The sequence below is a fragment of the Rhinatrema bivittatum genome, chromosome 7 (genome assembly GCF_901001135.1).
Source record: "Rhinatrema bivittatum chromosome 7, aRhiBiv1.1, whole genome shotgun sequence".
In the NCBI taxonomy this organism is placed as follows: Eukaryota; Metazoa; Chordata; class Amphibia; order Gymnophiona; family Rhinatrematidae; genus Rhinatrema; species Rhinatrema bivittatum.
Window position 1 is genome coordinate 202917023 of NC_042621.1, and position 1138498 is coordinate 204055520.

At 43.5% G+C, this 1138498-nt stretch overlaps 1 protein-coding gene across 1 annotated transcript; it reads right to left on the reverse strand.

Moving 5' to 3' along the window:
• Positions 1-223031: 223031 nt before the first annotated feature.
• Positions 223032-900617, reverse strand: BICC1 (BicC family RNA binding protein 1). Its single transcript, XM_029609769.1, has 21 exons — positions 900009-900617; positions 737791-737837; positions 636915-636984; positions 462864-462943; positions 450535-450693; positions 392114-392167; positions 391633-391827; positions 372496-372747; positions 369103-369234; positions 361232-361415; positions 358885-359043; positions 338697-338893; positions 327633-327774; positions 319419-319575; positions 290553-290718; positions 288480-288519; positions 279735-279889; positions 265435-265594; positions 239202-239362; positions 236669-236768; positions 223032-225468 (listed from the first exon to the last, which is right to left on the reverse strand). Exons 1-21 carry the CDS (start codon positions 900199-900201, stop codon positions 225338-225340), a joined length of 2934 nt encoding a protein of 977 aa, XP_029465629.1. The 5' UTR covers positions 900202-900617; the 3' UTR covers positions 223032-225337.
• Between the last annotated feature and the right edge of the window lie 237881 nt (positions 900618-1138498).

Below are 1138498 nucleotides of genomic sequence, written 5' to 3' on the forward strand. Positions count from 1 at the left end.
GCAAATGTTAGCTTACCCTCTGGCTCCCTTACAGTGGGGTGGGGGTGCATGCCTGGAAGCCAGTGGTATTATTCCTTGAATTGCAGTGATACCAAGAGGACCTGGCTACAATTGCTAGGTTTAAATGGATATTTCTGCAGAAGGAAAATTTTGAGTTGAGTGGACCTATGGCAGTTGTTGGAATCAGAACTTGGGGTGTAATCCCAGACCAGAGCCAATGAGGAGCAGGGGATCGATTGTTAATGAACCCTTTTTAATTAGGTATAAAAGAGATGTTGTCTTTTGTATACAGTTAGACAGGCAGAGTAAGGAAAAGACAAAAGGACATAGCAATGAGGTGAGGTTCCTACCCCAGCTACAAGGCTGCTACCACAAAGGAAAGAGCAGTTGCAGATAGAAGGGAGGGTTCCTCATAGCCATAGTCTGAAGAATAGTAACTACATGGCAGTGCCAAGAAAGAAGTGGTTCTTTCTTATTTTGTAGTGAAGGCAAAGAGTGTGTTTCAAGTATTTCCTGACCATTTGTTTCATTTAGAGCTAGAACAGTATTTAGAATAGTATCTGCATACATTCAGTATCAGGCTGATTTAGTTGCAGGGAAATTCAGAAGATTCGTCATTTATTTATTTATTTATTTATTTAAACATTTTTGTATACCGGCATTAGTTGTGGATATCATGTCGGTTTACAGTAAACAGGTTAAGTTTGGAAAATTACATTTTAACAGGAAGTCAAAACTGGGAGAGGGGGTAACGAAAGGCAGCTGAGAAAAGACAGGAAAACAAAACGAGGTTCCTCGAAGTGAGGAGAGGGGTCATGATTTTATATAGAAAGGGAGTTTGTTTTTGTGTGAGAACTGGGGCTTCCAGTCTCCTGCAGGTATGTGTGAGAGAGAAGATAAAGTTTGTGCACCCCCCTAACCCTCAATCTCAGGGTGACTGGAAATCAAGATTTACCAGGTATGGACAGCAGTAGTTTTTATTTTATCCTTGTTAGTTTTAATTATTGGATGTTATTTGATACGTGCTGTTCTGAAATATATTATGGTGCTTGGAAAATGTTTTTAAAAAGTATGATTTTTAATAGAAGTTATTCTATTTATTAGTTTTAAATACTCTTATTAGTATGGCTTTACTATTATAATTACTGCTTTATTTCTTGATTTTATTTATTTTATGAGGAATGGTGATTCTGTTTTTCCATTGTTACACAGTCTGGCTTCTTGAGGTTTTCATTTCAGTTTTTATCTGCATATTGCTAGTTCTAATTTGTGATCCTTTATTTTGTATTTGGTGCGGGGCTGTCTGCTCTGTGACCAAGGGATTCCATTGTTACACAGTCTGGCTTCTTGAGGTTTTCATTTCAGTTTTTATCTGCATATTGCTAGTTCTAATTTGTGATCCTTTATTTTGTATTTGGTGCGGGGCTGTCTGCTCTGTGACCAAGGGGAGACATTCTGCTATTGTGTGTGTGTAGATATCTATAGCAGTTGGGTTTTTGTTTCCTCAGTAGTTGGTGTATTGATATTCTGGGACCAATGTAATATTTACCTGTGCTTTTTCACAGGTACGGTTCTTGATGTTTGAGTCCTTGGTGTTACTACTTTTGTGTTATGATAGATTTGCTGAATAGATTTTGAGTATCTTTTTTGCGGGGTTTTGTGTTCACATGTCTGATAGTGGAGGGTGTTTGTGCTGCTATTACTGTGAGATGACACCAGAATTTGAAATTTTTTTTATATATATATATATATATATATATATATATATATATATATATATATATTTTTTTTTTTTTATGATAAGCTGCAAGGGAAACATCCAGGCTCCATTGGTGGGGGAATTTCTGTGGATTCACAGAACTGGAGGTATAGGATTTATATTAACATTCTTTCCCTTCCTGTATACATTCCAAACTACACTCTCATAGCTTCATTCAAATAATTTTAATAGTAGTGAAACTAGCCAGCTTTTTAAAATCCACAGAAGACCCTTTGGACTTGAGACTTTTTTTTATAGCAAATTTTAAAGCAGAGGGGCCATGCTATGGAGGTGGGTGTGATATGAGGAAATGTTATTTTGGCCCCCCCCCCCAATTCTTGTGTCTAGAGATGCCACTGATTTTCTGTGACCTTAAGCATTAGTACAAGAAGGATGCGGGGGTGGGGGTCACTGGAGAGGCACACATGCATTGGTCCCCAGGTGCCGGAGACCCTTGGTATGTCACCGCACCTACCCTTCCTAGATACAGATGCACCTTTCTGTTCCTGTTATTGGCTGACCCACCAAGCCTGTTCACTGGGGTGCCTCCCCACCATCATGGGTTCCCCTCCCTCGGTGCCAGGAACATCTCCACACAGTGCCTTTTTTGCCTCCCTACAAAACTTCAGAGCTCTGCTGACTCTAATACAGAACAATCCTTACCTGTCACTAACTGATCGATACTGTAAGACCGCGGGAGAGCGGACGAACGCCCGCTCTCCCGGCGCACGCACCGGCCCTTCGCCGGTGCGAGCGATCCAGTATTCAAATGAGGCGACGCGGTGCAAACGAGGAAAAGGAGGCGCTAGGGACACTAGCGCGTCTCTAGCGCCTCCTTTTGGCTCGGAGCGGCGGCTGTCAGCGGGTTTGACAGCCGACGCTCAATTTTGCCGGCGTCGGTTCTCGAGCCCGCTGACAGCCACGGGCTCGGAAACCGGACGCCGGCAAAATTGAGCGTCCGGTTTTCGGCCCGACAGCCGCGGGCCGAATTCAAATTTTTTTTTTTTACTTTTTTTTTACTTTTGGGGACCTCCGACTTAATATCGCTATGATATTAAGTCGGAGGGTGCACAGAAAAGCAGTTTTTACTGCTTTTCTGTGCACTTTCCCGGCGCCGGAAGAAATTAGCGCCGACCTTTGGGTCGGCGCTAATTTCTTAGAGTAAAATGTGCGGCTTGGCTGCACATTTTACTTACTGGATCCCGCGCGCATACCTAATAGGGCCATCAACATGCATTTGCATGTTGAGGGCCCTATTAGGTGCCGCGGGTGGGCCGCGTGTTTTCCTCCCCTTACTGAATAAGGGGTAAGGGAAAACACGCGTCCAGAGCAGGCTGACAGTGCGCTCCGACGGAGCACACTTTACTGTATCGACCTGTAAGTAAGCAAATTAGCATCTTGCAGTTAGCAGGAAGTATACTCACACTTCACGTCTGTTTATCTTAGTTTCTCAGATTCCTTGTGAGTTCTCTCTGTGGCGTCCTTTTCTCATGCAGTGCCTTCGCCCTCTCTCATTGATTGTGACTGTCTGCATGCCTGCAAATAGAGCATAGGTAGGGCCCATCGTTTTTAGTTTAAACTGATTTTTTACCCATAAATTTGTGAATTTTTCCTAAAGTCACAATCTGTTTAAACAAATTTTCACCCTAATTTTAGGATAATTAAAGAGCAGCTGGAGATGCATTGTCTCAAGGAATCCAGCAACTGCTGAAAGCCAGTGCAGGCCAAAGCCCTTGAGGCTTTTTCAAGTCCTGCCTCCACCAGCAAAAGTGCTCACCCTCCAGTACCACTATGTGGCATTTCAAGTCCACTCCTCATCCTCCCACCAGGCAGCTAAATTGCCTGCTGCTTGGTGCTGCTTTTGCAGCATTTGAAATGGACCATGCCCATCAGAAGCACTTTCTAGCAGGCTCCCTGGCTCTGCAGAAAAGCAGAAGTACAGAGCATGGGAACCTCAGTAAATATGCTGCCAAAGGAGAGAGAAGCAGCCTGGAGTCACTTTTAAGGATGAATGCTGTTACAGTGAGGGGAGAAGAAGAGAAAGGTACATGCAAAATAAGGGATAGGGGCAGAGATAGGGATGTGGGTAAGTGGGAGAATCTGTAATATTTTGTTGACCTGTCCACCAAAATAAACTCCAATATTTACCCAGAAAAATAAGTCACATTTTTCCAACAATTTCCTTCTAGTTTTATTCTTGTCATAAGAAACCCTGATGATTCCCAGGAAAAAAAAAATTAAAAGCCAAAAACAAAGGTCCCTAAGCATGGGCTACAGGATCCAGCAGCCCAACCCTTTACATGTGGTGTTAGCAGTAGGGGGAGGAGCAGCATAGAAGCAGCAGCAGTGTCTGATAGATATCAGGGGCACACTCATTCTTGCCCAGTTCACAGAACTTGAAGAGAACAACCTAGCCAGTGCTACAATCTGATTAGCCAGTCAATAAACTTGCAATAACAAGGAATAAATACAATTAGTAATTCTATTCTTTCCCTCCGTATGTCCTAGCTACTTATTCTTTTAGACAATTTTGTTTATTATTATTTTTTTTATATATCACATCAGTTTACATTCAGGTACTGTAGGTATTTCTCTATCCCCAGAGGGCTTACAATTTGAGGGGCAGATTTTAAAAAGTACGCCTGATTTTATAAGATACGCGCGTAGCCGCACGTATCTTATAAAATCTGGGGTCGGCGCGCGCAAGGCTGCGCAAAATCGGCAGCCTGCACACGCCGAGCCGCACAGCCTGCCTCCGTTCCCTCCAAGGCCGCTCCGATTTTGGAGCGGCCTCGGAGGGAACTTTCCTTCGCCCTCCCCGCACCTTCCCCTCCCTTCCCCTACCTAACCCCCCCCCCCTTACCTTTGTCGGCAAAGTTACGCCTGCTGGAAGCAGGCGTAACTTTGCGCGCATCGGCCGGCAGCCCCGCTCCGTCCTCCAGTCCCGGGGGCCTGTCCGGAGGCCTCGACCATGCCCCCGGGCCGGTGCCACGCCCCCGACACGCCCCCTTACAAAAGCCTATTTTGCATAGGCCTATGCAAAATAGGCGCGCCAGCCCTGCGCGAGTAAATCCGGAAGGATTTATGCACGCGGGCCTTTGAAAACCTGCCCCTAAGTTTTCAACCTGAGGCAGTGGAGGGTAAAGTGACTTGCCCAAGGTCGCAAGGAGTGACAGCGGGACTCAAACACTGGTCTCCTGGTTCATAGCCCACTGCTCTAACCACTAGGCTATTCCTTCTAGTGGGTAGTACCCCAACTTCCTCCTGTGGGTAGTACCCCAAATTTGTATCAGCTGCCTAGGTTGTAATTTTTGGAAGGAGGGTTTCTAAAGCATTCCTGAGCTGCAAGATTTTCATCCAGTTTTACTTAGGGATTTGATGAAAATGTAAACACTTGGAAAAAGCGGTTCCTAGTTTCTGTGAAAGAAGGACTTGTCTTAGACAACCAAAGTAATGACAATGAGTTGGTATGAAACTAGCAGTAAGGAGATAATGGATGGAAGAGTCTTTGTTGGGAGGTTTTTGTATTTTTCTTTTGTCTGCCAGTTCCTTCTTGTGCTTTTGAGTTACTAGCTTTATTAGAGCCAGGCCTTACCGGGGGTTATGGTATTATGAACTAATTCACAATTGCCCATGGATATTCTCATATTTTAAACTCTCCTCCTGTCTTTATTGAACCATTGTAGCAACTATCCTTGGGCCAGGGGACAGTTCTCTCCAGAAAATGGTATGCATGCACTTGAGTCTGACCAATAGATGTCACTGTTTTAATGGCCGGATATTCTTCCCAAAAAGGCTGTGAACACTTTCTCCTCAGCAACCGCAACCCTGGCTTGTACAAGCAACAGCAGCCAGTCTCAGGAGCTATAGAGCCAAATCCCCCTCCCTCTCAGCTAATTTTGAATTGTTACAGCTCTACACATTATCACTAGCAGTTTGAAAATAGGATTTAATACCCTTGATAGTATTGTTTTGAAAGGCTACAGAGGTGGAGGCCAGTATTATAACAAGACATCCTTGGGATAGATATAGAACTCAGGGGTATGAATTGGGTTAAGAGGCTGGGTAAAAGACATGTTGTGGTAGGAACCGATGTTGGCTTAAGTCTGAAAATTTATATGGGTAAACTAGATTGGTCCTTATCTGCTATCATCATCTTTATCCACTATTATTAAACAATGTCATACATTTTTATAAACTGGGGTTTTTTTTTAATGTGTAACCCTACAACCACAGGGCACATAATGAGCCCTGTCCATGTATGAGGGAGGATAGACTCAGATTTATTTAATGGGTTCAGAAAGGTGGGTTATACAGATGGTGAAGTGAACCCAGATAGAATGAGTGGGGTAGTTTGCTTTCTTTTGACTGGTAAGGGAGTCCATCAATTCTTCTCCCCTCCTTGAAACTGGCCCCAATACCTCTCTCCACCAGTGCTGGACTAAATGAATTGAATCTCACCACTCTCTAGTAAAAAAAAACAAAAAACCCTCTTAACTTTATTTCTGCTTCTTACTGCCACCCACTGAGTTCATTTTAGCACAGGGCAAACATTGATTACTCAGTTCATAGGATGCGCAATCAAGATAAAACAACCAACATAATAAACTATCTGGTGCCCCAGGATTTAAAGTACCAGTCTCCCAGTCTTCATATGAACAAAAATAAAAAGTTTTCACTTCTCTTATTCACCGTGTTTCTTATTACCCCTTATGGGACATAATGTACATCCCGAGTACCCCTCTGGTCACTCGCACATGACTCCAACGAATTACTCACAAACTCAGATACCTCTGTCCTTGCATCCTGCGCCTCTCACTTGAGCCACGTGCATGATTACCCAGTCTCCATATTTCAGTTATTCTTAGAATTCCCTTCAGTTTAGGACTCCTCTTCATCTCCTCCTTCTGGCACTCTTTTCCTTGGCCTTACTCAAATATTCTCTTCCTCTGTGGGGAGACAGTCTCCTCCTACTCCAGCTAGTTCCTCAGAGGGAAGTATTGTCACATTTCTTCCTCTCCATAACCTCAGGCCTTTTCCCTTGAGGGGAAAATCCCCTGCAGCACTTTTTCTGCACTGGCGGGGTCCCTGGGCCCCACCAGCTCACAGGTTGACTACTCCAGGACCATTATATCCTGGAAGTTCCTCTTACAATCTCTAAGCTAGAAAGGGCAACTCCTGCCAAATTGACCCAGGCTTTATACCTCCCTGGGACACCTCCCAACTAATCAAAACCTCTTAACTTAAGGGGACACCACACCACCACACACCCAACACACTATCACTCTGATACCTTTCCCGCTTCCATGTACTATAACTCAGCATCACACCAGGTGCCATCCAGTGGTTATTCCACAGATATGCAGCTTCAAACATCCAAACATTTTTCACAACACTGCAGACAATAAAACTCCCTGGTCTCCCTCATAATCGGGCCGATACAGTAAGGACGCGTAAGAAAGAGTGCGGCAGTGCTGGGCGCACCCTTGTTTGCCGCTCGCATATTTTGGTTCACATACCGCTCGATTCAGTATTCAAATTAGATGCAAATCCAAGTGGCGTCCAAAGCGCGTCAATGAAGCGGTAGGCGTGCGCAATCCATCTTACTGTATACAGCGGTATACAGCGCCTATACAGTATCCAGGGTGCGCTGGTACCTGTCATTTCAAATGTTATTTGCAATGTCATTCCACTAGGTAAGTGATTGGTTCTTTCCTACAGACCTCGCTGCCTTGAGCACCCGGCTGGACGTCCAAGCCGGACATCTGAGGTCACGGCTTGGATGTCCAGCTGGGCGCTCAAGACAGCGGGAAGGTCCATGAACGTCTGGGTGCGTCCACTCTCCCTGCACGGAGTCACCTGGTAGGGGAGCTGGAACTTATGCAGCGTGGCCGATCCTCGGTCGGGATGGGGGGCGGCGGGCGGCAGCGGCTGCTCCGGCCAGGGCGGCGACTTGTGCCGGCACCCGTCCCCGAAGTCCGGCGGGATGGGCTCCTCCGGCAACCCGGAGCCCAGCAGGGAGGCGCGGGGCAAGGACAGCGACGGCTCCGGGTACGCGCTCAGGGAGCTCCTGGAGCTGCGGGAGCTGTGGCTGGAGATGCTGGAGCGCGGGCTCAGCACGCAGGGGTTGCCAGACGTCTGAGGTCGCGGCTTGGACGTACAGCTGGGCGCTCAAGGCAGCGGGAAGCTGACTGAACACCACACTAATGCCAGGGTCAGGGTAGGCGGTAAATATGCATGTTAAAGACGTGGCAAATAAGCTGGTTAAAAGCGATAATCTAGGCGCACGTTACTGTATTGGAGGGAATAGCTAAATCGATCATTAACATATCATATACATGCGGCGGGCGGAGACGGATACGCGTCCATTTCAGCAAGCGGTAAGGATGCGTAAAACCAGATACTGAATCGCGGGTTCGCCTTACGCGTCCAAATTGTGCGTGCAAAGTGGGTTAGAAATAGGGTAACCGCGGCCGTGCTTTACAGTAACGGCCTGTATATCTGGTACTTCTAGAATTTAAAAGAATACAAATTTTTTTTTGGGGGGGGGGGTCCGCCACATATTTCATTTACTTGGAAAGTTCTGAGAGGATACTTTATTTAGGTCAGTTACATGAGAGCACCTGTCATAAGCATTTCTATTAGCATGATACTATATGGATTTCTCAGGCAACTGAAAAACATTTTCTCTGCTTAAGCAGATGCTGTTCTCATACATGGTGACATCATCCGATGGAGCCTGGCACAAAAAAACTATGTCAAGGCTTCTAGAACTCTGAACCTCACTGCACATGCTCACAGCATCCTACTATATCGTGGGTCCATACAGGGTCCCTTCAGTTTCTTTTTCCACAGAACCTGTACATCGAGGTTGAGCCACCTTTTTCTCACTAAAGTTGTTCAGTTTTTGGGTGTCTGTTGCAGTGTCCCATGTTCTTAACCCTGGTAGTTCCTTAGGTAAGTCTTTTTTTTTTTTTCTGGATTTTTTTTCTGTTTCTATTTGCTGTCATTCTCTGGGCAGTGAGGCTCTTGGTGCCCACTGACTGACTTTTCACTGCAGTCTAGTTTGAATTTTCATCCCTTTTCAGGTCGATATGTCTAGAGCATTGAGGGAAACCGAAGAAGCATTGGCATCGGTCCCCATCAATGCTGTACACTGTGAGTGATTCTCACATGGAATGACAGTATATAAAACACTCAAATAAAATAAATGCACAATGCCAGGGTGGAGACAGACCTTCTCGAGCCGCTGCTCAACTCCCTTCAGATGCTCACTGGTTTTGCATCAATACAGTGCCTGTCCTGTCACCAGTGCTTGGAGGGGCACTGGAGTCTGTGTCTGCCAGCCCTTTGTTGATTTGTGGCTTCTCAGGGGAGGAAGCTTCCTCAAGATGTTCTTTGGAATCCAGGCCCACTGATCCATGACTCACTGGTTGAGGACAGAGCCAGAGGGCCCTCCCGTGCTGACTGCAGTGAGTTGTGCTCTCAGTATTCGTGGAGATATGGCTATGACTCTACACACATTTCTGAAGAAGAAAAACACATGATCCTTCAGCTTCTGGGATCCTCTCCTTTGAAGACTTTATAAGGGAATTGGATGAGACCATTCCATTTATGTTACAGATGGAGGAAGAGTCCAGGAACAAGATGCTGGACATCCTCCAGTACGTGAAGCCCCCTAAGGGCATTGTGGCAGTCCTGGTTCATGAGATTATTCTTGAGGTACTGTAGATGATGAGGGAGAACCCCCTCACAGTGGCTCCAGTCAGCAAGAAGGCAGGCATGGTCTAACTCTCCAAAGGCTCCCCGATTTGACAAGTCAGCTGCTGCACACTAGTCTGTGGTAGTCAAATCTTCTCTCAAAAAGGCCAAGCCCTCTAAGACCAACTTCTTGCCCCGGGGAGGTATTCTAGAACCATTGATACTTTTGGGAGAGGTATTTAAGGGCACTGCAAATTTCCCATGTAGCAACATACCAGTTGAATTGGATGCAGGTTGTAGCTGAGCAGCTTCCTCAAAGGCAGCAAGTCATTGTCCAGTCACTGGAGAGTAAAGAGCTGGAATACAGAAAACATGGGATCCATTCAATCAATGATATTTTCGAAGCAGCATCAAGAATCTATCATAGGAATCAGGGTGCACAGACTCTTCTTGCTACAGGCCTCAGATCTTTGCCTGGAGGTGCAGGAAAGATTTGCTGATGGGCTGTGGCACAGATCCATGATCATTGTGAAACACCATAGTAGCTCTCCATGTTTACACTAGACCCATTGTCCTCTTCCAGCAGGTACCCAAGGTCTGGGCAGAGGAAGCACTTCTTCCTGAGCAGGCATTACCCTCTGCCCCCTTGATCTCAGTCTCAGCAAGCCCCTCGCACTTGTCCAAGGTGGCAGAGGTGCCTAAGCCCCAGTAGGCATCCCAATCAACTTATGGGATGAAGTTTTGACTAGACCACAGAGAGCATAGCTGGAACTTATTTCCATGCCAGAGGACCACCTGGATGGGGGCAGGCTATGTTTTTATGTAAACCGGTGACCCAACTTAACTTTGGACATTTGGGTCCTCAGCATCATAAAAGCAGGATACAAATTGAACCTGTCTCCCTCCACTTTGCGGTCAGTCGCTGCATTTTGCATGAAGCTCTCCTTCCTCCTGATGGCCACAGTGGTCAAGCCTGTTCCACCAAGGCAAAGAAAGTGGGAATTTTACTCCCAAGTATTTCCTAATTCCAAAAAAAAACAGGGGGAATCTGTCCCATCCTAGACCTAAGGGTCTTGAACAAGTTCATAAAAAAAAAAAAAGGAAAAGGTCAAGATTGCTTCCCTGGACACCTTAATGCTTGTTGCGTCCGTCGGTGCTAGATGGCTTCGGCCCGTGTGCCTCACCTTGTTCACGGCTCCTCCCACATCCCTAGGGAAAATGGCTGCCACCGCCGCGTCTACAAGCAGACCTCTCCAGCGTCCCCGGAACGGCTATAGTGCTGCCTCCCGCCATGCTCCTCCCAAGAGGCTACTAGGGTGCAAGCACGCACGTCACCCACATCTTTATTCCAGCATTGGCGCGAACCTCGGGGGCTTTCCCCTCTACAGACATCATGCCATCCGGGTATATAGCCTGTACTTTGTTGCTAGCTTGTTGAGTTAGCAAAGGATTGGTTTCAGCCGGTTCTAAGCTACTCTGCCGCTTCCGTGCTGCCGCTGGAAGCTCTCTCTGCCCTTTGGGGTATTGCTAACCTGGGTACCCGCTCCTCGGGGGCCCTCTGCTTTATTTCAGGTGCCTTACAGGGATCAGGTACTCGCTCCTCGAGGGCCTGCTCTCCCTGCCTCGGTGCCGCTACCTAAATTCTTCAACCTGGTGGAATCGCATACCAACAGCAACCATCTAGTGAGTAATCTAGCCTCAGTCTATCTCATCCACAGTGCTACTTTGCTGGGAAAACTGCACCGGAATTCCCCTATACTAACGGGGTGAGAAGGGTCCCCTCTGGCGTGGGTCCTAACTCTGCTACTTCCAGACTACCTCACTACTGGTACCTCTGGTGGTACACTACAAGCTATTTAATAAAAGAACTAAACTCTGTGTTTGTGCATCTGCATTTAGCCTAGTACTGTGGTGCCTCACAGGGCTCCTCCCCATGGGCATGGCCATCTGCCACAGTACCCAAGAATCCACCCAAACACCGCTTAACCATAACAATGCTCTTTCTTCAAAAATGGTACTGGTTGTGCTTTCTTGATGTGAAGGATGCTTACATGCTTGTAGGTATTTCCAGTTCACAGGAAATATCTGTAATTCGTAGCAGGAAACAGACAACTCCAGTATCGTGTTCTGCCGTTTCGGCTAGCGTCTGCCTCACCTGTCTTCACAAAGTGGAGTAGCAGCTGCCTAGTGGTTAGAGCATTGAGCTGCGAACCAGAGGAGCCAAATCCCATTGCTGTTCCTTGTGACCTTGGGCAAGTTGCTTCACACTCCATTGCCTCAGGTTCAAATTTAGGGTTTGATTCATGAAAATATTTTCCCATAGACACAGAATGGGAGAAAAGCCTTAGTGAATCAAGCATTTAGATTGTGAGTCCTCTGAGGATATGGCAATACCTACAGTATCTGAAAGGTGGACTATAAGTCAAATTAAAAAAAAAAAGCCTAGTTATGGTGGTAGTGCACTTACATAAACTGGGGGTGCACAGTTTTCCTTATCTAGAAGATTGGCTGGACAAGAGCACTTCTTGGGCTGGAACTGAAGAATCAATACATATAACCATCTGGGTTTTGGAGTTACTAGGGTTCATCAACTACTCCTAGTCTTACTTCAGCCCATCACCTCAATTGGAGTTCATCGGAGCTCTGCTAAACACAACTTAGGATAAGGCTTTCCTTCTGCAGGAAAGGGTTGCCACTCTAATGGTCACAGCTGAGAGGATTCAAATGAATCAGCAGACAGCCTGGCACATATTGAGGCTGGGCCTCAGTGTCAACAGTGCATGTAGCTCCCATGGCATGTCTACACATGCAGAATGCCCATTGGTTCTTGAGGTATAATTGTCTTTAGGCCATGCACGATCTCCAGGACAGTATCTGGATTACCCAACTGCTCAGGGACTCTCTCCTGATAGCGGGACAATTCTAATCTGGTGAAGAGAATTCCTTTCCAAATTTCTCTGATCCAAATTGTCTTCACAATGGATGCATCCAGCCTGAGTTGGGGAGCTCATGTAGATGGACTCTGCACATAGGGTTCTCTTGGTTTGCCCAAGAAAAGCTAAATCAGACAAATTTCCTAGAACTCTGGACAATTCTGTATGCTCTATAGGCTTTCAGAGATTGGCTCTCCAACAGTTATTCTTGTCCAGATGGAGAACAAGTATTGATGTATTACATCAAGAATCAGAGAGATACAAGCTTGTACCTTCGGTTTCAGTGTTGGGTTTGAGGCATAGTGTGGACTCTTAGTCGCAGTGGTGAAGACCCCTACCATGGGGAGGGACCCTGTGGGGAACCACAGCGATAGGCTAGACTCAGAGAGCAGACACTGGAGATGGAAAGCTTTATTGTACTGCTGTAGATAGATGGTAATTGTGTAGGAAGAGATGGCACTGAAGTCCAGCAAGGTGCCAGCAAGAAGTCTTACCCAAATGTACAAGGTTGGTAGTGTTCCGCAGAGCGGGATAAGCCAAACCTGGTGGGTGGAAATGGAGAGCTGGCTCATAGAGGTACTCACTGAAGAGTAATGCAGGAATCCTTCTGGTAGATGGTGAAGGTGGGACCCGAGGTGCAGAATACTCTGAGCTGGATAGGCCTCGAGGAACGAGTACCTGGAAGTGCAGATGATCCTGAAAAGAGAAGAGACTCCCGAGGAGCGGTTGTCTAATTAGTAGTAGAAACCCCGAAGGGTAGTTGGAAGCGAGAGGCCCCCGAAGAGCGGGTGCCTAGAGCTTCTTCAGGAGCGAGATACCCCGGAGGGTAGCGAGGAGTCTAAGCATGCAGCTTAGAAGCAGTCAGAGTAGCTAAACTGAAATCCTTGCTAAGTCGTTCGTTAGGAGCAGAGCAGAGGCTTAAATACCCGGAGGTATTGACATCATGCTGTGGGGACGCCCCCCGAGGTTCCCACCATGACGTGTAGATAAGCATAGGCAGCATGCGCGCGCTCTAGGAGGCCTGGGGAAGGAGCATGGCGATCGGGGACGCCCATGCTGAGTTGGAGACGCCGAGGGTTTCGGCCCTCAGCACTGGAGGCAGCCATCTTACCCATGGAGGAGGAGGTGAGGCAGAGCGGTCGCAGCCATCTGCGACCGATGGATGCAACATTCAGGAAGTTGTCCAGCTCCGAGTCCTGGGCCATCTCTTAGGGGATGTTTTTCAGAGCCACTTACCTGGTTGTAATGGAGAATGTTTTAGCAGACAGACTGTCAGTTCTTGCAACCACATGCATAATCATAGAACCAAAGGGTAATGAACCAGATCTTCTGCCACTGGGGAACTCCAGTGGTGGTTCTGTTTGTTGTCTTGGAACAGGAAGGTCCCACTCTTTTGCTACAGGCTGAGGGTGTGTGGCAAGCTAACCTCAAAATGCTTTTGCCCTGCATTGGGGCAGGGGTCTCCTTGAATGCTTATCTCTTGATTCCTTTATTGGCAAAGGTTTAGTTGAAGCTCAAAGACAAGGGTGGACAACTGGTTTCTTTTGGCTGAGCCAGATCTAGTTCCCACTCCTGTAGGAGATGTCCTTAAGGGAACCAGTTGGGCTGGGGTTTTCTCAGGATCCAGACAGATTACTCCATCTCATCTTGAAGTCCCTGACATGCACAGATGTTGAGAGGTTGATCTCTCAGAAGATGTCTCTTGTTCTCTTAGCTTCCACTAGAAAGTCCTTCGGGTTTGCGCCCCTTCTCCCATGATTTTATCCTTTTGCTTCATCAAGCCTATCTGGCTCAGCAGGAAGGTCTGGGGTGCCCACAGTTGCCTCTGTCAGCTCGGGATCCATGCCTTCAGCCTCTGGGTGCTGTGTCTGGGTCTAATCGGTTGCGAGACTTGGGGGTCCCGCATTTCCCCGGGCGGGTCGGCTGAGGACTTAAGGGTCCCGGTCCCTCCAGGGGGGCAGCAGCAGTGTCTGCATCGCTCGGAAATTTGCCTTGTAGTGTGAGACAGGCCCAAAATTTTCTCCTGCTCCATACAAAAACTGCTCGATTGCCTTCTACATTTATCTGATGCTGGTCTGAAGACCAACTCAGTAAGGACTCACATTAGTGCGAACGGCGTATACCATCACCATGTAGGAAGTGAGCCCATCTTGGTACAACCTTTAGTTGTATGGTTCAAAAGGGGAATGCTTCATATGAAACCTCCCATCAGACCTCTTGCTGTGTTATGGGATGTCAGTGTGATTTTATCCCAGCTGATTAATGCTCCTTTTGAGCCATTGCACGTTTATGATGTGAAGTACCTAACCTGGAAGTTTATTTTTGGTAGCAGTCACTTTGGCATGCGGAGTCAGAGCTTCAGGCTTGGGTAACTTATCTACCATATACCAAGATCTTCCTTGATAGGGTGGCCTTGCACACCCATCCTGCCTAAGGTGGTACTGGAATTCCATTTTAACCAGTCAGATTTTCCAGTATTTTTTCCCAGGCTGCATGCTTACCAAGATGAACAAGCATTGCGCAGTTTTGACTTCAAGAGAACTTTGACCTTCTATCAGTAGTGAACTGAAGCCCATAGAAAGTCCACCCAACATTTTGTTTTTTTTGAAGCACACAAGCTAGGATCACTTTTGCCAATTGGATTTTCTAATTGGCTAGCAGATTGCATCCTCTTCTGTTATGCCCCAGGTGGCTTGAATCTGTTGGGCCATGTCAAAGCTTATTCTGTCCGAGCCATGGCAATGTTGGTGAGTCACCTGCAATCAGTCCCCATGGAGGAGATCTGAAAGACTGTGATGTGGAGTCCTCTCCACTCATTTGCTTCTCATTAATATCTGGATCGGGATGGCCAACACAACAGTAGGTTTGTCCAATCTGTCCTTCAGAATTTGTTTAAGGTGCATAACCCAATGCTTTCCTGTCTAGGGCCTGTTTTTGTTCAAGGCTGCCCCCTTATAGAGCTAAGAATAAAATGCAAAAAGGCTTGTTGCAAAGAAATCACTGTCTTCTTGTGCCTGTTGACATAGTTTGTTTTTGCCTCTTTTTTCCGTTGGGGGTAGCTAATAGCAAGAGATTGCCCATTTTTGTGGACTGCCATCCTGCTTGTCCTTGGAGCAGAGTTGCTTACTTATAACTGCTATTCTCCAAAATAGCAGAATATCAGTCCTCATGAAACCCACTCACCTCCCTGTGGTGTTGGTTTCTCCATTTTTTTTCATTCCAGTTTGCTAAATACAAGACTAAAGGGACCTTGTGTGAACACATTGTATAGTAGTATGCTGTGGGCATATCTAATAAGGTTCAGTCAAAGTTCTAGAAACTTTGACATAGTTTTTCTGTGCCAGGCTCCATTGGATAATGTCACCCATGTGCAAGGACTGACTGACATCTTGCTGTCCTCTGAATACCTGTTATAGGTAAGCAACTCTGCTTTCCACATGGGAAGATAGTTTGTCAGTAAATATGGAAACCATAAAGAAATTTGCTTTCATGGATGACTTTAACTTTCATAAAGTGGCCAAATTAATTTTGTGAAATTTTTCATATACAAATTTCAAACCATGATGCATTTTTTTATGTATACCTAACAAAACCATATAACCTTTGTTCAGCTAAGCTAAGGATTTCCATTGATATAAAATATGGACATCTGGTAGTCCATTATGTTAGAATCCAACTGCCTTCTCAGAATCCATGGCTTCGGATGCTCAAGGTGTGGCAGGGAACTGCCAGTGGGTGCCTTGACATGTACGCAACCCGGTTGGAGGAACGCACAGGCTATGCAACTCTACTGTACTTGGACCAGTGCTTTTTAATTTCCCTGTACGTACCAGGATCAGTCCAGAGAAGTGGGTTGTGTATCCCTACCAGCAGATGGAGTCAGAGAGCAAAACTTTGGGCACTGCCATATATCAAAAAAGTTATAATGTAAACCGATGTGATACCCATGGGTGAACGTCGGTATATAAAAACAAATAAAATAAATAAATAAATAAATATACTATAGTGCCCCCTGCAGTCCCCTCAGTATTTCTCTGACTTCAGCAGATGGTTAGAGATACACCTGCAGTGTTAGTGTTTTTAGTTTGAGTTTTTTCAGGTTAGATAGTTTGATTTTTTTCCTTTTTCCTGAGATTGCTTCCTGAGGTGTTAGGCACCTTCATGGGCCATCCCTCAGTCAAAGCCGGGCATCCGGGGGGTTAAATACCCCTGTCTGGGTTTCGTCCGTGCCAGCTTGGGGGGTGAAGGCCAGGGACTCCGGGCTACTCACCTCCGTAGCTGTTTCAGCTGCTCCCTTGGCCCCTGCAGGAGGGAAGATTTCTCCATAAACTTAATTAAAAAACAAACCCCAAAAACAGTTTTGCCGGCTTTCTTCAGCTGAGGTGAGGTGTCTGTGCAGGGGGGTGGCCTGCGTTCGGCAGCCGTTCAGGGAGCTTAGCTGTGCATTTCCTCGGCTCCCAGGGCGCGTCTGGAGGAAGGAGGTAAGTGTGTTTAACTGCGACTCCGTTGTCAGCGCGTCTCGCTGTGATTAGCAACTCAGCGATTTCGGCGGGGTCTGGAGCGCCATTTTTTGTTTCTTTTCCCATGTCAGAGCAGCGCGCGATTTCTCCAACTAGGCCTCCCTCCTCAGCGCAGGCCGCGTGATGGCGCAGTTTTGCCTTTAGGCCCGCAATCTCGGCCAGCAGCCTCCTGGGTGTGTGGACACACGAGCACCTCCTTATTCTGGCCTTCCTGTATTAGGCAGCTGCCTGGCAGATGGAAGGCTTGTCGGAATCGGCTGCTTCCTCCTGCGGGGAGGGGACAGAGGCTCCCCGCAGCGGATCGGGGGAAGAGGTTTCCCCCCCATTTTAGCCCCAGTGGGGGACGATCTCACTCTTGGGGCTGGCGATCCCACACCACTCGATTTCTCAAAGGGGGAGGGGGACCCGGAAGGGTTTTCCCCTGAATTTATTTTGCTGACGCATCAAGCCTTTTTGGCAAGGAAGAATGCAGCATTTAAGAGGCAGGGGCAGCCGGAGGACCAGTCGCAGCCACCTACAAAGCTGGGTCAGAGCTTAGAGCTGCAGCTATGGCCGGGAGAGTGCCCTCATTTGGTGGAGGATGCCAGAGGGCCACAGGATCCGGCTTCTGGGGCGGGGGCTGCGTTAGCCTCGGCCGTGGGTCCAGCGGATCTGGATCCAATCCTGGATTTGGGAGATGTGGATACAGATGATCCGGATGGTGACGATGACATCCAGCCTACTGAAGGGGACAATCCCAGTGTGGTGCATCTGTTTAAGAGGGATGAGCTGCGTCCACTGATTCCCCAGGTGTTGGATATCCTGGGCCTGAAGGTTTCCCAAGAAGATTCTGACAACGAAGGGGTTAATCCGGTCCTTGATGGAATCCAGGGCCCCACAACGTCTTTTCCATTACCTAAGAAGGTTCGCAAGCTGGTTACCTGCGAGAGGGATGCTCCTGATGCGGGCTTGAAGGTGGGCAGAGCTATGGCAAAACTATATCCTCTGTCGACATGTTTTGGACCTCCTAAAGATCCCGAAGGTGGACGCGGCAGTGTCTGCAGTTACAAAGAAGACCACTATCCCAGTCGCAGGGGCGGCCGCTTTGAAGGACATACAGGACCGCAAGCTGGGGATCCAGTTGAAGCAGGTCTTTGAAGTGGCCGCATTGAGCCTGTGGGTGGCGGTTTGCTCTAGCCTTATGCAGAGGGCATGCCTCTGCTGGGTACAAGATTCTGCTGCCAGCTCCGGGGCCGCTGGTGGTAATACCCTGCGTGCCGCAAGATTAGAAGCGGGCATTGCGTATGTGGCAGATGTGCTGTATGATCTGGTGTGGACCTCTGCACGGAGTATGGTGTCTGTGGTGTTGGCACATGGACTACTCTGGCTTCGAAATTGGACGGCGGACTTGACCTCCAAGTCTCAGCTTTGTAATCTCCCCTTTAAGGGCAAGCTACTTTTCGGAGAGGAACTTGATAAGCTGGTTAAACTGCTCGGGGAGTCTAAGGGCAATAAGTTGCCGGAAGATAGGAGGTCTTCTAAGAAGGTTTTTCCCTCTGTCTCGCTTTCGGGAGTACCGCCGTTTTTGTACCGGCAGATATTCCACGCCTTCGGCTTCCAAACAGGCTCCGGGACGTCAGCAGTCCTTTCGCGGGGATCGTCACGCCGGTAAAGACTCTGGACACCTCGGCGCAGGAACCAGTAAACCCGCCCAATGAAGCCACGAGCACCCATTCCTTCGTCGAAGCTGTCTGAGGCAGATTATCCAACTTTTACATGGAATGGGAAAGGATTACCTCAAACCACTGGGTTCTAGAGGTGATCAGAGACTGCTACGCTCTAGAGTTCTCACGACCAGTGCGGGAGGTTTTTGTGGAGTCCGACGTGGCCTCTCGCACCAAACGCGATGCTGTTCAGGTAACTCTGCAACGGCTTCTCGAGCTGCGAGCTATTGGTCCAGTTCCGGATACGCAGCAGGGACGGGAAGAAACTCAGTTTACTTTGTGGTTCCCAAGAAGGAGGGCACGTTTCCGTCCCATCCTCTATCTTCAGACGGTGAATCGCTGTCTTCGGATCCCTAGTTTTCAAATGGAAATCCTGAGGACGGTAATGGCTGCTGTACGGAAAGGGGAGTTTCTAGCTTCCCTGGACCTCACAGAGGTGTACCTTCATATCTCCATCCAGCTGGACCATCAGCGGTTTCTGCGTTTCAAGGTCTTGGGACAGCATTTCCAGTTTCGGGCCCTTCCGTTTGGTCTCGCAACAGCCCCTCGGACGTTCACCAAGGTGATGGTGGTTGTAGCGGCCTTCCTTCGCAAGGAGGGGATTTTGGTCCATCCTTACCTGGATGACTGGCTGATTCACGTAAAGTCACGGGAGGACTGCGACAGATCAATGCGCATGGTGATGGTGACCTTACAATCGCTTGGGTGGGTCATCAATGTGCAGAAGAGTCACTTGGAACCCACTCAGGAGTTGATTTACTTGGGAGCGCAGTTCAACACCTTGCGCGGAAAGGTGTTTCTGGTGCTGGACCGGGTGACAAAGTTACAGGACCAGATCCATTCTCTCCTTTGGAGGAAGACCCCCACAGTGTGGCATCATCTACAAGTTCTGGGGTCCATGGCTTCCACCTTGGATATAGTGCCATGGGCGTTCACTCACTTATGACCGTTGCAGCATGCACTGTTATCTCGATGGAGTCCGGTGTCCGAACAATTCCACCTACCAATGCACTTGCTTCCAGATTCAGCCTGTCGTGGTTGCTATCGCATGCCAATCTGGAGCGGGGGGTGGATTTGGAAACCCCGAATTGGCTGATAATCTCCACCTATGCCAGTCTATCCGGTTGGGGAGCGGTATGCGCAGACAAATCCGCCCAAGGTCTCTGGCCACAGATGGAGGGCGCATGGTCCATCAATCGACTCGAGACAAGAGTGGTTTGGCTTGCCCTACAAGCATTCCTACCCTGGATCCGAGGCAGAATGGTGAGTGTTCTCCGACAATGCGACAACAGTGGCTTACATCAACCGACAAGATGGGACAAGAAGTCCTACGGTAGCACTCGAGGTGCGACTCCTATTCACCTGGGCGGAACGTCATCTAGAGGGGATTGCCGCGTCTCATGTTGCAGGAGTGGAGAACGTGCAGGCGGATTTTCTTAGCAGACAACAGCTTGATCCGGGAGAGTGGGAGCTGTCTCCTGATGCCTGGAACCTCATTTGCGCCAGGTGGGGCGTACCGCAGTTGGATCTGATGGCAACACAGGCGAACGCGAAGACGGAATGCTTCTTCAGCCGTCGACAGGAGCAGGGCTCGGTGGGTCTCGACACTCTGGTGTGCCCCTGGCCCATGGGAATACTACTTTATGCCTTCCCTCCCTGGCCCCTCATCGGTCGGCATCTTCGTCGCATAGAGTTTCTTCCAGGCAGGGTGGTGCTCGTAGCCCCAGAGTTGCAGCGTCGTCCGTGGTTCGTGGATCTGGTTTTCTTGGCTCTCTAGGGCCCTTTGCAACTCGCGTATCTACCGCAGCTACTTCGGCAGGGTCCAGTATTTTCAAATCAGGAGGATCACTTCTCCCTCGCAGCTTGGCTTTTGAGAGGTGACGTTTACGCTTGAAGGGCTATTCCGAACAGGTCATTTTTACAGTCCTACAGGCGAGACGCCCAGCCACCTCTATGGCCTGTGTGAGAGTGTGGAAGCTGTTTGAGGCATGGTGCCACCAGCGTTCCTGCGATCCGTTAGCAGTGAATGTCCCGCAGGTCCTGGGGTTTCTGCAACAGGGACTCGCTAAGGGGTTAGCGTTTAACTCCCTTTGTGTTCAAGTGGCAGCACTTGGTGCATTGATTGGCAAGTTTGACGGCTGCTCGCTGGCAGTACACCCGGATATTGCTAGGTTTCTCAAGGGGGTTAAACACTTGTGACCTCCCATCCGTTCTGTGTGTCCTGATTGGAATTTGAATCTAGTGCTTCGAGTGCTCTGTGGTCCCCCCTTTGAGCCTCTCCGCAGAGCTTCGTTGAAGGATCTAACTTTAAAAACAGTCTTTCTGTTGGCCATTTGCTCAGCGCTTCGGATTTCAAAGTTACAGGCGTTGTGTCGGGATCCCTTTCTTCGCATTTACGACGATAGGGTGTCCTTGCACAGGGTTCCGTCCTTCGTTCCGAAAGTTGTTTCGTATTTTCACATCAATTAGACAGTGGAGCTTCCGGGCTTTCCTCAGAGGTCTTGTGAGTTCTCTGAAGGCAGGGATCTGCATATGCTGGACGTGTGGTGCATCTTGTTGCGTTACCTGGAAGTTACTAATGACTTTCGACGGTCCCATCATTTGTTCATTCTTTTTGGTTGCCAAAAAAAGGGGGACAAGGCGTCTGAGGCTACCATCTCTCGTTGGATTAAAGAGGCCATTTCTATGTCATACATAGCCCGTGGGCGCCAAGTTCCATTGGGTCTCCACGCTCATTCCACTAGGACCCAGGCTACTTCCTGGGCAGAATGTCAGTTACTGTCGCCTCAGGAAATCTGCAGGGCGGCAGTGTGGTCTTCGTTGCACTTTTTCACTAAGCATTATCGTCTGGACGTGCATGCTGCTGAGGGATCTTCCTTCGGTGAGCGTGTTCTACTTGCGGGTCTTTTGGGTTCCGCCCAGTGTAGGGTGGCTTGGGTACATCCCACTTCTCTGGACTGAGCCTGGTATGTACAGGGAAATGAAAATTGGTTCTTACCTGATAATTTTCGTTCCTGTAGTACCAAGGATCAGTCCAGAGGCCCGCCCCTTTCTTCAGCTACCGAAAGACAGCCTTACTGAGTTTTTTCTTTTTGTGCTGATGGTTGCACGGAGCTCCGTTTTTACAGACATGGTTGATGGAGCAGTTTTCTAGTAGTTGGTTCGGTTAGGTATTTTGTGAGGGTGAAGGGCTGTTCCGTTTGGTTGAGTTCCCTTAGCCCGTTCTTTGTTAGTTCGGTACATGTGAGCTTCAGTACAAGTCAATACTGAGGGACTGCAGGTGGCACTATAGTATATATGGCAGTGCCCAAAGGTTTGCTCTCTGACTCCATCTGCTGGTAGGGATACACAACCCACTTCTCTGGACTGATCCTTGGTACTACAGGAACGAAAATTAGCAGGTAAGAACCAATTTTCATATATTTATAAATGATCTGGAAAGGGGTACAACGAATGAGGTGATCAAATTTGTGGATGGAACAAAATTATGCAGAGTAACTAAATCTCAAGCAGATTGTGATAAACTGCAGGAGGAAGACTGGGTGTCAAATAACAGATGAAATTTTAATGTGGACAAGAACACTGTGATGCATATAGGAAAAATAACTCTTGCTATAGTTACACTGTTAGGTTCCATATTAGGAGTTACCACCCAGGAGAGATGCAGATGCAGGCTGCAACTTGGTCCACACCTCAGCCATAGGGGTGGCTTCAGTAATAGCGGCCAGGCATCAGTTATGGCTGAGAAATTGGTCTGCTGATGTTACGCTTCCTCCTGTAGCTGTGCCACAGGAGGGCTCTCACCTTTTCTCTGGAGGCCGCACCAAAGCTGGGGCCTTGCCTGGACAGTCTATCCAGTTTTGCTCCATGGCCTGGGAGGCCTTCGTTGCCATCTGGGCCTGCCTGAGGCCTGCTCTGCTTCCTCCTGGACTCTCTGGTTTGGGCCTCGCCCCTTCTTCCTAAGGGGTGGCCCGCAGCTCTTCTCTTTAGTTATAGGGCCAGCTGGGTGTGGCCCATCTAAACTCCTCTCAGGGAGTTGCCTGCTTCCTGCTCTATAAAAGGACTTCCCTCAGTTCTGCTTTGCCTTGGAGTTACATGCTCCTGGATGTCTCGCTTTCCAGCGCTCCATCAGGCCTTCGTTCTTCGGTGGAGCTCCATGTCTCATCTTGATGTCCGTTGCCTGTTCCTGATGTCTGTGATCCAGTCCTGATTTTCCTCGCCTGTTCTTGATGTCCTGTACCCCAGGTTCCTCGTCGCCTCCTTTCCTGGCGTGCCATGTTGTGGTCCTTGACCAGCCCATGGGTAATGGCTGTGTAGGGCGCTCATGGTACAAGACCATCTTCACCTGCGTAAGTTCAAGTCTCCGGAAGACTTCTGCTTCAGTCCTGAGTTGTCTTTGAATCCTTGCTTGCTTCTGTCCCGGTCTTCAGAGTTCCTTGCATGGTGTCCGTCCATGCCAAAGACTCTGACTGAACCTGTACCATTCCAGCGTGGTCCGCGACCATCCTAGGATGGGCTGTGTAGGGCGCGCCTTGGTACAGACTTCTACCGAATCTTCGCCATGTTCCAGTTTTCATCTATTCCACACCTCGTCTAGAGCCTGCTTCGCATTCATGCGTGGTCCGCGACTAGCCCATGGGTAGTGGCTGTGTAGGGCGCGCTGCGTCGCAGTCTCAACCCAGTACTTGATCTTGCTCCTGAATACATTTGCCTGCAGTACCTTGCTTCTGAACCTTCGTCCAAAGTCCTTGCATGAGTCTTTGCGCACTCAAGTGAGTCTTCGTCTGTACCTCCAAGTTCCTTGTCTACGTCTAGAGTCTCAATGTTCCAGAGCCTTCATCTGCCCTCGTCCGTAGTCCGGCCTGCTGCTGCTTGTCATTCCTTGTGGCAGGTCCGAAAGGGCTGGAAACGGTTGGAGGACTGTTCAATAACCAACACCATTGTGTTGGCTCTAGAAGCATGCAGGTCCGGCAGAGGGTCAGACCGTCCATCTCCACCCATGCTGGGATACGCCTCGCCTACCCTTGGTGCTGCCTTGGAGTTCTCTGGGGTCGTGCTGAGGCCCAAGGACACACAATCTCAAAGGTGTCAGCTGTCATCTGCAGGTGAAGCATTTTCACATGGAGACCTTGCGCTCTGTGACAATGGCCGTGCAGTCGGGGGAATTTTTGACTTCTTTAGACTTGTCTGAAGCATAGCTTCACATTCCCATTCAACTACAGCATCAATGCTTTCTGTGGTTTGTAGTTCTGGGACGCCATTATTAGTTTCAGGAATTGCCTTTTGGTCTGGCCACAGCTCCCATGACCTTTTCCAAGATAATGGTAATTGCAGCAGAATTGAGAGAGGATGGTATCCTAGTACACCCATATTTGGATGACTGGCTGATTCAAGCCAAGTCTCTGGAAGAGCCATCTGGTGACCCGCAAGGTGATCTCCCTATTACAGGAGCTTGGCTGGGTGGTGAACCTGGCCAAGAGCAGTCTTCAGCCTGCTCAGTAATTGGAATACCTTGGGGTTCAATTCGACATGAAGCAGGGCAAGGTTTTCCTGCTGGAAGCTTGTATTCAGAAGTTGATAGCACGGCAACGTCTATTGATGAGCACTCTGCACCCATCCATATGGTCCTACCTGCAAGTACTTGGTTTACGGCAGCAACCCTGTAAGTGGTACCACAGGCGAGAGCGCATTTGCGTCCTTTTCAGCGCTCCCTGTTGACTCTGTGGAACCCGCAGTCTCTGGACTATTCAATTCGGCTCCATCTGCCGATGGAGGTCTCCTCCTGACTACAGCTGTGGCTTCAGCCAGAACATATAAAGAAGGGAATTTCCCTAGCACCAACAGACTGGCTAGTACTGACAGATGAGCGCCTCCATGGTTGGAGAGCTCACTTTTAGGAGCTGACAGTGCAAGGGTGCTGGGATGCAGAAATCTCTCTGGAACATCAATCGTTTGTAAGCCAGGGCAGTCTGGTTGGCATGCTTGCAGTTCAGCAACAGGCTGCAACGTCAAGCAGTCTGGATAATGTCAAACACAACACAACACTGTGGCCTACATAAATCGGCAGGGAGGAACCAAGAGCCAACAAATATTAAAGGAAATATATCAATTTATGGAATGGGCCGGACTACATCTCTAGATCTCAGCCTTGCACATAGCAGGGAAAGACAAGATAAGAGCAGACTTTCTCAGCAGGAAAAGTCTGGACGCAGGAGACTGGGTACTATCAAACAAGGTGTTTCAGCTGATTCTGGATCACAGGGGTTTCCCGTTTCAGGACCTGCTGGCTACATTTCACAATGCAAAAGTTCAGCGATTCTTCAGTCGCAGAAGAGATCCGAAATTGTTGGGGATAGATGCCTTGGTGCAGGGTAGCCAGAAGACAAGTTGCTGTATGCCTTTCCTCCATGGCCCCTGTTGGACAGATTAGTCTGAAGGATTGAGCACCACAGAGAGATAGTACTCTTGGTTGCTCCAGATTTGGCTCAGGAGACAGTGGTATGCAGATCGGTGGCAGCTCCTGGTGGAATCACCCTTTTCGGCTTTTGGCGCATAGGTATCTGTAGTAGCAGGGTCCTATTCTTCATGAAGATCCGACTCGCTTTTGTCTTAAGGTATGGCCCTTGAAAGGATTTACTTGCTGAAACGTTGTTACTCTGCAGCATTGATTCCCACCTTGCTAACAGGTAGAAAGTTCTTCCTTGGCTTGCAGGTTTGGCGAGTTTGAGGCCTGATGTTAGGAGTGAAGTACTCTTCCTTGTTCGGTCAAGATCCCGCTTATTTTGGAATTTTTGCAGGATGGCTTGGTACTTAATTCCTTAAATGTACAAGTAGAGGCTCTTGCCTGTTTCAGAGGTCAGGTGAATGGTGGATCCTTGGCTCATCCTGATGTGACCCATTTCCTGAAAGGAGTGCAACGTCTTCATCGTCCTTTGCAGTTTCCGGTATTCTTATGGATTCTTAATTTGATATTGGATTTTTTTTAGCGGGCCCTACATTTAGACTGATGTGTAACCTGAACTTGGGTTACTGACCTTAAATGGTATTTCTTGTGGCAAGTTCTGTGCGTAGGGTTTCTGAACTGCAGGCCTTGGCTTGTCTTGCTGGAAGTCATTCCTCCGGATGACTCCAGAGGCGGTATAGCTGCATACTAATCCTTCTTTTCTACCGAAGGTGGTCACTGACTTTCACTTGAATCAGTCCAGCTCCCTGCCTTCTCTGGACAAAGAGGTAGAGGAGTATGGTCTGTTGTGACCTTTGAATGTCAAGAGACATATATTGTCTGGTATCTGGAGGTTACTAAGTCTTTACAGAAGACGGATCGCCTGTTTGTCCTTCATGGCAGTACTAGGCAGGGAGAGCTGGCCTCACAGGTTACCATAGCTTACTGGATTAAGGAGGTAATCATGGCTGCATATGTTGATGCTGGGAAGCAGTTACCTACTCAGGTCAGGGCTCATTCCACTAGAGCTCAAACAGTGTCATGGACAGAAGTGAAATTGCTGTCTCTCATCAACATATGCCGAGTTGCAACATGGTCTTCATTGCACACTTTTTCCAGGTATTATTGTCTGAATGTGAAAGTCCGAGAGGAGGCAGCCTTTGCACATGTGGACCACGGGCAGCCTCCCACCCTATTCAGGAGTTGCTTGGGTACATCCTACTTGTTCTAGATTCATCTGACTGGATGCTAAGAAATGAGAAATTACTACTTACCTGAATTTCTTTTTCTTTAGGACAGTCTGATGAATCCAGCTTGCCTCCCTTGGCTGCCACAAATGCATTATTTATTTATTTATTCAAAACTTTTATATACCGACATTCATGAAAAAAGATCATATCGTATCGGTTTACAGGGAACAAAGTATTATGACATAACTTTAACTAGTAGAAGCTTAAAAGTTACAATAAAAAGGGTATGGAGCTGGGGAGGAGGAGCATAGAGGGGACAGATAACTCATAAACTAATTACAACAAAGAGGAAGTAAGTGCTAGAGGGTCATGATCTGATCTAGATGTGGCCATTGCTATGTGGCTGTTGTTAGCCCTTGTTAGGGAGGGCTTGTTTGAACAGCCACGTCTTAAGATTTTTTTTTAAAGTCTGTAGGCAGGGTTCCTGTCTAAGATCTGGAGATATAGCATTCCAGATGGTAGGACCAGCTAACGAGAAGGCCCAGTCACTGGTAGTTGACAAATGGGCGGCTTTGAAAGAGGGGGCTTGTAGAGATCCCTTATAGGCCTCTGGAAGAGCGGTGCAGTTTAAGTGGGATTTGTAGGTCAAGTGGGACCTGGTGATGAATGGTTTTATGGATGATAGTGAGAGATTTGTGAAGAATTCTGTAGCTTATAGGGAGCCAATGCAAATCTCTGAGGATAGGCGTAATATGATCTCTCCTATTGGAATTTGTCAGGATTCTCGTAGCTGCATTTTGGAGCATCTGGAGAGGTTTGGTGGTGGAAATTGGGAGACCTAGAAGAATAGCGTTGCAGTAGTCAACCTTAGAGAACAGAACGGTCTGGAGGACAGTTCTGAAGTCCTTCTCCATGACTACATATGACACTGGTAAGTGTTTGTCCAGTTCCTAGACAAGTGTTAATACATTCTTGTCTGAGCTCAGTGTTACCTGTTGGCTGAGTATTGAAATGGTTATCTGTTTAATCAAGTTTCGTGAATACTAGCAGGCTGAGGTCACTGCAGAGATGTATATACTGTGACATCAGTTTGCTCCATCTCCATCTGCTGGTAGAAGTGTATAACCCACTTGTTCTGGATTCATCTGACAGTCCTAAAGAAAAGGAAATTATCAGGTAAGTAGTAATTTCTCAGTATCAAACAATAGCAGAGCAGTTTTCAAACTGCTTGACATTGTAATGTCCTCTGATCTCCATGATATTTCAACTGAACTGGTCTGTTTCTTTATAGGAAATAAAAAGAAGGAATTTCAAGTGTCATGGGCATCAATAGCAGATTATAATTTGAGCTAGGTATCATGAAGTACTGTATTTATCTGTGGTGAAAATTTTGATTAAATTAGATAAGCAATTCAAATGTTATTGGGGGAAGGGGAACATGCAAGGAGAGAGAGGCCAGTTTTTTTGTAGGTAATTTAGCTAAAACAAGAGAGATTTATAAAAGAGTATTGTTTTCAAATCACTGGCTCCTGTAGTGAGTTGTTAGTGTTCATTTACAGTAATTCTGTTAAATCTGCAGAATTCCTCATTTCAGATATTAATGAGCATGTCAAGTGCTCAGATGGACAATTAGTATGCATTTACACAGAACTGAACAATCAACATTTCAAGCTTTGTTTCATCCTACTTTTATAATAGATTGTATAAGAATTCAGCATTGTTCACTGAAGAACTGAACTATTATTATAGCAACCTTTTTTCTGAACATTTTCATCAGTGTACTACAGCAATACATTACACAGATGGGAGTGAGTAAGGTGTTAATTTGATGCAGAGCTATTAGAACTGTGATTTTCTAAGAATTTGGTTGAAAAAAAACAGTAATAGTAAAAACGAGAGCAAAATACTGTTCTTTCTCTTGAATTTTAAACAGAAGTATGCAGACAATACAAGTCTAATTTAACTTTCCAACAAAAGACTTTGATATTCATTCCACTTGAACTTCAAAGACAATTACTTAGAGAGCATCTCTCCTGCTCCTTTTATTAACCAGGACCACCGCAGAAGAGGTAAGTGGAAGCAAGGGTGGTTCCCAGCCCTGGACATTTCTTTTTTTTTTTTTTTTTGGAAAGGAGGGGCCTGGGGAGGCCTCATTTTTGTTTTTGCAGGTTTTCTGGTACACCACCTTTTCCAGGCACTCTACATCCTTGTAACTAACAGTAATGTGATAGTAGCTAGAAATCTTAAGAGTATCCCATTCAGCAGCAGCTTGGCCTACAAACCAAACCAAAAATAAGAATCAGAGAGGAGTCAGGATTGGATCAGATCTCATTGAGATGCATCAACTCTTCAGTCTTACTGGGAGAAAGGCAACTGCAGCTTGACTCTTTGAACACAGACTACTGCCCTTGTTTTGAAACAGTTGAAATTCAGTTTCAACTGGCTCATATAGTACTAATATACTTGGTCTGAAGGTTAGAATTATGACAGCAAATTTTTACTTAACCCCATTTTGTAGATTTTCCTTACATTATACATTTTTGTAAGTGTTAAAATACAGGAACTCCATGATTTAAAATATATTTTACCTAAGATATACGTCTTGCAGAAATGAGGATAGATGTGATATGAATACAAATATAAACAGCTGCTTATGTGTGTATATATGTATAATTCATATCTATAGACAGATATAGTTCGACAAATCTATATAAAAATATATCAATTTATCAACATTAGTTATTCTGTCTTTTTCATGAGTGGCCTCAAGGTGGACTATAAATCAAATTTTAACTATTTATGATACATTAGTCAAAGGTCACTTACAATCATAGAATTTCTAGAAGCTTTTGGCATTCTTGATTGAGCATGTGCAGCATGACTTTTGCCACACGGAGCTCTGTCTTCATGTTTCCCTGGATCCCCATGTTCATGGTTTTCTCTCTTGGGTCATTCATCAAATCTTGTTAGGGCCCTAAAGCCCATGATAACGCATGGAAGAAATAACGTATCGTGAGATATGTAAATTTTAAAAAATTTAGTCAAAATGGAGGAATTTGGGCAGAGTTTATGAAAATGAGGGGTGTATAACATTGCATGCAATAGCATAAAGCACGCTATCACACGATTTAATGCTGGAAATAACTACACCTCTTTTCTTGGCGTTATGCTGTGCATTACACCCAAAATGGGATTTGCGATAAATGTCGCAAATCCAGTTTCGGGCAGGGGGGGGTGAAAGAGCTAGGTTGGGAGTACAATGTACAAATCTCATCTTTGTGTACCTTTCATCATTCCAAATCACTGAATTTTCATTGTCTATTGTGCTGTTTGTATCTTCTAATTTGCATGTAAAACTGCCCCCCAAAACCTAGTCCACCACCAAAACCTCACCCCTAGTTACTAGTTGCCCCTCTTACAGTGGTATAAATAGTTTCCTTATATGAGAGCCTTATAAAGAGTCTCTCTCTCTTCTCCTTGTGAAGTTTATAACAAAATGATGAATCTGGGCCTTGGAGAGAAAGTTCCTCAGAATTAATTTTTTCCCACCTAGGACCCCTTGGCTCTTGATTCCACCCTCTTAGCTTCTGTGTCGATTTAGTGAATGTTTTCAAGTTTTCTTTGTCATTGTCCAACATTGGTGCCCAAGCAGCATCAGTTGAAATTTGGTTGATTAAGGCATTTGATTAAACCTTTTTTTTTTTTTTGGCTGATGTCCTAGAAGACCAATCCTCAAAAGGGAAGGTCCCAAAAAGCATGAAGGAAGGCGGTCTAAGAAAGCCGTCAGGAAGAAAACCAGGGTTATATGCCAAAGTCTTTTCCAAAACTTTATTGAAGCGAGACGTATATATTCTTTATTATTGAAGTGGAGACGTATATATTCTTAAAGAATATATACGTCTCCGCTTCAATAAAGTTTTGGAAAAGACTTTGGCGTCTAACCCTGGTTTTCTTCCTAGAAGACCAATGTCTTCAGTAAGCACATGATAGATGTGTGCTTTGTCTGGGGGATGACCATGATGTCGCAGAGTGTTTGCATGTGGAAATAATACCCCTTAAGGACCCTGTTCCCATCAAGAACTGATGAAAAAGCTCTTTGAAAGCTGAGTTCACCCCATTGGCATCAGCATTAGGAGTTGCACCAATGTCAATGCACCACCAGCTATCAGGAGGGCATCAATCCCCTCCTCACCATAAGGGCCTGGGAGATAAGCCATTATCCAGCTCCTCCATCCCAAAGAAAGCAAAGGGTTCTGCTTCTATGGTTCTGGCATTGAGCAGTCCCAATGACATGCATTGAGCAAAGGCCAAGACGCACTGGCATAATGCCAGGAGTAAAATTCTGACACCTTGAATCCCACAAAACATTCCCATAGACACATTATCCTTAAATCATTCATGGGAATTGCATCGGATTCTAAGGATCCAGATGCTAGCTAGTCATCTTTAACTTACATGGGGAAGACATGGTCTCTTCTCCTTCCTAGGTAGTCTTGGTATCTGTTTTTGAGAAACTGGACAGAAGGATCCAGAAATCATACTGAAAGATGATGGGCATCAGTGCATCAATATTGACAACATTGGTAACCTTATAGGCTAAAGTCTAACTTCTGCGGGAGATTTTCAGAGCTCATGGCGGAGGAACCCCAAAGCTGGTTCCTGGAGGGTCATCAACATCAGGTGCTAACACATCATTGTTAATTTCCAGGGTATTGGGTGTAGAAGCTTCTCTGAAGCATAGAAGTTCATTAGGGTCTAGACCTCAACAGACGAAATTGTCCTCATTGAGACCCTGTCTGCTAGCTAGACATAAGTTCATTCTAACCTGTATATATGTAGGTATACATACTTTAATCAGCTTCTAAATCAGGTAGGAAAAAAAACTTGGTTTTTAAAGGCCTGGTTTTAAAAAGCATTTACAAGCTTAAAACTGAGTTTTACACACAAAGTGCTCTTCACCCATGTAAGTGGGCTTTTGAAAATTGCTACAATGTATGCCATTGAATTGTCCATGGGATATTCACGTGTAAGTGCACTTTAGTGGCATAATGCCTTTTTAAAATTGCTAAGATGGTATGTTACATTTATACATGTATCTTCTTTTAAAATTACCTCCTAATAGTTTTAATTATCTAACAGGCAGAGTCTGAAAACCAGTGTGTTACATTTCAAGGAGAGAATGGCCCCCAAAAGTTTCAATTTTTTCAGTTGAATTGGATGAAATTATATGTTGGGGGTGTTCATGGATGGTTATTCAGACACTGAAATCAGATTTTTAATTTTTTTAAATTGAGTATTTAAATGTTGGGGCCACTAGTAAACACTGAATAACAGCCAGTAAGAGAAAAATCTTTAATTTATAATATATCTTATAGGAGCAGCGCTTTCCAAACAATGCAGAGTAAACTCAGTTTAGCTCTTCTGAGCTGTTAGTTAAATGCATCTCCGCTTCTAACTTACACATCAGTGAGTTTGTTTGCATAACATTTTTCCAATTGGTTGGCATTATTTTATCTCGTAGTAAGACTGGTTCTTGTAAGCCATATGGTTTCTTAAAAACTGAACTGAAAAGGCAGAATTGAAACTTAATGCTGACCTGTAACATACTTTAGTATTTCAAAAGCCTTGACTATCAATGTAATCTTATTGTGCTGTAGTTATCTTCCTATTTCTTTACCATTACAAAACTAGTTTGGCTTCATAGAAAACCCTTTTAAAGCACCCTTACATTCCCTCCTTTATCATATTTAGTATGACCCTTTAAAGCACCCTTACATAAAACATGGGGCTGTGTCAAGATAGCTTTAAATTTTAACCTGGTTACAGGTAAGGGCACTGTTTTTTCTTGAACTTCCCTCACACCCTCTAAATACACCAAATAGGAAAATCAGTCATAAGAAGGGGGAAAAAAAAGATGTTGTGCATGGATATTTCTGACATTGCTTGCTAGGAGTGTGAAAATTGACTTCAGTATCCCTTTTGTACGCAAAGTAAACAATTTCAAACTTCCATCTGAAGGAAGAAAGCAAGAGACCTAGTAGATAAAATGAGCCACTAGATGAGAGATCAGTGTTATCCATATAACAACCTGCAAACTCATCCAACAATAACTGTTGAATGACAGGAAATGAGGTTTCAGAAGCACATACGAATATAACTTCTAGCAAAACATTTGAGAGAAGCTGTTTGTTTACCAAGGACTGTCAATTATTTTGACATAGCTATTTAAATACACCTTTTGTAGTTTCTTTAAAACATACTGTAGTTAAGTGCCAGACAAACTGCATTATTATAAACACATTCTTAATTATGTCTCATTAGGAATGCTGAAGTCCATATTCAGCTGCTGTGTGGCCCAGCTACTTAGCCGGCTAACTTATCCTACATATTCAGCAGTGCCGGCTGTCTTAAATTTAGCAGATAAGTTTCAGACTAACTTTAGGACAGGTGTACAGGACAATCAGACTTAGCTGACTCTTTTATCTGACTATCTCTGAAAGCTAGCCAGATAACTATCCAGCTAAATCAGCTCCTCTGTTATGCCCCTGGAACACCCCTGACTTATCCAGCCATATTTTAGCCCAATAAAGTTATTGAGTTAGAATTTCTGAGTTATCCAGCTAAATGCTTTTGAACATGGCACTCATTAAATATTAAATGGTATGTAAAGTCTTCCTGTTTAGTCTGTGGTGAAATATAAATCAAAAAGTTAAAGTAAATTAAATTTAACCATTGAATAAAATCTGGCCTTATTTTCTGCAGGGGTAGGTGAGAGCAGGTTGGGCCAGGTCTGACTTCATTGCTTCCTATTTGCACATTTCAAGCTTTGGTTCAGATCCATCTTCCTCTATGGGCCTCCTGCTGGCAAAATAGTGCAGCTGCCCCTCACCTGTCCTTATTTAAACAGGTTAACCATTTAAATTTTAGTTGTTTAAATGGATCTTTTACATGCATGTCTTATGGTGAACTATACTAAAAATATTTCAATCACAGACTTTAAAAAATGCATCTATGCACATTAGGTAAGAAGTCCTAGGCAGCATAAACAAATAAGTAGATTAAAAAAAAAAGATATCTATTCTGCAATTTTGATAGAAGTGGATTACCAAAATCTAGCATGAAGTTTTGTTTTATACACATCTCAAAGTTTTGTGAGATAGGATTAGAGCTGGGCTGATTTGGTGTGAGGTACAATTCCAGAACTGTAGCCACACTTTCTTATTCAAAGTCAGATATGCAATTGTCTGCATTCTGTAAGAGAATTCAACGAAGTAGTCTGGGATTTTTTTAAAATGAGCTGAAAACTCAAACTGACCAGGCAAACTAAATGCTATTAAACCAGCAGCAATAGTAGTCATATCTCATCAGAATACTTAGATCTCTAGCAATGTTTCTTAAACTATTTCCATTTGGGATCTAGAGTACAAAACAATGAAAAAAAAAACAGAAGTTTAGCACAAAAAAATCACTCAATTTGAAAGTGAACAAAACTGGTAATGCCTGAATTAGTCCACCTAATAAAGCATAGAAAGACAGAATGTTAGTAAAAGGATCCCCTAATGTGTTAAGCCTGAATGGATTTTTGGAGGCATTAAATTGCTTGCTCAGCAGTGCTCTAACCAGGTTGCCCATTCTCTTGACTCAGCTGTTAGCTTAGTACAGTCAGCAAAGATATTGGCTTATCCTCTTAGGCTGTTTTTTTTTTTTTTTTTCATTTAACCTTTATTAAATTTAAATTTTATACAATAAAGATCAATGAAGGAAAATTAAATTTTACACTGTAAACAGAGTAGAAAAAGGAATAATGGGTAACAAATAGAACATTTACATTCTGTAGCCCACATTAATAAAGGGCACTTAAATTTTAATAAGAAAAGAAGTGGAGAAGATATATAGGGGTAGATTTTAAAACATGCATGCGGGCATACATGTGCATGTGCTACGTGGCGCGTACACATGTATGCCCGATTTTATAATATACGCGCGCGCCGACACAATTGTGCACCCTGTGCGCGCAGACAACTGTTGGCTTCACCCGTGCCCTTCCCCCTAATCTGACCTTCCCACCCCTTCCTCTAACCTATCCCCCCCCCCCCCCCCCAAAAAAATTATTTTACCTTTTACGCCTGCCTGCAGCCTGCCGGCATGTGATCCTCCAACACAGCAGCAAATGGCTGCTGTGCCGGAAGCCTCTGGCCCTGCCCCACCCCCAGACCGCCCCTTTTGTAAAGCCCCGGGACTTAGAGGCATCCCAGGGCTTTACACACGTCGCACCGGGCTTTATAAAATAAGCCGGTGCGCGTAACCACCCCATACGCGCGGAAATCCTCTGGATTTACGCGCTTAGGGGCGGATTTTAAAACAATATGCGCGCCGGTACTTTTGTTCGCACCATTGGCGCGAACAAAAGTACACCAGATTTTATAAGATACGCACGTAGCCGCGCGTATCTTATAAAATCCGGGGTCGGCGCGCGCAAGGGGGTGCACATTTGTGCAACCTGCGCGCGCCGAGCCCAGCGCGGCCTGCCTGTTCCCTCAGAGGCCGCTCCAATTTCGGAGCGGCCTCGGAGGGAACTTTTCTTCACCCTCCCCCCACCTACCCCTCCCTTCCCCGGCCCTATCTAAACCCCCCCTTAACTTTGCACGCGTCGCCGGCAGCCCCACTCCGTCTTCCGGTCCCGGGGCGTGGTCCAGAGGCCTCGACCATGCCCTCGGGCTGGCGCCACGACCCCAGGCCCGCCCCCTGAAACGCCGCGTCGTTTTGGGAACGCCCCCAGACATGCCCCCTCCCTCCCCATTTCGAAAGCCCCGGGACTTACGTGCGTCCCGGGGCTTTACGCACGCCGGCGGCCTATGCAAAATAGGCGCGCCGGCGCACAGGGGTTTTAAAATCTGCCCCTTTGGGCTTTTAAAATCATCCCCATAGTGTTTAGTGATTCTTGAGGTATTAAGGAATTTAAAATAAAGCAAGAATCATTGTTAAATTAGCCTGTAGTGTTTATTATTCAAAAAAGTTTCAAGATGTAGTAGGTCAGAGAAAACAATTATTTTCTGAAAAGCAATCGAGCATTTACAAGGAAACTTAAGAAAAAATGTACCAATCAATAGAACTCTCTGCTTAAACACAAGAAATTAATTTCTTAACTGAATATTAACAGCAGTTTAAAAAAGTTTTGGATAAGCTCCTAGAGGAAAAATCAGTTCTCCAAGGACAAGAAGGTGTTACAGTTTTGGCTGCAGTGCAACCGCCTCACCACCAGGGGTCCCTCTAGTGCTGGCTCTCCTGACAGGCCCAGTCCATCTCCTCTGTCCACTCTATGTTCTGGGTTTGCCCTTATAACCCTGCCTGACAGTTCCCTCGGGGCTTCGGCATCAAGCTCTCCTGGGCTCCCTGCTCTAGCCTTCCTTGCCTTGCGCGGCCTTCGGGCCTTTCCTTGCCTTGCCCTGCGCGGCCTTCGGGCCTTTCCTTGTCTTGCCTTGCTCAGCCTTCGGGCCTTCTTCCTTGCTTTTCATACCTGGCCTACGGGCCTTCTGTGTGTGTGTGGCCTACGGGCCTTCTGACCTGCCTTGCCCCGCTTACGGTGTGTGGCCTACGGGCCTTCTGTGTGTGTGTGGCCTACGGGCCTTCTGACCTGCCTTTCCCTGCTTACGGTGTGTGGCCTACGGGCCTTCTGTGTGTGTGTGGCCTATGGGCCTTCTGACCTGCCTTGCCCCGCTTACGGTGTGTGGCCTACGGGCCTTCTGACCTGCCTTGCTCTGCTTACGGTGTGTGGCCTACGGGCCTTCTGTGTATGTGTGGCCTACGGGCCTTCTGACCTGCCTTGTCCTGCTTACTGTGCCCTGACCCAGCCTGAACCTAGACACTGCTATCTGCCGCCTGCCCTGACCCAGCCTGGACCCAGACCCTGCTACTTGCCTGCCCTGACCCAGCCTGGACCTAGACACTGCTACTTGCTGCCTGCCCTGACCCAGCCTGGACCCAGACACTGCTATCTGCCGCCTGCCCTGACCCAGCCTGGACCCAGACACTGCTACTTGCCGCCTGCCCTGACCCAACCTGGACCCAGACTCTGTTCTAGCCATTCTTGTCTCTCTCAACCTGGAGCCACCCTTCTGGGTGGTGTTCACGACTCCTGACCGGAGCCCAGTCGTAACAGAAGGATGGTAGTCCTCGTGCATGGGTGACCTTTGGTGGTCTATCACAGACTGAGTCTCCTCCCGGTACCCAACAACCATCGTCCGCGCATTTTTTCTTATGGCATCTACCGGCTTCCGTCTATGCCCTCGGACCATGTCCATCACAGACCCCCATGAGGTCTGTGTTTTCTGTCTGAGGGCTTCTCACTTTGTCAGAGTCTGCGACTTTTTTTGCCCAGGTGACCCCCTAAGGGTCGTCAGGCCCGTCTCAACAAAATGGAGAAACTCTTCAGGTCCAAGCAATCGGAGCTGCCCCTACCGTCCCGAACTTGGTGCAGGGGACTGTCTGCTTCCTTGTCGTCCCATTCCCAGTCGGGCTCATCGGCATCTGGGAAGGTCCGTGGTGACCATCGGGGAAAAGCCCAAGAAGCACCGGCATTGATCATCTTCCAAACCAAACCATATGAGGACATCAACCTCTGTGCCTCTCACGAAGCGGTTGAGGGCGGAGCAGGCCATTCCTTCCAACCCCAGTGAGACCTCTAGGCAGCCTCCACTGGCACCAGCGGAGGGCTCTGTTCCCCTTTAGCCAGCAGATGCACAGATTCTGCCTGCTCCTCCTCAGCCCGTTTTCTCCTCACAGGCTTTTGAGGAGCTGGAGAGGTGTTGCTGGAGGTCGGCTGGGCCCTCCATGGCCTTGAGCCTCTGGTTCCCCGGGTACCTGCTCCACCGGTGCTTGCACCTTTGCTGGAGTAGCTCGACATGCTGCTTGGTAAACTACCCATGCAGCTGGTGCCTGTACCCCAAGCCCCCTCAATGGCCTCTGGATGCACCGCTGCCATTGTCACCAGCCACCATACTGGTGAGCAACTCCTCTGAGGAGGAAGGACCATCGGGCATGATGGCGGACTGAAGACATGCAGTGCCACCTCACCGTCTAGCTCTCCCAGGGCCCTTGGGGTTGATTCCCTTAGTACCCCTGATTCCAACACCTCCATCAGATTCCTCGCCTCCCTCGAGGATGTGGAGCCCTTCAGTACCTTCGAGGACCAGGTCGGGCCCCTGCATCACCAGAGAATCGCAGCAGGGGTGAGGCCCCCCTACAACCCCTGGGAGGGTAAGGTGTCTGTATCCTCTTTGGAAGAATCGGAGGATCTGCCTTCTGAGCCTTCTCCCTCGGAGGAATGACTGTGATCTCCCCCCACCCCGAGGACCTTTCCTTTGCAGGGTTCATCAATGCCATGGCCGAATCTGTGCCCTTCCAATTATTGATGGAGCAGGACTCCAGGCATAAAATGCTTGAGATCCTGCAGTTCATGGATACCCCAAAGGAGATGGTGGTGGTACCAGTCCATGACATTTTCAAGGAATTGGTGAGAGCATCCCATCTCGGTACCACCGGTTAATAGGAAAACAGATGCTGTCTACCTGGTCCAGCCATCGACCGGTTTCGACCACCATCAACTCCCCCACCAGTTGTTGGTGGTAGTGGGCCCTGAAAAAGGCCAAGAGGGTTCGTACCCATGCCTCGGCTCTGCCAGGGCGAGAACATAAACCCTAGATGCGGTGGGCTGCAAGTGTTCCAGGGTGCAATACTCATTACCCGTATAGCTTGTTACCATCTTTATATGGGGCAATATTCCCAAAATCTGAGGAAACAGGCCCTGGAGTTCAGTGAGCATGTACCTCAATTCCAGGGGGATTTTCAGGCCATCATCCAACAGGGCTCATAGCAAGCTCAGATGGCTTTGCTATGAGCCTCAAACCTACACCCTGAGGAACAGGACAGTCTTGCTGACTTCCCTTGTACAGATGAGAACCTGTTTGGGGACAGGATAAAGGAGGCTATAGCTTAGCTGAAGGATTACCAAGAAACCCTTCACCAATTGTCAGCTAGCACTTCCGACATACAGCCTACCAGGAAGCCCTCACGGCAATACCTGAGGCGATGGACTGAATCAAATCACGGTGAACCTAGAAGATGTGGTAGGCCTGATTGACAAACTGAAGAGTAGTAAATCACCTGGACCGGATGGTATACACCTCAGAGATCTGAAGGAACTAAAAAATGAAATTTCAGACCTATTAGTAAAAATTTGTAACTTATCATTAAAATCATCCATTGTACCTGAAGACTGGAGGATAGCAAATGTAACCCCAATATTTAAAAAGGGCTCCAGGGGCGATCCGGGAAACTACAGACCGGTTAGCCTGACTTCAGTGCCAGGAAAAATAGTGGAAAGTGTTCTAAACATCAAAATCACAGAACATATAGAAAGACATGGTTTAATGGAACAAAGTCAGCATGGCTTTACCCAGGGCAAGTCTTGCCTCACAAATCTGCTTCACTTTTTTGAAGGAGTTAATAAACATGTGGATAAAGGTGAACCGGTAGATATAGTATACTTGGATTTTCAGAAGGCGTTTGACAAAGTTCCTCATGAGAGGCTTCTAGGAAAAGTAAAAAGTCATGGGATAGGTGGCGATGTCCTTTCGTGGATTGCAAACTGGCTAAAAGACAGGAAACAGAGAGTAGGATTAAATGGGCAATTTTCTCAGTGGAAGGGAGTGGACAGTGGAGTGCCTCAGGGATCTGTATTGGGACCCTTACTGTTCAATATATTTATAAATGATCTGGAAAGAAATACAACGAGTGAGATAATCAAATTTGCAGATGACACAAAATTGTTCAGAGTAGTTAAATCACAAGCAGATTGTGATAAATTGCAGGAAGACCTTGTGAGACTGGAAAATTGGGCATCCAAATGGCAGATGAAATTTAATGTGGATAAGTGCAAGGTGATGCATATAGGGAAAAATAACCCATGCTATAATTACACAATGTTGGGTTCCATATTAGGTGCTACAACCCAAGAAAGAGATCTAGTGTCATAGTGGATAACACATTGAAATCGTCGGTGCAGTGTGCTGCGGCAGTCAAAAAAGCAAACAGAATGTTGGGAATTATTAGAAAAGGAATGATGAATAAAACGGAAAATGTCATAATGCCTCTGTATCGCTCCATGGTGAGACCGCACCTTGAATACTGTGTACAATTCTGGTCGCCGCATCTCAAAAAAGATATAATTGCGATGGAGAAGGTACAGAGAAGGGCTACCAAAATGATAAGGGGAATGGAACAACTCCCCTATGAGGAAAGACTAAAGAGGTTAGGACTTTTCAGGTTGGAGAAGAGACGACTGAGGGGGGATATGATAGAGGTGTTTAAAATCATGAGAGGTCTAGAACAGGTAGATGTGAATCGGTTATTTACTCTTTCGGATAGTAGAAAGACTAGGGGGCACTCCATGAAGTTAGCATGGGGCACATTTAAAACTAATCGGAGAAAGTTCTTTTTTACTCAACGCACAATTAAACTCTGGAATTTGTTGCCAGAGAATGTGGTTCGTTCAGTTAGTATAGCTGTGTTTAAAAAAGGATTGGATAAGTTCTTGGAGGAGAAGTCCATTACCTGCTATTAAGTTCACTTAGAGAATAGCCACTGCCATTAGCAATGGTTACATGGAATAGACTTAGTTTTTGGGTACTTGCCAGGTTCTTATGGCCTGGATTGGCCACTGTTGGAAACAGGATGCTGGGCTTGATGGACCCTTGGTCTGACCCAGTATGGCATTTTCTTATGTTCTTATGACCTGTTGGCCTTGCAAGTATTATCCACCTGCACAGAGGTCCAGGGCTCGGAGGCCTATCCCCAAAGCTCGACAGAGGCAGTCTAGGCCACCTAGGGCGCCCACGGCTCCGCCACAGAACCCCACAACAAAGTTTTGACTGGTGGCAAGGGAGTATAAGCCACCCTTCCACATGGGACCCTGGTTGGGGGGGGGGGTCATCTCTGACTTTTTGCAGATCGATGGACCTCAATCACATCAGACCTCTGGGTCCTATCCATAGTTCGCCAGGGTTACCAGCTTCATTTCCAGCGACCTCCGCTCCAGGGGACATCCAGATACTTGGGTAGAGCACTCGGCCCTTGTTTCCGCTCAAGCAGTCTAATCTGTTCCGACTGATCAACGGGGCAGAGGGTTCTACTCCAGATACTTCCTAATATCCAAGAAAGTGGGTGGCTTCAGGCCCATACTGGACCTGAAGGCTTTAAACCGCTTCTTGATAAAGGAAACGCTCAAGATGGTCTCACTGGGTACTCTGATCCCCCTGCTTAAGGCGGGAGAATGGCTCTGCTCCCTCAATCTACAAACCACGTACACCCATATCCCCATTTTTCCAGCAGATTAGCAGTACCTAAGATATTTGGTTGACAGACACCACCATTAGTATCACCTTCTGCCGTTTGGCCTGATGTCTGCGCCCGAGTTTTCACAATGTCTAGCAGTTGTCTGTGCCCATCTTTGAAGGCAGGGAACTCGTGTTTCCCTACCTCGACAACTGGCTCATCAAAGGCAACTCCTGTCAAGGGGCCCAGAGTGCCATGTATCTCATAATCGAAACTCTGGAGACCCTGGGATTTTTGATCAATTATCCAAGTCCCACCTTCAGCCAGCCATGCAGCTGGACTTCATTGGGGCGCTCCTGGACACTGACCAGGAGAGGGCCTACCTAACTCAGGACAGGGCAGAGACTTTAGCATCCTTTGCACGACATGTCTCCAGCTGCCCACGTCTCTGCCTGCCAGTACCTTCAGCTGCTGGGCCATACGGCGATAGTGCATGTCACCCCATTTGCTTGGCTACACATGCGCCGAGCGCCATGGACACTGCGTTTTCAGTGGTGTCAGGCGTTGCAAGATATGCATGCCTGCATCATAGTCACTGAAACTTGCGGAAATCCCTCCTGTGGTGGATACTCCCCGCAAACCTGGAACAGGGCTGCCCATTTTGGAATGCTCAGCTCCAGGCCACGCTCACCACCAATGCTTCTCAGACAGGATGGAGCGCGCATGTCCTGGGTTACTGCACCCAAGGGTTGTGGTCTGTTCAGAAGGCTCAGCCCCAGAACAACTTCTTAGAGCTACTAGGGGTTAGCTGTGCCCTGTGGGTGTTTTGAGAGCTTCTCGTGAACAAGGTAATGCTGGTTCAAACAATCAGGTGGCCATGTGGTACCTGAACAAGCAGGGAGGAACTGGGTCATTCCCACTCTGCCAGGAGGCAGTCCAGGTCTGGACATGGGCCATTGAACGGTATCACTTTCCGGGTGGTGTACCTTCCAGGAATGGACATCTTGGCTGATACCTTGAGTCGGACATTCAGGCCCCACAAATGGTCCCTCAATCAGGAGGTAGTGGACAGCATCTTCCACTGCCTGGGGACCCTGGACATAGACCTATTCGCCTCCGTGGAAAACAGGAAAGTGTACCTGTTTTGCTCCCTCTGCAGGAGGGGCAGAGGATCAATAGCTGACCCCTTCTCAATCCACTGGGGGATGGGCTTGCTATACACCTACCCACCCCTTCCACTCATATCCAAGACACTCCAGAAGTTGCAGCAGAATCGAGGCTCCATGTTTCTGATCGCTTCCTGTTGGTCATGGCATATATGGTTCCCGACCCTTCAGGACCTAACCAAACAATCCCCAATTCATTTGGGAACAGCACCGGACCTCATCACCCAGGACCAGGGTAGGCTCAGTCACCCCAACGTATGGACCCTGGCCCTCACAGCTTGGATGTTGATTGGATGACTATGGAGGCCCTCGGCCTAGCCGAGGGAGTATCCTATGTTCTTCTGGAGTTCAGGAAATCTTCCACCAGGAAGTCCTATAATCTGAAGAGGAAACTGTCGCGTTTTGGATGCCTTCTCTTGCTCCCCCTCCTGCACTCCTGGACTACTTATTGTCCCTCGCAACTCATGAAGCCTCCGTTTGAGACGTTGCACTTTTGTGATCTCAATTACCTTTCATGGAATGCCATCTTCTTGGTTGTGGTCACATCAGCTTGCAGAGTAGGTAAGCTGCAAGTGGTGTTGTATCTGCCTTAAACGAAGCTTTGTCACGAGAGGGTAGTACTACAGACTCACCCCCAAGTTCCTACCCAAGGTGGTTTCAGAGTTACATCTCAACCAGTCCATCATGCTGCTGTCAGTTTTCCCTCAGCATCACTCTCACCACAGTGAACGGGCTCTGCACAATTGGATTGCAAGAGGGTGCTTGCGTTCTACTTGGGACGGACAGCGCCCCACCGCCCCTCTACTCGGCTGTTTGTTTCTTTTGACAAGAACAGATTAGGAGTACTTGCCAGGTTCTTATGGCCTGGATTGGCCACTGTTGGAAACAGGATGCTGGGCTTGATGGACCCTTGGTCTGACCCAGTATGGCATTTTCTTATGTTCTTATGTTCTTAAGAGTCATGGTCTGCAAGCAGACACTATCTCACTGGCTGGCGGATTGCATCACCTTCTGCTACGCACAGGCGGGTTTACAGCTCGATGGTCACATCAAAGCTCACTCTATCTGGGCCATGTTATTGGTGGCTTACTTGCATGCAGTTCCCATCCATGAGATCTGCAGGGCGGCGACTTGGAGTTCCCTCCACACTTTCGCCTCACATTACTGCCTGAATGAAGACTGCTGGCAGGACAATTGTTTAGGACAGTCTGTCCTCCACAACCTCTTCCAGCCATGAAAACCCAACTCTCTCCTACATGGGGCCCGATCCTTGGGTGCAGGCCTGCAAACATTTCATATGGGGACAGCATGTCATGGGGAAACTTAAAAAAAACCAGATGTTTTCACTGCTGGATATTCTCAATACTCACCTTAATTATAAATAATCTTATGGAATGTCTTATAATTAAAGCTTGTTCAACAACTAATCTAGTTTTTACTTCAAAAACATTTTTCAACTGACCCTAAATGTGCATAATATTCACAAAGCATTTGTTTAGAATTTTCAGAAATCTTTTTCATTTGAATACTTAAAGGCACATTTTAAAAGCCCTGTCTGCGCCAAAACCGGGAGATACGTGCACAAGTTGGATCGGTGCTTGCAGAACAGATTTTAAGTCTCCCATGGACACACACATCTTCTGCTGCACACACAGGCGACACGTTTCTAAAAGAGTGGAGCATGAGCATGTTGGGGCCTGGCCAAGAAATGTGCGTGTAAATACTTGCACGTCCTTGCGCACGCCAGGGTCCCCTGCCGCATAAATTTACTTCTGCTATGGATGGCATGTAAGTATTAAAACAAAAAAACCTAGGCTAGTCGGCAGGGTTTTAAGGCCTAGGGCTAATGGGGGGGAAGGAAGGCTATTAAACTAGGGGGTTTGGAAGTCCTATCCCTTATCTAGGTGAACTGGGAAAAAAAAGCTATGGTGCATGTCCCTTGTAAAACTCCCCCACTTACACGGTAGATTTGGCATTTGCACCACATGCGCACACATGTATTTAAAATTGCGTGCATGTGTACTTGCTTCCAGCCTATTTTATAACATGCACACATATATGTGCATACGCTATAAAATGGATGCGTATGTGGACTTGGGTCGACGAATGCATGTACTTGTGCCTGCTAAGTTACTGTCCCTATTGAGGCACCACTTTTCTGGCCTCGAAACAACTTTCCGTATATCTACTAAAAATACATCATTAGATATCAAGGGATCCACAAATACATCTGAGGGATTAGGGGAAAGTGGCAATGAAACAGTTTCCATCAATGATGGGCTTAACAAATTGGATATATTACCAAGATCTTTACTCACAACCAAGCCTTTCCCCATTAAAGGCTCCACAGGCTGATATCTTTTATGGCTAGTTGTTTGGGGGTCTGTGTTTTTTACTTTCGTATTTCTGAAAAGTATAAAAAAATATATATATATCCTGAATCTTGTCCTCTCAGAGGTTTGACAGAACTGATCTAACTGCCAGCTTCCAGTTACTTTTTTTGTTTAGAAAGTACAAATTTTATTCTGCTTGCTGGAATGGGTATGGGCTGTATTAGCGTGAAATATAGCTCTGCAAACGCATCTATACAGATTTTCCCAGTACTAGTCTTGTCAAAACAGATATTTGCCCAAGAGACATTATGAGGTCCATATTCAGTCACTGTCTGGATAGCAAAGCTAGCTGGATAAACTTATCCAGCTAACTTTCGGGCCGATACAGAAAACTTTGATTAATGTAAATGAGGGCCCGCGGTAAAAGGAGGTGCTAGGGACACTAGCGCCTCCTTTTTGACAGAAGCGGTGGCTGTCAGCGGGTTTGACAGCCAACGCTCAATTTTACCTTCGTCGGTTCTCGAACCCGCTGACAGCTACGGGTTCGGAAAAAGGACGCCGGTTAAATTGAACATCCATCTTCCAGCCCGCGGGCAGATTTTTACATTTTTCTTTTTTTAATTTTGGGGCCTCCGACTTAATATCACTATGATATTAAGTCGGAGGGTGTACAGAAAATCCGTTTTTTCTGCTTTTCTGTATACTTTCCCGTGCCGGCCGAAATTAACACTTGCCTTTGGCAGGTGTTAATTTCTGAAAGTAAAATGTGCGGCTTGGCTGCACATTTTACTTTCTGTATCGCGCGGGAATAACTAATAGGCCCATCAACATGCATGTTGCGGGCACTATTAGTTTCGAGGGGGGGGGGCTGGCAGCGCGTTTTCGACACGCTATTACCCCTTACTGTATAAGGGGTAAAAATAGCACGTCGAAAAAGCGTGGCCAAACGCGGGCTAACAGTGCGCTCCGTCGGAGCACACTTTACTGTATTGGCCTGTTTAGAAGTGTATTCAATAGTTCAGCTGAACTATTGAATATATTTGGCTATCTTAAGTTAGCCATCTACATTCTAGCTGGCTAACTTTAGGACATGCTTATGGGCTAATCAGCCTTAGCTAGTTAGGTTATCCAGCTAACTCTGAATATCACAGTTAGCAACATAACTTATCCAGCCAACTCCTCCCAGGTCCACCCCTAGCTAACTTAGCTAGCTGAATTCTAGCCAGCTATCTTATTAGCTATCTTATTAGCTGGCTAGAACTTAGCCGGACAAGTGCCCAAGTCTTCATTTGGCCAGCTGAGTTAGTTGTCTAAATACTTTTGAATATGGATCTCACTGTCTAAATTTTGGAGAAATGGAATACATAATTCTAAAGATAATCATATACTGAGCTTTGTGTGCTGTTGAGTTTAAAAAAAAAAAAGATGACAGCTTATTTTTTACCTAGTCAAGCTTTGTTGTAAACCCAGTGTTTATACAGTTTTCTTGCAAACTTAGATCTAGGTGCATTAAGCTGCAATGTTTTTTTTTCGTGGGAGGGTGTTGCTGTGATAGTGGAGCCTCTCCCCCGAAAAACATCTTATTTATTTATTTTTAACTTTTATATACCGATGTTCCTGTATAGGATACATATCGCACCGGTTTACATGAAACTGAACTGTCGCCGAGGGGCGGATACAGCGAAACAAATGGTACAATGAACATGCTGAAACAATAAACATGTGGAACATTAGCAATACCTTATGAAATAATAAAATAACAATATAATAAAAAGATAGTAAATAAAATAGTTGAAATGGGTTACAATAATAATAATATAACAAAGTTAATAAAAAATAAAATAGAAACAAAGGGCTAAGCCTGATGAAAACTGAAATCTTGGCTCTATGATGCATTCTGTTCTTCTGTTTCACAGCCAAACACTGCAGGACAAAACAACATGGTGAGTGGACCTTTAATACGATGGATGCCCTGACCTCAAGGGACTGCCATCGCCTTAGGACCGCTACCAAGAAAAACAAAATTCCTGTGGTTCCAGGAAAGGTTGAGCCAGATGATCAGGGCTGACTCCCAGCTCAATCCAGGGATGCCATTCTAGGTGGCCCAAACTCCCCAAAAGTAAAAAAAAATAAATTATAAGAATGCACGGCAACAGCTCCCCCCTCAAAAAAAAATAAACTCATTGGGTTCAGGGGTCTCCAACCCCTCACCTCTTCCCCTTCCCCCAAAAGTTGTGTCATAAAAGTCTAGTCCCTGGACTTTGCCCATCATATGACTGGGGCAAGATCAGGTTGCTGCTATTTTGAAAAATGGTGCCAACTGGGCCATATGTGAGGGGGTGCCCCGCCCCCAATGAGGGACCAGAAGCGACACAAGGTTCAGGGAGGGTAGAGTAGAGGTTCCTGGGGATGTGAGGGGTGGCGGGGAGATGCCTGGGTCCAGACCAGACATTTTTTATGACATGCTTTGGTGGGGGAGGGGAAGAAGGAGGGGTGGGGGTTGGAGACTCCTGAATCACAATTTTTTTTTCCTTGGGGGAAGAAGGCCATTGTTGCTTTGGCATATTCTTGTAATTTTTTACTTTTAGGAAGTCAGGGCTGTCTTGAGTGGCAGCCCTGGTTTGTACCGGGGATTATCCCTGACCCCCCCAGCTCAAACTTTTCTTGAGCTGCAGGACATTTTGTTTTTTGCCCGCACTTTAAATGTGAGTAATACATTTGCATTATTTATGCTTGCAAAGCTCATTGAAATAGGGGAGGGTACAGGGCAGGGACATGCACAATATACGCTGTTTAATGCACATTAAGAGCACTACCTTGGCTTGCTTCATCTTAGTCAGTGTTTGTATAGTTTCTGTAGGAAAGATTTCCCCTAATTAGAGAGAAGAGTTCTGTATGTTGGACAATAGCATTGAAAGTAACTTTTATTGTCTGTTCACAAAACAATTGAGTTAGAAAGGCAAATAATAAAAGGAGAAATTTAAATTTAGTGTCACCTCTATTGATTTTTATTGCTGTATTATGCTGATGTCATATTAAACTGGACCCATGAGATAAGAAATATTACAACCACTGACTGTATTTGGTAGAAACAAGATAAGGATATACTCAAAAGTCCTGTACTCTAACATCTTGAGTGCACTGCCAGTACAAACAGAATTTCCTGTGAGAAATTGATAAGAATAAAATGAATGCTTATTAAGCATCTGATACAGTAGGCTTGTTGAGAGAGATGGTAAGGAAAGACCCCTAAACTTATTCCTGGTTGTGCCAAGGATTCTAACTCTAAGGAGACCAGGTCCACTGGCCTGTTTCTCAAAACTTTCTCATTCACTCCTCTCTTCTAGTTGTGCTTTATGAAGTCCATTTTCAAACACCATTTAGACAGATAACATAATAGTTATCCATCTAAATGGCTTAACCGGGTATATTGAACGCTTATCTAGCTAAATTCTAGCTGGATAGCTAGTTAGCCGAGCAAGCCATTTATACAGATAACTATTATGTTATCCGTCTAAATGGCGTTTGAATATAGACCTTGTAAGGCACAACTGTTTAGAGCCCTAGAAACTATGCTGCATAAGTGGAGAATGAATAAACTAGTTATCTGGCTAGAATTTAGCCCGATAAGTCGGGGATGTTCCAGGGATGGGCAAAAGCATTCTGGGGAGATGTAGAGTTAGCAACATAAGTTAACCAGCTAACTCCGATAACTTTCATGTTATCTAACAGAGCAGCCATGGTGTCTAGCCAGATATAAGCAACAGTCTCCCAAGATCCTAGTTTAAAAAGAGGAATATGCCAATAACTTAATTTGTTAAATAGCAGTTCAGATATTGGTGTATAAATGGGTTGAATTTTCAGTAAGGTGCCTAACCTGAAAGCCTGCATAGAACAAGCGATTTTCAAACACTTTGTACCTGCTAACATTGAGTCTAAATCCTGTTTTATGTAGGTAAATGCATTTACTGTATATTTAGGTAAAGTAAAGTGGAGTTGTAAAGTTGAGTGTTAGCGGCATTCTCAATGATGAATTTTGATTTGTCCCTCCTAGTCACAGTTGGTCCCAGAACCATGTGCCATCACTATCTACTTTCCCCATCCCTCAAGAAACTTGAAACTCCTGCTGACCCCCTGATTCCCCCAACTTGTGGACCTACAATCCAATTCCCAACCCTCTCCAGCCTGAACCTCCAATCTTTTCTGCTACCCCCTCCCCAAGACCTCAGCACTCCAGCTCCACTGTTATGAGAAGGCAGTGAGTGTGGTGACTGAGTGAATCCTAGGCCCTGTGCACACAAGTACAGTTTCCTGCACAGAAGCCTACAGGGGTCGGAGACACTGTGGTACCTGTGAGCACAGGGCTGCACACAGTCTCAGTTCCTTCACTCACTGCCTTCTGATCACAGCAGAGCCTGATGCGTGAGGTTTGGAGGGGAGGGGGGGGACAGTTTCCTAAGGGGAAAAAATCTGAAACCTGGGCTGGAGGAAGGGATGGGAATTGAATTGGTTGGAGATCTTGGGGGGGAGGGCAAAATTAATGGAAAGTCTTTGTAACTTCACCACCTTGTGCACAGCAGCAGGAACAGTGATGTAGCTCAGTCACTTCCTACAGTAGAGAGGGGAGCAAGCTGATTTCAGACACTGTTCCATACATCTGCCTACTCACCTGGACTGCATAATTTGTTACTATTAAAGAACAATTGGTATTAGAGTGAAAATGAATTTATCTGAGGATAAATAGGATGTGAGTCCTCACAGGTAGGTGGTATCAGAAGAAGAGCCAACTTCAGTTTTTAGAGCAGGGCTAGTGAGTGCATGCATATTCATTGTGGATATCCTAAAAACCAGACCTGTTTGTGGTTCTTGAAGATGAGCTGGTCGCCCCTGTTCTAGAGCTTTGAGATCTACTGGGCAGGTTCAGATATGTCTCACATTATGGTTGTCATGCAGGGATCCTCTCAGTTCTGTATTTTTCTGCAGAACTAGTTTGTTCACTCGCTGAAGTAAAATATTTCCATTTATCTCTAAAACCTTTGAGTTTTTGTGTGAGACCCTCTGTTTCAGATGTTCTCCTCCCTAGACAGATTTTCTAGGCTGCACCAGTATTGGTTCATCAGTCAGCTTCAGTTGGTTAATTTTTTTCTTTTAAAACGTTGTTTGGATGAAAAATAGCTGATGCAAAATCAATGTCCACCAAACCAGAAGGCCAGCATCTTCTCCATGTGCCCCACATGCAGCTCCATGTCAGCTATAGTCATGCATGACAGGTGTGTACAGGGTCTGGCACGATCATGACATTTCAGGATGCATTATATATGTGAGGATGACTCCTAGAGGCTCTCAAACCCAGTGAAAGCTCAAGGAAAAGCCATGTCATGGCCAGGCAGGTCTGGTAAAGATATTTCCCCAGCAGGGGCAGCTCAGGGCTCCAGGGCAGGGTTTTCTGCCTAATTGGCTATCACCTCAGTGGATGAGGTTCTGGTAGCTGATAGGACTTAGCTGGTGGAGTACCTGGGGCAGGGGTTCAGGCAGAAGATGAAGCTGGCAATGGTCAGGGCTGGCAGAATACAGGCAACATCAAAGATCAGGCTGGGTCAAGTACCAGAAGTCAAACCAAATGTAGAGAAAGCATGGTGGTCAGAAGAGAAGGTTGAGGCATGGAACACACAGTCAGAAACAAGGTAAACAAGGGCTAAACTGGAACAGGGGTAAAAGGCAGGGTCAAACAGGCTAAATAGGCTCCTGGAAGGCCTGGGCAAGACAGGCAGCAGACAAGGAGGGTCACTGGGAGGCCCAGACAGGACAGAAACAAGATAGGCAAAAGACAAGGAGGGCCATACAGGGCAGGAAGACGACACAGTATACTCATAAGTATATAAGAAATTGCCATGCTGGGTCAGACCAAGCATCCATCAAGCCCAGCATCCTGTTTCCAACAGAGGCCAAACCGGGCCACAAGAACCTGGCAAGTACCCAAACACTCCATGCTACTGATGCCAGTAATAGCAGAGGCCATTCCCTAAGTCTACTTGATTAATAGCAGTTAATGGACTTCTCCTCCAAGAACTTATCCAAACCTTTTTTAAACTCAGCTACACTAACTACACTAACCACATCCTCTGGCAACAAATTCCAGAGCTTAATTGTGATGTTGAGTGAAAAAGAATTTTCTCCATTTAGTCTTAAATGTGCTACTTGCTAACTTAATGGAGTGTCCCCTAGTCCTATTATCCGAAAGTGTAAATAACAGATTCACATCTACTCATTCAAGACCTCTCATTATTTTAAAGACCTCCATCATATCCACCCTCAGCTATCTCTTTTCCAAGCTGAACAGCCCTAACCTTTTCAGCCTTTCCTTCAGAACCCTAGGATGCAAACCATCTGGTCCAGGTGATTTGCTACTCTTTAGTTTGTCAATCTGGCCTACTACATCTTCCAGGTTCACAGTGCTTTGGTTCAGTTCACCTGACACATCACCCTTGAAAACCATCTCTGGAACTGGTATCTCCCCATCCTCATTAGTAAACATAGAAGCAAAGAATTCATTTAGTCTTTCTGCAATGGCCTTATCTTCCCTAAGAGCCCCTTTAATCCCTCGGTCATCTAATGGTCCAACCGCCTCCCTCACAGGTTTCTTGCTTTGGATATATTTTTAAAAGTTTTTATGATTTTTGCCTCTACGTCCAACTTCATTTCAAATTCTCTCTTTGCCTGTCTTATCAATGTTTTACAGTTAACTTGACAATGCTTATGTTTTTTCCTATTTTCTTCAGATGGATCCTTCTTCCAATTTTTGAAGGATGCTTTTTGGCTAAAATAGCTTCTTTCACCTCACCTTTTAACCATGCCGGTAATCATTTTGCCTTCCTTCCACCTTTCTTAATGCGTGGAATACATCTGGACTGCGCGTCTATGATTGTATTTTTAAACAGTGTTCATGCTTGTTGAACACTTTTAACCTTTGCATCTGAACCTTTCAGTTTTTTCTATTTTCCTCATTTTATCAAAGTTTCCCTTTTGAAAATTTAGTTTTAGAGCTGTACATTTTACTTATTTTCCTCCTTCCAGTTATTAGTTTAAATGTGATCATGTTATGATCATTATTGCCAAGTGGCCCCACCACCGTTACCTCTTTCACCAAATCCTACATTCCACTAAGAACTAAATCTAAAATAGCTCCCTCTCTCGTTGGTTCCTGAACCAATTGCTCCATGAAGCAGTCATTTATCACATCCAGGAACTTTGTCTCTAGCATATCCTGATGTTATATTTAGTCAATATTGAGGTAATTGAAATCTCCCATTATTATTGCACTGCCAAATTGGTTAGCTTCCCTGATTTCTCTTAGCATTTTGTCCAGGTGGATGGTCATATACTCCTATCACTATACTCTTACCCAACACACATGGGATTTCTACCCATATAGATTCTACTGAGCATTTAGTCTCTTGTATGATCTTTATCCTGTTGTACTCTATACCCTACCGGACATAAAGTGCCACACCCCCACCAAGTTGATCCTCCTTATTGAAATATAATTTGTACCCTGATATAGCACTGTCGCATTGGTTATCCTCCTTCCACCAGGTCTCTGTGATGCCAATTATGTGAATCTCATCATTTACTGCTATACACCAAGTCTCCCATCTTACTTCTTCTTAGACTTCTGGCACTGACATACAGACATTTCAAAGTGTGTTTTGTTTGTATTAAAAACCTGCTTTTCAGTTGATAGAGATAGTTTGGAAATCTTTAGCTCACGTGATTTCTTACATATAGGCACATGGACTACGTTTGCTTTTATTGGAACCTCTCTGTTGGGATGTCCTAACTCTCCTGTTTCATTAGTATCCTTCAAGGATACATTCCTCCAAACCATGCCCTGCTGAGTGACTGTCTGCTTTCCCCCTTGTTCTAGTTTAAAAGCTGCTTAAGCAAAAAGGGCCACTGGGAGACTGAATTAGGGAAACTATACTCTTAAGAGGGACAAGAGAGGTCCAGACAAGGCCTAAACAGGTCACACTGGGAACAAGGCAAGTCAAGAGGTTGGCCAAAGCAAGGAACTAAGGTGACTCAATGAGGCACCAAGCAAACCATGAGGGAGAGTTTTATAGGACTGGTCTTGCTGTGTCATGCAACCGTTAAGACAGACTAGAGCAGGATTGAGTGCAGCCCAGGGAGGGCTCCTGCTGGCAAGGGGCCACCTAGAAGCCAGTTTCATGACAAGCTGTATGGGTGATTAAGTCCAAACTATCTACATTAATATTGGAGGCATTGATTGAGGGGACCAAGGAGCTGTTCAAGACCCTGGTGATGAATAGGTTTCAAGGAAGATTAGTCTTTCACAGGTGTTGAGTACTAATAGAGGCTGAAAGGACAGAACATCCTCCAGTTCCTCCCAACCAATGAAAGCAAAGGGTTTCACTTCTTTGGTATTTATTTATTTATAAACCTTTATATACCGACATTCGTAGGAACATCACGCCGGTTTACAACCAACTATAAAGAAAGGAAAATTACAATGAACAGGGAGGGGGGCAGGGGAGCAGGCAAGAAGAGAGGGCCGCAGTGGCAGTGAGAAAAAAAGAAATAGAGAGAGAAATAGATAGGAACCGTGCTGTCTCAAAAACATCATAGGATATGGACAATGAAGTCGGGTGATAATAACCCTAGTAAAACATTTACAATCTTACAAAGATACAATGCTGTACAATTCTGATGGGAGAATAGGGGGGGCAGAGGGACTGTACAGGGGTACGGGAACAGAGAAGATTAGGGACTTAAAGAACAGCAAAAGGAGCAAAAATTGGAGAACTCGCTAGGTTTGGTTTGTGTCAGCACCAAGGATACCAATGTGGAGCACTGAGTAAAGATGAAGCTTCACCAACATTGAACTCTGTCAATGCTTGATGATAAAAGCTGGGAGATATGTCCTCCCAAGCATCCCCATGGGGAAGGCTGCTCACCTCCTAAAGAGTCTGAGGGAATGCAATAGTCTCCAAGGGCCATGTCACAGCCTCCGATACACATCAAGTGGCCTAGGAAATTGTGACGTCTACTCCTGCCTCCCATCCTGTATTGGTGTCAGCAATTTTCAACAAGGAGATGAACAGGAGAATCCAGGAGGCCCTGGAATGTCTCTGCACTGCCATCAATGCAAACAAATATCCAGCCCATTCTGGAATCTATTGGTGCACCAGGGCAATAGCATTAGTATTAACAGCCAGAGAAGAATTTCTATTGATGCTGCCTGCACCTTTGTCCATCTTCAATGTATTGGGAGAGGAAATTTCCCTGGTACATTAGGTTACAAAGGGGTCAAGGCCTCCATGTCTTCACACATGCCCATGGGAAAGACAAGTGCACACACAGATCTCATCACTGATCAAGCCAGCAGTCTGAGAATTCCTGGGGTTACAATTATGAATCTGAGGATTTCAAGTCCACAGGTCTCCCCTCTGACTCTTTTCCATAGGAAAGGAAAAATTCCCCACCTGAGGACCTCTCCTCAGATTTTGAGAGGGAAATGTCTAAGGGCATGCCATTTAATTTGGTGGAGGTGGCAGATTACCAGAGCTCAAATATTGGATATGGTCCAATTTGTCAATCCTCCATGAGGAAATTTTGGTATTGTCCATCCAGAATAAGAATATTGGAGACCACTCTGTCCATGCACATCCAGTTAACAAGAATGATGACGTGATGTATTGCATCCAGAAAGCTCTTAGATTTGACAAACAACTTCTGCATCAGTTTGTAGTAGTCAGAAAGCCAAGAGGTCTTCAGAAAACCAAGAGGTGTAAAACATACTCCTTGGTATCCTGTGGGAGAGAGTTAGAGTGCTATGCCCACATCCTGCATGACATCCTATCAACTTTGAGTCAACATTTGTAAAATATTCTAAAGAAGGTCAAGGATTTTTCAGATAGTCTTCCTCAAAACCATCTGATCCAAGAGCACTAGTGGTCAGGAGTGTGGAAAACACTTGGTTCATTTCGACATTTTGAGATTGCATCAAGTGCTACTGCCATAGGAATTGGTGCTTGTAGACTCTCACAACTGCAAGTTTTGGATCTCAGAACAAATGAGTAAGACAGATTTCTGACATTCCCTATAAGGAAGACCAAATCTTTGGAGACAGTCAAGGAAGTGGTGGATCAATAGAAACCTTGGTCTTCAGTTTTTCTATTCTGGCTGGGAATTTCAGTGTTAGACCAAAGTCATTTTTCCACTGACCTTTCTTTTTGTTCTAACACTGACATTTCAAGGCAAAATAAAATAACTGAAAACTAAGTTCCCTATGGATTAAATAAACCATATCTCCTTGCTTTGGACACATTCTGGAGTCCACTGACCCTCCTTCCACAACATCTAGGAGTTATATGATTAGGGTGCCCAGAGAACATTTCTGTTCCGTAAAGAGGCATTGTTTTCTGCCTCCTCACTCCCATTAACAAGACTCCTCGCTTTCAACCCAAACAGCAAAAGACAAACTACAGCCAAAACCTGGGACAGGATTTTGATTGGATCCAGGAAAATATAGCTAGTATCCTGTCCATTCTGAAGAATATCCCTGTTTGAAGGCTAAGGTTTTACATATACTGTTGACCCAGTATAATCTGAGATAGCTGGGTTTTCTCCATCATTTGGAATATGTACAGACTTCATCTTTTGAAAATTCCACCAGATTGCCCATCCAGAGGCTATCACTTTGCCTCTCAACATCAAGAACTACTGCTAAAGCTCTCCTACCTCTTGGAGACAAAAGCAGTCAAGCCCATCTCACCACAGGAAAGAAGGTGGGGATTTTACTCAAGTATTCCTGATTCGATCCCATCCCATCCTAGACCTAAAGACCTTGAACAAATACTTAAAGGTTCAAGATGATTTCCCTCGGCACCCTAATTCTCTTCTTTAAGAAGGGGACTGGCTGTGCTCCCCTTAATTTAAAGGATGCATATGCCCACATGTAGATGCTTCCAAATCACATGAAGTATCTCAGATTCATAATAGGGAAGCACTACCTCCAGTAAGCTCTTGGCCTAGTATCTGCACCACAAGTATTCACAAAATATCTAGCAGTGGTGGAAGCGCATCCATGTTTCCCAAACTTGGATGAGTGGGTAGTCAAGAGCAAGTCTCAGGAGGTGCAAATGAATCCATGAGCAAAACAATTTGGGTGCTGGAATTGCTAGGGTTCATCATAAATTATCCTAAATCCCATCTAAGCCCATCACCTTAACTGGAATTCATAGAAGCTTTGCTAAACATGACTCCGGTAAAGGCCTTTCCGGCACAAAGGGCCATTACTGTGCTGTGCAAGAAATATAAAAAAAAGTCAGCAGATGGCATACGACATGTTGCTGGGCCTAATATAATCAACAATACATGTAAGGGGGGGGGGGGGGAGGATGTCACATGATGGACTGCTAGCAGGTGGTTACTAGTGAGCAGAGCTTCCTCAATATGATTCAAAATCCTGATATAAATAGCAGATAAATCATTTGGTTCAGTTGCCAAAATGAATCAGAAAACATATCCCACCATGATGTGGGCCAAAAAGAGCTCCAAATCTAAAAAATCCAGCTCTATTTTGGAGATGGGGAATCAGGTCAGTGAGTGGGCTATTCCTGCAACACCTCTTGATTAAGAGAAGGATCCTATAGACTGAGAAATGTGCTGAGAAGGTTACCCCTGATATTCCAGCCATGCTGGGAGTTGTGGTGGAGAAGGTGGCTCAGCAGGTGGCATCTGTGCGAGAGAATGAAAACTGAGATGGCTGACCATGTGGAGGACCTCAAACTCTTACTGAGGCCCAGAAAAAGGTGGATGTACTGGAGAGAAAAGTAGTGGCAATGGAGAGGAAAATAGATGATATGGAAAACAGGGGCCATAGAAAAAAACATTGAGAAGATACCAGAGTCCTCAAAGTACCGATGCTGTCTCCTCCTCAGCATGGATTCTTGAGGCCTTGGGCCTAGATGTGAAGGGAGGCCATTTCAAGCTGGAGCATGCCTCCCATCCCCCTTCCGACAGGCAGATCTTGAGCAATTATTCCATTCCCAATTACAGGGATAAGGCCCGAGTGATGGAAAAGGCATGAACCATGCTGGAAATCAGATATAAGCAGCAAAGAATCTTCTCTTTTCAAGACTGTACAGAAACAGAGCTAGCTTCGGAGAGGTGAAATGGATCCTGCCTCAAAAAAACATGCAGAATGCAATGATATATTCAGAAAGGCTCAGTCTCCGCACACAAATTTTTTTTCTAATCTGCAGCAGTTGTTCAAGCTTTCCTGGCAGGTGAGAACGGAGCCTGAATGAGCAACTAGTAAGATATGTATTCATTTGGAAAGGTGCGGTTGCAGCATTTTTACTTTGTTTCCCTGGGCTGTCTTGCTAGCACCCACAGTCTGACAGTTTGGAAATTAGGTTGAGGGGTTTCGTTAACACTGAAGCCACCACAAATGGACAAGGCACTTGGGTATATGTGTTGGTTGAGGGTTTTTTTGTTTTCTACCATTTCTGGCCTCTTTTGACCCACGTTTCACTGTAGTCTGGTGCCTACTTCGTGCAGGGGAATTAATGTTTTATTTTGCCTGGAATTAAATTGGATTAATGTTCACTCACCTTTGTTTTTTGTGTCCTTACAGGCAAGTAAGGGTGGATGTCTTAATACCACACCAGGGCAAATAAGAGTGGGTGTGTAGCCAGAACAAAAACTGATGGAGACTGGAGCACAGTATGTTCTCTAAGATTCACCATGGATTGCCAGATATGCTACCTTGATGGCAGGGGGCTTCATTTTCATCATTTTCTCCTCTGGCAGGCCATACATCCGTCAGGGTTGGGAGGACCAGCGTGGTGAGTAGCTCTGGTGGAGTTCAATCATCGGCCCAGATATTCATGATATCGGGAGAAAAACTTGGAGCGGCTATTTCAATGTATAGATTTTTCTTAATGAGAGTTTCTCTTGTATTTGTTTCTTCGCATGTTCTAAATAAGTCAAATTTGTTATATTAGTTTTCATGGAGTGGTGGAAAGAAGGGAAGGGAGTATAGAAACATAGAAACATAGAAATGACGACAGAAGAAGACCAAACGGCCCATCCAGTCTGCCCAGCAAGCTTCACACATTTTTTTCTCATACTTATCTGTTTCTCTTAGCTCTTTGGTTCTATTTCCCTTCCACCCCCGCCATTAATGTAGAGAGCAGTGATGGAGCTGCATCAGAGTGAAATATCAAGCTTGATTAGTTAGGGGTAGTAGGGGTAGTAACCGCCGCAATAAGCAAGCTACACCCATGCTTATTTGTTTCACCCAGACTATGTTTTTCAGCCCTTATTGGTTGTTTTTCTTCTCCCCTGCCGTTGAAGCAGAGAGCTATGCTGGATATGCGTGAAGTATTAGTTTTTCTTCTCCCCTGCCGTTGAAGCAGAGAGCTATGCTGGATATGCATTGAAAGTGAAGTATCAGGCTTATTTGGTTTGGGGTAGTAACCCTGTAACAAGCCAGCTACTCCCCGCTTTGTGAGTGCAAATCCTTTTTTCCACATTTCCTCTTGCTGTTGAAGCTTAGAGCGATGTTGGAGTCACAGTAACCATGTGTATGTTTATTGAATAAGGGTATTATCTCCAGGCAGTAGCCGTCATTCTGGCGAGCCACCCACTCTTCATTGACGGCCTCTTGACTTTATGGATCCAGAGTGTTTATCCCACGCCCCTTTGAAGTCCTTCACAGTTCTGGTCTTCACTACTTCCTCCGGAAGGGCATTCCAGGTATCCACCACCCTCTCCGTGAAGAAATACTTCCTGACATTGGTTCTGAATCTTCCTCCCTGGAGCTTCAAATCGTGACCCCTGGTTCTGCTGATTTTTTTCCTACGGAAAAGGTTTGTCGTTGTCTTTGGATCATTAAAACCTTTCAAGTATCTGAACATCTGTATCATATCACCTCTGCTCCTCCTTTCCTCCAGGGTGTACATATTTAGATTCTTCAGTCTCTCCTCATAAGTCATTTGATGAAGACCTTCCACCTTTTTGGTCACCCTTCTCTGGACCGCCTCCATCTTGTCTCTGTCTCTTCGGAGATACGGTCTCCAGAACTGAACACAATACTCCAGGTGAGGTCTCACCAAGGACCTGTACAAGGGGATAATCACTTCCCTTTTCGTACTCGATATTCCTCTCTCTATGCAGCCCAGCATTCTTTTGGCTTTAGCTATTGCTTTGTCACATTGTTTCACCGACTTCAGATCATTAGACACCATCACCCCAAGGTCTCTCTCCTGCTCTGTGCACATCAGCCTTTCTCCCCCCATTGAATACAGTTCATTCGGATTTCCACTCCCCATATGTATGACTCTGCACTTCTTGGCATTGAATCTCAGCTGCCATATCTTCGACCACTCTTCCAACTTCCTTAAATCCCGTCTCATTCTCTCCACTCCTTCCGGCGTGTCCACTCTGTTGCAGATCTTAGTGTCATCCACAAAAAGACATACCTTACCTTCTATCCCTTCCGCAATGTCGCTCACAAAGATATTGAAAAGGACTGGTCCCAACACCGATCCCTGCGGTACACCGCTTAAAACCGCTCTCTCTTCAGAGAGAGTTCCATTTACCATCACACATTGTCTTCTGTCAGTCAACCAGTTTGCAATCCAGGCCACCACCTCGGCACTCACTCCTAAGCTTCTCATTTTATTCACCAGGTCTCCTGTGCGGGACAGTGTCAAAAGCTTTGCTGAAATCCAAGTAGATGACATCGAGTGTTCTTCCTCGATCCAATTCCTTGGTTACCCAGTCAAAAAAGTCAATCAGATTTGTCTGACAGGATCTTCCAATGGTGAATCCATGCTGCCTCTGGTCCAGCAATTCTCCCGACTGTAGATAGTTCACTATTCTCTCTTTCAACAGTGACTCCATTACTTTTCCCACCACCGAAGTGAGGCTAACCGGTCTGTAGTTACCAGCCTCTTCTCTGTTACCACTCTTGTGAAGCGGGACCACCACCGCTCTCCTCCAATCAATTGGCACCACTCCCGTTTCTAGGGATCTATTGAACAGGTCACACAGCGGACCCGCCAGCACATCTCTGAGCTCCCTCAGTATTCTGGGATGAACTTCATCAGGCCCCATGGCTTTGTCCACTTTCAGTTTCACCAGCTCTTCCCATACATTTTCTACTGTAAATGGAGTTACATCTACTCCATTCCCCTCCAGTTTCTTGTTAACTAGTGACGGTCCTTCTCCAGGGTCCTCTTTAGTGAACACAGAACTGAAGTATTCATTTAATTTCTGCCATTTCTTCGTCTCTCTCCACACATTGATCCTTTCCACCTTTCAATTTCAATATACCACTTTGAACTTTTCTCTTTTCACTGATGTATCTGAAAAATGTTTTGTTACCATTCTTTACCTCCTTGGCAATCCTCTCTTCCGCTTGACTTTTTGCCATCTTGATTAATTTCTTTGTCTCCCTCAGTTCTACCAGATATTCTTCTTTGTGCTCCTCCTTTTGGGATCTTTTATATTTCTTGAACGCTGTTCTTTTAGCCTTTATTTTGTCAGCCACCTCCTTTGAGAACCAGATAGGTTTCATTTTTCTTTTGCTTTTCTTTACTTTTCTAACATATAGATTAGTTGCCTTGGTAATTGCTCCTTTTAGATTGGTCCACTGTTGATCCACATCTCTCTCTTTCTCCCAGCCTTTTAGTTCTTCCTCCAGGTACTTCCCCATTTCATCAAAGTCTGTGTTTTTGAACATCAAAACTTGGGTTTTTGTGCTTCTTTTCCGTGTCCTTTTTGTGATATTAAACCATACCGTTTGATGATCACTGGTGCTGAGGTGGGCACCCACCTGGACGTCTGAGACATTATCTCCATTAGTGAGCACTAAGTCGAGTATAGTTCCTTCTCTCGTGGATTCCATTACCATTTGTTTGAACAAAGCTACTTGCAGGGCATCTACTATTTCTCTACTATTATTAGATTCTGCAGATGGGATTCTCTAGTCTACATCTGGCATATTAAAGTCTCCAACGATCACCACTTCTCCTTTCTTTCCTATCCTGTGGATGTCTTCAACCAGATCTCTGTCCAGCTCTTCCTTTTGGTTTGGAGGCCTGTAAACCACTCCAATAAAAATGGATGCCCCATCTTTTTTTAAGTCGGCCCATAGTGCTTCTTCATTGTCCCATTTTCCTTGCAGCTCAGATGCTTGGATATTGTTTCTTCACAAAAATATAAGACCCAATATCATATAACATGTAATTAAATGCATTTAACAAAGACCTGTTATGTTTGGATGAAAATTGAGTGTACCTTCATACGATGCGACCGACTGGTTCTGCTATCGTGTCTGTGAGCCTTTCTTAGGCTTCTAAATCATTAGGTACCTCAATATTTAGTTGTTAAATTATGTTAATGTCCACTGAATAGAGCTCTTCAAAATGAATTTGTGGCACTGAATGTTGTAGCACTGAATGTTGTGGCACTGAATGTTGTAACGCTGGCCTTAGCTAAGGCCAGCGTTACAACATTCAGTGCCACAAATTCATTTTGAAGAGCACTATTCAGTGGACATTAACATAATTTAACAACTAAATATTGAGGTACCTAATGATTTAGAAGCCTAAGAAAGGCTCACAGACACGATAGCAGAACCAGTCGGTCGCATCGTATGAAGGTACACTCAATTTTCATCCAAACATAACAGGTCTTTGTTAAATGGATATTGTTTCTGACATAAAGAGCCACTCCTCCCCTTTCCTATCCTCTCTGTCCTTCCTTAACAAGTTATAGCCTTGTATTGCCGTATCCCAGTCATGAGATTCCGTAAACCACGTTTCTGTGACAGCAACAATGTCCAAGTCCGCCTCTACCATTAGGGCTTGCAGATCTGGGATTTTATTACCCAAACTACGAGCATTTGTGCTCATAGCTTTCCAGCTTTCTTCGTTCAGGTTACTGCTGTTCCTGGACTCCTTTTGTGACCTATTTAGTTGCGTTTTGTTATCCACTTTTCTCTTTGCATTTGTGCAAGGGAAGAGATTAATGCCTCTGATGACAGTCATCCATCACCGTGAGCTTTTTTCTTTGGTTTCTGATCTGGAATTTCTGTATGCATTGGGTTTTTTCTCTCTTTTCCGATAACACTTCAATCTTTTTCTCAAGGACTTCTTCAGAATTTAATACAGAGAAAGCATTTTGTACTTGTTGCACTTGTTACAGTGTGTGTCTCCGGAACACAGGTCTAATTCTACCAGAGCCCACTTTAATACTTTTTAAGTTCCTTAATGGCCTGTGTGAGTGGGGGGATAGAGTTGTGGGCTTCACAACTTTCAATAATGGGTGTCTGTGGGTTACAGGTCTTATCCTACCTGAACCCACAGTAAATCTCTTTTTTCTTGAGTTTTGGTTATTCAGTGGTAAGGGGAAATTATTTCCTGAATAATGTAGTGTGGCTGAGACTCTTTATTGAAGCTAATTCAGTTTTAAAGTCATCCAGCTCCTTTTCCAAGGTAGAGAGTTTTGAACAAAAGGGGCAAGCCTTAAGTTTCCATATGATTACCCTCAATATAAAGGCTCCACAGCAGTTGCATTGAATAGTACTCATTTAGTTAAGTTATTTGATTGGTACACCTAAAGAATAATCAATTTACTAATTTATCTTGTTGCCAATTATGAAGTTAGGATGACTACATTAGAAATACAAACCTAGGGGTGGGTGGGCAGAGGGGTAGGGTGGGAGGGAGTGAAACAGTTTACACCTAGGTCAAGCTGGGTAGGGCAAGACACTTTCTGAAAGTTTACTTGTCCTTTAGCTAGTAAATGATCCCACAGCACTTATATCCCAATATGAAACAGATTATAATGACAGCTATACAATAAGAGAGATACTGGGAATTTTTTTTTTTGTGTGGGTTTTTTGAATCTTACAGCAATCTAATATCAAGAAACCAAACAGATTAGTATACAATATAATCAAGAAACCAAACAGATTAATATACAATACTGGAATAGAAAGGGATTTGAAATCACAGAGCAGGTAGAATGGATAGCATGATATTTAGTGGTTTGGTAGGGAGAAGAAAATTTAGAGGGCAGAGTTAGGTAAGGGGCAGCTAGTTATGTATAAGACTTCCAGAATTAGATATAAAGCTGGGGGTCTCTGGGTCATAAGAACATAAGGCTTATGGGTCAGCCCAAAGGTCCAAGCCCAGTATCCCGTTTCCAACAGCGGCCAAGCCAGGTCATAAGTAGCTGGCAGAGTTCCAAGGGGGTAGAAAGATTCCAAGCTTCTTATCCCAAGAATAACCAGTGAATTTCTGCAACTCTCCCTTAATTGTTAATGGACTTTTCCTCCAGGAGCTTGTCCAAACCTTTTTTAAATGCAGCTATACTAATACCTTTCACCACATCCTCTAGCAACAAATTCCAGAGCTTAATTATGCGTTGAGTGAAAAAATATTTTATCTTATTAGTTTTAAATATATTACTCAAACTTCATTGTGTGTCCCCTGGTCTTTTAGGCAGAGTTTAAAAAAACAGCCTTAATTACAGATTTAACATGGTCAGGCATTGTCAAGTTCGAATCTAATATGATGCCTACGTTCTTCACTCATAAGACAATGGGTATGTCACAGTTTGACCTGAAGGAGGATGGAGTGACTTATCCAACTTAATACAAAGATTTTTAATAGAGTACACATCCAAAGTTCCTCCCAAAAGTTTTATTGGACTTCTACCGTAACCAGTCAATCATCCTTCTAGTATTTATTCTGAAGCCACATGTCTACAAAGATGAGCATGTCTTGTGCAGCTTGAACTGGAAGACAGCCTTAGCCTTCTATAAGGTATAAGGAGCAGACTGAAGCACTTACACAAAGCTGGGTGAGCTTTCTATCTTTTGACCAAATAGACGTGGAATTGCTGTAGTCAAATGCATACTCTGTCTAATTGGATAGCAGATTGCATCTTTTTCTGCTACACAAGCAGGCTTGGCTTTAGAGTACATGGGGTTTATAGCATTATAGCCATGGCAGCATCTGTGGCCCATCTAAGCTCAGACTCCATGGAATAGACCTGCAAAGCTATGACATGGAATTCAATCTTCATATTCACACTTTTATTTTTTGGATAAGGACTCCTGAGACAACAATATATTTGGTCAATCTGTCTTTAAAGGGTTATTTGAGATTTACAATCCAACTCCATCCTCCTAGAGCCCATTCTTTTTATTTCCAGGTTGACTTAAACACAATTTTTTTTAAAAGGGCATGTTACCAACTAAAATTTTTACCCATTGGTACTGTTCATGTTGTATTTTCCCCTATTTATTTGAAAGCAAACTATAGCTAGGGATTCCCCACCTGTGAGGACTCTCTCAGCCTTCTTATCCTCAGAGAAAATGAAGGTTACTTACATGTATCAGATGTTCTCCAAGGACAGCAGGTTATAGTCCTCACAGAACCCACTTGCCTGCCCTAGGAGTTGGCATCTTATTTAACTTAAGGAACAGAGAAAGGTCCCAACTTGATGCCCAGAACACAGGTCAAGCCTGTACATGCTAAATAGAGCTCTGAAAGCTCCAGAAGTTGTGACATGAGTGCTTCCACCCGGGCTATGTCTGATTACCTCCTCCACCTCAGAGAGCTTACATCCTGTTGTCCTCTGAGAACAGCAGTTGCAAATAGCTTTAATTTTATTGCTTCACTAGAATGCAAAGGTGAAACCAAATTTGTTATACTGTTTTTCATTCTTTAATATTGAGCAGGATACTGAATAGAGGTAGAACTTCTGAACTATATAAATACAGCAGTGGCATAAATGAAAATTGAGATTCATTGGCGGTTGTGATGCATTTCATTGTATTAGTATAAATTCACTTAAATACTATTGTGCACTAAATTATACAGCCACAATTAGAGCTGCATAATCAAGTCTATTTGCTGACAAATAAGGGTGTAGTTGAACATTATACAGAAAACAAGGCTTACAATTAATATACAATGGAACGTAGTCTTATTACTGACATTAGTATGCTAATCAAATTCTTATTTGCTCTTGGCAGCTGAAACATTCTGGCTTGAAATAGTTTTGTTCAAACAGTACTATTAGGTCAGCTGAATAGTATGTTTATAGGCTTCTATTCATCCAGATCAAATAATGAGTATATTTATTACAGCTACTGTTTACGTCCCTATTCAGAGAAGAATGGATAAAAATCCTAATTTAATGAATTATAGGTTTCTTGAGCCAGTATTGTCAAAAATTTATCATGATCTGAAAAATGTGAAGAAACGAGAAGATTTAGGGGTGAATTTTAAAAGTGTAACTCATTCTAAAAGGCCCATATATGCAAGTATATTGGCCATGCGTGAGCAACACACGTTTTAAAAGCTGCAAATTGGATACATATATGCATAGGCATGTGTAAAAAAAAGGGTGTGTCGGTTTTAAGGGGCAGGTCCAACAGGCTCATGCGTAAATCCGTATTTTAAATCCGATTGTCGTGGCGTGTGGATGGCTGTTTGCCGTGCATGTTTACTTCTGCTCTTGATGAAGTGCAAGTCAGCATAAATCTGTTTAGGCCTAAAATGACTGGGTAAGGGGTGTGGGTCAACTGGGGGAGGTGCAGGCTGAAGAACCAGAGGGGCCTGGATGACTAAGACAGACCGCACAGACTGGTGGACTAATTGGTAAACCTGTGCATGTCCTTCACGTGATCATGTTTTAAAGTCCACTTACCTGCACAAGTCAAGGCCACCAAAGTCCTAAAGAAGAATTGCAAAGTACATTTTCCTGAGTAACCTCTTAAAATTAGGGGCACACATGTGCGCAGTAGGCGTATTTGAAATCATACATGCTCAACTGCATGCATGATTTAAAATGTCAGCGTATGTCTGCTCGTGCGCCCATATATGTGGGTTTGGGTGCCCGTGTGTTTGTTTTAAAGTTCCCTGTCTAAAGATAATCTACCTCTGTAGACAAAATATTAAGAGGAAAAACAGAATGACAGCTCAGTAGGTGAACAATTCTCAAAAGAAGATCATTCCCTTGATGACTTCATAATTGGGGTATTTAAAGGGAACTTTAGGAGTACACAGCAATTGAAAGCATTTAAAAATACGATGATCGAACACTATGAAAACAAACACTAAAAGGATTTAAGGACATTTGCTTTCTCACCCATAATCAGATATAAGCCTTTTCAACTGCAGTGTTTGACTGTCTCATCTCTGGTATTTTCCCCCATCCCCCTCCATCAACTTCCTTCCTTTTTACGGAACTAAAGTAATATGGGTGCTGTGTTAATCCATTTGAATGCCTGGAAGTAAAGATTAACAAACAAAACAAAAAATATATAAGCTGTAATGGCATATGCAGGCAGCCTAAGGCCCTAGCTGCCTCTTAAACCCAGTGTAACAACTATTTCCTCACTGACCTGAGGAAGAGAAGTTAACTCTTAAAAGCTAGTCACAGACTAATTCAATTCTGCCAATAAAAGGGTATCAATAGCTTGTTTTTTCACCTTTAATTCATAACTATTGCTTATATTGGCACTTTAGAAAAGCAATGAAATACCCTTTCAAGAAATATGGTCCTTCAGTTTTATCACACATGCTTGTTATATGTATGCAAAACTTTTGAAAATACGGCACAGTCTTATTTTCAAAATGTCTTTTATGCCTTCCTTTGTATACTAGCTGTACTCCTTAGAGTAGATATCCTCGTCTAGTTTGCAAATACTGCTGTCAGGTTTTCTCATGAGCAGTAGGCTGACTGTGCACATTTCTATATTTACTCTGACACCACTTTCAAGCTCAACCTTTCGCATCTCTACAAAGATTGCATGGAGTATTAACACAAACTCTGAAGATGAAGGGCATCTAGGCACTGAGCTGAGCTGCATTTTCAATTTTTAGCTTGTCCTATTTCATAAGATATTGTGTTACTTGAAAGCAGTTTGGCAGTTAAAGTATACATGGATGGGTGAGTTTACTGATCATTAGCAGATTTATTCTTTTGACTAATTTTCCTCCAGCAACAGTGCCTACTGAATCTAGCTAATGCTGTCATTTCTACCTAAGTATAGTTTTAATGGTTGCTTTTCCTTGCTCCCTCTACTAGTTTCAATTAAACTAGTAGTGCTAGCAAAATATCAACTCAGGGAAAGATTTATCAAGCAAGCAATAGTACCGGTGCGCACAGCTCTGATTTGCAGCGAGTGTTTGTAGTAATGCAAAATCATAAGGGAAAGATTTCATTGTTTGCAGAGCACTGCTGCAAACATGATTTTGTGATGCCCTAGAGATGTCCTCACATGTAAATTCTGCTGTACTGGACTTTTATTAACAAATTGCTTTGGTATTTGCTATCTCAATTAAGTGATTCTATACTATCAGTGTGAATATGGGCTAAAGCATATCGTAAGGAAGACAGTTTTTTCAAAGGAATTTTTCTAACTAAGCAGTTACCCAGCTCGATCTCTGCAGGTGAAATTTGCCTCCCCACAGTGAGTAAGAGAACACATGCATCTTTACAGGATGTATATTTTCAGATGCTTGTTAGGCTTGGGGGCGGAATTTAGGGCAGGGAAGGATAGTGCATGCAGGCATATCATTTTCAAATACCCATGTGGATTTTTCACCTACTGGCTTCAATTTTTAAAGAGAAACTCCACAGTAGATTTTCCTTTGAAAATTGTGTGCAGGTCCAGCTACTCAGGCTGTTTTTAAAATTGCCCCCAGAATTGGTTATGTTGAACAGATTTATGAGGCTGTGCTGGGACTGCAGACCAAAACCTTTACTCATGACCGAATACTAAATCCTATCAGAGCATGGAAGCAAAGCATCAATAGTGACATATCTTCCACATGCACCGTTTGATAATTTGATCCCTTATTTGTCAGTAAAATAAACTATGCAATCTGTTTATGAAAATGTATTGTTAATGTAAATTGTTTGTCAGTAGGCTGCATTAAGATCAATGGCGCCTATTTACTAATACACGTTAACATGAATTTTTTTTTTTTTTTTAAATATATGCTTACACATCAGTAGTATAATTTATTTATTTATTTATTTTTTATTTAAGGTTTTTTATATACCAACATTCAGGACAGAAGTCCCATCATGCTGGTTCACAAAGAACAGGGGTGTAAATATAATAAACATTACAATTTGAACTGTAGTGCAGAGAAGCAGTTACATATAACAGGGAAACAATAACTTGGATTAAGAAGGAAAAAGAAGATCAGATAATTATATATGTAAATAATAACATAATGGGTACACCTGTTGTCAAACATGTTGACAGGTCGTATCAGCCAATCAGTATTTGGTTTAGCCATATCCACATCCATCCATAACTCCAACCAAATCATGCCCATCATCAGAAATAGACCCTGTTGTTTTTTATGTCATCAAAAAGTGGCCATTTATTGTGATTACATCACCGAAAATGGATGTTCCTGATCCCAGAAGTCCAAGTTTCCACTACCTGGTGATGTAAAAGAGACTGCTGTCTCTCAATCTGTACTTGTTACAAAACTGACAAGCGGAAATCCCCTCCTGTTCAGGAGGTTTCTGTGAAAATGCACATATACAACTAGCCTGGTTGTCAGGTGTCAAAGTGAATTTTGAGCATAGCCAGAAATAGTAAAGAAAACAATGAGCACTAGAAAACTATAAAAAGGGATTAGGAATATCCAAGAAATTTCGATATACTGCAGTTTCAGAAAACAGAGCAGGCAACATTTTTATTTCAAAAGTTTGATTAAACAAGTAAAATGAAAACATTTTGTTTTAAATATGAACTGCTGTATGTAGCAACCATGCATGAGGAGGTGTTAATATTTATTATGAGCTGAGCCAGTAGGGCGTTTTGGAGGTATAAACTCTCTTCTTCAGGCTACTAACAATTGTAAAGAAACAGCAGAAAGCATGTTGTGACTTACAGGCCAAGATGCTCATACTTGACACAGACCTGCTAGGATACATTTTAAAAGAAACAAAATGGTTTTGTCAGATGTGGATGCACAGTGGCAGCTGATTTAGGGCCTCATTTTCCAATATCGCATTGGATACCAAAAAGGAGTGTACCTTTTGCTAATAAGCATGTGTATTGTGATATCAACTATGTGAAAGGCTGTTATTGCAAGTTGCACTATTAGCCCAATTTGGGCTACATGATGTTTCTGGACAGGCCTGTTTCAGAGGAGAGAGAGAGACAGAGAGAGACAGAGAGAGCCTTGCTATAATGTCTCCTCCCTAGACAGGTATTTGTATCCCTATGGTAGTCCCACCTAGTAACTCGAGGTGGGGTTTAGTTATGAGTGTAGGGAGTTAGGGACCACTTTCACATTCAACATGAGACGTACGAACAGAACAGTGATCTCTTGTGAACATTTGATGACCTACAGAGAGAGTCCATCAAGCTAGGTGGAGAGAACATTGCACAAATCTCATCTTGGAGTGAGTTTCCTCACTCTGTAGGTCATCAAATCTTCACAAGAGACCACTGTTCTGTTCGTACGTCTCATGTTGAATGTGAAAGTGGCCCCCTAACCCCCTACACTCATACCTAAACCCCACCTCGAGTTACTAGGTGGGCCTACCATAGGGATACAAATACCTGTCTAGGGAGGAGACATTATAGCAAGGCACTCTCTCTCTCTCGCTCTCTCTTTCTCTCTCCTGAAACAGGCCTGTCCAGAAACATCATGAACCGTGATAAACCTTTACCAGCTATAGCACACAACATAACGCAAATGAAAGAGGTGTAGTTATTGGCCGCGTTAGGAGCCACGCTAACAGTGCAGTTGTTTCACAGCACACGATTAAATCCTCCCTGCTTTACATTTGCTCCGCCCCCAACTCCACCCCCTGCATACAAAATTAAAAATTCACAAATCGCGTTAACTGCTGTTAGCGCGATTTGCGGATTTATCACACGCGGTAACTCCTTGGAAAATGAGGCCCTTAGTTAATACATGCACCTTGTCTAGGTATCATGATGGGTATGAACACATCTTAATAGTGGTAAATCTTATCAAAATCTGTCATGTGTTCACTATTAAATGATCTTTATACCCTGTGCATTTATGCCCTGTTTTTTTTTTCTGCTGGACATGCCAAGGCTGCCCCCTCTTGAGGTATGGCCCCATGGCTTATAATTACTGTAACCAAAAAGCATTCACATTTTAAATTTTATATTGCTTCATATATCATACTGCAAATCACTTAATGCAGAATAAAGCCAGAGTAGTTAAATGTTTATAGCGATTATTTATACCACCCATGCACCTTTGAGAAATGTGTTCACTTTGTTAATGCTAACGGGTCATGTGTAATCATAAATCTCACTGAAGCAACTTTTTTTTTTTTGAGATTTTAGTAATTGCAATTAAAATTTTTCAAAATTCATGAGAAGGGAAAACAATTTACTTCCCGCTATAGTTTTTGTGCTACTTCATTGCAGCAGATTCAATGTAATGTTTCCATGTAGCATATTTGCTGGAAACAAGGAAGAACCCATAAAGCAATATTTCACCAATTGCTGCTTCAGGGGTGATGCTCTGCTTACCAGCTACTCAGTGCGCATGTCCATGGAAAATGCAGTCATGCTTAAATGAGGCAGCTTAAACTAAATTTATGGTTACACGTGACCTGTTAACATTAAAGTGAACACATTTCTCAAAGATGCATGGATGGTATAAATGATCTCTTTATAAACATTTAACTACTCTGGCTTTATCCTGCATTAAGTGATTTGCAGCTTGATATATGAAACTTAAAATGTGAATGCTTTTTGGGTATTGTTCATGTAGGTGCATCTCACACATTTTGACTCATTTGGGTAATTCTTATAATTACAGTAGCAAAAGAAAGCTAACAGCTTTATTTTTTCCCAAGAATTTAAAACCTTTTTTGTGAAACTTTACCAAAACAAGGAGCTTCTAGTATTAAAACATTAAAGTATTACACTTTTCATATTATTAAATATAACTATTCTTTTACTACTGTGCCCATGCAGCATATTCAGTTTGATAGATGTAGGTGGGATGGGTGAATGAAAACTGGTTTTTCTGGTTTTTATTACCAGGCTATGAGGGGTGATCGAGGAGAGAATGTGTTATTGGCACATGCTCAGACTTCCTCTTAATACCTGACAAGGCATGTTTGTGTGTATATGCATTTTCACAGAAACTTCCTCAACAGGTAGGAGGAAACGGGGGCTTTCTTGCTGTCACTATTTGTGACAATTACAGACTGAGGGAAAGTAATCCTTGCTCCACCACACATGGCCCAAGTAGTGGTAACTTGGACTTTGGGTCTGGAACCCCTGTTTCATACGATGTCATTAAAAAGTTAAGTACAACTTGTTGCATTCTCTTATTGGTATTTTTAAATTCTTAAAAATATATTTTTAGAACATTGAAGGTTTTGATATTCACTTTTTTCACTAAATATTTTTACTAAAAAATGTACACATACATAAAAGAAAAATTGGGACTCTTTGGGCAAGTGATGAAGGTTAGGACATAGTACAGAGTTAAAATTGTATCTAGACTTTTCTGTTTGATGCCCTACCTTTTAAGAAGAGAGAACTTTCGCTGCGTATGCTACATTCAAATATAAATGATAAATATTGTACTTATAAATGTTAAAAGAAGTGTTACACTTCTATTTTGTTGTGTAGTTTTCCCCTCTTGTGGCTTTTATGGTTCATTAAAAAGTGGCCAGGGTCCATGTAATTGATGTCATCAAAATCAACAGGATCCATTTCTGATGATGTGGAGGGTGGGTTGGAGTGTAGGTGGGGCTTGAGCAGTGCTACACCCATTCAAGTCCAAGGGGAGGCAGGGCATGGTTGGCATGGATATTGCTAAACCTAGAAGTGAATGCTGATTGGCTGATAGGACTTATCAAAAAGTTTCATAAGAAGTGTACTCACAGTCAAGCAAAAAGTAGGGAGCAGCAGTTACAGATTGGCCATTTTAGTCTTTATCTGTTGCCATTTACAATGTTGCTATGTTAAGATTCCTTTTGCAATTTCAGTTACTGTGCTGTGCCTCATCAGAACTTCATGCATGAATATAACATAACAACTTGAGTTTATGCGGGGAAGCATACGTATTTTTGGGTGGTTACTCAGTCCTTCATTCTGTCTTTGCTAGATTACTGTAATTCCCTTCTAGGCTTACTTCAATCTACATTGAAGGCCCTACATTTATTACAGAACTCTGTTATCCACTTGATCACAGGTTATCCTCGGAGATCCCGTGTTACTCCAGCACACTTCAATTGGCTTCCATTTACCTGACAGGTCTGGTTCAAGACTGTCTTGGGCCCCCCCGTTGCTTCTCTGCTAAAATTCTTGCCCCTTGCCTTCCTTGTTAAAGAACATTCTGGAGGTCCCCTCATATAAAAATTCATGGGAAATAGGTGAAATGAACTAATGGGGCCTCCGTTTTTCCAGTTCTCAGATAACTTCTGTGCTAAATTAACCGCGTTCTAACGAGCCGATTAGTCATCCCTACATAGATCATCTGGCAGGGACAAAAATAAAATCGCACATACTGTGAATGTTGTTTGACACAAAACATCTCGGGGCAAAATAATTTCCTGACCTGATGACATAGAAGATTGGAATGATTTAAGAGAAAAAACTATTCAGTCTTGACCTTCTTGGAATTTATCCACCGAAACACGGGATTTGTTGAGATTGGCATGCACTATATGATCTTTAATATTATATTTTCTAGAAAATGCTAACTGTAGAGGTTCTTTAAATAAAGGATAATTTTTTGAATTGTCCAATGTTTCCGTATAGCACGACTGATAAGGGGTGATGCCAAAGTATGTCTGAGACCCAAAGTCTGCTGGTTCGAATCTCCCTCTGATTTAAAAAAAAAATAAGTACTCTCTGTTGGAATATAATGCCCAACGGTATGCTGCTTTAACACATGACATTGGGTAACCCCTTTGTAAAAAAAAAACGCTCAGCCATATGATTAGCAAGAAAAACAAACTTAATAATCTCTTGTGCTTTGACAGCTTCTATCCTGTCAACTTTTAAGACTAATTTGCCTGTAGGTCAGTTTTTAAGACTGCGACAGTTATGCACTAATCAAACTGATTTCAAAGTTCAAGCTAAGCATATGGCTGAGAATCACTGACATCTGTGAGCTTTAGGTAGGAGATTCCCCATTAGGCAGTTGTTTCATGAATTCTTTTGCCGCCTCAGCATTCTCAAAAACCTGCACTGAACCTTGGAGCCAGATTCGGAGCTGGGCCAGGTACTGCAATGTAAATTGCATTTAGCACTTATCAGCTCCATACAAACTGAGGTGAGGTGAATTTTTTACATGACTGATACGTTGTTAAAAATCTTGAAAAATCAAAATCTTTTTGGTGTCATAGTAGATATCACACTTTTTCCTGTATGCTTGTAAGATCAGCTCCTTATTCAATAATTTGGCGATGACCACATGTGCCTTTTGATTAGTATTAGATTTTGGGCCTATGCGATGGGCATGCTTCTGAGAGGCCCCACCTACATAGAAAGATTTAGCTCTTTTCACCAGCCATTGCTCCAGGGTGTTTACTATCTCACGATCTGGAATATACTCTGAAAATCCCACAAATCGTAAGTTCCTTCTAGAGTGATTTTGAAACTCATCAGTTTTTTTTCTCCCTTTCGCCACCTTTTCCAAGTCCACAATTCTTCTTTCTAACCGGGTGATATCTTCAGTTACTGCGGTGTGCCCCTCTGCTGCTTCCATACGGCCACCAAAATCAGAAACCGAGTTTTGAAGCTCGTTTATTTGCTCCAAAATACTGTTAAGTCTTCCATCAAGTGCAGCAACCACCGCAGCTGTAACTCATTTCCAGTATATCTTCTACTACATCAGCGGGTGGATCAGTTTTCGCAGCCTCGTTGTGAGGCAGCTTGATCTTGTCTGTCTTCTTTCTGGTTGTTTTACTAGTCATTTCTTCTCCAATTATAAAAACAAATTTGTCGATATCAATACAGGTAGTCAGCCTCCCACATAAAACTCCAAATTTGCTGACTAATACGGAGAATATAGGCTTAATAGAGGGATGGCACCCAGAAATCAGTTGAAACACATCACATCACATGACCCCCCCCCCCCCATATGCTGCTTTTTAATATCTACATGTCCCCAGTTTGTAGATTACTGGCCAAGCTTTGTATCAGTTATCAATTTTATGCCTGTGATATATGGTTTTATATTGATATGGCTTCTTCATGGGACAAAACTTCCCAGCTGGTCTCTTGGTGCATATCTACTCTTTGGCATTGACTAATTTGCAACAACTGCCCTTGAATATTTCAAAAACTGAAATTTTGGCCTTGCAACGTAGCATCTCTGACTGTCTGAACCAGAATATTCAAATTGAAAATATTGTGTTGCCACTATCTTCTTGCATAAAGAGCCTTGGCTTTCAGATCGATACTAGATTGACTTTTAAGAACCAAACTAAGTCAGTTGTTCACTTCAGTTACTATAAATTACCGGATTTGCCGGCGTATAAGACGCACCCCCTTTTTTTATACATATTTTTAAGGAAAAAAAATAAATTTCTATATAATTTTAGCATATGTTAAACTGACCTAAAATCAGAACTTTGGAGCACTAAATCAAGTGTCCGGTGGGGGGTGGAGTGACACAGTGGCGTCGGAGAGCGAGGGTGTGCCGGCTGATTGGCTGGTGCTGGGCAAAAGGGGCTTGCCGAAGCGCTGTTTCCCCAATCAAAATCAACAGCGTCAGCCCCTTTTGCCCAGCACCGGCCAATAGGGGAGCGATTCTGCAGGTCCTATGCACCAGTAATCAAAATTATGGTAACAGTATCGGGGGGGGGGGGGGGGGGGGGAGTGTCGCGGTGGTGTCGGAGTGAGGGTGCGCCACCCGATTCGGGGAGCGATTCTGCAGGTCCTATGCACTGGTAATCAAAATTACTAGGTACTACTAACAGCGTCCGGTGGGGGGGGAGTGTTGCAGTGGCATCAGGGAACGAGGGCGTGCCACCCGATTGGCCGGTGCTGGGCAAATGGCTTGCCGAAGCGCGGCTTCCCCAATCAAAATCAACAGCTGACGCTGACACTATTGATTTTGATTGGGGAAGCCGTGCTTCGGCAAGCCCCATTTGCCCAGCACTGGCCAATCGGGCGACGCGCCCTCGCTCCCCAACACCACCGCGTCACTCCCTCCCCCCCACCCACTGGACGCGGTTAATAATTTCGATTACCGGCGCATAGGACTCACTCCTTATTTTTTCCCTATTTTGAGGGGGAAAAAGTGCATCCGGTACGTATTTTGTGCCAGGGGCATAGGGTGACCGCTGAAGTTGGTGATGCACCAGAAAATTTGCTGCTGCCATGTGCCCTTAAACATAGTACACCTTTATACATTACTCTGTGAGTATGACTTTCTATGATGCAAAAAGCCTATCAATTTTATGTGCACAGCAATCCAGTCCTTGGAGGGAACATTAGCTAATTCCTTAAAATAATTGCCTAACCAGGTCAGGTACAAAGGTCTAAGGCGCCCTAGGTGGCGATCACATGATCTGTGTGTATGTATGTATGTAATATATATAATTGTGCCAAAGCTCCCAAGCGTCAGCATCAGTTGCTTCCTGCCACTCTTACCTAAACCGATGCCCTACCTTCTGGCATGGCCTCCCCCCCCCCCCCCCTAGCATCCGGTGCCCTAGGCAATCGCCTAGCCTCTGTCTAGTGCTTACACTATGTTTTTCATCTAACTTGTATTCTATGTGCAGGGAGCATTTTGGCCCTCTATCACAAAGTCCCATTGATGCACAATGCAAAACAAGCGTGATTGCCCATTCAAAGCCAATCACTTTGAGGAAATTGACACATGAAGTGACAAAAACATCCTAGTTGTATAATCGAGTTGCATTTTTACACAGCTGTATGCAAGCCACTCTAGGCCAGCTGCTGAAGGGGGATCATCTTGCCACTCCACCTCCTTCCTTCTAGTTCAACTATACTGGGCCTCTGCTTAAAGACTACTGCTCTAGTATGCTTCATGCTGTTGCGTTCCTCCAAAAATAAAACAAGAAACCTTCTATTGATCTGCAGGAACCTATACTTGTCTCTGAACAGGATGTTCCACTGCCTACACCAGGTCAGAGGACATGTCAGTCCCTCGAACAGATTGCAGGTCTAGTGAGAAACTTTTTTACCTCTTTTTCTAAATAGATGGAAAATATAATCCAGCCAATCCTCTCCAGCATTACCTATCAGGGTGAATACTTCATTAGAGTCCTCTATAAAGGTTCTTCTACTACTTTTCCTTTTTCTTCTCATTCAGTGGCAGCAGAATCAAGTTGCTCAGAGAAATTGACCAGGTTTTTCTCCTCTGAGACAACCAGAAGAGCCTCCCAATTCACCATCATCATTGGGCTTCTGGGTTAGTAAACCCTTGCAACCAGACAGATATACCTTCTAATCCATTTTCCAGATATGCCTGACCATACATCACCACAGAATACCTGGCCTATTCAAAGTTTAGTCAAATGTCGGGGAAAACGCTTAGGGGTAGATTTTCAAAGGGGTACGCGCGTACCCCCCGAAAACCTACCCCAAACCCCCCCTGCGCGTGCCGAGCCTATTTTGCATAGGCTCGGCGGCGCGCAAGCCCCGGGACGCGCCTAAGTCCCGGGGCTTGCATGGAGGGGCGTGTCGGGAGTGACGCGGCGTTTCGGGGGCGTGTCGGGAGTGATGCAGCATTTCAGGGTCATGTCCGGGGGCATGGTTCCGGCCCGGGGGCGTGACAGCAGCCCCTGGACCAGCCCCCGGACCAGAACATGGAGCACGGCAGCCGGCCCGGCGCGCGTAAAGTTACGTCTGCTTCCAGCAGACGTAACGTTCGGGATAGAGGTAGGGGGGAGGTTTAGATAGGGCCGGGGGGTGGGTTAGGGAGGGGAAGGTGAGGGGAGGGCGAAGGAACGGAGGCAGGCTGCTCGGCTTGGCGCGCGCAGGCTGCCGATTTTGGGCAGCCTTGCACGCGCCGACCCCGGATTTTAATGGCTACGCGCGTATCTATTGAAATCCCGTGTACTCTTGTTCGCGCCTGGTGCGCGAACAAACGTACGCGTGTGCGCAGATTTATAAAATCTGCCCCTTAATGTCAAAGATACCCTGCTTAGAAGTCTTCAGGTCCCTCCAGATATTGGATGCCCGGTCAGATCCAGCAGCTGTCACAGTCCTCAGCCCTTTAACCTGGTTGCAGATGAGAATGTGGGAAACATCTATCTCTGCCCTTCCTACAGCTAAGAAGCTGGATCACTCCATATCGACGCCTTACCTCGCTCCTCGAATTGTGAAGCCCTCCTCACTGCCCTCAGTGCAATGGGATTCACTCAGATCATCAACAACCCTACACACAAAGCTGGACACACTCTGGATCTAATCTTCATCAACTCTAAATTCTCTTGCACAATGGAACCCTCATGTACCCCAATCCCCTGGTCAGACCACTTCCTGATAGAATCCTCCTTCTCCACAGACACACACCTCACATCACCTTTCTACTATTCAATTCAGGAAATCATGCCCATCCGATATACTTAGTGATCAGCTTTCTAAGGAACTCATAAACCTAGACCTATCCAATCCTGACTCAGCCCTATCCTCCTGGCATAAGATTACGGAAGCAGTTGCAAACAAATTGTGCCCAATAGTCTCCAAAACAATTAATCCAACAAAAAAAGGAAATCAACCCTGGTTCACCCCTGAACTAAAACGGATGAAACAAGATCTACGTCACAAGGAAAATAGATGGCGCAAAACCCCCAACTCATCTACCCTTTCAACATACAAAGGATCTCTACATCATTACAGGACCTCTATTCTAATAACAAAAAGGGAATACTATGCCAACAAAATACACCATCTCCAGTATGATGCCCAGGCTCTTTTCTCTTATGTAGCACAAATCACTAAATCAGTCCCTCCGTCTATACCAGACGAACAAGCACTATCTAAGGCTAATGAGCTCGCATCATTTTTCCAACAGAAGATCTCGAATACGCTCGCCCTCCTACCTTCTTATTACTACACCTCTCACTTCAGGCGAGAATCGTCACTCCCTCACGAGAGCCAAGCTTGACAACTTCAAATCAATCTCCACCAGGGAGATTGAATCCCTCCTAAAAAGACAGAAACCATCTAGCCACCCAGCAGATAATATCCCGTCGAAACTCTTGCTTCTTATCCTAAACATGATTTCTGGACCTCTGACAAGTATTATAAACTGCCTTCTAACTCAAGGGATTTACCCAGAGAGACTAAAAACCGCTTCCCTCAAACCCCTCCTTAAGAAACACAATTTAGACCCCAACGAATTAGCCAATTTCAGACCCATCTCTAATCTCCCCTTCTTAGCCAAACTAACAGAGAAATTGGTAAACTCCCAGCTTTCAGAGTATCTAGAAGATCACAATATCTTATACCCTTCGCAATATGGTTTCCGCAAATCACACAACACGGAAACCCTCGTCATTTCACTTACAGACCATATTATTATGGGATTAGACAAAGGCCACTCCTTTATACTAGTCCTGCTAGACATCTCGGCGGCATTTGACACCGTCAACCATTCCATCCTCCTGGATCGCCTAACAGATATTGGTATCTCCGGATCAGCCCACAGTTGGTTCAAGTCCTTCCTCTGCAATAGAACCTTCAAAGTCAAAATCAATAATAAAGAATCACCCTTGACAAAGTCCACACTTGGTGTACCACAAGGATCCTCCTTTTCCCTGTACGTACCTGGATCAGTCCAGACAGTGGGTTATGTCCCCAATCCAGCAGATGGAGTCAGCACAAGCTTTGAGGGGGCGTATCCATATATACTACTACCCCCTCTGCAGGAGTTCAGTATCTTCTGACTCCAGCAGATGCGAGTAGGGGAATCAGGCTTCTCCTCCTTTTCCTTCTTTCTCACTTTTTGGCTTGATTGTCTGGCTTGTTGCTGTCTTTTTCTCGTGGATCAAGTTTGTATCAAGTTTGTCTTAAGTTTAAAAAAAAAAAAGTAAGGCAGGGTCCTTTCACCTTTTGGGGAGTGACTTATCTTCCTTGTCTCTTCTCTGCGGCCGTGCTGTTTATTTCTCTTTGCAGCCAGGGGTAAGTTGGTTTTATTCCTTTGTAGTTTTTCCTTCACAGCACAGCCCCCGGTGCCCGCGAAAGCCGGTGGAGCCGGCCTCTTCGTTTTACACTCCCTCACCCACGGCCATTTTGCAGCTCCTCGTGGGCTGCTGCGGCGCTTAGGGAAAGACGTCTGGGGCGGGTTGTGTGGCCGGGAAGGCCCCCCCACGGCACCCTCCTCTATTTTTGGACAGCGGGCAGTGCGGGCCGCCCGGGCCCCCCTGCAGCGGCGCTTTGTGCCCGTGGCCCCCCCCCCCCCCCCGAGGCTTTTTCTCATTTTTGGCGCCGTTTTTCCTCTCTCCGGCGATCCCGATGCCGTGGCCGTCACGCTGTGCGGCCTGCGGCGACCCGGGGCCCCGGATTTCCCGGGAGGGCATCTGTGCACGATGCCTTCCCGGGGGGGAAGGTACCTCACAGTCCCTTACTGATTTCTCTTTTTTGCTCGGGCGGCGCGGGCTGGCCACTCCGCCATTTTTGGCGGGAACGGCGGCCATTTTACATTCTGAGCGCCCTGAGGCGCAGGCCACGAGGGAGAACGGCTCTCTGGAGGATTCTACAAGCGGGGGTGCTCCCCCGATTTTGGTGCAGGAACCAAGCACCCAGAGCCAGGGAGCAGGAACCACGCCGCCCCTCGAAGCTCACCCGAGCAGGCCGGGGTTCTCTCCGGAGTTTATCCTGCTCATGCATACCGCTTATCTACAGGGGCTGGACACACCTGTGGGACCCCCCCCCCCAAGATCCCACGGATGTCGCCCTCGGCGCCGGCCCCCCCCCCGACCCTCCGGGAGCGGGGGCCTCCCGCCCTCCTACCCGGGTCCGATCTGCGCCCGCGGCAGTGGGGGCGGTGCCAGACCCAGCGGGACAGGGACCTGACCTCCCGGACGGGGGTCAAGGGGATGGCACGCAAGAAGGGGATGATCCGCGTACCCTACGCCTCTTCCAGAGGGAAGAGCTGGACGACCTCATCCCGCAGATCATTCAGGAATTAGATCTGGACCCGCCACCGGACCCGCCTGCCCCAGTAGCTCCCGCTGTCGTCACTTCTTCAAAGAAGGGAGATCCAGTCCTGGCGGCACTCCGGCCGAGGGCTCGGGCTTTTCCAATTCATGACTCGTTTTTACAACTTCTCACCAGGGAATGGGACACCCCGGAGGCCTCCCTGAAGGGCAGCCGGGCCATGGAAAAGCTGTACCCGCTCCCTGAAGATTTTCTGGACCTCATCAAGGTCCCAAAGGTGGACTCCGCAGTGTCGGCGGTCACGAAGAGGATGACTATCCCAGTAACGGGAGGTGCGGCATTGCGAGACACACAGGATCGTAAGTTGGAGGTTTTCCTTAAGCGGGTCTTCGAGGTCTCCGCGCTAGGCATGCGGGCGGTGATGTGCAGTTCGCTTGCCCAGCGGGCTAGTCTCCTTTGGGTACAACAACTCCTCACGTCTCAGAATCTGCCGGCCGATGAGGCTGCCCAGGCGGATCGGCTGGAGGCCGCAGTGGCGTATGGGGCGGACGCCTCGTACGATCTTTTTCGGGTCCTCGCAAGATCCATGGTATCAGTAGTGGCGGCACGCCGACTACTATGGCTACGCAACTGGGCGGCTGATACGTCCTCTAAGTCGAGTCTGGGCTCTCTTCCCTTCAGGGGCAAGTTCCTCTTCGGGGAGGATTTGGATCAGATCATCAAGTCCCTGGGGGAGAACGCTGTTCATCGGCTGCCGGAGGATAGGTTTTGACCATCCAGGGCGTTTTCTTCTTCTCGGACCAGAGCCAGAGCACAGCGGCGCTACAGGGGATACAGACAGGTGGGCTCCCGGCCATCCGCCCCCAGGTCTCAGCCCTGGTCACGCTCCTTTCGCGGGCGTCTGCCCGCACGCACTACTCCCGGACCCGGGAACTCTTCTACCAAGTCTTCACAATGATGCCAGTCTCGCCCACTCCCCGGTCCCCTAGGATTGGGGGCCGGCTAACGTATTTCTACGCGGAGTGGGCGCGGATCACCTCGGACCAGTGGGTCCTGGATACCATAAAACACGGCTACGCATTGGAATTTGTCCACCCCCCCCGCAGGGAAGGTTCATCTTTTCTCCCTGTGGCTCGGACCTCAAGAGAAGAGCGGTGCAGCTGACTCTGGACAGACTCCGGGAGATAGGCGCTATTGCGCCCGTGCCCTTCGGAGAGGTGGGCTCGGGTCACTATTCCCTCTATTTCGTCGTGCCAAAGAAGGACGGTGCCTTCCGGCCTATCCTAGACCTCAAGGAAGTCAACAAATCCCTTCGAGTCGTTCGGTTCCGTATGGAAACGCTCCGGTCAGTGATTGCGGCGGTGCATCGGGGGGAGTTCCTCGCCTCCCTGGACTTAACGGAGGCCTACCTGCACATCCCCATCCGCCCGGACCACCACCGTTTCCTTCGTTTCAAAATTCTGGATCAGCATTTTCAGTTCACGGCTCTCCCGTTCGGATTGGCGACTGCGCCGCGCACCTTCACCAAGATTATGGTAGTCGTGGCTGCAGCTCTCCGGAAGGAGGGCATCCTGGTTCATCCTTATCTGGACGACTGGCTCATCCGGGCGAAGTCATTCGATCAGGGACGCTCAGCTGTGACTCGAGTAGTATGGTTTCTACATTCCCTGGGATGGGTAGTGAGCTTCTCCAAGAGCTCCCTCAGGCCATCGCAACGCTTGGATTTTTTGGGGGCGACCTTCGACACCCGGCTGGGCAAAGTTTTTCTGCGCCAGGACAAGGCTCAATCCTTGCGAGATCACACACGACGGTTCTCTGCGTTACCAGAGCCCACCTCCTGGGACTACCTGCAACTCCTGGGAGTGATGGGATCCACCATCGACCTTGTACCTTGGGCTTTCGTGCACCTCAGGACCTTACAGTGGGCGCTCCTCTCCCGCTGGAAACCAGTATCGCAGGACTACCAGATGATTCTCCCGCTCCTGCGGAATGCCAGGGACAGTCTGGGCTGGTGGTTGGATCCGTCGAACCTGGCCCGTGGCGTGTCCCTCGATCTGCCAAATTGGGTGGTGGTGACCACCGACGCCAGTCTAGCAGGCTGGGGTGCAGTCTGCGATCGAAGCGCCACGCAGGGGACGTGGTCCACGGTGGAGGCGAAGTGGTCAATCAACCGTCTGGAAACCAGAGCGGTCCGGCTAGCTCTGCGACATTTCCTCCTGCTTCTTCGGAACCGGGAGGTCAGAATCCTATCGGACAACGCTACCACCGTGGCCTACATCAACCGACAAGGAGGCACGCGCAGCCCGCAGGTCGCACTCGAGGCGGCGCTGCTGATGCAATGGGCGGAGCGCCATCTCGTCCGGCTAGCGGCCTCGCACATCGCCGGGGTGGACAACGTCCAGGCGGACTTCCTCAGTCGTCAACTGCTGGACCCAGGAGAGTGGTCTCTCTCCAACAAAGCGATGCAACTTCTCGTCCATCGGTGGGGGGCCCCCCACTTAGATCTGATGGCGTCCGCTCTCAACGCCAAGGCTCCACGCTTCTTCAGTCGCTGGAGAGAGCGCGGCGCGGAGGGAGTGGATGCCCTGGTCCTCCCGTGGCCGCCACATCTTCTGCTCTACGCCTTTCCTCCGTGGCCCCTGGTGGGCAGGATGCTCCGCAGAATAGAAAGCCATCAGGGGACCGTGGTTTTCGTCGCCCCGGAATGGCCCAGACGACCCTGGTTTGCGGACCTGCTACAGCTGGTGATCGACGGGCCAATCAGGCTGGGGCACCTCCCCCAGCTCCTACATCAGGGCCCGGTATTTTTCGAGCAGGCAGAACTCTTCTGTCTTGCGGCCTGGCTTTTGAGAGGCGCCGCCTCCGGCGTCGGGGCTACCCGGAGGCGGTAGTATCCACACAATTGCGGGCACGAAAGACATCGACGTCGGCGGCCTATGTTCGAGTCTGGAAGGTGTTCGAGCTGTGGTGTACCAGCCAGGCCACGAGACCCGCTAAGGCTTCTGTACCTCAGATCCTTCAGTTTCTACAGGCGGGGGTGGAAAAAGGGCTCGCCTATAATTCACTACGGGTTCAGGTGGCCGCACTTGGTTCGCTATTGAGCGATGGGGGCTCTCTTCTACAGCATTCTGACATTGCTCGTTTTCTCAAGGGTGTCAAGCATATGCGTCCTCCGTTACGGGACCCTTGTCCCTCCTGGAGTCTTAACCTTGTGCTTCGCTCCCTGTCGGGACCACCGTTCGAGCCGCTGTGCAGCGCAACGATAAAGGATCTCACTCTCAAGACTGTGTTTCTTGTGGCCATCTGCTCCGCTCGACGCATCTCGGAGCTGCAGGCTCTGTCGTGTAGAGAGCCCTATCTCCGTTTCTCCGACTCTGGAGTTTCGCTTCGCACCGTTCCTTCCTTTCTTCCGAAGGTGGTTTCGGTATTCCATGTGAACCAGATGGTGGAGTTGCCGTCCTTCTCTTCCTCAGAGCCGAAGTCTCTCCGTCTCCTGGATGTAAAGTGCACTTTGCGTCTCTATCTGGAGGCTACAAACGAGTTCCGGACCTCTGACCGTCTCTTCGTACTCTGGTCCGGCCCTAAGAAGGGGTCTCAGGCTTCGAAGACTACCATTGCCAGATGGCTGAAGGCCGGCATTGCTGCTTCCTACATTGGGGCGGGTCGGACTCCCCCACCCGGAATCGTAGCGCATTCTACACGTTCTCAGGCGGCGTCCTGGGCGGAGTCTCGCTCGGTATCCTCGCAAGAAATTTGTAGAGCAGCCACCTGGAAGTCGTTACACACGTTCTCGAAGCACTATCGTCTGCACCTCGCCTCTTCGATCTCTGGACACTTTGGCGAGCAGGTTCTCCGAGCAGGCCTCGCAGGACCCCACCCGATTTAGGGAAGCTTGGGTACATCCCACTGTCTGGACTGATCCAGGTACGTACAGGGAAAAGAAAATTATTACTTACCTGCTAATTTTCGTTCCTGTAGTACCATGGATCAGTCCAGACGCCCACCGCGTTTGGGTTCTTGATCCTGCTCTGCTCTGCGTTACTTCTTGCTCGCAGTGTTCTGTGTCTTCACAGTCGTTTCTTTTCACTGTTTTTCACAGCTCCCTACAAGTTGATAGGATGTTTGCGGTTTACTTGTTGCGGTTACAATTGTTTTCATTATCTGTTTCCACAAACTTGATCCTTCGGGGGTTTCTACTCGGGCTTTGATATACTCGATACTGAACTCCTGCAGAGGGGGTAGTAGTATATATGGATACGCCCCCTCAAAGCTTGTGCTGACTCCATCTGCTGGATTGGGGACATAACCCACTGTCTGGACTGATCCATGGTACTACAGGAACGAAAATTAGCAGGTAAGTAATAATTTTCTTATCTCCCACCCTCTTTAACATCTACCTCCTCCCCCTCTGCCAATTGCTAACCGATCTTAATCTAATTCACTACCTGTACGCAGACGATGTGCAGATTCTGATCCCTATAACAGAATCTATCTCAAAAGCTCTCACCCACTGGAATAACTGCCTTCTATCTATCACCAGCCTTCTCAACAGCTTAAACTTGGACCTCAATGCCTCGAAGACAGAGCTCCTCCTCATCTCTTCAAACCAAGATAATATCCTTCCACCATCCCCTCACAACACCCATAAGCATGTAAGAGACCTCGGGGTAATTCTTGACAACCGCCTAAACCTAAAGAAAATGGTCAACACCACAACCAAAGACTGCTTCTACAGACTCCAGGTTCTAAAATGACTCAAACCACTCCTATTTTTCTATGACTTCAGGACAGTTCTCCAAGCTTTGCTGTTTGCCAAAATTGACTACTGCAGCGCCCTCCTCCTAGGCCTCCCCAAATCTACCACCAAGCCACTGCAGATGATACAGAACGCCGCAGCGAGATTGCTGACTAACACCAACCGTGGAGAACACATCTCACCCATCCTCAGAAACCTACATTGGTTACCAGTGAATTTCAGAATCCTCACAAATCAATCACCCTAATACACAAATCCATCCATTATCAACTTCAACTCGACCTTGAAATCCCCTTCAAACTACATTCCTCCAACAGACCAACTAGAGAAATTCACAAAGGAACTCTGCAATTTCCCCCAACTAAAGCCACATGCCTCACCTCGACCAAAGACCGAGCGTTCTCGATAGCAGGCCCATCTATCTGGAATAACATCCCCTCAGACCTCAGATTGGAACCCTGCCTTTTAACATTCAGGAAAAAACTCAAGACGTGGCTCTTCCACCAAGCCTTCTCTGACCCCCCAGACACACACTAGTTTGCCCTTATTCTATACGTGAACAATGGTCTTTTTCTTCTCCTGAACGATGGACTCTGGCACTTCTAAGCACATTATGCTTTAACCTGTCTTCTCTGTTGTATTATATTTATAATTACTTCCTGCTTTAACCTCTCTTTCCAGCTGATTAAGCTTCCAAGTTCTTACTCCTTGTTGAATGTAACTTTGCCTCTTCCACTTCAATTGTTTATTTACTTTAGTTGTCGCTTCAGTTTTTTACCCTTGTTCGATGTAAACCGATCCGATATGGTTATTACTGTGAAGGTTGGTATAGAAAAGTGTTAAATAAATAAATCACTAATTCAGAGTCCAAAAATTGTATGGGATTCAGTCATTCAGCTGCTGCATCAGTCATTGAGTCTGTCTTGAAAAAGGCTACTTCACTATCTTGGCAGGAACATCTTTCAAAGCTCCATGCTTATTGCCCATATCTCTACTCATCAGTTCTATTTGGTGCAATATCCTCACCACTGTATTCAAAATGTAAAGACTTTTCTATGACCTGCAGAAAGAGGGTCTTATTACTCACAACCGCTTTTAAAGATTACAGGATAATCTGAAGAGATTTAAAAACGTGGTGTTTTCAACAAGCATATGGGACCAATCTCCAAGAGGACAGCTGAGAATCAGGATAATTGCCAAAGAGCGGCTCAATCTTACCTCCATTCTTTTTAGTTGCACTCGCACTTTCACTCTGTTTTTTAATATTAATACGTAGAAATATTTAAAGTTTTATGGTTTTTATATTTGTTTTATATTGGATTTTATTGTTTTTTTTTATTTTGACATGTATACCGTTGTTTTCTGTGCAATGGTATATAAAAACTGCATAAATCAAATAAAGAGGGAAGAGTACATTTGTCACCCTCTCTGCTCGGCTATGAATTTATTATTTTTTTTTTTTTTAACTCCATTTCGTGTACTACCTCAGCTTCAACTGGAGCTCAGCATATGATGTGGCTCAGGGTGAGTAACATTCAAATTGATGTCCACGAGATGTTACTGGATCTACCTGGTCTTGGTGACTTATTAAGAAACAGAATATAGTGGTCCAACTCTTATCAAGGATCCCTAAGCACCTTCTGCATTTAACAAAGAGGCATGCTTTCACAGGTGTCAATTCCAGACTTGTCAGTAGAACTGCCTACCACCTCTTCTGGTCTTATGACAGCAGCCACTTCCAGTCACCAGCAGCATGAGAGCCATCAGCCCAAGACTGCACAACAGACTTAGCATACACAGGGCCCGGTTTTTGATCCCTAAAAATTCTGTTTCAGTAAGGGATAGGCTCTAAACCTTCTTGGTGCTTTGGCGCTAGATAACAAAGGACCTCTAGGTCTTCCAAATTGTGGATTCTAGATAGTTTGTGTTTTTTCTTCGGGCTACCATCCCCTCCATACTGTTCAAATCTTGATTCACCTCGTTCTCATGTGATGCAGCTTGGCTGACAAGTGCAATCACTTCTTCACCATGCAGTTCCTGTATCTCAGCAAGGATGGTGTTCTATGTCCTATATTTTTCTTATCCCCAAGAAATCAGGAGGATTGAGGCTAATTCTGGACTTGAACAAGCATCTGCTTCAGAAGGAATGCAAAATGAATTCCCTCAGCACAATTCTCTTACATACAAAAGCAGGAATGGATATGTACACTTGTTCTGAAGGATGCATGGGCTCATATATCCATCCATCCTTCCCTTTGGCTCTGCCTTTGCTTCAAGGTGCATTCTTCCCACAAGCAGTACGAGATACTCCCATTTACCTTATTGGAGACTCATCTACCAAATGCCTTACAGAGGAAGCTACAAGCTTATGTTGCTAGGGGATTCAAGTTTTTTCTTATATCTGGATGACTAGCTAATCAAAGTGAGTTCTCAAGAATAAGCATCCTTTTTCCCTACACAAGATGCCATCTTCTGTCACATTTGGGCTTTCTTAGCATTCAGATAGGTGGATCCACGACAGTGGGTTATGCACCTCTAACAGCAGATGGAGACGGAGCAAAGCTGACGTCACCGTATATAGACCCCAGCACTGACATCAACCCGCCACTATTTTCCATCTCCAGCAGATGGTGGACGCACTCCTGGAGATTGCGTTTAAAGTTTTGTTGTAGAAGGAGAAAAAAAGTTTATTGCCCCATTCTCTCCTGTGATGATACCTTATGGTCCCTCCCTCAGTCGAGTTTCCTGAGGTGATATCTTTGGATCTCTCCTTCAGATGAGTGTCTTGATCCAGTAGCTGGTTTCTGCCAGCGTGAACTTAGCTATAAAAAAAAAACTGAAAGGCAAGTGGGTACAGGAAGCAGACTGCTGTGGTATAAATATATTCTCTGCCTCTAACAGGCTCCTTCTTTAAGTTTAAATAACTTTCAGTAAAAGCAGTTTCTTTTTGCCGCTCTGCACCTGATAGGCAAACCGTCGAGAATTGGCCAATCTAAAACTTTTTTTCCGTTTTCGGTTGAACTGCTCTCCTGCCGTGCTGGTCGGCCCTCAACATTCTTGCTGCTTTAAACCCTCTTTAGTCTTCAGCTGAGATACTGTTGTAAGTCTCTCCCGATGCAGCCCCACCAGTGAAACACAGCTGTGTCAGGGGATTGTAATGAATCGAACTCTCATCACAATTAAATCACTCAGACCTAGATGATGCATCATCTTACTATATATTTTGCAAGAATAGTGCCCATGATAAAGGGACGTAGTTAGGGTAATTTTCCAGATACCACATCGCATAGCTATTTTAGCACAATGGGCGTTTAATTTATCGCACCTGCAATATTTTCACATTGTGAGCTGAGAAGTGTGCAGACAGGCTTTTATCACATTTTGGGCTGCTGCTGCTGCTGGTGAGAGATGTGGGGTGAGGTTTTGGTGATGGCCTAGGATTTGGGGGCCAGTTTTACATGCATAGAGGTATGAACAGCACAATAGATATCAGTTAAGATTTTATGTGATTTGGAGTGATAAAAGGTACGCAAAGATGAGATTTGTACATTGTACTCTCGACCTAGCTTGATAGCATCTAGGTAGAGAGTGCATCAAGCTAGGTTGAGAATACATTGTACAAATCTCATCTTTGCGTACCTTTTATCACTCCAAATCACATAAAATCTTCACTGATGTCTACTGTGCTGTTCGTACCTCTAACTATGCATGGAAAACTGCCACCCAAAACCTAGGCCACAACCAAAACCTCACCCAGAGTTCAGAATGGCCCCTCTTACAGTGGTATAAAAAGTTGACTAATATGTGTGCCTCCCCAAAGGTGCCCTCTCTCTCTCTCCCTTCCTTCCCCCACCATCTCCCTGCATGAAACGAGATTTGCGATATTTATCAAAAATCCTATTTTGAGCATAATGTACAGCATAAAGCCAGGAAAAAAGTTGTAGTTATTTCCGGCAATAAATCATACAATAGCGTGCATCATGCCATCGCATGCGACGTTAAGCACCCTTCATTTTCATAAACTTTGCCCAAACTCCTCCCTTTTGACTAAATTTTAAAAATTGCATCTTGCAATGCATTATCGCATGCATTATGGCATTATTGCGGGTGGTAGGGCCCTAACGCAATTTGATGAATGACCCTGTCAGTTTGTACTTTGAAAGTTTGTAATTCTCCTCATTGAATTTTTAAGGAGTGAACAGGCTGCACTTTATTTCACACATTCATTCCTATGTCTTGTTGCTTTGTGTGATCTTTTTACGCCACCAATATTTATTTGTTGTGCTTCCCGGCTGCATCCGCTCCGCGGCCGGTCCTGCTCACCTCTCCCGTTCGTCTACCAGCTCTGGGCTCAACACCTCGGCCGCTGCAGCGAGTTTGCGGCAGCCCCAGCTCCCCTGCTCACCGTCCTCAATGCCGGCCTCACAGCGGAGCTCCCGGAGGGGCTCCGTGTTTTCCTGCTCCTCTGCCCCACCCCTAGTCACGCTACTTAAAGGGCCACGTGTGGGGAAACCCGGACCCAACGCCCCTTGATGACATCACACTCCCTGGGTATATAAGGCAAGGCCCATTCCCTTGAATGTTGCCTTGGAAATTGGGTCATACACTCCGGTGTCTCTAGTTTGCCTTCCTGTGTGCCAGTGTCTTTGTTCCAGCGTCTCCTGTTCCAGTTCCTTTGTTCCAGCGTCTCCTGTTCCAGCATTTCCTGTCTCCTGTTCCTTCGTCTCTCCATTCCTGGTAGTACCCTTCGGACTGATCTCGCGGGACTGACCTTTGCCTGTATTCTGACAACTCTTTGATTGCTGCCTGACCTGATCTGACCTCTGCCTGTGACCTGACTACTCTTGATTGCTGCCTGGAAATTGACCTCTGCCTGACCTGACTACGCCCAGATTGACTTCTGTAACCGATCCTGCTTTGGCTGATCATCCTGGATTGATACTCTGGACACACTCTTCTGGCCTCCTGTGACCTCTGGACTTCCCTGTTTGCACACAGACTGCACACCCTTGTTTGTGGTGGGCACGCCCTTGAACTTTCTCTCTAGGAGACCCTGTGAGGCCCACCTAAGACCAGGCGGCCCAGGTAACCAAGGACTCAACCTGAGGGAACCTCGGGTTGCTATTGGTGAAGCTCCAGCTATCCCCCGTCTCCTCCTGTGCTCCATCTCCTGGTGGCAGGCGCTCTTCCGGGTCCAATCGGAAGGCTGTACCAATCCTGCACCAGGCCAAGGGTCCACTTCTAGTGCAACATTATTGCTATCAGCTGACCAAACCATTATCAACCACAATCAAGGCTTCTGCGGTAAGACTTATACTAGTGGTAAAACCCTAGTGCTTCAGGATAGAGCACCACTTCACGCTGTCCTTCATCAAAGCTTGCTGGTGATGAACACCTCCTTGAAAGGAGTAGGCACTTTTATGAGATCATTCCAAGACCAGGGCACCTGATTTTGTGAGCTATCAGATCAATTTGCTGGAATTAAAGGTGGTCAGGTATGCTCAGTCAATGTTTACACATCTTCAGGGGAAGAGCATCTTAATTAAAACAGCCTACAGGTTACTAATGTTTTATGTCAGCAAAAGGGAGACCCTTAAAATAAAAAATACATTTTTTAAAGAAAACTTGCTGGGCTGACTTGATGGACCATGTTGGTCTTTATTTGCCATCGTTCATTATGACCCTAACAGACATGGCATCAGTTGCTGCAAGAAAATGCTAAAAATTTGGCAGTGCGCAACCTGACATTGGCCCATCCTACAAGCCACTGTCTTCCAGGAATCCCTAACATGCTGCTGATCACCTCAGCAGAGTTTTCCTAATGTACAAGTGGTATTTGAGATAGTCACATCAGTCAATGGATCATCTGACTTAGTAGCTGGCTGTCGACTGACCTGTTTACATCAGAGCAGAGCAGAAAACTAGATCAATGTCTTCCTTAATTCTACCCAGCGATCTCAGACTAACTCAGTACGCTTTCCTCCTTGATCAAGACATAAGCCGCAGACACTTTTCCACCAATACCGCTGATTGTCTGGGCAGTGCAAAAGCTGCTGCAAGACTCTGCTCACTTGATTCTTATAGCTCCAGCATGGCCCAGATAGACATTGTTTATATATCATATACAACTTTAAGCAGTGCCCCCCCCCCCTCCCCCCTGTATCTGGGAATTGTACCCAAGTTGACACAGTACAAAAGCACGCTTTATGGCCACATCTTCCATACAGCTTGGATGTTGAGCACTCGATTGCTTATATCTCTTTACATAGAGTGATTGAAAACATTTTGATTCAAGCTAGAAGGCCATCCACCAGAAAGAAATATCCTTTCAAATAGCTCAGATATTCCAAATGGTACTAATAGAAAACCTTGGACCCATTTTCTTGTGAGCCCAAGCACTTGCTAACATACTTGGCTCCTCCTTTGTGACTCAGTCCTCGCTGTATAGTCCGTGAAATTACATCTCAGCACCTTAGCAGCTCACCACATTCAGGTAATCGCTAAACCCTTCTTTACTCATCCATTAATATTGAGGTTTATGAAAGGCTGCCACTTCATGTGACCTTGGGCAAGTCGTGTTACTCTCCATTTCCTCAGGTACATACAGAGTGTGGGCCCTCTGGGACAGGGAAATACTTAGAGTACTTGAATTTAATCAGCTTTGAAGTGCCTGAAAAAGTAGTATATAAATCAAATACATTAAATAAAATATAAGGCTTAGGCTGCATTAAACTTCTGACGTAAAAATTCCCACATCTGTGGGATTTGAATGTTGTCCTTACTTAACTCATGAAGCTGCTCTTCGGGCCACTACAGATGAATTGATTCTCTTAAGCTCCTGCCATGGAAGTAGTGTTCCTCACTGTAGTTAGCTCAGCTACAAAAGTCAGCAAGCTCCAGGCTTGTATCCACTATATGCAATATATGCAGTTTTTCATTTATCAGGTAGTCCTTCCCACTTACCCAAAATTTCTACCAATGTTTTGGCTTTTCAGGTCAATCAATCCATTTTACTATATACCTTTTTTACGAGACCGCATGTTCATGAAGAAGAAAGAGCCCTACATTATGATAGAGCCTTCACATAGTATAATAAAAGAACTCACCCGCATGGCCAAGCTTTGCAATTATTCGTCAGATACGACCCTAACAGACATGGCATCATAGTCACCAAACATACATTATCTACTTGGATAGCAGTTCTGCTACACTTTTAGCAGGATTGCAGATCACATACTTGGTCAAAGCTCATCAAGTCAGAGTTGTGGCTTCTTTTGTTGCTCATCTTAGAGAAGTACATATTTAGGACAGTTTTCTGGACAATCTCTTAAGGGCTGACAGTAACTTCAGGCAGTAGTCTACTCTCCACTGTGAGGTCTGGATTGCTTATTGAGTAATCACTCTACTGCAACCAAGCTTTGGACTCCCCAAACGTAATGGCTAACTCAGCCTTTTTACTAATGGAAAAAGCAAGTTTGCTTACTGTAAACAATATTTTCTGTAGATAGCAAGATGAATTAGCCACAGAATAGCTAATCGCCTCCCCGGAGAGTCTACTACTTAGCTACATTATTCTATGATTTAGAGTAAGAAGGTTTGCAAGCCAGTACCTGCATGGGAACCTCCGCACATGCTCAGTAAAGCTTAAATCTCTACTGGCTAAGAGACAAGTCTGATGGTGTTGCTGGATGACATCACCTATATGCAATAGCTAATTCATCCTGCTATATATAGAAAACACTGTTTACAATAAGCAAACTTGCTTTCATTCTGTGCAGTCATATTACAGTATCTAAACCCTACATCCTCCCATTATCAAACAAATACATAGTAATACATTAAGACATTAACTTTCAAAGTGGCATGCGAGCACACATTTGCGCGTGTGTATCAGCCTGTGCCCAGGGAAGCAAGTATTTTATAACTTACACATGTTATAAAGTAGCCTGGCCATGCGCACCTAATTTTAAGTGGGCGCATGAATGGGCATGCAATTCCCATGTCTACCACATAAATTGGGGGATTTTAAAAGGGGCAATCACCCATGCCATTTCCAGTTTATCCAGTTAACAGCTAGGTTCTCCAACACACCCCCAATTCCCGGTTTGTTAGCCTACTCTCCCCCCTAGTTACCCTAGACCCTTTAAACCCCTCAGAAATGCCTCCATCCTTTTATTTTGTAACTTAACGTCATGCACAGAAGAAATAGTTACACGGCAGGGGACCTCTGCCTGCGCCGGGGTGCATAAGTATTTGCACATACATTTCTTGGCCAGGCCCCAAAACACCCCCACCCAGACCACACCCATGCCCCACTTTTGAAATTTTTCAGATGTGCTCACTGCAGCATTTACACACATAGCTGGGCACTTTTTAAATTATGGTCACATACTTGGTTTTTAATATTCAACTTTAACAGTTAGAACCCAAATGAAGTTTTATTTAGCCTCTTTTCCAGAGATTAAGCGGGGAAGCTAGGTTTGAAAAACAATGACCGGGTGGCTCAGTGGCAAGTGCTGCATACTTCTATGCAGTGAATCTGAGTTTGATTTCTGGGTAAGGTTTCTGCTCCCTGGGCTAGCCATGGTAGGGATTCACAGCCTCTAGAGAAGAGGAACCTCAACTATCACTATTAACCATCACATAATAGTGATACCTTAAAGGTCAGGACTTATGCTTCATGATAGCTGAATTCCAGAAGGAGCTGTGGCCTGTGGCTCCTGGCCAATGACTTGCTGTAATGGCAGGACTGACCTAGGGAAAACTCCAAGTACTTGCAAATAAAGGTTCATGCTGCCATAGCCCAACAGACTGATTTCAATTGTATTGGAAACCCAAAGAAGTCAGAAGAAACTGCCAGGCCGAAAAAACCCTGGCATGTGGCCATAATAAAAGATGATCTTTTATTCCAATATCATATAAGAAATTAAATAAATTAGAACAAAAATGTAAAACTAGATGTAAAACTGAAAGGGGAAGCAAAAAAAAAAAAATCAATGATGAGCAAGATATTTTTAGCAGTGTAGATGATTCTGCTCTAATTTTGCTGAGGGCAGATGCTACTGCCAGGTATGCTAGAGTAGTCTTACACAGTAGCTGCATTCTGTGTTTTCCATAAACTTCATCTTTATTTTGCTAATTCTTGACACTTTTTATTGGTTTTGTTTTTCTTTTTTCCTTTGACCAGCTTATATAATCCCCTCCCTCCTTTCACAGTGGGACACATTTCGGTGCTGCAGGCTTGGGAAAAAATTGGCTTTAGATGTAGATTACGATTCATCCATTGGGGGAATAGCTGATGCTGTAAGGCTCAAGGGGAAACTTTGCAGGTCAAATTTACAATCCACACCCAGAAAATTATGTTCCAAACTCAGAAGAAATAATTTATTTTAAAGTCCAAAGATCAGCAAAAAGCAGAGAAAAATTAGCAAAACAGTCCACAGGTTAGTAAAAAAAACAAAAATGCCATAGTTTTATTAGACGGTCCATCAGTTCAGAATAATTACTCACTTTTTCATGCCACTACTGTACAGACACACTGAAAATTTTTCATCCTCAGGTCCCCCACTAAGGCCTTTTTCCTTCCTTTAGGTCCAGCTGAATAATGGGAAACTTCTCCTTTACACATATACCACTGGCTTCAGACTTCCCCGAACTGGATAGTGTTCTCCTGCATTAGGGGTTCCACTCCTCCCATTTGATCTTTATCTCCTGCAGAGCGAGTCACTTCTACTCTCCCCAAAAGATCAAATATCTTCAACATACTAGCCCCAGACTCCCCAGGACCAGCTTCAGGTTCTAATACTTCAGAAAATCTCTCAATAATGGCAGAATTCCTCCTAACAACTCTTCCCTGTGCCTTGTGACAGCACCCTAGATATCATGTCCTCATCATCCCATTTAAGGAAGAGCCCTCCTTTCACTCACTCTCTAACTCATACTTCCCTTTGACCTCCCATTGCTGGAAAGTTCTCAATGTTAAAACATAGGTTTCAACCAAAGTAACAATGGTGTAGCGCTAAAGAGTTTTTACGGATCTTATTCACGCTTCATTTCTTGAGTAAATCTATACAAGGATCCGTGTGTGTATATATATATATATATATAATTTTTTTTTTGGCCAGCCTTATCAGTGTTTTTCATCTAACTTGCCAGTACTTATACTTTTCCTTATCTTCATTTGAATCTACATTCTGATTTTTAAAACATTATTTTGGCTAGAATAGGCTTTCACCCTATCTTTTAACCATGCCAGAAGTTGTTTGACCTTCAGTCTGCCTTTTTTAATCCATGAAATACATCTGGTCTGAGCTTCCAAGATGGTATTTTTAAACAATCTCTGTGTCTGGGGGACTTTAAATGACTGTTGTTGAAGATATATGGAGTTACCATTAACAATACTGAGAAAATTGAGAAAATTCAAATAAACTATTATAATTTGAAGGTGGACTTGATTTACCAATTCCTTGCACGTTGTATATGTGGATATTTACTGATGTGCAAGGCACTTTGCTTCATGTCTTTGCTTGGATAATTGAACTCTCCCATTATAATTTTGTGTTGCCAAAATTGTTAACTTCCCTAGTTTCTGTTAGCACTTCATCATGTCTATTCATCCCAGCCAGGTGGATGGTAGTATACCCCCATGGCTATACTCTTTCCTATCACACATGGAATTTCTATCCATAAAGATTCCACAATGCATTTAGCTCCTGCAGGATCTTTATGACTCACTGCCATCTTTAACATATGGCAGCACCCCCTACTCAATTTGATCCATCCTATCATTGCAATTTAATTTTTACCCTGGTATTGTACTGTTCCATTGGTTATTCTCCTTCCACTAGATCTGTTAGATGCCAATTATGTCTACCTCTTCATTCAGTGCTGAACATTCTAAATCTCCCATCTTACTTTTTAGACTTTCTTGCATTTGCAAACAGATATTTCAAAGTATGTTATTGTTTGTATGTACAACCTTCCTAGTACTTGATAACAATAATTTGGAATCTTTTAACTCAGTCTGTTCTTTACTTAAAGGCACAGGAGATATATTTGCCTTTATTGGTACCTTTCTATCCAGATGCTCCAACTTCCCTGTTTTATTAGTATCATTTAAAGATACCTCCCTCTGAACCTTTGCTCCTAATAACTTTCCCCCCTTTTCTAGTTTAAAAGTTGCTCTGTCTCCTTTTTAAATGTTAATGCCAGTAGTTTTTGAAATAGGATTCTCCTTTTACAAAATGTTGCCCAGTTTCTAACAAATCTAGAGCCCTCTTCTTTGCAGCATTGTCTCATCATGCATTGGGACGCTGGAGCTTTGCCTACCTCTGGGGTCCTGCTCATGGAGAATTTGCAAGAATGCTACCTAACTACTTCTGGATTTCAACTTCCTACCTAAAATCCTAAATTTGGCTTCCAGAACTTCCCTCCCATACCTTCCTATGTTATTCATACCCAAATGTACCTTAACACTGGAGCTTCTCCAGCACTGTCTAAAATCCTAACAAGTTGATATGTAAGGTCTGCCACCTTCGCACCAGGCAGACAATTTACCAAGCAGTTCTCACATCTACCAGCCACCTAGCTATCAACGTTCCTGACTGAAATGCCAACTACGAAAGCCGTCCTAACCTTCCCTCTGGAACAAGTCCTTGGAGACCCATCTTTGATGCAAAGAAAACAGTAGAGAAGGAAGGGGAAAAGAAGAGTGAGGAAGGCAAATATCTAGGAACCATTTAGTGCAAGATAACATCTGAGATGGCATATTCTAAAAAGGAGAGATGGGAATGGTAAACAGGAGAGAGGGTACTTATGGGTGAAGCAGGGCAGGAGATGAAGATAAGGCAGCAAGAAGAAGACCACCAGACCAAAAAGAAGCCATAAAAGCAGCAAATCCCCTGTGGGGAGGGGGTGATTAATGCAGGAAGATCTAGAAGAAGAGAGACAACTCTTAAGAGGTTAAGGGTTAAGAGGGTAGATAAATTCTTCCTACACACATTTCAGATAAAAGGAAGGGAAGATGAAGGAAGAGAAGGTGAAGAGTTTGAACAAGAGAGCTAAAAGAAAAATTAAATCATGCAAAAATATATTTACCAAAAAAAAACAAACATCTATAGATACTTATCCTATTTGGGATCCAAATAATTTTAATGAGTAACAGGCAATAGATCTGCTTTATGGGATCTGTCAGGAACTTGCAACCTGGACTGGCCACTGCCAGAGACAGAATACTGAGCTTCGTGGACCTTAGTCTGACCCAGAATGGCATTTCTTATGTTCTTAGCAAATTTAATCATGTATACAAATCTTCTTTCCTTTTCTAAAGCACATCTCTCTCCATTCCTAGTTTAATCACTACCTTCCTAATGCTTGGTGAATAAATAGCTTTTGCTTTCCTATTCTGTACTTAAACCCTATTTTCAATTGAGTTTTTTCATATACAGAAAATGGGAGAAAAAATTTGAAAATCCTCATTTTCCTGTTTTTATGCAAAAGTGAGTTTCTTTTTATGCTTTCTGTAAAAGCTACTATGTAAAGCCAACTTTAGTTCTCATGGAACACCTTCTGTTATGTCATGTTGGTCAAAAAGAGGTTACTGGCAATCTCTGGTGTGTAGAGAAAGGAGTTCTTATTGTTCCTCTGTATTGCTGAAGTAGGTACAAACTGCAGCTAATGTGTCCAGGGACTGAATGAATCTATTCTGGAGCCTTGATTGAGTGACCTTTTCAACCACAGCACATATACCCCTGTGGCATGATGGTTTAAAATGTTGGAGTATAAACAGATACTTCATTCAGTAACACTGCTCTGTCATGGTAGTAGTTCTATATAGCTAACAAGTTCGATTCTTTTAATATATGAGATCCACAAATAAAATGTATTATTCAGGAAGGTTTAAGTGAGCAAGAATCTTAACATGGCATGGGAATATGTTGGAGGAAAAAATATATCTTTTTGTGCATTTCATTTTAGAAACTATATCTACAGAGAAGAGTGCATTCATCACAATCTATAATACAAAGTCACTGCAAGCATCTCCTTATGTACATGTTCGGGTTGCTCTGCCTGCTACATAGGCACTGAAAGAGTACCAGAATGCTGGTTGCCATGGAGAAAAATTGTGCTCATCCTGACACGCATTCTCAAATGAAGCTCTTGGAGCTTGTTTGGTTTGGTTACTGATAAGGCACTAAAGACATTCTTAAAAGGTTAACAAGTGGAAAAACCATGCAGAGGCATGACTTCTGGGATGCTTTCCAACATAGGGCCTGATTCACTAAGTATTTTTCCCATAGACTCAGAATGTGAGAAAAGCCTTAGTGAATCAGGCTCAGAGATTGGTAGAAGGGGATGATTGTGGTTTTTATATTACTCAGAGTACATGTTATGGCAGGTTGGGAATAATACGTGCAGTTGTGTGATGTGTGTGTAAGGGGTTTGTTTGAGAAGTGTGAGGGAAGATCTGTGTGAGGCTTTAGGTAAGACTGGAATTATTGGAAGCAGATAGATGCAGGTTAATATAGTATATATTATTTATTTATACGTTTATGTATCGCTTATCAACGTTTCTAAGTGATGTTTGGATTTTCAGAACATATTTGACAAAGTGCCTCATGGACTCCTCAGGAAATTAGGTCATGCAATCAAAAGCAGTGTCCTATAGTGGATTGGTAACAGCATAAAAGACAGGAAACAGAGGGTAGGACTAAATGGTCAGTTTTCCCAATGGAGAAAGGTTGTTATGGAGTGCCCCGTAGGTTTGTATTGCAACCTGTGCTATTTAGCATACTCATAAATGATCTGGAGACAGGAATGATGGGTGAGGTGACCAAATTTGCAGATGAGAAAATTGTTTCAAGTCATTAAAACAGCAACGAATTGTGAAAAACTGCAGAAGGACCTTGTGAGACTAGGAGACTGGGCTTCTGAATGGCAGATGCAATTTAATATGTACAAGTGCAAAATAATGCATGTAGGAAAATAATCCCAACTACAAGTCACAATGCTGGGTTCCACGTTAGGAGTCACCATTCAGGAAAAGGACCCTAGAGTTCTTGTGGACAATATCTTGAAATCTTCGGCTTGGTGCGCAGTGGAGGTAAAAAAACCAAATAGAATGTTAAGCATTATTTGAAAAGGAATAGAGCGCAAAACTGAGAATATCATATTGACCTTGTATACATACATGGTGAGCCCAGACTGAGTATTGTGAGCAGTTCTGGTTATCCCCATCTCAATAAAGACAGCGAACATAGAAAAGGTACAGAGAAGGGTGATGGAAATAATAAAGGGAATGGAAAAGGTCCTAGAGAGAGGGATCTTTAGCTTGAAAAAGACGAGGGATCTTTAGCTTGAAAAAGACGACTCATTGACATTTATAAAATCATGAGTGGGGGAAAGGGGTAAATAGGGAATGGTTGTTTACACTTTCAAACACTAGGATTAGCAGACATTCCATGAAACTAGCAATCTGCAGTTTTAAAACAAATCATAGGAAGTATGTTTTCACTCACACAATCAAGCTATGGAATCTATTACCAGAGGATGTAGTCAAAACAGCTAACATACTGGGGTTCAATAGAAGATTGGACCAGTTCTTGAAGGAAAAGTCCATAAACAGTTATTAACGAAATAGACTTGGGAAAACCATCGCTTATCCCTGGGAGGTAGATATAAGACACAGATCAACTATTGGGGATCTGATGGGTACTTATGACCTGGACTGGCCACTATCAGACAGGATCCTGGCCTGACCCAGCATGGCATTTCTTATGCTTTTAACAGAATGTTGGCAGGTGCTGTATTCCAAAAGTATCTCCCTCCCCAGTCTGCAGCTTGGCTCAGAGAAAGATAGGCATATAGAGACAAAAGGAAAGCAGTATCCCAATTTGCTTAGTTACTGCAAACCATTTTGGTACAAAATCAAACTATTTTATTTATTTGTTGAGTTTTATATACCGTCATTCGGTGAAGCTATCACAACGGGCTTACAAGATTCAAATTGTAATTCTCTTAACAATTATGAAAAAAGGGTATAACAGGATGCATATTAAACAAAAAGATTAATCATTTATAGTCCAGAAGAGAATCATTTTTGAATGAGGAGGGTTTATTTGGTGCTGGTTGGAGACAAGTTATTTTGTGGATTTGGTTGGAAGTTCCTTTGGGTGTTAGGATGATGAGAAGTTTGAATGTCAATGTAGACTTTGTGAAACAGCCATGTTTTTAGGTCTTTTTTGAAAGTTTTGAAGTTAGGTTGGGTTCTCAGATCTTTTGGGAGGGAGGGAGTTCCAAATTTTAGGGCAGGCAATGGAAAAAGCTCTCTCTGGTTGTTGTCAAGTGAGCATCTCTGATGGGTGGGGGGGGGGGGGACATTTAAGCGTCCTGAGTTGTTTGAGCGTAAGTTTCTTTGCGGATTCTGGGGGTTATGTTTAAGCCAGTTAGTCCTTGATGTTCATTGTTTAGTATTTTATGTATGATGGTCATGGATTTGTGTTCAATTCATGCTTTAATTGGAAGCCAGTGTAGTGAAATCAATATGGGCGTTATGTGGTCATTTCTCTTTGTTCCTGTCAGAATTCTGACTGCTGAATTCTGCAAAATCTGGAGAGGTTTGAGGTTGGAAGATGGTATTCCAATCAGTAGGGAGTTGCAGTAGTCGATGGTAGAGAATATGAGTAACTGTAATACAGTTCTGAAGTCATAAGGGTTAAGAAACGGTTTTAAACATTTTAGGGTTAGTAGTTTGTAATATCCCTCTTTGATTTTGTTTGATATATGGTTCTTGAATGAAAGTTCTTTGTCAATAATAATTCCTAGGTTTCTGGTGTGGGTGACAGGGAGTATAGAGTTCATTTGATTGTCAAGTAAAGGTAGGGGTGGTGGAGTTGGATTGGGTTTTTTGTCCATGGGGATTATTTCAGTTTTGTCGATGTTGATTATGAGTTTCAGTGAAGTTAGGAGATGTTTAATTGAAACAAGTAGAGCGGATGTTTCTTTGACATGTCTTCGATTGAATTTTGGATGGGAATTGGAAGTTGAATGTCGTCAGCGTAGAGGAAGTGGGCGATTCCATTATCTTTCAGGAGTTGGCAAATGGGAAGAAAGTATATGTTAAATAGAGTGGCCAATAACACTGATCTTTGGAGAACTCCAGTGTTGAGATTAATCTTTTTGGATGGGTTGTTGTTAATTGATACTTGGTAGGTTCTATCAAATAGATAGGATGAGAACCATTGTAAGGTGGTGTCAGTTAAACTGATTTCAGTCAGTCATTCTAATAGTATATTGTGGTTTACTCTGACGAACACAGCTGAGAGGTCAAGGAGAATGAGTAGGTATTTTTTGCCTTTGTCAAATCCTCTTAGTATTGAGTCATTTAAAGAGAGTAGGAGAATTTCTGTGCTTAGGTTCTTTCTGAATCCATATTGGGTTGGTGATAGGAAGTTGTTTGTTTCAAGATAATTGTCAAGTTGGGAGTGTACGACTTTTTCAATGATCTTGGCTATGAAAGATAGGGCGGTAGTTTAAGGATTTCAGGATCCAAGTTGCTCTTTTTTTAGTATTGGTTTGATTACTGCAGATTTTAGGCATTTGGGGTAATTACCTTCAGTCAGGGATAAATTGACTATCTATTGATGGCTTTAGATATGGTGGGCTCAATTGTTTTGAGGGTTGTTATAGGGATGTTGTCTAGTGGGTGGTTGGCGTGGTTCACTTTTTTTTTTTTTTTTTATAATAGATTGAATTTCGAGAGTGGAGGTGGTGTCAAAGTTTGACCATGTTGAAGTTATCTTAGTGTTCAGTCTGATGTTTTGGTTGTTGTTGGTTTGTATTAGTTTTGATATTTTCTTGTTGAAGAATTCAGCAAAGTCATCACTTCCATGTTTGGTGCATGTAGATTCTTGGGTGGTTTTAGTAAGGTTTTGAACTATTGAGAATAACATTCTGGGGTTGTGATCAAATTTGGAGATTTTGTTGGAGAAGAATTCTTTTTTTGTATTGTTGATGATGTTTTTATATTGTGCTAGGTTGCTCCGATATATATTTAGTGTGGTTGCATTTTTGTTCCTTCTCCATTCTCTTTCTTTTTTCCAGAGTATACGTTTGGCTGCTCTGATGTTATCATTATACCACTGGTTGATATGTTTTGATTGTTTTTTTGTCTTTGTAACATTGGGGTTGATGCTGTCTGCTACTTTTTCTGTGATGTTTAGCCATGTTGTTGTTTGCCAAAATTGACTACTGCAGCGCCCTCCTCCTAGGCCTCCCCAAATCTACCACCAAGCCACTGCAGATGATACAGAACGCCGCAGTGAGATTACTGACCAACACTAACCGTGAAGAACACATCTCACCTATCCTCAGAAACCTACATTGGTTACCAGTTAAGTTCAGAATCCTGCACAAATCAATCACCTTAATATACAAATCCATCCACAACCTACTTCAACTCGACCTCGAAATCCCCTTCAAACTCCATTCCACCAACAGACCAACTAGAGAAATTCACAAAGGTACTCTGCAATTTCTTCCAACTAAAGCCACGCGCCTCACCTCGACCAAAGACAGAGCTTTCTCGACAGCAGGCCCATCTATCTGGAATAACATCCCCTCAGACCTCAGATTGGAACCCTGCCTCTTAACATTTAGGAAAAAACTCAAGACATGGCTTTTCCGCCAAGCCTTCTCAGATCCCCCAGATACACACTAGCCTGTCCTTATCCTCTGCATGAACGATGGACTCCGGTCCTCCTAGGCACACGATGATTTAACCTGTTTTCTCTCTATTGTATTATGGGTTTTTTTCTCTATTGTATTATATTTATAATTACCGCCGGCTTTCAACCTCTCTTTCCAGATGATTAAGCTTCCAAGTTCTTACCCCTTGTTTGAATGTAACTTTGCCTCTTCCACTTCATTTGCTTATTTTATTCTAGTTGTCACTTCAGTTTTTACCCTGTTCGATGTAAACCGATCTGATATGGTTTTACTATGAAGATCGGTATAGAAAAGTGTTAAATAAATAATAAATAAATCTTTGGAGTCTGATAGATTTATGTTGATTAGTTCAGCTTGAAGAGTTTTCTGTAGAAGTTCAACGTTGAATGGAGGATGGTAAGATATTTTGTGTGGAGTGTTTTGAGGTGAATTGAGGCTGAAATTGATAGATAAGTTGGCTTGTATTAGGTAGTGATCAGACCAAGGTATCTGTGGTGTGGATTGTATTTGATTGCCAAACTTCAGTGTTGATGAATATGAGGTCGATGGTGTGACCTGCTTTATGAGTTGGAGTTTCAATTACTTGCTTTAATTGTAGTGTTGATAGGGCATCAATGACAGTTTGGCAGGTTTTTGAGTGAGTTGAAGTGTATGTTGAAGTCACCTAGGATGATGATGGGTTTGTTGAGTGATATGTTATTCATGATATATTCAATTAGTGGGAAGCAATCAATTAATGGAAAGCAATCAAGGAAAAATGGGCTTCCTAGTACTTAAAAAAAAATAGATTTTTCTATTTTTTTTTTATTTATAGTTTATTAGAATTTTTACAAATCATAAAATATGCAAAAAATCAAGGAACAATTTGCGTATAAACAGAAAAATAATACCATCAACAATCATAAGCATTTTCCACCAATACTACAAATTATAGTCCCCTAGATGGGAGGATCTAGATCAAGCAATACTTAACAAGCAAATGTTTATCTAAACAGTAACATTTTGCTGGATTATCATTTTAAATGCAGTTACTTTATAACTCAGCCTGTCTCCTTATCTGCCAGAAAAACTTCCAGATGTGTTGGATCATGAAAGATAAATGTATTCTTTTGGTAAACTACCAAACATTTACAGGGGAATTTAAGAAAATATGTTGCCCCTAGGGACAAAACTCTAGATTTCAAGGAAAGAAATTGCTTCCTCCTGTATTGTGTAGATCGTGACACATCTGGAAATACTTGGACTTTATGTCCACAAAATAGAAGTTCCCTATTTCTAAAATATTTCTGCAAAATATTAACCTTGTCACTCTCTCTACAGAAGGTTACTAAAAGGGTAGCTCTTTGTGGAATGTCATCTATGGATGACTCTAGGAAGGAGGTTAAGTTGGGGGACTCTTGTTGTATACTGTCCATCCCGTCTTCTTCCTGTCTCTTAACCTTTGAAGTCAATACATAATAAATTTTGGATACAGATTTATCATCTACATCTAATATAGCCAAATTCTCTTTAAGATATTTTTTCAATAACTCTATAGCAGAGAGAAGTCTTGTCATAGGAAAATTCAGGAACCTTAGGTTCTTAGCCCTATTCTCATTTTCCAGACTCTCTATCTGTCTATGGCTGCTTAGACTATCCTTTATAAAGGAATTATTTGCTATCTGCAAATTTGTTATCTGTTCTGTAGTGATCTTTCCTGTTTCCTCCAATTGTTTTAAACGACTATCACACTTTTGTAAAACATTTTTCATTTCAACATTCCCTTTATTAGTCTGTAACATGAATCCCGTCATAGCCTTCTGTAGGTCATTGATAGCTTTCCACACATCAGTCAGAGTTATATTCTGCGGATCTATGGGTGCAGAACTAGATATTTGTAGTCCTGCCTCTCCAATAGAGACCGCCTCAGTTAAGTTCTCTTCCCCCATAGGGGGAGGATCTGTCACATTTATTTCTGCCACCTCTGAACCTGAATCTATAGGTAACTTCACCTCTACAAGGGGTTGAGATTGTGACTGCTGGCTAGGGCTGTCAGAAGCTCCAGAAGAAAATGAAATATCTGGAATAGTATTGCGGGTTGCTTGACTTACCCGCCTTACTACATGTTGGTCCATCGGTCCCCTACTTTCCATAGAAGCTGGTGAAGATGTCCAAACTTCAGATTTTCTTTTTCTACCCATAAAAAATAGGAAGAACACAGAGAAAAATTTTCCCCAGGGGCGCGCCCCTTTGGCGTGCGGCTTTGGCTACGCGCCGCAGCTGGCCCAAATTTATTACAGCGTCCCGTCCCCTCCTAGTGATGTCACTCCGGGGGCGTGGTTTCGGGGCGAATCGATGGAACAGCTCAAGATGACAGAACGGAGCCTCTGACCTGCCCTCCTCTGCCAACCTCTCGGATGAGAGGTTTCCCAGCTGTAAGTCCTCCGGGGTTTCGCCGCAGCTGGCCCAAATTTATTACAGCGTCCCGTCCCCTCCTGGTGACGTCACTCCGAGGGCGTGGTTTCGGGGCGAATCGATGGAACAGCTCAAGATGACAAAACGGAGCCTCTGACCTGCCCTCCTCTGCCAACCTCTCGGATGAGAGGTTTCCCAGCTGTAAGTCCTCCTTCTTTCTATTTTATGAGTAAAAGAAAAAGGTGTTTCATTTAGAAAAGTAGAGACACACGGAATGTAAACGGTGATACATCATGTGTATGAGAGGTGATATATGTGGAGGGTATTTGGGAAGGTCCATTCTCTAAAGTTGACCCAAAATTTCTGGTTTTGGAGCTTGTCTGAGATATTCCCATTTTCTTCCAGCCAGCTTACTTGGTGACTGTCTCTTCTTTTGCCAGTTATTTTGCCTCCAGGTTGGGAGATAAAAACAAGAAATTCCATACTGCATCAGACCAAAAGTCCAACGAGCCCAGTACCCTGTAACTGACAGTGGCCAACTCAGGTTGCAAGCATCCATAAGGATCCCAAAGGATAGGTCCAGTCTTTCTTGCTTATAACCAGGATTAAGCAGTGGCTTTCCCAAATCTACATGGATACTAGTAGTTTAGGTAATGTTCCTCCAGAAAAATGTCTAGAACCATTTAAAAAACTTTTTAACTGCAGTTACCACATCATTTGGCAACAAATCTACAGCTGTAATTTTCTGAGTGAAAACATATTTCAGATTTGCCTTAAAAGAGCTACCTATTAGCTTCATGGAGTGTCCCCTAGTTCTAGTACTTTTGGAAAAAGTAAATAACTCTTTCCTAATTATCTGTTCCACCCCATTCATGACTTTATAGCTCTACATTCCATAAATCAGAAAGCATAAAAAGATCTTATATCTGGATCAGGAACTGAGCCTGGAAGCTAGGTACTGGATGTAACAAGCAGGAATGATTGGAAAGTATATAGCCATAGTGGAAGCAATTTTAAAAGGTATTTATCCAGATAAATTGACCTGTCTGAAAATGGCCTTCCTCTGAGTTGCTAAAAGGTATACACAGGGTCCACAACTCATGGACTTTTAGCTGCAGTTAAAAGGAGCATTCTTTTGGGCATGTTTAGATTGGTGAAGTAAAACAGCATGCCTCCTGGGTATTTTCTAAAGTACATGGGATATTTTATCTCTAACCTCTATATAAAATATTAAAGCAACAGAAGTGTAGGATTTATGAAGTGAGAAAGCAGCACTATAGGTTAATCTGGAAAGAGGGAATGGAAAATCCATTTATATTGTGATATACAGATCTGTGCAGGTAGAAGAAATGAATAGATTTAATTGAAGACATTAACAAAATTGTTATGAAAGGGGAGGTACTATTGTTAGATTATTTCAATCTACTGGATGTTGCTTGGGGCATACATTGCATCTTGTAGAAGCAGGGAGTTCCTGCATCGTCTACAGGAAGAACTGTTCTGGTTATAGAAACTTCTGGATCACCAACGATTGAAGTTTATTATTCTCAGTCCTGATCATTTGTTTGGAATTTATTAAATATTTTATATGGATTTTGTAAATGCATATTGAAAGTTATATCAAAAATTTTAAAGACATGAGTTGCAAATGATGTAGCAGTCTGGGTGGTCCTGTTGGTTTAAAGGACACGCTGACAGGCTTGCTGATGCATTATCTGTGACTAGCAACCTATTAGTTTTGCGGATTTTCATTGTTTGTGTCTATTATAAGTGGAAATATCCTCTGCTCTTGATTTGGATTACTGGTTATAGAAACTACATTTGAGCATAGGTGTTGCTATAGGGTAGCATGGTTCATTCCAATCAAGTGACTTGCTGCCCCTTTGCCATTCAAATTTTATACATCAGATTGGACAGGAATAAACCAAGCCCCTTCCTGATCTGATCAGTGGCAATCCACCTCCTTCCCCTCCCCCACCAGCAGAAACTGTTTAAGTGAACATAATATCCTGCTGCCACGGGGCCAGTCTCACAGTTCTTACTGCAAAACTAACCCTATGCCAGTAGGAGATGACTTTTGCTTATAGGCAACTCCTGCTGCTGCCCATATCATGACCTGGCAGGCCACCATGGAGCCTATCCCGCTGTGGCTAAAGTGGAAGAGGACTTGGTGGGTGCCGATGGACCGCATTCTGTTAGCAATTGAAAAAGTGGCCCAGGCCATGAGACCATATATATGTGCGTATGAAATAGCCTGTACATATACGTATGTGAAAGTGCTTGCTCATGTGTGCATTTGAGAGAGGATATGCAAATGAGAAAGGGAGTGTGAGAGAGCCTATATGCAAAAGAGATTCAGGGGTGAGTTTGAAAGAGCTTGTATATGCATGTTTGTGAGAGAGCATGTGTGTGTGAGAGAAAGATGTATTTGAGAGAGCCTGTATTTGAGATGTCTGTGTATGAGAGAGAATGTGTGTGAGCCTGTATATGCATGAGAGGATGCATGTGAGAACCTGTGTGTGAGAGAGGGGGTGTGTGTGTAAGACAGATAGGGGTATATGTCACAGCCTATATGTGTGGTGTCTAAAAGAGAAAAATATTGTGTGAGAGAGCATGCATGTGTGTGAGAGAGAGGATATGTGGTGATAAACCTGTGTGTGTGTGTGAAGAGAGGGTGTATGTGAGCTGTGCATATGAAAGAGAAAGTATGTGATAATGTGTGTGTGCAAGAGGGTGTATTTGTAATAGTGTGCGAGTGTATGAGAGCTTGTATGTATGTGTGAGAGAAAGGTGTGTGTGTGTGTGTGTGTGTGTGAGAGAGAGACCATTCAGGAGAGAGAGGGGTTTGTGTGAAAGCATGTGTACATGTGTGTGAGAGAGCCTATATATATATATATATAAATATATATATATATATATATATATATATATTGTGTGTGTGAAAGGGAAGGGTGTGTGGGTGAGTGTGAGACAGCCTGTATATATTTGTGTGTGTGTGAGAGCCTGTATGTTTGTGCATGTATGTTTGCATGTGAAACATGTCAGTCTGTATGTATATGTATGTGAGACAGTGTTTGTGTCAGAGTGCCTGTATGTTTGTGCATGTGTGTGTGAGGGCGCCTGAATGTGTGTGTGGGAGTGTGTGTGTGTTTGTGTGAGGGAGCCTGTATGGGTGTGTATGTATAAGGGAGCCTGTATTTGTGTGCGTGTGTGTGAGAGAGAAAGAGAGGGGGTGTGTGTGTTTGTGAGCCTGAATATATGTGAGAGAGAGGGTGTGAGAGGGTGTGTGTGTGTGTGTGTGTGTGTGTGTGAAACTGTGTGTGAGAGGGAGAGAAGCCTGTATATTTGTGAAAGACAGGATGCGAATGAGAGCCTGTGTGCACACCTGTGTGGGAAATAGAAAAATGGTGTGTTTGAGTGAGGATGGGCGTAATAGAGCCTGTATGTGTGAGGAAGCTTTGTGTGTGTGTGAGAGAGTGCCTTATGTTTGTGTGAGAAGAGAGACAGAGGGTTTGTGCAAGTGAGCCTGTATGTGTATATGAGAGGGGATGTGCATGGGAGAGCCTGTTAGAGAGCCTGTAAGTTTGTACATGAATGTGTGTATGTGAAACAACGTGAGAGCCTGTATGTGTGTGAGAAAGATGTGGGTGTGTGTGTCAGAGCCTGTATGTGTGAGACAGTGTTTTCGTCAGAGTGCACTTGTGTGTGAGAGCCTTTGTGTGTGAGAGGAGAGAGGGTGTGTGTGTGTGTGTGTGAGAGAGTGAGATAGAGGGGGTGTGTGTGTGAGAGAGAGAGAGAGGGTGTGTGTGTGAGGGAGCCTGTATATGTGAGAGAGAGAGGGGGGTGTGAGAGTCTAAGTGTTTGTGTCAGAAAGGTGTTTGTGTGTGTAAGAGAGTGGAGGTGTATTTGAGAGAGCCTGTGTGTGTGTGAATTATTGAGAGTGAGGGTGTATGTGTGAGAGTTTGAGTAAAAGTCTGTATGTGTGTGTGTGATAGTGCCTGCATGTGAGTATGAGAGAGAAAGAGGGTGTGTGTGAGATAGAGCCGGTATGTGTGAAAAAGAGTGAGAGGGTAAGTAAGAGCCTTTGTGTATGTGCAAGTGAGAGAGGGGTTTGTATATATGTGTTTGTATGTATAAGAGAGAGAGAGAAAGAGGTGTGTGTAGAAAAACCTGTATGAGTGTGTTTAAGAAAGAGTGTGTGAGAGAGATAGGGTGTGTCAGAGCCTGTTTGTATGTGAGAGAGTTTGTCATAGTGTTAGAACATGCCCCCGCCATGGACTTACCTGCTCCCAGCACTCTTGGCACTCTAAACGCCTCTGCTGATAGCAGCAGCAGTGTTCTTCCAGCCTGCGTGGCAAGTGCATGCATACCACCAACCCCTGGGCCTTATGCACTGCCACCGGCAGCAACTCTTTAAACTCTCTGGCTACTCTTTGCCTCAGCAAAAGGCTTCTGTGAATCTGCTCTTTTCCATTGCTCCAGTTGTTAGTGCTATCTACCTATGCTCCCTTGTCCTCTGTTGCTCCCTGTCCGTGTCTTGTGGTTTCTCCTGTGCAGAGTGTCCCTGTTCTCGTTTCCAATTGGTTCTGACCCTTCACCTGGCTTCCTGGACTTGCTGTTTGCCTTCTTCCTTGACCCTTTGTCTGGTTCTTGGACTTGCTGTTTGCCACCTGCTGACCAGTTACCTGCTTACCGGATCCGCCCCTATTCCGGGACTTCTGAATCCCTGCCGGCTGTCAGCACCCAAGGTAAGATAGATGGATTCTAGTGAATTATCTGACTGTCCCTAGGTGAGGGTTTCACCTCTGGTAGTGGGATACTATAACCTAAGGGTCCACAGAAACCTAACAGCCTGTATGTGTGTCTGAGAGAGGGTGTGTGTGAGAGAGAGAGAGAAAGGGGTGTGCGAACCCTATATGTATGAATAACAGAGTGGATGTGTGTGAGTCTGTATATGTGTTTGTGTCAGAGAGAGAGAGAAAGAGGTTGCTTGTGTGTGTGTGTGTGTGTAAAGAGGATGTGTGAGACCCTGTGTGTGTGTGTGAGAAACAGAACGGGTATATGTGAGAGCCTGTGTGTGTTTGAGAGAGAAAAGATATGTCTGATAGTCTGTAGGTGCGTGTGGGAGAGAGTATATTTCAGAGAGCCTTTGTGTATATGTTTGTGTGTGTTATTGAGAGAGAGAAGGGGTTTGTGTAAGAGAGCCTATTTGTGTGGTGTGGGTATGAGAGAGAGTTTGTGTAACAGTCCGTAAATGTGTCTGAGAGAGCCCTATGTGTGAGGAAAAAGAGAGGGTATGTGAGAGCCTTTTGTTTGTGTGTGTGTGTGAGAGAGAGAGGGGTTTGTATATGTGTGTTTATATATGAGAGGGAGAGGGTATGTATAGGAGAGCCTGTATGAGTATGTGTTTGTGAGAAACAATGAATGCTGTGTGTGTGTGTGCCTTTTATGTGCATTTGTGTTTGAGAGAAAGAGAGCCTGTATGTGTGTGAGTATATCTCTGAATGTGTTTGTCTATGAAAAAGAGAGTTGTATGTACATCAGAGAAAAAGGGTCTGTGGATGTGAGGAGAGAAAGTGTGTGTGAGTGAGAGAGAGAGAGAGAGGTTCTAGATGGGTGTGCACAATTTCCACCCCCACCATCTCCACGACAATCTCAGAGCATCTGGAAATCAAAACTTCCCAGGTTTGGAAAGAAGGCATTTTAAAATCCTTATCTGTTTTAAATATGGCATGGTGTTTGGGTAATTTTGTATATTAGTTTTGAAGTATTTATTCTTTTTATGAGTGTGATTTTACTATTATAATTTGTTTTATATTTCTTGATTTTTGTTTTGAGAAATTATATTTGTTTTTCCATTGTTGTACTGCATACAGAGTGATTTGTTGCAGTTTCAGTTCAGTTTTTCTGCATATTTGTTTATAATTTATGGTTACTTTATTCTGTATTTAATGAGGTTCTTTATGTGTTCTGCATGTGTGACTGAGATGAGATGATATGCTATTGTACAGCTTCTGTAAGAATCTTTTACAGTACAGCTTGTTGTTTTCCCTATAGGAGATATATTGTTCCAAAACTAGTATCATATTGCAGTGCTGTCTTTTCCTAGGTAGAATTGTTGCCATTTTAATTCTGGGAGTTAATGCTGCTATAGTATGGCAGGGTTGCTACACAGGTTCTAAGGGTTTTGTGTTACTTCACAAAATATCTTGTAGTAGAAGGTGTTTGTGGTGGTGTTACTGAGGTGACACCAGAATTTGAAAATATTTTGTATAGTGAGTTGTAAGGGGAAACATTCAAGTTCCATTATAGGGAAAATTTCTATGGATGTGAAATATTACAGAATTGGAGGTGCAAGGTACTTGAGATTCTATTTCTTCATGCATAGACTCCAAACTTCACTCATATCCATATTGAACTGGTTGAATGAGGCTATCAATTTCAGTAATTTTTTTTTTAATTCTTTATTTTCAATTTTCAAAATTCAAATCCAAGTATATAACCTTGTACAGAAAAAAAAGGATATTGTTATTTCAATATAATTCATATATAACAGCAAAAATGCCTCAAAGCAAATAATCAAAATTCCCAGTACACAATATCCAAAATTATAAGTAATAGGTGAGGGGTGAAATCTGAGCATATCAATAGGAAATCCAATTATAACAAAAAGAAAACTAGACCTATACATCGAGTAGTGCAACAGTTTTTAACTTTACTGAGCCGGGCTAATAACTGGTGGTGTTAGGGAGCGTGCCTCTAAAAAGGCCCTCAGCTGGACTGGCTCATAGAATACATACTGATTATTTAGATACCTTATAGAAGATTTACACGGGTACTTTAATATATAGCTTGCCCCCAACTGAAGAACCTCAGAGCCCATTTGTAAAAACCTTTTCCGACATGCTTGAGTTGCCTTTATTACATCTGGATAAATCCATATGGGTCTTGCAAAAAACAATAATTGCCTACTCCTCAGAAACAAACGCAATATTTGATTACGCTCTGAGAGGAATGCGAAGGAAATCAAAAGGGATTTTCTTTGGGTAACCTCAGTTCCCAAAGAAGTCTCCAGGAAATTTGTTAAATCTAAAGTAGTACCATTTCCTTCTTGTTCCCTTTCTTCAGTTTGGGCTTGCTGTTGTTTGTGGCAAATAATAAGCTTTAACAATTACAGGAGTAGCAGATTCAGGTATTTTAAGAACCTGGTGCATATATGTTTTAAAAAGCTCTAAAGGAGAAATTAAGCTTATGACAGGGAAATTTATAATCCTCAAATTGTGGGCTCTTAATGCATTTTCTACTCTTCTAGCCTTTTATTCAAAAGTCCTTCAGATGAAATTAACTTTATCTGAGTGTTCTCAGTAGCTGTAATTCTTTTTTCCAAATCTTCTGCTTTTTTACTGTATGAAATTAAGTTATTTATTACCGTCTGGTCCCTTGTGTCCATGGTCACTAGTGATAAGGTCTTGATAGATTTCTCTATCGACCTTAGTGCTGTCCATATCCCTGCTAACGTTTCATTTTTATCCATATCTGTAAGTGAACCGGCCAGCAGGGCCCTCAAGTGGTTCTCTCCCTCCTCCAAGTTACCGCTCCTCTCGGACAGCATACCTTGTCGTGTCGTTGTCAACAATCCCTGAAGTTCTTTTCGGGCTATATCTGAAGGCAATTCCTCCATTGCTCGCCCTGGAATTAACTCCGTACGTGCCGCTATTGGGATTCGCTCCTGGATCACTGGTTCCTCACCACTTCGAACTATCGTCGAAGGGAACCCTCCTATTTCCAGGGCACACAAGATAGCGTCGTTAGTTGGAGGAGCTGGTCTCACCGTCTCTCCGGGGCTCAAGGTGGTATCTGGAGTCAGGGAGGAGAACACCTGCTCTCGTGATACTCCTCCAGCGACAGAGCATTCCGGAGTAGACGCCGTTGCACCCAAGAAGAAGCCCTCGATTCGAGGTTGAGAGGCATTGATCGAGGGGGAATCCACCATCCCCCTTAATTTTCCTTTATCTTGGTATGTGGCACAGGAGAACAAAGAAATTCCAATATCAGGTAATACCTCTCTTCGAGTAACGTCTTGACAGACCTATTCAGTGGCGGCCATCTTGCCCCTCAGGACAGTTCCCAATTTCAGTAATTTTAATTACTGTGAAGATGAATCTTGCTGGATTTTTTTTTTTTTTAATTGTGTGAAAGGCCTTTGGGACTTTTTTAAATTGTCTTTAATAGCCAATTTAAAGGCAGGGAACTGTGCAGTGGGCTTTGCATGATATGTGTAATTGTCACTTTGGCTTGCCCCCTCTGCCCCAAATAATTCTGTCTAGAGAGAACTAGTGCATGTGAGAGGGCAATACTGGACCTGGGTGCTTACAAATGGCTGTATCTGATGTCATAGTGGGAGATCACTGGATGGTGTGATTTAGTATTCAAGAGAATATAATCAGTTAATTGGCAAAGTGCAGCTCCCCTCTTCCCTCCTACCTAGCAGTTCTGTTTCCTTCAAAGGGAGGTCCTGGACTTCAAGAAAATTAACTTTTAGCTGGAGGAGTCCTCAAGGAGGAATTAATTGGATGGGATAAGCTCAGAGCCCCAGTTTCCTGCAACAGATTTTTCAAGATTTGCAGCAAAGGTTAGCAAATTCTGTGGCAGGTTTTTCAAATTTCTGCGGCGATTATGTGGCAAATCTGCATAACTTTGCAAAAACATAGCTCTGACTAGGCAAAAAAAAATTTCACATTTTATACAATATTTAAACTATATACAAATATAAAACTAATCTTTTACAAAAACAATAAGAACATAAGATATGCCATACTGGGCCAGATCAAGGGTCGGTCAAGCCCAGTATCCTGTTTCCAACAGTGGCCAATCCAAGTCACAAATACCTGGCAAGTACCCAAACATTAGATAAATCACAAGCTACTATTGTTTATTAATTACTGTAGTAGTAGTTTATGGATTTTTCCTCTAAGAACTTATCCAAACCTTTTTTAAACCCAGTTAACACTAACTGCTGTAACCACATCCTCTGGCAATGATTTCCAGAGTTTACGAGCTGAGTGAAAGAATTTTTTTGATTTGTTTTAAATGAGCTACTTACTAACTTCAATTATTCATCAAGTAAACATAACTTCCAAACATAATTGTGCACTATCACTTTTGTTTTGAATTGAAATATAGTACAAACATTCTTTGTATACTTACCTGAGAAAGTCATCATCTTTCTGAATATTTAAGCTTGTATATGCTGAACCTTTGCTTAGCTTCAGCAGAGTTTGTTACGCTACTGTTATTGTTTGTAAGGTTTTGGGTGGACCCTTGGACACTGTGGCAGCTGATCACGCCCACGGGGGGAAGTCCCGTGAGGGGCCACAGGTCAGGCTCAGCTTTGGGACACACAACACAGAGTTGTATCTTTTATTAGACAGAGTTGAGAAGCCACCAGAGGTGGCAGTAGTGAGTAGAGATGAAGCCCGGCTGGGCTAGGGTTCCCCAGGATACTGGAACAGCGATTCCCTCTATGGCTGTGCTGTAGTGGAGAAAATTGAGATAGTGAGTACAGTGGAGCATACACAGAGTTCTGATAGAGAGCCTCATTGGTAAATTTACTCACACAGCAGTTTTTCCCGGAAGGTGACATAGAAGCTGGAATAGAGGCAGGCCCTCGAGGAGCGAGTACCTGGTTCTAGGGAACAGCTCTGAGGAAATAAAGTTGGTAACTCACTGATGATGTAGGCAGTGGTTTCTTCCAAGCAGAAGAGATAAGTTCAGGCAGCGAGTCAGGGAACATGGGCCCTGGAGGAGCGAGTACCGGTTCCAGATAGCGACCTTAAAGAAATGAGAGAGGCCCCCGAGGAGCGGGTACCCCGTTAGGATAAAGTCCAAATGTTGGAGAGGCAGAGTAGCTAGTTACGGAGAACGAATCCCATCTGTAAGGAGATCCCTTGCTAACTCGATTAGCTAGCAAAAGTATAGGCTTTTTGTATTCGGGATGCGTGACGTCATCACAGGGGGACGCCCCTGAGGTTCGCGCCAAAGAGAGAAGAAGCAGCAGGGCCGCGCGGCGCGTGCACCCTATGATACCTGGACAACATGGCGGGATGCAGCGCCCAAGCTGGACTGGGGACGGCGGAGAGGACGGCAGGCAGATGCCGCGGCAGCCAGACGTCCATCAACTGCGGGAGGAGACGCAAAAAAGTAAGGTGGGCGGAGTGGAGACGTCGGGCAGCGACAGTCGTAACAGCTACATACTTTTGTATTTATAACTGTTTATATTGAATATTGTACACTATTTGAATTATACTTAAATTGGTATATAAAAATAAAATTTACTTTGCTATTGTGGTGATATAGTGATATTAGTATTTGTCTCTGTGCGAAAAGGCAGCCTTTAAATATAAGGTAGGAATAGTTTGAAGCAAGAGGGTTAAGAGGACTACTGTAGCAGGACTACAAATCCCAGGTTTCCAGTCACCTAGTTTGAGAAAGGTGGTGCAAAGAAAGGGCTGAGTCAGAGGGAGGCTCCCTCAGCTCACCAATAGGCTATTTCCTATAAAAGGAACCAGAGGGCTACAGGAAGCAGAGGACGAAGGACGTGGAGAGAGACAGAGAAGGGCACCTGGCTAACAATGGCATCCAGTGCTGATGAGGAGATAGAACCAAATGAACATTCCCATTTCTAAGCCTTTTAAACCCAAGACAAAAACCTGGAACTGGACTCCCTTCTCTTTGTGGCAACTCTTATAATGTTCTACATCTGTTCACCAAAAGCCCTGCTCCATTCCTGGCCTTGATAATGATTCTGAAAAAAGCCACAGTTCAATTTCCTAAATTCTTTTTTATTCATTAACAGCTAATATTCCACCAAAACAGTAACTGTTTGGAATGGGTATTTAACAAGGCTTAATACAGCTCAGCCTCTGAGTTTCCATCCAGTCTCACACTTAAGAAGAAAATTACAACTCCTAGTCCTACTAATCCTGGACTGGTTTGCACAATTCCATGCCAGAGTTTCTAAGTGATTGGCTAGAGTAACCCTTACAGTCTGGAATTCTACTTACTGACAGGCCTATACAGTACATTGCGCTCCGATGGAGCGCACTGTTAGCCTGCTCTTGGACGCGCGTTTTCCCTTACCCCTTATTCAGTAAGGGGAGGAAAACGCGCGTCCAACCCGCGGCACCTAATAGCGCCCTCAACATGCAAATGCATGTTGATGGCCCTATTAGGTATGCGCGCGGGACACAGAAAGTAAAATGTGCAGCCAAGCGGCACATTTTATTTTCAGAAATTAGCGCCGACCCAAAGGTCGGTGCTAATTTCTTCCGGCACCGGGAAAGTTTTTTCTGAGCACCCTCCGACTTAATATCATGGCAATATTAAGTCAGAGGTCCCAAAGAGTAAAAAAAAGTTAAAAAAAAAAATTTGAATTCGGCCCGCGGCTGTCGGGCCGAAAACCGGACGCTCAATTTTGCCGGCGTCCGGTTTCCGAGCCCGTGGCTGTCAGCGGGCTCGAGAACAGACACCGGCAAAATTGAGCGTCTGCTGTCAAACCCGCTGACAGCCGCCGCTCCTGTCAAAAAGGAGGCGCTAGGGACGTGCTAGTGTCCCTAGCGCCTCCTTTTGCCCGCTTTTACCGCCGGGCCTAATTTAAATATTGAATCGCGCGCACCGGTGAGTGGCTGGTTCGCCCGCTCTCCCGCGGACTTTACAGTGTCTGCCTGATAGCTTGCAACACAAGCTGCAGACAACGACAAAATATATTTCAAATTCTAATATTCAGGGTTTTCTAAGTACCACAGTTTTCCTAAAAGCATACAAGGACAGACCTGATCAAGCATGGCACCAAAGTACTGACCTTTTACTACATGGATTTCAGCATTCAAATGTTAGGGGTTTCCAACCACAAATTAACACACATGCAAACTACCCTAGCACCAATTAAAGTAGCTTCAGCTTAAAATGTCTGGGTGTATATTGTGCAGCCTTCCTGTCGCCCCTAATATTGAGCTTGTGTCTCCCAAACTATGTTCTAGCCAATAACTTTAAACTTAAAGCAGAGCAAATATTCTTCACCTTGTTTCAGCTTTTTTTTTGTTTTTAAATTTATACTTTATTGAATTTTTTCAAATTACAAGTAAGACATTCTTACTAAAAGAAAAATAGGAACATTCATATCTTATTTCCATCCAATATGTACAGGAAAACAACAGTAGAAATAAACACTGATATAAGTTTCTCCGTAAAGCAATATAGTTTGCATGTGTTTTACAAGCTCTTATTTTTAGCAAATTAGACTACTGCAACACACTTTTACTGGGCTTACCTACCAATGTTATACGTCCATTGCAGCTCCTGCAGAATTCTGCCAGACTGCTGACTAATACAAAGAAATTTGACCATATCACTCCCATACTGAAAGAGCTTCATTGGCTCCCTATTGGTTACAGATCACAGTCTAAAGCACTTGCCCTAATTCACAAATCCCTGTACAACGAGAAGGTTGAATGGCTCAATGCAGCACTGCATTTTCATATACCAACACGATTAACAAGATCAGCTAATACTAGGTTACTACCAATCCCGACTGTAAAATCTGCACACATGAATACTGTTAGAGAAAGAGCGCTATCCATTGCCGGACCCAACCTATGGAACTCTCTACCATCACAATTGAGAATGGAAACCAACATCAAAAGTCTTTAAGGAGTCAAAACTTGGCTTTTTAACAAAGCATTTAATAATGGTTGACTTTGATACTGTTTGCTACTTTTATTTATATTTTACTTTTTATGATTTTCTCTCTTAATGTATAGTTATTTTTTATTTTTTTTATTTAGATATTTTAAGCAAAATGGATAATATCTAACTAGTTTTAAATGTTTAATTTTAAATGCAATTTCAATTACCGATGCTTAATCTGAGATGTAAACCGGCGTGATATGTTTTTACATGAATGCCAGTATATAAAAAATAAATAAAAATATAAAAAGGGAGTGAATATATAGGAGATTTCTAAGTAAATCAAACTATTTTGTTATATACGAAAGGAAATTGGCTTTGCGTGAATTGACAACTACTAAACACTTTATGACCTCAACTTAGTACTACCTAGGAGATAACAGTAATCATCCTAGAATTTATAAATGATTTAAGCTGTTCAGGATAATAGAAAATAACACACTCTTTCTGTAGCTTCACAGTGCATTTGCAGGGGGTATCTTAAAACAAATGAATAACCCATAGATATTACTTGTGCCCTGTAAGACAGAAATTCCCTTCTCTGCTGTGTTACTCGGGCAAAGTCCGGAAAACTTCTTACTAATGCCCCATAAAATGGGTTTGTCATATTCTTGAAGAAATTTTTCATTACTATGCCCATATCTTGTTCTGAGGCAAATGTTGCAAGAAGAGTAGCTCTTTCACAAAGTTCCAATGTGGAATTTTCCAGGTATTGGATAAGTTCTCCAGCATCTCGACCTGGTTCTTTGCCTGTTGTCTATCCTTAAGTGAGACCGGTAGGAAAAATAGCTTGATGATACAGGGCAACCTATTCTCATCATGCTTCCATTGCATCAATCCTGGGTTCCACATTATTCACTTTAACTTCCAGATTCTACACTTTTGTTTTAAGAATCTCCGCTTTTGCATTGGAGTCTTGAAATGACTTGCCTAAACCGGCTACTAAGTCCCAAAGTGTGTCTAAAGTCACAATGGCTGGTTTAGGTAACAATTGAAAGTGGCCAGACTCACAGACTTTCCTTTCCAGCCTTTCCTCCACAGGTGCTATCAGCTTTCCCTCCTCCTTTCTTCCTCCCTCTGGGGTAGATGTTCTCAGTGCTTCCACCAATTCTCCTTCCCCCATATCGGAGACTCCTTCGAGAGATAGGGGTAGACTGCAGAAACCTCCTCTCTGTTCCTCTCCTGCCAATACCTCAGCCATTGCTTCACCATGCTGCTTCTCGGCAACAGCGAGGGGACCGGTGGAAAACATCATCAACGGGTGCCGGGGATCCGGAGGGCTAAGGATCACTTCCCCCTGCGATGCTGAGGCTCCCTCCTCTAACGCCGAAGCGTTAGAGGAGGGCATTCACCTCCTTTCCTGTTCCTGTTGCCAATGAGTAAGCTATTATTAGTCACTGTCCCGATATCGGGGGAGGGTCGGAGGGGTGTACCAGAGTTTTCCCTTTTATTTTGCAGGCATTTTAGCAAATCTTCAAGAAAATCCTGGGACAGCGTTCCCTCACCAGTTTCACGCCGCCATCTTGCCCCATCTTGTTTCATCTTTTTCCCTTTTTAGAGCTGTCACTCTCTGGCTTTCTCGGAGTTGTGCTATATCAGAGCTGTAGTGCCACAGTGACTTCTATTACATTGATTCAAAGTATAACCACCATCTTCCTAAACGTATCTCCAAAATCCCCGAGAAAATAGCCAGAGTTTTCCTGCTGTTTTCTGGGCAAGAGACTTGTTCCTGCTTCTTTGTCAGTCCTATCTTGTTTTGGCCCCAGCTTTGTCTCCTTGTTGCCTTGGCCTCACCTTGCTCTCATCCTACCTCGATCTTGGACCAGAACTCTACCTATGTTTTAAGTCCTGCCAGCCACCGGAACCCAAGGGCTCAACCCAAAGAGGAGATGATTGGCAAAGTGGAAGATGTTGGTCATGGTGTATCTGCTGCTGCCTGCCAAGGCCTATTCTGTGCCTGCACAAAATAGGTTGCGCCGACTTGATAGAGGCCCAAGGGCTTGCCACCTGTTCTGCATTGCAAATGGTAATGGTAAACAGTTCACTTAGAGGTAAGGGGAGTTACCAGTGGGGATTGGTCCTCAGTCTTGTTCTGTTTAACATTTTAAGTGATATTGCGGAAGGGCTATCAAAAAAGTTTCTTTTTGCAGATACCAATATCTGCAGCAGGATAGATAGGCAGGAAGGTGTGGAAAACATGAGGGATCTAGTGAAGCTTAAGGACTAGCAACTAAGAATTAATGATAAATTCATTAATTATTTGGGTTACAAAAACTCAAAGGGAGTGGTCCAGTATAGGGAATGAAGTTCTGTTCACAAAACAAGAGCAGGATCTGGGGATGATCATTACTGATGATCTTAAGGTGGCCAAACAGATATATAAGGCAACAGCTAGAACCAGAAGAATGCTTGGGTGCATAGGGAGAGGAATAGCCAGGAAAAAAAAAGAGGTGATATTGCCTTTGTATGGGCTCTGGTGAGACTTCATTTGGAGTAGATTCAAAAGGATATAAACTAGTTGGTCCATATAGCAGTTACTAAAATGGTCAGTGATCTTCATCATAAAGCATATGGGGACAAACTTAAAGATCTAAACGTTATTACTACTTGACATACGCAGCACTGTACAAAAACATATGACAGTCCCTTCTGAGTAGAGCTTACAATCTAATCAAGACGAACATACAGAGCAAAAGATTTTTGGGAATTTCATTTAAGAAAAGTTAAATATTAATGAGCTGTAAGTGGGACAACCTGGGGTTATGATTTAAAAGCAACTTAAATAAAAAGGGGTTTTAGACAGGATTCAAATAAGGCAAGAGAGGGAGCAAGACATACCAGCTCAAAATCTATTCCAAGCAGATGGTGCAGGTGGAAAGCACAGAATAGGGAATTGATGGTAGAGGAGAAGGGCATAGACAGGAGTGACTTGCCTAATGAGCAGAGTATACAAGGAGATATGTAGAGAGAGATAAGAGAGGAGAGGAAGTGAGGCTCTTGTAGGTGTGTAAGAGGAACTCGAATTGTTTGTGGGAATGAATAGAGAACCAATGTAGTGACTTGAGATAAAGGGTTATATGGGTGTGATGACTTTAGCAAAAGATAAGTCGCACAGCTGAATTTTGGATCTATTGTGGTAGAGAGATGGTTCATTTGGAGACTTGTGAGGAGCAGGTTAGAGTAGTTTAAGCAGGAGGTGATGAGAGAATGGATAAGGCGGAACACATAAAAGATGTTAGTAGGTTGGGACCTGTTACCTACATTAGAGGACCTCATCGCCCTGGCAATACACGTGGACCTCCATTTCTAAGAGTGAACCCGAGAAAGGGAAGCATCTGCTGGCACTTCAGACTGCTGCCCAAGTTCCAGTGGCCTCTAGTTACTACAACAGTCGCCTCGCCTGCTTGTCCTCAGTAAGAGCCCATGCAACTAAGCAGATCCCGCCTCACCAAGGAAGAGAAACTGACATAGGCAGCTCAACCTCTGCCTCTATTGCGCAGCCAAAGGATACTTCACCAGCTGTTGTGCTGAAAAGGCAGGAAACTTCTAAGCCTAGAGTTGATCAGAGAGGCAACCCTAGGCCTCCCTTCAACTTCTTCTCCCCTATTTGTGCCAGTACGTCTCTTCTCTGGGGATACCAAGGTGCAAACCAAGACCTTCATGGATTCAGGAGCCAGAAGGGGCCTTGGTCCAGGAGTACAATTTCCCTACAAAGATCCTGGAAAAGGCAGTTATATCCTTGGTCTACATTGAACCCCTGCCAGGTTGCATGTCTGTGGCCACCCTACCTCTCTCTTGCTTCTGATGGGGCTTTTCCACCTGGAGAGAATCTCCTTATACATTTTATACAAGACTGTCAATTCCATCATTCTTGGATTGTCCTGACTCATGCTTCATAATCCATCCATAGATTGGGAGGCTGTGCAGATTATCCGTTGGGGATTCTCCATTCAGCAACGTTGTCTCTTCTGGATCCTCCCTCTAGTAACTGTAGCCTGGATGTAGATCCTAGACCTTCAGGTCTTCTTCTTCCATATGCAGAGTTTGCTAATATTTTTAGTAAATAGCAAGCAGAGACTCTACTGCCTCAAAGGGCCAATTGACCTGCTCCTGGGTAAAATACCCCCAAAGGAAGGGTTGATGTTATGGGAGCGATCCCGCTTTTGGGGAGAGTGTGCGCCCTTGGACCACGATGCAACTGCAGAGACATGTATCCCAGCATAGGCAGACAGAAGACCAGGGACTCTCACCTCCTCCGAACCTGACACAGCAGCAGAGACCCAACAACACAATGCTGGTCTCTGGGGTAGCACTCCGGCCACTCGATAGCCCTATCGGACCTGCCATACAGGAACGGCAAATGCGCCAGGACGGATAGAGGTCGAGGGCAGACAATGGAACTGGAACAAGACGAGACTTGAAGTCTAGGATCAGACGAGGACTTGAAAGGATGAGGCAAGGCTGAAGAGAAGAACATCAGGGACACTGATGAAGACACTTGCTGAGTGAAAAGACGACAGAAGAGTTAAAACTCAGTATGAAGGTATCCGACCATGACGCGTAGCAGCATCCATCCTGGACAGAGCTTCGGGGACCAGGCATGATCGGCGCATGGAAGACACATTCGAAGGTCATCCCGAAGTTGAACTGAGGTCGGCCCAGTAGGAGGTAAGATCCAGAACCAGGATATCCGAGAAGGCGGCTACCTTGACAAGGGAGCCAAAGAGTCAGAAGGCTTCCTTGACAAAGGAGCCAAAAGGTCTGAATGCTTGACAGCGAAAAGGACTGAAGACTGAGACATCAAAAGGATTCTGAAGACGAAGACAACTTGACACAAAGATGTCTGGCATGTCAGGACATCTTGACTTTAACCCCCAGGGCACTCAGTCAAGAGCATCGTGGAGGTGTCAAGTGAACTGGAGAACAAGACATCTGGACTTCGGGCCCCCAGGTCACCCAACGAAGAGTATCAAGGAGGCTCCGAGAGGCAGAACAACAGGATAACGGATTTCAGGAAAGACAGGACATCAGAAGGCGAGGACTTCAGGAAGATCTGAAGGAGAAGATAACAGGAGGGTCGGACGCGAAGACATCTGAAGACAAGGACTTAGGATCCGGCGAGAAACCAAACATGGAACGAAAATGAGCCGAAGGATCAGGAATCACAAAGGAAGACACAGGAATTCCTACAAAGAAGTGGAGTGCCTTGAAGAAGTGGAGGAGGACATTGGCAAACTCCTGGACAGAAGAGCAGGAACAGAGGATCCAGGAGCAGTCCAACTCCAGAACTGACTCCTTGCGAAGAGGAACTGAAGGCTGAGCCCTTTTGTAGGGCTGAAGAGGAACACCCAGGATGACATCATAAGGAGGAGCCAGGGACTACTTCCACCACTGGCCCTTTAACTCAGGAGAAGAGGCATGGCCTCGTGCCTAAGAAGGTAGGAGGCAGGACCCTGGTGAGCAGCATCCCTGCCGCAGATTAGAGTAGAAGCGGCACTAGGCCGAGAAACCAGGCGCAGCATTGAAGGCGGCTTCCTGCTGCAGGAAGGCAGACTGAGGGCGGCTCCAGCCATGAGGAGACTGCGTCGGCGGCCCCTTGGCCGTGAAGGAGAAGACAGTGGCTCTGGCCGATTGAGACATCGGCAGCCTCCTGGTCATAAGGAAGAGAAGCGGCGGCTCCTGCTGCATGAAGACAGCATTGGCGGCCTCCAGGCAGTGGGGAAACACCGGCGGTGGCCTCCAGGCCAAAGAACAGTGGTTCAGAGTGCTATGGAGCACTGAAGACAGCATCAGGGACAAGCAGCAAGGAGGTGAGAGGCTGCTCACGGGCTAACCGTGAGCAGAATCGTAACAGTTGATCCACTCTCATCCCCTGAAACCCGCAGCCATGTGTACTTACATTGAGGAAAATCTGGAGTGGGGCTGCATCCACCTTTCCTAGTTTCCTGCAGGGGCAGGATTCTTCTTTGTGATTAAGAAAGATGGTGCTCTCAGGCCGTGCATTGATTATAGGGCCCTCAATGCCATAACCCATGTTATGTGCTGAGTTGGAGAGCAGTTGTTTGGGATCCATCCCAAACAACCACTCTCCAACCCAGCACATAACCCACTAGAAAATTTATAACTCCCAAACCAGGTCCTCATTGACTCAATAACACTAGCAGTCACAATGTTAATTAAGTTGCATTTCTCATTCAATTTTCAATGTTATCCAGGTACAACAGAACACAATATTAAGATTAAAGCAATACATAGAAGCAGTTTTTCAAGTTACAATAATGTTGGCAGTCATAATTGTTAATCAAGTCGTGTTTGTCATCTAAAGTTATAAAGTTATACTGTTAAAATTATATAGATATGTTAAAGTAGTACATTGAGGCAGTTTTCTTACAAGTTACAATGTAAAGATATTATGACCTGTTGTCACACTATCACACAAGTAATCATGTAAACCCATGTTCGAATGTCTGTATTTAAAAACAAATAAAAAAATAACCCACAACGATAGATATCCCCTGCCTCTATTATGGAACTATTTGCCTGCAGGGGCGCAAATCTTCAAGAAGTTGAATCTCGGCGGAACCGGTGATTAATAGAAGACAACATTCAACACCCAGGATGGCCATTATGAATATCTGGTCATTCCTTTTGACATGTGCAGTGCCCCTGCCATCTTCCAACAGATGACAATGAGATCTTCAGGGACCTCCTGTACTTGCATGTTGTGGTCTGTCTGGATGACATTATCATCTTTTCATACCTCCTGGCACAGCATCGTGAACATGTAAAACAAATTTTACAGAGACTCCAAGAGTATCATTTATATGCTAAACTTGAAAAGTATGCTGCCGTTCTTGGGCTACATTATCTCCCAGCCTGGTCTGTGCATGGATCCAGAGAAGCTGAAGGCCATTCAGAACTGGTCCCAAACCGTTGGGCTCAAGGTTTTCCAGCAATTTCTTGGCTTCTCCAAATACCATCAGTTTGTTCATTGGGCACTCCTCGCTGGATGCTCCTCTCATCGCTCTTACAAAGGAAGGGTGCCAACACCAGACACCCTGAAGAGATGGTCCAAGCCTTCTATCATCTCAGCAAGCATTCCTCAGAGACCCCTTTCCGGATTCATCTAAACCGTTTTTCATGGAGATAGATGCCTCTGCTACTGGGGGTAGGGGCTATCCTCACTCAGTATAATGATAAGGAAACTTTCATGCCCTGCTTCTTTTTCTCCAAGAAATTCACCCCCCATGGAAAAGAATTATACCACTGGGGACAGAGACCTCCTAGTCGTAAAGCTGGTTCTGGAGGAGTGGCACTACCTATTGGAGGGGGCCCAACACCCAATCATGATCTTTATGGATCATAAGAATTTACAGTACCTCCAACAGACCCAGTGCTTAAACCCACATCAGACTTTTGATTTCTCAGGTACTATCCAGCAGAGAATAACCACTGGGCTCATATTCTTTCACAGTTCTTTGAGACAGAGGATGCCATGGAACCCCCTTGCCATATCATTGACCAGGCAAAGATTGTGATCACCATGGCAGTGCTTGTACCACCTGGTAAGACTGCATATTCTAAACACCTGTTGGAGAAAATACTTAAAGGGCCAATGATTCCTGCCTTGGCAGGTCATCCTAGGGTCACCAAGACCATGAAACTGATTCTTCATGTTATAGTTAATGAGGTTTGGGTGGACTCTTGGACACTGTGGCAGCTGACCACGCCCACGGGGGGAAGTCCCGTGAGGCCACAGGTCAGGCTCAGCTCTGGACACACAAACACAGATAGTTCTTTATTTAGACAGTTTGAAAAACCACCAGAGGTGGCAGTAGTGAGTAGATGTTGTAGCCTGGCTGGGCTAGTATTCCCCAGGATGCTGGAACAGCGGTTTCTCCGGTAGCAGTGCGGTAGTGGAGAGAACTGGGAAAGTGAGTACAATAGAACATTCACAGAGTCCCAATTATGGAGAAGCCCTGAGATAGGGAGAACTGGCCCTCGAGGAGTGAGTACCAGATCCCTGGAGGTAGAGAGACTTGTTGGCAAAATTCTCACACAGCGGTTCCACGTAGGAGTTGGCACTGGCGCTGGAACGGGGGCAGGCCCTCAAGGAGCAAGTACCTGGTTCCAGGGAGACAGCTCTGAGGAGTAGATGATAATAGTACTCACTAATGGTGTCTATAGCGAATTCTTCCAAGTAGAAGAGGAGATAGATGCAGGCAGCGAGTTAGGGAACATGGGCCTTCGAGGAGTGAGTACAGGTTACCTGATAGCGACCTGAAAGAAACAATGAGGCCCCCGAGGAGCGGATACCCTGTTAGCAGAAAGAGTCCAATAGGAGTTGGAAGGCAGAGTAGCTGGGTATGGAGAGCGAATACCATCCGTAAGATCACCCCTTGCTAAACTCAACGGCTAGCAATAAACAGTAGGCTTAAATATCCGGGCAGCTTGACGTCATCACAGGGGGACGCCCCTGAGGAACGCGCCAATGAGGAAATAAGACTGAGGGCTGCGTGGCGCGCGCCCTAAGGCACCTGGAGAACATGGCGGGAGGCAGCGCCCAAGCCAGTCCAGGGATGCCGGAGAGGACGGCAGACAGACACCGCGGCAGTCAGGTGTCCATCAACAGCAGGAGGAGCCGCAAGAAAGGAAAGGTAGGCGGAGTGAAGCCGTCGGGCAGCGACTGTCACAACACTTCATCACTACCGGTGGCCTCAAATAAGGTGCGACGCGCGACTTTACATACAGTCCCATCCCAATTGTGCTGCTAATAAGAGCTCCCATGCTTTTCCTTGGGGGCTGTTACAGGCATTGCCAGCATTCTAGAAACCCTGATCCTTTTTGGCCATAGATTTCATCACCAACTTACCTCTCTCTAATGGCTGTACTTCCATTTGGATTGTGGTGGACTAGTTCTCCAAGATAGCTCATTTCTCTCCACTCCTTGGGCTTCCATCCGCACCCAAATTGCCTCTTCTTTTTTTTACCACGTAACCACTACATATCTTCTGTCTCCATGGGTTACCTGAGAATATGGTCTTTGACTGGGGAGTGCAATTCACAGCTCGCTTTGAGAGAAACCTATGCAAATAATTTGGAGTTTCTTTGAATCTTTCATCGGTGTATCACTCACAAAGCAAAGGACAGAGAGAACCAACCAGATTCTTAAGGGATTCTTGAGGGCATATGTCAATGAACTGCAGGATGATTAGGAATCTCTCCCTCCCCTGGGTAAAGCTCTGCTACAGCAATATTTTAGAAAATTCTTTTTCACTCAAGGCACAATAAAGCTCTGGAATTTGTTGCCAGAGGATGTGGTTAGTGCAGATAGTGTAGCTGGGTTCAAAAAAGGTTTGGATAAGTTCTTGGAGAAGAAGTCCATTAACGGCTATTAATCAAGTTTACTTAGGGAATAGCCACTGCTATTAATTACATCAGTAGCATGGGATCTTCTTAGTGTTTGGATAATTGCCAGGTTCTTGTGGCCTGGTTTGGCCTCTGTTGGAAACAGGATGCTGGGCTTGATGGACCCTTGGTCTGACCCAGCATGGCAATTTCTTATGTTCTTAGACTCCCCGGGAACATCCCCCTTCTAGTCCATGTTTGGCAGACATCCTCTGCCATTTCCCAGTCCAGTAACGATCCCTTGCCCTGCAGCCAACATTGTGAGCTGAGTCCTCAGGGATCTATAGCAAAGGACCCACCAACTCCTTACAGTGGGTGTGGAAAAATACAAAATACAGGGCAGATAGGATGCCGGTAGACACCCCACCTTAAACCTGGGGACTTGGTATGGTTGAATACGCACAACCTCTTATCTCAAAAATCCCTCTACTAAGTTCTCACCATGTTTCATCAGGCCATTCCCCATAATTTGCGAGACTGAACCATTGGTTTATTAGCTGAAAATGCCACCTACCCTTAAGGTGCACAATGTGTTCCATGTCTCCTTTCTTAAAACTTTACTTATGACATGGCCATCATGACCCCTCCTAAATCACTGAATAGGAGGTCCAGAAATTTTCAACTCTAGGAGAATTCGGAACAGATTTCAGTACTTTATCTCTTGGAAAGGTTTTGGTCCTGAAGAGAGTATGTGGGGGCCTGTCCAAGCCCCTCGACTCATTAAGCGTTCCATTGACACTTTCCCCAGAAAACTAAGCCAAGAAGCCTGAAGAGGGGGCATGGGGGGGGGGGGGGGGGGTTACTGTAATGTACCTCCAATGCAGCAGCCATGCTGTGGTCAGTGTCCTCTTGCCTCCTTGGTGCCATGCTGCCTCCACTGCCGCTGATTCCCTAGCCTCTCATAAGTGCGTGAGCCAACTGCATGCTGATGTAGGCCCCACCACGGGAAACCTTGCCTCGTCGCTGTTGGATTACATCATTGCTGCTGTTTAAACCTCAGCACCACAGCAAGCAGATGCCTCAGCAACAGATCCTCTTGCCTTACAGTGCATGTTGCTACTTTCTTGTGCCTTGCCTCATTGCCTTGTTCCTGCCTTGTCTTGGCCTGATTCCTGGTTCTGACCTCTGCTATAGATACTGACTACTCTGTGGATTGCTGCATGCCCTGACCTTGGCCTGGAACCAGATATTGTCTACTCGCTGCTAGCCTGTATCTGGATACTTCCTACACACTGCCTGCCCTGACCTTTTCCTGGACCCGGATACTGTCTACTCACTACATGCCCTGATTATTACCCGAATCTTGATTTTGTCTGACCGCTCCTTATGGGACTTTTGCCTAAGATTGCCTGCCCTGGAACCCAAGGACTCAACCTGCAGGAAACGAGACTGGCATAGATGAAGTTCCAGCTCCAGTCCCAGTATGACCAAGTCCAGCTGTTGACGTGGGCCCAGCAGGTTCGCTTGCTAGACTTGCATCAACCACTCCACAACTCAGAGGCTCAAATCTATGACAGTTTGGAAGCAAAAGGGAGGAAAGAGATGAGAATATTTGACAGGGCAGGTAGAGTCCAGTTAGGGTTTTTTGAAGAATAGTGTGATCACAGCATGATTGAAGGCAGCAGGAATAGTCGCAGTGGAAAGTGATAGATTGAGGATGTGACAGATGGAGGGGAGACTGCAGTGGAAACAAAGCTGAAGAACTGGATAGGAATAGGGTCAGAGGATGAAATAGTGAATTTAGAAGAGAGAAGATGGACAGTTTCCGCCATCCTGACTTCAGAAAAAGAGGAAAGAGTGGTGGAGGCCAGGGGAAGGGTAGAGGAATGAAATGGGGGAGAGGGGTGTAGTGGTGATTTGGTAGAGAACTCAGGACTAATTTTGTGAAAATCATGGAAGTAGTCAGCAATAGTCTTGGAAGAGAATGAAGGGGGAGAGGGAGGCAAAGGAAGTTTGAGGGAATTGAGTGACAATGATAAGGCGAGGGTTGGATACAAGACAGTTTGTCAGATGGATATACTGATCTTGATTGGCAAGTGCAATAGCAGACTGGAAGGAGGTCAACATGAATTTGAAATGTATGACGTTTGCATGAGCATGAGATTTTAGCCAGAAACATTCTTGCAGACACAAGAATGTAGGAAACGAATTCTAGGGGTGAGCCAAGGCTGGGGTTTGGTGTGCCTTACAGGATGGGTAAGGGGAGGAGCAAGAATGTCTATAGTATTGTCAGAAGAAACTGCTTCATCAACTGAGTCAATATAGTGGAGGAAAGGAAAGATAAAACAGTAGTGGAGAGGATACAAGGGTTAACAATAGAAATTTCTAAAGATGTAGGAGGTAACTGGACAAGGCTGTGGGGGAGAGTGGGTTTGTGTGAATGTTATCAGATGATGGGTCTCAGAAGAAGAATTGAGATGAAGTCAGAGATAGTTGTTGGAAGAAAGGACTAGGTTAAGGCCTGGGGATCTGTACCAGGACCTGTGCTTTTCAATATATTTATAAATGATCTGGAAAGGAATACGAGTGAGGTTATCAAATTTGCAGATGATACAAAATTATTCAGAATAGTAAAATCACAAACAGATTGTGATAAATTGCAGGAGGATCTTGCGAGACTGAAGATTAGGCATCCAAATGGAAGATGAAATTTAATGTGGATAAGCGCAAGGTGGATGCATATAGGGAAACATAACCCATGCTGTAGTTACACGATCTTAAGTTCCATATTAGGAGCTACCACCCAGGAAAAAGATCTAGACGTCATAGTGGATAATACATTGAAATCGTTGGCTCAGTGTGCTACGGCAGTCAAAAAAGCAAACAGAATGTTGGGAATTTTTAGGAAGGGAATGGTGAATAAAATGGAAAATGTATTAATGCCTCTGTACTGCTCCATGGTGAAACCACATTTTGAGTACTGTGTACAATTCAGGTCAAAGTATCTAAAAAAAGATATAGTTGAACTTGAGAAGGTACAGAGAAGGATGACCAAAATGATAAATGGTCCCTATAAGGTCCCCTATAAGGAAAGACTAAAGAGGTTAGGGCTGTTCAGCTTAGAGAAGAGACGGCTGAGGGGAGATATGATAAGAGATCTATAAAATCATGAGAGGTCTAGAATGGGTAAATGTGAATCAGTTATTTACTCTTTGAGATAATAGAAGGACTAAGGGGCACTCCATGAAGTTAACAAGTAGAACATTAAAAACAAATCGGAGAAAATTCTTTCACTCAACGAAGAATTAAGCTCTGGAATTTGTTGCCAAAGGATGTTAGGGTAGTTAGTGTAGCTGGGTTTAAAAAAAGGTTTGGTTAAGTTCTTGGAGAAGTCCATTAACTGCTATTAATCAAATTGACTTAGGTAATAACCACTGCTATTACTGGCATTAGTAGCATTGGATGTACTTAATGTTTGGGTACTTACCAGGACTTGTAGCCTGGATTAGCCACTGTTGGAAACATGATGCTGGGCTTGATGGAACCTTGGTCTGACCCAGTATGGCAACTTCTTATGTTCTTAAAGCTGTGGCCACACTTGTGAATAGGGGCTATAGAGCAGAGTTCAAGATCAAATGAGGTTAGGGAAAAGATTTTTGAGACTTAAGAGTCAGAGGTGTCATCAACTTGAAGGTTAAAGTCACAAAGATTAAGAGAAAAGGAAGATGGGTCAAGGAAGAAGGAAAGCATAGAATTCGTCTGAGAAATTAGGAGGGCGATTTCAGGTGGCTGATAAATAACAGCTACCCAGAGAGATAGTGGAGTGAATAGGCAGGTAGAGTGGGCCTGAAAGGAAGAAAAGTTGGGATTGAGATGGAAGAAAAGATTGAAAGCTATAGGAGGAGGAGAGCAGCAGTCCACCACCATCACCACTATGGTCTACTATGCAAGATGTATGGGGGAAAAAAACCTCCATGACAAGAGAGCAGCAACAGAAACAGATTCTTCAAGGGAAAGCCATGTCTCAGTCAAGGAGGTGAAGAATATGAGAGATAAAGAGATCATGAATATAGGCAAGCTTGTTGGAAATAGTGAGCATTCCACAGGGAGCACGAAAAAGGAAGAGAAGAGGGAAGAAGGGGGAATAGTGATAAGATTGGAGTGGTAATGGTTTGATGTGCACACAAGGGGTGAAAATTGCCTTGGAAGTCCAGGTTTGGGATTGATATCTGGCTGAAAAGAGGAGGAGCAGGAGAATACGTAGAAGAGTGATGGAGGTGTGATGATAGTAATGAGGATGAGATGTTAGGGAGGATGCAGGTAGCTGGATGAGAGGAAATCTTTGAAGCTCAAGAGAAGTGGACAGTGCAGATTAAAGACTAACAGGTGAGGTAAAGAATGTAGTAAATGGGGGAAGATGGACCTGGTGTTAGTAATGACTTGCAGCAAGGAATAAGAGCGTGTGGAGGGAGGATTAACATCAAGTACCACCTGGCCAGCTGCTCAAGGAATGCAGGGTGGGAACAGCTCAAGGCCGAGGTGGGTTGTGGTGACTTCAGGAGTCAAACACTGAGGCAGCTGAGAGAAATATGCAGATGGACTGCAACCTCTACAATACCCGATTGTCTGCTTAAGGAGCACAGAGTGGGAGCAGCTCAGGCCCAAGGTGGGTTGTGGTAACTTCTGGAGTAGACCCTTGAGGAAGCTGAGAGAATTGTGTAGATGGGCTACAATCTCCCCAGTACCATATAAACATGTAAGCTTGGTGGAAGAGAAAGAAAGGGAAATATGATAGACATTTAAATACCTCCAAGGACTAAATGCACAAGAGGTGGGCCTCTTTCAACAGAAGGAAGGGAGGCTATGGAACAAGGGGTCATGGGATGAGAGTGAAAGAAGATAGACTTTGCAGAAAGGGTGATGGACGCATGGTAAAAATGCTCATGTACACAATCTATGCAATATTGCCTACAGTATATCCTGTTCAATCTCTTTCTTGATGCATTTTTCTATTACTGAAGAGCATGGCAGCTCTGTACCCCCAAAATTATTTTGTTTGCAACTGAAATATTCCTGTGCATCCTCTAAGTATAACTGTATACTGGCTTTCCATGTGGAGATTTTGTATTGTATTTTCATTTGGAGCTCTGTTCATCTTTGAATCATGGATGAGTAGCCAATACCATGAGTGCAGTAGCAAATGACTCTCCCACTTCATTCCTGTATTATCATGCTTTTTCTATTACTCAGTTTATTTTAATCTTCTTCCTTCTTCATCTGATCTGCTCTGTTTTCCATTTAATAGTGTTATAAATTACCCTTGTTTACTGTCCAATGTTTTTACTTTTTACAGCACAGAAAATAAAAGAATGCTGTCATAAGATGCCGCCCAGGGCCAAATGCATGAAGGATTGCCCAAAACCACAGCCTGGCCAAGTACTTGCCAGAAATCATCCTTATTTTCATTTTAACATCTGATCCTGTATAGACACAGAACAGTTCTGCACAGACTGGCATAAATCCTTAAGCAGAAACCATAACAGCCCTTTTTTCTGTCCCTTTTCATAATAACCCCACAGCAGCAATTTTTCTAGTCCTCTTAGCGAGACGTCTTCCTAGATGGAGTGATAACACTCAGCCTGCTGCAGTCTCTTCTGATTGGCCTCTGCTCCATCAGGAATCTCCTGCCCCCAGCTGTCCTGCCAACACAAGACAGTCTATTTCTCTTAAGTAAATCCTTAACTAGCCTTACCTGCATTCCGCAGTTATCTCCACATTCCTCTGGGGTCAGTACCTTCCTCCTGATTGGCTTTAAGGTTAAGATTCTCTGAGACTGCAATCCCCAGCAAGCTCCTACTCTCGGTTCCTCTTGGGATACAACTCCCAGCATCCTTCTGTATTCCTTTTTTCTTAAAGTGATGGTACCTCTGCATTTCACATTACAGCATCTGCTAGATCTCTGACTGGCTATTTTCTCTCCATCTCTAGACTGTTCTTGGCTGTGTTAATTACCCATGTCATTACAAGTAACCAATTTCAAGTTCAGACTTCCCTAATACTTCTAAACTCCATGACTGTTTAAAATGACCATTGACAAATAAAATTTCTAAAAGATACACTATACACTATACTATAATACAAAGTTTAAAATTCATGCCAGAGAAAATGTAAAATTTTCACAAATATCAAATTCAAGTTGAGACTTCCCAAAAATGCTCACAATCGCAAAAACATCCATTTGACTCAATTCACATGGAGTCCCCTATTTAAAACATTTTTGTGGGTACCCAAATCTGGCCCTTTTATAAATATTCCCCTTTTTCTAGGTAACTTGGTTCACATAAGAATTACTTGGACAAAAAGGGGGTGGGACCGGAAGCATGACAATGTCAGGCTAACATATTTAGCCAGATAGCACCATATTGAATGCTGTCCAGCTAAATTTGTGCAGATAAGTCGATCTACACAAATAGATGGCTTAAAATTATCCAGATAACTTTATCTGGATATTCAGCGGAACACTTACTTGGGTAAGTTCCACTGAATTTCTGGATATCTTATCTGCTCAGTGAGTTTTTTAAAATGGGGCATGTACTGATATGCTTCTATATAAGTTTTATTTTTATATCTTGCTAAATCTAGGGCATGCAATAGACTGTATATAATGTAATTCATGCCTAAAATATACACTGTGTATTGGCTACTTTCTTGGATGACATGAGTCATTCTGCTGAATTTGGAAATATCAATATTCTACTGTATTTGGTTTTGATAAAAAAATTTAATATTTAGCACTAATTTTTAAATTGTTATATTCTTGTGTTAATGTTTATTAGAAACTGTATTTCTCTATTAGAAAATATTAATGTCATTTGTCAATCAGTTGGCCAGAAAAACCTTTAAAAACTTTAGTGGAGTTCAGGAGTTCATAACTTTCTTAGCACTAGATACAGTGGTTTTGCTTTTTAAATTATAAGATTTTGAAGGCTTATCAGTTGAAAACATTTATTAAGCAAAGAGTCTGAAAGACTCCTGACAAAACTATGGATATCCAAAACTCCTCAATAGTAAGAAGGGAATTACAGTTAAACGTTGATGACTCTAAGGATATGGACAAAATTGAGGAAGCGGCAATAAGGAAAGCAATAGTGTTTTATTCTTGCTTAATTTTGGGCAAATTGGAGTGAGCCATATACTGCAGAATGCCAGGGGAACCTGTGATTGGCTGCATGGACTTCAGTGGAGCAGCCCCCATGTTGCATCACATTTACACTGTTGGTGCAATACACAAATCTTTCCATTGATGAGATAAACCAGCTAAGTTCTCTTACTCCAATGTTTCTCAGATTTAGTGGAAAAATACTTTCAAGAATTATAGATGAGGATCTAAATTAAATATGGATCTAGTAAACATCTCATATTTTTCAAATTTGGAGTCATACCTCTCATTCTGTACAATGAAATTTGAATTCTCCTTGGCTAAATAGCAACAGTGAGGAGTAAGTACCTTTTGAAACACACTCTCCTGACATTTTTATCACAAAGTTTTCAGTGCATGCACACTGTTGATGCTACATTTTTATGGGCGTGTCATCTTAGCAGGAACATAAAATTATTTTTAGCACAAGATTTACTGCATAGGACCCAAGGACGTAGACTAAATTTAATTGATCTGCAACAATGCTGCTGTATTAGAAAATTATAAATCAGACCAAGAAAAATCAAACTGAGAAGATTCAGTGTTTTGTAGAAATGAAGCAGATAAAGATTTAGGATATTCAGTATTTGGTTTTAGCAGATTAGTTTTGCACTAATATTTTCTGTTTAGATATGTTACCTCTTGTTCAAGATGACTCTCTTATTATTTGTCTGATTTATATGCCATCTTCCAGGGACTCCAAAGCAGATTACATTAAGGTACTGTAGATACATAACTTATAAACATCCTTCATTTCATTCACTTGTAACTGCTATTCAGAGGCATACTAAGGGGGGGGTCCGCCTCGGGTGGCAACAGGGGGAGGGGTACCATTGCTACCAGCAGGAAGGTCTTACAGTAGGGCAGAACAGTAACATGGCAGGGGAAATGCCGCCAGCAAAAGCAAGGACCTGCAATGGCAGAGACCAGTGGTGCCGCCAGCATTTCCTGGAGCCGGTGTGGTGGCAAACAGGCCCCATGTTGCCGCCGGCACACCGGGAGCTGGCGGCAGAAGGGCAAAACTGCATTGCCGCTGGTGCTCCCAGAGCCAGCAGCTAAAGAAGAGGCCCTGCGGCGCCACTGGCAGCCGAAGAAGGGAGAGATTGGCCCTGTGAGTGTGTGTGTGTGAGTATGGGGGGGGTGTGAGTATGGGGGGGGGTGTGAGTATGGGGGTGTGTGTGTGAGAAAGTGAGTGTATAGAAGATTGAGTGTGTGGGTGCCTGTGTGCGCGGGTGGGGGTGAGAGAGAGGAAGCATGTGTACGTGGGTGAGACAGGACTTGTGTGTGAGAGATACAGAGGAAGCGTTTATGCGTGAGAGAGACTAAGGAAGCGTGTATGTGTGTCTTTCTCACACACACACTCGAGTTCCCTAGCTTCCTCTGTCTCTCACCAAGTGTGTATGTGTGTGAGAGACAGGAGGAGCATATTTTGTGCGTGTGTATACCCCCACTTCACGACAGTCTCAGGGTGACAGGTATTGAGAGTGGGAATCCTTACTGGGTGTTATTTGATGTCCGCTGTTTTGAAATATTTTATCGGTTTAGGAAATTTTAAGTAATTTGTACAGGAACTTCTAATATTGAATATTATTCTATTCATCAGCTATTTTGAAATGTATATTTTTATATGGCTTTACTATTCTGATTGATTTATATTTCTTGATTGTATTGTTTTGAGGAATAGTGATTTTCTGCTTTTCCATTGTTGCACTGATACAGAATCTGGTTTGTGGTTTCAAGTTCAGTTTTTGACTGCATATGTGCTTGTGAGAGAGAGGAAGTGTGTGTGTGTGTGTGTGTGTGTGTTAGCGTGTGAGACAGATGGAAGAAGCATGTCTGTGTGAGAGAGGTACAGAGAAAGTGTGTGTGTGTCTCAAATGACATATCTTCACAGAGGTGTACTGTGCTGTTCGTACCTCTCACTCAGCATGTAAAACTGGCCCCAAAAACCACCACCAAAACCTCACTTCAGCTTATTAACTGGCCCTCCTATAGAGATATAAATAGTTGAATACTGTGAAGGCCTCCCCAGAGGCTTACTGTACTCCAGGCCACTCCACTCTACACCATTCCACTTGTGCAGAAATGGCTGAAATGCACAGCTTAACGCCAGGAAAAAAAAGTGTAGTTATTTCTGGTGTTAAAACCATGTGATAGCATGTATTATGCTATCAAACAGTGTGATATTGCCCCTCATTTTAATTAACCCCTCCCCAATCCCATCCCTTCAAAAAACTTGCATTTACACCGTGTGGTAACAATTATTGCATGTGTTATTGCATTAACGCAGGGGGTTTAACTCGTTATCGTGTGCATTAACGCCATAACACATTTTAATGAATGACCCTGTTAGTTTTTTATTAAGATTTCCTCTCTTGAGGTGGGATTTACCACAGAAAACTAACTTAATTAACAACAAATTAATATTAGGTAATTCAATTTAGATTTTCCAGGCTTAAAATAAGAGAGCCAGCCTGGTGGCTCATTGGCAAGTGCTGAAGATCTGGATTTGATTCATATGCCAGATTTCTGTCTACTGGGCTGGCTGGGCTAGGGAGACTGCAGATGCAGTATTCACATCTGGGATTGGGGAGGCTTGGCCAATTCTTGGGGGAAAAAAAAAGGCACCTAATGGCAAGTCTCAGGGCTCACATTAGCCAGGTTCCAGAGGGAGCCACAGCTTATGGCCCCTGGCCACATACTTTCTGCATTGGCTGGGCTGAATTGGAAAGGAGAAATAAAAGTTTCTGGAAATGAATATTTATGGTACTGTAGCCCAATAGAGACTGGTTTCAATTAAGGTGGAAGACCAAAGTAGCAGGATGAAACTACCCGGCCAAAAAAAAAAAGTCTGAGCACTCCTTTTTGTGAAGTTTTTGCTTTATTACTATTTTTTATTTATTCACATTTCATAATATATGTCAAACAGAACACTTTAACGGGCTATAATAAATGTCTCAGTACAAGATAAATATTAAAGCAGGAGAAACAGAGGAAAAATAAACACACCATGCATGATAATGCTAGCCTCCAGAAAGGAAATGCATAGGAATAATAAAGAAAGCAAATACAAATGAGAGAGAGAAAAAGAAAAGTTAGAAAAACATTGGGGAGACACTAATTGCCAGGAAAAGAATTTGGTTGGATATTTATATTACATAAAAAAAATTGCCACTCTTAAGGATGTATCCCACCAACTGAATGGACTGTGCAATCTTCCAAAAACCTCTCAAAGTTGAACTGGGTCCAAAAAAGCAAAATGCACTCCCTGATACCTCACAATATATTTTACAAGAAATTTAAGAAAAACATCTGCCCTCAGTTGGATAACTCTAGGCTAGAGCATGATACCAGGAATAGTTCTAAAGAGAACAGGAACATGATACCAGGAATAGTTCTAAAGAGAACAGGAAAAACACTGACCTTCTGTTTAAGGAATAATGCATCTCTACTCAAAATAAACCTTGAGTGTCCAATTCCTTTTAAGATCTAATGCAAATATCACTGGTAAAGTAGCCTGGGCTACCAGCTCTTCCTATGTGTGTTCCAAAATTGTCATCAGATTGAATTCATTACCCTATAAGGGATCTTGCTGGCTCTCATCACTTATATCACCAGCCCCAATTTGCCTGGTAGCAGGCAAGAATTGAACTCACTGTGGGAGGCAGTGCTTCAGGCAAAAATTTAATATTTCAGTCAAATATTTATTCAACATATGCAGCTTAGGAGTTAATGTTTTTGGAAAATGAATAAAGTGAATATTATAGCATTATTTTATGTCAAAAACTGAAAGTCATCTTTGACCAGGGAATACTAATGTTTGCATGAATGTATTATACTTGCATCCATATACTCAGTGTTTCCTTCCACTCATTTCTCTTGTTTTTGCAATTTTGTCACTGGTTCTTCAGAAAAGGTGCAAAAATGCTTCACTGATCGTTGCGGAACAGCTCCATGGAATCCACTCATAGCCGGTCGTGCCTCATGTGCATGCCACCATTCGATGAAATTGCCAATCTGCTTATTTAATTTCTGCATCCAACGTTCCCACAGTGGCGAGTTCAGGAACTGGCAACGAGGGATGATCTCCAACCAAATGACCGTAGTGTGGGGCATTAAGAACAGGATGAGTGCAATTTCATTCCCCGTATTGTCCAGGAGCTGCCGCCCGAAGTGTTTCCTAAATAATTGCCTCTGAGGTGTATAATTAATACTTCAGGAGGGGAAGATCTTATTAAATCTTTAAAATTAATATGTTCTAAAAAAAGACAAAAATTCTAAGCATAAAAGCAGCGGGAACACGATCCAGCAAGCTAGACTTAATAGTTAGCTTGTTGAGTACTTCCCACCGGACAACCCCCATGCAATAAGGTGCTCAGGATCCTCATATTTGAGATTTGTTTGATTTAGTGAGAGTTTGTCTTTGTTCTGTGTGTAACTGAGGTGAAGAATTCTGCTAGTGTGTAGTTTTTGTGTGGGGATTTATAATAACTTGGCTTGTTCTGTTTTCCTAATGGGAGGTATATTGGCATTTATGACCTAGTGTGATATTTGCAGTGTTGCTTTTTAATAGGTAGGTAGGCTTGTTATTGTTTGAGTGCTAGCACATATGGTATGGAAGGTTTACTATATTGTAGTTCAGTTTATTCCTGGCTTTCTGTGAGTCAAATCCACACCCAGTGCGCTTTACAATGGGCCTAATACCATATAAGATCCAATAATCTGTTTTGCAATGCATAAGAATATAATGTATATGTTGTGGTAAGTCATATTTTTACCTCAGAAGATAGCACCTTTGAAGGTAGTAACTTTCAAAGTGGAGGTGTAGTCTAGTGGTTAGAGCAATGGGCTGCAAATCAGAGAAGCCAGAATTCAAATTCTGCTGCTGCTCCTTGTGAACTTGGGCAAATCACTTTACCCTCTGTTTCCTTAGGTACGGACAGATTAAGAGCCCTCTGGGGACAGAGAAATACCTCTAAAATGTAATTTGCTTTGAATGCCCTGAAAAAGTGAAATACAAATAAAATCCTATATGGGGGAGACTGGCATGGCATGGCAGCTACATTTTTAAATAATTGCAGAGCTTGAAGTGAGTATTATGAGAGACCCAAGTATGGAGACTTACAATAGTCAATCAAAGAAATTGCCAATATTGAACAGTTTAAAATAATTATTGCTGAGAAGGGTTTGTTGTGTAAAAGATGCAATTTGAAAAAATTGTCCTCTACTACATTTCTGACATGCAGCTGAAAAGAAAGAGCTGAGTTTACTAGAATGCCCAAATTACGAACCTGGCTAGAGATTGGAGTTTGCAGGCTACTCACAGTAAGGCATATTTTCAACAGGGTACCATGAAAGAATTTTTTTCTGTCTTAAGATTCAAAGAAAGAAAATTCTTAGCAAGTCATGATTTAATCACCAGTAGACAATCAGATATCTTATGTAGAGAGAAAGGGAAGTAAAATTGATCATCCACATAGATGTTGTAGCAAACTTCCAATTTATGAGGGACTCTGTCAAACACCTTCTGAAAATCCAGGCACACTGTCAATAGACCCACCCTTGTCCACATGTACAAATCTAACAGATTTGTAAGACAAGACTTCCTTTTGCTAGATCCATGTTGGCTCTGCCCCATTAGACTGTCTATCTAGATGGTAATAATTTTATCAGAATAGCTTCTACCATTTTGCCCAGTACCATTAGCCTGTAGTATCCCAAATCACTCCTGGAGCTCTTTTTAAAAATGGGTGTTATATTGGCTACCATCCAGTCCACAGGTACCATAAGAACTATATCTTTTCGATTTATATTCCGCCTTTCAGACACTTCATCTAGGTATTTTGCTAGCCCCAGAGCACTTACTAGTAATCTCTAACTTCTCATTGTAAGATTGTAAGTCTGCAATTTCATTTTTTAGTTCTTTCAGAACTCTGGGGTATATACCATCCAGTCCCTGTGATTTGTTACTCTGTTTTCTAATTTTGCTCTTATATCTTCCTGATTTATCATAATTTGATTCAATTCCTCTGAAATATCACCCTCAAAGAATGTTCTCCTGGTAAAAAGTAAAGCAAAGAATTCATTTTGTTTATCTGCTGTGCCGTGGGCCCCTTTTACCCCCTTGGTCATCTAATGGTCCAATTGGCTCTCTCACTGGCTTCTTGCTTTGAATATACTTGAAATTTTTATTGTTCGTGTTTGCCTCTTTAGCAAGTTTATTTTCAAATTCTTTTTTGACCTGCCTTATTAATGCTTTATATTTAGTCAGTGATTATGTTCTTTCATATTTTTCTTTATTTGGATCTACTTTCCAGTTTTTGAGGGTTCTTTTTTTATTTTAGTTATTTATTTATGTAAAAACTTTTCTATACCGTTGCTAAGTTAAATACCATTGCAACGGTTTACATGTAGGCACATATTTAATGTCGATAAAAGTGTAGTATAGTACATTCTAACAGGTGCCATTAAAGGTTCGGTTACAATATATCAATATACATAGTCATTTAGTGAAGTAGATCATGACCAGATGTACCAAGGTACTTACTCGGGTAGTTTTATTACACATAGTATTATATTTATGCTTATTATGGTATAGAGTTCATAGACTAATCTACTGTAAAGTCCTAAGTACTGTGTGTCGGTACCTTTCTGTCTTTTCCTGACTAGTTTCGCTCTTTTCACCCGTCTCTTTGTAAAATGCTTGTTTAAAAAGCCATGTTTTTACACTTTTCTTGAATGCCTTGAGATCACTTTGTAGTCTGATCTCTGGAGGCATTGTGTTCCAGATTATGGGTCCTGCTAGTGATAGGGCTCTTTCTCTCACTTGGGTCAGTCTTGCTGTTTTAACTGATGGAATGGTTAGGAGTGCTTTATTTGCTGATCGGAGGTTCCTGTGTGGAGTGTGTACTCGTAATGCTGTGTTTAACCAATCTGATTTCTCATCATAAATTAGTTTGTGAATGATACAAAGGGTTTTGTATTTAATTCTTTGTTCAATTGGTAGCCAATGTAACTCTGCTAGGGTTTCAGTTATATGGTCCCTTCTTCGTTTTCCTGTTAATATTCTGGCTGCTGTGTTCTGAAGTATTTGCAGTGGTCTTAATGTTGTATTAGGTAGTCCTAGCATAAGGGCTTAATAGCCTCTTTCACCTCACTGTTTAACCATGCTGGTAGTCATTTGGTATTTTTTTCTACCTTTTTTAATGCATGGAAAACATCTAGTGGGCTTTCAAGATAATGTTTTTAAAGCAGCATCCACACCACATGCAAACTTTTAACCATTGCAATCTCTCTTTAGTTGTTTTTTGTTTTTATTAGCTAATTTCCTCAATTAATCATGTTTCCCTTTTTAAAGTTAAATGCTATTGCTGTAGTTTTTCTTAATATCCTCTCCAGTGATTATGTTAATTTTGATTGCTTTATGATCATTATTGCCAAGCAGCCCTACCACCATTACCTACCACCATTACCTCTCGCACCAGATCCTGCATCACAATGAAGGTTAACTCTAGAGTAGTTCCTCCTCTTGATTCCAGGATCAGCTGCTCCATGAAGCAGTCATTTATGGCATCTAGAAACTTAACCTCCCTAGCCATGTCCCAATGAAACATTGACCCACTCAGTATTGAAGTAATTGAAATCTCCCATTATTATTGTGTAGCCTAATTTGTTAGCATTTTACTGTCTGTCTTGTCTCTTCATGATGGACTGGCAGACAGTAGTAAATCTCCACCACTACAACTCTTCCCCATTACACATGGAATTTCTATCCATAGGGAGATTCCACAGTGTATTTGGTCTCATACAGGACTTGTATCTTTTTTGAATGTATAACATCTTTAACATCAGTTTGACCTGCCTTATATTTCAACATAATTTTTACCTGGTCTCAGTGTCCCATTGGTTATCCTCTTACCACCCGGTCTCTGAGATGCCTATTATGTCTACATCTTTGTTCAGTGCTCTACATCTCAACTCTCCTGTCTTATTTTTTCAGACTTCTGCTGTTTGCATGCAGACAATACAAAGGATGTTTGCTTTTTTAAATTGTATTAACCTACCTAACAGTGAAATTGGCAGTTTGGAATGATTTATCTTTGTACATTTTTTTTTAGATATACTTGGGCTACTTCTGCCTCTATCACAGCTCTCCATTGGGATATTCTAACTTACCCATGATGCCAGTGTCTTTTAAAGATAGCTTTCTATGAACTGTGTGCTGCTGAGCAATTACTGATGTTTCCCCCTTGATCTAGTTTATAAACTGCTCTATCTCCTTTTTAAATATTAGTTCCACTTTAGTTGAGGTAAAGCCCATCCTTTTGGAATAGGCTCCCCATTCCCCAAAATGTTGCCCATTTCCTAATAAATCTAATATCCTCATCTCTGCACCAGCCTCATCCATGCATTGAGACCCAAGAGTTCTGCCTGCTACCCTGCAGGTTCTGAATTTCAACTTTCTACCTAAAAGCCTAAATTTGGCTTCCAGAATCTCCCTTCCACACCTTCTTATATCATGGATACTCACATGCACCATGACAGCTAGCTCCTCTCTAGTATTCTAAAATCTTATTCCAGGTGGCCCACGAAGTCCGCCACCTTTGAACCAGGCAAACAAGTTACAAAGTGATCCTCACACCCATCAGCCACCCAGCTGTCTACATTGCTAATGACCGAATCACCAAGTAGAACCACCATCCTGACTCTTCCCCTCCTGGGCACATGCCTCTGGAGCTGTATTCTTGGCACAAGAGGATACTGCATCATCACCTGGAGGGTAGGACCTAGCTACATATTGTTTTCCTGTCATATCAGGGTGAGGCTCGCCCTCCAGGCAACCTTGCTCCTCTTAGGCAGCACAGGGACTGTCAGACTAGAAGCAGAACCGCTCTACTATACCCTGAACATCTCCTCTATCTCTCTGTTCCTCCAGGTCTGACACTTTAGCCTCTAGAGTTCATATGCTTTCTTTGACCGCCACCATAAAGCCTGCTGTGAATTGAATCTTTGCTTTCATAAAACAATCTTGAAAACATGAATCACATTTTTTACATTATGTATAATATTTATTTAATTGAATTCATTACTCAATGATGGAAGATACTCCAATTTCCAACAGGCTTCTATTGTCAAATAATGCCTCTGAAATGCGAAGTGAATTTGGCAGACTGAAAGAGTCCATTTTCTATCATCACACTGCAACTAGGGAGCAATTATTTGAATACTGGAGTACGAAAGGTATCAGATTCATCTTTTCACACTTACCCATAAAAGGTACCCAGAATCCGAAGACCTGCATTATAATGGTATTGTGGCACACCATGAGTCATGGATAACTGCATTATTCAGCACAAACCTCCAGAAAAAACATCAAACCAACTGAAATGGATACATCAGATACATTTTTTTAAGATGACATTCTACTCCTTTTCGCCAACATTTTTTAATTATTTCTATTTGCTAGTTGTTATTTGAAGCCAAGTAAAGTAGCATGTAGAAGGGAAAATCATGTGCACTTATAGAAGGTAGGAATAATTTGTGAAAGTAAAATGTCAGATAGTGAGATCAAGAAATAAAAATTTCTCTAGAGAGGCTTAGAACTAATGAATGTGGGGAGGACTTTTACCAGGAGAGACCTCTCTAACGAGAGGAAAGTGAACGGGACCGCTGAGAGCTGCTCCTTTTTTCAGCTGGGAGCTTGATTCATCTGCCTCGGTGCTGTTGGCCACGCCCCCCCCTGTGACGTCATTGAGCGGAGACAGGACTGGTGAATAAATTCGGGGCAGGGCGGCGCACTCACCCGGAGGACTTTTACCAGGAGAGACCTCTCTAACGAGAGGAAAGGTGAACGGGACCGCTGAGAGCTGCTCCTTTTTTCAGCTGGGAGCTTGATTCATCTGCCTCGGCGCTGTTGGCCACGCCCCCCCTGTGACGTCATTGAGCGGAGACAGGACTGGTGAATAAATTCGGGGCAAGGCGGCGCACTCACCCGGAGGACTTTTACCAGGAGAGACCTCTCTAACGAGAGGAAAGGTGAACGGGACCGCTGAGAGCTGCTCCTTTTTTCAGCTGGGAGCTTGATTCATCTGCCACGGTGCTGTTGGCCACGCCCCCCCTGTGACGTCATTGAGCGGAGACAGGACTGGTGAATAAATTCGGGGCAGGGCGGCGCGCAGCCGCCGGCGCGCAGCCGAAGCCACGCGCCAAAGGGGCGCGCCCCTTCTAAAAAAAATTTCTGCTAGTTCATAACTTGTTCCTGTATGGGGAGAAAACGAAAATCTAAGATGTGGACATCTTCCCCAGCACCGCTTGAAGCCAGAGGACCAATGGACTCCCATATTATCAGAAGGGTAAGTCAATCTGCCCGTGGCTCGATTCCTGATATTTCCTTTTCATCAGGAACCTCTCAGAGCCCTAGCCAATTGCAGCCACCTCAGCAAAATTTTGAAGAGCCAGACCTCTCCCATCAAAATTTACCTCAAATGGAAGGAATACCAAATATGGACTCTCCTGTTCCCCCTATTATTGGGGGTACAGAGGAGGTGGGGACAATAGGAGATCCAGGATCACAGGTAGTGATCACGGAACACGTTGATCCCCAAAATGTTACTTTGGGAGATGTTTGGCGAGCTATCAATGAGTTGCAGAAAACCATGACTATGTCAATTGCTCAAAATAATAAAACCTGTAATGAGATTAAAGATTCTGTAGGAAAACATAATGATCGATTAGATAAATTGGAGGAAGTTAGTAAGAATATGACAACACAATTAAACTCTTTACAAGGGGTTAATAATTTATTTATTAAGGACAGTTTGTTAACCCAGAGGCAGATAGAAAATCTGGAAAATACAATTAGGATGAAAAATTTACGTTTTTTAAATTTTCCAGTAACCAGACTTATATCAGCCCAAGAATTATTAAAAAAATATTTTGTAGAGATTTTGGCAATCAATAATATTGATGAAAAAAATCTCTCAAAATTATACTATATTTCTAATACGAGTTTGAGGTTACAGGAGGGTGAGGAGGGTATGGACCAAGTCCAACAGGTCTCCCCTAATTTAACAGCGTTCTTAGAATCATCAATTGATGATATACCCAAAAGAGCAACTTTATTTGTCACTTTTTGTAGGGAAAGTGATAAAAATTTAATCTTACAGAAATACTTTAAAAATAAGGATTATGTGTTTTGTGGCCAGAAAATTCAGGTCTTTCCAGACGTTTCACGTAGTACACAATTAAGAAGGAAGCAATTCCTAATGTTAAAACAGAGGGTTTTGGCATTGGGGGCAACCTTTTTCCTAAAATTTCCGTGCAAATGTTTAATTGTACTACAAAGAAACAAATTTATTTTCCAGGATCCAACTCATTTAGAAACTTTCCTACAAGATAAAGGTTGAGGTAGATAAAGCTGCAAATAAATGATGTTTATCTCTAATGTTGCAAAATTGATTTGCATATTTTCCTAAAATGTATCGAATTGATCCTCCCATAATGTGGACTAGGATTTTTGATGTATTTGTTTTCCTAAATATGATTGCTTTATGTTTTATTCATACATGAAAAATGTTTTCTCTTTGATTTTTTACAATTGTAATTTGTTTAAAATCTCAATAAAGTATAAATAAAAAAAAAAAAAACTAATGAATGTGGTATTTACTATGGGACATAAGGCATAATTGCTATTTTTTAAACATATTTTGATCTCCATATGTGCAGTAAAATAAAAGCTGGGTTTTAATATTTTATCTGAGAATGGCATTCTGAACAGTTTTTGAAGTAGTTTTAAAATGCTGATAGAGGAAAATGGATATAAATTTTAAAGCAATGTGAAGCATAGTATTTGTACAGTCTGCCTCCTGTCAATATACCAGTTTTCATCATTTAAGAAAATAAAATCCTTCTCTAAAATTAGATTACTCTCCATAGATTCACAAGAATTCTAGACCTAGCAGTTTGCAATTAGACCACCAGACACAGTATTTGACATTTTTTCTCCAATATTCTACTGTACAGAACTACTATACAACATCAGATCAAAAGCCTATTCAAAATGGACTTTTCTCCATTCTGTGTATATGAAAAAAAGTCTTTATTGAATAAAGCCCCAAATTCTTTATCCTCTGCACGAAGCTGGCTCACTCTGCTCACTTATCTCTAAATTGTGCAAGTAGATGTTTTATTTATTTATTTTTAAATTTCCCAGGACCTCCCTTACTGTCTTGTTCCTTTTATTCTGCCCTCCCTGACTTTACTGAGCTCAGCTGCCAGCTGAACTGAATGTTTTCTTCTTGTTCAAAAGGAATCCTAAAGGCAGCCACACTGCATTCAGTGAACTCTTAAGTGCCAAAAACCCTGTCTCCTAGGAGATGCTTACTGAGGTCATGCTCATGCTTCCATGACACATAGCTGTTCTAGCAAAGCAGAAAAACTGGCATACACGCTTTAAGTTGGCAAGCAAACATTTGTTTTGACCTTTTCTAAGTGCTTTTTACTGTTTCAGTTTGTTCAAAGTTGAAAAACAGCAATTATTTACCATTTGCTTGGAGGAAAATGTATCTTTACATCAATGATTCTCCAAACTTAAGAGAAAATCTAGTCAAAGCACGGCAAGTTGGACACATTTCTTCATTTAGAATTACAGAGACAAACTAGGTTCCTTAAAATAGTAGATAAGAGGTCATTATTCAAAGGCATTTTAGCTGGTAGCTTGTAAAGGATCTGGCTGAATGCCGACTTCTGAATTTCCCCAGCTCTTGTTCGTATAAATTTTAGCTAGATAAATAAGGGGAATTTTGAGGTGGAGCTGTATAACTTATTTGGCTAACTCCAGTATTTGAAGCTGAATAACTTATTTGGCTAACTCCAGTATTTGAAGTTAACCAAAATAAGTTATTCAGCTTTGTAAAGATGTGGACCAAGGAGGTGAAAAGTTAGCTAGGAATGTGTTCCTGGTCACTTTAACTTAACTGGCAATATGGAAAGAATATCACTGGTTAAGAAGTGATTAGAATTTTTTAAAAATTCCTCTTAAGCAGGCCTTATGGCCCAATCCTCCACCCTCACTCCAGTGGAAACACTGCCTGTTCATCCCCAAGCCTCCCAAAATCAGTCTTAATACTTTGCAGGTCTTTAGGCCCAAGTAGTCTTCCTTCCCTCCCCCACCCCCCCAAAAGTCCAAAAATGAGGTCATGTACATCCTTGTAGCTTAATGCCACCCTCTCTCTCTCCCACGCTGTCCAAGACCACCCTAACCCCATCCATAACCCTCCCCCCTCTCTTCCAATATCCAAAGCCAAACTGGGGCTTGGAAATTGTCTGGCTCCCCATGTGCCCAGCAACAATACAAGTTCTTTGGAAGAGAAAAAGTAACTGCAGAAAAAGCAGGTGAAAATCTCTATCCATACTTTTTCTCTAGGAAGTTTTCAAAGAGAAAATATGTGCATACTTTCCCTTTACGAACTGATGCAAAGTGACAGCTTAACGTACCCACGAACTTTGCATGTACCTGTGTAGTCTTGAAATTTTTCCGCTATATGTTGTACATTCTATAATCTGTCATGCTTAAGTTAAGTAATTTGCTTTTTCTTTTTGTAATTACAATTTATATTGTATGAATTATATTGTATGAATAATTTGCCATTTTGTAACTGAAATGTTAGTAAGACAGTGACATTGATTGCTATTGTACTATTTTATTTCCTATTTTCATTCATTCTTTATAGTATGTATTCTTCATCTGTCTCATTTTTTGACCATGGATGCACAATGAGTTACATGGCTAACTTTCAACTTTTGCATCTAGAGGCTAATTTTAAAACGTGTATGATTTAAAATATGCCTGCTATGCATGCGCCCTAATTTTAAGCGGTTTTTCGAGCAAACAAAGCGCGTATCTTCCTTGAGGATTTGTCAGCTTTAACATGCGTAGGGAAGCAGATTTTAAAACATGCTCGTGTGAAGTCCATGCCCAGTCCTTCTCAGTGTCATTCGGACCCTTCTGGTGCTTCATCCTGCACTCCCCCCAGTTGATCCAGACTCCTCACCCAATTGATCTAGGCCTTCAGAGATTTCTGAAGGCTTTCACCTTATCAGAGCAGAAGTAAATATACGCGGCTAGCAGGCCACTGCACGCTATAGTGGCCAGTTTTAAAATACAGCTTTATGCGCATAACGGTTGGGCCCTCCCCAGAATGCTTATGCCTCACCCCTTTTCTTTAGTTAGCACATGCGCATATATGCATGTAATTAGTGGCTTTTAAATTGTTGCTCATGTGTGGCCCACATACTCACACATATGGGCCTTTTAGTGCAACCAATGCTTTTAAAATTTGTTCCCTAGGTTTTAGACCTTTTACTAAGCTGTGCTAACCTGAGCGAGGATGCAGACTCCCTATGCGCCCAATGTGAGGAGGCCCTGGGAGTTCCAGGCCAGGACCGGTCCCAGCCCAGCGTACTTGCCAGTTCCTCAGGGAACACCCCGGACTTAGCAGGCCGCGGTGAACAGCCAGGGAACCCGAGAGACCTGGTGCCCCTAAGGCCCAATCCGGCTTCGCTTTCCTGGGTGGAATTATTCAAGGGGATTCACGCCTTTGTCCAGATGCAGTCTGCTCCTCGACTGGGTCCTTTCGTACCGGATGATCCGGCCCCTGGACCCTCAAGACCTAGGCACGGTCACTCGCCACCCGGAAGCCCCACTTATGGGGATTCAGATTGCTCCGAGGAAGACGAGGAGCCCCCCCGAGGAGGGAGAACTCCCCTCGGAGATAGAACCATATCGGACCGGAGGCTTCATTCAAGGGGGGTCGGGCCTTGTTGGGCTAGCATTTAAGGATCTATAGCAGCTTGGTTTGTTCTGTTTTCCTAATAGGAGGTGTATTGGTGTTTTAGGGCCTAGTATAATATTTGCAGTGCTGCCTTCTCATTGATACGGTTCTTACTTTTTAAGTGCTGGCAGTTAGTGCTGTTTTGGTAAGGGAAACTTATTATACTTTAATTGTAGTTTACTCATAGCTTTCTGAGGGTCAAGCCCGCACCCAACACATGTTACAGTAGTCTTAATGCCATGGGGGTTCTAAGTGTCTTTTTTTGTAGTGTTTTCTGGTTGGCACCATAGCAGTGCATATAAATAGAATATACATGTGATTTTTTTTTATCTCAGAAGACTGTACTTTTTAATATTTTTAATGTAAAATCTAATATGAATGCATATTTTTAACTGTATTTGGGAAGGGTGAGGGTGGGATGCAAGGGTATAAAATTCGCCTAGGGTACCTAATACTCTTGCACTGGCCATGGGTTCCGAGGGAGGGGGTGAAGACCTGGAGGTGGGGGGAGGGGGGGTGATAGTTTTGAAAGTTTAGGCTGCTGAGAGGAGCTGGGCTTTTTTTTTTTTTTTTCTGAGCCCAAGACAGACTAAATGAAAATGGGGGGGGGGGGGGGGGGCAGCACAATAATTGTTCGCACAGGGCAGCAAAAAAGCTAGCACCGGCCCTAAGTTGTAGCTGATGCAAAATTGGTGTAACATGGTCAGTTGATTTGGCCCCTACCAAAAGTCTAACTGCCGTGCTCTGTATAAGTTGAAGGCATTTGAGACTAAAAGATCACGATGAGGAAATTTAAGTTATATCCGATCAATATGCTGAATTGCAGAAAAATCAAGTTTCCCTGATTAGGGATAAAGCACAGTCCCTGTTGTCAATTTGAAAATCTGGACAACTACACTAGAAGATTTAATTTAAGTTTTTAAAATTTTCCAAAAATTGATATGTTATCTCCTTTGGAAATGCTCAGGGCCAGTGCATCCCATTACGCAAACTAGGCAGTAGCCTAGGGCACCAACCATTAGGGGGCTCCAAGGAGCAGCCATGTGGGGCCCCGAGCGGACCCTATCTCGCTTGCGGCAAAGAAGAATAGAGATTCGGTGGGCCGAAAGTGGCACCCATCCTGCTCTCGGCCCAGAGAAGCGCACACTCAGCAAGCGCGAATGAGGTAGGAATTGGGGCCGAGACTGTGGGGCGGGGGAGAAGGCAGAAGGTTTGCCTGGGGCGCCTAATACCCTTGCTTCGGCTCTGGAAATGCTGAAAAGATTTTATTCAGATAACTTTAAAATACTTCCAGAATCCTTTCCACCTGTGTCAAGGGTTTTCTATCTCCCTGATAAAATTATTGACAAGGATGGTGGTGATGGTGATAATATACCTTCAGATAATACAGATGATAGAATAGATCTAACTGACTTGTCACAAATTCTCAGCTCAAAGTTAAAGCTTGTGCAACTCTCAGTTATTTTTGTACTTGAAACTGACAAATAGTGGATTTTGAAAATGCATTTTCACTCTAAATCCTGTTTCTTTTTAGGACATCAGATTTCTACTTTTCCTGATGTTGCCAGATCCACTCAACTTAGATGTAAAAATGTAGAGATTACTTACCTGATAATCTCCTTTTCCTTAGTGTATGCAGATGGACTCAGAACAAGTGGGTATAGTGCGCTCGTGCTAGCAGTTGGAGACGGATCTGACGTCAGCACGGGTACATATACCCCCACAGGAAGTGAAGCAACTTAGTAATCTTCCTTGCAAAAGCTGTTATGGATATATGTGTACTGACCGATCAATTAATTAATAAAACAGGATTCCCCTGGCCGATTGATAGTAGCTGGAGACCGCCAGCGTTCCCAACCGGGAGGCATCGACACCTGGTAGAGTGGATGCTCTCGTGTAAGAAATGACATGCCTTACCTTGAATTGGTGAAACCCATGTATACTGGCAGCCAGGCGGGATGCTGAGTCCATCTGCATACACTAAGGAAAAGGAGATTACCAGGTAAGTAATCTCTACATTTCCTAGCATGTAGCAGATGGACTCAGAACAAGTGGGATGTACAAAAGCTACTTCCGAACCGGGTGGGAGGCTGCCTGAGGACCGCGTAGGACTGCCCTCGCAAATGCTGTGTCCTCCCTGGCCTGGACGTCCAGACGGTAAAATCTGGAGAAGGTATGGAGGGAGGACCACGTCGCCGCCTTACATATCTCCGCGGGCGACAGCATCCTAGATTCTGCCCAAGAGGCCGCCTGCGCTCTGGTGGAATGAGCCTTGACCTGCAGAGGCGGTGACTTCCCGGACTCTACGTAGGCCGCTCTGATAACTTCTTTGATCCAGCGGGCGATTGTGGGCCGAGAGGCCGCCTCCCCTTGCTTCTTCCCGCTGTGAAGGACGAACAGATGGTCCGTCTTACGTATTGTTTCTGTCATTTCCAGGTATCTGGACAGCAATCTGCCGATGTCGAGATGGCGGAGCAAGCGCCCTTCTTCCGACTTCTGCAAACCTTCCGTGGTAGGCAAGGATATAGTTTGGTTGAGGTGAAACTGTGAGACTACTTTGGGTAAGAAGGAGGGAACCGTGCGAAAATGGATCGCCTCAGGAGTGATTCTGAGAAAGGGATCACGGCAGGACAGCGCTTGTAGCTCCGAGATGTGGCGTGCTGAACACACAGCCAGCAAGAACACCATCTTCAAAGTTAGAGAACGGAGAGACAGGCCCCGGAGGGGTCTGAAGGTGGATCCCGCGAGGAAATCCAAAACTATGTTGAGGTTCCACAGGGGCACTGGCCACTTCAGTGGTGGACGAATGTGCTTGACTCCTTTCAGGAAGCGGGAAACATCTGGGTGCTTGGCAATGGTCTTGCCATCCCTCCTGGGACCGTAGCAAGACAGCGCCGCCACCTGAACCTTGATGGAGCTTAGGGAGAGACCCTTCTGAAGCCCATCCTGCAGGAAATCCAGAACAATAGGGATTGTGGTCGCATGTGGATTGGTGCCATGAGTGTCGCACCAGGCTTCAAATACTCTCCAGATCCTTATGTAGGTGAGGGATGGGGAAAACTTGCGGGCTCAGAGGAGTGTATGTATCACCGGCTCCGAGTAACCTCTTTTCTTCAGTCTAGCCCTCTCAATGGCCAGACCGTAAGAGAGAATCGAGCCGGATCCTCGTGGAGGATGGGACCTTGACGTAGCAGGTCCCTGAGAGGAGGCAGGGGAAGGGGCTCCCCTGTAAGTAGTCGTCTCATGTCCGCATACCAGGGTCTTCTTGGCCAGTCTGGTGCCACTAGAAGAACTAGGCCCCTGTGCCTCTGAATCTTGTGTATAAGGGCGCCCAGCAGGGGCCACGGAGGAAAGGCGTATAGCAGGGTCCCTGGAGGCCATGGCTGAACCAGGGCGTCGATCCCGTGCGAAAACGGATCTCGCTTGCGGCTGAAGTATCTGGGTACTTGAGCATTGGACCTGTCCGCTAGTAGGTCCATGTCTGGAGTCCCCCACTGATCCACAATCATCTGGAAGGCTGTGGGGGACAGCTGCCATTCTCCCGGATTTAGGCTTTCCCTGCTGAGGAAGTCTGCCGTGGTGTTGTCCCTTCCGGCAATGTGGATGGCGGAGATGTCCTGGAGATTCGCCTCTGCCCAAGCCATCAGCGGGGCTATCTCTAGGGATACCTGTTGGCTTCTGGTTCCGCCCTGTCGGTTGATGTATGCCACCGTGGTGGCGTTGTCGGACATCACTCTGACTGCTCTGTTCCGCAGTCTGTGAGCAAATCGCAGGCAGGCTAACCGGACTGCCCGTGCCTCTAGGCGGCTGATGTTCCACCCCGACTCTTCTCTGTTCCACCGCCCTTCGGCGGTGAGCTCTTTGCAGTGTGCTCCCCATCCGCTCAGGCTGGCATCTGTGGTGAGCAAGGTCCACGTGGGGGAGGACATCTTCGATCCCCTGCTCGTGTGGTCGGACTGCAACCACCACCGTAGCTGGGTCCGCACTCTGGCGGGTAGAGGTAGATGCACGGAGTAATTCCGGAAGCGTGGGCTCCATCGAGAGAGGAGGGAGCATTGCAGTGGTCTCATATGGGCCTGCGCCCATGGTACCACTTCCAGGGTGGATGCCATGAGACCGAGAACCTGCAGGTAATCCCAAGCTATGGGCCGGCTGGCTCCCATCAAGGACCGTAGACGAGTCTGGAGCTTTAACCTTCTCTTGGTGGTTAGGCTGACTGTCTGCCTGGGTGTCGAACCGGACTCCCAGGTATTCCAGTGATTGGGAAGGCTGTAGGCAACTCTTGTTTGGGTTGACTACCCATCCCAGGCTTTCCAGAAGGGAGATCACTCTGTTGGTTGCCCGATGGCTCTCCTCTCGTGATTTCGCCCTGATCAGCCAATCGTCTAGGTAGGGATGGACAAGGATTCCTTCCCGTCTGAGCGCCGCTGCTACCACTACGATCACCTTGGTGAAGGTCCGCGGCGCCGTGGCTAACCCGAAGGGCAAAGCCCGGAATTGGAAGTGCCGTCCCAGAACCTTGAAGCGTAGGTAGCGCTGATGATCCCGATGGATCGGGATATGCAGGTAGGCTTCCGACAAGTCTAAGGCCATGAGGAATTCCCCTGGCTGTACTGCGGTCTTGACTGAGCGCAGAGTTTCCATGCGAAACCTCGGGACCTTTAAGTATCGGTTGACTGACTTGAGGTCCAAGACAGGTCGGAAAGTGCTCTCTTTCTTGGGTACCATGAAATAAATGGAATAGTGCCCAGAATCCATTTCCCATGCAGGTACTGGGATTATGGCTTTCAAGGACATGAGCCTCGCCAGGGTAGCTTCCAATGCCGCCTTCTTGTGGATTGGACACGGAGATTCCACAAACCTGTCCGGAGGGATGTGATGGAAGTCCAGATAATACCCCTCTCGGATGATGGCGAGGACCCACTGGTCCGACGTAATCTCGACCCATCTGGGGTAGAAGAGGGTTAACCTGCCCCCTATGGCTTCGTCCCCTGGATGGATCGGCTGATTCTCATTGTGAGGTGCTGCCGGGACCTGAACCCGAGCCGGCTCCCCTCTTGTGCTGCTTGGTCCGAAAGGACTGGTTCCTGGCCTGAGGACTAGGTGCCTGGTAGCAACTCCTATAGGGAGTGAAGCGTTGGGAGCTTCTACCTCTGGAGGGCCTCAGAAAGGTGCGCTGGCTCCTCTTTGACCTGTCTTCCGGCAGTCGGGGTACTGGAGAGGCGCCCCATGTGCTGGCCAGTTTGTCTAGGTCGCTGCCGAACAGAAGAGAACCCTTGAACGGCATTCTGGTGAGGCGAGTCTTAGAAGGAGCATCGGCTGACCAATTCCGTATCCAGAGCTGCCTCCTGGCTGCTACTGAGGATGATATCCTCTTGGCTGTCGTACGGACTAGGTCGGAGGCGGCATCCGTGAGGAACGAGAGAGCTGACTCCATGTCCGCTGCCGGGGCATTGTTCCTGGCCTGTGACAAACAGGAATGCGTCACCACTGTGCAGCAAGCTGCGATCCGCAGAGACATAGCTGCCACCTCAAAGGTTTGTTTCAGGATGGCATCCAGGCGTCGGTCATGAGCCTCCTTGAGGGCCAGCCCCCCTCCACTGGAATGGTAGTGCGCTTGACCACAGCGCTAACTATGGCGTCCACCTTAGGGCACGCCAGCATATCCTTGATTGCCGGGTCCAGTGGGTACATGCCAGACAGGGCCCGACCCCCTTTGAATGAGGCCTCCGGCGCATTCCACTCCAAATCGATCAGCTGTTGTGCCGCTTGCAGGAAGGGGAAATGGCGGGCCGTCTGATGAAGACCCTCCAGCAGGGGGTTCTGAGTGGATGCCCCAATGGTGCTGGGGCCAGGAATAGCCAACTCCGTCAGGCACTGAGAAACCAGGTCAGAGAGATCTTCCTTGGGAAAGAACCGCCTCATAGTTCGATATGGCTCTATCCCAGAGGGAAGTTCCCCCTCCTCGGGGAGTCTGGACTCGTCCTCCGAGACATCAGGATCCCCATGAGCCGGACTGCCCGGAGGCGGGTGTCCGTGGTAAGGATGAGAGGGTCCAGGGGCAGGGTCAGCCGGGGCAGCAGGGCCTGGACGGGAAGCCGACTGCATCTGTACAAAGGCGTGGATCCCCTTAAATAAGTCCACCCAGGAAATGGAAATGGTCTCTAGCCATCGGGGTACCAGGTCCCCTGGGATTCCTGGCTATTCGAGACGGCCCGCTAGATCCGGGGTGGCCCCTGAGGAACTTGTCGGTAAACCTCGGTTGAGACTGGTCCTGGCCTGAGGCTCCCACGGCATCCTCACATTGGGCACAAAGGGCGTCTGCCTCCTCGCTCTGTGTGGCTCTAAGATGGCATGCTGAGCACAGGCCAAGAGCTTTTACGCCGGAATCAGGAGGTGCCGCCTCTGGAGACGCCGGGGCGTTTAAGTGTTCCATCGCGTCTTGCGATTGCAGTGCGCCGGCGCTTATGCAATATGCTGCCAATAATATGCGCTCAATATGCGCTCAGCAATATGTGCTCAATAACATGCGCCCAATAAGAGGTGCTCAATAATGTACGCTGCGCTTAACAATAGACGCCGCTAAAGCTCAATAATGTACGCTTAGTAATCTATATGCTGCGTTGTGTGCCTATCAACAGGCGCCCGCTCAATACCTGAACAAGACAGACAAAATGGCGACCTCCACGGCGTGCCGCATGCAGGCAACGCCGCCGATCCTCGTACCTCGGAGACCAAAAGTAAGAGATGTACGCCTTACCTGATCTTCGGCGCTTCCCAGCTGTAACCCGGGCGGTCTCCGGCTGCGGTGGGAGAGGGGAAATACCTTCACCGCCGCGCTTGAGGAAGTGCACCCGCTGCCTCTAAGCCGCCGAACTCGTCTCGCTCGGGGCTAAGTCCTCGCCGGGACCGAGGCGCCTCTCAGCCATGCCCGAGCCCTTCTCGCTCGGGGGCTAGATCCCTGCCATGGTTTGGCCACCGCCGAGGCGTAGACCTCCGAGGGATCGCGGAAATCACCTCGGGAAACTCAACTGGGGGAGGGACCCGAGGGTATCACCGCAGGAGTGCGGGGCCCGTCGTCTGGTATCTTCTTAGAAATTTAGAAAGTAGAAAGTAGTATTGGAAAACACGCTCAGCGAGCGTGCAGGCGCTCCAAACTGCTTTGGAGACGGAAATTACTAAGTTACTTCACTTCCTGTGGGGCTATATGTACCCGTGCTGACGTCAGATCCATCTCCAACTGCTAGCACGAGCGCACTATACCCACTTGTTCTGAGTCCATCTGCTACACGCTAGGAAAGTTTCTTATTCTTCAAGAAAATTACACAAGTCTTGCAAGCACATATACAAACAATTGTGCAGACACAGGGTACCCAGCAGCAAGCACTACAGGAATAATTGAACAAACAGGCTTCTTTTCTATAGTTGGTGGAAATCCTACAGTTATAATCTGGCCTACCCAGGTGAACCCCATGATACCTAAACCAGGCTCCAGGGAAGACACAGACTGCTTCCTAGTGAACTTTAAGAATCAGACTGGCAGATAGGTGATTCAATCAGACTTGAGCCAATCTGGAAAATTTACCGACCGAAAGCAGTCAGGCTGCCTTTCAAGCTGCAAACCTGGATAGAAAGGCTAGCTACGCAGAGGTTAAAGTTGCCATATTAAAAAGAGCAGGGTGTACCCCAAAAGCATACCAGCAACTGTTCTGGCAGGGAAACCTTCATCCAGGAGACTGTCTATGGAACCTCTTCTATCATTTAAAGTAATAGAATGGAAGTGACTTCAGCTGGAAAGAAAGACTGGCACAGAAGTAGCCAACTTTATTCTGGAGCAGTTTGTAGAGGGGTTGCAACCAGGCATGCGGCAGTAGGTGCTTCAGCATTCAAAACTTATCCTTGCGTCTGCCTTAGAAATCGCTGTCTTCCATCAAGCATAATCAGGGCTAAAGCCATTGAGACTGCAAGGACAACTGTTAGAATTGGGGTCTTAAAGTCTGCAATAGTGAAGAAAAACATCCAGAGAAGAGACTATCACTGGGTCTAAATACACAGGCATGCTTCTATTGTGAAAAGATACCATATATACTCGTGTCTAAGTCAAAAAATTTTAGTCTAAAAATTGATCCTTAAAATCGTGGTTGCCTTATCCATGGGTCAATCCACATTAATACCGGTAATTCAAGATGTATGATTGAACCATTCACATGTTCCCCATCCCGATCCCTTAACTCATCCACTGCAAACAGGATGACACTGGCACTTGCCGTTGGTAAGGCATATCCGCACTCCTTCCCTGTGGCGTTCCAGTGTGATATTCCATCAGCTTCTCCCCCATACACCTTACCAATCCCTTAACTCACCCGCTCGCTATTAGAACAACGGGACTTGAGGTTGCTCAGGTGCGTCCTTGCTCCCAAGCCAGGGTCTGATTGATGCACTTAGAGCCATGTGGTTCAAAGCGCACTATTGGGACCCCACGGAGGAGGAAGGAGGTTGTGCCTGAGTGACTGCAAGCTCATCATCATCCTCATAATAACAGCGAGAGGTTGAGTTAAGGGATACAGTGGAGTTGTGGGGGAGAAGCTGTCCTACCTCCACATTGGTACACCATGGGGGAGGAGGGAGGACATGCTTTAACAACTGCAAGTGCTGTCATCGTCCTGATAGCAGTGGGTGAGTTAAGGGATCGGGAGAGGAAGCGAGAAAATGATTCAAATGGCAGGGACAGCCATGGGGGAGGGAGGGAGGGAAGGATTCAAACAGCAGAGAAAGCCATTGGGGAGGGAGGGAAGGATTCAAACAGCAAGTATAGTCATTAGAATAATGAGTTCTTACTGTCAGAAAAATGAGCTCTGAGAAGAAAAAGAGCATCTTATACTGCATTGCTGAAACTGAAGGTTATTGAACGTGCAAAGGAGGCCAATAATTGTGTAGCTGCAAGAGAATTTGACGTTAGTGAAAAACTCGTCAGACTGGTGAAAAAATGAGGAAAAGCTGCTAGAAATGCCAAAGTCAAAGAAAGCCTTACTTTTCAAAATTGCACCTTTTGATGGAATGGAAAAGGTTTTGAATGACTGGGTAATGGAATGCAGATAGAATGGCTACATTGTGACTTGCTCAAGCATTAGGATTCATGCCCTTCAAATAGCAAAAGAAGAAAAATATTCAGTGACTGAAGGTCTGAAAGAATTCACAGGATCATCTGGTTGGTGTTCGCGGTTCATGAATTGCTGTGGATTGTGCCTTAAGAACATAAGAACATAAGAAAATGCCATACTGGGTCAGTCCAAGGGTCCATCAAGCCCAGCATCCTGTTTCCAACAGTGGCCAATCCAGGCCATAAGAACCTGGCAAGTACCCAAAAACTAAGTCTATTCCATGTAACCATTGCTAATGGCAGTGGCTATTCTCTAAGTGAACTTAATAGCAGGTAATGGACTTCTCCTCCAAGAACTTATCCAATCCTTTTTTAAACACAGCTATACTAACTGCACGAACCACATTCTCTGGCAACAAATTCCAGAGTTTAATTGTGCGTTGAGTAAAAAAGAACTTTCTCCGATTAGTTTTAAATGTGCCCCATGCTAACTTCATGGAGTGTCCCCTAGTCTTTCTACTATCCGAAAGAGTAAATAACCGATTCACATCTACCCGTTCTAGACCTCTCATGATTTTAAACACCTCTATCATATCCCCCCTCAGTCGTCTCTTCTCCAAGCTGAAAAGTCCTAACCTCTTTAGTCTTTCCTCATAGGGGAGTTGTTCCATTCCCCTTATCATTTTGGTAGCCCTTCTCTGTACCTTCTCTATCGCAATTATATCTTTTTTGAGATGCGGCGACCAGAATTGTACACAGTATTCAAGGTGCGGTCTCACCATGGAGCGATACAGAGGCATTATGACATTTTCCGTTTTATTCATCATTCCTTTTCTAATAATTCCCAACATTCTGTTTGCTTTTGTGACTGCCGCAGCACACTGAACCGACGATTTCAATGTGTTATCCACTATGACACCTAGATCTCTTTCTTGGGTTGTAGCACCTAATATGGAACCCAACATCGTGTAATTATAGCATGGGTTATTTTTCCCTATATGCATCACCTTGCACTTATCCACATTAAATTTCATCTGCCATTTGGATGCCCAATTTTCCAGTCTCACAAGGTCTTCCTGCAATTTATCACAATCTGCTTGTGATTTAACTACTCTGAACAATTTTGTGTCATCTGCAAATTTGATTATCTCACTCGTCGTATTTCTTTCCAGATCATTTATAAATATATTGAACAGTAAGGGTCCCAATACAGATCCCTGAGGCACTCCACTGTCCACTCCCTTCCACTGAGAAAATTGCCCATTTAATCCTACTCTCTGTTTCCTGTCTTTTAGCCAGTTTGCAATCCACGAAAGGACATCGCCACCTATCCCATGACTTTTTACTTTTCCTAGAAGCCTCTCATGAGGAACTTTGTCAAACGCCTTCTGAAAATCCAAGTATACTATATCTACCGGTTCACCTTTATCCACATGTTTATTAACTCCTTCAAAAAAGTGAAGCAGATTTGTGAGGCAAGACTTGCCCTGGGTAAAGCCATGCTGACTTTGTTCCATTAAACCATGTCTTTCTATATGTTCTGTGATTTTGATGTTTAGAACACTTTCCACTATTTTTCCTGGCACTGAAGTCAGGCTAACCGGTCTGTAGTTTCCCGGATCGCCCCTGGAGCCCTTTTTAAATATTGGGGTTACATTTGCTATCCTCCAGTCTTCAGGTACAATGGATGATTTTAATGATAAGTTACAAATTTTTACTAATAGGTCTGAAATTTCATTTTTTAGTTCCTTCAGAACTCTGGGGTGTATACCATCCGGTCCAGGTGATTTACTACTCTTCAGTTTGTCAATCAGGCCTACCACATCTTCTAGGTTCACCGTGATTTGATTCAGTCCATCTGAATCATTACCCTTGAAAACCTTCTCCATTACGGGTACCTCCCCAACATCCTCTTCAGTAAACACCGAAGCAAAGAAATCATTTAATCTTTCCGCGATGGCCTTATCTTCTCTAAGTGCCCCTTTAACCCCTCGATCATCTAACGGTCCAACTGACTCCCTCACAGGCTTTCTGCTTCGGATATATTTAAAAAAGTTTTTACTGTGAGTTTTTGCCTCTACAGCCAACTTCTTTTCAAATTCTCTCTTAGCCTGTCTTATCAATGTCTTACATTTAACTTGCCAATGTTTATGCTTTATCCTATTTTCTTCTGTTGGATCCTTCTTCCAATTTTTGAATGAAGATCTTTTGGCTAAAATAGCTTCTTTCACCTCCCCTTTTAACCATGCCGGTAATTGTTTTGCCTTCTTTCCACCTTTCTTAATGTGTGGAATACATCTGGACTGTGCTTCTAGAATGGTATTTTTTAACAATGACCACGCCTCTTGGACATTTTTTACTTTTGTAGCTGCTCCTTTCAGTTTTTTTCTAACAATTTTTCTCATTTTATCAAAGTTTCCCTTTTGAAAGTTTAGCACGAGAGCCTTGGATTTGCACACTGTTCCTTTTCCAGTCATTAAATCAAATTTGATCATATTATGATCACTATTGCCTTCATCAGCACACAAAGATTTCATGAGAACTGCCTGAAGAGCTTGATGAAAATCTGTTCGTTCCACAAATTCATTATTCAGCAGAGAATAAAGAATCATTTCGATATGAATAACATTAGTAATAAGGACGAAACGCCGTTGACATTTAATATGCCTGGCAATCACACTGTAGCTGGTGTTGGTGAAAAAACAGTACTTGTAAAAACAACTGCTCATGAAAACACCCATTTCATGGTGGACCTGTCTTGCCTGGCAGATGGCACAAAACTGCACCCAGTGGTAATATTCAAGAGGAAAACCATGCCCAAGAACCTAAACATTCTGGCAGGTGTAACTGTTCGGGTTCATTCTAAAGGCTGGATGGATGAGGAAGGAATGAAATGGTAGCTATGCAATGTGTTGGGTAGGCAACCTGGTCAGGGCTAAGAAAACAGAGAATATGAAGGACGATGTAAAAAAAAGAAAAATGGCGATCACATTAGCAGTAAATCCAGGAGGTCTGCCATCAGTGCTCCAGCCGTTAAATGCCTCTCTCAACAAGCCTTTCAAGGACCAATTGCAGCTTATGTGGCAACAATGGATGTGTTCTGGGCAAGCAAAGTTAACAAAAGGAGGGAACCTGACAAAACCAGACATTGTTTTGGTAACGAAATGGGTAAAAGATGACTGGGAGTCAATTCCACCAGAAATGGTCAAGTAGTCATTCCTGAAATGCAGCATTAGCAATACTACGGATGAATCAGATGATATGCCATCTATAAAGACAAAGACTAATCAGCATCTGACGATCCAACAGATGGAGATAGCGAAGACAATGTTTACGCTGCTGATGACATCACCAAAGAACAATTCCACGATTTATTTGGTTATTCTGACAATGAAGAATTGGACTTGGAAGTATTTGAATGAGGCACTTTATTCTTCATTTAATAGCTAAATAAAAGATTTTCTTGTTAAATGATAATGTTTCTTTTGAGACACTTTAATCTTCTTTTAAGAAATAAATACAAATGATTTTCTTAAATTATGTTTCTTAGTATGATTTCACCTTCATTTCATAATCCCCCTAGGTTTTACCCTCTACTTATCCACAGATCACAGAAATTTCTTACTTTTTGGGCCCAAAATTACCCTTGACTTATACATGAGTATATATGGTAGGTCACATGCCCAAGGAATGTCCCTGGATTGAAGAAATTTTGATGGCAATCTAAAGACGCCTCACAGCTGAAACTTTATTGATTCTCCTTGCTTGGGAGTGTACCAACCCATGCGTTGGTACACTCAGGTTGTGGAAAGACTCTTATTCAGAAGAAGATAGCCCAGAGAGTATATATTGGCTATAAGAAGGCGGCGAAACTCGCCTGTATATATTGAGATAAGCAACAGTACCCAACCAGTCAGGTTGTGCTTATGACTCCAGCGGGGCAAGCCAGTTTAGAGGTGGGAATGCATTCCAAGCTCCCATACCCTGTTGTTCTGGGATGCATTGAGACTTTGTGGGGCCATCTTATGACTTGACTGGCTGGCTCAGATTGGGTGGCTGCTTGAAATTTTCTTTAAAAGTAAAGTGAGACGCAGTAACGTTTATAGCGATTTCTTGCAAAGTTGGGAGTTTTGACCAAGCCGAATTGTAAACACTATAAATCAAGTGGGATACCGCTTAAGAAGTTTCGGACGTTGCCTTGAGGTATGGTAAAGGTTTGAAGTAGGGCGATTGGTGTTGGTATTGTTGAGTATGTTAGAGTGTAGTGTGGTTTTGTACGGAATTTTGTTTAATCTGTGTGTTTTGCGTGTATATCACTTTAGGCTTTGAAAAATTACGGTGAAGATATAATCCTTAGAGTCCAGATGACATGTCTGTTTTGGGAAAGTTAAGAGGTATTCGGTGGTAATTCGATATATGTGGACAGCCTGGGAATAAAATGAATCAGACACTTTTTGGTATAAACATTTTTTTTCTTATATTGTTTGAAGGTAAATGTGTCATATTATGAGGTGACTAAATTTGAGTTTTTCTTCTCAGTGGTTATCATCCCCCTGAGGAAGCAGATGGTTGTGAAACAAGGGCCGCTTATTGGGGTTATACCACAGTGATAATATGTAATCAGCAATCAACACTACGAAAGTGGGTTGTCTAAAAGTGAAGAGATCGATACAGGGAAGGTTGCCAGATGAAGAAATACTCAAGTGGTTTATGATACTATACAGTTATGTTTTAGTTTGAAAAAATGGGCGAAAGCTGGGTATAGAGTTGTAAGTGGTTATAAAACCACAGGGAGTTTAGGTACATGACATTGTACTTTGTCAATGAAAGATATTGATGTATAGGCCTCTTGATGGTGTGGCTTACCATTCCCTTGAATTTGATGTGGTGTTTTTAAGAGCATGCAGTGTGAGTGTATGTATTTTAGGACACATTTCCAAAAATTGTTTAAAAAGCTATGATAATAAAATTGTGTACTTTTCTCTTATATAGTTGTGTGATCAGATTACAATGAGACATCTCTTCTGGTTGGCTCACCACTAGAAGATGAGAACTTACACATCACAGAGCTGAAGAGATTCAGACCATGAAGGTAACAGTGGAAAAGAAAACCTAATAGGGCTCAGTATTTAGAGACTGCTACAGACTGAGTTCTCCTAAATACACAAGAAAAAATGTCATGCCTGACTGGGAGAAAGGCAAGCTAGAGGCTTCAAGGTCTCTACTTTGCAGGATGACATGGATCAGAAGGAACATGGATCCACATGGTTTGTCAACTTCCAGGCTCTCTCTGTTCAACTGATTCTTAATACAGTATCTATCAGACTGCTAATGTTTAACTTGTACTCACTTTCTTATTCCGACCTAATGTACAGATGACATATTTACTAAAAATCTAACTATTTGCTATATCTGTATGTATGTATTCATTATTTAAGTATTTGGTGCTTTGCTATTTTATGTAATCCGCCTTGGGCCTTCCTTTAGAAAAAAGCAGAATATGAGATGCTTATAAATAAATAAGCAAAGTGATAGATAAAACAAGTTAAATACAACTTGAAATATGTCCAAATAAAACTTTCAAATTGGGTAGGAGATACAAGAGTAATTGATAATATTGACAATAAAGTCATTTAGTTTTGGAATTGCAACAAATAAAGAACAAAGAAAAAGAGAATAAAAGTAAAACATTTTTTGAGAGGGAGACGGTAAATGATTATAATTATAGTGCCGGTGGGGCTGATACTGCCTGGGGCTCATTGCGGGCGAGAGACAGTGGATTACAAATAAGGCACATTGCCCTGATACAGTCCTTTCTCTAAAAATGTTTTTCTTTTTTTAAAAATATTTTTTTGCTTTAGTTTTAGGGAGATCCACTGTTCCCTCTCTGTTTTCATTACTGATAAATTTGGAGAGGAGTTGCTCTTTTTGGTGACTTTTTATTCCACGTATTTTTTTTAACCACATATCCTACAGACACGCACTTATCAGATTCTTGTTGCATTTTATACATTTTGGAAAGAATTAATATTTGAGCAAAGATAGAACAAGTCATGGCAGTAATTTTCTAAGCTACTGTATTGTATTAATTACACTTTGTGATACATATAAAATAGCAATACAAGAGTACATTGTGACTGCTATCATTGTGCGGTTTATATCATCAAGTGCCAGGCTCCGTGCTACTTGGAATCTAAGCCATGTCTTGTCATGTGACAGCAGGAAAGTAGTGAGACTTTTTTTTGTGTGGAAAGACTGTTCCACACAAATTTATCTTCTTTACCATTCCCATCATAACAAGTTTACATGCCTTTCTATGTAACATTTTGTGGGCAAATGTGTACTAAATTAAATTGCTGAAGGCACAGACTACCCCATGTAGCCCACCATTGTCTGGCTTTCCTACTTTAGCAGCCTCTGAAATTTATTTTTTTTTTCAAACTAATGGTTAGTCTGTGCATTGCAGCAGGCTTTCACTCACAACTGGTTCTTTCCGGTCCTTGCAGCTGTTTTGCCAGTGGACATGTTGCATTCCCTGAAATGAGGTAACAGATGCTGGCAAATATCTGTTGTAATAAGAGGGGCATTCTACTATTAGTACTACTTAACATTTCTGTTGCACTACTAAGTATTTGCAGTCCTATAAAGATATGATTCCCAGCACAACTCTGTATTACTTTGCTCTTTCCCTATACTAGATAAAATGTTTCTTGCACACTAAGACATACCTCTCACTGTGCCTCTTACAGAGGCTGATGAATTGCCCAAGAATGAACAGAGCTTGATTCACTAAGGCTGTTTCTCATGTGCATCTGTATAATGCAATGTATGTCTAGTAACATTTTAGAAATAATAAATAGTAGTAATTTTCTCCAATTCTGTCTCTATGGAAAAAATCAGGTCCTTGGTGTAATGAGCTGTGTGTACTCCTCACCTATATTTGCCAGAGCTTCAGAATTCTAGTTTGCAAAACTAGTCTCTTATTCCCTGAACAAGGCCTCCCATTTCTGATGAGCTATGCTGTACTGTATGCCAGTTAATTTTTGGGTGTGAACACATTTACTTCAGGGCTTTATGTATAAATACCAAACTTGCATTTATTACTACTTCCGATTTCATTCACTACATTCTGAAAAATGTCAAAATCTTCAGAATGTAAAATAAAATCATGCCTGTATTCCCTTTCCTCATTTTATTCATCTAATCTAGTTAAACTCATATTTGTGTTACTATATAGAAATATTGTAATTAACAGAGTTTGCATTCTTGCATCCAAATCAGTCATTATACAACTGTGACATCTAGTGGCCTAACTCAGAGCCTAATTCACTAAGGCTTTTCTCCCATTCTGTGACTATGGGAAAAACGTTAGTGAATAAGGCCCTTAGAGCCCACAGCTGCAGAGTTCAAGATGGAGCCCTGATGATTGGCCCCCGTTTAGGATTGTCACTACAATGAGGGAGGAGGAATAGCCTAGTCTAGTGGTTAGAGCAGTGGGCTATGAACCAGGAGACCAGGGTTCAAGTCCTGCTGTTGCTCCTTGTGACCTTGGGCAAGTCACTTTACCCTCCATTGCCTCAGGTACAAAAACTTAGAGAAATACCTACAGTACCTGAATGTAAACCAGTGTGATATCTCAATTGAGATCGAATGTCGGTATATAAAAAAAATAATAATAAATAACTGAGTTAATTAAGTTAGGATGGGATATATATAAAAAAAAAAAAAGGGGGGGGGAGGAAACCTGAGTAGTTGCAAATGAAGGCCTGTTTGAGTTTTCCTAGAAGCACAAAGGAGAAAGCATAAACTGGCAAACTAAAAAAAATAAATAGGAGATAATTTTCAAAAGGCTATAAGTACATGAGACTTGCCATTCTGGACCAAATGGTCCATCAAGCCCAGTATCCTGTTTCCAAAAGTGACCAAGCCAGGTCACAAGTACCTGGCAAGATCCCAAGGGGTAGATAAATTCCAAGCTGCTTATCCCAAGAATAAGCAGTGGATTTCTGCTACGCTAACTTAATAATGGTTAATGTACTTTTCCTCCAGGAACTTGTCCAAACCTTTTTTAAACACAGCTACACTAAAAGCTTTCACCACTTCCTTTGGCAACAAATTCCAGAGCTTAACTGTGCATTGAGCAAAAAAATATTTTCACTTATTAGTTTTAAATGGATAGTAACTTCATTGTGTGTCCCCTGGTCTTTGTACTTTTTGAAAGAGTAAACAACTGATTAATGTTTACGTGTTCCATTCCACTCATTTTATAGACCTCTATCATATCTCCCCCCTCAGCCGTTTCTTTTCCGATAAGAGTCCTAACCTCTTTAGCCTTTCTTTATAGGGGAATTGTTCCCAACCAACAAGGACTGAAATACACAGTCTGGGAAAACAAATAAGCATAGGTGTAGCTTGCTTGTTACGACGGTTAATACCCTAAATCAATTAAGCCTGAGACTTCACTTTCAATACATATCCAGAGTAGCTCTCTGCTTCAACGGCAGGGAGGAATGAAGAAAAGTGGATTTATATTCAGATAACAACCAACAAGGACCGAATTGCACAGACTGGGTAAACAAATATGCGTGGGGAGTAACTTGCTTATTGCGGTGGTTACTACCCTAACCAATTAAGCTAGATACTTCACTTAGAAGCAGTTCCAGCCCTGCTCTCTACATTAATGGCGGGGGTGGAATGGAAATAGAACCAAAAGTAACAGATAAGTATGAGAGATGATTTAAAAAAAAAGAAAAGTGTGAGCTTGCTGAGCAGACTGGATGGGCCATTTGGTCTTCTTCTGCCGTCATTTCTATGTTTCTGTGTTCCATCCCCTTTCTTTTGGTTGCCCTTCTCTGTACCTTTACTAATTCTGCTATATCTTTTTTGAGATGTGGTGACCATAACTACACACAGTACTCAAGATGATGTTGCACCATAGAAAACACCATTACTCAGAGTTTGATTACCTGAGAGAGAGGAGTGAAGAACAAACGCGGACTCCCCTGATGAAGAAAAGGTGGACTTTTCGAAACATGGCCGTGTTGGGAGAACACGAGAGAGAAGTGTTTGCGACACACAAAATTTGTTTGGCGTTAGCAATTGAAAAGGAGAGTTATACCCCCGTTATGTTAATGTGCTATAGAATCCGCATACATTTCAAACAGCTTTAGGCGGCAGCAAAAGCTTATTTGAAAATGATATACCAATAATGTCTTCAGAATAAATGAAGATTTATGTAGTTCAAACAAATTGATGTGGACATAAAGTTTTTAGAACAAACAATGACTCACTCAGAATAATTTGATAACGGATAAAGAAAAAATCTATCCGATTGGAGAAAGAACATTAAACAGAGTTGGAGGAAGATCGGAAGACATCATAGTTTGAACTTTACAAATAAATAAAGTCAAAAAAGAAGTAAAAAAGAAGTAAGGAACAACAACGGAAATTATGACAACTATAAATTTTGATGGAGACATTTAATAGGTGATTTCAGGACATGGTTAAGAGGGTTTATTGAACGATATATAAATATCTTTTTACTTAAAATACCAAAAAAAAGTTTGCAAAAAATTGTTGAATAAAATAGAGAGTGGGAGGGTGGTAAGTTGATGATTATAACATAAAAATTGAAGCAAGGCCGTGGAGGCATGCATCAAGATATATGAAACTTACCCCATTCTGCAAAAAAAAAAATATTTAATAAATTGTTTTTTTCAAATCTCAATTAAAAGTTGATAAAACACATTATAGGGTGAGATTTCTTTAGGATCCAAGAGCACCATAGAGTGATACAGAGGCATTATATTCTGCTTTATTCTCTATACCTTTCCTAATAGTCCACAGCATTCTATTTGCTTTCTTGGTTGCTACTGCACACTGAGCAGATTTCAACATGTTTTCAACAATGATACCTAGATCAATTTCCTGAATGGTGACTTCTAATGTAGAACCTTGCATTATGTAGCTACAAATTGGGTTACTCTTCCCTAAGTGCAATACTTTGCACTTATCCACATTAAATTTCATTTGCCAAATGCCTGCCAGTCTCCCAGTTTTGCAATGTCCTCTTGCAATTTAACAACTTTGAATAATTTTATGTCATTGACAAATTGTATCACCTCACTTGTTGCGCCCATTCCCAGGTTGTTTATAAATATATTAAAAAGCAGTGGTCCCAAACAGATCCCTGGGACACTTCACTATTCACTTTTTTTCCATTGGAAAATTTTACCATTTAGCCGTACTCTGTTTTCTTTTAACCAATTGGGAATCCACAAAAGAACACTGCCCCCTATTAAATGAATAGATCCCAAGCTTCTAATCCTTATTGATTAATAGCATTACAAACAGTGACCCCTCGCGGCCTCAATAATTCACATGAAGTGGATTCACTTCATGTGAATTCACTTCATGTGAATCCACTCGCCTGCCAAATCAAACACACAGGTGCAGTATGGTGAACTGCATATAATCATCTTAGATCTCGCGGCAGTTCAGCAGAACGCAGACAAGAGGATCGGGCGGCAGAATGTGGTAGGTTGGAGCGTTGAACCTCCAGCTTTTAAACCCATTTAGGGATGTGCATACATATACAAAGTAATGTAATTGTGCGAAATCAGACAAAGTATTTATGTATCTGTGGTAAACATGATCATATCTTTCTTTTTAGTTGTTCTCTTAAAAGGTAGTCAGTACCATGTGAATGCGACGGCATTTAAACTTCTCATTTTCAAAGTTCAGGAAAAATAGATTTTCATATGCTACAACAGTCCCTGAAGCAGCTTGTTGCAAAACATACGTCGGACTGGACTGCATAAGTATCGCCTGGATCTGAAGCGGATTGGACTGCATAAATATCGTCTGGATCTGAAGCGGACTGGACTGCATAAGTGTCTTCTGGATCTGAAGCATGGTAACGCCATCTTCACGGATAAAAATATCCTCCTGAACAGTTTGATCTCTAAAGTGCAGTAGCGCCACCGGCAAACAAGGGAAGTACCGTCTCACATTTATCTTATAAAAAATTTATGAAAAAATAAGAAAAAAACTCGTTGATTAATAATAAAAATAGGACTTGAATGGACCGATGATTAAATGTGACCCGTTGCGGTTTAGACTCAGGCTTACTGCCGACAAACTGTGGGTGTTATGATGGTCCCACAGCTATAAATAAATAAATGCACAAGAACGGAAAAATTGTAGTCTGCAACGTATTGGTTTTGAGGTAATTGAAGTCTCCCTATTACCGCACTACCAATTTGGTTCGCTTCCCTAATTTCTCTTAGCATTTCACTGTCCGTCTCACCATCTTGACCAGGTGGACGGTAGTATACCCCTATCACTTTAGTCTTCCCTGACACACAAGGGATTTCTACCCATAAAGATTCAATTTTGTATTTAGTCTCATGCAGGATGTTTATCCTGTTGGACTCTATGCCATCCCGGACATAAAGCGCCACACTTCCTCCCAAGTGCTCCTCTCTGTCATTGCGATATAATTTGTACCCCGGTATAGCACTGTCCATTGGTTATCCTCTTTCCACCATGTCTCTGAGATGCCAATTAAGTCCATGTCATCATTCACTGCTATACATTCTAATTCTCCCATCTTACTTCTTAGACTTCTGGCATTAGCATACAAACATTTCAAAGTTTATTTTTTGTTTGTATTTTCATTCTGCTTTTGAATTGATAGGAATAAGTTAGAATTTTTTAGCTCAGGTGAGTTTTTAGTTACAGGCACTTGGACTATTTTTCTAATTATTGGAACCTCACTGTCGGGATGCCCTAATTCTAATGCATCATTAGTATCCTTTGAAGATACCTCTCTCCGAACCATGCGCTGCTGAGCAACTGTCTGCTTTCCCCTTTGTTCTAGCAGTTTATGGACTTCTGCTCTAGGAATTTATCCAAACCTTTTATAAACCCAGTTACACTAACTGCCATAACCACATCCACTGGCAATGAATTCCAGAGCTTAATTATGCGTTGAGTGAAAAAGAATTTTATCCAATTTGTTTTAAATGAGCTACTTACTAACTTCATGGAGTGCCCCCTAGTCCTTGTATTATCCAAAAGAATAAATAACTGATTCACATTTACCCGTTCAAGTCCTTTCATGATTTTAAAGACCTCTATCATATCCTCCCTCAGCCATCTCTTCTCCAAGCTGAACAGCCCTAACCCTGTTTAGCCTTTCCTCATAGGAGAGCTGTTCCATCCCCTTTATCATTTTGGTTGCCCTTCTCTGTACTTTCTCCAGTGCAACTATATCTTTTATGAGATGTGGCGACCAGAACTGCACACAGTATTCAAGGTATGGCCTCACCATGGAGCGATACAGAGACATTATGGCATCCACCATTTTATTTGCCATTCCCTTCCTAATAATTCCTAACATTGTTTGTTTTTTTGACCACCACAGCTTGCACAGCATGGCCACAAAATAATGAGCCTTTGCCTTTAAAATACTGTTGGAGATACATCTCTATATCGCTATCTGAAACAAAAGAGACTACAAAAGTAGACTCGGTAAAGATATCATCACTAGAGGTCTAGAGAAAAAGGGAAACATCAGAACTATTAAATAAAGCAAAAACATCCATGGCATCACCTGATCTTCCTGCAGTTCTCCTTTTTTCTGGCATGTAGTAAGAATTAGATAAAGGAAATATTTATCTGAAGAAAACTAGACAATATCAGATACATATTTCTTAATTAATTCAATACCAGATAGTCTGTAATTAGGGGTTGGGAGTTTTTTTTGTATCTGTATTCCTTTTGTCTATTTGAAGTTTAGAAGAGTTTTAAAGAGGATTATTCTATAATATCTTTGGAAAATAAAGATTTATAGCAAACTATATGTCACTATATGGTATATTTTAATTCTATACTTGGGCAATCCTGCAGTTTCGAGTTGGCTTTTATCATATGCTGATCCATAGGACTCTTTAAGGGAGTAGAGATTTGTGTTGTAGAAATTTCCCTTTCTTTTCCTTCCCATTTCCAAACAGGGAAGAAAGTGAGCATAAGGGTGTGCCCTTTTGGCACATGACTTGGGCAGGCCGGCAGTGGTGCACTGCTGCTCGTCACGATTTGAAGGCCCCAGACAGGTGACTCAGACTTCGGGTGCAGATGTGGTGCCTGCGGCAATACTCTCGAGCAGGACCAGGAACAGGAAGTTGCTCCTCTGTTACGTTCGGCGGTCCACAGGCTGCCCCCCCCCCCAGACCTCTGCAGTCATCTCTGGGCCTGGTCTGGCTGAGGCAATGATGGAATACAGCAGAATGCCATCCACACATCTCGCAGCATGATGCAGCAACACACGTGGCAGGATGCCACCAGTTGCCTCCTTGACACAACCACTAATAGCTCCTTTAGGGGTGCGTGCACTGACGCTGTGAGTTTTATAGGGCCTGCAGCAGGAAACATCTGCAGTGCCCTTAGATGACTTCAGCAATCCTGCTCTATAAAAGGTTAGCCCTGACATTTGCCCAGCGCCTCAGTAATAGTTCCATCTACATCATTGTAGTGCATGTTGCTTCATTCCAGCCTTGTCCAGCTTGTCTTTAGTTCTTCATCCAACATGTCTTTAGCCCTTGTACAGTCATCTCCAGTTTTTCTGCCTTCGTCTCCATTCACGTGGCCTGCTTGTTCTCCTTGCCTGTCTCCTCTGCCCATCCGCCCCCTACTCCAGCCTGACCTCAGATACAACTGACTGCTGCCAGCCTTTGACCATTACCTGCACCCCAGGCACACCTGACTGGCACCTGCCTACAACCCTAGCTGATATCAGACCTACTCTTCTGCCATCTGCAGAGATTTCACCTAAGTCCTATCAGCCCTGGGACCTAAAAGCTCGACCCTTGGAGATCGTGGGCTGGTATTGAAGGCGGCCCAGATTGATCTCTGCTTCTTCTGGGCCTGCCTGCCAACAGTGGAAACCTGCAGGTCTCCTCCCTACAGGTAGAGACAATCCTGCTCGGCCAAAGGGTTCATGAACAAAGCAGATTGCTGAAGCCATTGACTCGATGGACTTGATTGCGCTACAGGCTAGTCTAGGCATAACTTGCAAGCTACAGAACAGGCTGCCTTGGAGCTCCTGGCTGCAACTTTAGACTGTCATGCCACATGACTGGATGCTCTGACCGCACCTGTCATCCCTTCTCCGCCTGTAGCAGAGCCATTACCTCTGTCAGCATACAGTCTGCCTATCCCTCAGCTACCCACACTGCCTTGGTATGCAGGGGATCCCAAGAAATGTCAGGGTTTTCATAACCAGAGCAAAATGCACTTTAAGTTGTAGGCTCAGTTGTTCCCCGATGACCAAAGACAACTTACATTCTCTTGCTGCTAGAAGGAGCCTCACTGGCCTGGGCTTCTCTCCTCTGGGAACAAGAGGACCTTTATCCTGTCTGATCTCCAGCAGTTCCAGACTCTGGCAACCGCACTCAACTGGAGGGAGGATTGCCTCCACACTATTTTCCTGGAGGGCGTGTCCCCCAGAATCAAAGACTAGTGGCGGCTCGAGATCTTCCAGAGTCTCTGGAAGGGCTCAACAACTAAACGGGTAAGATAGACCGTTGCCCTCAGCAATGAGCTAGGGGAGCTCAACCTCTGCGCAAGACCATCATGCTAGTTCCTTGCTTCCAGTGACCATGTTCTCTACTGACGCTGGCCTCCTCTTCTACTGGATCCTCGGATGAACCTATGCAGCTCTGCCACAGCCACCTTGCTCCTTAAGAGATACTTCACTGCTGGCAACAAGACCTGTGCCTATACTGTGTGGACAAGGGCCACCTACTCGCCAAATGCCCGGTGAAACCAGAAAACTACTGAGGCCTAGGATCTGGTGGGGAGATCCTAGGTTTCACGATACTTGCTCCCCAACTGATACTCCCAGTAACCATCTCCATGGATCACTTGACCTTCTCCACCCTAGCGCTGGTGGACTCCGGATCCAGGGAGAATTTCAAAATGAAGAATCTGGCAGATCACAGCATCCAGAGAAAGTCTCCGCTGATTATTTCATCCATCTATGAGGATCCCTTGCCTGGCCAGATCACCATTGTGATGGTACCCCTGGACCCTATGCATGGGGCTACTCCACCATGAACATAACATTCCACATCCTCACCAGAACCATTCACTCCATATTACTGGGACTAACTTAGCTCCAAAAACATTCTCCGCAGATTGACTGGGCCACTCTGCAACTCACCCGCTGGGGTTGGCAATGCCGTGATTCATGCTTGGAACATGTGGAAACCCCCCGCTCTCCTTATCAGTGACCACCAAACTTCCAGGCCATCTTCCGCAATACCATGACTTTGAGGATGTGTTCTCCAAGGTGAATGCCAAGACTATCACCCCATTGATCATATGATTGCGGAATTGATTTACTCCCAGATACCCATCCCCCACAGTACAGAGTCTACCCTTTGCCTCTCCCTGAGATCAGAGCTACGTGATTAGATTCTCCTGGATGTAGAGAAGGGCTTCACCCAACCATCCTAATTCCCAAAGGGCGGATTTTTTTTGTGGCCAAGAAATACAGTTTGCTCAGGCCCTGTATTGAATACCGCAGATTAACTGCTATCAACAAAAAGGGTCGGTACCCTCTGCCATTAATCTCTGAACTTTCTGACCAGCTCCAAGGGGCTAGAATCTTTACCAAATTAGATCTTCAAGGAGCCTACAATTTGATTTGGATCAAAACTGCTGACAAATGGAAGATGGCATTCAAGACATGTATTTAGTGATGGCCTTCAGGCTGTGCAACGCTCTGGCTGTCTTCCAGAAAAAGATAAATGAAATTTTCTGGGATCTACTCTATGTCTGCTTAGTCATATACCTTGATGACATCCTAATATTCTCTCAGGATCTCAGCACCCATCATCAGGACTTACATATAGTTCTACAATGGTTACAGAAAACAATTTATTTGCAAAGATTGAGAAGTGCCTGTCAATAGAGAGTTTTTGCCCTTTTTGGAGTACATCGCATCCAGAGAAGGCTTCCACATGGACCCCGAGAAAGTAAAAAGTATCCAGGACTGGCCTCATCCAGTAGGACTTCAAGCCCTGCAGAGGTTTTTCGGTTTGCCAACTATTATCACTAATTCATTCCCAATTACTCTATTGTGGTGCCACTCACCGCCCTCACTTGTAAGGGAGCTAATGCAAAGAATTGGCTCCTGAAGCTATAGCAGCCTTCCAAGAACTGAAGGACGTCTTCTTGAGGAAACCCTGCCTTCACTATCCATACCTTACATGCCCATTCTTCCTGGAGGTTGATGCCTCTGCCTTGGATGTAGGGGACCATACTAAGCTAGCGTTCGACTAAGGGAGTTCTTCATCCCTGTTCGTTCTTCTCAAAGAAGTTTTCATCCACAGAGCATAATTACACATTGGTGACAGAGAACTCCTAGCTGTCAAACTAGCTGTAGAGGAGTTGCGCCATTTGCTTGAAGGTGCTCAACACCGTATTACTATATATACGGATCACAAAAATCTTGAACACTTTCACCTTGCTGGTCTCTGTTCTTTCCTCGTTTTGATTTTGAACTAAGGTACCAACTGGCTCTCAAAAATCTCTGGGCAGATGCCCTCGTGCCTCCAAGACACATCATCGACCCAGCCAGGATGCTACTAGCTGCCTCCATGACTGTTCCTCCAGGGAAGACTATCATCCTAGCCTGAATCAAAGAAAGGGTTTTGAAATGGTCCCATGACTCCCGAGTCACAGGTCACCAAAAACGGGTACAAACTCTTACACTACTTCAACAAGTCTACTGATGGCCTCAAATAAAGCAAGATGTCAAGGCCTATGTGGATTCTTGCCCCACCTGCGCACATCAGAAAACTGGCTACCCCTGGGGGCTGCTACAGCCATTGCCAGCCTGAAGAGAACCCTGGACCCACTTATCCACCGATTTTATCGTGGACCTCCCTCTCTCAGATGGTGCCACCATAATTTGGGTGGTTATTGGTCGTTTCTCAAAAATGGTTCACTTCCGCCCCAGAGAGAGCATGGCTTTTTACTCTCCATGTGGTCCACATACACGGCCTACCCAAACATATATCTTATCTGACCGGAGAGTGCAGTTCACAGCGAAATACTGGCATTCACTGTGTAGAAGGTTCGACATTACCCTGGCTTTCACAACGGCATACCACCCACAAGGGAATTAACAGTCTGAACGCCCAAACTGCACGCTCAAAACATTCCTCCGGACTTACGTCAATGAACATCAAGATAATTGGGCTTCCCTGTTACCTTGGGAGGAGCTCTCACATAATTCCCATGTTTGTGTTGCTACAGGGTCTTCATCATTTCAAGTGGTTTATAGGAAGCAACCCTTACCACCTCTGCCTCTCCCCATGACAGTACCCTCACCGGCAGCCCAGTTATCTGCCCAGGAACTCCAGAACCTATGGATCCACACCAACACCCTTCTTCAAAAGTCAGCTGAGAAGACCAAGAAAACCATGGATGCGCACAGAAGACCTGCTCCTCAATTCAAGGCAGGTGAGGTGTGGCTGAGCACTCATCACATACATTTGAGGATGCCCTCTATGCACCTCGCCCCACGATACATTGGACCCTTTACTATCATTCACCAAATAGGCCCCGTGACCTACCAGCTAAAGCTGCCACCCAAGTTGAGCATGCACAAATTTTTTCATGTGTGCTTACTAAAACTTCTAATACTCTCCTGGCCCTGTAGGTCACCACTTAGATGTGACCATGGAGGACAACATGATCTATGAAGTGGAAGATCTTTTGGATGCTCAGCACAGTGGCAAGAAATAGGAATACCTCCTCTCCTGGAGGGGGTATGGACCCAAAGAAAACTCTTGGGAACCCACTTCCAACTTCTTGGACCCCAACTTGAGAATACCATGCGTAACACCCCAAGAAACCCAAACCTTCAGTGAGGGGGCTTAAGAGGGTGGGTTCTGTTGTGTTTGGCAGTCCACGGGAAGGGCTCGTGGACTGCTGCACTTACCTCCAGCCTTGAGTCCGGTGGAAGAAGCCCCTATGCCAGGGAAAGCTCCCAAATGGACACCTGGCAAACTGCTGCGTTCTGCTGCTCCCATGACGCTGCTGCTTCCCTAAGGCAGAGCTTTCCAAAGTGTGTGTCGCGACACTTTAGTTTGTCGCCTGCAGTGTGCCGCACAAGCCTGGTGCACGTGACCGGGTGGAGCAAGTGGTATACTGAGGAGAGGTCAGAGGGAGCCAATGCGGCCACCGGTGGACCTCATCCCACTGGCGGCTGAGTAGTTAAGCATCACTGTGCTGTGCCGGAGACACACAGCAGGAAGATCGGCAGGGCCATGGTGGAGCTCATGTCACCACGGCCCGAAGAAAAAGGTCACGTCTAAACGTGCAGGTGCTCCTCCTCCTTCCTGCCCACGCGGCCCTGGAAGAAAATTGTTGCCGGAGCTGCACCGGCAGGAAGGAGGAGGAGCATCAGCCGCGTGCAGAAGAGGAGCAGCGTTGTTATAGCTGGCTGAGAAGAGGAGGCGGCCCGGTAGTAGGGCCCCCACCGCGGATTGGCCCGAGAAGATCAGGGCCGCTGTGGCCACGGATTGGCCCGAGAAGATCAGGGCCGCTACAGAGCCCATCCTGCAGCGACCCATGAAGAGGAGGCACAGAGGTAAGAGAGAGGCTGAGGTGTGTGGGATGAGGTGTGTGGGATGAGTTGAGAGATTGTGTGCGTGTGTATATGAGATGAGTTGAGAGATTGTGTGTGTGTGTGAGAATGAGTTGAGAGACTGTGTGTGGGAGTGAGGACCTGAATGTTTGCAGAGACAGCATGTGAGAGAGACAGCATGTGCCAGTGAGAGCCTGTGTGTATGAATGATTGTATGCGAGAGAGAGAGCATGTGACAGTGAGAGCCTGTGCTTGAGCAAGACAGCATGTGGGAGTGAGAGAGCCTGGGTGTGTGAGTCAGACAGCATGTGCAAGAGAGAGACTGTGTATGAATGATTGTATGAGAGAGAGCATGTGAGAGTGAGAGCCTGTGTGTGTGTGAGAGAGAGAGAAAGCATGTGAGAATGAGAACCTGACTGTGTGTTTGAGGGAAGAAGATAGATGGAGAGAAAAGAAATAGAAAAAAGACAATATGAAGGGAATTGGCAAAAAAATAAGAAAGGGAAGGTGGAACAAAAAAGCCTGTGACCAACCGATTAGAAAACTAAGATCAGACAGCAAAGGTAAAAAAAAAATAAAAAATTACTTTTTACTGATTGGCACATGTAATCTTTGGTAATGTGCAAGAGTAGCACTTTCTCTATGTGGATCTCACAATGTACGAGATCAACATGGAGGAAGTGGAAACCCACGGGGCCTGCACAGAGGAGGCAGCAGAATGGGCTTCAGTGCCAGTAGCAGCAATCAGCTCCTCCCCAATAGCCATGCGGCATCAGTGACAGTGGCAGCAGAGGAATGAGAGAGGCTCCGAGGTTGCTGGCAAAAGAAAGAGAGGGGGTCTGCCTTTAGTGTGTGCATGTGTATGAATGGGAGTCTGCTTGGGGTGTATGTGTATGAATGCATGGGTGCCTGCCTGTATGTGTGTGTGAGAATGAATGTGTGCATGCCTGGGGGATGGTGAGGGAGTGGTGACAAAATGAATGGGAGCCTGCCTGGGGGTCAGTTTCAGTGCGTGAGAATGGCTGAGAGCTTGCCTGGGTGTATGTGTTTGTGTGAGAATGATTGGGAACTTACCTGGGTGGGTGTGTTTGTGTGTATGTGAGGGAACCAGAGAGAATGAGAGCATGAGTGTGTATGAGAAAATCTAGGGGAGTAAGAGTTTGTGTATGTGAGGGGGGGGTATGTGGAGGGGGAGAGAGTGTCTTAGAGCCTGAGTGTGTGTCAGTGTCTGTGAGAGCGAGAGGTTATGGTGGGTATAAGAGCATGAATGTGTATGTATGTAACAGTGTATGTGTGAGAGAGAATGGACATGTGAGTATGTGTGAGAAAGTATAACCTCCTAATCCTTGACAATATCAGGGTGACTGGAAATCAAGAGCTCCCACGTATGGACAGCAGGGGCTTTTTAAAATCCTTATTAGTTTTAATTATTGGGTGTTATTTGATATATCTGGTGTTTGGGAAATTGTAAAAAAATGTATATGATTTTAATTAATAGAAATTCTATTTATCATTAGTTTTAAAATATTCTTTTATTAGTATGGTTTTACTATTATAACTGATGCTTTATGTTTCTTGATTTTATTTGTTTTATGAGGAATGGTGGTTCTGTTTTTCCATTGTTAATACAGAGTCTGGCTTCTTGGAGTTTCCATTTCAGTTTTTGTCTAATTTGTGCTCCTTTATTTTGTATTCTGTATTTGGTGAGGGTCTGTCTCTGCTCTGTGTGTGTGACCATGATGAGAGATTCTGCTAGCATAGGGATCTATAGCAATCTGGTTTGTTTTGTTTTCTCAGTAGGTGGTGTATTGGTATTCTAGGACCCAGTGTAATATTTACCCTTGCTTTTTCACAGGTAGGGTTATTGTTGTTTGAGTCCTTGGTGTTATTACTAGAGATGTGAATCGGAACTGAAATCCGAACCGATTCTGGTTCCGATTCACATCTATAGAGATGTGAATCGGAACTGAAATCCGAACCGATTCTGGTTCCGATTCACATCTCTAGTTTTTACTGTTATGTTACAATGGGATTGCAGTATAGAGTTTAAGTGTCTTTTTTGCAGGGTTTTGTGTTAGTTCACAATGTGCCTGGCAGTGGAAGGTGTTTGTGCTGCTGTTACTGTGAGGTGACACCAGAATTTGAAAATATCTTTTAGTATGATGAGCTGTAAGGGAAACATCCAAGCTCCATTGTTTGGGGGAATTTCAGTGGATGCACAGAGTTACAGAACTGGAGGTACAGGATTTATATTGATATTCTGTCTCCTCCTATAAATTCCAGACTTCACTCTCATAGCCATATAGAATTAGTTGAATGAGGCTATCAAATAATTTTATAGTGTGAAACTGGCCAGGCTTTTTAAAATTACGCAGAAGACCCTTTGGACTTTTTTATTAACACCAAATATTCAAAAGCTGTGTTCATCCCATCAAGCTCATATATCTCATTAAAGAGGTAAATTGAATAACACAATAACTTTGTTTTATTATTGTTACTCATAAATTATAACATTAACATTAATCTTGGAATATTATATATTTTTAATATAAATGAAAGGTTTCCACAAGATAGGTTGTGTCGTGAAACATTTTATTATGTATATATTTAAGGAAACATACATAAATTGTCGAAATACATTTCGTTCGTTTAACCTTTTACCTCTGGTTTGCTAGTAGACTGAATTACTGTGTCACGAAATTATGTTTGTCTAAAAAGTGTGTCACCAACTTGAAAAGTTTGGAAAGCTCTGCCCTAAGGCCTCCTAAGTTGCATGCGCCCAACATTGCTACTCTTAAAAGGTCTGCAGTGAGGAAAAGGCCAGCGGCACTCAATGACCTCACAGATGTAGACCTTTAAAAAGGCCACTACTGCACCTCCATGCCTTGGCAATAGGTCCACTACTGAGAAGTAGAGCGAGTTGCCTCAGTGTTCCTGGTCTCCTTAGTTGCTTGTTGCCATAGTCTTCATTTGTGGTCAGTCTTCAGTTCTTCAGTGTCCGTGCTAGCCCACCTGCGTTTTATGCCTTCTTGCCTGTCCATCCCGCCTGCCCTTGAACGGATCTCTGGTTCTGACCTCTGCCTGACTCCTGACTATGCTTGAATTCCACCTACCACTGACTGACTTCTAAGTTTGAACTTCGCCTGCCACTGATCACTGCCTGACTCTTGTCCACATCTGAACTCTGCCTGCCTCGACCATCGCCTGCTCTCTGACTATGCCTGTACCACCAGCCCCAGACCCTGGCCTGTGACTAACCTTTCTCCACAGATTTCCAGCTCAGCAGAGGCCCCCGCCTAAAACCTGCCAGCCCTGGCACCTAAGAGCTCAATCTAAGGGGAATGAGGGTTGGTACAGGTGAAGCTCCAGTAGGGCCTCTGCCTCAACCAGCTTCACCAACTGACAGTGGGAATATGCAGTGAGGTAAGCCAACAGCATACCACAGCCTATCTTTAAATTTTTCATAAAACTCTGGTTTCTCCATTTCAAACTACAGGAGTAGTTAAATTGTAAATTCCAAGACAATTCAGTATTTTTTGCCTCTTGAAAGACACTGGATTTCAGTATATAGCAACAGTTTTGTATTCTGCACCCATTTCTTCACAGTTTTTCAAATCTGCATTTCATAGGACAAGTTTTTATATAGTTGACCAGATTGGTGACAGTTTTAAGAACCTCTCCCAATTTGCCTCCATCTATGCTTTTCACCATAAGTCTTCCTGTTGTAAAAATACAATGTGTTGTAATCAAAGTGGGATTTTCTCTCTTTGCAAGGAAAATATTTATTTTTTTGTATATGTTGCTTTTTGCAGTTCAGTTCCCCTGAAGCAGCCTCGTTTTCGAGGTGAAACTTGGGTCCTAGTAAGGACTTTCTGTCAGATGGTATTTTCCATCAGATTGAGACTGATTGAAAACAATATTGTCAGACTGCATGAGCAAGTTTAAGTTGAAACAGAATCTCTTCTACAAAAAGTGCCTACAAATCGTGAATCCAATTGGAAAACTATGCTTCTTTGAGCTTTGGTTTGGTTATCTGTGGTTTTATAGGTGATTGTGTGTATGAATGCGTGAGTACTCTAGTATGTAAGTATGAATATGAATGCTTTTTTATTTTTTTCTTATTTTGACTGAAAAGGTATTGTAATATTTTTTGATAGATTAGTGTTAGAGTTTGTTCACATTATTTAAGTGGATATGAAAGATATATGGAAGCTAATCTGTATTAAAATTGATATAGATATTCAAATAAAATATTTTAAAGTTATTTGTAAACAATTTTGTGAAATTGATTGTATGCTCACCCTTCCAATTTTGGTACATATTAATTTTGGGGAAGCATTTTTTGTTCCTTAGCCAGTGTATGTTCTTTTTCTATGAAGTGGCTATTGTGCCATATGCAAACAGAAGTTTTAAAAACAGAATAGACAGCTAGCAAACAAGACCACTGATCAGATATCTGATCTTATATGTGCATGATTTAAAAATCATGTTTTATGTTGGTTACTAATTTCCCGGGCTAGTTTTTTTTTTTATTAAAGGTGGTTTTGTAGGATGTTTTCCAACATTTATAATAGTGTAGCATGTAAAAGGTCATAACGAAAAAATAATGGACAAAAAATGAAAAACCTAGGAAAAAGTTGAGGGCAGGGATCCCCACCCCCACCAGCACCCAATTAACCATGACAGTGGTTATATACAGGTGAGGCTTCTATCTAGGCCTCAGCCTACGCAAGGCAGTCATCTTGCACTATGTCTAAACCTGAGCCCATAAATAGGAATTCCCTGTACGTACCAGGATCAGTCCAGACCGCTGGGTTATGCCTCCCTTTCAGCAGATGGAGTCAGAGAAAAGCTGAAAAGCACCCCCAGATAACCCGGTGTGCCACCTGTGATCCTTCAGTATTTCTCTGACTCCAGCAGATGAAGGATGGCATAACCTGCAGTCCTGATCCTTTGCAAAATTCTTTATTTGATTGATTAATAAGTGAAGGGGGTATCCTAACCATAGTACCTTTGACTAGATCAACTTATAATAAGTAGTAAAAAAAAAAAAAAAAAAAAAAAGACTGAGATCACTTTGTAATAGCAGGCAAGACAGGGCTTCTGTCCTTGGCCTTAATACCCGAAGAATATTGACAGAGCCCGGTGAGTTGGGGGGGGGGGGGGGATTTACCGGTGGGCTGGTCCCTCCCCCCCCATACAGTGCCAGAGACATCTTAATTCCTCTGGTGGGAGCTACAAATTGCATATTAAACCCAGGGACATACATTCCCCTGGTTGAGTAGCTCTGAAAAAGAAAAAATAAATACAAAAAAGACAAAGGATAAGTCTTTTAAACAGAGCGAGCCTACTGAAATTTCCCGGGGCTGCGGAGGTGAATTGCTTCACTCAGCTGATTTTCTACTTATGGCTTAGATTGCCATGCTGCGAGGATCGCGATGTGCAGCATGTGGAGAGCCGGCAACTTGGCTCTCTCGCGAAGGCCTCTGCTCCCGCTGTATCCCCGGGCGAGGGGGCCTTCACAGCTGCCGATTGCAGGGAAAAGATCAGCGTTGCCGCGATCACACGGCTTAGGCCGCAGTCAGACAGTTCACAAGGAGAGACCAGCCTCGTCTACAAGCGCGGGAACGGCGGCCATTTTGCCCGATTCAGGCTCAGATGCACAGGGGGAGGGGATTTCCCATCGATTTTTCCACCTACGTTAAGTCCCCAAAGGCCTCGCGATTTGGGGCATGATTCTTATCCTCCTCCTGCCGTGCCTCCGGGGTGGGGGGCCTTAAGAGACAGCACCGATTTTCTTCTCTGTTTATTTTACTGCTTCACAAAGCTTATATGGAGGCTGAGGCAGACTTGAATGGGCAATATTCTACTCCTGCTAAGATCCCTAGGCCTGCTGAGGATCAAGGGGCTCCTAGGACCTGGCCTTCCTGTCCCGCTCCTGACACTGAGCTACTGGCGCCTTCCATTCCTCGGAGTCCGTGCTTCCAGACCCCTCCCTGGTGGATATGAGTGATGTTGACAATGCCGCTCTGGTGGAGGGGGGATGATCTGCGGGTGCTCCGGTTATTTCATAAGGAGGAGCTAGACCCTTTGATTCCTACTGTGCTACAGGAACTAGATATTCAGGCTCCGCGGCCGGTGACTGATCCTTCAGGGGATCCTGTTTTGTCGAGCCTGTAGGGACTGTAGGGACTGTGAATACAAATAACACTGCATACGTCAGTTATTAATAAACAATACATTTCAATTCAAGATAACATGTTGGAATATCAACTGTCCACTAATTGATGTCAATGTAACTTTCCTATAATAAGTAACGGAAGAAGAAAGAAGCAGGCCACATGGCTAACATTAAGAGATTCCAATGCATGCAGTTAATGGAAGGAGCAGGACTTGGGCGACAACATACAGGCCTGTAATGGATGGCCACATCCTGGACATTCAGGAAAGGAATAGAATGTGTGGGTCCATTACAGGCCTGTACTGTCGCCCAAGCCATGAACATCTAGAAAAGGAGCAGAGCGGCTGAGTACAAATCCTGGACATCCTGCTCCTTTCCTGGACATCCATGATTTGGGCGCCTGAGCTGTTCATATTGGAAAAATAAAAAGAAATACCTCTTACCTGTTCAAAATGAAGCAATGCCGATCATGATCTTACTATTCCTGCAATATCGATAACGAATGTCAGGCACCAGTTCACACCAGTCTGAATAGAATACAGATTCATTTGAACTGAATACAAAAGGACAGTAGGACTCCCAGCAGCAATTTATATACCTCCCAGGCAGAATTATGACACACAGCATGGCATCATATTGGGGGAGCAATGATAAATGTGAAAATGAATAAATTGCAAACTTACATTTCCCATATTCCGTCTGACAGATGTATGCCTTTGACAGAACTCCGGCGCGTCCACATGCTGTACACGTGATGCTATATGGATGTATGATGCAATAAAATGGGTAGCGCTATGGACACTCTTTTTTGGTGCCATTGTCATTTGTGTTTCATTTGAATACTCGATCATGCGCCCAGGAGAGATGGCTATGCGCGCAGTGAAACAGCAGGCATCCAGAACAAATGCACATTTTTAGCATGTTCTTATTACATCGACCCGTTTATGCTCTCAGGGGAATCCCCTGATTAAGAACTTCTTTGCTGGATTCTCTTCAAGTGATAGATGACAAAGTTTTTCCACAAACAGTTAAAGGCGATGCTGTATCAAGCAGCTTTTCTGTAATTTATTTTTTTGTTTTAATATGAAATTTACCATTTTATGTACACTGATTATTGTAATCTGCTTAGCAGTGGAGTCCATTATAAGCAGAATCTAAATGTAATAAAATAAATAATAGAACCAATCTCTCTAAAAGTGAGGCTTTGATGATTTTATCCGAGTTGAAGGACATGGATCTAAACACATCTTGATAAACTTATCTTCAAGATATCCACTAATTGTTGGAAGTTAACCAAAGTAAAGTCTTTCCACTTTACATTGCCTACCTCTTTGAGGCTAAAGTAGACTCATCTGTGATGTGAAACCCTTTTTTCATTAATAGCTCCTCACAAGCTACTTCATACGTATTCATTGTGGTAGTCCTGAAAACCTGACTGGCTAAGTGTACCTGCAAGACAGGGTTGAGAAAAGCTGACATAACTAATAGTCTTGGGTTTTTTTCACCTTTTATTAAAATAAAAGTTTGCAACATTTCCAACATAGTTCCTCAGATTGGAGACAATTACCATTTCCAGTGATCCTTTTATACAGTGACAATCCCATGTAAGAGGAGTGGACACTTGTGCTGTGGCGTGGCTAGAGCAGCCTAGTAGGCAAACCCAGTAGGCCCACGTCAACATGCCCTGGGCTAGGATGGAGCTGATCTTCACCTGTACCAGCTCCGTTCCCACAGGTTGAGCCCTTGGGGGCCGGCAGGGCTTAATGATGGTCCCACAGGGCAAACAGAAAGAGTAGGTGTCAGAGGCCAAACTGAAGTCAGGGTAGGCAGCAGTCAGGCAATCATGGTTCAGGCAGGGCAGTGGGCAAGTCATAGTCCAGGTCTGAAGCAATGGTCAGTGGCAGACTGTAGGACAAGAGAGTAGTCCAGGTCGAAAGCAAGAGTCAAAACCAAATAAGCAAGTCAAAGTAGACTGGAGTAGGCAGTTCTTTCCAACTGGATGTGGTCTGGTTAAGATGTCTCAGGTGGGGTGCCTGACCTTGGCTTTCCCCTAAGCAGAGGAAGGTGACTCAGTAAGTAATACTGAGATGCCTCTCGGTCTGGATGCTTCTGCCTTTTTTCAATGCTGCAGTACGTCCTTCAGCAGGTCCTTTGGAGGAGGAGGAGGAGGAGGAGGAGGAGGAGGAACACCCCCCCCCCCCCCCCGGATTAGAGATGTATAGAACAATGTGATGGTTCTGTCATAGAGATGAACTACCAGCTCTGTTTTCCCAGATATTGTTGATGCTTGGAGATCCTGGGGCAGATTTTGTTTCTGAGCCAAGGAAATATCCTAATTTGATTTATGCTCTCCTGCCAGCAGGGTTTTTCCCTGTGATAGAAGCCATTCAAGAAGTGATTGAGCTTGATTGTAGTGCCCCAGAGGATATTTCCAGAGGGGTCAGATTTTGGAAGGCCTGTACCCTCTGGATTCAGTGGAGAGAGAGCACTTCTGTTTTCAAAAGGTAGATGCACTTGTGTGTATAGTCTCCAAACAGACCACTGTTCCCCTGGAAGGAGGAAAGGCCTTGACTGATGCTCATGTTAGCAGAGCAGGCATTTGAAGCTGTGGCAGTGACCTTGCATCACTTCATAAGAACATAACATAAGAATTGCCATACAGTGTCAGACCAAGGGTTCATCAAGCCCAGTATCCTGTTTTCAACAGTGGACAATCCAAGTCACAAGTACCTGGCAAGTACCCAAACATTAAATAAATCTCAAGCTATTTTGCTTATTAATTAATAGTTTATGGATTTTTCCTCTAGGAACTTATCCAAACCTTTTTTAAACCCAGTTATACTAACTGCTGTAACCACATCCTCTGGCAATGAATTCCAGAGCTGAGTGGAAAATATTTTTTTTTCGATTTGTTTTAAATGAGCTACTTGCTAAATTCATGGAGTGTCCCTTAGTACTATTATCTGAGAGAGTAAATAACCAATTTACATTAACTTATTCAAGTCATTTCATGATTTTGTAGACCTCTATCATATCCCACCTCAGTTGTCTCTTCTCTAAACTGAACAGCCCTAACTTCCTTAGCCTTACCTCATAGGACAGCCGTTCCATGCCACTTATTTTGGTCACCCTTCTCTGCACTTTCTCCAGTGCAAGTATAGCTTTTTTGAGATGTGGCGACCAGAATTGCACATAGTATTTAAGATGTGATCTCACCATGGAGCGATACATTATGACATCCATCGTTTATTTGCCATTCCCTTCTTAATTCCTAATATTGTTTGCTTTTTTTTTTTATCGCCACAGCACACTGAGCTGACGATTTCAATGCATTATCCACTATGACGCCTAGATCTCTTTCCTGGGTGGTAACTCCTAAGATAGAACTTAACATTGTAAGGGTTATTTTTCCCTATATGCATCACATGTTGTTCCTTGGTGGCTCACTCTTGTTTGCTTCTCTCCAGGAGGTTGCTGACTTTGGCATAAATCCTAGCACTGTTATAGTACCAGCTGCTGCCTTTTTGGCTGATGCGGGCTGTGCCTTGGTCCGCAACTTGCCTGGAGGGATGACTGATTTTGGTGGCCAGGCATCAGTTATGGCTGAGAAATTGGTCGGCCGATTCGGCCTCCAAGGCTAATCTCACCAAATTGCCTTTTAACGGCGCACTCTTGTTTGAGTTGGAGAACCTGGTCAGTAAGTGAAGTGAATTTCCAGTTCCTTGTTGGCCAAAGGATAAGAGACAGGCGCAGCACCTCCTTTTCATGAGAGGTTGTACTGCAGGATCCAGGCGCCTGCGACAGACAAGGCGCAGGCTCAGGTTGTGGATCCTCCCGTGCCTCCCAATGAAGGTTTGCTGACCCACCTTCAGGAACAAGAGATAGGGGACATCTCTCTCTTATCAGAAGTGGGTCAATCACTTTGGACCAGTGGGTCCTGGAGGTGACATGGAGGATATGTGCTGAAATTTTGCTGTATTCCTCAGAACGTGTTCTTGGTGTCCTATTGCCACTCCCCGCAGAAGAAGCAGGCAGTGGAGTTCACACTTCAAAGGCTCCTCAGTCTGAGGGCTGTGGTTTTGGTGCCCATATTTCAAGAAAGTATGGAGTGATATTCCATTTATTTTGTTGTGCCCAAGAAAGAGGGTTCCTTTCTTCTCATCCTGGATCACAAGAGAGTCAACCATCAGTTGAAGGTGACTCATTTTTGCATGGAAAGTTTATGCTCTGTGATAACGGCGGTGCAGTCGGGGGAATTTCTGACTTCCTTGGATCTGTCAGAGGCTTACCTTCATATTCCCATCCGATTGGAGCACTGGCACTTTCTATGCTTTGCAGTGTTGAGACGCCATTATCAGTTTCGGGCACTGCCCTTTGGTCTAGACACTGCTCCAGAACATTTTCCAAGGTTTGCTTGTCGTAGTGGTGACCTTGTGAAAAGAAAGGTTCCTGGTGCGCCTGTATTTGGACGACTGGCTGATTCGAGCCAAGTCTCAGGAAGAGAGCCACCTAGTGACACAAGGTGATCTCCTTATTGCAGGAGCTCAGTTGGGTGGTGATCCTGACCAAGAGCAATCTTCAGATATCCTAGTCATTGGAATATCTGGGGGTCCAGTTCATCAGGACAGGACAGAGATTTACTACTGGCAGTTCAGATTCAGAAATTGATGTCTCAAGTGCATTAGTTGGTGAATACCATGCGCCCAACGGTGTGGTCCTAACCTACAAGTACTCGGCTTGATGGCAGCAATCCTGGAAGTGGTGCCATGGGCAAAGGCACATATGCGTCCTCTTCAGTGCTCTGTCTTGTTGGAACCCGCAGTATCAGTAATATGCGGTTTGGCTCCACTTGCCGATGGAAATCTGCTCCTACCTCTAAGGGTGGTTGCAGGAGGTTCATCTGAGGAAGGGAATCCCTTGTCCTCTCCAACCTGGTTGGTACTCACGATAGTTTTGAGTCACCACTGTTGGTGGAGTCACTGTATGGAGTTAACAGCCCAAGGGCATTGGAATGCCAAAGAGTCTTTCTGGCACACCAATAGTCTGGAAGCTCGAGCGGTATGACTGGCATGCTTACAGATTAGCCACAGGCTGCGGGATCAAGCGGTTTGCATGTCGTCTGACAATGTGACAACAGTGGCCTATATCAATTGCCAGAGAGGAACCAAGAGCCAGCAAATGTCACAGGAAATAGACCAGCTTATGGAATTGGCAGAAGGTCATCTGCAGATGATACTGGCTTCTCACATTGCAGAAGAAGAACGTAAGAGCGGACTTTCTCAGCAGGGAGAGTAGGTGTTGTCCACCGAGGCGTTTTAGCTGATTGTGAATCGCTGGGGCCTTCCGTCCCTAGACCTGCAGGCGACTTCTCACAGTGCAGAGGTTCCTTGATTCTACAGTAAAACCCATGGTCCCTTGATTCTACAGGAAAAATCCATGGTCCCTTGATTCTACAGGAAAAATCCATGGTCCCTGGGAATAGACTCTTTCGAACAGGTCTGGCCAGAAGACAGATTGCTTTATGCCTTTCCTCCATAGCCCTTGCTGGGCAAGATAATTTGCAAGATCGAAGGTCACAGGGGGATAAGTACTACTGGTGGCACCACACTGGCCCAGGCGTCCATGGTATGTGGATTTGTGAAGACTCCTGGTGGAGGCCCCCCTTCGCCTTCTGCCGCACATGGATCTGTTACAGGAGGGACTGGTTCTTCATGAGGATCCGACTCGGTTCTGTCTTTCAGTTTGGCCTTGAGAGGGCTTGCCCGTTAAAGCATGGTTATTCCTCTGTGGTGATTGCCACCTTACTCCGCACTCGCAAGTTCTCCACTTTCTTGCCTTGGGTGTGGGTTTGGAGAGTTTTTGAGGCCTGGTGTGAGGAGCAGGATGTTCTTCCTTGTTCAGTTAAGACCCCTCTTATTCTGGCTTTTCTCCAGGCTGGGTTGAATAAAGGATTGGCCCTTAATTCCTTGAAGGTGCAAGTTGTGCTCTTGCCTGTTTCAGAGTCCTTGTGAATGGTGTTTCCTTGTTGTCTCATCCTGATGTGGCCTGTTTTTTTGAAGGGAGTGAAGCATCTTAGGCCTCCCTTGCAGTTACCAATTCCATTATGGAGTCAACTTGGTGCTGGAAGTTTTGGCGGGCCCTATATTCTGACCACTGCATAGCCTTTCCTTGCGATTGTTGACCTTGAAGACTTTGTTCCTGGTGGCTATATGTTCTGGTGACTTTGGGGGTGTTACAACTGTGTACTGTTCCATCCTTCTTGCCCAAGGTAGTCTTGGTCGTTCGTCTGAATCAGTCCATCTCTTTGCCGTCCCTGGATAAGGTCAGGTGTGGAGGAATATCGCCTTTTGTGCTCCTTGGATATCAAGAGACTTGTCGTGCAGTATCTGGATGTTTCTGAACCTTTTTGAAAGATGGATCGCCTGTTTGCTGTCCACGGCGGGAGAAAGCAGGGCAATGTGGCTTCGTGAGCTACCGTAGCTCGCTGGATTAAGGAGGTAGTTGCGGCTGCATATATGGATGCTGAAAAGTCACTGCCTACTCAGGTTAGGACTCATTCCATGTCTTGGGTGGAAGTTAGTTTGTCGTCTCCCATTGATATCTGCCGAGCTGCAACGTGGCCCTCCTTACACACTTATTCCAGGTTTTATTGTCTGGATGTGAAGGCCTGGGAGGATGCAGCTTTTGCATGTGCGGTGTTGACTGGACCACAGGCAGCCTCCCACTGTGTTGGGGAGTAGCTTTGGTACATCCCATTGGTCCTGAGTCCATCTGTCTACATGCTAGGGAATGGAGAAATTACTTACCTGATAATTTTGTTTTCCTTAGTGTAGACAGAAGAACTCAGTTTCCCACCCTCGGCTGCCACATGAGTGTGTCAGTAGTCCTCCTGTGGGAATACAGATCCTAAGGGCTTACTGGTAAGTGTTCACCCAGTCCCCTAGCTTGGGGTATCTAGAAACTTATGTGAGTTCTGTGTTTCTTGTTGGTTGAGTACAGTTATGGTTGCCTGTTTTTAATCCTGTTTTAATCAAGTTTTTTGCTAGTCTGTTCACAGTTGCTTTTGAAGAGAATACTAGCAGGCTGAGGTCACTGCAGGACTATATATACTGTGACATCAACTTGCTCCATCTCCCAATTGCTGGCAGGGGAGCATAAAACCGACTGGTCCTGAGTCCATCTGTCTACACTAAGAAAAACAAAATTATCAGGTAAGTAATTTCTCCATTTTTTGTAAATTACCTAAGCCTCGAGCATCAGGCAGTATATAAATTCCTAATAAGCAAACATGTTTAATCATTTTATTAATTTATTTTTAGTAGCAAAGAAGAAAGCATGATTTCTAGATTTTTACTGCACTTTTTCAAACTCTTGAGTCATCTGAGGTTCTTAAATGTATTTGGCTTCCAATTGAAAGTCATTATTCCTGTCAGAATCATGCTGTTTCCTAGTTATTTTAGGGCATTTCTCCAAATTATTATGAAACTCATCTGATTCATGACTTATGTTTCTTGGAAAGCTTTGGGCAAGAATTTTAATCTTAAAACGTGATGATAGACTTAAATGCAACTTGCAGTCTATCATTATCAACTCTGACGTCTTAAGCAGATATGAGAGCAATGTGATAGATATACAAAAATGTCAGTTCCAGATAACACGTCAAAGCAGTTTCATCTAGCTTTTAACATAATACTTCCAATAAATCCAAAGCATCAAGGAATGTTTTATCTCCCTCAGTACCGAGGAGGAAACCTTTGATAAACCAAGTCCTAAAAGGTTTAACTTTTTTCATCTAACAATATGCAGTTCAACCAGCATTTTCATTATGACATTTTTTTCTTTTTTTTTTTTTTTTATTTCATTTACAAGGCAAAGTAAAGGCCTGTTCATACTATTGCATCAAATACACATTTCCTGTTTTGAAAGAATTGTTGCTCTCTTCAACACTAACCAGATCTGATTGGACAGTTTGTTATCTCCAGTATTTAATCAAGTCATTCTATAATTGATGATATCGAGAGCCTCTGTCTCACTCATTAGCAGGCTCAAAAAACCCACCAGCAAGACCATTAGCAATATTATTTCAGATTTATATGGCACCCTATTCAGAAAATCTTATAAAAGTATAACGACAAAATAATGCCAGCAATGAGTTATAAAAAAAAAAAAAAAGACAAGATAGACACAATGGTTGAAAAGACTGAGGGATTAGGCATATGGAAAAGCAAACTGGGATAAGGGAGTTTTTAGCAAAGTCTGAAGTAGAGGCAAGGTAGGAAAAAACTACACTTCATGTGGAAGCTTGTTTCAGAGATAGGGTACGAGAAGGAGAAAGACACATACAGGAGTTTCCCTGCCTTGTCTGAAGGATACTGAGGAGTGTGTAGGACTGAAAACAAGAGTGGGATAGCAGTATTGCAATGAGTGACATCAGAGAAATTAAAGGGTGTTAGACCATGAATGCTTATAAAAGTGAAGAAGATTAGCTTGCATAATGATTGGTACTAGACAGGGAGCTAGTGCAGAGAAAATAGGAGGGAAGTGCTGTGAAGTAGCAAGGCTGTAGATACAGTCTAGCAGTAGAATGCTGAAGAAGTTAAAGGAGGTAAAGAAGAATTAAATCAGGAAATATACTATTACAATAGTTGAGGAGGAAAAGGAAAATAGTGAAGAGAAGGAAATTAAAGGCATCAGAAAGCAGCAAGGTTGGCTAGCCCAGTGACAGTGTTGTGCAGTACCATGCAGAAGGTCCCCGGTTCAATCCCAGACCTGTCCTGCTCCCAGGTTGGCTGGGGTGGGGATGCCTTAGAAGACCTATGAAAATGAGATAATTATACAGGAGGAAACTAAAAGGAGCAGTTGCAAGGGTTAAAAATCTGCAGAGGCAGGGAGATCATTTAAAAATATCATTAAAGCCCAGATAATGTGTATTCCATGCATTAAAAAATGCCAAAGGAAGTCCAAACGACTACCAATATGATTAAAAAGGGTATTAAAGCTAAAAAACCAATTAAAAAATAAGTGAAAATGAGAATAGGAAAAAGCATAGACACTGACAAGGTAAATATAAATCATTAATAAGGAAGGTCAATAAAGAATTAGAGAAGAAGCTAGCCACAGAGACCAAAACTAATTCATTTTTTTCAGGTACATCTAAAGCAAGAAGCCTGCGAGGGAGTCAGTTGGACCATTAGATGACTAGGGTTTTTAAAAGGGAAGACAAAACCATTGCAGAATAGCTAAATTAATTCTTTGCTTCAAGTCTCTACTGAAGAGGATGTTGGGGAGATAACCACACTGGAAATACTTTGAAGGTGATGAGTCAGAGGAACTGAAGCAAGTCACTGTTAAGCTGGAGGACATATTTAGACCAAACTGACAGCTAAATAGTAACAAATCACTAGAACAGATACTCAAATACAAAATTGCAGATTTGCTACTGTACCAGAAGATTGGAGGGTAGCCAGTATAATGCCAATTTATAAAAGGGCTCCAGAGATGATTTAGGAAACTACAGACCAGTAAGCCAAACATTGATGCCAGGCAAAATAGTAGAAAATATAATTAAGAATTACTAGACATATAGATAGGCATCTCTTAATGGGAAAAAACCAACATGGTTTTAGCAAAGGGAAGTCATGCTTCACCAATTAGAATTCTTTGATGGTGCAAATAAACAAAGAAGGGCAAGCTGGTCAATAGAATGTTCCTGGATTTTCAGAAGGCATTTGATAAACTTCCACATGAGAGACTCCAGAGTAAATTACAAAGACAAGGAAAGAAGACAATTTTTTATTATGGATTGATAACTGGTTAAAAAATCAGAAACAGAGATTAAGATTAGATGGTCAGTTTTCTCGGTGGCGAAAGGTGAATAATGGAGTGCCCCAGGGATCTATATGGCCCAGAGAATTGGAATTCAGTGCCACTGGATATTAGATTAGAGTAATTATCTATCATTCAGAAAGAAAGTGAAGGCATAGCATTATTCAACTCCATAACAGGCATGATGATCAGTTCTTTGTATTGGTAAGAGATACTGTTTTAAAATGAATGTGTGATATGTTTTATTGAATGTATTTTAATTTGATTGTTAACTGCCTAGATCAGCTTGCTGTGTGGTATAGAAACATTGGGAAATAATAAATGATCTAGGAAAAAAGAACATTGAGCAAGGTAATCAAATATGTAGATGACAAAATTATTCAAAGTAGTTACGATATGGGCCAATTACGAGGAATTGCAAGATGACATAGGAAGACTGGAGAACTGGGCATCTAAATGTTAGATGAAGTTTAATGTGGACAAGTGCAAGGTAATGCATATAGGGAAAAATAATCCTATCTATATATACAAAATGTCAGGTTCCATAGGAGTAGTTATCACCCACGAAATGGACCTTGGGATTGCTGTGGAAAGCACATTAAAATCTTCAGCAAATAGAATGTTAGGAATTATTTGGGAAAACAGAAAATAAAACTGAGAATATAATGCCTCTGTATCAATCAATGGAGCAGCCATACCTTGATTATTGTGTGTAGTTCTGATTGCCGCACCTCAGAAAAGATATAGCAGAACTGGAATTCTACCTCCCGAGGGACGGCTAGCGTGATTGGAATCAGACTCAAAAGACTGAGTCTAAGAAGGAGGATGAGGTATCCTTGGAGGCCGATTGAGAGGGGTACACAATTGGGGGTCTCCCTCTGGACCCAGGGGATGCTAAAATGGAACAGGACCTCGGACAGTCCCGAGGCTGAAGGCAATGATCCACAGGTGATCCGTCCTTTCAAGAGAGAGAAGCTTCGCCTGCTAATACCTCTGGTGTTAGAGGAGTTGGGGATTAAGCTCACCTTGGAGGATTCAGATGCTGAAGGGGTTAATCCGGTTCTGGATGGCCTACGGAGACCCCCAGTGCATTCCCTGTTCCAAAGAAAATCCAGAAATTGATCAACTGGGAGTGGGATTCCTCTGACTCGGGCCTGCGAGTGGGCAGGGCGATATCCAAGCTTTATCCACTTCTGCAGGACCATTTGGATGTTCTCAAGGTCCCGAAGGTGGATGCGGTAGTGTCGGCAGTCACTAAGACCACTATCTCGGTTGTTGGAGTTTCCGCCCTGAAGGATGTTCAGGATTGGAAGTTGGAAGTGCATCTCAAGTGAGCGTTTGAGGTCCTGGGGCTCGGCCTGCAAGCGGTGGTTTGTGCAAGTCTGATGCAGCAGGCCTGTTGTGTTGGATCCAGAAGCCGCAGGAGCAGTCGGCCTCCGGGATTCTTTTCCCAGTCCAGGCTGCCCGCCTGGAGGCAGGGGTTGCCTATGATGCGGATGCCTTGTACGACCTGGTGAGAACCAAGGCCCGCGCTATGGTGTCTGTGATGGCGACCAGACGATACTTGTGGCTACGTAACTGGTCAGCAGACCTGTCTTCAAAATCGCAGCTCTGTAATCTGCCCTTTCAGGGGAAACTACTGTTTGGTGAAGATCTTGATCGTCTGATGAAGTTGCTGGGAGAGACGAAGGGCAATAGGCTGCCAGAGGATCGAAAGTCTGGCCGGAAACCTCTCTCCTCTCAGCTTCACTTTCAGGAGTCGAGGTGTTTTAGTCAGCAGAGGTCCTCGGGGGCCTCAGCCCCGCGACAGTCCTCGCACAGGCAACAGTCCTTTCAGGGGTCTGGAAGGTCATCTAGAGGCAGATCCACCCAGGAGTGGGTGGCAATAAGTCCTCACAATGAGATCCAGCAGGTCAACTCCTCATCTCTGGTAATTGGGGGCAGGCTGGCCCAGTTCTACGGGGAGTTTACCAAGATAACCACAGACCGGTGGGTCTTGAGCATGGTGAGAGACGGCTATGCCTTAGAATTTTCTCACCCTCTGTGATCAGTGTTTCTGGAGTTGCGTTGTCTTTCCCGAAGCAAGCGGACAGCAGTCCAGGAATGCTTCAGCGTCTGTTAAGTCTGGAGGCGATTTTGCCGATACCAATGTCCAAACAGAGGCAAGGTAGATATTCCTTCTACTTCGTGGTGCCCACGAAGGAAGGCATGTTCTGCCCTATCTTAGAGTTTGAAGGTACCACGTTTTCGGATGGAGACGTTGCGCACCGTAATTGCAGCGGTACGGGGAGGGCGGAACCAAGAGTCCTGTGGTAATGCAGGAGGCTCAGCTGCTGTTCGAGTGGGCAGAGCTTCATCTCGAGGGAATTGCAGTGTCACACGTCGCAGGAGTCGACAATGTCCAAGCAGATTACCTCAGCAGACAACAGTTGGATCCGGGAGAGTGGGAACTCTCTCGGAGGGCCTGGGAGCTCCTCTGTGAGCGGTGGGGAATCCCGCAGTTCGATCTCATGGCAACGAGGCTCAATGCCAAGATGCAAAGGTTCTTCAGTCGCCGGAGAGTGTCTGGGGCGATGGGGCTCGATGCCCTGGTATGTCCGTGGCCAACCGGGGTCCTCTTGTATGTCTTTCCTTCGTGACTGCTGATAGCAAAGGTCCTCAAGCGAGTAGAGGGCCACGCAGGGTCAGTGATAATGGTGGCTCCAGAGTGGCCTCGCCACCCGTGATTCACGGATCTGATGTGTCTGGCAGTGGACAGTCTGCTACGCCTGACCCACCTACCGGATCTCCATCAGGGTCCTATATTTTCCGATCTGGAGGATCACTTCTGTCTCACGGCCTGGCTTTTAAGAGGAGGCGATTGTGTGTGAGAGGGTATTCGGAACCTGTAATTGCCACACTTCTCCAAGCGTGACACCCTTCTACCTCATTAGCCTATTCCAGGGTATGGAAGGTGTTTGAGGCCTGATGTGGACAACAGGGATTGGACCTTCTTCAGGTTTCGGTATCCCATATTTTGTCTTTTTTGCAGGAAGCTTTATCCAAAGGATTAGCTCATAGTTCCCTTTGAGTCCAGGTTTCCAGTTTGGGCTGTCTCAGGGGGAGAATACAGGGGAAGGCCTTGGCTTCCCAACCGGATGTGGTGCATTTTCAATGGGGAGTTAAGCATCTCCGTCCACCTCTGCGTCACATTTGTCCGGAATGTAACCTCAATCTCATGTTGCAGGGCCTTTGCGAGGAGCCTTTCAAGCCTCTGAGCCTGACATCTTTGAAGATCCTTACTCTGAAGACTATCTTTTTGGTAACTATCTGTTCGGCTAGAAGGATTTTGGAATTGCAGGCGCTTTCGTGCCGTGATCCGTTCCTCCGGATATCGTCGGATAAGGTGTCCTTGCGAATGGTGCCTTTGTTTCTTCCTAAGGTGGTGTCTGTTTTTCATGTGAACCAATCAGTGGAGTTGCCTGGGTTTCCGGATTGGGATAGGGATCCCTCGATCAGTCAGGAGCTTCATCTTTTGGATGTGAGACTAGTGGTATTGTGTTACTTGAAAGTCACTAACGTTTTCCGTCGTTGGGATCATTTGTTCGTCTGTTTGGGTGAGCGAAGAAGGGCGAAATGGGGTCTAAGGCATCTGTCTTGTTGGTTGAAAGAGATGATCTCTGCAGCTTATGTATCCAAAGGAAGAGCAGTTCCAGTGGGGCTTAGAGCACATTCAATTCAAGCTCAGGCGACATCTTGGGCTGAGTGTCAGCTGGTGTCTCCACAGGAGATTTGTAGAGCTGTGGTGTGGTCCTCATTGCACACTTTTACCAAGCATTATCGTTTGGATGTGTGGGCCCCGGAGACGGTCCCTTTTGGGGAGAGTGTTCTTCGAGCAGGTCTTTCGGGTTCCCGCCAGTATAAGAGGGCTTTGGTACATTCCGCTTGTCTGGACTGATCTGGATATGTTCAGGAAAGGGAAATTGGTTCTTACCTGCTAATTTTCGTTCCTGTTATACTACAGATCAGTCCAGTAGACTGCTTGGTCTACTGCTGTAGTTATTTGCAAAGCAGATTTGCCATTTTTTGGCTTTGAGTTCTCTACAATTCCTCACTAGGCGTCCCTCAAGGTTCCTCCCTGCCCCCAACTCTCTTCATATACCTTCTTCCGCTATGCCAACTGTTAACTAACCTTCAACTAATACATTTCCTATACGCCGACGACGTGCAAATTCTGATCCCCATCAAAGAATCTATCACCAAAACACTCAAACACTGGGAAAACTGCCTCCAAGAGATAAACAGACTCCTCGCAAACCTAAACCTGATACTAAACTCAGCCAAAATGGAACTCCTCATCACTCCAGAAAACAGCAATTCCCCACAAAGTGCTCCAGCTAACACCATTGTTTCCCAAGCAAGAGACCTAGGAGTAGTAATAGACAACTACCTTAATCTAAAAACATTTATTAACAATACAACCAAGAACTGCTTCTACAAGCTGCAGGTACTAAAAAGAATGAAACCACTCCTTCACTTTCAAGACTTCAGAACAGTCCTACAAGCCGTATTATTCTCCAAGATAGATTATTGCAACTCTATCTTGCTAGGTCTCCCATCCTCATCCAAACCACTGCAGATGCTCCAAAATGTGGCAGCTAGAATCCTGACAAATTCCAGGAGAGACCACATCACCCCCATTCTAAAAAATTTACACTGGCTACCTATACACTTCAAAATTCTACACAAGTCTATCACCATCATCCATAAAACCATCCATTCCCAAGCCCCGCTCAACTTCCAAATTCCCCTCATACTACACACTTCATCCAGACCCATCAGAGAAGCCTACAGAGGTTCCCTGCTTGTCCCACCAACTAAATCTACACACCATCTAGCACTCAGAGACCAGGCCTTTTCTACAGCGGGCCCCTCTATCTGGAATACCTTACCACCCGATCTCAGACTGGAACCTTGCTTATTAACATTCAGAAAAAGGCTTAAGACTTGGTTATTTAAACAAGCCTTTCCCGAGTCTAACTGAGTCACTAATATCCATTAAGAGACCTTACTGCATAATGTAAATTATTTACTTCTGTAAAGATATTTTTATTCTTGTCTCCTCCTCCCCTAGTTCCAGAAACCCTGTTATAATGTAACTTTTGTTTTTGTTTCCTCTGCACTTGTTAAATGTACAAAGTTATTGCACTCCCCTGCTATCTGTAAACCGGCATGATATTGTATCATGAATGCAGATATAGAAAAGCTCTAAATAAATAATAAATATTTTCTGCATTGTTATCTAGTTGGTCAGGGGTATCCATGTTGGGAGCCTCGTTCGCTCATTATTTTACTTATCTTGGCTTGGGTATTGATTAATACTGAGAGACTGCAGAGGGCACTCTCGTATATGTGGCAGTGCCCAAAGTTTTGTTCTCTACCTCCATCTGCTGGTAGGGATGAATTAAACCCGATTGTCTTGACTGATCTTTGGTATTAAAGGAATGAAAATTAGCAGGTAAGAACCAACTTTCCTTTTCACTCAGTGCATAGTTAAACTCTGGAATTCATTGCCAGAGGATGTGGTTTCAGCAGTTAGTGTTACTGGGTTTAAAAAAAGGTTTGGATAAATTCTAGAGATTAAATCCATAAACTGCTATTACAGTAATTAATAAGCAATAGTGGCTTGTGATCTATCTAATGTTTGGGTATTTGCCAGGTACATGTGACTTGGATTGGCCCCTGTTGGAAACAGGATACTGGGCTTGATGGACCCTTGGTCTGACCCAGTATGGCATTTATGTTCTGAGAGCTATTGTGGCTTTCTCACAGGACAAGCAGGATGGTAGTCCTCACATATGGGTGACATCACAGGATGGAGCCCAATCACGGAACACTTTTGTTAAAGTTTCTAGAACTTTGACTGGCACCTACTGGGCATGCCCAGCAATGCACTGACCCTGCATCCAGCAGGGGTCCCCCTTCAGTCTTTTTTTCCACGCAGCAGTAGCCACGTGGTATAAGGAGCTCTCTAGAGATTCCTGACAGGAATTTTCCTCATAGAACCTCTTAATTTTTCAAAATTTTCTACCCCATAGGGGTCCCCCTATCGATATCTGTGCTCCGTGGTAGGAAGGTAAGAATTTACCCCCTTGCTGTCGATTCCAGTTGAGTTTTCCCGTTGGGGCCTACTGGCCATCAACTGCACCGCAGCTAAATTTTTGTCGAAGCCATGGCATCGGGTTTTAGTCGGTGCCCCGATTGTACTAGGACAGTGTCCATCACAGACCCGCAAAGAGTTTGTGTATTGTGCTTGGGGTCCGTCCATGATACCCTAACTTGCACCAAATGTGCCCAAATGACACCAAAGGGCCGAAAAGCCCATTTAGAAAAAATGGAGTTTCTTTTTCATTCAAAACCCTCGACTCCATTGACCGCTTTGACTTCGTCTGAGCCGGTGCCATCGACTTCTCGCCAGCAGTGGGACACCAGTGTTGCCCGACTGGCATAGACTACTCCGAAGGTGTCGACATCTTCCTCATCTCCTCAGGAGAAGTACAGAGGAGAACATTGTGAAAAGCATCGACACCAGCATCAGCAGGCTCAATCCGCTGATCCAGGCAAGTCTTCGGCATCAGCGTTGACAGAGCCACTGACAAAGAAATCCCGTCCAGAGAAGGCCCCATCCTCCTCTGTTACTGGGTCACAGAGGCGTTCCCCATCTTCATCAGTGCAGGGAGCTGCAACTCCACTTTTACCGGTGGACCCTCTGGCTATGCCTCTATTGCCTCCTACTCTGGAGCCGGGGTTACTCGCCCCAGGTCTCCGTGAGGAATTGGATTGGATTATCCAAGAGGCCATCGGAAAAGCACTGCAGGGATTCCAGACTCCATCAAAGCTGCTACCGGTGCCCGAACCAGTCACCGATCCGATTTCCGGGGTGCTCGTACCGCTACTGGGTAAACTGTATGCGTTGAACGGTGCCCTTCCTCCACTGGAACCAAGGGCACCGGTATGTCCTCTTCCTTCGACGCCAATACCTTTGTCGTCGGATGGTGAAGAAACAGATACCCATACCACAGTCTGGAATCCTGCCACCGTCTCATCCATCGATGTCACCTGTTCCCTCGGTGCTACCATCGATGCCGTTGGCGCCTCCATCGATGCCTCCATCAATACCTCTCCTGATGCCGTCGATGCCCAGGCATGGACCTTCAGGAATAATGCCATTTCTTCCCTCAGAAGATCCTCAGGGAGCTGGTGATCAACCATATGATCCTTGGACTGATGATTCGTCCCAGGATACAGATCTGCCTTCACAGCCCTCTCCCCCTGAAGAGAGAAGGCATTCTCCTCCAAAGGATCTCTCTTTTATTAACGTCATTAAAGAAATGTCTGAGACAATTCCTTTTCAGCTACAGACTGAAGAGGATTCAAGGCACAAGATGCTGGAAGTTCTCCAGTTCCTTGATGCCCCTAAGGAAATCATGTCTATTCCTATTCATGAAATCCTAATTGATCTTCTAAAGAGAAACTGGGAACATCCAGGTTCGGAGGAATGAGGTTTGGAATGCCGTGCCTTTTTCTGGGCTGATTCCACAACCACTGAGTGATGATCCAGTTGTGACCTCTGAAATCCAGGAGCTCGCAACTGGATTACCACTCAGTGGTTGTGGAATCAGTCCAGAAAAAGGTACGGCATTCCAAACCTCATTCCTCCATACCTCCAGAGAAGGAGCAAAAGTTCCTGGATGCTTTTGGCAGACGAGTCTACCATGGCTCAATGCTAATATCTCGCATTGCTTCTTACCAGTTATACATGACTCAGTATAACAGAAACCTTTTTAAGAAGATCCAGGATTTCTCTGAGTCTTTACCTGATCAGTTCCAGGATGACCTGAATGCTCTGGCTCAGAAAGGCCTGGACGCGGGCAAGCATGAGATCTGTGCTGTGTACGACATATTTGACACTGCATCTAGGGTGTCTGCAGCGGGGATTAGTGCATGAAGGTGGGCCTGGTTGAAATCTTCAGACCTACGACCAGAGGTACAGGACAGGTTGGCTGACCTACCCTGTACTGGTGATAATCTCTTTGGAGACAAGATCCAGGAGACTGTGGCGCAGCTAAAAGACCACCATGAAATGCTGCATCAACTTTCTTCAGTGCCTGCTGATTTCTCATCCACCTCTAAGAGGATATTCAGGTGAGATTCTAAGAGGCTGGCTTATAAGCCAAGAAGGTATTATCCTCCGGCTTCCCGAGGTCGTCCTTACAAGCCTTATCAAAAAGGTCAGTCCAGGCAATCCCGACCTCAGAAGACCCAACCTGCTTCTCAGCCAGGACCAGTGTCAGGGTTTTGACTCTTTCCTGGAGAGCACAGGCCAACTCCTCTACCATCTGTACCAGTCGGAGGCTGATTGTGCCACTTCAACATTTGGCACGCGATCACCACGCATCAGTGGATACTTACAGTGATCACCCATGGTTAGCATCTCAATTTCCTGACTGTACCGGCAGACTTCCCCACCTCGACTGACGTGGGGATCGTCCGACCACTGTCTTCTTCTGGACCAGGAGATTTCAACCCTCCTCCACTCACGGGCAATAGAACCAGTGCCCCTCTCCCAACAGGGGCAGGAGTTCTATTCCCAGTACTTTCTAATTCCAAAAAGGTCAGGTGGCTTTCGCCCAATTCTGGACCTTCACGCACTAAACAAGTATCTACAAAGAGAGAAGTTTAAGATGGTAAGCTTGGATTCGCTACTTCCTCTTCTGCAAAAAGGAGATTGGCTATGCTCTCTAGATCTCCAGGATGCATACACACATCTCAATTATTCCATCTCATCGCAAATTCCTGTGATTCTTGGTTGGCCCTTGTCACTTTCAGTATCGTGTCCTACCATTCGGCCTAGCGTCTGCTCCACGAGTTTTCACGAAGTGCCTCGTAGTAGTAGTTGCCGCCTTTCTCAGGAGTCAGGGTGTCCATGTCTACCCTTATCTCGATGATTGGTTGATAAGGGCTCCAACTCGACCAGCCGCTTTGGCATCCTTGCTTCTCACTCTCCATACCCTGATCTCCCTAGGGTTTCTAATCAACTATCCCAAATCCAAGATAGTTTCATCTCAAACCCTATCCTTTATAGGGGCCAACCTAAACACAATACAGGCGAAAGCCTTCCTCCCTCCCCTCAGGATCGGGCTTTCACCCTGGCCTCTCTGGCGCATCATTTACAGACTCTAGTATCCTCAACTACTCGTCACTTCCTCATACTATTGGGCCACATGGCGTCTGTGGTGCATGTCACCCAGTGGGTTCAGGCTTGTCAACCAATGTCCAACATTGTTCACGTTACCACACAGCTCCGACTATCGCTGGCCTGGTGGATGCAACATTCCAATTTACTTCAAGGCCTTCCATTTCAGGCTATGGAACCTCAAATTACCTTGACGATGGATGCCTCCAACCTAGGGTGGGGTGCTCATGTCGGCGACCTGCAGACTCAGGGACTCTGACTCCAGAGGAAGCCAAACACCAGATAAATTTCCTGGAGCTTCGGGAAATCAGATATGCCCTCAGTACTTTTCAGGATTGCCTTTCAAACAAGGCCATCCTGATTCAAACAATCAGGTGGCGATGTGGTACATCAACAAGCAAGGGGGAACAGGTTCCTACCTCCTGTGTCGGGAAACTGCACAGATATGGGCGTGTGGGCCCTTTTCCCCTCAATGTGCCTCACAGCCACCTATTTGCCGGGCGTGGACAATGTATTGGTGGACAAGTTGAGCCGCACGTTTCTTCCACACGAGTGGTCTCTCAACCCCACAGTAGCGGACACAATATTCCAACATTGGGGCTACCCTCACATAGACCTCTTTGCGTCAGTCCACAATTGCAAAGTAGAAAATTTCTGCTCTATAACTCGCAGCCACCACTCGCAACCGAGAGACACTTTCGCCCTCTCATGGGCCAGCGGTCTCCTCTATTCATACCCTCCACTTCCACTCATATTGAAGACTCTCGTGAAGTTACGGAAGGAGAAGGGCGTCATGATTCTGATAGCCCCTCACTGGCCACGCCAGGTGTGGTTTCCAATCCTCCAGGACTTATCAGTACGCCGCCACATTCCTCTGGGGCAGGATCCGCTTCTGATAACTCAGAACAACGGATGCCTCCGCCACCCCAACCTCCAGGCCCTAATTCTGACTGCCTGGATGTTGAAAGGTTAATACTTCGACCTCTTAACCTTTCAGAGTCGGTGTCTCGAGTCCTGGTAGCTTCACAAAAGCCTTCCACGAGAAGGTCTTACCACTCCAAATGGAAGAGGTTTACAGTATGGTGCACCTCTATGTCCTTGGACCCCTTCACTTGTTCCACAGTGAAGTTTCTGGACTATCTCTGGCACCTATCGGAGGCAGGCCTGAAACCTTCCTCCATCAGGGTATATATCAGCGCAGTAGCCACGTTTCATAAAGGCGTAGGGGATGTTCCTATTTCCACACAACCTTTAGTAACGCGCTTTATGAGAGACTTGCTCCACACTTAAAACCTCCACTGCGCCCTCCGGCCCCTGCTTGGGACCTTAACGTAGTTTTAGGACTGCTCATGAAACCTCAGTTTGAGCCTCTCCACTCCTGTGATCTCAGTTATCTCATGTGGAAAGCAGTTTTCCTTCTCACTATCACATCCGCTCGTAGAGTTAGTGAATTGCAGGCATTAGTTACGTACCTGCCTTACACTAAAATTCTGCATGACAGGGTAGTGCTCCGCACTCACCCAAACTTTCTACCGAAGGTCGTGTCGGAATTTCATATTAACCAATCTATTATCCTACCTACCTTTTTTCCCAGGCCCCATGCAAACCCAGGAGAACAGGCTCTGCATTCTTTGGACTGCAAACGGGCTCTGGCCTTCAATCTAGACCGCGCGTTGACTCACAGGAAATCCATTCAATTGTTTGTGTCTTTCGATTCCATCAAACTGGGAAATCCTGTGGGAAAGCAAACCCTCTCCTCCTGGTTAGTGGACTGCATTTCCTTTTGCTAGCAGCGAGCAGGCATGCCGCTACAAGACCGTGTAAAAGCATACTCTGTCAGGGCCATGGAGACATCAGTAGTGCACTTAAGTTTGGTGCCGCTTGCTGATATTTGTAAGGCTGCTGCCTGGAGTTATCTCCATACATTCGCAGCACATTATTGCTTAGATAAGGCTGGCAGGCAAGATGCCATCTTTGGCCAGTCTGTTCTACGCAATTTATTTTCAATATAACTTCCCAACATCCTTCCACCGACCCGTTCAGGATGCCCTCCTAACCAAATTGTTACCCCTGTTGTGCCCATTGCACGTCTTTGGGTGCATTTGGTGCTTTGCTCGGGCATCCTCAGCTTGGTACTTACCCATGTGTGAGGGCTACCATCCTGCTTGTCCTGTGAGAAAGCAGAGTTGCTTACCTGAAACAGGTGTTCTCACAGGACAGCAGGATGTTAGTCCTCACGAAACCCCACCCGCCACCCTGCGGTGTTGGGTTCGCCTATGTTTTATTTTATTTTTCACATGTTCTTGTTACTATAAGATGAGACTGAAGGGGAACCCCTGCTGGATGCAGGATCAGTGCATTGTTGGGTATGCCCAGTAGGTGCCAGTCAAAGTTCTAGAAACTTTGACAAAAGTGTTCTGTGATTGGGTTCCATCCTGTGATGTCACCCATGTGAGGACTAACATCCTGCTGTCCTGTGAGAACACCAGCAACTCTGCTTTCTCCTGCTGGTCTGGGTACAGCTTGGATACATCCATTTCATATGGACTGCTTTGTCAGAGTGATAAGGAAGGTGGAATTTAAACTTACCTGTTAATTTACTTTCCTTTAGTCCTGGCAGACCAGTCCAGAACCTCCTCAGCGAAGCAATGATCAAGGCTCTCCATCTGACAAGTTTAGAAAACAAACCACGAGAATGTTATTCTTTCTGAAGCTAGTTGACATATTCATGACTATGATTTTAGGGATTATTTATTCCTGAGTTAATAATCATAGAGTAAAGTTATTTAGCTGCATTAGATGTGGTGTGGTAATGATTTGTAAACCTAAATAATTGCCTTCAGTTGTCTTAACTCTGACATAGGACAGTGAACCACTGAAGGCAGTACCAGACTTTTTTAAGGGAAGTGAAGTCAACTTTAAACTTTTCTGTCTTCATCTGCTAGCAGGAGGAGCTAACCCACATCTGGACTGGTCTATCAGGACTAAAGGAAAAAAAATTGACAAGTAAGTTTAAATTTCATCTTATTGCTGGAAAGCATCCTTTTAGTAATAAGGAGTTTATGCAATTTTGAAAAAAGTAAGTTAAAGAAATAAAATTTGGAAAATGACTCAGTTAATATTTTGCTACTTCTATATAAATAATTAAAAAAAAAAAAGAGTACACATTTCCAACAACTTTTTGTTACACTATTCCTTCTTTACTACTAAAATACTTATTGTACCTGAATGTAACTCACCTTGAACTACCTTTAAAAAGGCATGAACTAAGTACACAATTCTTATAATAAATGTATGGAATAAAATGATTACTCTTTGTAGGTTGTGAGTTTTAATATTGAAACCTCATACATCATCATTTTGAACCATTCTTGCACTAATCCTACAAAAGGTATTATAACCTACAAAGAATCTGATTTTCTCCAGGAGCAGTATGGCTACAGTAGAAGACTACAACCTAAACCGCTATCACAAATCAAGACAATTCCAGGACAATTGTAAAGCTTGCCCAAAAGTATTTTTGCCATCAGAGCAGAGAGAAACTACCTCAGGCAGCCTTCTCTACTGATCTTTTCTTCTGTATTTAACTAAGATGGGGTACTGGTCCCTAGCAAAGCTCATTTGGGAGGGACAGTAAGAGACTACTAGAACTTAGCTCACAGTCCCTGCAGCTGTATCTCTTCCTCTTTAGATGCGCTTCTGCCTTAAACAGGAAACAAATAACTGAGGATCTGTGAGCAGAGCTTTAGTCCACAGGATCTCAAATTTGGTGGGTAAGCCTGGGGCATCCCTCCTCAGCCCACAAAGGATATGCTGAGTGACTAGTGGCACTCATCTGTAGCCCTTCAAGGCTGATGCTTTGTGTAGAGCCACATAAAGGCTCAGAAAAATGTAGGCTCAGGTATCTAATGGCCTGGTGCATGGTCCTACCCATGAGGGTCCTCAAGGATTTAAAGGAGAATTCTGGGAACTCAATGTTTTGAACAATTTGATGGCAGAGTTCAGAGTTGAGTGGACCCAATCAAGACTTGTGAGTTCTTAAGCCTGTTTTCCAGATATTAAATATGTATCTGAAGTCTTATTTATCATTGTGCATCTAAAACAGTGTTACCCAAGCCTATCTTAGAGGCACATCTAACCAGTCAGGTTTTTTGGGATATCCACAATATGTATGAGAGATCTGCATACTTCAGAGATCCAAAGTATGCAAATCTCTCTTCATATTCATTGAGACTAGCCAGAAAACCTAACTGGTTAGGTGTGTCTTCAGGACAGGGTTGTAAAGCACTGATCTAAGTATTGTCCAAGTGTGTGATATTCCTTTGTAAAAAAGAAGATTAACAAACCAGAGACCAAGATGGCGGCGAGAGCAGACGCTCAGTAAGACGCTCCTAAAAGTTTTGTTACCTGGAACGAGATGCCAGCGAAAAGAAAGGGCAAAATGCGGGTTTTCCCCACCGACCCACCTTTGCCCGATGTTCAGAAACGGATTACCGAGTATACGTCTGCATTGATGGTGAAAACGGGAGATGAAGTCCCCGCTGTGGCGCTTGAAGAGGGAGCTTCAGCACCACTTGGGGAGGTCAGTCTCAGTCCCCCGGATTACCGACCTCCACCGGCACCTGGGCAGCAGGCGGTTCTCCGGCAGCAGACGCTCTCTGATGACATCATCCACTCGGAGGGGGGACGCCGAGATGGAGGAGAGACGTCAATCCCTAGACTTTCCTCGAGTTTGCTGGCAACAGCAGTCATACCGGGTCTGGAAGATCGGGAGCCGTTAGTGTCTCCAGTTTACCCGAGCGAGGAGACGAAGAGACTGTCGGAGATTACAACGGGGAGAATACCTGTGCTGCCGAGGGAACAGGGAAGGGGTGAGTTTGTTATCCCCCCTAAACCAGCCACGGTAACACTGGACTTACTGTGGGAATTAATGGCCAGTATTGGGCAATTTGTTAAAGAAGCTGACGATAGATATAAGAAAATGGACACAGAAATGCAAAACCTGAAACTTAAGACGGAGGATCAAATGAAAGATTTTGGAAGTAGGCTGAAAGAGGTGGAGAAAAAAAAACTATACAAGCTCAAATAGTAGATGTTAAAATGATAAAAGATCTTGGCTACCAGTCCAAAAGATTGGAAGCACTGGAAAATTTTAACAGACATTTGAACTTACGATTCTTAAATTTTCCTTGTGCTTTAGGAGAAGATGCCCAAAGCACTTTAAAAAAGTTTTTCCTAGAAATTTTGAAATTTGATGAATCAAAATTGCCCATCATAAATAAGGCCTACTTCCTGACGAAGATTGAAAGGAAAATCGAAGGAAATCAATTGGCTATTTTTGAGAATCTTACTCAGTTTATTGAAAGCTCTGCTGTTGAGATATTGGGCAGGGGTACTTTATTAGTATCTTTTGTCATTGAAAGAGATGTTAGTAATGTGATTAAAGCATTTTTTCAAAATTCCTCTGAAAATTTCTATGGACAATTGGTCAAGATTTTCCCTGATTTTGCCAGACCTACCCAATTAAGACGACAGGAATTTATAAAATTAAGACCTCAGGTAGTAGCCCTTGGCTACACTTTCTTATTAAGATATCCATGCAGATGTCTTATAAAGGGTAAAGGTGAAAATTTTGCATTTACTGCTATTGAACAACTTAAGTCATTTCTAAATGCAAGAATGGTGACCACAGCCCCACAATAAGTAATTGTTTGGTAATCAGTAAAGAAAGGAAATCATCAAAAATCGTTAAGCCAGTTTTACTTTAAATTGTTTTCTTGATTTCTCCCCTATTGGATTTCAGGTCTCACCCACCTATGTTACTTAAGATTTTCATGTTTGAGATGTTTTTCTTTTGTTTTGTATTTCTCTATGTTACTCTGTATTATTTTTTCTTGAAAGTATGATTTATGTATACTTTATGAAAAATTTAATAAATTGCAAATGAAAAAAAAAAAGAAAGAAGATTAACTGTGCAAACCAGTGTTTCCTAACCCTCTCCTGGAGGCATAAATAGCCAGTCTGGTTTTCAGGATTGTCACAACAAATATGCATGAGATAGATTTGCATGCATATATAGGTCTCCAATGAATACAAATCTAACTCGTGCATTTTCATTACAGATGTCCTGAAAACCAGACTGGTTAAGCGTGCCTCAAAGGAGAAGGTTGGAAAACACTGGTGTATCCAAACCTGGACTGGATGTGTGGCATGGATTAAGCCTTGCCCCAAACAGTAAGTTTTGTAACTACAAACTGATTTGCATATTCTACATGCCTGCAATATGCACGTCAGGCTCTGCTTATGTTCAGACCTATCTGAAAATAATTATTGAGATGCTATTGCTGTAGGGGTAGGCAACTCCAGTGTATGTATATATATATATATATATATATATATATATATATATATATATATATATATATATATATATATATATATATATATATTCACCAATGGGGCACTTCAATTCCCCGAAGGTTGAATTCAAGAATTGAATGAGAGGCATTTTATTAAAATACTCCCATGTGGCGGGTTGTACTCTGATGAACATTGGAGGACTTTTTAGGATTGGCGGAAAAAAGGGGTGTGTGTGCAGTATACGGGTCCAATGGGTAGGAAACAAGTTCAAGAATGTGATAGGGATTGGTCAGAATACAATCAGATGGTCAGCTTTTAAAGAACGGGTGATGGCGTATGCTCACCGCGTCTGGAAAATTGCATGAGAAGCTCCGTATCAATTTCTGGAAGTAAGTATATGAGGTTTTGGGTTTGGAATCTTAGGCTATTCTGAAGGTTGGATGAGGTTTGAGAGTTATGCTTTCTTGATTCTTTTGATTGAAGTAGGAGGAAGTTTTTTGACAACTAAAACATCTGAAATCACAGTCGGGGAACGGATAAGTAGCGCTGGAATGAACCCATGTCTTTAAAATGCTTAGGGAAGTTGAAGTGAATGTTTGCAAATCTTTTTAAGGAGGTGAGTAGGTAGTGGGTGTTTAGGTACGTTGGTATATAGATTGGGGGGCTGAGTATAAGGTGTTTAGTGAAGGATTAAGGTTGATTTTATTGTTCTGAGATTATGGTTGTAAATCAAGTTTATAATCGAAAAAAAGAACATGAAGGATATCGTAGGGAAGTGACGTATTGTTGCGCCGGTGCAGAATTGAAGTAAACAGGAGAGTCAAAGTATGAGTGACTGTTTTCTGAGGGCAAGTTGGTTGGCAAAAGACGACAGTGGGGATAGTACCTGACTGTGGAGTCCGGTGGGGATGAGGGACAAACAGGGTCTCCTCAGAAAATGAAATTTAATATATGCAAAGTGAGGTTAATGTATTCTTTGATTTATGTATATTTAGCTCAGGACAAGGAATATGAGACAATTAGAGTGACAAGCATCGGGAGCAGATTTGACAGCGGTATATAGAAGCAGTTACAGGTAATATCTTGTGGAGGTACATAAATCACAGTTAAATATATTTTGAATACATTTAAAATAATAGTTTAAATAAAAATACTTTATCATGCAATACAAATTATAAGTGAGGTTTTTAATATAAATTGTTTTTTTTAACAGATGATTAAGATGCAGAAACTGGTTAAGCACAATACATAGTTGGAGATTTAATGAAGATCATCGGTGCCTTTTCTCAAAAACGGCAAAGAATTTATGATTGTCGTGTGAAACAGATCACTTGCGGTTTAATGGTTTAAGATTCCCCTGAAGAAGCCGGAAGGCGAAACTAGGGCCCGGTTGGGATGAATTAAAACTATATATTGAATTGCTGGTACCATGTTATTTGTGCTGAGATTGTGAGTATAAGAACAATGTACATTAAGTGGTAAAATTTGTATAAATGTGAAAAAACGGAAGGTTGGGTAGTCAACTTTATATAAATTTTGCTTGGAGGGTTCAAAAGCTATTTTTGCACAGAGTGTGAGGATGTATAAGAATGGTATAGATGAGTATGAATGAATGTTGATTTTAATGATGTATTGATGTGATATGTGGATTTTACAAGAGTCTCAAATGTATGTCACTTGTATGTAATTTTTCACAAAGACTGAATAAAAGAGGTATTTGAAAAATAATAATTGTGCTGTTACCCCACTCCAAAGAGTGTTTGTCGATTTTATATATATATATATATATATATATATATATATATATATATATATATATATATATATATATATATACATACACCTACATAGAGAGAGAGAGAGAGATAGATAGATACACAATATTAAGTTCCTTGTTAGGAGTTACCATCCCAGAAAAGATCTGGACATCAGTTGATGATGCATTGAAATCTCAATAAAGCAAACATTATTAGGAATTATAAGGAAGAGAATGGCAAATAGAACAGAGAATGTCAGAATGCCTTTGTACTGCTCCATGGTGAGACTGCACCTTGAATACTGTGTACAGTTCTGGTCACCACATCTCAAAAAAACATATTTGCACTGGAGAAAGTACAGAGAAGGGTGACTAAAATGATAAAGGGCATGGAACATCTCCTTTATAAGGAAAGTCTAAAGAAGTTATGGCTGTTCAGCTTGAAAATGATACAGTTGAGGGGAAATATGATAGAGGTCTACAGAATCATGAAAGGACTTGAAAGGATAAATGTGAATTGGTTATTTACTCTTTTGGATAATACAAGGGCTAGGGGACACTGAAGTTAGCAAGAAGCACATTTAAAACAAATCAGATAACATTCTGTTGCTCAATGCACAATTAAGTTCTGGAACTCATTGCCAGAGGATGTGGTTAAGGCAGTTAGGGTAGCTAGGTTTAAAAAAGGTTTGGATAAGTTCCTGGAGAAGTCCATAAACTACTATGAACCAATAGGGAATAGCCATTGCTTGTTGCCGGCATTAGTAGCATGGGATCTATTTAATGTTTGGATAGTTCCCAGGTACTTGTGACTTGGATTGGACACTGTTGGAAACAGGATACTGGACTTGATGAACCCTTGGCCTAACCCAGTATGGCATATCTTATGTTATGCAGAAGAAAGTACGATGGATGGATGGATATAGGCAGGAGACTTGAAAGGGGGGAGCAGAGACACTGGAGTGTCCAAAAGGACATGTACACTCATGATTTGTTACCACTTCAACTCAGGGAAAGGAGACTGAGGGGCTCATAAGTAAAGAAAGAGTAGAGGGAGGGGAAGCTAAGATAGGGAAGAAGTACATAAGGCATGAACATTGGTGAGATGTAGGTGTGAAAGGATGGGTAAAGGGAAGATGTACAAGTGGTGATATAGATGAAAGATTCAATGAATGCTAGAAAGGAAGGAAAAAAGGTAAGAGGTAGCAATGGAGGAGAGATAGCACTGGAGAAAATATGGAGAAGTGAGCAGATAAGATATTGAAGAAACATGGAAAGAAATGAGATGAAGGGGAAAGGAAGCAGAAAAAAGGTAACATGGAAAGGAGGATAAGAAAAAGAAATCAGGAAAAAATACAATAAAGAAAAAACCTCAGATAAAGAAAAAATGTACTTTCTACTTATTTTGTGTTCTGCAACTCTGAAGTACTAAATTACATATTGTATGTACAAAACATGTTTATGGAATGTTGTATGGAATGTTGTAATCTGTTCTTTTTCTATGCAGTGAAAAGTACACAATGGAAGAAAAATCATCACTGTCAAATTGCATTAGGATTTTTTTTATCATATATGGCATGTTTTTCCAATTGGAGAGCTCAAAGTGTGTTACATTAGAATGACTGATTACAGTACAGGAAATACATACAACAGTTGATACCATATGCATTAGCTAGATAATTGTTTGAACAAATAGAATATCAGTGGGTATAAATAGTGCAAAAAACATAAGGAGCTATGTGTAGGGCTCACATTACTGGTTAGAAATGAATGTTGCTTCAAAGGGCCAGGTTTTCACCAGTTTTCTGAAAGATGGGAGATCTGGAGTGAGTCTGATTTAAAGTGGTAAAGGGTTCCACAGGGTTGGCAGCAGATCTTGCAAATGTTTTCTTTCTAGAATTGAGGCAGCACAGTTTTTGGGGATGGTATCACTAGGCAAGACTGAAACAGGAGTGTAATAAGGAGTGGGTAGATAAGAGATGAGAGATTTATTGAGATATGTTGAAGCCAAGCCTATGAAGATTTTTTTAAGCCAGGACCAAGATTTTGAATTTGGTGCTGTAGAGTGTTGGAAACCAGTGTAAGGTTTTCAGAGCTAAAGTTACTCAAATTTGTTTACATTTATAATCATGCAGACTACTTTTTTTTTTTTTATGAGTGGCAGACAGTGGTTTAGGGTATTGGGAATTCTAACACAGAGTTACAGTGCTCCAGGCAGGAAATTATAAAGGCACTGTCTTCCAGGAAAAGATGGAAATAGAGAGTTGTCAAAGGTGGAAAAAAGTCATTTGGGTTACTGCTTGGACTAGGCTTTGGTGGTTAAGTTCTTGGAGAAGTCCATTAACTGCTATTAATCAAGTTTACTTAGGGAATAGCCACTGCTATTAATTGCATCAGTAGCATAGGATCTTCTTGGTGTTTGGGTACTTGTCAGGTTCTTGTGGCCTGGTTTGGCCTCTGTTGGAAACAGGATGCTGGGCTTGATGGATCCTTAGTCTGACCCAGCATGGCAATTTCTTATGTGGTAAGTTGGGAATCTAGTTTAAAGCCTAGGCTCCGGACTTGGAAGCTAAGAGTTAAAATTTTGGATATGGCCACAGGTTCTTTTTATTGATTAGTCTAGTAGTTAGAGCAGTGGGCTACAACCAGGGAAACCAGGATTCAAATCTCACTGCCATTGTGACCTTGGGCAAGTCACTTGACCTTCCATTACCTCAAGTAAAAATTAGATTGTAAGTTCTCTGGGGATAAAATACCTACAGTACTTTGAAGTGCCAAAAAGTGGAATATAAATAAATAAAATTAAGGGTTCAGGGTTAATTTTTTTTCACCTAACTAGCTAGCAAGTTTTCCTAAGCAGGTATTGAGGCTGGCAATGGTTTCATCTTGATTTATGTTGCAAGGAATTAATAGTTGATGTCTTTGGCACAGGAGTAGTATGCGATTTGGCTGACCTTGATGGGTTTTGTCTAGTTTAGTCATGTAAATATTGAATCAGGTGGGTGAGAGGATGGGACCTTCTGGTACTCTACAGGAGTACATGTGGAATTTTTAGTGAGCGAGTGCCAAGGAGAGCGATTGAGTGCAGTCACGGAGAAAGGATATAAACCAAGATAGTGCTGGACTTGCCACTCCTAGGTTGATTATTCAGATAAGAGATTGTGGTCTATTGTGTGAAATGCAGCCAAGAGATCTCGGAGTATTAAATAAAGCTGCTTGTCCACAGTCAAGACTGAGTTGACGTTCATCGATTAGGCTTATTAGTGTAGTTTCAGTGCTGTCAGACGCTAATTTGGGAAGGATCCAGAGCGTTGGTGGTAAGAAGATATTTGGATAGTTTTAATAGCATCATCTTTACAATAATCTTGCTTAGGAAATTGCAATAAAACCCATTTCTCAATGAGTTTACTCAATCAATAATGGTAATTAAAGATGTGACAGTCAGTTATATCTTATGCAGGACCCATAACATTTTTTGGACTTGGAAAATCACAGCTTACTTCACAATCTGTAGCACATATCCTTCCCTAAGGGAGGGATTATTCCTTTTTTTTTTTTTTTTTTTTTACTACCAAATCATGTGTCACAGATTTCATGCTATACCCAAAATGGGCATGGGTCGACTTTGCAATGAGTGGAATTTAACTTGGGCATCAACTTTTTTACATTAATTTGTATGATGAGACTAAACTGCTTTCAAATGGTAGAACATTTTGCTCAACTCCATTACAGGCCTCAAACTACAGGCAATCTGACCTGCAAAAGCTTCTATCTTTTCCTGAAAAAAATAAAAATGACAGGCTAAGGCTTTACAATCTAAAATAGCCTCATGTGATATTGTAGGCTTCTTTGTCAGAATTTTAACAACTTAAACCTTGAGGAGCCTTTTATTCAACCAGAGCAAGATATTTTCTTGGCACTCTAAATACTTATTCTGTAAGCTCTCAGCCACATCAGATATTGCTTATCACATGAATGTCTTTGCCTATGCCATCATCTCTCAGCCTTATGAAAATCTTGCTTGGCTGTGACTAAATCTTGCAAAAACCAGGGAATTTGATCTTTAAAGGTATCAATTCATCATACATAGCCAAATATTGCTTACAATATTGTATTCAAAAAAGCCTCAATTGACAATCATAAGTTTTATCTGTATATAAAGCCATACTCCATGTTTCTACACTTTTCTTCTGAACAAAATCTTATCACTGATATCTAAACTCATTCTCATCAACCCAAAACAGTCTGATCAGGGTGATGTGTTTCCTATCCTAATCTAGTCTAGCAGCCAAAATCTTAGTTAAAAATCTTACAACTTATATTGAATACCCTGTTTCCCCAAAAATAAGACAGTGTCTCATATTAATTTTTGCTACCAAAGATACACTAGGCCTTATTTTCAGGGGATGTCTTATTTTTCCATGAAGAAGAATTCACATATTGTTGAACAAAAAAATGAACTTGCTCCTCGAGGGCCTGCTCTCCCTGCCTCGGTGCCTGTATTCAACTACTTCTGCCTGCTGGGATCATTTTTAACTTGCTTCCTTTTCTCCATTGGGAAAAACTGAAAGGTGGAGGCTGTTGCTGACTCAAACCTAGAAAATGACCACTGATGTTACTGCGTTCCCGGTTAGCCACTCCTCGGAGGGTCTTCCTGCCTGACTGCTAGTGTTACTGAATCCTGAGAGAACGGGGCGTTGAGCACATTGTCCATTTCCATCCATTCTTCTCCATTCATTTGTTGATCTTTGAGAGAATGCAGAAGAAACTTATCATTAAAATCATCAATTGTACCTGAAGACTGGAGGATAGCAAATGTAACCCCAATATTTAAAAAGGGCTCAAGGGGCGATCCGGGAAACTACAGACCGGTTAGCCTGACTTCAGTGCCGGGAAAAATAATGGAAAGTGTTGTAAACATCAAAATCACAGAACATATAGAAAGACATGGTTTAATGGAACAAAGTCAGCATGGCTTTACCCAGGGCAAGTCTTGCCTCAGAAATCTGCTTCACTTTTTTGAAGGAGTTAATAAACATGTGGATAAGGGTGAACCGGTAGATATAGTATACTTGGATTTTCAGACGGCGTTTGACAAAGTTCCTCATGAGAGGCTTCTAGGAAAAGTAAAAAGTCATGGGATAGGTGGCGATGTCCTTTCGTGGATTGCAAGCTGGCTAAAAGACAGGAAACAGAGAGTAGGATTAAATGGGCAATTTTCTCAGTGGAAGGGAGTGGACAGTGGAGAGCCTCAAGGATCTGTATTGGGACCCTTACTGTTCAATATATTTATAAATGATTTGGAGAGAGATACGACGAGTGAGATAATCAAATTTGCAGATGACACAAAATTGTTCAGAGTAGTTAAGTCACGGGCAGATTGTGATAAATTTATTTATTATTATTTTTTATATACCGACATTCATCTCAATTGAGATATCACACCGGTTTACATTCAGGTACTGTAGGTATTTCTCTATCCCCAGAGGGCTTACAATCTAAGTTTTTGTACCTGAGGCAATGTAGGGTAAAGGGACTTGCCCAAGGTCACAAGGAGTGACAGCGGGACTTGAACCTTGGTCTCCTAGTTCATAGTCCACTGCTCTAACCAAATTGCAGGAAGACCTTGTGAGACTGGAAAATTGGGCATCCAAATGGCAGATGAAATTTAATGTGGATAAGTGCAAGGTGATGCATATAGGGAAAAATAACCCGTGCTATAATTACACAATGTTGGGTTCCATATTAGGTGCTACAACCCAAGAAAGAGATCTAGGTGTCATAGTGGATAACACACTGAAATCGTCGGTGCAGTGTGCTGCGGCAGTCAAAAAAGCAAACAGAATGTTGGGAATTATTAGAAAAGGAATGGTGAATAAAACGGAAAATGTCATAATGCCTCTGTATCGCTCCATGGTGAGTCCGCACCTTGAATACTGTGTACAATTCTGGTCGCCGCATCTCAAAAAAGATATAATTGCGATGGAGAAGGTACAGAGAAGGGCTACCAAAATGATAAGGGGAATGGAACAACTCCCCTATGAAGAAAGACTAAAAAGGTTAGGACTTTTCAGCTTGGAGAAGAGACGACTGAGGGGGGATATGATAGAGGTGTTTAAAATCATGAGAGGTCTAGAACGGGTAGATGTGAATCGGTTATTTACTCTTTCGGATAGTAGAAAGACTAGGGGGCACTCCATGAAGTTAGCATGGGGCACATTTAAAACTAATCAGAGAAAGTTCTTTTTTACTCAACGCACAATTAAACTCTGGAATTTGTTGCCAGCGAATGTGTTTAGTGCAGTTAGTATAGCTGTGTTTAAAAAAGGATTGGATAAGTTCTTGGAGGAGAAGTCCATTACCTGCTATTAAGTTCACTTAGAGAATAGCCACTGCCATTAGCAATGGTTACATGGAATGGACTTAGTTTTTGGGTACTTGCCAGGTTCTTATGGCCTGGATTGGCCACTGTTGGAAACAGGATGCTGGGCTTGATGGACCCTTGCTCTGACCCAGTATGGCATTTTCTTATGTTCTTAACTCAGACTAATTTGATTAATTTGATTCCTTCCTTCTTATAGCAATTTGTATGAGATTTTATTAATCTAGATGTCCAATTATATCACCAATATATAGGGCAGTTGCTGAACAAAACAATACAAAGCTTGCATTCTCTTCCCTTTTGGGCTTGCGTGTTCACAGAATCACAGATTGACTGAAAAAGAAGAGTGACGCTCTTTATACAGTAATTTTAAAAAATGCAAGCTGCGTCTACGGTAAGAAACGTCCGTGAAGCGTTAGGCCCGCGCAACCCATTTTACTGTATAGAGTGCTATACAGTATCCTGGGTGCGCTGGCCTAACGCTTCACAGACATGCTGGTACCGGTATCTGTCATTTCAAATGTAATTTCAAATGACATTTGAAATGACAGGTACCAGGAAGTGGACGGTTCTCCTACGCTTGGGATTGCCAGTCCTCTCTCCTCTCCTCCCGAAGCAACAAAAGCGGGGAAAAAAAAAAGCGAAAAAGTGAAAAAAATAAAAGTTGCAAGAGAGAGAGGGGAGAGAGGACAGGCAATCCTATGGTATGCTCGGGATTGCCAGTCCTCTCTCCTCCTCCCGAAGCAAGGCGCGAAAAGCAGCCTTGCTCGGGGAGGAGGGGAGAGGACTGGCAGTGTACGGTAAAGCAACAAAGTGACTTACTTTTTTCACAGCCCTCCTCCGGAGACGGATCGCGGCTCCCCTGCCTCCCGGAGGCGAAGATGGATGCCTGCACGGGCGAAAGCGGCCCCTGTGCGTGCGATTGGGCCGCTCAATGCGTGACGTCACACATTGAGTGGCCCAATCGCACGTACAGGGGCCGCTTTCGCCCATGCAGGCATCCATCTTCGCCTCCAGGAGGCAGGGGAGCCACGATCCGTGTCCGTCTCCGGAGGAGGGCTGTGAAAAAACTAAGTCACTTCGTTGCTTTACACTGCCAGTCCTCTCCCCTCCTCCCGGAGCAAGGCTGCTTTTCGCGCCTTGCTTCGGGAGCAGGGGAGAGGACTGGCAATCCTGAGCGTAGGATTGCCCGTCCTCTCTCCCTTGCAACTTTTTTTTTTTCGCTTTTTCGATTTTTTTCTGCTTTCGTTGCTTCGGGAGGAGGGGAGAGGACTGGGGCTGCCCCGGAGACCAGCACCCATGGACGCTGCCAGGGCAGGTGAGCGGGGGCTGGGGGAAAGTTTGCCGCCTACCCTTACCCCTGCCTCTAACGCAGGGGTAAGGGTAGGCGGTAAGTTAGCAGGTTAAATGCACGGCAAAACGGCAGGGGTGCACGTTACTGTATGGGAGGGAATACCGTAGCTAATTCGATCGTTTACATGTAATATGTGCTAGGTCTTACTTTCGGGGGAGGTCTTATATTTAGCAATTTGGCAAAACCTCTACTAGGTCTTATTTTCGGGGGATGTCTTATTTTCGGGGAAACACGGTAGTGATATCGGAGGAAAAGATAAATCACTTAGGTCCTTCCCCCTCTTTCAGTATCACAGTAATGAAGACAGTTCTACAAATTAAATATTAAATCTTTTGAGAACACATGGTTGGTAAGTTGCAGTACTAGGGCCAAAATTTGCTTTTCTTTTTATAATATTCTCTTGCATACCTATCAAGTCATGGGGATTTATTATTTAACTCCTTTACTATCACCACTGTTTTCTATAAGATAAATGGTTCAAATCTGTCTGTATGCCTGCATCATCAAAGTCCCCAAATTTGGATTCCTCAAAAATGCCCTAGTCCTAACCTCCCACTCCCAATCTTCTGTGTCTTTCAGGAATGGTAATATATTAATACATCTAATATTTTATGGATCTCCATATATTTTAAAACCTAGATGGTCAGACCATCCCAGTGGATTAATGACAGTACACAGAGGGGACCTGGGTTCAATTCCCACTCAATTCTGCTCCATGGTTTGGCCCAGGATACTATGGGGAGAACTTTCACAACAAATGGGTGGGGGAGTGTGACACTATGCAATGGTGATTCCTAGTCTCTAGGATCCAGGTTTGTAGAGTTCTGAAACAAGCCCTAGTGCCTGGCCCCTGACGGAGGACTATCACTGAAAAGACTGAAGTTGGAAGTTAAAATAAAGGAAAAATTCCCGGCAGATAGGTTCATGGCACCATACCTTAGTCCTGGTTCCAACTGAGCTGCAGAAGGGAACTGCCAGTGAAAAACAAACCTCTCGTACTAAAATGAAAAACCCTGGATGGTATATTTTAGTCATTCTTCTTATTAACATTTACTTTGGGAGGTGATATGCTAATAATTTACTTGCTTGGTTCACTGCTGTAATGACCCTATGGCTAATATGGTCTGAGTTATTTTATTTATTTAAAATCTTTTCTATACCGTCGTTTGGTCCTGTACCATCATAACAGTTTACAGATAGGCACATATATTTAATATTCAGTTTGATTAATACTTTCTTACAAAGTGCCGAAAAAGTTTCGGTTACATGTTTTAAAAATACAAGCTATATGAAAGGTGACCTGGATCTTGTCCATTTATATGAATAGGGTAACCATACAAGTATATTTCTTTATAATGTCTCTATCTAGCATTGGTAATTTAGTATGAGAGAAAAAAATAATAAAATATACAAATACGCATCTAGATGACTTTGTGCTGTGTGTTGATGTTCAGATGCCTGCAATTTCATATATATATATATATATATAGGACCTAATTCCACAACTGCAAAAGAAAATAAAGGGGAAAAACCCAAAATAAGAATTACTTACACTACGGGGAGCAACCTTATTACTTTCGGGATTTCATACCAGATTATGGATGTTCTGACAGTATTGGAGATGAGTTGTTTAAGGGTATTTCCTTATTTGACAAAAAGTTAGAAAGTTGATTTGGGGTAAAAAAGATGTGTATATTACTTTGGTATCTTACAATACACTTACATATAAATGCCATAGACAGAATGGTGCCATGACACTGCTGCTTCTATATCCCAGACCAGGATAAACAGGGAGTGGCTGGATTAGTGAGCAGAGTAGCCCTTTGGTCTGTTCTGGTCAATCTTACTTCAAATTGCATAATGAATCACACTCAACAGAGAACAGCTTTCTGCTTCCTGCTCCAGCCCCTTCCCAACAGGAGAGGGGAGGGGCTAGGTGACACAGAGGCTGGAGCAGACAGAACAAAGTGCCTCTCTCTCTCTTTTGAGGCAATAGAAAAGGAGGGGAGAATTTGGAGGCATGGACCTGCAGTAAGATTGTTGCTGTGCAAGTGCTAGATGTCAGTAGTGTTTTGGTATGGCAGGATTACTATAAAGTTCTGATTGTTTTTGGCAGGATTTTGTGTTGCAATATAAGGTGCCTGGTAGTGAAGAGTTTGCTTTTAATGAGATCTAGAACAATTTCATATCATCAAAAGTCATATAATTCAATGAAAGCAAAAAAGCACGATCATCATGGCTTAAAGGAACACATCCCTTTTCAACTCTGCTTTAAAAGGTAAATATTACTTATCAGTTGTGGTAGAGATTAAAAACTGCATCCATAAGGGTCACATTTTTGGAACCAGGGTCACATGTCTACTCGTAAGTTATAAATATTTATTATTTTTATATTCTACTTTTTTAGCAGTTCAAAGTACATTACATTCAGGTACTGTACCAATTGCATTATGTTTCAAACACAAAACATTTTAACAGTCTCCAACTCATGGTATCATGTGTTGTGTACAGGATCAGGGTGCACATTTTCACTTAGCCTTAAGTACAAAATTGCCTGACTATAGCTCGGGCCCAGATTCCAGACTCAAAATGTATAGCTATTTTTAACTGCCATTTAATTTCAGCACTCACATTGTCAGTTCATATCCTGCAGTTTATTTATTTAAAAGTTTTTATATACTGCTAATACGATTAAATTAATCCATCTAAGCAGTTTACAATAAAACATACATAAAATCTTTATATGAGTGTAAAAACATCATTTAAGCAGTAAAGGGGGGGGGGGGGAGGGCTGTAAATAAAAACATCAAAGACTAGCGGACTCATATAGGACACAGCTGGATAATAGACTAGAATTACTTGGCTAAAGATATGTTACGCCTGTCGGTCGCAGACGGCTGCGACCTTTCGTGCTCACCTCTTTTTTCCCCGCTCCATCAAGTCTGGGAAGAATGGCAGACTCTACCAGTCCATGCCGACCTCTCCGGTGTTCCCGGGACAGCGTGGGCACTGCCGACTTGGACCCGGGGTTACCTAGACGCATGGGCGCAAGGGCCTCAATTGAACACGTCATGGCTGGAACCTCGGGGGCATCCCTGCCTGATGATGTCAACCCGCCAGTGTATTTAATCTGACCTGCCCTTGCTTTCCTCGAGTTAGCAAGGAGTTCCATCTTGCTGTAATCTCCACTTCAAAGACTTCCTGTTCCTGACTCAGTCTTGGCATATGGACACTCGTGAGTACCCGCTCCTTGGGGGCTCCCCTGCGTTCCCGGTTAGCCACTCCTCGGAGGGTCTTCCTGCCTGACTGCTAGTGGACCCTCTCTCTGGTCTCTATCTCGCTCCAGGAACCACCTCCTGTGAAGTACCTCTACTGACTTCTACTATACAGACTGCATTGAGGATTCCACGCGGCGTACCCCGATCCTCGGGCCACAACCGCCTACTTTCTGTGGGAGTCATTCACCTACAGAATACCTGCATACCATCTACAGGAGCCACTTCCAGGTTCCGGCATTGCTAGCAGTTCTTCAACATCGATGGTTCAGACATCCTTGGCATACCCCGCTCCACGCGCCACTACTGGATCTGTATTCCTGAAGCTGCCTAGGCTCAGAGGGGATCTCTGGTGTACCCCGCTCCATGGGCCACTACCAGATCTTCTCAGCGGTGTCTCACTGGGTAATTCCCATTGCTCAGGACTGTACGAACATTTTCCATTTCTGTGGAGACTAATCCTTCCTTTCTATTTAATAAATCTTCATTCCTAGCTGTGTCCTATGTGTCTGAGACTGTGCCTGCTGACGGTGAGGTTCACAGGGCTCCTCCTTGTGGGCGGAGACATCACTCATCTCAGCCTAGGGGTTCACATCCTTCCTTAAACATGATAATAGGAGGTGAACATAGGAAGATAGTTATGTGATGATGTAGGCAATGGTACAAAAATAATTTTTTAAAGTCTTTTTGAAATCTTTAGTATTGGGTATTAGGCAAATGTCTTCAGGTAAGGAGTTCCAAAGAATCGGGCCGGCAACTGAGAACACACGTCTGCAAGTCCGGTCAAGTCTTGCTATTTTTATTGTTGGTATTTCAAGAATACATTTGTCCATTGAGCGAAGTTGTCATGTCAGTTTGTAGAGCCTTAACATTGTGCAGAGCCAGATTGATGAGGGATTATAGAGTAGATTGTGGTAAGAATTTTGTATTTGATATGATTTTTATGTTTCAGGCCAATCCTGTTTAAGCTCCCTCTCTAATCTGTATATGTGTCTTTAAGTTTTAGTTATTTCTCTCAGGACAAGCAGGATGGCAATCCATCAGATGAAGCCTGGCACAGAACTTTGATCTCAAAGATTCTAGAACTCTCAAACATGCTCTACTGAGCATGTGCAGCTCTTTCACCCTGACACTTAAGCAGAGTCCCTCAGTCTTTTTTCTTCCATGGAGCCGTGTGGTCATGGTATTCAGCTTTGCTCTCTCTTCAGTTTTTGTTGTGATTTTGTTTCTGGAGCAGCAGCTGTTTTTCTATTTACCTTACAGTAGTTTTCTTTTTCTTGGTCTCTTCCTTTCAGCTCTGCCAGGCGTATGGCAGACCTTAATGCTATGCAGCCTGGCAGACTATAATTCTATTCCTTAGTTGAGTTTGTGTGTCCTTGCTTTGTTTTTGTGCCTTTGTCTGGTGCTGGCAGGACTGACAGAATGCAGTCCATGTGTAATCTATGTAGGCCACTGAGTTCCATGTCGTTTCACTGATCGATCAGCATCGATGGAGGCTTGGATAGTGAAGGGATCGAGGGCCTGCACTATTCCTGTGGTAAGATGTACATAATTAATCTATGCTATTGTCATTTGGGAACCTGGCTTTCTACTTTATGCATTTAATGATCACCTGTCTCATTCCTGTTATGCAATCCCCAAATTTTATTTTATTTTTTTTTAATGTTTAATGACTTCTAACATGTATTGTCCATGTGTATCTTATAACACACCTTGATCTCTCTGGCTGGAAAGGCATGAAACAAAAACAATGATGATGATTTCTTCTCATGGCCCCACAAACACCTCTAGAATCCATACATAAAATTAGGTGTGTTGTTGAACAATGCACATACTTTTACCTGCAGGCAGACTGGATTATCTTCAAAGCTACTACTTCCACAGGTAAAATGCTTTTTTACTTACAGGAAGGCACTTTGAATATTGCTAAGTCTTGTGATAAGCTGACAAAAGGATATCAGATCCAAGCACTGATCTAGGTGATCAGGCCTGCCCTAAAGAATGAAAGAATACATTGTGAACTATACCAGCAGGCTCCAACTTCAGAAAAAAGGAAAACCTATACATGGATATTCAACTGGACAGAAGTTTAAATAAAGTGAATCAAAGTACCTAAATTCTCAATTACACAAGCATAGCATATATATACTCAACCAACCAATGTTTCAGTTCTTATCCTGATGCTATCTGTGGTATGGGCCACAACATTGGTCAATTGGGTATGTAAATAGATACCTTGTATTATGTAGCTGAATGCTAAGGTTATTTTGTTTTATTTTGTATTCAGCCCAAAATATTCTCATTCTGAATGCATTTATATAATTTGTGTTTATGAATTTTCTTATAATTTACAGGGTTTTGTTTTTTTAATTTGCTTTGAAATAGTTACAAGATTTTGATTTAACAAACCAAAATATGTTCATGGTTTATATCTCTCTTCATAGTACTGTATTAGAAGAACAAGTTTCAATAAACAAAGGATTTATGCAGCCATAATTTTATATATGTATTTGAGGATTTAGAAGGAAGGATAAATGCCTTAGAAATTGCTGCAGAGAACAAAATGAACATCTCCTGCATTCTTTGTCTGGAGCATTTTTCCATTGCTTTTTAAGGTTATTGATCAGTAACCACTTTGTTAAACTGACAAGAACACAACAAAAGGTTATATAAATTTATTTTTGTACGTAACGATTAGTTTTGAAAAAGAAATTCCATTTTAATGTTCTTCATTCCACATTTCATTTAAAATAATTTCATAAGGTCACAACCCGCAACAAAAATATCTGTATCTGCTCTATATTTACAGATAACTGGTCACTATTGAGGCACAGATTCAAAATTAAGTTGCAGTCAAATGATCCAAATAATCTATGCATAAAGTAACACTTTATGACAACACTGTATACTATGTCATTCCCTTCATGAAATCAATATGAGAAAATTAATTTCCAGTGTGTTTGTTGTGTGCAACCCTATCACATTTATACTATTTCACTTTGGTGTATGTGTCATAAATAAATGGTCACCAGACTGTCAACTCATTACCATATTTATCTCTGAAGTCTAACACCACGTGAAGCTACATTATGTTTAAGGGAAAAAAATCCTAAATTATTTATGATATACACTGTAGCTATTCCCTCTGTGTGTATATGTTTTGTTTAAGATATGTATTTGATGAAGTCTACCAAATTATGTTAAACTTGATAGTAAAGAAGCTCCAGTAGCCTCTAAAATTAAAATGCTTAACCTGATTTTTGGCATGGGAAATTGTTTAAATATAAATTAAGTGGGGACAGGCCAATATCAACAGTAAGCAGTATTGCACTGTCTTATTGCTAATGAAAACAGTACCAACATTTAAAACCCCCAACCCAAGTAACCAGCTTTTAAGTATAAAAAAGTTCCCTTTGTGTTTGCAAATTTCTCTGCAATTATTAGATTTTTAAAAACTTCAAAAGTGACAACTGTCCACTGAAAGTGGTACAAAAATAGGTACTTCCTATCTCATATTTGCATAATGACCTTATGGTCAGCTAAATCCTTCAGTGAAAAAAAATATAAAAGTGGTTTATGTCTATTTTAAAAATGCTCAAACATGGAACATATGACATACAGTACAGGCAGTTCACAATAATTCCGGTGTCATACACTGCAACAAATGTATTTGCTTGGAAACTCAATATTGCATTGTAATTTAAAAAATAGGAAGGCATTTGATATTCCTGGTCTGTGAATCCTTCATAAATCCATGTCAAGATATCTGGGAAAAACTCCTAGAACTAATAATTTCAGATTTCTTGGACTTTCACAGTATAAGATAGCAATAATAAGCTCTAGCTATATAAGTATTTTCCTTCGGGACAAAAACTGCTACTTTGATAGTTTAAGGTTTCCAACTGTTGACAATCCTGGACCCAAATCAATCCACGTTACCAAAGTTATTCCATGTATTCAATGCATGCAGCCATATAAGTAACTTGCGTCTTATTTTAACGGCAACAGGTCTGTTCTGTCAAATTGCATTAGTTTTCGTTTTAATCAACATGGTTTTTTCTAGAGCTTTAGTTTTATGAATGCCTTTCGTATATCTTGTTTAAATCTACAATTATGCAGGTTAATAGAACTGAAAAATAAAATGTTTGATATAAATAAATGTCATTTATATGGCAGTATACTAAAATAGCCCTTTGCTTTCTGACTAGTAAACAGTCTTAAACTACAGGCAACAGCAAAGTTGATGACAACAAAGGGTTCATATTACAGGGTCCCATCCTGGTCTTTCAATACATCTGTTACAGTGAACTAGTTTCATTGCAAGTGTTTCTAGATATTAAATGAAGGAAAATTTGAGCTGATCTGCTATTAGTGGATGCCCTTTGAAATATTTTCCTAGTAGTTTGCAAAACCAAATCTACACAGTAATAATTAAAAACAAAACATTTGAGTGATGAAATCTGATCTACTGTAGAAACACTAAATTCCATTAATGCCAATATATTTTACCTGGAAGAGAGAAAAATTATTCCACAGGGCAAGAAATCAGAAAATGTAAAGTGCAGAAAGACCTCAAAAATTATTTAAGCAGTACCAGAAAATTCCATCTCAATAAAGCTCAAAGCTAGTGTCTCTGGTATGCCATCTGTTCATTATTCTATCATTCAAAAAGATAAAAAAAAAATTCAGTGCATACATAATTATAGATAATAAAATACTGGTCAAAAATTATTGCTGCAAACCTGTCCAGTCTACATATAAGTAAAAGAAATCCACATTTGGTATTCTAAAAAAAATGACAGGTGAACATTTTTCCTTTCTTTTGGCACAATTACTTGTGTGGACAAAATGCTTTGGTCCTTAATATCTTAGATCTCCAAAGTGCTGAGTGTAGTGTGCATTGAAGGTTATCCACTGGTTTTCCATTCCTTCTTTACAGTTCTCTTCATTTTCTGTAACTTACTGCTACCAGCGACCACTGACACTAGCAATGTCTGAATGATACTGGCGGGGAAGTCTTCCACTGGCTCCTCCTTCTAGAAATGAGGAGCGTATGTTTGGTGGATCAAAAAGCTTTCTTCGGTTTTTGTTCAACTCTAAAACACATCAGTGGGAAAAAAATTATACATTTGTAAGAAACGCACTCACAAAAAGTGACAAATTTACTAGATCGGTTATTGCAAGCATGGGCTCCGAACTCACACTCAAGATTCCACTTTTCAAGACCTGAACTTTCATTGCCTTAATTTGTCCTACTGTTATTTAATTATAATATTGTACATCATTATGTCCCCAATCTTTGAACTCCTATAAATTTTTCATTACAGAACAGAGTTGGCTTAGGACACATGTTTGAGTCTGATATCTCTTGGTACTGTACTGCAGGTATTTCCCTATTCCCAGAGGACTTACAATCTAAGGCCTCGATTTATCAAAATGCAGTAAATATCGCATGCGATAGGAAAAGGGGTGTGTTTTATGGTAATAGCCTGTTTATCACAAAGTGCGCTATCTTAGCGCTTCACATAGGTATTACCGCAGAGTGCGATAACTTCTTCGCACTTTGCGATAAGTACCACAATTGTTGCAATTCCTATCTTCAACCACTGGGGGAGGGGGGGGGGGGGAGAGAGAGAGGGGAGACTAGCTATAAGGCCCTTATAGTACATAGGTATTTATACCTCTATATGAGGCCCACCTAGTACCTTGAGGTGAGGTTTAGGAAGTAGTGTAGGGGGGGTTAGGGGCCACTGACATTCAGAGTGAGATGTACGAATAGAACAGTACACTCTTGTGAAGATTTGATGTCCTTCGGAGTGAGGAAACTCACCTAAAGATGAGATTTGTATAATGTTCTTTCAACCTAGTTTGCTGGACTCTCTAACTGGGTAATATCAAGCCATAAAGCACTTTGATAAATGACCCCCTAAGTTTGCCCAAGGTCACAAGGAGCAACAAAGGGACTTTAACCCTGGTGGTCTGGTTCGTAGCTCGCTGCTCTAATCACTAGGCTACTCCTCCACACTGTCGTAGCTCCATCTAGGGTCGGATGCACTGAGGCAGCAATGCACCAGGATCCCACAAAGGGAAGGACAATAATACAAACTGGAGCTAAAGGGTAATCTTGAAACAATTGACCCTCTAGGTTTTGAGTCTAGAAAAGGTACCCAATGCTGTCCAGAGCAGGAAAGCAAAATTGCTTACCTGTAATAGGTGTTATCCCAGGACAGCAGGATGTAGTCCTCACATATGGGTGACGTCACTGGACGGAGCCCTATTACGGAAAACTTTCTGTCAAAGTTTCTAGAAACTTTTGACTGGCACACTGAACCCACTGAGCATGCCCAGCATGCCATTATCTATCGAGCCACAGTCGTCTCCCTTCAGTCTCGTTTGTAGCAATAAATGCGAGTGAAATATTAAAATAATACGTTTCGGACCCTACTCCATGGGGTGGCGGGTGGGTTTCGTGAGGACTACATCCTGCTGTCCTGGGATAACACCTATTACAGGTAAGCAATTTTGCTTTATCCCAGAACAAGCAAGATGATAGTCCTCACATATGGGTGATTAGCAAGCTACAGGCTGAGTCATTTTTTATTTTTGGACCAACAGCGTACAACTTGTGCAACAGGCACAACTGGTGTACTGTTGGAAAAAATGAGGCAGCCTGCAATCACAGCAGGTTAGATGTGGAAGGAGTTGGGATTATACTGGAAATAAGTTCTTTAAGACAGATTGGCCAAAGGTTGAATCTTGTTATCCTTCCTTGTCCAAGTAGTAATGAGCTGCAAATGTGTGAAGAAAGCTCCATGTTGCAGCTTTGCAGATGTCAGCAATCTGTACTGAACGATAGTGTGCTACTGAGGTTACCATTGCTCTAACTGATTGCGCTTTTACTCGTCCCTGGAGAGAAAGGCCTGCTTTTTCATAGCAGAAGTCTATACACTCTGCTAGCCAGTTGGAGAGAGTTTGTTTGCCCACTGCCATACCGGGTTTGTTTTTGTCAAAAGTAAAAAAGAGCTGGGTGAATTTTATATGGACTCTAGTACGGTCTAGATAATACGCTAGCGCGCGTTTACAGTCAGAGGTGTGTAAAAGTCTTTCACCTTGGTGAGAGTGAGGTCTTGGAAAGAATGTGGGCAAATTTATAGACTGATTCAAGTGGAATTCTGTAACCACCTTGGGAAGGAATTTAGCGTGAGTACAGAGGACCACTTGGTTATGTAGGAACCTGGTATAGGGTGAGTATGTTACAATTGCTTGTAACTCACTAACTCGTCTAACAGATGTAATAGCTACTAGGAAGAGAACTTTCCATGTAAGAAGTTTAACATCGCAGGAATCTATAGGCTCAAAGGGAGAACGCATGAGTCTTGCTAGTACTACATTAAGGTCCCATTCTGTGACTGGTGGGCGCAGAGGGGGTTTAAGTTGAATTAAACCTCTCATAAACCTACTGACAAGGGGGTTGCATTGCAAATAAACTAAACCCCATAAAAACAAAACACTTAAAGACTGTACATAAAGATAATCCATAGTTCAACATGGAAATAAGAAAAGCAAAACAAGCATTAAGGAGAAAAGAACGATGCTGGAGAAAAATAAGAATAATATAAACTTAAATTACCGTATACACCTGAATTTCTATAAAAATCTTATAAATCAAACTAAAAAAAGTGTATTATAGAAAAAAGATTAATAATTGTGGACAAAATCCAAAGGCACTTTTTTTTTTAAACATATAGTTTTATTAGTTTTTATCACCCAGAACAGCAACAATAGAAAATACAAAACTGTAAACAGTACAAGAATCCCAAAGGCACTTTTTAATTTAGTGAAGAATCTGACCCCAGAAAATACACAATCAAATAATGACGGTAAATCGAACCTTTGTCAGGAATTAGCTTAATTTTTAAAAAGAAAATTGACACTCTAAATATAAAAGTAGATAATGTAATAACACAAGATATAACAATGATTAAAAAGGAAATACCAAGTTGGGAGAATTTCAAAGAAGTCACACTACCAGAAGTAATTACATTAATTCAAAATTTAAATCCTGCAAAACATACAATAGATGTAATTCCAGTCCAAACCCTAAAACAAGTAAACCAGACAATAGCACCAACATTGATATTAATCATTAATCCCTAGAAGGCGGCATATTAACAGAACAGTTAAAACATGCGATTATTAAGCCAATCTTAAAAAAGAAAAATCTTGATACCAAAATATTAATTATAGGCATATATCAATTCTCCCTAGTATTGCAAAATTGATTGAAAAAGTGGGACTCAAACAATTGAATGAACATCTGGAACAAAATGATCTAATATATGCCACATAGTACGGATTTAGAAAGAATCACAGTACAAAAATGCTATCATCAATACAGGATACGGTTTTGAGAGGGTTCGATTCAGGACAGTAATGTTAGATCTATCAGCTGCGTTTGATACGGTCAACTATAAGATCATGTGCACAAGATTATTAGAAATAAGAATAAAGGGGAAAACATTAGAATGGTTCAGATCTTTTTTGAATAATAGAACATATCAAGTTTTTATAAACAACTCCTTATCAGATAGTGTGAAGCTGGAAACAGAGGTACCACAAGGGTCCGCACTATCAGCAACTATGTTCAATATATATATGACACCACTGTGTCATCTTTTGTCAGGCCTTGGATTGTCGTATTATCTTTACAAGGATGACATACAGTTTCTAATACCAGTCAAAGATACATTAGAGAAAGCTTTTCAAATAACAGAAATGTATATGAACATCATAAAGGAGTTACTTACACAGATGAAATTAAGTCTCAACATTGAAAAAACTGAAATAATGCTACTAGAAAGGAAACGAGGAATGAGCAAGAAGAACTTCCAATTTAGATAGGAAAATAAATCAGATTACCCTGGCCAAAAAAATTAAAGACCTTGGAGTTAATCTTAGACCCGGAATTGAACTGTAAAAATTATATAGAAACATTAACGAAAAATGGGTTCTTTAAATTATTTCTGTTAAGGAGATTAAAACCTCTGCTGAATAAAAAAAGAATTTAGAAAAAAGTGCTGCAAGCCCTAATGTTTAGTGGCATTGATTACTGTAATGCCCTGCTGCTTGGACTACCCTGAGACCTCTGCAAATCATCCAGAATGCAGCTGCAAGGACATTAACTGGAATCCGTAAACACGACCATATAACCGCAATACTTATTGACTTACATTGGCTTCCAATTGAACAAAGGATACAATACAAAGTTTTAACAATCCTATACAAAGCAATACATACAGAAAATTCAGAATGGTTAACTGCATCTATACGACTACACACTCCACAGTGCAATTTGAGATCATCAAATAAAGGTTTGTTGGCAATTCCATCACTGTCATCCGCTAGATTAATAGCAGTACGAGACAGAGCACTATCCCTAGCAGCCCCCAAGATTTGGAATACGCTACCAGTGAAATTAAGGCTGGAATCCAAACAAACACAATTAAAAAAACTTAAAAACATGATTATTCAAACAAGCCTATGGTGAGAACAACAACTGAGCAGTCACGATAAAGTGTTGAAGTAAATTATGATTGACGGGAATGTGTTTTTTGGTAGATGCAAGATTTGTCGTATGAAATTCTGTAGTTTACTAGTTATTGTCATTTATTACTGTTTATGTATAATATGGTTTTTATGTTTTTTTAAAAGATTGTAAACTGATGTGAAGGTTAGGTCCCCAGTATAGAAAAAATTGTTAAATAAGTAAATAAATAAATATCGGAGCATCCCCTATTCCCTTGTGGTAAACTGAGTTAGCAGTCAGGTGTACCCTTACCAACGAAGTCTGGAGACCAGAATCTGAAAGGTGCCAGAGATAGTCTAATAAAGATGACATTGGGCAAGAAAAGGGATCTATGCTTTTCTGGGTGCACCATGAGGTGAATCTTTTCCACTTATACCGATAGGATTTTCATGTGGGAGGCTTTTGTGAAGCTACAAGTACTTGAGTGGTTGCAGGATCAAGCTTTCAACATCCAGGCTGTGAGGGATAGGGTATGAAGGTTGGGATGGAGCAACCTGCCCTTGTCCTGAGTTATGAGAGTGGGTGCTAAGCACAGGCGAATTGGTTCTTTGATCAAGAGGTCGAGAAGTATGGGAAACTACACTTGTCGAGGCCAATAAGGGGCTATGAGTATCATTGACCCCTTGTCCTGCTGTAGCTTCATTAGAGTTTTTGCTATGAACCATATCGGAAGATACGCGTATAGGAGCCTGAGTTCCAGGGGCGAGCAAAGGCGTCCATGGCTAACTGGTTTTTCTGCTTGTGTAGGGAGAAGAGTCTGTCCACTTTGTGATTCAGTTCAGATGCAAAGAGGTCTATTTGTTGGTTGACCCCAACGTTGGAAGATTCTGGTCATTACCTCTGGATCCAGGGACCACTCGTGGGGATGTAATTGATGACTGAGGCGATCTGCAACTACGTTGTGTGTGCTGCTAGATAAGTGGCCCGGAGAAACATGGAATGCTGTGCAGATTTGGGACTGTGCCCCAAATCTGCTGTGCAGATTTGGGCACAGTCCCAAATCTGCAGAGCTTCCTGGCAAAGGAGATAAGAGCCTGTACCTCCCTGTTTGTTCAGGTACCACATGGCAACTGTGTTGTCTGTTTGTATGAGAACAGTCTTGTGTGAAAGGCAGTACTTGAACGCATATAGAGCACAATGTATAGCTCGAAGCTCCAGGAAGTTGATTTGAAATGTTGCATCGAGTTTTGTCCAAGTACCTTGAGTCAGAAGATTTTCTACATGCGCTTCCCAACCTAAGCTGGATGCATCTGTAGTTAAGGTCACTTTGGGACTGGTTGCTGAAACAGTAGGCCTGTTAGCAAGTTGTTTGTGTTTGTCCACCAGAGGAGAGATGAACGTAACTGGTGGGTTATTTGAATTGGAGATGAGAGTGGTTGAGTGGCTTGGAGCCACTATGATCTCAAAGTCCATTGCATTACTCTCATGGCTAATCTGGCCATAGGGGTGACGTGGACTGTGGAAGCCATGTGGCCCAGTAGAGTTAGAAACTGATGGGCTATAGCTGTTGTCTTTGCGCACAGAAATTTCCCAAATTTGGAGAGTGTGTCTGCACGGTCTTTTGGTAGGAAGGCTTTTGACACGGTGGTGTTCAATTCTGCTCTGATGAAATGTAGAAGGTGAGATGGGATTTTTGGTAATTGATAAGAAATCCCAACGAGTGAAGCAGATTGTGAGTTTGAGAGAGTCAAGAGCTCCTTGTTTTGATTGGCTCTTGATGAGCCAGTCATCCAGATAAGGAAAAACGTATATGCTTTCCTTGCATAAATGGGCTGCCGCCACTGCTAGGCACTTTGTGAATACTTGTGGTGCCGATGCAAGTCCGAATGGTAGAACCCGGTATTGAAAGTGTTGATAACCCACCAGGAAACACAGGAACTTGCGATGAGGAGGGAATATTGGAATGTGAGCATAAGCGTCTTGAAGATCCAGAGAACAGAGCCAATCTCCTGATTGAAGAAGGGGAAGCATGGTGCCTAAGGATACCATCCTGAATTTTTCTTTCCGTAGAAATTTGTTGAGATTTCAGAGGTCTAAGATGGGACCATGTCCTCCTGTTTTCTTTGGAATGAGAAAATATCGGGAGTAGAATCCTTTGCCCTGCTGAGGTCAGGGAACTGGTTCCATGGCCCTGGCTCTCAGTAGGGTGGATAATTCTGTTTCTGAAAGAGTGGTATGATCTTTATGTACCCAGAAGGAGTTTGGTGGGCAATCTCTGGGTACTGTGAGAAAATCCAGATGGTAACCTTGTGTTATAATGGATAGTACCCATTGATCTGTTGTGATGCTTATCCAATTGGGTAGAAAGAATGAAACTCGGCCTCCAACTGGTAACTTTTGAATTGGGTTTCTGGAGTGGCTGCTGTTCTCTCAGAAGTTTCAAAACCCAGATGCTTGGCCTGTCTGAGGGGGAGGTTGAGGTCTGGATGCTTTTGGCTGTCTGGGATGGGTCCTTTGTGATGGCCCTGTTGTTCTACCACCAGGAGCTGGTGGATAATACCTGCGTGGTCGATAGAAAGGCTTTCTTATATCTTTCCTGGATGGCTGTCTTGCAGAAGATGGAGTCTCTGCAGTAATTATAGAGAGTTGGCGCAGAGTTTCTTTATGATCTTTCAGCTGCGCAACTGCATCTTGCACTTTTTCACCAAACAGGTTCTCACCTGGGCAAGGAAGATCAGCCAATTTTTCTTGTACTTCAGGCCTGAGGTTGGATGCTTTCAACCATGCCCATCTTCGGGCACTAATGCTAGTCACTGCCATTCTGGAGGACGTCTCACATGAGTCTAAGGCGGCACATACCTCCTATTTGCCAGCTTCTAGACCTTTGTGTATGATAGAACTGAAAGTGTCTCGATGCTGTTGTGGAAGGATTTCAGATAATTCTTGTATTTGTTTCCACAAATTTCTTTGGTATTGCGTCATATATAACTGGTATGATGAAATTCTGGATAAGAGCATGGAACCATGGAACATTTTCCATCCTAAATTGTCTAAGAATTTTTGCTCTTTTCCAGGGGGTGTGGAAGTGTGTGGTTGGATCCTCTGATCTTTTTTGCGCAGACTCTACCACAATAGGTTGATGTGGGAGCTGAGGTTTTTGAAACCCAGGTATGTGCTGCACTAAATATGTGGCATCTGTCCTCCGGTGGCACAGTGCAGGGATGTTCCCAAAGGCAATGTTGAAGGTTAACTAGCACTTCATGTACTGGTATGGTGACAATTTCTTTAGGAGCATCCACAAATTGAAGGACTTCCAAAGTTCTGTGTCTTGTATCCTCTTCTGTCAGTAATTGAAAGGGGATTGTCTCAGATATTTCTCGAACAAAGTTTGAGAAGGAGAGGTCCTCGGGAAGTGATTTTCTCCTTTCCTCTGGTGGTGAAGGCTCAGACAAGATGTCTTCAGTAGAAGAATCGGTGTCTACATCCTCCCAGGTGACTGATAAGGTGTGTGGATGTGGACTGGAAGGAGAAAGTGAGAATAGCATCGATGGAGGCATAGCTGATGAAGACAGAGCAGCTATAGGGAGTGGCAGAGTAGGCAAAACTGGCTCCTCCACAGGTCCCTGTGGGGACAGAGTACCCAGCACTGATATCAGTGGGGATTGCCTTGGATCTTGTGACATCGAGGGCAACAAATTTTCTACCCTGGACTCCTTGGGGGGGGGGGGGGGGAGCGCGGTTTGATAGCCATTGAGCCCGCTCCCGGATCCGGCACCAGATGTTCCTCGATGCCGGTGTCGATGCTTTTCTCTGTTCTCGGTTCTTTTTTCCAGCACCGAAGCAGATTTAGTCGACACCTTAGACAGAGTTCAGGACAGTGGGTCACCACTACCCTCTCATATGCCTCACAGTAAATTACCTCAAATCAATCAAAATTTTTCTGAACCAACTAAAGCTATGTCTAAATATGAACAAAACCGAATGGATCCTAATAAAAAGAAACTTCTCAGTTCAATCTTCTCAAATACCCAACATTCAAATTAACAACTCCAACATTCAAATGAAGAATCCAATAAAGGATCTAGGTATCTGGCTAGATAATGATCTGAGCCTTAAAAACTGTATAGCTATAAAAACGAGAGAAGGCTTTCATAAACTCCAGATTCTCAAACATCTCAAACCTCTACTGTACCCAAACGACTTTAGAACGATTCTACAAACCCTCATTTTCTCAAGCCTAGATTATTGCAACGCAATTTTCTTAGGACTACCTCAATCTACTCTAAAACCGCTACAATTACTGCAGAATGCCGCTCACTGGCAAAAGGAAGTTTGATCGCATCACTCCAACCCTAAAAAACCTTCATTGGCTACCATTTTCACAAAGAATTAAATACAAGACCTTAACTATTCTACATAACGAAATTTACAAAGACAAGAATTCCTCTCTGGATAATATGATCGCAATTCACAAATCACCCCGTTCTTCAAGGTCTGCTGACAAATTACAACTAATCATTCCCCCCCTGTCATCTACGAAACTATCCGCTACTAGAAATAGAGCCTTCTCGATAGCAGGACCTATAGAATGGAACTCTATTCCATGCTACCTAAGTTCTATCAGAGATTCCAAATCTTTCAAAAAAGAACTAAAAACATGGTTGTTTAGACAATCATTCACAGACTGATCTGAATAATCTTAATCTTCATCTTGAACTCTAATTCTTCTGTAATAAATATCTTCTAAATTAAGTTGTAAATTGTCTCCTGCTAACATGTTATACTCTGCCGAGATGTTATACTCATATTATTCTGTACTTGCGTTATAACTTATAACTTGTTTCTTGTATGAAGTTGTTACAATGTAAACCGGGGTGAAGGCACTCAGCTATACTTCGGTATAAAAAAGAATATAAATAAATAAAATAAATAAAATGTACTCGGCAGGTTTTTATGATTACCTTTTTGAAAACTCCTGCCGGTGAAGACTGTGTTGATGTCGATGGAAGCAGATGAATTTTAAAGAGATGCTCCATCTTTTCTAGACGGGCCCATCTACCTTTTGAAGTCATCTCGGCGTATTGAGGACATGAAGAAACATTATGTCCTGCACCCAGGCATAGAACACACTCAATGTGAGGATCGGTAATTGACATTGTGTGAGGGCAATTTGGGCATTTTTTGAACCCGGTTGCCATAATGACAAATTCGGACAGCCGATGGCCTGCGGTCACCGAGTAGACAGGACCGGTATCAACTGCAAATAACCTGAAAATGGGAGACCCCTATGAGGGGATAGTTTTCTGAAGAAAATTATTACTTTTTTCCTGAAATATTATGTGAGAAATCACACAGGGCTCCTAACCACGAGGCTAACTGCAGTGCGGAAAAAAAGAGACTGAAGGGAGACCCCTGTGGCTCGAGGGATAATGGCATGCTGGGCATGCTCAGTGGGCTCAATGTGCCAATCAAAAGTTTCTAGAAACTTTGACAGAAAGTTTTCCATGATAGGGCTTCACCCAGTGACATCACCCATATGCGAGGGCTATCATCCTGCTTGTCCTGGGATAAAGGTTATTAACAAAATCGACAACACACACACCTTACCTAAGAAAATATCTGTACTGTAATGCACATGTATAGTTCTAATTTCATGAGACAGGAAAAGCACATGTTAATTTATTGCTTCTTGAGTCATTGTATAACACTCAAAACCAAACAGCATACTATTGTGATATTCTATTTTAAGCAAGACATTGTCCATGCTTGCAGTAACTAATAAGTTTATGTCACTTTTTGAGAGGTAGTCTAATCAGTATTAGAGGCAACTGCACAGCTTTTGACATTATGACATTTTCAACAGCATGCATCATAGTGGAAGCACTATTATATTTCAGTATTGTACATAAGAAATTCTCTCAGTTTTACCCTAGCAGTTTCCTCCTACTCCTTTGAGCTTCCACCTCAGTCAGAACCAGCCTCTACTGGAGCTACATCATGAGCCTTCATTCACAGCTACTCATTCCCCCCCCACAATTTTAGCCGTTTTCCTTCTTTCCATCTAGCTTAGACATTACAGTGACCCATCCCCAGCCAGGGACTACAGACTGCAGCTTCCTCTGGAACTTGGTACACATGCACCCTGAGGTGTTGCCATTGTACAATGGCAGAGATTCCCTGTCCCCCTCAGAGCTACAGAATGTCTCCATAGCACCCTGAATCCTGGCTGGGATAGAGAGCAGAAGCCTCTCCCAGGAACCAAATCCAGATCTCCTATATGGTTTTGCACACCACTGCCATTGCGCTAATGGGCCTGCCTTACTCACTGTATTGTAAACATGTAAACCCAATTAAAATTTCTCTTTGGAGTTTGAAAATGTAAAAGCTATTCTGCCAACAGATCACAAAAATGGCTTTATTGGTTTATTTTTTATTAGAATGTAAAAGAAAGATGTTAAGGAATTTAGCCATGGCATATGAAGATAAGGGTAAACAACTAAGTGTATTCTCTTAACTGTTTGAAATCTGATAAAAAGGTATTTAGCTTAACTGTCTACTTTCAGCAAATTCAGGCACAAGTTCTATAAAATTCCTCTGAAAGTGAAATTTGAAATTGCCACTGCAAAAAATTGCTTAATTCTCCGTAGAAGCTTTTCAAAATGAATAGATTCTAAATATAAATTTAAAAACTTGAATCAAAATTCCTGATAAGAGAACTTTATAATTTTAATACTTCAGAATACACCTGCTGGTTTCATTTTTTTTTTTACCTGAGATTGCAAGAAACATTTTCCTTCTTGCACCAAATGTGGTAACCCCTAGTTCTTTCAGATCTTGATCAGTGAGGGTGAGGAACGTCTGTAGGTCAATCTAGTACAGCAAGATACATAAACCTGGTAAATAAAGTAGCCATACTATATACAGATTTACCAGCTGATTTTTTCTCTTAGATAGAAGTACACAAAGCAGATACGACTCAAGTTCTGAATGTTAAGAAAGGAAAAAACATGCCATTTTTAATCACTAGACTTCCTTTATGGCTACAGACCTAATTTTACCAAAATCCTTGGTATCTATCAACACTACTGTCCATCTCATTTAACTCCATATACATTCAAGGTGTATAATAAAGACATAGGGCTGAGGACAACATGTACTCCATCAAGACAGAAGAGAAAATGAAATGCAGACATTAGACATGGACTGAAAAACTGATTACAGATTGTGATCTATATTACCCAAGCCCAATACCAGAATTTTCCCCATAGGCATAGTTTATTGGATTCTAATCCATCACAGTAATTTCATCTACTAAAAGGAGGGTAAAATATCACTTTCCTACCACATTGGGGGCGTTATTTTATGTGCAGTTTTTGCAGAATGAATGATGATCAAGAATAGCAATCCAATAAACCTTATCCACAGAAAATCCCTGGAGTCTGAACTGGAGTCCAAGACTGATTATTTTGCCAATCCCCATTATTGTATAACGTAAAATGGCAAAGTTTAAGTATCACTGTTAAACAATTTTGAATTGATATGAATTATAAAGATTCTCATTTACTATATCCAAATAGAAAATGGGACATTTAGATATTGTGTGTGTGTGTATATCAAAACTCTTAAAATTTAGTTATCCATCTATACATTCTTCAGGACAGTGTGCCCCACCCTAAAAAAAAAAAGTGAGTGGTGTGGTGGTTACATTTTGAACCAAAATATGAGAGCACTATATTAAATTACATTAAAGCATTAGTTACATGTTGTTCTGTATGTTTAAAATCTGAAGTGTGGAAGTGTTACATAACACTCTTGAATCTAATGAGTATCACAAAAAGACCACACAACAGCTTGCACTTATCCTACTCTGTTAATGAGCCATAAAGAGGCTCTCTCTTATTCCTAACTTTACTGAACTCAGTTTTAGTTTCTCTTCTATAAAGCTAGCCTTTAAGCCCGTAGTAACGGGCTACATTAAAAAAAATTTTTTGGTCCATTTCCTTCCCACTCATTCTCCCTCTTTCCTCCCCCTCTATTCGCCCTCCCCTCCCTCCCCTCACTCTCTCCTCCCTCATCCCCTCACTCTCACCTCCCTCCCCTCACTCTCTCTCCTCCCTACCCCCTCCCCTCAGTCACTTCTCCCTACCCCCTCCCTCCCCTCAGTCACTCCCCTCCCCCCTCCCCTCACTCTTTCCTCCCCCCTCCCCCTCCACTCTCTCCTCCCCTCACTCTCTCCTCCCTCCTCCCCTCACTCTCTCCTCCCCCCTCCCCTCACTCTCTCCTCCCCCCTCCCCTCAGTCACTCCCCTCCCCTCACTCTATCCTCCCTCCTCCCCCTCCCCTCACTCTCTCCTCCCCTCACTCACTCCCCTCCCCCCCCTCACTCTCTCCTCCCTACCCCCTCCCCTCAGTCACTTCTCTCCCCCTCCCTTCACTCTCTCCACCCTCCCCTCAGTCACTCCCCTCCCCCTCCCCTCAGTCACTTCTCTCCCCCTCCCTTCACTCTCTCCACCCTCCCCTCAGTCACTCCCCTCCCCCTCCCCTCAGTCACTCCCCTCCCCCTCCCCTCCCTCACTCCCTCTCCTCCCTCCCCCCAGTCACTCCCCCTCTCTCAACCCCTTCCCTCGGATGGCGCAGGCAGAAGATCTCCAGGGGGGGGGTCCCCTCCCTCACGCGCGTCGCCACTGCTACTCCTCCTCCTCGCTGCTTCTGCTCCTCCCAGATGGAAGATCTCCGGGGGGAGTCCCCTCCCTCGCGCGCCTCCACCGCTGCCGCTCCTCACCACCGCCGCTCCTCCCAGCGCCATTTTTTTTTCGGATACGCTCTGCTGACCGACGTGCTCGCCCGCACATGCGCAGTAGAGCTGCTCTCTACTGCGCATTTGCGGCACGTCGGTCAAGCTTCATTTATTAGGTTGATACCTCACTAGAATGTTTAAAATATATAACTCTAAAAGCTTATTTCTTGGTGAAGAATACTTGGCAGATTTATAGTTGATTGTATTGGTAAATTCCTGATAACATGCATTTTGAATTTACAGATTAGACATCTCACCTCAACCTCTTCCTCTATATTACTAAATACTATATTTATTAAAAGTCAAGATTGGCTGAAGAACTATGCATATTTTGTATTAAAAATTAGGCACAAAACTAAATGTATTCAGTAATATCTTTAAACTGTAATGAGAACATGGACAAAGAATCTCAGTTTTGTATGACTACCATACAAATGTATACATCCAGTATATACAGAATAAATACATACATACATACATACAAGTTCATCTTCAAAAGCAACTGACCTCTTGCTGTTGGAATACATCTGTATATTTGCCTAAACCAAGTTTGCTAAAGAGTTCAGGAAGATCAGACCCTTTAAATGAACTGTTCAGGTTGCAGCCATTACTTCCAGTTAGTGAGGAAATGCAGTCCATGTAATTACTGCTGCTGAGATAGTGTTCAGCTGAAAGGAAGCATGTGTCTAATTAGCAGTTTTGTCAACACCAAAAATGCAGAAATGTAGTATGTACTTCATTTTCAAATATGAACACCATTCATTGATTCAGAGTACAGTGCATCCTGAAGTTTGAAAGGCTACAGTTTGAGCTTGTTTGACCATTCCAAAAGTTGTATTAATTTTTATACTGGTGTTTTAATGTTTTAGAGCATAGAAAAAAATATTTTTGTTGCAAAGTACTGAAATGGAATATCTATTACAGATAAAAAAAGAAAACTTTTCTCAGGTCATTCTCACACTGTCTACTCTTCGCAAAGTGCAAAAAAAATTTAAAAGAAGCATAAAAATTTAAGTGCCATGTTGTGTCAGACTAGTACTCTAATGAGCCCAACATCCTGTCTCTTATAGTGGCCAATCAGAATCACTTGGAAATTCCTGGCATATCCTAATAGGAAGAACCCATCCCCTGTTGCTCATTCTCAGAAATAAGAGATGGTAATCCTCAAGTCTGCCTAATTATTAATGGCCCTGTTCTCCAGAAACCTCTAAATCCAGCTATACTATTAGGTGCGCATGGTATAAAATCCAGGGTCAGTGCGCGCAAGGGGGTGCACAATTGCGCAACTTGTGCGCGCTGAGCCGTCTTCCCCGTTCCCTTCCCATCCCCCACCCCAACCCCCGTCCTTTGTCTTACCTTTTGTGCCTGCCTCTGGGGCAGGCAGAAGATGCGCTCGCCGGCAGGCTGCCAGCACGCAATTCTCCGACACCGGCAATGGCCGCTCTGTCGGAGGCCTCTGGCCCCGCCCCACCCTGCCCCACCCCTTTTGTAAAGCCCCGGGACTTACATGTGCGTCACAGGGTCTTTTTAAAATAGGCCCGGTGCGCGTAACCTTTTTAAAATCTGGCCCTTAATCTTTGACCACATCCTCCAGTAAAAAATTCCATAACTTAATTGTGCATTGAGTGAAAAAAATACTTTCTCCAATTTGTTTTAAATCTGTCACCTGTTTCATGGTGTGTCTAGTCCTAGTACTTTTTGACAGGGTAAAACCATTTCCTAGTTACCTGTTCCACCCCCACTCGTGATTTTATAAACCTCTATCATATCCCTCTCTCACTCTTCTCTCTAAGCTGAAGAGCCCTAACCTGTTTAGCATCTACTATTGTTGCTTCAAGATATAGGAAGGTGTGTTTTACTCAGTTACTACAGAATTTGACAGCACTGTGAGGTATGATGTAAATGGTCAAAAGCACACAAAGTGGGCGGAGTAAACGGCACACACATGTAGAGAACATATAGCGAGAATTAATGTGTGGCAAACAATCTACTGGTCAATATCTCTTAATATAGAAAATTTAATTGTACATAAAATCACCAATGTGGTACATATTTTTAAGTACACAGTTACAAAATTATAATACACACAAGGATGATGTATGATGTAAATGGTGCCATATACCAGACAAAATGCATTTAATAATATTGTAAAACAATCCTTAGAATATCTATAAAAGTATATTTTCTTGAAAATTGCTTGGAAACACACACACTTGCATTTAGGAAGAAAATGAAAACCTGGTTGTACAAAGATGCATTTGGCTAATATTAAGCCAAATGTATTTGGCTAATATTAAACCGTCTCTCAGACATCGGACTATCAGGAACCGTACACAGATGGTTCAATTCCTTCCTAAGCAACAGAAGTTTCAAAGTCAAAAATCAACAATAAAGAATCACCCAGTTTCAAATCATCGTTAGGAGTTCCACAAGGATCCGCCTTATCTCCCACCCTCTTCAACATCTACCTCCTTCCCCTCTGTCAGTTACTAACAAACCTAAAATTAACACATTATCTATACGCTATGTACAGATTTTTATCCCCATAAAAGAATCCCTTTCAAAAACACTCATATGCTGGGAAAATTGCCTCCAATCCATCAACCACCTCCTTAATAGTCTGAACCTGGTCCTTAACGCTGCCAAGACTGAACTCCTTATCTCCTCGGACCACACCTCTACTTCACTTCAGTCCCCACTCTCTACCCAAATCACACAAGTAAGAGATCTCGGAGTTATCCTCGACAACAGTCTGAATTTAAAGAAATCCATTAACAACATAACTAAGGACTGCTTCTACAAACTTCAAGTCCTAAAAAGGCTCAAACCCCTCCTCTACTTCCAGGATTTCAGGACAGTCCTCCAAACCACGCTCTTTGCTAAGATTGACTTCTGTAACGCACTTCTCCTGGGGCTCCCTCTCTCCCTCTCTCCACCACAAAACCACTACAGATGCTCCAGAACGCGGCAGCAAGAGTCTTGACTAACACCAATCGCGGAGACCACATCACTCCGGAACCTGCATTGGCTTCCAATAAACTATAGAATCTTATACAAGTCCCTCACCATAATCCACAAAACCATCCATAAACAACTCCAGCTCGACCTGCAGAACCCACTGACTCCACACCTCCTCCAGACCCATCAGAGAAATATACAAAGGATCTCTACATGCCACACAGCCACTAAAGAACGGGCATTCTCGATAGCAGGACCTACCATTTGGAATTCTATTCCACCGGACCTCAGACTGGAACCCTGCCTACAAACATTTCGAAAAAAAACTCAAAACGTGGCTCTTCTGCCAAGCTTTCCCATAATCGGTCCGAATCATGAACCTTTCAATTTAAACTCGCCTCGCTATATATGCAGTTAAGCTCCACTTATACACAACGATTATTCTCTCCCTTCCTCTTTCCTTGATTCCTTCTTCTAATCCCAAGTTGCTACTCCTTTGTTAAATGTAACTTTACCTCCTGTTAATGACCTTGTTAATCTGTTAATGAATGTTAACCCCCAGGTTTATTGTAAACCGATTTGATATGATACATGTCATGAAGGTCAGTATATAAAAGAATTAAATAAATAAATAAAATACATTAATTAATTAAGCAGTCTCACACCTACATTCCCCAGAAACTCAGTTTGTTAAGAACATATGAACTGCCATACTGGACAGACTGAGGACCCATCAATTCCAGCATCTTGTTTCCAACAGTGGCCAATCCAGGTAATAAGTACCTGGTAGGATCCCAAACAGTAGATAGAACCCATGCTGCTACTGCCCAAGGATAAAGTAGTGGCTTTTCCCAAGTCTAACTAGATAACAGTTTAGAGATGTCTCCAAGAACTTGTTCAAATCCTTTTAAAACCTATCTACACTAGCTGCCTTTACCATATGCTCCTGCAATAAGAACATAAGAAAATGCCATACTGGGTCAGACCAAGGGTCCATCAAGCCCAGCATCCTGTTTCCAACAGTGGCCAATCCAGGCCATAATAACCTGGCAATTACCCAAAAACTAAGTCTATTCCATGTTACCATTGCTAATGGCAGTGGCTATTCTCTAAGTGAACTTAATAGCAGGTAATGGACTTCTCCTCCAAGAACTTATCCAATCCTTTTTTAAACACAGCTATACTAACTGCACTAACCACATCCTCTGGCAACAAATTCCAGAGTTTAATTGTGCGTTGAGTAAAAAAGAACTTTCTCCGATTAGTTTTAAATGTGCCCCATGCTAACTTCATGGAGTGCCCCCTAGTCTTTCTACTATCCGAAAGAGTAAATAACCGATTCACATCTACCCGTTCTAGACCTCTCATGATTTTAAACACCTCTATCATACCCCCCTCAGTCGAGCTTAATTGTGCATTGAGTGATAATTTTTTTCAGATTTATAAAGATGCTACTTACCAACTTCATGGAGTGTCCCCTAGTTTTTGTATTTTTTTTTTTTTAAAGAGTAAATAACTTATTCACACTTAACTGTTCTATTCCACTCATGATTTTATAGACCTTTATCATATCCCCCCTTCAGCCATCTTCTCCAAGCTGAACAGCCGTAACCTCTTTACCGTTTCCTTCATAGGGCACCCGTTCTATCCCTTTTATCGTTTTGGCCACCCCTCTCTGTACCTTTTCCAGTTCCACTATATTTTTTTTGTTTTTTAGATAACGTGACCAGAATTGCACAGAGTACTCTAGGTGCAGTCTCACCATGGAGCGATAGAGGTATTATGAAATTCTCCATTTTATTCTCCATTCCTTTCCTAATAATTTTTAACATTCTGTTTGCTTTTTTGACTATCACTCAGCTGAGGATTTCAAAGTATTGTCCATGATAATGCCAAGATCATTTTCCTGGGTTATAACTCCTAATATGGAACCTAACATTGTAACTACAGTGTGGGTTATTTTTCCTTATATGCATCACTTTATCTTATCCACATGGTGATCACATGATGTGAAGGTAGCTGGACATGTTTTAGCTTGGCTCCTCGGGCCTCCCCTTCATCAACTCCTGACAAAGCACATCCTGCTCTGGTGAGCACTGAATCTAACACCTAGGCATCGAGGGAAGTAATCAAAAGGGGGACTTCCAGCAGCAAAACAGGTCATGTCCAACAGATTACCTAACAAAGAAAAAACACAACACCTGCAGACCCAAAAATGGCTGATAGAAAAACCAGAGGTGTTTGATACAGTGAATACCTCCTGCACACTGATCGAAGCAGTCATACATTTGGTAGAAAGTCATCAGTGTAAAGCTGGATGGTAAATTTGAGGTGATATTCATCAAATTTGATGCGATCAGGAACACTGGACACAGCTACAAAGACTTGATGGAATAAAGGGTCTCAGACCTAGAAGACAGAGCCCATAATACTGGCAGCACAATGGGTAAAGTGGGAGAAAGGCTTGAGGTGCTAGAAGTGAAAGTGGAGAATCTGCTGAAGGAAAGGGTAGTGAACTACCTACAATCAGGAGGATTGCTAGACCCAAGGCAGCATGGATTAACCAGGGGAAGGTCCTGTCAGACAAATCTGATTGATTTTTTTTGATTGCTTGACCAAAGAATTGGATCGAGGAAAAACACTCGATGTGATTTACTTGGATTTCAGCAAAGCTTTTGATACAGGCCCGCATTGGAGGCTTGTGAATAAAATGAGAAGCTTGGGAGTGAGCACCAAAGTAGAGGCATGGATTACAAAGTAGTTGATGGATAGAAGACAGCGTGTGATGGAAAATAGAACCTATTCTGAAGAGAGAACTGTGTTAAGCAGAGTGCTGCAAGGTTTCGTGTTGGGACCGGTCCTGTTCAACATCTTTGTGAGTGACATTGTGGAAGGGATAGAAGGTAATGTTTGTCATTTTGCGGATGATATTAAGATCTGCAACAGAGCGGACACACCAGAAGGAGTAGAGAGAATGAGACATGATTTAAGGAAGCTTGATCAGTGGTCAATGCCAAGAAGTACAGAGTCATGCATTTGGGGTGTGGTAATCCAAAAGAGCTGTAAGCGATCAGGAGTGACGGGCTGTTGTGCATGGAGCAAGAGAGGAACCTTGGGGTGATAGGTCTAGCAATCTGAAGACTGCGAAGCAATGTGACAAGGCAGTAGCTAAAGCCAGAAGAATGCTGGATTGCATAGAGAGGAATAACCAGTAAGAAAAAGGTGGTGATAATCCCCTTGGTAAAGTCCTTGGTGAGGCCTCACACCTGGAGTATTGTGTTCAGTTCTGGAGACCATATCTCAAAAGGGACAGAGGAGAGGAGGTGCAGGGGAGATGTGATACATACCTTCAGTTACCTTAAAGGTTTTAATGATGCACATTCGACAAACCTTCTCCATTGGAAAGAAACCAGTAGAACTAGGGGTCACAAAATGAAACTCCATGGAGAACTACTCAGAACAGTCAGGAAATATTTCTTCAAGGAGAGGGTGGTAGATGCCTAGAATGCCCTTCCGGAGTAGGTGGTCAAGACAAAAACAGTGAAAGATTTCAAAGGGGCATGGGATAAACATTGTGGATCCCTAAAGGCTAGAGGATGGACATGAGGAAAAGAGCACATGGGGTAACTTGCTGGTGTGGCAGTTACTACCCTTAACCAACAAATCTTCATACTGTTGATACAACTCACTATTGCTCGCTGCTTTAACAGCAGGGGGAAAAGAGGAAAAGTTGAATTAGTTTCGGACAGCAACCAACAAGGTCATGAATTCTACGGTCTGGGAAAATAAATAAGCAAGAGGATAACTTGATTTGGCTGTTGCTACCCTTAACCACTAAGCCTTATACTTGTGATGTGAAAGGGTGGGGGGGGATGCTGCGGGTTTCTCATGTATTTTCTAATTTGTGACCTCACCTGGTGGTTTGCTGAAATACCTTCCATCAGATTGCTTCTGGTTAATATTACCAATTGATGTTAGGATCTACTAAGAGGAGCCTTGAAATTATATTGTTTACAAACTGTTGTATCATGCCTGGATTGCAATGTTGATAAACACCAGGCAACAATTTCATGTAAGTGTTTTATTGCTGTCTCAATAAACAGATTTAAACATACTTGTGATGTAACTCCAACACTGATCTCTGCTTCAACAGCAAGAGAACGGGGAATTGGACTCAGACAACAACAATCAAAAAGGGCCCTGACTTTAACGGTTTGGGAAACTAAGTATGGGGGTAACTTGTGGCACGGCAGTTACCACCCACTCCTGATGATACCTTTATGGGAGAGACTTGTATGGCATGGCTGGTGCTACCATAAGCTTGCTGGGCAGACTGGATAGACCATTTGGTCCTTTTCTGCCGTCATTTCTATGTTTGTATATATATGTTTATCTAGAGAATTGTTTGCGCCATAACAACTTACGCTTTGTGGGCCTCATTGAAACCTTGCTAGATTTTGAGCTTTGAGAATTAATGAAGAATTGGTTACCAATGATGCTGCAGCTCCCTGTGTTGATGGGCCCACTTCATATTGACAGCGCACATTGGGTTGGTCCTAGGCAAGAAAACAAGGACAGGCCTCAGGTGGTAATTGCCTGCTTTCTAAATTTCCAGCACAAGTCAGCTGTCTTGCAAGCGATTTGCAAAGGCTATTAGTCAACAATTGTAGAAAGGAAAATTCTTATTTTTCAGAATTACTCCATCAAGCTCGCAGGGCTCCATAGGGCCTTCTATCTATAATGTTTTATTTACAAAGGGAGTACACTTTTCTCTACAGTATCCAGCTAAGCTAAAGATCTCTCATGCTGGAAATACCTACATCTACAACACCGCTGGAAGAAGCCTAGTACTTTCTACAGTCACTAGAAGAGGAGTGACTCCTCACTATAGTGCCAAAGAGATCATTTTGGCCTCAGGATTTTGCAGGCGACCTTATCTGCGGCTTGAGTCTGCAACAGAAAAGACTTACTGTTTTTATTTTCCTAATTTATATATGTGCCTCATTTGATATCAAGTATGTGCCTATGCCCAGAGTCAAGAATCCGCAAGGACCAGAAAGACATTTGAGGTACCTCATGTGTCTCAAGTGAGCCAACTGATGGGCCTGGGACAGTCCTGTGTTTCGGGAGAACGAGTTGCATTGTGAAGTCTTGTAAACTTTTTTAACCTTCAAGGCACTTCCCTGGTCCTATGTCATAGGTCTCGGATATTTGCTGGGAAGAGTCGCAGGGCTTCGTTGTCTTTAGTGCATTATTTTCCTTTCACAGCAACTGGACCCAGGAGATGAGTCTTCACCTTCTCCGCTCTGCCAACAAGATCTGGTGTCGCCAAACTTCTGTTCTGTGAGCATTAACACCATGAAGCAAGTAAAATGGTTTTTGTCCATTCTTCTTTAGGCCTATGTGGCGGATTCAATAACTGAAGCAGAGCTTTAACGCTCATTTTGTTTTTCTCTTCACAGCAGGAGTCAGTTGTTGCTTTAAAATATATATTGTTGATGTATTCTATACATTTTAAATCTCCTAAGTGCATTTGAGGGTCCAACCTGGCTACATAAACAGCCTTTGTTTGTTGGGGGGAGGGGGGCTTTATAGTAACATGTGTGGGTCAGGCAGGACAGGGATGGGAAGGAAGGGGCAAAATTGTGGGGGAATTGGGAAGGGAGGGATAGACAGAGAATAATCTATTGCCAGTGGAATTCATTATGGCACCAACATTGCTAGTATTCACTATCTAATTGGGGAAAAGATGGTCATCAGCCATGTGGGGGCTGCAGTGGGCTGGGGGCAGCCTCTACCTATTGATGTGGAGGTTATGAAGATTACTCCATCACAGAGGAAACTTTCATGAGCAAGTGTGGCATCAAAATCATCTCTTGGAATGTCTCTGATAAAGGATCACCAATTAAGGGGCAAAAGATCCTAAAGGTAGTAAAGAGATAAAGTGCAGACATTGCCATACTTCAAGAGACATATTTACGTGACTTGGAGCATAGCAAGTTAGACAAATTGTGGGTTGGTGAAGTTTTTTGGGCTTCCCTTGGAACACAAAGCAGGTGTTGCTATACTAGTAAACAAGAACTTACCCTTTCAAGTAGCAGCATCCATTAAAGATCCAGGAGGCAGGTTTCTTGTTCAAGGACTCTTTACTAGGCAAACTTATAACTCTTTGTAATATCTATGCCCCAAACAGCTATGACCATGGATTCTTCTCCTTTACCCTCATGCTGCTTGAGTTCAAATCTGGTCATGACCCAGAACTAGATAAGTCCCATCATGGGTCCGCAGAAAAACTCTCACACCAAAAGGGGATACCTTTATCTCAGCAACTAGACCTCTTGGATACTTGGCTCACTCTGCACCTTACGGAGCACAATTATACCCACGTCTCATGAGCACAGGCAACTCAATCCCAGATAATCTCCTAGTATCCACCTCCTTGTTGTCTAAATTGCTCAAAGCTGTGACTGGGCCCTTGGAAAGGTCCGGAGCTTGATTGGACAGGCACATGGTAGAGAAGCAGTCAATGGCGAATTCCTGCATATTTAAAGATTTGGGTTTTCAGGCTTGAACAAAATTAGCTTAACTACCAGCAACATAAGTCATGCATGAGAACCAGCTCTGTTTTAGGAGATGGCCAAGGTTGTACTCCTGGGGGGAGATAACTGCTTTCCTGATACATAAACGTAGGGCTACAGACTCAAATTCTGCAGCTCAAAAACAGGTACACAAGGATAGATTACAGTTTGCATCACAGAAAATGACAGGTCATGGTCAGACTACATCTCATCTTTGGCTGCTCTCAATTTGATGATTCAGAGAATGCAAAACATCAATTGTTTATTATAAATTTAAATTATTTCAGTACAGCAACAAAGCAGGCAAACTGTTGGCCTTGCTGGTTAAACATTAGCTAAGTGCCAAAATATACTGCCACAGTGCAAGACAAGGGGACTTGCATAGTCAACTTAGCAGAGGGACTTCAAAACATTTTTCTGGACCATTTCCAGCATCTCTATACTCGGCAGCCAGAAGGTGTAGAAGCCAGGGATAGGCTTTTCCAGAGGTTAGGAAAAAGCATAAGCATTGTCAAGTTAAGTATAAAACTTTGATAAGACAGGCGAGAGAATTTGAAATGAAGTTGGCCGTAGAGGCAAAAACTCAAAAACTTTAAAAAATATATCTGAAGCAAGAAACCTGTGAAGGAGTCTGTTGGAACGTTAGATGATCAAGGAGTTAAAGGGGCTCTTAGGGAAGATAAAGGCATTGCAGAAAGACTAAATGAATTCTTCTGTGTTTACTGAGGATGTTGGGGAGAGACCAGTTCTGAAGATGGTTTTCAAGGGTGATGAGTCAGATGAACTGAACCAAATCACTGTGAACCTGGAAGATGTAGTAGGCCAGACTGACAAACTAAAGAGTAGCAAATCACCTGGACCAGATGGTACGTATCCCAGGGTTCTGAGGAACAAAAAAATGAAATTTCAGATCTATTAGTTACAATTTGTAACCTATCAATAAAATCATCCATTGTATCTGAAGACTGGAGGGTGGCCAATGTAACCCCAATATTTAAAAAGGGCTCCAGGGGTGATCCGGGAAACTATAGACCAGTGAGCCTTACTTCAGTGCCGGGAAAAATAGTGGAAACTATTCTAAAGATCAAAGTCACAAAGCATATAGAAAGACATGGTTTAATGGAACACAGTCAACATGGATTTACCCAAGGAAAGTCTTGCCTCACAAATCTGCTTCATTTTTTTTTTTGAAGGGTTTAATAAACATGTGAATAAAGGTGAAATGGTAGATGTAGTGTATTTGGATTTTCAGAAGGCGTTTGACAAAGTCCCTCATGAGAGGCTTCTAAAAAAAAAAGTAGAAAGACATGGGATAGGAGGCGATGTCCTTTCGTGGATTACAAACTGGTTAAAAGACAGGAAACAGAGTAGAATTAAATGGTCAATTTTCTCAGTTGAAAAGGCTAAACAGTGGAATGCCTCAGGGATCTGCACTTGGACTGGTGCTTTTCAATATATTTATAAATGATCTGGAAAGGAATACGAAGAGTGAGGTTATCAAATTTGAGGATGAGACAAAATTATTCAGAGTAGTTAAATCACAAGCGGATTGTGATACATTACAGGAGGACCTTGTGAGACTGGAAGATTGGGCATCCAAATGGCAGATGAAATTTAATGTGGACAAGTGCAAGGTGTTGCATATAGGGAAAAATAACCCATGCAGTAGTTACATGATGTTAGCTTCCAATATTAGGAGCTACTACCCAGGAAAAAGATCTAGGCATCATAGTGGATAATAAATTGAAATCATCAGCTCAGTGCACTGCAGCAGTTAAAAAAGCAAACAAACAATGTTAGGAATTATTAGGAAGGGAATGGTGAATAAAACTGAAAATGTCATAATGCCTCTATCGTTCCATGGTGAGACTACACCTTGACTACTGTGTACAGTTCTGGTCACCGCATCTCAAAAAAAATATGGTTGCACTGGAGAAGGTACAGAGAAGGGCGACCAAATTGATAAAGGGGATCGAACAGCACCCCTATGAGGAAAGGCTAAAGAGGTTAGGGCTGTTCTGATTGGAGAAAAGACGGCTGAGGGTGGATATGATAGAGGTCTTTAAAATCATGAGAGGTCTAAAATGGGTAGATGTGAATTGGTTATTTACACTTTCAGATAATAGAAGGACTAGGGGGCACTGCATGAAGTTAGCAAGTAGCACATTTAAAACTAATCGGAGAAAGTTCTTTTTCACTCAACATACAATTATGCTTTGGAATTTGTTGCCAGATGATGTGGTTCATGCAGTTAGTGTTTAAAAAAGGGTTTAAAAAAGGCTTGGATAAGTTCTTGGAGGGGGAAGTCCATTAACTGCTATTAATCAAGCTGACTTAGGGAATGGACTCTGCTATTACTGGCATCAGTAGCATGGGATCCTTCTTAGTGTTTGGGTACTTGCCAGGTTCTGTAGTCTGGTCTGACCCAGAATGGCAATTTCTTATGTTCTTATGCCCTCCCCACCAGCTTATGGTTTTGCAGTTAGAGAAGATATATGCTCAGATTTGTATTTGGGAAATTCAATATGAATTCAAAGAGCCCCATATTATAAAGCCTGGGACCAGATGGCTATGGGTGGGAGTTCTACAAACATTTAGTAGACAAGATTTCTTTGCCCCTACATACACTATTTGAACATCTTATTTCAATTCAGCGATTTCCCTACAACACCAATAAAGCCCTGACCACGTTGCTACCCAAAAATGGGAAAGATCCACTTCAGCCGGAATCATACAGGCCTATATCCTTACTAAATTTCGATCTTAAGCTGCTGGCTAAGATCTTCACAAATAGACTGGCCATGTTTATACCTGCCCTTGTAGCAGATCATCAAATGGTGTTTAAGGTAGGCATTCCGTTTTGAATATATAGAACGTGCTGACCTCCACGTCATGGAGTCAAAGCCAAAAGTTTCCACCTTTATTGATTAGTTTCAATGCCAAGAATGCCTTTGATCGGGTGGGGTGGGAATAGTTTCATGTTCTAGAGAAATTTGGGCTGGATGGTATGTGGCTGAATGTGGTGCGTTTATTGTATTCTAATACGACAGCACAGATCTTAGTTAATGACTCTCCATCCCGATTTTATTTGCAGAGGGGCACATGCCAAGGTTGCCCTCTCTCCTCTCAGCTTTTTATCTTATCTCTTGAACCTCTTGTGAGAGTTGGTCAAAATAGCAGGCATCTCGATAGGCAAAAGTATGTTCAAGCTGGCAGCTTTCACAGACAATTTGATTGTCTATATTAGCATTCCCCGTGAGTCCCTATCAGAGTTGTTAGAAGAATTTTCCTCTTTTGGATCCTTCACTGGCCTCAAGCTGAACTTGCACAAGTCCGAAGCCACGGCTTCAAATGAAGAGGTTAAAGCTCTTTGGGGTCCACAGTTTCCCCTGAGGTGGGTGGGGGACTGACTAAGTATCTCGGGGTAAAGCTCCCTAAGAATCTCAATAGGCTGTACGATCTGAATAGTCTACCATTAAGGAACACGTAAACCAAGTTCTTAGCTTGGAAGAACTCCCCCTCCCAGCGACTAGCAAAATAAATATTTAAAATGATTCTCTGGACCCAGTATTTATGTTTTGCAGACGGTTCCCTTATTACTACAGAAATGAGACATTGAGCTAGCATATGCCATGCTGTCCCGCTTCATCTGGCGGGGGAAGGGGAAAGCTAGAATCTCAACAGGCAAGTTACTGGGCGGCTGGCGTAAGGATGGGTTCGGTATTCCTGACATGGAGAAATATAATATGACACACCTGCTCAGGCACGTCTTATTTTATTACTTTAGATCTGGAAATAAATTTGGTGGCTCCAGCCCATGTCCACTTCATTTTACATGCAAAACCAGAACGCTTGTCTTGGGATATACATCGCAATATCCTGATTATGTCAATATGGAAGGCATACATACATCTATATTTATCTATTTATTTTTAACTTTTATATACAGATATTCTTGTATAGAATACATATCAAAATGGTTTACAGTGAACAAAAAACCTCGCATGTGAGCGTTGCATAGAACACTAAACAATGAATAAACTTTGAATAAATAACATTGAACAGATGCGAGACAATGATTGAAACCAAGGATGAACACGTTAATGAGATACTAAGAACTTAGAGCTAGACAACTTGAGCTATGTGACATTGCTCAAGAAGGTTAATAAATATATGGGAAGTTGGGACACAATCCGGGGGAATAAATCTACCTTCCTATATATGATAATCTAGACTTTATACCACTCAAAGGCCTTTTCACATCAGGCAGCTAAGAGAATTTATATTCTACTAGCGGACCCCTGCCATGCGTTGCAGTGGCTGAGTCAGATTCTTTGCCCTCCCTGCCCCTTCCCCTTGCTCATTTAGCTGAGTCACTCTTCTTCCCCCTTGCTCACTCCCCCCCCTTCCCTCCCCTGTCCCCACTCCAACTCTGTCCCCTCACACTCACCTCTCCCCTCATTCTTCCTCCCCTGACAGTTACCTCCCTCCTCATTCTCCCTCCCCTCACTGTCACCTCAGTGACTCCCCACCTGGTGAGGGCTGTTTTTAACCTTTCGGAGATGGTGCACATTTTGTGTATGTGTTTGTGTGTGCCCTCCCCCTTTGCACCCCAAAGTAATCTCCACAGAAACGTGTTTATATAAGCCTCCCCCACCCTCCCTTCCCCCCCCCAGGCCGGCGAAATAGACTAACCCACAAGAGTTGCAGAATCTCGGAACTGCCCCCTGGCCCCCCCCCCCCGAACATGGACGCAAGAACATCCCCACGCCCCCCACCCTGCAGGCCCAACAATACCTTTCAAAACTGGTAGTCGGTGGAGTGGGCGTTCGTTCCGGCATGGAAGTTTTGGCGCCGGGCCCTCGAGGTGGAGCAATGGGAGTGGTCATCTTGCTGAGATAGTAAGGACGAAGGTGCGCCGGTTATCAGTTCAGAAAATGGCGTCGACAGGCCCTCGCCCTTACTATGTCACATGGGCTACTGCCGCTATTGGCGTTCCCGAGTGTCCTAGTAAGGGAAAGAGCCGTCGGCGCCATTTTGATTGCTGGCAGACGACAGCCATAGTGTATGCGATATGTCCCGGAGCGGTGTTGCCTCCCCGCTGGAGCAGCCCGAACTATTCTGCAGTTTTCCGTGCATTCGGAGGTTGAGGGCAGTAAGTAGAAAAGTCATGTGCGTGAGGGGTGTGAGGATGGTGTTTGTGTGTGAGTTCGTAGGGTGTGGGAATTGCAAACATGTGGCATGTGAGTGGCCTCCCGGTGTAGCATGCTGTTATTTAGTGGGTTTTTGTATGTTTTTTGAGGGTGTGTGAAATAAGTACAATTAGCATGTGTGCGGGGGGGGGGGTGTGTGTGTGAGGAGGGTGGATTTGTGTCTGCTCAGAGGGTGTGTGAATCGCAAACATTGGTCACGTATGTGTGGGGTGTGAGCGTTTGTGCAAGGTGTAAGAGCTTCCGTTTACGTCCACCAGATGTTGCTGTTTTGTGGAACCAAATTTTAAAACATTTTTACCAGCCCCCGGTGTGACATATGTAATGTAAGTGTAGAAGATCCTTGCCATATGTGAGGTGAAACTTGTGTCCAAATTTGAACGCAATCGGTTAAGTGGTTGCTGAGATTAGCAATTTGGTACAAACTATTTAACATTTTTATTTATATACATATCACAGGTTGTACACCCCGAAGGTAAATTGTAACCGAACCCAGACATCCAAAATGCTTTACTTTACTCCCTAAGTATTTCTATACCTACCTGCAGTTACAACATTACCTTCCTTCATTGCAGGGAACTAATTTGTGGGAAAGTTTTCAGGATAAAGTAAGAGAGTTCTTTCAAATAGATATTCACAATAGACTTGGCATAGCTCGTATCAGTAAATTGCTATCTGGTCTCATACCCATCTTTAGCTATGATGTGCTACTAGCCAAATGGCAAAGCAAACTCCTGTGTGCCTTGGAGAGTATGCAATTAATTATCTCAATCTTTTGCTTGAATTCCACAGCTGTCAGAGGTGAAGAATCTTTGTGACATGTAATACAAGATTCTACAGAAAGCTTACTTAATGCCAACCTGGCTGTAGTGAGTGAGGTTTTTTAGACAGATTTATGCATCAGATATCAGCAGGATAGGGGTACACTGGGCTATTTTTGGACATGCCCAGTTGTAAAAAGTTTTTGAGACAAAGTTTGCAAATATATAATTCATTTGCTGGGACAGTCTGTAAAATTTACACCTGAAGGGGTTCTTTTTGATGTATCTGCCTCATTTGAGATACTGGGGAAGGGTAACCTTTTGATCAGGAAGGCCTATTTGATAGGAAAAAAAAAATCAATCCTTGCAGTGTGATGTGATCAGGCTTCACATGCTTGGATATTGTTTCTGACATAAAGAGCCACTCCTCCCCCTTTCCTATCCTCTCTATCCTTCCTTAACAAGTTATAGCCTGGTATTGCTGTATCCCAGTCATGAGATTCTGTAAACCACGTTTCCGTGACAGCAACAACGTCCAAGTTCGCCTCCACCATTAGGGCTTGCAGATCTGGGATTTTATTGCCCAAACTACGAGCATTTGTGCTCATAGCTTTCCAGCTTTCTTTGTACAGGTTACTGCTGTTCCTGGACTCCTTTTGTGACCTCTTTAGTTGAGTTTTGTTATCCACTTTTCCTTTTGTATTAGTGCCTTTGATTGCAGAGTCATCCATCACAGTGTGCTTTTTTCTTTGGTTTCTGATCTGGAAATTCTGTATACATTGGGTTTCTTCTCTCTTTTCAGATAACACTTCAATCTTTTTCTCAAGAACTTCTTCAGTATTTAATACAGAGAAGGCATTTTGTACTTGTTGCACCCTGTTTTTGGATGTGGAGAAAAAAATTGCACTGGCTAATGCTGATGGAAAATCAAACTACAGCCTGATCTTTTAAAAATATACAAATCATATGGAAATCATATGGAAACTTAAGGCTTGCCCCATTTGTTCAGAACTCTCTACCTTGGAAAAGGATCTGCCTGAAGTTAAATCTGAATTAGCTTCAATAAAGGAAGACAGATTTAAATAAAATGCCAAAACCATTTTTGGCAAAAAGTAACAGGCTGAAAGGTCACCGAATCAGAATAGCCAAAAATGGATCCCTGCAAAAATAAAGTCTGAATCTTTGAAACATGATTAACTGAACAAATGGCCAGAAGCACAGCCTTCAAAGAGAGATCCTTTAAAGAAGCCTGTTTCAAATGCTCAAAAGGAGAAGAGAAAAAAAACCCTGTGAAATCAAATTAACATTTCACTGAGGAACCAAAGACCTAAAAGGAGACTGCTATCAACTCCCAGCAAAAAGTGGGCCACATCCAAATGAGCTGCTACTGAAACACCCTAAACTTTGCCCCATAACAAGAAATAGTTGTAACCTGAATCTTTAGAGAATTCAGGGCAAATCTTTCTCCAAACCTGCCTGAAGGATGGACAAAATGCAAGGAATATCAGCACACCTGGGGGGAAATGGACTGATTCCTACAAAACACCTAAAAACACCTAAAAAGTGCACTAAATTCGGACTTACAAGCCTTCAACAAGGTGGAATTTAGTGAAAGCGAATAACCCTTCTTCCAAGAACCAAACTGTAAGAGAATGGAGTTGGATCTCCCAGGACGATCAGCCCCTGTGCTAGGAGTCCCTGTGCATTTGGCAGATGCAGGGGAAGGACTATGTGATCCATGAACCACCGTCTCTGTGGCAAATCTGGAGCTATGAGAATCACTTGACTGCTTCCTGCCTTAATGCTATGAAGAACATGGCCGATCAGAGATTAAGGAAGATAGAGAAGACTGTCCTTCAGCCAAGGTTGAACCAGCAACTATGTTCTCGACACAGACCATCCTGCAATGACTTAAGAACCAAGGAACCTTGGCATTCTTGCATGTAGCCATGAGATCCATGAGAGGCAAGCCCCACCTGAGGCTCACTTGATAAAAGGAATCCAGATTCGGCTCCTATTCGCCTAGATTCAAAAGATTCCTGCTCAGAAAATCCACTTGAAGATTCTCCTGGCCCACAATATGAGTCACTGATGGGCAGAAGAGAATCTGAAGGTCCTAGGGCAAAAGAAGATCTTTTTCCTCCAAGATTCTCTGATTTCTGGTTCTCCCTTCTCTGTTTACATTTTGTCACTGCTGTCACATTGTCAGAAGATAAACTGACCACTTTTCCCTTTTGAAAAGGAAGAAAATGAGAGAGGGCCAATCATATTGCCCTGGTCACCAGCTTGTTGATGAACCAGGATGCTTCCTGTTGAGATCAGAGACCTTGAAACCACTTAATCCAGGCAATGAGCCCCCCAAATGAAAAGACTCATGTTTCTGTGACATAATACATGGGGGAAGTTGACAAATTGACCCCTTGCAACAGGTTCCAAAGGACCAGAAACCACTGGAGACTGACCCTTACCAATTCTGGCAATGAGAGTTACAAATCATAATCTTGGGAGTGGGGAGACCAATGTGACAGGACAGCAGCCTGTAGAGGTCTCTCATATGAGCCTTGGACCAAGGAACTAAGTCTAGAGATAATCCCAGACCCTCAGGTCTACCAACACCCTGAACCACTGTACCTGCTGAATCAACTTGTCCACCCTTTCTGACAGCAGGAAGGCACGGCCCAAATCTATGTCAAAGTGTGTGCCCAAGAAGAAAGATTGTTCTTTGCAAAACTGACAACCCAGCCCAAGTCTTTCAAAATCTAAACTACTTGCTGGATGCCTGAATGCCTTGCTGGTATGACTTTGCTCTGATCAGCTGTTCAGATAAGAGTGCACCAACACTCCTTTATGCCATAAAAAGACCGCTACCACCATCATCACTTTGGTGAAGGTCCATGGAGCGGTCTCTACAGGCTGAAGGGGTCTAAAGCAGGGGTCGGGAACCCATGGCTCGCGAGCCAGATATGGCTCTTTTGAGGGCTACATCTGGCTCGCAGACAGTCGCCACACTTTCCCGCTGACCCAGCTGCTCCCCGGTCCTCCTCCGCCCGGGCTTAAAATGCTGTCAGCCCGGGCGGAACGCGGCAGGACAGCTGGAGTCAGCGGCACCGGCGTGCTCTCTTCGCCCCCCCTCGCGGCCCGGAAGAGGAAGTGAAGAGTATCGGGTGCCTGCGCGGCAAGAAGAGGCCACGCTACTGCGCTCGGCATCGGCCCGAAGAAAAGAAGACTGCAGCGCGGCTCGGAGGAAAATGAAGAGGTTCAGCCGCGGCCGATGGGACTCCACCTCCGCGAGGGCTGAAAATGAAGAGGTTAGCGTTGGGAGGAGGCTGCTGCTGCCGCGAGTTCCCGGGGTGGGGGAGAGAGAGAGTGAATGAACTCATTCACTCGGGAACTCGCGGCAGCAGCAGCCTCCTCCCAACGCTAACCTCTTCATTTTCAGCCCTCGCGGAGGCGGAGTCCCATCGGCCGCGGCTGAACCTCTTCATTTTCCTCCGAGCCGCGCTGCAGTCTTCTTTTCTTCGGGCCGATGCCGAGCGCACTAGCGTGGCCTCTTCTTGCCGCGCAGGCACCCGATACTCTTCACTTCCTCTTCCGGGCAGCGAGGGGTGTGTGTGTGTGTGTGTGTGTGTGTGTGAGAGAGAGAGCCTGTACATGTGAAAGAGAGAGAGAGAGAGAGCATGAATGTAAGTTTACCATTGGGAACCTGTATGTGTGTGATTGAAAACCTGTTTGTGTGAAAGAGTATGTGTGTATGATTGAGATCCTTTGTGTGTGAGAGAAATCATGTGTATGTATGATTAAGAGCCTGTGTGTATAAGTAAGAGAGAGATCATGTGTGTCTGTGTGTGATTGAGAGCTGGTTTAGGTGATGGAGCATGTGAGTATGTGATTGAGAGCCTGTGTTTAAATGAGAGAGAGAGACCATGTGTGTCTGTGTGTGATTGAGAGCTGATTTAGGTGAGGGAGCATGTGAGTATGTGATTGAGAGCCTGTGTGTAAATGAGAGAAAGAGAGGACATGTTTGTAAGCATGTGAATGAGTCTGTGTGTGAGAGAAAAAGACAGCATGTATTTATGTGATTGAAAGCCTGTGTGTGTGTGTAAGCGTGAAAAGATAGACAGCATGTGTGTAAATGTGTAATTAAGAGCCTATATAAGTGAGTGAGAAAAAAACGTGTATATGTGAGTACTGAGAGCATGTGTGTATAGGTGTGTCATTGAGAGCCAGTGTGAGAGAGAGCGCTGGTATGTGACAGAGAGGAGAAAGTTCCAAGCAAACCACCCCACCTCCTGCTAATTCAGAACAATCTCAGGACACCTGGATATCAAACGTTCCCAGGTATGCAGAGCAAAAAAATGTTTGTATCCTTATTATTTTTCATTACTGGGTCTTTGTGTCTGCTATTTTGAAATATTTTGTTGGTATCTGGAAATGTTTTATATGTGTTTTTAATTATTGGATATTCCACTCATTAGCTGTTTCGAAATATGTTCTTTTTGTTAGTACAGTTTTACTGCTGATGATTTTATATTTCTTGATTTGTTTTATAAGGATGGGTGATGTTTCTTTTTTCCTTTGTTACACTGCATACAGAGACTCTGGCTTGTTGCAGTTTCCAATTCATTTTTTTCTGTATGCTTCTTGTTATGCGTTTTGGTCTCTTTATTCTATGTTAGGTGAGGGACAGCACGTGATTCAGGTGAGGTTTTCTGCTGGCGTGTAGTTTCTGTGTAGGACTCTATAGCAGCCTGACTTGGTCCTTTTTCCTAATAGGAGATGTATTGGTGTCTTAAGGCCTGGTGTAATATTTTCAGAGACTTATTGTACTTTAAAAGTGTGATCTTACATAAAATGCACACATTTACTTATATTTAGTTTTAAACATATTGTATGGCTCTCATGGAATTACATTTTAAAATATGTGGCGTTTATGGCTCTCAGCCAAAAAGGTTCCTGACCCCTGGTCTAAAGCAATATCTTTCTTGGGGATCATGAAATAAATGGAATACCTGCAGAGACTCCTCTCACCTGGAGGAAACAGAACAAGCATTCATAGCAGTTGAAAACAGAGTTGTCTTGCGAACCGCCCTTTGACAGCCGAGAAACAGAGCAATACCATGAAAGTGTTGGGAACAGGAGCATGCAATTCCAGAGCATAACCTAGGTGGATGACATCTAACTCACTGACTAGAAGTTATATAGGTTCACTCCTACTAAAGCGACCTCCTACTGGTAAGTCCAGGGAGTGGACCCACCAAGATTCATTTAAAAGACCAACCAGCTCCTGCGGCAAAGGCAGAGTCTGACTTGAGCTTTCTGAAACCATGAAAGGACTGATTCTCTTTTGTCTGTGAACCCAAAACATAATAGGAGACTGACTACCTACTCTGCCTGTATCACCTACTGTCTCAAAACTGACCTCATTCGATCTGAAGGAAACCAGGAGCATATACTCAAGCAGCCTCTGAGGCTTTAGCTTTCCTAAGTTCTTAACAAGCTGTTTCAAATCCTCTCCAAAAGGAGTTTTTCTTTAAAAGAGAACTTCCCAAGATGAGACTTCGACCAGGAATCCACAGACCAGTTGTAAAGCCAAAGCAGCTGCATGGCCACAACAGCAGACAAAGCTTTAGAGGAAACATGGAGGAAAACATACAGGGCATCAGCCAAAAAGGCTACAGCCACATTCGAGCTCTGAGGGAGCTGTTGAATCCAGCATATGAGAGCTAACCACAAAACCGCCTCAAACAGAAGTCTGAACCACCAGAGATGTGGAAGTAAACAGATGCTTTAAAAGGAGCTCTATCCTCTGATCTTGGGGTACTTGAAAGAAGTGCTACCCTCAACAGGAATTTTAGTCCTTCTGGTGACTGCTATGACCAGGGCATCTACCCACAGCATCTGAAACAGATGCCGAACATGTCTTGAGAGAGGGTACAACTTAAGATTGTTCACTCCCCTAAAACTGCTCCCAGGATGTTCCTCACTCAGCCAGCACCATCTCTTCTACCTCCAAATGGAGAGGAAAAGCCTTGGAGGACCTGCAGACCTCCTTAATAATAGGATCCAAAACCAGCAGCTCCTCAAACTTAGAATCCATAATTCTAAGACATGACATGACCTGGTTATTTAAAGATGCAATTTCTTCTCTGCAAAACAAACAGACTGCAGAGTCATCCTCTGACAGAAAGGATTTCTCTCTCCCTCTTCCACAGAAAACCAACTGAAGGAGTCTACTAGATCCTCAGGAATCTCCCAGAAGCTCTAGTGAACCAGGGAATGGCAGATCCATCATATCCCTGGATCCCTTCAGGGGCCTTTAACCCACAACAGGAAGAGCAGAAGACAGAGGAAGCCTTGTGTTTCCCATCAGGCCTCTGAAGGACACAGAAAACTTGATGTAGAAACAAAAAAAATGCAGGGGAAAGCTTTTCTCAGGAGATTGACTCAAGGAAGCCTGTTTTGATGTCATAAGAACATAAGAACATGCCATACTGGGTCAGACCAAGGGTCCATCAAGCCCAGCATCCTGTTTCCAACAGTGGCCAATCCAGGCCATAAGAACCTGGCAAGTACCCAAAAACTAAGTCTATTCCATGTTACTGTTGCTAGTAATAGCGGTGGTTATTATCTAAGCCAACTTAATTAATAGCAGGTAATGGACTTCTCCTCCAAAAACTTATCCAATCCTTTTTTAAACACAGCTATACTAACTGTACTAACCACATCTTCTGGCAAAAAATTCCAGAGTTTAATTGTGCGTTGAGTGAAAAAGAACTCTCTCAGATTAGTTTTAAATGTGCCACATGCTAACTTCATGGAGCGCCCCTTAGTCTTTCTATTATCCGAAAGAGTAAAAAACTGATTCACATCTACCCATTCTAAACCTCTCATGATTTTAAACACCTCTATCATATCCCCCCTTAGCAGTCTCTTCTCCAAGCTGAAAAGTCCTAACCTCTTTAGTCTTTCCTCATAGGGGAGCTGTTCCATTCCCTTTCTCATTTTGGTCGCCCTTCTCTGTACCTTCTCCATCGCAATTATATCTTTTTTGAGATGCGACGACCAGAATTGTACACAGCATTCAAGGTGCGGTCTCACCATGGAGTGATACAGAGGCATTATAACATTTTCCGTTTTATTCACCATTCCCTTTCTAATAATTCCCAATATTCTGTTTGCTTTTTTGACTGCCGCAGCACACTGAACCGATTACAATGTTATCCACTATGATGCCTAGATCTCTTTTTTGGGTAGTAGCACCTAAAATGGAACCTAACTGTGTAACTATAGCATGGGTTATTTTTCCCTATATGTATCACCTTGCACTTGTCCACATTAAATTTCATCTGCCATTTTGATGCCTAATTTTCCAGCCTCACAAGGTCTTCCTTCAATTTATCACAATCTGCTTGTGATTTAACTATTCTGAACAATTTTGTATCATCTGCAAATATGATTACCTCACTCGTATTTCTTTCCAGATCTTTTATAAATATATTGAAAAGTAAGGGTCCCAATACAGATCCCTGAGGCACTCCACTGCCCACTCCCTTCCACTGAGAAAATTGTCCATTTAATCCTACTCTGTTTCCTGTCTTTTAGCCAGTTTGTAATCCTCGAAAGGACATCGCCACCTATCCCATGACTTTTTATTTTCCTAGAAGCCTCTCATGAGGAACTTTGTCAAATGCCTTCTGAAAATCCAAGTACACTACATCTACCAATTCACCTTTATCCACATGTTTATTAACTCCTTCAAAAAAGTGAAGCAGATTTGTGAGGCAAGACTTGCCCCGGGTAAAGCCATGCTGACTTTGTTCCATTAAACCATGTCTTTCTATATGTTCTGTGATTTTGATGTTTAGAATACTTTCCACTATTTTTCCTGGCACTGAAGTCAGGCTAACCAGTCTAGTTTCCCAGATCGCCCCTGGAGCCCTTTTTAAATATGGGGGTTACATTAGCTATCCTCCAGTCTTCAGGTACAATGGATGATTTTAATGACAGGTTACAAATGTTTACTAATAGGTCTGAAATTTCATTTTTTTATAGTTCCTTCAGAACACTGGTGTGTATATCATCTGGTCCAGGTGATTTACTACTCTTCAGTTTATCAATCAGGTCTACCACATCTTCTAGGTTCACCGTGATTTGGTTCAGTCCATCTGAATCATTACCCATGAAAACCTTCTCCAGTATGGGTACCTCCCCAACATCCTCTTCAGTAAACACCGAAGAAAAGAAGTCGTTTAATCTTTCCACGATGGCCTTATCGTCTCTAAGTGCCCCTTTAACCCCTCGATGATCTAACGGTCCAACTGACTCCCTCACAGGCTTTCTGCTTCGGATATATTTAAAAAAAATTTTACTGTGAATTTTTGCCTCTACGGCCAATGACTTTCCACAAAGGCCAGTACTGGGGGATCCAAAGCCAAAAGAGGCTGCTGAGTACAAAAATCAGTGAGAAGCTGAGAAAATATGGCAGATGCTCCCACCAAACCAAAAGAGTTGAAGGATTCTCCCATCTCCTGCCCCAAACACGAATAATCTCAGGCTGCCTTCCCTGATGACTGGAGAGAAAAACTGGAAGCCCTGGTAGCAGGAGAACACTTCCCCGGTACTTCTCCAGCAAGCACAAAGGCCTGATGCTGAACACTCCCACACGTGCCACAACAGCAACTGCAATTCCCCTTTTCTAAATTGCCGGAGTCTTTTCCCTCATGCGGCATTCTGAAGGCCTCCCATAGACCAAAAACTCACCCAGCAGGGAGAAAGCAGCAGCCGGGTCAACACTCACCAGAGGTCCCCAGTAAAGGCTCTGGTTGCTCTACAGAGTGCCTCTCTGCCACTGCTCTCTGCTTAGGATGCGAGGGGTTTTTTGTTTTTATTTAAAAAAACAGAGCCTTAAAGAGGCAGTCATAAGAATAGAGAGGCAGGCAGGGGTGGAAGGTGTGTGTGTGTGTGGGTTGGGGGGGGGGCGGAAGCAGACCCACGGAACCTCTCCCACAGCAACCAGCATTTGAACAAAATTTCCTGACCAGATCCATGATATCTCCTTTTCAGGGGAAGGGGGGAGGTTTGTGTTCATGCCCAGGGATTGTCTCCATCCCCCTCCCTCTGTCCTCAAAAAGGAATACTGTACCTTCACAATTAAGAGAAGCGGATACTTCTGATCAATGCCACTGAATATGCATGAAATAGATTTGCATACATTGCCTCCATTGCATATAAATCTGACTATTGTATATTCAATATGGATATACTGAAAACCAGATCTTTTTGTAGCTCTTGAGGACCAGAGTTAACTATACAAGCCAGGAGAGGAATAGACAACAGGATATTCACAATGAATATGCATGAGATGCAATGGAGGAAATGTGTTCAAATTGATCTCATGCATATTCATTGTGAATAACCTGAAAATCAGACAGGCTAAGGGGTACTCCAGGACGGCTTGAAAAACACTTATCCAGAGGTATTTCCTTTCCTCTTCACTTGTGAAGGTACAGTACTCCTCTTTCCGTGGACAGTGGAGGAGGAAGACAATCCCTGGATATGCCACAACCCCTACACTAACAAGAAAATAATACTCCTATTTAACTGAGTGGCACAAGAATTTTCTCAGGCCTGTGTATCTTCCTTTTTCCTGGCAGAAGGGATTCACTTAGAGAGTACCTTTATGGATTACTATGGAGTGATCCGCAAGTCCAAACAAACCACTAGCCAAGACTTTCACAGATCATGAGCATAGATTTTGGATCAGTCGCATCAGACTCTAATTCTGTCTTCAATAATAGGAAGGGACCTTTGTTTTTGGGTTTTTTTCTGGGAATCTCAATGTTATCACTGGAAAAAGACGTATTTATTTATTTGATCATTTTTATATACAGACCTCCCTCAAAAGAAATCAAGTCTGTAAAACTTGTTGCTAATTTTTTGTTTATTGTAAACTGAGGTGATGTTATTAATGTGCCGCGGTATATAAAAAAATCACTAAATAAATAAATAAATAAGTCGGTTAACAGTACGACAAATACATCTCAGTACAGCAAATACATCTCAGTTAAATCACAATAAAATAGACCTAAAAATATACACACATTAAAATAATATAAAACAAAGCATAAAATTAATTCCTAGCACAATTCTATGCGCTTCTGCGCATTATTTCTTCACCTAATTCTATCATTAATACATCAGAATTTCAGCAAAATTCCTTGGCTATAAGGAATCTACCCTAACCTTCCTGACCACCATATTATAAAATTTATCCTCTTACTAATGAAACAGTAGACTCAAACTTAATAAAACTTAATGTCTTAATAGGCTATGGAGTAATCAACTACTAGCTCCATTTACTTCATTAAACGCCTGCTCAAATAGCCAGGTCTTTATTAGTTTTTTAAACTTCTGAATGCTTGCTTCTGTTCTAATGTCAAGTGGTAGTGCACTCAATTTTTGGGCTAGCCAGGGAGAGGGTCCTCTCTCTCTGACTGAGCTCAAATGCGCTATTTTTGGTGAAGGAATCGTAAGCAATGCTTTCCCTGAAGATCTTAAATTATGGGCTGAAGTATGGATACGAAGAGACTCTTCCAACGATTTTTCTCCTTTTTGTTATAACACTCATTTTCTACTACCTTTGTTATAACATTGAAATTCACAGAAAAAATAAATAAAAACTGAAAATTAAGGTCCTTAATAAAAGGCTAGAAAATATTTCTATGAATACTTTTCAATTATGAGGAAACAGTAAATGGGACCTTGCAAAAAGATCACCAATTGACTGTACTAAACAAAAAACATTTTGACAAACCTCACTTGTTCCTGGACTTAAAAAAAAAAATTGCAAATGGGAATGCAAAAGGATGGGGGACCTTATTAAAATTAATAATAAAAGTACTTCCTGCTTTCCTTTTCCCTTGCTTTAATGGGAAAGGGAGAAGGCTTGAAGCAGGAAGACATGTACTTTAAGAAAATATGAAATCAAGTGTTTGTATAATTGAACTATGAATTCCAGATTACATCTGTTTATATATTTATATGCTCAAGATTTAGTTCATGTGTGACATATAACACATAAGAATTTGGCAGTTATTTAATAACAAATTTGTGCTTTGTGATGTTTTATACAAAGACCAGGAAAAGATAACAGTATTCTTCCTAAAAGGTTTTCAAATGCATTCACCAATCACAGTGGAATTGAAAAAAATTTAAAAATATCCATTTTACTTACTTGATTTGTTTTGTTTTCGTTTAGGGCTTCCCATGGATGATGGGTATTCGCTGTGCGCTGTGGAGCCTATACCATTACGGTGGTCTCTCCAATTATCAGCCTCACAATTATTTCCTAAATGCTCTCGACTGCTGGACCGTGAGAGAGATAATGAGGAGCCCTGCAAGAGGACAACAGGAAAACTATTAAAAAAAAAAAGAGGCATTAAGGAGAAATTCTTACCTGCTAATTTCCTTTGCATTAATTCTGCTACACTAGTCCAGCGATGACAAGTGGGTTATTTCCCCCTACCAGCAGATGGAAGCAGACAACACTCTTCCTCTGTGACATCACAGCCAACACTTAAGAGGTAGTGCTAGCAGCAGGAATCCAGGATCCTTCTCACAAAGCTTTGGGTCAGACCCCTTACACAAACAAATAGTGAAAACCAACCTGAAACGAAAAATCCCTGTCCCATGCAGGAGAAGGAAGGGTAAAATAAAGGTAACACTGGAAAAGGATATCCAAACCTGAACTTCAGTAGAATCTAAACTAGAACAGTCAAAGTTATGCAGCCATGTTTCCCAGTTGGGTCCTGGACTGGTGTAGCAAGACTAAAGGAAAGGAAATTAGCAGGTAAGAAAATGTCTTATTCCATCTTGTCCTGCTATACCTGTCCAGCCATGACAAGTAGGAAGTACTTCAATTACTGGGGTGGGAGGAAGAAAGGGCTGCCTGCAAAACCCCCGACCCATAAGCTGACTCCTTCCATGCAAGCACATCCAGCTAATAATGCTTCATAAGGGAATTCAGGAACAACCATGTAGCAGCCTTGCAAATATTACTGGCGCAAGAGCATGCACCTCCACCCAGGATACCAGTTGTGCCCTAGTACAGTGGGCATGCACCAATTCTTGAGGCTTCTTGCCTTTGAGCAAATAAGCCAAATCAATGGTGTCCTTTATCCAGCGAGCCAAGGCAGCCTTAGAGGACTCCTCTCCTTAATGTGGACCAAACAGGACAAAATTTGTCAGTCTTGCAGAAAGCATTAGAGTCCTCCAAATAGAACAGGATTCTTTTTCACATGTCTAGTTACAGGAGACCCCGGTACTTTGGCACACACACCTCCCGAAAAAATGCTGGAAGGGAAATTGCTTGATTGATATGAAAACAGAATTCACTTTAGGAAGAAAGGATGGCACCAGCTGAAAAGTGACCTCTGGATGTGATCACCAAAATAGGGTCCCGACCAGATAAGGTTTATAGTTCTGAGATGCGCCACACAGAACAAATAGCCAATAGAAATGCTGGCTTCAGCGATAGGTTCTTCAGCAAAGTCTGTTTGAGAGACTCAAAAGGGGCCCTCATTAAGGTCTTCAACATCAAATTCAGATCCCACGGGAAATGATGGGACGAAAACAAGGGTGCAATCTTCTCACGCTCCTCAAAATGCAGTACATATCCAGATGAGCTGCTAGCGAATCACCCCCCAGTGCCCCCCGGTAGCACGAAGCCTGCACCTTCAAGGAATTCAAGGCAAGTCCCTTGTCTAGATCACTCTGAAGGCAGGCTTAATATCTGCCCTCCAAGGAGATTCCGACCTGGACCCACAAAACTGCTCAGTCACCAAACGCGAATATAAGCCAAGGACATGGACCATTTGCAAGAATTCAATAGCGCAGAAATCACCATTGAAGAATACCCTTTCCTGTGGCGTAGTCTCCGCTCAAGAGCCAGGCCGTAAGAGCTGGATTCTCCATAACCACAAGCCCTTGATCCAGAAGGCCCCATATGCCTTTAGCAGGTGAAAGGACTGGTCCACTTGCAACCACAAGTCACCCACACCGCCTCATGTGACAGTGCGCAGATTAACCAATCTGGAGCCAACAGAACAACCTGGTTGCTTTTTCTTTGTAGCAGCCTACCTATGCATGCCCACAGAGGGAAATCATATAGAAGGGCTCCCTCCGGCTAGGGCTGGACTAGGGTGTCGATACCCAATGATCCCTGTTCCTGGCACTGGCTGAAAAACCAGTTTACCTTTGTATTTTGTCGGGTTGCCATCAGATTCACCTGTGGACAACTCCATTTGCAAAAGATCCAGCGAAAGACATCCGGGCTTAACTCCCATTCTCCGGGATCCAAACTGTTGTGACTGAGAAAGTCGACTTGAACATTCTCCTGATCAGCAATATGAACTGCCGAGAGCAACTGTAGATATTTCTCTCCTCAGAGGAACAGGAGAAATATTTTCACTGAAACTCCCTGACTCCGGGTCCCCCCCTGCTGATTTACATGTGCCACTGCTGTAACTGAAAGGGCCCTACCCCAAATCAGTAGGAGGAAGTGAAGAAGAGCCAGGTGAATGGCTCTAGTCTCCTGCCGGCTGATGGACCAGGAGGCCTCTGCTGGACACAAACTCCCATGAGTCACCTGCTCCTGACAATGAGCCTCCCAACCGGAGAGGCTCACTTCCATTGCCATCAAGATCCACAATGGGGTAGTTACGCTGACTCCCTTCAGCAGATGCGAAGGATCCATCCACCATACACCAGTGACTCTCGTACCCGCTGACTCAGAGGAAGCTGCACTCTGGAGACCATTTTGACAGGAGTGACGCTTGGAGTGGTTGCATATGCGCCCTATCCCAAAGTACCAACTCTGGAGTTGCTCCCATCAAGCTGAGCACCTGCAAATAGTCCCAGGCCGAGGGAACCAGCAGTCCCAGAAAACTCCAAACTTGTTGGTGACCAGTTTTATCCAGATCCCCCTGGTAGTGGCGTACCTAAAATATTTGGAAACCGGGATGGATACTTCCTTTGGCATGCCCCCCCTCCCCTGAAGGGTCACTCCTCCATCCTCTCCCCCATAATCTTCGGTTCCCTTCTCCCTCACACAGCCCTTCTCACAGGCTCCCTTCTCTCTCTTGCATACACTCACACCCCCCTGCATACAGGCTCCCTCCATTTCTCTCTCTCTGACACATACATGCCTCCTCTCTCATAGAAACAGAAATGACGGCAGAAAAGGACCAAACAGTCCATCCAGTTTGCCCAACAAGCTTATGGTAATATCTGCCACGCAGTCATCCTCATCAGTTTCCCAGACTGTAAAAGTCAGGGCCCTTGTTTATTGATGTCTGAATCCAATTCCCAGTTACATCTTGCCGTTGAAACAGAGAGCAATGTTGCAGTTGCATCGAAAGTATCAGATTTATTGGTTAAGGGTAGTAACAACTGCTTCAGCAAGTTACCCCCATGCTTGTTTCCCCAGACCATAAAAGTCAGTATCCCTGTTAGTTGCTGTCTGAATCCAATTCCCCTTTTCCTCTTTTCCCCTGCGATTCAAGCAGAAAGCAATGATGGAGTTGCATCAACAGTATGAAGCCTTATTTGTTAAGGGTGGTAACCGCCGCACCAGCAAGTTACCCCATGCACTCTTTTCTTCATTTCCTTCCTTTAGCCTTTAGGGCTCCGCAGTGTTTATCCCATGCCCCTTTGAATTCTTTCACTATTTTTGTCTTCACCACTTCCTGCAGAAGGGCATTCCAAGCCCTGGAGTTTCATGTCATGACTCCTAATTCTAGTGATTTCTTTCCAATGGAAAAGATTTGCTGATCGTACATATCATTAAGACCTTTCAGGTATCTGAAGGTCTAACATACTCCCCCCCCCCCCCATACTGCCTCTCCTCCAGGGTATACATATTTAGGCCCTTCAACCTTCCCTCATAAGTTTTTTATGGCAACCCTTCATCATTTTGGTCACCCTTCTCTTGACCACCTCTATCCTATCTCTGCCCTTTTGAGATATGGTCTCCAGAACTGAACACAATACTCCAGGTGAGGCTTCACCAAGGACCAGTACAAGGAGACTATCACCTTTTTTGTACTGGTTATTCCTCTCTATGCAGCCCAGCATTCTTCTGGCTTTAGCTACTGCCTTGTCACACTGCTTTGCCATCTTCAAATTGCTAGACACTATTACCCAAAGGTCCCTCTCTTGGTCCGTGCACAGCAGTCTTTCACCTCCCATCACATACAGCTCTTTTGGATTACTGCACCCCAAATGCAAGACTGTATTTCTTGGCATTGAACCTTAGCTGCCATATTTTCTACCATTATTCAAGCTTCCTTAAATCACATCTAATTTTCTCTACTCCTTCTGGCAAGTCCACTCTGTTGCAGATCTTAGTATCTTCTTTAGTGAACACTGAACCGAAGAATTTGTTTAATATTTCCACCATTTCTTCATCTCTCTCCACACAGTGCTCCTTGTCACCTTTCAGTTTCATTAATCCACATCAGGCCTCCCCTTCTTTCTCTGATATATCTGACAAATGTTTTGTCTCCTCTCTTTACACCTCTTTGGCAATTCTTTCTTCCGCTTAACTTTTTGCTTTCCTGATTTCTTTGTCTCCCTCATTTTTAACAGATATTCTTCCTTGTGTTCCTTTTTTGGGGATCCTTTATACTTTTTAAATGCTGTTCTTTTTGCCTTGATTTTTTTCAGCCACCTCCTTAGAGAACCAGATCAGTTTCCTTTTCCTCTTATCCTTTATTTTCCTAACAAATAGATTTGTTGCCTTTGTAATAGTTCCTTTTAATTTGGCCCATTGTTCCACTTCACCCATTTTCTCCCAGTCTTCCCATTTCTTTCCCCAGGTACATCCGCATTTTGACAAAGTCCATATTTATGAAATTCAAACTCAGGTCTTTATGACTTCTCTGTATCCTTTTTGTGATATCGAATCATACTATCTGATGATCACTATTGCTAAGGTGAGTCTCTACCCAAACAGAGACATTATCCCCGTTACACACAAGCACACACCTTCACTTCTAGTGTCTTACTTATACACACATACACCTGCACTTTGATACACACATGCAGGCTCCCAATCTCTTACTCATATACATACACCCACATACAATCTCATACATATGAACATACCCTCCTTCCTCTCAATCACACAGGCTCACGTGTGGTCATTCTGGGCCTGTCCCTCCTTCAGCTGCTATCCAGCCCCTCTTCCCTGTCTTCTGACATGAACAGGATGGGTTCATGCACGTTCATGCACAGGATTGCTGCACGTTGGGCCACCGCCTTAGTCTTCTGCCGCAAGTAGGATGGGGCTGCATCCTTAGTCTTCTGCCACAAATGGGTTGGTTTCCACTCAGGGTGTACTGGATGCCTCCCTAGTCTTCTGCCGCGAGTCGGATGGGCTCCGCTTGCAGCACACTAAGCCTTGGTTTTCTGCTGCAAGCGGGATGGGCTCTGCTCGCAGTGTGCAGGGCCGCTTCCTTAGTCTTCTGCTGTGAGTGGGATGGGCTCCACTTGTGGCTGCCGGATGTCACTGCTGACAGTGGCCTCGGGTCAGAGTCTCTCAATGGCACTACCCTACAGATTGTCACCCGGGACAAGCTGCCGCCTCGCCCCCCCCCCCCTCCCCCAGGTATGCCAGATCCTCCCAACATAGACTAGTACCTTTATGGCTGGCCATACCCTCTTGGCAGGAATATGGGGGGGGGGGGGGGGGGGGGGACAGAGGAGCAATTGCCGGATGCCTTAGCCATGGTCCTAGCATGGAAGAAATCCCGGTTTAGAAAAAGCACAAAAGGCCTATCTAAGAAAATGAAAGAACTCCAGGGAAAATTCCCCCACCCCGGCTCTCAGAATCAAAGCAGGCACCGTCTCCTACTGAGCTCCCTGTGCCACTATGGTTGGCAGCTGCACAGGAGGAGAATATTTATTTATTTTTATTTATTTATTTAACATTTTTATATACCGAGGTTCTGGTAACAATGTTACTAATCACTTCGGTTTACATATAACATTAGGATGACTAAACATATGAGTCTTACATAGAACAGGCGAGTGAACTTGGACAAAATTGAATTAAAAATAAGGCATAATAAGACAACAAATAAATAACAACAATCTTATGGACAGGCTGATGTCAGAAGACTTGAATATAGAAACATACTATAACCTCAACTGTACCAGGAAAGCACTGGGATGATGACGCTGGGAGAACTACAGAATATGAAGTTGTGATTACCTGGGTCATTCCTGTTCCAACCAAGAAAAAGCTTGATGCAAGAAATCCTGACTCAGATAGAGCTCAGTAGTAGGCTCTCTCACCCCAGCGACCTCCTGGCCTGAACATGCAGTCACATTCAAAATGGCCACTGCCTCTGGAGGCCATACTGAAAGCTGCATGTCAGGGCCATCCAGGATTGGTGCACCAAAGAAACTATCAGGTGGCAGAGGGGAGCTAAGCTTGCCATCAAGCATGCACCGGGTTCCTTCCCCAATCTCTTAGCACACTAAAGAGATAGGTTCCTTCTCAGCGGCTGCCCAAAGGACACCATAAGCATCATAGTAATGCATCAGGTCAGCCATTTTGCTCACTACAGTTGCCGAAATGCTGCAGGGTGTCAGAGAGGGAGAACCGGTCACACTGCACCAATACTTTCCCCACGCAGTTAGTATCATCAACCGCAGACCCCCCCCCCCCCCCCGGAAGACCATTCCCCAGCACTAACTGCAGTCACTTGGCAAAACCACTGTTGGTTAGCTAGGGGAAAACATGGCAAGATACACCACTGGCACAGGAGCAAAAAAAAAAAAAAATCCTCTCAGTAGGAGAAAACAGTGGACTAATCTCTCTGTTCTCCTATTTTTTTTTCTTTGTGGCTTTTTTTTTTTTATTATGCTTTCCAGCCGGGTTTGGGAGCAGATCAGGGCTCACACTTCTGATCATGACCATTGGCCTGACCCAATGATCTGACCTCAAATCCATCAATAAGCTACTGCACCAGTTCAATCCTACCATCTCTGCTGGAGGCAGAAAATACTGGATTCCTACTAGCTCCATCTCCTAAGTAATGGCTGTGATGTCACAGAGGAAAACAGTGTCATCTAACTATTGCTGATAGGAGGAAATCACCCACTTATGACTGGACTAGTGTAACAGGACGCGATGGAATATTTATTTCTCAGTGCACAAAGGGGACTTGGTCATATTTCTTCAGATATAGAAACACAAACACAGAAATGACGGCAGAAAAAGACCAATCGGCCCATCTAGTCTGCCCAGCAAGCTCCCACACTTATTTCCCATACTTATCTGTTTCATCAACCAAGTTCAGGGCCCTTGTTTGTGGGATGCCATAAAAAAGAAGGCATGCAAGAGAAATGTCACTCAAAGTACTATACTTTATTCCTTTTAAAATGTTTCACACTCTTAAAAGCTATTCTTAGGAAAACACTCAACATTAAAAAAAAAATACACTGAGACTAAAATAATAGTCTTGACCCCATGAAAGGAGACCTGGGGTGAACTTTTCAACAGGTGTCTATACCTCAAACCAGCTGAGGCTGTTTATACAATGCAGAGATATCACTCACTTCCTCAGGGAAGAAAAAACTTGAAGGAGAAAGAGGAGCAAGGAGCCACATGTTTCTCTAGTATTGTTAGTATATATGGTTGGTCTAATATATTGATCAGTGCAAGTAACAGGTGAGGAATATAAAATTGGTCTCTTTTACTGAGCCAAACAATAATCTGGCAAGTCTGGAATGCAAGTCTATCAGCAGAGAATCTACTGAACACAAAAAAAGACAAAAGAAATGTATATGGACTGGCTTCATTTAAAAAAAAAAAATCTGTTCTTTACACTAGGCAGTGTGAGGAAGGAAGTTCTTTTGAACTTGTGAAAAAAAATCTGCTGTGTAAAATTGATCTCTTAAATAATGATAAATGCAACAATCTAAGATGAAAATTACATCACCATATTTAAAACATCACCTGAACTTTAGACCCAAATTTACAGTTAAATACTGCATGATAGGGATACTGCTACCATCATTTAAATTTGTAACAGTTAGCCTTTATATCACCACCCCCTTATTTTTTTTCTATCTTTGCTTTTCTTAGACCATTTTTCTTGGTGTCAGCTTTGCTCAGCATTGTTCAGCTTCGTTGATCTATTCCCAAAAGTGAAGTCTTTTATAAATCTTCAACAGCCTAGAAAGAAACCAATCAGCCCCAGAGACTGTAGTCACTGGAACCAATCATACAAGCTTCATAGTTTAAAATAAAGAAAACCATTCTATTTGTTTAGACCTCATGGAAAATATACATATACACACACAGTTGTGCTCATAAGTTTACATACCCCTGGCAGAATTTGTAAGATATGTAACATTTTATGAAAACATGAGTGATCACACAAAAAAAATGTTATTTTTAATGTTTCAAATTAAACCAATTTGCATCACAGAGTAAACATTAAACAAACCGTAGCAAAAATGGAAATAAAATGGTCCTGTTCAAAAGTTTGCATACCCTTAGTACTTAATATCATGTATTGCCCCCTTTTGCATCAATGACAGCTTGCAGTCTTGAGATAGTTGTTAATGAGGCTTTTTATTTTCTCATGTAGTAAAGCTGCCCATTTCTCTTGGTAAAATGCCTCCAGATCCTGTAAATTCTTTGGTTGTCTAGCATGAACTGCATGTTTGAGTTCTCCCCAAAATGGCTCAATGATGTTGAGATCAGGAGGACTGTGATGGCCACGCCAGAACCTTCACTTTCTTCTGCTGCAGCCACTGAAGGGTAGACCTGGCTTTATGTTTCAGATCATTGTCATGTTGGAAAGTCCAAGGGCACCCATGCCAGCTTCATAGTTGATGAATGCACATTCTCCTCCAATATTTTCTGATAAGATGGTGCATTCATCCTTCTATCAATTTTGACTAAATTTCCCTGTGCTACCTTAGCTCACACATCCCCAAAACAGCAGAGAACTACTTCCATGCTTCACAGTAGGGATGGTGTGCTTCTACTCATAGGCCTTGTTGACCCCTCTACAAACAGATTTATGGTTGTGACAAAGTTCAGTTTTGGTCTCATCACTACAAATTTTGTTCCAGAAGTTTTGAGACTTCTCTAGGTACTATCTGACATATTGTAAGTGGGCTGTTTTGTGGCTTTGGTAACTGTACCATGCAGCCCATTTTTGTTCAAGTATCTTCTTATTGTGCAGGCTGAAACACCCACACCACTTTGTTTCAGAGAATCCTGTATTTCAGTAAAAGTTGCTTGTGGGTTTTTCTTTGTTCCCAACAAATTTTCCTGGCAGTTGTGTCAGAAATCTTTCTTGGTCTCCCTGACCGTGGCTTGGTGTTAACAGAACCCATAATTTTCCACTTCTTGATCAGTTTGAACAGTACTGATTGGCATTTTCAAATCTTTGCATATCTTTTTATATCCTCTTTCTGATTTATAAAGTTAAACTACTTTTGTTCACAGATCCTTGACAGTTCTTTTGCTATCCTCATGCTTCATAACCAGTGAAGTCTGTGCAGCCCTGGATGAAATGCAAGGGTCTCTTCTCAAGAGCTACGAAAACTATTTATATCCAGACACTAATTACACTCAAAAAAGGTTCAGGTGTGGATCCCTACCATTCACTGCCATCTCAACCTGTGTGTGTCAACTTGAGTGTATATTATCAGCCCAAACATTCAAGGGTATGCAAACTTTTGAACAGGACCATTTTATTATTTCCTTTATTGCTATGGCTTGTTTAATGATTGTTTTGTCTGATCACTCCTATTTTTCTTAAAATGCTACACATCTTACAAATTCTGCCAGCAGTATGTAAACTTATGATCACTGTATATCCAGAATTATTCCCTGTAATTCAATTTAGACTCCCTATCTTTGCAGAAGTGGCACTCAGCCTCAGGAAAGAAAAACATGAGGGAGAAAGAGCAAGGAGTCACATGTTTCTCTAGTATTGTTAGTATACAAGATGGGTGGTCTAATAGGTATAGATTAGTCAGTGCAGGTAATAGGTGAGGGTTACAAGGGTTGATGATATAATGGCTAACTGTTAAAAATATAAACAAAAGTAGACTATGTCTGAGTGGTATTCTTTTCACACAATATTTAACTAACATTGTGAGGGCCAAATTAAGGTGATATCTTAAATAATATTGATAATCACAAACCAACAATGACTTGCAAGATGGAAAAGCTGCAAAGGAAACAATATTTTTCAAAGATTTTCTCAGGAGGCTGTTTGTAAGTGAAAGAATATAATTGCAAGTCAGCAAGATTATGTCTCGATCATTATATAAATGACTTCTCAACAGTATATAAGAGGATAACTTCCCGCTACTGGCCATTTGTCTCAATTATCATCAAGAATAAAAAATATATTCGTTCAGATACTTGCCATTTTCATGTTTGATGACTGAACAGCAAATGATATCCCAAATATGGTCATGTAATTCCTGTGAATATCTGTCAGTGACAGCATCAGAACTTTCATATTCAAGAATTCTTACAATCAGAACTCTCTCAGAAGCATACTCAAGCACACTTTCTGATAAAGAACAAATAGAAGGCATCTGACTCTTGAATTTTGGCCAAGTGATAAGGAGTTAGGAATTCTCTCACCCAGTCAGTCTTTTTTATTTATTGGATAACTAACAATTTACATATTATCTGGAGCAGATTACTCCAGAATACTTAGTACAGTTCAGTATTGCATAATAATAAAATTGTGTTATTCCCAAAATGTTTTTCTCTGTCCTCCTATCACTCCACAGTAAGCTTCCTGTCTCAACAGAATTGCCACTTGTTCAACTAAGAGGATGATTTATATGGTGAGAGATATACTGTTCTGTGGATCATGGAAGACTACTACAGTATAACATAGGGCAATGGGAGAGGAAAAGACTGAAGAGAACAGAAATATAATAGACTAAGCATAATTCTGTCATGATGGGACATAACCCAGACATATTCACTTCCAGTCCTTAAGGACCATAAACTGAGTTGGGTTTCAGTAAATTTGCACAAATATTAATTAGATATGCTTTCATATATTTTATATAAGCAACAGGTTGATTTGCATATTTTAATCTGAAAACCAGGCCTGATTACAGACTTCAGAAGACCATGCCAACTAAGCTATTTATTAAATAATTAACACAACTGAACAGCTCATACTTGGGGGTGGCAGAGAATGAAAGTGGGGCACCACCAATTTGCTGGGCACTACTGAGAAAGAGACTTCCAGTTTTTATTTTAAATTTGTTTTTACAATTTTTCATTTTACTAAACTAATGCATTACAACTTTGGTGTGCCAACTGACATCTCTCAAAGATAGATGCAGTAATATCCAGCCAACTATTCAGTTAATTCTAACAATTACCTATCTGTATACCATCTTCTTTATTTATTTAACAGTTTTCTATACCGACATTAAAATACACATCATATCGGTTTACATTATAACAGCAGGTAGAAATTACATCGAACGGGGAGAAGGGGATGGAGAACAGACAGGAACAAGAGTTAGAGGGGCTCTAACAGGGAGCCCGAGGCAATAGTTAAAATAGAAAAGGGGAGGGGGGAGGAGGAGGGAGCTATTTACAAAGGGAGAGTTGGGGGGGAGAAAAAGTAGGGGCTAAAATTCAAGGAAGGGGTGGAAGGAGGGGGGGCAGATATTTACATGGGCGGTAGGAGGGGGTGGATTGTAGCAAAGCTAGTCCGGAAAGGCTTGGTGGAAAAGCCAGGTTTTTAGCATTTTGCGGAATTTATTTGGGCATGACTCCAGGCGGAGGTTTGATGGCAGAGCATTCCATTGGGTTGGGCCTGCAATTGAGAGGGCACGGTCTCTTGTTGAAGTTAGTCTGGCACTCTTAAGGGGTGGGACTTGAAGGGTAAGTTTGTGGTTTGCTCTGGTAGGGCGGGTGGAATGTGTGAGACGGAACGGTTCATTGAGCCAGGTGGAGTTATCTTTGTATATAGCTTTATGTATGATGGTGAGTGATTTGAAGAGTATGCGTGATGGGATGGGAAGCCAATGCAGGTCTTTTAGGATAGGGGTTATGTGGTCTGTTTTTCTAGCGTTGCTAATTATCCTTGCAGTAGCATTTTGGAGGATCTGTAAGGGTTTAATGGTGGAGTAGGGGAGACCAAGGTATAGCGAGTTGCAGTAGTCTAACTTGGATGACATAGTGGCTTGGATGACGGTTTTGACGTCATGCGTGTGGAGCAGTGGCTTGAGCTTTTTTATGATGTTGAGTTTATAAAAGCCACCTTTCAGTACAGAGCTAATGTGTTTTTTTAGGTTCAGTAATGGGTCGATTAGGACGCCAAGGTTCCGAACTGCGGGTTGTGATGTGAGAGAGAGGGCCATTCGGTCATTGGTGGGAATGGATTTGAGGGTCTGGTGGTTATGGATAAGTATGAGCTCAGTTTTGGAAGAATTGAGGGCAAGTTGTAGAGATGTGAGGAGGGAGTTAATGGAGGTGAGGCAGTCCTCCCAGTAGCTTATCGTGGCAGCCAGGGATTCACGTAGTGGGATGATGATCTGAACATCATGTAAAATTTGAGGCCGAGTTCAGTAAGGTGATGACAGAGGGGGAGGAGGTAGATGTTGAAGAGGGTAGAGGAGAGGGAGGAACCTTGGGGGACACCCTGGGAGAGGGTGAAGTGTGAGGATTCGTGATTTCTGATTTTAACAGAGAAACGTCTGTTTGTCAGGTATGATTTGAACCAGAGGAGGGCTATGCCGGAGATACCTATATCTGCTAGGCGGGAGATGAGTAGATTGTGGCTTATAGTGTCAAAGGCTGCAGATATATCAAGAAAGGCAATGAGATAGTTGTGTCCGTGGTCAAGACCGGTGAGGAGGGAGTCAGTGAGTGATAGTAGGAGGGTTTCGGTGTTCAGGTTTTTTTCGAAAGCCAAATTGGGAGGAGTGAAGGATGTTATCATCTTCGAGATAGTCCATCAGTTGTGTGTTTACTACTCTCTCCAAGACTTTTGCAATGAATGGGAGATTTGAGATGGGACAGTAGTTTGATGGGTCTTTGGGGTCAAGTGTAGGTTTCTTGATAAGGGGTTTGACAATAGCATGTTTTAGGGAATCAGGAACGGAGCCGGATGCTAGTGAGCAGTTGATGATATCTGCTAAGGGTTTTGCTATAGTGTTGGGAATGGAGAGTAGGGATTTGGTAGGTATGGTATCGGATGGGTGGGATGCTGGTTTGATTTTTTTGAGGATGGACTCTATTTCCTTGGAGGAGGTGAGATCAATGGAGTGGAGCGAACTTTTATGGGATTGCGGGGTTTGATTGTGAGAGGGAGTGTTTGAAAGGTGGGTGGTGGTTTGGGGGAATCTGAGGAGGAGGTTGGCTATTTTGTTGTGGAAGTAAAGGGCTAGTTCTTGACATTTGGAGCTGGCTTCCTCATCGGTGATAGTGGGGATGATGGGTTTGGTGAGGGCTGCAACATAGGAGAATAGGACCTTGGGATTAAATGTGTATTGGTGAATCTTGGTGGCGTAATAGTCACGTTTATTTTTTTGAATGGTAAGGCGATATGTGTGTAGGTATGTTTTGTAGGATGCGGAGTGCTGCGAGGTAGGGTCTTTGCGCCAGGCTCTCTCTTTTTGTCTGAGGGTGAGTTTCATTTGGTGTAGTTCTGTGTTGTACCAGGGCTTGCTGTTGGAAGAAGGTGTGTGTTTGTGGGTAATGAGAGGGCATAAGGTGTTAGCCATGTCCTGGGAGAGTTTACTCCATGAGTTGAGTGCCGTATCAGGGGATGTGCAGTCAAGTTTATTTAAGGAGTCAGTGAGGGCAGCGGTGAGCTCTTCGGATGAGCAGGGTTTGCGGAAAGAGAATGAGTTGTTTTGGGGCTGATTGCAGGTGGAAGTGGTATTTATGGTGAGATGGGATTCAATAAGGGAGTGGTCAGACCATGGTACAGGGGTACATGTGGGTGGTGAGGGGGCCTGAATGTTAGAGTTGATAAATACGAGGTCTAGGGTGTGCCCTGCTTTGTGTGTGGGAGTGGTTATAATTTGGGAGAAGCCTAAGGCCTGTAGGGCAGATAGTATGGTTTCACAGGATGGTGAGAGGGGAGAGGAGTCAACGTGGAGATTGAAATCTCCCAGTATAATGGCTGGTTTTTCGTTGTTGATATTGTTAGATACGATTTCGATGAGGGGGGAGGGATTGTGTTCTAGTAGGCCTGGGGGGGCGTAAACAATGCATATTTGAAGGTCAGTGGATCTGAATAGGCCAACTTCAAGCTTGGGGTGGGGGCAGGTCTTGATGGGCCTGAGGTTGAGGGTTTTTTTGGCTATTAGGAGTAGTCCTCCACCTCTTTTTTTCGGTCTGGGTTGGGAGAAAATGTCATAGGTGTGTAATGGGAGTTGGTTTAGGATCACAGTATCTGTGTCCAACACAAAGCTGTTCACACAACATGAAAATACAGTTCATAGCAATACCTCATATGTTGTCGACATAGTTGGCTTATAAGGCACATGATTTGCTCTTCTTAGCTCCTTGATAGTTTCTGCAGGCATCGATTTGGAGAATCCAAGACCACTCCAAGTATTTGTTGGCGTTCTTACTTCTGTCACTACTGGCTTTTTTAACATAGCTTTACAAAATAAAAGGAAGATATACATTTTTCTGTAATCTGTGTGTTCACATAAAATACTAATAATGCTTGCAGGCAGATACCTCTCACTGAACCCATTAAATGGATAGACATTATCAAGGTTTTAAGTAACAGTACTAGATACATATTTAGCCTACTTTTTGAAACAAAAGATGACTTATGTGGTCACACTGTGTGTGTCTGTCTGTCCCCCATTAATAACTGTCTCACTTGGTGTCCTAGTGACATTACCAATGGTTGTCAGGGGCGCTAAGAGGAGCCTGAATTTGGTATTTTCCATGAATGCAGATATGCAATTATGTCATCCAATAAACTTTTCTGCAATAACACCATCTAATAACTTTTTATTTTTTCATCCAATCCACACCAAATATTCAGGACATGTCATGGGGTCTACAAGGATCATGAAAGGGGATTTTTTGGGGGGGAAGCCATGTAGTCCACAAATATGCATGTACAGTTATTTCACCTAATAACTTTGATTCTGCATTTGACCCACTCTAAATTTTCAGGAGATGTTAGAGCAGCCAAGAAGAATCTGACATAAGTATTTTTTTTTTCTAGATGCACATAGACATTCTGGAAAGCAGGCTCTATTAATTCTGTGTGGAACTTCTAGTTAAAATAATTCAATTTTTGTTTCATATTATCATCCACTTCTGTTTAATTCTGTTAAAACAAAATATACTTTTGTTCCTGGTATGGTTTAAATAAATTGGGATGTAGCTATTCCATGTGTCAATACAAAAACACCACAGAGATGCATCCAAAGTACGTATACAGTCACAACACTAGGAAATAGTGGGGTACCTATAATTTTAAAAGATGTTAATACATCTTGAAGTCACCATGGGCAAAAATCAAATGGTAATAAGGCCAACAAAGTATAAAGTAAAAAGGTAACTACAAAGCTGAAGCTTTAAATGCATGAGTAATTAATAAATCATACATAGCTTCCTCCCCCCCCCCCCCCCCCCAAAGAAATGAAACACTAGGGCTTTTAAATAAAGGGCCTTTGTACTTAAAATGATAGCATTGCTCTTCAAGATGAACAAACAGGATATGCTGCTTCAGTTCATTATTCTTTATTGTATAGTAAATATTTGATTTATATTCCACTTTTTCAGGCATTTCAAAGTGAATTAAACTCAGGTACTGCGAGTATTTCTCCATTACCAGAATGCTCAGAATCTAAATTGGTACTTAAAGGAATGAAGCGTGAAGGGACTTGTTCAAGATACAAGGAGCAGCAGCGAGATTTGAATTCTGACTTCCCTTGTTTACAGTCCACTGTTATAACCACTAGGCTACTCTACCAAAGGTAGAGTCGGAGAGCTCGACCCGCCCCCGAATCAGCAGTCACAGGGACCAACCAATCAGGGGCAGCCCTTGCCGGCATTTAAATCCCAGACCTGCTAGGCGTTGCGCTCCGAAGGTGCGCGACAAAGGGGCCCGCCCCTTTGTGCGCCCCTTCGTGCAGCACCGGAGTGCCACCTCAATCTTCTCCTGCTGACACAGTCAATCCCCCACTCTATTTACACCAGATCACACTATTCCTGCCCCTCCAGCTCTGAGACACCGGTAGCACTACTCAATCTACAAATACCTTAACTTTCTGGTTCCAACACTCAACCATAACAGCCAATCCAATAACAGCCTTCAATTAAACCCACCTCATCCTCGACAGCTACAACAAGCCTATTCCACTTCATTCTTAACTGCTTCAATAAGCCTGCTCAAACAATCACCCTCAATAGCATCTAAACCTACTAAATCTATTAAAATCTCTCAGAGGTCATCTTAATGTACTGTATCTCATCCAGACCTCAGCAAGGCACCTTCCAGCACTCATCCAGACCTCAGCAAGCATCCTCCTGCACTCTTCCATATCGTCCCTACCCCCCACCGGGGCTACTCAATCAAAAATATCACCAGGATACAAGCGTTTCCCATCCTTATTATCTCACACCCATTCTTTAATAGAGATAAACTACCCACTCTCAATCATCAATGCTCAAAGAGTTCATTGATCCCCATCATGACCTCTCCTCTAACTCAATTCCTGGGCCTCTCTCTATTCACCCTAACGCTTCTCAACTCTCAATCCCTTAAAAAAAAAAAAAAAAATCACACATCCTCAATGACTACCTCCTGGACATCCAACCTGATATCTGCGCAATCACCAAAACTTGGTTGCAAAACACAGATACTGCTTTAATTAATCAACTCCCATTACAACTGTACGACATCTTCTCTACACCCAGACTTAAAAAAAAGAGGGGGCGGAATACCGTTAGCCGCAAAAAAAGAACTGAGACTATCACATCAAACCTTGAAATCGATGAATAAACTAGAAATTGGATTATTCAAATCCATTCAGCTACAAATTTGTCTAATATACGCCTCCCCCCCCCCCCCCGGGCTTCTAGAGTCAGACTCTTCTCCGCTCATTGAAATTATAGCCAAACACATCAATACAGACTCCCCAGCCATCATTTTAGGAGACTAACATCCACGCTGACTCCCCATCTCCTACTCCCAACTGTGAAGCCCTCCTATCTTCTTTCCAGGCCATAGGCTTCGAACAAATTATAAACAAACCCACCTATAAAGCAGGCCACACTCTGGACCTCATTTTCTTAAAAGAATCCATCTCACCCAATGCCCTCCCCCCCCCCCCCCCCCCCCCCCCCCCCCCCCACATGTGCCCCCATCCCCTGGTCAGATCATTCGTTGATATCTACTGAACTATCAATAAAGAAGAAACTGACTCCCTTCATCTCCAAATCAACAATCCATTTCAGAAAACAATGTTCCATGGACGACCTCAGTGCCAACCTGGCCAAGGACCTACCCAACCTGACCCTCTCCACCGCCGACACTGCCATGACTTCATGGCATAACATCACGCTCTCAGTAGCAAATAAAATTTGCCCTATGATTTCCAAAGAAATCAATTCAGCACATCCTAACAAAAAACCTTGGTTCTCGATAGTACTAAAAAACCTCAAACAAGACCTACGACACAAAGAGCAACGTTGGCGTAAGGATCCCTCCTCTGCCTATCAGACCATCTATAAAACCACTATGAACCACTACAGGACCGCCATATTACGCACAAAGAGATTTCTATGCCAAAAAAATACATAACTTTCTGTATGACCCAAAAACACTATTTTCATATGTCTCAGCCCTTACTACACCTGTTCCACCAGTCATCCCAGAAGAAGCCGCCCAATACAAATCCACCGAATTGGCATTATTCTTCGATAAGAAAATCAACAACTTACTCGCACCTCTGACTACCTCAAACACCCAGCCTCCTCCCATCTACAAACCATCACCATCTACTCACAAACCACTACTAGAATCATTTGAACTCACATCTTACTTGGAAATTGAATCCTTAATCAAGAAAATGAAGCCATCGTCACATCCAACTGACCAGATACCTACTAAATTCTTACTTACCATTCCAAACACTATAGCCAAACCACTGGCAGACATCATAAATTGTTCCCTCGCTCAAGGATCTGTCCCAGACTCTTTGAAATCTGCTTCTCTAAAACCCCTACTAAAGAAACCCAACCTGGATCCAGCCAACCCCGCAAACTTTTGCCCCATCGCAAACTTACCATTCATTGCCAAACTTATGGAAAAATTAGTCAACAACCAACTCACAGACTTCTTAGAGACTCAACATTCTCTACCCTTCCCAGTTTGGATTCTGGAAACGCTTAAACATGGAATCACTTTTACTCTCGTTAACAGACAACATCCTGATGGGCCTAGACAAAGGCCAATCCTACCTTATGGCCCTTCTCGACACAGTAAACCATGCAATCCTCATCAACCATCTGCGGAAATCGGCATCACAGGCTCAGCACTCAATTGGTTCAAATCTTTCCTCAACAATAGGAACTACAAGGTGAGAATAAACGACAAAGAATCCCAGCCCATCCCTTCCAATCATGGTGTACCCCAGGGTTCCTTGCTATCCCCCACACTGTTTAATATCTATCTGCTTCCCTTATGCCAGCCACTAGAAAGTCTTAACCTAATTCACTTTATATACGCTGACGATGTGCAGCTCTTAATCCCTATCACCAATCCCACCTCCAACACCCTGAACTTCTGGAACAACTGCCTTCTTTCCATCAATCACCTACTTGCAAGTCTCAATCTCGTTCTTAGCACTTCCAAAACAGAACTTGTATTCATCTCTCCGAATGACAATAACCCCCTTATCAGCAACCCACTCTCACCATTAGTAAACCAGGTGAGAGACCTCAGAGCTATTCTTGACACCAGAATGAACCTCAAAAAGTTCATTAACACCACCACTAAGGAATGCTTCCACAAACTAAATGTTCTAAAACAGCTAAGACCCCTCCTTCACTTTCACGATTACCGCTCAGTCCTACAAGCCATACTGTTTTCAAAGATCGATTACTGCAACGCGCTTCTCCTAGGCCTCCCATCCTCCTCAACCAAACCGCTACAGATGCTTCAAAATGCCGCAGCCAGGATCCTTACAAACTCTCGCCGTAAGGACCATATCACACCAATCCTTAAAAACTTACACTGGTTACCCATCAATTATAGAATACTGTTCAAGACCCTGTCCATCATCCACAAGACCATCTACCATCAATCCACACTCCAACTCAAAATACCACTCGAACTTCACGCTTCCACAAGACCGATCAGATCGGCATACAAAGGATCTCTCCAAGCTCCCCCCAATAAATCCACTAGTCACACCTCTATTCAGAAACAAGCCCTGTCCACTGCTGGACCATGTCAATGGAATCTACTTCCCCCAGAACTTCGCCAGGATCAATGCCCTTTTCTCCTTCAGAAAGAAACTGAAAACTTGGCTGTTCTCGCAAGCCTTCCCTTGATGGATCACTCCACATCTATCGAAGACACTCTTCCCTTAATTTTTCACAGTCCCCCCCCCCCCCCTCCCCTGGATCATTCCTTACACAGTTCAATTTTGCCTATTAGGCAATCGCCTTAAGCCAGTATCATATGTTGATTGTTACTTACTTTACACTTTAGAGTTATGTTAAACTAATTCCTTTGCTTTTAATTCTTCTGTTCTGTAAACCCTTGTTCATAGTTAATCCTTGTTCATTGTAACTTTCTTCTATTTAATTGGTTACCCCTGATTACGCTGTAAACCGGTACGATAAGACCTTCGTCTTGAGCATCGGTATATTAAAAGAATTTAAATAAATAAAATAAATGATGATCAGCATCTGCTTACTACACACATATTGGATAGACTGGAATTGGATTAGCTGATTGAATACAATAGACTGAATACATACATTTATATTCCAGCACATTATACTAGCAGGCACCTTAATATATTTGAAATCAACATGTGCTCTCAACTAAACTAAAGGATATACTTCAAAAAGTATGGCAATTTTATGTATATATCACACACATTATAATCTCAAAATAATAAAGTGGTATAAAGCCTGTCTACAATTTTTACTTTTATTTATACAAAATACAGAAAATTATATAAAAAATGTTTATTCTTAATTAATAAGATACACATAGAAAAAGTTCAAGAACAATTTACAATTAACAATTCATCTAATAGCAATAAGATCACACACCCATACAACCATTCACACAAAATTAAAACCAAATCCAACCAAGTTTTCTAAATATCTCCCAACATGTTTTGCTAAACAAAGGTTCTTCGGGGGAGTTCAGTTTAATTGCATAATCACAATCAAATTGATGTTTCTGTGCACTTTTGAAAATGGCATGTTCTTATACTTCTTTATCTCAAACGCCGATCCATTTCTTCAAATGATAAATCATATACGTGTATCCTTCCAAATCTATTTATAAAAATATATAATAAATTTATCCAAAAAAACAATTAAAATACAAAAATAGAAAGAAAATCTTTTAAAAAAAAAACCCCCAAACCTCAAATCCCGATCATATATATCAACAAAAGACAACCTTCCTTCAATTTTTCACACAGTTCCTATCTGTAAAAATCAAATATATATTGAAGGAAACTTTATATATAATTATGAGCATAGAATTATAAAAATGGGAAAAGTTGAAATTTTTCAAGATCCAAACAGAGCCAAAACACACCTCGGTGCAAAGTTTACCGACCACATTGGTGCCGCAATGTCATTTTTGAGACAGATGACTAACACCGTCCAATCAGATTATATAGTATGGGAGGGCCAATCATGAATCATTAATTTAGAAACATGCCACCCAATCAATCTTGTCATTTAAACCATTTGGAACAAGAGTTTTCAAGAAAATGATCTAATGCTGTTCAACTCGTAACATGGTCTTATTAATCTCTCCACCCGTTCTGCTAATTATTTGATGAAGCACAAAAAACTGAAGATCATCCATAGAATGTCGATATTGTTGCCAACGCTCAACAAGAGGAGCACTTGCAACCAAATTACGAATCCTACTACAATGTTCTGCAATACGTGTTTTTAACTTTCTAGTGGTTTTACCAACATAGAAAAGATTACAAGGACAACGGACAATATATATGAACGACACTGATTGACACGTTGTCCTAGATCTAAAAAAAATCTCTTTTCCAAATACAGGGTGAATAAAAGATTTCACTGATAAAGATAATCTACATACCCAACAATTCATACAAGGACTATGTCCCACTAATGATCTATCCAATGCATCTAATGCTATCATGTCCGAATGTACCAAAATATCTCTTAAATTCCTTGATTTATGGAAAAAAACGGTAAATCTTTCAAACCTGGAAAACCTTGTACTAAATGCCTTTTTTTTTTGTTTTTTTTAATGATCTGAATTAAATCCCCAACTTGATTGGAAAACGGCAAAACACAAACTAGAGATGGAGGATCAGGAGACTTCAATGGGGTCAAAAGAAGATCTCTGTTAATAAATCATGCCCTCTTGTAAGCCTGATGAGCTACATGATTCAGGTACCCTCTGGCTAAAAATCTCTTACAAAGGTCTCCAGCATGCTTTTTAAAATCCTTGAACAAAATCCTTGAACAAACTTTTCTCACTCGAAAAAATTGACTGATCGGGATGTTCTCCCTAATGTATTTAGGGTGAAAACTACTAAAATGTAAAAAGACATTTTTATCAGTTGCTTTTCTATGCAACTCAGTAGAGAGAACACCCCCATCAATATGTATCATCATATCTAAAAAAGATATGATGTGTATGTATGCTATATGTAAATTTCAAATTGGTATACTGATTTAACTGTTCAAAAAATTCATCAAAATTAGTATGTGATCCTGACCAGATAATGAAAATGTTGTCAATATAACGGCACCACACCTTAAACTTAAACAAAGACGACGTATAAACATATCACTTTTCAAAAGAAGTGACACAAACACGTCAAATTGGGGGCCATAGTGGCCCCTATTGCAATCCCATGAACTCATCTTTGAACAAAAAGTAATTTTTGGCTAAAGCAATTGATGCCAATTGTACCAGAAAGTGAGTGGGGACTTCTAAGTCTGGGTCTCCAATATCTGATCTATCAACTGAATGGTGGCCACCTGCGGAATACTAGAATATAGTGATTCAATAACCATAGACATCAAAAAACACTGATTCTGTCCATCCTGGGAAGGGCATCCAACACCTTAATAAAGTGAGAGGAGTCTCTAATGTAGGAGCTTGCTAAAGATACAAACTGTTGCAAAAAATGATCCACAAAAATTGACAAAGGCTCCAGAAACAATAGGTCTTCCAGGAGGGGAAACCAAGGATTTATGTACTTTAGGAAGTACATAAACTGGAATTCTAGAATTATGTTGTACCAAAAAAAAAGCTGCCTCCTTTATTGTCACCCAGCCAACACTATCTGTATCTGTGTTTCAACTTTTCCCATTTTTGTAATTCTATGCTCAATTATATATAGATAAAGTTTCCTTCAATATATATTTGATTTTTACAGATACAAACTGTGTGAAAAATTGAAGGAAGGTTGCCTTTTGTTGATGTATATGAGCATAGATCAGGATTTGAGGTTTTTTTCTATTTTTGTATTGTAATTGTTTTTTTGATAAATTTATTATATATTTTTATAAATAGACTTGGAAGGATACATGTATATGATTTATCATTTGAAGAAATGGATCAGTGTTTGAGATAAAGAAGTATAAGAACGTGCCATTTTCAAAAATGAACAGGAACATCAATTCAGTTGTCATATGTGATTAAAGTTAACTCCCCTGAAAAAGCTTTGTATAGCAAAACATGTTGGGAGATATTTAGAAAACTTGGCTAGATTTGGTTTTAATTTTGTGTGAATGGTTGTATGGGTGTGTGATCTTATTACTTTTAGATGAATTAATTGTAAATTGTTCCTGAACTTTTTGTGTATCTTATTAAGAATAAAAATGTTTTCATATAATTTTCTGTATTTTGTATAAAAGTAAAAATTATAGACAGGTTATTATATCACTCAACTAAACTAAAGCAGCAACTTCCCCCTTTCTGATGAGCTGACAAATAGTACTACAATAAAGGTCACACTTGAACCACATACCTTTGGTTGCTAAGAGCTTCTTCTGTTCATAGTCAAATGCCTAAAAATGAAAGAGAGAAGATGACGATTGTCACAGTAACTAAATGCCAGTTCAGTATTGAGCTCCTTTCAAAAACAAAACAAAGGTTTTGAATGTGGTCCATGATTTTACCTAGGCTGAATGCTAAGTCCTACACAATAATGGAATGGTAAATTAATGAAGCACAATATATTAAAACCTTCATTTAAATTAGCATGTTAGGATAATTAATGCATTACAATTGTAAGCATTTTATTTGAATGAAGTAATGCTAGTCTCAGTAGTAAATGTAACTAATATGACTATCACTCATTATATGATAATTCCTTTTTCTAAGCACACAGCATATAAACTGTGAGCTTTTTTCCTCAATAGTACACTAGCCTATTCCAATTGGGTAGGTACCCTCCATGCTAGTTGCTAATCTATAAAATGCAAGTAATCATTAACCTGATAACTATTTTCTTAATCTAATCTTCTTTGGGCCTGATTCATCAATTGCTTTTCCCATAGATACAAACAGAGTGAATGTCTTTAATGATTCAAACCCTTTGTAATGGGTCAGAGAAAACCATGCTGTTCTCCCAAGAGAGAAGACTAGTGAGAGACTTATAACACCAAATTCTTCAATCATTACTCCCAAGTTGCTAAGGTTATCTTGAAACACTCCTTCCATTTCCTGAATTTAAGCTATTTCAGTGAGTTACTATAAATTTTTATCTGCTAGTGAAACTACCTAGTAATAAACTTGAATAGCAGCTGAGGGATTAGAAAAGCAGGATGAAAGCCATGGTTCAAATCCTGCAGACACTCCTTGTGAACTGGGCAAGTCACTTCACCCTCCACTGTCTCAGATAAAAAGAGGTGAATATTGAAATCCCAATGCGCACATTAATTAGAGGATATGTGAAAAAGTCGGGCTCGCATGCACCAAGCAGATTTTAAAATCCACGGAGATATGCACGAATCTCCCATAAAGAGCACATCTCGAAAGTTTTCAAAAGTAGCGGGGCATGGTTGTTTCAGGGCTTGAACCTAAAATGTGCATGTAAATACTGATGTTACCCAGTGTGCGCTGAGGCCCCCTGGCACATAACTTTACTTCTGCTATGGATCCCATGTAAGTTAAAATTTAAAGAAAACTAGGTAGATCGGGGTTTTAATGATGGGGGCTAACTGGGCGGGCATGAAGGACTTATTTCTAAACAGAGCAAACTGGTAAAACTGGGATTGGTGCTGCCATGCACCCCTTTAAAAATCCCCCAATTTACATGGTAGAATCGGGATGTGTGTGCACATGCGCACACCCACTTCAAATTTGATGTGCACGTGCATGGCCAGACTATTTTATAACATGAGCACATATGTGCATGTATGTTATAAAATGACTGTACCTGGGTGCAGGCCAACGTACGTGCACAAATGCACGCACGTGCGCCAATTTGAAAGTTACCGGCCCCAATTGTAAACCCTCTGGGGATAGGAAAATATCTGCAGTACCTGAATGTGATCTGCTTTTAAGTGTCACAAAAGGTAAATATAAAATAACTAAATTGTTATTTATGAATGTCTCCCTAAAAGTTTTCCTGTCCACCTATGTTAATGTATTCCGCCCCTGAGGCGACTGTTCAGTTCCTTGTAAACCGGTGCGATATGTATGCTATACAGGAACATCGGTATATAAAAATTATAAATAAATAAATAAATAGTCCTTGTCCAAGCCATCTTGCAATTGCCTCTTAAAACATTTCCCCCAATCTGAGTTGCACATAATTTCTTATGTAAACTTTATTGAAAGTCACCAAAGATTTGTTTCTATAAAATGGAATTGATTCAAATGCTTTCTATGGAAAGTATATGCAACAATCAATTTTTCTTCTCTGTCCATATGGTAGATTTAACAAAAAAAGGAAAATTTACTGACCAAACCGCCTCCTTGCAGATGACTTCTAATGCAATACAAACAAAATCCTATAACTATTCCTCATCTTTTATCTTCCAAGACTATGTTTCCATTTACATGCTGATGCAGTGAGATTGCATGAAAGCCAGACCTGCATGTTGACATATGATGGCTGAGGGGCGAGACGTACTCTCTCTGAATTTTGCTGGGCAGCAGCTGCCCTTTCTGCTGCTCGTTCACTCCCAGGAGCCTTTTTATCTGCTACAGGACCCTCAGCAGCACTCAATTCAGAATCTGACCGCAATCTATCAGTGGTGCTGCAAAATACAAATACAAGATTGTTTGTGTTTTGCCAAATTTTATTTTTCTTAGCATTCAGTCAGGTGAATCCAGAACAAGTGGGTTATGTACCTCTACCAGAGATGAAGACGGAGCAAACTGATGTCACAGTATATATACCTCTGCAGGGACATCAGCCTGCCAGTATTCTCTGTCTCCAGCAGATGGTGAACGTGCATCTCCTTACTGGGGATTGCTTCAATTTGAAAAAGGGAGAAATAAGGAAAGTAAATTTGCCCCGTTCTCCTGAAGTGATACCAACTGGTCCCTCCCCTAGTTGAGAATTCTTGAGGTGATTTCTATGGCCCTCAGATGAGTGCCTTGGTCAGTTAGCTGATTTTCAGCTGGCGTGGACTTAGCTGCTTAAGCAACTGAAAGGCAATGGGTGCAAGAAGCAGAGCACAGCAGTGAGGCAGATGCCCTCTCCCTCCACAGCCAGAGACCATGTCTGTACTCAGCCAGGTAAGGCGCCTTTTTTTTTCCATTCTCCTCACCGATAATAGTGATATAACAAGACCGGGAAACTCACTGAACTTGTTGGGGACGTTTTGGACTCTGAATTGCTCCTGAATTGCAATGAATGACAGCAAAACCGCAACGCCTAGGCCCGGACAAGTACCGCCAAACAGAACTCAAAATGGTGCCGGCGGCTGGTTCCCCCTCGTCCCCCGAATGCCGCGATGGGAAAGTCATGGAGATTGTGGAGGCCGTAGTCTCGGCGCTGGACGAGAAGTTCGATAAATTGTATCAGAAATTTGAAGATATGAGCCAGCTTTTTACAGAATCTACTACGCGCCTCCATGAAGCGGAAATTCAGATCTCAACAGCTGAAGACCGGATAACTCATCTTGAGGAACAGGTCATCGAGTTGAAGGCTGAAAATGAAAAGCAGGCAAAAAAGATAGATGACCTAGAGCAGTGGTTCTCAACTGGTGTGTCGTGGCCGCTGAAAGTTTTTGCCTCCTGCTGCACGGCACCATGGTGAGCTCCTCCCCTTCTACACACTGCGTCGGAAAATGTGTTTATTTCAACGCATGCGCAAAAATTAACAGCTGTTTGGGATCCAGAATCTTCACCAAGGAGACCGGGAAGGGTAGCAGCCCGAGTGTTCCTCACAGTCAGTAAAGCAAGCTGTCTCGAGGCTGCCCTGTCCCCATTGCCGCCATCCTGGTCCCCGCAGTAGGTAGCTAGATTGAAACAGGCTGCGCGGCTGCGGCTCACTACTTTTCAGCAGCATTTCTGGAGAGGGTGGGGGAGAAGGGACCCTGCAACAGGGTGGGTTGGGGATAAAAAGGGGGACACCGGAGAGAATAACGTTTGAAAAAATAGATGGGCCCTGGAAGCATGGGGTAGGAGGAGAGGGAGAGACTGGCCCCGACCCCCAGCCTGAATATTTTTTTTTCTCACATTCCGTTGTCAGCAGGCAGCACTCAGGAAGCAGCGGGGACAGGCACAAAGTCTCAAATAGGTTGCATGGCCGGCGGCTTGCTACTACACGTGGGGGAGAAAGAGGCCCTGTGGCGTTGCAGCCTATGTGTGTCTTATCAGCTGCGGGGACCAGTACGGGGCAATGGTTAAGAAGTTTCTGCCCAGCGAACAGTCTCTTTCTCCCCCACCCTCTCAGGAACGTTGGGTTAGTAGTAGCAAGCCGCGGCCGTGCAGCCTATTTGAGACTTTGTGCCTGGTCTCCGCGCTGCCTTGCGAGTGCTGCCTGCTGACAACGGAATGTGAGAAAAAAAATATTCAGGCTGGGGGTCGGGGCCAGTCTCTCCCTCTCCTCCTACCCCATGCTTCCAGGTCCCATTTGCCGAGTTGGTGTAGGTTTAGGAACTATGCTCCTTACCCGAGAATTGCCGGGGCTCATGGGAGGAGCTGTCCCCATGATGAGGGGAGACAGCCACCAGGTTCAAGCAGCATACAAAACTGGAGCTGGGGAAAGGGGAGGTAGGGGGTCCTAAGAAACAGGGGAGAAAAAGCAGCATTTTAGTGCTTGTACTAGGTCAAGGATGGGGAGTGCTGCAGGGACAAAAGCTCATGCTTCTGACCCTGGCTCCTCCCCAATGCAGCCTGGCTAAGAGGCACTCTGAGGCAGGGGAAGACTGGAAAGCAGGGGAACTGTGAATCAATTTTCCAATCTGAAATGAACATTGGTGAAGGTTGGGGATGGAGTGGGGGAGGAGGTGATGACAGGTGTGTGTGTGAGCGAGCGAAACTGGTCAGGGAGGTGACGTGTATGTGTGTGAGAGAGACAATGGTTGGAGGCGACTAGTGTGTAAAAGATTGGTTGGGGGAGGTGATTAGTGTGTGAAAGAGACTGATTAGGATGACTGGTGGGAGAGAAAGAGGTGGTTGGGGGGGGGGGGGGGGGTGACTGGTATGTGTGTGAAAAAGACACTGGTCATATATTTTATTGGCTTTTAGTTTCCAGAGGGGGGGGGGGGTTGCCTACCCCTCCAAGGTTGAGGAAAGTGGCCTGATTTAGGCCCTAAGGCTAAGGATCCTGAGGATCAAGCTTCAGCAGCTACTGCTGCTTCTGGTGTGTTCTACTCATCTACTGGCCTGCAAGGGAGAGGAGTAGGAGACTTGCTGGAGAGGGTAAGTAAAGGTGGCTTTCTTAAAGTTATTTTTCTTGATTGACTGCTGTTTTAATTATCGGGTATTATGTGATGTGTCTGCTGTTTTGAAATAATTTATTGGTATTTGAAGAATTTTTAACTTTTTATATGAGTGGCTTTCTTAAAGGTTGTTTTTCTTGATTGACTGCTGTTTTAATTATTGGGTATTATGTGATGTGTCTGCTGTTTTGAAATTTATTTGTATTTGGAAAATTTTTAAATGAGTTTTTAATTACTGGATATTCTATTCATCAGCTTTTTTGAAACATGTATTGTTTATTTGTATAGTTTTACATTTGTTTTACACTTCTTCATTTTGTTTGTATGAGCAATGAATAATCAGAAGTGTGCAGATAAAAACTGAACTGGAAACAGCAAGAAGCTAGACTGTATGCAGTGCAACAAAAACTAACTTTACAGTTACTTTAATTTGTATCTGGTGAGGCTCTATCTGTGTTCTGCCTGAGGAAGAGGCTGAACACGGCATGGAACTTAACTCAGATCAATGTTTCTGTAGTAGTAGATGTTTGTGAATTGCATGCTTTGCTTCTGAGTGAATATTTCATTTCCTCCTTCATTTCTGTTACTATTATTAGTTTTTTACATTCTTATAGATTTTACAACAGCCATGGATAAATTTGTAATAAAAAAAAAAAAAAGCCAGACTCGAACAACCAAGCTCAAGTAGTGCAGTTTCACTGGATGAGAGCAGCAGTGCAGACGTGAATGTCTGTTAGTGATGTCACAGATATCAAATCAAAAACTGGAAAAGCACATTGTCGTAAATACAGTGAGGGGTATTTAAAATTTGGCTTTACATGGACCGGAAAAGAAGACAATCCCAAACCACAGTGTCTTGTGTGTGGCATGAATCTGTCAAACCAATCAATGGTACCCAACAAACTTAAGAGGCATTTAGAGCAGAACCATAAACATGTTGCCCATGAGTCAGTAGCTTACTTTCGTCGCCTCCTTTTCTCATTTAAAAAAACCTCCAATATGATGAAAAAACTTTTGACGATATCTGAGAAAGCTCTCTTGGCTTCGTTCAAAGTTGCAAAATTAATAGCTGAAAAAAAGAAAGCACATAATATTAGGTAGGAACTGATTTTACCAGCATGCAAAAAATTGTTCAAATAATGCTTGGTTCTGCAGCAGCGGAAGAAGTTTCAAAGGTGCCCTTGTCAAATGACAATTCATTGACATGTCTAAGGATATTGAAAGTAATGTTAATCTAAAATTGCAGGCAAGTAAAAAGTTTGCCTTGCAATTAGATGAAAGCACAGATATCAGTGGCAAAGCTCAGTTAATCTCCTTTGTAAGATTTGTGGAAGGATCAGAAATTATGGAACAATTTCTGTTTTGTCGAGAGCTAAAGGCAAGAACAATTGGTGCTGATATTTTTAATGCAGTAAATACTTTCGAGAAAACAATCTGCTTTGGCATTACTGTGTTTCTATTTGCTCTGATGGTGCAGCAGCTATGGCAGGGCAAATCAAAGGATTCCTCAGCCTTGAAGCAGTATGCAAAGACTTTTTTTTTTTTTAATTGTTTTTAATAACTAATTTCAATAACAGTGTGTTCAGACAAGGTTCACTTATTTTGTTGGGACATTCCCATTCCAATTAAGAAGAAGCTGTATGCAAGAATGCTTGACACTGCTAAAGGAGAAAGAAACAATGGCATTACTAATTGGAGCATCAATACCTGTGTTACTTATAGAGAGAGCTCATTAATTACCAAGAGGTACAGTCAAAGACCCAAAAAAAGGTTGTAGAAAACTACAGAAGTAGTCTATTTATACTGGTCACTACTATCCTGATTTAAAAAGAGCATTTCATAAAAGCTTTATGCAAGCAAACTGGACATTGTAGTAAAGGAGAAAAAGACAAGCATGGCATTGCTGACAGGAGCATCAGTACCAAGTAAGTAATGTGCTACATATGGAAAGAGCTCATCAGTTACCAAGAGGTACAGTCAGAGACTCAAAAAAAGGTGTACAAAGCTAAAGAAATAGTCTACTTATACTGGACTCTACCATCCATCCTGATTTAAAAAGAACATCCAAGTGTACCTGATAGAATTGTAGAGACTGAAGAAGTTGTGATCACATGGGACATTCACATTCCAACTGAAAAAACTTGATGCAAGCAAAATGGATTTTGTAGTAAAGGAGAAAAATGCAAGAATGGTACTTAAACTCCTGTTAGCAATGCCAAGCACCTACTGTGTTACGTATGGAAAGAGATCATCAAGAACCAAAACATGAATCGGAGACAAAAAAAGGTTGCAGAAAGATATAGCATTAATTACAATTAAAGATCACCACCAACTTGATTATAAAGAATCTCTAAGAACACTTGGATATGTTGCCTGTACTTATACCCTATGAAGTCCAGGAGGCAGGTCACTTGGCACAATGCAAGTGTTAAGAAAAGAACAAGCAGTAAATCTGAGAGATTGAAAGCATATCCAGCATACCTGAGATGTATGAGTGAAGTTCATTCCTGCAATAAACAGGTATGGATAAGTTTCTTTTAAAAGTGACGCTGCTGATGCTCTCCTCACCATGTGGGCATACAGGAAAGGAGGTTGGGGATGCTGGGCAGGGAGAGGTGGGAGACAGAGAGAGAGTATGGGGGCTGCTGAGCAGGGTGGGAAAAAGGGGTTGGGTGTATCTGGGCAGGGAGAGTTGAGAAGGGCAGAGTGAGCACAGGAGAGGATGTGGGGAGGTGAGGGAATGTTGGGCAAGTATGTGAATGTGAGGGAGTAATTATTGAAAGGGAATAATTAATTTGGATAAGTGAAGGATGATGGGGGCATGCTGGAGTGATGGAGTGCAAAATGTATAATATGTCAGTTTTGGGAATGTGCATTTCTATCTTTGTACTTTGCTTAGTGCAGGAAGAAATATATTTCTGTTTCCATTTTTCCAGTTTTGCACTGCATGTAGAGTGGCTTTTTGGGGTTTCCATTCCAGCTTTTGCCTCCACATTGGTGAAGGTCGGTTATGTGTTTATGTGACAAAGGTGAGTTATTTTACTAGCTCGTAGAGGTATCACTCTTATTTGCGGTGTTTTTTCGAGAGGACATGCATTAGTGGTGAACTGCTGCCTTTTCATAAGTACAGCTATTTGCCTGGTAGTAGAGGGAGTTTGTGTTGCTGTTACTGAGATGATACAAGAACCAGAATATCTTTTGTTTGTATGATGAGCTGTACAGGAAATGTCTTAGTTCTGCTCTGCACCCATTGTTGGAGGGGTTCCTGTGGATGCAGAATGTATGTTTACATTTCGCTCGGTGATGGTCATGTGTTCAGTGTGTCATGCCTGTGAGCATCATCTGTCAGATGTGTCCCGACAGAAAAAAGGTTGAGAAGCACTGACCTAGAGAATAGGTCCCGATGGGGTAATCTGAGATTTATCGCCTTCCTGGAAACAATCAAGGACAGTAATCTGCTGGAAGTATTGGAAACCTGGCTTCCGCAAGTTTTGGACCATACACAGAAACATGGCGCCCTACAACTAGAGCGAGCGCACAGACTGGGACAAAGATAATCTAACTCCTTTCGGCTGCACCAGGTCATTGCGAAGTTTCTAAACTCTGCACATAAAATGGAAGTTCTGCTTGCTTATAGGACAAAACGCACATTGGAATATGAAGGGAGTACTGGTGGTAGCTCAACGGAAGGCATTTGCTTCCCTATGTACAAAGCTGATACAAAACAAGGTGCCCTTCATGCTGCAATTCCCTGCTCGGCTGCGAGTCACCTGGCAAAATGAGTCTCGGATGTTTGACTCAGCGGATACAGCACAGCAATTTGTGAACACCCTCAACTTACACGAGGGGGACTGAGCCGAAAGTGCAGCTGCGATCTTTCAAGCAAGTACAAGGGGAGGCAAGAGCCTTGGTTTTTACCCTTGACTATTACAGTAGCTGGTCCTTAATTTTTTCCAATGGACTTGGTGAGAGTTAACACTTATGGTACTTTCTTATGGGAAAAAAAAAACATTTGCAATTTTCTGACGACGCTACTGGACATGTTCTCCGCATTGCGTTTGTTCATGCTGTTATAACAGATTGATGCACCAGGAAGTCTGGCAGAAACAGTCCTGAGTAACCTGAGTAACCTTGGACAGTGTCAGTGGATATCCTACATGGATGTGGTGCGACTATCAGCTTTGCCGCAATCTTTACAAGAAACCTATCGATATGAACGCGCTCAGATTCCAGCGGCAAGCATTGCGGACTGCAGTGACCTATCTGGACAGCGGTTGCTATGGGATTCTATCTGAGGCCATTTAATCAGGGACTCATTACTGGCAGGATTTTGTCTGGGTGACGCTGTCTTACTATTAGGTTTTTTTTTTTTTTTGTTTTGTTTTACCTGGAAGGAGAGAGCGCTCCATGAGGAAGAAGTACAGTTATCTATGGTTAGAGAATGGGATAATACAGTAGGGGTTTGGGGATCAGGACATCGGATCTTTCATTTTTGAAGTAGAAATGATAGATTTTTGGTAATGGCACTCTATAGTTGAAGGACTTCGGGTATAGGCTGGGAGGCCTGAGTTCGTTCATTATGCATTTACTGCAATATTGTTCTTTTCTTGCTTGTAATATCATGACACAGCCTGTCATACATATGGGGTCATGGAATGTCTCAGGCATTGGCTCAGTTAAGAGATATAAGATTTTACAATCTCTGCAGCAGCATCATGTTCACATAGTTATGTTACAAGACACAAAGCTTGATGCGGTTGAACACTAGAAACTGTCGTATGTGGGTGAATCAGGTCTACTCGGCTCAAAGTTCTTCTAGGGTGGCTGGGGTAGCAGTTCTGATAGGTAAACTCCTCTTTAAACTGGAACGTATATTGTCTGATGATGATGGTCAATATCTTATTTTAATTGGCCAACTACATGGGCGGGATTTTACCACCTGTAATCTGTATGCACCCAATGCCTACAAACATAGGTTTTTTACCAACCTGATCACTCTGCTGGCTACTCACACTAAGGGACACCTCTTGACAGGGGGAGACTTTAATTGTGTATTAGATCGTGAGCGAGATAGGTCCACTAAAAGAGCTGGCCCAGGAGATACCTCCACTAAAGGCATCTCCATGATCGTCAGGCTCTTGACATGTTGGACGCTTAGAGGACACTCCATCCTCTCGATCTGGAATACACACATCTCCCGTGCCCATGGAATGGGATCCCGAATAGATTATATCTTAACACAGAGCACAGATTTTGCATGGGTGCTTCAAACTGAGGTGGGCCCATTGGCAATCTCAGATCATACCCCGGTCCTCTGACTTTTTAGTGGGGGCACCTATTAAATCCTAACGACTCTGGCGTTTTCCCCGATGACTGTATGGTGACGCTGCTTTTCGGGCTTTCCTCACCAAACAATGGGAAGATTACACTGTTAAGAATGAACAGCATAAATCTCGACCCTTGTTGTTCTGGGAAGCAGCAAAAGCAGTTCTTAGGGGTGATTTAATAGCTTACATAGCCAGGACCAACAAGGCCCAACTGCAGCAGATTCGTACCCTAGAAAGTCAACTGTTGACTGCCAAGGGTTCTTACGAGAGGTCTCCTATGGCTGCCGCTAAGTCCACCATTAGTAAGTCTTATGTATGAATTAAATTCTTTTTAACATATACGTGCACGGAAATCTGCTTATTTCAAGGCTAAATATTATCACTATGGCAGTAAATTGAGTAAGCTCTTAGCGAACATGACCAAATCCTGGGGAACTAAGACACACATCATGACAATGAGATCCCCTATGGGCCATCTTGTTAACTCGGACCAAGCAATGGGAGACATTTTTTGCCAATATTACCGGACGTTATACCAGGCTGATCCCATAGATCTGGTGGCCCTCACAGATTATTTAGCTCTCTCCAGGTTACCCCATCTTTCTGAGGACCATCTGACCCTACTTAATCTTCCTATCCAACCTCAAGAAATCCAGACTGCTATTAAGATGGCCAAACCTTTGAAGGCTCCAGGTCCTGATGGATACCCGGCTGAATTTTACAAAATTCTTCTTCCCCATATAGTGCTGCCCTTGATGGAGATGCTCAATGATCTTATTGCTCATCCAGCTTCTCCGTTTTAACGCAACGTAGCCCATATCACAGTTATATCTAAGGATAATAAAGACCCGACTCTACCGGAGTCCTACAGGTCAATTTCCCTTCTAAACTTTGATATTAAGCTTTTGGCAAAGGTTATGGCCAATCGATTATCTCGCCTCCTTCCTGCTATAATCCACGAAGACCAGGTTGGTTTTGTGAAAGAGCGAAATTCTTCCTCCAATGTTAGGAAAATTCTGTCCTCTCTTGAGACCTGTCACTGGCAAGATATTCCATCTATACTGATAAGCTTTGATGCTGAAAAAGCTTTCAATAGGGTGGGCTGGCCATTTATGTATGCCATATTGAATTCCTTGGGTATTAGTGGATATTTTCGATTGGCCGTTCAGGCCCTATATCATAACCCGATGGCCTCGATCCTGGTAAATGGAACCTTAACGCTACCCTTTCCCATTAAAAGGGGCACCTGTGAAGGTTGCCCGCTTTCACCCCTCTTTTTTGTGCTAACATTGGAGCCTCTTCTAAATCGCATTCGTGGCAACTGCTCTATAAAAGGGGTCCCTCCTAGACATGGTAAGCCTGCTCCTTATAAGCTGGTAGCTTTTGCGGATGACCTCCTGGTACATCTCAGCTCTCCGCAATCTTCTTGGGAGGTGTTAATGCAAGAAATGGCCATTTATGGCCCCTTAGCAGGATTTAAATTAAACTTGGGGAAATCTGTTATACTGTTGACAATCACAACAAAAAAAATTTGTGGCATAAAGTATACTGGATTGCAGAATAGGAGCACTACTGCACGCACAAAATCACAACAGTCAACAGGGAAATGTGCAGAAAGATTCAATGTCCACACTTCTTTGATGCAGTCATAATTTTTATATTCAGACGGCAACTCCACAGTACATTAATACAGAATTTATAGTACAAAAGGGTCCCCTGACACGGACCCGTGTTTCGCCACCAGGCTTCTCTACATGAAGTATTTAAAGTTCCGATTCGCTTTAGCTACCACAGAAGTAGAAACTTACGTGATTTTCTGATTCAATCTGAATTACGCCCCCTGGATTCTTTTCCCTCGATTTACAGTGGTCACCATCCCTGTGACACATGCTCAGTATGTCCCTCTCTCATTGTCCACTAATTCCTTTACAGACCCCCAATCAAATAAAACTTATGCCCTGAAATTTAATTCGAACTGTTCCACATCTGGTGTAGTTTACATTATTATTTGTCCATGTCAACTTATTTACGCTGGGAAAACCATTAGACCCATTAAAACAAGGATTATTGAGCACAAATCAAGCATTGCAAATTCTCAGGACAATGCTCCTTTAGTTGCCCACTGGACTGAAAAATCTCATATCATCTCTGATCTCCGCTTCTGTATTATTGATGTAATACCCCCCCCCCCCCCCACGTCGGGGTGGTAACCAGCCTGAGATTCTTACGCGAACAAAGATGGATTTTCAATTTGCATAGCCTTATACCATTTGGATTGAACAAAGAAATTGAATGGCGTTATTTCATTTAATACACTTCATGTATTCCTTCCATTGTGTCCTTTGTCTATACGACCTTTGCCTTTGCCTGAACTGTGAAAAACTGTTTCTATGGTATTTATGTCTCCGGACATACTGCTTTGTTACTTTTCTTAGGTAGTTTCCTTTCACGGCCACTTTTACATTACATTCACTGTGTTCAGTTCTCCATTACGTCTGATGGTGGACATCTCTCTTCTGATTGGCTACTGAACTCTTCGTGCCAATTTTTCTAAGTTAAATGGCCGCCGTTGTATTGCTCGCATTGCTCTCCCAGTGACACCAATGCTTGAAACTGAATTCAGGTATGTCATCTGTTTTCCAACAAGGTTAATTTAAGTTCGTACCTATTGTTATGTATGATTGTTACTAGCTTTGACCCTTAATCAACCCGCTGTGACGGCTGCCATTACCTCTACCCTAATGTACTGCCTTTCTCGTGACAAATTTCCTTGCTAAAATTTGTGTTAGACCATCTCAAAAAACTGTGTTGGCTCTGTGTTCCTAACCAAGTCTATCTTATACTGCGTGTTTTACACTGTATATATTACAGCCTATTACATTGTCAATGCTATACATAAATCTTTGGCGACTACCGATACAACCTGTGTTGGTTACTCTACGCTTTGTTTACACCTTTCTCCATTTTCTTACTCTATCAGACATGTTTCCTCTATAATTGTTGATTTTTACAATATATTATAATTACTGTTACTCACCATTGCCGTGCTCCTTTGTGTTTATTGTCCACTGCCTTAAAATCTTTTTCTCTATCTGTTGTATTTTATCTTTTAGAACAAAGATTTTGCTTGCCCGTCCCTCCCGATGCAGCCTGGTGGCGAAACACGGGTCCGTGTCGGGGGACCCTTTTGTACTATGAATTCTGTATTAATGTACTGTGGAGTTGTCGTCTGAATATAAAGATTGTGACTGCATCAAAGAAGTGTGGACATTGAATCTTTCTGCACATTTCCCTGTTGACTGTTGTGATAAAGTATACTGGACAATAACAGTGTAACATCAAAGAGATTATTTATTTTACATATGCATACTAAACAATATGCACAAAATTAAATACACAGTAAACAATTGTGTGAATGTGAAGGACCCCGACATGACCGTGTTTCGCATCAAGCTGCGTCAGGGGGACCAGAAAATTCTCAAATCTATAAAATGAAAAAGCAAAATTGCTTACCTTGTAATAGGTATTATCCCAGGACAGCAGGATGTAGTCCTCACATATGGGTGATGTCTCTGACGGAGCCCTATCATGGAAAACTGTCAAAGTTTCTAGAAACGTTTGACTGGCAGACTGAGCCCACTGAGCATGCCCAGCATGCCATGATATCTCGAGCCACAGGAGTCTCCCTTCAGTCTCGTGTATAGCAATAAGCGTTAGCAAAAATAAAATAATAAAATGTATCAGACCCAACTCCGCGGGGTGGTGGTTAAGTTTTGTGAGGACTACATCCTGCTGTCTTGGGATAACACCTATTACAAGGTAAGCAATTTTGCTTTATCCCAGGACAAGCAGGATACTAGTCCTCACATATGGGTGATTAGCAAGCTATAGGCAGAGTCATTTTGTAGTGGACCAACACTGAAGTACTGTTGGAAAAAATTGAGGAGGCCTAAATCACAGAAGGTTGGATGTAGAAGGAGTAGGACTATGGTGGAAACAAGTTCTTTAAGACAGATTGTCCATAGGCTGAATCTTGTCGTCCTTCTTTGTCCAAACAGTAATGAGCTGCAAAGGTGTGAAGAGAATTCCATGTTTCAGCTTTACATATGTCAGCTATTGGCACTGAACGATGGTGTGGAACTGAGGTTGACATGGCTCTTACTGAGTCCTCCCCTTACTCGTCCCTGGTGAGGAAGGCCTGCTTTTTCATAGCAGAACTCTATACGATCTGCAAGCCAGTTACAGAGAGTTTGCTTGCCCACTGCTTTACCTAGATTGTTTCGTCAAAAGAAACAAAGAGTTGAGTGGATTTCCTATGGATTGTAGGGCGGTCTAGGTAACAGGCAAGTGCATGTTTACAGTCTAAGGTGTGCAAAGCTCTCTCACCTTGGTGAGAGTGCAGTCTTGGGAAGAATGTGGGCAAGCCTATGGACTGATTTAAGTGGAATTCCGTAACTACCTTGGGAAGGAATTTTGGGTGTGTACGGAGTACCACTCAGTTATGTAGGAATTTTGTATAGGGTGAGAATGTGACAAGTGCTTGTAACTCACTAACCCTTCTAAGCAGACGTAATGGCTACTAGGAAGAGAGACTTCCATGTAAGGAATTTAATATCGCAGGAATCCATGGGTTCAAAAGGAGAACGCATGAGTCTTGTTAGTACTACATTAAGGTCCCATTCTGTGACTGGTGGCCGTAATGGGGGTTTCAGGTAGATTAAACCTCTCATAAATCTACTGACAAGGGGTTGCACTGATATTGGTGCATCCCCTATTGTATGATGGTAAGCTGAGATAGCACTTAGATGTATCCGTACGGACGAGGTCTGGAGACCAGAGTTTGAAAGGTGACAGATAGACTAACAAAGATGTTATGGGGCAAGAAAAGGGGTCAATACTTTTCTGAACACACCACATGGTAAATCTTTTCTCCACTTCAAACTATAGTTTTTTCATGTGGAAGGCTTATGTGAAGCTACAAGCACTTGAGAGACATTAGTTGAAAGATTGAGTGGTTGTAAGATTAAGCTTTCAACATCCAAGCTGTTAGAGATAGGGATTGGAGGTTGGGGTGATGCAACCTGCCCTGATCTTGAGTTATGAGAGTTGGAGTTGTACCCAGGCGAATCTGGTTCCTGATCGAGAGATCTAGAAGCATGGGGAACCACATTTGGCGAGGCCAATACGGGGCTATGAGTATCAAGGACCCCTTGTCCTGTTGTAGCTTCAATAGAGTTTTGGTTATTAGCGGTATCGGGGAATACGCGTATAGAAGACCTGGATTCCAGGGGCGAGCAAAGGCATCCCTTGCTAATTGATGGTTCTGTCTGAACAGAGCGCAAAAGTTGCCCACTGTGATTCAGTTCAGATGCAAAGAGGTCTATCACTGGTTGACCCCAACGTTGGAATATCCTGGTCGCTACTAAAGGATCCAGGGACCACTCGTGAGGCTGGAATTGACGACTGAGGCGGTCTGCAACTACGATGTGAATGCCTGCGAGAGAAGTGGCCCGGAGAAACATGGAATGTGTCAGGGCCCAACCCCAAATCTGTGCAGCTTCTTGACAAAGGAGATACGAGCCCGTACCTCCCTGTTTGTTCAGGTACCACATGGCAACTGTGTTGTCTGTTTGTATCAGAATAGTCTTGTGTGAAAGGCAGTCCTTGAACGCATGTAGAGCATAACGTATAGCTCGAAGCTCTAGGAAATTGATTTGAAAGGTTGCTTCGAGTTTTGTCCAAGTACCTTGAGTTTGGAGATTGTCTATGTGAGCTCCCCAGCCCAAGGCTGATGCATCTGTAGTTAAAGTTACTTGTGGAACTGGTTGTTGAAAAGGTAGGCCTTTGCGCAAGTTCTTGCTCACCCACCAGAGGAGAGAAGAATGTAGTTGGTGGGTTATTTGAACTGGTGACAACAGTGGTTGAATTGCTTGTATCCACTGTGATCTTAATGTCCATTGGATTATTCTTATGGCTAATCTGGCCATAGGAGTGACATGAACTGTGGAGGCCATGTGGCCGAGCAGAGTTAGAAACTGATGTGTGTCACCTTTTTCTATAAGCGGAGAGAGTTTGCTAATGAGGAGAGTGTCTCTGCCCGGTCCTCCGGGAGGAAGGCTCTTGGTATTACCATGCTCAGCTCTGCTCCGATGAACTGTAGTAGACGAGATGGGATTTTTGGTAAATGATTAAAAATCCCAGTGAGTGGAGCAGATTGATTGTGCGTTTGAGAGAAGCGAGAGCTCCTTGCTGTGATTGGCTTCTGATGTGTCAGTCGTCTAGGTAAGGAAAAACGTATACACTTTCCAGTGAGCGAGTGCAAGTGAGCTGCTGCCACTGCTAGGCACTTTGTGAATACTCAGGGTGCTGAGGCCAGTCGAATGGCAGAACCCTGTATTAGTAATGTTGATGACCCACCGTGAACACAAACGTGCGATGAGGCGGGAGTATTGGAATGTGAGCATAAGCTTCTTGCAGATCCAGAGAACAGAGCCAGTCTCCTGCTTGAAGAAGTGGAAGCATGGTGCCTAAGGAAACCATTCTGAACTTCTCTTTCCGTAGAAATTTGTTGAGATTTTAGAGGTCTAGAATGGGACGTAGACCACCTGTTTTCTTTGGAATGAGAAAATATCGGGAGTAGAATCCTCTGCCCTGCTGAGGTCGGGGAACTGGTTACACGACCCTGGCTCTCAGAAGGGTGGATAATTTTGCTTGTAGAAGAGTAATATGATCCTTGTGTATCCAAAGAGACTGTGATGGGGAGTCTTTTGGTACTGTGAGAAAATTTAATTGGTAACTGTGTTATAATTGAGAGTACCCATTGATCTGTTGTGATTTTTGACCAATGGTTGTGAAAGAGAGAGACAACCTCCCACTGGTATGGCTGGCTTGGGGTTGGTGGAGTGGCTGCTGTTCTTTGGCTGTTCTTCAAAAGCCTGATGCCGGGCCTGTAAGCCCTCAGCTGTCTAGGCTGGGATCTTTGCAGTGGTCTTGATGATCTACCACGGGGGAGCTGGCGGATAGTACCTACATGGTCTATAGTAGGGTTTCCTGGAATACTTTCGTGCCATGCGGCATGAGGTAGATGAAGTATCCTGTGGGATTGTAGATAATTGACAAAGTCTCAGAGTGCTCTAAGTTGGGCTACTGTGTCTTGAACTCGTGTTCCAAAAAGGTTATCGCCCACACAGGGTAAATCTACCAGTTTTTCTTGCACTTCAGGCCTAAGGCCTGAAGCCTTGAGCCAGGCCCAACGACGTGCACTGATGCCAGTTGCTGCTACTCATGAAGAGGTTTCAAAACTGTTGTAAGCAGCACGGACCTCATGTTTGCCTGATTCCAAACCCTTATGGATAATGTCATTAGCCAAGTCCTGATATTGTTGAGGCAGAATCTCAGCTGATTGTTGCATCTGTTTCCATAGGTTACGCTGATATTGTGTCATATAAAGTTGATATGATGCTATTCTGGAAGTAAGCATCGATCCTTGAAAGACTTTTCTGCCCAGAGTGTCCAAGAACTTTTGTTCCTTTCCTGGTGGAGTGGATGAATGAGGCTGTATGCTCTTTGATTTTTTTCTGAGCAGATTCCACCACTACAGATTGATATGGAAGCTGGGCCCTTTGGTAGCCAGGGATGTGTTGCACCAGATAGGTTGCATCCATCCTTTTATTTACCGGAACTGAGCATGGATGTTCCCATAATCTGTGCTGTAGTTCTACCAGGACCTCATGTATTGGTATCGCCAATACCTCTTTAGGAGGGTCTACAAATTGAAGAACCTCTAAGGTTGTTTGCTATCTTCTTCACACTAATTTAAAGTGAATAGTGTCAGCCATTTCTTTCACAAAAGTGGTAAAAGGCAGGTCCTCTGGGGGTGACTTTTTCCTGCCTTCAGGAGGGGAAGGTTCAGACATGAAGTCCTCTGAAGATGTGTCGGTGTCTCTATCTTCCCAAGAGTCCGATGGAGTATGCTTTGGAGGAGAAACACAAGGAGGCCTCAATGGCATCAATGGTTTTTGTGGTGAAAAGAATGGTATTGATGGAGAGGTCGGAATTCTCGGTCGGGAGAGACTGGAGGGTCCCGGCTGACGTTCGGACAGTAGAGAAGTACCAGAAGCATCATTGTCACCGACTGGAACTGGAGTGACGGGCTGCACTGGAAGAGCTCCGATGAGGGCATCGAGCTTTGACCTCAGTGGCTGGAATATTGACAAATCCGGCATCAGATCTGGCATCGGTATCGGAGCCGGTATCGGCATCGGCAATGGCACCGGCATCGGCTCAAGAGGTGTCAATGGGCGAAGGTCTCAGAGCATCTCTCACTGCCTGGCGGATAAATCCGTCCAGTTCCTCCCTTATAGCTGGTAAAGTCAGAGCAGCTATAGGTGGTGGCAGAGAAGGCGTCATCGGCTCTTCCACAGGGCCCTGTGGTGGCTTGATGTCCGGCACTTTCAGAGGTGGGGAACGCCTTGGAGTACTAGGCCTCGACACTCCCTGTAGACGAGACCGTTTTGGTGATGGTTCACTCTATGGTTCTCTCGACAATAGTAAGGCCTCTGGTGTCGAAGTATGCCGGTGTCGATGATGATTTTTTGTCTATGTTCGGTGGCTTTTTCAAGTCCGGATGTCGATTTCACCGATGCCGCAGATGGAGTCTGGGATAGCCGGTATCTGGAGCCATCTGTGCAACGTTTACAACTTACTAACCGTTTTGATGCTCCAGCCGGAGACGATTGGGCCGACGTCGAAGGCATAAGTTGTATGCAGAAAAGATGTTCCATTTTTTCCTGTCTGGCCTTTCTGCCCTTGGCGGTCATCTCTGCACATCGTGGGCAGGAAAAAACATCATGCGATTGCCTGAGGCACAAAACACACTCAATGTGCGGGTCGGTAATCGACATTGTACGATTACAGTTAGGGCATTTTTTGAAGCCAGAGGCCATAGTGAAAGCTGGACAGCTGTCGATGGCCTTCTGACAAAAAATTAAGGTGCTTGAATCCAGCAGGAGAAAAATTTTTAACTCACCGGCCGATGGTCGGAGGGAGACCCCTATGTAGGGGATGAAATTGAGAAAGATTAACTTTTTTTTTTTTTTTTTTATCACAAGTTGAGTGAAGAGATTCACACAGGGCTCCTTCACCGTGATGCTAACTGCAGCGCAGAAAAACGAAGACTGAAGGGAGACCCCTGTGGCTCAAGGGATCATGGTATGCTGGGCATGCTCAGTGGGCTCAGTCTGCCAGTCAAATGTTTCCAGAAACTTTGACAGAAAGTTTTCCGTGATAGGGCTCAGTCAGTGACATCATGCATCCTGCTTGTCCTGGGATAATGAAAATTATGCAGTTACTGTGCAGGTAGGCGACCACAAAGTTACAATGAAAAATTAAATTTAAACATCATATGAAGGAGGGAGAACCAAGGCACGGAGTATACTGTGAGGTGAAATTACAAAGCAGGTAATTCATGAATTTAGTGACTGTGGGACAAATTACATGAGGGGAGGGGGGAGAGGGGGGAAGGAGAGGGAGAGAGGTTTCTTCTTTGCAACACCGGATACACTGGTCTCCTGTTATGTCATTACGAACCTCCTCTCCTGTTTACTTGCTTCAGCCGATTTTTTGAAGTCACTTGACATTCTTTTGTTATCTCTTTATAGGTGCCTTGAAGCACTTCTCTCCGCGATGTTTCCCAGACTCACATTGAGCTTCACGCCATGAGCTAAATTCTAAAAACTTTTTCACATCTCAACTATTAAGGTACCTTTTCTCTCTTTGACTCTTTGGTATCTGTAACAGTGTTGTTCACACATATTTGTCCTTTTTGTCCTCCTATGCATTTGTACACTCCCAGCACACTAATCGGCTTTGTTCTTTTCTTGCTCAATACTAACCTGCTTTATCTGTGACTCAGCTTTGTTTATTCATCTATTCCAGCTGTTTTACCAGCGGATGCCTCAGCTGCTAAAAAATATATTACAAGTGAGTTATATGCATGACATATCCCTGAAGATTTTGAGCTTTTCCCAGTTTTTAGATTCTTGGTTCATGTTTTCTGTTTCAGTTTTTGTGTATTGATGGTAACCCACCTCCTTTAACCTATCTACATCCCCTTCCTTTCCTTTCCCTCTCCCCCTTCCCCCCATGTAATTTGTCACACAGTCACCAAATTCATGAATTAATCTATATCTCTTACCTGCTTTGTCTTTTCACCTCACAGTATACACCGTGCCTTGGTTCTCCCTCCTTCATATGATGTTTAAATTTAAGAATTTTTCATTGTAACTTTGTGGTCGCCTACCTGCACAGTAACTGCATAATTTTAATTTTATAGATTTGAGAATTTTCCGGTCCCCCCTGACTCAGCTTGATGGTAAACACAGCCGTGTCGGGGTCCTTCGCATTCACACAATTGTTTACTGTGTATTTAATTTTGTATACATTGTTTAGTGTGCATATGTAAAATAAATAATCTCTTTGATGTTACACTGTTTTTGTGCAGTATACTTTATGCCACACATTTTTTTGTTATAATTTCTGTGTGTGTGTGTGTGTTTTTCACTCCGCCCTCTTGTGCTTTTCTGTTGACAATGCCAGGTTCTCAAACTTTGATACCTGCCAACTTTCCTGTCCCGCAGGCGACTCATATTAAATACTTAGGCATTCTTATTCCCAGGGTTCCAGCCTTGACACAATCCCTTAATTTTAAAACTATCCTACACAAAACTAATAATTTGCTTCGTCAGTGGCTTAACCTGCCTCTGACATTGGCAGGCAGAATCGCGCTCTACCAGATGATGATATTTCCTCAGTGGCTATACGCGATGCAACTACTTCCTATCTCCTGGACCAAACGGGAATTGCGTGAATTAGATGCTCAACTGCGTAAATTTCTCTGGCAGAGTAAGAAACCCAGGATAGTTCTAAACACACTTCGCCTTCCCAAGAAGCAAGGGGGTTGGGGTCTCCCTGATTTTAAAGTTTATAACGTAGCTTGCCAGCTTCGCCATGTGGCGGATTGGCTTATGACCACTTCTTATTACACCCCGTTGGAGATAGAACATCTACAGATTAAGCCTTTAAGGCTCGCTTTTATCCTACATAAACAGCTTCACATGCTCCCTTTCCATCTTAGACACAGTGTGTTGATAAAACCAACCCACGTGGCTTGGCGATGGACTTGCCGGCGTTTTCAGTTCCCACGCGGTACTACTCATTTTTTCCCTTCCTGGGTAACACAGATTTTATCCCAGGCATGCACAATCGACTTTCTGGAGACTAGTATGCGAGAGGGATTAAATCAGTGATACACGTGATGGATGACAAATACGGTTTATTCCTTTTCCATGTTACAGGACAAGTATGGTGTTCCGCCCCAACACTTTTACATGTATTTACAAGCAGGCCACTATGTATGCTTGCTAGGGCTGCCGGATCCATACCACCCCACTTGGGAATTTCTTTCGGATTTTTTAGATATGGATGATCCGACCCACCATAGACTCTTTTTGGTATAAGCTCTTGGGCAAGCATCAACCTCCCTCCAGCTGGGACACTGCGGTGGCTGGATGGAACAGGAAGTTGGGACTCTTTAACCACACCCTATTATAGACAATGCTTTGACAGAGCACAATCCCTGTCCATGCCCACTCCCTTACAGGAACTTCAATTTACATTTTTGCACAGGTTTTATATAGCATCAGCGCAGGCGAGCAAATTGGGAAGGGGTGGAACCGGTTGTTGTCCTAAGTGTGGGGCCTCTTGAAGCACGCTTGGTCATTAATTTTGGTCTTTCCCACCTATTAGTTTGTTCTGGCGAAAGGTGCATTGCTACCTGCAGACATGTGATGTTAAATTTGCATACCACATCAATGTGTTCCTGTGGGATGATAGACGGGGTATCCCCTTTCGAAAACAGTCTACTAGATGGTGGTTCCGATTGGTGATTTTGCTGCATTTTACAGAAATGGATATCTGCTGATTCCCCAACTTGATTCATCAGACATGCTTGTTAGACAAATATATAACCAAAATTGAATGGTTCCACCCACGCCGGCTATTTTATTCATGATGGGAGATCTATCTATTCTCTTTAACGCCCCGAGCCCGGAGTCTCATACTTAATGACATGCCTATTGGGCGGGGACTATCCCTTTAATTTCAACCTGAGAAGCTGTTATAAGATTATCCTTGTTTGTTCACACTATTTCTGTTGGTTCCTACTGATTTGAGTAGATATTGTTTTACTGTCAGTATTCGATGTCCTGGGGAGGGGGAGGTGAGGGGGGTACTACTACTGTGTGCTCATTGAATTTTATATGTGTTCATGCTGTATAGGGTCCCACCAGCTGGCAGAAACACTGCTGGTGGGATGCTTTCACGAGGGAACAATGTTTACTTTCCTGTATCATAACTTTTGAGTCCGCCACTAATTCAGTGGGCATGTGTGGTAATATGGGGAAAAATGGAAAAATGTGACTGTTTGGTTTGTTTGTTCGGATGTTTTTCTTAGTCAATAAAAATAAAGATTAAAAAAAATGTATATACAGAGATTTACAAGGTGGTTTTGTCTTGTGTAGGGCTACCTCCTTCCCCGGTCTCCGTGCTCGGCACACCAGTCCGACATTCGTCCTGCTCTGTGGGAGGTCGAGGGATATGGGAAGCCTGGCGGGTTGAGCAGCCTCCTTCAGTTAAGCCATACTCAGTGGCGTGTCACTGTGTACCATGTGGTAGGCCACAATGGTTTTTTGTGTGATTCCTAAGGCTGCCCTTAGGTGTGCGTCTAGCTGTATGTCCATGTTGTGCGCTCAGTTTCGAATGCACTGGCGGGCCTTGTAATCTGTGCGCCCACGTTAAGCGCCATTTGCCTCTGCGCACAAGTAGTGCTGTGCATTTAAATTCTTGTGGCTGCCTAAGTTTTGGATGCATAATTTTTGAGCACCTAGTTGAGCACATATTTTAGATTTATTTATTTAGATTTATATTCCACTTTTCACACTTTTTTTCCAGCACTTCAAAATGGATTACATTCAGGTACTATCATTATTTCCCTATCCCCAGAGGGCTTACAATCTAACAGGTCGATACAGTTATGCCGCGTTAGAAAGAGTGCGGCAGTGCCAGGCGCACCCTCGTTCCCCGCACGCACAGTTCTCTTCACCTACCGCTCGATACTCTCTTCAAATTGCATGCAAATGCATGCCGCGTCTGCGAAGCGTTAGGCGAAGGTTAGGCCCGCGCAACCCATTTTACTGTATAGAGCGCCTATACAGTATCCTGGGTGCGCGGGCCTAACGCTTCACGGACACGCTGGTATCTGTCATTTCAAATGTCATTTCAAATGACATTTGAAATGACAGGTACCAGGAAGTGGACAGTTATGTTCTCCGATGCTCGGCAAACTTTCCCCCAGCCCCCGCTCACCTGCCCTGGCTGCGTCCGGTCTCCGGTGCAGCCCCAGTCTTGTCCCCTCCTCCCGAAGCAAAAAAAACAAAACCGAAAAAGTAGCAAGAGAGCGAGGGGAGAGACGGGCAATCCTAGGCTCGGGCCTGCTAGTCCCTTCTCCTCTCCTCCCGAAGCAGGGCGCGAAAAGCAGCCTTGCTCCGGGAGGAGGCGGGGGCAGTTTAAAGCGACGAAGCAACTTACTTTTGCAGCCCCCCCCCGGACATTGGCGACGACTGCGGCTCCAGCCTCCAGCTGTCAGACAGACGCATCGCACGTGGGAAAGCGGCCCCTATGCGTGCAATTGGCTGCTCAAGACGTGATGTCACGACATTTGGCGTCACGGCATGTGACGTCACGTCTTGAGCAGCCAATTGCACGCATAGGGGCCGCTTTCCCACGTGCGATGCGTCTGTCTGACAGCTGGAGGCTGGAGCCGCGGTCGTTGCCGATGTCCGGGGGGGGGGGGGGGGGGGGGGGGGGCTGCGGCGCAAGGAGAGGAGGAGAGAAGACGCAACTTACTCCAGCCAGTCCCCACTTCGGCAGCCCCCCTACGGCGGAGACGGCAGTGTAAAGCGAGATGGACCTTCGGCGGAGACGGCACTGTAAAGCGAGACAGACCGCGGCGCAAGGAGAGGAGGAGAGAGAAGACGCAACTTACTCCAGCCAGCCCTCCTCCGGACAGCGGCTCCTCTGCCTCCCAGCTGCCGGCGAAGATAGATGCCCAAACGGATAGGCCCCTCGTGCAATTTGACCTCAAGGCGTGACGTCGCATGCCGTGACGCCAAACGTCGTGACGTCACGCCTTGAGGTCAAATTGCACGAGGGGCCTACCCGTTCGGGCGTCTATCTTCGCCGGCAGCTGGGAGGCAGAGGAGCCGCTGTCCGGAGTAAGTTGCGACTTCTCTCTCCTCCTCTCCTTGCGCCGCGGTTTGTCTCGCTTTACAGTGCCATCTCCGCCGAAGGTCCGCCGTGGTCCGTCTCGCTTTACACTGCCGTCTCCGCTGAAGGGGGGCTGCCGAAGTGGGGCCGCATTGGATTTTTTTTTTCGCTTCATGAGGAGGGAGAGGACTGAGGCTACCCCGGAGACCGGCACCCATGGACGCAGCCAGGGCATGTGAGCGGGGGCTGGGGGAAAGTTTGCTGCTTACCCTTACTCCTGTCTCTATCGCAGGGGTAGGGGGTAGGCAGTAAACTAACAGGTTAAACACGCGGCAAATCGGCAGGGAAAAAAAGCGATAGTCGGAGCGCGCGTCACAGTATCGGAGGGAATAGCTAATTCGTTCATTAAATAGCTAATTCGTTCATTTACATATCATTTACATGCTGCGTGCGGGAAAGGTTACGGGTCGGTTTCAAGAAGCGCTAAGGACGCGTGAAACTGGAGACTGTATCGCAGGATCGCCTTACGCGTCCCAATTGTGCGCCCACAGCGAGTTAATCTCCAACCGCACCTTACAGTATCGAGCTGTAAGTTTGTACCTCAGCCATTAGAAGGTAAAGTGACTTGCCCAAGGTCACAAGCAAGGGTGGGGCTCAAACCCTAGTCTCCTGGTTTGTAGCCCACTGTGCTAACCACTAGGCTACTCCTCCACACCTAGTTGAGTGCACATATAAAAAAACCAAAGTAAAATAGATAGACATATGCATCTGGCCACCGTTCAGTGCACTGTCAGCCATTATGGCACCTGTACCTAAGAAGCCTAATTTAGAACATTGTCTTTCTGCTTATCATATTCGAGCGTCTCAACCTGGAGTGCCCACAGATTTGTGCCAGTGCTGTTTGGAGGCTCAGAGAGAATTGTCTTCTTCTGATTTCAGCTAGATATGAGTCTCTGTAAAGACGACTCAGGTGGGGCACCTGATTTTGTAACTCCCCTAACTGGTTCCTCAGCACTGGAAGGTAGCTCAGGGAGTACTCCTCGGATAGCTCCTAGTTTGGATACTTCTACCTTTTCCTCTGTAAATTTTTCTAGGGGTTGCAATCCTTTATTCAAGCGCAGTCCTCAGCCCTGTCCAGTGCTCCCAAAGCAGAGGCATAAGTAGGAATCTTGCCTGGACCTTCTATCAAGCGCAAGAATACTCCTAGAGGGCACCGGGACCTCCCCATGTAGAGTTCCAGATGGCACGGATGACATCGATCCTGACTTTCTTGAGGATGGTGAAATTCCCCCAGGATTAGAACTGTATTGCACTATGTTACAGTTCTTTCATAGAGATGAACTGCCAGCTTTGATTTTCCAGACCTTGAAAATGCTTGGAGTTCCTGGGGCAGATTCGGTGTCTGAGCCAAAGACAAATCCCATTTTGGTTTCCTTGCGTAAAGCCTCTTGTTTTTTTCCCGTGATGGAAGCCATTCAAGAATTGATTGATTTTGAGTGCAGTGCCCCAGAGGCTAATTTTAAAGGTCGATTTTGGAAGGTTCTGGATCCAGTGGTAAGAGAGCACTTACGTTTTCTGAAGGAAAATGCACTTGTGAGTGCAGTCTTCAAGTGGGCCACTATTCCTGTATAAGAAGGAGCGGCCTTAAAGGATGCTCATGATAAAAAGATTGAGTCTATTCTTAAGTAAGCTTCTGAAGCTCTAACAATGTCCTTGCAGATCGCATCTTCTTGTTTCTTGGTGGCTCACTCTTGTTTGCTTCTCTCCCAGGAGGTCGTTGACTCTGGAGTGAACTCCAGGGCAGTTATGGAACCAGCTGCTCCCTTTTTGGCAGATATGGGCTGTGATTTGGTCTGCACTTCGGCCAGAGATGTGGCTTCAATAATAGCAGCCAGGCGTAAGTTATGTTTGAGAAATTGGTCAGCAGATGAGACCTCCAAGGCTAACCTCACCTAATTGCCCTTTAAGGGCTCGCTTTTGTTTGCCAGCGAGTTGGAGAAGCTGGTTTGTAAGTGGGGTAAATCTCCGGTTCCTAGTTTGCTGAAGGATAGAAAGCAGGCACAGCTCACCCTCAGTATGAGAGGTCATGCTAGAGGATCCATGCATTTTTGACCCTATACGATGAGCAACCTTTCAGAGGACTCAACACTTTGGTAGGTCTCAGTCCTTTCATCCCAGACAACTCAGAAGAGGGACAGGCTTGGGTAGTGGAACCTCCTGAGCCTCCCATTGAAGTTTTGCCGACCCACCCCCTGGGAACAGGAGATAGAACACAAGAACATAAGAACATGCCATATTGGGTCAGACCAAGGGTCCATCAAACCCAGCATCCTGTTTCCAACAGTGGCCAATCCAGGCCACAAGGACCTGGCAAGTACCCAAAAACTAAGTCTATTCCATTTTACTGTTGCTAGTAATAGCAGTGGCTGTCAACTTAATAGCAGGTAATGGACTTCTCCTCCAAGAACTTATCCAATCCTTTTTTAAACACAGCTATACTAACTGCACTAACCGCATCCTCTGGCGGCAAATTCCAGAGTTTAATTTTGCGTTGAGTGAAAAAGAACTTTCTCTGATTAGTTTTAAATGTGCAGCATACTAACTTCATGGAGTGCCCCCTAGTCTTTCTATTATCTGAAAGAGTAAATAACAGATTCACATCTACCCGTTCTAGACCTCTCATGATTTTAAACACCTCTATCATATCCCCCCTCAGCCGTCTCTTCTCCAATCTAACCTCTTTAGTCTTTCCTCATAGGAGAGCTGTTCCATTCTCCTTATTTTGGTCGCCCTTCTCTGTACCTTCTCCATCGCAGTTATCTTTTTTGAGATGCGGCGACCAGAATTGTACACAGTAATCAAGGTGCGGTCTCACCATGGAGCAATACAGAGGCATTATGACATTTTCCGTTTTATTCACCATTCCCTTTCTAATAATTCCCAACATTGTTTGCTTTTTTGACTGCCGCAGCACACTGAACCGACGATTTCAATATTTTGTCCACACTATGACGCCTAGATCTCTTTCTTGGGTGGTAGCACCTAATATGGAACCTAACATTGTGTAATTATAGCATGGGTTATTTTTCCCTATATGCATCACCTTGCACTTATCCACATTAAATTTCATCTGCCATTTCGATGCCCAATTTTCCAGTCTCACAAGGTCTTCCTGCTTGAGATTTAACTACTCTGAACAATTTTGTATCATCTGCAAATGTGATTACCTCACTCGTCGTATTTCTTTCCAGATCATTTATAAATATATTGAAAAGTAAGGGTCCTCATACAGATCCCTGAGGAACTCCACTGCCCACTCCCTTCCACTGAGAAAATTGTCCATTTAATCCTACTCTATTTCCTGTCTTTTAGCCAGTTTGTAATCCACGAAAGGACATCGCCACCTATCCCATGACTTTTTACTTTTCCTAGAAGCATCTCATGAGGAACTTTGTCAAACGCCTTCTGAAAATCCAAGTACACTACATCTACTGGAGATGTCTCTCTTTTATCAGAGGTGGGTTGAAATCACATCGGATCAGTAGGGCCTGGAGGTGATCCGAGAAGGATATGCAATGGAGTTTCATAGTGTTCCTCGGGACATGTTCATGGAGTCTCCCTGCCGAAGCAGCAGGCAGTGGAGGGTACATTGGCAAGGCTTCTCACAGCTCAAGAAAATACGGGGTGATATTCCATTTATTTCGTTGTGCCAAAGAAGGAGGGCTCCTATCTTCCCATCCTGGACCTCAAAGGTGTTAACCGTCATCTGCGAGTGAAGCATTTTCGCATGGAAACATTGTGCTTGGTGATAATGGCCGTGCAGTCGGGGGAGGGGGGAGATTTTCTGATCTCTCTGAATCTATCCAAGGAATATCTCCACATTCCCATCTGACTAGAACATCGTTTTCTGCAGTTCACAGTTCTGGGACACCACTTTTAGTTTTGTGCGCTGCTCTTAGGTTGAGCCACCAGTCACAGAACATTTTCCAAGGTAATGGTTGCAGCTGTGACAGAATTGAGAAGGGATGGAATCCTAGTACAACTGTATTTGGACGACTAACTGATTTGCGCCAAGTCGCTGGAAGAGAGCTGCCTGGTGACTCACAGGTTGATTTCCCTGTTGCAGGAATTCAGCTGGGTGGTGAACCTAGCCAAGAGCAGCCTTCAGCCTACCTTAGTCACTGGAATACCTAGTAGTTTGGTTCGACATGAAGCAGGGCAAGATGTTTCTGCTGGAAGCTCAAATTCAGAAGATTCTGGCTCAGCTCTGTTTAACACTCTGCACCCGACCATATGGTCTTACCGGTAGGTTCTTGACTTAAATGGCGGTGACCCTAGAAGTGGTACCATGGGCGAGGGTGCATATGTGCCCTCTTCAGCACTCCCTGCTGTCTTGGAGTCTGCAGTCTCAGGACTATTCTATTCGGCTCCACCTGCCAATGGAGATTTCCTCCCAGCTACATTGGTGGCTGCAGGTGGATCATCTATGGAAGGGAGTCTCCCTGTTCCCACTGGACTGGCTAGTACAGACAACAGATGTGAGTCTCCTTGATTAGGGAGTTCACTGCCAGGAGTTGACAGCGCAAGGGCACTGGAGTGCAGAAGAGTGTCTATGGAATGTCAATCAGTTGGAAACCCAGGGCGGTCTGGCTGGCATGTTTACAGTTCAGCGACTGGCTGCAGGGTCAATCGGTCCAAATAATGTCAGACAATGCAATGACTGTGGCTTACATCAATTGGCAGGGAGGTACCAAGAGCCAAGTGTCGCAGGAGATAGATCAACTTACATAATGGACAGAGGTGCATCTCCAGATGAACTCAGCCTCGCATGTTGCAGGCAAAGACAACATAAGAGCAGACTTTCCCAGCAGGGAGAGTCTGGATCCAGGAGAGTGGGCATTGTGAGATGAGGTGTTTCCGCTGATTCTGGATCGTAGGGGTTTCCCGTTCCTAGATCTGCTGGCAATTTCTCGCAATGCTAAAGTTTCACGTTTCTTCAGTCATAGGAGAGAACCGAAGTCATTGGGGATTGATGCCCTAGTGCAGGAGTGGCCGGAAGACAAGTTGCTGTATGCCTTTCCTCCATGGCCCATATTGGGCAGATTGATTCAAAGGATCGAACGCCACAGAGGGATTCGCTTCTTCTACTCCCAGCGCACAGGAACCTATTACAGCAAGGACCTGTCCTTCATGAAAATCCATCTCAATTTTGTCTTAAGGCATGGCTCTTGAGAGGGCTCAGTTGCTGAAACATGGATACTCTGTGGCAGTGATTTCCACTTTGCTTAGAACTAGAAAGATCTCCACTTCCTTGGCCTATATGTGAGAGTCTGACGAATGTTTGAAGCCTGATGTGAAGATTGAGGTACTTTTCCTCATGAAACATCTTTGTCCTCCCTTGAGGTTTCCAGTACACTTATGAGTCTGAGTTTGGTCTTGGATTTCTTACAAGGTCCTATGTTTAGGCTGTGTAGCCTGTTCTTGTGGTTACTGACCTTGAAAATGGTGTTTTATGGCAATTTCTTCTGTGCAGAGAGTTTCCAAGCTGCAGACCTTATCTTGCCAGATGTCCTTCCACCGGGTGACTCTGGGGGGGGGGCGGGGGGCGATACAGCTGCATACTATTCCTTCCTTTTTACTGAAGGTGGTCACTGAGTTTCACTTGTGGTCACTGAGTTTCACTTGAATCAGTCCATCTCTCTGCCGTCCCTGGACAGAGAGGAAGTCGCAGAGGAGTATCGTCTCTTGCAACCCCTGGATGTCAAGGGACATATCTGGAATCTGGTGGTTACTGAGCCGTTACGGAAAACAGATCGCCTATTTGTTCTTCATGGTGGTACTAGACAAGGAAAACTGGTCTCACGGCTACAATAACCTGCTGGATTAAGGAGGTAGTGACGGTAATATATGTTGATGCTAGGGATGTGCAGACAAAAAGTTTATGTTCATAAGTCCATAAGTTGAAAGGGGGGGGTCAATTTCGGTCAATATGGACATATGTAGAATTCCATAAGTTGAGTCTATGTCCATACGTGCACAGATTCCCTAAATAAAAATTTAAACCCCTCACCCTCCTTAATCCCCCCCCCCAAGACTTACCAAAACTCCCTGGTGGTCCAGCGGAGAGTCAGGACGCCATTCCTGTATTCCTTTGCGAGGAGCACGTGACGTCGGCGTCACGTCGGAGTGACGCGGACGTCACGTGATTCCCCGCGCGTTCGCTCCGGGACCCTCGTTGGAACTTTTGGCCAGCTTGGGGGGTCAGGAGGCCCCCCCAAGCTGGCCAAAAGTTCCGGTTGGGTCCCGGTTGTTGACATATAGTATTCTTAAACATAACTAAACATTTAAGTGCATTACTGGAAAAATACAGAAAAAAATCAGTACTGTAAATCTAGTACTTGATGGTATACATACTGTAAGTGAGAGTTTTTGGTGCCTTGCAATAATTGCACAGTTTGTCTCTTAGAGCAGGACACTTTTGTGGAACCTAGCATCTGTTTCAGTTCACTGCTATTTGCTGAATGTGAGGGACTTCGTGGCATGCCCACTTCCACAAAGGCATCGTTACAACCTATAACGCCAATAATTTGTAATTATTTAACGCAGAAAAGTAAATTACAAAGAAAACACTTGACCAGATCAACATTTGTTTACTATATTATATATATATATTTGTCCTAGCCATATTGGTTTGGCTTAATCTTAATTTACAAATATTAACAGGCGATAATCCAACCATCAAAGAAAAATAGCCAATAAGAGGAAGAAGGACGTCAAATATTCTACAATGTCCATAAAGTTTTAAAATGGTTTTTATTGTATATAAGCAAGCAGAAAAACAATAAAAACCATTTTTAGAACTTTATGGACGTTGTAGAATATTTGTCGTCCTTCCTCCTTAATCGCTATTAATCTTAATTTACACATTTTTCTGTTATTTGTATTTATTTATATACTGTTACTTTACATCTCAATTTTTTTGTAAAGCAGCCTGGATTAGTGTGTGTGTGTGTGTGTGTGTGTGTGTGTGTATATATAGTTCACTGACACATGCATATTTTCATTGTGATGTCATATGAAAACAAATCTTCAAAATTCGGTTGATACTTTACAGTGTTTTATACAAACCAATGCTTCTATCAATATTTAACATGTTCATTTTTTTCTAGGTGCTGCTGAATCCGTTTTATTTTCAACTATACAAATGATTTTTAATTACAAGTGAGATGAATAGTTTTAAATTGTATTTGGATGAAAATGCAAAAATATTTTAAAATTAAACTTTACCCTCTATTATTTATAAAGGTACATGTCATAGCCCAACTTTAAAAGTATCAATTCAAAATTGTACTGTTTAGTCATGTCTGAAATGTTCTCTTATAATTTCCCTGAATCTTTGGTAGCAGGCATCATACACACTGCATGTACCAATTTAATAATTCAATCTATCCATGGGAGGTAATGTGTGATACTGCTCTGGCTACTCTCAGAAGTTAAGGAGAATTGTTGAAGCAAACTAACTAAAGAACTTTAAAAAAAAATCTCTCTTTTTTTCCTTTGATTGCCTCCTTTTTATTCCAAAACCCCTAAAAGAAAATTATTCCTTACCTGCTAATTTTCATTCCTGTAGTACCATGGATCAGTCCAGACGGTGGGTTATGTCCCCCGTCCAGCAGATGGAGTCAGAACAGAGCTCGAGGGCACCGCCTCCTATACCAGCGCACCCTCTGCTGGAGCTCAGTATCATGAATAACAAAGCCCAAAAAGAGCAAAACAAAACAATTTGGATCAAAAAACCTGACGTAAGTCAACATCAAGAACAATAAATAGGCACGCACCCAAAACGAGGGCGCCCCAGCTAACTTGTGAGGAGCTGTACAACTCTGATAGAGAACCAGAGAAGAAGAGAGACAGAAGACGCATAAGATTCCGAGCAGGAGCGCACAAACCCAGAGTGGTGGGCGTCTGGACTGATCCATGGTACTACAGGAATGAAAATTAGCAGGTAAGGAATAATTTTCTTTTCCCTGTACGTACCAAGATCAGTCCAGACGGTGGGATGTACCCAAGCTTCCCTAAACCGGGTGGGCCCTAGAGAGCCCTGCTCGGATAACCTGATCGCCAAAAAGCGCAGGATCCGAAGGCGGCAGGTGTAGCCGATAATGCCGAGCAAAGGTATGCAAAGACTTCCATGTCGCTGCCCGGCAGATTTCCTGCGGCGAAACGGACCGAGACTCCGCCCAAGAAGCAGCCTGCGAGCGCGTAGAATGAGCCCTGACGCCCGCAGGAGGAGTACGCCCCGCTCCGATATAAGATGCCGAGATGGCATCCTTGATCCAGCGGGCAATCGTTGTCTTCGATGCGGAAGAGCCCCTCTTAGGTCCCGACCAGAGCACAAAGAGATGATCGGAGATTCGGAAATCATTGGTAGCCTCCAGATAATGGAGCAGAACACGCTTGACGTCCAAAAGACGAAGAGACCTCTCTTCCCCTGGAGGAAACGCCGGCAGTTCCACCGTCTGGTTCAAATGGAAGGGGGAGACCACCTTCGGCAGGAAAGAGGGTACGGTACGTAGAGAAACTCCCGCCTCCGAGAGGCGGAGGTACGGTTCCCTGCAGGAGAGAGCCTGCAGTTCCGAGACGCGACGGGCAGAAGAGATCGCGACCAGAAACACCGTCTTCATAGTGAGGTCCTTGAGGGAAGCATCCTGTAGTGGCTCGAAAGGGGCACTCACCAGGGCCCGGAGAACCAAATTAAGGTTCCACGACGGACAGGGATCCCGAACCGGAGGCCGGAGATGCTTAGCACCCTTCAGGAACCGAGCGATATCCGCTTGGAGAAGCAGAGAAACCGGTGTCTGTACCAGAACGTTCAGGGCCGCCACTTGTACTCGAAGAGAATTGTATGCTAGGCCCTTATCCAATCCGTCCTGCAAAAATTGAAGGATCAGAGGAACCGTTGCTTCCGTCGGCCGGATCCCCTGACCGACACACCAGGACTCGAAAACCTTCCACACTCGCACGTGGGCCACAGAGGTCGAGGACTTACGAGCCCTAAGCATCGTAGAGATCACCGCTTCCGGATAGCCTCGGCGTCGGAGGCGGCGCCGTTCAAAAGCCAGGCCGCTAGACAAAAGAGTGCCGCCTGCTCGAAAAATACCGGACCCTGGTGTAGGAGCCGTGGAAGATGACCCAGACGGAGGGGACCGTCCACCGCCATGTGAACCAGATCCGCAAACCAAGGCCGCCGCGGCCATTCCGGAGCCACGAGAATCACAGGACCGTGGTGGTTTTCGATGCGTCGAAGAATCTTGCCCACCAAGGGCCAGGGAGGAAACACATATAGGAGCTGGCCTGCCGGCCACGGTAACGCTAGGGCATCCACCCCCTCTGCGCCGCGCTCCCGTCTGCGACTGAAGAAGCGTGGGGCCTTGGCGTTGAGGGCTGTGGCTATCAAGTCCAACCGTGGCGGTCCCCAGCGTCGAACCAGGATGTCCATCGCCTCGGCGGAGAGAGACCATTCGCCGGGGTCCAAGCGCTGACGACTTAGGTAATCTGCCTGAATGTTGTCCACCCCGGCGATGTGGGAGGCCGCGAGACGAACAAGGTGGAGTTCCGCCCATTCCATCAGGAGCGTGGTTTCCGCGGAGACCTGCTCGCTTCGCGTTCCGCCCTGCCGATTGATGTAAGCCACTGTGGTTGCGTTGTCCGAGAGAATTCGTACTTCCCTGTCCCGAACCAGTGGTAGGAACCGTTGAAGTGCTAAGCGCACCGCCCTGGTCTCCAGACGATTGATCGGCCACTTCGCCTCCTCCGGGGACCACATCCCCTGTGTGGCGCTTCGGCCGCAGACTGCGCCCCATCCCATGAGGCTGGCGTCGGTTGTCACCACCACCCAAGTGGGAACGGCGAGCGAGACGCCGCGGTCCAAGTGAGCCGGAACCAACCACCACTTCAGACTGTCCCGAGCCGACTGAGGAAGAGGCAGAATCACCTGATACTCCTGCGACACCGGTTTCCAGCGAGACAGGAGGGACGCCTGCAGAGGTCGCAGGTGAGCAAAAGCCCAGGGCACCATGTCGATGGTGGACGCCATCACTCCCAGAAGCTGCAGATAATTCCACGCTGTGGGTTCCGACAGGACCGCGAAGCGGTGGATGTGCTCCCTCAAAGAGATATCCTTGTCCGGACGCAGGAAGACCATGCCTAGCTGTGTGTCGAAGGTTGCTCCCAGAAAGTCTAGGCATTGCGATGGAACGAGAGAACTCTTGGGGAGGTTCACGACCCAACCCAGGGAGCGAAGCACTTCCAAGACTCTGGCCACCGAGTCCTGTCCATGAGAGAACGACTTTGCCCGTACCAGCCAGTCGTCCAGGTAAGGGTGCACTAGTATACCTTCCTTCCGGAGGGCCGCCGCCACTACCACCATGATCTTGGTGAACGTCCGCGGGGCCGTTGCGAGCCCAAAGGGTAGTGCCCGAAACTGGAAGTGTTGACCAAGAATTTTGAAGCGTAGGTAACGCCTGTGGTCCGGATGTATAGGGATGTGCAGGTACGCCTCCGTCAGATCCAGGGACGCCAGAAACTCGCCTTGATGGACTGCGGCAATCACTGACCGCAGAGTCTCCATGCGGAACCGGCTGACCCGCAACGAGCGGTTCACCTCCTTCAAATCCAGTATGGGCCGGAACGACCCATCCTTCTTGGGCACTACGAAGTAGATGGAATAATGGCCCGAGCCCACCTCTGCGAAGGGTACGGGGACGATAGCCTCTATGGCTTGTAGCCGGTCTAGTGTTTGTTGAACCGCCATCCGCTTGAGGTCGGAGCCGCAAGGAGAGAAGAGAAACCTGTCCCGAGGGAGGCGGACAAACTCCAAGGCGTAACCGTCTTGGATGGTGTCCAGGACCCACTGGTCTGAAGTAATCTTTACCCACTCCTCGACAAATTGTGTGAGTCGACCCCCGATGGTTGGACAGGAGGAGTGGGCTGGTCTGGCATCATTGAGCAGATTTGGCGGGGGGGTTCCCCTGCCCTGAGCCCTCCCTCGAGGGCCTCCGGCCTCGAAAGGAGCGCGACCACGGTTGCGGTCTACTGGAGGTTGTCCGAGAGCTTGGTTGCCGGTAAGATCTGTAGCGCCGTTGCGCCCGAGCCCTGGTTCTGGTGGAGGCAAAACCCCGATAAGGCCTTTGCCGATCCTCGGGCAGGCGATTCACTGAGTTTTCTCCCAGAGACTTGATGATCTGATCCAGGTCATTTCCGAAGAGGAATTTCCCCCGGAAAGGAAGGGAACCCAGGCTCGACTTAGAGGAGGTGTCCGCAGCCCAATTCCGGAGCCACAGGAGTCTACGAGCCGCCACCACCGACACCATGGACCGAGCCAGGACGCGAAAAAGGTCATACAGGGCATCTGCCCCATAAGCGATAGCAGACTCCAGGCTGTCAGCTTGAGCGGCTTCGTCCGGCGGCAACTGCTGCGACGTTAGGAGCTGTTGGACCCAGAGAAGACTGGCCCTCTGGGTCAAAGAACTGCACATGACAGCCCGCATCCCTAAGGCCGACACCTCAAAAACCTTCTTGAGGAACATCTCCAACTTGCGGTCTTGCGTGTCCCGTAGGGCTGTGCCACCAGTAACTGGGATCGTAGTTCGCTTAGTCACTGCCGAGACCGCCGAGTCCACCTTTGGAAACCGGACGAGATCCAGGAAATCTTCCGGCAACGGATATAATTTCTCCATGGCCCGGGAAACCCTCAAGGACGCCTCCGGGAAGTCCCATTCCCCGGTGAGGAGCTGTAGAAACGACTCATGGACCGGGAACGCCTTGGCCCTAGGCCTAAGAGCAGCCAGTACCGGATCCCCTTTCTTGGAGCATGTCGCGACCGCTGGGGCCACAGGGGCCGGGGGGTCCGGCGGTGGATCCAGATCTAGCTCCTGCAGAGTCCGTTGCAAAAGGTCTTCCAGCTCTTCCTTGTGAAAGATGCGCAGAGCTCGCGGGTCGTCGCCCTCGGCTTGTCCCTCTGTATGTGCAGGATCCGGAGGGTCCGAGGGGTCAGGACCCAGAGGGAAAGCCGCTCCCAACGTAAGTGGTTGGGATGGCAAAGTTGAGGGCCCTGCGGCCGCGCCAGGAGGAACCAGGGGCCCGGGGACAGAAACCGCGAGCTTAGAGATCTTGGGTGCCGGAGGTCCTGTGGTAGCAACCCCCGGGTCCGCCAGTCCCTGTAGATAGGCTGTGTGTAACTTCAAAATGAAGTCTGGCGAGAAAAACGGCAGACCGGGTGCAGCCGAAGTAGTAGAATCCCCTTGTGGTGCCCGGGCTGAGGGGCCCTCTTCAGGGCCCTGGTGCAGGCGGGGGGCGCCCCGAACTGCATCCACCGCATCCGGAGAGAGTACCTCAGCAAAATCTCTCTCTAAAATGGCCGCCGTTCCCGCCACTGCCGAGAACGTGGCCGGCCCGCGCTTCCCTGGCTGCGGCGAGAGAGGCTCTGGGCGCGAAACCGCGCCGTGCGCGGCAGTGTCCCCATCGGCGAGACAGCGCGAACAGACTCCCTCGGCCGAGATATGAGACCCTGCCTCGCCGCAGGTACAACGAGACAGGCGCGGCATAATAAAAAGACGCCGCTACGGGGAAGCCTCGGGGGGGGCCGACGCTGAAAAAACACCGCGGGGGGGCCTGAAGGCCAACACCACCCGTCCGACTGGTCCTTGGGCGCCGGCGGGAAAAACCGCTGCCGGCGCGCCCAGGCCCGAGGTAGATTTCGCCGGGCCGCGGGACCGTCTGAGGCCGTGTGCAGGAGCCGGCTGACCCGGCAAACACAGCGCGAAAGCAGCTGAAATCAAAAGAAAACACACACTTACCCGAACAAAAGCAAGCAAGCTGCAGGAGGAGACAGAAACAGACGAGCACGCCTCCTCAAAATTACTGACAGGCAAAATACCCTATTTTACCTTTTTTTGTTTTTTTTGTTTTTTTATAATAGCTTGATCCAAATTGTTAAAGACAAAAGAAAATGACAGGAGAGACTCAAAGCAATGAAAATAAACTCAAACCCTGTCACACTGGGGAAGCACTGTTTCCCCAACCCACATCTGCTGGAGTCAGAAAGATACTGGGCTCCAGCAGAGGGTGCGCTGGTATAGGAGGCGGTGCCCTCGAGCTCTGTTCTGACTCCATCTGCTGGACGGGGGACATAACCCACCGTCTGGACTGATCCTGGTACGTACAGGGAAACCAGGTTACAACAAAACCACAACCATACCAATAAACCCACCATTCCCTCCCTATCTCCACAGCAATATCACAGAACACATCAACCTTCATTCACCCCCAACTTATCACATTTTAAATAAAACTCCCATCACCCATATTTCCTAAACCCCTAGTACAATATACTGTATCAACCCTACCCACAACACATTCCCAGTCCTAGCCAGAGGCAATGCTGAATCACTGTCCTCTGCTCTTTTTTCCTCAACATTCATACAAAAATGTACTCATTCCATTAACTGCCCAAAGACTTGCTCAAATAGCCAAATCTTGATCATTTTTATCACCTTTAATTAAGCTCTTAACAGTGATTGAACAAACATTTTTACATGACACAAGGGGTTGTATTACTATCACTACTTCTTGTGTGTTCTATTTAGGTTTTTTGGAGGATGGGGGCGAGGAGGAGATCCAGCAATTTCCTCCTGCACGTTTGAGCTTCCAGTTCATTTGGAACCAGTTGCAGCTACTTAGGAGCTTTTCCCCTATTTTACATATCCTTCCCAAATTAGCTCAATTATTACAGTAAGTCCTTGGCTAAGGCTCCTTTCAGAACCCTGCAATCATTAAACATAAATCCAGTCAGGTGACGACAACTGTGTGATAACAGATTCCCCACCCAGGAGCAGTGAACATTGCCACTGCAGCATTACCAGCTCTAGCTGGACCAAGGAGCAGAAGACCTGACCCAGGAACTGAACCAAGGTATTCTGTACCAGCAAATGTTCTCTCTTTAATAGGGGTGAAGGGCTTCCAGATTGCCCCTTTATTTCTGTGAAATTTGTGCAAACATTAAAACACAAATACTTTGTCTATTTCATTTGTCTATTTCATTTTGTCTATTTCATTTCCTTGGTCTCAATTCCAAATCATTAAATATTTGAGCATGCTACACCAATACCTCTTAATCCAGATGTAACCTCAGTTTTTGAAGTCTTCACTCCTATAGAAATAACCGCCTGTTCTTATTTACTTAACCCTATTCTGTAGACGTAAACTTTTCATGAAGACTGTAATCTGTAAGCACCTGTATTTATTATAAGAATTTGTATTTACTATTTATATTTATTATTTAGCTATTAACATTGTTCTGTTACCACTTGGTACTATTTCTCTCCTTTACCTCAAACTCTAAGTTCCTACTAAGTTAGCCATGTTATTTATACCCAATCGTTGGATGTAATTGTATATTTGTTTAATTGTTCAATCTGTTTGATGTAATTTTCTGTTCCTTGTTCTGTGTAAACCGAAGTGGTATGCACTAGTGCATGAACTCCGGTATATAAAAGCCTTTAAATAAATAAATAAATAAATTTTGACAAAGCTTTGGCTGACTGCTAGCAAATCATATAGAAATGTTACCTTCTGTAGTACTAGACTTAGAGGTCACTTGCTCTGAAGAATTGTGGCTACTTGTCTGCCTTGATGGATCTGTGTGGTTTGTGTTCAACACATTCTCCCCTAGAGATGAAGCTGAGATTGCACCATATTTGATATTTGCAGGCTGTCAAGGTTAAAAATAAATACATAATTATTAAATAAAAACATGCAATGTTTAAAAAATGTATTAAAAATTCAAATATAAATATAAACCTCCTAGCTGTTTAAGACACTGTAACACTAGTTGATACAAAATGAACACAAACTTTGTGGACAACACCTTCATATTCAAAGGCAATGTACATTGTGCAAACTTTATACAATCACCGTTGCCTCCTTTAAATGTATAATCATCAGTCTGCCCTAACATTATCATAAAATCTGTATATTCCTTTTTCTCTATTATGCACTTAAAACTGAATACCTATTGTAGGTGCTCTTGGCAAAAGAAGTTCATTCCATTTAAGAAAATAGATGTTATACCCCAGCACATTCAAGCATCCAAATTGAGAAGATGACTGCTCAATTTGTGCAGGCGTCCTAGTGTGGAAAATAACCACTCATCCTAGAGTAGATACTGACCGCTCATTCAACACGGTCCACGTTTCAGAAGCCTGAGATTCCTACTTCAGGGAAAAGTTAGGTATTTATTTATTTAAAGATTTTTATATACCGCTTATACAGACAATTTGTGAATATAGTGGTTTACAATGTTGGCAGGTAAAAATAGAAATACATAGTTCAATTTAAAATAAAAATAAAAGAAACAGGATACATTTAAAAACAATATAAATATGAGGATTGAGGAAGGGGGAGGTAGGAGAGTGGGGTATTCCAATTGAGTATGATCGAAGGGATTAAGAGGGTTTAGGATTATTGAAAGTGGTGGAACATAAATATGTTTTAAGAGCTTTTAAAAATTCTTTTGTAGTGGGAATGAGCCGAATGTGTGCAGATAGCACATTCCACAGTGTCGGGCCGGCTACTGAGAAGGCTCGTCTATGGGTTAGGTCAAGTCTTGCTGTTTTGATAGTGGATATTTCTAATAGGCATTTGTCTAATGATCGTAATTGCCACGACGGTTTGAACAGTCTTAAAGCAGAACAGAGCCATACAGTGGATGGGTTGTAAATTAAAGTGAATAATCATGGACAAACCTTTATATTGAATATGATAGTAGACCGGTAACCAATGTAAGTGTTTAAGAATATGGGTAATATGTTCACGACGAGGGGTGTTTAGTATACGAGCTGCGGAATTTTTAATTAGTTGGAGTGGGTGAATGGTGTTTTTAGGAAGGCCGAGGTAAAGGGAACTGCAGTAGTCAACACTGGTTAGTATGAGGGCTTGTAGGACTGTTCGGAAATCTGACGGGTAGAGTACAAGAAATCCTCCAAGGGCATCACAAATTCCTTAAAAGGCATCCATTATTTTAGTAAAGTCAGAGTCCCACCAAAGTTTCTGGATACCTGCAAGTGTTTGCCCACAAACAGGCTGATGCAATACCATCACATAAAAATTGTGCATACAAACTGGGCGCACGCTATTTTTAATGTGCGCACATCCATCTCTCCTCGGCACTCGATGTAATAGGCAAATGAGCTGCTGCATTAAAAGGGACATTCAATGGGTAATGTTTGCATCCCTAGTGCTCTGCATAGAGCTATTGTATGTGTATAGAGGGTAGGCTGTATGGATTCAGAGTTCTCACCCAAACACAGACTAGTTTGAAGGTCATAGGCCAACCTCTGAGTGAACTCCTATTTACTGTTTTGCACTGTGAAATGTTACGAACAGGCAAGAGTGTTTTAGTTATTCCACTAGGTCTATGATGAGAAAGCAAGCAAGTAACTTATACTAAAGCATGAGAGAAAGTGAAGGTCACAAAGCTGCACCTGAATTTTGATAAGAATTCAGAGGGAGGGATCACCACTGCTTTCACAAGCATTTTTAGTGTATAAAGAGAAATAACAGAGAGGGGGGAGAGAGAGAGTGTGCTGGATGTGATAGCACAGGCTGATCCTTTGGAAACATGTAAGCTTTTTAAAGCATTACTACTTCTGTATAATCTGATTTTATTTGTTCTATCATCCTATTGCTCAAATAAACTTACTATCCTAAATATCTGGAACCATGATGTACTGAAACAAAGTTTGAGTGTGGCTATTTGTGCAGGGGATACACTCCTGGGTTCAAGCCCTCAGGTATAATATTCCAGTAATTGTGTATGGCTATTTGTGCAGGAGATACGCTCCTGGGTTCAAGCCCCCAGGTATAATCCCAGTAATTGTGTGTTTATAATGGGTAAGCCCCTCAGGTAGCCCCCAGTGTAGACCTCAGTGAGATTAGCCCCTGAGGTCAGAGCCCCAGAGCAGAATGCCAGTGTGCATGGTCTGAACCCAGAACACGGGCGCCCATGAGATGTGGCTGTGCGCACACAACAGCCTGGCCAAAGCTCCCTCCCCACCCCTGGCAGGGCTGTTCCTGATTGGTCTTTTTCCCTGACACTTGTCAGTGAATGGACCAATCGGCAGAACGTGAAGGTATGAATAAAATATTAAGTGCCTGACACTTAATATTAATTTATTCACGCCTTCACTTACTGCCACAGCAGGGGTTCCAATTAGGCCAGACCTTGGGGACACCACTTTCTGTGGTTCCCCCTATGAGGAACCACAGAAAGCAGGATGCCTTTTTTTGTTGAGCTCTTGAACACAGTATGATTCTGCTTTCTATGGTTCCTCTTACTTAGTATCATGACGATACTAATAGGAGGAATCACAGAAAGCAGGATTTTTTGTTTTTTTTCAATGAGCCTTTGAGCACAGCATGCTTTAATGCCAACTCATGAGCAGGCGTTAAATTTTCTGCCTTAAAATGGGTGCCTTGGCGGCACGGCAATTTTTGGCATGGCAGGTAATAGCTTAAAGCCTCATCTACATGGAATTTGCATGTAATGAGCGCTATTATCTATGCGCTAGATTGGACGCGCATTTTGGACACACTAATCCCTGTATTGCAGCAGGGGTTATTTTAACATGTCCAAAACTCGCGTCCAATAGAGTGTTACCTGGTGCGCTTGCCTGAGTGCAATGTATTGCATCGGCCTACTAAAGAGGACAGTGTCTCCTGTTACTACTGCGTAAACCGATGCAACTTATGCTTAAAAAAGAACCTGCAACCAATCAAAAATGCATGCGCAAGAGTCTCACTCTGAAGTATATAAAATAGCTTAGATCAAAAGTGTGCAAATGTGTGTGTGTGGGGGGGGGGGGGGGGGAGCGCTGCGAACGAGCTTTCAGGGGGCTGCAAAGGTCATACCGCAGGGAAAGGTGCATGCAGCCACTAGTGGACCTCATCCCACTGGCGGCTGAGCCAAGGACACCCTGTCTGTGCCGGCCCGTAGTATTAGAACTTGTGAGAGTAGCACTTTCTCTATGCTGATCTCGCGATGCACAAGATCACCATGGAGGAAGTGCTAGTCCCACCAATTTTTAATATTGCTGGGCCTGCACAGAGGAGGAGAAATCAGAACAGGCTTCAGTGCCAGAAGCAGCTCCTCCCCAACAGCTACTCAGCAGAGATGACAGCATTAGCAGGAATGAGAGAGGCTCTAAGGCTGCCAGCAGAACAAAGAAAGGGGGCCCACCTTCAGTGTGTGTATGCATGCATGTGTGAGAATGGGATCCTGCCTGGGGGGTCTGTCTGTGTGTGTGAGAGAATGAGGGCCTGCCAAGGGGTGTATGTGAGAGAGAGAAAGAGAGAGAGAGAGAAAGAGAGAGAGAGAGAATGAGTACCTGCCTGGGGGTATGTGTGAGTATGAGGGAATCTGGGGGTGTACGTTTTGTGTGCATGGTGGGGGTAGAGGGACTTAGAGCCTGTGTAAGTATGTGGGTATGTATGAGAGCATGTATGTATGCGTATGTGTGAGAGAATGAACATATGAGTGTGCATGTGTGATCAAATCCTCAACATTTTCAGGGTGACTGGAAATCAAGTTCTCAGGTATGGACACAGCAAGGTTATGTTTTTATCCTCAGTTTTAATTATTGGGTGTTATTTGATATGTATGCTGTTTTGATATATTTTATCGGTGCTTGGGAAATTAAAAAAACTGATTATTACGTTAATAGATGTTCTGTTTGTCAGCAGTTTTCAAACTTTTGTTCTTTTATTAGTATGATTCTACTATTATAATTAATGCTTTGTGTTTCAGGATTTTGTTTTATGAGGCATGGTGGTTCTGTCATTGCTATACCGTAGACAGTCTGGCTTCTTAGAGTTTCCATTTCAGTTTTTGTCTGCATGTTGCTGGGTTCTAATTTATGATCTTTTATTCTGTACTTGGTGAGGACATGTCTCTGCTCTGTGTGTGTGACCAAGGAGAAAGATTTTGCTAGCTTGCGGGGTTTGTGTAGGGATCTACAGCAATCGAGTAGGTGCTGTATTGGTATTCTGGGACAAAACGTGAAAAAGTGACATCACTACAAAGAAATGAAAAAGTCTATCCTTGTATCAAAAAAAAAAATGTCTAATATCGTATAAAATCATAATATAAAATGAAAACTAGGATCCAATGCTTTATGAAGATGAACATTGCAAGAATTATATCAATGAATACCAGTCTATTTTCTGGTTAAGATCAGATGGATGTACTTTCTTGAGTATGTAGCCAAAATTGTTCACATACATTCACAATAAAGCTTCCCTGTCTTACCCCTCACTGGACTGAAACAGGCACATGATCAATGATTATCCAAAGTGATTGAAGCTAGGAGTATATTCAATACAGTGCTGTACAATGGGTGCTGTAGTCTCTCAAGACAGTACATCCATCTGGATTTAACTAGAAAATAGACTGGTATTCATTGATATAATTCTTGCAATATTCATCTTCATAAAGCATTGATCCTATTTTTCATTTTATATTATGATTTTATACGATACATCAAAAAATATGTATTTTTAAATTTGTCATAGTGATTTCAATTTTTCATCTTTATGCTATTTTTTCTTCTAAGCTATTTTATTTATTTATTTAGAGTTTTTATATACCGGCAATCATGAAAACATATCTTGCTGGTTTACATCGAACAGGAGTGCATTATAAACAAAAACTAGAACTGTGGTGTCCGAAAGTACAGTTACATTTAACAAGGGTAGCCGAACTTGGAGAAGGAAGAAGAGAGGAGAGAAAAGAGATGGTTAAACAATATACAATTTAAATATAGTATACAGAATAAATGTTATATACAAGAGGAGTGGTGTTTTAGGAGTCATTGGAATGTGTCATTGGGTTGTGTCCGGAAATGCTTGTTTGAATAACCAAGTCTTAAGTTTTTTCCTAAAAGTTGGGAGGCAGGGCTCCTGTCTGAGGTCTGTAGGAATGGAATTCCACAAGAGAGGGCCAGCTGTGGAGGTGGCGCGATCTCTTATGGTGATGTGTCTGGTCGTTTTCGCTGGGGGAACTTGGAGGGAGCCTCTATAAGCATCTCTAGTAGGTCTGGTAGAATTATGTGTTTGGAGAGGGAATTGAAGATCGAGAGTGGTAAGTTGATGTATAGTTTTGTAGGTGATGGTTATGGCTTTGTACATGATGCGGAAGTAGACTGGTAACCAGTGAAGCTCTTTCAGGACGGGGGATATGTGGTCTCTTTTCCTTGCGCCTGTCAAGATTCGGGCTGCTGAATTTTGAACCATCTGTAGGGGTTTGGAGTATGATGATGGTAGACCTAGCAATAGGGAATTGCAATAGTCTAGTTTCGAAAAAATGACTGCTTGGATGATCGTTCTGAAGTCTTGAGCGTGGAAAAGAGGTCTTATCCTTTTCAGGACCTGAAGTTTATAGAAGCAGTCTTTGGTTGTTTTGTTGATGTGTGCCTTGAAGTTTAGCCGGTTGTCTATTATTACTCCTAGGTCTCTAGCTTGTGTGGTAGGCAGATTGGTAGGAAGAGAACTGTTGGAGGTGTTGTTCTCAGGAGAGATGAGTAGGATTTCAGTCTTAGAGGAATTTAAGATGAGGTGTAGGCTGTTGAGTAGTAGTTTGATTTTTTTGTGGCATGATTCCCAGTAGTCAAGAGTATTAGAGTATGTGTCTTTGATAGGGATGATGATTTGAATATCATCTGCGTATAGGAAAAACTTTAGATTGAGGTCGGTGAGAAGTTGGCAGAGAGGAAGAAGGTAAATATTGAATAGAGTCGGAGATAAAGACGAACCTTGTGGGACTCCTATGGCAGAGTTGAATCTTGAGGATTCCTTGTTTTGGAGTTTAACTTTGTAACCTCTATTGTTGAGAAAGGTTTTAAACCAGGAAAGGACGGTGCCGCTGATTCCTATGGATGACAACTGGTTAAGGAGGATAGCGTGGTTGACCGTGTCGAACGCTGCGGACAGGTCCAGCAAGATCAATAGGTATGAATTTCCTTTGTCAAGGCCCAGTAGGATATGGTCTGTCAAAGAGATAAGGAGGGATTCTGTGCCTCGATTTTTTCGGAATCCGTGTTGTGGGGCGAAGAGAAGATTGTTGTCTTCGATGTAGTTTGAAAGTTGAGAGTTGACTAGTCTTTCCATGATCTTGGCGATGAATGGAAGGTTAGCTATGGGGCGGAAGTTGTTAGGGTCCTTCGGATCAAGGTTGGGTTTCTTTAGGAGTGGTGAGATTGAAGCCATTTTGAGATCATCTGGGAAGGATCCTTGGGCTAGAGAGCAGTTAATGATGTTTGTCAATGATGTGGCTATTGTGTCTGGAATAGATAGAAGTAGTTTGGTAGGGATGTGGTCTGCGGGGTGAGACGAAGGTTTCATTCTTCTCAAGATGGCATGTATCTCAGTGGAAGAGACGGGCTCAAAAGTGTTTAGGCTGGAGTTTTTGAAGGTTGGGTGTTGATATAATGGAAAGGCGTCAGCGGTATTGGAAGGCAGTTGAGTTAAAAGATTGTTGATTTTATTTTGGAAAAACTGAGCGAGTTCATCAGCTTTAGACTGTGCCATGTCGCAGGGGATTTCTCGCGGTATGGTTTGAGTGAGGCTGGAGACATAAGCGAAGAGAGCTTTAGCATCAAAGACCAGGTTGTGAATCTTAGATGCAAAATAATCTTTTTTTGATTTTGAGGTGAGGGCTTTGTACTGATATAGTGTGGATTTGTATGAAGAAATGGTGCTGTCACAAGGGGTTTTACGCCAAGTCGCTTCTTTCTTTCTTAAGCTTTGTTTTAGTTTTCTAAGTTCATTGGTGAACCAAGGCTGTCTGTTGGAGGCGTTGGTGTGAGATTTTTTTATAGTTGAAGGGCAGAGCTTGTTAGCTATGTTTTCTGTTATGTTGTTCCAGGAACGAATGGCAGTGTTCGGGTCGGTGAAATCTAATAGAGGGAGCTGTGAATCCAGCTGGTTGTGAAGGTCTTCTGGGGGGCATCGCCTCCTGTATTGGAATGAAGGTGAGCGGATATTAGGAGAGTTGGTTTCTTTCAGAGCGAAAGAGGTAGAGATGAGAGTGTGATCCGACCATGGGACCTTTATGTTCTTCAAATTGGATGTAGTAGTAATGCCTTTGTTGATGAAAATCAAGTCCAGAGTGTGACCCGCTTTGTGTGTGGGTTCGTTGACTAATTGTTGGAATCCCATTGCTGACAGGGCTGTGAGGAGGGTTACGCAGCTGTTAGAAGGTGAAGGATTGTCTATGTGCAGATTGAAATCTCCTAAGATGATTGCTGGAGAATCCAGGTTGATGAGCGTAGTGGTGATTTCAAGGATGGGGGAGACATCGGATTCTAGGAGCCCTGGGGGGGCGTAGACAAGAAGGATTTGAAGATGTTGTGATGTGAAGAGACCGACTTCCAGTTTTGTGTTAGAACTGAATGGGTGTTGGGAGAAATTAAGGCTTTTTTTGGTAGCCAGAAGGATTCCCCCTCCTCTTTTTTTCAGTCTTGGGAGTGAGAAGAAGTCATAGGTCAGCGTAGGGAGTTGGTTTATTAAAGCTGTATCTGAGGGCTTGAGCCATGTTTCGGTTACAGCGCAAATATCTGGCTTGGCGTCGGTGAGGTAATCATTGAAAATTAGAGATTTTTTTGTTAGGGATTGTGCATTGAAGAGTGAAAGTGAAAAGAGGGTGAGGCCTAAAAGCTGGGTGATTGGTGCAATCAGAATAGGGGTGAGTGTTTTCACGTTGTAGTGAAGGGCTTGTCTGGCAGATGGTCTTTTAGGTAGGAGGTGGTGTTGCAAAATTGGTATTGGAAGAGCTGGATACATTTTGGATGGTTAGCTGGGTGGTTGCTAGCAGGATGAGCGCTGGATGGTTGTTGCAGGATGAGCGCTGGATGGTTGCTGCAGGATGAGCGCTGGGTGGTTGCTGCAGGATGAGCGCTGGGTGGTTGCTGCAGGATGAGCGCTGGGTGGTTGCTGCAGGATGAGCGCTGGGTGGTTGCTGCAGGATGAGCGCTGGATGGTTGCTGCAGGATGAGCGCTGGGTGGTTGCTGCAGGATGAGCGCTGGGTGGTTGCTGCAGGATGAGCGCTGGGTGGTTGCTGCAGGATGAGCGCTGGGTGGTTGCTGCAGGATGAGCGCTGGGTGGTTGCTGCAGGATGAGCGCTGGATGGTTGCTGCAGGATGAGCGCTGGGTTAGCACTGGTACGGTGCTTGTGGGGTACTGCTCGGGGAGAGCGAGGGGCGACATGAAGGGGCGAAACAAAGGGGCAGGCCCCTTTGTCGCGCTCCTTCGGAGTTATACTTCAGGCATAAAAGGCATATACTTCAGGCATAAAAGCTCCGAAGGAGCTATACTTCAGAGTGAGAGGCTTTTATGCATGCATTTTTGATTGGTTGCAGATTCTTTTTCAAGCATAAGCTGCAACAGTTTACACAGTAGTAATGCGAGATGCCATCCTCATTAAGTTAACTTGCAGGTATCCAGAAAATTTTGTGGGATGCTGACTTTATTAAAATACTGATGCTCGTTAAGGAATTTGTGATGCCCTTGGAGGATTTGGTTCTTGTACTGAATGTTTTCCTGAAGTAGGGCATTTAGACTTCTGAAATGTGGACTGCATTGGATGAGAGGTCAGTTTCTACTCTTGGATGAGTGGTTATTTTCCATGTTAAGACACCTGCACAAGATGAGCAGCCATTTTCTCAATTTGGATGCTTGAATGAGCAGAGGCACAATGTTTTCTTCTTAAAATGGGCTGAATTTTTTTTTTTGCCAAGAGCGCTCAAGATATTCAGTTTTATGTGCATAATCAATATATATATTTGAGCTCTGACTGACGTGCTGCGAATGCGCAGAAGAGAGCAGCTCTGACCGACGTGCCGCTCATGCGCGGAAAAGAGAGCTCTGACCGACGTGCTGCGAATGCGCAGAAGACGTAGTATATAAAAGTGTACTGTAGACACCAACTCTTATTTTCTTCTTTGGCTCTTCCATTACACTTTTCCAAACAAACATCTCGCCGGTTTTAACGGGCTCAATGGCTTATATAAAAGAAAAAAAAAAGGAATATACAGATTTTATAATAATGTTGGGACACACCGGCAATTATGGTTGCGGTTAAGTTTGCAGCAATGCACATTGCCTTTTAATACGACGGTCTCGCTGACAAAATTTAAAAGTGTTCATGTTGTGTCAACTAGTGTCAAACTAGAATGTATCTTACTCAGGAAGACTAGAATTTGTATTGGGAGTGCCAACACAATCAATCTCCAGAATTAATACTGACTGTGTTCCCAGTAAATAACAAACATTCATTCGACGCAATACTTAAAGGTGATGCTTGACCGTCATAATAGGCATCATCGTATGGTACTTTTGACTTTAGTACTCTACCTTATCTGTAATCATAGGTCAATCCCAAGTTATTTTTTTAAACTTTTTATGTTGCTCAAGTGAAAAGTCCGTCACCATTGAAATATCAGTATTTTGGCTTAATCATTCCATATGTGCATATTTTTAACTTATCTGTGGGTTTGTAGAAATCACTTTCTTACTCATATTTTTCCTGGTCACATTACTAATGCCCGACATGGGGCCGTGTTTCAGACAGCGAAGTCCTTTGTCAAGGGCTCAACTTATTAGGCTAACATCGTGGCGTTTCTTAGCTTTCTTCAGCGTTTCACTTGAGTAACATAAAAAGTTTAAAAAACACTTGGGATTGACCTATATTTACAGATAAGGCAGAGTACTAAAGTCAAAAGTACTATACGATGATGTCTATTATGACGGTCAAACATCACCTTTAAGTATTGCGTCAAATGAATGTTTGTTATTTACTGGGAACATAGTGGGTATCAACTAGTGCTACATAGTATTAAGCATCAAGGAGAAATATCTATATTTATATGTTTTCCTTTGTGGATTTTGTATGGAGCATTATTAAAAATTCAGCCATAGGCACAGAGGAAAAATGTGACTGTCCCAGTCTTTTAAAGATGTGAAGTCATTGCACATTGGAAATGTAATCTGAAAAGCAAGGTTTGTTTTCTGTATCAGATGCAAAGAAGATAGAACAGTATTTTTATTTTTACAATTTTTGAAATCAGCAATAGACAAGAAAACCTGAGTGTACATTCTGTATTCACTGTGCAGTCAAGTAAGCATTTATACTACAATTCTTTAAAGCTAGAAATGCTACCACTTGGTCATAGCAACAAGTCTGCTCATTAACCATTAATGTGAGATATTAACCATTTAGTAGATTGATTTCTAGATTTAGTGGCAAGTACTGTAATAAATTACATTTCCCAAAACCTTTTTTCTTGACTAGATAAACTCCATGGAAAAGGGACAGTCTCATATCTGTACAGAGCTCAACACATCTAGTAGTGCTACCGACAGACAGTAAGATTGTAATTATTTATTTTTTTAATTTATATTTAACAAAAATCAAAAACAAGGTAAATACACTTGTGCAGAAAAAGGATAACTTTTTTAATAGATTTTTTTTATTTTTTTTTATTCTTTTACTTAACACACTTCTCTGTAATTAAATCTAGTTTGGATTAATTAAAAAGGCCCAGGCCATAGATCTTATTGGCAGAAGATAATGTGGTATTTACCTGTACATGGCCATTTAGTGAGGATGAACCTTTTTTGCTTTCTGATTGAATACTATTGATACCAACTTCAACAGGAGTCAGACCGGGAGGAGGAGATGGAGTGGACTGACTATAGTTAGGTACTCCTGAAAGCAGGATACTGCTGAAAGTAGCTTGGGCAGCAGATGGTATCATCAGGTGAGGTATAGTAGAAAAACCTTCAATGAAAGAATGCATGAGAAAGTTATAAATTAAACAAAATATTTTCCCAATCTGTTTTCATTAACACTTTAAGCTTGTGCACTTATGACACTAATTTAATGGAATAGGAGAATGCTTATGCTACAATATTTTAATTAGATTTAGCTCACACCTTTTCATTGGTAGCTCAAGGCAAGTTACATTCATGTATAGTAGGTATTTCCCTATCTCCAGAAGACTTACAACGTAAGGGCCCTGTTTACTAAAGAGTTTTTCCTTTTTCAGTCTACGGGAAAAAAAATACTTAGATGTTAAATTTTAACTCAGTGCGTGGGTGGTTCGTGGGCCTGCACCTAGGGATGCAGCCATTTTATAACATATGTGTGTATATGTGCATGTTATAAATAGCCTGACTGAATGCACTTGTGTGCTCAATTTTAAGTGGATGTGCGTATTTGCTCACAAATGCCACTTCTACTGCATAAGAGGGGATTTTAAAAGTGCGCGCCAACACCATTACCAGTTTTCCTGGGTAAGGAATAAGAATTCCAAACCCCACTAGTTTAATAGCCTCCCTTCTCTCCTGTTAGCCCCAATGTTTAAAACCCGGCTGATCTGCCTAGAATTTGTTTTACAACTTACACGTCATCCACAGCAGAAGAAAAGTTATGTAGCAGAGGAATGCACTGCACACCTGTGCACTTCAGTATTTATGCGCAAATTTCAAGCTTAAATCCAGGAATGCCCATGCCCCGCCCACAGCACATCCACACCCCACCCCTTTTTTGAACTTTTCATTATGAACGCAGTGGCAAGTACGTGTGTTCTGCTGGCTTTTATATTTTTCCATTTAAAGTTTATTTTAGTGGATGAGTTATATCAAACATCTCAATGGCATACATCCAATCACCAACAAGATACCACCAAACAATTTACCACAACTTATACAAAACTTATATAAAACATATATACAGCCCACCTCCCCTCTTCAGGGAATCTAAAGATTGTGAAAATAAAACTCACAGAAACTGCTCTCATACCCTCAGCCTTGTGTTATAGAGCATCAGTTATATGAAAAAATGATTAAGTTGAATGAACAACAAATAATGATGATTAGAAATTTAGGAAATGAAGATTATATAGATAACAGCCAAATTGGTTGTCTTCACAAAACAGTAAGCTAGCCAGAACCATCCAAAACTGAGGCTACAGAGTCCCTCTCTTTCTCCCTCCCCCCTCCCATCCCTCCTTCCCACCCCTATTTACCTAGCTTATAAGGAGAGAGAGAAATGAAAAAAGAAAGAGGGAAATGGGCCCAAGTATTCACTATCTCCCATGGTCTAGCTGCAATTATGGCTTTTCATAACCCAACCAATATAAGAATCCCACTTCTTCTCAAATTTTTCCAACGTCTTGTGTCGTATCATGGCTAACCTATTCAAGTAATAAACTCTACCCAATCTTTGTACTACTCTCTGGGCAGAAGGTAAGTCAAACACTTTCCAAGCATAAGCAAGTTCACATCTAGCTGCTATAATGATTTGCTGCACCAGGAAAACTGTACATGGATCTGAATCCTTATAAGGGATATTCAGAAGGAAAAATTATGGGTCTCTTGGAATAATATCATCTCCCACTGTCTCTTCAGTTGCTAACCGAGTCCCAAAAAGTAATCACCTTTGGACATTCCCACCACATATGGAAAAGATTTCTCTGAGCCACAACCTCACCAGCATAGCGCCCCCATATTAGTACTTTCAGAAGCAATGCAGGTACCAAATTGCAACTCAAATTGAACAGGTATAAAAACCCTTTATCATACCCTCTCTTAAACCCATAGTCCAAATCTAGTTCAATATCAAGATCCAAAATCAAGACCATGGCCCTTCTCCCAAGTCTGAAAATCTATCCATGTATGCACAAATACCAGAATAGTAATTCTCCATATTGCAGTAAGCTTTTCCATTTGGTATATGCCCCAAAGTCTCTTATAAGATGATATACTGGGAGATTCAGGTCTCTTCCAAAGGGCTGCTACCTCACACTGTGCAGTCAGAAGGATTTGTGTGAGAAGTTTATTAGTAGCTGACAGAGCCTCCACAAGAAAGATGGTAGGAACCCAGGCAACTTGAATCCAGGTAATACTCAAGATAAGAGTCCTTAACTTTTCCCAGAAAGGAACAATTTTAGAACAAAACGACCAGATATGGGGACATAGGCACGATGGAACATAAGTCCTCCATTTATCTGATGCATTTTTATACATTTGTTTTAAATGATATGGTGTATACCACCACCTAAAGTAAATCTTGTAAGAATTTTCTGCTAGGTGAACAGATGACGTTCTAGCCACCCACTCCACAATACCTTCCCATTCCTCCACCTCTAGAGTGCAGGCTAAATCTTTCAGTTCCTTTCATATTTTAATTTACCATGAAATCTAGAACTCAGATCCTTATATACTTTAGAGATGAAGCCTTTAAGCAACAAAGAAGCACTACAAAATTTCTAAAATACAGAGATACCTTTATGAAATATGGCTACACCAATTTTACTGACCATGTAATGTTTAACTTGTAAAAAAGCATATAATAATCATTTTCAAACACACCATATTTTCACTTAGTGATTCAAAAGTACTTCAATCTTGTGCATGTATAAAGTGACCCAGCCTTATTAATCCAAGTTACTCCCATCTCTTGAAACAATGTCCTTCCTGTCTTGCAAGGACATCACAATTATATCAAATAGGCATGAGAGGGGAATACTTCCTCCAGGAAGTCAATTTATCCTTTATCAAATCCACACCTTAACCGTATGTTTTGTGAAGGAGTTAAAAGTTTGTTTTGGAGTTCTCCATTCTTTCAAGACCCAGGGGAATAAAGTGATGGGCATTCCCCCCAAGAAATATTGCTTATTCACAATCCACGTTCGTCCCTTAAAGTCCCTTTGCCATTTCAATAATGCTCTAATTTGTGCAATTTTATAATCTCTCTCTACATTGGGGACCCCTAATCTTCCATAACCCTTTGGAAGGAACATAATTGATGTAGCTGATCTAGGAGGCCTCTATATCCAAATCTCACTTGCACTTGATCCAGCCACATGAGAGGCACTTCCAAAGGGGGCATCTGGAAGAGAACACAGGTGAGGTAAAGCGCTCATTTTAATAACTATTCATCCTGCTGATGTTGAACTGCAGGTCAAAGGGGAACAACCACTTAAATTTAATGTTCTCCCACCATAGCTTCATTTCTTTCCACCATTGCATTGTCACTGGTGCTAGTTCACTGTATTTCTCTATTATGTGACCCTCCCATATGAAGGGCCCATGGGCTCTTGCTTTGAAGATTTTTTCTTTAATCTCAAAGTCATAAAGCAGGCCACCATATCTGAGTAGACTGCCCCTTTGTGGACCTAGATCCCTATGTTCCCACTCAATCGTGAATGAGATAGGTTCCCCAGTGTTCTGTTCTCCACTTTCCAGTAAGGCTTTACAGATCTTTTGAACAGACATCATGGAGTCTACATAAGAGCCAAGTCTCTGGCAGGCCTCTATCAATTATTCTCTGAAGACAAGGGAAACATGTCACACTGATGGCAGATATCTGATGGTATAATAGAAAAAAAGAGCTGGGTGATCCCACAAAAAATTAGAACAAATAAAAAGGGAAGACCAGATAATTATTTAAAGAAAATGCTCACCATATATATTTTTTATCTGTTTTTTTATATATTTTTTAAATATTTTAATACTTTTAAATGTGATATTAATAAAAATTATTGAGAAAGGAAGTGAACCACATCAGCAAGCCAGCCAGCATCTCTCCCCCACCGTGGAGATCGCCCGGTCCTCTCAATCATTTGCAGTCACTCGTATGTATAGTCCAATTTTTCAAAATATAACAAAGCTTATTGTTCAAATTTATATTTTCTTCTTAAATCACCAAAACACTGGCTGACATTATATCACAGTGCAGTATGGACGAACTTGAGCTGAGAAATGAGTATTTATCTCCAACATAGGCTGATAACAAAAGCCAATATAATATAGAAGGTTTGAGCTGGACACGCTCAACTTAGGCTGGAAAATAAATGTTTTAAATCTCCAACACAGGCTGATGGCAAACAATGCAGTATAGACAGCTTGAACTGAAAAGGCTCACTTAAGCTGGGAAGTAAATATTTTGAATCTCCAACACAGGCTGATAACAACGCTATGCAGTATAAGCAGCTTGGAAAAAGAAGGCTCAACTACGGCCGAAGTTTTGCTCGAAAGCTTCCTCAGGAGCCAAGAAGTTAGTAAAATTCACAGTGTCTACCAAAACAAACAGTGTTGCAGAATGCCTCCATATAAAGCCTGTAGGTAATGACTTCTCCGAGCTTATATATCACTGTGTACTACTTTAATTTCTGTCAGTTCTTAAGTTGGGACCCAGAGGTCTCCCGCTTGATTTCAAACATGGACAGATATCTGATGGTGCCAACATGGAAGGTTTCCATAGCTTTCCAGAAAAATCCAAAAAACTTTTGAGTTTGCATGGCAGTTCCCACAGCTCTGCAGTCATGTAATGTGCCTCAGAGCTTTATGTCATGTCAATAAGCCTCACTCTAGAAGGAGGAGGAGGAAATGTGTAACTGATGATTCTTTTATCTTCAGAGTACACTGATTACAGGTAAACAACTTTGCTTTCTCTGAAGCTGAGGAATCACCTAATCGCAACTGAGGGGACTCCCTAGTTAAAGTCGGTCTTCAACAAAAGGGAAAAAACAACAATAAAGCAAATGTTGCTTACCTGTAACAGGTGTTCTCACAGGACAGCAGGATGTTAGTCCTCACATATGGGTGACATCACAGCCCAATCACGGAACACTTTTGTCAAAGTTTCTAGAACTTTGACTAGCCCCTACTGGGCATGCCCAGCATGGCACCAACCCTGCAGCCAGCAGGGGTCCCCCTTCAGTCTTGTTTAAAAAGCTACAGGAAGTGCCGAAAAATAAAGCAAAATTGCTTACCTTGTAATAGGTGTTATCCCAGGACAGCAGGATGTAGTCCTCACATATGGGTGACATCATCAGATGGAGCCCTGATACGAAAAACTTCTGTCACAAGTTTCTAGAAACTTTTGGCTGGCACACTAAGCCTACTGAGCATGCCATGATATTCTCAGCCACAGGGGTCTCCCTTCAGTCTCGTTTGTAGCAGTATGCATGAGCTAAAAAAATAAAATAATAAAATGTATCGGACCCAACTCTGCGGGGTGGCAGGTGGGTTCTGTGAGGACTACATCCTACTGTCCGGGGATAACACCTATTACAAGGTAAGCAATTTTGCTTTATCCCAGGACAAGCAGGATGATAGTCCTCACATATGGGTGATTAGCAAGCTACAGGCCGAGTCATTCTTGCATTATACCAACAGCATACAACTTGTGCAACAAGCGCAACAACTGGTGTACTGCTGGAAAAAATGAGGCAGCCTGAAATCACAGCAGGATGGATGTAGAAGGAGTTGGTGTTATACTGGAAATAAGTTCTTTAAGACAGATTGTCCAAAGGCTGAATCTTGTCATCCTCCTTTGTCCAAACAATAATGAGCTGTAAAGGTGTGAAGGGAACTCCATGTTGCAGCTTTACATATGGGCACTGAACGATAGTGTGCTACTGATGTAGACATAGCCCTTACTGAGTGTGCTTTTACTCGCCCCTGGAGAGGAATTTTTGCTTTTTCATAACAGAATTCGATACAGTCTGCTAGCCAATTGGAGAGAGTGTTTTCCTACCGCAACTCCTGGTTTATTTTTGTCAAAAGAAACAAAGAGTTGGGTGGATTTCCTATGGACCGCCATGCGGTTCAGGTAAAAAGCTAGCACACGTTTACAGTCTAAGGTGTGTAAGACTCTCTCTCCCTGGTGAGAGTGAGGTCTTGGAAAGAAAGTAGGCAAGACTATTGACTGATTGATGTGAAAATCCGTTACTACTTTTGGTAGGAATTTTGGGTGAGTGCGAAGGACTACTCTGTCATGCGGGAACCTTGTGTATGGTGAGTATGTGATGAGAGCTTGCAACTCACTGACCCTCCTAACCGATGTAATGGCTACTAAGAAAAATACTTTCCATTTAAGAAATTTTTCAACACAGGAATGTAGAGACTCGAACGGTGACCGCATGAGTCTCATCAGTACTAAATTTAGGTCCCCATTTAGTGACCGGTGGTCGAATGGGAGGCTTAAGGTGAAGTAATCCCCTCATAAACCGACTTACTAGGGGTTGTGCTGTTAGTGGCGCATCCCCTATGCCCTTGTGGTATGCTGCTATGGCACTCAGGTGTACCCTTACAGAGGATGTCTGGAGACCAGAATCTGAAAGGTGGCACAAGTGTGGAGGAGTGGGGCAAGAGAAAGGGTCAAACCCTTTTTGTATGCACCTCTTAGTAAATCTAGTCCACTTAAAGTGGTAAGATGTACAAGTAGAAGGCTTTCGTGAAGCTACGAGAACTTTAGAGACTTGTGTTGAAAGATTAAGTGGTTGCAGAATTAAGCTTTCAACATCCAAGCTGTCAGGGCAAGAGTTGTCAGGTTGGGATGAGACAACTTGCCCTGATTTTGAGATATGGGCGCTGTGCCCAGGTGAATTGGCTCTCTGATCGAGAGGTCGAGGAGTATGGGAAACCATACTTGTCGAGGCCAGTACGGGGCTATGAGGATCATTGTTCCTCTGACCTGTTGTAGCTTCACGACAGTTTTGGCTATGAGCAGAATTGGAGGATATGTGTTCCAGGGGCGAGCAAAGGCGTCCCTGGGGAATGCTTGTTGTCGGCCGTGGAGGGAGCAGAACCTTTCCACTTTGTGGTTCAGTTTGGACGCAAAGAGGTCTATGGTTGGGCGACCCCAGCGTTGAAAGATTTTGCTCGCTACATGTAGATCCAGAGACCATTCGTGGGGATGGAAATGTCGACAGATCGTCCGCTTGCCAGATATGTTGCTCGGAGATGCATGGAGTGCTCTAGAGCCCAAGCCCAAATCTGCACCGCTTCCTGGCAGAGCAGATAAGAGCCTGTGCCTCCCTGTTTATGTACCACATTGCTACCGTGTTGTCCGTCTGTATCAGCACAGTCTTGTTTGAGAGGCAGTCTTTGAAGGCATAAAGGGCATATCGCATTGCTCGAAGTTCTAAGAAGTATTTGACACTTCATTTCGAGTGCAGTCCACATTCCTTGTGTCTGAAGGTTGTTGACGTGAGCTCCCCATCCCAAGTTGGAGGCATCTGTGGTCAAGATGACTTGCGGAGTTGACTGTTGGAATGGGAGACCAGCTTTCAAGGTTGTTTGATTTGTCCACCAGTGGAGCGATAGGCATAATTGGTGGGTGATTTGAACTGTGTACAACAGTGGTTGGAAAGCTTGTAGCCATTGAGATTTCAAAGTTCATTGAGTTCTTCTCATGGCTAACTTCGCCATAGGGGTAACATGTACTGTTGAGGCCATGTGTCCTAGTAGCACTAGAAGTTGATGGGCAGATGCGAACTGGTATTGGGTTATAGAGTTCGCCAAACGTGCTATATTGTTGGCACGGTCGTTTGGAAGAAAAGCTTTCGCCACTGTAGTGTCGAGGTCTGTTCCGATGAATGTGAGGAGTTGAGATGGCTCGATGTGGGATTTTGATAGTTGATGAGAAATCCCAGGAAGTGTAATAGTATTATTGTGCTTTTTAAGGCAGACAGAACTCCCTGCCTGGATGGACTTCTGATTAGCCAATCGTCTAGGTATGGAAAAACATGAATGCTGTTTTTTCTTATTTATTTATTTTTAGTTTTTATATACCGATGTTCCTGTATAATATACATATCACACCGGTTTACAAGGAAATACAACTGACGCCACAGAGGGCAGTTTACATCGAAACATGATAACAGATAACAAAGGGGCAGGGGAACTTGTAGGAGGGTTACAGTGATTAAAATATATCTGGTTACATAGCGCTTAGATGTGCAGCAACCACTGCTAGACATTTTGTGAATTCTCGAGGAGCAGAGGCTAGTCCGAATGGTAGGACTCGATACTGGTAATAATTTCTTCCCACAACGAATCGTAGATACTTGCGATGTTGTGTGGAAATTGGTATGTGTGCATAAGCATCTTGAAGATCTAGAGAACAGAACCAATCTCCCCGTTGAAGCAATGGAAGGATGGTTCCCAGAGATACCATCCGAAATTTTTCTTTTTGAAGAAATTTGTTGAGATTGCAGAGGTCTAAGATAGGGCGAAGTGCGCCTGTTTTCTTTGGAATTAGGAAATAGCAAGAATAGAACCCTTTGCCTTGTTGAGACCAGGGAACTGGTTCGAAAGCCCTGGCAGTCAGCAAAGTAGAGAGTTCTACTTGGAGTTGAGGTGTGATGACCATGCTTGTCCAAAGTGGAATGGGTGGAGAATGCGGGGGTATTGTTGTGAACTTTAGACGGTATCCCCGATTTAGTATGGCTAACACCCACTGGTCCTTTCTGATAAGACTCCACTGGTGTTTGAAATGGAGTCGCCCTCCTACTGGTAAGTGGGGCATAGGTTTGATGGAAAGGCATCTGTTCACTTGATTGACTTCAAAAACCCGCTGCTGGACCAGTTTGTGGTGGTGGTTGGGTTTTTTGCTGTTTTGGTTGGCATGCACGCCCCCTTTGTGGTGGACGGTATGAACACGCTGAAGAAGCAGGTGGATAGTATCTTCTAGGCCTATAGAAGGGTCACCTGGTTTCCCTTCTAGTCGATTTTCTTATTGAGGTTGGCTGATCTGATGGTAGTCTGGAGAGTTGGCGGAGTGTCTCGTGGTGATCTTTCAACTGAGAGACGGTAGCCTGAATTTTTTCTCCGAAGAGATTCTCTCCAGTACAAGGGAGATCTGCCAATCTCTCGGACTTCTTGTCTGAGGTCCCAGGCCTTAAACCAAGCCCACCTCCTTGCATTAATTCCCGATGCTGATAGGCGGGCAGATGTTTCAAAAGAGTCATAAGCTGCCCGTACCTCGTGTTTGCCAGATTCAAGCCCCTTTGCAATTAGTGTATTTAGAGCCAGTTGTTGCTGGGGGAGATCATCGGCAATACCTTGAATTGCTTTCACAAGTTTCTTTGGTACTGTGTCATATAAAGCTGGTACGCCGCAATACGAGATACCAGCATGGACCCCTGAAAAACCTCTCTCCCTAAGGTATCTAAGAACTTCTGTTCTTTTCTGATGGGGTAGAAGTGTGTGGCTTCTGTTTCCTGGCTTTTTTCTGAGCCAATTCGATGACCACAGAGTGATGAGGCAACTGGGGTATGTTGCACCAGGTATGTGGCATCTGTTCTGCTATTTACAGCTTGTACCGAGCAAGGATGCTCCCACAACCTATGCTGGAGTTCCAACAGGACTTTGTGGATTGGTATTGCCATTACCACCTTTGGTGCATCAACGAATTGAAGGACTTCTAGAGCCTTGTGTCCTCCTCCGTCAGTAGTTCATTAAGGAAATGGCGGACACAATTCCTTTCGAAGTTTGTGAATGACAAGTCTTCAGGAGGTGATTTCCTCCTCTCTTCTGGTGGAGAAGGTTCAGACTGTAGTTCTTCTGAATCAGCATCAGTATCCATGTCCTTCCAAGGAGTATACTGAGGATGGTAAGGTGATTCAGGATCATCTGGTTGTTGTTGTAGATGATGTTTTGTTTTAGAAGCCGATTTTGATGGAATCTGCTTTGCCAGCATAGGAGGTAATGAAGGAATTGATGGGGAATCGATGGGTCTCGATGGCATCGATGGGAACCGATGCCAGGTATCACACGATGGGCCAGAACACATTGGCATCGAGGGATCCTTTACTGGCATCGATGGTCTTTGCCTATATTCGATGATGATGAAGGCCCGATGACCCCGGGACGGGATCAGAGTCCCTTTCATCATCCTCCGATGAACCCGGAATCGGAATGGAAGGAATCACCGGTGGATGTGTAGGCATCGATGGATTCTATGGTTGCACCAGAGGCGCCGGTGTCGTCTGTGCCGGTGGAGGAAATATACCAATCAAGGCATCGATTTTGTTCAGCAAAGGCTGAAAAAAATGACGAATCTGATGTCGGTACCGATGGTGGTATGGAAAGAGGCTGAAATTTTCGAAAAGCCTCGATGATGGCCTGCTGGACCATGGAAGTCACCTCTTCCCTGGAAACTGGGACTGGGTCCACTGTCACAGGAGAAGGTAAGACTGGCGCTACTGGCACTTCCACGACTGAGCGTGGTGGCACAGTCTCTAACACCGATCCCGGTGGAGAGTGCTTCGGTTCCTTGGGTACGGAAGGGCGTATTGGTTCCAGTACCCGGACTCGTTTGGGCATCGGCTCTATGTCCTTCGATGCCGATGGCTGTGTCGATCCATCCGATGGATCAGTGGAACGGTGTCGATGGCGTCTTTTTTCTCGATGTTCCTTAGATGTCGAGGAAGACACTACGGAGGTCACCGATGGGGTCGGTGACGGACGGTCACTGGTCCTCTTTTCTCCTCGATGTTTTGCAACCGAGGGAGATATTCTTCTTGGAGACTATGTCGACGGGGTGATTTTCTTAAATAACTCCTCCATCTTGTCCAATCAAGCACGCCTGCCCTTTGGTGTCATCTGGGCACAAGTTGAACAAGCTCGGACATTGTGGCCTGACCCAGGCACAAAACACAAACACTGTGCGGGTCAGTAATCGACATAAGTGCAGTTACAATCTGGACATTTTTTGAATCCGGAGGCCATGTTAGAAAGTTAGGCTGAGTGATGGTCGATGACCAGCGGATACCATTAGAGAGGGTGACCGGAATCGAAATGTACTCACCGATACTATGTCGAAGAGAGACCCGATGACAATTTTTTGTGACTGGAAATATTTTCTTTCCCTTGAGGAAAAAGTGAGGGAAAATTCCCAGAGCTCCTAATACGCTATGCTTACAGCAAGGCGGAAAAAAAGAGACTGAAGGGAGACCCCTGAGGCTGAGAATATCACAGCATGCTCAGTGTGCCAGCCAAAAGTTTCTAGAAACTGTTGACAGAAGTTTTCCGTATCAGGGCTCCATCTGATGATGTCACCCATAGGTGAGGACTATCATCCTGCTTGTCCTGGGATAAAATAAGAAACGTAATGAACCCAACACCGCGGGGCGGTGGGCGGGTTTCGTGAGGATTAACATCCTGCTGTCCTGTGAGAACACCTGTTACAGGTAAGCAACATTTGCTTTCTCTCAGGACAAGCAGGATGGTAGTCCTCACATATGGGTGAGTACCGAGCTGAGGATGTTCGAGTATGCACCAAATGTACCCAGGTGTGAAAGGCACTAGGAATGGGGTAAAATTTGCCCGAGGGCATCCTGAACCCTACCAGGCAGGCAGAAGGGTGTTGGTTCATCAAGTTGTGAATAGGTTACGCAGGACAGATTGGCAGAAGATGGAATCTTGTCTTCCGGCCTTGTCCAAGCAATAGTGGGCTGTGAAGGTATGGAGAGAACTCCAGGTGGCAGCCCCTCAAATATCAGGAAGCAGAACAGAGCGTAGGTGTGCCACTGAAGTAGCCATGGCTCTCACAGAGTATGCTTTAACACGGTCTTGAAGTGGAATGCCTGCTTGCTGATAGCAAAAGGATATGCAGTCTGCTAACCAGGAGGAGAGAGTCTGCTTACCCACAGGCTGCCCCAATTTGATGGAATGGAAAGAGACAAACAATTGAGTACTTTTCTTATGGGCAGCTGTACGGTCTAGGTAGAACGCTAGAGCCCGTTTACAGTCAAGGGTATGCAGAGCCTGCTCTCCTGGATTGGAATGGGGCCTGGGAAAAAAGGTAGGTAGTATAATGGATTGATTGAGATTAAACTCTGATAGTACCTTAGGCAAGCACTTAGGGTGAGTGCGGAGCACTGCCCGGTCCTGCAGAAGTTTAGTGTAAGGCGGATAGGTAACTAGGGCCTGTAACTCACTAACTCTGCGAGCCGAAGTGATTGCCAAAAGGAAAATCACTTTCCATGTGAGATAGCGAAGTTCACAAGATTGGAGAGGCTCGAATGGTGGTTTCCTGAGCCGACCCAAAACCAAGTTGAGGTTCCAAGAAGGGGCCGGAGGACGCAGTGGAGGCTTGAGATGAATCAAGCCCTTCAGAAAACGTGTTACGAGGGGTTGTACTGATATGGGAACATCCCCGACACCTTTATGGAAGGTGGCCACCGCACTAACATGCATTCTGATGGAGGAAGTTTTTAGACCTGACTGACAAGTGCCAGAGATCGTCCAGAAACTTTGTGACTGGACAGGTAAAGGGGTCAAGGGATTGAGAAGAGCACCATGACTGAAACCTGTTCCATTTGTAAAGGTAGGATTTTCTCGTGGAAGGCTTCCGTGAAGCAATCAGGACACGGGAAACTGATTCAGAAAGGTTAAGTGGCTGAATTTTCAACATCCATGCTGTCAGGGACAAGGCTTGAAGATTGGGGTGGCGCAGGCACCCGTCGTTTGCGTAATCAGAAGCGGGTCCTTTCCCAAGGGAATGTGCCTGCGAATGGAGAGATCCTGAAGTACTGGAAACCACACTTGGCATGGCCAGTGAGGTGCTATCGGGATCATGGTTCCCTTGTCCTGACGTAACTTCACGAGAGTCTTTGAGAGAAGTGGAAGTGGAGGGAATGCATATATATAGGAGACCGGTTGCCCATGAGAGGGAGAATGCATCTTTTCAAATTACAAGTTCTGAAAAAGCTAAAACCCTTACTACACGCTCACGACTTCCGCCTCGTCCTACAATCAATTATTCTCACCAAAATGGACTACTGCAACGCGTTGCTACTCTGTCTACCAGCCTCCAACATCAAGCTCCTCCAGATGGTACAAAATTCTGCAGCTAGGGTCTTGACTAATTCTAATAAGAGAGACCACATCACGCCCATCCTCTACAATCTCCACTGGCTTCCAATTAAATATAGAGTCTTCTACAAAGTCATGACCCTCATTCACAAATCCATAAACAATATAGCTCCAATCGATCTCACCCATCAACTACGCACCATCAAATCAACAAGACCAATCAGAAAAGCCTACCAAGACACCCTGGTTATCCCTCAAGCCAAAACTCCGCTAAGGAATAGGGCTTTTTCCACCGCAAGTCCTTCTCTTTGGAATTCACTTCCACCAGAACTAAGACAAGACTCTTGCCACCAGTCATTCAAGAAAAAACTGAAAACTTGGCTATTCAGCCAAGCATTTCCCTGACTACTAACAAGCAGCTTTCAACCTGCTATTTTTGCATCTGCCTCGCTCTAAAATGCATAACTCCAGCTCCACCCTCATCCCCACCCCTTAATTTTTCATTCCCACAATAGGTCATTCGATTCACTCAAGCGGAAGTTAGTTATCCAAGGACTTCTGTTTCCAGCCTCTTGCAAGGCATCTGTACAATTAAGAATAGGAATAATTCCTAATACCATGTTTATTTAGACATTGTCTTTTGGCTATTTATTGTTTTCTTCATTATAAATGCTATTTAAAAGCTCTATTTAAAACATTAAGACATTTAGACATTTAAAACATTGTTTTTTGTCAAATATATTTCTCTATTTAACTGTTTAAAAAGTTCTATATAACTGTTTGTTTAAAAAGTTCTTTGTTATATGTAATTGCCCATAAGCAAGTTTTTCAACTGTTCTCTGTAAACCGATTTGATTTGCATATAATGTAAGAAGACCGGTATATAAAAAACAAATAAATAAATAAATCTCTTGGCTGATAGTGTTGGCTGCGAGTGAGAGAGCAGAAGTTCTCTACTTTGCAGTTTTGAGGTGACGCAAACAGGTCTATTTGAGGGTAACCCCATTGTTGGAAGATCGAGTCCGCTATTGAGGGGTTGAGAGACCACTTGTGCGGTTGAAAGGTGTGACTTAGCTTGTCTGCCAACACATTGTCCACTCCCGGCAAGTAGGTGGCCCTGAGGTACATTGAGTGGGAGAGGGCCTCCTCCCATATCTGCGCAGCTTCCTGACACAGGAGGTAGGAGCCCATGCCTCCCTATTTGTTGATGTACCACATGGCCACCTGGTTGTCCATCTGAATCAGGATAACTTGGTTGGAGAGGCTATCCTGAAATACTCTGAGAGCATATCTGATTGCTCGAAGCTCCAGGAAATTGATTTGGTGTTTGGCTTCCTTTGGAGACCAAGTTCCTTGTGTCTGCAGATTGGCCACATGGACTCCCCAGCCGAGGTTGGAAGCATCGGTGGTGAGAGTTATTTGAGGGTCTGGAGCCGGGAAGGGCAAGCCTTGGAGGAGATTGATCTGATTTTTCCACCAGGCGAGAGAGTGACTGAGTGAGTCGGTGATGGGGACAATGGTCGACAGGGGCTGAATGTATTGAGTCTATTGTGACCTTAGAGTACACTGCATGACTCTCATGGCTAGGCGGGCAATTGGGGTGACTTGAACTGAGAATGCCATGTGTCCCAGTAGGATGAGAAAGCAGCATGCAGTCTTGTAGCGCTGAGACTGCAGCTGGTGTGTGAGAGAGAGACTAGAGTGAGAGCTCGTTGTCGAGGTAGAAAAGCTTTTGCCTGCAAGGTGTTCAAAGTCTGCCCCTATGAATGATAAATTTTGAGATGGGACTAAGTAGGATTTGTCATAGTTTACGAGAAATCCTAGCGAAATCAGAGTGTGTAAGGTAAGATGTAGGGATGACAGAGCAGTTTGCTGAGTGGGAGCCCTGATCAACCAATCATCTAGATAGGGGAAGATGTGAACACCTTGAGTCCTGAGGAAGGCTGCAACTACTACGAGACATTTTGTGAAGACTTGTGGTGCAGATGCAAGGCTGAATGGAAGCACTCGGTACCGATAGTGCTTGGGGCATACAAGAAATCTCAGGTATTTGCGATGAGATGGAATCATTGCAATATGAGTGTATGCGTCCTGAAAGTCTAGAGAGCAGAGCCAGCCTCCTCTTTGTAGAAGAGGAAGAAGAGAACCCAAGGTTACTATTTTGAACTTTTCTTGATGGAGGTACTTGTTGAGGGCATGTAGATCCAGAATTGGACGAACGCCTCCCGATTTGTTGGGGATTAGGAAGTACCGGGAATAGAACCCTAAGCTGTGCTGAGAGTAGGGCACTGGTTCTATTGCCCTGGACTGGAGTAAGAGGAAAACCTCCTGTTCCAGAAGGATGGAGTGATCGGATGTTCTCCACGTCGGTAGAGGTGGGGAGTCCGGTGGAATGGCGAGAAATTTGAGATAACCTTGAGCGATTATCGCTAGGACCCACTGGTCTGAGGTGATTGAGTGCCACCTATTGTTAAAATGGCACAATCGACCTCCAACTGGTATGTGAGGCAATGGAAGCCGGCTGCTGCTCTCTATGCAGGAGTCAAAAACCAGAAGCAGGGCCCGGCTGAGGCGCTGCTTGCGGCTTTTGTTTTCTTATCTGACTAGACTGGGTTTTTTGAAATGGTCTCGTAGAGCGAGTTCTAGCCGGTGGCGGGTAGGATTACTTCGGAAGGAAGAAGGACTTCTTAGTGTCTTTTCAGAAAGGCTGTTTTGAGGAGGCATCAGAGAGAGTTGTCTCAGGGTCTCATGATGGTCCTTGAGTTCAGTCACCGTTCGTTGAATCTGTTCATCGAACAGATTGTCTCCCACACAGGGCAGGTCGGATAATATGTCTTGCACTTCAGGGCGAAGGTCCAAAGACTTGAGCCAGGCCCATCTTCTTGTCGAGATAGCAGCTGCAGATACCCTGGTAGCAGTGTCAAAGATATCGTAAGATGATCTTATCTCATGCTTGCCCGCCTCAAAACCCTTGTTTAGTAGGGTTTGTAGCTGATCATGAAATTGCTGAGACAGGGAGTCTGTCAAGTCTTGTATCTGCTTAAATAAGACCCTGTTGTATTGGGTCATATAGAGCTGATAAGAGGCGATTCGGGAGATGAGCATTGAGCCCTGGAAGACCTGGCGACCAATGGCATCTAGAAATTTTTGCTCCTTGCCTGGAGGAAAGGAAGTGTGGGGTTTTGATCTCTTTGCCCTCTTTTGGGCAGATTCTACAACCACAGATTAATGATCCAATTGAGGTTTTTGGAAACCTGGGGCTGACTGTACCAAATAAGTGGTGTCAGCCTTCCTGTTGACTGGAGCAACAGAGCCAGGGTGTTCCCAGTTCTTTTTGAGGAGATCCAGAAGAACTTGGTGAATAGGGATGGAGGTTATTTCCTTGGGAGCATCCAGGAATTGCAACAGCACCATCATTTGATTCCTGTCATCTTGTTCAGTCTGTAATTGGAAGGGAACCAATTCAGACATCTCCTTCACAAAATTTATGAAGGAAAGGTTTATTTATGAAAAAATGTATGAAGGAAAGCTTTCTGCTTTCAGTAGGAGAAGGTGGTGAAGGCAGGTCATCCGTGTCTGATGAAGAATCATCAGTCCAGGTATCGTAGGGATCAGCACCTGCCCCTCTAGGAGCCCAAGGGGGACGAGATGGTGGAATCCCTTAAGGTCCTGGTCTAGGCTCCGATGGAATCGAAGGAATAATTGGAGGCACCGATAAAGGCATCGAAGGCACCGGTGCAGGCATTGAGGGCATCGATGAATGGATCGGTGGCACCGGACGTATTGGCGTCGCTGGTTGAGGCATCGGTAGTTCTCCTGATGGGTGGTTTGCGGAACGGTATTTCTCCTTCCGATGACAAGGTAAACGGAGAGGGCACCAGAGCCATCGGTGACCCGGGATCCATCGGTGGAAAAGCTGCAATGAGCGCTTCCATCCTGGAGAGCAGCTATGCCAAAGCTGCCGGAATCGGGTCAGTGGTCGGTTCCACGATCAGTACCGGTGTCGGAGGAAATTGGAGTTGATGCATCGCCTTGTCGATGGCCTCCTGAACCAGCCGGTCCAGTTCTTCTTGGAGACCTGGAGCAAGCAGCCCCGGCTCCGGAACAGAAGGAGGCAGGGGCATAGCCGGAGGTACCACCGTTAAAGGCGGAGTCGCGGTTCCCAATCCCCTTTTGGGTGAGGGTTGCCTCGGTGGCACGGTCAACGAAAAGGTCGGTGCCATTTCTGGACAGGGTTTCTTCGACGGCGGCTCGGACGTTGGCAAGGTCGATTATTTCGCTCTCAATGGTCCAAGACTTCCGATGTCGGTGGCGATGTTTCTCTCTATGATCCCCTCAGTCCTGAGGGGGAGCAGAGGTGGTTGAAGGCAGAGAAGTCTGTGATAGATACTGGCGCGAAGTTGACGGTGCCAGTTCTGACAACAGCGATGCAATCGACGGCGTCGGGGTTTAAGCACGGAAGAGAAGTTCCATCTTCTCCATTCTGGCCTTGCGACCTTTTGGTGTCATTAGGGCACATTTGGTGCAGGTCAGGACATCGTGCTCACATCCAAGACACATTACACAGACCTTATGAGGGTCTGTTATGGACATGGTGCAATTGCAGTCCGGGCACAGACGGAACCCCGACGCCATGGCCATGAAAAATTTGAGCCGCAGTACAGTCGACGGCCAGTAGGCCGCGAGGGCCAAACTCAACAGGAATCGACCGAAAATGGGTAGAAAAATTACCAGAGTACCGTGGCTTCAAAAATTTGAAGGAGGGACCCCTGTGGGGTAAGAAGAGTTGTAGTAATTCCGTGAGGAAAATTCCTGTCAGGAATCTCTGTGGAGCTCCTTAACCGTGTGGCTACTGCTGCGCGGAAAAAAGAAGACAGAAGGGGGACCCCTGCTGGCTGCAGGTTTGGTGCCATGCTGGACATGCCCAGTAGGAGCCAGTCAAAGTTCTAGAAACTTTGACAGAAGTGTTCCATGATTGGGCTGCATCCTGTGATGTCACCCATATGTGAGGACTACCATCCTGCTTGTCCTGTGAGAATATATCAAATCCCAACAAGGTGGAATAAGGTTTTGGTGGGTTAAAACAATTTATTATTTTTTTTTCTATCAGAAAGACTCCTAAGTAAAATAGGTCTTAGGGTAGATAGAGTTGTACTCTAACCCTCAAAGAGACCCAGGAGAATAGACTGCCTGAACCTGTTGTTGTGCAAAGAATTTGTATTGGAAACACTGGAACCAGTGAGAATTAAGAAGAGTGCAAGGGAGGTGGCATTCATAGTATATGCATATCTTCTAAAGAAAGAACTAAGACATGCTTCTGCAGGACAAGGATGAGATCAAGAAAAGGCAGAGCACAAATAAGGAGCAATATATAAGACCAGCCTGTCTTCAAGAACAATTTCTTTGCCTGCCAGGTAAGCAGCTCTCAGGGTCATCTCACAAGAGACTGCCCAGTTTCACAAGCTCACTACTTCCTAATATAAAAAGATAGACCCCACATCTCCCTGCGTGTTCACATTGAACAAGGCTACCTGTCAGTGTGGGCTAGGACAATTTAATTGATCACCTGATTTCAGAAAACTCTTAAGGTTTAGTGTATTGCCCTTAGCGCTAGAAGATTGATGTAAAGCATCATCTCCTGAAAGAACCAGGGATCCTGGGTATGGAGACCATTTAGATGCATTTCGCAGCCCAGGATGGTCATATCAATATTTAGTATAATCAAATGTGGCTGATGTGGCCAGAGTGTAAAGTTAGAGCAACCAAGACAGTCTGAGCTTCTCTAGTAGACTGAGTCAGTGGCTTGATTTCACTGGGATTTTTAATGTCCACTGGGCATGTATCATATGGAGAGGTGCCATGGAGATTACATGGACTGTTGAAGCCATAAGGTCCATTACCTTCAATATGGTCCTGGCTAATGTCTTGACGCCACCTCTCTTCCCTCGACTGCAGACAATGCGTGATTGCAATTGCAGGAAGAAAAGAAACAAATGAAACTACCTCCACTGCTCTCAACAGAAAATGATGAACTGAGGTATGATGTGCATCTGCAGAAACAGAGACTGCTATGCATGCCCAGGACATTCGCATTATTCCTGGAAAATTCTGGATATACATTCCATGACATCACCTATCAACGTGACTAGGTGATTCATCTGGTCTTCAAAGAAAATAAAGATGAACATGAATTCTCAGAGAGACTTACTGAGAATTGGGCTTCCAGTATTCCTGGTTGAACTGGTGAAACTAATAAAATGATACTTTCTTCTACAAAATATATTACCCCAAGATGCTCCACTCCATAAAGAAGTTTCCTCCCTTAACTCTGGATTTATAACTATGATCTTAAGCATTATCTCAAATGAGATTTTTATTTATAAACAAACTGCCAGATCTTACAGTCAAAAAAAGATGTAATTGTATATTTGTTTAATTGTTCAATCTGTTTGATGTAATTTTCTGATCCTTGTTCTGTGTAAACCGAAGTGGTATGCACTAGTGCATGAACTCCGGTATATAAAAGCCTTTAAATAAATAAATAAATAAATAAATAAATAAAACTCAAACTAATAAATCTATTTACTTGCAAGTGGAACTAAAACTGGGCCTTGAGCAATGTTTCCACTAACCTGTATATGAACCTCCAACTGCCTAACTGCTTGGATTTCTCCAGCCATCTTACAGATTGAACCACATGTGCCCCATAGTCTTATGATCCCACATGGCTCAAAATGTAAGCTTGCTGGTGAGGCGCCAAGTAGTTAGGGGCCCCCATGCAGGTTAACGGGAAAATTTGGTTGTGAGCTTTTTGAAAGAGATGCCCTGCTTGAGCATTTACACAAAGATAGTACAGTCATATTTTAAATAGATTTGCATTTCTTCAATATTGCCTGTTATTAAATGCCCTAAGAAAATTTGCAATGTTTGGTTATCCTGATAATTTAACAAAAATCTCCTTTTGACTATAAGTTACCTTAAGTCAGACCAATAATTTATTCAATACTTCAGTTTGAATATTTCAGTTCTAATTAAAACTATTGAAAGCCCCTATTTCTCATCACGCTATGTTTATAATCAGCAGCTCTGTCTTTAGCTTTCATTTTAGCAATATAAACTTTAAGTTTACATATTTAAATTTATATAACATCTACTAACCTGTAGTACTTGATGTATTGGCCAGTGCTGTTGCCCATAATGTAGGGCTGGGTGTGCCTGAACTGGGGCTGTGCAGAGGACTAACTGAGTTGAGAGCATTCAGTAGGGAATTTGGAGATGTAGATGTATTTACAGGTAGAGCAGTGGGACCTAAAAGACCTTTAGAAATAAATACATCAGAAATGTAAAGTAAGTAATTAACAAGCATTTTTTACAACACTAAAATATGTTAATAGCAATTTGCACTCTGTACTTTACAACCCTAAACATTTTTTTTAAAATTAAATACAGACATAATATGCAATCCTTATAAATAAAATTTCAAATCTCTTCCTTTGCTGGCTACTTGATCAACATATGGACACTATGGGCCAGGAAAAAACAAACAAACATACAGGCCGATACAGCACTGTTAACCCACAGTTGGGCGCACATTTTCGACACACTAAAAGCGCATCGAAAACACGCGTCTAACCCCCCGAAACTAATAGCGCCCGCAACATGCAAATACATATTGATGGCCCTATTAGTTATTCCCGTGCGATTCAGAAAGTAAAATGTGCAGCCAAACTGCACATTTTACTTTCAGAAATTAGCGCCTACCCAAAGGTAGGCGTTAATTTCTCTCAGCACCAGGAAAGTGTACAGAAAAGCAGTAAAAACTGCTTTTCTGTACACCCTCCGACTTAATATCATGGCGATATTAAGTCAGAGGTCCCAAAAGTAAAAAATAATTAAAAATTAAAAAATTAAAAATCAGCCCACGGCTCGCAGGTTGAAAACCAGACACTCAATTTTGCTGGCGTCCGGTTTCCGAACCCGTGGCTGTCAGCGGGTCCGAGAACCAATGCTGGCAAAATTGAGCGTCGGCTGTCAAACCCGCTAACAGCCACTGCGCTCCTGTCAAAAAGGAGGCGCTAGGGATGCGCTAGTGTCCCTAGCGCCTTTTACCGTGGGCCCTAATTAGCATAATTTTATTTACTGTATCGCATGCACAGGCCAGTGTCCTGTGCGCGCGCCGGGAGAGCGGACGCTCGCCCGCATTTATTTCTGAATCGGCCTGATAGTGGGGCCAATTATCAGCAGAATCTAACTGGTTACCTTGGTTAGCTGGCTAGAACTGCAGGCTGAAAATTTCACCGTCAGGCAGTTCTGGATGTGTTCCCAGGGTCATGGGAGGACTTTTTGGGCTAGCGCTGCTTCTCTTTCAATCTTTTCTCTACTACAGTTTGTACTACTTTTTGATCCTATATTCCATTCCTTTATTTCTCCCATTTCTTCTGGCTTCCTACTCTTCACACTTGTCTTTTTCCCTCCTAAAGTGCATTTTCTCTTACCTGTCTTCATATTTTTATTCTTTTCTCTTTTTCACTCTATCCTGTTTGATCCCTCCTGTAGTTTTACGACCCTCTGGTCTCTTATCCTTCCATCTCCCAGTTCCACTCCTCACCTCTCATCTGACCTCACCATCCATCTTTTCATCCCTCCTGCCTGCTGGAGGACCATTAGCAGAAAGTCATCCTCCAGACAAGATAGTAAGGGGTTAACATTTCCTGGCTGTGTTGGATCCTAGATGGGAAGGGGGTAAGACTAAGGGTTAGGTAGATAGGATGTGACCTCTATTAGTGAGTTGTCTGCAGCTTCCTTCCTGTCTGCCTATTGTGCTTGTCATACCAGCACAATCACCCGTAAGGAAACACGCAACTGTATAGACAGTATGTTTATTGATTTTCTACCCCAGTTTCCCATTTAAAAGAATACTTGCATGCTGCTTCAGAAGAGTTCTGAGTTATTTCTGCTTTATACTAAGCATTTCTTCTGGAAGTATGGTGGTATCTGCTGTACACACCCAGTTTTGACACTGAATAAACAGCTGGGAACAGACTGATAGAGGAGGAGAAAAATCTCACACTGCCTCCTTCTCACTCTTATCCCTCCCACCCTCTCTCTCATATGCAATGGAAACAAGTATGTCCTGCAACCTGGCTTCTTCCTTCTTGGTTGAATGATTTCCCACAATTCCATACGAACCGCCAAACTCTGTGGAAACAGCTAGATTTTACAGTCCTTACTGCATCATCATGGAAAACAAGAGGCTGTGGGTATCAACTATTATATTCACTAGATATATATTTTAATACCATACAAAGTTATTGTATAAAAATAAAATGTATAAAAATAAGATAATTGCATTATTGTACCATACATTTCCAAAAATACAAGCATCTATATTATTCCTATTTGGGGGTTGAAGCCAGGACCAAATAGTGTTCAACTGTTGAAAAAAGAAGAGACATGATTCCTATATTCTAATACTAATACTATGAAAAAACACCAAAATGTATACCAAGTCCAGTGAGTCCCAATCCAGCTGATAAGATATCTAGTCCATGGCATGACAAGCCAATAGGGCAAGATAATGTAGATGGATTTGTTGCTATAGTAACACCGCTGCTTTCAAGTCCTAGGAGACATTTTCTTGCTTCATACATGTTTAAGGCATTTCTTTCTACACTTTTCACAATCACAGACTGTTAAAAAAAAACAAAAAAACCTCAGTTTGATTTACATTCTCCTTTTCAGGCACTTCAAAGCAGATTACATTCAGGTACTGAAAGTTATATCCTTATCCCCAGAGGGCTTACAATCAAAAGATTTAAGGTAGATTTACTAAGCTGGGATAAGGGTATAATGGGCATAAAATGGTATGTCATGGAAATATCATGCAATATTCATGATACTGCACTCCTCCCCTCAAAACAAATTTGCTTCTCATTGAAAATAGCTGTTTTGCATGCATAAAATTAATTTATTTATTTAACACTTAATATACTGACATTCGTGGATCACATCAGGCCGGTTTACAAAAAACTTGGAAAGGCAGAAAATACAAAGAACACGGTAGGGGGAAAGGGGGAGCAGGCGAGAGCAGGGAAGAGAGTGGGGGGGCGAGAGCAGCTGGAAAGGATAGTGCAGCAGTGCGAAGTATGGGATGCTCCCGATGTCACAGAGACACTTCTTAAAGTTCCGCAATGTGTTACACTCCCCCTCCCCTGGCAGTTTATGAGACTCCTACCTATCTCCCCTGTACACCTATAAAAATGTTTAAAAAAAAAAAAAATTATTTGCATGATGCCCTGCCTCCTTCCCAAACCTCTCCCCCTTTGTTAAAAATTACCCCATCCCCATATCAAAAACCAACCCAACCCCAGTAGCAAGCACCCTCCGGCCCCCATCATACACCATAATCCTTGGTGTCTAGTGGAGCCCCCATTCTCTCCCATCCCTCACATGCAAAAAGAGACTCTGGTGGTCTAAGAGGGCCCCCAGACCCCCTTTCTGCTGCTCAGACACCCCTCCCATACTTAGAAGAGAGTCCTTGGTGGTCCAGCAGTGGCACCTCCTAGCTCCAGGCCAATCAACCCCATTTTCCTAAATGGCGTCATCTGGCCTATGCCACATCATGTGATAGGGACAACGGTTGGCCGACGCCATTTTGGAAAATGACATCAACTGGCCCAAAGTCAGTGGGGTACTCTGGGGTGCCACTAGACTACCAGGTAGATTTTTGTGTTTAGGTAAAAGGGTGGAGTCCAGGGGTCTTTTTTTTTTTTTCCATGTAATGGTGTGAGGCCTACTAGACACAAGAGATTAGAGTGTATTGCTAGGTTGTGGAGGCCAGGACAGGTGCTTTTAAGACTAAGTGGGGTGATTTTTAATCAAAGGGGAAGGGGGCAGGGTGTTGCCGCACAATTTTATATATATATTTTTTTTATATTTTAGGGCGTTCTGGCCCTTTAAAATGATGGCAATCTGGTGCAAAGTAGGCTGCCATTGTGTGTTTTTCTCAGGCTCTGCTGCATTATTTTTTTTACTGCGGAATTTTTCCATGCTAAAAAACGTAGCAATACCACTATTTTCCCAGGGAGGTATAAAATACTGTGGGATCATCCCCACACAATATTTCACCCCTCCTGCACTAAAATATCATTGTATAGCAAATCATCTCCTAAATTTGTACCTGAGCCAATTGAGGAATGGAGTGACTTGCTCAAGGTCACAAGGAGTAGAAATGGGATTTGAACAATTAACTGATATTTTTAGACAGTTATTTAGTTTAAGGCTAAGATCAAGTGTAAAGGTACAAAATAACAAAAAGGCCTTAAAAAATTGATTGTTACCTAGTGATAAAGCAGAGGTGTTTACAGATGGATATGTAGTCCTCACATCTGGGTAACATCACCAATATCAGAGATGTCTTGCAAGAACTTCAATGCTCTCTGAATGTGCTCTACTGGGCATGGGCAGGAGTTCATGCATTGTAACATGCTCACAGAGGCCCCACCCAATTCAGTATGAGACTTAAAATTGGAGAAGTCAACTTTCTGTGGAGATGGATATATTTTGTAACCCTTCTGAATTATAAGGAGAACCTAGCTGTCTGAAATTATAGCGGGCCAATGGATTACATAAGAAACAGACTTCCCCCAACAGGTAGGTTCTCCAGAATGGATACTGGAATACTAGATATTTTTTCCTAGATACCATTAAAACCCCATCCTGAGTTTTGATTGGAGAGCTAGCTCTGACTTAGTAGTCCTCTGCTGTCTGGGACAAGTGCAAGGCCTGCTGATCGGTTTGAGGAGGCAGAAGATACCTCCTTTGAAGGATAGAAATGCTCTCTCATGCCCCACTTAACCTCCTAGATGTAAAGGGCTGGTCAATAGTGGCTCCATAGAGGGTGTGAAGCCTAATACAATGACCTATATTTTATCTCCAAAGAGATTCTCTCCCTTTCAGGACATGTCCACAAGTCTTTCCTGAACATCTAAATGGAGATCTGAAGTTTGCAGACATAAGAGTTTGCAATCTCAGTAGTGGAGGCTCTTGATACTGTCTCAAAATCATTATAGGTGATCCTGATCAAATATCTTCCACACTTCTGACCCTTGTCCACTAGTGAATCCTGCTCATCCTGTTTCTCTCAAGGGAGAGAACTTGACAGGACCTTTACCTTGAACAGAATGCCTCACATTTACTGGCCTATAAAGAGCAGATAAGATGCTACGAGGAAACTGAGAATAGCATTCTGAAAAACCTCTCTCAACTAAGTCAAGGGTATAAGAATCAAAATCCGGGGTACTGAGGGATGTGCATTCAATATTTTTCAGCCATTTGTTTCAGCATGGGTGCACTATCTCACGATCGGAATGTATGCGCGCAAAACTGCTGGCATGCACGCATGTGGGCGCCTACCTGCATGTGCACGTACCATCTGATCACGAGATATGCGCACATGGCCGAAATGAATGAAATGAATGGCCCAACGAAAGCATTTGGAGTTTTCGAGAACAGATTTTGACCTACTGATGAGAGAGATGCTATTCATCGAATTTGAGAGCCATATGAACTCTATACAAAGAGTCCACTTTTTTATTAACAGGTTTACAAGTGTGTGTGTGTGTGTGTGTGGTGTCTCACATTCTCATCTGTATATCCTTCAGATCATCATGAATGAACATTGCTATACACTGTCCCTTAGGGACACTGAGAAGTTGTAGGATATCCAATAATTGTCCAGCCCAACTGAATTGGAATGGCTGTAGTCATTATCTTGACAAACTTAGAAGAATAATTGGTTTTCCAGTGGAAATCTATTCTGTTCCTGGGGAAGAGAGGGGTCAAAGGGATGATCTCTTGGCTCCCCTGATCACAGCAGTCCTCAGATCCATAATCATACTTCTAGGAATGCTCAGACTGTCTCAGAAGGATGAGAAGGCATTTTCTGTCTCCCAACTAGCAGTCAAGACCTCTGTGAGGGTTCCTCTTAAATGTTGGGATCTAGTCTGATGATCTCCAGTGTCTCTGTTAAACTTCCTCCCCTTGTGCACTGGAGACAGCCATCAGAGCAACAGAAGCCAATATAGATACTCAGAGTCTCTGTATCTATTTGATATTGCCAAGATATCAAAGACTCAGGAGTGACAAATTCAGGATGTATCAGCACTGATGCTGATGCAGGTGCACCAGTGCCAACAAGCCATCAGTTCATTGCTACCTGGACTCTTTCTAATGTCTCCTTAAAAGTCATCAATGCTAAAACTGCACTGGGTGCAAAAGGAGTGGTGACTTCCTGAGTCACCTGAGGTGTATCAGTGACTGCACCTGTGGCCCTTGGAGATTGTTACGATCCCTTAAGGTGCCTTGAAAATGAGTGGCCTTCTCTCCTGGAATGCTTGGTAGGATGTGAAGTACCAAACTCTCACCCTACTCCATGAATCAACGGGGACAGATGTCTATGGTTTCTCTCCCTTGCAAGATTCATCTATGCTGAATTCCCTATTGCAGGTAACCAACAAAGCAGAATCCTTCCCTTTCATCAGGTGGGAGTTGTTAGAGGATGCTATGTATCCCAGGTGCTTGATTTTGAAGATTGATATCCCCTCAAGTTGATGCACTACCAAAATTCAGTACATCTCCTAGGAATTCCAATGCTAATGCATCAGACTTACTGGACTTGAAAAGCTTTTCCATGAGCATCAAGTAAATTTGATGGCCTCGAAGTCATCTGAAACTAGAGATGTGATAACTAGTTCTCAGGCACACCACAGACATTTTAGGGTCAATCACCAACATGGTGCATCTGCACTGGGGGCATTTGCTGAAGCTGATAGTCCTCTTCACTTTCTAGGATACCGAGCAAAAAAACAGAGGTGAAACCAAATGACAATCTTGGAAAACAAAAGGACACCCGAAGTGCTTGATGCACTAGATTGTGCTAAGAGCTGAAGTGCCAACATGGAGGAAACTTAGAAATAATGAAAAAACCTAAATGATACTACATGGAAAATCCCAAACAGAGAGCACAATTGCAAAACATAAATTGAAAAAACCCCAAAAAACATGTTTTAGAAAATAGGAAAGAATACAAGCATTGGCAAGTTAGTTGTAACATTGACAAGGCAGGCAAAATGAATTTGAACAGAAGCTGGCTATAGAGGCAAAATTTCATAATAAAAACTTTTAAAAATATATTTGAATCAGGAAATCAGTGAGAGAGTTGGTTGGACAGATAGATGATTGAGGATTTGAAAGGGCACTTAGGGAAGACAAAGCCAAAGTGGAAAGATTAAATTAATTTTTGCTTCAGTGTTTGCTGAAAATGATTTTGGGGATATACCTGTGACGGAAATGGTATTTAATGGTGAGGAATAGGAAGAACTGAAACAATTCAGTGAATCTGGATTATATAATAGGGCAGGATTGACAAACTAAGGAGAAGGAAATTGCCTGGACCAGATGATTTACACCCTAGAGTTCTGAAAGAACTCAAACATGAAACTGCAGATCTATTACTAAGAATTTGTAACCTATCATTAAAAATCATCTATTGTACTTGAAGACTGGAGGGTAGCTAATGTGATGCTGATATTTAAAAAGGGCTCCAGAGGTGATCCTGGAAACCATAGACTAGTGAGCCCGAATTCAGTGCTGGGAAAAATCATAAAAACAATTCTAAAGAATAAAATCACAGAACATATAGAAAGACATTTTAATGGTACATGACCAGCATGGATTTACACAACAGAAGCCTTGCCTCACTAATTTGTTATATTTTTTGAAGGGATTAATAAGCACGTGGATAATGAATATAGTGTATTTGGATTTTCAGAAGGCTTTTGACAAAGTCCACCATGACACTCCTGAGAAAAATAAAAAGTCATGGGACAGGGGGCAATGTCTTATTGTGGCCTGCAAACTGGTTAAAAGAAAGGAAACAGAATAGGACTAAATGGTCCGTTTTCTCATGGAAAAAGGTAAACAGTGGACTGCTTCAAGGATTGGAACCGGTGCTTTTTAATATATAAATGATCTGGAAATGAGGATGAAAGGTGATCAAATTTGCAGATGACAATTATTCCACATACTGAAATCAGAAGTGGATTGGAGAAGCTGCAGGAAGACCTTGCAAGACTGGGAGACTGAGCATCCAAATGGCAGATGAAATTTAATGTGTTCAAGTGCAAAGAGATGTACATAGGGAAAAGTAACCCATACTTTAGTTACACAAGATTAGGTTCCACATTAGGAGTTGCCAGCCAGGAAAAGAATCTGGGCATCATCATGAATAATACTTTGAAATCCTCAGCTCAGTGATTGGTGGCAGTCAGAAAAGCAAGTGTTAAGAATTATTAGGAAAGGAAGAGAGAAAAAAAAATGTCATATTAGTTTTGTATTGTTCCATGGTGAGACTGCACCTAGACTACCGTGTGAAGTTCTGGTCATTGCATATTTAAAAAAAAAAAAAAAAAAAAAAAAAAAGACATAGCTGAATTGGAAAAGGTATAGAGAAAGGCAAACAAAATGATAAAGGGGATGGAACATATCCCCTATGAGGAAAGGCTAAAGAGGTTAGGACTCTTCAGCTTGAAAAAGAGACAGCTGAGGGGATATGATAGAGGTCTATAAAATCATGAGTGGAATACAACAGGTAAATGTGAATCTTATTTATCTTTCAAAAAAATACAAAAACTAGGGGAACACTCCATGAAGTTAGTAACATTTAAAACAAAGTAGTATTCTTTTTCATTCAATGCACAATTAAGCTCTGGGATTCACCGCTGAAGGATTTGGTAAAGGCAGCTAATGTGAATGGATTTAAATAAGATTTGGACAAGTTCTTGGAGGAAAAGTCCATAAACTGTTATTAACCAGAGAAACGGGAAAGTGACTACTTATCCCGGGGTGTTATCAGATTGAGATCTTTTTATTTGGGATCCTGCCAGTTACTTGTGACCTGGGGATTGGCCACTGTTGGAAACAGGATACAGGGCTTGATGAACTTATCTGACCCAGTATGACAATTATGTTCTTATATACCTCAGATGGGGAAAGGGTAAGTAGAGAAACACGACTACTGAGCTCTGTGGAAAAATAGAACTCTGTGAGGCCCCATGAGCACACTGCAACACAGGAACTCCTGTATATACTCAGAGAGCACCAAAGAGCTTGTAACACAGCTCCAATACCGAGCTCCATCTGCAACATTACCCAGATGTGAGGACATAATATCCCTTCCTTTTCCTCTGATAAGTTATATAGCACTTTGGACTGAATTACTGTAAGAGACAAATTAAAAAAAATGAGAATAGATTTAGGTTATTTTGCTTACTTGTACAGAACAGCTCCACAGGTATGATTGAGCACTATGTGCTATATCTCAGTCACAATGCTGAGATTAACATTCTTAATCTTGAGAGAAGCATCATGGTAACTTTAATCCTTAATAACCAGCCCGGACCTAAGTTTAACTCTTTGTCTGAAAGACAGCGCTGGTATAATTACCAGGCTACACTAGTGTATTATTGCGTTTGTCACAAAAGCCATCAGTAATATTTTTTTTAATAGTGGTCTCACACACAGCCCAACCTTCCTAAGCTTCTGAATCAAAGTTCAGAATTTGATGGTATGAGGGTTAATGAAACCCTCATACCACTGTGCACTGTGCCCATTGGGCCTGAGTCCATTTGCTACATTCTAGGAAACTGCTATTAATTAAGTTAACTTAGAAAATAGCCACTGCTATTACTAGCAACGGTAACATGGAATAGACTTAGTTTTTGGGTACTTGCCAGGTTCTTATAGCCTGGATTGGCCACTGTTGGAAACAGGATGCTGGGCTTGATGGACCATTGGTCTGACCCAGTATGGCATGTTCTTAAGTTCTTAAATTATGTATATGTGTCTCACATGCACACAAAAGGAAATGAATTGTAGCATACTGTTTCTGATTATAGCAATGGCAAGTCAAATCTTCCCAAACAATATTTTGCTTCTACTTCCACAAGATACGGATACTATATGCTAAACACCCATAATTCAAACCATCAAAAACATTTATATAATGAATCAGTTGTTCTCCCGACCTTTGAATTTATTTAAACTGTTTGTTTGGAATACCTAAAAGAATCATGTACAACTGTTATTGGAGGCATACACATAGAACACTAAGCTAAATAAAATAGGTCATAGGTAAATTAAATGGGCAATCTAACTATATTCTAGAAATCCAAAGTTACTGTACAGCTGTCTGCATAAAAACAAGAAAAATGTTTCCATTTGATAATTTGAAAGGCAAAATTGATATTTAAAATTTATTATAGTAATTTTTATCTGAAACATTTCTCTTTCTGTGCTAAAAAAATGCTTTGCCCTTACTTTGCTTGGCTGTTTTGGTTTTGGCTTGATGCTAATGAAGACATCTAACTGTTCCATCAGTTGAGTTATATACTGTGGCTCTACTTCAATTTCTTCTTTCATATCAAACATCAGCACAAGAGGAAGACAACCCTAGAAAATTAACCACAAATGTAATATACAAATATACCCAACATTTTGACTCCTCAGATTGATGTTTATTTTAGTTGATAATAAAATAATAAAATAGGTTTAAAATGACAAATATCCTTTGTAACAATCCAATGGTACATTTCAGCAGTGTCTTACATTCACCATAGTTTCTTCTCTGAGATTCCCTTTGCTAGTTTAAACACTATAAACAATCTCTATCTTTTTAGTTTCAGTTGAATAAAAAGATTAATTTGAGATAGCCTATAACTTATCTGTACTTAAGAAATGAAATATCAATCATATTATACCAAGTATCAAGTTAGAAATCAAAATAATTTAAAAGTCTTATGAAAGAAATGCTGATCTATTAGCGCTTGTCAGGATAGTTTTTTGGATAGCAGTAAGAGCCATATCCTACTACTGCTTATATCACAGACTCATAAATCCTTGTCTCTGCTTATGCTGGGCTCACATCCCAACCACGTAGGGAGGTGTTCATAAAAAAAAAAAAAAAAAAGTAGTATATATGAAAATAACCTTAACCAAGAAAAATCTTAATTGAAGCCTAATAAATTCAACCAAAGGACTACCCAATGCTATTGAATTTGCTCCTGGCAAGATAGAAAGTGTAATAAAAATAATTTAGCACAAGCTTAAAGCTTAGGTCAGAATGAAACATGAACCACTGTTAGTGATAAATGTGATCATATTGCTGGATTAGGGTCCTATTCTATGTGCCCTCACTATGAATATACCTTGCCTAGTTTCAAGATCTCTATTAAAAGATAAAGGAATCTAAGTGTAGCTCTTGTTGAATACAAGTAAGACCGCTATTCTTCTTATTCATCGACCACATTCGATACCATCTTACGATACAGTGTCTATAGTTAAAATTTAATTCTCTCTGGTTAAACCTATAAGGAGCCTTGGTGTGTTGCTTGATTCTACCTTTTCATTCAAACCTCAGATTAGGTCTCATTAAAATTGGTTTCTTTAAACTCCGGTTGTTAGCAAGTTTACGACACTTGCTTTATGACAGTGATTTCTTGACAGTGGTACGGACGATCATATTTCCGCATATTGACTATTGTAATTGTCTTTATATTGGTTTACCTAAAGGTTTGATTTATTCAATTCAGCTTTTATTGAATTCAGCCGCTAGGTTAGTTTCTCATTCTAAGCGTTTTCGAGCGGATTTCTCCTACTTTATGTAGGCTTAATTGGCTGCCAGTTACCGAGCGTATTGTGTTTAAAATTGGCATGATAGTCTATAAGTTTCTTGCTTCAGATTCTTCATATTGGCTTAATGCATTATTACAGATTTATAAACCTGTAAGATGTTTGAGATCTTCTCAATTGAATCTTTTAGAGATCCCTTCAGTTCGACATGGTAAGTTGTTTAGTACGAGGGAGACCTCTTTAAGAGTTTTTACTCCGCCGTGCTTATAATATGTAACAGCCTGAAGTATGTGTAATTCAGTTTTCAGTGAAAAGAATGTGAGAATATGGTTATTTAGAAAAATTAGAATAATGTGAGTAGAGTAATTGCTATGAGCTTTTGTTAATGTCAACTGACGAATAGTAAATAACTTGATCTAGGGACATAGATACCATTATTTGGTAGTATATTTCCCCTAGTTTCTGTGAAACAAAAAATTTTTGTCTGAAGTGTGTGTTTATTATTGTTTTTATTATGTATGTATTTTTTGTTCATCACCTAGGCCTATTCTGTGTTAGGCGATCAATAAATTTTAATAAATGAAATGAAATGTAATTTTTGTAAGTATTAGATCCTGAAGCCTTTGTCTAGACCAAGTTATTACGAAGTAAGTTGTACACAATAAGTGTGATTAATGCTTGCATTGAAAATTCTAATCAGTCAGTCAATGTAAAACTAATATTGTCTTAATTTTTAGATACTTTTTTACATATTGCAAACACTTATCTATGGAAAGAATTTTTGTTGGTCTGGTTTGAAATTGTATATACAGTATGTCATTCTTGAGGAATCGAGGTTTTGAGAACATCCAACACTGGCCATGTTTCAACGATATTATGTGTGCGTCAGGAGTGACTATCTTCTTAAAGATTGCAACATGTCAGTGGACTAAGAAGTTTCTACAAGATTAGTTTAAACTTATATTTGAGCAAAAATGGATTGATTTATAATGCATTCACCGTTTTATGGTTTTGAAAGAACAATTAAATCATAGTTGTGACTAGAGGTCTTGGTTTAAGTTTGAGAGATGCTGGGAGAGCTTTATTAAGCACTGAGGAGATCACACTCCTCCCCCCTTCATTTCTTCTTTAGGTATTGATATCCACCATGTTAGAAATACAGTGTTCCCATTTTAATTGAAATAACAGATGTTTTTAAGCAATGGCATAGGTAGATTTTGTTTTTTATTATATTTTTTTGGGAGGGTTAATTTAATTTTTATCATGAATTTTTATTTTCATTTTTTAATCGTTTGTTCAGGTACTATTGGGCTATTGTACTTTATTTTTGGCTGCTGTCCTTTTGGCAATACATGTATACACATGATTTCCAATTGTTAATTTGCCACTTTTTATGTTACTTTTCATGTTTTATTAATATGATTGAGTATTTCATATTTTATCATGTCTCATGCACCTGTTATTTGATTATTCTTTTTATTGTATTTTTTAGATTAAGCATAGCCCCTAATGCAGGCATTAGACAAAACATGGCCATGGGCATTTTTTTTAAAGTATAATTTGTTTCTTATATTGTTTTTGGTTTTAACAATAAGTAATAAAGGCCTGTGAGATACAGCTGGTTTATATTCACAGTGAATCTATTTTGTGAGATATTTGCTTATTTGTACCACTATGCTTGTTCATCATGATATTACTGTGCTACTGTTGCCTCTTTTTCAGTTTTATTTGTTATTTTCTTTCACCATCACAGTACTATAAAGTTTGCTCTAGAGTGATTCATTTCTTGATAGCTGCAACCAACAACAGAGAAAAAGACCACACAATTCTCTTCAAAAAAGTATACTGCACAAGGTTTTCCTTGATAGAAGTATTGTGAGGATATCTACACTTGATTTGGAGCTAGAAAATCCTTTGTGAGATTTTGGATTTAAATACTAACCAATTTTTGGGAAATCCAGGGCATTAAATGACTTTACAGAACAAGGTCCAATCCATTCTATATTGCAAAAGAACAAAAAGTAAAGTGATATAATGAATAATGTACTCCAAAAGGTCATACCAATTCCTTTGAATACATACCATGAGATATTGCCGTGCCAGGCAGACAGAGTCAATAGTGCCCTGGAGGTAGACAGTGGATTTCTTCTGTGGATTAGTAGGATCAGGGAAGTGGATCTGAGCACCAGTTCTTTGCATGATATGTTTTATGTTACTACCATTTCGACCCATCATGAAGAGGTGATGCTGAGCAGCAATATCAAGCTGTGTACTCACAGGGATAGCACTAGCCAAGCCACCACCAAGATGTTCCAACAACAAGGCAGTTCCCTCCTTTGAAGGAATAAACAAATTATGAAAGTGTTATTGCAGTATAATGGAAATGTCTAGTATATCTGACACAGGGTCATTCACCAAAATGCATTATGAAGTTAACACAGTCACCGCACAGCATGAATGCAAATTTTTAGAAGGGGTGGGTTTAATTAAAATGAGGGGCAATATCGTACCGTGCAATAGCATAACACATGCTATTGCATGGTTTTAATTTTGACCTTTTCTGGGCTTGGGAAGGGAGAAAAAGAGAAAGACTCTGGGGACCTTCACAATATTCAACTATTTATATCTCTATAGGAGGGCCAGCTAATGGCTCAATTTGACGTGTTGGTGGTTTAGGGATCAGTTTTAGCTGCGGAGTGAGACGTACAAACAGCACAGTACACAGAGGTGAAGATTTGATGTCATTTGGAATGAGGAAAGTCTCACAAAGATGAGATTTCTATGTTATCTTGCCCTAGCTTGATGGTACCTGGTCTGCTCAGGAACGTTCTTGTCAAATCAACTTCCTGGAGCTCTGGGCACTATGGGCTTCAGAGATTGGCTGTCCAACAAAGTTGTCCTGATCCAGACCGACAACCAAGTAGCCATGTGGTACGTCAACAAGCAGGGAGGCACAGGATCATACCTCCTGTGTCAGGAAGTGGTCCAGATCTGGTTGTGGGCCTTGTCTCATGGGACAGTGCTCAGGGCCATGTACCTGGCTGGGTCGGAGAACATTTTGGCGGAAAGGCTGAATTGAGCCTTCAGACACCATGAGTGGTTCTTGGACCTGGATATTCCGCCTCTGGGAGAGCCCAGACGTAGATCTATTCTCATCCCCCTACAACAGGAAGGGGCCTCGATGCTGCTTCCTGTCCAAGCAGATGGCAAACCAGCCTCAGATGCCCTGGTCATCATTAGGGCAAGAGTCTTCTCTATGCACATCCTCTGATTCCCTTGGTAAGAAAGACTCTCTTGAAACTTTGCAAGGATCCTCATAGTCCCTCTGTCTGAGACAGGTCTGGTTTCTACTCATGCAGGAGCTGTCCATCTAGAAACAGATCAGTCTGGGGACTTTCCCAGATCTCATCACGCAAGATCAGGGCAGGCTGTGGCATCCCAACCTCTAGGCCCTGTCGCTTATGATCTGGATTTCTAGTATGTTAACTCACCCTAGCTTGATTGTACCATAGTAGAAATCATAGCAGAAATCTAGATTTCTACTATGTTATCTTGCCCTAGATTGATGGTACCATCAATCTAGGGCAAGATAACATAGTAGAAATCTCATCTTTGTGAGACTTTCCTCACTCCAAATGACATCAAATCTTCACCTCGGTGTACTGTGTTGTTTGCACATCTTACTCCACATTTAAAACTGGCCCCTAAACCACCACCAACACCTCAAGCTATTAGCCGGCCCTCCTATAAGAGATATAAATAGTTGACTACTATGAAGGCCTTATAAATAGGCGCTCTCTCCCCCCTCCCCCGGGCAATTTGCAAGCTGTGCAATATAAGTGTCGCGACGTGCAAAGTTTACCGCACTACGTGATACTACCTATGTAAAGTGCTATGTTAGCGCACAATGCGGTAATTCTAAAATTACCCTAAACATGCCACTTTTTCTTACCACAGGCATTATGCATGCACTATTATAGCATTTTGATGAATCTAGGTGTAAATTTGGTGAATTGTCACATAAAGCAGAGTTGCTTACCTGTGACAGGTGTTATCTGAGGACAGCAGGATATTAGTCCTTCCATATGGGTGACATCATCAGATGAAGCCTGATGCAGAAAACGTATGTCAAAGTTTCTAGAAACTAATTAGGCATGCTGAAAATTCCCAGCATGCCCTATACCACAAATGGGCCCTCTTCAGTCTCCACACATGGGTGAATCCTTAGCTACAGGCTGCTCCCAAAATAAAAGGAGACCAACAGACACCTAACCAGGTGCCAACAGGCACACCACCACTGGTGTTGTTGGTAACAGAAGAGGAGACAGTTTGAACCCAAACAATGGGCCCTAGATTGGGAGAATTGGGTTCTACAGTTTCTAAAGGACAAACTGGCCAAACCTACTGTCGCATCGGCCAGCCCTATCCAGACAAACGTGATGTGAATGTATGGAAAGAACTCCATGTTGCAGCCTTGCAGATCTCCTCCCTGGGAACTGCTCACAAGTGGGCCACTAACATTGCCATGGCTCTGAAAGAATAAGTCTTGACATGATCCCCGAAGATGCAGTCCTGCCTGGGTATAACAGAAGGAGATGCAATCTGCTAGCCAATTGGAGTGTCTGTTTTGCAACTGCAATGCCCAACCTATTCTTATCAAAAGAAACAAAAAGTTGGGTGGATGGTCTATTGGCTTCTGTCTGCTCCAGACAGAAGGCTAAGGCTCACTTCCAGTCCAAACTGTGCTGTGCTCATTTGCCTTGGTGTGAATGGGGCCTGGGAAAGAAAACTGGCAGGATGATTGACTGGTTAAGAGAGAAATCCATTACCACCTTAAGCATGATAAAACAGAGTAAGGTGGATAAGTCACTAAGGCCTGCAGCTTGCTGACCCTGTGCACTGAAGTGACTGCCACCAAAAATATGACCTTCCAGATCAGGTACCTCAGGTCACAGGTGCACAGTGGCTCAAAAGGAGCTTTCATCAGCTGAGCTAACACCACATTGATGTCCCAAGACACAGCAAGAGGCCTTAGAGAAGGCTTCAATTGAAGCAGATCTCGCATGAATCGTACAACTATAGGCTGTACAGAGATGGGTGTACCATCTACACTGTGGTGGTATGCACCAATTGCACTAAAATGAACTCTGACAGAGTTGGTTTTTAAGCCAGCCTCTGAAAGGTGTAGAATGTAATCAAGCAGTTTTTGTGTGGGACAGGAGAACGGATCTATGGCCTTCTGTTCACACCACACAGAAAAACTCCTCCTCTTCAGTCCATAGGATTTTCTAGTGGAAAGCTTTCTAGAAGCCACCAGGACCTGAATCACATTCTCAGAAAGATTAAGCGGCTGCAGGATTAACCTCTCAACATCCAGACCATAAGCGACAGGGCCTAGAGGTTGGGATGCCGTGGGCTGCTCTGATCTTGTGTGATGAGATTTATTTATTTATTTATTTATTTATTTAATGTCTCTTATATACCGATGTCCGTTTGCACATCGCATCGGTTCACAGTAAAACATGAACTTTATAGGCGAAGCCCTTACAGAGAACAGATAAAATAGATAAATACAATTAACTTTAGGGCATGGCCCTTAACAAAACCAGGGAACAATACACTGGGGGGGGTATTGATTTACCTACTATAACCTATATATATGTATATATAAATATATATATACATATATATAAATAACTATACACATAAAAGTATAACAGTTCAAAGTACCAAAATCAGAGTCCCCAGACTGATCTGTTTCCAGATGGACAGCTCCTGCATGAGTAGAAATAGACCTGTCTCAGACAATGAGGGCCTATGAGGATCAGTCCCTCTATCCTCCCAAAGTTTCAAGAGAGTCTTTGTCACCAAGGGAATCAGAGGATGTGCGTACAGAAGGCCCTTGCCCCAATGATGGGCCAGGGCATTTGAGGCTGGTTTGCCATCTGACTTGGACAGGCAGCAGCAATGAACCACCTTCCTGTTGCAGGGGGATGAGAACAGATCTACATCTGGGTTCCCCCAGAGGCAGAATATCCAGGGTCCAGGAACCACTCATGGTGGCTGAATTGAGCCTTCAGACTTTCTGCCATCACGTCCTCCAACCCAGCCAGATACGTGGCCCTGAGCACTATCCCATGAGACAAGGCCTACCACCAGATCTGGACCACTTCCTGACACAGGAGGTGCGATCCCGTGCCTCCCTGCTTGTTGACATACCACATGGCTACTTGGTTGTCGGTCTGGATCAGGACAACTTTGTTAGACAGCCAATCTCTGAAGCCCATAGCGCCAGGAAGTTGATTTGACAAGAACGTTCCTGAGCAGACCACATGGTGGTCTGGGTGCCGAGCCCATATTCATAAGCTCACCACCCCAGGGTAGATGCATCCATGGTAAGCACAATTTGAGTACGAAGACTCTGAAAGGAAATACCTTGTTCCAGATTGGAAAGTACCCACCACCAGGACTCGGAAGCAATCCTGGAGTCTCTGCATCACTTGGCGCCACTGTGACCTCAAGGTCCACTGGGCTCTGCGCTTGTGCAAGCATGCCAAGGGAGTGACATGGACAGACACCGCCATGTGGCCCAACAGCTTCAACATGTGCCAGGCTGATACCTGCTGGCTTTGTTGAACTTCTGCCGCAATGGACACCAAAGCGATGGCCCTCTGGCGCGGTAGAAAGGCCTTGGCCTGAGCAGTGTCTAGCAGGGTTCCAATGAAGTCCAATCAAGGTGATGGACAGACGGGACTTTGGGTAATTGAGAATGAACCATAGTGACTCCAACACCTGGATGATCAAGCGATTGAACCAGATAGGCCCCTTACTGATTTGTGCTTTTGACCAGCCAATCATCCAGATATGGGAAACATGCACTCTCAACATGCAGAGGTGCACTGTCACCATGGCCAGGCATTTTGTGAAGACCCATCAGTTGGACGTGAGCCCAAACGGGATCATCCAATACTGGAAGTGCTGTTTTCTTAGAACAGCACTTCCAGTATTGACATTCCAGTATAGAACATTTTTCTTAGAAACTTGTTCAAGGCCCTCAAATCTAGGATGGGACATTCTCTTTGGAATCAGGAAGTACCTGGAGTAGAATCCCTGCCCTTTTTGCCCTGGTGGTGTGGGTTCAACCGCTCTTGCCATTAAGATGGAGAACTCCACTTGTAGTACCTCCTGATGCACTACTGGCCCCCAAAATGGTACCCCTGGTGGATGGACAAAACCCACTGGTCCAAGGTTACACTGGGCCACAAAGAACCGCAGCCTGCCCCCAACCAGAAGATCCATTGTCTCGGATACGGTCAACTGGCTTATGCTCCCTAAGACCCAGTCAAAACCCTGTCTCTGGAGTTGACTAAAAAGCTGCCTGGGATAGCCACAGGAGCTATGAGGGTGTTGACTGAATCGAGGAGGCAGAGGATAGTACTTCCTTTAGCAAAAAAATTAGACTTCCTTGGCCCCGGCCTCAAGGGCCTCCTAGAGGAGAATGGGTCTGGAGTACTGGAGGAGAGTTGGCTGGAGGGTTTCATCATGTCCCGGAATAGGGCCATAGCATCCCTTAACCTATCTCTCCAGTACATGCTATATCAGTGAGTCACTTTGCACCTCTGTCAGAGATCTGAAGCTTGCAGCCATGCTATTCTGCAGGCACTGATTCCTGCTGCAGAGACCCTCGACGCAGTCTCAAACATCGTAGGTTGCACAGATCTCATGTTTCCCTCACTCCAAACCCTTGTGCACCAGCGACATGAGGGTGTCTTGCTACTGTTGAGGCAGCTGCTCAGCCACCTCCTGTCATCTGCTTCCAGATGACCAAGTATTGGCTTATGTAGAGCTGGTAGGCAGCGATGCGGGCAATAAGCATGGTGCCTTGGAACACCTTCCTCCTAAGAGTGTCCATCGCTCTGTGGTCCTTCCCCGGGGTGCTGAAGAATGGATCCAAGAGCACTTGGCCCTAGAGGGCGGATCTGACCACCGACAGGTGAGAGAGCTGACACTTATTGAATCTGGCAGCTTTCTGGACAAAGTAAATCCCGTCTGCCTTAATGGGAGCCACTATGAGGGAGTGTTCCCAAATTCACAGCAGCAACTCCTTAAGGATCTCATATACTGGTACTGACATGATCTCCTTAGGAGGCTCCACAAACTGGAGAATATCAAGCAGTTTGTGCCTGGCATTCTCCTCCTTCAAAAGCTGGAATGGGATAGCCTCCAACATCCTCACAAAACCTGCAAAGGTAAAGTCCTCAGACAGAGACTTCCTTCGCTTATCCAGAGGAGAAGGGTATGATGGGAGACCATATTAATTTTCGTCGGAAGACTCTGATCATCCCTCAGGGGGTCATAGGGACCCTCTTCCTCACTGTATACCACAGGGAATGGGGCCATAGGTGCTTGGCCTACATCCAGAGGTGCAGGCACCAATAGAACTGGCCAGGTTACTACAGGCCTTGGCGGACCTTCCTCCAAGGTAGGGATGACCACTGTATCAGTAGGGGGAGGTCTTGGAGCCCCGCCGGGCACTGTGCCAGCCCAGGAACAGATGCCAGCTGGGTTGGTAACGCACTGCTAAGCATGTTGAACTTCTCCAGAAGCAAAATGAGGATGGGTGGTACCGGTTCCGGTACCATCGGTGACAGGAACCTGCAGCGCCCGCTCCACTGCCAGCTGGACACGATGCTCCAGCTCCTCCTCAAACGTTGTTGATGCCAACACTGATTAGGAGGAAGGAGGGATGGCCAGTTCTTCCTAGGACCCCCCGAGGGGGGGGGGGGAATCAGTGACTGGCACCAGGACCAGTGGAGACCGATAGACCCAGGGCATTGATGGAGGGTGGGCGCTCCTTGCCAGAAGTCGCTTTTGGGAAATCACTGAAAAAGCTGGAGCATCCCTGTGCCTGCCACCGTGCATAGACAGGGACCGGTGCCGATGCTTTTTAGGCTTTCCTCAATGCTTGGCCTGGTCCTTCCCTGGTGCCGAGGTCGATGAACCCAGCATTGGCCCGAAGGAAATAGACTACTGTCGGTGTCCGGCACCCCATCCACTGGCGACCTTGACAGGGACCACAGTCCCAACAATGTCGATGGTGAGGTCTCAATCAGTGAGCTCCGATGTCCTTTGATGCTAATGCTGCCGATGCCAATTACTCGTACTTCTTCAAATTCACAGCAGAACTGAAGAACTGATCCATCTTGTAGAGTCGAAGCAGACATCCCTTTGGGGTCAGCTGGGTGCACAAGCGGCAACCCTGGACATCAAGTGATGCCCTCAGGGAGAGGATGCAAACTTCATAAGGATCATTGAACATGGTCCTTGGGCACTGGGGGCATTGGCGAAGGCTGGATGTGTCCATGACAGGGTGAAACAAAGGGGATACCGAAAACCCTGACTAGGGACACTATGGGGAGGTACCGAGGGGGGCCCGGTGACAGATCAAAGAAAAGGATCGCATAAGAAAACCCAGAACTTTTCCAGAAGGCAAAAAGCCAAATTTTTAGAGCTCAATTAACCATGAGGCTCACAGCTCCCCGGAAAAAAAGACTGAAGAGGGACCCTGCATGGACACGTGGTAGAGGACATACAGGACATGCTCAGTGTACTTAGTCACAGTTTCTAGAAACTTTGACATACGTTTTACACATCAGACTCCATCTGATAATGTCACCCTTGTGTGAGGACTACCATCCTGCTTGTCTTCGGAGAATTATAAAGATCACAATATATGATGTTACAACCCTGACCACCTATGTTTCCAAAATGACATTGTGGTAACCTGCATGGTGTGGCAGTTACAACCTATATCTGGATTCCAAGGAGACATTCAGGTAAAACTGAATGGAAAGACCATGATTAAAATCCAAACTTGAATGAGAATGGGAAGGCTGGATGTTTTACAGGACTACTACAAGTTTTGTTATCTGTGTGGATTATTTGAAAACTTGATGCTTTTAATGCAACTACAACATTGCTCCCTGCTTAGACATAAGGAAAAAAGCACAGGACTGCTTCTACAGCCAAGTCCTAAAGGAAACAAAGAACATTCATGGGGGTAACTTGCTGGTGCAGAGGTTACTACCCTTAACCAATAAGCCTTGATATTTTTGATTCAACTGCAACATCACTCTTTGCTTTGAAGGAGGGTGTGGGGGCTGAAAGGAAAGAGAAATTTGGATTCTGAGACAATCAACAAGAGCCATGACTGTGGTTTGTTTGTTTTGTTTGTTTTTTTAGTCTGGGGTACTGATGCGTAGACATTAATGAAAAAAATGCAAGACTGCTTCTACGACTAAGTCCATTAGCAAAGCACATCGTACAAAACCAATATATGTAGGTAACCTGCATGGTGCGGCAGATACTACCATAGGAAGCTTGCTGGACAGGCTGGATGGATCATTGGTCCTTTTCTGCCATCATTTCTGTTTCTATGAAGGGGACGTGGGTATTTGATTTAGCACTATCTTGTAAGAATCATAGAAGATGACAAGGTCTGAAATGGCCTACCAGTGGAAGCAGTAGCAGCAGTGGCAAATACTTTAACATAACCTAGGCATGTTTGAGACTAATCTTTTTTTTTATTTATATTTTACTTTTTGTGACATTTCAAAGTGGATTACATTCATGAATTATAGGTATTTCCCTATCCCCAGAGGGCTGACAATCTAAAGGCTTGATTTACTAAGGCTTTTCTGCCATTTCGTGCCTATAGGAAAAATGCTTGCTTGTACCTGAGGCACTGGAAGGTGAATTGACTTGTCCAAGATCATAAGGAGTGTCAGAGGGATTTGAACACTGAATTCCCTGGTTTGTAGACTGCTGCTCTAGCCACTAGTTTACTCCATGCCATGCAGCGGTGGGCAGTAGTAGGAAACAGATTGAAAATTCAATGGGGGGGGGGGGGGGGGTTGCTGGAGATGGCTTGAGTATGGAATTTATCACTCATCTACTCAAAGGGGAAGAATCCCAACTAGGCAGACTGGATGAGCCAATCTGGTCTTTTTCTGCCAACATGCTCTATGCTACTGTGTTACTATGAAAGAGTAAAAGCTTTAAAAGCTTCTAGCTACATAATGAAACTGAATGGAAAAGCAGTTATATGAATATCTCATTCAAAATTAACATAAGGTGGTCACACCCTACAAGTAACACTTTTGGTATAGTCCTTATTAATGTGGTAACCTGAATCTAGAACAGAATACAATCTTTTTTCCCCTTAAAAAGGGGGCTTGTGAATAAAATGAGAAGCTTGGGATTGAGTGCCAAGGTGGTGGCATGGATTACAAAGCAGATGGTGGCCAGAAGACAGCATATGATGATAAACGGAACTTACTCTGAAGAGAGAGCCACAAGGATCGGTCTTGGGACTAGTCCTGTTCAATATCTTTGTGAGCGACATTGCAGAAGGGATAGAAGGTAAAGTTTGTCTATTTGCGGATGATACTAAGATCTGCAACAGAGAGGACACACCGGAAAGAATAGAGAATGAGACATGATTTAAAGAAGTTTGAAGGGTGGTCGAAGATATAGCAGCTGGAATTCAATGCCAAGAAGTGCAGAGTCATGCATATGGGGTGTGGTAATCCAAAGAGCTGTATGGGATGGAGTGTGAAAGGCTGTGGTGCATGGAACAGGAGAGGGACCTTGGAATGATAGTGTCTAGCGATCTGAAGGTGGCAAAGCAATGTGACAAGGCGATAGCTAAAGCCAGAAGAATGCTGAGCTAAATAGAGAGGAATAACCAGTAAAAAAAAAAAAAAAAAAAGGCGGTGATAATTCCGTTATATAGTTCATTGGCGAGGTCTCACCTGGAGTACTGTGTTCAGTTCTGGAGACCGTATCTCAAAAAGGACAGAGACCAGATGGAGATGGTCGAGAGAAGGGAGACAAAAATGGTGGGGGGGGGGGGGGGGGGGTGTTCCTCTATCAAATGACTTATGAGGAGAGACTGAAGGACTTAAATATGTATACCCTGGAGGAGAGGAGGTGCAGGGGGGGAATACGATACAGACTGTCAGACACCTGAAAGGTTTTAATGATGCACAATTGACAAACCTTTTCCATTGGAAATAAATCAGTAGAAACTGGGGTCAGATAATGAAACTCCAGGGAGGACGACTCAGAACCATCAGGAAATATTTCTTCACAGAGAGGGTGGTGGATGCCTGGAATGCCCTTCTAGAGGTGGTGGTGAAGACAAACAATGAAAGATTTCAAAGGGACATGGGATAAACACTGTGGATCCCTAAATGTTAGAGGATGGAAATGAAGAAAAAAAGAGTGCATGGGGGTAACTTGCTGGTGTGGTGGTTACTACCCTTAACCAATAAGCCTTCATACTGTTAATGCAACTCCATTATTACTCTCTGCTTTAACCGCAGGTAGAAAAGAGGAAACAGGGAATTAGATTCAGACAGCAACCAACAAGGACACTGAATTTTACAATCTGGGAAAACAAATAAGCATGGGCGTAACTTGCTGATACAGCTGTTACTACCTTTAACCAATAAGCCTGATACTTCTGATGCCACTCCAGTATTGCTCTCTGCTTCAACAGCAAGAGGTAATGGGGAATTGGACTCAAGACAGCAACAAACAAGGGTCCTGACTTTGACAGTATGGGAAACTAGGTATGGGGGTGACCTATGGCAAGGCAGATGCTACCATAAGCTTGCTGGGCAGACTGGATACACTGTTAGGTCCTTTTCTGCCATCATTTTCTATGTTTCTATGTAAATGAAGTCATTTTTTATGAACTAGGCAAAAACTGCATCTGTGAAGAACCATGAACTAGATTAAGTAGAAGATTCATAAACTGGACCTCGTATTTGGCAGTAACCTGAGACATCAGGCTAATCATTACTAACATATTTTAAGGATCAAGTCAAGTTTCTCACATGATATTTGGAAAAGAACTGCATCTATATTGCAGACTTCTTCAGTTTGCGTAAACATTTTTCTACTTTATATATAGACTATTAAAAGTCCCCATTTATATATTTCTAGTAATTTGTATTCATGTACCCTTCCCAATTAGGCTAATGTTCTGCACACAACAAAAATAGCCACACAGCACATGAGTTAAGAAAAATTGATTATATTCTTTATTAAAACTTGCAGCAGCAGTATTCTCCACATTACAAAATATTTTATTTCCTTGAGGTTTTACCATGTGCAAAACCCTTTTTCAAAATCCCTTTTCATGTCCATTTTTCAGCTGTGTGTACTAGGTATGTACATTTGTTGCTCCATTAGTTTCATGCATTGCAGCAGTATTCGCATATCTCATGCATTTATAGGACACATATGTTTAACGAGTTACGTGCGCACCATAAATCCACGAGGTAAACGTGTACTGCTGCCATGAATAGAGCACATCCCTAGGGTGCACTATATTTGTATTATGCTCTGTGTGACACCTGCTAGAGATAACAAAATAATTCACTTAGATTTAAAATACTGGGCATAGACATGTATCAGCAGCTCTCAAAAACATTCTAAACATATATTTTTCCTTAATTAAAAATCTGAATGAAAACCTGGATCTTAATTGCTTTACCTGTCAGTTGAATTATTCTCAACAATTCTGCCAGTACTGCTGTTTTAACTGTATTTCCACCTATTGGGGTAGAGCTATAACAAGGTTATATATAGCTATAGAGATATTGTTAACCTGGGCAGTCCAACTACCCCGTTGCAGGACTGGGGGAGAGGGCAGCACACCCACTTATAAACACAGCACCCAGTACACCACAACGAATCAGATAATAATGGGTAATAATGGAAATACAGTAATAATGCCTAAGTACCTGAGTCACAAGAAATACCTTACCTGAACAAAAACTATACAAACTACATATATTACATCGCCTCTGGATCATAGGCTCACCGATGGTAAGCAAAGTCCTGTCCTTCCAAGAGGCTCCTCACTTGGGCATTATTGGTCAGCCTGCTGCGCACAAGCAAGGCGACTGTCCAAACAGACAGGGACATCTGGCTTGACGCCATACTGAGGCCACCCAACCCTGATGGTAGACAGTCCCAACAGTATAAATGAGATAATGACTGTTATTAAATTCATTGCCCCTGAACGAAAAATCAGCTCAGGTACTCCTGCCCTGGATTGCTGCGACATAACAAAACTATATAACACACAAATGACATCAACTTAACTAGTTAATGATTTCTGGGGTATTCACAAACAGTACAGTTGTGAAGTTTGTGTAACCAGACAGTGATTAAAACTGCCCATCTACAGATGCCTCAGAACAGTTGGGAGGGTGGGTGCGATTCAGGAGCAGCTAAGGCATGGGGAGCAGGAAGCAAAAGTGGTTACTCTTGGGCTGCCTACTCCTGATGTGTTCCCGATGCTACCTGGTTCAGCCCCTTTCCTATCCCTAAAATCAAAATTGCCAAATGGGCAAGCTTGGCACTTCCTTCAGACATAGCCAGAGCTCCCACCAGGGACCTCCCTTGAGGATCTTCCTATTGGTCCTACTCCTCCCTTGGATAGCCTCAGATTCTCCTCAGCCGACCCCAGATTCTCCTCTGTTCCTACCAGCAATGGTATGGCCCTCCCCATCTGAGCAATCATCCTTCTGATGATATCACTGGGGGCAGTGTTGCCCCTGTGACATCAGGCTGTGCAAGGCCAGCTGCAGCCCTGTCAAATGGCTGCTCCAGTAGGGATGTGCAGAAGAAAAAATTTCCATTTCATTTTTTCATTTCATTGGGACCCCAATTCGTTTCTTTAGTTTCATAGCAAAAAAAAAAAAAAATTGTTTACTAGTTTCATTCGTTTTTCATTTGCCATTAAAGTCAATGGGGGAAGTATTTGCAGCCTATTTTTGGCTGCAGAATTGAGGTTCTCTCATCAATTTGGATGAAACTTCTGGGCAGCAATCATCAGAACGCGCAAAGAGCTCCAAGGTACTTAAGACTGTGGCAAAGTGGGACCAAAGTGGCATGAATAGCCTAAGGCACCATAAAAAGGCAAAGGGATACCAGGAGTGGCAAGAGTACTTTAACAGAGATGCAAAGCAGCAGCGAGAGTGTCAAAAACACCCCACAGCTTCAAAAGAGAGCACTGATAACAATTGCATGAACCCTCAAAGGCAGCACGAGAGGCAAAGTGGCAAGACAAGTGGCATCAACATCCTACAGCACAATGAAGGGGGAACATAGCAAGCAGAAAGGGTGTCAGAAAAAACCACAAGGCGCCGATAAAGGGACAAAGCAGCAGAAAGACTAGCATCAACACACTGAGGAACCATGATAGTGGCAAGAACACCACAAGAAGTAGAGTCGTCTAGTGTATGGCAGCAAGGCAGAGTGGCAGAAAGTTGACAGGGGCAAGACGGGCTGGCAGAGTGGAGGTAGTCTAATCCCTATGGTGTTGATAGGGGCAAGACAGGCTGGCAGAGCAGAGGTAGTCAGGTTGCTGTGCTGTTGATAGGGGCAAGACAGGATGGCAGAGCGGAGGTAGTCAGGTTGCTGTGCTGTTGATAGGGGCAAGACAGGCTGGCGGGGTAGGGGGAAGAAGACAGGGCCTCCTGCTTCCGGCGTGACTGTCAACTGAGTCGCGTACTTGTCCACCCGACCCATCTTGAAACACGGCCCAAGAAGTCTAACACGCGTGCTAGGACCTGAAAGATGATGAACTAAGCCTGGGTGTAGCCGCAGTGGGTGCAGATCTTGGTGGTAGTAGGAAATATTCAAACAAGAACCCCGGGGAGAGTTCCCTTTCCTTTGTGCAGGAAAGGGCTCCCTGGAATGGGTTTGCCCCAAAAGTATGGTGGTTCCGTTGGCGTCTAGTGAGCTCTCGCTGGGCTTTGATTATCTGCTACATCCCCCAGATTTTCAAACGAGAACTTTGAAGGCCGAAGCGGAGGAAAAGGGTTCCATGTGAACAGCAGTTCAACATGGGTCAGCGGGTATTAAGAGATAGGCAAGACCAGGGGAGAGTTCCCTTTCTTTTGTGCAGGAAAGGGCTCCCTGGAATGGGTTCACCCAGAGAGTGGGGCCCGAGCCTTGGAAAGTGTTGTGAAGTGGAGGAGGTTTCCATGTGAACGGCAGTTCAACATGGGTCAGTGGGTACGAAGAGAAAGGCGAGCCCTGGACAGAACGCGGAAAGGGAGCCGGTGCCACCTCCTTTTCCTCTCCGACTACGACCTCGGATCAGATGTAGAGACCCGCTGAATTAATGGAAGGGCACCACGAGGAAGATGAACTTGTTCCAGCTCTTTGTCATTCAGTTGATTACTACTGCCATACTGCACAAGGTGAGGCGAGAAATGGATAGACCTGCGACTCATAGCGGTGGATCACTCGGCTCATGCATTGATGAAGAACGCAGTTTTCGAGGCCTCGACGCCCTCCCCGTACAGAACGCGAAAAGGGAGCCAGCGCCGCCTCCTTTTCCTCTCCCAGTACGACCTCAGATCAGAATTGGTGAACTGCTGAATTTTATCATATTACTAAGCAGAGGAAAAGAAACTAACCAGGTAACGGCAAGTGAAGAGGGAAGAGCCCAGCGCCGAATCCCCGCCCATCTGGTGGGCACAGGAAACGTGGCGTACAGAAGACTGCCTCCCCGGTGCTGCTCAGGGGCCCAAGTCCTTCTGATTGAGGTCAGGCCCTTGTAGTGATGTAAGGGCTGGACAGACAGGCACAGCGTTTGGGGTCAGGCCCGTGTAGTGACGTAAGGGCTGGACAGACAGGCACAGCGGTTGAAGTCAGGTACATGTGCTGATATTATCTGGAGCATATGAGGCAGTAGGAGCTGCTGCAAGGCTTTAAATTGCTTTTATTCATCTTGCCATTCACAGGGACAATCTGGAAACCCAAGCCAAGGCATATTTATTTTCAAAAACACTAGCATTTTCATCAATTCTGGTGCCAGCCTTCAGCAATGAGGGCTCATGATATCCCCTGTCATTGAAAATACACATTCACTGGGCACACTGGTTGGTGGACATGACATATCGCTGAGCCACTTTGGCTAGGTGTGGCCAGACAGTGTACTTGGGTGCCTAATATGCCAGCGGATCTGTCTCCATGTCCTCAGTGGGCTCTGTGAGATACTGTGTCACTGACATTTTTGTGCTGGTGTCTCCTTTGCTTGGGTGGGCTGAGAGTCCTTCTTGCCAACTGCTTTTGCTCTAGCCTGTGCCAGAAGAGATGATTTTTTAGGGGCAACATGGCTTTGGCATACTGAAGTGGAGGAGAAAGTACTAGCTGTCGCTGACAGAGTGCTGCTCCTGCTTGGGCTTGCACTACTCTCTGAAGTGCCCACTGTTTCCTCCTCTGCTTCATGCCTAATCTGTCTCTGCCTATGGTGCTCCTCTTCACAGACCTTTCCTAACAGAACCTGATGAACAGGAATAGAGGTTACTACCTTGGGGGCATCCAGGAATTGGAGCAACTCCATCATCTGGTGCCTATCATCCTGTTCTGTCTGCAATTGAAAAGGAACCAATTCAGCCATTTCCTTCACAACATTTATAAATGAGAGGTCCTCTGGAGGAGAACGCTTTCTACTCTCAGTGGGTGAAGGTGAGAGGCATCGGTACATGCATCGAGGGAATCGATGGATGGCTCGGTGGTGCCGATGGACGTATCGGCATGCCTCCGATAATTCCTCCGATTCCTTCGGAGCCCTGACCTGGACCTTCAGGTATCCAACCACTCTGTCCCCCTCTATTTCCTAGAGGAAAGGGTGTTGACCCTTATGATACCTGGGGTGATGATACCTCATCAGACACCGATGACATACCTTCACCCACTGAGAGTAGAAAGCGTTCTCCTCCAGAGGACCTCTCATTTATAAAATTTGTGAAAGAAATGGCTGAATTGGCTCCCTTTCAATTGCAGACAGAATAGGATGATAGGCACCAGATGATTGAGTTGCTCCAATTCTGGATGCCCCCAAAGTAATCTCTATTCCTGTTCATCAGGTTCTTCTTGATCTTCTCAAGAACTGGGAAAATCCAGGAACAATTGCACTAGTACACAGAAAAGCTGACACTACTTATTTAGTACAGTCAGCCCCAGGTTTTCAAAAGTCACAGCTTGATCACCACTCTGTCGTGGTAGAGTCTGCACAAAAGCGAGCAAAGAGGTCAAAACCACACTCATCTACCCCTCCTGGTAAAGAACAAAAATTCCTGGACAACATTGGATGCCGAGTATTCCAAGGGGCCATGCTCATCTCACGAATTGCTGCCTATCAGCTTTATATGACCCAATATAACAGGGCCATATTTAAGCAGATACAGGACTTCTCAGACTCCCTGCCTCAGCGATTACAAGACCAACTACAAACCCTTGTAAGCAAATGTTTTGAGGCAGGCAAGCATGAGATCAGAACATCTTATGACATTTTCGACACCTCTACCAGAGTGTCTGCAGCTGCTATTTCAGCGAGACGGTGGGCCTGGCTCAAGTCTTCTGACCTTTGCCCAGAAGTGCAAGACCGATTGTCCAACCTGCCCTGTGTAGGAGATAATCTGTTCGGCGAACAGATCCAACGGACGGTGGCTGAACTAAAAGACCATCATGAGACATCATGCTGTCAATGGGGAGGGCATTGGCGCCATCGGAGACCTGGGATCCATCGATGGAAAAGCAGCCATGAGGGCTACCCATCCTGGATAGCAGCAGTGCCAGCGCTGCCGGAAGCGGGTCAATGATCGGTTCCACAGTCTGTGCCGGTGTCGGAGGAACCTGAAGACGTTGCATCGCCTTGTCGATGGCTTCCTGGACCATCTGGTCCAGTTCTTCTCGAAAACTGCAAGCAAGCAGCCCTGGCTCCGGAACAGAAGGAGGCAGAGGCATAGCCGGAGGGACCACCGTTACAGGTGGAGTCGCGGCTCCGAGGCAACCCTCCCAATCTGGTGAGGGTTGCCTCGGAGACCTGGTCACAGGAATGGTCGATGCCTTTCCTGGACGGGGTTTTTCCGACAGCAGCTCGGACAATGGCAAGGTCTATGATTTCGCTCCTTCGATGGTCCGAGTCTTACGGTGTCGATGGCGATGTTTCTCCCTGCGATCCCCTCAATCCTGAGGGGGAGTAGAGGGTGTTGATGGCCGAGAAGTCGTTGATGCCGATCGGTCACCGGTCGGTGGTTAATGCTGGCGCGAAGTCGACGGTGCCGGTTCAGACGACATCGATGCGATGGACGGAGTTGGGGTTTGAGCACGGAAGAAGTTCCATCTTCTCCGTTCTGGCCTTGCGACCCTTCGGTGTCATTAGGGCACATTTGGTGCAGGTCAAGATATCGTGCTCACGTTCTAAACACATTACACAGACTTTATGGTTGTCTGTGATAGACATGGTGTGGGTACAGTCCGGCACCGATACCATGGAAAAAAATTTAGCTGTGGTACGGTCGAAGGCCAGTAGGCCACGAAGGCCAAACTCAACGGTAATAGACAGGAAACAGGTCAAAACTTATCGGAGTACCGCGGAGTTATAAAAGGTAGAAGAGGGTCCCCTGTGGGCAACTTAACTTTTAGTAATTCCGTGAGGAAAATTCCTGTCAGGAATCTCTTCAGAGCTCCTTTACCGCGAGGCTACTGCTGCGTGGAAAAAAGAAGACTGAAGGGAGACCCCTGCTGGCTGCAGGGTTAGTGCCATGCTAGGCATGCCCAGTAGGGGGGCCAGTCAAAGTTCTGGAAACTTTGACAGAAGTTTTCCGTGATTGGGCTCCATCCTGTGATGTCACCCATATGTGAGGACTACCATCCTGCTTGTCCTGTGAGAACTACACAGACACAGTGCAATGCCTTGCTGTACACTGCAACTGAGACTGCTCTGTGTGCAAAAAAACAAACTCTGGATAAAATACTGGAAGCCTGCTGTGAGTCTGCAAGCCCAATTCTTACAGTACTCACCGAGATGCTGCTTGTAGTTTGAAAATACCAACTGCCAGACAGCCACTGCAACTCTCACATTATCTCCCACCCACACCACCCAAACCCTGCCTGCAACCTACCCCAGGGGGGTAAGATCAGCAGCAAAATTCCACTGCTGGCAGCTTGTCTCAGTGGGTAAGAGAGAGACAGTGAGTTCAATTAAAAAACAGTGCAGTAAAAAATGCCTGGCAGGCAGAGCAGCAAAAAAGAACAAATATCTTTTTCAGCAATAGCAATTCAATAGAAATTGAAAGATATGAGACACTTAGAGAGCTCAAACAGCAAACAACCTTCTCTAATAGAACCCAAGAAGAAAGTGCTTTGTGCTATACTAGCTCGAGGTAAAAAATACAGCAGGAACAGCATCACAGAGCAGTGATTGGCTGAATTAGTAAAAATGCTTTGCTCTGATACGTTGGCATTCTCCTTGCCAACCTGTCTGACCCACTCTATGACAGGGCTGTGAGGTCACTTATGAGTCACAGGAAAGGGCTAGTGTTGCTATGGATACTCCCACATGACCTATTTCAAAAGGCTGTTAAGAAAGCACTGTGAACCAATGACTGAAACTAATATATGTTATGTTTCATTCGTGGGGGATCGCCATTCATTTCGTGGTCCTACGAATCCAAAGAATAGGGACATATTCGTTGCGGATGCCACATTCGTTGAAAACGAATGCACATCCCTATGCTCTAGCCCCCCACCACTAGGAGCCTGGATGAGTTGAGCTGTCCCTCCTCCCCACACCAGGTACATTGTGCCAAGTTATCCGCAGCATCTGCGCACCCAGCCTGGTGCCATGCATAAACCAGTTTGTGATAAATTAGCTATGTTAAGTTTAATAAAATACATAGAATAAAGAGATGCACTACTGTACCAGGGACAGAAGCAGTTACTGGTGCAGCACGGAAGCAGTAGTGGGGACAGAAGATGACACAATACTAAACTATAGCTACCTGACAGCATGCCTCCAAGTATGACATATCCTGCAACTCTTCCTTCAAAAGTGGCGACAACCAACTCAATAACATGCTTAACCACAACTAATCTAACATGAGAAATTTGGTATTCTCAAGATGCATAAGGTGAGCAACCTTCTAAGATGCTTTTGACTAGAATACTATATTATGGTATTTTGTCTTTATGAAACAATCTAACATTCATCAGCATCCAATTATTTAGTAGGTATAGTATTTATTTTTATTTTATTTATATTTCACCTTTTATGACACTTCAAAATGGATTATATTCATGTACTAAAACCTATTTTTGCACATGATCATTCATGTGATTTACCTTTACCGCACTAGTGTTGTTCTGTGATCCTCTGACAATGACAGTAGTGCCATACATTCGTGACCGTTGCTTAAAAGAAACTGAAATGTTGTATGTCTGTGATATATGCTGAATAGTAGGAGTGCTGGGATCTGGGATAGGTTGAAGGATTCCAGCTATAGGTAATTCAAACATCAGTACCAAAGGAAGCAGCTCCTGGAATTAAATTAAGCAGAGCCATAATGATTCAGGCTAATACACACATAAAATCAAATAAAATGTTCTTGATTTATAGTTTCCTATATCAGAGATACATTCAAAAGATACATGATACTTTTGTTTCCAGCAAAAACGTAAGAAAAAGCACATGTAATTGGTTATGTGACAGCATACAATCTTGAGTTTATAAGACTCTGTTCCTAATGCCTCAAAAGAACTGTTCTGAGCCATGGCCAAATCCTTACAAAATACAGTTATCACAAATGCTTTCTCCATTACTTACTCGGATTCTAACTCTGGCAGATTCCACGCCTGCTGGCTGCCCTGCGATAGACACCTGCCGAAAGGTCAAACACAAAACTTTAAACTCTGTACCACATTTCTTTTAGTCAAATCTTAAAATAAATAAATAAATTTTATATACACACACACATATATATACATATATATATTTATATATATACATACACACATACAGCAGTCTCTACATTTTAATAAATTATGTTTAATGGAAAAATAGATTTTAATTTAAATGTTATTACATGCATGCTCCTGTACAAAGTGAGCACTGGCAGGTTAATAAATGATTTATCCATAACCATTTTTGCATAACACAAACATGCTAGAAATGATGAAATACTGGAATCACTGACAAACTGATATTGCTCTAACAAACAATTCTGGTCCTTGAGGGCCATCAACCAGTGTTCCCTCATTTTTCAAAGCCTGCGGTATGCAAAGATTCTTTGTGCAAATTTTTATAATCCAAATTCAAATTTTTGGTACGAAGGTGGCAGACCACGCACATCACCTAAATAAGATTATAGACAGTGCTGGGGAAGAGACGGTTGTCGTGGTGCATGTGGGTACCAACAACACAGGAAAATATAGGAGGGAGGTTCTGGAAGCCAAATTTAGAATTTTAGGTAGAAAGCTGAAATCCAGAACTCCCAGGGTGGCATTCTCTGAAATGCTCCCTGTTCCATGTGCAGGTCACCAAAGGCAGGCAGAGCTCCGGAGTCTCAATGTGTGGATGAGACAGTGCAGGGAAGAGGGATTCAGTTTAAGAAACAGGACAACCTTTTGGGGAAGTGGGAGACTTTTCCAAAAGAACAGGTTCCACTTTAACCAAAATGGAACCAAGCTGCTGGTGCTAACTTTCAAAACGGAAATAGAGCAGGTTTTAAACTAGAACAAGGGGGAAAGCAGACAGTCACTCAGCAGTGCATGGTTTGGAGGAATGTATCTTTGAAGGATACTAATGAAATAGAGTTAGGGCATCCCAACAGAGAGGTTCCAATAAATGCAAAAGTAGCCCATGTGCCTATAAGAAAAGAACCACCTGAGCTAAAGAATTCCAAATAATCCATATCAATTGAAAAGAAGGTTAATACAAAAAAAAACCCTCACTTTGAAATGTCTGTATGCCAATGCCAGAAGTCTAAGTAGTAAGATGGGAGAGTTAGAATGCAAGGCAGTGAATGATGAGATAGACATAACTGGCATCTCAGAGACCTGGTGGAAGGAGGATAACCAATGGGACAGTGCTATATCAGGGTACAAATTGTATCGCAATGATAGGGAGGATCAACTTGGTGGGGGTGTAGCACTTTATGTCCGGGAAGGTATAGAGTCCAACAGGATAAAGATCATACAAGAGACTAAATGCTCAGTAAAATCTATATGGGTAGAAATCCCATGTGTGTTGGGTAAGAATATAGTGATAGGAACATACTATCATCCACCTGGCCAAAATGATCAGACAGATGATGAAATGCTAAGAGATCAAGGAAACTAACCAATTTGGCAGTGCAGTAATAATGGGAGATTTCAATTACCCCAATAGTGACTGGGTAAATGTAACATCAGGACATGCTAGACACATAAAATTCCTGGATGGAACAAATAACTGCTTCATGGAGCAATTTGTTCAGGAACCAATGAGAGAGAGGGAGCTATTTTAGATTTAATTTTTAATTGAATGCAGAATTTGGAGAGAGAGGTAATGGCGGTGGGGCCACTAGGCAATAGTGATCATAACATGATCAAATTTGAATTAATGACTGGAAGGGGGACAATATTCCACACTCATGACTTTAGAACGATTCTACAATCAATTATCTTCGCAAAGCTGGACTATTGTAACACCATCTTGCTTGGTCTCCCCTCATCACACACCAAACCACTGCAAATGGTTCAAAATGCCTCTGCCCGTATACTCACTAACACCAGGAGAAGAGACCACATAACCCCTATCCTAATGGGCCTCCACTGGCTACCCATCCACTTCAGAATAATCTACAAGGCCATTCTCACCATATACAAAAACATCCATCAACTAGCCCCTATCGACCTTCATTTCCCCCTCCGATTACACACCTCAACAAGACCGACAAGAGATGCTTACAAAGGATCACTTCAAGTACCCCCAGCCAAAACTACCAGACACATTACGCTAAGAGATCGGGCCTTCTCTACAGCCGGCCCTACCTTATGGAACTCCATCCCCCCAGATCTTAGAATGGAACCCAGCCTCTCAACCTTCAAGAAAAGACTCAAGACCTGGCTGTTCATGCAGGCTTTTCCATAACTCCAATTTTATTTAACTCATAACAATCAACACACATCACCATCAATATCACTATTAGCTACCTCTTACAATGTAATTATATGTAATTATCTGGTTTTCCTTTTCCTTTTTTCCTTCTTACTCCAAGTTCAATTTCCCCTGTTACATGTAACTGCTTTTTCCGCACAATTGTTCAAGTTTAAGCTTATTTTGCACTCCTGTTTAATGTGAACCAGCATGATGGGACTATTGTCTTGAATGTTGGTATATAAAAAACTTAAATAAATAAATAAATATGTAAATCCACAGCTCTAACACTAAATGTTCAAAAGGGAAACGATAACATGAGAAAGAAAAAACTGAAAGGTGCAGATGAAGAAGGTTAAAAGTGTACAACAGCTGTGGACATTGTTTAAAAATGCAATCTTAGAAGTGCAATCCAGGTGTATTCTAAGCATTAAGAAACGTGGGAGGAAGGCAAAACAATTACCGGCATGGTTAAAAGGTGAGGTGAAAGAGGCTATTTTAGCCAAAAAACATCTTTCAAAAATATGAAGAAGGATCCATCTGAAGAAAATAGGAAAAAACATAAGCACTGTCAAGTTAAGTGTAAAACATTGATAAGGCAGGCTAAGAAAGAATTTGAAATGAAGTTGGCCGTAGAGGCAAAATCTCAAACACTTGTTAATATATATCCAAAGCAAGAAACCTGTGAGGGAGTCTGTTGGACCATTAGATGACCAAGGGGTTAAAGGGGCTCTTAGGGAAGATAGGGCCAATGCAGAAAGACTAAATGAATTCTTTGCTTCTATATTTAACTAATGAGGATGTTGGGGAGATACCCATTCCGGAGATGGTTTTCAAGGATGATGAGTCAGATAAACTGAACCAAATCACTGTGAACCTGGAAGATGTAGTAGGCCAGATTGATAAATTAAAGAGTAGCAAATCATCTGAACTGGATGTTATGCACCCAAGGGTTCTGAAGGAACTAAAAAATGAAATTTCAGATCTATTAGTTAAAATTTGTAACCTATCATTAAAATCATCCACTGTACCTGAGGACTGGAGGGTGGCCAATGTAACCCCAATATTTAAAAAGGGCTTCAGGGGCGATTCAGAAAACTATAGACCAGTGAGCCCGAGTTCACAGTGCCAGGAAAAATAGTGGAAACTATTCTAAAGATCAAAATCACAAAGCATATAGAAAGATATGGTTTAATGGAACAGAGTCAGCATGGATTTACCCAAGGCAAGTCTTGACTCTCAAATCTACTTCATTATTTTGAAGGGATTAATAAACATGTGGATAAAGGTGAGCCAGTAGGTATTTCGATTTTCAGAAGGCGTTTGACGAAGTCCCTCATGAGAGGCTTCTAAGGAAACTAAAAAGTAATGGGATAGGATATGGTGTCCTTTCTTGGATTACAAACTGGTTAAAAGATAGGAAACAGTAGGATTTAATGGTGAATTTTCTCAGTGGAAAAAGGTAAACAGTGGAGTGCCTCAGGGATCTGTACTTGGACTGGTGCTTTTCAATATATTTATAAATGATCTGGAAAGGAATACGATGAGTGAGATAATCAAATTTGTAGATACAAAACTCGACTTTCGTGTTTAAAACTCAGTAAAAAGTTGAGAAAAACCGCAGAAAATGCATGAGGGTAGACTGAGCAATACCGGTATGAGGCGACTTTAAACTTCCAAATCAGCAAGGAGAGTAAAAAGAGGTTTCGGTGATTAATCTCTTGAGGTGAAAAAGTAAAGCAAAATTGCTTACCTTGTAATAGGTGTTATCCCAGGACAGCAGGATGTAGTCCTCACATACCGGTGACGTCACCAACGGATCCGTAGTGCGGGAAAGCTTTCTGTCAAAGTTTCTAGAATCTTTTGACTGGCACTGTGGTGCCACTGAGCATGCCCAGCATGCTATGATATTCGCTGCCACAGGGACCTCCCCATCAGTCTCGTATGTAGCAATAAGTATTAGCTAAAAATAGACTAAGAAAAGGAATGTGTCCCAACTCTGCGGGGTGGTGGGTGGGTTTCGTGAGGACTACATCCTGCTGTCCTGGGATAACACCTATTACAAGGTAAGCAATTTTGCTTTATCCCAGAACAAGCAGGATGCTAGTCCTCACATATGGGTGATTAGCAAGCTAGAGGCTGAGTCATTTAGTATTTAGGCAACAGTGAAGTGTTGTTGTTAAAATGAGTCAGCCGAAGATTACAGCAGATTGGTTGAAGGAGGAGTTGGATTTAAACTGGAAACAAGTTTAAGACAGATTGTCTGTAGGCTGAGAATCTTGTTGTCCCTGTTTGTCCAGACAGTAATGAGCTGCAAAGGTGTGAAGAGAACTCCATGTTGCTGCTTTACATATGTCAAGGATTGGCACTGAATGATATTGTGCTACTGAGGTTGACATTGCTCTTACTGAATGTGCCTTTACTCGCCCTTGGAGAGGAAGGCATGCTTTTTCATATCAAAACTGTATGCAATCTGCTAGCCAATTGGATAGAGTATGTTTACCCACTGCTTTCCCTGGTTTGTTTGGATCATAAGAAACAAAAAGTTGATTGGATTTCCTGTGGACTGCCGTGCAGTTTAAATAGAAGTATAGGGCACGTTTACAGTCCAAGGTATGTAAAAAGCCTGTTCTCCTTGGTGAGAATGGGGCCTTGGGAAGAAAGTGGGTAAAACTATGGATTGGTTCAAGTGGAATTCCGTAACTATTTTGGGAAGGAATTTTGGATGTGTACGGAGAACCACCCTATCATGTAAGAATTTCGTGTAGGGGGCGTATGTTACAAGTGCTTGCAACTCACTAACCCTTCTAGCTGAAGTAATAGCTATGAGGAAGATAGTCTTCCATGTGAGAAATTTGAGATCACAGGAATCTATGGGTTCGAAAGGAGAACGCATAAGTCTGGTTAAAACCAGATTCAGGTCCCATTCTGTGACTGGTGGCCGAATTGGTGGTTTAAGTTGAGTCAAACCTCTCATAAAACTACTGACAAGAGGTTGAGTGGAGATTGGTGCATCTCTTATCCTGTCATGGTAAGCTCAGATTGCACTGACATGTACTCTTACTGACGAAGTCTGGAGGCCAGAGTCTGAAAGATTTATTTATTTAAGGATTTATATACCGGAGGTTCCTGGGGTTCCGGGGTGATACATATCACCCCGGTTTACAATGAACAGTAACTATCGCTTCAAGTTAGCAGTTTACAATGAACATAGTTAATCCAAGAAACAGAAAAAAAAACTATATATATAACAATGCTAACAATTAATAAATAACAATTAATAAATGAAAATAAATGCAATAACAATTAATAAATAATTAATAAACAAACAACAATAAATATCAATGAAAAATGGCCTAGTAGAGAAGTGATGGGGCAAGTAAAAGGATCAATATTGTTTTGTCTGCACCACAAAGTAAATCTCTTCCATTTTGAAGAATAGTTATTTCTTGTGGAAGGTTTACGTGAAGCTATAAGCACTTGAGAGACATTGGTTGAAAGATTGAGTGGTTGCAAAGTCAAGCTTTCAACATCCATGCTGTCAGGGATAGGGATTGAAGGTTTGGATGGCGCAACCGACCCTGATCCTGAGTTATGAGAGTGGAAGCTATTCCCAGACAAATTGGATTCCTGATCAAGAGGTCTAGAAGTGTGGGAAATCATACTTGGCGAGGCCAATATGGGGCTATGAGTATCATGGACCCCTTGTCCTGTTGTAGCTTCACTAGAGTTTTGGTTATGAGCGGTATCGGAGGATACGCGTATAGTAGGCCTGAGTTCCAAGGGCAAGCAAAGGCGTCCTTGGCTGGCTGGTTCTTCTGTTTGTGTAGAGAACAGAAGTTGTCCACTTTGTGATTCAGATGTGACGCAAAGAGGTCTATTGTTGGTTGACCCCAACTTTGAAATATCCTGGCCGTTACTGAGGGATCCAGTGACCATTCGTGTGGTTGGAACTGACGACTGAGTCGATCCGCCACTACATTGTGAATGCCTGCCAGATAAGTGGCCTGGAGAAGTATTGAGTGGTTTAGGGCCCAACCCCAAATCTGTGCAGCTTCTTGACAAAGGAGATACGAGCCTGTACCTCCCTGTTTGTTGATGTACCACATGGCTACTGTGTTGTTCGTTTGGATGAGAACAGTCTTTTGTGAAAGGCAGTCCTTGAACGCATGCAGTGCACAACGTATAGCTCGAAGCTCCAGGAAATTGATTTGGAAAGTTGCTTCAAGTTTTGTCCAAGTACCCTGGGTTTGGAGATTGTCTATGTGAGCACCCCAACCCAAGGTGGATGCATCTGTAGTTAAAGTTATCTGTGGCACTGGTTGTTGGAAGGGTAAGCCCTTGCGCAAATTGTCCTTGTTTACCCACCAGAGAAGGGAGGAACGTAGTTGGTGGGTTACTTGAATTGAAGAATGTAGTGGTTGAATGGCTTGGATCCATTGTGATCTTAGAGTCCATTGGGTTACCCTCATGGCGAGCCTTGCTACAGGCGTGACATGAACTGTAGAGGCCATGTGGCCTAGTAAAGTTAGAAACTGATGAGCTGTTGCTTGTGTCTTTGAGTGAATCGAGTTTGCCAACAAGGACAATGTTTCTGCTCGATCCTCGGGTAGAAAGGCCTTTGCAAGGACGGTGTTCAGTTCTGCTCCTATGAATTGGAGCAGGTGAAACTGTATGAGACGGGACTTTTGATAATTGATGAGAAAGCCCATGGAGTGAAGTAGAGCAATTGTTTGGTTGAGAGAAGTTATTGCTCCTTGGTGAGATTGACTTCTGATGAGCCAGTCGTCTAGATATGGGAAAACATGGACACCTTGTTTGTGCAAGTGTGCTGCTATTACTGCCAGACATTTGGTGAAAACTCTGGGAGCAGAGGCGAGTCCGAATGGCAGTACTCTGTATTGGAAATGTTGATGAATCTCTGCATAGCAGCGCAGATACTTGTGATGAGGAGGGAATATTGGGATGTGAGTGTAAGCGTCTTGAAGGTCCACAGAACAAAGCCAATCTCCTTTTTGAAGAAGTGGGAGCATGGTGCCTAGAGAAACCATCCTGAACTTCTCTTTCTTTAGAAATTTGTTGAGATTTCTGAAGTCGAGGATGGGACGTAGGCCTCCTGTTTTCTTTGGAATGAGGAAGTAATGGGAGTAAAATCCTCTGCCCTGCTGAGTCCGAGGTACTAACTGGATAGCCTTGGCTCTCAGAAGGGCGGATAGCTCTGCTTGTAGATGAGAGTTAGCTGAGATTTTTGCTGTGGGCAGAAACTCAGTAGAGAATCTGGTGGAATGGAGAGGAAATTTAGTTTGTAACCATGGGCGATTATAGAGAGTACCCATTGGTCTGTTATTGTTTGCCAGTGTGTGTAAAAGTGGGATACTCTTCCCCCCACTGGAAGTTGTGTTTGAAGATTTAAAGGTATGGCTTGTTCTCTGGCCTGAATCTCAAAACCCCGCCGCTGGGCCTGACTGAGGCGGAGGTTGCGTGCAAGGAGCTCTAGGTTGTCTTGTTTGGGAGCGTTGTTGTTGAGGCCTAGTAGATCTACTCCTGGAAGTTTGGGAGTAGTATCTTCGTGGCCTGTAGTAAGAACACCTAGGTTCCCTCCGGGGTAGACGTCGTTGAGGTTGTGTGGAAGTATCCTGAGGCATTTGGGACAGCTGACGTAATGTTTCTGTATAGTCCTTTAGCTGTTGGACTGCGTCTTGGACCTTATCACCAAATAAGTTGTCTCCCAAACACGGTAGATCTACAAGTTTTTCCTGTACCTCAGGCCTGAGATCCGAGGCCTTGAGCCATGCGTACCTGCGAGCAGTAATCCCAGCAGCTGCAGTCCTGGAGGCAGTATCAAAGCTATCACAAGCCGCTCTCACTTCATGTTTCCCTGCTTCTAGGCCTTTGTTAACTATGGCCTGTTCTGGTTCTTGAAACTGTGCAGGTAAGGAATTTGTAAATTCTTCCATCTGTTTCCATAAGTCTCTCTGATACTGTGTCATGTATAACTGGTATGCAGAGATTCTGGAATTTAGGATTGCAGCCTGATACACTTTTCTTCCCAAGGAATCAAGGAAGCAGTGATCCTTACCTGGGGGAGTTGAGGAGTGAAGGCGGATAGGCTTTGATTTTTTCTGGGCAGATTCAACTACCACTGATTGATGTGGTAGTTGTGCCTTTTGGAAACTAGGTGCTGTCTGTACCAGATAAGTTGAATCCACCCGTTTATTTACTGCTGAAATTGTAGATGGATGCTCCCAGATCCGGTGTTGGAGATCTAAGAGCACCTCATGAATTGGGATGGCCAAAACTTGTTTGGGTGGATCTACAAATTGAAGGACCTCTAGAGTGTGCAGTCTAGTGTCTTGTTCTGCTGCCATATCCTAGATAAAGGTGGAAAATGACAGGTCTTCTGGTGGGGACTTTTTCCTCGGTTCCGGTGGTGAAGGTTCTGACATGAAGTCCTCAGAAGACGTGTCTGTATCGTGGTTATCCCAAGAATCGTCATCATCTCTATAAGGAGATTTTGTGGTGGATTTGGGTGGTAGATGTATTCCTGATGGACCTGGTAATGGGTCATCAATGGGCAGTAATGGAAATGTCTGTTCCACTGGTTTTTTTTGGCAAAGTGTTGATGACACTGATATCTTTGTAGTAGACGCTGGAAGAAAGCTAGATCTTGAACTTCTGGCTCTTCCAGTGGTGATTGCGTCGATGGAATAGCAGTAGGAATCGACGTCGATGTCGAAGGTGGTCGCCTTGGTGTTGAAACTGCCGTCGGCGGTAACATTGGAATCTACGTCGAAGAGGTCGATGGCAGGTGTGCATATATCGATGTCGACGCAGTTATTCTTGGTGTCGACAGAGTCACCTTTTGTCCTCAGTGTGAACGTCGACACCGGCATCGGTGGTCCCACCGGGATCGGCAAAGTTGCCGGCATCGATGCTGGGAGCATTGGCATCAACGAGCCCTTCAGAATCAATTGTTGTTCCATGAAAGCCTGTGATACCGCTTGTCTGATGATATCAGACAATTTCGGCATTACAACTGATGGTACCAGAGCAGTTGTAAGCGGTGGCGGAGGCTGAGGTGTAAGATCCGGTGCAGAGCCCTGCAGAGGATCAGGTATCGAAGACGGAGGATGAGGCCCAGGCGCCGACATTTCCTCGGTCCGTGGCCGCTTCACCGATGGTTCCTGGGAAGCGGGTTCAGACATCGATGGTCGTCAATGTCGATGCTTGTGTTTTGATTTTTGAGGTTCGATGGATTTTGTCGAAAACGATGAAGGCGACAAATGATCCCCCGACAGTCCCGGGCAGGGTTTTTTTTTAAGTAACAGGCGCTTGGTCGCTCCGGCCAGAGACGACTTCGATGATGTCGAAGGAGATGGGATGAGCTGAAGACAGAACAGATGTTCCATTTTCTCCAGTCGAGCTTTGCGGCCTTTCGGCGTCATCTCAGCGCATTGTGGGCAATTATTTACCTCATGTTTTTCTCCGAAGCACAGCACACATTCGATGTGCGGGTCGGTAATAGACATTTTTCGAGCGCATACAGGACATTTTTTAAATCCTGTAGCCATATTTCCAGTCGACAGCCGTCAAAAAGAAATGAGAATTCGTGAGAGGAAAACTTTTCCTTCAAAAAAAAGGAAAATGAGAGAGAGGTACTCACCAGCCGGTGAAGAAAATACCTCAAGAGATTTGTGAGAGAGAATATCAAGAAAACTTTGACTTTGCAGTCAAAAAATGTGTTGAGACAATCTCAACGGCTCCTATCCTGCGATGCCTACAGCAGCGCGGAAAGACGAAGACTGAAGGGAGACCCCTGTGGCAGAGAATATCAAAGCATGCTGGGCATGCTCAGTGGCACCACAGTGCCAGTCAAAAGTTTCTAGAAACTTTGACAGAAAGCTTTCCCGCACTAGGGCTCCATTGGTGACGTCACCCATATGTGAGGACTAGCATCCTGCTTGTCCTGGGATAAAAATTATTATGGGAATATAGGGATTAAAAATTTGGAAATGGTTGCCGTAAAATGTGGTCCTGTTTTTAGATCTGAGGCTGCGGATACAGCGGCAGTTAGAAGCAATTGTTTTCAGCAAAGATGAAATTTTACGAGAGCGGGTAGGTTGATCATATATATTTGGGGTAATAGTGATGGAAGAAGTAGAAGGGATAGAGGTTAGGATTGGTTGAGTGAGGGGATTTCTTAGAGTGAATAGAATTATTTTTTAAGAGCAAAGGCTGCATTGGAATGGAGTCCGGTAATGGTGAGGGTAATAAATTATTAATTATTTTAAGATGAGTAATATAATTCATGAGACATTAGATGATTAATTGGAGAAGTTAGAATAGTTATCTATGATAATGTACATGGGAGATATCTTGTAGAAGGAGGAACTTGAAATTTGTATTTAACAATAATTATTTGATATAAGTTTTGAAAAACTTTAAAGACATTTTTCTCTTGGAGATAATTTGTTTTTTTTATATCAATGGTGCAGATACAGAACTTGGTCATATACAACAAGCAACTGGAACCTTAAAGAAGATTATTGGCGTTTCCATTACAGAGGCTACGCTTCGTATAGTAGATTTAATTACGATAAAATCCATGGTTTGACTACTATATATTTCCCTGATGAAGCCGCCAAGGCGAAACAAGGGCCCGGTTGGGATCAATGAGGATTAAAAAGGGATTGGGATTAATAAGGATTAAAAAGGGATTGCATTATAAGGTTCATTGAGTAAGATCATATGCAGGTTCTATGGTAAAAGAAAAACATTTCAGTGATGTAAAATGAATGTATTGTGAAGCTAACAATTTAAAAAAAGTTAGCAAGCAAGTGAATCATGTTTTGAGATTGTTTTTAAATGTGTATGCATGTTTTTGCACAGATTATTTATGGCTGGTAATGAAAATTGAGGATGTGAATGGGTATGTTTGAGTGAATGAAGGTTGATTTAAGCATTATATAAAAGCTAATGATGTATTTTGGTGAGATACAAATATAAATGCTTATTGTACATTTTATGTAAACTGTTAAGAGAATTGTTCACTTTTTGATATTTTTCTATTAATTCAAATAAAAGATTAATCTGAATATGATAATAGTGCTTTTATTTCACTCCAAAGGGAGTGCTTTTGGTATTAAAGCAACAGAACTGCTGGGTTTACAAGTTAAGAAGGTAGTTCTATGGTTAATTTGGAAAGAGGGAATGGATCATCCATCTATACTGGTGTAATATACAGTCCACTGAACCAGAAGAAACGGAAAGCATTCAAAATTGTTAATGAAAGGGGAGGTATTATAGCTAGGTGATTTCAATCTGCCAGATGGTGATTGGGACATTCCAGCTGTGGTGTCTTCTAGAATCAGAGGGATCCTGGATTCTCTGCAGGGAGAACTATTCTGTCAAATGGTAACAGAATCCTCATTGGAGGGAACAATACTAGATATGGTGCTTACCAATGGGTACAGTACTTCTGATCTCAAGTGGATGATCATCTGGGATCTAATATTAGAGTGCAGGTAGTGACTGTTCATTCTAAGGTGAGGGTCCTAGAATTTAGGAAAACTAATTTAAAATGGGGGGGCGGATATCTCGAGGAGTAATTAGCTAATTGTGAAAATCTGTTACAGTTTTGGCTGCAGTGCAACCGCCTCACCACCAGGGGTCCCTCTAGTGCTGGCTCTCCTGACAGGCCCAGGCCATCTCCCCTGTCCACTCTATGTTCTGGGTTGGCCCTTATAACCCTGCCTGACAGTTCCCTCGGTGCTTCGGCATCGAGCTCACCTGGGCTCCCTGCTCTAGCCCTGCGCGGCCTTCGGGCCTTTCCTTGCCCTGCGTGGCCTTCGGGCCTTCTTCCTCGCTTTTCTTACCTGGCCTACGGGCCTTCTGACCTGCCTGCTCTGCTTACGGTGTGTGGCCTACGGGCCTTCTGTGTATGTGTGGCCTACGGGCCTTCTGACCTGCTTGCCCTGACTACGGTGTGTGGCCTACGGGCCTTCTGTGTATGTGTGGCCTACGGGCCTTCTGACCTGCCTGCTCTGCTTACTGTGTGTGGCCTACGGGCCTTCTGTCTGTGTGTGTGTGGCCTACGGGCCTTCTGACCTGCCTTGCCCCGCTTATGGTGTGTGGCCTACGGGCCTTCTGTGTGTATGTGTGTGGCCTACGGGCCTTCTGACCTGCCTTGCCCCGCTTATGGTGTGTGGCCTACGGGCCTTCTGTGTGTGTGTGTGTGGCCTACGGGCCTTCTGACCTGCCTTGCCCCGCTTATGGTGTGTGGCCTACGGGCCTTCTGTGTGTATGTGTGTGGCCTACGGGCCTTCTGACCTGCCTTGCCCCGCTTATGGTGTGTGGCCTACGGGCCTTCTGTGTGTGTGTGGCCTATGGGCCTTCTGACCTGCCTTGCCCCGCTATTGGTGTGTGGCCTACGGGCCTTCTGTGTGTGTGTGTGTGTGGCCTACGGGCCTTCTGACCTGCCTTGCCCTGCTTACTGTGCCCTGACCCAGCCTGGACCCAGACACTGCTGACTGCTGCCTGCCCTGACCCAGCCTGTACTTAGACACTGCTACTTGCCGCCTACCCTAACCCAGCCTGAACCCAGACTCTGATACTTGCTGCCTGCCCTGACCCAGCCTGGAACCTGACACTGTTTCTAGCTTCCTGTCTCTCTCCACCTGGAGCCACCCTGCTGGGTGGTGTTCACGACTCCTGACCGGAGCCCAAGCGTAACAAAATCTAGGGGAAGTAAAAACAATGGGCAAAACAAAGCAGATATAAAGGCAACAAACCTTTTTGTTGGATTAGGGGCCACACCTCTGCCCACCAACCCTGCCAGTGTAGGGGAGTTGTAAGTTGTATAGGGGTAGGGGTCACCATTTCCCCCTTGCAATTTCCACTTTGCCCTTCTCCATCCAACTTATCTCATTTGTATTAAAGTGTGGTGGTGGTTTAAGTGAGGTAGGAGAATATAGGACGGGTGTGTGCACACTCCACCTTACCCAATCCATGATCCCCCTTCCTCCCACCATGTATGTTTATGGGGTGTTGATATAGGTAGGAGGCTAGTGTAGGGCAGTGGCAAAGTGACGTGGGAGCAGGGGAGCCAAACCTCCTGGGTGCCATGCTGTAGGGAGTACCCAGGGGCAGGGTATCCCATCCAGGAAGAACAGGAGGCCCAGGGGAGCCCATCCTGTCTAGCAGCAGAAGAAGGGGAGGCCACCAAGGGAGTCCATCTTGCCCAGCTGCAGAAGAGAATGAGGTTTGCAGTCGCCTAGAGCGTGGGGGGGCACCACCTGCAGCAGTGAGCTGGAACGTTTCGCTACCACAAGGGAAGGTGCATGCAGCTAAACAGCCATTTCATCATCCCTCAATACAGCCCTTACCTTTAAGAACACTGCTGGGGAAGAGAAGAATTGCTGTACCTGTTTGAGGTGTGAGGCTGCTAGCAAATGATAGGGGGCCTCCCTTCACTATGTATATCTGTATGAATGGGAGATTGTGTCTGTGAGAGAGAATGGGTGCCTGCTGTGTGAGAGAGAGACAGACAAATGGGTGCCTGCCTGGGGGGTCTGTCTGCAAGAATGAGAAAGAATGCGTACCTGCCTGAAGAGCGGTCTCTGTGTGTGAAAGAGACTGGATGCCTGCCTTGGGGACTAAGTTTGTGAGTATGAGAGAGAAAGATGCCTACTGGGGAGTGTGTGTGTGTGTGTGTGTGTGTGTGTGTGTGTGTGTGTATGTATGTAAAAGAGATGAATGGGTGCCTGCCTGGGTGGGTGAGAGAGATGAATGGGTGTCTGCCTGAGCATATGTGAGAGAGAGAGAAAGAGAGAGAGAGAGATGAACACCTGGGGGACTAAGTATGTGAGTGTAAGAGAAAGATGCCTGCCTCTGTGTGTGTGTGTATGAGAGAGAGAGCGAGCTGAATGGGTGCCACCCAGGCAGGCACCCATTCATCTCTCTCTCTTTTACACACACACACACACACCCCTGCCTGGGGGGGGGGTGTGTGCGAGTGAGAGAGATGAATGGATGCCCATCTGGGCGCGTGTGTGTGAGAGTTCATTGGGTGTGTGTGTGTGAGAGAGAGAGAGATGAATGGCTGCCCACCAGTGTATGTGTGTGTGTGTGTGAGAGAGAGATGGATGAGTGCCTGTGTGTGTGTGTGTGTGTGTGTGTGTGTGTGTGTGTGTGTGTGTGTGTGTGAGAGAGAGATGGATGAGTGCTTGCCTGTATATATGAGAGAGAATGGGTGCCTGTCTGGGGGAGGCTGTGTGAGTGAGAGAATGAATGTCTGCCCTGGGGGTTTGTGTATGAGAATGAATGGGTTTGTCTACGTGGGTAAGAGCCTGTGTGTGTGAGGGAATCTGGGGGATTAAGAGCTTGTGGGGGGTGGGGAGGGGGGGTTAGTTGTGGAGATGGTCTTAGATCCTGTGTGTTGGAGTGTGGGTGTGTGAATGAGAGCATGTATGAATATGGATTTGATAGTATGTGTGAGAAAGAATGAACATCTGTCTGTGAGATGGAGAGGATGAAGTCTATGTATCCCCCTAGCATCCTAATCCTTGACAATATCAGTGTAACTGGAAATCAAGAGTTCCCAGGTATGGACAGCAGTGGGTTTTTAAAAAATCCTTATTAGTTTTAATTACATAGAAACATAGAAATTACAGCAGAAGACCAAACAGTCCATCCAGTCTGCCAAGCAAGCTTTCACTTTTTTTTTTTAATATTTTTTTCCCCCATACTTGTCTTTTTCTCTTATCCCTTGTAAGTGATTTTTTGTTCTATTTCCCTTCCACCCCACCATCGATGTAGTTAGCAGTGCTGGAGCTGCATCTAAGTGAAGTATCTAGCTAATTGTTTAGGGGTAGTAACCACCATCATAGCAAGCTACTCCCATGCATGTTTATCCAGCCTGTGCAACACAGTCCTTGTTGGTTGTTGTCCGAATATAAATCATCTTTTCATCATTCCCCCTGACATTGAAGCAGAGATCTTTTCATCAATCCCCCTGCCGTTGAAGCAGAGAACTATGCTGGATATCATTGAAAGTGAAGTATCAGGCTAATTTGGTTTGGGGTAGTAACCGCCGTATCAAGCAAGCCACTGCCCTGCTTTTTTGTGGATGCAAATCCTTTTCTTTCCATTTCCTCTTGCCATTGAAGCATAGAGCAATGTTGGAGTCGCATTAATCGTATGTATGTTTATTTAAATTAGGATATTAATCTCCAGATAGTAGCCGTCATTCCCGTGAGCCGCCCCCATGCCTCTTCACTTCATTCACATCCTCTATACTTTATGGATCCACAGTGTTTATCCCATGCCTCTTTGAAATCCTTCACAGTTTTGGTCTTCACCACTTCCTCCGGAAGGGCGTTCCAGGCATCCACCACACTCTCCGTGAAGAAATACTTCCTGACATTGGTTCTGAGTCTTCCTCCCTGGAGTTTTAAATCTTGACCCCTGGTTCTGCTGATTTTTTTTGCAACGGAAAAGTTTTGTCGTTGTCTTTGGATCATTAAAACCTTTCAAGTATCTGAAAGTCTGTATCATATCATCTCTGCTCCTCCTTTCCTCCAGGGTGTACATATTTAGATTCTTCAATCTCCCCTCATAAGTCATTTGATGAAGACCCTCCACCTTTTTAGTCGCCCTTCTCTGTACTGCCTCCATCCTGTCTCTATCCCTTCGGAGATACGGTCTCCAGAACTGAACACAGTACTCCAGGTGAGACCTCACCAAGGACCTGTACAAGGGGATAATCACATGCCTTTTCTTACTCTATATTCCTCTCTCTATGCAGCCCAGCATTCTTCTGGCTTTAGCTATCACCTTGTCACATAGTTTTGCGGACTTCAGATCATTAGACACTACCACCCCCAGGTGTCTCTCCTGTTCTGTGCACATCAGCCCTTCTCCCCCCATCGAATACAGTTCTTTTGGATTTCCACACCCCATATGCATGACTCTGCACTTCTTGGCATTGAATTTCAGCTGCCATATCTTTGACCACTCTTCCAATTTCCTTAGATCCCGTCTCATTCTCTCCACTCCTTCCGGTGTGTCCACTCTGTTGCAGATCTTAGTGTCTTCCACAAAAAGACAAGCCTTACCTTCTATCCCATCCGCAATGTCCCTCACAAAGATATTTAACAGGACCGGTCCCAACACCAATCCCTGCGGCACTCCGCTCAACACAGCTCTCTCTTCAGAGTAAGTTCCATTCACCACTACACATTGTCTTCTGTCCGTCAACCAGTTTGTAATCCAGGCCACCACCTTGGCACTCACTCCTAAGTTTCTCATTTTATTCACCAGTCTCCTGTGCGGGACCGTGTCAAAAGCTTTGCTGAAGTCCAAGTAGATGACATCGAGCGCTCTTCCTCGATCCAATTCCTTGGTTACCTAGTCGAAAAAGTCAGATTTGTCTGACAGGATTTTCCCCTGGTGAATCCATGCTGCCTCTGGTCCAGGAAGGTCTCCCTTCATCTTACACCAAACCACTTCAGATGGTCCAAAATGCGGCAGCCAGAATATTGACACACGAGGAGAAGAGACCGCATTTCCCCCATCCTCAAAAACTTACACTGGCTGCCAGTTCATTTCAGAATCATTTATAAGTCCATCACCATTATCTACAAAGCCATTCATCACCATGCTCCACTTAACCTACAAATTCCCATTAGAATTAATGGGAATTTGTAGGTTCCAGCGAACCTACAAATTCCCAGTTCACTATTCTTTCTTTCAACAGCGACTCCATTACTGTGCGTGCTATTTTGAAACATTTTATTAATGCTTGGGAAATTTTAAATGTATATGGCTTTAATTAATAGAAGTTATTCTATTTGTCAGTAGTTTTAAAATTTTATTAGTATGATTTTACTATTTAGAGTTTTTATATACCGGCATTCATGATACAATCACATCATGCTGGTTTACAATTAACAGGGGGTGTAACAAGAACTTGAAACTGTTATCAAGTGAAGAGAAACAGTGAAGTTACAGTAAAACAAAGGTTGGTCAAAACTGGGGAAAGAAGGAAAGGCTAGAGGAGTTTAACAAAGATGAGCAAATATTTACAATGTTCTAAAGTGTCTGACTGTGGTTGTTGAGGTGAGATTTAGTTAGGGTCTGGAAAGGCTTGTTTAAACAACCAAGTCTTAAGCCTTTTTCTGAATGTTGGAAGGCAGGGCTCCTGTCGAAGATCAGGTGGGATGGAATTCCATATCGAAGGTCCTGCTGTTGAGAAGGCACGATCTCTAAATGTTAGATGCTGAGTGGTTTTGTTATGTGGTACCTGAAGTGATCCCCTGTATGCTTCTCTAATGGGTCTGGAAGAGGAATGATGTCTGAATGGAATTTGTAGGTTAAGTGGAGCATGGTGATGAATGGCTTTGTAGATAATGGTGATGGACTTATAAATGATTCTGAAATGAACTGGCAGCCAGTGTAAGTTTTTGAGGATGGGGGAAATGCGGTCTCTTCTCCTCGTGTGTGTCAATATTCTGGCTGCCGCATTTTGGACCATCTGAAGTGGTTTGGTGTAAGATGAAGGGAGACCTAGTAAGATAGAGTTACAGTAGTCTATCTTGGAGAAGATTATTGCTTGAAGGACCATTCTGAAATCTTGGAAGTGTAGGAGTGGTTTTATTCTTTTTAGTACTTGAAGTTTATGGAAACAGTCCTTAGTTGTTTGGTTGATAAATGACTTTAAATTCAGACGATTGTCGATAATTACTCCTAAGTCTCTTGTTTGGATGCTGTGTAGGCTGGCTGGTGGATTTGTAGTGGTATTACTATTTTCCGGAGAGATGAGAAGGAGTTCGCTCTTTGATGAATTTAGTATCAGGTTTAAGCTGGTGAGGAGGGAGTTGATTTCCTGAAGGCATTTTTCCCAGTATTCAAGTGTTTTAGTAATTGATTCTTTGAGGGGGATCATGATTTGGATATCGTCAGCATATAGAAAGTGTTTTAGATTCAGTTTGGTTAGCAGCTGGCATAGTGGAAGAAGGTAAATGTTGAAGAGTGTGGGGGATAAGGAAGAGCCCTGGGGAACTCCTATGGAGGAGATATAACGGAGTGATTCTTTTTTGTGAATTCTAACCTTGTAGCCTCTGTTGGTGAGGAAAGTTTTGAACCATGCAAATGCTGTTCCAGTTATTCAGATGTTTGATAGCTGGTTTAGGAGGATGGAATGGTTAACGGTGTCAAATGCTGCAGAGAGGTCCAGGAGAATCAGTAGCAAAGATTGACCTTTATAATGATGAGTTGGTCAGTGAGGGAAATGAGTAGGGAATCTGTACTTAGTGCCTTTCGGAATCCGAATTGGGAGGGGAACAGACTTTTGTAGTCTTCAATGTAATCAGATAGTTGAGTATTAACTAATTTTTCCATGATCTTTGCTATAAAAGGAAGGTTGGCAATCGGGCGGAAGTTATTGGGATCTTTAGAATCCAGATTTGGTTTCTTTAGGAATGGTTTGAGGGAAGCCGGTTTGAGGTCATCTGGGAAGATTCCCTGAGATAGTGAACAGTTTATAATGTCAGCCAGTGTTTTTGAAATGGTGTCGGGAATTATCAGGAGCAGTTTAGTGGGGATTTGGTCGAAGGGATGGGAGGAAGGTTTCGTTTTCTTTAACACTGCTTGGATCTCTGAAGTGGTGATGGGTTCAAATGAATCAAGAGATATGTCTTTATTAGGGAGATGATATGCACTAGAAAGCGAAGTGGTGCTAGAGGGCAGCTGTGTTAGGAGGTTGGTGATTTTGTTTCAGGAAAAAAGAGCCAACTCTTTAGCTTTGGATTGTGCTTGGGTGCTAGGGATATCTGGTGCGTTGATTAGTGTAAGTTTGGATACATAGGCAAAAAGGACTTTCGCATCGTAGACAAGGTCATGGATCTTATGCGCGTAGAAATCCCTTTTTGATCTTAAGGTGGAGTTCCTGTATTGGTGAAGAACGAGTTTATAGGCGGAGAGTGTGCTGGAGCAAGGGATTTTGTGCCATTTACTCTGTCTTAAGCTCTGTTTTAGTTTTCGAAGTTCATTGGTGAACCACGGTTGTCTTTTGGAGGAGTTGGGGTTGAATTTTTTTGTTGTAAGTGGGCATAGTTTATTTGCTACAGCTTCTGTAATGTTGCTCCAGGACAGTAGGGCAGAGTTAGGATTGGAGAGGTCTATGAGAGTGAGTTCTGAAGCCAGGTGTTTGCTGAGGACCATCAGTCGAGCAGGATCTTCTGTAGAGAAATGAGGGTTGAGGTGGATGTGAGTTACCGGTTTCTGTCAATGTGAAGGTGGTGGAGATTAATACGTGATCTGACCAAGGAACTTGCTTGCATATAGGGTGGGATGAGTGTGTGATACCAGAATTTACGAAGATAATGTCTAACATAGAAACATAGAAACATAGAAATGACGGCAGAAGAAGACCGAATGGCCCATCCAGTCTGCCCAGCAAGCCTCACACATTTTTTCTCTCATTCTTATCTGTTACTCTTAGCTCCTTGTTCTATTCCCCTTCCACCCCCACCATTAATGTAGAGAGCAGTGATGGAGCTGCATGCAAGTGAAATATCTAGCTTGATTAGTTAGGGGTAGTAGGGGCAGTAACCGCCGCGATAAGCAAGCTACACCCATGCTTATTTGTTTTACCTAGACTATGTTGTACAGCTCTTGTTGGTTTTTTTTTTCTTCTCCCCTGCTGTAGAAGCAGAGAGCCATGCTGGATATGCCTTGAAAGTGAAGTATCAGGCACATTTGGTTGGGGTAGTAACCGCCGTAACAAGCCAGCTACTCCTCGCTTTGTGATTGCGAATCCTTTTTTTTTTCTTCACCCCTGTCGTTGAAGCTATGCAGGATATGCGTGAAGCATCAGTTTTTTGTTTTTGTTTTTTTTTTCCCCCTGCCGTTGAAGCAGAGAGCTATGCTGGAAATGCGTGATGTATCAGTCTTTCTCCCATGCCGATGCAGCAGAGAACCATGCTGGATATGCATGGAAAGTGAAGTATCAGGCACATTTGGTTTGGGGTAGTAACCGCCGTAACAAGCCAGCTACTCCCCTCTTTATGAGTGCAAATCCTTTTTTCCATTACCTCTTGCTGTTGAAGCTTAGAGCGATGTAGGAGTCACAGTAAGCATGTGTATGTTTATTTAATAAGGGTATTGTGTCAATAGCCATCATTCTGGCGAGTCACCCACTCTTCATTGGCGGTCTCTTGACTTTATGGATCCGCAGTGTTTATCCCATGCCCCTTTGAAGTCTTTCACAGTTCTGGTCTTCACCACTTCCTCCGGAAGGGCATTCCAGGCATCCACCACCCTCTCCGTGAAGAAATACTTCCTGACATTGGTTCTGAATCTTCCTCCCTGGAGCCTCAAATCGTGACCCCTGGTTCTGCTGATTATTTTCCTACGGAAGAGGTTTGTCGTTGTAACCGGCTTTGTGGGTAGGTTTGTTGACAATCTGCTTGAATCCATGGCTGAGAGGGCAGTGAGAAAAGCCTTGCAACTGGTTGAAAGTTTAGGGTTGTCTACATGCAAGTTGAAATCTCCTAGGATTATAGCTGGGAAGTCTAGATTGATGTGTGTTGTAGTTATTTCTACAATGGGGGAGGCATCTGCTTCCAGGAGGCACGGTGGGGCGTACACGAGGAGGATTTGTAGTTGGTCTGATTTAAAAAGGCCTATATCTATTTTTGAATCTGATTTAGCTGGGTATTGAGAGAATCTCAACTCTTTTTTTGGTTGCTAGAAGAATGCCCCCACCTCTTTTTTTCTGTCTGGGAAGGGAAAAGTCGTAGAACTGTGTTGGTAGTTGATTTATTATTGCTAGATCCGTGGGTTTAAGCCAGGTTTCTGTTATAGCACAAATGTCCGGTTTTGCATCTAGGAGGTGGTCGTTGAGGATCAGCAATTTCTTGGTGAGGGATTGAGCATTAAACAGTGTCAGGGAGAAGAGAGCGAGGCCTAGGAATTGGGTAATCTGTGAGATCATAATGGGGATGAGAGATTTGTAGGTACGACGTCGGGGTTGTAAAGATGCTTTTCCGGTGGAGAGTAGACTGTTGAAGAATTGGGATTGGGAAACCTGGGTGCATTATTGATTGTGTCAGAGAGGCTGGGGTTGGCTGATTGAGTGATCAGGATGAGAGCTAGTCTGAGGATCAATGAGTGCTGAAATGGATGATTGCTGGGGTAAGGTGGATGGAGGCTGGTGTGGATAGAAGCTGGAACAGGTTTAATAGGTGAAGTTATGGATAAGTGCTGGAACAGGCTTGGTATAACTTATGGATGAAAATTGAAGCCAGTGCCTACAAGCAGGAATGAGAAAATGCTGAAGTGAGATGGATGGCTGCTGGCATGGATGAATGTAGGAGGCCGTCTGGATGCTTGCTGGAGGATGGAGTTGGAGCCTGGAGGGAGGCTCTTAGTCGGAGGAGATCTGGTGAAGTAGTGATGAGGAGAGATTGAGAGCTGTAGCAAGAAGTGGCGAGACTACACGTCGGTGCTGCACGAAGGGGCGCACAAAGGGGCAGGTCCCTTTGTCGTGTGGCACCTAGCTGAACTTGTAAATTTAAAGCCCAGCAAGGGCCGCGGATGATTGGCTGCCCGGGAGGGACTGCTCAGATTGGCTGGTCCCGAGGGGGCTGGATCTGAGGTGGGCCGAGCGTTCAGACGCTGTCGGGCGGACGGTGCGTGCTGCCTCGCGGTCGGCACAGGAGAGGCTCTGGGTAAGTGTGTTTTTTTTTAAAGGCCTTACCCCGGCAGGTCTTCGGCGCCAACTGTGCAGGCCTTCCCTATTATATATATACTATTATAATATATAATAGTATATAATAATATATAATATTATAGTATATAATAATATATAATAGTATACTATTGTATACTATTATAATTGATGCTTTATGTTTCTTTAATTTTAGGTGTTTTATGAGGAATGCTGGTTCTGTTTCCCATTGTTACACAGTCTGGCTTCTTTGTGTTTCCAATTCAGTTTTTGTCTGCATATTGCTGGTTCTAATTTGTGATCCTTTATCCTGTATTTGCATGTGTAATTGAGGTTAAATATTCTACTACTGTGTCATTTCTATGTAAGGATCTATAGTAGCTTGGTTAGCAAAATTGCTTACCTTGTAATAGGTGTTATCCCAGGACAGCAGGATGTAGTCCTCACATATGGGTGAGGTCACTGACGGAGCCCCAGTGCGGGAAATCTGTCAAAGTTTCTAGAAACTTTTGACTGGCCCTGTGAGGCCACTGATCATGCTCTTTTTTCCTAATAGGAGGTCAATTGGTGTTTTAGGGCTTAGTGTAATGTTCGCAGGGTCACTTTTTCATAAGATTATAACTGTTAGAATGCCGACGGTTAGTGCTGTTTTGGAATGGGAGGTTTATTATATTGCAATTTAGTTTGTTCATGGCTTTCTGAAGTCCACACCCACACCCAACATGCATTACAATAGTCCTAATACCATATGTGTTACAAGGGTCTTTTTGGCTTTTATGCCGGTTTTCTGATTGGATGGAGGAAGGCAGTGTGGGAGGGGATTGGTGGGAGTGGTGTAGGTGAGGGTGGTAGGGTATGTGTGCGGAGCAGGTGGGTGTTGAAAGGATTAGTTTGAGGGGCATAGTGAGGGTTTGTGTGAATGGAGGGGAAGTGAAGGGGAGCTGGAAGGCCTCGTGCACACAATTTCACCATCACTCTCCACTTCTCCCCCTCCATATTCTCTCTCCTCCCCATACCAACTCCCTCCCTTCTCACTCCTGTAACTTATCCCCTTCTCCTATCTTCTCCTAACTCATGCTCAACTTCCTCCTACTCTCCCCACTTTCCACCTCCTGTCTAATCTTCCTGATGTTGGTAAGACCTGAGAAACTCCACCAGTCTTTCAACATCTGTCACTCCTCTTTTCTCTTCCTCTGGTGGGGTTTGGGAAACCCCAGAAAAAAGCTTTTCTGTTGCTGCCCACTGCTGCTATAGTGCTGACTGTGCCTGCATTGGTCCTATATTGCCTGATATCTCCTTCATCAATTTCAGCATTATTGCCAGCCTGTGTATCTACCACAGATGAGCATTATGTGTGTGAATGCATAGATTCATTACAATGCTCACCATTGTTTGAGGTTGTGGGAGTGGAATGTAGTGGCACAGATGATTTCTGGGCAGGGTTTGTGTGGGGAGTGTATGTATTTGGTGGCAAGGGTGCATGTGTGCGTGGTTGAGGGTGAAGGTGTAATGTTTGTGGGTGGTGATGGTGGTTTCAGCAATGTGAGGGTCAAGTGGGTGGTGTGATTATTGCATGGTGGGTGAGTAGGTGTGCAGGACTGTGCTTGCGATTGTGTGTGGTGTGGGTAGTAGGGTGAGGATGGAGGTGAAGGGTGTGTGTGTATGGGGTAATATGTGGGTTTTGCTGGAAGGTGGTGTGAGAAGGATGAGCGTTATATGGTTTGAAATGCTATGAGGGTTGTGAGAAGGTATATTTTTATGGTGAATGGTGCTGTAAGGGGGTGACTAGCTAGGTGAGCTGAACGTTGAAACTGAAGTTGCAGGAATGTGCAGGAGGCATGTATGAGGGATAAGCAGTGGAGGTCTGAGTAGTCAGGTGTTGAGTAGGTGGCTTGACACTGTGAATAAGTGTGTGTGAAGGTGTTGTGACAGGGTTTCAGTGGTATTGTGTAGTGTAGATGGACTGTTTAGGGGGCGTGGGTTGGGACATGTGAGAACATATATTTTTGTGGTGTGAGGGGGCTGAGTAACCAGGGTGGGTGGGGAAGTATATCTGCAGAGGAAGGGCAGTATGTTGCAATTCAATTTGCAGAGATGTGCATAGTTCTGTGGAGGTGTGAGGTGCATTGGGGATGGTGGTGTGATGGTGCTGTAAGAGGGTGAGTGGCTAGAGACGAGTAGGTGTGCAGGGGGTTGAGTGTTGTAGCTGGGTTTACACAAAATGTGCAGGTAGAGGTGTGGGGTGATGTGTGTTGTGAGTGATCTGAGGATAGGTGTATGGTGAGGGGAGAGCAGTGTGCATGGTGTATGTGAATGGTTGGGGATGTGTGCAATGGTATGTTTTTGCAATGTGAGGGGTGAGTTGCCAAAGTGGGGAAGTAGGTTGGCAAGGCAGGGGCAGATTAATGCAACAGGGCAGTAGTATGGGTGGAGATATGGATTGCATTGTGGGTGGCATGCAGTGGGGTGAATGTTACTAATGGGTTTCTAGTTGTGTGAATGGCTGTGGGGGGTTTGCAAGGTGGGGGTTTGGGGAGAGGTATCTCAGGATATGTTTTTGCAGCAAATGGTGTCAGTGGTGTGAGGTAATGAGTGGGTGTTTGAAGGGGCGAGTGATGTTGGGTGGAGACAGACATGTTTGTGGGTTGCATGCACTGGGTGCATGGGGAAGACTGTTAAGTGTGGAGGGGAGTGCATAGAAGTATGGACATTTTTATCATTGCACATTCCACTTTGTCATCCTTCTTACTTTATTTCCTGACCTTTTCTTCCTCCCGCTGGCACACCCTCTCTACTCTTGTCTGCTGTCCCCACCAGCCCCTTTACTCTTAAGAAAACAGTTGCTTCTGGCTCAAATTCCACAGGTTTTGATTGCTGACTGGTTCTCTACCTACTGCCCACCCCCTCCATACTGGCAATGTCTTGGGGAATGTTGTAAAGCCCTGGTAGGCATCTGAATGTTTTGTTTGCCTGCTTGTCTGTCGCTGGAGCCTGCCATTTATGGAAGGCACCCCCCCCGCACTATGTGCATGTGCCGTGAGTAACCGAGCGCCTGCTGCATCCTGAGGGTATCGCCTCCATCGCACCAGTCTGGCCTACTTACGGGCGAGGGAGGGGGGTTCCATTCTTCTCCCCCTCCCTTCTCCTCATTCTCTGGTGGTAGCTGGCAATGGCACCGGCTACGTGCTTCGGCACGCCTGCAGTGCCAGCCTTTGGGGGCTCCGGGGAGGAGAGGGGAAACAGTGCTGATGTCACACCCCCAGGTTGGCCCGGCATTGGGTGCGCTGATGTCATGAGAATGTGCCCTGATGCCGGGCCACTTGATTGGCCAGGGGAGTAATGCGGTGACCTTGGCCGTGGGGAGGGACAGACGGGAGAGATTTAAAACCTGCCGGCTCTCTCTCATCTGACTTCTTCTTCCTTGGCTCGGCATGGCACGATTTCCCTACCAACCCACCCCTCTATGTTAGTTAGTTCTAAATGTTAGTTAGCAATCATGATGGTTTGTTAACTTGTTAGTCGCCATCGCTGTGACAGGTTAAGTCCTGGAAGATTAGAGTAATGATGAATGCTATATATTGAGGCAGGGAGATGCCGATAAAGATGAAAGGGGCCTAGGGGCCACTTCGTGGCGAATGGCCGTTGAGGTCGCATGTTGGGCATGGGGAGTGGGCCATGATGATTTCGATAACCTGGCACATCTGCGAGGGGGCCCCAGTGGGGTCGGCTGTATGGTGGCCTGACGGGGTCCCTCCAGCAGCTGCGCTCCACTGCTAGACCAGAGGCTCGCAGAGAGAGTGAGCCCCCTCTCGCCCTCCTTCAGATTCCGCTAGGGCAGTAGGGGTGAGTGGAGTCATCAGCACCGCCCCTGCGGATACTAAAAGGACTCTGTTTCAAGTTTAGATTCCCGTCAGGGTCATCTAAAACGGCTGCGGCCAATTTGCATCCCAGCCATGACTGTGGCTTTCATTGTGTCTGTGTCTAATTTCAGGGTGAACGACCTGCCTGGGCGGGATAGAACCCATGGTATCGGGACTGCCTGGTTACTGCTGGCCTCTCATTGATTCTCTTGGGTGCGTGAAACTGCTCCAGCAGTTTCTCTGGTCTCTCCTGCTGGCCCACCCTTTATTTATTTTATTTATTTAAGGGTTTTTTATATACCGAGGCACGTTTGCAAAACATCACCTCGGTTCACAATGTAACATAACCTAGCAACAAGCTTTACACATTATTTGCCAATCCCTGCATGCCTTGCAGCATGCACAGTTCTGCTGCAATGATTACCTGGAGCCCTTCATTCTTATACTCCAGACAGAAAAGTAAAAGGTAAGAGGAAAAAGAAGCTGCAATGGTTTTCTTAATTAGCAGCTGTAAAGGTAAGAAATAAAAGCTTAGTGTTCATAAACTGCACAAGATCGCAAAAAAAAAAAGAACACAGGAAAAAGTAAAAAAAAGCTAGGAAAGTAGTCAGGAGAGCAAACATGCAAATGGAAGAACAGTATTACATATAGTAAAAAAGAGGTACAATTTTTTTTTAAAGATATGTTAATGATATGAGAAGTACAAATGTGACATTGTAAAACTCAGAGGAGAAGGGGAGGAATATGTAGAGACTGACAAGGAAACAGTGGAATTATCAAATTTTTCTGTTCAGTCTTCACTGATAAAGGACACAGAAAACAGATACAAGTAAGATTGGAAATTACCGTAAGTAAATCTCCAGCTTTCAGAAAAGTACGTTTCTGAAGAGCTAGATAAACTAAAAGTAGATAAAGTGATGGGGTGAGGCAGGACAGGATAGAATAGGCTATAGGCCAGTGTATTAAGGAAATTTAAGAAGTTTGGCAGCTCTGCTGGCTAACCTTTTCAATGCTTCTTTAGAGACAGGAGTAATTCCAAAGGACTGGAAATTGGCAGATACTGTTCTCTCTCACAATAGTGGAAGGAGGATGCTGAACTACAGGACAGTTAGTCTGACCTCTGTGGTGAGTAAATTAAAAGAATTGCTGTTTAAAAAAAAAAAAAAAAAGATAGTTCAGTTTCTGGAAATCAATGAACTACAAAATGTGAGGCAGCATGATTCTACCAGATGTAGGTCTGGTCAATTTCTTTGACTGAGTGCCTAGAGATGAATCAGGGAGAAATGAGTGTACTTGGATTTCAAGTAAGCTTTCAACATGGTTCTGCATAGATGACTTATAAATCAATTGAGCACCTTTGGTATGGACACTAAAGTTATTGACTGGGTTAGAAATTGAGTGAAGTTGACAAAGGGTAGTGGTAAATGATGCTCTCAGCAGAAAGGGGGTTTTACTATTTATTTTACTTTAAAATGTTTCCCACCCTTCCAACGTTGAGTGTGGTATATCAGAACATACATAATATATAAAAACAAAACATAAAAGCATGAAAAATAATAGTACATAGTAAAACATTGTCAGCAAGAACAACTCACAGTTGAAATACCAGGTTTATATTGTGTTATTAATCAGATTCTGAAAAAGCCTTCTAAAAAAATGTGTTTTGAGGGCTTTTCTGAAAAATGTCTATTCTTTTGGGAGGGTATTCAAGAGGATGGAGTCGTGGGTTCGAATCCCACTTCTGACATGCTCGTTCTTAAATTTCAGTCAAAAAAGCAAACAATGTTGGGAATTATTAGAAAGGGAATGGTGACTAAAACTCCATGGTGAGACCGCACCTTGAATACTGTGTACAAAATGATAGAGAGTATGGAACAGCTCCCCTATGAGGAAAGACTAAAGAGGTTAGGACTTTTTAGCTTGGAGAAAAGACGAATGAGGGGGGATATGATAGAGGTGTTTAAAATCATGAGAGGTCTAGAATGGGTTAATGTGAATCAGTTATTTACTCTTTCGGATAATAGAAAGACTAGGGGATACTCCATGAAGTTAGCATGTGGCACATTTAAAACTAGTCAGAGAAAGTTCTTTTTCACTCAACGCACAATTAAACTCTGGAATTTGTTGCCAGAGGATGTGGTTAGTGCAGTTAGTATAGCTGTGTTTAAAAAAGGATTGGATAAGTTCTTGGAGGAGAAGTCCATATAGTCAAGAATTTATTATAAAGTTCTAAAATAATATTCAATAACATTAACCTGAACAACAACTTTCTACTTGGAATATCTTTTAAACCCCAGAACCCACCATGATCCCACACATCACAGAATAAAGACCTCCTCGAGATCCTTAAGAGACTCTCACCTAAAGCTAACTAGAGATAGAGTGATTTCAATTGCTAACCCAAACATTTAGAATTCCATGCCAGAAGAACTTTGAACTTTAACAGATATAAAGAAAATCAAAAGTGACTTAAAAACTTGGTTATTAAAAAATGCTTTCCACTTGACAAGCTCCCAGTTCCCCATGACTCATGTGGGATAGGAGTTTGGCTTTCCAGGCTGCTGGAAAACCACGTCATGGGAAGAGAAACTCCATTGCCATTTCTAACTGGTTTTTTCCTTAAACCTACTCTTAGCGTAAAGAAAATGTTTTGCTCCGACCGCAGCAAGTTTAGCAAACAAACAGATTTCCTGTCTATAGCTAACAGGAAGTCTGCAAGGAACATATCTAGGGCACAGCTTCTGCAGCACCAGCAGTTCATGACCTACTTGCATTTATGTGCCTTTCACACCTAGATAGTTTAGTACAACTGCCTCACGACCTTCCCCCTCCCTGCCTGAAGACTGACCGCTTGCACCTACTGCCCACTTGCGCCTACGTAGTAAAAGGTCAGCATAAACATTTATGTGGAAATATTGTAGCAGGAAAATATGTGACGTATGTATCATATCAAATGCTATGAGATCATTTACAATAAAAGAGCAGCCTTCCCAAAAGCCTGGGAGAGACGCTTCACCATGAATCCTGTGTGAGGTGTCTTCATTACCGTTGCTACATCTGGTGACCCCGACGTGATTTAAGTCTTGATCCAAGGAGTGACCCGAGACGTGACAACTCCCTGCTCATCCGGCTGGACAGAAAGCCTAGATGCGCATCGTAAAACAGCAAAACTTGCTCCTGCAAACGTAAGTATTTTTCTCTCAGCGAGTTTGCTCTCAACAACAGACCCGTCGTAAGTATTTATTCAGCGAGTTTGTTCCCAAACATTCGTGAGTATGGGAGGTAGCATTTCAATTCAGCATAAAGGTCATGCGGAAGAATTGAAAATATTAGTGAAGAATCATTATTTAGTCACCAAGGGAGAAAGGGTACATATCAAATTGGGGGACATGGAAAAATTGATGAAAGAGATAGCTTGTCGTTGTCCTTGGTACCCCGAATCAGGAACTCTGAATGTAGAAGACTGGATCCAGATAGGTAACAGTCTGCATACATATCCACAAGCTCCCATAAAGCAGTTATTGCTCTGGAAAAAATGTACAGAGGCTCTAGAACACATCAGGACTAAAAATCTCAAGGCACCACTTTTAGTTCATGCATCCTTAGACACAGACAGTAAAGAAACAGACAGACTGTCTGTCAGCACAGCTAGTACACACACTCATCCCTCACCAGATTTGCAAAATCCCTCAGGAACAGCAACTTCGCTGTATCCTCAGCTTCCCATGCCAGAACCTATGACGCAGTCCATTCAGACCTCTCAGTCTGATTCAGAAAAACAGGCCCTAGGCACAATTGAACCACAACCTGGCCAGTGTGGTCCTATTTGCAAAGAAAATCTTACAGGAGAAGAATTATTAGAAGGACTTCAAGTCTTTCCCATTAAAGAAAGGACTACTGAACTAGGGAGGACAGTATATGAATCCATAGAACATCTGGGAACACACACTCACAAGGCACAGTCCCCAACCACGGCTCCCGTGGTTTCCTCTGTTCACCTTAGAGAAAAAACCTCAGGAAGCTAAAGACACTGAAATCAGAGAAACTAGTCTCTCTCCGCCTTACCCTAAAGCTCTTTCACACCACCCATAAATTCCCTGTATCCTGAACTGTCACTGCCTTCTGACCTTCCTGAATTGTCACCGATTCCTGAACCTCCTAACCTGTCACCTAACCCTTGCCTCCAATCCATGCCTATTTTCCTTGAAAATAGCGAGAAAGACACAGAGAGTAATGAGGAAGTTGGAATAGTCACTGTACCTTCGGCTGTCGCTGGTCTCCCAGCAGCACAAGTTGCCAAATTAGAACGTTCATTTTTTTATGTCACCATTTGGGTTGATTCATTTCATGGATGGACGCTTGCCTTAAGCCCACAAAAAAGAGTTTGTCCTCTGGAGGTATCCCTGACAGCAATTGAATTGAATACCGCCCGGAGTGCCGTACGCAGTAAAAATGCTCCCAGGTCTTCCAAGAAATTAGCATATATGACTTTGGGCCAGGCATTCCTAATATCGCAGCAGCGTTATAAGCAAGAACAGTTCCAACGTGAGAGAAGTGATTTAATAAGTCAGTACAATGCTCTATTGGAAACCAGAATAAACAAAACATATGTATTTAAAACACATTTCCCTACAGGGAATGTCAGGGGCCCCTCACACATCAAAAAAGATTCAATGTATGTTACAACTGTGTTGAAATTTGGCCAAGACACTGTAAATTTCATGTGAAATGTTTTCCTTTTCACAAAGTTAAATTAGACCAAATTTAAAATGACCTAGTGACTCTGAACCTTATATTTCATAGCTATTGATTACATTAATAGTGCACAGAATTAGTATTTTGTTAGGACAAAGTAGATTAGGATAGCATCTGGCTATTGATTCATTGAATAGAGTTCTCTTTTTTCTGTTTATTTTCTCTTGAGAAACGCTGTTCGGCATACACTAGCCTTCCCCTCAATATGTCTTTCTGTTGTTAACTCGTGTGGGGGAAGGAGAACTTTTGAAAGGAAAACAACTGAACTTAGTACTGCAGTTTATCTCTCTAATTTATGTATTTGTATATCTCTGATACATTTCTTTAACTGTGCGCTGAAGCTTTCAAACGGGACAGATCAGATCTCCTGCTGCTCCAAATCTATTTTCCCTCAAGCTTCAAAACTAAAACTTTTTAATGCTTTCAAACTTTTTTAATACTGAATTGAGGTTACTGACATGGACATTTCCTAGTGTTGAAATTTACTATCTGAAAGGACATTTTAACCACAGAGTTAAACTGTCTCTTAGGGTAGCAAAAGTTGCTTTCGCGTAAAAGCACTGTTCTAAGGAAACTGCTTCTGTCAGTTCAGTGCTGAGCGGAAGTAAGGTTTGTGGTAAAAGGCACAGCACTGCTTATAGAAGTATTGTTGTCAGTGACTTGTGCGGCGAACGGAAATAAGAAAAAAAAAAAGTTACTTTTGTCTAAATGGAGCATATTCAAGCTCTACTCAATTGATAATTAACTGATGTTTAAGTTCTAATTATTCTAATTACTTAGTATTGCACATTATACTTCAGCTCAGAATCTTTTTGCTTAAATTTATTCTAGGTTAACATCTATACAGTGATGATAGTGCATCCACTAGGAGGCACTGTGTTATTCTACCAAATGTTACTACCAGATGTACCATATTGTTTTTGTTATCTTAATAATTCTTTGAATACTAGTTTTATTTCAGGAAACTTCCGTTTTATTTTCTTTTTCTAAATTTTATTCAGAATTCTGAACCTTTATTTTTTACTAATAGAGGTTGCTACATCTAAAGCAATCCCTCCCAAGTCTTTTCTTGCAAATCCAAATTGATTTTATTAAATGGTATAATAGAATTGATTCTCCAAGGTTAAAAATGTAACAATTTCACTTTAATCATTACCTTAATAATTTTTTGCTATGTGCCAGAATTTAATATTTTCCAGATTGACAGTCTTCCTGTCATGAGAGATGTAAAGATGAACACTTCACTTTGCAGCTTATTTTAACAATTTTTTCAAACATTTCTTACACATCCTTTTGATTTTTGATCTTTGATCTAATTTTATTTCTGTTACATCTTGCTATGACACTTAAGCTGATGCTTCATTGTTTTTTACTAACAAAGCGGGAAAACATTATATAAGATTAGTAATAGAATTATAGCCATAATGAAATGTCATTAATTAATCTGAATTTCAGTTTTTCCCTATATTAGGTACCCGACGCTACAAGAAATACATATCACAATTTAAGCCTTGATGAATGAAAAATTGATACACCTTGCTGTAAGATTGACTATGACATCATTCAATTTTATTAATCTTGCTGCAGCAGTCAGCACAAAAAGCAGAACTAGCTGCAGTCATTCTACCTTTGCAATTTTTATCAATGCTGATTTAACCATTATTTCTGATAGCCAGTATGTTTGTAATGTTGCTTCTTCTCTTCCTGGAGCATAAACACAAACAAACAGAAAGCGGGAAATGCCATTGGACTTTGCCATTGGACTTCCCCCTAAACAAAACTGGCTGAAAAAACTATTGTTCCCTTTAAATCATCTAAATATATCAAATTCAAATCAGACCACAGCCATCGATAATCATTATGGGACTAAAGTTAGTCACCCACAACCGTCAGTTTTGTATTGCCTAATACTGTCTGGCATAGTCCCGTTCTCGGGCATGCTACTGTGCTTTCTCCCACAGGTCCAATTTGCGTGCCAATCCATTGTATGAAGCCGTGGAAAGATGGAAAGGCATCCGGATCCACAAAACCCGATCCCAAACTTCTCCCTGAGCCTCCACAACCCACAGACGGTCAGAGACAGAACTCCCCGCAAAAAGAAACCCTGATGACCTGGAGATAGATCAAAGCCCTATCCCACCAATCTGCACAACTCTTGGAACAGCAAAGCCTTGAGAAAATTCCAGAGAACTTCTTATTAGCTGCCTTTTCTTGCCTGAATGCCAACTCATTAACAATTGTGTTCTGTATACTCATATTTAGCTTCATCTCTCCTGCCATAGCGATGTCTGAACAAGAACTATTGACAATCCAATATGTACATTACCAATGCACAGACTTTATCACAACTATTGAACCAAACAGATTGCTGGGTTCTACACACACATGCCAACCCATTCCAAGAAGGACTATTGATGCATGCAGTCTTTTAACCTATCAAGATGGACTAATTACCCATGGACTTACAGAAGGGTCTTTTATATATTCACCAGTCAATTACAGTATCACAGGGCTCAGGGTAGGGAAATACCCATATTGCAATCAAACATTCATTCTGCACCACATCATGTCTAGAATATACTCCTTCCTTAATGTAACCATCACTGAACACATGCACAATTTCACATTTCCTGGCTCCAAGTCTCAGAAAGACTATTCTCATTACTGTATATATATATACATATCAGATTATAAAGCAAATCACACACATACCATAGAGCAGATAGAGGCCATGATTGCAGAAGCGCCACCCTCAGATAGTACACCAGCATCCCCCTGGGACTGGCTATGGTCCTGGCTTCCTACTCATTCCTGTTGTATTCCTGATAATCGGTTTCCTTCTTTGTTTGGCTTGCTGCCTTCGGTGCATACCCCATCTCATATCCATTCTAAAACCCCAATCTCGGCCTGAATACAGAGACGTTCTTTATGCTGCCTAAAAATAAAAAAGGAAAGACGAGATGTGGGATAGGAGTTTGGCTTTCCAGGCTGCTGGAAAACCACGTCATGGGAAGAGAAACTCCATTGCCATTTCTAACTGGTTTTTTCCTTAAACCTACTCTTAGCGTAAAGAAAATGTTTTGCTCCGACCGCAGCAAGTTTAGCAAACAAACAGATTTCCTATCTATAGCTAACAGGAAGTCTGCAAGGAACATATCTAGGGCACAGCTTCTGCAGCACCAGCAGTTCATGACCTACTTGCATTTATGTGCCTTTCACACCTAGATAGTTTAGTACAACTGCCTCACGACCTTCCCCCTCCCTGCCTGAAGACTGACCGCTTGCACCTACTGCCCACTTGCGCATACGTAGTAAAAGGTCAGCATAAACATTTATGTGGAAATATTGTAGCAGGAAAATATGTGACGTATGTATCATATCAAATGCTATGAGATCATTTACAATAAAAGAGCAGCCTTCCCAAAAGCCTGGGAGAGACGCTTCACCATGAATCCTGTGTGAGGTGTCTTCATTACCGTTGCTACAGACTCAGATAACATTTTTTGTAAAACCCCCTCTTACAATTGCTTATACACCAGCTCTGTCTTCTTTTTTGATATCTACTGTCTCTATGAATGCTTTTCATCTTGTTACACTCATATTCTATTTGTTTTATCTGTAAACCATTATGAAGTAGTGATTCTCACTTGGAATGATGGTATATAAAACATTTAAATAAAGGTGCAGATTATATTGTGCACATACTTTTAGCCATGTGAAAAGCAAGTTTGCTTACCATAAAAGGTGTTCGCCATAGACATAAGAACATAAAAAATTGCCATGCTGGGTCAGACCAAGGGTCCATCAAGCCCAGCATCCTGTTTCCAACAGAGGCCAAACCAGCCACAAGAACCTGGCAATTACCCAAACACTAAGAAGATCCCATGCTACTGATGCAATTAATAGCAGTGGCTATTAGACAGAAGGATGAATCAGCATTGACATGTGGGTGACTTCATCCGATGATGCCAAACAGACTTCTCTCTTAGCTCATAGAGCTTTTGCTCTTCTGAGCATGTGAGGGAGCACCTGCTCAAGCATTGCCTTGTGAGACCCTCAGTTAATTTTAGAGCTAAGTCTAGCTAAGTCAACTCTCCAGGGAGGGGAATGGGTATTTAGTGTGGTTAATTCATTCTGCTGCCTATAGAGAACACCATTTACAGTAAGCAAATCAGCTTTCTCCATCAACAAGCAGGGCTGAATTAGCTTCGACAGGTCATGTGTCCAAGCTGAGGGTTGCTGCAGAGTGTTTACTGTATAAGCAACCTAGACCCCACCATGGACAGTGGCGACTGGGTGAACAGGTTACGTAAAACTGCTTGTCCAAACTTAGTCACTTTTTGATAAACTGTCCAAACAGTAATGGGATGTGAAAGTGTACACTCGACCAAGCTGAAGTCTTTCAAATGGCTTCAATAGGTACTGCTCTAAGATAAGCCATGGATGCAGCCGTGGCTCTGATTTTATGAGCCTTAATAAAGTCTAATGTGGAAGTCTGCTAGGGCATAACAATGTGCAATACAGCCTGCTAACTAACTAGATATTATTGGTTTGGCAACTACTATACCCAATCAATTAGGATCATAAGACAATTAGTTTAGATGTGGTAGGTTTTTTTTTTTAATGTTCACATGGCCTCAGAATGGGTAAAACAATGGCTTGATTAATATGGAAAGCAGACTACTTTTTGTAGAAACAGGGTGGGTGCGAAGCACTACTCTACTGTGAAAATTTCATATAAGGAGAGTAATGAACCAAAGACTGAAGGTCACTGATTCTTCTGGATGATGTGATTGCTACAAGGAATACTTTATATATAAGAAATTTGAGAGAAGCAGACTCCAGTGTTTCAAATAGTGGCTTCATGAGTTGTTTTAGAAGCATGTTAAGGTCCCATGGCATAGGTGATTTGAGTACTGGAGTTTAGCATGCCATAAGCCCTTCATGAACACTGAAAGAATGAGTGGAGATTGGCCTACCATCAATTTGAATATGGTAGGCTGCTATGGGACTAAGATGCACCCTGAGTAAAGAGGTACTGTGACCCAAGGAAGAAAGAACAAGCATTGGAGTAGCTGTTGTGGCTCATATGCGAACAGGTCCAAGAAGCTTCAAGATAAGGAAAACTGTTTCCTAGTTGAGGGCTTTCTGGCGGTTACTGTTATGTCCTTAATTTCTTTGGGTAAGGAAAATGGGGAGAGTGGCACAATGCATGAGCAGTCAAGGTTTTTTTCTATGCTATTTACAATGCTTCAATATTCAGCATTCACAAGCATTCTTGGTCACAAAACATTTAAGCATTTCAATCTCAAGGCTGCTTCCCATCTTTACTCACTGTTCAGGGAAGGAGCTGTCTTCTCCTCTGGTTCCCTAGGCCTCTCTCTCTTGCTATCTTCTGAGCCTGCACTATATCTTGCTCTGGGAGCCTTCCGGTACCCATTATCCCCTGACTTAAGGTGGACCAGGCTCAGAGAGGGATGGGGGTCGGTCCTTTACACTGTTCTGGGGGTTCTCTCAGGCATGGTCTTTCACATGGAAGTCAACAAGTATTTAACATCTAGGCCATCAAATTGAGAGAGAGAATGTTTGATATAGATGTTCCTTTTCATCAGTTAACAAGGTTGTATTGGACCCTAGAGGAATTTCAGTGTCGAACAGTTGTACCAAATACAAAATCACACTTGTCTGGGCCATACTTGTGCAATAAGTATCAAATGGGCACTGTGTTTGAGGACTTTTTGCACTGTCTAAGCTATCAGCAGAAGTGGTAGAAAGGCGTACATGAGGTCTACATTCCAGTTGAGCATAAAAGCATCCTGGGCAGATCTGAGAACACTGTTTCATTTTCCCAAAATCTTTCCACTTTTCTGTTGCCCACCGATGCGACAAGGTTGATTGACAAATGACCCCAAAAGATCAGTTGTTGGCTATTGCAAGGAACATTCATGTGGATGAATATCCTACTGAGGCATTCTGTTAATATATTGGTGACCCTTGGGAGGTAGGTTGCTTTAAGAATTGGTTGGTGACTGCCTGCCCATTTCCATATTCTTATTGCTTCTTGACAGAGTCCATAACCCAGTGCATCCTTGTTTATTGACAACTTGCTTGATGGTTTGAATGAGAATACTCTTTCACTCAAGGAGATGTGAAAGTTGAGGCATGTCTGATCACTCACAGATCTAGGTGGTTGATCTGAAACTGCCTTTCCACTAATGCCCAAGTCTCTTGAATTTGCAAGGACTCCGTGTCCTTGGTGGAAGCATGTGTAGCCAATGTCACCTGATAAGGAAGATGATGGTGTGGTGCCCCCTCTTGAAGGATGTAGGGGGCTAGCCACCATTATTGAAGTTCTTGCTTCATTTCCTGTGAGACATTTACTAAGGTCGTCAAGGGCAGCATTGACTGATTCCATTGGTAACAAAAGCCCCATTGCGGGAGTCGCTGTTGAGTTGGGTTAGTGATACCACATGAACTACCACTGCCATATGGCCCAAAACAAATAGTACTTCTCTGGCTATTATCTAATCTGAGCTCAGCAATCAATAAGCAAGGGACCTGAGAGTGTATGCTCAGTTTGTTTGAAGAAACTTTCTCCTATATATATTCTATCAAAGCTGAGAAGAATTTAATTTTTTGAAAACCCAGACATCTTTGGTGATCTTGTGCCATTCCTCCAGGTAGAGAATTATTCTCCTTACTGGAAATGAAGACTGTTGGGTTTGCAGATCAATCAGAAACTTGGTCCAGGTTTGGCTTGGACTTGCTGTGCCTTCTTTTGGTTATTCCTCTCACACTGTTGACTTTGAGCTAGAAGTTGCTGCTGCAGAAGCAGAAGTCAGAACCAATGAATTGCTGGAAGAGGCATTTTTTGAAAGTACAACTGCTTAAAGCATAGTAGAGCCATCTTGAAGTGGATTGCTGCTCAGAGCAACTGAACTGCTACATGTTGCACCTTGATTTGACAAATCAAAGCCATTTGGCATACTACTATGAAGGCTGATGAGGAGCAAACTGTAGTATCAATGCCTCCTACTCTGAACAAATAAGATGGGGTATACATTCTTCTGCACTTAGGAGCAGCTGTGGGTACCCTGAGCTGGAGGCAGGAATGGCTTTAATTTTTTTTTTTTTATAATTCTTTTTATTAAAGGTAGGAAACATGGCAAACAAGTAAGCAATATGAGATAACCGGTTAAACAATAAAAAAAATAAAATGGAAATGTTACTTACCCACCACCTTTTTCCTTTGCATACCCCCCCACCCCAGACATACACACACACATATCATAAGTAAACACACATCTACACACATACATCCCAGCTCCATCCATCAATCTGCTTCCCGCCAATAAGGCAAAGCAATTCACAATTCTTTACAGACAAATCCTTCCAAGGCTATTCCAATAGAAATTTCAAAACTTTCTCCCATAATGGAAAATAACCCTCCCACTATCGTGAAACTTTATTCCCCCACCCCCATTTCCTTCTTCTTTTCCTTTTCCAAGAGAACATTACACTTCAAAACATTCTTCTATTTTTCAATAGCTGGCAAATCATCATTATTCCGGCAAACCAATACTTCACATTTTGCAAACCCTAATGCTATGGCTAAAAATGTATTTCCACCCCTCAGTAGTTGAGTTTGTGTCTCAATATATGTAAATAAAAAAGCTTTCCAATCCATACAATGGATCTTCATAACTTTCTCAATGAAAACCTTTACATTATCCAAGAATCCCTATAATTGGGGACATTCCATGAGCATATGGCAAAAATCCCCTTTTTATATGTTTACATTTAAGACAGATCAGACTCCCATAATTCTCTCTTTGCTCCTCTCTCCCTAGTTAAATAGATACGATGTAACATTTTAAATTGTAACTCAAATTCGCTGGGTGCAAGTATTGGTAGACCCCCAGCAAAAGCTCTACCCATAATTTCTTCCCCAATATTCTCCCCCAGATCAACATTCCATTTGTGTCAATTGTCTCAAATGAGCTAAATTCTTTTGAATCTTCAATAAGTTCACCCAAATAAGGATTTTGCTAAATTTCAGGGTAGTGTTAAAAAAAAAAAAAAAAGAGTCTTCTTGATCTGAAAAAGTAATATTTACAAGTGATCCCTGCATTATTAATCTAGCATAATGTCTAATCTGTAAATAAGCAAAAAAAAAGATTGAGTTAACTCCCATGGCTCTTGCAACTGACCAAATAAGTATATGCACTTTTCATCAGAGTCCACAAATTTTCCTATGCAATACAGCCCTTTTCATTCCCAAGCCCGGAAAATTGATGACCCTAATCCCATCAGGAATTCCTTATAGACCATAAAAGACAAGAAGAGGGAACAATTAATCAGCTTTCCTTCCCTAAGGCGCCACCATCTCCATGCATGTACAAAGGCATCAAGCCAAGGCATGTTAAACTGCAGAGCACGTACAGAGGCACGAGAAAGATGAAGATTAATTAAATTATAGGGTTTCACCCAATCCCTTAGCAATCCCTCCCCATCATATTTCCTCTGTAGCAAGGTCCAGTCTTTCACATATCTTAATAGAGCTGCAATGTTAGAGATCCTAAGATCCGCAACACCAAGCCCTCCTTTCTGTTTTATGCACATCAAACTAGCCAATTTGGTCCGTGCAGGACAACCTGTCCATATAAACTCTAACTACAGACCTGAATATTTGAAGTTCTGTAGCTGTTACCCAAAATGGAACCATTTGTAAACAAAGTAATTTAGGTAAAATGATCATTTGAAATACAGCACAGCATCCCCTCAAAGACAAAGGAAATTCAGTTTTAGCTTTATGGAGAGCGGTCAACATATTCTTTTGACATGTCTTTCAAAGAGTGGGATAACCATATACTCTAAATACTTCATGGTATCAATATTCCATGCCAACAGGAACTCACGTAACCATTTATCTGTCAAATATACATCTATAAGGAAAGCCACTGATTCATCATAGTTTATCTTTAAACCTGAGAATGTACCATACACATTAATTCACAAGTATCTGTAATAAATATGCCTTGGGTTACCAATGAACAACAGGACATCATCGATAACTTCCTTCATAATGGAGGAGAAGAGCGTGATGCCAAGTCATCCATACGCAACATATAATGTAGATGGTTGTGCCATTCCCAGAATGACGAGCCTTCAGCTCCCCTCCAGTGTAACAAAATCACTTTTTTCCCCACTAAGCATGCTTTCAAGCAAGGGCTCCCACCTCCTACTGGCGGTCTCGGGAAACACCCAAAGAGCAAGAATAAGGGAAATTCCCAGCAAACGTGAAATATAATTTACGATACACCCACAGTAGCGTTGAATAGGAGGGCAGGCCCAAAAGGGGTGCGACAGTGTTCCTGTGGCCATTTTACACTTCTCACATATGGCAGAAGAAGAAATTTGGGAGAGACATGCCATATGAGCTGACACATAGGCCCGCCGTAAAAACTTATACTGCATTTCCCTATAGTACATACTCACCGTAAGGTGGGACACTCGCTTAAAGCATGCTCGAAGGACAGAAACATTAATAACAAACACGCCGTCATTGTTCCAGCAATCCACCAGAACCTTCAATATTGCTCCTATTGGGCTCGTTTTTTAAGCATTTTATAGAATAGGGAAAGAGAAGGTGGTTGTAATCTATCAAACAGAAATAATGTATCCAATGAATGGAAGACCCCAGGATTTTGAGAGGCAGTCGGCAAGGACTTAATATAGTGCTGAATTTGTAGGTAAGTAAATACCTGTTCAGGACCCAGCTGGTACAAGTCCCAGAGTTCTGAAGTGACATCAGTTGCCCCTCTCAGTTGAGTAAATGACCCAGTTGGGTAATACCTTTAGCCTTCCATAAACGAAACCCCGATGTCTGGGAGCCCAGGTGAAACTCCAAATTCCCCTGAATAGGCAGTAAATAGGGGCATATCTGAGAGATCCTTCAACAATTTAGTAGCAGCCACCCATGTTCTTCTACAGGGTGCTATTGAAAGGGATTGGGTTAAAAAAAAGGCCAGGAGAGTAGTAGAGGGAGCCTGTAAGACATTTCAAATCTAAGGGGGCCACCAGGGCCTGTTCCGCCACAATGTTGATATAAGTGGATTGGCCTAAAAGCCAATCTCAAATGACACGGAGGTTACCTGCCATATTGTATAGGCTTATGTCCAGGAGTGCTGATCGGTAGTCTTGGTAATGTAGAAGTAGTCTGAGTCGTTTTAGTACTTGTAAAAAAGCCCTCCTTAGCAGTGATACTGATAAATTTCTTTAGGATTAATTGATTGTCCATGATGTCTCCGAGGTTTCTCACTTGAGAGGAAAAGGATGGTTGACTGGAAGGATTCAGGTTTGGCATTGCGTAGTTATCGTCTTGTGAGCTGAGGAGTATTTCCGTTTTATTGGAATTTAGGATTAAGTTAAGGCTTGAGAGCAGGTTGTTGATGGATAGAAGGCAGTTGTTCCAGAATTCTAGGGTTTTTTGTAGAGATTCTGTAACTGGGATGAAAATTTGCACGTCATCTGCGTTAATGTAATGATTTAATTTTAGATTGGAGAGGAGCTGGCATAGTGGTAAAAGATAGATGTTGAAGAGAGTCGGGGATAATGAGGAGCCTTGAGGGCTCCCAGAGAAGAGCAGACTGGGTGTGATTCATTGTTGTTGACTCTGACCTTGTAAAATCTGTTTTGTAGAAAAGACTTGAACCAGTTAAGAGCGGTGCCTTTGATGCCGATGTCGGCTAGCCATTCCAGTAGTATTGAGTGTTTCACCGTGTCAAAGGCTGCTGATAGATCGAGGAGTATGAGTAGGCAGGATTGTTTTTTATCGAGATTCATGAATATGGTATCTGATAAAGAGATTAATAGAGTTTCGGTGTTTCGGGCTTTGCGGAAGCCGAATTGCGAGGGTACTAAGATTTTGTTTTCGTCCAAGTACTCCAACAGTTGCTGGTTTACTATTTTTTATAGGATTTTGGAGATGAAGGGGAGTTTTGCAATAGGTCTGTAGTTGGCAGGGTTTTCTGGAGACAAGTTAGGTTTTTTCAGAAGTGGTTTAAGAATTGCGAGTTTCAGGGGATCCGGAACTGAGCCTTGTATTAGTGAGCAGTTGATGATGTCTGCGATTGGTTTGGCGACGGTTTTAGGGATGGCGATGAGTAGGTTGGAGGGGATCGCATCAGTGGGGTGTGAAGCAGGTTTGATCTTCTTTAGGATTGCTTCAATCTCTAAGGAGGAGGTCAGTTCGAAGTTTTCCAGATTTGTGTTCTGTTGAGTATGTGCAGAGTAAAGGGGAGGCGGAGGAGAACCTTTATTGGCATTTAAAGGTGTGATCAGATCAGTGATTTTTTTCTTAAAGTATGTTGCTAGCTCTGAGGCTTTGCTGGCGGCTTGGTCGTCTGGGATGGTAGGGGGGGAAGATTTGGTGAGAGACAAGACGAGAGAGAATAAAGCTTTTGGATCGAAGATGATGTGGTGGATTTTTTGTGAGTAAAAGTCTCTTTTTGTTTGTATGATGGATATCCGGTAGCGGTGCATGAGAGATTTGTATGCTTCCTGGTTTGATGGGGATGGATTTTTTCGGCCATAATAGTTCCTTACTTCTAAGCTCTTGTTTGAGGGTTTTAAGTTGTGGTGTGTACCAGGGTTTCCTGTTCGATTTTGAAAGTGTGTCTTTTGTAATTAGAGGGCAGGTAAGGTCTGCAATATTCTTCGTTATCTTGATCCAGGAGGATGTGGCTGAATCTGCATCTGAGAGATCAAATTTGTTTAATGCTGTGGAAAGGTGTGGGCTGATAGTGTCAGGGTTGCATATTTTCCTAAACTGGACCGTGGTTTTTTGTATCGGTTGGGGGGTGGGTTGGATGTTCTTCAGCGTTATAGAGATCAACCTGTGGTCTGACCATGGGACTGGGGAGCATGTTGTGGATGAGGCGGGGTTAAGGCTTTCGTTTATGAAGATTAAATCCAGGGTGTGTCCTGCTTTATGTGTTGGACCCTTAATGATTTGATTGAAGTGTGGTGAGAAATGTTTCACAACTAGAGGATTGAGGTGATTTGTCCACGTGGAAGTTGAAATCTCCCATTATAGCAGGGGAGTCTATGTTTATGTGCTTGGCTATGAGTTCGATTAACAGGGACGGATCTGATTCTAGGCTTCCTGGCGGGGCATATGTAAGGCAAATTTGAAGGTATTTAGACTTGAAAATCGCTACTTCGAGCGAGGTTGATGTGTTTGTGATCTGTAGAGATAGACCTAGTTCTTTTTTTGCGGCTAGTAGTAGACCGCCGCCTCTTTTTTGAGGTCTGGGGATAGAGAATATGTCGTAGTAGTGTGTGGGGAGTTGGTTGATTAGAGCAATGTCTTCAGGTTTCAGCCAAGATTCTGTAATTGCGCAGCAGTCCGGTTTTGTTTCTATTAGATAGTCATGTAGGAGGTGAGTTTTTTTCGAGAGTGATTGTGCATTAAAACAGCTCGCAGAGGGCTGCGAGCTGTTTTAATTAGATTAGTCATTAACTTCCCGGACATTACCAAACTGATATAGGCGGAACTAGTAGTATAAGAGGCTCCCTTTCAGCTCGCTGATGAAGTAGTATATTTAAGGCTCCTTGAAGGGTGAGGTAATGCCCCCTGTCTGATGGGTGATTTGATCTTGCTAGCCGTCATTGGGAAGATTTCAGTTGATTACTTAAAGCCAGCTTATCCAGGGTTTTATGCCTATATGCCACATAGAAGATAATATCACCCCGCAAGACTTTAGCGGTATACCAAAAGAGGACAGGATTTGCCACGTGTTCGCCATTTAAGTGGGCATAATTCATCCATTTGTCCAAAAGGTGGGCTTTAAATTGAGGATCATTGACCAGGTAGTATGGGAACTGCCAAATACGCTTGGGGGATTGAAATAACGTTGAAGATCCACCCAAACTGGGGCATGATCAGATAATTTCTCCTATACATGCATCATTAATCTTGGAGAATAGATAGCTACTCACTAAAAAATAATCTAAACGGGACAAGGTGGCATGTGCTCGGGAAAGATGCGTGAAATCTCTCTCCATAGGGTGCAGGATGCGCCATGCACATACCAAGTAAAGTGAGTTCTCTAGCTGTAATAAACCCTTATATTGCCCCCTACATCTCGGGGAGAGGTCTGTGATTTGTCCAGCTTTAGGTCCCGAATAGCAATGAAATCACCCCTCCCCCCCCCATAATAACAAAGTCAGTGATATAGGGAAGGAGTAAGCATTGAAATTCTCTATAATAACCAGGACATTAATTATTGGGAGCATAAACATCACTAGCTTAAACTTAATACTAAACTCTTCTAAGACTGAACTCCTCCTCATCTCCCCAGAAAACAGTACTATCACTACGAACACACCAGCCAACCTTCACATCACCCAAGCAAGAGACTTAGGAGTTATTATCAATAATCGGCTAAACCTAAAATCATTTATCAACCAAACGACTAAGGACTGTTTTCATAAACTACATGTCCTGAAAAGAATAAAACCACTCTTTCACTTTCAAGACTACAGAATGGTTCTGCAAGCCATAATCTTCTCTAAGATAGACTACTGCAACTATCTTATTAGCTCTCCCCTCCATCTCACACCAAACCTCTTCAGATGGTCCAAAACGCGGCAGCCAGAATACTGAGAAACACGAAGAGAAGAGACCACATTTCTCCCATCCTTAAAGACCTACACTGGCTGCCAATCCATTACAGAATCATTCATAAGTCCATTACCACTATCTATAAAGCCATCCATCAACATGCTCCACTCAATCTACAAATCCCATTCAGAAAACATACCTCCTCCAGACCCATTAGAGAAGCTTACAGAGAATCACTACATGTACCCCATGCCAAAACCTCTCAACATATAACATTTAGAGAACGGGCTTTCTCTACAGCAGGACCATCACTATGGAACTCTATTCCACCGGATCTTCGTCAAGAACAGTGCCTTCTAACATTCAGAAAAAGGCTTAAGACGAGGTTGTTTAAACAAGCCTTTCCAGACCCCAACTGATTCTCAATGCAACGACAACCACAGTCAGACATTCTTAGAAAATTGTAAATAATTGCTCTGTTAAACTCCTTTAGACTTTCCTCCACCCAATTTTGAATATCCTTGTTTTACTGTAACTTCAGAGTTTCTCTTCACTTGTCACAGTTATTAGTTTATTTTCATTTTACACCCCCTGTTAAATGTAAACCAGCATGATGTGATTCCTATCTCGAATGCCGGTATAGAAAAAACACTAAAATAAATAAATAAAAATAAATCGTACGGTCATAGACCTGTGTTACCAAGATAATATATCGCCCCTGGGAATCTTTAATTTCTTTTTGAACTTTAAAGGGCAACTGCTTATTGATTAAAATTGCCACCCCCGCAGATTTGGTAGAAGCCGATATAAAGTAGACATCTCCCACCTATCCTCTACATAACTTCCCGTGTTCCACATCTGTAAGCTGGGTCTCCTGAAGAAATGCTATATCAACCTGTTTCTTTAAGTGATTAAGGATTTTCGACCTCTTAATAGGCGAGTTTATGCCACACATTCCAGGATATTATATGGGTACCTTGGCTAGGATCGCTGCAGATTACAAAAATGTAACAGAACCATGAGATAGTATTCAGCAAGGCAGGAACCCTCCCAGCTTAGGCCCCCACGTACCAGAAAAACACAGGACCCACATTGATACATATTGAAAGTTATTCCATACCCAGCCACACACAGTATGGTACATAGAAAAATAACTGAGTATCCCCAAATGCCCTTCGCCCCCCCCCCCCCCCCCCATCTCAACTCTGCATCCCCATGACCACTTCCCCCCACGCTTCCAAGACAACAAAAAGAAAGCCACTCCAATGCGAAGAGCCCCCCTCCCCCCAATCCAGCCCCATCCACAACAATTGAATCAGCCACCAGAAAATTAGGAGCACTCTATAACTCGTGCTTGTGAGAGTATGGCCATTAACAATACTTAGGTACCGAACATAGCATTATATATAGCCATAACAGTACCCAGGCAAACCAGATGAGAGCATAACCCCTCCTCTAACAATTATGCTCAGCAAACCATGCAACTTCTAACAGTTCATGGGTACCAGTGGAGTATGTCAAAATTGCAGCGAGGAGGTCCACATCTCTCCACCAGCCAGAAAATAAACGTGTCATCTCTCAATTCAAAAGGGTGGAACATGCCAATCTCTTAAGGCCATCTAATCCTTATCTGTATCTCCCATCGGACTCTTTGGGCCTGAGAGGGATTGAGAGCGCAGGAAGCTGTGCACATCCTCTATCTTCATGAACCAGCGGATCCTCACAGCTGTGGCTACACAAATCCTTGCAGGGTAAACCAGGGTGGCCCGAAAGCCACCTGCGATCAATTTAGAACAGAGAGGGGCCAGGAAACATTGTTTCACTGCCAGATTGGCCAATAAATCCTGGAGCACTAGAATTTTATGGTTCTCATATTACAAGGATTTACCAGTCCTAGTTGCCTGCAGAATTTCACTTTTGTGAGCAAAATTAAGGATTTTTGCAATGACCACTCAGAGCCTGGTATCAGACCCTCTTTTGAGCCCTAGGCGATGTGCTCATTCGACATGCAAAGGACCATATGCGCCTGTAATTTCCAGTTCTGTGCTGAGCCAGCCCTCAAACCTCTCTCCTCTAGTGACTCAGGGAGCCCCAGAAAACGCAGGTTGGACCTACTGGAACAGTTTTCCAGGTCTTCCAGTCTCTCCTCATGTTTAGCAAGTGTGTCTAAGAGCAGTGAGGTCGGACTCAGAAGCATGGCAGCCGACTTGAAGGTCCGACACCCGCTGCTCTATCTTGGAGAATGAGACTTCGTAGCCTGCAAACATCGCGGTAAGCTCAGAAAGTTTATTTGAAATAGTTTTAAGATCCAGGCCTAAAAGAGATCGCTGCCTTAATCTCTGAAATTGCCACGGCGGGAGTTGGTGCGGACGAGTCCGGCGCCATGATGGAAGGTGCCTCTGTGATTCGGGGCCGTTCCTTCTCTTTCTTTAGTGAGACAGGAGGTCATCGCCGTTACCAACCTGTGCGCTGGTGTTAGTGCAGGCAGTCCGTCAATTTAAGTCTCCAAAAAGCTGATTTTAGTTATGTGGATGGGACTGGATCGCCTAGGCCGAGCGCTGTGAGGAGAAATCACGTCTTCCCCCGGCACTGCATCCTGTGACCTCCTTGATCCTCCAAAATTAAAGACACTGATTTTGTTAACCCTCTGTGCTAAAAGCTTAATGTCTTGGTTCAACATAGGTCAGTAGGATTCTGGGAGGTCTAGATTTCTCAAAATATCAACAGAGGACATTGTACTTTCCTTTATGTGCACCGATGTCTGGTATTACTCATTAGGCTGCACCATATATTGGTGATAGCCTTATTAGTACAAATATAGTTTTTAGTTTTTAAATTTTTTTAATTTCATAATTGAATGCAGTTTTTAATATCCATTAGTGATATCCCTCAACCGAAAGCATTTTAGAAATATGCTGATCTTGATGAAATTAGCTCTCTCATACACAGTCACCATCTGTCGCCTTCCTTAGCATTATTTTATACATAGCTATATTTAATAAGATGTTATCTTCTCCTGTAAAAACCATTTGTTATAGCACGATTAGAGCCATCAGCCCGACACTGGCAGTGTTTTGACCACCCTGTCTTCCTCAGGGACTAAGATAGCTATATAAATCAAAATCTATTGTTACTTACAAATCTTTCAATCCCTTCTAGAACGCCATATTGCTATCGGACAACAAGCGTGAGATACTATTTGCTATTTAACTTTTAAAAGGAGTATGCAAAATAGGTCTAATGACGAGTTTTCTATTTCGTCCACTTCTGTATAAATCTATTTCCATGTGTATTTTTCCAATTGCTTTTAACCCAGATTCATCTGAAACCTAAATCTACCAGCAAATCAATGCCTACTCCTCATTTACAAGAAACCCAGTCCTACATTACTTGTTACACCAAACAAGTACATTTGGAGTGAGACTATCTACAGCAGCTCTCCTTCACGTCCCTTATATGTTACCCCCATTCTGGGGGACCCGTCACTAGTAACTGGTATGGTTCCCCCATCATGTCCCTCTATCCCTATTAAACAGATTTTTACTATCGTTTTTTTACAACTATAATACAATCTCCTTCTTATCCATTTTGTAACCACCAAAAAATTCTGTCTCTCATACCCAGTTAATGACTATGAAGTACCAACCTAATTGATTTACTTCTTTACTAAACTAAATCTATTTCTGGATGGGATTATCGGCATATTGTTGACGCACTGTTCCTCCCCATTTTGTTGCCCTTTTTAGGAACACCTATTTATAAGAAAATTAATCCCCTGTTATGAATTGGTGTCATTTTTATATACTCTCTATTTTATTTATTTGTTTGTTTTTGTATACTGATATTCAACAAAAGTCATCACGTCGGTTCATATACAACAAAAAGGAGGAGAAATTACAATGTGAAAAATAGAATCAGAAATATTATATAAAGTAAGGGAGAAAATTAAAGACAGAAGAAGAGAAAGAGAAATAATATTTCACCCATCTAGTGTGCACATCCACTTGCTTCTTCCCCAGTGGTATATGTATACTCCTCTTTTATGCTTATTTCATAAAAACAAGGTGACTCACTTATTTGATTATGCGTTTGTTTTTGTTTGTAGTTAACCCCAATGTCATCATAGAAAAATCCATTGTAAAAATTGTAACTGACTTGAGAAATAATCTGTTGATAACCTAACTTCTGTAATCCATGAGCTGCTAAATGTTTTAACCTAATAGAATGCCGCCCACTCTATTTCTTTATTAAGTCCATTTGGGGCTACTGTATTCCACGAGAAAATATATCGTTGTTCAATCTGGATTAATTTGAGGATGTGTCACCCCCCGTGGTAAGCAGGGAACATGGCACACAGTGCTGCTGCTGTCAGGTCTTCCCATTGATGGGCAGCTGCAACCCAATGATCTACTAAAGGTGCCTCTTCCTTATGTCTCTTAATGCAACTTATATGTTCTTGAAGTCGTATTTTGAATTTACGTATGGTCTTCCCAATATAAACTAAATTGCATGGGCACCACAGAGCGTATATAACACTCTCAGTTATACATGATAGATGTTGACAAAAAACGAATTTGCGTCTGCCTGTAATGTCCAAGGTTGGACCCTGAACTAATTGGCACATGTTACACTGTCCACATCTGAGATGTCCAGGTTCGCCTGTATATTCAATGGTCATACGTGGAGCTTGAGTGTATGACTGGATCACCATATCTCTCAAATTTCTTGCTCTTTTGAATGCAAAAATGGGGAATTCCTGAAAAACTGGATGCATCTGCAACAGGGGCCAATGTTTAATAATACTGTGTTTCAAATTCTGTGTTTGAGGTGTAAATGGTAATATACAAATCATTTTCTTATTCTCCTGTGGCCTCTGTGGCTGTAACAACCGTTCTCTGTCAGCCCACCAAGCTCACTTATATGTTCTATCTTTGCAGGATATCCTCTCTGTAAAAACCTTGGCATCTGTTTAGCTTATATTTGAAACTCCCCCATTGTAGAGCAAAGACGTCGCAGTCATAAAAATTGACCCACAGTGAAGTTATCTTGCAGATAACATGGGTGAAAAAAGAGGAATAATGTAAGAGCATATTACAGTCTGTGGGCTTCCGAAAAATGGAAAATTGACATTTGCCTTGGTTTAAACCGATATGTATATCTAGGTACGATATTTGTTCATGGCTACACTGAAAGGTGAACTATAAATATACATTGCATTTGTTAAGCCACTTCATAAATTGTTGAAGCTTCCTTTCTGTACAATGCCAGATGACAAAAATGTCATCTATATATCGTTTCCACAAATGAATACATTTTTGAAATGGACTGTTGGTCAACCATCGTTTCTCGAATTCAGTTATGTACAAATTTGCTAGGTCTGGAGCCATTGTAGCCCCCATAGCAGTTCCTTTTATCTGTTGGTAGTATTCACCCTGGAACATAAAATAATTTTGTTGTAGAGCTATGGTGGTTAATTGTACTATAAAAGCTGTGGGTGTCCTATTTCGATCTTGTGTATTCACTAACTTGTTCAATGATATGCACCTCCTCCTGTGGGATGTTAGTATATAGCGCCACTTTATTTATGGTGACCAACCAAACTTCTGCTTCTAGTTGTTCATAACCTTGTAGAATGGTAATCAAATGAGCTGAATCCTGTTAGAGGGGATCTGTGGGATATGTTCTCTTAGAAAAACATCTATGAATTGAGACAATGACTAATAAAGAACATTTTGACAAAACTATTGGTCTTCCTGGAGAAGCCTCAAGAGATTTATGCACTTTTGGAACTAGATAAAGCACTGGACAAGTCGGATGGGATACTTCCAAAAAATGTTTTTCCTTAATTGTCAACCAACCCGCTTGTAGGGCTCCATCTAACAAAGAATCAATCTGACCCTTTATTTTAACCATAGGGTCTTCAGATAATTTCAAATAAAAGGTGTTATCCTTTAATTGTTTCTCTCCCTCTGACATAACTTTCTCTATTCTGTATAACAATTGAGCCTCCTTTGTCTGCTGGCTTTATAACACAAGAGACATCCGATCTCAATTGGTCGAGGGCCTGTAATTCATCTATAGTAAGGTTATTCTGAACTTTAGATGATATCAATCCCATATGATGATTATCTTGTCTACCCAACTCAGTAAAAGTATATATAATTGGGTCCACAGCTCCTGGAGGGACCCACTTTGATGGTCATGTGATCACTGAAGAATCCTGTGGGCCAATTGGAGAGGCAGAGGAAAAGAACAGCCTTAACCGTAACTGCCTTACAAATTTCTGTAGATATTTTTCCCCTTCAAAGGCAGAGAATTTATTCATTGGGGCAAAAGAGAGCCCTTTATTTAATAAATTTTCTTTTGCAGTGGTTAATGTTTCAGACAAATTGATAACCCCTGATGGTACTGCAAATTTACTGATTGCTGGTTTGTCGAGTCTTCGTATATGTGCGTCGCCCGACCTTCGTCTCTCCTTGTTGATGTCTGGTGTCTCTGAATTTGACTCCTCATTCCAAAAAAGGCTGGTCTTTATGTGAACTTGCGGTGTTCTCATTGTTGTCATTTTTTGATGTAGATTGATCCACATTTCCTTATTGTATCATTGTTACTACTGTCGCTGCCCGACATCTCCACTCTGCCCACCTTACCTTTTTTGCAACTCCTCCTGCGGTTGATGGACATCTGGCTGCCGCGGTGTCTGCCTGCCATCCTCTCCGCTGTCCCCGGACTGGCTTGGGCGCTGTATCCCGCCATGTTGTCCAGGTTCCATAGGGCGCACGTGCTGTGCGGCTCTGCTTCTTATTCTCTCTTTGGTGCGAACCTCAGGGGCGTCCCCCTGTGATGACGTCACGCATCCCGGATACAAAAGCTTAAACTTTTTGCTAGCTAATCGAGTTAGCAAGGAATGGGATCTACTTACGGATGGGATTCGCTCTCCATACCTAGCTACTCTGCCTCTCCAACTTTTGGACTTTATCCTAACAGGGTACCCGCTCCTCGGGGGCCCCTCATTTCTTTCAGGTCACTATCAGGAACCGGTACTCGGTCCTCGAGGGCCCATGTTCCCTGACTCTCTGCCTGAGCTTATCGCTTCTGCTTGGAAGAAACCGCTGCCTATATCATCAGTGAGTTACCAACTTTATTTCCTCAGAGCTGTTTCTTGGAACCAGGTACTCGCTCCTCGAGGGCCTGCCTCTATTCCAGCTTCTTTGTCACCTTCCGAGAGAAACCGCTGTCACAGCCATAGAGGGAATCACTGTTCCAGTATCCTGAGGAACCCTAAAGCCCAGGGTTAGGGTCCCTACTCACTACTGCCACCTCTGGTGGCTTCTCAACTCTGTCTAATAAAAGATATAACTGTTTTGTGTGTCCCAAAGCTGAGCCTGACCTTTGGCCCCCAACAGGACTTCTCCCGTGGGCGTGGTCAGCTGCCACAGTATCCAAGGGTCCACCCAAAACCTTACAAACAATAACAATCATCTCCTAATGAATCATTAGAAGTTCCTGCAATTGTTACTCGTGGTTTTTTTGTACGATTTTTAGGACATCCTTGAATAAATGTTGCCCCACTTGTAGTCCACTTCATCTCGAAAAAATTTAGTCAGTTTAAACTGTTTTATTTCTTCTTGAAATTTACTCATTTGCAATTTGTAGCTCGGTAAGATTTTGTTGATATTGATCTTCTGACTGTTGAATATCTTGCAAAACTATATCTATATCTTCTTTGATCTATACAGCTGTTGTCTGAGTTTTCTCTATAATCAGTATCATGAGATCCAAAGAGCATTTGTTCAATATTTTATTCCAATTCTGAACTAATTCTACATCTTCTGGATAAAGATGTGGTTCTTTCTGGATCCTTAATCCCCTAGGGATCCTTTGTGCTCTACAGTATTCAATGAGAGTACCCACATGTAATTCTGTTCGTATCAACCTTTTGTGTGAGGCCATCACAGAATTCTATAAATCTTGTTTTTTGCTATCTTTATTTTCAAAGATAGAAGGTGCTGTTAATAGCGCTTGCAATCTCGCTTCTGAAAAGGACAAGGATTGGTCTCATGCAATTGAACTAGTCATCTTGAGGGCCAAACTCAGGATCACACCAAAAATTACAAAGCCCAAAGGTGGTCCTCTCAGACTTTTCAAAATATCAGAGGACACTGTACTTTCCTTTATGTACACCGATGTCCGGTATTACTCATTAGGCTTCACCATGTATTGGTGGTAGCCTTATTGGTACAAATACCATTTTTAATGTTTTGATTTTTCTTTTTATTTCATAATTGAGGGTTATCACTAATGGATATTAAAAACTGCATTCAATTATGAAATAAAAAAATCAAAACATTAAAAATATTTGTACCAATAAGGAAGGCTATCACCAATACATGGTGCAGCCTAATGAGTAATACCGGACATCAGTGTACATAAAGGAAAGTACAGTGTACTCTGTTTGGTTGATATTGTGTTAAGTCTAAGAGAGGATCTTTTTTGGGCTTTGTAATTTTAGGTCTATATTTCTACCAGGCTTGGGAATCAATACTAGAGATGTGAATCGGAACTGATATCGGATCTGATTCTGGTTCCGATTCACATCTCTAAAATACCACTGTAGCTAGATTGTGCCCCTCTTCTAAATATCCTTGTTCTTGTGCCATAGTATACATATCTTTCAACTCTTTTGTGATGTTATCCCCCCCCCCCCCCAAATTTTGTAAAACTCCAATCCAAAATCATCAGGTCCCCATGTTTTCCCCAATTTCAAACAATGGATGACCCCTAATATCTCTATTTCTCTTATGAGCTACTCCAAACTTTTTATCAGATGTAGAGAGCTGAGGGAGTCCCACCCCCTGAAAGAATTCATCTCGATTAGTTACCAAAAGGGTGCCTTGAGTATATAGTCATTGAAAACATTTTTTAAAAACCTCCAGCACCCTCTTGGTTCCTTTGTACTCTATACCCCGGTAAATTAATATATGAACAAATACCCTGGGACACAGGAGTCTACCGGACTTGCTTCCCCATTGAAACAATTTATAGCAATAGTAGAACATATTTTGTTGCACTTTAACTGCAAGCAACACCGAGTTCTTTATGCGCTTCTTGTAACCGTAATTTCAAATCACGTATGAGCATCTGCACATGTAAGCATTTCAGCTATATGATGCATTTTGTGAGCTCCAATTGCCTATTTAATCTTTCCTTTTTACATTTTGCCAGATAAGCTATGATTCGTCCCCGTAACACTGTTTTAGATGCATTCCAGAAAACAACTGCATTATCTGGTGTAAGATTATGTCGCTGGTTACATAAAAATTTCACAAATTCCTTATCGTGATATAACAAGGCAGACATTCTCCATCCTGATTTGCCACCCCCAAGCTCCAAGACCAAAAAGTCCCCTTTCCTTCTCTATTTATTCCTGCATTCACTTCATTTACTCTCTTCTTGTTGTGCAGGAGATGCTATAAATGTTTCAAATTGTCTCACTATTACTTTGATGCCAGTCAGAAATAGCAAACACTTCTAACCTTCCAAACACAGGCCAAAAAAAAACAAAAAAACTCCAAAAATCTCTTCAAAATTGAACACAACACGAACTCGAACACCAGAATTATCAATCCTGCATCCTTAATATGAAGCCTGTGTCAATAACTGCAGTTCTTAAACTGCCAGAAGGCTTTCCTGTGCTGCCAGATTCGTGAGGCCCGGCACGGTCTTTAAGATATAAACTCCACAAAGGCCTTTGCCTCAGCACCCGTTGTAAGGATCTTCTTTTTGCCATGGTAGAATATTTTTAATCGGGCAGGAAATTGCAAAGAAAATTTAACTCCTCTGCGATACAACTGGGAACAGTAAAGCGTAAATTCCCATCTAGCCGCTTGCACTTTAATGGAGAAATCAGAAAAAAGCAGGATATTATTGGTAGCATACTGAACATCTTGAGATTTCCTAAAGGTTCTCAATTTTTCTTTATCTATATAATTGAGGTATTTAACAATCACAGGCCAAGTCCATTCCTGATCTGAAACAGGATGACCCAACCGTTGTGCTCTCTCCACTATGATTGTCCATTCTGCCACAGACACTTGCAACGCCTCTGGAAGCCAGTTATCACAGAAATTGAGAAGTTCCTCTCCCTGGATTGACTCTGGAACTCCCACTATGTGTTGATTATTGCGACGACTTTGATTTTACAAATCATCTATTTTTTATTCCAGCTGCTTCATTTTCTTGTGGTGTGTCGCAAATTCTGTGGTAAGTGCTTTAATACAGTCATGCTCAGAGCTTCTGAATAATGTTCCCAAGCACTGAATTATAAGCTTTTACTTTTTCCTTCAATTCGTCCACAGACATTTGAATTTTAGTTAGGTGATCTGTCAAACCTGCAGTTACAGTCTTGGTGATTTTTTCCTCCATGTTACCGATTTTCTCTGCTCCCTTCCCACCATGGCATCAGAAAAAGGAATGTTTGAATTGTCCATGAATTCCTCTATTAACTAAAATCCTTGTTGCTGGAAAATGCTGTGATAAAATTAGCAGATTAAGGAGGATGGTGGTAGCCCCTAAGGAGAAAGGCATGGGAAAGTCTGCTCAGTCCAGCATCATTGCCACATCCCAGAATAGCTTTAATTTTTTAATGTAATCATATAATCAATGCAACATATAAAACTGGTGAGTAGAAATACGTATATTAAGCATTGAGCTCTGGAATACCTTTTTACTAAAGTTATCAGGAGCCTGAGGGTGTCTCTGGTGGAAAATGTTCTCTTTGCCTTTTAAGCCCAGACTCCACTCAACAGATTGATTGATGAGGCAGATGCACCACTTCAAAACCTGGAATTTTCTGGGGACTCTATTTTAGATAGAAATTTCTAGCCTTTGGTACATAGGAAATCAGATTCACCCACATTCATATTTGTAATATTTGCAGGATAGCATAGATTGGGATGGCTGCTGGCTCCGCCAGGGTATCTAGAATCTGGAGAAGGCCAAAGATTTCTGTATAAGAATCCTTGTCCTCACAGATGTTAACTCTGAGCTCCTTACAAAATTTACACAGAAATATGAAGGAAAAAAGTTCTCAGGTGGAGACAAGTGTTCCAGAGGTTCAGGTATGGGATAGGAAGGGACACCAATTGACCCTTTCTCAGATCCTGGAGGGATCCCAAAGATTAAGTAGGCAATGAGGAGGAGTCCTTATTTGTTCAGAGGTGTGTATTCCTGGTAGTTACCCTCCGACTGGCTAGATACCATGGCAAGTGAGTGCCAAGTACTCAAACCTCCCCCACAGGGGTTCTGATGAAGTACCTGCTGAGATAGGGGTAAACTGGGACTCCTCCTTGCGAGAGTAAATCTGATATTCAATAAAGGAGAGGTCGAAGAGTGCCTTCCTTGCCTTTAGCCTCCAGAGAGGAAAAGAAAGTCTTCACCAACTCTGCAATTTGGTCTAAGGGCTAATGTGTCCTGTGGTTAGGGCTGGAGGCAGAACATCCTCTTCAGAGACCAGAATGGAGCCCGCTTGTATACCCAGTGGACTTTATAAAATTTGTCCTAGAGACTGGTTAGAAATAGGGATGGTAACTTTCAAACCCACGTGCAGGTGTCCATGTATGCGCGCTGTTGCCAGCACGCTTGTTATAAAATCTGCTACCCGTGCGCATGTTTTTATATCAGTGCGTGCATGTGCATGCGAATGCAAACTCGGGCACATAAGGAGAGGAAAATTTTACAACATGCGCGTGGCGATGCAATAGGCCCTAATCCCAATTCCCTCTCAGTCCACTCCTTTAGGAAACTTCCTAAACCCCTTAACTAATCTGCCTCCCTTTTCCCCTGCTAACCCAGACATCTAAAACCCCTCTGCTTACCTTTTTTTTTGTTTTTATACTTAAATGCTCTCCGAGGCAGCAACTTCTGCAGGTCCGTTGCTCCCAGCATTGCCAGGTCCACCCATGCTCCGCCCACACCCAGACCTCACTTGCAGCCCACCCATTTTTCAGGAACCCTTTTCTTCTTCGCGTACCAGGACATACGCACGTGGCCACAGGATTTTGAAAATCCCCGCAGTGCGTGTGCGGCCCAGCCACATGCGTAGCTCCTGGATTTCACATGCACAGGACTTTTAAAATTAGCCCTTAAGTGTACCATGAAGAAAATGGGTCTGATGTGTCCAGATAGAAGTCTTGTTTTAGTAATCTTGATGGAGCTGTTGTCCTAGAAATTGGTGGAAATGTGTGAAATATATTACCTTCTGACCCTGAAAATCTTCCTGGACAAATTGAAGGTAATAGTGCTTTTATGAAGAGTTGCATCGGGAACAGTGCGGCACAGTGTGTCAATGATGCAAAAGCCTGCTACAAGGAATGAAGTGTCAAAGGAGGAAGCATCAGTGGCGTCTAGGCTTAATGCATTGAGTAGTTCCTTGGCCAGGGCTCTATGCATCAATGGCACTGTGTCTCGATGCACCAGTGAATGGTGTGTCGGCTGGATTGATTGAGCCTAGACCTGATGCTTTTTCAGCACTGGTTGCATTCCCGGATGTGAAGAGTGGCATTTCTTTTTGCCCCTGAGCTATGCAATGGCCGCAAAGAGCTCAATAAGGCTTGTGAATGGAGCATTTTCTTTGCTTGCTCCAGTGAAAGGAGAGGCTCTCTCAAGGAGCTCCTGCTCAGTTCAGTACCTGGGGAAGAAGTTGAGGCTCTACTCCAGGAGGAGGACTGGCTGCAACTCTTCAGAGACTTACACAGCTCCATCTTCCTGGCCCTGGTTTATAACCAGTGCCTAGGACTGAACCGGGTCATGGTTCAGTCCTAGGCACTGGTAATATAGATAGTCTTTGAAGCCTATCTTCAGTGGGCTTCTGGGTGCTGGACATCCTGTGAAAAGGTGAGGGGGGGTTGTTTTTTTAAGATAGCACTGAAAAATGTTTCAGGAGCAGCTGAGGCATAGTAAATGAAAAAGTTTAAAAGTATGAAGATACTAAAAGATAATAAAGAGAGAGAGAGATAGGGTACAAGACTGTGCTGAAGCTTGGACAAAAAAAGTCTGAAGGACTCACGAGGCAATGTCAGAGCAGGAACTTCCTCACATGCTCAGTACAGCAAAAGCTCTATGAGCTAAGAGAGAAGGGTCTGTTTGGTGTTGCCTAATGACATCGTCCACATGCTATGGCTAATTCAGCTCTGCTCGACAGAGATGTTGCTGCTGTGGGCATGCTTGGGACAGGAGAGGAAAACAGCACACGTGTTTTATTTTCAAAATTACACTTCTTGTTTTGCTGTCCCTCGGCCACCCAAACAATTAGAAGGAGCAAAGTGTGCAGACACTTAATATGTATACTTGCTATATTTTTTTTTAAAAGAGAAATATGGGTAGTTTATTTTTAAAACTTTGTGGGAAGCGTGTGTTAGAAAAGCCCATGCAGTTCATAACTATGTGAGCTGTTGCAAATTTGCTCTCTTGATATATAAAAATTAATAAGTAGCAGTGTTATCATGGCAGCATTAAAGGTAGTGCTACCCTCCCAATGCATGCAGCTCAGGATTCCCTATGGTAATTAGCCCAAAGTGAAAGGGCTAATTAGCCTCCCTCCAGTAGTAAAGGTCTCTGCTCCACACCCTGAAATCTCACTGTTAAAAATAAATAAATAAATAAATTTCAATGGCCCTCTTGGGTCTTTACTCCAACTCACCCCTTTCCAAAACTCAAAGAGCCACCAGGTATTCTCTCCACAGTCACCCCCACCCCAACAGAAATTTAACAGTTTCCAGCTCTACTGCTACACATGCTTTGGTGTCCAGGTTTGAGTGTCAGCGGTGAAATGTTGAATTTCAGGGAAGGAGGCCCCAATGTGGTATATGTAGTAATAACACATTATATACAGGCATTAAGTAATGCTCACATTAACATTGAATCCTGCATTTGATCTGTCAATGTCCTTTAGTAGACAGAACCCTTTAAGCTGATACTTGTTTCCAGTTTTTTCCAATTACCTACTCACTGTAAGTTCAGGCACTGTACATCCATTTTTATGCAAGGGGAAATTCTTCAAGAAGTACAAGCGTTTTGTTTGGAACTAAATGTTCGTTAATCTGCACACGTCGCATAACTAAAATAAAAACATGTTTACCTGATTGCTTTTTTCAGCCTGATTATTCCTATTAGAATCTGGAAAATGGATGTGACATCCCGTCTCTTCCATCACTTTTTTGATATTATTGCCACCTTTACCAATTACATGGGAGTGCTCTGTGTGTGACACGTCCATCTTCAATGTGACACGATTGCTCTAAAAGTAACAGTTATAAATTACAAATCAGTCATACAATAATTCAGCCTGAATATTTATACATTTATAAATATATTTTTTTGAAATCCAGTAATTATGCTAAAAAAATGTTTCTAGTTTTCAACTAAGGTTGAGATATAGAGAATATGTGTGGACATGAGTTCAGCATACAACTGGAAATTAAAAATGAAATGCCCAACATTCCACACTAGAATATTTTAGTAACCTGGGTACATCGATGCTGAAAGAATTTTTCAGTGCTGGACTATATGAACCCAAAAGGAAACTACTGTATATATACAGAACTAAGTGTTCTGGAGTAGTTCATAAAAACACAATTAAAAATCTTCTTGATTATATACAATGTTCTCCCTAACATGAAAGAACATTTTTCTAAATAGAATTTTCTTTTATTATGGAAATAAGCATGCATTCTATTTTTTAAAGACATTATTGATCATAAAGAAAGTAACTGATAGCTGTTACTGAGAAACCATTAGTGATTTGCATCCCTGGGGCACTGGTCATTCCTAAATTCTTTAGAAATGACTAGTATATTTTGTAACATTTTCAATGTAGATAAAAGGCTAAGTACTTTTGCCATTAATTTTAGCATACTGTTTTTCTCTGCAAACTTAGAAGCTGAATTATTAAAAATGTGTTTCCTGCAGTTATTCAGATCAAAATAGCTCTGTAATCCAAAGAAGTGCAACCACTTTATGCCAATATACAAACAGCACAACACAAGAGGATTTTACTTACATGTGCAGTAACACAGATATGATTTATATGGTGAATTTAAAACTAAAATGATCACAAAAATAATATTCACATTAAAGTGTCATCCAGCAAGTAAAACAGTGCATACGGATGACATGAAATATGAGAAATGAACTAGGATAGTTAACTTTCTTCTAGAAAGAAAAAATGGGAATTAGAAAATGGAAATTAGCTTGCCACAAAACCACTAACATACATCTGGTCAAAGTCTTGTTGACTTTGGCAATTTAGCGTATGTGCTCAGGAAGTCGCCTCTTTATTCATGTAAGTTGCTTACATTATTTCATTACACATTCCTTTGTAACACATGTACTGCCAGTAAGATACAGACAGCTTATTCATATAGACGCTAATTATTGACTTTCTAACATGGGTCAGAACAGGTAGGTTACCAGGTTTTGATGCTGTCCCAACTCTGTGCTCTCACTCTTGGCTAATATATGAAAGGTCACAAAATAGATATTCATTTATTATAATGAAGAAAAACAACTGAGAAGCACTTTAAGAAACACTTATGTTTTGGTTTATTATTTTTTTTAAACTATTGCCATGTTGCTTCATACACAGGCTTCTGCACTAATTAATATTTTTATGACAACTGGTGCACATCTGTCAAAGGAGTTGTGCAGGGCTTGAGCCACTATAAACAGCCAAAGACCCATTTGTCATGCAGAATATCTTTTTCTGGTTCTCTCCTAACATTCAGCCTCTCACCACTAGAGAAGAACCAAGTATGCCAACAATGCATGCTGGGTAGATCCACTGGTAGGACTGGAAGCAATACAGACCTTGTGTGACACCTTACCTGCTAAGGCTAGCTTTTTAAATAAAATATGATTTACAGCTCATTTTTGTTATTAGCAACTTGGAAAGGAATTTTGATTACTACAGTATTTAGCTGTTTTAAAATATCTATGTGAAAGGGACCCTACAGTCATCCATTTTCATGAATGCAACTTTTAATAGATCAACTACTGCAGTACAACAAAAACTGTATCACGAGTGCTCTCACCCCTTGTCTGCAAATCATGTTTCTTCCTTCTGTAATATGTCCAACATCCCCTGCAGTGCATTACAGTTTTTGGCAGTGTGAGACTAAGATGATCCTATCCAATTACCATTTCATAGCTATCTAAATATTTTATTTAAGAAATGATGCATCAGATCAACATCAAATTATACATAAAATGAATGGCATGGATTGTTATGCCTAACAATATATGGTACTTTCCCTTTAAATGGAGAAAGCTTTCATGCCATCTAATAAGAGAAAGTTTGAGGGGGTAAGCGCAAAATGTCACTTTAAATTAAGATTGCTACAAACGTTTCTTTGGTATTACTCTTTTTGAGCTGGTAGTTTGCCTCCCGCTCCTTTCTACTTCCAGCTCAATCAAAGCTAGCCTTAGGATCTGGTGCTTTCATTTGCAGCTACCCATGCATTATGTTCCCTATTTTATATCCTTCCTAACATACTTAATCTGGTCCCTGCATGACAGTCCTGGACAAGGGGCCAAGCACCAAGAATCCGTCCAGAACCCTACAATCATGGGCCCCTGAATCCAGCCACTAGGTATCAATCGTAAGCAACAATCACAACTCTGGTCCCATAATCGCCCTCCTCCCTCCCTCAGCTAGGGACTGTGAATGATGTTCTACAGCAAGGCTTCCCAAACTGTGGATCAGGACCCCCAAATGGGGGTCACAGAATCTTCAGCTGGAGTCACAAGTGCCTCACATGCTAGCATTTTTCAGATGGTAGCAGCAGAAGCAGCAATAGTAGTGGAAGTCAGCATGATGCCAGAGAGCCAGCATGCATTTACAGTCACTTGTGGTGGCACTGCTTTTGCATGAGTTTCTATGGTATCAGGAAGCCCATCATGAGAAGGGATCAGGACTGCTGCAGGGCCCATGAGCTTGAACTATCCTACAGACCCTGTGCTGAAGAGAGGGCAGTGTGTGCATGGATTGCTGGAAATTGCCACTGCTCCTCTATTTTCACATACCACTGAACCTACCCATGAGAAAACTGTTGTCATTATCATCAACCTGCCCTCTCATCCCACCAGTTGTCATCCACCTGTGGCCCAGGGCCAAAAGGAAAATGTTGCTGCTGACTTTGGTCAGAGAGATATTTGAAGTAGGGTTTATTTGAAGGAAAGGATGAAATGCACAGGGGATTGAGAGTTGGATTAGGTAGAGAGAGATTGGCTGTGGAGGGCGAGAGAGGGGAATGGCAGAAGATCAACCGGGGGATGTAAGAGGAGGTGGGGCATTAGAAGGAATCAGCTGAGGGGGGAATGGGGAGGTGATAAGGCTGGGAGATGAGAGGGAGGAGATGACAGAGGATCAGGTAAGGGTTACAAGAAGGGCTTAGGGTGAAAGAGGAACAGCTGGGGGATATGAATAGTGCTGGAGGGAAGGAGATTCGGAGAGGATGTGCCCTGGAGGGGATGGAGGTTCAAGACAGGGGATCAACTGGCGTTTGGGGGAATGTGAGAAGTGATTGTTGGAGCAGGATCACACCACCTGCTAATTTGGTTTCAGTCATCCTCTGGGACCATGTGAATTTTCAAGTGCTTAAATGGGGTCACAGTGGCTAAAAATTAGGAAGCCTTATTCTACAGCATCCTCTAACCCCAGTTCACATAGGGAGTGAAGATCTGATTCGACTGGCATTGTTATGAGGAAGCACATGCATGCAAAGGATGCAAAAATATAGCATATAATTAGTGTGATAAATCGAAGCTAAAACAAAATTCTACTAGATGGAGGATTCAGCCATAATATACCACCATCTTCTTTACCTTCCACATCATAACTAATCCATATGTTGGCTAAACTGAAATACTTTGACAAAATGTAGCTCCATTGTTGTACACCCTTGGATCTTAAAGTAATCTATATTTTAAAATTGCTTTATCTGTCTATCTTTAAAATATTAAAATATTGGGGCAGATTTTATAAATCTGCGCACACGCGTACTTTTGTTCGCACACCAGGCGCGAACAAGAGTATGCGGGATTTCAATAGATACGCGTGTAGCCGCGCATATAAGAAAATTATTCCTTACCTGCTAATTTTCGTTCCTGTAATACCATGGATCATTCCAGACGATGGGTTATGTTCCCTATCCAGCAGATGGAGTCAGAACAGATTTCTGAGGGGAGGTGCTACATTACCTCACCACCTATGTCATCATCCCCAGTATCTAGCCTAGCAAAGCCAAGCCCAAGAGGAAGAGAGGGATCAAGTAACTGTATTGAATCACACAATAAAATTTTAAATTTTAAATGTTAAATAACCAGAATGATAACCTCAACAGAAAAACTTGCTAACACATAAATATTGAACAAAAACAACTCTGAGTGCTAAAACGAGCAGAAAAATGAGACGAGCACAGTAGAGCAGAGATAGCCCACCCTAATTAAGACTTTCCATAGTAACGGGAGGGTGTCTGGAATGATCCATGGTATTACAGGAACGAAAATTAGCAGGTAAGGAATAATTTTCTTTTCCCTGTACATACCAGGATCATTCCAGACGATGGGATGTACCCAAGCTTCCCTCCTATGGGCGGGCCATGGATAGCCCTGCTCGAATGACTCGATCCCCAAAAGAGCCGTCCGGTGATGTGGAAACATCCAGACGATAACGTCTTGCGAAAGTATGGAGAGACTTCCACGTCGCCGCTCTGCAAATTTCCTGGACTGAAACAGAGCTAGACTCTGCCCAGGACGCCGCCTGAGCGCGAACAGAATGGGCCTTAACCCCCAAAGGAGGTTGCTTACCTGAACCAATATAAGCCGAAGCAATCGACCCCTTCAACCAGCGAGCGATAGATGTTTTGGATGCCATGTGACCCTTCCTTGGACCCGACCAGAGAACGAAGAGATGGTCGGAAAGACGGAACTCATTGGTAACTTCTAAGTAACGCAACAGGCATCGCCTTACATCCAAAAAACACAAATCCTTGTTTTCGTTTGATTTGAAGGAAGGCAATTCAACTGACTGATTAAGGTGGAAGGCCGATACCACTTTAGGAAGAAAAGATGGAACCGTGCGGAGAGAAACTCCGTTATCAGAAAAACGGAGATACGGTTCTCGACAGGATAGCGCCTGTAATTCTGAAATGCGTCGCGCTGAACAGATTGCCACCAAAAAAAATAGTTTTAAAAGTCAGATCCTTAAGAGATGAAAATCTTAAGGGTTCAAAAGGTGAACCGCTAAGTGCTCTTAGAACTAAGTTCAGATTCCAGGAAGGACAAGGAGGACGTAACGGAGGTTTCAAGTGACGCACCCCTCTAAGGAAACGACCCACATCCGGATGAGAGGAGAGACGCGACCCCTCACCACTATATAAGAGGGCGCCCAGAGCCGCAACCTGTACGAGAAGAGATTTGTAAGAGAGACCGAGGTCTAGTCCTTCCTGAAGGAAAGAGAGAATATGCGATACTGATGCATTGGTAGGCGTAATGTCATGAAACCCACACCAATTTTCGAATACCTTCCAAACTCTTACATAAGTAACTGAAGTAGATCTCTTACGAGCAAACAATAGAGTTGAAATAACCTCTTCCTGGTAGCCTCTATGTCTCAATTTGCGCCTCTCAAAAGCCAGGCCGCTAGACAGAAGCGATCGGCCTGCTCCAAAAATATGGGCCCCTGCCGGAGTAATCGTGGAATGTGACTGAGACGTAGAGGGCCTTCCGTGGTCAGGAGAAGAAGATCCGCAAACCACGGTCGACGAGGCCACTCTGGCGCCACGAGGACCACTGGACCGTGGTGATTCTCGATTCTTCGAACCACTTTTCCTACTAGAGGCCACGGTGGAAAAACATAGAGAAGGATGTTCCGCGGCCAAGGCAGAACTAGAGCATCGATTCCTTCCGCGCCGTGTTCTCTTCTTCGGCTGAAGAAACGCGGAGTCTTTGCATTGCTTGCTGTGGCCATGAGATCCAGGTGGGGAGGACCCCATCGGGAGATTATCAAATCCATCGCCTCCCCCGAGAGTTCCCATTCTCCGGGATCCACGCGTCAACGACTTAGGAAGTCCGCCTGTATATTGTCTACTCCCGCAATGTGGGAGGCTGCGAGACGCGACAGATGCCTTTCCGCCCAACGCATTAATTTGTCCGCTTCTAAGGATACTTGAAGACTTCGTGTGCCCCCCTGTCTGTTGATGTAGGACACTGTGGTCGCATTGTCGGAAAGAACCCTGACCGCTCTGTGACGTAACCGAGAAAGGAACCCCTTTAACGCCAGACGTACCGCTCTGGTCTCCAATCTGTTGATGGGCCAGCAGGCTTGTTCCACCGTCCATCGGCCTTGTACAGAGCTCTCCTGACAGACCGCTCCCCATCCTGATAGACTGGCATCCGTGGTGACCACTATCCACTCCGGTATGTCCAGAGAAACTCCCTGAGCCAAGTTTCGGTATTCTAGCCACCAGCGAAGACTGTTGACAGTAGCCATCGGAATTGGGAGGACCATCTGGTAATCTCGTGAAGCCGGCTTCCATCTGGAGAGGAGAGACCTCTGAAGAGGACGAAGATGGGCAAAGGCCCAAGGGACAAGATCGATAGTGGAGGCCATCGTGCCCAGGAGCTGAAGGTAATCCCATGCTGTGGGTTCTTGAAGATCCAAGAATCGAAGAACCTGATCGCGGAGGGACTGAGCCCTTTCTTTCTTGAGAAATACCATGCCCTGCTTCGTGTCGAAATGTGCCCCCAGAAATTCCAGAGACTGGGAAGGAATTAGGTGACTCTTGGCATAGTTGACAATCCACCCGAGAGACCGGAACATGCGGAGCACTATTCTGACCATCCGGCAACCCTGGTCCAATGACTTCGCTCTTATGAGCCAATCGTCTAGGTAGGGGTGTACCAAAACACCCTGCCGGCGCAAGGCAGCTGCTACTACTACCATGATCTTCGTGAAGACCCATGGAGCCGTCGCGAGACCGAAAGGTAAGGCTTGGAACTGAAAATGTTGACCTAAGATCTTGAATCTTAGGTAGCGGTGATGATCTTTGAGAATAGGAATATGCAAGTATGCCTCGGTGAGATCCAAGGAAGCTAGAAATTCTCCTCGATGTACCGCCGCTAGAACTGAACGAAGAGTCTCCATGCGAAAACGGGGAACTCGAAGAGACCTGTTCACCATCTTGAGATCTAGGATGGGACGAAAGGTACCCTCCTTCTTTGGGACAACAAAATAGATGGAATAATGACCTCGACCCCAATCGTAGGGAGGAACAGGTGATATCGCTCCCAGTGCGGAAAGTCGGTCGAGAGTGGAAGCGACAGCATCTTTCTTGTAACTGGATCCGCAAGGAGAGAAAAGGAACCTGTCTCTGGGAGAATGGACAAAATCCAATGCGTAGCCGTTCTTTATAATATCTAGGACCCACTGGTCCGATGTAATTTGGACCCACTCGCTGTAAAAGAGAGAGATCCGGCCCCCCAGCCGGGGAACCGGGTCGTGGGTCCGACTGGCATCATTGGTTTGTCTTGAAGGCGGAGGAATTAGAGGAACCCCGTCCCTGACCCTCCTTGCCGGGACGGCGACCTCGAAAGGGCCGGTTCCAGGAGCCTGAACGAGAGGATGGGTTCCGAGGAGTTTGTTGACGAGTGTTTCGTGTCCTCCGCTGATTCCTGTATCGAGATCTGGTAGAAGAGTAGGCAAACCTTGAGGATCGTGGACGATCTTCCGGAAGCTTATGCACTGAGTTCTCATTCAAAGATTTAATAATCTGATCTAAATCTTCCCCAAAAAGAAACTTACCCTTGAAGGGAAGGGATCCCAGGCGCGTTTTAGAGGATGCGTCCGCAGACCAGTTACGCAGCCAGAGTAGGCGTCGAGCTGAGACTGCTGCTACCATGGAACGAGCGAGGACTCTGAGTAGGTCATAAAAAGCATCCGCCCCATATGCCATTACGGCCTCCAGCCGATCCGCCTGTAGGGCCTCAGCCTCTGGTAACTCCTGTGAGGTAAGCAACTGCTGTACCCAGCGCAGACCTGCTCTCTGAGCAAGAGCACTGCAAATGGACGCTCGCATACCTAGTGCGGAAACTTCAAAAATCCTTTTGAGAAAGACTTCCAATTTTCTATCCTGAGTGTCTTTCAGAGCCGTACCACCCGTGACCGGTATAGTAGTATGTTTGGTCACTGCTGATACTGCCGAGTCCACGGCAGGAACTTTGAGGATGTCCAGAAAATCCTGTGGGAGTGGATAGAGCTTCTCCATAGCTCTACTAACTCTGAGGGTGGCCTCAGGAGTATCCCACTCACGGGAAATAAGTTGGAGAAAAGAAGGATGGGTTGGAAAAGCCTTGGCCAAAGGTCTTAGACCAGCAAGGAGAGGGTCACCCTTCCTAACATTTGGTTGTGGTCCAACAGGCTCTGGTGGAGGGTCGATATCCATTTCCGTCAGAATATGAGGAATCAGGTCCTCTAATTCTTCCGATTGAAAAATGCGTAAGATCCTTGGATCATCTCCCTCAAGATGAGAAAGGAGAGTAAGGTCATCGACTGACGGATCTACTAAAGGATCACCCCTTGGACACCCAACCGGGGCTGGAGGATCCTTGGAAGGTTGAGGTGGTCCCGCAGAGGGAGAAGAAGTACCTTGAGAGAGAGACTCCCCTAACCGAGCCAACTTCGGAGGAGAGGGACCAGGAATGTCAGAAGAAGCATCTCTAAAATGAAGAAAAGCTTTGTGCATTAAAACAACAAACTCTGGAGAAAAAGCCGAGAAACCTCCGGAAGGGGCCCCCGGGGCCTCACCCTCCCGGTGTCCAGAGTCTGCTAAGTTCCGCTGAGTCCTAGAAGGAGGTGGTGGAATAATCGGGGAATCCTCCTCTGATAACCCCGCTTCGGAGTCTGACATTAAAATGGCCGCCGTTTCTGCACTGATCGGGAACGGGGCCTGTCGTTTTCTTGAGTCGCGGTCAGAAGTTCTCTCGGTGTCCCCCTCTGAAGGAAATGACTCCCCATCGGGGAGGCAGTCCGCACAACGCCCCTCCCTGGTGATTTTAACTCCCTGCCGGCCGCAGGCTGCACAAGCCGCCAGACGCGGCATTGAAAAAAAACTCTGAGGGGAGAGGAGGGAGGGGCGAACAAGCGCGGCAAGATTTGCCTCGCGCTGAAAAGAAAAAAACTGCCAGAAGTGAAGAAAAACTCCCCCCTGTCGACCCAAAGGACTGCCGAGGAATCTCCTTCCCGGCAGCCGGCGGCCCCGGGGAATGAACTTCGCGGGACCGCGGGTCAACTAGAGAGCGTTGTGGAGGGAGGAGGGGGAATTGTGGGGAGAGACTGGACCACCAGCGTGCACCCTCGATCGAAATTTCGGATAAAATATACGCAGAGGTAACCTAAAATTAAATAAACATGAGAACACTTACCCCAGCCAAACATAAAAAAACGAGAGAAAAGTAAGAAAGAAAGAGAAAAAGGCTTATAAGTAAGCCCCGGTGAGGAAACAAACTGTCACTCCAACCGTAATTTTTTTTTTTTTTTTTTTTATATTTTCCAATTAAAGAAATTAGTAAAACAATAAATATAAACTTTTTACTTGATCCCTTACAAGGAATGAGAGAAAAAAAGAAATAATAACTAAGACAAAGCTGTGGGGAACTCAGGTTCCCCCACCCGCATCTGCTGGAGTCAGAAAGATACTGGGGATGATGACATAGGTGGTGAGGTAATGTAGCACCTCCCCTCAGAAATCTGTTCTGACTCCATCTGCTGGATAGGGAACATAACCCATCGTCTGGAATGATCCTGGTATGTACAGGAACCATTAAAATCCGGGGTCGGCACGCGTAAGGCTGCCCAAAAATCGGCAGCCTGCATGCGCCGAGCTGCGCAGCCTGCCTCCGTTCCCTCCGAGGCCGCTCCAAAATCGGAGCGGCCTCGGAGGAAATTTTCCTTCGCCCTCCCCCCACCTTCCCCTACCTAACCCCCCCTACCTCTATCACGAAAGTTATGCCTGCTCGAAGCAGGCGTAACTTTGTGCGCGCCGGGCCGGCTGCCGTGCTCCATGTTCCGGTCCGGGGGCTGGTCCGGAGGCCGCGGCCATGCCCCCGGAAAGCCCCCGGGCCGAAACCACGTCCGCGGCGCCGCCCCCAGATGACGCGCTGAACGCGTCACGACGTGCGGATCGCGATGCGTGTCCCAGGGCTCGGCGCACGCAGGGGGTGTTTGGACCAGGTTTTCGGGGGGTACGCGTGTACCCCTTTGAAAATCTGGACCTTAGTGTTTCCGACTGCTCACTGCACCTACTGGACTATCAGCAAGCAACTTACTGAATATGTGACCTAATAGGGCTTAGCAGGGCACATTATTTGTAATGTCAAAATACTGGAGGTATTTTTAAAAGTCACTTTTGACTCCTACACATTTAAATGATATAGTACTATGATCTACTCAAACAAAATATTTCAATACATCTTACTACTGAACTATTACAATACTGCTTTAAGTAAAAAAGGGGAATGTACACAGTACTGCAGACCAATGGTCCCCAAATCTGTTCTAGGGAACCCTCAGCTAGTCAGGTTTTCAGGACATCCATAATGAATCTGCATAAGAAATTTACATGCAATGGCAGCAATGATGTAGCTCTCATGCATATTCATTATGGATATCCTGAAAACCTGACTGACAGGGGATTCCCCAGGACAGATCTAGGTACCACCCAATAGACAATATCTACCATGGAAGATACTCATTATTTGATCTAGGAAAAGCCCCCTTGCACAGTGAGAGACATGTACAGTGTAATGCTCATGAACCAATTACAGTGCTCTGTATCTTCACGTCTTAACTAGCAATCATGTAAATTTAAGTGAATTTTGAAAATCTGCTAAAATTTACATAGAAAAAAAAATGAACGCATGTCTCTTGCACCTGTACTAAAAAAATATATGTGTATATTTGAAACTTTTATGTGTGCATATTCTCCCCCTCACCTCCCACTAAACTCAGCATGCCTTCAGAAATGCTTGTTTTTAAAGCTGGTAAAAACACAAATAGCAAAATACTCATGTAGTTTTTACCCACTGTGTAGTCAAATTTTCAAATAGAACAGCTGGATATTACCAGAATAACTCAGCATATATCCCAACTAAGGTTTCGAAAATTGACCCCATTATATTTACAGGAGGAGTTTCGAACAGCTATATTCAATCAAGTACTCAATTTACAACTGCAGATAATATGCAGTAAACATCAAAAAAGGTATAAGTACAGCTGATTAAGAGTGTCAAAGTTACTACTTGTATTTGCAAACGGGAACTACTGTACTTCATTTACTGGAATGTTAATACTTACAAAAGCTCTGTAAAATATAACATTCCAGCATATGACCAGAGCAGTAACTTACCATCAAGAAAGACCAATGATTCAATCAGTAAAACAAGTACTGTTTACAGAGCTTGGATCTAGGAAGAAGTAGAGGTACGAAGAGTAAAATTAGGCTACAGAAAAAAGCTCATAGAAAAAGCCAAGACTGTTGCAAAGCACAGGTAAGAAACAAGGAAAAGTTAAACCCCCAGTGTCACATGATTATATATACACATATATACATATATACACACACACACAGAAATGTATATATAAACAGAAATGACGGCAGAAAAGGACCAAATGGCCCATCCAGTCTGACCAATAAGCTTATGGTAGTTTGTGCTGTGCCGTGTACGTTATCCAATGCTTTTAAGTTTCCCAGACTATAAAAGTCAGGGCCCTCATTGGTTGCTGTTTGAATCCAGTTCCTTGTTACCCCCCCCCATGCTTATCTGTTTCCCACACTAGCCCTCATTGATTGCTGTTGGTCAGGGATGGTTTGCTTGAAAGGAAAAAAAAAAAAAAAGCATTTATTGATATTGAGGCAAGTAATAGAAAAAGAGTGGAATGTCCAACTGGAAAAAAAAAAAAAGACGATAAAATTAAAAATTTACACACAAGAATAAAAAATTTTAGATGCCAAAGGCATTTCATATAGACAATATGCTTATTGGATCCATGCCACTCAAACTACAGGTCTATAGATGTCAATGGAATGACATAATCAGACACAAGAAAGGCTTTCATTAATTTTATTTTTTTTAATTAACTTGTGATCAGAAGTGCCCACACATTGCCCTGGCACCAGATTATATAGGTAGCACGCTCACACATAACAGTCTTATAGTAAACCCAAAAACACTACTTATATTTGGCCATGCAGTAGATACAAAGTAGACTATATTTTGATATAACTTCATTAGAAAAATGAAAATAAATTTAACACTAAAATGTAACCAACTACAATTATTGTAAATTAGCTTTTTATGCAACTGGTACATTTGTGAAGCAGAACTTGGGAAATATTACAATGTTTACAATACCTTAGTGTCCAAAACAGACATAATCCTCTCTTTAGCTTCCTTCACATTGTCTCTCTTTCCAGAGACCTTAATATGTGGATCTGCACAAAAGAAAAATAAAAAGAATAAGGCAAATGGAACAAGTAACAGTTTATAAATCGGTTAAAAGTGTAACAATGATTAAAATAGTAAAATATTTAAAATTAATGGAGCTGATGTGAGAAAAAAAACCATGCTAAATCTGGAGTTAAATTTTAGTGCAGGTTTTGGTTAGAGCTAGCATTAAAAAAAAAATGGGGTCCCTACAAGATTAGTAAATTAATGGCATCAAATGCCTCATGAAGCATGCTAGAAGTAAATAGCATACTTATTTTTACTCAGAGGCTATTTACAAGCCCATAAAAAGCAAATGTTGCTTACCTGTAACAGGTGTTCTCACAGGTCAGCAGGATGTTAGTCCTCACATATGGGTGACATCACAGGATGGAGCCCAATCATGGAACACTTTTGTCAAAGTTTCTAGAACTTTGGCACCTACTGGGCATGCTCAGCATGGCACTAAATCTGCAGCCAGCAGGGGTACCCCTTCAGTCTTGTTTAAAGCTAAAGGAAATGCCAAAAAATAAATTAAGAAAATGTAACGAACCCAACAATGTGGGGTGGCGGGCGGGTTTCGTGAGGACTACCATCCTGCTGTCCTGTGAGAACACCTGTTACAGGTAAGCAACATTTGCTTTCTCACAGGACAAGCAGGATGGTAGTCCTCACATATGGGTGAGTACCGACCTGAGGATGTCCGAGAAATACACCAAATGTACCCAAGATGTGCAATAGGCACAACAACTGGGGTGAAATTTGGTAGAGGGAATCCTCAACCCTAACGGGCAGGTGGAAGGTACGTCAAGTTGCGAAGAGGTTGCGCAAGACAGACTGGCTGAAGATGGAATCTTGTCTTCCGGCCTTGTATAAGCAATAATGGGCTGTAAAGGTATGGAGAGAACTCCAGGTATTAGCCCTGCAAATGTCAGGAAGCGGTACAGAGCGTAGGTGTGCTACTGAAGTCGCCATGGCCCTCACAGAGTGTGCTTTAACATTGTCTTGAAGTGGAATGCCTGCTTGTTGCTAACAAAAGGATACGCAGTCTGCTACCCAGGAGGAGAGAGTCTGCTGATCCACAGGCTGCCCCAATTTGATGGAATGGAAAGAGACAAACAATGGAGTGCTTTTTCTGTGGGCAGCTCTACGGTCTAGATAGAACGCTAGAGTCCGTTTACAGTCAAGGGTATGCAGAACCTGTTCTCCTGGATTGGAGTGGGGCCTGGGAAAGAAGGTAGGTAGTATAATGGATTGATTAATGTGAAACTCCGATACTACCTTAGGTAAGAACTTAGGGTGAGTGTGGAGTACTGCCCGGTCCTGCAGAAGTTTAGTGTAAGGCAGATAGGTAACTAGGGCCTGTAACTCACTAACTCTGCGAGCAGATGTTGTTGCCAAAAGAAAAATCACTTTCCATGTGAGACAGTGAAGATCACAGGATTGGAGAGGCTCGAAAGGTGGTTTCATGAACCGACCCAAAATCAGATTGAGGTCCCAAGAAGGGGCCGGAGGACGCAGTGGAGGCTTGAGGTGAAGCAAGCCTTTCAGAAAACGTGTTACGAGGGGTTGTACCAAAATAGGAACGTCCCCGACACCTTTATGGAAGGTGGCCACCGCACTGACATACATTCTGATGGAGAAGTTTTTAGACCTGATTCTGAGAAGTGCCATAGATAGTCTAGAAACTTCATAGTGGAACAGGTAAAGGGATCAAGGGATTGAGAAGAACACCATGACTTAAACCTATTCCATTTGTAGAGGTAAGACTTTCTCGTTGAAGGCTTCCATGAAGCAATCAGGACACGGGAAACTGGCTCCAAAAGGTTAAGTGGCTGAAGAATTAACTTTTCAACATCCAGGCTTTCAGGGACAAAGCTTGAAGATTGGGGTGGCGTAGGCACCCGTCGTTCTGAGTGATCAGAAGTGGGTCCATTCCCAAGGAAATGTCCCTGCAAATGGAGAGATCCTGAAGTATTGGAAACCACACTTGGCAAGGCCAGTGAGGTGCTATCAGGATCATGCATCCCTTCTCCTGACATAACTTCACGAGAGTCTTTTATAGAAGTGGAAGTGGAGGGAATACATATAGGAGACTGGTTGCTCATGAGGGAAAATGCATCTCTTGGCTGAGAGTGTTGGCTGCGAGTGAGAGCAAAAGTTCTCTACTTTGCGGTTTTGAGGTGACACAAAGAGGTCTATGCGAGGATAACCCCAACATTGGAATATTGAGTCCGCTACTGTGGGGCTGAGGGACCACTCGTGCGGATGGAAAGCGCGACTTAGGTTGTCCGCAAACACATTTTCCACTCCCGGCAAGTAGGTGGCCTTGAGATACATCGAATGGGAGAGGGCCTCACCCCATATCTGTGCAGTTTCCTGCCACAGTAGGTAGGAGTCCATCCCTCCCTGCTTGTTGATGTACCACATGGCCACCTGGTTGTCCATCTGAATCAGGATGACCTGATTGGAAAGATGATCCTGAAACACCCTGAGAGCATATCTGATTGCTCGCAGCTCCAGGAATTGATTTGGTGTTTGGCTTCCTCTGGAGACCAAGTTCCTTGTGTCTGCAAATCAGCGACATGGGCTCCCCAGCCGAGGTTGGAAGCATCAGTGGTGAGCATTGTTTGAGGGTCTGGAGCCTGGAAGGGTAGGCCGTGGAGGAGATTGATCTGATTTTGCCACCAGGCTAGAGACTGACTAAGCAAGTCGTGATGTGGACACTGGTAGATAGAGGTTGGACAGACTGAGTCCATTGTGACTTTAAAGTCCACTGCATGACTCATGGCCAAGTGGGCCATTGGGGTAACCTGTACTGAGGACGCCATGTGTCCCAGCAGGATGAGGAAGTGGCGTGCAGTCGTGCGGTGCTAAGACTGTAACTGGTGTACGAGAGAGATGAGAGCTCGCTGTCGAGGCAGAAATGCCTTTGCCTGCGAGGTGTCCAAGTCTGCCCCTATGAATGATAAAGTTTGAGATGGGACTAAGCAAGATTTCGCATAGACGACGAGAAATCCTAGCGAAATCAGAGTGTGTAAAGTAAGATGAAGGGACGACAGAGCAGTTTGCTGAGTGGGAGCCCTGATCAACCAATCGTCTAGATAGGGGTAGACGTGAACATCTTGAGTCTTGAAGAAGGCTGCTACTACTACGAGGCACTTGGTGAAGACTCATGGGGGAGATGCCAGGCCGAATGGTAGCACTCGGTACTGATAGTGCTTGGGGCCTACCAGAAATCTCAGGAACCTGAGATGAGATGGAGTTATCGCAATGTGTGTGTACGCGTCTTGGAGATCGAGAGAGCAGAGCCAGTCTCCTTTTTGCAGAAGAGGAAGGAGGGAACCCAGGGTTACCATCTTGAGCTTTTCTCGGTAGAGATACTTGTTGAGGGCACCTAGTTCCAGAATTGGACGAATGCCGCCTGATATTTTGGGGATTAGAAAGTACCAGGAATAGAATCCTAGGTCTTGTTGGGAGTAGGGCACTGGCTCTATTGCTCTGGACTGGAGGAGGAGGGAGATGTCCTGCTCCAGGAGTAGTGAGTGGTCGGATGTTCTCCACATCGGTAGAGGTGGGGAGTCTGGTAGGATGGAGAGAAAGTTCAGGTGATAACCCTGAGAGATTATGGCAAGGACCCACTGGTCTGAGGTGATTGTGTGCCACCTGTTGTTGAAATGGCACAATCGACCTCCCACTGGTATCTGAGGCAGTGGAAACTGGCTGCTGCTCTCTATGCAGGAGTCAAAAGCCGGAAGCAAGGCCCGGCTGAGGAGTTGCTTGTGGCCTTTGTTTATGAGGTTGACGAGACTGGGCCTTTTGGAAAGGTCTCGTGAAATGAGTTCTAGACGGTGGTGAATAGGACTTCTTTGGATGGAAGAATGACTTTTTAGTATCCTTCCTGAATGGCTGTTTGGAGGAATACTCTGAGGGCATCAGAGAGAGCTGGAGAAGGGTCTCATGATGCTCCTTGAGTTCCGCCACCATCCAACTGAATCTGTTTGCCAAACAGATTTGTCTCCTATGCAGGGCAGATCAGATAATCTGTCTTGTACTTCAGGGCGCAAGTCCGAAGACTTAAGCCAGGCCCATCTTCTTGCCAAAATAGCAGTTGCAGATACCCTGGAAGCGGTGTCTAAGGTATCATAAGAGGATCTTATTTCATGCTTCCCTGCCTCAAAACCCTTGTGTACCAGGGTTTGAAGCTGTTCCTGGAATTGCTGAGGCAGGGACTCTGCAAAGTCCTGTATCTGCTTGAATAAGACCCTGTTGTACTGGGTCATATACAGTTGGTAAGAGATGATCCAAGAGATGAGCATTGATCCCTGGAAGACATGCCGGCCAATGGCATCCAGGAATTTCTGTTCCTTATCTGGGGGAAAGGAGAGTGGGGTTTTGATCTTTTTGCCCTCTTTTGGGCAGATTCTACAACCACAAATTGGTGATCCAGCTGAGGTTTCTGGAATCCTGGGGCTGACTGGACCAAATAAGTGATATCAGCTTTTCTGTTGACTGGAGCAACAGAACCAGGGAGTTCCCAGTTCTTTTTGAGGAGATTCAAAAGAACCTGGTGAATAGGGATGGAGGTTATTTCCTTGGGAGCATCCAGGAATTGTAACAGCTCCATCATTTGATGCCTGTCATCTTGTTCAGTCTGCAATTGGAAGGGAACCAATTCAGACATTTCCTTCCCAAAATGTATGAAGGATAGGTCCTCTGGAGGAGAACGCTTCCTGCTTTCAGTAGGAGAAGGTGGCAATGACAAGTCATCGGTGTCTGGAGATGAATCATCAGTCCAGGTATCATAGGAATCAGCACCTATCCCCCTAGGAACATGAGAACGGGACAATAGAATTCCAGAAGGTCCTGGTCTAGGCTCTGAAGGCATCGAGGGAAGAACTGGAGGCACCGGTGCAGGCATCGAGGGCATCGATGGATGCATTGTTGGTGCCGATGGACGCATTGACATATATGGTTGAGGCATCGGCAAAACTCCCGATGGAGGAATGCAGAACAGTGTTTCTCCAACCGATGACATGGTAAGTGGGGAAGGCACCAGAGCCATCGGTGACCCAGGATCCATCGATAGAAAAGCGGCTATAAGCGCGTCCATCTTTGAGAGCAGCGGTGCCAATGCTGCCGGAATGGGATCGATGGTCGGTTCTGCGGCCGGCACAGATATCGGTGCCGGGGGAACTTGGAGTCTGTGCATCGCCTTATCGATGGCCTCCTGGACCATCCGATCCAGTTCTTCACGGAGACCTGGAACAAGCAGCCCCGGCTCCGGAAGGGAAGAAGGAGGCAGAGGCATAGCCGGAGGGACCACTGTTAAAGAGTCGCAGCTCCGGATACCCGTGCGGGTGAGTGTTGCCTCGGTGACCCGTTCACAGAAAGGGTCGATGCCTTTTCTGGACAGGGTTTCTTCGAAGGCGGCTCGGACAATGGCGAGGTCGATTTTCCTTCGATGGTCCGAGACTTATGGTGTTGATGCCGATGTTTCTCTCTACGATCCCCTCGGTCCTGAGGGGGAGGTAGAGGTAGTCGAAGGCTGAGAAGTCGATGCCGGGCGGTCACCGGCCAGTGGCAGATACTGGCGCGACGTGGAAGGTGCTGGTTAAGACGACGTTGATGCAATAGATGGCGTCGGGGTTTGAGAACTGAAGAAAAGTTCCATTTTCTCCATTCTGGCCTTGCGACCTTTTGCGGTCATTAAGGCACATTTGGTGCAGGTCAAGACATCATGCTTGCACCCAAGACACATTACACAGACTTTATGAGGGTCTGTTATGGACATGGTGCGAGTACAGTCCGGGCACCGACGTAACCCTGACACTATGGCCTTTGAAAAAAATTGAGCCATGGTACGGTCGATGGCCAGTAGGCTGCGAGGGCCAAACTCGACGGGAATCGACCGAAAATGGGTAAAACACTTACCGGAGTACCGTGGAGTCAAAAATTCAAAGGAGGGACCCCTGTGGGGTATGAAAGTTTTTAATAATTCCGTGAGGAAAATTCCTGTCAGGAATCTCTGTGGAGCTCCTTAACCTGTGTGGCTACTGCGCAGAAAAAAGAAGACTGAAGGGGGGACCCCTGCTAGCTGCAGGTTTAGTGCCATGCTGGGCATGCCCAGTAGGTGCCAGTCAAAGTTCTAGAAACTTTGACAAAAGTGTTCCATGATTGGGCTCCATCCTGTGATGTCACCCATATGTGAGGACTACCATCCTGCTTGTCCTGTGAGAACTGTAAATCCTTGCTAGAGTGGCCAGGTAAGTCATCCTTCCCTCCCAGAGCACAGTAGCCAACCAAGTCCAAGGAGCAGAGTGGCCAGACTGGGCTTGAGTCGAGTCTGGCGGAGTCCTCCATCCCTTCCCAAAACCCCACTAACACCTTAAAAAAAATTCACTTCCAAAACCCCCTCCTTTCCATTTTCACTATAGGAGCCATCCAAAATCCCCCTCAACCCCAGGCAGCCCCAGCCAGAAAGACCTTACTTCCTCAGCAAGGCTACTCCCTCCACTGTAAACTAGCTCCATCATTTTGAGAATTAATTTCTTAATTAAAACTAGCTTTATAGAATGTATTTTAAAATTCAAAGTTTTTTTGTATTCTAGGTGAATACAATATAACATACTGAATATATACATCTTCTGAGTTTGCAATATTGCTGCATTTTGTAATCATATTTAGGGGATATAAAAATGTAAACTAGATAATTGCATTAGTTACATTTAATATTAAACAACTTAGTAATACATTTTCAGTGACATGAGTTGACAGAGCTAGAAACTGGGAAGTATGGGAATTGTGGTAAAGTTGAGTGCTGGAACAATTGCCTGAGAATACAGTTTACTTGTAATTTTAGCATATATCATATCTTTATTCACAGTACAAAAGATACACTCCTAAAGGAAGAGCAAGTTTGCTTACCGCAGGATGAATTAGCCATGACACATGGGTAACGTCATCCGATGGCACCAAACAGACCCTTCTCTCTAAGCTCATACAGTTTTTGCTCTACTGAGCATGAGAGGGAACTTCCTGCATCGATGTTAGCTCATAAACCCCCTCCATAAATTTTAGAGCTAAGTCTAGCTAAGTAATCAACTTTCCAGGGAAATGGACACATTTAGCATGGCTAATTCATCCTGCTGTTTATAGAGATTTCTGTACTCTATACTTGAAGTCTAATTTCCTTGCAACTGGGGCGCATGAAATCAGATTCTCTCACATTGTTTGTAACCCTTGCAAAATATCAAGGAAAGGAATGGTTGCTGGTTCTGCCAGGGTCTCCAGAATCTGATGGCGGCTGAAGACCTTTGCACACAGGGATCCTTGTCCTTATGAACACTGACTCCAAATGCTATACCCACTTGTTTAAAAAACCTGGAGGTCCTCAGATGGCTGGGATCAGAGAGTACTCCCGAGCATTCCTCAGACCCCGTGGAACACTAACCCAGGACCTCAATGATGAATTAGGAAACTGAGGAGTCAGTTGGCTCAGAGGAGTGTATTCCTAGTGCATATCTTCTGACTGGCTGGATTCTACTGTAAGTGAATGCCAGGGACTAGAACCACCTCACAGGGGGGGATCTGATGGGGTACCTGCTCAATCCAGGGAAACTGGGACTCCTTTCTAAGAGTAAATTTGATATCTTGAAAAGGAAAGGTTAGAGTGCCAGGATATCTAAAACCTGGAGAATACTAAAGACTTCTGCATAAGAATCCTTGTCCTCACAGATGTTAACTCCAAACTTCTTACACAATTTGTCCAGAAATCTGGAGGAAAAAGTTCTCAAGTGGAGAAGATTGTTCCAGAGGCTCAGGTATGGGGTTGAAGGGATACACATTGACTCTTTCTCAGATCCTGGAGGAGAGAAGAAACTAATTCAGGACCCCAATGAATAAGTAGGTGTCTGAGAAGTCCCTATTTTCCTCAGAGGTGTGTATTCCTGGTAAATACCATCCCACTGGCTGGACTCTGCAGCAAGCGAGTGCTAAAGACTCACCCCTCCTCCCAGGGGTTCTGATGAAATACCTGTTGAGATAGTAACTGGGATTCCTTGCGAGAGTAATTCTGGCTAATTCTTAGCTGCCAGAGGTAAAGAAAATCTTTGGGTTCAAGGGCTGATGTGTCATTTGGCCAGGGACTGGAAGTGAAACATTCTCTTCAGCTAGGATAGAATCTCCTTGCACATCCCTCTGTGCTTCACAACATTTGCTCAGAGAGCTGATTAGAAATCAAGGGTATCAGAAACACATGGGATCTGGTGTATCCAAACACATGATATAAATCACAAACAATAAGCCCAACTATCCAGAAACCGGAAGTACAAGTACAAAACAATATAACAAGGTTTCAGGTCAATTTTTCAAATTTCAACACGCCATATACATAAGTGCAATTACTTTTTTTTTATGTAGGACCACTGCCAACAGGATCTGTATAACAATCAGACCCGACAAGGAGAGGTCGCATTACTTTATTAATGATATTGAAGTTTTTCAAAAAATATATTGCCACGGGAAGATAAATCTATGAGTTCAAACAAAGCCACAAAAAGCTTTTGTCTAAAAGAAAAATCATACGCAATCAAAAATGCTTTAAAACAGCTGAGTATGAATCGTGATGTAGTGGTTAAACCCGCTGACAAGGGCGGAGCCATTGTGATACAGAACACTACAGATTATGTCACTGAGATTGATAGGCAGTTGGGTGATCGGGATTTTTCTATCAAGAACTTCAGGATGATCCTACTCAAGAACTTTTAGATTTGATTCAGGATTTAACCGCTGAAGGACTTTGTACAGGGTTCTTGTTAGCCCGCGAAGCCCGGGCTTTGAAGAGAAGTAATCCGGTTCATCCGGTTTTATATACTCTCCCGAAAATTCATAAAAATTTAAGTTCCCCTCCGGGACGTCCTATTGTTGCCGGAAGAGGATCCATCCTAGAACCCTTGTCAGATTTTTTTGGATTTCTTCCTAAAACCATATGTGAAAGAGGCTTCTTCTTTTGTCCAGGATACTTCGCACGCTTTGCGGTTAATTCAAGAGCTCCCTGATCTACCTGAACAATGTTTTATTGTGACATTGGACATCACCTCCTTATACACCAATATCCCCCAAGGTGAAGCTTTTGATCTCTTAAAAAACATTTTTCGATCTCGTCCATGCCCTCACAGGATACCTACAGGTTTTTTGTTGCAGCTTTTAGAATTTGTATTGTACAAGAATTTCTTTAAGTTTGACAACAAATTCTACCCCGGACTTTGCTAATATTTATGTTGTACACTTTGAGGAGTCTTTTTTATATACATCTCAGTGGTATAACAAAATCATTTTGTGGAAGCGTTATATAGACGACGCACTGTGTATTTGGTCCACTCCTGAGGAAGAGCTTAAACAATTTTTGGATTGGCTAAATGAGCAGAATTCTCATCTGCAATTTGTAGCACAGTACCATCAATTTAGAGCTGCTATTTTGGATATAAGTTTGGTTCGAGATGGGCCCAGGATTGAGACCACATTATACAGAAAAGAAACAGATAAGAACCATTTTCTGAGATACACTAGTTACCATCCGAGAAGATTGAAGGATGGTTTGCCGGTGTCGCAATTTTTACGTTTACGTATGATTTGCACCAACATTGAAGAATACCGTTATCAGACTACGGACTTGAAAATTAGATTTTCTCAGAAAGGTTATCCACCTTCGGTCATCAATAAAGCTTTCAAACGAGCATTGTATGCCAACAGAGATCTATTACTTCAGTACAAACAACCACTTAAGACTCAGGATGTGACATGTGTATTGAAATTTTCCACTCATTCTCATGATGTGGCTCAGATCATTAAATTTCACTGGCATGTTTTGACACTCCATAGAGTTTTTGATGCCTTGCCGAGATTTGTGTTTTCTCATGCTCAAAATATCAGGGACATTGTGGTGAAATCAGCATTTGATTCCTCTCCGCCAATTTTAAGAGGGAGACATCAAGCTTGTGGGAGATGCGATTTGTGTACACAAACGATGGTGGGCCAACAATGGACATCCCCCACCCAAAATGTTACCATTAAATTTACAGCCACTACCTCATGCGAGACTGAATGTGTGGTGTACATTATACAATGTCCTTGTGACCTCGTATATGTGGGAGCACAAAAAGGAAGATAAGAACAAGGCTTATAGAACACCGTAGTTGCATCAAGAATTCTAAAGTCACAGCTCCCCTTGTGCAACATTGTATGTCAGCTAAACATGATTTTGTGGATCTTAAATGGTCCATTATTGAGAAACTGCATCCAGGTACACAGGGGGGTGATATCCAACAACGTCTTAACCAACATGAACAATATTGGATTTTCACCTTACAGACAGTTGATCCGGGGGGACTCAACGAGAAAATCAACTGGTATACTTTAACATAGCTGATTGTCTGTTTCAGATGCAAGGAAACATTTGATTTTCAAATACAGAACTGTATATAGCTCCCAAATTTTACTGGACTGATTAGAATATTTTTGTTTGAGGCTAAGTTTCTCCTGATCTATTATCATATAATAATTTAATATTTTATCATGAAGGCAATTTCATGTGCCTATTTAAGAGGGTTTGAGATTGAACTATCATTATGTTTCGCCACATAGACGACCTGATAGAGGACTTGAATCAGCATAACATTAAGCAGACGACCTGTTAGAGGACTTGCTACCCGTCCGTGAATCTGATTGACATTCCATTGACGTCATGTCTGCAGGAAATAGATATATACCCTGCACCTTCGCCATTTTGAATCTAGGGGGTCCGAAAACGGACCGCCAAAAAATGACTGATAAAGAAACGCTAGTTTGTTTGCCGATTTGGGAATGAATTTTAGAGGCTCTACATCGAAGGATTTAGAAGACTTGACCCCTGAAGCAGGACCTGGGTCGTCCGAAATGTGATCACGTCGGGATTCTATCTTTCATCCCGGTTTGAGCTAAGTACTGCAATTAATTGCGTATGATTTTTCTTTTAGACAAAAGCTTTTTGTGGCTTTGTTTGAACTCATAGATTTATCTTCCCGTGGCAATATATTTTTTGAAAAACTTCAATATCATTAATAAAGTAATGCGACCTCTCCTTGTCGGGTCTGATTGTTATACAGATCCTGTTGGCAGTGGTCCTACATAAAAAAAGTAACTGCACTTATGTATATGGCGTGTTGAAATTTGAAAAATTGACCTGAAACCTTGTTATATTGTTTTGTATCCAAACACACTCCTTACTCCAGCAACCTCAATGGTGACGTTCTGGAGATTGGTAAGGTAAATAATTATCTACTTCTAACCCTGACAACACTCCCTTATGTATGGGAGTAATTGATAAGTTAGTAAATAGTTGCTTTAGAAGCACCGTGGCCCAGTGAGACAATGATGGAGCAGGTTGTTCTGATGTCTGTTCTGAAGCATTACTGGTGTGAAGGCTTGATGCACTGCAAGCTCCGGGCTCGATGTGTCAATGGTGCCAAAGCTCAATGTGCCCGAGAATGGAGTCTTGGTTGCATTGATGGCACCAAAGTTCAATACTTTTTCAGCTCTGGGTGCACCACTGGCTCAGAAGAATGGCATTTTATTAGTAGTGTCTGTCTGTTTCTTCAACCCTGAGGACTCTGCTTGTTCCACCAAAGGGGGAGACTTCTTCAAGGAGCTTCTGCTCAATTCAGCACCCACTCAACACCCACCCAACACCCACTCAACTCAGCACCCAGCTTCTGCTCAACTCAGCACCCAGGGAGCTCTGGGAGGAAGATCAGCTATGGCTCCTCAGTCTCACACAACTACTCCATTTTCCAGGCCCTGGACTTTTGGGATTGCAGAGATATCAGACCACACTGGTAGCAATTTGCCTGGTCATAGTCCTGTCCAAGGCAGCACTAATAGAGGTCCTCTCCATTTGTAATGGATATTTTCCTACTGCATATACTATCCTTGAAACCACATACTGTTAGCATCTTAGCGCCAGAAATCTTGAAGTCTTTTTTCTTTTCTTAACACTGAAAAGTGCTTTTTGGGAGCTGCTGAGGCAGCGAGGCAACTTAGTTGAAAATGTAATAAAAAAAACTATTAGAGAAAAGTTTTACAGAGAAATAGAGTACAAGTCAGTCTTGATGTGCAGATGAAAAAAGACTGAGGCAGCTCACCAGGCAATTCCTGCATCTGCTCAGTAGAACAAAGCTCTATGAGCTTAGAGAGAGAAGGGTCTGCTTGGTGACATCTGATGATGTCACCCACATATCATGGCTAATTCAGCCCTGCTTGTCAATGGAGAATTCTCTTTTCTTTAAATTGTTTTTCCTGCCCAAAAGTTGGTAATAGTTTTTAAATTTAAAAAAATCTGAGAATGCTTTTTGGCTGTGTGGATTTTTTTTTTTAACATGACAAAACACCTAATTTAACTGCTGTATCGTTCGAATGTGGTATAGATTTTGTGGCTAATTAAACTATCAAGTTGCTCTGCCCTTCAGTAATTTTGAATTATATTCCTTTAACAGTTAGAACTGATGTAAAAAGCCTCAGTATGGTATTAAGTCTATATTATAAGATCACTGCAGTGGCCAAAAAGGGCATTTATGCATCTGCATCTTTTTAGAAAATTGTGCCCTTTTTCATCTACCAAACATCTTGCTATGCTAGTGTACTTATTCTCCTCATCTTTATTACTGTAAAACTATTTATTGGCCTCCCGCAAAGAATACTTTGCAATTTACAATTTGATTAAAATTCAGCTGCTCACCACCTCTCAGGTTGTGCTTTAGAAACCACATCATTCCTGTTTTGTTCAAACTGCATTAGTTACCATTCATTCAGCTTTAGGACAAAATGTAAACTTTGACTTTCAAAATTCTCATTGGACTCGCACCTCACAGGGGTTTTGATGAAATACCTGTTGAGATAGGGGTAACAGAGCATGCCTGGATTGGTGCCTTCCGCCAAGAGTCCTTTGCTCATCTGACATTTTACTGAGAATTCTATCATCGAAAGAATTCAAGTTGATAACCAACAGAAAGAAAACATTTTCCTATTTAGTCCTCCAGTTTTGGAACTCATTGCCTAACAAACCATTATTCTCTTGATTTGAAGAATTTCAAGAGATATCTGAACACATAGCTCTTCACAGCAGGTTTTAAATTAATAAATGGCTGGTTGTAAATACTTGTGTACTGATTTTAATTCAGAGGCCTTACATAGTTTTACTCTTGTATAGTTATCTCATTTTATGACTGCCTTTATATGCTGTACCCTATTTTTATGGTGTACTTTGCTTTGGTTCTAAGAAAGTGAGTTATACATTGAAAACAATTAAATGAAATTAAATGAAATGAAATGAAATTAAATGAAATTCTATCAATGATTTATCTCTACCCTTAAACCCATATTTTCTCATTCTCTCCTATCCCTACCTGATCCCTCTCACCTCTCCCCCTGTCTTTCAAACCGATTTATGGAATCTAATGTGACAAAGACTGTGCCTTCGTAAGATTATTGATACTGTGTTAAGCCAGAAGTTTAATACATTATGGTTATTATAGCTAATGAAGTTAGCAGATTTACCTTTAATGCCTTTTTATTATTTGTATAGACTGTTGCTGTTTAATGGAAAGCCTGTTCCTGATTATTGTTCTACTATGTAAACTGTTATATGTAAAGCCTGTTGCTAAGTTATTGTTCCCTGTAAACCGAGGTGATGTATAGCTATACGTACCTCGGTATAAAAGATTCTATAAATAAATAAATAAATGAAATGTAACCTGTCACTTTTCTTAGATCCCCATTGATATGAAGTTGAAAGGAGGGAGATTCAAAGGAAAAAAGAGGAAACATTTGAGGGCGAAATGTTGGAATAACCTTAACAGAGATGGTGCAACAGAATTTAAGCATGCCTGGGACAGATAAAGAAAGTGGGTAAGAACAAGCTAGAGGCTGGATAAGAGACATAAGTGAGGTGAAGGCGTGTGAGTTGGATGTTAAGCAAATGATTTCCTATACAAACTTATCTATTCAGAGTGGTAGATGACCAAACGGAGAAGATAACAAAACTGACTTGGATAAGAAGAGCTATCTTGCAAGTTGTCTAGCTTGTATGGCCTATAGTTGGGATCTCTCTTTAGCTAGAGCAGTGCAGACTGGAACAATCGAGCAGACTTGGTGGACCTTCTATCTACATTACTTTATTTGTTTTTTCAATGGGCCAGTGTTTCTTACTTTTACAATTCTAATAGGCTGCAAAGAGCACTTACTGCAGTAATGTTAAAGAATCAAATGGAACAGATTTTTGTATTGCGATCTCATTTTAGTTATAAGTGCTATTCTTTTCATATTAACAAACCAAGAAAATATATAGTGGATCCCTCAGTCTCCCTTCTGTTTGTCATTCACATAACCACCAGTTGTGAGCTACTTCTAAAGTATTTACCTGGCAGTAAAGTGCATGAAAGAAAAGAGGAAGTGAGTCGAATGAATAAGGAGACAGAATGAGATGCCAAAAAAAACCCCCAACCCATCTATTTATACACTTCACAATTGTAATACACTGCTATGACAGGAACTATCACGGCTTCTATTCTACATGGTTGGTTTTCCTTTCCTGTAGGGTTTTTTTTTGTACAATTCTTTTCTTCTTCCAGCTCAATCAAAATCAGTGCTGCAGTGCTGCAGTTCTTATACTATGAAACCTCAATCACTCAAATATTAGAGTTAAAATGCCCAATTTTAATTGACCCACTTTCTCACTGTTTCTAGTCTGGCCATTGCAGCAGAAGTTCTAAGGCCAGAAGTTTTGATTAGAAACCCTAATGCAGAGGTTTTTCTAGAACCCTGCATTAGGGTATCTAAATCCAACCACAAGGTGTCACCCTTAACAACGTGCATGACTTCCTCCCCAGTGTCTGTAAATCCTGTCCTCTCAGCATCCCCAGCTGACATGGGATATGGAAGGCCTGATCCAGGAATCAAACTGGAACCCTCTACATGCAGTACAGACTGAGCACTGCCACTGAGCTACCAGGCTGACCCTCCTTTCTTGTTTTTCTTTTCCACTTCATTTTTGTTAAGGGTTTAAAGCACATTTACAATTGTACCATGTACTCCTGCACAAACTTTCTAGTATTAAGAGTATTTTTTTAAATCACACAAGTTAACAGTATTTTCCTAAAGCTATAGTAAAAAAAAATCCAGTAACAGCTTACAAATTATTAACCTAAAGCAAATTAGTTGTATATACAAGCATTAACTATACAAAACTGAACTATGAAAAAGTTTTGTTTTCTAAACATGCTGCACTGAACTTAAAATTTACTTGTTAAGGCACTGAAGATAAGGATCAAGGAGCAAGTACCAAGTGGTCCAAAACTATTCTAAAGCAAATATATTACATAAAATGCATCTCCTACAAGTAAACCAATCTGTAGACCAGCAAACTGATTTATAGGCAAGGCTTTCATTTTCAGCTATTTTATCTGGGAATTTATCAATGTTTATTACAATAAAAACAAAATGGAAGAAATCAGCAGGAAAAAAAAATAATTTTTTTCAGGTAACTATCTCTTTTGTTCTTATAATAAATAAATTCCTAAGGGGAAAAAAAGTGAAAAAAGGTATTTAAGGGGGTCTGTATTCATTTACTGAATACATGTTTTACATTTTTTTTTAATGTACTTTGTACTTAATTGACTTGTGGAGGATCTGCTCTGGACTGGTATAAACATTTAGTAGTGAGCAAAATTTAAAACCGTGTGGATGAACTATGCAGTTAATGTGTGAATATATATTTTGAGAGTTAGCCATGAGGTCTGGTGTAAGAAAAATGAGATAAGGCGGGTGGCACCTTATAGACTAAACAATTTAATGAGACACAAGCTTTCGAGGACAGAGTCCATCCACTTTGTGTCATTATTAAATATATAGTACACTTGTCTAATTTTGCAGTTTTTGAATTGAAGATAAAGACAGAGTTGGTATAACAGAAAAAAAAGATTTTGGAAAAGAGATTCTAGACATCCTAATGTTAATTCTTGTATCATACTAGTGATACCATGATGTTGTGTTTTAGCTATTCTGTGTTTTTAGATTTTTATATAAATTGAGAGTCTTGTGTTTGCAAATGTTTATGGCTATAAAATAGTGGAATTCAATAGGTTTGACTACTACTGTTGCTTCAATTTGCATATCATTGCTGCTGCACCAGGAAGGAAGATAAAATGTAAAAAAGGTTAAAGAAATTGCTAATTAAGTTGAATTATATTCTTCTTATATTACAATCACCTGATGGTTTCGGAAAAAATGGAATTTAGTATTTTTGGCCTTAGAATGACTGTGTTTCATCCTCTAAGGTGTCACAGGAAAGGTATGTGGAAGTGGAAGTGTTGGGATTGGCCCATCCTTCTGAGCTCACTCTTGATAAGCCTCAGCTCAGTTTCTGTTGCACAACATGGGTAGGTTTAGGAACCCTCCCAGATTCAGAACTTCGACAGCCTGTGGCACTGAATACCCAGACTGTCACCCTACATACCACTATATAATAAGGCACACCAGCAATTACACAAAAACTTTTATTGTGGACAAGCATGGCCGCAGCATACAACAAAATCATGAAAACAATGCAAGGCATTGGGTAATGCACACTAATACAATTTGGTAACTGCTGGCCTAACAAGTCTAACTTAGTTGAACAGAGCTTACCTCTACCATTCTGGGTGATCAATGAAACTATTTATACTGAGGGGTTTTGCCAGCGCATCCGCCCCAAAATCTGTTGAAGACTGGGGGTCTGGGCTGAGCGCTACTCGCATATTGCCTTACCCCTTTTTGCCATCAAAGTGAAAGTGACCCCTGCACTTTGCAAAGCTCGCCACAGGCATTACTGCCATCCCTGCAGGGGCTGCTGCCATGCCACATGGTCCCTACTGGCACAACTTGCTGGTCACCCTGCCACAAACCTGGGTAACAGACACTCGTTTACCGAGGCTCCTTGCACTCTAATTGCTGTGGGACCCAAGAAACAAATCAGAAGCCGATCAATAATGCTGGAAAATCGGACAAACTGTAGTGGTCGGTATAATCAGGGATTCTTTTATTTGTGTTAGCCCAACTCTGGCCGAGTTTCGCTCTCGCAGGAGCTGCCTCAGGGGCTACTACAAGAACAATATTAATTGGAATTACACATGACTGACATACATATACATTGACAAATAAACATAAATGTGTTTAATACATATAGAATGTAAACAACTTAAAACTGTGAACTTAAAAAATGTATAAAATATAAGTGAAATACACATATATAAAATAACAATAAATTAAAATCAAACCACATAGTTGTATACTCATATTGTGACAATGTGTGATTAATGTTCATTACATGACCATGTGTAACTTGTAACCACGATGTGCAAATATGAGTGTGTGTATGTATATGTATGTCTAGGATCAAAGGATGTGGTATAAACAGGAGACAAATCTATTAAAAGGAGGACTTGTATATTAATGTAAAATACCTGTACCAATGGTTGCTTGTATTATCTCATATGTATAAAATGAGCACTTTACATCATATCAATTGGCATTGCTGGGAAACAGAGAGGGAACACAATGTTGTATGGGAAACGTACACTTGCTCACATATAAACAAATTACCAACATAAAAAGATGAAAAGATAATTTTGGCAAAGAAAATCACATAGGGGTTAAAAATATAAATAAAATAAAAATATGTAAGATAGGGCACTTGACTATATGTAAAAATAATAAAATGAATACTGTAAAAATATAAGAATAATAATTTTCAAAATTGTTAAAAAATAGACTTGACATTAAAAAAGAAAATTAAAAAATATATTAAAAGAATAACACTAGCAGCCACCACTGTGTTCCGGCGCTCCTTTACCCTTTCGCCTTTTTTGCCCCGCTTTGTTACTACCCCTAAAATCACTATTCATAATATAACATACGCTGAAACTGTTATTGGTATCAAAAGGCCGCAGCTTTATTTCTTATACATACGCATAAACAACCTGGGGTACCCGAGCCGATGTGTGGTCACTGACTGCCCGCCGTAGCCGAGCCAGGCGTCTTAAGCCATGGGCCCACGCCAAGTCACCGCTCCCCGGCGGGGGTCACGCCATTGGCGCGTTCTGCGCTCCCACCTTTCTGCGCCTCCCCTGGCGCTGACCCGCTACCCCGCTGTCCGGTGATGCCTCCGGCACCACTTACAATATATTCAACCGGCCCGGGTAACCGCCCCCCGCCCAGCTGCGACATTAACCCCAACTTTGCAAATAACGTTTTTGAAATACTAACATGTAATGTCCTAACTATAACCCCTGTTCACTTGAAAACAGCCTTCTCTCTTTTCCTTCTTCGGGGTGGGTGGGTTTCGACCTTGCAGGCTTGCTTGTCGACGAAAGGGGGGCTTCTATTCATCTGCGGCCCTTTAAAGGGCGCGCTGCGTCATCGGTCGGCTCCCTGGTCGCTTACCAATGACGCCCCTCCCCCCCTTTGCTCTCCTTCCTCCACCCTTTTCCTAATTTCCGACGGACCGCCAAACATCGTGGGTGGCACATCCGTTATTGTGGTGGGCTCTGGCCAGGAGGCTCAGGCCCCCTATTATTAAATGGAAAAGTGAAATTCAACATAATCTGTAAAATACATCGTGGGAATAAGACTTTGCACTTACTGGTAGATTGACTTCAACATAGAAACAGTAACTTTGCAAATCAGAGTGTAATTGATGTTTTGAGAAAACAAGCACAACTCTTAATGAGGTATATATCTGAAACAGAGATTCAATCCATGAATATAATATAGTGAGTGGTCGCGGGTCTATTTCTTAGAACAGAGAAAATTGTGGAAACTAATGACATTGTAAAACCGTCTGAGTGTACTCGTTCCGGGTGACATATTGAAGAGACTGAAGCGGCATTGCTCTGTAAGTGTGTTGACAACGATATAAAATTATAGTTATAATATAGGCATTGAGGGGTAACGCAGACATGATTTTTAAATGCTACCAAGTTGTGCTCTAAATACAGTACAAAATGTCGGTATAGAAAAAATAAAAATAAATAAAATAAATAAGTAGACTTACGGAATAGCCACTATTACTGGCATTAGTAGCATGGATGTACTTAGTGTTTGGGTACTTGCCAGGTACCTGTAGCTGGATTGGCCATTGTTGGAAACAGGATACTGGGCTTGATGGACCCTTGGTCTGACCCAATATGGTTGCATGGCCAGAATTCTCCACAAATTTTCAACTGGGCAGGTAGCGTCACCCACCAAGCTATGCAGTATTTGCTCTGATCTCTTTGCATGCTCATCTGTTTTGGATTTGCGTATGACAATTTGCTAGGAAAAAGGGTGGTATCCCCTAAACCCAGGCCGGATTGGGACAGCCTTGAGGATGAATCAGCTACCAGTTCACAGACTAGTGAAGCAGCAAAAAATGGTAAGGCAAATGCACAGTGAAGCAGGCAGGTTTCAAAACCATCGTAGCTCACCTTTTAACTGTGAAATTGGTCATGGGGTTTGGAAATTCTAAAGCCCTAGAGAAAAATGCAGTACCAACCAGGTGGGTTGTGATGGTGCACCTTGCAAGGCCTTCCGCCTTGCACTGTACTATGTAATGCGCAGCATGTCTGCAGGGACTGGCCATAGCAGCACCTTACCAGCACCAGCTAGAAATTCTTGTAAGTCAAATAATGCTATCAAATAGTTTTTTCTTGTATTGTCTCCAGTGAGTCCAGAATCATCTCCCAAACATCAGGAGCCAAAATACCAAACCTCTAGAGGGACCAGAATGTTGTCTGGATCTGCTTCCGGAGTCAGCCATCTGGAAGTGTCCACTGAAAATGGGAAAGAGAACTAGATCCTAAACCCCAACAGGTGAAATGAATCCAGGTCAACCAGAGTAAGTGAAAGGTGGACTGTGCCTGCCCGGTTTCCTCTCTAATGTCCTGGATGGCCTGATCTAGGGTGGCATACAAAATGGTGCATAGGTATGGGTCAATCATAGTATTGACTGACTCCCCCCTCTGGGTAAGAGATTGTAGATAAGGCTAAAATTTACCATGTTCTTTCTTGGGAATAATCCTCAATGGGGATATCATGAGATTGGAAAAGAGGATATCTGAAAAGGACCACCCAACCTACCTAATGCAAGCTCTTGTGTGATTTTTTGTTCCCCTAAGAGCTCATGAGCTGCCAGAGACCTAGCATTGCGCACTGGGAAAAGTTGCCCATGAGGTATTGCCAAGCTGTACCCTTGAGTGAAACTAAGATCAATTTCAGAGACCTGTGCTTTGACTGGACATAAGGCAAGCCATGGTCACATGGCGTCAATGTTGACCAACATTGGGACTAGGTCCTTCAGTTCTGTGTGATGAATAGGGGCCCTGATGCTTGGGCTCCCTTGGCGCCCTACACTGAGCAGCTGTATGACTTGCACTGCAGTTAGCACAGAGATTTTGGAACTTGCAGTGCTTCCACATAGTGACCAGAGTTAAAATGCCTGCAAGTGTCTCACCTCCCTAAACTAGGTGTCTCAGTTCTATCTTTTGCAAAGTTGCTAGCATACTGTGGCTTTTTGAGGCCATCATTTCATCTAGTCATAGGTTCAGCACCTGATGTCTTTGGCCATGCTCCTTCTACACTTGACATAGTTCAGCCAGGCCCACTTAGCAAACTTATGCATCTCCGTTATTATGTCTAGGTATATGACTAGTTATGGTGCTTGACTGTGTTCTAGTTCCATTATCACGCTCAAATATGTGGAACGTGAATACCCAGTTCCAGTTTTCAGAATTTTGTATTTTTTCATCTTGTTTCCCCACCGGAATCCTAGTCTTTGATTTCTGGGTTATCGCCATCTTGATCCTTGATGAGCAAGGAGATGTCCATAGACTCCCTCCCTCCAGATTTTCATTTTGGTCTTACAGGATATGCCATATGCTAGCGAACTTACCCCACACAATATTTTTCCTGGGATGCACCCCTTGGTTAATGGGTTGAGATGCCAATGCTGCACTAAGGTCTGAGCTTGTTTTCCCCCTGACCAGTGTGAGTTTCGTTACCATTACCCCAACAACCCTAGTTGATACCCCTTTACTGGATGAATGCTTTTTCTTGAAGAACTTTAAGGCATTTTGCATTACTGATGCCAGGGCCAATTCTTCATCACTACTGTCCGGGATGGAACTAGAGCCTTAGAGCCTGGTGTCTTTGGCCTTACCTGGCACTGCCCCAGTAAAACGCATTGTCATAGGGGGAGTTGTTTTGCAGGGTGCTCTGGCTGCTGTCCTAGCATGCATTAACTGTATGCTGACTGAGCCATTCTGTGTCATAGGGTCTGAACCTGTAGGCGTAATTCTTTTTTTTTTTTTTTCCCCAAGCATTTTGTTATGTTCGTGGACCCTTGAGCCGAGACAGGAGTTGGTATACCACAGAGGGGAGGCCCTACATTGCACACGTCACCGGTAGGTGGAGTCGGCAAGGTCAACCCAACTGGAGTTTCACCTATACTAGCTCTCGTTCCCTGCAGATTGAGCCTTTGGGTACCGGGGCCGGCAGGACTTAGGTGAGGGTTGTCTAGATGAAGCAGGACAGGCGAGGTAGAGAAGAGGTCAGAAGTCCGGGTCAGGGCTGGCAGCAAAGGAGCCAGAGTCTGAGGAAGGCAGCAGAGGAGCAGAAGCAATGAAACTAGGCCAGGAGTCGATGCGGGCAGCAGACAGGAAGAAAGTGAAGCAAGCCAAGGGTCTGTACTGGGAGATCAAGTCAAGGAGATACGCAGGACTGAAGGATGAAGGACGGAGCAGAATCAGGATCAGGAGTTGCAGCAGAGTCAGAAACAAGATCAGAATCAGGTACAGGATCAACGAGCTCTCCCAGGAGACAAGCTGTTGCAAAGGCAACCAACAGGAGAGAAGCTTGGAATATATAGGGCTGCCTCCTGATGTCATAGAAGAAGTTGACAAAATAGGAGGCCGGCCCAGAGATTCCGACACTGAGCCCTTAAAGAGGTGAAGCCTCCCACATGCGTGCACCTAGGGAGAGCTCCGCCAAGAGCAGGACGGCAGCATTCTGAGCCACGTGGTAGGCCGCGGGTGGTCGGCCCGACACGGAGAATGCCATACCGACCAGAAGAGGTGTTCCCCACAACACATTTTACATATATTCAAGAATAATCTTGTACAGTAAAAGAGATAGAACAAAGTAACTAAAATTTAAGCAACCATTTCTTTCACAATCTTATTATATAGTATAGCTCTTAGTCTTAAGAAAATAGGGGAAGGAACAAGATAAAATACCTAGGCAAATTATAAAAGGAACAGCTGAGAGATATAGCCAAATTTTCTATTTTCACCGATTACCTTAGCACTAAGTGTGAGAGTCTAGAAAGGTACGAAGCTGAGATGGTTCAAAAAATATATAACTAGCATTTTGAAATTTCAAGTAACATTTACAAGGGTAATGTAACAAGAAATGCCCCCCCCCCCCCTTAGTAACCACCTCATTACGCATAGCTAAAAATTTCTTACAACGTAATGGAGTATTTCTAGTGATCTGGATATATCCATATCTTTTGACCGTAAAACAGATAAACGGTTAAGGAAATAACACTTCAATACATTTCTATCAAATTGAAAAGCAAAATTCACTAAAAAGGAAATTTTTTTTTTTTTTACTTCAAAAGATTGCGATAACTCCAATATAGTTGAAATATCCATGACAGATCTTGAATTTGAATATCATCTTCTCTGTCTTCAACAGCAGATGGCAAATAGTAAGCCTTTACTATTATTGGTAAAGCCTTTTTAGGAATCTTCAATATTTGAATGATGTTTTTAAAGAGTTCAATAGGTGAAATCATCCATATAATTTGAAAGTTTAGAACTTTTAAGTTCAGACTTCTAGACAAATTTTCCAAGTTCTCCAACTTTTTTCATGAACTTGTTCTGATTGAAGGAGAGTATTTTGAGCTTTTTCTATCACTGAAACCCAGGATTCAAAGGATTCCAAATCAGACGAGATTTTTGTTATAGAAGCTGCATTTACTCGTGTTTGATTATTTGTATCCAGAAAGGCTTTCATTAGGGAAGTTATAGAGGCCTCAAATGACCAAAACATCCCAAACAGACTCCAATGTGATCTCTGCTGGTTTTTTAAGGGAGGTTTAATCGACGAAGAGAACTTCCACCAACTTGCTTGTACCCCCTAAAAATTCTCCACTTTTAATCTCTGAGGGGTGAGGGCGTAAGGTTGAATAAATCGGACCAGATCCCACATGTCCGTTTAGGAAAGTTGCTGTTAAGCCGCACCCCTTCAGTAACTCCAGTTAAAGTTTCTCTCCCTTCTCGTACATCCTGCTCTAAATTCACTTCCCCTCGAATTACCTCATGGGGGTTGAAGAGCCTTCAGGTGTCATCAGGAGAATTTGAGGAGGCGGCATTGGTGTGCTTGGTGCTCCAGGGGTTAATGAGATGACCTCTGCCAGCGGAGACTGCGTTCGCTCCTCGCCTTTGTCCGCAGCGGCTTGCTCTCCCGTCACTTCATTTGGTGTTCCTGCAAAAAAGGTGTTGATCCGTGGTTGGTTACCATCCAGCGAGGGAGAGTTAGCTATACTCTCCCCCTCAGCTTTGTCTTCCGCTTAGTATAAGGCATGAAGAAACACCAGGAAAACCGGCAATAAGGAAATTAAAGGGAGAGACATCTTGCAGGAGCTCTCAGAAGGCGGCCATCTTGTTCCTTCCTGTTGGTGTAATTCTGTCATGAAGTCTTCCAGCACAGTGGATCACTGTGCTGCAGACTTCCTTGAAGTAGCTGCTTGTGCTGTGCTACCCTAGCATGTCCCTGCAAGCTGTCTGGTATCTCAAGATGATCTTGTTAGAAGACTTGATTTCACGCTGCAGCCCTCTTTCCCTTGGCTGCTGACTTTCTTGTTGCTTCTTTGGTGCCATATCTATCTCACTGCAAAGAGAATGCTGAGAAATGGAGAAGGGGATAGGAGGTTATTTTTGGCCAGGCACAAATTGCATTGGAAAACCCTTGAAGTGAAACCCTGATCCGATCCCAAAATAGTAAACCCGGCAAAGAGAAAATAGCAACTTTGACTGCATGGCTCATCTGCAATAGTCCCCATTCACTATAAAAGCATCACTGCTATGGCGAGCTTCCCTCTAATGCCTGCATAACTTTTCCCCTGCAGGCTATCATTTGCTGCACCTGGAGAGGATTAAAAGTTGGGTTTTTTTGGCCAGTTACTTCCCTGCCCTATTTCTCCAGTGCCTGTAATTTTCCTGAAGAAACGGATTCTCCTTGATGCCAGCAGGGAAACTGATCTCTTTGCCCCTTGATACGAGGGTAAGACTCCCCGACTCCAGTCCCCCCCCCCCCGCCGGGCCACTAGCTCTGTTCAAGTTGTGTTGATCCCCTGAATGCCCTAATCAGTCAATAGCCTGTACCCTGCCTTCCTTTCTCATGGCAAGGACCTGCTTGAAATGCCCTGCCCCTCATCCACTCCACAGTGCATGTGGCTACGTTGGTTATTCCCAATCACAGTAGCTCACAGCGGGAAAGGTAGATAGAGCTCAAAGCTTCACTGGCACCTCCTGATCACCCCGCCAAAGCTGCAAGCTCCTGTTGTGACATCCGATTTTGCTCTCTCTCGCAGCAGCAAATCTGTTTTTAGCCAGTCTAGCTGCAAGCCCAATCATTGGCCAGGGCCCCGTCCCCAGAAGGGAAAAAACACGTAACCACACAAGTCCTGCTCTCCCCCTCTCAGCAGCAATCTGCCAGGGTGGGGGTTCACATACCGCTCTCACTATGCCAGGATGGGCAGGGGCTGAAGTCACCTATTCAGGCTTCAGCATACCTCTTGCTGACACATGGTCCCTCACCCAATCCTGGGACTTGCTGCTTCAAGCTGCCATGCTCTCCATCCTGGTCCTAACAGTCCAATACTGGGCCTCCCACCAGTTTGAGCTGCTACACTTCCCGACCCAGTCCCAATGGTCGCCATTGATGTCATCTTCATGCTGCCTCCTTTTTCTTACCTGCCAGGAAACATGAGCCCAAGACACCTCTCTCCTGTGCCCAGTAACCCTACCCCCCATCCCCACCTTTTCCCAAAACATCCGTAGCCTAGGTGTGACCCTGGACAACCACTTCAACCTAAAACGTTCATAAACGCCACACTAAAAGATGGCTTCTTCAAGCTCCACACTAAAAAAAAACTTAAACCTCTCCTACATCTTAACCATTTTTGCACAGTTCTCCAAGCAATCATTCTATCCAAGCTTGACTACTGTAACGCCATCCTCCTTGGCATCCCAAAGAACGCCATACAACCCCTACAGATGCTCCAGAATGCCGCCGCCCGCATCCTCACCAATACCCACCGTCATGATCACATCACCCCTGTCCTCAAATACCTGCACTGGCTCCCCATCCCCTCTTGTATAACATTCAAATCACTCACCATCATTCATAAATCCCTCCACAACCAAGACATGCACTGGTTCAACGAGCACCTCCATTTCTGCGCCTCAGACAGACCAACCAGAAAGCAATACCTTGCAACTCTGCACACTCCCTCACCCAAACATTCTAAGCTTGTGACCACCAGAGAACGTGCCCTCTCCCTCACAGGGCCCTCTCTCTGGAACAACATGCCCCTCTGCCTCCGCCAGGAACCATGTCCTAGAAAATTCAAGCAGAATCTCAAGACATGACTTTTTAAACAAGCTTTCACCTAAACACTGTAACCTATCCTCCCACCTCCTCAATGATCACATCCCCTGGTCCCTCCCAAGCTCTACCCCCCTTAATATCTCCCTCCTTTTATCAGCTTGGAAATCTTTCCTCCCGTTACTCTTTTCCCCCCTGAATTCCTGCTCTCCCCCTACTTCCCCCCCTCTCCTTACACCTCCTTCACCCCCCCCCCCTCCGTCTCTTGGCCACTCCCCCCTTTTCTTTACTGTAAATAATTCCATCAGTTAGTTCTCTTCCATTACCATATTTGTTTATATTTGTTACCCTATAATGCCTGTTGCTACAGTATTGCCCTTATATGTTACTTGTAAAGCCTGTTGCTGCATTACTGTTACATGTAAACCGAGATGATATTCCGAACATGCCGCGGTATATAAAAATAAATAAATAAATAGCCCCAATGTGGAGCACCTCTATGAATGTACTGTCAGAACGACGTTGCCGTCCACCCACCTACAACTCGCTAGCTCTGTCACCCTCTGTGAACCACGGTTACCCGACACTATAGACTGAGGCTGTGGGGGATCAGGAGATGGCAGTAAGTAATGCTTGGAAGCCAACTGCACTTTGCAAAACTGGAGAGAAAAAGAAGGTGGCTAGCAACATATATTCCCTTATATCCCAGCTCCACCCACTCCAACTTCCTTTGTCTCATCCCTTCCAGCCCTACTTGCCTCCTGCTTACCCCCTAGGCCTGCCCTTCCCTGCCTCATTCCCCTTGAACCCGCAGTTAAATGCCTCCCATCTTTTTAGTTTTTTGTTTCCTTCCTGCCCACCCTCCCCAACAGCTGGAAATCCCCTCCCTCCCATATTGTGCTCCTGTTCCCTGACTGGAGTTACAGGCATCTTAGTTTTCACATATTTGCAAATGTGCTGGCATGGCTAAGTAGAAAGTGAATCAGAAAAATAAATGGTATTGCCTATTTTCTGTTCTAGTAAAGAAACAGATGGCAGTGATACACTGAGCCAATGATAAAAGCAGCATACAGAGTAGTTGCTAAAATTCCATTAATTTTATCTGGAGTTTACATTTTTGTTCCATTTCACTGCTCATTCCTGTCAATAAACCGGTTTCGCTGGGTTTTCAAATATGCACAAAAAGCTTGCCTGTCAACAGTATAAAAAGCCTTCTAGTTTAGTCATTAACTCAGATTTATGCATAGCCATTGCTGGAATAGTTGTACAGAAACCCATATTCTAACACCAAATTGAATCCTAAAACCTGCCCTACAGTGTTTATGTGCTCTGAATTATACAGAAACAACTTTAAAATACTGTACATAAGAATATCCAGGACATTTTTTTCATAGGCTTGTGACAATATTGAACTTCTGACTTGTTGAAAGCTGAAAAGTTATACTAGTAATAAATACATTATACATTAGCTTCATATTTTCTGCATATTTATGTTTATCTAGTACCTGCCCCAGTCATATTTGCCTCAATATAAAATTGATACTGTGACCTAAATTATCTCCTGCCAAGACTCCTAGAAATAATTGCACAGGATGGCAATAAATGCAGGTTTAAGGTACTGAAAGCAGCTTCTCCAGTAGCAGAAATATTATCTCTCATCGATCTCAGACAACATATTCGTGTACAAATTTCACTCTTCAGTCTTGAAACACTGGATCTCTGCCTACCATTGTGTATCCTTTGCCTTGAGACATCACTATAAGATTAGACAACAGTAATATGTAGATCTGGGTCATAACCCTATGCAAACCAGAATAAAATATCAAGAAGAGATACTACATGATAGTCTCTAAGGAAAAACTGCAGCAGTGCCATGTACTCATGCTGCCATGTGGGAGACCCTGGGATTGATTTCAGAGCCCAGATTCTACTCCTTAGGCCAGACAGGGGTTGCAAGGCAGCATTTGCATCTCTGAGAGGATGTCAATCATTGCACAAAGGTGAAACCTAGCAGCTAAACACAAACTACATGTGTACCAAAGGAAGTTGGGATCTATTGACCCTCAGACGGGTGTTTCTGGCAGGCTGCCAATGAAGGAGCAAGTCCTTGAGGGAGTTCATAGAGATATTATCCCAAATTAATGTTGGACTTGGCTGGCCAAAAAGAAATATCCAATTATGATGGATGATCCATAAAGAATTTATATTTAGGCTGGGGATTGTTCTGATTGCCTTTAAGAGTATTCAGGAAGTATTCAGGTGCTGTGTATTAGCTTCTGTATTTCATTAATTTATAATTAGTTGTGTGTGATTTTATTTGATAGTATTTTTGAGAAAGAAGTGCTGGCCTTGGGACCATGATTAAGTGAAATTTTAGATAATAAATTATATTTTATTGACTATTGGTTTAGGACTGAGTGAACTGTTTAGACTGTTAATGCCAGTAGCATTGCTTTGTTGTTTACTATCAATTTTAAGTTATTTGGATATTCATTTTAGAGTTTTTGGAGCTTGTGTGTTGTCAAACTCTTAGGACATATGATTTATATATCCATCGCTATCCAGGCTTTTTCAGCGGTGGCTCTTCAAGTATGGAATAGCCTGCCTTATGCTGAAAGATATGACCTAACTAGCTGAGATTCCACAAGCAAGTTAAGATCTGGCTGTTTTCTGTAAAGTCTTGATTGGTGTTGCTGCTTTTCTGGGTTGTGAGGTTTTAGGCTTAAGGTTCACAAACCTATCTTGTTTTATTTGTTGTGTTATTTCTGTTTGTATGTATTTATTTAAAAAAATTATATTTTGCATATTCTACAATTCAAAGCAGATTACATAAAACATACATAAAACAAAAAATATAAAATGACAAAAAAGTAGAACATGAAGTAAAACAGGAACAAATAGTAAAGCTGACAAACAGGTGAGAAATGAATAAAACCAAACCATAAAAGTGATCATGATTAAAAAGAAAGGTATCATAAAATGTGCTGTATGAAGACACAATATATTAACTCTGCCGTGATGTATAATCATAGGTCATTGTTTTTTTGTTAAAGTAATATCCGTGCAACCAATGTGCTAAGTGAAACAATTCTTTGTAAATTCTTCAAAAATCAATATTTCTACAAATGCTTAATTCTTATTCTAAATTCAAATTGATAGTGATTTTGAAGAATTTACAAAGAACTGTTTCACTTAGCACATTGGTTGCATGGATATTACTTTAACAAAAAAACAATGACCTATGATTATACATCATGGCAGAGTTAATATATTGTGTCTTCAATTGGGGATGGGGCAATGAGAGGCAAGTGAGAGAGAGAGAGAGAAGAAAGAGAGAGAATGTGTGTGTGTGTGTGTGTGTGTGTGTGAGAGAAAAGACAGCATGTGAGAACGAGAGCTTTGTGTGTTTGTGAACCTGAGGGAGAGCACATGAGAGAGCAGAACACAAACAGACCCTTACCTAATACAGAAATAAGAGACTACAAATTAGAAACAGAAATATACAGACAAGTATAAGAAATGCACGTTCCAAAAGATGGCATGTTCCAATCACTAAAAACTCATATATATATATATATATATATATATATATATATATATATATATATATATATATATATATATATATATATATACACGATATGTGTGTGTTGAACCTGTGTGTGAGAACAAAGAAGAGAAAAAGATAGAAAGAAGAAACAGCAAATAGAGACCCTGAAAAAAAGAATTACGGAAAGACATAAGGGGAAGTGGTAAAAAGACTGGGACCAATGGATTAGAAAAATAAAAAGATCAGACAACAAAACATTAAAAAAAAAACTAATGTTTCACTCATGATGCATAACAGTTGTTGGAGATTATTAAGAAATTGTCAGGTGCACTTTAAGGCATTATTTATTGATACGAGTACATCTAGTATGGCTCAGATTTGTATGCTTGTTGCCCACCCATGTTAATCTTGGGACACTACAAAAAAAAAAAAATCTGTTCTGGATACACCACTGGATGGAAAGATTTTTCTTTACATTTGGGCACATGTTGGGCCTTACATGCCAGCAGTTCCTCATGCACTGCAGCTTATTAACAGGCCGATACAGTAAGGAGCGGTAGGAAGAGCTGCGTTAGTGCCAGGTGCACCCCCGGTTGCCGCACGCACAGTCCGGCTCACCTACCACTCGATACCGTATTGAAATGTCATGCAAATGCAAGCTGCGTCCAAGAAGCGTCCGTGAAGCGTTAGGCCCGCGCAACCCATTTTACTGTATAGAGTGCTATACAGTATCCTGGGTGCGCTAGCCTAACGCTGGTATCTGAAATGACAGGTACCAGGAAGTGGACGGTTCTCCTACACTCAGGATTGCCAGTCCTCTCTCCCCCTCCTCCCGAAGCAAGGCGCAGGGAGGGGGGGGGGGGGGGAGAGAGAGGACTGGTGAAACGACATGTAAAGTGTAAAGCAACAAAGCGACTTACTTTTCTTGCAGCCCTCCTCCGGAGACGGACCGCGGCTCCCCTGGTGTCAGGAGGCCCCCCCAAGCTGGCCAAAAGTTCCTTTTGGGCCGAACGAGAATCCCGGAAGCGACCCCGCGGGGAATCACGCGACGTCGGCGCCACGTCAAAGTGACGCGGCGTCACGTGATTCCCTGCGGGTTCCCTCCGGCACCCTCATTCGGCCCAAAAGGAACTTTTGGCCAGCTTGGGGGTGTCAGGAGGCCCCCCCAAGCTGGCCAAAAGTTCCTTTTGGGCTGAACGAGGATCCCGGAAGCGACCCCGCGGGGAATCACGTGACGTCGGCGCCACATCAGAGTGACGCAGCGTCACGTGATTCCCCGCGGGTTCCCTCCGGCACCCTCATTCGGCCCAAAAGGAACTTTTGGCCAGTTTGGGGGTGTCAGGAGGCCCCCCCAAGCTGGCCAAAAGTTCCTTTTGGAACTTTTGGCCAGCTTGGGGGGGCTTTTTCACCAGCCTAAACCTCGTACTTAACGCTTCAAAAACGGAATTCCTGCTCATATCACCGGAAAACAATAACACACTTCCAAAATCAACTGCACTCCTTCAATCTACCCATGTAAGAGATCTAGGAGCTATCTTAGACAATCGTCTCAACCTTAAAACATTCATTAACCAAACCACCAAAGATTGCTTCTACAAATTACACATTCTGAAAAGAATCAAACCACTTTTCCACGCTATGGACTTTAGAACAATCTTGCAAGCAATAATTTTTTCAAAACTAGATTATTGCAACTCTTTACTATTAGGCCTCCCAGCTTCGTATATCAAACCCCTACAAATGGTTCAGAACTCCGCAGCCAGAGTCCTTTCAAATTCCAGGAAAATGGACCACATCTCCCCTATCCTACAAAAACTCCATTGGCTACCAATCCACTATAGAATCATGTATAAATCCATCAACATCATATACAAGACCATCAACCAACTCACGCATCTCGATCTTCAAATACCATTTAAAAAATACACTTCCGCCAGACCTATCAGGGAATACTACAAAGAGTCACTCCAAATTCCAAATGCCAAAACCTATCAACATAAATCTTTGAGTCTCAGAGCCTTCTCTACAGCAGGTCCAGTTCTGTGGAACTCTATACCACCTGATCTAAGACAAGAGCCATGTGCTCTAACATTTAGGAAAAGACTAAAAACTTGGCTTTTCAAAAAAGCATTTCCAAGCCTTGAATAAAACGCACTCAGCAACACAAACTCCTATGTAACACCTGGACTCAAATAAGAATCCTCCCATCACAAACTTCTCACTATTACCTTTTGAGTTTTATCATATCATCACCATTCACTACAATGTCATATTTATTCTCTTATTTATATTATCGCTCATATTTATGTACCGTCACATTCTCTCAAATAGGCTTATTTACCTACTCTGATACACTATCACTTGAATTGTATTAAATGTAAATATTGCATTGTTTAACTTCTCTCCCCTCTTCCAGTTCCAAGTTTATTTTCCCTGTTTCATTGTAACTTTCTCACACCTTTCAATTGATTCTCTGTATTTAAAGTTCAAATTTTTATTGGAAATTTGTATTACGTTACGCTATATTTTGCACACATTGTTATTTGTAAACCGGGTTGATGTGATCCCTATCATGAAACTCGGTATAACAAAAATAATAAATAAATAAATAAATAAATTATTCAAAATTGTTAAATCACAAGAGGATTGTGAGATATTGCCAGATGACTTACAAAACTGGGAGACTGGACATATAAATGGCAAATGAAATTTAATATGGACAAATGCAAATTGATGCATTTAGGGAAGAGTAACCCAAAATATAGCTATACAATACAAAGTTCCACATTAGGATATTGATAATACCTTGAAATTTTCTACTCAGTGTGCAGCAGCAGCCAAGAAAGAAAATTGAATGCTAGGAATTATTAGGAAAGGAATGAAGAATAAAACAGAGAATATCCTAATACCTCTCTATCACTCCATGGTGCAATCTCATATGAAAGTATTGTGTGCAGTTCTAGTCACCACATCTCAAAAAAGATATAGCATAATTAGAAAAGGTACAGAGAAGGGCAAACAAAATGCTAAAACAGATTGAAGGATTCCCCTATAAGGAAAGACTAAGTGGTTAGGTCTCATCAGCTTGGAGAAGAGACAGCTGGGGGGAGATAGGATAGAGGTCTATAAAAAAAATAAGTGGAGTGGAACAAGCTGGTTAATCTTTCAAAAAGAGTACAAAGACTAGGGGACACACAATGAAGTTACTAGGTGATAAATTTAAAACTAATAAAAGAAAAGCAGAGTTGCTTACCTGTAACAGGTGTTCTCACAGGACAGCAGGATGTTAGTCCTCACATATGGGTGACATCAGGATGGAGCCCAATCACGGAACACTTTTGTCAAAGTTTCTAGAACTTTGACTGGCACCTACTGGACATGCCCAGTATGGCACTAACCCTGCATCCAGCAGGGGTCCCCCTTCAATCTCGTATATAGCAAAAAAATACGTGCGAAAAATAAAACAAATCGCAAGCGAACCCAACTCCGTGGGGTAGCGGGCGGGTTTTGTGAGGACTAACATCCTGCTGTCCTATAAGAACACTTGTTACAGGTAAGCAACTCTGCTTTCTCACAGGACAAGCAGGATGGTAGTCCTCACATATGGGTGAGTACCGAGCTGAGGATGGCCGAGCAATGCACCAAATGCACCCAAAGATGTGCAATAGGCACAACAACAGGGGTGAATTTGGGTAGGAGGGCATCCTGAAAACCTTGAACGGGTCGCTGGTAGGATGTTGAGTAGTTAAGCTGAGAATAAGTTGCATAGAACAGACTGGCCAAAAACAGAATTTTGCTGGCCAGCCTTATCTAAGCAATAATGGGCTGTGAAGACATGGAGAGAGCTCCAGGTCGCAACCTTACAAATATCAACAAGTGGCACCAATCGAAGGTGAGCCACAGAGGTCGCAACAGCCCTAATAGAGAGTGCTCTCACACTTTCTTGTAGCGAAATGCCTGCTTGCTGGTAGCAAAAGGAGATACAGTCCGCCAACCAGGAGGAAAGGGTCTGTTTTCCCACTGGATTTCCCAATTTGATGTTATCGAAAGAAACAAATAATTGAGTGGACTTTCTGTGGGCCGACGTGCACTCCAGATAAAAGGCTAGAGCACGTTTGCAGTCCAGGGAATGTAGACCCTTTTCTCCTGGGTTTGAATGGGGCCTTGAAGAAAGTAGGTAAGATGATGGATTCATTAAGATGAAATTCCGACACTACCTATGGTAAAAACATAGGGTGTGTATGGAGGACCATTCTGTCATGTAGAATTTTAGTGTAAAAGCGGGTAGGTGACTAATGCCTGTAATTCACTAATTCTACGAGCAGATGTTATAGCGAGAAGAAAAATTACTTTCCAGGTGAGATAGCGGAGCTCACAGGAGTGGAGAGGCTCAAACGGAGATTTCATGAGCTGCCCTAAAACCACGTTAAGGTCCCAAGCGGGTTTCAGGTGGAGCAACCCTCTTATGAAGCGTGTGACTAAGGGCTATGCCGAAATAAAGTCATCTCCTATGCTGTTGTGGAAGGCGGCTACTGCACTGACATGCACTCTTATAGAGGAAGTTTTCAGACCTGATTCTGACAGATGCCAGAGTTAGTCCAGAAACATCGCAGTTGAACAAGTGAAGGGGTCTATGGACATGGACATGCACCAGACTGTAAACCTTTTCCACTTGGAACAATAAGAGCGTCTCGTGGAAGGCTTTCGTGAAGCTACTAGGACTCAGGATACTGACTCCGAAAGGTTAAGGGGTTGAAGTATTAACCTTTCAACATCCAGGCCGTTAGTTACAAGGCCTGGAGGTTGGGGTGGTGCAGGCACCTGTTGCTCTGAGTTATCAGAAGCGGATCCTTCCCTAGAGGGATGCACCGGCGAACTGATAGATCCTCCAGAATTGGGAGCCAGACTTGGCGTGGCCAGTGAGGGGCTATCAGAATCATTAAGCCCTTGTCCCTTCGTAACTTCACGAGAGTCTTTGATATGAGTGGAAGTGGGGGGTACGCACAGAGGAGACCGCTGGACCACGAGAGGGCAAAAGCATCTCTCGGCTGTGAGTGGCGGCTGCGAGTGAATGAGCAGAAGTTCTCTACTTTGCGGTTGTGGAAGGACGCAAAGAGGTCTATGTGTGGATTCTCCCAACGTTGGAAGATTGTGTCCGCTACCGCAGGGTTGAGAGACCATTCATGCAGATGGAAGGTCCGGTTCAACCTGTCTGCCAGAACATTGTCCATGCCCACCAAGTAGGTCGCTCTGAGGTACATAGAGTGGGAAAGAGCCCACTCCCATATCTGTGCAGCTTCTTGACACAGAAGGTAGGAGCCCAAAAAACAGCAGGGTAGGCGATCCAGTACAGCCGTGAGGAAAAAAACAAAGAAATGGATGCCACAAGATAGTCCTTTTCAACGTTTAATCAAGGAGACTTAAAATTCTTATGAACATGCCCGACTCTGGCCGAGTTTCGCCACCAATGGTGGCTGCCTCAGGGGCTACAAACATACATATATAGGTGTTTAATAACTCATACATCATGTTAAAAGCATAAAAATTAAAAACAAATAATTATGAACAAATAAATACATAATTCAAAAGGATTTTTGAATAAATAAAAACTATGTAAATTCTATCAGAGTGACAATGGACAATGGAATTTCATCTTAAAAAAGGAGAAAAACTGCTTAAGAAGAACTACAAACAATTTCAACAATACAAAAATATTTTTTTTAATAATGAATATAAAAGATACCTTGTTGGTCACAGAGCAGTATTCAGATGGTGGTCCAAATAAGATCAAATGTATATCTATGTCTATTTAAAAATAATAAATCATGATCAGCTATATTATACAATATAATTCAGTGGTTCAATCATATATAAACCATATATTGATATGTGATTCAAGTAATTAATGTTACTAATGTGACACATAAAACAAGATACTAGTGTAAGGAAATATTTGTTGTACAATCATTGGACTCAATAAAATCTGTCCTCTCTCCAGAATACCCCATATGCTCAAATAAATCAGAACAAAAACCAAAAAAGTTAAATGACCCCAAACATGCTAGTAATATCATTTGGTCACTCATAGTGCTGTGCAGGGTAACAGCAATGATCAAGTTGCTGTATATAGAAAGCAAGGTTTGTTTATGGATCTTAAATGAATTTGAACAGCAGTATCGATCTAAGCAAGCTAAATGAAAAATGCCTATATAACAGTAGAGTGGAAACACCTGACTGGGTTACCCTTAAATCTTATATTTGAGGCAAACTTAATTCTATGGACATCGGAGCAAAGTAAGAATAAAAACCATACCTAACGTTATTCAAATTTTGATCTAGCCACGCTAAATAAAAGAAGGCTATGCAAGTTCTCCTCTTTTCATTGAAAATAAAACATCAAAATGTCTGGCTGGGCTTCCTATAACTCTAATATGTGCTGCAAACCTTTCCATAAGACATTGACATATTTCTAACTAAATAGCACTGCTAGGTGGAAAAAAACCTCACAAGATAGATATCTTTTGAGAGGAAGTGACGTCACCCCTCATGCGAGCAGCTTAACTCTGCTGCTCCGTGAGCACTGCGGGCCAAATCGCTGCAACCGCGCGATTTTTTTGATTTTTTTCTCCCTCCAACGCGGGCGTTTGGCAGTCGAAGGGATTCTGCCTTAAACGGAATGACGACCAAACGCAAAATCAGCGATCTCAAAAAGTTCTCCTACACCAGGGAAGCCGGCGAAAACAGCGGCGAAAATTCTAAAATGGCGGCGGAGCTCACGCTCTCGGAGGGTGAAGAGGGGGCACCTGCACTGCCGACTCCGGAAATTACGGAACCATTCCGAGATGAAATCAGAGGTTGGTTTATAGAACTGAGGCAGGACATTAAAAATTATAAAGCCGAAATCACTACTTTAATTGCTGACATGAAAGAAGACCATGCAGAGCTAGGCAGAAGGGTGGATGAGGCTGAGCTCCGGCTAGATACTCAGGGGGAGGGCTGGACTCAGATGCAACTCTGCCACCAGAATTTGCAAGCGATCTGCCAGACTTTAGCAGAAAAAGTGGAAGATATGGAGAACCGGAGCCGGAGAAATAATCTTCGGATACGAGGGGTCCCGGAAACGGAGGAGTATGGGGACTGCTTTGATGTGGTGAACAGAATAGCCGCTTTTCTCTGGGAAAGTGATGAAACCCTGAAGGACACCGCCATGCCTAATATTCTCCTGGATAGGGCGCATCGAGCGCTGGGACCGAAACTTGCCAATCGACCTAGAGACATAGTGGTTTGTTTCCACTCCTTTCCTTTAAAAGAGCAGCTTTTTACTATTTCCCGAAGCAAGCGCATGTGGCGTTGGGAGGATCAGGATATTGCTATCTTTGCTGATTTGTCCTCAGCCACTTTAAAAAAGCGTCAGGAATTTCGCTGTGTTACTACTAAGCTACAGGAGGCTAACATCCGGTACCGCTGGCTTTATCCTGGAGGAGTGTCCTTTATGATTCAGGGTACTACACACAGAGTCAAGACAGTTCTGGAGGCCAGCGCGATTCTGAAGGAGGCAGGTATCATTATTGCAGTACCACCCGTGGCGAAAGGAGCTGGTTCTACTTTGACCCAAATTGCGACTACAATCAACTCACAGCCTCGCTGGCAGCGCGTGTCCAAGGGGCGAAGACGGCTACAGAGGAATTCCTCTTTGACCGATCCTACGGCGGACACTGTGGACTAACTGAGTGTGGTTGCAATGCCTGCTGGACCTTTGTTCTGCTCGTTTGCAGGGACATAGGCGGTTCTTTTAAGTTTCATTCGCTGCCCGTCTAGGGGCCCTGAGGTCCTACGGCAGACACTGTGGAATGCCTGAGTTTGGTTGCAATGCATGCTGGACCTTTGTTCTGCTCCTTGGTAGGACAATAGGCGGTTACTTTAAGTTCAATTCGCAGCCCATATAGGTGCCATGAGGAGTGACGACGATTTCCTCCATGTTCATTTGGAGCACAGGGTTTGTGCTTCTGGGTTTGATGGAGGGGGGGGGGGGGGGGTTGGGGATCGGGGTAACGGCTTCTGATAATGAAGGTGATAAGGTTGCTCTCTATAAGCAAATGGATCCTGGGTGGGGGTTCCCTGGAGGAAGGTGGCAGGGTAGGGGGGAGGCTGTCCTCTCATGATTACTCTGAACTTTTTTTCTCTTAACACTAAAGGGCTGAATAGCCCAGGCAAGCGTAAATTATTGTTTAAGGAATTAGACCGGATGAAGGCTGAGGTGGTTTTCATTCAGGAAACCCACCTCCGCAAACGATATCTGGGCCTTATGAAACATCCTAAATTCCCTCATCAATATTGGGCGGCTGCTACTCCCTCCTCAAGGTATTCGGGGGTGGGAATTTTACTACACAAAGATGTTCACTTTGAATTTAAGGATCTTATAACAGACCCATCCGGCCGCATGGTCTTGGTAAAGCTTTCATTGGGGGGAGAAATCTTCTCTTTAGTCTCTGTATATGGGCCTACTACCCAGAAGGCAGATTTTTTTAGATCCCTGAATCACACTTTGGCTTCTCAAATAGAAGGAACTCTCATTATTGGTGGGGACTTTAATCTGACCCTGGACCCGGGCAAGGACACCTCTACCGGACACAGTGCGGACCCCAAGCTGGCTCGCGGGGCCCTTAAGGGTCTGATGGCCGAGATGGGCCTTTTGGATATTTGGCGCACTCGATTTCCAAAATCCAGAAACTATACGTTTTACTCAACCCCACATAATAGCTATTCAAGGATTGACATGTTCTTGGGTAGCAGAAGCCTCTTACCCCGGGTGACGAAAGCAGACATAGAGGCCATTGTGTGGTCAGATCATGCCCCCATTTGGTTTTCCTTACAACTTAAAGATTATGACCGAGGGGTACACTATTGGAAATTGAATGATTCTCTTCTCAACGATCCGGACTTTATTACACACATAGAACAAGAAATTCAAGATTATTTAGCATTTAATGATACTGGGGAGATGAGTGCTGGAACAATTTGGGAATGCCTAAAAGCAGTTTTACGAGGGAAATTTATAGCTAGAGCTTCTTATCTTAAACGGCAAAGAATAGCAGAACGGGAGAGATTAGTGCGACGATTGCAGGCGGTAGAGAATACTCATAAAAGGGACCCAACGAGAAAGGATATTCTTGCGTCCCTTGAGGCTGTGCGCACGCACATAGCGTCCCTAGATGCTGCTGCTATTGCGTTTCAGCTTGAACGGACTCAACAAAAATATTTTGAAGGCGACAATAAAGCGGGGAAACTACTGGCTCGCAAATTAAAACGCCGACAGGAGCAGGCGACCATTGTTAAAATTAAAAGTCAAGCGGGTACCATGTTAACCACTGGTATGGAGATCAGGCAGCGCTTTCAGCAATTTTATTCCGAATTGTACTCTGCTGATGGTCAGATACCACAGAGTGCCATAGACGAATATCTGGAGAATACAGACCTGATTACCTTAGAGCCTGCGCAGCGGTCTATCCTGGAAAAGGATATTTCCGAACTCGAGATTCAAAAGGTTATTCAAAACCTCAAACCTGGCAAATCACCTGGCCTGGATGGGTTTACGGGGCGGTTCTATAAGCAGTTTGCCCCACAACTTGCCCCTATCTTAGCTAAATTTTTCAAGTCCTTGAAGGACGGGCAGTCACTCTCAGCATCGGCGAATACGGCCGGTATAACGATCTTGACTAAACCTGGCAGGGATCCCGCGGTATGCGGGTCTTATCGACCGATATCTCTCATTAATATTGATTTAAAGATCCTTGCCAAGATATTAGCAAACCGGCTAAATGGGTTTTTGTCCCAGATAATTCATCCAGACCAGGCTGGCTTTATACCGGGCCGGCAGGCTAGTGATAATGTGCATAAGATATTGGATATGATCTGGTGGGTGAAACAACGTAGGATACCAGCCGTGGCTCTCTCGGTTGATGCCGAGAAAGCCTTTGATGTAGTTCATTGGCCCTATCTATTTACTTTATTACGCCGCTTGAATTTTGGGCCAAACTTTTTGCAGTGGTTACATCAACTTTACCAGAATCCCTTGGCGTGCGTAAAGGTTAATGGGGGGTATTCGCCCACCTTTCAGGTTCAGAGAGGCACACGACAGGGTTGCCCTCTGTCACCATTGTTATTCGCTATTTTTCTAGAACCTTTGGCCAATATCATTCGGCAGCACCCAGGAATTTCTGGGGTACAGGTAGGCGCCTTCTCCACGAAGATATCACTCTTCGCGGACGATATTCTGCTTTTGGTTACTGAACCGGAGCACTCACTTCCACTAGTTTCCCAAATTCTTCAGGCTTTTGGCAAGGTTTCTGGATTTCGAATTAATTGGGAAAAATCAGAAATTCTTAATGTAAATGTTCCCGCTGATATGGAGCAGTCTTTGAGGGGGAAATTTAGATTTCGATGGGCATCAACTAGCTTTAAATATTTAGGGGTCTATATCAGTGCTTCCCAGGATATGACCACGCTCAACTATGATAAATTATGGGCTCAGATCACTAAAGATTTGGAAGAGTGGAATCGATACAGGATTTCTTGGTTTGGGCGGATAGCAGCTGTGAAAATGATGATTTTGCCCAAATTTTTATATTTGTTTCAAACGCTTCCCTTAGCCATACCTAGGCGAAGCCTTACTATTTGGCAAAAACGCTTGTTATTCTACATTTGGGGGGGCCGCAGACCTAGAGTGGCCCGTAAGGTTCTTTACAGAAATAAATCACAGGGTGGCTTGGGTGTACCAAATTTAGAAAGATATTATACGGCAGCTAGATTTAAGACGCTGGTGGATTGGCATAGGAGCTTCCTACAGAAGCCCTGGATAACATTTAGTCAACAATTACTGGCTTCAGTACCGTTGTGTAGTCTGCTCTGGCAGCCTAAAAAGACTTGGGTTCTTCAGCCCCGAGATATTTTACCACCCTCCATGCTGCTCTCTTTACAGCTATGGGAAGATAAAAAATCTGGGTTGGTGGGACATCAGGAATTTCATCATAGCACATATTTGTATGCCAATACCCTATTTACTCCTGGTTTCGAAAGTCAGGCCTTTCAGGGATGGGCTAAGAAGGGAATTCAATATTGGGGGCAGCTCTGGGGCACACAGAATTTATTAAGCTTCCGGGAGTTACAGCAAAAATTTGATTTAGCGGCCTCTGATGTATATTTATATCTCCAGCTACGTCATTTTGCTCAGTCTCACCACTTGCAGGGACATTTGGCGCAAGGGAAATCTGATTTTGAACGTTTGTGCTTAAATACTCAAACAACTAAATTACTTTCGAATATATATGCATTTCTGGGCAGGGAAACCTTCCAGAAACCCACTTACGTTAAAGCCTGGGAAGCCGACTTACATCGCACCTTTGAGCAGGGGGCATGGGAGACGCTCTTTTTACAGACAGGCAAAGGTTTAATTGCATCCCATATTGTTGAAAATGCTTGGAAGATGGTGTTGCGATGGTATTACTCTCCAGAGCGGTTACATCGCATGTACCCTTCATTTCCCCCACAATGTTGGAGGGGATGTTCGGCCATCGGTAGTTTTTTCCATATGTGGTGGGACTGTGCAGCATTGCACCCCTTGTGGTCTCAATTGGAAACTTGGTTGACCAAGATTTATCGGGTCCATATTTGCCTCCTGCCTCAACAAGCCTTGCTGGGGTTTCCCTTGTCCCTGGGGAAGGATCAACCTGATACTATGGCTCATTATATATTTTCGGCGACTAGAATAGAAATTGCCAGAAAATGGAAATCCCCGCTGGTCCCCACGCTAGGGGAGATTCAAAGCAAAGTGGAACAAATATACAGGCTTGCAGAAATTACGGCTCATCTCCGCCACACAGTGGGCGTTTTTAGGCGTGTTTGGCATAAATACTGTGAGTGGAAGAAGGGGCTGGGAAGTCTTGATAACGTTTAAATGCTGTTGTGGGTACTGTCCAGCGACTATGATATCTGCTGCTTCTTTAATTTCACCAATCGCTCGGGAGGTTTAGCTACATGTCCCCTTTTCCTTGTTCTGGGACACCCTAGGATCTATTAGATGGCGGTTCAATATCACCTATATCTTATCACCTATATCTTATTAGTGGTAGGGGGGAGGGGGGGAGGGGAGGGATTTAGGTCCCTAGTTTGGTACTGAGTATTCCGGTGTTTAATACGGAGACCTTATACACAACACAGTACTGATATTTGATGTTTTCATAAGTTTTTATTGCTGTACACATATCGGTGTTAAATGCTGTTATTTACATACAATATGCTATGTCAACATATTACATATTTTGTATTGATGCAAAATTGAGCAATAAAATATTTAAAACTAAAAAAAAAAAAACAAAAAAAAAAAAAAAAAAAAACAAGATAGATATCTTTTGAATGTCAGCGGAACAACTCACCAATCGCGCGTTTCTCGTAGCGATTCGTCTCCTCTCAATAACAGATAAGAAAGGAGGACGCCGAACAGATCGCCCTTTAAAACTGACTTGGCTCCAAAACTGAGATTAATTAACAATGGGGCGGGGTTTCAGGTGGGGTAACAAACTATGTCATGAAAATCTCAAAAAATACTCGGACCATTCTTAGAAAAACATTCCTGATGCATCTATGTGAAGTATAAACTAAAAAACTAAAAACTCAAAATCAAAATAAAATTATATGGGGGGAGTTAAAATGACTTATAAAGGGCGGGGTTCTGTGATTGACAGGAGTACCAGGTGGATTTCAAAATCAAACTGTTGTCATGGGAATCTGAAATCATTCAACCTGAACAGCATGGGGGCGGGATACTGTGAATAACATGAAATCTGGTGGAATTACCTCATAAAAAACATGCTGTACAAGCATAAAAATATCTTTACTACGTTCATGGATAGCCATTCAAGACATTATAGAAAAAAAGTGCAATGATAAAAAAGTCCAATGATAAAAAGAAGAAAAAAAAATGTTTTTTTGTCGTGGCCCATCACAATGGATTAAAATCTACAGATACAAAATACTTAAAGAATAAATTAAAAAATAGGTTCCAATTCCATTGTGATAAAAATTATAAATAGCATTAATTAAAAAGAATACATATAAAAAATGTGAAATATAACTGACCATTAAATATTAAAAATTAAAAATTAATAATTAATATTAAATAAATATATTTATATGGTTTACATATAGCTACCCATTTAAATTGTGAAAACTTATAAAAAAAAAACAGACAGATCAGTCTCATTATTCATACCATCAGGTGTCAAAGTCTTAAAATAAAAAATATATCTTTGTTCAAGTTGTAGCAACAATAAATCAAAATCACCTCCTCTTTGGTTAGGTAATGGTTGTTGTACAACACAGAATTTATAATCATCAAATCTATGATTCTTCAAGATAGAATGTTCAACTAAAGGTTTAGCAGGAACTAATCGATTAACATTACTTCTATGTTCAATTATTCTTTTGTTCAGAGCTCTCACAGTTTTCCCTATATAAATCAGGTTGCATGGGCAGAATATAGCATCTCTCACTCCTTTACTCTTGCAGTTTGTAAATGACGTCAATCTAAAATCTCTTGCTTTACCAGGTATTTTTAAAACAGATGTTTTCATATTTACATTACACACCGAGCACGTCCCACACGGGCGATGGCCCGGTGGTCTAATATCTTTCATTTGTTTTTCTGGTAGAGCAGAAGGAGCTAGCATATATTTCAGGTTCTTATCTCTTTTATTGGCGATCAATAAATCTTTATCTTTAAAAGCAGTTAAAACCTGTAAAATGGGCCAGTGTTTTCTTAAAATCGTGATTATTTTATGGGACATAGTGGTATATGTCAAAGGACAGACAATACGTGACAAGGATTTTTTCTCTTTTTTCTTTAGTAATTCTGAACGATCTTTGCCACGTGCCTTTGAATAGCCTTTCTCAATACACTCATCTGGATAATCTCTATTGCTAAATCTTGTAGCCATCTCTGCTGCTCTTCTTTCAAAAGTAGTATTGTCAGCACATATTCTGCGTAGTCTTAAAAATTGAGAATATGGAAGGTTTTTTAACAGAGATCTATTGTGGCAACTATTGAAATGCAACAGTTTGTTCGTATCTGTAGGTTTCCTAAAGATATCTGTACTAAAAATCCCGTCATGTAATGTAATCTTAAGATCTAAAAAAGAAATACTTCGTTTGTCATAACTAATAGTAAATTTCAAGTTAGGGTCTAAAATATTCAACCATGTATAAAAACTTAAAAGGGATTCAATGTTTCCTTTCCAAAGCATAAAATGTCATCGATGTATCTCTTCCATAAAAGCACATTTTCACTAAAATCATGATTTCCTAAAAACATCTGTTCAAACATGGCTATGTATAAATTAGCTATGGAAGGGGCCATTGTAGACCCCATCGCAACTCCTTTGATCTGCTGGTAAATTTTCTTATTCAATTTAAAAAAAATTTTCTTAAGAGCTGTTTCTGCCAATTCTGTTAAAAAATCATTTGGGATACGCTTGTGTATCTTTCTTTCAGTCATTATCTTTTTAATAATATCTAATGCATCTGTCTGCGGGATATTCGTATATAGGGATTCTATATCCATTGTCACAAGAAATACTTCTTCTTCAGGAACTAATGTACTTTCTAAAATCATAATAAAATGCGATGAATCTCTCACATAAGAAGGCATATGAATGATATGGGGTTTGAGGAAGGCATCTATAAATGTGGATAATGGTTCCAATAATGACCCTATAGCCGACACAATTGGTCTTCCTGGCGGGTCTGTAAGAGACTTGTGTATTTTAGGCAAGGTGTATAGAGTGGGCATCCTGGGGTGGTCCACCCTTAAGAACTCTATTTCTTTATTTGTTAAAAAACCTTGTTCCCTGCTAATAATAACAGATTGTCAATCTCTTTTTTTATTGAGTCTGTTGGATCTTTTTCTAATCTTAAATAAAACGAAGTATCAGACAATTGTCTTTCGACTTCTGCTGTATATTTCTCTACATCCATAATTACGATGCACCCGCCCTTGTCTGCTCCTTTAATAACAATCTTCTGGTCCACTTTCAAACTCTTAATAGCTTCATTCTCTTCCTTTGTCATATTATAATACTTATTCTTTGTGCCCTTATTTTCTAATTGTTGAATGTCTTTTAAGACAAGTGTTTCATACGTTTGAATAATCGGATCAACTACTCCTGGAGGGATCCATTTACATTAATTACTTGAATCACATATCAATATATGGTTTATATATGATTGAACCACTGAATTATATTGTATAATATAGCTGATCATGATTTATTATTTTTAAATAGACATAGATATACATTTGATCTTATTTGGACCACCATCTGAATACTGCTCTGTGACCAACAAGGTATCTTTTATATTCATTATTAAAAAAAATATTTTTGTATTGTTGAAATTGTTTGTAGTTCTTCTTAAGCAGTTTTTCTCCTTTTTTAAGATGAAATTCCATTGTCCATTGTCACTCTGATAGAATTTACATAGTTTTTATTTATTCAAAAATCCTTTTGAATTATGTATTTGTTCATGATTATTTATGTTTTTAATTTTTATGCTTTTAACATGATGTATGAGTTATTAAACACCTATATATGTTTGTTTGTAGCCCCTGAGGCAGCCACCATTGGTGGCGAAACTCGGCCAGAGTCGGGCATGTTTATAAGAATTTTACGTCTCCTTGATTAAACGTTGAAAAGGACTATCTTGTGGCATCCATTTGTTTGTTTTTTTCCTCACAGAAGGTAGGAGCCCATTCCCCCTTGCTTGTTGATGTACCATATCGCTACCTGGTTGTTTGAATCAGGATGGTCTTGTTTGAAAGGCAATCCTGAAAGACTAAGGGCATATCTGATCGCTTGAAACTCCAAGAAATTTATCTAATGTTTGGCTTCCTCTAGAGACCAGGGACCCTGAGTCTGTAGGGCGTTGACATGAGCACCCCAACCTAGATTGGAGGTGTCTGCTAGGACAATTTGAGGCTCTGGAACCTGAAAGGGAAGGCCTTGAAGGAGGTTGGACAGCTGCATCCACCAGGCCAGCGATAGGTGGAGCTGCTTGGTAACATGGACAATGCTGGACATTGGCTGGTAAGCCTGACTCCACTGGGACTTTACAGTCCACTGCATGTCTCTCATGGCGAGGTATGTCATTGGAGTGACATGTACTGCGGACGCCACGTGACCCAGCAAAATGAGAAAATGACGAGCTGTTGAATAATGCCGATTCTGGAGGCATTGTGCGAGGGATATGAGAGTACAAGCACGGTCCTGAGGGAGGAATGCTCTTGTCTGCATGGTGTCCAGGTCGGCTCCTATGTAGGATAGGGTTTGAGATGGAACTAGGCTGGACTTGGGGTAGTCGATCAGGATCCCGAGAGACAGCAACATATGGATAGTGAGACGTATGGAGACTAATGCATCCGTCTGAGTTGGAGTCCTTATCAGCCAATCGTCGAGATAAGGGTAGACATTTCTTTCCACAATATAACAAACTGTTGCAAAGTTATTTAAGCACTTTCATTCCACAAAATAAACACAATAAGAATTGTCATTCACTCACATCCATATTTACACTCATTCATTCACATTCAGCATTTAAAAAATAGTTTTTGCATAAACATGATAAAATAATCACAAAGACCAAGATTGTGTAATGAATGCCCTCAGATAATCTGAGGTTCTGGAGCCTGAAAGGGAAGGCCTTGAAGAAGACTGGAGTGTTGCATCCATCAGGCTAGCATCAGGTGGAGCTGCTTTGTAACGTGGACAATGCTGGACATTGGATGATAAGCCTGAGCCCACTGGGATCGCAAGGTCCACTGTCATCCTCATGACCGAGCAGGCCATGGGCATAACATGCACCGAGGATGCCATATGACCCAGGAGGATGAGGAAACGACGAGCCATCGAGTAATCTCGAGCCTGGAGGTATTGTGCCAGGGACGTGAGAGTGTAAGCTAGATCCTGAGGGAGGACGGCCTTTGCCTGTATAGTGTTCAGATCTGCCCCTATGAAGGATAGGGGTCGAGATGGAACTAGTTTGGACTTGGCATAGTTGACTAGAAACCTGAGAGACAGAAGTGTATTGAGGGTTAGACGTAAGGATTCTAGTGCGGAGAGAAGATGGCCGCTGGGGAGTGAGCAGCAGATGCTGAGCTCTAAGGTTTTCAAATTATTTTTGGCATTTTCTTCTATTTCCTGGAAATATTTTCCTCTTTTTAGTGGCATAATGCCACAAACTAAACGAAAAGCCAAAATTAAAGATATTACCTCAACTCCAATCCAGTTAACTCGGCAACCCCGGATCGAAGAAGCCTTTGCTGGACTGTTGCAGATACCGCCGGGAGGAGGGGCCGTTGGAGGCATCAGCATGGAGCAGCCGCTGAGCCCCCTGGCCATTGAAACATCTTTGAGCCCCGGCGCACCAGTAACGTCAGAAGCTCTGCTTAGGAGAGTGGAATCCTCCTTAGATAATTCTGCTCTGCTGGAAGGAAAATCGGCCAGTGAACAGAACCCCAGAGAGGTGGCGAAGTATTCGCAGTATCCTCGGTTAGCCCAGGGATACTGGGCTCCAGGGAGTTACCAGCTGAAGTGACGCAGCGAGCTGGGGAAGGACCTACTTCCCCAAAGTCGGGAATGAGAGGAGAAGATCACACTCAAGTGGCATGTGGAACCCCCCAATCTATCCCCTTCAAAGAAACTTTGGAAGACATTTTAAAAGCAATTTCTTCTAAGGAGAATGCGATTGCTTCTTTGACTCTGACTGTAAAAGAGTATTGAAAAAAATCAATCCTTAGAGAAAAGAGTGGAAAAAAATGAATCATCAATCCTTAGTTTGGCAACTAAGGCTATTGAAATGGAGAAGATTCAGGGAAATTTGATAAAATCGGAGAATTTACAAATGGTTAAAATGGAAAACTTTAAGAATTATATAAGGAGGAATAACATAAGGTTATTAAATTTTCCTAAAATGCAATTATCTCATCGGGAGCTGCTTAAATGTTATTTCCTTAAAATCCTGAAATTGGATGAAAAGGATTTATTTATTTAGAAACTTTTATATACCGGTATTAGTGGGGACATCATACTGGTTTACATTTCAACAAAAGGCTTGAAAATACATGTTAACAGGGATTTACCTAGAATCATTAAACTGTATTATTTACCACAGTCAGATAAAGAGAAAGGATCAAGTGAGCAGAAGGAAAAGATGGAAGCTTCCTTTGATTTGACTATTTTGGAAAAATCTAGTGATTTAGAAGTTGAAGAAAGAGCCACTCTTTTTGTGCAGCTGGATACAGCAATGGAGAGAGATCTTATCCTAAAACTGTTCTTTCGGAACCGAGAACAAAGGTTTTATGGATATCCTATTAAGATTTTTCCTGACATTACCAAGCTAATGCAAATAAAAAGGAGGAAATGAGAAGGGAGGTTCAAGAAAGGGGGGCAAAATTTCTGCTCCGGTTCCCGTGTCAATGCCTTATAATTCATGATAATACTAGATATTTGTTTAAAGAGCCGGAATATCTACGTACTTACTAGAACTCTCATTCTAATTCTAATTAGCTTGAGGGAAATTGGTAAAGAATATGAGCAATGGTTAACTCCTAAGCATATTATTCCTATGTATTTCTGCTCCTAATTACATCTTCTCTCTCATATTTCCTAGTATAGCGATATGAATAGGATGGGGGGGGGTTAAATTTCTTTGTAATAAGTATTTATTATATTAGTTAACATGTATACCCCGATATTGTGGTTTATGTCAAATTTCCAAACATTGTTTTGTGTTTTGTTTTTTTTGAAAAATCAATAAATAGAAAATGGAAAAAAAAAAGGATTCTAGTGCGTGGTTTTGGATCGTAGCTCTTATCAACCAATCGTCGAGACAAGGGTAGTCATGGACTCCTTGACCCCTCAAGTAGGCCGCAAACATTCCGAGGCACTTGGTGAAGACAAGGTGTGGACGCCAGGCCGAATGACAGGACCCGGTACTGAAAGTGCCTGGGGCCGACTAGGAACCGAAGGAATTTTTGGTAAGACGGAGTGATGGCAATGTGTGCGTACGTGTCCTGAAGATCTGGAGAGCAAAGCCAATCTTCTCTTTGCAGTAGAGGGAGTAGGGAACCCAGGGTTACCATTCTGAATTTTTCTCTGTGCAGATACTTGTTCAGGACACGCAGGTCCAGTATGGGACGAATGCCCCTGACTTTTTTGGGATGAGAAAATACCGAGACTAGAACCCCTGCCATTGCTGGGAGAGGGGCACTGGTTCTATTGCCCGGGATTGGAGGAAGACGGAAACCTCCTCCTCCAGCTGAGAGGAATGGTCGGATGACCCCCACATCAGCCGAGGTGGGGAATGCTCTGGCACAGTCAGGAAGTTGAGGTGGTAACCTTGTGACACTACAGTTAGGACCCACTGGTCCAAAGTGATCATGTGCCATATGTTGATGAAATGGCACAGACTACCGCCGACTGGTACGGACGATAGAGGAGGTTGGCTTATGCTCTCCAGCAAGGAGTCAAAACCCAGCAGCTGGGCCCAGTTGAGGGGCTGGCTGGGTCTTCTGAAGTCGGGCTTGCCTGGGCTGACCCTTCTGGTAAGGCCTGGAAGGACGACCTCGAGTGGCAGGAGGATAATATCTCCATGGCTTGAAAGATGGTCACTTAGAGTCCCTTCGGAATGTCCTCTTAGAAGTGGACAGGAAATCAGAAGATACTGAGGAAACTGGCGCAGCATTTCATTGTGGTCCCTTTAGCTGTGCCGCTGTCTCTTGGATTTTGTCCCCGAAGAGATTATCTCCAGCGCAGGGGTAGGTCTGCTAACCGCTCCTGCACCTCTGGTAGTAGGTCTGAGGACTTCAGCCAGGCCCACCTTCTTGCACTAATCCCCGCTGCAGACACTCTGGAGTCAGTGTCAAAAATATCAGACAGTGTGGACCTCATTCTTGCCAGCATCTAGGCCTTTCTGAGCCAGAGCATTGAGTTGATCCTGAAATTGTTCTGGTAAAGATTCAGAGAAATCGTGGATCTTCTTGAAAAGGTCTCTGTTATACTGGGTCATGTATAACTGGTAGGAAACAATGCGAGAAATGAGCATTGAGCCATGGAAGACACGCCTGCCAAATGCATCCAGGAACCTCTGTTCCTTCCCTGGAGGTATGGAGGAATGAGGTTTAGAACGTCGTGCCTTCTTCTGGGCTGACTCCACAACCACAGAATGGTGATCCAGCTGTGGTCTTTGAAAGTCAGGGGCTGTCTGGACAAGGTAGGTGGCATCTGTCTTTCGGTTGACAGGTGATACTGAGCCTGGGTGCTCCCAATTCCTTTTCAGCAGGTCAATTAGGATTTCATGAATAGGAAGAGAAATGATTTCCTTAGGAGCATCAAGAAACTGGAGTACTTCCAGCATCTTGTACCTCGAGTCCTCGTCTGTCTGAAGTTGAAATGGAATAGTTTCAGACATTTCCTTTATGAAATTAATAAAGGACAGATCCTCTGGAGGAGAGCATCGTCTTTCGTCATGGGGAGAGGGCTCTGAAGGCAGATCATCAGAATCCTGGGAAGAGTCATTGGTCCAAGGATCGTAAGGCTGATCCCCAGAGGAAAGAAATGGTGTTAACCCTGAAGGATCAGGCCTAGGCACCGACGGCACCAGAGGAGGCACAGATGGCGGCATTGATGGTGGCACCGATGGAACCGGCGACATCGATGGGTGAGCCAGTGGCAAGATCCCAGACGGCGGTATGGGTATAGGTGTTTCTTCATCTTCTGATGACAAAGGTATCAGCGTGGAAGGCGGTAGACATACCGGTATTCTTGGTTCCATCGGTGGAAGTGCACCGATCAGCCCATCCAATCTGCCTAGAAGCGGTGCAAGCACCATGTATATCTGGTCGGTGACTGGGGCTGGCATTGGTGATGGCGCCGATGGAGGTCGGAAGTCCTGCAGTGCTTTACAGATGGCCTCTTGGATCATCTAATCCAATTCCTCATGGAAGCCTGGGGCATGTAAGCCCAGCTCCGGAGTGGGAGGCAATAGTGGCGTAGCTGGAGGGTCCACCAGTGAAAGTGGAGTCGTGGCTCCCTGCACCAATGAAGGTGGGGGAACGACTCAGTGACCCGGTCGCAGAGGAGGATGGAGCCTTCTCTGGACAGGATTTCTTTGTCAGTGGATCTGTCGACGCTGATGCAGAGAGCTTGCCTGGATAGCAGACTGAGCCTTCCGATACCGGTGTCGACGTTTTTCACGATGTTCTCCTCGGTCCTTCTCCTGAGGCGATGAGGAAGAAGTCGACACCTTAGGAGTAACTGATGTCAGTCAGGCAGCACTGGTGTCCCGCTGCTGACGAGAGATCGATGGAACCTGCTTAGACGAAGCGGTCGATGGAGTCGGGAGTTTCGACTGAAAAAGAAACTCCATCTTCTCTGAGCGGGCTTTACGGCCCTTCGGCGTCATTTGGGCACATTTGGTGAAAGGTAGTATGTCAGTGGTCCATCACAGACCCTAAGCAGGTCTGTGATGGACATTGTATGAGGACAGTCGAGGCTCCGACGAAAACCCCTCGCCATGGCGTCAACAAAAATTTAGCCATGGTGCAGTCGATGGCCGGTAGGCCCAGAGGGGAAATCTTGATGGGAATAGACTGCAAACGAGGGTAAAGCCTTACCTTTTGACCGCGGAGTACGGATATCGATAGGAGTACCCCTATGGGGTAAAATGTTTTGAAAATTTTGAAAGAAGTTCCATGAGGAAAATTCCTGTCAGGAATCTCTAGAGAGCTCCTTAACCCGCGTGGCTACTGCTGCGCGGAAAAAAATAGACTGAAGTGGGACCCCTGCTGGTTGCAGGGTTGGTGCCATGCTGGGTATGCCCAGTAGGTACCAGTCAAAGTTCTAGAAACTTTGACAAAAGTATTCCTTGATTGGGCTCCATCCTGATGATGTCACCCATGTATGAGGACTACCATTCTGCTTGTCCTGTGAGTAAATAAAGACCATGGATTACTTTTCAATTATCTCTACATTATAGGACTATCATATGCCCAAAAGAATATCTAATATAAAATGAAACAAAATCAAACACCCAGGAAGGTAGCAGACAAATGCCACAAAACCAAAACCTTCCAATCAATTATACAGAAGTCAGTACAGACCTCATATACCCTGGGAATAAGAGGAACTTTCATGCAACAAGGACCAGTTCAATTTATATATATATTTTTTTTTAAGATGCCCAGTATTGTGTGTGGCAAGCTTCACAGATTGTATTCAAAAATAACTCATTAAAAAACAGAACTACTTCAGTGTGTGTCCAATTAGAACGCAGTATAAATACATCTAGAGTATGGATTTTATAAAGATAAGCAGCCCCTGAAGCAGCGATCTGTGAAATGGATCCTTCATTGGATTTTTAGCTAACTTTTCAGCCATCATCTACTAAGATGTTGTGTTTATCACTGATCATGCTGGACACAAGGCGAGTAATTCAGTATTTTAAACGTAAGTTGAAAGTTATTTTTGAACGCAATCCATGAAGCTTAACATAAAATATTGGGTATCTATAAAACCACCACACAAAAAAAAAAAAGATTGGACCGCACCTATGATTATATTTTACCTTATTAAGCAAAAATTCTTCTTACTTCCTGGGTATATCAGGTACAAAGTGGCTTCTAAGTCATTGCTTGGAAAGTTTTGGTTTTGTGGCATAAAACAACACTTCCTTGCATGGAAGTGAGATGGCAGTATTGTATAAATGACTATAAATAATAAAAGCGTATATTACATACATCTGTGCCAAAAGTTTTTGCAGAGGCATCCTATGCCTAGAAACACTTTTCTGAAATGTTTATATAACACCATGTCAGATTATATAGTTTTCAGATTTCTCTTTTTATTTATGATTGCAAAATATTTCCAAGACAGTGATATCACAATGGGAATATAGGTTGAAAAAAATTAAACAATCAAAAAGTAAAATCAAATCTATCAGCCATTCAAGTTGTCAAAATAAATTCAAGCAGGATATCTGGATTTCTATAACTGATTCAACGAAATATCTAATTGAGAAACAAGATAACATTGTACAATCCAAATATAAACTCCTACCAGAAGCCTAAGTAACAAGAATGAAATTCAAGAGGCATAGGTGAAATCTGGGGCAGATTTGTGTTGTAAAATAAGATTGAAATTATGTATTCGGAGTACACAATTTCGAAAGACAATCTTTATTATGAGCACTAATTTCCAAAGGGATTGATGTAATAAAGCTAACACTAAAATAAGAGTTAAATTTTAGCATGGGTTTTGGTTTACGCGAGCAGCAGATACCAGTACCATCCCCTTCTCTTAGGGTTACCCTCGACTTTGTTATGACCACCACCCCATGTGCTGTTTGTGCATTGCATACCCCCAATCCTTTAAGTCCTTTGCTGGCTCCAGATTTGAATTCCAACGCAATGGAGCTATATGGACTGACTGAAGAACCATAGTGCTGGTTCCTCTATCATTAGCTGCTCCTGCTTCTTGGCATATGGTATAGAGCTCCTCCTTGGCTCCTCTGTATCCTCTGCCACTGGAATCTCCACAGTGCCATCCTCTGGGCTCTCTGTGGACTCTTCCTCCAGGTTCCCCACAGCACCTCCCTCTAGGTTCTCTGTGGTTTTATTTTCTGTACATTCTGGCCACTTGCCTACCCAGGTTGCTGGCTCCTCTGCAGACTCACTCGTTGTGGTGTCTGCAGCGCCACCCTCTGGGCTCACCATGGCATCTTTCACTTTCTTTTCCATGTCCTTTCTCTGTGGGCTTCTCACTGGAGTTATCTCTGGAATCCTGGTAGTGTTTGGGCACCCTACAGGATCTTCATTCGGACCACCTGCAGCACAGACTCCCAACTTCTTGCTATTGCCTCCTCCTGGGCAGTCTGTGTTGCTCTCCTTGGTGTTCTTCATAGCCCCCTTCTCTGAGCTTCTTACGGGAGCTATTCCTGGACTCCTGGTAGTGTTTGGGCACCTTACAGGATTTTCAACCGGACCAACTGTGTGCCAATCTCAGACTGTTGCCATGACTCAGTTTGCTTACTGAACACCTCTGCCAACCACTCAGCCAATTCCTCCATGAGCTGCTGGTATTCCTTGTCCAGCCCTTGCCACTCTGTAGTACCCTTCCTGGGCACTCTGCATCATCACTTCTTGACAAGGCCATGAAGCTCCACGCCATATAGAAGATGACGACAGCCAGTGTGCTTCTTGGTTCCGGGTTTGCTCAGCCGAGGCCCACTGACTCATTTGTCAGGCTTTCTTGTAACCTATCACCCTCCTGGATATTCTGGATCAGGGCCTGCTAGCTTCCTTCAATCATGCTTTCAGACTGCTGCATTCTCCAGGTTCTCGAGGCTGCATACCTTCCTTGCAGAGTGGCTTGCTTGCTGGAAGAGGGCCCCGCACAGCTTCCATTCACCACACTCACAGTCCACTCTGATAAGCTTTCCCCAGGGCCATGCCCTGCTCAGCACAGCCCCTGCTGCAGTTATGCTTTTTTCACTTTTCTTTTCAAAGCAAAAAAGTAAAAAAAAAAAAAAAGCCTATTTGACCAGCGATAACTTGCTTACTGTTAAATCCCTGTCTATCTCCCAGCAGGGCTTCTCTCTTTAGCCGGTTCAACCCTAAAACATCTTAGTTGTCCCTGCAACCAGGCCCAAACAGTTTCTTCTCTGCCTGAAACTAATTTTGGAATTTTTTTTTCTTCAGTGTAGCTTCTGCCACACCCTTTCTTAAACCACCATGCACTCCTGCATTTCCTGTGTTCTGTACTTAAGTTTTAGATCCACAAGCCCCTGGGTTCTGTACAGTGTTTAGAACCACAGGTCCTCTTCACAGCTCTTTCTTGGAAGCTGGGGGTTTTCTGTGCAAAGCATAGAAAAATTCCACGCATGACTATGTGGGAAGGAGGGATGATTCTCACAGGTCTGGAGACAAACTAGACTGACTCCAGCCTTCTTAAAACAGTAACTAATAACTCCACACAAGCACAAAACCATAGACTATCTTCTCCTCAGACAGTGTACACTCTTTACTTACACTGTGTTGCTTCATCCTAGCTCAATGTTTGGATGGTATTGCATACAGGAACTGCCTTCCTCCCAGAGACCTCAGGCCCAGTCTGGTTATCCCCACCTGGATCCCAGCTCTTATTCCCCAGGCTCTGGCTATGCTCTCTGAGCCCCACAGGATCCCACCCATAGAGCATACTCTTCCCCTTAAGGCATTTAAGGAGGACCAGGCACAGGTACATAGGGGAACACTAGGGGCATTGCCTCACATGTATGTATGCATGTTGATCAACTTATGCATGCAACTCTCAAAGTTATCAGCCTAGCTTAACTTGCATTAATTAATATATTTGCACTAACGAATTTGCACATAGTAAATAGCATTTACTACACAGTAAAATGTTTAGCTCAGAAAAAATAGAAACATCTGTAACATGCAAGTTCTGCTGTTTGTTTCCTGGCCCTCAAGGATGGTGGAAACTCAGGTATGCAGTTTACTGCCATGCAAATAAGCAGCAGAATGCAAAAAGTTTTTAAGTGGGGGGAGGGGGAAAGAGAATGGCTTAACAGGGGGCAAAGCCTAAGAGTGCTTGTTACTATTTTAATATTTTTCACAAGTTGAGGTGCGAGATGGGGATGTCTAAGAGGGGTCCCAATAGACCCCCAACAATTTTTGTAACACTGTTGAGGGAACTTAAAAGGAACCACAAAGCCCAGAAAACGTTTGCAGCCCCAGGCATGTTGCCACACTGCTGTGATTGTACAGAATGAGGGATTCACTAAACTGTGGTACTTGGTTCCAAAGTTAAGTGAATCTTACAGTAGTTTTGCCATGTACAAATACCACATCTTAGTAAATAGGCCCCTTAATTCACATGATGTATAACCTCAACATTAGACATGCAAAATACTGTTCATCATAGGATTCACTTCAGGGTGACAAGTGTCAACCCACAAAAATTGCTTGCCACCATAGGCTCTACTATGGGATGGCAAGTGCCACCCCAATAAGACGGCTTGTGACCCCAGTTTTAAGGTATTAGATCAGGTTCAGGGTAACCCAAAATGCCACCCGATTCTACGTGACACAGTGCAGTGCTGCCTACTGCAAAACTGGCTTTACGGTAGCATGAGATTCTTAATCATTGCTCCTACTGCAGACCAAGAGGGCAAGAAGGAGAATTAGGACAACAAGCAGATGTGCCCTGGTAGCTGTGCAGCCAGCCATATTAGCCCCAGTGCAGACAATGGGAGGGAGAAAGAAGAGGTGGGGTAGAAGAACTTCTAGGGGAAAAGAAGGGAAGTAGCAGCCTGCAAAGGAGTAAGAAGTGGGGAAGAGTGTGTCAGGTGTAAAAGAGTGAGAACATCTGATGGTAGGGAATGAGAAGGGTAGAACCCTTGCAAACTGGTTAAAAGATAGGAAACAGTAGGACTAAATGGGCAATTCTCAGTGGAAAAGTGTAAACAGTGGAGTGCCTCAGGGATCTGTACTGGGACCAGTGCTATCTAATACATTTATACATCATCTAGAAAGTGGAACAATGAGTAAAATGATCTAATTTGCAGATGGTGAAAACTTATTCCACATTAATTCACAAGCAAATTGTGAAAAGTTGCAGGAGCACCTTGCAAAGACTGGGCATTTAAATGGCAGATGAAATTAATATGGACAAGTGCAAAGCAAGGCACATGAAGAAAAGTAACCCACACTGTAGTTACACAATGATTCAATATTAGGAGTTATTGCCCAAGAAAAGGTCCTGGGCATCATAATGGACAACACTTTGAAGTCCTCAGTTTAGTGTGTAGCAGCAATTAAAAAAGCAAACCATTTTATGAATTATTAGGAAAAAATGGAGAAGAAAACAGTGAAAGTCTTAATGCCTCTGCATCACTTCATGGTGAGGCTGTACAGAGAGTACTGTATGCAGTTCTGGTTGCCACATCTCAAAAAAGGAAATTGCATCGGAAAAGGTATAAAGAAGGGCAAACAAAATGATAAAAGGAATGAAAAGCTTTTCTAAAAGGAACGCCTAAAGAGGTTATAGCTCTTCAGCTTGGAGGAAAGGCAGCTGAGGGGAGGTATAACAGATCTAATAAAATGAGTGGAATAGCACAGATAAATGTTATTTATTTTTTCAAAGGATACAAAGACTAGGGGACACTCCATTAATTTAGTTTGTAGCACATTCAAAACAAATTGGAGAAATTGTTTTCACTCAACATGCAAACTTGTGACCTGGATTGGCCACTGTTGGAAATAGGATATCGGGCTTGATAGACCCTTGGTCTTACCAAGTATGGCAAAACCTTATGTTCTTAGGTTAACCTCTGGAAAGAAGGAATTGGATGACAGCATCTAGACAAGGGAATGAAAAGGGTGAAAGACAGAAGAGAAAAAAGGGGGAATGTGTCTGGAGGGAGCAAGGGATGATGTGAAGATGTGAAGAGGTTGAGAGGTTGTGGAATGTGAAAGAACTGTGAAATAGGTAAGAGATAGAAGAAAGGGACGTACCTGTGAGGGGGATGAGAACATGTGTAAATAGGACTGGGGAGAAGATGAAAGAAGGAATGGAAAGCTGGGTAGTGGGTAAGAGAAAGAAAAAAGGGGCTGGATGCCAGAAGCAGCAGTTGGTGAGCAAGTCGAGGAAAATAGATGAAAGCTGGCAAGGGTTTGAAAGAGGAGGAACAGGAAGCTGGAGTTGGAGGGAGATTGGGAGGGAGTGAGAGATGGAAAGTTGGTAAATAGATAAAGAGAAAAGAGGGAGACCATACTAGAGGGTGAGAGAAGGCGAGAACAAAGGATAAAATCTAATTATGATTACATAGCAAGACAGAGCAAAGAAATGAAGAAAGATTAAAGTTAAGATCAATATCAGAAACAGATGTAGAAAGGGAAGGAAAGATGATAGAATGAGAGAGAAGAAATGGATAATGGACATGAAATCCTGAAAAAAACAGACAAGACACTAGGAAAGTGGAAAAGAGATTGGGACCACTCCAATTAGAAAAAAAATGCCAAGACAAAAAGGTAGAAAAGAAAAATGCTATTTTCAATTTTTAGAGATTGGAATATATGTCAGCTTTGGGAAATGTGCTCCTGTATTTTGCAAAGTGCAAGAGGAAATGAATTTGTTTTTCTTTCTTTAGTATTCCACTGCTCAAAGAGCTTGGTTTCTTGTGGTTTCCATTTCAGTTTTTGTCTGCATAGTTCTGCTTCTAATTTGTGGTCCTTTATTTTGTATCAGGCGAGCGTCTGTCTAGGTTCTACAAGTTTGACCAAGCTGAAGTCATTGAAGCTGTACGTGACTTAGGAATATCAGACTAATTTTTCAATAAAGAGATAAATCTACTCCATAATTTAGGCTGGATATAAATGTTAAGATTACACTTACCTGGTAATCTCCTTTTCCTTAGTGTATGCAGATGGACTCAAAACAAATGGGTATAGTGTGCTCGTACTAGCAGTTGGAGACTGATCTGACGTCAGCACGGGTACATATACCCCCACAGGAAGTGAAGCAATTCAGTAATCTTCCTTGCAAAAGCTGTTATAGCCATATGTGTACTGACCGATCGATTAATCAACAGGATTACCCTGACCAATTGATGGTAGCTGGAGACCGCCAGTGTTCTCAACCGGAAGGTGTCGACACCCAGCAGGGTGGAAGCCCTATCATAAGCAAAACATGGCTTACCTTGAGTCAGCGAATCCCCATGTATATCGGCAGCCGGGCGGGATGCTGAGTCCATCTGCATACTCTAAGGAAAAGGAGATTACCAGGTAAGTAATCTTAACATTTCCCAGCGTGTAGCAGATGGACTCAAAAGAAATGGGATGTACAAAAGCTACTCCCGGACTGGGCGGGAGGCTGCCCGAGGACAGTGTAGGATCGCCCTCGCAAATGCTGTGTCCTCCCTGGCTTGAACGTCCAGACGGTAGAACCTGGAGAAGGTATGGAGGGAGGACCACGTCGCCGCTTTACATATCTCTGCAGGCGACAGCAGCTTAGCTTCTGCCCAAGAGGCCAATTGTGCTCTAGTAGAATGAGCCTTGACATGTAGAGGTGGTGGTTTTCCTGCCTCTACGTAGGCTGCCTTGATAACTTCCATAATCCAGCGGGTGATGGTCGGCCATGAGGCCGCTTCCCCTTGCTTCTTCCCGCTGTGCAGGACGAACAGGTGGTCCATCTTTCGTACTGCTTCTGACATTTCCAGATATCTGGACAGCAGTCTGCCGATGTCGAGATGACGTAGTATTCAACCTTCTTCCGATTTCTTCAAACCTTCCGTGGTAGGCAAGGATATGGTTTGGTTGAGGTGAAAGTGGGAGACCACTTTAGGTAAAAAGGAAGGAACTGTATGAAGATGGATAGCCTCTGGAGTGATTCTAAGAAATGGATCACAACAGGATAGTGCTTGTAGCTCTGAGATGCGGCGTGCTGAACACACAGCCAGCAAGAACACCATCTTCAGGGTTAACAAACGGAGAGACAGGCCTCGAAGGGGCCTGAAGGCTGATCCCGCTAGAAATTCCAATACTAGGTTAAGGTCCACAAGGGCACTGGCCACTTCAGTGGCGGGCGAATGTGTTTAACTCCTTTCAGGAAGCGTGAAACGTCTGGGTGCTGGGCAATGGATTTGCCGTCACGTCTGGGACCGTAGCAAGACAGCGCTGCTCTCTGTACCTTGATGGAGCTGAGGGAGAGACCCTTCTGAAGTCCATCTTGTAGGAAGTCCAAAATGACAGGAATCTGTGCGGTATGTGAATTGGTGCTGTGAGAATCGCACCAGGCTTCAAAGATTCTCCAGATCCTGATATATGTTAGTGATATGGAGAACTTGCGTGCTCGGAGGAGTGTATCTATTACCGGCTCTGAGTATCCTCTTTTCTTCAGTCTAGCCCTCTCAATGGCCAGACCGCAAGAGAGAATTGAGCTGGATCCTCGTGGAGGATGGGGCCTTGCCGTAGCAGGTCCCGGTATGGAGGCAGAGGTAGAGGATTCCCTGCCAGTAGTCCTCTCATGTCTGCGTACCAGGGTCTTCTTGGCCAGTCCGGGGCCACTAGAAGAACTAGACCTCTGTGTCGCTGAATCCTGTGAACAATGGCGCCCAACAGGGGCCATGGAGGAAATGCATATAGTAGGATCCCCTGAGGCCACGGCATCGATCCCCTGAGCTCGAGGATCCCGCCTGCGGCTGAAATATCTGGGAACTTGAGCACTGGACCTGTCTGCTAATAGGTCCATGGCTGGCGTCCCCCAGTGATCCACAATTATCTGAAAGGCTGTGGGTGACAGCTGCCATTCTCCCTGGTTTAGGCTTTCTCTGCTGAGGAAGTCTGCTGCAGTGATATCCTTCCGGGCGATGTGTACGGCGGAGATGTCCTGAAGATTGGCTTCTGCCCAAATCATCAGGGGCGTTATTTCTAGGGACACTTGTTGGCTTCTGGTTCCGCCCTGTCGATTGATGTATGCCACTGTGGTGGCGTTGTCTGACATCATTCTGACCGCTCTGATGTGAAGTCTGTGGGCAAAACGCAGGCACGCTAGCCTGACTGCCCGAGCCTCCAGTCAGTTGATATTCCACCTTGACTCTTCTCTGGTCCACCGCCCTTGAGCAGTGAGCTCCTCGCAATGCGCTCCCCATCCGTTCAGGCTGGCATCTGTGGTGAGCAGAATCCAGGTTGGGGAGGACATTTGTAACCCTCGGCTCAAGTGGCCGGGCTGTAACCACCAGCGTAGTTGCTTTCACACTCTGGCCGGTAGAGGCAGGTGTATGGTGTAGTCCTGTGATCGTGGACTCCATCGAGATAGAAGGGCGCGTTGCAATGGTCTCATATGAGCCCGCGCCCATGGCACCACCTCCAGGGTGGATGCCATGAGGCTGAGGACTTGGAGATAAACTCGAGCTGTGGGCCGGCTGGCGCTCAGCAAGACCTGCAGATGAGTCCGGAGTTTCGACTTTTCTCTTGGAGGTCAGGCTGACCTTGTCTTCTTGGGTGTCGAATTGGACCCCTAGGTATTCCAGCAACTGGGATGGCTGTAGGGAACTCTTCTTTATGTTGACTACCCATCCGAGGCTTTCCAGAAGAGCTGTAACTCTGTTGGTTGCCCGGTGCTTCTCTTCCAGTGACTTTGCCCTGATCAGCCAATCGTCCAGGTAGGGATGGACGAGAATTCCTTCCTTCCTGAATGCCGCTGCCACTACAACTGTTACCTTGGTAAAGATCCGCGGCGGCTAACCCGAAGGGTAAGGCCCGGAACTGGAAGTGCTGATTCAGGACTTTGAAGCGTAAATAGCACTGATGACCCCGATGAATTGGGATATGCAGGTAGGCTACTGACAGATCTAGGGAGGTGAGAAACTCCTCTGGCTGTACTGAATTCTTGACAGATCGTAGAGTTTCCATGCAAAAGCTGGGGACCCGTAGGTGTCGGTTGACTGACTTGAGGTCCAGGACGGGCCTGAAGGTGCCCTCCTTCTTGGGTACTATGAAATAAATGGAATAATGCCCAGAAGGTACTTCTTCCGCAGGTACTGGGATTATGGCTTTTAGGGCCAGGAGCCTCTGTAAGGTCACTTCTAGTGCCACTGCCTTGAGTGGCGAACAAGGAGATTCCACAAACTTGTTCGGCGGAAGCCGAAAGAAATCCAGGTAATATCCTTCCCGGATGATGGCGAGGACCCACTGGTCCGAAGTGATCTCGACCCACCTGTGGTAGAAGAGGGTTAGCCTGCCCCCTATGGCTGCTACCCTCGGATGGGTCGGCTGATTGTCATTGTGGGTTATGGCCGGGGCCGGAACCCGGGCCGGTTCTCTTCTTGGTGTGCTTAGCCCGATAGGGCTGATTCCTGGCCTGAGAACGAGGTGCTTGATAGCGAGACCTGTAAGGGTTGAAGTGCTGCAAGTTTCTACCTCTGGATGGTCTAGAAACAGAACGCTGGTTCCTCCTTGACCTGTCTTCTGGTAGACAGGGTAACGGAGAAGCACCCCATTTAGTAGCCCAATTCTCAAGGTCGCTGCCGAACAGTAGGGAACCCTTAAAGGGCATTCTTGTGAGTCGTGTTTTGGAGGACGAGTCGGCCGCCCAATTGCGTAGCCAAAGCTGTCTTCTGGCTGCCACTAAGGAGGACACTCCCTTGGCTGCCGTATGGACGAGGTCGGAGGCTGCGTCTGTGAGAAATGCGAGAGCCGATTCCATGTCTTCTCCCGGGGTGTTATTTCTTGCCTGTTATAAACAGGAGCGCGTCACCACGGTGCAGCAAGTCGCGATTCGAAGGGACATGGCTGCTACCTCAAAGGCTTGTTTCAGAATGGTGTCCATGCGTCTGTCATGCGCATCCTTGAGAGCCGCTCCCCCCTCCACCGGAATGGTGGTGCGTTTCACAATTGCGTTAATTATGGCATCTACCCTGGGGCATGCCAGCAGTTCCTTGGCTGTCGGATCTAGAGGGTACATGCCAGACAAGGCCTGACACCCTTTGAATGAGGCCTCCGGTGCCGTCCATTCCAGCTCAATTAGCTGCTGTGCTGCTTGTAGGAGGGGAAAGTGGTGAGCCGATTGGCGCAGGCCCTCTAGCAGAGGGTTCTGTACAGGGACCCCTGGAGGGTCCTGGCCCGGAATGGCCAGCTCCATTAGGCATTGTGAGACCAGGCCCGGCAGATCTTCTTTCCGAAAGAAGCGTCTCATGGTCCGATATGGTTCTATCTCCGAGGGAAGTTCATTCTCTTCGGGGGGCTCCCCACTTACCTGTGAATAATCCGAATCCCCATGATTGGGGCTGTCGGGTGGTGAATGGCTGCGCCTAGGTCTCGAGGGTCCAGGGACCGGATCAACCGGGACGGAAAGACCCATCCGAGGAGCAGACTGCATCTGGACAAAGGCGTGAATCCCCTTAAACAATTCCACCCAGGAAAGCAAAGCCAGATCTGGCCGCAGGGATACCAGGTCTCTCGGAGTCCCTGGCTGCTCGCCGCAGCCTGCTAAGTCCAGAGTGTTCTCTAAGGAACCGCTGGGCTGGGACCGGTCCTGTCCTGGGACTGCCATGGCTTCCTCACATTGAGCACATAGGGAGTCTGCTTCCTCGCTCTGTGTGTCACTCAAGACCCCCTCCTCCCCAGCACAAATGGCAACTGCAGTAGCCGCCTTCTCCAGCCCCTGTGGCCTGAGAATGAAGAATCCCATCAGCTGTGGGGGCTAACTCTGTTCTTTCTCCCATTGCTTATTGCTGGATGTACTTCATTTTGGTCTAGGCCCGTGCTACTGCCAGTACTTTATGGAGCATGGTCTTCTCTTCTTCCCATGCACCCCACTGTACATCACTGCCTGTTCCGGACTGTGGGGGCGAGAAGACGAAAGGACCATGCTGCTGATTGTTGCCAGCTTCCACTAGCACTGCTGTCGTTCCTGCCTGAATGGAACAGCAGAAGTGTTAGTGGAAGAATATCTGCATCTCGCTGCAATGGAGGAGAGGGAGGGAAGCACAACTGGGGCAAAGGGACACTAGGAAAATGCGACACACCTGCTGGTGCTTGACAACACATTGATGTGTATTGACATACCGGTTGAGAATTGCTGATCTAAGGCAGTGTTTTCCCAACTCTTTCTTGGAAGCACACCTAGCAAGACTGGTTTTCAGGATTGCCACAATGATTATGCATGAGAGAGATTTGCATATGTTGGGTCTCCAGTGCATGCAAATCTATCACATGCACATTCATTATGTTGACATGAGACTAGTTTTATTAGTTTTGAGTCATTTTTTGTAGGCAATGTCTTTTTTTTTTAATATATTTTGAAATGCCTAGCTATGACACAACTAAGTTAAGTAGAAAGTACTTCATTTTGAACTTGCCTAAGCCCAAATATGTTGGAGGCTTTGACATTTTGCATGTATGTTAGGTGCTATTTTTCTCTTGCCATTTCTTCAGGTATGCACTACATGCAAAGTGGCTTTTTTGGGTTTCCATTCCAATTTCTGTCTTCATATTTATAAACTGTGGTCTTTCTGTACTTTGTGAAGGTCTGTTTTGTGTGTGTGACCAAGGTGAGGTATTTTATTAGCATGTAGAAATTTGTATCAATCTTATTTGTTGTGTTTTCTCAATAAGACATGCATTAGTGGTAAATAACTGTCTCTTCATAGGAAGGGCTATGGTATGTAGTAGTAGATGGACTTTGTTTTGCTTTTACGGAGATGTCACCAGAACAAGAATATATTTCTTGTATGGTGAATTATACAGGTAATGCCCTAGTTCTGCTCTGTACCCATTGTTGGGGCTTTCTATGGAGGCACAGTGTATGTTTACATTTAGCCCCCTGATGGTCACAAGTTCAGTGTGTCACCTGTCAGGTGTGTCCCAACAGAAAAAAAGGTTGAGAACTACTTCCTTAAATTACAGTGAGATCAAGAATTGCAGATTTGTGGGTCATGTCTGTACAAAATAAATATATACCTTCAGCACTCTTAAAAATATCAAACGGACAGTTTTGTGCAGATCAAGACTCAAGAGAAGTCTCATGCTGACATAACATGTTTTCTTTGGAATGCCAGAACAATTATATAGCAGTACCATTGTAATCTGTTACATCTGCTTTCTATTAAACTCTTCCCGTAAGTTAGACATATTATACACGTGGGTGTATTATTCACAACATTTGTTTACCTTTACTATTTCTTCCCTAAGAACACAAAAACAAATTACATTGGTACCAAGAGGTTTTTGCACTGAAAGGGGGGGGGCCCTCAAAGTACTAAAAAGCAATGCCTCATATAGTAAGAATGCAAAAAAGGGTGGTCAATTTAAAAAGTTAGTCTAGCAAATGAAAATAACTCAATACAACCCACCATCTTGGCCTGGCATTTTTTAAATTCAGTCTTTTACACTTCATATTAGATCTGTTGAAAAGTATGGGCAAGAAAGGCAAAGATTGGTGTGAGGGGTGTGGTGGGGGGTGCTACATCACCTTTTGAGTCAGTCTAAGTATGCAAGCTCAAGAGCCCAAAAGGAAAGGGAGGCATCCTTGCCTGGAGCATTTTACGCCATGCTCACAATGCATTCTTTGCAATATTGCATTATTAGAGCTTGTTTCCTAATGATCTACCAAAACATTAACACTGTCATATCATTGGGACAAGACCCTGATGGCTCAAGAAATTCCAGAAGTAGAGATTCAAGTATCTAGGTGAAAACGATGAAAAGGCTGAAATGATCCCTGTAGCTGGGTTACTTTAAGCTAGCAAAAGCTATATTGGCAGTGGCCAAAAATGTGAAAACAAAATGTAAAGGCAACTATAAATGATAGTTTAGATGAAAAAGAAAGTCATTAGCATGCCACATTGCTAAACCATCATTTAAATCAAAGACTATATATCTATATTAAAATCAAGTAAAATAATAAATAGAAAAAACAAGGACAAATAAGGAATACTAAGAAACACCCAGACATATTTCAGCAAATTACCTGCATCAGTTAAAACTTAAGTAAAGCAAGTTTTCATACCTTAAACGGTATTTTCCATAAAATAGCAGATGAATTAGCTATTACATGTGGGTAATGGCATTGGGCGACACCAAACAGACCGATCTCTCAGCTCATAAAGATTTTGCTCTGCTGAGCATGTGTGGGAATTCCTGCTCAGGTGTTGCCTCTTGAGTCCCATCAGTTGATTTTAGAGCTAATTTCAGCTAGGTAGTCAATTCTCCAGGAAGACAGTTAGGTATTTAGTATCACTACTTCATCCTGCTACCTATAGAAAACACCATTTGCAGTAAGCAAACTTGCTTTTTCAGTCAATAAACAGGGCTGAATTAGACAGTACATGTATGGACTCCCAAACTGAGGACTGCAGCACAGTGTTTACTGAAAAAAATAAAAATAAAAAAAAGCAACCTTGACCCCACCATGGAGAGTGGACTACAGGGTCAACTGGCTACATAAAACTACTTATTCAAATTTACTGTCATTCCTTGAGAGATTGTCCAAACAATAATGGGAGACAGGTGTGTACTGACAACCAAGTTGCAGCTTTGCAGACATCTTCAAGAGAAACAGCTCACAGACAACCATGCAGCCATGGTTCTAACTTGATGAGCCTTGATGGAGTCCAAATTTGTAGGTACACTAGCATGCAGCAGTACACAATGTAGTCTGTTAGCCAATTAGACAATGTACGTTTGGTCACTGCTATGCCCAGACTGTTCAGATCATGAGATGAATAGTTCAGAAGCTTGATGAGACTGAGTTCTTCTCTTGTAGTAAACCAAAGTCCTTTTACAGTTTAAAGTATGAAGAGCTCTCACCTTCATGTGTGCGTGCCCTCGGGAAGAATGTAGGCAATACAATGGCTTGAACTAATATAAAATGCAGATACTACCTTTGATAGAAACTTTGGGTAGGTGACCCAGTCTATTGTGGCAGAATTGCATTTAAGGAGGATAATAAACTAAAGCCTGAAGCTCACTGATTTCTGGCTGAGGTTACTGCTATCAGAATATTAGTTTCCACGTTAGAAACTTGAGAGAAGCTGACACCAGTGGCTCATATGGAGACTTCATCAGTTGTGCCAGAACCATTTTTAGATCCCAGGGAAAAGGTAGTTTTATGACTGGAGCTTTAGTATACCATAAGCCTTTCATGAACTTGGAAACTAATGGATGAATTGATCTAGGCTTGCAGTCAATTTGAACATGGTAAGACGCTATGGCACAGATGTATTCTCATTGAGGAGATGCTGAATCAGAAGGAGAAAATAGTTCAGCAACTCCTTGGGTTCACATATGAATGGATCCAAGGTATTGTATAGATACCATGTGAAGAACCTTCTCCATTTAAACCCGTAGGCTCTTCTAGTTGATGATTTTCAGGCAGACACTATAATGTCCTAAACTTTCTTGGTAAAGACAACTTGGTGATTGAGTGCTCAACAGCCAAGCCATCATGTTCAGATGAAATAGGCTTCAGTCTCCATGAGTTAACAAGGATGGATCCAACTCAAGAGGAATCAGAGGACTGCTGAGCAGCTGTACTAGATATGTGAGCCAAACTTGTCTGGGCTATGCTGGAGCTATGAGGTGCAGAAGAGCCTGGTCTTTGAGCACTTTTTGCACCCTTCTGGCTATCAGTGGAATCAGTGCATTTCAATCAAGCAGAAAAACATCTTAACTGATCTGAGGTTGCTTGGAAGAATGGAGCAAACTTTTCCAGTTTCCTGTTTTGCTCTGATGCAAAAGGGTCTATTGCTGGGAGACTCCATAGACTGAATAGCTTGTTGGCTGTTGTGTGCCATAGAAAATGTTTATATGATTGAAAGACTGCTGATACAATCTGTTAATGTGTTGGAAATCCCCGGAGGGTAGGTCACATGCATGCTCATTCCCATATCTTTATTGCTTCATGGCAAAGGAACCTTGAATCTATGCTTCGGTGTTGGTTGGTTAAATGAGAACACACTTCCTCTGGAAGATGCAAGTGAAAATTGTAAGAGATATCTGATCGCTCTCAATTCTAGGTTGATTTGAAATAGTCTTTCCATGAATAGCCACATTCCTTGAGTTTGAAAAGGTCCCGGCATGGGCCCCCCAACCATTTGTGGAGGCATCCGTTGCCAAAGTGACTTGGAGAGGAAGTAGACCAAGAGGAAATCCCCCTCCTAAAGAATGTAGGGATCTAGCCACTAGCATGGATCCTGTTTCATTTGCTGTGAAATTGTCACTCTGGTTGACAAGGGTTGAGTGAGCTGGTCTCATTGGGAGCAGAGGCCCCAATGCAAAAGCCCCCAGTGCAAGAGCAAAGTGGTTTAGTGAAACTAAGTAGATTACTGCCAACATGTAGCCTAAACTAGAAATTCTCTGGCCATTAACTGATCCATAATCAACAATTTGTAAACAAGAGATTTCAGTTGGACAAGAGAAAAAGCCCTCTCTTTTTAAATAATCTATACATGCTTCAACTAATTTGATTTTCCAAGAGGGAATCAGAGTTGATTTCTAGAAAATTCACTAGGAGTACTAATGATTGTAGTAGTAGTACCACCTTTTGCAGGGAGATTGGCATATCCTCCTTGGAGTTCACCATCACAAGCCAGTCACCCAGGTAAGGGAAGATTCAGATGCCCAGATGCCGCAGATGCACTGCTACTAGTGCAGGCACTTGGTGAAGATCTCCAGTGTTGCTGACAGAGCAAAGAGGAGCACTCTGTACTGATAGTGGGAAGAGTTCACCATAAATCACAAGTAATGCTAGTGGGAGGGATAGATAGAAATATGCGTGTAAACATCCTTTAGATCCAAAGTCCACATCCACTTCACCTTCTGGACAAAGGAGAGAATTGTGTATAGAATTTCTCCCAGAGTATATAGGATGGGTGCTGGGTTTGAAATATGGTCAAAAACTTAGTCCAGGCTTAGATTGGACTTGTTGCATTATTTTTGGTTGAAGACATTCATACTGTTGAGTATGAACTGGAAGTTGCTGCTGTTGTGGAAGCAGAGGCAGTAGCCAGTATTGTTGAAATTGCATGGAGGCTGCCTTGTAGAAGACTACTTTTCTTGTCCTGTAGAGAGAGATTGGACTGCTGCATTCTTTTCTTTTACTTGAGCAACTGTTGCATCAAGCTTTTTTTTTTGAAAGGTAACCACTTAAGCATGAGACTTCAGCCAACTATGTGGACATCATCGTACAGAGTACTGGCTCTCAACCAAGCCATACTGCATGCTCCAATGAATGTTGTCAAGGTGCAATCTGTTGTATCAAATGCTTCACAGATAGAGGATGATGGTGTACACACTTTTCCATCTAAGAGGGGCAGAAGATACGCACCTTCATAGGTGGAAGAAAAGGTTTCAATTTTTGTATACATTCAAGTAATTATTGAGCCATATAGAATTGGTCAGCAGAGATTCATGCATTAAGCATAAAGATTTGGAAAACCTTTGTGCCAAAGTTGCCCAGTAGCCCAGAATCCTTAGTGGGGTGCTGGAATTTATCTGTGTTTTCTTTCATCTTTTAAAAGCCAATTTCAACATAATTGATTAGTGGGGTAATTGTTATTCTATGCCCCCGAGATTTTTGTGCCCTATACTTGAGGTCTAGTTTCCCTGCTACTGGGGTGCAGGAAACAAGATTTTCCCACATTCTGGTTTATAATTCTTACAGAATACTATGGGTTGGGATTGCTGCTGGCTCCACCGGTGTTTTCCAGAACTGGAGGACACCAAAGACGTTTGTGCAAGAATCTTTGTCCCTACGCACATTAACTCCAAGTGCTTCTCCAAGCTTACCCAGAAATCTGGAATAAGAAAGCTTACCAGCAGAGCCAAGAGCTCCAGAGGATCCAGAAGGGATCCCCACTGAACCCCAATGATCAAGAAGGTGACTGAGGAGGTGTCCTTGGTCACCTTGGAGAGGAATACCCCTGATGTCCTCTGACTAACTGGACTCTGCAGAGGTTCTGGATGGAGTATCCACCCTAATCAAGGAAACTGGGACTCCTCATGGGAATAAACCTGATAGCCTGGAAAGGAAAAGTTGGAAGCTACCTTCCTTATTCTTAACCACCACAGAGGTAAAGAAATCTTTTACCAGCTGTACTATCTGGTCGAGGGGCTGATGTGCCCTTTGACCTAGCAGTGGAACATCTTCTTGTGATATCAGAATGGAATCTTGTACATCTTCTAGGTTCTGCAAAATTTTAATTGGAGGCTGACTGGACTGAATAGTACCAGAGAACAAATGAGATCTGGAAGAGCAGTAATTAATTTTAGAAAACAGACTGTGGATCCGAAGGGCTCGAGTAAGTCTTCTGAATGGGAGGCATTCTATTAGAATATCTATAAAATTTTTGGTGAAAGAGGTGGAATTAGATCTATATAAAAACATCACTTACAGTATTTGAATAGCAACCATTTAGATGAGCCAAGAGAACCGCTGAATGCTGTAAACTTGTGGAAACAAGTATGTCCCTACAATATACAGGGGGCATAGAAATTAGGTTAATAGCTTTTGATTTAACTTAAATATGTTAAATGATGTGAGAAAATTTAGTTTACTTCTCAGAGCAAGATTTCTGTAGAAAAAGGTTGAAAGAACTTGATTAAGAAGTGTTTGACATAGCAATACAAGTCCAGAAAGAGGATGTTTGATATTGCAAGTGGAAAAATTTTGTTTGAAAAAAATCTTATATTTTCCCCTGAAACAGCCCAAATGTAGAGTGAAACAAAGGTCTTTGTCAGGACTGTCTGCCTTCAAACTGCTTATACAAGTATCAGTTTTGTGAGTCATTGGGTGTTGTGAATTTTACCACTGAAGGAACTTTTGAAAGATTTCTTGGTATAAGTTGCACAGAAATTCCCATTAAGTTGTTGTTACATCAATGCCATGAATTTTCCATTTATGAAAGTGCCTTTACTTTCTGGATAACAAAAGAATTTGTCTAAAACAAATGATTTATGAAGCATAACTGAAGGCGTTCAGTACACAATCTTGTTCTTTGTGATTGTTTTATCATGTTTATGCAAAAACGACTTTTTAAATGCTGAGTGTGAATGAATATGAGAGTAAATATGGATGCGAGTGAATGACAATTCTTATTGAGATAGTTTATTTTGTGGCATGAAAGTGCTTAAATAATTTTGCAACAGTTTGTTATTTTGTGGAAAGAAATGTTTAAATAAAATTAATAATATAGATATGCACAGTAGGGTTCAATCAATATCATACTCCCAAAACTGGACTACTGCAATTCTCTCCTTCTGGGCCTTCCCGCCTGCACCACCAAACCACTTCAGATGGTACTGAACGCCACAGCCAGAATTCTCACAAACACCAAAAAAAGGGAACATATCACCCCCATCCTCCAGCAGCTTCATTGGCTACCGATTAAATACAGGATTCACTTTAAAACCATCATGATACACAAAGCCCTACATAACGTCGCTCCTCTTAACTTAACTTATCAACTCCAGCTACACACCTCCAAGAAACCGACCAGAAGTGCGTACAAGAACATGCTAATCACCCAGCCGGCAAAAACCTCCCTGAGGAAACGCGCACTATCCACAGCGGGCCCCACACTCTGGAATTCACTCCCTCCAGACATTCGCCTTGAACCTTGCCATAATAAATTCAAAAAGAAACTAAAGACTTGGTTCTTCACACAAGCATTCCCAGAGAACTAAGAGCAGGAAGATCTACTTTATCAGTTTAGCCTCAGACAGTTTTTGACCCCCCCCGTTCATAAGTTTCTGAAGAGTTTGTTATTGAAACTTAGTCATGATTGTTTTACTATAAACTCCTCTAAACTCCCCTAAGTTTATTTATGCTCCTTTAAGCTCCTTTATGTTTCTCTGTTAATTGTTACAATGTAAGCCGCCCCCGAGGCGACAGTTTTACTTCCTTGTACACCGGTGTGATATGTATATTATACAGGAACGTCGGTTTATAAAAACTAAAAATAAATAAATAAATATATATATAATTGTAGAGTATCTAGTTTTTATTGCCCCCAATTGGCATTATTGTGATTGGTAAATATTTATTTATAATGGTAATCCTAATTCTACAGCGGATAAAACCTTTTCTAAATTTAGTAGATTTCAGAACAGTTTTACAACTAATTATCTTCTCAACCATTGACTACTGTAATTCCCTTATGATTGGCCTTCCATATATCAACATCAAGCCTTTACAGATTCTTCAAAAAGCTGCAGCAAGAATTTTAACTGGAAAAAAACAGAATGATCACATTACCCCTATATTATCTTCACTTCACTGGCTCCCTATTAAATCATGTATTGATTATAAGATTTTAATAATTATACACAAATTAATTCATTCCAATCACCACAAACAAACAAGCTTAAAAATCACGTTACAGAACAAGAGGAGTCTTCGATCAAATACCTCTCGTCTAATAATTCCACCCAAAGAAGCTCATCTTTCAAAAACAAGAAATAGAGCTTTCTCCATAGCCTGTCCTAAAAAAATGGAACTCCTTACCACCTTAAGAACTCAAACGAATATCAAAACTTTCAAAAAAGATCTAAAGACTTTTCTTTTTCAGAAAGTCTACATTAATGATTATTTATTTCAACAATCTAATTTTAACCAAGACTACCAACCATACTCATGCAAAAGAGATAATGAAATATCATCTGGCAACGACCATCATAACAGCAATATGAACTTATAATTAACCCTAGAAGACCATCCTGAATATGTTTAAATACCAATACTGTTATCACTATCCTTTTCCCTTCTTTTCCTTATGCTCCCTTTTTCACCACCAACCTCTCCCCAATCCCTTCTTCTTTTCCACTATTAATTTATGCATCAATGTTTTTAATGGTTTATTCTCAGTTTGATTTTTGTAAACCGTTATGATGGCTGAACCGAATGACGGTATATAAAACTAAACAAATAAATAAATAAATAAATGTATAGATTTTAATGAACTATAAATATAAAATTATAAAAAATAAATATATACAAAACAATGTAAAGAAATGGTAAATAAAGAATATGGGGGAAACCCCAAGAATGTTGGAAAATGATAGAACACACCTATGCAGCTAGAAGTAGTTAGTAAATGGTATTCCTAAAGAGGCTTCATCGATTATGGTATCTGAGGTTCCTATAAACAAACAGGGACAATAGTGTTTTTATATATTCACATAAATGCCATATAAATCCTAAAGGTCATATTTATCCAATTTGATGAATAAATGTTAAGCTCTATAAAGCAGGGACCACAAGTTTGCTTATGGAAAACACTGTTTATGGTAAATAGCTAGATGAATTAGCTATGATCTATACGTGATGTCATCCAGTAGTACTGAACAGACATCTCTCCAAGCTAATAGAGCTTTGAGCTCTAAGCATGTGTGGGCATTCTCATGCGAACAATGTCTCAGCTTCCTCAGTTCGTTTCAGAGCTAACTAGGTACATAGTCAACTCTCCATGGAGGAGGGCAAGCATCTCAAAGCTCATTCATCCTATCTACGGAAAACACTATTTACAGTAAGCAATGGTGAAATTACTACTTACCTGATAATTTTGTTTTCCTTATGTAGACAGATGGACTCAGGACCAGTGGGTTATGCTCCTCTGTCAGCAGATGAGCAAGCTGACAGCACTGGCAGTGACACCAGCCTGCCAGTATTCTCTTCAAAAGCAACTGTGGCTAGTCTAGCAAAAACACTTGCTTAAAAACAGTCAGCCATTACTGTACTCAACTAACAAGAAACACTGAACTTAAGCAAGGAACGTATGTACCCCAATATAGGGACCGGATGAACACTTACTAGTAATCATCTGGAACACCTAGCCCCACAGGAGGACCACTGACACAATCATTCGGCAGCCGAGGGCAGGAAGCTGAATCCACCTGTCTACAATAAGGAAAACAAAATTATCAGGTAAGTATTAATTTCTACATTTCTTAGCATGTAGACAAATGAACTCAGGACCAGTGGAATGTACCAAAGCTACTCCTGAAAAAGGCAGGAGGTTGCCAATGGTCCAGTCAACACTGAACGTGCAAAGGTGCATCCTCCTGGGCCTGCACATCCAGACGATAAAATCTGGAAAACGTATGTAAGGCAGACCACGTTGCAGCTCGGCAAATGTCATTGGGAGACAACAATCTAATCTCCGCCTATGACACTGCCTGAGCTCTGGTGGAATGAGCCTTAACTGAGTAGCCAACGACTTTCCAGCATCCATGTACTTGGCAGTTACTACCTCCTTAATTCAGAGAGCTATAGTAGCCCGCGAAGCTGGTTCGCCCCTCTTCTTCCACCATAAAGGACAAACAGTCGATCTGTCTTTCAGAAAGGTTCAGAAAGCTCCAGATACTGCACAAGTCTCCTGACATCCAAGGGGCGCAGGTGGCGATACTCCTCCGCATCCCTGGCCTTACCCAGGGACGGCAAGGAAACTGACTGATTCAAATGAAATTCAGACACCACTTTGGGCAAAAAGGTTGGAAATGTACGCAGTTGTAATGTCCCTGGGGACACCCAAAAGAATGGCTTCCCAGCAAAACAAGGTCTATAGCTCAGAAACTCGATGGGCAGAACATATAGCCACCAGGAACACTGTCTTCAAGGTCAACAACCACAAGGAAAGGCTATGCAGCAGTTGGAATACAGGGTCTGCCAAGAAGTCCAACACCAAATTAAGACGCCACAAAGGGACCGGTAACATCAAGGGAGACCAAAGATGCTTCACTCCCATAAAAAAAAACAGGCCACATCAGGATGAGAAGGAATCATCATTCACTGAGTACCAGAAACAGGCAAGAGCCGCAACCTGTACCTTCAAGGAATTAAGGGCCAATCCTTTGTTTAATCCATCCTGCAAAAATTCCAGTATGAGCGGAATCTTGTCTGAACAAGGAAGAACACCCCGATCCTCACACCAGGCCTCAAACACTCTCCAAACCTGCATTTAGGCGAAGGAAGTGGAGAACTTCCAAGCAGGGAGCAAGGTAGCAGTCACCAAAAAAGAATATCCCCACCTCAATAAGCAAGCTCTCTCAAAGTCAAAACAGAGTTGGATCTTCATGAAGGGCAGGTCCCCTGCTGCAACAGATTCTTTTTCGGCAGAAGATGAAGGTGGGGTCTCCACCAATAGTCTTTGCATATCTGTATACCATGGTCATCTGGGCCAATCCGGTGCCACCAGGAGTACCATCCCCCTGTGGCCTTCGATCCTGCAAACCATCCTGCCCAACAAGGGCCACGGAGGAAAGGCATAAAGCAGTGTGTCTTCCGGCCAGACATGTAACAGAGTATCTATGCCCAGGGATTACGGATCTCTCCTGCGACTGAAGAATAGAGGAACTTTCACATTGTGAGAAGTTGCCAGCAGAACTAAGAACGAAAGGCCCCAGCGATCCACTATCAGCTGAAATGTCTCGTCCAGCATCTCCCATTCTTCTGCATTCAGACTCTCCTTGCTGAGAAAGTTTGCTTGTATGTTGTCTTTTCCTGCAATGTGTGAGGCTAAGATCATCTGTAGATGTCCTTCCTTCCATAAGTTGGTTTATTTTCAGGAACACTTGCTTGTTCTTGGTTCCTCCCTGTCAATTGATGTAGGCTACCATCCTTGAGTTGTCCGACATCACTCAGGCCGCTTGACCCTGTTTATGACTAAACTGCAAGCATGCCAGCTGGACCACCCGGGCTTCCAGACGATTGATATTCCAGAGGGACTATTCAGCATTCCAATGTCCTTGGGTCATCAGCTCCTGACAGTGAGCTCTCCAACCCTGGAGACTCGCATCTGTCGTGAGTATCAACCAAGTCAGGGAGGTCAAGGAAACACCCTCTCTCAGATGAGCCTCCTGCAACCACCACTGGAGGCAAGAGCAGATTTCCATCGGCAAGTGGAGCTGAACCGAATAGTCCTGAGAGTGCGGGTTCCAACAAGCAGCAGTGAGAGCTGAAGACGACACATATGTGCCCTTACCCATGGCATCACTTTCAGGATTGCTGTCAAACCGAACACCTGTAGCTAGGACTACACAGTTGGGTGTATAGTGCTTGCCAACTGACGCACTTTGACATCAATTTCTGAATCTGAACTTCTGGCAGGAAAACCTTGTCCTGCCTCATGTTTAACTGAACACCCAGATATTCCAACAATTAAGATGGCTGAAGACTGCTCTTGGCCAGGTTCATTACCCAACCGCGCTCTTGAAACATGGAGATCACCTTGCGGGTCATCAGGCTGCTCTCTTCCTGAGACTTAGCTCAAATCAGCTAGTCGTCCAAATACAGATGTACCAGGATCCCATCTTCTCAACACTGCCACTACTACCACTACGACTTTGGAAAACGTTGTGGGAGTGGTGGCTAGACCAAAAGGCAGCACCAGAAACTGATAATGGAGCCCCAGCACCACAAAATGCAGAAAACGTTGGTGCTCTAAACGGATAGGAATATGATGGTAGACCTCGGACATATCCAGGGAGGTCAGAAATTCCCCCAACTGTACGGCCATTATCATGGAGCAAAAGGTTTTCATGCAAAAATGAGTCACCCTCAAATGACAGTTGACACTTGAGATCCAAGATGGGATAAAAGGAGCCCTCCTTGGGCACCACAAAATAAATGGTATATCGCCCTATATTTTGAGATGTAGGCACTGGAACCACAGCTCTCAATTGGAGGAGCCTTAGAAGCATAGACTCCACTGTCTGCTTCTTCTGTAGGGAATGGCAAGGAGACACCATGAGTACGTCCCGAGGAATACTGCAAAATTCCAGCGCATATCCTTTTTGCATCACCTCCAGGATCCACTAATCCAATATGATCTCGACCCACCTTAGGTAGGGGAGGCGTTCTCCCTCTCTCTTGTCCTGAAGGTGTGTTGGCAAACCTTCATTGGGAAGCTCGGGAGGATCTGCCCAACCAAGCCCTCTTGGGCTGTCTGGGATGAAAGGACTGAGACCTATTGAAAGGCCGAGACCTCTGAAAGGTCAACCCTCTGTAGAGATGAAAACGCTTGGAACCCCGGAGATGACCCCTCATAACAGGAGTGCTGCAGCTGCTTCTTATCCTCTGGCAACTTAGGGACTGGAGATGTGCCCCACTTACTGACCAATTTCTCCAACTTGCTTCCAAACAAGAGTGAGCCTTTAAAGGGTATTTTTGTAAGATTAGCCTTGAAGGCAGCGTCAGCTGACCAATATCGCAACCATAGTTGATGCCTGGCCGCTACAACCAAAGCCACTCCTCTGGCAGAGGTAAGGACCAAATTGCAGCCCACATCAGCTAAAAAGGCGGCAGCGGTTTCTCTGGAATTCACTCCACAATCAACTTCCTGAGAGAGAAGCAGACAAGATTGTGCCACTAGGGTGCAACAAGAAGCTATCAGTTTTTACTATATAAACCATAAAGATAGAATCTTGTGTTCTGTGTAACAGTATATAAGAACTGCATAAATAAATAATAAATAAAATGAAGTCATAACCACTGCTTCAAAGGCTTGCTTAGGGATAGCCTTAACCTGCCTATCATGCACATCCTTCAGGGCCACTCCTCTCTCCACGGGGATAGTTGTCCGCTTAGTCACGGCACAGACCAGCGCATTCACTTTGGGAAAACTCATATGCTCCCTCACCATTGGATCCAAGGGGTACAGGCCTTCCAATGTCTGATCCCCTTTGAAACTTGCCTCTGGAGCTCCCCATTCAAGATCAATTCCTGAATGGTGTCCATGACAGGGAAAAAAAAAAAAAGAAGCTTTACACAAGGAAACCAAAATAGGATTCAGTTCAAACATGGAATCTGCACCAGGAACACCCAGCATCTTCAAGGTCTGGTAAACCAGGGCCGGCAGTTCATCTCTATGAAAGAACTGCAACATGGTCCGATACAGTTCCAATCCTGGAGGAATGTCACCATCTTCCAGAGAATCAGTATCTGCCTCATCATCATCCTGACAGGAACCCAATGCCATCCAGGTTCCTGTTGGGATTACCTGCAACGAATAGAGGTGAGTTCCGGCACCTAAACATAGGACTGGATGAGGGCGAGGCTACTGGCTGAGTGTCCGAACTGACGGGAGTGGGCGAAGCTGAAGATTGTTCATAAAGGATTGCAAACTCCACCCACGAAAAAGCAGCCAGATCCAGGCCAAACCCAGAAGGAACTGGAGTGGGACCCACTGAACTGCCATCCCCTGCGGAGGAACAAGTCAAGGAAGTTTCAAGATCTGGTGTAGTTCCAGACAGATCCTTAACGAGACCATCTGGGAGGATCCAGGCTTAGCGAAAGAGGAAGCCAACTCTCCCTAAGCATCTAAACAGCGCTGACACAGGTTAGAGGACATGTCAGGCTGAGATGCCCAAATATGACAGGCAAAACAGAGAAAGGAGCTTAGGTTTCTTGCTCACTGGCACCTTCAGTGCATAGGCGATGAAGAATGTGCGTCCAAGTTGGCTTGAGCTGAAAAACTTTCAAGCACACAAAAACTAGGCATCCCAAAAGTAAGCATCGCAACTAACACACACAAACTGTGTGTCAAGTCCTGGGTGCACTACCAGCGCTTAGACATTTGTGCACACAAAAGGTGCGCCTAAAGCGGAATGTACAATGTGTTCGTAGAGCAGACACCCCGCACACACAAGCGTTCTGTAGAGGGTAGTAAGACACATGCAGAAGCGCGCGAATATGCCGCCATGGCCTACAATGCGGCATGCCTAACTATGGGGCCAAGCTCACCAGGGACGCTTAACCTGCCAAGCTGCCCAGTTCCCCTAACACCCACAGGAGTGGGAACGAATGTTGGAATGGCGTGCCAAGCATAGAGACCAGAGGAAGTCCTAAAAACCCCTCTATACTGTCTGTTTTACGGCTGAGTACAGAGATGGTCTCTAGTTGCGGGGGGAAGAGGGCATGTGCTATCACTGCTGTGCTTGGCCTCCTGTACCTGCTGCCTTTAAGCAGTTCAATCAGCTAAGTCCATGCTGGGACCAAGGCACACATCTGAGGGACTACAGAAATCACCTCAAGAATTCTCAACTAGGTGTAGGACCAGTTGGTATCACCGCAGGAGAGTGGGGCTTTTCTTTTTCTATGTTAAATTCTCCTTCCAAAACCTGAAGCAATCCCCATAGTGTGATGCAAGTCCACCATCTGCTGGAGACAGAATACTGGCAGGCAGGTGTCCCTGCAGGAGAATATATACTGTGATGTCAGCTTGCTCCGTCTCAACTGCTGGCAGGGGAGCATAACCCACTGGTCCTGAGTCCATCTGTCTACATGCTAGGAAAACTTTTTTTCATCAATAAGCAGGCTGAATTAGCCATTATCTGTAGGGAGTCCCGAGCTGAGGGTTGCAGTGGAGCATTTACTTACAGACCGATACAGTATAGTGCACTCCAGCGGAGCGCACTGTTAACCTGCGATTGGACGTGCGTTTTCAACATGCTAACTTTACCCCTTATTCAGTAAGGGGTAATAGTGCGTCGAAAACGCACATCCAACACCCCCCCCCCCTCCGAACCTAATAGCGCCTGCAACATGCAAATGCATGTTGACGGCCCTATTAGGTATTCCCGCGCGATTCAGAAAGCAAAACGTGCAGCCAAGCCGCACATTTTACTTTCAGAAATTAGCGCCTACCCAAAGGTAGGCGTTAATTTCTCCGGGCACCGGGAAAGTGCACAGAAAAGCAGTTTTTACTGCTTTTCTGTGCACCCTACGACTTAACATCATAGCAATATTAAGTCGGAGGTCCAGAAAGTTAACAAAAGTTTTAAAAAAAATTTGAAATCGGCCCGCGGCTTGAAAACCGGACACAATTTTGCCGGCGTCCGATTTCCGAATCCATGACTGTCAGCGGGTTTGAGAACAGACGCCGGCAAAATTGAGCGTCTGCTGTCAAACCCGCTGACAGCCACCGCTCCTGTCCAAAAACAAGCACTAGGGACGCGCTAGTGTCCCTAGCTCCTCTTTTTGCCACGGGCCCTCATTTGAATACAGAATCACATGCACAGGAGAGTGGCCTGAGCAGGCATTCGCCCGCTCTCCCGTGACTTTTACTGTATTGGCCCGTTAGTAAGCAACCCATACTCCAATACCTACAAGTTCCTGAATGTAATCCACTTTGAAGGAAGAAAGCAGCACATGGTTCGGAGAGAGGTATCCTTAAAGGATACTAATAATGCATTAGAATTAGGGCATCCCGACAGTGAGGTTCCAATAATTAGAAAAGCAGTCCAAGTGCCTGTAACTAAAAACTCACCTGAGCTAAAAAATTCAAACTTATCCCTATCAATTAAAAAGCAGAATGAAAATAGAAACAAAAAACAAACTTTGAAATGTTTGTATGCTAATGCCAGAAGTCTAAGAAGTAAGATGGGAGAATTAGAATGTATAGCAGTGAATGATGACAGATTTAATTGGCATCTCAGAGACATGGTGGAAAGAGGATAACCAATGGGACAGTGCTATACCGGGGTACAAATTATATCACAATGACAGATAGGAGCACTCGGGAGGAAGGTGTGGCGCTTTATGTCCGGGATGTCAGAGTCCAGCAGGATAAACATCCTGCATGAGACTAAATACAAAATTGAATCTTTATGGGTAGAAATCCCTTGTGTGTCAGGGAAGACTATAGTGATAGGGGTATTCTACCATCCACCTGGTCAAGATAGTGAGACGGACAGTGAAATGCTAAGAGAAATTAGGGAAGCTAACCAAATTGGTAGTGCGGTAATAAATGGAGACTTCAATTACCCCAATATTGACTGGGTAAATGTATCATCGGGTCACGCTAGAGAGAACGTTCCTGGATGGAATAAATGATAGCTTTATGGAGCAATTGGCTCAGGAACCGACGAGAGAGGGAGCAATTTTAGATCTAATTCTCAGTGGAGCACAGGACTTGGTGAGAGAGGTAACGGTGGTGGGACCGCTTGGCAATAGTGATCATAATATGATCACATTTGATTTAATGACTGGAAGAGGAACAGTGTGCAAATCCACAGGTCTCGTGCTAAACTTTCAAAAGGGAAACTTTGATAAAATGAGAAAAATTGTTAGAAAAAAACTGAAAGGAGCAGCTACAAAAGTAAAAAATGTCCAAGAGGCGTGATCATTGTTAAAAAATACCATTCTAGAAGCACAGTCCAGATGTATTCTACACATTAAGAAAGGTGGAAAGAAGGCAAAACGATTACCAGCATGGTTAAAAGGGGAGGTGAAAGAAGCTATTTTAGCCAAAAGATCTTCATTCAAAAATTGGAAGAAGGATCCAACAGAAGAAAATAGGATAAAGCATAAACATTGGCAAGTTAAATGTAAAACATTGATAAGACAGGCTAAGAGAGAATTTGGAAAGAAGTTGGCTGTAGAGGCAAAAACTCACAGTAAAAACTTTTTTAAATATATCCAAAGCAGAAAGCCTATGAGGGAGTCAGTTGGACCGTTAGATGATCGAGGGGTTAAAGGGGCACTTAGAGAAGATAAGGCCATCGCGGAAAAATTAAATGATTTCTTTGCTTAGGTGTTTACTGAAGAGGATGTTGGGGAGGTACCCGTAATGGAGAAGGTTTTCATGAGTAATGATTCAGATGGACTGAATCAAATCACGGTGAACCTAGAAGATGTGGTAGGCATGATTGACAAACTGAAGAGCAGTAAATCACTGGAGGATAGCAAATGTAACCCCAATATTTAAAAAGGGCTCCAGGGGTGATCCGGGAAACTACAGACCGGTTAGCCTGACTTCAGTGCCAGGAAAAATAGTGGAAAGTGTTCTAAACATCAAAATCACAGAACATATAGAAAGACATGGTTTAATGGAACAAAGTCAGCATGGCTTTACCCAGGGCAAGTCTTGCCTCACAAATCTGCTTCACTTTTTTGAAGGAGTTAATAAACATGTGGATAAGGGTGAACCGGTAGATATAGTATACTTGGATTTTCAGAAGGCGTTTGACAAAGTTCCTCATGAGAGGCTTCTAGGAAAAGTAAAAAGTCATGGGATAGGTGGCGATGTCCTTTCATGGATTGCAAACTGGCTAAAAGACAGGAAACAAGAGTAGGATTAAATGGACAATTTTCTCAGTGGAAGGGAGTGGACAGTGGAGTGCCTCAGGGATCTGTATTGGGACCTTTACTTTTCAATATATTTATAAATGATCTGGAAAGAAATACGAGTGAGATAATCAAATTTGCAGATGACACAAAATTGTTCAGAGTAGTTAAATCACAAGCAGATTGTGATAAATTGCAGGAAGACCTTGTGAGACTGGAAAATTGGGCATCCAAATGGCAGATGAAATTTAATGTGGATAAGTGCAAGGTGATGTATATAGGGAAAAAAAACCATGCTATAGTTACACAATGTTAGGTACCATATTAGGTGCTACCACCCAAGAAAGAGATCTAAGCATTATAGTGGATAACACATTGAAATCGTCGGTTCAGTGTGCTGCAGCAGTCAAAAAAGCAAACAATGTTGGGAATTATTAGGAAGGGAATGGTGAATAAAACGGAAAATGTCATAATGCCTCTGTATCGCTCCATGGTGAGACCCCACCTTGAATACTGTGTACAATTCTCATTGCCGCATCTCAAAAAAGATATAATTGCGATGGAGAAGGTACAGAGAAGGGCAACCAAAATGATAAGGGGAATGGAACAGCTCCCCTATGAGGAAAGACTAGAGAGGTTAGGACTTTTCAGCTTGGAGAAGAGAGGGCTCAGGGGGGATATGATAGAGGTGTTTAAAATCATGAGAGGTCTAGGACGGGTAGTTGTGAATCTGTTATTTAGTCTTTCAGATAATAGAAAGACTAGGGGGCACTCCATTAAGTTAGCATGTGGCACATTTAAAACTAATCTGAGAAAGTTCTTTTTCACTCAACGCACAATTACACTCTGGAATTTGTTGCCAGAGGAAGTGGTTAGTTCAGTTAGTATAGCTGTGTTTAAAAAAGATTGGATAAGTTCTTAGAGGAGAAGTCCATTACCTGCTATTAATTAAGTTGACTTAGAAAATAGCCACTGCTCTACTATTACTAGCAACAGTAACATGGAATAGACTTAGTTTTTGGGTACTTGCCAGGTTCTTAATGTTCTGTTGTCCATTTCCTCTTTGCCTTCAATGCATGGTGGCTTTCTAACTCCAGAGTACTCGGCTGAACAAAAGTGGGTACCCTTAGAAGCGTGGTCAGTAGGATTACTACCTGGAGAATCAGAGGCAACTGCACTCCAGAAGGAGAACTTGATGTAGTCTATTTTTCCTGCCCCTGACTGTTGAGACCAGGCGAACATCTGATCGCAAACAGAGCATTTCAGCTGGTTGCAGTGCAGTCTCAGGCATCGATAGCAGAGATCATGTCCATCTGTGAAAGACATTACCTGGGACTGACAAAACAGCAAGAAAGGCTGCTTAATAAAGCCGTGCGTATTATATATACATTTCTTTAGTATTCATTTTTGCCCATATTCACATTATATATTTTATTCATGTTTTTTTCTTCTCCTTCATGTTTTTTTCTTCTCCTTCCGTTCCCCCCCCCCCCCCCCCTTTTTTTTGTGAATGACACTGGGTCTGCCGTTTTTTCTAATACAGCACGCCGATGCCGGCATCTCAATGCTCTTTGAAGAGTTCGCAGCGATTTGCACTACTGTCATTTTGACTATTTTTACCTGGAGTAAGTGGTGCCATACACTGAGTCAGTATTTGGATGCTGTAAGTAACAATGCTTAAATTAAGTATACATGACTTAAAAGATAATGCCATGGGTTGAGGATCGATTAAGTTTTTATTTGGCTCAGTCTTCTTTTCACTCGAAGGTGTACTTTATTAATTTCACACGCCCACATTTTGCACAGTTTTTCCTTTCTATACATTATGCATTAATCACTTCCCTAGCAATCACATATGGTAATTCATCAATTTTAGTACATTCTATTATTTTTATTGATTTTATTATTCTGCATATACCAACTGAATAATTTTTTCACTTCAATTCCATAGGCACTTTATATAGGTTTTATTCACAGTTCTTTGATACAGATTTTATACATACTTAAATAGGAAGAATTTAATCTTTGTCAAGATATATAACGAATGACCAATCCTGCACTACCACTAATTGAGACATTTTGATAATTCATCATTACCATTTACTAATTCTGAATTTGCATTAATTTTATAGACACTGGTTTCTATTTTATTTCATTTACTTATCACTTCCCGATAGAGCCTTAATAAATACCCTTTTTAGTAATTCAATTCTCTATACACTTTCTCTTTTTCTCACTAGCTCTTTTTTCTGTTTATATTATTTGGAGAGCAATTTATTTAGAATCCGTTTGATCATTTAAATTAGCTATATATTTTTAAAGGCAATATCCATTTTTTAGGTATCTGTCATTTTTTAGCATTTAGTGCTGGTTTTAATTATTTATTGTCACTTTTACTGCACATTTTTATGTTCATGATATTTTTTATATATTTTATGTTCATACTACACACATCCATGTTACCATTTTATATGTTCATTTTATATGTTGATTTTACATGTCCATTTTTGAATGTTTGGTGATTTATTTATTATGTTATTTATTATTGTTTTATAATTTATTTTTATATCATTTGATGTCTATTATTGTATGTTTTTAGCCCCTGATGCAGCCCTATTGAAAGAGGGCGAAACTCAGCTGGAGTCGGGCCTATTGCACAATTTGATTCCACATAATAAATTCTAATTTTGGACATCTGGCTGCTTATTGCGTATTTCTGCTTCCAAAGACATTACCTGAATACAGCCACATATTTTAAATCCACACAATATGGCTTTCTTCTTACTGGACATCATGTTTTACAGTATTCTATGTGGTGGTGTTCATGAAATTTTTTTTTTCTGTTAGCAATGGAAATTGCTGTTCTGTTAAGCTACAGAAGGGATCAACAAGATAAAAGTAGTTTTGAGGAAAAAAAATTGAGGAGAGACTGAGTAACCATCCATGCTCTAGCTCAGACAAAAAAAAAAAAAAAAAAGACTGAATCTCTAAGGCAGCTCCCACACATGCTCAGTAGAACTCAAAGCTCTACTAGCTTGGCGAGGCAAGTCTGTTTAGTGCTGCCGGATGATGTTACCCAATTCAGCCTATTTATCGATGAAAATATGAATTATATATATTTATACAGCACTGTGTACATCTAGCAGTGCTATTTATTAGTAGTAGTATTAGTAGTAATAATAATAAATATACTTTTTAAAAAAGTGTTTTTAGAAGTAAACCATTACGAAAATATCCACTTCACGTAGGTAGTGATTGAGATGCTGGTGGGATCAATATGTAAGGGGCTGTCCAAACAGGAAACATGAGAAAACAATGTTCTTTCAACTGCCAAAGTTATAAAGTTATAAGTATGGTGAAAACTGCCTGCATAATGATCAGTGTCGGGAGCTAGCTGACACTGCACGAATGTTTCCCAATCTGGGGAGGTGGCTGCATCAACAAATGCACTACTTCAGGGGTGGTCTTCTCTAGTTCTCAAGAGCCACAAAAATATGCCAGGATTTCAGGATAGCTACAATAAATATGGATGAGATAGATTTGCATGCAGTGCCCTCTATTGTATACAAATCTATATCATGCATATTCATCGTGGCTATCCTGAAAACCTGGCCTGATTGTGGCTCTCGAGGACCAGAACAGGCCAAACCTGCACTACTTCCTCCACTTTCAAAGTTGTCTATTCAGAGACTTTCACTTTTTGCTGTCAGTGCAAAAGGGACAGACAACAGCAGCATGGGCAACACTTTCCAGTTAACAGTTTTGGCAGCAGATAAAGACCAAATAGTCCATCCAGTCTGCCCAGCAAGCTGCTTATGGTAGAAACTGCTGCTTATAGTTGCAATTCCCACTCCATGCAAGTTACCCCCATTCACCCTTCATTTCCAATCTCTAGCCTCCAGGAATCTGCAGTGTTTATCCCATGCCTTTGTGAATGAATTAGTTTACTGTTTTTGTCCTCACCACCTCTTCAAGAAGGTCATTCCAATCATCCACCACCTACTCCATGAAGAATGTTGACTGAGTCATCCCCCCTCCCATGCAGTTTTATTTCATGACCCCTAGTTCTAGTTTTGTTTCCCATGGAAAAGGTTTGAAGTTTGTACATCATTAAAACTTTTCAGTTATCTGAAGGTCTGTATCATATCTCCCCCTGCACCTCCTCTCTTCCAGGGTATACATATTTCAATCCTTCAGCCTCTCCTAAGTCTTCGGATTCAGACCCCAACATCATTTTGGTTATCCTTCTCTGGACTGTCTCCATTCTCTCTCTATCCTTTTTGAGATGCGGGCTCCAGAATTGAATAGGACTCGAGGGGAGGCCTTACCAAGGACTTATACAAGGGCATTATCACCTTTTTCTTACTGGTTATTCCTCTCTCTATGCATCCCAGCATTCTTCTGGCTTTAACTATCACCTTGTCACAGTGCTTCACCATCTTCAGATTGCCAAACACTATCACCCCAAGATCCCTCTCTTGTTCCATGCACAGTCTTTTCACCCCCTCCCCACCATCACATAGAGCTCCTTTATTTATTGTAAATATTTATAACCTGCCCTTCCATAGTTCAAGGTGCGTTACAATAAAAACACACACATATTAGTCACAAACAAATTAAATCATTAAAAAAACCACATCAAAAGGCTATGTGATGTTAAATGCCAACTTAATAGGTAAGGCTTGAAGGATTAAAAAAAAAATGTTAGTTTCTTGAGCCTTCTCAAGTCTGGAGGAAGAGAATTCCAAAGGATGGGAGCAGCGGTAGAGTGGGCTCATTCCCTGCTTTCATCAAGGTGAGCGAGCCTTGCCGATGGAATGTCTATGAGGTCTTGACTAGAGGAGCGCAGAGAATGAGAGGGAGTGTAGAACTTCAATGTGGAGGAAATCCAAGGAGATGACATTGTTTAACATATCATGAATGGTCAATGCAAGTTTAAATTGAATTCAGTAAGGAATAGGTAGCCAATGTAGAGATTGGAGAAGTGGAATAATGTGTTCACAAATCAGTGTGTTTATTTATTTTTTAACTTTTTTATACCGACATTAGTGTGAAACATCATATCGGTTTACAATAAACTGAAGGTAGAAAATATATGGAATAGGTAGGGGGAATGGACAAAAAGAATAAGAACAAAAATAAAAATATACAAGGAGATTGAACTAGATAATGAAAAAAATAGAGGGCGAAACGAAAGAGTAACTATATCAATGCATATCACAGGAGGGGAAGTTAACATGATGAGCAATGAGAGAATGTAACAGTATATATAAATATTACAAGCGTGGAGAGTTGACATGATGACAAAAATAAGTTAGGGTGAGAAATTCTATGGCAATGGGATAAAGGGGCAGGGACCTAGTCAGGGTAAGCCTGCTTGAAGATTAGAGACGGGCTGCAAAATTTTGAAGTATCTGATCAAATGGTATGAACAGGGAGGCCCAGTGAAGAGAGTTGCATTAACCTAAGCTAGAGAAGAGAAATGATTGTAAAACCATGCAAAAATCAAAGGGCTCAAGTAAAGGTTTGAGATGTTTACAATGTAAACCGAATTGATTAGTAACTTTGTTACTAGAACTTCGGTATATAAAACTGTTAAATAAATAAATAAATAAATAAATAAATGTTTGAGGAGACAAAAGTAAATGTGAAAGTGAGGCAATATATGGCTGCACAGAGATAGAAGAATCAATCATGATGCCAAGACTGCGTACTGAACTAAATTATTGCATCTCAGATGCATTAATCTGCACTTCTTGGCATTGAATCCTAGCTGCCAAATCTTCAACCACTCTTCAAGCTTTCTTAAAATCCCTTTTCATTCTCTCTACTCCTTCAGGCGTCCACTCTGTTGCAAACCTTATCCACAAATAGACAAACTTTACCTTCTATCCCCTTCTGCAAGCATTTGTGGTCCTAGGTTTCCAACTTTCTCCCTTGGTTTGCTGCTCTTCCTACTCATTTCTTCTGCTTTTTTGAGCTGACTGCTTATATTTTCTCCTCTCACTTCCTGTGTTGCTTAGGGGTGACGTTAATTTCATTGGTCACCTCCTGCCACTCCCGTCCTCTATTTTAAATGTCAGATAACATTTGATCTGAACTTTCCTGCCACAGACAAATATAGGCCATTCTTACCATATTCATGTTTTACTGCTACATAAATGGCCCCAGCCTCTGATGTATCCAAAATCATTCTTTTTACACTATGTTTAGAGCCATTAATTGAAATCAATATGGCATAGCCTTTCCTTGCCCATTAACAAGTAATACTTCTGAAATGGCAATAGTGTTTGCCATGTGCTAAATTTTTTTCTTAGATTTGGAAATCTTTCTGTACTGCACGGATACCATTTCTGGCAAAGTCATGGATGAATAACTGATCAGAGTCCCTACCTTCTTCTATAACACTAACTACCTGGTTTACATTTCTACTAACTGAGGATCCTGGAAGGCATTTAACTATTGTGCCCCCATAGAAATGAGTTCCCACTTTTTATTTTTCATTTCTGAGATCTTTATGAGGTCTTATAAATTATAGATTACAAAGATTAGAGGATTTGCTTTATAGTTATCATTGTTCTTTTTATCTGATATACTGTATCACCATGTTTTTCTTTAATCAAGTGTTATTTTGGATTTAAGTTTGAAATTAAGTATAAAAAAAAAAGTTCCCAAATTCGTTCCTCTGATAACTGAGTCTCCCAACAGCTTCTTTTATGATATTTGATAATGTTAGATGGTTTCTGGGTGCATTGGGCAACTTCCATCTCTTTCAATTATCACTTCATTTTCTAGTGCTAGATATTCTTAGTTTTCCAAAGCATAAAAGGGGCAACAGGAGGCCTTATTCTACCAGAGCCCACTATAAACCATTTATTCCTAGATTTCTGAGTCCTGGGTGTCTGACCTCTCTGTGAGTGCGGCAGATATCCAGGATGCTGCACAACAGGGAAAATTAGGTTTTTCAGAGTCATAGATCTTGTTCTACCAGAGCCCACCATAAAATATTTATTCCTGGGTTCCTGAATACTCTATGGAAGTTGGAGGAGATATTCTGTATACTGTAAAGTAGATTAGGTTTTTTCCGAACCCTAGACAATTCCTCTTTTAAATGAGTCTGCTCCTTTTTCACTGCAGACAACTGAAAACAAACTGGACAACCCTTGGTTCTCCAAATGGTAGACCTTGGGACATAAGCTCCACAATTGCTACACTGAATAAGAGACATTTGGCTAATAGTGACTAATATATAAGTAGTTAGATTGGTACTTGGAACTTATATTATGTAAACTAAATCTTTGGAAGAAATTTTTCAGAAAAGCACCCTAGAAGTGGGTAGGGGTGGGATGAGACAAGGCAGGTTGGGAGAAAAACTCTTATAGATACTAGTTTAGTTTATTGGCATTTATATACCGATGTATCAGATGGACCTTCACATCGGTTTACAAAAGTTACAGCATATTTGGAATACAATAATTGATAAAATAGTAACAGCTAAAAAGTACACAAGGTAAAAGAAATAAATTAACTGTTTAAAAGAAATAATCTAAGAACCACTAGAAAAACTCGTAAAAAACAGGAGTCAAATTAAAATAAACGTAATAAAACAATAAAATAGAACATATAGTAAAACAACAATAAATACAGATAAAGATAATATAATAGTAGCCCGTCAAGGAGGTTAAGAGCAATGTGAATACTCATTGTTTGCTGCTCATTTGTAACATTTCAAGCTTTTATTAGGATTCTGATCTGTGGTTTCGTACTCTATGAAAGCACATTTAAATAGCCAGATCTTTAATTCGGATTTAAATTGCTTTTTATCTGCAGTCAGTCTCAATGAAGTTTGTAAAGAGTTCCAAAGTTTTGTTCCGGCAATAGATAGAACACGCTCCTTTACATGGCTGAGCCTAGCAGATCTAATGGTGGGACCTGATAGAAGACCTTTATCAGCAGATTGCAAGTCCCTCTGTGGTACATGAAGGCACATAGATGTATTAAGCCATTCGGTATGGTCTCCATAAATGACATTGTGAATTAGGGAGGCAACTTTATATTGGATGCGGTATTGAATTGGAAGCCAATGCAGTTTAATTAGTGTTGGGGTAATGTGATCACATTTTCTCTGACTTGTCAAGATTCGTGCTGCGGGATTCTGCAAAACCTGAAGAAGGCGAATGCTGGACACCGGTAAACCAAGAAGCAAGGAATTACAGTAGTCTAAATTTGCGAAAATAAGAGACTGTAAAATGGATCTAAAATCTGTAAATTCCAAAAGAGGTTTTAGCCTACGCAAAGTTAACAATTTGTAATAGCCATCTTTCAACTTTGTAGAAATATGTTTTTTGAGAGAAAACTCAGTATCGATAATAACACCTAAATCACGGGTATTAAAACAAGGGTTTATATTTATATTATCGGTGAAAGTCAAAGTAGGAATACTCTTAAGATGGCATTTGCGTTCAAGTAACAGAATTTCTGTTTTATTCGTATTTAAAATTAGACGTAGGTGCTGAAGTAATTTTTTTAGTGAAGAAATAAATTTTGATAAGTTCTAACGTATCTTAAATAGAAGTTTCTATAGGAATTAAAAACTGAATGTCGTCTGCATACAAATAGAATTTCAGACCTAATCCATTTAAAAAATGACAAATAGGTAAAACATATACATTAAAAAGTGAGGCAGACAATGTAGATCCTTGGGGGACACCTGTGGCTAAAGTAACTTTTTCCGAGGTGACATTATTAATTTTTACTTGGTACGACCGATTATTAAGAAAAGAAGAAAACAAGTTAAAAACTAAACCACTTATCCCAATCTCTGTTAAGCGTTTCAATAAAATAGAATGATCCACAGTATCAAAAGCTGACGACAAATCTAACAGAACTAAAAAATAACTTTTCCCAGTATCGAAACCTCTTAAAACGGTGTCCATAAGAGCAAGAAGTAACGTTTCGGTGTTAAAATTTTTTCTAAATCCATACTGATTGGGAAATAGGATATTATTTGATTCTAAATAGGAATCGAGCTGTTTTTGAGTTACTTTTTCTAGAATTTTTGCTAGAAACGGTAGATTAGAGATAGGCCTATAATTACTTAAGTGTATTATCTAACATAGGTTTTTTTAAATATAGGTTTAATTATAGCATTTTTTAATATATCAGGGATAAGACCTTCATTTAATGATGTGTTAAAAATGTCAGTAATGAGTGGCGCTATAATATCAGCCATAGATTTGAGGAAGCAAACTTGAATAGGATCTAAAGGATGTTTAGCAGGATTTAATTTTTTAATGTAACATTAATGTAACTTTCAATTTCAAGCAAAGAGACAGAATCAAATAAAGCCCAGTTAATATCAGGTTTTATTGGCATTGTAACTTCTTGAATAAGACTGTTTGAAATTAATAAATCAATTTTTTCTTTAAAGAATAAAGCAACCTCATTACATTTATTCTCTGGTAATCCCTCAACATTAGTAACATTAGTAACTTTATTAAAGACTAACAAGGATTCTTAAAATTCTATATAATAAGCAAAGCTATAAAGAGATTTCAAACCAAACACACAGATAATGCAGAAAATTATCAGCAAGAAAAAGTACTTTATATTATGGATACCTTAAAATAAAATTAACTTCAGACTTATCTGAGCAACAAAGTCAGGAAGGTATGTGTGTCTGTATACTTGAAGAAAAACACCAAAACAAACATTTACCATTTTTCAATTCTAAGTTGAAAGAAGATTTCTATATTGGCCAAAGGCTAACCCAAAATTTTGAAGGATTACATGTATGTGGGGAAATGTGACAACAGGAGACTTGATGGGAGGCTTCAAATGAAGCAAGCCCTATATAAAACTGACAACTAAAGGCTGAACAGAGATGAATTTTTCGTTTTCATGGTGAAAAGCATCAACTGTACTTAGGTAAACCCTGAGCCGGTTCTTGACTTGACTCAGAGAGATTAGCGGGGTCTCAAGAAGTGTGTGTGTGTGTACAGGAGAGTGTATCTAGGGCTTTTCCCTCACACCATACAATAAAAGTCATCCAAACCATAGATTTCCTTAACAAATTATTTTTGGAAACCAGAAGAATATAAGCAGACCTGGATTTAGACCTAGGCAAAGTAGGCCACTACCTGTAGTGCTGAATTCTTAGGCACTGGCGCATTACTGGAATTGCCATGCTTAAATCCAAACCTGATGACATTTCTCTTCTCTAGCAGTGCTGGCTCCAGTTGCAGCAACAGAAGATGAAGAAAAATCAATGCTGGGCCTTTAGCAACCCTTGCATGTTGACCAATACTGGGGGGCATCCCGCACCTTGTAAGGGTGTGCATGGTAACAAGAAACTCATGCTGGAAGAGGGAGAGCTCTGCAGTGTCCACTGGCAAGTGAGGCTGCTGAAGGCCCCATACTGATTTTTCATCTTTTGTTGCTGCTCCAAATGGAGCTGGAACCATGACTTCAAGATAAGGGAGAGGGACGTCCTGAGAGAAAGATTGTCCTTTCCTCAGTCCTGTAGAGAGGAGGGGGAGGATAACTCATCCTCTCCCCCATTGCCTATGAGCACTCACAATCTTAATCCAGTCCTTAATACAAGACAACACTGGACAGATTGAAGGGCTGTAGAACCACCTCTTTAAACTTTCATACTGAGCATGTCAGACATCCAATATTGGGGTGGCATAGCAGCTCCTGAACTAGAGCGATCAGCCCTGAGGAATTTCCCAACCTGAACTGATCCTTGATAGACATTTCCTGGAAGAGCAGGAACCAAATCTGCCTTGGCTAAAATGAAACTATGAGAATCATAGTTCCACAATCATTGTGCTGTTACAATAATAAATTTACTAACATCCTCACACACACAAAATATACTCCAAAAGATAAAATAGGGAAGACGTGTTATGGTAATGAATTAGAAATCCTAAAGAACAAATGATATTTTGATGTTCAAATCTTGTTTTCTCACAGACTCCATCACCATGATAAACCTCTTTACCTTACTGAATCTCGGTTCACATAACTTTAGTCTATACTGTTCTCTCCCTATCCCCCTTTGGAAACTGTCATGCAGAGGACTGGAAAAATCTTGAATGTCAAATTCCCAGGTTCATAAAATTTAGTCCCTGACATTGCCCAAAGATCAACAGGAGCAATTGCCACTGATCTATGCCTAGCAGATGCTGCCTAAGTTAACACAGACCCAGAGTTGCTGCACAGAGTAGGACAATCTGTCACCAAAACATACAGAAAATGAGTTGCTACTATGGGCCACTGAAATTCCCTGCTAACAATCTCCATCTAGACAAAGAGGCTGCCGGGATAGAAAAGATTGTGGTGAACAGAATGGAAGAAGGGGAAGTGAGGGGGGGGGGAAAAAAAGGACATAAAACGAATGGAAAAAAAATAAATACAAAGTGTTAAAAAAAGTAACTATTTTCCTCAACTCCTAAAAATGTTGAATGGTGTCTAAGTTTTCTAGTCTTGATTAAGCAAATAAAACAAACTTGGGAAGAAAAAAACTTTACATCCAAGTGATAGTTACATATTTGCTTTTGAAGAATTAGAACTGTAAAATACAACATTCATTAAAATTCTGTTTGGATGGAAGGTTCTATATAAACCCCCAAAATAATTTACCAAATTAATGATTACAAAGAGTTAGCTTTTTCCTTTTACTAGTCCTAGCGTCTTCTTTGAAGAATTAATTTAAAAAAGAATGTTAGAACTTTAATAAGTACCTAATTAGCTCCACAATTGTCAACTGATAAATGTATTTGTTGATTAATAATTTGTTTTACAGGAAAGATAGACAGTTGCTAAAACATATCTTTTGGGTTCTGTTATGACATGCACCAAAGATAATAAAGTGTAAATCACAAATTACTAGAATACATTCATCAAGTCAAACCAGGGCATGACTTATGGACCACCCAAAGGTCATTTTGTCATTACCTATAATTGTTAACGAAACATGAGGGAGGGATAATAGAAACTTTTATGCTCTAAGAACCAAACTAATGGATTGAAAATCAACAATCACTAACAGTGACAGTGGAAAGCTGAAAAAAAGACTCAGTTAAAATTGCAGAAAAAACATTTTAAATGTAGTTCAGTCATACTATTAGCCAGAATAATCATTTATGCAATCAAAACTGTTTTATTCTTAATTACTTCTAGAATATTTCTATAATTCTTGTTTTACAATGAAAAGTGTAATGTATATTGTGTAGATCAGTGAAAAACTCCTACTTTATTTTGATTTTTATGACAACAAAATGTTAAAAATGTACCAGGGTAGATATAACAATGGCCTATCCATGTTCAATTTCTCCTATTCATCCTTCTAGCAGTCAGAAATGGTTACTAACAGTCAATTATTCATAAGAGAATTAGCAGCTACAATGGTAGTAGAGAAAATATTTATTTTTAAAAGAATATGGTACCTTCCCAGACCAAAAATTAACGAGATTTTATATTAGCTTTCATGCCAGTTACATCCCAAAAAAAGGAAGCTATAAGGTCCCATAAGCTTATGTACATCACTATCTCTGAATAATTATTTTAGTCCAATAAAAATTCCTAACTTACAAGAATCCATTTATATCTTCTCCAAATTAACCTATTTCTATTTTAAATACTCCCATCTTTTCTAGACACTAATGCAAGCGATTGATCGTTTCAGCATCCTTCCCCTCAAAAAGACAATATAATGATAATGAACATATTGCACAGATATCTCTTAACACAGTAAGGACAGTTCTCGTTTAATTGAAGCTAAGGCTATATTTTTTTAGCTTCGGTGATATATAATTATTCCCTGAGAAAAGTGTGTGTCTGATGTTATAATCAAGTACTAATTTGGATTATCATCTATTTTTCTGTTATAGATTTATTAGTTTAAGTATTTGCTGAAAGGCCAGGATCATGATCACTATTGTTTATGGAGTGGTATTTAAAATGTATCTTGTTTCTTTCCTTAGAGTCAGACATCTTCAAACATGTGAAATCTTACTGTATTTTAGATATATCAAAAATTTACTACGTAAAACATTTAGAAAAAAAAAAGACTACTATTAGACTTTTCTGTAGTCCATCTAACCAGGATGATGAAAGACTGAAATAACAACGAAGATTAGACAAGCTAATAAAAATGTCAACAGTAATAATGGGAGACTTCAAGTACCCTACTGCTGATTGCATGAATGTCTCATCAAGACATATTATGGGAGGCAAAGTTTCCAGATGCCATAAATTACTTGTTCATGGAATAGCTGGTCTCAGGATTCAACGATAAGGGGAGCTATTTTAAATCCAGGTCCTCAATACCACTGAAAACTAGGACAAGGAGTAATGGTGGAGAGACCGCTTGGCAATAATGATCATAATGCAATTACAAAAGGGAGAATATTGAATAAAAACTGCTGCAGTAATATTTTGCTCTAAAAAGAAAAGACTATTATAAAATGCAGAAATTAGTTACAAATAAACTAAAAGAAACAGTAGCAAAAATTAAAAATTTGAATGAGAGATTTTTTTTTTTTTTTTTTTAAATACCATCTTGAAAGCCCAGGTTGTTAGCTCCAAAGTGCTCCTTGCCTGCTACAATAATTTGCTTCTATTTCTCTATTTCCTCGTGGTTTCAATTCGATGAGCAAAAGAAAAGCCAAGGCTTGTAACTATCCTCAGGTTTTGGCAGTATCATCTATAGACAAACATCTTTTTCAGCTCCATGATCCTCCATTAAGCTCCATGGAGAGGTCACTGGGTAGAATGTTAAGCGAAGGACTGCATCATCTGCCCAGACCCTGAGGCATCATTGATTCTGGAGCATTGCCACATTCCTTCACAGTAGGCTCTCCAGACTAATAGTGGGGAATGAGTTTCTCCTCTAGCGTAGCAGAGTGACATGTGGTAAACCAGACTGTCTGTGGATTTCCAGATGGAGCTACTTGCTGGGGGAAGTAAGTTTGGCTCTATGGAACAGAACGCAGTGGAAGGTTTGTCTCTGGGTGAAAGTCAAGTTTCTGCTCAGACATCAATCAGGTAAATCAGGTAAATTTGGAAGGGGTTCAGTCAAATGAGGTACTGTGTCCTGAATTAAGACCCCTTGTTATTACTTTGGATGCAATATAGGAAGTTATTAAACTTTCCTCAAAGTTGGTTCAGTTTGACTCAATAAGCTATTTCTTTTACACTACAGAATATTCAAGAACAGATTTCAGTTTTGTCTCAAAAAATGGAAGTTTTGGATTCTAAAACAGCGACTGTGCAAGACTGTCAGGCCTATTTCTAAAGTTCATCTTTTCTTTCAACATACAGTTGAATTATTAGAAAATTTGATTTGTAGGCCAAATATTCAGATTATAAGTTTTCCTAGGAATCATTTGGTTCCCCCCACGGAAATGTTAAGAAAATACTTTATGGGGTACTGAAAATACCAGAAAATCTTATAACTCCTATATCAAAGTTTATTACTTGCCTTCTTTTAAAAAAGTATCGGAGGGTGTTTCATCTCAAGTGTCTTTGGATATTCTTAATTTCTGTTTTGGAAAAATCAGTAGAAGATGAGGTTATACCATTGACATTGTAACCTTAGGTTTGGACTCCAGAGATAACATATTGAATCTTTTTTTTTGCAATAGGGATATTTTATTTTTTGTTTTTGAAGTATACATTTTTCCTGATGTTGCAAAGCTGACCCAAGCTAAGAGGAGGAGATTTTTTTTTTTTTTTTTTTTAATTGTTGAGACCTACAACTATACAGTTAGGTGCCTCATTTTGGCTTAATGTCCCCTGTAAATGTGTTGTGAAATTTAAGGTGGTAAAATAAGTGCTCTATGATCCCTCCCAGTTGGCTACTTTTTTTTTAAATGAGAGAAAATCCAAGCTGAATGCTTCATTACCTTTGAGCACTGGAGGCACCTCTTCCCCAGTTATGGAAGGGTGCTAGAAAGGTAGTTGATGTCCTCAACATTTGGTCTTTTTTCTTCTGTTTGTATTAATATTTCTTCTGATACTAGGAATGGTATTTTTATTTAGAACATTTTCTAAGTGGGAAGGATCAGAAAATGTATATTTGTTCCCATGAAAACTAAGGCAGCAATTGGCAAGGGAACTTCAAGAAAAAAGAAGCTCCTAATACAAAGCATCTGAGTTCTTCCCCCCCCCAATAAAAATCTTGCTTTTAAGCTGAGTAGACCAAGCCATAGCTGAGAGTATACTCAGTTTTGGGCCACAAAAGAAAAACATCTTTTATATTTAAAGTAATTACATTAAATCAAGTTCTCTAAATTCAAGAAAACAAGCAGAGTTACCCTGGTAGATTTCATCCTGAGAAGACTCCAAATATTCTGACAAGTCAGTTGTGAGGACCTACTATTAGGGCCCCACCCCCTCACATTCTCATTCTGCACTCTTAATAGAATATAATATGTTTGGATATCTCAACTGTACCTTTATTAGATATTTTGAGAATGTACCTTGGGTATTTCTTAAAAAGTTCCTGGAGGATAACAGCTTAGTTTTAGGAAAGTTAAGGAGACAAGTTCTTAAACCTAACTGCATTCTCCAAAGCTTTCAGTTTGAAATACAGGATGAAAATTTCATAATATGAACCATCCTAACACTCTGCAATGAAGATATTTATGGGTCTATCTTGTCCAAATACACTGTTCCCAACCCCTTTTTTTAAATTTTTTTTTTTTAGAATCTTCCAATTTGGAGGCTGTAATTTTAGTAAAATATATATTTGATAAATAAAAATCAGCCAAAATGCTCTCAGTTCTACTGACTTCTTTCCAGACATGCTCCAAAATAACACCCTTCTTAGCAGCTAGCAGCATCCCTTGCTGTTTATCTCCCAAGTGCAAAGGAAGTAAAACAAGTGACAGGAGAAGTTCAACTGACCTGAGCCATGTTGCCACCAATCTCTACTTCCTATCTTAGAGTTGCTTTGCCTGTGAAGACTGGATGTGTTTCAGATCATCAGCTTCCCACAGTGCCAACATGTAGCTGCTGACCTTCACTGCTCGAACCCCACCCTCTCCAAGTACTTCATAGACACCACTATCACCATAGGAGTAAATTCTACCTTGGATCAGTGGTGAGGAAGGTGGTCTTTCGCCAGGATTCCAAAATTAACCTAACTCAAAAGAAACCTTCTCATTTGAAGATACTGATTCCCCTGGACAAAAATGTTCCTGTCTATCATGCCCCTCACTAGGGCTACAGAATAAAAGTATGTCTGAAAACGTGTGTTTACTCTTCCATTTCACCTAATGTTGAAATGACCGAAGATTAAAGAAAAAAGAAATAGCCACTAACTAGGAAGACATTAGCATCTTACCAAAGCAGTCATCTTATCCCACTGAACAATTGTTCCTTTAAAAAAATGGTTCAAACACTAAAAGAACTTTGAAAATCGCTTTCATCTCTACATGGTTTATGTGCAATCTCTGCTCTTGAATGTACCAAGTGTCTTGAGAGCAGATAATGGAGGTGCGCCTCCCAGCTTGGATGGAGGCATCCAATGTTTGCTGAAACTGCGGGAGATGCAAAAGCTGACCACAAAGGAGAATCCATCAGCTCAAGGAATGGGTGAGAAATATGAAGAGAGCCATTGGCTATAAGCATCAATGCCAAGAAAGATCAAGGTTCCATTGATCTCTCCTCTTTTACAGATGACCAAAGGATATAACATGGACTGTGACTGTCATGTGATCCAACATTGCCACAAAAGTGGCAATGTTGGCCAGCTAGAAAAAGCAAACTATGCAAGTTATCCTTGTTCATTCTTTTAACAGGAAAGTAGGCTTTTCAGTTCTGTGTTTCTAAGTATGCTCCAATATATTCCAACTGCTTTGGTGTAAGCTTGGACTTTTTTCTCTTAGATATTACTTTTAACATCCAAACAGAAAGAAAAAAAGAAGCATTATTCCATTATTGTGCGTCAATATCCCGCACTAAAGTATTTAACACGCCACCTGGTGAGCCACCCCATCCACCCCTTTCATACACATAAAAAATGATCTCTTAGGTCATCTTAAGGGAGCGAGCAACATTTACAGGCAATTTTAAATCCCCCCCCCCCAAACACAAAATCCAGGGGTTAGGTGTGTGGTTGGGACATTTTAGAAGAGGTCCAGCCGCGCGTGTAACCCCCGTTACGTGTACAAGAGCCAGCTCTTGCAAAAGGGGCAATCTGGGGGCGTGAGGGGGGGGAAGAGAGCTGGAGGCGGCCAGTACAGCGGCCATTTGCCACTGTGCTGGAGGATCGCACGCTAGCAGCCAGCTGGCATAAGTTTTTTTAACAAAGGAAAAAAGAAAAAGGTATGACCTTATAAGGGGTCGGGGAGGACAGGGGAAGAGGGAGGGAGTTGGGCAGGGGTGTAGGGAAGCGGACTGGGAGAGAAGTGGGGAAAGCCGGGTTGCATCACTGCGCGGAAATTGCATAATTCTCCCCCCCCCTTGTGCAAACAGTAGGAAAAGATTAAAATTAACACTTGAAAATCAAGAGAGATGTAGAGCTTCAGTTAGTGCACAAAATCTTCCACACCAGTTCCCACAATTTCTGTGCCTTGTTAGATCTTTTCATTTAAAACTTCCAGTTCCATCATTATCTCCACACCTCTCTCAATCCTTCTTCGGAGGTTGCTTGTTCATCTAATGTCTCAGTATAACCGTTCTTCCAGTTAGACAATTTCATCACAATATTCTGAGTCTCCCAATTTTGGACTGCATCTAGTACAAATGGGAAAAGAAAAATTCTTGGGTCCTCAGGGACCAAGTATTTTGTTATAACTTGAAAAGTAAAATTGATATTCCTTCAAAACTGACCCAAGACAGTGAGCTGAGATTTTTTGTAATTTAGTGCAAATTCCAGAGAGGAGAGTGTAGATTGTATAGGATATGAATACCTTAGTCTTCAAGGATCTGTTTGATATAGGGGAATCGCCTAAATATGGGAAAACTAAGACATTGTTCTTGCTGACATGGATAGCCACAACTTAAGACATTTGATGAACATTTTTGAAACTGTAGCTAGACTGAATGGGAGAACGCTATACTGGTAATGCTAGTCTACTACTGTGAATCGGACATATGTTCTGTGGTAGGTAGGGATGGGAATATCTATATAGAGATATTTCAGATCCAAGGATGTTCGCCAACTGCCAACTTCCAAGCAAGAAAAAATGATGCTGAGCGAGTTAATTCTGAATTTTTCTCTCTTGCAGAACTGTTTACTTTCCTTAAGTTTAGGATAGGGTAGAAACTTGACTTTTTTTGGAATAAGAAAATACCTTGAATAAAAGCCCTTACCCTCTTTACACTATTGGGAATGGTTCTATTGCATGAGCTGATAGTAGGGAGATTAACTCATTCTTTAGAATCTGAAGTTAGCCTGAAGAAACCTGATGAGGACAAGGAGAGAAGTATTTGAGTTTCAAAAATGTCACTATGCCATGAAAACTATTGTTAGAACCAGTCTGGTGATGAGTGATCTCGGGGGAGGAAATATTGAATCCTCATTCCCCCCCCCCAAAGGGCTTTGAGGAGTATGAATTAGGTAGTATGGTGGTCAAAATATTAGCAGTCTTTTTATGACTGCTGTGCATAAGAACATAAGAAAATGCCATACTGGGTCAGACCAAGGGTCCATCAAGCCCAGCATCCTGTTTCCAACAGTGGCCAATCCAGGCCATAAGAACCTGGCAAGTACCTAAAACTAAGTCTATTCCATGTAACCATTGCTAATGGCAGTGGCTATTCTGTAAGTGAACTTAATAGCAGGTAATGGACTTCTCCTCCAAGAACTTATCCAATCCTTTTTTAAACACAGCTATACTAACTGCACGAACCACATTCTCTGGCAACAAATTCCAGAGTTTAATTGTGCGTTGAGTAAAAAAGAACTTTCTCCGATTAGTTTTAAATGTGCCCCATGCTAACTTCATGGAGTGCCCCCTAGTCTTTCTACTATCCGAAAGAGTAAATAACCGATTCACATCTACCCGTTCTAGACCTCTCATGATTTTAAACACCTCTATCATATCCCCCCTCAGTCTCTTCTCCAAGCTGAAAAGTCCTAACCTCTTTAGTCTTTCCTCATAGGGGAGTTGTTCCATTCCCCTTATCATTTTGGTAGCCCTTCTCTGTACCTTCTCCATCACAATTATATCTTTTTTGAGATGCGGCGACCAGAATTGTACACAGTATTCAAGGTGCGGTCTCACCATGGAGCGATACAGAGGCATTATGACATTTTACGTTTTATTCATCATTCCTTTTCTAATAATTCCCAACATTCTGTTTGCTTTTTTGACTCCCGCAGCACACTGCACCGACGATTTCAATGTGTTATCCACTATGACACCTAGATCTCTTTCTTGGGTTGTAGCACCTAATATGGAACCCAACATTGTGTAATTATAGCATGGGTTATTTTTCCCTATGCATCACCTTGCACTTATCCACATTAAATTTCATCTGCCATTTGGATGCCCAATTTTCCAGTCTCACAAGGTCTTCCTGCAATTTATCACAATCTGCTTGTGATTTAACTACTCTGAACAATTTTGTGTCATCTGCAAATTTGATTCTCTCACTCGTCGTATTTCTTTCCAGATCATTTATAAATATATTGAACAGTAAGGGTCCCAATACAGATCCCTGAGGCACTCCACTGTCCACTCTCTTCCACTGAGAAAATTGCCCATTCAATCCTACTCTCTGTTTCCTGTCTTTTAGCCAGTTTGCAATCCACGAAAGGACATCGCCACCTATCCCATGACTTTTTACTTTTCCTAGAAGCCTCTCGTGAGGAACTTTGTCAAACGCCTTCTGAAAATCCAAGTATACTATATCTACCGGTTCACCTTTATCCACATGTTTATTAACTCCTTCAAAAAAGTGAAGCAGATTTGTGAGGCAAGACTTGCCCTGGGTAAAGCCATGCTGACTTTGTTCCATTAAACCATGTCTTTCTATATGTTCTGTGATTTTGATGTTTAGAACACTTTCCACTATTTTTCCTGGCACTGAAGTCAGGCTAACCGGTCTGTAGTTTCCCGGATCGCCCCTGGAGCCCTTTTTAAATATTGGGGTTACATTTGCTATCCTCCAGTCATCAGGTACAATGGATGATTTTAATGATAAGTTACAAATTTTTACTAATAGGTCTGAAATTTCATTTTTTAGTTCCTTCAGAACTCTGGGGTGTATACCATCCGGTCCAGGTGATTTACTACTCTTCAGTTTGTCAATCAGGCCTACCACATCTTCTAGATTCACCGTGATTTGATTCAGTCCATCTGAATCATTACCCAAGAAAACCTTCTCCATTACGGGTACCTCCCCAACATCCTCTTCAGTAAACACCGAAGCAAAGAAATCATTTAATCTTTCCGCGATGGCCTTATCTTCTCTAAGTGCCCCTTTAACCCCTCGATCATCTAACGGTCCAACTGACTCCCTCACAGGCTTTCTGCTTCGGATATATTTAAAAAAGTTTTTACTGTGAGTTTTTGCCTCTACAGCCAACTTCTTTTCAAATTCTCTCTTAGCCTGTCTTATCAATGTCTTAAATTTAACTTGCCAATGTTTATGCTTTATCCTATTTTCTTCTGTTGGATCCTTCTTCCAATTTTTGAATGAAGATCTTTTGGCTAAAATAGCTTCTTTCACCTCCCCTTTTAACCATGCCGGTAATCGTTTTGCCTTCTTTCCACCTTTCTTAATGTGTGGAATACATCTGGACTGTGCTTCTAGAATGGTATTTTTTAACAATGACCATGCCTCTTGGACATTTTTTACTTTTGTAGCTGCTCCTTTCAGTTTTTTTCTAACAATTTTTCTCAAAGTTTCCCTTTTGAAAGTTTAGCACGAGAGCCTTGGATTTGCACACTGTTCCTTTTCCAGTCATTAAATCAAATTTGATCATATTATGATCACTATTGCCAAGCGGCCCCACCACCGTTTTTTGTTCAGCTCTATCCCTGGCTCTGCGCTACTTAGGCTACCGTTGAAAACAGTCTTTGATAAGAATAGAGCAGAAATATTCTACAAGGGTAATAGTATTTTTCTTCTATTGCAAACAATTAATCCTTTTGAGTCTATTTGTTTCTAACAGTTGAACCGCCATAAAGTTGTGATCTTTAGTCCTTCCCGATGCAGTTGTTTCAAAACAGTCTGTCAGGGAACTGTGTAACTCATAACAAGTTTGAAATATCCTGTGGTATATCTGTGAAACTACAAACAATTTTTTTCAACACGAAGATAAGGACAAAGATTTTTTGCCATACCTTTTTTTGTTTGGGTTTTTTTTTTGTTCTCTTAGACACTTAGAATCAACAGCTGTAGAGAAAATCATTTTATTAAATGCTATAAAAGATTATAAATCTTAAACATTAAATAAGATACCTCATGAAGAGGCAGAGTGCCACGCAAGGCACTAGCATCAACTCCTCTCTCAAATGATTTTACTGATAAGTCATTATATAGAATTTACAGTTCTTTATTTCCAACTCCTAAACTAGGTTACATATTTGTCAAAATTTCTACGATTGACCTCCTCTTATAAACAAATATGAATGGCCATAAAATCATTCAATTCTTGTCTTTTGTAAATATTTTCTTGGAATTTTGCAGCATTAGTGGCCTTGTGTCTAAGAATTTTTTTTTTTTTTTATAATTTTAAAATTTATTTAAAATTTTATATAGTGTCAAGTTATTTACCATCGCAACGGTATAACCCTCTGCCTCTAATTTGCCACACAGGGGCATTTCACTAGCCACTGCCTGAGAAGTCAAGCAAACCTCAGAATGAGGGTTTTGTCAGAATGACACTCAATCACCCAGCTCTCTCTCCGCAGCAGGTGGAACCTGTACGCCTCACCCTTCAGGGAGCACACTGTTCAGACCAAGGTATTACTTGATTCCAGAGTGCGGAGCAACTTTATCCAGGAGTCACTCGTGTCAGCATAACTGGCACACCACCAGCTGACCAGAGCTTACACTCTTTCTTCAGTCTATGGTGAGCTTTTGTCTGGCTGCTTGATCCAGGTCACTTTGCCTATCACCATGCAGACTGGTCTTCATCAGGAAAGTATCAAGTTCTACGTATTTCCCAGAAAGGTCAACCCTGTCATTTTCAGGTTACCCTGGCTTCGACTTCACCAACCTATTGTAAATTACAGTATGTTACAAATTACCCACTGGGGCCCCTTCTGCCAAAAGCACTTTTCTGTTCAGACCCCATCTCTGGTCACACTAGCTCAGACAATCTTGTCTTATTTGAAGAACCTGCTGCCCCTGTATACCACTGTTACCAACAAATATGACCAGCAACAGTCACTTCACAGCTTTGGTGACCATCCAAATTCATCAAAACCCTGCCTTGTGGAATTAGAAGCCATTACCATTGAGACAGTGACCATCCTCATTCAACACAATGACTCAAGGACCCATGGGCCATGCTTTCCTTTCTGTGAAGGATCCTCTTCTGCAGAAAAGGATCAACCGTGGATTTTCTTTTATGTTCTTCCAAAACCAAAGGATTCTTGGAACTTCTTCTAGAACTCATGCCAATCCCCCAGTTGGTAAAATTATTCTACTGATGATCTCCACAGAAGATTAAGACAAGAAGCTTGGGGAGGAGGCTTTGAAAGGGGGAGTACTGTAACATTTGCTGGTTGCAGGTTTGGCCCTCAATGGCATCACTCACCTCCCGGACCTAACACAGCACAGACGCTGCCAGCATAAGAGATGAATAGTTTTGAGGCCTGACAATGCAGGGCAAGTTCTCTTGCAGTAGTAAGCCAAGGCTCTTTTACAGTACAGTATATGAAGGGCTCTCACATTCATTTGTGTGTGGCCTTGGAAAGAATGTGGGTATCATGATGGCTTGAGTTATATGAAAAGTTGAAACCACTTTTGAAAGCATTTGGAATGAGTAAAAAGAGTGTAATGTTCCAATGCCTGAAACTCACTGACTTCTGCCTGACATGATTGCAACAAAGACTACTACTTTCCATGTGAGACACTTCAAAAGAGCCAGTCTCTAATGGCTTGAAGGGTAGCTTCAAAAGCTGTGCCAGAATGACAATATCCCATTTAACAGGTGGTTTGGCCACTGGAGGTTAAGCATGCTATAGGCCTTTCATAAACCTTAACTCTAAAGGATGAATAGAAATCAGCTTGCCTCTTACTTGAAGATGTCATGCTGCTATGGCAAGAGGTACATCCTGATTAACCAACTACTGAGTCCTGAAGAGAAAAGTACTGAAGCAATTCTCATGGTTCACAGGCAAACGGGTCCAGGGAGCGTTCTTGACACCAGGAACAAAACCATTTCTATTTAAACTGTAAGCCTTTGTAATGAGAGCTTCCTGACCAATACCAGTATGTCTTCAACTCCCTTGGGTAAGGAGAGTGATGGGATCAGCGAGTATTCAACTTCCAGGCTATCAAATTGAGAGGAAAGATTTAGATGATATAGTTGCCCCTCTTCTTGAGTTAAGGACGGATAGGGGAACTGATGGACAGTTGCACTAGGTACGCAAACCACACTTGGGCCATGTTAGTGCAATAAGTATTAGGTGGGCCTAGTCCTTGAGCACTTTTTGTACCATCTTCGCTATGATCGGAATCTTTGGAAAAGCATACATGAAATCTACATTTCAAGCGAGCAAAAAAGCATCTTGAGTGGAACTGAGTTCGCTTAGAAGAATGGAGCAAGATCTTTGCACTTTTCTGTTTTCCTCTGATACAAAAAGATCAAGTGAGGGGTGTCTCCAAAAGCTGAACAGTAATTCTGTCGTCGACTGATGGAAGGATCCCCCTTGTGAGGGTGAAACACCCTAAGGCGGTGATTCCTGGAAGACAAGTCACTTGTAGAATAGCTTGATGGTTGTACACCCAATCCCATATCCTTATAGCCTCTTAGGAAAGAGTCTATGACACTATGTCTCCTTGCTTGTTCACAAAACATGCCTACTTTGTTGTCTCTTTGAATGATTCCCTTTCCCACGAGAAGCGAGAAAGCACTTAAGGTGTGTCTTCTCTCATAGTTCTAGCAGATTGATTTGAAACTGCCTTTCTACCAATGATCAAGACCCCTGGGAGCTGAAGGGATCTGTGTACACTCCCTATCCCTTGGTGAAAGCATCTGTCATCACTTGATAGGGGTGTCCCTTCTTGTAAGATGCTTAGCCACCAGTGGAACTTGCATGTCATCTCTTGCGAAACATTCACTAACATTGTCAAGAGATAACTGGTCCTCTTGGAAGTGGAAACCCCATTGCACAATTTATTTATTTTTATTTAAAAACTTTTCTATACCGTCGTTTAGTCGTGCACCATCACAGCGGTTTATAGGGAGGCACATACATTCCTGATTGGGTAAAAATCTCTAACAAAGTGCCAATAACATTTCAGTTACATGTTTTACTAATAAAATTAAATGATAGGTGACATGGATCTTGTCCATTTATATGGTTATGGGGGTAACCATACAATTTGCATGTGGAGGAGGGTTAGTGACACTACATAACCTGCCACCATCATTATGTGGGTCCAGAACAACTAGCATTTCCCTGGTTGTTGTCTTTTCTGTGTTTGGCAACAGATGAGCTGGGAATCTGAGAAGAAACATTCTCTCCTACAAAGTGTCTATCCATGTCCCAATGAATTTGATTTCCTGAGACAGGATGAAGGGTCAATTTTTAAAAATTCATGAGAAATTTCAGGGATTATAGGAATTTAATTGTTTTGTTTTCTCCGGGAAGATCAATGCTGCTTCCTGAGCAGTTGCCATTATCAGCCAGTCATCCATGTAAGAGAAAACAGATGCCCTGGCAATGGAAATGCACTACTACTACTACTACTGCTACTGCTACTGCTACTACTGCTGCTAGGCATCTGACAATGACCTTTGGTGTTGCTGAGAAATCAAAGGGGAGCACCTAGTATTGATAGTGGGAGAAGTCCACCACAAAGCATAGATAACGCCAGTGGGAGGGATGGATGTGTATGTGGGCATAGGCATCTTTCAGGTCCAGGGTATATATCCACTCCCCCACTTGGATGAAATGCAGAATTATGTGAAAGGAACTCATCTTTAATTTCTCCAGTAGTACACTTGTTCAGGCTTAAATATGTGCCATGGTCTTGCTGCTACATCTCCTCCCACCATTCCCCCTCCCCCCTTTTTTTTTAGAAAATGTATCTTCCTGTACCTGTATTTTCATCAGTCATCTATTTTTATGAATTATCCTATAGGACTATAATTTTTTGTATGCTTAATAGCTTATGTTAATTTATGTATCTATGTGTTTTTCAATTGATAACATCATCATTTCTGTACTGATTATTTTATTATAGCCCCTGAAGCAGCCCTTCATTGGGCGAAACTCAGGCCTAGATTCGGGCACTCAAGGATTATTGATTTCTAATAAATATAAATATACTTTGAGGACCTTCGGCTATTCCTTTTTTCATTCCTCACGGCTTTTTTTAGACAGACTTCCTTCTTGTTTCTTGGGTCCATATCAGGCAGAACAGGCTCTATTGTCCACTCTCTGAGGAGCGACCACCTCTAAGTGGAGCTGTGCTGAGTGAGATGGATCCAAATTGAAGACTGAGCAATGGGTAAGCGTGGGAAGACAGGAGAAACTTAAGCGTTAACCAGATTCCATAATCTTGAACCCCCTGTAATCTTTGGTTATCTTGTGCCATTCCTTCGTAGAGATGAATTCTCCTCCCTTATAGAGAAGATGAACTCTGGGTTGAAGATTGGTCAAAAAACATGGTCCAGGTTTTGGCTGGACCTTCTGTGTTGGTACCTTTCATGCTCATGGCTTTAAACAAAGTTGCTGTAGCTTCAGAAGCAGAGGAGGAGCACGATAATGCTGGAAATGACATAAGGGGAATCTTTTAAAGTATGCATGCTTAAAAGTGAAGTAAGGCCGCTTTGAGGTCCACTGTTGATCAGAACCAGTTGAGAGTGACTGGGCTGCTACATGTTGCTTCTTTATCTGAGCAACCATGTCTCCGAGTTTATCTCCAAAGAGGTGATCTCCCAGGTAGGGAATGTCTGCTAGCTTATCGTGGACATTGTCACAAAAACTGCTGATGCTTAAATAAGCCATTTAGCGTGCTTTGATGGAGACTGAGGACTAGACTGTCGTAAACTGATCAAATAAGATGGCACATATACTCTGTCACATCCAGGAGTGGCTGCAAGTATGCAAAATTGCCATCAACTGGGGCAAGGCGTGGCTTCAGTTTTTGAAGGCAACCATGTAAGTATTAGAGTTGTGCATTGTTTAGTTCGGGCTTTATTTTTGGACCCCTGCGGTAAATTTTGTTTTTCCCCACAGTTAATTTTTTTTTCATAGATCCCGATTTTCATTTTAGCACGCACTAACAAACTACGAATTTTTCTGAAATTTTAGAAAAATTCCATTTGTTTTTCAGTTCCCCTGAACCATGACAAATTGTATCACCTCAGAGTTTTATGACTTTAGATCTATTTTGCTGGCTACTGAGACACAGGAAAGCTGAATCTCCTATACTGTCTAATTCTTGCAGGATCGAATGGATGTAAATGGCTGCTAGCTCTGCCAGGGTGTTCAATATCTGGAAAAGGTGAAGATCTCCATGTAAGGATCCTTGTCCTTACAGATGTTCATTCCTAGTGCTTTACTCAAGAACCTGGAATAAGAGGTCCTCAGGTGTAAACAAACATTCCGGACACTCAGGTAAAGGGTCAAGGATATATTCCTGAACTTCTTCTGATCCGAGAGGGAGAACAAACACTGATCCAGGACTCTAATGATGATGTGGGTGACTGAGGAGGGGCTGGGATTATTCCTGGAAAACATTCTCCAATTAGCTGGACTCTGCTGCAATAGTGACTAGTACTCAAATTACCTTATGAGGGTTCTGATGGCGTACTCCTTGGGACAGGGGTGTAAGGGACTCCTCCTAGAGGGAGCAAATTTGATGTTCTGGAAAGAAGAGGTTAAAAAGTGCCCTTATCCTTAACTACCAGGGAGTTAAAGTCTTCACAAACTCTGCCACTTGGTACAAGGGCTGCAGTTTTATCTGGCCAGGCACTGGGGATGAAACATGCACTTCAGACACAAAGATGGAATCTGCTTGTAAACCCTCTGGACTTTGCACCTCTCCACTATCCCCTTTGTCATCTTGTCGCCCCCCCCTCCCCCACAAACCCATCTTACTTTTGATAACTATCCCATTGTCATCTCCACCAAAGAATGTAACTTAGGTGTTCTTGAGATATGAGTCAGAGTTCAGAATCATCTGTGGCAAAAAAAAAACAAAACTCCTTCTATAAGCTTCATCTCTTAAAATGTCTAAAATCTTTGCTATTTCATAATACTTCCATCTAGTTCTCCAAGCTCTGATATTTACTGGTCTTGACTACTGTAATGCTCAATTCTTAGGTTTACCAGATCTTCTCTTTGCCCCTTACAATTAGTACAGAACACTGCAACTCGAATTCTCTCTGGCTCAAGAATCAGAGACTATATTACTCCTGTCCTTTCCTCTCTACATTGGCTCCCTATTCTTTACCTATACACTATAAAATCCTCTGTATCATCCACAATCTCATTTACAATCCCTCAGCAATTTGGCAATGCACTTTTCTTCACTCCACAAACAAGTGCTTACTTGAAGTTTCCACTGTTCAAATAGCTAGACCTGATCTCAGACGTCACGCTTTTTCTGCTGCAGGCCTCTCTTTATGGAACTCACTCCCTGACTACCTCAGACTCCTAACACTTCAAATGTTTCTTAAAATCTTTAGACTTATCTATTTACGATTGCCTATAAACAGCCACTGTAAATCAAACCCTCCCATCTCCGGCCTTCCCTTTTCTCTCACATTTACATTTATTATATTTCTTAATCACTCAACACAGTATCGGCATGAGTAATGAACAATAAAACATACATAATAACTGGAGAAGAAGGGAAACCTCCTGCTCCAGAAGGACAGAATGGTCGGACACTCTCCATGCTTGCAGAGGTGGTGAGTCCTGTGGAAGAGCAAGAAAGCTTAGGTGGTAACCTTGAGCAATGATTGCTAGCACCCATTGGTCGGTTGTGATTGATTGCCACATGCCGTGAAAGTGGCACAATCGACCTCCCACTGGTATGCTTGGCAGAGAAATCAGGCTGCTGCTCTCCAAGTGAAAGTCAAAAACCTGAAGCAGGCCCCGGCTCTGGAGCTGCTTGTGGTTTTCGCTTTCGGGCCTGGTGAGGCTGAGGTTTTTGAGAAGGTCTCATAGTTCGGGACCTTGCTGGTGGAGGATAGTACTTCCTTGGATGGAAGAATGACTTCTTAGAGTCCTTCCTAAAGGGCTGTCTTGAGAAGTCAAAAGGTATTGATGAGAGCTGTTTAAGGGTCTCATGATGGTCCTTTAATTCCGCCACTATTTGCTGGATCTGTTCACTGAACAGATTGTCTCCTACACATGGTAGGTCAGATAGCCTGTCTTGTACTTCTGGCCGAAAGTCAGAAGATTTGAGCCAGGCCCATCATCTTGCCGAAATGGCAGCTGCAGACACTCTAGCAGAGGTGTCGAAGATATCATAAGCTGTTCTTATCTCATGCTTTCCTGCTTCAAACCCCTTGTTGACAAGGATTTGAAGCTGTTGTTGGAATTGTTCAGGCAGGGTTTCAGAGAAGTCCTGTATCTGCTTGAAAATGACCCTATTGTATTGGGTCATATACAGCTGGTAAGCAGCAATTCTTGAAATGAATATGGCCCCTTGGAACACTCGTCAACCAATATTGTCTAAGAACTTGTGTTCCTTAACAGGAGGGGTAGATGAGTGAGGCTTCGTCCTTTTTGCTTTCTTTTGAGCCGATTCCACCTCAACTGAGTGGTGGTCGAGCTGAGATTTTTGAAAGCCAAGAGCTGACTGTACTAAATAGGTACTGTCAGCTTTTCTGTGGACTGGGGCAATAGGTCCTGGGTTTTCCCAATTCTTTTTGAGGAGGTCAAGAAGAACTTGATGAACGGGAATAGAAGTGATCACTTTAGGGGCATCCAGGAATTGGAGAAGCTCCATCATCTGGTGCCTATCATCCTGCTCTGTCTGAAGCTGAAAAGGACCAACTCAGACATTTCCTTCACAAAATTAATGAAAGAAAGGTCCTCTGGAGAAGAACACTTTCTACCTTCAGTAGGAGAGGGAGGTGAAGGTAAGTCCTCTGTGTCTGTGGAAGTATCATCACCCCAGGTGTCATAAGGATCAGCAGACTGACCTGTAGGACGAGAAGGGGGTGGGATACCCGAAGGCCCCGGCTGAGGCTCTGAGAAAATCAAAGGAATCGCCAGAGCACCGTGGACAGCCTGGAAGGCATCGGTGCTGGTATCTAAGGCATCGATGGCGCCAATGTGCATATCGCTCCTGAAAGAATCAGTGGCGAGGGACGAAAAGGCATTGATGGCTGAGGCAATACTCCCGAAGGAGGAATGCAGAACGGTGTTTCTCCTCCCGATGAAGTTGTCAACGGGGAGCGCACCAGAGCCATCGGAGACCCAGGAATCACTGGTGGAAGGGCGGTCATGAGCGCCTCCATCCGGGATAGCAGCGGTGCCAGCGCTGCTGTCATCGGGTCGGTAACCAGTTCCACTCTCGGTGCCGGTGGAACCTGGAGCCGTTGCATTGCCTTGTCGATGGCCTCCTGGACCAGCCGATCCAGTTCTTCCCGGAGACCTGGAGCAAGCAGCCCCGGCTCCATAATGGAAGAGGAAGGCAGAGGCACAATTGGACGGACCACCTTTACAGGTGGAATTGCCAATTGCCAAACCCCGATCGGGTGAGGGTGGCCTCGATGTCCCGGTCGTAGGAATGGTCAATGCCATTTCTGGATGGGGCTTCTTTGATGGTGGCTCAGATGGTGGTGAGGTCCATGATTTCGCTCCCTCGACGGTCCGAGACTTACGATGCCAATGGCGATGTTTCTCCCTACGATCCCCTCGATCTTGAGGGGGAGTAACAGGAGTCGATGGCCGTGAAGACGTCGATGGCGAACGGTCACCGGACGGAGGTCGATGCTGGTGAGACTTCGACGGTACCGGTTCCGATGACGTCGATGCGATGGACGGTGTCAGGGTGTGAGCATGGAAGAGGAGTCCCATCTTCTCCATTCTGGCTTTGCGACCTTTTGGTGTCATGAGGGCACATTTGGTGCAAGTAAAGACATCATGCTCACGGCCTAAACACAGTACACAGACTCCATGAGGGTCTGTGATAGACATGGTGTGAGTACAGTCTGGGCACAGACGAAACCCCGACGCCATGGCCATAGAAAAAGATTGAGCTGCGGTACGGTTGACAGCCAGTAGGCCTCGAGGGCCAAACTCGACGGTAATAGACAGAAAACGGGTAAAAACTTACCGGAGTACCGCGGCCTGAAAAAAGTTAGAGGAGGGACCCCTGTGGGGCAATTTAAGTTTAACTCCGTGAGGAAAATTCCTGTCAGGAATCTCTTCAGAGCTCCTAAACCGCGAGGCTACTGCTGCACGGAAAAAAGACTGAAGGGGGACCCCTGCTGGCTGCAGAGTTAGTGCCATGCTGGGCATGCCCAGTAGGGGCCAGTCAAAGTTCTGGAAACTTTGACAGAAGTTTTCTGTGATTGGGCTCCATCCTGATGATGTAGCCCATATGTGAGGACTACCATCCTACTTGTCCTGTGAGAATATACGATCTTTGGTGGATGTTAGGCGCGTGGATTTAGTTGGAGGGACTTGTAGGGTTCCTTTATATGCTTCTCTGATGGGTGATGCTGATTGTAGCCCATTGTGAGCAAGAGCCTATAGATTATACTAACGAGCACATTCATTCTGATACAGATTCCCATTTTTTAAGTGTTTATTTCCTCATGGTCACATGGGTTTGTTTTTTTGGCTGATTACATGAGGTGTATTTGCCATTTTTAATGTTCGATATTCTCATTGTTTAAAAATACCATCTTTAAAGACCACACAAGACATTCCATGCATTAAAAAAAAAGGCAGAAAGAAGGCCAAACTGCCTTCGTGTTTAAAAGATGACATGAAAGAGGTTATTACAACCAAAAATCTTCTGTCAAAAAATGTTGAGAGAATCCAAATGAAGAAAACAGAAGCATAAGAACTAGCCAGTTAGATACAAATCATCAATAAAGCAGGCAAAAATATAAATCTGAAGCTCGCTGAGGAGGCAAAAATTCATAACTTTTTCAAGAATATCTGAAGAATGAAGCCTTTGAAGGAGATGGTTGGACCATTAGATGATAGAGGGGTAAAAGAGGCACTTAGGGAAGACAAAGTATAGAGGAAAAGCTAAATTAATGCTTTACTTAGGTCTTTGAGGATTTTGGGAAGATACTCAAGCTAGAAATGGTATTCAATAGTGATAATTCAAAGGAACTGATAAAATCACAGTGGACGTGAAGTAATAGGGCAAACTGACAGAGTATCAATTCATCTGGACCAGATGGTAAATACCCCAGGAGTTCTGATAGAACTCAAAATGAAATTGTAACCTCTCACTAAAATTGACTATTGTGCTTGGAAAGTGGTTAAATGCCAATCTTTAAAAAGGGCTTGGGGCTATCCAGGTAACTATAGAGTGGTGAGGCTGTTGGGAAAATTCATAGAAACTATTCAAAAGAAAAGAATTACAGAACATATACATAGACATGTTTTAATGTGACACATCCAACATGGATTTGCCCAAGGAAAGTCTTGCCTGACAAATATGGGTTTTGTTTTTTTAGGGATTAATAAACATGTGGATAATGATGAGCCAGTGGATATAATGGATTGTTAGAACGCATTTGACAAAGGCCCTTATGAAAGACTGTACAGGAAATTAGAATTATGGGAAAGGGTACAATGTCCTATTGTGGACTACAAACTGGTTAAAAGATAGGAAACAAAGAATGATTCAACAGTCAGTTTTCTCAATGGAATAAGGTAAATAGTCGAGTTTCACAGGGATATGTACAAGGACCAGTGCTTTCTAACATTTATAAATGCTCTAGAAAAGGGAACAATGAGAAAGGTGAACAAATCTGCAGGCAATTATTCCAAATTGTTAAATCATGAGTGGATTATGAGAAATTGCAGGAGGGCCTTGCAATACTGGGAGACTGGGCATTCAAATAGTAGATTAAATTTAATGTGGACAAGTACAAAGTTTTGCACATATAGAAAAACAATTCAGAGTGTAGTTACATGATGTTGGGTTCCATATTAGGAGTTACCACCCAGAAAAAGGTATTATCATTGTGGACAATATGTTGAAATCCTTAGCACAGTATGCTGTTTGGTCAAAAATGCAAACAATGTTAGGAACTGGACAAGGAATGGAGAACAAAACTGAAATCTTATCTTTGTATTGCTACATAGTGTAACTACGTCTAGAGTACTGTGTGCAATTCTGGTCACTACATCTCAAAGAGAGGTATAGTAGAACTAGAAAAAGTACAGAGAAAGGCAAACCAAAATGATAAAGTGAATGAACTGCTCCCCAATGAGGAAAGATTGAAGAGATTAGGGCTCCTCAGCTTGGAGAAGAGACTGTTAGGACAGATATGATAAAGATATATAAAATTATGAGTTGAATTAGTAAATGCAAATTTGTTTACTTTTTAAAAAAATAAGAGACTAGGTAATACTCCATGAAGTTAAAGTAGCACATTTAAAACAAATCAGAAAATATTTTTATGCAATTAACAATCAAGCTCTGGAATTGGTTGCCAGAAGATGTGGTAAAGGCAGTTAGTGTACCTGGGTTTAAAAAAGGTTTGGATAAGTTCTTGTCAAAAAAGTACATAAACTATTAACCAGGTAGCCTTGGGGAGAATAACTACTTATCCCTGGGCTTTAGCTGCATGGAATCTATATACAAATTGGGATCCTCCTAGCTATTTATGACCTAGATCGGCCACTGTTGGAAACAGAATACTAGACTTGATGGATGTTTGTATGGCGATTCTTATATTCTTATGCGACTAGCTTGTTTTCAGAAAAACAATTTAAACTAGTTCTGAAACCAAACCTGTGCCTTTATATCTGATAAATACTCAAGGTAGCTATCCTGAAAACCAAATTGGATACTGCCCTTCAGAACAGGAGTCGTGTCCCTTTCAGGTGAATCATATTTTGTGGGTCACACATCATCACTAAAGTATTTCATTTGTATGAGAGAGAATAATCAGAAGACTGAAGACAATAAATCATAGCTTCCCTAAGGATCACTAAGAAAAACAGAACGGAAGGCAGAGAGAAAGTATCAAATAATGTGTGCACCTTTTACAAAGTAATTTAGTCTCACTTTACGTATCTGACATATTTAGAAAAGTATCTCCATTTGTTTATTTATATATTAATGAATAGCCTTAAATTATGTAGACCCACAAAGGTAGCGAGGCCAAAGACCTTCAGCCTGTTCAAGAAAATGCTTAGCATTTTTAAGATCTACTAAGGGATAAAGTTAAGGGATAAAGTTTTCACAGTTTTCTTACAATTAGAGTATTCAGACTTGAAAATAAAGGCGAAACTTTACGTTTTACAATATTTCTTCCAGTGTAATTAAAAGAGCAACTGTTAGACCTTTATTGAAGAACCGTAACCTTGACCCTCATGTTTTAAGCAGTTATTGTCCAACTTCTTTACTTTCATTTGTAGCCAAGTTGATAGAGAATCTAGTTTAACCAGCTGAGTTTCTAGAGGATAATTCGTTGTTCCCGAATCAATTTGGGTTTAGGAAGCATCGAAGTACTAAGATTCTTATTATCCATTTGTAATAATGTTCTGTGGGGCTTTGATGCCAGTCAGGACTATTTGTTAGTTCTGCTGGATGTTTTGGCTGCATTTGAGACGATTCACCACAAAGTTCTGATCCATCTAAAGATTTCTGCTGGTAAAAATCTTCCTAAATGGTTTAAAGTTTCCGCTGGGGTGCAATTTTAATATCTATTTAGTTCTATTGTGTAAATTGTTGGCTGGTCTGGGTTTATCCTTTTTCATTTATGCAGATAACATTCAATTTCTTGTACCTGTACAAGGCTCTTTTGCCTCAACTGAATATTTGAAAATCTATTTCAAAAATGGATCTCTTACAACCGCTTGATTCTAATCTGTCTAAATCAAATTCTCTCTTTCCAGAACCACCTGAGAACGCCGAGATCCATTTAAACAGTCACATCTTAAAAATTTCAGCATTTGTTAGAGATTTAAGGGTTGTATTGTATTCTCACCTATCAAAGTCTACCCATTTGAAACATTTTATTCATTTGGTTTTTTATAAAATCTGATTGTTGAAGTGGCTCAAGCCCTTCTTGGAGCCTTTGGATTTTAGATTTGTTTTATAAGCAGTGCTTTTGCTGAGGCTTGACTATTGTAATTCTCTTTCTTGGTCTTCCCAATTCAGTTTTGCAGTTGCTTCAAAACTCAGCAGCTCGCCTATTTAGAGATTGTACAAGGTTTGATCACATCACTCTGATTTTAGCAAGGTTACATTGGCTTCTCATTCATTCAAAAATTGAATATAGGTACTTATGTTTATTCACAACTAATCAACCATGGTGGTGAAAACAAAACAGTGAAAGATTTCAAAGGGGCATGGGATAAACACTGTGGATCCCTAAAGGCTAGAGAATAGAAATGAAGAAAAGAGTGCATGGGGGTAACTTGTTGGTGTGGTGGTTATTACCCTTAACCAATAAAACTTCATACTGTTAATGCAGCTCCATTATTGCTCTCTGCTTTAACAGCAGGAGGAAAAGGGGAATTAGATTCAGACAGCAACCAAGTAGAACACTGAATTTTACAGTCTGGGAAAACAAAGCAGCATGGGGGGTAACTTGCTGTTGCAGCTGTTACTATCCTTAACCAATAAGCTTGATACTTTTGATGCAACTCCAACATTGCTCTCTGCTTCAATGGCAAGAAGTAATGGGGAAATGGACTCAGACAGCAACCAAGGGTCCTGATTTTGACGGTCTGAGAAAGTAAGTATGGGAGTAGATGCTACCATAAGCTTGCTGAGCACACTGGATGGACCATTTGGTCCTTTTCTGCTGTCACTACTATGTTTCAATGTTATCCCATGGCTTGGCACAGCTTTAAGAGTATATATTCCATCACGCTCTCTTCAGTCAGAGAATAAAAGATTGTTTGAAGTTCCACCTGTTAAGCTGACCCATCTGTGGATTTTAGGGATTGTACCCTTTCTGTGGGAGGTCCAACACTGTGGAACAGCATGCCAGAAAAGTTGAGAACTGAAGCAGTTACCTCCATGTTTAAAAAATTCTTAAAAACCTGCCTATTCCACAGGCTTTTTGAGAGCACAATATTGTAGATGTCCTAGTAGGAATGCAAACATAGCTCATAGGTCATTTAGTGAGTAATTTGCAGATGATGTTCAGCATAGTGGCTCCTGATGATGTTTTGTCAGTACTGTTTTAAATTTTTGTGTATGTGCTTTTAGGTTTGAAAACCGCATTGACCTTTTTATGATACTGCATTATAAGAGTGATTGGTCTAATATATATTATTTAACATGTCCTTGCTAAGAAAATGAATTGTTTCTTCTAAAGCCACTTTAAATGTCAACTTCTTTGATGGGTTCCCATATATGATTCCCCCCCCCCCCTCGTGCCAGGGTTCAATGTTTCACTCTTGCTTATATAAACTGGCCACATTAAAATTCCATTTTTTCGCTATGACATGACACTTTGTGCACTTTTGAATTGGACCCTTCTCCAGTGGATCTTCATTTACAGTGACACCCCCTGACAATATTTGTTCTGGTCCCTACTGCTGCTGAATTTTAATTAATTACTATATCATACAAAGTATCAAAGTGATGTACACTTCAATCATTAAAATTATGTACTAAAATAAACACATTTAATTAGTCTAATATTGGTGGCATAAAAATTTAAATTCATAACATAATACAAACAGTGAAAATAAAAATTAAACAAACAAAAAACTGTTAAATGAGAAACTAAAAATACTAGATCAATAAACAATAAATTGAAATCAAACTGTCTAAAAGAAAAAACTACAATTATAATTGGGAAAAAAAAAAGAATAAAACACACACAATAAGGGCTATCAAGACTAGTAGGCCATTTGAAAGAAAAATGCTTTTAATGTCTTTCAAAATTTAAGATATTCTTTTTCCAATCGTATGGTTAATGGAAAAGAATTCCATAAGCATTGTGCCGAAAAGGAAAAACTGGTCTCCCTTATACTTTCAAGCCAGATCTCTCTTGGTGATGATAGTACTAACATCTCTTGCTGGGACGACCGAAATGCATGAACAGGGAGATGAATAGTAATAAGACATGTGAAGTACAAAAGTGTACCCCATTGGAGGGCCTTGAGAGCCAGACATCCTATTAACTGTATGTACAGTGAGACTGGAAGCCAGTAAAGGTCCTGCATCAGTGGGTGCAGATGATCAAATTTGTGTTTGCCAAAAGTTACCTTTGCAGCCATGTTCTATACAAAAGTTGAAGTCTCTTAATTTGATGAGATGGGAGACTATACAGCAAAGTTGTAGTAGCCAAGACGGCTTAAAATGAGAAATGTGTTAAGAGTTTGAGATCACTGACATCTAGGTAAGGCCTAAGCAGACAAAGTATTCTTAAGAAAAAATAAGATGTCTGCACAACCTTAAAAACCTATGCTGAGAAATCTAATGATGCATGGAACATGACTCCTAATATGGTGATCTGTATTTTTTAAATGAACGAAGTTTCCTGAAATCAGTGGGTAAGGATAACTATCACTCATTTTTTTCCTGGTAAACCAAATAACCTCAGATTTTGTGGGATTTACTTTCAGTTTAGAAAAAGGTAATCAGTCTGCTACTTTGGTCAGGCAACTGTTGACCAACTGATGAACAGAAGGGCAGTCACCTTCTTAAACCTGCAGCCAAACCAACAAAAGCCTTTGAGTATATGAAGGGGCAGAAGGAGTTTATTGATGAGAAGTAGGTCCCATGTTTAATGGCTTCTCAAATGAGCACACTGTTTTCCATTACAGCAAAATTTATATACTGAAAAAGTGAGCTCAAAAACATGGAATCTGGACATTTGCAGGTTTGCTTTAATTTATATTTCTGGTATAAAATGATACAGATTAAGATATATTTCAGGCACAAAACTAAAGTTTTCATGAAATTATACTAGAGACTTTTAAAGCAAAAAAAACCATGAAAGTTCACTTCACATACAGATAATGGATTTTTCTGAATGTACTTCAACTGTATCTCTTCATACAAATGCTTACAAAAACATTTATGAATGCCAAAATTATGCATCAGCAATAAAAAATGTATTTAGTGTCCACAAGCATAAGCAACTTTTTAAATTAAAATATGACCTACTTACAAATTGCAAAAACACTTAAGGCTGAATTTATTCCTTTCCCTGATTTTTTTTTTTTAAAGAAAAAGTAGAGAAGGGATGGAAACACCACAGGACAGCTGTAAAGGAATTTTGCTTTATGCATAATCCACAGCAGTGCTGACACAAAATACCTGCCCCAATAGTTCTGTTGTCATGGGGACAACTGAAGAAAAAACATCTTAAATGCCAGGATTTTTAAAGCCCTTAGTGCACTGTAACAAAGTCAGATCTGCAATTTATGCCTTGGGAACCAAAATCTGAAGAAGCTTTATAAAATTCTGCTGACAAAAGAATGCAGACTTCTGTAAACCAATGGTCCTGAATTCCCCCCTCCATTGGTGGGTTTAAACACTAGAGCATGCCAAGCTGCAAGAATCAGCTGCCTAGCAGGTAACCAAGGAGACTAAAACATACACGTTAAAGTATGCAGTCAAAATAAGTGAGATAAGACCACAATGGTGCAATTTAAAGCTGTGTTTTCACAGCTGCTAACTCCTTGATTTACAGTATTTTATGTCTAGAAAAAATAGTCATTTTCTTGCTCCTTCTACATTAGTATGCATAGAAACCGCATAGTCAGAGTATTTAGGGGATCAAATACATGGTAAGAAAAATCCATTCTTTGTAATTGGCTGCTCAAGGTTTTGCCCATACCAAATTTCTAGCCATTCAGTAGCTATGGAAAGAGGTTTGATGGTGCCTGCGAACATACCTCTCTGGTTGTGAAGTAATGCTTTAGCATAGATAGCACGTTTGCTTTGTATTATATATTGTTAAAATCAGCATGGGTTAGACACCTTAGGGTTAATTTGAGAGCACAATAGATATTTAAAGTGAGTGTGTTTATACATATATACAGTGTCTTGTTTAAGTCTTCATTCATACATTTTTCACATTCTGTTTAAAAAATGCAAATCAGAAAGCATTTAAGTAATAGTTTATTTCACTGATGTACACAACATACTCTACACTTTCATTCTGAAAGAACAGTTATAAAAATATTCTAAAGTAATTAAAATTAAAAACCCCAAAAGTCTTGATTGCATAAGTCTTCATACTCCTTCCCTCCATACGTAGTGAAGCTCCTTTTGCAGTAATAACAGTTCATGAGTCATTTAGGATAAGCATCTACAAGCTTTGCCCATTCACTTGGCAGAAGAGCTCTTGAGTTGGCTGGGGACAGTCCGGACCGAAGTCCTCAAGTCTTGCCATAGATTTTCTACTGGATTCAGGCCTGGGCTACTCATGGACACCCACTTTTGCTTTGTGCTTAGGATCTATGGTGGCAACCAGGCCTTAATTCCATTGAAGCTCTCCAGGACCATACTCTTAGGTCTTCCCATGTTGCCCGAACTCGTCTCGCTCGGGGGCTAAGTCCTCACCGGGACCGAGGCTGCCTCTATGCCGCGCCCGAGCCCTTCTCACTCGGTGGCTAGGTCCCTGCCGCGATCCGGCCACCGGACCGAGGCGCTTACCTCCGAGGGACCACGGAAATCACCTCTGGAAACTCAACTGGGGGAGGGACCCGAGGGTATCACCACAGGAGTGCGGGGCTCGTCTTCAGGTAGGATTTCTTCTAAGAATTTAGTCGTTATAATTTGGAAAAACGCTCAGCGAGCGTAAGGTAGCTCCAAACTGCTTTGGAGACGGAAATTACTGAGTTGCTGCACTTCCTGCAGGGGTATATGTACCACGTGCTGACGTCAGATCCGTCTCCAACTGCTAGCACGAGCACACTATACCCATTTGTAATGAGTCCATCTGCTACACGCTAGGAAATATAGCAATACTAGCCGTTAAGCCCGTAACAACGGGCTACATTTAAAAAAAAAATTTTGGTCCATTTCCTTCCCACTCATTCTCCCTCCCCCCCTCCACTCTCTCCTCCCCCTCTTAGCTCATCCACAACCGGCAGACGGAAGATCTCAAGGGGGGTCCCCTCCCTCCCTCGCCGCCGCTACTGCTCCTCCCCGCCATCGTTCCTGCTCCTCCCAGCACCATTTTTTTTTTTCGGGCACGCTCCGCTCTGACAGACGTGCTCGCCCAAGCATGCGCGGTAGAGCTGCTCTCTACTGCGCATTTGTGGGCCTGTCAGAGCCCATTTATAAGGTAGATGCCCAAGTTAGACAAAAGTACACCATCCTTCTCATTCAAGTTTGCAGATGAGACAACCACCCAGTAGTGTCGGATGTGATGCCTCCCCCCCACCAGAAGGGACATAGCCTTGCCCACCTGGCTGTTGATTCTGGCCACTCCCCCTGTCCACAGCCACTGATGTGCAAATCTGAAGCAAGGGATGATCTTGGAGCACATTAAGGTGACAAGGGATAGCCAAGATGCAATGAGAGCAAGGTCGCAAACAACATCCAACATGTGGGATATTGATTGATGTCAATATCCCCTAAATGGATAATGATCACATCTGGATGTTTGCGAGGGTCTTGGATGTCTGCGAGCAGCTGCCGAAGGAATGGCACCAGCTCTGTCCATCACATCCCCGGCTTGCCACACCATTGAGCTTTCAATAGGAGTGGGTTGTTCAGCCAATAGCCTGGGTTTTTTGTTTTTGTTTTCGATCACTTCCTCCAGCCCTGGCAACAAAAGAATGGCCCACCACCCTTATAACTTCTGTCCTCCCAGAGGTGCCTGCAGAAACAACACACAGTGAGTTAGACTCAAGTGCTAACCGGGGTGCCATCCTCTAACCGAATATAGGAGCTATACGCTGCCAATTGCCATCTGCCTAGGCACTGGATAGCATGCACCAGGAGACCAGCAGCTGGTGCACTACTGGCTGCTCTAATTCTAAATGAATGCGTGCCATAAAGTTCAGCCTTAAGACCAGACATCCAAAGAGTATTGCGGAGGACTGCAGCAAATTGAAAATGACTGAGGGGGTAAAGGTCAACATGCATCAGGAAGTAGTAGCCACTCAGCAGCCATAAAGACAGGTATGCAACAGCATTCATGACTGGGCAAGTGGCTAAACCCCTGTACCACAGCCAAGAGTAGCCACTGGCCCTTGCCAAGCTGATTGGTCTTGGATCTTTGGATACAGAGGATAATGCTGTCTGACACCACAAAGGGCAAGCCAGAGAGATCAGAAGCATGCTGTATGGTCACCAGCTCCCCCACCCTGACTACCGCAAAGAAAGCTAGGCTAAAGGCTGCTCAAAAGAGGAGGGTTTTGTAAGGGGAAGCTCACACACCCAGAATAGCCTGCCACAGTTATAGCAGTTGGCTGTGCATGATAGGGCAACTATCATAAGGCCATGGACCTCATCAGCAGTTCGAATGCAGCACTGTTTCACATGACTAGAGGCATGTTGGCACTGGTTATCACTCCGCCTCCGTATCTGGGGCTAGCTTGCAGAAGCGGGACCACTTGAAACGAGAAAGCAAATCAGCAATCTTGTTATTGATCCCCAGTACATGATGAGCCCTTCAAACATGCTAACATAAACTTGCGCAAGAGCTCGTAAACATGTGGGTACTTGGCAGATTGTGAATTTATGTCGACCACAGCAGAATTGTCACACCAGATCATCACTCTTAATACTTAGCTTGGATATCCAGATATGCAGGGTGACTACAATAGGAAAGAGCTCTAGGAAAGTGATACTCCTCGTAACACCACATTGCACCCAGTATGGTGGCCACACGCTGGCACACCAGGAGCTTTGGAAGTATACTTCAAATCCGATGGAGCCAGCCACATCCAGAAACAATCTGAGGTCATTGCTAGAAATTGGTGGTGGCAACCAGACCTTAATTCCATCGAAGCTCTCCAGGACCATACTCTTAGGTCTTCCCATGTTGCCTTAGTGATCCAGACATGGTGATGGTCCTTCCGGATGCCTCTGGTAGAAAGAATGAGGCACCAGAAAAATACCCTGCCCATAGGGATAACTTTAGTAGCAAATGCCAGGCTGCCAATCAAGGACCAGATCTGCTTCAACGAGAGCTTGGGAGAGCGAACTGCAATTGCCAGGAGGCCTTGGAAGGCCATCAATTTGTCCTGAGGGAGCCTGCAAACCATAGCCTGAGAATCCAGCTCTATTCCCTGGAATGTGATTGTGGTGGAAGGGTTCTGAGATTTATTGGTGGCTAATGATACACCGAATTACTTGGCCATTGCCTGGAATATTTGGAACAGTCTGTCGCAGACTGAAGATCTGCCTGGGCCAATGAACAAGAAATCGTCGAGGTAATGGATGGTTTGAGTCGGTTTCCCCCAGAAGGGCTACTACCCAGTGTAGGAATGAGCTAAACATCTCAAAGTAGGTACATGAGAGGGAACAGCCTATTGGCATATACTTGTCATAGTAGTATAAGCCCATGAATTTAAAACCCAGAAAAGGAAAGCATCCAGATGTACCAGAAAAAAGCAGAAAGCAGACTCAATATCTGCCTTAGCTATCAACGATCCACTGCCGCACTTCCTAAGGATCAGCAGGGCCTCAGCCATAGGTTACCGAGCACTCCCGTGGGATTAAGTTGTTAACTAAGGAACTAATCAGGTACATAAAGGAGTATCAACCGATATTTGCCTGCCTCCCTCTTGGGCACCGCTGAGAGTGGGGAGATGATCATTTGCTGGAAAGGTGGGATTGCGTATGGACCACCTACGCAGCCCAGCTATAACTCCTCATCCAGCTTGTCATGGATAATCTTGGCAAGGCAGCTGGAGAATGTGGGATTCGGCAGGTCTGGCTCTGTGAAGGTACCACCAGAGGGAATTCTGAACTTTCTTTGAAGCTGCCAGAAGGATGGATGACGCCTGTTAGGATACTTAGCTAGCCAGGGAGCCATAGCCTCCCATCGTACTGGGTTGGGAGCCCTAATCAACACTCCCAACCTCATTTGCCTTTAGTGGAGCTTTTTTTTTTTTTTTTTTTTAAAGGGCATCAGGTGATAGGGTAAGGCTTGAAATACTTGGAGCACTTGTGCCTGAACCTGCAATTAGGTGTGGAACAGTTGTTCCTGTTGAATCGCCAGCAGACATCAACTGAGGTAGAGTTCCCCCTGCCCTGCCCAGAGCCGCCAGCAGTAGCCTGAAAGGGGCATGGGCATGACCTGGAGTCAGGTGTCTGTACGTCTGGTGAATGTGTGGACAGTTGGGTCAACCATAAGTTGGTAACTTGGGTCCCCCATGAAACAGCCACATTACCCATTTTTTCCCTAAAGGCTTCATCATAATTATGCCATGCGAATCCTTCATATTGCTTGTATGCACCCAGGATTGCAACCAGGTACATCCTTAGGGGAAGTGTCTGGGACATGTGTGACCTACAGACGATTGCTGCTAAATGCGCAAAGGCCCTTATCTAATTAATAGCCTTGTGCAGGGCCAGCTTAGCAGGCGCTGTGAAAAGCAGTGGAGGATGCCAATGTAATAACATCTCCTGATTCTCCTGCGCAGAGACCTAGGGTTGGTGTCCCACAGGTGCAGGTAATCTGATGCAGCAAGGTCTTTAAGGGATGTCTCACCTTCCACAAATGATCCCCTAGATTCACCAGAGGTGGAAGATTAAGGCTTCACAAGCCTTTGCTGCTAGAGCTATGGGATCATCTCCTGCAATGCCGCTTACATGTGTGACCTACAGACGATTGCTGCTAAATGCGCCGGCGAAGGTGGATGAATGCACGCCCGTACGCGCCGGCGGGCGTGCATTCAAGGGAGCCGGCGGGCGTGCATTCATCCAGGCGGAGGGAGCCGGCGGCGAAAGCGACTTCCAGCAGCCCCCGCCGGCGGTGAATGAATGCACGCCTGTGCATGCAATTTGGGCGCTCAAGGCGTGACGTCACGACGTTTGACGTCAGCGTTCGCTAATGCACTGCCTTGAGCGCCCAAATTGCATGCACAGGCGTACACAGGCGTCCATTCATCCACCTTCGCCGGCAGGGGCTGCTGGAAGCCGCTTTCGCCGCCGGCTGCCCCCGGGAGGCAAGGGAGCCGCAGTGCGCGCCTCGGGAGGAGGGGAGAGAGGACTGTTCAAAGAAAATTCACATGCAGTAAGTTTACTTTTATTACACTTTATTCACTTTTGTTTTAATTTCCGCCCTGCGCCTTACTTTGGGAAGGGGGGGGGGGGGGAAGAGGACTCGCAATCCCCAAGCGTAGGAGAACCATCCACTTCCTGGTACCTGTCATTTGAAATGACAGGTACCAGCGCACCCAGGATACTGTATAGGCGCTGTATAGCGCTCTATACAGTAAAATGGATTGCGCGGGCCTAACGCTTCACGGACGCTTCTTGGACGCGGCTTGCATTTGCATGTTATTTAAATACAGTATCGAGCGGTAGGTGATCCGAACTGTGCGTGCGGCAAACATGGGTGCGCCCGGCACTAACGCACCTCTTCCTACCGCTCCTTACTGTATCGGCCTGTTAAAACATCTAAAGCCTTACTTGATCTTGAAGATTTCAGAACAGTGTTACAGTCACTGATATTTGCAGGTACAGATTATTGTAACTTTACTGTAGGGTGTGCCAGCCTCCACTCTACGGCTTTTGCAGCTGTTTCAGAATGCCACAGAGTGCTTGCTTTGAGGGCAGAAAAGATATATCACGCCTGTGCTGGCTGCTTTGCACTGACTTCCCATTCAAGCTAGACTACAGTATTAAACTAACAATAATTCACAGGTTAATTCAGCACAAAAGCACCATGGGTGGGTGAATGCCTTTTTGTGCATCTATACACCTTCAAGAACATTATGCTCTCAAACTAAATGTCTACTGAACATTCCTGCCATACATCATGCACACTTGGGGAAGGTTAGGGATTCTTATTTTCAGTGGCAGGGCCAATATTTGTGAAGACTATGCCGGAACAACTGAGAACTCTAGCAGACACAAAAGCATTTAAGAAGGTCTTGAAAACCTGGTTCTTCAGGCAGGCATTTGAAGATTACCATATTTTTCGCTGCATAAGATTTTTTTTCCCCCAAAAGTGGGGGGGAAAGGTCTGTGCGTCTTATGGAGCGAAAATATAAAAAAAAAAAAAAAAAAACTAACTACAAACACCCCCCCCCCCCCTCAAGTCTTGCCAAAAGTCCCTGGTGGTCCAGCAGGGGTCCGGGAGCGATCTCCTGCACTCAGGCCATCAGCTGCCAGTTTTCAATATGGCACCAATAGCCTTTGACCTTAGCATGTGACAGGGTATCCGTGCCATTAGCCGGCCCCTGTCATATGGTAGGAGCAATGCTAATGTACCAAATTAATCCCTAAAAGGGTGGGGAGCTGCCTTCACCCTCTTCAAGACTGCCCTGGCAAAAGCTGTCTCTTGCAGAGCATGAACATCCAGCCGATAAAGCCTGGAGAGCATATGCAGAGAAGACCACGTTGCTGCCTTGCACATCTCCGAAGGAGGTAGTAACTAACTCCACCCAGGACACCACTTATGCCCTAGTCCAATGCACTCTGATTTTAGGCAAAGGTTTCTCAGCATCCATATACGCTGCCGTAATAACCTCTTTAATTCACCATGCTACTGTGATGTTTGATGTCACTTCCCCTTTCTTAACTCCGCCATGAAGCACAAACAGGGTATCTGTCTTTCAGAAAGCTTTGGTAACCTTACGATACTGTAACAAATACCATCGCACAGCCAAATGGTGTAAGGCTCGAAATTCTTGTTCTCAAGACCTGTCCAAAGACGGCAGTGAAATAGACTAGCTCATATGAAAATTCGAGACTACGTTAGGCAGAAAGGAAGGCACCATCCTGATCTGCACTTTATTCTGAGTAATCAACAAGAAAGGCTCCTGACATGACAGATTGCAATTCCAAAATCCATCTTCACGAGCAAATCACAACCAAGAATATGGTCTTTATAGTTAGCAAATTTAAGGAAAATTGCTTGATGGGGAGAAAAGTGGGACCCGCAGAAATCATCAATACCAGGTTCAGGTCCCATAACGGAACAAGTAGCTGCAACTGCGGCCTGATATGCTTGACCCCTCTCAAAAATCTAGCTATGTCCAGATGGGATGAGAGAGACCTACCCTAAACTCGGCCTCAATAAGCTAAGGCTGCAACCTACATCTTTCAGTGTATAAGGGCCAAACCTTTTGACAGCCCCTCCTGGAGAAAGCCCAGAATGAGAGGTACTCCTGCTCTGGTGGGGTAATGTGATTCTGTGTACCAGTTCTCAAAAAACCCTCCAGATCCTAACATATGCCAGAGAGGTAGAAAACCTTCGAGCTTGCAATAAAGTGCTCACCACTTGTGCCGAATATCCTTCTTTAGCAGCCTAGCCCTCTCAAGGGCCAAACCGTAAGACAAAATTGATCCGGATTGTCATTTAGAATTGGCTCCTGATGGAGCAAATCCCTTGTTACCAGAATCTTCCATCGTCTGCCAACCAACAGCCACTGGAGATCCACATACCAAGGTCTGTATGGCCAATCCAAAAAGCTAGCACTGGATGTTTTGCAATTCTCTGTGCCAATCTGCCAATCACAAACCACAGGGGAAAGAGATAAAGCAGCTAGTCCCTTAGCCAGTCCTGCATGATAATATCTATTCCGAGTGTGTGTGGGTCTCTTCTGCAAATGTAAAAAACCAGTGCACCTTGGCAATGGTAAGACTTGCCATCAGATCTAGGAACGGTCGACCCCAGTGAGACATGATGAGCTAAAAAGTGTCGTCAATCAGTTCCCACTCCCCTAGATCCAAGGTGTGGTGATAGAGATAATCCACCTGTACACGGTCCACCCCTGCAATGTGAAAGGCTGACAGCTTGTCCATTTCCAGAGACTCCGGATTCCCCCTTGATTGATGTATGGCCACCACTGTGGCGATGTCTGACATCACCCAGACTGCTCTTCTGTTCAACCAGTCTGCAAACTCCAGGAACACCAAGCAAATCGCCTGAGCCTCCAAGCAATTGATAGAGCAGCCCACTTCCTCTGGGGACCACTGCCCTTGTGCCACCAACTCCTGACAGTGTACTCCCCAACTCTGAAGACTCGCATCTATGGTGACCACTATCCAATCTGGAATTTCCAAATCCACCCCTTTGGAAAGATGTTCCCTCTATATTCACCAAAATAGCTTCTGCCTAGCCTCTGCTGAAACATCTAGTCGTACTAGGTATTCCTGGAACTGAGGATTCCAGCGGGATAGCAACAATATCTTCAGTGGCCACATATGAACCTTGCTCATGGAACTACGACCATGTTCACCACCATGGATACCAATGTCTGAAGATAAGACCAGACTTTCGGCTGAACCGTTGCTCTCGGGACCTGCATTTGCCCCCACATCTTCTGCATATGTTGTTCCAGGAGGAAAACCTTGCCTTGTGCCATATTGAATCAGACTCCCAAGTACTTCAGCACCTGTGCAGTCTCAATTACTCTTGACTAAGTTCACTACCTAGCCAATATCCTGTAGCAACTGAGCCATTCTGCAAGAGACTACCGTATTTATTTATTTATTTACAATTCTTATATACCACACAATGGGTAGGGAACTATCCGTCTAGGCGGTTTACATATTAGAAACATACACAAATAATATTACACTAACATTGCATTCAAACAAATCAAAATAAAAGTATGTACATGTACGTTAAAATCATAAAATAAGCATAAAATACCAGGGACATATAATGTAGTAGGCTTAGTATATGTTGTATGCTTGAGTAAAAAGATAAGTTTTTAGTAGTTTCTTGAATTCTATACGGCTAGCTGTCAAACGGATATGTTCAGGCAATGAGTTCCAAAGTATTGGACCGGCAACAGAGAATGCTCGTTTACGGGTTAGTGCTAAACTGACTTTAGGATGCCAGATTGGCCCTGATCAACCACTCATCCAGGTATGGATGAACTAATATGCCCTCCTTGTGCAGAGTGGCAACTACCACCATCACCACCTTGGAAAACATCTACAGTACTGTAGCCAACCCAAAGGGTAGAGTCTAGAATTGATAATATCGGCAAAGGACCGTGAACCATAGGAACCGCTGATGGTCTGCTCAAAGGGTATATGCAGGTAGGCTTCTGACAGATCGAGGCAGGTAAGAAACTTTCCCCTCTGCACTGCCATGACGACAGATCAGTGGAACCACGACCATGTTCACCACCATGGATACCAATGTCTGAAGATAAGACCAGACTGTCGGCTGAACCGCCTTTGGCGTCTCACGCCAGGCATCTCGCGCATAAGGAGCGCGACAAAGGGGCCTGCCCCTTGGTGCGCCCCTTTGTGCCAACTTTGTGCCTTCAGTGCCCATTGCTCTTCTCCCTACCCTCCCTCTCTCCAACACTCTTCCAGGTTTACTCTACCTACACTATCTGCCCCCCCTAACTAAATCCACCTCCTCTAGAGAATTTGTTTTCCTTCCTCTAGTACTCACTAGATCCTCCTCCCTTTTCCTTTTGTCTATTACTATACATATACCACACTATGATACCTCACCGCATTCCGATCCTTAAACACCTTTCCACACCAATTCACCCCATGTTGCGCACCACCCCCCATTATCCTCGCCATTCCCTAATACCCATTATGATCAACCCACTAACCCAACTGTTAGGCCTAACAACATTCACTATCCTTCTCCTAAATGCTCAGTCTATAGTCAAAAAAACCTGCATCCTCCATGACATCCTCACTGATGACAGCCCAGACATCTGCGCTCTTACCGAATCTTGGCTAAAAGATACCGATTCTGTTCTCATAAACCAGCTCCCAACCGACCAATACAACATCTTCTCTATCCCCAGACACAAAAAAAAGAGGAGGCGGCCTCCTTCTCGCGGCCAAAAAGCATTTCAACTTTTCTCTTCAACCTATTGCCCCTCCCCACAGACTCGAAATTGCCCTATTTAAATCACCCTCTCTCCAAATATGCCTCATTTATTCGCCCCCTGGACTACTTGAACTTGACCCTTCCCCGCTAATTGAATACATCTCCAAACACCTTGACATATGCTCCCCTGCCATCATACTTGGGGATTTTAATCTACATGTTGACAAATCTCCTCGCTCTGCTTCATGTGAATCCCTACTTGCATCCATGGATGCGATTGGATTTAAACAGATCATCAACAACCCTACCCATAAGGCAGGCCATATCCTCGATCTCATGTTCACTAATGCCCTAATCCAATCTGACAAACTATCATGTGAACCCATTCCCTGGTCCGACCATTTCCGCATTGATGCCACATGCTCCATTAACAATGCACCTGCACCCAATCTCCCTAAAAAAACCATACACATTCGGAAAACTTGCAAATCTGAAGATCTGATAGCAGCCCTCACCAACACACATCAATTTAGACCTCTCTAATGCTGATTCAGCCTTTGCTTCATGGCAGCAGCTCACCAACGCAGTGGCCAATTCCCTCTGCCCTGAATACTCTAGAGAGATCAACCCTGCCGAAGCCAAGAAAAAACCATGGTACACATCCGAGCTCAAACCATGAAACGCCATCTTAGGAAATTAGAAAAAATTGGCACAAAAATCAAACACCTGCCCTACGATCCACTTTCCGTTCCTACCTCCACTCCAAGGAAGCCACAGATAAAGCTAAGAGGGACTTTCACGCTAAAAAAATCCACCAACTCAAATTCAATCCCCGAGCCCTATTCGAATTTGCCACGGCCCTCACCAAAACTACCACTCCTATTCCCATTGAATCTGATAATTCGAAATGTGAGGAGCTCGCCATCTACTTTCATAAGAAAACTCAATCCATCATGGCAAGTTTCCCTACCTCCCCCACATCTTCCACTCACGCCTCTACCACCACTACGCCGTCCCACTCTTCCACCCCACACACTCTCACTCCACACACCCCTACCTCATCCCTACCTTTCATTACTCATGCTACTCTCAACTCGTTTGAGATCACCACACGTACTGAAATAGAATCCATACTCAAGAAAATCAGACCCGCAACACATCCAACAGATACTATCCCAACCAAGACCCTTCTCACCATCCCGAACACCATATCCAAACCCATTGCAGACATCTTGAACTGCTCGATATCCTCAGGTACAGTACCCACAATACTTAAACAAGCCATAATCAAACCCATTCTAAAAAAGCCCTCTCTCGACTCCGCCGACCCAGCCAACTACCGCCCCATCTCCAATTTACCCTTCCTCTCCAAAATTCTTGAAAAAATTATCAACACACAACTCACCGACTACCTAGAAGATAATCACATCCTCTCCCCTTCCCAATTTGGCTTCCGCCGACACCATAGCACTGAAACCCTCCTCATATCCCTTTCTGACCATATTTTGAGGGCCCTGGACAAAGGTCAATCATAGTTACTTGCCCTCCTGGACATATCATCAGCATTTGACACCGTCAACCACAACATCTTAACTGATCACCTTAGAGAAATTGGAATATCTGGATCTGCCCTTAGCTGGATCCAATCTTACCTCTCCAACAGGCAATATCGGGTAAAAAGTAGACACTGCGAATCTAAGCCTATCAATATCCTACAGGGTGTTCCCCAAGGCTCCTCACTCTCATCCACCCTCTTCAACATATACCTCCTCCCCCTCTGCAAACTCTTAACAAATCTTGGGCTCCTGCACTTCATTTACGCGGACGATGTCCAAGTTCTCATTCCTATAACAAACTCCCTTCCTGAGGCTCTTAAAACATGGGATTCTGCCCTTGCAACCATCAATTCTTTACTTGCTGATAACTTTCTTGCACTCAACACAGCCAAAACCGAGCTCCTACACATCTCACTCACACCCAATCGCACTAACCCCACTCCCAATCCCCCTCAACCTACAAGCTCCTTCGCCCCTCAAGTTCGCAGCCTGGGCGTCATGCTTGACAGCCACCACACTCTTACAAAATTCATCAACTCCACACTTAAAGATGGCTTCTTTCGGCTCCACACCCTTAAAAAACTTAAACCGCTTCTTCACTTCTCTGACTTCCGTACGGTCCTACAAGCCTCCATCCTATCCAAGCTTGATTATTGCAATGCAATTCTTCTTGGCCTTCCTCAATATGCCATTTGACCCCTGCAGATTCTCCAAAACTCTGCAGCACGCATCCTCACCAATGCACACCGAAGTGATCACATTACCCCACTACTCAAACACCTTCACTGGCTACCCATTCAGGCCCGTATAAAATACAAATCTCTCACCATCATGCACAAAACAATTCATAACCCAGACATGCCATGGTTCAAAGAACATCTACGATTCCGTACATCAAACAGACCCATTAGACTTCAACACTCTTCCACACTACATACTCCGTCGCCTAATAGTGCCAGGCTCAAGTGTACCAAAGAGCGTGCACTCTCTTTAGCTGGTCCCACCCTGTGGAACAAAATGCCTCCAAGCCTTCGCCTCGAGACCTGCCCAAAGAGATTTAAACAGAATCTAAAGACCTGGCTCTTCTCACTCACATACTCTTAACACCCCTTCCTCTCCCCTCTATCCCTCCCCCATTGAACATATTGTAAATTACCCCTCTCCCTCCCCCATCGAATATTTTGTAAATTTCCTCTCTCCCTCCCCCAGCGAATATATTGTAAATTGCCTGTAATTACTTGTAAAGCATCTCCCCATCCCTTTCTCCACTCCCTCTACCCTCTTCTTTGATTCAGTAAATACTTCCCCTCCACCCTTCCTCTATCCCCCCTACCTTTCCTCTATCCTTGTTATTGTCTTCCTTTTTGAACGGTTTCTTGTTTTTTACCCTACGTTATTTAAACGGTTTCTTGTTTTTACCCATTTTTATTTTTGACTGTTCCCTGTGAAGCTTGTTGCTATGTTGAGTTACCTGTAAACCGAGATGTTCCCAATGTATCTCGGTATATAAATTGCTTAAAATAAATAAATAAAAGTTTCTAGGGATGTGCATTCGTTTCATCTGTTTCACATTCGTTTCATATGTTTCATATTACATGCTTATATAGGAAACGTATGCACATCCCTAGAAGTTTCTATTCTGAAGTGAGTCACATGTAACAATTTTCAGATCTAAAACAGGATGGAAAGCACCATCCTTTTGTGGAACTACAATATAATTGAAAGAGCAACCTGTACCTTCCTCATTATTTGGGACTAGAACCATGGCCTTTAAGTCTATCAAACATTCCAAGGTGGCTTGGATGGCCACCCACTTCTCTGTGGAACTGCAATGGGAAATCATAAAAGCATCTGTAGAAACTCAGCAGAAATCCAGGGCATAACATTTTTACACCACCAGTACAATCCATTGGTCTGAAGATGGACCCCAGATATTTATTAGGAGGACAAGGCAACTCCAGAACCTGAGTCATCAACCTTACCAGCCTTCTTTGGCTGAAAGGACGACTTGTAAATCACAGTCTCCACCCCCCCCCCACCCCACCAATTGCAAAAGACCCTGACCCAACAAAGGATTCCTCTGTTAAGATGCAGTGTTCAACTACGCAATCCCCTCCATTTTACGCTTGCTGGTCTTTCAAGGGGGAGGCGGCAATAGCTCCAGGCGTTTTGTACCCTTCGGAGGTGGTGGTCTTGGCCATGATTTCCCCTTGATTCCAGCGAGCTATTCATTCTGCCCTTTACAAAAGGTCTGAAGGTCTTTAAAAAATGCCATCCAGGAAAGAGCAGCAAAATCTATGCCTGGCCCCCATAGAAACTAATAATGCGACTTCTGAAAGTGCACTCATGGCATGCCCCACAAATGGGTATAAGGAACAAGGGAGGGGGGGCAGATCCTTCTCCTCTGCAAGGGCTTAACCAGAGGCAACCTCCATAATGAGGGACCTCCTTTGAGTGCCCCCTCGGGGTGGCACTGGGAGGCTTCAGGTGAAGTGAACTCCCCTGCTGCCAGCTCTCTGGGCTCAAAACATCCAGCACAGACTAAGGGAGACTATGGGATGCATTGCTCTCATATGGCAGGCCCCTCAAATAGGAAACTTTTTCCCATGCTTCTCTCTGAGCTCGTTACTGTTCCACCACAAAAATGGCTGCCAGTACACCTCACATGTAGGAGCTGCAATGACTGGCTCAGAATCAGTCTGCAGCTCATTTCCCCTGGCACTCGGCAATAGCAGCATTGCAATGATCCACTCCCTGATACAAATAGCAGCATCCATCACTTTCTATGATCAACAGCAATTGCACCTTTGCACTTCACTGCTCCTTCTCAGGGCTGCTCCTGGTCTGTGCTCTCAAAGCTGTGCCGCCTGCCGAAAGGGAGTCCATTTGCCCCGGGGACACGTCAGCTGCTCTGTCCATGTGACCCCGATGTCCAAGGCCAGCTGGAAGTACTGCATCAGAAAGCTCATGCTGAATTGAAATCCTGGGCTCCCCTTCTAGTGAATCCATTCCCTCAATGCAACTTGCCCCTCGTTCAACTGATGGAGGGAGCTTGCTTTCATCTCAGAAGTAAAAAAAAAAAAAAAAGTGACCTGCCCTTGTCCTCTCAGGTCTATGTGCACAAGAAGAGATGCATTTCCACCATCTGCTGGAGACAGAGAATACTGGCAGGCTGATGCAGGATCAGTACTATATACAGGGGCCTCAGAGATTCCATTTGCCTCCATCTGCAGGAAATGTATAACCCACTTGTTTGGACTGGCCTGCCTGGACAATGAAGAATATAATAATCTATTTTGTTCTCTGTTCCTTTCTATTTATAATAGTTTGCAATAGAACATATTGATTAGCACCAACATTCTGCACCATATAAGCTTAGAGCTTACCGTATTTTTCGCTCCATAAGACGCACTTTTTTTCCCCCAAAGGTGGGGGGAAAATGTATGTGCATCTTATGGAGCGAATATAAAAAAAAAACCAAACAAAAATCTAACAAACACCCCCCCCCCCCGACTCCCCCAAGACCTGCCGACTTAATTTCCTACAACCCCCCCCCCCAAGACCTGACAAATTAATTTCCTGCAACCCCCCACCCTCCTGACCCCCCCAAGACCTGCCAAACGTCCCTGGTGGTCCAGCGGGGGTCCGGGAATGATCTCCTGGGCGTGGGCCGTCGGCTGCCAGTAAACAAAATGGCGCCGACGGCCCTATGCCCTCACTATGTCACTGAGACCGACCGCTGCTATTGGTCGGTCTCAGTGACATAGTGAGGGCATAGGGCCGTTGGCGCCATTTTGTTTACTGGCAGCCGACGGCCCTATGCCCTCACTATGTCACTGAGACCGATCGCTGCTATTGGTCGATCTCAGTGACATAGTGAGGGCATAGGGCCGTCGGCTGCCAGTAAACAAAATGGCGCCGACGGCCCTATGCCCTCACTATGTCACTGAGACCGACCAATAGCAGCGGTCGGTCTCAGTGACATAGTGAGGGCATAGGGCCGTCGGCGCCATTTTGTTTACTGGCAGCCGACGGCTCACGCCCAGGAGATCGTTCCCGGACCGCTCCTGGACCCCCGCTGGACCACCAGGGACGTTTGGCAGGTCTTGGGGGGGTCAGGAGGGTGGGGGGTTGCAGGAAATTAATTCGGCAGGTCTTGGGGGGGTCAGGGGGTGGAGGTTGTTAATTTAAAGGGTTGGGATGGGGGGGGGGGGGGTTTGGGGGTTCCCACAGAAAGAAAAATTTTCTGATCTGGGGAGTGGACCGAAATGGCCCTCCCCAGACCCGAAAACAAAATGGGGAGAAAAAAAAAAAACTATGCACTCCCCTAATTTGCTCCATAAGACGCCCAGACGCAGAGCCGGTTTAGCACAATTTTTTTTTTTTTTAGTTTTCCCCCTCTGAATCCTAGGTGCGTCTTATGGTCAGGTGCGTCTTATGGAGCGAAAAATACGGTATATGGTTGCAACAGTTGTGTCTTCAACTTTGAGATAATTAGATCCTGCTTGTTTTGTGGAAAAACTGATTCCTATGAGGTTCATTGCAAACCCACCAAGATATGGAAGATAGTTTGGAGGTAACAGCAGATAGAATCTTAAGCTACAATAATAAGATCATAAATGCAATATTGGGTCAGACCAAGGGTCCAACAAGCCCAGCATCCTAACTCCAGCAGTGGCCAATGCAAGTCACAAGTACCCTACAAGATCCTAGGGTTAAGAAGCTGCTTCTCTAAGTTTACAATGGATAATAATAATTTATGGACTTTTTATCCAGGAACTTGTCTAAACCATTTTTAGACCCACCAACATTACCTGCTTTTACCACATCTTCTGACAAATTATACAGTTCAATTGTGTACTGAATGAAAACATTTTTGTATGATGTTTTAAATGTGCTACCTATTAGTTTCATGGAGTGTCCCCTAATCTTACAATTAGAAAGAGTAAATAAATAACTGTTCCCTATTTACCTGTTCCATCCCACTCAAAACAGTGGGGTTTGTGTACACTGATTTCTTCTTTTGCCTTAGACCTTGTCCCTTTCTCCAGAAATAGCTCATTCCTTTGAGTTCACCTGGTTCAAAAAAAGGCTTGTGATGTTGGGTTGATTCAAAATGAAACTAATAGCATACATATCCAAGTGCCTTTGAGGAGGCTGTTGGATTGCAACATCCTATAGTACCATTAGCCAGAAAATTACTAGTCAGAAGGCTCTTGGTCAGAGCACTAATACTCATACTTTGTACTCTGATTGGACTTGCAGACTGAACTTTGAAGTTGCTAGAATTCTCTAGGATCAAATGGGAGTATAGAGAGCAGATCTCTATGCTGAGACCATGCTCCAATTCCAGTGGACAGCACATTTACTGGAACTCCCTAGTGTTTATGGTTTAATCCTTATTTTACCTGTTGATGGTTGTAAAATCTTTTTCTGTTCACTGTTCCCACTTCTTATTAATTTGTTAGCTCTGCCTGTTCTGGACTGATTAATGTTCTCAGTGTTTTTAAATTTGGTTTGCAAGTTTATTTCTGTATTGTATGGAGTCCCAGTATCCCCAGAAACCAACAGGGGATAGCTTGTAGGGAGAGTACTTACCCAGAGGCAAGTAGTTGGCAAGTTGCCAGTGAAGGAGTATGTATGTGCACAGGTGCAGGTAGACCTGGACAGTGTTTAGCAGGACTCTCCAAATGACTCTGGATTTAACCCTGAGTGGGTGTTAGGGGTGGTGCTGAGGCATTACATGACACTTCTCTATCAAATCACCAGTTCCCACTCCCCTAGATCCAAGGTGTAGTGATTGAGATAATCACCCACGATGGTTTTTGGGGAAATAAGGATGTGTGATTGTGTGAGGGGAGCGTACATGTGTGAGACTGATGCTCGTTCGCTTTGTCTTTCTTTCTTGCTACTGCACAAAAAGGGCATTTTTATGCCCTTTACTGCATTCATTTTGGCGCGGGGGGGGGGGGAACCATGGCTGAAGGGTTCCAGCCTAACAGCTTGGAATCCTGCAATCTTACAAATTATAGGTATAAATGGCTATTACTATTCAATCTCTTAACATAAATGGCTTGTATTCCCTATCAAGAGGAAAGAAAATGCTAACTGAACTCAGTAGGCATAAGGTCCACATTGTTTTTATACAGGAGACACACCTGGAAGATCTGGAACATCGTAAATTACAAAGGGAGTGGGTTGGCCAGTGCTTTTCTTTTTTTATATTTTTTAGCTCTAATTAGAGAGAAGCAGCCTCACAAATCCATAAGAATGTAGCTTTTGATAAGGAACAGGTTGTGACGGATCCTAGTGGTAGATATGTGTTGGTGTGTGGTGTCCTTCAAGGGGTGAAAAGTGGTCCTAGTCAATGTACATGCTCCAAACCAGTATTTGCATAATTTTTATACCATTCTGATGGTTAAAATAACTCAGTGGTAAGCCTATGCCATTATAATGGGAAGGGATTTTAATATTACTGATAACCCTCTGGTAGACTGCAAGCCGTCAAAAATACCAAGAACAAACCAAGTCAATGTGGACATAGGTTTCGTGTGTAGCGAGCTTCAACTAATAGATTCTTGGCATACCTTGCACTCAAAGGATCTGGAGTTTACTCATTTTTCTCATGTACATAACATGTATACGTGAATCAAATATCTTAATTTGCTAAATAAGTGTTCAGCAATTATCTTCTAGCTCTATTTGCCATATTTAATTCTCTAACCATGATATTGTTCTCACATCCTTCAGTTTAAAGACTGGGGGAATCAGGATCTAAATAGTGGAGAATGTCACCTATATTGTACTAGGATAAGTAATTTATACTTTAAGGATAAATGAAAAGAATATTCACATTTTAATTTTTTACCCAAAATTAATAAGGTTACATACTGGAATGCAGTGAAAACTGATGCATGCCACATGTTGGCATATCAGGTGAGAACACCCCCCCCCCCCCCCCCCAAAAAAAATGGTAACTCTCACCAAACAAATAGCCACCTTAAGGTGCTTGCACGTGAGGGGTATGACAGATACTATAAAAGAGAAATTAAAGATAGAACAAGAACTGAACTTAATATTGATGGCTAGAGCACAACAAAATCTGACTTATAAATATAAATTATATCAGTGGGGAAATAAATCAGGGAAACTCCTAGCAAGATTGGTTAATTCTGAGCTACACCCCCAAAGGCTGCAATACACATTGAATACATGATGCACTATTCACATGCGCACTCCTTCCATAGTGAGATCATTTGACAGCTATTACAAAACTTTATACTCTACAAGCACCTCACAGCATGAGAAAATTATTTTCTTTGAAGGTTTGACCCTTCCTTGCTTGGATGATGTGTTCAGGGAGGGTTTAAATGCACCTATTCATGAGCATGAAATTTTCCGTCAAAGCCCCCAGACATGATGGTCTAGGCCAGGAGTTTTACAAATTATTGGGAAAGCTCATCCTTACTTTTTTTAAAGACATGTTTCAAATGGCGTGTAAAAAGAGTATGTTTGAAGCTGGGCATAATTTGGCGACAGTGGTGCTCTTACCCAAACCAGGCAAAGACCCTAGATATCCGGAGGCGTATTGCCAGTTATAGTTACTGCAATAAGATCTTAAAATACTAGCAGCAATTCTAGTTTATTAGTTGAACAAAGTAGTCCAGAGTTCAGTTTCTCAGGACCAACTTGGATTCATTAAGGGCACATTATCGAACAATATCTTCAAAGCAATCTTGGCACTTCAGATTGCTAAGGACAAAAGAGGAGATGGCATCTTGGTCAGCTTAGATGCTGAAAAGGTGTTTGATTATGTGGAGTGGCCATATCTTGTTTGGATTTTGGAAAAACTTGGATTGGAGTACAATTTATAGAATGGATCAAGTTATATCATAATCCATTGGTTCATCTTATGGTAAAATGAACATTATCAGATTTATTTGCCTTGGGCAGATGTACGAGCCAGAGGTGCCCATTGTCTTTATGGTTTGTATTGTCTTTTGAACCCTTGGCCATTAAATTGCAACATTTACCACTCTTTCGGGCCGATACAGTAAAGTGCGCTCAGGCCGAGCTCACCGTTAGCCCCCATTTGGACGCGTGTTTTTGACGCGCTATTTTTATCCCTTATACAATAAGGGGTAATAACACGTGGAAAACGCGTGTCCAACCCCCCCCCCGAAACTAATAGCGCCCACAATTTGTAAATGCATGTTGATGAGCCTATTAGTTAGTCCCGCGCAATACAGAAAGTAAAATGTGCAGCCGAGCCACAAATTTTAATTTTGTCCGGCAAAGGGGAAAGTGTACAGAAAAGCAGAAAAAAACTGCTTTTCTGTACACCCTCCGACTTAATATCATAGCAATATTAAGTCTGAGGCCCCAAAGATTAAAAAAAAAAAAAAATCTGCCCACAGGTTGGAAAACAGACTCTCAATTTTGCTGGCGTCCGTTTTCCGCACCTGTGGCTGTCAGCTGGTTCGACAACTGATGCCGGTAAAATTAAGCGGCCGTCAAACCCGCTGACAGCCGCCACTTCAAAAAGGAGGCGCTAGGGACACATTAGTGTCCCTAGCACCTCCTTTTTATCGTGAGCCTTAATTTGCATACCTGGGCTTCCTGAATCACGCGCTCAGGAGAGTGGCCTGGGCGCAAGTTGGGAGAGCAAGCGCTAGCCGGCTCTCCCGCAAAATTTTCTGTATCAGCCCGTTTGAAGGTATATCTATTAAGAGTACCATAATTAGGTTTTTTCACTTTAATAAGCCTCAGAGAGGAGTGAATTAATAACACTCTCTGTTCAGTTTCCAGAGCAGCTCTTCCTGTGTTCTAAAACTGACTTCAGAATATTACAGTTTTGCTACTTGTGCTGAGATGACACTTTTTTTTTTTTTTTTTTTTTTTAAGCAGCCCATGGAAGTAAAACCCTGTCTGGGCTACAAAAGATATCTCTGTACTGGGATCAAATTCACTACAAATTTGAATTTTAAGTTTTAAAAACTCCCAGAACATATTCAACAATATCCTGCAGCACCCTATGTTAACACAAACACCCATTATTCCCATAAAACCACCCATTGGTACTGATGTCCAACACTTACATTCTATGTCACCTGTGCTAAAAATGAAAGCTGAATTAAGGTCCCCAGGTTCTTTTCAGTGTTTCCATACTCATTTTTAACATTTTTTTTTATAGGTTTTTTTATTCCCAAACCCTTCTGGGTTCCAAAGGAAAATGTTTACATTTCAAAAGTGCTTTTGGGTTACTGCAGTGGCGTTAATTTTATTTGTTCTTCCCAGCTGGGTCTGCAGGTGCTCGCTGACATCACTACTGTAATGGCGGTTTCCAAGGGCCTTCTGCAGCCTTTTCTCCGACACTACAGCGGTGCTCAACTCTGCCACTCACCACCGCAGCCTATTATGGCAAGGCTGGCAGCGGCCCAACGCCATGCTGTTAGCTCCTGCTCCACTGCACCACAGGAGCTTCCCCTGGCTCCCACAGCTTCAATTGTGACCAAGTTTGCCAAGGGAAGCCCTCTCTCAATTCCCTTCCACTCTTGCCTCCTCCACACTGCTACTGTGGGGAGCTTGCCACCTACTCCTGCAGCTCACAGTGCTAACAGCGTAATGCTGCTCTTGCCAGCGTAATGCTGCTCCAGCCAGCGTAATGCTGCTCCAGCCAGCAGGCCTATGCTGCACCCCAGGAGCCACCTTTCTAGGATCCCTGGCTCCAGTTACTTCAGCAGATTTTTTTTTGTGTCCTCTATTTACAAAGGTAAGAGCCATAGATGTGGCTCTGTGTAAAAAAAAAAAATAGCCTACAAATAGTATGAAAACTTATGTTTATTTTGTGTTGATCATCACATTTTCTTGAGAATATAAAAGCTATTTTGTAAGTTTACTGCCTCAACAGCCAAAGATGCAAAAGAAAAATGCTGGCACTCCAGTTTGATTTATAAAAGATGACATCTCAATGTACAGATTGAACAGATTCATGTAAGAATTAGCAAAATTGCTTACCTTGTAATAGGTGTTATCCCAGGACAGCAGGATGTAGTCCTCACATATGGGTGACATCGGTAATGGAGCCCTATGTACGGAAAAACTTCTTTAAAAGTTTCCCTGAAACTTTTGAATGGCACCGGAGTGCCTACTGAGCATGCCCAGCATGCCATGATATTCCCTGCCACAGGGGTCTCCCTTCAGTCTTTTTTGTAGCAATAAGCGTTAGCAAAAATAAAATAATAAACTGTATCAGGCCCAACTCCGCGGGGTGGCGGGTGGGTTTCGTGAGGACTACATCCTGCTGTCCTGGGATAACACCTATTACAAGGTAAGCAATTTTGCTTTATCCCAGGACAAGCAGGATGCTAGTACTCACATATGGGTGATTAGCAAGCTAGAGGCTGAGTCATTTTGCAGTGAAGCAACAGTGAAGTATTGTTGTTGAAATGAATCAGCCGAAATCACAGCAGGTTGGATGTAGAAGGAGTTGGGATTATACTGGAAACAAGTTCTTTAAGACAGATTGTCCATATGCTGAATCTTGTCTTCCCTGTTTGTCTAAACAGTAGTGAGCTGCAAAAGTGTGGAGAGAACTCCATGTTGCTGCTTTGCAAATGTCCAGAATAGGTACAGAGCGAAGGTGTGCTACTGAAGTTGACATTGCTCTTACTGAGTGTGCTTTTACTCGCCCTTGAAGAGTAAGGCCTGATTTTTCATAACAAAATTGTATGCAATCTGCTAGCCAGTTTGACAGAGTATGCTTACCCACTGCTTTACCTGGGTTGTTTGGATCATAGGATACAAACAGCTGACTGGATTTTCTTTGGGCTGTAGTGCGGTTTAAATAGAAGGACAACGCACGCTTACAGTCCAAAGTGTGTAAGGCTCTTTCTCCCTGGTGAGAGTGAGGCCTAGGAAAGAATGTAGGTAAAACTATTGATTGGTTCAAGTGGAATTCCGTGACAACCTTAGGAAGGAATTTTGGATGTGTCCAGAGGACTACCCTGTCATGGAGGAACTTTGTAAAAGGTTCGTATGTGACTAGCGCTTGCAATTCACTGACCCTTCTAGCTGATGTAATGGCTATGAGAAATACCGTTTTCCAAGTTAGGTATTTAAGGTCACAAGTATTTATGGGTTCAAAAGGAGAACGCATAAGTCTAGTTAATACGACATTCAGGTCCCATTGTATGCTTGGGGAATGAATTGGAGGTTTAATGTGAGTTAGGCCTCTCATGAATTTACTGACGAGAGGCTGTGTGGAGATAGGAGCATCTTCCAGCTTATTATGGTAAGCTGAGATTGCACTTAAGTGTACCCTTACAGATGATGTCTTAAGACCAGAGTCTGAGAGATGGTAAAGGTAATCTAATAGTGAGGTAGTGGGGCAAGTGAAAGGATCTAAATCTTTCAGATTGCACCACAATGTAAACCGTTTCCATTTGTAGGAATAATTCTTTCTAGTGGAAGGTTTACGTGCAGCTATAAGTACTTGAGATATAGCGGAAGGAAGGTTGAGAGGCTGTAAGATCAAGCTTTCAACATCCATGCTGTCAGGGACAGGGATTGAAGGTTGGGATGGCGCAACTGACCCTGTTCCTGAGTTATGAGATTGGGAGCTACTCCCAGGCGAATTGGATCCCTGACTGAGAGATCTAACAGTGTGGGAAACCATACTTGTCGAGGCCAATATGGGGCTATGAGTATCATGGTCCCTTTGTCCTGTTGTAGCTTCACTAGTGTTTTGGTTATGAGTGGTATCGGTGGATACGCGTATAACAGGCCTAAATTCCAATGGCGAGCAAACGCGTCCTTTGGTATGTTGTTCTGCTGTGAGTAGAGAGCAGTAATTGTTCACTTTGTAGTTGAGCTGGGATGCAAAGAGATCTATCGTCGGATGACCCCAGCGTTGGAAGATCTTGGATGCTATTGTTGGATCCAAGGACCATTCGTGTGGTTGGAACTGACGACTGAGGCGATCCACTACTGTGTTGTGGATGCCTGCTAGGTAGGTGGCCCGTAGAAGAATTGAGTGTGTTAGGGCCCAGTCCCAAATCTGTGCTGCTTCTTGACAAAGAAGGTAAGAACCTGTCCCTCCTTGTTTGTTGATGTACCACATAGCTACTGTGTTGTCCGTTTGGATCAGAACAGTCTTGTGTGATAGGCAGTCCTTGAATGCATGCAGCGCATAACGTATAGCTCGAAGCTCTAGGAAATTTATTTGAAAAGAGGCTTCTAGCTGTGTCCACTTGCCCTGTGTCTTTAGATGACCAATATGTGCTCCCCACCCCAAGGTGGATGCATCTGTAGTCAAAGTCACTTGTGGAACTGGTTGCTGGAAAGGTAGGCCTTTGAGCAGGTTGTTCATTGATGTCCACCAGAGGAGTGCAGATTTGAGCTCTGGTGTGATGTGAATAGGAGTGGACATTGGTTGAGTGGCTTGTATCCACTGTGCTTTGAGTGTCCATTGCAGAAGTCGCATGGTCAATCTGGCCATGGGAGTTACATGAACCGTGGAAGCCATGTGCCCTAGAAGAATGAGGCACTGGTGAGCTGTTACCTGGAATTGGTTGCGAAGATTGTGAGTCAACAGGACAAGTGTTTGAGCACGGTCTCTTGGAAGAAAAGCTGTTGCTATTGTAGTGTTTAGTTCTGCACCTATGAACTGTATCAGATGAGTTGGTGACAGATGAGATTTCTGGTAGTTGATGAGAAATCCCAAGGAGTGAAGCACTTGGATGGTGAGCTTGAGAGAAGTGAGAGCTCCTTCTTTTGATTGACTTTTGATGAGCCAATCGTCCAGATAAGGGAACACGTGCACTCTTTGCTTGTGGAGGTGTGCCACTGCTGCAGCCATGCACTTTGTGAATACTCGTGGTGCTGATGCAAGGCCGAATGGCAGCACTCTGTATTGAAAATGCTGATCCTGTACCCGAAAGCGCAGGTATTGGCGATGAGGAGGAAAGATGGGAATGTGAGCGTATGCATCTTGAAGATCCAGAGAGCAGAGCCAATCTCCCCTTTGAAGAAGAGGTAGAATGGTGCCTAGGGACACCATTCTGAATTTTTCTTTTTTGAGGAATTTGTTGAGATTTCTGAGGTCTAGAATGGGTCGAAGGCCTCCTGTTTTCTTTGGAATGAGGAAATATCTGGAGTAGAATCCTCTGCCCTTTTGAGGTCCAGGAACTGGTTCTATGGCCCTGGCTCTCAGAAGGGTGGATAATTCTGTTTGAAGAATTATGGAGTGTTGATTTATTGTGCAAGAGTGAAGTGGTGGATTTTCTATTGGGATAGTTAAGAAATCCAGCCTGTAACCGTGAGTTGTGATGGATAACACCCACTGGTCGGTGGTGATGGAGGTCCAATTGTTGTGGAAATACTGTATGAGACCTCCTACTGGTGTTTCTGGGAACGGGTTGAACTGGCTGCTGCTCTCTGGGGCTTTTCAGAAACCAGATGTAGTGGCCGTTTGTGGAGGTGGTTGAGCCCTTGCAGGCCTTTGTCTAGGCTGCTGGCGTTGCGTTGGGCGGCTAGCTCTTGGCCTACCTGCTGGGGGGTAATATCGACGTGAGCGATAAGGCCGTCGAGTGTCACGCCTTGGAAATTTCCTGGCCGAAGGCTGAGACTCTTGTGGTTGGGACGACAACTGGTTTCAGTATGGTCCTTTAGGGTTGCCACAGCTTCTTTTATTTTCTCACCAAAGAGATTGTCCCCTAAGCAAGGTAGATCTGCCAAATGTTCTTGAACCTCTGGGCGCAGATCAGAGGCTTTGAGCCATGCCCATCTTCTTGCTGCAATGCCTGATGCTGATAGCCTTGCAGCAGTTTCAAAAGAATCGTAGGTTGCTCGTACCTCGTGTTTACCAGAGTCAAGGCCTTTATGAACTATGTCCTGTAAGGATTCCTGATATTGCTCAGGAAGAGAGAGAGAGAGAGAGAGAGAGAGAGTTCCTGAACCTGCTTCCAAAGGTTCCTTTGGTACTGGTTCATGTACAGCTGGTAAGATGAAATTTTTGAAACCAGCATTGAACCTTGAATGATTTTTCTTCCTAGATTATCCAAAAGCCTACTCTCTTTCCCAGGTGGTACAGAGGAGTGGGATTTTTGCCGCTTTGCTTTCTTTTGGGCGGATTCAACGACCACTGATTGGTGGGGCAACTGTATTTTCTGGAACCCTGGAATAGGTTGCACTAGGTATGTTGATTCTGCTCTTTTATTAACTGCAGATACTGAACCCGGATGCTCCCAAATCCTATATTGCAGTTCCTGGAACACCTCATGGACCGGGACTGCTAGCATCTCCTTGGGAGGGTCCACAAACTGGAGGACTTCCAAGGTCTTCTGACGTGCATCCACCTCTGTTTGACTGGGAAAGGGAATGGTGTCAGCCATCTCTTTAACAAAGTTGGTAAAAGAGAGGTCCTCAGGAGACGATTTCCTATGGTCATCTGGCGGAGAAGGCTCTGAAAATATTTCCTCATCAGAAGAAAATTCAGAGCTGGTGTCTACAGGAATCTCATGTGTGTGATGAGGGATTGGCTGCCCAGGACGAGATGGTAAGACTGGAGAACGAGGCCTTGGGGGTCTTGGTACTCCAGAAGGGCCTGGAATCGGTTCCATTGGAATCTTCTTAGTGAGGATGTCCAGTAATGTGTCCAGTTTGGTGAAAACTGGGTGTAAGCCGGATATATCCTCCTTGGGCACCGGTGCTGGCATCGGAGGTATCGGTGTGGGCACCGATGGAGGAATCTGTGGTACCGATGGAGGTACCTGTGGCATCGGTGGAGGTACCGGAGTAGGCATCGATGCCGGTTCCCGTGCCCTCGGTGTCTGCAGCATCGATGGTGCTGGCTCTGTCGGTGATGGAACGGGCATCGTGGAGTTGTTTCGCGTAGAGCTTGAAGCACCGCTTGACGAATAAAGGCGTCAAGTTCCGCTCTCACAGCTGGTGATAACAGAGCAGCTGTGGAGGGAGGCGGTGTTGGCGATGCCAATACTACCTCAGAGCCCTGAGGAGGTATGGAGCCCGTCACCGATATCGGTGGGGATCGCCCTTCACTAGGCCTCGGAGCCTCAGTCCCCGTCCGGGGTTTCTTTGCTGGCGAGGCCGTGACTTCCGATGGATTCTCGGTCATCGTTACCTGGCGTCTCCGATGCCGGTGGCGGTGCTTTTTTTTCGCTCCCTGAGGTCAATGCTTTTGAAGACACCGAAGGGGACGGCGTTGAGGCATCTCCCACCTCCGGACGTTTCTGCTTCAGGATTAGTTGACGTACTGAAGCGGATGGAGAAGATTGCGTTGAGGTCGAGGGCCTTGGAAGCAGTTGGATGTTGAATAACTGCTCCATCTTTTCGGCCCGAAGACGACGACCTTTTGCTGTCATTTCCGCACATGATTTACATGTTTGGATATTGTGGTCTTTGCCTAGGCAAAGAACACATTCGAAGTGAGGGTCGGTAATTGACATAGTCCTCACACAGTTTGGGCACTTTTTGAAGCCAGAGGCCATGGCGCCGGACAGCCGTCGACAGCGATAAGCCCAAAAATATCATTCCCGGCCGGGAATCGAAAACGGAAAAAGTTATAAGAAGGGAAACCCCTGCGGACGGAGTAACTTTTTTCCGAAAATACGAATTTTTTTTCGCTAGGTGAAATTCACCTCAGGACTCCAATTATCCCGCGATGCTAACGGCTTCGCGGAAAAAAGAAGACTGAAGGGAGACCCCTGTGGCAGGGAATATCATGGCATGCTGGGCATGCTCAGTAGGCACTCCGGTGCCATTCAAAAGTTTCAGGGAAACTTTTAAAGAAGTTTTTCCGTACTTAGGGCTCCATTACCGATGTCACCCATATGTGAGGACTAGCATCCTGCTTGTCCTGAGATAAATTACATTGCCTTTTAAATCAATATGCCCACTTTTAATTTCTACTTACAGTTTTGCTGGTTAAGGATTTTCAGTATTTCCAGTAAATCCATAGTTATTTTGCCATTTACTGATGTGCTAGACCACTACTGCTTGAAGCCTCAGAAAACAAAGTTGATCAGATTCAAATCCTGGAGGCACACTAAAATAGTTTGTTCTCGGTATTTTTTACATAAAAGACAACTTGCTCCATTATAATAGTATACTAGTTTCTTTAAAATCATCACTGCAATCATCACTAACAAGTGACAAAGGGTACGGAAACTGAATTATCGTCCAAGCCATAGATATGAACATTCCAGAAAAATCTGAGATATGACAAAAGAGAAACTCTAAGAATACTTATACTACTTCTGGATATTCTGTAAGTGCTGTGGATAAATGGAAAACAGACTTCCAGGGCTGCCAAGCTGATTTCTATTAGGATTAATGAGTTCATTAAAAAAAATACAAATACATTCAAACTGCTGTTAGACATGAAGAAAAATATACTTACAAAATCGTTTGAAATATGTATAAAAATAACCAACTCCAGTTTCACAAGATGTTAGGGAAAAAATCCAGAAGCGCATGACATGGCCCACTTTTTCAGAAATCGTTCAGAATGTGCTGTGAAAGTTTAATATATACCTCACAAAGATCAAAAATAAACTTCTGTGATTGCAGCTTGCCAAAAAGGAAAAGCTTATTTAAGTAGACTTAGGAAAGAAAAAACCACTGCCACAGGGACTACTCCAATCAAGATGAATACTTGAAGATATAAAAAAAAAAAATATATGAGGGGCATAAAGATCAGGACAAAAAATAAAAAATGAAAAATAGAGTTCTATTATCCGACAAATTTTAAGCAAAATTGACAAAAAAAATCCAATTTATGAAACCATTTGTATTAAACCAAGGACTGGCAAACTTTTTTTTTTTTTTTTTAATATAAAACAGCATTGTTTTTTTCTGTCTGTATGTTAGGAATCACAGGCAGGAATTTTCAATCAATATCATAATGAGGATTGAATGAATTGACTAGATATAGATCAACCCATGGTCTTGTAAACTAGAAGTCTCTATTGGCCACCATGTGTCCATTTTCAGCCTTTATATACTCTGACGATTGCAATGATTTTTTTCACTTTGAACCATAAGTCCTGGATGATTGAAGACTATGTATTACTGTGAGTTATATTGTGATGCCCAAAAATATGCAATTAATACATATATACTTTATGCAAACGTGAACTTGTAATTTTTCGCACAGTCTCTTTACTTAGGTATTTTTGAGCATAATATATGTATTTAACCTCTCAGCCTTCACAGAAAAAGTACTTTGTCTTCTGAAATTGTGTGCATACTAACATCTTTCTTAAATTCTTTCAATGAGACTCCATGGAAAGTCACCTGGAAAAATATGGTCCATGCTGAAGGAATAAATATCAAGTAAAGCAAGTTTGGACAGTGTTTTCCATAGATAACAGGATGACTTAGCCATGAAGTGCGAGTGATGTCATCTGGTGATACCAGACTAGTCTCTCCTAGCTAGCAGAGCCTTTAGCTCTGTTGAGCATGTACAGAAGTTCTCACTCAGACGTTGTCTCATGAACTTCCTCAGTCAATAACAGAGCTAAATCTAAAATTATCAATCCTCCAAGGTACTAATTAGATGTAAATTCATACTTCTTGATAATGGACTTTATTTTATTAATTTATTTATTGCTTTTTTTATACAGACGTTCATTAACACATCACATTGGTTTACATAAAAATAAATTCATTGAAAGAAGATAAAATACAATTCACATCTCAAAAATTCAAAAAAAAATAAGTAATAAAATGAAGTAAACGATATCACAAACATTCATTAAGAACGATCGAAAATATCAAATGTATACCAACAGTAAAACAGTTAAAACTTTAAGAGACTAAAAAAAAACTAAAAGGAAGACTCTACTTTAAGGCTTTAACTGTCAAAGTGAGTAAGATATCAGGGGAAGGCCTGCTGGAAAAGCCAGGACTTCAACTTTTTCTTAAAAGTGTGTGAACTAGTTTCAAGCCTCAGTTCCTGTGGCATGGTGTGCCAAATAGTGACAGTGCTCGTTCATGAAAGGAGACGAGGTGTGCTAGTTTTGGTGATGGGATTGGTAAAGTTCCATTGCTGGAAGATCTGGTGTTTCTTTGCAGGGTCGGGAAGGGAGACTGAGCCACTCAACTTTTTGATTATTGAGTGTTTTATGGATTAAGGTTAGAGACTTATGAGTATTAATCAGTAGTTTATTTTATCACTCTGACCTGGTTTCTGACTGAGTTCTTTCAGCCTCTTACCCCCATGAGAAGCATCAAATGATTACGCACAGACCGGTGATCTTTTCTCATCATCTGGTCCATAAGCAAGAGCTTTCCCCCATTAAGAGAGTCCATCCCAGGGATTAAAAGTTAGTGTGGGATGGAATGGTTAACTGGTGCAGCCACCGAAGATATAAATTATTTGCGTGCTCTTAGAAGCAACAAATCTTCCAAAAAAGGGGATACAATATATTTATAGATAACCTGGAATTGGGATCAACTACTGATGTGATCAAGTTTGCTGATGACACAAAATTATTCAAAGTTGTTAAATCGCAAGAGGATTGTGAAAAATTGCACAAGGACATTGCAAACCTAGGAGTATGCCAAAGCAACAAAGGAGAGTTGTAGCTGTACTCAGCGTTAATACACAAAAATTAAGTGCAGAATAAATGAATTGGTCCACATATAGAATTATCAGTAACGTTTAAATATTTCATAAGGCGGCAACTCCACTGTATACAAATACATCTTTAAAGGGTCCCCCAACACGGACCCAGTGTTTCGCCAAAAGGTTGTGTCGGGAGGGACAGCAATTTTAACAACAATCTGTAAATAAATATAAAGATGAGTTACATTAAAATGAGACCATTTACTGAAAAGAGACTGACCGCAATACTTTAACCACCTTTGACAGCTTTCATCCACGCGTCTTGAAGAATAACATTCCTGTGGGCCAGTTTTTGAGACTACGCTGGCTCTGCTCTTCTAAAATTGAATTTATGTTACAAGCTAAGCAGATGTCTGCCCGGTTCAGTGAAAGGGGGTACCCCTCCAAAGTTTTGAAGAAAGCTTTTAAACGTGCACTATAAGTGAACAGAGACAACTTGTTCCTGCCACAAGATCGTTCTACAGATGGTTCTATTAATTGCATGCTCCCTTTCTCGACCCTTAGTGGCACGATTAGCAATATTATATGTACGTATTGGTCTGCACTCCTGCTTAACAATACTTTTAATAGTTCCCTTCGGTTCACCTACTGTCGTGGCAAGAACCTTCGTGACATGCTGGTCCACTCTGAACATCGGTTTAGGACTACACAATCTCATGTTTCAGGAGTTCACAAGCTGTGTGGTCACTGTTCTGTGTGCCCACTCACATCCACAATGTCTTCCTTTACACACCCTGCTTCCAAAAAAAACTTTCTTTATTTGGCACCTGATTGTACCTCTTCAGGGGTTGTTTATGTTATCTGTCCATGTCAGAAAATATATGTGGGTAAAACATCTCAGATGATCAAGACACATTATAGAACTCCAATATAAAAAATCTCCGTGAAAATGCCCCCTTAGTTTATCACTGGGTCTCTTTATCCCATTCTTTTTTTAATTTAAAATTGTTATTGACGCTGTCTCCTCCTCCCGGGGGGGGGGGGGGGGGGGGGGGAGCACCTTCTCTGAAATTTTAATCCGGAAGGAGCAAAAATGGATTCATACTTTGAATAGTTTGACTCCGCATGGGCTGAATAATGAGATGGCGTGGAGTTTCTTTACCTGAGTTTGCTTGCTGTGATCTGAGAGGCTAACCTTCTCCTCATTGCTGATTGGTTGATGGTTTTCGTACCGAATCTGATAGTGTTTAAAGTCCCTTCATTCCCTTTACCAGTGCGCTCCCTGTGAATCTTCACCACTATGTATATTGGTATGTTTCTCTGTATGTACATTTCATTGGCTTGCCCTATCTATTTGGTCTCATTTTAATGTAACTCATCTTTATATTTATTTAACATAGAAACATAGAAGTGAAGGTAGAAGACGACCATACAGCCCATCCAGTCTGCCCAGGAAGCTTTCACAGTTATTTTTCTCATACTTATCTGTTACTCTGACCGCTGAGGTCAGGGCCTTTATTGGTAACTTTTTGGTTCTAATTTTCCTTCCACCCCTACCATTGATGTAGAGAGCACTGCTGGAGCTGCATAAAAGTGAAATATCAAGCCTAATTGGTTAGGGGTAGTAACTGCCACAATAAGCAAGCTACTCCCATGCTTATTTGTTTACCCAGCCTGTGCAATTTAGTCCTTGTTGTTGTCTTAATATAAATCCTCTTTTCTTCATTCCCCCCGTCGAAGCAGTAAGCTGCATTGTATGGGGTAGATTTTCAAAGGGTTACACGCGTAACTCCTGAAAACCTACCCTGCATAGGCTTGGTGGCATGTGCAATCCCCGGAAAGCGCATGTCCTGGGGCTTTCCAAAATGGGCAGGCTGGGGGCAGTCCCGAATGCTCCGGCACAGCAGCCTATGCCGGGGCATGGTGCGCCGGCAGCCGGCTGGCATGCGTAACTCCTGAAAAAAAGGTAGGGGGGATTTAGTTAGGGCTGGGGGATGGGTTAGATAGGGGAAGGGAGGGAAATTGTGTGTGTGTGGGGGGGAAAATCGAAAAAAGTTCCCTCCAAGGCTGCTCCAATTTTGAAGTGACCTTGGATGGAACGGGGAAAGCCATCGGGGCTCCCCTTGGGCTCAGTGTGCACCCCCTTGCGCGTGCCGACCCTGGATTTTATAACATGCACGCGGCAGCATGCGCTTGTTATAGAATCAGGTGTACATTTGTGCGCGCAGGGTAGCGCGCACAAATGTACCCCGCACGTGTAACATTTAAAATCTGCCCCTATCCGTAAAAGTGAAGTATTGGTTCGGGGTAGTAACCATAAACAAGCTACTCCCACGCTTATTTGTGAATGCAAATCCTTTGTCCCACATTTCCTCTTGCCGTTGAAGCACAGAGCAATGTTGGAGTTGCATTAACCGTATGTATGTTTATTGAATAAGGGTATTAACCACCAGGAAGTAGCCGTCATTCCCACAAGCCTCCCCCCCACGCCTCTTCTCTTCATTCACATCTTCGAGACTTTATGGATCCACAGTGTCTATCCCACGCCCCTTTGAAATCCTTCACAGTTTTAGTCTTCACCACTTCCTCCGGAAGGGCATTCCAGGCACCCTCCACCCTCTCCGTGAAGAAATACTTCCTGACATTGGTTCTGAGTCTTCCTCCCTGGAGTTTTAAATCGTGACCTCTGGTTCTGCTGATTTTTTTGTAATGGAAAAGATTTGTCGTTGACTTTGGATCATTAAAACCTTTCAAGTATCTGAAGGTCTGTATCATATCATCCCTGCTCCTCCTTTCCTCCAGAGTATACATATTTAGATTCTTCAATCTCTCCTCATAAGGCATTCGATGAAGACCATACACCTTTTTGGTCACCCTTCTCTGGACCGCCTTCATCCTATCTCTGCCCCTTCAGAGATACGGTCTCCAGAACGGAGCACAGTACTCCAGGTGAGGCCTCACCAAGGACCTGTACAAGGGGATAATTACTTCCCTTTTCTTACTCGATATTCCTCTCTCTATGCAGCCCAGCATTCTTCTGGCTTTAGTTATCGCCTTGTCACATTGTTTCGCAGGCTTCAGTTCGTTAGACACTATCACCCAAGGTCTCTCTCCTCTCCATGCACATCAGCCCTTCATCCCCCATCGAATACATTTCTTTTGGATTTCCACACCCCAAATGCATGACTCTGCACTTCTTGGCATTGAATCTCAGCTGCCGCCTCCACCATTAGGGCTTGCAGGTCTGGGATTTTATTGCCCAAACCACGAGCATTTGTGCACATAGCTTTCCAGCTGTTCTGGTACATGTTAATGTTTTTCTTGGACTCACTGTGGGACTTATTTAGCTGACTTTTGTTATCCACTTTGCCTTTTTTATTGCATTTGTATTTGGGGGGTGACATTCTAATGTCCTACTGTCACCGACTGTTTGAATAGCATTTCTGCTGGCTGATGATCCTGGGAGGCTTTTAACTGTAGTGTTTCCCTCTCTGAGAGTTCCCAGATTAGTGCCTCTGATGACAGAGTCACCCAGCATACAGCTCGATCCAGTATCGTCCGCTCGAGGATTGCCCGTCTGTAACGTGCTCGTAGCGCACAATTCGGGCGCGCAAGGCAGTTCGGCGATACAGTGTCCAGTTTCACGCGTCCGTATCGCTTCTGAAAACAGACGCATAACCCTTTCCGCACCCGGCATGTAAATGAACGAAAAAGCTGTATAATGAAGGAATTAGCTATTCCCCTGCGATACTGTAACGGGCGCTGATATTATCTCCTCCGTAACCCGCTGTTCTGCCGCGGCCTTAACCTGCTAGTTTACCGCCTCCCCCTAGTAGGAGTTAGTGTAGTGTAGTGTAGGGTAAAAACATTGCTTACCCGCCCTGGTCCCGTCCGGTCTCCTGCAGCCCCGTCCGGACCGGACGGGGCTGCAGGAGACCGGACGGGACCAGGGCAAAAAAAAACAAACGAAAAAGTAGCAAGGCTCGGGCCTGCTATGGTAAGTGTAAAAAGTGTAAAAAACAAAAAACCTGTGTGTTATATAAAAAATAAAACAATTTTAAATACCTGTCGGAGGGCCGTGGGTCCAGGCGGCCGGTGGGCGGCGGGCAGCCATCAGCGGCATCCGGTAGTCCCTTCTCCCTTCCTCCCTCCCTCCCCTGCCTGGATGAGCGCCAAAATCGCACGGGCGGGTCGGCAGCGGGGGGGGGGGGGGGGGGGGGCGGCAGCAGGATCCGGGAGCGGCGGGTAGGCAGCAGCGGGGTCCGGGGGGGCAGGGGCAGCGGCAGCGGGGGGGGGGGGGGGGCAGCAGCAGGGGGGCGGCAGCAGGATCCGGGAGCGGCGGGTAGGCAGCAGCGGGGTCCGGGGGTGGCAGCGAGATCCGGGGAGCCAGCAGCGGCAGCATGCTTCGTGTAGATATAATTTAGGTTACTCTTCCATAAGTGCATCACATTACATTTGTTCACATTAAATTTCATTTGCCATTTTCATACCCATACTCTCAGGTTTACACAAAATAAGTGCAGAATAAATGTATTGGTCCACATATAGAATTTCATCATTAAGGTTTAAATATTTCATAAGGCAGCAACTTCATAGTATGCAAATACATCTTTAAAGGGTCCCCCGACACAGGCCCCGTGTTTCGCCAAAAGGCTGCATCGGGAGGGACAGCAATTTTAACAATCTGTAAATACTGAAAAAGTTCTTGAGAAAGAGATTGAAGTGTTATCCAAAAAGAAAGAAGAAACCCAATCACGTCTTCAGCGGCCAATTGCACGATTTTCCCGTGCAGGCGGCCATCTTTACTTTGCCACCTACCTGCCTGCGCGATCGAACATGCTGCCGCTGCTGGCTCCCCGGATCTCGCTGCCACCCCCGGACCCCGCTGCTGCCTACCCGCCGCTCCCGGATCCTGCTGCCGCCCCCCTGCTGCTGCCCCCCCCCCCCCCGCTGCCGCTGCCCCTGCCCCCCCGGACCCCGCTGCTGCCTACCCGCCGCTCCCGGATCCTGCTGCCGCCCCCCCCCCGCTGCCGACCCGCCCGTGCAATTTTGGCGCTCATCCAGGCAGGGGAGGGAGGGAGGAAGGGAGAAGGGACTACCGGATGCCGCTGATGGCTGCCCGCCGCCCACCGGCCGCCTGGACCCACGGCCCTCCGACAGGTATTTAAAATTGTTTTATTTTTTTATATAACACACAGGTTTTTTGTTTTTTTACACTTTTTAAACTTTTTTACACTTCCTGGTGCCTGTCATTTCAAATGTCATTTGAAATGACAGGTACCAGCGCACCCAGGTTACTGTATAGGCGCTGTTACAGCGCCTATACAGTAAAATGGGTTGCGCGGGCATAACCCTTCCCTAACGCTTCACAGCCGCGGCATGCATTTGCATGCGATTAGAGGAGAGTATCGGGGAGTTAGTGAAGAGAACTGTGCGTGCGGGGAGGAAGGGTGCGCCTGACACTACCTCACTGTTTTTACCGCGGCCTTACTGGATCGAGCCGATAGTGAGATTTTTCTTTTGGTTACTGATTGTATTATGGAATTTCTGTATGATTGGGTTTCTTCTTTCTTTTTGGATAACACTTCAATCTCTTTCTCAAGAACTTTTTCAGTATTTACAGATTGTTAAAATTGCTGTCCCTCCCGATGCAGCCTTTTGGCGAAACACGGGGCCTGTGTCGGGGGACCCTTTAAAGATGTATTTGCATACCTTAATGATGAAATTCTATATGTGGACCAATACATTTATTCTGCACTTATTTTGTGTAAACCTGAGAGTATGGGTATGAAAATGGCAAATGAAATTTAAAGTGAACAAATGTAATGTGATGCACTTATGGAAGAGTAACCTAAATTATATCTACACGAAGCAAGGTTCCTCATTAGGAGTCACCACTCAGGAAAAGGATTCCAGACGTTATTGTTAATATGTTGAAATCTGCTGCTCAGTGTGCAGCAGCAGCCAGGAAAGCAAATAGAATGCTAGGGATTATCAGGAAAGGAAAGAAGTATAAAGCAGAGAATATCATAATGTCTCTATCACTCTATGGTGCATCTTCATCTCAAGTATTGTGTACAGTACTGGTCTCCACATCTCAAAAAAGATATAGCAGAATTAGAAAAGATACAGAGAAAGGAGACCAAAATGATAAAGGGGATGGAACGATTCCCCTATCAGGAAAGCTAAAGAGGTCTGGACTCTTCAGCTTGGAGAAGAGATAGTTGAGGGAAAGTATAATAGAGATTTAGAAAATGAGTGGAATGGAATGAGTCAACATTAATCAGTTGTTTACTCTTCCAAAAAATAAAGACTATTAAGAGAAAATATTTTATTCAATGCATAATTAAGCTCTGGAATTCATTGCCAGAGGATCTGGTAAAAGCAATTAGTATAGCTGAATTTAAAAGAGGTTTGGACAAGTTCCTGGAGGAAAAGTCCATAAACCATTAAGGTGGAATTGCAGAAAACCACTGCAATCAGCAGCTTGGAATATATCTACCTTTTGGGTTCCTGCCAGGTACTTGTGACCTGGATTGGCCACAGTTGGAAACAGGATACTGGGCTTGATGGAGCTTTGGGTCTGACCCAGTATGGCAAGTCTTGTTATGTAAAAAGTAGGAGGCAGTACTGTTGAAAAGGACATCAGGTTGTATTTTTTTCCTGTATTATACCTGTACATGTCAAGCCTCTGTTTTGGCAGAGTTTATTTCAGTACAAATATTTTTGGGTGAATTATGATTATGCTCACTCCCCTATATACAGTTGGGCTCACACGTTTACATACCTCTGGCAGAATTTGTAAGTTGTGTAGCATTTTATGAAAAAATGAGTGATCAGACAAAACATCTTTTTTTATTATTTATTTATTGTTTATGTTTAACAACTTACATTTCAAGAAAAAAAAGACATCTTGATTTGAAAACAGAGAAAGCATAATTAGGAAAATCAAACATACTTCAAATCACCTTAGGCAATGTCTCTCTCTAAACCCCAAGTCCTCAATATGGGGAACCAAATACCACTACCACAGGTATAACATCTGTTAATATAGAGAGGAAAAAGAACCTGTTATACAGAGAGCTAAAACATTGTTCGGACCCTAATACCAGTATTTGTCACTCAGTTACAATTGGAGAAGAGTTTAACACAGGTATAACTTTATCAGACAAGAAAGAAGAAAGCTGATTTGGAAAGAAAAATATATATGAAAGATCACGGTATTTAACAATACATGTGCAAGGGAATTTAAGCAAAAATAATGCACCAATCTCAATAATCCTTGGCTTTATCAAAAATTGTTTCCTTCTTTTCTGAGTCATTCTAGACAGATCTGGAAACACTATCTTTAAGACTCATGAAGGTATCTAAACAGTGGCAGAAAAAATTCCTTAATGTCGATTGTTTATCAGCTTCAAGAGGAAATTACAGTACTAGTGTTGCAGTAGTAGCTAAATCCTTCTGAGATGTTTCAAGGAGATCTGTTAAATTCATTGGAGAAGGCACAGAAGTCAAGACGAACTCCTTTCTGATCTGCAGAGTCCTTTTTAAAAGGAGGAATGTAAAACTCTAGATGTTAGAGGAAGTGCCTGCTCAGGGACTAAGAATTTCAATCATATTTCTTCCACATGTCCTTTGGAGGAGTATATTGATCTTTGGGGAGATTTATAAAACAGAGATTTTTCCCTATGAGCTGATTTTCCATTTGTTCCAACCTCACAGAAAACAACTGATTTTCTTTAATCAAGGAGGTATAAAGGGAAGATTTTTCCTTTGTATCCTCTTCCAGTAACTCAATGGATTTCCTGTTTCTCAAAATGTTTCCACTACTTTCAAGCGACTATCAAAATTTCCCAAATAAGTATACACAGGAGCCATCTGATTAAAGATATTAGTGTTCAGAGTTTGAATTGCCTCCCAAATATAATCAAGGGAAATTACAGCAGGTCTTACTAGGTCTGTCTTGGTGATCTCTGGCAATACCAGCATTCCTCCAGCTGCAGGCTGAGCCCCAGTGCTTCTGGCATAGTCCCTGGCTCCCAACGTTGGAATAAAAAAAATCAGAAGCCATCTCTGATGCAATTTCAGCCTCAGCATGTCCTCCCAAGGTTTCACCAACCACGGGTTCTAAGGACACGCGGGGCTGATCCAAAGATCTACCTTCTGCTGGGTTAGCCGGAGCCATCCGTTCCTCTCGGGATAGAGTGATTCGCAACTCAAGGGAAGTATCGGGTACTACTTTCTCCCGAACACCTCCCAGTGAGTTAACTCCTGGGTCTAATGCTCTCTGTTGGACATGAGCATCCATTGGGCCAGAAATTGCAGGTAAAGAAGCAGGCAGAATTGCCAGAAAAAAACAGTGCTCCACCAACACCACAAAACAGCCCACTTATAATATGCCAAACAACTAAAGAGGCCTCAAAGTTTCTGGAATAAATGATTTGGAATGATGAGACCGCAATTGAACTCTATGATCACAACCATAAACACTATGTTTGGAGAGGCGTTAACACCATCCCTACCGTGAAGCATGGAGGTAGATCTCTTCTGATTTGGGGGGGGGGGGGGGGTAGTATGAGCTTCAGCAAAACAAGAATTTAGTCAAAACTGATGGCAGAATGAATGCCGCATCTTATCAGAAAATATTGGAGGAGAATTTGCATTCATTAGCCAGGAAGCTGTGCATGGGGTGCACTTGGAATTTTTCCAACATGACAATGGCCTGAAACATAAGGCCACGTTGACCCTTCAGCAGCTGCAGCAGAAGAAATTGAAGGCTCTGGAGTGGTCATCAGTCTCCTGACCTTAACATAATTGAGCCACTTTGTTTTCCCCAAACATGCAAGTTCCTGTGAAATCTTTGGTTGTCTAGCATGACCTGGAGGCACTTTGCCAAGAGGAATGGGCAGCTTTACCCCTTGAGAAAATAAAGGCCCGCATTCACAACTATCATAAAATACTGTAAGCCGTAATTGATGAAAAGGGGGGCAATACTTGATATTAAGAACTAAGGGTATGTAAACTTTTGAACAGGACCATTTTATTTCCTTTATTGCTATGGTTTGTTTAATAATTGTGCTATTCTATGATGCATAAAATAGTTTAACTTGAAACATTAAAAATAACAGACCTGTGTTTTGTCTGATCACTCATGTTTTCATAAAATGCTACATATCTTACAAATTCTGCCATGGGTATGTAAACTTATGAGTTAAACAGTATACTGTACCCTGTTTAAGTAGATTGTGGGAAGTTGTATAATGCAACTTTTTCACTGACTGAGCCAGCAGAATTAACTGTATATTGTTAGCATATTGTTTTACAAATAATTATAGGTTTTTTTTGTAACGATTTTGCTGGACATTTGTTGGATTATAGAATACTTATAAATAATAACCATATCAATTGTGATCTTAAGCAAGTCACTTTATCTTTCAATACCTCAGATACAAATTTACAGGGTCATTCAAAATGCGTTATGGCATTAATGCCTGTGATAACCCATAACACATGCATTAACGCCATAACGCATGCGATAGTCAAGGTAACACGTAGCACAAATGTAAATTTTTCAAAGGGGCGGGATTGGCGAGGGTTTTTAGCAGGATTAACGAAAATGAAGGACATTATCGCAGTGTGTGATAGCATAACGCATGCTATTGCACTTTTTTTTTTTTCATTTATGAATTTTTATTGGCATAAATCATTGTGAGAACAGTATATATCCACTGTATACAAAGCAAGAACCTGATGTGAAAGCAAATAGTGCTATAGCGGATCAATTACAGTGTACGATGTTCGCCATTATGGTTTAACTCCCCCGCACCCCTACCCCTCCCCCCCCTTTAGAGGTCAACAGTACAATTAAAATGATTTCTCATTTAACGACATAAGTATATCACAACATGGGAAACATGGATCGGATCATACGGGGGCTAAGTTTGATAACTACAGAGTTCTACAAAGGTTTCTACATGTTGTCTTGAAAGTTAAACTTATCTAAGATTGTGGTGGAAACTCCAATATCAGAGGGGACATGTTATAGTTTGTCTCCATAGTCACATCTCAAAGAAGTTGTCTGAAGCCACGAGTCATAACATCCCCAAATTTTTGCAAAATTGTGGATAGACCTATGTTTGTAAGCAGTAATTTTCCCCAAAGTATGCATTCCCAGTACAGATTTTTGCACATCTTGTAATGTAGGAACCAGTGTGTCCTTCTAAACTCATGCTATGGTGCACCTCGTCGCTTTTACCACATATTTAATAAAATAGTTATGAAATTTGGATCTGTCTGTAAGGTCATCATTCAGTAATGCTTGAGAGGGGGTAAGTGATATATTGGCGCCCAGGATTGTAGATAGCCAGGACGATACGGCGCTCCAAAGTTGCTGTATTTTGGAACATGACCACTAAAGATAGAACAAAGTACCCTGTTCTTGACAAAGTTTCCAGCATAGACCAGTAGATCCTGCTCCAATATGTTGTAGTTGGGCGGGCATCATGTACCATCGATAAAACATTCTGTATCCATTTTCAATGTGAAGCGCCGAAATTAATCCCTTTTTCATTAGTTGAAAAGTCCGTTTCCAATCCTCAGCTGACCAGTCGCACTGTAAGTCTCTCTCCCAAGCTGTAATATGAGGTGCTGACCTAGAAAAGCTACCGGTGAGTAATCCATAAATCTTAGTAATATGTTAACTAACTTTGTCTGCATTTCTACACATGAGTTCAAAGGTAGGTATGCCCCCTGTGAGATCTCTTGCCATCTGGTTTTGAATAAAGAAATGCCTGACCTGCATATATTTAAAAATATCTGCCGTGTCTAGATGAAATCTATCACAAAGGGTTGAAAATGGAACCAATCCCCCTGGGGTCCAGATCTGAGCAATTTGTGTAATGCCTTTAGTGGTCCAGTTTTTAAAAGCTTGTGCGGTCTCTGCAGGTCTGAATGACTTGTGATGAAATAGGTGTGTGCTGTGGAAGAAAGTTTTTTGTCCCATTAACATTTTTTGCCAGTGGTCCCAGATGTGTAAGGTAGCATTCACAGACTCAGGTAGATTGACTGTTGATCGCCATGTGGCCCGTTTTTCCAGAGTAGTGCTGTTATAGGAAGGGTTCCTAATATCGCCTGCTCTAGAAGTACCCATGGATTGCGGTGTTTAAGATTATTCCATTCTACTGCTGCTTTAAGTTGAGCCACCCCTTGATAACGTAGCAGGTTTGGCATCCCCATGCCACCCTGAGTTTTAGACAGGTACAATGTCTCCCTTGCGATTCTAGGTCTTTTACCTTTCCATAGGTATTTAATAGTTTTTGCCATTTTTCCAAAGTTTTCTTAGGGAGTACGATTGGCAATGTTTGCAATAGGTATAAGATCCTTGGCATTACATTCATTTTTATAACTGCCAGACATCTCAGCCAAGAGATGTGGTAGCGGTCCCACTCCTCCAGTTCTTTATAAATTCTGGACATTAATGGAGAATAATTGAGTTGGAATAGATTACCCTCACTACCCAGATATATCCCCAGATATTTTATTTTAATTTTAGGCCATTTAAAGGGATGTTCTTTTTTTGAGCTGTAGTATAGATTCGGGAGGGATTGAGACATGAAGCAGTTCGGATTTTTCCCAATTTATTGTACAGCCGGATACTAAACTAAAAGCTGTAATCTCTTCTGTTACTGACTTTAATGATTGGGCTGGATCAGTAATGATGAACAGGATGTCGTCTGCAAATAGGGATAGTTTGGAGAAGAAGTCACCAGCCGTAATTCCTTTAATTGTATTATTATTCCGAATTTGGTGTGTAAAGGGTTCTAAAGAGAGAGCAAAAAGTAGTGGGGATAATGGACATCCTTGTCTTGTCCCTCGTCTTACCAAAAATGGTTGAGAATACCCTCCATTTATTTTTAAGCATGCGGTAGGGGCCTCGTATAGTTTTTGAAACCACCTTTTAAATTTTTCCCCAAAATTGAATGCTCTCATGGTTTGGAATAGAAAAGGCCAGTGTACATAGTCAAAAGCCTTTTCGGTGTCTATTGCTAGCAGTACCAGTGGTATACTCTGAAATCTTGCCCACCACATGGAGTCAGCAGTTTTTCGAACATTGTCTGAGGCCATCCTTCCAGGAATAAAACCTGATTGGTCGGAATGAATCAACTCCGGGAGGAAGGCGTTAAGCCGATTTGCCAGTATTTTAGCTAGGATTTTCATGTCTAGCGTTATTAATGATATAGGGCGATAAGAGTCACATACTGTGGGATATCGGCCTGGCTTAACTATAAGAGTCACCCCTGCTAAGTTAGCACTCTGTGAGAGAGCATATGGGCCTTGTAGTGAGTTAAATAAGGGTACTAATGTAGGTGTAATTATATTAGCAAATGTTTTATAAAAAGGAGGCTGTATAACCGGAGGCCAGGCGACTTTCCTGTTTGCAGGGACTTTATTGCCCAAACTACCTCTGAGTCTGTAGTATCTCTATCCAAACCTTGTTGTGTTTCAGGTTGCACCTGTGGTAAAGATGTGTTTTGTAGATAGTAGTCTCTCTCTGTCTGACTTATATAGCTGTTGGGGCATAAAGATTAGAGTAGAAGCGTAAAAACCTTTGTCGAATCTCTGCATTGGAGGTTAGTATCTGCCCTGATTCATCTTTCAGCTTAACAATGTTATTTTGGGTCTGTTTGTCTTCAGTTTGCGTGCCAGTTGTTTACCAGCCTTGTTCCCCCCTTCGAGGTATAATTGTTTGTTACGTTCCATTTTGTAAGCTATTTGAGATGCCTCTAACCCCCCCTAAGTGAAGTCTCAATTGATCCATTTGAACCAATATATTATCACCTCCTGTAGTGGAGTGGATGTGCCCTAGGCGTTGTAATTTCAAGATAGTGGCCATCTTATCGCAAAGTCTTTGCTTTTTGATATATGCCCCTCTAGCAATTAATTTTCCTCTTACAACCGCTTTAAGGCAGTCCCATAAAGTCATGGGGGGGGGGGGGGGGATGTCCTCTGAGCTACTCAGTTGTAAATATTCTTGGATGTCGGATTGAAATTGCATGCAAAAGGCATTATCTTCAAGGAGGCTATCATTAAGCTTCCAAAATTGTTGCCCTCTATCATATGATGAGATATTTAGTCTCAGGGTGACCGGCCCATGGTTGGACCAGGTAAACTGATCCTATTGATGGTTGGGATACCTGATTGGAACAACTTTTAGCTACGAAGAGGTAATCAATTTTAGAATAAGTTTGGTGGGCTCAAGAGTAGAAAGTGTAATTTCTTAGTTTTGGATGCAAGACTCTCCATTATCAATTAGTCCTTGACTTTGGATAAATCTATTAAAGATCTTTCGATCTTTTCCCTTAGTTTGCATTGTTCCCTGTGAGTTATCTAGCCGAGGGTTAAGTGTCATTTTAAAATCTCCACCAATTATTAAATGCCCCTCGGCGCACTGGTCTAGAATCTGGAACACTTGTTCCAAAAAGAATCCTTGTGCGGTGTTCGGGGCATATATGTTTAGGAAAGTGTATTTCTCCCTCCCCCCCCCCAATGGCAATAGTGAGGATTAGGTATCTACCCTCTGGGTCTGGAAAGCAGGCTACTTCCTCATAGATCAGGTCTTTGTGTATCAGTATTCCCACTCCCAAATACTTGTGCGTCAAAGGTCTGGCTGCCCAATATTGCTGAGGATATAAGTTGTTCTTAAGTAGGCGTTCATATCTCTTTTTTAGGTGCTTTTCCTGGACAAAAGCTATGATGGTATGACTTAGTGCCAGTTCAGAGAAAAGAGAATGGCGTTTAAGGAGAATTCAATCCCTTGACATTTAGGGACAAAAAATTTAGTGTCGTCATAGATGCATATTATGAGAATTCATGGGTCTGTAAGCCTGCATTAGTGGTAGTATGAATCTGTGATGCAGTACTGTGACGTCTTCCATGTCATCCCTTCCCTCAGCCAATAACCTCTGTATGTACCTTGTAAAGATATGCTCAAATGATTTTTTATTTTTTATTTTTTTTTTTTTTTTTTTTACAATATTGTTCCCCATAAGTGATATAAAAGAAAACTGAACCTCTAAATCTCCCCCATGCTCTCCCATACCTCTCACAGCATACACCCTCACTGGGGGCCATGTTGTCTGTGTGTGAGAGGAAACAATCATCCCAGCAGGAGCACATCTTATCTGACAACATTTTTATCTGAATAGTAAAACTAAATCTTAAATACTCCCAGATTGTAAATGCCGACCTATATAAAACCTCTGAAACTGAGGTGAACATTAATAGAAACCTCAGGGCCGCTGGCCCTGATTACCCAGAAACATCAGTGAACATGCAGTGCCTACCTGATAGACAGATTCAACACATGCATTACTTATCACATTTGAAACTCAGTCTTCTCTTGAAAAATCTGAAAAGCTGGAATCTAGCAGTTTCAGGTTGGTTCTCGGCGATTTGAAGCGATATCTGGATTGCGCCGCAGATGCTTATCTCCTCTGGTCACCCGTTGCCAGCGAGGCAGATCTCCACGGTTGGCAGGTTTAGCAATTGCTGGTATTTCTGGAACTTCAGGGTAACCTGCTTCTTTGAGCACTTGGGATGCTTCTATGGGGGTTTTAATGCAATGACTTTCCCCTTTCATGGAGAAGCTTATCCCAAAGGGGAACAACCAGTAGTACCATATATTATCTTTTCTCAAGATATCAGTTATAGGCTTAAATTCTCGTTGCTTTTTGATAGTGGTTGGTGATCTGTAAAAATCATGATGTCTTGTCCTTGCCATTTCCAAGTTGCTTTTTGCCTTGCTATCGCAGCGATTTTGTCCTTGACTGCAAATTTGTGATAGCAAGCTATTATGTCTTTCGGTTTGTTGTTAAATCTCGGGCCCAGCACTCAATGTGCTCGAACTATTTTTACCGCCAAGCCTGTCTCTGGTGTCTGAGTAGCTGCGCCTTCTGCCAACAACATGGCGCTTATCTGGGCTACTACTGACGTGCTGTCTTGGTGTTTGGGTAGCTCCGGTATGCTGCGAAATCTTAAATTATGCCACAGAGCGGTTTTCGAGGTCTTTGATCTTTTCATGAAGGCGCTCTACCTCCGATTGCAGCAAGTTAAAGTTTTCACGATTCACCTTTATGTCCTTGCTGTTTGTTTCCGCCCGGGTTTCCACCTCAAAGATGTGGCGGCCATTTTCTGTGATGTCTCCTTTTAATTCCTCGATCGAATTCATAATATCGTTAGTGTTGTTCAAAGTCTGCAAACCAGTTTTTCATTTCGGCTTTTGTTGGAAGCTCACTTTCGTCCTAAATCGGTCCTTCTATATCCTCTCCCAAGTCATTTGTTCTCGGTCCTGCCGCCGTGTCAGTGCTTGGGGGTTCATCCTCCATTGTAAATTTTTGATAATACTTTTTGAAATCCACAGGTTTACGCCGATTCAACATCTGTAGACTTTACTGCTAATAATTCGATTAGTTGAAGTAAAATTTGACCGTTATGTCATTAGATATGAGGAGAGTCTAATAGTTGTCAGAGGAGGCTCAAGTTTAAGCAGCCATCTGCTAGGTTGATGTCACTTCCTCCTGCTACTGCACATTTTTAATGCTAGAAATTACATCTTTTTTTCCTGGCGTTAAGTTGTGTAATATGCCCAAAATGGCTGTAACGCAATTCGCGATAAAGACTGCAAATTGCATTTCAGTCATTTCTGGGCTTGGGAGAGGGAGAGGGGAAGTGGAGTAGAAAGAGAGCCTTTGGGCAGACCTTCATAGTAGTCAACTATTTATATCAATATAGGAGGGCCAGCTAATAACTCAAGGTGAAGTTTCAGTGGTGGTTTAGGGTTTTGGGCCAGTTTTACATGCAGAGTGAGACATACGAACAGCACAGTACACCTCAGTGAAAAGTCCACCAAGCGAGGGCGAGAGAACATTGTACAAATCTCATCTTTGTGAGACTTTAACTCACAATGTCGTCACACTTTCACTGAGGTGTACTGTGCTGTTTGTATGTCTCATTCTGCATGTAAAACTGGCCCCAAACCACCAAAACCTCATCTCTAGTTATTAAAATTATAGCATTTTAATGAATCTAGGGGTTAGATTACAGGTACCTCTGGAGATAAGACAATACTCAGAATACCTGAATGTAATCACCTCTTTTTTTAAAATAATTTTTTATTTATGCAATTTCCAATAATTTACAAGAACATCTTGTTTAAAAGAAAAAAACAATCAGCAGTATACACTCAAAAATTAAGAAGATAGGAAAAAGCAAAATTGCTTACCTTGTAATAGGTGTTATCCCAGGACAGCAGGATGTAGTCCTCACATATGGGTGACATCAGTAATGGAGCCCTATGTACGGAAAACTTCTTTAAAAGTTTCTATGAAACTTTTGACTGGCACCAGAGTGCCTACTGAGCATGCCCAGCATGCCATGATATTCCCTGCCACAGGGGTCTCCCTTCAGTCTTGTTTTGTAGCAAGTAGCGTTAGCCAAAAATAAAATAATAAAATGTATCGGACCCAACTCCGCAGGATGGCGGGTGGGTTTCGTGAGGATTACATCCTGATGCTGGGATAACACCTATTACAAGGTAAGCAATTTTGCTTTATCCCAGGACAAGCAGGATGCTAGTCCTCACATATGGGTGATTAGCAAGCTAGAGGCTGAATCATTTGGGATTAAGGTAACAGTGAAGTATTGTTGTTGAAATGAATCAGCCGAAGATCACAGCAGGTTGGATGTAGAAGGAGTTGGGGTTACACTGGAAATAAGTTCTTTAAGACAGATTTTCCATAGGCTGAATCCTGTCTTCCTTCTTTGTCTAAACAGTAGTGAGCTGCAAAAGTGTGAAGAGAACTCCATGTTGCTGCTTTACAAATGTCCAGATTAGGTACGGAGCGAAGGTGCGCTACTGAGGTTGACATCGCTCTGACTGAATGTGCTTTTACTCGCCCTTGAAGAGTAAGGCCTGCTTTCTCATAACAAAATTGTATGCAATCTGCTAGCCAATTTGACAAAGTATGTTTACCCACTGGTTTTCCTGGTTTGTTTGGATCATAGGATACAAATAGTTGACTGGATTTCCTTTGGACTGTAGTTCGGTTTAAGTAGAAAGACAGTGCACACTTACAGTCCAAGGTATGTAAGGCTTTTTCTCCCTGGTGAGAGTAAGGCCTTGGAAAGAATGTTGGTAAAACTATAGATTGATTGAGGTGGAATTCCGTGACTACTTTTGGAAGGAATTTAGGATGAGTACGGAGGACCACCCTGTCGTGTAGGAACTTTGTAAAAGGTTCGTATGTGACTAGAGCTTGTAATTCGCTGACCCTTCTAGCTGATGTAATGGCTATGAGGAATACCGTTTTCCAAGTAAGATATTTAATGTCACAGGTATCTATGGGTTCAAAAGGAGAACGCATAAGCCTGGTTAAGACTACGTTCAGGTCCCATTGTATGCTTGGGGAATGAACTGGAGGTTTAATGTGAGTTAGGCCTCATGAATTTTCTGACGAGAGGCTGTGTAGAGATAGGTGTGTCTCCCAGCTTGTTGTGATAAGCTGAGATTGCACTCAAGTGTACTCTTACAGATGAAGTCTGAAGACCAGAGTCTGAGAGATGGCATAGGTAATCTAGTAGTGAGGTAGTGGGGCAAGTGAAAGGATCTAGTGCTTTTTGAGTGCACCACAAAGTAAACCGTTTCCATTTGTAGGAATAATTCTTTCTAGTGGAAGGTTTACGTGATGCTATTAGCACTTGAGATATAGTGGTTGGAAGGTTGAGTGGTTGTAAGATCAAGCTTTCAACATCCATGCTGTCAGGGACAGGGATTGAAGGTTGGGATGGCGCAACTGACCCTGTTCCTGAGTTATGAGATTGGGAGCTATTCCCAGGCGAATTGGATCCCTGACAGAGATCTAGAAGTGTGGGAAACCATACTTGTCGAGGCCAGTATGGGGCTATGAGTATCATGGACCCCTTGTCCTGTTGCAGTTTCACTAGAGTTTTGGTTATGAGAGGTATCGGTGGATACGCATATAACAGGCCTGAATTCCAATGGCGAGCAAAGGCGTCCCTCGGTAGACTGTTCAGCTGCGGGAGCAGAGAGCAGTAATTGTCCACTTTGCAGTTCAGAGGGGATGCAAAAAGATCTAGAGTTGGCTGACCCCAGAGTTGGAAGATCTTGGTTGCTATCGTTGGATCCAAAGACCACTCATGTGGTTGGAACTGACGACTTAGGCGATCTGCTACTGTGTTGTGGATGCCCACTAGGTAGGTGGCCCGTAGAAGAATTGAGTGTGCTAGGGCCCAGTCCCAAATCTGAGCTGCTTCTTGACAAAAGAGGTAGGAACCTGTTCCCCCTTGTTTGTTGATGTACCACATGGCTACTGTGTTGTCCGTCTGGATCAGAACAGTCTTGTGTGAAAGGCAGTCCTTGAACGCATGTAATGCATAGCGTATAGCTCGAAGCTCCAGAAAGTTTATTTGAAAGGAGGCTTCGTGTCTTTAGATGACCAATGTGCGCTCCCCAACCTAAGGTGGATGCATCTGTAGTTAAAGTCACTTGGGGAACTGGTTGCTGGAAAGGTAGGCCTTTGAGAAAGTTGATCGTTGATGTCCACCAGAGAAGGGAAGAACTCAGTTCTTGTGGTATCTGAATGGGAGTGGACAATGGTTGAATGGCTTGAATCCACTGATTTTTGAGTGTCCATTGCATTAGTCGCATGGTCAGTCTGGCCATGGGAGTGACGTGAACTGTTGAGGCCATGTGTCCGAGTAGGGTGAGGCACTGATGAGCCGCAACTCGAAACTGATTGCGAATAGAGTGCGCCAGGAGAATGAGTGTTTGAGCACGGTCTCTTGGAAGAAAAGCTTTTGCTGTGATGGTGTTGAGATCTGCACCTATGAACTGCAACTGGTGAGATGGTGTAAGATGGGATTTTTCGTAATTGATGAGAAATCCCAAGGAGTGAAGCAAATTTATTGTGAGCTGGAGGGAATTGAGAGCTCCGCTTTGCGTTTGACTCCTGATGAGCCAGTCGTCCAAGTAAGGGAATACATGCACTCTTTGTTTGTGAAGATGTGCCACCACTACTGCAAGACACTTTGTGAACACTCGAGGTGCTGAGGCAAGGCCGAATGGTAGCACTCTGTATTGAAAGTGTTGCCCTTCGACCAGAAATCGCAGGTACTGTCAATGAGGAGGAAAGATGGGAATGTGAGCGTAGGCGTCTTGAAGATCCAGAGAGCAGAGCCAATCTCCTTTTTGAAGAAGAGGTAGCATGGTGCCTAACGATACCATCCTGAATTTTCCTTTTTTTAGAAATTTGTTGAGATTTCTGAGGTCCAGGATAGGACGTAGGCCCCCGGTTTTCTTTGGAATGAGGAAATATCGGGAGTAGAATCCTCTGCCCCACTGAGGCCTGGGAACTGGTTCAATGGCCTTGGCTCTCAGAAGGGTGGATAATTCTGCTTGTAGGATTGTGGAGTGATGATTCACTGTCCACGTTTGGTACAGTGAGGAAATCCAATCGGTACCCTTGAGCTGTAATTGAGAGTACCCATTGGTCTGTTGTGATGGAGGTCCAAGTGTGATGGTAATAAGCTATTCGACCTCCGACTGGTAAGTGTGGAAGAGGATTTTGAGAAGGGCTTCTGCTCTCTGGCTGGTTTTCAAAAGCCTGATGTGGATGTAGTTGGAGCAGGCTGCTGGGGCCTAGTAGGCCTCTGTCGAACCTGAGAACGCTGAGTGGGGCGTGGTTGTCTCGCTCGGCTAGCAGGAGGGTAGTAACGTCGAGGACGATAGTAAGGTTTCCTTATGTCTCTTCTAGGAGGCCTCCTAGAAGTTTGATGTGTCTCCTGAGGAAGTTGAGACAGTTGTTTTAGGGTTTCTGTGTGGTCTTTTATGGTCGCCACTGCCTCTGACCTTGTCTCCAAAAAGGTTTTCACCTAGACAAGTTAGGTCTGCCAACCTCTCTTGCACTTCTGACCTTAGTTCAGAGAATTTTAGCCAGGCCCATCTCCGAGCCGTGATACCGGAGGCTGATAAACGGGAAGCCGGTTCGAAGCTATCATACGTGGCTCTCACCTCGTGCTTGCCTGCCTCTAGGCCCTTATGCACGAGACGGAAGAAACCCTCTTGAAATTGGTCTGGAAGTTCCTGAGCAAGACCTTCTACCTGTTTCCACAGGTCACGCTGATACTGGTTCATGAATAATTGATAGGAGTTTATCCTTGAGACCAGCATTGCTCCTTGAAAAATCTTTCTTCCTCAACTGTCTAGGAAATGACTGTCCTTGCCTGGAGGTGTGGAAGCATGTGTTTTAAGCCTCTTAGCTTTTTTCTGGGCTGATTCAACCACTACAGACTGGTGTGGCAGTTGAGATTTTTGAAAACCGGGTATGGGTTGGACAAGATATGTGGCATCTGCCCGTTTGTTAACTGCAGCCACTGAGCCAGGGTGTTCCCACATCCGGTACATAAGCTCTTGCAGGACTTCGTGTACTGGAATAGCTAATATCTCTTTAGGAGGATCAACGAACTGAAGCACCTCCAAGGTCTTCTGCCTAGTATCCAGTTCAGAAAGAAGTGAGAATGGTATAGTGTCTGACATCTCTTTAATGAAGTTAGAGAAGGAAAGATCTTCAGGGGGTGATTTCCTTCTGTCTTCTTGTGGTGAAGGTTGAGATAAAATATCTTCATCAGATGAGATATCTTCTCCCGAGTCAGTACCAGTGTCCACTGGGTGACCTGACGGTCTAAGAGGCTTGAAAGGAACCTCAGATTGTGGAGTATGTGATCTCATAGGTGGGATAACACCAGAAGGACCAGGTACTGGTTCTGGAATTGTATCTGGATCCAAACCATGAGGTGAAGTAGAGAAAACCTGGATTAAGGTGTCTAATTTATCCATTAATGGTTGGAAAATGGAGGTTTCTTGAAGTGGCATCGATGGTTTTGTCAGTGCCGGTACCGGGATTGGCATCAATGGCATCGGGGGTCCATGCACTGGAATAGCCGGAATCGGCATAGACGGCATCGCTGGCGATGGCGGTGGAATAGCTGGAATCGGCATCGAGGGCACCGGTGCCAGAACGGTCGATGCCTGAAGCAGGGTCGATGGCATCGCTGGCGTAGAAGGCTGAGGTCGCGGCATTGCTTCGATGAATGCGTCTCTGACCGCTTGACGTATATATACATCAAGTTCCGCCCGCATGGATGGTGAAAACAGAGCACCCATGAGGGGAGGCGGTAATGGCGATGCCGGTACCTCCTCAGAGCCCTGAGGAGGCACGGTTCCCTGTGCCAGAATCAGCGGGGATCGCCTTGTCGACGGCTCCGAAGCCCGATCCTGAAGCCGAGGTTTCTTAGAGGATACACCGCTTTCCGTCGATGGCTCGCCGGGAATAGACACGGTAGACGCCGGATGCGGCCTGCGATGGCGATGCTTCTCCTTTTCGCGGGCTTTTTCACTACCCGATGTCGATGCCCTGGATGATGGAGAGGGGGAGGAAAGAGGAGCATCTCTCGACTCACCTGGTAGACGCTTTTTCAACACGACTTTTCGAATCGACCCAGCCGGAGACGATTGTGTTGAAGTAGATGGTGCTGACAAAAGCTGTATTTTAAACAATTGTTCCATTTTCTCCAGCCGGAGACGCCAGCCCTTCGATATCATGGTGGCACATAAGGGACAAGCCCGAACATCGTGGGTTTCACCAAGACAGAGTACACAATCCTGGTGAGGGTCAGTAATGGACATGTTCCTGGTGCACTTGGGGCACTTTTTGAAACCTGAAGCCATTTTTGGGCCGGATAGCCGTCGACGACCAATGACCAGGGACAACAAAGTTGTCAAAACGGAACAGAACCGCGAGAAAATTCAAAAACTTACCGCGTACGGTGTACTAAGGGGAGACCCTTTGCGGCTGAAGTTTTCTAAACTTTGTTAAAGTTAAAGTTGTGGAGATTTTCTACAGGACTCCTAGGGACCGCGAGGCTAACTGCTTCGCGGAAAAAAGAAGACTGAAGGGAGACCCCTGTGGCAGGGAATATCATGGCATGCTGGGCATGCTCAGTAGGCACTCTGGTGCCAGTCAAAAGTTTCATAGAAACTTTTAAAGAAGTTTTCCGTACATAGGGCTCCATTACTGATGTCACCCATATGTGAGGACTAGCATCCTGCTTGTCCTGGGATAACAATTCTTCTCTCCCCCAGTCCACAATACAGGATCCAAAAATAGAAAAAAAAATTAAAGTAAACCATTCATTTTTATGAAGCAAAGTTATCAGTGAGCATAATATATCAATAGGGGACTCAACTATCTGGAGGAGGATCAGGTTGAACTGCACTACTATTCTCAACATGCAAGATCGGTTTATCACACAAAAGAAAGGTTAATTGAGATGGTACAAAAAATACATAACCACCTTTATATTTCACACAGCATTTGCATGGAAATTTCAGTAGAAAAGATGCACCAATCTGCAAAGCCCTATGTCTCAATAACAAAAATGGTCTTCTTTTTTGTGTAGCCCTTGAGATATCAGGATATATTCTAACTTTCAGATGATAGAAAGTTTCAATACAATGTTTAAAGTATAACCTGAGAACCCAGTCTCGATCCATATCAAACACAAAAGAAACAAGCATTGTAGCTGGTTGCACTAAGTTGCTATCAGAAGACTAATATCTGAGAAACGTTATTTGGGGATAGAAATTCCATTCCCTGAGGCTGCCCCATGTTTTCATTTCTCCTAAAAGCAGGCATATAATAAACTTTAGAGACTGGTGGTATCGCCATCTCAGGCACTTTCAGAATTTCCACAACATACTTCTTTGACATTTCTTTCATGGAGATGTGAGAAATGTTAGGAGAGTTAATAAATATTAAATTCTTCCCTTGCAAGATGTTCTCCAAATTTTCGATTTTGTTATGTAACGGTTGGTTCTCCTTAATCAGTGAATCTTGTATAGACTTATAACCGAATATTACTTGCTTGGCAGTATCAATATCCTTATGAAGAGTAGTATTTGAATCCTCCAATTTCAAAACTCTAGATTAGATACTATTAATTTTCTCAATAATAGGGTTAAATTGAATAGTTATAGAAGACCCCAAATTCGAAATTGCGTCCCATATAGTGTCCAAAGTAATCAACTTAGGTCTCACCAGGGTAGAGAGAGATTTTGCAGAGTGGCCCAGGTGCTCCCTAGGTGAGTCGCTTCACCCCGAAAGGGGCCCAATCCAGTTTCTCCTCCGGCAATTCTGGGTAGGCCCGTCCCCACCCAGTCGTTCAAGTCCTCAGTGCTTCTGGCAGAAGGCTCCTCTGATGGCATCTCCCTGTTCTTGGAGACAGCTGGATTAGCTGGTGGAGCCCTAAAGATTGGGGACAACGATATTGATAGGTCTGGTGGGGAAGCCGGTGTATCCATACCGACCCCCTCCAGCACCACCTCTCCCAATCTAGTCCCGCGGAGAATGTGGGTGTCCATCGGTCCCCGCAGCACTCTGGTCAGGAGGGCCCATGGGGAAGACTTTCTCCCAAGCCCTCCGCTTGCGAGCAGTATGAGGCATTAAGGAAATAAAGATGAAGAGAGAAACAGAAAAGACACCAACACTCTCTGGCTTCAAGCAGCAGCTAAATGTAATCCTCTTTGAAGTGCCAAAAAGCAGAAAAAAAAAAAATATATATATATATATATATATATATATATATATATATATATATATATATATATATACATACATATACATACATACACACACACATAGCAATGCCACCTACCTTGAACAGCTTTTGAACTAGTGTAATTTTATAGCAATATCAAAATCCTAAAACAGTTAAATCTTTCTAGTTATTAATAGCAACTTCAGAATTTCAAGTCAAACAAATACAAGTAAATAGTTACTATAAAAACAATTTCATTGCAGGATCTAATTTACAACACGTATGCACCAAAATTATTAGAAAATTTTGCGGTCATGCCAGTCAAGCAACCAGATTCAGTGTGATTTAGTTAATTGTGAAAGCCCAATTAATCTTGCCAGAGATGTGACAATTAAGAAAAATTTAAAAATGCAAACAAAATTCAATTTAGTTCCATTTTTCTTGTATCAATAGCACCCTTTCATGTGTGTATTCTCAAACACATTTCCCATATTGTTAATTATCACTTTGCCTTCCCTCCTCAAGTGAGATCGATAACAAGAATTCTAATGATTTAGTCCTATGCCAGCACTTAATCATGTTTGCCTAATAAATAAATTACTTGAAATCTCTTGGCTCTCGACTACACCGTAAACTCCATGGAGCAAGTTCTCTTATGTGCACTTTTACAGCGTTACGTATGTCTGTTATTGGAGTAGCAGCCTAGTGGTTAGAGCAGTGGGCTACAAACCAGGAAAACCAGAGCTCAAATCTCATTGCCACTCCTTGTGACCTTGGACAAGTCAATTTACCCTCCATTGCCTCAGGTACAAAAAGTGTTAGCCATCCAGGGACAGAGAAATATCTCCTGTCCTGAATGTAATCTGCTTTGAAGTGCTGAAAAGCAGAATATCAATCAAATAATACAAATAAGTATTTGTAGTAATAGTGAGTAATTTACATTTGTGTGCCATTCACTTACAAAGATCTACTCAATGATAGATCTAAATTGAATTGGTACAAAAGCATTAGGTTACCTTTCTTCGACTTGGCTCCAATCTTCAGTTTTGAAGGCCAAGCTATCTGAGTGTTTGTTTCTTCCATGATCTGTTGAAATAAAAAAGCTTTATTATTAATGGTCTCCTCATTTTCCCTTAACTATCCATTTGCTTACACACAAAAAAAAATATGTCAGTCATCAAACCAGATCTTCACTCCTTACATAATTCTTGTTCTAATCAATTTTCTTTATTAAGCACGCAAGTGATATAATTAGACAGTTTCAATGGAAGTAATTTTTATCTTTTTAGCCCTGGAATTTTCTACTACTACTTTGAGCCTCCTATGCAACTGAAAGCAAGTTTGCTTACCATAAAATGAGTTTTCTGTAGGTAGCAGGATGAATTAGCCATGAATGATGGGTGACATCTGACTGCACTGAATGGACCGATTTCTCTAGTCAAGAAAAATGTTTTGGTACTGAGCATGTGTAGAAGTTCCCATGCATGTTGCATGGCAAGCCCCTCAGTCAATGACTAATTCTTCCTGCTCATTTACACAAATTGCTATTTGGTAGTTTAGATAAGAATTCTCTTTTCTTACAGCAGGTGACTGAATAATCAGTGCATTATCAGATGGCTTGTAACTAAGATGTTGATCTGAAATGGACATTCCATTGCCAACCATGTTTGGGTTCAAGAGGAACCTGTATACACTCCCTACCCTCTCTGATGGACACCCTCTGAGGTTGACTCAGCTGATCCCACTGAGAATGGAGATCCCACTGAAGAATTCATGTTCAGAAAGTCATGAGGACCACATGCACTGCTGCTGCCATGTGACAGAGGACAAGCAAAGTTGTCCACACCAGGACTTGATCACTTCAGCAGGTTCTGGACCAGTACTCGAAGATAGATTACCTTTTTTGACAAGAGGAATGGTTTTTTCTCTAACAAGTCTATCCAAGCCCCAATGAACTTTATTCCCTGGTCAGGGATTTGGTTCAATTTAGCAAAACTGACTATAAAGCCTAGAGACTGAAGCAGTTAAACTGTCCTCCTCAAAGAGTGTAGCAAACCAGCTTGAAGGTCTCATCACTAGCCAGTTGTCTAGGTAACGGAAAATGCATATCATCCAGTGACAAAATGTGCTGCCACTACCGCCAAGCATTTTATGAAGACTCCCAGGGTCACCAAGAGGCCACAAGGTAGAACCTTGTATTGGTAGTGTGATTCCTCCACTATGAATCTGAGGTATTTCTAGTGAGCATGATGGATGGGGATGTGAGCATATGCATCCATCAAATCAAAAGCATTTAAAGACTACGAGATGAGATGAGACTGGAAGACCTAAATATTCACATATTTTATTTAAAAAAATTTTAAAACTGTCATTCGTAAAAATACATCATAACGGTTAACAGAAAGGTCACATTGAACACGAGGTATACATTAAAATTATAAATATAGGAGACTAGAGATGGGGAGATAGGAAACAGAATATCTGAAATATTAATGATGCATAAGCATCAAACCTTTTCCAATGGAAAATAAAGCTGTAGACCTAGGGGTTAAGACATGAAACTCCAAGAGGGTAGAAAAGAACAATTTCAGGAAATATTTCTTTATGGCAAGGGAGGTGGATGAATGGAGTTTCCTACTGGAAGACAAAATGGTAATGAATTCAAAAGGGCATAGGATAAACATAAGATCCTTAGTGGCTAGAGGATGGAAATGAAGAAACGAGTAACAGTACTTTTCAGTGCTACTAAAATAATAAAACAAAATAAAGTTATTTTAAAAAATCTGACATGTCTAGCTCACAAGCAGCCACTTCCAGTGGCTTCAAGGATTGTGCATGTGGCCGAAAGATGTCAATCACCGGTGGCTATATTTGTTATAAATATCTTGAGGCTAAATCATGACATAGTTAACTGTTTCGACTGTGGCTGGATGTCACAAAGATCCCACAGGAACAGAGTCTAGAAGATGGAAAAACTTTGCAGGTCAGTGAAAAGCCAGAGTCATTCATTTTCTTGGAGCAAGACCTCCTCAGGCTCTCTCCATGCAGAGTTGAACAAGAGGTCCTCAAGCAAAGCTCCCTCTTTTGCGATGCCTCTTACTGCTCTAAGCTGAGTGGCATTACCTGCAAAGAATTGTGGAAGTTTTGGCACTGTTTAAAACTGGTTAACTTTGTGTCCCCATTTTTGTTCTTTAAATGTCGTTTTGTCAAATGAGGTATTAAAAATTATGAAAAAAAAAGGTGAAGTAAGGATTTTTATGCTTTGCAATTTGTGCAAAATGCATGTAACATCCAGACTTAACCTCAGTCTTTTTATATGGATTTTACCAAAATGTATCTCGTTTATGCAGATTAGCACTGCATGCTCACTATAGAACATGCAGTACTAACAATCCCAAACAGCAGTGAAATAAGTGAACTGGGCTTCCAGGAGGGCTGGGGGACCTGCATGGAAGGACCTTGCATAAAACCAAACTTCAATAATATTAGGGAAGCTGGATTTTAACCTGGAAGGGGGCAACAGATGGTGGAAACCATTACTGTACGATTTTGGGAAGATACAGTGGTAGGAAAAGGGTGGGGAGGTCAGTTAAAAAAAAATGTGGGGACATGGAGTTCAGTTCGCATTGGGTTACATGTAGAAATGTATCTGTGCATCTATTCAAGTACTTAAAAATAAAATGGGCGAAATAGATGGGCCATTTAAGTTATCTGCCATCATTCATTGCGAGTTAAACTCTGTTCATACTATACACAGTTTGTCAACACCTTTCAAACAAAAGCTAGTAAATATTAAAAATAATCATACAAATTTCAGAATGGAAAGTGACTAATTTCACTTCAACATACTTCGATGATCAGATGTCTACACTCTGGTGTCTCCTTTTAGGTACTGTTATTTTTTTTTCCCCTTAAGAAATGTACATGTGCCACACCTAAAAAGCATGTATACTGAATATCTTAACAGCATGCATGCTTAAGGTGACCAGATACCATTTGTTATGACATGCTGAACATCTCCTGGTTTAGCCACATAGCATCTATGGCCCTGTGGTTCCAACTTCACTGAAAAAAGCAAGTTTATATTAGACAGAATAAACAGATTCAACTTATTGGTGAGATCAGACACGAATACAAACTTAGCTCTTCCTTTTCATGGAGAACTAAGAATCAGTCTAACAAACATTAAACAAGCCAGTTATTTGACTGCAAATCAAACACTGCACAGGAGAAATAAATATTCAAGCAAAACAATTAAAAAGGGCAAGGGGAGAGTAGAATAGAATAGATTACATTGTTTTATACCAACTGGTCAGCAATGGGATCAACAGAGCCACAAAAACCACTATACAGCATTTTGTTCAGAGCCTGCAGTGCACTGTCAACGGGCATCTTCCCTAAGTCTATGGATGTAGAGGTAAAACAAGGGCTGACCTAGCCTGTCTTTTGATATGAAGCTATCTAGTCACTTTGCCAATTTTGCAAGTGTATAACATACATTTGATAGGTGCTATTAAGAAGACCCAGTGGGAGCATTGAACAGAAATAATCATCTTGCTGCTGACTGAAGAGAATTGGTAAGCATTTGCTTTGGAAAACTTTAGAACGTAAGTTTTGGGGAGAGGTAAACTATTGGGATATATTCTTTAGTGTGTGTGTTTCTTATAAAAAGAGCCAAAAGGGAGGAAAAAGCTTACAGTTTGTGTGTTTGTCTTTCCCTCCTTCCAATCCCTACCTCATCTTTTGATTTATAACCAGGAAACACTTTCACATTAAAAATCAATCTTTTTATCTAAAACACAGGATTGCCCCAGGCCTTATCAAGAGTTTAATTATCCCATCGCAAGTCACTACCAGATTAATTAGTGAATCTATCAATAAATTTAAAGGACTCTTATTTACACATTCTCTCTTCCTTAGCAAACTTAACAATTCAACAAAATTTAAGATGAAGGCAGCAATCCAGGAGCAAAAGAGGGGCTTTTCCAGTCTTCTGCAATGAACATCACATGTATCACTTTATACCCACTGATGAAAAGTTGTGAGTGCACCCAGTGCAAAGAGCTCCTGGCCCTCAGAGAACGAGTCTGATTTCTGGAGGTTAGTGGCAGACCTGAAGAAGCTGAGGCAGACAGAGGTTTAGAGATGTGACTTGGCTATTATGTCCCTGTCTCAACTCCAGTCTGGCAGCGCTGGTGCTATCTTGGAGGAAAGTCTGCTAGTTGAACAGCATCAACCTGGTGCAGCAGGAAATCTTCTAACAAGGACCTGCTATCCAGGTGATGCATTGTCCTTTGCATTCAGAATGTATCTCCCAGGGCTACTGTCCAGGAGGGAAGGGTTAGGTCAACAGTCATTGTTGGCAATTCGATTATTATGACTGTAGATCAGGGGTCCCCAACCACCGGTCCGCGGACCGGGACCAGGCCGTTGGGGATTTTTGCCGGTCCGCGGCGCCGCCGCCAACCACCAGCTGGTGTGTCGCGTGCTCCCGGTCTCTCCTGCTGCTCTTCCTTCCCTGCTGCCGTTGCCGCCGGGCTATCAACACGTTCAAGCCCAGTGGGAACGGAAGCGGTGTTAGAGGAAGCTGTGGCACCCGCAGCTGGCCTTTTCTTCTTCCTGCGCCTGCCCCCCCCCCTCCCGTGACCGGAACAGGAAGTGATGTGCGGTGCGCGGGAAGAAGAAAGAGCAGTGCCGCGTGAAAGTAGGAGCGGCGGCTGCAGCATCGGCCCCCGAGCAATTGAAGCAGCCGGTAATCGAGAAAGGAGTCCGCAGCATGAGCCTCCCGCGGCTACCATTTGTGCTCCGGGGGAGGGGAAACCTGGGTGTGTGTGTGCATGAGAGAGAGACTGGTTGGTAAGGTGACGGTGTGTGTGAGAGAAAGACTGGTGTGTGTGAGAATGTGAGAGAATGTGATTCAGGGAATGAGAAGCCTGTGCATGTGAAGAGAGTGAGCATGGGCGTGAGAAACCTGGGTGTGTGTGAGACACAGCATGGGAGTGAGAAGCCTGTATATCTGAAAGAACATGGGAGTGAGAGACTGGTGAGTGTGTGTGTGTGTGAGAGAGAGAAAGAAAGTGATTATGGGAATGAGAAGCCTGTGCATGTGGAGAGAACAAGCATGGGAGTGAGAGACTGGTGTGTGTGTGAGAGACAAAGAAAGTGATTATGAGAGTGAGAAGCCCATATATGTAAGTAGAACATGGGAGTGGGAAGCCTGTGTGTGTGTATGGCATGAGAGAAACTGTTCAGGAAGGTGACTGGTGTGCGTGTGCCAAAGACTGGAGATGATTGGTGTGTGAGAGACAGAAACTGGTCATGGGGGCATGACTGGTATGGTGTGTGTGTGTGAGAGACATGGGCACTAAGGAAGAGGACCATGAGTATAGAGCTTAGCTTCTACTGCTGCTTCTGGTGTGTGCCACGGCCTGCAGGGAAGGGGAGTAGGAGAGCTGCTGGAGGAGGTAAGTAAAGGTGGCTTTTTAAGTTTATTTTTCTTGACTGCCATTTTAATTGTGTGATGTCTGCTTTTTTGAAATATTTTATTGGTGTTTGGAGCATGTTTAATAGTTTTTATGAGTTTTTAATTGTTGGATGTTATTCTGTTCATAGCTGTTTTGAAAAATGTATTCTGCTTATTGGTATATTTTTACAATTATTTCTGAGTGGGGATCTATAGCTGCTTGCTAGTTCTGTTTTCCTAATAAGAGGTGTATTGGTTTTTAAGACCTGATTTAATATTTGTAGTGTTGCCTTTTCATAGATAGGGTTGCTCCTGTTTGAGTGTATTCCATAATACAGGTGTAACTGTGTGTGGATTAGTTTATGTGCATTACTACAGATCCTGGGAGTATGTTAGGTCGGTTCTGTGTCTGTTACCGAGATGAGATCTTTTACTAGCATGTAAGCGTTTGTATCGGTCTTCTTTGTTGTGTTTTCTCAAGAGGACATGCATTGGTGGTAAACTGCTGTCTTTTCATAAGTAGGGCTATTGAGCCTGGAAGTAGAAGGAGTTTGAGTTGCTGTTACTGAGATGACACCAGAACATCTTTTTTGTAGGGTGAGTTGTATGGGGAATGTCATAATTCTGCTTTACATCCATTATTGTGGGTCAGGGGGGTTCCCGTGAATGCAAACTGTACTTTTACATCTAGCCCCGTGACGATCATGGGTCAGTGTGTCATGCATGTGAGAACCTATGGTGAGTTGAGTCACATTATAAATGTCATAATTAAATAAGTGTGCACTAAAATCTAACCCCCTCCATAACCCCGCCCCCATATGACCAAAGCCCTGCCCCTGCCCCACCCCCATGGGCCATGGAAAAATGGTCTTGCTTGAAGCCTGTCCCTGGTGCAAAAAAGGTTGGGGACCACTGCTGTAGATAGCTGGGTGACTGGAAGGCGCAAGGATCACCTGGTAACATGCCTACCTGGTATGAAGGTAGAGGACTTCACGCGTCACCTAAATAGGATTTTAGACAGTGCTGGGGAGGAGCTGTGTCACTGTACATATGAGCACCAACATAGGAAAATCTGGGAGGGAGGTTCTAGAAGCCAAATTTAGGCTCAGGTAGAAGACAATTTCAGAACCTCCATGGTAGCATTCTCTGAAATACTCCCTGTTCCACATTCAGGTCCCCCAGAAGCAGGCAGAACTCTGAAGTCTCAATGTGTGAATGAGATGATGGTACAAGGAAGAGAGAGATTCAGTTTTGTAAAGAACCAGAGAACCTTTTGGGGAAGGGGAGTCTTTTCCGAAGGAACAGGCTCCACCTTAATCATTGTGGAACTAGGCTGCTGGCACTAACCTTTAAAAAGGAGACAGAGCATCTTTTAAACTAGAACAAAGGAGAAAGCTGACAGTTGCTCAGCAGCGCATAGTTCGGAAGAAAGTATCTTTGAAGGACACTCATCAAGAAGTAGAGTTAGGACACCCCAACAGAGAGGTTCCAATAAAATGAAAAGTAGTCCATGTGCCGATAAATTAAGAATCGCCTGAGCTAAAAGATTCTAAATTATCCCTGTCAGCTGAAAAGCAGAATGTTAATACAAACAAAAAACACACTTTGAAATTTTTGTATGCCAATGCCAAAAGTGTAAGTAAGATGGAAGAGTTAGAATGTACAGCAGTGAATGAGATAGACTTAATTGGCATCTCAGACATGGTGGAAGGAGGATAATCAATGGGTCAGTGCTATTCCAGGGTACAAATTATATCACTATAGAGAGGAGCAACTCGGGGGGGGGAGGCATTTTATGTCAGGATGGCATAGAGTCCAAAAGAATAAAGATCCTGCAGGAGACTAAATACACAATTTAATCTTGAAGGGTAGAAATCTGTATACTTGGGAAAAGTATAACAGGTGTATACTTCTGCCCATTTCACCAAAATGAGGAGACAGATGATGAAATGCTAAGAGAAATTAGGGAAGCTAACCAAATTGGTAGTGCAGTAATGAGAAATTTAAATTACCCCAATATTGATTGGGTAAATGTAACATCAGAACCTGCTAGAAAATTAAAGTTTCTGGATGGAATAAATGAGAGCTTTATGGAGCAATGGTTCAGGGACAGACGAGAGAGGAGCTAGCAATAGTGATCATAACATGATCAAATTTGAATTAATGACTGGAAGGGGAACTAATTAAATCCAAGAGTCTAGCACAAAACTTTCAAAAGGAAAACTGATAAAATGAGGAAATGGAGAAATTACTTACCTGATAATTTTGTTTTCCTTAGTGTAGACAGATGGACTCAGGACCAATGGGTATAGTGCACTCCTGATAGCAGTTGGAGACTGATCAGATTTCAATCTGACGTCAGCCCTAGTACATATACCCCTGCAGGAAGTGCAGCTCTTCAGTATTCTCCTCAAAAAGCATTGTGGATGTACGCGAGACTGTCTAATTTGAATAACTTGAATAACTTCATAACTTGAATAATTTGATTAACTTATAACTTGGTTAACTTGATTAATTTGAACTGGTTGAATTGGCTATAGCTGGAGACCGCCAGTGCCCTCAACCGGAAAACGTCGACACCTGGTAGGATGGGTGTCCCTGGGGATGTCCCCGAGAATTCCATGAGTAATGGCAGCCGTGGGTAGGATGCTGAGTCCATCTGTCTACACTAAGGAAAACGAAATTATCAGGTAAGTAATTTCTCCATTTCCTAGCGTGTAGCAGATGGACTCAGGACCAATGGGATGTATAAAAGCTATTCCCGAACCAGGTGGGAGGCTGCCTGTGACCCACTTAGTACTGCCCTTACAAATGCTGTGTCCTCCCGAGCCTGAACATCCAGGCAGTAAAACCTGGAGAAGGTGTGGATGGAGGACCATGTCGCCACCCTGCAGATCTCGGCAGGTGACAGCATCTTAGTTTCCGCCCAGGACACTGCCTGGGCTCTAGTAGAATGGGCCTTGACTTGTAGAGGTGGCGGCTTGCCTGCTTCTACGTAGGCCGCCTTGATGACTTCTTTGATCCAGCGAGCTATGGTTGCTCGTGAGGCTGCATCCCCTTGCCTCTTCCCGCTGTGAAGGACAAATAGGTCGTCAGTTTTTCGTACTTGTTCCGACATTTCCAGGTATCTGGATAGGAGTCTGCTGATGTTGAGGTGGCGTAGACTTCAAGCCTCTTCCGAATTCTTATGCTCATCTGGCAATGGTAGTGAGATGGTTTGGTTGAGATGGAAGACAGACACCACCTTGGGGAGGAACGAGGGGACCGTGCATAACTGGATGGTTCCCGGGGTGACCCTGAGAAATGGCTCACGGCAGGACAGTGCTTGTAGCTCGGATATACGACGGGCTGAACAAACTGCCAGCAGGAAGGCTGTCTTCAATGTTAATAGTCGGAGAGACAGACCGCAGAGAGGTCTAAAGGAGGCTCCTGCTAAGAAATCTAGGACCAGGTTGAGGTTCCAAAGAGGTACTGGCCACTTTAGGGGTGGTCAGATGTGCTTGACTCTTTTTTGGAAGCGGGAAACAACCGGGTGAGAGGCTATGCTGTCGCTCTCGCTCTCAGTTCCGTAGCATGACAATGCGGCCAACTGTACCTTGATGGAGTTGAGGGACAATCTCTTCTGTAGGAATTCCAAAATCGCAGGAATTTTGACAGAGCGTGATATGATGTCGTGGTCCTCACACCAGACTTCGAATACTCTCCAAATCCTTATGTTAGAGATGTGGAGAACTTGCATGCTCGGAGTAGGATGTCAATTACAGCCCCCGAGTATCTACTCTTCCTCAGGCGAGTCCTCTCAATGGCCAGACTGTAAGAGAATCAAGCTGGATCCTTGTGGAGGATTGGCTCTTGTTGAAGCAGGTCTCTGTGTGAAGGTAGTGGCAGGGGGGTCCCTGTCAGTAGTCTTCGCATGTCTGCGTACCACAGTCTTCCTGGCCAGTCCAAGGCCACCAGAAGTACTGGTCCCCTGTTTTCTATCTTGTGAATGATTGCTCCCAATAGGGGCCACGGCATGAAGGCGTATAACAGAGTCTCCTGTGGCCAGGTCTGTACCAGGGAATCGATTCCCTGGGACTGAGGGTTCCGGTTTGCCAGAAGGTCCATGGTTGGTGTTCCCCAACGGTTCACTATCAGTTGGAACTCTGCAGTCAACAGATTCCATTCCCCTGGGTCTAGACTTTCTCTGCTGAGGCAATCCGCTGTGATGTTGTCTTTCCCGGCGATGTGGACGGCCGAGATCTCCTGGAGATTCACTTCCGCCCACGACATTATGGGGTCTATTTCCAAAGACACCTGTTGGCTTCTGGTTCCTACCTGACGGTTGACGTAGGCCACTGTTGTGGCATTGTCCGACATTACTCTGACTGCTTTGTCTCGGAGTCTGTGTCCGAACCGTAGGCAGGCTAGTCTGACTGCCCGGGCTTCTAGGCGATTGATGTTCCATCCAGACTCTTCTGTGTTCCACTGCCCTTGGGTGGTTAGCTCTTCGCAGTGTGCTCCCCATCCTCATAGGCTGGCATCCATGGTGAGCAGAATACAGGTCAGTGAGGATAGTCTTGTTCCCTGGCTCAGGTGGCCATCTTGTAGCCACCATCATAGTTGGGTCCGAACTCTGCCCGGGAGCTGCAGACGTGCGGTGTAGTTCTGGGACAGTGGATTCCATCGCGATAGAAATGAGCGCTGTAGGGGTTTCATGTGAGCTCGTGCCCATGGCACTACTTCCAGTGTGGATGCCATGAGACAGAGGACTTGTAGGTAATCCCATGCTGTGGGGCGAGGTTCACTCAGCAGGGTTTGCAACTGGTTCATCAGTTTTGATCTCCTTGTCGGTGTCAGGGTGACCTTGTCTTGTTTGGTGTCGAATCGGACTCCTAAGTATTCTAGAGACTGTGAGGGCTGCAGACAGCTTTTGTTTGTGTTGACCACCCATCCAAGGCTCTCCAGTAGAGTTTTGACTCTGTTTGTTGCCTGGTGACTTTCCTCTGGGGATTTCGCCCTGATCAGCCAATCGTCTAGGTAAGAGTGCACGAGGATTCCTTCCTTCCTCAGTGTTGCCGCCACCACCACTATGATCTTGGTGAACGTCCGGGGTGCTGTGGCTAACCCGAAGGGTAGTGCCCAGAACTGGTAGTGACGGTCCAGGATTTTGAAGCGTAGGAAGCGCTGATGTTCTTGATGGATCGGGATGTGTAAGTAGGCTTCCGACAGATCTAGGGATGTGAGAAACTCTCCCGGTTGTATCGCCCTTATTACAGAGCGTAGGGTTTCCATGCGGAAGTGGGGGGATCTTCAGGTGACGGTTGACCGACGAGGTCCAGGATGGGTCTGAACATTCCCTCTTTCTTGGGGACGATAAAATAAATGGAATAATGCCCAGTATTTATTTGTTGTGGAGGCACTGGGGTTATGGCCACTAGGGCTAGCAATCTGGTTAGTGTAATTTCCACTGCCACCCTCTTGGAGGGGTCATGGCAGGGGGATTCCACAAACTTGTCAGGAGGGTTTCAGAGGAAATCCAGGTAGTACCCCTCTCGAATGATGGTTAGGACCCATTTGTCTGAAGTTCTCTCGACCCATCTTTGGTAGAATAGGGCAAGTCTGCCCCCTATGGCTTCTTCCTTTGGACGGGTTGGCTGATTCTCATTGCGGGGTGCAGCTGGGGTCTGGTCCCAAGCTGGTTCCCCTTTGTTGTGCTTGTTCCAAAAGGACTGGTCCCTGCCTGTAGGACGAGGCGCATGTTAAGTGTTTCTGTATGGGTTGAAGCGCTGTGAACCTCTGCCCCTGCAAGATCAGGGGAAGGGTCACTGGTTTCTCTTATTCCTGTCCTCCGGTAGCTGCGGCAGTGGGGACTCGCCCCATTTGTTAGCCAGTTTCTCTAGTTCGCTTCCGAACAGTAGGGATCCCTTGAAGGGCATTCTTGCGAGTCTCGTTTTGGAAGAGAGTCGGCCGACCAGCTTTGGAACCAGAGTTGCCTCCTGGCTGCCATGGCTGATGACACTCCTCTAGTTGCTGTGCGCACCAGATCGGAAGCAGCATCCACGAGGAATGTTACTGCTGGTGCCATGGCTTCCCCAGGAGCGTTGCTCCTTCTCTGTGATAGGCAGGCACGGGTCACCATGGCGCAGCAGGCCACTATCTGTAGAGACATAGCGGCGATGTCAAAGGACTGTTTGAGGATGGATTCCAAATGTCTGTCTTGAGCATTGAGTGCTGCACCACCCTACACTAGGATAGTAGTGCGCTTCGAGACCGTGCAGACCATGGCATCCACTTTTGGGCATGTCAGAAGGTCTTTGGCCACCGGGTCCAGAGGGTACATGGCTGCCAGAGCCCGTCCCCCTTTGAATGTAGACTCTGGGGCAAACCATTCCAGGTCAATTAGCTGTTGGACAGCTTGTAACAGAGGGAAATGGCGGGAGGTCTGATGGAGTCCCTCTAGCAGGGGGTTCGTCTTAGGTTCCCCCGAGACACTTGTGCCCGGATAGCAAGCTCCTTCAGGCTGTGGGTGACCAGGTCTGGAAGCTCGTCCTTTGTGAAGAAGCGCCTCATGGTCCGATGAGGCTCTGACCCCGGAGAGAGTTCCCCCTCCTCCAGGGGTTCCTCCTCAGAGTTGTCCGAGTCCCCGTAGGTGGGGCTTCTGGGTGGTAGATTCAGTTCTCTGGGCCTAGAGGGGCCCAGGGCGTAAGGGTCCTCTGGTGGAGGCTGTGGCCGTGTTATCGGAAGCTCCATCTGCATGTGAACAAAGGTGTGCAGGCCTTTGAAGAATTCCACCCAGGAGATAGATGCTGGGTCCAAGTTAGGAGGCGCTATGTACCTGGGGGGGTCCCGTTTGAGGGGGGGTCCCGCTGGGGTTCGCTAGGTCCGGGGTACTTATTGAGGAGCTAGAATCCGGTCCCGGCTGGGGCTGGCCCTGGGCTGGATCCCCCAGGGCTTCCTCGCGCTGGATACACAGGGCGTTGGCCTCTTCGTGTTGTGCGGCTCTGATGTGGCATGTTGGGCAGAGGCCCTGAGCCTTGAGCTCCTTTTCCGGTGGTGCCATGGATATAGATGCGTAAAATCTGTTATGCTCTCCGGTGCGAAGATGTGCGCGTAGATTGGGTGTGCGCACAAATCGCAGTTATGCACCCGGCACAGTGAGTGCGTGTTACGCGCGTATCTTGTGCACACGGTACTTGAGCGTGCGACATTGTGCGCACAAGGAATTTGTGTGCACGGCTCGCCTCTGTGCGCATGGATCGAAGCAGTGAACCGGGTGGAGAGCAGATCAAAATGGTGCCGGCGACTGCGGACAATATGGCGACCACCACAGGGATCTCCACGTGGGAGGACCCTTGTATCTAACCGGGGTCTAGCCCTGCTCGGGCGGATCAACCCGGTGGCACTGGTCTCGGCTGGCAACCTGTGCAACTCCGAGCTTCGGAGACCGGAGTCTTTAAAGAAAATTTCTACCTTGTCTCAGTGCTTCCCGATTTCATTCCGGGCAGTCTCCGGCTGCAGGGGGAGAGGGAAATACATTTCACCGTCGCTCTCGAGGTTGCACCTGCTGCCTCTCAGCCGCACCCGAAATCGGGGGCTAGGTCCTCGCTGAGGTTCGGCCGCCGGACCAAGGCTTACCTCAGAGGGATCGCAGAAATCACCTTGGGAATTCTCAACTGGGGAGGGATCAGAGGGTGTCACCGCAGGAGAGTGGGGCTCATCTGTAGAGGTAAGATTTCTTATTTTGGGTTTTCTCCGGTGAATTTACTCTAACGCTGTGAGAGCATGCAGGTAGTCCCTAACTGCTATGGAGATGGAAAATACTGAAGAGCTGCACTTCCTGCAGGGGTATATGTACTAGGGCTGACGTCAGATTGAAATCTGATCCGTCTCCAACTGCTATCAGGAGTACACTATACCCATTGGTCCTGAGTCTATCTGCTACACGCTAGGAAAATATAGTTAAAATCTGAAAGGTGCAGCTACAAAGGTTAAGAGTGTGCAACAGGCATGGACATTGTTAAAAAATAGCCTCTTAGATACACAGTACAAATGTATTCCATGCATTAAGAAAGGTGGAAGGAAGGCCAAACGATTGCTGGTATAAGTTAAAAGGTGATGCAAGAGGCTATTTTAGCCAAAAGATCTTCCTTCAAAAACTGGAAGAAGGATTCATCTGAAAAAAATAGGGAAAAGCATAAGCATTGGCAAGTTAAATGTTAAACACTGATAAGACAGGCTAGGAGAATTTGAAAAGAAGTTGACCATAGAGGCAAAAACTCAAACACTTAAAAATATATTCAGACAGACATGATTTAATGGGACACAGCCAGCATGAGTCCCATGTGAGTTGGTTGGACCGTTAGATGATCGAGGGGTTAAAGGTGCACTTAGGGAAGATAAGGCCATCACAGAAAGACTAAATTAATTCTTTGCTTTGCTTTTAAGGATGAGTATGTTGGGGAGATACCCATTCTGAAGAATGTTTTCAAGGGTAATGTTTCTGACGATCTGAACTAAGTCATATTGAGCCTGAAAGATGTAATAGGTCAGATTGACAAGCTGAATAGTAGTAAATCACCTGGACCAAATGGTATACACCCCAGAGTTCTGAAAGAACTCAAAAATATTTCAGAACTATTACAAGTAATTAGTAACCATCCAAATGGCAGATGAAATTTAATGTGGATAAGTGCAAGGTGATGCATATAGGGAAAAATAACCCATGCTATAATTACACAATGTTGGGTTCCATACTAGGTGCTACAACCCAAGAAAGAGATCTAGGTGTCATAGTGGATAACACATTGAAATCGTCGGTACAGTGTGTTGCGGCAGTCAAAAAAGCAAACAATGTTGGGAATCATTAGAAAGGGAATGGTGAATAAAACGGAAAATGTCATAATGCCTCTGTATCGCTCCATGGTGAGACCGCACCTTGAATACTGTGTACAATTCTGGTCGCCGCATCTCAAAAAAGATATAATTGCGATGGAGAAGGTACAGAGAAGGGCTACCAAAATAAGGGGAATGGAACAACTCCCCTATGAGGAAAGACTAAAGAGGTTAGGACTTTTCAGCTTGGAGAAGAGACGACTGAGGGGGGATATGATAGAGGTGTTTAAAATCATGAGAGGTCTAGAACGGGTAGATGTGAATCGGTTATTTACTCTTTCGGATAGTAGAAAGACTAGGGGGCACTCCATGAAGTTAGCATGTGGCACATTTAAAACTAATCGGAGAAAGTTCTTTTTTACTCAGCGCACAATTAAACTCTGGAATTTGTTGCCAGAGGATGTGGTTAGTGCAGTTAGTATAGCTGTGTTTAAAAAAGGATTGGATAAGTTCTTGGAGGAGAAGTCCATTACCTGCTATTAAGTTCACTTAGAGAATAGCCACTGCCATTAGCAAAGGTAACATGGAATAGACTTAGTTTTTGGGTACTTGCCAGGTTCTTATGGCCTGGATTGGCCACTGTTGGAAACAGGATGCTGGGCTTGATGGACCCTTGGTCTGACCCAGTATGGCATTTTCTTATGTTCTTATTAAAATCATCCGTTGTACCTGAAGACTGGAAGGTAGCCAATATAACCCGATAATTAAAAAGGGCTCCAGAGGTGATGCATGAAACTATAAACCAGTGAGCCTGACTTCAGTGCCAGGAAAAATCATGGAAACTGTTATAAAGAATAACACAACAGAATATTCAGACAGACATGATTTAATGGGACACAGCCAGCATGGATTTACCCAAGGGAAGTTTTGCCTCACAAATCTGCTACATTTTATTTTAAAGTGTGAATAAAATGTGAACAAAGGTGAATTTATATATGTGGTGTATTTGGATTTTCAGAAGGTGTTTGACAAAGTGCCTCATGAGAGGCTACTAAGAAAACTAAAAAGCCATGGGATAGGAGGTGATGTCTTTTTGTGGATTGCAAACTGGTTGAAAGAAATGAAACAGAGTAGGATTAAATGGTCTGTTTTCACAGTGGAAAAAGGTAAACAGTGGCATGCCTCAAAGATCTCTATTTGGACTGGTGCTTTTCAATATATTTATAAATGATCTGCAAAGGGGTATGACGAGTGAGGTGATAAAATTTGCAGTTACAAAATTCAGAGTTAAATCACAAGCAGATTGTGATTTAGTGCAGGAGAACATCTTGAAAGATTGGGCGTCCAACTGGCAGATGAAATTTAATGTGGACAAGTGCAAGGTGATGCAAGTACCTTACTGTAGTTACACAATGTTAGGTTCCATATTAGGAGTAACCACCCAGGACAGAGATCTAGGAGTCACAGTGGATAATACATTGAAACAGTCAACTCAGTGTTCTGTGGCGACAAAAAAGCAAACAATGTTAGAAATTATTAGGAAGGGTATGGCTAAAAACAGTGGATGTCACAATGTCTTTGTCGCTCCATTGTGAGGTCGCACCTTGAATTCTGGTTCAAGTTGCCACATCACAAAAAAGATATAGTTGCACTGGAGAAGGGTAACCAAAATGATAAAGGGCATGGAATAGCTCCCCTATGAGTAAAGGCTAAAGAGGTTAGGGCTATTCAGCTTGCAGAAGAGACTGCTGAGGGGGGATAAGATAGAAATCTACAAAACCAAGAAAGGACTTGAATGGGTAAATGTGAATCTGTTATTTTCTCTTTCAGATAAAACTAAGGGCACTCCATGAAGTGAGCATGTAGCACATTTAAAACAAATCAGAGAAAATTATTTTCCACTCAATGCACATTTAAGCTCTGGAATTCATTGCAAGTGGATATGATTAAGAAAGTTACTGTAAGTGAGTTTAAAAAAGGTTTGGATAAGTTCCTGGAGAAGTACATAAACTATTAATCGCTGCTTGTTACCATTAGTAGCATTTTTTTCATAATTAATATCATGGAATAAAATAAAAATCTGCTTAATAGATTCTTTTGTTGTGGTCTGTTTAACATAGCTTTTCAAAAGAAGTTGAAATGAAAATGTGATCTTGTGAGGATATCAAGTTTATCTAATTCTGATTAACTTGTTTTTCCAAAAGCATTCTATATCTTTATATTCATTTTACATAAGAGCATAAGAAGAGCCATACTGGGTGAGACCAAGGGTCCATCAAGCCCAGTATCCTGTTTCCAACAGTGGCCAATCCAAGTCACAAGTACCTAGCTAATACCCAAACATTAAATAGATCACAAGCTAAAATACTCTAACAGCCTATGATGTTTGCCTATAGGAAAACTTGAATGTATTATTTTTTCACCTTTTTCAGCACAATCTCCATGATGGACCAATGAGGCAAACTGGACTCTGAACCACTGTGACTTCTGAAATCTATACTTCAGATCTAGCTTTCTGGCCATAGGGGTTTCCCACATTCTCAGTTATAACAGATTCAGAATGTTGTGCACTGGAAGAGCTGCTGACTGATGGTGTGTCCAGTATTTGGAGAAGTCCAAAGACTTCTAATTGGAGGTCTTTATTCTTGCATACAAAAACGGCAAATGTCTTTCCCATTTATTTCACAAATTTTAAATAGCAAGGTCCTCCACGGGCGATAAATGGTCAGGGGGATCTAAAAGTGGTTCCATGAAGCTATGTGAAAGAACTATGTGAAAGAAGTAGCTTCTATACAAACAGTGGCTTCTATATACTAAGCTAAGTATTAGCATTAAATCATAAAAAGTGTACATTATTGGTGGTATCACTATTGGAGAAGCTTTTTGCAAACAAAAAATACAACAAAAATAATACATCAATATTGACCAATGATTAAATATAAGGTTGAGTGTGAAAGTGAAATTATGCTATACAATGATACCTATTATGATGGTCAATGAAGCCTAATGGGTATATCTATTTGAAAGGTTCTTGGTGAAGGATATAAGTATTGGGACACTGTGGTACTCTTTATCACGTATATGATACAAACAGGTTATAAAATACTGGGGGGTAGATCTGTGCGTGGTCATATACAAGCATTTATAGCTGTACGCAAGAGTGTTTTAAACTTTTCCTCATATTTTATTTTTTAATTGAATACCCATGGGCCAGTATGGATAAAAATCCCCCATGCCTTTATTTTCCTCAATCTGCTCCTTGGTAGGTAAGACATCGATAAACTCAGCTTTGAAAAAGGTGTCTTCCTGTCTGGGTCTCTTAGGAGGGCAGACTTTCATGACATCATAATCATTGGACTGGGCCTGAGAGAGCCATAAACGCCACATATTTTAAAATGTAATTCCATGAGAGCCATACAATATGTTTAAAACTAAATACAAGTAAATGTGTGCATTTTATGTAAGATCACACTTTTAAAGTACAATAAGTCTCTGAAAATATTACACCAGGCCTTAAGACACCAATACATCTCCTATTAGGAAAACGGACCAAGTCAGGCTGCTATAGAGTCCTACACACAAACTACACGCCAGCAGAAAACCTCACCTGAATCACGTGCTGTCCCTCACCTAACATAGAATAAAGAGACCAAAACGCATAACAAGAAGCATGCAGAAAAAACTGAATTGGAAACTGCAACAAGCCAGAGTCTCTGTATGCAGTGTAACAAAGGAAAAAAGAAACATCACCCATCCTTATAAAACAAATCAAGAAATATAAAATCATCAGCAGTAAAACTGTACTAACAAAAAGAACATATTTCAAAACAGCTGATGAGTGGAATATCCAATAATTAAAAACTCATATAAAACATTTCCACATACCAACAAAATATTTCAAAATAGCAGACACAAAGACCCAGTAATGAAAAATAATAAGGATACAAAATTTTTTTTGCTCTGCATACCTGGGAACGTTTGATATCCAGGTGTCCTGAGATTGTTCTGAATTAGCAGGAGGTGGGGTGGTTTGCTTGGAACTTTCTCCTCTCTCAGTCACATACCAGCGCTCTCTCTCTCTCTCACACTGGCTCTCAATGACACACCTATACACACATGCTCTCAGTACTCACATATACACATGTTTTTTCTCTCTCACTTATATAGGCTCTTGATTACACATTTACACACATGCTGTCTATCTTTTCACGCTTACACACACAGGCTTTCCATCACATAAATACATGCTGTCTTTTTCTCTCACACACAGACTCTCATTCACATGCTTACAAACATGTCCTCTCTTTCTCTCATTTACACACAGGCTCTCAATCACATACTCACATGCGCCCTCATCTAAATCAGCTCTCAATCACACACAGACACACATGATCTCTCTCTCTTACTTATACACACAGGCTCTTAATCATACATACACATGATCTCTCTCACACACAAAGGATCTCAATCATACACACATACTCTTTCACACAAACAGGTTTTCAATCACAAATTTACACATACAGGTTCCCAATGGTAAACTTACATACAGGCTCTCAATCATTCACATACATGCAATCTCTCACACACACACAGCCCCCCCCCCCCCCCCCCGCGGCCCGGAAGAGGAAGTGGAGACTATCGGGTGCCTGCGCGGCAAGCAGAGGCCACGCTAGTGCGCTCGGCATCGGCCCGAAGAAAAGAAGACTGCAGCGCGGCTCGGAGGAAAATGAAGAGGTTCAGCCGCGGCCGATGGCACTCCGCCTCCGTGAGGGCTGAAGATGAAGGAGGTTAGCGTTGGGAGGAGGCTGCTGCTGCCGCGAGTTCCCGGGGTGGGGGAGAGAGAGAGTGAATGAGCGAGCAAGCATGTGTGTTTGCTCGCTCATTCACTCTCTCTCTCCCCCACCCCGGGAACTCACGGCAGCAGCAGCCTCCTCCCAACGCTAACCTCCTTCATCTTCAGCCCTCGCGGAGGCGGAGTGCCATCGGCCGCGGCTGAACCTCTTCATTTTCCTCCGAGCCGCGCTGCTCAGTCTTCTTTTCTTCGGGCCAATGCCGAGCGCACTAGCGTGGCCTCTTCCTGCTGCGCACGCACCCTATACTCTCCACTTCCTCTTCCGGGCCGCGGATGGGGGGGGGGGGGGCGGGAAGAAGAGAGCACGCCGGTGCCACTGATTCCAGCTGTCCTGCCGCGTTCCGCCCGGGCTGACAGCATTTTAAGCCCGGGCGGAGGAGGACCGGGGAGCAGCTGGGTCAGCGGGAAAGTGTGGGGACACTTGTCTGCGAGCCAGGTGCAGCCCTCAAAAGAGCCATATCTGGCTCGCGAGCCATGGGTTCCCGACCCCTGGACTAGACCAATGTTAAAGCATCAAAGCTGGCACCTGATGTTCAGCTTCAATACCTTCACACTCTCTCACTCATTCCCATGCCTAGGAGAGTAAGCAAAGAATGGCTGCTGTTAGAGGTAGTCTAGTTTGCCTCAAACTCTGCTTCAATGCTGAAAGTTCATTACAGTGGATAATTTTGACTTCAATGGTTTTGAAGATTTTGATGTTGGGCTCAGAACAGTCTGGAAGATAGCCTGAAGCCAGTCTGAAGATATGGCCCTAGGAGACATATTAAAGCAGATTATACAATCTGGAACATTGCATTCAAGATCAAGACAAGGCCTTACTCTGTACCTGGTCAGTGACATTTTTCTATTACATGTAAGACACCATTTCAACCATATGGTCTTTTTGTCAGCCACTGTGGAGGGAAAAGGAGCTGGTCAAATTAAAAGAAAATTTTTAGATTACAACAGAAAGACAACTTTGGTCCTCTGGCAGTTGAGGCCAAGGCATCAAAAAAAAAGATAAGATCTGCTGAGGGAGCCTCATGAATGAAATGGAGTCTCCTGACACAACACATCTTGTTCCATAGAATAAGACTGAGGGAGGCCTTACAGTCCATAACCAGAAAAGCCGCTAGGCACCTAAATCTATGGAGCCAAGAAGAGGGCAGGGAAGGGCCAGGGGAGGTGTTAGATCAATGGAAGCTACACCAAAATTTAGGAACATAGTTAACTAACACTACAGCCAAATCCTGTACAATTTGTGTTGTAACTGTCAATTTTGTTACTTTGTTGGAATCAAGTACAATATCTCAGTTGTACACAGGGAAAAATAATCCTAACTATATGTACACAATGCTGGGGTCCACATTCGGTGTCACCATTGAGGAAAAGCATCTTGGAATCATTGACCAATATCTTCAAATCCTCAGCTCAGTGTGCAGCAGTGACCAAAAAAGCCTACAAAATACTAGGAATTATTTGGAAAGGAAAAGAGAACAAAACTGAGAATATCATAATGCCTCTAGATAGGTCTACAGTGTGACCACATATTAAGTATTGTGTGCAGATCTAATCACCCCAACTCAGAAAATAAAGTTGCTTACCTTTAACTGGTGTTCTCTGTAAACAGGACAATTCCGCCACACAAGTAGGTTACATCTGATAGCACAGGCATGAAAAACATGCTCAGAGCCCAGAGAAACTCAAGTCTGAGTATGCACAGGTGCTCCTGTGTAGCTGCTGGCTCAAAAGTTCCCCCTCTCCATTATAAGCTTAATTTCAGCTCTGCAGGGAGGAGGGTGTGATCATGTGGTTAAATTGTCCTGCTGTCTGCAGAAAACACCAGTTATAGATGACAAGCAGGACCAATGTCAGCCACATAAGGATAGGAATTGTTTCTTGACAGTAAGGAATTGCAATCTGGAATGAAGAGATTGAAGGACAGTTGAAGAAACTGGCCAAACAGTTGGCCAAAACTGTTCTCTTGTCTGAGGCTTTTTCAAGGCAGTAGTGTTTAATAAAGGTATGGATAGAAGACCAAGCAGAACAAAGATGTGCCAAATAAGTTGCGGTAGCTAACTTGGGGCTAGATTCATCAAATTATCACATGCAAAAGGAAGAGGGGCATGTTTTATCATAATAGCCTATTTATCGCAATGTGCGCTATCTTAGCACTTTGCATAGGTATTACTACAGAGTGCGATAACTTTTTCGCACTTTGCAGTAATTCCATAATTATTGCAGTTCCTATCTGCAACCACTGGGGTTGGGGGGGGGGGGGGGGGAGAGAAAAAGACTAGCTATAAGGCCCTTCTAGTAGTTAGCTATTATATCTCTATAGGAGGCCCACCTAGTAATTAGAGGTGAGGTTTAGGTATTAGTGTAGGGGTTAGGGGCCACTTTGACATGCAGAGTGAGACATATGAACAGAACAGTACACTTGTGAAAATTTGATGTCCTTCAGAGTGAGGAAACTCACACAAAGATAAGATTTATACAATGTTCTCTCAACCTAGCTTGATGGACTCTCGCCCAGGCACCCACCCACCCACACTCACCTACGCACCCATACACACAAGCTCTCACCCAGAAACCCTCAGACATCTACACACACAAGCTCTCACTGCCAAACCTCTTCTTCCTTTGCTGCAGGGATGGGCTCCAGTTCCACCACAGCTTTACTCCGGTGGGTCTTTTTTGCTGCTTCGGTGATGAGCTCCCATGGAGGCCTTGCTTCGATGGGGTTTGACACTGCCATTCCTCCCACTACACCCCCAGGTGCTGCGATGCCCCTTCCTGCCTCAACAGCTAATCAGAGGCTTGCTCCCTTCCTCCTAATCCCACTGGCAAGTAGAAGGGACGAGGCTTCTGATTGGCCTGCGCAGGGGCAGGAAGAATGAAGGAGGATTCCCATTGGCCCACAGGGGGCTGGAAAAAGGGAGAAGCCCTTTAGAGCAGCGGTTCTCAACCGGTGTGTCACGATCAGTAATATATCTAGTTTGTTCCGATCTATGTCATCTACCACACAAAGGTTCATGTATTTAAATAACCTAATATTTTCAGTGGGGCAACATACTTTCCATATTATCATGGCAACATAGCCACTGAGAATAAACTAAAGTCTTATTAGTAAATTTGTGCTCGTCTATGTATCTGTAGACCTACATACCTATTATGAGCACCAAGTACTGGAATACAAAACATCTACATAGTTAAAACAAAATAAATTGTACATTTGTTCATTTTCCCAAAGGGGGTGTAATAAATGCTAAACACAATTTATAATATACCAGAAACCATAGAGATGAATATAAACAGGAACTCACAGAGCCAAACTAATTTCTATCCAGGTGGTCCCATTAAGGACTTAATTGGCATCTCAGAGACGGGGTAGATTGAGGATAACCAATGGGACAGTGCTATATCGGGGTACAAATTATATCAAAATGACAGGAAAACCTGGGAGGCGGTGTGGCGCTTTATGTCCAGGATGGCATAGAGTCCAACAGGATAAACATCCTGCATGAGACTAAATGCAAAATTGAATCTTTATGGGTAGAAATCCCTTGTGTGTCGGGGAAAACTAGTGATAGGAGTATACTACCGTCCACCTGGTCAAGATGGTGAGATGGACAGTGAAATGCTAAGAGAAATTAGGGAAGTTAACCAAATTGGTAGTGCGGTAATAATGGGAAACTTCAATTACCTTAATATTGACTGGGTAAATGTATCATCGGGACACGCTAGAGAGATAACATTCCTGGATGGAATAAATGATAGCTTTATGGAACAATTGGTTCAGAAACAGACGAGAGGGAGCAATTTTAGATCTAATTCTCAGTGGAGCACAGGACTTGGTGAGAGAGGTAACGGTGGTGGGGCCGCTTGGCAATAGTGATCATAATATGATCAAATTTGATTTAATGACTGGAAGAGGAACAGTATGCAAATCCACTGCTCTCGTGCTAAACTTTCAAAAGGGAAACTTTGATAAAATGAGAAAAATTGTTAGAATAAAAATGAAAGGAGCAGCTACAAAAGTAAAAAAATGTGCAAGAGGCGTGGTCATTGTTAAAAAATACCATTCTAGAAGTACAGTCCAGATGTATTCCTCACATATAAGAAAAATGGAAAGGCAGCAAAACGATTACCAGCATGGTTAAAAGGGAAGGTGAAAGAAGCTATTTTAGCCAAAAAATCTTCTTTCAAAAATTGGAAGAAGGATCCAACAGAAGAAAATAGGATAATGCATAAACATTGGCAAGTTAAAAGTAAGACATTGATAAGACAGGCGAAGAGAGAATTTGAAAAGAAGTTGGCCGTAGAGGCAAAAACTCACAGTAAAACTTTTTAAAATATATCGGAAGCAGAAAGCCTGTGAGGGAGTCAGATGGACCGTTAGTTGATCGAGGGGTTAAAGGGGCACTTAGAGAAGATAAGGCCATCGTGGAAAGATTAAGTGATTTCTTTGCTTCGGTGTTTACTGAAGAGGATGTTGGGGAGGTACCCGCACAGGAGAAGGTTTTCATGGGTAATGATTCAGATAGACTGAACCAAATCACGGTGAACCTAGAAGATGTGGTAGACCTGATTGACAAACTGTAGAGTAGTAAATCACCTGGACCGGATGGTATACACCCCAGAGTTCAGAAGGAACTAAAAAATGAAATTTCAGATCTTAGTAAAAATTTGTAACCTATCATTAAAAATCATCTATTGTACCTGAAGACTGGAGGATAGCTAATGTAACCCCAATATTTAAAAAGGGCTCCAGGGGCGATCTGGGAGACTACAGACTGGTTAGCCTGACTTCAGTGCCGGGAAAAAATAGTGGAAAGTGTTCTAAACATCAAAATCACAGAACATATAGAAAGACATGGTTTAATGGAACAAAGTCAGCATGGCTTTGCCCAAGGCAAGTCTTGCCTCACAAATCTGCTTCACTTTTTTGAAGGAGTTAACAAACATGTGGATAAAAGTGAACCGGTAGATGTAGTATACTTGGATTTTCAGAAGGCGTTTGACAAAGTTCCTCATTAGAGGCTTCTAGGAAAAATAAAAAGTCATGGAATAGGTGGCGATGTCCTTTCGTGGACAGGCAAACTGGCTAAAAGACAAGAAACAGAGTAGGATTAAATAGACAATTTTCTCAGTGGAAGGGAGTGGGCAGTGGAGTGCATCAGGGATCTGTTTTGGGACCCTTACTTTTCAATATATTTATAAATGATCTGGAAAGAAATAAGACGAGTGAGATAATCAAAGTTGCAGATGATACAAAATTGTTCAGAGTAGTTAAATCATAAGCAGATTGCGATAAATTGCAGGAAGACCTTGTGAGACTGGAAAATAGAGATGTGCATCGTTTTTTGTGTTCGTGTCGTTCTTCGTTTTTCGGCAGCCATGGAAAATGTCGGTTTTTTCCGGTTCGGGTCTTTTTTTTCGCGAAAAATCGATTTTTAGTTAGTGCGCGCTAACTCCCCGTTAGCGCGCGCTAACTCCCCGTTAGCGCGCGCTAACAAAAACCGTTAGATTTTGTTAGTTTTTGTTAGTTTTTGTTAGTGCGCACTAACAGGACTTGTGCGCACTAATGGGGAGTTAGCGCGCACTGACTCCCGTTAGTGCGCACTAATCGGAAAGACAAATTTTTGCGAAAAAACAGGAAAATCCTGATTTTTTTCGGGCTCCCTGAAACATGCCGAATTGGACAATTTCGTTGCAATTTTCCAATTCGGCAAAAACAAATGCACATCTCTACTGGAAAATTGGGCATCAAAATGGCAGATGAGATTTAATGTGGATAAGTGCAAGGTGATACATATAGGGTAAAATAACCCATGCTATAGTTACACAATGTTAGGTTCCATACAACCCAAGAAAGATCTAGGCATCATAGTTGATAACATATTGAAATAGTCGGTTCAGTGTGCTGCAGCAGTCAAAAAAAGCAAACAATGTTGGGAATTATTAGAAAGGGAATGGTGAATAAAACAGAAAGTGTCATAATGCCTCTATCGCTCCATGGTGAGACCATACCTTGAATACTGTGTACAATTCTGGTCGCCGCATCTCAAAAAAGATATAATGGCGATGGAGAAGGTACAGAGAAGGGCTACCAAAATGATAAAGGGAATGGAACAGATCCCCTATGAGGAAAGACTAAAGAGGTTAGGACTTTTCAGCATGGAGAAGAGACGACTGAGGGGGGATATGATAGAGGTGTTTAAAATCATGAGAGGTCTAGAACGGGTAGATATGAATCTGTTATTTACTCTTTCGGATAATAGAAAGATTAGGGGGCACTCCATGAAGTTAGCATGTGGCACATTTAAAACTAATCGGAGAAAGTTCTTTTTTACTCAACGCACAATTAAACTCTGGAATTTGTTGCCAGAGGATGTGGTTAATGCAGTTAGTATAGCTGTGTTTAAAAAAGAATTGGATAAGTTCTTGGAGGAGAGGTCCATTGCCTGCTATTAATTAAGTTGACTTAGAAAATAGCCACTGCTATTACTAGCAACGGTAACATGGAAGAGACTTAGTTTTTGGGTACTTGCCAGGTTCTTATGGCCTGGATTGGCTACTGTTGGGAAACAGGATACTGGGCATGATGGAGCCTTGGTCTGACCCAGTATGGCATGTTCTTATGCCTAACGGTCCACCTCTTTATACAGACCTCAAAGTCACCCTCTAATGACATCACTCTAGTGATCAGGGTCCTCCAGAACCCAGCAGCAGATGAGCAAGCTGCCTTGTCAGATAAAGTATGGTTGTACCAATTGTAACCGCAGCAATTTTATGGCCAGTTTAAAGCGGAGGATGTGGCTCAGTTCCTGATTGGCCTAGTAGTTTGCCTCTTTATAGAGACCTCAAAGTTGCATTCTAATGACTTCTACCCATTTGGAAGGTCTCTGATATGCTCAAACTGTCTTATAGATTAATTAAAGTCATTATTCAGTTTCAACCTAAAAGCCCAAATTTGGCTTCCAGAACCTCCCCTCCTACACATTCCTATGTCATTGGAACCCACATGTACCTTGACAACTGGCTTCTCCCAACACTGTCTACAATTCTATCTAGGTGATAGGAAAGGTTCATCACCAGCGCAGTGGGTAGGCAAGTTACAAAGCAATCCTCATATCCACCAGTCATCCAGCTATCTGCATTTCTATGATTTCTATCCTAACCCTTCCTCCGAGGCAGAAGTCCTGGAGACCATCCCTGGTGCGATACAATATGCATTACATGGCGAGCAGGTCCTAGCTAAAGGATCACTTCCTGCTAAACCAAAGTGATAGCTCTCCATCCAGGTGACCTGGCTTCTTCAATGCAGCACAGAGGCTGCCAGTCTGGAAGTAGGATTTTAATATGTCCCTGTAGCTATGAACCTCTGTCTACCTGAGCTTCTCTGAGATCCAGAAGCTCTTTGTATAGGGTGCACACAAAACATCTCACAAACAGATAATCATATGTGGCATTTAGTGCAAAAGACTATTGTCTGCATATTTTAGCTTTTGATCTGCTATGTATAGCAGATCAAAAGCTACATATTTATATGTAGCTTTTGTAGATATTTATATTTATACATATACACATATATATACAATAGTTAGCAAGGTTCTCAATTAAGCTGTTATATTGTATCATGTCATTAAGGCCAGCCTTAGACATTCTGTTATATGTAAACTGGTGTGATATATCATATCGAATGTCGGTATAGAAAAATAAATATATAGAAAAAGCAATAAATTATTGCTTTTCCTATATATAATCTACCCTAATTGTAAATAGTAACCCACCTTTCATATATACTCTTTACCCAGTTATATATATATATATATATATATATATACACACACCTTACCCGAGCCCACAACCCTCAAATTCCTAATACCCTTCCATCTATACTGTTTGCTTCATCCACTTCTCTCCCTGTCCCTTCCCCCTGTAACCACAACTATACTGTTTTAACTCGTATGTTCCCTGTAAAAGCAAATTTTTGCTACTGTTCATGTTATAATATAAACCGATGTGATGTATCTAACGAACATCGGTATAGAAAAATCTTTAAATAAATAAATATATGTTAGGTTTCTTAGATCACTTTAGTTTAATGTGACTACTCTCTTTGCCAATCACCTATCACCTATTTCTTTTATACTTTGATCAGTGTCAATTTTGCCCTGTGGAATGCTAATTGACTGCCAATCTGAAATTTTTCCCAGTCCCCTAACTGTGGTAATATAAGATTTGAGCCTTAGGGAAAGAAAACATTCATTCAGTTCCCTCAAATTACCAGAATTAACTTTCAGACTTAACACAGGTCCCATAAGCAACTAGAAAGAAATTGAAATAGTCCGCAGCCACCAAGAAGATAGCCTACTAACCGTACAGTTTAAATTGAACACTTCTCAAAAAGAAGCCCTCTAGAAGAGACAAAAATTTCCCACACTTTACAGTGGAAATCCAGTACTCACCAGCTCAGCTCCCTGACACTCCATGAAGCTAATAGATAGTACAGTTAACATCTGAGAAAGTATTTTTTCACTCAGCACACAATTAAACTGTGTAATTTGTTTTCAGAGGAGGTAGTGCAACCAGTTAACGTAGCTGGATTTAGCCAAGTTCCTGGAGAAAAAAAGGTCTATAAACTATTATTAGCCATATAGATTTGGGAAAGTCACTGCTTATCCCTGGTTATGAGCAAAAAGGACTGGATCTATACTTTGGAACCCTACCAGGTTCTTGTGACCTGGATTGGCCACTGTCGGAAAAAGCAATGTTGGGCTTGATGGATCTTTGGTCTGACCCAATATGACATTTGTTTCTTGAGCCCCACCAGCTAGAATCAGAGAGAAGCCAGAAGTCTGAAAACATGGGGCTCACTGGGTTTCCTAAGCCCCACCAAAGAAAAGAGGGAGAAGCAGATAGAGTTAGACTCTTGCACTCTTCTCCCCTCCCCTGCCTGTTAAGGTCAGCCACAGTAAAAAAGAGTGTGAGGTTTATAGCATTCCTCAATGGTCCCACTCCCTCCTTAAGTATGGAATGCTTAACAAGGAAATCCATGCAGGCCTTGCAGAGCCTCTGAGCACACACTGATTCACATGCCCTGCATTTCCTGTCTGCTGCTACCACCAGGGAAACAAAACAAGTAATGCTAGCCCTGACTGAAAACAGAAATACCTATTCCTTATTTCAACAGTTACCAAATATATCACAAAAGGAGACATAACATTTTTTCATCCAGGAAAATGTTTGTAATGGTGAAGCTTCCAGGAATCCCATCTTTTCTAGTAACGAGATTTGAACATTAGTTTTAAATGGGTATTCAAATAGTTCAAACTGTTTCCTTTTCTTTCACAAAAGAACAGACGCCTCAATAGTCCGAGAACTGAATTTTAATATATGGAAAATAAAACACTGGGATCCAATTTGCATAGAACGCACAAGATTTGTATTTGATATTCTGGCATGAAATCAGATTTCAGAGGAACACTAGAGTCTAAAAAATATTCAAACACTGTAAGAGACATAAGAATTGCCATGTTGGATCACAAGGTCTATTGAGCCCAGCATCCTGACTCAGATTATGGCCAATCCAGGTGGCAAGTGCCTGGCAGATCCCATAAAGGAGATCTAATTTCTGTTACCCACTCTTTGGGATAGCAATAGTGTTCGTCTACCTGGTTAATAGAGATGTGAATCGGTACTGGACTCGTTCCAGTATCGGGTTTGTAGTAAAACCGCGGGAAATCTTCGTTCGTGGTTCTGAACCCTTTTTTCCCCCCGCTATCCGGAGCCCAAAAAAAAACCAAAAAAAATCCACCCCAACCCTTTAAATCTAATTTAGAATCCCTCACCCTCCCGACCCCCCCAAAGCTTTTCTAAAGTACCTGGTGGTCCAGGGGGGTCCCAGGAGTAAACTCCCGCTCTCGGGCCATCGGCTGCCAGTAAACAAAATGGCGCTGTTGGCCCTTTGCCCTTACCATGTGACAGGGGCTATCGGTGCCATTGGCCAGCCCCTGTCACATGGTAGGAGCAATGGACAGTCAGCACCATCATATCCTGGAGAGTGGGGGATTCGAAATGAGATTTAAAGGGTCGGGGTAGGTTTGGGGATTGTTTTTGTGTGCACTTTCTTCCCATCCCCCCACCCCCAAAACGATAAGAGAACCCCACGAAAATTTCATGGGATTTTCCTATCGCTTTCGGGGATCCCCGATTCCTGATGGATGAGAAAATATCGTATGATATTTTCATCCGTCAGAAAAATGATTCACATCCCTACTGGTTAATACCTGCACTTTTCCTCCAGAAAATGGCCAAACCTTTATTAAATCCCGCTATACTAATCGCCTTGATCACGCCCTCTGCCAGCAGATTTAACAGCTTGATAGCGAGCAGATTGAAAAGGTACTTTCTACCATTTCTTTTGAATCTGCTGGTTAGTTTCTTGCAATGTCCCTGCAAATCTGATCACATCACTTATCGTTCCCTTTTCCAGATCACTTATGAATTCATTAAATGGCACAGGTCCCAGTACTGATCTGTGGTACTCCACTAACCTTTTGCCATTTGGAAAACTGACCATTTAGTCCTATATCCTGTGTTTCCGGTTTTTTAACCAATTACAATCCACAATATGAAATCACCTCCTATCCCATGACTTTGTAGTTTCCTGAGTAGTCTTGGGGGACATTGTCAAATACCTTCTGAAAGTCTGATGAACATATAGATAAAGGTGAGTCAATTAATATAGTGTATTTACATTTCCAAAAAAATTCTAAAAGATTGGTAAGAATACTTCCCCTTGCTAGAACCATGTTAACCCTTTCCCCATTAAGCTATGTCTACCTATATAACCAGGAGGGCCAGTGTTTCATTAGGCAAACTAGGCGGTCATCTAGTCTGCCAAAGTTTTGGGAGCAGCAAAATCTTGCCAGCATGAAGTCTAAAGGGTTGCTGTGCCAGCACTATCACCACCAAAGAGGGAAGCACTGTTCTGGAGTCACTTTCACTGCTAGGAGGGAATACTGTGCTAGAGGTAAATTGGGGAAGGAGGTGCATGACCAAAGGTTCAACTAGGGTGCCAAATACACTTCCACCATCTCTGATAGCCAGTGATTTTTTATTTTTTAAATAGGCTTTGTCATTTTCCAGAAAAATTACAACATACAAGAATGTAAAGTGAGAACAGATACATTAATTGTTTTTAAGAATGGTTTCAACCATTTTACCCAGCACAGATGACAAGCTTATCGGTCTATAGTTTCTCAAATCACTTATGGAGCTCTTTTTAAAAATCAGCACCACACTGGCCAGTCTTCAAGAATTATTGCAGTTTTAAATGAAAGGCTACAGATTATTGGTAACAAGTTAGTAACCTCATGTTTTACTTCTCATAGAACTCTGGTGTGGTGGCACATTTGGTGGCCCATGGGTCAGCCCCATGAGCCACCATACTCATCCTGGAAGGTGTTGGCCTCTTCCCGCAGCATGAATGTCAACAGCAAGAGAATGGGGCCAAGCGTAGCTTGCCACCATCTTTGTGCTCCCTCACGAGATCCCCTTACACATGAGCAGCGTGCTTAGAGCTTTAAAGGGCCCATGGTGGGAATAGACACCACAGTGCCCTCTGACGACATCACTAGCTCCTTGGATATAAGGCTCTCCAGAACACTGCCATGATGCCTCAGCAATGGGTCTCCTGCATTAGCAGTGCATGTTCCTCCTGCATTCCTGATCCTGCCATACCCTACCCATCTGTCTTGTCCAGTATTCTGTGTGTCTCTGTCCACCCTTAGCCTGACTTCTGGTTACTAACCTTTTGCATGGCCCTGTTTGCCTGCCGCCTGGACCTGACCACATCTGCCTCCTGCTTGCCCCAACTCTTTGCATTATCTCCATGTCTCCAGCTTGCTTCATGCAGACACCAGTGTGCCCTTGGACTCTTGCTCTCTCCGCTGCCCTAGGGACCTGCCTAAGCCCTGCCTATTTCCAGAAGCCAATAGCTCAACCTGTGGGGGAAGTGGCTGGTATAAGTAAAGCTCCAGTTTGACCAGCTACAAGGTGCATTCGCCAGCTGCCTGGGTAGGCCTTGTAGGTTAGTCTACAAGGCTGTGTCACCTTTGCCACAGCACAAAGGGCTCACTTCCATGCCAATCACTACAGTTTGTTGAGGCCATGAGTTCAGTGGACTCCACCCAGTCCTCAGTCATTGTCGGACTAGCCAATCAGTTCAAACAGCAAGACCAAATGAATACAGTTATCTTTATGGCATGGCCACCCGTCCAGTGCCTTCTGTTCCCACTCCACACATCCAATTTGGCCTGCTACTCCTACCCTTCACCTTCCTCCACCTCCAAGGTATGACAGATCTCAAATATAGATGCTTCTTGAATCAATGCTGGATGCAATTTCAATTACAGGAACCTCTCCATCTGACTGGGTTAAGATTACCTACATCTTGTCATTGTTTGGCAGCCCTGCCCTAGCCTGGGCTTCTCCCCTCTGGGAAAGACGACCTGCAAGAGTTTCACATGGATTTGATGGACCTGGCCGCATGGCCGTGGAGCTTCTCCACTCCATTGGAGAATATGTGGTACATTTCATACGCTGGCATCCAAACTGCAATGAGGCCATGATAGTCTGATAGCCATCTTCACGCAAGGGCTCTCTGAATGCATCAAAAATGAGCTGACTGATAGGGATCTGACTGATTCTTTGGAGATGGACCTTAGATTTCAAGAGAGGGCTTAAGAGAGGGGGCCAGCTCAAAGTCCCATTCGCCTTGCTCCTAGTTTCCAGTGCACAGTGGTTTCCAGGCTGCCTCCTAAGTCAAGGTCAGCTCAAGAGGAACCCATTTAAATAGACCATCTCAAGTTGTCCATAGAGAAGAAAAAGGCAGCGCCGTCATAACCTCTGCCTATATTGTGCAGCATCTAGGCACTCCACAAGTCATTGCCCAGCTAAACGGGGAAACTCCAAGATTTAGACCTGATGAAAGAGGCCACCCTAGGTCAAGCACACATCTCCACAAATATTGGAACCAGTACACCTCTCATTTGGGGGACACTTGCCAATACACAAGTCTTCCTAAATACTGGTGCTGGAGGCAGCTTCATTCATGAGTCCTTAGGTCCTTCACTATGGGATTCTGACAGTTCCTTTGGACACTCCGCTCAATCTCATTGGTTCATGGAGAACCCTTGCCAGGGCGTGTCACGAGAGCCACCGTTCCACATACTATGCAGACAGGTATCTTGCATGGAGAGCAGATCACTTTGTGTCTTGTCCAAAGCTGTCAATGCAGTCAACCTGGGCTTAGCTTGGTTCATGCCTCATCAGCCCCACATCAATTGGGGTATTCTACAAGTCACTAGAGCTCCCACTATTATGAACAATGTTTCACTAAGGTCTCACCTATAGTATTACCTTGCCCACAGTTTCCTCAAAGCTTCCAGGTCTGCTACCGTAGTACACAGAGTATGCTGATGTCTTTGGCAAACAGCAGGCAGAGGCTCTGCCAACACTTTGCTCCTATAACTGTCCTATTGACGTGATTCCAGGAAGGTCCACCTAGGGAAGAGTCTATCGGTTCTCAGCACCCAAAACAGAGGCCATGTCTAAATATATCAAAGAAAATCTGGACAGAGGGTTCATTTGCCCTTCTTTGTTGCCTACCAAAGCAGGATTCTTTTTCACGGGGTGGTGGGTTATTATGCCCTCACTTACCGGTGACTTAATGCTATTACCAAGAACATATAACCTATCCCACTGAAACTCTGACTGCGCCTCAGAGGGGCACTGATATTTACCAACCTTCACCTGCTTTGGGGGGGGGGGGGGGGGGGGGTCATAATTCTGATTAGGATCTGTAAGGGAGACGAATGGAAAACTGCTTTTAATACCAGAGATGGACACTATGAATGCCTTTCAGGTTATGCAATGCCCCAGCAGTCTAAGTTTAAGGTTAAAGAGATTTTTCAAGATCTGCTCTACTACCATGTGGTGGTATATCTGGACAATATCCTAGTGTTTTCAAAATCCTTGCAAGAACACTGAGTTCATGTGAAGCAAGTTCTCCAGAAGCTCTGCAAGATCACCTATATGGAAAAATTTTTAAAAATGCACTTTTGAACAGGAGTAACTCCCATTCCTTGGCTACATGACTTATCAAGGCTATGCACAAACCCAAAGAAACTAAAATCCATCCTAGAATATTCCTAACCTGTAGGCCTCAAAGCCTACAGCTCTTCTTCAGGTTTGCAAACTATTACAGGCAATTTATTCACAGCTACTCTACATTGGTCACACCTCTCACCGCTTTAAAAAGGGTTCAGATACCAAGAATTGGACAAACAGCACTATTCAGTAATTATAGTGCCTCAAGGAGGAATTCGCTCATGACCCCTGCCTGCATCACTCAGACCCTACCAAGCCATTCATAGATGCTTCCAGCCTTAGTGTAGGGGCTTACAGTGCAACAGTGAAATGCTCGTGACCTGCTTCTATTTCTCTAAAAATAATGTACTCCTGCAGAGAGAAATTACACTATTCGACATCAAGAGCTAGATGTAAAGCTAGCCTTAGAAGAATGGCGACATCTATTAGAAGGATCCAGATATACTATTTACGCATACCACAAAGATTTGGAACACCTGATGTAAGTACAACTGAACCCGCGTCAAGCCTGCTGGCCACTATTCAGCCGGTATACTCTGAACTGTAATATTGACCAACAGAAAAGAACTGATAGGCAGACGTCCTCTCTCATTCCTTTTGTCCCTAAAGGATACTAGAACCCCCCACAGCATATCATCGACCCTGCAAGAATCATAGTTGCTGCCAGTGCCAATTGGGAAGACCATTGTTCCTCAACATTTGCATCAAAGTTCTTCACTGGGCTCATGACTCATTTGACACATCATCCAGGCATGATCTGAACTCTGGAGTTAGTTTTCCATTACTGCTAGTGGCTTCATATGAATACCGATGTAAAATGATATTTAGAGTCCTGTCCCACATGTGCTATGAATAAGAGTTCTCAAGCTCCCCATTGGAGAATGTTACAGACTCTGCCCAATCCCCAACGCCTATGCTGAAATTCCCCCCCAAGATTTGTGGGACCATTTCCCATTGTATGGCAAGTAGAGCCAGCAGCCTATAAACTCAAGCTATCAGTGTATCTATGAATTCATGTCGTCCTACACGTTTCTTTGCTGAAACAAGCAATCTTATCTTGGCCATCCAGACGCCTCAAAAACACTTAAGTCACAGCAGAAGACGACACTCATTATGGTGAGATTTTAGATTCCTGAAAAGACAGGAACCAAATCCAGTACCTTATTGCATGGAAAAAGTATGGACCTGAAGAGAACTCCTGGGAGCCTGCTTCAAACCCCCAAGACCCCAGTTGTTATAGGACTTCCACCAAGGTTTCCTCAACAAGCTCAGGCTCAGAAGACTGGAGAGGGGCTTTGGAGGGAAAGTAATGTTACATTTGGCAGCCCATGAGTTGGCCCCATTAACCACCATACTCACCCTGGAAAGTGCTGGCGTCTTCCCGTGGCACAGACACTATAAGTGAGAGATTGCTGCACCTGAACGCCGCCATCTCTGTGCTCCTTCATGAGGTCCCCTTTCACGCATGACACGCTTAGAGGGTCCGCTGTCTGACCTGTTCAATAGATCCCTAGAAACGGGAGTAGTGCCGAGTGACTGGAGAAGAGCGGTGGTGATCCCGCTTCACAAGAGTGGAAACAGAGAAGAGGCTGTTAATTACAGACCAGTTAGCCTCACCTCAGTGGTGGAAAAATTAATGGAGTCGCTGTTAAAAGAAGGAATAGTGAGCTATCTACAGTCGGAAGAATTGCTGGACCAGAGGCAGCATGGATTCACCAGGGGAAGATCCTGTCAGACAAATCTGATAGAGTTTTTTGACTGGGTAACCAAGGAATTGGATCAAGGAAGAGCGCTCAATGTCATCTACTTGGATTTCAGCAAAGCTTTTGATACGGTTCCACACAGGAGACTGGTGAATAAAATAAGAAGCTTAGGAGTGAGTGCCAAGGTGGTGACCTGGATTGCAAACTGGTTGACGGACAGAAGTCAATGTGTGATGGTAAATGGAACTTACTCTGAAGAGAGAGCGGTGTTGAGCGGAATGCCGCAAGGGTCGGTGTTGGGACCGGTCCTATTCAATATCTTTGTGAGCGACATTGCGGACGGGATAGAAGGTAATGTTTGTCTTTTTGCGGATGACACCAAGATCTGCAACAGAGTGGACACACCGGAAGGAGTGGAGAGAATGAAACAGGATTTAAGGAAACTGGAAGAGTGGTCGAAGATATGGCAGCTGAGATTCAATGCCAAGAAGTGCAGAGTCATGCATATGGGGTGTGGAAATCCGGAAGAACTGTATTCGATGGGGGGAGAAGGGCTGATGTGCATGGGGCAGGAGAGAGACCTTGGGGTGATAGTGTCTAATGATCTGAAGTCGGCGAAACAATTGACAAGGCGATAGCTAAAGCCAGAAGAATGCTGGGCTGCATAGAGAGAGGAATATCAAGTAAGAAAAGGGAAGTGATTATCCCCTTGTACAGGTCCTTGGTGAGGCCTCACCTGGAATACTGTGTTCAGTTCTGGAGACCGTATCTCCGAAGGGACAGAGATAGGATGGAGGCAGTCCAGAGAAGGGCGACCAAAAAGGTGGAGGGTCTTCATCAAATGACTTATGAGGAGAGATTGAAGAATCTAAATATGTACACTCTGGAGGAAAGGAGGAGCAGAGGTGATATGATACAGACCTTCAGATACTTGAAAGGTTTTAATGATCCAAAGACAATGACAAACCTTTTCCGTTGCAAAAAAATCAGCAGAACCAGGGGTCACGATTTAAAACTCCAGGGAGGAAGAATCAGAACCAATGTCAGGAAATATTTCTTCACGGAGATGGTGGTGGATGCCTGGAACGCCCTTCCGAAGGAAGTGGTGAAGACCAAAACTGTGAAGGATTTCAAAGGGGCGTGGGATAAATACTGTGGATCCATAAAGTCTAGAGGATGTGAATGAAGACAAGAGGCATGGGGGTGGCTTGAGGGAATGTTGGCTACTACCTGGAGATGAATATCCTTATTCAATAATGCGACTCCAACATTGTTCTATGCTTCAACGGCAAGAAGAAATGTGGAAAAAAGGATTTGCAACCACATAAAAGCAGGGGAGTAGCTTGCTTGTTACGGCGGTTACTACCCCAACCAAAAAAATACTTGATACTTCACTGTCAACGCAAATCCAGCATAGCTCTCTGCATCAACGGCAGGGGAGGAAACTTTTGACAATTCACGCATATCCAGTATGGCCCCTCTGCAGCTTGCTGCCTGCCCTGACCCTAGCATGCCCTTGAACTCTTGCTCTCTCCACCAGCCTAGGAACCCGCCTAAGCCCAGCCGGCCCCAGAATCCAAAGGCTCAACCCACGGGGGGAGGCAGCTGGTATCGGTGAAGCTCCAGTCTGTTCTGGTACAGGGTGTGTTCGCCAGCTGCCAGTGAAGGCCTCATAGGTTCACATACAAGGCTGTGTCAACTACACTTCATTTCCACGCCAATCATTACAAGTGGAAACAATCCAGTCCTACAGGCCGATACAGTACAGTGCACTCTGGTGGCGCATACTGTACTGTATCTGTGGAGCGCACTGTTAGCCCAGGTTTGGACATGCGTTTGACGCGCTACCTTTACCCCTTATATAGTAAGAGGTAATAGCACGTTGAAAACATGCGTCCAACCCCCCCAGAAACTAATAGCGCTCGCAACATGCAAATGCATGTTGATGGCCCTATTAGTTATTCCCGCACAATACAGAAAGTAAAATGTGCAGCCAAGCCGCACATTTTACTTTCAGAAATTAATGCCTGCCCAAAGGCTGGTGTTAATTTCTGCCGGCGCCAGGGAAGTGTACAGAAAAGCAGAGAAAACTGCTTTTCTGTACACCCTCCGACTTAATATCATAGCGATATTAAGTCTGAGGCCCCAAAAGTAAAAAAATTAAAAACAAAAAAATAAAATAAAAAATCAGCCCGCGGGTCGGAAAACAGACGCTCAATTTTGCCGGCGTCCGTTTTCCGAACCCGTGGCTGTCAGTGGGTTTGAGAACCAACGCCAGCAAAATTGAGCATCTGCTGTCAGACCCGCTGACAGCTGTTGCTCCTGTCAAAAAGGAGGCGCTAGTGTCCCTAGCTCCTCCTTTTACCGCGCGCCCTAATTTGCATAGGTCACCCTCCTGAATCGCGCGCCCAGAAGAGTCGCCTGTGCATGTGCCGGGAGAGCCGGCATTCGCCAGCTCTCCCGCTCGTTTTTCTGAATCGGCCTGCTAGTGATTTAATGTTTAGTTTGTCAATTTGATCTATTACTTCCTCCATTGTCACTTATCTTTGTTTTAGTTGCTCAAAGCCTCCACCATTAGGGGCAGATATGTTCCCAAAAAAGACTAAGGCAAAGAACTTGCTCTGTTTTTCTGCTATTTAATTGTCCTCCTTGAGCTTCCCTTTTCACCCCTCAGTCATCTAGTAGCCCAACTGAATCCCTCACAGGCTTTTTGCTCTGAATGTACTTGAAAAAGTTTTTATTCATTTTTGCCTCACTAGCAAGATTTTTCTCAAAGTCTCGCTTAGCCTAACTACTGTTTTAAGTTTAACTTGCCAGTTAATTATACCCTTGCCTATCATTTAGGTCTGCTTTCCATTTTTAGAACAATGCCCTTTTAGTTTTAACTGCCTCCTTTACTTCACCATTAAACTATGCCAGCAGATATTTGGTCTTCCTTTGATTTATTCTAATGCATGGAATACATTTTATCTGGGTTTCCAAAATAGCATGTTCAAATAATTTCCACACCTCATGCAAACTTTTAACCCTTGTACAACTGCTCATATTAGTTTTCCTAATTTCCTCATTCTATTATAGTTTCCCTTTTTAAAGTTATATGCTACTATAATAGTGTTAATGTCCTTGATGTAAAATTTAATTGCATTATGCTCATGCTTGCTTAATGGCCCCACCACAGTAACCTCTTGTACTGGGTTGTACATGCCACAGAGGACTAGCTCTAAAACAGCTGCCCCTCTAGGTAGTTCTAGAACCAGATGCTCCATGAATTAGTTATTTATAGCATCTAGAAACTTAACTTCTCAAGCATGTCCCAATGAAACACTGACCCAATCAATATTGAGGTAATTGAAATCTATTATTGTGCTGCCTAATTTGCTTTTTAAATTTCATCTAGCCTGTCAGTCTTTTTCTTCATTTTTTTCATTTTCGTCAGGTGGCCGGTAGCATACACCCACTGCTATACTCTTACCTGTCATACACAGAATTTCTATCCATAAGGGTTCCACACTACATTGCATTTCCTGAAGGATTTTATTTTAATCTTACTGAACTCCAATGCCAACTCTCAACCAATTTGATCTGTCCTCATGACAATTTATTCCCTTGCATCACAGTATCCCAATGGTTAGCCTTCCACCACATCTCTGAAATACCAATGTCTATATCCATATATAATGCAATATATTCTGTCATCACTCTTACCATTAAAACTTCTAGGATTCAGACATTTTAAAGAATATTTTTTTTAATTTGTATTTTAATTTTTGTGTATTCAGAACCTGCTTGTTAGCAAATGATATAAGAATTTTAGAGTCATTTTTATCTGGGTACTTTCTGTTTATGTCCAACTGGGCTATTTCAGCCTTAAACCAATCTCTCATAAGAACATGCCATACTGGGTCAGACCAAGGGTCCATCAAGCCCAGCATCCTGTTTCCAACAGTGGCTAATCCAGGCCATAAGAACCTGGCAAGTACCCAAAAACTAAGTCTATTTCATGTTACTGTTGCTAGTAATAGCAGTGGCTATTTTCTAAGTCAACTTAATTAATAGCAGGTAATGGACTTCTCCTCCAAGAACTTATCCAATCCTTTTTTAAACACAGCTATACTAACTGAACTAACCACATCCTCTGGCAACAAATTCCAGAGTTTAATTGTGCGTTGAGTGAAAAAACTCACTCAGATTAGTTTTAAATGTGCCACATGCTAACTTCATGGAGTGCCCCCTAGTCTTTCTATTATCCGAAAGAGTAAATAACCAATTCACATCCACCCATTCTAGACCTCTCATGATTTTAAAACACCTCTATCATATCCCCCCTCAGCAGTCTCTTCTCCTAACTGAAAAGTCCTAACCTCTTTCGTCTTTCCTCATAGGGGAGCTGTTCCACTCCCCTTATTTTGGTCGCCCTTCTTTGTACCATCTCCATTGCAATTATATCTTTTTTTAGATGCGGTGACCAGAATTGTACACAGTATTCAAGGTGCAGTCTCACCACGGAGTGAATACAGAGGCATTATGACATTTTCCGTTTTATTCACCATTCCTTTTCTAATAATTCCCAACATTCTGTTTGCTTTTTTGACTGCCGCAGCACTCTGAACAGACGATTTCAATGCGTCATCCACTATGACACCTAGATCTCTTTCTTGGGTGGTAGCACCTAATATGGAACCTAACATTGTGTAACTATAGCATGGGTTATTTTTCCCTATATGCATCACCTTGCACTTATCCACATTAAATTTCATCTGCTATTTGGATACCCAATTTTCCAGTCTCACAAGGTCTTCCTGCAATTTATCACAATCTGCTTGTGATTTAACTACTCTGAACAATTTTGTGTCATCTGCAAATTTGATTACCTCACTCATCTTATTTCTTTCTAGATCATTTATAAATATATTGAAAAGTAAGGGTCCCAATACAGATCCCTGAAGCACTCCACTGCCCACTCCCTTACACTGAGAAAATTGACCATTTAATCCTACTCTGTTTCCTGTCTTTTAGCCAGTTTGTAATCCACGAAAGGACATCGCCACCTATCCCATAACTTTCTACTTTATTTATTTAAAAACTCTTCTATACCATCGTTAAGTTAGTTAATCATCACTATGGTTTACAGCAAGGCATGATAATGAAAATATGAGTTATAGATTACAGATTAAACATGTGCCATCATAGTATGGTAACAATTTAATACAAAAAACTGTGTGTGTAAGTTAGGCTTGTCTGTTGGGAACATATTAGGTGGTCTGAATTTAACATTAATATGCATTTGTAGGTTACAAGTAATAAGTTCTAGTTTGGTGCGTCCTTATCAACTGGATTTCTCCTTCTCTTTATAAAAAGCTTGTTTAAAGAGCCAGGTTTTCAGATTGGTTTTGAATATTTTCAAATTTCTCTGCAGCCTTATTTCAAGTGGCATGGTTTTCCATAGCATGGGGGCAGCCAGTGATAGTGCTCTTTCCCTTACTTGCATGAGGCGGGCTGTTTTGACAGAGGGGATAGTTAGTATAGCTTTATTAGCAGATCTCAGGTTTCTTTGTAGGACATGTACGTGCAGTGCAGTGTTAAGCCAGTCAGCTTTTTCATCTTGGATTAATTTGTGAATTATGTATAAAGCCTTATATTGAATTCTTTGTTCAATTGGAAGCCAGTGTAATTCAGCGAGTGTTCCTGTAATGTGGTCATTCTTTTTTTTGCCAGTCAAAATTCTAGCAGCTAAGTTTTGTAGTATTTGCAGTGGCCGAATTGTAGATTGTGGTAGACCTAAAAGTAGGGAGTTACAGGAATCTGTGCTTGCGAATATCATTGCCTGCAGAATTGTGCGGAAATTGTTTAGTGTTAGGAGAGGTTTTAGTCTTCTCAGGATCATTAGTTTCATGTATCCTTCTTTTATTTTCAATGAGATGTGTTGCTTCAAGTTTAGTTCAGGGTCAATTATTACTCCTAGATTCCGAACTTTTGTTACTAGTTTGAAGGTTTGGATATTTTTGATTGTGAGTGTTGGTTGAATGTGATGTATGTTTTTACAAGGTGTAAGAAATTCTGTTTTGTCAATTTTTATTTTATTATTCCATTTGATTTAAGAGCTGTTTGATAATTTCAAGATACATGTTGGCAAGTTTCATTGTCTCTTCAATGGTGTTCACAATGGGTAGCAGTAGCTGTATATCATCTGCGTATAAGTAATGTATGATTCCAAGTCCCGCTAGTAGGTGACATACCGGGAGGAGGTAAATGTTAAAGAGTGTTGCTGACAGGGCTGATCCCTGTGGGACACCGGTTAGCAGTGTGACATTGTCTGAGAGTGTATTTTTTATTTGTGCTTGAAAAAATCTATTGTTTAGGTAGGACTCAAACCATTTTATTGTTTTATTAGTGAGACTTATTTCTTTCAGTCTATTGAGTAGTATTTTGTGATTTACTGTGTCGAAAGCTGTAGAGATCTAATAGAACTAGAATGTAGTGTGTTCCTGTATCAAAACCTCTTAATATATTATCTGCTAAAGCTAGTAGCAGAGTTTCAGTACTGTAGTGTTTGCGAAACCCATGTTGCGTTGGGTATAATATGTTATTACTTTCAATGTGATCCGACAATTGTTTTCGTACTGTTTTTTTCAATTAGTTTGGCTAATAGGGGTAGATTTGAGACTGGTCTATAGTTATTGAGATTTAGGGGGTCGAGGTTCTTTTTCTTAATTATTGGTTTGATAATAGCTCCTTTCAGAGTATCCGGCATTACTCCTTCGTCTAGTGAGAAGTTGATGATCTTGGTTAGAATTGGGGTTATTGTATTGGCTAGTTTTTTTAGTTCAGTAACGGGAATGGTGTCAATTATGTGGGTAGCAGGGTTCATTTGATTTATCATTTTTTCGACTTCAACTTGTGATACTTCTTCAAATCCAGGCCAATTACTAACATCTCTAGTGGGCATTTTAATCTCTTGTTTTGTAGAGTTAGGGATTTTTTTTCTCAGGTTCTCAATTTTTTCTTTAAGGAATTGAGCTACCTCGTTGCATTGGTTCTCTTGAAGTGTTGGGTTGTTATTTGTATTGTCCCTTGTTAGATTTTTTACTATGTTAAATAGGGTTCTGTTATTTGAAAATGTTTCTATTTTAGAGCTATGGTATTTTTTTTGGTGTCTAAAATTGTTTTGTATTGTAGTATGCTAGTTGTTTTCTGTACTTTGTTAAATTCTCAGGAGTTCTTTTAATTTTCCAATCTTTTCCTTTCTTTCTAAGTTTTCGTTTTATTTCTTTGATTTGATCACTATACCATGGATTATTTTGTTTTGGGTCTTTCATGCGGGCCATTTGCATAGGGTTTAATTCGTTAGCTAAGGTAGTGGTTCTGTTTAACCAGTCAATTGTTGTGATGTGGCTATTTGCACAGTTGATGTGTGTTAATTCTTCAATTAGTCAGTCTTCAAGTGTATCGGTGTTGAAAGGGGGATGGTATGAGAATTCAGCTGGTCCAAGAAGCCTCTCATGAGGACCTTTGTCAAATGCCTTCTGAAAATCCAAGCACACTACATGTACCGGTTCACCTTTATCCATATGTTTACTAACGCCTTCAAAAAAGTGAAGCAGATTTGTGAGGCAAGACTTGCCTTGGGTAAAGCCATGCTGACTTTGTTCCATTAAATCATGTCTTTCTATATCTTCTGTGATTTTGATGTTTAGAACTATTTTTCTTGGCACTGAAGTCAGGCTAACTGGTCTATAGTTTTCCAGATCACCCCTGGAGCCCTTTTTAAATATTGGGGTTACATTAGCTATCCTCCAGTCTTCAGGTACAATGTAGAGATTACTTACCTGATAAACTCGTTTTCCTTAGTGTATGCAGATGGACTCAAAACAAGTGGGTATAGTGTACTCGTGCTAGCAGTTGGAGACTGATCTGACATCAGCACGGGTACATATACCCCAGCAGGAAGTGCAGCAATTCAGTAATCTTCCTTGCAAAAGCATTATGGATATATGTGTAACTGACCGATCGATTAAATGAACAGGATTACCGTGACAGATTGATAGTAGCTGGAGACTGCCAGTGTTCTCAACCGGAAGGGGTCGACACCCGGCAGGGTGGATGCCCTATATAAGAAAACATGACTTACCGTGAGTCGGTGAATCCCCATGTATACCGACAGCTGGGCGGGATGCTGAGCCCATCTGCATACACTAAGGAAAACGAGATTATCAGGTAAGTAATCTCTACATTTCCTAGCGTGCAGCAGATGGACTCAAAACAAGTGGGATGTACAAAAGCTACTCCCGGACTGGGTGGGAGGCTGCCCGAGGTCCGTTTAGGATTGCCCTCGCAAATGCTGTGTCCTCCCTGGCCTGGATGTCCAGATGGTAGAATCTGGAGAAGGTATGTAGGGAGGACCACGTTGCCGCTCTGCATATCTCTGCAAGCGACAGCATCCTAGTTTCTGCCCAAGAGGCCGCTTGCGCTATGGTAGAATGAGCCTTGACCTGTAGAGGTGGTGGTTTTCCTGCCTCCCCTTGCTTCTTCCCACTGTGAAGGACGAACAGGTGGTCCGTCTTTCGTACTGCTTCTGACATTTCCAAGTATCTGGACAGCATCCTGCCAATGTCGAGATGGCACAGTATTCGACCTTCTTCCGACTTCTTCAAACCTTCCGCGGTTGGCAAGGATATGGTTTGGTTGAGGTGAAATTGTGAGACTACTTTGTGTAAGAAGGAAGGAACCGTGCGAAGATGGATAGCCTCTGGAGTGATTCTGAGAAACGGATCACAGCAGGACAGCGCTTGTATCTCTGAGATGCGGCGTGCTGAACACACAGCCAGCAAGAACACCATCTTCAAGGTTAACGAACAGAGAGACAGACCTCGAAGGGGCCTGAAGGCGGGTCCCGCTAGAAATTCCAACACTAGGTTGAGGTTCCACAGGGGCACTGGCCACTTCAATGGCGGGCGAATATGTTTGACTCCCTTCAGGAAACGTGAGACATCTGGGTGTGTGGCAATGGTGTTGCCGTCCCTCCTGGGACCGTAGCAAGACAGCGCTGCCACCTGAACCTTGATTGAGTTGAGGGATAGACCCTTCTGAAGTCCATCTTGCAGGAAATCCAAAACGATAGGGATTTCTGCAGCATGTGGATTGGTGCTGTGAGTGTCGCACCAGACTTCAAATATTCTCCAGATCCTTATATATGTTAGTGTTGTGGAGAACTTGCATGCTCGGAGGAGTGTATCTATTACCGGCTCCAAGTATCCCCTTTTCTTCAGTCTAGCCCTCTCAATGGCCAGACCGTAACAGAGAATTTGGAAACACGCTCAGCGAGCGTGAGGTAGCGCCAAACTGCTTTGGAGACGGAAATTACTGAATTGCTGCACTTCCTGCGGGGGTATATGTACCCGTGCTGACGTCAGATCCGTCTCCAACTGCTAGCACGAGCACACTATACCCACTTGTTTTGAGTCCATCTGCTACACGCTAGGAAATAGATGATTTTAATGATAGGTTACACATTTTAGTAATAGGTCTGAAATTTCATTTTTTAGTTCCTTCAGAACTCTGGGGTGTATACCATCGGGTCCAGGTGATTTACTACTCTTCGGTTTGTCAATCAGGCCTATCACATCTTCTAAGTTCACCATGATTTGGTTCAGTCCATCTGAATCATTATCAATGAAAACCTTCTCCAGTACGGGTACCTCCCCATCATCCTCTTCAGTAAACACCGAAGCAAAGAAATCATTTAATCTTTCCAAGTTGGCCTTATCTTCTCAAAGTGCCCCTTTAACCCCTTGATCATCTAACTGTCCAACTGACTCCCTCACCGGCTTTCTGCTTCGGATATATTTTAAAAAGATTTACTGTGAGTTTTTGCCTATACGGGCATCTTCTTTTCAAATTTTCTCTTAGCCTGTCATATCAATGTCTTACGTTTAACTTGCCAATGCTTATGCATTATTCTATTTTCTTCTGTTGGATCCTTCTTCCAATTTCTGAATGAAGATTTTTGTCTAAAATAGCTTCTTTCACCTCCCCTTTTAACCATGCCGGTAATCGTTTTGCCTTCTTTCCACCTTTTTTCATGTGTGGAATACATCTGAACTGTGCTTCTAGGATGGTATTTTTAACAATGACCACGCCTCTTGCACATTTTTTACTTTTGTAGCTGCTGCTTTCAGTTTTTTTCTAACAATTTTTCTCATTTTATCAAAGTTTAGCACGAGAGCCGTGGATTTGCTTACTGTCCCCCTTCCAGTCATTAATTCAAATTTGATCATATTATGATCACTATTGCCAAGCGGCCCCACCACAGTTACCTCTCACCAAATCCTGTGCTCCACTGAGAATTAGATCTAAAATTGCTCCCTCTCTTGTCAGTAGAGAATGTGGCGGTAATCTAATCAGTTTAACACAAGCAAATAGGTTAAACATTTCAAATAGTTTCTCAAGGAAAGGCTTAAATTACCAAATAAAGCATAGAAAAAGTATGGGAGGAAAAATTAAGTGAATGATAAAGTCTGAAGCCTAAAGTGGTATCTACAACTAATTTGGGAACCAGAAATGGGAGATGGAAGTATTGAAATAGCAAATGTTGCTTACCTGTAACAGGTGTTCTCACAGGACAGCAGGATGTTAGTCCTCACATATGGGTGACATCATCAGGATGGAGCCCAATTACGGAAAACTTCTGTCAAAGTTTCCAGAACTTTGACTGGCCCCTACTGGGCATGCCCAGCATGGCACTAACCCTGCAGCCAGCAGGGGTCCCACTCAGTCTTATTTGATAGCTACAGGCAGTGCTGAAAAAATAAAACAACAAACGTTACAAACCCAACACCGCAGGGCGGTGGGCGGGTTTCGTGAGGACTAACATCCTGCTGTCCTGTGAGAACACCTGTTACAGGTAAGCAACATTTGCTTTCTCACAGGACAAGCAGGATGGTAGTCCTCACATATGGATGAGTACCAAGCTGAGGATGTCCGAACATGCACCAAATGTACCCAACGGCGTGCAACAGCCACAACGACTGGGGTGGAATTTGGTAGAGGGCATCCTGAACCCCACCGGGCAGGCGGAAGGGTATTGGTATATCACATTGGAAATAGATTACCCAGGACAGATTGGCCGAAGATGGAATCCTGTCTTCCGGCATTGTCCAAGCAATAGTGGACTGCAAAAGTGTGGAGTGAGTTCCAGGTGGCAGCCCTGCAAATGTCTGGAAGCGGCACCGATCGCAGGTGTGCTACTGAAGTCACCATGGCCCTCAAAGAGTGTGCTTTAACACGGTCTTGGAAAGGAATGCCTGCTTGCTGATAGCAAAAAGATATGCAGTCTGCCAACCAGGAGGAGAGAGTCTGCTTAACCACAGGTTGCCCTAATTTGTTGGGATGGAAAGATACGAATAACTGAGTGCAACTGTACGGTCTAGGTAGAACGCTAGAGCCCATTTACAGTCAAGGGTATGCAGAGCCTGTTCCCCTGGGTTGGAGTGGGGCCGGGGAAAGAAAATGGGTAGTATGATGGATTGATTAATGTGAAACTCCGAAACTACCTTAGGCAAAAACTTAGGGTGAGTGTGGAGTACTGCCCAGTTCTGCAGGAGTTTAGTGTAAGGTGGATAGGTAACTAGGGCCTGTAACTCACTAACCCTGCGAGATGAAGTGATAGCTAAAAGGAAAATCACTTTCCATGGGAGATATTTTAGGTCACAGGAGTGAAGAAGCTCGAATGGAGGTTTCATGAGCCAACCGAGAACGAGATTAAGGTCCCAAGAAGGGGTCGGAGCACGGAGTGTTCAGAGCCTGGTGAAAGAAAGGGATCACTCGCATCGAACATCTGCTTCAAGGGGAGACCCTGATGAAGTGGCCAGAACTACAAGCTCTTTATCGGTTACCCTCCACTGACTTCCTAGCGGGCAATCAAATGCTTCATTTCCTTCGTTCACCCAGAATGATGGACTCCATACGTCGGGGCAAGTCTCAGTTTGAACATCTTTGTGCTGCTGTTGATAAAACCAGCGGGATGATATCTAAGCTCTATGCCCTCCTAGCAAAGCCTGATGGGACACCCTTTCCACACGTGGAACACTGGGAGCGAGACTTGGGCCTGACGCTGTCTCCCAAGGACTGGCACTACATCTACCGGCAGGCTCGTCGGTGCTCTGTCTCGGCCCTCTATCAGGAAAATTGTTATAAAATGATCACCCGTTGGTACCTCACTCCTCAGCTGTTGCATCGGCGATACCCCCAGCTGGACGCTCAATGTTGGCGGGGCTGCGGCCAACTGGGGACTTTCTTTCATATTTGGTGGCAATGCCCAAAGGTGAGGCGCCTATGGACTGCAGTGGCAACCTGGTTGGAGAGGATTTTGGGAGCCTCTGGATTATATAAGGCTGGTTTTATGCTTCTTCATCACCCACCTTTGACCCTTCGAAAGAATCACACTCACTTTTGCCAACAAGTATTTATTATAACCAGGTTGACGATAGCACAAGCATGGAAATCAATGGATGTGCCCTCGCTGCAGGTGGTACAACATAAAGTCCATCTTTCTTGTCAACTGGCGGCGATCACGGCAGAACTGCACGCGGACGTCTCCAAGTTTCAAGCTGCTTGGTCTCCTTACCTGCGTTGGGAGAAACAACAGACACTGTCTTAAGCTGGGCTGGTCCCTGTGTTATGCAGGTTCTCTGTGATGCATAGCGCTTATGTTCTTTTCTTTTTCTGCTGATCTCATCTCCTCTTTCTTTGTCATCACTTTGGTCTCTGGACTATTGTTCTTTCGCGAGCACACGGATGTAGGGCGGGAAGGGTGGGTTTACTCGGGAGAGGGGGGATTTACGGCACTGGCTACGCCACTTATGTGCAATGATGTTCTGTAATGTTTCTGTTGTTTCATTTTCTTGTCATTTTCTGCAAACATAATAAAATTGTGAGTAAAAAAAAAAGAAGGGGTCGGAGGACATAAAGGTGGCTTGATATGGAGCAAACCTTTACGAAAACGTGTTACGAGGGGTTGTACCGATATAGGGACATCCCCGACACCTTTATGGAAGGCGACTACCGCACTGACATGCATTCTGATTGAAGAGGTTTTTAAACCTGACTCAGACAAATGCCAGAGATAGTCCAAAAACCTTGGGTTTGGACAGGAAAAGGGATCAATGGACTGTGAAGTGCACCATGATGTGTACCTTTTCCATTTATAGGAGTAAGATTTCCTTGTAGAAGGCTTTCGCGAAGCAATCAGGACACAAGAAACCGAATCTGAAGGGTTAAGTGGCTGAAGGATTAACCTTTCAACATCCATGCCATCAGGGACAAGGCCTGAAGATTGGGATGGCGTAGACATCCATCGTTCTGAGTGATCAGAAGCGGGTCCTTTCCCAAGGGAATGTGCCTACGGATGGAGAGATCCTGGAGTATGGGAAACCACACTTGGCGTGGCCAGTGAGGTGCTATCAGGATCATGTTTCCCTTGTCCTGACAGAGCTTCACAAGAGTCTTCGAGAGAAGAGGAAGTGGAAGGAATGCATAAAGCAGACCGGTTGCCAACGAGAGGGAGAATGCATCTCTGGGCTGAGAGCACGCGCTCCAAATGAGGGAGCAGTAATTGTCTACTTTGTGATTCTGAGGAGACGCAAAGAGGTCTATTTGGGGATAGCCCCATTGCTGGAAGAGAGAGGTCGCTACCGAGGGATTGAGCGACCACTCGTGCGGTTGGAAGACACGACTCAGTTTGTCTGCCAAGACATTTTGCACTCCCGGCAAGTAGGTGGCCCTGAGGTACATCGAGTGGGAGAGCGCTTCCGCCCAAATCTACGCAGCTTTCTGACACAGAAGGAAGGAACCTGTGCCTCCCTGTTTGTTGATGTACCACATGGCCACCTGATTGTCCGTCTGAATTAGGATGACGTGATTTGATAGGTAATCCTGAAAAGCTCTAAGAGCATATCGCATTGCTCGAAGCTCCAGGAAATTTATCTGGTGTTTGGCTTCCTCTGGAGACCAAGATACTTGTGTCTGTAGATCGTTCACATGAGCTCCCCAGCCGAGGTTGGAAGCATCGGTGGTGAGAATGAGTTGAGGATCTGGTAGATGAAAGGGCAGTTCCTGGAGGAGATTGTTCTGATCTTTCCACCAGGCGAGAGACAGACTGAGTGTGTCGGTGATGTGGACAATGGTTGACAGAGGCTGAGTCACTTGAATCCATTGTGATCTCAGAGTCCAATGCATGACTCTCATGGCCAGGCGGGCCATTGGAGTGAGATGGACTGAGGACGCCATGTGTCCGAGAAGGACAAGGAATTGCCGAGCCGTTGCTGTATACTGAGACTGCAACTGGTGAGCGAGAGACACGAGGGTTTGCACTCGTCGTTGAGATAGAAAGGCTTTTGCCTGTAAGGTGTCCAAGTCTGCCCCAATAAAAGACAAGGTTTGAGATGGGGCTAAATAGGATTTCTCATAATTGACGAGAAATCCTAGAGAGATTAGAGTGTGTAGGGTCAAATCCAGGGACGACCGAGCGGCTTGCTGGGTTGGGGCCCTGATTAACCAGTCTAAATAGGGGTAGACGTGAACACCTTCTTTCCTGAGAAAAGCTGCGACAACTACGAGACATTTGGTAAAGACTCTTGGTGCAGATGCTAGGCCGAATGGAAGAACCCGGTATTGATAGTGTCTTGGGCCTACTAAAAACCGGAGGTACTTGCGATAAGCTGGAGCTATCTCGATGTGGGTGTATGCGCCCTGGAGGTCCAGAGAGCAGAGCCAGTCTCCTCTATGTAGAAGAGGTAGAAGCGAGTCCAATGTTACCATTTTGAACTTTTCCCGCTGGAGGTACTTGTTGAGGGCACGTAGGTCCAGAATTGGACAAAGCCCCCCGGATTTTTTGGGATCAAAAAGTAAAGGGGATAGAGCCCTAGGCCTTGTTGTGAAAGAGGAAAGGGTTCTATTGCTGTTAACTGGAGAAGAAGGGAAACCTCCTGCTCCAGAAGGACAGAGTGGTCGGTTACTCGCCATGCTTGTAGAGGTGGGGCGTCTGGTGGAACAGCAAGAAAATTCAAATGGTAACCCTGAGCAATGATTGCCAGCACCCATTGGTCAGTTGTGATTGATTGCCATATTCCATGAAAGTGGCATAATCGGCCTCCCACTGGTATGATTGGCAGAGGGATCAGGCTGCTGCTCTCCAAGTGAAAAGTCAAAAACTTGAAGCAGGCCCTGGCTGGGGAGCTGCTTGTGGCTTTTGATTCCGGGGCTGGCGAGGCTGAGATTTTTGATAAGGCCTCTTAACTCGGGACCTTGTTGGTGGGGGATAGTACTTCCTTGGATGGAAGAATGACTTCTTGGAATCCTTCTTGAAGGGCTGTCTAGAAGAGAAGTCAGAAGGTATCGATGAGAGCTGTTTGAGGGTCTCATGATGGTCCTTTAATTCAGCCACTATTTGCTGAATCTGTTCACCGATTAGATTATCTCCTATACAGGGCAGGTCAGAGAGCCTGTCTTGTACTTCTGGGTGAAGGTCAGAAGACTTGAGCCAGGCCCAGCGTCTTGCCGAAATGGCAGTTGCAGACACTCTAGTGGAGCTGTTGAAGATATCATAAGCTGTTCGTATCTCATGCTTCCCTGCCTCAAAGCCCTTGTTGACAAGGGTTTGAAGATGTTCTTGGAATTGGTCAGGCAGGGTTTCAGAGAAGTCCTGTATTTGCTTGAAAATGACCCTATTGTATTGGGTCATGTACAACTGGTAAGAAGCAATTCTGGAGATGAGAATGGACCCTTGGAACACTTGTCGACCAATATTGTCTAGGAACTTTTGTTCCTTGACAGGAGGGGTAGAGGAGTGTGGCTTTATCCTTTTTGCTTTCTTTTGAGCTGATTCTACCACAACTGAGTGGTGGTCAAACTGAGATTTTTGAAAGCCCGGGGCTGACTGTACTAGATAAGTGTCAGCTTTTCTGTGTACTGGGGCAATGGATCCAGGATTTTCCCAGTTTTTTTTTTTGAGGAGGTCAAGAAGAACTTGATGAATGGGAATAGAAGTGATCACTTTAGGGGCATCCAGGAATTGGAGAAGCTCCATCATCTGGTGCCTATCATCTTGCTCTGTCTGAAGCTGAAAAGGGACCAATTCCGACATTTCCTTCACAAAATTAATGAAAGAAAGGTCCTCTGGAGGAGAACGCTTTCTACTTTCAGTAGGAGAAGGAGGAGAAGGTAAATCATCGGTGTCTGTGGAAGTATCATCACCCCAGGTGTCATAAGGATCTGCAGGCTGACCTGTAGGACGAGAAGGGGGTTGGATACCCGAAGGGCCCGGCTGAGGCTCCGAGAAAATCGAAGGAATCGCCGGGGGCATCTGTGCCGGCATCGAAGGCATTGATGGCGCCGATGTGCGTATTGCCCCCGATGAATGAATCGGTGGTGAGGGACGACATGGCATCGATGGCTGAGGCAATACCCCCGAAGGAGGAATGCGGAACGGTGTTTCTCCTCCCGATGAAGCAGTCATCGGGGAGTGCACCGGAGCCATCGGAGACCCGGGAATCACCGGTGGAAAGGCGGGCAGTGGCACATGAATGCCGCCGGTTCGGGTATCCTAGAATGTTATCTTGTTATGTGTTTAAATAAAAGCTGCGGCCATTTCACCACCAAGGACAGTCTCAGTGTGAATCACTGTTTTAAGGGATAAGGCTATTAGGGTTTTAAGGTGTGGACTGGAAAAATTAAAATGGACGATGGATGAAGGAGTAAGTGGCAGCTGCTACGTTAAAAGCAATTCTATTTGCTAAAACATGGCATAGCCTTTTTCTTCACTCTCTTTTAAGACAAATATATTTATACATCTGTTTGGTGGTCCAACAGTTATTTCGCTTCACTACATAAATAACATCTTTAATTTGGTTTTCTATATCGAGTTTTTAGAAGACTTCTATAACTGGATAAATTCCATCGACAGTAATTTGCAATTTACTACACAAAGCTACATGAGACAGCTTGCCTTCTTGGATGTGCTGGTAAAACATGAACATGGTTCATTTTTCATTATGATCTATCCATGATAGTCATCATCCATGATCGCTGAAAGCTGACCTTCCAAGCAAGTGAATTTTACAGAGTCCGTAGAATTCGGTTCAGATCTACAGGAGTTTAAGTAGTACATATTTTGAAATTAAGTTTTCCTGAACATGTCTATCCAACGGTACTTCAAAATGCATATAAAAGGGCTCTAATTTTGGGATTGGTCCAGATTACAGTACAAAGCATGTCCTGAGGCATCAATACTAGCATGCATATTAAGGTACAATACTAAGGCAGCAGCATTCGTAGACATTGGCATATGCTGGTTTTATACGGTATTCAGCAAAAAAAAAAAAAAAAAAAATAGAGGGTGTGAAGCCAAATAGCGATGCTTTGTACGAAATAGAGTGACAATAGCTCAACAGATTTCTCAGAACAAATTTACATAGTCCATTTCAAAGAAGTACAAAAGTATAGTCACTCAACACGGCCATGTTTCGAGGGGCTGCGTCGGGAGGGACTCACAAAGAACAAATTCCAAAACAGGTTATCTAAACAAGACATAGAAAATTAAATGAGAACAGTGGCATATAAAACAGCTGACAATAACCAGTAAGTAATGTAAAACACATACCCAAAACGTTAGTAATGTGTGTCTGCCTAAATTTTTCAAAACTTTTTCAACAGTAGGCATCCTGTAAAAAATGAGAGAATAATAAGGATAGCAGAGTGAGACAACAGTACTTCAAAAGTAGATATAAAACATACCATATACTGTTCATAAATTTGTGAATTCATATGTACAAAGGTAAGCTGCAAAAAGAAGAAGAAGAAACAAGAGATTCATTAGAAAAGAAACATTAAAAGAAAAACGTATAAAACCCCCACTATGAATGGTACATACCATTACAATATTGGGCTGAAGGTGTGGTGTAACAAAATAAACCTTAAAATATCTGCCAAATGTAAAGTAAGGACACCTACTTAAAAAGGAATAATGAACCATTTTAAACAAACTTGAAAAGCCCAACAAAAAGGCATGGACCAATCACAAATGAAATAAAACACATGACAAAAATGTCAACATTTAGAGGCATCGGGAAAGAGCGAAGGGGATTACAAAGAGGAGGATCTAAAAGGGAACTAATATTAAATAGTAAATGAGAGGACTAAGGCATCTTTGTTCTTGCTGCTCAGATTTCATTAACAAGGTACAATTACAAATGACACCGTTTCACCAAAGTGGATACCCTTCAGTGTTTTAAAAAGGGCATTTAAACTGGCCCTATACATTAACAGAGACTTATTGTCTCTTGCACATCCACAAGAATGTTTTGAATGCATGACTTGTATCCTTCCTTTTTCAGGAAGGACAAAACAGATCAAATTATTTGACAACATCCTCAGCCCACATCCAGCCTTCTGCGATGCTCCTAGATTCTTTTTTTTTTTTTTTTTTTTTTTAAGCAGGCAACGTTTTTCGTGATTGGATAGTTCATACTAAATTACCATGTCTTTTTCCATCTGTTGTCTTCTTCTCATTTAATTACTGATTTGAGGTTTTTTGCCCTTGAACTTTGTCCTCCTCCTAGTCAAGGAGGTGATTTTTCTAAATTATTGATTCAAGCTCAATTCCCCGACACCGATGGGTCTTAATAAAGAAATAGAATAGTCTATTATAGAATCTTTTCAGTTTTTTTTTTTGTTTTTTTTTTTATTAATTCTTTGGTCTGTTTTATTTATTTATTTAAACATTTTTATATACCGGCATTAGTTGTGTACATCATGCCGGTTTACATCAAAAAACTGGTAAAGTTTGGAAATTACATTTTAACAGGGGAATTAGAACTGGGAGGGGGGTAACAAGAGAATAGGATAGACTAGAAATAACAGTAACATTAACATTAACATGGTTCCTCGGTGTGAGCGAGGGGAGAGTATAACTACATATGTCCTCAGTATGAGGAAGATGGATTAGACGCAATGTGGTCTATTTTTGTTGGTGGCGGTGTAGGTTTTATTTATTTTAGCCTGTTTCGCCTTATTTTCCTTGTTTTATCTTCTGTTTGTACGAATCCTATTCATCATTTGTTTTTCCTGGTTGTTTCCGGTACCTAGCAGGGTTAGTTTCACTTTCAGTTTTCTTTCTAGTTGTACAATTCCATTTTGACAAGCCTAGTTCCCTATCAGGTATTCCTCTCATTTACTATTTCGCATAAGTTCCCTTTTAGGTCATCTTCTTTGTAATCTCCTTCGCTTTCCCAATGCCTTTTTAAATGTTGACATGTTTGTCACATGTTTTATTATTTCATTTGTGATTGGTCCATGCCTTTTTGGCAGGTTTTTCAAGTTTGTTTAAAACCACTCATTTTTCCTTTTTAAGTAGGTGTCCTTTCTTTACATTTGGCAGATATGTTAAGATTTAGTTGATAAGTATGGTCCTATTAGGCTTAACATACTGTTTTTCTTTCCACGTAGTTTGCTCTCATGATTTTCTCTCATATACCCATGTAATTTGCTTCCTTAAACACCACACCTTCAGCCCAATACTGTAATGGTATATCCCACTCATGGCTGTTTTTTCATACATCTTTCTCTTCTAATGAATCTTGTTTCTTCCTCTTCTTTTTGCAGCTTACATATGAATTTATGAACCATATATGGATTGTAAGATTTATATCCAAGAAGTACTGTTGTCTCACTCTGCTGTCCTTACTCATATATATATATTTTTTTTACAGGTTGCCTCCTGTTGAAAAAATGTTGAAAAATTTAGACACATTGTTACTAGCATTTTGGGTATGTGTTTTACATTACTTACTGGTTATTTTCAGCTGTTTTATATGCCACTGCTCTCATTTCCTTTTCTATGTCTTGTTTAGATAACCTATTTTGGAATTTGTTCTTCATGAGTTCCTCCCGACGCAGCCCTATGGCAAAACACTGCCATGTTGGGGGACTGTACTTTTGTACCTCTTTGAAACTGACCAAGTAAAGTTGTTGTTCTGAGAAATCTGTTGAACTATTGTCAGTCCATTTCATATGGAACACCATCACTATTTGGCTTCTCACACACTTTTTGCTATGTGATATTGTGTGTGCTCCCTATTTACTCCACGCTGATTATTTGCAATTTATACGATATTTTTCATGAACCCCAGTTGACAGCATTTTCCAGAGATCCTAATATACAAGAGCAAGTGTTTGCACAGTTTTAGAAGAACTGGCTAAACACTGATATTCCATCTTTGTCTGACCATAAAGCATGGCAATGTTGTGATTTTTGTGCAACCACAATAGCAGGTCACATATAATGGGACACTGGATGTTGCCAAAAGATAGAGCAGCAAACCACAGACTACACATCTAATGTTATTTACACCATCATCTATTCTTGTTTAAAAATATATATTAGATGGACAACTAGATCTGTTCAAACTAGATTAATTGAACATTGAAGATGTCTGAATACAGCAAAAACCCATGCTCCTATAGGACAACAATGTAAAAAAGTATGTGTTGTCAAGGCAATTACAGTGGACAGTGATAGGGCAGATTGGCTGTCTGGCTAAAGGGGGTAATAAACCAGGCAGATTGAATTTTAAAGAATACTAGATACACAGACTGCAAACTAGCTCCTAATGGCCCCAATGAAGAATTGGATTAGCTATTTCTAATTTAGTTTCTTGTATACAGTCTAGTTTTATAGATGCTATAGTCATGCACTTTTAATTTACATCACTGGCTTTAATTTAGATCACAGTGTAACTCAATGATTGATTTTTAGGTCATAGACGCTTATAAGAGACATTTCTGGTTGTCTGCATACAACTGTAGCAGCTTAAGGAAAACAGCATTAACAAGTGTCCCTGAGGCAGAAACCCATCAATATGCATTCAGCATCGGAGAGTTCTTTATAATTCAGAAAGCACAGTGAAAAGGTAAGTTTGTGTGTTCAGTTTCTTATTGAGCTAGTTTATGTAAAAGTAAATGAAAGGATAAGACACGAATATAGTGCTGCTAAATGAACAAGCATATTTTATTTATTTAGATTTTTTATATTTCGCTTTTCACACTTTTTTCAACACTTCAAAGCAGATTACATTTAGGTACTGTAGGTATTTCCCTATCCCTAGAGGGCTTATAATCTAAGTTTGTACCTGAGGCAATGGAGGGTCAAGTGATCTGCCCAAGGCCACAAGGAGCAACAGTGGGACTTGAACCCTGGTTCATAGTCCACTGCTCTAACCACTAGGTTACTCCTCCACTCGCAAAGACACGAACATAGAAATTTAACAAAAACAAATAAAAAGATTTAAAAAGTTAAGTTATTACTAATGGAATGTAGTAGAAGAGAAATGATTAAAAATGAGTACCAGCAGTAAAGTAAATGGTGCAGGTATTATGCATGATGGTCTATCACTTTTTTTTAAACTTATTTATTCATTTAAAACATCAAATATATACATTTGACAAGAAAAAGGCATTAATTATAACAATTATAGTAGAATAATTAGAAATAGTAGAAAAATATACATACAAAAAGACATACGCCAACTTTAGACCCCCATTATGAGGGGGGGACAGTAAAAAGTCATGGGGCATGGCTAAAAAAAAGGAAATAACTAATAAAAAAAAGGATGAAAACTTCAGAGTAGCATTACCTATATCATACCTATATCATACCTGTATTAACACGGGAAGGCTACAATTCAGTGCTACGTCTCGCATTTATAAAATCTCTCAACTGTGTCGGACTGAAAAAAAAGAAACCTTGAGGCATTCAAAGTTAGAACATTTACAAGGGTAACGAATAATGCAGGTAGCCCCAAGAGACAATACTTCAGATTTCATAGCTAAAAACGTCCTCCTACATTCATGCATAACTTTGTATAAATCAGGAAACATCCAGATCTTCTGTTCTTTAAACAGGACATCTTTATGGCAAAAATACAAGCAAAAAATATTATGATCCTGCATGAAAAAAAGTCACAAGCAAAGTAGTATGCCCCACTACATTTTCCTCACCAGAATTCTCTAGAAAGTTGGATAAGTCAGTATGAACTACACCAAGGCAGTACCAGTGGCATTCTTAAACATGCAGGAAAATAATCTTCTCTATAGGAGGTAATGTAGCCTCTGGAATTAACAAAACTTCCTTCATATAAGATGAAGAGCTCAGATGTAAAAATCAAAGAAATAAGGAAAAATAAACACTCTCAAATTCAAAGACTTGAGAGAATTCTCAATATTTTCAATCCTTTGGGAGGATAAAGATAAATCTTTGATCATATTGGTCTGCACCTCTCGAACTTCCATTAAGGTAGACTCTCTCAGATACTTTCTTTTCCACAGTTAAAATTCTTTGATCATGAGCTTTAAATTTAGAGTGCAAGTCTGTAATAAGAACAAGAGATGATACTGACTTTTCAATTGTCGCCATTACTGTCCACAAACTTTCTAAAGACATCACTGCAGGTTTTTCTAAGGAAGTCTTAGACTGGAGACTAGAAATGAGAGCCAAGGGTTGAGACAGAAAAAACGAACTTACATCAAGCATAGTAGACTGAGGGACCAATGCCTCTGCATCTCTCAATGATTCCCGGCATTCTTGGACCTCTGCCACCAAATCCAGCCATGAAGCATGTGTCGGCTGAGAAGGGAGGACACTGCCAGATGTGGCAAGAACCTTGGAGCTTCCAGCACACTCCAATGAGTCATCCGCGAAAAGGTAGTGCTGCTGGTAGACCGTGGTGTGGATCGGCAGTCAGGGCTAAGAGAAACTTCAGCCGCTGACAGACTAGCTTCCCCAACTCCAGTCAAGCCGGACTCCTCTGCTACCATTTAGGTTTGTGCATGTTCCAGCATAGTTGATTGACAAATAGTAGCTGACATCATGGGAGGTTTCCCCTTCTTTACAGCTCCCTTTCTTTGCTCCATAAAATGAAAATTTGTAAGCAATATAGTATAAGGAAACCAGGCAATGTCATGGGAGTTGCTGCAAGCATGTCTGCTCAGAAGCGGCCATCTTGGGTTCCGCCCCCATCTATCACATTTTTTATAGTGCATGATTGATATTCAGTTGTACCAGTAGCAAAAAACATATTTCCTGACACTTCTGAGCCTATCCCCTTAGAGCTTCATATCAAGACTCCTACTTCTATAGCTTCCTTTCCATCAAAAAAGTTTGATTCTTGTGCATTAAAATATTTATATATTTAAAAGTTGGTATTATATCTTCAATGTCTTCTCTTTTCCAGGGTATACAAATTAAATCCTCATGTCTTATCTCTTATGTATTTCAATGCAGGCCCCACACCATTTTAGTTGCCTCTCTGGACCACTTCTATCTTCTCTACCTTTTTTGAGATATGGTCTCCAGAAATGAAGAGTACTTCAAGTGAGGTCTCACCAATGATGTGTACAGGGGTATTATCACCTCTTTTTTTCCTGCTCATATCTCGATCCATTCCAGCATCCCTCTGGCCATAGTTACTGCTTTTGTCATATTGCTTCGCTACCTTCAGATATCACACAAAGGTTTCTTACGCACACTCAAAACCCTCCCCCCCAACAAATCCAAATCATGTACTACTCCTATGGATTACTGCATCCCAAATGCATGGTTCTGCATGTCTTCACACAGAATCGCAGCTATCAAACCTTGGACCACTCCTTGATGTCTGTTAGAGCACTTCTTTCTACTCCTCAGGTGTGTATACTTTGCTGCAGATTAGTGTCATCTCAAACTTTTGCTTCTAACCCTTCTGCAATATCAAAGACACTGAACAGAACCAACCAGAGAACCAATCCTTCAGGCACTCCACTGGAGATTTGATGCTCATTCCACATACAATTCTCTATCACTTGGTTATTCATAACACCATATAGGATGAGGATGGTTGAAATTACCCATGCAGTCAGCCAAATGGCCCAGCACTGAAAAAAAAAAATCACCTTTCACCATGACTCACTTGGTGGCTTACAGATGTTGGTAACATCAAATCCTTGAATGTTTATAGCATCACAGTGGGTTGTTGACAAGTTATGCATCAGGTATATCATTGCTGACATTTTGCATGACCATGTCTCACATGTGTATGATTTACCCAAAAAGATTAACAGAATCTGAAAGTCACTGTTCAAGTGACCAGTATTCACATTAATATTTAATTCCGCTTGCTGGTTGGATCATCTGTTTCCCCAGACAGGAACAGCCCAGCTGGGTACTCACGGGGAGCGCGACGTGAACGCTGATCCATTGCTCCCCCCCATCTACTGCTCCTTGACTCAGGAGATGGAATATTCCACATTGGTAGCAATGACAGCAGAAATCCCTGGACACTGAAAATCTGCAGATAAACAAAACATTTGGAACCACCAGTAAACACTGACCATATCCATAATTACTCAATGAAGGCAGTGTCCACACCAAAAAAACAAAAACAGTAAGATCAATACACTACAAAGATTTCTGGAGAAGCTGTCGAGTATATGTTGAGTCAGTTGAGTGCAAATACTTTGAAGAGGCAATTTTCCTATATAGTTTCTTAATTCACTCCTTCAGGAATGCCACTTCATCCACTATAATGAAGGCTGGGACTATCATCATACTACTGTATAATTATAAGGCAAGGGAAGAGCTGTGCAGTGGAACTGGATCAATCATTTGAGCCCTTTCAAGAAATGTAATTAATGCCAAAATTATGTGGACACCACCATTGTCCTCAAGAATTATCCTTTGAGTGTAAGGTTCGTCTTGAGTCTAATTTAGTTTTGCCATTACAGATAGATTTTTTTTTTAATTAAACTAGAAGGAGAAATGTTTAATTAGAAACAATCCTGGGGTTTGCTGATGGAAATATTACACTTGAATGTTGGTATATTCTGTCTACTGGAGTGGAACAGAGAAAAGGGTTTTTTGCTTTATTAATTATTATTTTTTTAATTATTGTACTGCACTATTTGTACTGAGGGCTTATTGTGTTATTGCCAACTGTAATTAGCATTGAGCGGGTTTTTAACCTTTCAGCCAGGCCCATCAGTGAACCACAAAGGAAAAATCTTTGACAAAACTGGCATACACATCTAAAATGTTATTTGTAAAAATTTGACATTCTGCCTTTATCAAACGTGGTCTCAAGACAGATTAAAACCAAATTAATATTAAATTAATATTAAACCAAAGGAGGGACATAAGAAGGACCACAAATTAGAGGTACAAAAGCAATTGTAATGGTCATCTAGAAGGTATCAGAAGTTATGGTAACAATATGGGTCTACTAGATAGATTAGAAAGCTAGGATAGCAAAAGATACAGTAGTACAGATGCATTGGAATAAGCCAGGGGGTGCTCTAATACAGTGTAGGGCAGACTGGCTCGCTTCCCCTTCCAAAGAAAGTTTTGTATACTAGCATGCAACTGTCAAAGGTCGCCAACCTTCATCCAGCAGGGAATCATGTGCAGTAAATATAAAATCTTGGGGACGAGCACCATTTTTATTAAAGCGCACCTACCAAAAAGCGACAGTGGGAGAGGGTTCCACACCTTCAGCTGCGCCCAGAGTCTAGCGACACAGGAGGAGATATTCAAGTCATGCAACTGCTCCCAATTGCCTCAGTAACCGGATGCCTAAATATTTCAGTTTGCCCGGGGCCCATTGAAAGGGAAATTGATCATCACAAGTACCAGGCAGGTGAGCATTCAAGACTAGAGCCTCTGATTTGGCAAAATTTATTTTTATACCTGCCATCTTTTGGAAACTATTAAAAAGGGTAATAACAGGGACCCTGGTACGCGATTTCCCGACAAATAAGAAATCATCAGCAAACTTGGCAGTCTTTAAGGGGTGCCTTCCCACACTCAGCCTGGTAAATCTAGGTTCCCACCACAGGCGAATAGCCAAAGGCACTAAGGCCAGCACAAACAGTGGGGAGAGGGGGCAGCCCTGGTGGACCCCGCAGTGCAAGGAGAAGGGATCGGTGGGTGCCCCATTAAGTAAAATAGTGGCGCTGGGATTGCTATAGAGAACCATGAGCCATTGGAGAAAATCACCAGAAAGCAGAGTTGCTTACCTGTAACAGGTATTCTCACAGGACAGCAGGATGTTAGTCTTCACACATGGGTGACATCAGGATGGAGCCCAATCACAGAACACCCTCCAACCAGCAGAGGTCCCCCTTCAGTCTTGTGTATAGTAAAAGTATGTGCGAAAAATAAAACAACAAATCGCAAGCGAACCAAACTCCACGGGTTGGCGGGCGGGTTTCATGAGGACTAACATTCTGCTGTCCTGTGAGAACACCTGTTACAGGTAAGCAACTCTGCTTTCTCACAGGACAAGCAGGATGGTATTCCTCACACATGGGTGAATAGTGAGCTGAGGATGCCCGAGCAAAGCACCAAATGCAACCAAAGACATGCAACAGGCACAACAGGGGTGGATTTGGGAGGAGGGCATCCTGAAAACCCAGAACTGGTCGCTGGTAGGACGTTGGATATTAAGCTGAGAATATGTTGTGCAGAACAGAGTGGCCAAAAATGGAATCTTCCTGCCAGCCTTATCCAAGCAATAATGGGCTGCGAAGGTATGAAGAGCGCTCTAGGTCGCAGCTTGACAAATATTGATAAGTGGAACTGAACAAAGGTGTGCCACTAAAGTTGCAATGGCCCTAACAGAGTGTGCTTTCACATGGTCTTGTAGCGGAATGCACCCGAGCCTCACCCGTCAACCCACCCATACCCCCACCCTCCCTCCCCTTACCCTTTCCCTATACCCCCTTACCCTCCCACCGTGCTCCACTGTAACCCAGTTAAAACTTACAACCTATATGTCGAAATCAAGACTCCGTTATTACCTGCTGTAACTGCTGTAAATAAGCTAATACTTTATATATATGTGTTTAATTGTTTAATAAGTTATCTATATAATCCACCATAACTGCTGTAATTAAGCTTTAATATTTATCATTATATAATCTATTTATTCCTCATTAACCGCTGTAAAAAATCAACCTTGTTCTAACCTCATTAAGCAACCTATCCTGTAAATACTGATATGTTCCTTGTACCTTTCTCAGCTGCTGTCTTTCCTCCTTTACCTCTCTCCCCCCTCTTCCCCCCCCCTCTTTTCGCTCCTGCTCCACTCCCCCACTCCCTGTTTTTTGTAATTTCCTCCTTTCTCAAGTTTATTGTAAACCGGCGTGATGTGCTTGCACGAACACCGGTATATTAAAAGCTGTTAAATAAATAAATAAAAATGCTTGCTGGTAGCAGAAGGAGATACAGTCCGCCAGCCAGGAGGAAAGGGTTTGTTTTCCCACTAGATTTCCCAATTTGATGTTCTCAAAAGAAACAAATAATTGGGTGGATTTCCTGTGGGCTGACATGTGGTCTAAATAAAATGTCAGGGCACGTTTGCAGTCCAGGGTACGAAGAGCCCTTTCTCCTGGGTTTGAATGGGGCCTAGGAAAGAAAGTAGGTAAAATGATGGATTGATTAAGATGAAATTTCGACACTACCTTTGGTACAAACTTAGGGTGTGTATGGAGGAGTATTCTGTTGCGCAGAAATTTAATGTAAGGCGGGTAGGTGACTAATGCCTGTAACTCACTAACTCTGCGAGCGGATGTTATAGCGAGAAGAAAAGCAAAATTGCTTACCTTGTAATAGGTGTTATCCCAGGACAGCAGGATGTAGTCCTCACATATGGGTGACGTCACCGATCGGAGCCCAGCGCGGGAAACCTGTCAAAGTTTCTAGAAACTTTTGACTGGTCCTGAGAGGCCATTGAGCATGCCCAGCATGCCATGATATTCTCTGCCACAGGTGTCTCTCTTCAGTCTCGTATGTAGCAAAAGCGTTAGCAAAAATAAAATAATAAAAGGTATGAGGCCCAACTCCGCTTGTCCTCATATGTGAGGACAAGCAGGATGCTAGTCCTCACATATGAGTGAATAGCAAGCTAGAGGCTGAGTCATTCGTGGTGAAGCAACAGTAAAGTATTGTTGTTGAGAATGAGTCAGCCGAAGATCATAGTAAGTTGGTCGTAGAAGGAGTTGGGATTAAACTGGAAACAAGTTCTTTAAAACAGATTGTCCATAGGCAGAATCTTGTCTTCCTTCTTTGTCCAAGCAGTAATGAGCTGCAAAGGTGTGAAGAGAACTCCATGTTGCAGCTTTACATATGTCAAGAATTGGCACTAAACGATAGTGTGCTACTTAAGTTGACATTGCTCTTACTGAATGTGCCTTTACTCGCCCTTGGAGAGGAAGGCCTGCTTTTTCATAGCAAAACTGTATGCAATCTGCTAGCCAATTGGACAGAGTATGTTTACCCACTGCTTTATCCGGTTTCTTTGGATCGTAGGATACAAAGAGTTGTGTGGATTATCTCTGAACTGCAGTATGGTCTATATAAAAGGCAAGTGCACGCTTGCAGTCCAAGGTATGCAAGACTGTTTCTCCTGGATGGGAATGAGGCCTTGGAAAGAATGTGGGTAAATTTATGGATTGATTTAAGTGGAATCCCGTAACTATTTTGGGAAGGAATTTGGGATGTGTACGGAGGACCATTTTGTCATGTAGGAACTTAGTATAGGGTGGATATGTTACAAGTGCCTGTAACTCACTAACCTTTCTAGCTGATGTAATGGCTATGAGGAAGATAGTTTTCCAAGTGAGAAATTTAAGATCACAAGAATCTATGGGTTCGAAGGGAGAGCGCATGAGTCTGGTTAATACCACATTCAGATCCCACTCTGGGACAGGTGGTCGAATTGGTGGTTTAAGGTGAGTTAAACCTCTCATAAATCTGCTTACGAGAGGTTGTGTGGAAATAGGTGCATCTCCCATCTTGTTATGGTAAGCAGAGATTGCACTTAAATGTACTCTTATAGATGAAGTCTGGAGACCAGATTCCGAAAGATGGTATAAGTATTCTAGTAGAGAAGTGGTGGGGCAGGTGAAAGGATTTATGCTCTTTCCCGAGCACCTCAAAGTGAATCTTTTCCATTTAGAAGAATAGTTCTTTCATGTGGAAAGTTTACGTGAAGCTATAAGAACCTGAGATATATGAGGTGAAAGATTGAGAGGTTGTAATATCAAGCTTTCAACATCCATGCTGTCAGGGATAGGGATTGAAGGTTGGGATGTCGCAACTGGCCCTGATCCTGAGTTATGAGAGTGGGAGCTACTCCCAGACAAATGGGATCTCTGACAGAGGTCTAGCAGTGTGGTAAACCAAACTTGTCGAGGCCAATATGGGGCTATGAGTATCATGGATCCCTTGTCCTGTTGTAGTTTCACTAGAGTTTTGGTTATGAGCAGTATTGGAGGATACGCGTATAGTAGGCCTGAGTTCCAAGGGCGAGCAAAGGCGTCCTTGGCTGGCTGATTCTTCTGTTTGCGTAGAGAACAGAATTTGTCCACTTTGTGATTCAGATGTGATGCAAAAAGGTCTACTGTTGGTTGTTACCAACGTTGAAATATCCTGGTCGCTACTGAGGGATCCAGGGACCACTCGTGTGGTTGGAACTGACGACTGAGTCGATCTGCCAGTGCATTGTGTATGCCTGCCAGATAAGTGGCCAGAGGAACATTGAGTGGTTCAGGGCCCAGTCCCAAATCTGTGCAGCTTCTTGACAAAGGAGATAAGAACCTGTACCTCCATGTTTGTTGATGTACCACATGGCTACTGTGTTGTCCGTTTGGATCAGAACAGTTTTGTGTGAAAGGCAGTCCTTGAACGCATGTAGTGCATAACGTATAGCTCAAAGCTCCAGGAAATTGATTTGAAATGTTGCTTCGAGTTTTGTCCAAGTTCCTTGAGTTTGGAGATTGTCTATGTGAGCTCCCCAACCCAAGGTGGATGCATCTGTAGTTAAAATTATCTGTGGAACTGGTTGTTCAAAAAGGTTGGCCTTTGCACAAGTTGTCCATGTTTGTCCACAACATAGAGATGATCTTTGTTGTTGGGTCAACTGAATTGGATAGTGTAGCGGTTGAATGGCTTGGATCCATTGTGATCATAAAGTCCATTGGGTAAGCCTCATGGCGAGCCTTGCCATGGGTGTAACATGAACCGTGGAGGCCATATGACCCAGTAAGGTCAGAAACTGATGAGCTGTCACTTGTTTCTGTAAGGAGATGGATTTTGCTAGTAGAATGAGTGTGTCTGCTCGATCTACAGATAGAATGGCCTTTGCTAGATTGGTGTTCAATTCTGCTCCTATGAATTGAAGCAGATGAGTTGGAGTGAGATGGGATTTTTGATAATTGATGAGAAATCCCATAGAGTGAAGTAGAGTAATTGTTCGTGTTAGAGAGGTAAGAGCTCCTTGTTGAGACTGACTTTTTATGAGCCAGTCGTCTAGATATGGGAAGACATGGACACCTTCTTTGTACAATTGTCCTGCTATTACTGCCAGACATTTGGTGAAGACTCTGGGAGCAGATGCCAGTCCAAAAGGTAGAACCCTGTACTAGAAATGTTGATGTCCCACCATGAAGCGCAGGTACTTGCGATGAGGAGGGAATATTGGTATGTGAGCATAAGCATCCTGAAGATCCAGAGAACAAAGCCAATCTCCTGCTTGCAGAAGTGGAAGCATGGTGCCTAGAGAAACCGTCCTGAACTTTTCTTTTCAAAAATTTGTTGAGATTTCTGAGGTCTAGGATGGGACGTAGACCTCCAGTTTTCTTTGGAATGAGGAAATATCGGGAGTAGAATCCTCTGCCCTGCTGTGTCCGGGACACTGGTTGTATGGCCCTGGCTGTCAGAAGGGTGGATAATTGTATTTGTGACTGATGAAGCTGAGAATTTTGTGTTGGGCAGGAAGTTGGTGGAAATTCTGGAGGAATTGAGATGAAATTTAGTTTGTAGCCTCGAGAGACTATGGAGAGTACCCATTGGTCTGATGTTATGCTTTGCCAATTTGTATGAAAGTGAGATACTCTTCCGCCCACTGGTAGATTTGGTTTGGGATTTACAGGTTGGATTTGTCCTCTGGTCTGTGTTTCAAAAGCCTGTCGCAGGGCCTGTCTGTGCAGGAGGTTGAGGAAGAGCAGGCCTAGATTGTCTGGCCTGGGATCGTTGTTGTGGCCTGGAAGACCTACCCCTAGAAGTGTGGGGGTAGTATCTGCGTGGACTGTAATAAGGACATCTGGTTTCTCTTCGTGGAGGACGACGAGACGACTGAAAATCAGGCTCTTGTGGGGTTTGAGACAACTGGCGTAGGGTCTCAGTGTGGTCTTTAAGTTGTTGTACAGCTTCCTGAATCTTGTCCCCGAAGAGATTGTCACCTAGACAGGGCAGATCCACCAGTTTTTCTTGGACCTCAGTCCTGAGGTCAGATGCTTTGAGCCAGGCCCATCTACGAGCAGTGATGCCAGCTGCTGCTGTTCTGGAGGCAGTCTCAAAATTGTCATAGACTGCTCTCACCTCGTGTTTGCCCGCCTCCAGGCCTTTGTTAATGACAGTTTGTGCTGGTTCCTGGAACTGTGTGGGTAGGGAGGTAAATTCTTCCATCTGTTTCCAGAGGTTCCTCTGGTATTGAGTGATGTACAGCTAGTAGGCAGATATCTTGGTGTTTAACATAGAGCTCTGATAGACCTTCTTTCCCCATGAGTTTAGGAATTTGTGGTCCCTACCAGGTGGAGTCGATGAGTGTGGACGCACACGTTTGGATTTTTTCTGTGCGGACTCCACTACCACCGACTGCTGTGGTAGTTGCTGTTTGTGGTAGCCTGGGGCTGGCTGGACTATATAAGTAGTGTCCACACGCTTGTTCACTGCAGGAACAGAAGATGGATGTTCCCAAATTTGTTTCTGAAGATCTAATAGGACCTCATGGACTGGCACTGCCAGTACTTGCTTGGGTGGGTCAACAAACTAACACCTCAAGGGTTTGTGCCCTGGTGTCTTCCTCTGCTGTAAGCTTGAATGGAAGAGTCAGCCATGCTTTGGATGAATGATGAGAATGACAGATCCTCTGGGGGTGACTTCTTTCTCTGATCCGGAGAAGAAGGGTTGGACATAAACTCTTCTGAAGAAAATTGAGAGTGCTGTCCATCCCAAGAATCCTCAGAATCTTCTCTGTAAAGAGATTTTGGTGTTTCTTTAGGTTTTGGAAAGTGAAGGCCCGAAGGGCCTGGCTGTGGATCATCGATGGAAAATGCAGAAGTGTCCTGTGGTCTCGTATATGGTAGATTACAGATTACTTCTTGATACCTTTGTAAGAGGCGTCTATAGAAAGCCTCATCTTGCACTTCTGGTGGTTCGAGTAAAGGCTGTTTCGATGGTATCGAGGGTGTCCTAGATGTTGTCATCGATGGAAGAGTTATCAGAGTCATCGACGTCGATGGAATAGGGAACGTCATCGACGGGCCCGATGGAATATGGGCGAATATCGATGTCAATGATGTCCATAGTCTCGGCGTAGTTGTGATCAAATCAATCGAGGTCCTTGGTGTCAATAAAGGCGCTATCATCCGTGTACACACCGGCATCGGTATTCCTACCGGCATCGATGCTGGCAGCATCATCGCCGAGACAACTTACTTTTGAAGAGCCTGGAGGACCGCTTGCCTTATTAAAACAGACAATTCCGGCTGTACAACAGATGTAGTCATCGGACTTGTAAGCGGTGGCGGTAAGGGAACATCCTGCGACGTAGTTGAAGTTGTGCTTGGAATCTGTGTAGACGAAGGCCCAGGCGCGGAAGGTACCGGTGTTTCCTGCTCTCTGGGCCGCTTGGGCATCGATTCGTCCTGGGACATCGACTTGGAGGATGACGGACGTCGATGGCGATGCTTAAGTTTTTGATGGTCCGCCAATTTCATAGATAACAGACGATGGTGAGGACGGGCGATCACCGGATCCGTCCGGACGCGGTTTTTTTAACTAGTGCTCGTTTGGTTGCTCCAGCCGGAGACAACCTCGATGACTTGGAAGGGGAAGGAATTAACTGTAGTTGGAACAAATGTTCCATCTTCTCCTGTCTGGCCTTCCGTCCTTTTACCGTCATTTCGGCACATTTGGGACATGTGCTCACGTCGTGTTTTTCGCCGAGGCAGAGAACACATTCCAAATGTGGGTCGGTTATCGACATATTTCTATTACAAACAGGGCACTTTTTGAATCCTGTCGCCATTTTGCGATCGACGGCCGATGTATGTGAATTCGTGAGAGTAAAAAATGAGAATTCAAAGTGAACGGTACTCACCAGCCGGTGAGAAAAATCCCGTGAGAGACTTTATGAGAGAGAATATCAAGAAAACCTAAGTTTTAATCACTAGAATCCGTGAAGAACGCAACAGCTCCAGTCCCGCGATGCGAGAGGCAGCGCGGAAAAGCGAAGACTGAAGAGAGACACCTGTGGCAGAGAATATCATGGAATGCTGGGCATGCTCAGTGGCCTCTCAGGGCCAGTCAAAAGTTTCTAAAAACTTTGACAGAAAGGTTTCCCGCGCTGGGTTCCGTTCGGTGACGTCACCCATATGTGAGGACTAGCATCCTGCTTGTCCTGGGATAAAAGTACTTTCCAGGTGAGATAGCGGAGATCACAGGATTGGAGAGGCTCAAATGGAGGTTTCATGAGCTGTCCCAAGACCACGTTAAGGTCCCAAGCAGGGGCCGGAGGACGCAAGGGAGGCTTCAGGTGGAACAAACCTCTCATGAAGCGTGTGACTAAGGGATGTATGGAAATAGAGACATCTCCTACTCTGTTGTGGAAAATGGCTACCGTACTAACATGTACTCTTATAAAGGAAGTTTTGAGGCCAGACTCAGAGATGGCAGAGATAGTCCAGAAACTTCGTGGTGGAACAAGCTAGGGGTCAATGGACATAGATGTGCACCAGACCATAAACCTTTTCCACTTAGAGCAATAAGAGCGTCTCATGGAAGGCTTTCATGAAGCTACCAGGACTCGAGATACCGAAAGGTTAAGGGATTGAAGTATCAGCCTTTCAACATCCAGGCCATCAGAGACAGGGCCAGGAGGTTAGGATGGCGCAGGCGCCCGTTGTTCTGAGTTATCAGCAGCAGGTCTGTCCCCAGGCGAACACACAGGCGTATTGAGAGGTCCTGGAGGATTGGGTACCAGGATTGGCGTGGCCAGTGAGGGACTATCAGCATCATTAAGCCCTTGTCCCTTCGTAACTTCACGAGAGTCTTGGAGATGAGTGGAAGTGGAGGGTACATGTAGAGGAGACCTGTGGACCATGAAAGGGCGAACGCGTCCCTCTGCTTCGAGTGGCGGCTGCGAGTGAGCGAGCAGAAGTTCTGTACCTTGCGGTTGAGGATGGACGCAAAGAGGTCCAGTCGTGGATAACCCCAGCGTTGAAAGAGTGTGTCCGCCAATGTGGGGTTGAGGGACCACTCGTGCGGATGAAAGGTTTGACTCAACTCGTCCACCAGAACATTATCCTCGCCCGCCAAGTAGGTCACAATGAGGAACATCGCGTGGGAAAGAGCCCATGCCCATATCTGCGCAGCTTCCTCACACAGAAGGTAGGAGCCTGTTGCTCCTTGCTTGTTGATGTACCACATCGCCACCTGGTTGTCTGTCTGAATCAGGATGGCTTTGCCTGAGAGGCAATCCTAAAAAAACCGGAGGGCATATCTGATCGCCTGAAGCTCCAAGAAATTTATCTGATGTTTGGCTTCCTGTAGAGACCAGGTTCCCTGAGTCTGCAGGTCGTTGACATGAGCACCCCACCCTAGGTTGGAGGCATCTGTTAAGATAATCTGAGGTTCTGAAGCCTGAAAAGGAAGGCCTTGAAGAAGATTGGAGTGTTGCATGCACCAGGCCAGCAATAGGCAGAGCTGTTTGGTAACATGGTCAATGCTGGACATTGGATAAGCTTGAGCCCACCGGGATCGCAAGGTCCACTGTGTCAATCTCATGGCCAAGCGGGCCATGGGTGCGACATAAACCAAGGATGCCATATGACCCAGCAGGATAAGGAAACGACAAGCCGTCAAGTAACCTCAAGCCTGGAGGTAATGTTCCAGGGATGTGAGAGTGTGAGCTCGATCCAGAGGGAGGAAGGCCTTTGCCTGTATGATGTTCAGATCTGCCCCATGAAGGATAGGGTTTCAGATGGAACTAGTTTGGACTTGGCATAGTTGACTAGAAACCCGAGAGATAGAAGTGTATTGAGGGTTAGACGTAAGGATTCTAGTGCGTGGTTTTGGGTCAGAGCCCTTAACCAATCATCGCGATAAGAGTAGACATTGACTCCTTGACCCCTCAGGTAGGCCGCGACCACTATGAGGCACTTGGTGAAGACTTGAGGTGCGGCCGCCAGGCCGAAAGGGAGGACCATCTACTGGAAGTGCCTGGGGCGACTAGGAACCAAAGGAATGATGGCAATATGTGCGTACACGTCCTGAAGATCTAGAGAGCAAAGCCAATCTTCTCTTTGCAGTAGAGGAAGTAGGGAACCCAGGGTTACCATCCTGAACCTTTCCTTCTGTAGATACTTGTTTAAGGCACGCAGGTCCAGGATTGGACAAGTGCCCCCTGATTTTTTTGGGATGAGAAAATACAGAGAATAGAACCCCTGCCAGGAGAGGGGCACCAGTTCTATACTGCACAGGATTCGAGGAGGGGGGGGGAGAACCTCCTCCTCCAGTTGAGAAGAATGGTTGGATGATACCCACATTGGCCAAAGTGGGGAGTGGTCCGGCACAGTCAGGAAGTTTAGGTGGTACCCCTGGGACACTACAGCCAGGACCCACTGGTCGGAAGTGATTGTGTGCCATATGTTGGTGAAGTGGCAGTCAACCGCCGACTGGTATGGACAGTGGAGGAGTTTGGCTTATGCTCTCCAGCGAGGAGTCAAAACCCAGCAGCTGGGCCCGGTTGAGGGGCTGGCTGGGTCTTCTGAGGTCGGGCTTGCCTGGGCTGACCCTTCTGGTAAGGCCTGGAAGGACTACCTCGAGTGGCAGGAGGATAATATCTCCGTGGTTTGAAAGACGGTCACTTACAGTCCCTTCGGAATGTCCTCTTAGAAGTGGACAGGAAATCAGAAGGTACTGAGGAGAGCTGGCGCGTTTCATAGTGGTCCTTTAGCTGTGCCACTGTCTCCTGGATTTTGTCCCCTGAAGAGATTATCTCCAGCACAGGGTAGAGTCTGCTAACCGGTCCTGCACCTCTGGTCATAGGTCTTAGGACTTCAGCCAGGCCCACCTTCTTGAGCTAATCCCCGCTGCAGACACTCTGGAGGCAGTGTCAAAAATATCATAGGCAGCGCGGACCTCATGCTTGCCAGCATCTAGGCCTTTCTAAGCCAGAGTATAGAGTTGATCCTGGAATTGTTCTGATAAAAATTCAGAGAAATCTTGAATCTTCTTGAAAAGGTCTCTGTTATACTGGGACATGTATAACTGGTAGGAAGCAATGTGAGAAATGAGCCATGGAAGACACGCCTGTCAAATGCATCCAGGGACCTCTGTTCTTTCCCTGGAGGTATGGAGGAATGAGGTTTAGAACGTCAAGCCTTCTTCTGGGTTGACTCCACAACCACAGAATGGTGATCCAGCTGTGGTCTTTGAAACCCAGGGGCTGACTGGTAGGTGGCATCTGTCTTTCTGTTGACAGGTACCATCGAGCCTGGGTGCTCCCAATTCCTTTTCAGCAGGTCAATTAGGATTTCATGAATAGGAATAGACATGATCTCCTTAGGGGCATCAAGAAACTTGAGTACTTCCAGCAACTTGTGTCTCGAGACCTCTTCTGTCTGAAGCTGAAATTGAAAAATTTCAGACATTTCCTTTATGAAATTAATAAAGGTCAGATCCTCTAGAGGACAGTCATCTTTCCTCAGGAGGAGAGGGTTCTGAAGGCAGATCATCAGAATCCTGGGAAGAATCATCAGTCCAAGGATCATAAGGCTGATCCCTAGCTTCCAGAGAAAATTCTTTTTCACTCAACGTGTAACGGGAGGGGTTTAACTTCTACACCCTTGGCTTCTACACCATAGGATGTAACCCCCCTGGCAAACCAATCCCTGTGGGAAGACTTCTAGTGGCCGAGTGGTGTCAATTAAGCCGTGGAAACAAGTTTGATGTTTAATGCACAGGAATATAGTTTACCATTACATTATAAATGAATATCACTATTATAATAGTAATATATTTTTATTTCTACAGAATTTATTTCTATAGCAAATCAGATGTTATAAATGAAATTCTATATAACCTGAATCATATAGAACATAATATAGTAACATATTGAATAAGTAATTATTTTTTACTTTAGGTTACCCCTAAAGATAATAATACAGTCCATTTATAGAAGATTGATGATAATTTTTGCTTTCTTTTCCTTCTTGTTATATGAATTGAGCTCAGGCCTGGCTATTACTATGGTTCTTATGCAAAGTCACTTATCTGTTCTTCTTCTTGCAGATGCTCTTTCGTTGCTGGCCAGTTATATCTTCTTTCTTTAATCTTCTTCCTACTATACTCTCTTTAAATAACTCAAAAAGATAAGACTAACTCCCTAATCCACTCCTTTATCTTCTGCAAGCTTAGTCTGTAATGTACCCTAATATGAATGTCTGTTTACTTATTGACACTTTGTTTGTACTAACTGCATTAAAACAAAGAATAATTATTATCCCTCACTCTAAAATCACAGAACAGCTATTAGGGAACATTCATTCAATTGTTTATATCCCTTACTAAAGTGACATTAATACGCGGAGTCACTTGTAAATTACTTTAACTAAACCAATATAAACTTCCTTAAATTGCAAAGAAAATCATTTCATTCACACTTCTCAAACATCTATCAAACATTCCTAGCTGTTCTGTTATTCCTTTCTACTTTCCTATACTTATTAGGCCTTAACTGAAGAGAACTCAATCAGCAGTTCCTCTCCTAACTGCCTCTCTCTATAAACTGTCACTTATTATTGCAAGGCTATCCCTGCTTTTGATGATGTCATTTCATTAAATAGTCCTGGGAGCTAATTATTTCTCCCTTTTAATATAGTCTGATGGTTCCTTTTTAAATTTTTACTACATACTGATCTTATTAATTTTTAGGTAGCTTTGTTGACTCTTAAAACATCTCTGATTTTAAATTCAGTCTTTGTGCTTTTACCAGTTCTAATGCTCTTACATGGGCCGCTTTACTAGTATCCAAGGAAGCTGATGACACGTGTCCCTAGATACAGCCTCTCCTACAAGCTTGATTATAGGGCTTAACACAAAGCTGATGATGATGTGTCTGAACATACTATGTTTACTAGGGGTGGCAGACTATACCATTTGCTCTTTTTAGAAAGGTTTTTCTTTTCTTTTTATTTCCATGAAACATTTCCTTACTTTTAAAAATTTGTCTCTTTACTAATTAATTTTCCTTTATTCATCAATACCTTTTAATATGTACTTAGGTGTTGAATAAAGTTTATATTTTTTTACATTCAAATTCTGTTGGTCTTAGAATACTTATTTTTATTTTCCTGTACTTCTTATATTCTTCTTTACAGGTCTCTGCTAGTAATTTACTTCCCTGTTCAACCTCTGTGTCTAAAAACAATTATTCCAAATAGATTAAAATACTTTTCAGAGAATGTTTGCCACTTTGTACAGGTCATCAACCTTCCCCAACCTGTATGTTAATCTTATTTTAGTTTAACATGGGCTAATTTTCTTTATTTTCCACTAAATTGGTGACCCCCACTTCAGAAATGGTGAGAGGTTCATGACATCATCAGTAACTGTCACTGTACCGAGTCTGCAATGTTTACCTCTCCCTTCTAAGTTTTGCCTGTTCCTGAGTGTCAGCACAGCTTAAAAAAAACAAAACAAAAAAAAAACACCTCTACAGCACTTCTCAGAGACTGTTTCCTCAGTGGCAGTGACCACAGCAAGGAAAGGTTTCCTCCATCCTCTTCTCTGAGTAGGTAAGATAAAAACACTCTGGCAACAGCAGTTTTCAAACTCAGTCAGCACTTCAGCCTCTGGCAACGATGTTTCCTGTTCAATGCAGTCTCCTGGGATCAGAAAGTTAACCCATTCACTGCACCCTCTGGGTCTCCTGTGGCTCCTGTAATCAAAGCAATCTTCCTCCCCCTTGTGATGGGGATTGTACAGTATAGAACAGCATTTCCTGCTTTTCCTCACAATGTGGATCCTTTATTTCTTTTCCCTTGCACTCAGTCTGCTTCAATAGTGAGTAAACTACTGACAACCCTTTTCAGTGTTCTGTGTAGATCTGGATAGAGTTGTAATTCAGGCTGCTTTTTCATATTTCCAGATGCTTATACTCTCTCTGTTTGTTTGTTTATTTGTTTCAATCACAGCAATCAGGCTTTCATTATCTCAGCAGTTCTTTAGCTTCAGCCTTCAACCCCTGGCAGTCCTTTGCAGCACAGCAGAGTGTTGTCTCCAGCCCCTGTCCTGTTGCTGTCACTGCCCCTGGCTCTCTCATAACAGTTGTAATCACTTTATACTGACTTTCAGAATCAGGCAAGACTATTTTAACATTTATGTAAAGGGTACCCCCTTTACAAACGCACAATAAAGCTCTGGAATTTGTTGCCAGAGGATGTGGTTAGTGCAGTTAGTGTAGCTGGGTTCAAAAAAAGGTTTGGATAAGTTCTTGGAGGAGAAGTCCATTAACGGCTATTAATCAAGTTTACTTAGGGAATAGCCACTGATATTAATTGCATCAGTAGCATGCGATCTTCATAGTGTTTGGATAATTGCCAGGTTCTTGTGGCCTGGTTTGGCCTCTGTTGGAAACAGGATGCTGGGCTTGATGGACCCTTGGTCTGACCCAGCATGGCAATTTCTTATGTTCTTATAGGATCACCAGAGGGAAGAAATGGCGTTAGTCCTGAAGGATCAGGCCTAGGCACTGCTGGCATCGGAGGAGGAACCGGCGACACTGGAGGCGGCACCGATGGCGAATGATGCGGTACCCATGGCTGAGTTGGTGGCAAGATCCCAGACTGTGGTATGGGTATCAGTGTTTCTTCATCTTCCAATGACAAAGGTATTGGCATGGAAGGCAGTGGACATACCGGTACTCTGTTCCATTGGTGGAAGCGCACCAATCAGCACATCTAGTCTGCCTAGAAGCGGTGCAAGCACCATGGGTATCTGGTCGGTGACTGGGGCTGGCATCGGTGACAATGGAGGTCGGAAGCCCTGCAGGGCTTTACCGATGGCCTCTTGGATCATCCGATCCAATTCCTCGCTGAAGCCTAGGGCATGTAACCCCAGCTCCAGAATGGGAAGCAATAATGGCATAGCCGGAGGGTCCACCGGTAAAAGTGGAGTCGCGGCTCCCTGCACAGATAGTGTCGGTGGCTCTGTTGATGCCGATGCAGAGGGCTTGCCTGGATCAGCGGACTGAGCCTTTCGATGCTGGTGGCGACGCTTTTCACGATATTCCCCTTAGTCCTTTTCCTGAGGCGAGGAGGAAGAAATTGACACCTTCGGAGTAGACTATGCCGGTCGGGCAGCACCAGTGTCCCTGCTGCTGGCGAGAGGTAGATGGCACCGGCTCAGATGATGTATAAGCGGTCGATGGAGTCTGAGGTTTTGACTGTAAAAGAAACTCCATCGTCTCTGAGCGGGCCTTACGGCCCTTTGGTGTCATTTGGTGCAAGTTAGGATGTCATGGTCGGACCCCAAACAATAAGCAAAATTGCTTACCTTGTAATAGGTGTTATCCCAGGACAGCAGGATGTAGTCCTCACATATGGGTGACATCAGTAATGGAGCCCTATGTACGGAAAACTTCTGTAAAAGTTTCTATGAAACTTTTGACTGGCACCAGAGTGCCTACTGAGCATGCCCAGCATGCTATGATATTCCCTGCCACAGGGGTCTCCCTTTAGTCTTGGTTTGTAGCAATAGCGTTAGCCAAAAATAAAATAATAAAACGTATCGGACCCAACTCCGCGGGGTGGCGGGTGGGTTTCGTGAGGACTACATCCTGCTGTCCTGGGATAACACCTATTACAAGGTAAGCAATTTTGCTTTATCCCAGGACAAGCAGGATGCTAGTCCTCACATATGGGTGATTAGCAAGCGAGAGGCTGAGTCATTTTGTCATGTAGCAACAGTGAAGTATTGTTGATGGAATGAATCAGCCGAAGATCACAGCAGGTTGGATGTAGAAGGAGTTGGGATTATACTGGAAACAAGTTCTTTAAGACGGATTGTCCATAGGCTGAATCTTGTCTTCCTTCTTTGTCTAAACAGTAGTGAGCTGCAAAAGTGTGAAGAGAACTCCATGTTGCTGCTTTACAAATGTCCAGAATAGGTACAGAGCGAAGGTGAGCTACTGAAGTTGACATTGCTCTGACTGAGTGTGCCTTTACTCGCCCTTGAAGAGTAAGGCCTGCTTTTTCATAACAAAATTGTATGCAGTCTGCTAGCCAGTTTGACAGAGTATGCTTACCCACTGCTTTACCTGGTTTGTTTGGATCATAGGATACAAACAGCTGACTGGATTTCCTTTGGGCTGTTGTGCGGTTTAAATAGAAGGATAACGCACGCTTGCAGTCCAAAGTGTGTAAGGCTCTTTCACCCTGATGGGAATGAGGCCTAGGAAAGAATGTTGGTAAAACTATGGATTGGTTCCTGTGAAATTCCGTAACAACTTTAGGAAGGAATTTTGGATGTGTACGGAGGACTACCCTGTCATGTAGGAACTTTGTAAAAGGTTCGTATGTGACTAGCGCTTGTAGTTCGCTGACCCGCCTAGCTGAAGTAATGGCTATGAGAAATACCGTTTTCCAAGTAAGGTATTTAAGGTCACAGGTATTTATGGGTTCAAATGGAGAACGCATAAGCCTAGTTAATACTACGTTCAGATCCCATTGTATGCTCGGGGAATGAACTGGAGGTTTAATGTGAGTGAGGCCTCTCATGAATCGACTCACGAGAGGCTGTGTAGGAATGGGTACATCTCCCAGTTTGTTATGGTAAGCTGAGATTGCACTTAAGTGTACTCTTACAGATGATGTCTTAAGACCAGAGTCTGAGAGATGGTAAAGGTAATCTAGTAGCGAGGTAGTGGGGCAAGTGAAAGGATCTAAATCCTTGTTAATGCACCACAGAGTAAACCGTTTCCATTTGTAGGAATAATTCTTTCTAGTGGAAGGTTTACGTGAAGCTATAAGTACCTGAGATATAGTGGTTGGAAGGTGGAGAGGCTGTAAGATCAAGCTTTCAACATCCATGCTGTCAGGGACAGGGACTGAAGGTTGGGATGGCGCAACTGGCCCTGTTCCTGAGTTATGAGATTGGGAGCTACTCCCAGGCGAATTGGATCCCTGGCTGAGAGATCTAGCAGTGTGGGGAACCATACTTGTCGAGGCCAATATGGGGCTATGAGTATCATTGTCCCCTTGTCCTGTTGTAACTTTACTAGAGTTTTGGGTATGAGTGGTATCGAAGGATACGCACATAACAGGCCTGAACTCCAATGGCGAGCAAAGGCGTCCCTTGGTAGGCTGTTCTGCTGCCAGAGGAGAGAGCAGTAATTGTTCACTTTGTAGTTCAGATGGGACGCAAAGAGATCTATTGTTGGTTGACCCCAGCGTTGAAATATCTTGGTTGCTATCGTTGGGTCGAGAGACCACTCGTGTGGTTGGAAGTGACGGCTGAGGCGATCCGCTACTGTGTTGTGGATGCCTGCTAGGTAGGTGGCCCGTAACAGAATTGAGTGTGCTAGGGCCCAGTCCCAAATTTGAGCTGCTTCCTGACAAAGGAGGTACGACCCTGTGCCCCCTTGTTTGTTGATGTACCACATGGCTACTGTGTTGTCCGTTTGGATCAGAACAGTCTTGTGTGAAAGGCAGTCCTTGAACGCATGTAGAGCATAGCGTATAGCTCGAAGCTCCAGAAAGTTTATTTGAAAGGAGGCTTCTTGCTTTGTCCATGTGCCTTGTGTCTTTAGGTGAGCAATGTGCGCTCCCCACCCTAAGGTGGGCGCATCTGTAGTTAAAGTCACTTTGTGGAACTGGTTGCTGGAAAGGTAGGCCTTTTAGCAAGTTGATTGTGGATGTCCACCAAAGAAGAGAAGATCTTAGATCTTGTGTTATATGAATGGGCGTGGACAATGGTTGAATGGCTTGAATCCATTGAGATTTGAGTGTCCATTGTGTTAGGCGCATGGTGAGCCTGGCCATGGGAGTGACATGAACCGTTGAGGCCATGTGTCCGAGTAGGGTGAGGCACTGATGAGCTGTAACTCGAGACTGATTGCGAACAGAGTGCGCTAGGAGAACGAGCGCTTGAGCACGGTCTCTTGGAAGAAAGGCTTTCGCTGTGATGGTGTTGAGATCTGCACCTATGAACTGCAACTGGTGAGATGGTATGAGATGGGATTTCTCGTAGTTGATGAGAAACCCCAAGGAGTGAAGCAACTTTATTGTGAGATGGAGAGAAGAGAGAGCTCCGCTTTGTGTTTGACTGCTGATGAGCCAATCGTCCAAGTAAGGAAACACATGTACTCTTTGCTTGTGAAGATGTGCCACCGCTACTGCAAGACACTTTGTGAACACTCGAGGTGCTGAGGCTAGGCCGAAAGGCAGTACCCGGTATTGGAAGTGTTGACCTTCCACCAGAAATCGCAGGTACTGTCGATGAGGAGGAAAAATGGGAATGTGAGCGTAAGCATCTTGAAGATCCAGAGAGCAGAGCCAATCTCCTTTTTGAAGAAGAGGTAGCATGGTGCCTAATGACACCATCCTGAATTTTTCTTTTTTGAGAAATTTGTTGAGATTTCTGAGATCCAGGATGGGACGTAGGCCCCCGGTTTTCTTTGGAATGAGGAAATATCGGGAGTAGAATCCTCTGCCCCACTGAGGCCTGGGAACTCTTTCTATGGCCCTGGCAGTCAGAAGGGTGGATAATTCTGTTTGTAGAATTGTGGAGTGATGAGACACTGTCCAAGATGGGATAGGAGGATTTTCGTTTGGTACAGTGAGGAAATCCAAGCGGTACCCTTGAGTTGTAATTGAGTACCCATTGGTCTGTCGTGATGGAGGTCCAAATTTGATGGTAATGAGATATTCGGCCTCCTACGGGTAATTGTGGACAAGGATTTTGGGAATGGCTCCTGCTCTCTGGTTGGATTTCAAAATCCAGAAGTGGACGCTGCAGGCGGAGGCTGCTGAGGCCTAGCAGGTCTCTGGCGAGGTTGTGACCGTTGAGTAGGCCGTTGCTGTTGTCTGGGTCTGGCTGCTGGAGGATAATATCGCCTAGGGCGATAATATGGTTTCCTTGGTTCCCTTCTTGGAAGCCTCCGAGAAGGTTGCTCTTGTGGCAGCTGAGACAGCTGTTTAAGGGTCTCAGTGTGGTCCTTGATTGTTGCCACTGCCTCTTTGACTTTATCACCAAAGAGGTTTTCCCCCAGGCAAGGCAGATCTGCCAAGCGCTCTTGTACCTCTGGTCTCAGCTCCGATTATTTCAACCAGGCCCACCTTCTAGCAGTGATTCCTGACGCTGATAACCGGGAGGCTGTCTCAAAGGAATCATATGTGGCCCTTACCTCGTGTTTTCCCGCCTCTAGGCCTTTGTGCACGAGTCTTAGCAATCCATCTTGAAGTTGGTCAGGCAATTGGTGTGAAAGTGTTTCAACCTGTTTCCACAGGTCTCGCTGGTACTGATTCATGAAAAGCTGGTAAGAATTTATTCTGGATACCAGCATGGCAGCTTGGAAGATTTTCCGTCCAAGATTGTCTAGGAACCGGTTATCTTTCCCAGGAGGTGTGGAGGCATGCTGCTTCAACCTCTTGGCCTTCTTCTGGGCCGATTCGACCACCACTGATTGATGTGGTAACAGTTTTCTGAAACCCTGGGATGGGCTGAACCAGATAAGTGGCATCAGCACGCTTGTTGACTGCCGCCACAGACCCAGGGTGCTCCCACATCCTGTACATCAATTCTTGTAAGACCTCATGAACTGGAATGGCAAGAATTTCCTTAGTAGGATCTACAAATTGAAGTACCTCCAAGGTTTTTTGTCTGCTGTCTATCTCTGAGAGGAGGGAGAAAGGGATTGTTTCAGACATTTCCTTTATAAAATTTGAAAATGAAAGATCCTCCGGTGGTGATTTTCTCCTGTCCTCTGGTGGTGATGGCTCAGAGAGGATATCCTCTTCAGATGAAAATTCTGAGTCACTAGTGTCCAGAGGATGCCCTGTTGGCCTAGGAGGCTTAGATGGGATCTCAGAGACTGGTGTTTGTGGTCTGATGGGTGATATGACACCTGATGAACCTGGCATTGGTTCCTGATATTGACCAGAACCAAGATCTTGTGGTGGAGAGGAGAAGGCATGGATAAGTGAGTCCAATCTGTCCATCAAAGGCTGAAATATGGACGAATCATGAGGTGGCACCGATTGTGCCATCGGGGTCGGTGGCCGCATTGGAATAGATGGAATGTGAGGCATCGGCATGGACGGCATCACTGGTTGCCGCATAGACTGCATCAGTGCTGGAACCGGCGTTATCGATGATTGCGGTGATTTCCTCGGCATCGAGGGTACTGGCGATGGAATCGGCGATCTTAATGCGATCGGTGTCGATGGCAGAACCGGTGTAGCAGGTCGTGGCATCGCTTCAACGAAGGCATCCTTGACCGCTTGGCGTATATAAACGTTAAGTTCCGCCCGCATGGATGGTGTGAACAGAGCACCCATGGGGGGGGAGGCGGTGGTGGAGACATCAGCACATCCTCAGAGCCCTGAGGAGGCACGGTTCCTTCCGCCGGAATCGGCGAGGATCGCCTTGTCGATGGTTCGGAAGCCGTACTCTGGAGCCGGGGTTTCTTAACCAGTGCCCCGTCTTCCGTCGATGGCTCGCCGGGTATCGGTGTAGCGGATGCCATATGCGGCCTACGATGGCGATGTTTGTCTTTCGCGGGCTTTCTCACTGCCCGATGTTGACGCCTTGGACAATGGCGAGGGGGAGGAAAATGGAGCGTCTCCCGACTCACCTGAATGATGTTTTTTCAGGACGACTTTCCTAATCGACTCAGCCGGAGACGATTGTGTGGAAGTAGATGGAGCAGTAACCAGTTGTATTTTGAATAACTGGTCCATTTTGTCGAGCCGCAGACGTCGACCTTTCGAGGTCATCGTGGCACATAAGGGACAATTCTTCACGTCATGCCCTTCACCAAGGCAGAGGACACAGTCCTGGTGAGGGTCTGTGATGGACATGTTCCTTGTGCATTTTGGGCATTTTTTAAAACCTGTAGCCATTCTGTAGCCGGACAGCCGTCGACGGCCTATGACTCAGGTAAAAAATTTGTGGAAACGGAACGGATCCGCGTAATCGGTAAAAACTTACCGCGATGTCTAAACTAAGGGAGACCCTTTGCGGTTGAAGTTTTTAGAGTTTTCCGTGAGGAAAAAGTTGTGGAGAATCCCACAGGACTCCTAATATCCGCGAGGCTAACTGCTTCACGGAAAAAAGAAGACTAAAGGGAGACCCCTGTGGCAGGGAATATCATAGCATGCTGGGCATGCTCAGTAGGCACTCTGGTGCCAGTCAAAAGTTTCATAGAAACTTTTACAGAAGTTTTCCGTACATAGGGCTCCATTACTGATGTCACCCATATGTGAGGACTAGCATCCAGCTTGTCCTGGGATAACACAAACTCTATGAGGGTCTGTGATGGACATTGTCCGAGGACAGTCGGAGCACCGACAAAATCCCGACGCCATGGCTTCGACAGGCCATTAGCCGCAGTGCCTTACCTTTCGACCGCGGACTATGGAATCGATAGGGGGTCCACTATGGGGTAAAATATTTTTGAAAGTTTTGAAAGAAGCTCCATGAGGAAAATTCCTGTCAGGAATCTCTAGAGAGCTCCTTAACCCGCTACTGCTGCACGGAAAAAAAGAGACTGAAGGGGGACCCCTGCTGGTTGCAGGGTTAGTGCCATGCTGGGCACGCCCAGTAGGTGCCAGTCAAAGTTCTAGAAACTTTGACAAAAGTGTTCCATGATTGGGCCCCATTCTGATGATGTCACCCATGTGTGAGGACTTCCATCCTGCTTGTCCTGTGAGAAAATCCATATCTCCCCAAAACAGGTGATCCCATGATAGGGAGTCAAAGGCCTTTTCGACGTCTAAGCTAAGGACCAATGCTTCCGCCTCCAGCTGATAGCTTAGTACAGCCAGAAGAAGACTGTGCACATTCCGTACCCCCTGGCGCCCTTTGACAAAACCAGTCTGATCTTCATGAATAAGGAGGGGTAAGACATTTAATAGGGATGCAAGGACAGCTGCTAATATTTTTACATCAATATTAAGCAATGATATGGGGCGATAGGAGCCCACCTCCAAGGGGTCCTTTCCCTGGCTTAGGAAGGACAACAATAACTGACTGGTTGGAAGCCCTCGGGATTTTGTTAATAAGCAGCAGCCCAGTATAGTTTTTGTGCAACGTGGACAAGACAACAAATTTCAAAATCTTATAAAGCTCAGAGCCTAGCCCATCTTGTCCCACTGCTTTACCCAATTTTAGTTTCTGAATCACAGAATAAATTTTGCACTCGGTTAGAGGACCATTAAGGGCAGCCGACTGTTCCACAGTCAACTTGGGCCATGGGAGCTCGCGGAAAATGGAGTCCGTGGCCTCCTGATCCATAGGTTTAGGACCATATAGCAATTGGTAGTACTCCAGGAATCTATTTGCAATAGCCTTAGGTGTAGTTTGGTGTACTCCTTGACTAACCCTGATACGCACTATGGATGCTCGCTGGCCTCTAGGCCTTATCAGATGTGTCGTAATTCGACTCGCTCTATTCCCTTGATAATACTGAAGCGATTTGGATGCCCTTTGTGAAGTAAGCAGTTTAAGGCTTCCCGGGCTCTATCCACATGTGCTTTAGCATCAGCAGTCATTACTAACATATGGTGTTGCTGGGCAGCTTTGAGAACTGCAGTTAATCGCAAAATTTCTGCATTACAGTGTTAAGTTTCGCCACATATGCTATAATAGCCTCCCGCATAACTGCCTTTCCTGCCTCCCGCGCAGTCTCCGGAGAAACTTCTGGGGTGACGTTAACTCCACGTATTCTTTCCAGCAACCTTGTAAATAAGTATGAAACGCTTTGTCTAAGTACAAGTCAGGACGCATGCGCCAGGAAAACGGGGGCCCGGGCACTTGGGCCACATTGCAAATTCAACGTCACTGGGGCATAAGAGAAATGCTGCCAATACTAGCATCAACCTGGAGAAGCACTGATCTGACACTAACAAATAATCTAGCCTAGAGTAGGATTGGTGTGGGTTGGAAAAGAACATAATCTGAGTCACCCGGGTGCAGGACCCACCAAACATCCATTAACTGCAGCTCCTGGCAGAGTAGGTTGATTCCCATTGTCTGGTCCTTTATCGAAACAGGTTTGGGGGAGTTTAGTTGCTTATTCGCAACCAGATTAAAATTGCCCCCCACCACACCAAACTATAATCAGAGAATCAGCCAGGCGACTCACCAGGGAAGAAAAATTCGGGAGAGTACACATCGGGGGCATAAACATTACAAAACGCCAGGTTCTGGTTGTATATATAGCATGCCCACTATGATGACATATCTCCCCCTCAGGGTCTTGATAAGTTTGCACAGGCTGAAATGGCAAATTTTTATGAATGAGGATGGCTACTCCCCTTTTTCTTGGGTTGAAAGAAGAGTAGTAGCATTGACCCACCCATTCTCTCTGCAATTTAGCATGCTCTCCATCTCCCAAGTGGGTTTCTTGTAGAAACACCACCTGAGCATGCATACATTTAAACATGGTTAATGGTTTCTTTCATTTGATCGGGGAATGAATGCCATCCACATTCAAGGAAACAATTTTAACATGCGCCATAACATTTATACATCTTATATATCAATATAAAGATATCAGGAATGTACAAGTTTCCAAGGTCCCCCAGCCTGGGCCCCAGAGAAATCCAAAACATACAGTACACACCAAAACAGAAATTCCCATCTTATCACCAAAGAGGTTCCCCTTACTGACCCTCCCCCCCCCCTTGATCATACATACTAACACTCATCCCAAACATCCAAACCCAACACACCTTTCAGCTCTTCATACCACCACTCCAAGAGGCTTAGGACCTGCCCCATCCTGTGTACTGTTACCGGGATCTGGGAATACCCCTCTCCCTCCCCTTATAGCCCTGTCAATCAGCACAGATAAGTACAGCAAGTATGAGTCCATAAATGGAAAGGGTGACCAGTTGCCTCAAGAGTTCAGTTATTACCACACGCACCCCCAAATTGGGAAGCGTCCCAAAGAACAGTAGTTGAAGAGAGCAGCACATAGTGACAAAAATACAGGTGTGTAAAGGGCGCTAGCTGAGATGCTGTTACCCTATATCCACGTAAGAGGTCCAAAACAGCAAAGAGCACACCAGCCTTGGGTTACGAGAACATCTGGCCAGAAAATGTGCGAAAAAGGGGTGTGATGAACTTGTAAATGTAGAGCCCAAGCTCCAGATATGTATCAAGATGGAATCAACTGTGGCCCTCCAAACTAGGCCATAACTGACAAGTCGAACTAGGAGCCATACAGCAAACTGCTTCTTCCTCACTCCACGCCAGGCCTCGGTAGGGTCATGATGAAACTGTCCGCCTCTTCCTTAGAGATGAACAGGACTTTATCATGATGGACACATGGTTTTGCCGGGTAGAGCAAAGCAAATTTAATTCCGCGCTTGTGTAGTTCCGTGCAAGCGGGTGCTAGAACTTTCCTGTGAGCCACAGGGCTCACCGAGAAATCATTAAACAGCAAGTTTCTGCTACTTTGGTACTCCACGGTGGCATTTTGTCGATAGGCCTGCAGCAATTGCGTTTTGTGCTCCCAGTTTAAGATACGCGCCATAACAGGCCGTGGTCTGCCACTGCCCTCCCGCAGAGGGCCCACCCGGTGTACCCACTCACATTGTAAGCGCTCTGCAGCAAGTTCCAGCCCAACCTTGGTTGGGAGCCATTTTTCAACAGTCCCGCAGCTCACCTTTTACCGTTTCGGGCAAACCGATGATTTTCAGATTGTTCCGCCTGCCTCGGTCCTCCTGCTCTTCAAGTTTAACTAAGAGCTCACACTGCTGGCTCCTCAAGTCAGCCACGTGGTGCTCGGACTCTGACAGCCAGTCCCCAAAGTCAGAGAGAGTGGCCTCAGCAGTATCAAGTTGTTTAGAGTGCCCTTCCAGGGCTGACTTGATACCTTCCAAAGATGTTTGAAGCTTGATCAGCCGGCCATCAAGCACTTCTGTGACCCGCTGAGAAATTTGCTGCAGCGAGTCTTCCATGAAGGAGGCCAGCACATTCTCCCCAGCCGGGTCCGCCGCCATCTTGACTGCACGCGGTCGATGAACACTGTGGTCCGAGGCACAGCTAGCGCTCCGATTGTGCATCACCCATGTGATTTCGCTCCCCCAGTGCCATGCAGCCAAAGGATAAAAAGCCTTCAACAAGTAAGTGCCCCGAATTCGGCCAGCAAAAACTGCGATTTTACACAGGTTAAGGGAGCAGGGCCACAGAGCACTTTCCCTTCGCTTCCATCTCCCTCACGTCATTGCCGGAAGTCCTCAGTAGGAGGTCATTCTAATACCAATCTTGCATTATTATATATATTTTTTGATGTTAGAGGCATGTTAGTTATATTGTCTTTGCCCTCAATATCTCACCCAGCTTCTGTTCTCCTACACTCTGAGAATTTTGTTCCTCCCAAATGGCCCTTTTATCCTCTTCTCTGACTTCTGCCAGATTAGCTTGTACCAGACTTTGTGCATTCAGTTGCCTTGCTTCCAAAGTATGCAAAAAGATATCACTATTCCTGTGTCTTGACATCTTACCTTGCCTTCAGGGAAAGAGTCAAGGCTTGGCTATTCAACCAGGCTTTAACCCAAATTCCACTTTAAAACTGTGACAAAGACAATGACAGAGGCCCATCTTTCACTTGCCTACCTCAGCTTGACCACGAGACCGTATCAACCACTGCCTGCATTATTTGACTTACATCCTCTGCACTAAATGGCACCGGCCATCCATTGCTCCTACCATGTGACAGGGGCCGACCAATGGCACCGGTAGCCCCTGTGACATAGTAAGGGCAAAGGACCACCAGTGCCATTTTGATTACTGGCAGCCGACGGCCCAAGAGCAGAAGATCGCTCCCGAACCCCCGCTGGACCACTGGGGACTTTTGGCAAGTCTTGGGGGTGGACGGTTGTAGTTAATTAAATTTAAAGGGTTAGGGTTTTGTTTTGTTTTTTTCCAGACAAAGAACGATAAAATCTGGGGAGTGGACCGAAATGGCCCTCCCCAGACCCAAAAACGAAATGGGGACAAAAAAAAAAAATTGTATACACACCCCTAATTTGCGCCATAAGATGCACAGACACCCAGGAACAGAGCCTGTTTAGCACACATTTATTTATTTTTATTTTCCCCTCTGCTTCCTAGGTATGTCTTATGGAGCAAAAAATACGGTATATGGTATCACTGACCTGTTTGGGCCGAAGGAGAGGGACGTGGTATTAGTGGCCTATGCTGTCCTAGGGGAAAAGGAAATGGATTCAGCAGGCCAAAGCGAAAGATATCCTTTTTCATAATCTACCAAGCCCTGGAGAAAGGAGAGCTTCTTCCTGCACAACTGTCAGTGAGTACATGGAGGGGGAGGAGGCCTGTGCCGAACTTCTCTCCATTCTCCTTCTCATCCAGAAAACCAATGGATACATTCATGCATCCCTGAGGTGGGTTCGGGGTGAAGAGATTCCCCCCCCCCCACCCACCATTAGAAGTGTGGATGTTATATTGTTTGTAAAGCATCTTGACACTCCTTTTTTTCTTTAAGCCTCACCATAATATGCTGCTGCTAAGTGCAGCAGCAGGAGGAGTTCCCCCTGTAAATGGGGTTAAGACTTACAAACTCTCTCTGCCAGAATTGGAGAAGTGCCTAATCTGGCTGGCTTCCAATATAAGAAGTGGAAACCAAATTTCTCTCATCCAGAAAGGAGCTAGGAGAATCCTAGTTCCTTGATATCTTGAGTTTTATTAAGATATTTTCAACTAGTGATATGGGAATAGATTCATGCAAAAGAGCCATCCCCCAGTGAAGGGAAAGGCACTAAATCTAGTCTAACCGCTGATCATCTGATGAAGTTACAAACATCTCTCAGGTATAACCCCCTTGGGAAATGTTTTGCTATGGTCTGATCTATGCATTACGTCTGGGAGCTGACTGAGCATGCAATGTATGTGGCTGGAAGCATCTATTTTTAGTACAATTTGGTTGTGAGGAATTTGGAAGAGTAATTCCAACACCAGAATGGCATGAGAGTAATCAATGTTGAGATTACTTACCTGATAATCTCCTTTTCCTAAGTGTATGCAGATGGACTCAAAACAAATGGGTATTGTGTGCTCGTGCTTGCAGTTTGAGATGGATCTGACGTCAGCACGGCTACATATACCCCCACAGGAAGTGTAGCAAATCAGTAATCTTCCTTGCAAAAGCTTTTATGGACAGGATTACCCTGACCAATTGATGGTAGCTGGAGACCGCCAGTGTACTCAGCCGGAAGGCGTCAACACCCGGCAGGGTGGATGCCCTATATAAGAAAACATGTCTTACCGTGAGTCGGCAAATCCCCATGTATACCGGCAGCCGGGCGGGATGCTGAGTCCATCTGCATACACTAAGGAAAAGGAGATTATCAGGTAAGTAATCTCAACATTTCCTAGCGTGTAGCAGATGGACTCAAAACAAATGGGATGTACAAAATCTACTCCCGGACTGGGCGGGAGGCTGCCCGAGGACCGTTTAGGATTGCCCTCGCAAATGCTGTGTCCTCCCTGGCCTGGACGTCCAGACGATAGAATCTGGAGAAGGTATGGAGGGAGGACCACATCGCCGCTTTACATATCTCTGCAGGTCACAGCATCTTAGTTTCTACCCAAGAGGCCGCTTGCGCTCTGGTAGAATGAGCCTTGACCTGTAGAGGCGGTGGTTTTCCTGCCTCTACGTAGGCTGCCTTGATAATTTCTTTAATCCAGTGGGCGATGGTCGGCCGTGAGGCCGCTTCCCCTTGCTTCTTCCCGCTGTGCAGGACGAACAGGTGGTCCTTCTTTTCTACTGCTTCTGACATTTCCAGGTATCTGAACAGTAGTCTGCCGATGTCGAGATGGCGTAGTATTCGACCTTCTTCCGATTTCTTCAAAACTTCCGTGGTAGGCAAGGATATGGTTTGGTTGAGGTGAAACTGTGAGACCACTTTGGGTAAAAAGGAAGGAACCATGCGAAGATGGATAGCCTCTGGAGTGATTCTGAGAAATGGATCACGGCAGGACAGTGCTTGTAGCTCTGAGATGCGGTGTGCTGAACAAACGGCCAGCAAGAACACCATCTTCAAGGTTAACAAATGGAGAGACAGGCCTCGAAGGGGCCTGAATGCAGATCCCGCTAGAAATTCCAATACTTGGTTGAGGTTCCACAAGGGCACTGGCCACTTCAGTGGCGGGCGAATGTGTTTGACTCCTTTCAGGAAGCGTGAAACGTCTGGGTGTTTGGCAATGGAGTTGCCATCACTCCTGGGACCATAGCAAGACAGCGCTGCTACCTGAACCTTGATGGAGCTGAAGGACAGACCCTTCTGAAGTCCATCTTGTAGGAAGTCCAAAATGAGAGGGATCTTAGTGGCATGTGAATTGGTGCTGTGAGAGTCGCACCAGGCTTCAAAAACTCTCCAGATCCTTACATATGTTAGTGATGTGGAGAACTTGCGTGCTCGGAGGAGTGTATCGATTACCGGCTCCGAGTATCCTCTTTTCTTCAGTCTAGCCCTCTCAATGGCCAGACCGTAAGAGAGAATTGAGCTGGATCCTCGTGGAGGATGGGATCTTGCTGCAGCAGGTCCCTGTGTGGAGGCAGGTGTAGAGGAGTCCCTGCCAGTAGTCTTCTCATGTCTGCGTACCAGGGTCTTCTTGGCCAGTCCGGGGCCACTAGAAGAACTAGGTCTCTGTGTCGCTGAATCCTGTGTACAATGGCGCCCAGCAGGGGCCATGGAGGAAAGGCGTATAACAGGATCCCCGAGGCCACGGTTGTAACAGGGCATCGATCTCCTGGGCTCGAGGATCCCGCCTGCGGCTGAAATATCTGGGAACTTGAGCGTTGGACCTGTCCACTAATAGGTCCATGGCTGGCATCCCCCATCGATCCACAATTATCTGAAAAACTGTGGGTGACAGCTGCCACTCCCCCGGGTTTAGGCTTTCTCTGCTGAGGAGGTCTGCCGTCGTGTTGTCCTTCCCAGCAATGTGGACGGCGGAGATGTCCTGAAGATTTGCTTCTGCCCAAATCATCAGGGGAGTTACTTCTAGGGACACTTGTTGGCTTCTGGTTCCGCCCTGTCGATTGATGTATGCCACTGTGGTGGCATTGTCTGACATCACTCTGACCGCTCTGTCGCGAAGTCTGTGGGCAAATCGCAGGCACGCAAGCCTGACTGCCCGTGCCTCTAGTCGGTTGATGTTCCACCTTGACTCTTCTCTGGTCCACCGCCCTTGGGCGGTGAGTTCCTCGCAGTGTGCTCCCCATCCGTTCAGGCTGGCATCTGTGGTGAGCAGAATCCAGGTTGGGGAGGACATTCTTGACCCCCAGCTCATGTGGCCGGGCTGTAACCACCACCGTAGCTGATTCCGCACTCTGGCCGGCAGAGGTAGGTGTATGGTGTAGTTCTGTGATCGTGGGCTCCATCGAGATAGAAGGGCGCGTTGCAATGGTCTCATATGAGCCCGCGCCAATCGCACCACTTCCAGAGTGGACGCAATGAGGCCGAGGACTTGTAGGTAATCCCGAGCTGTGGGCCGGCTGGCGCTCAGCAGGACCTGCAGATGATTCTGGAGTTTTGACTGTCTCTTGGAGGTCAGGCTGACCTTGTCTTGGGTGTCGAATTGGACCCCTAGGTATTCCAGCGACTGGGATGGCTGTAGGGAACTCTTTTTTATGTTGACTACCCATCCTAGGCTTTCCAGAAGAGCTATAACTCTGTTGGTTGCCCGGTGACTCTCCTCCGTTGACTTTGCCCTGATCAGCCAATCGTCCAGGTAGGGATGGACGAGAATTCCTTCCTTCCTGAGTGCTGCCGCCACTACTACGACGACCTTGGTAAAGATCCGCAGCACGGTGGCTAACCCAAAGGGTAAAGCTCGGAACTGGAAGTGCTGATTCAGGACTTTGAAGCGTAAATAGCGCTGGTGATCCCGATGGATTGGGATATGCAAGTAGGCTTCCGACAGATCTAGGGAGGTGAAAAACTCCCCTGACTGTACTGAATTCTTGACAGACCGCAGAGTTTCCATGCGAAAGCTGGGGACTCTGTGTCGATTGACTGACTTGAGGTCCAGGACGGGCCTGAACGTGCCCCCCTCCTTGGGTACTATGAAATAAATGGAATAATGCCCAGAATTTCTCTCTCCTGCAGGTACTGGGATTATGGCTCTTAGGGCCAGGAGCCTCTGTAAGGTCACTTCTAGTGCCGCTTTCTTGATCGGTGAGCAAGGAGATTCCACAAACTTGTTCGGTGGAAGCCGAAGAAAATCCAGGTAATATCCTTCCCGGATGATGGCAAGGACCCACTGGTCCGAAGTGATCTCGACCCACCTGCGGTAGAAGAGGGTTAGCCTGCCCCCTATGGCTGCTACCCTCGGATGGGTCGGCGGATTGTCATTGTGGGTTACGGCCGGGGCCAGAACCCGGGCCGGTTTTCTTCTTGGTGTGCTTAGTCCGAAAGGGCTGGTTCCTGGCCTGAAAAAGGTGCTTGATAGCGAGTCCTTTAGGGGTTGAAGCGCTGCGAGTTTCTACCTCTGGATGGTCTAGAAACAGAACGCTGGCTCCTCCTTGACCTGTCTTCTGGTAGACGGGGTAATGGAGAGGCACCCCATTTAGTAGCCCAGTTCTCGAGGTCGCTGCCGAACAGTAGGGAATCCTTAAAGGGCATTCCTTGTGAGTCGTGTCTTGGAGGAAGAGTCGGCCGCCCAATTACGTAGCCAAAGCTGTCTCCTGGCTGCCACTGAGGAGGACACTCCCTTGGCTGCCGTACGGACGAGGTCGGAGGCTGCGTCAGTGAGAAATGAGAGCTGATTCCATGTCTTCTCCCGGGGTGTTGTTTCTTGCCTGTGATAAACAGAAGCGCGTCACCACGGTGCAGCAAGTCGCGATTCGAAGGGACATGGCTGCTACCTCAAAAGCCTGTTTCAGAATGGTGTCCATGCATCGGTCATGTGTATCCTTGAGGGCCGCTCCCCCCTCCACCGGAATGGTTGTGCGCTTCACAATTGCGTTAACTATGGCGTCTACCCTGGGGCACGCCAGCAGCTCCTTGGACTCCGGATCCAGAGGGTACATGCCAGACAAGGCCCGACCCCCTTTGAATGAGGCCTCCGGTGCCTTCCATTCCAGCTCGATTAGCTGCTGTGCTGCTTGTAGGAGGGGAAGTGGTGAGCCGTTTGGCGCAGGGCCTCTAGCAGGGGGTTCTTTATAGGGTCCCCTGGGGCATCCTGGCCCGGAATGGCCAGCTCCGATAAGCATTGTGAGACCAGGCCTGGAAGATCTTCTTTCCGAAAGAAGCGTCTCATGGTCCGATATGGTTCTATCTCAGAGGGAAGTTCACCCTCCTCGGGGGGCTCATGTTCCTCGGAGCAATCCGAATCCCCATAATCGGGGCTATCGGGTGGCGAGTGGCCGCACATAGGTCTCGAGGGTCCAGGGGCCGGATCAACCGGGACGGAAAGACCCATACGAGGAGCAGACTGCATTTGGACAAAGGCGTGAATTCCCTTAAATAATTCCACCCAGGAAAGCGAAGCCGGATCTGGCCGCAGGGGTACCAGGTCTCTCGGGTTCCCTGGCTGCTCGCCGTGGCCTGCCAAATCCAGTGTGGTCCCTGAGGAACCGCTGGGCTGGGACCGGTCTTGTCCTGGAACTCCCATGGCTTCCTCACATTGGGCACATAGGGAGTCTGCTTCCTCGCTCTGTGGTTGCATGCTGAGCAGAGGCTTAGAGCGTTCATGCCTGATTCTGGAGGTGCCGGCTCTGCGGACGCATGGGCTCTCTTATGCTCCATTCGCCTGAAATGCGGTGTCGCCCAACGATGTGCGCTTAACACGTGCGCTTAACAGCATGCGCCTAGAAGGGGCGGCTTTATAAACGTGCGCCAATAACGGGCGGCTTTATAAACGTGCGCCAATAACGGGCGTCTTATAAACGTGCGCGTATACTAGTAGCGTGCGCTAACAACGTGCGCCTATCGCGTGCGCTAACAACGTGCGCCTATCGCGTGCACTAACAACGTGCGCCTATCGCGTGCACTAACAACGTGCGCCTATCGCGTGCACTAACAACGTGCGCCTATCGCGTGCACTAACAACGTGCGCCTATCGCGTGCGCTTGGCAAGCAACGTGCGCTTAATTGGAGAAGATGAGTAGGTAGGCAAAATGGCGACCTCCTAGGCGGGCTGCCTCGTAGGCAGGCCCAGTTAGTCCACACTTCCTCAGAGACCAAGTAAAGATGTACGCCTTACCTTGTCTTCGGCGCTTCCCGGCTGCGGGGGGAGAGGGGATACCTTCACCACCGCGCTTAAGGAAGTGCACCCGCTGCCTCTAGGCCGCGCCCGAACTCGTCTCGCTCGGGGGCCAAGCTGCGCCTGAGCTCTTCTCACTCGGGAGCTGGGTCCCTGCCGCAAACCGGCCCGAGGCTCTTACCTCCGAGGGACCACGGAAGTCAGCTCGGGAAACTCAACTGGGTGAGTGACCGCCTGGTATCACCACAGGAGTGCGGGGCTCGTCTTCAGTAGGTTTCTTTTATGAATTTAGTTGTTAGAAATTGGAAACACGCTCAGCGAGCGTGGGGTAGCTCCAAACTGCTTTGGAGACGGAAATTACTGATTTGCTACACTTCCTGTGGGGGTATATGTACCCGTGCTGACGTCAGATCCGTCTCCAACTGCTAGCACGAGCACACAATACCCATTTGTTTTGAGTCCATCTGCTACACGCTAGGAAATGAGGAGTGTTAACTTTCCCATAATGCAGACACATCCCTTCAGTGTTTTGATTCCACTGGGACTTTTAAGGATCACTCAGCTTGATTCATATGGAGAAGTACCATGGAGGTAATAATATGAACTATTAATGCCATACATCCTAGCATCCTCAATATGTTCCAAGTGGATTCTGAATGACTCCCCTCACCATGGGTAGGGAGAAAAGTTTTCACATAAGCCCCAATAAATTCCCATTGAAAATGGAGGGCTAGTTTATGGCAAAATGTAGCAACTCCAGCACTTTAATGGTGGTCTTCATAAGAACATAAGAAATTGCCATGCTGGGTCAGACCAAGGGTCCATCAAGCCCAGCATCCTGTTTCCAACAGAGGCCAAACCAGGCCACAAGAACCTGACAATTACCCAAACACTAAGAAGATCCCATGATACTGATGCAATTAATAGCAGTGGCTATTCCCTAAGTAAACTTGATTACATGAATACATTCACTCCGGTCTGAAAGGTTTTTTGTTTGTTTTATTATAATCCACTTCAGGATTCACAATGTGAAGCAGGTACTACAATTTTAATTATAAATGTGCTCAACCAGGCAAAAATCCAAACAGGGAAACAAATGAATCCCTAGTTTGCATAGAAATGTTATGACCACTAGACATTTCATAAAGACATGCAGGGCTGATATCAGACCAAAGAGCAATTCAATAGTGGAGATGGTGCTTACCCAACACAAATATGATATATCCTAATAATAGGAAGTATTTCTGTACAAATATGGGTATCCTGGAGATCCAGAGAGAATATCCAGTCTTTTTTTATATTGAATGTATAATATATAAGTCAAAATAATCATCAACTAAAGACAAGAAAATTAGGACATCTCCAAATATACAGTATCAAAACCACCACCAAATAAAGCCTATCCATGTGAAAAATATCTAATTCAAGCCCACAAACTGAGGGGAGAACAAAAAAGGAAAGAAAAAAAATGCTATCTTCTTTTAGGGGCTATGATGGTATCTAGGGAAATCATCTTTAATTTCTCCTTTAGACAGAATTTGTCCAAGATGAAATATCCCCCAGTTTGAGGAATCAGAAAATATTTGAAGAGGAATCCACAACCCTCTTTCCTGTAGTAGAACAGCCTCAACTACATAAGAAAAGAAAATTATTCCTTACCTGCTAATTTTCGTTCCTGTAATACCATGGATCATTCCAGACTGTGGGTTATATTCCATGTCCAGCAGATGGAGTCAGAACACAAAATTCCCAGGGGAGGAACCATATAACCACGCCTCCCCTGTAACAGCTCTCAGTAACTAGACTAACAAAGCCCAAAAGAGAGAGACTAAAAAACAGAGGGATCAAGTAATCAAAGAAGGAATTGAAATAACCGCTGTCCAAATAAACAGCAACTAAATTCTGAACAGTGAATTTGCAAACAGCAGTGCGTGAACAAAAAAGATGTGCAGTATTCGAAATACAGAGTAAAAGATTGTTAAGACAGTTAGGCAGGGATGTCCCACCAGCAAAACCCCCAAACCAAGGGAGGGTGTCTGGAATGATCCATGGTATTACAGGAACGAAAATTAGCAGGTAAGGAATAATTTTCTTTTCCCTGTACATACCAGGATCATTCCAGACTGTGGGATGTACCAAAGCTTTCCCATCACGGGTGGGACACAGACAGCCCTGCTTGTATTACCTTGTCTCCAAGCTGACCGCCCGACGGAGCACCGACGTCCAGGCGATAATGTCTCGCAAAAGTATGGATCGACTTCCAGGTGGCCGCCCTACAAATCTCCTGAGTGGAGACGGAGGAGCTCTCCGCCCAAGATGTCACCTGGGCTCAAAGAGAATGAGCCTTGACAACCAGCGGCGGGGACTTACCTACGCCAAGGTACGCCGCTATGATCGCTCCCTTCAACCACCGCGCTATAGATTGTTTGGAGGCCATGCAACCCTTCCGGGGTCCGGACCAGAGGATAAAGAGATGATCGGAGAGCCGAAAATCATTAGTCACCTCCAGATAGCATATCAGAGACCGCCGTACATCCAGTCTATGCAGGTCTCCAGACTCAGAAGAGGCAAAAGATGGTAATTCCACCGATTGGTTGAGGTGGAACGCCGAAAACCACCTTAGGGAGAAAAGAAGGAACAGTCCTCAGCGAAACCCCTTCAGGCGTGAAACGAAGGTATGGTTCACGACAGGATAGGGCCTGCAGCTCGGAAATACGTCTTGCTGAACTGATTGCCACGAGAAAAATGGTCTTGAGAGTGACGTCCTTGATGGTAGCCAAGAATATAGGTTCGAACGGCGAACCACAGAGGACTCGGAAAACCACATTCAGATTCCACGACTGACAAGGTGGGCGAATCTGAGGCTTCAAGTGTTTAACTCCTTTAAGGAAACGGGAGACGTCCGGATGCGAGGACAGAAACTCCTTATTTCCACTGCGAAGAAAAGCCCCCAAGGCCGCCACCTGAACCCGAAGAGAATTGTAAGCAAGACCCAAATCCAAACCTGCCTGCAAGAAGGAAAGGACTTGTGGCACTGAGGCCTGCATGGGAAGAATGTCATTCGCTCCACACCAATCCTCAAAGACCTTCCAGACTCGAACATAGGTAACAGAGGTGGACATCTTACGTGCTTTCAGTAGTGTTGAAATAACCGGCTCCGGATAACCACACCTTCTCAACTGACGCCTCTCAAAAGCCAGGCCGCAAGACAGAAGCGATCTGCCTCCTTGAAAAATATTGGACCCTGGCGTAGAAGACGTGGCAGCTGACCGAGACGAAGGGGACCCTCCACCGCCAAATTGCGCAGATCCGCGAACCACGGTCGTCGGGGCCACTCTGGCGCCACCAGGATCACTGGCCCTTGGTGTGCCTTTATCCTGCGGATGACCTTGCCCACGAGGGGCCACGGTGGGAAAACATATAGGAGACAGTGGCACGGCCAGGGTAGGACCAGCGCGTCCACGCCCTCGGCGCCGCGCTCCCGCCTGCGGCTGAAGAAGCGGGCGGCCTTTGCATTTCCAGCGGTTGCCATTAGGTCTACGAGCGGTGTCCCCCATCGCCGTATTATTATCCGCATCGCCTGCTGCGAGAGCTCCCACTCTCCGGGATCCAAGTTTTGTCGGCTGAGAAAGTCCGCCTGTACATTGTCCACTCCCGCTACATGCGAGGCCGCTAGTCGTTGGAGGTGAAGCTCTGCCCACTCCAATTTGTCGGTTTCCAGAGAGAGCAACAGACTTCTCGTGCCTCCCTGGTGATTGATGTACGCCACTGTAGTCGCATTGTCCGATAGCACTCTGACTGCTTGATGGCATACTATGGGGAAGAAACCCTGTAACGCCAGACGGACCGCCCTGGTCTCCAAGTGGTTGATGGGCCACTTCGACTGTTCCTTCGTCCATCGACCCTGGATTGAGCTGTCCAGACAGACCGCTCCCCAGCCTGCGAGGCTGGCGTCCGTGGTGATAATCACCCAATCCGGGTCCTCCAGCGACATCCCCTGAGCTAGGTGCCGCGGTTCCAGCCACCAATGGAGACTGATGAAGGTTCCTCTCGGAATCGGAAGGATTGCCTGAAAATCTCTCGACACCGGCTGCCACCGGGAGAGTAGGGATCTCTGCAGAGGCCTCAGATGCACAAATGCCCAAGGAACCAGATCGATTGTCAAGGCCATGGTCCCCAGTACCTGCAGGTAGTTCCAGGCAGTGGGCGTCTCGAGCGCCATAAATCCTTGAATCTGCTGACGCAGAGAATGAGCTCTGTCCGGATGCAGAAAACCCTGGCATTCTTGGTGTCGAAGTGAGCTCCCAGAAAATCCAACGACTGGGATGGGACCAGGCTGCTCTTGGTGAAGTTGACAATCCATCCCAGAGATTGGAGAAATTGTACCACTCTGTCGACTGCGAGGATACTCTGCGCTCGTGACTTTGCACGGATGAGCCAATAGTCTAGGTAAGGATGCACAAGGATGCCTTCCTTGCGCAAGGTTGCCGCCACTACCACCATAATCTTCGTGAAAACCCGTGGAGCTGTGGCCAGGCCAAAGGGAAGAGCGTGAAATTGGAAGTGTTGACCCAAAATTTTGAAGCGTAGGTAACGCTGATGAGCTTGACAAATTGGTATGTGGAGATACGCCTCCGTGAGATCCAATGAAGCCAAGAATTCTTCCGGATGAACTGCCGCTAACACTGAACGGATTTGAGGAACTCTGAGGGACCGGTTGACCTGCTCGAGGTCCAGGATAGGACGAAAAGTACCTTCCTTCTTGGGAACCACAAAGTAGATTGAATAATGCCCCCGGCCCAGTTCGGCGGCTGGCACCTGCACTATGGCCCCCAATTGAAGGAGACGATCGAGGGTCTGCTGCACGGCTCCCTGTTTGATTAAGGACCCGCAAGGGGAAAACAGGAACCGATCCCGAGGAGCGCAAACAAAATCCAAAGCGTAACCACGTCTTAGCATATCCAGAACCCATTGATCCGACGTGATTTGGACCCACTCTTCGTAGAAGAGAGCAAGGCAACCCCCCAGTCGAGGGACCACCTCACGGGTCCGTCTGGCATCATTGGGTAGATTTAGCGGATGCACCAGCACCCCGCGCTTCCTTACCCTGGCGGCGCCCACGAAAGGGCCGGTTCCAGGATTGGGAACGAGAAGAGGGAGCCCGAGGTGGCTGTTGCCTCTGAGGACGCGCTCTCCGCTGGTTACGATAACGGTTTCTGGAGTAATTATATGATCTTGACGAACGGGGTCGATCTTCGGGCAACTTGTGCACCGCGTTCTCATTAAGGGACTTGATGATCTGATCCAAGTCTTCACCAAAAAGATACCTACCCTTAAAAGGAAGGGACCCCAAATGTGTCTTGGAAGAGGCATCAGCCGACCAATTGCGAAGCCAAAGGAGCCGACGCGCTGAGACCACCGCCACCATGGTTCACAACGGCTTCCAGTCTGTCCGCCTAGTGAGCCTCAGCGTCTGGTAAGGACTGGGAGGTGAGAAGCTGCTGCACCCACCGAAGACCCGCTCGCTGTGCGAGGGAACTGCAGATAGCCGCCTGCATCCCTAAGGCCAAGACCTCAAAGATACGCTTGAGGTAAACCTCCAGCTTCCGATCCTGCATATCCTTCAATGCCGTCCCTCCAGTGACAGGAATAGTGGTATGTTTTGTGAACGCTGATACCGCAGAATCTACGGCGGGAACTTTGAGAATTTCCAAAAAAATCGACCGGCAGAGGATACAATTTTTCCATGGCTCTACCGACCCTAAGGTTGGCAGTGGGTCCCCCTTCTTTAGAGCCGGGTCAGGCCCCACCGGTTCCGGAGGGGGATCAATATCCATTTCCTGGAGGATGTAGGGAATGAGGTCATCTAACTCCGCCGCTTGGAAGATGCAGAGGACCCTAGGGTCATCACCCTCCACCTGGGCCGCCAAGGTGGGGTCGTCCACGTCAGGGTCCTGGGATTGTCCTTCCCCCGGCGAAGTCTGTATTATCAATGGTGTCCCGGTAGGGCCACAAGAAGTCCCCGCTCCCCCGCCTACAAAAGGGGGGCGAGCCTGAGGGAGGGTCCCACCCAGGAGGGGAGTAGGACATGGTATCTTGCGGGGAGAGGGTCCCCAGGTCCCAAAGGTCGTGTGTCTGCTCTGAAGAAAAGCCCTGTGCATCAGGACTATGAATTCAGGGGAAAAGGCCTGGCATCCTGAGGGGTCACCCCCCCGAGGGATCCCCCCCTCTGCCTACCAGGATTAGACTCGGAGTAAGGGTCTAAAACAGGCCTAGAAGTGGGGAACGGATTATCCATGTCCTCAGAAAGCATGGCATCAGAATCTTGCAACAAAATGTCCGCCATTCCCGCGTTGAGAGGGAACGGAGCCTGGTGCGTCCTTCCCATGCGGTCTGCAGCTCCAACGTCCTTGTTAGTAGCTGGCGCACATTCCCCCTCAGGGAAACCGCCTGAGCACAGACCCAGTTCAGAAAATAATCCGGCCCTGTCGGGACCCTCACAAGGCGCCGCAGACTGCATCGCCACAGGGAGAGAGAGAGGGGGGGAGGCTCTACAGGTGGCTCGTGCCCAAAATGAGCGCTGACCCGGCAACGGACGCTTGCCGTGGTCCCCCACCGACCTGAAGAAGAACTGACAGGGAATTAACCTCCCGACAGCAGGCGGCCCCGGGGAATGGTGCTTCGCGGGGCCACAGGTCGGGACGTCGGTCGCTCCCCAAAAGGGAGGGGGGAAAACCTGGGTCAGGAGGGAGAGGCCAGCGCTACCAACTTTCACCTCAGAGAGCTGAACGGAGTCCAAAAAAAATTGCAATCTTCTGCTGAAAAAGAAGATGAAACAAAAATACACTTACCCCAACTGAGCCCTCAGTGAGGAAAATCAGAAAAGAAAGAAAGAAAAACAGGCAACAGCCTGTCAGCAAGTCACCAGGCTAGAGAGCGATGAGCCAGCACCAGCTGAGAGCTCTCCCCCTGCTGTAAGGGGTGCCTTAGCAAATTGACCTAAACTGTAACTTTAAAACTTCTTTTTTTTTTTTTTTTTTTTTTTTTTTTTTTTTTTTTTAAACTTGATCCCCCTGAGGTAGCCTTAAGCTAACAAGCTGGGGACCACAAGTCCCCTGCTCACATCTGCTGGAGTCAGAATGTTACAGAGAGCTGTTACAGGGGAGGCGTGGTTATATGGTTCCTCACCTGGGAATTTTGTGTTCTGACTCCATCTGCTGGACATGGAACATAACCCACAGTCTGGAATGATCCTGGTATGTACAGGGAACATAAGATATGCCATACTGGGTCAGACAAAGGGTCCATCAAGCCTAGTATCCTGTTTCCAACAGGGGCCAATCCAAGTCACAAGTACCTGGCAAGTACCCAAACATTAGATAAATCACAAGCGACTTACTATTGCTTACTAATTATCATAATAGTTTATGGATTTTTCTTCTAGGAACTTATCCAAACCTTTTTTAAACCAAGTTACACTAAATACTGTAACCACATCCTCTGGCAATGAATTCCAGAGCTTAACTATGCGCTGAGTGAAAATTTTCTTCTATTTGTTTTAAATGAGCTACTTGCTACCTTCATGGAGTGCCCCCTAATCCTATTATCTGAGTAAATAACAGATTTACATTAACTTGTTCAAGTCCTTTCATGATTTTGTAGACTTCTATCATATCTCCCCCCCCCCCCCCCCCCGTCATCTTCTCCAAACTGAACAGCCCTAACTTCTGTAGCCTTTCCTTATAGGACAGCCATTCCATGCCCCTTATTTTGGTCACCCTTCTCTGCACTTTCACCAGTACAGCTATATCCTTTTTGAGATGCAGTGACCAGAACTGCACACAGTATTCAAAGTGCGGTCTCACCATGGAGCGATACAGAGGCATGACGACATCCTCAGTTTTATTTGCCATTTCCTTACTAATAATTCCTTATATTCTGGCTTTTTTTTTTTAATCACCACAGCACACTGAGCAGACGATTTCAATGTATTATCCACTATGACATCTTGTGGGGAGAATGTGTAAAGTTGAGAGTTAAATAGCTTCATTATGTATGCTGTTCAAGCAATGTATCATTTCAGTTTAACATTATATGCAAAAATATCCTAAGGACAAAGAGCCAAGGTGCCAAAGAGAAAATAATAAAGGAAAATATCTACTAGAATTGTATAATGGTTAGTAAGATATACAATGATAAGAAATTAGAAAATTCAATATTCAAAAAACTTTTGCCATCTATCAAAAATTAACACCTTCGTATATCTCATTAACGCCAATAAAAACAGTCTTACCTTCTGGAAAAAATCTTCTCCACTCTTCCCTTTGCCCTCAGCAGCAGCTGTAAATGAAACCATCACAAAAAAGTGTTAATCATAGCTTCTATCATTAAATGTTATGTCTGCAACAAAACAAATTCCCATCTGGCCATATGTCATTTCTTCTAAGCAAATTATTTTTATGTAAAATAAAGAGATTTAAAACCTGAATCTCTCTCCTCGCACACATGACCACCACTTACATGCATGCTTAATGTTGAGATTACTTACCTGATAATCTCCTTTTCCTTAGTTTAGACAGATGGACTCAGAACAAATGGGTATAGTATCCGCGTGCTAGCAGTTGGAGACGGATCTGACGTCAGCACGGGTGTATATATACCCCCACAGGAAGCGTAGCAACTTAGTAATCTTCCTTGCTAAAGCTGTTATGGATGTGTGTACTGACGCTCAGTGAAAAGTGAAACAGGATTCCCCTGACCGATTGATAGTAGCTGGAGACCGCCAGCATTTCCAACCGGAAGGCGTTGACACCTGGTAGAGTGTACGCTCTTATGGAAACAGATGACATGGCTTACCTGGACTCGGTGAAACCCATGTACACAGGCAGCTGGGCGGGATGCTGAGTCCATCTGTCTACACTAAGGAAAAGGAGATTATCAGGTAAGTAATCTCAACATTTCCTGGCGTGTAGCCAGATGGACTCAGAACAAATGGGATGTACAAAAGCTTTACTCCCAGCCTGGGTGGGAGGCTGCCTGAGGACCATGTAGTACTGCCCTCGCAAATGCTGAGTCCTCCCTAGCCTGGACATCCAGACGGTAGAACCTGGAGAAGGTATGGAGGGAGGACCATGTCGCCGCTTTACATATTTCTGCAGGCGACAGCATCCTGGATTCCGCCCAGGATGCCACTTGTGCTCTGGTAGAATGAGCCTTGACTCGTAGAGGGGGAGACTTCCCAGCCTCCACATAAGCTGCTCTGATAACTTCTTTAATCCAGCAGGCGATGGTGGGCCGCGAGGCCGCTTCACCTTGCTTCTTCCCGCTGTGCAGGACGAACAGATGGTCCGTCTTTCGTAGTTCTTGTGTCACTTCCAGATATCTGGGCAGTAATCTGCCAATGTCGAGATGGCGCAATAAACGCCCTTGTTCAGATTTCTTCAAACCCGCCGTGGTAGGCAAGGATATGGTTTGGTTCAGATGAAACTGTGAAACCACTTTAGGTAGAAAGGAGGGAACCGTGCGAAGATGGATAGCCTCAGGAGTGATTCAGAGAAATGGATCCCAACAGGACAGTGCCTGTAGCTCTGATATGCGGCGTGCTGAACATAGAGCCAGCAAAAACACCATCTTCAAGGTTAGAGAACGGAGAGACAGTCCCCGAAGGGGTCTGAAGGTGGATCCCGCGAGGAAATCCAAAACAAGGTTGAGGTTCCATAAGGGCACAGGCCACTTCAGTGGCGGACGAATATGCTGGACTCCTTGCAGGAAGCAAGAAACATCTGGGTGCTTGGCGATGGTCTTGCCATCCCTCCTGGGGCCATAGCAAGATAGCGCAGCCACCTGAACCTTGATGGAGCTGAGGGAGAGACCCTTCTGAAGCCCATTTTGCAGGAAATCCAACACAATAGGGATCGTGGTCACATGTGGATTGGTGCCATGAGTGTCGCACCATGCTTCAAATACTCTCCAGATCCTTACATAGGTGAGGGATGTGGAAAACTTGCGAGCTCGGAGGAGTGTATCTATCACAGGCTGAGAGTAACCTCTTTTCTTCAATCTAGCCCTCTCAATGGCCCGTAAGAGAGAATTGAGCTGGATCCTCGTGGAGTATGGGACCTTGACGTAGGTGGTCCCGGAGAGGAGGCAGGGGACGGGGCTCCCCTGCCAGTAGTCTTCTCATGTCCATGTACCAGGGTCTTCTTGCCCAGTCTGGTGCCACTAGAAGAACTAGGCCCCGGTGTTTCTGAATCTTGTGGATGATGGCGCCCAGCAGAGGCCACGGAGGAAAGGCGTATAGCAGAGTCCCTGGAGGCCATGGCTGAACCAGGGCATCGATTCCGTGTGAGAACGGGTCGCGCTTGCGGCTGAAATATCTGGGTATTTGAGCATTGGACTTGTCCGCCAGTAAATCCATGTCCGGAATCCCCCAGTGATCCACAATCATCTGGAAGGCTGTGGGCGACAGCTGCCACTCTCCCGGATTTAGGCGTTCTCTGCTGAGGAAGTCTGCCGTGGTGTTGTCCTTCCCGGCAATGTGGACAGCGGAGAGGTCCTGAAGATTTGCCTCTGCACAAGCCATCAGTGGGGCGATCTCCAGAGATGCTTGTCGGCTTCTGGTTCCGCCCTGACGGTTGATGTATGCCACCGTGGTGGCGTTGTCTGACATCACTCTGACTGCTCTGTTCTTCAGTGTGTGAGCAAATCGAAGGCATGCCAATCGGACTGCCCAAGCCTCTAGACGGTTGATGTTCCATGCTGACTCTTCTCCGCGCCACCGCCCTTGTGCGCGAGTCCTTCGCAGTGTGCTCCCCAGCCGCTCAGGCTGGCATCTGTGGTGAGCAGAGTCCACGTGGGAGAGGACATCCTCGACCCCTTGCTCATGTGGTCATACTGCAGCCACCACCGTAACTGTGTCCGGACTCTGGCAGGCAGAGGTAGGTGCGTGGAATAGTTCCGTAGATGAGGGCTCCAGCGAGAGAGCAGTGAGTGTTGTAGAGGTCTCATATGGGCCCTTGCCCAAGGTACCACTTCCAGGGTGGATGCCATGAGACCAAGAACCTGCAGATAATCTCAAGCTATGGGCCGACTGGCTCCCATCAAGTACTGGATACGCGTCTGAAGTTTCAACCTTCTCTTGGCAGTGAGACTGACTGTGCCTGCGTGTCGAACTGTACTCCCAGGTTATTCCAGTGACTGGGAAGGCTGTAGGCAACTCTTGCTGAGATTGATTACCCAGCCCAAGCTTTCCAGAAGGGCGATCACTCTGTCGGTTGTCCGATGACTCTCCTCTCGTGATTTCGCCCTGATCAGCCAATCGTCTAGGTAGGGATGGACCAGAATTCCTTCCTGCCTGAAGGGCCGCTGCTACCATGACAACCACCTTGGTGAAGGTCCGCGGTGACGTGGCCAATCCAAAGGGCAGAGCCCGGAATTGGAAGTGGCGACCCAGAACCTTGAAGCGTAGGTAGCGCTGATGATCCGGATGGATCAGGATGTGCAGGTATGCCTCTGACAGGTCTAATGCCATGAGGAATTCTCCTGGCTGTACTGCGGCCTTGACGGAGCGCAGAGTCTCCATGCGAAACCTCGGGACCCGTAAGTATCGGTTGACTGACCTTGAGGTCCAGTACAGGCCGAAAGGTGCCCCCTTTCTTGGGTACCATGAAATAAATGGAATAGTGTCCAGAATTCACTTCCCAGGCAGGTACTGGGATGATGGCTTTCAAGGACAGGAGCCTCACCAGGGTAGCTTCCAATGCTGCCTTCTTGTGTATGGGACATGACAATTCCACAAACTTGTCCGGAGGGAGATGAAAGTCCAGATAATATCCCTCCCGGATAATTGCGAGGAGCCACTGGTCCGAAGTGATCTCGACCCATCTGGGGTAGAAGAGGGTTAACCTGCCCCCTATGGCTCCGTCCCCCAGATGAATCGGCGGATTCTCATTGGGAGGCGCGGCCGGGACCTGAGCCCGGGCCTGCTCCCCTCTTGCGCTGCTTAGTCCGAAAGGACTGATTCCTGGCCTGAGGACGTGGTGCCTGGTAGCGACTCCTGTAAGGAACAAAGCGCTGTGAACTCCTGCCCCTGGAGGGCCTTGGAAAGGTGCGCTGGCCCCTTCTGAACCGATCTTCCGGCAGTCTAGGCACTGGAGAGGCACCCCATGTACTGGCCAGTTTATCAAGGTCGCTGCCAAATAGGAACGAGCCCTTAAAGGGCAATCTGGTGAGGCGTGTCTTTGAAGGCGCATCAGCCGACCATCTCCGGATCCAGAGCTGCCTCCTGGCGGCTACGGAGGATGAGATCCCCTTAGCTGTTGTCCTGACTAGGTCTGATGCAGCATCCTTGAGGAACGAAAGAGCTGACTCCATGTCAGCTGCAGGAGCGGTGTTCCTAACCTGTGACAAACAGGCACGCGTCACCACTGTGCAGCAGGTCGCAATCCGCAAAGATAGAGCTGCCACCTCAAAGGTCTGCTTCAGAATGGCGTCCAGTCGCCGGTCATGAGGCTCCTTGAGGGCCGTCCCCCCTTCGACTGGAATGGTAGTGCGCTTGACCACAGCGCTAATCAAGGCGTCCACCTGAGGGCACGCCAGCAGGTCCTGTATAGCCGGTGCCAATGGGTACATGCCCGTCAGGGCCCGGCCCCCTTTGAAGGAAGCCGCTGGTGCCGCCCATTCTAAATCTATCAGTTGTTGTGCTGCTTGCAAGAATGGAAAATGGCGGGCTGTAGGACGAAGACCTTCCAGCAGGGGGTTCTGCGCAGAGGGTACCGTAGCGCTGGGACCTGTAATATCCAACTCCGCCAGGCACTGAGATACCAGGTCGGAGAGATCTTCCTTGGGAAAGAACCGCCGCATGGTTCGATATGGCTCAATCCCCGAGGGAAGTTCCCCCTCCTCGGGGGGTTCAGACTCGTCCTCTGAAACATCAGGGTCCGCATGAACCGGACTGCCCGGAGGCGGGTGCCCACGATAAGGGCGCGAAGGTCCAGGGGCAGGATCAGCCGGAGCAGCAGCAGGGCCTGGACGGGAAGCTGATTGCATCTGCACAAAGGCATGGATCCCCTTAAAGAGATCCACCCAGGAAATGGAGGCGGTCTCTAGTTGTCGGGGTACCAGGTCCCCCGGGATCCCAGGTTGTTCGAGACTGCCCGCTAGATCCGGGGTGGCCCCCGGGGAACTGTCGACAAACCTCGGTTGAGACTGGTCCTGGCCCGAGGCTCCCACGGCCTCCTCACATTGGGCACAAAGGGAGTCTGGCTCCTCACTGTGCGTGGCCCTAAGCTGGCATGCTGAGCAGAGGCCGAGAGCTTTCACGCCGGAATCAGGAGGCGCCGCCGCAGGAGACGCCAGGGCGTTCGAGTGTTCCATTGCGCGCTGAAGAATATGCGCCTAATACAATATGCGCTCAATAACATGCGGCAGCAATATACGCTCAATACAATATGCGCTCAATAACAAGCGGCAGCAATATGCGCTCAATACAATATGCGCTCAATACAATATGCGCTCAATAACAAGCGGCAGCAATATGCGCTCAATGATATACAATATACGCTAAATGATATACAATACGCGCTCAGTAATATGCTTTCAGCAATATGCGCTCAATAAGATACAGGCGCCTATCATGGGCGCTCAATACCTGAACAAGGCCGACAAAATGGCGACCTCCGCGGCGTGCCGCATACAGGCAACGCCGCCGATCCTCGTACCTCAGAGACCAAAAGTAAGATGTACGCCTTACCTGATCCTCGGCGCTTCCCGGCTGGAACCTGGGCGGTCTCCAGCTGCGGGGGGAGAGGGGAAATACCTTCACCACCGCGCTTGAGGAAATGCGCCCGCTGCCTCTAGGTCCACGCCGGGACAGAGGCGCCTCTCAGCCCGGCCCAAGCCCTTCTCGCTCGGGGGCTAGATCCCTGCCGCGATTCGGCCACCGGACCGAGGCATAGACCTCCGAGGGATCGCGGAAATCACCCCGAGAAACTCAACTGGGGGAGGGACCCGAGGGTATCACCGCAGGAGTGCGGGGCTCGTTGTTCTGTAGAAATTTAGTAAGTAGAATGTAGAAAGTAGAAAGTAGTATTGGAAAACACGCTCAGCGAGCGTGCAGGCTCTCCAAACTGCTTTGGAGACGGAAATTACTGAATTGCCTCACTTCCTGTGGGGGTATATGTACCCGTGCTGACGTCAGATCCGTCTCCAACTGCTAGCACGAGCACACTATACCCACTTGTTCTGAGTCCATCTGGCTACACGCTAGGAAATGGAACATTTCGCAGCTGCTAATATAAACGTGACAAGTTTGCCTTGGGTAGCAGGTATATCAAAGGGCAGGTTCAACAGGACCTGCTCAGGAAAGAGAACTATCTCCATCTCTAAGATATCCCGTATAAGGCTCGTGACAGAAGCCCAAAAACGTTTCAAGTATGGACATGTCCACCACATGTGGTAGAAGGTGCCTGTTTCTCCGCACCCCTTCCAGCACCTGGGGTCGTAGGTTCTTTTAAACTTATGTATCTTTTCTGGTGTGCAGTACCACCGTAAAAGAATCTTATATCGATTCTCTGCTAACTGGGACTGTAGCGCCCCGCGTTTTGTAAGGTAAAAAACCTGGTCCCAGGTAATCTGACAACGTGTATGCTAGATCCCGCTCCCAGGCCTTCATGAAAGCTGGTTTAACCGCGGGGTCCTTGTTAAGGTAATTGTACACCTGAGATATGGCTCTCCGTAATGTATCCGCCTGATCACACCAGGCTTCAAATTGTGTTTTGCCCATAGCTAAGTCCTTTCCCACCTGTTCCGTGTGAAAGAAGTGGCGTATTTGTAAATATTGATACACATCTTCGGATGCTAGGTCATAGGTGGACTGTAAGGAGGGAAAGGGGACCATACCTTCAAGCCCCCAGAGTTGCCCATAACGAATCCCTTTCCTGCCCCATTCACAAAAAGCTTTCGAGAAGGCACCCATGGGGAATGAAAACTAATTCATTTTCACCTATATCCACATACATTTAAGTTTTATGCTACCATATTAAAATAAGCAATGTCAGAACATCATAAAATACAGAAAAAAGAAATTACTAAATACTAAAAATTTTCCAGGAAACAAAGTTTCTTTGAAATGACTGAAAACTCAACCACTGCAATCAGCCAGGAAGTATATGACCACATCTCTGACTCCCGAGCAACATGACATAAAAAGCAGACAATGGCATGGCAATATTAACATTACTTTGTTCAATTTCAATATGAAACTAAAAAGATATAGAAACGCCGTGATATAATTTTGCTTCTAAAATATTTTATCAGTATTAACACTCTTTAGGGTCTATGTATTAAAGGTGCACTAAGATTAACATGCAAGCTAACCATTGTTAGAGTGCATATAAAACAGTTAATATACAAAACCCCAATACAGGGAAAAACAAGCAATATTTAGTGGATATGCAGGTATTTTCAAATTTAGCATGCCTGCATATGCAGACAGTACACAAATAAACTAAGTAGTCATTACCATGCTATATCCTAAGCCCATACTATGAGGACTTTTATACATTTTATATTCCATTAATCTATATTGTTCAGTGCAGATTACAAAATATTCATAAAATAGTCACAAAATATAACAATGACAAGCATAATGTAAAATACGCAAAAAAAATTACAAAAGTACAAGCAATATCTCAATTCTGCACTAAAACTCAAAGCCATGTACTTGCAAATGCTGTGTCAAACAAAAATGCTTTAACACTTTTAGAACATCAGAATCCTATATCTGCCTTAAGTCTAATGAAAGTGCATTCCAAAGCAATGATCTGGTAATTGAAAAAGCTGTGGATCTAGTAGACTAGAGATATTCTTGTACTGGTGACGCATAAAAGGAATTGAGAAGAGCAACGCAAAAAATTAACTGGTACATGATGTTGCAATTTTCCAGCTTTAGGATGAGAATCTATATGAATTGCCTTATAAATGAAGATAAACAAATTGGATCCACTGAGATATTAGCAGCCAGTGAAGTTCAATCATAAAAAGATACAATGTTCCCTTTACAACTATATTTAATTTAATCCTAACTGCAGTATTTTGCACTAGCTGTAATATTTGCAGCCCTTGATAAAAGGCATGGAACGGCTCCCCTATGTGGAAAGGCTAAAGAGGTTAGGGCTGCTCAGCTTGGAGAAGAGAAGGCTGAGGGGGATATGATAGAGGTCTACAAATTAAATCATGAAAAGATTTGAATGGGTAAATGTGAAATGATTATTTTCTCTTTTGTTAATACAAGGACTAGGGAGCACTCCATGAAATTAGTGAGTAGCACATTTAAAACAAATTGGAGAAAATTAGTTTTAACTTAACGTACTATTAAGCACTGGAATTCAATGCCAGAGGATATGGTTAAGGCAGTTGGTGTAGGTGGGTTTAGAAACGGTTTGGATAAGCTCCTGGAGAAGTCCATAAACTATCATTCAATAGGGAATAACCACTGCTTGTTGCCAGCATTAGTAGCATTGGATTTATTTAATGTTTGGATACTTGCAAGGTATTTGACTTGGACTGGCCACTGCTAAAGATATGCCATATTGGGTCAGACAGAGGGTCCATCAAGCCCAGTATCCTATGATCTTATGCTGGTAACCCCACATAAACAGCATTGTAATAATCTAAATTTATTTTATTTAAAAAATATATATAGTCCGCCAATCCACAAATCTTAGCAGACTATACAATAGCCTACACCACAAGTCTAAGATCATTTGCTGACAACTAATTATTATGAAACCTAACAGTCTGATTTGTTAAAAGCAGTTCTAGCCATGCTAACCCGTTTCTTAATGGATGACTTGGAATCTATCACCACACAAATGTTGAGCTTCTTTGACATGACTAGAATTGCCAGCTCATTTGAGTATTACAGAGGGCACCCAAGGAGAGGGAATGTGCGCGCATTAAAAAAAAAAGTACGTTCAAGTTGGACGAATGTTTTTTTTTTTCATGCATGATATTGCATCGGCCCCAAAGTTTGTATCTGAAGCAATGGAAGATAGTGACTTGCCCAAGGTTACAAAAAGAGTGGCAGTGGGATTTGAACCCTTGCATTAAATCTTAGCTGCCATGCTAAGGACCATTACTCAAGTTTCGCTAGATCTGATGTTTTGCAGTTTCCTGGCTGTCTACCCTATTGCAGATGTTGGTAGCTGCAAAAAGATAAACCATTCAAATCCTTGCCTTCCTCCCCTGGGTCATAAGCAGATCTAGTACTTGTGTGTTTGGGGGTCTTGACTGTGGCATCCACCCCCCTCAATTTCCTCTGCACTGCTGTCTTTGACAAAAGGTATGGTCCCAGGAAACACAACGGAAGCCAATCCAATATGGCAATGTAGCAACCAGAAGTAGAAGATCGGTAAAAATCAAAGATTCTTCATTATCACAGTATGTAGAAAATAGGCCTGACTCTGGCCAAGTTTCGCTCTTATGACAGAGCTGCTTCAGGGGCTACTATAATTATAAAACATATTTTAAACATATAAACACATTAAAAGGTTCTTACATGTTACAAAAAAAATTATAAAAATAATTAAGTGCAAATTATAAAACAAAAATACAGTGATGACAAAATTAAAATCAACAGAAATACACACACAGGAAGGTGCATTAACATTTGAATTGTTTAGAACTGTGGCTAAAAACTGGTTTTGTGTAAATAAACTTCTTTATAATGCACAAATGTATACCTGTGATCAATTTCATTTTCTCAAAAATGTCCCTTTGATCACACTGATTTCTCTTTTTCTTAACCACAAATAATGTTCCAATGTTTGTCTTTGTACTGTTAAAATAATATAAATGGTAGCATGATGTCACAGTGCCATTGACTCTGGGAGCCGCGACATGCACCTTCACCAGTGTCGTGCTCCTTCCTGTTACCCCATCCCTTAAGATGACTAGACACATAGACTGTATTTGGCATTAATTAGCCGCAGCTTTTATTAATACTAATACAATCAATCTGAAACCCAACATAAGAACCACGCCCAGGCCAATCGCTAGGAGGTTCCACCATTACCAGGACCACACCCACCTAACTGCCGCCCGCCACGAAGAAGCAAGATGTCATCACTTCCTCCGACCCCCCTGCCGCGTTTTAGCAAGGGGGCCCTGCCTCCGGGCGTGGTCCCCACCCATCTGGCAACATGCCTTTTTCCATCAGCCCCACGGCTGACTCAGTTACTATAATTCCCTATTGGCCCTGGTACCTACATCACTGCATTATCCCCTAGCCGCGACATTACATAATTATCTTGCTAACCGGTACATAGCCTATTCATCAAATCATTGAACTTATACATAATGCATTTAATATCTATATTTATTCCGTTCAACCAATCCATCTAATTGGGGGGAGGGGGGGGAGACAATTGCCCTTAGATGCCGAATCCTTCCTGGATGCTGCCACTAGTTCCCCTATACGCAGGGCGCAAAAGAATGCGAGAGAAAATGCCAGACGAAATAAGACATGCTTCGAATTCTGAATGACATACATCGCGCAACACCTGCCACAACTGCATTAAAATATCGTGTGTTATTGGGTACTGTCCATCCCTCTTGACTCCCAATTTTCTGCCCCAATCTTTCATCATTTTTTGTGTTAAGAATCCCTTAGTCGGATCACCCTAACCTTGAGCGCCTAGGAAAAATGCAAACCCGGCTAGTTGTTTCGCCACCATGCCCCTGGACATTCCAGCCTCTTTTGGCCACAAAATGTAGGCCGCAATCAACTTCTGCTACCGGTCCCTCTTCCCAGCCCTGCTGGTTTAGGAAGGACCTTAGTCGCCCGTATCCCCTGCAGTAAGCATCCCAAGTGGTGAGATGCTTAACAAGTCTACCGTGGTTGGATTCCAATTGTCCATAAATGTTCCGGTACTGGTGTTCCCACCTCGTCTGCGTTGGGTACCTGTTTTCGGAATAGAGACCATTTAGTGCGAGATAATGCATCCGCCACTCCATTGCAATACCCTGGGATATGTCGCGCCTTTACAGTGGTGTTGATGTGCAGACTACTCAACCCTATCTGCCACAATAGGTCCGTGACCCTGGAACATTTTGCCGCCTGTGTTTATTACGTGAACCACTGCTTGGTTATCGCACCAGAAGACAATGTGTTTGCCGCGCAACCTTTCTCTCCATATAACCAGTGCAACCGAAATAGGGAACAGCTCCAGGAATGTAATATTTTTTGTTATTCCTTCTTGTACCCATTCGTTTAGCCACGATGCTGTGGACCATGTTCCTTGGCAATAAAGACCAAACCCCCAGCCTCCAGAAGCATTGGAGTGAATGTCTAAGACACCGGGGGCTCCTGCCAAACGGATATGCCGTTGTAGTTCAGGAAGGAGGACCAGATAGCGAAATCCTCCCGTATATGCTTAGAGATTCTTATAAAGTGATGTGGCCGGCGCATGCCCGCCGTGGCAACTGCTAACCTCCATAAGAAGGCTCACTCTCATTGGGATCACTCTGCAGGCAAAATTAAAGGCTCCCAGAATCGATTGTACCTCCTTCAGTGTCATCTTCTTAACCCTTGCAGTGTTCGCTAACAGGTCTCGCAGCTTTTGCAATTTGTCTACTGGGAGCCTGGATATCATCTTTACCAAATCCACTTCTATGCCCAGAAAATGCATAATAGTTGTTGGTCCCTCAGTCTTTTCTCGGCCACCTCTTGAAACGTACGTAGGAGATGAGCTGCCGCCTCTGTTCCTGCTGGTCCCATGAAAAAGAAGTCATCTAAGTAATGGATGATATTCTCTGAGCCTGCCTTTTTTGCCGTTTCCCAGTGTAAGAAGGAGCTGAATGCCTCAAAGTAGGCACACGAGATGGAGCATCCCATGGGCATGCATTTATCGAAGTAAAATTGTCCACGGAACTTAAACCCCAGTAGCGGGAAGCTGGATGGGTGCACTGGTAGTAAATGAAATGCCGACTCGATGTCAGTCTTCGCCATCACCGCTGACTTTCTGCACCTCTGCAGAAGGGATATCGTGCTGTCAAATAACACTTACTGCACGGAGCATGCTTCCTGCGGCAAATTGTCGTTCCCTGATAGCCCAGGTGGATAGGATAAGGTTCTGTATTAGCCTGTACTTGCCCGGCTCCTTTTTCGGTATCACCACTAGCGGAGAGCACACCATTTTTTGGAAGGGAGGTAACTGGAAAGGGCCTGCCATCCTTCCCCAGTGCCAGCTCCGTATTCAACTTGCTTTGTACAATATCCGAGTGGCGCGTTGTGGATGCCACGTTAACTGGGTTGTTGATCTGTCCTTGATAAGGGATTTGGAACCCTTCCCTGAAATCTTCTGCGATTCTTTTTGCCTCCTCTCTTCTCTGATATATGTCAACATTTGGTCCAGCTTTATAGGTGAGGGGACTTTTTGGAATTCCTGCCCTTCAATTTTTTTTGAGGGAGAACTCCCGCTTCTCGTTTTCTTTATGCATTTGCTTACTGGGTGAGGTGCCGCACAGATCAAGCAAACATGCTTACACCTGCAATCTTTAAATGTGCAGGATGCATATCTCCAGAAAGCACTGTTGGAAACTTTCCCTGACCAGTCATATAATGCTGCTGGTCCCAATGATCTTGCAGATGGTCTACTTCATCTTCCAGCATCGCTCGCTTTGTTGGTCATCTATTGGAGCCATAGATTCACGTCCTGTATACTCCTCCATCTTGTCTCTAAAGCGCTCATCGTAATTCAACCAGGCCCATCCTTCATATGCTCTGTATGCTCCCAAAATTGTGCCTGCGTAACTAAGTATAGGTCTGCACCGTGTTGGGTTCCCCTGTGTAACAATACTCATCATGCGAAGGAATGCCTGGTCCAGTTTATGATGGTGCGCAGTATATTGATATTGTCTGGTGGAGTATCATGGCTTTTGCTTCTTTTGGCTTCCCGCGTCCCTTTTCTTCCTTCCATGAGTCTGAAGATGTCTATATACTTTTTTTCTTATCTTCCTGCACATTTTCTTTGGTACGCTTTCCCATAACTGCGGTAAGATGTTGCCCATTGTAGATGTTGTTGCATGCCCTAGCGCCAACATGGGGTTAGCACTATTGTCTTCCAAACTGTCTGAATCAGAAGACGTGCTACTGTCGCTGGTACTAGAGCTGTTTTTCCTTTTTCGCTTACCCTTCCCTTTCTTCTTTGACGCAAGCGCAACTGGCGTATCAACAGACAGATGTGGGGATATTAGCCCCTGTTAACTCACTGTTGCGCGCCTCTTGCCCCATGTGTGCTCCTTGGACAATGTCTTGTCTGCTGCAGCCCCCTCGTACTCGCCGCTTGGCTGAGGCACAGAACTAGAGATCCTTTCACTCCGTCCGCTCTCGTTTCACACCGGCCCTTCGCTATTACTGTTCTCCGCTCTCTGCCATGCCTCCTGCATGGGTCGCATCTCTGGTTGTCCTGGCCAACATCCCCATGGATATATGGGGCATTGCGCCCCCCCCCCCCCCGGGGTATGCCTGTAGTGACCATTGCGGGAACACATTGTAACCAGGCATATTTCCATTGCTGCTGTTGGAACCCTGAAGAAGCCATATACCAAGTGCCCATGGAGGGGGGGAACCGCGGTAGGTAATAGAAACAGGTCCTTTGCGGTTGGTCCCTGAGCACGGAAGTTGACGGTATCTGATCCGGCGGTGAGCTCGGATTGCCTCCACTGCTTGCCTCTTGTCCCGGTCGACGTGTGATGCTGACCCCCCGCCGTGGGCTCCCCACGCTGCGTTGCCTGCTTCTGTTGAGACTGCAGTGCCATCTCAATCTGTGACGTCAATGGTAGTTCCTCACACATCTCTGTTACCTTCCATGCCGGAGATATCCCACGGGTCATCTGCCTGGCGACTGGTCCCCTCTGGGTGGGGGGGTTCCCTCCTTGTTCCTGCCGGCTCTGTCGCCCCTTTGTCTTTGTTGTAAAGGGAACTGCATAATGCAACAACTCAGCCACCCTTTGGAAGGGGGGTCTCTCCTTGGTCCTGCCGGCTCCATCGCCCCCTTTTTTGTTACGCGAACTGCGGGTCGAAACGCTTCTTGGCCGCCCCCTGGATGGCACTTTCGGTCCCCGGCCCATGTTTAAATGAAATATAATTTATTACTCACTGAACGCTGGAGCCGGTCCTCTCGACCTCGCTGTTTAGGTAGGAGTCCTTTGCTATGGAGAATTCTGGTAAGTAGGGCCCCGAGGCCAGATGGAGCTCCTCTCCCTCATGCTCTGCGTCTCTTGTATGATATTTTGTTGTTGTTGGGATCCCCGTCGCTGCGAAGGGTAAGGCTATTAATGTAGCCACTCTGGCCGCCATGCGGTCATCCAGGGTTGCTCCGTCTCTGTGTCTCCCTCCCTGTGTGTCTCCGTCTCCCTCCCTGTGTGTCTGCGTGTCTCCATCTCCCTCCCTGTGTGTCTGCTGCTTGCATCTGGGTCCTCTGCGCTATTCTTTTCTTTTTATCCTCTTCCGTTCTGCTCTGAATGACAAACCTATTACTTATCTTACTGAAGGCGCGCTTCTTTGTGAAAGTCAGCATCCTCAGTAAGATAAGTAATAGTTTTGTTACCTCTTGGTTAACAAGTTGGATTAAAGTTTTTTAACTACCGGTTGGATGATATTTGGTTGTATAGAGATGAGAGTTATTTCTTATATAAGTAATTGGTAAACTAAGGTTGGCACTTTTAGTATGCGTCTGCGTTTCAGGAAAGAAAGACCTTGTGCACTGTTTAATGTTATGTAACTGGGAGATAGATGCATTATTCTTAGTGGAGTAAGGGCTTGCATTTTATGAATTTATTTGAACGACATTTGATGGATTGTATATGGCAACAACATTTTCTAATAGTTTAATTTATTAATTTGGGCATTTAATATCTAGCTGGAACTGATAATATTAAAAAGCATCTTATTTAACTACTATTAACAAATTACTATGAATTTTACTTGGGTAAACATTACTGGCATTGTTGACACCATGTTTCCATTTATAGTATTTGTAATAATACAAAGAAACATTTGGAACATTGTTTGTGGTTAAGAAAAAGAGAAATTAATGTAATCAAAGGGACATTTTTGAGAAAATGAAATTGATCACAGGTATACATTTGTGCATTATAAAGAAGTTCATTTACACAAAACCAATTTTTAGCCACAGTTCTAAAAAATTCAAATGTTAATGCATCTTCCTGTGTGAGTATTTGATTTTAATTTTGTCATCACTTTGTATTTATGTTTTATAATTTGCACTTAATTATTTTTATAATTTGTTTTTTGTAACAAAAACATTAAAAAGGTAATTACATGTTTAATTTATATGTTTTATAATTATAGTAGCCCATGAAGCAGCTCGGTCATAAGAGGCAAACTCTGCCAGAGTCAGGCCTATTTTCTACATACTGTGATAAATAAAGAATCTTTGACTTTTTCCGATCTTCAACTTCTGGTTGCTACACTGACTACTTGGTGCTGAGCTCCATGCCAAACTGCACAGCTTAGATCCATTGCTGCTACTCACTTCCAATGTGTCTCATAAGAACATAAGAAAATGCGATACCAGGTCAGACCAAGGGTCCATCAAGCCCAGCATCCTGTTTCCAACAGTGGCTTATCCAGGCCATAAGAACCTGGCAAGTACCCAAAAACTAAGTCTATTCCATGTTACCATTACTAATGGCAGTGGCTATTCTCTAAGTGAACTTAATAGCAGGTAATGGACTTCTCCTCCAAGAACTTATCCAATCCTTTTTTAAACACCGCTATACTAACTGTACTAACTACATCCTCTGGCAACAAATTTCAGAGTTTAATTGTGCGTTGAGTAAAAAAGAACTTTCTCCGATTAGTTTTAAATGTGCCCCATGCTAACTTCATGGAGTGCCCCCTAGTCTTTCTACTATCCGAAAGAGTAAATAACAGATTCACATCTACCCGTTCTAGACCTCTCATAATTTTAAACATCTCTATCTTATCCCCCCTCAGCCGTCTCTTCTCCAAGCTGAGAAGTCCTAACCTCTTTAGTCTTTCCTCATAGGGGAGCTGTTCCATTCCCCTTATTTTGGTAGCCCTTCTCTGTACCTTCTCCATCGCAATTATATCTTTGAGATGCGGCGACCAGAATTGTACAAGGTATTCAAGGTGCTGTCTCACCATGGAGCGATACAGAGGCATTATGACATTTTCTGTTTTATTCACCATTCCCTTTCTAATAATTCCCAACATTCTGTTTGCTTTTTTGACTGCCGCAACACACTGAACCGACGATTTCAATGTGTTATCCACTATAACGCCTAGATCTCTTTCTTGGGTTGTAGCACCTAATATGGAACCCAACATTGTGTAATTATAGCATGGGTTATTTTTCCCTATATGCCTCACCTTGCACTTATCCACATTAAATTTCATCTGCCATTTGGATGCCCAATTTTCCAGTCTCACAAGGTCTTCCTGCAATTTATCACAATCTGCTTGTGATTTTACTGGGCGGCGGCAAACTTTCAACCATTGAGCCTGGGGGACAGCAGGACGACGCTACTGCACCACAGAAGAACATCGTGGGAACAGGGGAGGTTGCTGCCAAGGTTGCAACATGGCAGGATCGAGGAGGGACAGTTGAAGCTTTACAATCCTACCCAATGGTACTGGTAAGGTCAGTTATGCTCAGCTTGGAGACTATTTGGGAGGCTATACAGACTGTGAATATAAATGTTATGGCTCAAATTAGACCTATCATTGAGCATCTTAAGTGTGTGGAGTCCCGTATAACAAAATTGGAGAAAGCTGTGAAAATAAAAAAAAGTTGGAAAGCTGATTTACAAGATCTGAAAGCATTGCTCTTACAGAATACTTTAATCAAGGAAAATTAATCTCTTCAATTCAAACTTGAAAACATGGAGAGTCAGATTAGAAGCAGTAATCTGCTTTGTATAAATTTTCCTAAATTACCACGTCCTTCCGAAAGATATGTGGAAAAGATATTTGATGGAAATACTCAAAATTAAGAAACAGATCCTTCCTCTAGACTCAAGGGTATATTACATCCCACCTTTTAAGCAGCCGCCTTTGGATAAAGACGGTATAGATGTTTTAGCTCCAGAGTCTTCAAAATTGGACATTTCGGCCATATTAGACACATCCGAAGTAAATATGGCTATGCCAGCAACACTGGTTGTCTCATTTCTTCTTGAATCGGACAGGGAATGGGTATTGAAACAGTACTTTCAATATCGGAGGGATCCCTTTCTAAATAATCAAGTACAAATATTTCCTGATTTGGCTAGGCCTACACAGGCAAGAAGGCGTCAGTTCCTCATAATGAAAACCAGAGTTATAGAACTTGGGGGGTCTTTTCCTGCTTAAGTTCCCTTGTAAGTTTGTGGTCAAGATGTTGGGGGCCTTTTTTTTTTTTTTTTTTTTTTTTAAATCAACCCTCTCAGCTATTATCTTTGTCTAATAAGATAAGTGTTCCTGCCTCATCCTCACCTGTCTAAAAGCTGAATAATTATGTTAGCAATATTAAACTGCAATGAAATATAAGTTGTCCTCTGAGCTAGTTTTTCTTTATTGAAATCTATAAATCTTTTTCCACTGAGATTATTATTACTGGATCCATTTATAGTGGACTTTATACATATAGGGCCAGATTTTAAGAGGTATGCCTGATTTTATAACATGCCGCATGGGGGTGCACAATTGTGCAATTTGCGCGTGCCGAGCCGCACAGCCTTCCTCAGTTCCCTCCGAAATCGGAGCGGCCTCGGAGGGAACTTTTCTTCCGCGCCCCCCCCCCCTCACCTTTCCCTCCCTTCCCCTACCTAACCTACCCCCCAGCCCTACCTAAATCCCCCCCCTCCCACCTTTGTTTTGTTATTGCTCGCGATCCCCGGGCCCAGAGGCAGTGGAGAGGCCTCTGGCCACGCCCATGCTATGCCCTCAGACCGCCCTGCCCAGCCCATTTTTTCAAGCCCAGGGACTTACAGGCGTCCCAGGGCTTGCATGCGTCGCCGGGCCTATGCAAAAAAGGCTCGGCATGCGTAAATCCACCTGGATTTACGCTGGAGAGATTACTTACCTGTTAATCTCGTTTTCCTTAGTGTAGGCAGATGGACTCATTACAAATGGGTATAGTGTGCTCGTGCTAGCAGTTGGAGACTGATCTGACGTCAGCACGTGGTATATATACCCCTGCAGGAAGTGCAGGCGCTCAGTAATCTTCCTTGCAAAGCTTCATGGATATATGCGTGACTGACCGATTGATTAACCAAACATGATTAACCTGACCGATTGATAGTAGCTGGAGACCGCCAGTGCTCTCCACCGGGAGGCGTAGACACCCGGCAGGGTGGATGCCCTATGTAAGAAAACATGGCTTACCTTGAATCGGTGAATTCCCATGTATATATCGGCAGCCGGGTGGGATGCTGAGTCCATCTGCCTACAGTAAGGAAAACGAGATTACCAGGTAAGTAATCTCTCCATTTCCTAGCGTGTAGCAGATGGACTCATTACAAATGGGATGTACAAAAGCTACTCCCGGACTGGGCGGGAGGCTGCCCGAGGTCCGTTGAGGATTGCCCTTGCAAATGCTGTGTCCTCCCTGGCCTGGACATCCAGATGGTAAAATCTGGAGAAGGTATGGAGGGAGGACCACGTTGCCGCTCTGCATATCTCTGCAGGCGACAGCATCCTAGTTTCTGCCCAGGAGGCCGCTTGCGCTCTGGTAGAGTGAGCCTTGACCCGTAGAGGTGGTGGTTTTCCTGCTTCTACGTAGGCCGCCTTGATAACTTCTTTGATCCAGTGGGCAATAGTCGCCCGTGAGGCCGCTTCTCCTTGCCCCTTCCCGCTGTGAAGGACAAACAGGTGGTCTGTCTTTCGTACTGCTTCCGACATTTCCAGGTATCTGGACAGCAGCCTGCCGATGTCGAGATGGCGCAGTATTCGACCTTCTTCCAACTTCTTCAAACCTTCCGTGGTTGGCAAGGATATGGTTTGGTTGAAGTGGAAGTGCGAGACTACTTTGGGTAAGAAGGAAGGAACCGTGCGAAGGTGGATAGCCCCTGGGGTGATCCTGAGAAACGGATCGCGGCAGGACAGTGCTTGTAGCTCTGAGATGCGGCGTGCTGAACACACAGCCAGCAAGAACACCATCTTCAAGGTTAACAAACGGAGGGACAGGCCTCGGAGGGGTCTGAAGGCAGGTCCCGCTAGGAATTCCAAAACTAGGTTGAGGTTCCACAGGGGCACTGGCCACTTCAGTGGCGGGCGAATGTGTTTGACTCCTTTCAGGAAACGTGAAACGTCTGGGTGTGTGGCAATGCTGTTGCCGTCACTCCTGGGGCCGTAGCAGGATAGCGCTGCCACCTGAACCTTGATTGAATTGAGGGCAGACCGTTCTGGAGCCAGTCTTGCAGGAAATCCAAAATGATGGGGATTTTAGCGGCATGTGGATTGGTGCTGCGAGTTTCGCACCAGGCTTCAAATACTCTCCAGATCCTTATATAAGTAAGTGATGTGGAGAACTTGCGTGCACGGAGGAGTGTATCTATTACCGGCCCCGAGTATCCCCTTTTCTTCAGTCTAGCCCTCTCAATGGCCGACCGTAAGAGAGAATTGAGCTGGATTCTCGTGGAGGATGGGACCTTGTCGCAGCAGGTCCCTGTGAGGAGGCAGGGGTAAAGGATCCCCTGCCAGTAGTCTTGTCATGTCTGCGTACCAGGGTCTTCTTGGCCAGTCCGGGGCCACCAGAAGAACTAGGCCTCTGTGCCGCTGAATCTTGTGTATAATGGCACCCAGCAGGGGCCTTGGGGGAAAGACATATAGCAGGATCTCCTGAGGCCATGGCTGTACCAGGGCGTCGACCCCCTGGGATAGAGGATCTCGCCTGCGACTGAAATATCTGGGTACTTGAGCGCTGGACCTGTCCGCTAGTAGGTCCATGCCCGGCGTCCCCCACTGATCCGTGATCATCTGGAAGGCAGTGGACGACAGCTGCAATTCCCCCGGGTTTAGGCTTTCTCTGCTGAGGAAGTCTGCCGTGGTGTTGTCCTTCCCGGCGATGTGGACGGCGGAGATGTCCTGGAGATTTGCTTCCGCCCAAGCCATCAGGGGGGCTATTTCTAAGGATACCTGTCGGCTTCTGGTTCCGCCCTGTCGGTTGATGTATGCCACTGTGGTGGCATTGTCCGACATCACTCTGACTGCTCTGTTGCGAAGTCTGTGGGCAAATCACAGGCATGCTAACCTGATTGCCCGTGCCTCTAGTCGGTTGATGTTCCACCCCGACTCTTCTCTGTTCCACCGCCCTTGGGCGGTTAGTTCTTCACAGTGTGCTCCCCAGCCGCTCAGGCTGGCATCTGTAGTGAGCAGGGTCCAGGTTGGAGAGGACATTTTTGACCCCCGGCTCATGTGGCCGGGCTGCAGCCACCACCGTAACTGATGCCGTAGTCTGGCCGGTAGAGGTAGATGCACGGTGTAGTTCCGTAATCGTGGGCTCCACCGAGATAGAAGGGCGCGTTGTAACGGTCTCATATGAGAGTTACATATATGTAACGGTCTCATATGAGCCCATGGTACGACTTCCAGAGTGGAGGCCATTAGGCCGAGGACCTGTAGGTAATCCCAAGCTGTGGGCCGGGTGGCGCTCAGCAAAGTCTGCAAACTATTCCGGAGTTTTAATTTCCTCTTGGAGGTCAGGCTGACTGTCTCCCTGGGTGTCAAATCGGACTCAGAGGTATTCCAGCGACTGCGAAGGCTGTAGGCAACTCTTGTTTGTGTTGACTACCCATCTTAGGCTTTCCAGAAGAGATATAACTGTTGGTTGCCCGGTGGCTCTCCTCCAGTGACTTTGCCCTGATCAGCCAATCGTCTAGGTAGGGATGGACGAGGATTCCTTCCTTCCTGAGTGACGCCGCCACCACTACTATTACCTTGGTAAAGGTCCGTGGCACGGTGGCTAACCCGAAGGGTAGAGCCCGGAACTGAAAGTGTTGTCCCAGGACTTTGAAGCGTAAGTAGCGCTGATGATCCCGATGTATTGGGATATGCAAGTAAGCTTCTGACAGATCCAGGGATGTGAGATACTCCCCTGGCTGTATGGCACTTCGGACTGACCGCAGAGTTTCCATGCGAAATCCTGGGACCCTTAAGTGCCGGTTGACTGACTTGAGGTCCAGGACGGGTCTGAAGGTGCCCCCCTTCTTGGACACGATGAAATAAATGGAGTAATGCCCAGAATTTATCTCCCATGCAGGCACTGGGATTATGGCTTTTAGGGACAGGAGCCTTCCCAAGGTAGCTTCCAGCGCCACTCTCTTGAGGGGCAGACAAGGAGATTCCACAAACTTGTCCGGAGGGAGGTAAAGGAAGTCCAGGTAATACCCTTCCCGGATAATGGCGAGGACCCACTGGTCCGAAGTAATCTCGACCCACCTGTGGTAGAATAGGGTTAGCCTGCCCCCTATGGCTTCTTCCCCCAGATGGGTCGGCTGATTCTCATTGTGGGGTGCGGCCGGGACCCAAACCCGAGCCGGTTCCCCGCTTGCTGTGCCTGGTCCGAAAGGACTGGTTCCTGGTCTGAGAACGAGGTGCTTGGTAGCGAGTCCTGTAAGGGTTGAAGCGTTGAGAACTTCTACCTCTGGATGGCCTAGGAAAAGGGCGCTGGTTCCTCCTTGACTTGTCTTCTGGAAGACGGGGCAATGGAGAGGCGCCCCATTTGTTAGCCAGTTTCTCGAGGTCACTGCCGAATAGGAGGGATCCCTTAAAGGGCATTCTTGTAAGGCGCGTTTTGGAGGAGGAGTCAGCTGACCAATTTCGTAGCCAAAGCTGTCTCCTGGCTGCCACTGAGGATGACACTCCCTTGGCTGCCGTACGGACTAGGTCGGAGGCAGCGTCAGTGAGGAACGAGAGGACTGATACCATTTCTTCTCCCGGGGTGTTGTTCCTGGCTTGTGATAAACAGGAACGCGTCACCACGGTGCAGCAGGTCGCAATTCGTAAGGACATGGCTGCCACCTCAAAGGCTTGTTTTAGAATGACGTCCATGCGCCAGGTCATATGCATCCTTGAGGGCAGCCCCTCCTTCCACCGGAATGGTGGTGCGCTTCACAATTGCGCAAACTATGGCGTCTACCTTAGGGCACGCCAGCAGCTCCTTGGTTGCCGGGTCCAGGGGGTACATGCCAGACAAGGCCTGGCCCCCTTTGAATGAGGCCTCCAGCGCATTCCACTCGAGATAGATTAGCTGCTGTGCTGCTTGTAGGAGGGGGAAGTGGTGGGCCGTTTGCCGAAGGCTTTCCAGCAGGGGGTTCATCCTAGGTTCCCCTGGGGTGCCGTGGCCCGGGATAGCCAGCTCCGACAGGCATTGAGAGACCAGGTCTGGGAGATCCTCCTTTAAGAAAGAAGCGTCTTATGGTTCGATACGGCTCTATGCCCGAGGGAAGTTCTCCCTCCTCGGGGAGCTCTTCTTCTTCTTCCACAGAGCAATCTGAATCCACATAAGTGGGGCTTCCGGTGGCGGGTGGCCGTGCCTAGGTCCTGAGGGTCCAGGGGTAGGGTCATCTGGTACGAATGGGTTCGTTCGGGGATCACACTGCATCTTGACAAAGGCGTGAATCCCCTTGAATAATTCCACCCTTGAGAGCGAAGCAGGTTCTAGCCTTAGGGGCACCAGGTCTCTAGGGTTTCCTGGCTGCTCACCGCGGCCTGCTAGGTCCGGGGTGTTCCCTGAGGAACTAGCAATTACGCTGGGCTGGGACCGGCCCTGGCCTGGAACTCCCAGGGCCTCCTCACATTGGGAACATAGGGAGTCTGCTTCCTCGCTCTGTGTGGCTCTGAGGTGGCATGCTGAGCAGAGGCCTAGAGCTCTTATGCCTGATTCTGGAGGTGCCGGCTCTGCGGACGCATGGGCTCTCATACGCTCCATTGCGTCTGTTATCTCTATGCGCTTTGTAATATGCGCGAAGATGTGCGCCTAGCAACGGGCGCCTATCACTATCAATGTGCGCCCAATTATTTTTGGGCGCCTAACATACGCGCCAGTCGCCTGTGCGCTGAGACCGGTCTGAGCGCTAGGGTGAGGCGGCGAACCAGGGCAGATGGTGACGGCGAGCAGGCAGGCAAAATGGCGACCTCCTAGGCGGGCTGCCACGCAGGCAGACCCCACTAATCCTCGCTTCCTCGGAGACCAGCAAAGTAAAGATGTACGCCTTACCTGATCTTCGGCGCTTCCCGGCTGCGACCCGGGCGGTCTCCGGCTGTGGGGGGAGAGGGTGATTACCGTCACTGCCGCGCTAGAGGAAGTGCACCCGCTGCCTCTAGGCCGCGCCCGAACTCGTCTCGCTCGGGGGGCCAAGTCCTCACCACGAACGGATCGGGACCGAGGCTGCCTCAAAGCCGCGCCCGAGCTCTTCTCACTCGGGGGCTAGGTCCCTGCCGCGAGTCTGCCACCGGACAGAGGCTCGTACCTCCGAGGGACCACGGAAATCACCTCGGGAAACTTAACTGGGGGAGGGACTGGATGGTATCACCGCAGGAGTGCGGTGCTCGTCTTCAGGCAGGACTTCTATGAATTTAGTCGTTAGAATTTGGAATATGCTCAGCGAGCGTGAGGTAGCTCCAAACTGCTTTGGAGACGGAAATTACTGAGCGCCTGCACTTCCTGCAGGGGTATACATAACACATGCTGACGTCAGATCCGTCTCCAACTGCTAGCACGAGCGCACTATACCCATTTGTAATGAGTTCATCTGCTACACGCTAGGAAAGCATAGGTTTTGAAAATCTGCCCCATATTCTGTTAAATTAGTAATTCCTCTGTAAGCTATTTAGTATCCTATTACTACTTATTCCTGTTGGATATATGTATTCCAGCTCAAGATGTTTTCTTGGAATGTAATTTATGAAAAATTCATTAAAAAAAAAGATATATACGTTTTGACTTTGAATAATCATTTTGTAAACAGTTCTAACACATGAAGGAAAGATTACATTTCTAACTTAAGAATACATTTTAGAATGTGGATATATTTCCCTTATATCCCATGTACAGAGAAGACTAAAATAACATTTAAAAAAGCCTAATTCAATACTGGAGTATATTATGCAAAACCTTCAGTGAAAATTCTTCAAAGTGCTTGTTAAGCACTTTTTCAGATTATGCTGAGCAATTCATTTTTCAGTTTCATTCTAATTTCTCCCACTACCATACTTTCTTTCATTTTCCCCATGAAATATAAGATTGCAGGTTTTCTGTCCAATAAAAATAGTTTTAACAGGTGCTAACTATTACAGTCTCCATGAACTGCATCACTGTTTAATTATATTAAAAATGCACAGTTATGAATTCTTAGATCACATAGAAAGCAAATATGAACCAGTTCTTTAATTGTCTTTATAATCTAAAGTGAACAAATCTACCTTTAATGCAGTCTAAAATTATGATGCTAAGTTAAAGAAAATGTTTTATTCAGCTATATATAGATTTTCATTATTTTAGTTGTTTTTATACTCCACCCCTTTCCAAAAGCCAAAAGGTATGTGCCTGTAACAGAAAACACAAAACATTCTAGACATCATACCAAATTTATAAAACAAATATAAAAACCACATACAACACACACAAAAGAACATTGCAGTGGCATAGAACAATTCAGAGAGAGCAGAAAGCAGAGTTGTTTACCTGTAACAGGTGTTTTCACAGGATAGCAGGGTGTTAGTCCTCACATATAGGTGACATCATCAGGATGGAGCCCAATCACGAAACACTTTTGTCAAAGTTTCTAGAACTTTGACTGGCACCACTGAGTATGCCCAGCATGGTACCAACCCTGCATCCAGCAGGAGGCCCCCTTCAGTCTCATGTAAAGTAAAAAGTACGTGCGAAAAATAAAATAAATCGCAAGCGTACCCAACTCCGCAGGGTGGCGGGTGGGTTCCATGAGGACTAACATCCTGCTGTCCTGTGAGAACACCTGTTACAGGTAAGCAACTCTGCTTTCTCACAGGACAAGCAGGATGGTAGCCCTCACATATGGGTGAATAGCGAGCTAAGGATGCCCGAGCAATGTACCAAAAGCACCCAAAGACATGCAACAGACAACAACAGGGGTGACTTTGGAAGAGGGCAGCCAAAAATTCCCAGTGGGCCGTTGGAAGGAAGTTGGGTATTAAGCTGAGAATAAATTGCATAGACAAAGATAAAGTCTTGGGTGCCAGCCTTGTCCAGGCAATAACGAGCTGCAAAGATATGGAGAGAACGCCATGGAGCAGCAGTGCAGATGTCAGCAAGAGGTACAGACCGAAGTTGTGCTACGGACGTTGCCATTGCTCTAATGGAGTGCGCTTTAACGCATCCCTGAAGTGGAAGGCCTGCTTGCTGATAGCAGAAGGAAATACAGTCCGCCAGCCAGGAGGACAGAGTCTGCTTTCTTACCAGGATTCCCAGTTTAATTTTATCAAAGGAGACAAATAGCTGGGTGGACCTTCCTTTGGCCTGCAGTAAGTTCCAAATAAAAGGCTAGCGCACGCTTGCAGTCCAAGGAATGCAGAACCCACTCACCTGGATGTGAATGGGGTTTTGGAACGAAAGTAGGCAAAACTATGGTTTGATTTAAATGGAACTCAGACTACTTTTGGGAGGAATTTAGGATGAGTGCGAAGGACCACGCGATCATGAAGAAATTTTGTGTAAGGGGGTAAGTAACTAGCGCCTGCAACTCACTGATCCTATGAGCAGACATCAAAGCAAAAAGGAAGAGCACCTTCCAAGTGAGATGCAGTAACTCGCAGGAGTGCAGAGGCTCAAACCGAGGTTTCATGAGTCGCGCTAACACCACATTAAGGTCCAAGCAGGGGCTCGAGGTGCAGTAAGCCCTTCATAAAGTGCACTACTAAGAGTTGTGTCGAAATAGAGAAATCCCCTGTCCCTTATGGAAGGCGGCCACCGCAATGACATGCACTCTTATGGAGGAAGTTTGTAGACCCGACTCCTAGAGGTGCCAGAGGTAGTTTAGAAACTTCGCTGTGGGGCAGGTAAAGAGATCTATCTCCTTTGATGTGCACCACAATGAAAACAGTTTCCATTTAGAATGATAAGATCTTCTAGTGGAAGGCTTTCGTGAAGCTACTAAGATCTGAGCTACAGAGTCCGAGAGGCCGCAAAATTACCCTTTCAACAACCAAGCTGTCAGCACCAGAGCCTGGAGGTTTGGATGTCGCAGGTGCCCAGCGTTCTGAGAGATCAGTGACGGATCCGCAACCAAGCGAATTTGTGGGCGGATGGAGAGGTCGCAAAGGATGGGAAACCACACCTGTAGCGGCCAGTACGGGGGCTATGAGAATCATAAGGCCCTTGTCTCGATGTAGCTTCACGAGAGTCCTGCTTATGAGTGGAAGTGGGGGATAGGCATACAGGAGACCTGTTGTCCAAGAGAGCAAACGCATCCCTTGGTGGAGTCCTGGGACTGCGACATAGGGAGCAGAAGTTGTCCACTTTGTGATTGTGGATCGATGCAAAGAAATCTATCATTGGATACCCCCATTTCTGGAATATGCGCTCCGCCACCGCAGGGTTCAAGGACCACTCGTGGGGTTGAAATTTGTGACTGAGTTTGTCCGCTAGTACATTGTCCACGCCCGCCAGGTAAGTTGCTCTCAGTAGCTTGGAATGACAGAGCTAGAGCCCAGATTTGCGCTACCTCCTGACAGAGCAGGTAGGAGCCGGTTCCATCTCGCTTGTTGATATACCACATTGCCACTTGATTGCTTATCCAACAAGGCAATCCTAATCCAAACAGACAATCTTTGGAAGCCAGCAGGGCATATCTGATTGCCCTGAGCTCCAGAAAATTTATCTGATATTGTGCTTCCTCTGCAGACCAGGTTCCCCGAGTCTGTAGGTTGTGGACATGTGCTCTTCAACCCAGGGTGGAAGCATCTGTAGTTAGAATAATCTGAGGCTCTGGAGTTTGGAAGGGTAATCCCATGAGCAGGTTAGATTCCTGGACCCACCAAGCTAATGAGAGACTAAGATGCCTGGTGACCTGGCAATGTTGGACATCAGCTGGTGGGCCTAAGACCACTGGAATTTTAAACTCCACCGCGATACTCACATGGAAAGTTGAGCCATTGGTGTAACATGGACCGAGGATGCCATGTGGCCCAGTAAAACAAGAATATGACGAGCAGTCGTGATTCTGTGAGACAGTATAGTTTGCGCAAGCACTGCAAGCGAATGAACTTGGTCCCTGGGAAGGAAAGCCTTTACTTGGATAGTGTAGAGATCCACTCCAATGAAGGAGAGGGATTGGGATGGAGTCAGATTGGATTTTTGATAATTCACTAGAAATCCCAAGGACAGTAGTAGTCGCAAGGTTAGATGGAGGGATTGAAGAACCGCCTCCGGAGACTGAGCCCCGAGTAACCAGTCGTCTAGATCGGGTAGACATGAGTGCCCAGTCGCCTTAAGTATGCGGCTACTACTGCCAGGCATTTCGTGAAGACACAAGGTGCTGATGCCAGGCCAAACGGAAGCACCCGATACTGGAAGTGCTTGTTTCCGATGAGGAACCGGAGGCATTGCCTGTGGAAAGGGGTAATTGCTATGTGCATATACTCATCTTCTAGATCCAGAGAACAAAGTCAATCTCCCTGTTGAATCAGAGGGAGTAGAGAGCCCAAGGTTACCATCCTGAACTTTTCCTTTCGTAAATACTTGTTCAAGGCCCGAAGATTTAATCTCGGACGAATGCCTCCAGACCTTTTTGGTATCAAGAAGTACCGGGAGTAGAAGCCTTTTCCCCTTTGCGGAGAAGGAACTTGATCTATGGCATTGGTTTGAAAAAGGGATCTTATTTCCTCCTCTAGAAGTGGAGAGTGGTCTGCGGAACTCCACGTCAGATGAGGCGGGGAGTCCGACGGAATGGACAGAAAGTTGAGATGGTAAACTTGAGCTATTACCGACAGGACCCACTGGTCTGTGGTGACCTGTGCCAGATGTTGATGAAGTGGCAGAGAAGGCAGCCCACTGGCAATTGAGGTAGTGGCGGAGATGGACATTTGATCTCTATTGGGCAGTCAAAAACCAGAGGAAGGATCAGGCTGTGGAGGAGGCTGTGTCTTCTGAGGCCTAGGCTGGCGAGATTGAGACTTTTGATATGGTCTAGACGAGCAAGACAGAGTCTGAAGTGGGTAGTACCTGCGTGCCTTAAAGGTGGTTCGCTTAGCCTCCTTATGGAATGGGCATTCCGAAGAGGTTATCTCCTGTAACGGGGAGGTTAGCTAACCTCTCTTAAAGCTCTGAATGTAGATCTGAAGACTTGAGCCAGGCCGATCTCCGAGCACTTATCCCAGCTGCTGACACTCTGGTGGCTGTGTCAAAGATATCATACCTCATGTTTACCAGCATCCAGACCTTTCTTCAGAATGGCATTGAGCTGGCCCTGGAACTGGTCAGGAAGAGTATCTTTTCACGATTGATTCTGAAGTCTGGGACTGTATTTACTTTATCTGCATCTCCTGGGATATTGACTATTGAATTACTGGAGTGCATTGTCTCTGCTGTTATTCCTAAATAGTTTCTAATTCCCTAAATTCAAATATATAATGAGCTGTGCAAATGCACACATTTTCAAACATGAAATTGTGTTTATAAAAGCTTATAAAAACTGAATGAATAAACTTCATGAATTTTGTGCATATGTTGTGTACTTATACAAGAGGTTACTCTAACACAAATGTCAATGTACAATATTCTATTGCTAAAAATCTCACTGATCACAAATGCATATAAATGTGTTCACACTCACTAGCTAAAGTGAACATCTACACTCAAACATTATCATTCCTAAAGTAGAAAATATTCTCATAAACTATGTGTTTCCAACTTCTCCCACAGAGATATTCCTAAATATTTAATCTTCTGAAGAGCCCACAAACAGGTATCTGGATTCCAGCAGATCTTCCTCAGCTTGCGGTGCTGAAATATTTAATATTTTTTCCTTTTGTATTAATATTTAATATTTCAGACTTGTCCCAGTTCATTTTGAATCCAGAAACACTATTAAACTCTCCCATAGTGCTCATAAGATTAGTGAAGGTGAAAAGGATATAAATCAGGGGAAAGTGAATTTATATTCGTTTTTTTGTTTGTTTTTTTAATTTAATGAAAATTTTTTTTAAAGTATACAGTTTGTAGGAAACATGAGAACAGTTTTATAATTAAATAACATTTGTGGAGATAATACAAAAGGAAAAAATTACCAAATAGTATATTAATAAATCAAGTCTCACACTAAATAACAAGAAATAGGGAGATTCAGGAAACAAAAAGAAAGATATACAAGTGCAATACATTATAGCATGGAAATAAGAAGAGGAGAGAAAATACTGAGTAATTTAAATGTCCTAATGAGATTGTACAAAACTAAGCAGAAATAGCTTGGGTATGTGCATCAAGGTAAAAGTGCAAATGAGCGGGATAAAAATTAATCTAGATCCAAGATGGGAAATCATACATTTGCAAGGATATCTAAGAATGAACTTCGCACCTAGTACCACAGACTCAGAACACATACCAAGAAATTTTTTATGGCGTTCTTGGGAAGTACAAGTGATATCAGGATAAATTGTGACTCGCAGGCCATAAAAAGAAGACAGTCTATGCCAAAAAAATAAAGACCCACGCTGAGAAATGACCACATCTGTTGATTCCAATAGTTGAGTCAGATTAGAATTCAAATCTTGAACTTAACCAGATAAATTCATTTCTGTAGACTATCGTATAAATGTTGGCAATAGTAGTTGTAGCTTCCACAGGTATTTTAATAACATCTATGTATATGTTTTTCAACAAATCAGTAGGAGAAATTAAATTTGATTGAGGAAAGTTCAAAAGTCTAAGGTTCAGATAATGAAGGGAATTTTCAATATTTTCCAGCTTCCTTAACTGGGACATATCTGATTTAACCAAGGTCTCTTGGACCTGTTATAAAGATGTAACTTGTTTTTCCAAATCTTTAATTTTCTGGGAATGAGAACTCAACTTAGTTTCAATGACATGAATACAAGAAGAAAATGTAGGAGTAACATCAACTAATGTGGAAATAAATTTTCGTCTGATCATTAATGCAGACCAAATTGAAGCAAAATTAATCACAGGACGTCTTGGCAAAGAAGGATGAGGTAAAAGATGATCCATACTTTGGCTCTTCTGCGAAGCATTAACCTGTCATGAATCTCTCTCATTTTTCTCCAATGTCAAGGTTAGTATCCAGGTCCTAACAACTAGATCTTTACCCTCAGATGCTTGAGACCGCTCCAAGGGTGCAAGGACCGCTGGCACACCAACAGAACACACTGCAGATTCAGCAGAGGAATCCTCCCCAGAAACCGCCAATCTAGGGCACGTAAGTCCACACAGCGATGAGAAGTCACCAACAATTGCCCTCTGAACAGAGAGGTGGAGTTGACTGAGCACTGGGGCTGAGAGTTCAATCAAGGTCTGGCGAAAGAATTGCTCACTACACAGCTCGAACAGCCAAGGATACATCTGGTGGTATCTCAGACACCAGAGTAAGGAAACCCTCAATTAAGGATTGAGAGGGGTCAGCCCAGGGAGTAACTGAGACCATCTCCCTAATCCTAGCCTTCTGCTTGGTATGAGGCATATCCAGAAGAAATAAAAATCAAGAACATTAGGAGCTCTGAAAAGTGTAAGAAGGGATAGAGGAGAGGAAGGGGGGAGATGCAGGTATTTCAGCCAAAATATGGCCGTCTGATTTCTAATTGTACTTTTGTTTTCCTGATTGGTTATATGGTTTTATGTATTTAGGTCAGTAATGTATAAATTCTAGTATTTACTCATGGGTGCAAAAAGTTTATGTATACTTAATCCTTGTTCATAATTTATCTTTTTATTTCATTCCTTATCTAATTTTTATTACTACTATATAATTTTATTCAGTTCATTTTTAATTTATATTTACAATTCAATTTTTATATCCTTTATTTCTATTTGCTGTCATATACCACTGTGGGTAGATTTTGTTTTTATAGAAAATCATAAAATAAAAAAACACAATTACCAGCACATACTAGCTTAACCACCATGAGAACTAGCCCAGCTTCCTATCTCATACTAACTCTGCCACATTACCTCCCATAACCAGGTTTTAACCCTTTCACAATTTTGTTTTAAAACTGCTGGTTTTAGATTCATAGAGTGTCTTCTTGTTTTAGAATTATTTAAGAAGGTAAATTGTCATTTATGTTCCCATTCCACTCCACTCATGATTTTATAAACTATCATGCCCCTTCACAGCCATTTTTTTGCCTCTCTTCAAAGGGAAGCTGTTCAATCCCATTTATCATGTATTGCCCTTCTTTTCACCTTTTCTAGTTCTGCTACCTATTTTTTGAGACGGGGTGACCAAAGCTGCACACAATACTCAAGATGCAGGCACACTATAGCTCAATACAAAGACAATATGGCTGTTTTATTCTCCCTTCCTTTTTAGATCATTTCTAACATTCTATTTGCTTTTTTGACTATTGCCACACACTGAGATGAAAATTTCAATGTACTGACCCACAAGGACTCCAAGGTCCTTTTCCTGCGTGGTGATTCAACATGGAATTCAGGATTGTATACCTGTAGATGGTATTTTTTTTTCCTTCCTGCATCATTTTGTACTTATACACATTGGGGTAGATTTTAAAAGCCCTGCGCTGGCGCACCTATTTTGCATAGGCCACCGGCGCGCAAAGCCCCAGGACACGTGTAAGTCCAGGGGCTTCGTAAAAGGGGCAGGAGGGGGCGTGCCTGGGGGCGGTCCGAGGGCGGGACAGGAGGGCGGTCCTGAGTCTCCCGGGATGCCTAGGCGGCGCACGCAAGTTACGCCTGCTTGAGGCAGGCGTAACTTGCACAAAAAAGGTAGGGGGGGAAGGGGGGAATGCGGATGGAAAGTTCCCTCTGAGGCCGCTCCGATTTCGGAGTGGCCTCAGAGAACAGAGGCAGGCTCTGCGGCTCAGCGCACGCAGGCTGCCGATTTTGTGCAGCCTTGCGCGCGCCGACCCTGGATTTTATAAGATACGCGCGTATCTTATAAAATCCGGCGTACTTTTGTTTGCGCCAGTTGCGCGAACAAAGTACACGCACGCATACTTAAGATCTACCTCAGCAAGTTTCACTTGGTGAGTGAATCCATCACTGCATTACGGTGAATCTTCTAGTGAGAGTCAGCATGCACAGTGCTGGGATCCGGAAATAGCTGAGTTCATGGACCCCTACCAAGGACAGTTTGCAATAGTTGGGTTATAGCAGGGTTATGATGCAATAAAAATGCAGTTAAAACTTGAAGGCTTATGCACTGTAGCAGCAAATTGTGATTGAGCTAGAAGCCCAAAGGCATAGGAGGAAGCAAGCAGACAAAATATATCCAAATGTGCTACTTGTCTTTCTGAAGTATTTGCCTCAGTCTAAAAATCACTCTATTAAACTTTATACAGGAATGTAAAACTGAGCATTAAGTATAAAAATGTCAAACGTGGGGAAAAGAAAACACGAATAAAGAATGTTTACTTCTTCCAAAATCTGAACAGAATAAATGATTTTAAAAAAAAGACCCGAAGAACTAATTTTTTTTTATCTACTTTTGGTCTCAAGTTCCTGTGTGGGAGCTCTTAGTCTGCCAAAGAAAACTGCACTAAAAAAACATTTAAGAGTAGGAGATAGGTATGGGTATTATTTAGTAAAAGCTATTTCCAATTATTTAAGTAATGTGTTTTAATCATAGAAAATAACACAAATATTTAAAGCAGTAAGTCAAAGTATTTTTGACAATTCTGTATCCAAAGTTTGAAAGTAATATATATTCAGTGTTTATATAGTACTACTACTCAATTCAGCTGGAACTTAACTTATTTTTACTGAGAATCACTTTATACCATAATCCTCAAACCTGCAAAAATTTCTTTAGCATGAAAGATAGTAACCCAAACATATGCTTTTCCCCATTCAAGTCACCTTGTCCTGAATCCTTCTGAAGTCCTAGAACTTACATATTAAACATGAAAGATAAGTACATGAAAACATTGACAAAGTTAAAGTTAATAATGAAAAATAATATTTATATATAAATCTTTTCAGCATTACATGACCTTAAAGGGAATACTTTTCAAAGCCATTTATGCAATCAAAATTAAAATAGCCTAGGGCTTAGTGCATATCAATGTATGCGCGTAATCCATTTGCACACATTTATGCAAACTGAGTACAGGCATTCCAGGGGACGGAGACAGCAGATACTTTTTGATTATAAGTATTTGTGAAAGTGTATATATGCAAGTTACACCCTCCAAAGAGATAGCAAAATGTTGCTTACAGGACAGCAGGTTGTTAGTCCTCACATATGGGTAACATCACAGGATGGAGCCCAATCACGGAACACTTTTGTCAAAGTTTCTAGAACTTTGACTGGTACCTACTGGGTATGCCCAGGATGGCATTAAACTTGCAACCAGCAGGGGTCCCCCTTCAGTCTTGTTTAAAAGCTAAAGTGCCAAAAACAAAATAAGAAAACGTAACGAACCCAACACCACAGGGTGGCGGGCGGGTTTAGTGAGGACTAACATCCTGCTGTCCTGTAAGAACACCTGTTACAGGTAAGCAACATTTTGCTTTCTCACAGGTCAAGCAGGATGGTAGTCCTCACATATAGGTGAGTACCGAGCTGAGGATGTCCGAACATGCACCAAATGTACCCAAAGACGTGCAACAGGCACAACTGGGGTGGAATTTGGTAGAGGGCATCCTGAACCCTAACGGGCAGGCGGAAGGATGTTGGTACATCAAGTTGTAAAAAGGTTGCGCAAGACAGATTGGCCAAAGATGGAATCTTGTCTTCCAGCCTTGTCTAGACAATAATGGGCTGTAAAGGTATGGAGAGAATTCCAGATAGCAGCCCTACAAATATCAGGGAGTGGAACAGAGCGAAGGTGCGCTACAGAAGTTGCCATGGCCCTGACTGAGTGTGCTTTAACACGGTCCTGAAGTGGAATGCCTGCTTGCTGATAGCAAAAAGAAATGCAGTCCGCTAGCCAAAGGAGAGAGTCTGCTTACCCACAGGTTGTCCCAATCTGATGGAAGCAAAGGAAACAAACAATTGAGTAGTTTGCCTGTGGGCAGCTGTATGGTCTAGGTAGAATGCTAGAGCCCATTTGCAGTCGAGAGAATGCACAGCCTGCTCTCCTCGATTGGAATGGGGCCTGGGAAAGAAGGTGGGTAGAAGTAATGGATTGATTAATGTGAAAATCTGATACTACCTTACGCAAGAACTTCAGGTGAGTACAGAGTACTGCCCGGTCATGCAGAAGAAGTTTTATGTAAGGCGGATAGGTAACTAGGGCCTGTAACTCACTAACTCTGTGGGCAGATGTGATGCCAGAAGAAAAATCACTTTCCATGTGAGAAAGTGAAGATCACAGGATTGGAGAGGCTTGAATGGTGGTTTCATGAGCCGACCTAAAACCAGATTAAGGTCCCAAGAAGGGGCTGGAGGGCGCAGTGGAGGCTTAAGGTGGAGCAAGCTCTTCAGAAAACGGGTTACAAGGGTTGTACTGAAATAGGAACATCCCTGACACCTTTATGGAAGGCGGCCACCGCACTGACATGCATTCTAATGGAGGAAGTTTTTAGGCCTGATTCTGACAAATGCCAGAGATAGTCTAGGCACTTCATGGTGGAACAGGTAAAGGGATCAAAGGACTGAGAAGAACACCATGATTTAAACCTGTTCCATTTGTAAAGATAAGATTTTCTCGTGAAAGGCTTCCGTGAAGCAATCAGGACACGGGAAACTGGCTCCGAATGGTTGAGAGGCTGCAGGATTAACCTCTCAACATCCAGGCCATCAGGACAATGCCTGAAGATTGGGGTGGCGAAGGCACCCGTTGTTCTGCGTGATCAGAAGTGGGTCATGCCCCAGGGGAATGTGCCTGCGAATGGAGAGATCCTGAAGAATCGGAAACCACACTTGACATGGCCATTGAGGTGCTATCAGGATCATGCTTCCCTCGTCCTGACGAGTCTTCGAGAGAAATGGAAGTGGAGGGAATGCATATAGGAGGCCGGCATCCCATGAGAGGGAGAATGCATCTCTTGGCTGTGAGTGTTGGCTGCGAGTGAGAGAGCAATAGTTCTTTAATTTGCAGTTTTGAGGTGATGCAAAGAGGTCTATGTGAGGGTAACCCCAATGTTGGAATATCGAGTCCGCTACTGTGGGGTTGAGAGACCACTTGTGTGGTCGAAAGGTGCGACTCAGCTTGTCTGCCAACACATTGTCCACTCCCAGCAAGTAGGTGGCCCTGAGGTACATCGAGCAGGAGAGGGCTTCCGCCCATATCTGTGCAGCCTCCTGACACAGGAGGTGGGAGCCTGTTCCTCCTTGTTTGTTGATGTACCACATGGCCACCTGGTTGTCCATTTGAATCAGGATGACCTGGTTGGAGAGGCGATCCTGAAATACTCAGAGCATATCTGATTGCTTGTAGCTCCAGGAAATGTATCTGGTGTTTGGCTTCCTCTGGAGACCAGGACCCTTGAGTTTATAAATTGGCAACATGTGCTCCCCAACCAATGTTAAAGGCATCTGTTGTAAGGGTTATTTGAGGATCTGGTGCTTGAAAAGGAAGGCCTTGGAGGAGATTGGCCTGATTCTTACACCAAGCTAGAGATAGACGAAGTGGGTTGGTTATATGGACAACAGCTGATAGTGGTTGATATGACTGATCCACTGTAAGATCCACATGACAAAATGAGCCATGGTAGTGACGTGTACTGAGGATGCCATGTATCCTAGTAGAACTAGACAGTGATGTGCAGTGGAGCGTTGCCAAGACTGCAACTGATGGGCGAGAGAGGAGATGAGAGCTCGTTCAAGAAGAAATGCCTTTGCCTTGAGGGTGTCCAAGTCCGCTCCTATGAACGACAGGGTTTGCGATGGGACCAAGCTGGACTTTGGATAATTGACGAGAAACCCTAGAGAGATCAGGATGTGCAAGGTGAGACGTAGGGACGTCAGAACAGCTTGCTGTGTGGGAGCCCTGATCAACCAATCGTCGAGATAGGGGTAGACGTGGACACTGAGTTCTGAGGAACGCTGCTACTACTACAAAGCACTTGGTGAAGATTCATGGAGCAGAGGCTAGGCTGAATGGTACTCTATATTGATAGTGCTTTGGGCCTACGAGGAATTGCAGAAATTTGCGATGAGACGGAGTTATTGCGATGTGTGTAAGCGTCCTGGAGGTCTAGAGAGCAGAGCCAGTCTCCCCTTTGTAGAAGGGGGAGGAGGGAACCCAAGGTCACCATCTTGAACTTTTCTCCTTGGAGGAACTTGTTTAAGGCCTGAAGATCTAGTATCGGGCGAACGCCACCTGACTTTTTTGGTATTAAAAAAATACTGAGAGTAGAATCCAAGGCCCTGTTGGGAGTAGGGCACTGGTTCTATTGCTCTGGACTGTTTCAGGAGTGGTGAATGGTTTGATGTTCCCCATGACAGCCGAGGTGGGGAGTCCGGTGCAATGGCAAGAAAACTGAGATAACCACAGACCAGTGAGAACCCACTGGTCTGTGGTGACAGTGCCAGATGTGGCTGAAGTGGCACAATCGGCCTCCCACTGGTACATGCTTTAGTGGAGCCTGAATGCTGCTCTCTAGAAAAAAGTCAAAAACCAGATGCTGGACCTGGTTGAGGAGCAGTTTGTAGCTTTTGCCTGCGAGGTTGCCCGGATTCGCCTTTCTGGTAAGGCTTAGTAGTGACCTTTGGACGGAGGAGGATAAGATTTCCTATGGTGGTAAAAGGATTTCTTGGGCTCCTTTCTGAATGTTTGCTTAGCAGGGTATTCAGAAGGTATGAAGGAGAGTTGGCGAAGAGTCTCATGGTGATCCTTGAGTTGTGCCACTATCTTTTGTATTTGCTCACTAAAAAGATTATCTCCAGTGCAAGGCAAATCAGTCTATCCTGGACCTCAAGTCATAGGTCCGATGACTTTAGCCAGCACCATCGCCTTGCAGAAATGGCTGTTGCTGAAACCCTGGAAGCGGTGTCAAAAACGTCATAGGCAGATCTTCTATTGCTTGCCCGCTTCTAAACCCTTTTGAGCTAGGGTGTGTAATTGGTCTTGAGACTGTTGAGGTAGGGACTCAGCAAAGTCCTGTATCTGTTTAAAGAGGACCCTGCTGTACTGGGTCATATAAAGTTAAGAGGCGAAGCAGGATAAAAGCATTGCCCCTTGAAAGATATAGCGACCTATAGCATCCAGGAATTTTTGTTCCTTTCCTGGAGGATAGGAAAAATGAGGCTTGGATCTCCAGGCTCTCTTTTGGGCTGACTCAACCTCTGAATGGTGGGGTCCAGTTGGGACTTCTGGAAACCAGGAGTTGACTGGACTAGGTATATAGTGTCAGCTTTCCGATTGACTGGTGTCACAGAACCAGGATGTTCCCAATTTCTTTTCAGAAGATCCAGGAGGACATCATGGATGGGAATAGATGTTAGTTCTTTAAGAGCATCTAAAAATTGAAGAAGTTCCATCATCTGATGTCTATCATCTTGTTCTGTCTGAAGTTGAAATGGAACCACTTCAGCCATTTCCTTCACAAAATTAATGAAGGACAAGTCCTCTGGTGGAGAACACTTCCTGCTTTCAGGAGGAGAGGGTGGCAATGGCAAGTCATCGGTATCCTGGGATGAATTGACAGTTCAGGTATCGTAGGGATCATCACCAACACCCCTAGTATCCTTGGAGGGACGAAGAGTTGGTATACCTGAAGGTCCTGGGCGAGGCACCGAAGGCATAGATGGTGTCATCGGTGGCACTCATGGTGGCACCAAGTGCATCGATGGACGGGTCAGTGGCACCAATGGAAACAAAGATGCAATCGGTGAAACCGATGATCTAGGCATCGGAAGGACTCCCAATGGCAGCAGGAACGGTGTTTCTCCTTCTGTTGAAGAAAGAGGAATCTGAGAAGGCGGTACCGGGTTCATTGGAGTCTGAGTCATCGGAGGAAAATCAGCGATCAGCGCTTCCATTCTTGTGAGCAACGGTGCTAGCGCTGCTGGAATGGGATCAGTTACCAGTTCAGGCATCGGTACCGGCATCAATGGAATCTTGAAGCCTTGCATTGCTCTTCCGATGGCCTCCTGAATCATCTGATCCAGTTCCTCCCGGAAACCTGGAGCATGAAACCCTGATGCTGGAGGAGGCGGCGGAGGCATAGCCGGAGGGACCACCGTTGGAGGTGGAATCGCGGCACCTATCACCGGTCCTGGTGAAGGTTGCCTCTGTGACCCTGAACCAGATAGGGACGGTGCCCTTTCTGGACGGGCTTTCTTCGATGGCGGTTCAGATGATGACGACATCGAGGCCTTGCCTGTGTCGACGGTCTGAGACCTGCGATGTCTATGCGGATGCTTTTCTCGACTGTCAGCTCTGTCCTTTTCATGAGGCGGAACAGAGGGTGTCGATGGCCGTGGAGTCTAAGCTGGTCAGACACCGGCCAGTGCCCGATGATGGTGCAACTTAGTGTCGGTTCAGACGAAGTCGATGCTATGGACGGTGTCTGGGTTTTTGACCGAAAGAAGCTCCATTTTCTCTATTCTAGCCTTGCGACCTTTAGGTGTCATGAGGGCACATTTGGTGCAAGTAGGGACATCATGCTCGCTACCCAGACACATTACACATACCTGGTGAGGGTCAGTAATGGACATTGTGCGGGTGCAGTCTGGGCATCGCCGGAACCCCGACGCCATGGCCTGTGAAAAAATTTAGCTGTGGTGCGGTCGACGGCCAGTAGGCCGTGAGGGCCAAACTCGAAGGGAATCGACCGGAATCAGGTAAAAAACTTACTGGACCACTGTGGACATAAAAATGAAAGAGAGGGACCCCTGTGGGGTAGAAAGTTGAATATTAATTCCGTGAGGAAATTTCCTGGCAGAAATCTGTGGAGCTCCTTAAGCCGCGTGGCTACTGCTGCGCGGAAAAGAGAAGACTGAAGGGGGACCCCTGCTGGTTGCAGGGTAAGTGCCAGCCTGGACATGCCCAGTAGGTGCCAGTCAAAGTTCTAGAAACTTTGACAAAAGTGTTCCATGATTGGGCTCCATCCTGTGATGTCACCCATATGTGAGGACTACCATCCTGCTTGACCTGTGAGAAAGTAGCTTTATATGAATGTGTGTATCTACTCAGTCAATTACTTGAATATATTCAAACTATGCAGGCTGTTTGAAAATTACCCTCTAAGAGGACAAAGAACATTATGTCAATTCCTGCTGGAAACCAACCCATTTATTTTAATGTCTACGCATTTATATAATGCCAAATACTAAAGTCCAGTTGAGAGGACTACATGGGAAGGAAACAGACAGATCCCCATGATGCAGGAAGATATATTCCAAAAACTGGACCATGTCTGAGTTATATCTACTGGACGTATACCATTTTCAAGCTAAGTTGTACCTCTTTCAAACATTTTTATTTTCAATTTAAAAATGAAAAAAAAAAGTAATATTGTGATTTAAAAGAACTTTGATTAGACTTGAGCATATGCAAGAGTGACATCTACAACCAAAGCCAGCAGGCCAAGTGCATAGCCACTGATATGAAAGTCCTCTTATTGTCATATGAAAATGCATAGCACTTAAGAACATAAGAACATGCCATACTAGGTCAGACCAAGGGTCTATCAAGCCCAGCATCCTGTTTCCAACAGTGGCCAATCCAGGCCATAAGAACCTGGCAAGTACCCAAAAACTAAGTCTATTCCATTTTACCGTTGCTAATAATAGCAGTGGTTATTATCTAAGTCAACTTAATTAATAGCAGATAATGGACCTCCTCCAAGAACTTATCCAATCCATTTTTAAACACAGCTATACTAATTGCACTAACCACATCTTCTGGCAACAAATTCCAGAGTTTAATTGTGCGTTGAGTGAAAAAGAACTTTCTCCGATTAGTTTTAAATGTGCCACATGCTAACTTCATGGATTGCCCCCTAGTCTATTATCCGAAAGATCTACTCGTACTAAACCTCTCATCTACCATTTCTATTAGTGTATAATTATTTGCGAAGCGTTTTTTTCAGTATATACATTTATATAAATAGACGTAACTATACAGAACTTGTCAAGCTAAACATGCATGCTTCATGTTATCAAATGCCATTTATACAGGAAGAAAAAGCATACAGTGGTATCACAGAACTATCAGTGAGTATAAGAATTAGAAAAAAGTGAAAAAACAAAACTAGTTCAGTATCTGAGAAAGGGTTGAATGTGATACTGAAACACCAAAGCAGTAAAGTTCACATATCCAGACTTTAATAGTACTTAAAACATTGCCCAATTTGAAAAAAAGATATCTGAAACAGAAATCTATTGAGATTCCTTGAGATTCTATTGTTAAGCTACTGTCGTTACCATTGATTTATACACTAGCTCAGTCCTTAATGTGCACCTTATTCTCTTCTTAACCTGCTACTATTCCAGGGGTGGCCAATTCTGGTCCTCAAGAGCTACACAGGCCAGATTTTCAGAATAGCCACAATGAATACACAGATAGATTTGCATACAATGGAGACAGTGTACACAAATCTCTCTCATGCATATTCACTGAGGATATCTTGAAAACCTGGCCCGTTTGTAGCTCTCAAGGGCTGTTGACCATTCCTGTACTATTCTAATATGCTGTACCACACCTTGAAGGGATATACCATCCAAAAAGGTGGGTAATAAATCCAAATTAATTGTCATTACAGGTAGAAAAATTGACTGTACTCTGACATTCAATATTTCTACCCGTAATGACTTCTGTCTTAGATACCCTTATTCCATGTCCTGATTTTCTAGTTTTGTATGAAATCTCTGCCACCACTAAATTTTTATCACATTCAGAACATTGAAATGGATATGTTTGAGTATCTTGTCTTGTACCAGTATTTTCTCCTTCAGAAAGAGGGTGCATTTTTTTTGGGGGGGGAGGGGGGGAAGGGGACTTCCCACATCCTATACCTGAATGCTGGCTGTTGCATTTCATTGATTGGTTTTGCATGAGTTCCCTCTTACTACTTTAACATTTTATGGTATTCAGTTCAGTAAATTGTTTCTTCAGAGCATTTTTTGTCTTGTACCAGCAGATCTTCCTCTGAATGAAGGCTTTTGTTAGACAAATCACCCCAGTTTAATCAAACATACAACAGAGTGGGAGAACCAGGCTGAGATTTTTGGAGGAAAGGAAGAACCATAGAACATGTTTTGGCCTCTGGTAATGAAAACTATCTTTTTTTTCTTTTCAAATGTGTGTTTTGGGGATAAAACACCTCAGTCTAACAAACCAAGAAGTGATCAAGTGTGAGAAGAACACCTTGAGGCTCAAAAAGAGGTTACAAACAGTGCACTGAATCCTTTATGGTATCTCATGTGGTAAACTGGCTTCGAAAGTGGCATTCGCATCATAAGCCAGCATGAAGGGGAAACAAAGCAGAAGAGATGGCAGAAAACCTCCAAGGCAGGTACTGATAAATGAGTCAAGCAAGCACCACAATGCACTCTATTTCATTAAATATAGAGTGGTGAACCCGGGAGTTTTGGCTTGTCATTTGAAAGCATTTGTTTAATTCATGGAGCACCCTGAATTCTTTTTGGGGCCCCACAAAATAAGTTGTCCCCTATTTGTTTCATTTTTCTGTTATAAACTAATGCACATACCTAAAAAATACAGAGATGCATAATCACACCAACCATACACCCACTGGCTATGAATAATCTTATGCTCAAATACAATATACATATATAAAAGAACCATGTTCAACTTTATACTGGACAAAAACTTTGTAATTTTTATAGTTCTTATTTAATTTTATTAGAAACTGAAATCTGAAACCGAAATCTCTAAACATGTTATAATACAATCATATGTTTCATTCATCAATAGTTTCTTTGCTAATTATAGCATTCAACTAACATACTTATCTTTTTTTTTCCCTCCCCCTCTATTACAGGAACCTATATAACCTTTCCTTCAGCTTTATGAGAAACAGTGAATGTTATACTATACACTGGGAAATGACAGATGTTTAACATAAGATTAAATTTCACCTTAATTTCCTTTCCTTGAGTCCTTCTAAACCAGTCTTTACACATAGGAATTATCCCTCCACAGCTGCCTGAGAAGACACTTTTTATCCTTGTGACATGCCCGGCTATAAAGGAGGTGTGGTCTTAGCAGTTGCCAGTAAACTGTCAAAGTAAAAAGGGACAACTACTCTACTTAGATTTGATAAAGAAAGAAAAAAAAATGGAGGTTCCCTGATTCATTCTCAGTTTCTTTGCTTATATGATCTGTTTCTTCTCCCTGTGCATTTCCCAGCCCTTTTTTTGTTTCTTTTTGCAAAAATAAGGAGAGCTGGAGGCTCTACATCCAAAAGGTGATGGGGATTGACAGAAGAAATAGGTAAGTGAGTATGTGCATGGATTTTAGGCTATGCTAATGTCTGGCAGTACAGAATTCCTGAGTGAGTCATGGACAGGTCTACCGGGACTCAAAAGAAGTTAACAGCAAGATTAAATTTCCCAGTCCTTGCACATGGGAAATATCTAAGCAGGTACTCCAAAAGAACAACAAGTGCAGATCAACTTCTTGGATCCAAAAGTTTATTTTATATAAACAATTTATGGCAACTCCACTGTTAGGTTTATTGTATTATTCCAGTCATGGGTAGGGGTCCCCCAACACGGACCCCGTGTTTCGCCCACTGGCTGCGTCATGAGGGACAGCACCATATAATCAATAATCTGTAATGATAAAAGTCATTTACCATGGATCCATGGATCCCATTTACCATGGATCCCATTCTCGGCTTCTGATTGGTTGACTGTATTCGCGCCAAACTACGGCTCAGCGTTAAATGTCGGCTATGCTGTATCTGAGATGCACTCCCTGTAACCTGGATGTTGAATTTCTTGAAGGTATGTTGTAAGTTTTATCATATTAGATTAGTTGTCGGTATGTACCCATCATTCTTAGGGATCCATGGTAAATGATTGACTTTTATCATTACAGATTATTGATTATATAGTGCTGTCCCTCCCAACGCAGCCAGTGGGCGAAACACTGGGTCCGTGTTGGGGGACCCCTACCCATGATTGGCATAATACAATAAACCTAACAGTGGAGTTGCCATAAAAAATTGTTTATATAAAATAAACTTTTGGATCCAAGAAGTTGATCTGCACTTGTTCTTTTGGAGTACCTGCTCAAAGTGCAGAACCAGCCTGTGTGGTGTTTGAAATACCTAAGCAGCCCAGGTGGGAGGGAAACAGTGAGGCTCTAAGGACATTCAAACCAAAGGCTGCATCTGCCTTGGCTTGAATGTAATGTCTGTAAATGAGTGCAGGGAGGAACAGGTGGCTAATCTTGCAAATATCTGGGTCTACAGACAACACCTCTGCCCAATATGTGGTGTGCACTCTAGTGGAATGTATATGGAGTGTGACTGGTACCTGTTTACCCCCCGAGTAGACAGGCTGATGAGACTGCCTCAATTCATCTGGCTAGGTAGCCCAGGAGGTTACTTCTCCTTTCCATGGACTTCTGTAAAGTACAAAGAACTTGACAGTCTTCTGAAAAGGGTTTGTCACCTTTAGGTACCTTAAGAATAAACGACTAAATGACCAATAAATGGAGTTCAATGTCTTTACTTTGGAACCCGCCATCTTTGAAGGCTGGAAGGGATACCAACTGATTCAGAGGATAGAGGATCATTACCTTGGGAAAACAGGATGGGAGTAGATGAAAGATGGTCTGGTGAAAAAAAAACACCAAGTCTCTGCATGGCAAGGCCTGTATCTCAGAGGTACACCTGGTGAAACAAATAGCCACCAGAAAGGCCATTAAGGAGAGATCTTTTAAGGATGATTGTTTCATTGGTTCAAAGGGAGGACTCATTAGGGAAGCTGGTTACATTTAGCATGGTATTCTTAGCCAATCCAAGGCTATCAGAATTACTGTAGCTGAGTGATCTTCTGTTCTCCTTAGCATCTTGCCTATGAGACCAGGGTGGAAGCTTGTAGAGGAAGCTGTCCTTTGGCAGAGGATTTATCTGGGGATCTATTCCAATGGTACCCAGTTTCTTCTGTCAACTGAATAGCTTGTCAGACTTGACATTTGCCTGTGTCACCATTAAGACCAACGATGGAAGCCCCCATTACTGTACTGTCTGGAATGCTTCCTGAGTTCCCATTCCTCGAGAAATTTGGCTTGAATATTCTTGATTCCTGCAAATTGAGAAGCAGAGTAGTTGTACGTTTTGCTCTGCTCATTTGAAGAGCATGTCAGCTTCTATTGCTAGAGTATAGCTGCAGATTCTTCCTTGCTTGTTCATGTATGCCAATGGTGTCACAGTGTCTGATTCACCAATGGAAGGAATAGTGTAAAGCTAGTCTGACAACGCTAGTTTTCAGTTCATTTATTGATCATGGTGGCTTTTTGACCATCGGCCCTGAGCTGCCTGACTTTGGCAATGGACTCCCCACCCGACTGTACTTGTGTCAATTTACACTGACCAAAAACTGGGGTTTTAGGTCTATGCCCTTCAACATATTTGAGGTTCCAACCACCATCTGTGGACTCTTTCCACTGTCGGAGGAACTAGGAGGCAATAAAAGGGACCGCTATAATGGACACGTATGTGCTTTAGCCTATAGGACTAGATCTAAGGTAGTTGCCAACAGCCTCAAAAGATGAAAACAGCCCCAAATTCTGGGTTCCTTTTGAGCTCGGAATTATTGCACCTGAGTAGCTGGATTACCCTTTTTGGAATTGGGTAAACCTGTCATCCTGAAAAGGGCCCCCAAAACTTTCCAGGGACTGAGGGATTTAGGCTATTCTTTGTGTAATTCACTACCCATCCCAATTGATCCATGAGTTGAACTACTGTATGAGGCCTGCTAGCATTCCTGGAAGGACTTGGTTCTGATAAACCAGTGATCCAGGTAGAGATGAACAATAATGGCTTGCTTGCGCAGTGCCACACAGATCACTACCATTACACTCTGGTGAAGGTCCTTGGGAAAAGGTCAAATTGGAGGGCCTGGAATTGCAAACGTTTGCTTAATATACAGAATCGAAGATTTGGCGAGTGTCGCATATAGGGATATGAAAATAGGTTTCTGCTAAATCTAAGGATACTAGAAATTCTTTCCTGACCAACGACAAAGCAGTGTCTCCATCTGAAAATGAGGTATCTGAAGGCAACTATTAACCCCTTTCACGTCCAGGATAGGGCAAAAAAAAGAAAAAGTCTTCTGGGATAACAAAATAGATCAAGTCCCTTTTCCCTGTTTCAGAGGCAGGAGTGAAACTATGCATTGGAAGTTTTGCTGTCTTACTAATGTGGTCTTTACTGCCTTCCCCTTGACCAAGAGGAGCAAGAGAAGATTAAAGACCCTGGGAACAGGGACAGCCAGTTCTAGGGTGTATCCCTTTTGAATGATGTCCAAAACTCATTGGTCTGATATGTGGATCCATTTTGTGAAGAAATGCCAATGCCTGCTTACAAATAGTTATCATGGGACACGCCACTGAATATCACTAGGGTGGGAGACCTGCGTCTCCTGCCATGGTAGATTCACCCTTAGCTTTTCTTAATCAAAAGGAATAGGTCTTAATCTTACTAATTTGTGGGGGCATAAACTTAGTTGGTTTGAACTTTCAAAATTCCCAGAAGTGCTGACATCTTGGGCCTTGAGTCTCTAAACAAGCTTTGTCTGAGCTTTGGATTCTCCTAAGTCTATAACTAATTTCTCTAGTTCCTCCCCAAAAAGCAGGCTTCCTATGAAAAGTAGCTTGCAAAGACTGATACACAATCTGCCTCCCAATTATGGAGTCAGAGGAGCCTCCTGGCTGCCACCCTTGAGGCTACTGCCTGGGAGTCTAATAGGATGAGATTATATACAGTGTTGTCCAAGAAAGCTACACCAGACTCTACTCATGCTCTTTCTTCGCTCTCTAGAAATTGCTGGATCCAGCAAACTACACTCAAGCTACATAACAGATGGTAGCTTGAAGAGACATAGCTTTAGTGGAAATGGCTTGCTTTAAAAAAGTCTCGATTTTCCTATCCTGAGGATCTTTCAAAGCTGTCTCACTGAACTGGGATAGTCATTTTTCAGGTGACTGCTGACACTGACATCCACCCAGGGAATTCACAGGAGATTTTTTCTTATCCTCTAGTAGTAAAGGATAGATCTTACTCATAATTATTATTATTTAAAGATTTTTATATACCGACATACACTGAGTATCACATCGGTTTACACTGAAACATTAACTAAGTTTATAATGCTTTACAGAGAACTTCATAAATACGAGTAACAAGAATTATTAATACGAACAAGAGCAAGAACTTAACTTAGAGAGAATAAAATGAGCTTAGCTTACAGAATTTTAAAGTGAACACTTTACAAGTTCGAATCATTAGAAGCTGGGGTGAAAGGAACAGGGAGAGGGGAAAAACTGGAAAAGGGGTTTTAAGTACAGCATGTTATTCTGAGTATCTGGATAAATTAGACATTTTTTGATAGTCTGGAAACTTAATTACAGAATTAAAATCTGTAGGATGATGAGAGGGTAAAGCAGGAAAATGCTGGGAATTAAGGGATGTCTAGTAACGAGGGGGAGGAGAAGAATATTGGTAGAAAACCAGGGGGAGAGTGCAGGAATCTAGGTAAAAAATAAACTATAGGGAAGGGAGGTGGCGGGGATGAGAACTTTCATGGGTGAGGGGTAGTAGGAGAGCAATCTGATAGGGACCTGATATGAGGGGCATGGAGGAGGAAATGCCTAGGTAGGTTTCAGCCTGTTTAGGTGTATGTCTGTTTAAATAGCCAGGTCTTTAGTTTCTGCTTAAATTTCTTTGGGCAGAATTCCTGGCGTAGGCTAATTGGCATGGAGTTCCATAGCGCTGGCCCAGATATGGATAATAATTGAGCTTTTGTGGATGCAAAGTTGTAGAGTTTAGGAGAGGGTGTGCATAGGGTTGCCAGGTATTGATTTCTGGTAGGTCTTGAGGAGGTGTGGAATATTAATCTTTGAACCAATTCATGTCGGGGTTATGAAGGGCTTTGTGGATAATGGAGAGAGTTTTATATTGGATGCGGTGTCCAATGGGGAGCCAGTGTAAATCTTTGAGGACAGGTGTTATGTGCTCATTTTTACGTGTGTTAGTGAGGATGCAGGCAGTAGCATTCTACTGCCCGCATCCTCACTAACCACTAACCTCATTCTACCAGGAGGGGAGGGACCCCACTTTGCCAATATCATGCTCCTTAGAATTGGATACAGAGGAAAAGCCTCTGGGGCATCTAGATTCCTTGTGGAATCATGTCCCCTTCCATCTATTCCTCAGCTTTGACTCCTAAAATTTTAAGGGTGATCATTACATTACTCTACAGTAATCAGTTAATGTGCAAGTCAGCCAAATTACAAGGAAGCTGCAGATTTTAGATCTTGGTACAGGCGTTTGTTTTTACTCAGACTATTGTAATTCCATTTTTGTAGGTTTACCAGCTCCTTAATGACTGTACTACAACTAGTGCAGAAATGCTGTAGTGGTTATTTTTGGTTTACCTACAGGATTTTATGAAGAGGCACAAAGAATTAAAATGTATTTTATCACTTACACCTTAACGCTAATCACCGTACTATAGAAACATACATAATTAAAATATAACAAAACAGAACTGGAAACCAGCCAGTTACTGATGTTTTTAGGTTCTCAGAACAAATGTATGAATAAGCAAAGGATCATTTCTTGAAAGAGTTGCAGAAGTTCTAATTTCAAAGCACAATTCCTTGCAATACATCCCATTTGACACCAAGCGGTAACTGTCATTACTAAATTTTCTCTGCCTTACCAGTCAAAGAAATTCATTGGTCCCAATAGAAAGATTTTTTTCCTTATTTTTCAATTAGAATGCACATATTGGAATACTTAAAAACTACAAAAGAAAAGGGTATTTCCCATCTTCGTGCTTGAACTTCTGTGCAATACTTATCAATTTGTGCTAGTCAGACATGGCACCATGATTCAAGAGTGTTGCACCAGGGGCTGAATTTCACTTCACAATCCCAACATGTGCTTTATGGAAATAAAAAGCACAAACAGGCCTGATTCAACTTTATTTTCATTATATAGCAGCATAATGTTTCAAAACTAAACTTGTCAGTCTAACATAAAAAATTGTTTTCCATTAGTAGAATTATGGCACTCAAATTTTAGCTGAGCCTTGGTGCTTAGAATTTTTTCATTCAGCAGCCATCCTAAGTGGTTTACACTCACCCATTACTCTTATGAACTCACTTTATTGCATGATTATTGTATTGACATCATTGTACTAACACCACCGTCTAAGGAGCGCGACAAAGGGGCCTGCCCCTTGTCGTGCCCCTGCTGCGTTCCCCGCATTCTGTTAATCTCTCCTCGCTCTTCTTACCCCTTCCCTCAGTTCTCTCTTCTCTTTGCACCCATACACTATCCTGTCCGAGGAATTTAACACTATCAAAGCATTCATATCTCATTCCAAGATGATTGGCAATCCTATCCACATACTCAAACACAAATACCAACCTTTCACACAGACACACCATAAACTGCAACACCTTAACAGGCACCTGATCCCAATCATGCTCACACCATTCACTCAATTCCTAGGCCTCACGACCCTATCCATTCTACTATTTAACGCACAATCCATCACAAAAAAAACCTCCATACTACATGACTTACTACTGGACGACAAACCAGACATATGTGCCATAACTGAATCGTGGCTGAAAGACACCGATTCTGTCCTACTTAACCAACTGCCCATCAATACATATGACATCTTCTCCATCCCTAGACCCAAAAAAAAGGGAGGCGGACTTCTACTTACTGCCAAAAAAGAACTAAAGTTAATCTCTTATCCTGTGCAAATCAACACGAAATTTGAAATTGGCCTGTTTAAATCACCCAACCTTCAGATCTGTCTTGTTTATATACCTCCAGGCATACTTGAAAAAAACCCCTCTCCCCTCATCGAATGTATTGCTCAAAATATCAAGTTTGACACACCAGCTATTATTCTGGGTGACTTCAACATACACGTTGATGCCCTACCTCTCTCACCTGCCTCTGAAACGTTTATTGCAGCCTTAAAGGCTATGGGATTTACTCAAATCCTGTCAGGCCCTACCCATCAAGCAGGCCATACTCTAGACCTGATATTCACTAACGACTCCATTAATGCCACCTCACCCATCTGCACCCCTATACCTTGGTCAGACCACCACCTCATTCACACCACCCTAACGTTCCAACGCAATGTATCTCAAAAAACAACAGAAGGTAAAACTATTCAGGTGCGCAAGCTATGTGCAAAAGATGAGCTTACCAATGCTCTCAACAAGGAACTACACAACCTTGACCTAACTGATGCTAACACTGCACTCGCAACATGGCACTCTCTAACACTGTTGCAACCAAAATTTGCCCTCTACGCACTAAGAAAATCAAACCCCCCAATACAACAAAAAAACCTTGGTACACTCCCGAAGTAAAAATTCTCAAATGCACCCTTAGGAAACTAGAAAGAGATTGGCGTAATGACCCCTCTCTCTCACGACGTAATGCTTACAAAACAATCTTAAACAAATACCGTGAACAAACTCACAATGCAAAAAAGGAATACTATGCCAAAAGAATTCATTATTTGCAATTTAACGCAAATGCGCTATTTACATATGTAGCCCAATTGACAAAACCCAATACTACACCCCACATGGACAAAGATGCTGAAAAGAGAAGTGAAGAACTTGCCAAATTCTTTCATGAGAAAATCGCAAAAATCATGACCCGATTTCCTAACAACAATCTTCCTGCCAAACCCATCCCCAATATACGGCATGCCACTTTCAATTCCTTTGATCTCACCGGCTCCTTAGAAATTGAAAACACCATTAAAAAAATGAAGCCAGCCACACATCCTAGTGACACTATTCCTACAAAGCTCCTCATATCTATCCCTGAAATAATTGCTCCACACATTGCTAATATTATCAATTGCTCTCTTACCCATGGAGAAGTTCCTACACCAATGAAACAAGCCATCATTAAACCCATACTAAAGAAACCCAAAGCTGAGCCCTCTGACCTCTCTAATTACCGGCCCATTTCCAATCTACCTTTCCTAGCAAAAATCCTTGAAAAAATTGTAAACACACAACTCACAGATTACCTGGAAAAGCATAATTTTCTCGCTCCCACTCAATTTGGCTTTCGTAAGCATCTTAGCACCGAAACCCTTCTTATCTCACTCACCAACGCCATCCTCACTGGGCTTGACAAAGGGCACTCCTACCTCATAGCCATGCTTGATATATCGGCAGCATTTGACACCATAAACCACAATATCCTCATTTCCCGTCTCAGTGAAATAGGTATAGCTAACACCCCACTGCGCTGGTTTGAATCCTACCTTCAAGATAGACAATACAAAGTCTTCTTCGGGGACAAAGAATCTCAACTATACAACATAAACCATGGAGTACCCCAGGGTTCTGCCCTATCTTCTACCCTTTTTAATATATACATCCTCCCCCTCTGTCACCTCCTTTCTGAACTTGGGCTCTTGTACTTCATCTATGCTGATGATGTACAAATTGTCATCCCAATTACTGACTCCCTGACCAATGCCCTCAAAAAATGGGAAACTGCCCTATCAGATATAAGCGCACTCCTCACCAGCATCAGCTTAGCCATCAATCCTAACAAAACCGAACTCATGATAATCTCCCCCAACAAAGGCAACAACAATGAATCCTCCACACTCTCACCTCTCCCTTTAGCCATCTCTACTGAACATGTCAAAAACCTAGGCGTCACTATTGACAGCCATTTTAATTTTAAAAAACACATCAATAATACTATAAAAGATGGATACTTCAAACTGCATACCCTTAAGAAACTTAAACCCCTCCTATACCAATGTGATTTCCGCACAGTGCTGCAATCCCTACTATTTGCTAAACTCGACTACTGTAACGCCCTCCTGTTAGGCCTCCCCAATTCCACCATCCTACCGCTGCAAATGTTACAAAATGCTGCGGCCCGTATCCTCACCAATACAAGAAGGTCAGATCATATCACTCCCATACTTAAAGAATTGCATTGGCTACCAGTTGCTCAAAGAATCACCTTCAAAGTCCTATCTCTAATACATAAGACCCTATACACTGAGAACATGAACTGGCTCAATAACGCCATACAGTTCCGCAAACACTCCAGAACCCCCAGACCGCAACACGCAGCTACACTCCAATTACCCCCTCACAAAACTACCAGACTCGACACAACCAGAAAACGTGCCTTTGCCTTAGCTGGCCCCTCCTGCTGGAACAGTTTGCCACCTGACCTTCGTCAGGAACTATGCCCAAAAAAATTCAAGCAGAAACTTAAAACATGGTTATTCTTAAAAGCCTTCACATAAAGCAACCACCTTCACTTCCAGCTACTCCCCCCTTGCTTCTCCCTGAGACCAAACTTATGTAAATTTGTAATTATGCATTATCCTTCGAGTTACATAAAGTACTCCTCTCTAATATCTCTATAAAGTTGATGCCTAGTAATCTATTATAACTAATTTATTTAATGTATTTATCATATGTATTAACGTTAATATATTCTTCTTAATTCTTCCTCTTATTTTCCCTCTCCCTCCCCTTCCCTGTTTGCATTCCCTGATCCAATTTTTCCTTGTTATAATCTCCTAATGTCCTTTCTAAGTTGAATATTAATTGTAAAGCACTGCCGCTATTTTCTATCTGTTCCAGCGCTGCTGCTAAAGTTTTGTTGAATGTACACCGACATGATGTTACTAAACGAATGTCGGTATATAAAGAACCTCAAATAAATAAATAAAATAAAATTATCTAAAAATTATCAGCCAGCCATTACCTCCCATTCTCTCTGTTCAAAGCAAACAAGGCCACTATTCACATATGATGAATCCAAACTTGCTCTCTTCATATCAAATTTAGCACCCTATTCCCCCCATCTCCAATGTGCTGGCACAATTTTCAAAATCACCCATTGCATGTCTGTACAGGAATGTCCCTGTTCTACAAAATAGGACACAAATCTGTGCCTCCATTTTGTCAGTAGTCAGGCAAATCTTAATTTCAATTAAACATTCTGACTATATGTTTGGATATCCCAAAGTAATAAAGTCCACATAGGCAAAAAAATAATGTATACTACAAAAGATGATCTGCATGTAAAGTTATTTATAATGGGATAGACTCTACCCATAGTAGATATAATATAATCTTCCCTGCATCTTCAGCCCATGCCAATCACAACCCTGGCATTTAGGAGTAGCCTGATCTGGAGCCAGCTGAAAAACTTAGAAGAACTAATTACTTAATCTCAAATATCTCAGCCCCTTGAAAAAGCAAAACATATAGGCACATCAAAAGCAGGGTGAGTCCACTGTAAGACTAACCAATGTCCGTGAATAAATCTGCATATTTGTGCTGAAGTAGTTGAATATCTCAGCACAAATGTCTGTCTACTAAACTGTTCACAAGCCATAGGTTGCAAAAACAAGCTCTAACTTTTGCAGTTTTGACACAAGATGACCAATATCCTCTCTCTAGGAATCTATTCACCATTACTTTAGCTTGAAGTTTAAACTCATCTACATCTGAGCACAGTATTCACTATTTTAGCTGTTAATTTCTATTTTATGATATGATTGTAACTTCATTGCTTTTATTTTATTGAAATGTTAACAGTTGTGAAGGCTATGCTGAGACAACAGTATATAAATGATAATAAACCTTAAAAATTGTCCCAATGGAATGATGTTCTTAGTTTGTGGCATGAAAGCTCTTAAATGACAGCACATTATTTCATTCATTAGCCTTCTTGAAAATCACGGCTTTGAGTTCATGCTGGTGTTTAAAAAATGTATATCCAAAAAAATGATCTCTCATGGTAATTAATGGTAAACTTCAATGTTCCAAAAGAGTTTAGCCAAGTGCGGAATTCCACCAATGACATTGCTGAACTTTGCCACACTACAAACACATTATCAATATATCACTTAAAATATTTTAGTTGCTCTGTCCATCTGTTCTATGCAATTAATTTTGTTTCAAAGGTTGCCACAAAAATAGTGACAGCAAAATTGGTGTATCATTGTGCTCCTAGCTAAGTCCAAAAATCAGCTAAGTCAATAAGGTGTAAACAATCAAGTATAGTCCACCATAAAATGGAGGAAAATTCAATATCCTTTATTCAAAAATGGCTGCCAAATTGCAGCTAAGAAAAAATAAGGTTGCCATAAGATGATGCAGGGGGAACCAAGTCCTGGCCCCGATACGAGCAGTGTTTCACAGTAACACTGTCTCAAGGGGGCTGTAAGTGAATAAATGAAAGCTAAAATGAATACATGGAACAAAAAAAAATAAAAATAGGCAAAGTAAATGACAAAATCGTACTTACAGGCAACATTAAAGGATATTTTTCAAAGAAGAGCACTGCACAAACAGCTACAGTGGTTTATCTAATGAGAAAACAAAATTAGGAATCTATGCCAGGTAGAGAAATAAGAGAAGAAAGGAATAAAATAGGGTCTAATGGGGGCATAAACAGGTGGTGAAAATAAATGTAAACAAACCATAGTCAGCTGTGGAACAAATTTAATACTTCGGGGGTGCTGGCAAGGCAAATACAACTTACAATAAGATTAAGAAAAAGTTAGGAAAAGTTAAGAAAAAAATAATAAGAGATCATAAAAAGAAAAAAAGAAAAACAAGCCCTGCAGACAGCAGCTAAGCAAATAGCCCTTAAGAGACTTACCAAATGGAGATGTTTTAGATGCAATGATGCATCTAAAACAGGCAACAATCAGACTGAGCAAAGAACAGGAATATAAAGCTGAAAAAAGCATTCCAAAATGTCATGAGATATGATTTGACCAATGAGGGATCTAGGCAATAGGAATAAACAAATAGCAATAGCAAACAGAAAGGTTAGACACAAGAGAGCCACTCAATCTTTTGGTTAAAGCCAGTGAGGGTTAACAGTCTGGAGTTAGAATATCCAGCATTGTTCATGACATTGCTGGAAACTAAACAAGTTGCCACCACGGGGATGGGGAGCATGGATTTCAAGAACAAAAACTTAGATCAGAGACAGAATGTTGAAATTGTAGCCAGTGAGAAACAGGAGCAGCAGTGTGGGAATTTCTGATGTTACAACAATGTTCAAAGATTCTGGTTTTGAGACTTTGAATGGCGCTGTGAGTTTGTAGACCTGAGTTATCCTTATTTTGTTTTTAAGGATTGGAGAATATTGGCCTTGAAAGAAAATTTAAGAGAATCCCCTGAAGAAGATTGTGGATCAATCGAAACATGAATCATGTCGGGTTTATCTTGAAATGCAAAGTTTGAATTATACTTCATGAGCCTTTTTGGACATATCTTACTAAGCGGCTAAGTATTCGGTTTTCCAACATTTTTCAATGTGGGAATTTTAACGGTTTTGAGGTAGTTTAAAGGTGGGAATTATAGCACTTTTTTAAGAGTTAGTTTGAAGAAAAAAAAGATTTTTTTGGGTGGTTTAAATGACGGGTTAACAATTGGATATAAAACCTATATGGTATTGGTGCTGTTGGATGTAGTTCAAATTGATTCAATGTATATTGGTCCCAGGTTTAATCTTACAAAAGGAGAATTTGCTGCAATGTTGTCTTTAAAGAAAGAACAATCTATCATTATTAAAAAAGCTGACAAAGGAGGTTCAGTAGTTGTTCTGAGTAAAACAGCTTATGTTTCAAAAGTGTTACAACACATACAAGATCCAACTAAGTATGAAGTGTTGAGCAGAGATCCCACGGTTGAATTGCAGGAACACATTACGATATTGGTTAACGAATTTCTAAATCTGGGTTGTCTCACCCCTAGAGAAGCGCGTTATCTTGTTGTTGAACATCCGATGGCTCCCACGATTTATATGGTCCCTACAATCCATAAGGATATGGCGGACCCACCAGGACGTCCAATAGTAACTACTATTGGTTCTCTCCTGGAGCCTCTGTCTACTTTTGTTGATGTAGTGTTACAGCCTTTCGTGTCTCAATCGAAGTCTTTTTGCAAAGATACAAAACATATGCTGGTGAAACTTGATGAAATAGATAATGTGCAGGATACCCTATTAGTCACAATGGATATCCAGGCATTGTATACCAGCATCCCTCAGCGGGCGGCTCTTAATATTATAGAGACTACTTTAAATAAACGAGTACGGCCACATCGCATCCCCACCACATTTTTGATGCAGTTGACAGAGATAGCTCTCTGCCAAAATGTTTTTATGTTTCAAAAAACGTGGTATAAGCAGATACATGGAACTGCGATGGGGGCCACTATGGCCCCCAGTCTGGCTAATCTTTATGTAACACAGTTCGAAGAGTCTTGTTTATATGATGCTGTGGAATTTCTAAATGTCTCACATTGGACTAGATACATTGACGACGTGTTTTTTTTGTGGCACGGTAATCAAGATACACTTATGCATTTCTTGAATTGGATTAATTCTTTGGACAGTAATTTACAGTTTACTATGGTATTCCATCAAGAGCACATTGATTTTTTGGACATTCACATTTCTAAGAATGCTAATAAGTTGGCAACTACGATTTTCTGTAAACCTTGTGAACGTAATACCCTGTTGCACTTTTCCAGTTTTCACCCTTATCAGTTGCGGAAAAATTTGCCAATAGGGCAATTCTTGAGGTTAAAACGAATTTGCAGTACTGGGGAGCAATTTCAGCTACAGGCAGAACAACTAGCCATAAGACTTTTACAACGTGGATATCCAATACGATATATTAAGACTGCTTGGAAAAGAGCCACAAATGCACAAAGATGTTGGTTATTGTTGGATAAAACCATTGATAATTCCTCCCCTTTGGTCTGTACAATTCCTTTTTCTGACAGAGCTGCCTCTATTGCACGTTCAATCCTATATCATTGGTCTGTTTTACGATTGCATAATGATCTGTTTCAGAACAACCCTATTATTGCCTACAGTAGAGGACGCAATATTGGAGATACAGTGATACATTCGTTTCTACAAGAACCATCAGAAGATATTTTACCACATGGCACCTGGCCATGCACAGGATGTTCGATGTGTAACCAAGCTATTACTGGTGAGACCTGGACAGAGGCAAGAGGGTATTTACATACTGCTCATCATTATACTGATTGTCGGTCTACTCACGTAGTCTATCTTATTGAATGTCCGTGCAGACTCTGCTACGTAGGAAGAACAAAAAGGATGATCCGCACACGTTTAATAGAACACCGCAGCTGTATCACTACAGAAAAACTGACAGCTCCTGTGGTAATGCATTGTAAAGAGTTCCAACATTCATTTGACATGTTGCGATGGAGAATTTTAGAAAAAATTCAACATCATCCCCGAGGAGGAAATATCAATAAAGTTCTCAATACAAAAGAACAGCAGTGGATTTTTAGGTTAAACACCGTCAGCCCTGCTGGGCTTAATGCTTCCATTGAATGGTACACGCTCATTTAATTTCAGGGGCGTGGAGGTTGTCATTTGACAGGTAGGAGGAGCTGTATGACGTCAAGGTTTCATTTAAAGCAGGGGTTCCGGGAGATACCGGAAATGCCACGAAGAATGCTGAAGCGCCATTTTTGAAAAGAGTTCAACAACTGTGTAAGTACTAGTGCGCTCAGACGGCTGTTTCTCTGATAACTATAGTTCACGCATAAACTTTCTATGGATTAGCTAAGACTTTTTAATGCTGATGTAAATTGTTTTGACGCAGAATTACCACCCTTGAAGAAGGACTGACAGATGGTGAAAGCAGTCCGAAACACGGCTCCGTGTCGGGTCATCAGCACTGCGACTATTGTTAAGGCTTAAGATTGATAATTTTCACATACTGAAGCGCTGAAAGTTAAGTTGAAATCTTCAATGTTGGATTTGCATAAAGCATGATATTACCTCAGGCTAAATACTGCCTTGTTTTGGTGAATTTTAATTGCATAAGAGAAAAATTCTTAAAAAAATAACTTTACTAATATGACCTATGATTATTTATAAGGCCGAGTTGATTTGGCGAAAGCCCAGACGAGGAAGCCTCGTATGATGGTCATTGAACATTGTTAGCTGTGCAGCGTCCACAATATCTGGTTTAAGGTGAAGAGCACTGGGTTATTCATCATCATTGGCTTACTCCCAATACTTTTCGTTTATAATTTGAAGTCCTACTCTACTGTATTTGAGGTTATACCGTCGTTATATAGATGACATACTAATTGTTTGGGAAGGTGAGGAAAGTGTTTTTGGATCTTTCATGACGTGGCTAAATGCATGTGATGTGAATCTGAAGTTTACTCATACTTTTGAGAAAACTTGCATTTCATACCTTGACATTTCAATTGTCTTGCAGACTACAGGTTTCAGTTTTTCGATGTACCGCAAGCCTACGGACAAAAACACACTGCTCCGTTTTGACAGCTGTCATCCTTATCTTAAATCTAATTTGCCATATGGGCAATTTTTAAGATTAAGGCGATTGTGCTCTAATTTGTCTGACTACAAATTGAAAGCTAGGAGTTTAACCCTTAACTTTCAACAAAGGGGATATCCTTCACAACTTATTAAAAAAGCATACAAATGTGCCCGGTGTATGCTTATTAAAAAAGCATACAACAGGTTTCCAACAGAGCCACCTGTGTGCTGCCTTTTTCTCCTCAGGTATATAAACTTCAAAACATTATCAAGAAATTTTGGCATGTTGTGAGTCTTCACACAGAATTAAAGGATACTCCTAGATTTGCCTTTAAACAAGGCAAAAATCTTAGAGATCTTGTTACATGTTCAGATTTCGCTGATGAGAAACTGCGCGATACATTGGAAAACACAGTTGTGAAAGGACATTTCCCCTGCAATAAATGCAGTGTTTGCAGTCAATCCTTTTCTGGAAATTTTTTACCATACTTTGGTAAGGGCCGGTTTAGTTTTAAGTCCTTCACAGATTGTCAATCAAAGGGTGTGATCTATGGACTGTGGTGTCCGTGTCCTTTACTTTATATTGGCAAAACTATGCGTAGTTTGAAAACTCGGATAATTGAACATAAGAGTGCTATTACACGCCAACGAGTTGAGGCACCAATAGTGCTACATTGTTTACAATTGGATCACTCGTTTGAAGTTTTGCAGTTTGCTGTTATTGAAAAACTGATACCTAGTAACAGAGGGGGCGATTTTGATAATTATCTATTGAGAAGGGAACAGAAATGGATACATTATTTTGACACCGTAGCTCCTAAGGGCTTGAACAGAGAAATCGATTGGTCCGTTTTCTAGTCCTTTGCATTATGGGAGTAGTAGTTTTACAATCAATGCATTGTGGACGGGATTTCCGGTGACGTAGGTAGGGATGGTCAGATTTAAATGGAAAAGACAAGGGTTGTCTCTTAAGACGCGGTGGCGCCATTTTTTTAATGTGTTGGAGGAGACGAGCTGCGCTGTCTGGGTGAGTTTACTTCCCTGTCTTTGTAGTTATGAAGAAGTTTTCCATGCATTTAGGATAAGTGTTTTAACAAGTGACACACATAATTTTTCTGTGAGTTTATAGACCTGAGTTATCCTTATTTTGTTTTTAAGGATTGGAGAATATTGGCCTTGAAAGAAAATTTAAGAGAATCCCCTGAAGAAGATTGTGGATCAATCGAAACATGAATCATGTCGGGTTTATCTTGAAATGCAAAGTTTGAATTATACTTCATGAGCCTTTTTGGACATATCTTACTAAGCGGCTAAGTATTCGGTTTTCCAACATTTTTCAATGTGGGAATTTTAACGGTTTTGAGGTAGTTTAAAGGTGGGAATTATAGCACTTTTTTAAGAGTTAGTTTGAAGAAAAAAAAGATTTTTTTGGGTGGTTTAAATGACGGGTTAACAATTGGATATAAAAAGCTTTGAGATAAAAGAAAAATTTAGCAATATGACAATAAATGATTAAATATAACACATCGCTTTAGAGGCTGATCACGGCTTGTGGCCCATTGTGCGGCGAGAGGCTGCAGACTGAAATTATAAAGCGATCATTCATGATATTGTCATTTGCTTTCACATAAAAAGTGGTTTTATATAATTTAGGAGTTGGGGTAGAATTATAGAATTGGATCAGTTGTTTTATGCCATAAAATGCCCATGTGGTTTATTCTATGTAGGCAAGACAACTAGAAAGGTGAAAACAAGGATAATGGAACACTGCAGCCAGATTCGTAATAATGTTGAGACAGCCCCCTTGGTGGGTCATTGGCGTGAGCATGAACATTCGATTGAAGATCTGCTGTTTTTTGTACTCCAAACCATTACAAGTAGAAGGGGAGGGGATGTGAATAAATTGTTAAGGGTAGAATAAAGATGGATTTTTTTCTTTGAAAACCTTGATACCCATGAGTATGAACGATCAGGTAGCTTTGTCTCTGAATTGCATTTTTTGATTGGGTGTTTTTCCATGGGATGTGGTGGAGAGATTTTTTCTGGTTTTTTTAAGTTGTTGTGCCTTTTGGAGACAGCTGAGAAATGGGTTGTGGAAACCCTGATGAATTGGAGCTTTTGGATTTTTATGGCCGCTTTAATAAGGTGTAATAGAGAGCCCTTTAAATGACTCCACCTCTTGATTACGTTTGAGGTGGATGTAAGAACATTGAGGATTTGCAGCTTTTTCATTGGCTGTGGCCGTGTTTATAAGGTGTAATGGAGAGCCCTTTAAACTACCCCATCTTTTGGAAACAGCTGTGAGATGCATCGTGAAAACGCTGAGATTTTGGGAGCGTCTTTTTGAGCATCTTTGGTGGTGGTAAGATGTTTTGCGTTATGTTTCTCTTGAATAGGAGCTATAGTTAATCTTTAAGGTACGGTGGCTGTTTCCTTGTGATTTTTCAGTAAGGAAGTAAGAAGTGAAAGCAGGTTGGTGACGTGGAGTATTTGAAAAATTGGGAGCATCACTGTAAGCGTCTTGGCAGTAGGTTTTTTCATAGAATTCTTTAATAGTTGGTTGTAAAGGTTAGTGAGATTTAATTCTGAAAAGCTAGGGGCATTTTTAGTGTTTTTCTGTGATGGTTGTGTTTTTTTCTAGAAGGGGAGAAACAAAGATGGAATTGTGGAGACAAAGTTTTTTCTATCTTCTGTGTGGAAAGAGTAATATGCTTTGAAGGCTGAGGTTAGTATATTGGTGCTGAATGAATATTTAATGCACTTTTTTTTTTTTAACAAAGAATAATCTGTTGGGAAATAATGAAATAATTGTTATTGGAATTTTTTTTGTAGTGAGGATACATTTGGGTGAATTGCTGGAGAAGATCATTGAAGATTTTTGTACTATGCTCCCCTGAAGCAACCTATTGAATGGCAAAACATGTTGGGAGTGAAATGTTGTAAAATGGGAGTGTAACAATTGTATCATTACACAGAATCAAAAAAATGTTTACATTTGTATGAATGTGTGCATGAATGAGTCTTAATGGTGAAAATTTGATATTCACTCTATGTGTCCGATGATGAATAAAAATTGAACATTTTTGAAGATGTTTTGACAAAATGTTTTGTATACAATAAAAATTTTCTAATGAATTTATGTCACTATTTATATGTTGTGTTAAACGTATGTGATATATTTAACTGCCATTTTTTTGAATCATAAGAATTTAAAGCAATATCAGGCAGATGTAGTATTGTGCACTGGCCGCAGTGCATAGCTCAAAGCATGGATGGACACGCATTTTGGAGAAGCAGCCATAACCCCCAATGCAAAAACGGAGGTTAGCAAATCCAAAATGTACACCCAACCGCCCACATAGATAATAGCACTCATCGCATGTAAATTCATGGTGATGAGCGCTATATATTCCCCTCAATGCAGGAAAAAAAAATTGCACCCAATCCACACATTTGTATGCCAGAAATTAATGCAAGCACAGAGCTGGCGTTAATTTCTGAGCGGTCAAAATAAAGTATACAGAAAAGCAAGGAAAAATGCCCTGGAATTACAGAAAAACAGTATTTGCTTTTCTGTACTTCCAGGGCTGTTCCTGATTGATCCCTTTCACTGACATGTGACAGTGAAGGGACCAAATCAGCAATAAGTGAAGGAATGAATAACTATTGAAGTGTCACAGGCAGTGAAAATGGCCAATCGGAGGCCAAACCTTGGTGGGAAGGGAGCTTAGGGCAGATCAGACATGGCCATGTCTCCTAGACACTTGAGGTGCTAGGGACGCATTAGATACGCACATTTTTCCCTAGCGCAGCAGGTCATTTGAATCTACCATTGGGTCCCTGGGAGAGGTTGTTGGGCGCATGTTAAGCAGCGGCCTGATTATGCTGCTATGAGGCGAAATACTGAATCCCTAGAGAATCAGACCTTATTCTTAATTTGCGTCTTCTCAATTTTCCTCACACTCCCTTAATTGCCTGTCAACATCTTGTTACTATTTAAAATATAAGCTGGGTCTTGCTGAGGAACATTTACCTTCCTTTTCTAAAATGTACTATTTACTTAATTCTCCACAAGACCCTTCTGGCATTTCTCCTGGTCTTTTTTTTGTTGGTTTTTTTTAAAGAGGATTTTAATTTGATTTTCTCAAGCAAATCAATGAGGTTTATAAACGACCATGCCATTTTACTAATCACTTGTAGGTCCGAATATGAGAAACACCTTATTATGAGGGGTTTTTTTTTGCTAATAAGGATGCTTTGTTCTTTGGTAATAACATGCATTTCCTGATGTCTCTCAGCAGACAGACTAGACAGATCTTTTTCTCAGTTCAGAGATACTATGTTAAGCTTGGGTTGTGAGTTTTTTTCTTCGCTATCCAGCTAAATGTTTGGAAAAGTTAGATGGTAACAGGTTTGTATTTTTTTTGTTTTTAATATCTTACGGGCCAATACAGTAAAAATGTGGGAGAGCGGGCGAGCGCCTGCTCTCCTGGCGCACACACAGGCCACTCTCCTGTGCACGCGATTCAGTATTTTAATTTATTAAAATTAGGCCCACGTCCCTAGCGCCTCTTGACTGAAGCGGCGGCTGTCAGCGGGTTTGACAGCCGACACTCAATTTTGCTGGAGTCTGTTCTTGAACCCGCTGATAGCCACGGGTTCAGAAACCAGACGCCAGCATAATTGAGAGTCCGGTTTTCGACCCGCCAGCCGCAGGCCCATTTTAAATTTTTTTTATTTTTTACACTTCCGGGACCTCCGACTTAATAATATCGCCATGATATTAAGTCGGAGGGTGCACAGAAAAGCAGTTTTTACTGCTTTTCTGTGCACGTTACCTTTGGGTAGGCGCTAATTTCTGAAAGCAAAATGTGCGGCTTGGCTGCACATTTTGCTTTCTGAATCGCGCGGGAATACCTAATGGGGCCATCAACATGCATTTGCATGTTGTGGGCGCTATTAGGTTTGAGGGGGTTGGACACGCGTTTTGGATGCACTATTACCCCTTACTGAATAAGGGGTAAAGCTAGCGCATCCAAAATGCGCGTCCAAATGCTGGCTAACAGTGCACTCCATCGGAGCGCACTGTACTGTATCGGCCTGACATAGTAAAATTGCTTCTAATTCTGCCTCTTTTCCAGAGTCTAATGAATAGCAGTGAGGCAGATATATTAGATATGTCAAGTTGTTTCTTTATGTATTTCCTGTTTGTTCTATTATTCTTCTCTCCCTTTGTAGTGGGTTATGTATAGAGTAATTACTGTACGGATTTTTTTGCCAAAATTTTATTGATCTTATTGAAAATTTTCATATATTACTCTAGTATTTTCTGAACAAGACTTGTGCATATATTTGAAAAGTATAAAGACAAAAAAACCCCAAAAAACTGGCGCTCTTAAAAATCAGGCAACTAACGCAAGACCATGTTTGCCATAAGTTTAGCCAAAAAAGGTAGGCGTGATATTGGTCTATAGTTCATTGGATCAGAACAATCACTCCCATTTTTTTTTTTTTTTTGTTGTTTTCAAAGGAGTGACATAACTGAGGCTTGAAGTGAAGATGACACCACATCTTCAGTTAGTGATAAATTAACTATCACTAACGAAGGATAACATCCCTAGTAACTTAAGATTACTACATTGCACACATTTAAAGGCAATATGAAGGATTGATGTTCGTAAAGGTCAGATACTTTTGAAACAGACATGCTCTCAAATGAGTTCTAACATGGGTCATTTACTTGGGACACTTCTATGCCATGATGCAACAGGATCAAAAGTTAGTTACCAAGTTGGAAATTTTAGATGAACAGATTACAAGAAATCATTACAGCTAAAAGAAATTGATACTTCATTAGATCTCCCTGGAGCATGCTGTTTGATATGCCTGCTCTTTTCAACAAACTAACCGCCTCATTTTTCAAGGTGGGTGTTAACCACATGTTCTTGCATGAAAATGCTGCAATATTTCCTTAACCAGTGTCTGTTTGTCAAAGATCTTTACCAGCATTAGTTCTTTCAGTGACTGCAGAATAAGCATTTATGGGGATAAAACGGTATACCATTAATAAGGCTATCTATATGAATTCATATTGTTTGTCAGAAAAGTTCATATGGCTTACACCTGTTCGCTCCCTTTGTTCACTCTCTCAGTCTATTACAAATTCCCTCATTACAGAATAATCAACTTCAAAGAACCAGATTGAATGCATTTTTAATTATGGCACTAGTACCTTTGAATTTACCATTGTGCCTTTGACAAACAGAATTCTATCTAATTTCATAAATTAGTAAAGGCATCCATTTATGCAGGCTTTTGCAAGTAGAGAATGTCTTAAGAAAAGCTCTTATAACAGTACAGCATGCATTCATTATATTTAAATGTATTGTATGTTTTATGTATTTTGCTTTGTTTTCATGTCTTATGAATGTACAAATTGTAATCCGTACTGAACATTTTGGGTTTGCGGAATAGAAGATTTAAATAAATATCTAGAAAAGTAGCAAATTCTTCATTTAGTTTTTCTGATATTTCCTTGCCCTCCCTGACCAATCCTTTTGTATCTTGGTCATCTAGTGGCCCAACTGACTCCCTTGCAGGCTTTTTGCCACAAAGGTACTTAAAGGATTGTGTTGCTTGTTTTTATCCTATACCAAACTTTCAAATTCTCACTTAGCCTAATTATATTTTTACATCTAACTTGCCAGTGCTTAAGCTCTTCCCTATTTTCATCATTTGGATCTGCTTTCCTTTTTTTTTTTTTTTTACCATTCCTATTGGTATAAAAACGATCAGCTAGGTGGACTTTTCACTTTACTTTTTCCCAACAGAAGGCCACAGCTATCTTGCAATCCAGTATGCGATGAGCAGCCTGCTCCTTATGCACATGTAGGCATGAGAAGAGTACCAGAAAGAATCAAGATAGAAATCAGACACCACCTCAAGCAGCAACTGGATATATGAGTGTAAAAGTCCTACCCTGTTCTTACTAACATAAAAGGTACATAAGTCACAAAAGCTTGGAGCTCACTAAGAGTAGACTGAAATGAACATCAAAAACATGACATGCCAGGTCAGATACTGAAGCACACAAGAGCCTTCAGGCTAGGAGGCAGCTTTATCAACTGGGTTAAAATCAATCATTTTCTTGAACTGCAGTAAGCTTTAGGGGTGGCTTCAAGTGAAGCAAATGACAAACCTTACAAGAGGTCAGGCAAAATTCAGGGTCCTTCCAACAGTGTTGGTATTCACAACTGCACTAAAGTATCGAACCACAATTTCCAAACCCTTGACCATTCTTCCAGCTTTTTCCAAGTCCCCTTTCATTTTTTCCTCTCTGGATTATCTACCTTTTTACAGATTACATAATCTGCAAACAATTTTGTCTTCAAATCTACAATGTCACTAATAAAAAAAACAATGTGATGAGAACTAGTCCTAGCACTGTGCTCCAGCATATTCTATTGGTCACTAGCTTCAATAGAATGGACTCCATTAATCACCACTAAATTCTGGTGCTCAACCAGTTTCCCACCCAGTTTAAGCTTTCTGTCCTATCTCCATACTGGCTAGTTTCCTACCAGTCATCCATACAAAAATAGTCAAAATCCTTACTTAAGTCCAGACAGGCAATATCCACAACCTCCCTGATCTTCCTTTTTTGTCAGTCTTAGCAGGATCACATTTATATACAACAGATCTTCAGAAACTAAGAGGTGAACTTTTTTTGAAAAAGAAATTACTTATTTTTTCAAATCATTAACAAAATTATGTAGAATTGGATAAGTAATGGAAGTTTTCTTCTGCAATCTTCTACCAATATATAATAGGCTTACCTACCAACCAGTAGTATCTATCAGGGCCAACGGGTGTACATATGCTAATGGGCAGGTCATGTTGCTCTAGCAGCCATGTGGGCTAGAAGGATACTCTGTATGGTTGGCAGCAAGAGGCCCATGGTCTGGGAGAAGGTGGCTGCACAGGATGTATGGATGAGGCCCACACATTGGGCAGAATGTGAATAATGGGTAAAACCAGTCAGTGACCAAATCTCCTCCATTGAAATTTCACTGGGTGAGAGCTAATATATTTATAATGTTCAATCTATAACATACATTTATTAGAATATTTGTTTGCATCAAATGTCTTGCTTGTAAATTAGAAAACATAACAAATCGGTGGTTCCCAAACCTGTCCTGGGGGACCCCCCCAGCCAGAACCAAAGCCTTAAATTTGATCTGACAATAGACTGGTAGCCAGTGTAAGGCTGCCAATACCAGGAGAAATGTGTTCTAGTAATGAGCCATATACCAAGCACGTGGTGGAGTTCTGAATTAATTGTAAACTTTTTAGGTGTGATTTCAAAAGGCCCAGAAAGAGAATATTACAGTAATCAATTGCTGAGATAACAGACTGATAGATCTCAAGTGGTCTAAGCAAAAGGAGTATATGTAGCTTCTAGTAGGAGGTTTGAACTAATGATAGGCACATACTTTAAAAATGTTAGTGTTTTGATGTATTCAGGCTAAACAGCAATATTAGCAACAGCTTAGTGAAAATTTGTGTAAGATTTAAACATGGACATAAGTTTCTATTACATTTTTGAATGATTTCTCATGTCTGACAATGAAATTTTTCAGTGCTTTCAGCCAAACTAATCACTCAATCTGTGGAAGTCACTGAAGCTTTAACAAAATGAGATTTCAATCCCAAAGAAAAATGTTTATTTCCTGTTGCTATGAGACAATGAAACCAACTTACAGATGTTTAGTTGTTTTTGTATGTGAAGGTTCACAGTTCCAGAAGATTCAGATACAGGACTAAACAATGGTTTTAGAACCATCTATTTTGTAAGCACTACAGAAAAAAAAATTGTGCGTACATGCTATCCTTGTTTTATCAGATCCTAAACAATTCATAAATCTTGCAAAGTACAATATTAACTTCTGATTAAGAACAGATTTTCTAACTGTACCTCATTTACACTTGCTACTTCTGCCATCCAGTTTAAGTTTCATATCAAACATTTCAATACTGATGTCTACTTCAACAGGTCACATGCAGTGTTCACATATAGATATGTCTCCCCATTTACTTGTTATACATATTATCTAATGAGATTTTTCATAAAAAAGTAAAGAACTTTATAATGAAACAAGTGCTAGAGGATTTTTTAAAAATGTGTGGCAGATAAATTCAATACGAGATGAAAGTGTGATTCATAGGGGATTAAACATTGGAAGGGGGCCCACTTATCCATCAGATGGTTCCAGTATTAAAAGTACTGGTCCAGTCTCTTGGCTTAAATCTATCTGTATTAAACATGAAAAAAAATCACATGTTACAATCATATTTTGCCAAAAAAACAAAACACACCAGCACTAGTCTTGTTGATCCCTGCGAGTCGACTTGAAGAATTAATCCCCCGACAACGGCCGGTGTTTCGCGATGTATCTGTCGCTTCTTCAGGAGTCTTTATGCATGAAATGTCAAGAAGATTGCTGACAAACAAAAAGCAGAAACCTTGTCTCCAGCTAGTGCATGGGGTCCTATGCCTATGGCGCTGAAGAACCCCCACATCCACTTATTTAAGCCTTTAAAATAGTATGAAGCCCAATGCTTTGACCCACATCCTCTGGGCTACATCAGAGGGAGACCTAGTAGCCTTTATTCGACCAACTGCCCACCGATAAGGAACTCGGCCATCTTGTACACCCAGATCTTCCAAGTACTGGGAAACATGGCCACAATCATAACAGTTGGCAAAATCAGGAGAGTGCCCCACACACTTGAAGCAAATGTTGTGGCATCAGTGAGAGACATCTTACACCCACAGATGCAGTCCTTGATGGCAATGATAAACTGTTTCTTGGACCCAGGCATTTTCTCTCTTTTTTTTTGTAGCACTGAAGAGTGCTGACGAGGGGCTGCCAAGGCAGCAAGGCAGAGAAAACACTGAAAAAAAAAAATCCAAGAAGCCTAGAAGAAAATTGTTGAGAGGTACAGATCCAGACTGTAGCGTAAACGAAAAATAATTGAACACAAGGCAGCATTCCCATGTGAATGCTGTCAGATGACATCACCCACATTATGATTAATTCCACCCTACTCAGATAACCCAGGATCAAAAGGTCAAGCCTAGGATTAGGAAACAATTCAATTGGTCTATGAGGCATGAAAATGGAAATAGTCATCTTTGTGGGGGGAGGGGGGATATTAGACCACAATACCACCCATTAAACCCAGGGCCCCAACAAGATTTTATGGGCACCATAAAAAAATTATAGGGTTACTAGCAAATATAATGAACAGAAGTTGGAACAGTTTTACCACAAAATTCAACGCCAGTGGTAATACATTGCTAGAGTCTTTTCCAACCAGAGTTTGGACTACATTAAGAGACTTCCTCTGAAGAGGAAGACAGGGAATAAAATTATTTTGGCAATTCATTCAGGTGACTTATGTTTATAGTTAAGGCCAAATGCAATTAAATCTGCCAGTTTTAAAAACCATGATTGTAATTCAAAGCCCAAGAACACATTTTTCAATAATTTTCCTGCTTTAAAAAAAAAAAAAAAAAAAAAAAAAAAAAAAACCTTGCACTTGGGTCAAGCAGTTCTTTAAGTATGCCTGGCTGTTTTCTGCTAGATTGCACATGGAATTTGGTGGGCAGGTATAACACCACAACTTTCCAGAGGAATCCAGTCTTTTCCTGGATAAAAATCAGAGAAATACCAAAGTTAATGTGTCAGCCAAACTTTTCCCTGTATGTTTGCTGTTTAAATTAAACTCTTTTCATCCATATCTGTCATTGTGGCTTGGCATTTTATTTCTAATTCAAATAGAAATTCCATGAAAGATTTCAACTTTGAAAACATGCTACTTTCAACAACTGCTTTAGTGATAGGTAGGTGGCAAGGGTACAACAGAAGTTATGAACAGAGCACTCTGCTTTTGCCAGATCACATTTTTATTCCCCCCCTTTTATTTAGTTTTACACTCCATTTTTTTTCTCTTAGTTGCATAGATTAAATCTTTGAAGATTATGAACTTGAAAACAACTTGACAGAACTCCCAGAGGGCAACTGGAAGAATTAGTCTAACTTCTCTTGCCATTGATAGTTATATGCAAACGAGTTAATACTCCCACTAATAACTTGTATCAGGGGAAGATGTATTTGGATAGTCAGTGTCCCTTGTATCAAGTTACTTGTCTATTAATGAACAGCTTTAGCTATGCTGTACTATAAAGCAGGGGCGGCTCAAGGCAACCTGCTGCCTGAGGCGAAGGATGAAATGCTCCCCGCTCATGGCCCGGTGCAGGTGAAATCATCAAGGGAAGGAAGGCAATGAGAGTGAAGTGACTTGCGCAAGGTCACAAGGAACGGCAATAGGATTTGAACCCTGGCTTCCCTTGTTCGCAGCCCACTGCTCTAACCACTCAGTTTTTGGACCTGTTATTTTTTTGTTCAGTCTTTGGCATTACATTTGTTGCATTTCTTAATCGCTCAACACGATAATGGCCTGAGTGATGAATAATATGTACATAATAAAACAATGACAATATTAAAAGAAAGTAATACATACTTCAAATATAAATAAATTAAAACTTAAGTTAATAAAAAAAATGCAGATAAAAAAACATAGCACTGGGGGCACCGGAGAAATGTTTCATGGGGCAGGGTAGCCTTTGGCTGCCCAACTTCCTTTTTCTAGAAATAGGACTCCTCCGTTCCCTGTTGCGAGCCTCCCACCCTTCTCCAGGATCTGCCCCCTGGAGTGTGAGAGGTTGGTGAATGGTGGAAGTCTGTGGTGTGACACACTCTCTTAGGGCATTATATGCCCTAAATAAACCTTACAGCCTTTCATTCCCCCTTCCCTCCCCTCAAATTAAAATTTATGCATTATTTTCCATTTTAAAATGTATTAGCTCCCCCAACCTAAAAAGACAGATTACATATGGAAAACAGACATTCAAAGTACAAACTTCTGAAGTAAAATATCACTTACAACATATTATATAGGCATACACTGCAAAAATAAAAAAAACCACACTTTCAATAATAGTTTAATAGACTTAATAAACTACCTTTCTCATAGTAAATCAAGGCGATTTACTGGATCCCATATGTTATTAGGCCTATGGTAAAGTGCCTGCGGTGTGGACTTGGCCCAAAGAAAGCCAGGAATAAAGTGAACTACACTTCCAATATATGAAACTTTCCATATCATAACTGCCACTCAACCTATGAAAAAGCCAAAATACAAATATTACATCAGGCCCTAAAACACCAATTCTACACCTATTAGGAAAACAGATTAAAGCCAGGCTGTTGTAAATCCCTACACAAACTACATGCTCTCAGAATACCTAAAGCCTCAGTCACCCAAGCAGAACACAAACTACAGAATAAAGATCATAAAATAAAAATTGAAGCATGCAGACAAGAGTTGGACTGGAAATCACAAGAAGCCAAATTCTGTAAGCAATGAAAAGCAATCAATAATTAAAAAACATTAAACATACCAATAAAAAGAAAGCCAAATCTGCTGATAAATTCAGCCAATTAAAAACACATAAGAGTGTTTTGAAATATTTTATTAGTGTTTGTAGGTAATATTTTAAATAGTTTTAATTATTGGATGTGATGTATCTGCTAACGAGGATGATTAAAAATAAAAATCACACCACAAACTCTTCCACTCTCCATATCTGGGAACTATAGATTTCCAGTCCTCCAGAGACTGTTGTAGATTGGAGGAGGGTGCACAAACCTCTCTCACACACACAGGCTGCCACACCCCCACCCCTAAGCAGGCTGCCACTCCCCCCACTCACAGCCAGACACAGGCTGCCACACACCCTCCCCCCCCCCACCATCCCTAAGCAGGCTGCCCCACACCCTCACCCCCAAGAAAGCTGCCACTTTCCCCACCCCATCTCCCACACAAATTATTCCTTTTCCCATTCTTCTGCTGCCACCAACCTGGACTGTGGTAGTGGCACATAGCCTCCTTTCCTTTTCTTTGGCTGACACAGACTTGGGTTCCAACAGCACCTCACAGCCTTTTTTTTCCCTCTTGGCCGTCACCACCCCAGGGTTCCAGTGTTGACACTTGGGCTTCTTCTTCACTTAGTTCAGCCACTGCCAGCTTGAGCTCCAGCAGCAGCTTGCAGCCCCGTGCTGCCATTTCTTCTTTTTTATATAACTTGTTTATTCGAAAACCACAGAAGTCATACAGAAAGCATAAGTTATAATACAGAATAACTGGTTACTGCATATAAGTACATAGTGACTGTACTAGATACAGTAGAATAAAATTAAATTTCAAACATCCACAGATCTGTTGTGTAACTTGTTTGGTGATTATTATTTTCAAATAGTACCCTCCCCCCCTTTCTAGTTTAATAATCAATCTTCACCTCAGGAGGCTAAAAGCCAGCAGTAAATCTCTCTGATGCCATATCATATATGGATACCACAGCTTCTCGAACTTAGGAAGCTGTTTTCGCTTGATAGCAGTAAGCCTATTCAGATGGTAAATTAGAGCTAGTCTCTGGATAACTTTATTAATTGGCGGAGCGTTAGGGATATATTCTTTAGAGTTTGTGTGTCTGAGGTAATAAGCAAGCCAGAGATAGTTAAATTGAGTGTGTCTTTCCCACCCACTCAACCCTTGATTTTTAGGCAAGAGACACTCATTAAAAATCAATCAAGGTCTTATCTAAATCATACTATTGTACCAGCCTTTATTGAAAGTTTAATCATCCTCCTGTAGGACACTAGCTGATTAATTAGTAAATTTGCCTGTAAATTTAAAGTACTCTCATTCCAACTCCCTTAGTATACTAAACTTAACTAGGAACTCAATAAAACTAAGATGAAGGCAGCAGTCCAGCAGCAAGAGGGGGACTTTCCAGTCTTTTGCATTGAGTGTCACACGTATGATTTTTTACCCGGTGAGAGATTGTATGTGTGCACTCAGTGCAAAGAGCTCCTGGCTCTGAGGGAACAAGTCTGATCTCTGGAGGTTAGCGTAGCAGACTTGGAGAAGCTGAGGCAGATAAAGGTAAATTGATGAGACCTTCAGGGACATAGTAGTCAAGTCCCAAATCCAGTCTGGCAGCCCCAGTGCTGCCTTGGATCACAAAGGTCTCCTAGTTGGAATTCATCACCCTGGTGTAGCAGGAAATGATCCTGTACCAAGGACCTGCTCTCCAGGTGATGTATTATCCTCTCGCACTGAGGACAAGTCTCCCAGGGCTACTGCCCAGGAGGGAAGGATTAGGCCAGCCATCATAGTTGGTGATTCAATTATTAGAAATGTAGATAGCAAGGTGGCTGGTAGACATGAGGACCACCTGGTAACATGCCTGCCTGGGGCGAAGGTGGCAGACCTCACGCGTCACCTAGATAGGATTATAGACAGTGCTGGGGAGGAGTCGGCTGTCATGTACATGTGGGCACCAACAACACAGGAAGATGTGGGAGAGAGGTTCTGGAAGCCACATTTAAGATTTTAGGTAGAAAGCTGAAATCCAGACCTCCAGGGTGGCATTCTCTGAAATGCTTCCTGTTCCACGTGCAGATCCCCAGAGGAAGGCAGAGCTCCAGTTTCAATGCATGGATAAGATGTTGGTGCAAGGAAGAGGGATTTAGTTTTGTAAAGAACTGGGGAAACGTTTGGGGAAGAGGGAGACTTTTCCGAAAGGATGGGCTCCACCTTAACCAGAGTGGAACCAAGCTGCTGGCACTAACTTTCAAAAAGGAGATAGAACAGCTTTTAAGTTAGAACAAGGGGGAAAGCAGACAATCACTCAGCAGTGCATGGTTCAGAGAAATGTATCCTTGAAAGATACTAATGAAACAGGAAAGTCAGGGCATCCCAACAGAGAGGTTCCAATAAAAGCAAACATAGGCACATGGACTATGTGTGAAAAAAATCACCAAAGCTAATGATTTCCAAATTATCCCTAACAACTGAAAAGCAGGTTGTTAATACAAAAAAAACCACACTTTGAAATGTCTTCTATGCCAATGCCAGAAGTCTAAGAAGTAAGATGGGAGAGTTAGGTGTATAGCAGTAAATGATGTCATTGACATAACTGGCATCACAGAGACTTGCTGGAAGGAGGATAACCAATGGGACAGTGCTATATCAGGGTACAAATTAAATCGCAATGATAGGATCAACTTAGTAGGGGTGTGGCACTTTATGTCCAGGAGGGTATAGAGTCCAACAGGATAAAGATCATACAAGAGAGTAAATGCTCAGTAGAATCTATATGGGTAGAAATCCCATGGTGTTGGGTAAGAGTATAGTGAGAGGAGTATACTACTGTCCACCTCGACAAAATGGTCAGACAGATGATGAAATGCTAAGAGAAATCAGGGAAGCTAACCAATTTAGCAGTGCAATAATAATGGGAGATTTCAATTACCACAAGATTGACTGGGTAAATGTAACATCAGGACTTGCTAGAGAAAGTTCCTGGACATAATAAATGACTGCTTCATGGAGCAATTGGTTCAGGAACCAACAAGAGAGGGAGCGATTTTAGATTGAATTCTTAGTGGAACGCAGGATTTGGAGAGAGGTAATAGTGATCATAACATGATCAAGTTTAAACTAATAACTGGCAGGGGGACAATAAGTAAATCTACAGCTCTAAAACTAAACTTTCAAAAGGGAAACTGATAAAATGAGGAAAATAGTTAGAAAAAACACAAATGTGCAGCTGCAAAGGCTAAAAGTGTTCAAAAGGCATGGACATTGTTTAAAAATACAATGCTAGGGAGTCACGTGATGTGGTGATCTGGGATAGACGTGTCTGCCCCGGCTCCAGGTGACCGCCTCGAAATCTCTACTACATCTCTGGCATCCGCAGCTTTTAAGGCACATCAGGACGACTGTGAATTCTGCCTATGAGTATCGATCGATATATGAGCAAATCGCCGGTCACCATGCCTCCCAAATTGGTGAAAAAAGACAAAGAAAAAGCTAAGCCGGGAGAGGACAAAATGGCCGCCGCAGGGGAAAAACCGTCCGCTGGCCTAGCAGATGAAGAGGCGATATTGGCTTTAACCAACGCGGTAACTGCGGCCCTGGCTCATAAATTGGACAAGATTTCTGAACAATTGACTACGCTGCAAACGGCGCTAGCTGAACTTCCCCCGCGGGTAGAAACTTTGGAACTGCGCGTGGGAGTTGTCGAAGATGAGGCGCTAGCAACGGTGGGTAAGATTCACAAAATGGAGAAACAAATCCAGACCCAAGAAGATCGCATCGAAGATATGGAGAACCGATCGAGACGCAATAATTTGCGCTTCATTGGGATACCAGAATCTGTATCTGATCTGGATCTGGCAGGTCAACTCACCCAGTGGCTTCCCTCAGCGCTTAACATTCCAGAGCAGCTGGCTTCTTTAAAAATAGAAAGGGCCCACCGACTGGGAATCAAGGCTGGCCCGAATCAGCGTACACGTGTGGTGATAGCCCGCATTTTGGACTTCGCGGATAGGCAGAGGATCTGGCAAGCGTCCCGGAAGATCTCACCTCTCAAGTTTCAAAATGAACCAGTTCGCATATTTCAAGATTTTTCGGCGAAGGTCGCGGCGAAACGAAAGGAATTTGGCCCTGTGTGCTCACAGCTAAACAAGTGCGGTTCGCGCTGCAGTTCCCTGCTAAACTACGCATTTGGCACGAGGGGCAGACACAGGCCTTTGATTCTGTTCCTGAAGCGAAAAAGTACCTTCAATCCGCTCACCTCATGACACGAGAGGACGCCGGGGCGACAGCTTCATCTTGAGAGGCAGCAGCAGCTGATTTCTCGGCGACACGTCCTGATACTTGCAGGTTCTTCTGCTGATGTGCGGGCCTGGCCCAGGCTAGCTTAAGGTTGCTAACAGTTTTCAGTTTATTCTGGTTACCCTGGTGCGCTCCCGGGGAAATTGTCCCGGTGATTTATAATGCACACTCACAGCTGCAGTGGCGGCTTATTTTCTTGTTTTTTTTTTTCTCTTCTCAATAGACTTTGAGTTACCGGCCCCGGGGCGCCTCTTTCTGCATTGACAAGCTACTTTACCATTGGTTCCTTTGGGAATCGTTTCCAGTGGGGATACTTTCTTTTTGATATTATTGGATCGGATGCTGATCTTTGACTTTAATTGTTTTCTGATGAAGAGGTGGTCACCTGAACACATGGTTTGGCTCCTACTCTCATTACTGAGAGATTTGAATGGTGTGGAGTGTATGTTGGGGGGGGGGGGGGGGGGGGGGGGGGGGGGGGGGGGGGGGGGGGGGGGAATGGGCGCTCAGGGGAAATTTCAGTCCAAAAGGCAGCGGGTGCGGGGGTTAATGTTTTGCTCTTCTTGGTTTCCTGCATTGTCCCTTTACTTTGTTTATCTGCTCGGGGGATGTGCTCAGCTGGGGAGCACTCCCTTTCCTGTATTGTTTGTGCCTATATGTATAAATTGCTTTTATGAGTCTTACCATGGCACCTAAGGTGAATTACTTGAGCTGGAATGTTGCAGGGCTGGGTACACCGGTCAAACGGGAGAAGGTGCTAGCCAGGTGTCACAGAGATAAGGGGGATATCATTTTTCTACAAGAAACGCATATGGTAGATAATGAACATTCTAAATTGAAGAATAAAAAGGGGTACTCAAGTTTTCTTTTCTTCAGGGTCCAGCAAACGAAATGGTGTTGCCATTTTGATCAAGGGCTCTGTTCCTTTTCAATTGGAAAAGCAATGGTCAGACACTGAGGGAAGGTACATAATCCTTAAAGGTGTCTTGTATGGAGCCCCTATTTTACTAGCATCCATTTATGGCCCCAATAAATATGATCATGGGTTTTTTGCTCAGTTAGTAGCCCGGGTTTCAGAGGCGGGTTCCGATTCTGTTATCCTAGCTGGTGATTTCAATTGTTTGGCGGACCATATCTGGGATAAATGTTCATTAAGTCATACATCTCCATTGGGTAAGGGGAAGGGTATTTCCTTCTTATGTCGTACATTGCAGCTTGTCGATGTATGGCGGGCCCTTCACCCTTCTGAAAGGGATTATACTCACTATGCTAGGGCCCATCCATCTAAGTCCAGAATCGATTATATACTAATCTCAGAGTCCCTGTTCTCTGCAGTTGAGACTGCGACGATCGGGACCTTGGCTATATCGGATCATTGCCCTGTACTCTGCTCTCTGGGTACTTCTACCATTGCCCCCTCCTTGTTTCAATGGCGTATGCCGGAGTGGCTTGCCACGGATACAGCTTTCAGGGCGTTTTTGCTTGAGAGGTGGGAACAATATGTTGCGTATAATGGGCAACACATGGAGACTCCAGTCCTTTTCTGGGAAACGGCTAAGGCTGTTCTCCGTGGTGACATTCTTCAATATGCTATTCGGAAAAAGAAACAGCAGAACGCTCAAATTTTAACTTTGGAGCGGCAATTGAAATATTACAAAAATCAGTGGAATAAAGAGAACTCTACTCTTTGGGGAGTTAGATTTCGACAAACTCAGGTAGTTTTAAATGATTTACTACATCAAAAGGCCACTGGTAATTTATTTTCCTTTAAACACAAATTATTTTTACATGGAGATAAGCCTGGCAGGCTCTTAGCTCATCTGTCCAAAACAAAAACCCCTTCTAAATTTATTTCTCACATTAAGAAACCAAACGGCTCACATGCTATCACCACGTCTGAAATTGGGATGGTGTTCCAAAATTTTTATAAACAGCTGTATGCTGCGGAACCCCCAAACGATTTTAATCAGACTGCCTTTTTTCAGGATTTACAGTTGCCTGTACTTTCTGATGTACAACGGGACTCTCTTAATAGACCCATTACGTCCTTGGAGGTAGCGAAAGTAATATCTGATCTCCATTTACACAAATCCCCGGGGCCTGACGGACTGACCTCCTTGTTTTACAAATCCCTCAGTGACCAGGTTGTAACGCCTTTGACCACACTCTTTAACCACATGATCGCTAATGGGGTATTACCTGATACAATGAAAGTGGCAGCTATCACGATACTGCCTAAACCTGGGAAGGATCTGGCGGAACCGGGGTCATACCGCCCCATTTCTTTACTTAATCAGGATATTAAGGTGTATGCCAAAATTTTAGCAAACAGGTTAAAATTTGTTCTACCTGACCTTATTTCTCCTGAGCAGACAGGCTTTGTGTATGGTAGACGCCCAGTGGTGAACATTCGCCGCCTCCTGGTTGCTTTGGAGAGTTGTCATGCTTCGAAAATGGTTGATCCTTTACTGGTCAGCTTCGACGCTGAAAAAGCATTTGACCGGGTGGCCTGGCCGTATCTCTTTGCAGCCCTGGAGAAGTTTGGCTTTTCGGGATCTTATTTGACAGCGGTTCAACTAATGTATCGGGACCCCAAAGCTTTTATTTGCATTAATGGTTCCACATCTCCCTTATTTACTCTAGAGCGGGGCACGAGACAAGGCTGTCCTCTGTCCCCCCTTCTATATATTTTATCCCTGGAACCCTTAACCCAGAAAATACACCAGTCTTCTGGTATCACAGGTATTAAAACAGGCCCTATAGAACAAAAGATGATGTTATTTGCAGATGACATGTTAATGTTACTTTCCAATGCCCGGATGACGTTGCCTCTCTTACTTGAGACAATTCAGACCTTTGGCACGTTCTCCGGACTGAAGCTTAATCTCACTAAATCTGAGGCTCTAGATCTCACAGGTTCGCTTCAGTCAACTTGGCCGGATTTCCCCCTCCTTTGGGCACACGACATGATTAAATATTTGGGCATCAAAATACATAAAAACCCCATGTTTTGGTACAGTTGTAATATTACACCCTTATGGCATGCCTTTCAGTTAAAACTCCAAAGTTGGAAACCGCTTCCCTTATCTCTCTCAGGTAGGATTGCCTTGGTGAATATGATCCTGCTCCCTAAGCTTCTCTATATCCTGCAGATGGTTCCATTCTATTTGAAATCCAAAGACATACGCCTCTTATATAAGTTTTTGGGTGCTTTTTTCTGGAATTATAAAAAAGCCAGAATTGCTTTTACTACGTTAATTGCCCCAAAATCTGAAGGGGGCTTAGGCGGGGCTAATATACGATATTACAATATTGCTTGTTTATTGCCTACTTTACGGGAGTGGCTGGGCTATGGCGGATCATCGGACATCTTACGGTTGGAACAAGCAGCTTACCTTCCGAGAAATTTGGCTTATGTATTGCATTCTAATGGGGAGAACCTTCCTCGGAGCGTTTCTCAAGGCCTAGTTGTAAGGGGATTGCGGAACTGTTGGAAATTTCTTAGACAGTTCTTACATCTTGACTGGAAGGTATCCTATTGCCTGCCGTTGATGCATAACCCAGATTTACCAGCGGGTATCCCTGTTAAAACTTTGTCTAAATTATATGCAAAAGGTATTGTGGATTTGCTTCCATTCATGGATTTGCAAACTAATCGCCTTCGCTCTTTTACTTATTGTTGTGATACCCTTGGTTTTTGCTCCTCTGATTATCTCACTTATCTACAAATTGGTAGTTACATCCGGCATATGATACTCCCCTGTAAGAGAGCAATCACCAACGGACCCTTTCAGAGATTTATCCATCTTAGTGGTCTTAAAGTGGTAAAGCTGTCCATGTATTATCGTTACTTGCATGAGTCTTCCCGCTATACTATATATGACAGTAGTTCTGCGGCCTGGTCCACTGAACTGGGATGTGAAATTACGCCCAAGGCCCTGTTACTCAGTACCCAGACTGTTCAAAAGGCAGTTTTTAGTGTGTACATGCGAGAATTGCATTTTAAGATTGTTCTCCGGCTGCTTTTTTGGCCAAGGAGGGCTTTCCTTGCTGGGTTTGTCCAATCCGGGGCGTGTCCCAAATGCTCGCAACCCCATGCCTCTTTATTGCACTGTTTATGGGACTGTGTGGTTGTACGACAATTTTGGACTATGATTTCCCATTTTCTTTCTGAACCTTTCACGGCGAGCCTTTGTTTGCTGGGAATCTGTCATGCGCAAGGGACCAGGAGACCACCGCGGACATTGTTACTTCATAAAGTTCGGCTGACGGCCCTCAAAATTATTTTACGTCATTGGATCTCCGCTACACCTCCATCACTACTCGAGTGGAAGGATGCCATGTTGGACCTTTATCTATTGGAACGTAAATCGTTTCCACAAGCTTCACAGACCCAGCGGACCAGGCTCAGCAATATCTGGTCTCCCATTCTTAAAATGCTCCCTTTACCTGCTTCTGTTACCTCACTAATCTAGCTGTTATTCTTAATTTGCGGATTGTGGGACAGTGATCTGATGCTTGTTTATGTTTATCTTTATATCTTTATGTTTATCTTTATATCTTTATACCTATATGTATCCTTAACCCTTGTAGTCTAATGACGGTTGGGACTGATGAACACCTGAGCACTGTGGGAGGGGGGAAGGAGGAGGGTTGGGTGGGGACAGGAATGGGGATGGTGTGGGTGGGTATGTTTTGTTGCTGTTTTAAAGACAAGGGCTTTGCTTTTGTTTTTGTTATATGGTCTATTGTAACCTGTTGATATATACGAGGGTACGCAATTGTTGATGATCTCTCTTTTTCTTGTTCTTGTAAGTTGTATGCCTCGTATCAAACTTTAATAAAAACATTACAAATAAAAAAAAATACAATGCTAGATGTGCAGCCCAGATATATTCCATGCATTAAGAAAGTTGGAAGGAATGCAAAACGATTATTGTCATGGTTAAAAGGTGAGGTGAAAGAGGCTATTTTAGCCAAAAAAAATCCTTCAAAAATGGGAAGAAGGATCCATCTGAAGAAAATAGAATAAAACATAAGATTGTCAAGTTAAGTGTAAAACATTGATAAGACAGGCAAAGCGAGAATTTGAAATGAAGTTGGCCATAGAGGCAAAAACTCATAATAAAAACTTTTTCAAATATATCCAAAGCAAGAAATCTGAGAGGGAGTTGGGTGGACCATTAGATGATCAAGGGGTTAAAGGGGCTCTTAGGGAAGATAAGACCATTGCAGAAAGGATAAATTAATTCTTTGCTTCCATGTTTACTACTGAGGATGTTGGGGAGATACTAGTTCCGGAGATGGTTTTAAGGGTGATGAGTCAGACAAACTGAACCAAACCACTGTGAACCAGGAAGGTGTAGTAGGCCAGATTGACAAACTAAAGAGTAGCAAATCAGCTGGATCGGATGATATGCATCCCAGGATACTGAAGGAACTCAAAAATGAAATTTCTGATCTATTAGTTAAAATTTGTAACCTATCATTAAAATCATCCATTGTACCTGAAGATTGGAGGGTGGCCAATGTAAGCCCAATATTTAAAAAGGGCTCCAGGGGTGATCCAGGTAATTATAAGACCAATGAGCCTGACTTCAGTGCTGGGAAATATAGTGGAAACTATTCTAAAGATCAAAATTGTAGAGCATTTAGAAAGACATGGTTTAATGGAACACAGTCAACATGGATTTACCCAAGGGAAGCCTTGCCTAACAAATCTGCTTCATTTTTTTTGAAGGGGTTAATAAACATGTGGATAAAGGTGAACCAGTAGATGTAGTGTATTTGGATTCTCAGAAGGCATTTGACAAAGTTCCTCATCAGAGGTTTCTAAGAAAACTAAAAAGTCATGGGATAGAAGGTGATGTCTTTTCGTGGATTACAAACTGATTAAAAGACAAGAAACAGTAAGATTATATGGTCAGTTTTCTCAGTGGAAAAGGGTAAACAGTGGAGTGCTTCAAGGATCTGTACTTCGATTGGTAGTTTTCAATATATTTAAGTGATCTGGAAAGGAATACAATGAGTGAGGTTATCAAATTTGCAGATGATACAAAAATTATTCAGAGTAGTTAAATCACAAGCAGATTGTGATACATTGCAGGAGGACATCTGCTTTTTCACTAATACACACAGTGCCAACCCATCAAAACTTTAGGCTTTGTCAGTGCTGGCCACGCGAACTGAACCAAGTTCTTTAGCTTCACTGAAAAGCAGACCGGTTAGCCTGACTTCAGTGCCAGGAAAAATAGTGGAAAGTGTTCTAAACATCAAAATCACAGAACATATAGAAAGACATGGTTTAATGGAACAAAGTCAGCATGGCTTTACCCAGGGCAAGTCTTGCCTCACAAATCTGCTTCACTTTTTTGAAGGAGTTAATAAACATGTGAATAAAGGTGAACTGGTAGATATAGTATACTTGGATTTTCAGAAGGCGTTTGACAAAGTTCCTCATGAGAGGCTTCTAGGAAAAGTAAAAAGTCATGGGATAGGTGGCGATGTCCTTTCGTGGATTGCAAACTGGCTAAAAGACAGGAAACAGAGAGTAGGATTAAATGGGCAATTTTCTCAGTGGAAGGGAGTGGACAGTGGAGTGCCTCAGGGATCTGTATTGGGACCCTTACTGTTCAATATATTTATAAATGATCTGGAAAGAAATACGACGAGTGAGATAATCAAATTTGCAGATGACACAAAATTGTTCAGAGTAGTTAAATCACAAGCAGATTGTGATAAATTGCAGGAAGACCTTGTGAGACTGGAAAATTGGGCATCCAAATGGCAGATGAAATTTAATGTGGATAAGTGCAAGGTGATGCATATAGGGAAAAATAACCCATGCTATAATTACACGATGTTGGGTTCCATATTAGGTGCTACAACCCAAGAAAGGGATCTAGGTGTCATAGTGGATAACACATTGAAATCGTCGGTTCAGTGTGCTGCGGCAGTCAAAAAAGCAAACAGAATGTTGGGAATTATTAGAAAGGGAATGGTGAATAAAACGGAAAATGTCATAATGCCTCTGTATCGCTCCATGGTGAGACCGCACCTTCAATACTGTGTACAATTCTGGTCGCCGCATCTCAAAAAAGATATAATTGCGATGGAGAAGGTACAGAGAAGGGCTACCAAAATGATAAGGGGAATGGAACAACTCCCCTATGAGAAAAGACTAAAGAGGTTAGGACTTTTCAGCTTGGAGAAGAGACGACTGAGGGGGGATATGATAGAAGTGTTTAAAATCATGAGAGGTCTAGAATGGGTAGATGTGAATCGGTTATTTACTCTTTCGGATAGTAGAAAGACTAGGGGACACTCCATGAAGTTAGCATGGGGCACATTTAAAACTAATCGGAGAAAGTTCTTTTTTACTCAACGCACAATTAAACTCTGGAATTTGTTGCCAGAGAATGTGGTTCGTGCAGTTAGCATAGCTGTGTTTAAAAAAGGATTGGATAAGTTCTTGGAGGAGAAGTCCATTACCTGCTATTAAGTTCACTTAGAGAATAGCCACTGCCATTAGCAATGGTTACATGGAATAGACTTAGTTTTTGGGTACTTGCCAGGTTCTTATGGCCTGGATTGGCCACTGTTGGAAACAGGATGCTGGGCTTGATGGACCCTTGGTCTGACCCAGTATGGCATTTTCTTATGTTCTTATGTAATTTTAAAGAATCTACATTGGCTACCAATTAAGTTTAGAATCCTTCATAAACTATTAACAATCACTCACAAAGCCATACACAACATTACTCCTCTGGATCTTACAATACCTTTGCAACTCCACACCTCGGTCCGTCCAATTAGATGGGCCCAGAGAGGCACTCTTCATGTACCCTCCATCAAGACCTCCCTCAGTAAGAGAGCTATATCCGCCTCGGTCCCCAAGCATCCCTCCTGAACTGAGGCCGGAACGATGTCCAATCACCTTTAAGAAGAGACTTAAGACTTTGTTATTCGAACAAGCCTTCCCTTAACTACTCACTTCAGCCTTGGTTCTTATCCGCATCATGAGTACTCTATCCAACTTGAGGCCTTCATAGTCCTCCCCTATTTAATGTCCCTGCTTTTTGCCCAAGTTATACAGACCCAATTCTCTATACTTGCTTCACCCATTTTATGTTTATCAAGGTTACTTCTACCCTGTTCATTGTTTTAATCCAGGTTACTTCTACCCTGTTCATTGTAAAACAAGACTTTGTCTCTTATTTTTTGCTGGTTGTAATGTAAACCGAAGTGATAATTAATCTTAATTGAACCTCGGTATATAAAAAGTTATAAATAAATAAATCTTTTTTGAGATGTGGCTACCAGAATTGTACACAGTATTCAAGGTGCGGTCTCACCATGAAGCGACACAGAGGCATGACTACATTTTCCGTTTTATTCACCATTCCCTTTCTAATAATTCCCAACATTGTTGAGATTACTTACCTGATAATCTCGTTTTCCTTAGTGTAGACAGATGGATTCCGAACAAATGGGTATAGTGTGCTCGTGCTAGCAGTTTGAGACGGATCTTACGTCAGCACGGGTACATATACCCCCACAGGAAGTGAAGCTCTTCAGTAATCTTCCTTGCAAAAGCTGTTATGGATATATGTGTAATGACGCTCAATGAAATAGTGAAAACAGGATTCCCCTGACCGATTGATAGTAGCTGGAGACCCCCAGCATTCCCAACCGGAAGGCGTCGACACCCGGTAGAGTGGACGCACTCATGGAAGAAGTGATAAGGCTTACCTTGAATCGGTGAAACCAATGTATACAGGCAGCTGGGTGGGATGCTGAGTCCATCTGTCTACACTAAGGAAAACGAGATTATCAAGTAAGTAATCTCAACATTTCCTGTCGTGTAGCCAGATGGACTCAGAACAAATGGGATGTACAAAAGCTTTACTCCCGGACTGGGCGGGAGGCTGCCTGAGGACCGTGTAAAACTGCCCTTGCGAATGCTGTGTCCTCCCTGGCCTGGACATCCAGACGGTAGAACCTGGAGAAGGTGTGGAGGGAGGACCACGTCGCCGCTTTACATATTTCTGCAGGCGACAGCATCCTAGATTCCACCCAAGATGCTGCTTGGGCTCTGGTAGAATGAGCCTTTACTTGTAGAAGCGGTGACTTCCCGGCCTCCACGTAGGCTGCTCTGATGACTTCTTTAATCCTTCTGCGCAGTGGAGGCCATCCCGATGTGGCAAAGAAGCAGCAGGCTGCGAGGGCGGCCTCCGCTCATGGCAAAGGAACGAGAGTGTGAATGTGTAAGATTGTGAGCATGAGAAGTGAGAGAGAGTGAGCATGTGTGGGTGCATGGGTGTGGGTGCCAGAAAAGGAGCTATGTGAGAAGATTGTAAAGGCATATGTATGTGTGTGAGAGATTGGGAGCTGGTATGTGTTAAAGGGATTATGTGTATGTGAAGGTGCTTGTTTGTGTAAGGAAGAGCCTGTTTGAAGGGGTGGGTATGTGTGTGTGCGTGCATGCCTATGTGTAGGGGGGCTGAGCGAGAGAGGGAGCCAGTATGCAGGGGTATGAAAGACAGATAGCCTGTGTGAGAGAAAGGGAGCCTGTGTGGGGGTGTGTGCAAGAGAGGGAGCCTGTATGAATGTGTGTACTCAGAGAAAGAGAGAAAGCCTGTGTTGATGGGGGTGTGTATGTAAACTAGAGAGAGGGAGCCTGTGTGTGAGAGAGTGACAGAGGGAGCCTGTGTGTTGGGTAGTATTGAGAAGGGGTCAGTCTGGGAGTGGAGATAGAATGAAAGGGATTGAGCCTAGAGTGAGAGGGGAGAGATAGTGGCAGGTGGAGCAGGTGGAGAAGTTGGAGCCTGAGAGGGCAAAGTGAAAAGAGACTGGCCAGAGGAGTAGGGAGAGAAGGTGGAAGAGACACTCACAGTGAAATTCTATGGAAATTCTGCTCAAAATATTTAAAACTCTGCATCTTTAATAACTTTTCTGTATTACATTTTAAATTACTTAAAACTGTCATGATTGTGTTATTTTGACCAATATGAAGTATGCAGAATTTTAAATTTTTGCGCACTATACTCCCCCAGAAGTAATTTCTTAAACGAGGAACAGACGCCTCCCCCCCTAAGATACCCATTCAAATATTCCCCACAGCCCTTGCACAACCCCCCTCTCCTAAACAAATCATGTTTCCCCCATACACTCCAAGTGGATAGGGGGTCATTCCACTTCAGACATGTTCGGGAGTCACACCCCACATAATTCACAAAACTTCCATCATACATTTTAACCCATCTTTGAAAATTCCAACAGACAATTATCCTAATAGAACCAGAGAGAAGGCAATGACAAATAAGTATAATACAACAACTTTGCAAACTCTCTCTTATTTTAGGAGAAGAAAAATCTAAACTAAAATAAAATCAGAGGCACATTGTTGCAATAAAGACATGCATATGCATACATATTTTAACACGTGTCTCATCACCCAAGTGAACATTCTGGTATGGCTTGGGAAACACACACCAGCTCTCGCCAGCCTCAAAGAAGAAAAACAAATTCTCTAACAACCATGTGCTTAAGTGAGACATTCCCCATTGGCCAGTTGATTCATTAACTTTTTCACCGATTCAGTATGTTCTCAAAAACTTGTACCGATCCTTGATGCCAAATTCAGAGCCAAGCCCAGTACTGCAGAAAAAATCTCATTTAGCATTTTACCAACTCTGTCCAGACAAATGAATTCTTTGCGCATTACATAATATTTTGAGAAAAATCTTGAAATATCAGAATATTTTTATTATAGGTATCATGTTTTCTCCAGTATGCTTGTAAAATCAAGATATTGACGTGCATAGAGTTTAAAATGACCACACCTTTGGATTACCAATAGATTTTGGGCCTATATGATAAGCATGCTCAATTCTGAGAGGCCCCACCTGTGCAAAAAGTTTTAGCTCTGTTACAAGCCACTGCTCCAAGGTGTTTGCCAGCTCACAATATGGAATGTTCTCTGAAAAACCCACAAAACCTAAGTTATTTCTTCTAGAGCAATTTTCAAGCTAGTTGATATTTTCCTTTCTTTCACCGCTTTCTCCCAAGTCCACAATTCATCTTTCCAATTGTGTTGTATCATCCTTAATTACAGCAATGCGCCCCTCTGCTGCTTCCAGTCACCCGCCAAAATCAAACAGCTCTGAAGCTCACGAATCTGCTCAGATATGCTGTTTAATCTTCCATCTAGTGCAGCAACTACCACAGTTAATACTCTCATTTCTAGTGTATCTTCTACCGTGTCAGTGGGTGAAATCAGTTTTTGCAGCCTCTATTTTGTTCTCTGGCAGCTTAATCTTGTGTCTCCCCTATCTGGTTGTTTCAGTTGCCATTGCTTCCCCAATTATGAAAATAAATTTGTCCATATAATTACAGGTAGTCAGCTTTTCACTAGACTCTACAGTAGCTGATTATTACAGGGAATATAAGCTTTATTAGGGTTGGTACCAGAGATCGGTTGAATCGCATCTCACCAAGCCCACAACATGAACCCCTCCTCCCAACATCCCATATTTAATTCAACACCCAAAACCCATGTCTAACCAACAAGCTTTGTAATCTAAACCAGTGACTCTCAACACAGTCCTTGGAGGCCACCTGGTCAGTTTAGTTTTCAGAATATCCACGATGAATATACATGAGATGTTTATATACAATGGAGGTAGTACATGCAAATCTCTCAGGCATACGTCATTGTGGATATCTTGAAAACTAGACTGATCAGGAAGTCCCCAAGGACTGGGTTGAGAACTGATCTAAACTACCACACAAAAAAAAAAAAAGTAAAGCTGTAACCCAGTCATCAGACCTAGGTTCCCAAGGATTTACTGGTCAGTACCCAACCACCAAGTACTAACCCAGTTGGTTTTTGGGGAGTTTGAGCTTGCTGGCTATTCCATAGCCTGTTAAGAACATAAGAAAATGCCATACTGGGTCAGACCAAATGTCCATCAAAGCCCAGCATCCTGTTTCCAACAGTGGCCAAGCCAGGCCATAAGAACCTGGCAAGTACCCAAAAACTAAGTCTATTCCATGTTACCATTGCTAATGGCAGTGGCTATTCTCTAAGTGAACTTAATAGCAGGTAATGGACTTCTCCTCCAAGAACTTATCCAATTCTTTTTTAAACACAGCTATACTAACTGCACTAACCACATCCTCTGGCAACAAATTCCAGAGTTTAATTGTGCATTGAGTAAAAAAGAACTTTCTCCAATTAGTTTTAAATGTGCCCCATGCTAACTTCATGGAGTGCCCCCTAGTCTATTATCCGAAAGAGTAATAACCAATTCACATTTTTATCACCTCTCCCCTTGCCTCTGCAATTTAGGGAGTTGTTTGCAATACAACAAACTTCCAGCCCTGTTCCTAGCACTGTGACAGAATATGACAGCAAATAAGACCATTACACCCATCTGATCTACCCAATTCCAATATCACAGACCTCAGTTGATCTCTGGCTTTCCCTTATCTTCTTTGCCACTAGGAATCCTCTAGTGCTTATCCCATGTGTTTCTGAATTTGATTACTGGGTTTTTTTTCTCTTCCTCCACCACCTCCATGGATATTGTTCTATGAACCCATGACAATTTCTGGGAGAAATATTTTGTTATTCCTTCTAAACCTACCCCCTTGGAGTCTCATACCAAGATCTCGTTCTACAGCATTAGATAATCAAGGGGTTAAAAGGGGCTCTTAGGGAAGATAAGGCCATTGCAGAAAGAATAAATTAATTCTTTGCTTCCATGTTTACTAATGAGGATGTTGGGGAGATACAGTTCCGGAGATGGTTTTCAAGGATGATTCAGACGAACTGAACCAAATCACTATGAACCTGGAAGATGAAGTAGGCCAGATTGACAAACTAAAGAGTAGCAAATCAGCTGGATCGGATGATATGCATCCCAGGATACTGAAGGAACTCGAAAATGAAATTTCTGATCTATTAGTTAAAATTCGTAACCTATCATTAAAATCATCCATTGTACCAGAAGACTGGAGGGTGGCCAGTGTAACCCCAATATTTAAAAAGGGCTCCAGGGGTGATCCAGGAAACGATAGACCAGTGAGCCTGACTTCAGTGCCGGGAAACATAGTGGGAACTACTCTAAAGATCAAAATCTCAGAGCTTATAGCAAGACATGGATTAATAGAACATAGTTAACATGGATTTTCCAAGGAAAATCTTGCCTCACTAATCTGCTTCATTTTTTAAGGGGTTAATAAATGTGGATAAAAGTGAAATGGTAGATGTAGTGTATTTGGATTTTCAGAAGGCATTTGACAAAGTCCCTCATGAGAGGCTTCTAAGAAAACTAGAATGTCATGGGATAGGAGGAGATGCCTTTTCATGGATTACAAACTGGTTAAAAGACAAGAAAGTAGGATTAAATGGTCAATTTTCTCAGTGAAAACGGGTAAACAATGGATTGCCACAGGGATCTGTTCTTGGACCAGAGCTTTTCAATATATTTATAAATGATCTGGAAAGGAATACGATGAGTGAGGTTATCAAATTTGCAGATGATACAAAATTATTCAGAGTAGTTAAATCACAAGCAGATTGTGATAAATTGCAGGAGGATCTTGCGAGACTGGAAGATTGGGTATTCAAATAGCAGATTAAATTTAATGTGGACAAGTGCAAGATGTTGCATATAAGGAAAAATAACCCATGCAGAAGTTTCACAATGTTAGGTTCCATATTAGGAGCTACCACCCAGGCAAAAGATCTATGCATCATAGTGGATAATATATTGAAATCGTCAGCTCAATGTGCTGCAGCAGTCAAAAAAGCGAACAGAATGATAGGAATTATTAGGAAGGGAATGGTGAATAAAACGGAAAATGTCAATGTCTCTGTATCGCTCTATGGTGAGACCGCACCTTGAGTACTGTGTACAGTTCTGGTTACCACATCTCAAGAAATATATAGTTGCACTGGAGAAGGTACAGAGAAGGGCGACCAAGATGATACAAGGGATGGAACAGTTCCCCTCTATGAGGAAAGGCTAAAGAGGTTACGGCTGTTCAGCTTGGAGAAGAAATGGCTGAGCAGGGATATAGCAAATGTTGCTTACCTGATGTAACAGGTGTTCTCACAGGACAGCAGGATGTTAGTCCTCACAAATGGGTGACATCGAGGATGGAGCCCACCACGGAAAACTTCTGTCAAAGTTTAACAGAACTTTGACTGGCCCCTACTGGGCATGCCCAGCAAGGCACTGACCCTGCAGCCAGCAGGGGTCTCCCTTCAGTCTGATTTTCAAAGCTACAGGCAGTGCCTAGAAAGTAAAAATAAAACGAACCCAACACCGCGGGGAGGCAGGCGGGTTTCGTGAGGACTAACATCCTGCTGTCCTGTGAGAACACCTGTTACATCAGGTAAGCAACATTTGCTTTCTCACAGGACAAGCAGGATGGTTGTCCTCACAAATGGGTGAGTACCGAGCTGAGGATGTCCCGACCTGCACCAAATGTACCCAACGGTGTGCAGCAGGCACAACAACTGAGGAGAAATTTGGGAAAGGGCATCCGCACCCTACCGGGTAGGTGGAAGGGTGTTGGTACATCAGGTTGGAAAAAGGTTACGCAAGACAGACTGGCCGAAGATGGAGTCCTGTCTTCCAGCCTTGTCCAAACAATAATGGGCTGCAAAAGTATGGAGAGAACTCCAGGTTGCAGCTTTGCAGATGTCAGGAAGCGGCACCGATCGAAGGTGTGCCACTGACGTCGCCATGGCCCTCACAGAGTGTGCTTTAACACGGTCTTGAAAAGGAATGCCAGCGTGCTCATAGCAAAAAGAAATGCAGTCTGCCAACCAGGAAGAAAGAGCCTGCTTACCCACAGGTTGTCCCAACTTATTAGGATGGAAAGAGACGAATAATTGAGTGCTCTTCCTGTGGGAAACTGTACGGTCTAGGTAAAAAGCTAGAGCCCGTTTACAGTCTAGGGTATGCAGGGTCTGCTCTCCAGAGTTTGAGTGGGGCCTGGGAAAAAAGATAGGTAGTACGATAGATTGATTGATATGAAACTCCGAAACTACCTTAGGTAAAAATTTAGGGTGAGTGCGGAGTACCGCCCGGTCCTGCAGGAGCTTAGTGTAAGGCGGATAGGTAACTAGGGCCTGTAATTCACTAACCCTGCGAGCTGAAGTAACAGCCAAAAGGAATAACACTTTCCAAGTGAGATATTTCAAGTCACAGGAGTGCAGAGGTTCGAAAGGAGGTTTCATTAGACGACCAAGAACCAGGTTAAGGTCCCAGGATGGGGCCGGAGGACGCAAGGGTGGCTTTAGATGGAGTAAGCCCTTAAGAAAGCGTGTTACTAGGGGTTGCACTGAAATAGGATTACCCCCAATACCCTTATGGAAGGCGGCTACCGCACTGACATGCATTCTGATAGAAGAGGTTTTAAGACCTGATTCAGAGAGATGCCATAAATAGTCCAAGAATTTGGAGATTGGACAGGAAAGGGGATCAAGGGACTGAGAAGTGCACCATGATGTGTACCTTTTCCATTTGTATGAGTAAGACTTTCTTGTGGAAGGCTTTCGTGAAGCTATCAGGACCCGAGAAACGGAATCTGAAAGGTTAAATGGTTGAAGGACTAACCTTTCAACATCCATGCCGTCAGGGACAAGGCTTGGAGGTTGGGATGGAGGAGGCATCCGTCGTTTTGAGTGAGCAGATGCGGGTCCTTTCCCAGAGGAATGTGCCTGCGGATGGAGAGATCCTGGAGTATTGGAAACCATACTTGGCGTGGCCAGTAAGGTGCTATCAGGATCATGGTTCCTCCGTCCTGGCGTAGCTTCACGAGAGTCTTTGACACAAGAGGGAGTGGAGGGAATGCATAGAGCAGACCGGTTGTCCACTTGAGGGAGAATGCATCCCTCGGCCGAGAGTGCTGGCTCCGAATGAGAGAGCAGTAATCGTCCACTTTGTGGTTCTGAGGGGACGCAAAGAGGTCTATGCGGGGAGAACCCCACTTGTGAAACAGAGAGGTCGCTACCAGAGGATCGATTGACCACTCGTGTGGGTGGAAGACACGGCTCAGCTGGTCTGCCAATACATTGTCTACTCCCGGCAGGTAAGTGGCCCTGAGGTACATGGAGTGGGAGAGGGCTTCCGCCCAGATCTGCGCAGCTTCCTGACACAGAAGGAAGGAGCCTGTGCCTCCCTGCTTGTTTATGTACCACATGGCCACTTGGTTGTCCGTCTGGATTAAGATTATCTGATGAAAGAGATGATCTTTGAAAGTGCGGAGCGCATAGCGGATTGCTCGAAGTTCCAGGAAATTGATCTGGTGTTCAGCTTCCTCTTTGGACCATAACCCTTGGGTTTGAAAGTCGTCCACATGGGCTCCCCAACCGATGTGAGAAGCGTCGGTGGTTAGGATTACTTGCGGATCCGGTGGAAGAAAAGGTAAGCCCTGAAGGAGGTTGACCTGAGTCGTCCACCAGGTTAAGGATAGGCGCAGCGCTTGTGTGACTGTGACTATGGAGGACAGAGGCTGAAAAGCTTGAATCCATTGGTGTCGTAGAGTCCATTGTGTTACTCTCATGGCTAGTCGGGTCATGGGAGTGACTTGAACCGAGGATGCCATGTGTCCTAGGAGAATGAGGAACTGGCGAGCCGTGGCAGTGTTCTGAGACTGGAGCTGGCGAGCCAGGGACATTAGGGTGTGGACCCTCTGAAGAGGAAGGTAAGCCTTTGCCTGTAAGGTGTCCAAGTCTGCTCCAATGAAGAATAAGGTTTGAGACGGGACTAAGCAAGATTTCTCGTAATTGACAAGAAACCCTAAGGAAAGGAGTGTTTGAATTGTCAATTTTAGGGAGGATTGAGCTATCTGTTGGGTGGAGGCCCTGATTAGCCAATCGTCCAGGTAGGGGTAGACGTGGACACCTTCCTTCCTTAAGAATGCTGCTACCACTACGAGACATTTGGTAAAGACTCGTGGGGCAGAAGCCAGACCGAAAGGTAGGACACGGTATTGATAATGGTCGTGGCCTACGAGAAACCGCAGATATTTGCGATGGGATTGTGTGATCGCAATGTGGGTATAAGCGTCCTTGAGGTCGAGAGAGCACAGCCAATCCCCTCTTTGTAGCAGAGGGAGCAGCGCGCCTAGGGTTACCATTTTGAACTTCTCTTTTTGAAGGTATTTGTTGAGGGCTCAAAGGTCCAAAATGGGACGTAGTCCCCCTGATTTCTTTGGTATTAGGAAGTATCTGGAATAGAATCCCTTGCCTCGTTGAGAGGGAGGAACGGGTTCTATAGCATTTGATTGCAGAAGAAGACACACTTCCTGTTGTAATTGAGCCAAATGGGTGGATAGACTCCACGCTTGAAGAGGCGGGGAGTCTGCCGGAAGAGTTATGAAGTTGAGGTGGTAACCCTGTGCGATAATTGTTAGCACCCACTGATCTGAGGTGATCTGCAACCAAGGTTGTAGAAAATGGTACAGTCGACCTCCTACAGGAATGTTTGGAAGAGGGGTTTGGCATGTGTTCCCTACAGGGGAGTCAAAGGCCAACCGCAGGCCCAGGAGGAGGGGCTACAGTAGGCCTTTGTTTCCTAGGCTGACGCGGCTGAGGCCTAGTAGAGGATCGAGCTGGACGAGGCCTGGCCGATGGAGGGTAGTAACGGCGTGGCCGAAAGAACGACTTCTTAGAGTCCTTCTTAAGTGGTTGTTTGGAGGAAACCTCAGACGGAACAGAAGAAAGTTGTTTCAACGTCTCGTGGTGATCTTTCAATTCAGCTACTATTTGCTGAATTTGTTCTCCAAACAAATTGTCCCCTAAGCAGGGTAAATCCGCTAAACGATCCTGGACCTCTGGGCGAAGGTTGGATGACTTTAACCAAGCCCAACGTCTGGCCGAGATGGCAGTAGCTGAAACCTTTGTGGAGGCATCGAAGATGTCATAAGCCGTTCTGATCTCGTGCTTCCCCGCTTCAAACCCTTTGTTAAGAAGGGCCTGAAGCTGTGGCTGGTATTGGTCAGGTAATGTGTCAGCAAAATCTTGCATCTGTTTAAGGATGGCTCTGTTATATTGCGTCATGTAGAGTTGATATGAGGCTATGCGAGAAATCAGCATAGCTCCATGGTACACTTTCCGTCCCACACTGTCTAGGAATTTATTGTCCTTGACTGGCGGAGTGGAGGAGTGTGGCTTGAGACGCTTGGCTTTTCTTTGTGCGGACTCCACCACAACAGAGCGATGATCCAGTTGAGGCTTTTGAAAGCCTGGTGCTGACTGGACGAGGTATGTGGAGTCAGCCTTCTTGTTAACTGGTGATACAGATGAAGGAGATTCCCAGTTTTTCTTTAAGAGATCGAGAAACACCTGATGAATGGGGATGGAAGCGATGATTTTTGGAGCGTCCAAAAATTGAAGCAGTTCCATCATCTGGTGTCTGTCATCGGTCTCAGATTGCAGCTGAAAAGGTACAATTTCGGACATCTCCTTTACAAAATTAATAAAGGAGAGATCCTCTGGAGGAGATCTTTTTCTACTCTCTGTAGGAGAAGGCGGTGATGGTAAATCTGTGTCTCAAGATGTATCATCACCCCAAGTATCATAGGGATCACTTGGGGGTTGAAGCCACGATGGACCTGGTTGAGGATCCGAAGGCATCGAAGGAAACCTTGGAGGAACCGGTGGTACAATCGGTACTGGGAACGGCATCGAGGGTTTCGGTGCTGCCGATGGAGTCTGTGCCGATCTTGGAACCGATGGAGCCAAAGGATAAATCGGTGGAGATATACGAGAAGGCACCGATGGGACCACCCCGGAAGGGGGAATCAGGAACGGTGTTTCTCCCGCCGATGAAAATCCAGTCGGAGACGATGGCGCTGTCGGTGCTACTGGAATTATCGATGGGAGGGCATGTACAAGTGCCTCCATACGTTGTAGTAGCGGTGCCAGCGCTTCCACCAAAGGTTCGGTGGTCGGTTCCTTCCTCGGTGGCGGAGTCGGTGCCGGGGTCGATGCCGGTGGCGGTGCCGGAATCGGTGCCGGAGACGGTGCCAATGGAGGTTGGAATCTTTGCATCGCTTTCTCGATGGCCTCCTGGACCAGCCGGTCCAGTTCTGCCCGGAGACCAGGGGTAACAATACCCGGCTCGACGGGAGAGGGAGGCTGAGGCAGAGCCGGAGGGACCACCGTAACCGGTGGGATCACGGCTCCCACACCCCGAGAGGGTGAGGGTTTCCTTGATGCCTGCGAACGAGACGTGGACGGTGCCAAGTCTGAACGAGGCCTCTTAGTCGGTGGCTCGGCTTGTTCAGAGGTCGATGACTGTGGATCCTCGACAGGCCGAGACTTGTGCCGTCGATGGCGATGCTTGTCCTTCCGGTCTCCTCGCCCATCCGGGGAGGGGACAGGAGTCGACGGCCGAGAAGTCATCGATGGTGGACGGTCACCGGAGGGTTGACGATGGTGGTGCAACTTCGACGGTGCCGGTTCCGATGACGTCGATGCTATCGATGGCGTTGGGGTGGGTGCATGGAAGAGGAGCCCCATCTTCTCCATCCTGGCTTTGCGACCCTTAGGTGTCATTAGGGCACATTTGGTGCAAGTCAGGACATCATGCTCACTACCCAAACACAAAACACAAACCCTATGGGGGTCTGTGATTGACATAGTCCGGGTACAATCCGGGCATCGACGGAACCCCGTCGCCATGGCTTAAGGCCAAATTTAGTCGCGGGCTCGGTAATTGCCAACAGGCCTCGAGGGCCAAATTCGACGGTAGTCGAAGAAAAAAGGCAAAAAACTTACCGGTTTCCGCGGAGGTGACAAAAATTTGTCGAAGGGAGACCCCTGAGGGGCAAATTTTCTTCGGAAAGAAAAATACCGAATTCCTGTCAGGAACGTGGTAAGAGAGCTCCTTTCACCGCGTGGCAACTGCTGCGCGGAAAAAAGAAGACTGAAGGGAGACCCCTGCTGGCTGCAGGGTCAGTGCCTTGCTGGGCATGCCCAGTAGGGGCCAGTCAAAGTTCTGTTAAACTTTGACAGAAGTTTTCCGTGGTGGGCTCCATCCTCGATGTCACCCATTTGTGAGGACAACCATCCTGCTTGTCCTGTGAGAAAAGAGGTCTTTAAAATCATGAGTGTTCTAGAATGGGTAGATGTAAAATCTGTTATTTACACTTTCGGATAATAGAAGGACTAGGGGGCACTCCATGAAGCTAGCAAGTAGCACATTTAAAACTAATCTGAGAAAATTCTCACTCAATGCACAATTAAGCTCTGGAATTTGTTGCCGGAGTATGTAGTTAGTGCAGTTAGTGTAGCTGGGTTTAGAAAAGGTTTGGTTACATTCCTGGAGGGGAAGTCCATTAACTGCTGTTAATCAAGCTAAGGGAATGGCCTGTGATACTACTGGCATCTGTAGCAGTGTTTGGGTTCTTGCAAAGTTCTTGTAGCCTGATTTGGCCACTGCTGGAAACAGAATGCTGAGCTTGATGGACCCATGGTCTGACCCAGTATGGCAATTTATGTTCTTTCCTACTTCTTGTGTCTTATTTAAACCTTTGAGATATTTGAATGTTTCTATCATAGCCCTCTCTTCTCTCAGATATACAAGAGGTCCTCGAATATAATGGTTTTTGGTACATATCTGACATTTTGGTAGCCTCTCTTTGTACTGCTTCCAGCCTGTGTATATCCTTTCAGAAGCAGGTCCTCCAAAATTGGACAATATTCTAGGTGAGATCTCTCTGCAGCCGGCTAACAATCAGAACCTATCCCAAATGGAGTTTAAGCCTTTTTTTTTTGGCTACTGATGTTCTCTCCCACCTTCATCCCAATTTTCATTCCTTCATGTCCATCTGCAGAACCTTATCTTCCCCAATCACTGCAGTGAGTGCTCTGTGGCTTAGTAGCACAAATCATCTCTCTTCAGAAACCAACAGTATTGTGATCCTGACAGAGCCAATAGAATTCTCTAAAGCAATAATGCTTGGAATTCCTACTCCCTTCTGGAAGCTATGACTGCTGCCCTCTGAAACTGAAGTCAGGTCCAGGAATCATCTAGGGGCTCTCCCATGCCAGTACTACTGGGACCATTTGGCCAGTCCAAAAATATTTACATATTGTACCCCACCCTAAAATGTGGAAGGGCAGGTAAATTTTAAATAAAAAGATGAATTATACATAGTTTATTTATGCAATGCAAAACAAAAAGCAATTAGAAATCACAGAGAATACTAAAAGCTATAACAACCAAGATCTCAACATTTCACATCAAGTTTTAAAAATGAATTCTGCAAGTAAAATCTTATTCAGATTTTTTATCCTTCAAACTCAAGTTTTAAGTCACCTCTTGACTTTCCTATTACATAAACTTTTATCTTATCAATGTAATTAGAATGCTGTACTGAATTTTCTACTTTGCTGTATGTTTAACTTCCTAAATGTTTAACCAATAAACCAAAAAAAAAAAAAAAAACCCAAGCGGCAAGAGGTTTAGTGACATTAAAATCATTCCTATAGTGGCACAATTTCACCATCAATTCACCAGGATCTTTGAGCTCTTGAGAGAAAGGATAGGCAAACATACAGTACTGACCTTGAAAACCATCCCATTCTGTGTAGGCCAAAACTTTGATCAAGAAAGATACCCAATAGTTAAGGAGAAAAAGCATATTGGGAAAACTAAGTAAAAAACTAAATACCAAAAACTCAAAAAATTAAGTATAATTAGTTGTGTTTTACAATAGCCTTAGTAATCATTTTGTTGTTTACAATGAATTGAAAACTAAGTTTCCATAAAGTCTCATGAGGCTTGTAAAGCAGCTCAGCAGATGGAAACCAAATACACTGACAAGTTTGTGTATCTTCAAGTCTCAGAAAGGCATAAAGCCAAAAGACAACCCCAGAGAACATACTGTATTTACTCATACAGGGAAAACCACTATTACGTCTATTCTAAAACCAAAATTGCATCCAAAAGAATTTGATAGCCCTTACATTGTAACATGCTTAAAAAGATCACATCAGATTTTCGGGTTGTTTCTTCTTTATCTACAGATGTGAAAAGAAAGAATACTGCCTTATTTCTAAAATAGATACTTCAATTTGATTTAAGTTGACCACACAAGTTCATTTATAATCACTATGCTGTCTGAAATAGCCTATCTGAAATATAAAAAGTAGCCAGACAGAAAAGCACTGTCCGATGGGCAAGCTGTAACAACCATCTTACATAAATACAACATTACTTTGCACAGTAACAACTCATAACAAAATGTATTCAATACAATATATTCACTAATATATCAAATATCTTAATTATACCACATACAATATTTTATTGGGAGTAACAATCATCCAGTGGCATATCACAAAACAAATTGCATTCATCCACAGAATTCAACATCCACAAAAAAAAAAAACAACCCACAATATATCTTTAAAACATTCCCAACATGTTTCACTTATTACAGTTCTTCAGGGAAGGAAAATGTTTTTCAAATTTTTAAATCTGTGAATGTAGAATGCAATATCATAATTTGTTCACTAATTCAACCAAGGTGAATACATTTCAATCTCTTTAGAAAAATAAACATTTATCAAAATAAATCCAGATATCTCCACCCAGAGGCCTGGAGCATTCTATATTTTATTCCATAAAGCCAAGAAGCCTTCTCAGATAGCAAGAATTAATAAAAAAAAACAAATCTTCCATTCTTCATATTGCTCAGTATTTTATTTCACAATGTAAAGAACTACCTTCTCAGATGGCAAAGGTTAAGCTGGTGAAAACCAAATCTTCCATTCTTCAGATCACTTACAGGCCGATACAGTACAGTGCGCTCCGGCAGAGCGCAGTTAACCTGCGATTGGATGCGCGTTTGACGCACTAGCTTTACCCCTTATTCAGTAAGGGGTAATAGCGTGTCGAAAACACACGTGCAACTCCCCCGAACCTAATAGTGCCCGCAACATGCAAATGCATGTTGATGGCCCTATTAGGTATTCCCGCGCGATTTAGAAAGCAAAATGTGCAGCCAATCCGCGCATTTTACTTTCAGAAATTAGCGCCTACCCAAAGGTAGGCGTTAATTTCTCCGGGCACTGGGATGGTGCACAGAAAAACAGTAAAAACTGCTTTTCTGTGCACCCTCCAACTTAATATCATGGCGATATTAAGTCTGAGGTCCCGAAAGTTAAAAAAAGTTTAAAAAAAAATTTTGAAATCTGCCCACAGCTCGCGGGTTGAAAACCAGACGCTCAATTTTGCCGGCGTCCAGTTTCCGAACCCATGGCTGTCAGCGGGTTTGAGAACCAACGCTGGCAAAATTGAGCGTCGGCTGTCAAACCCGCTGACAGCAGCCGCTCCTGTCCAAAAAGAGGTGCTAGGGACACGCTAGTGTCCCTAGCACCTCTTTCTGCCACAGGCCCTCATTTGAATACAGAATAGCACGCACAGGAGAGTGGCCTACTCTCCTGCAACGTTTACCGTATCAGCCCGTTATTGATTGCTAAGTCACAATCTGTTTCACCAGATGCCAGGAATTATCTTGCTTCTCTCTTGTCTAAACACCATTCAAGGGAAAATCTCAAGATCACTGCCATGGGCATGTAAACAGAACCTCGAAGGGTTGTTCCAGCAAAGAAGGATGCTCTAACAGCTCTCTTTAGGGGTATAAACATGCTCTCTCTAAATTACAAAAAAATATACAAAAACAAACATATCACCTTATCAAAATATATCAAAACTACAAAACAAAATAAATACAGATATTGAAATTCCTTAACAAGACCATGAATTTAAGCATGTGGAGAAACTTTCCCATGACTACACCACCATCTTTCCCCAAGGTGTCACATGTTACACGAACCTCAATTCAATATTAGTATATTCAAACAAAACAGTGAAAAACAAGCCAATCAGAAATCACATAGAAACATAGAAACATAGAAATGACGGCAGAAGAAGACCGAATGGCCCATCCAGTCTGCCCAGCAAGCCTCACACATTTTTTCTCTCATTCTTATCTGTTACTCTTAGCTCCTTGTTCTATTCCCCTTCCACCCCCACCATTAATGTAGAGAGCAGTGATGGAGCTGCATGCAAGTGAAATATCTAGCTTGATTAGTTAGGGGTAGTAGGGGCAGTAACCGCCGCGATAAGCAAGCTACACCCATGCTTATTTGTTTACCTAGACTATGTTGTACAGCTCTTGTTGGTTTTTTTTTTTTTTTTTTTTCTTCTCCCCTGCTGTAGAAGCAGAGAGCCATGCTGGATATGCATTGAAAGTGAAGTATCAGGCACATTTGGTTGGGGTAGTAACCGCCGTAACAAGCCAGCTACTCCTCGCTTTGTGATTGCAAATCCTTTTTTTTCTTCACCCCTGTCGTTGAAGCTATGCAGGATATGCGTGAAGCATCAGGTTTTTTGGTTTTTTTTTTTTTTTTTTTTCCCCCTGCCCTTGAAGCAGAGAGCTATGCTGGAAATGCGTGATGTATCAGTCTTTCTCCCATGCCGATGCAGGAGAGAACCATGCTGGATATGCATGGAAAGTGAAGTATCAGGCACATTTGGTTTGGGGTAGTAACCGCCGTAACAAGCCAGCTACTCCCCGCGTTTTGAGTGCGAACCCTTTTTCTTCTCCTTTGCCGTTGTAGCAGAGAGCTCTGCTGGATGTGTGAAGTATCAGTTATTCTTCTCCCCTGTCATTGAAGCAGAGAGCTATGCTGTATATGCATTGAAAGTGAAGTATCAGGCATATTTGGTTTGGGGTAGTAACCGCCGTAACAAGCCAGCTACTCCCCTCTTTATGAGTGCAAATCCTTTTTTCCATTACCTCTTGCTGTTGAAGCTTAGAGCGATGTAGGAGTCACAGTAAGCATGTGTATGTTTATTTAGTAAGGGTATTGTGTCAATAGCCATCATTCTGGCGAGTCACCCACTCTTCATTGGCGGCCTCTTGACTTTATGGATCCGCAGTGTTTATCCCACGCCCCTTTGAAGTCTTTCACAGTTCTGGTCTTCACCACTTCCTCCGGAAGGGCATTCCAGGCATCCACCACCCTCTCCGTGAAGAAATACTTCCTGACATTGGTTCTGAATCTTCCTCCCTGGAGCCTCAAATCGTGACCCCTGGTTCTGCAAATTCACATACAAGATAGCTAATTGACTTTATAATTTAATCCTGTAGGAAGATATCTCCTGTTTACCAATGATGTACCAACTATGAATCATAATAGCCATGCACAGGCCAAATTCTGACAGGCCCCAGGCACTGACACACAGCAAGAGAAGGAACTTTGCCCAGGTACTTTAAAACGTCACTGTGGAAAATGAAGAGACCTTGTCCTAATACACTGAAGGATACCTTATCAGATGTGCCAGTTCTGTGCAAATACAGGGTAGCCCATGGAAAAGTAGCCCACCTCCAATACCAGTGCACTGGAAGCAGGTTACTTTTCCATGGGCCGCCCTGTATAAAGTAGACAGAAGCAACGACTTAAGATACTAAATGTCAGGGACATCCAAGCAAGCAAGCAAGCAGAAAGACCCTCACCCTTAGCCTGACACAGTTTGGCATACAGACATGCAAGTTCTCTCCCTGGAGAAATGGGAGGGGGGAAAAGACCCTCCACCCACCACGAGGTTATGCATGACCTTATGCATATTTATCAGCTGGGAAGAATAACGTATGGGGGCAAGGAAGAGAAAGGAAGGCAAGAACAGACTTCTAGGGGAGAGAGCCATGAAAGAAATAAAAAAGCCCCCCCCCCCCCGGGACAATGATCCTGAAACCAAAAGGAAGCAGGGAGGCAAGCAATGGATCCCCGGAGGAAGAGGCGGCACAAATCCTGAACGCAAACCTGTGGAAAAAACCCAGAGAGAACCTGTGCGGAGGAGTCCCTAGAAGAGGAAAGGGAGCCAGAGGCAAGCCAGCCCTCCCTGCTGTTGAGAAGGGAGAAGGCTAGGTGTGGCCAGGTGATCGGAGAGAGGAGACCCCGGCTCAGGTGCAGAGTGACACAGAGTGAGACTATTGGTGTGACCTGAACTGAGGACACCATGTGTCCCAGGAGGATGAGGAAGTGGCGTGCAGTCGTAGAGTGCTGAGACTGCAGCTGGTGTGCAAGAGACACGAGAGTGAAAGCTAGCTGTCTAGGCAGTCTCCTCTTTGTAGAAAAGGAAGAAGAGAGCCCAAGGTTACCATTTTGAACTTCTCTCGCTGGAAGTACTTGTTGAGGGCACGTAGTTCCAGAATTGGACCAACACCCCCCCCCCCCCCCCCCGATTTTTTGGGGATTAGAAAGTACCGGGAATAGAACCCTAGGCTGTGCCGAGAGTAGGGTACTGGTTCTATTGCCTTGGACTGGAGGAGGGAGACCTCCTGTCCCAGAAGGATGGAGTGATCGGATGTTCTCCATGTCGGTAGAGGTGGGGAGTCCGGTGGAATGGAGAGAAAGTTCAGATGATAACCCTGAGCAATTATCGCCAGGACCCACTGGAATGAGGTGATCGAGTGCCACCTGGTGTTGAAATGGCACAATCGACCTCCCACTGGTATGTGGGGCAATGGAAGCTGGCTGCTGCTCTCTATGCAGGAGTCAAAAACCGGAAGCAGGACCTGGTTGAGGAGCTGCTTGCGGTTTTTGTGTCTGATGAGACTGGGTTTTTTGAAACAGTCTCATAACAGGTTCTAGTTGGTGGCGGGTAGGATTTCTTCGGGCGGAAGAATGACTTCTTAGAGTCCTTTTGGAAGGGCTGTTTTGAAGAGTACTCAGAAAGCATCAGAGAGAGCTTCTTAGGGTCTCATGATGGTCCTTGAGTTCCGCCACTGTCTGTTGAATCTGCTCGCCAAACAGATTATCTCCTACACAACGGCAGGTCGGATAATCTGTCTTGTACTTCAGGGTAAAGGTCGGAAGATTTGAGCCAGGCCCATCGACTTGCCAAGATAGCAGCTGCAGATTCCCTGGTAGCAGTGTCGAAGATATCATAAGATGATCTGATCTCATGCTTGCCTGCCTCAAAAGCCTTGTTTACTAGGGTTTGGAGTTGATCTTGAAATTGCTGAGGCAGGGAGTCTGTCAAGTCTTGTATCTGCTTAAATAGGACCCTATTATATTGGGTCATATAGAGCTAATAAGAGGCAATTCTGGAAATGAGCATTGATCCCTGGAAGACACGGCGACCAATGGAATCCAGAAATTTTTGTTCCTTGCCTGGGGAATGAAAGTGTGAGGTTTTAATATCTGCTCTTTTCTGGGCAGATTCTACAACCATAGATTGGTGATCCAATTGAGGTTTGTGAAAGCCTGGAGCGGACTGTATGAGATAGGTGGTGTCAGCTTTCCTGTTGACTGGAGCAACAGAGCCAGGTTGTTCCCAGTTCTTTTTGAGGAGGTCCAGAAGAACCTGGTGGATAGGGATGGAGGTAATTTCCTTGGGAGCATCCAGGAATTGTAGCAACTCCATCATTTGATGCCTATTGTCCTGTTCCATCTGTAATTGGAAGGGAACCAATTCAGACATTTCCTTCACAAAATTTATAAAGGAAAGGTCTTCTGGAGGAGAACGCTTTCTGCTTTCAGTAGGTGAAGGTGGTGAAGGCAAACCATCGGTGTCTGGTGAAGAATCATCAGTCCAGGTATCATAGGGATAAGCACCTGCTCCTCTAGGGACTAGAGGACGGGGCGGTGGGATCCCTGAAGGTCCTGGTCTAGGCTCCGAAGGAATAACTGGAGGCACCGATGAAGGCATCAAAGGCATCGGTGCAGGCACTGATTGATGGCTTGGTGGCACCGGACATCTCAGCACCGATGGCTGAGGCATCGGCAGAACTCCTGATGGAGGGATGTGGAACGGTGTTTCTCCTCCCGGTGACAAAGTAAGTGGGAAGGGCACCGGAGCCATCGGTGACCCAGGGTCCATCAGTGGAAAAGCGGCCATGAGCGCTTCCATCCTCAAGAGCAGTGGTGCCAATGCTGCTGGAATCGGGTCGGTTCCGCAATCGGTACCGGAGGAGCTTGAAGTCGATGCATCGCCTTGTCGATGGCCTCCTGAATCATCCGGTCCAGTTCTTCTTGGAGACCTGGAGCAAGCAGCCCTGGAACAGAAGAAGGAGGCAGAGGCATAGCCGGAGGGACCACTGTTAAAAGCGAAGTCGCGGCTCCCGATACCCTGTCGGGTGAGGGTTGCCTCAGTGACCTGGTCGCCAAAAAGGTCGGTGCCTTTTCTGGACGGGGTTTCTTCGACGGCGGCACAGACGACGGCGAGGTCGATTTCGCTCCCTCGATGGCCTGAGACTTTCAATTACGGTGGCGATGTTTATCTCTACAATCCCCACAATCCTGAAGGGGAGTAGAGGGTGTTAAAAGCCGAGAAGTCGTTGATGTCTAATGGTCACCGGCTGGAGGTCAATACTGGCGCAAAGGACGGTGCCGGTTCTGACGACGTCAATCCAATAGACTGTGTCGGGGTTTGAGCACGGAAGAGAAGTTCCATCTTCTCCATTCTGGCCTTGCGACCTTTTGGTGTCATTAGGGCACATTTGGTGCAAGTTAGGACATCATGCTCACATCCGAGACACATTACACAGACTTTGTGAGGGTCTGTGATGGACATGGTGCGATTACAGTCCGGGCACCGACGGAACCCTGACGCAATGGCCATGAAAAAATTGAGCCGCAGTACGGTCGACGGCCAGTAGACCATGAGGGCCAAACTCAACGGTAATCGATGGAAAACTGGTCAAAAACTTACTGGAGTACCACGCCTTGAAAAAGTCAAAGGAGGGACCCCTGTGGGGTAAATTAAATTTTAGTAATTCCGTGAGGAAAATTCTTGTCGGGAATCTCTACAGAGCTCCTTAACCGCGTGGCTACTGCTGCATGGAAAAAAGAAGACTGAATGGGGACCCCTGCTGGCTGCAGGGTTAGTGCCATGCAAGGCATGCCCAGTAGGGGCCAGTCAAAGTTCTGGAAACTTTGACTGAAGTGTTCCATGACTGGGCTCCATCCTGTGATGTCACCCATATGTGAGGACTACCATCCTGCTTGTCCTGTGAGAAATATATATATTTTTAAGTTTTTGTTATGAGTTTTTGCCTTATCAATGTCTTACATTTAAACTTCATAAACCCTAAAAGAGAGCCAGGAATCTCCACCTACAACACCACCAACCTCAAAGAAGGAAATCCTGAAAAACAAATAGATTAACAATCCTGTCTTGCAACAAAAAAAATTGTTTTTGTTGCAAACTTAAATCTATTTCATAACGCATCACCAAGCCTAACAGCATGCCCTACAACAAATGGGCCACCTGGACAGCTCCATCATTTGTGGCGCATGTGAGGAAAAAATGTAAGTCTTTTTCTTTTGCAAATAAAATTATAGAATTAGACATCGCGAGCCAAGATCACTATTAAAACGTCTAATTCCATAATTTAATTTTATTTGCAAAAGAAAAAAAAGGAGACTTACATTTTTTCCTCACATGCATCACAAATAACTTTCTCGTTTTAATGAAAAATTTCCCTTTTGAAAATTTAGTGCTAGACCCATGTATTTACTACTTACTGTCTCCCCTTCCAGTCATTAATTCAAGTTTGACTATATTATGATCACTATTGCCAAGTGGCCCCCACCACCATTACCTCTCTCACCAGATCCTGTGTTCCACTGAGAAGTAGATCTAAAATTCCTCCCTCTCTCATCAATTCCTGAAATAATTGGTTCCTAAAACTTATTTATTCCATCCAGGAACTTTACCTCTCTAGCATGTCCTGATGTTTCTTACCCAGTCAATATTGGGGTAATTGAAAACTCCCAATACTGCACTACCAATTTGCTTAGCTTCCCTAATTTCTCTTAGCATTTCACTGTCCATCTCACCATCTTGGCCAGTAGATACTATCACTATACTCTAACACATGGGATTTTTACCCATAAAGATTTGATTGTGTATTTAGTCTCATTCAGGATCTTTATCCTGTTGGACTATATGCCATCCTGAACATGAAGCACCACCCTGCCACCAAGATGCTCCTCTCTCTCATTACTATATAATTTGCATTCTGGTATAGCAGTATCCCATTGGTTATCCTCTTTCCACTGTCTCAGATGCCAATTAAGTCTATATCATCAATCACTGCTATACATAGTTGCTGATTCGATTATTAGGAATGTAGATAGCTGGGTGGCTAGGTGGGCGTGAGGATCGCCTGGTAACATGCCTACCTGGTGCAAAGGTGGCGGACCTCACGCGTCACCTAGATAGGATTTTAGACGGTGCTGGGGAGGAGCTGGCTGTCGTGGTACATGTGGGCACCAACGACATAGGAAAGTGTGGGAGGGAGGTTCTGGAAGCCAAATTTAGGCTCTTAGGTAGAAAGCTTAAATCTAGAACCTCCAGGGTAGCATTCTCTGAAATGCTCCCTGTTCCACACGCAGGTCACCAGAGGCAGGCAGAGCTCCAGAGTCTCAATGCGTGGATGAGACGATGCTGCAAGGAAGAGAGATTCAGTTTTGTTAGGAACTGGGGATCCTTTTGGGGAAGGGGGAGTCTCTTCCGAAGGGATGGGCTCCACCTTAACCAGGGTGGAACCAGACTGCTGGCGCTAACCTTTAAAAAGGAGATAGAGCAGCTTTTAAACTAGAACAAAGGGGAAAGCAGACAGTCACTCAGCAGCGCATGGTTCGGAGAGAGGTATCTTCAAAGGATACTAATGATGCATTAGAATTAGGGCATCCCGACAGTGAGGTTCCAATAATTAGAAAAATAGTCCAAGTGCCTGTAACTAAAAATTCACCTGAGCTAAAAAATTCTAACTTATCCCTATCAATTAAAAAGAAGAATGAAAATACAAACAAAAAACAAACTTTGAAATGTTTGTATGCTAATGCCAGAAGTCTAAGAAGTAAGATGGGAGAATTAGAATGTAAAGCAGTGAATGACAGACTTAATTGGCATCTTAGAGACATGGTGGAAAGAGGATAACCAATGGGACGGTGCTATACCGGGGTACAAATTATATCGCAATGACAGAGAGGAGCACCCGGGAGGAGGTGTGGCGCTTTATGTCTGGGATGGCATAGAGTCCAACAGGATAAACATCCTGCATGAGATTAAATACAAAATTGAATCTTTATGGGTAGAATCCCTTGTGTGTTAGGGAAGACTATAGTAATAGGAGTATACTACAGTCCAACTGGTCAAGATGGTGAGACGGACAGTGAAATGCTAAGAGAAATTAGGGAAGCTAACCAAACTGGTAGTGCAGTAATAATGGGAGACTTCAATTACCCAACAATAATGGTGCAGGGACAAATCTTCAATTCCACAGGTTCTGATTTTATTATATATGATAACTCAAAAGTGAAGATGGCAACTCCACAACTCGAACAGCAATCATTTGTACACAGTCCCCTGACACGGTCCCGTGTTTCGCGGCGGCTGCATCGGGAGGGACCACAGGAGTTTTAAACATTCTGTAAACAAAAATAAACATATAGTGGAATACAAACATACACTAGATTCAAACCATTCAAAAGACAAGTTAACATACCATTTTCAGCTGTTGAGGAGCGCGAGCGCCCTCGATCCAACAGGCTTTTAAAACCAAAAATTGGCGCAAAACTGGGATCCCTCGCGAGATCCTTCCACCAATCACAGAGCACATATCAACAAAATAAATGCCACTCAATCTCTTTGTTGAGGCCTCCCGGGCTAACGGTGTCCAACAAATAAATCCATCTTTGTTCTCTTCTCCCCAGTACCTCAGAAAAGTCTCCTCCCCGAGAAGGAGGCGAGACCACCTCAAGCACGGTGAAAGAGAGATCCGAGATGGAGTGATTTAACTGAGACCAATGAGTAACAAGGGGTTCATCCATTCTAAGATGTCGTATGTTGGAACAGTGTTCAGACATCCTGGTTTTAACCATTCTAATCGTCTTTCCAACATATAAGAATGGACAAGGGCACCGCACTAAGTAAACTACGCCTTTAGTTGTGCAGTCAGACTTAGATCGTAGACGGAATATACGTCCAGTTTTTGGATGTTTAAACACAGTAGCCACCTCTGTATGTTTACACATGGTACAGTGCCCACATGGGCCATATGCCTCCCTTCCAAACTAGTCCCTGTGTCATACCTCAAAAAATTAGCATGTACAAGTCGGTCACATAAGTTCCTTCCTCTCCGGAACGTGAATCGGAGGGGACCCTGAAACAAATTAGAGAGTGAAAGTGCGTTCCAATGTCTACGGACCATATCTGCAATAGTTTTTCCTACAGTAGAAAATGGAAGAATACAATTATAACTAACATCCTCCTCCGAGTCACCCGAGGGAAGAAAGAGCCAGTCCCTATTTAAAAAGAGGGCCCATTTAAATGCCTTTCTGACCACCCGTGCCGGGTATCCTCTCTGTATAAACTAGCAGTCATGCTTTTTGCTTGGGTCAAAAATTCAGATCGGGAGGTACACAATCTCCGGAGCCGCAGGAATTGTCCAGTGGGGATATTATCACGGAGCACCCTCGGATGACAACTAGAGTATGCTAAAAGCGTGTTCCGGTCAGTGTCTTTACGGAAGAGAGTGGTAATAAATTGACCCTCCCCCTTTGAAATAAGAATGTCCAAAAAAGCAATTTCAGAGGGACTTCAATTACCCCAATATTGACTGGGTAAATGTATCATCGGGACATGCTAGAGAGATAACATTCCTGGATGGAATAAATGATAGCTTTATGGAGCAATTGGTTCAGGAACCAATGAGAGAGGGAGCAATTTTAGATCTAATTCTTAGTGGAGAACAGGACTTGGTGAGAGAGGTAACGGTGGTGGGGCTGCTTGGCAATAGTGATCATAATACGATCAAATTTGATTTAATGACTGGAAGAGGAACAGTGTGCAAATCCACGGCTCTCGTGCTAAACTTTCAAAAGGGAAACTGATAAAATGAGAAAAAGTGTTAGAAAAAAACTGAAAGGAGTAGCTACGAAAGTAAAACATGTCCAAGAGGCGTGGTCATTGTTTAAAAAAAAAAAAAATACCATTCTAGAAGCACAGTCCAGATGTATTCCACACATTAAGAAAGGTGGAAAGAAGGCAAAACGATTACCGGCATGGTTAAAAGGGGAGGTGAAAGAAGCTATTTTAGCCAAAAGATCTTCATTCAAAAATTGGAAGACTGATCCAACAGAAGAAAATAGGATAAAGCATAAACGTTGGCAAGTTAAAAGTAAGACATTGATAAGACAGGCTAAGAGAGAATTTGAAAAGAAGTTGGCTGTAGAAGCAAAAACTCAAAGTAAAAACTTTTTAAAATATATCCAAAGCAGAAGGCCTGTGAGGAAGTCAGTTGGACCATTAGATGATCAAGGGGTTAAAGGGGCACTTAGAGAAGATAAGGCCATCGCAGAAAGATTAAATGATTTCTTTGCTTCTGTGTTTACTGAAGAGGATATTGGGGAGGTACCCGTAATGGAGAAGGTTTTCATGGGTAATGATTCAGATGGACTGACTCAAATCACTGTGAACCTAGAAGATATGGTACACCTGATTGACAAACTGAAGAGTAGTAAATCACCTGGACCGGATGGTATACACTCCAGAGTTCTGAAGGAACTAAAAAATAAAATTTCAGACCTATTAGTAAAAATTTGTAACTTATCATTAAAATCATCCATTGTACCTGAAGACTGGAGGATAGCAAATGTAACCCCAATATTTAAAAAGGGCTCCAGGGGCGATCTGAGAAACTACAGACCAGTTAGCCTGACTTCAGTGCCAGGAAAAATAGTGGAAAGTGTTCTAAACATCAAAATCACAGAACATATAGAAAGACATGGTTTAATGGAACAAAGTCAGCATGGTGTTACCCAGGGCAAGACTTGCCTCACAAATCTGCTTCACTTTTTTGAAGGAGTTAATAAACATGAGGATAAAGGTGAACCGGTAGATGTAGTATACTTGGATTTTCAGAAGGCGTTTGACAAAGTTCCTCATGAGAGGCTTCTAGGAAAAAGTAAAAAGTCATGGGATAGGTGGAGATGTCCTTTCGTGGATTGGAAACTAGCTAAAAACAGGAAACAGAGTAGGATCTGTATTGGGACCCTTACTTTTCAATATATTTATAAGTGATCTGGAAAGAAATACGACGAGTGAGAATTAAATTTGCAGATGACACAAAATTGTTCGGAGTAGTTAAATCACAAGCAGATTGTGAAAAAATTGCAGGATGACCTTATGAGACTGGAAAATTGGGCATCCAAATGGCAGATGAAATTTATTGTGGATAAGTGCAAGGTGATGCATATAGGGAAAAATAACCCATGCTATAATTACACAATGTTGGGTTCCATATTAGGTGCTACAACCCAAGAAAGAGATCTATGCGTCGTAGTGGATAACACATTGAAATAGTCTGTTCAGTGTGCTGCGGCAGTCAAAAAAAGCAAACAATGTTGGGAATTATTAGAAAGGGAATGGTGAATAAAACAGAAAATATCATAATGCCTCTGTATCGCTCCATGGTGAGACCGTACCTTGAATACTGTGTACAATTCTGGTCGCCACATCTCAAAAAAAGATATAATTGCGATGGAGAAGGTACAGAGAAGGGCTACCAAAATGATAAGGGGAATGGAACAGCTCCCCTATGAGGAAAGTCTAAAAAGAGGTTAGGACTTTTCAGTCTGGAGAAGAGACGGCTGAGGGGGGATATGATAGAGATGTTTAAAATTATGAGAGGTCTAGAATGGGTAGATGTGAATCTGTTATTTACTCTTTTGGATAGTAAAAAGACTAGGGTGCACTCCATGAAGTTAGCATTGGGCACATTTAAAACTAATCGGAGAAAGTTCTTTTTTTACTCAACACACAATTAAACTCTGGGATTTGTTGCCAGAGGATGTGGTTAGTGCAGTTAGTATAGCGGTGTTTAAAAAAGGATTGGATAAGTTCTTGGAGGAAAAGTCCATTACCTGCTATTAAGTTCACTTAGAGAATAGCCACTGCCATTAGCAATGGTTACATGGAATAGACTTAGTTTTTGGGTACTTGCCAGGTTCTTATGGCCTGGATTGGCCACTGTTGGTAACAGGATGCTGGGCTTGATGGACCCTTGGTCTGACCCAGTATGGCATTTTCTTATGTTCTTACTACTCTGACTTCTGGCATTAGCATACAAACATTTCAAAGTGTGTTTTTTGATTGTATTAACATTCTGCTTTTCAGCTGACAGGTATAAATTCGTATCTTTTAGCTCAGGCGAGTTTTTAATTATAGGCACTTGGTCTACTTTTCTTACTGAAACCTCTGTTGGGATGCCCTAACTCTAATGCTTCATTAGTATCTTTCGAAGATACCTCCTTCCGAACCAAGTGCTGCCGAGCAACTGTCTGCTTTCCCCTTTGATTTAGTTTAAAAGCTGCTCTCTCTCCTTTTTAAAGGTTAGCATCAGCAACCTGGTTCCACTCTGGTTAAGGTGTAATCCATTCCTTCAGAAAAAGACTCCTTCCCGAAAAGGGTCCCCAGTTCCTTAGAAAACTGAATCCCTCTTCCTTGCACTGAGACTCCAGAGCCCTACCTGCCACTGCGCGTAGAACAGTGGGGACTTTTTTTTTTTTTTTTTTTTTTTTTTAGAACTTTAACGTTTTGGGGAGACAGGAGGAGACAGATAGCAAGAGACAAAGCGAGAGAAATAGCTAGTCAGAGGGCAGGCAAAACCATGAGTTTTTATAGGCAGGTGACACACACACACACACACAAAAAGCCTTTTCACTTAAATTCAGAAATTCCTTACACCTTGTCAAGAGTTTACCAATTGATCTCCATCAAGTTTTTATATCTCCACCTTTGATTTTTGGAATTAAGCACACACAGTAGAGGGGTTTATGAAAAGCCCAAAATTAATACAGCTATTCATTTTCTAAATTTACAAACCTGGTATACAACATACATTTATAAAATGTTCACTTCTTGCTCCATTAAATAAGACTATTACATTTATAAGTGTATCTAATCATATTTTGAGAAACTGAAACTAATAAACTGCATGATTAGGGCTTTTCACATCTCTGTTTATATATGCTCCATAACATTTTCACCTATACCCTCAATTTAGAACTGAAAAGAAAACCCAGTTTTAAATATTTACAAGGCATCCTTTTTGTTTGTACAGCCATAGAGGTGAATAGGAGATTAATTTTTCCTTCAAGATAATTAAGGGAAAAAAAACTTCCATTTTTCACTGCTAAACAGAGAAACCTAGAACAATCTGAAACCAGCTCTCAAAGAAAGGCATATTTTTCAGTGGAAGCAAAGATTATAATATAACCAACAGGAATGTGCAAACTAGCAATATTTAACTCAGCAGTTCAAGCTAAGCCATGATAGCGCATACCAGTAACATACTGAAACTTGAGAAAATGACATTACAACCTTAAAGCATGGAATGCCTTTTTTTTTTTCACTACACAAATTAATTTTAAATATTTAGTTTTGGTAGAAAAGTCAACTCAGCACATTTGTGATTTAAGCAAAAAAAAAAATAGTAACCTGTTTCTGCTGCGTGCCTGTTAGCACTAAATGCAAATACTATTAAGTTTTCATTTACGCCAATGACTCCATTCTGATATCAAAGGGATTGTTCCTTAGTCGAATTACTGAGGCTTAGATTTTAGAGAAACAGAAATCAAAGAAATTATAAAAACACTAAGGTTTTTAAACAAAAAAGCCATCAAATTGATTGATCAGTGATAAATACTTGCAATCAGAGTATAAGGACATCTGCAGCTCAAACTGATTTATTAGCTTCAAGTGCCTGAAGTAACCTGTATTTTTTTTCTTCAGGCTTTATACCAGAATCTGATGTAGGTCAATATAATCTACTATTCCCATCCCAACCCCAGGGGAATCAACTGTTACTTGTGTAAAGCTCTCACCTCAACATATTCAATTAGAGAAAAAGCAGAGTCACTTACATGTAACAGGTGGTCTGAGAGGACAGCAGATGTTAGTCCTCATACACTGGTAACATCATTGAATAGAGCCCCTCAGAAAACCTATGTCAAAATTTCTAGAACTTTGGCTTGGCTTCATTGAGCATGCATTATCCCACACAACCACACGGTGTTACCTTCAGTCTTATAACAGAATACATGGAACAATAAGGAGATTATATCCACCTAGTGGAAACCCAACTCCATAGAGTGCCAGGCAGGTTTCGTGAGGACTAAAATTCTGCTATCCTCAGAGAAAACCTGTCACATGTAAGCAACTCTGCTTTCTCTGAGGACAAGCAGGATTTTAATCCTCACCCATGGGTGAATCTCTAGCTACAGGCTATCCTCCAGCATAAAAAGGGGACCAACAAAAACATCCAAAACAGGTGCCAATGGGCACAATAAATGTTTTGTTGAAAGGAGAGGGGGAGAACACAAACAACAAGCGCTAGGCAAGAACAGAGCTAGGTACACCTCAAACAAGTTCCAAAGGACAGATTGGCCAAACCTATTATCGCATGAGCCATCACTATCGAAGCAATAGTGAGATGTAAATGTGTGAAGAGAACTCCACATCACAGCCCTGCAAATCTCCTCAGTGGGAACTCCTCACAAGTGGGACCAACACTGCCAAAACTCAAATATGGCCCCCAAGACACAGTCCTGCCTGGGCATAATAGGTTGAGATGTAGTCCACTAGCCAATTAGAATGCATCTGTTTGGCAACAACAGTGCCCAACTTATTACTATAAAATGAAACAAAAAGTTAGGAGGACTGTTTATGGCAGGGGTGGGCAATTCCAGTCGTCGAGGGCCACAAACCTGTCGAGGTTTTAGGATATCCTAATGAATATGCATGACAGATTTGCATACAACTGAGGCAGAGTGCATGCAAATCTTTCATGCATATTCATTAGGGATATCCTGAAAACCAGACTGGTTTGTGGCCCTCGAGGACCGGAAGTGCCCACCCCTGGTCTATGGGCTTGTGTCTGCTCCAGGATTTGTATACGAGACCACCCTGTCCATGCAAGAACTTAGTATAAGCTGGATAAGTCATTAAGGCCTGGAGTTTGTTGACCCTGCATACTGAAGTGACCGCCACCAAAAGTAAGACTTTTCAGGTCAAGTACTTCAGACCACAAGCGCAGCAGCAGAAAAGGAACTTTCGGGAGGAAGTGACGTCACTGAACATGGACATCTAGCTCGGATTTTCTGCTTCCCCCACTGCATAAAATACTAAAATCTTGTTGCTATCTTGTAGCCTCCCCCTTAAAAATCATACTTCTGCTGCAAAAGCTGACCGTGAACATGGCTAGTCGAAAAAAAAAAAAAAACCAATAGATTTGGCCCAATATTCCTATGACGCTGCCAGATCCAGGTTTGCAGCCCTGAGCAAGGAAGTGGCAGAGCCCGGCGGGACAAATCGGCGATGCTGTCCACACTTACCAAGCAGATTCTGATAATTGGTTCTCTGAAATCGAACAGGACATTCGAGACTTGGACGGCCGGCGCCATCTTGTGCTCCTACCATGTGACAGGGGCAGACTAATGGCACCGGTAGTCCCTGTGACATAGTAAGAGCAAAGGCTTTCACCGCCATTTTGAATACTGGCAGCCGATGGCCCGAGTGCAGGAGATCGCTCCAGAACCCCCGCTGGACCACCAGAGACTTTTGGCAAGTCTTGGGGGGGGGGGGGGGGGAGGTCAGGAGAGTGGGGGTTTTATTCATTAATGATATGTTGCATTCGTAGGGGTTCGCCATACGTTTCATGGACCCATGAATGCAACGAATAGGGACCTATACACTTTGCGGATTGTGCATTCGTTCAAAACGAATGCACATACCTAGTGGGTATCCTTTTTGGCCATAGCTAGTTGGTACAGGTCCAGGAACAATGGAGAGACCCCAGGGACATTTTTTAATATTACAGGCCCTGGTTAATACCAAACCTTTGGTGTTGGTGAGTATATATTGTCACCCAACCCGGCAAAGCGAGATTTTGGGGGAACAAACAGCATTTGGCTTTACAAAGAACATAATTTCAACTGGGGGGGGGGGGAAAGAGATGAGTTAGGGTTATAACAGGGAAAGATATAACAAGTAAACAGCAGGTTGGGGAAAGATATGAAAAACAAGCAGTAGCGATCATATAAAGTCAGATACAAGGGTCAGAAGGATGGAAAGGAGAAGGGTGTGAAAGACCAAAGAAGGGAGATAAATGTATCAAAGATGTGTTAAGGCTAAAGCAGGGAAAACTAACAGGGCAAACTATAACAGGCAAAAAGCGAGTTGGGGAAAGAATGAAGAGCAGGCAGTAACGATCGTATAAATTGTATATATGATAGTTTACAGGTACTGGATACATAATCAGATACATAATAGTTTACAGCCGCTGAGGATCCCAAAGGAGGCGCTGGATCTATTTAAAGGCACTGAGGCTATTTACAGGAATATAATAAAGTTAGAGCAAATGTGTGACAGAGGAGATGAAAGCAGGAGAGAATGGAGAGTTGAAAGGGGTCAAGGGGTGGGGGGCAGTCAGAGACTGCAGAAGGCTGAGCAGTGGGGCTGGCTAAAGCAAATAGGGAAGTATCGCTACACTTCCTGTTCTGGACCGTGGGGGCAGGAAGAAGAAAGCTTCATGCTACTCATGTTGCCAGCTTCCACTAAACTACTGCTGTTCTTGCCCAGACAGAACAGCAGCAGTGTTAGAAGAATATGTGCATCTCTCCACAATGAAGGAGAGGGAGGAAAGCACAACCGAGGCAGCGGGATACCAGGAAGTCACGACACACCTGCTGGTGACACACTGGTGTCTCCCAACACACTGGTTGAGAATCGTTGCTCTGTCATGTACACCGAAATATCTTCACATCTGCTTGCGAGACTGGAAGATTGGACATCCAAATGGCAGATGAAATATAATGTGGACAAGTGCAAGGTGTTTCATATAGGGAAAAATAACTTGCTATAGCTACATGATGTTAGGTTCCATATTAGGAGCTACCACCCAGGAAAAAGGTCTAGGCATCATAGTGGATAATACTTTAAAATCATCTGCTCAGTGTGCTGCAGCAGTCAAAAAAGCAAACAATGTTAGGAATTATTAGGAAGGTAATGTTTAATAAAACGGAAAATGTCATAATGCCTCTATCGCTCCATGGTGAGGCCACACCTTGAATACTATGTACAATTATGGTTGCCACATCTCAAAAAAAGATATATTGTTGCGATAGAGAAGGTACAGAGAAGGGCAACCAAAATGATAAAAGGGATGGAACAGCTCCCCTATGAGGAGCAATCAAACCTTTGCAGAAGCTTCAAAACAAAGCAGTTTCTTAGCTTAAAGTGACACAGCCACGCCAACCTTCATGGTCTTTAAGATCATGAGAGATCTTGAACAAGTAGATGTGAATCGGTTACTTACACTTTCAGATAATGGAAGGACTAGAGCGCATTTCATGAAGTTAGCAAGTAGCACATTTAAGACTAATTGGAGAAAAGCAAGTTTGCTTACCGTAAACGGTGTTTCTGTAGATAGCAGGATGAATTAGCCATGCTGTCATGGGAACTGCCAACCAGTGCCCAGGAGGCGAAGCTTAAGTAGCAGAGTGTAGATTTTTGTATCCTCTGCGGCTGAGTGTGAGTTCCCACGCAGAAAGTAACAGATTTTCCTCAGTCTGTAATTAAGCTTGAGCGTAGCTGTCAGAAATGCGACTACCAGGGAGGTGGGTGGGTCAGCATGGCTAATTCATCCTATCTACAGAAACACTGTTTATGGTAAGCAAACTTGCTTTTTCCCCATCGATAGCAGGGCTGAATTAGCCATGCTGTCATGGGAGTCCCAAGCTCCCTATCACACTTTGTTGCCTGGCGCGTGATGGGTAAATGTGGTAGTCGTTCATTTTAAGTAGGCAAGGTATGAAAAAATCGCCTGTCCCAGCTTTGCATCTGCCGCTGACTGCTTGTCTATGCAGTAATGAGATGTAAAGATATGCAGGGAGGACCATGTGGCTGCCTTGCAGATGTCTACTGGTTGTATGTTCCTGAGATGTGCCACGGATGTGGCTACGGCGCGAACTTGAGCTCGCGGAAGCGAGGGAAGTGATAAATTCCTCTTATTGTAACAAAATTGGATGCACTGTACTATCCAGCTTGAGATTGTTCTTTTGGCCACCGGTAGCCCCGGGGCCTTTGGATCGAAGGAAACAAAATTGAGATAAACAGCTCATAGAGTGAGTTCTTCTCTTGTAATACGCTAGTGCACGTTTACAGTCCAATGTGTGCAACAACCGTTCTCTATCGTTGGAATGAGGTCTTGGGAAAAATATGGGTAACTCGATTGATTGAGATGGAAGGCAGAGATTACCTTTGGAAGGAAGGCCGGATGAGGACGGAGAATGACCTTATTGTGATGGAATTGCAGGTATGGTTCATAATGAACTAGTGCCTGCAATTCGCTCACTCTACGTGTGGATGTTACCGCTACTAAGTCTACAACTTTCCAGGTGAGATATTTGAGATGTGCTGACTCCATGGGTTCAAATGGTGATAGCATTAATTGTTCCAGAAGTATATTGAGGTTCCACGGAACCGGTGGTTTAGCTACCGGCAGGCGCAGGTGCAGTAATCCCTTAATGAACCTGGATAATAAATGATAAGAACATAAGATGCCGCCATACTGGGTCAGACCAAGGGTCCATCAAGCCCAGCATCCTGTTTCCAACAGTGGCCAATCCAGGCCATAAGAACCTGGCAAGTACCCAAAAACTAAGTCTATTCCATGTTACCATTGCTAATGGCAGTTGCTATTCTCTAAGTGAACTTAATAGCAGGTAATGGACTTCTCCAAGAACCTATCCAATCCTTTTTTAAACACAGCTATACTAACTGCACTAACCACATCCTCTGGCAACAAATTCCAGAGTTTAATTGGGTGTCGAGTAAAAAAGAACTTTCTCAGATTAGTTTTAAATGTGCCCCATGCTAACTTCATGGAGTGCCCCCTAGTCTATTATTCAAAAGAGTAAATAACCGATTCACATCTACCTGTTCTAGACCTCTATCATATCCCCCCTCAGCCGTCTCTTCTCCAAGCTGAAAAGTCCTAACCTCTTTAGTCTTTCCTCATAGGGGAGCTGCTCCATTCCCCTTATTTTGGTAGCCCTTCTCTGTACCTTCTCCATCGCAATTATATCTTTTTTGAGATGCGGCGACCAGAAATGTACACAGTATTCAAGGTGCGGTCTCACCATGGAGCGATACAGAGGCATTATGACATTTTCCATTTTATTCACCATTCCCTTTCTATTTCCCAACATCCTGTTTGCTTTTTTGACTGCCGCAGCATACTGAACAGACGATTTCAATGTGTTATCCACTATGACGCCTAGACCTCTTTCTTGGGTTGTAGCATCTAATATGGAATCCAACATTGTGTAATTATAGCATGGGTAATTTTTCCCTATATGCATCACCTTGCACTTATCCACATTAAATTTCATCTGCCATTTGGATGCCCAATTTTCCAGTCTCACAAAGTCTTCCTGCAATTTATCATAATCTGCTTGTGATTTAACTATTCTGAACAATTTTGTGTCATCTGCAAATTTGATTATCTCACTAGTCGTATTTTTTTCCAGATCATTTATAAATATATTGAAAAGTAAGGGTCCCAATACAGATCCCTGAGGCACTCCACTGTCCACTCCCTTCCACTGAGAAAATTGTCCATTTAATCCTACTCTCTGTTTCCTGTCTTTTAGCCAGTTTGCAATCCACGAAAGGACATCGCCAACTATCCTATGACTTTTTACTTTTCCTAGAAGCCTCTCATGAGGAACTTTGTCAAACGCCTTCTGAAAATCCAAGTATACTACATCTACCAGTTCACCTGTATCCACATGTTTATTAACTCCTTCAAAAAAGTGAAGCAACTTTCTGAGGCAAGACTTGCCCTGGGTAAAGCCATGCTGACTTTGTACCATTAAACAATGTCTTTCTGTATGTTCTGTGATTTTGATGTTTAGAACACTTTCCACTATTTTTCCTGGCACTGAAGTCAGGCTAACCAGTCTGTGGTTTCCTGGATTGCCCCTGGAGCCCTTTTTAAATATTGGGGTTACATTTGCTATCCTCCAGTCTTCAGGTGCAATGGATGATTTTAGTGATAGGTTACAAATTTTTAATAGGTCTGAAATTTCATTTTTTAGTTCCTTCAGAACTCTGGGGTGTATACCATCCGGTCCAGGTGATTTACTACTCTTCAGTTTGTCAATCAGGTCTACCACATATTCTAGGTTCACCGTGATTTGAGTCAGTCCATCTGAATCATTACCCATGAAAACCTTCTCCATTACAGGTACCTCCAACATCCTGTTCAGTAAACACCAAAGCAAAGAAATCATTTAATCTTTTTTAAGTGCCTCTTTAACCCCTCGATCATCTAACGGTCCAACTGACTCCCTCACAGGCTTTCTGCTTCGGATATATTTTAAAACGTTTTTACTGTGAGTTTTTGCCTCTACAGCCAACTTCTTTTCAAATTTAGAGCTAATCTAAAAACCTGGCTATTCGCACACGCCTACCAAGATTAATCCTTCCCACGGCCACCCAACATGCCCATCACGAACATCATCCCTACTCATTTTGATATAAATTTTCCTCTTTGCCCAACACGAATATTGTATAAAGCTCTCTTTGTTTCCCACAAATTTTTTGCTTAGTTTAAATTGTTGTGCCACTCTCTGAGTAACCTGTTCCTATGTACTTCCTACTCTGCGTTCTATAGTTCCTATTCCCCCCCCCCACCTACCTGTTTTATGTAATTTCCAACCTTTTGTTTTTGATGTAAACCAATATGATGTCCCCACTAATATCGGTATAGAAATTTAAATAAATAAATAAATTCTCTTAGCCTGTCTTATGTCTTACATTTAACTTGCCAATGTTCAACAATAGAGTGATTATTAATCGGCTGGTGGTATGCAGCAATTGCACTGAGATGAACTCGTATAGATGACGTTGCTAATCCAGCCTGATATAATGAATGAAGATAATCTAATAAGAGGGTTGGTGAACAGTCTATGGGAGGAATACCGTTTTCTGTACACCAACTGGAATAGCGTTTCCATTTGAAGGTAGAACTGCGTCTCGTAGATGGTTTCCTTGACTCTATGATTATCGCTTGTGCTACTGTAGAAACTCCCTCTGCCATTAGTACTGCCCTCTCAATCTCTATGCAGTCAGATGGAGGGAGGAGTGGAGTGGATGGATGAACATTCTGCCCTCCCGAAATAGAAGATCTGGTTGGTCTGGAAGTCGAATTGGGTTGTCGATCGATAGACATAAGAGATAACTCTACCACGGTTGTCTGGGCCAGGCTGTGGCAATGAGGATCATTTGGCTTTTGTCCAATATGCATTTCTGAATTGTCCTGGGGATTAGTGGAATTGGTGGAAAGCCATAGAAGAAGTTTGTTGTTCATGGTAGGAGGAACACATCCTGGGCAAGTCTCGATGAGCTCGGATGTATAGTTCAAAACTGTGGAAGTTGCTTGTTTGCTTCTGTTGCAAATAGATCTATCGATGGGGTCCCCCAACGATCAAAGATCTGCTGGGTCACCTCTGGGTTGAGTGACCATTTGTGTGAGTGGAAAATCCAACTTAATCTGTCTGCTCTGGTGTTTGCTAGTCCTGGCAGATAGGTCGCTTGTAGATGGAGTGCCTGTGTGCATGATGAAATATTTGTAAGGTCTCTCTGCAGAGACCATGAACCGGACCCGCCTTGCTTGTTTATATAAAACATTGCCACTTGATTGTCAGTGTAAATCATGACTCTCCAACCTTGCAGATGTGTCTGAAAGGTCTTCAGGACATTGCGGATCGCTCTGAGTTCCAGGAGATTGATCTGCAAAGTCTGTTCGGTCAGTGACCATAGACCTTGTGTTTGCAAGATGACTAGGTGTGCACCCCAACCTTTCCAGGATGCATCCGTGCTCCAGGAACCACCACTATGTCCTTCTTCATTTGAAACGTCAGTGTTACCCGTTTTTGTAATGGTTACGTGTGCTGTCTCCACTGTCACTTGAGACCCCACTGTAAAAAAAGTCTCATGTGAAGCCTGGTGTTCGGCACCGTAAAATTTGCTGCCATGTGTCCCAAGGCTGTCGGGATGTTTCAAGCCATCGGGTGTTGCGTCTCCTTTAGTGACTGAAAGAGAGAGCACATTGTCGTCTTCCTGTCGTCCGGAAGGAATGCTCTGGTGCAAATGGTGTCCAGGCGAGCTCCTAGAAAGTGAAGAACTTGAGTGGGTTGCAACGTGGATTTTGGGTAGTTGATTAGCAACCCCAATGTTTGGAGACAATTGATTGCGATGGAGATGAGTCCGCAATAATGTCGGGTCTGGCGCTGTTATTAACCAATCGTCCAGCTAGGGAAAAATTGTCAGACCCTGTTGTCGAAGGTGGGCCACCACCATCATCATGCATTTTGTAAATACCCTGGGCGCTGCTGATAGACCAAAGGGGAGAACCTTGTATTGGTAATGTTGACTGTGGTACTGAAAACAGAGGTATTGCCAAGAGGATCGGTGGATTGGAATGTGTGTGTAAGCATCTTTCAGATCTATTTAACACATCCAGTCCTTGGGCTATAGTAATGGAAGGATGGACTTCAGAGACACCATTTTGAACCTTTCCCGAACTGTCCATTTGTTCAAGTCTCTCAGATCTAGGATAGGCAGATTCCCCCTGGATTTCTTTGGAATTAGGAAGCAAGGGGAATAGAAGCCCTTGCTGCGTTCCTCTCGAGGAACGTACTTGGATGGCTCCCTGATGTCTGAGTAGGGTTATCTCTTGGGCGAACTGGGGGTGTAGGGTTTTGGAATTCCAAGGCATTAGATGGGGAATGTGGGGCTGGTTGACAAACTGAAGTTGATAACCATTCTTCACTATTTCTAACACCCACTGATCCGATGTTATGGACCTCCAGGCTGAGAAGAGAGCTGTGATTCTCCCTGGAGGTGCTTCTGTTAAAGGTGGTGGTGACCTGATCTTTAAAAAGACTGTGTGGACTTCACTGTGGCCGCTGTTTGCTGTTGTCTCTGCGTCCTTGGTTTTCCTCTCCTCTGCTGGTGTTGTGGAAGAGGATGGGTCTGCTGTCTTTGGAATGTAGGGTAAGACGGCATTCGAAAGGTCTGATAATTCCTATACGGACATCTAGAGAAAGGCTGTCTCCGAGTCGTTGGATAGTATCATTTGGCAGATGTCGGCGTTGCTAAGGACTGCACTGCAAGAGCTTGATCCTTCAGCTTGCTGACTGAATCATGGAATCGCTCGCCGAATAGGTTATCCCCCAGACAAGGAAGATTAGCTAACTTTTCATGCAAATAGTCACGTATAGCACTGGCTTTTAACTACGCTAGCTACGTGCTGCTATTGCTGTGGCTGATGCACGAGAGGAGTTTTCAAATCCCTCAGACCGCTCGCAGCAAATGACGTGAACATTCTTCCATGTCTAAAATGGGTGAAGGAATGTTATCTCCCGTCAAGGTGAACATGCCCTTGGTTGCTTGAATACACTCATACATGTATTGGACCATGTAGAATTGATAATGGTGAATACGAGCGGGCAGCATAGCATTCTGGTAGACACGCTTAGCAAAATCATCTAAGCATTTATTGTCCTTGCCTGGTGGGTTGGAGGCATGTGTTTTTGACTTTTTTGACCTTTGTAAAGCGGATTCCACAACTACTGATTCATGCGGTAACTGTGGAGTGGAATTCTTGGAGGAGGAGAAGTCCATTAACTATTAATCAAGTTTACTTAGGGAATAATTGCATTAGTAGCATGGGATCTTCTTGGTGTTTGTGTAGTTTCCAGGTTTTTGTGGCCTGGTTTAGCCTCTGTTGGAAACAGGATGCTGGGCTTCATGGACCCTAGGTCTGACCCAGCATGGCAATTTCTTATGTTTATATGCCTTCTCGCCCCAGGCCACCAAAATTATTTGTTGAGGTAAGGTATTTTCCCCTGTCTCTTGGTCATCAACGTTTATATTTAAAAAGCTGCCATTTCTTCTAGCCATGGATGAGCTCTGCCACAGCCCCACAGTCTTCTCTTCAGGCCGTGGAACTAGCAGCCCCTCTTCTCCTCTTTGACCAGGAGCGACCAGCCCACTGGGGGGGAACCCAATCCCCTGATAGGGCAATCTGTACCCCGCACCCCCCATTTTCAAATTCTAAGAGCAGGCCTAATAAAGTCAGGGTGAGGCGTCTGTGGCAGGAAGGTTTCTGGGGGCAATTTTGCCACCTGAAGCAACCGCCTCACCCTGCCACATTATAGAATTGCCCTTGCTAGTCAAATAAAAGCAAGACACAAACATTTTATAATGCCTACTTACTTTACTGGTAGAAACATTTCTATACATGACTAAAAGGCAGGGCAGTTTTCAAAAAACCTAATGTCAACCAATAGCAGGGCAAATTTAAAAGTGCTCAATGACAGTGTCCTCTGACCCTCCCTGAGATTACAACTGAACTGTCTCCATACAAGAAATAAAAAGGTTTTTAAAAATTTGCAATTCAAAGTGTAAGGGGTGTCAGGTGCACATGAAAAGTGAACAAAATCACCAAGTGTGATTTGGTTCACTGTGCCAAAAAATGTAAATAAAACTGGATAAATGGTTTCAAAATTAGTAGCGGAGAAGACCCTTCCAAAAGGGACAGATGATTTTATAAGGCCAGTTTCCCAAGAGGAAACTAAACTAAAAAATAAATCAACCAGATATAGACATAATGGAGTTGGATCAGTTATTTCTTGATCCTGCAGTAGATGCATCAGATTCAAAAACTGAAAAAAAATATGAATACATATAAGGCAAGTCAACTATTCAAAAAACAGATGTAACAGTTTTTCCTTTTCAGAAGCTTTATATAAACAATTATTGCTCCACATTCCCTTTCATCTGTTGGTGAAGTTATGTTGCAGTCTAGTGTTTAGAACAAAATCTAAAAGAAGGTTAGTAATGTGAATCTTGAAAGTTTTTTGTTTTTTTTAAATCATCCTCCTAGGAAGACAGAACTGAATGTTTAGCAGTCAAAATTATTTCCCCTAACCTGAGCAGTGATTTCAGACTGCCTTGTATCCTTGTAGCACTGCTCCAGCCATCTTGCTGTTAAATCATGTGGATCCTCACATGATTCATGAGATCTGCTGGTCCCAATAAGTTCAAATCGCAGGATAGCTGGAACAGTATAAGTTAGGTGGTCAGAGGCCACAACCAATCCCACCACACAAAGAAAATGACTGTATATCTGGGGGAAAAAAATCACTTACCCAACAATTCATTAACAGTCTAAATCCAAAAGTCTGATATTCCTGTTTCTATGTTCATACTATAATCACATCATTACCTTGAATAAAGGAGACTACAAAGACCAAGTAGTGATCTGCATGCCTACCTAATGCCTCAAAAATAGATTGAGATACCATAGAAGTGGTCCAGAGAAAAGCAATCAAAATGGTGTGGGGTCTGCACCAAGATAGGACACTTGAGGACCTAAATATGTTTGCTCTAAAAGGATACAGGGGGAATTTATAAGAATTTTAAAATACCCAACAGGTAATAATGCACAAGACTTTCCAATGGAAAGGAAGCTGTAGAACTAGGAGTCATGGTATGAAACTCCAATGCAGTAGACAGGAAATATATATTTTTCACAGAAAGGTTGATGAATGCATGGAAAGTCCTCCCAGAAGAGGTGGTAAAGACAAGGCTAACATAGTAACAGCAGCAGAAAGATCAAAACAGTCCATCAAGTCTGCCTAGTAAGTTTCAGAAAATTACCGCCCATCAAGTTAAACATATGGCTTGGGGGTAAGGTAGTAATATTTACAGACATGCTGCTTTAAGATGCTTTGCTTTTGGTCTTAGCTGTAGCAGTCCTGTGCTTCTTCCCTGATGTCTGCATGGAGAAGGCAATTGTGTAAGAGAGGGTTTTAAATTAGTTAGAACTGGGGAACATTTGGGGGAATGAGGGAGCCTACTCCAAAAGGATAAGCTCCACCTTCACCAAGGTGGAACAAGACTACTGGTATTAATGTTTTAAAAGATAGAGCACCTTTTAAATTACAATAGGGGGGTGGAGTTAAGAGTCACTCACCTCCCTCTGAACTATGCACAGCTATCTTCAAAGAATGCTAATAAAAAAAGAAGTGGAAACATACTGACAGAGGTTCCAATAAAGGCAAGAGTAGCCCAGGTGCCTAAATAAATAGCAGACAGTTAAGAGATTGCAAATTGTCTGTCAACTGCTAGGAAAGTTGTAAATACAAACAAAACCACATACCCTGAAATGCCTGTATCCAAATATAAAAAGTCTAAAAATAAGATGGGAAAGTTAGAATGTATAGCACTGAATGAAGGGGACAGACATAATTGACAGAGACCTGGTGGAATGAGGATAACCAATGGAACAAAGATACCATGGTACAAATTATAGTGCAAGGATAGATAAATCAGAGTTGGGGGGGGAGGGTGCTAAATGTTAATGATGGAAGATTCAAACAGGATATCATATGCATTATAGATCTTTATGGCTAGAAATTCCATGTGTGATTGAGGGGGGAGCGGGGGGGGGGGGGGGGTTAATGGGTGAAGGTATACCACCATCCACCTGGCCAGAACAGATATGTTAAATTAGGAAAAAAATGTGATTACAGTAATGAGAGATTTCAATTACCCCAATGCTGAATGGAAAGATGTCATATCAGGACATGCTAGGGAGGTAAAGTTTCTAGATGAAAAATGACTGCTTCATAGAGCACCTGACTCAGGACAGACAAAACAGAGCTAATTAAGACAATTCTTAGTGAGGCACAGGATTTTGTGCAAGAGGGAATGGTAGTGCGGCCACTTGGCAATAGTGATCATAATACAATTGATTTTTACTTCATTGGAGGGAGAACATTTAAGGAAAATCACTGCTCTAGAACTTAACTTTCAAAGAAGACGACTAATAAAATGAGAAAAACTAAAAAAGGTGCAGCAGCAAAAAGGTTAAGTGTTTATATCATGTGTGGACATTGTTTAAAATACCATCTTGGAAGCCTAGACGTATTCTATGAATAAGGCAGAAGGAAGGCCAAACAAGTACCAGCATGGCTTAAAGGTGAGGCGATACTGCATTACAGCATCACAAAAATGGAAAGAATCTGAATACAAAAAAAAAAACCAGACACCTTGAGCATTGGCAGGTTACATGATGTAACATTGACAAGACTAGCAAGCTTATTTTTTCCCAAAATTTTTGCCTTAGAGGGAAAAAGTCCAAAGAAATTTTGAATACATCAGAAGTAGGAAGCCTGTGAAAGTCTGTTGAACTATTAGATGATCAATGGGTTGGATATACACACACAAAAGGACACATTGGAAAGAAATTAATTCTTTGCGTCGAACTTTAGTGAGGAGGATATTGGGGAGATAACCATGCCAGAAACTGCATTTAATTGCGATGATTTGGAGGAATTGAAACAAATCGTGAACCTGTAAGTAGTAATAGGGCAAAATGACTTAAAAAGTAGCAAATCACCTGAACCAGATGGTATACACCCCAAAGTTCTAAAAAAACAAAAAAACCTTAAAATGAAATTAAAGACTTTACTAGTAATTTGTAGCCCATGATTCAAATGGAGGGTGGCTAATGTAACACCAATCTTTAAAAAGAACCCAGGAAAACTATAGACAGTTGAGCCAGATGTCAATGCCAGGAAAAAATTTAGAAATTATTCTAAAGAACAAAATTACTAAATATATAGACAGACATGATTTAATGGGTCAGAGCCAACATGGATTTCTCTAAGGCAAGTCTTGCCTCAATCTGCTATGTTTTTTGAAGGGGTTAAACATGTGGATAATGGGGAGCCATTAGCTATATTGTACCTGGATTTTCTGAAGGTGTTTGCAAAACGTACCTCATGAGAGAGTCCTATGAAAAATTATGGGTAATTTTTACAATGATTTTGTGTGTTTGTTGTACCCCACTACAAAATGTGGCATGGCAGGATATAAATTCTTAAATTAAAAAAAAAATGGGACAGGAAATCATATCCTATTATGACTTGTGAACTGGTTAAAAGATACAGAACAGAACTAACCATTTTTCTCAATGGAGGAAAGTGAACAGTGGCATGCTCCATTATCTGTAATGGGACTGGTGCTTTTTAATATATTTTTTAAATGATCTGGAAAAAGAAAACTGAGGTGATCAAATTTGCAGGCAAAGTTATTAATCACAGACCGAGAAATTGCAAGAGGATCTTGAGACTGGGGTATTCATTGTGGCATATAAAATTTAAATGTGGACAAGTACAAAGTAATACACATAAGGGGGGGGGGGAAAAAATCAAAAGATTGTAGTTTCATGTTAGGCTCTATATTAGGAGTCACCACACAAGAAAAGGACATCATGGATAATACGCTGAAATCCTCGGCTCAATGTGCAGTGATCAAAAAAAGCAAAGTTAGGAATTAGGTAAGGAATAAAGAACAAAACAGAATATAATACCTAATATTTCTGCACTTAAGAGTTCTGTGAGCAATTCTGATCGCCGCATCTCAAAAAAAAAAAAAAAGAAAAAAGTTATATCGGAACTAAAGAAGTTACAGAGATGGGCAACCAAAATGATAAAGGAGATGAAACAGCTCTCCTATAAAGAAAAGCTTGAGATTAGAACTCTTCAGCTTGGATAAGAAACCACTAAGGAGAGATATGACAACATTCTATAAAATAAGTGAAGTGGTACAAGTAAATGTAAATCTTATTGACTTTCACAAAATAAAGAATAGGGACACTATATGAAGTTACTGTGTAGCACATTTAAAACAAAAACAAGGAAATGCATTTTTACTCACACTATTAAGCTCTTGAATTAATTGCTGGAGGATGTGGTAAAAGCCGTTAGCATAGTTAGATTTAAAAGGTTTGGACAAGTTTCTGGTGTAAGAGTCCATAAACTTATTAACCACCAGGCAGATTTAAGGAGAAACACTGCTTTATCCTTGAGCAAAAGCAACATGGAATTTATTTGGGATTCGGCCAGGTACTCGTGACCTGGATTGGCCACTGTTGAAAACAGGATACTGTACTTGGACCCTTGATCTGATCCCGTATAGCAGTTCTTATCCAATATGTAGAACAGTACAATCTGACTCATTCACTGTAAAAACATAATTTCCCCTACTTTAAAACAATTTCAAAACAGACAGATCTTCCAAATCAAGATAAAAACACTGATGTATTTCTTCTTTCTGAATAAAAAGGTTAACACATTCTAAGAAGAAAAAAAAATCATTTGTCACAATAGCTATCAATTTATAAGTTATTATTGGTCTGATGCCACCTTAGCTAAAGAACTTGAACAGCAGACACAGTAAAAGCTTTTCTGGAAACAAAAGTATTAAATGCAGACGGCTCACAAATGATTGACAGTAACAATGCATTAAAATGGCTCAATTACAAATCTTAAAATGTTTAAGGCTAAATATATTTTATAGAGATGTGATTCGGCCGAACCTTTTGGTTCGGTCTTCGCTATTGACCTGCCACAGGAAAATTTTGTTTCCCCGTGGTTCGGGCCGATTTTTTTTTTTTTTTTTGGCCATCCCAAAACAAAAAACACCCCAACCCTTCAGATTTAATTTAAACCCCCACCCTCCCAAAAACTTACCGAAAGTCCCTGGTCATCCAGCAGAGGTCCCGGGAGCAATCTCCCACTCTCGGGCCGTCAGCTGCCAGTAAACAAAATGGTGCCGTGGCCCTTTGCCCTTACTGTGTGACAGGGGCTATCGGCCATCTATTGCTCTTACCATGTGACAGAGGCCAGCCAATGGCACCAATAGCCCCTGTCACACGGTAAAGGCAAAGGGTCATCGGCGCCATTTTGATTAGTGGCAGCCAAAGACCCGAGAGGGGGAGATCGCTCACGGGACCCCACTGGACCACCAGAGACTGTCGGTAAGTTTTGTTTGGTTTTTTTTTTGGGGGGGGGGGGTCGCAATTAAATTTGAAGGGTTGGGGTTTATGTGCCCTTTCTCCCCCCCAAAAAAAATGATTAGAAAACTGCACAAAATTTTGTGGGTTTCCTATCGTTTCGACCCCCCCTCCGAAATGCAAGAGATATTTCCTATTCTGTTGCAAACTAGTGCACATCCCTAATTTTACAATTTTTCTATTCTTTCATATTAAAAGGTCCAGTATTTGAGTAGAATTATAGATGAAATAAACTTGTGCAAATTTGATAGATATCAACTATGAAGAAAATTAAGTTTTACAGTATAGTCATTTTATACACCATCATTCCAAGTGAAGATCACAATGGTTTATATCATGACAAATATTCAGTCAAGTGGTTTGACCACACAGATATGCTAACAGCAAAATTAAAGCATGACAATCCCAATATGGGGAACAGGAATATAACAGTTCATAGGCTTCTAGTAGAGACAATTTCAGAAGACTTGTGTGAATATCAGAAGTCTGGCCATCACATACTGCACAGGTAGCAGAACTACTCATGATATCCATAAAATGTTCTACAAGTCCTGAAGAAGTGCCACTAGCATAAAATGGATCTGTTGGTGGGTGAGCAGGGCATGCAAGTATTTATTAAATTGCATTTAAAGCTTGCAAAAGAAAAAAAAAAAGAGGGTTAAACCACTTAATGGGTGGTTTTCCCCTGTCTAGGTGTAAGACAAAAACCACACTCAGGAGTTATAAGGCTCTCATTACTGTAACCAGCACAGATAACAGACACTTGCAAGTGGACATATCCAGAGCCACTGAGGTTTACATAGAAGAACAGTACAATGGTTTACATATTTTACAAGCATATGTATTTAGTGAAACAAGGTAGTCAAAATCGTGGAGCATCTGCCTGACCAGAGTCAAAGGTCAACTCCCATTTCCAGAAAAGATGAGAGCCCACAGCAGGGCCCTAGGCAATGGGATCTTCCCCATTATGGAAGGAGTAGGAAAATCCCCAATCCATAGGCTATGTGAGGGGCCCATCTCTGATGTCATGGATGCCTCCACCTCTGAGACTTAAATTAGCATGGGACTTTCCCAGTCCCCATATCTGCATCCTGGTTATTTCAGAAAATATGTATTTATATTTTCCTAGAAGTTATAGCTAATGAAGATACAGATGTCCACCACAAATAGCAGCTGATTCCTCTGTGTTTTCTGAGCTACTAGAAGCAGTGCCTCTCAAACAAGTTACAGCCTTAATCATTTATATTTTATGACCTATTTTTGACTACTAGATTTAACCCTTAGAAGTGCTCAGCATTATTCTGCTAGGCCAGAAGGATAATACAGCCAAAGGTCAACTGACAGATTTTATTCAACAGCTATTTTGTGCATCTGTAAAGTGTGTTAAGGAAAACAGTTACAATGTTAAAGATATTCTGTGTATATTAACATCTTGCAAGTCTTCTTTTGCTGTGGGAAGGTGCAAGCTGTTTCTTGGAGAAGTAACCTTATAAGCCGTCTTATCTCAAGGCAGCTTCTCTCACTCACTGAAAAGTGCAATTAAACCAATTATGAAGAAACCTGGGTAAGATCAAAAAAATATTAAAACTAATAACCCAGGCTCTAGCCTCCCCTTTCTATCTAAGCTAATAAAAAAAAAAAAAAGTAGTTTCACTCCAACTCAACCACCTTAAAGGAAAACATTTTACACTGTCATTCCAGCTTTAGGAAAGGCCACGGAACTGAACTAATATCATTCAGTTGCATGCTGATCAAGGTGGCAATTCACCTCACTTGCTAGATTTCTCCGCCACCTTCAACACAGTCAACCACCAATTTCTGATCCCACATTTACGCGACAACCTGCATTGAAGGTACCACCCTAAACTGGGTCAAATACATTTCTTTTACAGAACCCAGTCTGTCACTTGGGCCAAAAAAACCCTCAAAACCTCGAGCTCTCATTTGTGGAGTCCCCCAAAGCTCAGTCCTCTCCCCTATTCTTTTTCACATGTATATCCATCCAATGTGTCTTATGTCAGTGTCACAATGGTTCAGCAACCAGAAGCTCAAACCAAACCCCTCTAAAATCGGAACTTCTCTGGGTTAGCCACCAAGGTCATCACCTTGTTAGGCACACTATTACATACCAACGAGTCAGTACGAAGCTTAGGGGGGGGGGGGGGGGGTTCTGCTTGATCAAAACCTCAGTATGGAAATGCACATCTCCAAAGTAGTAAAAACCTCATTCATGCACCTTTGTCAGATCTGCCATCCACAGAACTACCTAGACACAAACAATGTGGCTATAGTAATCCCCACAATCACTAGCAGAAGGGGCTACTTTTTTTTTTTTTTTTTTATTTAATGGCCATCTCCCATTATAATTCAAAAAAAAACTTCCAGCTTCTTCAGAACACAGATGCAAAAATCCTAGTAAGAGTTAAAGCACGGACCACACCGGATACCAACAGCAAGCAAAATCAAATTCTAAACACTTTGCTTGGTCTTCAAGTGCATGAACAAACAGGCCCCAGAATATTTTTCATAATTTCTCCTCCCTTATGTCCCCCTAGATCAGAGCTTTCCAAACTTTTCATGTTGGTGACACACTTTTTAGACAAACAATTTCGGGACACAGTAATTCAGTCTACTAGTAAACCAGAGGCTAAAGGTTAAACGAACAAAATTTATTTCGACAATTTATGTATGTTTCCTTAAATATATACATAATAAAATGTTTCACGACAATCTATCTTGTGAAAACCTCTCATTTATATTAAAAATAAATAATATTCCAAGATTAATGTTATCATTTATGAACAATAATAATAAAACAAAGTTATTGTGTTATTCAATTTACCTCTTTAATGAGATATATGAGCTTGATGGGATGAACACAGCTTTTGAATATTTGGTGTTAATAAAAAAAAGTCCAAAGGGTCTTCTGTGTAATTTTAAAAAGCTGGCCAGTTTCACACTATAAAATTATTTGATAGCCTCATTCAACTAATTCTATATGGCTATGAGAGTGAAGTCTGGAATATATAGGAAGGGACAGAATGTCAGTTCTGTAACTCTGTGCATCCACTGAAATTCCCCCAAACACTGGAGCTTGGATGTTTCCCTTACAGCTCATCATACAAAAAGATATTTTCAAATTCTGGTGTCACCTCACAGTAACAGCAGCACAAACACCTTCCACTGCCAGGCACATTGTGAACTAACACAAAACCCTGCAAAAAAGACACTTAAACTCTATACTGCAATCCCATTGTAACATAACAGTACTAACACCAAGGACTCAAACAACAATAACCCTTCCTGTGAAAAAGCAAGGGTAAATATTACACTGGGTCCTAGAATACCAATACACCACCTACTGAGAAAACAAAACAAACCAGATTGCTATAGATCCCTATGCTAGCAGAATCTCTCATCATGGTCACACAGAGCAGAGACAGACCCTCACCAAATACAGAATACAAAATAAAGGAGCACAAATTAGACAAAAACTGAAATGGAAACTCCAAGAAGCCAGACTCTTGTATTAACAATGGAAAAACAGAACCACCATTCCTCATAAAACAAATAAAATCAAGAAACATAAAGCATCAGTTATAATAGTAAAAACATAATAAAAGAATATTTTAAAACTACTGATAAATAGAATTCCTATTAATTAAAATCATATACATTTTTTTACAATTTCCCAAACACCAATAAAATATTTAAAAACAGCACATATATCAAATAACATCCAATAATTAAAACTAATAAGGATTTTAAAAAGCCCCTGCTGTCCATACATGGGAGCTCTTGATTTCCAGTCACCCTGATATTGTCAAGGATTAGGAGGTTATCCTCTCTCACACGTCCATTCTCTCACACATACACTGTCACATACATACACATTCATGCTCTTATACCCACCATAACTTCTCGCTCTCACAGACACTGACACTCTCAGGCTCTAAGACACTCTCTCCCCCTCCACACACACCCCCCACACAAACTCTTACTCCCCTGGATTTTCTCATGCACACATGCTCTCACTCTCTCTGGCTCCCTCACATACACACAAACACACACACCCAGGCAAGCTCTCAGTCACTCTCACACACTGAAACTGACCCCCAGGCAGGCTTCCATTCATTTTCACACCACTCCCTCACCATCCCCCAGGCACGCTCACATTCACCACACACAGGCAGGCACCTATTCTCACACATACAAACCCCAGGAAGACACCCATACATTCTCATACACAGACACACCCTCAGGCAGGCACCCATGCATTCACACACATACACCCCCAGGCAGACTCCCATTCATACACACTAAAGGCAGACCCCCTCTCTTTCTTTTACCAGCAACCTCGGAGCCTCTCTCATTCCTTTGCTGCCACTGTCACTGATGCCGCATGGCTATTTGGGAGGCGCTGATTGCTGCTATTGGCACTGAAGCCCATTCTGCTGCCTCCTCTGTGCAGGCCCCGTGGGTTTCCACTTCCTCCATGTTGATCTCGTACATTGTGAGATCCGCATAAAGTGCTGCTCTTGCACATTACCAAAGATTACATGTGCCAATCAGTAAAAAGTAATTTTTTTTTCTCTTTGCTGTCTGATCTTAGTTTTCTAATCGGTTGGTCATAGGCTTTTTTGTTCCACCTCCCCTTTCTTATTTTTTTGCCAATTCCTTTCATGTTGTCTTTTTTTTCTATTTCTTTTCTCTCCATCTATCTTCTTCCCTCAAACAGTCAGGTTCTCATTCTCACATGCTTTCTCTCTCACACACATGCACAGACTATCACATGCTCTCTCTCATACAATCATTCATACACAGTCTCTCTCTTGCACATGCTGTCTGACACACACACAGGCTCTCTCAGTCCCACATGCTGTCTTGCTCAAGCACAGAATCACTGTCACATGCTCTCTCATACAATCATTCATACACACAGGCTTTCTGTCACATGCTATCTCTCTCACACACACACAGGCTCTCACATGCTATCTCTGCAAACATTCAGGTCCTCACTCCCACACACAATCTCTCAACTCATCTCATACACACACTCTACAGGCCCTCACCTCAGCCTCTCTTACCTCTGGGCCTCCTCTTCGCAGACCAATCCGCAGCAGCGGTGGCCCTGATCTTCGCGGGCCTCCTCCTCTTCTCAGCCCGCTGCTCCTCTTCTGCACGCGGCTGATGCTCCTTCTCCTTCCTGCCCGTGCGGTTCCGGCAACATTTTCCTTCCGGGGCCGCATGGGCAGGAAAGAGGCGGAGCACCTGCACGTTTCGACGTGACCTTTTTCTTCGGGCCGTGGTGACGTGCGCTCCACCACGGCCCTGCCGATATTCCTGCTGTGTGTCTCCGGCACACAGCGATTCTTCACTGCTCAGCCACCAGTGGGATGAGGTCCACCGGCGGTCGCATTGGCTCTCACTTGCCGGTGTGTCACGTGCACGGGGCTTGCGCGACACACCAGCACACTGCAGGCGACACACTAAAGTGTCGCGACACATACTTTGGAAAGCTCTGCCCTAGATGAACTCCGATCTTAACTACCTCTACTTTCCACTCCACCTCTGGCTTCTGCTAAACTGTCCTGCACCAAACCTCAGGCCTTTAGCTGTTAAGACAAAGGTCTACAACATGCTTCCATTATCCCTCTGTTTGGAGACCAGTTACCTAACTTTCAGGAAGAAGGTTAAAGCATGGCTTCTTAGCCAACATTCCCAACAGACTTCTTGTTCATCAACTATCACCACAGAAGTACTCCTATTTCTACAGCAACAAAATAATTTACCTTAACTATTAATCTGACTTTAAATATATAGATCCTCAACCAGTATTGATTTAATGCTACTGTAACCTACTTTAAATTTAATGTAATGTGCTTTGAGGCCATTCATGTTAAAAAAAAACTTGAAAATTAAATCCCAATAAATAAAAATAAGTCAGTAGTGTGCTTTTCTCCACACCCTCCAGTCATTTATAGACTATTACCCAAATTGAAAGGTTAGGAGGGAACTTTTTCCACAATAAGTCAATTAGCGATTTACATCAGCAAGTAATTACCCTGAACTTAGTAACTGATTAACTGTAGTCCAATAGCATGTCATTGACAAAACTATTGATTAAAATAGTGTCCCTTAAATTTATTAGGGTATTTTAAATTGGATTAAGCATTCCTAATCTTTATACAGCTTTAAATTAAAAAAAAAAAAACACACATCCCTTTACTCAACATTAAGATGCAGACAGTAGAAGGATGAGGGCCAATGGTCCCTCAAATTTTTGAAAGACTGCATGCACAAAAATTCTTTGGGCAATTTTATATAAGCAAGGTTCAAATTTGTGCACTACGAGTCCATATAATGCAAATATCAGGATTTCTTGTATGTTCTATTTTGTAGTATGCACGCACACAATTTAGAAGGAACGCTGATAGGATTCTCCAGTCTTTTGCACCAAGTGCCACATCTATGATTATGTGTGCACCCGGTGCAGAGTTTTACTGGTTTTAGAAGAATGAGCCTGATTTCTGGAAGCTAGAGTGACAGACCTGGAGGAATAGATAAGGACAGAAGTACACAGAAGTGACCTTCATGGACACACTGGTCCCACAGCTTCTACAATGCTTTGGAGGAGCATGGTCACCTGGAAGAAGAGCATCACCCTGGTGTGGTAGGAAGTGATCCTGACCTCCAGATGATGCATTATCCTTTTACACTGAAGATTCCTCTCCAGAGGCATGTGTTCAGGAGGGAAAGCCTATTATTATTATTAATGGTAATGGTAAAAATAAATGGGGAAAAATAAAAAAACGATATAAGCATATTGTATTCATGTTCTGTCTTGTAATAAAGAAAAACATATTCAGTCATGCCAGTGTCTGCTAGCCCTCAACACAGGGAAGAGATCCAGCAAGAAGAATAAAACAAGAAAAAAATCCAGTCTTTAAAGCAACCCATGCTAAGTAATTTGTGTTGACAAAAGCTAACCTGCATCCCCTCAATCAGCCCATATGGAAAGATTATGCTTCCCCCGCCAATCTTCCCCCCTCTCCGCTCCCGCCGTCCTTTCTTCTTTTCCCCTTCCCTCCCAATCCCACCCCCCTTCTCTCTCCCCCCGCCCCCCCCACCTTAACTCTTTGCCATTTTGTCTTGTTATTACTAATTCGTTTCTGAGTTCCTTTACTACTGTTAAAGTTTTAAATTAAACTTGACGTGACCTGGTTCAAGCGTTTAAGATTAGTTCTAGGACAGTCTCCTAACAGTTTGATGTAACCTATTCCATTCTATATTCCATGTACTGTTCTATGTAACAAGTTGTTCTACTGTAAACCGGGGTGAAGGCTAATGGCTAAACCTCGGTATATAAAAGCTCTGAAATAAATAAATAAATAAGTGTGAAAGTAACTTGCTTTCCTAGTGCAAAGCTACCAAGTTAGGAAACTTCCCATCACCTTGATAGGATTTTAGTGTGTACTGGGGAGGAGCTGGCTTTCATAGCAGAATGATGAGTCACGAAAACAAATGGGTGAGGGGGGGAGGGCAATAGTGGGCAACCAACCATATCACAGCAGTGTGTTTGCCTGCCGCTGTTGTAGCCGCGCTGCCCACTATCGCCCTATAGCGCCATATCAAAAAGGTGGTATTTCCGATGCTACTGCCGGCGATATTGTGTATCACATGCAGCGGTACCAGAAATAAATTTTTTTTTGTCCACCCTAACCACTCCCCTTTCCCCAAATTAAGTATTACTGACACGATGCAGTAGTCATCACGTGCATTATGGCCCTAAAGCACGCAGTAACAGCCTATCGAGTTTTAAAGAATGCTCTACTAGGCTTTTAGATGGAAAATGAAATCCAGAACCTCCAGGTTAGCCTTTTTAGAAATGTGCCCCATTCCATCCTTAGGACCCCAAGGGCAGGTCGAGCTCAAGAGTATCAATGTATGGCTGAAATGATGGTGAAGGGAAGAGAACATTAGATTTCTGGGGGCATTGAGAATGAAGGAGAAGGAATCAATTCCAACAAGAGTGTATGGTTCAGAGAGGTGTACCTAAGGTTACTGGCATAAGGGAGTTAGAGAGGCTGTGGTAAAAGCAGAAGTAGCTCATGTGAAATTAGGAAAGACATCAATTCAAAAATTATCTGTTCAACTGATAGCAGGTAACAAATAGATAAAATTGTCTTTAAAAAAAAAAAGGATTGGTAGGTTAGAATATATGGCACTAAATGTAGACATGTTAAATAGTTTAAAAGCAAAGTGTACAGAGTACAAAAATCAAAAAGCTATCAAGACAAATTACTAACAGTAAAAGTGTAATTTTAGTTTTAAATGGAAATTTAGTACAACCATCCTTTTTATAGTTTGAGGAAGTCCTTGTCATCTTCCAGAATAAATGAGCTTCTAGATGCCAAAAAATGCCCTCAATATCAGCAGTTTGTCAAGCTGTTAAATCACACGTAAAGATATTTCCACATATACTGGATAATGGTAATAGAGATAGAAAAAGAGATAGAAAAAGGAGTTGAATTAACACAAGTTTGAAACTTGTCAGCAAGACAAGCCCCCAGTAAAAGCTAAAATTAAAATTTGATAGCATAATTCAACTAATCCTTATGTGAGGTCTGGGGCCTATCAACCTCAAAAAACCCCATCACACTGTTCCTCAGTATAGTTTTACCACCTTAACACAGCTGTATTTTATCAACTATTTTGGTAAGACGTTCATGGGAACAACTTTAAACCCACTGATAAAAGTGGACCAAAAGGTTATACAACTTATTTGAATCTATTATTTTTATCTTTTTTTCATGTCTATAACTTATGAACTTTTCATATTTTGCTTAACACACATTCCCAACCAGTGAAGATCCTTAGAATAAGTCACATCTCATACATCCTAGGGACAGTTCACATCTCAAAACATATTTAGAAAATCTTTGCAAAGTTAGCCTCCAAAAACTAAGCTAAGTAATTACGGCTCTCAAAGATTTTCAAAATATGTTTTAAGATGTGAACTGTCCCTAGGATGTATGAGATGTGACTTATTCTAAGGATCTTCACTGGTTGGGAATGTGTTTTAAGCAAAATATGAAAAGTTCATAAGTTATGGACATGAAAAAAAAGAAAAATAATAGATTCAAATAAAAGTGGACCAAAAGGTTATACAACTTATCAGTGGGTTTAAAGTTGTTCCCATTAACGTCTTACAAAAAGAGTTGATAAAATACAGTTGTGTTAATGTAATAAAACTACCCTGAGGATTTTTTGACTGTGTTATTGTTACCTCAGATTTCTGAGTTTTTGGGGGCTGGTTTGTTTTTTTTAATCTCCTAACAACCTCAAACTATACATAGGGACCTTTTTCTTTTTTTTTTCCTGGGAATTTATCATTTATTACAATGAACAAAAATGGTAAAACTAATGGAGAAAAAAAGTCATTTTTGTACCCACTGATTTTGTCAATACACTGAAATTCCCAGAGGAAAAAACAAAAAACACTGAAAACTAAAGTTCTTATCTATACAGAATGGGACAGAAGCACCAAGAGAAATTCTACAACTCCAGTTCTGCAAACAGACACACTGTCTACAGAAATACTCCCGATAACGGACAGAGCAAAATTGAGATTTGCCTTACTAAATATGCAAAAAAATAGTAAATAAAATAAACATTTAAATTCTCAAATCTCAATACCAGCAACAAACTCCATTCACTACCAGGCACTCAAGTAACAAAACCCTGGAAAAACAAACAGCACCTATGTTGCAAATTTACCATATCAAACTGGCACAAAGCACAAGAAACTCAAAACTATAAACTGGTGGCAATGGAAATATTGCAACATGCCCTATAAACATCACCATCTCCTACTGGGAAGTGCAAACTGGAAAAACAGAACAAGCTGGACTACTACAGATCCCTATACAGAGAATACACATTAGTGGAATCTCTCACCTCTGGTCACTAATGTACAAAAAGAAACTCAAATACAGAACAAGTAATCACAGACCAGAAACAGAAAGATGCAGACAAAAAATGAACCAAAAATTCCAAGAAGCAAGACTCTATGCAATGAAACACTGGAGAAATAAATGCATTTCTCCTCCTATGCAAGATATAAAAATATCAAATGCACATTTCCCAAAGCTGACAGAGAAAAATCAGAATGAGCAAGAAAAATTCTGTATCTTCCTGGGGAAAACAGCAGCAAAATAGATGGAACACGCCACCAAGTGAGAAATTAAATCTGACTTGGGATAATATGGACCAGCATAAAAACCTCAAACATGCCTTCATACCGTATTTTATGCAACTTTTTTCTATTTTTCCTTTCTTCCTCTTTTTAATAATTCTGTATAGTACTTTGGCAACACTGTCATGCCAATAAAGTTTACTGGAATCTCAGCCTCATCCACCACCTCCTCTCCCGTTATGCAGTCTGCTTGTGAGAAGAGGGGTAGGCACTCTGTAGCTTTCTTCAGATGAAAATTCAAATGGGAGACTCTTCCGGTTTGTTGACTGCAGTGACGTAGTTATGGGTGGGCAGTGGCCCACCTAATCAATATTGCCTGGCACCAGACCATCTCAGAGCTAATCCTGTGCAGCCTGAGAAGAGGAGGCCTGACTTAGCTCCGCGATGGCCCTGTATCACACGTGGCCCAAAAAGAGGCGGCCTGTCGCAGCAAGGAGGCCCAGGAGAGAGCGAGTCCTGTTAGAGCGTGTAGGAGTGAGAAGCTTGTTTGTGTGGATGCATGACAGAGCATGAGAAGCCTGTGTGTATGTTTATGTAAGAGCATGGTTGTGAGTAAGAAGCCTATGTGTGAGAACATAGGACTGAAGCCTGTGTGGTGTGAGTATGAGAGCATGTGGGAGTGAGTATTTTTGAGAGAGAGCGTGCGCATGTGGAGTGGAGAGCCTGTGAGATCCTATGGAAGTTAGAGCAAACATGTAGGAGTGGGAGTCTCCATGTGAGAGCTTGTGTGTGTATGGGGGGGGGGGGGGGGGAACCTGTGTAAGAGTATATAAGATGAGAGCCTGCATGTGAGTGTGGGAGCCTATATGAGGGACAAAGGAAAGACAAGAGAAGAGTGAAGAATAAGACTTGAAAGGAATTACAGAAAAGGCATTCAAAGGGAAAAGACTGACTAACCAATTAGAAAAATAAGATCAGACAACAAAGGTAAAAAAGATTGATTCAGCAATTGAAATGTTTTTCTTTGGGAATTTACATTCACTGTTCAGAGTCTGGTTTCTTGAGTTTTCCATTTTAATCTTGTCTGTGCATTTTTGTTTCTAGTTTATAGTTTCTTATTATGTCAGTGTTGCGCAAGTGTGATAGTGGTGCAGTATTTCAGCTAACATGTATTTGTAGCAGTCCAGCTTGTTTGCCCAGTATGTGGTGTATTAGTGTTCTAGGGCCTGATGTGGTGTTTTACCTTGCTGCCTTTTCTTAGATAAGGTTACTGCTGTTCGAGTCCTGGGAGTTACTACTGTTATGGAATGGCAAGGTTCTAGATGGAGTTTTGTTTTTTTTTTGGGGGGGGGTGTTTATATTTTTGTAGGGGTTTGGATTACTTCAAACTGCTTGGCAGTGGAGGAAGTTTGTTTTGATATTACTGGGGTGATACCTGAATCTGAATATATATGAATATACAAAAATATATTTGCATGTTGGTTATAATATGAAAAATCCTAGTTCTGCTCTGCACTCATTGCAAATCTTAGGTGCTTATGATTATTACTGTTTTATTGTAGTTGTGAATATGTTCTTCACTTTGGAAAAAGAGGATTGATAAAATACATTGATATTTTATTATGCGATTAGATCTGATGTTTCTATGATCTGCTCGTTTACCTTTTATGATTGTGTATTTATAACCTGCAATTTATATAAAATATAGATCAATAATTAATACAGATCATTTAATGCTGGTAATTGCTTGAAGCAAAATATTTTAAAGCATCACTCAAAGCATGATGGCTTTTGCAAACTAGAAAGAAATCAGTTGTCAGATGCATTCTAAAAGGTATTATTTATTGATAAGAGTACAACTAGTAGGTCTCAAACCTATACAACTACTGCCCACCCATGCTGTCCTTGGGCTATGCCACTAATTGACTGTCTGACAGATTGTAAATTATGCAGCAACCGGTTAATTACATGGTTTCTCCCATGGCCACAGGAGCCTGGAGGCACCCTGGAACAGAGACAGAACCCAATGGTAAGGGCAGGCAGGGAGGATGGGGTTAACAGGTAAAAGTAGTGAGAGGGGGACTAAGCATTTGCTCAGTCATATAAAACTCTGGGCTTAAAGAGAAGAAAATACAAGACAATGCATAAAGTAGCAGTACAGCTTTATTAGGCTGGAGTAATCTACATGGAGCAGCCACAGCCATAGTCTCAACAATATCAACAAGCATTAACTGGTCAAATGTTCTGACAACAGCAACATTAACTGTTCCGATAGCTATTTGGCACATTACAAAGCTTGGTGGTAAGATAGTGGAGGGGGCCTGGTTGCTGAATTATATATGAAACTTGGAAGAACCAGAAACATGACATGCGTGGAATGATTTAACAGCAGAGGAGGCAGCCAGCACTAAGATTTTAAACACGATTGAGAAAGATAGAGAGCAGTGGTAGGAAGAGCTGAGAGTTTGGGTAAAGGACATGGGGGGGGGGGGAAGAGAAGAAGACAGGGAAATAACTGTTTAGATATGGGAATATATATGGTCTTCTGCCACTTAAGGTAAATGAAAAGAGAAGATGACAATTAGTAGACTGGATGGGCCAATTAGATCTTATCTGCCATCATCTTTGTTACTACATTGTGTGATCAGAATTAAAAGTAAATTCCATGAGCTCAAAGCCATAAAATGCACATGGCCATGTCTCTAAACACCACAATATTTTAAATGGTCAAATGTGTTACACACCAACCAGCAAGAAGAAAATGTTAGGTGCAATGATTAGTTTCTACTACGCAAAAATATGTAATAAAATCAGTAATGTAGTAGAGAAACAAAGAAATGACAGCAGAAGTGGACAGATAGTAGGGATGTGCTTCGGTTTTTTCTGCCGGGTTGGGCAACCTGTGGAAAAAAAATTAGTTTTCCAATTGGTGGTTTGTTTTTTTTCCCTCGGCAATTTTCACTGAAAAAAAAAAAAAAGCAGCCACCGCAACCCTTCAAATTTAGTTACAGACCCCCTACCCTCCCAACCATCCCACAACTTACCTAAAGTCCCTGGTGGTCCAGTGGGCGTCCCGGGAGCGATCTCCTGCTCTCGGGCCGTCGGCTGCCAGCAAACAAGATGGTGGTGGCCCTTTGCCCTTACCATGTGACAGGGGCTACCGGTGCCTGCTGACACCATAAACAGTACAGGCCATCCATTGCTCCTTCCATGTGACAGGGGCCGACCAATAGCACCGGTAGCCCCTGTCACATGGGAAGGACAAAGGGCCACCGGCACCATTTTGTTTGCTGGCAGCCAACGGCCCGAGAGCGGGAGATCGCTCCAGGGACCCCTGTTGGACCACCACGGACTTTAGGCAAGTTTTGGGGGGGGGGGGAAAGACTAAAGAGATTAGGACTTTTCAGCTTGGAGAAGAGACTTTTCAGCTTGGAGAAGAGACGACTGAGGGGGGATATGATAGAGGTGTTTAAAATCATGAGAGGTCTAGAACGGGTAGATGTGAATCGGTTATTTACTCTTTCAGATAGTAGAAGGACTAGGGGACACTCCATGAAGTTAGCATGGGGCACATTTAAAACTAATCGGAGAAAGTTCTTTTTTACTCAACGCACAATTAAACTCTGGAATTTGTTGCCAGAGAATGTGGTTCGTGCAGGTAGTATAGCTGTGTTTAAAAAAGGATTGGATAAGTTCTTGGAGGAGAAGTCCATTACCTGCTATTAGGTTCACTTAGAGAATAGCCACTGCCATTAGCAATGGTTACATGGAATAGACTTAGTTTTTGGGTACTTGCCAGGTTCTTATGGCCTGGATTGGCCACTGTTGGAAACAGGATGCTGGGCTTGATGGACCCTTGGTCTGACCCAGTATGGCATTTTCTTATGTTCTTATGTTCTTAATTAACTAAATTTGAAGGGTTGGGTGGGTTTGATTTTTTGGGTTTTTTTGTTGTTTTTTTTTTTTTTTTTAATAAATGTGCCCCTCCCCCCTATGCTAACCAGAACAAATTTTCCCCGAAGTTTGAGGAAAATCCGTCTTGGGATTCGGGTCCTCCAACCCATGCCGAATCAGACTATTTCTTTGAAATTTTCCAATTCGGCAAAAACAATTACACATCCCTAACAGATAGTCCATCTAGTCTGCCCAGCAAGCTTCCTGTCGTAGTATCTGCCATGCCGTTCAGGTTACTCCCATGTATCAGTCAGTTCTGCTTGACGTGCTTTGCTTATGGACTTGGTTGTAGAAGCAGGCCTGTGGGTTTTTTTCTTAATGTCTCAGTACGCCAGATTTAAAAAAAAAAAAAAAAAAAACCACACACGTCATGGCTCGTGTTGGTTGTCCCTGAACCCAAATTTCTCCCTTTCAGCCCCCACCCCTGTCCTTCAAAGCAAAAAGAGCAATGTTTGAGTTGATTCAAAAGTATTAAGGTTGATTTGGTTAAGGGTAGTAACTGCTGCACCAGCAAATTATCCCCATGCATGCTTTCTTTGTGGGGTTTTTTTGTTTTGTTTTTTTTTAAGGACTTGGCCATAGAAGCTATCCTGTGCTTTTTCCCTTATGTCCGTGTAACAGTATCCCAGACCATGGAAGTCAGGGCCCCTCTGTTTTCGTCTGAATCAAATTCCTCTTATCCCCCTGCCGTTTAAGTGGGGATCAATGCTGAGGATTCGTTTTGCGCGTTTCCCTGAAGCAGAGAGCAGTTGAATACGCTCTCAAAACACTGCCAGTGTCAAGCTGTTGGTTGAATTTCTCACCTGCAAAAAAGCTAAGTAGCTATGAACAAATTGAGAGAATAATTTGAGATTTAAAAAAAAAATGTGCAATTGAAAAAAATTACAAAAAACATTGGACTTTAATAGACTGTTCCTATGATAGTGTTTCCCTGCAGCGGTTCCAGCTGTTGAGGTAATTATTTGAGGAATTGTGTTCAATAGATAAAGGCTTTGTTGTGCTGTTTCATTGTCAATTGAGGAAGTTACAGCTTGTCCTTTGTGTGGTGTGGGAGAAGTTGCATTAAAAGCATCAAAGCATATTGGTTAAGAGCAGTAATCTCCATGCCTTCTGCTAAGGGTAGTAATCACCGTACCAGCACGTTATCCCCCTGTATACTTATCTCATTTCTGTCTTCTAGCCTTTAGAGATCCAGAGTGTATATCCCATGCCACTTTGAATTCTTTAAATGTTGGGCAAGATGGCCACCAATTGAGAAGGATGCTTAGAAGCTCTCCTCTGTGATATTTCCTACTTTTTTTTTTCCTGCGATTGAAAATGCCTCACACTAAACGGAAGGCCAGACTTAGGGAGAATGTATCCAGCTCTCCCTTGCCAAAAGTCCTGACCCCCGCTGGACTTTTGGCAAGTCTTGTGGGGATCAGGAGGGTCCCCCAAGACTTGCCAAAAGCCCCTGGTGGTCCAGCAGGGGTCCAGGAGAGACCTCCTGCACTCGGACCGTTGGCTGCCAGTATTCAAAATGGCGCCGATAGCCTTTGCCCTTACTATGTCACAGGGGCTACTGGTGCCATTGGTCAGCCCCTGTCACATGATAGGAGCACAAGATGGCGCCGGCCATCCAGTGCTCCTACCATGTGACAGGATCCAGCCAATGGCACGGATACCCTGTCACATGGTAAGGGCAAAGGGCCATCGGCGCCATTTTAATTAGTGGCAACCGACGGCCCGAGAGCAGGAGATCGCTCCCCGCGCCCCCACTGGACCACCAGAATTTTAAAATGGTTTTGGGGGGGTTTGGGAGGGTGGGGAAGCAAAAGGGATTTTTAAAGGGTCGGTGGGTTTTTTTTTTTTTTGTATCGGGCCATCGGTGCCAAAATGGCGCCAATGGCCCAAGAGTAGGAGATTGGTCCCGGGGCTTCCACTGAACCACCAGGTACTCGTAAAAAGTTTTGGGGGGGGTTCGGGAGGGTGGGGGAAGGTAAGGGTTTAGAGTTTTAAAGGGTCGGGTGGGTTTAGGGGTTGTTTTGGTGTGCCGGTTTTCCCGCCCTCCCCCCCCAAATAACTCCCGTTAGTGGACACTAACCCATTAATGATTTTTCATGATAAAAATCGGGGAATTTCTATTGTATCATGCACTCTAACGATTTTTGACGATTTAAAAAAATATCGGACGATTTTTTTAAATCATCAAAAAACGATTCACATCCCTAGTGTCTATCCCTTTTGATACACAGGCTCCAGAACTGAACATAATACTCCAGGTGAGGCCTCACCAAGGATCTGTAATAAGGGTATCACCTCCACCTTTTTCTTACTGATTATTTCTCTCTATGCAGCCTAGCATTCTTCTGGCTTTAGCTGTAGCCTTGTCACATTGCTTTGTCATCTTCAGTTCTCCAGACACTATTACCCCCAAGAATCCTCTCTTGGTCCATGCACATCAGTCTTTTACACCCACCCCCCCCCCAATCACATACAGCTCTCTTGAGTTACTGCATCCCAGATGCATATAGCTTGCACTTCTTGGCATTGAATCTCAGCTGCCAAATCTTTGACCATGCTTTCAGCTTTCTTAAATCTCTTTTCATTCTCTACTCCTTCAGGCATGTCCACTCTGTTACAGATCTTAGTATCATCCACAAATACATACTTTACCCTTTTATCCCTTCTGCAATGTCACTCAAAGATATTGAACAAAATTGGTCCCAATACAGATCCCTGTGGTACTCCACTTAACATGGCTCTCTTCAGAGTAGGTTCCATTTACCATTGCATGCTGTCTCCTATCAGTCAACCAGCTTGTAATCCACACCGCCACCTTGGCACTCACTCCCAAGCTTCTCATTTTATTCACAAGTCTCCTATGCAAAACTGTATCAAAAGCTTTGCTGAAATCCAAGTATTTTATTATTTATTTATCTAACATTTTCTAGACAGACATTCGTTGGGAACATCACATCGGTTTACATAGAACATAACAGTAGCACAACAGGGCTATACAGGGAACAGAGTTAAAACAATATAATAGCTTGAAACAGCGATAAACAATGTAGAAACTTGGAACAGGAAAGTAGTTACAATAGTCCTGGTTATACATTAACAATGTATCAGAGATGTTACATAACGAAAATTAGAAAGAAGTTGCCTAGGTTTAAAGTAGATCACAGAGTGCTTTTCCTCGATCCAATTCTCTAGTCACCCAATAAAAAAAATAAAAAAAGTTTGTCTGACGGGACATTCCCCTGGTGATTCATGCTGCCTAAGGTCAAGCAACCCACCAGATTGTAGATAGTTCATTATTCTTTTCTTCAGCAGCATCTCCATTAATTTTTCCCACCACCGATGTTGGGCTAACTGGCCTGTAGTTTGCAGCCTCCTCTCTGCTCCCGCTCTTGTGAAGTGGAACCACCACTGCTCTTCTCCAATCCCACAGCACCACTCCCTTTTCTAGGGATCTACTGAAAAGGTTCTTCAGCGGACCCACCAGCACATCTTTGAGCTCCCTCGGCATCCTGGGATGTCTCTCATCCAGCCCCATGGCCTTGTTCACTTTGTTTGCCTAACTCTTCCCATACATTCTGTTCTATAAACAGAGTTTCATCTTCTCCATTCCCATCTATGATCTTGTCTACGAGCAATGGTCCTTTGCCAGGGTCTTCTTTAGTGAACACTGAACTAAAATAGGTTTAATATTTCTACCATTTCTTCCTCTCTCCACACACTGTTCCTAGTCACCTTTCAATTTTACTATACCACTTTACATCTTCCTTTCTCTGATATATCTGAAAAATGTTTTGTCACTTCGCTTTACCTCACTGGCAATCCTTTTTCCACTTGACCTTTAGCGTTCCTGATTTCTCTGTGTCCCTCAGGTTCATCGGGAATTCTCCACGTTCATCTTTTTGGGATCCGTCAAAACTTCTTTAACTGTTTTTTTCCCTATTTTTTTCAGCCACTTCCTTTGAGAACCAGATCAGTTTCTTTTTCCTCTTACTCGTTTACTTTCCTAACATATAGATTTGTTGCCTTTATAATAGCTCATTTCAGTTTGGCCCACGGTTCCACCTCATTTCTCCCAGGCTTCCAGTTCTTCCTCTAAGAATATTCTCATTCTGACAAAGTCTGTACTTGTGAAATTTAAAACGCAGGTCTTTGTGCATTTTATCTGTATCCTGTTTGCAATATCAAATCATACAGTCTGATGGTCAGTGGTGCTCAGGTGGGCACCTACTCTGACATCTGAGATATTATCCCCATTTGAGAGCACCAGATCAAGTATCACACCCTCCCTCATGGGTTCCATTACCATTTGTTTGAACAGAGCCCCTTGAAAAGCATCTCTCTCTCAACTGCTTATAGAATCTGCAGATGGGACTCTCCAATCCACATCTAGCAGGTTACAATATCCAACTAGCAACACTTTTCCCTTCTTTCCCACCTTTTGGATGTCTTTAACCAGATTTCTGTCCAGTTCTTCTGTAGACCACACAGGTGTAAACAGAAGCACCAGCCTTTAAAAAAAAAAAAAAGTCCATAATGCTTTTCCCTATCCCACGTCCCTTGCATGTCAGGTGCTTGTATATTGTTTCTGAAAATCTCCGCTTTTGGGGTTAAATGAATTCTAAAAGATGTAATTTTAACCCCAATTATAAGTTGTAAAAAAATTGTGATATCTGTTCCAAGAATATTATTTTCAAAAAATAATAAAGTGGAAAAGTGGTAGTTTCATATATTAACCACTCAAAAAGCACTACCAATGTAGTAGCTGGGGAGGAGCTGGCTGTCATGGTACATGTGGGCACCAATGACATAGGAAAATGTGGGAGGGAGGTTCTGGAAGCCAAATTTAGGCTCTTAGGTAGAAAGCTTAAATCCAGAACCTCCAGGGTAGCATTCTCTGAAATGCTCCCTGTTCCACACGCAGGTCACCAGAGGCAGGCAGAGCTCCGGAGTCTCAATGCATGGATGAGACAATGGTGCAAGGAAGAGGGATTCAGTTTTGTTAGGAACTGGGGAACCTTAACCAGGAAGGAATCAGACTGCTGGCGCTAGCCTTTAAAAAGGAGATAGAGCAGCTTTTAAACTAGAACAATGGTGAAAGCCGACAGTGTCTCAGCAGCGCATGGTTCGGAGAGAGGTATCTTCAAAAGATACTAATGATGCATTAGAATTAGGGCATCGGGACAGTGAGGTTCCAATAATAAGAAAAGTAGTCCAAGTGCCTGTAACTAAAAACTCACCTGAGCTAAAAAATTCTAACTTATCCCTATCAATTAAAAAGCAGAATGAAAATACAAACAAAAAACAAACTTTGAAATGTTTGTATGCTAATGCCAGAAGTCTAAGAAGTAAGATGGGAGAATTAGAATGTATAGCACTGAATGACAGACTTAATCCGCATCTCAGAGACATGGTGGAAGGAGGACAACCAATGGGACAGTGCTATACCGGGGTACAAATTACATCGCAATGACAGAGAGAAGCACCCGGGAGGCGGTGTGGTGCTTTATGTCCGGGATGGCATAGAGTCCAACAGGATAAACATCCTGCATGAGACTAAACACGCAATTGAATCTTTATGGGTAGAAATCCCTTGTGTGTTGGGGAAGACTATAGTGATAGGAGTATACTACCGTCCACCTGGTCAAGATGGTGAGACTGATAATGAAATGCTAAGAGAAATTAGGGAAGCTAACCAAATTTGTAGTGCGGTAATAATGAGAGACTTCAATTACCCCAATATTGACTGGGTAAATGTATCATTGGGACACGCTAGAGAGATAAAGTTCCTGAATGGAATAAATGATAGCCGTATGGAGCAATTGGTTCAGGAACCGAAGAGAGAGGGAGCAATTTTAGATCCAATTCTCCGTGGATAACAGGATTTGGTGAGAGAGGTAATGGTGGTGGGGTCGCTTGGCAATAGTGATCATAATATGATCATGTTTGATTTAATGACTGGAAGGGGGACAGTAAACAAATCCACGGCTCTCGTGCTAAACTTTCAAAAGGGAAACTTTGATAAAATGAGAAAAATAGTTAGAAAAAACTGAAAGGAGCAGCTACAAAATTAAAAAAAAGAGTGTGCAAGAGGCATGGTCATTGTTAAAAAATACCATCCTAGAAACACAATCCAGATGTATTCCACACATTAAGAAAGTTGGAAAGAAGGCAAAATGTTTACCGGCATGGTTAAGAGGGGAGGTGAAAGAAGCTATTTTAACCAAAAGATCTTCATTCAAAAATTGGAAGAAGGATCCAGCAGAAGAAAATAGGATAATGCATAAACATTGGCAAGTTAAATGTAAGGAATTGATAAGACAGACTAAGAGAGAATTTGAAAAGAAGTTGGTCGTAGAGGCAAAAACTCACAGTAAAAGCTTTCTAAAATATATCCGAAGCAGAAAGCCTGTGAGGGAGTCAGCTGGACCATTAGATGATAGAGGGGTTAAAGGGGCACTTAGAGAAGATAAAGGCTATCGCTGAAAGATTAAATGATTTCTTTTCTTCGGTGTTTACTGAAGAGGATGTTGGGGAGGTACCCGTACTGGAGAAGGTTTTCATGGGTAATGATTCAGATGGACTGAATCAAATCACGGTGAACCTAGAAGATGTGGTAGACCTGATTGACAAACTGAAGAGTAGTAAATCACCTGGACTGGATGGTATACACCCCAGAGTTCTGAAGAAACTAAAAAATGAAATTTCAGACCTATTAGTAAAAATTTGTAACCTGTCATTAAAATCACCCATTGTACCTGAAGACTGGAGGATAGCTAATGTAACCCCCATATTTAAAAAGGGCTCCAGGGGTGATCCAGGAAACTACAGACCAGTTAGCCCGACTTCAGTGCTGGGAAAAATAGTGGAAAGTGTTCTAAACATCAAAATCACAGAACATATAGAAAGACATGGTTTAATGGAACAAAGTCAGCATGGCTTTACCCAAGGCAAATCTTGCCTCACAAATCTGCTTCACTTTTTTGAAGGAGTTAATAAACATGTGGATAAAGGTGAACCGGAAAATGTAGTGTACTTGGATTTTCAGAAGGTGTTTGATCAAGTTCCTCATGAGAGGTTTCTAGGAAAAATAAGTCATGGGGTAGGTGGTGATGTCCTTTCGTGGATTTCAAACTGGCTAAAAGACAGGAAACAGAGTAGGATTAAATGGACAATTTTCTCAGTGGAAGGGTGTGGGCAGTGGAGTGCCTCAGGGATCTATATTGGGACCCTTACTTTTCAATATATTTATAAATTATCTGGAAAGAAATACGACGAGTGAGATAATCAAATTTGCAGTTGATAGAAAATTGTTCAGAGTAGTTAAATCACAAGCAGATTGCGATAAATTGCAGGAAGACCTTGTGAGACTGGAAAATTGGGCATCAAAACGGCAGATAAAGTTTAATGTGGACAAGTGCAAGGTGATGCATATAGGGAAAAATAACCCATGCTATAGTTACACTGTCAGGCCTATCCAGTACCGAGCGGTAGGAAGAGCTGCGTTAGTGCCTACGGCACCCGCGGTTACCGCCCGCACAGTGCAGCTCACCTACCGCTCGATCCTGAAGCCTAATTATATGTAAATGTAAGCCGCGTCCGAAAAGCCTTAGGCCCGCGCAACCCAGGATACTGGATAGAGCGCCTATACAGGATCCTGGGTGCGCTGGTATCTGTCATTTCAAATGTCATTTGAAATGACAGATATCAGGAAGCAACGGCGGCGACAGCGCAGAAACAACGGCGAAACGACTTTTCAGTGTCCCCCCTCCTCTCGGAGCAGGGCGGAAAAGCCGCCTTGCTCCGGGAGGAGGGGGGACACTAGCAATGGTGAAGCTTTCCCCCAGCCCGGACGCCGGCAAAAAACTTACTTTTTTGCAGCCAGCCATGAGCAGGAACACGATCTGGCCTGCCTTAGCTCCTCCCGACAAGATGGCTGCCTGCACGGGGAAAGCGTGCAATTGGCCGCTCAAGACGCTCCCCTCCTCCCGAAGCCAAAAAAAAAAAAAAAAGTTTTTTTTTTTGGCTTCGGGAGGAGGGGAGAGGACTGGGGCTGCCACGGAGACCGGCACCCATGATCGCGGCCAGGGCAGGTGAGCGGGGGCTGGGGGAAAGCTTGCCACCTACCCTTACCCATGCCTCTACCGCCTGGGTCAGGGTAGGCGGTAAGTTTGCAGGTTAAACGCGCGACAAAACAGCAGGGAAAGGTAGCGTTAGTCGGGGCGCGGGTTACGGGATGCTAGGGGAATAGCTAATTGGCTCGTTTGCATGCAATATCGAGCTAATTCGCTCGTTTGCATGCAATATACATGCCGCGGGCGGAAGGGGTTACCCGGGGAATTTAGGACGCGGTAGGAGTAGGTTAAAGGGGATTCGGGATCGCAGGAAGGGCTAACGCGGCCGGAACGTGAGTTAAAAGCGGCTTAGGAGCAGGGTAAACGCGGCCGCACTTTACAGGATAGGCCTGTGTGTTAGGTTCTATATTAGGTGCTACTACCCAAGAAAAATCTAGGCATCATAGTGGATAACACATTGAAATCGTCAGTTCAGTGTGCTGCGGCAGTCAAAAAAGCAAACAGAATGTTGGGAATTATTAGAAAGGGAATGGTGAATAAAACAGAAAATGTCAATGCCTCTGTATCGCTCCATGGTGAGACCGCACCTTGAATATTGTGTACAATTCTGGTCGCCGCATCTCAAAAAAAGATATAATTGTGATGGAGAAGGTACAGAGAAGGGCGACCAAAATGATAAAGGGAATGGAACAGCTCCCCTATGAGGAAAGACTAAAGAGGTTAGGACTTTTCAGCTTGGAGAAGAGACAGCTGAGGGGGGATATGATAGAGGTGTTTAAAATTATGAGAGGTCTAGAACAGGTAGATGTGAATCTGTTATTTACTCTTTCGGATAATAGAAAGACTAGGGGGCACTCCATGAAGTTAGCATGTGGCACATTTAAAACTAATCTGAGAAAGTTCTTTTTCACTCAACACACAATTAAACTCTGGAATTTGTTGCCAGATGATGTGGTTAGTGCAGTTAGTATAGCTGTGTTTAAAAAAGGATTGGATAAGTTCTTGGAGGAGAAGTCCATTACCTGCTATTAATTAAGTTGACTTTGATAATAACCACCGCTATTACTAGCAACAGTAACATGGAATAGACTTAGTTTTTGGGTACTTGCCAGGTTCTTATGGCCTGGATTGGCCACTGTTGGAAACAGGATGCTGGGCTTGATGGACCCTTGGTCTGACCCAGTATGGCATGTTCTTATGGTTCAATTTTGTTTTAAAATCATTAACTAACCATCTTCCACCCAATTTATGACAACCACCTTTTTTTTTAGAATATTTTTTTCAAATATGCTTGTGAAAGAAAACCTTCCTAAAAAAATATTCAGTGATCATAATCTTAGTCCACTCAGGTCTCACGCTTTCCCAGATCACTGTTATATTTCAAAAAGTCAATGCCTTAAACTAATAAACCTTTACTTAGCTCATAACATCTCCCGACAGCCACATTTCGAAAATAAATTCCTTCATCAGGGGAATGATGTACATCACTGTTACAAGCTCCGGTTCCAAAATGCTGTCTAGCGTGGACATTATCACCTTCCTAAACGTAATACTATTTAAAAGTAAACGTGTAAGTCAAACCAATGGAAGGTGAGCTCTTGCCCATAATACAATGATGACCAATCAAGTTCCTCATTACTGTGTTTAATTTATAAATCCAAAGTTGCTCCTGATAATTCAAGCATGCTGCGTCGTTTCTTCCTCCAATTGTATGGTTAACCTGATCTATAATCGTCCACCGTAAATGATCAAAACAATGCTCCTCAATAAAATGGTTAGCAATAGGAGCTGACAAGTTCCGTGTGTGAATATGCAATCTGTGTTAAAGCAACCGTACCCTGATCTGTCAGTTAGTTCGCCCCACAGATTTTCAAGCAGGGCAATTTAAAACGTAATGGGGCGGATTTTTAAACAATACGCGCGCTGGTACTTTTGTTCGCGCCACCGGATTTTATAAAATCCGGGGTCGGCGCGTATCTTATAAAATCCGGGGTCAGCGCGCAAGGGGGTGCACATTTGTGCGACCTGCGCACGCCGAGCCCAGCGCGGCCTGCCTGTTCCCTCTGAGGCCGCTCCGATTTCGGAGCGGCCTCGGAGGGAACTTTTCTTCGCCCTCCCCCCACCCCTATCTAAACCCCCCCCCCTTACCTTTGTCGGCAAAGTTACGCCTGCTTTCAGCAGGCGTAACTTTGCGCGCGTCACCGGCAGCCCCGCTCCGTCCTCCGGTCCAGGGGGCGAGGTCCGGAGGCCTCGACCACGCCCCTGGGCCAGCACCACACCCCCGGGCCCGCCCCTGAAACGCCACGGCACGCCCCCAAACCGCCGCGTCGTTTCAGGAACGCCCCGGACACGCCCCCTCCCTCCCCGTTTCGATAGCCCCGGGACTTACGCACGTCCCGGGGCTTTACGCGTGCTGGCGACCTATGCAAAATAGGCGCGCGCAGGGGTTTTAAAATCCGCCCCAATATCTTTAGATGTGCAATCGGTATTGAATCTTCGTTTGACCCAATAGCCGGTTACTGGTTCTATCCATTCATCACCTTCAATAGTATAATTGTACATTTCGCAACAAACATTTTCAGTGTATTCCCTTCTCCAATCCTGAATGAATAGTTGAATCCATATGGGTGTGCACAATATGATTATCTGTTTAAGGCATTGACTTTTTTTTAAATAGAACATTAGTGATCCGGGAAAGCGTGAGACCTGAGTGGACTAAGATTATGATCACTGAATATGTTTTTAAGAAAGTCTTCTTTCACAAGCATTATTTGAAAAAAATATTCTTTAAAAAAAAAATAAGTGGTGTTTGTCATAAATTGGGTGGAAAGTGGTTAGTTAATGATTATAAAACAAAACTGAACCAGAAAAGCAACTACATTGGTAGTGCTTTTTGTGTGATCAATATATGAAACTACCACTTATTTTTAAAAAAATATTCTTGTAACAGATATCACAATTTTTTACAACTTATAATTGGGGTTAAAGTTACATCTTTTTGGATATTGTTTCTGACAAAGAGCTACTCCACCTTTTCTGTAGACTGCCCTTCCTAAACAAGTTATAGCCAAGGATGACCATATCACAATCATGAGACTCCGTGAACCATGTCTCACAGTAATATCTAAATCCGCTTCCACCATTAGAGCCTGCAGGTCTGAGAATTTATTGCCCAGAATACGGGCATTTGTGCTCATAGCATGCCAGCTTCAATCCTTGGACATCTTTTTTGCCCTATTCAGATGGTTTTTATTAAATTTCTTCACCTACTTCTTGGAGGAGATGTCTGGTGTAATGTTTATACTTCCTTTTGCCACCCCTGTCCTCTAATTTAAATGCCTTTGGTATATGATTTGAATTTTTCACTTGGGAATTTTTTCCTGCCAGACAGATTGTAAGCCATCTTTGACAGAGCCTCTTACTGTTCCATACATGGCCCCAGCCCCCAATATATCCAAAACATTCTTCCTTACACCAGGTTTTGAGTCATGCATTGAGATTTATATGGCTTAGCCTATCCTTCCCCTTTCCATGAACAGGTAACACTTCTGAAAAGGCAATAGTCTTCACCATGTGCCTAATCTGCTTCCCCAGAATTAGGAAATCTCTGTGCAGCTTGGATGTTGTTTCAAGCAAAGTCACTGGTTCCAAGATGGGTGATCAGGACAACTTCAGAGTTCTCACTTTCTTCATTTTTTGCATTCTGATTAGCATATTCCTACTAGCCGAGGATCCTGAAAGGCATTTAACTATAGTGTTCCTCTTGAGAAGCATTCCTAAATCAGTGCCTCTGATGACTGATTCTCCTAGCACAATGAGCTTCTTCATATGGTTTTTGGTTGTTATGGCATTTTTGCATGCATTGGGTTTCTTCTTTCCTTTCTGATCCCATATAGTATCCATTACTAGAGCTTCTTCATTTAAAAATACAGAGAATTAATTTTGTACTTGTGTCACTTGAGAAAGTGGGTATCTCTGCATCACAAGTCTCATCCTACCAGAACCCACTGTAATTCATTTATTCTTGGGTTTCTGGATGCTCTGTGCAAGTGGAAGAGGGCATTTGGGCAGCACTATTGTGAAGAATGGGTGTCTTTGGGTAACTGGTCTTTTCCTACCTGAGCCAACTGTAAACCCTTTCTTTCTAGGTTTGTGAATCTTCTGCGGTAGTGGGGGAAACATTCCTGAATGCTGTAAAGTGAGTGAGGCTTCCTTGGTAGTTGCTAATTCCATTTTTATTGTAGCTAGTTCAGCTTTAAGATGAGCTAACTCCATTTTCATTGAGAGTTGTGAACAAATGGGGCAAGCCCTAAGCCTCCAGGTGGTTTGCTTCAAGATTGTGATGGAGTGTAAGTCCCCAGGCAAAGAACCAATCAGGGAAAACAAGAGGGAGGGTGAAGAGAACCAGCCTTTTTCAGAGAGAGTGGTTTCCTTCCATCAAGAGTTCAGAAAGAAGTTGCAGCTGTGGGAAGACTGGTAATAAATTTCTTAAGCATTTGCCAAAATCTTAAAGCCAACCAAACTACCCATCAAGATAAGTCATTATGGATCAACAGCATTTTTTGTCAGATAGGCCACCCTGGTCAATGTGTCTCTCAATATGATTTTTAAACCACAAAAGTAACATGGAGGTATAAAACTTGGACTATCCATATATATTAAAAACCAAAACAAAACAAAAAAAGTCCTTTCCCCATGAAATAAAATATTGCATGAGATTTTTCACATTTTATTAGAATTAAAAAAAAATTGGACCTAACCATGAAAAAAAATAGAAATGTATTTGCAAGAATTGCTTTTCAGAATGATTCCAATATAAATATAAAAAGGAATAAAACTGTCATGATAGAGCCAGAGATTAGCAGACTCTGCACTTGCTTTAACAACTCACATCTAGTTCAACCCAGATAAGCCAACTGAATAGTCCCTCAGTTCATGCCTAACCCTGCATCCCACATTATTCCCTAAAATCCCCACCTCCCTTTTCTTAGTCACTAGCACCTTATTGAGAACACAGCACACTACAAGATGCATGACAGTGAAGCCCAGTGACCTACCACCAAAATGTTTCTCTAACCCTGCTGTCTTGATGCTAAAATACATATATCACACCAATAAATTAAACACCATGTTTTGTTTGACCTTACACTCATTTTAAAACTTTAGAAAATTATTTAACTCCAGGTAACAGGTGAGTGAATCTTGTTTTTTCAAACTCATGTTTCAGAAAATTCTAAGAGTTTCTAAACACAAACTAATTCTGGTTTTAAACTATTTCAATCTGCTTCTAGGTGGTCACCCTATTCTAAACCATCTCTAGGGATACACTCATTTTTATTAAAAATGCATCAACAAATCAGATCAAAATAATTCTATGTAAGGACATTAGTCAACATTTTCAGTTAAATCCTTCAGTTCTGAATAGCTCAATATGTATCATTTCCCTCCAAAGATAAAAGGTTTTGATGGCTACAATTTAGTTAATACTAGAGGCTAAAGAAACAATCCATGTCCTTTGTATTCTATGAATAAAAACATGTACTACTATAACTAACTTGTAATTTATACAAGTTAAGCTATAAAAAAGGTTTTTGTTCAAGGTACTTTGGATGATTTAAGTCAGTCTAGATATACTGTATTTTGGTAAGTAGGTTAATTCTGAAATTTCTTTTAACACTTTAATTTCTAAGAACATAAGAGGTGCAACACTCAGTCCAAAAAGTCCATTGTCTCTAACTGTAGCAGGTGCTTAGGGTTTATAAGAAACCAGGCACATGAACACTGAAGTCTAAGGGCTATCACACCCTCGAAATTTCCAGCCATCATGGTTTAGAGATACCCCAAGTTTAGGGTAACAACCTTGAAAGCAGTATTTCACAGTCGAGCGCCTATCTTTTTTTTTTAAAGTTAAAACTACTTGCCTCCACAGTATCCTATGATAGTGAGAGTTAGGCATGTACTAATTTTAAACATGTCAACTGTTTCATGTACCTCCTAGTTCTTATATTATGAAGCACAGTGAACATGCATTTTTGCCACATCTTTCATGATTTTATTAGGAATGTGCAGCAGAAAAAATGTTTTCATTTTCGGTTCTTTCAGGAAGTTTTTTTTTTTCTTCATTTTGTGGATAGTTTGATTCATTTTCATTTTATGAGAAAATGAAAATACAGCCAAAAACAAAAGAGGCCTCACAGGGCATCCCGCCCACAAAAATGCCAGGGCCCGGATTCTCACTCCCCCTGGTCCACCAGCTTTGGCCTTGCATAGGCTGAGGGTTCAGTAGGTCACCGCGACCTCAAGCTACTCATGGCCGGGTCCCGACACTGTCATATGCTGGGGTGAATGCACTGGAGTTAATTAACTCCAGTGTTACCCGAGCAGGGTCATTCGGCTTGCAAGTGCCAAAGGAAAAACAAAAAAAAAAAAAAAAAGGCCCCAGTGTCAGGACCCAACCTTCATTGGATACCCAATAGACAAGCTTTTTTTTTTGTTTAATTTTTGGGGGTCTCAGCTGATGCCCCAGTGTCTGCCTGTGCCTCTGAGACCCCTGCATCATGCTCAGGCCTAGGCACAGCCCCTGCTTGGGCATCGGCTTATGCCCTAAGCAAAGCCCCGGCATCACGCTCAGGGATAGGCCATGGCCCCTGCTTTGGGCCTAGACCTAAGCCCAAATCATTTGTTTAAAACGAAACAAATAAGATTTGTTTCATTTATGGATCCACCGATTCATTTCAGGGCCTCCCAAATGAAACTAATTAGCCATACTAGTCACGTTTTGGAGTTTCATTTTAAATGAATGCACAGGCTCAGATACCAGATCACATGGGTGCATTAACTTTGGGGCCTGGAGTCCAACAGAACTATCACAAGTAGAGCTCAGGCCAGTGGAAATTACAGCAGCTGCAATTCCTGGAGCCTTGTTGCTTTGCCCATGGGAAAAAAACTGGATGGGGTATCAGAGTGAGAAGTAAAGTAGGTAGGTATTTATGTAGAAAGAGGTGAAAGGTTGGAATTCTTAGAAGCAAGGAGGGGAAATAAATGTGCTTGGAAGCCATAGGACATGGGATAAAGATAAGGGCATGAAAGCAAGAGAAGTAGAGTGCTTAGAAGTGGGATAACGCAGGAAGGATGGATCTCTGGAGGATGGAGAGAGTAAAGAAAAGCAACAATTAAAAAGAAAATGAAAAGCAAAAAAAACCAGACAGATCAAGAAGAGCAAAACAATTAAGAATGCTAAAGTGTAGCATTACTATAGACAGTATTTCTGAATTCTACATTCAGTCAACTTGCTTGATAAATGCTGTTACTTGCTTCACTGCTATCTGTTGCATGACAGCATTCACAGAAGTAAAGGGAAAAATACTGTTGTTCCTGCATTACCATTATTGAATTACATTCCGGCAAACCAGCACAGAGTGATCCTCCCACAAACATAGCATGGCAGAAAACTTGAAACCAACCCCTTGGCATATATTCCTCAAAATCTGGATTTGCAAAAACGTAATTGATGTGGCATAAGTATGGCATGAGTTGGCACAAATGTATTTTTAACATAAAGGGGAATAGACTGTGTATTCAAAAGTGCTAGATTCATTCAAGTTTTGTTTTGTTGTTTGTTTGTTTTTTAACAAAGTACTCAAAAGATTCAACTGTTACAGTATGTAACATAAGTACATGCTTTTCAACTTTTTCACAAAAGGTTTCTGTTCTAGTAAAAATATTAACCTATTAAAGATTAACTTACCCCCAGCAGAGAGAATACCATTGAACAAATTCCAAATGCTGCAATCACCAATTCATATCTTTTCACCAGCCCAGGTTACTAATCTGGTTAGTACTTAAACATTGGAGATTACAATGAAAAAAAAGTTAAAGAAAATTTGATTACATATATAACTTCTAACCTTGTACTGGATAGTCAAAGAATAGAGGCCATCTAATGAAATGCATCATTAAAACATGATCAATCTAATTTTACATCTTACCAGCAGAATGTTACCATTATCTGGAACTGGGTTTATTATTCACCAAACTTAAAAGCATTATACATAATTTTCAATCCAAGAAGCAATAGTTTTCCATGTAGTCCCAAACTACACCATGTTTATTACAGTGAACACAGGTAAGAACATGTCTACTTTCTACAAAGTAGTAAAAATATTTTTGCAATATTTGCTTTGGGAGGAAAAAAAGGGGGGCTGCTCTTGCTAGCCTCTACATTATTAACCTGGAAAATGAACTTGGCAGTAGGATTGTATTTATGATATTGTAAGTCATCCTGGGTCTTTTTGAGTGTGATAAACCTAAAATGTCATGTAATTGTTGGGCTTCTTCTAGCTTCAATCATTTGCCAATGTTCTACCTGCAGCCACTGTTATGGATAATCTACTCTAATGCACGTGGTTGAACAATGTTCGTTTATCATTTAAGACATATAAGCCTGCAAAGATAATACAGCCAGAAAGAAGAGAAGAAGTTAGCATCTTCACTTCTTCAGCTACAGGTTAAAGTTTTTTTCACTGAAAAGCGCTTGTTCAACAATCTAAAAAAAGAGCAGGAGCAGACTCGAATTCTATTTTTATGATCAACCAAGCCTACTAGAAGCTAGCAGATAACATTTAAAGCCTTTTGTAACTTCTCACATCCATCAAAGCAACATGATTTCAAGTTGCTCATCTTGAAACAAACTATCTTGATTCTACTAATTCAAACTCAACTCCTGAAGAAACAGTGAAAAACCATCACACTACTGACGACAAATTTCCTTCATCTTTAATGAACAGAAAAGCCCTATATAGCCCAAATCAATATTAGGACAGTAAAATGTGCATGCATCTCTCCTCAATACCACACTTTTGCACCTTTTATTATTTTTCACCCTCTTTATATTTTACAACAGATTCCCTTTTCCTATCAATACAGTCCAGTACCTGTGTACACAAACAAAAAAAAGTCAGTCAAATCGACAGTAGAAGTGTTAGTTCAGACTTTCAGGGAGCACCAATATTCCTTCCCATCTGCCCCCCCCATACTTTTCAATATATGCACACTTTCTCCAGCTCCTTTCGGCTTACTGATTTTAGCTGAACTAGGGCTGGAATCTGACATCATGAGCTTTCATTCCCATCTGCCTGAGGGTTTTCCCCCCCCCTTATTTTATATCCCCTCCCAGTTTAGTTTACTCCAGTCACTGTATTGACCAACAGTCCTCAGCCATGCTTGAGGCTCCCTGTAATCATGAACTTAAATCCAGCCACTAAATGTTACCATTACACAACAGTAAAAACGAACTCACTCCCCTCCACTCAAGGGGCTGCGAGTGCTACCTCTGTAGCGTTCCTAGTTCAACTGGGGAGCAAAAGAAAAAAAAAAAAAAGATGATACCAAGTCACCAGATCAGCCCATCAACTTTTAAATCCAAAACAAAAGATTTTCCAGAAATGCCTCATAACGTTTTAACCCATCAGTGCAGCAGTTTTCCTACCAAAACCCTCTCGCTACTATTACCACATAATTAGGGTCCTTCATTTTCAGTTTAAACAGATTTTTGCCCATAAACTCCTGGATTTTTCTGAAGTTGGTTTAAACTGATATTCACCCTAATTTTAGGCTGATTAGAAAGATCACCCAGAGCTGTAGATGCAGGGTTTCAAGGCCTCCAGCCAGTACTGGAAGCCAGTGGGGGCCTCAGAGTATACTGTGTTTTAAGTCCTGCATCTCATCATCACCAATGAAAGCACTCACCTTCCAGTGCTGCCCATTCCATGTTTCAAATGCTGCCTCCTCACCCCCCGGAAGCCAAATTGTCTGAGCTCTGGTGTTGTAAATGCATTTGAAACAGGCCCTGTTCACCAGAAGCACTTCCCACCAGGCTCCTTGGCCCTGCACAAAAATAGAAGTGCAGTGCTGCAGCACTTGGGAGCCTCAAGCATATTGCTAAAGGAAAGAGCAAACTCCTGAAGCCACTGCTGGTAAGAATGAATAAAGGGTAAGAGAATCTGCTTAATATTGTTGTAATGTCCTGGCTTCTGTCCAAATAAATTCAGATATTTTTCCAGGTAAATGAGTCTTTCCCCCCCCCCCCCAACTGGTTTTCTCCTATTTCTGTTCTTGTCAAACAGCCCTAATAAATTCCCAGGAAAAATAAAAAACAAAAATGAAGGTCCCTACACACAATCAACATTTTATAATATAATACACAAACAAGCTGATGCAATACAGCCTGCTCAGCCGAGCGCACTGTTTAACCAGTGATCAGACATGGGTTTTTTGACGCGTGTCCACAGCCCCTTATAAGGGTAATAGTGCATCCAAAACATGCATGCAACCCCCACAAAACGAATTGCGCTCATCACATGCAAATGCATGTTGATGAGTAATAGCTATTCTCCCCCGATTCAAAAAAAAAAAAAAAATGTGCAACTGACATTTTTACCCTCAGAAATTAATGCCTGCCCAGAGCAGCCCAAAAAGAGTACAGAAAAATAGAAAAATACTGCTTTTTATACATCCTTGTTGTGATAAGAAGTCTGAAAAACAAAAAGGAAGAGAATATTTAAAAAAAATAGTTTTTTTTTTTTTAAGTTTGCCGCGGTCAGGTTAGGAAAAGGGATGCTCAATTGACGAGCATCCATTTTCATAACCAGTGGTTATGCACAGGTCAGGAAAACTGATGCTCGTAAAAATTAAGCATCCATTTTCCTAACCCGATGACAGCCACCTCTGCCAAGGAGGCGCTAGGGGCACACATTTCTCCCTAGAGTTTCCTTTTTAGCAAGACCCTTCATTTAAATATTCGATCACACATCCAGGAGAGGTGGCTGGGCGTGCGCATTAGGAGAACGGATGCTCAACACTGGAGCGCTCTTTTTTTGAATAGATCTACAAAGTCGGAAACATACAGAGCACTTGTTTTAGATCAGACTGACTATCAGGTGCTAGTTGCCAATCTGACCACATTGTTCCACTGTCCCCTCTCTTATATTTTATTGACAATGTAGCCCAATGTAGAAGAATGTCAGTTAGTAGGAGCTATTACACATGGGGTAGGGCAAGGTGGAAACCAGTACTCTATTTTAAAATAGAGTTCTAGGCTCCAGTACTTCCCTTTTCGCACACAGCTTTATAAAGCATCTAGAAATGCAACAGATGTTTAGGGATTTTAAGAGGTTAATATATTGCACAAAGTACTTGATGGAATAAAAATGTCTCCCAAGCCTGAGAGCTTTATGTATCCTACTTCATATTACTACCACAAAAAGTAGGCCAAGCTTTAGGCAAAGGCAACTTCTTAGGACACCAAATTTTGAAGATACCAGATATCCAGGCCAAAGAGAAGTGCAACTATGCCAAAGAGCAGCCTGCTCCAGCAGTCCACTTCAAAAGGGTACTGCTACAGCACTTAGGGGAGGGGAGGGAGGATGTCACCCACTTTCCATACTCCAGGATCACCCTTTTAAATCCATTCCTGACAAACAGTTAATATGAAATGCACTGGACCTGATTCACTGAGGCTTTTTTCCCCATTCTGTGGTTTATGGAAAGACAGCTTAATGAATCAGGCCCATTGTTAAACCAAAAGTCTAAAAATCAAAATGCTCATCTTAAACGTTTGAAAATAAATACCATCATAATAGCAAAAATAACTTAGGGCCTCCATTTACTAAGCATTTTTCTCAGACACAGAATGGGAGAAAAGGGCCTGATTTGCTAAGACTTAATATACTAAAACCAACTGAATGTATCCCCGTATATTTTCATTGGAGTCTAAAAGCATCAAGAAACATAATTCACATGCTAAGAACTCCAAAACATTTGAATTTAGAAATGCAGTTTTAAATCTAGTATTGTGGGGAAAACAGAAGTTTTCTAGGCCGGATTAAAATTGGAAAAAAATGTTTTGACAAAAAGAAAAAAAAATGTATACTTTCAGCATGTACAGATGGGTAAATCACTGCTTGGCGACTAAGAAACGAACACGTTATGTTCATAAACAGCTAAGAGAGCCAGGCGCTCCCAACTCAGCGAGCCTCCAACACTCCCAACACGGACATAGGAAATTCTTGGGTTCGTTTCAGCTGCTGTCGAAATTGTGAACGCCAGTTTCAGCATCACCAACCAGATGAATGTTGGAAAAAAAATAAAAGCACAACTTGGAAGCGGGTTGAGGAGGTCGCAATACAGGAAGTTCTTCAGATTTGGGATAAGGAGACTTCCCACCCTCCCCATCACACACACACACTCTCTCTCTCTCTCTCTTGCTAGAGTCTGGCAGCCACCTATGGCCGCAATTCCTCATCCTGCATCACTGACACTGCAAACCCCGAGCCATCCGCGCACATCTTCTACCTTGCAGCGCTATTCCCCCTCCCCAGGGTGAGGGGAGCAAGGGTCGGTCCCCGCCTAGGCGGCGGAGCTCTACCCCTCTCACGGCAACGGCCCCCTCCCCTCACCTCTCGGGCTGTCATTCCCCCCCACCCCCCAGAGTCAGAGCACCGCAGAGAAGCGGGACTGGGGGTGGGAAGGCAACGCAGAGGGGGGTGGGAGGGCAGCACTCTCCCCTCCAGGAATTAAGGGGGGGGGGGAGGAGGAGGAGGAGAAATAACGATCCCGACTTCTTCTTTTACTTGAGCCGCTGGGGCGCCGTTACACGGATCCCCGCGCAGCTTAGTTTTTCCATAACAATGAAACTTTTCGTGTACCATCCACCCCCGCCCAGTCCATAAACTTTTACCTTGCAACATGGCTTCAAGCTTTTTCCTGTCCACTCGGAACCTCTCCTCGGTCCATTCCGGGTCCTGGGGCGCCGCAGGATTGCTGGAGTCGTCCTCGGAGCCCGGCAGAGGCGAGTCAGTGCTGCGCTCGCTGTTGGAGCCCGGGTCCGACTGCTGCAGGTATCCGCCGAGAGTGTCGCACAGAGCCGCCATGGTGCGTGTGTCCCGCACACTGAGCCCACTCCAACCGCCGCCCCCACTCCTCACTCACTCACTCACACGCCGAGACCAAAGCAAACGTCTTCCCCACCGTAGAAGCGCTCAGAGACCGCAGCTCATTTCAGCCCAGCCGCCGCCGCCTCTGCGTCTCTCACTCTAGCTCAACCCCCCTCCGCCTGGGGAAATATGTCACGCGCCCGCTCCCTCAATTTCAGACTTTGCCGCGTGTCAGTCTCTCGTTGTCCCTTGACGCGAGTCAGTCGGTCACTCGCGCGCTCGCTCTCTCTCTCTCTCTTGTCTCTCGTTGGTGTCCGCGGGCCTCCGGCGCCCCCACCCCGCGCACACGCCGAACAGCAGCCCCGCGCGCTGATTGGTCAGCGCCGGCCCCGCGTTCACCCCTCTCTCGGCGCCGGTTGTTGTTGGCCGAAGCGAGCGAAGTTGTTTTGGTAATAGACTATCCCTTTCAAGAAAAACTTGAAAATGTCAGCTTTGTAACAATTCGTTTACGTGTAATTAAAAAAAAAAAACAACAACAACAAAAAACATATTGAGAACAGTTTTCTGGACATTTTCTTACCCCTTTAAAATGTCTCATATGTTTAGTAGCGTTGTGTCATGTTTTCGTGTTGGAATTTTGAAATCTGTGTACGCTAACTGCTTTGACTTACTTCCAGTGGCATCCAATAAACACATTGTTAACTCATTCACAGCCATTGTGCCCAAGGAAATACATTTGCTGCGATAAAATGTGCATATCACAAAAATGTTGTGGCTAGAGGGTTGCAAAGCCTTTTGACCTCTAAGGCACAGCACCAGTTCTGGGTCATATTGGTAACAGACAAAATTCATTCTCATCTGAAAGCTATTTGGTGGCTCATGTGAAATGAGTTTCTGATCAAAGTTCACTTCCCAGCAGACAGGAATCCACATATCATTAATTAAAAAAAAAAAAAAAACCCACCATCACAATTTGGCAATAGGGATGGAATTTCTCTCTTACTTTTAAAAGTGGTCTCTTGGCAACAGGGTAAATGTATATTGGTAAAGCAATGTGAAGAACATGGCACTGCCACTGCCTGTATTGTATCTGTGCTGTGGAAAAGTAAAGAACCTTGTTGTCCATTGATGTCAATTTATCATCTTTCACTAGTACTAAATCCACTAGTAAAAAAAAAAAGTCTATATGCATTGGAGTGCAGGAGTAGCTTAGTGCTTAGAGCCAGTAGGCTGTAAACCAAGGAAACCAGGATTCAAATTTACTGCTGATCCTTGTAACTTTGGACAAGTCACTTTGCTCTCTAATACTCTATTACCTCCAGTATAAACTTACAGGCTGATTCAGAAAGGTGTTTTCCAGCCAATGCTCAGCATTGCCTGCAATCCAACACTCATTTTGTGAGCGTAAACTTTACTGCAAGAAGTTCTATAATGGGAGTAATACTTAGTAGAGATGTGAATCGTGTGATCGATCATCTTAACGATCGATTTTGGCTGGGAAGGGGAGGGAATCGGATCGTCGCAGTTTGGGTTTTTTAAATATCGTGTAAATCGAAAACCGGCACACTAAAACATCCCTAAAACCCACCCCGACCCTTTAAAATAAATCCCCCACCCTCCCGAACCCCCCCAAAATGCCTTAAATTACCTGGGGTCCAGTGGGGGGGGAGGGGGAGGGGAAGGGGGAGGGCGGGAAAACCGGCACACTAAAACAACCCTAAAACCCACCCCGACCCTTTAAAATAAATCCCCCACCCTCCCGAACCCCCCTAAAATGCCTTAAATTACCTGGGGTCCAGAGGAAGGGTCCCGATGTGATCTTTTACTCTCGGTCCTCCGTGCATTGTAGAAATGGCGCCGGCGCTACCTTTGACCTGTCATATGACAGGTCAAAGGTAGCGCCGGCGCCATTTTGTTTTTTTATCCCCCCGACGTCAGGAGCATAGGAGATCGCTCCCGGACCCCCAGGGACTTTTGGCCAGCTTGGGGGGGGGCCTCCTGACCCCCACAAGACTTGCCAAAAGTCCAGCGGGGGTCCGGAACGACCTCCTGCAGTCGAATCGTGTTGCCGTATGGCCGGCGCCATTTTCCGTACGGCAAAACGATTCGCGGTAGGAGATCGTTCCGGACCCCCACTGGACTTTTGGCAAGTCTTGTGGGAGTCAGGAGGCCCCCCCAAGCTGGCCAAAAGTCCCTGGGGGTCCAGCGGGGGTCCGGGAGCGATCTCCTACGCTCCTGACGTCAGGGGACAAAAAAACAAAATGGCACCGGCGCTACCTTTGACCTGTCATATGACAGGTCAAAGGTAGCGCCGGCGCCATTTCTACAACGCACGGAGGACCGAGAGTAAAAGATCACACCGGGACCCTTCCTCTGGACCCCAGGTAATTTAAGGCATTTTGGGGGGGTTCGGGAGGGTGGGGGATTTATTTTAAAGGGTCGGGGTGGGTTTCAGGGTTGTTTTAGTGTGCCGGTTTTCCCGCCCTCCCCCCTTCCCCTCCCCCTTCCCCCGATTTACGATTTTTTAACGATAAATCGGGGGAATTGTTATTGTATCGCGGCTCTAACGATTTTTGACGATTTAAAATATATCGGACGATATTTTAAATCGTCAAAAAACGATTCACATCCCTAATTTAGCGCCATCAGATGGAAATACCATGCAAATGAGGGCATTAAGCATTATTCCCCAATGCAGGGCAGTGCATTCTCCCACCTGTTATTTTCTTAGCACTGGAAACTTAACTCCAGGTCAGAGATGGAGTTAAGTTTCCAGTGCTATTGCACTGGCAATAAATAGGTTAAAAAAAAAACCCAGAAAATTATTTTTTTAAATTACTTATTCGGTTTAAATATCTTTCTGACTCAGCCTGGGACCTTGCTGACAAGCCTTTGCCCCCCTTGGCTCTGCTTTTTCTTGCACCTCCCCTCCCAGCCATTCCTTGAACTCATCCCAAGCTGCCACATGGGGGTATTGCAGATCCCTCCAAACCGGAGTAGCTCTGAGAGCAGCAGCAGTGATCCCTGGACAAAGCCTGCAATTACCCCGACTCAAACCAGAGCAGCCACCCTGCCCTCCCGGATCCTGTCAGGCTGGGGCTGGACAGGTGGAGGGGGGAAGCTGTTCTGTTCCTCCTTCTCTGCTTGACTCACTTTGGGCTGGTAGGACCTTCCCTTACCCTGTCCCACCCCATTGATATCTGTCCCCTTCCTCCTTGAGTCCTGGGTCCTCCCAGCCACTCTCTACCTGTAAGCCACCCTCCTGCACAGTGTCATTACTTAGCCAAATAAATAATGACTTATTCAGCTATGTGGCAGCAGCCACCGCCACTTCGTCAGATAAGTACTGATTTATCCAGCTATCTGGTGAGTTTTGCTGCTGCCACTTAGCTGAATAAGTCAATACTTATCCAACTAAATAGCGGCAACCCTGCGCCATATAGCCGGATAAGTACTGATTTACTTGACTAAGTGGCAGTAGCAAAACTCGACAGCCGGATATTTCAACGTCTCCAACAGGGATGCTCCCCTTTCCTTCCTGAGTTAAAAAGTGCATTCGGCCTGTGCCGAACACACATTTTGAAGGCAATGCGCTTTTTTAACTCCTGATGCATTAGCATATCATTAGCTTGCTACATTGGGAGTTTAACAAAATTTTAATCTGAGCATTAAAACTGTGTGCTTTAATCCAGTGCACCATGTTTTACGGCCTCAATTACTGCATCAGCCCATTAGGGCCTGATTTACTAAAGCTTAGTAATGAGGCCCTTATATTATAAATCCTCTGGCCACAGGGAAATACCTACTATACCTGAATGTAATCTGTTATGAAGTGCCTAAAAGGCAGAATGTAAATGGAATAAATACATAGATAAACTATATATCATTTATTTCCATATAACAATGATTACTCTTCCCCATAAACCTTCCTAACCTGACGCAAATATGTGGAATTTAGTTATAATGCTCCAGTTCAAGGGGTAATAGTGATACCAAAAAAATTTTTCACAGCAAGTAATATAGGCAGGGGTAGTCAACTCAGTTCTCAAGAGCCTCAAACAACCCTGGTTTTCAGGATGTCCATGCACTGCCTCCATTGTATGCAAATCTATCACATGCACATTCATTGTGGATATCCTGAAAACCGGGACTTGAGGACCAGGGTTGGCCACTCCAGATATAAGGCTTGTCAAAGTGAGGCAGACCCAAATTCCATCTAACGTAGCAGCACCCTAACTCTGACAATAACACACAGTAGTTGTCCATTTACTAGCATGCCCTTCTAGTTTTTAGCAATTATGATTTCAATAAGCACAAGACCTAAATTCTCATAAAATATTTTCCAGAGCTGCCTCTCCTAAGCACAATTGGGTTGCCTGATTTTGTTGGGGGGGGGGGGGGGAATTTCTCCTGCATAATTGTGCCACCTCTGAAGGGAGGATTCCGGTGTAATCATGATGTCTCTGGGAGCAGCCAGACATAACAAGTGAGAAGACTGCAATGGGGGTGGAGGGGGTAAAGGAAGGAGAGACAGAGTGAAAGGGAGAAAAGAGTGAGGGGAGAGGAGAGGAAATTGAGAAGGCTGTAGAGAGGGGAAGAGGTAGCAAGATAGGCCTGCATCTGGGTGGGGTGTAGTGGAGTAGAGCAGATAGGCAGTGGTGAGTCAAGGACTATAGTGAGAGGGCTGCACAGGGGTGCACTTGTCAGGAAATAAATGCATTCATCATGTACTCCCACCACCTCCCATCCCTCAAAAAATTATTAGGGCAGAGAGATGGGAGTATGTGGTGAGTGCATTTCAGTCCTGGAGAAGTTTTAGAATCTCTGATCATACACTGTGTGAAGAAATAATTCCTTTTGTTTATTTAAAGTCTATCACCCAAAAGTTTAATCAGGTACCCTCTATGTTGCGCATCCCGGCTGCGTGGGTGCCGCGAATGGGCCTGCTCACCTTGCGCTGCCCTCCACTAGCTCCTGTCTTGCCACTGCTGCAGCTCCCGGCGTCCCCAACGCTCACCGCGGCCCTCTCTGGCTTCCTCCACGCTGCAGGTCTCACAGCGGAGCTCCCGTCAGGGCTCTGCGACTTCAGCCGCCTCGGCCCCACCCATAGGCGCGCGCGCGGCCGACATCCTGAGCTTTAAAGGGCCAAGCGTGGGAAATCCAATTCGCACGCAGTATGATGACATCACTTAGTGGCCCTATAAATAGCGAGGCCCTGTCCCCAGGACCTCGCCTTGGCAATTGGGTCGACACCGTGGTGTTCTAGTTTGCCTAATCCTGAGTTCCAGCATCTCTTTGTTCCTGCGTCTCCGTGTGTTCCAGTGTCCTGCGCCCTGTGTTCCTTCCTGTGACATTACTCAGGTAGTACTTTCTTGGACTGACCTCTGGTACTGACCTCGGCCTGCCTGACTACTCTCTTTGTCTGCTGCCCGGAACTGACCCTCGGACTGACTTTGGTATTGACCCCTGCTTTGGCTGACAACTTCTGGACGGATACTCTGGCTTTGACCCTTGCGCTTCACTCAGACACTCTCTTCTGGCCTACCATGACTACCAGATCGACCTGCTTGGATTATACCCGCGGCCTTCACCTGACTAGTCCCTCAGGCACTGCCTGCCTCGCCTGGAGAGCCTTCCTGAACTGTTACCTCCCTGAGGTCTCCGGAGCTTCCAGTTCGGGTCTGGTCCATCCTCTCTGCATCAGCCGCGCACCCTTGCTCGTGATGGGCACACCCCTCCGCTACCTCTCCGGGAGACTATCTGAGGCCCACCTAAGTCCAGGCGGTCCGGGTACTCAAGGGCTCAACCTGCGGAAACCCCGGACTGCTATTGGCGAAGCTCCAGCTTGCCTCTGTCTCCTTGTGTGCTCCGCCTCCTGGTGGTAGGCGCTCTCTGGGTCCGACCAGAGGGCCATACCGATCCTGCATCAGGCCAAAGGTCCACCTCCAGCGCAACACTCTACTTCTTTTATTACTTTTTCCATAACTTTCATGATTTCATATACTTCTAGCATCTTTTCGAGTCCTAGTTTCTTGTGTCACAAATGGGGTGGAAACATTTTCTCTCATCCACAAGGCTCACATACTGTCTACGGTTAAAATACAAAATACTTGAGTGATGACCCGGCCTAATATGGCCGTCAAAGTGACTCTGTGGACCACACTGAGCCTTGCTCTATGGTGTTGGAAACCTGATATGTTGGTTTTCTGCTGTTTTTCTACGTTCCCTATTGGAAGTTTCAGACTTACCTACGGGCGTAACCTATTGGCAGCAGTTTCCTCCTTTAATTTGAGCGCGGGAGATGGTATCCCTGACACCTGGCTTGCTGCACGGGGGGGGGGGGGGGGGGGACTGAATGCTGTTTGCTGCTAATCTGTTCTTTTTGGGGTTCCTACCCATTGTTCATGTATCACTGGTGTTTATTTTTCCCATGTTTTTTCTCTCATTGTCTTTCTTGTTATGGATAGGACTTGAAGGGGGGGGGGAGGGAGGGGGGGGCGTCTGTTTGCATGGTGGTGACTCTCATGAGGTTACTTGAGAAAATGAGGAGGGATGGCAGGGGGCAGTGGGGAGACAGGGTTGGGAGGAGGAGGGTTTGCAGGGGGAGGGGTAGTTTTCTAGTGATTTGGGTTTATTTCATGTTGTGTGTGTGTGTGGGCAAAGCTGAGGAGTATTACTTGTGCTATATTTTATGGGAGCATCTGCTGGGAAGGCTCTCATATTCATGCCATGCTGTTGCTGGGCAAGACACATCTTGATAAAATAACTATCTCCTAATATAGGTATTAGAGTCTTGTCTTGGAACATTTGCGGGATTAATTCCCCTATTAAGAGATCCAAAATTCTCAGTCATCTAAAAAAGAGATTGCCTTTTTACAGGAGACCCATCTAACGGATAGTGAACACATGAAATTATGCAGAGGATGGGTGGGTGACATGTATTTTGCCTCTGGTTCATCTAAAACTGCTGGTGTGGTGATTCTGATCAACAAACAGTTGCCCTTTCAGGTTTTACATGAGCTTAAGGACCCCCAGGGGCGGTATCTCCTTTTAGTTATCCAGATACACAATCGCAAAATCATGCTTTGCAATGTGTACGCCCCTAATGTTTATAACCCCGCTTTTTTTCGGGAACTTCAATGTATACTACTTCCAGACTTGGATGATTTTCTTATCCTGGGAGTGACTTCAATGCTATTGGGGACCTGCACTTAGACAAATCCAAAGCTACTACCAGAGATACTGGGGCCAGCAAAGGTTTGCAGCAATTAGTGAACTCCCTACATCTGGTGGATGCATGGCAGGTGCTTCACACTGACGAACGGGAATTTACACATCTCTCTCGAGCACATGACACGTGGTCTCATTTAGACTACTTGTTTTTAAGCACCCACCAATTTACACAACTCGGAGATGCGTGTATAGGGGAGGTACTTTTATCAGACCATGCTCCCATATGGCTGGATCTGCAGCTTACACCCAATCTAGCCCCCAGCCGCATGTGGAGGTATCCATATTTTTTAGCAGATGATTCCCAATTTCAGACTTACTTACGCTCCCGGTGGAAGGATTATGCCAGCCTGAATAAAGAACATCAGACTGATTCAGCCCTCTTTCGGTACCCAGCAAAGGTGGTAATCCACGGTGACATCATTTCATATGTGGCGCATAGATGTAAAACCATGGATAAGCGCTTCTAACCTTAAGCAGTCAATTGAAGACCGCTCGGAGCCGATTGACCCGTACGAATCACCCAGCGGATAGAGAGAGTTATAGGACTCTACAAGGCGCTATTAACTTGCTGATTCACCAGAGTGCAAAAAAAGAGCCTTTTATATTACCAATTTCGTCTTCACCAGTTTGGCAATACATCTGGGAAGCTTATGAATAACTTACTTAAAACGGCTCGCTGCTCCAGACATATTGCTGCCATTCGGTCCTCTGGGGGGAATGTTGCTACAGACCCCAAGGATATTTTCTCTCGGTTCCGGCGCTTTTTCTCTAACCTTTATACATCAGAGGGTTGGGACCCCATAGCCTGTGACAGGTTCTGCGCTAATCTTGACTTGCCTAGCCTTACTGTGGCTCAGAGGGACTGGCTCAATCGACCCTTGGGTGTGGATGAAGTGCAACTGGCCATCCAACAGGCGAAACGATTCAAGGCCCCGGGCCCTGACAGTTACACCACAGAGTTTTATAAGTGCCTGATTGATTTGGTGGGACGGGTATTCACTCGTGTCTTCACCGATTTAATTGCTGTAGGGGAATACCCTGCTTATGTTAATCAGGCTCATATTACCCTCATAGCTAAACCGGGGAAGGATGCCCATTCCCTAACTTCCTATAGGCTGATTTCACTCCTCAATGCTGATCAGAAGCTTATGGCAAACATTTTGGCGGATCACCTGACAGAAGTGCTCCCTTCCTTGATTGGACAGAATCAAGTGGGCTTTGTCCGCAGAAGATATGCACTTACTAATATCTGAAAGATCCTGGCTGCCCTAGAGATGAGTCAGCAAATGGGTGCCCCATATCTTCTGATCAGCTTTGATGCAGAAAAGCCTTCGATAGAGTGAAATGGAGTTATTTGTTTTATATGTTGAAGGAGATGGGGATTGAGGGTATGTTTTATGCTGCAATCCAACTTCTGGATAACGACCCTACTGCTGTAATTGTAGCCAATGGTTCACAGTCCGAGGTGTTTTCAATCTCCCAGGGTATGAGGCAAGGGTGCCCTCTGTCAACTCTGTTGTTTCTTCTGCAGCTCGAACCCCTTCTCTTATCCATTTTACATACCCCAGCCGTGCGCGGTATCCACCTGCAATCGGAAATATTTAAATACGCGGCTTTCGCCGACGACATTATGGTCTTTCTGACGGACCCACATTGCTTGTTGACCCCTCTCATGCATTTGCTCTCAATGTTTGGTCAATTTGCAGGCCTTCGTCTCCATTTTGCCAAATCCGAGGCCCTGGCCTACCCAGATACTCTACAAGAGCGTTGGCTACAGTGGGCTGACAGTTCCTTTTGTTACTTAGGGGTTATTATTTCCAATTCGCCCAGCCAACTCAATGCTTTAAATATTGCCCCCTTACTCAAGCGCTCCATAGAATCACTCCATGCATGGCAGGGCTTGCCTCTTTCTTTGGGAGGCAGAGTCAATCTATTTAAGATGCTGCTGTTGCCTAAGTGGCTCTACTTATTTTAAAATTTACCGCTCTCTATATGCCGTAATGATTTGATAACGTTGGATAAAGAATTGCGCCAATTTCTATGGAAGGGGGGGAACCTAGGGTTTCTTTGGTGGAGCTTCGGGAGCGGTGGGATGAGGGCAGCGTAGGTGTTCCCGATCTCGGACTATATAATTTAGCGGGGACCCTTCGCAATCTCCGGGTTTGGATAGTAGGGAAGTCCAGTCATGTGCATGTCATGGCAGAACAGGCCCTGGTATCCCCTTGGGTGTTAACCTATGTTATGCAAGCCCCCTACACTGCTCTCCCTTCCTTTCTAGTACAATCTCCCTCCGTCCGACCTATGCGCCTTGCTTGGCAGACTGTGACTAAACCTTTGCAAACACCTTGGCTGTGTGCATACCTGTTGCCCTTAGAGGGGAATGGAGACTTCAGTCCCGGATCCCAAACGGCAGATTTTTGCCAATGGAAAGCTGCAAGCAATACCCATTTGGGACATCTCCTTAATGCAGAGGGACAACTTCTCCCTTTTTCAGAGTTGCAGGCGCTATACCAGCTAGGCTCTGGACACATGTTTTGCTATCTACAGGTTCAGCACTACATTCAGTCCCTATCAGCGGACTCCCGCTCTTCTGAAGTTTTTCGCACCTTAGACAAGATATTTCACTTTGATAATCGGGAGCCTCCCTCTGTGTCCCATTACTATAAATGGCTTCAAAACCTTACCAGGCGAGAGTCCTATGCTGTTTTGATCAACCACTGGAATGGCGATTGGGTGTTTGTGATTACAGTACAAGTCCTCCGAGCATGCTTTCGGCAAGTGTCTCAACTTACAGTCAGTATGTACTATCGTGAAATGCAGTTTAAATTTTTACAGCGAGCCTATATCTCAGTACAGGTTGCTTGCCGTTCTGGTCTTACTGCATCTGGCCTCTGCGGCAAATGCCTTAAGGTCATCGGTACACTATCCCACTCCTTTTTGTCCTGCCCCCCCCCCCCCCATAAGAAGATTTTGGGGACGTATTGCTGCTTATCTCATGACCCTATTGGCGATTTCATTCCTCATAACCGCCCAGCTTTTTCTTTTTGGCTCTTGTTCCCGTCTGCCCGTGAAGAGGGGCCCTCGCCTATTTATTTTGAAAGCATGCTTAGTTGGAAAGAAAGTGATTTTGTTGCATTGGAGGTCCTCTGAGGGCCTTTCCTTTTGGACTTGGCGTAACTATCTCCACCACATGATGTGAATGGATGACCTTGGTTCGCAGATGTCACCACAGTTACGCAGGAGGTTTCTGATGATTTGGGATCCTTACTTGCAAGCTCTACCACACCATTCCCGAAGTCTGATATTGAATGACTGAGTATTCTTTGCTACTTTGAACTGGGTCTTCTCTGGCTAAGGCTCCACAGCCTGCCAGTGCACCACAACATGTTGTTTGTTGCTACTTGGGGGGGTGGGGAGGGGAGGAGGGTCTACTGCTGAGGGGTTTACTGTGATTCAGACAATGTATGTGGTTTTAGTCTGGAGGGGTCAAGTGCCCAGCCCTCCCAGACTGTTCATTTGTATATATTTTGCTCTAAAAATCAATAAAAACTGTTTAACACTAAAATACAAAATACTTGTGGCAGTTTGTCATTTCATTTCATTATTAAATGAAATGAAAGCACATTCCCCAAGTGGTTATTGTTATGATTTCCCCTGTTATGCAGCCTGATCGTACCCTGATTATGATGCTCCCCACCAGCAGAGGTCTCCTCAAAGCTTCGTTCTCTGCTTTCCACTTCAGTTCAGCATGTGGTACAGCCTCCTAGTCACCAGGTGTTCTCAGCGAACCTGGTCTCCAGCCTCGCCAAGCTTCTCCTCCTTGGCTGCACCACACCCAAGCCTCAGCCCTACATAACCCTGTCTGTTCCCTGCTTCATTATCTTCGCATTGAGTCTACCTTGGCTCTTTGCCTTTACCCTTTGCCTTGCCTTGCTGCCTCCGGGCCTTCTTGCTCCTTGCCCTGTGGCCTTCTCATGCCTTCTGTTTTGCCTACGGCCTTTGGGTCCCTTTCTTCTTGTCTAGCTAGCCTTCGGGCCTTTGTGTTCAGCGTTCCTTGTTCTGTGCATCCTGTCTCTGTCTTGCCTGCACTCTAACCCCAGTTCCAGTCCTTACCAGCACTCTAGATCCTATTCCAGTCCTTGTATGCATTCAAGAACCTGTTTCAGTCCTTACTCAACACTCTGAACTAGTACAAGCTCCTGTCCTTGCCAGCACTCACCAATTATGCACCAGTGCTGCTGCAAAGCCCTACTGGCTCCCATATCCAAAGGGCTCAACCTGTGGGGGAGGGAGCTGGCTAAGTGGAAGACTGGCCCTAATCCCGATCTGCCATCTCGTAGCACTCCCTGGGTGGTGTTCCCTCCCTCCATACCAGCCAGCCCTAACAGTTAAACAGATAAATTATTGTACAGACACTAATGTTATATGAGAAATAGCACAGTGTTTCCCAACCCTGTCCTGGAGACACACTTCACCAGTCGGGTTTTCAGGATATTCATAATGAATATGTATGAGATAGATTTGCATGCATTAAAAGACTCAGGGTATGCAAATCTATCTCACACATATTCATTGTGGCAAATCTGAAAACCCAGCTGGTTAGGTGTGTCTCTATAGTGTTAAGAAACACTGAAATAACATACACACATATTCCCATAATATCATGTTTCACTGTCCAGCTGACAGAGTATCATAGCTCTTTCACCGATAAGTATAATTGAATCTAACTATTACAAAATTTTTATTTTGCATATCGCTTTAATTATTAAAGATAAATACAACATAAAAACCTCACAATATTTAGATTGTCATACATATCTATTAGCCAAAATCAGCTATGATGCTGTCATCTGAGCAGCATTACATGATATTATTGGAATATGTTATTTCAGTATCTCCTAACCCTCTCCTGGAGGCACACCTAACCAGTCATGTTTTCAGGATATCTATAATGAATATGAATGAGAAAGATTTGCATCCACTGGGTCTCCAATGCAGGCAAATCTATATCATGCATATTCTTTGTGGCAATCCTGAAAATCCAACTCGATAGTGTGCCTCCAGGTTGAGAAACATTGTTTTAATTTATATGTAGAAAATCAATTAAACAAATTAATAAATTAAACTAAACTAACCCTTCAATTTTAGTACTGAATTCTAACTGCATGTTATGCAATATAACTAACATATTGCTGTTTTCTTTCTTTTCTTCAAGGAACTCTGAATGTCATTTTTACTTTGACTTTCTCTGAATATGTTTGTTACAGGTTGTAGATCCATGCCTTTCCAAAGGCAACAAAGAATGTCATCATTTTTTTTTTATTTCTGTCATGAAAACACATTTAAATAAATGGTGCTTAATTACTCCATAAGAATCAAAATCTAAGCAAAAATATAGTTTACTCAACAGACAGAACAACTCTTATGGAATACAGTGAACTTTGTTGTAACTGTAACGGTTACAACAAAGTTACAATCTCAGCCAAAATTTACATTAATTTGCAGGCTGAAGTTAGCTCAATTAACAGCAGATTAACAGGATGAATAAGTAAATACATTCTATTCACCCCAGACTATACCAGATGGATACAAGACCACCTGATGAGTTACAAAACTCCTCCTGTCTGTTCCCTCCTGGTGCTTTCACTCCCTCCCAGGCATTAATCTAGTTACTAGCCTGCTAGGAACAAGATTCCTTCCTCCAGAGTTTTTCTGGAGCATGTAAGTTTTTCTTTAGTTTTAGTCAGTTTACCTACTCTAATAACCATTAACATATCTCTCTCTTTTACCCCTCTGTTGTAGAATCAGCTGTGCAGCCTTGAGTTGCACCAAAATATGGGGGGAGGGCATTGCAGCTACACTCCTTCAGATTGCAATAGAGTGTGGGGAACTGGCTGCCAACTCTTCAGTTACCACTGCAGCCATCTTTTTTTTGGACCTTGGATTTTGGGGTCCCCTGAAGTTTTCCTTAAACACTGAGGGTACCCTTTCCTGAGCCCATTTTGGATTTAGAGACCCCCTTCAATTCCTATTCTGCTCTTTTGGGTTTAGATTCTATAGAATTATGCAGGAGCAAGGTTCATCCTTTTTTGCTCCCCACTTCTTAAGACAAGGATTGTGCCATTCCCTGGTGAGAAAGCATCTTGCCCCCCCCCCCCCCACCCCAGACACTGCAGATCCTCATGATGAATGGCAGGACCTCTGTACTTGGAAGGAGCATCTGATGCCAATGGAGAGACTGGCTCAAGACATTTCCAAATGGGTACTGCTGTGAGTAGTTCAACTGGACACACTACAAATAGAGGCACCAAGGCTTCCCTGGATATGTCTGATTTCCCACCATCAAGGTTAGGGGGCGGGCAAAGCTGCAGCCTTTTTCTCTTATTGCCTGGCTCAGTTCAAGCTTCAGCACATATCCAGATTTGATCAAAAGACCTCCATTCTCTTTGGAATCTCCCTGAAACCCAAGAAGGAACACTAAAGAGACTTGGCCCCTGAGTCTCTCCTCACAGCCACGATCCTCTTCACAGGAAGGATCCTCACCACAGATAAAGAGGAAATGGAAGAGGCCATAGCCTCTGAGTCTCTCCTCCACACTTCTCTGTGGTCCCACTCTCCTTCAGAGAAATGGTCTCCATGATTCCCTGTGTATTTAGATTTAGAATCTGTTAGGGAGGAGTGATTTTCCAGACCACCTAGATTCTTCTTCAGTAATTTCAATATGCATATAATTGTGGAAGGCAAGTTTCTAAAGACATTTAATTGGATAAATACACATTTAAACAAATAGATTGCTCTGGCTAAAAATTCCCCCCTTTTAGCAGCTTTCACAACGTGTGTACTTTTTAGCTGGATTTTTAAAAAGGCATTCCCTGAGGGTGTGTCATGTGTGAGGCACATGTACATTTAATTTTACAAATGTACACTTGATGTTTTACTCCTGATCAGCTTTTCACAAAAAATAACAGATGCAAATTATCTGGGTACTTCGTACGTGTGTCCCTGATAGGAAGTTTTCCCTTTGAAAATTTGCTACAAAGTGTGCACCTTACAGCAATGTGGGCTATTGAAAATTGCTCCCACTAAGTAGATGATCCTTGTGCTGAAGTGAGAGACTAAGGAAAGTCTTAAAGATAAGGTGGTAGCTCTGATTATCATATCTCCAGAGGGGGATAAGAAACCATTTCAGTACACTTTATGGTACAGGAAATCATGAGCAAGTACTGAATTCATGTGGATAAAAGAGAAGATCCTCGCCAACTCATCAGGTACCCTTTAGAGACAGTGGAGTTATAGGGTTCATCCCATAACTCAGATCTTGATAAGCACTGAGCTATCCCAGTTGAGAACTTGGCCCCTCTAATGGATGTTTTGGATAGGAGTCTAGACAGCTATCAAGCACTGCTATGAACTAGATTATTCCCTCCCACAGGTGGCAGTGTGATTTGCCTATATTTCCAGAGCTATAGTAAAATGGGTCGGGCAGATGAAGACAGCTCCCATCACTAGCAAAGTATCTTTTGGTCACTGCATACAATTTGGTGAATCTAGCAGCAAAGTTCATGATGTGTGTATGTGGGAAGGTGGCCTCCCCATACTGTGGCTTGAAAGTAGCTTCCAGAGGAAGAAAGAGTAAAAGCCAGTAGCAAGGCCAAGTGGGAGAGTATAGACTAATGGGAATCTGAGGGTGAAGTGCCTGAAGATTGGGAGGGTGGGAATACCAATCTTCCTAGAACTATGAGTGGGACTATATATTGTCATAAATAGCAAAAATTCAATATTTATACAGCCAGTCAAATTAATGGAAAACTTCTTCACAATGTTGTAACAAATTTCCAATATGAAGAAATTTGCTCAAAAAAGGTAACTAGAGGTATAAAACTTTCTGAAGAATGACACGATGGGTCCTCAAATCAGTGGCTATGGGAAAGTATGCTTGGGTTCCTTACTAGGGGGATGTTCATGGACACCAGGAAGGGGAAATGTATTTATTTTGTCTTCACTGTGTTTTCTTTTTATAGCTGTTCTATTGTAATTGATGACGAGGATAGCTCAGATGTGTGACATACCTGGAGGGGGAGGAAGAGGGAGGGGGACCTAAAAAAGGGGAAAAATGTTTATTGGCAGTTGTATATGACATTAGGTTTCAGAATATTGGACACTGTTAATGGATTTGTGGTTTCTATGTCACGGAAATGTTTGTTATTGCCAATAAAAATATAAATAAATAAATAAAAGGTAACCAGAAAGAGCAGCACAGTGAGGGAGAAAATATGGAACACTATAGTTTGGGCAATAACATCCCAGACTTGCAGGCCCTAATAGTGGAGACAGACTTGGACATTGTTGCTGTTACAGGGACATGGTTCACTGAGTCTCATGATTGGGATACATCCAACCCGGGCTATAAACTGTTAAGGAAGGACAGAGAGGACAGAACAGGTTCTTATGTTCTTAAGTATAACTCTTTATGTCAAAAACAGTATCCAAGCAACTGAAATGCAAGGATGTGGGGTAGGGAAGAATTATTAGGGGTTGTCCTGAAAAAATAAAATTGTGCTTCCATTTACACTGGAGTGGTCTACAGGCCTCCGACTCAAACAAAAGAACTGGACAGAGATCTGGTAGAAGACATCCAAAAGATGGGAAAGAAGGGAGAAGTACTGCATGTTGGAGATTTTAATCTGCCAGGTTTGGATTAGAGTATCCCTACTGCTGAATCTGCAAGAAGTAGAGAGAGAGAGTGGATGTTCTTCAAGGAACTCTGCTCAAACAAAAGGAACCCATGAGGGAGGGTGTGATACTCGACCTAATGCTCACAAATGGGGATAATGTCTCTAATGTTTGGATAGGTGCCCACCTGGGCACCAGTGATCATTAAATGGTATGGTTTGATATCGCAAATAGGATACAGAGAGATCACATGAGTAAACAAGTGTTGAATTTAAAAAAATACAGACTTTGTCAAAATGGGGTTGTACCTGGAGAAAAAAAAGAAGACTGGGAGAAAATGAGGGAGGTAGAACAACAGTAGGCCAAATTAAAAGGAGCTATTACAAAGACAACAAATCTATATGTTAGAAAAGTGTAAACAAAATTAAGAAGAAAAAGAAACTCAAAGGAGATGGCTGAAAAAATAAAGGCAAAAAGAACAATGTTCAAGAAGTACAAAGGATTCCAAAATGAGGAATAGAGGGAAGAATACCTGGTGAAACTGAGGGAGACGAAGAAAGTAATCAGGAAAAGATAAGGTCAAGTGGAAGAAAGGATTGCCAAAGAAGTAAAGCGAGGTGACAAAACATTCATCAGATGTGGGAGGAAGTGATGTCATCGAGGGAGATGGAAGCCTAATGCAGTGCTCCTCTCTCCACCTTATGAACTGTGAGTAATCAGCCTTCAGAGCTAATTTTTTCGTTCTGTAGTATGGTTACTGTTCATTTGCGAAACCGCGATGGCAGCTAAGAGAAAATCAGTAGACTTCCAACAATTTTCATATAAAAAAAAAAACAGCGATGCCGCTGAGACGGAGTGCTGTGATGGTGATGGCTTGGATGGCCCTGAGTAGGAAATGAGCCTCAATGGCGTACTGAATAATTCTTTGCCGGACTTACTCTCACACTCTGAATTTAGAGGCTGGTTTTGCAGCTTGCGAAAAGACCTGAAAGAACATAAGAAATAATTATTAGGAATGATGGAAGAAATTAGAGAAGAAATAGCTGGCTTGGGACATGAGCTAGATACTCAAATGGAACTTCTAAACATCTTCATGAAGTTTGTTCTGAGCTCCAAAAAGAAAACTTTTCCATAAAAGAAAAACTTTCTGATCTGGAGAACCGTGCCAGGAGAGGGAATCTCCATTTTCGGGGCTTCCAGGAAAAACCTGAAAATGCCAACTGTGGGGCAGCAGTACAGCATTTTTGTAAACATCTCAATACTTCCACCAATGCTGGGAATGGCGATTTCCCTGAAATCAAATTGGATTGAGCCCAACGTGCACTGGGCCAGCAGAATAACAGGATAAGAAATATAATAGTCTGCTTCCATGATTTGTCCATTAAAGAGAAAGTGGCAACAGTTGCTAGAAAACAACCTGTTTGGGACTGGGAAGGTCAAGAAATAGCAGTCTATGCCTAATTTTCTCAAGCGACTTTACAGAAGTTATGGCTTTTTTGTGAAAAGAAAACATTAAATATAGATGGCTTCACCCCTTTGGTCTGATTTTCTCTAGCGATGGTGTGTCCTCTAAAATCCATACAGTAGACAAAGCAATTTCTCTTCTTAAGGCTCGAGAATTTGATGGACCCTCGCATTTGCCAAAGCCAGTTAAGGTCTCTAAATCAAGAGAGGCATTCCTGAAATGGCAATGTGTGGGCAAACATAACAGCAGACTCAGGGGGCATTCAGGAGGATCTTCAACCTCGAAGGATTTAATTTGAGAAAGTATTATTTTATTGATCTTTTTGTTATTCAAGCCCAGTTTTTCATCATTTCTTTGGGTCAGAGTTTTCATAGCCCAACACAATATTATGTTTGTCAACAGGTTGGCTCCGAATTCCATAGGCTAAAGCAGTATTACTGTGACTACTTAATGTTGTTCTTAGTTATTTTTTTCTAGGTGGAGTGAGGTCTCCATCGTCTTGATGAATGAATTTCCTCTGAAGAAGGAGTGGAAGATCTGCAAGGAGTTTTTAGCAGATTTTTGGTTTATGGAAGGGTAATTCAGTGGTGGGATGGGAAGGGTTTTTTTTTTTTAAGTCTATCATGTAGAGTATTATCTTTGTTTCATTTGCATTCATTATTCTTGCACATGACAGAGGCATTTGATAGGTCATAAGTAAGATGTATCCTATTTATAAACCTTGTGTATGACTTCATGGTCAGGCTCATGTGTAATTCGATGGTGGCAGTTTCAATGTTCAATCAGAGCATTGAGGTGTTGCTTATTGTGCTATAACTGTTCTGCTCTTTCTTTACATAAAGTTATAAATGACTACCTTTCGAATAATATCTATTAATGCAAAAGGGCTTAACTCTCCATACAAGAGGAACATGCTTTTTAAGGAAATGGAAAATCTCTAGGCAGCTATAATATTTGTACAGGAAACTCATTTAAAGAATATATATGAGCATTTGCTTCAATCTACTAAATTACTTCATTGTTTCTTTACTCCCAGTTGTAAAGAAGCCAAATATATGGGTGTTAGTATCTTGATATCCAGGGATTTTATTTTTGAAAGTAAACTGTTCATTAAAGATCCAAGTGGTTGATATTTAATATTGCAAATCTTGGTAAATGATATTCTGTAATCTGTATACTTTTGTTAATATTTATACACCAAACAAAGAGCAGGGGGCATTCTTTAAGAAACTGCATCAAGTTATGTTAATGTTTTGTAATGCTATTATAATAGTCAGTGGGGATTTTAACTTGGACAGACTCCCAGCTTTGAATACCTCCCAGGGCTTCACATCAGTAGCAAAATTTCACAAAGAAAAATTAAAAGAATTGATGGAGGATTGGCATTTGATTGATGTATGGAGATCGCATTTTCCCACTTCCAGGTCCTATACATTTTATTCTAACTCACATATTCTTAATCAAGAATAGACTACTTACTTGTGGATAAATATATACATAATAAGGTTACTAATGTGGGACAGAGGCAATTGTATGGTCCGACTACGCCCCAATTTAGATGGATATCTTGGTTTGACAATTATGATAGGGGACAAAAGTTCTGGCAACTGAATGAATCTTTATTATTGGACAATGATTATAAATCTAGCAAATAATATCCAATAAATTTTGGTCAGAAATGATACTAATGATTCATCCCTGGTGGAGTGTGGGATTGTCTGAAGGCTTATGTTTAAGGTTTCTTGATTTTTAAGGGCCTCCTTTCTAAAAAAAAAAAAAAAAAAAGAAAGTTTGTATGAATTTACTTGCTAGAATTAAATCCTTAGAGAGGAAACATCTTTTAGATGGTTCTAGGAAGATACTTTCTTTACTCTCTGGTGCTTGGGAAGATCTTAAGAGGCTAGAGTTATCCAATATTGCGCACCATTTTAATCATTCCAAACAGGAATATTTTGAAGGGGGGAGAAAAGGTAGAGAAGCTGTTGGTTCACAAACTGAAGAAAGTTACCCTCCAAACTAATATCCTAAAAATTAAGGATGAAGTAGGTAGTATTCTGACCAATAATTCAGATATTAGAAATAGATTTCTCAAATTTTATGGGGATCTGTTTAGCGTGGGAAATTCCATATCTTCAGCTATGATTGAGAAATATCTCCTCAATCTTCCATTACCTGAACTTATGGAAGATATGAGACATTGGTTACATAGGGAAATTTCTAGTCCTGAGATTCTCTTTACCATTAAGAACCTTAAAGTGAGTAAGACACTTGGGCCTGATGGGCTGTCAGCTAAATTCTACAAACAATTTCACCTTTTCTCCTAGCACATTTGCAGAAGGTGTTCAACTTTCTGAAACATGGGAGATTCCCTTCTTAAGGCTTCAAATGTGGCAGGCATCACTATTATAGCTAAACCGGGATGAGAGCCAACTGCATATGGGTCCTACTGACCTATCTCCTTAATAAACCTAGACCTAAAAATTTTGGCCAAAATTCTAGCTGATCACCTCAATAAAATTATTGGCCAACTTTTATATTAAGACTAGGTGTGTTTTATACCTGGCAGAATGGCTGCAAACAATGTGCGCAAAATAGTGGATATAATGTGGTAGGCTCATAGAGAAAATATTACTTCCATTTTTTCTCAGTATCAATGCAGAAAAAGCACTTGATGTGGTGCACTGGCCATTTCTCTTTCAAACAATGTGAAGATGGGTTTTGGTAGATTTTTCAGGTCATGGATCCATAAACTTTACAATCAGCATATGGCTTGCATTAAAGTTAGTGGGGGTTATTTGGATTATTTTCAAGTAGAAAGAGGTACTCACCAGGGATGTCCATTATCACCATTGTTGTTTGCCATTTTTCTCATTTCTGGTTTTCAGTTGAATAACAATACTTTCAAGCTTTCACTATTTGCTGATGATATTATGTTTACGATTACTGATTCCATTATTTCCTTGAAAGACATTGAAAAAGATCTAGATGACTTTAGTAATGTGTCAGGTTTTAAGATCAACTGGGAAAAATCTGAAATTCTTAATGTATCATGTTCTTATGAGGTAAAGTCCTCTTTAAGAATACAACATCCATTCAAATGGGTACAATGTAAGATTAAATATCTTGGAATTTATTTAGGCAAGCAATTGAAAGATTTATTTGTGCTGAATTATCCTCCCTTGCTTACAGGTCGATACTCTAAGGCCGCGGTAGAAAGAGTGCGGCATTGCCAGGCGCACCCTCGTTCCCCGCACGCACAGTTCTCTTCACCTAGCGCTCGATACTCTCTTCTAATTGCATGCAAATGCATGCCGCGGCTGCGAAGCCTTAGGCAAGCATTAGGCCCGCGCAACCCATTTTACTGTATAGAGCGCCTATACAGTATCCTGGGTTCGCGGGCCTAATGCTTCACGGCTGCGCTGGTATCTGTCATTTCAGATGACATTTGAAATGACAGGTACCAGGAAGTGGACAGTTATGTTCCCCGATGCTCGGCAAACTTTCCCCTAGCCCCCGCTCACCTGCCCTGGCCCCGTCCGGTCTCCGGTGCAGCCCCAGTCTGTCTCCTCCTCCCGAGGCAAAAAAAAAAACAAAACCGAAAAAGTAGCAAGGCTCGGGCCTGCTACGATAGTCCCTTCTCCCTTCTCCTCTCCTCCCGATTTCGGCGCTCAAGGCGGCCGGGTGGGCGTGCATTCATCCAGGCAGAGGGAGCCGGCGGCGAAAGCGGCCTCCGGCTCCCTCTGCCTGGATGAATGCACGGCCCCCGCCGGCAGTGAATGAATGCCCGTGCGATTTCGGCGCTCATGCCTTGAGCGCCGAAATCGCACGGGCATTCATTCATGCATCAAATTCCTTATAGGAAAACCTCTATCTAACAAATAAGTTGATCTCCAGCCTTTTTTTTTTTTTTTAAATCAGAAAAAGACCACTGAACCCTAGTCATAATGAAAATAACTTTGGCTCCTGAATGGGCAACCGATTAGACTGGGATAAACAGAAACAATGCCCGTGCGATTTCGGCGCTCAAGGCATGAGCGCCGAAATCGCACGGGCATTCATTCACTGCCGGCAGGGGCCGTGCATTCATCCAGGCAGAGGGAGCCGGCCGCTTTCGCCGCCGGCTCCCTCTGCCTGGATGAATGCACACCCACCCGGCCGCCTTGAGCACCGAAATCGGGAGGAGGGGAGAAGGGAGAAGGGACTACCGTAGCAGGCCCGAGCCTTGCTACTTTTTCGGTTTTTTTTTTTGCTTCGGGAGGAGGGGACAGGACTGCGGCTGCACCGGAGACCGGAAATCGCACGGGCATTCATTCACTGCCGGCGGGGGCCGTGCATTCATCCAGGCAGAGGGAGCCGGAGGCCGCTTTCGCCGCCGGCTCCCTCTGCTTGGATGAATGCACGCCCACCCGGCCGCCTTGAGCACCGAAATCGGGAGGAGGGGAGAAGGGAGAAGGGACTACCGTAGCAGGCCCGAGCCTTGCTACTTTTTCAGTTTGGTTTTTTTTTTTGCTTCGGGAGGAGGGGACAGGACTGGGGCTGCACCGGAGACCGGACGGGGCCTTGAGCGCCGAAATCGCCCCCATTTTTTACACTTTATTCCCGTTTTAATTTTCTAACACCACACTAACACCAAGTAGAGGGTGGCGGTAAACTAACAGGTTAAGGACGTGGCAAAATAGCGGGTTACAAAGGAGATAATCTGAGCGCGCGTGACAGTATCGGAGGGGAATAGCTAATTCCTTCATTATACAGCTAATTTGTTCATTTACATATCATATACATGCTGCGTGCGGAAATGGTTATGCGTCTGTTTTAAGAAGCGCTAAGGGCGCGTGAAACTGGAGACTGTATCGCTGGATCGCCTTACGCGTCCGAATTGTGCGCTCCCAGCTCGTTACAGACGGGAAATCCTCAACCGCACGTTACAGTATCGACCTGTTAATAACCTCAAGCAAGATTTAGAAAAATGGGAACAGCTATCCCTCTCTTGGCTAGGGAGGATAGCAGTAATAAAGATGAATGTCCCACCAAGATTGCTTTATCTCTTCCAAACCCTTCCAATTGCCTTTCCTAATGGTTTGTTAAAATCTTGGCAAAAGAAATTATTTGGTTTCACTGGAAAAGGAGACCTCCTAGGGTGTGTAGACGTGTCCTTTATAAATCTAAAGCTGATGGTGGCCTTAACGTATTGAACCTTATATGGTATTATGCAGCTGCTCAGCTTAAGGTGGTGACTGAGTGGCACAATATGAATGATACTAAACAAAGGGTTTTGTTGGAGCAATCTTGAATGAACAATATATCTTATCAGCTGTTCTATGGCAGCCACGTAGATTCTGGTGTGATTGTACTACTATGGCACTGAGTACTCATAATACTCTGAATATATGGAAAGTTTGGAGAGATAAAGTCATAGGATCCAGAGAGTATTTCTACTCTACACACTTATTTCATAATACTTCGTTTTCCCTTTGTATTCCTTTGCAATCTTTTAAAGCATGGAAAGACTGTGGGATTTCTCGCATGGAAAATATTTGGGGTGCTGGGAGAATTTTCCTTTCGATTTTTTATAATTGAAATATACTCTTCCTTAATCTGAATTTCTCTCATAGTAACAACTATATCACTTTTTGCAATGTATTAAGCTGGGATCCCATTTATTGCATGGGAAATCTCTTTTTGAGGGAATTTGTGCTAAGACAGATAAAATAAAAGGAATTATTTCCAAATTTTATATGCTGTTGAATTCTAGATCTAAAGATAAGCCTGCTCATGTTCGAGCTTGGGAAAAAGACTTGGGCCATGATCTCTTGGAAGAGGAATGGAATACCATATTTGCTAGGACTAGCAAATCTTCAATTTCATCCCTAATTTTGGGAAATAGTTATAAATTGTTGTACAGATGGTATTTTACTCCTGAAAAACTGCACAGATTATATCCAAATGTTAGTGGAAATTGTTGGAGAGGTTGAGATATAGTAGGCTCATTTCTTCACATCTGGTGGGATTGCAAAATTATACAATCTTTCTGGTATAGTGTGGCTGCTCTGATTTCTGAGATTATTAACAAAAACATTCAGTTTCAGGCGGATATGGTCCTATTAAACAGCCCTGCTGTGTGTGCAGGACCTTCTTCTCAAATCCTGATTCAACAGATCTGCTTTGCGGCATGGATTAAAATAGCAAGATTTTGGAAGCAAAGCAGTGCTCCTCCTTTGAAGGGGATATTCTCCAGATTGGACACAGTTTGCACAATGAGTAAAATAACTGCTATTAAACATCATATGCTTCAGAAATGTGATTCAGTTTGGGGACTTTATATCCAATGGAAAGGGTTTGATAAGTGATAGTTAACATGCACGAAGAACCATTGCTGCATTTAATTCTATTTGCTTGAAGAAGATTATAATGCATAGCTGATGAAGGACTTTCATTTTTATTCTTCTGATAATTTTATGATGATTTTGGGGCTCTTTAAGTTAGGATTTGCACTGTGCTCTTTGACCTTATTATATGCTACTATTTTTGGAATTGTTGACTGCAGAAGGGTGGGTGGGGGGAGAGATTGGGGAAATATTTGCAACATGCATGTTGCCATCCATGTGTGTTATTTTGTTGGTTTTCCAAATAATGTCTAATATGGAACTGTAATCATTATCTATTGAAAACAATAAAACTGCTAAATAAAAAAAAAATTATCAGATATATCAGAGAAAGGAAGAAGGCCTGAGGTGGTATAGTAAAATTGAAAGATGACAAGGAGCAATGTGTGAAGAAAGATAAAGAAATAGCAGAAATATTAAACAAATACTTCAGTACAGTGTTCTCTAAAGAAAACCTTGGAGAAGGACCATTGCTGATTGACAAGACTATGGATGGGAGTCAGGGATAGTCCCCTTGCCTTGTTGTGCAAAGCAGGAGGACTGGAATTAGGAGCCCCCTTGCTCAGCTATGAGCTCTTCTTTGTGCTTCCTGCTTAGGCAAGAAATCCCACTCCTACCACCATATGTGGTATCTTGAGAGGTAGTGGTTTGGACACAGCCATAGGAAAAAGGAAGCAGACTCTGGCTGTTCCTTAGGTGCACTTTATTTACAGTGAAAATAGGCAACTCACAACAAACAATGCAGCTCAGTTTAGTTTCAGGTGATACACAGTCTCGAAAAGTCAACTTAAAGCAAGCAACACGGTTCATCTTAGCTTCAGGAAATACACAGTCCTTAGACATAACAGATTTTAGCATACAGTAGGTCTCTGCCTGCTCCCTGGGGCCTGCTTAACCCTTCTAGGCCCTGAGGGCTTATAATCTGGTGAAGAGCTCCTCCTTTCACCCAGGATTTCCTGTGGATTTCAACCTTAAGGAGGACTGGGTGAGACAGCTGTGCCCAGTTCTTTAAGGTAGTCTAAGGGAGTTTTCTGTAATTTCTCTCACACCACATTTCAAGCCACTTATCAGACATTGCGAATACCCCATGGCGGACAGCCTCAGCAGAATATTCTGCCCACATGAATGGTCCTTGAATCAAATCATAACTAATCGTCTATTCAAGCTGTGGGAGGTCAGCCTTGGATTGACATCTTTGCAATGGAACCAAAGCAAAAACCTAATCAATTCTGCTCCATTCGTCCCAGTACCCTACACAAAGCTCCAGATGCCTTCCTAATTTCCTGGAACACAGGCCTCGTGTATGCTTTTCCTCTGATAATAGCAAGGACCATACAAAAACTCATGCAAGACCAAGTCACAATGATTCTGATCACACTAGCATAGCCAAGAAAAGCAAGGAATGCATATCTATTTCATTTATCCATGAAATTGCCCATTCACTTGGAAAACAATCTATGCTTTCTATCTCAAGAAGGGCACTTACTCCTGCATCCTGTTCTTCGAACTCTCAGTCTCATAGCATGGATATTGAGCACTTGGTGCTAGCACAGTGCTCTACCAGCACCGATTCAGGATATACTACTTTCTGCAAGGAAACCATCCATGAGATAGAGTTACATGTTTTACATAGACACATTGCTCAGAATGGTGCGCTTCCACAATTTGGACCCATTCACTTGTGAACCCAAACATCTCTCACCTTATCTTCAATTTTTTTCAAACTTTGAGTTGCCGGCACATCAGTACGGGTGCATCTCTCCAGAGAACAGAGTGCCTATTTTCATGCATCCTTTGGTCTCAAAATTCATGAAAGGGCAGTTGCAACTGTACCCAACAAATTGCAAGCTGCTGGTGCCTTGGGACATTAACGGAGTTCTCACTCACTTAATGCAAGCTCCAATTGTTTAAAGTTATCTGGCTACATATAGCCGGATATCTTCAACCCTAACCAGCTAGTGATTGAATATAGCTGGTTAGGCATACAATTATCCAGCCTTATATGGCCAGATAACTTACTACTTATCTGGATATCTTCAGAGATATCCAGATAAGTAGTGCCTCTTAGAAAAAAAAAAGTCTCAGGCCTCCTGGCCCAATGCCCACCCCCCAGCACCACATGAACATAAGAATATAAGATATGTCATACTAGATCAGACCAAGGCTCCATCAAGTCCAGTATCCTGTGTCCATCAGTGGCCAATCCAAGTCACAAGTACCTGGCTAGTACCCAAACATTAAAAAGATCCCAGGCTACTAATGCTGGTAACAAGCAGTGACTATTCCTTATTGATAATTAGCAGTTTATGGACTTCTCCTCCAGGAACTTATCCAAACCTTTTGTAAACCCAGCTACTCTAACTACCTTAACCACGTCCTCAACTGTTCGTTGAGTGAAAAAGAATTTTCTTTGATTTGTTTTAAATGTGCTATTTTCTAACTTCACAGTGCCCCCTAGTACTTCTATTATCTTTGTTGTGAGCAAAGATAGGCATTCGAGAGCTTGAGCCCCTGTGCCACAATGCGAAGTACACAACCCAGGGGATGGTCATGGTCCACCCTGCTGGCGGGCGAGCGCATCCGGGCAAGGACTAGCTGAAACAGGAACACTCTTGACTTGGAACAGGAACACTTGGACTTCCAACATGCACCAGGACCTGAGAACTAAAAACTCATGCTGGTCTCTGGACTACCACTTGGAATCAGTTTGAGCATGAGGATAGACAAAAGCAGGGGGCTCGAAGATGAATCTGGAAATGTGGACAAGACGCTGGATACTTGGACATAACACTGAAGACTTGCACATGACGAAAGCTGAAGATTTGGATGTGACGAAGGCTGAAGCATGACTTGGAAACTGAAGCATGGCTTAAAACAGGAAGACGACGAGGACTCGGGACTTGTAACAAGATGATTACTCAGGACTTAGAAAGGCAGTATGGCTGGAACAAGAACTCAGGAAACCAGGGACAGGACTCAGTAACTCAGACTCAAGAACTCGGAACTCAGGAACTTGGACTCAGACTCAGAAACTCTGACTCAGGAGGAGACTCTGAAGACTTAAACCAGTGAAGAAGACTTGGACAGGACTCTGAAGACTAGGACTGAAGACTTGGATAGAGGAACGAAGACTTGGACTGAAGACTAGGATACAGGAACAAAGACTTGGCCGCAGGATCCAGGAAACCAAGAACAGAAGACTACACAAAACAGGAGACATTGAAGGACTGGTAACCTTGTGAAGGCCTGGAGCAATGGGGAGGTGGCCTTTTAAGGCCTGAAGCAATGATATCATCAAGAGGGGCCATGGAGCTTTTCTCGCTTTGGTTCTTTTAAATTGAGAGCAGAGGCACGCGTGCATGCCTAGGGAGGCAGCATGACTTGTCGGAATAGCTTTGCGGCATTTCAGGCCACACAGGAAGCAGGAGAGGGATCAGCAGCATCTTACCACTGCATGGAATAGGTGGTGTTGGTGGTGACTCCAGCCACGGAGAGTGGCGGCACACAGGCAGCATCACAAAGCTGCAAAAGGAGCAGAGCTTATCCTCAAAAGGTTAAAACCCCTCCTATTCCCAAAAGATTTTAGAACTTTTTACAGGCACTTGTCTTATCAAAATTAGACTACTGCAATTCACTATTTTTAGGCCTACCCACAAATATTACAAGACCATTGCAACTTCTACAGAACTCAGCAGCTAGACTCTTGACAGGAACTAGAAGATTCGAACATATCACCCCAATATTAAAAGAACTTCACTGGCTACCGGTTAAATACAGGGCCCAGCATAAAATCTTGTCCCTAATTCACAAAACCCTCTACAATGAAAATATTGAATGGTTAACTTCATCACTTCATTTCCACATCCCTTCAAGAATTATTAGATCAACCGGAACAGGGATGTTGCCAATTCCTTGCCCCAAAATTGCGCATCTAAATAATGTAAGAGAAAGAACTCTCTCTATTGCTGGACCCCAACTATGGAACTCTATTCCACAGGAATTATGATTAGAAGCAGACATCATATTATTTAAAAAGGGGATTAAAACTTGGCCTTTTAAACAAGCCTTCAAAGTGCTGTTAACTTAATGAGTTCAAACTACTGATTTTATACCAAGGTAATGTATATATTTTTTATTTTATTATCTCTACTCTTACTATTCTGCCTCTCTAATTGTTTAAATTTTAAGATTACTTAGCCTACTATTTTTAGTTTACTATTTTATTTATTTACATTATGAAACTATGTATCTACTTCCTTTCTTCTTTGGAAATGCAAATATTTTTAAATGAATATTTGCTAACTACTGTAAACCGATTTGATATGCTCGCATGAAAAGTCAGGATATAAAAATTATTAAATAAATAAAAAAATAAAAAAATAAAAGAGATGGCGTCTGGCTGGCAGTGGTGAGTGAGACCGCTCGCGAGGCCCTCCCATGAGCGGTATTGCAACAATCTTAAAGAGTAAATAACTAATTCACATTTATCCGTTCAAATCCTATCATGATTTTGTAGAGCTCTATCATATCCCCCCTCAGCCGTGTCTTCTCCAAGCTGAACAGTCCTAACACCTCTAGCTTTTCCTCATAGGAAAGCCGTTCCATGCCCTTTATCATTTTGGTCGCCCTTCTCTGTACTTTCTCTAGTGCAACTATATCTTTCTTGAGATGCGGTGACCAGAATTGCCCTTAGTACTCAAGGTGTGGTCTTACCATGGAGCTATGCTGGATATGCGTGAAGTATCAGTTTTTTTCTCCCCTGCCGTTGAAGCAGAGAGCCATGCTGGATATGCATTGAAAGTGAAGTATCAGGCACATTTGGTTTGGGGTAGTAACCGCCGTAACAAGCCAGCTACTCCTCGCTTTGTGATTGCGAATCCTTTTTTTCTTCATCCCTGTCGTTGAAGCTATGCAGGATATGCGTGAAGCATCAGTTTTTTTTTTTGTTTTTTTTTTCCCCTGCTGTTGAAGCAGAGAGCTATGCTGGAAATGTGTGATGTATCAGTCTTTCTTCCCATGCCGTTGAAGCAGAGAGCCATGCTGGATATGCATGGAAAGTGAAGTATCAGGCACATTTGGTTTGAAGTAGTAACCGCCGTAACAAGCCAGCTACGCCCCGCTTTGTGAGTGCGAACCCTTTTTCTTCTCCCTTGCCGTTGAAGCAGAGAGCTCTGCTGGATGTGTGAAGTATCAGTTATTCTTCTCCCCTGTCGTTGAAGCAGAGAGCTATGCTGTATATGCATTGAAAGTGAAGTATCAGGCATATTTGGTTTGGGGTAGTAACCGCCGTAACAAGCCAGCTACTCCCCTCTTTGTGAGTGCAAATCCTTTTTTCCATTTCCTCTTGCTGTTGAAGCTTAGAGCGATGTTGGAGTCACAGTAAGCATGTGTATGTTTATTGAATAAGGGTATTGTGTCCAGGCAGTAGCCATCATTCTGGCGAGTCACCCACTCTTCATTGGCGGCCTCTTGACTTTATGGATCCACAGTGTTTATACCACGCCCCTTTGAAGTCTTTCACAGTTCTGGTCTTCACCACTTCCTCCGGAAGGGCATTCCAGGCATCCACCACCCTCTCCGTGAAGAAATACTTCCTGACATTGGTTCTGAATCTTCCTCCCTGGAGCCTCAAATCGTGACCCCTGGTTCTGCTGATTTTTTTCCTACGGAAAAGGTTTGTCGTTGTTTTTGGATCATTAAAACCTTTCAAGTATCTGAAAGTCTGTATCATATCACCTCTGTTCCTCCTTTCCTCCAGGGTGTACATATTTAGATTCTTCAATCTCTCCTCGTACATCATCCAATGAAGATCCTCCACCTTCCTGGTCGCCCTTCTCTGTACCGCTTCCATCTTGTCTTTGTCTTTTTGTAGATACGGTCTCCAGAACTGAACACAGTACTCCAGGTGAGGCCTCACCAAGGACCTGTACAAGGGAATAATCACTTCCCTTTTCTTACTCGATATTCCTCTCTCTATGCAGCCCAGCATTCTTCTGGCTTTTGCTATCGCCTTGTCGCATTGTTTCGCTGTCTTCACATCATTAGACACTATCACCCCAAGGTCCCTCTCCTGCTCCGTGCACATCAGCCTTTCCCCCCTCATCGAATACAGTTCATTCGGATTTCCACTCCCCATATGCATGACTTTGCACTTCTTGGCATTGAATCTCAGCTGCCATATCTTCGACCACTCTTCCAGTTTCCTTAGATCCCGTCTCATTCTCTCCACTCCTTCCGGCGTGTCCACTCTGTTGCAGATCTTAGTGTCATCCGCAAAAAGACAAACCTTACCTTCTATCCCATCCGCAATGTCGCTCACAAAGATATTGAACAGGACCGGTCCCAACACCGATCCTTGCGGTACACCACTTAAAACCGCTCTCTCTTCAGAGAAGGTTCCATTTACCATCACACATTGTCTTCTGTCCGTCAACCAATTTGCAATCCAGGTCACCACCTCGGCACTCACTCCCAAGCTTCTCGTTTTATTCACCAGTCTCCTGTGCGGAACCGTATCAAAAGCTTTGCTGAAATCCAAGTATATGATATCGAGCGCTCTTCCTTGATCCAATTCCTTGGTTACCCAGTCAAAAAAGTCAATCAGATTTGTCTGACAGGATCTTCCCCTGGTGAATCCATGCTGCCTCTGGTCCATCAATTCTGCAGACTGTAGATAGTTCACTATTCTCTCTTTCAGCAGGGACTCCATTACTTTTCCCACCACCGAAGTGAGGCTAACCGGTCTGTAGTTGCCGGCCTCCTCCCTGTTCCCACTCTTGTGAAGCGGGACCACCACCGCTCTTCTCCAATCACTCGGCACCACTCCCGTTTCTAGGGATCTATTGAACAGGTCACACAGCGGACCCGCCAGAACATCTCTGCGCTCCCTCAATATCCTTGGATGAATCCCATCAGGCCCCATGGCTTTGTCCACTTTCAGGTTCTTTAGTTCTTCCCACACATTTTCTACTGTAAAAGGATTTTCATCTATTCCACTTCCCTCCAGTTTCTTGTTGTGTAGAGATGGTCCTTCTCCAGGGTCTTCTTTAGTGAACACAGAGCTGAAGTATTCGTTTAATATTTCTGCCATTTCATCGTCTCTCTCCACACATTGATCATTACCACCTTTCAATTTCACTATACCACTTTGGACCTTTCTCTTTTCGCTGATGTATCTGAAAAATGTTTTGTCACCATTTTTTATCTCCTTGGCAATCCTCTCTTCTGCTTGACTCTTTGCCAACTTGATTAATTTTTTTGTCTCCTTCAGTTGATACAAATATTCTTCTTTGTGCTCCTCCCTTTGGGATCCTGGGTGGTAGCTCCTAATATGGAACCTAACATCATGTAATTACAGCAAGGGTTATTTTTCCTTATATGCATCACCTTGTCCACATAAAATTTCATCTGCCATCTGAATGCCAATCAATATGAGATTTATCTACTCTGCATAATTTTGTGTCATCCGAAAATTTGATCACCTCACTTGTCGTACCCCTTTCCAGATCATTTATAAATGTATTAAAAAGCACCGGGCCAAGTACAGATCCCTGAGGCACTTCTCTGTTTACCTTTTTCCAGTGTGAAAACAGATCATTTAATTCTACTCTCTGTTTCCTGTCTTCTAACCAGTTTTCAATTTACAAAAGAATATCACTTCCTATCCCATGACTTTTTAGTTTTCTTAGATGCCTCTCATGAGGGACTTTGTCAAATGTCTTCTGAAAATCCAAATACACCACATCTAATCGGTTCATCTTTATCTACATGTTTATTCACTTCTTCAAAAAATGTAGCAGATTTGTGAGTCAAGACTTCCCTTGGATGAATACATGCTGACTGAGTCCCATTAAATCATGTCTATTTAAATGTTCTGTGATGTTATTCTTTATAACTGTTTCCACTATTTTTCCTGGCACTGAAGTCAGGCTCACCGGTCTATTGTCTCCTGGTTCACCTCTGGAGCCCTTTTTAAATATCAGGATTATATTGGTTACCTTCCAGTCTTCAGGTACAATGGATGATTTTAATGATAGTTTACTAATTACTTGTAATAGGTCTGAAATTTCATGTTTGTACCCCCTCCCCTTTTGGAGGTCCCCACAAGAGGGCCCAAACCTTAAAAATTTGAAAAGTTTAAAAGTTTCATCCAACAATTGTCACTGGGACGGGCCTCCCCCCAACCTCCTCCTTCCCCATTAAAAATACTTTAACTGTCTCTCTTCTGCCCCCTCATCTTCCCAGTCTCCTATCCCTGGCTGATATCCTCCCACCCATCCATTACCTCCAAAACTGGCCCCCCTGTGCCGGGATCGCTCTTCTCAGCAATCCCAGCCGCTTGTAGTGTAACGTCGGCTATTACTTAAGTAGCACTTCCGGTGTTCCAGAGGTAATAATGCTGGAAGCGTACAGTTTAGTGAAAAACTGAATATCTACCCCTGTGTCTCTAAGGCAGGGATGCGCAAACAGGGGGGCACGTCTCCCTGGGGAGTATGAACGAGTTTCCAGAGGGCCACCAGTAGCAGTTAGAAAAAGTTGCAGCGCTGAGCCAGGAGGATCTGTGAAGAGATCCACAAGGAGGAACTACCACACTGTGATGTGCCCTGGATCGTAGTTCTCAGGCCAGTTGCCAATCAGCAGTACCAATAAGCTGCCTGCTGTTTCCCCAGCCACAGAAGAGAAAGGACTGTTTTTCCTGTTGTAGCTAGGAGTGTTTCCAACACTCTCCACTCGGCCTCCCTCACTTATTAATCCTCCTTTCCTTCCCCCTTCTGATCCTGCTTTGCTTCCCCCTTCTATCCCCTCCCTTAAGCTGGGCCTCCATCCTGCTGTGCTGCCTGTCCTTGCTGGGATCAATTTTTCACCTGAGCTCTAGCTCCTCCTGTTTGTGGTGGCTCCTCCCTACATCGCTGCTTCAGTGTCACGCTATTAAGACACACCGTCTGGCCTAATGCTCCTTCTCTCCCTTCAAGTCCTGGGCTGGCTCAACTACCTCTCTGCTTCCAGTCCTCTCCTGTTCTAGCCACCTCTAAGTCTCACGTGGGTGGCGCTGCTAATGCAACCCTGAGAAATTAAAGTTGCTGTCTTCTGCATGCATCCAGCCTTGGTAAAAAAAAAAAAGTATGTGTCGCTTAATAGCTGTCATTACAAAATGCCTGCCTTCCTCCTCAAACCGTCTCAGTCCTGTGAGGTTCTGTAAAGTGTATGAGAGAGAGAAACAGAGGAAAGGTGAGTGTAAGTGTGAGAAAGGAAGCATGAGTGTGTATGAGAGTGAGCAACAGAGGAAGTGCCTGAGAGTGTAGGTGTGTGTGTGAGACAGAGGAAGCATGTGTGTGTATGCAAGTGAGACAAAGGAAGTATGTATGTGTTTGTCTGTTGGAGATATAGGAAGCATGTGTATGAAAGAAAGGAAGTGCATGAGTGTGTGTGTGTGTGCAAGACAGAGGAAGCATATGTATGTATGTAAGAGAGAAAGCATTTATGTATGTGTAGGTGAGAGACAGGAAGTTTGTGTATGAATGAGACTTGTGCATGAGAGCAGGACCAGCAGAACCACTAGGCCTGGGCCTAGGGCGCCGATCATTAGGTGGTGCGAGCCATGTGGGGCTGCGAGCGGCGATGCCACTGCTCACAGCAACACATAGCTCGTGCCCCCTAATGGGGGTGGCAGCACAACCGGGGGGTAGCACTCCTCTTTCATGCTGCGGCGCCACTGCTCACAGCCTCACATAGCTCGCACCCCCTAATGGGGTGGTGGGGGTTGGGGGTGGTGGCATGACGGGGGGGCAGCATGACTGCGTAGGGCAGGCACAAGGCAGAAGGTGCCTAGGGTGCCTAGTCCCCTTGCACCGGCCCTGCATGAGTGTGTGTGTTTGTGTGAGACAGAAGCACATATGTGTATATGAAAGAAGCAGAGAAAGCATTTGTGTACATGTGAGAAACAAAGGAAGTGCGTGTATGTGTGGGTAAAAGAGACTGAGGAAGCATGAGTGTGTATGTTAGAGAAGCAGAGGACGCATGTATGTGTGTGTATGTGAGAGAGGCAGGAAGTGTGTTTATAAAAGAAAGGAAATGCATAAGAGTGCGAGACAGAGGAATCATATCTGTGTTTGTAAGAGAAACATACAGGCCGATTCAGTACGGTGCGCACCGTTAGCCCCCGTTTGGACACGTGTTTTCGACACGCTATTATTACCCCTTATACAGTAAGGGTAATAGTGTGTGGAAAACGCGTGTCCAACCCCCCCGAAACTAATAGTGCGCTCAACATGCAAATGCATGTTGATGAGCCTATTAGTTAGTCCCGCTCGATACAGAAAGTAAAATGTGCAGCCAAGCCGCACATTTTACTCTCAGAAATTAACTCCTGCCAAAGGCAGGAGTTAATTTTGGCCGGCACCAGGAAAGTGTACAGAAAAGCAGAAAAAACTGCTTTTCTGTACACCCTCCGACTTAATATCATAGCGATATTAAGTCGGAGGCCCCAAAAATTAAAAGAAATAAAAAATCTGCTCGCGGCCCGCGGGTTGGAAAATGGATGCTCAATTTTGCCGGCGTCCGTTTTCCGAACCCGTGGGTGTCAGCGGGTTTGACAACCAACGCCGGTAAAATTAAGCGTTGGCAGTCAAACCCGCTGACAGCCGCCACTTCTGCCAATAAGGAGGCGCTAGGGATGCGCTAGTGTCCCTAGCGCCTCCTTATTAGCGTGGGCCCTCATTTGCATACTGAATCACGCGCCCAGGAGAGTGGCCTGGACGCGCATTGGGAGAGCAGGCACTCGCCTCGGAGTGCTGGCTCTCCCTCGCATTTTACTGAATTGGCCCGATAGTAAGCATGTGTGTGTGTGTGTGTGTGTGTGTGTGTATGAAAGAGACAGAAAGAACACACATACATACATATGCTTACTCTCAGGTGAATTTTCAAAGGTAAAGTGCATTTACACACGTAAAACCCATGAAAATCAAGCCCTATGTCTCTCATTTTACCTGTGAATTTGGGCTTTTGAAAATTGCTATGATAGTATGTTACTTTTACATGCATAAATCTTGAAAATTCACCTGTGAGTGTGTATGTGTGTATGTGCATCCCCCACCTCTCACAAGTCCATTACAATCTCAAAGTGATATATGGAGAGCAGAAATTTTTAAAATCCTTATTAGTTTTAATTATTGGGTTTTATTTGATGTGCCTGCATTTTTTAAAATATTGTATCAATATTTAGGACATTTTTTAAATTTGTGCATGGGTTTTTAATTATTGGATGTTCTATTCATCAGCTATCTTGAATATATATATATTTTTGGTATATAATATGGATTTATTTTTCTGGATGATGTTTTATGAATCTTGATTGTATTGTTTTATGAGGAATGGTTTTTGTTTTTGCTTTTCCATTGTTGCACTGCATACAGAGTTTGGTTTGTTGTGGTTTCCACTTCAGTTTTTGTCTGCATGTTCCAATTTATACTTTATTGTCTCTCTGTATTAGGTGAGGGTCTATCTGTGTTCTGCTTGTGTAACCTTATTATAGAAGGTTTACTTTGAGTACGTGGTGTGGTGTGGTCTCTTTGGACTGTCTGGCTGTGAGATGTCTATGACTGTAGTGAGATCTGCTCACCTGTATTTCTGAATGTGGTGTGTCTGGTTATGGGGTGTCTGCATTTCTCTGTGTGATTGTGAGTCTGGGCATGGGTTTGTGTATCTGCCACTTAGTGTGTCTGTCTCATTACCTGAGTGTGGTGTGACCTGTGATCTGTCCATTGTAATGTTTATTTCTCTGTATAAAGTGATATAGCTGTGAACCTTTGGGTGTGCTGTTTCTCCTTCGGCCTGTCTGCCTGTGGTCTGTTTGGGTGTGCTGTGTGTGTTTGTCCATCTGGTTGTGTGGTGTTTTTGTCTCTCTAACTGTTGTGTGTCTGTGTGGGTGGATGTGGCTTATCTGTCTGAGTAGATAAATGGAATATCTCTCTCTGTCAGACCGATACAGTAAGGACGCGGTAGAAAGAGTGCGATAATGCCAGGCGCACCCTCGTTTGCCACGCGCACAGTTTGGATCACATACCGCTCGATACAGTATTTTGCCACGCGCACAGTTTGGATCACATACTGCTCGATACAGTATTTAAATGGCATGCAAATGCAAGCCGCGTCCAAAGTGCGTCCAAGAAGCGTCCATGAAGTGCAATCCATTTTACTGTATAGAGCGCTATACAGTGCCTATACAGTAAAATGGGTCGCTGGTACCTGTCATTTCAAATGACATTTGAAATGACAGGTACCAGGAAGTGGATGGTTCTCCTATGCTCGGGCATCGGGGATTGCCAATCCTCTCTCCCCCCCTCCCGAAGCAAGGCGCAGGGCGAAAATCGACTGGACATGTTATTAAGAAAAAAGAAATTGTAACTAAAGTAAACTTACTGCATGCTTCCAGCAGCCCCAGTCCTCTCTCCCCTCCTCCCGAGGCGCCCACCGCGGCTCCCCTGCCTCCCGGGGGCAGTAGGCGGCGAAAGCGACTTCCAGCAGACCCGCCGGTGAAGGTGCATGAACGCACGTCCAAGTTGGGCGCTCAAGGCACCTTCGCTGGCTTGAGCGCCCAAATGGGATGTACAGGCGGTGCGAGCTCATCATGCCAAAAAAATAGCACCGGCAGGCAACTGGAAGATTGCCAGAGTGGCGGAGCCAGGGCCGGGGGGGGTCGTGCACGGAAGGGGGCGGGGCGGCGGCTCCCCTACCTTTCCTGCATGCAGGGCAGCTCCGGCTCGCCTGCCTGCCTGCTTCCCTCCATTCCGTCACTCACTGCCTCCCCAGCGCCATCTTGCAGCCTGTGACGTCACCCCTGACCCTTGAGTGCCCAAACGTTGGCGAAGGTGCATGAACGCACGTCCAATTTGGGCGCTCAAGCAGCGAAGGCGCATGAGCGCACACCGTGACCTGAGCGCCCGGATGGACTTCCGAGGCGCTCCTGGACTTGGGCAAAGTTGCAGTATAAGATCTCTCTCCCCCGAGGACTTTTCATGACTCTTTTAAAAAAAAGTAAAATACTATTAAAAAAGGTTTTCTTGACTCAGAGTGAGCAAGACAATTAAATTATAATAAAGTTGGACCAGAGGTCAATACGGCTTGTTGCTATTTGCAAGCTGAGGTCATGAAGGTCCTACAAACTACCTGTTAAAAGATAAAAAAAATTACACTACTGGGGTTTTTTGGTATATATGTGATCATTCACTGCTATACATTCTAATTCTCCCATCTTACTTCTTAGACTTCTGGCATTAGCATACAAACATTTCAAAGTTTGTTTTTTGTTTGTATTTTCATTCTGCTTTTTAATTGATAGGGATAAGTTAGACATTTTTAGCTCAGGTGAGTTTTTAGTTACAGGCACTTGGACTACTTTTATTACTGGAACCTCACTGTCCCGATGCCCTAATTCTAAAGCATCATTAGTATCCTTTGAAGATACCTCCCTCCAAACCATGCACTGCTGAGCGACTGTTGGCTTTCCCCTTTGTTCTAGTTTAAAAGCTGCTCTAGCTCCTTTTTAAAGGTTAGCACCAGCAGTCTAGTTCCACCCTGGTTAAGGTGGAGCTCATCCCTTTATCGACTGAGATACAAAGGTTTTTACTTTGTAAACCTCAGACTGTTATGTTGGATATAATTTGGGAGGCTTTATGTAGGCTTTCCCTACAAATGGGTCAATTTTTGGTTCAACTTCAGTTAGTCAGCCAGAGTGATTCACTGCTCTCTTGATTAACAAATGTTGGTACCTAATCAAACCAAATCACACTACCTTAACACCTTTCCAAGGTGAGTAACTGAACTGAACTTTTCAACCTATGTACTTAGGTATTCAACTCCTAGCTTATTTCTAGCTTCTAGCTACTTTTTATTTTTGTATTTAATATACAAACACTCTAAGTTCTGCTTATTAGCTGCCTGACAGACTATTAAAAATACAAACAGTCTAATTTCTGTTTATTCGCTGCCTGACTGAGTATTAAAAGCACAAACACACTAAATAATATTCCCAAATAATTAACTTCGCCCCAATACTTTAAAAAAAGAAAATTTCCCAAGCAAAAACTAACTGATTCCTTTCAGCCACCAGCAAGGTGATCCTCTCCTGGCAGTGCTCCCACTAACTTTGCTAGCTGGACTGTATCGGAATATAAACCACTTAGAGTTTATAGAAACCTATTTTTACTAAATGACGAATGTGGGATTTCATTGATAATCTTGGATCTATGAGGACACCCGGATCCCATACAGTTGAAGTCATTAGCATATGCTATCCTGCAAAGCTAAATTTCAAAAGCTCAACAGTTGGAGATTTTCTGGAAAGATACATCATGTCTGTTTTCTTGCTATTTAGAGTTAACTTATTAAAGGATAATCAAAATCTGAATAGTTTGTAAATTGATTTCTAATTCTTTCCTAGCAGCTATAATAGAGAATGCAAACAGGGAAGAAAAATTGGATATCATCTGTGCATATCCCAAAATTCAAACCTAGCCCTCCCAACTATTTACACAAAGGGACAAGGTGAACATTAAACATGAGGACTGACCCCTGTGGCACTCCACAGCTGTTTACCAGCCAGTCAGAATTGTGGCCATCAATCTGTACATGACATTTACTTTGACATAAAAATGATCTAAACTATTCCAATACAATTCCAGATATCCCAATCCCATCAGTCGACTTAGTAAAATTTCATGGTCCGCTGTATCAAAGGCAGCTGTAGCGAGCGCAGCCTGCAGGGGCCGATGGTGCGGGCTTGGCACGCATGATTTAGCTCATGGGAGAGCAGAGCCTTTGGGCCACAGGGTGGCTCAGGTCAGGACATGAGTTGTACCCATGATGAGGTGTGTGTGCAGGAATGGGCGGCACAGGAGCAGAGCTGGACAGAGCTTGAAAGACTGGACGTAGACGTAGACTTGGAACGTAGACTGGAACATAGACTTGGGAGATGAAGGCTTGGAACTGAAGAAGCGAGGAGACGAAGGCTGGGAACTGAAGAGACAAGGAGATGAAGACTTGGAACTGAAGAGACGAGAGACAAGGAGGGATGAGCAAGATCTTCAGGCGCCCTACACAGCATGAAGGGCTGGTCACGGACCACACTGAAGACTCGGATGAAGAACATGGAACAAGGATACAGGCAGGAATGAGCAAGACCCTCAGGCGCCCTACACAGCATGTGGGGCTGGTTGCGGACCACACTGTCCCCTACGTGCCCTACACAGCCTGGAGGCTGATCGCGGACCATGAGGGGAGCAGGGCAAGCTCAGGAAGTCTCATAGCACAGGAGCAAAGCAACCCTTCAGGGCCTCCAGAGTCGGGACTGGATACAAGGAGATAAAACTTGGCACACTGAACCTCGGACTTTAAAAACAAGGACTCTCCAGAGGAATGGGTACTTTAGGACCGGGACAACATCAGGAAGGGAACAAGGAACATCACTGGACTAGGACTCACAGACATCTTGGAACTAGGAACATTTTGGAATGGTCTGCAGGACTTGGGACATGGAACATCTTGGATCATGGGACCAGGATCTGGACTCACGGACATTCGGACTTGGAACAGCATCAGGATCTGGACTCACGAACATCCAGACATGGAGCTGCATCAGGATCTGGACTCACAGACATCCGGACTTGGAACAGCATCAGGATCTGGACTCACAGACATCCGGATTTGGAACAAGGATCAGGACTGAAGAGACGTCTTCAGGAGCATCTGGATAGATGCGAAGACAATGGAGGAATGAAGCAAGGCTCTCTTATAGAGCTGAGAGGGGCAACTCCCTGGGAGGAGCTGTCTGGAGGACTACACCTCTCTGTCCCTTTAAGAAGGGAAGAGAGCCGAGGGCCTGCCCCCTAGGAGGGGCAGGAACCAGGAAGTCCAGAACCCTGGACAGCTGCGTTCTCGCCGCAGGCGAGCAGGAGAAAGCCAGGCCTCCGGGCAGGCCCCGACGTGGGAATGGCGGTGTCCTGCCGCTGAAGGAGGCCCTCTGAGGCGGCTCCAGCCACACAAAGACTCAGGGCAGTGGCCTCCAGGCAGTGGCCTCCAGGCCCCAGGCCTCCAGGGCAGTGACCTCCAGGCCACAGCCTCCCCCCCACCCCGCCCTTTCCCCCCCCTAGCAACTTTTCCTCTAAAGTACCCTTGCTCCCCTTGCCCCACATTCATCCCCCGCACCATTCCCCCACCCCCCTCTGCTCTTTTTTCCCTCCTCGCTCCCTCCTTCCCTGCCCCCCCTTGCCCCTGCTTTTAATTGTACATAAGTGCACATGCCTCCTTAATATTGTTTATAAGTTCATATGCTAAGTTCATAAGTGCACAAGCCTCCTTAATATTGTTTATAAGTTCATATGCTTATCTAATTTTAATATGGATAACCTAAAAATCCATTTTGTTCAACAAAGTTGTATTTCTGCTCGTTGACTCTCTATAATTGTACTTTCGTATATTATCTAGTTAGCCTTCTATCATCGTTCATTGTAATTTCCTTTCACAGTTACCTGTAAACCGACATGATGTGTCCTACGAATGCCGGTATAGAAAAAGTGTTAAATAAATAAATAAAATAAATAGAGAAGAGGCAGTGGCCTCCAGGCCACAGAGAAGAGGACAAAGTCCGTGGCTCCTGCCGCAGTGAAGGCCGTCAATGGCAGCGGCCTGCCGTGGGAGGAAGGCCTGGTCGGCGGCAGCAAGATGGCGGCCAGGCCTTGAGGCTAAGTTTTGTCAGTGGCCTCCCAGGACCACGAAGAGCAGCGTCGGCGGTGGCATAAGGCTGCGGAGGTAAGGCCCTGTCTGCGGGACCGCGGGCAGGGGAGCAACAGCAGCAATGTTAGAATATAACTCTGCCCTGAATCAAAATTCAGAAATATTGTATCTGCCATAGATAGCAGCAAAATATCTGTACTGTGAATTCGCCTAAAACCATGTTGGAAGAAATGATTATCTTCCAGGTAATCATTCAATTGTTTGTGCAGTAGTTTTGCAATTATCTTAGCTAGAAAAGACAGTGAAGTGATGGATCTATAGTTATTCAGCTATTAATTATCTTAAGTATGATTCTTTAATAATGACCGAATTGAGGATTTTTAAAAATTCAGGCACAATACCCTCAGTTAAAGACAAAATCATGATTTTAGTGTCAAATGGAGCTATTTTTTCCCAGAGTATTTTTAAAACTCTGGTTTGAATATGATTCAATGCACAAAAGGACAGATTTAATTTAGATATGATCTGCTGATCATCTATGATAGAGACCTCAGAGAAACATGTCCAAGTTGAGTCTGTGGTCTGCAATGGCTTCTCAGGTTGGGTTAATCCTGTAGGGAACTTATTACAAAGATTAAGCACTTTCTCTTTGAAGTAATATGTAAAATTATTACATCTCTTCCAGATGGAACCCAAAGTTGATTTTGGGTGAGAGTCAGAATCATTCTTTTCACATAGAGAAAAGATATCTGGCATAAAAACCCCTTTCATTAATTTTTTTTAGAAAAATATTGTTTCTTTGCTAAATCAATAGGTTCTCTATAGGTTGATAAATGATTTTTAAATTCTTCTAAATTCCCACTCCCACAGAGAAATCAGACATCCAGGACTCAGAAACCCCGAACAATTGGATTATAGTGGGCTCTGGCAGAATAAGGCCTGTGATGAAGAGACACTTACTCTCCCCACTGTTACCCTTACATAATGCATTTCCGGAATTCGAAAATGAAGAAGCCCCAGCAATAGAATATGAAGTGATATCTGAAAGGGAGGTAGTCATCTAATGCACCTAGAAACCTTTCAACATGATAAAATCTCATAAAATAAAGCTTCTTCTGTATGGAGACTCAGTTATCAGAGGAACTCATTTTGATGGGGACACAACAGTTAAGTGCCTTCCAGGATCCTTAGCTAATAGCAATTTTAACCAGGTGGTCAAAGCAATTAGAGAAGAAAATAAGAAATCTGATATCATTGTTATCATCCATTTGGGGACCAATGACCTCGCTAGAAATGGTGTCCATAAAATACAAGGAAGAATTCCAAAATCTAGGGAAGAAGATTAAACACATGGCAAAGACTAATCAAAATAGTTTAAAAAATGTATAAACTGGATCACAGCATTTACCATCGGACGATTAGTCTCAGTAGATTATCTAGTTCCTTTCTGCAAGTTTTTTCATAGTTTTTTTGTAGTTCCTTTTTGTAAGTTTTTTCTTCTTTTTTGTCACATATAAAATTTTTTGGGGGATGGAGATATCGAGATGGGTTCTCTGTGTTCCAGATATCATTGGATACTTGTTATACAGACGGCACCACTAACAGATTGTTTTGAACAGTCTCTTGTGAATACATCAATACATTACACATGCTTCCTCAATTAATTGTTCATTGTTCTTTGGATTTCTTGCTCCTTATTGGTTATGTTAAAAGTTTAAATTTCGATCAGGTATCTCAGCGTCTTAGACTAACTCTGCATTAAAATGGCAGGAATTGCTGTTCCTTTTTCTAGATAATCTACTGAGACTAATCGTCCGATGGTAAATGCTGTGATCCAGTTTATAAGATAAGTTTTTTAAACTATGTTGATTACTTTATTATTAGTTTGCTTACATTCCAATTGGTTTGTTTTTTAGATATTGTGAAAATTTGTGAATTTTTCAATTCCATGACATGATCTATGTGCGCCTGAAGAAGCCCATCTGCGAAACACTGGTCTGTGTTGAGCCGCGATCATTTATTTTTAAGTGCATTCAAAAATAATTTAAAAATAGACCGGTACAATCTGCAAATGATGTAGAAGACCGGATAGCCCGTTTCAACTAGGGCACACCGACTGGCTTGCTGATGCATGTTCAAAAATTGGATATTGGTTACTTGTTCACATAGCATCTGTGTTTATATATTTGTATTTTGGATTTGCCTTGTTGATATTATTAGCAATGCAAATAGCTGCCATTCAGTTAAATTGCAGTTACCCCAGAGTGGGCTCAAGCTGAGGGAGAAGTTTGCATGGTGGGGAAGTGGCCACTGTTAACTAGAAATCTAAAATCCTGGGACTGAAAATTTCCATACATTTTAGTCTTTCCTTTGGCTTCCAGACACTAACCCAAAATTCTGTACAGTCCAAAAAAAATCCAGACAGTTGGCAATCCTGACAAGGAGAACAATTTTGTTAAATTTTTGTTAAGAAGGGGCATAGTGTTTCCTTCCATTTTCCTCCACAGTTTAAGCGCTGATCTTAATATGGTACTGTAACCTGCTTACTATATATTTGGAAGGAGAGTTACAGTTATAGAGTTACAGAAAGACCTTGCGAGACTAACTAGGCATCTAAGAAATGACAGATGAAATTTAATGTGGACAAGTTCCAAAATGATGCATGAAGGGATAAATATTCCAAACTAAGCAGTAGGTACAGAATGCTGGATGCCATTGTGACAGGGACCACAGTCCCAACACCAATAACTTGGATGAACCCTTGTTCAGCTAGAGAGAGAGAACAGAGAGAGTAGAGGGAGGTTCCATTCAAATGCAGCTCCTCCTCTTGTGGAATCTAAAATGGCTGTCCCCCTCAGAGACTAATTAAGAGTTCTCCACTGTGAGCTCGGGAGGCAGTCCCTTTAGGTTTTCAAAGAGTGCAGAGAAGTTTAACTTTTGTTGTTTTTGCAGGCCCAATCAGCAAAAGCAGGCTAGCCCAGCCTGTGAATCCTGACCAGAGTTGGGAAGGTATTCTCTTTCCAGTACACAACTTGGTTGGTTAAGATTCTCTCTTGGTCTATATTTAAGGATTTTTTAGATTTTAATTAGGAGTCTCACTGGATGCTTGGGTTTGTCTTGCACACAGGGATTGGGGAACCTTGTGTGTAGGTCGCCCAGAGAAAGGCAAGATACACCCCTGAAATGGTGGTGACCTGCTGTGAGGAGGGGATTGTGCTGTTTAGATTCTATTCCTTTTTGGGGAAAGAACACTTTTTGTTAGAAGATCCAGGAGAAAGTTTGCTGTCCCTTCCTTTCTGTTTGAAGTAAGAGAACTTCTTGTTTCCAAGAGAATTCATACCATCAAGGATCCAGAGAGAGAGAGAGAGAGAGAGAGTATTAAAGAGTCTGTGTAAAATTCAAGATGATCCAGAAGATCTCCTAACCGTGAATAAAAGGACACTACACCTCTTGGGAACACCTATCCATTGCTTCACCACCCTGGGGAGAGAAAGGGAGAATTAACTCTCAGTGCCTTAGACGTTTTGCCAGTGTATCAGTTTTGGAAGGGGTTTTGCCCAGCTTAAAAGATCCTGCCCATCTGGGAGCTCCACTTAATTTAATCCAAGAGACTGGGGGCTTCCCTGTTATCGACCCAAGTAAGTCCTGCACAGATAGAGGAAAGAGACTGTAAAAGAATTGAGAATTCTATGGTGCTGAAGTTTGAGTTTTGTGACATTTATCACCAGATTAACAGTAAGACTTTTATTTTGGATACTAACAAAGGGGTAGATTTAAAAAAAACTGCGCCCACGTGTACTTTTGTTCACATGACCGGCGCAAACAAAAGTACGGTCGGCGCGTGCAAGGCTGCGCAAAATCGGCAGCCTGAGCGCGCCGAGCCACGCAGCCTGCCTCGGTTCCCTCCGAGGCCGCTCCGAAATCAGAGCAGCCTCAGAGGGAACTTTCCTTCTACCCCCCCCCCCGCACCTTCCCCTCCCTTCCCCTACCTAACCCACCCCCCCAGCCCTATCTAACCCGCCCTATCTTTGTTGAACAAGTTACGCCTGCCCGATGCAGGTGTAACTTGCGCGCACCAGGCCGACCGCTGGCGCGTGATTCCCCGACCCAGGAGCAGTTTCGGAGGCCTCGGCCACGCCCCCGAAATGCCTCAGGCCGGAACCACGCCCGCGGCCCTGCCCCAGAATGACTTGCTGCCACGACACGCCCCCCAGGAAAGCACCGGGACTTATGCGCATCCCGGGGCTTGCGCTCGCCACCGAGCCTATTCAACATAGGCTCGGCGCGCACAGGGGGAACTTGGGGCAGGTTTTCGGGGGGTACACGCATATCTTACGCGCATACCCCTTTGAAAATCTGCCCCAAAGTGACTCTGGGGTATTTCTTTTTGCACTCACTGCACCCACATCAAGGACAAGCATTCTCCTCAGGGGAAACCAAAAGTAAATGTGTAAAGAAATTACCCCTGTCACACCGAAAGGGAATCCTTTCTTCCCCCAGTCCAATGATTCCACACCTGGGAAAGTGAGGGAGACAGAACAGCAAGCCAGAGAAAGGTTCCAGCCTTGAAGAGTAACAAGTTTATGTGCAGGAGAGGCACACCAGGGTGGGGTTACACATATTAGGAGTCAACACCAAGGAAAAGAATCTTGGAGTCATTATGGAGTTGAAATCCTCAGTTTGGAGTGCAGCAGCAGTCAAAAAAGCAAATAGAATTTTAGGAATTATTCAGAAAGGAATGGAAAATAAGACTGAGAATTTCATAATGCCTCTGTTTCAATCTATGGTGCAACCACACCTTCAGGCCAAGGCAATATAGAGTGCTCAAGCTAATGCACTGGGTAACACTCTATTGGACACGCATTATGGACACGCTAAAATTACCTTCGAGTAATACGGGGATTATCATACCTAAAACACGTCTCCAGTCGAGCTCATATCTAATAGTGCTCATCATATGCAAATTCCATGTAGATGAGGCTATTAGCTATTACCCCATAATGCCAAAATTTGCCACGTGGCCAAGGCACCCATTTTAATGCGGCAAATTTAACACCTGCCCAGGAGCTGGTGTGAAAGCATGCTGTGCTCAAGGGCTCACCGAAAAAAAAAATCCTGCTTTCTGTCATTCCTTCTATTAGTATCATCATGATACTAAGTAAGAGATACTAGGAGGACCCACAGAAAGCAGAATCATGCTGCGCTTAAGGGCTCAACAAAAAAAAAATCCTGCTTTCTGTGGTTCCTTATAGGGAACCACAGAAAGCAGCATCCCCAAGGTCTGACCCAATTGGAACCCCTGCCGGCTTTAAGTGAAGGAGTGAATAAATTAATATTAAGTGCCAGGCACTTAATATTAATTTATTCACTTCTTCACTTACTGCCGATTTGTCAATTCACTGTCACATCTCAGTGAAAGGACCAATCCCCTTTTAGAAGGCAGTCCTGAAAAGACCAATTGGGAATAGCCCTGTCAGGGGTGGGGAGGGCCACTCTGGCCAGGCTGTTGTGGGCACACAACTACGTCTCCTAGGTGTCTGATGCAGAGCACTAGGGACACACAAATTACCTATTGCACGCCCCTTTTCGTGCAGCAGCTCATTTACCTATTGCATCGAGCGCCCAGGAGAGGTGGATGTGCGTGCATTCGAAAAACGTGCTCCCAGTTTGGACATATGTTTTTTACGTGATGATATTGCATCGGCCTGCTTGAGTATTTTATGCAATTCTAATTGCCCCACATTAAAAAGGATGTAGCAGAATTAGAAAAGGTACAGAGAAGAACAACAAAATTATAAAGGGGATGTAACTGCTCCCTTATGAAGAAAGGCTAAACAAGATAGGGCTCTTCAGCTTGGAGAAGAGATGTCTGAGAAGGGATATGATGAAGGTTTATAAAATCATTAGTGGGGTGGAACATGAGAATAGGGAACAGTTATTTACCTTTCAAATACTACTAAGACTAGGGGACATTCCATGAAACTAGCTAATAAGTAGCAGATTTATAACAAATTGGGAAAGTATTTTTTCACTCAATGTACAATCAAGCTGTGGAATTTGTTGCTGGGGGATGTGGTCAAGGCGTCTAGCATAGCTGAGTTTAAAAAGGGCTTGGACGAGTTCCTAGAGGAAAAGTCCATAAACAATTATTAGCCAGGTAGACTCAGGAAAGCCACCACTTAATCCTGAGTGTGAGCAACAAAGAATGGATGCATTCTTTGAGATCTGCTAGATATTTTCCAGTGATCTGGATTGGCCACTATCAGGGACCTGGACTGGGCTCAGTGGACCTTTTGATCTGCCCTAACAAGGCCCACTTTATGTTCTTATGCTGCTTGCCAAAACATGCATGTGATTAGGGTTATTTGAGCATCTGCCAGCTCTTTTATGTAGTTATAATATATATTTTATAAAGATTTACACTGAAGTGTCTATCTGTTACTCTGTGGATCAGCATGCCTCTATTTGCTTTGTGCTGTTACACATACAATATAATTGTAGCATATACAATTGAAAAGCTGATGCCAGAAAGTAAGTTCTTAAAAAAAAAACAAAAAAACCCAAGGAATACAGCCATATTAAAAAGTGCATTTTTTATTTAAAAAATTGCATAAAGGTAAGAAATAAAATATTTTAAGGCAAAACAGAAAAGAGATCTAGAAATAAAATCTGAAGAGGAAGCAGCAAAATCAAAAACAGGCAAGTTAATGTTTAAGCACTGCTATTTTAAAACTGCATTTTATTTGCTTTTTCAAATAAATCATTCAATATTTTGGAGAAATAAAAATAACTGCTAGTTCTTTCTGACTTCTTTTTAACTTCCGAGGCCATACTTTAGCTCTGAACATCACCAGAGAACACCAACAAAACCATTATTTTGAACTACTGCTGTAAAGCAGCAGTCTTTGCTGCCTGAAAACGTTTTAGCTAACAAACTAACACCTTAAACACTGCTACTAACAAGTAATTTGTACTGCATGCTTTAAAAATAGTTTTCAAAATGTTTCCTAAACTTCAGGGTACAATATTCAAGTTCAAGAACAAACTCACTCATGCCAACAATAGAAATGTACTGCAGAAACATGCAAACCCTATATCCTAATGCTACAAGGAAATACTATCTTGGAAATAAAAGAGACTTGTGCCATTGAAATCTGTTGTAACCTATCCTGGTCTTCAGAGTAGAAACAATCATGCGGGCCAAGGATGAGAGAATTTATCATTGTTTAATCTTTAACTTCCACTAATTTTTAAAGCTCTCATACATTTGTTTTCCTGAGAGAAAACTCAGTATAAAAAAAGTTGAAAACTATAAACTACAGGCAGATTATAAAAAAAAAATTATGAAAAAGGAAAGAACAAATTACTAATAGAATAATATAATTAAATGTAAAACAGGAAACAGCATGCCTGCCAAATGCAATAAAAAATATTTAAAATGCAAAGTTACCATAACAAAGTGGGACATGGGAGGAGAGTGGTACTGAGTAACATGTATTAATTAATATGTCCCAGCAATGATTCTGGAAAGTATCAGTGGGTGTCAGGAGTTTTGCATAGCGTTATTACCATCTTTAACTACAACGGACAAGAACATAATTTCAAATCACCATGAAGTAGATATTCAAAAGATAGCCAGCTAGGAAAGTTAGCAGGATAAACATAGCTGCTGAATATCCCAGCAAAGTTAGCAGGACAAATGTATCAGTTAACTTGCTGATCTGCACAGCAGCTCAATATGGACTGCAATATTTTTCAGGGGATATCCTTGTGGCAGAGATGACCAACTCCAATCCTCAAGAGCCTCAAAAGGTCCTGGTTTTGATTTGCATACAGTGGAGGCAGTGCCTGCAAATCTTTCATACATATTCAATGTGGAGATCCTGAAAACCAGATCTGTTTACAATATGGCAAACAAATAATTTATTACTAACCCTATAGGTTTCTGTCTGTGACCTCCCTTGAAAACAGTGGATAGCCCTCAACAAAATTCAGAGGCTCATGGATGAAGTGGTCACCTGCTCTGCATGTAGATGAGAAAAGACTCAAAATGTGACTGCGGCCATGGACCAAATTACATCAACCTGACTCTTAAATTCTGTTGCAGGTAATTATGGCTTATGTCTAGGTGCAGTGGTTTGATTGCACCACCAAAAATAACTTAAAAGAAAGGAAGAATGAATCTTTGAAGCATTGGCAGGGGAGGGGGCCAAGTGGACCACATTGGTCCATTGACCAATAAGATCATCCCTACATAGGGACTGTTAGGAGCAACTTGCTTTGTCACTTCAACATGTAATCCCAAATTAAGGTAAATCTGAGTAGGTGGAAAGGGTTGAAAATGGGAAGGATAGACAGGGATACTGGAAGGTGATGACTTTGGGAGGGAGGTGATAACAATAATACTGATTGCACCACCTACTTTTTGACTACCAGCTGCCTCTGGTCACAGGAGGCACTTTATTTCTTCACTTGGAATCCCAAGAGGCCGTTGAATGGATTGACAGACTAGATAGCTAAATGTGAGACTTTTCATATCATACAAAAGTAGAAGAATGAAGTACATGAATATCTATTAGATTGTTTTCACTCAGACCTCTACTACAGCAGTGAAAGTGAATTCACTTCACACTTACTACTGCTTGTATTCACAATAGAGGGAGAGTGAAGAGTGAGTTCTATATTCATCCTGAAGCAACTAATCCTAAGCAGGGAGGAAGTTTCACTGCTTGATTAACTATGCTTGATTAAATTTATATGAATAAAGGTTTGGAATTATCGCTAGTATTACGTTTGAAGACAAATGGGAAACTGAACCACATTTAATCTTGGAGTAACTCCCCAGTGTGAACAGAACTGGGAGTGAAGCCAGACTAACTAATGTAGATCTAAACACTGGAGTAGCTAATCCACAAATAGAAGGGTTTCTTTGTGAAAACAGTATTTTAGACTCAGCTGAAAACAACCCCCATCTCACTTATTTCATTTGTGATTTGTAAGACATCTGAATTCAGTTTATAGTTTATAGACATTAGAAGATGGACTAAGTATTACATTTTGTTACTGAATGACCATCCCCCAGTCTCAGTCCCGTCAGATACAGCTGGCAGCATTCAAGGATATCTGTATTACTTGGAGGAATTGAAATCAGAAATGTAAAAGCAGAGAACATCTGCATTTGCAAGCTAACCAAAACTCCAATATCCATATCAAAGGAAACTTGAGGAAATGACTCACAGCACCCAGAAGGAAGAAAAACAAAACACTGATGGAAAAAAGTAAGATAACATATCCACCGCACTGAAATGAAGGGTATGAATCCACCGAGGCAGACTCAGGAAACAGTGAAATACATTCCTGAGGAAGAAATGAAAAGCTTTTTTTTTTGGTTGGGAGTTTTAAGAGCTGAATTTTTAAAGCCATTTACACGCATAAAATCTGGTTTATGTATGTAAATGGCTGTTATAAAATTGCCAGGGGCTCAGTGCACATAAAAGTATCCGCATAACCTGATTTTCTGGATATTTTTATATGCACTAGGGAGAAGCATTTTTTTTTGGGGGGGGAGGGGGCAGAGTTGGGACTTTTATGCATACTTTTGTATTTTAAAACGTGTGTGCATATGTTCACCTGTACAAGTTATGCCCTCAATATAGCAGACACAAATTTTTGCAGATGAGTTTGTGCGCATATCTGCTCTCTTACACAGGAATTTTCAAAGCGAATTTAAGTGCACAAGTTCACTTTGAAAATTCAGGGTAAAACCTGCACATTAAAGGTGCAAGAAGACTTTACCCCTGCCCACACAGTTATAAACTTACCTTCCCTATAACCAAGAAAACAAGTAAAGTCAACATAACCACTATGAGTTTTTGCCTGTCCAAGGTTTAGCAAAGGCAGGTAAAATAAAAGATTCCTTATGCTTTCTTTTCACTTTCCTTTTCAACCAAGCTGTTGTCTTCATTGTAGGAACCCGGTGAATTTCTTACTAAGCATATATAAGAACTTTTAAATAAATGAATAACTAAATAACGGGCTGATACAGTAAAGTCCGTGGGAGAGCGGGCAAACACCCGCTCTCCTGTGCACGCGATTCTGTATTTAAATGAGGCCCAGCGGTAAAAACAGGCAAAAGGAGGCGCTAGGGACACGAGCGCATCCCTAGCGCCTCCTTTTGGTTCGGAGCGGCGGCTGTCAGGGGGTTTGACAGCCGATGCTCAATTTTGCCGGCGTCGGTTCTCGAGCCCGCTGACAGCCACGGGCTTGGAAACCAGACGCTGGCAAAATTGAGCATCCGGTTTTCGACCCGACAGCCACGGGCCAACTTCAATTTTTTTTTTTTTTTACCCTTCAGGACCTCCGACTTAATATCGCCATGATATTAAGTAGGAGGGTGCACAGAAAAGCAGTTTTTACTGCTTTTCTGTGCACTTTCCCGCTGCTCGAAGAAATTAGCGCCTACCTTTGGGAAGGCGCTAATTTCTGAAAGCAAAATGTGCGGCTTGGCTGCACATTTTGTTTTCTGAATTGCGTGGGAATACCTAATAGGGCCATCAACATGCATTTGCATGTTGCGAGCGCTATTAGACTCGGGTGATTGGACATGCGTTTTCGGCCCCTTACTGAAAAAGGGGTAATGCTAGCGCGTCGAAAACGCGCGTCCAATGGCGGGTTAACAGTGCACTCCATCAGAGCACACTGTACTGTATCGGCCCGTAAATAAGTGAGCCTCTGGTAGAAAGGACCTGTTGATAGTGAGTGGAAGTAGGTGGACTGAACCATCTGCCAAAGCACCCCAAATGGTAGTTACCACAATGCTTCCTGCCAGTAAATAATATAGTGACCTCTAGAGTGTTCCAGAATCAGTGTGAGGCAAAAATGTCGAGAGGTGTAACTTAGTCTGTGGTAGCAAAAACGACAAAGAGGCTGGTGGCATCTTATAAATGAACTGATTTATTGAGGGATGAGCTTTCAAGGACAAGATTCCAGTTTGTCAGATGCATGAAGTGCAGTTTGAGTATATGTATGCATGTATATATAGTATATATACTCTAGTAGTAAAAGCTCATCCAATGCTGGGGAAATACTGCAAAGTGCAGGAAGTGTGAAACTGAAATTGTGGTAAAAGAGTGTGCACGCTGAGCTCAGGTCTATTGTGTGGTAGTAGAGAGTGGATTGACTATTCAGAGAGAGAGAGAGAGAGAGAGAGAGAGAGAGAGAGCAGAGGTGGAGAGTATAACCAGAGAGAGAGGCAGAGCTCAGTGTCCATATGTGGTAGTAGAGAATGGCTTGGACAATACAGAGAGAGAGGAACAGAGCTGGAGAATGGGGCACAGCTAAAGAATACAGGGAAAGAGAGGGGCAGAGCTCAATTTCTATACAGAAAGAGGAGCAGAGCTGAAGAGTACAGGGGGAAGAGAGGCGGAGCTCCATTTGCAGCTTTCCTCTTTATTATAATTGTAAATATCTATCTTTCTATCTATACCTATATTCTAGTTGACACTTGTAGAAATTCCCCATATACCTCTCTAAATTGCCCTCACCACCAGCCCCACCACAGCCTATCCTCCTGTTCCAAGCTCCAGTATAGCCTACTCAGCCCTACCATGACCTGCCTTTCCCATCTCTGCAGCCCCAGGAGCAGCATAGTCTGCCTTCTCTCTCAGCGCATGCTACCCCTCCCAGCCCCAGCAGCAGCACAGCCACCCACTGAAATTCCCAGGAGACTTCTATTTATTGACCCCCTCCAGCTCCAGCACAGCCTGCCCTCCCCAGCTGAGTTCCTCCCCTCAGCCACAGTGGAGCCCACTCCAGCCAGTCTAGCCTCCAGATATTGGACTCATTTTCTGAGGGCTAGATGCTCTTTGCACTGAATGCACACATCCAACTTCTTACCAACTGGTAAAAATTCTTACATGTGGCACTTGGTGCAAAAGACTGGATAGCCCTCCTCTCGCTGCTGGACTACTATTTGCATCTTAATTTTCTTCAGCTGTTAGTGATTTTACATTTATAAGGGAGTAAGGATGTTCAAACTAATTTAAAGTACTTTTAATCAATTGATTTATTTTATATTTTTCTGTCACTGATCCTCCAGAGACTATAGTTAATCTACTTATAACTACCCGTTTACTTACATTATTTGCCCTTGTTTTAAACTAACTCCCTGTTATTGTATCAAATAAATAAATCTGTAATTGAAAACAAATAGGAAGTGGTGGAAAGAAGAGGGGATGTATAAGCCTTCAATTCTCTACTGCTGGAAACAGTGTAGGGGCTGTTAAAGCTGAAACCTAGAAGGCTCACGGTGTCTTCTGAAGTCCTTGGCTTGGGCTGCAGGGAAAAATATGCAAATGAGTTTTCATATTGTGCTGTTAGAAAGATTGCAAGGGCTATAAAAACTGAAACTTAGATGACTCACAGTGTCCTCTGGGGTCATCTGCTAGGAAAAGTATGCAAATAAGTCTTTCAGTTCTCAGCTGCTGGAAACAGTGTGGGGGCTATGGGCATTGGAGCCTAGATAGCTAATGGTATCCTCTGGAGTCCTCTGTTGGAGCTGCTGGGAAAAGTATGCAAATCAGCCTTTAGAGAGCTGTTAGAGAGAGTGCAGGGGCTGTGAAAATTGAAACCTAGATGGCACTCACTGTCCTTCTGGAGTCCTCTGCTGGCAAATAAGCCTTCCCATTTTTCTGCTGCTGAAACAGTGTTGGGGCTATGAAAGTTGAAATTTAGTCACAGGCTTCTCTGGAGTCCTCTGATGAGGCTACTGGAAGAAATAAGCAGATTAACCTTGCAGTTCTTTGCTGCAGAGAGACAGACACCATTTCCTCCCAAGCCCATTAGGAGCCCAATATTAAAAATGGCACTTAGCTGGCTAAGTGGCGCTGCTGAATTACCAGCTATAGTCAGCGGGCACCATTTAGCTCCCTATGTGGCTTAGCTGGCTAAGTTTTTAGCCAGACAAGTCAGGGGAAGGAAATGAGTGGATCAGGGAGGAGTCAAGTTGGCCAGATAAATTAACTAGCTAGCTCAATATTCAAAGTTAGCCAACTGATTTATCCAGACAATTCTGGTCGGGCCACAGGGCAGTCCTAAAGTTAGCCAGTTATACATAACTTTAGCTACACCACTGAATATACAGCACTAGTTATGCATTTCCAGTGTGAAGAGTGAGTTCTTTTGGAATAAATTATTGTCCTGTCCCTAATGGCCCTGAAGTTTTGCTTCCCTGCCCGCCCCCCTCCCGTTTGGAACAAACCCAAGGGCTGCAGTGAGTTGTCAGGTCTCAGCAGCCCCCCAGCATGACCCCATTGCAGCTGTGAGGACACAGGAGGAAAGCTACATCAGTGAAAAGGATATGAATATAAATATAATACTGTCGCAGATGAATGACGATATGGCATGTATGTTATGCAATATTAGATGCACAAGTCTAGCATGGCCTTTTAGCTTTAAAAACATTCATTTCTGAAAAAGATTAACAGCTAACTTGACTCAGCTGACCCCAGGGAAAGGTCCGTTACCTATTAAGCTAAATACAAGTGGGAGCTTTATTTGTTCTGTTCAAGGGAAAATGTTTTAATTGAATTTTACAGTTAATGATATGGAGTAAGTGTATTGTGTGTGTTTTGCATCAGATCTGAGAGATCACTGAAACAAACCAAAAAACTGTAACTCATTAAGGAAAACTAAAAATATTGAACTGATAAGAATTGATGTGTTATGTTCAAGTGAAAACTGATATGGTGGAAAAAAAGTCAATAAGAAGAATTATATTTTGAAGAAAATATGCAGTAATTACTTTTGTGTTTGAAACAAGATTTGAAGAAGTGTATTCCATATAAGCTGCTATGGGCATTTACTAAATAAATACTACTAAAAAAATGGAGTATACAAAATTTTCAAAGGCATTATTATTGCCAGTAATATCCTCTCTCAAAGACAAACCCTCTCTCATCCATCCCAGCCCCTCCTCAACTCCTCACCCCCTCCTTTATCCTCTCTTCCTCATTCCACTCAGTGATAGGTTGCCAACTTTTCTATGGAGCAGGAAAGGACACTTGGGGGCGGGGGGGGGGGGGGGATGGTGGCCGACCACAGCTACACACACACACACACACACACACTTTTTTCCCTTTTAAATCGAGAAAAGATTTTTTTCCTAGACAGATTCTTCCTGCCTGTCTTTGGGGCTCAGTTCGACTCTCCTCTTCGTCTGCAACTCCCAAGAGGCCAGCGTGAATTAGAAACAAGTGCTGCACAGCTGTGGCAGAGAGGAGAATCAACCGAGCCCCCAAAACAGGCACATGATTGGAGCGCTGCCAGGCTGCCACCACTGTTTGGCCCCTGGCCTTGCCTGACCAGGTTATACAGTGTCCGGTTACACTTCTAACCGGACACTGTATAACAGGCTGTAAAACCGGGCAGTTGGGCACCCTACTCACTGATGATCAAGCTAACAGAAGAAAGAAAGCAGCAGTGTACTGGGTCACATTCTCCTCCGCCTCTGACATGCAGGCCTGACGTGTTTTGAACTGTGTGCATGTAGAATGGGTTTGTGCTGCAGCCACCTCTGGAGAATGTGTGTGTTGGGTTGTATGAGGTGGGATGTGTATGAAGTATGAGTGTGTGTGGGTGAGTGGGTGAGTGGGAGAGGAAAGGGGATATGCCCCAGCCGCTGGTGGGGAAATGTGTGTGTTGGGAAGGGGGAACCATAGGAAGTGTAAAGTGTATACATGTGTGTATGTATATGTATGTGCTCCAGCTGCCAGGAAAATGTATGTGTGTGTGTGTTAGAAGAGTGTTTATAGGGTATGTCTGTGTGTATGTTTCTTCTGCTAGTTCTGTGTGGCCTTTTTTATGTGCGCATGCATGGATAGTTTACAAGCATAAAATATGTGGCTTCAGGAAATTATGCGCATAAATTTCCTACCCATGGAGTTTTACACACACATTTTCATGGCTGCAGAATTTTGTGTATGTAATTTCCTGCAGCCAGGAACTTTACATGCATTAAGAGCCCATGCATGCACATATAATAAAGGACACAGATGGACACCATTGTCAGGTACATAAGGCATTCCTACAGGACTTCACTGTAAAGAAGGTGTAGCCCAGAGTGGACAATGGCCTAATGTTTAGAGCAGCAGACTGAGAACCAGGGTCAAATTCTACTTTTCCTAGTGACATTCCTTGTGACTTTGGGCAAGTCACTTCCACTGCCCCAGGTACCAATTTAGATAGCAAGCTCTCTAGGACAGGAGCAGCTCGTTGAAATACCAGTCCATAATTATTAGAGATAGATACCTGGACATGTGCCCAAGAGAAAGAAAATAAAGAAAAAATTTCAAACATTCACGGAAGGAACCTTAACAGAAAGAAAAGCAGTCAATTGGACAGGTTCAAAGAAAACACATTTAACATTGCGATATTTAACTAAACACTTAGCTGGATATTTTAATTAGTATATTGCATCAAGCCGTAATCCTTGAGAGTTTAACAGAAGAAATTGCCTGCGTCTCAATTAAGTAGCACAATCTACATCCGGGTAAATACGAATTTTACAGTGAAAAAATAACTCATCTCTATGGGGCCGATGCAATTATGTGCGCTGAAAGCGGGCGCTGACTTTTGCGCCCGCTTTTTTAATGCACGCATGGTGTTGCGGCCTCGGTCGCGAGTCTCGCGACCGAGCCCTTACCTGCTCCGCCGGGACTCCAGCAGCGGGGTTCGGGTTCCCTTCCTTCTCCCCAGCGCGCCAGCAAGGGCCGCCACTGCTTGGGCCTACTCGGCCTGTCTCGCGGCAGCGTCTCCACGAGGGAGACGGCGCCAAGCCCTGGAAATTAGCCCCTCCCCTCCTAGGCGCGCACGAAAGCGTATGGAGGGGCAATTTAAAGGCCTTTTCCTGCAGGCCGCCCCGAGAGTGACGTCAGACGCTGGTACATATTTAAACCCGGCGTCTGTCTGATCCAATTTGCCTTGCAATGAGGTTCCTGCTGGTACTTGTTGCAGCGCTCCGTTCCTGCCTTGCCTGGTTCTTCTGCTGGTTCCTGCTCCCATCTCAGATCTTCAGCTCCTGCTCCAGTCTCGGATCTTCAGCTTCGTTTCCTGCTCCAGATCTCCTGCTTGTTCCTCCGGTTCTCGACTTCTGCCTGTCTCAGTTTCTCCATGTCTACCACCTGCCTCGACCTAGGTCAGTCTCATTCACCTTCCGCCTTCTTGATCTCCTAAGTCCCAGCGGCCCAGGACCTCACGGGCTCCTCCCGGGGGGTCCTTGGGTTTCCAGGGAGAAGACGTCACTTCAGTTCTCTCGATCTCCAAAGTCCCAGCAGTCTGGGACCTCCTGGGCTCCTCCCGGGGGGGTCCTCGGGCTTCCAGGGTGAAGACTTCAGTTCTACGTTTAGCCAGATACTGTCTCCCGGCCTACTTCTCCACAGCGGAGTGCTCTTCCTCTTCTACCACCTCACTCTGCTAGGCTGGCCCAAGGGTCCACCGCTATGCCCACAACACATGGCGCCCGCAAGGGGGGCACCATGCAAAATGGAAATTAGGGGGTCAAGCTAGGAAGGAGGCGCGACCTTAGCGCCTCCTTCCTAATGCGACCCGCTGCGGCTGCCGGTTATGAAGACTGATGCCAGTAAACTCAGCCTCGGTTTCCATAACCTGCCTGTCTACCAGTAATAGAAACGGCCACCGAATTTATCAGTGGCCATTTTTATTACTGGCAGATGGCCGGTTATGAAAACCGCCGCCAAGTTTACCGACGTCAGTCTTCATAACTTGGCGGTCTGCTGAGTTATTTTATTTTATTTTTTTACTTTAAAAAAAGAAGTGCAGAAAAACAGTTTTTTCTGCTTTTCTGTACTTCTTTTCAATGCGCTCAGCTATTAACGCCTGCTGGAGGCAGGTGTTAATATCTGAGCAATAAATGTGCATCTCATTAACTCCGCGTCAGACGCGCATTAAGTAGGCACTAATCCCCCTATTGCATTAGGGGTGGATTAGCGCCTATTTATCCCGCATCCGACTGCGGGTTAAACAGTGCACTCAGCTGAACATACTGTATTGCATCGGCCCCTATGTTTGAAAAATAATTTCATAATCCAGTCCTTATCCGATTCCAGTACAAAACTAACAATCAATGTGGCCACATTGACCTGAATTTCTCCCATGTCCTCAAAGAAAGCCATAAGATTCTCAACATCACCCCTGTGCTAAAAGGATTACATTGGCTACCTGTAGAAAAAAGAATCGAATACAAAGCTCTAACCATTTTCCACAATGCAATACACAACAGTGAAAGCACATACCTAAACACCATTGTACAACGACACAATTTTCAACGCAATACTAGATCAACAAACAAAGCACAGCTAGACATCCCATCAGTCACAACAGCCAAACTCACTACCGTAAGAAACAGAGCCATATCAATAGCAGGACCTTGCCTCTGGAACTCCCTACCAGAACACCTAAGACTACAGAACAACACTAAAATATTAGAAAACTGCTCAAAACCTGGCTCTTCAGACAAGCCTACAAAGAAGGAACTGGCTAATTGTTCACGCAGCCACAACAACCAAGAATCTCAACTCCCATTAAGAACCTTACTAACCTCAGCCACTTCATTCACCACCCAGCTCTCATTCCTGCATTATACTCAATTGAGCCTTTTAAACCCAATTGATATCACACTATTGTAATTTATAAAATCACGAGATATCACCACGCAGAGAAACCACTAACGCTAGATGACATAAATACCATGACAAAACACGACTGCATTAACATACACAGCTTGATGATTCATTTGTCTCTAGTTTTAGCATCTCCCACAGTCACTTTCTATCCCTCATATCTACTCTTATAAACTTATTTCTCTGTAATGTTTCTCTTTCGGAGGGAAAGCCTATGTCACCTCCCACAGTTATGAATGTAGTCGTTAATATTTTTTGTAACTGATGTTATACTTGTTGTGTTACACCAGTAAACTGTTGTTATACCTGTAAACCGGAGTGAAGGCCTTTCGCTAAACTTCGGTATATAAAAGCTTACAAATAAATAAATAAAATATTTAAGGGAGTAGATGAAGCTCTATCCCCAGCTAAGGTTGAAGGATTATCCATACAAGGAGCCAGTAGATAATAAGCACAAGCAACCGGAGGATAGACTCCGCTTGAATTTTCAGAATCTTAATCAAATACTTTTGAAACATTTCTTTAGGAGATATTGAATCAATCTTGAGAAAATTAAGCAAATGAAGATTTCTAGCTTTGGTAATCTTCTCGAGATTCAAGTTTCCTGTGAATAGAAGTATTATCTTTTATTAAGGTGGTAACACATGTTTGTAACTGATCAACTTTTTGCTCTGCTACCTCCATTTACTTAGAATATTCAGCCAAAGCTTTCTCTTGGGCCATAAAACACAGGTTTATGTCTTTAACACTGGTAGCAAGCTGGGAGATATGCAAGGACAATGTTCTCCCCAAACCATCAATAGCCAGCCAAATAGTTTCCAAGGAAAATACTTGCGGTTTTGGAAGAGAAAAAACATATTCTGCAGTCGCACTCAAAACTGAAGAAGCACCTTCCTGAAAAGTAGTAAATTATTGGGCATCCGAATGGGAAAACTCAAGCGAGATGACCTTGCTTACCTCAGCACCACCAGACATTACCGCAGGAGTGGAATCCATCCGGGTCCTTCTCAGTGCGTCGGCCAAAATGATGTCATCAACTGGGGACACAGACCTTCCCCTCAGTCAAAAACACTGGAGCGCTTCTCTCCTCCAGACTCAATGAGGTGTCTAATGCCACAGGGGATGAACACTGGACTGTCCCAGCTTTCCCACAGCAAGGCAAAGTCACAGAGGTATTGGGCTGGAGACTCTCTCGGACGATGAAGCAATCAATAGTTCCTTGTGTAGGAATATCGGGAGGCTCAGTTGAGTAAGTTCTTATTTTCCCTTTCTGCTTCACCATAATGGAGAAAAAGGAACCAAGATGCCAAAAAAAAAAAAGCAAGGAAACAGGAGTTAACTCGAGAGACATTAACAAGCTGCCGACATCTTGCTCCACCTCCCATTGAACCATTTTAAAAAATAATGACCCAAAACAAAAATGACACACAAAAAAATAAAAAGCACACCCTAATAAGTGGTGGTATAGGCCAGCGTGATCCCAAATTTCTTATGTATTTATTTATGAACTTTTCTTTACCGATATTCGTGAAACACATCATGCCGGTTTACAATGAACAGAAAGGAGGAAAATTACAATAAACAGGGGAGGGGGAGAAGGGGAAAGCAAGAAATGGAAGAGGGATGGGAGACGAGGGTGGAGACAGGGAGGAGATGGAAAAGGAAGTAAAGACTGAATACATAGGAACTGCGTACAACAATTGAACTATATACAATGGAAATAGTTACATCTATATACATCTTATGTAGCACTATATATGACTGTAAATATCTTATTATTCAAGGTTGTTATCATCAGTATAAGTATTTAGGGGGTGGCAGGCGGGGGGAGGTAGGGCAAAGGAGGAACTGGAGATGAGAGGACGGGGCATAAAGGAAGGAGATAGGAAGCCGCGCAAGGGTGATCTGATTAAGGGAGACAGTCTATGTTTGGTTCGCATCAGGGTAGGCCTGCTTGAAGAGCCATGTCTTGACTCCTTTCTTAAATTTGTGTAGGGATGGCTCTAGACGGAGGAAGGTGGGGAGGGAATTCCAGAGGGTGGGACCAGCGATAAAGTCCTTTCCCTGGTAAGGGATAGATGCGCAGATTTGAGGGATGGGGTGTGGAGAGTGCCTGCAAGGGCGGTTCTTGTGGGGCGGTCGGTGGATCGGTAATGAGGCATTTCATCTAGCCAGGTGTGATTGTGTTTATGTAATGAGCTGTGAAGGACGGTAAGAGTTTTGTATTGTGAGCGGAAGGAAATAGGCAGCCAATGTAGGTCCTTTAAGATGGGGGTAATGTGGTTCCTTTTACGTGTATTGGTTATGATCCTGGCCTTGGAGTTTTGCAGAATCTGGAGGGGTTTGATGGTGATGGCAGGAAGGCCTAGTAGGAGGGCGTTGCAGTAGTCTAGTTTCGTGAGCATAGTAGTCTGTATAACAGTATGAAAATCTTGGGTGTGGAGGAGGTGTTTGAGTTTTTTAAGGATATTTAATTTATAGAAACCTCCCTTTAGGAGAGCTTTGATGTGGGGTTTAAAGTTTAGGTGTTGGTCTATGACGACACCTAGGTCTCTTACGGATTGTAACTGGGAGTGGGCTGTACCTGTGTTCTGGCGAGTATTCTGTAGTGTGGGGACTGAAAAATGGTCAGGATGATTGGAGATGACGAGTAATTCAGTTTTTAATGTATTTAGAGCTAGGTGGAGGTTAGATAGCAAGGAGTTTATAGAGGCAAGGCATGATTCCCAGAATTGCAAGGATTCATTTATGGATTTTTGAATCGGGATGAGAATCTGCACGTCGTCTGCATATAAGAAGAATTTCAGGCCTAGGTTGGAGAGAAGGTTACATAGTGGCAGGAGATAAATATTGAAAAGGGTAGAGGATAGTGAGGATCCTTGGGGGGACACCTTGTGTAATGGGGATGTGTGAGGATTCATATTTGTCAATTTTCACTAGGTACTCTCTGTGTGTGAGATAGGAGGAGAGCCAGGAGAGGGCTGTGTCAGCAATACCTATTTCTGCCAATCGGGTCATTAAGATTTGGTGGTTGATGGTGTCATAGGCAGCCGAAATGTCTAGGAGGGCAAGTAAGTATGAGTTTCCATGGTCCATACCTTTGAGTATGGTGTCTGTCATTGCCAGTAATAGGGTTTCGGTACTACGGGCTTTACGGAAACCGAATTGTAAAGGGTGGAGGATGTTGTGGTCTTCTAAGAAGTCAGTCAGTTGCTTGTTAACCACCCTCTCTAGGATTTTAGATATGAAGGGCAGGTTGGAGATCGGTCGGAAGTTAGCAGGGTCAGTGGGGTCAAGTGTAGGTTTTTTAAGGAGTGGCTTTACTACGGCAAGTTTAAGTGGGTCTGGGATGCTGCCAGAGGTGATAGAGCAATTGATTAGGTCAGTAATGGGTTTAGCAATGGTGGAGGTAATAGAGAGGAGGGTTTTTGAGGGAATGGTGTCTGAGGTGTGGGTGGCTGGTTTCATTTTTTTTAGAATGACCTCAACTTCCATGTTGGTGGTGAGGTCAAAGGTTCTAAGGTTGTTCCTATTGTCGTTGGGTAGGGGGGCAAGGGGGGAGGGGTTGGTGGGGAAGCGAAGTAGAATGTTATTGATTTTGTTCTTGAAATACACTGCTAGTTCTTCACATCTATCACTGGTGTTTGCCTCATTGAGTGTGGGTGTGGTGGAGCTTGTGAGTTCTGTGACGTATGCGAATAAGGCATTTACATTAAATTGATAGTCATGGATTTCTGCAGCATGAAAGTCTCGTTTGGCTTGGAGAATAGCTTGATGGTACGTGTGTAAGGTGTTGTTGTAGGTTGCTTTATGTAGCGCGGATGGTTGTCTGCGCCATGAGCGTTCTTTGGATCTTAGGTCCTGTTTAATCTTTTTTAGTTTAGTGGAGTACCATGGTTTCCTTTTCTCAATTTGTGTTAGGGGTATTTCTTTGTGGATGATGGGGCAAAGCTCGTTGGCTATGGCAGTAGTAAGATTGTTCCAGGAAAGTAGTGCAGTGTCTGGGTTGGTGAGGTCGAGATTGTTGGTTACTTTGTCGAAGGCTAGGGGGTAAGCTCTTCAGTGGTACAGGGTTTACGGAAAGAGATGGTTTTACTATGTTTTTGTGAGGCAGGTCGGGGGAAGTTGGTCGTAAGGATGGCATTAATAAGGAAGTGGTCGAACCACAGTACTGGGGTGACCACAGGGGGGGTAGATGTTGTTAGTTTAGAATTAACAAAGATGAGGTTAAGGGTATGACCTGCTTTGTGTGTGGGTTCGGTAATAATTTGACTGAAACCCTGGGCTTTGAGGGTGTCTAGTAGAATCTCGCAGGCAGGGGTGGCGGGGTGGACATCTACATGGAGATTGAAATCCCCTAGTATAATAGTAGGGAGGTCTGCTTTGATGTTGACAGTAAAGTATTCAATGATGGGTGAGGGATCTTGTTCAATTAGGCCTGGGGGGCATAAATGAGGTAGATCTGCAGGAATTTGGATGTAAATAGCGCCATTTCCAGTTTGGGAGGGTGTTGGGAGGTTTGGAGTTTGAGGCTGAGGCTTTTTTTGGCCGCCAGGAATAACCCTCCACCTCTCTTTTTTGGCTTTGGGATAGAGAGGATGTCATAAGTCTTTGTCAGGAGCTGATTTAGGAATACCTGGTCTGTGTTTTTTAACCAGGATTCAGTATTGGCACATAGGTCGGGATTGTAGTCCGTGAGCAGGTCATATAGTATGGGTCCTTTTTTTTGGCAAGCTTTCCAATAACGAGCGGTAAATTGCACGCCCCTATCTGAGAGAATGTGGTCAGGCAAGCCGTGTAAGTGTAAGATGTGTTGTGTAGAGCATGAGCTGACATAGTCCTTTATATCAGCGATTCTCAGCTGGTGTGACGCAACACACCAGTGTGTCATCAAGCATTGGCAGGTGTATCACAGCTCCCGGTGTCCCACTGCCCTGGTTGTGCTCCCTTTTTCCTGCCCCTGTGGGCCAATGGGAAGCCTCCCTTCTTCCTGCTCACACAGGCCAATCGGAAGCCTCCTCCCTTCTTCCTGCCAGTGGGAGGAAGAAGGGAGGAGGAAGCCTCTGATTGGCCGATGGGGCAGGAAGAAGGGGCATCCCACAGCTCAGGGGGTGGGGTGGTTTGAGGGGGGCTGGGAGGTGTGGCAATGTCCAGACCATCGGCGGCGAAGAGCCAGACCCCACCGAAGCAAGGCCACCACAGGAGCTCATCCCCATGGGTAATGCCCTAGTTCTGCTCTGTACCCATTGTTGGGAGTTGAGAGGGTTCCTGTGGATGCAGAGTTTATGTTTACATTTAGCCCAGTGACGGTTACATATTCAGTGTGTCAAGCATGTGAGAATCATCTGTCAGGTGTGTCCCAGCTGAAAAAAGGTTGAGAACTAACGCTTTACATCACATTTTATGTGAGGCCTCCAGTAGTGGCGTTGGAGTAATTTGAGGGTTTGTGCCTCTCCGGGATGTCCTGCGACATGAGAGTCAGGAACCCATCATAACATTTTTTTGCAGAGATGTGAAGGTACCATCTCAGGAGGGATCAGAATGGCTGTGGCCACGTTTATCCTGGTAGGATCAATGATAAGTCTAGGAACTTCCAGAAGGAAGGAATGAGACAAGAAATCTGCTCGCTGTTTCTTAGATGCTGGACAATATTGTAATTTGAAATTGAAGCAGCGAAGAAGAAGGACCACTGGGACTATCTGGGGTTACATAAGAACATATGAAATTGCCATAATGGGTCAGACCAAGGGTCTATCAAGCCCGGCATCCTGTTTCCAACACTGGCCAATCCAGGCTACAAGTACCCTAACATTAAGTAGATCCAATGCTACTGATGCCAGTAATAGCAGTGGCTATTCCCTAAGTCAACTTTATTAATAGCACAGATTTCTGTTTCTCCCTCTTGATAATTAGTTTTTCAACAGAAGAACTGATTTCAGAGCTGCCAGATACACTCCTTTCTTCTTAGCTCCTGGCTGCAACTCCTGGTCTTGCCCACTCTACACATATAGACAGAGCCAGCCAAATTGCGTCTTTTCTACCTTAAATGGTCTCCCAGCATTTATTTGGCTTCCTCCTCTGCTGGCTATATAGTGCTGTTCCCTGTTGCAGGCTAAAGATTACAGCCCTTTTCCCACCTTGTTAACAATGTGAGTGCTGGATGCTGGTTATTGCAGAAAGAACACAGGAGTTTCTGATGTATTCTTATATTCCTTCACCTTGGCTGTGGTGGCTTACGATCTCTGCAGGGTTGAAAATCCTTTTCTTTGACTGGTCTGAAACTCATCACTCAGTTCTAACACTGTAAGGCTCCAACACATGATAAGCTTATGTGGGCATGAATCTGGTTTATATTAGCTTGCGAATATAAGCAAAAAGAGCACTTGATTGGTCCTGTATATCAAAACTATTAGGCAAAAGGCACCACCTATAAATAATTTTTCGTGGCTCTATCAGTACCAAACAATCCAAGGGATATAACAATCAATGGGGTAGATTTTATAATTTTGTGCGAGCGCGTACTTTTGTTCGCGCACCAGGCGCGAACAAGAGTATGCGGGATTTCAATAGATATGCGCGTAGCCGCGCATATCCATTAAAATCTGGGATCGGCGCGCGCAAGGCTGCCGATTTTGGGCAGCCTGTGCGTGCCGAGCCGCGCAGCCTGCCTCCATTCCCTCCGAGGCCGCTCCGAAATCGGAGCGGCCTCGGAGGGAACTTTCTTTCGCCCTCCCCTCACCTTCCCCTCCTTTCCCCTACCTAACCCACCCCCCCGGCCCTATCTAAACCCCCCCTACCTTTATCGCCGGATTTACGCCTGCCGGAGGCAGACGTAAATCTGCGCGCGCCAGCGGGCTGCTGGTGCGCCATCACCCGACCCGGGGGCTGTTCCGGAGGGCGCGGCCACGCCCCCGGAACGCCCCCGGGCCGAAACCACGCCCGCGGTGCTGCCCCCGAAATGTCGCGTCACCCGCGCCACGCCCCCGAAATGCTGCGTCACGACCACCACGCCCCCCTCTACGCCCCCCTCTACGCCTCTCCATGCAAGCCCCAGGACTTACGCGCGTCCCGGGGCTTGCGCGCACCGCCGAGCCTATGCAAAATAGGCTCGGCGCGCACGGGGGGGGGTTTGGGGTAGGTTTTCAGGGGGTACACGCATATCCTACGCGCGTACCCCTTTGAAAATCTACCCCAATGTGTATATGAGTAAATATACTATTTTTTTAAGATGCCGCATCAGCAAAACTGGCGACGTGTTCAACCATGAAATGTAGAACCGCCCGGTCTGTTAATCATCTGAGGCTCTTAACGGCTTCAAAGCCTGTAAGGTTGTTAAGAAAGAATGATATAGAAATATATTTATAATCCATCTGGAACGGCTCAAAAGCCTGTAAAAGTATTAAACATGATGAACCAGGTGATTCGTCTGTCCCAACTATAAAGTGTCTGTCCCGCTTCTACAAAGAATCATTGCGAGACTTGGCGTCCAAAAGAAGGAGATTGTTTGCTCCAAAGGTTATTTGCCCCTGATGAAGCTACAATAGCTGTAGTGAAACACCGGCCGCTGTCGGGTCTAGAGACCCATTCTGTGGACTCACCAATTTTAATAATTTTGCTTAGTTTCCCCATTCTAGAAATTTCTTTCACTAGCCCTGGGCATTAAAAAAGCCTCACTATTCCTTTAGTGTCTCATTATAGATTTCTTCTTCTCTTGTTTAAAATGTAGAATTTTAAAGTTTGCGTGCTAGATATACATTCATAGTCTGACAGGTTCTCAGCCTGACTATACTGAAACACAATCCTTTTCAGGTTCTAAGCTTAATTTTATTTAACACTGGAATAACTCCATAAGTTCTCTTCATTATAAACACTCAAGTTGGATTCAGGATTTCCTAAAGCATGGGTTATAACACATACAAGTCCAATAGCAGCTCCTAGTATCCTCAGTTCTAATCTGAGATAATTCTAATCAGAAAACAGGTACTCATAATCAGGTCAATTCCATTTATAACTTCAGTGCTCATGGATCTCTGTATCTGACTTCTGTAGCATAGCTAAGCAACCCTCCAGTTACCGGAAACAACTTTCCTGTTCCCACCGACCTGGGGACCAGTGTGATTTCTTGAGGGTGGGATTACTGGTTCTACCAGTAAACTCAATACAAGGATACCTCTCAAGTGGCTCAGCCTACCAGCTGATTAGATAACCAGTTCAAGTTCATCCAGTGGCCAGTCCTAACAGTCCATCATGCACATACCCTTTGGATACAATGGCCTTCCTCTATATCCCAATAATTTTTAAGGGGTGAACTTAATAGATTTAGAAAACATTTTTCCTGCTCAAACTCCCAAGAACATAAGAATTTCCTTGGTAAACTAGTGGTTTCTTAAATTGTTCTTTTCCCTGTCTGCCTAGGGTAATTTAAATTTCAAAGGAGAAAGCCCCTGGCCTCTTTGTTAGTTACAGAAGAATGAAAATGGCAAATGTTCTTTGAAAGTCAAATGAATTGTCATTAACACCGTCTTCTGATATCCTGGTGGGGGGCTTTGTGCGGGAAGCCAGTGCTGTATTATTTGCTAGACTACATTGAATGGCCTCAAAGTGGGATTACAATAAATTTAAAGTAGGTTATAATAGTGTTGGATCAATAAACAATATTGTTTGAGGATCTATATATTAAAAGACAGATTCAGTTAGGTTTTTTTTGTTCTTGCTATAGAAATAGGAATACTTCTGTGCTAACTAGCGGGCCAATTCAGTAAAGTCCGCGGGAGAGTGGACGAACGCCTGCTCTACCGGTGCGTGCACAGGCCACTTGCCTGTGCGCGCGATACAGTATTTAAATTAGGTGGTGCAGTAGAAACGGGCAAAAGGAGGTGCTAGGGACACTAGCGCGTCCCTAGCGCCTCCTTTTGACCCAGAGCGGTGGCTGTCAGTGGGTTTGACAGCCGACGCTCAATTTTGCCGGCGTCGGTTCTCGAGCCCGCTGACAGCCACGGGTTCGGAAACCGGACGCCGGCAAAATTGAGCATCCGGTTTTTGGCCCGACAGCCACCGGCCCATTTTAAATTTTTTTTTTTTTTAACTTTTTTTTACTCTTCGGGATCTCTGACTTAATATCACCATGATATTAAGTTGGAGGTGTCGGTGCCGGTAGAAACTAGCGCCTACCTTTGGGTAGGCGCTAATTTCTTAAAGTAAAATGTGCGGCTTGGCTGCACATTTTACTTACTGTATCGTGCGGGCATACCTAATAGGGCCATCAACATGCATTTGCATGTTGAGGGTGCTATTAGGTGCTGCTGGTTGGACGCGTGTTTTCCTCCCCTTACTGAATAAGGGGTAAGGGAAAATGCACGTCCAAGGGCAGGTTAACAGTGCGCTCCATTGGAGCGCACTGTACTGTATCGGCCTGTAGTTTAATGAACCAGGAAGTCTCTTTTGGGAATGCTTGACTAAAAAGCCATGCTTTAGCTTTCTTCCTGAAGGTGAGGTAGTTGGGCTCCAAGTGTAGGGGTAATGGAAGCAATTTCCAGATTTTTGGTGCATAACAGCTAAAGGCCCAGAGTCTGGTGCAGGACAGTCTAGCAGAGTCCAAAGGCAGGAAAGTTGAGCCAATTGAGAAGATCTGAGTCTCTCTTGAGGCAATAGGGAGAAGGAGTTGCAAGAGATATTCTGTGGCCTATTCGCTCATGCACTTAAAGACAAAACAGAGTGTTTTAAATTTGATCCTCTCTCTATTGGTAGCCAGCATAGTCGAGATAGAATAGGTTTTATGAGGTCAGATGCTTTTGCTCTTACTAGGTTTCTTGCTGTTGTATTATATAGAAGCTGGAAACATTTTCAATTGTATAGGGAGATGCCATTGAATAAAGAATTGCAGTAGTCTATTCTGCTGGTGATTTAGTGCATGGATTACTGTAGCCAGATATCACAGTATGTGAGTCATTTGGGCTGTGATGTAGTTGATGCTGCCCAGCTTGTCTGGCTCACACCATCAGCAGATGAACATGCTCTGGGCTGAAACTGAGGGGAGGCTTCACCTATAACAGCATCTTCCCCTGCAGGTTGAGCCCTTGGGTTCTGAGGCCAAAAGGTCTTAAGCAATTCCCCATAAGAAAAGCTGTCAAGCAGAGTCGGTATTCAAGCAGAGCTCTGTGCAGGTGGCAATCAGAGTTGGTATTGGCTGAGGTCAGGATAGTTAGCAATCAGGCAGAAACAGTATCTGAGCAGAAATCAGGCAATGAGAGATCAGACAGTGGAGACAAGGTACTAAGAATGAGGCAAGGATTGGAACAAGGCAGAACAAGGCAAGGACTGGAACACCAGCTGAAAGCAAGACAACCTGTTTCTGAGGTGCCGGCATACCAGCAGCTGGGGTTTAAATTTTGGGCAGCGCTGATGTCATTCTTTGAAACTGCAGGCCAATCCCTTCTACAGAGCCTAAAAATGAAGGAGGTGGATGCTTGGCACACCTAGGGAAAGAGGCTAGTGACACATGGTGATGGCGATGTTCAGCTGCGATGAAGTCAGTGGGTCCCAGGGTGAGTAGGCTTCCTGTGGTATGGTTACCTTGGTCGGCCAAATGTTACAGTACTTCTTCTTCTAAGCCCTTTCCCCAAGTCCCTGGGCTTAGACTTATGGAGAAAGAGGTGGTGGAATTTCTTGGTAAGTTTGGGGGGCTTGGACATTCTTGGCAGGTTCCCAGGTATTTTTTCCAGACTGTAGCCCTTCCATTAGTTGAGATAATGGATTTTCCCCTGTATTCTCTTGAATACTAATATCTCTTGAATGTCATAGTCCTTACCTGAATCAATGGGTATGGCAGTCTAAATGGGTATCTGCTGTGAGGGCCAAGAGAGTACCAAAAGCTTCAATAAGGACACGTGAAGGAGTTGGTAAGTAACAAGTCCCAGTTGCTAGAGTATTGGGAAAGGTACAAGAGAGAACTTCGAAGAGGGAGTCTTTAGGCAGACATTCCAGGTACTCAATCAGACATGGTCTCCTATCTGAAACTGAGGCATGGAGCAATGCTTTTTATCAGCCCCTCTTTTTTTAGCATTCAGTCACCAGGAGAGGCAGCTGGCAAACCTTCTTCTATAAGTTCCCCAAGATTACGAACAGTGTGTTCTGCCATCGGGCAGGCAGCTGCCAGAGGGATAGGAACCGGGATCTTGGGATGGCATCCATATACAATGGTAAAGGGTGAGGAATCTGCTGCCTGCCCCATATGGTTGTTGTGGCAAAACTCAGCCCAGGGTAAAAAAAAAATGCCCAATTATTATGTTTGTCATTCACATTGGCCCTCAGAACAGCCTTTAAGATTTGATTGATGCATTCCATTTGGCCATTGGATTGCGGGTGATAAGTGGATCACAGGACAAGGGTGATGTTGAATTTCTGGCATAGATGTTTCCAGAATTTAGAGGTAAATTGGGTCCCTCTGTTGCTGAAGATATGTTCTGGTAAGCCATGCAGACAGAACACGTTGGAAAAGTGATGTGCCAAATCAGGGGCCATAGGTAGTCTTGGAAGAGGCACAAAATGGGCCATTTTTGAAAAATGGTTGACAGTGACCCAGATGATGGTGCACTCCTCAGACGGGGAAGATCAGTTATAAAATCCATCGCTATATGGGTCCATAGTTTTTCTGGTATTGGTAGAGGTTGAAGGAGTCCCCAGAGGCGTGAATGGGAAGGTTTATTGCTGCGCTGGCTGGATAGAATTCCACATAGCTCCATATGTCCTTATCGAGTTGGGGCCACCAGTAGTGCCAGAATAGAAGGTCCAAAGTCTTGTTAATGCCTGGATGTCTGATTAGCTTGGAGTCGTGGGACCAATGGAGAACCTTCTCCCTGAGGCTTTTGGGTACCACTGTTTTCTCCAGTTTTCTCCAGTGGTACCATAATAGAGGTGACAGCAAGGATTTTGACTAGATTGACAATGTACTGAGGGGTCTCTTGGGTGTGTGTTGGCCCAAAGGAACATGAGAGGGCATCAGCCCATTGATTCTTCTCCGCTGGATGGAATGTCTGAAAAAATCAAAGCAGTTAAAAAATAGTGACTGGAGAGGATGTGACGTCACCGGCTGAGATGACAGCATAAGAACTGAGCTCCTGTTCCCGAACAGCTTCATCCCTTTGATATCTCCCACATCTTTTAACTATTTGCCATACGAACGCAGATTCAGCATCCCTGTATGGCAAAGATGACAAAAATAAAGCAGCAGATATTAAGCAATTTTCTTATGTAAAAGCAGCTTCTGAATTTAACACACTCAAAGAAATGGAGAAGGTAGCAAACAAACTTCTTTTGGAAAAGGAGAGCGAGCAGGGGACTACTGCTCAAGCAGCAATTGTAAGTAATGTTCCAACCCGGGACAAATTCAGAGAGTGGTTTTGTGACCTGCATAAAACAATGAAAGATAACAAAAAAGATTTTAAATATGACATCTAAAATAAGGGAAAAGATGACAGATATTGGTCGCCGGGTGGAGGACTGTGATGTGAGATTGGAGGCCCAGGTTGATAGTATTAAACAGTTGCAGATGCACTATGATAAATTAGTGACTGAGAATATTGAGATGAGTGAGAAAATGGAAGATATGGAAAATAGAGTGCAGCGCTTCAATCTATGCTTTCATGGGATTCTTGAAACTGAGGATTATGGGGCAGATTTTTAAAAAGTACGCCGGATTTTAAAATATACGCACCAAAAGATGGTTATTAAGTTCTCCTAGTTCCAAGGTAGTTCAGAGGCAAGGGTCCAAAATTGGATAGCTTATCCTCCAACGGTTTTGCTTCCCTGGACAGATAAAGCAACACCACAGCAATGGAGAAAGAATACCCAGGCTCATCAAAGACCCTGCAGAATTGTGTAAGGAAGTCCTTCAGATTCCTCATGAACGGCTCATTCCTCTTCCACAAGGAAGATGCCCAGACTAAAGTAAAGCCAGTGAGTAGTAATAAAATTAAGGTCACCTTGGTATGGTCAGAGGAAAAGCTTGCTGCTTGCAGCTCAAAGTGCATCAGGCACTGATTTATAAAGCCTCGACAGAATTGGTGTCCCGATTGTACCTGAGCGGTCGTGCCAAATGAGGCATGGGTGCTGGTGTGCGTACCGGCACTGGTGGAAATGGGATGGGTGATAAAGGCGCAGGGATCTGACACTGAAGGGTATCCATGCACACAAAACATGAAGTATACCTGCTATCTGATTCAATTACTCCTGTTGCTGCTGCACCCGGTGGGCCAAATCAAGAATGGCCTGCGATGAAAGTGTATCCAACGAACACATGGCCTCAGCAATATGTCAGAGTGTGAGTCCTTTGGGTTGATGCTGTCCAGCAAGTGGACAAGGTTGCACTCATGCCGACAGCAAGAGAACATGCTCTGGGCTGGGACTGAGACTAGGCTTCAGCTTTACCAGCCTGTTCCCCTGCAGGTTGAGCTCTTGGGTTCTGAGGCCAGCAAGGCTTAGGCGATTACCCAACAGAAGAGCAGTCAGGCAGAGTCAGTATTCAAGCAGAAGTCAAAAGGCATCAGTCAGACAGAGTCAGCATCCAGGCAGAGATCAGGCAACGAGAGATCAGACAGAGAAGACAAAGTACTAGGCAAGGACTGAAACAAAGCAGGACGAGGCAAGGACTGGAATAAGTAAGGATCCAAAGCAAACCTGTTGCTAGGCGCTGGCATACCAGCAGCTGGGGTTTAAATTTTGGGTGGCAGTGACATAATCTTTTGGCACTTTTTGGCATCATTTCCTGCCATGGGACATACAAAGGATGGAGGCATGTATGTGCACCTAGGGAAGGATGCCAGCATCAGCGTGGTGATGGCGGCATTCAGCCATGAAGCCGTCAGTGGGTCCCGGGCTATGTGAGGCAGCCGTAGCACAGTTACTGTGGTCGGCCAAACATTGCACCAGATTGTGTTTATCTAGGTAGCTCTCTAGTTGGTGGATCTGACGTAGATGCATGAATGAGGTTTATAATATTTTGGAGATGTATGTTTCCATTACTGAGGTTTTGATCAAGAAGAACCCTAAGCGTACTGATTCTTTGGGATGTAACAGCATGTCTTAAAGGTAGGGTGATGACCATAAGGGATGACGTTGGCGGCTAATCCAGAGAAGTTCTGATTTAGAGGGGTTCAATTTGAGTTTCTATTTGCTGAGCTATTGTGCCACTGACGTAAGACATTTAAGTGAGATTTGAAATGGAGGATGATTGGTTGGCTCCAATTTTGGTGCAGAGTTGAATGTCATCTGCAAAAAGATAGCATTCAGTGTTGAAGGCCTGAATGAGGTTGCATATTGGATGGATCTGCCTAGTTAATAACTTTTAATTGACTTATCTTATATATTTATTTATTTATAAAATTTGTAGCCTGCCAATCCACAGATCTCAGTGGGTTACAATAAGGATACACATTATTAAAAGAAACATAACTCAAAACATTATTGAGATGTAACATTTAAACAGACATTTAAACTTATCTTCCAGAAACTTGTCCAAATCTTTTTTAAAATCAGCTATACTACTATCCTTCACAATATCTCTCTGTAAAGACATTGGGGTACATTTTAAGAAACAGCGCGCACGCGAACAAAAGTACACTGGATTTTATAAGATCCGGGGTCGGCGCGCGCAAGGGGGTGCACATTTGTGCAACTTGCGCGCGCCGAGCCCTGCGCGAGCTGCCCATTCCCTCCGCCTCCCCCCACCTTCCCCTCCCTAACCCACCCCCCCGGCCCTATCTAAACCCCCCCACCTCTGTCGCAGAAGTTACGCCTGCTCGAAGCAGGCGTAACTTTGCGCGTGCCAGGCCGGCTGCCGCGCGCCGTGTTTGGGTCTGGGGCTGGTCCGGAGGCCGTGGCCACGCCTCCAGGCCGAAACCATGCCCGCGGCACCGCCCCCGGATGACACGCCGTCCGCATCACGCCTCCCGACACGCCCACCCCAAGAAAGCCCTGGGACTTACGCGTGTCCCGGGGCTTTGCGCACGCCGGAAGCCTATGCAATATAGGCTCGGTGCGCGCAGGGGGGTTTTAAAAGGGTTACGCGCGTAACCCTTTTAAAATCCGGCCCAGTACATTTACTTGCATACCTGCGTCCAGTTTGAATTTTATCTTGATGGAATTTTTCTGCAACATTACTCTGGTGACCACACCGATAGCAGCAGGGCCAATGCAAGGGTATTAGGCACCCTAGGCGAACCTTCTGCCTTGCGCCCGCCCCCTCTCCCCCCCCCCCCCCCCCATCCGTCACATGTCAGACTAGTTTGACTTGAGCCAGTAGTCGGGTCGGGTGAGGATGAATGGCTCGTTCTTCGGTTGGCAGCAAGAAAGAAGAGACAGTCGCTATGGCGGCGGTAGTGTCAGCTCAGCAGCTGCCAGCAGGATATTTCACCGACAACTGATGAGTGACCCGTCCATCCTCACCCGACTCGACTACCAGCTCAAGTCAAATTAGTTTGACTTGAGCCGGTAAGGAGCAGCGCAACGGACAAGTTGCTTGTCGGTGAAATATCCTGCTGGAAGCAGCTGAACTGCCACTACCCCCGCGACGGCAGTGGCTGTTTCTGCTCTCTTGCTGCTGTGGCTGCTGCCCCTGGGACTCTGGTGCCCTAGGCCCCTGCCTAGTTCACCTAGTGCTTCCGTCAGCCCTGGATAGCAGTGTAGATGGGTTTAGCTCATTAACCACTTTTGCAAACATTTTTCCTGCCTTTTCAACAAATTCATGCAATCCTTTTGTCTTGAACATTTTAACAAAATGATTGCTTTTTCCACATTTCATACATATCTTTTGGCTGGACATTCATACATCCTGTCTGTGCTCCTGCATCTGTCACATGATCTCCATGAGCTTTTTCACTGTGCTTGCAGGTTTTACGTATTCGGTTCCTGTGGATTTCTGTGTTTCATAAAAGTGCGTGCCTTATCCACTTCCTGTACTTTTGTCTCTGTGGCCATTATTTTTAATTATGTTTGTGCCACTTCATGCATTCTTGCAATATCCAGTGCTTTATTTAGACTGAGATCAATAAGGATTTATCATTTTCTTTCACATTTTTGGAGAATTAGTTCCAAATACTCTCCTGTCACATATGATTTCACCAATTGCAGGGAACATATGGTCTCTGGATAACAATTTCAGCTCTGTCAAAAAATACAGTCTAATACGCTTAGCTGTGCCATGTATCCTGTCATAAAATGTATATCTTGCAAAATATTGGATTAGTCTTTTGAGCAGCATAATCCCCATAATGTTTATAGTAGGCAGTAGCACTCAGTAGTTTATTTTCCTCAGCTGACATATTGCTCTATTTATTGTAAATGTTCCTTTCCTTCTCTATGATCCAAAGGAGCAGGTAACAACACTTGTTCTTCTCTTTTAATTTACAATGACCTCTTAGAAGGAGCTCAGCATATTGCTTAAATGTCTTCCATTCACCTGGATGATTTCCGATTTCCCAGTTAATGCTGGGCAAATACATACTGAGAATTCCATGCTTTGTCTTACCTGCTCTGTGGTTGCTGCATACTGTGGCACATAGGGCTTCTGACTGAGGAAACTGTCTCTTCTGACACCATTTTCTATTTTCTGCTTGCTGTGTTATAACAAGTTGCTACTAGCAAGTAGCAATGTGGAGGAAGAAAGGATGAAGATGCATTTATTAGATTATTTACACAGAGAGGCATGCACATGTAAATATTCTATTTTGTAAAAAAAACCAAAACAAAACATATGAAAACCTTTCCCTCCCCCGCCCCCCCTGAAAACTACACCCTTATGTAACTTCACTAGTGAAATCTAGTGTGTTATACCACATCTTATGGGATTTTCCTGCATTCAGCCAGTTCAAGGCAGCCATAACTTAGAATGAGGTTGGAATAGTGGGTACAAAATTTAACACTGTTTCTTTCTCTTTATCTTTTTTCTCAATGTCAGCATGAGTAGGGCTTGCCAGGACTCCTTTGTTATAAGAGATGTCCCATTTTTATGTTTAAACTTTTTATGAATTAACAAGAATGAACACATAAGGAATGCATGTACAGAACATGTCAACAAATATTTTCCCAGAATAGAACCATAACAGAGGAGAAAGGATGATTGGAAGTGGTCGGACATCATCTCATTTCTTATAACTTCTTAAAAAGAAGAGTAATCAGGCATGTAGCATTGATAATATCAATACAGGACTTAAATCAGAAACATTCTTCACAAATCACAGTAGAGAGTCTCTATATTTGTCACAAATTAGCATAAATTTGAGAACCTTTCAATTTCGATCTAAATTGCACACATACAAATTTAAACAGCTTAGTCTTCCATAGCAACATATCCGGAGGTTTCTTATCAAAGCATTTAATTAAATTACATTTCCAAGTGATTAAATAACTTTACCTATAAGAGTATTATCTCCATAGTAACTCAAAATATACAATAAAGGTGAAAGAACTCACTCTCGAGAAAAGGCACCTAAAGCCTGTGCAAGATTTCTCCAGAAATGCTGTATTTTAGTACATTCTCACAAATACCAATAGTTGAGTCACATTTCAATTGTTTAGAAGTTTCAAATACTGTTGTGTAGGCTTTAAGAGCTACATGTAAAATGTAAAACTAGAGTCCCCTCAAAGAGATATCATCTGATATTTTCAAGTTATTTATTAAACTTCTAGAGAGAGAACAGATAATATATGTGCTTTAGACCGCTTGATTAAAAAATCCAATTGGGAAGATATATGGTAGTAATTAGAATCTCATATTAGCACAGAGTAAAAAATAGTACCAAATTTGAAAATATGCAAAAAAAAAAACAAAAAACCCCCAAAACCTTTGTAAAGCTTAAGAAGGTAATTTTTCAAAAGGTTTTATGTGTATAAATGGGCTTTTGAAAATTTATATTTTTACACCCATAACTCCTTCGAAAATTCATGCCATAGGGCTAAAGTTTTAAAAGATTTAACACGTGTAAATAAACTTATGAAAATAACTACAATATATGCAACTTTTACACACGTAACTCCTTTGCAATTCACTTTTGTTGAAGATATATGAAAAATGCTATATAGAAATATCATCCGCTAACATTGTGTTTCATTACAGAGATGTCTATACATTCCAAACACTTCTATGCTGGATATATGGAATCAGGCATAAAAAGTGAGGATATAGTATAGGAAAGCAATATAGAAGATCTCAGCCCTCTCCAAGTTATTCAAGATCTAAATTTCAGATTATTAGATATCTGACTTGGTAAATAGGCACTAGAGGCATACAAAAATCTTTAAAATTAAAGGATGTGCAGCTACTTTTCATAATCCAATACTGCATCATTAGAATTACCTACAAGCCAATCACCCAAGGGTGGCTCAGGGCAATCTGCTGCAAGAAGCAAGGGATGAGATGTGTTCCCCTCATCCCCAAGGCACAGTACAGGTCAAATCATCAGAAGGGCTGGGGGGGGGGGGGGGGGGGGGGGGGTTCCCTTTGGACTCTGGCCCTTTTGGTGATTTCAAATGTTGCAGAAGGGGGAAAACAAGGGGCCAGAGGAGCAGCAGATAAAGTGTCAGTGATAATATTTCTAGGAAGCTGGCAACCGTGTCACAATTTCAAGAACCCTGTGACCTGCCTTCCATGTTTCCTTAGCATTTGCTCTCTGCAGAAATGGGAAATGGGAAAATGGTGGGGGTCTGTGTGTAGTGCACTCTCTCCAGATCAGTACAAGGTATTAGTTGCCATAGGCAAACCTTAGAGCCTTGTGCCGCTTCCCTCCTAGCCCTCATCACACAGAAAAATTAAGCACTTAAAATAACTAATTTTATTTGAAAAAGGACATTCAGAGTCTTCTGAGGTAAAACTCTCAGAACATACAAGAGATCATACAAGAGACTAAATGCTCAGTAGAATCTATATGGGTAGAAATCCCATGTGTGCTGGGTAAGAGTATAGTGATAGGAGTATACTACCGTCCACATGGACAAAATGGTCAGACAGATGACTGGGTAAATGTAACATCAGGACTTACTAGAGACATTAAGTTCCTAGAAGTAATAAATGATTGCTTCATGGAGCAATTGGTTCAGGAACCAACAAGAGAGGGAGCTATTTTAGATTTAGTTCTTAGTGGAACGCAAGATTTGGTGAGAGAAGTAACGGTGGTGGGGCCACTTGGCAACAGTGATCATAACATGATCAAATTTAAACTAATAACTGGAAGGGGGACAATAAGTAAATCTGCAGCTCTAACACTAAATTTTAAAAGGGGAAACTTTGATAAAATGAGGAAAATAGTTAGAAAAAAACTGAAAGGTGCAGCTGCAAAGGTTAAAAGTGTTCAACAAGCATGGACATTGTTTAAAAATACAATCCTAGAGACGCAGTCCATATGTATTCCGCGCATTAAGAAAGGTGGAAGGAAGGCAAAAAGATTACCGTCATGGTTAAAAGGTGAGGTGAAAGAGGCTATTTTAGCCAAAAAAAATCCTTCAAAAATTGGAAGAAGGAACCATCTGAAGAAAATAGGATAAAACATAAGCATTGTCAAGCTAAGTGTACAACATTCCTCATAAAACAATAATAAAATCAAGAAATATAACACATCAATCATAATAGTAAAACTATACTAATAGAAAGAATAAATATTTCAAAATAGCTGACAAATAGAACATCATTCAATAATTAAACTCAAATATTTAAAAAAAATTCTGAAACCCCCCAAAAATATTAAAAAATAACAGACACATCAAATAACACCCAACAATTAAAACTAATAAGAATAATAAAATTTCCCACTCTCCATAACCGGGATCTTTTGATTTCCAGTCACCCTGAGATGCCATGGATTTGGGGAGGAAGACTGCACAAATTTTATCCTCTTTTTTTCACACACACACTTACATACTCTCTCTCTCATACACACACCCCCTCTCATTCACATACATGGGCTCTCTTTCTCCCTCATACATATATACACACACACATTCCCACACACATACAGACTCTCTCATACACATACAGGTACTCACTCACACCCTCTCTCTCACACACACACACAGGCTCTCTCATCTGCTGGCACATACCCACACAACACATGCTCTCATTCTCTTACACACACATATACACATACACACACTCAGAGCCTCCTTCTCTCTTTCTCAGCTGTGGTCAAGGCTGCTCTTCAGGCCCTACACCAGGCCTCTCTTCTGGCAGGTGCAGGATGGGGTCTGCTGTGGCCATGTTGATTTTGGGCTACAGGTACTTAGGCATCATGTCTGCAGCAAGGTGAGACGGCCGCCACACAAGTGTTTTGGGGGAGGCACTTTTTGCTGCGCCTCAGATTTTGCCACCTGAGACTGCTACCTCACTCTGCTTCATGAGAGAACTGCCACTGCCATCACCAACATATCTAGTAAGGCATGACATATTATATATTTTAAAATCCTCCATCTTTAGAGGTCATCAGCTTCCAAAGAGATAAACAAGGCTTTTTATTTTTCCAAATGAATTTAGAAAAAAAAAACAAAGACTATTTTATATATTTAAAATCCTTCCACAACAAAACCAGAGGAAATAACTATTGTGACAACTGTCTCATTGTTTATTTGTATGCCAGCAACATCTGTAGAAAGTGAAATACACTTCTCTAAAGCAGCAGACATAATCACTGATTACAGAACAAGACTGAGTTTTGCAAATTTTGAGAAAATCATTTTAAACTGTAACCTATCCTTGAGCAGGGATATTGGAAAAAAATCAGTTTAACAAGGGACAAAAACAGGGAAACATATCTTTGTTTAGGAAGTTTGTTTTAGTTATTTTTATTATGCAATTGTCAGACTGTGGCGTTCGTGCCTGTTCTCGCCCTCGCTCCACCCTCTCTACCTTAGAGGCGACTCCCTTCAGGTCTGACGGACAGATGATGCCGCGGCTTCTCCTCGCCGTACTTCCTGGAATCCCCGGGCTGGCCTGACGCTGCAGATCCGCCATGTTCCTGATGACATAAGGGCGCGTGCGTGCGTGCGTGCTCCAGAGTTTGTACCGGCAAGGGCGCGAACCTCGGGGACATCCCCCCCCGTAGTAACGTCATCCGCTTCCACCTTAAAAGGTCTTTGCTTGCAACTATGAATTGAGTTAGCAAGGGGTTTGATTGCGGAGATCATTCCGATCCGCTTCATCCTCCGCTGCTCTGCCTCCACCACCTGACCTAGGGGTACCTGCTCCTCGGGGGCCCAGCTCTCTCTTCTTGATTTCAGATTGCTAAGACGGGATCAGGTACTCGCTCCTCGAGGGCCTACATCCCTGAATGCTCAGAAGACTCCTTACTACCTGGAAGCGATCGCAGACGTGAACACAGTGAGTTCTATTATAGTATGTGTGTGAAAGTAGCGCAGATGAGAATGAACACAACAAAAAGTGCATGATCCTACAACTAAGAAGTAAACCAAAAAGAAAAAGTAACTCAATAATACACCAGGACTAGACCATCACTACTCAAACATTGATTTTATTAATGAATTTGTAACCGTACTTAATTGGCACCTGTTTAAATGTATGATAACCTACCTATACATATCTTTCTTTGTGCCTATTTGTAAACCGTTGCGATGGTACATAACTTAGCGACGGTATAGAAAAGTTTTTAAATAAATAAATAAATAAATTACAGATAGGAATCAGTACTCGCTCCACGAGGGCCTATGTTCCTAATCTCCGAAGACTCCCTTCTGTCTAAAACGTTATCGCAGGTACGGAGATCGTGAGTCATTATTATAAATTGCAGATAGGAACTGGTACTCGCTCCACGAGGGCCTATGTTCCTAAATCCCTTTCGCAACTCTCTTCTATATCAGAAGCTATCATATAGCTATATCTGTGCATTACTATTATAGATTGCAGATAGGACAGTACTCGCTCCACGAGGGCCTCTGTTCCTAAAACCCTCCAAAGACTCTCTTCTATTCCGTAAGCCATCTCATACACAGATATTGTGAGTTATCATTCCAGACTGCACATAGGAACCATCACTCGCCTATGGCTCTTGTTCCTGAATATACTGAAGACTCTCTGTTGCATAGAAGCCACTACAGATATCTACAATTGTGAGTGTATCATCTACTACTGGTTATGTATCCAGCATACCCTGGCTACTCACTATCTATAGTCTCACTCTACAGCTCAGCAACCCAGAGACTGCACTTCCAGTATCTGAGGGACTTCAGCCCTGCCGGGCACATCAGCTCACTACTCTTCCCTTGGCAGGGTGATCCTTAACCAATTGCTAACTCCTTGGCTGACTTATAACAGATTACAAACGCCTCCCCGTGGCGGGATGAGGTATTACAGATTCTAATTCCGCCCCTGGGGAGCAGTTTCTATAGATTGCTACTCCTAGCAGCAGGGATTGACAACAGATTGCCAACTCCTCCCTCTAGAGGAGGAGCTCGATAACAGATTGCTAACTCCGAGCAGCAGATTTATAACACAGACAAGTGTAGTTTCTGTGCCAGCTAATTATTTAAAAGCGAAGTATATCATTTTCCCATCCATTTCCATTATGTCATAGTTGCTAACTTGTTGGATATACAAATAAAACAATTCAGGTTTAATAAACAGCTCTTAAGTATCATATTTTCACTCAAATGAGTAATTGTCTTAGAATATCATCAGTGAGAATAACATCAGTGAGAAAATGTTATTAAGCTTAAGGGTAAATTTTCAAAGGCCCGCGCGTGAGTAAATGTGCACGCGGTTCCCAGCGTGTACACATGGATGCGGTGATTTTATAACATCCACACGTCAGTGTGTGTATGTTATAAAATGGGATTCCCGCACGCACATGCGCGCCCAATTTTAATATTGGCACGCGCATGTGTGGGCGTGTGGTGTCTCGCGTGCAAAGGGGGGGGGGGATTTAAAAAAATAACATGCGGCGACATGATCGGGCCTTCATCAGTTCCCTCCTAGTTGGCTCCAATTAAGGAGCGGACTGGGAGAAAACTTATCTATCCCCCTACCTAGCCTTCCTCCCTTTTCCTCTCTCTTTCCTGACTCCTAAACCTTGCCTAACTTTCATAATTTTTTTTGTTTTAGAACTTACTCCTCTGAGCAGGAGTAAGTTCTGCGCACTGGCCGGCTGCCGGCATAAGCTTTCCCGGGACAGAGCCTAATGGCCACTGTCCCTGTCAGCTCCCATCCCTCCCAGATCCTGTCCCCCTGGCCCTCCCCTTTCAAGGAGCCTGGCAATTCGGCACATATCAGGAGATATGTGGCTGGGCTGTTTTTAAAGAGCGCTCGATGCGCACATGGTCCGGCCACGCATGTGTCCTCCAGTGTTTTTGCGTGCCAGGCTTTGAAAATTTGGGCTTTATAGTATTATACTTAAAAAAAAAAATTTTTTTACATTTTTCCCTAGTGGCTCATATCTGGAGCCTTGTAAAAACAAGCCAGAACTGGCACAGCAGTTTGGAGCTGCTCTGGAGCAAGGGTTCCTGGAGCTGGAGCTGAGGGTCTCTCTTGGCTTTGGAGCTAGCCTGGAGCTAGAGTACTGGAGCCACCCTGGGGCCAGAATTGGCAAACCCAGTGTATAGAAATCTAGAAACATGATGGCAGAAAAACCCTGTATGGCCCATCTAGTTTGCCTATCTGTCCAATTAATTCCCATCACTTCTTTAGAGATCCCCTGTATTTATCCCATGCTTTCTTGAATTCATATGCTGTTTTTGTCTTCACCACCTCCACTGGGAGCCTATTTCACGCATCCACCACCCTCTCTGTAAAGAAATATTTCCTAAGATTACTCCTGAGTCTACTCCTTTCAATCTCATTACATTCTGGAACTTCCTTTCCATTGAAAAAGGCTCACCTCCTGTACATGGAAACCTTTGACATATTTGAAGTCTCACTTATATCTCCCCATTTCACTTTTCCTCCAAGGTGTACATGTTTAGATCTTTAAGTCTATCCCCATATGCTTTAGAACCAAAACCACTGAAAATTTTAGCATCCACCCTCTGGACCAACTCCATCCTGTTTATATCCTTTTGAAGGAGCATTCTCCAGAATTGTACACAGTATTCCAAGTGAGGTTTAAAATTGCTTATTGTTGCCCCAAAGTTGTTAAAGTCAATGATTGTCAAATTGTATGCAATTAAATTAGTTTGTGGGATACAACAAGTTTCAGTTCTTTCCCCTCTTCTTTATATGTTTACATTTCTTTTATTATATTTTACTCTTAAAATACAATCCAACCCAACAAAATATATATAGGATCGGGTTCACTGGTTGACTCTGACCAGTGCCCCGTATTTACAGTGAAATAACATTTCCCTTGCTCTTGACATACCCATTTCCCCATCAACCCCCTTCCCTACCCCAGGGCATCACCTAGCTAAGTAGTTTCCTTCAACAATACATCTTTCAACAATTATTGATCAGAAACATTAGTATCTTCACAGCCATAGTCATTCAAAACAAGGCTTCTCACCTTATATAACAAAGATTGTAAATATAGATTCCAGATGTGTAGAAAACCTTTTTTCTTTTTGTATAAATCCATTTCTCCACATATTTTTCACAAATACACATTTGATGAATTTGATTCCTCTACTGCTTTAACGTTGGTGGATGTCCTTCCAGCCAGCATTGTAGTATTGCCTTCTTGGCCAACACCAAAACTTTACGTAACCACAATTTTACATCCAATAGCAATACCAAGCATATGATCAAACAGCAATATCTTAGCCTGAAATGGTAGCCACACCTTTGTGACTTGATAAATGTAACTCATGGCAGACCTCCAGAATTTATGTATCACCGGACATTCCCAAAATTGATGCCCTAGGGTTCATGGGGCTAGATTACATTTACTACAGATATCTGTCAAAGCGATCTTAATCATATAATCTAATTTTGGGGGATAATAATATCTCATAAGAAACTTATATTGCAAATCTTCCATCCCTACAGTATATTCACGTGAAACATTGTGTATATTGAGTTTCTGTCATGACAAGCTCTAGCTCAGATTTTCAGCCCCTGAGAACCCTCTCATAGTCAATACAGGGTTTTTTCTTCATTAAATGACAGCATAAGGAAGATACTGTATGGCATTTTGGGTCTTCAACATCAAACATGTCAGACAGAAACTTGCTGTTTTCATGGTCCCAAGAGATTGCGTACTTACAAATCAAACATTATATTCAAAGTAGTGCTTCTGATCTAACTTGAATTCTGTGGATACCTCATGAAACGATTTGATATACCCCTCTTCATTTAAGATCTGAGACAGCACCTGCATGACCCGTGTTGTCTCTAATGCAAAAGTCTGGCTTTGTGTCCCCAGTATGAATTGCTTATTACCAGTTATGGGCATAAATATCAGCAAGATTGAATAAGAGGGGTCCTCAGAGAACTACCCTTCAAGGGACTGGGCACCAATGTGACTGGAGAGTATAATATATACCTCAGACTGTGTGGGGAGAAAAGGCCCTTTTCCAAACTGACAGAAGTATAGACTTGAGAATTTTGTAACCAATCAGCAACATATCTTAAATTACAAACCATATTACATAATTTGAGATCTGCTACTCCTATACCCCATTTTCCAATTGCAGGTCATTTTAGTCAGGGGTACTCTCGGCTTCACTCCCTTTCTCAAATTACCCCTCAACAATTTCTCAGATTGGATCATATCTCTTTTTGACAGATAACAGGGTACCATGTGTAGCATATATAGTCATTTTGGTAGCAGAATCATTTGGAAAAGATTCACTCTACTAGCTAGTGACAGCAGGACATCCCTCCAAATCTGAAACATCGTTCTCGATAACCCATGATTTCTAGAATTTAACTTTAAATAGCTGCGCTAGGTCTTTATGCAAGATTATTCCAAGATAAATGAGGGCCCAGGACAGGTACCTGGATGCCCTCACTTAGCATGACAGATGGACCACCCCTCCTCTAATGTACAGACTTCGGGCACCTGGGGTAGACAACACATAGCCGGTCTCTATTTTTGCTGAGACATAGTGGGTGTGATGACGGGAGAGGAGGAGGGGCATGGGGGTGATGATGCTGACCGGTTTTGAAATACAGTGGTAGAGCAGCACAATTTCCTTTTCATTGCTAATCTGCGTTCAGTGTCAGGCAGCATTGAGATCATTCAGGTCCATGCAGTGAGGCATCACTATCTCCCGGCAGAGCATCACATCGCATTTCTCCAGTATGTTGTATGCTCAGAGCAGGCAAATGGGAGAGGGTGCAGGACTGGATCAAAGGTGAGTTACCGCACCATAGTGAGGAGACCCAATCAAGAGCATATGTGCGGTGAGAAAGACTGCAGTTTGGAGGAGGGAGCTGTTACGCTCTCCTCTTCCAGAGGGGAGGAGTTAACAATCTGTTGTTGCTCACCACGCCAGGAGGGCGGAGTTAGCAATCTACTCTGCTTTTCTCCTGAAAGGGGGAGGAATTAGCAACCTGTCATGATCTGCTCCTCCAGAGGGGAGGAGATAGCTATCTGTAGTGCTTACTCCGCCAGGAGGGCAAAGTTAGTAATCTGTTAGCGAACTGCTGTTAGATGCTCCTGTAAAGGAAGGAGGTAGCAATCTGTTATGGATCAACTCTCCAGGGAAGTGGAGTTGGCAATCTGTTCAATGATACTTCTTCTGAGGAGAGGAGCTAACAATAGGTAGATTGTACTTCGCTACTGAGATAGCAATCTATCATGCACCCGCTACAGACTAGCAATCTGTTATATATAGGCTGCTGGTAAGTCCCATAGAAAGAGAAGGTAGCTATCTATATAATAAACTGTAATTTATATAATTTACTGTAAACCGACACGATATCCCTGGATGAACGCTGGTATATAAAAACCAATAAATAAATAAATAAATATAATACTTCCATAAGCAGTGTTAGTGGTCAGTAGTGGTTGGCTCCCACAGTGTGACAGTAGTGTAAGGAATGACCACTTGGAGGAAATGGTGAATCCCTGGGCCAACGGCCGATGACAGTGCCCCCAGGAAGAGATCCTGAGAGGAACCACCGGCTAGGCTAGCATATGAAATAAACACAAATAGTTCTTTATTAGACTGGAAGCTGGACTACCAGTGGTGGCAGTAGTGAGTCTATGTGTCCGGTAGAGCTGAAGTCCTTCTGATTCTGGAATATAATCTCTGGGTCGCTGAGCTGTAGAGAGAGACTAGAAGTAGTGAGTAGACAGGGTATACTCTATACAAGATGGTACACTCACAATAGTAGATGTCTGCAATGGTCTCTATGCCACAGAGAGTCTTCAGTATATTTAGGAACAGGAGCTGTAGGCGAGCACTGGTTCCTCTAAACAGTCTGTAATAAGAACTCACAATCACTGTATATGAAATGGCTTCTAGAGTAGAAGAGAGTCTGTAAAAGATTCTAGGAACATGGGCCCTCATGGGGCAAGTACTGGTTCCTATCTGCAATCTTGCCAATGTAACTCACGATCTCCGTACTTGCGATAACGTCTTGGAAGGAAGGGAGTCTTCAGAGCTATAGGAATGTAGACCCTCGTGGAGCGAGTACCGATTCCTATGTACAATAGAACTCACTGTGTTCACGTCCGCGATTGCTTCCAGGCAATGAGGAGTCTTCTGAGTATTCAGGGACGTAGGCCCTCGAGGAGCGAGTACTGGATCCCGTCTTGGCAATCTGAAACCAAGAAGAGAGAGCGGAGCCCCCGTGGAGCGGGTACTCCTGGTAAGTTTGAAAAGGCCGAGCAGTGGAGAAGAATTCCCCTCTCTGACTCGGATCGTTGTTGCAAGTATCGTGGACTGCCGAAGCAAGTCCTGTTGGAGTTCCTTGCTAACTCATTAGAGGTTAGCAAACAAGACCTTTTAAAGTGAAAATGGATGACGTCACTACGGGGGGACACCCTCGAGATTCGCGCCCTTACGACATCGTGAACATGGCGGATCCATAGCGTCAAGCCAGCCTGGGGACACCAGGACCAAGAGGCAAGGAGAAGCTGCGGCTGCATCTGTCCGTCAGAGCCGAAGGGAGTTGCTCCCAAGGTAGAGAGGGTGGAACAAGGGGCGAGAAGAGGCACGAACGCAACGGGAGCATGATGAGGCAGCAGCATCGCGGTATGAGTGAGGTGAGTCTCTCGCCAGTTGAAAGCAGCCACATTCCGCGTGGGGGTGGGGAGACCAGATCACCGAAAAGAAGGCTCAGGTACACATGGCCCGTCGAAAGAAACAGACACAGGGGAAGCAGAATATTCAGATCACTTCAAGGCCCATCACTTACATTTAGGAACCAGGTGTTGTATCCCCCCAGTCGAGACAGGAGAGGCTCGAGAGGGAGATAAAGGGAGGCATGTGGCAAGAATGTGGAAGGGCAGTCACCTGGGGAAAGCACGATCATCAGGTCGTCCATAGGGCCCTTATACGCTACTGGTGAGGAAGCAAACATCTTAGATTTCCTCTTTCTCCCCATCCCTCAAGGGAGATAGGTAAAAGCCAGTATTTGAGACCCAAAACAATGTCCAGTCCACCAGTCTTCACCGGGCTAAGCTGGACAAAGCTGCGCTGGCGGCGGCAGGTGCGCCGCTCTGCCTTGAGATTTAAACTGGCAGTGTGATTGCCCAGACGTACAGCAAGGCTGGGTCAGGTCAGCAGATGCAACAGCAGCAAAGACAGGCGGGACATGCAGAAAGCATGCATGTCCAACCTCCAGAGTCAGCAATAGATTTAGGGGAGCAATTGTGGAGCACAGACAATGGCCTCTTGTCAGGAAATAGAGGGAGTGATGTGGGATCATGATCCAGCCAAAGCAGCACAGCATACAGCAGGAAGTAATGTGAGGTTTAGCCTTTGGATGGAGATCAAGGCCAATGCCCCTTTCCAAGGTTACCATTGAGCATCATGCCCAGGGTGGGCTTCCAGAAGACAGATACTGCAAATCCAATACCTGATCTCTAGCTGGGGCCTGAACTCCCACTCTCACTACGAGGAACACTTCAAAGATAAAGTTCAGCAGTCTGGGGAAGCTGGAGAAAGAGGAGATGAGGGTCGTCCAGCACCCATAGCAACAGCACAGCTCAGAAAAAAAAAAAACCTACAGATTCTGCCTACCCAGCTGGTGCTGATTGGGAGGTGAGCTGGTGTTGTTTCTCAGGAGTGACACACTGCCAGTTTAAATCTCAAGGCAGAAAAGTAAGCCTCAGGGAAACCGGAGAAAGAGGAAAGGAGGGCCATCCAGCACCCATAGCAACAGCACAGCTAGAGAAAAAAAATCTGCTGATTGGGAGGTGAGCTGGTGACATTTCTCAGGAGCGACACACTGCCAGTTTAAATCTCAAGGCAGAGTGGCGCACCTGTCGCCGCCAGCATGGCTTTGTCCAGCTTAGCCCGGCGAAGACTGGTGGACTGGACATTGTTTTGGGTCTCAAATACTGGTTTTCACCTATCTCCCCCTTGAGGGATGGGGGAGAAAGAGGAAAGCTAAGATGTTTGCTTCCTCACCAGTAGCGTATAAGGGCCCTATGGAGGATCATGTACTACGGCTGGTGGAAACGCCAAATGAGGATGGAGTGGGGGCATCATTTGCTGCCTCCTTGAGTCCTGGCGATGGGCCGTCGTCCCCTCCACAACCTTTGATGACATCATTAAATGAAGGTAAACAGACATTAGAAAATTTACCAGCAAGTGGTGGGGCTGTTGGGAAAGACAGCCCTGATCCAAGGACTGGTCAGGTAACAACTAATCTAGTGTCGCTTATGGGGAGTGAAATTGAAAGTGGGGTTATGGATAGGTAAGGAGTAATGCCTACCAACTCACCAGACAATGTAACCCTTATAGATTTATGGAAAATGTTATCAAAAGTAGACCAAAATGTTTCGCAAATGAACACCTCATCATCATCTACTGTTAAAAGAAACAAGTTATTGATTGATGAACAAGTTAAGAAGTTTTCTAGTATACAGAAAGATTTGGTACCTTGACATCGAAAGTACAGATATTACAGGAAACTGAGACAACTCATATAAAGGATAGTTTAATTATCCATAAGGAAATAGAAAATATTGAAAAATGATTAGAATAAAAAATCTACGGATAGTGAATTTCCCACAAACCCATTTACTCTCTGCAGTGGAAATATTTAAAAAGTATTTGAAGGGGATCCTTTCATATAATGAAAAGGATTTACCGCTAATTTCAAAAATGTTCTATTTCCCTAAAAGAACTGAGAAAAAAATTGAGACTCAAACTGGGCAAGCTGTTGAAATATCAAGCATTGGGGTAACTACATTTTTTTTTTTTGAAGAATCTGTTGATATAATTGAAAATAAAAACACTTTGTTTCTTTCCAACTTGAAAGAGAAAATATTTTAAAACTTATTTTCAGTTTAGAGATGTGAATGTTTGCGGACAAAAAGTATATATATTTCCAGATGTCTCCAGAGCCACACAGGCCAGAAGGAGACATTTCCTGTCTCTGAAAAGTAGATTAATTGCCCTAGGGGCAAATGTTTTTCTTAAATATCCCTGTTTATGTTATGTAACTTTTCAGGGGAAAAGATATAGCTTTTCTGATCCGCTTCATTTAGAAACTTTTTTGGTCGATAAGAGCAGGAGAAGATGGAAGAGACAACCAACAAAGAATATAATAATACCCTCTTCTCTTTCTCAGTGATTAATTTCCTTTTACCATATTTGTAAATAAATATGTTTATTTGAACTTCCCCCAATTATGGATTTTGAAAGCAGTTAATATGGATTATTTGTTATAATTATGTAAGAGATGTCACTGTTTATTTTCAATTGCCTGTAATTTTTGTTAAAAAATGAATTGAAAATTTAATAAAGTATAAATTAAAAAAAAAAAGTTCAGCAGTCCGATTCAATGGGTTCCCTCCATCATACCAAGGACACTATGGGACATACCTGTACCCCCCTCTACATTCCTGAGGTAATTGGGTGGTGCATGTACTGGGGCTCTCCAGCGGGACCCATACAGTGTGCCTCACAGGGAGCCGGGAATACAGAACAGGACACAGCGCCACATTCAGCAATGATGACTATGACTGCTTGCCTCCCACCTGAGACAACTGCGCAGGTTAACAGGGAAACATCACAACCTCAAGGCGATGCAAGACCAGAGTCACCAGATAGAATGATAAATAATGCACGGAACGACAGTGAAGAAGGCAGAGGAAGTGAGAGTTAAAAGGGTGAATTGCCAAATGAAACTGTGGCCAAGTGAAGCAAGTAGGCAGCCTCAGAAAAGGCAGGCAAGGGAAGGAAATGGGGAAAGTGTAAGGCCAGTGCGAGCCTGAGTTCAGGCAGTTCCTCCGATTCATCGGATTCAGAGAGCTCTCCGGAGGTTAGCCCAAGCAGGCACACAACCATAGCCAAGGAGTCCAGGGGACCCCCAAATCCCACCACACTTTCCCAAGGCCCTTTGTAAAAAGATCAAAAAGAGAACACATGTAGATATATTTAGAATTATGGAAGGAAGGAGGAAGAAAGGTTATAAAAGAAGGAATAAAAAATGCAATGAACTACCAGGCTCGGACAAGAAGGTATCTAAGAATATAATTAATTGGACTAGGACATTCTTAAGAATGATGAGCATATTTGGACAAGATGATCCCACGCAGTATGGGCCAATGTTGACCTATGCTGACACTATTCTTGAAGCCTACAAAGAATACAATAGCTGGACATGGCTCATCTAGGACGAGTGATTCAGAGACAAAATGGAGGAAAATCAGTTTATGTCATGGGGACACAAGACGTGAAACTATGGCTTAAGCAGATGTCAACAAGGCCACCAAGGGGGGTGCCAGTGCACAGCCTCAGCAGAAAATAGGTCAACAGGTGGCACACGTGGGATTGTCAGTTTTTGCAGCAACTTGAGGCACTTGCTGGCGATGTAACAAAGCCTCCTGCAGTTTTAAGTTCTTCAAATTCCAACGTGCCTGTTTGGTTTGCTCCACCCTACATCTGGCAAGCAAGGGCACAAAGAAGAACCCAGCGAGTAGTTCTACCAAAGCAAGATGACCATACTAGGTTTCACAAAGCTCCATCCACCATAAATGTCACTGCTTTGATTGCCTAGTTGAAAAGCTACCTAAAGAAAAGAGAAGCTAACAAATGGAAGACTGTTTCCATGAAGGGTTCAGAATACCTTTTCAGGATCCAATCTATGATACCAATTCGATCAACGCACCCTCACTGGTCAAATACGCAGACATTGCGTTACACTCGATGGTCCACAGGCTATTGATGCGGACTGCCGCACTCATCCTCAAGCCAGGCCGGGCGAGAGCAACATGCCCTAGCATGGGGGGCAGTGTCCTGTGTGCCACGCTGCCGCCCATGGCAGAAGCCCGTCTGGCTCTGGGCCTAAAGAATCACATCCTGGCAGCAAGAGAGGGCTCCTGTTCTAAGGTGTCTGGTGTGCCAGTCAGAACCTTCTTGCGCTCTGCTCCCCAGGCCTTCCCTACATGCATGCACGCTGACTGAGCCCTCTTACAGAGCCAGTAGTGGGAATATTGCGGAGGCACCCTCTTTTGATGTCATGGGGCCTATGTTATCAATGCCTGTCTGGACTTACCTCAAACACCTTGGCAATAGGTCAATCTCCATTGAGTAGCTGTTTGCCACGCTGCTCTGTGCCCTGTCTTCGGTTCCTGTTCCTATGTCTTCATTGGTTCCTGTCTCCTCGTCTGGTGATTCCCAGTTTGTCTGCTCCCCGCTTCCCTGCATTGTCTTCCTCCTTCAGATTGTCTCTTCGGCTTTGGACCTTGGCTCGGACCCAGGCTTCTTCTTTGGTATTGGATTCTCGGCTGACCTCGGACCTCCTGGACTGCTGCCTGCCCTGACCTTGGTTTGTCTTCGTTTCTGTCTGCTGCCTGCCTCGACCTCTGCCCAAACTGAACTGTCCTTTTTGCTGGTATTCTTCATTTCTGATGGATCATCCAGAGGCCCACGCCTAAGTCTAGCTGGCCCTGGCACCCAAGGGCTCAACCTGCAGGGAATGTGGGCTGGTATTGGTGAAGTCCCTGTTGGGCCTCTGCTCCAGCTAGCTCCACCTGCCGACAGTGAGGACCTGCAGGGCTCCTCTCTGCGGGTAGCGCTAACCTCACATCAGTCCAAGGGTCCACACTCGCAACACATATTTTGTCAAAAACTGGAAGTTGAATTGGCCTTGGGCAGGATGGATGGTCCTTTCCAATGTCCACCATTCGAAAAGATGATGCTGTCACCATTAGCAGTTATACCAAAAAAGGAACCAGGCAAATTCAGGCTCATACAGAATGTGTCACACCCCCACGGCGCTTAGTGAATGACCAGCTACCATTTGAGGAGTGTACAGTTCAGTATGCATCATTTGACAATGTGATAACTTAACTACGAGAATGCTGCAGGGGAGGCTTTGATGGCAAAAGTGGACATTGAGTCGGCATTTCAGCTCTTACCCATGCACCCAGATAGCTTCCCACTGTTAGGTTTAAGGTTTTGCAGAATGTATTATTTCAACAAGTGCATGTACCTATTTTGAGCTATTCAGTTCCTTTCTACATTGGGTTATAGCACAGAAAGCAGGATTGGAGAAAATCATTCATTATCTGGATGATTTTCTCTTTGTCGGGCTGTGGGATATGGACGTATGCATATTTTTGTTACAAATATTCCAGGATGACACAGAAGAAGTGGGAGTACCACTAGCTCATGATAAAACAGAAAGCCCCGCTTTTTGGGGATAGAACTGTATTCAAAGAGGATGTTATCCAGACTGCCCGAGGACAAGCTCGAAAATCTACAGTCTCTCCTACACCAGGCTTTACAGGCTAAGAAATTGACTAAAAAGCATTCAGTCTCTCATCGGTTTACTAAACCTTGCATGCAAAGCCATCCATACAGGAAGAGTCTTCTTGAGGAGGTTGGCAGCGCATACAAGGGGCATCAGCAGACCATATAATTTTCTCAGAATCACTAACGGGCCGATACAATACCTGCCATTGGACGCGCGTTTTCCCTTGAACCCCTTATTCAGTAAGGGGCGAAAAACGCGCGTCCAACCCGCCGAACCTAATAGCACCCTCAACATGCAAATGCATGTTGATGGCCCTATTAGGTATTCGCGCACGATTCAGTAAGTAAAATGTGCAGCCGTCCACATGCATACATCCATATCTCACAGCCCGACAAAGAGAAAATCATCCAGATAATGAGTAATTTCTTCGGGCACCGGGCACCCTGGTTTGTTTGGATCATAAGAAATAAAAAGTTGATTGGATTTCCTTTGGGCTGCAGTGCGGTTTAAATAAAAGGATAGAGCACGTTTACAGTCCAAGATATGTAAAGCCTGTTCTCCTCGATGAGAATAAGGCCGTGGGAAAAATGTGGGTAAAACTATGGATTGGTCAAGTGGAATTCCGTAACTACCTTGGGAAGGAATTTTGGATGTGTACGGAGAAACCACCCTATCATGTAGGAATTTTGTGTAGGGTGCGTATGTTACAAGTGCTTGTAACTCACTATCCCTTCTAGCCTATGTAATGGCTATGAGGAAGATAGTCTTCCATGTGAGAAATTTAAGATCACAGGAATCTATGGGTTCGAAAGAAGAACGCATGAGTCTTGTTAATACCAAATTCAGGTCCCATTCTGTGACTGGTGGCCAAATTGGTGGTTTAAGTTGAATTAAACCTCTCATAAACCTCCTGACAAGAGGTTGTGTGGAGACTGGTGCATCTCTTATTTTGTTATGGTAAGCTGAGATTGCACTTAAATGTATTCTTAAAGATGAAGTCTGGAGACCAGAGTCTGAAAGATGGTATAAATAGTCTAGTAGAGAAGTAATGGGGCAAGTAAAAGGATCAATATTCTGTTTCCTGCACCAGAAAGTGAATCTCTTCCACTTGGAAGAATAATTCTCCAAGAATCGATTGTCTTTCTCGGGAGGTGTTGATGAATGGACCCTTGTTGTTCTAGATTTCTTCTGTGCCGATTCCACTACCACTGAGTGGTGTGGCAACTGTGTCTTTTGATATCCTGGTGTGGATTGTACTAGGTAAGTTGTGTCTACCCTTTTATTCACCGCAGGAACTGTGCAGGGATGCTCCCAGAGACGTTGTTGGAGTTGCAAGAGGACTTCATGAATAGGAATTGCAACTGTATGCTTAGGGGGATCTACAAAACTGCTTTTCTGTGCACCCTCCGACTTAATATCATGGCGATATTAAGTCGGAGGTCCCGAAGGGTAAATAAAGTAAAAAAAGAAAAAAATTATTTAAGTCGGCCAGCGGCTGTCGGGTCGAAAACCGGTCGCTCAATTTTGCCGGCGTCCGGTTTCCGAGCCCGTGGCTGTCAGCGGGCTCTCCCGCGGACTTTACTGAATCGGTCTGTAAGGCAGTAACTCTATGTTCAGGACTAGACTAGGTGCCCATTCCCCTTTAATTCCCCCTTGTGAGAGAGAGCTCTGTGGGTGGGCTCCAACAGGGGAAGAATAAGAGCTAGGACCCAGGTGAGTTAGTCAGCTCCTGCAGAATAATGTTGTCCAAACACTGAGCTGTGACGAAGCTGTGTGAGTACTGAGGGAAGCAGTACTGAACTGTGAGCAAAGAGAGTACCAATTAAGGAGCAGACTGGGAGGGAACTTTCCTCCCCCCCTACCTACCCTCCCCCTCCCTCTTCCCCTCTCCTCCCAGACCCCTTCGAAGGCCCTACCTTTAGTAGATATCTTTATTTCTGAACTTACGCCAGCAGGCTGCTGGTGCGCGATCCCCCAGCACAGCAGCAAATGGCCGCTGTACTGGGGGCCTCCAGCTCCATCCCACCCTGCCCCACCCCCTTCCCGCTCTAGTTAAAATAAAATAAAATAGAATAAAACAAATCATCTAAGATAAATAAGACCAAAAGATATAATCAAATAAACAAAGGGAGACCTCAGTTAAATCAAGTTCCTGGTTCATCATAGTACAATCAATCTGTAAAATGCTTAAAATCGTGTTTCATATGCTTGCTTAAACAACCATGTCTTTAAATCAATTTTAAAAGTTAAAAAATCCTTTTGTAACCTTATGTCAATAGGAAGAGTATTCCAGAGTTTTGGTCCAGCAATTGAAATTGCCCGTACCCTTACCCTACTTAACTGTGTGGTCTGAATAGATAGAATTGCTAAAAGTCCTTTATTGGCTGATCTCAAATTTCTTTGGGGGTGTGGGGTGTGAGGGTAAATGTATAACAGCATTCAGCCATTCAATCTTTCCATTATGTTTCAAATCTTTTTATTAAGTTTTGACATAGTCAAATGCACAACAATAATAAAGAGATGTGATTAAGGGTGGCGAATCTGCACACCCTCAGACACTGACCAAAGAATTAATATCATACACTAACAAACAAACAGTTATCTAACCAACATAAAATAAAACCAGAATATCCACTAAAACCCCAAACACAGCCAAACATGTCAATGGTGATCAAGAGAAAAATAAACCAAGCATTAAAACAGCTAGTAACATCAGGCTTGCCTCACAAATCTGCTTCACTTTTTTGAAGGGGTTAATAAACATGTGGATAAAGGTGAACCGGTAGATGTAGTATACTTGGATTTTCAGAAGGCGTTTAATAAAGTTCCTCATGAGAGGCTTCTAGGAAAAAGTAAAAAAGTCATGGTATAGGTGGCGATGTCCTTTTGTGGATTATAAACTGGCTAAAAGACAGGAAACAGAGTATAGGATTAAATGGCAATTTTCTCAGTGGAAGGGAGTGGGCAGTGGAGTGCCTCAGGGATCTGTATTGGGACCCTTACTTTTCAATATATTTATAATTGATCTAGAAAGAAATATGACGAGTGAGGTAATCAAATTTGCTGATGATACAAAATTGTTCAGAGCAGGTAAATCACAAGCAGATTGTGATAAATTGCAGGAAGATCTTGTGAGACTGGAAAATTGGGCATCGAAATGGCAGATGAAATTTAATGTGGATAAGTGCAAGGTGATGCACATAAGGAAAAATAACCCATGCTATAGTTACACAATGTTAGGTTCCATATTAGGTGCTGCCACCCAAGAAAGAGATCTAGGCGTCATAGTGGATAACACATTGAAATCATCGGTTCAGGGTGCTGCAGCAGTCAAAAAAGCAAACAGAATGTTGGGAATTATTAGGAAGGGAATTGTAAACAAAACGGAAAATGTCATAATATGCCTCTGTATCGCTCTATGGTGAGACCCCACCTTGAATACTGTGCACAATTCTGGTCGCCGCATCTCAAAAAAGATATTGTTGCAATGGGTACAGAGAAGGGCGATCAAAATGATAAGGGGAATGGAACAGCTCCCCTATGAGGAAAGACTAAAGAGGTTAGGACTTTTCAGCTTGGAGAAGAGACGGCTGAGGGGGGATATGATAGCAGTGTTTAAAATCATGAAAGGTCTAGAACGGGTAGATGTGAATCGGTTATTTAGTTTTCGGATAATAGAAAGACTAGGGGGCACTCCATGAAGTTAGCATGTGGTACATTTAAAACTAATTGGAGAAAGTTCTTCTTCACTTAACGCACAATTAAACTCTGGAATTTGTTATCAGAGGACGTGGTTAGTTCAGTTAATATAGCTGTGTTTAAAAAAGGATTGGATAAGTTCTTGGAGGAGAAGTCCATTACCTGCTATTAATTAAGTTGACTTAAAAAATAGCCACTGCTATTACTAGCAACGGTAACATGGAATAGACTTAGTTTTTGGGTACTTGCCAGGTTTCTTATGGCCTGGATTGGCCACTGTTGGAAACAGGATGCTGGGCTTGATGGACCCTTGGTTTGACCCAGTATGGCATGTTCTTATGTTCTTGCTTGGTATCACGGTGGATGGAGAAGAGATAAGCTCCTAGCGTTTGGGTGCTGATTATAGTTTGGCTCGTGTGCCCTTGAGTGGAAGTGTTTGTTAATAAAACTGTTTCATAATAAAGCTGTGGCCTTATATAGCCAATTTAGACTTTCTGTCTCATTTGTACATGGCCATGTGTGAATGGGATTGGGGTGGGGACAGGCAGTAATAGCACCTGCCAATATTAATAAAAGAATCTTCCACCCATCACATCAAAAAAACTCCTCTCCAATTGTGCTACACCTGATCTTGTATGGGAAGCACTTTATCTAAATTTAGTTTTAGACCTGCTATCTTGCCATAGTCCTCAATTTCCCTCAGTAAAGCTTTTAAGGAGGCTTCTGGGATCATTAGCTGCAATAAGATATCATCAGCAAAGACCGTAAACTTAAAATATTGTGAAACCGAGGTTCCCAAAGGAACCCCTTAATCAACTTATTAGCTCAAATTTTCATGAGGAGGGGTTCTAAGGATAAGATGAATAATAGTGGGGATAAAGGGAATCCCTGCCTAGTGCCCCTGCTTAAATTAATTGCTGCCGAATTATATCCATTGATAGAGATATATGCCTGGGGGTCGCTACATAACATTCTTACTACTTGCTCAAAATACCCAGTAATTCCAAATGCTTGTAGCATTTGGAACATAAGCCCCCATTCCAACCTATTAAACTCCTTTTCTACGTCTAGGCTCATTAACAAACAGGCTCTTCCGGTGCGCACACGGGCCACTCTCCGGTGCGCGCGATTCAGTAATTAAAATTATTCAAATTAGGGCCCTCGGTAAAAAGAGGCGCTAGGGACACTAGTACGTCCCTAGTGCCTCTTTTTTTACAGGAGCTGCGGCTGTCAGCGAGTTTGACAGCAGACGCTCAATTTTGCTGGCGTCGGTTCTCAAACCCGCTGACAGCCACAGGTTCAGAAACCAGACGCCAGCAAAATTGAGCATCCCATTTTCAACCCGCGAGCCTTGGGCTGATTTTAATTTTTTTTTTTAATTTTTTATTATCTTTAACTTTTGGGACCTCCGACTTTATATCGCCATGATATTAAGCCGGAGGGTGTACAGAAAAGCAGCTTTTACTGCTTTTCTGTGCACTTTCCCGGTGCCGGCAGAAATTAATGCCTACCTTTAGGTAGGCGCTAATTTCTTAAAGTAAAATGTGCGGCTTGGCTGCACATTTTACTTAGTGAATCGCGCGGGAATAACTAATAGGGCCATCAACATGCATTTGCATGTTGTGGGCGCTATTAGTTTTGGGGGGGGTTAGACGCGCGTTTTCGACGTGCTATTACCCCTTACTGAATAAGGAGTAAAGCTAGCGCGTCCAAACGCGGGATAACAGTGCGCTCCTGAAAGATAGTATCTGTTGTTCTTTACTAAACTCCAGTGAGGCAAGAATCTTATGAATATTCACTATAGCAGATCAACCCTTAACAAAACTTACTTGTTCATCCCCAATTAACTTAGGCAGTACTTGTGCTAACCAATTTTCCATAATCTTTGCCAGTAACTTCCCATGTTAATTTTCCCCCCTCTCTTTAATGCCTTGTTATCATGTTTTTACTGTTCAATGTAAAGTGCCATTCCGTGCGTTTTTTCTGCGTTACAATGTGAACCGATATGATATCCTGGATGAATGTCGGTATATAAAAATTTTAAATAAATAAATAAATAAATAAATAAATAAATAATTGGTGTCAAAATGCATTAATGAGATTGGACGATACAATGCTAGAATGACTGGATCTTTCCCTGCTTTTGGAAGAATAGTAATTACTGCTTGATTTGGTGCCAATGGGAAATGCTCACATTTAATTTCATGCTCAAACATTTTTCCTGGTGGAGTTACTATTTAAAAGAGCAATAACTTACAAAATTCAGCGGAGAAACCATCAGGATCTGGGCTTTCATTAGTTTAGCTTCTTTAATACCCTGTATAATCTCCTGTAACTATAATGGTCTAGTCAATAATGATAACTGATCTCCTGTTACTTTCAGTAGATTAGCAGTTTCTAAATAATCCTTAATTGATTGGGGATTACCTGGAGCTGCCATATAGAGAGACTGATAATAATCTAGAAATATCTTAGAAATGTATTTCCCTGAATTTACCAAGACTCCTGCTCCATTTTGCAAAGTTGTCATGTATTTATCCTGCACCCAATTTTTTGTTAAATTAGCCAGTGCTCTACCAATTTTACTGCCTTATCGAAAAACTTGCACTGATAATACATAATGCCCTTCTTTGCCCGTTGATGTAATGTGTTAAGGGCCATTAAGGGCCAGCTGAGTGGCAATGAACTTATCTTTAGTTCTATTATTATTTAAGAGAAAGAACAAAATTTTGTAAATTTTGTTCTCTCTCAAATTCCTATCGTCTTTTCTCTGCTCCCAGTTGTGTATTTCCCTGTTTATTGTAACTGCAACGTTTAGTTCAGCACCTGTTAACGTTTTTTATTGTATCTTTTTTGACACCCCTTTGTTAATTGTAAACCGGCATGTTGTGATACCTATCGCAAATGCCGGTATAGAAAAACACTAAATAAATAAATAAATATTACATGGTTCCCTTTCTTAATGCATCTTATCAGCATATAGTTGTTTCTCTAGGAATATTATAGCTGATGTCATTACCTTTCATTTAGCTATTGTAAAGGATATGATGCTTCCCCGCATCACCATGTTAACAGTCTCTCAAAGTAGTATAGGGGAATCCTGATGCTCTTTATTATGATCTGAAAAAATATCCCATTGCATCACCAAGTATTCCCTAAAAACCAAATTGTTATATAAATGTTTTGGAAATTGCCAAACTGGGTGCATATTTGTTGGCCAGAACCACTCCAAGTCTACCTATACTAGGGCATGATCAAAGATAGATAGAGGACCTATGTTAGAATTTACAAATCTGGAGAAAACCTCTCAATGCAGTAGAATGTAATCCAGTCTAGAGTATGTACCACAGGCTCTGGATACATGTGCATATTCTTTTTCCAAAGGTTGAAGTACTTGCCAAGCATCTAACAAATCTAAACTCTGGCACAGATATTCAGCTCTTTTCCCCTTAACTCCAGAGATGTCTTTGCTAGTTGAGGAGCAATCTAAAAGGTTATTAAGAACATAGTTAAAGTCTTCTCCTAACACTACAGTAACATTTGCATATGAAATTGGTAATTTTTACCAGTCACACAAAAAAATGAGTTGCTAGGGGCATAGACAGTGCAAAATACAATTGGTTTCCCAAATAATACACCTTCCACCACTAAGTATCACCCCTTACTATCCGTAATTGTTTTAGTATCTTGAAATGGAAGGGTCTTCCCAATAAGCAATGCCATTCCCGTTTTCCCAGTGCCTGATTGGGATGCATATACCTTCCCTACCCACTGCCTTTGCAGTTTTTTATGTTCCCCTTCATCTAAATGAGTCTCTTAGATCACTGCCACATGAGCCCCCCACTTGCATAAAGCTTGAAGAACTTTGTATCATATAACTACCGATCCTATGCTTCCCACATTCCAAGTTACACACTTGTATGTATGTATAGGGCATAGTATTGTATCTTGTTCTCCTTTCCATATAGGGCACATTGTTCTCCTTTCTGTATAGGGCACATTCCCACATTCCAAGTTACACACTGGAATGTATAGGGCATAGTATTGTATCTTGTTCTCCTTTCCATATAGGGCACATTGTTCTCCTTTCCGTATAGGGCACATTCCCACATTCCAAGTTACACACTGGAATATATAGGGCATAGTATTGTATCTTGTTCTCCTTTCCAATTGGTTAGGACCTCCTAGACTAGGTCCCAACTACTTATTTTGGCTACTAAATGGACCAAACAACACACCCTCACTCCCTTGTTCTAATACCAAGTGAGGATGCCCTGGGTGCTCTCCATCCCCCATTCCCTTCCCCCCTCCCCCACTCTCCCCCAAATAACCAAAATTATAACACTATAAACTTGCTCAAATCTGAGTTCAAGGAAATATGGTACAATTGTGCTGGGGCCCCACACCCCATGAAAACCAAATCTAAAAAAAAAAAAAAAAGAACTCCCAAAGTCCACCAGGAATAGGCTATTTGATTTGTCAGTTCCTTTCTTTCTGATTCATTGCTCACATTTTGGTCCTTATTCCTCATTATCCTGTGAGCTTGCTCTGCAATCAATCTCTCATAACTAGTACACAAATTGCACTGCTTCTCCACCAGCTCTGTTATAGCAGCTTTCCCACAGAGAATAAAAGGGGAAAAAATGGGTAAAGTGCGTAGCTTGCTGGGCAGACTAGATGGGCCGTTTGGTCTTCTTCTGCCGTCATTTCTATGTTTCTATGTTTCAATCACAATCTCTGATCACCCTGCCTTCTCCCCCAGCCTAGTGTTAAAGAATTCCTATGCCTCCAATGCAGACTCTAAGAAATTGATGTATTCTAGTAAGTCACTTTTAATTTTGGTGGAAATTGAAGAACAAAGCGAATCTGATGTTGAACCAGACTGGAACAGATAAAGGTTACGGCCTTTTTTCTGAGTTGATACTGCTGCAGAGTAATCTGCAAATAACAATAAAGCATTGCCTTCGTATTCCAAGGATCACACCTGAGATATTGCCGCAAAATTTCCTCTTTGTGATAGAAATTCAAAAATCTTGCTATCACTGGTCTGGGCTACCCCTGATTTGTGGCTTGTGCTCCCAGACGATGTGCGCACTCTATCCGAAGCAGGTCACGACGTCACTGAGGCCTACAGCTACTGACAACCATTTTTCTATTATCTCGTGTAGATCTTGCTCATCAACACTTTCAGGAAGATCGATCAGCCGCAAGTTGTTTCCCATTTCAACACTTGCACTCTCTCATCCACCCCTGTAAGATGTACCTGGACATCCGCTATTCTTTTCAAATTATCTGTCAATAGGTTTTGTGACTCATCAAAGCACACATTAATTTTCTCAAGTTTAACATCCAGAATGGCTAAAATTTGAGCCAATATGTCTTCTTTTTTTTCCCACATGAGAAGACGGAGACGGGGGGGGGGGGATTACTAGGGCTGTCTGCCATTTTGCTTAGCGCTGGTTTGCTGTTATCTCTATATACCATTTTTGTAGCCATCTGTATGGTTAGAGAACAGTCAAGTAGCAAAGAACAAAGCCCTTTCTTTCTGCTACCCACTAGTCTGTCTGCAAGATCAAAGTCAGAGCACTCAAGGCCTGATGTAGTGCGATACAGGAGTGGAGCCCCGGAGCTGCTGAGGATCATGTCCTCACACCCCTACTACATTACTTGACCTCCCCCCCCCTTCATTATAATGTCTATCTTAGCCCTATTCTCTGAGTTATTGAAGAATTCAATATCAGCAGCTATATATTTGCACATGATATACAGTTACATATGTTTGCTGATCAAGATCAGGCCACCACAATAGCTACATGAAATGCATGTTTAGTGACTGTGGCAAACTGGTTGGGGGAAAAACAGGCTCAAATTAAATCCAGAAAAAAGCTGAGCTATTACAGAAAAAAGGGAGTTTTCAGTTACTCCATTAATCAGGGGAGCTAATCTGAAGTTAGAGTTTAGGTGTCTTACTAGACCCCAAGTTACTGATGGCACAAAAGATTTCATCTTATTTAGGTCTTTTTGAACATCCCAACAGTTGCTTTTAAATGTCCTTAGTTTGCTGATACAAAACTGGTGTCTACCAGCCAAAGGGTATTTGCTTATTATGCCCCTTTTCTCTGGAATGCTTTTAGAACTGCAACAGGAATTAAATCGTCTTGCCTTTCACAAAAAGGCAAAAACGTGGTTACACTGCCAAGCTTTTGGTGAATAAGATATTTCTAAAACAGCCTACAGGAAATTGATTCTATGACTGGTTGATGCTAAGTACTGTGATGTTTTTCTTATTAAGACTTTTTCTTGTAGAACTATTAAACTACTGCTGAGTGATTGATAAGGGGAATTTGGATATTTACTAGTAATGTTAAGATTTTGAGAGAGAAGGATTGGATAGCAGAGGAATGATTGGACCGTTGAAGTTTTTATGTACTGTATATGAGTAAATGTTTAAAAATTGTATTTGTTAATGTTAGCTATTGTTTGCAGTGCATCAATGAATAAAGTGGCAAATGAGTTAGAAATCATTGCTTTGTGTGGTAGACACTGAATATAAGGATCCATAAATCCAGAGTCAATTTCCTCTTTTTAGGAGAATCTTCCTTTCCAGCAAGCAAGTTCCATTAATAGATTATAAACTCCAGTTCCTCATTATCTTAGGGAAGGAGTGCATGCCAGCCGCCAACAGCTTAGTACAGCGCATTTTGCAAGTAAAAAGATTTTCCATATCCACAACTTTTTAAGCTTGTTACCAGAAGGAACATAAGATAGATTTTCAAATAAAGCTGATTCTGCTATGAACCATATTTTTAAAATAACTATCCCTTCCACATAATGAAATACCATATTCCAAACATGGGAAACCACAGGTCCAGAAAGAATGTCCGAAAGTACCTATATATCTGTGTTGCATGTAATATAAAAGTCAGAATCTGCTATTTTTTCCAGATGTGCCTGTCTTTGTGAAAAGTAAAACATGGTCACAAATTTATAGTGTGTTTCCCTTAACAAGGCATTAGAATTTACAATGTTAACATGAGTGAAACACTAATAAATTTGTCTACTGATAAACGCAGTTGTAATTCTTGATTCCATTTTTCCCATAAAGCATTGTAATCCCAGTCTGCCTCTAGGAATAATAATGAATTATATGAAGTTGAAATTTTATGTCTACTGGAACATTCAAGATCAAACAATTCTACAAGCCTATCCAATTTGGTACAATGAGATAGTCTGTATTTAAAGAAGAAACAGAGATGTCAATATTCAAAGTCATTTGGATGGATAACTTATAAGTTATCCACCTTAATGACAAGTTTTGGGATAATCACTTATCTGGCTAAACTATAGCCAGATAAGTCATTATCCGGCTATAGTTTAGCCGGATAAAAAAAAAGAGGTGTTCTGGGGCATGACAAAGTTATCCAGGTAACTTAGCAGATTTTCAACTATAAGTTACCGAATAACTTTAAATCTGCTTCAGAGCAAACCTTAAGTTATCTGGCCTTGCATGGCTGGATAACCTGCCACTTAACCGGATATCTTCAAAATCCTTTCATGGATTACAAACTGGTTAAAAGACAGGAAACAGGCAGCTACAAGGACTTGAGACTTTTTGCCTGGTGAGCCAGAGTCGACAGCTTTACTCCGGTCCCTGGGTTCCCTTGACGTCATTGGGAGGGGCCCTGCCCATATAATCGGCGCTACTGCTGCGAGGGAGTCGCAGCTACAAGGACTTGAGACTTTTTGCCTGGTGAGCCAGAGTCGACAGCTTTACTCCGGTCCCTGGGTTCCCTTGACGTCATTGGGAGGGGCCCTGCCCATATAATCGGCGCTACTGCTGCGAGGGAGTCGCAGCTACAAGGACTTGAGACTTTTTGCCTGGTGAGCCAGAGTCGACAGCTTTACTCCGGTCCCTGGGTTCCCTTGACATCATTGGCAGGGGCCCTGCCCATATAATCGGCGCTACTGTGGCACGCCGAGCCGCCAGTGCGCGGCTTATTCCGGCTTTGTCAGGATTTGGACAGCGTTGAGACGGAGGAAGTCTCGGAACTTGTGGCTGCCCAAGATTTCAAGATAGTTATTTTATTTTATCGTGGAACAAGTATCTCATTAATTTATTGCCTTAAAGATGCCGCACACCAAAAGGAAGGGCAAAGAGGAGAACCTTCGACCCCAACAACTCCAGCCCAACCTCAAGTTTCAATTGGGAACTTTTTTCCACGTGTTGGTGCGATAACCTCCGGTACGCTCCCAGGCGTTGGTGCGAATGCGGAGCAGGCACAAGCACCACTGGATTTTAACATCTCTCTGAGCCCTGGAGAGCCTGAGATTCCTCTGCCACCAGGTCTTGAACAATCTCCGGTTCTGAGCATCGACAGCCGACTAAAACAGCCGGAGGAAGGTGTTTCTATCGGAGGGAATATTAGGGGGGAATACTGATGGGAAATTCGGGGTCCCCCTAACCTCAACACCAACACGGCATGAGGAGAGGGCTGCGGTTCCCATTGGGAGAGAAAAACCCGGTCCTCAAGGAACTGTGAGTCCTTTTAACTCATTTGAGTCACAGTCACAGCCTATTACGCTGGAAAATATTTGGTCCACTTTAATAGACCTGAAAACAGTAATAATGATTTTAAATACAACAGTTGTAGATACACAAAATCGTGTGTTAAAAGTTGAACCAGTAATATCACAACAAGTTGAGAAAACATTAGAATTTGAGAATCGGTTTAATCGAATTGAAAAAGTTCAGACAGGGCTGATTCAGGGAGAAATGGCAAATAACAAGAAAATAGAATTTTTAGAGAATCATTTAAGATATAACAACTTGAGAATTCTCAATTTTCCTAACGTGAAGCTTATATCTCCATATGAGCAATATAAGAAATTCATGATTGAGAATTTAATGTTAACTGTGGGTGAGTTACCAGTTATTGATAAAATATTCTTTATATCATTGGGTAAAAGAATTGAAAATACTCAGCAAAATGTTCAACAAAATGGAATGAATAATATCACTGCCTTCCTTGAACAATCTATGTCTGAACAAGTTGAATCCCGAGGCACATTATGTGTAAAATTTAGGAATGGAGATCAGAGGGATAGGATTCTTAAGCTATCTTTGAAGTATAAAGAAAAATTGTATTTGGGTCAAAAAACTTGGACCTTTCCTGATATAACAAGATCCACTCAGATTCGTAGGAGACGTTTTCTCCAAATGAATCAAGAAGTAAAAACTTTAGGTGCTCAATGCACTATTTATTACCCTAGTAAATGTGTTGTAAAGTTTCAGCAAGAGAGGTTTGTGTTTCTAGAACCTAGTGAGTTAAGGACATTTCTTGATGCCAGATTACCTGTACAGAATCCTAGTCTCAGCAATGTATAAATAAGCACCATTTGTTTTCTATATAATTGTTATTACCTAATTTTGCTCAAGTTATCATCTATCTTGGATCTTATTGCTTTATAACAGGGAAGTTTCCTTTGTTTAGGGGAAATATGTTACTTTCATATATTTTGTCTATACTATATTGATTACAACTTTTATTTTCCCTATTATATGAATATTTACCTGTACCTAAATATTAGACAAGTGGAAGATGCTGTCTTATGTTTATAATTTCATTAAAAAAAAAAAAAAAAGACAGGAAACAGAGTAGGATTAAATGGTCAATTTTCTCAGTGGAAAAGGGTAAATAGTGGAGTGCCTCAGGGATCTGTACTTGGACCGGTGATTTTCAATATATCTATAAATGATTTGGAAAGGAATACGACGAGTGCGGTTATCAACTTTGCGGATGATACAAAATTATTCAGAGTAGTTAAATCACAAGCGGTTTGTGATACTTTACAGGAGGACCTTGCAAGACTGAAAGATTGGGCATCCAAATGGCAGATGAAATTTAATGTGGACAAGGGCAAGGTGTTGCATATAGGGAAAAATAACCCTTGCTGTAGTTACACGATGTTAGGTTCCATATTAGGAAGTACCACCCAGGAAAAAGATCTAGGCATCATAGTGGATAATACTTTAAAATCGTTAGCTCAGTGTGCTGCAGCAGTCAAAAAAAGCAAACAGAATGTTAGGAATTATTAGGAAGGGAATAGTTAATAAAACGGAAATGTCATAATGCCTCTATATCGCTCCATGGTGAGACTGTACTTTGAATACTGTGTACAATTCTGGTCGCCGCATCTCAAAAAAGATATAGTTGCGATGGAGTAGGTACAGAGAAGGGCGACCAAAATGATAAAGGGGATGGAACAGCTCCCCTATGAGGAAAGACTAAAGAGGTGTTTAAAATCATGAGAGGTCTAGAATGGGTAAATGTGAATTGGTTACTTATTCTTATGAATAATAGAAGAACTAGGGGGCATTCCATGAAGTTAGCAAGTAGCGCTTTTAAGACTAATAGGAGAAAATTCTTTTTCACTCAACGCACAATAAAGCTCTGGAATTTGTTGCCAGAGGATGTGGTTAGTGCAGTTAGTGTAGCTGGGTTCAAAAAAGGTTTGGATAAGTTCTTGGAAAAGTCCCTTAACGGCTATTAATCAAGTTTACTTAGGGAATAGCCACTGCTATTAATTGCATCAGTAGCATGGGATCTTCTTAGTGTTTGGGTAATTGCCAGGTTCCTGTGGCCTGGTTTGGCCTCTGTTGGAAACAGGATGCTGGGCTTGATGGACCCTTGGTCTGACCCAGCATGGCAATTTCTTATGTTCTTAAGAACAGGGACATATATTTAATTTAAATAATACTCTAATAATCTCTGAAACCTGTATGCCCAAATATGTGAATGTTTCTCTAAACCAGAGCTTTCCAAACTTTTCATGTTGGTGACACACTTTTTAGACAAACATAATTTCGGGACACAGTAATTCAGTCTACTAGCAAACCAGAGGTTAAAGGTTAAACGAACGAAATGTATTTCGACAATGTATGTATGTTTCCTTAAATATATACATAATAAAATGTTTCACGACACAACCTATCTTGTGAAAACCTTTCATTTATATTAAAAATATATAATATTCCAAGATTAATGTTATTGTTATAATTTATGAATAACAATAATAAAACAAAGTTATTGTGTTATTCAATTTACCTCTTTAATGAGATATATGAGCTTGATGGGATGAACACAGCTTTTGAATATTTGGTGTTAATAAAGTCCAAAGGGTCTTCTGCGTAATTTTAAAAAGCTGGCCAGTTTCACACTATAAAATTGATAGCCTCATTCAACTAATTATATATGGCTATGAGAGAGTGAAGTCTGGAATTTATAGGAAGGGACAGAATGTCAATATAAATCCTGCACCTCCAGTTCTGTAACTCTGTGCATCCACTGAAATTCCCCCAAACAATGGAGCTTGAATGTTTCCCTTACAGCTCATCATACTGAAAGATATTTTCAAATGCTGGTGTCACCTCACAGTAACAGCAGCACAAACACCTTCCACTGCCAGGCACATTGTGAACTAAAATAAAACCTCGTAAAAAAGACACTCAAAATCTATACTGCAATCCCATTGTAACATAACAGTAATAACACCAAGGACTCAAACAACAATAACCCTACCTGTGAAAAAGCAAGGGTAAATATTACACTGGGTCCTAGAATACCAATACACCACCTACTAAGGAAACAAAACAAACCAGATTGCTCTAGATCCCTATGCTAGCAGAATCTCTCATAATGGTCACACACACAGAGCAGAGACAGACCCTCACCAAATACAGAATACAAAATAAAGGAGCACAAATTAGACAAAAACTGAAATGGAAACCCCAAGAAGCCAGACTCTGTGTATTAACAATGGAAAAATAGAACCACCATTCCTCATAAAACAAATAAAATCAAGAAACAAAGCATCAGTTATAATAGTAAAATCATACTAATAAAAGAATATTTTAAAACTACTGATAAATAGAATTTCTATTAATTAAAATCATACATTTTTTACAATTCCCAAACACCAATAAAATATTTCAAAACAGCACATATATCAAATAACACCCAATAATTAAAACTAATAAGAATTTTAAAAAGCCCCTGCTGTCCATACGTGGGAGCTCTTGATTTCCAGTCACCCTGATATTGTCCAGGATTAGGAGGTTATCCTCTCTCACACAGACTCACATGTCCATTCTCTCTCACACATACACTGTCACATACATACACATTCATGCTTTTATACCCACCATAACCTCTCGCTCTCACAGACACTGACACACTCTCAGGCTCTAAGACACTCTCTCCCCCTCCACACACCCCCCCCCCCACACAAACTCTTACTCCCCTGGATTTTCTCATACACACTCTCTCTGGCTCCCTCACGTACACACAAACACACACACCCAGGCAAGCTTCCAGTCATTCTCACACACTGAAACTGACCCCCAAGCAGGCTCCCATTCATTTTCACACCACTCCCTCACCATCCCCCAGGCATGCACACATTCATTCTCACACACACAGACCCCCAGGCAGGCACCAATTCATTCTCACACACACACTACACACTGGCCGGCACCTATTCTCACAAATACAAACCCCAGGAAGACACCCATACATTCTCATACACAGACACACCCTCAGGCAGGCACCCATGCATTCACACACATACACCCCTAGGCAGACTCCCATTCATACACATGCACACTAAAGGCAGACCCCCTCTCTTTCTTTTGCCAGCAACCTCAGAGCCTCTCTCATTCCTCTGCTGCCACTGTCACTGATGCCGCATGGCTATTGGGGAGGCGCTGATTGCTGCTATTGGCACTGAAGCCCATTCTGCTGCCTCCTCTGTGCAGGCCCCGTGGGTTTCCACTTCCTCCATGTTGATCTCGTACATTGTGAGATCCGCATAGAGAAAGTGCTACTCTTGCACATTACCAAAGATTACATGTGCCAATCAGTAAAAAGTAATTTATTTCTTTTTTTTTTACCTTTGCTGTCTGAACATAGTTTTCTAATCGGTTGGTCACAGGCTTTTTTGTTCCACCTCCCCTTTCTTATTTTTTTGCCAATTCCTTTCATATTGTCTTTTTTTCTATTTCTTTTCTCTCCATCTGTCTTCTTCCCTCAAACATTGTCAGGTTCTCATTCTCATATGCTTTCTCTCTCTCTCTCACACACACACACACACACACACACACACACACACACAGGCTCTCACTCTCACATGCTCTCTCTCATACAATCATTCATACAGTCTCTCTCTTGCAAATGCTGTCTGACTCTCACACACCCAGGCTCTCTCTCTCACTCCCTCATGCTGCATGCTCAAGCACAGGCTCTCACTATCACATGCTGTCTCTCGCACACACATACAGGTTCTCACATGCTGTCTCTGCAAACATTCAGGTCCTCACTCCCACACCCAATCTCTCAACGCACCTCATACACGCAACCCAATCTCTCAACACACCTCATACACGCAATCCAATCTCTCAACGCACCTCATACATGCACACACTCTACGGGCCCTCAGCCTCTCTCTTACCTCTGGGCCTCCTCTTCACGGGTCGCTGCAGGACGGGCTCTGCAGCGGCCCTGATCTTTTCGGACCGATCTGCGGTGGGGGCCTTCTCCTCTTCTCACACGCTGTAACGACGCTGCTCCTCTTCTGCACGCGGCTGATGCTCCTCCCCCTTTCTGCCCGTGCGGCTCCGGCAACATTTTCCTTCCGGGGCCGCGTGGGCAGGAAGGAGGCGGAGCATCTGCACGTTTCCTCGTGACCTTGTTCTTCAGGCCGTGGTGAGGTGAGCTCCACCACGGCCATGCCGATCTTCCTGCTGTGTGTCCGCGGCACACAGCACAGCGATTCTTTACTGCTCAGCCGCCAGTGGGATGAGGTCCACCGGCGGCCACATTGGCTCCCACTTGCCCAGGGGTCAGGAACCTTTTTGGCTGAGAGAGCCATAAACGCCACATATTTTAAAATGTAATTCCATGAGAGCCATACAATATGTTTAAAACTAAGTACAAGTAAATGTGTGCATTTTATGTAAGATCACACTTTTAAAGTACAATAAGTCTCTGAAAATATTACACCAGGCCTTAAGACACCAACACATCTCCTATTAGGAAAACGGACCAAGTCAGGCTGCTATAGAGTCCTACACAGAAACTACACGCCAGCAGAAAACCTCACCTGAATCACGTGCTGTCCCTCACCTAACATAGAATAAAGAGACCAAAACGCATAACAAGAAGCATGCAGAAAAAACTGAATTGGAAACTGCAACAAGCCAGAGTCTCTGTATGCAGTGTAACAAAGGAAAAAAGAAACATCACCCATCCTTATAAAACAAATCAAGAAATATAAAATCATCAGCAGTAAAACTGTACTAACAAAAAGAACATATTTCGAAACAGCTGATGAGTGGAATATCCAATAATTAAAAACTCATATAAAACATTTCCAGATACCAACAAAATATTTCAAAATAGCAGACACAAAGACCCAGTAATGAAAAATAATAAGGATACAAACATTTTTTTGCTCTGCATACCTGGGAACGTTTGATATCCAGGTGTCCTGAGATTGTTCTGAATTAGCAGGAGGTGGGGTGGTTTGCTTGGAACTTTCTCCTCTCTGTCACATACCAGCGCTCTTTCTCACACTGGCTCTCAATGACACACCTATACACACATGCTCTCAGTACTCACATATACACATGTTTTTTCTCTCTCACTTATATAGGCTCTTAATTACACATTTACACACATGCTGTCTATCTTTTCACGCTTACACACACACAGGCTTTCAATCACACACATACATGCTGTCTTTTTCTCTCACACACAGACTCTCATTCACATGCTTACAAACATGTCCTCTCTTTCTCTCATTTAAACACAGGCTCTCAATCACATACTCACACGCTCCATCACCTAAACCAGCTCTCAGTCACACACAGACACACATGATCTCTCTCTTACTTATACACACAGGCTCTTAATCATACATACACATGATTTCTCTCACACACAAAGGATTTCAATTATACACACATACTCTTTCACACAAACAGGTTTTCAATCACAAACTTACACATACAGGTTCCCAATGGTAAACTTACATTCATGCTCTCTCTCTCTCACAGGCAGGCTCTCAATCACAGACATACTCTCTTTCACATGAACAGGCTCTCATTCACATACATGCAATCTCTCTCACACACTCTCACACACACAGAGGCCCCCGCGGCCCGGAAGTGGAGAGTATCGGGTGCGTGCGCGGCAAGAAGAGGCCACGCTAGTGCGCTCGGCATCGGCCCGAAGAAAAGAAGACTGCAGCGCGGCTCGGAGGAAAATGTTCAAACCGCGGCCGATGGGACTCCGCCTCCGCGAGGGCTGAAAATGAAGAGGTTAGCATTGGGAGGAGGCTGCTGCTGCCGCGAGGTCCCGGGGTGGGGGAGAGAGAGAGTGAATGAGCGAGCATTCACTCTCTCTCTCCCCCACCCCCACCCCCGGAACTCGCGGCAGCAGCAGCCTCCTCCCAACGCTAACCTCTTCATTTTCAGCCCTCGCGGAGGCGGAGTCCCATCGGCCGCGGTTGAAGCTTTTCATTTTCCTCCGAGCCGCGCTGCAGTCTTCTTTTCTTCAGGCCGATGCCGAGTGCACTAGCGTGGCCTCTTCTTGCCGCGCACGCACCCGATACGCTCCACTTCCTCTTCCGGGGGGGCGGCGGGAAGAAGAGAGCACGCCGGTGCCGCTGACTCCAGCTGTCCTGCCGCGTTCCGCCCGGGCGGAGGAGGACCGGGGAGCAGCTGGGTCAGCGGGAAAGTGTGGCGATACTTGTCTGCGAGCCAGATGCAGCCCCCAAAAGAGCCATATCTGGCTCGGAGCCATGGGTTCCCGGCCCCTGCACTTGCCAGTGTGTCACGTGCACCGGGCTTGCGCGACACACCGGCACACCTCAGGCGACACAGTAAAGTGTCGCGACACACACTTTGGAAAGCTCTGCTCTAAACCATAACAAATTAAGGCCTGGATTTATCAAAATGTACTAAATAAGACCTGCGATAGGAAAAGGGGTGTTTTATATGGTAATAGCAGTTTATCGTAAAGTGTGCTATCTTAGCGCTTATTAAAGGTATTACTGCAAACTGCGATAACTTTTTGCACATTGGATCTCAGCCTGGCCACTGACATTTCTTGTTCTACCTAGCCTTGAAAGTCCTGCTGGCTGCCAGAACCCGTGGGCTAAACCCAAAGGAAAGGTGGCTGGTCAAGCAAAATAATTTGTCTTGTGGAGTATTAGCTGCCACCTGTTAAGGGGTAATACCAACTTACTAACTGCCCAAGAGCTCACTACCCTCACCTTGTGACAGATTGGGAAAGGCCATGAGCTCCACTGATTCTCCAGCACTCCAGCTCTAGCAAGGACTGACCTTGCAAGTTCAGCAGCTAATAGGGCCTTGCAAACCTTATGCAACTGCCTGGACTCCATACAGACTGGAAGTACCTCAGTCCAACCTCTATGCACTGCACCACCACAAGTCGCAGGTCAGATTTCCTCAGCACAACAACTTTCAACTGTAACATCAGGCGTATGTCTCTTGCCGCCACCACTTTACAACGGAAACCCCGAGACTTGCAGAGGCTTCCTGAACTAGTGCCAGATTCTTTTTGAACTGCAATCTTGGAATTTCCTTGGCAGAGATGCAAGAGGTTGGCTGCAGCAGAAGAAGACCAGCCCAGTTCCTCAAAGTCCCCGAGGAAGTGTATTAGGAATTCGGCTAGGTTGCACAGCATCACATCATTCCACTTACATAAGGAGGATGCCCAGGCCAGCACCTGTCCAGTGAGATGGGATATAATGTAAACTATTTTAAATCGATCCGATGGGAAAATTCCAAGATTGCAGTTCAAAAATAATCTGGCACTAGTTCAGGAAGCCTCTGCAAGTCTCAGGGTTTCCGTTGTAAAGTGGTGGCGGCAAGAGACATACGCCTGATGTTGCAGTTGTGCTGAGGAAATCTGACCTGCGACCACACAGAAATAAAACAAGAACATGCAGTAGCAACTAGCAATGCAGAACAAGCAGGAGACCTATTGCAACAGTAATGAAAGGTGGTTCTGAGCTTCCTTTTATATGAGGCAGGATGAGATGGCACCTGTGTATGTTACAGGATGTCCAGCCAGCAGGCCCCATAAATGGGGTTCAGGAACTGCAGGAATTTCAGCCATGTTCCTGGGATACAACATGATGCTGAAGGCTGTGCTAGAGGCACATCAGACTGGAGATGAGGTGTGTTACAATGTCTTTTTATTAGTATAATTTGACTATTAGGATTGATGTTTTATATTTCTTGATTTTGTTTATGATAAATATTGATGTTTCTATTTTCCATTGTTGTACTGTATACATGTTATGGTTAAGTGTGTTTTGGTGGATCCTTGGGTGCTGTGGGAGATGACCACACCCACGGGGAGGAGTCCCGTGAGGAGTCACAGCATGGGCTAGACTCGTAATGCAAAAAACACAATTAGTTCTTTATTAAACAGCTTGAAGAGAGCCACCAGAGGTGGCAGTAATGAGGCAGTCTGGTAGTTGCAGTCTCAGGGACCTCGGCAGAGGGAGACCTTCTCTCCTTGATGATGAAAGGAGGTTCTGCAGCAGGTTTCCCAGCTAGGAGATACTGTGGATGAGATAGACAGAGTTAGAATACTCACTAGGTGTTTTGCTGTTGGTATTTGATTCCACCAGGTATGTTGAAGAAGGTACAGGCACCGAGGCAGGGAGAGCAGGCCCTCAAGGAGCAAGTACCTGTTCCCTGTAAGGCACCTGAAATAAAGTAGAGGGCCCCCGAGGAGCAGGTACCCAGGTTAGCAGTTAACCCGAAGGGCAGAGAGAGAGCTTCCAGTGGCAGCACGGAAGCGGCAGAGTAGCGTAGACAAGAACAAATTCAAGTCCTTGCTAACTCAATGAGCTAGCAAACTAGTAAAGGTAATATACCTGGATGGCGTGACGTCAGCATGAGGGAACGCCCTCGAGGTTCGCACCAAGGGTGGTATAAAAATGTGGGGTGCGCGCACCGTAGTAGGTACCTGGGAGGAGCAATGGTGGGAGGCTGCACCATAGCCGTTCTGGGGACACTGGAGAGGTCGGCTTGTAGACGCTGTAGTAGCCATCTTTCCTAGGTAAGCGGGAGGAGCCGTGAATAAGGTGAGGCAAACGGGGCGAAGCAGTCTAGAACCAACTGATGCAACAGTCCCGTCCCCCCCCTTCAAAGGGTGTCCACGCTGATTCCTACCAGGTCTTGGTTTTTGAGGATGCAATTTATGGAAGTCCTGTAGCATCTCTTTATCCAGGATATTAGACATTTGTTTCCAAGAGTTTTCCTCAGGGCCATACCCTTCCCATGACAGGAGGTATTCCCATACTCTGCCTCGTTTTCTCACATCGAGAACTGCATCTACTTTGTATTTGATGTCTTCTTCTCCATCTATAGGTGTAGCTTCAGGTATCTTGTTGGAGAACTCACTAAGGATCAATGGCTTCAATAGTGAGACGTGGAATGCATTGTGAATCTTTAATGTAGATGGTAGCTTCAGACTGTAGGTGAGATTGCCCAGTCATCAGAGAATGGGAAATGGTCCAACAAAGCGAGGAGCGAAGCAAGCTGAAGGAAGTTTAAGTCTTAAGTGCTTTGTGGAAAGCCAGACTTTATCACCAGGCTTAAAGTCTGGAGCCATGCAGTGATGAGCATTATATCCTTTCTTTGCTCGAAGACCTGCTTTTATAAGCATCTCTTTTGTCTGAGTCCAAAGTTGTTGGATAATTTGGAAGTAGATATTGCTGCCGGAGACGACACTGATAACGGAAGTGGCAGTGGTGGCAGTGGTAGTCGTCCATAGACCACTTCGAATGGTGTTGATCAAGTGGATGTTGCTGGATGAGAATTAATGGCAAATTCTGCCCAGGGCAACAGTTCACTCCAATCATTCTGGCGAGTGTTCACGTAGGCACGAATGAACTGCTTGAGTTCATCCTTTCTGTTTACCCGTTGGATTGTGGATGGTTTTTCCTGAAGGTACTGAGTAAGTAGCTGCCAAAATAACCCTCTCAGGGTCAATGATGTATTGCAGTTCTTCTGGAATGTCCTTAGAGAGGAATGAGCGAGATAAGAGTGTCAGCTGTGATATTCTTATCTCCAGGGCGGTACTTGAGCACAAAGTTGAATCTGTTGAAAAACAGAGACCATCTCGCTTGTCTATGATTCAGGCGTTGTGCATGGCGGAGGTACTCCAGATTCTTATGGTCTGTGAAGACCGTTACTTGATGTTGCGCTCCTTCGAGCCAAGGGCCCCATTCTTCGAATCCCTTCTTTATAGCCAGAAGATCTTTATTTCCTATTCCGTAAATTTTCTCTGCAGGAGAGAAGCGACGGGAGAAGAAGGAGCATGGTTGTGGAACCTTTGAATCACCAGCCTGGCTTAATACGGCCCCTATGCCAACGTCTGAGGCATCGACCTCCATGATGAAAGGCTTGGTGGGGTCTGGGTGTCGAAGGCACGGCTTGCTTGAAAAGGCATCTTTTCGTTTCTGGAAAGCAGCAATAGCCTCTGGAGACCAATTAGCAACATTGGCACCTTTCTTCGTCACAGCTGAAAGCGGCACTATAAGTGAAGAGTAGTTCTTAATGAAGGTCCTGTAATAGTTGGTGAAACCTAAGAAGCGTCTGAGAGCTTTTAACCCAGTGGGTTGTGCCCATTCTTAATACTCTCCAGCTTCTGTGGATCCATTTGAAAGCCTTGATTGGAAACAATCTAGCCTAGAAAAGGCACTGATTTCTTGTGAAATTCACATTTGGATAGCTTGGCATAGAGATGGTTCTCACAGAGCCTCTGCAGTACTCTCTTAACAGCCTCCAGATGAGTGGTCATATCTTGAGAGAATATCAAGATGTCATCCACATAAATAACAACACACTTATAGAGGAGATCAATGAGCTAGCAAACTAGTGAAGGTAATATACCTGGATGGTGTGATGTCAGCATGAGGGAATGCCCTCGAAGTTCACGCCAAGGGTGGTATAAAGGCGTGGGGTGCGCGCGCACCCTAGTAGGTACCTGGGAGGAGCAATGGCGGGAGGCTGCACCATAGCTGTTCCGGGGATGCCGGAGAGATCAGCTTGTAGACGCTGTGGTAGCCATCTCTCCTAGGTAAGCAGGAGGAGCCATGAATAAGGTGAGGCAAACGGGGCAAAGCCGTCTAGAACCAAGGGACACAACAATACAGAGTATAGTTTGTTGTGATTTCCAATTCAGTTTGTGTTGGTACATTATTGTTTATAATTTATGGTCTCTCTATTCTGTATTTGACAAGGGTCTGTCTGTGTTCCCCAAGTGTGAATGAGGTGAAGTATTTTACTAACTTATAGTTTCTATGTAGGGATCTATAGCAGCCTGACTTGTTCTCTTCTCCTAATAGGAGGTATATTGGTGTGTGGCAGGATTACTTCCTTTCTAGAAATATTATCACTGACACACTATCTGCCACTCCTCTGGTACCCTGACCCCCTGACTCCCCTCTTTCCCAGCATTTCAATTAACCATATGGGTCAGACTCCAAGTGGATCTTCCTCCCACACACATACTTGTTTGTTTTGGTGATTTGATCTATGCCATATCTTGATGAGAAGGGAGAGCCATCTCATCTCTTGCCTCAGGCAGCAGAGTGCCTTGAGCTTCCCCTGAGTTTTAAGGTTGGATTGGAATCTGGCAAAAGGAAACATGGTGCACACGCAAAGTGGAAGGCAGAGCCAAAGTTTGGGAAGCAGGGTATATAGAGAAATAAGAGAGAGGTAATGAGACACTGCAAAGTGAATGCTTTATAGGTAAGTACAAGAAGTCTGACATATACAGATGCAAATGGAGAGCCAAAAAGTTGTACTTCTGAGTTTTGAACAGTCTGCAATGAAGATAGATCATTCAGTGGTAGACCTGTGGAGATCAGGTTGCAGTAGTTTAGACAGGCAATAAAAGAGCAGATAAGAATTAAGGTAGTATGTTCGGAAAGAAAGGGAGAGATTTTAGAGATGTGTGGAGAAAGGAGTGACATTTTTTAGAAGTGTTCTGGATGTGCACAGAAAACAAAAAAGTGGAGTCAGAGGACTCTAAGGTTATGGGCCTAGGGGATCTGGAAGATAGTAGTGTTATTCACAGTAATCAAAAAAGGAGTAGGAAGGAAGAGGCCTTGGAGGGAAAGAAAATACATTTTGTTTTAGACATGTTGCGTTTTAGGCAATAGTGGAACATCCAGTTAGCATTTCTGGACAAGCAGGCTGAGATTTACAATTGTATTCTCATTGAGAGTTCTGGCAAGAGGTAAATTCGGGAGTCATTCATATAAAGAAGGTACTGGAAACCATGGGAAGAAATTGGATTACTAAGGGGAAAGGTGTAGAACAGTAGTTTGCAAATCTGTCCTGGGGGACTACCCAGCCATTCAAGATATCCACAATGAATATGGATGAGATATATTTGCATCTACTGCCTTCACTGCATGTACATTTATTACATGCATATTCATTGTGAATATCCTGAAAACCTGACTGACTGAGGATCCTCTAGGACAGGTTTTGGAAACACTAGTAGACAGAGAAAAGGGCCCAGAACATAGCCCTGAGGCACACCAACTGATAACAGGATAGTAGAGGAAAATAAACCTCAATAGGATAGACTAGAATTGCTCTAGGATGTTGTGGCTGACAGCCTAGCTGGGCTGGTGACCCCCCCCCCCCCCCCCCCCCATAGGGGCAGTCCAAGACTGCAGGACAAATGCAGACTAAGCTAGGGAATCTTTGGTCTACACCAGTTACCTCCCCTGCAGGTTAAGCCCTTGGGTTCTGGCAGCTGGCAGGACTTAGACAGTGGCTGCAGTTGAGGGTTGTGCAGGACTGGAACCAAGGCTGGGACTGAAACAAAGTGCAGGTAAAGCTGGAACCAAGGCTGGAACTCTGAAGCAAAGTGAAGGTAAGGGTGGATCACTGGAAAAGGGTGCGGGTAAGGTGGAACACTGGAACAGAGTGCGGGTAAGACTGGAGCACTGGAACAGACTAAGACAAGAGAAGACAAGGACAACATGGAACATGGAACAAAGCCCGAAGGCAGTACAGGAAGACCCTGAGGGGCATTTCCCTATAAAGAACCTCCATAGGCACTAGCAACGGGTTGACTATCTCCAGGTAGTGTGGAGTTAATGCTTCAGACCTTCTTCTTCAGCCTCGCCCAGCCTTCCATGTCTTCAGGCTTGTCTGGCCTTGTGTGTCTTCAGCCTTGCCTTTGTCTTCAGCCTCATCCAGCCTTTGTGCCTTTAGCCTTGCCTTGCTCCCTTGGACTGAACCCTAGTATTGACCTTAGCATATAACCTGACTATCCTTGTCTGCTGCCTGCCTTGACCTTAGCCTGTGACCTGACCATCTTTGTCTGCCACCTGCCTTGACCATTGCCCATGACCTGACTCTCCTTGTCTGCCACCTGCCTCGATCTATAGAACATTTCCTAGGCTTCACCAGAGATACTCACCTAAGATTTGCTGGCCCCTGGTACTCAAAAGCCCAACCTGCAGGGAAACGCGCTGATAAAGGCAAAGCTCCAGCTCAGTTTCTGCATTGTCTTCTGCCAGTTGGCAGTGAGGACCTACTGGACCTTTCTGGTAGGTGGTATCAACCTCACTCTAAAACAAGGGTCCATAACTCTAACACAGGCTGTTTTCCTGCCCTCTGACTCATCCCAGCCACTGAAGCCCAAATCTGCACATCAAGTTATCACATATGGTCACAGCACTGGGACATTTGTCTTGCTACAAAGACTAAGGGACTCGCTCTACTACTTTTGAGATTCTGGGCCTGGCTGTAGTGGCAGTACCCAATAAGTGGATTCTTTGGATTAAAGGGCTTACCCCTGCCCGACAGAGCAGGACAGACTAGGTATTCTGGGAAAAAGAAGAGAAATATTTTTTTGTATGGGGCATGTGAGGAAACTATGGTATTCACTGAGGACAGAAAAGTGCCCGAAGAGCTGGGTATGTCCAGGGAATAAGAAGGAAACCTCCCTTCCCCCACAGAAGCAATCTGGAAAGTGCCTGGACAGTATCTACTTCCCAATCTTCCCCTCTCCCACTTGGGAAAAAGGAAGACAATGACATCAGAGGCATATGTTAAGAGGATAGTCAAGTGTATGCAACAACAGAAGTCAATACACCACCTGCTGCAACAGACCCTGTGCCATTAGGTCCAACAGAAGGAACCTTTATTAAAGCTGCTTGAGAATCATGTTGGAGGAACATGTACCCTCATTAACTGTTATCAGCTGAGTCAACTTCAAGGAGAGACTGGGGGTGGGGATAGAATACTGGGTGAGGGACCCTCAGTCCAGTCCACTGGATGGGGGTTGTCATTAACCAAGTTAAGATGATGATCTTGAAGCATTTTTAACCATGTTCAAGTGAGTGGCTGAAGCTACTGGGTGGCCCTGTGAGTGCTGGTCCGTCTGATTAGACCTATACCTAACAACAGAGGCAAAAGATGCCTATAGGGCCTTAGACAGGACCCAAGATAAACAGCTAATGAGAATAGATAATGTAACAGGCAAGACCTACCAAAGGAAATTTAGAAGGCAGTTTGAGAAAAATGAGACCCTGATCAGTAGCCCAACAGCTTTTAAGTATGTCATTCTGGTGACTGGAGCCAGATAAGTGAACCATTCAGGAGATGTTGAAGATAGTGGTCCAAGAATATTATCTTACCTCACAGAATGAGGAGTTGGTTCAACAAGCAAAGGCATAGTAACCTACAGGAAGCCATTGGCCTCAGTAAAAAGTTCTTAGATGCTGAAGAAAGTTAGGTAGGGGCTCTTGGAGAAGAATAAAAAATAAGGGTTCAGAAGGAGTCTAGTTACCAGGAGAGGAAGGCTACACATGCAAAAGGGAATGGAGCTGGAGTGACAGACCAAAGAGGATCCCTAACCCTGAATAGTTCCTACAAAGTGGCTAGACCCTTACAACAGACCAAGCTTATGGGCTCCACCCACCTTCAGGATAGAGGGAACAAGGGGGCAAGGATAGGATCTGAGACCTTACACTAGCCATAGGATCCAGAACCATCACTGTGGTTTAGTTGTAGAGAGAGATGCCATTTCATCAGAGAATGTCTCCAGACTGAGGAAAAAGCCATGGATATCAACCTGACATCCTAGTATTGAAGCTCCTCACCCTAAAGCTGATATCTTTTGTGGTCCTAGTTGAGCTGGATGGGTCCTCCACTCAAGCCCTGATAGAGTCCAGAAACATAAAGACCCTCATCTGGAGAGAACTAGTCAAGATAACATAAGTGGATTATGGATAAATGGTGACTCTGGCCTACATCTGAGGACCAACTGCAATTAACCACCACCCAGGTCTCATTTAAGACAGTGGCTGGAGAAGCCAGCCTTACAATGGGAGTACTCCCATATTTTTTTTCTTTGGATACAATTTCCCCAATTTTGGGAATCTATAGACTCGGTTTAGTACTGAACGAAATGGCTCTGCAACTGAGATTGTTTCTCTGGAGGATCTGGACTTATATGTCAGAGAAGCTAAGATACCCAAACCTCACCACCAACATCACCAATAGAAGGCTCAGTATACCAGACATCTGGGGGCTGCCATGGATAAGAACCCCAGGACAGTTGAGGATCCACAAGTGCTCCAGGAACCCTTAGTTGTTCCCTTAGAATGGGAAGGGGATGGTAACCCTGGGAACTTTAGGCAGTGAAGATGACCCACTTAAAGATAGATGGTAGACCAGTTCCCAGCCTAGAGGCCCAGAATCCTACTCTACTTTTCTTCATAACAGAATATCTAGTAATATTTTATTTTAAAAGCATTTTTTTCAGCACACATACATACATGTTCTGGAACAATTTCAAGTTTAACATAAGATACAACACCTACTATAATACAAACATTACATTTTTTGTGTCCTAAATCTAGAAAGGAAACAAACAGCAATGCCATCAAAACAAGATACAGTATCTCAGCACCAGTTGGTTTTGGATTCATATTAAGATAAACAAGATTCAAGGATTCCAAATGCTTCCACGAAAAGTGTGTGTTTTACATTTGGTGAGCCACCCTACTCACCCCCGTCACCAGAGGCTGGGTCGCCAATCAGCATCAAAATGGCAACTCCACATGGCTCCCTCTTGCTGCCCGACTACTGCACCTCTCAGTTCCACTTAGGTTCACCCAATGTTCCTGCACTTAAAGGGACTGATATGGGAGAATCACTGAGGCACCCTCTGATGACATCAGAGGCCTCCTCCTATTTAAGACCAGCCTGGGTACTCCATTGATGCCTCAACAACAGGTCTCCTGGAGTACCTTGGTCTTCAGTGTGCATTGCCTTCATTCCTCTGTACCTGTTCTTGTGTTCCGGTTTTGCTGTGCCTGCCTCACTCCTATCTCCTTGCCTTTTCCATTGTTCCGCCTTACCCTCATCCTGCTTTGCCCAGTTCCTTGCCATGCCATATTCCTGTCTGTGTCTCCATCATTGACCTGATTTCCCAGACTCTGACCTCTGCTTTGAACTGTGACCATTCTGGATTGCTGCCTGGACCTGACCTCGCCTTCTCTGCCACCTGCCCCAAGCTCTGACTTGTCTTCTCATATCCGCTGTCTGTTGCCTGCTCTGATTACTGGCTTATCTTCTTGTATCCACTCTCTGCTGTCCACCCTGACCTTTGCCTGGTTTTGGACTCTCGCTCTTTGGATTGTCCTAGGCAACCACCAAAGTCTTGCCAACCACCAGACCCCAAAGGCTCAACTTGTGGGGCAGGCAACTGATATAAGCAAAGCTCCAGTTGGTCCCACCAAAGGGCTCATCTGACAGCTGTTGGTGTGGGCCTAGAGGGCTTACTCACTAGGCTGTGCTTACCACACAACAGCACCAAGAGGTCACCATTACTGAAGGCATTACAGGTTGCAGACCTAGACGCCTTGCAAGCCATTCCGGGTATGGCCCATCATACCCAGCAGCAGTAGGGGGTCCTGGATCAGATGATAGGGTTCCGGGAGAGGCTCCAGGCATGGATGGATGCCCTATCCACCACTCCAGCTCTGGCTATAGGTTCCTCCACCACCTGGACCAGCCCCATTCCACAGCTATCACACCACCTCACTACTATGGGAATGTGAGAGAGTACAAGGGCTTTCTTAACCAATGCTGCATGCATTTTGAGCTCCAGGAAGCCCTGTTCCCCACTGACAAGGCCAAAGTTACTTATATCCTTGTCCCTGCTGGGAGGCTCCACTCTAGCTTGGGCCTCCTCCCTTTGGAACAAGACTATCCACTTCTAGCTAATTTAGACTGCTTTCTAAGGGAATTTTGTCTCATCTGTGAGCCTGGTCATGCTTCCTCACCTGCCACGGAGCTCCTTCAGTTACGCCAAGGTGCCAGGATGGATGGAGATTATGTGGTCCACACTTCTGGATACTAGCATCAAAACTCCAATGGGAGTATGACATTTGCCCACTGTCTTTTGGCAGGGTCTATCCGAGCACATTAAGGATGAGCTGGCCAGCCAGGATTTGCCAGCCACCCTAGAAGAACTCATTAGCCTGGCAATCCAGCTGGATTTGAGGTTCTGGGAATGGGCCAGAGAAAGAAGCCAGACCAGAAGCCTGCCAACTTGGCTCCCACATTCTAGCATCCTGTGACTTTTCCTAAGAAGGACCTTATTTATCATCAGAAGAGGAAAACCATGAGTAAGAACTGTTATGATACACATCTGAGAACACCCAATTGGAGTCTTCACCCTGGGGAAAAGAGGTAATATTTGGAGACTGTGCAAAGACTGAGACCGTATATTTTTCAGTCAATTGTGGAAGGGGATTTTTCCACCCATTTAGGATAACTCTGTCCACCTGGGAAGCCTTGCTTTTCCATGCCCTGGAAGGTAAACATTTTCCCTGGCCCATATACTGAGAAAGTCTTGCACAGATAAGAGGAAAGACTGGAGATTTTTGATTTCCATCTGTTGTGCCAAGAACTGATGTGAGCTGTGCCAATTTTGCCATTCAAGAGCTTAAGTAAAAATGTATTTTGGACACTGACCTGAGCCTCCAGTGTATTTTAGTGGCATTCACATCCCTTAGTGGTGAAAGTGAAAAGCTGCCCTCCAGGGCAACAGATTGAGGGTCACCTCTGCCACCTTTGGCCTCGAAGGATTTATTCCTTCCCCCCTCCCAACTGGAAAAGAACCTTCTCTCGGGGCTTGTGATTTGTATAATAGTGGGAGAGAGACTTGTAGACCTGGGACCCTTATGTGCCCCTGACGTCTAAGGCACCCCCCCCCAAGTAGGGATTACATTGGAAATTTGTAATTATCAAATTTGTGTCCCCAGTGCAATAGTTCTCCCGTTGGTCTACTGGACTGAGGCACTACACCAAGAATAAGAGCCAAACAGTGTTTCAGCCAATCCTGTAAAGACAGTAACTGAGCTTCCTCACTGCATTTTAATGGTGGGAAAGGTATACTTGTGCTAGAACGACTTTGCTTCACTGACATTTTCTAACCTTTTTAGGTACTCGTTTATTCAAAAAGATGCCTAAGTTCACTCATAAGAAAAGAAAAGATGCATTAGAATGTTATCAAATTGTGTTCTCTTTAATCCCTTGAGAGGGTAATATTCAGAGCCATTTCAGCAGCTAAAATTATTTTTTACCTGCAAAAATGGCTTTTCACAACCATGCCCACTTGATATGTGGGTAAACTTTCATGCATATGGCTTGCATGCACATACATTTATACTCTGCAGTGAGCAGAGGTATTACAAGGGGCAAGGATGGGAAGGGATTTTCACTAACAAGTAAAATTTAAAAGCCCTGTGCATGTGAATTACAGGGGTTATTGTGTATGGTTGGGCCCTGTGTGCACTGCACGCATTTTTGGAAGGGCCCAGCCACACGCATAACCCCTGTTATGCATGTGCTGGGCCCTTAATTGGAGCGGACTGGGAGGGAACTGAGAAAAAGAGCGATCATGTCGCTGCACGTAATTTGAAAATCCCTCTTCCTGCACACGCGAGTTGCAGGCCGTGAGCGCAGATGTTAAAATCCGGCACGAATGTGGTGCAAGGAAATTGTATTTTATAACATACGTGCAGCAACATGCGCATGCTATAAAATCGGCGCGTCCATGTGTGCACACCAGGAACTATGCACAGATGGATGTGCGTGCGCAGGTCTTAAAATTGACCCTTTAATGCAGATAGTTTTGTAATTTTAAAAGTTTGCACATTTTTTTCCCAACAAAACTATGCATACCTAGCAGATGTAAATGTGTGCAGGTAGTTTTGATACATTGTTTATTGTATATTTGAAGGACAAATCAATACACTACCAACATTCAAAAGATTATTAGAGATGAGTATGTGCATGTTTTCTTATTTTATATTGTATTTTATTTCATCTTTATCTATTTGTTACTGCATAACAAGGTTTTCATTTGTAAATCTCCAGGTTAAATATGCTTTTACAGGCAGTATATTAAATGCAATAAAATAAATAAATTGATGGGATAATTTTTAAATGGAAGGTAAGTGCACACTTTCCTTTTGAAACTGGTATAAAGTCTGCAAGTAATTGCCTTTAAATCTATACAGACTGTTTCAAAATTACTCCTTTCATGTGCATGATATTTGTGAAATTGTTTATGCGAGAAAAATGTGCCATGCGCACCCAAAACAAGTTTGATGTTGTACACAACTGGTAACCTGGCTGATTTTTTTCTCCTGTTAATCAGGTGATTAATCCCTGCAATATACTTGTTTGGAATTAATGCTTTTTATGTTGACATGTTCACTACAGCCAGCATTTTGTATCTTATAACTGTCCATTGGAATTTCATCAAAACTTATAATGTGCAAGAACACAGATATTTTCCATTCCGCTGACAAGCGAGATAAACAAGTCAATTGAAATGGTTTTGCTGCAAAGCTGGAGAAAAAGAGCATCTCTTATAGTTTACGATGGCGTGAAATCAATGTTGGTTGATTGCCTAAAACTCAAATTTCCTGTTGAAAGCACATTCAGTACAGTGGGATACATTTTTCTGCATGTGAAATGTAAATGGTGTACGTTTTTCTATTTACACTTTGTCAGCAGTTCTTGTTATTTCAAGCCATGTACACCCACACAACTATGGTAACTAGGAATCTGTGTTTGACTGGAATATATCAGAAGTAATTGGGCTGGTATGCCATCTTTTGTTGATAATCGGGAAAATATTTGGATTCAGTGCAAGAACTTAACAACTTCCCTGTGCTGAGCCATATGTTTTAGAAGTTCCTGCAACAGAGTTTCAGGTCACTCATCCTGATGGAATTCGAGAAGAAACATATGGCCACTGCTCTACCAGCCATGGAAGCATTGTCTCAAGAGCACAGGAGGTACTTTACTAATAAATTATCCACAAACATGAGCTAGGCGAGATGAGTTTATTTTAACAATTTTCTTTCTAATCCAAAGAGATTTTGACAGAGAAAATTAGGTTTGGCAAAAACGAACTAAAAACCATAAAATGCTCACCAGATTTAACTCATCTGTGGTTACCATGTTAGTCCTCTTGGATACATAGAAGCAAAGGTCAACACACACGTTTCAATTTTCTCACCTCTCTGCAAACACATCATGTCTGCCCCTTCCTTTTAATTTACAGCTCTTCAAAGATTTGAAAGGAAACACCATTATTGTAATGCAAACTTTAATTTACTTGTATATTCATGCAAGATTATCCTAGATCTTGTTGCTCTGAGCTGATAAAGGGAGCTTAGCTCTCCAAAACTAGTCACAGATGTATTTAGTCTAACAAAAAGGGATCACCTACAGTTTGACCTTTATTTTTATACATTTAGGGCACGATTCACTATGGCTCTTCTCCTGTTTTGTGTCTATAGGAAAAAGCCATAGGGGCAGATTTTAATCCTACGCGCGTGGGGTACTTTTGTGCGCGCTACCCGGCGCGCACAAATGTACACCCGATTTTATAACATGCGCACAAAATCGGAGTGGCCTTGAAGGGAACTTTTCTTTTGCTCTCCCCCACCTTCCTCTCCCTTCCCCTATCTAACCCACCCCCCAGCCCTACCTAAATCTCCCCCACCACCTTATTTTATTTTTTACGCCTGCCTCTTGCAGGCGTATCTTGCGCGTGCCGGCCACCTGCCGGCGCGCCATCCCCTGGCACAGACGCTGTGCCGGAGGACTCGGGACCGCCCCCAGACAGCTGCCCCGCCCCCAGCCCACCCCTTTTTCAAAGCCCCGGGACATACGCGTGTCCCAGGGCTTGCGTGCTCGGCGCGCGCAGGGGTAGGTTTTTGGGATTATGTGTGTAACCCTTTGAAAATCTACCCCATAGTGAATCAGGTCCTTAACTTGAAACATCCATTGTATCAGAATCTATGGGGGTCTATGCAGTAAACTTTAACATGCATACTAAGGCCCTCTTGTACATACTAAAAACATGTATGTTAAGATCCTCTTTAAATATGTATAGGTAATAACATTTTTGCTTATTCCCATGCAAATGAGGCTATACTAGGCCCATGGGAAATAACATGGCATGCTTTCTGCATGCATCATTTCCCATAGGCTCAATAAAGCCTGTAAATTTAACATCTACCTCAAACCAGATATTAAATTTTTAATGTATACAATAAAGTCTAAAAGTGCCTTTTTTTCCATGCTAATCAGGCCTTTCATTGAGGTGGTTAACACATGTGATTTCATGTTACCCTATTCCCCTAGCACATAGAATATAGGGTCCGCAGTGCCTCAATAGATCCTTTTCCTTCCACCCCCTGACCTGAAGATAAAAGGACATGTCACAACTCCCCTGGCAGAGATAAGGGGCTGCATGCCTGAATTCTCTTCCCATCCCTAAAGAAAACAGCAGCATGGGGCTCCTATGGTCCAACATGCCCCCAGTGCCCCCTCCCCTCTTGGAAAGTCTTCCCAACTCTTGCCCGCTTTGATGTAAGGCACATGAAGATTGGCATAAGAGAGCTGGCTGCCCCCATCCCCTTAAAATAGGTGACTTCATGCAAAGTACTATGAGATCTCATCTAGCACCATTTTTCATGCATTGGTTGAGGACTCTTCTATCCAGATTTTCACATATTGTACTTCAGAACTAGTATGAGTTGGGATAGAGAAGGGATAGAGTGCATGTCAAGCCATGGAGGCTACTTGCTCATGTCATTGGGAGAGGAATCAAGGAGGATTAGGGCATGCTGCCTTTATCTCTGCCGGGTAGGTAGGAAGGAGATCAGGGCATGCAGTACTTTACCCTCTCTCCCAGGGGGGAGGGAGAAATGGGGCATGTGGCTCCTAGATCTTCAGGCTGAGGAAGGGGGTATTTGGGAGAGAGAGGTGGTCTATTGTGGTACGTGGCCCCTTCATTCTGTGTGGTAGGGGAGGAGATGGGAAAGAAATACCCCCTTCTAAAACTCAGGCTAATTTGCAAGGGGGATTTCATGTTAAACCTAATATAACATTAACTCTTTTGTGCTTATATTCATGTCAGTCCTGCAGCTACACTACTGAGCATAGGTTTTAACATGCCCTCAATAAAAAAAAATGTTTTGCATAATACGTTAACTACATTTTAACACATATTTTACATAGTTGCAAAGAAAAATGTTTAAGTGCCAATTTTATTGCATAGGCCCCTACACACAGGGCATACTGTCCACAGTACACAGTGGTGCACAGGTATCACCAACTGAAAAAAGTGGTGTGCTGTGAACCACCAACCTCCACTGGAGCCCAAGCACCACCGTTTTGGGGTTGGGGCTGGCCATAAAATTTCCTCCTTGTCCATCTGGGCCTGAGAATAGAAGAGGTATAGCATGAGCCCCCATGAGCAGAAAAGAGGAATTGCTATGGTCTTCACTGCCACTGCCTCCCTTGCTTATGAGGAACAGTAGAACAAGCACGTTACTATATGGGCTCGTGCAATAATTATCACAAGCAGCAGGAGTAAGCCACGGGGGTTTGTCCAGCCTCAGGAACAGTATGAGACAGAGCTGTGGGCCTGCCTAGCATTAGGAGCATCAGAGAAAAGAATTGTGGGGCCCGCCTGCCACCTCAGAAGGAGAAAGAGACAGAGCTGTGGTGCTTGCATGTGGCCAGGATCAGGATGAAGAGCAGCATCACGGCTCCTATGGCCAGAAAAAATAGGAAGCATCCCATCTGAGGGAGCTCAAGAGGAGGCTGCTGCTGCTGCTGCATATGCATCTCGATGGGGAAAAGTGAGTGAGATTGAGAGAGAATGAGTGTGTATATGTGAGAGAGAGTGAGAAAGCATGTATGTCTATGAGAGCAAGAGAGCATGTGTGTGTGTGAGTGAGAGAGCATATGAACTTGTGTGTGCGAGCGAACATATATTTTCTCTCACCCACATATGTGTGCGCATGTATGCGTGAGAGATGAGAAAGTTTGTGTGTAACATCCCCCTGTCAATTCCTGCTAAGCCAAGATAATCTCAGGGTATCTGGAAATCAAAAGTTACCAAGTATGGAAAGCAGGGGATTATTTTATCCTAGTTTTAATTATTGGGTATTATTTGATGGGTCTGCTGTTTTTAATTATTTTATTTGGAATATTTTTAGGAGTTTTTAATTATTGACTTATTCTATCCATCAGTTGATTTAATCTTTTTTTCTTTTTTAGTATGTTCTGCAATTATGATTGATTTATATATCATGATTTTACTGTTTGTTTTATAAGGAATAGTGAAGTTTGTGTTTTTCCATTGTTGCACTGTAGTGTATACAAGATCTGGCTTGTGGTTTCCATTTCAGTTTTTGTCTACAAGTTTCTATTTATCTTTTATAGTGTCTTTATTCTATATTAGGTAAGGATCAGTCTGTGTTCTACATGTACGATTGAGGTGAGGTATTGTGCTAGCATGTATTTCTGGGTAGAGATATCTAGCAGCCTGGCTTGTTCTGTTTTCCTAATAGACTCTGAGACTTTCAGGTTAAAGCACCGTTCTTAAGTTTTTAATTCTATGGTAAAAATACTTTTACCGGCCTTTCTTCTTTCCAGCTTGTTGCAAGCTTCCAAGTTCTCTCCCCCTGTTGATTGTAACTGACTTATTCCTACTTATTGTTATCTTTCGTTTACGTGAATCTGTTACTCTAGTTATTTTCCCTTTGTTAATCTGTAAACCGATCCGATATGGTAATTTACTATGAAGGTCGGTATAAAAAACTGTTAAATAAATAAATAAAATAAATAGATGTATTGGTGTTTAAGGGCTGGTATAGTATTTGTAATGCTGGCAGTTGGTGCTGTTTTGGCATGGGAGGTTTACTATATTGTAATTATAATTCAGTTTTCTGAGGGCCAAACCCACATCCATCATGCATTACAATAGGCCTAATACTATGAGTTCCAAGTGTCTTTTTGGCACTACAACAGTACATGTATATACGATATATGTTGTAACTGGTATTTTGGCCTCAGACTGTACTTTGAATGTCCTTTTCATGTAAAATCTGTTATTATAAATATATATGTGAAGGAGTGGCCTTACTATCCCTCCTTAACCTGTGTGGTACTAGGCTAGATGCCTGGTCTATCTTATTTCCCCACAGAGAGAGAGAGAGAGTTCTATGGGTGGGACCCTGCTGGACAGGAAGAATCCTGTAGGTGGGATCAGCAGACCAGGCTCAAGTCTCTAGGAGAAGGCAGCTCTTGTATACATTGCTGAGCTAAGGTGAATCCTGTTTGCGAATGGTGATTGTTACTGTGACTACTGCTGAAGGTAAACAGATATGCTGTGATTTCATGTGCACTGTAAATAAAAGTATTCAAAGAAGCCTTGACCGCACATTTACCATGCCACATATGGTATTAGTTTGGGGATTTTTCTTTATACAAGGCACAAAAAAACCCCAAGTCTCCCAGGGGAGGAACAGAAAAGAAAATAAAGTTTGTGTAGGTAGCTTGCCAGAAGCAGTTTGGAGGCAAAGCAGTGCTACAGTGTGCACCAGAGCACTGAAGAGTTTAAAAGGGTATGGCTCAGGGAGCACACTGAAGTAAAACAGTTGAAAGAAAGATTCTGTAGGAACACAGAGCACTGAGAGAGAACCTGTGGCTCTAAACAGGGTACAGAGCATAGGAGTGCATTGAGGACTATAAAAGATTGTGGCTCAGAGAGGAGCACAAAGCCTATAAGTTTCAATTTTTTTTAGGACAGAGAGGAAATTATTTTAATGGGCTTGTCTGTAGGGCCAGCCATGAGTGTTGGGATTTAAACAGGCACTAAGGAGCCTAGCTTCACCAGAGAGAGAGAGAAAAGTAAGTTAAAGCTGGAGAAGCAGGATTTTTTTTTTTTTTACCATTGCTCAGAGAAAATGAGAGAAACAGTTGGTGCAGAGTCTGGGCTTGAACAGGGTGTAGCCCAGAAGAAGAGAAGCTGCCAGAGTTGGCTGTGTGTGTGATTGGGAGCAGGGTATGGCCCTCCTGCAAGTGAGTTGCTCTATAATAGCTCAAGGAATGCAGCTGCAAAAGAAACCTGAAGCAGTGCTACAGAAAACCTGGAGTGAAGCCAGTGAGTACACTGCAAGCCAGGTGAAGGAAGAGAAGCGAACAACCATGTACTTTTGTGTGGTAGGAGTCCCCACCTCTCAAGAGCCAAATGGGAGGAAGAACCTGAGGCTTGAGGAATGGCAGCTAAAGAAGCAAGCCAAGATAGTGGAGCCAAATAATCCACTCCCAAAAACCCAATTCAGGCAGAGAAGTCAATGCCTGCAGCTGCTGGATGAAATAGAGGAAATTCTGGCAGAATGGACCAGAGTGAGTGCTGAGTGAAGGGTGCTAAAAAAGAAGGAAGAAAGAGCCCGAGGGGCAAAAGCAGGCACATTGGAGAGCAAGAAAAGTGAATGAAAATTAGTAATAACTGAGTCTGGGTTACAAGAGAGTTCATGGCAGAGCTTTTCAGCCTAGCCTATGAAAGGCAGCATGGCAGAGAGGCCTGAGAGATGTGCTGCAGAAGGGTCAATGAGAGACACTACAGAGGAGTCAGTGGAAGGCACTACAGAGACCCCCCAGAGGAGAGTGCTGTAGAGTGCCCAAACAACCACTGCAGAATGGCCAGAGGGAGGCACTGCAGGTGGAGAAGGCACAGACAAGTCAGAAAATCCATGGCAATGATTGAAAGAGTGGAAGCCTGAAAGAGGGCAAGTTGTACAGCATTTGGAAAAGAAGCCATCACAGGAACACCCAAGTAAAGTACAGAAAGTCCTGCCAGATAATTGCAACCCAGAGCTACATATAGACTCGTGAAGGACTGGGTGTGGACATTGGGTGAGGGGCACAGTGGATGATGGTGATGGCAGTGGTATTTGAGGTGACCCTAGCAAGAAGGGGAGAACACAACTCTGTAGCCACAACCAAGAGTTTAGCTGGTGGGAGGCCAGAAAGAGTCTATTGCAGAAAGAAGTCACTTCCCTAGTTGGGATCCAGGGTGAGTAAAGATGCTTACTCTAATGGGTTCAAGCTGAAGGTCCCGCCCACAGAGGGAGAGAGCTCTGTGGGCGGGACCCTGCTGGGCAGGAAGAGTCCTGTCAGTGGGATCCAGCTGGAGCAGTTAAGAGGCAGAGTCCATCTAGTATCAGCAGACTAGGCCCAGGTCTCAATAAGAAGGCAGCTCCTATATACATTAGGGATGTGAATCGTTTTAGGACGATTAAAATTATCGTCCGATAATTTTAATATCGTCTTAAACCGTTATGGAACACAATACAATACAGATTCTAACGATTTATCGTTATAAATCGTTAGAATCGTGAGCCGGCACACTAAAACCCCCTAAAACCCACCCCCGACCCTTTAAATTAAATCCCCCACCCTCCCGAACCCCCCCCCCAATAACTTAAATAACCTGCGGGTCCAGTGGCGGTCCGGAACGGCAGCGGTCCGGAACGGGCTCCTGCTCCTGAATCTTGTCGTCTTCAGCCGGCGCCATTTTCCAAAATGGCGCCGAAAAATGGCGGCGGCCATAGACGAAAAAGATTGGACGGCAGGAGGTCCTTCCGGACCCCCGCTGGACTTTTGGCAAGTCTCGTGGGGGTCAGGAGGCCCCCCACAAGCTGGCCAAAAGTTCCTGGAGGTCCAGCGGGGGTCAGGGAGCGATTTCCCGCCGCGAATCGTTTTCGTACGGAAAATGGCGCCGGCAGGAGATCGACTGCAGGAGGTCGTTCAGCGAGGGTTCCGGCGCCTCGCTGAACGACCTCCTGCAGTCGATCTCCTGCCGGCGCCATTTTCCGTACGAAAACGATTCGCGGCGGGAAATCGCTCCCTGACCCCCGCTGGACCTCCAGGAACTTTTGGCCAGCTTGTGGGGGGCCTCCTGACCCCCACGAGACTTGCCAAAAGTCCAGCGGGGGTCCGGAAGGACCTCCTGCCGTCCAATCTTTTTCGTCTATGGCCGCCGCCATTTTTCGGCGCCATTTTGGAAAATGGCGCCGGCTGAAGACGACAAGATTCAGGAGCAGGAGCCCGTTCCGGACCGCTGCCGTTCCGGACCGCCGCTGGACCCGCAGGTTATTTAAGTTATTTGGGGGGGGGTTCGGGAGGGTGGGGGATTTAATTTAAAGGGTCGGGGGTGGGTTTTAGGGGGTTTTAATGTGCCGGTTTTTCGATTTTTCGATTTTTAACGATTTTTAACGATTTTTCACGATATTTTACCCCCCCAAACGGCAACAATACGATTCCCTCCCCCTCCCAGCCGAAATCGATCGTTAAGACGATCGAGGACACGATTCACATCCCTAATATACATTGCTGCTGTGACTACTGCTGAAGGTAAGCAGATATGTTGTGATTTCGTGTGCACTGTAAATAAAAGTATTCAAAGAAGTCTTCACCGCTCATTTATCATGCCACAACATATTTTAATTGTGTGCATGGAGGGTGCAACTGGTGGGGAGGGGGGGGGGGCATGCAAGGCCATAAGGTTCACCTAGCACACCTAATACCCTTGCACTAGCCCTGGGCCCAACCTGAGGCCTACTTGGCTTCCCCCAGGTCAAAACAGCACCAATCTCAAGGCCAGTTGATACCATTTCCTTGTAAATCAAAACAAAATGGCACCAGCTGACCCTGAGACTGTCTAAGTGGTGGCTGCTGAATATTTGGCTATGCTCAGCGGTTGCCACTTAGCCAGATAAGTCACTTATTCAGCTAAGTTGATAGCCAGATAGTCAGTGGGTGGATCGGGGCAGCCCTACTTATCGGTTAACTGACAATATTTGCTCTTATCCACTTAAGTTATTTGGATAAGTTAAGCCTGCCATAGAGCAGATAGATCTAACTTAGCCAGAAATGACTTATTTGTCTAAGTAATGACTTTTATGCAGGTATTCAGCAGCATAGCTGTGTTGCTGAATATCCCATGTAACTTAGCTGGATAAGTTATATCCGGCTAAGGGGATCATTTATGAAAGTGCTATATGGCATTTTTACATGGAAAAAACGCCTTTAATGCATGCAAAAATGCCATTATGCATGGTGCGATGCAAATGAGAAAAAGGGGATGATATTGGGGCGGGATGTTTTCGCAAATGCTATTTTAAGCTCCTGGAGAGCCAGCCTAGCTATCAGGGCCGGGGGGGGGGGGGGGGGGAAGAGAGAGAGAGAGACTAGCCATAATGCCCTCATACTAGATAGGTATTTATATCCTTATGGGAGGCCCACCTAGTAACTCGAGGTGAAGTTTAGGTATTAGTGAGGGGTTAGGGGCCACTTTGACATTCAAAGTGAAACTTACGAACAGAACAGTGCTCTCTTGTGAAGATTTGATGACCTTTGGAGTGAGTAAACTCACCCATAGATGAAATTTGCCCAATGTTCTCTCAACCTAGCTTGATGTTACCCAGGTAGAGAGTCCATCAAGCTAGCTTAAAACTACTAAAAAAGTTATCGCAATTTGCGCTAAGATAGAGCTTCGCATAGATATTAGCGCAAATTGTGATAAATTGCCTATTACCATAAAACACGCCCCTTTTCCTATCCCTTGCGATATTTAGTGCATTTTGATAAATCCAGGCCTAAGTTACATACCCAGCTAACTTTCAATATTGGGCCCTTAAATAAATACACTAGAAGCAAATATTTTTTCCAGTGGAAAGGAAATTCTAGAAGAGGTCATATGAGGTTCAAAGAGGGTAGACTCAAAAGAAACACCAGAAAATACTTTTGGTGGATGCATGAAAAAGCCTCGCAGTGGAAATGGTGGCAGTAAAAATATAACAGAATTCAAGAAAGCCTGGAATATGCACAGAGAGGATCCTTAGTTGCGAAGATGTGAAGGAAAGCTGGAGATCAAATGAGGTTTGTGGCTTTACAAAAGGAAGTAAACTGGCAGACTAGATGGGCCCTTGCAGTCCTTACCTGCTATCATATTCTAAGTTTCCATGTAAGCATATGCTAAATAATGAATGCTGATACAAATAATCTGAGTTGGGTTTATAAGATAAATAGTGTTAGAATGTCTTCTATAAATTATTAGGTCTTGTCATTCCCAACCAGTAATTTGAGGTTGAAGAAATTTTTTTGGTTAGTGAAGTAGGTGAACATAGAATAGGAAATCACCCAAAATACCTAAGGATCTCATTTCAAAAAGGCATACACACAAATTTACTATTTTGATAAATACAAACTCTTTAATGTCTATGGCTTCCCTAGTAACACTTATTTATTTATTTATTTTTGAGTTTTATATACCGTCATTCGGTAAAGCCATCATAAGGATTTCAATTCACATTAGCAACTTGCTAAAATGAACATATATAAGCAGGGGTATAAGGTGTCTGACTTAAGTTGGTAGTGCACCAGAATGGGCCTGGGCTCAGCCCCACCCCTGAAAAAGTGCCAGGTCTAAGTATCGCTAAACACACTCTGAATATCAGCCTCTAAACTTTTGAGTTATTTGAATGCTTATCATATTTCTCCTGTCTTTCTTCTTCAGTGTATACATATTTAGATCATCTCATAGGGCTTTAGGTACAAATCCTGTACCATTTTAGTAGCCCTTCGCTGTACCACCTCTGTGCTGTGTATATACTTTTGGAGATATGGCTTTCAGAATTGGATACAATAGTCCAGATGAAGTCTCACTAATGACCTGCACAGTGGCTATCACTTCCTTTTTTAACTAGGCATGCCTCTCCCTATGCACTTTAGCATTCCTCTGGCTCCTGCCTTGTCTCACTGTTTTGCTACTTTGAGATCATGAGATACAATTACACTGAGTCCAGAGGAAGCTGAAGGCAACCTGCTGCCTGAGGTGAGGAATAAGATGGCACCCTGCTGTCCCTCTCTCCCCCCCCCCCCCCCCCCCCCCATAAATACACACACCACACACACAATGAATAGGTAAATGGTACCCTGGGTGAAAACAGTTGATGATGCTCCCACCACTCCCTGCCTCAATTGAACCCTGCTCCTTGGGGGACAAAGGGTAAGGAAGTCGCACAGAGGGGAAAGGTTAATGAAGTTGGGTGGCTGGTGGAGGAGAATAAGGGCAAATACCCTCCTCCCTCAGACTGACATAGATTAGCGGTGGTGGGTACAATTTCTCTCCCCCTGACTTCTACAATCTCCTCCCCACAACTCTAGCACTAGCTTTAGAAATACAGAAATACACATTATCTAGATGCTGCATCTATAGACTAAAAAACATTTTTTCATTTTCTATCAATCATGTATCCCAGGATCACACATCACCCACAGAACTGAGCCAAAGAGTTTCCAATACAAATTTAAAATTTTATCTAAATAACCAAGAAATAGAGCATGCCCCTAGGCTATGCACATCTTGGCCACCCATAAACTGTATCTGGCAACTTGGCTATAAAACATTACAAAAACTCCCAAGGGACCTATAAGCAAAATTATTAAATTGTTTGACAGCATTGCATCAACAATTTTAGAAAATGGATACAAGATCTTACTCTGATAAACACCACAAAATATACCTGCAGGTGTCAGTTAATTGCTGGAGACAAATACAGAATAAAGAGACCATAAAGCATAAATAGAAATGTGCAGACAAACTGAACTGAAAACCATAACAAGCTGGATGATGTATGCAGTACATTATCATTCTTAATAAATCGAACAAAATCAAGAAATATAAATTATGAATCATAATAGTATAATCATACTACTAAAATATTTCAAAACATCTGATAATTAAAACATTTGATAATTTAAAAATGTTATAAATTACCCAAAACACCAATAAAATATTTCAAAACAGAAGAAACTTCAAATAACACCCAATAATTAAAACTAAGAAGGATGAAAAACTGTTCCTGATCCTGCATTCCAGCTTGCTTTCTGCCTCTAAACATCTGTGGTAAACATAGAATCTCACTAGACCATCTGGGTCAGTAGACCTGCCTCCTCAATAATGCTACTGGTTCCCACCTATCTCTGCAAACATCATCCGCCAGAACCTATAATCCTCACTGAGATGAGCCGCTACTGCAGGAAGAACTTCTGTCCTGAGGTTGTGTGTCAGGGCCTGCCTTCAAACATCGGCGGTAGGCATAGACTCTTGCTAGACCAACTGAGTCAGTAGCCCCTCCTCAACTTGATGCTGCTGGTTCCCACCTACCTCTGCAAATGTCTTCTGCCAGGATTTATATCCTCACTAAGATATGCCGAAGAGGCTCACCTTGTCTCTTAGGGAGTCTCTTTGGGAAACTGGAAGACTGTTGGGATTAATTATGAGAGGTGAATTGATTGATATTGTGTGGGGCAGGAGTAGGTATGATCCAAGGGGTGGTTATGAGAAGAGGGGGAGAAGGCTGCTTTCTATGGGGCAAAGATGTTTAACTAATTTGGATTTTGTGGGTAGGCTGGGTTTTGATATAGGGAAGGGAAAGAATGAAGGTGATTTGCATGCTATTCTTATTAATGCACGCTCCATATGTAAAAATTGGTTAGAGATACATATGATTTTGGATATAAATTTAGATTTAGTATTCATTTGTGAAACCTGGCTGACAAAAAGCAATGGAGCATTTACATCTCATAATTACCCACAGGGATTTGATATAGTTTCAAATGACAGATTAGGAAAACATGGGGGAAGAGTAGCAGTGATTTTTAGGAAATCTCTCCCTTTAAATTAAATTTTTGTTGATCAGATTTGAGATTGTGAATCTATTTTAGTAAAGCTGGATTTTCTGGAACCTATTGTAATTTCCTTATGGTACTGTTCCCCAAATGTTTTGTCTTTATATGGGGATGAGGTATTGACACGTTTATTAGTTTTGGCTTCTAAATATCCTTACCTTTTAATTTTAGGAGATTTTAAGAGATTTGAATCAGATTATTGTGTGACCTACTCATGTTAAAAGTCATTCACCGCTGAGCCCAAATCTGGATATACCTCCAATGCAAAGGGTGATAGAGATCTCACCAGGAGAAACATCAGCTCATTTAGGCTCTCCTAGAGAAACTGGAGTCTCCACAGTCCAGAATTTAGAGCAGGAGGAAAGTGGCTCCCCCGGGACTGTGAATGAAAGGGAGAGGATAGTAGCCACCGAAGAGACCCCGGAGATATTGACACGCCCAGCAGTGGTAACTCTGGACTTGGTGTGGGACTTGATGGTATCGATGTCAAATAACATTAAAGGCCTTGAGAGAAAGATAGATGCTATTTCAGGGAAAAATCAACAGGATATTTTGCAGATTCAAGGATTGGTAAAGAAATCCGAGGATAGAATTAAGAAATTAGAAGAAAATAGTGAAAGGAATATTGAATTTCAATCTGTTGTAGTGAAAGATAGAGAGATCCTGTCTAGACGTATAGAGATATTTGAAAATAACTCCAAATGTTTAAATTTGCGTGTACTTAATTTTCCAAGAATAGCAGGGGAAATAGCGATAGAGACACTAAAGAGATTTTTCATAGAAGTATTGCTATTTTCAGAACAAGAATTACCTGATATAAGCTATTGTTATTTTCTACCTAAGAAAAACTCTAATTTGAACGTTATGGAGTTACCTTTCCAAGGTAATCTAACCAATTTTCTTGAAGATTCTAATAATTCAATAATTAACAGAGGTATGTTATTAGTATCTTTTATAAATTTTGCCGACCTGAATAAGGTCATGAAAAAATATTTTCAAAATACCCTATCATATTTCATGACAACCATGTAAAGATTTTTCCGGATCTTTCATTCACCACAAGGAGAAAGCAATTCTTGATCCATCGGCAGGATGTAATAGACATGGGATATATATTCAGTTTGAGATTTCCCTGTAAATGTGTGATAAGGAAAGAACAGGATGTTTTTATATTTTTCTCACCAGACCAGCTTAAAATATTTATAGATCAGAGAAAAATAACCACCTCTTCCCCACTATCCAGAGAGGAACAAAATTAATTATGTACAGGTTGTGTTTTCTGGTTATATAGTAAAGTAAAAATTCTCCCCAATGTATCTATAGACCTCTAAAAAGGTTGACAAAAGTACATTTGCCTTTGTTATGAAAATATGTATAAAAAAAAAAAGTCATTCACAGTTTTTGGTTCCTCTAGGGCATCTGAGTTGGGGAAAGTGACTTTTTGGGGTACAGAAGGTATTATGGTCTGATCATTTTTTGATAAACTTGAGTTTTAAGTTTTAGGGAAATTAGTTGGAAAGGATCAGATAAAGGAGGATCAACAATATTATGTTAGTGGGGGAAAATAGATTCGGAAAAAAACTGAGAAAGTGGATGGGTTGATGGATCGTTATCAGATGGAGGTGGATGAGGGAAACAGTCTGAGTAGAGGGTAATTTGATCTGATGGAATGTCCCATAAAGGAAGACAGATTGAATGGGAAATGAACTTTCCCCCCCTGATATACAGCTGATCTGGCTGAGCTTAAGAGGTTTCTGTCAGAGATAATTTAGAACTTATAGTTTGGAGGATAGGAATTTATGGTAAAGGGCAAATATAGGCTATTTTAAGGATTATAATAGTAGATTGCTCTTTGGGGTGGTAAAATCTTTGGTGGGAGTTCAGTCTAGAAACAGCTTGATTTATGATGGGATTCTCTGACATACTTTGGCACAGTTTTTTAAAGAAAAAATTGAATTATTAGTAAGTGGATTGGAAGAGGCTAAAGTGGTAAATATGGAAAGGGTTCGTGGGGTTACTCCTGGGGGAGGGGATTGCTTTGGGTTCAGAGATTTTTGATTCATTATCTCTGTTGGAAGTGAAGCAATTAGTAACTCAGGTTAGACCATCTTTATTTTAGTTGCCTGTCCATCTTGGTTGATTCGGAGTTGTCCAGATAGTTTTCACTTGGCTTCAAGTGCTGATTAATAGCTTTTTGAGCTCAGGTAATGTTCCAATGATGTGTAATACCATAATACCCCTTCACATTACACAATGATGTGTAATACCATGTGTAATGATGTGTAATTACACAATGATGTGTAATACCATAATACCCCTTCCCATCCTTCCAGTCCTCCCTTCTCCCCCCCCCCTTGAGAATGTGACCCAGCATTCTTACCATTTCAGGCCCCACCCTCGCCTCCCCCCTGAGAATCACCTCCCCCCTGAGAATGTGACCCAGCATTCTTACCATTTCATGCCCCATCCTCGCCGGCTCCCCCCATTCCACCCCGTCCATCTGTTCCATGTTAATCCAACTCTCGCAACCCACTGACTATTTTGAATTATTATTTATTATTATTAATTATATTTATTTATTATCAAGTTGTTTTATTCTGACTCACTGTTTAACACGTTATCTGTATAGTTCATGAAAACTCACTGTTTTCTGTTAGTTGTATAGTTTACGGAGACTCATTGTTACGGTTCCATGTAATAAACCCTGGTCGGGCTTGTAAGATCAGGGCAATTTGCCGTTCTATGTAAACCGGATTGATTTGTATCTTATACAGGAATTTCGGTATATAAAAATTAAAAATAAATAAAATAAATAAATAAATCAGCTGTTTAATCTCATTTGAAGAATGACTGTTTAGATTCTAGATTGTGTAGCAGTTAGAGATCAGTGTCAAATTTAGCCTTTGTTAAAGTATTGGAGAAAGTTGTTACTAAGCACATTTCTGATTATTTGGAATCAGAGCTTCTAGATCCAGCCCAGGCTGGTTTCAGACATGGATGTAGTACAGAGTCCCCATTGGTTTCACGATGGATGATGCCATCAGCGCTGCTGGTGTTATTGGATCTATCAAGTACTTTTGACTTGGTTGACCAACTGTTGAACAGTTGAGAGGCATTAGGCATGAGGGGATTGGTTTTGAGATGGTTACATAGTTTTTTGGATGGGAAACAACCAGTTGTATCTATTCAAGGGAAATTCTCAAACATATGATATTAATTGTGGAGTGCCCCAGGGATCTTCCCTTTCACCAATTGTATTTAATATTTTTATGAATCAAGTGGGCAAGATCATCTGAGGGGTGGGATATTTGCCTTATATTTATGCAGATGAGATTTTGGTTCCCTGAGTATAGGTCAGGGAGCATATTTCCGGAGGTTAGCTGATTGTTTAGACTCTTTGAAAATGTGGTTAAATATGAGTAAGTTTATAAATATAGGAAAAACTGAGATTTTATATTTAGAGAATGGTGAGGTGGATGATTCTTTGAAATTGATAGATGTAGATATTTTTCCAAAGAAAGAGGTAAGGTCCTGGGAGTCCATCTAGATTCAACTTTTAAGTATGGAAAAGCACAAATTGCTTATTGCAATAATTTAGGATTAAAATGTTGAGGCAAATCAGGCCCTTTTTTGGATCTGTCTGTGATTAAATCTGTAGCCTATGCTTTAGTTCTTATGTATATTTATTATAATGCTTTGTGTTTGGGACTTCCAACAAAACTGATTCGGAAAATACAATTGATTCAAAATACAGTGGCTCATATAGTCACTGGGAGTACCTGGTGAATGTCCGCAAACCTATTGTTATTGAGTCTCCACTGGCTCCTGGTGAGTGCAAGATGTAAATTATAAAATCTGTCCATGGCTTTTAAGATCTTATGTGGCCTTGGTGTAAAGCAGTTGAAAAATTGTTTGACATAGTATGAGGCTAGCAGAAATTTAAGATGGTCTAAAAAGACACTTACTACAGACTCCTGCAGTGAAAATATTCCTAGATCCTTCTCCTCTGTGATTCCATAATTGTGGAAGAGTCGTTCATCAAATTTGAGAGGGATCTGTTAAGATTTCGGAAGGCTGGAGACTGACCTGTTTGGGAGGAGGAGTGGAGAGATCTCTTCTTGAGGGAGATATCGCCTTGCAAAATTGAAGTTCAACTACATTGGACTCGCTGGGCCCTGGTGCAGAAGCGGAGGCGTGGTGACATCATATCCGCCCAACGCTGGGAGCAGCCTTTAAGATTGGGCTTGCAGCGGAACGAGAATGGAGACTGACCTGTTTGGGAGGAGGAGTGGAGAGGTCTCGAGGGAGACATCGCCCTCCAAAACTGAAGTTCAACTACATCGGCCTTTAAGATCGGGCTTGCAGCGGCGCACAGCCGCTTCCGGCGCACTGCCTAAGCTGTGCATGGCTTTGCAAGGAAGTTGTGGAAATTTTTCATTTTTCTTATTTAAGAAGACCGTCCAAACTCCTTCAATGATTCAGTCTCCACAAGGAAATTAGGTAAATTAAATTTTGATAATATAATACTTGGCAATAATGTTGACCTAAACATCTGGGACTTTTCTTTAGTAGTATTGTTTTATATATAAAGTTCATGCCGCACAAACGGAAGGGCAAAGTGAGGATCTTCCCCTCAGAATCCTCACTTCCGTTAGACCAACGGGTCATCACCGATTTCGCAGTTTCAACTCCCGACCCTTTGCAGGTAAGCCTCATTTGCAAAATAGGTAAAGGAGTACCATTTTCATCCGAGGATGTATCACTTATGCCGCCGGAGCCTAGAACACCACTGCTAAAATTCCCTGGGGATGAAGCTATTACTTGGGAGATAGCTAATAACGTTGCTAGTCTCCCAGTTGAGGGATGTAGGGCATCATACCAGGTTGGAGAATCTGATGAGAGGAATTCACAAATGACATCTGAGAACAAAGGAGCTGTAGGAGGAATACAGATACCAGCTCCTTTGGGAAATAAGGACCATCCTTTGGGAACTGTATTTCCAGGGACTACAACTATTTCAGATCACCCTGAGATTATGTTAAGACCAGCAGTAGTGACATTAGATTTGCTATGGGATTTGACTGCTGAGCTCATGAAAGTTGTTAAGGATCAATCTCAGCGTCTGGAATCTGTATCAACTAAATCGGATGTTGTGGCTACAGACCACCAAAAAATTCTTTCAGATCATTCTCTCACTATGCAGCTTATGGGTTCTGATATAAAAAAGTTACAAAGTGTAAACGCCTCAATAATTTGAGAGCATTTAAATACAATGAGGAGAATTGAATCCTTAGAAAACTATTCATGTCATTTAAATTTATGAATTACTAATTTCCCTAAAGTAGTTGGTGCATCTATAAATTTTCTACAAATTCTTTGTAGAAAATTTAAAAATTCCTATGGATAAAATACCTACTTTAAGTAAAAGTAATTTTCTACCTTTTCAAAAGAAACAAGGTGTAACGTTGATTCCTACTATTCCTTCAGACTTAAAAAAATTGAACAGCTTTCTTAGAGGTTTCATCAGAAGAAGTTCTCAAGAGAGCAACTTTTTGATGATATTTCTTTCCTTTTAGGATCTCAATTAAGTAATGCAGCACTATTTTCAAAACTTCAACACTTCCTTCTATGGTGGACAAGTTCGTATCTACCATGATTTTGCTAAAGCCACACAAGATCGCCGTAAGGCTTTCTTAAATATGAAAAAAGAAGTATTAGATAGTGGTGCATCATTTCTTTTATGATACCCTTATAAGTGTATAGTTAAAAAGGAAAATAACACCTTTATTTTCTTCAGCCCAGATCAGCTAAGTAATTTCCTTAAGAACCAAAAGAGCCCTCAGACTTAAATAACACCCAATGAACTAGGTATGTACTAAATTTAAGGGAGTTGTTTACCAGTATTTTTCTTCTTTTATATTTCGTAATTGTGTAAGAATCTCTTTATTACAATAAATTCCCTTGTTTAAATGATTGCTAGTGTTATGATGATTTTTCTTTTCTCTTTTTCCTATGTAAGGATCTCATATCTTGCTGAACAAAGATAATTTTTGCATTGTATTTTATTTAGAAAAATTAATAAATAATAATAAAAAATGATTTTGGAAGGCTTTAAAAACTTGCTCACTGATGGGTACTTTACAGTAATGACTATATGCCATTCATGTGTGTGACTGGATTTACCGTACTATTATAATATGGTATTCCGAGTGAGTTATACTAATTGTTTAAAATTTCATATGAAATTATGTTTTAAACTTGTAGTACATCATTTAGAAAGATTCTATCAAGTAAATGATTAATAAGCGATTTTAAATAAATACTCCATAACAGCTGTATTTTCACATGAGGAATAGTGTGTCTCTTCTATATGAGTAATACAAAACCAGGCAAAATGATGCAGGAGATAAATACTAGTTTGAATTAGGTCCTACAAATGTATAGTAAAATATTTTCTAATGCAGTTTTCTTTAGCTCTATATTGAATTTTCATGGAATTTTGTTTGTGCACAATTTGTTAACTTTACATAATATTTAAAATAAAATAGTCTGGGATTGATTCCTAGTTCAGCTCTTCTGCTTCCCAGATCAGCTGGGGCTAGGGGTGCTGTGGAGCCAGAGCTCACAGCACCTGATTGGGGAGGAAGTCAGTCATTGTGCAATGGTGATGTCACCAAGTGGGGAATAACCTGGATGGTGGATTTCTCCTGCAGGAGCAGGACAGGCTGTAGGGCAAAACTGGACAGGATCTTCCACCTGACCAGCCATCTCCCTCTTGGGTTGAGACCATAAGTTCTGGTGGCCAGCAAGTCCTTGGCTGGAACTGGAAACAAGCTGAGTCTAGAGGCAGAGCAGGTGCTGGAGACAAGGCAGGCACAGGCGATGAGACGGAAAGCAGAGACAAAGCTGGAACTGGAGGCAGGGAGTGGATTCAGTGGCACAGGCTGGAATTGGAGGCACATGTAGGGGCATGCAGGGGCTAGAGACAGGGCTGAAACAGGAGGCAAGGCCTCGCCTGAAGACAGGGCTGGACTGTAGACATTTATTTATTTATTTTAATGATTTTATATACCGACATCCGTTTGCACATCGCATCGGTTTACATATAACTTATAACCAAAGTATAAAATAGGCATGGCCTTTACAATGAACAGAAGGAACAGTCAACAAGAAAATACCAATAAACCAAATAATTTAGCTGATAACTTCAACTAGGGGTAGCTTAAGTTAGGAGAAGGGGATAAAAATCACTATAGGAGAGGCTATGTACAGGGCTCAAATAATAAGTTCGTTACGATTACTGATTCTGATTTTGGGATGGAAATTAGGGAAGAATGGGAGGCCTGACAAGTGTAAGGAGATTTTTTAACAATAAGTAACAGAAGGGAAAGATTTAGCATGAGAGGATAGCGATGGGTAGGCTTGTAGGAAGAGCCAGGTTTTGAGTTTTTTTTTTTAATTTGGGTGTGGAGGTTTCAGTGCGTAGGTTTGGGGGCAGGGAATTCCAGAGGGTGGGGCCGGCAAGTGAAAGGGCTCTGTTTGTGGTAGCGATAAGTCTTATTGATTTTATAGAAGGAGCACAGAGGGTTCCATGGAGAGCGGTGCGAGTTGGTCTTGAGGAGGTACGAGGACGGAAGGGGGGGTTTATCCAGTGGTAATGCTCATTAATGATACTTTTGTGAATAAGGGTAAGGATTTTGTAGAGGATACGAGATTGTTTAGGAAGCCAGTGGAGATCGATCAGAGTGGGAGTGATGTGGTTCTTCTTATTAGCATTTGTGAGGATACGTGCAGTGGCATTTTGAAGAAGTTGTAAAGGTTTGATGTAGGAAGCAGGGAGGCCAAGGAGGAGAGCGTTACAGTAATCTATTTTGGAAAATATGATAGACTGGAGTACAGTACGGAAATCAGAGAAGTAAAGTAGAGGTTTGAGTTTTTTAAGAGTTTGCAGCTTGAAGTAGCAGTTGCTGAGGATAGATTTGATGTAAGGTTTGAAGGACAGGTGATTGTCAAATATGACACCTAGGTTTCGAGAGTGGGTTGGGAAAGTGGAAGAGGGGAGGGTGGAAGGTATAGGTGGTGATGAGTGTTTGGAGGAGATGAAAAGGAGTTCAGTTTTTTGGGGGTTAAGAGATAAGTGCATATCAGTAAGGAGATGATTAATGGCAGCAAGACAGGTTTTCCAGTTTTGAAGAGTGGTGAGAAAGGAATTTGTGAAGGGGACGAGGATTTGCACATCATCTGCATAGATGAAGTGCGTGAAACCAAGCTTAGAAAGAAGGTCGGTAAGAGGGAGCATATAAATGTTGAACAGGGTAGAAGAAAGGGAAGAGCCTTGGGGGCTGGAGAGGGAGACACAGAAGGCCCACTGTGAACTGGGGCCACAGGGAGGACTAGACAGGATGAGACAGACTGGTCAGGACAGTACTAGACTAGACAAGGAGCTACAGAAGGCCAAGGCAGGGCAAGGAAATACTAGAAGGCTCAATGACCAATAAAATATAGAAAGCAAAGCTGAGCAGGGCAAGAAGGCTCAAAACCACAGGGCAGGATGAGAAGGCCAGAAAGGCAACAAGACAGAAGGCCAAGGAGGCAACAAAGCAAGACTGGCCAGAAGCAAGGCAGGTCACTGGGGGACACAGAACAAGGCAGAAGGCCAAGGAGGTCACAGGGTAAAGCAGAAGGTCAAGGACAAGACAGAAGGAAAGCAAGGCAAGGTGGGCTAATGCAAAGAGCCAAGGTGACTCGAAGAGGCACTGAATTGTGGGAGAGGCAGTGCTAAATAGGGCTGGTCTTGCTGAGTCATCAAGGAAGTGGTTAGCACCAGAGAGAGGGTGGCTCTATGGACCTCTACTGGCAGGGAAGCAGCCTAGCCGACAGGATCATGGCAGATAACACCTGGTGGCCAGATTTGTGGCCTATAATTGTATGGTTCCCGAAGGAGTACTGGCCTCTGGCCCAGAGCTGTCACTACAATGACTGGACTAAATGTAAGTTGAGAGCGGATAGATATGTGAAAAAAAAAGATAGTGTAAATGCTCAAGGTGCTAGATCTCAGGCCTGGTTCTGATTCAGCTGGAAGCCCAAAAGGGAGCAAGAAGAAATAGATGGGTCAAAAAATAAAAACAAAACAAAAATATGGTATGATTTTAGTATTTTATTTAGATTTTTATATTCTGCTTTTCAATTTTAGTTCAATTATCAACTAAACTTTATGGAGACTGAATGAAAATGAAAGTTGTTATATAAATAAATGCTGCATTTTCATAAGCTACTGATATTTCTCTAAGCTTTCAATACAGGTATTCATGATTGGCATATTCTAAAAGATGAAAATCTATACTCTACGCACTGCTAATACTCGAGGGAAAGAACATGGAATACATTCAATACAGAAAGTATTACTCAAACCCACACCTTATTCGTATCATTTCATGTTAGCCATTTTATAACAGAAACAGATAGCAACATATACTTTAAAATGTCTGATATTAAAAATGACACACAAAACCCCAACAGGGATGGGGTTATTTATAAAAGCTTATTGCTTTTATAAATAATTGGCATTGCTTATACAAGCCACAATTCATAACTATGATCTCCTGTCTGTGCTCAAATGGAAGAAAACTTTAGAAACTAATCAAGAGACTATTTAACTAAAAACGATGACTAAAATGCTCCAGAAACAATGCCTACTCTAACTGCTGACATATACAGAAGAATTCAGAACACAGACTGCAAGTATGTCTGTAAAACAACTATATTTACATGGGAAGTTTCCAAGTCTGTGTTGTAAACAAAGAAAGGAATTGGTTTCAGTTAGCGCTTTTTAAACAAACTGTATATTAAAAGCACTTGTATCATTACACATACATTCCAAGATTAAGGCAACAGAGATAACAAAAGCTGAGAGGAAGAGCTTGAGGCGAGGGACCTACCAAAGGACTCAGAGTGCATATGGAGGAGCTGAGGGATTTTGATCCCTGGTTCTGAGAAGTTATAGTTTTGAATAATTACCAGGCTATTAGGCCAGAGTACTTTTAATTTTATCTAAATACTGGATTTGTGCAGGTGACTCTTGTTAAAGATGTTTCTTGGTATAAGAACTCTCCTGTCCATGTTTAAATTTCTCTCAGTCCACAAAGAGCAAAAGTAGTAAAGTAAATAATAAATCACTATGTAAACTCCTAAGTTCAGCATCAGTAACAAAATCCATAAAGTATTATTAATTCCATATGTTCCACACATTCAGCAAATAACACACAGAAATAGTAGAATATCTTTAGCAAGGGGGAATTGGTGTCACTCTACTCTGCCTAGATATGAAAAAAATGTATCTGTACAACATGAGAAAATGACATATGACTCCCAGAGAAAGTAAGTTTGCTTCCTTTTAAACAGGTTCTACTTCAACAGCAGAATAAATGGGTCATAACACTTAGGTGACATCATCCAATGGTACCAACACAGACAGTTCTCAAAGCTCAGTAAAAATCTTACTGAGCATGTCTAGGAGTTCCTATGTGAGCATGCTGCCTCATGAGCTCCTCATTCTCTTCCAGAGCTTAAACCTCAGTGAGGTAGTCAACTCTGTAGAGGTGCAGGTGGGTATTAAGTATGGCTGATTCATCCTTTCTATGGAAAAACCCGATTACAGATAAAGTATGTTTAGTTACCATAACAGTGTTTTCCATATATAGCAATATGAATTAGCCATTACACATAAGTGATGTCATCTGGTAGCACTGAACGGACTTGTCTCTCCAAGCTGTACAGCTTTGAGCTCTACTAAGCATTTGCTGGAATTCCCACATGGACACTGCCTCGTGAGCCTCCTCAGTCAGTAACATAGCTAATCTAGCTATGCAGGGAGGTAGGTGGATCTTCCATGGCTACTTCCTTCTATCTACAGAAAACGCTGTTTACAGTAAGCAAACATGCTTTTTCCAACAATAAACAGGCTGAATTAGCTGTTACATGTTTGGAGTCTCATGCTGAGGGTTGCAGCGAAACAATTACTTAGTAAGCAAACCAGATTCCATCGTGGAGAGTAGACTACAGCGAAAAAAGATTTTGCAAAACTACTTGTCCAAATCTACTGTCAGTTCTTGATGTATTATCGAGACAGATATCTTCAATAAACACATCTTGGAGGTGGGCAACAGGGGAAGCCATGGCTCATATTTGATGATCTATGACAGAGTCTCTAAGTTGAAATCCAGACAAGGTATAAGAGTGATTAATGTTCTCTGCTGTCCAAATGGATAAAGTTCTCTTTGAAACCACAACTCAAAGGTGGCGAGGGTCATAGGTTACAAAGAACTGATTTGACGGACAATGCGGCTAAGTATGTCATTTATAACAGGCCAAGGCCTATTTGTAGTCTGGAGTATGAAGGGCTTTCTCTCATCATGCATATGAGATCTTGGGGAAAAAAGTAGGTAGTACAACAGACAGGGCTGGTGCTTCCATTAGGCAAACTAGGCAGTCGCCTAGAGTGCCAAAATTGCAGGGATGGCAAATTCCCATCAGCATGAGGCCCAGAGAATGAGAGCCAATATTTCCAAAGGAGGAAGTGCTGTGCTGGAGCTGCTTTCAATAGTTAAGTTTGGGACGGGAGGGTTCATGATCGAAGGTTCGTCTAGGGGTCCAAATATTTTTGCACCAGCCTTGTCAACAGATTGATTGATATGAAAAGTAGAAACTACTTTTGGCAGAAATCTGGAGTAAGTTTGGAGGACCAGCTAATTGTGATAGAACTGTAGATATCAAGGTTAGTGGATGAGAGCTTGAAGTTCACTAACTTTTTTCTAAGGTGATTGCAACAAGGAAAAGCACTTTCCAAGTCAAGAACTTCAAAAACCATTTCCAGTGTTTTGAAAGGAGGCTTCATCAATTGAGAGAGAATTATGAAGAGGACCAGGTGGATTTCTGAACCAGGAGTTTCATGTGCTAGGGACCTTTTATAAAAAGGGAAACTAGCAGATACGTAGAGATGGGCTTGTTATCTATCAAGCAGTGTGATTGCACTCAGATGGACTCTTATGGAGGAGGTGAATTTATGAATAAGAGAGATGGAGTAATTATTGCAATGGTTGCAGAGGATCACAGGAAAAGATCAGAAGCATGCTGCTAGCACTAGATGGAAAACCTTTACCATTTGAAGGCAGTTTTTCCTGATTGAAGGTTTCCTTGACAATAAAAATATATCCTCAATCTGATGGTAACTGAAGGCTCATGATCATTGAGCACTCAACATTTATGCTGTGAGGTTGAGATCCGGGAAATTGGGATGGAAGTTTCATTGTCTTGCATTAGTAGAGTGCAATCCCAATGGTATGGGAGGACTACTGGAGACTCTGACGAGATACACATACCAAACTTGCCTGAGCAATGCTGGTGCTAAGAGAATCAGGTGGGCATGATCCCAAAGAAGTTTTTGCACTGTTTTAGAAATGAGATATATCAGTGGAAAAACATACATGAGATATTGGTCCCAATCGAGAAGGAAAGCATTCTGTGCTGGAAAGGAGATACCAGACAGCACAGAAATTTAATGTAAGGGAGATACCAGAAATTTTACCTTCTATGAATACTGACCTCAGAGGGACATAGACTTTAAAAGATGAATGCTGACATGTAAGTCTCAGCAGAGAGAAACAAGATATGGAACTTTGACCAGGACAACAACACTACTCAGCTTATCTGATCTGCTTGTCTGATTTAGAAGCTAAAAGCTTCTTTCAAACAATGAAGTAAGCTGAGTCAAACAAGTCTGCCCAGAAACAAGAAATAGCTAATCCAAAAAGGGGGCTCACTGGTGAACTCTGAAAAACAACTTAATCTACTCAGAGCAGACAAACAGCCTATCTAAGGACAGCTCGTCAGACAGGGCAGTGACCCCCTCCCCCGAAAGGAGAGCGGGATCAGCAATCTGAAAGGAAGAGAATCACTGGCATGGGAATGCAGTGCTGGTCAAGACATGATCGGACCTGGTCCAGTCGTATGCAGAAGTGACTCCCCCAGTGGAGAAAGGGAAGGCCAGCACTCTAGTGAAGTGACCCCGTCCATTCTGCTCTTGACTATACACAAGCTGTTTACTTATGCATGGCTGGGCTTTTAAAAAAGCAGAGGAGAGAAAATCAAGGAGGGCAAACAAGAAAAGAGTCAACACCTGATGACTTGGAGGCATCAACTCTGCCCATCCTGTGTCAGAGGTAGATGATCAGGGTTGTCCAGTGAGACTGGAGAGAGGAAAGTCCTGTCTGATATCTGGCTGCCTGTCATGAAGCCAGAGATGGCCCCAGAGCTGAGATGCCTCCTCAGCCTAACCAGTACCAGGAGGGAGTTCATTTTGAATTTCTCTCGAAGGATATGCTTGTTGAGAGGCCTCAAGTCCATGATTGGATGCAATCCCCCCAATGTCTTGGGGATAAGGAAGTATTACCGTTGATGGCACCACATTTTCTTTATGTTCAAACAAAGAATCTTAGCGTCATGATATATCAGTGACTTTCTTGTTGTCCTCATTAAGACAATTAAATAATCTGGTTTTTACAAGCTATTCATTTTATGTGATCTAAAACATCTACTGGATGAGAATGACTCTCGAACTTAATACAAGCATGCATTTTGACACTGGTAGATTATTGCAATTCTATCTATATTGGTCTCCAGATGTTACAATGAAGCTATTAAAGTTAGTGCTAACTCAGCAAAATGTTTAATATCAGGAACTAAACTAAGAGACCATATTTTGCCAATTCTAATTGATCTTCATTGGCTTCCTATTAACCAACAAGTTTGTACAAAACTGACATAACAGTCTTTAAACTGATTTGCAATCCAGTACCCATGTTGTACAATGGTGAGAACCCAAGAGTCCTGGGTGATATGGCACCAGTTGTTGATGAAAAGTTGAATTCATCTCACTACTGGAAAGGCAGGGTATGGATTGCCTGATAGGATAAAAAACCAGGCCCTGGTTAAAAAAAAAAATTTAGATTGGGCCTGTTGGGTAGTTTTTTTTGCTGATGGCGTTCCTGTTGTCTGGGCATGGCTGCAATCTACTGCTGATGCAGCAGAGATAGGAGCTGGTACTATTGAAAAGGCCAGAAAGGCCATCTGTGAAAGTATTGCTTCATGTAGGGATAAGTAAGGAAACCGCAACGGAGTAGGCTGTTCCAGGGCCAGCGATAGAGACGAAACTGCTACATTTTGATATTTTATCTGTGAGACTATTTCTCGGAGATGGTTTCTGAAAAGACTGTCTCCTAGGCATAGGTGATCCGCTAATTTCTTGTGGACATCCTCTCGGATGGAATTGGCTCGCAGCCATGACATATGTCTGGTTCCAGTAAAGATTGCAGAAGCCCTTACAGCAGAATCAAAGGATTCATATATCCGCAGCACACTGAACTGACTATTTCAATGTGTTAACCACTATGATGCCTAGATCTCTTTCTTGAATGGTAGCTCCTAATATGGAACCTAACATTGTGTAACTATAGCATGGGTTATTTTTTTCCTATATGCATCACCTTGCACTTATCCACATTAAATTTCATCTGCCATTTTGATGCCCAATTTTCCAGTCTCAGAAGGTCTTCCTGCAATTTATCCCAATTTTGTATCATCTACAAATTTGATTACCTCACTTGTCGTTTTTCTTTCCAGAACATTTATAAATATGTTGAAAAGTACAGGTCCCAAAACAGATCCCTGAGGCACTCCACTCTCCACTCCCTTCCACTGAGAAAATTGTCCATTTAATCCTATTCTCTATTTCCTGTCTTTTAGCCAGTTTGTAATCCACAAAAGTACATTGCCACCCCTGAAAGTCCAAGTCGCACACGGGTGGTCGTTCAGGGACGACCTGCCACTCGACCCAGGAGAAAGCCGAGGGGGTAGACTGGTATGCGCCGAGAATGAAGGAAGGATCCTCAGAGAGACTGCCTCAGAGAAGAAAAGACTAAGGAGATTGGTGCAGAGTACACCGAAAAACCCGACTTCGCACAAACCCAAGCACGTTCCAGATGCGCATGTATGCAAGGGAGTCGACTGTTTCCGGGCCCGAAGGAAGGCGAAGATGGCCTACTCCGAAAAACCCTCACACCGGAGACATCGCCATTCAAGAAGGCAGGGCGCTAGACAAGCGTGAACGGCCTGGTCGAAAAAAATATAGGGCCCTGACTAAGGAGCCGAGGAAGATGGCGTGGCCGCAGGGTCCGACCGACGCTAGGTTGAGAAAAATTGTGAGCCAAGGCCTGAAATGGCCCCTCGGGCGCTACTAGAACCATGGGACACCGGTGGAGAACTATTCCCGACCAGAGACCACGGGGGGGGGGGGGAGGGGGGGAGTAGAAAAAGACGTTCCGCCGGCCGAGGGAGAGCCAAGGCAACTACGCCTGCTGAGCCGTGGTCCCTCCAGTGAAAGAACCAATATACCATGGTATTGAGAAGAGTCGCCATGAGGCCCAGGTGGGAGGGACCACCTGTCGATGAGAGGGACCACCTGTCGATGAGAAAATTACCATGGTTGAGCCAAGAGTTCCCACTCCCTGGGATCTAGCGACTGACGACAGAGAAAGCAACCTGAACATTCCCCTAGCCCGCGGAGTAGGAGGCCGCCGGGCACTGTAGGTGTTGCTTTGCCCAGGCGAAGAGAAGGCTGGTGTCCAGGGCCACCCACGGACTGCGAGAACCACCTGGGCAATGGAAGCAAGCCACGGTGGTGGAGTTGTCGGGCAAGACCCATAGCGCCTTGCCGCGTATGAGAGGAAGAAACTCCAGAAGAGCTAGGAACATCGCCCAAGACTCTGTAATGTGCCAGCGAGACAGAGACGCTGGCCAGGTCCCCTGGGCATACTAGGAGAGGCCGACCACTCCTCAGCCTGAAAGACTAGCATCCGTGGGCACTATCGTCCACTGGGGAACTTGGAGAGGTAGGCCCGGTAGCAAAAGAAAAAGGGGGAATCCACCCCTGCGAGACAGCGACGGTAGAGCCCAAGAACGGGAGAACTGTGTGAGACTGATCTGCCAGTGGCTGCCAACGGGACAGCAGTAGGAGTCGAGGAGCCCGAGATCTGCAGGCAGACACAAGCCGTCAAAGAAGGGAGCAAGGGCAGACTCTGAGACCGGCCAAACAACTTGAGGGCCCGCACACAAGGCAAGAAGACCTTGCCTACCCAGGTGTCGAAGCGGATTCTCAGGTACTCTAACTCCGGGAAAGGCTGAAGATTGCTCTAAGAGAAATACAGTATCCACCCCAGGGACGCAAAGAAAGCTAGCCCGCGATACACCGACCACCAACAAAGAACCTCCTCTTTGGCCCTGATGCGCCAGACGCCTAGATAAGAGTAGACGAGGAGTCCTGCCCGGCGGAGAGCTGCGGTCATTAACACCTAGACATTGGTGAAGATGCAAGGTTCCGTCGCGAGATCAAAGGGAAGCGTCCAGAACTCGAAGTCCCGGCGAAGGACGCGAACACGAAGAGACTATGGTAGCCCCGATGAAACGGAAAATGGAATACGCCACTGAGAGAAACGAGTGGGCCGAGGAATGCCCCGGGGGGAGGACGGCACGAGTATGCTCACAGTGTATTCATGCGGAGAAGCGGGAACTGAGAGCCCGGGGACTCTTGTGAGGTCTAAGAGTGAACAAGGAAAATAGGATAGTGGCCTGCGGCAAGTACGTTGGCTGGGACCGGGGCCTCCGTGCCCAGACACAGGAGCTTGGCGGGGGTTAGCTCCACTGTATGTCGCAGGGACAGACCACCAGGGGAAACAGAAAAAAAGATCCCGCCAAACACGAGGAAGGCGAAGACGTGCCCGTGTCTGAGAACGTTGAGGACCCCCTGGTCCGACCGGAGCCCAACCCAGTCCGCGGAGAAGAGGGAGAAGCAACCGCCTCAGAAGGGGACCGAGGAACGAGGCAAAGATACTCTGGAGTATGTGCAGGCATAAGGATTAAGCACGTGGGCTAACCCTCGCGCAAGAGAAGGCACCCACAAGAATGCTGCGACAAAAAACTGCAATCACGAAAGACAAACCCCCCTGAGGAGACACCGTGCCCATGTGGGGTATACCAACTCTGGCCCCGAAAGCGTGGACTAGAGGGTATAAAGGACCAGGATGGTTACAGACGGGCCACTGGCAGCTGATGGCCCCTACCGTCGCCTAAGGAATCCGAAGTCTCTCGAGGTCCTGGACAAGGAACAGCTTACCTCTGAATGGCAACGTACCCCACCGGGCGGAGGAGGCCGGAGCGGCCAACCAGTGGCGCAGCTACAGGAGCCATGTGGCGGACATCTCAGAGGCAATCGCCTCCGGCTAGATGCGGCGAAGGGTCGAATGCGCAGCCTCTGGCCACGGGAGGTCCCGGGCGCAGAGGAATCTTGCTGATGACCCCATGAGAGACCTGCGCACAGCAGGAACTGCAGCAAATAGTGGAACACATCCCCGACGCTAAAATATCAGAGTACTCTTCAAAAGAGCCTCGCGAACCGTGGTCAGCAGGCATACCGGGGCTGCTTGAAAACCGGAAAAACCCTCCTGAAACGTGACCGCAGAAGGAGTCCATGGAGTGATTATGGGTTTGTTTGTTTTTTTTAAACAAAGCATGCCACCTAGAGAGGAGCTCGTTCAGGGCACGGCCCAACCGGGGAGCCTGCGAAACCGCAGGTGCAACTGTTTGGGCTCGGGCATGCCACGCCTCCCGCTGCACCTCTTCAGACTCTCTGGCGTCGAGCCGCGGCCCAAGGGCACACACCTCTCCCAGGAGTGGGATCGCTCTCCGAGCGCTCCACAACACCTGGGAGCCCATAAATTTCCTGTAAAGTCTCGAAAGGCAATAAACCCCCCGCAGCATCCAGCACATGGCCCAGGTATAGAATGCCCTTAAGTCTCCATGCTGTAAAGTAAGTAGTTGTGGAACCAGGGGAAAAATCCGGGTTTCCTCTCAAGGCAGTTAAATAGGTACACTGCCGTGATATCCCCAAATGGCTAGTGAGGTGCAACCAGGTTTTACGCAATGGTAGTATCAACGGATGATTTGCTAGCAGCGGTGGGATCTTGTCCCTAGCGCTCATAAGGACATAACTAAGGGCCAACGAGCTCGTGAAAGTAGCCTCCGCTAGTATATTAACAAAGGGAGACTTCCCCAAGAGCCAGCATCTGATCAAGCAGAGGTTAGCTGCCTGCCCCTAATGGTTAAAAATTAGGAATCCCCATGCCACCTCTAGCCCATGGTAGCTTTAACCACTGTAGTGGTATTCTAGCCTTTCCTCCCTTCCAAATAAATTGTCACAGAAATTGATCTATTCGTGTGAGATCACGAGATATTAACATCAAAGGGTAGTTCTATAAAACATACAACCATTTTGGTAGTATCACCATTTTGAATAGGTTTATCCGACCTCCCACTGAAAGCGGTAAATTATGCCATGCTTGGAGTTTCTCCTGAGTGGCATGTAGTAGGGGGGAATATTGAGATTATAAATCTTTAATACATCGGTGGTAAGGTAGATTCCCAAGTATTTCAGAAAACCTGGTGCCCACTGCAACAGAAAGGGTCCCTCCCAGCGCTCCCTCAGTGACTCTGGATATGCCAATGCTTCCGACTTATCCCAATTAATGCGCATACCAGAGAATGCTGCGTATTGATGAAACAGCTCCAGAAGTACCTGCAGTGACTGCGGGGGGATGTGAGGAAAAGCATCACATCGTCCGCGAAGGCCGCATATTTAAATACTTCTTTTGTCCCTCCATCTTGAAATTGGATGCCCCTAATGGTCGGGTTCACTTGTATGGCTAATAAAAGGAGTTCCAAGGTGAGAAAGAAAAGTAGTGGGGAGAGTGGGCAGCCTTGTCTAGTTCCCCTTTCCACTGCAAAGGGTTCTGTCAATCCCCCATTGATCTGTATTCGCACCTCTGGGGCCTGATATAAAAGATCAATAGCTTGATAGAAGGCGCCACTAAACCCCATTAATCGTAAGATATGGAACATATAATCCCTCTCAACTCTGTCAAAAGCCTTCTCTGCGTCCAGGCTAATTACCAGGTATGGATCTGCCACCCGACTACAAAGCGCCATAGCAGTTACTATTTGTCTAATATTCCGCAGTACATACCACTTCTTAACAAAGCCCACTTGCCCCGGCTTTATTAAATAAGGTATAACATTCCCCAAATGCTCTGCCAGCACTTTTGCCATTATTTTATGGCCTACATTCAACAATGAGATAGGACGATAAGAGGCTGGCAGTAAGGGGTCCTTGCTTGGTTTTGGGATAAGAGTTACATTAGCTTGGTTTCCTCTTATTGGAAAGGAGCCTTGGTCAATTAATGAGTTGTAAACCGAAGGTAGAAGCCCAGAGAGCGGTCCGGCCAAGCATTGGTAAAACTCTGCACTATACCCATCTGGGCCCGGGGCTTTTAATTTTCGCTTCTGCTGAATCACTCGAGACACCTCTTCGTCAGAAATAGGTTCATTTAAATAGCGGCTAAATTCCAGTGTCAGAGAAGGAAGCTGAATCCGCTCTCCAAACTCCTCCCACTTGGAGGCATCCCATCCCTCCGACCAATACAGCTTAGCATAGTATCGGTGGAAGGCTTGATTAATACCTTCCACATCAGTCACTATCTTTTGTTGAGCATTTTTAATGGCCGGAATATATCGAGATCCCCTGGCCGATTTAATTAACTGCGCCATCATTTTACCCGATTTTTGTCCGAATTTGAAGAGCTTGTATTGATAAAAGAGAAGGTTCTTCTTTGTACGCTGATGGATTATGGTACTAATGGCCGTTTGCAAAGAGAGATACGTTTCCCTGTGTACCTGGGATGGACCCTTTATTAAATCCCTCTTGGCTCGTTGAAGTTGAGTACTCAGTAGAAGGAGTTGTTTATCTAAGGATTTTTTCCTGTGGGCCACATAAGATATATCTCCTCTGAGTACCGCCTTGGCTGTATTCCAAAAGAGAATGGGGCCAGCCTTGTGTTGGGAGTTTGAAGATTCAAAAGGCAGCCCATCTGTCTTTTAAATATTTTTGGAAGGTTACATCCTCTGCCAGGAAGTAAGGATACCTCCAAGTAAGAGAACCGGACTGCCTCAGGGGATTGGTCAAAGCCAACCATACAGGCGCGTGGTCAGAAATGACCACCAGCCTCAACCACTTTAGAAAAACAATTAGTGCTCATTAAAAAATAATCTAGTCGGGCATGAGTACCGTGAGCCCTGGAAATGTGTGTGAATTCCCTCTCCATGGGGAGTAGAGTCCTCCAGACATCTGTAAGGTGGAGTGATTTCTCAAAAAACTGTATCCCCTTACTGGGCTCGCCCTTGGTTTTTGCCGAGCAGGCTCTATCGTATATAGGGTCTTTGACGGCATTGAAGTCCCCTTCCAAAATTACCATATCATCTATGTAGGGCACCAGTAAGACGTAAATATCATGGAAAAAGGAAGCTCGATACGCATTTGGGGCATACACATTACACAAAATAATGGGCTCCTGGTTATATTCCCCCACCAGGATTAAATATCTACCTGCAGGGTCTTTGATTTCTTTCAATATCATTATAGGAAAGGATCGTCTGGAGGGCTTGCAAAATCTTGGTTCATTTAATAGGAGAATTAATGCCCCCGACATTCCAGGAGAAAAAAGATATTACGATTTCTCAATAATATTCATGAACCATGTGAATACAGACAGTTATGACTGATTTTGAAAGACGAGTAGACCTCCCAGCAGGGTCCACTCCTCCATAATGCAAATCAAAAAATGGAAAATACCCGTCTGCTATAGACTGTGAGAATATAGAAACAGGACTGAAGATCTCTGTCCCCCAACCCCTCCCCTCCCAACCCCTCCTCCCCCCCCTCTTCAAACCCCCCCCCCCCCCCCCGCCCTCCCTACCTTCCCCTATTCCAATCCAACTTAACCCCCTCCCCAACCCCACCATCCTATGATGGCAGGTGAAGATCACAGTGACACAGCGCCCATCATCCCCCCCCCCCCCATCTGCTTCATTACAACACTGCAAAATGTCAACAAAGTATAATGCACCGCCTGAAAACCAATGATAACATAGTACAGAACTTCCTTATGGATATGCAATTCAACAATGCAAACCATCCTGGAGGAACAACGCTCTTCCTGGTTCAATAAAAAACAGTAGGAGAACTGGTCACGTCCAGCTGCCAGTTGCGGGGTCCACCAGAGAGTGCAGTTTAAATTCCCCAAAGCCTGGCTAAGCAAGGGAGACCCCTGCTCAACCGGTCCCCTGACGGCAGACCTGGTGAGGCAAGTGGTAGCATCTGAGACTGTTCTGGGCCTGGTAGCTGGAAGGGGTCTCCTTCGGCCCTTATTAACAGACGGCCCAGCTCTAAATCAACTAGAGGGGTAAATTAGGTTTAAGTCAAAATGTCAGCGGCTGCTGAGCGAAGTCAAATTGTAATCCAACATTGTCACCAGGTGTAACCTGCATACTGCTAACTGCAACGATTATTCTGATCCTCCCAATGGAGTGTAATCCGCATGACTGTTCTCTTTCCATTCAGGGATCCATTTCAAGTGTCTCCAGAAATTGGCACGGGTAATGCTGCAATATATTGTTTAATAGAGTCCACGTCAGAAAACCATCGGACTCCCTGATCCATCGGGACCCACATTTTGGCGGGATATATGAGCACTGCCCGAATGCGCAGTAGGGCGCTAACGCCCGCCGCTGCTGTGAGACCACCAGTGAGAAGTCCTGGAATATTAGCACAGGATTATTTTCATATGCCGGTTTAGTCCCTTGTTGGACTGCGCGGATAATCGCCGCTTTGTGCGAGTAATTTAAAATTTTCACAATCACCACCCATGGCCTAGCGTGCTCATCTCGCTTGGGGCCTAGACGGTGCACCCTTTCCACCCGAAAGGTGCCCGACAGCCCGGTAAGTTGCAACGCTGATGGAAGCCAGCCTTCAAGAAATTTAGGGAGTCTATATTCTGATATATTCTCTGGTATACCCACTAACCTGAGATAGACGATCTTAAAAACCGTGCAAGGAGAGCCAAATTTGAGCGTTTGCTTTTCCAGTGCTGCTTTAAGCGTGGCGATATCAGCTTTCGCCACATGGAGGCCATCTTGGTTCGCTGAGACCAGCGTCTCTATCTCCAAAAACCTGCGATCGATCGCCGCCATCCCCAAACTAAGTTCCTGGAGTTGCTCTGAGATTTTTTTAAGTTCCGGGGTGATTGCCGCTAAAACCGCTGCCGTCAGCTCCGCAGTGGGGCTGTGCGATATCGATTCCTGGTCTTAATTGCTCACCACCGCTTCCGGGGTCGGGTCGGGCATGCGGGCCTTGTCTCTGTCCTTTTCTTTCTTGCTTGCTCGTGCTGCCATCCGGGCTGATGGATCTGCCAGAAGTTCCAGATGTTATTTCGTCGAGGAAGGCCTTTTGAAATTTACCGGTGCCGCAGGATGGGGCGAGATGGTGAGGGCCTGGGCGCAGAGACGAGAGTTCACATCCTCTCTCGTCAAGGTGTCATGTGATCTCTTCAGGAAGTGGTATATGTTTAATTTTATGAGGTGTTTTGCATTGAACAGAGGAAGGGATCAGGATCAGGAAAAGTTTTGAAGAGAGAGAACCAATCAGATTGAAAGGCTTCCTCTACACTGGTTATGATTCAATCATGTTTCTCCATCCTTTCACATAAAAGGGTGCTGTGCGTGTCTAAGCTTTTTCATATTTAAGAAGCAGGAGAGCATTTGTTGCTCCATTTAGAAAGCTGGATGATTAATGAAACTGTATAGTGCCAGGAGTAAATGGGCTTATGTTATATGAAGAAATTATTAGAATGAATGATTTTAATAAGTTTTTAATTTTTTCTTAGAAAGATCCCTGAAGCAGCTATCACTGAAACACTGGCCAATGTTGGCGCTACAAGTTTTTCCTGCTCTTGTTGAAAAAACTAATTTGGACTACTTAAACATAGACAAGTTAGAACTTAAGACTTGACATATTGAGTCAGATCAAAGGTCCATCAAGCTCAGAATCCTAGTATTTGGCAAGATCCCAAGAGGTAGATAGATTCCAAGCTGCTTATACCAATAATAAGCAGTGGATTTCTGCAACTCTACCTTAATAATGGCTAATGGACTTTTCCTCCAGGAACTTGTCCAAACCTTTTTTAAACACAGCTACACTAATAGCTTTCACCACATCCTCTGGCAACAAATTCCAAAGCTTAATTATGCATTGAATATAAAAATATTTTCTCTTATTAGTTTTAAATGTATTACCTAGTAACTTCATTGTCCCCCTGGGTCTTTGTACTTTTTGAAAGAGTAAACAACGGATTAATGTTTACTCATTCCATTCCACTCATTATATAGAACTCTCTCATATCTCCCCTCAGCAGTCTCTTCTCCAAGCTGAAGAGTCCTAACCTCTTTAGCCTTTCTTCATAGGGGAATTGTTCCATCCCCTTTCATTGTAATTTTCTGAAGAAGTTCAAAGTAAACAGGAGCAGAGATTTGTTATGCATTTCTAACATTTTATTAAACATAGAGAAAAAAAAAATATATTCAGCATATAATAAAATTATAAAGTATATAGACAAGAGCTTTTTTTAGACCAATGATTATAAGATCATATGCCAAGTTGCTTTTTGCAAGTATGCACATTGGGAAGTCTGAGGTCTTTTCCTCTCTCTCTCTATATATATATAGTTTCCAATGCTATGTCAGCACTTATAAGTGCTCTGGGTGAAGTTTTGTTTTCTGTTTGTATTTTCTTCTCCTTCCTCAGTGAACACTGAACAGAAATATTTGTTAAACAATTCTGCTTTTTCATAAGCCTCTGTGTATTCCTCCCCTTCTCCTCAAGGTCTCAATATACCACTTTTGCATTTCCTCCTATCACTACCATATTAAAAAAAAAAAAAAGTCTGGTCCTTTACATTTTACTGTATTTGCTACTTTTTCCTTCCATTTGCAACTTTGCTCTATTGAGTACTTTCCCAGCTTCTTTTAGCTTTTCCAGATATTATTGCTGATTTCTCTCTTTCTGTGATCTCTTATAGCTGAGCAAATGAATCCATAGTTTCCTTGCAATTTCAAACACATCAATTCTGAATGTATTATTTTGTATATTATATCTCAAACAAAATTAATTTATACCCTTTTATTGCATAAGACTGGTTTCAATTAAAGGCATGATAAGAGCTTGTAATTCTCATTATTATACTTGGAGTTCACAAACAGTTTCTCAGCATTATAGGTGAGCACTGTTCCCTCCAAGCTGTGGGCCTTTGCACCCACACACAGTTTGTGAACCCCCATGAACATATCAAAACATAGTGCATACAATCCCAAATTATTTGTATTGTACTGGCTCATAGCACACAAAGTTGAACTCTGCTTATAAAAAGTTGCACAAAAGAAAATATTTGCTTATGTAGCCTTTCAAATATTAGAAGGAACAAAGCAGGTATGGATTCACCAATGATTTGAAGAAGAAAGTATCACCTTTTTTTCTACTGGCTATGCCTCAACCTTCTGGCTCTGGCCACTGCCTTATCCCACTGTTTTGCTACCTTGAGATCAGACATGATCATTAATATTTCTTTCGTAGTTATTACATATCTATATCTCACTACCCTTCCTTTTCATCATGTATTGATCCCCAAGTGCAGGATTCTGTAATTTTTTGCATTGAATTTCCTTAGATCTTTTTACATTCTGTTTGCTCCCTCAGGGGAGTCCATTCTGTTGCAGATCTTCCTATCATTTGCAAAGAGATAAACTTACCCACTAATCCCTGTTATTAGTAGCCATAGTGGTCATCTTTTTTTTTTTTTTTTTTATAGGAACAGATAGGATTTGAAAATTCAGTTTGAGTTTTTTCCCGTCAATAGCAGGGCTGAATTAGCCATGCTGTCATGGGATCTGTCAATCAGGTCCGGGAGGCAGAGCTTGTCAAAGCAGAGATTAGAGTTACACCTGTATTATGGAATACACTCAAACAGGAGCAACCCTATCTATGAAAAGGCAACACTACAAATATTAAATCAGGTCCTAAAAACCAATACACCTCTTATTAGGAAAACAGAACTAGCAAGCAGCTATAGATCCCCACACAGAAATAATTGTAAAACTATACTAATAAGCAGAATAAATGTAACAAAACAGAACAGACTGGAAGATTGGGCATCCAAATGGCAGATGAAATTTAATGTGGACAAGTGCAAGGTGTTGCATATAGGGAAAAATAACCCTTGCTGTAGTTACACGATGTTAGGTTCCATATTAGGAGCTACCACCCAGGAAAAAGATCTAGGCATCATAGTGAATAATACTTTGAAAATGTCAGCTGAGTGTGCTGCAGCAGTCAAAAAAACAAACAGAATGTTAGAAATTATTAGGAAGGGAATGGTTAATAAAACACCTATACCTAACCCAGTCACAGATGGCGTGACTGGGCGGAAGTGCATGCTAATTGGGGTTAGCCTACACCTAACCCCAATTAGCATGCACTTCTGCCCAGTCACGCCATCCGTCCCCCAATAGCTCTCTTCCCGATCAATTCAGACCTTCACAGCCTACTCAACCAAACCATCCATATCCTTTTCTTATTTTTGCTATGGATACACTTTCCTTCCTTCGGATATACTATCAGCAATTCATACCACACTTAGCTTTAGCATTCCACTTTTGTCGCATATGCAACCTTTGTACTGTCCGTTATGTATATAGTTTCACAGTTCAATACATTTAATCCCTGTACATAGTTCTTCTATATATAGTTCTCCTCTCTCCCCCAGTTGCCGTTTATGATGTCCATTCTACCAATGCCTGTTCTATGTAAAATGCCCTACATGCGTAAGCTTTTGTTATGCTGTGAACCGATGTGATATCTTGGATGAATGTCGGTATATAAAAACCAATAAATAAAATAAATAAATAAATAAAACAGAAAATGTCATAATGCCTCTATCACTCCATGGTGAGTGATAGAGGCATTATGTGATGCGGCTTCCAGAATTGTACTGGAAGCCTCATCTCAAAAAATATATAGTTGCGATGGAGAAGGTACAGAGAACAGCAATGAAAATGATAAAGGGGATGAAACAGCTCCCCTATGAGGAAAGGCTGAAGAGGTTAGGGCTGTTCAGCTTGGAGAAGAGACGGCTGAGGGGGGATATGATAGAGGTCTTTAAGATCATAAGAGGTCTTGAACGAGTAGATGTGAATCGGTTATTTACACTTTCGGATAATAAAAGGACTAGGGGGCATTCCGTGAAGTTAGCAAGTAGCACATTTAAGACTAATCGGAGAAAATTCTTTTTCTCTCAATGTACAATTAAGCTCTGGAATTTGTTGCCAGAGGATGTAGTTTGTGCAGTTAGTGTAGCTGGGTTCAAAAAAGGTTTTGATAAGTTCTTGGAGGAGAAGTCCATTAACTGCTAATTAATCAAGTTTATTTAGGGAATAGCCTCTGCTATTAATTGCTATTAATTAATTAATTAGTAGCATGAGATCTTCTTGATGTTTGGGTACTTGCCGGGTTCTTGTGGCCTGGTTTGTCCTCTGTTGGAAACAAGATGCTGGGCTTGATGGACCCTTGGTCTGACCCAGCACAGCAATTTCTTATTTTCTTGCACCGGCCCGGAAACCTGAAGGGTACCAGGGCAGGGCCAGGGCAATCTCGGAACAGACTGCCAAGCTCTTGCAAATGTATTAATAGCCGGGGGTGCTGTCGGCAGCCGATGCAAGCGGACGTGTAGTGGTTGAGCTCCGGACTCCCCAGTCCTTATAACCCACTGCATTGCAAATACAAACTTGAAAATATCTCTCACATCCTCACGGCGATAGGACCTGACTCCCCTGAATGCTAAATGGCCTCGAAGAGGAAAACCGCAGATTTAAGACAATTTTCATACAGGAAAACCCCGCCAGAGCTAGGGCAAGATGGCGCTAAACGCTTAAGCTCCGATGTGGAAGAGGCCGCAGTGTCAGCGGTCCCGACAGGGCCCCTGGAAGCCTCTAATAACCAGACAATCGCGTCTCTGCTTACCAGGGAAGAAGGCTGGCAGTGGTTTATAGAGCTAAAGGCTGACTTAAAGCAGCACAAGACAGAGATTATGGCATCGATGGCTGACCTAAAGGACGATCTCGTGGCGCTCGGGACCAGGGTAGATGATAATGAAGCCCACATAGATGGTCATGGGGACGTGCTTAATATATTAAACGTACAGCAGGAAACTAATTCCACCGAAATCCAAGCTCTACAGTCCAAAGTGGAGGATCTCGAAAATAGGAGCAGAAGAAACAACCTCCGAATAAGAGGGGTCCCTGAAACACCCGAATTCGGGGAGGTAACCGAGGTTGCTACCCAGATTTGCATCTTTCTGTTATCGCAGAGCAGCGATCAAGCATCTGAGACAGCTCCCGCTGCCCCGGAGATCAGTTTTGAGTGGGTGTATCGAGCCATCGGCCCCAGGCGAGATCAATGGCCGCGTGATATCGTGCTTTGTTTTACAAGCTTCCCTCTTAAGGAACGCATTTACTCCATAGCCCGACGAATGACCGAGGTAATATGGCGCAATCAAAAGCTGGCTATATTCCAAGACCTCTCCTCGGTCACCCTCAAGAAGAGGTTTGACCTTAAGGCAGTGACTGCTACATTGCGAGAGAAGGATATTAAATATAGATGGACCTACCTATTTGGTCTCACCTTTCAAGTAGAAGGTACAGCACATCGGGTCACTAATCTTGAGGAAGCTACTGAGGCCTTCATCAAGGCACGCCTCCCGGTCTCATTCCAGCATTCCAAAATGGCGCCAGCTACTCAGCAACTCGACTCAGCACCTAGATGGCAAAGAGTGGGAAAGGAAGGCAAGAGACTCCAGAGGCAACCTGACAATCGCCGCTCATCAACACCAGACCAGGGGTGAGACGTAGTCTACAAGACTTGGGACTCTTGTCCAGTATCCCAGAATTCAGCCTTCTGCTCTGTTTTAAACCCTGATTAGGCAGACTAAGAATTTAGCTCTCTGCTGCAAATGTCAGTCGATAACTGCTTTGCCTTCTTTTCAGGATTCGGAAGGATTGTGATTGATCACTGTATGTTGCGGTGATGGTGGGTTATAAGTTCATATTGTTGTAATTTTGTTCTGTATGCATGGGATCGGGGGGAGGGGGCTTATTGAGGTGGAGGATGTTCGACTTGCAGGGGTTGCAGCAGTCCCCTGGGTGTGATGTATCCCATATGAGGTTACAGGGATACCATAGGAATAGAAGGGGTACTACTGGAACACATGGGTCATTTTTTTTAATTTTCTCGCTATTTTTTGTACTGTGGGAGATGCTGGCGGGGTTTTAAAAGCTGGTGGAGCAATTATAGGAGTGCTTGGCAAGGGGTACGCAGGGGGAACTTTGCTGGGCCTTATGGGAGCCGTGAATACTGCTGTACTAGTGGAGATTTATTGAAGTACAATGGCGACTAAATTAATATTGCTAAATGTAAAAGGCCTAAACACCCCTAGAAAGAGATTGATTCTCTAACGAGAACTTCAAAGACAGAAGGCTGATATAGCTTTCATCCAGGAAACGCATGTGCGTAAACACCACGAACGACTCCTGGTATTCCCCAATTATCCCTCTACATATTGGTCTGCCAGTTCCAAGTCTCAAAAGTACACAGGGGTGAGTATTCTCATTACATCTACCTTTGTGCACGATTTCTCAAGTGCATGATCCGCAAGGCAGATATGTTCTGGTGAAAATCAGGGTAGGCAAGCACATTATCACACTGCTTAATGTATACTTCCCAAATTCTCAGCAGGATACCTTTGTTAAAACACTAAATAGTCTGCTGCAGAACCATCTAGAAGGGGATCTTATTATGGGTGGAGATTTCAATTTTGTGCAGGACCCTTCTGCGGACTCCAGTTCAGGTAAAATTTCCGCAGTTAGGACATGCCGCCTATGGCATATCTTTATGGCGGGCTGGGGTCTGGTAGACATTTGGAGGGATAGACACCCACACTCTCGATCCTATACCTTTTATTCCTGCCCGCATGGCACTTACACAAGGATTGATTGTTTTTTCCTGTCCACTTCCTCACAAAATAAAGTTCAGAAAGTGGACATTGACAACATCACGTGGTCTGACCACACTCTGATTTGGATGGAATGTTTCCTTAGGGACTTGGACAAGGGGTATCGCCAGTGGCACCTTAATGACAGTTTACTCAAAGATCCTACTTTTGCTAGCCAGGTCGAAGAGCAGTTGAAGGCGTATTTCAAGGAAAATCAGACAGAAGGCATGTCCCCCCTGACAATCTGGGAATGCTCTAAAGCAGTTATCCAGGGTACATGCATCGCCCGAGCTGCCCACTGTATCTTATGGCTAAAAGAATTGGCTCTTTTAACGCAATCCCACAGCAATACCAATTCAGAAGTAACTTACCGGAAAATATTGCAGGTTAAAGACCGGCTCCGGTCATTGGAGGATACCGCAATTAGCCACCATCTTACGCTCCTGAGGCAGCAATTCTTTGAGGGGGGCAATAAGGCGGGCAGGTACTTAGCCCGGCAACTGCGTGTAGCTCAAGCCCAAACGGTGGTAGCAAAAATTTATAATGCCCAAGGGGAAATAGTCACTAATTCAGAGAGCATCCGTGACTCTTTTACTGACTTTTATTCCCAGCTGTATGCTCTGGACACTTCTATCTCGGAGGAGGCTATAGAGGGGTATTTGCAATCTGTACAGTTACCGACTCTGCTTCCAGGCCAGAAAGACTTTTTAGATAAACCCATTGAGCCCGATGAGGTGCTCTCAGTCATTAAGAAACTTAAACCGGGCAAGGCACCTGGCTTGGAAGGATACACTGGTGCCTACTATCGTAAATTTACCATGCAGCTGTCGGGACCCTTGACTGATGCCTTTAACTCCTTGTTGGATGGGGCCTCTCTAACTCCAGATGCCAATACGGCGGGCATCACTGTGCTGGCCAAACCGGGACGAGACCCCACTAGGTGTAGCTCATACCGCCTGATATCTTTAATAAATATAGATTTGAAAATACTGGCCAGGGTATTGGCGGCTCGGCTCAATGGTGTACTACCAGGGTTGATCCACAGCGATTGGGTTGGATTTGTCCCTGGGCGCTTAGCAGCGGATAATGTCCGCAGGATAACATATTATAGACTTGGTACACCGGGACAAAGTGCCTGCTGTTCTCCTTGCACTAGATGCGGAGAAAGCCTTTGACTTAGTACACTGGGAGTTTCTATTTAAGACTCTTGGTACTATGGGTTTTGGGGATGCTTATCTTAAATGGCTAAGGAAGCTTTATGAACAACCCTATGCTTGGGTAAAGGCAAATGGCAGCTATGGGGCATCTTTTGCAATCAAACGGGGGACTAGACAAGGGTGCCCATTGTCACCCTTATTATTTGCTCTGTTTTTAGAACCATTTGCCACAAGAATAAGGGGTGCGGATGCCATCAAAGGCATTACTCGGGGTAACTCTCAATTTAAAATTTCTTTGTTCGCTGACGATGTTATGCTTACCCTCACTGAACCAGAATCACCGTTACAGGGAGCCATGGTAGAATTGGGACAGTTTATGTCAGTTTCCGGTATGAAGGTCAACTACGAGAAATCTGAAATTCTGAATTTAACTATGACACCTACGGAAGAAGGCGTCTTGCGACAGCTTTTTCTGTTTAAGTGGGCCACCACATCACTTAAATATTTGGGGATTCGTTTGGGCCTTCGTACAAAACACTTATATGATTTAAACTACCGACCTCTTCTTACCTCCATTCAGGGTGATCTGGACAGGTGGCAGAGGCATACTCACTCCTGGCTGGGGCGTTTGGTGATACTCAAGATGAACATATTACCTCGATTTTTGTATTTCTTTACCACCATCCCTATATGCATTCCTCCCACCTTGCTGAAAAAATGGCAACAAATTCTGTGCCGGTTCATTTGGAGATGGAGACCACCTAGGGTTGCTAGAACCACGCTGTATCAGCCTAGATCCAGAGGGGGGCTACAACTTCCTAATCTTTCAAGGTACTATTGCGCTGCCCAGCTCCGTGCCTTAGTGGCCCTGCACTGCATGCATGACCCACCCCAATGGGTGCAACTTGAACAAGCAATACTGGGGAAGATATCGATTTCCGCACTTCCATGGCAGCCCAGATCCACATGGGACCCTCGCAATCAACTCCCTTACCCCTTAACTACCACACTGCAGGTTTGGCGGCAGTGGAAGCCCTTATTGGTAGGGCCGAAACCCTATTCATTAATGTCTCACTTATTTACTAACACGGTGGGACCTGGTGATGCTTGCTCTGGCCCAGCCAAGTGTTGGGCGGCGGCCGGCATTTACCGGGTGGACCATGTTTTTCAACAGGGTGCACTCCTCTCCAGGGAACAGCTTAGTACTCTGCACCCCACTGAAAACCTAGATTTTCTTCTGTATGCCAAGATATACCACTTCACTCATAAGGGCTTCGGCGGGAGCGCTAAGGTGCACTGGCACCTTATTTGAAACTTACTGTAAACATGCTTCGCCTATCCGGGGCATTATTTCCAAAATATATGCTCTTCTTAATGGGAAAAGGAGTGGCCCTCAAAAACACTGCACTAGTTGGGACCTGGACTTTCAAACACCTTTGGAGGACCAGGACTGGGATGTCATATACACTATGGCATATAAATGCTCCTATTCTGCTGGGTTACAGGAAAATTGTTATAAGATGCTCTATAGATGGCATTATACGCCTGTCCGTTTGCATCGATTTGCACCAACCATATCAGACCAATGTTGGAGGGGGTGCGGGGCTCTGGGCACCTATTACCATATTTATTTACTCTACTATACTATTACCTATTACCATATTTATTTACTCTACTCTACTATACTCATACTCTACTATACTCATACTCTACTATACTCATACTCTACTCTACTCTACTCATACTCTACTATACTATAGTATAGTATATTATACTATACTATAGTATATATATAGTATATATATATATATATATATATATATATAGTATAGTATAGTATACTATAGTATAGTATACTATACTATACTCATACTCTACTATACTCATACTCATACTCTACTATACTCATACTCTACTATACTCATACTCATATATATTCATACTATAAATATGGTAATAGGTGCTCCATATTGTTCAATTTTTCCCCCTCTTCCAGCTCCAAGTTAATTTTCCCTGTTTTATTGTAACTTTCTCACACACGGTATTGATTCACTGTATTTAAAGTTTCACAGTTTATTGGGAATATTGTTTATTACGTTACGCTATGCTTTACACACATTGTTAATTGTAAACCGGGTTGATGTGATATCTGTCATGAAACTCGGTATAACAAAAATAATAATTAAATAAATAAATAAATATTTGGTGGACTTGCCCTACGATTGCTATAGTATGGCAGGGGGTGTTTACTTGGCTCTCTCAGGTATTACACATACAAGTTGCACCCCAACCATGGCATGCATTACTGGGACTCCCATTGCTGGAATGTAAGAAGGACACACAGAAATTTGTATTGCAAGTTTTTATTGCAACAAGGGCAGACATAGCATTGCATTGGAAACAATCAATAGCATCTTCGTTAGCGAATATCCTCCAACGCCTCCATTCCTATTATCAGCTGGGTAGACTCACAGCTATCCATCATGATCGACTGGTTGCTTTCCATAGATCATGGGATCTCTACCAAAAATGGTTACACATACAAGATCAACCTTAACCCCTGTATTCATTGTTTGCCCTTGCTGTCTTCCTGGAGCCATGCATTCTCTGACTTATGGGAGTTCTCTACATTTCGAGTAGTCTTGCTATTTTGATATATTGTAATATCAGCGCTCCTTACCACACTTGTACTGTGTGTATTACTGCTTCTTTACTTTACTTTTCTTTGCATTTTCACCTTAGGTTTTTCCCTCTCTGATTTTAGCAGACCCAATGTGATTACCCGGTAGTGGGTGGGGGGAGGGTGGGGTTGGGGTTTAAGATGCTCGATAGTCAAAATTTGACTCAGTTTGTTACTCAATTTGATTATATTCAAGAAATGTTGCACTTTAACTGACTGTTGCTTATGTATTACTATGTTTTTGGGATTTGACAATAAAAAATGATAATATACAAAAAAAAAATGTATTAATACCCCAGACATGAGTGTAAATACTTCCCCTAAGGAAGCACACAATTCAGTAATGGAAAATTGTTGCAAGAACCAGGACTCTCCCGTACGCAGACAGGGTTATCTCCAAAATGCGGAAGAATAGCTTACAAGCAACTGCAACCAAGAGCAGCACCTCTTTTGCGGGGTGTTTCATCACCCAACTCCCTTAGCCATGGATATGGTGAGAGGTTGAAAGGCATATTCTCTATAATTAGAGGAACTAGAACCCTCCTCACTGAGGCAGGGTCCAGCAGGCAAGAATGACTGGCCAGAATGGCCCTTTGAGTTCAGCAAGCATCAAGGTGACAACTGGATGGGAGAGACCCTTAAGGTTCACCTGGGAGCTACTCTGGAGAAGTAGCTCCCAGGTGTTGTGCTAGGAACAACCTAAGGAGAGCGCTACTGCTTGACCGGCTCTCAGAGCTTGTGAGGAACTGAGACCAACCACCAGTAGAAGTGGTGACATCCCCTCTCCGGGAAAATGGAGAACATGGGACACCCCTCATAGGGTGGACAATCAGGCATCCAGAGGAGAACCCATAAGGGCTGTCCTGGAATCCAGTCTCCCCACCTTGAAGGGCGAGGAGCAATGGGAATCGGGACCTCCCAATCTCAAAAACCTTCAATTCTCCCAAGGAGAGTTGAGGTAGAATCACTGAGGTTCAGAAGCAACCAATGTACCACTGGCAACTACCCTCAGAGGGGTGGGCCACCATAATAAACTGAGAAGCCCCTGCAAAAATGGTCCAATAACTGCCTCTGTTGTTCTCCAGCCCTGGCCTCCCAGGAGACACTCCAATTCAAGAATTGAGACTCTGGCTCAGAGATAAACATGCCAGGGACGGAACCTCAGGTGCTTCCCCATGAAAGGGGTTCGGGACATGGGAGGAGTCGAGACACATATCTCTTCTGAGGGAGGAAAGGATTCCTGGCACTTCCCCTCCCGGTGTCCACTCCCCTTGGGGTTCAATCAATCAAGAATGCAGTCCTCAATAGTTCTGTGGCTGTGATGCACAACCGGTTGTGCTCGCCACAAGGGAAACACACACAGACACACCCATACAACAGAGGGCAACTAGAAAACGAGCCCTTCGCTGTGAAACATGCTGACCAGTACTCATACAGTGGTTTCCACTTGCTGGAGTAGGTGGCTACATGCTGCCCAAAAGGCAAAGAACAGCGTGTGATGACACTTTCTCCTCCAGTGTTCCCCAGAACTGATGAGGAAGCAGAGATCATGACGTGACGATGGCAGAACCCTGGCTTGGCAGAAATTGCACAGACAGGGAGAATGCTGCCTGTCACGCCCAAGGTGCATGGAGTAGACACCTTACCGTACCTGACTGCACATACTGCGCTTCACAGTCACAGTAACTCAGTGGAGTGAACAGAAACAATGTGACAACAATATTCCCAGAATCACTGGTGCACTGGGCATGGTATGGTGGCAGGTGGCGTTGCCCTCTGAGAACACTCCAAGAGTGGACACAGCCCTTACATCTGCGTTGGAAATGGCTCACCTTCTTTTCCATCAAGGAACGATAGAAGTGAAGCCCATGGCATACAATTACATGTACTGGTGGTGACGGTGCCCGTAGGGTCCATAGCGCTATCACACGTACCAATTAAAAGCACATCAAGGGCACAGAACGATGCGGCACCCAGGGCTTCGACGGTGCTTGACCGAATCAGGATCAGATTTGACTGTATATAGCGCTATCCCCAATGCCACAGGCATCCACGGACCTCGACCACCCGGCAGCACCTGATAGAGCACCCCATGCCTGAAGCCATTGATGGACCAAACAGTAGCAGGGAGATCTGCAGGCATAGGCTCTATAGCCCAAACAAAGCACACTGATGCCCAAAGGAACCGATGACAGCCAGCGCTATCGACTGTCCCTCTCAGCTCATCTATTTGTTCGAGGGCATAGATGCGGCAAGCTCGATGGAATCTCTCATCAGCAGCTAAGGCTGACAGCCCCGCTAGGCCGATCCCAATGGCTCATGGTCCCTGAGATCACCGGCCCGTGATCGGCACTCAATCTGTCCAAGGCAGAAATCCCTCTCGCCTGAAGACTTCAGTGGCACTCGCAGGCCCTCAAGAATTCCAGCAGACGATGCAAGGTCGACTAGGGTGCCCAGTGGTGATCCCAGTGCCTCGTTGGTGGTGCTATAGTCAAGAGCAGCAACGAAAGGCGCCGGTGTCCAACACGCCCAATGGCCTTCATGGTGGCCCTGCACTCCAATTGCATAGAATGCGCCAGTGTTATCGGGGCAGCTCCGCATCGCAATGGCAACTTGGCCACTCACCAGGAAGGCCTCGAGGGTGGCCACAGCCTCAAGGCCACATACCCCGACAGCATCGGGGATGGCCATGCATGCACCTCGATAGAATTGACGGCATTGGTCACTGCAAGCATTGCATTGATGGCACCGTGGCCTCAATGCTAACGCAGCATTGATGGCAATGCTGCATCGGTCAATATTGCATCAATGGCACTGTGGCATCGAAAGCAGTAAGGGCGTTGACATCGAGGTCGACACGGACAGCATCGAGGAGAATCATGGCGCCCAATGGCAGATCTGGTCCCTGATGCCAGCCACCACTCTGCCTCATCGATGCCTAAGGCACAGAAGGCCTTAGGCATCGATGAGGTGGAGTGGTGGTTGGCACCCACACACACCACCGTAATCAATATGTGTGTAGTTGTATATTATTTTTATTTTTTTCGTTCATCACCATACGATAAAGTTACAATTATAAAGCTAGTATTGTATGCAAAACTGATACAAAGATTTGGACATTATTTATCACAAACCAATTATTATTATTTAAAAACTATGTACTGAACCATTATGGCACCTGTGTAAATTGTTATATTTTAGCATCATTATTTTATGTGACTTACTGTAAACCGTTGTGACGGTATCCACTTAACGACGGTATAGAAAAGATTCAAAATAAATAAATATAGTACTGAGGAAAGTTCCACACCTCAATGACCTCTAGCGTCCCGGCACCAAAGGTGACCATGGTGCTCGATGGCAAACTTGATCCCCAACGCGGTCCTGACATAGATGTGTCAGAACGGTGCGCTGGTCATAGATGTGCATGGGCAACCGTTACTGAGCATGGCACAGACGGTGCGGCAGCAAGTTGCTTGCCCAGGCTCCTGCTCACCCTCTCTCCCAGGGAGACTGCACTACCATCACTGGCAAGCAGGAGGGGCTGCTACATCATCCAGGGCTCCTGACACCACAGGAACTGTATGGTCCTCGATCTCGAGTGTCTGACATCCATCGATGCCGATCAATCGGTGAAACTACATGAAACTCCTGCCTGGATAGAACTCAGGTGAGCTCCCAGGCTCAGCCGCCTACATGGATTATCCATGGACTGCACTCAATCAGTCCTGCCAGCAATGGGCAAAAGGTACAAAAACAGACAGAGCAAGGAGAGGACACAGAAACTAAACTGCAGGTGCAGTATAATTTTTTTTTTTTTAAGGTAGAAATTGACTCGCCAGACTGCATAGGGACTAAGGCCCGCCATGCGACTGGCAGGCAGAGGAAAAAGAGAAAGAAAACTACCGTAAGGTAAAGAAAACAGCTACAGCTCTAGAAAAAATAACTTACAAAAACTGTAGAGAGAGAGCAAAGCTGAATACCGTGAGCATACGGCTCCTGCAACAACACAGCTCCGCAGAAAAAGAGACTGAGGAACTCTGTCTAGGGGGCAGGGTGATGACTACAGCTGCACATGCTCAGTAGGGCATATTGAAAGCTCTAGATTCTTTGAGTTCTGTGCTGGGCTCCATCCGATGATGTCCTAAATAAAGCGTTGCATAAATTCTTATTGTGTCCTAATGAGTTGTGATTTAAAAGTGCTTTGGGTTTGTAAGGTACTAATCCCTAGGGATATTTGCAACATCTTTAGTGCTGTTTTCCTTTCTTTTTTTGTAATTAGGAGTTTATTGAGTTTTCACAAAGACTAAAGTACAATGCAAAAAGTCACCACAACTTCTTGATTCAAGTAAGCCCAAATAACAAATGGGATGACATGCACTGTACCCAGTTACCTCCCCCCCCCCCCCACCGTGAAGTTCTCTAAGTGAAAAGCACATGTACATCACATTAACAAGAGAAGTAGTCTAATTGTCAAGCACTGCACAATGAAAAGGAGAAATAAAGAAAGAACACAACAAATCCGAGCAATCGTATATTCTCGTTATTCAGCGAACAATAAAATCCAGGTACAAGGCAATTCCCACAAATAGCATAAAGAGATAAGGAGGCAGCTTAGAAATGTTGAGCGTCCAACGGCCTCCAGATTTTATGAAAAGAAGCCAAACAGTGATGTTTGGCTGTATCAAGAAAGACAATCGGCGGTACTCACTAAGGGATCCTTAATTCACTAAATTTAGTGAGAGCCGCGACTGTAAAGGAAAAACGCGTCAGAGCCGCTTGCGAGTGAGAGACAAATTTTTATGATGAATAAATTCCGATGGGTACTACTTAGTTCTAGAGAAGGGGTCAAATGACATGTACCGCGGGTGCATGGGAAAATCCCACCGTGGTTAGAAGTGGGTATGCAAGCTTTAAATCATGGGACTCAATGGGGAAACAGAGAAACCTTGTAAATTGAAAAGAACTGCCGACCCAGAGCTTTTAGAAGCTTAGTAATCTTCAAAGAGGGTTTAGACAGCCAACCATACAAAGAAATTAAGGATCTCTTATGTTAATTAACCATCCATTTTAGGTTTTTTTCACTTGAAACTCCCGATAGAAGATTCTTTATGTGCTTGGTCCCTCTGATGCAGCCCGATGCGAAACACGGCTGTGTCGAGGACCCTGTTTCAAAACTGTGAACTGTAATTTGTTAACCAATGTACACCACTGGTGTGACTGCATTTTCAATAAAAGTGTGTCCTTTTGAGATATATTGATCAGATCTTTATGTTTGCCACGCATTAGTTCTTGTTGCATTTGCTATTGTGTGTGTGTGCTATTTACTCCGCCCTTTCTGTGTGCCTTTAACCTGAGCATAAGCCAAAAAATTAGTGTGACTGAGTATAGTTACTTGAGAGAATCCAAAGACATAAAATCTCGTCAACTAAATAAGTGCCGAAAGCAAGTGATCCCTGTGCTTTGCCAGAATTGAAAAGCTGAGGTTTGATGACCTGCTGGAAAGAATCGATTGTGAAAGAGTGATAACTGATAAAAATAAGAAAAATCATCTACTACCTTAGTCTTCCATTGAGACCAAACTCTAAGGGTATTATTTGACGACCAAGAAATGGAACATACAGAGCACCACGACTGCCGTGGTTGCCTAGGCAGGGCTCCCAATGGCATTTCGCCTAAGATTTCCTGCTCAATCACCAATCACTGTTTCACCGTGTTTTTACGGCTAATATCTATTAATGCCCGCAACTGCAAGGCTGCGTAGTACAGAGGGAGGTTAGGCACCCCAAGGCTGCCCTGACTTTTAGGGAGGAAAAGTATTCGACGGGCCACCCGAAGGGGGGACGCGCCATATGAAATCAAAGATCTTCCTCTGCCATCTGCGCAAGGGTGCAGAGGAGAGAAATATTGGCAGTGTAGAAAATATAAAAAAACAGGGTAAAACATTCATTTTAGCTACAGCAATGTGCTCCAACCATGAGAAGGAGCCTCTATTCCACTTCTCCAAATCCCTGTCAATGGAGCGTACTAAGGGAAGATAGTTAAGAGGAAATAATTCAGATAAACTGGAACCCAAATAAATGCCCAGGTATTTAATAGAAGATTTAGCCAAGCGGAATGGAAAATGCTATTTTATAGACACCGGTGCCTCCTGCAAATTAATATTAAGAAGCTCTGATTTTTCAAAATTTACTTTAATCCCTGAGACCTTAGTAAACAATTTTAATTCAGAATCTACTCCTGCCAAAGAAAAGCTCGGGTCAGAGAGGGTGAACATGATGTCATCCACATAGAGTGAGAGTTTATAGGCGGAATCACCAAGTTGTAATCCCTTTGACAGATAGGGAAGCTCTAACTCTAGATGCAAAGGACTCTAAAAATAATGCGAAAAAGAGAGGGGAGAGAGGGCACCCTTGCCTAGTCCCTCTGCTGATAGGAAAATCTTGCCCATAACCCCTGTTCACCTTCACTTTAGCTCTGGGTAGTTCATACAGTTGCTTTAGCCATTGAAGAAAGAAGGGGGTAAAATTGCATTCTCTGCAAAGTTTGAAATAAGAATGGCCAATGTAGCAGATCGAAAGCCTTCTCTGTGTCAATGACAAAAGCACAGATGGAATATGCTCTCTTTTCACCGACCTCATCAAGTCAAGAATTTTATCAATATTGTCCACAGCTATACATAATAGGATAAAGCCCACTTGGTCGGAATAGACCAAAGTGGGCAGGTTTAGTTCAATCGTAAAGCAAGAACCCTGGCCAAATTTTTAGGTCTAAATTAAGGATATAGGTCTGTAGGACCTGCACAAAGTGGAGTCTCTACCTGGTTTGACAATAACAGCTATCCTGCGACATTAGCATGCATGTGAAGTGAGCCACCTTCCCGGAGAAAACTAAAAAAGTAGTTAAAGGCTCCACTAAAGTTAGGGAGAGTTTGCTGTAATTCTCACTCGAAAAACTGTCTAACCCTGGGGATTTGTTGGCTTTGAGGGATTTAATTACTTGCAAAACTTCATCTGTTGAGATAGGGTTATCTAAGGATTGCTGTTATGTGAGAGATAAGGTCCATTATCTGCAAGTAACTCTCTATGTCAGAATCTTTGATGAGAATATCTGCGTAGAAAGCAGAAAAGCAGTTCCGTATCTCTTAACTTTAGGTATGATGTTTTGTGACAGACGGGATTTTAAATGGCGGGCTAAGAGACGGCCCGCCTTATTTCCTCCTTCGAAATAAGCTTGCTTGATCCGTTCAAGAGAATAAAAAATGTTATCATCTAGTTGCTGAAGTTCAGATCTAGATGATAGCAATTCAAGATAAGTCATTTTGGATTCAGAGTGCACGTACTGAAGGTAAAGTTGCTCCACCTTATGTATCAGAGATATGCGCCGCTTTTCCGGTTCTCTCTCTTGCAAGCTTCAGCTTTAGATATAAGCAAGCCTCTGGCCAATGCCTTAGAACAATCCCAGACTACACTATATGAGTCAGAAGATTAGGAATTTAGAAGAAAGTATTCCTGCAACTGTTTACTTAAAAATTGAACAAAAGCATCATCCTTAAGTATTGAAGCACTCAGTCGCCAAAGACAATGCCCAGTGTCCTGTCCTTCCAGACCATGTCTATCTGTACCGGCCCATGGTTTGACCACGTGATGGGATCTATTGTGACAGCCTGAATCCTAGGAGAAAGAGCTTTGTCAACTAAAAAATAGTCAATGTGGCAGTAGCTATCATGAGGGACGGAGTAGAAAGAATATACCCGTGAGATAAGAAAGCCAGTTCCTGCATAGCGGGCATTTTTACCACTAGCCGCTAGGTACTTATGAGGGAATTCCTTAAAAGAGAGAAAGTGTTCATGCCTTTTGCATTGATGGGTTTCCTGGAGGAAGGCAATAGAAATGTTTTGTTTAATTATCTCCTTTCTTAGCAATTAACGCTTACAGTGGGAATTGAGACCTATCATATTGAGAGATAATTATCGAACCATTGTAACTGAGAGACGTGCAAGATACCGGTAAAAAAAAAGACAAGACACTCCTGTAGAAAAAGGAAGAAGAAAAACAGTGCACATTGTTGTAAATAGTAGTCAATGAGACAAAAGCTAAATATTGAGAACTCTAAACCCCAGATATCCCTCCAAAGATCTGATCCACCCGGGTCCTCTGCGAATCTCCACCCAAGGGGGCCATACCACAACCAATAGATAGACCCCATGCCCTTCCCTTCCCCACTCAATATTTAACAAGCTTAATATAGGCAAAAGCAAACAAAGCCCGCACTCAGTCAGTCAGCACAAGTATAAATGCTGGGCATCGCCAGAAGACAGTTGAACCTTCAAGTGGTGGCCTAAATTGCCATTAAACAGCAAGATGGAAATGTTAGTAACTGCAGGGCCGCACAACCACACCTCAGTCCTGATCGGACAGTGTTTCTCTGGGGTCAGAAATATGGCATTGTGAGCGTCAGCCCACTTGGCCTACCCGGTGCCATTTTGGTATTGGATCAATGGCAGGTATGGCTGCGGCAGTAGAGGTAACTGGGAAACTAGCTTCCAAGCCAGCCTGCTTAAAGGCAGAAGCCACTATAATAATGGACTTGATGCAATATGATGTTCCCTTGAATTAGAAAAGTAGCGAGAAAGGAAATGTCCAACTATAGTGAATGTTCTTATGGCGAAGGGCCTTTGTGACCTCACACAGTTCAAAATGCTTTCATAGAGTGCTCGGGTCCAGGTCTTGAAAAATAGAGATCACTGTACCTTTCCAGTTACACTGAAGCTTCTTTTTAGAAATGCTCATGATTTCTTCTTTCTGTATGAAGCTGTGAAAATTCAAAACAAGATCTCTCAGTTTATTATCACGTCGGGGCCCGATAACCCTGTGAGCTTGCTAGAGTTTAATTCTGGAGATCTCCGTGGGCAGTGAGCTTTCCTCCTTGCCCTCTCTGTGAGACAGAATATAGGAGCATATTGCAGATGCGGTAGCAAAATAATCGCTGAAGTCCTTTATTTTTATTAACATTTTAATACTTCTATTTATAGGGTAGTAATTTTATTGTAACTCTGTGAAGCATGTAGACCGTTGTGATGGCTCGTCTAAACAACAGTATAGAAAAAACAATAAATAAATAAATTTCCGTGAACGATTTTCTAAGTCTTCAACTTTCTCTGCTAATAAAGCAATTTCAGCAGTTAGGGTTTTATTTTGCTGGGTCAGGGAGTTCAAAGCTGCTCCAAGATTTTCTGAGCGGGAATCAAGGTCATCTACTCTGTGGTCCAGTGCCATTAAGTCCTCTTGCACTTCAGAGACAGAGGCCAATAAATCATTCTTATATTGTCGCATGTCAGCACGGAGTTCTAAAAACCATTCCCGAAGCTCTAATTTTGTAGGGAGGTCCGCCTGCTCCTGTATTTTATCCGAGATAGGGTGAGGCAATAAGATCAGGGCCTCTGCTTTGTTGCTATCTGTCTCGCTGGGGCTGCCAGTAACCAGGCCACCATCTTCACTCGGTAGCTCAGTCGCTTTTTTACTTAAAGAAAATTGTTTTAAGTCAATGGCTCATCTCCTAGCGGTCATCGGGTCCGATGAGAAAACAGGGATGCCAAATAGAATGAAATCAGCCAACATTATAAGCAATTTTAGGACTTCAGTTTGTAGGGTGGGAAGGGAGCTCCGAGCTCAAGAATCCATCTTGCAGCGTGGCAAACAGCACCTCCGCTGTTTTCCTTTCAAACAAGAAATGTGATCAAACACTGAGGGAACAATAGTGTCTGGGGGTAGGCAGAACTTGTAGTGCAGGGATGATTTGGAGCTGGGCCAAAAATCCTGGAAAAACTAAGATCACCAATATAGCTATAAGGGGCAAGGTGTGGAGTGCTTCATATCAGCAGACTTCTCGCATGGAAACTTAGGTGCCTTCTTACCTGGTTCCACTAAGAAGCATGCTCTTTTGTTTTGGAATAAGGGTCGGAGGGTGAGCGGTCCACTGAAGGTAGTCTTATTCTACATAATAGGCCTGAATTGGCCTGTTATTGGAAGGGGTGGGACTATGGAGTTCACAATCCTTCTGCAATATCACTCAGAGGTTTTGAATAAAACTGGCCCCAAGATGGAGTCCTGAGGCATTATTCTAACATTATCCTTTCTTCCAAATGAATGCCATCTACGATTACCTTCTATCATTCAACTAGTTTTTAAGTCAGTCCACCACCTTGGGATCCACCCCTGGGCTGTGCAGTTTATTTATGATAGCATCAAAAGCTTTGCTGGAATCCAAGTATACTACTTCAAGTGCATGACCTTGATCTAATTGTTTACCTCATCCAAGAAATTAAGATCAGAGTACTTTACAGAAAGTTTTTAATTCAGTTTTTATATTTTGCTGAACATGTTTTATTAGTTTTATGAAATCTTTACAATTGTTGTTAAGAAGCAAAATAACTACCTAAAGTTTTAATTAAATACAAAAAATGTTATGCACACATCCCTCATTACTGGCAAGAGGGGCATGCAAAATTCCTTGCAGACATGTTAGAAACAGAATGTTTGATGTATAACTTATTGATTTATTTTCTATTACTATTTTTGCTGCTTTATTGACCAAGCTTCACGTTATAGTTCAACAAGCAAACTGTGCTTTCCACCAAAGCACTGTAGTTACAGGTTTCATATACACTGATAATTTAGCTGTGGAGATCCCGCTGCCTTTTTTCACTTTCTAGTTCATACATCGATGAGCCAGCTGAATGCTGTAGTGGCTGAATATTTAGATATGTTACCGACAGAGTTGCATGTTTTCCTGTACAGGCTGCATATTTTACTAATCAAGCTGCCAGTTTTCAATGAGTACAATTGTGTCCAAAATCTTTTTTATGCACTGTAAGAAGAAAAAAAATAACCCTCTCCAGAACAGGAATGTCTCCTGTCAGCAAATATAATGTGGTAAGAAGGGAATGAAGAATCTAGGGTCAAATGGATGGCAACAGAGTAGGAATACTGTGTAAATGGAATGGGCACTTCTGTTAGGAGGAGAGCAGTGTGTGCTTCATTATGTATATGGAATCACTGCTGATGGCTAGGGTTACTTTACATAACCTAGGGCAGGTTAAGTCAAACCTGGTTTTGCCAAGCCATAAGCAGGGAAATGAGAACTACATGTATGTAACTATGATTTAGTATTTATATATTTTTATTGCTGTAAATCATGCTAAAATGAGATACTCTTTCCTGGTGACCTTACTCCTCCAAAGCAGCACAGAGGATACCAGAGTGGAGGTGGAATCACTATACAATGTCCCTGCAGGTCTTCTCTATATAATTCGGTTTATCTCAGCTCCGCCAGGTCAGCCATTTTAGCTTCCTGAGACGGTTCTTGTTCTTCGAGTACTAGGAACTCTGAACTGGGTACACACATCACCTCACTAACAGGAAGATAATCATAGATGTGGCACTCAGTGCAAATGACTGGATATTTCCCATCTTGATGCTGGACTTGTGGCTGCATCTTTTTTTGTTTTGTTTTTTAACTCATAAAAGAATTGACGCAATTAACCCAAAATTGTATTAGATTTAAAATTGGAAATACAAGAATTCTAATAACTTTTGAGAGCTAAACAGAAATTATGCACAGATATGACTGTCAATGAGGATCCTTACAGGAAATGAAACCCTGTTCACACCCACGCCTAATTTAAGGAAGTGTATGTAAGAGAAAAAGGAAGTTAGGTAGGTGGAAAGAACTAAGCTTCAATTTCCAAATAGAGATTCAATCTAGCCAAAACAGAATAAACTGAACAAAGGAGAAAAAGTAATTTAAAAAAAGCAAGGTAGGTAAAGCCAGCTAGAGAAATTCAACAGATATAATCAGAACACTAAGGGCCCAATGTAATAAAGTGTGCTCAGCAGGGCATAGTTTTACCCGCAGTTGTGCACACATTTTTTGTGCACAAACTTTACTCCCAATGAAGCAAGGAGTTTTGTGCACACAAAATGTATGTAAAACTGCATTTAGTGCCTCACTTGGAAATCCCATGCAAATGAAGGCATTAACTATTAACTTCCAATGCAGGGGTTGCACTGGCTTAACTCAAGATTTTCTTAACATCAGAAATTTTACTCCTGGTCCAAGTTGAAATGTTTCTGGCATTAGTATTACTCTACGGGGAAAAGCTGGAGTTCCAGCACTGAAGCCTGTAATTAGGATTTATGCACAGAAAACATGCTTGTGCACAAAAAGCATGATTTCAATGCACAAATGTGCTATGTGTATACAAAAATGCTTTCTGTGTTGAAAGCATTTTTTAATGCATAAATCACGTCTGAGAAACTAAAATGTGCAATCAGCCTATGTTGAACAAACATTTTAACTTGGGTTTGTATGCAGGGTAGGATTTTGGGCAGCTGGCATCCTGAGCAAGTGTTCCCACTCTCAATCTGATGGCACCTCCCGGAGTCTCTCTTTGGCAATGATGGGTTGGGATCTGCCACAGCCACTGTGCCATGGGTTGCTCCTCAGGCAACTGCCCAGATTGCCCACCCCAAAATCCAGCCCTGTTTGAATGCACATTTTCCAATCAGCACAGTAATTCCCAATGCATTAGCATACCATTAGCTTATTGCATTGGGAATTAAATTTTTTTTTAATCTGTGTGCAGAGTTTCAGCTTAGTTTTAACCCATACCTTATTACATCTGGCATTTAGACTGCAGGGCTTCATCAGATTCCTCTCTAAGAGGCAGTAGAATGAGTAAGGTCTGATTACCAGTTGTTTTAAATACAAAGGGGTAAATATTCAGCCACTGAGCAGCTGGTTAAATTAGCTGGATACACATATTCAGCCACACCGCTGAATATACCTGAATAGGTTAGAGTCAGCTGGATATGTGGTATCCAACTAACTTTAGACCTGTCCTATGGTGTACCTAGAGTTAAGCCAGTTAAGTTAACCGAATATCAGAGTTAGCCAGTTAGCTTAACTGGCTAACTCTGTTAACTGGCTAACTCTGTTAACTGGCTAACTCTGTTAACTGGCTAACTTCGCTCCTTCCTGAAATGCCTACTTCCTGCCCCAGGAACACCCCCAACTTATCCAGCTAGAATTTCAACTTATCCAGCTAGAATTTCAACTTATTCAGCTAGAATATCAGAGTTAGCCAGTTAACTCTGTTAACTGGCTAACTCTGTTAACTGGCAAACTTCGCTCCTTCCTGAAATGCCTACTTCCTGCCGCAAGAACACCCCCAACTTATCCAGCTAGAATTTGGCCGGATAAGCCTTTTAAATATTTGGCTAAGCCATTTAGATGGATAACATTCCCGTTATCTAAATAGCTTTTGAATATCTACCCCAAGCTATTCTGAATACAATAGATTGTGATTCCCTGTGAAAAAAAACCAGAAAAAACTAAAGGTTCAATTTCCAAGTAGCAGATTTTATCTAGCCACAACAGAATTGAATGAAAAAGAGAAAAAATTAATTTAAAAAGAGCCTAGTCCACCAACAGACATATGCATAGATTTACCTAAACGTATCCACCTATTATTTACCTACTAGAACCCTTATATTAAAATATATTCACTGCTGTTTAAGGCTGGTATACGTAGGGCATGAGTAATACCACATCTGCACAGTCTCCATTATGTCCTAGAGCAGTGGTTCTCAACTTTTTTTTGGCCAGGCACACCAGACAGATGGTTCTCCCATGTATGACACACTGAACATGTGACCGTCATGGGGCAAAAAGTAAATATACATTCTGCATCCTCAGGAACCCCCTCGACCCCCAACAATGGGTGCAGAGTAGAATTAGGGCATTACCCGTACAACTCACCATACAAAAAAAGATATTCTGGTTCTGATGACATAAGTAAAAGCAAAACAAACTCCCTTTACTGGCAGGCACAATAGCCTTCCTTATGAAAAGACAGTAATTTACCACTACAAATATTTAATCAGACCCTAAACACTAATACACCTCTTATTAGGAAAACAGAGCAAGCCAAACAGCTATAGATAGATACCCTACACTAAGCCCCGGAGCACTGGACAGACCCGTGCCCCCAGCTTCAATGACGCAGAGGCGACAGTGCTATCTTCTGTATTGATACAGGAGACTTTGAGAGCACTGCAGTATAGGGAGACCTCAGAAGTTGAGTCAGGGATCCCAAACTTGACCGACACGAGAAAGGAAAAAAACTATTGATGCACAAAATCCTTGCAATGAGAGGGGTTTGGGTAGCCCCGGAACATCAGAAGAAGGAAGGGGCACAGGCACAAGTGAAAGCTGGGTGAAAGAGAATCCAAAGGCTGTAAAACTGGATACGTTACAACAGAATATGCTACCAACAACTATGGAAGGCATATGTGGAGCATTGAAAGCTATCGAAGCCTCTTTGACCACGTTGACGCAGTCTAACATGGACATTAAGAATCAAGTTATGATAAATACTACTTTAATATCTACTTATAATAAAAAATTAGAAGATATAGATAAAAGAGTTATTCAAACTGAAAAAATTTCTCAGAATTTGGTAAAATCAGAATTGATAATAAATAGAAGACTGGAAAGTTTAGAGAATACCTCTAGAATTTGTAATCTAAGAGTGCTAAATTTCCCAGTGATAAGCCTGATCTCTCCGATGGAATTATTTAAATCTTATTTGCAGAAGGTATTAGATATCCCTGAGTCAGCATTTCCAGTAACTACTAAGATTTATTACCTGCCACAAGTCAATATCAGGGGTCAAGGAGAGAGAGCTCAATCTAATCAGTTGGATATTTCTCAAATATTAGAACTCTCAAATGAGACAGAAATTTTGCAGAGGAGGTCAGTGTTAGTGACATTTGCATTTATATCAGAGCATAATCATATTCTGAAGATGTTTTTTCGTAAAAGGCAATCATTATTCTATGGCTAGAAGATCTGGGTATACCCAGATCTGACCAGATCTACACAAATTAAGAGAAAACATGTTCTCGCATTAAGATCGGATGTGTTGAAATTGGGAGCTAAGTTTATGCTACGCTACCCGTGTAAATGTGCCATAACATAATAATGCTATGTCTTCTTTGAGATAGAACAGTTGAAAAGTTTTTTGGAATCTCACACCCAAGATAGCGCACTTGTGGTCCGTATATAGAGAGGGTCATGTAAAAATACTTGGCGATCTGATTATAAAGATTGTTATTCTATTTCCTGGTTGATCCACTCTGAATGATTGTCCTCCTTCTATTACCTATATTTCCTTCATTTCAGTACATGGATTTAAATAATGGATATGAAATATTTCTTTATTCTCTAATTGAGACTGTACGGAATTGCCTTAGCAAGATTGTATACTTGTTATAAATTGTTAAAATGCCAAAAAAAAAAAAGCTGTAAAACTATACTAATAAATGTTACAAAACTGCTGAACAGAATAACATTCAACAATTAAAAACTCATAAAAATTATTAAAAATTGTCCAAATATCAATAAAATATTTCAAAACAGCATACATCACATAATACCCAATAATTAAAAAGGCAGTCAAACAAGAAAAATAAACTTAAAAAGCCACCTTTACTTACCCTCTCCAGCAACTCTCTTACTCCTTTCACTTCCAGGCCAATAGCACTCACCAGAAGAAGCAGTGGCAGCTGATGCTTTGTCCTCAGTCCTCTTCCTTAGGGCCCACAACCAGACACACAGACTAGTCTCTGTCTCACAGAGACCAGTAACCTCCCTAACTAGTCTCTCTTCCTCACACACACACAGTCACCTCCCTGACCAGTCTGTCTCTCACCCACACACAGACCAGTCACCTCCTTTACCAGTCTGTCTCTCTCACACACACACAAATACCAGTAACCTCCCTGACCAGGCTGTCTCTCTCTCACACACACACACACACACACACACACACACACACACACACACACACACGCCAGTCATCTTCCTGACCAATCTGTCTCTCTCTCACAGAAACACATCATAAGAACATAAGAACATGCCATACTGGGTCAGACCAAGGGTCCATCAAGTCCAGCATCCTGTTTTCAACAGTGGCCAATCCAGGCCATAAGAATCTGGCAAGTACCTGAAAACTAAGTCTATTCCATGTTACTGTTGCTAGTAATAGCAGTGGCTATTTTCTAAGTAAACTTAATTAATAGCAGGTAATGGACTTCTCCTCCAAGAAATTATCCAATCCTTTTTTAAACACATCTATACTAACTGCTCTAACCACATCCTCTGGCAACAAAATCCAGAGTTTAATTGTGCGTTCAGTGAAAAAGAACTTTCTCTGATTAGTTTTAAATGTGCCACATGCTAACTTCATGGAGTGCCCCCTAGTCTATTATCTGAAAGAGTAAATAACCGATTCACATCTATCCGTTCTAGACCTCTCATGATTTTAAACACCACTATAATATCTCCCCTCAGCCGTCTCTTCTCCAAGCTGAAAAGTCCTAACCCCTTTCCTCGTAGGGGAGCTGTTCTATTCCCCTTATCATTTTGGTCGCCCTTCTCTGTACCTTCTCCATCGCAGTTATATCTTTTTTGAGATGCGGCGACCAGAATTGTACACAGTATTCAAGGTGCGGTCTCACCATGGAGCGATACAGAGGCATTATGACATTTTCCTTTTTATTCACCATTCCCTTTCTAATAATTCCCAACTTTCTGTTTGCTTTTTTGTCTGCCGCAGCACACTGAACTGACGATTTCAATGTATTATCCACTATGATGCCTAGATCTCTTATAGGCAGATACAGTACAGTGCGCTCCGGCAGAGCGCACTGTTAACCTGCGTTTGGATGCGTGTTGCACACGCTAGCTTTACCCCTTATTCAGTAAGGGGTAATAGCGTGTCAAAAACGCGTGTCCAACCCCCCGAAACTAAAAGCGCCCGCAACATGCAAATGCATGTTGATGGCCCTATTAGTTATTCCCGCGCGATTCACTAAGTAAAATATGCAGCCAAGCCGCACATTTTACTTTCAGAAATTAGCGCCTACCCAAAGGTAGGCGTTAATTTCTGCCGGCACCGGGAAAGTGCACAGAAAAGCAGTAAAAACTGCTTTTCTGTACACCCTCCGACTTAATATCATGGCGATAGGACTTCCGGTGATGACGTCACCTGTAGGGTAGCTGGCAGAGAGAGCTCCGCGGCTCCCTTCTATCTTTTCCCCCTCCAAAAGGGCTGAAATGGTGGCGATTTCTCTCGGGCTTTCAGGGTGAGCCTTTTCTGCATCCTTGCTTCAGACTCCGTGGTGTGGAGCGCTGGCTACCGCTGGAGTGAATCACGGATATCTCGCAGCTTGGCTCATCACCTCACGCGCTCAAAATGGCACATGCCCGGCAAAACTGTAAGCTATAATTCCCCCTCTGCGGCAAAAATTTGAGAAACGCTTATAGGGCGAAAACTATCTGCGAGGCAGCCGGACTGCCTTGGGAGAGTAGGGGCAGCAGACGATTGGAGCCGCAGCGGCAGGGGACCCAGAACGCAGGGCTCGCACCGAATCCCAGACATGTGGTTAAGATGGCGGCTCCTCGACCACGTTTACTTCTCTGATCACTGCGTACTGGTTTGCTGCCTTGGCATCATCTGTCTCGAAGGGGCTAGACGAATTGGGCAATAATCTGTGAGGTTGCAGTCTCTGAATTCTTTTGGATTCCCTTGTTTGATGACAATACAGGAAGCGCAGCCCATTTTCTTTTCTCTGGTAACTCTCACACGATGGCATCCCTGTTGATTTTGAAGCCTGTGAGTGCCAGCTGCTTTGCTCCACTAGAGTTTTCCTTTTTTACCTGCGGACTGCTTGAATATATATGATAATTTTTACAAACGCTGACGTCTTTGCTGCTCTTACAGTGAGTTAGTGCCAGTTGTTTTGCTCCACAGAACATACAAACCTAAGAACATAGGGATTGCCGGGCTGGGTCGACTCGGGGGTTCCTCCAGCTTAGCCTATTGTAATAAATTTCAAAGCAACAAATTCCAGGGCGATAAGTATATTTGCCTGAGGACTGCAAAACTCTATCTGGTAATTCTAACATGCAGTGGTATCCCAGTTGATTAAGCATGGGGATAGTGAAAACTGCTTGGATCAACTGATGTTATCACCTGCGGCCTGCACACTATCCCTTGTTACTTCTCTTTATTTTCAACTTGTTATTACACACTGAAGTAACTGTAGATTTCATTGGATATAACTGGACGAAGATAAGTCTTTCCAGTACAGAAAGATTGTTGCGTATTGGCGAAACATAGCGTGGGGACAAAAAGGAATGCGACATAGGAATTCCTGGGCTTGCACTGAGCGAGGAACTCCTGCAACCAGAATGGCCACCAATGCTGAGGGTGCGAAACAGCTCACCTCTGTGTCGGAGGATGTTTTATTTCAAATCTCGTCTCGGGTCTCAGGAGCGCTAGATGAGAGGCTTATCAGACTGCAGACTATGATGGATGATATAAAGGGGACTTTGGAAGGGCAGGCCAAACGGATGGATGGCATGGTGCAAAGGATTGGTGATCAGGATGATAGACTGGTAATTGCAGAACGACAGGTTCAACTGCTTACAGAGCAGCAAGCCGTACTCCTGCAACGGATAGATGATCAGGAGAATAGAAATCGCAGGAACAATATCAAGTTGGTCGGCATCCCCGAAACTGTAAAAGAATCAGAGTTGTATCATCATATAGAGGGACTGGCTCCCTAGTCATTTGGGCCTGACATCGTTAGTGGGCCAACCACGATGTGAGCATGCACATCGGATGGGTCCTCTACGGGATGGAGATAATAGACCACGGCCAGTAATGGCACGTATCTTAAACTGGCTGCATAAGGTACAGCTGATGTGTGAATGTCGAAAACATCAGGTGATAGAATATGAAGGAAATCGTATTTTGCTCTTCAATGATTTCTCAACAGCAGTCGCCATGCAGCGGAAGGCAATGGCACCCACGTGCACTGAATTGCATAAGAGAGGCATCTCGTTTGCATTGCTTTATCCGGCCAAGCTAAGGATACACCATGATAACAAGACTCTCTTCTTTTTGAAGCCAGATAATGCTTCTGCCTTCTTGGCTCCGGAAGTACCATCTGGAGTGGGTGTGGCGGAGTAGATGGTACTCATAGGAGAGATTGACTAGGACCTGGAAGTCTTGCGGAAAAACTGGGAAATCTGCTACTTGCAATGGCTTATAATTATGTTGGCGTGGAGTTAATGTTCATGCTTCCTAGTCTTTATACGCAGTACTTGGTTCAAATGTGTGTGTGTTGCTTACTGGGTGTATTTTTGGATGGTGGGCTAGGGGAGGAGGCTCAGGATATCTGAATGCCGCCGTTTCAGCCTTATGTTTCAGTTCTTAATAGTTCACAGAATATAATGTATTGGTTTGCATTAGAAGTTTAATCTTAACTACGTACTGCAATTTGCGGGGGAGGGGGTGGAGGAGAACCTCGGCATGCCTCATATGTGGGGGTATGTAGGGGTTCTGGGCCTCTTAAGGATGCTAAGTGCAAGTTGTGAGTATGAAAGGTTTGCTAATTGGTATGTATGGTGCGCATGGTGTGTATGTCAAAGGGGTTGGATGTTGGAGATTGGGGGGGGGGGACAGAAAGAATCCCTAGGAGGAGAGCATGTATTCTTGGACGGGGAACAATCTCTACTGGACAGTGCTGTAGTGGGGTCAGTGTTGTTTTCTTATGATCCCGGAGGCTCAGGCTGGGGAGCCCAGGGATCCTTAATATTGATTTTTTCTTGGCCAACTTCATTTGGGCTAAGTCTATAGAACTCTAGAGCGATGGCTGCCGTAAAATTCACTTCTCTTAATGTAGATGGCATTCACTCTCCTATCAAAAGAAAGAAGCTCTTGATGGCATTTAAGCGTATGAATGCGCAAGTGGTGTTCCTACAGGAAACCCACTTATCAGCGGGTGAACACGCTAAATTACAAAGAGAATGGGTGGAACAATGTTTTTTTCTCTTCCTATAATTCACAAAGACGCGGTGTGGCAATACTAATTCATAAACAATTGCCTTTTCAATCGGAAAGGGTATGGGAAGACCCCGATGGCCGTTATTTCATTGTCCAGGGATTGTGTAACCAACAAAAAGTGATCCTTTGTAATATATATGCACCAAATGTTTATAATTACGCCTTTTTCACTCATTTGATAGGGATGTTGAGGGAATTCACAGATTATGCGTTGTTAGTAGGGGGAGATCTCAATTATGTGGCTAATAAACAAGAGGATTGTCGACCACCTAGGTCTGTGGAGCCTGGAGATACTCACAAGGGACCAAATATTTTGTGCCAAGAGTTAAGCCTCTTAGATATATGGCGGACTTTGCATCCTGGGGAACAGGATTACACTTTCTTTTTTCATCCGCATGGATCATATTCTCGACTAGATTATTTTCTAATTTCAGATTGTTTATTCCCCAAAACGTTGATGGCCACTATAGGTATGATAGCCTTGTCTGATCACGCTCCGGTATCAGTCATTGTTACCTTAGGCCGCACTCCGAAACCTCCCTTTTCATGGCGCATGCCCCCTAGTCTCCTCCTGGACAAGAAATTTTCATGTTTCCTTCAGGAGCGATGGGAGGAATACATACTCAAATTCAGGTCCAGATGTGGCGCCCGGGATTCTTTGGGAAGCGGGAAAAGCGGTGATGCGCGGGCATATCATAGCATATGTTGCCACTCAGAATAAGGCTAGAAATGCTGAAATACTTAAACTTACTGCAGAGTTGAAGGCCACCCAACTTAGACATATGCAGGTGATGTCTGAAACTAGTAAACGGGAGGCAGAGGGTATTCGCGAAACGTTACAAGCGCTCTTACATCATAGAGCTTCCAAATCTTTGAGATATTACCAATTTCAGATGTATCGCTATGGTAATAGAGCCAGTAAGTTGTTAGCTAATCTAGTCCGTGTGCGTGGGCTAAAATCTTTCATTACTAGTATTAAGGACCACACAGGGGCGTGTCATGTTACCGCACAGGCGATAGCAGATCGCTTTCATGAATATTACAGTAAGTTATATGGGGATAAACCAAGTAATGAGGAGATGCGGGAAACATTTTTTGCCAATTTGTCTTGGCCTCTGTTTACTGCGGATCAACAGGACATGTTAAATAGACCAATAGTAGATGCGGAAATCTATGCGGTTATACACGGCTTGAAGCCAGGTAAGGCAGCAGGGCCGGATGGATTAGGACCTGAATTCTACAAGATCTTAAAATTCCCAGTGTTGCCGGTACTGAGGTAGTACTATAATGACTTGCTTCAGGGACAGACGGTTAATCCCACGGAAAATCAATCTACTATAGTTTTATTGCCAAAGCCAGGCAAGGATATGCAAGAAGTTGGTTCCTACCGGCCTATTTCTCTTATTAATGGCGACCTGAAGATTCTTTCTGCTGTCCTTGCCGCTAGATTAAATTCCCCCTTACCTTCTGTAATTCACGAAGATCAAATGGGCATTATTAAAGGGAGGCAGGGTGTAAAAATGTGAGGCGTCTGATTGGCCTATTGAATTTCCATTCGACAACAGAGGCGGTAGTCCTGAGCCTGGATGCAGAGAAGGCTTTTGATTCCCTCTCTTGGGATTATTTATTTTGGGCTCTACAGACTTATGGCATTTCTGGTCCTTTTCTCACCTGGTTGCAGGTATTGTATACCCATCCTAGTGCTCGTCTCCTCATTAATGGGGCCTTATCAACACCTTTCCCTATTCAGTGTGGAGTACGACAGGGATGCCCTCTTTCACCTCTTTTGTTTGTTTTGGCGTTAGAGCCTCTGGCTATTAAATTACGGATAGATGGGGAGTTTAAGGGCCTTCGTCTGGGGAGACATCTGATGAAATTGGCAATGTTTGCTGACGACATTTTGTTGTTTGTTGGCAATCCGAAAACTAGTATCCCAGTCATTATCCGCCACTTCAAATCCTTTCACAGCATAGCGGGCTTAACAATTAATTTTGCAAAGTTGGAGGCTCTGGCGTTAAATCCCAGTGTACAGCGTCAGTGGACGGGGGATTTTCCATTTACTTGGGCCCAAAATAAAATAAAATATTTGGGGGTTTGGATACCACGAGACCTCGCAGACCTTTATGAGCTAAATATTTCCGCCACTATTGCAGCTCTAGGCGTTCAACTCCAGACGTGGCGGGCCCTGCCTCTTTCCCTATTTGGCAGATGTGCGTTGCTTAAGATGGTTCTATTGCCGAAGTTACTCTACAAGATGCACAGGTTGCCTTGTTGGCTAACAGGCAGGGATGTTACTTGGTTACAAAAGGTGTTCCAAAAGTTTGTGTGGGCTGGAAAGAGAGCCCAGATGAATTATAGGGTGTTGACCTATTCTAGGGGGGAGGGGGGGCTAGGTCTACCAGATATCCGACTCTTTAATGCAGCCTGTCAGCTACGTTTTGTAGGTGAATGGCTACTTGATCGTTATACTTACTGAGAAGATGGGCTAGTCATTAGTATTATCTCCCCGTGGTCCCCATTGTACCTTATGCAAGCTAGTAACACTGTCTATCGTTCTCTACAAATCCCACGTAGTTTGGTCCACTCATGCCGCCAGGCTTGGAGATGGATCCGGACACAGGGAGGCCTGAATGGACTCATTTCTCTCTTAATGCCGTTGCTGGGAAACTGGGACTTTCCCCCAGGGCGTGAACAATACGCTATTTTTGACGATTGGTTACAAAAAGGACTCCCGTTTATCTATCAATTTTACTCTGAAGTTACACCACTAGTGCAAGACTTTGCAACATTGGCTACAGCTTATGAATTACCTGCTAAGCAATTTTTTGCATATTTACAAACGCGCCATTATTTACATAGTTTCAAATGGACAGATGATCAGTACCGACGAGAGCGTTTATTTGCCCAGAATTCCTTTGATACGGCTTTCAAGCAAAATTCAATCAAGGGTTGGTGCGAGATGGGTAGGCGTTATCGTTCGCCTCGGCATCTATCATACCTGGCGCAATATTGGACTGAGATGGGGCTAACTGGTGTGTCCTCATCCTACCTGCTTTCATATTTCAAAAATATGCCAAAAAGTTTGCCGGATTTATCACTCCAGGAATTACAATTTAAAATTTTACATCATATTATTTGTGATGACGTACGTCGTTTTCAAATGAGGCGGCTTGCATCACCATGTGCATCAAGTGTAATCAAGACAGAGGAACTTTGGTTCATCGACTGTTCACGTGCCCACAGCTCACAAAGATTTGGAATGAAGTATTGACTGTTATTGCTCAAAGTATACATTCAACCCTTGGCAGGAGCAGCAAGCTTCATCTGTCGGGCATGCGGGGTGCTGTGCCAGTTTATCAGGTCTCTCTGGATAGGTTTGGCCATACTGCTATATTATTGGCCTGCTGCACAATCCTGGCAGACTGGATACAACCAAATATTTTACCTACTACAAAGGCATGGTACTATCGACTTGCATCCAATGTGCAAATGGAGAGATTAGCCTCATTGCATGGTTTGAGGCCGCCGGACTTGGACTACAGACACTGTTGGGATACTTGTTTCACCTTAATGCCACTGGACATCCAAAATCACCTGTTATCAATGGGATATCATTCTTCATGGAAGTGATTACATTATGCCAGTTTTAACTACAGATTCCTTGTTCATGGACCAGAAGGGCTGGGGAAAAGGGAGTTGTAAGAGGGATTTTTGTGCGTTACTGTATTGATTTATCTGTTTTTCCTCTGAAAAGTATGTTTCATGAGTTTTATGTGTTACTCTCCCAGGGGTTCGGGGAAGAGGGGGAACGGATTGGATGAGTGTGTGTATGGGATGAATGGTGTGCGTGGGATGTGTGACTGACTTGGTTGATTATGTCTGGTGGTTTAAATCCACTGGAATTTGAAAAGGAGTGGGGCAGTGCGCCTGGTAACCGGTGAAAGTACGGTAAGGGGGTGTGGGTTGATGTTATTGTTGCTGATCTGTTGTAGGACATTGGACACCCATATATGTTTTGCTGGTTGTATTGTCTTTACTCTCTAATAAAAATTATTTTGACAAAAAAAAATATCATGGCGATATTAAGTTGGAGGTCCAAAAGTTAAAAATAATTAAAAAAAAAAAATTTAAATTCGGCCCGCGGGTTGAAAACCAGATGCTCAAACTCGCTGACAGCTGCCGCTCCTGTCAAAAAAGCGGCGCTAGGGACGCGCTAGTGTCCCTAGCACCTCTTTTTACCGCGGGCCCTCATTTAAATACTGAATCGCGCGCACAGAAGAGTGGTCTGTATGCACACCGGGAGAGCGGGTGCTCGCCCGCTCTCCTGCGACTTTTACTGAATTGGCCTGTTTCTTGGGTGGTAGCTCCCAATATGGAGCCTAACATTGTGTAACTATAGCATGGGTTATTTTTCCCTATATGCATCACCTTGCACTTATCCACATTAAATTTCATCTGCCATTTGGATGCCCAATTTTCCAATCTCACAAGGTCTTCCTGCAATTTATCACATTCTGCTTGTGATTTACCTGCTCTGAACAATTTTGTATTATCTGCAAATTTGATTACCTCGTCGTATTTTTTCCAGATCATTTATAAATATATTGAAAAGTAAGGGTCCCAATACAGATCCCTGAGGCACTCCACTGCCCACTCCCTTCCACTGAGAAAATTGTCCATTTAACCCTACTCTCTGTTTCCTGTCTTTTAGCCAGTTTATAATCCATGAAAGGACATCGCCACCTATCCCATGACTTTTTACTTTTCTTAGAAGCCTTCTGAAAATCCAGGTACACTACATCTACCGGTTCACCTTTATCCACATGTTTATTAACTCCTTTAAAAAAGTGAAGCAGATTTGTGAGGCAAGACTTGCCTTGGGTAAAACCATGCTGACTTTGTTCCATTAAACCATGTCTTTCTATATGTTCTGTGATTTTTATATTTAGAACACTTTCCACTATCTTTCCTGGCACTGAAGTCAGGCTAACCGGTCTGTAGTTTTCCGGATCGCCCCTGGAGCCCTTTTTAAATATTGGGGTTACATTAGCTATCCTCCAGTCTTCAGGTACAATGGATGATTTTAATGATAGGTTACAAATTTTTACTAATAGGTCTGAAATTTCATTTTTTAGTTCCTTTAGAACCCTGGGGTGTATACCATCTAGTTCAGGTGATTTACTACTCTTCAGTTTGTCAATCAGCCCTACCACATCTTCTAGGTTCACCGTAATTTGGTTCAGTCCATCTGAATCATTACCCATGAAAACCTTCTCCAGTACGGGTACCTTCCCAACATCCTCTTCAGTAAACACCTCACCTCTGACCAGTCTGTCTCTCAATCACACACAAATGCTCTTGCTCCCATTCTACCACAACCCACAAAGCTGTCACTCACGCACCCAGGAACCCATTCTACCACACACACACACACACACACAAAGCTGCCACTCACGCACCCAGGAACTCATTCTACCACACACACACACACACACACACAAAGCTGCCACTCATGAACCCATTCTACCACAGGAACACAGAAAGCTGCTACTCATGCACCCATTCTACCACAGGCACAAAGCTGCTACTCATGCACCCATTCTACCACAGGCACACACACAGCTGCTACTCATGCACCCATTCTACCAAAGACACACACAAAGCTGCTACTCATGCACCCATTCTACCACTGGCACACACAAAGCTGCTACTCATGCACCCATTCTACCACCGGCATACACAAAGCTGCTACTCATGCACCCATTCTACCACAGGCACACACAAGCTCACATGGAGCCTCTTCTCATTGTTTGGCCTAATAAGCCTGGCCTCCGCTTGTCAGCTGCCGCTGGCCTGACCTCTGGCGGTGCACAGCGTCTCTCCACTCTTCGGCCCCGCCTCTGGGGAGAAGGGAAGCGCAAGTGGGGCAGTGGGACACCGGGAGCCACGACACACCTGCCGGTGCTTGGCAACACACTGGTTGAGAATCGCTGTCCTAGAGGGCAATTTCAACTTTTTCAGAGCAGTAGGGGAAGATTGTTTAAAATATTGTATGGATATTATATAAAAAATAGTTTGTTCAGTTACCTTTTCTAATTTCCTGCAATTTTTTTTTTTACACTTGCAGGAAATTAGAAAAGAAAGATAAGGAAGTGCTGTGTGCAATGTGTGTGATGTGCAAAGCAAGGCCCAGCTATCTGTGCCCTGCATGATGCCCATTACATATCACACTATAGGGCTCATGCTGTTGCTAGGAAGATGACACATTCATAATTATACATATTCTCAGAAAGGAGCTTCTATATGTTTAAGAGCTATCGCTGGTTTCTTTTGTTGTTGCGAGCAGAGACCATAGACCAGATGCTGGCCTGGATCTGAGCATCAAGCAGTGGTGAGTTTTCTGTGACACACCTGATCATGTCTGAAGGCACACTATTTGGGATATACAGAGTTAATCAATCATATCTTTGCTGGCTTTCTAGTTGTCAGGGAACTGGAGGTTTTCTTTCTTCTTAGCTCACATAACGGGTGTGTGTGTGTGTCCGATACAGTAAGGAGCGGTAGGAAGAGCTGCGTTAATGCCGGGCGCACCCGAGTTTGCCGCACGCACAGTCCAGCTCACCTACCGCTCGATACTGTATTAAAATCGCATGCAAATTCAAGCCGCGCCCAACACGCGTTCATGAAGCGCAATCCATTTTACTGTATAGGCGCTTTATACAGCGCCTATACAGTATCCTGGGTGCGCTGGTACCTGTCATTTCAAATGTCAGGCACCAGGAAGTGGATCCCAACTTTAACCAAAGAAAACCTAAAAACCTAAAATCCCCTCCCCCCGAAGCGACTCGACATGTAAAATATGTAAAACCTAAAAACCCCTCCTCCCGAAGCGACTCGACATGGCTTGAGCTTTCGCTCAAGCCATGTCGAGTCACGCACGCCCGTCCATGTGCTTTCGCTGGCTTGAGCGCCCGTGCACTATGGGCGTGCGTTCGTCCATCTTCGCCGGAGGGGGGCCGCTGGAAGCCGCTTTCGCCGCCGGCTGCCCCCTCCGGAGGATGGCAGAGAAGGCTGAAAGGGCTGAAAAAGAAACAAAAAGTAAGTTGGTTACACTTATTCACATATTTTACATGTCGAGTCGCTTCGGGAGGAGGGGATTTTAGGTTTTACATATTTTACATGTCCAGTCGCTTCAGGAGGAGGGGATTTTAGGTTTTCTTTTGGGGGAAAGTTTGCCGTCTACCCTTACCCCTGCCTCTAACGCAGGGGTAGGGGGTAAATTAGCAGGTTAAATGCGCGGCTAAACTGCAGGTTAAAAAGGCGATAGTCGGGGCACGCGTTACTGAATGGGAGGGGGCGGGGGGAATAGCTAATCCGATCGTTTACATCTCATATACATGCCGTGGGCGGAAAGGGGTACCCGTTGATTTAAAGAAACGGTAAGGATGGGTTAAAAGGGATAGTGAATCGCGGGTTGGGCTAACGTGGCCAAATTGTGAGTAGAAAGCGGGTTAGAAGCAGGGTAACCGCGGCTACACTTTACTATATCGGCCTGTCACTGAGAATTTCTTTTGGTAAGACTGTTAAACTGTCTTGCAACATTCCTAACCTGCAAAAACTTTCAACTTTCTAGCAAGGCAATTTTACAAAACATTTTCTGTTGCACTCAGAGTATGGTGCATATCAAATTAAATCTTCAACAAAGGAGGAATACATATAGCAGGAAGGAGCAGTGGCCTAGTGGTTACAGCAGTAAACCAAGAACCAGAAAACCAGGCTCATTATCCTAATCCTCTTTGGGTATGTAACTCCCATTGCCACAGATACCCATTTAGTTTGTAAGCTCTTTGAGGAAGGGACTTATTCTAATAATGCTGTAAGCAACTTGAGCATCCTTTGTAAAGGCAGACTCAATATTTTCATTCAGTTTCAAAATTTAAAAAAAAACCATTTAACAAAAAGTAATTTGATGTTCTTTACAGTGATTCCTTTCCTTTCAGTAAATTACATTTATATATTGTTTTCAGCACTCCTCAATCTAGGATTTATATACAGGGGTTTTCTGCCTGTCTGAACACATCTCAATACTGATTTACAATCTATAACAACTTGTAAAATTGTATATGAATAATAAACACCACAAGGGCAGACACGTATAAAGTAGTATATGCATGTAATCAAGCTTCAGTTTCCCAACTGGGCACATGAAATATGTATATTCCAGATAGAAGGGAAGAGTAAATCCGACTGCTACTTAGTATCCCTTTAGGTGAAAAATGTCTTAAGCTAAATATTGTCTTTTATAAAGACATAGCCCCATCTTGTGGCCCCTGAGTAACTTGCAGATCTATTCTTAATGGGCTGCATTATTGTTTGGAATTTTCTGTTAAAGAGCCAGAAAATAAAAGGTCAAAATTGTTTAAGAAAATCCAATATTCATATCTATAAACAATGCTGACCCTAGAGACTAAACTAATCACCCATCAGTCTCAAACCTAACATAGGAAGATCTATAGGCAGTAAATTACAAATTCTGTGTGTCAGACAAGTGACTTGACTGTGCACAAATTGTTCATTTACTAGAGAAGGAGGAAAACAAATTGATTGAGAAAATATAGTCTATGCAGATATATGTTGAACAGATAATATTTAAGTCATTTCCAGATTGCTTATGCAGTCACTCATCAATGGAGAGAACATTTATTGGAGGTGTAAGCCTTTTGGTGAGAAACTGAGAGCACACAGTAAATGCTCTTTCTAGGGGCACCACAATTACTGAAAGTTACCACTATATTTTTTTTAGAAATATGTTAGTGGTTTTCATAATAGTTTTTACACATAAAACATAAATTGCAAACAGCTGTCATAAAACAAGTCTTTTCTAGGAAATAAAATACACTTTGTTCTAACCAGATTACCACACATTAAACTGGTAATTGATGCAGTTTGCAAAATTATTACACAGTGCAGTACGATTGCTTAGTTCTATTGCAAAGCTAAGAATTTTCTTCTAGCTCGTCTTTGTACCTGTTGAGGCTGTAACAGAAGTAGGAAGTCAAAAGATGAACTTGTGGATACTTCCTACTTTAAATATTTAATAAGTTAGAATTATTCCAAGACACAATTTAAAAAAAAATTGCTAAAAAAAATGTAATAGTTTTCAAAAACATGAAAGAGGGTACAGAAAAGAACAGTGATCTCCAAAGGTGGTCCTCATGAGCCATTAGCAAGTCTGATTTTCAGGATAAGCAAAAAATTGAAATTAGCCTGGTTCACAATCCAAATATATGTAAATATCTTATAAAATATGCAATACAAATATCCTAAAACCCAGACCTGTTTGTGGCTCATGAGAACTGGATAAAAAGATATTGGAGATGGGGGAAAAAAAAAAAAAAGGATTTCAGGACATACCAACTGGCAGAAAAAACACCCCAAAAAACTGCCTGAATACCATAAACAAGCAGACACTACTGCTTTGTAAATTGGCTCTGAGGCACAGGGAAAAGGAAACTAGATAACAGTACAAAAGACGTGGAAGTTTTTCCTCTCTATTTCAGAATTTGTCTAATAATGATGATTACATAAGTTCTGTGTTTTTCTAATAAAAGTGGATCTACTGTAAATGGGCCTCTACCAACAATGGTGATTTTAACCATAGTGGTAAAATTTACACATAAATCAGACCAAATGAAATCATACAGCCTCGGAGTCCTGGAGGAGTTCAGAAGGAATGGGAAATGATGTGGTGGCATGCCAGACATTTTCTCATATTGAAAAACATACCATGGGAATATCTTCGTTTCTTTCTCCCTACTCGCAGCAATCTATTATTCTTTTTACAAATGTTGTTCCATGGCTTATCTCTGTAGGAACATATGTGATAATTAAAAATTTGATTGACAGAGAACTGCAGACCACTGCTGCTTTAATACGTTCCTTCCAGACCAGGGATGGTGAACTCTAGTCCTTGCGTGGCACAAATGGGTTTTCATGGTCTCAGTTTTCTTATTTCTTCCAATTGCTCCTATTATTGCTTCATTTCTGACAAATTTATCTTACCTTCACCTGCTGCATTTGGTCATCTTGTTATTTATTTGGTCAGTCCTTTTTATTTATTTAAGCAAGTTTTTAAATGCTGTTTCTAAAATACATACAAGGCACTGTATCAAAATTAATTTTATTGAACTTTTCAAATTATATATAAAAGTGAAAATACAAAATAACAGCTAGAAAATGGAATTCTCAATAACTTTGTAAATATTGAGATTTTTTAATTTACTTTTTTGTCCTCTTTATATTTTTTTAAATTTAAGTATTCATTTTTGGTTTTGTCTTTTTTTGTCTCTCTGTTTATTGTACTTTGTGTACATGTATATAGACATAAAAAGACTTTTCGGTGTCCCATCAGCATCAATATTTCATTGCTATATTAATATGATTGTGATTTATTACTTTCATTTGATATTTGGTTCTTTGGTTCTATTTAAAGTTTTTGGTTTGAGTGGCACATGTTTAGATTTATAAGATTTTTTGATATTGTAGTTAAGTATTTTGTAAAGTATTTATGACAACTGATATTTAAGAAATTGGTTGGTTTTTTTTTAATTTACCAGTATAACTTATTTTTGGATAATATTTACAAACAATTTTCCAGAAGAATTCAAAAGTCATAGATAAACTAGGTTAACTAACTAATCCATATTTATCAATCTTTTGCAATACAGGTTTTTTCTGAGTTGGTGGGCATAAAGACAGTCACCCTAAAAGGAATGTAAAGCTGAACCTAACCTTGCAGGCCTACATAGCATAACAAAGATGGAGTCTTCAGCTATGTGATGGTTCCAGTTGTTTTAATGACTGAGAGAAAATACTATTGTTCCTTATTTCAGACATTTGCCTGCACCTTATAATTTTCTGGTACAGTGAACCCAAGACTTGCTAAGTCTGCGATCTTAACAAACTTACGGGCCAATATAGTAAAGTGCGCTCCAGTGGAGCGCACTGTTAGCCCGCATTTGGCCGCGCATTTTCGACGCGCTATTTTTACCCCTTATACAGTAAGGAGTAATAGAGCATCGAAAACGCGCTGCCAACACCCCCGAAACTAATAGTCCCATCATCATGCATTTGCATGTTCCGGGCGCTATTAGTCATTCCCGCGCGATACAGAAAGCAAAATGTACAGCGAAACCGCACATTTTACTTTCAAAAATTAATGCCTACCCAATGGCAGGCATTAATTTCAGCCAGCACCGGGAAAGTGTACAGAAAAACAGAAAAAACTGCTTTTCTGTACACCCTCCGACTTAATATCATAGCGATATTAAAGTCAGAGGCCCCAAAAATAAAAAAAAAATTAAAAATTAAAAATCTGCCTGCGGATTGGAAGATGGACGCTCAATTTAGCGGCATCGGTTTTCCGAACCTGTGGCTGTCAGCGGGGTCGAGAACAGACGCCGGCAAAATTGAGTGTCGGCTGTCAAACCCGCTGACAGCCGCCGCTTCTGTTAAAAAGGAGGTGCTAGGGACGTGCTAGTGTCCCTAGTGCCTCCTTTTACCGCGGGCCCTCATTAGCATATTTTTTTTACTGAATCGTGCGCCCAGGAGAGTGGCCTGGGCGCGCGTTGGGAGAGCAGGTGCTTGCCGGCTCTCCCGCGGGTTTTTCTGTATCGGCCCGTTAGTATCTAGCCTTGAAGCAAGCACTGTGTGAGAGAAACCTCCAGAACAAGCCAGTATTTCTTAAAGAATATGCACATAAGTACACGCAAAGGTGAAGTTATATCATAAGCTTACCAACTGCAAGTGCATGGATGGTGGTAACAGCCAATCATGATCCACGATAGGACCTTATGCATCTGAGTATGCATGAAGATCTGACATAAAACTTTGGGAGGACTCTGCAGACTTCATGAACTTTCTTTTGATTTCCTTCCTGCAATTTACATGAAAAAGTCTATAATTTTGGCACTATGGGACTGGGTTCAAAGCTTAGCCCAGTTCTGCTCCATGACTACAAAGTACTGGCCTAGTCTGCCTGCTTAAAGCCTGGCCAGCCAAGTTTCACTATGTTCCTACCTTCATTTCTCAGTGTTTTCTGAGAGAATTCTGGGTTTTCCATGAGACTGTGATCTTAACAGATTGTTGCCTGCTGGAGGTAGAGCTGATTAGCTGCCATCCATCCTGGGAGAGGATTCCAGACTCTTCAGAGGGGAAGCAACCCCACGGTGTGGAGGATGAGATACTAGCTTAGATAACTTTAGCTGGGTTAATTAGTTGGTTCTGGAGTTTTATCATATTTCTAACAGTGCTCTGTTACCTTGGAAACTTGAAATAGATTAAATTTATCATATGAAACCATGCTTCTGCTGCTACAATAAAATCCCATTATTAACTTCAAGAAAGGTGGAGATACGCTCTTAAAATAAGATCACAAGTTCATTGTATCTGATTTAAATGTCAGATAAATCATTTAAGATTAAAATCCCTTACAGAGTCTACGTAATATGTCTGACACCTAGTCACCTTTCAAAGAAGAAAGCACTTCCTTCCACTTCAGGGATATCCTGCTTCAAACAATAAGCAGATGAATGTTTTGTTTGTTTTTATTTGATTGATGTATATCGCCTTAGCCGATTATTAAAATTGGTAAGGAGGTTTATAAATAACTTTTAAATAAATAAATAAGCAGAGACCACCCAAAGATTGATGACAAGACACATCTATCCTCAACCCCCTTATAGTACATGGTTTACAGAAAGCATTGTCTCCACCACCACATTAACCATTGCAAATCACATCATCCTGAAAGGACAACCTCAGTTTTATCTTACACATTCTGGAGATGCCAAGAATCCCATTTAAATCCATCTGTCCAGTCATAAAATATACTCTGATTTCCAAATCTTCAGCATATTTTTCTGCCTAAGGGAGTCATTTTCTACAGCTATCGCACGCGTGCGATAGCTAGCTCGGGGCGGAGTCGGCCCCAGAAGAGGAGTCGGGGCGGCACCGGGACCACTCTGCGTAGATTTCCCAGACAGCGAAAGGTTCGCATGCCTTTCGCTGTAATTTTCACGCCGAATAGCTACACCTTTTATGGTGTAGTTATTTGGCGCGATGCCGGCAGCAATCGCACCACCGCGGTGCGATTGCTGCCGGCTAGCACAGGACCGCCCCCCGTTACCGCGGGATTCACTATGCCTTGCGGCATTAGTGAATCCAGCCCTAAGTTTGGCATTAGGTTGGACAAACGCTGGGATGTGAAAATCTTTTGTCTATATGCTTTTCCTGCCAGGGAGTTCAAAATGTGTTACAGATAGAGGTAGATCTTAAAAAAGTACGCGCAACCAGCGCGAACAAAAGTACGCCGGATTTTATAAGATACGCGCGTAGCCGCGCGTATCTTATAAAATCCGGGGTCGGCGCAAACAAGGCTGCACAAAATCGGCAGCCTGCGAGCGCCAAGCCGCGCAGCCTGCCTCGGAGGGAACTTTCTTTCCACGTCCCCCCACCTTCCCCTCCCTTCCCCTATCTACCCCCCCCCCAGCCCTACCTAAATCCCCCCTACCTTTTGTTGTGCAAGTTACGCCTGCTTCAAGCAGGCGTAACTTGCGCGCACCGCCTCGGCACCCCCCGGCACAGGCCGCAGTGCCAGGGGACTGGGGCCGCCCTCCTGCCCCGCCCCCAAACCATCACCACGCCCCCCAGACCCACCCCAGGCCGTCCCTGACATGCCCCCTCCCGCCCCTTTTACGAAGCCCCGGGACTTACGCGCTTCCTGGGGCCTTGCGCGCGCCGGCGGCCTATGCAAAATAGGCGTGCGAGTGCCCTGCGTACGTAAATCCGGCAGGATTTACGCATGCAGGGCTTTTAAAATCTAGCCCATAGTGTTACAACCCTGCTCTAATTGTCCTTGATGTAGCCAGGGACATTCCAAGACCGAGTGGCTAAGCTTATGTAGCTAGATTCATGCCAAGCTAATGTAGCTGGATACCTAAGATAGCAGAAAGCGCAGTCCTAAAATTACCTGGATAAACTTATGCGGCTAACTTTAAGATAGCCGGGTATATTTAGCACCATGGCTAAGCCACTGAATATCCCAGCAAACTTACCCCTAGATTCATCAAAATGCTATAATATTGCATGCATAACGTCCATGGAAATAGAAAGGGGCGTGTTTGGGGCAATTTTTAGAATTACCACACCTTGCGGGAACATAGCGCTTCGCATAGGTAGTACTGCGTGGTGCAGTAAACTTTTTGCACCACACAATACTTCTATTTTGCAGCTCACAAAGTGCCCAGACATGGAGAGAGAGAGAGAGAGAGACACAGACTATATAAGGCCCTCATAGTAGTCAACTATTCATATCTTTATAGGAGGGCCAGCTAATAGCTCGAGGTGAGGTGTTGATGGTTTAGGGACCAATTTTATATGCAGAGACATATGAACAGCACAGTACACACCTCAGTGAAGATTTGAAGTCATCTGGAGTGAAGAAAGTCTCACAAAAATGATATTTCTATAATATTCTTTTGCCCTAGCTTGATGGACTCTAACAGGGTACCATCAAACTAGGCTGAGATAACATAGTAGAAATCTCATCTTTGTGAGACTTTCCTCACGCCAAATGACTTCAAATCTTGACCAAGGTGTACTGTGCTGTTCGTACGTCTCACTCTACATGTAAAACTGGCCCCTAAACCACCACCAACACCTCACCTCGAGCTATTAGCTGGCTCTCCTCTAGTTATATAAATAGTTGAATACTGTGAAGGCTTCCCCAGAGGCTCTCTCTCTCTACACTCCACTCCCCTCTCTCTCACCTCTCCCTCCCAAGCCCAGAAATGGCCAAAATGCAATTTGCAAAAAAGTTATTGCAAATTGCGTTACAGCCATTTCGGGCAATTCACACAGCTTAATGCCAGGGAAAAACGTGTAGTTATTTCCAGTGTTAAAACTGTATGATAGCATGCGTTATGCTATTGCACGGTGCGATATTGCCCCTCATTTTCATTAATCCCGCCCAAACCCCTTCCTAATCTTTCCCCTTCCAAAAATTTGTTTTTGCTCCATGCAATAGTACAATTATCACATGCGTTATGACATTAATGCATGCGTTAACGTGTGCATTAATGCCATAATGTAATTTGATGAATTACCCTATTAGGCCTAGATTTGTCATTTTGCTATAAATTTCACATGAATAGTGCCCATGAAATATAAAGGGTCGTGATTAGGGTAACTTTTGAGATACTACAACATGCACTATTTTAGTGCTTCGCATAGGTATTTTACCACAACGCGCGTTAAATTTATCACACCCACGATATTTTTTGCATTGCAAGCTGAGAAGTGCCCAGGACAGGCATTTCCACGTTTTAGGCTGCTGAGAACGAGAGAGAGCAAGAGCGAGAGCAACTTTTTAAGGCTCTCATATAAGTCAACTATTTATACCATTATAGGAGGGTCCACTAGTAACTCGAGGTGAGGTTTTGGTGCTGGACTAGGGTTTGGGGGGGCAGTTTTACATGCACAGTCAGAGGTACAAACAACTTAGTACACAGTGAAGATTTGATATGATTTGGAGTGAGGAAAGGTACACAAAGATGTGATTTGTACATTGAACTCTCGACCAAGTTTGATGCACTCTCTACCTATCACAGGTGATATGGCCCTAACACCCGTGATAATGCCCTAACGCAATTTGATGAATAACCCTACTGGCCATATAAGTTTATCGGGCTAACTCTGACAGCTGCACAAAGCAGAATATGGACCTCTGAATATAAAATTAAAATGAAAAAGCCTAATATTAGTGATAAAAGACCATAGCAGGAGCAAACAAGATCCCAGCAATTATCCATCTGACTATTTTCTCTTTCAGAGTTCCATATATTACAGAAATTAAAGAATACTTCTGCCGCTTTATCATCTTTTCTATGAGAAATCAGGATGTTGAATTTGTAGATATTTAAAAAGTGAGTGGGAGAAGATAATAATCTCTCAAAATCAAATATTTTGAGGCAATACTGTGGAACTGAGCAGGGATGTGGTTCTTTTCTGCTTCCACTGACTAAAACCAGTGAATATAAGTCTGGAGATTTTTTTTAAAATTATTTTTAAAATTTTTAAAATTATTTTATTTATGAATTTTACAAATTAAACACAAGAATTAAACACAAGAATTAAACAGAAAAAATTGAGAGAAATGTGCCATACGATAGACATTAACATCATATTAATATATAAAAAATAAAGGTAACCAATTCCACACATTTCTCAAAATATTTACAGGAAAAAGTGGGGAAACAAGAAAGAAAAGGAGCGCTAAACACTGAAATAAGAAAAAAGAAATAGAGAAGCTTGCCAAGACATCATCATTCCCATATTACCATACCATCTTAATGAGCTTCTTGGGCATGCGAATCCAAGAACGGTCTTAGTTGAGAAGGTTCAAAATATAGATAATTAATTTTTAAGATGTTTCACAAAACATGTACAATGGATATCTCAAGGTAAACTGTGCACCTAAAGACAAAAACTCAGATCGCATGGAAAGAAATTTCCTCCTATGATCCTGGCTTACTCTAGTTAAATCAGGAAATATCCCTATCTTCTGTCCATAGAATGGCAATGACCTGTTACAAAAGAAAAATCTAAGAATGGCATTTCTATCATTCAGAAAAGCAAATCAGATCAATAAAGGTCCCCTTTTAGATAAGAAGATCTTGTGATGACTCGAGAAAATCCATTAGATTTAAAGAAGAATCTTGTTCTTGGTCTTCGCGAATACCAGCAACCTGGTGTGGCAAATATTAAGCTTTGGTAATAACAGGCATTGCCTTCTTGGAAATCTTGAGAACCTGTAAAATATAGTTCTTGAAAAGTTCCAAAGATGGAATCAATTTAATGACTGGAAAAATGAGAATTCTCAAGTTCAGACTTCTCATAGCGTTTTCAATGTTCTCAAGTTTTTTTAGAATGAATTAAATCAGACTGAACCAAGGCATTTTGTGTCTTTTCAACTGCAGACACAAGTGACTCCAAAGCTTCAATCTTATCCCCTTGTAAGGAAACCAATGTATCAATAACAGACACACGCTGGTTGGTATCCAGAAAAATCTTAGTCAAAGAGGAAATTGAAGCTTCTAGAGAAACCAAGGCATTCCAAACAGCGCCCAGTGTGATAACTGGGGGCTTAGTTAAAGTAACCTTTGGAGCCAAACAGATCTCTGTATCCATGCCACCCTGGCTCAAAGGAGAGTTGTTAATAGCCCAGTCTCCTCCAAGTAATGTTGGCAAATTCTGCATCGGGGGAATATTAGGTGCAGCTCCCCTGAATGGGGGTAGAAAAAGCACCTCTATCTAACCCCTCTGATAAGCTAAAGTCAGCAACATCCACTGTCACGGTGTCCCCAGGCACCAGAATAGCCCGATCTGTAGCAGGATTTACCAGATACTGCACTACTTTCACAGGTGTCTTGCTGAAGGGAGGAGATGGCATGGTAGGCACGCTGGGACTCAGCAATGTTTCCTCGGCCCTTGGCGTCTGTCTGCTCCCCGTCTACATCCCAAGTGCCATCACCGGCGGTATAACCAATGTCAGGGGAAAGAAGCCCTCAATGCAGAGCTGGAACAAGCTGACTGAGGGAGAAGCCTGGACAGACTCCCTCAGCTTGGCTTTCCTCTTGGTATGAGGCATTGGTTAAAAAAGAGACAGAAGAACAGAGAGAGCTCCAGCCCACCTTCTCAGAAGGCAGCCATCCTGGTTCCGAACTGACAGCGTACTATCTTTCTTCTATTACCTCTTGGATGTGACATCCAAAACAGATGCCCTCTTTTTCCCTGCAAGCTTACGAATTAACTGCCTATCCTTGGGTCCCATCTCCATTAATATACCACTTTTCTTTTTCACTCATTTTGTCAGAAAGAAGAAATTACTACTTACTTGAATTTCCTTTCCTTTAGTGAAGGGTAGGTCAGTCTCAACGAGTGGGTTATGCACCTCTGCCAGTAGATGGAGACGGAGCAAAAGCTGATGTCACGGCCATACAGTCCCAATCCAGTCAGTATTCTCTAGAAAAGCCAATCTGTGGACAAACTGATTATATTTGAACATTATCATCCACATGCAAACATTCATGTTTCTCAACCAACAGGAACAGTGAACTCAATCAAAGAAAGGAACTTATCTAGCAAACTAAGGGCTAGAGAAGTCACTTACCAGTTAACAAGGAAAAGCATGAATCATACTCTGCATAGCTCGCCTTAAAGGCTAACCACAAATTCAAACACTGGTAGCCGAGGGCGGGTCTGGGATTAACCTACCCTTCACTAAAGGAAAGGAAATGATCAGGAAAGTAGTAATTTCTCCTTCCTTACCATTCGGGTAGGTTAATCCCAACGAGTGTGATGCACCAAAGCTAATCTTGAAAAGGGTGGAAGGCTGCCAGAGGTCCAGACAATACCGCTCACGAAAAGGCAGCGTCCTCCCTAGCTTTAGACATGCAAGCGGTTATGCTTGGATAAGGAGAGCTGCTCGGCAAATTTCAGCACATGACAACAAAGTTTCGCCCACGATACCACCTGAACCCATGTGGAATGCAGTCTCATCTGTCTCCGTAAGGCAACTTCAGCAGCCACCTAGGCTGTCATAAAAACTTCCTTAACCCAGTGGGCTATCATTGCCTGTGTCGCCAGAGCTTCTTACTTACCTCCACCATGGAGCACGAATAGGCAATCAGACTTCCGAACAGCCTTAATCACCTCTTAATACTGCCATAAAGGACACTTGACAATGAAGCCAAAGGAAGAAAACTGGAAGCGGGGCCTAGCCAAATGGCTGCCTAACCCGCCCTGCCTGCACTACCTCACCTCACCAAAATCCCTAGAGACGTGAGTGGGACAGGTGAACACAGAGGTAACAGATCCATTCTCCTGCTTTCCTCTTGTTGCTTTTACCTGAGCTCAGCTTTCCCTAGCTGAGAGCAGAAATAGGTCCCAGCAAAGGGGGTAGAGGGCTAAAGACTTTACTGCCAAGCCTCTCTTGCCTTGCAACCACTATTATAGAAACATAGAAATAACGGCAGAAGAATACCAAATGGCCCATTCAGTCTGCCCAGCAAGTTTCACACCTTTTTTGTTTCTCATACTTATAATACTTATCTGTTACTCTTGGCTCTTAGTAACCTTTTGGTTCTATTTCCCTTCCACCCCCACCATTAATGTAGAGAGCAGTGATGAAGCTGCATCTAAGTGAAATATCTAGCTTAATTAGTTAGGGGTAGTAACCACAGCAATAAGCAAGCTACACCCATGCTTATTTTTTTACCCAGACTATGTAATTCAGTCCTTGTTGTTTGTTCTTCATTCCCCCTGCCCTTGAACAGAGAGCTATGCTGGATATGCATTGAAAGTGAAGTATCAGGCTTATTTGGTTTGGGGTAGTAACCGCCGTAACAAGCAAGCTACTCCCCGCTTTTTTGTGAATGCAAATCCTTTTTTCCACATTTCCTCTTGCCGTTGAAGCTTAGAGCAATGTTGGAGTCACAGTAACCATGTGTATGTTTATTGAATAAAGGTATTATCTCCAGGTAGTAGCCGTCATTCCCGCGAGCCACCCACTCTTCATTTACGTCCTCTTGACTTTATGGATCCACAGTGTTTATCCCACGCCCCTTTGAAGTCCTTCACAGTTCTGGTCTTCACCACTTCCTCCGGAAGGGCATTCCAGGCATCCACCACCCTCTCCGTGAAGAAATACTTCCTGACATTGGTTCTGAGTCTTCCTCCCTGGAGCTTCAAATCGTGACCCCCTGATTCTGCTGATTTTTTTCCGACGGAAAAGGTTTGTCGTTGTCTTTGGATCATTAAAACCTTTCAAGTATCTGAAAGTCTGTATCACATCACCTCTGCTCCTCCTTTCCTCCAGGGCGTACACATTTAGATTCTTCACTCTCTCCTCATAAGTCATTCGATGAAGGCCTTCCACCTTTTTGGTCGCCCTTCTCAAGACCGCCTCCATCTTGTCTCTGTCTCTTTGGAGATACTGTCACCAGAACTGAACACAGTATTCCAGGTGAGGCTTCACCAAGGACCCGTACAAGGGGATAATCACTTCCCTTTTCTTACTCAATATTCCTCTCTCTATGCAGCCCAGCATTCTTCTGGCTTTAGCTATCGCCTTGTCACATTGTTTCGCCGACTTCAGATCATTAGATACTATCACCCCAAGGTCTCTCTCCTGCTCCATGCACATTAGCCTTTCTCCCCCCATCGAATACAGTTCATTAGGATCTCCACTCCCCATATGCGTGACTCTGCACTTCTTGGCATTGAATCTCAGCTGCCATATCTTCGACCACTCTTCCAGCTTCCTTAAATCCCGTCTCATTCTCTCCACTCCTTCCGGCATGTCCACTCTGTTGCAAATCTTAGTGTCATTCGCAAAAAGACAAACCTTACCTTCTATCCTGTCCGCAATGTCGCTCACAAAGATATTGAACAGGACCGGTCCCAACACCGATCCTTGCGGTACACCGCTTAAAACCGCTCTCTCTTCAAAGAAAGTTCCATTTACCATCACACATTGTCTTCTGTCCGTCAACTAGTTAGTAATCCAGGCCACCACCTCGGCACTCACTCCTAAGCTTCTCATTTTATTCACCAGTCTCCTGTGCGGGACCGTGCCAAAAGCTTTGCTGAAATCCAAGTAGATGACATCGAGTGCTCTTCCTTGATCCAATTCCTTGGTTACCCAGTCAAAAAAGTCAATCAGATTTGTCTGACAGGATCTTCCTCTGGTGAATCCATGCTGCCTCTGGTCCAGCAATTCTCCCAACTGTAGATAGTTCACTATTCTCTCTTTTAACAGTGACTCCATTACTTTTCCCACCACCGAAGTGAGGCTAACCGGTCTGTAGTTACCAGCCTCTTCTCTGTTCCCACTCTTGTGAAGCGGGACCACCACCGCTCTTCTCCAATCACTAGGCACCACTCCCATTTCTAGGGATCTATTGAACAGGTCACACAGCGGACCCGCCAGCACATCTCTGAGCTCCCTCAGTATCCTGGGATGAACGTCATCAGGCCCCATGGCCTTGTCCACTTTCAGTTTCTCCAGCTCTTCCCATACATTTTCTACTGTAAATGGAGTTTCATCTACTCCACTCCCCTCCAGTTTCTTATTAACTAGCAACGGTCCTTCTCCAGGGTCCTCTTTAGTGAACACAGAACTGAAGTATTCGTTTAATATTTCTGCCATTTCTTCGTCTCTCTCCACACATTGATCCTTTCCACCTTTCAATTTCACTATACCACTTTGAACTTTTCTCTTTTCACTGATGTATCTGAAAAATGTTTTGTCACCTCTCTTAACCTCCTTGGCAATCCTCTCTTCCGCTTGACCTTTTGCCATCTTGATTAATTTCTTCGTCTCCCTCAGTTCTACCAGATATTCTTCTTTGTGCTCCTCCCTTTGGGATCTTTTATATTTCTTGAACGCTGTTCTTTTAGCCTTTATTTTGTCAGCCACCTCCTTTGAGAACCAGATACGTTTCATTTTTCTTTTGCTTTTCTTTACTTTTCTAACATATAGATTAGTTGCCTTGGTAATTGCTCCTTTTAGATTGGTCCACTGTTGATCCACATCTCTCTCGTTCTCCCAGCCTTTTAGTTCTTCCTCCAGGTACTTCCCCATTTCATCAAAGTCTGTGTTTTTGAACTGTAAAACTTGGGTTTTTGTGCTTCTTTTCCGTATCCTTTTTGTGATATTAAACCATACCGTTTGATGATCACTGGTGCTGAGGTGGGCGCCCACCTGGACATCAGAGACATTATCTCCATTAGTGAACACTAAGTCGAGTATAGCTCCTTCTCTCGTGGGTTCCATTACCATTTGTTTGAACAAAGCTACTTGCAGGGCATCTACTATTTCTCTACTATTATTAGATTCTGCAGATGGGATTCTCCAGTCTACGTTTGGCATATTAAAGTCTCCAACGATCACCACTTCTCCCTTCTTTCCTATCTTTTGGATGTCTTCAACCAGATCTCTGTCCAGCTCTTCCTTTTGGTTTGGAGGCCTGTAAACCACTCCAATAAAAATGGATGCCCCATCTTTTTTTTAGGTCGGCCCATAGTGCTTCTTCATTGCCTCATCTTCCTTGCAGCTCAGATGCTTGGATATTGTTTCTGACATAAAGAGCTACTCCTCCCCCTTTCCTATCCTCTCTGTCCTTCCTTAACAAGTTATAGCCTGGTAATGCCGTATCCCAGTCATGAGATTCCGTAAACCACGTTTCCATGACAGCAACAACGTCCAAGTCCGCCTCCACCATTAGGGCTTGCAGATCTGGGATTTTATTTCCCAAACTATGAGCATTTGTACTCATAGCTTTCCAGCTTTCTTCGTTCATGTTACTGATGTTCCTGGACTCCTTTTGTGACCTCTTTAGTTGAGTTTTGTTATCCATTTTTCTCTTTGCATTTGTGCAAGGGAAAAGATTAGTGCCTCTGATGACAGAGTCATCCATCACAGTGAGCTTTTTTCTTTGGTTTCTGATCTGGAATTTCTGTATGCATTGGGTTTCTTCTCTCTTTTCCGATAACACTTCAATCTTTTTCTCAAGAACTTCTTCAGTATTTAAATACAGAGAAGGCATTTTGTACTTGTTGCACTTGATACAGTGTGTGTCTCCGGATCACAGGTCTAATTCTACCAGAGCCCACTGTAATACTGTTTTTGTTTTAATTTCTGGTCCATGATACTCAAGGCTATCTGACTGAGGATAATCTACTGTGAGAGGGACCACATGGTATCACCTCATGAGGTAAATAGTGCTATATAGACGTCTTGTCTTTCTATTATCTCCTTTTGATTTTTTTTTTTTTTTTACTCACAGGCAATCTCCCAAAGGGAAATGTATGTCCACCATCTACTGGAGATGGAGAATATGGGTGGGCTGATGTCAGGGTGGGACTATATGGCTATGACATCAGCTTTTGCTCTGTCTCCATCTGCTGGCAGAAGTGCATAACCCACTCGTTGGGACTGACCTACCCAAACACTAAGAACTTTGGTGTAATGTTTGAATCCACTCTTATTTTGCCTCCCACATCTCTAATCTCTGCTCTTCTTTAGCTTAACAACTTTATATTTGTAAGATTGGATCCACCTTTGTCTCCAATATTTGCCAGGCTCTTTTTCAACACTTGATCTCTGGTCTAAAGTACTGTAAAATAGTAATCTCTAGCTTACCAATTCACTTGTCAACCTTTACATATCCTCCAGAACTTTGCTGCCTGATTTTAGAAGCTACCATGTCACTTGCAAGCATCTCTTTTTGTATCATTCCATTAACTCCCAGTCAAGTATTTTTTCTCTCTTTAGCATACTCTTGACTTGCTTTCAAATGTAGCCTTGATCTTTTTTTTTAATTTATGCTTTATTAAGTTTCTTAAACATTTTACAGTGCAAAAAGAAATAAGAAAATTTTGAGTTACATCATCAATATTTCTAACAGAGGTGAAAACTTTAGCAAGCAAACATATAATGTAAATTCAAATATTTCAGCCCACTTTATAGGGGAGCCATCCAAGGAAATAACACAATGCAAAATTCATACCAACATGAACTAATAGGAGATAAACCTTTATTTATTAACCAGTTATCTATTCCCAAACTAGTGGGTTGTTACTATGCCTTTATCCACCTTTATCAACAAGAAAAACTTCAAGGTGGGTAGGTCATAAGAAGACAAATTTGTTTTTTTGAAAGGTAATCAAACATTTGCAAGAGAATTTGAGAAAGAAAGTGGCCCCTAGGGCCAGAACTCTCTGTCTCAAAAGTAAGAACTGTTTTCGCCTTGACTGTGTATCTTTAGAAACGTCTGGGAAAACTTTAATTCTCTGGCCACAGAAACTAAACTCTTTGTTCCTAAAATACTTTTGGAGAACTAGATTCTTCTCTTGTTCCAAACTAAATGCCACTATTAAAGTGGCTCTAGTTTGGATATCATCCACTGAGGCCTCTAAGAAGGCTGTTAATTTAGGACTATCAGTAGATATCACATCCATTTCCCCTTCAGGGGCCAATACATCACTTTTCTTATTTGATAAATAATACATTTTAGAAATAGTAAGATCTTTTGTAATACCCAAGATTTCTTTAACATATTTGTTAAACAACTCTTGAGCAGATAATCTTGTATTCAGGAAATTCAAGAATCTTTTGCAATGATGTAATCTGCGAAGTAGATGCCGCTCCCATTATCTCTAATTGAGTAATACGCTTACAATGTCTTCCAGATTAATCCTTGTTTCTGCAGCAAAATTAGTAGATTGGGCCATGGACAAAGACAACATCTTTTCCATCTTAGTAACCACCTTCCAAACGTCTACCAGGGTAATATTGTCAGGATTAGCCATCTCTGCATTCAAGTCCAAAGAAAAATCAGCCATCACATTACCCTTTGCATTTAAGAGACATGCCCCATCCTGACCCAGTGAAAGGTTTCCTCTGGAATCGAGTAATGTTAATACCTCTAATTCAGGGTCAGCTATTTTGCTGGCCCCGTTATTTCCAGAGGAAATATTGGGAATCTGGTTAGGGGCAGGACTAACTGAGGTTCCCGAAGAAAACGATATGTCTGGGATAACCTCCCTGGAGGTTTGACTCACCCTCCTGACGAGGTGCTGATCCATTGATCCAGTAAAGCAAATGTTGCTTACCAGTAACAGGTGTTCTCACAGGACAGCAGGATGTTAGTCCTCACATATGGGTGACATCATCAGGATGGAGCCCAATCATGGAAAACTTCTGTCAAAGTTTCCAGAACTTTGACTGGCCCCTACTGGGCATGCCCAGCATGGCACTAATCCTGCAGCCAGCAGGGATCCCCCTTCAGTCTTATTTGATAGCTACAGGCAGTGCCGAAAAAATAAAACAAGAAAACGTTATGAACCCAACACCGCGGGGCGGCGGGCGGGTTTCGTGAGGACTAACATCCTGCTGTCCTGTGAGAACACCTGTTACAGGTAAGCAACATTTGCTTTCTCACAGGACAAGCAGGATGGTAGTCCTCACATATGGGTGAGTACAGAGCTGAGGATGTCCGAACATGCACCAAATGTACCCAACGGCATGCAACAGGCACAACAACTGGGGTGGAATTTGGTAGAGGGCATCCTGAACCCCACCGGGCAGGTGGAAGGGTGTTGGTACGTCACGTTGGAAATCGGCCAATCTGTCCTGCGTAACCTAAGATGGAATCTTGTCTTCCGGCTTTGTCCAAGCAATAGTGGGCTGGAAAAGTGTGGAGAGAACTCCAGGTGGCAGCCCTGCAAATGTCAGGAAGCAGCACCGATCGTAGGTGTGCTACTGAAGTCGCCATGGCCCTCACAGAGTGTGCTTTAACACGGTCTTGGAAAGGAATGCCTTTTTGCTCATAGCAAAAAGATATGCAGTCCGCCAACCAGGAGGAGAGAATCTGCTTACCCACAGGTTGTCCTAATTTGTTGGGATGGAAAGAGACGAATAACTGAGTGCTCTTCCTGTGGGCAACTGTACGGTCTAGGTAGAACGCTAGAGCCAGTTTACAGTCAAGGGTATGCAGAGCCTGTTCCCCTGGGTTGGAGTGGGGCCTGGGAAAGAAGATAGGGAGTATGATGGATTGATTAATGTGAAACTCCGAAACTACCTTAGGCAAAAACTTAGGGTGAGTGCGGGGTACTGCCCGGTCCTGCAGGAGTTTAGTGTAAGGCGGATAGTTAACTAGGGCCTGTAATTCACTAACCCTGCAAGCTGAAGTGATAGCCAAAAGGAAAATCATTTTCCATGTGAGATATTTTAGGTCACAGGAGTGAAGAGGTTCGAATGGTGGTTTCATGAGCTGCCCGAGAACCAGATTAAGGTCCCAAGAAGGGGCCGGAGGACGTAAAGGTGGCTTGATATGGAGCAAGCCTTTCAGAAAACGTGTTACGAGGGGTTGTACTGATATAGGGACATCCCCGACACCTTTATGGAAGGCGGCTACCGCACTGACATGCATTCTGATGGAAGAGGTCTTTAGACCTGATTCTGATAAATGCCAGAGATAGTCCAAAAACCTTGGGATTGGACAGGAAAAGGGATCAAGGGATTGCGAAGAACACCATGATGTATACCTTTTCCATTTATAGGAATAAGACTTTCTTGTGGAAGGCTTCTGTGAAGCAATCAGGACATGAGAAACTGAATCTGAAAGGTTAAGTGGTTGAAGGATTAACCTTTCAACATCCATGCCGTCAGGGACAAGGCCTGAAGATTGGGATGGCGTAGACATCCGTCGTTCTGAGTGATCAGATGCGGGTCTGTTCCCAAGGGAATGTGTCTGTGGATGGAGAGATCCTGGAGTATGGGAAACCACACTTGGCGTGGCCTGTGAGGTGCTATCAGGATCATGGTTCCCTTGTCCTGACGGAGCTTCACAAGAGTCTTCGAGAGAAGAGGAAGTGGAGGGAATGCATAAAGCAGACCAGTTGCCCACGAGCGGGAGAATGCATCTCTGGGCTGAGAGTGTTTGCTGCGAATGAGGGAGCAGTAATTGTCCACTTTGTGGTTTTGAGGGGACGCAAAGAGGTCTATTTGGGGATAACCCCATTGCTGGAAGAGGAAGGTTGCTACAGAGGGGTTGAGAGACCACTCGCGCGGTTGGAAGACACGACTCAGTTTGTCTGCCAAGACATTGTGCACTCCCGGCAAATAGGTGGCCCTGAGGTACATCGAGTGGGAGAGCGCTTCCGCCCAAATCTGCGCAGCTTCCTGACACAGAAGGAAGGTAGCCTGTGCTTCCCTGCTTGTTGATGTACCACAATGGCCATCTGGTTGTCCATCTGAATCAGGATGACGTGATTTGACAGGCAATCCTGAAAAGCTCTGAGAGCATATCGCATCGCTCGAAGCTCCAGGAAATTTATCTGGTGTTTGGCTTCCTCTGGAGACCAAGATCCTTGTGTCTGTAGATCGTTCACATGAGCTCCCCACCCAAGGTTGGAAGCGTCGGTGGTGACAATGAGTTGAGGATCTGGTAGTTGAAAGGGCAGTCCCTGGAGGAGATTGTTCTGATCTTTCCACCAGGTGAGAGACAGACGGAGTGAGTCGGTGATGTGGTCAATGGTCGACAGAGGCTGAGTAGCTTGAATCCATTGTGACCTCAGAGTCCAATGCATGAGTCTCATGGCCAGGCGGCCATTGGTGTGACATGGACAGAGGACGCCATGTGTCCGAGAAGGACAAGGAATTGGCGAGCTGTTGCTGTATGCTGAGACTGCAACTGGTGAGCGAGGGACACGAGGGTTTGCACTCGTTGTTGATGTAGAAAGGCTTTTGCCTGCAAGGCGTCCAAGTCTGCCCCAATGAACGACAAGGTTTGAGATGGGACTAAATAGGATTTCTCGTAATTGACGAGAAATCCTAGAGAAATTAGAGTGTGCATGGTCAAATCCAGGGACGATTGAGCGGCTTGCTGGGTTGGGGCCCTGATTAACCAGTCGTCTAGATCGGGGTAGACATGAACACCTTCTTTCCTGAGAAAAGCTGCGACAACTACGAGACATTTAGTAAAGACTTGTGGTGCCGATGCTAGGCCGAATGGAAGCACTCGGTATTGATAGTGCTTTGGGCCTACTAAAAACCTGAGATACTTGCGATGAACTGGAGATATCGCAATGTGGGTGTATGCGTCCTGGAGGTCCAGAGAGCAGAGCCAGTCTCCTCTTTGTAGAAGAGGTAGAAGCGAGCCCAAGGTTACCATCTTGAACTTTTCCCGTTGGAGGGTACTTGTTGAGGGCACGTAGGTCCAGAATTGGACGAAGCCCCCCGGATTTTTTGGGGATCAAAAGGTACCGGGAATAGAACCCTAGGCCTTATTGCGAAAGTGGGATGGGTTCTATTGCTCTTAACTGGAGAAGAAGGGAAACTTCCTGCTCCAGGAGGAGAGAGTGATGGGTTACTCTCCACACTTGTAGAGGTGGTGAGTCCGGTGGAAGAGCAAGAAAGTTTAGGTGGTAACCCTGAGCAATGATTGCTAGCACCCATTGGTCAGTTGTGATTGATTGCCACATGCCGTGAAAGTGGCACAATCGACCTCCCACTGGTATGTTTGGCAGAGGAATCAGGCTGCTGCTCTCCAAGGGAAAGTCAAAAACCTGAAGCAGGCCCCGGCTGGGGAGCTGCTTGTGGCTTTTGCTTCAGAGGCTGGCGAGGCTGAGGTTTTTGATAAGGCCTCGTAATTCGGGACTTTGGTGGTGGAGGATAGTACTTCCTTGGGCGGAAGAATGATTTCTTAGAGTCCTTCTTGAAGGGATGTCTAGAGGGGAAGTCAGAAGGTATCGATGAGAGCTGTTTGAGGGTCTCATGATGGTCCTTTAACTCAGCCACTATTTGCTGAATCTGTTCACCGAACAGATTATCTCCTATACAGGGCAGGTCAGAGAGCCTGTCTTGTACTTCTGGGCGAAGGTCAGAAGACTTGAGCCAGGCCCAGCTTCTTGCCGAAATGGCAGTTACAGACAATATCATAAGTTGTTCTTATCTCATGCTTTCCTGCCTCAAACCCCCTTGTTGACAAGGATTTGAAGCTGGTCTTGGAATTGGTCAGGCAGGGTTTCAGAGAAGTCCTGTATTTGCTTGAAAATGACCCTGTTGTATTGGGTCATGTACAGCTGGTAAGAAGCAATTCTGAAGATGAGCATGGCCCCTTGGAACACTCGTCAACCAATATTGTCTAGGAACTTGTGTTCCTTAACAGGAGGGGTAGAGGAGTGAGGCTTCGTCCTTTTTGCTTTCTTCTGAGCCGATTCTACCACAACTGAGTGGTGGTCGAGCTGAGATTTTTGAAAGCCAGGGGCTGACTGTACTAAATAGGTAGTGTCAGCCTTTCTGTGTACTAGGGCAATGGATCCAGGGTTTTCCCAGTTCTTTTTGAGGAGGTCAAGAAGAACTTGATGAATGAGAATAGAAGTGATCACTTTAGGGGCATCTAGGAACTGGAGAAGCTCCATCATCTGGTGCCTATCATCCTGCTCCGTCTGAAGCTGAAAAGGGACCAATTCCGACATTTCCTTCACAAAATTAATGAAAGAAAGGTCCTCTGGAGGAGAACGCTTTCTACTTTCAGTAGGAGAGGGAGGTGAAGGTAAGTCATCGGTGTCTGTGGAAGTATCATCACCCCAGGTGTCATAGGGATCAGCAGGCTGACCTGTAGGACGAGAAGGGGGTTGGATACCCGAAGGGCCCGGCTGAGGCTCCGAGAAAATTGAAGGAATCACCGGGGGGACCGTGGATGCCCTGGGGGGTATCGGTGCCGGCATCGAAGGCATCGATGGCGCCGATGTGCGTATCGCCCCCGATGAATGAATCTGTGGCGAGGGACGACATGGCATCGATGGCTGAGGCAATACCCCCAAAGGAGGAATGCGGAACGGTGTTTCTCCTCCCGATGAAGCTGTCAATGGGGAGCGCACCGGAGCCATCAGAGACCCGGGAATCACCGGTGGAAGGGCGGTCATGAGCGCCTCCATCCGGGATAGAAGTGGTGCCAGCGCTGCTGGAATCGGGTCGGTGCCTGGTTCCACTCTCGGTGCCGGTGTCGGTGCTGGAGGAACCTGGAGTCGTTGCATCGCCTTGTCGATGGCCTCCTGGACCAGCCGGTCCAGTTCTTCCCGGAGACCTGGGGCAAGCAGCCCCGGCTCCGTGACAGAAGAGGGAGGCTGAGGCACAGTCGGAGGGACCACCTTTACGATGCCGATGTTTCTCCTTATGATCCCCTCGATCTTGAGGGGGAGAGACGGGAGTCGATGGCTGTGAAGACGTTGATGGCGGGCGGTCACCAGACGGTGGTGGATGCTGGTGCGACTTCGACGGTGCCGGTTCCGATGACATCGATGCGATGGACGGCGTCGGGGTGTGAGCACGGAAAAGGAGTCCCATCTTCTCCATTCTGGCTTTACGACCTTTTGGTGTCATGAGGGCACATTTGGTGCAAGTCAGGACATCATGCTCACGGCCTAAACACATTGCACAGACTCTATGAGGGTCTGCGATAGACATGGTGCGAGTACAGTCCCGGGCACCGACGAAACCCCGACGCCATGGCCATAGAAAAAATCGAGCCGCGGTACGGTCGACGGCCAGTAGGCCGCGAGGGCCAAACTCAACGGTAATCGATGAAAAACGGTGAAAAACTTACCGGAGTACCGCAGCCTGAGAAAAGTTAGAGGAGGGACCCTGTGGGGCAGCTTAAATTTAATTAACTCCATGAGGAAAATTCCTGTCAGGAATCTCTTCAGAGCTCCTAAACCGCGAGGCTACTGCTGCGCAGAAAAAAGAAGAATGAAGGGGGACCCCTGCTGGCTACAGGGTTAGTGCCATGCTGGGCATGCCCAGTAGGGGCCAGTCAAAGTTCTGGAAACTTTGACAGAAGTTTTCCGTGATTGGGCTCCATTCTGATGATGTCACCCATATGTGAGGACTAACATCCTGCTGTCCTGTGAGAACTTCCTTCCTAATAGGTGTAGAGACAACCATTTTCACTTTTCTCTTTTTTCCCATCGAGATCCAATCTCCTCGAGAGAGAAACCTTTACTATAGAAAAAAATCTCTCCCAGGGGCACGCCCCTTTGGCGCACGGCTTTGGCTGCGCGCCGCTGCACACAAGTTTAAATAGGTGCAGCCGACGCTCTCGATGACATCAGAGGGAAGCGGGAACGGGTCTCCAAACCTCCATCTCACAGTCCTTCACGCCCGTACAGCTCTCAGCGCATAGATCTCGGCGCGCTTCTCCTCTGGCAGGGCTCCCACCACTGTGCCGCTGCACACAAGTTTAAATAGGTGCAGCCGGCGCTCTTGATGACGTCAGAGGGAAGCGGGAACTGGTCTCCAAACCTCCATCTCACAGTCCTTCACGCCCATACAGCTCTCAGCGCGCAGATCTCAGCGCGCTTCTCCTCCGGCAGGGCTCCTACCATGTAGCCTTGATCTTGCTTCACTATTGTCTGCTACCATTTCTTGTTACTCCATTGTCTCGTTGTATTCAGAGTTAAACTGACTCCCTTATGCTTCTGTTCCTTTGCTCTTTCATCACTGGAATCAATTTTCATCTGATATCCAAAACAGCTATGCTGTCTTCAAATGTAAACTAAAATCCCACTTCTACAGTCTTGCTTTCTCATTAAGCATGAATATTTTTGCACAATTAAATATGCAGAATTAAACTCTGAAATTTGTTGCCAGAGGATGTGGTTAGTGCAGTTAGTATAGCGCTGTTTAAAAAAGGATTGGATAAGTTCTTAGAGGAGAAGTCCATTACCTGCTATTAAGTTCACTTAGAGAATAGCCACTGCCATTAGCAATGGTAACATGGAATAGACTTAGTTTTTGGGTACTTGCCAGGTTCTTATGGCCTGGATTGGCCACTGTTGGAAACAGGATCCTGGGCTTGATGGACCCTTGGTCTGACCCAGTATGGCATTTTCTTATGTTCTTATGCAAACATTACATCCTTTATGCACTGTTTATCACTTGTGTGGACCTGATGTTTGTAAGATAAAGCAGTGAGCAAATGGATTGTTATTGCTGGAAGGTGCTTTAGTAAGGTCAAGATATGCACCAAAATGGTGTCTGTTCTTCAAACACCATCACCATTTCGATGCACAACTTGAGCCACTTAGCAGAAATTTGGGAGCACTATTTTATCTAATAGTTCTGCAATTCCAAGTCTTTAATCTGTTTGCTTGTAAAACCTATATTTCAGCTCTTGTTTACTTAGCTGACTTTCAATATTGTGTACCCATTATCCCTATACGTTTGGTAAGCTTGTGTCAGAACACAGGCGTGGTGATTCACAGCCTCTCTTATTTTCTTCATGCAGCCTGTCTTCAGATAAAATACATGTTGGGTCTTTTATATTGAGAATCACTTTGTATATATGTCTTTACAATAAGAATTGCTGTGTATGCATATGTGGACCCTTGGATCTAGTCAACTGAGAATTACTTAAATGGATCTAGCACACTGAGGCAGTGTTCTACTGTGGATTGTGAACAGGCTAAAAGATGGGGAACAAAGTATGACTGAATGGGCAAGTTTTCTCAATGGAGAAAGGTAAATAGTGGAATGCTCCAGGGAACTGTACTGGAACCAGTACTCTAAAATATTTATAATTAATATGGAAAGGGAATAATGAGTAGGTGATAAAATTTGCAGTCAACACAAAATTATTCCAATCTTTTGAATCACAAGCGGTCTGAAAGAAATTGCAGAAGGGCTTTATCAGACTGGATATCCAAATGGCAGATAAAATGTAATGTGCACAAGTGCAAAGTGAAGCACAGAGAAAAATAATCCAAAATATAGTTACAGTTTCATATTAGGAGGCACCAACCAGGAAAGATATATAGGCATCTTCATGGATATGTTGAAATCATTGGCTCAGTACATGGCAGCAGTCAAAAAGAGCAAAAAGGAATAATTAGGAATGAAAAATAAAACAGAGATATCATACCACCTCTGTGTTGCTCCATGGTGTGACCATACCTAATGTACTAGGTGCAATTCTGGTTGCTGCATCTCAAAAAACGATATAGCAGATCTAGAAAAGATACAGAAAAGGGCAACCAAAATGATAAAGGAGATTCAACAGCTCCCCTTATCAGGAAAGGCTGAAGAGGTTAGCCCTCTTCAGCTTGCAGAAAGGATGGCTGAGTGGAGATATGATAGAGATTTATAAAATTATGAACGGAGTAGAACGAGTAAATGCAAATAGTTTTTACTCTTTTGAAAAATAAAAACATGTAGGAGATACTCTATAAAGTTATGAAGTAGCACATTTAAAACAAATCAGAGAAAATAATTTTTCACTCATCACAAACTCTGGAATTCAATGTTGGAAGATACAGTAAAAGCAGTTAGCGTAGTTGGATTTAAAAAAGCTTCCTGGAGGAAAAGTCCATAAACTGTTATTAATCAGATAGACTTGGGGGAAACCATTGCTTATCCCTGCATGGAATCGATTTACTATTTGGGAACGTGTCATGTACTTGTGACCTGGATTGGCAATTGATGGAAACAATATATTGAACTTGATGGATCCTTGATCTAACACAGCATGGTGGTTCCTTTGTTCTTAATTACTTGTATAACCTAAGCCAGTGGATCTCAACCGTTTTTCGGCTGGGACACACCTGACAGATGGTTCTCACATGCTTGACACTCTGAACATATGACCGTCATGGTGCTATATGTAAACATACACACTGCATCCACGGAAACCCCCTTGACCCCTGTGACGCTTTCACCGGTCCACACCTCGTTAATTGTGTCTGTTCCAGGGTCCAATCCCTGAATGAGTTGCCCTGGTCACTCAGGAATTCAAATAGTAGTTTAAAGTTATTTTTCTGTACAAGTCCTCAGGCGGGGTTTGAACCCTCTCCACCTGGATGGAAGGCGGATGCCTTCCCCACTGAGCCAGCAACTCAATTCCTGAAGGCTGGCCAATATCAAGTTCAATGTTCAAATGTCTGGCCCCACTGGGCCTAACTGCCACCACCCACCGTATCTCTTGGGATGGTTTTTCTCGTCTCTAGAAACAACCACCCGCCGGCAGTCCTCCAAGCAAAGTATCCTTGTCGTCCATATCCCAACAAGCAGAATTCCCCGCGCTCACCTTCTTTGTGATAGTGGTTGTAGTCCTTCACATGGTCGGGGAATATCCAGTGTCAAAGTCTCCCAGAGCAAACAGGCCATCCGATCCTTCCTCCTCAGTCCCCAGCAGGAGACTGAGACTGCTCTACCAGGGAGTCCTTTTTATCCTGAGCTAACTCCTCCTCCAATCGTAGCTGGTTGGCTCGGAAAGGCCCCTCCTCACTTTGGCCCTCCCCTTGAAACCATGGATTGGTTTCCCCAGCTCCACCCTTAACCTCCCACACCTGTGTTTCTTCTGCTCTTGTAACATCTGGGGGAAGGAACCAAGGGACGTCCTTAGCCTGGTGTTGCGGTATTTTCTTTCCCCTCTTCTCTTGGACTCTTAGTTCCGGGGTTTTTAACTGGCCCCTCTGGTTTGGGATACAGACCCCATCACAACCCCTAACAATGGATGCAGAGCAGAACTAGGGCATTACCCATAGAACTCACCATGCAAAAAAAAAAAAAAAAAAAAGATATTCTGGTTCTGATGACATCTCAGTAAAAGCAAAACAAAATCCCTTTACTACCAGGCACAATAGCACCTCCTTATGAGAATGCAATAATTTACCACTAATGCATATCCTATTGAGAAAACACAACATAAGAAAGCAAATGTTGCTTACCTGATGTAACAGGTGTTCTCACAGGACAGCAGGATGTTAGTCCTCACAAATGGGTGACATCGAGGATGGAGCCCAACCACGGAAAACTTCTGTCAAAGTTTCTGGAACTTTGACTGGCCCCTACTGGGCATGCCCAGCACGGCACCAACCCTGCAGCCAGCAGGGGTCCCCCTTCAGTCTTGTTTCAAAGCTACAGGAAGTGCCGAAAAATAAAATAAGAAAACGAACCCAACACCGCGGGGCGGTGGGCAGGTTTCGTGAGGACTAACATCCTGCTGTCCTGTGAGAACACCTGTTACATCAGGTAAGCAACATTTGCTTTCTCACAGGACAAGCAGGATGGTTGTCCTCACAAATGGGTGAGTACCGAGCTGAGGATGTCCGAACGTGCACCAAAAGTACCCAACGGCGTGCAACAGGCACAACTGGGGTGGAATTTGGTAGAGGACATCCGCACCCCACCGGGTAGGCTGAAGGGTGTTGGTACGTCTTGTTGGAAAAAGGTTACGCAAGACAGATTGGCCGAAGATGGAATCCTGTCTTCCAGCTTTGTCCAAGCAGTAGTGGGCTGCAAATGTATGGAGAGAACTCCAGGTAGCAGCCCTGCAGATGTCAGGAAGCGGCACCGATCGAAGGTGTGCTACTGAAGTCGCCATGGCCCTCACAGAGTGTGCCTTAACACGGTCTTGAAAGGGAATGCCAGCTTGCTGATAGCAGAAAGAGATGCAGTCCGCCAACCAGGAGGAAAGAGCCTGCTTACCCACAGGTTGCCCTAACTTGTTAGGATGGAAAGAGACGAATAATTGAGTGCTCTTCCTGAGGGCAACTGTACGGTCTAGATAGAAAGCTAGATCTCATTTACAGTCGAGGGTATGCAGAGTCTGTTCCCCGGAGTTGGAGTGGGGCCTGGGAAAGAAAATAGATAGTATGATGGATTGATTAATATGAAACTTCGAAACTACCTTAGGTAAGAATTTAGGGTGAGTGCGGAGTACCGCCCGGTCCTGCAGGAGTTTAGTGTAAGGCGGATAGGTAACTAGGGCCTGTAACTCACTAACCCTGCGAGCTGAAGTGATAGCCAAAAGGAAAATCACTTTCCATGTGAGATATTTAGGGTCACAGGAGTGAAGAGGTTCGAAGGGTGGTTTCATAAGGCGACCAAGAACCAGATTAAGGTCCCAAGATGGGGCCGGAGGACGTAAAGGTGGCTTCAAATGGAGCAAGCCTTTAAAAAAGCGTGTTACAAGGGGTTGTACTGAAATAGGGACACCCCCGATATCTTTATGGAAGGCTGCTACCGCACTGACATGCATTCTAATGGAAGAGGTCTTTAGACCTGATTCTGACAAATGCCAAAGATAGTCCAAAAATTTAGAAATTGGACAGGAAAGGGGATCAAGGGATTGAGAAGTGCACCATGATGTGTACCTTTTCCATTTATAGGAGTAAGATTTTCTTGTGGAAGGCTTTCGTGAAGCGATGAGGACACGAGAAACTGAATCCGAAAGGTTAAGTGGTTGAAGGACTAACCTTTCAACATCCATGCCGTCAGGGACAAGGCTTGGAGATTGGGATGGCGTAGACATCCATCGTTCTGAGTGATCAGAAGCGGGTCCTTTCCCAAGGGAATGTGCCTACGGATGGAGAGATCCTGGAGTATGGGAAACCACACTTGGTGTGGCCAGTGCGGTGCTATCAGGATCATGGTTCCCTTGTCCTGACATAGCTTCACAAGAGTCTTCGACAAAAGAGGAAGTGGAGGGAATGCATAAAGCAGACCGGTTGTCCACGTGAGGGAGAATGCATCCCTGTGCAGAGAGTGCTGAATCCGAATGAGAGAGCAGTAATTGGCCACTTTGTGGTTCTGAGGGGACGCAAAGAGGTCTATGTGGGGATAACCCCATTTCTGGAAAAGAGAGGTCGCTACCAAGGAATTGAGTGACCACTCGTGTGGTTGGAAGACACGGCTCAGCCGGTCTGCCAAGACATTTTCTACCCCCGGCAAGTAGGTGGCCCTGAGGTACATGGAACGGGAGAGGGCTTCTGCCCAAATCAGCGCAGTTTCCTGACAGAGAAGGAAGGAGCCTGTGCCTCCCTGCTTGTTGATGTACCACATGGCCACCTGGTTGTCCGTCTGAATCAAGATTATGTGATTTGATAGGCAATCTTGAAAAGCCCGGAGAGCGTATCTGATTGCTCGAAGCTCCAGGACATTTATCTGGTGTTTGGCTTCCTCTAGAGACCAGAATCCTTGGGTTTGTAAACTGTTTACATGGGCTCCCCAGCCGACATTGGAAGCGTCGGTGGTGAGAATTATTTGAGGATCTGGTGGATGAAAGGGCAAGTCTTGTAGGAGGTTGGATTGATTTTTCCAACAGGCAAGAGACAGACGGAGTGCATCGGTGATGCGGACAATGGTCGACAGAGGCTGAGTGGCTTGGATCCATTGTGATTTCAGAGTCCATTGCATGACTCTCATGGAAAGACGGGCCATTGGAGTCACATAAACTGAGGAGGCCATGTGTCCCAGCAGAATGAGGAATTGGCGAGCTGTTGCTGTATGTTGAGACTGCAACTGGCTAGCTAGGGACACAAGGGTTTAAACACGTTGATGAGGAAGGAAGGCTTTTGCCTGTAAGGTGTCCAAGTCTGCTCCAATGAAGGATAAGGTTTGAGATGGGAGTAAGTAGGATTTCTCGTAGTTGACAAGAAATCCTAGAGAAATTAGAGTTCGAATTGTCAGGGTCAGGGAAGACCGAGCGATTTGCTGGATTGGGGCCCTGATCAACCAATCGTCCAAGTAGGGGTAGACAAGGACACCTTCCTTCCTGAGGAACGCTGCAACCACTACGAGACATTTGGTGAAAACTCGTGGTGCGGATTCTAGGCCAAATGGGAGCACTCTGTATTGATAGTGGTTTTGGCCTACTAGAAATCGGAGGTATTTGCGATGAGCCTGAGTTATCGCAATGTGGGTATAAGCGTCTTTCAGGTCTAGAGAGCAGAGCCAGTCCTCTCTTTGCAGCAGAGGGAGAAGCGAGCCCAGGGTTACCATCCTGAACTTTTCTCTGTGAAGGTACTTGTTGAGGGCCCTTAGGTCCAGGATTGGTCAAAGTCCTCCTGACTTTTTTGGGATCAGAAAGTACCTGGAATAGAACCCTAGTCCTTGTTGCGAGAGAGGAACGGGTTCTATAGCGTTTGACTGGAGGAGAAGGGAAACTTCCTGCTCTAGAAGAACAGAGTGGTCGGTAAGTCTCCACGCTTGCAGAGGTGGAGAGTCCGAAGGAAGAGTTAGGAAGTTTAAATGGTAACCCTGTGCAATTATCGCTAGCACCCATTGATCTGTGGTGATGTGATGCCATTTTTCTGTAAAGTGGCTTAATCGACCTCCTACTGGTATGTTTGGTAGAGGGATTAGGCATCTGCTCTCTAAGTGAAAGTCAAAACCCCGACGCAGGGCCTGGTTGCGGAGCTGTTGTGGGCTTTTGCTTTCGAGGTTGGCGAGGCTGAGGCTTTTGATACGGCCTCGTTGACCTAGACTTGGTTTGTGGAGGATAGTACTTCTGTGGATGGAAGAATGACTTTTTAGGTTCCTTCTTAAATGGTTGTTTAGAAAGGAAGTCAGAAGGAATCGATGAGGGTTGTTTAAGGGTCTCGTGATGATCCTTTAATTCAGCAACTATTTGGTGAATTTGCTCACCAAACAAATTATCCCCTAAACAGGGCAGGTCGGAGAGCCTGTCCTGAACCTCTGGGCGAAGGTCAGAAGACTTAAGCCAAGCCCAGCATCTTCCTGAGATGGCTGTAGCAGACAGTCTAGTGGAAGCATCGAAGATGTCATAAGATGTTCTTATCTCATGCTTTCCAGCTTCAAATCCTTTAAGTACGAGGGTTTGAAGGTGTTGTTGGAATTGTTCTGGTAAGGTATTTGAAAATTCTTGTATCTGCTTGAAAATGACCCTGTTGTATTGGGTCATATACAGCTGATAAGAAGCTATCCTGGAAATGAGCATGGCCCCTTGGTATACTCTTCTGCCTATACTATCTAGGAACTTGTTTTCCTTAGTAGGAGGTATGGATGAGTATGGCTTCATTCTTTTAGCTTTCTTTTGAGCTGACTCTACCACACAGAGTGGTGGCCTAGCTGAGGTTTTTGAAAGCCAGGTGCTGACTGTACCAGGTAAGTAGAGTCAGCTTTTTTGTTTACTGGAGCAACAGATCCAGGAGTTTCCCAATTCTTTTTTAGAAGGTCCAGAAAAACCTGATGAATTGGAATGGAAGTGATGACTTTTGGGGCATCCAGAAATTGGAGTAACTCCATCATTTGGTGCCTGTCATCTTGCTCCGATTGAAGCTGAAAAGGGACCAATTCCGACATTTCCTTCACAAAATTGGTGAAAGAGAGGTCCTCAGGGGGAGAACGCTTTCTGCTTTCAGCAGGAGAGGGTGGTGAAGGTAAATCATCGGTATCTGTGGAAGTATCATCACCCCAGGTGTCATAAGGGTCAGATTGCTGACCTGTAGGACCACGAGGGGGTTGGATACCTGAAGGCCCCGGTTGAGGCTCCGAGAAACCCGAAGGAATCACTGGGGCATCAAAAATACCTTCGGAGGCATCGGTGCCGGCATCGAAGGCATCGATGGAGCCGATGTGCGTATCGCCCCGGAGGAATGTATCGGTGGCGAGGGACAACACGGCATCGATGGAACCACTCCCGAAGGAGGAATTCGATACGGTGTTTCTCCACCAGATGAAATTGGCATCGGGAAGCGCACCGGTGCTGTCGGTGATCCAGGTATCACCGGTGGAAGGGCGGTCATGAGCGCTTCTATCCGGGTGAGCAGGGGTGCCAGCGCTGCTGGAATCGGGTCGGTGACTGGTTCCACTCTCGGTGCCGGAGGAATCTGGAACCGTTGCATCACTTTGTCGATGGCCTCCTGGACCAGCCGGTCCAGTTCTTCCCGGAGACCTGGGGTAACAATACCCGGCTCCGCGGAAGAGGGAGGCTGAGGCTGAGCCGGAGGGACCGCCGTCACCGGTGGAATTGCGGCTCCCAAACCCCGATGGCGTGAGGGTTGCCTCGGTGTCTCAGAAACAGAAGTGGACGGTGCCGCTTCTGATCGAGACTTCTTCGGTGGAGGCTCGGACGGTACCGAGGTCGATGACTTCGATTCCTCGACGGTCCGAGACTTGCGATGTCGATGCTGCTCCCTCCGATCCCCACGATTCTCGGGGGAAGGGACGGGAGTCGATGGTCGTGGAGACGTCGATGGCAGACGGTCACCGGGAGGTTGCCGACGATGGTGTGACTTCGACGGTGCCGGTTCCGAGGACGTCAATGCGATGGACGGCGTCGGAGTGTGAGCATGGAACAGGAGTCCCATCGTCTCCATTTTGGCTTTGCGACCTTTTGGTGTCATAAGGGCACATTTGGTGCAAGTCAGGACATCATGCTCACTCCCTAAACATAATACACAGATTCTGTGAAGGTCTGTGATAGACATGGTGCGCGTACAGTCTGGGCACCGACGGAACCCCGACGCCATGGCCATTGACCAAACATTTAGCTGCGGGACGGTCGACAGCCAGCAGGCCGCGAGGGCCGAACTCGACGGTAATCGGCGAAAAACGGCAAAAAACTTACCGAAGTACCGCGGGCTAAATTTAGATAGAGGGGGGACCCCTGTGGGGCGAATTTTACTTCAAAGAAGTTCGTGAAGAAATTCCTGTCAGGAATGTGGTAAGAGCTCCTTAACCGAGTGGCTACTGCTGCGCAGAAAAAAGAAGACTGAAGGGGGACCCCTGCTGGCTGCAGGGTTGGTGCTGTGCTGGGCATGCCCAGTAGGGGCCAGTCAAAGTTCCAGAAACTTTGACAGAAGTTTTCCGTGGTTGGGCTCCATCCTCGATGTCACCCATTTGTGAGGACAACCATCCTGCTTGTCCTGTGAGAACATAAGAACATAAGAAATTGCCATGCTGGGTCAGACCAAGGGTCCATCAAGCCCAGCATCCTGTTTCCAACAGAAGCCAAACCAGGCCACAAGAACCTGGCAATTACCCAAACACTAAGAAGATCCCATGCTACTGATGCAATTAATAGCAGTGGCTATTCCCTAAGTAAACTTGATTAATAGCCGTTAATGGACTTCTCCTTCAAGAACTTATCCAAACCTTTTTTGAACCCAGTTACACTAACTGCACTAACAACATCGTTTGGCAACAAATTCCAGAGCTTTATTGTGCGTTGAGTGAAAAAGAATTTTCTCCGATTAGTCTTAAATGTGCTACTTGCTAACTTCATGGAATGCCCCCTAGTCCTTGTATTATTCGAAAGTGTAAATAACCGATTCACATCTACTCGTTCAAGACCTCTCATGATCTTAAAGACCTCTATCATATCCCCCCTCAGCCGTCTCTTCTCCAAGCTGAACAGGCCTAACCTCATCAGCCTTTCCTCATAGGGGAGCTGTTCCATCCCCTTTATCATTTTGGTTGCCCTTCTCTGTACCTTCTCCGTCGCAACTATATCTTTTTTGAGATGCGGCGACCAGAATTGTACACAGTATTCAAGGTGCGGTCTCACCATGGAGCGATATAGAGGTATTATGACATTTTCCGTTTTATTAACCATTCCCTTCCTAATAATTCCTAACATTCTGTTTGATTTTTTTGACTGCTGCAGCACACTGAGCCGACGATTTTAATGTATTATCCACTATGATGCCTAGATCTTTTTCCTGGGTGGTAGCTCCTAATATGGAACCTAACATCGTGTAACTACAGCAAGGGTTATTTTTCCCTATATGCAATACTTTGCACTTGCCCACATTAAATTTATTCTGCCATTTGGATGCCCAATCTTCCAAGGTCCTCCTGTAATGTATCACAGTCCGCTTGTGATTTAACTACTCTGAATAATTGTGTGTCATCCGCAAATTTGATAACCTCACTCATCGTATTCTTTTCCAGATCATTTATATATATATATATATATTGAAAAGCACCAGTCCAAGTACAGATCCCTGAGGCACTCCACTGTTTACCCTTTTCCACTGAGAAAATTGACCATTTAATCCTACATGCTAGTAAAATACCTCACCTCGGGCGCACACACACAGAACCTACCTTCACCAAGTACAGAAAGACCACACATTATAAATATGGAGACAAACTGGAATGGAAAACAAAAAAAAACACCATCGCCAACCTGGAGAAATGGAAAGAGAAATATAGCACCTAACACAGTCCCAAGATCTGCAATAATGCACAGAAACTAATCTGCACAAAGTTACACCTGCATTATGGAACACATAACAACCCTATCTATGAAAAGGCAACACTACAAATATTAAATCAGGTCCTAAACACTAATACACCTCCTTTTAGGAAAACAGAACAAGCCAAGCTGCTATAGATCCTCTCACAGAAATAACTGTAAAACTATATTAATAAATGTTTCAAAACAGCTGAACAGAATAACAAACAATTAAAACTCATAAAAATTATTAAAAATTGTCCAAATATCAATAAAATATTTCAAAACAGCAGACACATCACATAATACTCAATAATTAAAATGGCAATCAAGAAAAGGAAAATTAGTTCTTACCTGTTAATTTTCGTTCCTGCAGTACCACGGATCAGTCCAGACAGTGGGTTAAGCCTCCCTTCCAGCAGGTGGAGACAGACCAAAACTGAAAGACCGTCCCACATTAGGACAGACCCTATCCTATAACCCTTCAGTATAAAAATTGTCAAAGCAGAAAAAATAACAAAACCCCCACTAGGGTCAAGCAAGTAACTATAAAGCTCAAAAGAGCAACCATGGAGAACAAGAAGACAAACATGGTATACCTATACGCTCTTGCATATACTTGGTATGAAAAAACAAGGACCAAGGCTTCCGGTGTAATTGCTCAGTATTCTTGCACTAAAAGAAGCAGATCAGAACTCGTAAACCTGCAAGAACAAGCTTCGAGAGGACAGAGAAAACGACAGGTAGGGAAGGGCATCTGGACTGATCCGTGGTACTACAGGAACAAAAATTAACAGGTAAGAACTCATTTTCCTTTCCCTGTACGTACCCGGATCAGTCCAGACAGTGGGATGTACCAAAGCTTCCCTAAACCGGATGGGACCGAGACAGTCCCGCTCGAAGCACTTGCCGGCCAAAGGAACCATACACCGGAGCATAGACATCCAGACGGTAGTGTCGAGCAAAGGTATGCAAGGATGTCCAAGTGGCGGCCCTACAAATTTCCTGCGGAGAAACAGCTTGACTCTCCGCCCAAGAAGTAGCCTGAGAGCGTAGAGAATGAGCCTTCAGGCCCTCAGGAACTGGTCGACCTTGACAGAGATAGGCCGAAGAAATCGCCTCCTTCAGCCACCGGGCAATAGTGGTCTTAGAAGCTTGCTTACCTTTGTTAGGATCACTCCAGAGGACAAAAAGATGGTCCGAAACACGAAAGGCATTGGTAACCTGGAGATAGCGGAGCAGAACCCATTTGACATCTAGCCGACTGAGTTCACCGCCCGTGGATCCTGCAATCTCCTCTGGGGAAAACGCCGGGAGTTCTACTGACTGATTAACATGGAAAGCGGTAACAACCTTTGGCAAGAAGGAGGGCACCGTCTTAAGGGAGACCCCTGAATTGGAAAAACGCAGGAAGGGCTCCCGACAGGACAATGCCTGAATCTCGGAGATCCGCCGAGCGGAGGAGATAGAGACCAGGAAAACAGTCTTTAGTGTGAGGTCCTTTAGCGTAGCGTGGCGGAGGGGTTCAAACGGAGCTGTGCAGAGAGCCCGAAGGACCAGATTTAGGCTCCACGAGGGACAAGTAGCACGAGAAGGGGGGGCGGAGATGTTTAACGCCCCTGAGAAACCGAACGACGTCCGGATGGCCCGCTAGGGAATGACCTTCCACCCGACCCAAAAGAGAGCCGAGCACAGAGACCTGCACATGCAAAGAACTGAAAGAAAGGCGAGAGACCCTTCTGAAGGAAAGAGAGAACCACCAAGATCGAGGCGGAGCGGGCAGGAATACCCGATTCCGCACAAACAGACTCAAAAACCTTCCAGATGCGCATGTAGGCTAGGGAAGTGGATTGTTTGCGGGCCCGCAGCAAGGTGGAGATGACCTCCTCCTTATACCCCTTGCACCTCAAGCGTCGCCGTTCAAAAGCCAGGGCGCTAGACAGAAGCGATCGGCCTGGTCGAAAAATACAGGACCCTGCCGGAGGAGCTGGGATAGATGACCGAGGCGCAGGGGTCCGTCCGTCGCCAGGTTGATGAGATCCGCGAACCACGGTCTTCGCGGCCACTCGGGAGCTACCAGGATCACCTGTCCCCGGTGGAGTTCGATTCGTCTGAGAACTTTTCCCACCAGGGGCCACGGAGGGAACATGTACAGGAGAACGTCTGCTGGGCAAGGCAGGGCCAGAGCGTCCACGCCCTCTGAGCCGTGCTCCCTCCAGTGGCTGAAGAACCGATTGGCCTTGGCATTGCGCAGAGTCGCCATGAGGTCTAGGTGAGGGGGACCCCACCTGTTCACTATCAAAGCCATGGCTGCATCCGAGAGCTTCTACTCCCCCGGGTCGAGGGATTGCCAGCTGAGGAAGTCGGACTGAATATTCTCCTTGCTCGCAATGTGGGAGGCCGCTAAGCACTGCAGATACCGTTCCGCCCAGGTGAAGAGATAGCTGGCTTCCAGCGCCACCAGAGGGCTGCGAGTGCCCCCTGGCGATTGATGTAGGCCACCGTGGTGGAGTTGTCGGAGAGGACTCTCACCGCCTTGCCGCGAAGGAGGGTAAGGAACTCCTGCAGGGCCAGGCGCACCGCCAGGGTCTCCAAACGATTGATGTGCCAGCGAGACTGAGTCTGAGACCAGGTGCCCTGGGTGGACTGGGAGAGGCACACCGCACCCCAGCCCGAGAGACTGGCATCCGTGGTCACTATCGTCCACTGCGGTGCTTCGAGGGGCATCCCCCGAAGGAGATGAGGCAGGGAGAGCCACCACTGCAAATCGCCAACTGTAGAGGCCGAGAGCGGGAGAACTATGTGGAACTGCTCCGACACCGGCTGCCAGCGGGACAGCAAAGCTTACTGTAACGGACGCATATGAGCAAAAGCCCAAGGGACAAGGTCTATGGTGGAGGCCATGGATCCCAGGACCTGCAGGTAGTCCCAGGCCGTCGGAGAAGATAAGGCCACCAGGTTCTGGATCTGCTCGATGAGCTTGAGAGTGCGTGCCCGCGGTAGGAAAACCTTGCCGACTCGGGTGTCGAAGTGGGCCTCCAAGAACTCTAACTCCTGGGAGGGCTGAAGGTTGCTCTTGGCGAAGTTTACTACCCACCCGAGGGAAGTGAGAAGAGCTAACACTCGATCCACCGCCTGGCGACAGGAGGCCGCCGACTTGGCCCTGATGAGCCAGTCGTCCAGATAGGGATGAACAAGAATCCCCTCCCGGCGCAGCGCCGCCGCGACCACCATGACCTTTGTGAAGGTGTGCGGCGCCGTAGCAAGACAGAAGAACAGCACCCAAAACTGGAAGTCCCGATTGAGGATGTGGAAGCGAAGATACTTCTGGTAGTCGCGGTGAATAGGGATACGGAAATACGCCTCCGCAAGATCGAGCGAAGCGAGAAACTCTCCGGGACGAACCGCCGCTATAACCGCTCGCAGGGTTTCCATGCGGAAGTGAGGAACTCGTAAGCCTGATTGACCCTCTTGAGGTCCAGGATTGGACAAAAAGACCCATCCTTTTTGGGAACAATGAAGTACATAGAATACTGGCCAGCGCCACGCTCCCTCTCCGGGACTCGAACCACTGCGCCCAGATCCAGGAGCTTGGCGAGAGTTTGTTCCACCGCATCCCTCTTGGACTGTCCGCATGGCGAGAAGAGAAAAAGATCTGGAAGATCGCGAACAATCTCGAAAGCGTATCCGTCCCTAATAATGTCGAGGACCCACTGGTCCAACGTGATTTTGACCCATTCCTCGAGAAACAGGGAGAGGCGACCGCTGAAGCAAGGGACAGAGGAATGAGTCAGCTGAACTTCATTGCGTGGCAGGCTTGGGGGTGGCACGCACAGGCTGGCCCTCACGAAAAGGCCAGCGCCCGCGAAAGGACTGAGCACGAGAAGACCCCCTGGAGGAGCGTAACAACGCTGACCCCGGAAGCGAGAACGAGAGGGCGCGAAAGACCGGGCGGACTTAGGACGGTCTTCCGGGAGCTTATGGACCTTGTTGTCAGCCAAGGAATCCATTAGCTTCTCGAGATCCTCCCCGAACAGCATCTTACCTTTAAAAGGCAGCGTACCTAACCGGGCTTTGGAAGATTGGTCAGCCGACCAATTGTGGAGCCAGAGAAGCTGTCGGGCAGACGCCGAAGCCATCGCTTTCGCCTGAACACGGACCAGATCATAGAGAGAGTCCGCCCCGAACGCTATTATGGCTTCAAGACGCTCAGCCTGCTCCGCCTCTGCTGGCGGAAGCTCCTGGGCACAGAGCAATTTTTGGACCCAGCTGAGGCCGGCTCTCAGCATGAGACTGCTGCAGCAAGTCGCCCGGACTCCGAGAGCCAAGACTTCGAAGATGCGCTTCAAGTGAGATTCCAGCTTGTGATCCTGTGCATTCTTGAGAGCCGTCGATCCCTCGACCGGAATCGTAGTGTGTTTGGTGACCGCAGAGACATAAGAATCCACCGCGGGATACCTTAGCAATTCCAGACCTTCCTCCGGGAGGGGATAGAGTTTGTCCATGGCACGCCCCACCTGGAGAGCCCCCTCAGGGGCTTCCCACTCCCGTAGGATCAGGAGCTTAAGCATGGGATGAAATGGAAAAGCGGTAGCTGGGGCCCGGAGCCCCCCCCAGGACCGGATTCATATCCTTGGGCAGGGAGTCCAACAGGGTATCCACGGTGGGACCCTCCAAGCCCAATTCCTGCAGGACGAAAGGGATGAGGGGCTCCAATTCCTCTTTACGGAAAAGACGCAGGGCTCTGGGGTCACCTCCCTCTAGAGGGGGGGAATCCACCGCATCCGGAGAGGCGGCGGGGTCCGGGACCCCAGGATCCGCCGGGAGGTCAGGGAGGGTGGCTACCCCTGGGACCACCTGCACTGGCCCCCAGGGCTCCGCAGCTGGGCCAGTAGTCAACGGCGCTGAGTGAGGGATTTTTGGTTGGGGGGGGGGGGGCCTTTCGTCCTCCTCCTGCAGGCTAGCTAAATAAGACTTCTGCATGAGGAGGACGAATTCAACAGAAAAAGGGACCCTGGATTTCCCGGAGGGGGGCGGGAGGGGGTCGGCACCCCCCTCCGGGGGACCCGTGGGGCTCAAATCAGGGGGTTGTTCACAAAAATCTGGCCCCCCAGCCTCAGGCAGCTCCGAAAACGGAGCCGCTGAAAAATCCAACATGGCTGCCTTTCCTGGGCTTTGCCGACCCAGGGAAGGCCTAGCCATGCCGGGAGAAATAGATCCCCGGGCTGGATTTGCTTGCCCTGCCGAGGAGGGGCCTTCCCCACCCGGCAGGCAAGCAGAGCAGAGGCCCTGCCGCGAAAAACGCAGTGAGGGCAGCCCACAAGAGAGGCAGGCTGCCTGCTGCAGCATAGCAAAGCCGCGACTGAAGAAAAAAAAGTAGAAAAAAAGCTTTGATTGACAGCCTGCAGGGCCGGAGTGAGCAGGAGGGAAACCTGCTGACTCCTGCCTGTCGGTTCAAGGCCTGCGAGGACCAGAAAAAAATAAAAAATACTGGTCTACTGCTGCAATAAGTCAGAGGTAGGTGAATACCTGCGACTTATTAAACTTTAAAGATTTTACCTATTTTTTTTTTTTTACTGACCGCAGCAGCGGGTTCTAAACCCTCTCGGCAGCCAGATGGGGGGGGGGAGACGAGCCCCAGAGAGACTCGGTCCCCACACCTGGAAGTGATCACGGACCCAGGCTATGCAGCGCACAAGGGGCAAAGCCCCCCTGAGTCCGGCAAGAGCGGGAAGACGGAGCAGTCTCCCTCACAGAAGAAAAAAACACTAAGGACAAAAGAAGAACTTTTTTTTTTTGTTTAAAGAATAAGTACTTGCTTGAACCTAAGAAGAAAAGGCTGACTAGCCTAAGGCAGAGAACCGAAGGGGAGCTGCTACACCTGTTGGAGACAGACGAATACTGAAGGGTTATAGGATAGGGTCTGTCCTAATGTGGGACATTTTTTCAGTTTTGGTCTGTCTCCACCTGCTGGAAGGGAGGCTTAACCCACTGTCTGGACTGATCCGGGTACGAACAGGGAAAATAAACTTAAAATGCCACCTTTACTTACCTTCTCCAGCAACTCTCCTGCTCCTTTCCCTTGAAAGCACATACCAGGAGCAGCAGCGGCTGCTCAAGCTCTGTCCTCACGGTTCTCTTCTTTAGGGCCCACAAGTCACACATACACCCCCCCCTTCCCCATACACCCACCCCAATTAAACCCTTCGACCAGTCTCTGTCTCACACACAGACACCAGTCACCTCCCTGCCCAGTCTGTCTCACACATATCCCAGTCATCTCCCTGCTCATTCTGTCTCTCAAACACACCACAGTCACCTCTGCCCAGTCTCTGTCTCTCAAACACACCCCAGTCACCTCCCTGCCCAGTCTGTGTCTCACACACACCCGTCACCTCCCTGCCTAGTCTCTGTCTCTCACACCTGTCACCTCCCTGCTCAGTCTCTGTCTCTCACACACACCCGTCACCTCCCTGCCCAGTCTGTCTCTCACACACACCCATCACCTCCCTGCCCAGTCTGTCTCTCACACACACCCGTCACCTCCCTGCCCAGGCTCTGTCTCTCACACACACCCGTCACCTCCCTGCCCAGTCTGTCTCTCTCACACACCCGTCACCTCCCTGCCCAGTCTCTGTCTCTCACACACACTTTGCTTAGAGCCCCAATGCTGTGTTCCCCTTTTATTTCGCAGTGGCAGATTTCCAAGTGCTGCCGCTGCCTTCTCAGCCGCACTGAAGCAGCTAACATTTATTTTAGAAAATATGCCACAGCACTCAAGCCTTTCTTCTGGCTGTCAGGATATCCCTAGGCTCCTGCGGGGGCCCCTCTATATCTGCCTGCTTTTACAGCCACTGGGAACTCCAATTGCCCCATCTGT

Bases quoted from the DNA above. Each gene is read 5' to 3' on its own strand.
- BICC1 (XM_029609769.1), bottom strand. From the start codon at position 900,201: ATGGCGGCTCTGTGCGACACTCTCGGCGGATACCTGCAGCAGTCGGAC. The intron at 392,168-450,534 runs GTAAACATGTTT...ACCTTTCGGCAG, and splicing joins AGGCTGAAAAAAGCAATCAG to GTGTCTATCGCAGGGCAGCC. The intron at 359,044-361,231 runs GTATACATTTTG...TTATTTCTAAAG, and splicing joins ATTGGGACTCACTGGACTTG to GTCTTTTAGGTCCCACTGCT.